General features: G+C 46.1%; 1 protein-coding gene across 3 annotated transcripts; it reads left to right on the top strand.

Annotated features, from left to right (window-relative positions):
* The first annotated feature begins 230,780 nt into the window (after positions 1–230,780).
* Positions 230,781–823,905, top strand: LOC138579585 (pancreatic secretory trypsin inhibitor-like). Of its 3 annotated transcripts, XM_069649857.1 has the most exons (7): positions 230,781–231,141; positions 268,311–268,399; positions 433,510–433,538; positions 532,645–532,754; positions 736,222–736,250; positions 750,263–750,372; positions 823,778–823,905. In XM_069649857.1, the coding sequence occupies exons 3-7, from the start codon at positions 433,510–433,512 to the stop codon at positions 823,821–823,823; spliced, it is 324 nt and encodes a 107-aa protein (XP_069505958.1). In that variant the 5' UTR covers positions 230,781–231,141; positions 268,311–268,399; the 3' UTR covers positions 823,824–823,905. The 3 variants fall into 3 exon arrangements, with proteins under 3 accessions (XP_069505958.1, XP_069505957.1, XP_069505959.1); XM_069649856.1 differs by lacking the exon at positions 268,311–268,399; XM_069649858.1 differs by lacking the exons at positions 230,781–231,141; positions 268,311–268,399 and adding an exon at positions 400,508–400,640.
* Positions 823,906–1,153,433: the final 329,528 nt, after the last annotated feature.

Consider the following 1,153,433-nt stretch of genomic DNA (forward strand, 5'->3'; position numbering starts at 1 on the left):
TTTAGCAGAAAGAAGTTTGCACGATGTGATTGCTGGATGTGGGGTAAGTCTTGCAGCTAACTGCATTTTGGCAATGATGGCCAGGCCGCCTCCTCTGGAGTTAGGCCGATCGGCTCTTAGGATATTGTAGTTGTCTGGTATGGCAATCATGTGTGCAGGACCTGCTGCATCATGGAGCCAGGTTTCAGAGACAGCAAGGAGATCTAAAATGTCCACGGTAAGTATGTCAGCGATTTCCGTGTTGGGTGCTATAAGGGACCTAGCATTAATAAGGGTTCCTGATAAGGTAGGAGTTGTGATTGTGTCTTTGACGAGTCTGGGACTGGGGTGGTTGGGTCTACTCTGTTTATGATCCGAGTCGATTTGTAATATAGGTCACCTTACAGCCGCTAAAGCTAGAGGGCTGGGGTTAGTGGCAGTTGGAGTAGATGTAGGGCCTGATAGACTAGTTCTTTTGTTTTTGAGGTCGTAGAGTCGTGGCAGACTTGTTCTAAGTCGCATGTTTCTCTCTTGCAAGTTGCAAGGAGTAGAGTTGGTGAGGGCCATTGTTGTGGTGATAGTTAGAATAGTCCAGACTAGGGACCAGGATGTGTATAGTAGGCGAGTCTGGATAGTGTGCATGTTGGGTGATAATAGCGCAGTGGCACCTAAATTTGGCAGACCCAGTCGGGACTAAAATACAATTATGCTGCCACCTGGCACTTAGATTTGGCAGTCCTAATCAGGACTAGAGTGCATATATGCTGGGGTCAGCCGCCTAGAAGTATCACGGCAGTTATGTGCAGTGATTTGACGAACCTATTCAGAAGTAAAATGCATATATACTGCAGTGAGGCACCTAGATTTGACAATCCTATTCAGGAGTAAAATGCATATATACTGCAGTGAGGCACCTAGATTTGACAATCCTATTCAGAACTAAAATAAAATATTGTAAATAAAATCATAAATCATAAATCATAATCATAAAAGATGTCCATGTAAAAATAGAAAAATAAAAATGTCCATGTGTATAAAAAATATTGACAAAAAATACAAAAAATACAAATAAAACACATCAAACACACCAAAAATGATGTGCAAGAAAACATGGAGTATAGACCACTCCAAATAAAAGTATACTTACACCTACAGAACTATGCACAAAGAAATAGAGTAATGTCCATGATCCAAGCTCCAAATAATAAGGAAAAAAGAAAGGAAACTTATATCTACAAAACTATGTACACAGGCAGCGGGCTAGTCCTCCTCGTCACCAATTTCACTCAATGTCTGGACCAGGGCATCATCGAACACTGCGTCCTCTTACCCCAGGCGGGCCTTCCGTTCTGGCCTCGAGGGCTTTCAGGGACACCAGATGGACCTCTCCATCCCCTCCCTCTCCCTGCAAGTATCCTGAAGGATGGCAGCCTGCCTCCTTGCCCGATGCAGTGCAATCTCTGCCCTGGCCATGGTGACCCTCTCCTCCAGAGCTCGCTGCCTCTCTGCCCCGATTCACTGCCCATATCGCACGAACACGTAAGACATCCTCGATCTGAGGTCCACATATGCATCCTGCCTGATGCTGGCTAATTGCCTCTTTGGGAGTACATATCCCACCTCCTCAGAGCCTGCTGCTGCCATAGCGCCTGGTGCCTGCTTCGCATGGACAACATCCGGCCTGATGGCACTACCCTGGGGTGTCTGGCCCGTGTCCTGCTCATGGGTGTCTGCTCTCCCTCCATTGCTACTGTCGTAGCCTGGATTGGCTTGGTGACCACCTCAGCTGATCCACTGTTGACTCCCAACTCATGCTGCGATGTTAGCTCCACCAGTTGGGCCGACATGGATGGGACTTGTGCACAGGAGGTCCTGGTGGTATCTGGGCCGGAGAGGCACCCGGGTGTATGACTGGCGCACAGAGGAGCGAGACAAGGAGGGGGTTGCCTTAGTGACCAGCTCATGCAGCACATTTGAGACCAGGAATGCTACTAGCCAGTTCAGACCAGACATCATTGGGATGATGTGCAAGCACACGAGTGCAAGCATGCGCATCATCACGAATGACGCCGGTACGCTTCACAATACCGACTAGTAGGGGTACCACTCTGTCCCAAATGGCAACATCCGCAGACATTAGGGTGTCGGTCTGGGTGGAAAAAACCGACACCTGTGGATGGGTCCATCCTGGGGCATGCCGGCCGGTGCATACTGCTGCAGGCGCTGACCCAGGGACATGATTTTGCCCAGGTACCTCCACAGTGACCTGCACAGCCTCATGCCACTTGGTCAGGACTGCAGCAATCACACCCACCTCACCACCCCGCCGGGCCCCATGGACTGGGCTAATACAGCTCCCTTCTCCTCCTCCCCAGCCAACCTGGATGCCTCCCGAGCATCTTCCGCAGTGGATGGCCCCTGTGTCTGCTCACCGGTTCCCCCCCGCTGCCGAGGAGTCCACGTCCACTTTCGCCCTCTTGGACCTCCCCAGAGCAGCTGTGGCCAATGGTTGAGATGCGGCACCAGCCTCCTCGCTCCCCGATGATGTTGTGTCCAGACGGTGAGACTGGGTCTTGTGTCTCCGCCCGGTGGAGGCCTCCCTGCTGCCTTGCTCCACAGCACTTTCTCCACCCTCTTCTTCCAATGCAACTGCATATAAGGAGACATAGAACACAAACATTAGGGTACTGAACCAATGTGTGTTTGGTACCAGAAATATGCGCATGAAGTACACTGCTAAAGGATACAACCATCATCACCCTCCACAACACACAGGTACATGCAATTTACAATCATATACCTGGTGCCTTCCTGGTTGCTGCTCTTTTCGCTACTTAAAGAGCCCTCCAGCCTCTTTTCATTTGCAGATGGGGAGCAGGTACAAGTGGATTTAGGTCACCTGGCCTAAGCCCCACCCACCTGGCACCTTCCAGGTTGCTGCTCTTTTTCCCCACTTAGCAAGCCCCACCCACCTGGTCCCTTCCTGGTTGCTGCTATTTTTCCCTACTTAAGGAGCCCTCGGGCCTCTTTTCCTTTGCAAATGGGGAGCAGGTGCAAGTGGATCTAGGTCACCTGGCCTAAGCCCCGCCCATCTGACACCTTCCTGGTTGGCCCTCTTTTTCCCTACTTAAGGAGCCCTCCAGCCTCTTTTCCTTTGCAGATGGGGAGCAGGTGCAAAAATGTATCTAGGTCACCTGGCGTGATGACTGTCTGCTTGATGTACCTCAAGGTCTCACACGCCCATGTCAACCTCAGCAATTTGTGAGGGCAGTTGCCTCCATGACCTGGACTAGTGTCATCATCACTGCACTTGGTGAATGACCTGAGAGAGTTGCGACTTTCTGCACTTACCCGAGCATCCACTGACTGGTTGCACTTGAACCACACCTGAACTTCTTACCACCCTCCAAATAGCACACCCCTCTAAACATCTGTGCACTTGCTCCTTCTGATTGTACCATGCAGGTACGGTGTCTGTCTGTTCCACCCTGTCCTCGGTCCCTGCATGATGGCGCATTGATGCACTTGTGAAAATATGATGAATCACTGTCCGACAGATTCACTGTTACATCCACTGTTGATAGTATAGTATAGTTTAGTATGCAATTACTGTTCCTGTCCAGAACATTGTGTCTCTCTATGAGCAGGTGTTATTTTTGTACTTGTTCCATATATCTTTGAGCACATTGGGACACTTTTATTATGTATTGGCCATTTGTCTGTCTCCTTTGACATTACATACCATAGCACTGTGTGGTGATGATTTTACATGACATATGGGTCGAATTATGTGACACACAGACGATTGGATGTCGAGTTTGGCACAGTGGTAGTGGAATAGTCCCTTTTCTATGTGTTTCTTTTGGAAACAAAAAATGAAATAAGTTTTAGTTCTAAGGGATGCAGACAATGTTGCACTTCCAAGGACAAATCCTCAGGGTGGTTTGGTGGGCACAGATGATTGGCCCTTTATCATCATTGAATGGCAGGGCTGTTTGCACGTCACAGGGGTTGAATTTTAGGTGAAAAATTTAGCCACCAGCTGGTACGGGCAGCTTCTCCACTTGCCCTTTCACCTGCCATGCGCAAGCAGTGTGCATGTGGTTGCGGTTGTGGGGGCACCAACATGTCCACAGGTACGCCATGCTGTGTTGCAACATTGTGCAGGACACATGCTGCCACAATGATCCTGCACACTATTTGTGGTGCATGTAGCAACTCACCACCAGAGTGGTCAAGGGAGCGGAAACATGACTTGAGCACTCCAAATGTGTGCTCCACTATGGCCTTAGTGGCAATGTGGGCTGTGTTGTATCTTACCGGGGTGGTGTGGCAGGTTTCCCTATTGGAGTCATAATGTAGGTGCTCAGAGGGTAGGCACTGTCCCCTGTAGAGGTGAAAATGTTTGGCATCGGTGTGTATTTGTCTGTGTGTGACATGCATGCATGTGCACAGGCATTTATACTCAACAATGAGCCATGTGTTGCCATGTCTCTCAGCTTCCAGGTCCCGGTGTAGGGGTGACATTCTGAACATGAAACTATCATGAATGGACCCTGGATAGTTAGTATATACAGAAGTAATGATGTCCTTGGCATCACATAGAACCTGCACGTTAATGGAATGCCAGTGCTTGAGATTGCGATATATGTGATCTGTCACCCAAGGTGGACGTAGAGCACATGGGTGCAATCAATGGCACCAAGCACTTTAGGGAAGTAAGCCACACCATCAAAGTCCAGGACCACGGCCTGCTTTTCTGCAGGTGTTCTGGGCATGTAGATGTGCATGCGGACTGAGGGGCATGCCGTCACTATTGCCAACCCTTGGTGTAGGTAGCGTGACTGCATGGGCTGTGAAATGCCCCCAACTATGGCAGTTGTCTGCTGAAAAGACCCAGTGGTAAATAAAAATGCAGTACACTGAGCACATTTTCCTAGGGGCTCAGTCCTTGGGAGCAGAGGGTGGGTGATGTAAGGTCATCTTCCCACTCTGTGACCAGGTCTAATATGTTATGAGGTGGAAACCTATACCTGCCATAGACCTGGTCATCAGGAATCCCAAAAAGGCTGGTCATGGGTAGAAAAATCCAGGCCCTGGCCATCCTCCTCCTCCTGCGGTGTCCCACGATCACTATTGTGAGAAATAGCACATTAATAGTAGCTGTATACGCGCGTTTGTTGGTTGCGCTGGCTTTTTATGCATCTGTTTTAGTGCATGGTGACGCTAACGCCAGATATCACGTGGCCTATGTGTTGCAGGATTTGCATGTCTTTTTCTGAGTGCCGGCGAGCTCTGTTCAATTCAATGAATAGGGGTTTTTAGAGCACGTATGGGCGATTGTTGTTCCCCATCCCATGTGTACCGCCCCCTTTTTAGATGACTGCGCAGACCCAACCACCCCTTCGCCAGGAGATCGCAGAAGGCGCTCATGGTGTCGCAGTGGCGTGTTGGACTGGCATGGATTCCTCACAAATCCCTGTGCATTGTGTTCCATGAATTGACAAACGGGCACATGCACTTGCACGTAATTTTGCATGCAAGCCCCCTATTTTCCGTGCAAATTATTCCATGAATCAGGCCCTTAATGTCGGAGAGACAGTTTAACATTTTGAAAGAGAGATCAGAGGAGAGTTCAGGAAAAGAGATGATGATTTGGGTGTCATCCATGAAGAGTCAGCACAAGATCCCAAAGGAGGAGTTAAATTCCCCAAGAGCAGAGGTGCAGAGTTTAAAGAGGAAAGGGCCCAAGCCAGAGCCTTGTGGAACACCAATAGTTAGAGAAGTTAGTTCAGAGGAGTTGTTGTTCCAGGAAATAGATACTTGGTGAGGTGACTGGTAGGATGCAATCCAGGCAAGGGCTTGATTGAGAATCCTAAGTATAGACAGAATATATTGAGATCAGAGCTTGTTTGTTTTATTATGTATAATACGCACCAGACCTGAGGGTATCAGGACGCAATAGGCATTAAGCAGGTTTTCAGCTTTGGTTACATTGCTGTGCAATTAAAAAATACATACAGAATATACAGGATATGTACAAGCAATGGGTCATATATAAAGATACAGTGTAATCATATATAAGATATACAGAATATTATGGAAGTATGGCAAAAAGATAATCAGGGTGGTGGGGTGAGGATCAGGGGGTAGGCATCGGGTTAACTGTCATTTTCCTTGATCCAGTGGATGAGGTTGGATCTGAAGTGAGGGTATGATTGGTCTTCCCTCATGGCTGGGGGGAGGGAGTTCCGTTGTTGGGCGGCTTTAACCGGAAAGCTACTTCCTCCGGTTTTGATGCATTTGAATCTAGACAGTAAGGAGATTGGTGTTTACAGTTCTAGTAGGGCGGTTGGAGGACTGTCTCTTGAATCTGGTTATGAGTTATTGTGGGGCTGTGTTATGGAGGCATGTGTGTGTAAGTGAGGCTGCTATTAGAGAGATTGTGTCTTTTGTGGTAAGCCATTTGTTAGCTCTTCTAATGTCCGAGATGTGAGATTTTCTGGGAAGGCTCAGTGCTGCTCTGAGAGCATTATTTTGTAAAATCTGGATTTTGTTGGTGATGTATTTGTTGCTCCCTAAATATAGGGTGTTACCATAATCCAGTTATGGCAAAATAAGGGCTCTTGCTAGCGCAGTGCAGATGTTGGTGGAGAGGAAGGGCTTGGCTGCTCTGATTAGCTTACAGGTATAAGCAGTGGATGAGGCCATGGAATTGACCTGTTTGTTGAAGGTAAGGGTGGCATTCAAGTCGAAGCCTAGGGGTTTGACTTCATTGGCTACTTTAATATTCTTGCCATCTATTATGAAGTTGGTGTAGTTGTGGCCATGTTTGTTGATGTTTGCAGGGGTGCCGAGGATTAAAAGTTGTGTCTTGTCATCATTCGGGCATATACCATGAGAGACCATCCATGCCTGGATGATGAGGTACACCCTATTCACCAAGGCCAAACCATTGTTGTAGTCTCCCATCAACGGAATGAGGATCTGGGCATCATCAGCATAGTTAGTGTAGGTGATACCAAGACCATTGAGAACATCAAAAAGGGGCTTCATGAATATGTTGTACAGAGTAGGGGATACACATGATCCCTGGGGCACTCCGCAGGTGATGGGTATGGGGTCAGCCGATGCTGAGGATGAGAAAACGTGCATTGACATGTTGTTTAGGAAAAATGATATCCAACTTATTGCATCTTGTGAGAAGTGTGCAGCTGAATCCAGGTGGTTACAGAGAATGTTGTGGTCTACTTAATCAAATGCCGCTACAAGTAGAGTAGAAGTAGTAGGGCTGCTTTGCCATTGTCTCTGAGTGCGTCAATTTGTGTCTTTAAATCAATGAGTGCTGTGTCAGTCCTGTGTTGGGGTCTGAAACCGGACTGACGGACTCCTAGAAGATGGTTTAGCTCTAAGTATTGTTGTATTTAAAGGAATGCTACCTTGTCTAGAAATTTGAGAAGGACTGAGACTGTAATGATGGGTCTGTAATTGGTGGGTATAGAGGGGTCCAGTGTTTGCTTTTTGAATGGAGGGGGAAACTAAGACTCTTTGAGGGTGCTGGGGATGATGCCAGAGGAGAGGGAGGTGTTGATGAGCTTAGAGATAAATGGTGAGTGGTCTCTGTCTGCATCCTTTATGATTTGAGCTGGACAGGGGTCACCTTGGCAGTTTGAGGGTAAGTATAGCTTTTTCGACCTCTAAGATAGTTACTTTGGAGAAGCTAAAGCAGGGGGAGTCGTTTGGTTAGTATTGGAGTAGGTTTGGCAGCAACAGGCGTGGAGAGTTGGAGGGTTTCTTTTTTGTTGGCAATCTTAGTTTGGAGAGATGCTACTTTGTTGGAAAAGGCATTTTGGATGCTGGTGCACCATGTTTTATCCTTCACACAAGTATCAGGAACCTGGATGGGGGTTTCCAGTTCTTTGAGGATGGTGAACAGTTCTTTTATACTGGAGTTTGCTTGGGAGATTCTTTGGTCGAAGGAGCTTTGTTTAGCAAGTACAATTTCTTTCTTATAGATGCAAGTTGTTTTCCTGAAGTTATTTTTGTTTGTTTCAGTAGGAGCTTGTCTCCATATTTGTTAACTTTTCCGTTTTTCAAGTCTGAGTGATTTCAGGTGAGGAGGGAACCATGAGTTCAGGTGTTTTTTAGGTTTGCTTTTTCGGAGTTTTAGTGGCGCTATGGAGTCTAGGGATGAGGTCATTATTTTATTGTACTCTTCAGCAAAGGTGAAGGGATCAGTAGAGTCTGGTAGCGAGTTCAGGGTTGGTAAAATGAGGGGGGCATGTTTATCCGCATTAATATTTAATTTGTTCCTGGTGGGAATGGCAGGGGCTAGAGTGAAGTTCGGTGTGGGTGAAGGGACCTCTAGGGAGAAGGTTATCAGGTGGTGATCGGACCAAGGTTGGGGAGATATGGAGGTGATGGAAGCTTGGCAGACGTAGTCAGCAACTCAATCGAGAGTCTTTCCTTTATTGTGGGTGGGTAGTGTCACTTTTTGAATGAACCCTAATTCTGCCAGGGAGTCAGCAATTTGTGCGCCATTCTGGTCTGAAGGGTCACTGACCCTTATTTGAGATCACCTAGAAGAAGGCATTGGGATGTGTTTTTTAAGTTGTCAGAGAGGATTGTAGTGAGGTCCTCTTCAAATGACCCTACGGGGTCTGTCGGTCTGTATATGAGGTGGATGGTCAGAGTTTGGGTGTCGGTGATGGGTCATTTAGCTGCGAGGGATTTGCAGGAGTCGAAGTTGTGGGGAGGGGTGAGTCTCAGGGCTAGGCTGGTTTTAGCAATTATGGCGAGGCCTCCGCCTCAGGATTTGGTTCTGTCTGCTCTGAGGCGCGTGTAGTCCTCTGGGATAGCTAGCATGAGTGCGGGACCTGCTGCTGCGTGGAGCCAGGATTCCGTTATGGTTAGGAAGTCCACTTTTTCTAGCTGAAGGGGGTCGACTATTTCTGTAGCATATGCTACTACAGAGCAGGCATTTATTAAGGCACCTCTGATATTTGGCTTATTGGTCTCAGTGGGTGTTTTAGGTGGTAACTTATAGTTACGATTATACTTGGGGTGGGCGTTGGCGATCTGAGTGAGTTGGGGGTTTTTGGGTGATGGAGGGGTAGTGGAACTATGGAGTGAGTTGGTGGGCTTGGAGTGTGGGCATGGGTTTCTGGTAGTTCTTGTTTTAGTGAGGCAAGAGGCTGTGGCGAAGGGTTCAAACAATGTGGGTAGCCTGGCCCGAAGGCTGCGCTCTCTCTGGGTGAGGCTGCATGGTCTGAGGTCAGGCTGGTGCTGGCTGAAGGGGTTAGGTGAGGGGCTGTTGTCAAAGGTCATATTCTTCAGTGCAGTCACAAGGATAGACTGGATATGCAGATTAGGTTGAAGATAGTCCTCAGTAGGACAGTGTAGATGCTTGGCAGATACATATTAGAATGGGTAGGCTGGTAGTCAGTGTCAGAGGGCAGGGCAGTTTCGGCTGGCTCAGAGCGGTTAGGTAGTGAGGCAGGCCGATACGTACATACAGTAGCAGTGGTAGGCTAGATCGAGGTTATCTGGATGGAGGAGGGAGGGAGGAGGGTACTGCTAAGTAAGATAATGCTCTAAGGATAAGGCTCTGTAGGATTGGACCTGTTAGGGAAGTTGTGCCCTGTAGGAAGGCTAAATCCTATAGAAGGCTAAATCAAAGGTAGTGTATTTGTGATTGTGACGTTTGGTGGGTACAGTACATAATTCAGGGTAACCTAGTCGGTTAAATGTGCAGTACAATATGCAGTTTCAGTGATATGATGTTCAAAAGTGTTACAATGCACTGATGGGTATAGAAAGTTACTCTGGGCCGATTGGTGAGGAGTACACATGCATTGTTTGAGGTGCAACGATATTAAGAGTACATTTTATATTGCGACGATCACTCAAGGAAAGCATTCATTGTGAAAACAGTGGAACGGGTACAGTGGGTAAAGCATACTAGACGTTGAAAAACAATGTGGATTATGGCAGAGTTATGTCAAAGCAATGTAGAAGATACACGTTCTGGGCAGAGGCAGTAGCTCACTGTTTTGAGTACAGCAGTAAAGCGCCCGAAGCAGGTTGGTACATTCAGACTGAGCATACGTGCAGTTGCAGAAAAAATAGTAGGCTTATAGAACAGAGAATGGGGCTGCAGCAATAGCAGATGGGGCGGGAGTTGATCGACAGTGACTGTGGACATTCATGAAGAATACGTTTAGAGAATAGATTGGAATGCTTAGGAGAGGATATGAAGTTGGAAATATTCATACAAGTCATTTCCGTAGAGTCACTGAGTGGAAGACCTGCTTCTAGGGGGTCTTGACGGTTCTGGATGTCTAAGAAAAGTGTAATATGGTGACCACAACCCTTTCCAGCACTTTAGAGTAGTGTGGCAGGAGAGGCACAGGTAAAAGTTAGATGGTAGTTAAACATCCTTTAAACTAGACTTCAAACTACTATTACACAAAGAGATACTCTTACATTTAGGCAAACTTGTTTGAATTGAGGAAAACATATTAATGTTAAGTTACACTAATTGTATTAGAAAAGCACACATTCACTGCCATAGTTGTTTATTGATGCTGGCACTAACTCATCAAAGCTCACTTAAGCAATTTAAAGTCTGAAAGCTGATTTTCTACGAACTGCACAAGAAAACACCCGTAGAACATGTGTTTTTGCTCATCCTGAAAGGCCTGCAGAGAATGCAGCAAGATGGGATTTCCAAGAAAAGAGATACAATTACAGGTATCCATGACCTGGGAAAAACATTGGTTGGCACAGAAAAGGTAACCAATAGTGATGAATGAGTACATTTCATTTTTGGTGATCCCCACAATACTACATGGGTGTAGCCAATGTTAGGCCAGGTTCAGCTTCAGCACTGCAATTACCCATAGCTGGTGGTCTTACAGATGTTGTCTTGGAGCAACAGGATTCCAATAATCTTTGTCACTCATATTGCCTGAGCATCTATTTCTTTCCCGCAGTGCCTTATTAAGCCGTCTTGCTTTACCCAGATGTTCACTGCACAGTGAGCACTTTGCATTTCATATGTTCATGCTCGCCAGAAGGTTAGTAATGTTAGTTGGCCCTGTTATTTCAAGCCAAGTCATTAATGCTTCATTAAGCCATTTCTCTTGTGCATACAGTGGTGCTACTCCAAAAATCCTCTGAACTACTTGCTCAGTTTTTGCTGCTCCTACATGAGTATATTATCACTCAATAACGACTCTCCCTATTGCACTCTTCAGCACGTTATCTGGATTAAACAGTGGGCCTTGGTTTATGGGTGCAGTTGACTTAGTGTGCTAATATATAACAAAATGATGGTTCCCAAGTCTTGAGAGATCAGCAACACTGTGGCTGCTTATAGTTCCTTAATGGGTTTCACTCAGCAACCCTGTGTTTAAGTAGTTAATGACTCATTTGGTTGGTATTCACAGTGATTAATGCCTCATTTGGTTGTTATTCACAGTGATTCTCCTTGTGACCATCCCTCGAGAAAATCCTTCAAATGGGCATAGTGAATGTCTGAACCACAAACAATATATTCTGCTACTTGGGACCTATCAAGGGACCAATTGTGCCTTCTTTTATCTCGTACCATGCTTGCTATTCCAGCACTCCTGTCAGTTAGATCCATGACAATTGGTAACAAACTAGCGACTCTTGCCCACTTGTCACTTGGGGCCCTAAAACCTGGGAACGGGCCCCAGCAACAGACTGTGGATGAGTTCCTCTACCCAGGAGAGAGAGCTCCACAATCCTGGGAGGAATGCCAAGCTCCTTCTGCATGTCTAACTGTGATGGGTTTGTGTCACAAATACTGAAAGTCCTGGAGACCGACTTGGATGCGTCCGATGGGCCAACAGAATATTAATACACACCTCGCTTGAGAAGCCAAGCTGTGGCTCACCTGAGTTAGAACTCCAGGAGGCCATGCACGCCCACCAGGCTTAATGTTCTGACCCATGATCAAGGTACCTACCCAGTCATGGCTTCACAACTCACTGGAGGAGTCACAGCTACATCAGGGGTAGACCTCTAACCCATACATGTTAGAGATTCAGGAAACACTTAACCACTTTGTGGCCTTCTGCTTGGGACTCGGGTGCCTACCATGTGCATTCAAAGGTGAGAAAGGACCTTGCTTTAAACCCAGTCAAAATACATTTTAATCCCAGATTGCCCAACTCTCAGCCAGGCAATAATGTATGTAGTCACACAATTAAATGGTACAACAAACTGCCCAGGGTTCGAAGCAAGATTAAGGAGATTGGATATATGTGTTCAGCAATCCTCCACTTTTCCTGAAAGAATAAGGGCGACAAAAAAGCTTAGATATTCTCTGGAAGTAGACAGTCTGTGTTCCTTTCAGGTTTTATGAAGAACCCAAGATGTCTAAATGTCCATTCTTTACAGTATGCTCTGAACCCTTCCCTTAGCCGAGCCATTTGCGGAAGCTGATTTGTGGGGAAAGTGTCTTGGATTAGGGTCAGTAGAGGTATATTGACGCACTCATGTTGATTTAAAGTGGTGTTAATCCTCTCTCTTTTGCACCAGTTGAGGCCCAAATATACCTGGTTACTTTCCACATATTGGGTGGGTAGGTATTTTTCATAAATCTCTGAGCTATACGTCCACCTTCCAGACTGTGATGATCACTGAGCTATGGTTAAAAATAAGTTCCTTCACCACTCTACTGTGTTAATCGAGATGAGAGTTGCACCAGGCCCGGCCCCACCCCCTTTTGCTCCCAGTTATCAACGGCAATACGCACTAAGAAATGTCAAGTGAACTGTCTGAAAACATAAAAAATCACATAGCCACAATTAAGAATAGAAATGCTAGTGCATCAGGTAGTTTCTAGCAGTAGGCGGTTCCAGAACACATAGGTAGGACACACATGCAACAGACACAAAGAACAAACACCAGTCATGAAGAACACTAAAATGCCAGAAGGAAAATCGAAGTGCCGCCATTACTCTGACCAAAGCTAGCAAGGCCTCAACTCTGAAAACACTGCATCCAGGCATGGATTGATTAGCCCACCATTTTCCAGGCCTCTCAAAACTCAAACAGCAGAGCAACACTACAGTTGGTGCGCTGAAGGCAGCTTTGCTTGAGGACTGAAGCTGCACCAGATAACATTTCCCAGAGCACACACAATACAATTGTAAGGCTAAATAGTTTCAGTTGGTGGAATTGAGAAGCACACACACATCCCTCCATACGAGGTGCAGGTAGGTACAGTGCCAATCGATCCCGCAATGAACAAAAATACAGCACCCCCACATAAAACAGTAGCAAAATCCCTATAAATGGTAAAAATGACTTTAGCACAGTGGCTCCTCACCACGTGACCCAAACAATGGTAATTCATTCAAGAACTGCCATATCCTGAGCATGTCCAGACACCAACACGAGATGCCCAATGCAACAAACAAGATGGTAGATGGACCTCAAGCATGGGAAAGATTTGGGAGAATTACTTTCACGAGATCCTGGTGGTTCGCCCACTTCTTCTTTCCCACCAAATAACTTGGCACAGCTAACCTTTGATAGGCAGAATTACATGCAGTACCCTTTGGGAACACTACACACAATTAAGACTACAGGTGTAAGCACAACCTCACCTTTGGTACAAGCCTGTACTTCACAGTTATATGGTAGCATTGGCTGAGCAGCCAGACTTATCTAAAGAATAATGTGAGCAGTAAAATATGTTACACAAAGGACTTGCAATCACAGTCGTTTAAACAAACACTATTCAAGGTTTCTTGGTAAATTAATATACATTTATTTACACAGTCGGTTGGAAAACATCCACTAGTAAGAAGCAGCTCAATATCATAATCTTAATACACTACAGTACGCAACCAATATGTTTCTGAACAAGTTAGGCTCCCCTGAAGTGAGAGCAAAATGGCACTTCGGGAACTTTTAAAAGGGGTAGAAAGACACAGGTTAGAATAATTAAAGCACAATTACTTTCATAGGCAGGGCAAATAGCTTCAGTTCAATACAACTGGCAATTCAATTCAATAGGCCTAGGCCAAAGTCAATGGTTCAGAGTCTTGGATAGGATAGCACAGTTCTGGTAGTAAACGCTTAGGTCTTTGCCAATGTTCGAGGAAGTATAAAAAGAGTTATATGTCGGTTTAGGAGCGAACAAGACTCCCAAGTTGGGAAAGTTTCACAAACTTTCACTGCGGCAGAAAGGATTTCCACACCGTATTTGCACAGTACCTTATTGATGAAGAAAAGCTGTAGCTGAGGCAGTTGTTCCTGGCAGATCCTGCAGATCTCGCTGTTCCTGAGCTTCATTCGTGGGGACAAGAAGGAGGACATCGGGAGGTTCCTGCACTGCCCAGGGAAGAGGCCACAAACTTGGCTAAGCGTTGATTTTAAGATGTGAATGCCTTAAAGTCCACAAACCACCATTGAAGCCTGCTAAAAGGGCATCGAACAAAGGGATCAAACCTGGTTTGGCGAGCAGAGTTAAACACAACAAGGACCTTACCTAAAATAAACAGTGAAAACGATGACCAGTGTCTGTTGTTACAGAGGGGTCATGGGCGCCATATTGAAAAATATGGCTGACCCGATTTTTAGCTACCAGTGTTCGCGGTTGGGAAAAATCATGGTAGTTTGTTCTAAAACCACTGCCACCAGCCATTTAAAGAGGAAAGGGTAACATTTGACTGTTACATGAGTGTTTAGACACAGGGGATTGTAGGCTACCTCTCCATCACTCTATAGGAAGATAGTGTGTGCTGGTTCTATGAATTTAAAAAGACTAGCTAAGTCAATTTAACTTCACTTGCTCTGGGAGACGGTAGTCAGTCCCAGAGAAGGTATTTAAACCTTGGGGAGTTTGAAAGACACCCCTGTGCCACTGCACTGAAGGTGCTGTGTTAAACACAAGAAAAAGATGATGCCTATGAAGTTCTTTAAAACCCCATATCCAAAGAACACAAAAGTAAAACATACATCAAAATACATGACAGAGTGGGAAAAAATAGGCTCACACTCTGTCCACGTAAAGATTAAAATCCTAGAAATCCAGCAATGTTGCTGGGGGGTCTCAAAATGTAAGGAAAATTAGCACATTCTTGAGAATTCTCCCTAACAACCATGCCCAATGCTAGATGAACAAATAGCTGGCCAATCAAGTTGTGTTTTTCTATCAACTATTGTAGTAGAGTGCCAACTAATAGAGACTAGAATAAATTGTATAATTTGTAGAAGGATCTTCCTACTAATTGTGGAACGACCATTAGTAAAATGTTCTGCATATATAGAAATATATGTTATATATGCTATTGTCCCATCAAGTTAGAGAGAGTTAGAGAACAGTGTTTTTATCTGATGATTATTAATTTGACCTCTGTATGATGGATTTTATGGTTACATGCTTGTTGTTTCTAACCCCATCTTTAGACTGTCCTTTGTACGCTCTCCGGGCAGCTGACTTCATTGGAATATAGCTGGGTTTCTTTCTTTGTGCACTTGAAGTTATTCTGATTATTGAGTGTTTTTTGATTATCGATATATTGGCCTATCAAATCACTACAACAGTTCCTGACAATTACTTTTGCCCCAACAGCTATCCCGTGCTTCACTTCTAGGTCAGATTTGGAAGCAATCCTAACAAAGGTGTCCTCCAGTGTTTTTAGTCATCAGCATTTCCACCAGTTGAATAGCCTTCTTTTAATGTTCATAAGATCTTGAATGGTCTCCCCGTCTCTCACACTATCTTGGCAGTTCTCTCTGACTTTCCTCCAGTTGGTCTACTGGTATTGGTGGGAATGATCAGTTTTTCTCCTTGTAAAGCCTATCAATGTTGCTATCTTCCTGGCTCTGCCATGTACACCTAGAGATTTTCTTCCATGTTGAGGCAATGCCAAATGGCTCAAATGCCGCAGTTTTCACATACATGCTCAGAAAGGCTTAAACCTATTTCTAGGGTCCTGATCTTTTACGCTGCACCACATCTTCACACCTCAACTACGTTTTCTTCTCCTGAACATCACAAGCATGTCGTCACTTCCCCCAACATGGACCTATCTCTTCTGATTGGGGACTCATTCCTACCACTTGCCTTGGGCTAACTGTGACCTCCTTTTCCTTCCTGCTTTGGCTGGCTATCACCATGATGACTTTATCCTTGTGTGTCCTTCCTACCAAATACTGATATCCATCTCCTACCAGCTTTTAATGCCTCTCTCCTAGCACCCAGTCCACTCTTCCTACCAACTCATGATGTTCCCCTTCTGCCACAACATGAAGTTTTTCTTCTACTATCTGTTGATGTTCTCATCATTCCATGTCTTGATACCATCCTCTTAACCTCTGCAGATGTATCCTCTCACACTCCAGTCCCCAGGCTATCCCTCTTCTCTGTATGTCTCTCTCAGCTCCTCCCAGAGCTTCCTTCCAGAATTGCAATCATGCTCTAATCTCCGAATGCCCACATTGTTAACTCCTGGTATGCCCATTTTTATCTAGTGGGTTCTTCCCTGGGACTAGTCTTGTCTGGGTATCAGTGCCAGCACATGCATCACCTCATTGTTGCTGCCCTTGTTATTGTGTTCTGTGGAACTACCCCCCCCCAACATATGTAGCATGTAGAATATGTCTTATCATATGACCCAAGGGATCTCTAAATCGTGGCTTTAGATTACTGGGCAGCTGCCATGTATTTCTTTTCTATGTAACTGTGCACATGTGAAATGTTTTATATGGACCACAACAGAGCTCTGCCTGTAGTGGGACACGCAGTAAACATTGTCGGGTGATTTGCATGATTTCAGGTGTGGTTAGAGCTTGATCTTGTTGAACCTGTGTTGGGGGGATATGCAGTACTGCTCTGCGGGAGGTTGCAGGTATTTTGCCAATGCAACCCCCACAGGACCATTAACAATGTTATCTGGCATGTAACTTTCCTCTGCACAGTTATGGCGGATCATCAAGCTTGACCAGGGGCCATGCCCATACCACCCAGGTGCCATCAGAAGCGATTTGTGGAGATACCTGACCCCCTTTGTCATGAGTCTAGATGTCAACAGAATAAGGCAGAGGAATAACATCTGCTCTTATAGACAAAATCAAGAAAAGGAAAATGAAAGTGAGTTATCCCTTTAATAGGACTACCTATGTTGCAAAGTGATTTAAGGCTCTTTTTCATCTACTGAATCTCTCCTAATTGATTCAGTGTCTCAGATTGGATTGCTGAACTTGAATCCACCCACTAAATTGTTCATGAGTTTAAACATGATGGTGACTGTAGCAGAATCCTTTGACTGTACCGAATCCTAAACCTGAGTATGACCAGGTTGAACTTCACTCAACCTTATTTGTAAGGGCACAGGGCTCCTGGAACATTGGGGACAGATGAAGGAACAAGTTTAAATGACTTAAGGCATCAAATACAACATGACCAATATGACCTCAGCATTTTGTCTACTGTCCTTTGTTTGTCATTCTAAAGAGACAATTGAGGTTTGCACACTGTCTTTTTGGTGGAACCTAGATAGCATGAGGGAAAGGTATGCTTTTGATTTAAGAACACTTTCAACTTGGCTACTACCACATTCCCTAATATCATGGGGAGGTTGGTAGTTAGTTTATAATTCACCAGAACAGAGGGTGGAGATTAAGATTGTTTTTTTTAAATTGGTCGACAATCACTTTTAAAACAGACAGAGACAAATTAATTCTGCATACCATGGGTAATCAGCCCTGTGATAACAGCGAAAATAACCATGCAGTGTTGGCAATATAATACATCGATTTTAGAAAGGATATTGATGTAGTATCGCAACCCTCCTCAAGCAGGAAAAAAAGGGAAATAGGTTGAGAGTTTGGTGGGACAGAAGATGAGAAATTTAGGTGAGGAGGCATTTAGCAGTCATGTCCATTCTCAGCCTTATTAATGAACCAGGTCTTTACAAAGGTTCTGCCATGTAGTAGGGGGACACTGTGAAGTATAGAAAGAAAAATACCTGAGGAGGTGCTCTAGATTAGCTTACTGGACAGTCTACAGTGGAAGACCAGTATTTTGTAGTTTGTAAAACACCTTAAAAAGGAGCTAAGAGAAGTTTGGCAGTATCCCAGCGGTAATTGAGTTTCCACAACTCGGTCCGGTGCAATTTGATCCAGAGTTGCGTAACAGAGGTAAATCACCATTCCTATTGGGTTCATTGGATCCAATGGGGGTGTCTTGGCGCTATTAGCATGGGCGCAATAAGCACCACGCTAATAGCTCCGAAAAGGGGTGCAAAGGGGAGATGTTTACTTCAAGCAAAAAGATGGAGGTAAAACTCCCACTCTCCACCCAACTCAAGATTGAGTGAAGTGGTACATGCAGTGGTAATAGTGTTACTTCTTCATTTTACTGCTCAGCCCAACTCATGATGGCCCCCTACATAATGTTTTATTTACCAAGGCTGCATAGAGCAATTTATCTTCAACATTTTAGTTTTTTTTCATCTTACTTACACCTGTTTTTTCACTTGTTTTATTGATTTGAGTGCCCAACGAAAGCAAGGAACCGCATGAATTTGCTTGATAGAACAGTGGTGTTTGTTGATCCTCCCAGGCAGCTTGGTGGATGTCTCCCATAGCTAAAGTCTGAAGCCTCCACTAAGTCCACAGCAGGGGCATGGATTTCCAGGTATTATTGTGGGGTTCCTTTCTGTTAGGCTGTGCCCAGTCTAAAATGCACTGGATGGTTAATCGTTTGGTCCATGAGCTCCCTTCTGCCAATGTCATGGCTTTCTTAGGTGAAGATAAATGCTATATGGAGGAGTTCTGGTGAATGGTGGAGCATGATGATCTTCTGAAATGCTTATCTTCTCCGGAACATCAAATTGGCAGGGGGTTCGGCCCTTTCCACACTTTGGTTGATTTGGAGCAGTTGGGCAATATAGGTTTGGAAAGCATGTCGGCTGTGGTAGTTATTTAACGCAAATATATACAACTTTCTTTGGACCGTTGTGACCAGAGGGTACATACCACAAAGCAGAGCACCGGCAGAATGGCCCCAAAGCCAACCCCACCTCCAAGTGATGTCAGTAGAGTGGGTAGTGCCTGGTGGTGCTCATTTGAGCTGCCGCAAGGTGCATGCCATTGACCTCCTTCACTGAGCATGTTTCTCTAGCAGTTTGGAACAACTGTTTTATGGTGTGTCCCTGTTAGACAAGATTATATGCAGCACCATTAGGGTGCACTACAGTAACCTTGAACTCCTGGCAATAGGAACCCAATCTTTGGTATAAGTGTGTACTACACACGTTGGTAGTGTGGCTGAGCAACCAGGCTTATCTCAAGATGGGTCAATGTGAGCTGTAGGGATGTTACACAGAGATTCACAGTGACCAGTATTCAAATACACAATTACACACAAGGTTTCTTGAATAAACAATTATACATTTATTTATCAGTCAGTTAGAATAAGCTTCTTCAGAAGGGAGCAATATAAAAGCAACACACAAATACACTTCAAAACTGTTCACTGTGTAAAGACCGGAGGCGGGTGTCTGTACTCCTGCTCTCTATATGGCAGAGGAGAGACTCAGAGGACCCCAGCCAAGATTCTCTATTTGGTAAACGTGGGCGAGCAATCAAGGCCTAGCTTCTCAGGAGGTGATGCGAGCTGGTCCTTAAGTACAGTGTAGTCCCCAAGCACCCACAAAGGAATGTCCGCACACTATATTAGTTAAAATACAGTCTTTATATAATTAAGGTTCAAGGTTATATACACAATCACAAAAACTCACTTTGTGCTTGGTTAATCTACAATGGCAAATATATACGGAGATCTACGTCGTACCACAATTACTTTGATTCCTTTAAAGTGCATTAACTAGACAGAGTTTAAATGTCTCACAAATCAATAAATCCAGTGAACCAAGAATAGACTTTGGAGAAAAACAGTTGGTTAGAACAGTTTAGGCAGAAAAGTACTTTAGCTACTAAGTCACAGTTCTGTATGAGGATCCCCAGACCTGGGCAACCTGTAAATAAAGATATATCGTACAAGCCCAGTCCATATATTGTTCACAAGCGTCAAATTTCCTTCTAAATAGTCCAACAACCATAATGTACCAGGAAAAGCAGAGGTTGACGTCGGGTCGTTGACGGATCCTTCTTGAGTGGCTCCCTTTAAAGCAGGTGCCACAGATCATCTAGATCCCACAAGGAAAAAGGGTGAACACTGTTGTTGCGGCAGCAGCTTCGGTTCTTGCGGTGCTCATTGATGATTGGTCAAAAAAGTCCTGCAAGCTGAGGCGTGCGATGCACCTCGACGACGAGTGTTCTTTGCCGCAAAGGGTTAATGAAGAATTTTGGCCCAGCAAGTGTGTCGAGTCATCAGGCATCTCTGCGGTCTTCGGGTGGCAGGAAACCCACCAGCGGAATCTCCTCGGTCGCCTATGGCCTTGACTTTCTCTGGCAGGAAGAAAGCAGTTGACGATGATGAACAAGGGAGTCCCTGGATCAAAATGTTCTTAGGCAAAGGGAGCACTGCAACTCCGGTCAGTGACGGCGGTTGTAGATGGTGGATGGCTGTCCGGTGCTTCTCTTTGTTCTCCCCGGTGGTCCCCTTGTCCGGTCAGCAGTCTTTCATAGGTCTGTCTACCAGGGAGCTTTGGCAAAGATCAGCTGGTGCACGATGGTCCCTTGTAGCTCAGGGAGAGGTCTGCTAGCCAGGTCCTTGCTTGGATCAGTTCCTTGAAGGCACAGCAGCTTTCAGATTAGCAAAGGACAGCAACAGCAGTTCTGTTCTTCCAGTGGGCTTCAAAGTTAAGCGTCAGTTACAATGTCAGTTTCTACTTCAGCTTCTGAATGATTTCTAGCAGAGAGAGGCCCCTCTATATACTGTTGATATCCCATTCACTCTTCTGGGTCACACTCAGGCAACCAATCACTGAGAAGGGCATTCAGGAAGTCAGGCAGCCAATCAGGTGCACGGTGCATTCAACCCATTCTTCTCCATTCAGACACTCACAACACAGAGGGTGTCATCACGAGTTGGGCGGTAACGCCGGCGCTAATAGCGCTGGAGCTATCTGCCCTACCGCCAAACCCACCTGCGCTATTAGCGCCGGATCACAGGTTTGGCGGATTTGTAAGTCCCCATTCCTCATTGAGCCCATTCGGGAATGCTCCATTCCCCATTGGGCTCAATGGGGAAATATCGCGCTCATACCACCGGCGGATTTCCCGTCGGCGGTATGAGCACAAATTTTCGACGGATTTCCCCTCAGCTCAGAGGTGGGGAGAAAGCTGCCAAAGCCCTGATTTGGCAGACCTTTTAATCCGGCAGTAACAGCGCTACCGCCAGATTTAAGGGTTTCCGCCAAACTCGTGATGAGGCCCAGAATGTGGATTCGGACAAGTACACAGCCATTCAGCACTACACACTGCATTCATACCAGTTTCGGGCAGGGCTGTCTCAGTCATTGTGTCAACCACCAGATACTAGACACCCACAACACAGAATGCATATTTGTCACACATTCCATTCAGCCAGGTCTCACCCCACAGGCATACCCACAACATACAGTCATTGGGAAGGCTCCAGCCAGTCTGGCCTGGACTTCCCCACAGCATCATATATGGAACTTACACCCAACTGCCAGTCAGGGGGAAGGGCTTCCCGGAACATTTGGGAAAAGTAAGGTAACAGGCAATCAGTGGCGGCTGCTTACAATGGCGGGGGGGCGCCGCCCCCCCACAGAGAGAGAAGAAGAGAAGAGTCTCTGTCTCTCCTTCTCAACTAAAAGTAAAAATGCAAATTAAATGTGTGCAGAGCGGCACATTAATAATTTATTTATTAATCTATCTGCCGCTCTGCAATGCAGGGCTGCTGGCCTGGGCCTGGCCTGCTGCTGCGGAGGCCCGGAGGGGCGCGTCCCGATTTAGTCAACATTCTGTAATGTAAAGTGCCTGGAGCTCGTAGCTCCACGCACTCTACGTAACTATTCTCCCATTCAGGAGGCTGGCGGGGCGCTGGAAGGGTGGCCCCGCACTGCTGGTATTGTGCGCAAACAGCGCAACATCAGAGTGAGTCCTGTCAGCCAGTAAACCCCTCCTACCTACACTGTATGCTGGCAGGCCATGCAGCATAGCAACAGGTAGTTCTGCATTGTCATTGGCTGTTTGCCAGCCAATGACAATCCGTGTGTGGAATGGTGTGGGTGGAGTTGGGTGGGCACACGGTGCCTCACCTTCTCTTTCTCGTTCTTTCTCGATGCGGCCTTGCTGGTGTGGTCATCGTGTGCGTGCCAGCTGAGCTGTCCCAAGTAGGCCCACCTATCCACGTGTGCTGCTGTGGCTGCTGCCTGCTGCCCTCCCTACGCCACGGATTCCAGCCAGCCTCCGGCCAGCGAAGAGAAGAGTCCAAGTCCAACAACACTGACTGGTAAGTGAAACAGAAACCGTAACCGTTGTGTAAACTGAGCACGCAAGCCCAACAGGCCAATTATAACACGAGTCGTGTTATAATTGGCCTGTTGGGCTTGCATGCTGTTGCTAAACTCTTAGTCTTCACCATACCATGCGACATGGAGCATGGTGAAGACTAAGAGGTTTGTCGTGTGTGGCCGGCGGCCGCGGGCCGCAGGCTGCAGCACTCAGCTTAATGGCGATTGGCGAGATGCTGCAGCCTGCATGTCATGGCTGGCGCTGCGGCCCAACGACCATTATTCCTATTGCGGCCTTCGACCCAGCCTTCACCAGGATTGCAATCATGGTCCAGGCCAGGCCCAGGACCATGATTGCAATCCTGGTGAAGGGCGGGTCGAAGGCCGCACTAAAAACAATGGTCGGCGGGCCGCGGCGCGAGGCGTGACATGCAGCATCTCGCCAATCGCCACTGATTTGCCAGCAAGCTGAGTGCTGCGGCCCGCGGCGCCGGCCACACACACCAAACCTCTTAGTCTTCACCATGCTCCATGTCGCATGGTGAAGACTAAGAGTTTAGCAGCAGAATCAATAAAAAAATGTGTTGCTCCGCTAACACATTTTTTTTATTAACATACTTTGTGTGTTGTCTGGTGTTAATTGTGTGAGCCTAGAGTGTGTACGTTGTGTGTTTGGTTTTAACATGGATGGGATCCTATGTGGTCTGTGTGTGTTGTGAGCGGGTGACTTGCATGCCGAATCATGTGTACGTGTTTTAGGGAAAGCGTGGATGGATCCTCAGAACACCATTGATACATTACATCGCCCTGTAAGAGGGCGGCAGTAAACCGCGGATTTCCAGGAGTGAAGGAAGGAGTTAGGTCATTCGACCCCCCCCCCCCACTGTAGTTCACGCGCTTAGGGCATGTCACTTTATTCCCCTGCGTCTACTCCCATAACCCCAGCACTATTCTGAAGCGCTCACATCTCGTTTTAGGGAGCACCAGCAAATGACCCTTGCAGCCGAATAACGTGTGCATTAGGCTGTGCACACAGAGACTATACATTCATCAGATAACCATAGATATATTACCTTGTGTAGTAGTCCAGCTGCCATTCGAAAATACATGTGAAGTGAATGATCATTCTGTTTTTTGATAAGTATCGATAATCAATGTAAACAGAGAGGCATGGGTGATAGCAAGCCTCTGATTATTTCCTGCCCTTTCCATAGGACCATAGTGTGGCCCTTTACATGACCAAAATGCAGGACTGGCCATAATGTGAGATCTTTCGAATTTTGGTGAAGATGTTATCACTTTATTGGCCCTCATTACGAGTCAGGCGGTGGACCATGGTGCTATTAGCACCATGGTCCATGCCGGACTCCGGTATGGTGGATGGCGGAATTACCGCCCCATTCCAAGGTGAGTGGGGCGGTAGTTCCCCATTCACCATTTGCCCTTCCCCATTCCCATTTTTGCCCCATAGGGCATAATGGGAATGGGGAAAGGCGCTAAGTATGGTGCCGCAAATTGCGGCACCGTACTTAGCACCAAGGTCACTTTGCGGCATGGGTTTTAACGCATGCAAAAAGCAGGCGTTAAAACCCGGGACCTCTTAATCAGGCGTTAAGGGTTAACGGCGCCGACGGCGCCGTTAAACCCTTAAGGCCTGACTTGTAATGAGGGTCATTATGTGCTAACATTGTACTTATGCGTGATGGCTACAGCTATATTGGCTAAACATATTACTTGGGATGAACGTTTGTGCATGTGAATGCATCGAAGATGAATATGATGTTCCAGTCATAAGTGAATTGCCGTTTCATGTAGTTTACTTAATTATCCCGTACATATCCGCACGTTTTGGATTTGCAAGTTTGTTTATTTGGAGTTTTGTTCTCCTGGTCCACAAAGCATTACTGGCTACCTACTCTCCTAGCATCTCATGAGAACTCTTGCTACCCCACTTTCAGCTGCCTTTCCTCTCTTAGGCAATCTCCCAGCTCGTCATTAACACAACAAACTACTTCTGTTCGAGGGTCAGATTTCTTTTAATTCTCTGTGCTCAGTTGCCACATTCCAAATACATATATTAGCATTCAGAATTTATTTCCAGTCATGCATTTCGTATGTGTTCTCCATTCTTTATATAATAATATACATTTGCATAGAGAAGGGGACATAAATGTATACAAATCGTACACATGCCTAAAAAGCAAGGGCAGTTTGAATTTCAAAACATATACAATATCATAGATCCGTAGCCTGAGTTAACAGTGGATGTGCTTTGAGAGTGTTATTCAGAGGCGGGGAAGAAAAGTTGGCAGGAGAATATTAAAGCAAGAGTACGTAAGAGATTATTATGTTGGACTTCGGTAACACTGAATATTGGCCTCTTCAAACCAACATTGGCATTTGTGTTGAATTGCGCTGTTCCAAACATTATTAACAGATCAGGCAGGAAGAGATAGTCCTAGACAGTGGATGCAAGGTAGTAAACCAACATTTTATGCCCAAGAAAATACTTGTTGATTGTATAGGAAAAGTCACTAAATTCTTGGTCGGCAGACGTGCATTACTTTTAGTGGCCAGACCAAGCTCTTTTTGCTTGCAGAGATGCAAATAGCAAACCTTATACTTCTTTAAGGCTTGAGTGCACGTCTTTTTGGGGCCAAGAGAATATGTTTCAAAGAAAATGTCTCATAATTGTTGGTATGTTATCTTACTTGGCATTTATATAGTGCGTTATGTATCATTGGTATGACTTCAAAGCGCTGGTAGGTTGAATTGCGCATTTTGTAGGCCATTTTTCCAAATATTTCGCGGGGGGAGAACACCCCTGCACCCCTGTTGGGGTGAGGGGGCTCACGTCCTGTGCGCGCTCGCTACAAAATTCACCCTGGGAAATGTACGCCCCACCAGATTTCAAACTCACCAGCCGCCACTGCAGGCAATAGAAAGCAAGAGGCCACAGGGGCCATCTTGTTTCCTATCAGGAATCCACTGATTCCAATGACAGGGCCTGGGCATCCCAAAATGGAGGATGCTCAGGGCACCTGTCAATTCAGCACAGAGCTGCTACCAGCCCATACCCCGCTTTGTGAGCCACACACAGTTGCCCAAAAACATACACTAGGAGTACAGGGTCATACTCCCACCCATAGGTGGCATAAGGGTATCCCAAGGCTCTGTTCACCAAACCAAATACAGGAAAAGCCGCACCACCAGGAGTCCGACGTGAATCCTGCGCAGAAAAGAAGACAGAACACATGATAAAAAGCATTAAAGGGCAAGTATACTGAGGCCCTGTCCCCCCGATGCATTTCAACCATCACACACTCTTATTTTCTAAATCAGTAAAGACCCTTTTGGGATGGCCCACAGTAACAACCTACACCCTCAGGTGACTTCGATAGCTAGAGTGCTGGGGACATTAATATCTTACTGTTGCATTTAGAATACTTTTATAAATTGGTTAAATTAAAAGGTCACTAGAACAAACAAGAGACCACAAATATTCTTAAGCAGGCAAATACTTTTGGATCCCCAAATCAGAGTCATGCAGTATAATAGGTTAAGCCAAAGTCAATGGCACTTCTGGTAGGTAAGTAGAAAAGTCTTTTCACAAAGTTTTAGAGGTCTTTGAAGAAAAGAAGGATGAAATGTCGGGCCACAAGCTGATTAGACTTGTGAGTAGTAGAAGATGCAAGCAACTTTACAATGAGAAGTAAGTTCTCTCAGACTGTACAGTACCTTTGTATTTAAGAAAAAGTGTAGCAGATGACTTCTGTTCCTGTGCAGCTCTGCAGATCCCACTGTTCCTGGGCCTCAGCCGTGGGAACAAGAGGGAGGACTTCTGGGGATTCCTGCTCTGCAATGGGACGGTCACCGCTTGCAACTGGCAATCTTTCAAACAAGTTGCACTTCAGTGTTTCAGCTCCTTGGAACTACCACAAATAGCAACACCTCTGTTTCTGGCTGTTGAGATGGACTTTCCTTGCTTCTGCAGTCCTGCACTCTTTTGAGGGGGCTCAGGCTCGGTCAGTCCTGCTTCCTGGGAGTCTGCAGAATCTTTCTGGAGCTCTTGGCCTACTTAAAAGCAATACACACAATCTGGTGTTCCTCACCCTGGTGTTTCGGTTTCCAGCAGCAACTCTGTGGAAATGCAACCAGCTCTGAGAGAATTTCCAGGTGGCTTACTATGGAGTTGATTGCTCCCACCAACTCAAGGGGAGAAGTCATCCTTGCAGGGGCTTCTCTGTCGATACAAATTTGGAGTTTCAGCACAGCAGCAGGGCTTCACCAGGCAAACCAACGGTCCAGGAGTTGCTGCAGACTCCCTCTTTAAGTTCATCTTCTGTTCCTTTGTTCAGTTGTCGACTCTGCCTTCCAAGCCAAAAGCCTTGCCTTTTATTCAGTTCTCTCCCATTCATTCCCGCCTAGCTGTCAGTCACCCAGCAGGGAGGCTGTCCTTACCGGAAAGTCAGACAGCCAATCACTACAGAGTGCATTTGGGTCTCCTAGGAGACTAAGCACAGGGAGGTTCGGCACCTCCCTCACATTCTGCCCACCCCAGACACCCTGTGTCATGCCCCCTATCACTTTGCCTGCAAAACGGCTTGTTTACAGGATACCATGGCGACTGCCGTGGTGGCTATTACATTGCAGCCATTTACCAGACTACAATTCCCGGCATCCTCAGCACAAGTAAAGGTCACGTGGTTATCACGTAACACACTTTTTCATATTCTTGGTATGCCGCGTAATATACCTATGAGTATGATGGAGGTGCACGACTCTGGTGCTCCTTAACTGTTGTCTTGTAGCACGTTGAGTTGCACCTAGTATCTCGCTTTGTTATTCTGGTATTTTGAACCTGGACCACATTCCTGATTACGCTCACAGATTACCCTTACCTGACTCTGAATCCTTTGCGAATTTCTTCCCTGGTTACTGAATCCCCCGCTTTCCTTCTGACATTGCTTCCGCTCATCACGACGTGGATTGTTGACCCCTTTCCGATTCCGATGACGCAGGCTGGTATACTCACATTTTTTTTCTGTATTTTGGTATACGGCCGCTGCATATTGTTTCCTCGCACCCTAGCAACTATTCCTTTTTTCTTCGAGTGACTTTGGATGCTCTGCTGCTGGTAACTTCTTATCACTACAACAAAGGATTTCAATTTGGACATTATGCTGCATGGGGGGATTTCTTTTGGAAACATTTAGTTGGATTGCTCTTTCGTGGGATCCTCTGCTGCTTTCAAGAGGATTTCCTTGGGACTCATCTGGTGTGAATTGCACAATTCCTTGGAGTAGTTGTGCCCTCATTCCGTTCGGGTTAGCTGTACGGGACATTTTTTGCTTGGAACATTGGGACTTTTTCACTGGAAACTAACACCTGTTTCCAGCACTCCAGTAGGTCTATTGCTTTATCATCATACACCGCAGGTAAGAGTGGGAGAAATAGGGCAGTAGGGCGGGTTGTTTGCTGTTGTTATATAAATGCAGTGAACCTGTGATCTTTGTTTGTTTCCTTCCTTAGCTCTGTTGCTACCCCTGACTTTTTACTCAAGCCCCTGGCCTGTCAGGTATTTTATTATCGTGCAAGCCGCGCTCTTGGGGGGAAAAGTTTACTGTCTACTGTCTACTGTTCAGCTGACATCTTATTACAAGGGTGAACAGTCTGCTAGTGGTGTTACTAAAAATCAACCTCCCTTAGATCATGACAGATTAAGGAGCCTTCAAATTGCCTTCCATTATGGACTTGGGTGCACATCCTATGGCTGCGCTTATGCAGGCTTTTGCTGCCTTGTGCACAGATATGGCTTCTGCCCACACAACGCTTAATCAATGCATGGATGTGTTACACAGCTTTGTACAGTCTCTACCCCTTGACGAAGAGTTTGGGGATACGGCGGTCACACCCCCTCCTGTTGTGCAACCTCCTGCTCCTGCACCGGTTGTTCTTCCAGGGCCTTTTCCATTAGCCCCTCCAGAAGTTTCTTAGGAGATCCTAAGACCTATCGGACCTTTATCAATCAATGCCACCTTCACTTTCTTTGCCACCCCTAGGCTTTTCCGGACGCCACTACTAAAGCAGCTTTTGTCCTGTCTCACCTAGGAGGGACAGCAGCAGCTTGGGCTAATCCCTTGTTAGAAGCTGATGATTCGGCCTTGTACGAATTTTGATACATTGACCTGGGCTATGAATTCTGTTTTTGATGTCCGGTATAAAGCCCAGGCTTCCGACTTGGAGTTCTTAGCCATTTCTTAAGGTAAACAGGAACTCCTTTAGTATTTTGTCCCTTTTAACCAATTGGCAGCCGAGACAACCTGGCCTAAACATAAAAAGGCTGCAGTCCTCTATAAAGGGTTATCCAAAGGACTAAAGGACACCTTATCAGTTGTTCCTTCCATCCCTTCGGGGTTTCCTGAGCTAATGGAACTGGTGTTAAAAGTGGATGCCTGACCACGGCAACAACGAGGGGAATGTCAAATACCTGAATTACGTTCTTCCAGGCCTGAGCCGCCCTCTTCCTCTTCTTCAGGAGATTCTGAGCCAATGCAAATTGGGGCCATGCAAGGCCCTTTAACTAAGGCAGAAAGGAAAGGTGATTGACCAACAACTTATGTTTTTATTGTGGTCAGCCTGGTCATTACATTCGGGTATGCCCCAGGAGACCTGCTAAACCAGTGGGAAATGCCAAGACTCGTCTTTGAACCGAACCGAGGGGATGAGTCTGTCTATGGATGGTTTAGAGGGATCCTTTCTGCCTTCACACATGTATTTGTTTATGCATTTCTCTGTCTCGACCAATGTGTCTTCTTCGTATCCAGTTCTGCTAGACTCTGGTGCTAGTGGTAATTATATGGACATCCAGTTGACCAAACATCATGGGCTATCTACATTTCGAAAACCATGCCTGAAGAGGTCCAGGCAGTGGATCGATCAAGTCTAGTATCAGGACATGGTACAGAACATACTGGTCCTGTTCGTATGTCCACACGGAAGGACATACCAAATGGATCACTTTCAATCTCATATTGACTCCCCAATTTGGGATCATACTAGGCTTGTGATGGTTGAGAGTACACAACCCTGTTATTGACTGGGTGCATCAAACCGCCTGGTTCTCCTCGGAACATTGTGCCACGCAGTGACTACTGACCCATCCTGTTATGACCTCTTCACCCTGTCTAGCTATGGTGTTCAGTGTATCTTCAATCAATGCTATACTACAAGCTTCTGTTTCCGAATTACCCTCGGTATTTGCAGAATATGCCAATGTCTTTGATGTTGGTCTGTCCGAAAAGCTCCCTCCTCATCAGAGTTATTTTTGTTCCATTGATCTAGTACCTGGGGCGATCATTCTACATGGTCACATCTACTCTCTTACACAAAAGGAGGAGGAGCACTTACGCAAGTATGTGGAGAAGGCATTACGTCTTGGTCATATTCGGCCTTCTGAATCACCCGCAGCCTCCCCAATCTTTTTTTTGCTGAAAAAATAGGGGGATTTACACCCTTGTGTGGATTATAGGGCACTTACCAACATCACAGTTAAGAACCAATACCCGGTGCCTCTCATATCTGAGCTTTTGGATAAATTCTCTTCCTCCTCCATATTTACCAAGCACGATCTGAGGGGTGCATATTACCTTGTGCGGGTTCGGGGGGTGATGAGTGGAAAACCGCTTTTAAGACCAAATTTGTTCTTTATGAGTATTGTGTCATGCCCTTTGGGCTTTGTAATGCCCCGGCTACTTTCCAGCATTTCGTTAATGACATATTTCGGGATATGTTGGACTGTTTTGTGGTGATATATCTGGATGATATTCTGATCTTCTCAGATACGTTATCCACCCATGTGCGACATGTTGGTTCAGTTTTGAAACGCCTTCGGGAACACTCATTGTTCGTGAAATTAGAGAAATGCGTCTTTCACGCCTCCTCAGTTAAGTTTCTGGGGTTTTGCATTCCTGCTGATGGGGTACATATGTGTTCCTCTAAGGTTTGCGCAGACTTGGATTGGCCTGTTCCAACATCTGTAAAGGCACTCCAATCATTTCTAGGCTCCTCGAACTTTTACAGGCGTTTCATTGCCTCCTTTTCTAATATTGTTGCCCCCTTACACGTCTTACTAGCCCTTCAGTCCCGTTTCATTGGGATCACCAAGCACAGGCAGCTTTTCAAGTGTTAAAGGAAGCCTTTACTTCTCCTCCTGTCCTACAGCATCCTAACCCCACTCTGCCATTCATCGTGGAAGCAGATGCTTCGGCTATCACTGTTGGAGCAATTCTATCTCAGATATGTCCTACCACACAACGTCTACATCCTTTGACTTATTTCTCTCGGTCCTTATCATCGGCTGAACGTAATTACACAATCATGGAGAGAAAGTTATTGGCCAAGAGAGCTGCCTTTAAAGAATGGAGGCTCAGCATCCGGTTGTGGTCTATACAGAAACCATAACCTGCAGGCACTGTCTCATGCAAAATGCACTAATGCCCGGCAAATACAATGGTACTTGTTTTTTACATTGTTCGATTTCAAAGTCACCTATCGGCCTGGTCCTTTGCACGGGAAAGATGATGCTCTGTCCCGTATCGGTGTTGATTTGGACATGCCCAAGATATGTCCGTCCATTTTGCCTTCTGGATCAGTAATTTGTGTCTGCTCTATTTCCTCTTCACTCCTGGACCGGCTTAGAAAGTGGGCTAGAGATCATGCTTCCTTTCTTGATAGCATAGGTGCTACACTCGTCTCTGCTCTTCCCTATGTGCAAGGTGCATTGTACTTACCTGATACTTTTTCAAGGAACATGGCCTTGGAATGGTCACATGACTCACTGTGTATCCTGGTCTAGCCAAAACCTATGATCTCTTGCACCGTTGGTGCTGGTGGCCGGGTATGAAAAATGACGTTAATAAATACGTCTCAAGATGCGCTCCCTGCGTGCAATGTAAAAAACAGTTAGGTAAACCATTGGGGCTCTTGATGAAAATGCCTTTGCCTCCACGTCCATTGTACACGGTTACCTTCGACTTTGTGGTCGAGTTGCCGGTGGTAAAAAACATGTCATCTTTTCTTGTAGTGGTGGATGTGTTCACGAAGATGGCACGTTTCATCCCGTGTCCTGGCATACCATCTGCCACCAGGTTAGCAGCATTGTTTCTTGAACAAATAGTCTGTTTTTTTGGTCTTCCCACAATAATGATATCGGACCGTGGTTCACAATTCACTTCACGTTGTTTGGCGAGCCTTGACAACTTCCCTTGGTATTGATGCCCGTCTTTCTTCAGCCTACCATCGTCATACCGATGGACAGACTGAACGCACCAATGCAACTATGGAAGAGTTTCTCTGTTGTTTGTGTTTACAACATCAGGCGAATTGGTTGTCCGTTTTAGGGGCTGCGGAATTTGCAAATAACAACTCGAAGCATTCCTCTGTGGGCTGTTCTCCTTTTTATGCTACGTATGGACTACATCCGCAAATTTTGCCACCTGTCCTTTCCTCATTGGATCAGGTCCCCGCTGCCAAGTCTATTTGGGACTCCCTGGTGTCTGTTTGCCTGTCCATTATGCAGCATCTGCTAGATGCGCAATCTCGGGCCAAGCTTCAGGCCGACAAACATAGGGGCATGACAGTACCCCCTTGCAAAGAAAGCCCACCCTGACAACCACTGAGGCGGCCAGATCAAAACAGACACCGAAGGTGAGGAGCATGCAAATTCGAGGTGGGTTCCCAAGTCTCTTACCAGTGTGGAGACCGTGTCTGGCTTTCCAAAAAACATTTGTCAATCAATGGGAAGAGGAAGCTACTGCCTTGTCATGTGGGTTCCTACCGTATTACTCAATGTCTTAATCCAGTTGCTGTCCAATTGGGCATTCCACTCCTGTGGCGGGTTCACACGATTTTACATGTTTCCTTACTACGCCCCTGTGTTCCGGGTACATGTTTTCCCGCGGCCCCTGACCCGGTCTCGGTGCAGGGTGAGGACGAGTACGGGGTTAGTGCCATCCTCGACACTCTCCTTCGCCGGGGCAGGCGTTTCTATCTAGTGGACTGGAAAGGGTACAGTCCAGAGGAGAGGACTTGGGAACCCACCTCGAATTTGTATGCTCCTCACCTTCGGCGTCTGTTTTGATCTGGCTGCCTCAGTGGTTGTCAGGGTGGGCTTTCTTTGCAAGGGGGTACTGTCATGTCCCGTATCACTTTGCCTGCAAAACGGCTTGTTTACAGGATACCATGGTGATAGCCATGGCAGCTATTACATCGCAGCCGTTTACCAGACTACAATTCTTGGCATCCTCGGCGCAATTAAAGATCACGTGACTATCACGTGACCTGCTTTTTCGTATTCTTGCCACGTAATATACCTCTAAGTACGATGGAGGTGCGCGACTCTGGTGCTCCTTAACTGTTGCCTTGTAGCACTTTGAATCGCATCTAGTATCTCGCTTTGTTATTCTGGTATTTTGAACCCGAACCACATTCCTAATTACGCTCACGGATTACCCTTACCTGACTCTGACGCCTGGCTCCTTCCCAAATTACTTCCCTGGTTACCGAACCCCTTGCTTTTCTTCTGACCTTGCTTCTGCTCAGCGCGACTTGGATTGTTGACCCCTTTCCTATTCTGATGCCACAGGCTTGTATACTCACATTTTTTCTGTTTTTCGGTATACGGCCACCGCGTATTGTTTCCTGAGAACCCTAGCAATTATTCCTTTGTTGTTCGAGTGGTTTTGGGATGCTCTGCTGCTGGTCACTTCTTATCACTACAACAAAGGATTTCAATTTGGATGCTATGCTGCACGGGGGGATTTCTTTCGGACACATTTAGTTGGATTGCTCTTTCTTGGGATGCTCTGCTGCTTTCAAGAGGATTTCCTTGGGACTCATCTGGTGTTGATTGCACAATTCCTTGGACAGTAGTTGCACCCTCGTTCCATTTGGGTTAGCTGTATGGGACATTTTCTGATTGGAACATTGGGACTTGTTCACTGGACACTAACACCTGTTTCCAGCACTCCAGTAGGTCTCTTTCTTGATCATCATACACCGCAGGTAAGAGTGGGAGAAAGAGGGTGGTTTGGCGGGGTTGCTTGCTGTTGTACATGCAGTGAACCTGTGATCTTTGTTTCCTTCCTTAGCTCAGTTGCTGCTCCTGACTTTTTACTCAAGTCCCTGGCCAGTCAGGTATTTTTTTATCCTGCAAGCCACGCTCTTGGGGAAAAGGTTTACTGTCTACAGTCTACTGTTCAGCTGACATTTTATTACAAGGGTGAACAGTCTGCTGGTGGGGGTACTAACAATCAACCTCCCTTGGACCACGACAACCTGGAGACAGAGGCAGGCTTCACTCCTGAATCCCGCCAAAGGCAAAGTGAACAGTGGGACCAAACCTGGTTTGGTGCACAGAGTAAATCTCAACAAGGACCTTTCCACAAAGAAATGGCAAAAAAGAAAACTGGGTCATTTTGTCAAATGGTAAGAGTAAATCTCAACAAGGACCTTTCCACAAAGAAATGGCAAAAAAAGAAAACTTGTCCATTTTGTCAAAAAATGCACCCTTGGGTGCTTTACTGCAGCTGCGAACGCAGCCTGCGGTAGATGCCTACAACGGTAGGTAAAATGAAACGACTGCCACCATCCATTCAGTGAGGAAAGGGTAACATAAAAATGTTACATGAGAAGCTAGACAAATGGGATACTAGTCAACCCCTCCAGCAACCTATTGTAATATAGAGTGTGCTTGGTCTAGAAAAGTTACAAATGTAAGTAACGTCATTTTCACTTTACTGCTCTTGGAAACAGTAGTTTAGCCAAGAGAAGGTATTTAAATCTTTGAGAAATCTGAAAGACTTCCCTGTGCCACCGCACAGAAGGTGCTGTGTGTGACAATTTAAAAGAAGATGCCTATGGAATTTGTCAGACTCCATAACCAAACGAAACAGAGAGTTACAAAATCACAGAAAATACATGAGAGAGTGGGAAAAAGGGTCTCACTGTCTCCAGGTTAAAAAATCAAGTCCTCAAAATCCAGCAAAATTGGTAGGGGTCTCTAGGGTGGAGGGAATTAGAGAATTTCTGAGAATTCTCACTAACAGTCCCTCTTACACCGTGATGGCAGATGGGGACCCCTATCATCCGCTCAGGTTGTACCTGAGTCCTTCTACTTATCACCCATTGTAGAGTGGGTTAGGCAATCATTACTTACATAACTATATATAACTAACCTCTCTACACAACACACACGTTTGGTATGCCATACAGGCTTTATGCTCGGTCTTTCAGTGATCAACTGCCTGGTGTGTACCATAGCAGTTCCATAGAACAACAGCAGTGGACTGTTTTATCTTGAACGTCTTTCCCTCCTAACCTTAGTGATTTCATCCTATCACCAAACGAAGAAAGTTAAATAGCCTTATGTATTGGCATTGCAGCAGGGACGTCATTTCACCAAAATTCCAAGGGTAGTGGAAGTGACATCACATGACCCTTGACCCCTGCTGACATCACAGGAGGTGATGTAATTTGTCTCCACCCCAAAGTGATATTGTGGGAAGCGATGGAACACGACCTTTCACCCGTTGAAAAAACAGGAAGGGGCATCACATAGCATTGTACACTACGAAAAATATGGTTACGGTATCACTAAAATGTGATGTACATTTCATACCTGAATGGATCGCCATATGTAGCGTTAAGATCATTGTGCATAGGCCCATATTACCAAATTACTGTGATTGCAAGCAGACCTTTTTTTTTAGATGTTGCAAGGGAGACCTCAGAGGCCGCACTTGCGACCTCTGGCGACCCCAAATGACGTCCCTGCATTGCAGGCTGATTAATAATGGTCCAGACTACTGCCCTGAACGATGATAGTGTGTTTGTATTAATTCAAACCCATCTAGCAAACACTATTCACTTTTGTAAGCATCACCCCAAGTGGCACGTGTATTCACCTCTGTGGTTTATGAGCTTGCATTCCCTACATATTCAAGTTCCAACTCACTGATGATGCCCAATGATTCTAAAACATACCTGGGATTGCTTGTTGTCTTGCACAAAAATGATGCGACCTAGCAGTTCAGCTTGTATTGCCCCTTTTCTGGTTGGACCAGGCCTGATTTGCATATTGTCTTTCCCCTTCTCTGCTGGTATGGAAGACTGAAAACAATGGTCTAGATGGTTTCCCTGAACAATGCAAGTGCTTTTTTGCTTCATTCCAAACCTTGCATATCCTTGCTCTTCAATTTTGCACTTGGTTCTCCCATCCACCACATTCCATCAGGAGAGGCTTCATGTTTGATACTGGTGACAGCATATACCGGTCTTAAAGTACATGAGATGCTCATGTAAGTACCCTCAGTTGGCATTGTGAAAATGTGACTGGATCATTACATCATGTATGGCTTCCTTGAACACTTCATGACTGAAGTAATTCTAGAGATAACTCTTGCTGATTATCATGTACCTTGGTGGGATACTAGATTTATTAGAATAAGACCAGACCATGCTCGCCAGTCTAGATACTGGTGAACCAAGTCGCATGATGAACGAGAGATTATTTCTATGCTTGCAAATTGCAATACAACAAGAGACATGCAAGCACATGAACAACAATTCTTAAGTAATATTGCTCCAGTGTACCTTCATTTGTCATATGCTGTCCCACTAGTGCCATTTGCAGCAGACAAATATGTTCTCCTCCATTAATCATTGTATCCACTATGCTGACCTGGGCATCCTCTACAGACCTAGTGCTAAGTCTTACTGCAGTATTCAAGCCGGAAGGTATTTTGTTGGAGTGTGCGAAAGAGGGAGAGAGTATAAGAGAGAGAGATAGGGTGAGAGCATAAGAGAGAGAGGGAGAGAAAGAGAGAGAGAGAGAGAGAGAGAGAGAGAGAGAGAGAGAGAGCCAGAGAGAGAGAGAGAGAGAGAGAGAGAGGGGGGGGTGCTAGAATACTTTTATTATGGTCATTGATGGAGTTTCAGACGAAGCAAATGGAGCGCCCTAGTCGAGAATGATCAAGGTCACATTAAAATGCCAATCAGGGAGCTGATCAGAGAGCTGGGGAGAAGCTGCTGAAGAGGAGAAAGGAACGAGTGTGTATGTGTGTGTGGGTGCATTTGTGTTTGTGTGTGTGGAGAAGCGATATATTCATGGGAGATACGAGCATGGAGAGAGAGTGGCTATGGGAAGATAATGTAGAGGCAAGTGAAGTGCATAGAAAAATAAAGGCATGTAAGCAGAAAACAGGTATGTTCATGGCAGAGGTCAGCAGAGCATGGGGAGATGGTTGCAGGCAGAAAGAATATAGGATAGTCTGGGCAGGAGCGAAGGTGGAGTGGTAAGAAAGATGAAGAGCGAGAAGAGAGGATACATGTATAGAGGAAATGAACGAGTGTGACTTGATGATAGTGAGTTGCAAAGGCAAGGAATGCATGAGGAGGGGTGTGCTTGAAGAAACAGATTGCGGGGTTTAAAGTGCCAGTATATGGTGGCTATGGGGGAGAAAGGTTGAATGAAAGAGGAGCACAGAAGAAAGTGGTGGCCAACAGGGCTGGACTGGGAACTAAAAGAGGCTCTGGAAATAATTACTGGGGACCAAAAGAGGCCCTGGAAATAAAGTTCAAAGTGGCTCCACATGACACATTTTCAGACAAGGCCAATGCTTTCCTATGAGAAAATTTGGAAATACCACAGAAAAGAGGCCCAGGGTGCAGAGGCCCAACGGGAAATCTCCAGATTTCCATATAGGCCAGTCCACCCCTGGTGCCCAATGTAGTGTAGAAACGAACATGAGCACATGTGAGAGGATTGAAGGGAAAAAGACTCTGAGTTCTACAAAGAGAAAAAAAAGGGGTTGGGGAGAGAGGTGCAGTGAAAGAGGGAAATAGGTGTGCAGTAGGGAGGCAGGAATAAACAGAGGAGATCGAAGACTAAGCAGAAGGACACTTCGAAAAATAAGGTAAAGAGCACAGTGGCACACACAATTCTGGCCATGACAGGCTGTAGAGAGGAGATGCAGAAGTGCTAGAGGAAAGAGGAGCAGGGGAGAGATGAGTGAGGTATAGCAACAAAGAAAATCCAGGTCATGGGTAGACAGTGTACATCAGGTGAGATTGGGGTCTGGTGTGAGATAGAACATTAGGGTAGGGTGAGTACGGGGTGAGTTGTGTGGTGTGACACGTAGGCCAAGTGAGTGTGTAGAGGGATTGGGGTGTGCAAGAAGAATGGCTAAATGGAGAAAGGGGAGTTACGCGTGTTTTAGGGGCATAGACTGGTGTATGAAAAGTGCAGGGGCATAGGAGAGCAGGAATAGGATGCATAAGAGTATGAAATGTGTAGGGGCAATTTTCAGAGATGGGAAGGTGTACAAAGGAATAATGCAGGGAAGAGAGGAGAACGGGCAAATGGGTTAAAAGAAGAGAGAAACTGGTAGAGGATAAGGACATAGAACGAGTGTCTAGCAATGGGCAAGATTGTAAGAACAGTGTAAAAACAGAGAACCGTTTTCCTGTGGAATTTTGCAATGATATAGTATATTGTATTTTTTAATTGTGCGCCAAATATATGGCAGAACATTCATCGATTGCATAAAGAGCATCCTTTGACAGAGTGGAAAACCAATTTAGCACACATTTGCAATTTCACAAACTAGTGAAAATATACTGACTGTATTCTGTTCCCTCTGGGGATCTCTTCTCCTTGCGTTAAAATCTGCCCCCCACCACTCCCATGATGCTGAGCTGCTTCCCAATTATGTGATCCTTTATGCGAGCTGCCTGGGCTCCCAAACACCTATTAGTGACAATAAAATGAGTGGCTACAGCCTCCCTTATATCAAGGGCTATTATGGGGTTGCATTGGACTGCAGACGTGTGAAAATGATGAGCTCTGCACAGCTTGTACAATCATGTGTGGTGAATCCTGCAAGAGGCTCCAAATTCTTTCAAAAAAAGTTACATTTTAGACTACTTAGAGCATCACATATGCAGAGGCATATGCAGACATTGTAAAACAACTACATTTTTAAACAGAAACCTTAATATAATACCATTTTAACTTGCTTGTCCTGCTAGTCAACAAATGTGGCAAGCACTAGCAAGCTGCATGAATCATTACATTTAGAGACAGCAACCCACTTAAGGCCTTCACTGACCTACAAAAAGAATGTGGCTTATAGTTAACTAGCAGACATGATAACAATGATCCTGTAGGTCTCTGTTCTGATTCGCTTATTGCTTGATGTGCTTTGCACTCTGAAGTAAACTGCACTGAGAATGGGTGCTTGTGGCTGGCTGGCATTACCCGGAACAGACATTGGAGGAGGAGACGAGAGTTGGTGTGCTGCTGCATATTGGGGCCTTCTGTGCTCTCATCCGACTTGTCGCCTCACCCTGGCATGGTGCAGTTTATTGCAGTGCAAATATCTTGGAAACCATGCATCCTAGGGCCTGGAACTCGGGTGTGTTCCTCAGGACCGGTCCTTGTACGACCACATTGATGTTTTACCGATTTCAAGCAACCATCTCATGTGTGAAAGTGCTGAAATCCAGGGAAAGTGGTGCAGTGTCCTAATGTCATGTAGCCAGTAATGTCTGGAGGGTCTTAACAGCTAACTATGCAAAATTTGGTGCAGATTGGTGGAACAGTGCGGAATTGTATGAGGAACCATGCTTCAGCAAGCCACAAACCCACAAACAAATGTTGACTTGTGTTGTAATCCATGGAACGGGGTGAGGTGTCCAAATGCCATGTAGCCAAAAATGTCCAGAGGGTCCTAAGAGGTAACTATGCAAAATGTGGTGCATATTGATGAAACACTGTGGAATTGTATAAGAAACACCTTTTCGCCAAGCACAAACGCACACATTTTGACTTGTCCTGAAAGCCACGGAATGGGGTGTCCAAATGTCATGTAGCCAGTAATGTCCAGAGGTTCCTAACAGGCAACTATGCAAAATGTGTTGCAGATTGTGAAATGGTGTGGGATTGTATAAGGAACAATGCTTTGCCACAAATCCCGCCACAAACACATTTTGACTTTTATATAGAGAGGTTTAAATAATTACAATTCTGGTAATTCCTTATTTCATAAATGTTGACAAATGTCTCCAATTCAATTTCGAAAATATTTTCCTTAAAAGGAGACCCAAGTAAAAATGTAATCAATGTTGTTTATGTACATAACTTAAACCCACTATATAATTACTTGGGATCAATACAGGATAGATTTAAAATGTAACTATCCAAATTCTTTGCAGGTTAACAATGGCATTCTCGCTTCTTTAAAATAGATAGCACAACCTTGCATCTTTCGTTTACTTTTGGATATGCATTCAAACTTCATTTCTTTTTTACCTGGAATTCATTGTCCACATACATGTATACAATGCAAAGTGTAATAACTGTCCAAATGGGTCATAACATGATCTGGTAATCTCTAACTCTTTTACTCTCGATGTCTCACCCCCCCCTCCAACCCAAACGCACGCATGCGGGCACACACACGCAGATACACACACACTCTCTTTTCACTCTCTCTCACACTCGCCCTATCACTCACTCTCCTTACCTCTTCCATTCCCTTTTAATTGTGTAGGATGAGAGTAGCAAGAACAGAGGCATCCGGCCCGGTTGGAACTTGCCAGTTGTTTGGAGACACTGAGGGCTCTTTGTCCTAATGGGAGAAGCTGTGTATGTGGGTAGGATCTGAGATTGGTGGTGGGGGTCTTACAGACCATCTAAGGGACCATAGGACTCGATTGATGTCTCTACAAATGTGTTTGTTATGTTCTATGTGTGTTACTTACACTAGTTTATGCATACTGAAATAAATGAGAAGGTTCATCAGCTCTCCTAATCAATCAGTGGCCATCAGACAAAATTAAACATTGCCTTGGTGCTTACGGTAGAAACAGATTATTCCAAGTGTGACCCTTTCCAAGAACAGTTTAAGAAATTAAAAGGTGTGTATTATCGCCAATGGTTTAATGTTACTAACATTGCAACCCAGATCTTTTTAAAATAATGCAATGTTAATTTCTCATGGTCACTTCACGTTTATTGTAGTCATAAGTAAGTTTCAATTTGCCCTACTGAACAATGCTCATTAATAAAACCTAGAATAACATATATATTACTTCATGGTATGCTCGTTTGAAGTTTGTTAGGGAGGATTCTCCAGAATAGCTCATTTCCCTTACCCACTGAGTCCCTCAGCAGCTTTGCTGGATTTCTGGGATTTATTCTTTTCACCTGGTAAGAGTCTGAGCCTTTTTTCCCACTCTTACATGTGTTTTGCTGTGTGTGTTTAACATGTTTGTGTTCATAGACTGTGGAGCTTCACCTACTCCATAGGCATCATCTTTTTACTGTGTGTCACACAGCACCTTTAGTGCAGTGCCACAGGGTTGTCTTTTTCAGACTTCCCACTTTAAACTCCATATTCTGGGACTCATTACTGTGCACAGAACATGTAAAGTTACCATTGACTTTATTAGTCTTTTTAAATTCACAGGCCCAGTACAAACTATCTTCCATAGAGTACTGGAAAGGGTTAATAGTTATCCCTTTTCGTCTGTCTCTCATGGGACATTATTTCGTTCCCCTTTCATTAAGATTTTACTGGTGGCAGTGGTATCTACCCTATTTTTCCTACCGCGGCCTATTTAAATAGCCTTGGTACTGTTTTAGGCTAAGTTAGTAGCCTCAAACTTAAATCCGCTGGACCCCATGTACTTTTATTTGGTTCCGGCTGGGTTTAGTCACCATTTCTTTTTGTAAAGGTCTTTCTCGTGTTTTACTCTGCACGCCAAACCAGGTTTGGTTCCTTTGTTCGCTGTCCTTTGGCCGGCTTCTGCACAGAAGCCCTCCTTAGGCGCCTGAATGTCTGAGGGGGACAGGATGTGAGGGCGGGGTTTGAGACTCCCTGCACAGGGTCTCCATGGAGACCCATGTCGCATGATGTATGATTGACTGTGGTGACTGTCCTGCCAGGACAGCCACCCTGCTGTGTGATTGACAGCCAGGCTGTGTGAATGGGGGAAAACTGCATAAAAAGCAGGTCTCTGGGATTAGGAAGGCAGAGTCGCCACTGGATCAAGAGAACCGAAGAAAAGTTGACAGAAGAGGAACTCTACCACGACTGAACCTCCTGGTGAAGCCCTGTTGCTGGTCCGAATCTCCAAACTTTGATGACAGGGAAGATCTGCAAGGAATCTACTCCACTTGAGCTGGTGGGACCAACCAGTTTGCCAAAATGCAAGCCAGGCCTCCCTCCTCTGGTTGAATTTGCTGTGCACAGCTACAGTGAATTGGATAGCCAGGAGGATCGCACCCTGCTTGGGTTTTAAGGAGCGCGCCTTTTATTCGTTGCTTTGCTCTGTTGCTGGTTTATTCCCTGTGCAGTGCAAGACCCTCCATTCTTCCTACTTAGTGTCAGTCTGACAGTCGCTTCAGGAACCGTGACCCTGCAGGATCTGCCAGTAACTTTTGCCTCAGCTACAGCCTTCTTCTTCATTTAAGGTACTGTTCAAACCCGGTTGTTCGTTCCGTCCGACCGTGGTGAACGTGTTTGAAATCTTTTGTCAATCTGAGGGCTTGTCCTTCTCTACTCTTTTAAGTAACTTTTCTTCCTACCAACTTTGTTTTCGAACTCTTGGCAAAGACTTAACCTCAAACTACTCTGAACTGTGTGATCCTCTGCAACGACTCTATCATTAACATTGGCCCAGGCCTATTGATTTGAATCCTCATTGTAGCAGGCCTTTTCTAGATTGCGTTGCCTACTTACTTGTTGGTGCTGCTTAATTTTGTATAACTCTGTCTTTCCCTCCTTTTTAAATTGCTGTTTGCCATTTTGCTCACACTTCATTTTGTGCTTAAGTTGTCCAGAATTTCATCAGGTGTTCTATAGTATATAAAGAGTGTGGATTTTCTGCTGCTTTACTTAGTGAATTGTTTTACAACTGATTTGTAAATAAATATATACTCTTTTACACAGAAACCTTGAGTCAGTGTTTGTTTGTACCATAAAATGTGTTGTCCTTTGTGTAACTATTTATACTGCTCACTTTACTCTTGAGATAAGTATGGCTGCTCAGCCATCGCTACCACTTTACTGTGTAGTACAGGCTTGTACAAGAGGTGAATTTGTACTGTCAATTGTAGTCTTAATTGTGTGTGGTGTTCCCAAAGGGTACTGCATACGATTCTGCCTAACAGAGTTCTACAGGAAAGGGGAAGTGGACCAAAAGAATCAATGAGGTTACCCATCTGCACTGAATGATCTCTATTTGCAAAATATTTCTTGTAATGCAATGCTTGCTTGCTTGAATCAGTAATTATGAAATACACACTGGGCTAGGGGTTCATTTAATTATACAGAATACATTATTAACCACAGATTCTCATATATGGCAGACAAATCTGTGACATTTGATGTGCATGCTTGAATCACTGAGTAGATAATTAGGGGTATTAACATTTTCCAAAATTGTCCCCACAAGAAGGCCAAGCTTTTCTGGGCAATACAACCAGCCACATCGGATTTTCTTGCTGTTTCCAAAGAGCTGAAGCCTGTTGCAAGTCTGGAGGAGGGGTTTGTGGCCTGGATTTTAATCACACGGTTAAAGTTTCACTAGTGGAGTTTGACTATAGATTCAGAGGTTCTGAGATACCCTAAAACATGTATAAGGATGTTAAAAAAAAAAAAAAAAACATTGCACCCTTTTCGCTCGCATTGTAGTTTTTGTTTGGCTGATAGGAGTGAAGAGTACACCCTTACACATTTGGTTAAGAGTATTTCAGAGAAGTGTGTTAGGTTTCTGTTTTTTTTTGTTGCTTTTTATGATTGTCTTCTTGAAACTCCCCGTCAAGTTCCCCCTTTTACTCTTAAAATTGGTTTAAAAAGTAAATTAGACAAACTCCACTTGTGCATCCCAGTTCCCCTTTTCTCAAACCAGAAATTACGCACAAAAATATTCCTAACACCCTTCCTTTCCTGTGTTTGTACAGAGTTTATTTTAGTGCTGTCCAATGTTACCTTCCCTATTTCTTGTGTGTTTTGATCATTTGTTCTCTTTGAGTTTTGTGTGAATACCTTTGCTTGTCTTTGTCACTTGTTTTGTGATTTTCATGTTGATACCGTATGCACATTTAACACCTTAGGCATATGTGTGCTTTGCATGTTGAGTCAGTGGGCAACATGTCCATTTATCTGGTGAGCGTGCTAGTGGGAAAGATGGAGAGCTGGCTTACTCCATGCCTTCTGTGTCAGAGGTTGAGGTAGGTAGCCAGGTGTGGGAGACAGAGTTTGAAGCAGGCTGAGATATGTTGAGACAATGAGTAATGAAACCTTTTTTAAGGAGGCTAAAACAGTGGCTGAGGAGCAGGAAATGATGTTTGAGGAGGGAGAGTTGTTGAAGAACGGGGCCGTTATAGAAATAGGAGGAGGATGAGGCTACACATGTGGATGAGTCTGTGGTAACCGCAAAGTCAACCGAGGTTCACCTGCAGAAGATGGGTGTGCACCTTGACCTTAGAGTTGGTAGAGTGGAAGTGGTTCTCTGGGCACCAAAAGAATAGGTAGCCACAAAGGTGTTAGGGAATGACGTGTAGAGAAGAGCAGGGGGATTTGGTGTGGAGACTGAAGAGCACCAGAAGGATGAGCAACACCTGCTGCATCAGCAGGAGGATGAGTCCATGCAGCATTGACAGTCCATGGAAAGGAGGCAAGCCAGGCAAAGGCTTTTCTCAAGAGGATGAATTTACGTCAGGAAACATCCCCACCCATCACATTCCCACACATCTGGTCAGGGGTCTAGTACTACGTCAGCTTGTCAGAGGGTGTGACTGTCAAGGGGAAAGTAAGCTGTGTAAAATGGAGCCTCTTCCAGAAAACAGCATTCCAGTAACCTAACAAAGAGTGCCTTGGCCACCTCTTTGATGTGCAAGCACTGAAGGCTGTGGCATAATGATGCGTTCAAGGAGCACACTTCAATGGCCACTAATCCAGCTAAAGGTGCACCCTCTTGCAGTTGTGATGTGTCCACAAGGAGGTGTCGGAGAACAATCTTGCTTGTCACCGGTTAGTCTCTAGCAAGGGACCCCAACCGCTCCTGACATTGGGCCAGCCCAGCCATCTTCCTAGCCTCCCCATGCCTGCCTCTGCAGAGCCAGACCCAGCGCACCATTGACTAGCAAGCTACTTTACCATCACTAACAGTGCAGCCTCAGGCTGGTGGTGGTAGAATTCAGGATTTGGTGCCATTTGAGAAGCATAGGTGAGACTAAGTGCCTTGGACTGCAGGCACCTAGAACGAACATTGGCCTGACCAAGGTCAGTTCGGGCGGTGTTGGATCCTGATGCAGTTGTGGATTCTATGCAGAGGCACCTGCTCATACACCACTATACATTCTTCTAGATGACTTGACATTCGGTTAGCAAACAGGGGACATGGCGCATGGGAAATGGGAAAAAAAGCATCAGTGGCTTCAGTGGTAGGCATAGCGAAATAAACCAAGGTGCAGCCTCGAGTTTGTGAGTATGGTACTAGTACTCAAAGAGTGGCCTTGCTGTTTGCTTGCGGGCAAATGAATTGAGGCAGAACCTCGAGTTTGCAAATGCAGAACTTGGACTCATAGCGTGGGCGCTGTTTGGAACACCTACATAAATTGAGGTTAAAGAAAAAAATATCAATTTACTTTTGCAATGAATTCGATCACTACTGTCAATGCCAAAGCCTACACCAACCACCGTGTGTCATGCTGCTCCGTCTGCATCAGTGTAGCTGGCTTGCACACAAATCTTTCTTGCCTGAGGAATCTGCTTTGAAGTTTAGAAGAAACGAGGTTGGCGTTTCTTGACACTGTATAATTCAGCAATAAAACACTTGTTTATTTTTGATGAAAGAAAGCTCTGTCACAAGATGTTTCTATGGTCTGATGCAATAGCCTAAGTAGCACCGAAAACCTGTTAGCTATACACACTAGCCAGGGAGAAGCTTTGCTTTCTATTGAATAAAATACAGTGACCACACTGAACACTTTCCACGCCAGAATGGCAGTGAATCATCATCCCTTCAATATAGCATGTGTCGAGAACATAGGCAAGACACAGCTTGTTGTCTGTAGTTGACAACCTGAATTCTCCTGGTGACCCAAATGCATAGAGCAAGCCAGCTTGGGGAGGAGTTTGTTCCAAAGCCACTTATTTTTTTCCACTCTCTGAAAGCTCTCCTTGCAGCCACTTGAACTACTGTCAGACGTTGTGGAGAATTAATGTACATTGTGGGATACCACATTAGGTTGTTGATCTCGCACCTTTGGCTCTCTCTTTTGTTTCATCTGGGCTCTTAAACATTGCTTCAATGCATCCTTACACTCTGCTTTTTTAAACTGTGTTTATTGTCATTTCAGAGCATTAGACAATGCAGAAAAGGAAAATAAAACAACAACATAACATGAGGCGAGAGCCTCCAGTCCCCTCACCCCCCTTCTTTCGTGCTCACAAACAGATTTGTTTTATTTGCACCCAAATCACCACCGTTTTGGGGAAGACCCCAATTTGACCCGCAACCATCACCATAACCATAATCTCAGTCCCAGTTCACAACCCCCTCAAATATCAACGACATGGCAAGGGTCTGCTGGTGTTCTGGTGATCAGCCGGGGTGGGTGGCAACAAGAAGAACGCCCTGTGAGCCCAGATCATCCGAAGAAGAGTCTTGTGTATCCTTCATGGATATATAGCACCTAAAACGCCCCCAGTAGTCCATAGGTTTGCTGCTAGATGGGAGTGTAAGTTTATATTGATATTCTCTGCGTTCACAAATCGACATGAGGTTAAGTTGAAGCGTAGGAGCTGCAACTGCCCCCAAGTACGCGCCACTAGAGCCCTGGTGGCAGTGGAGGCAATACCCAACAGCCGTTTCTCCCCCTGGGATCCGGATTCAAACAGGGCCAGCAGCCAAACCTCAGGGTAGACGGGGCATGGGATTCAAGCATGTTCGACATGGCTTCTATAATACTCGACCAAAAAGAATGGACTTGGGGCAAAGCCAGGCCACATGGTAAAAGTCTACTAGGGACTGGTGACACCTTTTACACATCAGACATTTAAGAGGAAAAAATTAACCCGAGAGGTGCATAATACATTTGATGAAGGAATTTAAAGTGGATTTTGCGGAATCTATTGTTGGATGAGATGGATTTAGTCTGGGAGAAAATCAAGGACCAAAGGTCGACTGATAGTGCTTTCCCCAAGGCGCCCTCCAATCTGATGCTCTATTGGCTTGGGGGAGGGGCCCTAAGCGCCCGAGCCAAAACATACAGTGTAGAGATCAGCTTCTTGGTGGAAGTTGGAGCTGTGGTGTATGTTAGGAATGGGGATATAGGAGGGGCTCTCGGGAAGTCCGGTTAACTGGCCCTCATTATCTCTCGCTGACGGAAATAGAAAAGCTGTGTGATGGGGGACCAGACCTCTCTGGACTTTAGCTCATCCCAGGATATGAATTGGCCAGCAGGGGCTATGTCGCCTAATATATGGATCTGTAGATTAACAAAGTGTTGCTTAAAAAGGGCTTCATGCGTGAATGGTTTACCTTGAACGTGGTATATGGCCCTGGCAGGGGAGAACCATTGTTCATGTACTGTCCATTTCACAAAATATGCCAAGCACTAAGGGTGATGTTCAGGGGATGTATCTCTTCCATACAATGTTTCTCCCAAGCAGCCCACAAGAGGCCCCTGAGATCATCCAGTGGGGTTATAGCCCTCTCAAGGCGCACGTGGGGCAGATCATCCGAGGGGGTCCACCACCAGATAGCGTATTGAGCCTGGGCCACTAAGTAGTACAAAAAGGGATCAGGTACTTCTAGCCCCCCCGATTATATGGCCGACACAGAAAGTCTAAGAAGACGCAAGGGCGACCACCCGCCCAGATATGTTTGAGAATCATGCTCCACACCCGTTTCCAGAAAGCAGCAGGAGGCCATATCGGGACATTATTAAAGATGTATAACAATTTAGGAAGGATCACCATCTTAGAAAGCGATATAAGGGAAGCCTGAGAGATAGGAAGATGCGCCCATGTGTCCACCCTGTGCTCCAAGTATTGTAAGGCGGCTAAGTAGTTTTCCTCATATAGCCTGTGTGGGGAAGTGGACACGCAGATGCCTAAGTAACGGATGCCCTGCGGGGACCACTTAAAGGCCTCTCCAACATCTCGCTGAGAAATCCCTGCGATGAGTGGAAGAACCTCGGACTTAGTCCAGTTAATACGGAGGCCGGATAGTGCGCCAAAGTTGGTGATCTCTCCCAGCACGTGGTCGAGGTTGTTTTTGGGGTGTTTGACATAGATTAACAGATTGTCAGCGTATAAAGAAACTATAGATGTGTGTGAACCAAGTATTACCCCTCTGTGGGCATGGTATTATTTCAGGACGCACGCCACTGGTTCGATGTCCAGGGCAAATATAATGGGAGTAAAGAGGCAGCCCTATCTGGTACCTCTGGACGGGTGAATAGGGTCGGATTGAACACCATTAGTATATACCAAGGTGTGTGGGCTGTGCAGAACAGGCGTATCCAGTTAAGGTACCTGGTGCCCAAGCCGGCCCGCCGTAGGACCTCAAATAGAAAAGGGCATTTGACAGAGTCAAACGCCTTTTCGGCATCAAGCGCTGCTACTGCAATCGGGACCTCAGGGTTCACATTGTGCATCAGGGTAAACAGCCTCTGACGATTATTCTGCGTGGCACATCCTGGTATGAAGCCCTCCTGGTCTGGGAGAACAAAGGTGGGCATATCGGGCAGGAGCCTATCAGCCAGGTCTTCGCCAGGATGTTGTTGTCGGTGCCCATTGACTCATGTCTGCCCACTCTTGTTGCTGTACTGCCTGTGCCCATTGACTCATGTCTGCCCACTCTTGTTGCTGCACTGCCTGTGCCCATTGACTCATGTTTGCCCACTCATGTTGCTGCACTGCCTGTGCCTGTGCCCATTGCCTCATGTTTGCCCACTCATGCTGCTGCACTGCCTGTGCCTGTTGACTCATGTTTGCCCACTCTTGTTGCTGCACTGCCTGTGCCTGTGCCCATTTACTCATGCCTGCCCACTAATGCTGCTGCACTGCCTGTGCCTGTTGACTCATGTTTGCCCACTCTTGTTGCTGCACTGCCTGTGCCTGTGCCCATTGACTCATGTTTGCCCATTCTTGTTGCTGCAATGCCTGTGCCTGTGCCCATTGCATCATGTTTGCCTACTCATGTTGTTGCTCTGTCTGTGCCCATTGCCTCATGTTTGCCCACTCATGCTGCTGCACTGCCTGTGCCTGTGCCCATTGCCTCATCTTTGCCCACTCATGCTGCTGCACTGCCTGTGCCTGTTGACTCATGTTTGCCCAGTCTTGTTGCTGCACTGCCTGTGCCTGCACCCATTAACTCATGTTTGCCGACTCTTGCTGCACTGCCTGTGCCTGTGCCCATTGCCTCATGTTTGCCCACTCATGTTCCTGCATTGCCACTGCCTGTTGATTCATATTTACCCAACCATGTTGCTGCACTGCCTGTGCCCATTGACTCTTGTTTGCCCACTCATGTTGTTGCACTGCCTATGCCTGTCAATCCATGTATGCCTACCCACCCTGATTGCACTAATCCTGCTCCCACTGAAACCAGTACGGAGCCACACTATATCTCTATGCCATCCCATGTCACTCCGGAACCCTCTCCACACACCACCACACAGCACTCTGACCTTACCCTAAGGTGCGCACTGGTTAATGGACGTCCTATTCCTGTGCATATCCTTGACATTCACGACCTTATCATCAAAGAAAACCTCAACATACCTGTAGTTACCGAAACCTGGCTGAATGATAGCTCAGGACTTGCACTCTCACTAGCCATCCCTGCTGACTACGCTATCTTCAGGAAAGACCGTACCATTCAGAGAGGTGGGGGTGTCGCCCTCATAGCCAGGGATTCCGTCAGCATCAGGGAATCACCGGGACAGCTTGGACTCAACTGTGACTACCTCCCACTCAAAATCAACCTATCCCACAACTGCACCATCAGCATGCACATTGTATATTGACCAACCGGCCCTTGCACCGATTTCCAAGACTCTCTCATCCACACCCTGTCGGATAATATCAAAAAGACCTCCCAAATCATTCTCCTGGGCGATCTTAACCTGGACTTCAATGAGCCCAAGGATCACCATGCTAAAACCCTCAACAAAGCCCTCACCACCCTAGGCTTTGCACCAACCATCTCTGAACCCACTCACATCAAAGGACGCACTTTGGATTAGATCAACCAGCACAACTGTTCCATTCTGGTCACTGCCAATACCCATATTCCTTGGTCCGACCACCACTATTTCCAGTTCAATCTCACCGCTAAGAAAAAGCACTCCACCCCCATCACCTCTTGTCCAGTAGCACTCACCAGGAGCTCACGCAAACTTACTGTGGAAAATCTGATACCATTTCTAATGGTGCCCGCGCTGCGGGCACCCTTCTCCAATAACCCAGATACTCTGGCTAGCACCTTCAAGTGCATCATCACCAAAGAAATAGACGCCATCGCCCTCTTGGCCCCTAAGAAAGCCAAGAAAATTAAACATTCCAATACCTGGTTCTCCAATGAGCTGCTTAAACAACGCTCGGAAAAAACATTCCACCCTCTCTACCTGGAAAGCCAACCCTTCAGAATCAAACAGGGAGGCTTTCAAGGCCATCTCCAAGTCATACAAAATAATGTCATTAAAGCTAAAGCCCTCTCATTTAACTCAAGGATTAATGACGCCAAATCAAACTCCAAAGAAATATTTTCTATCTTTAGAGAACTGGAAAAACCTTCACCCCTCCACCCACGCTCCTCAAGGATGAAAATTGGTGCAACAGCATTCAGTCTGCAATGCTAGACAAGCTCAACACCCTTCAGACCAAAATCATTGGCCACCAAAAAGCGCTTGAAACTCTAAATGCCAGCAGCACAGCCAAGTGCCCTCCTCACCTGAACTGAACCCCCCTCCCCCCTTCGACTTCAAAGATATTACGGAATCGGAGGTCATTACCCTGCTCAAATCAATTAAACCCTCCAATTGCAAAGGTGATGCCTGCCCCGCCCAACTCATTAAAGACTCTGCTCCCACCCTTGAACCCTTCCTCACTGTCTTCATTAACTCTTCCTTCAGGTCAGGTCTTGTTTCCAACGATCTCAAAGAAGCCTGGGTACGCCCATTACTAAAAAAGCCATCACTCGATCCTACCATCCCTGGAAACTATTGGCCCATCACCACGGTCCCATTCCTACTAAAAATTCTCGACAAAGCTGCATATCTGCAAGTACAAAAATACCTGGAGGAGAACCATCTTCTAGGCCTGCAGTAATCAGGTTTCTGCCCATGACATGGCACTGAATCATCCTTCCGTGACCTAAAGAACCAAATGAACGACCTGAGAGACATAGGCAAACCGACACTCCTCTTGCTCCTTGACTTATCAGCCGCGTTCGACCTGGTCGATCACAACACCCTCTGCCGTCATCTCGCCTCTGCGGCTAACTTCTCCCCCAAAGCCTGTGACTGGTTTACCTCCTTTCTCCAAGACAGGGCTATGAAAGTTTTCTTGGACTCAGCCTCCGCCACCCCCAGCCTCCTCAAATGCGGAGTCCCACAAGGGTCCTGCATAGCGCCAATGCTATATAACCTCTTCACCAGGCCTCTGTTTAGTATCCTGGACTCCCTGGGCATCTAATACACCAATTATGCGGATGACACACAGGTGCTAATCCCACTCACATGTGACTACAAAATTGATATGTCCAATCTCATGGCTATCTACTCAACCATCCAATCCTCCTGGATGGCGGACAACTGGCTTTGCCTTAATAGCGAAAAAACAGACCTCCTACTTATCGGCTCATCCTCTACCCTGGGTAACCTCAGTCAGGAATACTCCTCTTTCACTATTGACACACACCTATCATGGTTTCTGACAATGTCAAAACACTTGGTGTCCACCTAGACTCAAACCTCACCATGGACAGACAAGTGAATTCTATTGCCACCTCTTCAGTCTACTACTCGAAATCATCAACGGAGACAGACCTTTCCTATCACAACAGAACTGTCTCACCATCGCCAGAGCCATTATTGGCTCCAGACTCGATTATTGCAACGCCCTACTATCTGGGACTTCCTGCAAAAACCTTGCTCAAAACAATGCCCTCAGGGCAGCCACTGGGACCTCAAGGAATGACTGCATCTCTGAAATCAGGAGACAGGTCCATTGGCTCCCTGTCAAGCAGAGAATTATTTTCAAAACACTCTCCCTGGTACAGAAACGCCTCCATTATGCTGCCCCTCCATACCTTGTCCAGAGGATTGTCAAACACACCGCCACAAGACCTCTCAGAGAGGGGTACTCTAACCTTATCCTTGTTCCTAAAACCAAAAAGGCCTGTGCAGGCGGATCTAGCTTTCCCATGATAGCCGCCACACAATGGAATGCCCTTCCTCCCAATCTAAAAATGATTGAGTCTCACCTAGCCTTCCGCAAAGCAATCAAAACACAACTCTTCATCTAATACCACTCAATTGCTTTCTTATGTCTGACTAAACTGTGTGCATGTATTACTGCTTAATTATGTACCTGTAACTAAGAGACCTCCCGGTCACATGCAACCTTGCCAACTGAAAATGTTTATATACTTCTTGTAACAAGCGCCATGATGCCTCTGGGCCGCAGGTGCACTATACAAATGCAAATAAAAAAAATAAAAAATAAAAACTTACCACGACAAAGGTCTGTAGGATGAGCAATGTCTCAGGTTCTTGTTGGGTTTAAACAAAACCGTGATCAGAGCTGTCCTGGTGAACTCAGGGAGTAACCCTGCCGAGCTAGCTGCCTCAAACATGCCACGTAGATGGGGAATGAGAAGGGCAGGAAAAGCTTTGTACTGTTCGGCAGTAATGCCATCCGTCCCTGGGGCCTTACCGTTGGGAAGGGATTGAAATATTTTAAGAAACTCTTCATCCGTGGGGGATCATTTAGCAATAACCCGACAGCCGAGACCAGCCAGCCCATGGCGATTCTATCTAAATATCGAACTATGTAATCATGTCCTGCTGTAGACTGGGACGAATAGAACTTCTCGTAGTAGCTTCAGAATGTCATTTAACCTCCCGGAATCCCTGGTGGGGTCTCCCTCAGGTGTCTCAACATCTATTATAGGTTCAAGATGACGTTACTGCCTGATAGCCCATGCCAGGGCCCTACTCAGGCAATCACCCTCCCCGTATCTAGCGGGGTCAATGAAATCTCCCAGATATCTTTTCTCATCTGCCATCAGCAAACGGATCTTCCATCTCATATCCTCCAAGCTAGCCTGTAGCTCAGGGGAATTATTGTGGGCCAGAAGGTTCTCCATAGCTTTTATATCTCTTTCCTTAGACACGATCGATCTACGGATACTCTTCAGGACACCCCCCTCCTGCGAAATACACTACCCCCGAATAAATACTTTGAATGTTTCCCAGATAACCCTGGGGTCCAAGACAGAGTCTGCCTTTATTTGGAAAAAACTCTGAGATGGCTTGCCAGATGTCTTCCCGGAATGCTATGTCCTCCAGGGACCGGGCTCTAAATCTCCATCTGAGTAATTTAGGAGGGGGTGAAGGGACAGGGAACTGGACCAGGACTGTGGAATGCTCAGATAGAGTATGGGGTAAAATCAATGTTTTGGTGGAAACACGGACCAGCTCCGGGGACATATGAATATAGTCTATCCTGGAGAAGCTCCCATGTACACTCGAAAAAAAGGTGAATTCACAACTATCCGGATGGAGAAGGCGCCATATATCAACTAGGGCGTAATCTGTGGCAATGTATGTTAGGGAGAAATCTCTGTTTAGGCTGAATTTCCTAACCTAGTGAGTCCCCCAGCAGCTTTGCTGGATTTTTGGGGTTTATTTTTTTCTCCTGCCAAGAGTGAGACTCTTTTACCCTCACTCTTGGAGATGATTTGAGTGTGTTTCTTTGATTCTAGATGTGTTTAATGGGCTATGGGGTCTTTTACTCCATGGGGCTTCATGTGTTTTTGTGATGTGTGTTACACAGCACCCTCAGTGCAGTAACACAGGGGTGTCATAGTGACTCCCCTGTATAGACTCCATACCTTGGGACTGACTACTGTCTCCCAGGATCTGTAAAGTCACCATTGACTTTACTAGTCTTAAATTCTGAACAGAACCAGTACAAACCATCATATTGTGGACGTACTGGCTGGGGCAATTCGATTGCCCCGGGTCTGTTAGTCGAGGGGGCACGTCTCCGTCCCCTCTGATCGAGTTTTGGCTGGTGGCAGTGGATACTACTTTTTATATTCAACCGCAAATATTTCTCTATGGGATTTTCCCATTGTTCGAGGCTACTATCTTTATTTATTCAATTACAATAGCCTCGAACATACCGCCGGTTTATTTAATTAATATTAATTCTTCTGTTGGTATTTTCTGCCGAAACTCGGTTATAAAATGGCGTTTGTGTTCTCTTCTGTGACTCCAACCCAAGTCGATCCCTTTGTTCCACTTTTTGGCGGGCTTCTCCACAGAAGCCCTCCAAAGTGGTGCCACTCTGTCTGGGGTACTTAGGAGGCGTGGAGGGGGATTTAGGCACCCTGGACTGAGTTGCCTAGGCAACTCAAGTCGCACTCCGTCATGATTGGCCCTAGTGGTGAGCCGGCCGGCTCACCACTTAGCATGTTTGAGTGACAGCTAGGCTGAGTGAATGGGGGTTTTCTGCATAAAAGCAGGGCTTTGGGGACTGGAACTTCAGAAGTCGCCACAGGACCTAATAATCCAACGAGGGATAAGCTGAGCCGACCTGCCACGACGACACCACCGGTGGAGCCCTGCTGGACCGTCTCACCACTTTTCCCAACGACAGAGGAGATCTCCCGCCCGAGAGTCTTCTTCCTTTGACTGGTGGGGATAACCAGTTTCACCGTCTTTTCGCCTTCCCGACGTATCTCGTGGCCGCCTTGCCTGTGCCAAGCTCCCCGGCAACCGGGATACCACGTTTTACCACGACCGCGAATTAAAGGGTAATACCTTTAACTGGAAAATTCCGCGGCTGGTTTCTTCCCTGGCAGTGCAACGACCTTGATCGTTCCTCCATGTCGAGATCTTCTCTTCCCCTGGACGATGACGATACTTGCACCTGCTGCCAGGAACAACTGCCACCGCTGGAGGATCCTTCCCACTTAAGGTACCATGTCCCGCCCGGATTCCCTTGCCACCGACTGTACGGGGTAGATTTAGCCCCCGGCTTTCGAACCTGGGTAAGCCTGGGACACCCTGGCTAAACTTTTCTGAGCCTCTCTAAACTCCTTTTGAACTCTCTGCAAGACTTTCTAAGCCTAGTGTAACTGTGAGATCTTGGGCGCATTTGTGCTCTGCTCTCTCTAAGAGTGGGCCCAGCATATGGACTTTGGCTCACAAGTGACTTTTGCTCTTCTGCCTTGCTAATAGTGTTCCTAAAGCTTAGAGTGGTGTACCTTCCCAAATTCTGTCTTTTTCCCTCCCTTCTTCATAAACTTGTTGGAGTGCAATCTATAGTTAAGCACTCACCTCTGTATGAAAATAAGTGGTGTTAACTAAGACTTATCTGATAAGGAACAAGGGTTGTATATATTATAATAGTAACTGGCCCTCATTACGACCCTTGCAGAAATCGGAAAACGATGGCGGAAATGCAATACCGCCATCGAATAGCGCTCGGTGCGACTATGACCCGTCACCGCAAAGTACGAAGCCATTAGCGACACCGTAGTGAACGCCAACGCTAACTGCACCAAGCACGCGCGCGCGCGCCATGCGAAACCGCAAACACCACCATGGCGCAACGGTACGCCAATTCCGACCCTAGCGGACATGTACCTAACGCCATCAGGCATGGCGTAATGTACCATTCCGCCATGGTGAGAAGTACGGCATCGCGAATCAACCGTAAACGGCCCCACTGAGTGCCTGTACACCGCTCCCTGCCCACAAAGTACAACTCCCCGTAGGTGCAATGAAGCCACAATGCAACCATTGAAATGTACAAGTCACCCATGCATGGCAGCGAACAAAAGAAACACAAGAGGGGCCAATGGGAGCTGCAGGGCACAGATGGCACGAATACAGAAGCCATCCCAATGGACATGACCACAGTCCCCCACCAAGAAACGCACGCAAACACAGGCACCTGTGACCAGCCATATTCCGAGAATCACATCATTCCACCAGTCCACCTGGCTGACCGGCATCTGTTACACAAAACCCAATCCCCCGCCCCTGAGCATGACAACATTCAAACTGTCATATTGGCAGCCCCCCATCCCTGACCTCACGGGCTTAGTAGGCAAACGCGCCCAGTACAGTACCACGCAACTAAACTCCGAAGCTGGAACCCAATGCAGAACTCCTCACAATACATCGCCCCCCAAATAGGCATATGCCACATCACTTGCAAAGAAAAACGCTACACGGGCCAAATCAGAATAGAAATTTAATGCACATCAAAGTCACCAAGCCCATACAGCCATCAGGCCATGAACTCCTAAACACCAATCACCATTGTGGGCTGCATCCGCAAGAAATGACCAGCCACTACTTGTGTGTCGTCCTGTTCCCTCATGGTACACAGAGCCACATTCACGTACGAAAAGGCAACATGGAAGCGCACAGAACCGCAGGGCCGTCCCAATGGGGAGGCACTAGTCCAGCTGAAAGGCCGAAATGTTGCTCCGAGCCACCAGCCATCAACTCTTTTGTTTTGCTATTGTCACCCCGAGTGGGAAGGGTATGCCCAGACGTGGGTCCCTTGCCTGCTGGGCCTAGAGACCCAAGCTACTCCTCACTGATGACGCCCAACAAGGCTGAAACATGTCTGGGGATGCTTGTGGTCTCGTGCAAAAGGGATGTGACCTAGCAGTTCGGGCTGGACTACCCCTTTGGTGGTGGGACCAAGCCTGATTTGCATATGGTTTTTCCCCTTTTGTAATGGCTTGGCAGGCGAAGAACGATGGTCTGGAGGGTTGCCCAGAGCAATGCCAGAGGTCAAGATTTATTCTAAACCTTCCAGCCATCAACTCTTTTGTTTTGCTCCGAGCCACCAGTACTGCGTAAGGGCATGTGGGCCATTGGCGATCGTCCCATAAGATCGTAATGCTGCTCCACTGATTAACACGAAGCAGCAGGTGTCGGGAGTAAAACCCATCTGCAGGAGTGGCATACAGATGGCAGTGGCAAAAGGGGAGGAGATACCTGTCAACCAAAAGAAAAGAAAAAGAACAGAATGGCCATCAGAACTACATTCCAACAACTCACTTCAATGATCACACGAAATCCACAGCCATATGCATGCTAGCCCACTCCAAAGGATCATCACCACCCCAAAACCACTTGCGACTCCTAACCATCTATATCGAGGTGCAAACACCATCACAAACGAGTGTACCTGTGCATGCGTCTGTCAAAACAGAATCCATCAGATGGGAATGTTAATGTGCATGGACACAAGTGTCTGAGGGCGTGTCGAGACAGGGAGGGCTCAACAAGGCCAGATAGACGATGGTCCCACCATGGCAGCCCTGCATCACATAGCGTAGGGGAGGCGGATAGATCCCAAGAAGCCCTGTACATGGCAAACTCTGTATCAAATCACCTGCCCATGCATCCATTCATCATTCCCTCATCCCGGAATCAAAACGCCTGAATAATTACTCACATAACATTAGAAACATCCATTGAGTCTGTGCGTTATGCAGCCTGCAAAATCCACAGTGCCCCAGCCCGTAATTCCAGTGTTGTGAAGTAACATGTATGTGGGAACGGCCGGCCTCATCGCCCACGTAGCAATTGCGCATCCCAAACTATTCATATCAATCATTGCTTCCTTGCCATGGGCCCTGTCTCAAGGACATTGAACAACAGAACGTTATATTTGCAGTCAGACCTGTGGGCATCTCCTCGCCGCTAGCTGGAAACCGAAAGCGCCGCCCTTGGAATTCCACATTTGCAACATCACGCCGAAAAGGCATCTGTGGCCGTTTGAAATCACTAATTATTCCATCGAGTGCGGCTGTGTGTGAAAATGGCAACTGCCTTCACCCACAAATGGGACGCCCCGCCCGTCATTGCAACTCGGTACAGTGATGCATGAGGGCCCACCGTTACTCGAGTACTACGTTCCACTGACCCTTCACAAGTCTGTTCGCGACTGCACAGATAGTATGTGCAACAATGGGACCACAGCAGAATGAACATGTCAACCAATGTTACACGGCCATCGGGTACAAATACATGATTGCAATAGCAAGATGCCATTCCCAGATTTGCAGCGTTGTGCGCGGGACGTGCTCGGCCAAAGGGGAGAGCAGCTTGCACAGGTGGAATTAATCACCACAGGTGGAGGCCATACAGCCTGAAAACACATAAATTGCACAGCCAGTCTCCTCCCACAACCACACCGAAATGCTACCGGCAGGACTCGCGATGTTGGCCCTGGGGGACCTGATAGCACTGCAACTACTCCAACTCCAAGAAGAAGACGAACACCAACTGCTACCGGCCGCACGAAGGAGACGCAGGAGGAGGAGGAGGCCAAGGCAGGGCCAGCAAGGGCTGCCAGCACAGCCACTACCACCACGCAGGCAGCCCGCAATCCCACGCCTCCGAGCACATCCGTTCAACCTCACTGATGAGCAGATCCACACCCTCTACCGTCTGGACCGGGACACCATAGCCGCCATTGTGGACATGACACAGGCTGACCTTGTCAGCATGATAGATAGCCCAACCGCCATCCCACCCCTACTGAAGGTGGTGTCTGTACTCCACTTCCTGGCCACAGGCACCTACCAGCACACAGTCGGACAGTTGCATGGCATTTCTCAGCCACTGTTCTCACGGACACTATTGCAAGTGCTCGATGCCCTCCTGCAGCACGCAGACGACTACATCTCTCTACCACGCTCGGAGCAGGAAATTACCAACACAAAAGTGGGATTCCATGCACTTGCCGGCATACCGGGTTGCATTGGTGCCATCGACTGCACCCATGTGGAATTGGTCGTCCCACATGCCATGGAGGCCCAGTACCGCAACAGAAAACAATTTCATTCCCTGAATGTACAAATGGTGTGTGACTCCAACAGGATCATTACACATTGTTGTGCCCGATTCCCTGGATCAACCCATGATTCTATGGTCTTGAGGAACTCTACAATACCACGCTACATGGAGCGACACGCAGGGAACAGATCCTGGCTACTCGGTGAGTCTCATTACATGCATAATTATGTGGGGAATGTGATTTGGCAATGACCTGGCAGGAAGGGGGGGGGTGTGCGTACGTAGCAATGGCATTCCACATCATACGTTTCTCGTCCACATACAGGTGATGCTGGATATCCACTGAAGAGATGGCTCCTCACACCAGTCCGGAACCCACGGGACCAGCATGAGGAGGACTACAACCATGCCCACTCACGTACCCGTGTAGTCATTGAACAGGCATTCGGCCTACTGAAGACTCGTTTCCGCTGCCTCAGCAGGTCTGGCGGGGCACTCCTGTACCGCCATGAGAAGGTTGCAAAGATGGTCATGGCATGTGTCATGCTCCACAACATGTGCGTACGTAGAAATGTGCCCATGCCCCCTGACGCAGAACTGCAAGCACATGATGATGGTCATGATGAGGGTGGGGATGTGGCAGCACCTCATGGAGTCTGCGAGGCACCGGAGGCCCGTGACATTCGTCAGCATCTCATTGATGTATGCTTCTAGCACTCACGCCTGGTGGCTGATACATGGACACGGGACTCGTGGAACTGTGCGTGTCTGGGACATGCACAATATGGACTGTACGCCTATGATGGCCTAGTACACAGAAATCAATGTCCACACATCTCATTGGTTGATCGTGCACTTTTTATGGCATATGTGATGTCATGTTGAACACCCTATCGACCCGCCACCCAAGTGAGCCCAACACACCCCCTCCACCCTCCTACCTCACCCACGAACCCCAGTGTCCAAAGATGCTCATTGTCAGTGGGCTGTCGCTATTGCAAGCCCCCTCTGCGGGTATCAGGGGCACCCCTGCCTGTGGAGCGCAGGTTCCTTCCAGATCTACGTTGGGGGCTGCCCTGGACGGAACTTGCAACGGATGATGTGTCTGCCTGCTCACGTCCATGCATGTCCCTAAGGGTTTGCGAGAGCTCAGTGAGCACACGGCGCACTGCGGCAAGTTCGGCACATACGTCTTTGGACGTCGCATGCAGTTCCCCCCTCAGGCTCTCGGTGCTTCTCTCCATTTGGACTCTCAGGCTCTCGGTGCTACTCTCCATTTGTGCCCTCAGCGTCTCTGTGCCTCTCTCCATTTCTGCCCTAAGTGTCTCAGTTGATGTTTCTATGTCTGCCTTAGTGCCCCCACATTCATCGGCATGGTCCTTGAGGAGCGTGGCCATTTGCTGCTGTTGCACGATTAACTGGTCGAGGGACTGTTGCCTCTGCTGGGCCATGCCCATTTGCGGGGGTGTCACAGAGGGGCTGTTGTCCTCATGTTGCCTTGCCACAGGGCTTGTGGGGGATGGCCAGTCGTTGTCTTGTGGGTGCCCCTGCGTGGTATCCTCATGTTGTACGGGATGGGACAGACAGGGGGATTGGGACAGGTCATGGATGGATCTGACTTCGACATCCCCGTTTTCTGTGTCGGAGCATGCTGCCATCAATGGGGTGTCACCTATGGTGCTGCTGCCACCAGAGGCAGTGCCTTCTGTGGCATCCATTGGGGGGACCTGTGGTGGTGGTGTTGTGGGCATGCTGGCTGCTGGGGTGCCTGTTGATGTTCCCTCCTCTGTGCTGCCACCTGATTTGTGCTGCTGCCGTGTCTTGATGCGTGCAGCTGAGGTGGAGGGTCTCTGGCCGTTGGTCTTGGCCCTCTTTGCAGGTGTGCTGGTAGGGGTGTCCTGTAGCTCGTCGTTTGGATCGGACCCTGTGGTGGAGTAAAGGAGGGCGAGGGTTAATGATGGGTCTGTGGGAATTGGAATGGCATTGTATCACATGCTCTGGGGTGGTACCTGAGGGTGATTTGGGTCGGGTCCTTGGAGGTGCTTTGATTTGTGTGTGAAGTGAGGGTGCAGTTGTTTGGCAGCCTGCAGTTAGGGTGTGCCTGCTGCACGTGTAGTGCGTGTATTAGGGGTTTTTAATTATTTATGTATTTATTGTGGGTTTTAACGTGCGCTATCAGGCCGATGTGTGTGGCCGTTCTCCTGGACATGTGTTTCTGTTGCACTATGTGGACGCATGGTACTTCACATGGATGGACTGTGTGGATTTGGCATTGTTTTATCTGGTACACCTACCTGAATCTTCGGATGTCTGCACTCCTTTCTCCATCCCTCCGACTCCCTCTATGCTCTCCATTCCGATGGTGGAGGCACAGATTTCTTCCCAGGGGGTCAACTTGATGGGTGATTCAGGACCTCCCCCGGTGGCTGTGGCAATGTTGCGGTTGGCAGAGAGTATGCTGCGGACGCGTATCCGCAGGTCGTCCCATCGCTTGCGGCATTGCTGTGGGGTGCGGGGTGCGGTCCCCACCGCACTTACCCGCTGTGCCACCAGAGCCCATATGGTCTTCTTGTTTGCAAGTGCCGTTCTGGTCATTTGCGTGGAGAAGACGACGGCAGCATTCTCCTGGAGGGTCTCTGTTAGCACGGTGAGTTCCTCGCGGGAGAAGTGGACCTGCCGCTTGCGGTCGCACGCTTTCTTCGCTACTTTTCCCATTTGTCTTGGTTTCGCTAGGGTGGGTGACGGGTTGGGGTGTGTTTCAGGGTAGTGATTTTAGTGGTTGTGTGGTTTTAGTGGTTTTATAGGTGTACGCCGGGATGTTTCCCGTTCCGGGCCCATGTTTTTACTTCCGTTTCCGTATATTTCCGGTCACCGTACTTTCCGGTAGGCGCACACTGCGGTGACCGCTAAGAGGGGTGGCGGTATTGCACCTAGGGCGCCGTACGGCGGCGGTGTGGGCCGTTTTGGGGTCATTTCCGCCATCGCGGACTTTGCACTTCTGCCGTGGCGTGGTGCTCGTGCCCGATGGGTCGGAATGGGCCGCACTTTGCTCCTTCGTGCAATGGCGGAAACGCTATTTACGCTGTGGCGCTCCGGTCAGTCGCTTTCCGCAAGGGTCGTAATGAGGGCCACTGTGTTTAGAGTGTTTTACGATAAGAGTGCTGGAGTGTTTCAAACAGTGTGTTTTTAAATAAATAATTATATACTTTGATGCCAAAGCTCTGGTCAGTGTTTGCTTGTATTATTGTGTCCGAGTGCCTATTATGTATACTTTGCATGCTGCCTAACTCTTTTTGAGAGAAGTCTGACTGCTCAGCCACAGCTACCAGGTAAATCTGGGTGGTACAGACTGCTACCAAGTGGGTTTACTGCTAACACCTGTAGTCCTAAATCTTTTGCGGTGTTCCCAAAGTGGACTTCACAGGTTTCTGCCTTACAATGTATAACCATTTTTTGGCCGCCCGACGAAGGGACAACTTCGCTGATGTGGATCTGTCTCGTGTAATGATAGGGCCAAGTTGAAGTCCCCTGCCCACACCACCTCGTATCCCGGGAAGGTTCGCAAGTGCTCAGAACAGGACTGGAAGAATTCCAGACAGTACTAATTGGGAATGTATATATTCACAAATAGAATGGACTATCCGGCAATCTCCCCTGCCACCAGGATGAAACAAGCATCGGTTACCATTTCATGCAGTTTGAATTCCAATGAGCAGTGAATATAAATTGCGACCCCACAGGAGTTGGTAGAGTAGGATGAGCCATATCTATGAATCCCCACCCCGTCAGGGCAGGGAGCTTGTGTTCTTTGCCCAAGTGGGTTTCCTGGATACACAGGACATTCACGTGTTGGGATCTTACATAGTTAGTGATAAGGCAAGTTTTTTTTTTCCCATTTGGAGACACCCTGATGTTCCATGTGTGTAGAGTGGTGTCCCTATTGGTCCGGATCCCTGGCCCGAGGCAGTGCATCACGTCACTACCGGACCGAGGGAGCAGACTGCGGGATATTTCTTAAGTGTATGGATTATCTTAAAGCGTGGTGGGTGCATTATGAAGACTGTGAACAGAACCAATCTGAAAACATTGAAAGAAGATTCCCTCCCCCTCCTCCCCTATAAACCTGAACAACAACTTGTGCACAACTATAAACCCACCCCACACCCCTCACCCACGCCAGAAACACCAAGCTAATGGCTGAACCGAACCAACCCCCTCACACTTAAACCCGAACATCTTTTAACATGAGTACTTTGCCACTGGGCATGGGGGATGCTGGCGGCCTATGTGTGCTACCTGGTGGCCTGAGGCTCATTACCACGTGTTACTTTCACCATGTCTATACCATTCTCCATAGTGACTCCAGTTGTTACCGTGTGGGGCCCAGGTAATGACAAGAAGCCCCCGTAAGGTGACTGCATATGCACTGAGATTCACACCTGGACCACCCGGTTAGGGGGAGTGGTGTAGGGGGACTCCAGACTCTGGAATTTCTGTTGAAAACCACTTGGCCGCCTCCGGGAATGTAAATAACAAGGATTTCCCCTCATGCACCACCCTGAGCTTGGCTGGGAACAACATTGCGTAGCGAATGTTCTTTTTTTTCAGAATGTTTTTCGCTGCTTGGAAGGTTTTCCTCTGATCCTGTACTTGTTGAGCAAAGTCTGTAAACAGAATTATGGTCGCAGACCCTCATTGCAGAGTCTTTTTTTCCCTCGCCGTCCATAAGAGTATGTCACTGTCCCGATAGTTGAAGATGCGAGCAACGATGGCATGCTCCAGGCACCAGGAGAGGTCTGACTGCCATAGACCGTTGTGCCCTCTCCACCATGACCATACTCGTAACCGGTGGATTGTCCAGGACCTCCCTGAGCAGTTTTTAGACAAAAAGTTCCATGTTGTTGATTGGCGTGGATTCGGCCACCCCCGTCATTCTAATATTATTTCTTCTCAACAGGCCTTCGAGATCATCATTTTGGGCCGCCACTTTTTTAACCGTTTGCTGGAGGGATGCTACCTCTCGCTGTAGTTCAGCTATTTTCTCGTCGCCACCGCCAATATCGTGCTCCGCCTCCGTCATTCTGCCACACAGTTTGTCATTTTGAACCGCTGATATGTACACTTTGCAGGTAAGCGTGTCTATTTTAGCGCCTAGATTGTCTGTGCTGCCTTTTAAAGCAAGTAAAGTTTGGTTAAGGGTGGAGATGTCCAGATGGGAGGGGCCCGGGTCGTCACTGTGTGGTGGCAGGTCTGATCTGCAAATTGGTTTCTTCTGGTTCCCCATCCCAGGGGTCCCCCCGCAGATGATTTGCTTGATGATCCCCATACCACCCGAGGACTTACAAGCAGGGGTCTGGATTACCACCGGAGACCACCGTAGGGAGCCGCACAGGACCACCAGAAATGAAGACCCCTGGTGATCCTCCGATGATAAGGCTATGGCTGTGCTGACTGGAATGCTTGGAACGTGAGGTCAGACCAGAGATACTAACCAGCATCAATAGCAGCCTACCTGTGCCAGCCGGATTGAGTCTGCACTCCACCCACAAGGGAAGGCACAAAAGACGTGAGAAAGTACATACAGGGTGCAGTTCAGATGCAGCAGGCTGTTCGGGTATGCAACTTGGTACCGACAGGGTGTGCCCCTCCTGATGTCGAGACCAGTGGCACAGGACAGAAGACTAGGGGGGTCATTCCGAGTTGGGAGGTAATGGAAAAACGATGCCGGTAAAGGATTACTGGCATCATTTCCCTTTACGGTCCATTCTGACCCACCAGATAGTTATTTACGGCGCCGTAAATTACAAGGCCATAAATAGCGGTTCAGTGGCGCGCGCCCGACACTCCATACCGAAAATAGCACCATGGCGTAAACCGGAGCTGATCCAAAGTAAAGCGGACATGGAAAAAACGGCCTCCACAAGGCCGCAAAGTACCTTACCGCCATGGAGTAAATACCAGCATCGCCGAGAAGATGTTAAGAACCATGAGCAGTGCTTCAAAGAGGCACAGGTGCACTCAATCAGCACAGGTGGAGGCAATGGAATCTGTCACAGCACAAAAGGAGCACACCCACACACCACACCCACCACACCCCCTGCCACACCAAAATGATACCAATTGTAGCAGCATTCCAGGAGCTGGAGGCCCTACTTGCAAGGCAGCAACTACAACAACAGCAACAACAACAACCACAGCCCCCACCACAGAGGATACACAGGAGGAGAAGGAGGGTGAGACAGGCCCAGCATGCCCTACCGGTGCAGGCACCATTACCACGCCGGCAGCCCGAATCCCCCGCATCAGAGCCATCCCCTTCAACCTCACACCAGAGCAGATCCACACCCTGTACCGGCTTGACCGGGACACCATTACCACCATAGTGGACCTGATACATGACGACATAGTGAGCCGCATAGAAATCTGCACTGCCATCCCCCCTCTACTGAAGGTAGTGTCTGTGCTCCACTTCCTTGCCACAGGCACCTACCAGCATACAGTGGGGCACAGGCATGGCATTTCACAGCCCATATTTTCCCGGATACTAAACGAAGTGCTGGATGGCCCTCCTCAACCACACAAGGGATTAAATATCCCTACCACGGACTCCCCAGAAGATATATGACACCAAAGTTGCCTTCCATGCACTGGCAGGCATGCCAAATTGCATAGGTGCCCTCGACTGCACCCACGTCGAATTGGTGGTCCCGCATGCCATGGAGGTGCTGTATCGTAACGGCAAGCAATACCACTCCATCAACGTCCAGATGGTGTGTAATGCCAGTAAAGTCATCACACATTGCAATGCCCGATACCCAGGATCAACTCATGACTCCTTAGTCCTGCGGAACTCAACACTACCACGCTACATGGATCGACATGCTGGACGACGTGCCTGGCTACTTGGTGAGTAACCTGAATGGGCCATGGCAGTGCATTGGGGCTGTGAGTAGCTTGTCTGCATACTCCACCTGTGTGGGAAGGGGGGGGATGCATACTCCACCTGTGTGGGAAAGGGGGGGAGATGCATACTCCACCTGTGTGGGAAAGGGGGGAGATGCATACTCCACCTGTGTGGGAAAGGGGGGGGAGATGCATACTCCACCTGTGTGGGAAATGGGGGGTGCATACTCCACCTGTGTGGGAAAGGGGGGGAGATGCATACTCCACCTGTGTGGGAATGTTCACGCCAGTGCACGATGTGCACCTCACAGAACACTGTGCCCTAAAACAAGTGACACAGCACATGACCACTTAACCACACAGTGCTGAATCCCAGGCGACACCTAACACTACATGACTAACAGGAAACCTGGCCAAATACCACAACACATGCACCACTCATCGGCGGCCCATACACACCATAAGGGCATCCTGCACCATGCAGTGCAATAGCACCATGTCGCTGACTCCTGCATCACAACAGACAGGACAGTCATCCCTGGGAGTGCATAGAAGTGAGTCTAACAGGGATCCCACAGCGTGTCACTGGTCCGGCACCCCCATAGGATTGCTGCAAATCACCATGGTAGGGATCAGTGCAGAATGACGAGTATGCTACCAACGACAGCCAACACCCCCCTGTCACCAAATCTCGCGCATGAGATCAATGAATGCAGTCCAACACTGCTGCATGCATATACGACGCACATGCAACAAGATGTGAGTGCACACCATGACCCATCAGAAAGAAGCTACCCCCTCCATCATTCCATTGCACAGGAAACATACCCGGGCCAGTAATGGGGTGACTGTATCCTGGGACATGTGTGCATGGCCAGTAATCACCTGCTGCCATGTAAGACTAGTACAGTTCTGCACCATGAATGTACAAACACTTACCTTCATTCCACTCTCATGCAGGTGATGCTGGATACCCTTTGAAGCCGTGGCTCATGGCCCCAGTCCGCAATCCACAGAACAGGCATGAGGAGGACTACAATAGATCCCATACCCGTACACGGGTGGTGATAGAGCAGACCTTCAGCCTGTTGAAGGCACGATTTTGTTGCCTCAGCCGGTCGGGTGGGGCACTCATCTACAGCCATGAGAAGATGTCCAAGATCACCATGGCATGTGTAATGCTGCACAACATGTGCATCCGTCGGAAAGTGCCACTGCCCCCTGACGTGGAACTGCTACCACCAGATGATAATGAGTGGGAGGAGGAAGGAATGGCAGGACAGCATCACGGTGCCGATGCACAGGAGGGACGATCCGTGCGGCAATCATTGATTGGACAATATTTCTGACTCACAAGTCAGCTGAGGGTGTGAGGATGACAGGACATTGGGCACTGGGTGTGGGGATACATGTACACCATGCACTGTGAGACATTAAAGGACACATGCACAATGATCAATGTCCACTCTGTTTCTTAGGGATGATCAACCAGTGTATTGAGTAATAATGTTCAAATGTGTACAACAAAACCTCCACCCTCACCCCCCACCCCCTCCCCCCAACTCCCACACACACCTTCACCCCCTACCCCTCCCCCCCAACTCCCACACACACCCTCACCCCCCTCCAACTCCCCCCACAACAACCCCACAATAGTCCCATTGGTACAACATAGTCAACATGTGTGTGCCAGCATGGTCAACGTGCACTCCCAGAGCCAGGGGGATCCATGTCGTGGCGGCACAATGTACGCAGTGAGCGTCAGACTGGGCTGGTCTGCGTGGACGAGCTTTGGGAGGGTGGGTCCACCCGCTTGGGCTGTGGTGTGGGGTGTGCTGCCTCCAGGGCATCTGCGATCCGGCCCAGCACTTCGCAGAGCCGGTTTGTGTTCGCCGTGATCACCTCGCCCAGAGCCTGAAGGTCATTGTGCCACTCCATCCTAGAATCACGATTGTCCCATATGAACTCCTCAATGAGGCCTGTGAGGTGCTGGGAGGGCAATACATCCGTGGCCGATGTGGCCAATGTGCTTGGCATGCTTGGTATTGGGCCTGCAGGCCTTTCCAGAGTGTCTGCAGGGGAAGTGGATTCAGGACAGGCAGGTTGTAATCCTTGCCCTGTGAGCCCTGGGGTGTCACTCTCCCGTAGTCGCTGTGTGCCACCTGGCTGTATGATGGTGTGTCAGGGGTATGGGCAATGTCATTGGTATCCTCTGCGTTGGCTCCGGAAATTGATGGTGGACTGTCTGGAACATCGAGGAGGCACATGGCTGCATGCTCCCCAGCCACACTGGATTCCTCTGAGTGCAGCGTGGGGCACGTGTCCAGCGGCACTGCAGGCGTGGGTAGGGGTGCAGGTGGGGGTTGTGCACCCTCCATGGGGGTTGCAGGAGCAGGTGGTGTGGCCTCTGCCCCTGGAGGTACTGGCCTGGGTGCTTTCCTGGTCCTCGCTCTCAAGCCTGCTGCCTGTGGGGGGGGGGGGGGAAGAGAGACGGCATGAGCAATGATTTGGGTGTCAGCATTAGTACATGCCTATGGTATCACAATGGGATGGCAGTGTTTTGTGGACATTTGGGTGGTGAGTGGGACAGTGATCTGGGCTTGGATGCTAAATGCCTGCAGATGTTTGGGTCACACATGTTGGTGGCGTACTGTGATGACTCACATTCACAGTGTTTACAATCACTGCCCCGTGTGCCTCACAGATTCGGCCTCTTTGTGTGGTATGGGCCATATGGGTTACAGCCTTGCACCTGACATCAGACTGGGTCCCACTTGTTACGGCATGATTTCATTGGGGGGGGAGGTTTGCCCAACCATGACGTCACACCTTGCCCAGCCCTTGGCAGTGACTTACATTAGGAATGCATGTTCTGTCTTGAATCATGACACTCACCTCCATCAGCGGATGACGCTGCACCGCACTCCATTTCGCCAACCCCTTCTATGGTTCTGTGACCATCATGGTCGCGCACGTTTCCTCCCACGGCATCATTTTGATGGGGGAACCTGGCCCTCATCCTGTCTCCAGGGCCTGACTTCGGTTTGCCGAGAGGATGGCCCGCACCCGGAGACGGAGGTCATCCCACCGTTTCCGGCAATCCTTGGTGGTGCGGGGGTTGTTTCCTACGGCGCTCACCCTCTGTGCTACCAAGGCCCAGATCTCTTTCTTCCTGACGACGGTGGGCCTACGCATATCACTGCTGAATACAGTGTCTGCATGTTCATGCAGGGTGTCCACCAGTATCTGGAGCTCATCCTGGGTAAAGCGCTCCTTTCTTATGCGTGCATCCCCCTTTTTTAGTGCTTTAGGCATGATGCTGGTCTCGAATGCCAATTTCTCTCTTCGGTATATGCCTCCAGGTCATGTATGGAGAGGATGGCAATGGATTGTGATTTTAAAGATGGCTGCCGTGCTCCTTCCCGTTCCTGTGCGGTGACGTTTTTTCCGGTTCTGTTCTTTACCGGTGACCGTAAATAGCGGGGACCGCTATTTACGGTCACCGCTGATTACTCCTTGTCGGTAGTGTTATGTACGGTGCATTTGTTGGCGGTAAGGGCTTTGGGGGCACTTTTGCGGCATGGTGGTAATGTTCATTACCGGCATCGCGGTAAGCGCGTGCTCGCGAAGTCAGAATATGCCGATTTTTACGGTCTAGTGCCAGCACGGAAACGCTCTTAACGCCAAGCCGGTATTCCCCTATACTTACCGCCCAACTCGGAATGACCCCCTAGATGTGGATGGGAACCTTGTTGGCGTAGCCACCGCCGTTTGCACTTTATCCTGCTCCAGAGGAAGGGTGGTTGTAGCCTCTATGTTGTGGCCTTCCAGTGTGCAGGCGACCGGAGCCACCGTCGGTCCAAAGGGCAGAGCACCAGTAAAATGAGGCAGTTCCTCCCCCCCAAAGAGCCCACAGTGCGGATGGGCCGAAGGGCGGGTGAGTCGTGTAGCAGTTGCTGAGTTACTGTGCTGGAAAATGCAATGTACATGTGGGGAGTCTTATAGCGATTCCTTTCGCACTGAGATGGACACCTGACAGTGTATTCTTGTCCGAGGCATTCTGCAGAACGCAGAGGAGCTGCAGAATTATAGAGGAGCAAACTTAGGTCCTAATCCCCGGTGGGGCATGGAAAACTGCAGTGAACGTGTGACTCCCAAGCGGGGGGAACAAAGAAAGATCTGGAGGGCTGGGTCCGGCCCACACCAACACGCTCCCAAGGATGGGGTCTGCGCCCCAGGCTCTGCCCGATGTATATGCGGGGAAGAGGCGGAGCAGGGCCAGTGTGCGGGGGATTCCTGCTTCCCCATAGAGCCCCCGGTCCACCGAGACAGCACCAGGCAGGAACCTCACAGGTCGGCTGCCATTTCATGGGGCAGCGTCCTCCAAGTCCAGCAGTCCGGGTCTAAGAAGGCAACGGACCCGCAAGTATGGAACCCCCCGCCCGGGAGAACACTCACCATGACGCGCGCAGATATTCAGTGCTTGGAATCCGCTGAGGCATCCCCACACAGGTGTCTGGCCAGCTCCCTGCCCAGCGCCTCTCAACGAAGAAGCCGGGCCACCGCTGGGGTGGCTCCACCTCCATCCGGTGCCTGCACACCGAAGCAGCCGAGGATCTGTAGAAGACTAAGGATGCAGGTCAGTGCTGAAGCCTGGAGACACTGCCAGCCACGCCTGAGCTGCCCAGTGCACACCAGATGGGGAGGAGGGGCGCAACCCACGGGAGAACACCAAGCCACTGAGGCTGCCAGGAGAATGTGTCACAGCCCCCACGGGAGCCGAAGAGAAGGCTGCAGTCCGTGTAGTTCCAGATGGATAGCCCCTCAGACAGCCTCTGCAGCAGGCTCACGTGTAGCCGTTGGTGGGGGGATGGGCTGGTCCCTGAGACTGGACTTCACGTCTCAAAGAATTCTCGGGAATTATATGGAGCTTCATTCTTACAATGGCTTCAGCTTGGGCAGTAACAGTTCCGAATCACAAATCCATATCTCATGAAGCGGCAGAGACGTCTGAAGTGCTGGTTATGGAGCCGAATGTCAGAGCCTCGGCCGGAATAACTCTCAGGCAGCAGTCATTTTGTAGCCACGCAACAGCGCCCCATAAGCAATGATCCTTACACTTGGCTATCATGTCTTTGTGTAAATTACAAACCTCTGTTGTTTCTTTATCCTCTGGTGCAGGCTGTTTAAAAGTTTCCACTTTTACTTTAAATCATGTGTTAAAAAAGATGCCAGGAGTTACTCCATATTTCCCTTCATACCAAAAACATGTGGCTCCTGTCAGAAGGTGTGTCCATATTCATAGTGAGTTGCCATGATTCTGAGTCACCAGTTCATGTGTTATGGTAGATATTCGACCCATGAAGTGAGTGTCAGTTGCTGTTTTGCTGCCACCTCACCACCCCCTCCTACTCCTGCCATTAACGTTCAATCTGACACAGCCCTTACTAACCTTCATCTCTCCATCTCCAACACTCTGGAATCCTTGCCCCTGTCATGGGGATCTGCATGAAGCCTACCTATAAGTGGAACTGCTGGTGTGACTGTGACCTGGCCTATCTGAAAAGCAAGTGCAGAGCAGCTGGTGGAAGTGGTGGGTTTCAAGCACATCCTCTGACAAACTGGCCTGCTGCCTGCTCCAAAGGCAATACAGACATTCGATCTGCTCAACGAAGAGGGTCTATATCCAAGCCCACATCTCTGGTGCCACTAACAACACAGCTATTCTTTTCAAAATCTGCAAGGAACTTGCCTATCCCGCTGCAGTCTCAATTTCTCCTCTGCCTTCCTTGGCCCTCTGCACTTCTCTTGCCTCTACCATCATTACTAAAACTCAGCACATCCTGTCCTCTCTCTCCCCTACACCGCACCCTTCTCCCTAACCCTCTCTCAGGCCTCCCTTATCCACCCTGCCCCTTCTCCCCTACTCTCCTCTTTCTCTCCCATATCACCTGCTGAGGTTTCTAGACAAGTCTGCTCTATGAAAGTCTCCTCCAAACAGGTGCCCCCTGCTCCTCCAGAACTATAAAGGACAACGTTGTATCCCATGCTCCAGCCTTGGCTAATTTCTGCAATCGCTCCTTTGCCACTGGATCTTCCTGTCACTCCTCAAGCACTCCCTTGTGCACCCTCTCTTCAAAAAGCCTTCTGCTGACCCTTCCTGTCGGGCTAACTACTGCACCATATCCATTACCGCCTTCCTGGGCAAACTCTTGGAGAAACGGACCACCTCCAAGATCATTCACCACACTGAATATCTTGGTTGTCTCCACAGCCACCAGTCTGGCTTCAGAGCTGCCATAGGCATGGAAACTGCACTCCAGAACACCTGTGAAGACTTGCTCTCTAATTTTGACTCCAAATCCTCTTCCATTCTCATCCTTCTTGACCTCTTCTCTACCTTTGATATGGTCAAACATGACACCCTTATAAATTGGCTCTGTGATACCCTTGGCATCACTGACCTGGCTCTGGACTGGCTGACCTCCTTCCTCTCTGAACAACTTTCCTAAGTTCAACTGGGGACTTTTATCTCCTACATCTCACTCTCCACCTTTGTGTCCCCCAGGAATCAATTCTCTCACCTTGGATTTTCAACATCTATCCTGCTCCCCTCACCCATTTGATTTCCGCCCTCTCTCCTAACTTCCAGTATGCGGATGACATACAACTCTTCTTCAAGTTTCTTTCCTCTGCCTCCTCCTCTTCCTCTCTCATACCTGAGTGTCTCCCTGCTATTAATGCATGCTGCACTGCTAACCATCTCTGCCCTAATGCCAGTAAGACTGCAATCCTTCTTATTGGGACTCCTGCTCCCTCCTTTCCTCCTACACTTTGGCCGCCCTCCATGGACACCCTTCCCTCATCTCCTGTGATGCAAAGAAACCGAGGTGTCATCTTCAACTCCTCTCTCTCCTTCACTCCTCACATCACGGACCTTGCCAAGAAGGCTCTCTTTCAGTTTCACCTCCTCAGAGTCCTTCTTCCTTTCCTCACCTTGCCTCAGAAACTAAATGTCTCCAGAGATCTGGTCTTCTCCAGGCTGAACAATTGTAACAGTCTCTTTCTTAGCCAACCTAGATCCTCCCATTGCCCCCTTCAACTACCCCAGAATAGGACTGCAAGACTTATCCTTGGCCTTAAGCCCAGGCACCGCATCTCTCCAGCTCTAACATTTCTCCACTGGCTCCCGGTTGCTGCAAGGATTAAGTTAAAAAACCCTTTGCATCATCCACAAAGCTTTCTGGGGCCTGAGACCCTGCTACATACAACTCTATCTCCCCAAATACCTCCCTGCTAGAGACCTTGGGTATTATAGTTCCAACTCTCTGCAGACCAGACACTTCTCCAAGCAAAGAGTGGGGGTTAGATCACTCTTCTCTGCAGGAAAATCCATCTGGAATGGCCTCCCTGCTGCTCTCAAACTTGAGCCAGATATCCTTAAATTCCTGAAGATTCTAAAGAACTTAATGTTCTCTTCCTCCTTCTCACTCACCCTCCCCTGCTAATCTCTCCCCCCTCTGCCTCTTCACTGGCTGCCTGGTTCCTTCAGATTCTCACAGGGCACCGGGCCCTCCCCTGCCCATCTAGCCCTGCACTTGGTCTCCTCTAAACCCCCCTCTCAACCTATACTTGCCCTAGTGGGCTCCCTCCCCCTACACTAGCCTGGCTGGGCCTGGACCCCCTTAGCCCTTCCAGCCCATTCCTCACACTTAGCACATGGACATTCTGCCCCTGCATTCTCTTCTTCTTGGGCTCTGTCCACCTACCCCCTAAACCCCAGGCACTCGCTTAACCCTCCAGCATTCCCCCATCTTCCCTCTCACCTGCAATTCTATTACTGCACTCTCACGATCTGAATTTCACAAGGCCTAGTAGGACGATTTCATCCCTGTTCCTCCCCTTGTCTTGTTGCGCCTTGAAACACTTGTGTATAGGTGCATTAGAAAAACCCAATAAATAAATAAAAAATAAAAAAAAAACATCTTTAATTGAAAAATATACTGAATAACTGCACATCACTGAGTGTTGTAGTGTGCAGACTCACAGCTGTATTGCCCCTTCAAAATACTGCAGGCAAGAATAAACATTGTCCCACATTTGTCACTGTGTAGGTGTTAAGTAGTTACTGGCCAATTGCTAGCTTTGGCTATTGCACTAGTCTATCACTATGTTCCACTGTTCTTGCAGATACTCCACAATATGGATGATTGAAATCCAACAAATCTTTATCACATTTTTTCAGCTTGTTGTAATGGAGCTGTGGATTGAATGTAGTTTTCTTAAAATATGTTGGGCACTGTAGCTTAGGTTAATGTGGTGGTGATCTTTTATGGCACACTTGCAATACCATATAGTGGTACTGGCTAAGAACATATTCACCACAAGATGAGAACATGGGCAAATCAAGCCACATGCATGGTTTTGCCATATTCGGGTAGATAAAACATATCTGTTGCCAGCAGCCATGAGGAGTGAACCATTTTTTCACAACCACATTCTCTTTCTCCCAGAGATAATCTGCCCTGTTGGGCCTGCCGTCTTATAATTTTCATACACAATGCCTGCAGGTACTTGACATTTGGTGACTGCTGTCCTGCGATTTGGTGATGAGAGATAAGGAAGAATGTCTCCAAGTGACCAGGGATGGTAATGACTTCTGTGCCTTGAACATTAATGCACATTGTTTGGACAGTTTTTCTGAAGTCCAACTAAGGGCTCCTTCAAAACCAATCTACTGAGGCAGTACAAGACTCCATTCTTAGTGTAAGACTGTACCACCTGAGTACATGGTAGTGTAGGCAGAGCAGCCAGGCTTATCTTAGGAGGGAGAGAGGGCAGTAGATACAGTACAAATTAAATTATCATACAAATGATCCAAAGAAAAACTGAAACACTATGGGCCTGATCACGACTTCGGTGGTAACCCTTAAATCCGGCGGTAGCGCTAATACCGCCGGATTTAAGGGTCCGCCGAATCAGGGCTTCGGCGGATTTCGCCCCAGCTCTGAGCTGAGGGGAAATCCGCCGAAAATTCGTGCTATTACCGCCGGCGGTAAATCCGCCGGCGGTAAAAGCGTGAAAATTCCCCATTGAGCCCAATGGGGAATGGGGCATTCCCGAATGGGCTCAATGGGGAATGGGGAATTACTTTACCGCCGAACTCATGATCCGGCGCTATTAGCGCCGGGGAGTTCGGCGGTAGGGCTATTACCGCCGGCGGTAATACCGCCGGCGGTAATGGCCAAGTCGTGATCAGGCCCTATGTATTGTAAAAATAAAGGATTTATTTAAATACAGGTAGGCACAGATAAATCTAGGGGTTAAGTAAGTACTAACACATTATAGGAAATCACAATATAAAACACAACACTATACTTGAAAGTACACAGGGAAATCAAAACCTTGTTATACACATTTAGTATAGGTCAAGCCTATTCTTTGGGAGTAAAAGACCAATGGTTACTTTTAGATTACTTTTGGTAATACAAGGACAGTAGGCATTTCCAGTTGTACAGTGATTCTTCGAACAAATCACATAAACAGTCAACTGGACAATATACTTTTGGTGAATAGTGAAACACTTATTCTAGGTGCAGTAAAAATCTATAACTACTTTTGTCATAACACACAGTTATACCAGGTGAGTAAAACCTAATGATGTAATATATAATTACAGATGCTTTGGAAATCAGGGAACCCCAGATTGAGCTAAGCAATAGCTCTGGCAACTTGTTTTGGATGACACACAGCTAAAACAAGGTAAGTAAAACCCACTTACTTTAACTTCACAATGAAGGGGAATGTAAAACCCAATGTCACACTTTACTGAATAGTTATTCAAGGTATGCAACAACCTAATGTAGACTTATTAAGGACAGGCTAGCAGCAAGTCAGGCGAAGCAAGGCCCAGTTGGGGGACACTCATACAGTTATCCTAACAGGACTAACCTGGTGATACCAACAGTTGGAGGACACTCATACAATTACCCTGCAGGAATAATCTGGAGAAACCAACACATTACTTTTGTAAAGAGGCACAACCTAATCACAGGGGAGTAAAATACCTTCACATCTACTTTCTTTTAGACTGGCAAAACAGTGGCTAAGGGAGAAAATATGTTAACCATACTTTTAAGAATAGTGCATCACACATTCAAGATCAGTAAGAACTTTTGTAACTGTTCACTCTGAGAATTACAGTTCCCACCAACTCTTTACAAGTAAGTAAAACACTTGATTTCTTTTCTAGGCAGAAGTCCCAATCCCTTCAAAGTCTTTCCCTTAGAGCATGAGTGTTCTCAGTGGCAGAAGGGGTGTGGGGGCACTAGGACTAGTGACCAACAGGCAATGTTAGAATAAGTTCTTTAGTAGCAAAAGTCAGAGTTCCTTAGGAAAACTAGGCAAACAAGTGAGTACTTAACTTCTAGCGTTAAAAGAGGATCCAGGGGCTTCACAGAAGACAGCCAGCAGGATTCTAGCAGTGGGACTGGGAGCACTGGATGGTGGACCTCCCAATCACAGAACACACCCCAAAGCTACACAGACATCCGAACAGCTTAAGGTAAGTATATACCCAAGCCAACACAGTACCTCGGCAATGAAGAAGAGATTGCAGCAGGAGAACTTCAGGGACTGCAGCCAAATACCCGGTCAGTGGATTCCTTGTCCTGCAGACTGAACACAAGACCTCACAAGGGACTTTGCAGCAGGGATTGATGAAGAAGGCTCTAGGCAAGATTTCTCTCACAGATTAATGTGGTTCTGCGGGTTTGGCACCTTTCCAAGGAGCACAGAAGAAGACAGAAAATCGCAGTTGAATTCTCATTGTTACAAAGGTCCAGCACTCTTGTGAGGGGACTTCATGGACTCGATTCGTGTCTCTGGAGATGCACCAGGATGCCCACGAAGTTTCAGTGAGATTAGGAATTCGGAAGACTGCGCACCGCACAGTGGTTGGAGGTCCCAGGGTATTGGGGTATTGCAAGAACACAAGGTTGCAGCAACCGTGGGATGGCTCAAAATACAGGTCATCTTGAGTCTAGTGGGTCTCACCAGGCTCTGGATTCGGGTCGTCATTTTTGGAGACTCCAGGTCGATCAGAAGGAAGGGCTGCAGCAGGCTCCGGTTACACAGCAGGCTCTCCGGTCGCTGGAAATCATTCCTGCCGCTTTTCCTTTGTCATCCTCTTCGGTTTTCTGTTACAGTAGTCAACATGACTTCAGCTTCAAGGTTTCCAGTATTTATCAGGAACTACAGCACAACCTCTGCATTCTCTCCCCGCATTTTACAAGAAAGGGGCGTCTGGCTGTCCAATCAGGACAGCCAGCCCCCCACTGGGATTTGGCCCAGTTGAAGGAAGGCATAAGACAAAGGAGGGGGAAGTTTTGGACTCCTCCCCCACATCTTGTGCTTACAGACTGACTGGAGCCTGGGAGGGGTGTCCAGGGGACTCCTGCCAAAGACAAACTCAAACAAAGGAATTTCCTGCCCTGGATGTCAGGGGAAGGAACAAGAAACTACAAGAAACACTAAAATGTTAGAAAAAGAAGACAGGGACCATTCTGGTAAAATGAGCACCCTTAGGTGCCTTTACTGCAGCTGTGATTACAGCACGCGGTAAAGGTGCACCAAATTAGTAAAAGGTATCACTGACACCACCCATTAAAGGTAAGCCTGTCGCTGTAAGATAATTGTTACAGTTTTAATGTGAAAGGGGATACATTGTATCACCCCAGCACTCCACATAAGGTGGGGTGTGCTGGTTTCACAGAATAAAATGTAAAAGGGATTCAAAGATCCTTTCTACCCTTGGGAACTGTAGTTCACTCAATGTTAGCACAAGAACGTTAAATGGGGAGCCCCTAGGGCAACCCAGCAACAATAGGCACTTATTGCCAATAAGTTGTTAGACATGGTAACTTTGAAAAGACACTATGGAGAGTCTTAAAAATGACACTCATAAAAAGAGTTAAAGACAGGTGAGTGTTGAAAAAAGGTTCCCACTCACTGAGGTATTAATGAAAAATATCCCACTAGAAAAGCAAAAAGTTCTGGAGTTGAACCAGGAAAGGAATATTTACCAGCTCTGTGGAAATCTTACCTAACACACATGTCTAGTGTTAGGCGGATTTTCTTTCCAGCACAGTGGTCAATCACGATTTTCTGCTTCCACAACATCGTTGCAGAGGCACAGTGATGAAGGTTGCTTGAAGTAGTACAGAATCAAAATTTCACAGCGGTGTTCAATGTGTCCAAGTAGCTGTCTTAATCCTCAGTTATCTACAGAGGGCTATGGCAATACATCTATTGGAAATATTACAATAGGTTTGCTAATGAAATGACTAAGTGTTTCTGTTATATTTTGTGACACAAACGAAATGCCTCAATAAAGATGGGATGGTGTATTGAGGGGAAAACATCTTGTCTGCTTGCCCTGGGATCTGTCAGCAAAAATATTCTCCAACAGTGCTTGTGAAAATCAGTAAATCAGCAAGATGTTCTGGTGTAGTGGTGGACGATAGTGATGCAAATGTATGAACTGACAGCGGTTAACAGGTGGGAGTATATCAGTTCCTCATTCGATTTGGAAAGTATGCAGGTGATGCCATCTCAAGTTGGGCCAAAGGCAAGAGGGACCCAAACTGGTACCTACATTTTCTCTTTCACAGATTTTGACTATCTGGCGAGTGGCAAGATGAGCTGTTGCATTTCCATGGTGACATAACCACTCTCTTGATTCTGTGGGCGGGGTCAGATGAGATGATTTGAGTCTGCCTGGTGTATTTTTCAGTGGATGCTGTGTGGGAGATATTAACTGAGGAGCTGGTGCGCTGTTGATCTGAATGACTGCAAAGTTGTATTGCCACTACCCTGTGTTCTGGGGTTCGTATGTTCGGAAACGATGGCACACAGACGCGCATGGGGTGTTTGATGTTTCCTTCCTATGTACTGTGCTTGCACTTGGCAATTGCCTAATTGCATGGATTTGTGAAGCCCTACGGCCTTAACCTCTCACAATCTCCCTTGATATCTGTTGCACTGCCAACGTAGAGGTTTCTGAGCAATGGCATATGCAGCCTATGGCCTGAGGTGCAATGCCCACCCTCAGTTCCCCTGTGTTCAACATGTCAAAATGAAATCAGAAAAGGAGGTGAGTGTGGAAAGCAAAGCTGCTTCTGTTCTAATTTTAACTGGAATAGTGGGTCTGATGAGTGAACACACTTAAAACCCTAGAAGGGCCCCCTACCTAAGTGCATCGTAGAAAATTAGTAATGTTTTCAAATATGTTACACACTAAGATATTGTGTATTGCACTTCTGAGCTGCTGAGTGTGCTGTGTATCTGTTGTTAATGTCTAAAGGCTGAATTATCAATTAATTATATAATGCATTGTACAATGTAGTTCATCCAGTTTGTGTGTTCACCACAACTCTATTTAAGCAACACATTCACCTTTCTTTGGAGAATACATGGATCATGAATAATAACCACATTGGAAATGCATGTTGTTGAGCTGAGTTCCAGGATGGTCGAGTATATAGAGCAGTGTGTTAATAACACGTTGCAGAGATCTGTGTTCATATGCCTGATCACAGTTCCGAATCCTGGCAAGGCAGGCACAGCCTTTCTCTCTCGGAGGTTCATGACACTGAGGATATAAACTTCAAAACTTGAATGATTGTAACACCTAATTTGCTACTAGAACAGCGTACTTTCGCGAGATGAGGCTAGACATAGTGAATGAAATAGCATCAGGATGAGCCATGTCTAAAGCTTGGAACCTACTTTCGGTGTTTGTGAACATCTGCTAGCCAGCCCAGAGAATATCAAAATTTGTTAGTGAGAAGAGGTGATTAGGTAGCAAAATAAGAGACAGTGGGCCTCATTACGAGTTAGCCATGGTGCTTTTAGCGGCATGGCTACCTCCAAATTCGGGTCCGGGTCCCGCAAAAGGGGCTTACCATGCCATTCCGACCTTGGAGGTCCCGGTAATTCCCTTTCGCGGGACCCATACTTGGTACGTCCACATTCCCATTTGAGCTCCCATAGGGCTTAATGGGAATGGGGAGGATGCTAACAATGGGCCCGTTAATGATGGGCCAGTTGTGAGCATCCTGGTCTGCTAGCGGATCCCACTCTTCACGTCTGGTCTAACCAGGCGTGAATAGCGGGACCTGCTGCAGACCTCGTAATGTGGCGGGCCAGAATGAACGGTGCCGGTCCCTTACCGCATTCTGATGGCATTATTTGGCATTATCTAGCCCATTGCCTGGTCTTTATTTTCATTTAGTCCATTTGAATGGACAGAGAGGAAATACTCAACAAAATGTCAGGGGGTTGTATCACACTTATTTAGGCTCTCCTAAATTGGCATAAACAGTGTTTTTTCTGCAAATTCAAAGGTTTTTCTTCACATCTTGAACAAAAATCTACTAGTTTGCGTCAAAAAAGGACCAAAGCAGGTGAACCTATTGACATGTTTTTTCACTGGATGCATTTGGGAATCGTGTAGACGTCCCATATGAGATTGTTTAGGTTCACAACACATAATATAATGATGCCTCTATTGCTTCTAATTATGATTGAGAAAATAATATAATATAATATAATGCTACACTCAATCCCCTTTTTCATAGTATGTTCATGTTATTTTATCATTTGATTTGTGTACTTTACAAGTCAGTTCCAGAAACAGAGCATTCATTTAGTTATAGTCAAACATTCATACATAATTGAACCTTACGTTTGACAACTGGGAAACAATTCAGACATGTGCCAAATTGCAGACTGCCCAAAGAGTGTGATCATGGGCAACTCATTCAATCTCATAAAAGCTGACCTGTCAAAATTACCAGTGACTTATCTTCCAGCCTTTTATGAGTAGTTTAGTTCTCAGCGTGTGATCTTCAAAACATCCACACTAAAAGTTAAAATGGCTAAAAGGCTCTGTTTATAATAATTCTATTTATTGATATGTTACACACTGCAATTTGTTTATTAGCACACTCAGGGCAGCACCATTTAAAAAAAAAAATAACATGGACTCTTCAAATCTCAGTGTATTTTTCCAGGTGCATTCACTGTGCTGATAACTTCTGATTTGTATCCTCTCTCTTTTGCTATGGATGTGTACATTCCTCATTGCTTACAATCTTCCTACTTCATCCTTGCTTCATCAGTTGTACAATCTGATAGGATGCTAAAATGAGTTTGCTACCTATGCTTGGGTATATGTACCTTTGTCACACAGCTACTGATCTGTGCCCTGCATCAATACTACAGCTGGAATACCTTCCTTGTGGCTGTTAATGGTAAACTGTGTCTTGCAGCTATGCTAGACAACAAATACGCTCATTGTGGAGAGCAAATGTGGCCATTGTAATGCCACTTTGTTTATTATTCTCATTCCAGTGTCAATGGTTGGTGTAAGAGGACTTCGAGAGAGTACCACGTATTGTATCATCACTACCAATGCAAGATAGCAAGCTATGAGCTGTGATTGGAAAGAAAGGGGGGTGGGAGGGTAAAGGGCCCAACCAAAGATTCTCACAGTTCCTTCATTTTTTTGGTTGAGGTGGACTCGAACGTTGCCTGTGTGTGGGCACCAAAATATGTTGAGATGTCCCTGACTTAAAAGTGACAGACACGAATTCACATGGATCACAGGACAGGCAAGGCTCTATTAAATGAAATAAAATAGTTTCACCAATGTCTGTCTTCCATGCATGCAAATCCAGCATGAACACTGGAGTATACATCGTGTTGAGAGGTATTGTCATCCTCTGACTTTGAATTGTCGACACTCATGCTAAAATGGACACGTATGCACCTGCATATTAACGGATGTTTCCCACTGGAGTCCTCACCCATACCTGAAAGCACTGGGAGCCTCTGCAAAAAGATCATTCTGCTAAAATAAACACAACACCAAAGGTTGATGACTGGAAAATGTTCAATAAATCAGAACCACAGGCACAGCTCTGGGCAAACCTCCAGACCATTGTTCTACGCCTGCCAATCCATGACAGAAGGGGAAGGACCATATGCAAATCAGGCTTGGTCACACCCCACAAGAGTCAGTCAAGCCAAAACTGCTAGGTCACATCCCTTCTGCATGAGACCACAAGCATCCTCAGACATGTTTCAGCCTTGTTGGGTGTCGTCAGAGAGGAGTAGCTGGGGTCTATAGGCTCAGCAGGTTCAGGTCGCACATTTGGAAATACTTGTCCCACTTGGGGTGACTAAAGCAAAAACCAAAAGTTGATCACCGGATGGTTTTGAATACATCATAAACATGGGCACAGCTCTGGGCAACCCTCCCGACCATCGTTTCTTCAGCCTGCCAAGCCATTACAGAAGGAGAAAGACCATATGCAAATAAGTCTTGGCCCCACCCCACAAATGGCAGTCTAGCACAATCTGCTAGGTCACATCCCTTCTGCATGGGACCAAAGGACATGTATCATCCTTGTTAGGTCATCCGTGAGGAGTAGCTTCGGTCTCTAGACCATGCAGGCTCCGGACCCACGTCTGGCCATACCCGGCCCACTAGGGGTGACTATAGAAAAACCAAAAGTTGATGGTGTAAGGTTTTGAATAAATCATAGCCACGATTTTCAGCTTAAACAAACACAAAACCCAATAGTGTCTGTTATATTTTCAGCTCTGACTCAAGCAGGAGGCTTTAGCCATCCATCTGTTAAAAGGTATTTAACACTGTTAATTTCAGATTTACACATTTCATGCATATTATGCATAGTAACAAACTGCTTGCATGTGTCAAACAATGACTACAAGCACATGATTACCGCAACGACTCTTCTGGGTTGTGAATCCGAATGGACAGCCATGCGTGGGGTAGTTTGCAGGGAGCTCGAGTTGTTGCATATCATGTGTGAAATAAAAAAACAGTTCTGATTTTTAGGTTCCCTTCATATTGTATTCCGGAACATGTAGTACTGAATTACAATATATACAAGAATACAATATGGCATGCAATACAAATGACACGACTAATCGAACATGATTTGAGAGTTTTGTTTTGGCATATCATTTAAGAAACAGGAGTATTCATTAAAGAATGATGGCAGGTTAGAAAAGAGAATCATGTTTTTTCTGCTTTTCGACCTTCATCAGCCTTACGACTTTTCATATTCAGCAGTTACTTTACGTGCATTTTACTGTTCTGCACCAGAAGCGAATGCACGCAAATGATGGAATTCAGCCATTGTAAACTCTTTCTTTTACATTTCACAGTCGGTTAAAGAAATATAGTTTAGTTGAGTAAACATGTGTTATTTATGATGTTATGAATCTATTGGTACTCACTATGATACAGTGGATTTGACTCCTGTGGCAGATAGAATTATTTCTGGTGAGTGTGAATGTTCGAATCATTAACGATGGAATTAGGTGTGGCTGGTTTCAAAGTCCCCACACCTCACTCAGCAATCTAGCATTCTAAAACAACAAATTCAGGATATTCTTCTAATGGACTTGAATCACAAAACTAACTCACTTTCCTTTTATTTAGCCATTTAAATGTTTGTATCACAACACATACAACAACGAGCAACATGGACCTGTCCTTGACTACAAGTAGGTACTCTTACAGTGTACAGTTTATTTTGATCTGAGTCTTGATAGTACAGTCGTAAAACACACAGGAAATTATTATTTGGGCCAACATTACTATATTTTATTGGACTACTGAAATATAATGTTGGTTGAATTGTGATTTATAACTAATCAAAGGTATTCAATGGACTAGAATATTTCAATGTTCTCAAGGTACCTGGGAACATAGAAAAGAGAGTACCCCAATGGAATAAATATAAATCCTGTTATTGTGAGGGCCCTGAATTGGGCCCACATGTATATTGTGCAGGACCACCCTGGCGGGAATTCCTGTATCATTTTCTAATCAGGATGTGGAGCAAAACATGTGTCATGTTCTTCAATGTCATCAGCTTCCAAGGAAATCAGAGCTGGATAATTTTCAGGATCTTCTCCCACGTTTGTCTCAGTTGGTGGTGCCTCAACTTTTACTCCACCTGATTTCCAACTTCTGCCACTTGATGCACAAGCAATGGTGATGTGTGTTCAATTGCATACCTTCCCAATGAACCAGATTATTTAAGACAGAGATAATTGTTATTTGCAGAGTAAGAAATTTGGTTGCTTCTGACTGAATGGCAGGTCAAGCAGAGAGACCCTAAGTATTTCTGAGCTTCTGCAATGCAAACATCTACTGTGTGTGCAGAAAAAAAAGTCTCAACAAAAACATTTACTGCTATGAAATGTTATCATGCGCCACATACTATACGTAATACATGCGTACACTATCATTTTGATATCTTATCATGCATTCGTACATGTACAAAATGAACATGTACAAATGGCAGCGCGGACCGTAACACATGCTGTTCACACACTTCGATTGACCTCATTGAGCCTCCCCCATCACCATGAGGCTCGGGGTACATGGCGACACCAGGATCAGCAGATGGGTCTGTGAGGAGTGAGTCGCTGCTCCATACTTTTAAAAGTGTGTTTTCTGCGAAATGCCACCTGTTAGATATGCAGCTGTGGGTGGAGCTGTGATTGCAGCGTTTGGGAGTATGTTTGCACTGTTGTCTGTACACAGCATCCTCTCCAATATGGCAGTTGTGTATTCAGGCCTGCAGCATTCTGAAGTTTGTTGCCATAACTAGGCAGAAATGTTACTAATTTGTCAATTACGCTATTTAAGAGGCATTGCCCAATTTGGCAGGATTATAAGGAATTTATGGAATACATTGAGTCATTATTTGCTCTCAAATCACCTGCACATGCGTTCAAATCAATCTGTTATGCCTCCCGGGGAGCTCGCTTGACCTATTGACTAACATAACATCTTTCAAAAGGTTAGTGGTGGAAACTTGGTGGCCAGACAAACAACGTACATTCTTTGTGCACTGTAGCCAGATACCAGAGTTCAGATATGTAAGCACAGGTTGTTAATCTGCCAATGTCCTGTCCTGAGTATATTGAGTTGATTGTTCAGTTTGACCACCAAATAAATGAAAGAACTGGGAATCATGTGCTCGGTAGTTGAGGACAGTTTACAAAATAATACTAAGATAGACATACATACATGTATGTATACTTAAATCAAACACACCATCTGCACATAGAATTAATAGAAAATAGTACACAAACACCCAACCAAAAGGAAGAACAACAAAGAAGAGGGAACAGACTGGAGAAAGTGGCACTCCACGAGTAGTTCCGGAGGTGGTAGTTAAATTACTAGCAACAAACGGGATATCTTGGATGAAAACAGGGGTGATCGTGACCTAACCAGACTCTAGGGTGCAAGTGGGACGAGGAGGTATTTCAGAGTCAACATACAAGGATACCATTCTTGCTGGGCTGACAAAGTCAGACCAAGTGTCGAATGCAGATGCAAGCTGATAAAGCTCAGTTCAGACACATTGGATTGTGTGGGCCCAAACAGAAACCTGTCGTTGAGTAGGGGCAAAGGTGGTCGCTTTGTGCAGTCAAATGATGGCTCTTAAGGATGCAGGTCACTGAGGTCACAGGAACCCTTTGCAGTTGACCAGGCTAAGTTTGACTTTAGTTGCTGGAAGGGCCTGATCAGTGATGCGTCAGTGGTTTGAGTCGGCGGGCAATGGTCGTTAAAGTGGTGATCTTGGATGTGTCGAGGTGCGATTAATGAGGCAGAAGTTCAAGGACTAGCTGGGTGGCTGCGTGTCTGCAATCTGGTTTGGGTCATGGTATTGAACAGTTGCTTCAGCCCTAGAAATTGACAGGGTTTGAATATGGCACAACGCAGTGTCAAGCTGGTTCAAAGTGCAAGCAAGTTCAATGTGGTGGAGGAGTGCAACAACCAGCGCCTGTGACTTCCTTCTTATTCCAGGTGTGTTGAACATGGAGAGACCTGATTCGTGTTCTGGAGGTGGGGGCTTTGGCTGGTCTGGTCCTCTGGTTGCTGTGAGGCCCTCTCAGGGGAACTCGAGTACAGGATCCATTCAGGGTCTTTTCTTTATTATATTTTTAATTTTTATATTTGTAAAGCGCACTACAGCCCAATGGCATTGAGGCACTGTTGCAAGAAGATGTCTTACAGGTAAGAGTTCTTGGCTCAAGGTTACAGTGAGTTTACGCCTAACAGAGTGAGGCATGGATAGTTACATAGGTGGTTACAAGTTACTTATGTCACATGGTGTAAATATAGGTTACATAGCAAGGTGGTAGCTGACAATCTCAGCAAGCAACAAGGCCAATCGGGCCCTGTCTAAATAAACAACGTTTTTAGAGCTTTCCGGAAGGTTATGTGTGAGTCCAGGGATGTCATTTCACCAAAAGGCCAGGGGTAGCGGTAGTGACATCACAATGCCACCCCCCCTGAGTGACATTGCCAAAAGTGATGTCACTTGGCCACACCCCCATGTGACATCACGGGACATGATGCCATTTGAACACGCCCCCACCTGACATCACAGGAAGTGGCATCATAGAGCATTATCCCTCAGTACACTAAGAAAAATATGGTTACAATATCACTGTATTGTGACATTTCATACAAGAATGGATCATCATATTCAGCAGTGTGTCAAGGTCCATGTTGCCATGGGAAGTGTATGAACCCAAATCCCCTCTTTATGTGGATCCACCCTGTTATTTCAACAGGACTACAGAGCGAAACCACATTCTGGAGGGACAGGGGTGGATAGGCAGGTATGGGGATATGGGAAAGCCAGGATAAAAGGGGAGAGGGAGAATATTTCAACAGAAAACATGTATTCTTCTAGTCATTGGCATCCGCAGTCTTTAATGATTTTGGCACTTACCCCATTTTCTTCTGATTCAACAGTGTTGTGTTGTACTGTTTGCAGTTTTTTCATGGACTTCATTACTCCTGCACAAAATAGTCAGATGTCTCTGACTTTCATCTCCTTCAGAACCTAGAGCTAAGTTTAAAATGGGTTTGATTAGTACATTGGCAAATACTGCTACTGTAAGGCCACATATGGAATAAAGGCACAATAACCATATACTAAATGACATGCCAGTCGTGAGGTTCGTTTCCCAAACAGGTATGGTATATTCTCAACGCATCACAACGTGTGTTCCCAGACACCGTGAGAGGAGAGAGAGAGCCGCGGTAAAGCAGTCATATATATATACATAATAAATCATCATTCTACAGCATTATTCGGTCGGCCCCTATCATGACATACAAGCTAGGGTTCGGTCATTGACAGTTATGCACTTAACGTCATTCAGTCTAAACATTAGTATTTTTAGCCGAGGCGGCAGAGACAGTTTTCTGTTATGGAAAACACGGGGCATCGGCACAAGGAAGGATATCATGTTCTTAGCAGGAAGACAGTCCAACCAACGTTATATGTTTGCTGCGCTCATGAACTAAGGGTCAGACAGTTCTCAAGCAGAGAAATACCATCCTCCATGAAGGAGTACCGTTAGTGGCATATAATTCTCATTTAACTGCATTTTACAACAGCGCTTGCAAGACAGGCTGGCACCTGAGCTTCTGATTCGCCACGGCTTTTGGACAGCTTCAAGGCTTTACTGAATAAGAAAACAATGGGCATCATTACATGGATGGCGATGGACCAAGGTGCTATTAGCACTGGATATCTTCTTGGAATACCCTGCTCAGCTTCACGCATCTGCATACTGTCATCGCTCTGCAACCAAGAGCTGCCTGTGCTCTCCCCAAGGAGTGAAATGTTGGGAAAGCAAGCAACGGTGGGGGGATCATCAAACATGCTAAGACAGGAAGAACAATCCTCAGTATCAGGATATTAGCACCTTGGTCCATGCCGGTAAAATACCAGCACCGCCTTGGTGGAAAGGGGAATTACCGCCCTATTCCAAGGTTGGTGGGGCGGTAATTCCCCCTTCCCCCATTGCCCTTCCCCATTCCCATTTTTGCCCCATAGGGCATAATGGGAATGGGAAGGTGCTAATGACGGTACCGCAAATTGTGGTACCGTAATTAGCTCCCTGGTCCCTTTGTGGGTTGGTTTTTAACGCCTGCAAAAAGCAGGCGTTAAATTCCCCAACCCGCAAAGGGCCCTCGTAGTAAGGCGGTAAGGGTTTACCAGTACTGGTAAAATACTGGTACCGGTAAACCCTTACCGCCTACTGTGTAATGAGGCCCAATGTATTTCTGCAGGCTTTCACATTCCTGTCTGCGTTAGCATTCAGAGTTCAAGCTATGGTCTCGCACTGAGTGTGGGTGTGGAGCACAGAATATGTTTGCAAAGCGTTACAGAAAAGAAGGTTCTTCTCCTGTTTGAAAAGCGTTAAAAATTATTTGCGAAATAGATGTGGAGATAAGAGACTTAGGGCCTCATTACGACCCTGGTGGTACCTGTGCCCTTATTAAGGCTCGGCCGCCGCCGGTAAAGATTTTTACCGGGTCCAAGAAAAGGGCAATAACCGGGTTATGCTGACCTTGACGGACCCGGTAATTTCCCTTTTCTTGGACCCGGTAAAAATCAATCCCCATTCCCATTGAGCCCCATAGGAGACCATAGGGCTCAATGGGAATGGGGAGGATGCTTACAACGGGCCCATTAATGACGGGCCCGTTGTTAGCATCCTGGCCTGCTAGTGGGTCCCGCTTTTCATGGCTGGTCAGACCAGACGTGAAAAACGGGACCAGCTAGCAGTCCTCGTAATAGGTCATCCCGTAATGTACTGAATACTCCACCCAAGGATATGCTTTGTAGTCTCCATTAAACTTACAAGAACCAGTTACAGGGTATGAAGGAAGTTTTGGCTGTAGAGTAACTGAATTGATTTGGTGAAAGATCAGTCACCACACTGTCATCTAAATTGGGAGCTGGATATCTTCTTGGAATACCCTGCTCAGCTTCACGCATCTGCATACTGTCATCGCTCTGCAACCAAGAGCTGCCTGTGCTCTCCCCAAGGAGTGAAATGTTGGGAAAGCAAGCAACGGTGGGGGGATCATCAAACATGCTAAGACAGGAAGAACAATCCTCAGTATCAGGATCGAAAGAATATTCAGCATTATCCAGGAAAGTTGAAGTATTGCTTCGGTCAGAATCACGTGAAGATATTGGACCAATGTCAGCACATGTAGATGCACTGTCTGCACCTGAAGAAGCAGCTTCGCTGCCAGCAAGAGTTGATGTGCTGGCCGATGTTTGGACAGCATGTACAGCTGTGCTTGAACTGCCACTCGAGGTATCGTCAAAAGACAACTTCTTTCGCTTACTTGAATCAGAGCCACGAGTAGGGCCAGCTCCTCTTGATTTTGGAGAAAAAATATCAAAGATTGACCTCTGTTTTGGATCCTTGGGTTTTACTATAGGATCCTTAGGTTTTCCTGTAGGTGTAGACATGTTCGTTCTTTTATTACTGCTAAATCAGAAGCTGTTATTCAAGGAAATGATGGATTTCTGGGTGTCCTCCAAACTTGGTTTGTTCTTCACTCTTCCTTAGGGGAACACGTCTGCTGCATACCAAATAGGAGACAAATCTGAAATGTATTGCTTTGGCTTAGAACTATGGGCCTCATTACACAGATGGCGGTGGACCAAGGTGCTATTAGCACCTTGGTGGAAAGGGGAATTACAGCCCTATTCCAAGGTTGGTGGGGCGGTAATTCCCTCTTCCCCCATTGCCCTTCCCCATTCCCATTTTTGCCCCATAAGGCATAATGGGAATGGGGAAGGTGCTAATTACGGCACCGCAAATTGCGGTACCGTAATTAGCTCCCTGGTCCCTTTGTGGGTTGGTTTTTAACGCCTGCAAAAAGCAGGCGTTAAATTCCTCAACCCGCAAAGGGACCTCGTAGTACGGCGGTAAGGGTTTACCGGTACTGGTAAAATACCAGTACCGGTAAACCCTTACTGCCTACCGTGTAATGAGGCCCTATATATCTGTACTCCCTAAAAATAAGCTAAAACTCCCCAAAAATAAAAATAGAGATTACAAATACTCCCAACAAAAAATAGGAAACAAACATTGTGGACCCTGAGCCCCTGCTTTCACGCACACAGCTCCATGGATGTTTGAAGAGGTAGCGCACGTAGTACCAATGGAAGAAAGTACTATTATTACTGCCCGATTGGTAGACATGCACCTGTATCTTTTAATGTGTATGAGTAATTAGGTGCAACATAATTATTAGACATTTCTTTTTCGTTTTTTAGTTAAAGCAGTTTTACTTGCTGACAAAAGACTGCCATTGGGAAATGGATTTATATTTTTACTCCCTAAAAATCATTTTGCTCCCAAATTTACAAAATAGGGAATAAAATCTGGAGCACCGAGTACATACCTAAGCAGTGATTTCAAGTATTTATTTTCGTAGCTTACTTTTAGGCCAGTCCTATTTGTCAGGGTTTTAGTTTAGATGTGAGAGATCAACCGTTGCAACCTGTTCAACTCTGCCCCTAAAAAAAAGAAAATGCCTGGGTCCCGAAAAAACTGAAGTGAAGCATGCGTTCAGTGCCATACAGTTTGATGTTAATTTTTTGGTATTTTCGGATTCAATGGAAGAGAGACAGCAATCCTTAGTGTTGGAACAACTAGGACAAGGCTGCAATGCATAAATAGATATGGACTAATAGATCAGATCATTAACATATGCTGTCCATTTTCAATATGTTGCTTCATGTTCATTTACCTCCCACAGCGGTCACAGATAAGGCTGGATGTTAGCTGCTCAATGGTGGTACTGTTTGCTGGCATTGAGATTAGAACACAGAAAGGAAGGAACTCCCACACGAAGATGCAGGTCTGAAAATAAAAACAAAATATCAGAATGGAAGAATCTTTTGTGCAACACCAAACCATATTAATTTTTAATAGAATTTTAGAGTTTTGGGGTGCACGCATCATGCAAAGACAAACTGGGCAACAGAGGCTTTGCACATGTTAGACCTAGGCTAGGGGGTCATTACAAGGTAGGAGGTAACCATGCCGCTATTAGCAGCATGGCTACCACCTTACTGGGTACCGGGTCCAGGTTCCTTGAATGAGGAATTACTGGGCCATTCCAACCTTGGAGAGCTCGGTAATTCCTCATTCAAGGAACCCGGACCCGGTACATCCCTATTCCCATTCGAGCCCCCATAGGGCTAAATGGGAATGGGTAGCATGCTAACGGCCCATTGTTAGCATGCTGGGCTGCTCGCAGGACCCGCTAAGGCCACCTGTTAAAACCAGGCATCCTTAGTGGGTCCTGCAAGCAGAACTCGTAATGAGGTGGTAAGGGGTTGACGGCCCCGGCACCTTTACCAGTGCCGTTAACCCCTTACCGCCAAGGTCGTAATGACCTCCCTAGAGACTGACTTCAGGCCGGTCACGGAGGGCATGGGGGTTGGTGGGGGGAACAAATACAGTCACAGGGGTAGGTGGAGGGCACAAACAAGGGAACAGAGGGCACGTTCATGCAGCACACACTCGGCCCGACATCAGTCAGACACACACAGCCATTGCCTGCAACCCTGAAAAGGCTGAGACTACTCACGTGTTTTAGAAGTTAAGTTGGTCTTCTAAGCCCATCTTGGACACAACTCAGGAGCGCTGCACACGAATTCAGTCTTGCAACCAAAAAAACACATGTAAAATGAAGGACCAAGCACGCAGCATGACGGCATGATCATAGCTGTGACCACGCCCCCTTCTCTGCCCTCCTCTGATTGGAGAAATGCCAGCGGTCATATGCGACTAACAGAGGTCGCTGGCCAATTGGCAACAGTCGCTCTTGCGACTTCTAGCAACCCTTAAATGACGTCCCTCTGTGAGCCTATGCTGCTGAGTTGGGGTGGTTGCAGCAAAAACCGGGAAGCTGGAACCTCCTGCACGAGCCCTCAACGTCTATGAGATGGTAATTCGATTGGTGTAAGCAGTTCTGCTAGGTCTGTCTATGCTCGGTTCGGCTATTCTCTGTGATTGGTACCGGGGGGCAGTGTTGTCGATACATTTGTGCGTGAGGGCTAGAGTTTTGAATATGATGCATTCTTTGATGGCAAGCCCATGGACTTGTTTCCTGGTTATAGAAATGTGATCTCTTTTGGATATGCCAGTGGCAGCCCTGAAGGCATTATTTTGAATAGTTTGGAGTTAAATGATATTTTTAGAGGATGTGCCTGCTAGGAGGGCGTTGCAATAATCAAGCCGAGACCCGATTAATGCTCTTTCTATGGTGAAGCAATTCTGCTCTGACAGGAAAGCTCTAGCTGCATTGATCAGTTTTGTGGGGTAAGCCACCGCAGACATGATGGCGTCAAACTGTCTGATCATAGAGAGGTTGGAGTCTAAGTATACCTCCAGGGTTTTGACCGCCTGTGAGACAGGGTTTTGAGCATTGTCAATTGTGAAAGAGCTATACTGTTTGTCAAGTTTCTTTAGGGTTGCAGGTGATCCAATAAGAAGTAGTTTGTTTTTTTTCACCGTTCAGGCACAGGCAGTTTTCTGCTATCCAGGTTTGGATTTTTGAATAGATAAAGTTAAGGGTTTTCATGTCGGACTCATAGTCACCTGTAAGGGGGATGAGGACCTGCGTGTCATCAGCATAATTAGTATATGTGATGCCTAGCGCATCCAGAATGTTGAATAGTGAACTTGTGAACAGGTTGTAGAGGGTGGGTGAAATGCACGAGCCCTGTGAGACTCCACATTTGATAAGACTAGGGTGGGCGCAGGCTTGATCAGGAAAACCTTTCATAACTCATTCCTGTGGAAAGGATGTGATCCATGGTGTAGCCTTGTGGGAGAAATTGTCAGTGGATAAGAGATGGTGGCACAAGGTATTATGGTCCATCAAATCAAAAGCTGCGGACAGGTCAAGGAGCAGAAGGAGGGCTGGTTCGCCTGAGTCCCTGAAGTCATCCATTTGGTTTTTGAGGTAGAATAGGACGGTTTCTGTGCCATGGCCTGGATGGAAGACTGACTGCCGGAGACTAAGTAGGTTATTAGCCTCGAGGTATTTTTGGAATTGCAGGTAAGCTGCTTTGTCGAGGATCTTTAAGAGAAAAAGCACTGTGGTGATGGGTCTGTAGTTCCCTGAGATACTTGGGTCGAGCAAGTGTTTGTTCAGGAGAGGGCGTACTCAAGCTTCCTTGAGGCAAGATGGGACTTGGCCTGTCATGAAGGAGGCATTAATAAAGGCTGTGAGGATGGGGGCAAGGATGGTGTTGCATTCCTTGTTAAGGTGAGCAGGGCAGGCATCCCCTTTACAAAATGTGGGTTTAATAGATTTCAGGAGAGCGACGACTTCTTGTTCTTACATTTCCTTGAAGGAGAAGGATGGGGATCCACCAGAGGTGCTACGAGAGGGGCTACTGTAGAGGTTAGATATTTGGTGGCTAAAGGACTGTTGGTGGGTGAGGATTTTGTTTTGAAGGATGTTGAGCTTATCAAGCACCGCTGCCTGGATGCTGTTAGGCCAGTCTTCATCTTTGGTGAGAGTAGGCGGGTGGGAGCAGGGTTTTCCAGCTCCCTAAAGATGGCAAACATCTCTTTGGAGTCAGAGTTTGCGATTGCTATCCTAGTGTTGAATGATGTAGCTTTGGCTTTGATTATGGCTGCTTTTTATTCTCTGGAGATAGTCTTGAATGCTAGTTTGGAAGAGTAATTTGGCTTGGCTAACCAGGTGGAGTGAGCTGCCCTTTTCTTGGTGCACAACTCAAGGAGCTCAGGTGAGAACCAAGCATTGGTATGCTTAGTATGTTTGGCTTTTCTAAGGGTGAGTGGGGCAATGGCGTCAACTGCTTGAGTAATGATGGTGTTGAAGGTAGTAGCAAGAATTTCAGGGTCACTGGAAAAAGGGTTTTGGAGTGCGGGCATGAAGAGGAAGGGTGTGAGCTGATGGGAGCTCCCAGTGAGAGCCGGTGGGAGTGGATGTATTTGCAGAGGGGTCGTTTGGCGATCTTAAGGGCAAACCGAATGGTGTGATATTCTGACCAAGGAAAGGGGCGAGATGGCAGCGATCCTGAGAGGGCAGTTATGGTGGGCAACCCAGTCAAGGGCACGTCCTTTGAAATGGGTAGGCTCAGTGACGGCTTGTATAAATCCTAAGGTGACTAGGGATTTGTTCAGTGTGGCTGCTTGGTGGTCTTTGGGGTCGTGAAGGCCTAGGTTCAGGTCGCCCAAGGGGATGGCTTTTAAGTTTTGTGTTTAGATTGTCAGAAATTTCATGTATAAGGAAATCTTGGAAGTCAGAGATAGGCCCAGGAAGTCAGTAAACCATGTGGAGGGGAATAGTGCAGTTGGGAGAAGGGTTTACTTTGAAGAAGAGATAGTCACTGTTACAGCCAAGTTCTCCTTCAACCATTCTGATTGGTATGGTCTCTCTTGCTTTAAGGGCTACCCCACCCCCTTTCTGAAGGGTACCATCTTGCCTATAAATAGTATAGCCCTGAGGGATGGCTAGGTCAAAGGCTGGGCCGGACGCTTCATACAGCCATGTTTCACTGATTATTAAGAGATCAAGTTTGGTGTTGGAGATTAAATAATGCACATACAGGGCATGGGGCCTCATTAGGACCCTGGCGGAGAGGGTGTTACGCCAGCGTAGTGCATGGCGTACCTCTCCGCCATACTACGAGTTCCCGTAGCGCCATGGCGGCCTTTTCCGCCTGGTTTTACCAGGCGGAGAAAACCATGGCGCTACGGGACCTCGTTGTTAATTACGCCACCGTATTTTACGGTGGCGTAATTAACTCCTTCCCCACTCCCATTATACCCTATGGGGCAAAAATGGGAATGGGGAAGGGCAGAATGGGGATTGGGGATTTACCGCTCCGCCGAGGTCGGAATGGGGCGGTAAATCCGCCAACCCCCATGGCGCTATCGGCGGCTTTCCGCCATGCTTCGCGGTGCATTTAGCACCGCGAAGTCCGCCTGGGTCGTAATGAGGCCCATGGTCTTGAAGTGAACGGGTGTTGATAAGGGCACAGCTGAAAACATCCTGCTTCGTAGGCACTTTTGTAACAACAAAGGGTGGTATCATGGGGGCAGACCTAGTAACAGCACCCTGCAACACAGGCACATTAATAACAGTAAATGGTGGTGTCATGGTGGCAGATATAGTAACATTACCCTGCATTACAGGCATATTAGTCAGAGTAACAGCACCCTGCATCACAGGAACATTAATAACAGTAGTCTGTGGTGTCATGGTGTCAAACCTAGTAACAGCACCCTGTATCACATCTTTCGCACATCTCTACCAGCACTAGGAGATTTTGGTCCAGGGTGGTAGGGACTGGTCCACACAGAGGTCACTCATGATGTGCCCTGGAAGTGGATGGGTCACAGATCTTCCTTCTGTCTTAGATGATTCCTTCTTCACCTCAGGGGGAGGGCGTTGGAAAGTACAACTTTGCCAAAGGATGTCCAGTGAGATCTTCAGAGCAGATCTGTGGCCTTAAATTAGCCAAGAGGATCTGAGAGAATCAGAAGAAAGGATGGGATACCTCTTCTTTTAGAGGGAAAAGTCCCCAGGTTATTGGACCAAAGCTAACCTGCATTAGTGTTCCAATCCCTGCTATTGTATGGAGTGGACTTTGCCCTTCTGATGTCACAACAAAAGTGCTTTGCTCAAGAGCAAGTGGAGGGAACAGGAAAGAGAGAGAGGGACAGCGAGAACCAAAATGGTGGAAGTCTCCTTCCATTGGCCACAGCCCCCCTCCCTCCTCACTGGGACCAACGTCCTTTAGAGATGCAGTATCCTGGTGTTACGATACTCATTCTGAATTGGTGTGCGCCATTAATGCCCGGGCCCAGCACAGCTGCCAGCTGCACAGATGCCTTAGTCGTAGGGTATTACCTGCCCTCACAAAGAGATCAGAGAAGAGACCTAGCACACTCAGTTCCTGTCCGGCCATTTGGCGGGCTACACTTGGCTGACCAGAATACACATTACCTTCCACAACATAACTGACTCACAGGAGCTGATACATGTGCGATGTGAATTGTGATGCATGACCATAATCATAAGTAGCACCAGGCACTATGCCTAAACTCAGGTACAGCGTTATGTTAGAGATGCCGGGGATTTAATTTTTTCAATAGGTACTATTTATTAGAAATTCCTTAAGGTAGTTTTATGCTTTTCGAAAAGGATCCATATGAAAGGAGAAAAGAAGAATTCACTACATGTTTGATTATTTAATATTTTAAAAATGTTTTTTTCATATAAAGAGTACACAACACAATGGGCCTCATTACACCATAGGTGGTAAGGGATCACTGGCACCCAATCCCTTACCACCCAAATCCGAGGTTTTACCAGGCGTTATGGATGGGACCCATTAAGGGACTTCATAGCTAATAACGGTACCACAAATTGCGGTACCGTTATTAGCTCCATCCCCATTCCCATTGAGCCCTATGGGGGCTCGAATGGGAATGGGGAATGGTTCCCTGAATGGGGACTTACCGGGTCCTCCAAGGTTGGAATGATCCGGTAAGTCCCTATTTCGGGAACCCGGACCCGAAATGCGGTAAGGGGGTAGCCATGGTGCTAACAGCACCATGGCTACCTCCTATCGTGTAATGAGGCCCAATGTGTTCTTCTTCTTAAAACCAAATTCTGAAATGTATAACTGTGAGAACAACATAGAGATTTCTGAGCAGCATGACATGATGCCAATGGTGCCAACAACTATGGACCTAACGTTTAATATTACCAAAGTACATGTTCATTGCAAGGCTTTTTTTTTTCCAGTTGGAGCAAATATGTTCAACTGATTCGGGGAAAACACTCTAGAACACGTGACATATGACTAACCGTGGGAGAAAAATGGGGAGTTCAGGTTAATACCAGTGCACTTGATTGACTGGCCCTGTGCCTTGTTGATCGTGATATCGAATGTCAGCCTGACTGGAAACTGTAGGCGCTTGAAACAGAATGGCATGAGTGTCGAAAGGAGTGTAATGTGGGGAATTGATAAATCTCCTTTTCCCTTCCCGTTGAAAACTGCCGCTCCAACTACGCTGGGCGCTAGCACTATTCGTAAGAGAGTAACAAAAATGCCTGTCGTATCTCTTTATAAAGCAACAGCTAGGAATCTTCTGGAACACTACCTGTCTTCACCTTCGCCTCCCAGGTCACCTCTCAGGTCCATTCGCTTTCCTTATGCCTCACCTTCGCCTCTCATATGCCTTTGCCTCCCAAACGCCAACGTTGAAATGGTACATGTATTCCTCTTCACCTCTTAATTCGCCTCTCAGGTCCATTCACCACCCACATGCCTCGCCTTGGCCTCCCATATGCCTTCACCTTTCACCTCTCATATGCCTTAGCCTCCCATACACCAAAGCTTCACCAAGCCACAAAACCACAAACACACACATTTTGACTTTGATTTGTATAGATCTTGACACCATCTTGACACCATCATGGGTTACTTATCATCATAGTTTTGGTACGGTGGTGCATATCTTAAGTGCAGCCCCTGCACAGCAGAGACTTTTCTGTCACTGCTGCTGTCATTTGGGCATCTGCAACCTCTGAATCTGCTATGTGGCATGAGTTGTACTGGCACTGTGGATCAGGATACTAATGCAGTAGGACACAGATGCATAATATGCTTTTGGCATGGAGCTTATGAAAAGGGGAATCTGATCAGCAGATTACCCTTTCAGAGATGGAATTACCCACATCAGTTTATTATTGAATAGTAATAAAAAATGCTGGGGCTTTGCATTCTTGCCAGAAGGCAATTCCTCAAATACAATGTATGCTGCATTGAAAATCTTGTCTATCCAAAAGACCAGCTCATATGAAGTATGTGTTGATGATGGTACCAGTTTAACCTCAGGACTGGCTAGCAAACATGCTATTCTTGCAATGTTTGAATTAGCATACAGAATGAATTGAATCAGTTGTAATAGACGCTCCAAGATTTAGATTCATTTTCGTGATACCTTGGTTGGCCAGCCATATTCTTCTTTAAAAATCTTTAACCTTCTCTTTACTGTATTGTCAAGTGAATTCTTATCATATGGGATTATCGCAAAATCTATGCTTAATGCCAAGATTTCCTCGGCATATTTGTTAATGGGATGGTCAATGCTGTGCCTCAAAGTTGGTCAAAGTTGGTCATATGATTGCCACAGTGACTTAATTCCCAAGGTCCAGCACCCACTTGGTTGCTTTATGTCTCACCGGAACAAGAGACTGTACATCTAAGGAAATAACTCAGTATATGACAAATGGCATTGTTAGAAAATCAAATTCCCCAGCACACTCAGCATTATGGTTTTGTGTATCTAAAGAGGAAGGTTATTTATGCACTTTTATAAATTACCAGTAATTAAATACATTAGCATTTATCAATCTTTATTGCACACTTTTAATGAGACTAGTATGGAACACAGACTCTCCTTTAACATCTTGAGTTGTCTCAACAGAAAGTTTGGCGGTATTCTGGTGGAAAATCTGCTGGAACACTGCCAAATGGAATTACCATTACTGCCAATTGGTCCAGTGAAATTACTGCCAGATTACAAGTGTTGGTATGTCTGTGTTAGTCCCCATTTATGGAGTCCATTCCGCTGGTGGTAAATTCTGCCGACTTTGCTGGATTTTTGCAGTAAGGCAGCAGAATGAACTCCAGCATTTTTCTGGAGGTTTTAACTCCACTATACCACCAAAGTTGTAGTATGGTGGTGCGGGAAAGTGATGGATTACGGCTGTTTTTCCTGCACCACTTTAATTGTAATGAGGCCCATAATCCCCTAAAATCATTGCGGTCCAGCACAGCAAGAAAGCTAACACCAACAAGAGATGGAAGGAAAAGACTGGGCAGGAGATCCCTACTGGCCACGTGCCAATTCCTATTGGGTGCTGTGCCTCTGCTAAGACTAGGACCAAGCCACCTGATCTTCAGGAGAAAGCTCAACATGTTGAGGTTCCTCTGGGCCTTCCCATCAGTTCCAGAACTCTTATTTATGTTATCCCATGAGATCTGCCCTTTTATTTACTAGTTCAACCTGCACCAGCACTACGAAAACCTTGACCTGTTTCTGTATTGTTTAAAACTCTCTATATGGTCATCCAGGCATATAAAAGCAGTGTTTTGTAAAACATCACAAATAAAATAAATGAAATAAATAAAATACCACTATTGCTGAATCGGGTGAAACAAGAGGATACCTGCCCCAAATGGGATATAAGAGCAGCCTATTACCATGTACATGAAAAAGTAGATGAAGAATGCAAGACTGCTTTCCAAACAAACTTTGATTTTTTTGAATATATGAAAATGGAGTTTGGGCTTTAACATGCACAGACAATGTTCCCGTTTGTTATGAATGAGAAGCTGGGAAATAAACTGGATGTTAATGCAAAAATGTATTTAGGTTATGTTCACATATATTTAAAAAAAAACTGTGGTTGAGCACATATAACATGTTGGAGCAGGCTTAATCCATCTTCAATTATATAGACTCTAATATGCTAAATTGAGGTTTTCATGCACAAGGAATATGTTATTACACTACCCCCAAAGGCGATGCAATAAAAGAAAGTAGGCGGCTTGCTGTAATGGTCTTTGTCCTGCAGGTTGAAGAAGGTACACAGATTTCTTGGCTTCTAATGTTTCAGCTATAGCCCACACCAGCATTGAAGGTGTTCAGAAATAACAACAGTTATTATTGACAAAAGATGCAGAAACAGCATGTTAATGCTTAAAGAATTGGCCCACTATATCACCAATCCAAACTCATCCAAACCCTGAATCGCCAGACATGATAGAGGCCGACACATCCCATATTGCTAAGGAAGCTGCACTGTCTCAAAGGAACATGAACAACAACCAGCCCCTTCCAGTTTGAGTGAAATTGCACAAACCCGGACAAAGACTGCTGTTCACGAAAGGTGACACTATTTAGGAGAGTGGCACATGGTAACAATTTTAACTGAGCCTAGAAATCTGCAGTTACTTACCAGTAGACTATGATCTAACATTTATTTTCAGAATTTGATCTTGTAATTATGTATAGATCAGATTTTCAAAATGTAAACGTTTTGCAATGTCACAAATTGTGATGAGTCTAATGGCCGAAGAAGAAGGACCTGAGCTACCTTCTATCTTGCCACCCTCACTATTCGTGGGTGCCTTATGGGATAGAAGACAGGAAATTATGGAACTATATCCATAACCATTCCTCTACTCGACTTCAGAATCTTAATAAGGAAAACCCCCAAAAGATGAACATTTGAAGTATTGTCATTCATAGATGGACAATTGAAAATGTCTACAGATAATTTACAACATGTTTTAATTGAAGAAAAGAACATCATTTTGGTCTCTGAACACCTAGGCCATCGGAAATAAACTTGGAGGATACGACAATGCTTTAGATGGCCCACATTAAACATTTCAGACTTGTATTTATATCAACGTATGTATTATTTGAGCCAAATACCAAACAAGGCTAAAAAGGACACTGTTTACTGCTGCATCCGCTCTTAAACCCAATACAACCTTGGAATACAATGGGCCTCATTACGAGGTTGGAGGTAGCCATGGTGCTATTAGCACCATGGCTACCCCCTTACCGCATTCTGGGTCCGGCTTGTCGGAAAAGGGACTTACCGGGTCATTCCAACCTTGGAGGACCCGGTAAGTTCCCATTCTGAAAACCATTCCCCATTCCCATTCGAGCCCCCTATAGGGCTCAATGGGAATGGGGAAGGAGCTAATAAAAGGCCCGCAAATATCGGGCCTGTTATTAGCTCCATGGTCCCTTAGCAGCTCCCGCTAAGGGCGGCTGGTAAAACCATCCGACCTTAGTGGGACTCGCAAAGGGACCTCGGAATACGGAGGCAAGGGGTTACCGGCACCGGCATCCTTACCAGTGCCTGTAACCCCTTACCTCCAACCTCGTAATGAGGCCCAATATCTTTGGATTTGTCACATGCCTGACACAATGGGCCTCATTACGAGGTGGGAGGTAACCATGGCGCTATTAGCAGGTTTTAGTATGAGTGACACAGCTAACCTACACATATAGAGGGTAATTCATAGAATTCAGCGCACAAGTGGCGCACGCGGATGGCGCACAGTGTGCGCGTGCAAATTTCTGTGCCAGCCGCGTGCGCTAAAATCAATTTCCGTGCACAGGGTATTCATGGATTTTAGTTTCCAAAACCAGCCGTTGCGCAGAGTGGCGCAGCGACCCTGCAGCAGCGCCAGTTACGCCCCCAACCCCTCCCCGTGAGCCATGCACAGCGCACAAATCCCGTAGATGGCGCACAGGCCCCCAATCACAAAAAACGCCTGTAAAACTCCCTGCTCACCCCTCCGAATACACGTACCTCGCTGCATGGGGGGTGTCGCACGCGATTGGAGCGGGTACGTGTATACCAAGGGTTTGCGGGAAGTTTCACATGCGAAATGCCCAGTGCGAGTGGGGTACGTGTATTCCTGGGGTGCACGGGAAGTATCACACGTGAAATGCCCTGTGCGAGTGGGGTACATGTATTCCTGGGGTGCGCAGGAAGTTTCACACGCGATAGGCCCTGTGCGAGTGGGGTACGTGTATTCCTGGGGTGCGCAGGAAGTTTCACACGTGATAGGCCCTGTGCGAGTGGGGTACGTGTATTCCAGGGGTGCGCGGGAAGTATCACACGCGATAGGCCCTGTGCGAGTGGGGTACGTGTATTCCTGGGGTGCGCGGGAAGTTTCACACACGATTGGAGAGGGGAACGTGTATTTCGGGGGTGCGCGGGAAGTATCACACGCGATAGGCCCTGTGCGAATGGGGTACGTTTATTCCTGGGGTGCGCGGGAAGTTTCACATGCGATTGGAGAGGGGAACGTGTATTTCGGGGGTGCGCGGGAAGTTTCACACATGATAGACCCTGTGCGAGTGGGGTACGTGTATTCCTGGGGTGCGCGGGAAGTTTCACACGCGATTTTGCTGTCAGAGCGGGGTACATGATTTTCGGGGGTGCGCGGGGAGTCCTACACATGAATTGGCAGTGTGGGTCCTCCCAGATGTTCCCGCTACACCCTCCACGGCCACTGCAGGCAGCCCACACCACAGGGGACTACCCTGCACCCCTGGTCATGTACTGCAGGCAGCCCATCTACCATGAGCATGCCCCCCAGCCAAGCCACATGTCACATTGCACTACTGATCACCAACTCATTTCCCCCAGCACCCCCACCCCCCAGCAGTCAGGGGCACCTGCCAGCAGGCCCCCACTCATGTCCCTCAGCACCCCCACCTCCCAGCAGTCAGGGGCACCTGCCAGCAGGCCCCCACTCATGTCCCACTCATGTCCCCCAGCACCCCCACCCCCCAGCAGTCAGGGGCACCTGCCAGCAGGCCCCCACCCATGTCCCCCAGCACCCCCACCCCCCAGCAGTGAGGGGCACCTGCCAGCAGGCCTCCACTCATGTCCCCCAGCACCCCCACCTCCCAGAAGTCAGGGGCACCTGCCAGCAGGCCCCACTCATGTCCCCCAGCACCCACACCCCCCATCAGTGAGGGGCACCTGCCAGCAGGCCTCCACTCATGTCCCCAAGCACCCCCACCTCCCAGCAGTCAGGGGCACCTGCCAGCAGGCCCCACTCATGTCCCCCAGCCCCCCCACCCCCATCAGTGAGGGGCACCTGCCAGCAGGCCCCCACTCATGTCCCCCAGCACCCCCACCCCCCAGCAGTCAGGGGCACCTGTCACCAGGCCCCCACTCATGACCCCCAGCACTCCCACCCCCCAGCAGTCAGGGGCACCTGCCACCAGGCCCCCACTCATGTCCTCCAGCACCCCCACCCCCCATCAGTCAGGGGCACCTGCCAGCAGGCCCCCACTCATGTCCCCCAGCACCCCCACCCCCCAGCAGTCAGGGGCACCTCCCAGCAGGCCCCCACGCATGTCCCCCAGCACCCCCACCCCCCAGCAGTCAGGGGCACCTGCCAGCAGGCCCCCACTCATGTCCCCCAGCACCCCACACCCCTGCAGTCAGGGGCACCTGCCAGCAGGCCCCCACACATGTCCTCCTGCCCCCACGTCATGACGATCCTCAATCATGGGCCTAATGGCCAGCCACATCACACCCCACGCCACCCCAGTCCAAAGACCCAACCAAGTATTGCATCCACCCACATAGAAATACCCATTACATGATGCAACCCGAATGGCAAGTATGTAAATGAACACATGTCCGTCACACACACATAATGGATGCAAGTGAATGTGAAAACCCACATCATGACAGGCATGAAATCAATGAGAGAATACCACACATCGAAGTATGAAACAAAAATGTATTGAACCCAAAATGAATGTAATGAAAAGAAAACACACAATAATGTGAAGAAGAAATAAAACGCAGCATGTCCAGAAAATAATCAAAAATATGAAATCAGAATCCAAACAAATCCAAATGAAAATGTGTCCAAAGTCTCAGTCCAACAAAGCAAATCCAAGGGAAAAAAATAAGTGAAATCCATTGCTCCATGGTGAAATGAAAAAAAAAAAAAAAAAAATCCACTGTTCAACTATATACAAATCACCAATCCAGGGTCCATGAGCCCAACAAATGAAATGAAACCTACAAAAAAGACTACCTAATAAAGAACCATATATAAAAACGTGGTGCATTGTCCAATCACCCCAAAATAAACAGAAAAACAGAAAGGAAACCTAACACTATCTAACTATTTACAATGGCAGCGGGCTAGTCCGACGGCTCACTTATTGATGTCCCGGGCCAGGGCATCATCGAACTCCCGCTCAATGTCCTGGAGGCGATCCTCTTCCATGGCCCCGAGGGTTCGCAGGGACGATGACATGTTCACCTCCAACTCCCTGCGAATTGCCTCGAGGCACTCGGCCCGCCTCAGGGCCCTCCGCATGGAGTTCTCCACCCTGACCAATGTGAGCCGTGCCTCTTCCGCCCACTGCCGCTACGCATCTATGGCGTGGCCCAACCGCTGCCACACAGAAGACACTTGAAATCCGGGGTCCTCCTGCCCTATGGCCGATGCCTGCCCCTCCGATGTTGAAGGCCCCGAGCCATCATTGCTCCCACCATGTTGCTGCTGCTGTGCCTGTGCCTGCGCCCTGGCTCTTGCTACCTGCACGTCCTCCTCCGGCTGGGATGCAGTTGTCGTGGTGGCCACCCCTGCTGGACGTCCGACTCCCAACTGTGGCAGGGATGTTTCCTCCACCAGCCTGGCCGCTGGGTCAGGGGCAGCTCCACAGGGTACCCAGGTGACATATGGGTGGGAAGATGGCATGGAGGACGACTGGCGCGTAGGGGGTTCAGGTGAGGAGGGGGTCGCAAGAAGGTCCAGCACACGGAGGAATCCAGCACCGGTGACCCGTCCCAGTAGGTCAATGTGCTCAAAGAGGCATGCGAGACGACGTGCAGTCTCTCCACAAAAAGACTGCAGGTCACCTTGCATGCCCCGTTGACGCAACGCTATCCCACTCAGGACAGGCTCAACACGGTCCCGGATAGCCATGTCTGCAGGGAGAGGAAGGCCAGCTGTCGTGCGCTCATCCCCTCCCTGAAAATGGGTCTGGACATGGGCATCCCTGCTGGTGCCAGATGATGCAGTGACAGGATCAGGGACAGGATTACACACAGGCACCTCTGCGGCGGTCTGTGCTGCCTCCTGTCCCTGCCCATGCACTGCACCACTAGCACCAGTGGAATCCCCACCTCTAGACACGGTGTGTGGCCCTTGCGCGGCCTCCTCCTCCAGCAAAACCCCCCACCAACCTGGATGACTCCATGCCATCTTCCTCCGTTGGACCCTGTGGGGTCTCAGCTGCCCCTTCTGCTGCCGAGGAGTCCACCTATGACCTCTGCCTCTTGCACCTACCCTCGGAAGCTGCGGCCTGGGACGCGGCACCAGACTCCTCACTCCCTGACGAGATGACAATCTGGGAGGGGAGCCGGGCCTTGCGTCTCCGGCTGGTGGTGCGATCCCTGCCGCTGTGCTCCACAGCACCCTCTCCGCCCTCTTCATCAGTTGACACTGCAGAAAGGGAGAGATAAAACACAGACATCAGGGCACTGTACAATGGACTGGTACACACATGACAGTTGCACACGAGTGGCAGTGTTAAACTTCAGCAAAACAAAAGAGTTGATGGCTGGAAGGTTTAAAATAAATCTTGACCTCTGGCATTGCTCTGGTTAACCCTCCAGACCATCGTTCTTCACCTGCCAAGCCATTACAAAAGGGGAAAGACCATATGCAAATCAGGCATGGCCCCACCCCCAAGGGGTAGTCCAACCCGAACTGCTAGGACCCCTTTTGCAATGGCGCAGACAGGCTAAAAAAACGGTGGTTTGGAAGGTTGCCCAGAGCAACGCCAGTGGTACAGATTCATTCAAAACCTTCCACCCATTACTTTTGTGGTCACAGTTTGTCTCACTATGTAAGAGGGGATGCCCAGACGTGGGTCCCTTGCTCGATGTGCCATAGGGAACCAAGCTGCACCTCACTGAGGAGGCCCAACAAGGCCGAAACATGTCTGTGGTTGCTTGTGTTTCCATGCAGAGGGGACCTGGCCTAGCAGTTCGGGCTGGGCTGCTACCATTGGTGGCAGTACCTGACTGATTTGCATATGGCTAGGACCCCTTTTGCAATGGCACAGACGGGCTAAAAAACGGTGGTGTGGAAGGTTGCCCAGAGCAACGCCAGTGGTACAGATTCATTCAAAACCTTCCACCCATTACTTTTGTGGTCACAGTGTTAAACTTCAGACATGGCATCACACTCCACGACACACATGTCATTTCAACTAACACACATGAGCATTTCCACAGCAATATTGCACCAGGCAGCAACATCCATACGCATACAACAGCATGAACAGCCGAAGGTGAGCCTGACATCACATGAAACACAGTGCACTAGACACGCACACACGACACCAAACCTACATGCATGTCTACATCTCCTCCAACTATCGCAGTGATGCGATCGCCATCCATGTCACATCTGGCATTCAGCCTTCTACATATCAGTGTCACGTGCATCCATGTTGCATCACAGTTGCACACTTGTCAAATACACATATATGCACATGTACACAGTGTAGATACATACAGCAGGAACCACCATCCATGTGTGACACCACAACCATGCCAACGTACATACACAGAAATTCAAACATGTGTGCTACCACACCTGCATTTGCACAGCAGGCTTACCAACGCATACACCATCGATGTGTCTCACACCTAAGAGGACTCACATGTGGCAGCCTCACACCCCTGTTCATACACATCCCTACATGGCCCTATGAAAACTCATGTGCACCCTGCACACTACTGGCACACCACCACACACACAGCGTCCAATCAGTAAGTATGTACACTTACCGCTCGACTCCAGATGGGTCTGCCTCTCAGGGACCTGGACGTGGAGCACTGGGCATATGTGTTCCAGGACCCTCATCTGGTGGTCAGACAGGTGGCCCTGGCGCCCCGTGGCATCCGCTGCCTTCAAGAGGCGCCGGGCCTTATTGAGGGTCCTGGACCTGAAGTCCTCCCAGCGCTTCTTGACATGGTGTAAGTCGCAGACTGCCACCCCCTCCGCGTTGATGGCAGTCACGATGTCCATCCAGATCCTGGTCCGTCCATAATTGTCGGTGCGCTAACTTCCAATGAGGGCATCATAACGCCCCAGGACTTGCTCCACCAAGACACCAACTTTCCTGGCACTGAAGCTGGTGGCCCTCTGCCTCTCTGGCTGGGGGTTGCCAGTGGTGCCAGATGGTGTTGTGCCCGACATGGCAACCGCAGAGGCAGGAGTGAGTGGGCAACTGGGTCCTGGGGCTGGGCTGTGGAGCGATGATATCCCAGTCGGGAGTCTTCGGTTCCAGCAGGGGTGGTCACAGCAACTGCACCCCTGGCTGACGTGCAGGCAGCAAATAGCAGGGCACATGGGCAGCAGGCAGTCAGGCAGCAGCAGGTGGCAGGCGGGAGCGTGCTCGGGGCTCTGGGGGGCAGTAATTCGGCCTTCCGGGCAGGAGCGTGGTCTTCCGTGTGTTGTTGCATGGCCAGCTTGATACGGAGTGATTTAGCACGTGAAAATTTTGCACGTCAGCATGTAATTCGAGGAAAGGCCCTTCGCACGTAAGCACGTCAGCACACATACGCGGTTTCATTGGAGCAAAGACCCTTAGCGCGTAAGAGCTTCTGTGACGTGACGTGGGCGTTTCCATCGTGACGTGGGCATAGTTGTTCAGCGCGCGTGGAAAAACAGCAAGTCCACGTGTGGATGCGTGTAATCCGAGGAAAGGGTCTACGCGCGTAAGTGATGTGATGCGCGCGGGCGTTTCCATTAACACAGGTGCATGTTCATTGTACACGTCCAAAAACTGCATGTCCGAGTGTTAGCTTGTATAATTGGTGGAAAGGGCCTTAGCGCGTACACACATAAGTGACGCTGCACGTGTGGGCTGCTTTAAAAGGTACGTGTAGGACCCCATTCCCTTGTACGTGCTTTTCGTGGAGAGCGAGTGGGTGAATTCTGTACTTCTTGTCGGTTCACACGCGATTACTTCACAGCGTTTCAAGTTCGTACTCCCTGTTACCTCTGACAGCGTTCTCTATTTTTTTGGGCCTGTTTCCTCAAACAGCGTTCACTTCTTCTTTTGTCCTGTCTCCTCAGACAGCGTACAGTTCTTCTTTTGGCAGGGGTGTTGCCTACGCGCATAAGCACGTTTTTTTCACGTTATTTTTCCAGGCAGACGATGAGTCACGCACGCATTTACCAACTGTGCTTGTCCCGTGTGTTGCGTACCCCTTCAGAGGTCATTGTAGGCTGCGTGTAACACGCGTACGCTTGTTTTTGTGTTTCTGGGTGCCACAGCATAGTGAGGGTTCATTTTTCCACGCACGTGGCCTACGAGGGGTTGCATGCACGTTACTTTTTGTTTTTGGAGTGCCTGTGCGTTGCGTGACCCGTCATCTTCCCCCAGGGGTCACAGACAGCCTTGCTAGAGCACTAGGGTACGAATTCCATCTAGTACCCTACCCCTTTCACCCCCAATTGCCCAGGTCAATTGTTTACTGCAACTCCCATACACACAACAACATCAGTGCCATGGTTGGGAGGTGACCTAGCAGTAAGGGAGGCAAAGGTGGCCGACCTCCAAAAGGTGGGCGTGGTGGGTGCAGTAGGGGACATGGCCAGGATTTGCATTGTGCCCCTAGACTCCCATGTGTGGAAGTCAATCAGGGACACCCATGCCCCCCCGGTTGAGGGAAACGTGGCTGACACCATCCCAGCTCAGCCCTTGTTGGACCAGCCCATTGTGGCACCTGAGCCGGCACAGGATGACTCCCAGGCTGACTTCCAGGTCAGCAAGTCTAAGCCACGTGTGTTGGTGTAAGTTGGTGTCACCAGGCCACGTGGATCTGGGGCAGCAATGTCATCTGCTGCCCCAAGTAGGCAGGGTGGGGAGGCTGCAGGGGCAGCTGCAGCTCTTTCCACCCCAGCTGTGAGTCTTCCAGCCGGGACAGTGTCGGTCCTTGTCCATCAAACTGATGTTGCCCCTGCCAACATCACACTTCAGCCAATGCCTGCACCAAGACCTATGGTCATTGTACCTTCGCACACTCCCAGTACCGATGTCCACCTGCGCTTCTGCCCCTACTGACCAGAGCGGCGCAAGCCACTCAGGCTCAGCTCCACCTTTGAATAAGAGGAAGAAGGGTGCTCTGGCACAACAGGCTGAGATCCCAGACACGGCTACACAGTCCGGCACATCAAGGAAGCCTAGCTTTAATGACTCCGAACTTGATGCACTTGTGAGCTATGTGTCGGCACATAGCCACGAAATGTTGGTGACTGCAGGGTGCAAGACCACACCTGGTCAATGTAGGGCACACTGGCAGACCATCGCGGACCGCATAAGTGCCATTGGATTTGTGGGATGCACAGCTGATTATTGCTACAAGCGGTGGAATGACCTGAAACGCAGAGCAAAGAACAAGCTGGCCTCAAATCATGCCGCTACTCTGGTGACTGGCGGTGGGTCTCCACAAGAGGACAACAAACTCACTGAACATGAGTCTGTTGCTGGGACCTTCGTCACAGAGGAACAGATCCAAGGTGTGAGAGAACTACCTTGTGTGTGTGTGTGTAATCCATGTGTATGTTGTTTGGGTGACAGGTTCTGATTGAGTGCCAGGTGAGGGTGTATACTCCTGAGTGTTATTGGTCAGCCATTTGCTTCCTCCCATACATTTACGTGCCTTGGATTTGTGTATGACTGTATCCCTTCTGCCCACAGTTGCCAATCACGCCCACATTAGTGCACTTTACCTTGAACTGTCATCTTGCAACTACATTGTTCAGATTTGTAAGTGTTCATTCAGGCTGATTGTTTCCACTCTCCCATTTTTACTACGCATTATTCTGCCCTATTGCAACATATGTGATATGCTTCGGTCATTGTTTACAGCCCACACTGGGCCACTAATTTTACCTGGTTACGTTAATGATTACACCATTCAGGCTGATGGAGTATTGGGCTGCAGACATTTTTTATTAGGGCATGTTTGTGTGTGGAAGATGGCAGATGTTTCCTGTAATGTTAAAGTGACCAACCATTGACCAGCCCACAATGACTGTGTTATTGGACACTGGATGTGTTTCAGTGTGTGGCACATGCATATTTTGCAACACTATTCAGCATCAATCTTCGCATCATGTCGATGTGACATGGATGTGTGACAGTACTCTTTCACTGACATATTGCTGTAGTTTTGTAATTTACCGTGGCTATGCTACATGACAACTGTGTGGTGGCATGTGTCATGTATGTGTATTGTACATGCCACTCACAGCCTGATGTGTGATGCCAGTGCTACCCAACATGCTGCAAATGTGTTGCATATCCATCTTGCTCTCCCCAGTGTCTTCCTTTTGACTCCACTTCCAACTCTTTGACAGTGCATGTATGGCAGGGTTATAGTCATGTGGGACATGTGTAATTCATGTACTGGATCTCTGGCTTGTCACTGCCTATGTGTGTGCTATGGTGCTCATGCCTGTTTCCATGTGTTGTCTTTCATGTTTTTGCAGGTGATGACGCACTTGATGCTGTTGAGGTTGAGGAGATGGTGCAGACCCAGGAGGAATCTCAGGCACGACCGGGCTCCAGTGGGGGACATGGTGTGGTGGTGGGTGAAAACCCAATGTTACTGCAGACCATACTGTCCAGGGGTGCCTCTGGGTGCACCTCCCCAGACCTCTATTCAGATGCTGAGTCAGATGATGAGACTTATGTGAAGTCGCAGGTAAGTGTTTCTGGCAGGGATTCTGTTCTGTCCAACCCACCTGGACCAGGGTAGAACCCTCTATGGGGATGTCGGTGTTGGTAGGTCCACCTTTGGCGGTTACAGATGCAGCGTCACACTCCACAGCATCTGATCCTGTTCCTGGGCCAGCATCAGAGGGGGAATGCAGTCCTGCAACCTCAGGCAGTGCCAGCGCAGCAAGGTGCAGATTGCCTTGCCCAAACAGGTGTGGTGCCCGTCGACGCGGTGTCAGTGCCCCACCAGGTAATACTGAATGGGAAAACTCCACGTACAGTATGGCAACCCAACAGCCAGCATCAGTAGAAATTATGGCTCAGGCAATGGAGAGGGTGGCCAATTCCATTAATCCCCCCTGAAAGGCAGATGGAGCAACAACAGCATGCAACAGACTCCATTTGCCAATCACACAGGGAAGACATGTTGGTGTCCAACAGGGACAGACGGGCGGCACTGTATACTCTGTGAAAATCATTATAAATAGAGTGCCAGACTCTGGTTGCACTTGAGGTTTCCAGTAATTTAAGGGCAGAACAGCAGCTGGAGCAGCTCAGACATTCGCTCTCAGCTGAGCTGCATGCAACACGTGAACAGATCTGGGCATCACGCGAGGCCATGCGTGCAGAAATGCAGGCAACCTGTGATGTGCTGTATGGGGATCTACGCACTTTAATCCTCCAGCATCAGACCTTCCAGACCCGCATGCTTGCTGCCATGGAGGACCATACCAGAGCTTTGCTTGGGCTGCCTCCCATAGTGCCACCACCTCCTGATGCAGCAGCAGAGGATGAGCAGAGCGACAGCAGTTCTCCCACAATGGCATAGCCGTAAGGCCATGAGCCCCAGGAGGTATTTTTTTTTCACAACATCCACGTAGGTGGGTGTTGGTGTGCACCCTGTATTTGAACCTCCTGGATGGCCTCCCCCACCCCACTGGCTCCACACATGGCCATTTTTGATTTTTGATTTTTTTTTTACAGTGTGTTGCCTTGTGTGGCTCCCGTGGGCATCCACTGTATTCCGGCTGGGCACATGCAGGCTTGTCCTGAGTTTGGGTTAGATGCTTGGGTTCGTGAGACACACACCCCTCCTGCTTCCCGTTTCCATGGCTTGCAAAGGGTGTGACCAAGTGACAGTGAATTACACAGTGACGTTGGGCTCCCATGAGCTGTGAGGGCAGTCTGTAGTCAATACTGTGTAGACATCCCTAGTGGATATTGTTGTATTGTACACTGCATGGTGTATTGATATGTGCTTGTGCATCCATGCCTTCCTCCTAATCTGCAAGTTGCTTCCTCATGTCTTCACAAGGCCGTCTACTTTGCAGATGCAGTTCATGTTGTATGCAGTACACTGAGACATTTGCGTGGCAGCAACACTCTACAGTTGTAAGGGGTCGATGTGCTGGCATATTCAGGTTGTAAGACTACCACTACCTGAACTTAGTACTGTCATGTTTTTGCATGTTTCCATGGTGTGTTGCAGCATTGTGTTGGTGGTAAGTATTTGGTAATGTGTGCTGTTAGTTATACATTATTGGGAGCATATTGTGTGTGGGCAGTTTCCATTAGGAACAGTGTACTTTGTGACACTTGTGTCAGGTCTTGTGCATTGCTTTTTTTGCTTTCACATTGCATGACATGCCATGGTGTGTTTGGTGGTGGAGCTGGGGAGGGGTTGGGTGACATGGCGCTGTTCTCATGTTGTATTTAGCAAGGGGGTAATGAATTTAGCAGCATAGATGTATGTCTTTTGATGACACAGCATTGGTGGTGTTTGGGTAGGTAGGGATGCACACAATGTAACACTTCCAGGTGACCAATCTCAGGCTGGTATGGTTGTGACAGTTGAGTGTCCCTTATGTCATCATCATTGATTGTCAGCTGGTATGTGCCAGGGTTGTGTGCACTCCACAGGGGTGTGATTTTAGGTGAAGTAATTAGCCACCATCTGCGTACGGGCTGCCTCACCATGTGCCCTTTGCCCTCCCATGCGCAATGGGCGGGCATGTGATTGGGGATGTGGGGGCACCACCATGTCCACCGGCAGGCCCCGGCATGTTGCAACGTTGTGCAGGACACATGCTGCCACTATGATCCTGCACACTACTGGGAGAGCATATAACAGCTGCCCACCAGAGCGGTCAAGGGAGCGAAAGCGTGACTTGAGCACTCCGAATGTGCGCTCCACTATGCCCTGGGTTGCAATATGGCTGTGTTGTATCTTACCTCGGGTGGCGTGGTGGGGTTCCGAATTGGCGTCATCATGTGGGTGCTCAGAGGGTAGGCACTGTCCCCTGGGGAGGTGGTTATGGGTATCATTAGTGGGGTTGTGACATTACTCAGTATCTGACATGCATGCATGTGCAGTGGCATTTATACTCACCAAGCAGCCATGTATCGCCATGCCGCCCAGCTTCTGGGTCCCGGGTTAGGGTTGACATTCTGTAAATGAAACTGTCGTGGGTGGACCCTGGATAGTTGGCATATACTGAGATGATGATTCCCTTGGCATCACATACTACCTGCACGTTGATGGAATGCCAGTGCTTGCGGTTTCTATAGATGTGCTCAGATGCCCTGGGGGGACGTAGAGCCACATGGGTGCAATCAATGGCACCTAGCACTTTGGGGAATTGTGCCACCCCATAGAAATCCTGGATGGCAGCCTGCCTTTCTTCAGGTGTTCTGGGCAGGTATATGTGCCTGCGGACTGATGGGCGTGCAGTCATGATGGCCAACACCTGGTGTAGGCAGCGTGACTGCGTGGACTTTGACACCCCCCCACTATAGCACTTGTCCGCTGAAATGATCCAGTGCCAAGAAGTGCAGTACATTGAGGACCTTCTCCAGGGGGCAGAATGCTTGGGAGCACAGGGTGGGTGATGTGAGGTCATCCTCCCACTCACTCACCAGGTCAAGTATTATATGAGGTGGAAACCTGTATCTCCCATACACCTGGTCATCAGGCATCCCAAAAAGGCTGGTTCTGGGTGTAAAAATTCTGGGCCTGACTATCCTCCTCCTCCTCCTGCGGTATCCCACGACCACTGCTGCTAGGAATGGTATATTCATCTTGACGTCTGGGCTTGTTTGTTGTTTGCGTGTACTTTTATGCTGCGCAGGTCCACGTACGCCTGCTTCCTGCTGGATTAGCGCGTCTTTTTTGGTGCACGCATTAGCCCTGTTCAATTCCATGAATACGTGTTGTCGACACGCGTGTGGGCGTTCCGCGCATTTGCCTCCTGTACTTCCCCCGTGACGCCCACATTTTCACACGTTGTTCCCCATTCCGCGTGTTACGCCCCCTGTTCCGCCTACTTTTGTTGTGTGCACTGCGCTATGTGCGCTTTCGCTGTGTTCTTAGCGCACGCTGTTTGGAGACGTGTTCGCCAGCGTGCGCCACGCAGAATGTTAGCGCACATCCAGGGATTTACACGCGCACGGACTTCCATGAATCGCTGTGCGCTGTTTCGTTGCAATTTTCGCACTTGCACTGCGATTCGCACGCTTTCGCAAAATTCCGCCGAAAATTTCAGCGCACATTAATTCCATGAATCGGCATCTTAAGAGGCAGACGAGAGGGGTCCGTTTTTCTGTCTAGAGGAGAACAGGAAGATGGCTGTGAGCAGCTGAGGAGCAGAGCTGTGCAGTGCAGAGAGGCACGACTCTCCCAGGCAGCAGACTGAGAAGATGGGTCAAAGAGGTCACGGCCTTCTAGCTGAGTTGCCTGAGTGCGGGAGTTGCAATACTGCTCTATGCAGGCAGGACAACAAAGAACCTTGCTGATATGTGATGTGAGTATAGTTGTATAGTTGTACTAATTGAGGCACACGTGTGCACATTTTTTAAATTATTTATATATTTATAACGCACCGAAAGCTCGCGAGCATCAGGGCACAACATTGACACATGGACTGAAGATTCACAGTACATTAACAAGGGAGAGAAATTACAGTGAGCTCAGAATATGCAATAGTGTGATATGGGTCTAAGGTTATCTAAAGAGTGTGGTTTTTAGTTGCTTTCTGAATGTTTGAATATTGCTTTCAAGTCTAAGATGTCGGGATAGCTCATTCCATTGGGAAATGGCTTTGGTGGAGAATGCTCTACCTAGACCCGTAGCTTTTATTCTGAAGTGGCCTGACTCAAGTAGTCCCTGCTTTTCAGGGAATGGATTATGAGATAGTGAGGAAAGTGTTATTTTTATGTAAAAGAATTCAGCACCTTTCAAATGTCATTTGGGGAAATTGTATTTCAAACTAAACGTGTCTCTTGCCAAATATTCACAACCCATGGTCGAAGTGGCTGAAACTTACATGGGCCTCATTACGAGGCTGGCGGTAGTCGTGGTATCCATTTTTTTCTGGCACCCATGAATGGGCAATTACCGGGTCATGCCGAGTTTGGTGGACCCAGGTAATTGACCATTCGCAGGTGCCGGTAATAAGGGACTCCCCATCCCCATTCGGCCCCATAGGGCTGAATGGGAATGGGGAAGGTGGTAGCACCGGTACCATTAATAACGTTATTGGTGCTACAGTCCTGTTCTGCTCGCGGGTGCCAGTATGACAACCAGGTCAGACCTGGTGGCTGCAAAGGCACCCACGAGCACAACTCGTAGTATGGAGGTATGGTATCAACGGTGCCGGTAGCGCTACCGGCACCATTGTTGCCTTACCACCATAATTGTAATTAGGCCCATAGTGTCATTAAGATGAGTTCATGTTGAAATTTCTCTCTTGCTGTTTATTTTTTCTGAATTATATTCCCATGACTATTTGTGTCACTATTCATTGTTGCTGTTTTGCAATCGGTATGTTCATTTATAAATGCACATTCTAAAAGTTGCTGCGTGTCTTGATACATTATTCACGGTGATAAGGTTGTGTCATTTGATTAACTGTGGGTTTTATAGATAGACAGATTGTGTGAGTGCAGTGTCTCAGCTGTGCATGCTTACAGCTGATCTGATCTGTCAAAGACAGTAGTCCAGTCTCGTAGATAAGTGACTGGTCTGACAGTTAGCACTATCAGGTTCCCACATGTATAAAGTCTGCTATCTTGCATTTAGACTTGACTCTAAGTAGAATACAGAGATTAGAGGGGAGTCTTGTCACATCAGAGAGGTCATCACTATCACCAAGCTGTACTACCATTTACCAGAAAGTTACCACAATATTAAAATACCACCAAATTAGGTAATAGCTCTCTGACAAAATCCCTAACACATTTTGGTGCGTTGGCCTGTTGGGAACAAACTGTAAAGCAGTTACTGGGCGTGGCAAGTGTGTTCAGCACAGCCATTTGGTGCATTTAAAAGGGAGCTCATTCTGTGAGGTGATAGTGTGGTGCTGTGCGCAATGTCATTATGTCACAAATTGAAGCAAGTTTTTCTGAGCTGGTGAACTACCTGGAGGCAATGCTATTTGCCCATGTTGTGTGGTCATCAGAAAATGCTGTCTTATGGTGAGATCGCATATGTGGAGAGGTGCAGAATGAGTCATTACATGACATTTTTGAAGAAGGCAGTATTGTCCAAGTCTGCCTATTAGACTTTTCAGGGCCTCAGACAAAAATGCAGTGAAAGATTGGATAGTCAGGTTATGTCTGAAGATTTGGTTTCTCTTAAATCTGTATTCAAGACTGCAGGAGAATGATTGTGAAGTAATTAATAAACTACAGATCAGTTTGGAGATAGCAGGTGAACGGTAAATAGTTTAACATTGGAGTTAGAGTCATGTAACATAGAGATGCAATCTAAGAGCAGCAAGTTGGACAAACAGCAATCTCAGAAAAAAAGACAGTTTGAGGAAAGTGAACAGGAACTGGTACGATTGAAAGAAGTCTTAGACGCGATCTGACAAGACAAAGATGACACAATTTTGGAGATGCAAACGATTCAAAAAAATATTGTGGAGAGAGAATTAATTTCATGCTGTAGGGATAGAAATGGGTAAATTGCTAGATGAGAACGACAAGAAGAATAGAGAGTTTAACCAATGCCAAATGCAAACAAATAAAATGCAAGTCATGATTAATAGGATTACTGATGAGAACTTGCACCTTTGTCAAGAGGCAGACCAACTTCATAAAAGATGCAAAGATTTGGAACAACAAATATCTAGTTTTAAATCTCAGAAAATACAACAAGGCACCACATGTAATGGGATGGATATTAGCCCCAAATCTGCACAAGGGAACAATGTACCAATGGCTATACCAGGTGGCTAGGCCTGATTGTAGCCCATTTGGGGGGGTTTGATTTACCTGCCAGTGGTTACCATCAAACCTGTCCACCTGAGAAAAGGAATGAGCGACAGAATAATGCGCTCCCGAGTAATGCGCCAAGTAGCCCCATTAAAATAATGGAATCCTTCAAAAAGTTGATTAAACTATTTAAAAAGGAGGTGATTGTTGCATAGAAGATCACTTAGAATCAGTGCATGACATTTTTAAAGCTGTTCATATACCTAGGGAGCAGCATAGACAATATTTTCATGGGACACTTGACTCTGCCACTGCTAGTGTCATTCGGGGCCTTAATGAGCAAGAAAATCTGTAATGGGCAGATTTTGAAAAGGAGGTTAGACAGCATTTCTCCCCTGAACAGTCGATGCAAGACGCCAAGAAAGCAGCAAATACAATGACAGTGAAGCCAAATGTGTCACTTCACCAGTTACTCCAGGATTTAAAAAGAGCATTCTCCCATTTTGATGTATCTTTTAGCCCTAATTCAGCAGGATTTAAAACTGCATACTTTTATGGCCTGCAAAAAGACATTGGGCCTCATTACAACAGTGGCGGCAAGGCAACAACAATGCTAGTAATGCTACGGGTACCGTTGTTGCCATGGCACCACATTACGAGTTCTGCTCGCAATGGCCTCTCTGCATGCCGGGTCAGACAAGGCATGCAGAGCGCCACCAGCAAGCAGAACAGGATGGTAAGAACGGTACCGTTATGAACAGTACGGCTGCTACCATCCTCCCCATTCCCATTGAACCCTATTGGGGCTCAAATGGGAATGGGAACGTACTGGCTCCGGGTCATGCGAAAGGGAATTACAAAGCCCACTGAGGTCGGAATGGGCAGGTAAATCCCCTTTTGTGGGACCCGAAGCCGGACCCAAGGTTGGGGGTAGCCATGCCCTTAATAAGTGCATGGCTAGCTCCAAACTCGTAATGAAGCCCATTATATCACAGTTCATTTTTGAATTTGACCAGGAGAAATTGCTAGATTGGATTGTAGAACAGGGGACTAAACTGTATGAGGTAATCTATTGTCAGAGTGAGGAGGGGTCTAGAAATAAAGACGTAAAATCAAAATCTAGAGACTCTACACCAACGGTAATGGAGATAAAATCTGCAAGAATGACACTTGAATCAGCCCAAACTCAGGCAACGAACAACAAGACACATGATCAAAGGGGCATTCCCCCACAGAGGACACCACCCCAAACACATATGTTCCAATCACATGACCCGAGCAATAGAGACAATTACATCAGTCCTAGATATTTGGGTACAGACATAGAGTAGAGTACCGGCCTGATATGTCAGGCATGAATAATAATTCAAATAAAAATCAAAGGAACAATGGCCCATACTAGACACTGGGAGCACAGAGCAGATGTGACCCCAACACTATGGTGTATGGCAATCAAGACAGACCACGGTATGTGGATAGATTTATTGAAAATGGAAATCAGCATAGGGGACAGGCCCCACAAAATGAAAGACAAAACATGACTTATGTGCCACGCCATTATAATCCGTCACCACTACCAGTCGACTACACCCAAAGGATGGTCACACCACGTTCTCCACCTTTTATTGCCAAGAATTCAGAATTAACTCAAATAGAAACCAATCTCCTGAGGTATCAGAATAGGCCAAATCCGGGTGAATTTAACTCATATCGGTCTTGGCCACAAAGAGAGGAATCCAGGGACATAGACAGATTTCAATGCCTTGAGGCCCAAGTTAAAATATTGTCTGGGCAAATGGCCCTTGCAATGATAAAGATTCAGAAGTCCATGAACTAGTTTTGTGAAACGTTCCTGAATTGCTTGCTGATTCCAAAATGAAGATACCCACAAATGAGAGTGAGACAAGGGATGCACATACACATAAAAAGGAGGTTTGGTTCAATTTAGAATTGAATCAAAATATTGATGTATGTGCAGATGAAAGACAAAAAGGAGAAATTTAACCAAACCTAAAGAACAGAGAAACAGATTTAAAGGAGACATCTTATGCAACGATAAAATATCTAAAAAAAGAGGTAGGGTTAGTGATCAGAATACCCTCCCTTGAAAGTCAGAATACTGAGGAAGTCCAGGCAGGAAAAATGGTTGCTCAAAAGAAGGGTGCAAGCAGGTCACCTGCAGAGAATAATGAGCCACACGTATTTCAAGAGACCGAAAAGACAGATAACATGCAAAATGTAAATAGGTGTTTTGAGCTACAAAATGACAGACTACCACGTGATTTTTGTAACAATGTTCAGTCAAAAAACTGTAGTGTGAACACCAATGGTCCCAGATTAGAAGGGTAGATGGTGGCTACACTCCAGATGGGTTCTGGACATAGAAAAATAGACAAAGACTCCCCTAATGAAATAGGCAAAAAGGAGGGAAAGGTATAATTTCACTTGCCCGTGTGTGTGGCAAAAATTGAAAAGGGACTGAGAAAGGTGAGTCCTGAAATCAGCAGAAATTCACACTTTTGGTGTGTACTGGAAGACGTTGAGGACATGTATTATGCTCCTATCACTGTGGAAGAGAAATGCAATGTATTTGCAATGATTGACAAAGGCGCACAAGCCGTGTTTATGTCCAAAGGGTTGGTGAAAAGTGTCAATGAAGGGAGTTCCCCACATAATCATATTAAAGTAAGACAAAATGAAGGCCCGGTGCACAATTTTAATGGAGAGGAGATACCTATCAAAGGTGTCACTGAGGTTGACATAAAGGTAGGAAAACACAGGATGAGACAGGAGGTGTTGATCACATATCTCATTGAAATTCAGTTTCTGATGGGGACAGATTGTCTGCAGAGGTTGTCGCTCCTCATTGATGGGGTAAATAGGGTCTTGTGGTCCCTAGCCAAAAAGCCATTGAGGCCTAAGAAGGTGAGGGCACAAAACAACAGTATAAAAGAATGCCATACTGTGGCTAAGGCTAAGGATGCAGTGGAAGTGTATCTTCAGAACGGCTGTGTGCATAGTGTTACTGTTATTCTAATGTGTCAGGGTGAAATGCGAGGTGAAGAAGAGAAGCAGTCCCTAGGGATTTATTTGAACCCCAAGAAAAAATGGCAAACAGAAATAGATGAAAACACATTACGCTTTTTCTTAAAAGAAGAAAAATGCAAGCCACCTGTCATTCCAGAGGTGAACACAGAGAAGCACATCTCAACCCTTTCTGAAATACACATGGGAGAAGAGCAGTCATGGATTCGTATCCGTGCAAGTGGTCATTCTAAAATGATGAAAGCCACTTTAGCACTTGAGTAGTTAAGAAGTTTCATTAATAATTGACAGGGAGAAGATCCCAAAATTCAGAATAAAAAATCAACACATTTTTGGGTTGGATGATACAGACTCAGGGAATAGAGTCATAGGAAGATGTATGTTAAAAATTACCATTGGCCTGAAAACTATCTGTCACAACGCGTGGGTAGTGAGTGGGATGAAGAATAACTTTTATTATGGAAATGATATTATGCTCAGAATGTGTATGGTGCTGGATTTCCTAAATCACAAAGTGTGGTCCAGGTTAGGGGGACCTGCACCTGTGTTTGAAGACAAGAGACAAGCTTTTCATTGTGCACAGATGGTACCATAGGCGATTGAATTACAGGTGAAAAAGGATGTTACCATTTGTGAATTCATCAGGTAAGTTAAAATAACGCTAAAACACAGAAAGGGACAGCAGATGAGGGATTCTGATGCATTTGTGTGCCTAAATGAAGCCTTGAGGCAGAAAGGGCTATAATGTGAATATATGCCACTGGTAGAGATTTGGGATGGACCCATTAAGATACTGGTGTACAACAAAGCATGTCAGGATATTCATTTAGAAGAGAATTCATTGTTAGGAATGGCAATACCAAAATCTCATTATACTTCAGATTTCAACAATGCAGTGATTGGGAATATCCCTGAAAGATATCCGAACACACATGGGGTTTGCCAGAATCTTTGGTCTACCAACCTAAAGGAATATTCAAAATACAGTCGGTGTATCCTTATGAAACAAGTGAGACAGTGTGCTGTCACCAAAATAATTGCATATTATTTTATTTAAACAAAAATGCGACAGAAAAGTAGCATGCTGAAATGGAAGTCGTGATTCCAAAATATTTAAATGTGTCTAGTCTCCAAAGAGAAACAGCCACTCGGTTAGTGTAGAGAACAGAAGTTCCTCCATTGGAGGATTTCTCAGAATTTTCAAAAATAGTAGAGGACCAGATTCAGGCTTCAGGTGCATGTACGAATGAAGAGGAGAAGGAACAGTTGAGAAAAATATTTATGGAGTTTAAAAAGGTTTTTTTGCCAAAGATGATTGGGGCCTAACTGACCTGCATGTAGCCACATTGCCAGAGGGACATGGTAGGGAACCAGTATTTGTGCATCAATATAGGTTGCCACTGGCGTATTTGGAATCATTGGCTGAGATAATTAAGGTTCTAGAATCTAGAGGGATTATTAGAGCCATTCATAGCACATCAAATACTCCCATCTTGGGAATGCTGAAACCTAATGGTCAATGGTGTTTGTGCACAGATTTATGAGAATTACACAAAAGAGTACTTGTTTCAAGGTGGCCGCTCCATTTATTGACCAGGGTCTCGCACAGGTCCATGGGTCAAAGGTGTTTACCACATTATATTTTACAGCTGGGTACTGGTGTGTGCCACTGGCTGAGGACATACACAATTTGTTTGCATTTCCGTTCGACAAAGCCCAATATGTGTGGTCCCGAACACCCTTTTGGTATGTGAATAGTGGGAGTGAATTTGGAATATTTTTGAGGAAAGCGCTACCTGATGCAGCAGAGAGGGGGACAATAGTTTATGTAGATGACGTACTAATTAAAAATGAGAATCTGAAAGATTGTTTTGATAAGATTAAACATGTGTTTGGCCAGTTACAGAAGGCAGGAACCAAGGTATCTTTGCAGAAAGCACAATGATGTAAAAAGAAAATTAATTTCTTAGGCTATGAGGTGACTGAGCATGGGTTGAATCCACAAAAGAAAAAAGTGGAGGTGATACAGAAGTTGAAAGATCCTACTAACTTGAAAGTGTTGAAGAGTATATTAGGGATGGCAGGCTATAACAGAAAATGTATTGAAAACTATGCAGAGATTACACTACCTTTAACCAGATTATTAAAGCAGGGTGTACCCTGGAAGTGGGAGAAAGAACAGTGTGAAGGGGTATCTAGGTTGAAAGAATGCCTCATGAAGGCACTGTGTTTGGCATATAATATAAAGAGGCAAGAGTTCTTTGTAGAAATAGGGTTTACTGATCAATGCATGTCAGCTGTATTATCTCAGAGGCATGATTTAAATAACAAAACTATTGCTTATGCTAGCAAGGCATTATCGCAGATTGAAGCTAAATTCAGTGAATGTGAAAAAGCACCCCTAACCACTGTCTGGGCAGTACAGCATTTCCGTCCTATCATTCAAGGGGAAAGAGTAATTATTGAAACAAATCACCAACCCCTACAGTTTTTGCAAAGTAAGAGAATTAGGTCAGGTAATTTGGCACAGTCCAGAATAACTTCCTGGACTTTGGCATTACAGGGGTTCCCTGTGGAAGTGAAATATGGACAGCATAAAAAGAGCCTGGATGCCCAAGGGCTAGCGGATCTGCATGATTGCGCAGCTGAAGGTACACCTGATGAAGCAGAAATAGAATTTAATTTGAATGCATTTGAACAAATGCCATACAAAGCTTTTAATGAGAATGTATGTAGGGATTTACCAACAGTGTATGTAGATGGGTGTGCATATCATGTCGAAATAATGTTAAAAAAAAGAGCTTGTGGCAGCAATAGGAACGATCTGGTTTAAATGTAACAAAATTCCAAGAGCGAGCATGAGGATTGGAGCTAGGAGTAGCCAAGTAGCAGAACTAGCTGCCATCCATAAGGCAATTGCTACTGCAGTTGAAAATAAACTCAAAGCGATAGTTTTAGTGACTGACTCTCATTACGCGTGAAACAGTTTTTTTGAGTATTTACCTGGCTGGAAGGCAAAAGGTATGTTTGCATATAACAAAAGACCCCTTAAACATGACAAAATGATCCAAACCATAGACAAACTAGTGTTCGATACATCCTGAAGAAAAATCCATGGTCATTTAAAGACACCGGGTGCGGACAAGGAGGGGAATGACAAAGCAGATCAGTTGGCCAAAATGGAGCTGCAATGGGAGAGTTGTTTCCCATTGACACCTGCTTAACGAAGTATAGGTAGATGCAATCACATGCTCCAAATCTCCTAAAGAAGTCGAACAGCCTGTAGTGCAATGGAGTTATGATACCCCAGATAAGAACCTGATCAAAGCACAAAAGGAAGACCCAATTTTAAGTCTGTTTTATAATCATTTGGTAGATGCGGGACAAAATCCTCTGTCTGAAAATGATTGCAACGGGAAAGAAGAGCTGAGGGTTCTGTTAAAGAATAAAAAAAGAATTCAGTTACAAGATGGATTCATGATTAGAGAATCTGTAACAGGTCAAATCCAATGGATGGTATTTGTGTTATTTCGGGGACTGATGTTACATCATGCACATGTCGCAATAACTGCAGGACACAGGGGTTCACAAAAAACTTTAGACATTTGGAAAGATTATGCCTATTGGCCACATATGTCCCAAGATGTTGAACTATACACCAGAGGGTGTTTAGTGTGTGCACAAATTCAGCCTGCTTCACCTATGCATAGAGCTCCATTAATGAAAAGAGGTGTGACACGTCCATGGTCTGATCTGCAAGTCAACTATGTCGGGCCCGCAAAAGATCAGCCAGGGGAAATAAATATTTATTAACAGTGGTTGGTCTAATGTCCAAGTGGATGGAATGCATTCCCACACCGGATTGCAGTGCGCAAACTGCAGCCACATTACTGGTGAAACGTATATTTTCAAGATCTGGGCTACCCCAGAGGATAGAATCAGACTGGGGAAGTCATTTCACTAGTGCCTTGATGAGTAAAGTTTGGCAAATACTAGGTGGAAAAAGGAAGCTGCACATCTCATATTGGCCTTCTTCTTCAGGTGGTGTGAAAAGGAATAATAGGTCTATAGTACACATACTAAAGACAATTGTAGCAGAGACAGGTTCTAGGTGGGACCATCGGTTGCCCTTAGTATTAATGGCCTGCTAAATCAATAAATCTCAGACCTCATGAAATACTGACAGGGAGAAAGATGGTGTTACCACAATTTATATTGTACAGGACTCATGAGCAAACACTTGTAAATGCCTCCACGATTCACAAATATGTGAATGAATTAAGGAAGCAATTACAACATGCATTTGCATTTATTGCAGCGGAATCTGGAGAGGGCTGCTGATAGTACAAAAACCTATTATCATAGAAAGATATCTATAAGGGAGTACAAGGTGGGTGATCAGGTATAGAAGTTCCATTTTGGGAAGAATAAACATACAAACTCTAAGTTTCTTACAGCGTGGCAAGGGCCATATGAAATTATAGACAAGGTCTCCCCTGTAGTGTACAGAATAGTTAAAAAGGAGGGTGAAGTGCCAATGGAACAGTTTGTCCATGTAAATCAAATCAAGCCTTTCCACCAAAAGCACGAGGTGAGAAGGTTGGAGCAAGTTGAGATTAGTTGAATGGAAATAATTGGTGCAAAGTGAGAATGGAGCTACTAGGGGAGTCAAGGTAACCACACCTGTTTTCCAGTGAATATAAAGGGAAATGATAAGGGGTTTTGAGATGAAGAAAATAATGGACGAGGCGTGTATTCTTGAAATTATTCTAATTGCCTGATGAAGGATGTTTGTTTTGTTTTGTACAATGATTGATTTATTTTCACGTGTTCCAGCGTGGCAGGTAAACACCATGGAGTCACCACAATGATAATAATAATTCCAATTTTATTTTCAGATGTAGTAGCAGTAGAGTTATAGAAATAGTGTTGTACTAGGTACTTAATTTGTTTTGTTTCCTTTACTTTAGATGACTAATTCAATTCTTTGCCCGGCAGAGCCAGTCTCTTGGAGAATGTCATGGGATAGGAGGCCCTGGGAAAAGCCCCCGGACTGAAGAATGGGGGTGAAGACAAAGTCTTCAGGAAGAAGGGTGATGATGACATGATCTGAGGACTGGATGTTCATCGTGCTACTCATAATGAGCATGTCAGGAGTTAAGACAACAAAAGCAGAGGATGTAATAGAACCTGGACCGGCATACGGAATTGCAGTGGAGGAGGCACCAGGATTCATCCTGGGAAAAAGAAGATTGGTTTACCAGAACATGTACACAAGCCTAAACCCTGATCCTATTGTCGAGAAGTTTGTGAATGAAACCGTAATTGCATCGGATCAGGTGAGAGACTGGATAGAACTGTGAAAGGAGGATGCTCGGAAATCAATCAGAGATATTACCATGCAGTTAGAAGACACTTCTGTAAGTGCATCTGTTATGAAAAGAAGGAGGGGGGAGTGTGCAGCAGGTTTTCTTGTGGCCTCTATTGTAATGACTATTATTGGAGCTGTGGTGGGCACAACAATGTCTACAGCCAATGCGATAATTTTGGGTACATTGAATGCTAAGGCACAGCAGTTAACCCACGAATTGGACACAATACATTGACCATTAGATGAAATTAGAGAAGGACTGAATGAGCAAATCAAATATGTAAATAAGACTATTGTCATATTAAATGAACAGGCAAAGGTATTGCAACACAGCACAAATGTTGTTGTTAAACATGATAAATTGCTGAATGATCTTATAAATGTGATCAATCCAGTTGAAAGGTTACTCAGGAAAACCAGAGGGGGATTCAAAATGCAATATCCCAATTAATTCAGGGGCGTATACCTTCGTACTTTGTGTCATCCAATCTCATCCGTCAAATGATAGCATGGATCACACAAAGAGAAGTGAAAATGGTGCAGGTGAAAATGCTTTTGATATGGGGAGTGTTATGCCTCTATATATAAACGTAGAAAGGATGAAAATAGGGTGTTTGTTGTGCCTTACATTTCTCCCGAGTTAATATACCAGACCAAAGTGGTGCACAATGTAGGATTTTGGCAGAATGGTATATATGTCAAAATTAAAACCCCAGAGAGAGTAGCATTTCAATCCTGATGTGTATTTGATTCCAAATTTGAATACCTGTGTAAAATTCAAAGAGTAGAACTACATGTGCCCGGGCAAGCCATTTGTTCCTGACGCGGCAGATGCTTTATGCTGGTTGAAACCGTATCCCGGGGTGTCTGGAGGATGTGAAGTAGTCATTAGTAATCCTGGGATTGAGGAATTATCCCAGGGCAGGTTGATTAAAAATAGGTGGTTGGTGAGCACTTCTTTAACAAACTATACAGTCACTCATCTGAATCATGGGTCTTTCATTATAAAACAATTGAAACATAGGCCCTCATTAGGACCCTGGCGTTAAGGGGTTAAGGGGTTAACGGCGCCGTAAAAGGTGTCGGCACCGTTAAACCCTTAACACCTGATTACAAGGTCCCTTTGCGGCTCCCGACCTTATCGGCTGGTTTGGACCAGCCGTTAAAGTAGGGACCCGCAAAGGGACTTTCGAGGTAATTATGGTACCGCAATTTGCGGTACCGTAATTAACGCCTTCCCCAGGCCCATTGAGCCCTATGGGGCAAAAATGAGAATGGGGAAGGGCCAATGGTAAATGGGGAATTACCGCCGCGCCAACGTTGGAATGGGGCGGTATTTCCCCATTTACCATTGGCGGACTCGTTACAATACCAGCAGCAACCATGGTGCTAATAGCGCCATTGGTTACCGGCGGTGTTGTAATGAGGGCAATAGTGTGTTCTCATATCTGTCCCTAAGGATACGGTGGTATCATTAGGGGGATTAACTCTGTTTCATGCTGATGATGATTTATGGGAGGGAAGGTGGAGAATATTGAGTTCTTCCGGAGAAATTCATTCCCTACCGATCCAGATAAAAATGTATTGAATCACAAAAAGGTGCATACCGTCAGGATGAATTTGAAGAAAGATAATATCACTGTGAGTATCCTGGGTTTGATGGAAGGAAATACATTCACCTTGTGGACCTGGGTAGAGAGAGGTATGGTGATTATGGCAATTACAATTGTGTTGATGGAGGGGTGGCTAGTTTTTCTCACCATTAAGATGAGGATGTTGGTCCTAATTCTGACAACAATGGGGAAGGAAAGATGCCCTGTGGTGCATGCATTCTGAGAAGGTTGTTTTGTTTCTCCTGCAGCAATATCCCAAATGATCCCTGCTGGAGAAAAAGGAGGGAGATGTAGTACATGACATTATTTTCAGTGGAGGCAGTAACGTGAATGCAAAATACAGACAGCAAATGGGAATGCACATTAAGCATGTTAAAATTAGTCACTTCAGGGTGAAGAGATACATGATATTCCCGTTCTTTATGAATGAGAAGCTGGGAAATCAACTGGATGTTAATGCAAAAATGTATTTAGGGGATGTTCACATATATTAAAAACTGTGTTTGAGAACATATAACATGTTGTAGCAGGCTTAATCCAACTTTAAATATATGGACTCTAATATAGGGCTAAATTGAGGTTTTCATGCACAAGAAATATGGTTTTACACTACCCACAAAGGCGACGAAATAAAAGAAAGTAGGCGGCTTGCTGCAACGTTCTTTGTCTCGCAAGGTGATGAAGGTACAACGATTTCTTAGCTTCTCATTTTTTAGATATGGCCCACACTAGCATTGACAGTGTTCAGAAATAGAAATGGTTCCTATTGACAATAGATGCAGAAACAGCATGCTTAAGGAAGTGGCCCATGAAAAACAACCAGCCCAATCCAGGTTACTGATAAAATTCTCCCCATTTCAATGAAACTGCACAATCTCAGGCAAAGACTTACTTGTCATCAAGTCTGCTTTTCAGGAAAGGTACCACTATTTAGGAGCGTGACACATGGAAAATATTTTAACTGAGCCTAGAAATCTGCAGTTACTCAAATCTGCAAGCGGACTCACAGCCAGGAGACTATGATCAAAGCTTTTCTTTTCAGAATTTGATTGTGTAATTATGTATAGACCAGATTTACGTTTTGTAATGTCACGAATTGTGGTGGGTCTAATGGCCGAAGAAGAAGGACCTGAGCTACCTTCTATCTTGCCACCCTTACTATTCGTTGGTGCCTTATGGGATAGAAGACAGGACATTATGTAAATATATCCATAACCATTCCTCTACTCGACTTCAGATTCTTTAATAAAGAAAAACCCCAAAAGATGAACATTTGAAGGATTGTCATTCACAGATGGAAAATTCAAAATGTCTACATAGAATTTACAACATCTGGTAATGGAAGAAAAGAACACCATTTTGGTCTCGGAACACCTAGTCATTCAGCAATCAATTTAGTGGATACAACAATGCTTTACAAGTCCCACTTTAAACATTTCAGACTTGGATTTATATAAACATATGTGATATATGCGCCAAAAACTAAACAAGGCTATAGAGAACACTGATGACTGCTACATCCACTCCTAAACCCAATACAACCTTGGAATACAATGGGGTTCATTACGAGGTTGGAGGTAATGGAAAAACGATGCCGGTAGAGGATTACCGGCATCGCATACCGCTCCGGGCTATTCCGACCTAAGACCCCGGTATTAGTTAATAACGGTGCCTCTAATAGCGGCAAGGGCGCGGGCACGCGGCCCATCATGCCGGCAATACCGGCATGCCGCTACTGGGAGGACATCACAAGGTAGGCGGACATGCAAATACTGGCATCATGTCGGCGCTGATAGGGGATACCGGCATGCCAGCAATACCGGCATCGTGAACCAACCGTAAAATGCTATGTGCAGTGTTCCCAACTGCCACAGGTGCACACAACCAGCACAGGTAGAGGCAATGGAGTCTGGGCCAGCACAAAAGGAGCATACCCACACACCACACCCCTTCCCACCCCTTCCCACACCAAAATTATTCCAATAGTAGTAGCAATACTGGGGATGGAGGACATGCTTACATTGCTACACCAGCAACAACAACAGTGTCATGATGCCTACCCCCGGGCATCAGGACCAAGGCCCTCAGCTCCGGGAGCAGGCATCCAGACATTTGTTTAAACCTCAGCAGCCCCGGCTAGGGGCTGTCTGTGTTCAGTCCTGGCGCCTTAGGCGCCAGGCTCATCATAGAAATCAGTCCTGGCACCATAGGCGCCAGGCTCATAGACTTTACTTACCTGATGCAGACCATGCTGCAAAAGAGTGCAAGCCTACATGAGGCCTGGATGGGACTATTTTGTTACAGGGACTATTTTTTACCCGGGTGTGGCTCTAGGGAACTTCTTACCTGGAACTACTTTGGAGGCTATTTAAACCACACCCGAACAGCAGCACATGCTTCGCGTTATTCTGCATCCAGCAGCGTGACCGCTCACTGTGCCTGCAGCCAGCATTCAGTCTTCTGCCACGCCCGCTTGCATGCAGCCAGCATCCAGTCTTCTGCCACGCCCGCCTCGAATCCGGAGCTCCTAGAATAAAGAAGAAGAAAAGGACAAGGTTAGAAAACAAACTTATTTCAAATTCCTCAACTAATTCCGGAACCATTTCATCTCCGGACCTGTAAAGTAAATCAGTCCTGCACGCGTCGCTTCACCAGCTCCAGCACGGCGCCATACTCGCCAGTTCTCACAGCATCTTTGGATCCGGCACTGTCTCCATCATTTCTTCGCCGTAATCCGGCATCTAGGGGACACAAGAAAAAACAAGGTGAGCCAAGGGAATCAACAAATACAACCTCTTACCACCATAGACTTACCTGATTTACCACCGGCGGTATTATTCCATAACTCTCCACATTTTGATATGCCCCATCTGTAAAGAGGGAGAAAAACAACACGTTAACACATGCAATAGTTACCGGACAGCGTTGGGTAACACAGACTCTTACCTGAACGCCAGCAGCAGCTACGAGACCTTCTTCTCACGAACTCAGTTGCAACTTAAGGAAGGAAGGGGACAAGAGTGAACATCGGGCACATTGAACTCTTTGAACTTGATACTTACCAATCCCGCCAGGGACTTCAGAGTCAAGACTTACCAGAACTCTCCCAACGCCTTCAAACCAGTGAAGTAACTGGTATCTACGCACCCCTGCAAGACACGCAGGATGGAGAGCTCATCTTTTACGAACATAAGATGAGGTTACTAAGGGGATATCGGAGGTGATTAGTGGGGGAGAGCGAGAATAGTTGGGAGGCCATCACTAAAACCCACAGGTGGTTAATCCATGTCTCCACTTGCAGGAAAATACTTCTTCGGGTCCAGCAGACAAGACTGGGCGGGCCAGTCCAGACAGTCATCTCTGCACTACACATCATGTTGAAGGAGACCGCAGCTGTCCTGGTCCGTTCGACACCCCTGTGGGGTCCAGGTGAGCATAACAGACAGCAAAAGCAGGCACCACAGAGGAGACGCAGGAGGATAAGGAGGGTGAGACAGGCCCAGCATGCCCCACCAGTGCAGCCAGTGGTACCATGCAGGCGGCCCCAATCCCTTGCATCAGTGCCAGTCCATTTAACCTAACCCTTGAGCAGATCGACAGCCTGTACCGTCTGGACCGGGACACCATCACCAACATCGTGGACATGATACACGATGACATTTTTAGCCTCATTGAAATACGCACTGTCATCCACCCTCTACTGAAGGTAGTGTGAGTGCTCCACTTCCTTGCCACAGACACCTACCAGCACACAGTGGGGCACATGCATGGCATATCACAACCCTTATTTTCTCGCATTCTGAACCAAGTGCTGGATGCCCTCCTCAAGCACACAAAGGACTACATATCCCAGCCACTGACTGCCCAGGAGATCTCTGATACAAAAGTTGTCTTCCATGCACTGGCAGCCATGCCAAATTGTATACATGCCCTCGACTGCACCCAGGTGGAGTTGGTGGTCCTGCATGCCATGGAGGTGGTGTACCACAACTGCAAGCAATACCACTCCATCAATGTGCAGATGGTATGTTGTGCTCGATATCCCGGATCAACTCATGACTCAATGGTCCTGCTGAACTCCACGCTTCCATGCTACATGGAGCGACATGCAGGACGACGTGCCTGGATGCTTGGTAAATTGCATGACAGGCAAATGGCACTGAAATGAGGGGAGAGATTCACACACCACCATGGTGTCAATGTTGATGTGACAGCACAATGTGCACATCACTAAACTCTGTGCCCCAAAGCATCCCAAACAGAACATGACAACCAAATCCCATAGGAATGAAGTAAGGTTGACACCTATCACAACATGCCAAATAGTAAACCACCCCACATCCCACAACACGTGCACCACTCATCAGTGGACCTCACCCTCCGTAACACTATCCAGCAACATGCAGTGAATATGCACTATGTTGCTGTCTCCAGCAAATGACCACACAGGACAAGCATCCATGGGACTGCATTGAACAAAACCACCAAGGGAATCCACTGTCTGTCACATGGCCGCCACAACCACAGGATTGCAACATGTCACAATGGGAAAAATCAGCACAGAATGCCTAATATTGCAGAGCCTACTGCCAATGCTCCCAGTCAGAAAATCTCACAGAACACAACACATCACAAATTTGACACGAACACAGCTGTATGTGTCCACAATGCATGAGCAACATGAAGGCAGTGCACACCGTGTATCATCTTGAAGATGCAACCCACACAATTAGTCCATGGCACAGGACACATTGAGGGCATAAAAATGGCGTGCATACAACCAGGGACATGAGCATGTGACCAACAATAATCTGCAAGCATGTGTGACTAGTACAGCTATCCATCATAAATCAACTGACATATACCTATTTTTGCCTCCCATGCAGGTGATAGTGGCTATCCCTTGAAGCCGTGGCTCTTCACCCCTGTCTGAAACCCGCAGAACAGGCACAAAGGAGGACTGCAAACGTTCGCACACCCGTACCCATGTGGTCATTGAGCAGACCTTTGGCTTGTTGAAGGCACGGTTTTGCTGCCTTAGCCGGTTGGGTGGGGCACTCCTCTACAGGCATGTGAAGGTGGCCAAGACCATCATGGCATGTGTCATGCTGCACAAAATGTGTATCCGACGGAACGTGCCCCTGCCCCCTGACATTGAACTGCTACCATCTGGTGATGATGAAGGGGATGAAGAAGATGTGGCTGCACTTCATTGTGGTGCCGAAGCACAGGAGGGACGTCCTGTGCGTCAGTCAGTGATTGCACAATATTTCTGACACACATGGCTACAGAGGCTGACATGATAGTTGGACAGAGGGCACTGGGTGTGGGAGTACATGTACACTATGCACTGTATATGAATAAATGACACATGCGCAATGATGAATGTCCACTCAAGATATTTTGTTTCACACAACGGGTGTATTTAAATGCCAAAGATGAAAGTTCACTAACCCTCTACTACACACTCCCTCTCCCTCTCCCACCACAACTCCCCCACACATCCTCACCCCCTCCCCCTTCTCCCACAACTCCCCCACACACCCTCACCCCCTCACCCTTCCCCCACAACTCCCCCCACGCCCTCCCCCGTCCCCCTCCCCCCACAACTCCCCCACACACCTTCCCCCTCCCCCTCCCCACACAACTCCCCCACAAATGGTGTCCAAACAATTGTCTATTGCCTTCATCAGGCTGGCCAGTCTACATCCTGCCACTCCCTGCACCTGGTGGTGGCATGTCAGGGCGGTGCAGGGTGCGTGCCGACCTGCACAGTGGACTGGTCTGTGTGGAGCTTGAGGACGATGGGTTGGCTGTCTGCTCCATTTGGGGGGCTGGATGCTCAGCCTCCATTGCATCAGCAATGCGGCTGAGGACCTGCCGCTGGGCTGATACCTCCTTGCACAGTCTACTGGTGCTATCGGCGATGATCTTCCCCAGAGAGGCGGTGTTCTTACGCCACTCCTGCCTTGCTTGGGCATTGTCAGTAATAAATTGTCTCACCAGGGCAGTTAGCTCCTCCTGCCGCTGCGAAGAGTGCCCTGCCTGCTGCACCCCCACCGGTACACCAGTAGAGGTAGTGGGTGCTTGCGTGTCATGCCCAATTTCAATTGGGTCCTCTATGGGACTCGTGTTCCCTTGGATGTACTCCCCCCCAGAGCAGGGGTGGTGCCGTGGTCTGAGTCGACCGATGTGAGCTGGGGGGGTGGTGCCGGACTTGGTGTGCCAGGCAGGTCAGAGGAGTCGTCCTCCAGCGGCACCCACACCTGTTCCTGCACCCCGTCATCAGTCTGGGGTGCTGTTGCTGCCACCTCCCCGACAGAACTCTTCTCTGCAGAGAGCGCACCTTCTACTGACTCCTGTGCCAGTGTCACTGGAGTTGTGGGTACAGTGTTGAAGGGCCTTGGCGGAACCAGTGCCGTGGCATCCTGAGGTGGTTTGCTCTTCGGTGCCTGCCTTGGCTTTTGTGGGGTTTTGGAGGTGGAAGGTTGGTGGAAGGTTGGTTGCCTTCATCCCGGGCCCTCTTCCAGGGTTTGGTCGGCTTTGGGGGTGAGTCCCAGTCCTCGCTGTCAGGATCTGAGCCTGTGGGGGTCAAAGAGAGGGTGAGTGATGGTTTGAGAAGCATCATGCATACATTTGTATAATTGCGCATCTACACATGAGAGGGGAATAGGCAGTGGAGTTTGGATGATCACTTTGCTTGCTATATGGGTGGATGATGCAGGCATCCGTCGGGGTCACTCATGTTGGGGCGGATGTATGCTATGTGACATGCATGTCTGTTGTGGCCTGCATGCAGTGTACCTCATGCCATTCACATCTTAGTGTGGTTTGTGTAAGGTCTGGCATTGCTTTGCTGCAGGCATCTGCATGTGTCTGTGCTGCGGACGACAACTAGGTTGGGAATGTATGTGTATTGGGGCATGGCTTGGCTCTTTAGACAGACATATTGGTGGACTACCATCAGTCTCTGTATTACAGTGTTGTTTTAGGACACTAACCTCCTTCCGCCGATGAGGTTGCGCCACACTCCATGTCACAAATGCATTCAATGGCCTCTATGCCGATCGTGCTGAAACATATCTCCTTCCACCGGGACAGCTTTATCGGAGAACTTGTTCCTCCGCCAGTTGCCATGGCCTGGCTCCTGTTTGTGGCCAGGATATTCCTGACGTGCAGGCACAGGTCATCCCACCTCTTCTTGACATCCTTAGTTGTGCGTGGGGTGTTGCCAACCACGCTGACTCTTTGTGCAACTAGTGCCCATATCTCCTTCTTCTTGATGACTGCCTCCCTCTTGAGGCTCTGAGCAAATACAACATCAGCATTCTTGGCCAGGGTCTCGGCCAGCATGGTGAGCTCTTCTTCATTGAAGCGCTCCTTGCGCAGGCGGGAGGCGCCTTTTTTCACTGCCTTGGGCATTATATACCTGTTGAGGATTGATGTGGGTACACAACCATATAGGACAGGTCCTGGGTGCTGAGTATTGCAATTGATTGTTTTTTTAAAGATGGCCACTGTGCTCTTTTTCGTTCCTGTGCGATGACGCTACTTCCGGTTCCACTTATTTGCGGTGACCGTTATTAGCGGTCACCGCTAATAGCGGTCAATGCTAATGCCGTCTTGATTCATGCCGGTAGTGCTATCTGCGCTTTACATGATGCCGCTAATGGCCTTTTTCGGGACTTTAGCGGCATGCCAGTAATGTCGTTACCAGCATGGTGCAAAGCTTGTGCTCGCGAAGTCGTAATAGCCCTCTATTAGCGGGCTCTTACCTAAACGGACACGGTATTTGCTCTATGACGGTAAGGACAGTTACTTACCTCCAAACTCGTAATGACCCCAGTATCTTTGGATTTGTTCACATGCCTGAAACAATTTCAGAGATTCACTGGGCCTCATTCCGAGATGGGAGGTAGTCATGGCGCTATTAGCGCCATGACTGCCTCCAATAACGGTACTGAGTCCGCTCTGGTTCAATGGGGACTTACCGGTCTATTCCGACCTTTGCGGGACCGGAAAGTCCACATTGAAAATGGCAATCCCATGGGGGCTCAATGGGAATGGGGAGGGCGCAAATGACGGCCCGGCGCATGCCAAGGCTATTATTTGCACCCTAGTCCCCTAACAGGAACCGTAAGGTACGTTTGATCCGATGATTTGACTTCATGGAATAGGCTTAGTAATTATATCATACGGGAGAAATTGATTTCTCTCTAAGTTTTAGAGCACCTTATCTTTTTTGCTAGCTTCACTGTATATATCAAATGCATACAGATGGGCAAACTGAAAGTACTAACCAAGTCCTAGAACAATACGTTGAAGGTCAACGGACCCAAGAGCTAAATTCCAACTGGTTATATGTGCTATGGATTGCATACAACAGTGCTCCCTCCACACAGCTCCAAAGTCCTCAGCCTTTTACTTTCTCTTGGATGTTTATCCAAATGCATCAGAACCTACAATCCTCTTTTTAGTAAAGTGATAGCACTAGAAGAACATAACTGCAGGTTGGAAAAAAAAATAATTCACTAGACCAAGGAAAACCTAAAACAAGACAAAGCTACATTTAAAGGGTATGCAGACTGGTACAGTAGACCAGACCCCATCTTGACTACAGGTGAGTTTTGGTTTTCAGGGCCTCTGGGGTTGGGTTGTTCCATTCCTGTTTCATAGAGACATTCAATTAGGGGTGTTGCTAGGTCTGGAAAAGATCAGGGGCTTAGCTAATGTCGGGACTGATGGGATTCGGGGCTAGCTGTAGCCTTTTGGTTGTAGTCCCTGAGCTTCTATCCAGGGCTACAACCAAAAGACCCGGGGCTATTGCCTCCTCAGCCCCCACACCCCCAGCAACGATCCCTGCATTCAATGTAGAACACCAGCAAAGAAATGCTAAAGTAAAATAGACATTGACAGCTTCAATTCGGGCAACCACTGCTTTCATGATCCATTAGTTAAAACGGTGTACTCCCAAGAACACCTCGTCCAACTGCACCACCTCCTGACATCATGCAAGGGGAACAACGAACTAGAGGCACAAATCATTCTAGAATCCAATAGTTTTAGGGGAAATATATTTGACCTAACTGACTGGAATTCCAAGATCCAAAATTAATATGCAGGATTCATGAACACAAATATAGACATAGGTAGTGACATGGAGGACAATTTGTAGGAGAGAGCACTGTCATGAATACAAAAAGGAACTTCAAGTTCCCGAGGTTGCAGTGGTCCCATGGGAATTTGGCAGCCATCTTAATGCAGAATCTATATTCAAACGTTCATCACATGATAGACAGATGCACAGCTCTTCCCTGGCAGTATCTTCAAGCCACACTGCAGTCCTCATGCTACAACCCTTCCAGATCGAATGTTATTATGTAGTCAGGACTATAACATTATCTTGTAACAGCATGCCTAAATGTCTCCAGATACGAATAAACCATTGTAATACTCCCTTTTATGTACTGTGTATCGCTTAGTGGTATTATTTGTTTACTGAAGAACACATAGAAAAACAATGGGCCTCATTGCGACCCTGGCGGTGGGGGGTTAATGGGCTGTAGAGATGCAAGCCCCGTTATCCCCCTACCACCTTATTACGAGGTCTCCTCGTGGGACCCGGTAAGGACGCCTGGTTTTACAAGACATCCTTAGCAGGTCCCTCGAGCGGCCCAGCAAGCTAACAACGGGCCCATCATTAACAGGCCCATTGTTAGCATTCTCCCCATTTCCATTGAGCCCTATGGGGTTCAAATGGGAATGGGGAATGTACCGGGTCTGGGTTCCTTGAATGGGGAAATACCGGGACCTCCTAAGTCAGAATGGCCCGGTATTTCCCCATTCAGGGAACCCAGACCCGAGCTTGGGGTAGCCATGCCCTTATAAAGGGCATGGCTACCTCCAAACTCGTAATGAGTCCCAATGTGTTGCTGTGCTGTCACGAGACTAAGGGCCTCATTACACGGTAGGCGGTAAACCATGGTGCTATTAGCGCCATGGTTCATGCCGGTAATTTACCGGTACCGCCTTGGAGGAAAGGGGAATTACCGCCCTATTCCAAGGTTGGGAAGGCGGCAATTCCTCCTTCCTCCATTGCCCTTCCCCATTCCCATTTTTGCCCCATAGGGCATAATGGGAATGGGGAAGGCGCTAATTACGGTACCGCAAATTGCGGTACCGTAATTAGCACCCCGGTCCCTTTGCGGGTTCATTATTTAACGGCTGCTAAAAGCCGGCGTTAATGTACCAACCCGCAAATGGACCTCGTAGTAAGGCGATAAGGGTTTACCGGTACCGGTAAAATACCGGTACCGGTAAACCCTTACCACCTACCGTGTAATGAGGCCCTAAATATATTTAGATATGCAGTTTAAAAATGGTTCGCATTAACTCTTCGTTTTGCATTTTCTACAGGTATAACAGTAAAACATGGCACTTCAAAACTATCCTACAGACTTCTTTTACTCTAATAACTTTCAGGATTAAAATAAAGCTTTCATAAACAACAGCTAAGACATGCTCTTGAGCATGAAGCCTTTTTGAATAAATGTAAGCTGTCTATATGCACATGACTACCTGCAGGTGTGGGGTTCCATTTTGCAGCAACCATCATGAAAACAGCACTACCAAGCACACACAAATAGCATCAGCCACACCGAGAATCTCACCTGGCCGCCTGCGGCCATATCCAGTTCTGTGAAGGTATCAAATCTCTCAGTAGAGAACAAAGGGCACCCTCTAAACCTGAACACAATCTCGTGTGGGCAGTCGACCCCAGTCCCAGACATCAATGCGCACTCCTCTGACAGTATGCAGGGGTCATTGGAAAGCCTGATGAATCAAACTGATCAAAAGGGTTTTGGCAGTAGCTTTGCATTCCCGAAGACCACTATATCAAACCAAATCTAGTTGTACATGTATTTGTCAATATACCTGCTACAAAGGATACTCTGCTTTTAAAGGAAGACTTCTTATTGACTTTGAAAGGGCTTTCTGTTTTCATGCCAAAATAGCAAATGCAACATTTTAAACACCTTTGGTTTTACAAATGCCAGCAACTGATTATTTTGAGGGCCTCTCTCTGAAGTAGTCATGACTGTTCCATCCAATGTGTAGTCTGCTAATAGATTGTAATCAAAATCGTGTTCACACTTTGTAAATTAACAAAACAGTTGGAAACTCTTTCAAAGTGTCACCTCAGTGCTGTCCAGATGAATGTAGCTTCATGATACTGTTTGCATCACAAATGTGCATGATATTCTAGGGTTGCCATGTTGGCAAACTACATGGCAGTCGAATGGTTGTCTATCCAGCAAAGAGAACCCATGCACACTATACTTCTTAGCAGGTAACATTTATTATGATTATGATTATGATTATTATTATTATTATTATTATTATTATTATTATTATTATTATTATTATTATTTATTGAGTGCGGACCAAGCTTTGGGAATCAACAGAGTTCTTAACAGAGGTATACAAGAATACAAATACATAACGGAACACTTTACAGAATTATGCAACTGTCCAGATGTATAACAGAGCGTTTTTCAGAGGTAACAACAGAACAGATATACATCGGTGGGGGGAGGGAGAAACAGAGAGGCACGGACGAAAGGTAGAGCTTTAAAGGGGGGTGGAGAGAAGAGGGGCAAGGGGAGTGTAGCGGGTCAGGTGGTGCGAGGGGCAATGCAATGGCATAGGTGTTGAGGCAATGAGAGTCCTTGCAGAGGTGGGTCTTGAGTTCTTTTCTGAATTATAGGAGTGTGGGGTCGAGTATTATGGAGGAGGTGCAATAGTCTTGTGGTGTGGGCAAAGAAGGCTTGTTTTCTGGTCCTTTCCTTTTTGCAGCAGCAGAATTCAAGTCTGCAAATCACCTGGTTTCCGGTGGCGTGTGCTGTCTGCCAGAGAGTAGCTGTGTGACTTGTGGACGACTGCCTTATAAATAATACAGCAAGACTTGAAGGTGATCTGTGCGTGAAGTGGGAGCCAGTGAAGGTGAATGAGGGCTGGGGTGATGTGTTTGTATTTGTTGTATAGAACCTTGATAAGGTGTGCAGTCGTGTGTAGGACACTTCTCAAGGGCACAAGGGAGGACGACGGGAGGCCTTTGATGAGTGCATTGCCCCCATATAGGTTGGATAGGATCAGTGCTTGAACAGTGGATCTATAGCTGTCCGGAGGGAGGAAGAGCTTGACTTTTCACAGGAGGGAGAGCTGATACCAAGCTGTCTGATTTTTCTTAGCTATGTGTGTCTTGAAGGAGAGGTGTTCGTCGCTGTAGAACTTGAGGGACGTGGTGCAGGAGGTGAGCTTAGCTATGAAGCCCTCACATTTCATGGTTGATAGCCAGGTCTGCATGTCTGTATTTTTGGTGTTGTTGGTGAGGAGCAGGGTTTGTGGAGGAGTTGAGGTTCAGGTATGCACTGGACATTCAAGACTGGATCAGCGAGAGGCAGGTTTTGAGCCTATTGATGTCCTTGATGGAGTCGATCGTGAGGTATCGCTGTGAGTCGGTGTGCTGGTGTTGTGGTGATGTGGATGTTGTGTGTGGCAAGGAGGGCTGCCAGCGGCTCCATGTGTAGAATGAAGATCAGTCGGGGGAGTATGTAACCCTGTAGGACTCCACAGGTGACGGGTAGCATAGGCGATCAAGTGGAGACCATCTGAACAAACTGCTGCGGGTTGGTGAAGTAGGACTGATCACCATGCGCCGATGTAGGGTGTCTGTAAGTGCCTGGTGGTCTACTGTGTTGAAAGTGGCTGAGAGGTCGAGTAGAACCAGGAGGCGGGGTAGCCGTCATCAAGGATGATGAGGACGTTGTCGATCAAATGTATTGTTGCAGTCACCATGCTGCACCTGGGTCTGAACCCAGATTGGTGGGTTTGGAGAAGATTGTTGGTGTTGATGTGTTTCTGCAGTTGTGCGGCTGTCACTTTCTCAATGGTCTTACCTAGGAAGGCAGGGGAAGATGGGGAATGGAGTCCTAGGTTGTCGGGATCCAGAGTGGGGTTGATGGAAGGTGCCTCGAGTTAAGGAACGGTGGATGGTCTCCAGGTAGGGAAGGAGAGCTTCTGCAGGGAGGGTCTAGGGGATGGATGCTGGCAGAATGTTGTCTGTATAGGATGTGGCGATGAGGGAGGTCAGGGTTTTTACCAGGTCCTCTGTCGAAAGTGGCTTGAATGTTGTCCAGGGTGTGGACATTTTGTGAGGAGGGATGTTAGGTGGGTCTGTGGATGCAGAGCTGGTGTCTATGTGCTGGTGATTCTTGTTGATTTTGTCGATGAAGAAGTTGTTGAAGCCGGTGGATATTTCAATGGAGTGTGGTGTGGCAGGGGTGGGTAGCGGGTCGACACAGTGCTTGACCACTTTGACGAGGGCTCTGCTTCTGTTGTAGGCTTATGCTATGGTGGTTGGATAGTAGGAGCCCTTGGCTGTGTTTATGAATTGTCAGTGGGATGCTCAGAGTTCCTTGAGGAGCACCAGGTTGGCTATGGTCCTGAAGCAGGGCTAGGTTTTCTGATGACTCTTTTGCTGAAGTTCTTCCATGTACCAGGGTGCAGATGATTTTGGTTTGCAGGTGCGTTGTTTCTGAGGCACGTGTCGGTCGATGGAGGCTGAAAGGGTAGTGTTCAGTGCTTCCAGTTGAGAGTCGCTGTTCGGTTGGGGGTGTTTGGTCCATGTAAGGTGGAGGTTGGCAAGGTCTTCCATGGGTGCTTCCACCTGGAAGATCTGGAAGGACCTGAAGGTTTGCCTGATGGGTTTCTGCTGGTAGTGCTTGACTGGGGTTGTGTGCAGGATGTTGAAAAGCTTGGTGGTCAGACCAGTGAAGCGGGAGAGGAGAGCTCTAATGGTAATAACAGAGTGCTGTGCTGATTATGTCAGGGATACCACCTTTCTCGTGTGTTGGGTCTTTGGTGTGCTGTGTGAGGCTGAGGATGTCAATAAGATCGAGGAGAGTTTCCTTCATTGGTTTGATGACCTTGTTGCCTGGGAGGTTGAAGTCGCTTATGAAGATGTTGTTGGCATGAGTGAGGGACATGGTGGTGACCCGGTCGGTGAAATCTCTGACATGGGCCTACTTAGAATAGCTCAATTCCTTAAATTGAATTACTAGTATTATTTTGGATTACAATAATCAAAACAGCTCAGGCTAGCACATTGTTGCAGATGGCATTGCAAGACAGTTGTTTCTAACTGTGAGCTTTTGATATGCCAAATAAAGTTCCAGATATAGCAGGAACAACTCAAAAGGTAGCACTTGCAACTCTATTGTGAAACCTAATGCAGGTTGCCTGACTATGCCCTCCGAAGCTGAACAGATGTAAAACATGGCTTGCCCCCACACAAGTTCAACAAAATGTGTGTGTCCCTGTTAAGAAACTCAAGTCAATGGGCCTCATCACGAGGCTTGCGCTGATGGGATGAAGGGGGCCGGTACGGGACCGGCTCCTTCATTCCATCAGGGCTGATTACAGGCTTCCCATCGTGGGACCTGGATCAGATGCCTTGTAAAACCAGGCGTGCTTTCCAGGTCTCACGAGGGGTAGAAGGAGGTAACAACGGGACACTTATAATGTGCCCTTTGTTACCTCCATCCTCATTCCCATTGAGCCCTATGGGGGCTCAAATGGGAATGGGGAATGGTTCCTGCAAGGAGGAATTACTGGGTCCTCCAATGTTGGAATGACCTGCTTATTCCTCATTGCAAGAACCCGGTAAATGAGCCCGGTTTGGTGGCAGCCATGGAGCTAATAGCTCCAAGGCTACCACCAAACTCGTAATGAGGGGCAATGTATTAGATAACTTACTGTCACAGCTCCATGGTTTGAGAGAGTCTGTGATGCATATGTCTGATACAGAACACCCACTTCTTAGTATTAGAAAAAAGAAACATGTTTTAATTCTTGTTGTCAATTCAATGGTGTGTCATGAATCCAAGTACAAGAAAAGGAAATATAATTCAATGGTGTGTCATGAATCCAAGTGCAAGAAAGCAAATATGAACAATTCACTGGTAAACACAATTCAGATCTGACAAAACAGCAAAGATAGTGATACAATTCACAAATAATAATGCTGAGACCGTTCAAAATTATCTAAATCATAAATATTGGTGTTACAAACATACAAAACACTTAAAATATTTGACATTACATGAAAATAAATCGGCCTAACAAGTAAGCATTACACATTTAGTCCAAATGCATGTGCGTTCTGATATTGTTCTAACTGTACATTCTGTGTGTGCTGTCTAACACATGGCCCCACACATGGACACTTTTTGCCTTTCATGATGACTCACTCATGTTGGTTTTCTGTCACTGAATATGTTTTGAAACAACTGGCGTTAACAAGGTACGAGCATGCAGCACTGCATGCCTATAGAAACCCACTATTCAGCTAAGAAAAAATGACTTCCTAACCAGGTTAGTGATCACAATATCTCAACATGACCAGTAAATCAACAGGAATGGAGGTATGAACATTGGAAAGTAACAAAATAATGTAAATGCCTAGCTGACAAAAAATGCACAACTGCAATTAATCAATCAGACATACCTTATTCAGGACACTTGTATCTGGTTGAGTTTATGATGATTGACAGGCCGATTCATGGAATTAATGTGCGCTGAAAATTCCCGCGCAAGCGTGCAAAACCGTGCGAATCGCAGTGGAAGTGCGAAAATCGCAGCAAAACCCGCGCACATCGATTCATGGAAGTCCGTGCGCGAGTAAAATCTGGGATATGCGCTGAAAATCTGCATGGCGCATGCCGGAGCACAGGTCATCTAACGGTGTGCGCTATGGCCACAGCGAAAGAGCACATAGCGCGGCGCACATAACAAAAGTAGGCGTAACACGGGGCGTGACACGTGGAATGGGGAACAATGCGTGAACATGTGGGCGTCACGGGGGAAGTAAAGGAGGCAAGTGCGCGGAACACCCACACGCTCACCTACAACACTGGAATCGAATAGGGCAAACCAGCGCACCGGCGAAGACGCGCACAGGCCTAAACACGTACGCCACACGAAGGGAGGCGGTAGCATCCCTGCGCATGAAAAAAATGTGCGCCAAAATGTGCGCTAACAAAAAGCACTTATATACAGCTCTGATGATTGTCCCATATTGTGGCCCACTAGGACAAATGACGTTCAAAGGGGTACGCGAAAAACACAAACGCCCGCTGTGTCAAAAATAGCGTGTGCGTGAATTTAGGGGGTGCACGGGAAGTTTCAGAAGCGATTGGCCTTGGGCGAGCGGGGTGCGTGTAAATCTGGGGTTACGTGAAGTTTCACAAGCGATAGGCCCTGTGCGAGTGGAGTGCGTGTATTCCTGGGGTTCGCGTGAAGTTTCACACACGATTGGCCTGGGTATGTGTAAATCTGGGGTGCGCGGGAAATTTCACTCGCGATTGGCCTTGGGCGAGCGGGGTACGTGTATATCTGGGGTGCAGGGGAGTCTTACACGTGAATTGGCAGTGTGGGTCCTCCCAGGTGTTCCATCTACACCCTCCACAGCCCCTGCAGGCAGCCCACACCACAGGGGACTACCCTGCTCCCCTGGTCATGTCCCACAGGCAGCCCATCCACCATGGGCATGCCCCCCAGCCAAGCCACATGTCACCTTGCACTACTGATCACCAACGCTTGACCCCCTCCACCCCCACCCCCCAGCAGTGCAGTGCACCTGCCAACAGGCCCCCACTCATGTCCCACTCATGTCCCCTTGCACCCCCACCCCCCAGCAGTGCAGGGCACCTGCCAACAGGCCCCCAATCATGTCCCACTCATGTCCCCTTGCACCCCACCCCCCAGCACTGAGGGGCACCTGCCAGCAGGCCCCCACTCATGTCCCCTTGCACCCCCACCCCCCAGCACTGAGGGGCACCTGCCAGCAGGCCCCCACTCATGTCCCCGTGCACCCCCACCCCCGGCAGTGCAGGGCACTTGCCAACAGGCCCCCACTCATGTCCCACTCATGTCCCCTTGCACCCCCACCCCCCAGCACTGAGGGGCACCTGCCAGCAGGCCCCCACTCATGTCCCCTTGTACCCCCACCCCCCAGCACTGAGGGGCACCTGCCAGTAGGCCCCCACTCATGTCCACTTGCACCCCCACCCCCCAGCAATGCACCTGCCAACAGGCCCCCACTCGTGTCCCCTTGCACCCCCACCCCCCAGCAGTGCAGGGCACCTGCCAGCAGGCTCCCACTCATGTCCCCTTGCACCGCCACCCCCCAGCACTGAGGGGCACCTGCCAGCAGGCCCCACTCATGTCCCCTTGCACCCCCACCCCCCAGGAGTGCAGGGCACATGCCAGCAGGCCCCCACTCATGTCCCATTGCACCCCCAGCTCCCAGCACTGAGGGGAACCTGCCAGCAGGCCCCCACTCATGTCCCCTTGCACCCCCACCCCCCAGCAGTGCAGGGCACCTGCCAGCAGGCCCCCACTCATGTCCCACTCATGTCCCCTTGCACCCCTACCCCCCAGCACTGAGGGGCACCTTCCAGCAGGCCCCCACTCATGTCCCACTCATGTCCCATTGCACCCCCAGCCCCCAGCACTGAGGGGCACCTGCCAGCAGGCCCCCACTCATGTCCTCTTGTGCCCCCACCCCCAGCCATGCAGGGCACCTGCCAACAGGCCCCCTCTCATGTCCCACTCATGTCCCCTTGCACCCCCACCCCCCAGCACTGAGGGGCACATGCCAGCAGGCCCCCACTCATGTCCCCTTGCACCCCCACACCCCAGCACTGAGGGGCACCTGCCAGCAGGCCCCCACTCATGTCCCCTTGCACCCCCACCCCCAGCAGTGCAGGGCACCTGCCAACAGACCACCACTCATGTCCCACTCATTTCCCCTTGCACCCACACCCCCCAGCACTGAGGGGCACCTGCCAGAAGGCCCCCACTCATGTCCCCTTGCACCCCCACCTCCCAGCACTGAGGGGCACCTGCCAGCAGGCCCCGACTCATGTCCCCTTACACCCCCACCCCCCAGCAGTGCAGGGAACCTGCCAACAGGCCCCCACTCATGTCCCCTTGCACCCCCACCCCCCAGCAGTGCAGGGCACCTGCCAGCAAGCCCCAATCATGTCCCCTTGCACCCCCACCCCCCAGCACTGAGGGGCACCTGCCAGCAGGCCCCCACTCATGTCGCCTTGCACCCCCACCCCCCAGCAGTGCAGGGCACCTGCCAGCAGGCCCCCACTCATGTCCCATTGCACCCCCAGCCCCCAGCACTGAGGGGCACCTGCCAGCAGGCCCCCACTCATGTCCCACTCATGTCCACTTGCAGCCCCACCCCCCAGCACTGAGGGGCACCTGCCAGCAGGCCCCCACTCATGTCCCCTTGCACCCCCACCCCCCAGCAGTGCAGGGCACCTGCCAACAGGGCCCCACTCAGGTCCCACTCATGTCCCCTTGCACCCCGACCTCCCAGCAGTGCAGGGCACCTGCCAGCAGGCCCCCACTCATGTCCCCTTGCACCGCCACTCCCCAGCACTGAGGGGCACCTGCCAGCAGGCCCCCACTCATGTCCCCTTGCACCCCCACCCCCCAGCAGTGCAGGGCACCTGCCAACAGGCCCCCACTCATGTCCCACTCATGTCCCCTTGCACCCCCACCCCCAGCACTGAGGGGCACCTGCCAACAGGCCCCCACTCATGTCCCACTCATGTCCCCTTGCACCCCCACCCCCCAGCACTGAGGGGCACCTGCCAGCAGGCCCCGACTCATGTCCCCTTGCACCCCCACCCCCCAGCAGTGCAGGGCACCTGCCAGCAGGCCCCGACACATGTCCCCCAGCCAACACGTCACCACAATCTAGATCCATGGCCCTTATGGCCAGCCTCCACATGCCAAAGACCCACCCAAGTATTTCATCCACCCACATAGAAATGCCAATTACATGATACAACCCCAATGGCAAGTATGTAAATGAACACATGTCCGTCACACACACACAATGGGTGCAAGTGAATGTCAAAACCCATATCATGACATGCATAAAACCAATGAGATAATGCCACAAATGGAAGTATAAAAAAATATATATTAAAGATAACATGAACGTAAATCAAATTAAACACACAACAATGGGAATAACAAAAGAAATAGTCCATGTCCGATAAATAATGAAAATCCAGAAAACATAACCAAAAGAAATCCAAAAAGAAATGTTGTCCAAAGTCACAGTTCAAAAAATAAAATCCAAGGGAAAATTAAAAGTAAAAACCATTGCTCCATGGTGAACACAAAAGAAAATATTAAAAAAGATGAATCCAATGTAGAACTATGTACAATTGAAGAATCCAGGGTCCATGAGCCCAACTTAAGAAATGAAACCTACCAAAAACTACTACCTATTAAAAAACTATATACAAAAATGTGGTGCATTGTCCAAGCGGTCCAAAATAAAGAAAAATCCAAAGGAAACCTAATACTAACTAACTAACTATTTACAAGGGCAGCAGGTGTTAAGCAGAAACCTGTGCAGTTCCCTCTGGGACCACTGCAAAAGATTTAGGCCTACAGGTGTTTGGCAGTAAACCCACTTGGTAGCAGTCTGTACCACACAGATTCACTTGGTAGATGTGGCTGAGCAGTCAGACTTCCCTCAAGAATAGTTAGGCAGTATGTGGAGTATACAAAATAGGGCAATTTACACAGTAGAACAAGCAGACACGGAACACAGCTTGGGTGTAAAGATATATCGTTATTTATTTATAAGAACACATCTATGAAAAACACACTGGCACTAATACGGCAAACAACTTCAATTACAATTACTATAAGTATCTCACTCCTCTAACAATAGTTCGACAAGTCTAAATTCAACGGCACCACTTATTTGCAGACAGAGGTGAATGCTTTAACCTAGATGGCACTCTAATATTCGTTAGAAAGGGAGAGAAAAGGCAAGGTATGAAACCAACTCGGTACCAACTCTTTTACGAAGCAAATGCAAGGCAAGTAAGGCAGGGTCTACTGTGGATCACAAAGTTCAGAGGCCAGGCCCACTCGGAGAGAGGCAAGGCGATATGTCCCAAAAAGTATCACAGTGGAAATGCACTTCGAGTCTTTGTAGCAAATTGTCACAGAAAGGTTGGACCAGTTTAGAACAAAAAGTTAAGAAGGTCTGGAGGCAACCCGATGGAGAGGCAAGGATTAAGACACCTCACGCTAACCGTCACAAGGGAAGCCAGGCTGACACGGTACCTCGTATGTGGAGAGACAGCTCCTGCAGGGGCAGTTGTTCCTGGTGGTGGATGCAAGTCGGGGCTTTGCCAAGAGATGAGATGATCTCGTCGTCAAAGGAAAGTTGAAGATCGTTGCACCACCAGGGAAGAGACCAGCCGCGGAGTGCTCCGTCACAAGGCACCACCTTTTGGTCGCGGTACAGGCTAGTGGCTATCCAGTTGCCGGGGTGCTCAGCACGGGCAATTCGACCAGTACGCCCTGGAAGCAAAGAAAAAGCAAAGGGACTGGTTGTTCCCAACTGTCAGGGGAAGAAGACTCTCCAGCCGGGAGATCTCCTCTGTCGTTGGGAAGTGGTGAGATGGTTCAGCAGGGCTCCATCGGAGGTGTCGTCGTTGCAGGTCGGCTCAAATTTACCCTCATCTGATTCTTAGGTCCTGTGGCGACTTCTGAAGATCCAGTCCCAAAAGCCCTGCTTTTATGCAGGAAACCCCCATTCATTCAGCCTAGCTGTCAATCAAAACACGCTAAGTGGTGAGCGGGGTGGCTCACCACTTGGGCCAATCACACCAGAGTGCGACTTGAGTTGGCAAGGCAACTCAGTCCAGGGTGCCTAAACCCCCTCCTACAACCCCTGTGGTACCCAGACAGAATGGCACCACTTTGGAGGGCTTCTGTGTAGAAGCCCGCCAAAAGTGGAACAAAGGGCTCAAACTTTGGTTCGGAGTTACAGAGGCGAACACAGATGCCATTTTAAAAACCGAGTTCTGCCAGAAAATACCGACCGGTAGATTTATTTAAGACAAATAAACCGGCGGTATGTTAGAGACTAACAGGAACAAGTATTAGCCTCCAACAATGGGAAGAATCCCATAGAATTATATTCGGGGTCGAATATAACAAGTAGTTTCCACTGCCACCAGCCAAAACTCGACGAGGGGGGACGGGACAGTGCCCCCTCGAATAACAGACCCAGGGGTAATCGAATTACCCCTACTAGTCCGTCCACAATAGGATGATTTGTACTAGTTCTGTTAGTAAATTTAGGTCTAGTAAAGCCAAGGGTGACTTTACATGCCCTGGGAGACAGTAGTCAGTCCCAGGGTATGGAGTCTATGGTGGGGATCCTCTAGTACGCCCCAGTGTTACGGCACGGAGGGTGCAGTGTAACACACATAGTAAAACATATGAGACCCTATGGAGTAAAAGACCCCATAGCCCATAGAACATATTGACATTCGACGGAATTAACCACATTTATGTCCAAGAATGGGAGAAAAAGAGTCTCACTCTTGGCAGGATGGACAAAAACAAACTCCAGAAATCCAGCAAAGCTGCTGGGGGACTCACTAGGTTAGGAAATTCAGCTTAAACAGAGAATTCTCCCTAACACTCGCCCCACCCAGACTAAGGGACAGGAGGATTTAATCCACTCCTGGATGAATCTCGTACTTCTAGTCGATGACATACATCCTAGAGAGACCATCAGCATTTTGGTGGTGACACCCTGACCTGTGCTCAATGGTGAAATCAAACCCTTGCAGGCAGATCGACCATCTCAGTAGTTTTGGGTTTTCCCTTTTCATTTGCATCAACCATCTCAAGGGTTGGTGGTCAGTCTGAATGACAAAAGTAGAACCATACAAGTATGGCCTAAACTTCTTCAGAGCCCACATGATAGCAAAGCATTCTCTTTCGGTTGTTGCCCACCTTGTTTCAGGATGGACAAAAACAAACTCCAGAAATCTAGCAAAGCTGCTGGGGGACTCACTAGGTTAGGAAATTCAGCCTACACAGAGAATTCTCCCTAACACTCGCCCCACCCAGACTAAGGGACAGGAGGATTTAATCCACTCCTGGATGAATCTCATACTTCTAGTCGATGACATACATCCTAGAGAGACCATCAGCATTTTGGTGGTGACACCCTGACCTGTGCTCAATGGTAAAATCAAACCCTTGCAGGCAGATCGACCATCTCAGTAGTTTCGGGTTTTCCCCTATCATTTGCATTAACCATCTCAAGGGTTGGTGGTCGGTCTGAATGACAAAAGTAGAACCATACAAGTTTGGCCTAAACTTCTTCAGAGCCCACACGATAGCAAAGTATTCTCTTTCGATTGTTGCCCACCTTGTTTCAGGATCCTTCAGCTTGCGGCTGATGTAGCAAAAGGGGGGCTCCCTACCTTTCCCATCCAGTTGACTGAGTACGGCACCTATTCCTACATTAGAAGCATCTGTCTGCACAATGAAAGTTTGGTGGTAATCAGGAGCTCTGAGTACTGGAGCTTGGCAAAGAGCCTTTTTCAGGTTTTCAAAAGCCTGATTGCACTCCTCGATCCATCTAACCTTTTTAGGAAATTTGGGAGAGGAGATGACATTCAGAGGAGAAGCTATGGTCCCATAGTTCTTAATGAAATTCCTGTAATACCCAGTGAGACCTAAGAAGGCTCTCACCTGGGTCTGAGTAGTAGGTGTTGTTCAATTTTGCACAGCTTCAATCTTACTGAGCAAAGGCCTTATTTCTCCACCTCCTACCTCATGTCCAAGATAGACTACCTTGCTCTGTCCAATTTGGCATTTACTCACCTTTATGGTCAGATTGGCTCGTCCAAGAGCCTGCAAAACATCTCTTAGGTGGGTTGCATGTTCTTCCCAGGAATTGCTGAACACTGCTATGTCATCCAAGTATGCCATGCAGAAGTCCTCCATCCCATTCAGAACCTGGTTTACCATCCGTTGAAATGTAGCAGGTGCATTTTTCGATCGGAAAGGCATTACCTTAAACTGGTATAAGCCAACGGGGGTAGAAAATGCAGTTTTCTCCTTGGCATGGTCTGTCAGGGCTATTTGCCAATAGCCCGACATCAAGTCAAATGTGCTGAGGAACTTGGCTGAACCAAGTTTATCCACCAACTCATCTGTTCTTGGCAAAGGGTGGGCATCAGTCTTGGTGACTGCATTAAGAGCTCTATAATCCACGCAGAATCTAAGTTCTTAAGATCCTGTCTTTGGTACTAACACAACTGGGCTAGACCATGGACTAGTAGAGGGCTCTATTACCCCGAGATCAAGTATCTTGCTGACCTCACCTTTGATGTGGGTTTGTACGTTTTCTGACATTCGGTATCCTCTGCTTTTGACTGGCAGACAGTCACCAGTGAGTATGTCATGCTGGCCCCAAGGGGTCAAGCCTGGTGAAAGCAAGAACAGAGGGGCAAACTGATTCAACATAGATTTGCACTCTTTTTGTTGCTCAGGTGTCAGATTTGAAGAGCGATTCACTCCTTCAATTTTTTCGTCTAAAGGTAAGCCTCTGAGGAGATCAGGAAGAGCTTCACTCTTTTCTTCTTCCTCTGATGATGCTAGAAGCAACGCTCCTACATCAGGTCTTGAGACATACGCTTTGAGTCGGTTGGTGTGGAATACTGTCGGAGCCTCCTTGGGATTGCCCAAGTCCACCAGATAGTTGACCTCTCCAAGTTTACCCACAACTCTGAAGGGTCCCATCCATTTGTCTTGCAAGGCCCTCTGCCTTGTTGGGATCATAACGAGAACTAGCTGGTCTTGAGTGAACTTAAGCATTTTAGCCTTTTGATCATGCCAGTGCTTGACCAATGCTTGTTCAGCTTTCAAGTTATCACTTGCTTCTGTCATCATGTGCGACATTCTCCTCCGGAGACCTATCACGTAGCCAGTCACTCCGACTGGATTTGGGGAAGGAGCACTCTCCAACCCCTCCTTAATCAGGGCCAATGGACCTCTGACGCGATGACCATAGGGAGGCTCAAAGGGAGAATAACCTACTCCCTCCTGAGGGACTTCTCTATAAGAGAAGGCATGGCAGTAGAAGGTCCCACTTTCGTTTAAGGGGTTCTTCGAAAGCACCTATCATGCTCTTCATGGTTCGGTTGAACCTTTCTACCAACCCATTGGTTTGTGGGTGGTAAGCTGTTGAGAACTTGTAAGTAACTCCACAGGTTTTCCACATGGCTTTCATGTAGTGGGACATAAAGTTTGACCCCCTGTCAGAGATTACTTCCTTAGGAAACCCGACCCTGGTAAAAACACCAAGGAGGGCCTTAGCCACAGCCGGAGCTGTAACAGTCCTCATAGGAATTGCCTCAGGATACCTAGTAGCATGGTCTACTACAACAAGTATAAACCTGTTGCCTGAGGAGGTTGGAGGATCAAGGGGACCAACAATGTCAATCCCTACTCTCTTAAATGGGACTCCCACAACTGGGAGAGGCACTAAAGGTGCCACATTCTTGGAGACCACCTTGACAGAGGTCTGGCAGGTGTGGCAGCTCCTGCAGTGTTTTTCTACTTCGGCCCCCATCTTCGGCCAATAAAAGCAGAGAGAGAGCCTTTCCTTAGTCTTCTTGAAACTCAAGTGACCAGCCAAAGGAATCTCGTGGGCTAACTGCAAGAACTGTGGTCTGTTTTCTTGGGGTACTACAAGTTGTTTGTAGTCTCCAGGTGCAGACTCGGTCGGTTCACTGTAGAAGAGGCCATCTTCCCAGTGCAACCTGTATTTCCCAGGCTCTTGCCCTTCAGCCTGAGCTTCTGCCTGGTAGCGAAGACCTTCCAGAGTTGGACATTCTCTCTGTCTCTTACTGAAGTCTGCCCTGCTGGGTCCACCTTCTGCCAGTAAAGACTGCAGCTCAGGATGGTCAACCGAATCCAGATCTCCAATGAGTTCCTGGCCTTCCATTAGCTCTTCTTCAGAGTCTAATTCTACCACACAGGGTTGTACCACCCTCTCAGCCTCAGCTGGAGGGGGAGTTATGGGTGTAACTTTGGACAACCGCGGGGAAGTCCTTGTTGGCTGCACTGAAATGCTGGCTGCTGGTTTCGGTATAGAAGTCTTAGGTTTCCCTTTCGCTTCTGATTTCTTTGAGACAGCAGCTGACAATTCCAGTGGAGCAGGAGTGATATCTTTCTTCATCATCTCCTGGAAAGTACCTCTCATGGATCGCTCCCTTGCAGGTCTGTTTAGCTCCTGTAACCGTTTACTAGGAGGTCTGGGGGTATGAGACACAACTCCGAGAGTTTTTAAATCGTTACCCAACAGAACTCGTCCTGGTACCTCACTCTGTATGCTGACAGGTATCTTCACAGTCAGTCATGTCATTACACTGGATGAGAACTGGTAATTGGGGAAGCATCTGCACAGGCCCTCCAGCTAACTTGGTGAGGCGTTTGGGTGCCTTAGCAACATCCTCAGCTTGAAAAAAAGATTGATCCACCACAGTTATGCTGGCCCCAGTGTCCCTAATGGCAGGTGTCTCCTGACCATTCACCTGGACACTGTCCTTATAATACTCTTTAGTATTATCTGGGATAGAATTATAGACATCTAAATTCTGTTGTTCCCACAAACCCAGAGACACTAAAGAAACACTGGCTGAGACTCCAATGGGTTCATCAGCCAGTAGTAGAAACTTTCCACTTGCCATTTGGACTTCCTCCTCTGGAGCGAAGGCTAAAGAGACAAGCTGGACCCCTGAAGGTTTACCCTTGCATCTGGGATCTCCTTTCACATGGTCAGTAGAGCCACAAACAAAGCATTTACCGAATGCTTTCTGGAATGGTGGCTTGTTCTGGCCTCCTTCCGGTTTGGCACCAGAAGGTACACTATTCTGTTGCGGTTTTCCTTGTGGCTTACCCTTCTGGTTTTGTTTGGGGCCCTCTTTGGAATTTGAGTTATTAGAATTCTTTTTTGAGTCTTTTTTAGGCTGTTTTCCATCATCCTTTTTCTGAGTTGCCCCAGAATCCTTATGAGTAGCCCTGTTGGCAACCTACAAGTCAGCATCCCTAGCTAGCTCCCGGGAATCCAATTCCTTCGAATCAGCCAAGTGCTGTCTGAGCTCCGGAGAACAGGCATCATAAATAGACTCCAACATAAAAAGATTCTTCATACGCTCATAAGTGTTCACCTTGTAACCCTTAATCCATCCCTCTAAGTTTTTCAACCCTTCACTCACCCAGGTAGCCCAAGGGGTACCTTCATGCTTTTTGAGGGTTCTAAACCTCTTAAGATACTGGGAAGGGGTCTTCCCAAACCTAGCTATCAAAACTAGTTTCACACTTTCGTAATCCTTCTTATCCACCTCCCCCAACTCCATTACCACATCAGTCGCAACAGGGGGAAGCCTAGAGAACAACCAGGGAAGTAACTCATTCCCTGTGATGTCCTGGAGCCCATGATTATATTCAAACAGTTGTAACCAATCCAACACATCCAATCTAGGTTCATACATACCCACTAATTCCTTAGGCATCCGGGGTCTTTTGGGACTGGAACTTCTAGAGGAACCAGAGGAGAGAGAAGCATTTTCCACAGATAACTTTTTCATCTCTAACTCATGATTAAGTTCTATTTCTCTGAGCCTTAATTCAGCTTGTTTCTGCTCAGCCTGGGCATTCATCCGTCTGAACTCTAGCTCTTGGTTTCTTTCAGATTGGGCTAAAAAACGCTTGTATTCTAATTCGAGCTTCATTTTTTCTAGTTCAAAATGAGCAGCATTACATGTGGGACCTGGTATGGGCCCCGTAGGTACAGTAGGTAAGGCAGACAGAGGCTCAGAGTGGCTAACTTCATTAGGTTCACTTTCCTCTTCTGACTCATTATCAAGACTTTGATTCAGATCAATACCATCACTGTTTTCTACATTCACTGGAGAAGTTGGTTCCTCTGAACCAGTACCCAGACTTTGGTTTTCCAGCAGTCTCGCTATCAGTTCTACTTTCTTGCCTCTTACAGAAAGATTCTCTTGTCTACAGAGAGATCTCAACAAACTCTCAGTATTTTCACCTGACAAGGACTCTTGACTGTAAACTTCCATAGTAGATATGTTTTTGAAAGTTGCTTTTTAGTGCTAAGCTTTGTGGTTAGTTATCCTAAAGTGTTGAAAAGCACTCTAAACTGTATACTCGATACAAATCCCACCGCTGCCACCAGTGTTAAGGGGAAACCTGTGCAGTTCCCTCTGGGACCACTGCAAAAGATTTAGGCCTGCAGGTGTTTGGCAGTAAACCCACTTGGTAGCAGTCTGTACCACACAGATTCACTTGGTAGATGTGGCTGAGCAGTCAGACTTCCCTCAAGAAGAGTTAGGCAGTATGTGGAGTATACAAAATAGGGCAATTTACACAGTAGAACAAGCAGACACGGAACAGAGCTTGGGTGTAAAGATATATAGTTATTTATTTATAAGAACACATCTATGAAAAACACACTGGCACTAATATGGCAAACAACTTCAATTACAATTACTATAGGTATCTCACTCCTCTAACAATAGTTCGACAAGTCTAGTTTCAACGGCACCACTTATTTGCAGACAAAGGGACAGAGGTGAATGCTTTAACCTAGATGGCACTCTAATAGTCGTTAGAACGGGAGAGAAAAGGCAGGGTATGAAACCAACTCGGTACCAACTCTTTTACGAAGCAAATGCAAGGCAAGTAAGGCAGGGTCTACTGTGGATCACAAAGTTCAGAGGCCAGGCCCACTCGGAGAGAGGCAAGGCGATATGTCCCAATAAGTATCACAGTGGAAATGCACTTTGAGTCTTTGTAGCAAATTGTCACAGAAAGGTTGGACCAGTTTAGAAAAAAAAGTTAAGAAGGTCTGGAGGCGACCCGATGGAGAGGCAAGGATTAAGACACCTCACGCTAACCGTCACAAGGGAAGTCAGGCGGACACGGTATCTCATATGTGGAGAGAAAGCTCCGGCGGGGGCCGTTGTTCCTGGTGGTGGATGCAAGTCGGGGCTTTGCCAAGAGAAGAGATGATCTCGTCGTCGAAGGAAAGTTGAAGATCGTTGCACCACCAGGGAAGAGACCAGCCGCGGAGCGCTCTGTCACAAGGCACCACCTTTTGGTCGCGGTACAGGCTAGTGGCTATCCGGTTGCCGGGGTGCTCAGCACGGGCAATTCAACCACTACGCCCTGGAAGTGAAGAAAAAGCAAAGGGACTGGTTGTTCCCACCAGTCAGGGGAAGAAGACTTTCCAGCCGGGAGATCTCCTCTGTCGTTGGGAAGTGGTGAGACGGTTCAGCAGGGCTCCACCGGAGGTGTCGTCGTTGCAGGTCGGCTCAGCTTTACCCTCGTCGGATTCTTAGGTCCTGTGGTGACTTCTGAAGATCCAGTCCCAAAAGCCCTGCTTTTTTGCAGGAAACCCCTATTCATTCAGCCTAGCTGTCAATCAAAACACGCTAAGTGGTGAGCGGGGTGGCTCATCACTTGGGCCAATCACACCAGAGTGCGACTTGAGTTGGCAAGGCAACTCAGTCCAGGGTGCCTAAACCCCCTCCCACACCCCCTGTGGTACCCAGACAGAATGGCACCACTTTGGAGGGCTTCTGTGTAGAAGCCTGCCAAAAGTGGAACAAAGGGCTCAACCTTTGGTTTAGGAGTCACAGAGACGAACACAGACGCCATTTTAAAAACCGAGTTCTGGCAGAAAATACCATCCGATAGACTTATTTAAGATAAGTAAACCGATGGTATGTTAGAGATTAACAGGAAAAAGTATTAGCCTCCAACAATGGGAAGAATCCCATAGGGTTATATTCGGGGTCGAATATAACAAGTAGTTTCCACTGCCACCAGCCAAAACTCGACGAGGGGGGACGGGACAGTTCCCCATCGAATAACAGACCCAGGAGTAATCGAATTACCCCTACTAGCACGTCCACAATAGGATGGTTTGTACTAGTTCTGTTAGTAAATTTAGGTCTAGTAAAGCCAATGGGGACTTTACATGCCCGGGGAGACAGTAGTCAGTCCCCGGGTATGGAGTCTATGACGGAGGATGCAGTGTAACACACATAGCAAAACATATGAGACCCTATGGAGTAAAAGACCCCATAGCCCATAGAACACATTGACATTCAAAGGAATTACACACATTCATGTCCAAGAGTGGGAGAAAAAGAGTCTCACTCTTGGCAGAATGGAAAAAACAAACTCCAGAAATCCAGCAAAGCTCCTGGGGGACTCACTAGGTTAGGAAATTCAGCCTAAACAGAGAATTCTCCCTAACACCCTCCTCAATTGAACCCCCTATGCGCCAGTCGTCCTCCGTGCCATCTTCCCACCCATGTGTCACCTCCGGTGTCTCTCAAGGACCTGGACGTGGAGCGCTGGGCATACGTGTTCCAGGACCCTCATTTGGTCTTCTGACAGGATGCCCCGGAGCCCCTTAGAATCCACTGCCTTCAAGAAGCGCCGGGCCTTGTTGAGAGTCCTGGACCTGAAGTCCTCCCAGCGCTTCTTGACATGATGGAATTCATGGACTGCCACCCCCTCCGTGTTGATGGCAGTCACGATGTCCGTCCAGATCCTGGTCCGTTCCTCCTTGTTGGTGCGCGACCTTCCGAAGAGGGCATCATACTGCCCGAGGACTTGCTCCACCAGGACACCAACTTCGGTGGCAGTGAAGCTGGTGGCCCTCTTCCTCTCTGGCTGGGGATTGCCAGTGGTCTCAGATGGTGGAGTGCCCGACATGGCAACCCCAGAGGCAGGAGTGGGTGGGCAACTGGGTCCTGGGGCTGGGCTGTGGAGCGATGGAATCCCAGTTGGGAGTCTTCAGTTCCAGAAGGGATGGTCAAGCAACAGCACCCCTGGCTGACGTGCAGGCAGCAAATGGCAGGGCATGTGGGCAGCAGGCAATCAGGCAGCAGCAGATGGCAGGTGGGAGCGTGCTCGGGGCTCTGGGGGGCAGTAATTCGGCCTTCTGGGCAGGAGCGTGGTCTTCCATGTGTGACGGCGTGGCCAGCTTGATACGGAGTGATTTGGCACGTGAAAATTTTGCATGTCACCGTGTAATTCGAGGAAAGGCCCTTAGCGCGTAAGCGCCTCAGCGCACGTACGTGATTTCATTGGACCAAAGGCCCTTAGCGTGTAAGCGCGTCTGTGATGTGACACGCGCGGGTTTTTCCCTAATAGCACGTGATGACAGAGCACACATGGAAAAGCTGCACGTCCGAGTGTCAGCGCGTGTAATTGGAGGAAAGGGCGCGTACACGCATAAGTGACGTGTACGTGTGGGCCGGTTTAAAAGGTTTGTGTAGGACGCCATTTCCTTGTACGTGCTTTTCATGGAGAGTGAGTGGGTGGATTCTGTACTTCTTGTCGGTTCACACGCGATTACTTCACAGCGTTTCAAGTTCGTAATCCCTGTTACCTCTGACAGCTTTCATTTTTCTACTTTTTTTGGGCCTGTTTCCTCAAAGAGTGTTCACTTCTCCTTTTGTCCTGTGTCCTCAGACAGCGTACAAATCTTATTTTGGCGGGGGTGTTGCCAGCACGCACGTATTTTTCACGTTCTTTTTCCAGGCAGACGGTGAGTTCCGCACGTACTTAGCAACTGTGCTTGCCCCGTGTGTCGCATACACCTTCAGAGGTCATTGTAGGCTGTGTGTATTACGCGTATGCTTATTTTTGTGTTTCTGGGTGCCACAGCGTAGTGCGGGTTCATTTTTCCACGCACGTGGTCTACGAGGGGTTGCGTGCAAGTTTATTTTTGTTTTTGGGCTGCCTGTGCGTTGCGTGACCCGTCATCTTCCCCCAGGGGTCACAGACAGCCTTGTTAGAGCACTATGGTACGAATTCCATCTAGTACCTTACCCCTTTCAACCACAATTGCCCAGGACAATAGTTTACGGCTTCTCCCATACGCACAACAACATTAGTGCCATGGTTGGGAGGCGACCAAGCGGTAAGGGAGGCAAAGGTGGCCGACCTTCAAAAGGTGGACGTGGTGGGTGCGGTAGGGGACGTGGCCAGGATTTGCAGGGTGCCCGTAGACCCTCATGTGTGGAGGACCAATCAACGACACCCATGCCCCCCCCATGGATGAGGGAAACGTGGCTGAGACCATCCCAGCTCAGCCCCTGTTGGACCAGCCCATTTTGGCACCTGACCTGGCACAGGATGAATGCCTGGCTGACTTCCAGGTCAGCAAGTCTAGGCCACGTGTGGCGGTGCAAGTTGTCACCAAGGCATGTGGATCTGGGGCAGCTATGTCATCTGCTGCCCCAAGTATGCAGGGTGGTGAGGCTGCAGGGGCAGCTGCAGCTCCTTCCGCCCCAGCTCTGACTCTCCCAGCCAGGACAGTGTCGGTCCTGGTCCATCATACTGATGTTCCCCCTGCCAACATCACACTTCAGACAATGCCTGCACCAAGTCCTATGGTCAATGTGCATTCGCACACTCCAACAACCCAGTCCACCGGTAATTCTGCCCCTACTGACCAGAGCAGCGCTAGCCACTCTGGCTCCGCTCCACCTTCTAAAAATAGGAAGAAGGGTGCTCTGGAACGACAGGCTGAGACCCCAGGCACGTCTACACACTCTGGCACGTCAAGGAAGCCTTGCTTTAATGACGCGGAGCTTAATGCACTTGTGAGCTATGTGTCGCAACATAGCCACGAAATGGTGGTGACTGCAGGGTCCAAGACCACACCTGGTCAACGTAAGGCACACTAGCAGAACATCGCCAACAACATAAGTGCCCTTGGATTTGTGAGGCGCTCAGCTGATGATTGCTACAAGCGGTGGAACGACCTGAAACGCAAAGGAGAAGCGGCCTCAAGTCATGCCGCTACTTTGGTGACTGGCGGTGGGTCTCCACAAGAGGACAACAAACTCACTGAACATGAGTCTGTTGCTCGTACCTTCGTCACAGAGGAACAGATCCGAGGTGTGGGAGAACTACACGATTATGAAACATTGTCCAGTGAGTGCCCATGCGTGTGTGTGTAATGCATGTGTATGTTGTTTGGGTGACGGGTTCTGATTGAGTGGCAGGTGAGGGTGTGTGTGACTGAGTAGTATGGGTCACCCATGTGCTTCATCCAAAACATTCTGCGGCCTTGAATTTGGGTGTGACACTATCCCTTCTCCCACAGTAGTAATTTAGCGCAACATTACGGCAGTTGCACTGGAGGTGGCATCATGCAACAACATTGTTTGTATTTTTCAGTGTTCTTTCAGGCTGATTGTTTCAATTCTCCCACTTTTGCAGCACATTCCTCAGCTCTATTGTGACATATGTGACATGCTTCTGTCAGTGAAGAACCCCACATAGGACCACATGTGTCACCTTGGTAGTTGAAAGATTTGACCATTCAGGCTGAATGAGTATTGTCCTGATCACATGATGTTTTTGGGCCTGTTTGAATGTGGAACATGCTAGTTGTTTCCTGTCATGTTGAAGTGCACAACCATTGATGTGTACATGGCCCTGCAATCACTGTATTTTTGTACACTAGATGTGTTGCAGTGTGTGGCACATGGCATATCTTTTCACACTATGTGGCATTTTTCATCTCTTCATGTCCATCTCACATGGATGGGTGACAGTACTCATTCACTGACATATGGATGTACTTGTGGAATGTACCATGGCTATAGTGTGATGGCATGTGTCATTTATGTGTATAGGACATGCCACTCACAGGCCAATGTGTGATGGCAGTGCTACCCAGCATGCAGCAAATGTGTTGCTCTTCCATCTTGGTGTCATCAGTGTCTGCTATTTGCCTCCCCTTCCAACTCTGTGACAGTGCATGCATGGGAGGGTTATAGTCATGTGGGACATGTGTAAATCATGTACTGGTTCTGTAGCTTGTCAGGCCTATTTGTGTGCTGTGGTGCTAATGCCTGTTTCCATTTTTGGTCTTTCATGTTTTTGCAGGGGATGACGTACTTGATGCTGGTGAGGTTGAGGAGATGGTGCAGACCCAGGAGGAACCTGAGGCACAACCGGCCACCAGTGGGGGACGTGGTGAGGTGGTGGGTGAGAACCCACTCTTGCTGCAGACGATACTGTCAAGGGGTGTCTCTGGGTGCTCCTCCCCAGACCTCTATTCAGGTGTTGATTCGGATGATGAGACGTATGTGGTGTCGTAGGTAAGTGTTACTGGAAGGGGTTCTGTTCTGTCCAACCCACCTGCACCAGGGGTAGAACCCTCTATGGGGATGTCAGTGTTGGTTAGTCAGCCTTTGGCGGTTACGGGTGCGGGGTCACACTCCACAACATCTGATCCTGTTCTTGGGCCAGCAGATCAGCGGGGGAATGCAGTCCTGCAGCCTCAGGCAGTGCCGGCACAGCAAGGCGCAGATCGCCTTGCCCCAAACAGGTATGGTGCCCGCCGACGCGGTGGCCGTACGCGACCAGGCAATACCGCATGGGAACAATCCATTTACGGTATGGCAACCCAACAGGCAGCATCAGTTGAGATGATGGCTCAAGCAATGGAGAGAGAGGTCACTTCCATTGTCCCCCCTGAAAGGCAGATGGAGCTACTACAGCAGGCAACAGACTCCATTTGCCAATCACACAGGGAGGAAATGTTGGCGTCCAACAGGGACAGACGGGTGGCACTGGAGACTCTACGCCAATCGATTTCAATAGAGTCCCAGGGCCACAGGGAAGCCCTGAGGGTAGAACTCCATCACCTCAGGGAGACTCTTGTTGACCTTGAGACTTCCACTAACTTGAGGACAGAACAGCAGCTGGAGCGGCTCACACGTTCGCTCTCAGCTGAGATGCAGGCAACTCGGGAGGTGATCCGGGCATCACGTCAGGTGCTGCATGGGGATCTCCGCACTATAATCCTCCAGATCGAGACCTTCCACACCCGCATGCTTGCTGCCATGGAGGACCATACCAGGGCTTTGCGTGGGCTGCCTCCCATAGCACCACCACCTCCTGTGGCAGCAGCAGAGAGTGCTCAGAGCGACAGCAGCATTTCTCCCACATTGGCATAGCCGTGCAGGCCATGAGCCCATGCAGGTGTTTTTTTTTCCCAACATCCACACATTGGTGCGCACCCTGTCCTCGGACCTCCTGGGTGGCCTCCCCCCCACCCCCACATGGCCATTTTTTATTTTTTATTTTTGCTTTTTTGATTTTTGATTTTTGATTTTTGATTTTTGATTTTTGATTTTTGATTTTTGATTATTGATTATTTTTTGACAGTGTGTTGCCTTGTGTGGCTCCCGTGGGCATCCACTGTATTCCGGCTGGGCACATGCAGGCTTGGCCTGAGTTTGGGTTCGATGCTTGGGTTCGTGAGACACACACCACTCCTGCTTCCCGTTTCCATGGGCTTGCAAAGGGTGTGACCAAGTGACAGTGATGTACACAGTGATGTTGGGCTCCCATGAGCTGTGTGGGCAGTCTGTAGTCAATACTGTGTAGACATTCCTTGTGTATATTGTAGTTGTATTGTACACTGCATGTTGGAATTATGTATGCTTCTGCTTCCATGTCTCCCTCTGAATTTGCAGGTTCATTCCTCATGTCTTCACAAAGCCGTCTACTTTGGAGATGGAGTTCAAGTTGTATGCAGTACACAGACAAGTTTTGAAGCCTGCAAGACTACAGTTGGAAGGGGGCGATGTGTTGGCATATTCAGGTTGTAAGACTACAACTACTTTAAATTAGTACTGTCATGTTTTAGTTATGTTTGAGCTTGTGTAGCTGCATTGTATTGTTGGTAAGTATTTGGTCATGTGTGTTGTTAGTTCAACATTACTGGGAGCATATTGTTTGTGGCCATTTTCCATTAGGGACACTGTACTTTGTGACACTTGTGTCAGGTTTTCGGGATTGCTTTGTTTGCTCTCACATAGCATGACATGCCATGGTGTGTCGGGTGGTGGTGCTGGGGAGGGCTTGGGTGACATGGCACTGTTCTCATGTTGTATTTTGCAAGGGGGTAATGCATTTAGCAGCATATGTGTCTTTTGATGACACAGCATTGATGGTGTTTCTGTAGGTAGGTATGCACACATTGTGACACTTCCAGGTGACCAATCTCAGGCTGGTATGGTAGTGACAGTTGACTGTCCCTTGAGTCATCATCATTGATTGTCAGATGGCATGTGCCAGGGCTGTGTGCACTCCACAGGGGTGTGATTCTAAGTGAAGTAATTAGCCTCCAGCTGCGTTCGGGCTGCCTCACCCCGTGCCCTTTCCCCTCCCATGCGCAGCAGGCGTGCATGTGGTTGGGGATGTGGGGGCACCACCATGTCCACCGGCAATCCCCGGCGTGTTGCAATGTTGTGCAGGACACATGCTGCATTATGATCCTGCAAACTACTGGGGGAGCGTACAACAGCTGCCCGCCAGAACGGTCAAGAGAGCGAAAGCGTGACTTGAGCACTCCGAATGTGCGCTCCACTATGTCCCGGGTTGCAATATGGGCTGTGTTGTATCTTACCTCGGGTTGCGTGGTGGGGTTCCAAATTGGCGTCATCATGCGGGTGCTCAGAGGGTAGGCACTTTCCCATAGGGAGGTGGTGATGGGTATCATTAGTAGGGTTGTGACATTACTCAGTATCTGGCATGCATGCATGTGCTGTGGCATTTATACTCACCGAGCAGCCATGTATCGCCATGCCGCCCAGCTTCTGGGTCCCGGGTTAGGGTTGACATTCTGTAAATGAAACTGTCGTGGGTGGACCCTGGATAGTTGGCATATACTGAGGTGATGATTCCCTTGGCATCACATACTACCTGGACGTTGATGGAATGCCAGTGCTTGCGGTTTCTATAGATGTGCTCTGATGCCCTGGGGGGACGTAGAGCCACATGGGTGCAAGCAATGGCACCTAGGACTTTGGGGAATTGTGCCACCCCGTAGAAATTCTGGACGGCAGCCTGCCTTTCTGCAGGTGTTCTGGGCAGGTATATGTGCCTGCGGACTGATGGCCGTGCAGTCATGATGGCCAAGACCTGGTGTAGGCAGCGTGACTGCGTGGCCTGTGACACCCCCCCCCCACTATGGCACTTGTCCGCTGAAATGATCCAGTGGCCAAAAAGTGCAGTACATTGAGGACCTTCTCCAGGGGGCTGAGTGCTTGGGAGCAGAGGATGGGTGATGTGAGGTCATCCTCCCACTCACTGACCAGGTCGAGTATTATGTGAGGTGGAAACCTGTACCTCCCATACACCTGGTCATCAGGCATGCCAAAAAGGCTGGTTCTGGGTGTGAAAATTCTGGGCCTGACTATCCTCCTCCTCCTCCTGCGGTATCCGACGACCACTGCTGCTAGGAACGGTATGTTCATCCTGGCGTCTGAGCTTGCTTGATGTTGCTTCCTGCTGGCGTACGTGTTTCTGGATTAGCGCTTCTTTTTTGGCACGTGTGTGTGGCCGTTCCCTGCATTTGCCTCCTGACTTCCCCGCCCACCACAGTAATACACGTACCCGCTCGCCCAGGCCCAATCATGTGTAAAACTTCCCGGGAGGCCCTGAAGTACACGTACCCCACTCACCCAGGCACAATCGCGTCTAAAACTTCCCGCGAGCCCCTGAAGTATACGTACCCCGCTCGCCCAGGCACAATCGCATGTGAAACTTCCCGTGCACCCCCGCAATACACGCTATTTTTGACACAACGTGTGTCTGTGTTTGTCCCGTACCCCTTTGCACGTCATTTGTCCTGGAGGGCCACAGTATGGTACATTCATCAGAGCTGTATATACGGGCTTTTTGCTAGTGCAGGGACGCTACCGCCTGCCTTCATGTGGTGGACATGTGTTGATGTATATAGTTGACTTTTGGTTTGTGTCATGAGATCGCCATTTCACTACTGGGGGGTAGGGGTGCAAGGGGACATGAGTGGGGGCCTGCTGGCAGGTGCCCCTGAGTGCTGGGGGGTGGGGGTGCAAGGGGACATTAGTTGGACATGAGTGGGGGCCTGCTGGCAGGTGCCCTGCACTGCTGGGGGGCGGGGGTGCTGGGGGACATGAGTGGGGGCATGCTGGCAGGTGCCCTGCACTGCTGGGGGGTGGGGGTGCAGGGGACATGTGTGGGGGCCTGCTGGCAGGTGTCCTGTACTGCTGGGGGTGGGGGTGCAAGGGGACATGAGTGGGACATGAGTGGGGGCCTGCTGGCAGGTGCCCTGGGGTGCTGGGGGACATGAGTGGGGGCCTGCTGGCAGGTGCCCCTCAGTGCTGGGGGGTGGGGGTGCAAGGGGACATGAGTGGGGGCCTGCTGGCAGGTGCCCCTGAGTGCTGGGGGTGGGGGTGCAAGGGGACATCAGTTGGACATGAGTGGGGGCCTGCTGGCAGGTGCCCTGCACTGCTGGGGGGTGGGGGTGCAGGGGACATGTGTGGGGGCCTGCTGGCAGGTGCCCTGTACTGATGGGGGGTGGGGGTGCAAGGGGACATGAGTGGGGGCCTGCTGGCAGGTGCCCTGGGGTGCTGGGGGACATGAGTGGGGGCATGCTGGCAGGTGCCCTGCACTGCTGGGGGTGGGGGTGCAAGGGGACATGAGTGGGACATGAGTGGGGGCATGCTGGCAGGTGCCCTGCACTGCTGGGGGGTGGGGGTGCAGGGGACATGTGTGGGGGCCTGCTGGCAGGTGCCCTGCACTGCTGGGGGGAGGGGTGCAAGGGGACATGAGTGGGACGTGAGTGGGGGCCTGCTGGCAGGTGCCCTGCACTGCTGGGGGGTGGGGGTGCTAGGGGATATGAGTGGGGGCTTGCTGGCAGGTGCCCTGCACTGCTTGGGGGGTAGGGGTGCAAAGGGACATGAGTGGGGGCCTGCTGGCAGGTGCCCTGCACTGCTGGGGGGGTGGGGGTGCTGGGGGACATGATTGGGGGCCTGCTGGCAGGTGCCCTGAACTGCTGGGGGGTAGGGGTGAAAGGGGCCATAAGTGGGACATGAGTGGGGGCCTGCTGGCAGGTGACCAGTGTTAGGGAGAGTTCTCTGTTTAGGCTGAATTTCCTAACCTAGTGAGTCCCCCAGCAGCTTTGCTGGATTTCTGGAGTTTGTTTTTTTTCCATCCTGCCAAGAGTGAGACTCTTTTTCCCCCACTCTTGGACATGAATGTGGATAATTCCTTTGAATATCAATGTGTTCTATGGGCTATGGGGTCTTTTACTCCATAGGGACTCGTATGTTTTGCTATATGTGTTACACCGCACCCTCCATGCCGTAACACTGGGGCGTCCTAGAGGACCCCCACCATAGACTCCATACCCTGGGACTGACTACTGTCTCCCAGGGCATGTAAAGTCACCATTGGCTTTACTAGACCTAAATTTACTAACAGAACTAGTACAAACCATCCTATTGTGGACGTACTAGTAGGGGTAATTCAATTGCCCCTAGGTCTGTTATTCGAGGGGGCACTGTCACTCCCCCCTCGTCGAGTTTTGGCTGGTGGCAGTGGAAACTACTTGTTATATTCGACCCCGAATATAACTCTATGGGATTCTTCCCAGTGTTGGAGGTTAATACTTTTTCTCGTTAGTCTCTAACCTACCGCCGGTTTATTTGTCTTAAATAAATCTACCGGTTGGTATTTTCTGCCAGAACTCGGTTTTTAAAATGGCGTCTGTGTTCGTCTCTGTAACTCCGAACCAAAGGTTGAGCCCTTTGTTCCACTTTTGGCGGGCTCCTACACAGAAGCCCCCCATTCTGTCTGGGAACCACAGGGGGTGTGGGAGGGGGTTTAGGCACCCTGGACTGAGTTGCCTTGCCAACTCAAGTCGCACTCTGGTGTGATTGGCCCAAGTGGTGAGCCACCCCGCTCACCAATTAGCGTGTTTTGATTGACAGCTAGGCTGAATGAATGGGGGTTTTCTGCATAAAAGCAGGGCTTTTGGGACTGGATCTTCAGAAGTCGCCACAGGACCTAAGAATCCGGCGAGGGTAAAGCTGAGCCGACCTACAACGACGACACCTCCGGTGGCGCCCTGCTGAACCGACTCACCACTTCCCAACGACAGAGGAGATCTCCCCGCCGGAGAGTCTTCTTCCCCTGACTGGTGGGCACAACCAGTCCCCTTTGCTTTTTCTTCTCTTCCAGGGCGTAGTGGTCGAATTGCCCGTGCTGAGCACCCCGGCAACCGGATAGCCACTAACCCGTACCACGACCAAAAGGTGGTGCCTTGTGACGGAGCACTCCGCGGCTGGTCTCTTCACTGGTGGTGCAACGATCTTCAACTTTCCTTCGATGACGAGATCATCTCTTCTCTTGGCAAAGCCCCGACTTGCATCCACCACCAGGAACAACTGCCCCGCCGGAGCTGTCTCCTCACATACAAGGTACCGTGTTCGCCTGGCTTCCCTTGTGACGGTTAGCGTGAGGTGTCTTAATCCTTGCCCCTCCATTTGGTCGCCCCCAATCCTTCTTAACTTTCTATTCTGAACTGGTCCAATCTTTCTGTGACAATTTGCGACCAAGACTCGAAGTGCATTTCCACTGTGAGACTTTTTTGGACATATCGCCTTGCCTCTCTCCGAGTGGGCCTGGCCTCTGAACTTTACGATCTACAGCAGACCCTGCCTTACTTGCCTTGCATTTGTTCGTAAAAGTGTTGGTACCGAGTTGATTTCATACCCTGCCTTTTCTCTCCCTTCCCAACGAATGCTAGAGTGCCATCTAGGTTAAAGCATTCACCTCTGTCTGCAAATAAGTGGTGCCGTTGAACCTAGACTTGTCGAACTATTGTTAGAGGAGTGAGATACTTATAGTAATTGTGATCGAAGTTGTTTAAAGTATTAGTGCCAGTGTGTTTTTCATAGATGTGTTTTTATAAATAAATAACTATATATCTTTACACCGAAGTTCTGTTCCGTGTTTGCTTGTTCTACTGTGTAAATTGCCCTATTTTGTATACTACACATATGGCCTAACTTTTCTTGAGAGAAGTCTGACTGCTCAGCCACAGCTACCAAGTGAATCTGTGTGGTACAGACTGCTACCAAGTGGGTTTACTGCCAAACACCTGTAGTCCTAAATCTTTTGCAGTGGTCCCAGAGGGAACTGCACAGGTTTCCGCCTAACACTGGTGGCCGCGGTGGGATAACACTGCAGGAGCTGCCACACCTGCCAGACCTCTGGTAAGGTTGGTGCCAAGAATGTGGCACCTTTAGTGCCTCTCCCAGTTGTGGCAGTCCCATTTGAGAGAGTAAGGATTGACATTGTTGGTCCCCTTGATCCTCCAACCTCCTCAGGCAACAGGTTTATACTTGTTGTAGTAGACCATGCTACTAGGTATCCTGAGGCAATTCCTATGAGGACTGTTACAGCTCTGGCTGTGGCTAAGGCCCTCCTTGGTATTTTTACCAGGGTCGGGTTTCCTAAGGAAGTAATCTCTGACAGGGGGTCAAACTTTATGTCCCACTACATGAAAGACATGTGGAAATCCTGTGGAGTTACTTACAAGTTCTCAACAGCTTACCACCCACAAACCAATGGGTTGGTAGAACGGTTCAACTGAACCATGAAGAGCATGATAGGTACTTTAGAAGAACCCCTTAAACGAAAGTGGGACCTTCTACTGCCATGCCTTCTCTTTGCTTATAGAGAAGTCCCTCAGGAGGAAGTAGGTTATTCTCCCTTTGAGCTTCTCTATGGTCATCCCGTCAGAGGTCCATTGGCCCTGATTAAGGAGGGGCTGGAGAGTGCTCCTTCCCCCAAGCCAGTCAGAGTGACTGACTACGTGATAGGTCTCCGGAGGAGAATGTCGCACATGATGAAGGAAGCAAGTAATAACTTGAAAGCTGGACATGCATTGGTCAAGCACTGGCATGATCAAAAGGCTAACATGGTTGAGTTCCCTCAAGACCAGCTAGTTCTCGTTATGATCCCAACAAGGCAGAGGGCCTTGCAAGAAAAATAGATGGGACCCTTCAGAGTTGTGGGTAAACTCGGGAAGGTCAACTATCTGGTGGACTTGGGCAATTCCAAGGAGGCTCCGACAGTCTTCCACACCAACCGACTGTTAGGCAGAAACCTGTGCAGTTCCAACTGGGACCACTGCAAAAGATTTAGGACTACAGGTGTTTGGCAGTAAACCCACTTGGTAGCAGTCTGTTCCAAACAGATTCACTCGGTAGCTGTTGCTGAGCAGTCAGACTTCCCTCAAGAAGAGTTAGACAGTATGTGTAGTATACAAAATAGGGCAATTTACACAGTAGAACAAGCAAATACAGAACAGAGCTTCGGTGTACAGATATATAGTTATTTATTTATAAAAACACATCTATGATAAACACACTGGCACTAATATGGCAAACAACTTCAATTACAATTACTATAAGTAAATCAATCCCCCTAACAATAGTTCGACAAGTCTAGGTTCAATGGCACCACTTATTTGCAGACAGAGGTGAATGCTTTAACCTAGATGGCACTCTAGTATTCGTTAGGACGGGAGAGAAAAGGCAGGGTATGAAATCAACTCGGTACCAACACTTTTACGAACAAATGCAAGAGAAGTAAGGCAGGGTCTACTGTAGATCGCAAAGTTCAGAGGCCAGGCCCCCTCGGAGAGAGGCAAGGCGATATGTCCCAAAAAGTATAACAGTGGAAATGCACTTCGAGTCTTTGTCGCAAATTGTCACAGAAAGATTGGACCAGTTCAGAACAGAAAGTTAAGAAGGCTTGGAGGCGACCCAATGCAGAGGCGAGGATTAAGACACCTCACGCTAACCGTCACAAGGGAAGCCAGGCGGACATGGTACCTTGTATGTGGAGAGACAGCTCCGGCGGGGGCAGTTGTTCCTGGTGGTGGATGCAAGTCGGGGCTTTGCCAAGAGAAGAGATGATCTCGTCGTCGAAGGAAAGTTGAAGATCGTGGCACCACCAGGGAAGAGACCAGCCGCGGAGTGCTCCGTCACAAGGCACCACCTTTTGGTTGCGGTACGGGTTAGTGGCTATCCAGTTGCCGGGGTGCTCAGCACGGGCAATTCGACCACTACGCCCTAGAAGCGAAGAAAAAGCAAAGGGGACTGGTTGTTCCCACCAGTCAGGGGAAGAAGACTCTCCAGCCGGGAGATCTCCTCTGTCGTTGGGAAGTGGTGAGTCGGTTCAGCAAGGCTCCACCAGAGGTGTCGTCGTTGCAGGTCGGCTCAGCTTTACCCTCGTCGGATTCTTAGGTCCTGTGGCGACTTCTTTAGATCCAGTCCCAAAAGCCCTGCTTTTATGCAGAAAAGCCCCATTCATTCAGCATAGCTGTCAATCAAAACACGCTAAGTGGTGAGCGGGGTGGCTCACCACTTGGGCCAATCACACCAAAGTGCTACTTGAGTTGGCAAGGCAACTCAGTGCAGGGTACCTAAACCCCCTCACATACCCCCTGTGGTACCCAGACAGAATGGCACCACTTTGGAGGGCCTCTGTGCAGAAGCCCGCCAAAAGTGGAACAAAGGGCTCAACCTTTGGTTTAGGAGTCACAGAGACAAACACAGATGCCATTTTAAAAACCGAGTTCTGGCAGAAAATACCAACCGATAGATTTATTTAAGATAAATAAACCGGTGGTATGTTAGAGATTAACGGAAAAAAAGTATTAACCTCCAACAATGGGAAGAATCCCATAGAGTTATATTCGGGGTCGAATATAACAAGTAGTTTCCACTGCCACCAGCCAAAACTCGACGAGGGGGGACGGGACAGTGCCCCCTCGAATAACAGACCCAGGGGTAATCGAATTACCCCTACTAGTACGTCCACAATAGGATGGTTTGTACTAGTTCTGTTAGTAAATTTAGGTCTAGTAAAGCCAATGGTGACTTTACATGCCCTGGGAGACAGTAGTCAGTCCCAGGGTATGGAGTCTATGGTGGGGGTCCTCTAGGACGCCCCAGTGTTACGGCACGGAGGGTGCGGTGTAACACACATAGTAAAACATATGAGAACCTATGGAGTAAAAGACCCCATAGCCCATAGAACACATTGACATTCAAAGGAATTAACCACATTCATGTCCAAGAGTGGGAGAAAAGAGTCACACTCTTGACAGGATGGAAAAAACAAACTCCAGAAATCCAGCAAAGCTGCTGGGGGACTCACTAGGTTAGGAAATTCAGCCTAAACAGAGAATTCTCCCTAACACCGACTCAAAGCGTATGTCTCAAGACCGGATGTAGGAGCGTTGCTTCTAGCATCATCAGTGGAAGAAGAAGAGAGCGAAGCCCTTCCGGATCTCCTCAGAGGCTTACCTTTAGACGAAAAAATTGAAGGAGTAAATCTCTCCTCCAATCTGACACCTGAGCAACAAGAAGAGTGCAAATCTATGTTGAATCAGTTTACCTCTCTGTTCTCACTTTCACCAGTCCTGACCCCTTGGGGCCAGCATGACATACTCACTGGTGACTGTCTGCCAGTCAAAAACAGAGGATACCGAATGTCAGAAAACGTACAAACCCACATCAAAGGTGAGGTCAGCAAGATGCTTGATCTCGGGGTAATAGAGCCCTCTACTAGTCCATGGTCTAGCCCAGTTGTGTTAGTACCAAAGGCCGAATCTATAGAACTTAGATTCTGTGTGGATTATAGAGCTCTTAATGCAGTCACCACGACTGATGCCCACCCTTTGCCAAGGACAGATGAGTTGGTGGATAGACTTGGTTCCGCAAAGTTCCTCAACACATTTGACTTGACGTCAGGCTATTGGCAAATAGCCCTGACAGACCATGCTAAGGAGAAAACTGCATTTTCTACCCCCGTTGGCTTATACCAGTTTAAGGTAATGCCTTTCGGATTGAAAAATGCACCTGCTACATTTCAACGGATGGTAAACCAGGTTCTGAATGGGATGGAGGACTTCTGCATGGCATACTTGGATGACATAGCAGTGTTCAGCAATTCCTGGGAAGAACATGTAAACCACCTAAGAGATGTTTTGCAGGCTCTTGGACGAGCGAATCTGACCATAAAGGCGAGTAAATGCCAAATTGGACAGAGTACGGTAGTCTATCTTGGACATGAGGTAGGAGGTGGAGAAATAAGGCCTTTGCTCAGTAAGATTGAAGCTGTGCAAAATTGGACAACACCTACTACTCAGACCCAAGTGAGAGCCTTCCTAGGCCTCACTAGGTATTACAGGAATTTCTTTGAGAAATATGGAACCATAGCTTCTCCTCTGAATGTCATCTCCTCTCTCAAATTTCCTAAAAAGGTTAGATGGAACGAGGAGTGCAATCAGGCTTTTGAAAAACTGAAAAAGGCTCTTTGCCAAGCCCCAGTACTCAGAGCTCCTGATTACCACCAAACGTTCATTGTGCAGACAGATGCTTCAAATGTAGGAATAGGTGCCCTACTCAGTCAACTGGATGGGAAAGGTAGGGAGCACCCCGTTTGATTCATCAGCCGCAAGCTGAAGGATCCTGAAACAAGGTGGGCAACAATCGAAAGAGAATGCTTTGCTATCGTGTGGGCTCTGAAGAAGTTTAGGCCATACTTGTATGGTTCTACTTTTGTCATTCAGACTGACCACCAACCCTTGAGATGGTTAATGCAAATGAAAGGGGAAACCCCAAAACTACTGAGATGGTCGATCTGCCTGCAAGGGTTTGATTTCACCATTGAGCACAGGTCAGGGTGTCACCACCAAAATGCTGATGGTCTCTCTAGGATGTATGTCATCGACTAGAGGTATGAGATTCTTCCAGGAGTGGATTAAATCCTCCTGTCCCTTGGTCTGGGGGGGGCGAGTGTTAGGGGGAATTCTCTGTTTAGGCTGAATTTCCTAACCTAGTGAGTCCCCCAGCAGCTTTGCTGGATTTCTGGAGTTTGTTTTTTTCCATCCTGCCAAGAGTGAGACTCTTTTTCCACCACTCTTGGACATGAATGTGGATAATTCCTTTGAATATCAATGTGTTCTATGGGCTATGGGTCTTTTACTCCATAGGGTCTCGTATGTTTTGCTATGTGTGTTACACCGCACCCTCCATGCCGTAACACTGGGGCATCCTAGAGGACCCCCAGCATAGACTCCATACCCTGGGACTGACTACTGTCTCCCAGGGCATGTAAAGTCACCATTGGCTTTACTAGACCTACATTTACTAACAGAACTAGTACAAACCATCCTATTGTGGACGTACTAGTAGGGGTAATTCGATTTCCCCTAGGTCTTTTATTCGAGGGGGCACTGTCCCGTCCCCCCTCGTCGAGTTTTTTGGCTGGTGGCAGTGGAAACTACTTGTTATATTCGACCCCGAATATAACTCTATGGGATTCTTCCCAGTGTTGGAGGTTAATACTTTTTCTTGTTAGTCTCTAACCTACCGCCGGTTTATTTGTCTTAAATAAATCTACCGGTTGGTATTTACTGCCAGAACTCGGTTTTTAAAATGGCGTCTGTGTTCGTCTCTGTTACTCCGAACCAAAGGTTGAGCCCTTTGTTCCACTTTTGGTGGGCTCCTACACAGAAGCCCTCCAAAGTGGTGCCATTCTGTCTGGGTAGCACAGGGGGTGTGGGAGGGGGTTTAGGCACCCTGGACTGAGTTGCCTTGCCAACTCATGTCGCACTCTGGTGTGATTGGCCCAAGTGGTGAGCCACCCGCTCACCACTTAGCGTGTTTTGATTAACAGCTATGCTGAATGAATGGGGGTTTTCTGCATAAAAGCAGGGCTTTTGGGACTGGATCTTCAGAAGTCGCCACAGGACCTAAGAATTCGACGAGGGTAAAGCTGAGCTGACCTGCAACGACGACACCTCCGGTGGAGCCCTGCTGAACCGACTCACCACTTCCCAACGACAGAGGAGATCTCCCCGCCGGAGAGTCTTCTTCCCCTGACTGGTGGGCACAACCAGTCCCCTTTGCTTTTTCTTCGCTTCCAGGGCGTGGTGGTCGAATTGCCCGTGCTGAGCACCCCGGCAACCAGATAGCCACTAACCCGTACCGTGACCAAAAGGTGGTGCCTTGTGACGGAGCACTCCGTGGCTGGTCTCTACCCTGGTGGTGCAACGATCTTCAACTTTCCTTCGACGACGAGATCATCTCTTCTCTTGGCAAAGCCCCGACTTGCATCCACCACCAGAAACAACTGCCCCCGCCGGAGCTGTCTTGCCACATACAAGGTACCGTGTTCGCCTGGCTTCCCTTGTGACGGTTAGCGTGAGGTGTCTTAATCCTTGACTCTCCATTGGGTCGCCCCCAAGCCTTCTTAACTTTCTGTTCTGAACGGGTCCAATCTTTCTGTAACAATTTGCGACCAAGACTCGAAGTGCATTTCCACTGTGATACTTTTTTGGACATATCGCCTTGCCTCTCTCCGAGTGGGCCTGGCCTCTGAACATTGCGATCTACAGTAGACCCTGCCTTATTTGCCTTGCATTTGTTCGTAAAAGTGTTGGTACCGAGTTGATTTCATACCTTGCCTTTTCTCTCCCGTCCTAACGAATACTAGAGTGCCATCTAGGTTAAAGCATTCACCTCTGTCTGCAAATAAGTGGTGCCGTTGAACCTAGACTTGTCGAACTATTGTTAGAGGAGTGAGATACTTATAGTAATTGTGATCGAAGTTGTTTACCGTATTAGTGCCAGTGTCTTTTTCATAGATGTGTTTTTATAAATAAATAACTATATATCTTTACACCGAAGCTCTGTTCCGTGTTTGCTTGTTCTACTGTGTAAATTGCCCTATTTTGTATACTACACATATGGCCTAACTTTTCTTGAGAGAAGTCTGACTGCTCAGCCACAGCTACCAGGTGAATCTGTGTGGTACAGACTGCTACCAAGTGGGTTTACTGCCAAACACCTGTAGTCCTAAATCTTTTGCAGTGGTCCCAGAGGGAACTGCACAGGTTTCCGCCTAACACCCTGCACTGCTGGGGGGTGGGGGTGCAAGGGGACATGAGTGGGACATGAGTGGGGGCCTGCTTGCAGGTGCCCTGCACTGCTTGTGGTGTGGGGGTGCAAGGGGACATGAGTGGGGGCATGCTGGCAAGTTCCCTGCACTGCTGGGGGGTGGGGGGTGCTGGGAGACATGAGTGGGTACCTGCTGGCAGGTGCCTTGCACTGCTTGGGGGGTGGGGGTGCAAGGGGACATGAGTGGGGGCCTGCTGGCAGGTGCCCTGCACTGCAGGAGGGTGGGGGTGCAAGGGGACATGAGAGGGACATGAGTGGGGCCTTCTGGCAGGTGCGCTGCACTGCTTGAGGGGGGTGCAAGGGGACATGAGTGGGACATGAGTGTGGGCCTGCTGGAAGGTGCCCTGCACTGCTGGGGCTGGGGGTGCAAGGGGACATTAGTGGGGGCATGCTGGCAGGTGCACCTGAGTGCTGGGGGGTGGGGGTGCAAGGGGACTTGAGTGGGACATGAGTGGGGGCCTGCTGGCAGGTGCCCCTGACTGCTGGGGGGTGGGGGTGCTGGGGTACATGAGTGGGGGCCTGCTGGCATTTGCCCCGCACTGCTGGGGGGTGGTGGTGCAATGGGACATGAGTGGGTGCCTGTTGGCAGGTGCCCCTCAGTGCTGGGGTGTGGGGGTGCAAGGGGACATGAGTGGGGGCCTGCTGGCAGGTGCCCCTCAGTGCTGGGGGGTGGGGGTGCAAGGGGACATGAGTGGGGGCCTGCTGGCAGGTGCCCCTCAGTGCTGTGCGTGGGGGTACAAGGGGACATGAGTTGGACATGAGTGGGGGCCTGCTGGCAGGTGCCCTGCACTGCTGGGGGGTGGGTGTGCTGGGGACATGAGTGGGGGCCTGCTGGCAGGTGCCCTGCACTGCTGGGGGTGGGGGTGCAGGGGACATGTGTGGGGGCCTGCTGGCAGCTGCCCTGTACTGCTGGGGGGTGGGGGTGCAAGGAGACATGAGTGGGACATGAGTGGGGGCTTAATGGCAGGTGCCCTGCACTGCTGGGGGGTGGGGGTGCTGGGGGACATGAGTGGGACATGAGTGGGGGCCTGCTGGCAGGTGCCCTGCACTGCTTGGGGGGTGGGGGTGCAAGGGGACATGAGTGGGGGCATGCTGGCAAGTTCCCTGCACTGCTGGGGGGTGGGGGTGCTGGGGGACATGAGTGGGGGCCTGCTGGCAGGTGCCCTGCACTGCTTGGGGAGTGGGGGTGCAAGGGGACATGAGTGGGGGCCTGCTGGCAGGTGCCCTGCACTGCTGGGGGGTGGGGGTGCAAGGGGACATAAGTGGGACATGAGTGGGGGCCTGCTGGCAGGTGCGCTGCACTGCTTGGGGGGGTGCAAGGGGACATGAGTGGGACATGAGTGGGGGCCTGCTGGCAGGTGCCCTGCACTGCTGGGGCTGGGGGTGCAAGGGGAAATTAGTGGGGGCATGCTGGCAGGTGCACCTCAGTGCTGGGGGGTGGGGGTGCAAGGGGACATGAGTGGGACATGAGTGGGGGCCTGCTGGCAGGTGCCCCTGACTGCTGGGGTGTGGGAGTGCTGGGGTACATGAGTGGGGGCCTCCTGGCAGTTGCCCCGCACTGCTGGGGGGTGGTGGTGCAATGGGACATGAGTGGGACATGAGTGGTGGCCTGTTGGCAGGTGCCCCTCAGTGCTGGGGGGGTGGGGGTGCAAGGGGACATGAGTGGGGGTCTGCTGGCAGGTGCCCCTCAGTGCTGGGGGGGTGAGGGTGCAAGGGGACATGTGTGGGGGCCTGCTGGCAGGTGCGCTGCACTGCTTGGGGGTGGGGGTGCAAGGGGACATGAGTGGGACATGAGTGGGGGCCTGCTGGCAGGTGCCCTGCACTGCTGGGGCTGGGGGTGCTGGGGGACATGAGTGGGGCGCAAAACTATATATTGGATCAGTGAAACGGGTTGACTCTGGCAAAATTTAGAACATATCACATTTCATTTAAATAGTTTTATTACAGAAAAATATCTTTGATTTTATAAGTACTCATTTAAAATTCAACAATTCATCACCTCATTCATTCCCTAATACAATCCCCATTCTAACATGTCTATCTAAAAAACACACACCACATAATACACTACACTCAGTTCTTTAGCAGAGCATCCATTATTGTTGTTTAGTAGCTTATTCATCAATGACCCAGTCCATAACATCAAGTGTTGTTATGTAGCTGATATGGTGTTTGACCAGATGTCTTATTTGTAGAGAAAACGTCGACACGTGTTTCGGTCAAAGACCTTCTTCAGGACGTAGGGCAAGAGGACACTACTCCGCCCTATTGTAAACGTGTATGGGCCAGAATTCAATCTTACTCACCCCCAAGTAACAATTCCTAGGATCGTGAGAAAGGACCAAAGGGATTAATCCTCCACTGGCCTCGGTATTTATATCGAGCATATATCTGATGGCACAGAGAGCAACTCGTGCGGGGCCTGCACGATTGTACAAGCAGGACGTGCACTAGTGTGCTGAAGTCACTAGATCCTCACTGGACCTCTCAGTAACTGGGTCCAGTCGATTGACAACCAAAAGCAAGAGAACCACTAGTCCGGACGCCGTTCAATTCGCGCGTAACCGCCGACTCAATCAAAAGCCGGCGGTTACGCGCGAATTGAACGGCGTCTGGACTAGTGGTTCTCTTGCTTTTGGTTGTCAATCGACTGGACCCAGTTACTGAGTGGTCCAGTGAGGATCTAGTGACTTCAGCACACTAGTGCACGTCCTGCATGTATAATCGTGCAGGCCCCGCACGAGTTGCTCTCTGTGCCATCAGATATATGCTCGATATAAATACCGAGGCCAGTGGAGGATTAATCCCTTTGGTCCTTTCTCACGATCCTAGGAATTGTTACTTGGGGGTGAGTAAGATTGAATTCTGGCCCATACACGTTTACAATAGGGCGGAGTAGTGTCCTCTTGCCCTACGTCCTGAAGAAGGTCTTTGACCGAAACACGTGTCGACGTTTTCTCTACAAATAAGACATCTGGTCAAACACCATATCAGCTACATAACGACACTTGATGTTATGGACTGGGTCATTGTTGAATAATCTATTAAACAACAATAATGGATGCTCTGCTAAAGAACTGAGTGTAGTGTATTATGTGGTGTGTGTTTTTTAGATAGACATGTTAGAATGGGGATTGTATTAGGGAATGAATGAGGTGATGAATTGTTGAATTTTAAATGAGTACTTATAAAATCAAAGATATTTTTCTGTAATAAAACTATTTAAATGAAATGTGATATGTTCTAAATTTTGCCAGAGTCAACCCGTTTCACTGATCCAATATATAGTTTTGCGCTGCACAATACCTGAAGGATCAGGGACTATAGCGCAGGTCTACCCCTTTATTTTCTCTTTTGGACATGAGTGGGGGCCTGCTGGCAGGTGCCCTGCACTACTGGGGGTGCAAGGGGACATGAGTGGGACATGAGTGGGGGCCTGCTGGCAGGTGCCCTGCACTGCTGGGGGGTGGGGGTGCAAGGGGACATGAGTGGGATATGAGTGGGGGTCTGCTGGCAGGTGCCCTGCACTGCTTGGGGGGTGGGGGTGCAAGGGGACATGAGTGGGGGCCTGCTGGCAGGTGCCCTGCGCTGCTGGGGGGTGGGGGTGCAAGGGGACATGAGAGGGACATGAGTGGGGGCCTGCTGGCAGGTGCGCTGCACTGCTTGGTTGTGGGGGTGCAAGGGGGCATGAGTGGGACATGAGTGGGGGCCTGCTGGCAGGTGCCCTGCACTGCTTGGGGGGTGGGGGTGCAAGGGGACATGGGTGGGGGCATGCTGGCAGGTGCCCTGCATTGCTGAGGGGTGGGGATACTGGGGGACATGAGTGGGGGCCTGCTGGCAGGTGCCCTGCACTGCTTGGGGGGTGGGGGTGCAAGGGGACATGAGTGGGGGCCTGCTGGCAGGTGCCCTGAACTGCTGGATGGTGGGGGTGCAAGGGGACATGAGTGGGACATGAGTGGGGGCCTGCTGGCAGGTGCGCTGCACTGCTTGGGGGTGGGGGTGCAAGGGGACATGAGTGGGACATGAGTGGGGGCCTGCTGGCAGGTGCCCTGCACTGCTTGGGGGGTGGGGGTGCAAGGGGACATGAGTGTGGGCATGCTGGCAGGTGCCCTGCACTGCTGAGGGGTGGGGGTGCTGCGGGACATGAGTGGGGGCCTGCTGGCAGGTGTCCTGCACTGCTGGGGGGTGGGGGTGAAACGGGACATGAGTGGGACATGTGTGGGGGCCTGCTGGCAGGTGCGCTGCACTGCTTGGGGGTGGGGGTGCAAGGGGACATGAGTGGGGGCCTGCTGGCAGGTGCCCTGCACTGCTGGGCCTGGGGGTGCAAGGGGACATGAGTGGGGGCCTGCTGGCAGGTGCCCTGCACTGCTGGGGGTGCAAGGGGACATGAGTGGGACATGAGTGGGGGCCTGCTGGCAGGTGCCCTGCACTGCTGGGGGGTGGGGGTGCTGGGAGACATGAGTGGGGGCCTGCTGGCAGGTGCCCTGCACTGCTTGGGGGGTGGGGATGCAAGGGGACATGAGTGGGGGCCTGCTGGCAGGTGCCCTGCGCTGCTGGGGGGTGGGGGTGAAAGGGGACATGAGTGGGACATGAGTGGGGGCCTGCTGGCAGCTGCGACCTGGGACGATCCCTGCCGCTGTGCTCCACAGCACCCTCTCCGCCCTCTTCATCAGTCGACGCTGCAGACAGGGAAAGATAGGACACAGGCATCAGGGCACTTTACAATGGACTCATACACACATGACAGTTGCACATGAGTGTCATTGTCAAACTTCAGACATGGCATCACAATCCCCAACACACATGTCATTTCAAATCACACACATGAGCTATTCCACAGCCATATCGCAACAGCCAGCACCATCCATACACATACAACAGCATGAGCAGGCAAAGGTGAGCCGGACATCACATGAGACACAGGGAGTGCACTAGACATGCACACACGCCACCACACTTAAATGCATGTGTACACCACAACCAAGTGTCGCAGTGATGAGATCGGCATCCATGTCACATCTGGCAATCAGTCTTCTACATATCAGTCTCACATGCATCCATGCTGCATGACAGTTGCACACTTGTCAGATACACATACATGCACATGTACACAGTGCAGATACATGCAGCTGGAACCAACATCCATGTGTGACACGACAACCTTGACAACTGACATACACAGTCATTCAAACATGTGTGCTCACACATCTGCATTTGGCCTACATGCTTACCCACAAATACACCATCCATGTGTCTCACACATGAAAGAACTCGCATGTGTCAGCCTCACGGCCCTGTACATACACATCCATACATGGCCCTACAAAACCGCATGTGCAACCTGCACATTACTGGCACACCACCACACGCACAGCTTTCAATCAGTATGCATGTACACTTACCGCTTGACTCCAGACGGGTCTGCCTCTCAAGGAACTGGACGTGGAGCGCTTGACATACATGTTCCAGGACCCTCATTTGGTCTTCCGACAGGTGGCCCCGGCGCCCCTTAGCATCCACTGCCTTCAAGAGGCGCCGGGCCTTGTTGAGGGTCCTGGACCTGAAGTCCTCCCAGCGCTTCTTGACATGATGGAATTCGCGGACTGCCACCCCCTCCGCGTTGATGGCAGTCACGATGTCCGTCCAGATCCTGGTCCGTCCTTCCTTGTTGGTGCGCGACCTTCCGAAGAGGGCATCATACTGCCCCAGGACTTGCTCCATCAGGACACCAACTTCGGTGGCAGTGAAGCTGGTGGCCCTCTGCCTCTCTGGCTGGGGGTTGCCAGTGGTCTCAGATGGTGGTGTGCCCGACATGGCAACCCCAGAGGCAGGAGTGGGTGGGCAACTGGGTCTTGGGGCTGGGCTGTGGAACGATGGAATCCCAGTCGGGAGTCTTCGGTTCCAGCAGGGGTGGTCACAGCAACAGCACCCCTGGCTGACGTGCAGGCAGCAAATGGCAGGGCACGTGGGCAGCAGGCAATCAGGCAGCAGCAGATGGCAGGTGGGAGTGTGCTCGGGGCTCTGGGGGGCAGTAATTCAGCCTTCTGGGCAGGAGCGTGGTCTTCCATGTGTGAACGCGTGGCCAGCTTGATACGGAGTGATTTGGCACGTGAAAATCTTGCACGTCAGCGTGTAATTCGAGGAAAGGCCCTTAGCGCGTAAGCGCGTCAGCGCACATACGCGATTTCATTGAACCAAAGGCCCTTAGCGTGTAAGCGCGTCTGTGACGTGACACGCGCGGGTGTTTCCCTCATAGCACGTGATGACAGAGCACACATGGAAAAGCTGCAAGTCCGAGTGTCAGCGCGTGTAATTGGAGGAAAGGGCGCGTACACGCGTAAGTGACGTGTACGTGTGGGCCGGTTTAAAAGGTTCGTGTAGGACGCCATTTCCTTGTACGTGCTTTTTGTGGAGAGCGAGTGGGTGGATTCTGTACTTCTTGTGGGTTCACACGCGATTACTTCACAGCATTTCAAGTTCGTACTCCCTGTTACCTCTGACAGCTTTCATTTTTCTACTTTTTTTGGGCCTGTTTCCTCAAACAGTGTTCACTTCTCCTTTTGTCATGTCTCCTCAGACAGCGTACAAATCTTCTTTTGGCGGGGGTGTTACGTATTTTTCACGTTCTTTTTCCAGGCAGACGGTGAGTTCTGCACGTACTTAGCAACTGTGCTTGCCCCGTGTGTCGCGTACCCCTTCAGAGGTCATTGTAGGCTGTGTGTATTACGCGTACGCTTATTTTTGTGTTTCTGGGTGCCAAAGCGTAGTGCGGGTTCATTTTTCCACGCACATGGTCTACGAGGCGTTGCGTGCACGTTTATTTTTGTTTTTGGGCTGCCTGTGCGTTGCGTGATCCATCATCTTCCCCCAGGGGTTACAGACAGCCCTGTTAGAGCACTAGGGTACGAATTCCATCTAGTACCCTACCCCTTTGACCCCCAATTTCCCAGGACAATAGTGTACTGCTTCTCCCTTACGCACAACAACATCAGTGCCATGGTTGGGAGGCGACCAAGCGGTAAGGGAGGCAAAGGTGGCCGACCTTCAAAAGGTGGACGTGGTGGGCGCGGTAGGGAACATGGCCAGGATTTGCGGGGTGCCCATAGAGGACCAATCAGCGACACCCATGCCCCCCCCATGGTTGAGGGAAACGTGGCTGAGACCATCCCAGCTCGGCCCCTGTTGGACGAGCCCATTGTGGCACCTGACCTGGCACAGGATGACTGCGTGGCTGACTTCCAGGTCAGCAAGTCTAGGCCACGTGTGGCGGTGCAAGTTGTCACCAAGGCATGTGGATCTGGGGCAGCTATGTCATCTGCTGCCCCAAGTATGCAGGGTGGTGATGCTGCAGGGGCAGCTGCAGCTCCATCTGCCCCAGCTCTGACTCTCCCAGCCAGGACAGTGTTGGTCCTGGTCCATCATACTGATGTTCCCCCTGCCAACATCACACTTCAGACAATGCCTGCACCAAGTCCTATGGTCAATGTGCATTCGCGCACTCCAACAACCCAGTCCACCGGTGATTCTGCCCCTACTGACCAGAGCAGCGTTAGCCACTCTGGCTCTGCTCCACCTTCTAAAAAGAGGAAGAAGGGTGCTCTGGAATGACAGGCTTAGACCCCAGGCACGGCTACATACTCCGGCACGTCAAGGAAGCCTTGCTTAAATGACGCAGAGCTTACTGCACTTGTGAGCTATGTGTCGCAACATAGCCACGAAATGGTGGTGACTGCAGGGTCCAAGACCACACCTGATAACGTAAGGCACACTGGCAGAACATAAGTGCCCTTGGATTTGTGAGGCATTCAGCTGATGATTGCTACAAGCGGTGGAACGACCTGAAACGCAGAGCAAAGGAGAAGCTGGCCTCAAGTCATGCCGCTACTCTGGTGACTGGCGGTGGGTCTCCACAAGAGGACAACAAACTCACTGAACATGAGTCTGTTGCTGGGACCTTCATCACAGAGGAACATATCCGAGGTGTGGGAGAACTACCCGATTATGAAACATTGTCCGGTGAGTGCCCATGCGTGTGTGTGTAATACATGTGTATGTTGTTTGGGTGACATGTTCTGATTGAGTGTCAGGTGAGGGTGTGTGTGACTGAGTAGTATGGGTCACCCATGTTCTTCATCCAAAACATTCTGTGGCCTTGAATTTGGGTGTGACACTATCCCTTCTGACTACAGTAGTAATTTAGTGCAACATTACGGCAGTTGCCCTGGAGGTGGCATCATGCAACAACATTGTTTGTATTTTTCAGTGTTCTTTCAGGCTGATAGTTTCAATTCTCCCACTTTTGCAACACATTCCTCAGCCCTATTGTGACATATGTGACATGCTTCTGTCAGTGAAGAACCCCACATAGGCCCACATGTGTCACCTTGGTAGTTGAAAGATTTGACCATTCAGGCTGAATGAGTATTGTCCTGATCACATGATGTTTTTGGGCCTGTTTGAATGTGGAACATGCTAGTTGTTTCCGGTCATGTTGAAGTGCACAACCATTGATGTGTACATGGCCGTGCAATCACTGTATTTTTGTACACTAGATGTGTTGCAGTGTGTGGCACATGGCATATCTTTTCACACTATGTGGCATTTTTCATCTCTTCATGTCCATCTCACATGGATGGGTGACAGTACTCATTCACTGACATATGGATGTACTTGTGGAATGTACCATGGCTATAGTGTGATGGCATGTGTCATTTATGTGTATAGGACATGCCACTCACAGGCCAATGTGTGATGGCAGTGCTACCCAGCATGCAGCAAATGTGTTGCTCTTCCATCTTGGTGTCATCAGTGTCTGCCATTTGCCTCGCCTTCCAACTCTGTGACAGTGCATGCATGGGAGGGTTATAGTCATGTGGGACATGTGTAAATCATGTACTGGTTCTGTAGCTTGTCAGGCCTATTTGTGTGCTGTGGTGCTAATGCCTGTTTCCATTTTTGGTCTTTCATGTTTTTGCAGGGGATGACGTACTTGATGCTGGTGAGGTTGAGGAGATGGTGCAGACCCAGGAGGAACCTGAGGCACAACCGGCCACCAGTGGGGGATGTGGTGTGGTGGTGGGTGAGAACCCACTCTTGCTGCAGACGATACTGTCAAGGGGTGTCTCTGGGTGCTCCTCCCCAGACCTCTATTCAGGTGTTGATTCAGATGATCAGACGTATGTGGCGTCGTAGGTAAGTGTTACTGGAAGGGGTTCTGTTCTGTCCAACCCACCTGCACCAGGAGTAGAACCCTCTATGGGGATGTCAGTGTTGGTTAGTCAGCCTTTGGCGGTTACGGGTGCGGGGTCACACTCCACAACATCTGATCCTGTTCCTGGGCCAGCAGATCAGAGGGGGAATGCAGTCCTGCAGCCTCAGGCAGTGCCGGTACAGCAAGGCACAGATCGCCTTGCCCCAAACAGGTGTGGTGCCATCCGACGCAGTGGCCGTACGCCACCAGGCAATACCGCATGGGAACAATCCATTTACGGTATGGCAACCCAACAGGCAGCATCAGTTGAGATGAAGCAATGGAGAGGGTGGCCACTTCCATTGTCCCCCCTGAAAGGCAGCTGGAGCTACTACAGCAGGCAACAGATTCCATTTGCCAATCACACAGGGAGGAAATGTTGGCGTCCAACAGGGACAGACGGGTGGCACTGGAGACTCTACGCCAATCGATTTCAATAGAGTCCCAGGGCCACAGGGAAGCCCTGAGGGTAGAACTCCATCACCTCAGGGAGACTCTTGTTGACCTTGAGACTTCCACTAACTTGAGGACAGAACAGCAGATGGAGCGGCTCACACGTTCGCTCTCAGCTGAGATGCAGGCAACTCGGGAGGTGATCCGGGCATCACATCAGGTGCTGCATGAGGATCTCCACACTATAATCCTCCAGAACGAGACCTTCCACACCCGCATGCTTGCTGCCATGGAGGACCATACCAGGGCTTTGCGTGGGCTGCCTCCCATAGCACCACCACCTCCTGTTGCAGCAGCAGAGGGTGTTCAGAGCGACAGCAGCAGTTCTCCCACATTGGCATAGCCGTGCAGGCCATGAGCCCATGGAGGTGTTTTTCTTTTCCCAACATCCACACAGGCGTCTGTTGGTGCATACCCTGTCCTCGGACCTCCCGGGTGGCCTCCCCCCCCCGGCTCCCACATGGCCATTTTTGATTATTGATTTTTGCTTTTTTGATTTTTGATTTTTGATTATTTTTTGACAGTGTGTTGCCTTGTGTGGCTCCCGTGGGCATCCACTGTATTCCGGCTGTGCACATGCAGGCTTGGCCTGAGTTTGGGTTCGATGCTTGGGTTCGTGAGACACACACCACTCCTGCTTCCCGTTTCCATTGGCTTGCAAAGGGTGTGACCAAGTGACAGTGATGTACACAGTGATGTTGGGCTCCCATGAGCTGTGTGGGCAGTCTGTAGTCAATACTGTGTAGACATTCCTTGTGTATATTGTAGTTGTATTGTACACTGCATGTTGGAATTATGTATGCTTCTGCTTCCATGTCTCCCTCTGAATTTGCAGGTTCATTCCTCATGTCTTCACAAGGCCGTCTACTTTGGAGATGGAGTTCATGTTGTATGCAGTACACAGACAAGTTTTGAAGCCTTCAAGACTACAGTTGGAAGGGGGCGATGTGGTGGCATATTCAGGTTGTAAGACTACGACTACTTTAACTTAGTACTGTCATGTTTTAGTTATGTTTGAGCTTGTGTAGCTGCATTGTATTGTTGGTAAGTATTTGGTCATGTGTGTTGTTAGTTCAACATTACTGGGAGCATATTGTTTGTGGCCAGTTTCCATTAGGGACACTGTACTTTGTGACACTTGTGTCAGGTTTTCGGGATTGCTTTGTTTGCTCTCACAAAGCATGACATGCCATGGTGTTTTGGGTGGTGGTGCTGGGGAGGGGTTGGGTGACATGGCACTGTTCTCATGTTGTATTTTGCAAGGGGGTAATGCATTTAGCAGCATATGTGTCTTTTGATGACACAGCATTGGTGGTGTTTCTGTAGGTAGGTATGCACACATTGTGACACTTCCAGGTGACCAATCTCAGGCTGGTATGGTAGTGACAGTTGACTGTCCCTTGAGTCATCATCATTGATTGTCAGATGGTATGTGCCAGGGCAGTGTGCACTCCACAGGGGTGTGATTCTAAGTGAAGTAATTAGCCACCAGCTGCGTTCGGGCTGCCTCACCCCGTGCCCTTTCCCCTCCCATGCGCAGCGGGCGTGCATGTGGTTGGGGATGTGGGGCACCATTATGTCCACCGGCAATCCCCGGCGTGTTGCAACGTTGTGCAGGACACATGCTGCCACTATGATCCTGCACACTACTGGGGGAGCGTACAACAGCTGCCTGCCAGAACGGTCAATGGAGCGAAAGCGTGACTTTTGCACTCCGAATGTGCGCTCCACTATGTCCCAGGTTGCAATATGGGCTGTATTGTATCTTACCTCGGGTTGTGTGGTGGGGTTCCGAATTGGCGACATCATGTGGGTGCTCAGAGGGTAGGCACTGTCCCCTATGGAGGTGGTGATGGGTATCATTAGTAGGGTTGTGACATTACTCAGTATCTGGCTTGCATGCATGTGCTGTGGCATTTATACTCACCGAGCAGCCATGTATCGCCATGCCGCCCAGCTTCTATGTCCTGGTTTAGGGTTGACATTCTGTAAATGAAACTGTCATGTGTGGACCCTGGATAGTTGGCATATACTGAGGTGATGATTCCCTTGGCAACACATACTACCTGGACATTGATGGAATGCCAGTGCTTGCGGTTTCTATAGATGTGCTCTGATGCCCTGGGGGGACGTAGAGCCACATGGGTGCAATCAATGGCAGCTAGGACTTTGGGGAATTGTGCCACCCGGTAGAAATCCTGGATGGCAGCCTGCCTTTCTGCAGGTGTTCTGGGCAGGTATATGTGCCTGTGGACTGATGGCCGTGCAGTCATGATGGCCAAGACCTGGCGTAGGCAGCATGACTGTGTGGCCTGTGACACCCCCCCACTATGGCACTTGTCCGCTGAAATGATCCAGTGGCCAAAAAGTGCAGTACATTGAGGACCTTCTCCAGGGGGCTGAGTGCTTGGGAGCAAAGGGTGGGTGATGTGAGGTCATCCTCCCACTCACTGACCAGGTCGAGTATTATGTGAGGTGGAAACCTATACCTCCCATACACCTGGTCATCAGGCATGCCAAAAAGGCTGGTTCTGGGTGTGAAAATTCTGGGCCTGACTATCCTCCTCCTCCTCCTGCGGTATCCCATGACCACTGCTGCTAGGAACGGTATGTTCATCCTGGCGTCTGAGCTTGCTTGTTGTTTGCGCGCACTTTTATGCTGCACGGGTCCACGTACGCCTGCTTCCTGCTGTCGTACGTGTTTCTGGATTAGCGCGTCTTTTTTGGCGCGTGTGTGTGGCCGTTCCATGCATTTGCCTCCTGTACTTCCCCGCCCACCCCAGTAATACATGTACCCGCTCGCCCAGGCCTAATCGTGTGTAAAACTTCCCGGGAGCCCCTGAAGTACACGTACCCCGCTCACTAAGGCACAATCGCATGTAAAACTTCCCGCGAGCCCCTGAAGTACACGTACCCCGCTCGCCCAGGCACAATCGCGTGTGAAACTTCCCGTGCACCCCCGCAATACATGCTATTTTTGACACAGTGGGTGTCCGTGTTTGTCCCGTACCCCTTTGCACGTCATTTGTCCTAGAGGGCCATAGTATCGGACATTCATCACAGCTGTATATACGGGCTTTTTGTTAGCGCAGGCACGCTACCGCCTGCCTTCGGTGGCGGACATGTGTTGATGTACATAGTTGACTTTTGGTTTGTGTCATGAGATCGCCATTTCACTACTGGGGGGTGGGGGTACAAGGGTACATGAGTGGGGTCCTGCTGGCAGATGCCCTGCACTGCTGGGGGATGGGGGTGCAAGGGGTCATGAGTGGGGGCCTGCTGGCAGGTGCCCTGCACTGTTGGGGGGTGGGGGTGCAAGGGGACATGAGTGGGGGCCTGCTGGCAGGTGCCCCTGAGTGTTGGGGGTGGGGGTGCAAGGGGACATGAGTTGGACATGAGTGGGGGCCTGCTGGCAGGTGCCCTGCACTGCTGGGGGTGGGGGTGCTGGGGGACATGAATGGGGGCATGCTGGCAGGTGCCCTGCACTGTTGGGGGGTGGGGGTGCAGGGGACATGTGTGGGGGCCTGCTGGCAGGTGCCCTGTACTGCTGGGGGTGGGGGTGCAAGGGGACATGAGTGGGACATGAGTGGGGGCCTGCTGGCAGGTGCCCTGGGGGTGCTGGGGGACATGAGTGGGGGCATGCTGGCAGGTGCCCTGCACTGCTGGGAGGTGGGGGTGCAAGGGGACATGAGTGGGACATGAGTGGGGGCCTGCTGGCAGGTGTCCTGCACTGCTGGGGGGTGGGGTGCTGGGGAACATGAGTGGGTGCCTGCTGGCAGGTGCCCTGCACTGCTTGGGGGGTGGGGGTGCAAGGGGACATTAGTGAGGGCCTGCTGGCAGGTGCCCTGCATTGCTGGGAAGTGGGGGTGCAAGGGGACATGAGTGGGGGCCTGCTGGCAGGTGCCCTGCACTGCTGGGGGTGGGGGTGCTGGGGGACATGAGTGGGGGCCTGCTGGCAGGTGCCCTGCACTGCTGGGGGTGCAAGGGGACATGAGTGGGACATGAGTGGGGGCCTGCTGGCAGGTGCCCCTGACTACTGGGGGGTGGGGGTGCTGTGGGACATGAGTGGGGGCCTGCTGGCAGATGCCCTGCTCTGCTTGGGGGGGTGGTGCAATGGGACATGAGTGGGACATGAGTGGCGGCCTGCTGGCAGGTGCCCTGCACTGCTGAGGGGTGGGGGTGCAAGGCGGTAATGCGTTGGGGATCACTGGTGCAAGGTGACATGTGGCTTGGCTGGGGGGGCATGCCCATGGTGGATGAGCTGCCTGCGGGACATGACCAGGGGTGCAGGGTAGTCCCCTGTGGTGTGGGCTGCCTGCAGGGGCCGTGGAGGGTGTAGAGGGAACACCTGGGAGGACCCACACTGGCTATTCACGTGTAGGACTCCCCTGCACCCCCGAAATACATGTACCCCACTCGCACAGGGCCTATTGCGTATGAAACTTCACGCGCACCCCAGTAATACACGTACCCTGCTGAAATCGCGTGTGGAACTTCCTGCGCACCCTAGTAATACACATACCCTGCTGAAATCGAGTGTTAAACTTCCCCGCACCCCAGAAATACACGTACCCTGCTGAAATCGCGTGTGGAACTTCCCGCGCACCCCAGTAATACACGTACCCTGCTGAAATCGCGTGTTAAACTTTCCCGTACCCCAGAAATACACATACCCTGCTGAAATCGCGTGTTAAACTTCCCCGCACCCCAGAAATAGACGTACCCTGCTGAAATCGCGTGTGGAACTTCCCGCGCACCCCAGTAATACACGTTCCCCGCTCGGCGTTTGCTGTTTGGCAGCCCTGTATACTGGTCCAGGGTTAGCGCAGCCCTTTGTGCTGAATTGGGAATTTTGATGGCTTTTCCTTGCGCGAGGGCTTTCTTGGGGGCGTAACTGGCGCTGCTGCAGGGTCGCTGCGCCACTCTGCGCCACGGCTGGTTTTGGAGGCTAAAATCCATGAATACGCTGTGAGCGGATATTGATTTTAGCGCACGCAGCTGGCACAGACATTCGCACGCACACACTGTGCGCCAGCCGTGTGCGCCACTTTTGTGCGAAATTCTATGAATTACCCTGCAAGTATCAACAAAATCTCCCAGCATTGAGCATTCATTTCTCCTATTTCAGGCTGGAAATACATAAAACCAGTGTCTACTTATTCAATATTGTGTTAGCAATGTGCCTTTTAATGTCAGGAATATGGCTGCTGTGACAAAGGCCACTACCGGACCTTGCTGGTGGATGGTGTGATTGCCAGGGGGGGGCAGGAGCTACCACAAGCCATCGGCTGTTGGTCTTGGCACTTGCATCGGGAGGATCTTCTGTCTTCCTGCACCATGACATGCACAGAAGGTACAGACTCAACTCATTGTCACTCTGCATGCTCCTGTCCCTTTCAATGAATTGAGATGTTTTTTTTAAGCAGAGCCAGCAGTGCTGCATGCTCATCCCCCCTTGCATTGGTGCAGACATCTTTTAACAAATTACAAGGGGAAAGAGTAGATACTGAGCTACAGTGTATAACTCCAGAAGCATGCAGTCAATCACCTCACAACTTCATACACCTAAAGGGTAGGACCAGGATGTGGCAAGCAGAAGGAGAACTATTAATGAGAAACAATGTAGCTGGAGAGAAGGATACTCAGGAGGTGGAGGAGAAAATGTGGTGTTGGGCATAGGTGTTTTAGGAGAATGTGCTGGTAAGTGGAATGAAGTAGGAAATAAAGAGCTGATTGAATGAGGTTGCAAGAGAGTCTAAGGAGGATGCTTTGAGAGGAATCCAGGCAAAGGTGGTGAGTAAAGTTATGGTGGATGGGTTAAGATAAGTTAAGAAGGGGATTGCGATGCAAGTCAAGGAGGAGGTAGGTGAGAAGGAGAAGCAGAAAATAAGAGTTTATGGGGATGAGGCAGGATAATGAGCTGAAGAGAATTAGAAAACCATGTACCTCACTCTTATGGAGTGTGTACGTAGGGGGTTGGTTGAATGAACACATTATAGAATCCCAATGATGTACGAAAGTGAAAGAACATCTCAAGAAAAAGGAGAAGACCTTGGGAAAGAGATGCCTAGATATTAGCTTGAACAGATATGGCAAGGAAGTGAGACAGCTGGGGTTGGAAAGTCAGACACCCAATACCATGTGGAACGGAAACAGCAGGATCCCCTGAAGGATCCCTATCAATAATTAAGGGTGACCTCCTCTCTTCCAGTAGCTCCTGGTCATAGCAATACCAACTTCAGTGTATGTCCGACCAAAAACAAACTTAGCAAGCTCCAGTGCATGCTTGAGATACGGGAGAAGGAGCACTCCCCATTATCATCAAGCTGCACTAGAACTTCTCAAGGGAAGCAAAAAACTCTACAGGCTGAGACTTTTTTTAAAGTTCTAGATGTATGTGGTGGAACCACAATACACTGAGAGAGTAATCATGATGGACATTTTTCTTGGACTTCATTGTTTTTCTTAAACCAACCTGCACATACTCCCATGTATTGTATGCAGTTTTAATCCATCATAGAGGGCCATGACCTGGGCTTAAATAGAAGTGAGATGACTTGAGCTTTGGACCCCTTTGAATCTTCATGAGAGGTAGTGAACCTTTACTTAATCCTAGGGCTGAAACACATCCTGGTGAATGACCACAACATACTTATTTTCATGCTCATTCCTCGCCTAAAGGTATTGCTTTGGTTTGACCCTCTAAATATGCCAATAAAGAGATGGTAGGAACAACATTTTGTGTCTCATCAGTGTTTGATCTCACTGTACTTTGTGACACCGCCAATAGACTCATGGAGTGGTAGCTCAATGCCTGACCTCTGGCTGGAGCCCTTCCCCACTCCTGATGAACATGGAATGGCTCTCCTTCTTCACTGGTAAAACCTGCAACAATGTAGCATTCAGAATATCAACAATATCAGTAACTTCCACTCTGCAATGCCAAATGCATTATAGCCCACATTTAACAGATCTTTGCTAATTCATCAGCCCAGGTGGACAATCTGAGACTGGAAGCTATTAGAAGCTGCCTTCTGCTTTTGGGCATATCTAACTAGCAGTTACTCCTGCAAAATGACAAGACTATTAGAAAACTGCTATAAGAGAATCAGAGCTCCAGAAACTTCCCATGCACACCAATGGCAACCTGACACCTAAGAATGCTGCCACTGTTGCACTGTGGGCACAGAAGTCCATGGGGTAACAACTGAACCAAAGTTATGAGATAGGAATAGAAGATTGATGGGTTAAACCAATTTAGGATTGTGCCACAAAGATTTAAATGGGTCAAAGCAGTCACAGCATGATGTCAGGGGGTAGAATTTACAGTGACATGTATTGGAGGTGGTAGGAGCCCTGTCGTTAAAACACAGCCTGAGGGCCCAGAAAAAACTCTTCAACCAGATAGGGACTCTTCTGTGCTATTAGTTTGTAGCAGTGAGTGACTGCCACATTACAAAACAGAATGCTTCGGTGTAGACTCAAGATTAAGGCCCTTGTTACAAGTAGGGCAGTAAATCTGGTGGTGATTCCACTGGACAGAATTGTTGTTACCACCGTGCTGTCCGGCAGAATTACTGCTCTATTATGAGTCTACGGGTCCATGCACCAACCATCGGTAGTAACAGAAATTCTGTCTGGTGAAATCTGTGAGGGTTTCAGGTCAGCAACATTGCGCAACCTTCTTGTAGAAGCGCAGAGTCTGGAAGGACTACATTACCCAACGTGCCAAACACGATCAACACATGCAGCTTTGCACTGGTCAGCTGACATTGGGACATGGCGGAACGCTGCTTTTGGCTCTGCACACCACAACAGCATTAAATCAGCATAAGAGGATAAGAGCAAGGACCTGCAGCACACTTCAATAAATGAGTAGTTGCGTTTGCACAGTTTGTGTTCCTTGCGTGTATATGCCCTGTCTTAGACCCTTTCCTGCATTTCTTGTTACCCTCCTTTTTGTTACAAATTTGTTACCTATCCCACTCTGGTCTTGTGTCCCTCTTCCTTGTTCTGAGTGCAGTTGATTCCCCTCTTTATTTCCGACTGCCTTTGCATTTCCTGATCTTGGTTTCTGCTAGTGCATAGTTTTTTGTGGGGGATTTCCCCATATTTGGATTGTTTGTGCCTTCCTTTTATGACCTGGATATCTTGAATGGGATTTTCTAACTACTCATCACAGTGATGATTCACTATTGATTCTTCCCAGAAACCTTGCCTGGGACCCTTCTTATGTGGCAAGGGAAAGGCAGAAACGTCTTGATCCTTACTCTGTGTGTGGTGTTCTGTGGGAGGATCACATGGGGGGAACAGGCCAGGAAGACTGGGATTCCCTACTCCTGTTTAACTTTTTCCATAACCCCACACTTGTAATGGCTGTTTTTACAACAGAAGAAGTCACAAAGTCTAACTTTGTTGTGAGGACTAGAAGTCCCTTAATCCAACACGTACTTAGACAAGGAAGAGGACTGAAGAGTCATACTCTAGTCAGGCAATTAAGCCTGATAGCCCACACCTGAGGGAAGCTGAGAGGCTTAAAAGGCCCCCTCAGGTGCAGACAATTAGAAGGAGCTGGAACTGTGGCTGCAGTGTATGTAGTAGTAGCAGACGTAAAAGGAAGAAGAAACAGTGTTGGCAATCAAGGCAGAAGTGGGAGAACCAAAGTGACTCCACGGCTCTGATGCAGCAGATATCACCAGCTTGTCCCATGAGAGTCATGTTCCCCCAGATTCTAAGGTGCAGAATCTGCACAGTGGAAGGCGTGAAGGAAGGCTGTATTTCCCCATGTGACCCTAATTGTAGAGATTGTGCTGCAAGAAGTGTGTTAGAGACTGTGTGAGAAGCTGCTGTGAAGCCGAAAGCCTCAGGAGGAAAAGGGGGTCCTTAAATGGGTGGCCAGACCAGAGATTCCTTCAGCAAGGAAGGGTGTGGGATCAAAGTAAAGCCAGATGTTGTAGAAGTTGTGTAGCACATGCAGAAAGTAACACAGAAGCGGGTGAGTTAAACCAGGTGTTCTGATTCCTTGCATGAGCACTGCGGGCAACAACATCCAGCTAAATAATCACTTGCATATGACCAGAAGTGATGTGAAGCTGATTGTTAAATTTTAACAAAGGAACACTTGATTTGTAGCACTTGTGTGCTATTGGGTATTATCTCTTTCACTCGAGTGAAAAGCAAATGCTTGTTAAACTTAAAACCTTGTAAAACATATGAAGAAGTGGTTGCGTGTGCCTAATTACGATTCTAGAAGGAAAAGCGACCCCTGAAACTTTATTAACACTGTCAACAATTGCTAACAAAGAGAATGTTAAGTGTTTAAATAGTGTTATTTGGAGTTAGATAGAGCACGCATTGCCCAAGCCAAGAGTGAACAAGGTATTTTACAAATTGAGACTGAAACAAGCCTTTCCCAAACAGAGAGAACACTTTAAACAGTACTGTGAGACAAATAGAACTTCAGCATTGCCTAAGGTGTGCAAGCTTTACTTGCAGTAAAGAGTGTGGCAACAAAAACATCTGTAATTATTCTGGCTAACAGTTGCCAGGTGATAAAAGCAAGGTTGGGGAAGGGAAACTTGATACATATACATATTCTTTAAAGTTGATACTACCTATATTGACAAAGGCCATAGGAGAAAGAGAGAAGTGTGTCCCAAAGTCATTTCTAGGTTGTTGTTGTGGCAGACAGACAAGAAAGGCAAAGAGGCTGCTCCTCTGAAAATGAAGGTTCAAAGGAAGAGTGACTTGTCTACTTGAAGGTGTTGAAGTACATGAACGTGAATCTAGTCATAACCAAAACCTGTTTGAAGTCGCAAAATACTGAAGCTGTGGTAGTGTCACAAAGTACTGAAGCTGTGGTGGCGTATTTGGTTGTCAGTAGATTTGAGACTTAGGTAGCACAAATTAATTTGGAATACTATGAGGCAAAATAAGTAGGACCTTGTGGTAAACTCTTGTAGAAGTTGAAGTTGTTGAAGTGGAAGTATAAGGGCTGTGAAGTCATCCTGACAAAGATACCTACTGTGACTCCTAATCTTGTAAAGGAAGACATACTGAGTGTTAACCAAGAACTTTGTTTCATCAACATTTACAGAAGTTGTACTTTCTTTGAACTGTGGTAATTCTTCCTGGACAAATGGAATTTGTGGCAAAGGATTGTGGCTGGGAATGACATTGATACTATTTTGGTGAAGAAGAAAAGTGTTAATGTTGTTGGAACTGTGCTCAATAGACCTTTACTTTGACATTGAAGACAACAAGAACTAAATTGAAACTGTGTTACGTGCATGGATTCCTTGTTTCTTTTTTTTCAAAATTGGAGATGAGTTTACCTTAGATACTGGGGAAGGGAAGCTCACCCAGGTTACCAAGAGGTTACCAAGAAACTGTGTATGTTATTGTTGATGTTATTGCAATTGCCATATATTTTCTTTGTGCATTCGATGTTTAAGTGTGAAGGTCAGACATCCTGTGTTTCCTGTTAGTTAGTACAGGCAGGGAAATCCTCGTCAGCGTAAGGATAGTGAGGTGTTTAATGACTTTTATAATTTAATAAATGGCATAATTTGAAAAATCATCCAAAAGTTGTCCGCCTCACAGTGCTGACCCCTCACATTATGAACATTGTATATTTCTGGAAGTCGACTTAGAACCCTGTGGATTCTCCTTTGCTGCTGTGTTCACTCCTTAACTAGTCCTTGTGCCGGCAGATCAGGTCATTGCTACATTTTTATTTTTCAGTTCATAATTTTATTATCACTTACTCACCCGGAACAAAGAAAGGGAATGCAAATGCCTTGTCCCATCAATATGGGAAAAGAAACAATGAGGGGAAAGAGTTTGATTGATCCTGGGACCCAGTCATGTGATATGTGTCTGCACAACACCCCCGCAGCCAGTGGAACAATTATACCAATGGAAATATGTGTACTCTTTGGACCCAGTTCCATCAGGGGTAAGGGAAAAGGGAGGTATTTTGGTTACAGGTTCACAAGTGTACTTACCCACATCACAATTTCGGTACAAAATCACTATCAATGGTATCACGATTCCAAAGTAACAGGGCATATGGTTTTACCAAAACCTTGAAGCTGGTGCAGAGGTGGGCTTGGAGAGTTCTTTTTTTTTAACAGACATACGTCAGTACCTACTATCCTGTGCCACCTGTGTTCAGAGCAAAATGTTCGTCGTAAAACTAGTGGACCCTTAACATAATCTAGCCACATTGCTGTAACAATGGCACAATGCATCATAGTACTTGGTTGTAGAATTGCCTCCTGTGGAGAAACACAATGGCATATTGATAAAATGGCATATTTGACCGACCTTAGCGAAATAATTATAGATTCCTTCAGTAAGGCGGGTTGGTCATTTTGTAGTATGTCAAGGATTCCCAGAATTCCCGGGATTCAAGGATGGCAGAAATAGCACGTTTATGTTTTCTCCACCTAGGAATCTATGATTAGTAGAAATGTTTTTTTATAAAATTGATTAAAATGTTTTTTATACAAATCTAAATAAAATGAAAATAATGATTTGATCCTCATATCCTCCTACCTTCCTTCTTCAGTTGCCCTCGCATTCCTGGTCCCTCCTTTGTTGTATTATGTTTACTTCTAGCCACAGAGCGCAAGGGCACCTTTGCTCTTCTATTTTTTTTCTCATCATTTCCGAGTACTGTTGGCACCCATCATGCCCTTTCTGTCTTCCTTTCCTGCTGTTCTTATCTTCGAGCTATCGGAGCATGTTACTCGCCATCAATTGGCCCGTGATCACCGTTGGAGGGGCTGACAGCACAATAGAGTGATGCCCCATAGTACCAGCGAGTTCAGGCCGTTGCGCTGCTTCATTTGCCATTTTCGCCCTGCTGAAACCCTGACACTCGAAAAACTTCAATTCTCAATGCGCTGAGGCACAGCGCTTTCTTCCATTGCATTTTTTGTCTCACCAGCCAACCAGCCACAGCAGGGGCGTAGGAGACACATAAAATCTGGGGGGTACAGGGGACTTTGCTTTTTTATTTATTTATTGTGTTTTAGTCAAAGAACTTGACTTTTCATAACATTAAAATAAAAATATCAGTACGTATTAAATTACAAATGAAGAAGAAGAAAGAAGAAAAGAAAACAGAAGAAAATTAAAGGATGCAGCAGCAAAGAACATGTCTTTATATGTTGCATTTCTGGATTTGTCATCTGACTATGAGCTCATGGTAAGAGAGAGGAAATAACAATTACTTCCAGTGGGCCACAGCTAGGACGCCAGCTTGTTAAGAGGCAGATCACCTGTAAGTGGATTCCTGCCAATTAAAGAAGTTGCAGCCTTTTCTACCAACTGCAAATTGGTACTTTTTTGTGTGGGGCAAGGAGACATGTGTGTCTCTTGGAATGGAAGGATGGGGGTTTCAAAGAAAGAGGAAATCTTGCTTGCACCTCTGAGTAAGCCCTGTTATTGGAGTAGAGGGACCAGGTGTGTGATGTTGCTGCTTCGACTGTCCTCCGGGTGGTGGGGGGTACAGCAAACAAGGAGGATGAGCAATCACAAGCCCATCCCCTTATAAGCACTACACAGGTCCGTGGCTGATGCGTCGGACCCAGGGGATGCCTAGTAGGTGGGGTGTATGTGGACCCAAGGGGGTGGCCAGAAGGGCAGCACAATGTGGGCTGCCCCTCTAGCCCTCCTGTGAGGGCCGGGCCAGCCTCTCACGGTGAGTCTGGTCCCTCTTATTCCATCTCATGCTGGCTTTAGAGCCTAGCCTTTCTTTGCCTTTGTTGTTCTGAATGCAGAGCTGGACTCTGTTCCTTTCTCGTTTAACATTTGCTGCAAAGCCTGATCTATTTGATTCTCTAATATGTTACTAGAACTGCAGAGCATGGGTCCTCTGCCCTGTTACACTATTCAAAGAGCCCCTCTGGCCTTTCTTTGACTCTCCCTTGTCTCACTGCGTGCTTGCTTAATACATATCTCCTTTCTTGAACACTCAACATATTCTCCCTAACACAGCAATGGCAGCTGCAGTCTGTCTTAATTGCTATTTGTTCCGTGTCTTGAATTGGCCCCTTATTTCCCTTTACTGTCTGCCGGGGAAAGACATTTGGCAGTCACTGCCATAATGGTTCTACCTGGCCATAAGAGGGCAACAGCTAGCCAATATTGGAAGAACATGGGCATATTATGCCAGAGGCTGGCAACTGCCTTCCTAATGCCTACACAAGAGACACAACTCTTGCCTTTGTTTCTAACAGTAATTCAGTGGATGAAGAAACGCAAGAACACACATATTGCTTATAAATGAAGGGGATGATGTCACACTTGGTTAAGACATTTTGATCACGCCAGGAGCTAATTTCCAACTGCAATTAAGTGATTACCTTTTAGACTTCTGGCTTTAAATAATGTTAGTATCACCTGGAAAGCACAGAGGTTGCTCAACAGGGTTCCTGGAGCACGAGGGGTGCCCTACTCGTGGGCATGGATGATTGGAGGGCATTCTTGCCCTGGTTTGAAACCTGGCCCTTACAGCTATGATGGGGGAGGGGCCTATTACTTTTGGTCGTACGTACCCTTTGAGGGTGGGCAGACATTGCCTCCTGCTTTAGCCCACTAACAGCTCTGCTTTGCAACTTTATATTCACATACCTGTCAGATAGAATGTAACTCAATGCTAGTCATGTTATCAGCCTCAGAAGTCTGGAATCCTTTGCCACATTAACTAGGGTACAGGCTTGCCACCTGAGACTTACCCATGTCTGAGTCTGCATCTGTCGCCCTGTGGGGAAGACACACACAGAAAGAGCAGGGCACGGTGCCCTTATGGGTTTTTCACACTTCTTCCTCGGGGTGGGCACAATTCACTCCACAGAGAAAGTGGCACATTCTGGGCAACATTCTCCCACTTTGACGATGTCACCCAAAGAGCTTAATTGGCCATTTGAAATACCTCTGTCGATTTATTATTGCGCAATCCACACTGATGGGTTTAAGCACCTGTTTAATGTGAGATGGCAATTAAGGGCATTTGCCAACGCACTCAAGAAGCACAGGACACCCCCTTACCAGCGACATGCCATGCTCACTCATTCTGATCACGAAGTGCCACTTATCTGGGGTCATGTTAAATGTATTTATTTATTTATCACATGTGTTGCATCACGCAAAACCCACAAGCATCAAGGCGCAAAGTAAACTGCATGGAGTGGACCACTTCCATTGGCGCAAGTTTTTACTTTCCTGCCACAAAATGGAAGATTTTAACATAAAAGGCAGGTGAAATCACTTTGCTTTTCCACTCTGGAAAAGTGTAAATACCTCGCGCAATTAGTGATTGCTGGCAGAATTGACAATGGCTTCCTCTGGACTCCGACCACTTTTACCAGGTTTAATTTCCAAGGAGATCCCAGAGGAATCCCTTTCCTTATTTCCAGCACTAGAATCCATACTGGCAGCAAGGCCGCATTTGTCTGGTGGAGCAGGAAATACAGGGGGTAATGGTGTGTCCACTTGGCTCCCGAACTCGACCCAGAAAATGCACAAAAATCCGGCCAATTAGAAAAAGCAACAGTAATAGTGTTTTCCACCGCTTTTTCTGAACCAATTGATCTGGAAAATGCTGTGTTGCATCGGAAGCTTAATGCATTCACTCCACATATTATCCCACTGGAAGATTAAGTCAGGTGCTGAACACAGGTGATACATATTCCTGTGCACAATCTGCATTTGTAGCATTAACTCACTGAGCTACCTTACAAATGATATCTTTTCTGGGGCTTTACTGCCTTAACCCCTTAACTGCCATGGGTATTTCTGCCAAGGCCTTTTTTGGTGATTTCGGTATGTCGTCATTCAATCCCTTGTAACTTTTTTGTTACATAAGATATCTTGGCCAAATTCGGCCCCTTTTTTCTCCAAATGTAGGCGGTCATAACGTTTTGGACTTTGCCAGGGATTGTGGGAAATATATTCTGGGGCAATTCACGCAAGTCAGACCTCTGTGGATTCCCACTGGTGTCCTCTTTTTGGAAATGCATGAGGTTCCCTGTTTTCCTTGGTGGCTTCGACACCATAGGCCCAAATCTGTATGTTGTCTACATGAGCAAAATCTGCTCTGCCGAAAGGCTTGGGGTTGCCCAGGTAGGTGCGCCCAGGTAGGTGCACCCACATATGTGAGGTACTGTTTCCTTTGGGACACCTGTGGGAATGCAGGATGGTAGGACATGTGTTGTTGGTGGCATGTTTTGGTGGGTTTCCAGAGTGAAATGTCTGAAACTTTTGTTTTTTTCCACAAAATTTCAGAGACATTTCCCTCTGCCCACCAACCGAAACACGCAGCAACAACAGATGTCTTACCTTCCCGCGTTCCCACAGGTGTCCCGACAAAATGGTACCTCATATGTATGGGGGCACCTACCTGGGCGGAAAGGGAAAAGTCTAACCCACTGATAACCCCAATCTAGCAATCTGCCCGCAGGGAGGCCTACATGAGATGCCCCCTGTCCATTTGGGGTGGGGTGAAGAGGGCCTTCCCCTTTCCACTAATAACATCCATGGTGGTTCAGTGGCCCCCACACCCACCCAAAACAAGTTATAATTTGTTTTGCCCCTTTCCTAGGGGCAGATGGGCACGTGTGTATGGCCATCTGCCCTCGGGGGAGGGGCAAAGTGTACTGTCCCAGGCTTGGGGGCTGGATCTGCCAATATTTGCAGTGGCCTCTCCCCCACCTCAAATGGATGGGGGGCATCTCATGTCCCCCTTCATAGGGGCAGAAATCTGCCCCCAGGGAGGGCTACATAAGGTGCCCCCATCCACTCAGGTTGGGGGGAGAGGGCCACCCCCCCTTTCAAACACAAAAAATCCTAGTGGTCTAGTGGGACCCCCGGTCCCCCTACCCCCACCCAAAACAAGTTATAATATATTTTTTGTTTTGCCCCTTCCCTATTGAAAGATGGGCACATGTTTGTGGCCATCTGCCCCCGGGGGGGCAAAACATACTGCCCCAGGCTTGGCGGGTTGGCTTTGCCAATATTTGCAGTGGCCTCTCCCCCTAACCCCAAATGGATGGGGGGCATCTCATGTACCACTTCCTAGGGCCAGAAATCTGCCCCCAGGGAGGGCTACATAAGGTGCCCCCTCCTATCCACTTAGGTTGGGGGAGAGGGCCCCCTTTCAAACGCAAACAAATCCTGGTGGTCTAGTGGGCCCCACCGGGCCCCCGACCCCCACTCAAAACAAGTTATAATAATTGTTTTTTTTGTTTTTTGTTTTTCCCCTTCTCTAGGGGCAAATGGGCACATGTGTGTAGCCATCTGCCCCCAGGGGGGGTCAAAACGTACTGCCCCAATATTGGGGGGGTGGTTCTGCCAATATTTACAGTGGCCTCTCCCGCCCCACCCCAAATGGATGGGGGGCATCTCATGCACCCCTTCCTAGGGGCAGAAATCTGTCCCCAGGGAGGGCTACAAAAGGTGCCCCATCCACTTTGGGTGGGGGGGAGAGGGACAACCCCTTGCAAAAATCCCTGGTGGCTAGTGGCCCCACCCGCACCCACCCCACCCAAAACTATGTTTAAAAAAAAAAAATGTTGTTTGTTTGCCCCCTTCCCTGGGGGCAGATGATCACCGATCTGCCCCCAGGGCATTGCCCCCATGCTTTGAGGGTCGGGGGGAGAGACCCTCCCCCCACTTCAAAAACAGATCCCTGCACGACACATCAAACATGTTCTGGGGGGATAAATAACATTACGGCCCCCCACTTACAATTGTGGCTGGGACTTGTCCCCCCTGTCGCTCCCATGTCCTACGCCCATGAGCCACAGGGCGCAGGGGCACATCGGGCCCCATTAACTTTTCATTCTTTTCCCATTACGCACTGTGTATTTGACAGAAAATTATGATCTCAGAGCACGGCACACTAGTTGCCCGGGTTGTTTCTGTGGGTAGGCGGGCCCAACCATGGAACCACATGTTTCTCTATAGTGGGATGTACGTGAGGGGTGTAGTATTGGAGAGTGTTTTTGATCAGTGGGCAGATGTAGGTGCCATTGTGTTCACAGATCCGACACACGAGGCACTGATATTCTGGCCTGATTCTCCTCCAGTCGGCCCAGGGATTTGTAGGGGGGCCACCTTTACTTCATTCTCCGATGTGGAGTATATTCAAGTTCACTTCTTTGCGGCCGGGATCTTTCCTTTCACAAGCTTGGTCACCGGAGCATATTACATTTCCCCTGGGGTGGTAATCTATTTGTGAGTCTCTTCAACTTTTCACTGCACAGGGTCCTCAGGTCTTCAGAGGGCCAATTCCATTTTCAGGGCCAGTTATCACTCTGTCTGTTCACTGTCGGTGCGGTCAGGTACCACTGTGGGACAACATGGTTTTATATACACAGCACCAACATGGATCTGCTGCATTCATTTACTGCCGGTGGGGCCCATGACACTCCCTTTCCCTGATCCGACCCAAGAGTAGCTTTCACTTTTGCTCTGACATGGAGCTGTGGGTTTCACCACTGGCGGCACGGTCTTCCCACAGTTGGGGCGGACGTCAAAGCAGAGTTGTAGAGGAAGAGCCAAATGCCCTACCAGAAGCTCCACCACCATGTTACCTATTTTTTGGGAAACGGAAATTGCGACACAAGCAGTACGAGTGAGGATGCCTATACTGCAAAGAACTCTTTTGACAAGGTATCCATGAGAAAGCCTTACATGCATTCACAAAGAAACAATGGTCTTCTGGACAAAGTCCCTGAAGAAGTATGAAAATGAATGAGAAAGAGGACTGGTGACATCATGCGAAACGGAACTGACGCACAGAGAAAAGACAAAATTAAGAAGGAACATAAGCATTCTATAAGATCTGAAGAGGAGGTGTTGAAGATAAGTAACATTTCGAGATAGAAATAAAGATGCTTGCGTGACGAAACACTGAAGAAAATGCAAAGTCATTTTACACTTGTACAGATGCTGTAACGCAAGTATACAAAGTAATACTGAGGGTGGCTACGTAGTGAATAGAGTGCATCGATGCAGTGGCGTAACACAAAATGTGGGGGCCCCCGTGCCAGCCATGCTGAGGGGGATCTCCCCCCCAACTCAGCAAAAAATCATGGGTCATGCCACAACGGCCGGCCTAGATTATCACACTTGCACAATACGCACAAAAGTGCTGCTGAAGGGGTAAGCCGCACACTGTACTAAGAGAAAGATATAAATAAGTGTTTGAATGAAATATACAGCACACTCTCTGAGAGCCAGAGTGTTTGCAATTGTTTTGTAGGGTAACACCAATCCAATACATGCAAGTTACCAACACTGCACAGGAACATTAATGCTTTGCTATTAAAAATGCCATGCTACATTGAAAACATGTCACACTGGCTGCACAATGTAGACCAGTGTAGACCTGTAATAACATTACAGTAAAGCATGCCAGGTCACATTTAGACCTACCTAGTCTGGTTGCACCAAAATGCCAGTTGAAGCAATAACACTCATCAAGAAAAGAGCACACATTCAAGCCTGGTTCTCTGCGGCCTCTAACAAAATGGCTGAACTCTTTAAAATCTGCAAAGAACTGGTCAATCCTGTTGCAGTCTCTACCTCTCCTGTGCCCTCCCAGGCCCTCTGTATGGCTCTGGCCACTCACTTCTCTTCTAAAACTCAGGACATCCTGTCCTCTATCTCCTCTTCCTCGCCCTCTTTCTCTCTTGGCTCCCTTTAGCCATCTCTACCTCTCCTCCTCCTTTCTCCTCTTTCTCTTTGACACCTGACAAGGTTTCTAGACAAGTCCGATCTATGAAAGTGTCATCCAGACATGGGCTTCCCTGCTCCTCCAGAACCATCAAGGACCATATTGACGCCCTCGCTCCAGCCTTGGCCAATTTCTGTAATCACTCTTTCACCATTGGAATGTTCCCTTCTCCCCTTAAGCACTCCCTTGTGCATCCACTCTACAAGCAGCTGTTTGCCAATCCTACCTGCCCAGCAAACTATGGCCCAATCTCCATTACCCCTTTCCTGGGCAAAATCTTGGAAACGCTGGCCATCTCCCAGATTAATCTCCACACTGAATCGGTTGTCTACATTACCATCAGTCAGGCTCCAGAACTGCCAGAGGCACGGAAACTGCTCTACTGAACAACTGTGAAGATCTGCTCTCTAACCTTGACTCCAGCATTCCTCCTGTCCTATTCCTCCTTGATCTTTCCTCTACTTTGACACGGTCAACGCCATCCCGATCAATCGACTACGTGAGAACCTGAGCATCATGGATCAAGCTGTGGAGTGGCTGACCTCCTTCCTCTTGGACTGCCCCTGCCAGGTCCAACTTGGTCCCTTTCTCTCCACCACCTCTCTCTTTACCTGTGGCGTTCCTCAGGACTCTATCCTCTCACCCTGGTTTTCAACCTCTACTTGGTCCCTTTGGCCCACCTGATCTCTACCTTCTCCTCTTTCAGTGTTATGCAATGACACTCAGCTTTCCTTCAGGATCCTCTCCTCTCATTACTGACTGTCTATCCACAATTCAGGATTGCGCCTCCAATGATCTCTGCCTTAATGCCAGTAAGATGAAGATCCTTCTCATTTGGACACCTGCCCCTGCTTTCCCTCTCACTCTGGCTGCCCACCATGGGCCCTCTTCCTTCGTCTTTCTGCGAGGCAAAAAACCTCTCTCTTTCTCTCCTCACATCTCGGATGTTGCCAAGAAGTCCCACTACCAGCTGCTCCTCCTCAAAGGGACTATTCCCTTTCTTACTTTCCCCCAGAATCTCACTGTATCCAGAGCCCTGTTTCTCTCTAGGTTGGACTACTTCAGCAGCCTCTTTCTCAATCTGCCTTCCTGTACTCTCCGCCCTCTGCAACTAATCCAGAACAGGACTGCAAGACTTATACTTGGCCTCAAGCCCAGGGATCATATCTGTCTAGCCCTGAAACTCTCCACTGGCTCCTGGTGGCTGCAAGGATCAAGTTCAAGACCCTTTGCATTGTTCACAAGGCTTTCTGGGGTCGGGCCCACACTACATCCAATGCTTTCTTCCAAAATACCTTCCTTCTCAATGCCTTATTGCAGCTACCTCCAACTCTCTAAGGGTTAGACACTTCTCCAGGCAGAGAGTGGAGAGTAGATCTCTCTCCTCTGCTGATGCCTCCCTCTGGAATGGCCACCCTGCCCTTCTCAAACTTAAGCGGACCATGAAGTTTCAGAAGCAGATCAAAACTTTCCTCTTCTCCTCTGCTTTCTCTCCCTCGCTCCCCTGCTGACCTAGCTGACCTACCTGTCTGCTGTACTGACTAGTTGCTTGGCTACCTTCAGGGTCTCACTGAGTCCAGGCTCTTTCTTGATCAGTTACCCTTGCGCTGCCTCTGGGCCTACCATGCATTTAGGGGCTGTAACTGTAACCCTACAGTCCCTTGTTCGCCTTGCACTACCCAGAGCCGCGCTGCCCTGGCTGCACTTACTTACAGCATTACTGCCCTGTTTTTCCCTCCCCTCTTCCTTGCACTTCCCCCTCGCTTTCCCCTTGCATTTCTCATTCTCGCATGTACATGATCTGAATGACACAAGTCGTAGTAAGATTGTTTGTCTTGTCCTCCCTTTATCTGCCCTCCCTTGTCTTGTCATACCTAGTAAAACTTGTGTCCAGGCATTTTATAAATTACTTATATCATATCATATCATTTTATCACAGATGCCCAGAAAAATATACAATGCAGCAGTAAGAAATGGCTAGTCTGGCAGCACCCAAATGCCAATCTAGCCAGGTAATTACACTTAGCAGGACTGCTTTATCAGAAATGCGCAGTTAAAAAAAGTCATACTAAACTGAGGAATGACTAGACCGGCTGCACCAAAATGCCTCGCTAGCCACTAATACCACATATCATTCCTGCTTAGCCTGGACATGGACAACCAATATGGTTTATCGCACAATCCTGCCCCCCTCAGATCCCCACTCCCTCCTACCACCTACCCCAAACTCAAATCAGTTCTTTGGCCCAGAATTACCTTCACATCCCTCTTCTTTGTCCCAGAGCTTATGTATGATATGATATGATAGGTTATTTATAATGTTCTTAATACCCAGAGCTTTCAAAGCGTGGACCCATGGATCAAACCTGTGCTGCTCTGTGTCATCTTGCTTCCAAGGCGAGGACATTGCCCCCTGAGCTATCCTCCTGAGACTCCTACACGGCTACATGACAAGAATTAAGCAACCCCTTAGTTTACAGTACCTTTGATTAGAAGAAAGAGGTTCCAGCTGGCTTCTGTTCTGGTGCAGGTCTGCAGATCCTGGTGTTCCTGGGCCTCAGTCATGCAGACAAGAGGGGGGACAACTGGGGGCTCCTGCACTATGAATGGAAGGTTAGTGGCAGCAATGGGAAAACGTCAGATCAGTGGCACTTCGCAGTTACAGCTCTTGGCTTCTTTTGCAAATAGCACCACTGCGGTTCTCACATACCACTCTGGACTTTCCTCTCATCTGGGGTCCAGCACTCTGTTAGGTGGCTCATGCTTGGACAGTCCTGCTTCCTGGGAGTCCGGAGAATATTCCTGGAGCTTGTGTTAAACTTAAAGACACTCACTCGATTCCAGTGTTCCTCCCTCTGGCTCCTGGTTCCTGCAGCAGCAATGGAAGTTTAGCCAGCTCTGAGAGGATGTCCATATGAGATTGTCTTGGGGTCGTTTGGTCCCACCAACCCAAGGGGAGGAGTCATCCTTTGCTGGTCTTCTCTAGTCGAGGCAAATTTGGAGCATCAGCACACAAGCAGGGCTTCACCGGGCAAACCAACGGTCCAGGAGGCTCCTTGCCTCATAGGTAAGTACTGCAATAAGGAAGAGTGGGACTAGGAGTAATGAAGATTACAGGTAGCTAAGTCAGGCATTACCTCCATGTACCTCTTCCTCACCCCAGTACTTGTGTATGAGGCAGAGTGCCTCATACACAAGTACTGCCTCATACACAAGTACAGGGACGAGGAGGAATAGGGCTAGGAGTAGTGCCGATTACCATTAAGTAATCAAAGCATTAAACACAAGTAGTGGCATAACACTATGGAGTTGACTGGGTTGCAGCACTCCCCAAACCCCCCTGAAATTTTGGGCTATGTTGACTCAACCTGGCTGACCTTCAGAGCAGCTGCCAGACAGAACAGGACACAGATGTTAAACGGCACCTGTGTTTCGCTGTTAACAAGGGCCCAGCAATTACTAACTTAAATCATTTCACTGTTAGTACCTGCATTCAAATGCCACATTTTTTAGCAATTTAAATTGTGTTGTGGGTTTAGTACTTGCATGGCAGGGGAGGGATTGGAAGGGTAGAGAGTGAACAGGAGAATGCTCATCTGACAGCAGTCCATAAGTGGGTGCTTTCAGACTTAAAGGAGAGAGTTAACTGCTTGTAACATTGAAGCTGCACTAGAATAGTCTCATTAAAATGTGTAAAGTAGTTAGATGCCCCCACACAAATCAGTTTGCCCCGCCCCCACCGCCCATGAAGTTAGCGCCTCTCTCAACATTTGAAGGATTAGCCACCCGAAATGTAGGTTTTGTTGCGCCCCTGACCACAAGCACACACACCATTCACCATATACACAAATGCACACACATACATTTAAGTGTGCACTCTTTCACCATACAGGCACACCAATGCAGCCATTCATACATTTAGGTGTGCATCCTTTTTTCCATACAGGCACACCCAAGGAGCCACCCGTACATTTAAGTGTGCACCCTTTCACCATAGAGGCACACACACCCAGGCACCCACCCATACATTTAAGTGTGCACCCTTTCACCGTACACACACACACCACACCCAGCCACCCATACATTTGTGTGCACCCTTTCACCATACACTCACACAGGCAACCACCTACACATTTAAGTGTACACCCTTTCACAATACACTCACACATGCACACATCATGTCAAGGCACTCTGGTCCTAGGCGCAGGAGCGACGCAGTACCAACCACCCCCACTATGGTCGTGGAGCCTGCAAGTCGAAGCTTACGCAGGCTACCCGGACCAGAGCAGGGAAGGAGGGTTAGGGTCTCGTTGATTGGATAGGTTGGGGGATTTTAGGGAAACCGGATTGAGGTTTGGGTAGAGGTTGTGGATAGGACGGGGAATGGAAGGGTTGATTGTTGCACACTTTGGATTATACTTGGTACCAAGTAGTATTTGCACACCACCTCCACATAGTCAGACTTAGGCCCCCTCACAGCTCAATTACGTACAAGTCTAAACCATGCACCTAACTCTGTCCACAACTAATTAGCATTTCTTGGCATGCAAACTTAGCTCTGGGTTTCAGTGTCCTGTCCGTGATGAAGCCGTCAAGTCTTGTGGCAGGTCCGTAGCGTTCAGTGCTGGTCCAAGAAGCTAAAAGAAATAACACAAGTTAGGGTGTTGCCTCTGCATTCCCATAACCTTCTCATTCATTCCTCACACGCACAAACACACAACATTCTAATTGCCACCCGGGCTCAAATCGCGGGCTTTAGAGTGTGCCAAAGTTTGCCACTCTTTGGGGCTTTTCCACTTGTTCCAGATGTGGAAAGAATGCCAATGTTACTTCCCACAGGGGTCTTCCTTCAGACCGCCGCGGTAACTTTTGCCCATGTGTTTTCGCCTCCCGTGTGCCGAGTTTTCCCTGGTTCCAGGAGGCGGGAACACACGGTGCGGTTCGATTCCCCACTACGAATGCTAGCGCGGGTAGAGACGCGCCTAGGACACGCCCACTTATCTTTGCTGTAGGCGCAGGGGCTAGGAGTTTTGCGGGCTAAAGCCCCCTGCGCTTCTCCCCCGATCCCTCTGATTCCCCAAGATGGGTTAAAGACTTATCTTGCAGGAGCGAGGGGCCGAACTGCTTTTCCGGCGGGGCGGGGCCCCTCGCGACTGATTCTGGAGGAGCTGGGCTTTGCACGTCCTCTCCTTCCGAAGTCTCAAGCGCAAGCCCCGTGCCTCGGGGCTTGCGCATGCGCGTTGATGTGCCACACCCTGCTGGACTCCTGATTGGCTCGTGGCGCCCCCGAGCATGTTGGGAGTTGTAGGCAGGAGACTGCTTCTGCTGGGAGCTGTAGTTTTTGAAGGCTGCTTTTCTGCAAAAGGGGCACAGCAGCCTTTTAAATGGGTACAGCTTTCTGGATCCAACTTGTACGTGCACCACAGCCCCCACCATGCCCCTCTGCACCCTTTGTCTTGGTTTGGTCTTGGCTTTGGCCCTGACAGCACTCCCCCTCCCACGGAAGGTAGGCCCTCTGGGTTTATCTGGATAATTCTTGTGGAAAGTGCGCAACAATCTTGGAGCATGAACGTGATGTGAGGGCTCCCACGAGCGCTCTTCAGGTCCATACCCCACCCAGTCCACTAAATAATACAATTGGCCGTTCGTGCTCTTTTTGGAGTTCAAAATTGCACGTACCTCATATTCAGGTTCCCCGTGAACAATTATCGGGGGGTTTTTTTTAACGGGAGTTCCATGCGGGGCAGGTTTTAGTAGGGACGTGTGGAATGTGGGATGAATTTTCATTTGGGAGGGTAATTCCAATCGAATTGCAACTGGATTCACGATCTGTACAATCGGGAATGGGCCTAAGTAGCGGGGCTGTAATTTCCGGGGACCATCCAATCGAATATTGCGGGTGGAAAGCCACACCTTGTCACCCACACGATAGGGAGGACTGGCACGGCGGTTTTTGTCTGCATAATACTTATAAGAGTTTTTTGCTCTAACGAGATTACCTTGTACCTCCTTCCAAACTTGCTCAATTTCTATCCGTTGTCCCGTTAGTGTGGGCAATTCCACTTCTAAGGATGGGACAGCTACGGGAAGAATACGTGGATGTCGTCCATAAAGACAGTAAAAGGGAGTCTTTTTGGTGGACGTGTGTAAGGCATTATTGTAGGCTAGTTCAGCTAACCAAGTATGCTGGACCCAAGTGTTTTCCCTGCTTGTAGCAAAGCAACGCAAGTATTGCTCGAGCCCTTGATTTACACGCTCGGTTTGGCCGTCAGTCTCGGGATGATACCCGGATGACAAATGGACTTCCATCCCAACGATCCTACAAAACTCACGCCAAAATCGTGAAATGAATTGTGGGCCTCTGTCGGTGATAACATGGTGTGGAAGCCCGTGTAGGCGAATGACGTTTTGCAGGAAGAGTTCTGCAATTGCACTAGCGGTTGGGACTCCCTTGCAAGGAACAAAATGGGCCATTTTTGAAAAGGTATCTACTACAACCAATATTGACGTGTAACCCTGTATCGGCGGGAGATCCACAATGAGGTCCATGGTTACAGTATGCCATGGTACGTCTGGAGTTGGTAAAGGACGCAGAAGGCCTGCAGGTCTTTGGTGACTGGCCTTATTGCGGGCAAAGGTGTCACACTTCAATATGTGTTGCTGAACATCTTGTCGCCACTTCGGCCACCAGAAGTATCTAGCCACCAGCTCTTGTGTTTTTGACCTTCCCGGATGACCTACAAGGGATGAATCATGACACCAAGACATGGCCTTTTCCCGGAGTGCCGCAGTAGGCAAATACAGAGCATGAGCGTGGTAGGGAAGCCCTGCAAGAACTACATTCCGAGGATCCTGTTTGCACCAATGGTGTAGTTCTTGCATTGAGAATTCTTTCTGAATTCCTTCAAAGAAATCAGAGGTCGCCCCAATAATATGAGCGGGAGGAATTATTGATTGGGGCGTGGGGTTCGCCTCTCGAATTGTCGGCTCGGGATAGCGTGACAAGATGTCAGCTTTCTGGTTGCTGTTTCCGGGCCTATATGTGATGATGAAGTCGAACTCCGCGAAATACATGGCCCAACGCAGCTGACGTGGACTCAGGGTCTTGGCGGTTTTGATAAATTGTAGGTTTCGATGGTCCGTGATTACTGTTATCGTATGACGTGCACCCATCAGATAATGCCGCCATTCGCTAAATGCTGCTTTTATTGCCAGCAGTTCTCGATCTGCGATGATATAATTCACCTCAGCTGGCAGCAGCTTTCTAGAATAATAGGCCACCGGATGTAACAAACCCGTCATTGGATCCCTTTGGGAAAGAACGGCCCCCAAAGCATAACTGGAGGCGTCCGTTTCAACCACAAATGGTCTGGACAAGTCTGGGTGTTTTAGTACCGGAGCGTCAGTGAAGGCCTTTTTGAGCCGATTAAAACTCTGTTCGGCTGAGGCATCCCAAACAAACGGGCAACCCTTACGAAGAAGCTTCGTGATTGGAGTAACCAATGCTGAAAAGTTCTTAACAAAGCGTCTGTAAAAATTCGCAAATCCTAGAAAGGATTGTATATCCTTCACATTAGCAGGGGATGCCCAATCTAAAATTGCCTGCACCTTTTTGGTATCCATTTGAACGCCGGTTGGAGTTAGGAAATAACCTAAGAACTCCACAGTGGTACAGTGAAACTCGCACTTTTCTAGCTTTGCGTAAAGATGATGTTCTCGCAATCTTTGCAACACCGCACGTACATGTCGGACATGTTCCTGGAGACTACTGGAATAGATGAGGATGTCGTCAATGTACACAACAGCACATACATCTAAGTATTCCCGAAGTACCTCATCCAGGAAATGTTGAAAGGCGGCGGGGGCGTTACAGAGGCCGAATGGCATGACCTGATATTCATACAATCCGAACTTGGTTCGGAAGGCGGTCTTCCACTCGTCTCCTTCACGTACCCGTACCAAGTGGTATGCGCCTCGAAGGTCCAACTTGGTATAGATGACCGCATCTCTGACTTGGTCTAGAAGTACTGGGATTAGAGGGAGCGGATAACGGTTTTTAATGGTTATCCGGTTCACTCCGCGGTAATCAATACAAGTCCGGAGCTCCCCAGACTTCTTCGGTACGAAGAACAGAGGTGACGAAACCGGAGAATTAGAGTGCCGAATAAAACCACTCTTGAGGTTTGATGCTATGTATTCCCGGAGGTGGTCATTCTCAGCCTCGGTCAAAGCGTAGATGCGGCTGCATGGCAATACCGCTCCTGGCTCCAGGTCTATCCGGCAATCGAAGGGCCGGTGTGGAGGTAAAGACTCAGCGGCCTGTTTATTAAACACATCCGCAAAGTCGGCATACTCTTGGGGCAGATCTTCAGGACGTACCTCTGGTTGACTGTTAGCAATGCAGACGGAGCGTATGTCCGGCAAAGCCTTTTTAAAGCAATGTTCTTTGCAATATGGAGAATTCAGGTCTATCGATCCTGAGGTCCATTGAATGTGAGGGTCATGCTTCTTTAACCATGGCAAACCTAGGATAAGCCCAAATTGCGGGGCGGCAATAATGTCAAAGGCAATCTTTTCTGTATGCCCATCTCCACACCGAAGGATTATAACACAGGTACTATGGGTAACAGGACCTGAACTAAGGGGGGTACCGTCAACTGCATGTACCAGTTCTGAAGCAGGTTTACATTGCACCGGAATTCCTAAAGTACCCACAAACTGGGCATCGATGAAATTACCAGTTGCACCCGAGTCGATTAGTAGTGTAACCTGTTTCCTCTTAGTCAAGAACTCTAAGCAACCCTTCTGAGTGATATAGGGGCCATGATTCGAATAGCCTGCAACTGGGGCCCTGCTGACTAGGCTCGGCCGGGTGACCCCCACTACCGACGAGCCAAGGCGTTTCCCTGGGTTTTTGGTTTGGCGGGGCATTCGCGAACGAAATGCCCAGCCTTACCGCAATACATACAGACCCCGTCTTTTCTTCTCTGCTCTTTCTCTAGGCCATTCGGCTTCTGCTACTAGCCGGTTGAACTGCGTGACATAAGTCACCAGTTCCCTATTTCCTTGCCTTAAACTCAGCAGTTCCCGATCCTTGCAGAGGGTGGCTGCCTGTCGGTTAAAGATCTTCTCAAATTCCCCTAGAAACTCATCCCAGTCATACAGGACAGCATCGTCCTTTTGAACCAAAGGATTCGCCCAAGAGGCGGCGTCCCCTGTAAGGTACGATATCACGAAGGCTGTACGTGCTTGAGCAGACCGAAAGGCTGATGCCTTGGTGAGAAAGTGGAGACGACATTGGGTCAAAAACGTAGAGAATCTTTGCGGGTCCCCTGCATATCTCTCTGGAGGTGCAAGGGGAACTATGGCTTCCGGGGTTACATGTACCTGTACCGGGGTAGATGGTTGACCAGGTAAGGGCGATGCTTGGGCAGCTAGATTCCGCACCTGCGCGGACAAAGTTGCATATTCTTGCCTGGATGCGGCTAACTCCCCTTGCAAATCCTGCAAGGCTTTAGCAATCTCTTCCATGACTTGTTGTGAGGGTTGGCTGTGTCGCTCAGGCGCCTGGAAAATACGTGGGCTTGCGCTTCTGTCAAGGCACTCTGGTCCTAGGCGCAGGAGCGACGCAGTACCAACCACCCCCACTATGGTCGTGGAGCCTGCAAGTCGAAGCTTACGCAGGCTACCCGGACCAGAGCAGGTAAGGAGGGTTAGGGTCTCGTTGATTGGATAGGTTGGGGGATTTTAGGGAAACCGGATTGAGGTTTGGGTAGAGGTTGTGGATAGGACGGGGAATGGAAGGGTTGATTGTTGCACACTTTGGATTATACTTGGTACCAAGTAGTATTTGCACACCACCTCCACATAGTCAGACTTAGGCCCCCTCACAGCTCAATTACGTACAAGTCTAAACCATGCACCTAACTCTGTCCACAACTAATTAGCATTTCTTGGCATGCAAACTTAGCTCTGGGTTTCAGTGTCCTGTCCGTGATGAAGCCGTCAAGTCTTGTGGCAGGTCCGTAGCGTTCAGTGCTGGTCCAAGAAGCTAAAAGAAATAACACAAGTTAGGGTGTTGCCTCTGCATTCCCATAACCTTCTCATTCATTCCTCACACGCACAAACACACAACATTCTAATTGCCACCCGGGCTCAAATTGCGGGCTTTAGAGTGTGCCAAAGTTTGCCACTCTTTGGGGCTTTTCCACTTGTTCCAGATGTGGAAAGAATGCCAATGTTACTTCCCACAGGGGTCTTCCTTCAGACCGCCGCGGTAACTTTTGCCCATGTGTTTTCGCCTCCCGTGTGCCGAGTTTTCCCTGGTTCCAGGAGGCGGGAACACACGGTGCGGTTCGATTCCCCACTACGAATGCTAGCGCGGGTAGAGATGCGCCTAGGACACGCCCACTTATCTTTGCTGTAGGCGCAGGGGCTAGGAGTTTTGCGGGCTAAAGCCCCCTGCGCTTCTCCCCCGATCCCTCTGATTCCCCAAGATGGGTTAAAGACTTATCTTGCAGGAGCGAGGGGCCGAACTGCTTTTCCGGCGGGGCGGGGCCCCTCGCGACTGATTCTGGAGGAGCTGGGCTTTGCACGTCCTCTCCTTCCGAAGTCTCAAGCGCAAGCCCCGTGCCTCGGGGCTTGCGCATGCGCGTTGATGTGCCACACCCTGCTGGACTCCTGATTGGCTCGTGGCGCCCCCGAGCATGTTGGGAGTTGTAGGCAGGAGACTGCTTCTGCTGGGAGCTGTAGTTTTTGAAGGCTGCTTTTCTGCAAAAGGGGCACAGCAGCCTTTTAAATGGGTACAGCTTTCTGGATCCAACTTGTACGTGCACCACAGCCCCCACCATGCCCCTCTGCACCCTTTGTCTTGGTTTGGTCTTGGCTTTGGCCCTGACACATCAAGAGGTTGAGGGGAGTCCTATTACTTCAAAAAGTGCTACCGACGGGTTGCCGCCTGACTCTGAATGATTTACTGGCACCTGACATCCCGGTGCGCTGGCGTCCCGGAAAGTCATGTGCTGGTAAATTGTAGTTCCCCATTCCCCTAGAATTCCATAGGACTCTATGGGGATGGGGAACACTGAAGCACTGGCACCATTGTTAATGGTGCCGGTGCTTCTGTGATGGTCTGCTACCGTGGCCGCTGTGGCCGGCAGGGTCTGACCTGTTGGGCACAGCGGCTCCGGCAGGCAGACCTCTAGTTTGCTGGTCCAGAAACAACGGTACCTGTAAGCTTACCGGCACTGTTGTTTCCGGATCACCATACTTATAATGAAGCCCATTGTTTCTTTTTGAAGTCACTCTGACTTCATAAAGAAATAATTTCCGTTAAGGACCGAACCATAATGGAAATAATTTCTTTATATAGGCACAGTGACTTCAAAAATAAACTATTTATTTTTGAAGTCATAGGGATCCCCCATACCATGACATGGAGTCCTCCAGCATGGGGTCTTCCATGTCAAGGGGTGAGGGGACCCCTCGGACTTCAAAAAGAAAGTTTATTTTGAATTCCCTCTGCCTTCATAAAGACATTGCAGAGTGAATTCAGAAAGGAAAGGTAAAAAAAAAAAAATCACACTTTTTTTCCCATTTCTTTTTAACAAAGTGGTGCCCCCTCAAAGACATGTGCTAGCGCCCCCCCCCCCCGCACAGCAGGGGCTGCGGGCCCCCTGTTACACCAGTGCCAATATCTATACATAGTAATGTATAGAATCTGGATGTTCCACAATGCACTTTAGCAAGACTTGAACCCCGTGAATGGAAAAGGCTCAGGTGTGGCGCAGTTGGAAAATAGCTGATGGTGAAGGAGAATAAAAAAAGGCTGGCTGGCCCAGCACCAAGAGTCAAGGCCACCATGAGCCTGGTTGTCTGTCAAGAAGCTATATGAACGTGAGAAGGAAACAAACTTCTGCTTGAGGTGGAATGGAAAAACACTGAAGGAGTCAAGAGTTCATCATTTAATAGTATTACATGCAACAAAGAGCTTGAATAGTTGGTCTCCAGTCACATGGTCAGATCAAAATAGACTTTGGGTCGAGCTACACCGACACCAGAAGATAAGACCATGCCACACTCCCATTTATTGTCAAGCACAGTGAGATTCTACAAGGCCAAGTTCAAAGCCTAATTGAATGACAGACCGCAGGAGTGATGATAGATGTTGAGCAAATTGTGTGGGGAGGCATGACCAGGCGGACCCTCCCAGCACCTGGGGTAACCAGCTTGCGTGCTGCTTGCAAGTGGAATATTTCAGACGGGTACAACCGTGCCATCCAATTACAGCAGGCCACATATCAAGAGCCCTATAGTTTGTGTAACCAATAGAGTGACTTGCACTTGGGATGATCTTAGAGACCCAATCACAATCCCCATCAGCATGGAAGGTATACCTAGATGTTCCTGTTAAGCTTATCACATCCCCAAGTAGGTTTTCCTAGTTTGCCACGTAGTATGACACATTTTTAGTATAAGAATGATGTTTTTTTATGAAATGTGTTGAGAATGTACTGTGCGACATCTGTTGAAGTCTGTTGTAAATCCCTGTTTTAGATTATTGCTAATAAAACAGATCCACGTTTTTTGCCAACTTCCTGAGTTGGTTTGATTATTGATGTTTGAGTAAGTTCTGCATCCCCATCCATCTCTAAGTATTGCTACCTCATCTTAAAGATCCCCAGATCTCGGGGTTCAGAGTGCTGCCTGCTTTATTTGTAGAAACGGGCAGCCTCTGTTCACTAAACTCACAGCCCGGCCTGGGCCATTATTTCCCCAGGGCGGGAGGTCTCTATGTTCTTGCAGCTGCGTTCCTTCTTGCGGTCGCTTCACCTTTCTTTGTGGCTGCGGCCGCTTCATGCCTTTGTTGCGGGAGGGCTAATTGGGTGGGGAGCCATGACCAGGCCGACCCTCCCAGCACCTGGAGTAACCAGCTTGCGTACTGGTAGCAAGTGGAATATTCCAGATGGGTACAAGTGTGCCATTCAATTACAGAGGGCCACATATCAGGAGCCCTATAGTTTGTGTAACCAATAGAGTGTTGAATATTAGTATGACACACTTGGGATGGTTTTAGTTGTCCACGTGATCTTATAGACCCAATCACAACTCCATCAGTATGGAACATATACCTAGATGTTCCTGTTAAGCCTATTACATCCCCAAGTAGGTTTTCTTAGTTTGCCACGTAGTATGACACATTTATAGTATAAGAATAATGTTTTTTCATGAAATGTGTTGAGATCGTACTGTGTGACCTCCCTGGATGTTCGTTGTAATTCCCTGTTTCAGATAATTGCTAATGAAACAGAACCACAATGTACAGGAGGGGGAGTGACCTCTGACGGGCCCATAGGATCAGAGCTCACCCTCAAGTACTTTAAGACGAGATAGCTGCACCTTGAGGTGGATGGGGTGTGGGATTCTCTTACTCCAACATCAATCAATAAGGACAACTCAATGGTTTGGCAAAGGGAAGTCCGTTTAATGACATGTACAAAAAACGGGGAATCATGGAAATGAACAGTGATGCGATCGCCCGTCTCGCTTCAACTCCCAACGATCTTCATTCAAACAGCAATAGTTATAGTAAACATTTGTCATCATTGACGTGTAACACTCAAAAGTTTGTCATGCAATTCTATTAGTTGGAAAAGATAACTTAAGTATAGGTGGTATATCTGTATATAGTAACTGAGTATGAGGATTGGATAACTCTTACTGGGTGGGCGTCTACACCCTTCCCTCTACACTACTCATGCAAAACGTCATTAAATGTACAACGTCTCATTGGGTCTACTATCTATAGGACCTTAGATTATTTGGCCCACTGTGATCGGGCTGGCTATAACCCTAAGCATACATTTCCAGTTTTAATTAGCAGCATGCAGAATGGTCACACAGATGCGGTATGCCCCACTATTCACCCTGCCTCCTTTCCATCAAACAGTACTTTAGGGCTATGTGTCAATTAGTTGGCTGAGGTTGGCCTCGAAACTGTAGCTTCTTGTCAGGAAAAGCTATGGTATCTCCTGCCTTTTGGGTGACATCAGATGTTGGTACTTCTTCGCGCTTGGCTGGACACGTGTTAGTACACCGGGAATCTGCTTCTTTTTCCTTCTATTTGTGCATTTCATTCTCCTTTAGGCCCGCCACATGCATGGGCCTCCTTATCTCGACCTTCGCGGGACAGGCTGCTTGTTCTTAAGTTTCGATTCTTCCAAGTTACTGTCCGCCTCCCTGACTTGGTTTGACCACGACTTCCCAGGCACGAGCTGCTCCTTGCTGAATTTCGATTCCACCGTCTCTCTTCTTGTTTCAACTGGGATAATAACCCTGGTCTGTTTTGACCCTTAGTAACGTGGGTTAATTCTGCTTTTGTATAAAGTGGACTTGCACTTATATAATGTGCTTCGTTGAGGTAGATATGTAGTTGGTGCTTGCCACTCTATTCTTCTACTAATCATAGCAAGCTGTACTGTTTTCTTAGCTTCTTGCGTTCCAAGCCTATGAACAGGCGTTAGCTAGTTGCATACTTTCATCCAGCATTATAGTTACGTTTCTTTGTATTTCAACATTGTCTCTTCTTCTATGTCCATTCTGTTATTTTCATACATTTCGTCTTTGTGGGTCACCTTTTTGGTTGTCGTTTCTTTCATCAGTGAGTCTGTCTGGGCGCTTGTGCCATCACCATTCACCTCCAATTAAGGCTATTTGGGTCTCTTCTGGGTTAGTTTGTAAGTAGTCTTCATTTCATGTCAATTTCTGTTGCGGTTGTCTCAATGGATACCTTGCTGCCCATGGTTGTCTGGTTATTGGCACTTCAAAAGGTGTTGCTCTTCTGATGGGCACTGGGCAGAGCCGTAGTGCGGCTCTCTACTGATTTTCTTGCTCATCATACGTTACATATCTTGGTGTGTACGTTCCTGGTATTTCAAAATGGCTTTCTTCTCAGTTTTCTGGCATTGCGAGATTATTATCTTGATAACACAAAATTCTAGTAGTATCATCAGTAGCAGGGCTCCCAGGAACTTGAATATCTCTGCCATCAATTGAACCCATGAGAATAGTGATCCAAACCAGCTGTCGTCATCAACCTCGTCAGTTTCGTCAATCATCTGGTTCTGCAGGTTTGTTAGCATACCTATGGCTTCTGTTAAAGTTCCATTTTCTTCATCATGAGAAGTTATAATGTGCAACATGATTCTCCGATTTTTGCACAAACACCTCCATCCATCGTTGTGATCATGTCAAGTACATATCTGTTCTGCAGAGTCATCAGTCGAATGGCTCTTAACTCTTCCTTGATTGCATTGAATCCTTTTATGGTCGTGTTGATGGTCTGCAATAACTCCCATCTGGTTATTTGCAACCATTTAGTATTTGCTTCAACCTGGAATCTTGGCATGAGGACTGTTGTGAACACCGATGAGGTGAGGCTGAACAGCCTGTGTTCATATGGGATTGCATGAAATGCTTCTTTCGACTTGGCAGAGAAGTAATTCTCTCTCTTCATTCGGGATATCAGGTCCACAGATTTCCTTTTCCTCAGGTGAGCATCTGCTTTCTGGAAACTGTCTAGATTCAGATCACCCTTTGGAATCACCAAAGCTGGAACATGGACATTCACTATGGTGCATATACCTCCCCAATTCTTTTGCAGCTTGAAATATGCTTTAGATCCACAGGCCCAGTAATGATCCATAATTACTGCAGTTCTGTGAGTCATTCCTGGAACTTGGAAAATTTGTCCGCAGTTCTTATTCTCTCCCATCTTCCCGTGCCATTGTGCCTGAAGCAAAATTGTGGGCTTTCCAGTGGCACTATCTGCAGGGGTCCTCCACTGTCTTCGACCCATTTCAATAATCTTGTGAGTTTTGGCCTTAGAGGTTTGCACAACCTCTGTGAGTTTTCAATTGCTTCCTTGCATGCTTCAAGGACCATCCATGCTCGGCAGATCACCACTCCTTCTTCCCATCTGTCTGTTGAAAGTACTGTTCCCAAATTTGCATTTGGCCTCTGTTCTTCCAAATTTGAGCCTCTTCTGGAGTTTTTCCTTAGACGTTTAGTTTCAGGTTTATTTCCCATCTTATTCCTGCTCCTTTAAATTCAGGCTTCTCATACCTGATCATGTGATTCTTAGTATGAGCTCTATTTCTCCTCTTAATGTCCTGAACATAACCATCTTTGTCGGGGTAATCTGCTCCAGTTGCCCATATCAATGAGGCATCCCTCCCCATGAACTGGCCTCTGATGTTGCACATTGCTACATGGACAGACAATGGGCTGTTGGGACATCAATTTCTACAGCCATGAAGATCTTGGATTTCCCCATGCTGTACGGTAAAAGTGCACAAACGAAGCATTCTCCTTCTGAAGTACGTCTTCCAACTGCTTTCATGTGCTGGTACCAAATGTTGTTCCCTAGATGTGCTGTGCTGTCCAGGTAATCGTTTAGTTCATTGTTATCTTCATGTAGGCTTCTCTTGATTCTTAGTGTCTTTCTGTAGTTTGCCAAAACTACATCCCTAAAAGCGTCTGTATGGCTTTTTCTTGCTGGGAGACTCTCAGGTATCCGGTCCACGGTGCAGGCTTCTTCATCTGTGCCATTTGAGTGGACAAGAGTCTGGCTGCTCTTTCCTGGTCCTCGTGCCTCTTTTCGCTGCTGCGTGCAAGTGCCAATGCTAACGAGCCTAACACTGGTCCGGTGTGTGGCTGTATGGTAAGCCTGATGCTTGTCCCTCGTGTTGGAATATGTGTGCTGGATGGTACAGCCTCTGTTCTGTTTTTCAGTTCCTCTTGTAGTTTTCTTATTCTGGCTATGTTCAGTAGTAGTAGATCTACTAACATTTGTGTCCTTGCAGAGAGCTTCTGAGGCGGCTTCTGTTTTCCGCAGGGCGTCTGACAGGACTGCTTCCGTTGACTCTTCTCTTACTTAATTTTGTTTTTTCTCATCATCTCCTGTGAACATTTGTTTGGTAGGCAGGCTCGTCTTCTCTGTTGCTTTCGTTTGAGGTTCTGTGGTCAGTGACACTAGGCCTGGTTCGTGTGCATTCAGTGTGTGTGTGTGTGTGGGTGTCAGTGCTTTGCCTTCATGCCTCTCGTGCTCACCCTGTCTCCAGCTTTTCTTTTCATTCGTTACCTCAAGTATGTGCATACTATTATCAATCACATTCATTTAAAGTTCATTTACTTTACCATCAGATTTTCTAGGGGCTGGAATAACTATATAAGGTCTGGGTGCTTTTGTGGGTTTCATGCGTGCATCATCAGGTGGGTGCACTGAAATTGGAACGCTCCATGCACCAATAAAAAATGCAGTCTGATTGTCAATGACAGTAAAATTATGATAAACACAATGCATAGGTACATTATAATGCGATAAGTAAGGCAGTAGCATTTTCTTCCAGAGAAGCGAGAGTGCCTCTCTGCTTTTTGGAGGACCAGGTTACTGTTTTGGGCCCCCATCTCAATCATCTATCGAATGTAAGTGTTATTGTTCACTCACTCAATATTTGAACAGTTTGTGTCATAAGGTTCACAAGTGCCCCCCCTCTTGTGGAAGATAATTGTCTCTTGATGCAGGATACAGTTCCTTTGCTATTATGTGAAAAATAGATTAGAATACTACTCTCGATAAGTCACTTTTACTGTGCATGTTCAAAGTAGGTGAGTTCCCAGTCCACCCCCCGAATCTCCTTCAGTCCTGAGTACATGCTGGACACTATTCAATGCGAAGAAATGGGGAAAATATCAACAAATACAACAAAGAAAGGTCTTGATTCTGCTTCCCCGATCTGTCCCTCGGTGGAAAGTTCTCCAGAATCTCCTCAGATACTCTCTCTGAAAGTTATAAAGCACCACTTGTAACATTATGCCATGGAGGAGCATTCCCATCTGTGCAATATTAGCTGGATCTCTGATGAAGGTGAGGACGTCAACCTCGATAGGTCTCCCCACCATCTCTGGAAAGTCAGTGACTAGGTGAAAAAGGACATTATGTGCCAGTCTGCTGCCTTCAGGTGACATGGACATTTGGCCTGCCTTGCTCGGTTCAGGATTATAGGCTATTCACTTGATGGGAACAATGCTTGCACTGTCCGGCTGCGTGGAGTTGACTAAATACCTAATTTTGTTCAGCAATTGGCTCAAATGTTCAGTGTTTGCTGGATCTCGAATAAAGGTCAGAGTGTCAGTTGTTCTCCCGACAATAGATGGGCGCTCCTTGATTATGCGAAAGAAAAGTGTATTGATGAGTTCATCGCGAATCGCCTGTGGTAGAAGCATTTGTGTCCTTGTTACTGTACTCTGGTAGTACAATGAAGGCTTCCGCGCTGATAGTAAGCAGGTGCCAGATTACTTTCTTGTTGGCAGGATCTTGTAGAAAGTGTGTGACACTGGTGACCCGTCCCACCAGTGACGGATGTGATGCCAATACTAAGTGGAAATAGGTGAGCACGTCCTTTGTGATGTCTCTTCTGGGGGACACCATAGGTGCTGCCAAACAAAGTATCGATATAGCATGAATCAGGATACTGTATTTTGCTTTCAAAATGTAAAAAGTCCTTGGTTAAAGTTTGTTATAGTCTTTTCCTCAACAAGGCTTAAGTGTGATTTGGTTCAAAAGTTTGTCTCAATAACGTGCTGTGGCTTTCTTGCGCAATTCTCTTCTTCACTCTGCAACTAGGATGCACAGAGTGTCAGTTTTTATGTCCTTATCCCCTTTTTGCTTAAGGGCAATGTCCAATTTAAGCCATAATTTGCAAAAGGGTTCTTTGTCTTGCTTTACTGCTCATGCGTCCTTCTTCCTCGTCATGGATCTTGTCTACACATGCTGTGGTTCTTCCCCGTTGTCTATAGTCTCTTCGCGGTGGGGTGCAGGCAGGGGGGCTTTCTCCGATATAGGGCTTAATGTCATTGAGAAAAATCCATGCTCTCCTGCCCTGTAGCTTCACAGCTGACGGAGTGCAGTCCTCCACGATGAAAGGACCATTGAATCTTGGCTTGTCCCAACTTTTCCTTGTATGGTTCTTCACCAACAAAGTATCTCCAGGGAAGAAGAGTGGAGCACGTAGACCTTGAGCTGGGTCTGTTGCAGCGTCCCCCTCTGTGTTTTGTGCTGTGCTGCACCCATTTCGTTGTCGCTACAGCTGGTCTGAAATTACAGTAAGGTTAGATGTCATGCAGTTCAGGTACTTTTGCATTTGGGATCCCAGGACCTCTTGGGTTGGCTGGGCATCACATCTAGCTCTATCTCAAGGGATAAAGGGAGTCTTCATCCTCCTCCCTGTGACTATCTCGTGTGGCGTAAGATGATGGTCGGAGCCTGGTTGGTTCCGAAGAGCATACAATGCCAATGGAAGACAATGCAACCATACCCTCTTTAGAGTAAGCTTCAACTTGGCTATCCTTTCCTTTAACAAGCCGTTTAGCTTCTCACAATCCATTGCCTTCTAGATGATATGCCGACGAGAACCTGTGCTTTATACCAAGCAACAAGCTAATCTGTTCAAAGACTGCATTTAGAAAATGAGCCCCATTATCTGATCTCATTACTTCACACCCCCCCACCTCACTAGGAATTTGGGCGGACAGGTAGAGCATGGGAGTGTACATGGACCTGCTCCTATTCATTTAAAGAATGGACACACCACAACAATTAAGTATCTGTACCCGTTGCATACTTGAATCATGTCGACGTAATCGACATGCAGATGCTGAAAAGGTCCATTTGGCCTGGGGATTATTCCTCTCATTACTTTTAATGTGTGCCCAGGGGTGAATTGCTGGCAGATTATACCACCATAAACAATGCAACATGCTCAGCTAAATTTGGTATGAACCAGTCTTCCGCAAGCTTTGCTGCTAGATTCTCTTTTGTTAGGTGCATTGAGTAATGCAATTGTTCAGGCACTATTTTTAGTAGGGCTACAGGCATTACTGGTTTACCAGTGCTTTCTTGCCGCCACAGTCCGTCAGAGGGGTTTAAGGAATGCCCTCGACATTTCCACAGGTTCTTCTCGTCCTGTGGTTCCTCCCCTTGAAGCTCCATTAGTTGCGTCTGCCCAAGATCACTATAGGCTTCTGGTGTGGTTCGTGCTACCCTCATCCTCTCATGGGTGCACGCACCTTCCACTTCCATAACCGTCTCACTCTTGGATGCCATACGCTTGGCTTCCATGTCTGCTGCATGGTATCCGCGTGACACATAATCTGTCCCCTTCGTGTGGGTGGCACATTTTACAACAGCTATGCCCACTGGAACTGTAGTTGCTTAATCAGCTGTCCAATAAGGCTACATGCTGCACTAGGGTGCCATCTGCTTGGAGGTAGCCCCTCCTTTTCCAGCGCGCATGCACTGTTGACGTCACATAGGCAGAGTGACTGTACACCGTCATTTCCTGGTCTGCGTGATTCTCGATGGCGACTATCAATGCCAGTAATTCTGCAGCCTGTGCTGGAAAATGAGATGGTATTCATGCACTGACGAGTACTCGAAAATTCTTCATTCGCTATGTGTTTCATCACAGCAACGCCTGTATAGCTTTGCCCATTACTTTGTTCAATTCACGAACACCCGCCAATAAAGACAATCTTTCCTCCTGCCAAGGCATTTTCTTTTACTTTGAGGATTTCATCATAGAATTCTTCATAATTTGCACAGTCATGTATCGGTTCTCCTTCAGTGATCGGCTCAGCTATGAACGTGGCTGGGTTCACTGTTTTACATCGAACTATTTTGATCGATGGACTTGATATGATCACTTCATAAGCAGAAGCTCTCTGAGATGTCAATGTGCCCTTTGGTTTCTCTAAAATGGCAAATAATGAGAGTCTGACGTATATTGTCAAGGAACATCCCATTACAATGGTTGTCGCCTTCTCTATGGCAAACCCTGCGGCAGCTAAACTTTGTTCGCATGGGAATTGGCCTTTCATTACTGGGTCCAGGTTCCCACTGTAGTATGCCAGGGACTTGTACCCCAGCAAGGTTCTTTGAGGGAGCACTGCCATCATAACACTGTCATCTGTGTGCGAGAACAGGTAGAATTTCTCTGCATAATTAGGAATTCAAAGAACTGGAGCTGTACAAATCACTCTCTTCATTTCAGCAAACCCTTGTTCCATCACCTCAGACCATTCAATCTTTTCCTTTGTCACCTAGGCCTTCTTTAGGGCCTGGAGTAAAGGCCTGGTATATGTGCTGTAATCGAAAACCCATGCTCTAACATAGTTGCACAGGTCTAAAAAGCTCTGCATTTGCTTTATCGTGTGTAGCTTAGCCGTGTTCAATATTGCTTCAGCCCTTTCTAGAGTCACCTTCTTTCCTTCATGAGAGATCAGCTGGCCTATGTGCAGCACTTCATGTTGACAATATTGTAATTTTTCCTTGTCAACCTTATATCCTTTCTGAGCCAATAGAGACAGTAGCTGAACAGAATTGTGTCTGCATTGGTCTTCTGTGGCGCTGCAGATTAGAATGTCATCCACATACTGTAAGACGACACTTTCTAATGCAATATTGCTTGGGTCCATCTGTAGCACTCTATTGAAAATTGATGTTAACTCACAGTACCCCTGTGGCAACTTTGTGCTTTTCAGACGCATTTGTCTGAACGTGAATGATGTCAGATATTGTGAACCACAGTGCAACAGGATTGAGAAAAAGGCATTTTTCAAATCAATCATTGTGAAATGTTTTGTCTGGACGGGTATATTACATAGGATTGTAGATGGATTAGGGACTAGATGGAACTCAGCTTCAACAATATTGTTTAATGCTCTTAAATCCTGGATTAAATGCCAAGACCCCCCTTTTGATTTTTTGACAGGATAAACCGCTGTGTTACATGGTGACTCTGACGTCACTAAGATGCCCTGGTCCACGGCGGAAATTGTCTTCGCAATCCCTTCATCCGCCTCTCTGGATATGGGATATTGTCAGGCTCTCAGTAAAATAGCTCCTGGTTTCAGTTTAATTTTCGCTTCTCCCACCCCCTTCAGGAGGCCTACGTCATAGGGTCCTGTACTCCATACTGAGACAGGCACCTTAGCTATAACCTCATCAAAATTTTCCAGACGCTTCAGCGCCAACATCATTCTCTGAGGCACTTCTCTCCTGATCATTCTTACCCAAAATACGAGACTCACTTCCACCCTTGTCTCTTCTGAGTCTGGTTGCTCTTCAAACAGATCGTCATCGGTGATGTCAGTCACTCGATACCCTTCTTCAATGGTGATAATCGTGCATCATTGTCTGCCCTCATCATCGTAACCTTCAACCAATGCTACTTTCCCATGCACTGCTGTAGCATGTATCATCAAGGGAAATACGTGTCCCTCCTCTTCATGCATGGGTATTCTTGGTCTGAATAAAAACTCATCGGGGGTTCTCATAGTTCTTTTTGCGAGGCCTGGAAATCCTGCCATAAGCACACGCATGCCATATGCAAAAATTTCTGGCTCTAAGGGTATAGCTCTCATGGCTATGTGTCCTGAGTATGCTCTGATCATTTTGCATGCATTTGAGAAATGAATTCCCAGAGTGGAGCATACTATGCTCTCCTCCGTGAACGAAATTGTCATGTTCAGTTTTGTCATTAAGTCTAGACCCAAAATGTTTACTGGGGTCTGACGTGAATACAACAAAGGTACATTAATTTTGCACTCTCCTACAGAGACTGGGAGTGTGTCTGTAAAGGGAACTCGACTGTGAGCTCCTGTAAAACTCTGAGCATCTATGGCCATGCTGGACAAGGAAAACGTGCCTTCTCTTATGCACGAGTGTGTTGCACCCATGTCAACTAGGAAGGAATATTCTTTACCCCCTATAACAACATTCACTCTAGGTTCCCTATGAGGGTCTGGTGTCACTGATAGGATAGAGCACATCAGGGTTCCCAGTGAGCTGTCCTAGTTCATATATAAGTGTACACTTGCAGATTTTCTCCATTCCCAGTATTGCCTCCCCTTCCGGATTTTATGCCCTGAAAAGGTTGTGGTGGTGCCTGTTGGGATTGCCCTTGTGGCAAATTTCCCATGTTCGGTGGTTGTACCTCTTGTTGTGCAGCTTGCTGTATGCCTGGCGCGTGCTGCTGCACCGTGTGATTCTGTGCACCGCCCTGTTGTTAGACTGCAGGGTGATTCGCCGTGCTTGCTCCCATTCCTTGGCTATTTTGCCACACGCCTTGACTTCTGAATGTGCGCACCAAATGCCCTGTCATTCCACACAGCCAACATACTGGCGGTGGTCGGATTATTTGTCCAATTGACATATCTGGATTACCCATTTGCACATTTTGAAAACCTCCTTGATTACCTTGGAAGCCTCATTGATTGCTCTGCCATCCTCTTCCTCTAAATCCTCTTCCCCTCGGGTACAGTCCTACGTTACCCTGGTTATTCTGCTGTGGATTATCCACCTGTTGCATGTTTTGTTCAGCTGGGTTAGTTAGCATGGCTCCTGCAAGAGCATACTTTGATCATTTCTTTTGCACCAGCTTCGCTTCCTCACCCTTTCGAGTTGCCTCCTTTTTTTGATTCTTTTCTTGCAACAATCTACAGTAATGCATGATAGTTAACTGTATTTCAGCCCACGGTTTAGCCTCGACTCCTACCAATTTCTTGAGCTGTTTCTGCACTGGTTCTGGCAACCCTTGGCACAATATATGATAAAATACAGGTGTAGATCTTTTCAAGATTCATGTGTTTCGAGTACCCATGCGTCTTGGAAATCATGGATATAAAGTAACAGATCTTCTGATTCCTTCATTTTTTGAGTCATTATAGCTCTCATATCGGAAGTGTCTGGGTGAAGCACTCTTAGCGCTTTCCATATGACTGCTCTGCAATTGTTAAATGGTGCTCTGTCATGTGCGGTGTTAATTGTGGTTACACTAGGGTAGCCTGCCCGTGTCCACACATCGTCTGTCCTCTCACCAAGTATGGCGATCAGGAGACCTTTAATGTCCCCTATAGCTAGCGTGTTTCCTCCTGTCATTTTCTCTAACTCATGTATCCACTTTCCGGCTCCCGATGTCAACATTGGAAGCTTGTTCTTTATGATCTCTCGATACATGTGTGGCCATAGAATATATTGTGGTCTAGTTTTCTAGTAGCGGAAATTGGAATTTGCAGCCTTCTTTCTCTTCTCTCATAGCTCGCCTATCTATCGCAGGGGTAATATTCCCGCATCGCTGTCTGCTTGGTAATGTCCTCAATCTGTCTACATAGGCTGGTGACGGCACCCCCCTCTGACCATGGGGTGTTCGTTTATGCTGGTCAGACTGCGCGGCAGACTCTGATGTCCTCGGTGCGGACTCGATAGCATCTGACCATCGTACCCCTGTGTCCCTTGGAGCCGCCTTTCACGCCTTCGCCCTTCTTCATTTGCTTCGCTCTCCTCCTCTTCGGAGTCGGACATTGGTTGTACCCTATTCACACAACTCCTTGTGTCATCATCGTTTCTACTGATTTCTAACCTGTCCAGCGACAGTTTCCTACCCCCACTACTTCGGGTGACATCCTCAGTGGCATACAGCCGAGTGCTTTCCAAGCGCTCATCTTCCCCCTCTCCTGGGGGTATTTGTTCTAGCCCCATTTCATCATTTATTTTATCAATTGTTTCCCCGATGCTTCTGGTGTCGAAGTCATCATCAATAATCGCCCTAGACGCACCTGGTACTGAATCGTACGTGGGAAAGAATTCTTTAATGTCTTCCCAATCTACCACTGGATCAGGTTTTTTAACTTCCCTCTCCAAATATTCGAGATTGCGTACCCTTTGTCTACGCTTGCGTTCGATATCATTGATTTTTTTTGCGCTTCCTCGCCTCTTCTCTGACTCTATCTTCTTCCCTTCTCTTTTCATCTCTACATTCACCTGCCCTTCGAATGTCCTCATCCCTTTGTCTCCTTATCCTTTTTTCACATACCCTTTGTTCTTCTTCTAACTTTTGCTGTTTCTGTCTATCTTGCCCATAGGCTATTCTCGAGTTGCGATCAAGCTGCTTTTCTTGCTCTTCGCGATATAACTGTTCTTGCCTCAGCCTATCTTTCCTTCTTATCCTTTCGTCCCTTAACTCCTTCTCTTTCTCCTTTCTCTGTGCCTCATCTAACCTCTCTTTAGGTCTCACTTCATCACTTCCTTTTCCATCGAGTTTCAATAATATTTGTCCTCCCATCCATTGGTCTTTTGCGAATTCTATCTCATCAGTTCTGTCTTCGCTTCCTCTCCACTTCTTTCCCTCTCTCTCCTTATCGAGAGATGCACTTGTCTGTGCCTGATCCTTTCTTTCATCATCACGTCTCTCCTTGTCCCTCTGGGCTGCGGAGGTAAGATTCTTGTCCTGATCCTTCCCTTGATTTTCATCACTAGTGTGTGTAGGTGATTCATAAGCGGGGTTGCCGTACCCTGTGGCTGCTTTAAGCTCTCTTAATGGGTAGAGTCCCTCAGGCTTACGTCCCTCGGTTTCTGTTTCAGGCGATAGGTGGCATGGTAGGCGTCTCACCCCCCTCCGTGCATACATGTAATATCCAATCTGCAGGTGGCTGTTTCTCCTTGGACTGTTTGAACATTTTCCAGAGTTCTAGAACAGCAAGGCGTTTCTCTAACTTCTTGCCTGTAAATGTAGCATGCAAGTAAGTCGTCATATGCTGTAAGACGGCTTTAGATAAAGACCCATTTTGTGGCCATGGCATAAACATCTTGTGGGCGGTACCCTGGACCCACTCGGTGTTATACTTCTTAAGCTTGGGTGGTGTAAGTTTCAGCAGCTGTTTACATAAATGCGCTAATGGAGTAATGTCTTCCATGCTTAAATCTGTTTCTATTCCTCTTATACAATGTTTTTCAATGCTTCCATGCAACTTTAACACTTCTGACAATATGAGTGAGCACCAAAAACCGCAAGCTCCAATCCATTTGTTCAGCCAAAATGTTATATTACCAATTTACTTCAAATAAAAAAATCAATTCATATGTGATTCCATCTTAACTATCGAATTGCATAAATCTGAATCAGGTCTCACAAAAAACACACAAAAATAATTCTTCCACATGTAATGGCACACCAGAATATATAAGACAGACACTTAACAGACTAGACAGACACCAGCTGGACACAAATATCTCTGCCTCTAATTATTACCCCTACATGGAGTTTAAATAAACTCCGTTCAAGACTTCTTTAAATGTGGTGGTAGCCTAATCGTCCCCTATTATGTGGGTCTCTGAGTTCACGTTTCTTCTGACCGCTATATTAAAGTGCAGGAATAAAGCGTATCCTCTCTCTTCTCAGGTGTCGGCCCTGGTACCCGCTATCTTCTCAGGTGTCCGCCCTGGTAGTCTCTCTCTTTTCAGGTGTTCTGGTATTCTATCTCGGATGTATATCCGGTAACTTCTCGAGTCATTATCCCCATATATATATATATATATATATATATATATATATATATATATATATATATATATATATAGTCTTCTCTACTTCTGACTATTTTGATTTTCCACCTCCCCATGCTATCTTTTCCCTTACTTCTTCTAACGCCTATGAACTTTGCCAAAGCACTCAATTTTTTATTTCACTCGCCATTTGTTCTTCTCTGGACCCTCGGGATCACCGACTCCATTGCCACCTCCTTTAGACTTTCACCTGATCCGCTGCCCGTAGGAATGGGAAGGGTTATGGTTTTTTAAAAGGGGTCCCTGCAGGCCCCACTGCAGTTTTGGAGCAATTATACAACCATTGTCCATGGGAAGCTTCATAGTCTACTCAGCCGAATGGCGAAGGACTCATGATATTGCTGAAGACCTAGAGTCAATGGTCAATAGGTGTCTTATTTTAATCAATAATCAATGTTCTATGGTTTGAAACCATTCTCTGCTACCGAGTGTACAGGAGGGGGAGTGACCTCTGACGGGCCCATAGGATCAGAGCTCACCCTCGAGTACTTTAAGATGAGATAGTTTCACCTTGAGGTGGATGGGGTGCTAGATTCTCTTATTCCAACACCAATCAATAAGGACAACACACTGGTTTGGCAAAGGAAGTCTGTTTAATGACATTTACAAAAAATGGGGAAACATGGAAATCAACAGTGATGAGATTGCCCGTCTCGCTTCAACTCCCAACGATCTTCATTCAAACAGCAATAGTTATAGTAAACATTTGTCATCATTGACGTGTAACACTCAAAAGTTTGTCATGCAATTCTATTGGCTGGAAAAGTTAACTTAAGTATAGGTGCTATATCTGTATATAGTAACAGAGTGCGAGGATTGGATAACTCTTATCGGGTGTGTGACTACGCTCTTCCCTCTACACTACTCATGCAAAACGTCATTAAAAGTACAACGTGTCAATGGTTCTACTATCTATAGGACCTTAGATTATTTGGGCCACTGTGATTGGGCTGGCTATAACCCTAAGCATACATTTCAAGTTTTAATTAGCAGCATGCAGAATGGTCACCCAGGTGCGGTATGCCCCACGATTCACCCTGCCTCTCTTCCATCAATCAGTACTTTAGGGCTATGTGTCAATTAGTTGGCTGAGCTTGGCCTCGAAACTGTAGCTTCTTGTCAGGAAAAGTTATGGTATCTCCTGCCTTTTGGGTGAAATCAGATGTTGGTACCTCTTCGCTCTTGGCTGGTCACGTGTTAGTGCACTGGAATCTGCTTCTTTTTCCTTCTATTTGTGCATTTAATTCTCCTTTAGGCCCGCCACCTACATGGGCCTCCTTATCTCGACCTTCGCGGGGCAGGCTGCTCTGTTCTTAAGTTTCGATTCTCCCAAGCTACTGTCTGCCTCCCTCACTTGGTTTGACCTCGACTTCCCAGGCACGAGCTGCTCCTTGCTGAGTTTCGATTCCGCTGGGATAAGAATCCTGGTCTGTTTTGACCCTTAGTAGCCTGGGTTAATTCTGCTTTTGTATAAAGTGGACTTGCAGTTATATAATGTGCTTCATTGAGGTAGATATATAGTTGGCGCTTGCTGCTCTATTCTTCTACTAAGCATAGCAAGCCATACTGTTTTCTTAGCTTCTTGCGTTCCAACCCTATGTACAGGCGTTAGCTAGTTGCATACTTTCATCCTGCATTATAGTAACGTTTCTTTGGATTTCAACATCGTCTCTTCTTCTATGTCCATTCCGTTATTTTCATACATTTTGTCTTTGTGGGTCACCTTATTGGTTGTCGTTTCTTTCGTCAGTGAGTCTGTCCGGGCCCTTGTGTCCTCACCATTCACCTCCAATTAAGACCCTTTGGGTCTCTTCTGGGTTAGTTTGCAAGTAGTCTTCATTTCGTGTCAATTGCTGGTACGGTTGTCTCAATGGATACCTTGCTGCCCATGGTTGTCTGGTTATTGGCACTTAAAAAGGTGTTGCTCTTCTGAGGGGCACTGAGCAGAACCCCAGTGCGGCTCTCTGCTGATTTATTTGCTCATCATACGTCACATATCTTGGTGTGTACGTTCCTGGTACTTCAAAATGGGTAGCTGGAGTGCAGGCCATACCTGGGACCTCCTCTACAAAGTTTTTTGCCAACTTCCTGAGTTGGTTTGATTATTGATGTATGAATAAGTTTTGCATCCCCATCCATCTCTAAGTATTGCTACCTCGTCTTAAAGGGCCCCAGGTCCCGGGGGTTCAGAGTGCTGCCCGATTTACTTGTGGAAGTGGGCAACCTCTGTTCACTATACTCCTGCCTAGCACGGGACATTATTCCCCTCATACGTGAGGTCTCTTTGTTCTTGCAGCTGCGTTCCTTCTGCAGCTGCTCCACCTTTCCTTGTGGCTGTGGTCGCTTTATGCCTTTGTTGCGGGAGGGCAATTGGGCTTTCCGGTGGGCCTCCCTTCTCTCTGGGGGGAAATGGGCACTCCCCTCATCTTCTTTTGCCATTAGGTCTCTCAGAATAGCTAAGGAGAGAGACGCACCGCAGGCTTTAGCAGCCAGGTTTAGGTAATGGCACATTTAGCATTTTGTTTTGCTATAATGTAGTCCAAAATTTCAGAGACATGCTTTATTAAAGAGCGTTTATTCAGCAGCATACATTTAATGGAGTCTAACCTACAGATTTCTGTGATAGCCCGCAGAATATATGCCTTCGTCCTTTCCTTCAATAAGCGTTGTCGCAACGATAGATGTTGCCAAAACTGCAGGTGATATCGAAACTGAAACCATGCACTACGGAGGTAACCTCAGTGGCAGCTGTTTTTAAAGATATGCCAAACTCACCTCAGGGCTTATGTTTAGGTACAAGTCTGAGTTCTCATCCGCATATATGGTCTGTATTCACTCACCCTTCATTTCATTAGTGTGGTGTGTGACCCTCCCAATTATATTGCCCCTTTAAGGGAATATGTCCCTCCCATGTGTATTGCCCTTTTAACATGGCCATGACTGTGTCATGCCCAAGCTAATAAAAGAAGACTCTGCAGACACGTGCACCAGAATGGATGCAGACTTTCAAAGAGGAACGTCTGTGTCTTGTGACCACGGGCCTGATGGCCATGATGCCGTGGGACCCTCGTGCCAGGACGGTGGCAGATGTCTGCATGGTTAAGGGTACGACTCGCCCTGCCCCCAACAAAGGCTGGGTGTTCCCTGGCAACAATCCATGGTGTTGATGTGCCCTACCATCCTGGGGCCTGCTGGATGCCCCTAGTTCACCCCCCCCCCAATATAACATTGGCGATGAGGAGGAGAAGGATCCCCGAGTCAAATTTCAAGCACTGGCAAATCTGCTCTGACGGTGCATGGGTTGGAAATGCAGGGTCCTGTTGGCTGTGAGCTTATACATATTAAGGTATTTACAGACCCGAACATCACGATTCATTCTATACTCCTTTATAGACCCCATGCCAGAAATCTCAGATCAATTCATCAATATGTTGCTCCCTTTATTAAAACCTGCTTCCAAATGTATTATGCTCTGTAACTTTAACCTCTGGTTGTCTGATGGTTCAGATCAAATTGTATCACTACAGGCGAAGTGGAACGTTAAGAGATTGCAGTCTGTACAGGAGGCTGCATTGGGGAGTTTTTGTTTGACTGAGCTTCTTACGAGCTCTCTGAAGCAAGGAGGTTCCACCTAAGTGAATACATATATCAGTTAACTGATTGCAGTCTGGAGTCGCGCTACCCAGTCACCGACAATCGCTCTGTGTGCATTTGGACTCATTTGAGGCGGGCATGGGAAGTTATGGACCACGACTATATAAAAAGTGCCTTCTTGTGTAAACACTGTTGACATTTGGTGCCGTTAACACGCTTTCATAAAGAAGCGATTTGGTAACTGCTGATCTCTGCTTTGAGCCGGCGCTTTTGTATGTGAGCATGGGAGGACGTTGGTGACTGTGTGTGCGATTCTGTTAAGAGTCTTTCTTTGGAGCTGGGCTTTCCACATATATGCAAGTTGAGGCGCAGGTGACTGTGAGCGATCTTTGAGATAGTTATGCTTGGACATTGTTACAAGGCACTGCCTCTTTAAGACAGCGGCAGTAGCCATGCCGGATATGATGGAGGAGAGGGGAGGAGCGACGAGTGGAAAAGCGAAAGTAAAGTTCAGTTCGCAGTTTTAATTCAATTAAGAAAGACGTGATACGATTCCCCCGGTGTTCGAGTCATTTATTCCTGCAGAGCCATCCTGGCTCAACATCTGGCGACGAGACTAGTCCTCTCGTGCACCGGGTCATACTGTTTCCCGCGAGCCTGTGATCCCACCGAGCTGCGCCCCGTGGCTGCATTCTGCACCCGTCGGCTCCTATTGCAGACTCCAACAGGGACGGTGATCCCACCAGCAACTATGCGCCTATCCCAGGCCTCCTCCTCCTCCTCCTCCATATCTGCTAACGCCAACTCCGAGCTCCACGTGATAACGAATGGAGTGAGAGGGAAACCTCCAGTTTCCCCACCGCGCGGCAGCCCGCTAGCAGCTCCAGACCCTGCACGTGCTGGAGCAAGTTGCCTCAGCGCCCAGCAGGTGGGTGCACACACCGGGCAGACCACCTCAGAGGCTGCACAGAAATCCTCCCTGCCCTATTCCACTGGAACATTCTGGGGGCACGTCAAAATATGAAGAAAATAAATAATAAATATATCAAACAACAAAAGAAAAGACAAAAAGAGAAACAAGGGACATAACAGTGGCAAGACACGTATAAGGGGGTTCCTTCCTCCTCCAGAGAAACGAGGGCGCACACACACCCCCAGCGCACAGCCACCAACCACACTCCCCGTGCCCCAAACAAATGGGCGGTCCACCACCACACACAACACAGTGTGCAACACGCAGGCACCGCCCAGTACCCCTGCGATGCGCAGTTGTTCATGACCTTAAAAGAATCAGAAGGCACACCGACAGGCTACACCATCCCACGCAGTCCCCACCATGAGCGCGATTGATTCCTCCTACCTCCACCTCCTGCTGTTCAGCCTCCCGCCATGTCAGACCAACCTATTAAATCCACCTCCACAGCATGGCGCATGCTGCCCCCTTTCTCAATGACCCCGCAAGTGGACAAGGGCCCACGATGAGTGGAATGGATGGATGATTTCCACAATTACATTAAAGCCGCAGGAGAAGATAAGTCACCACATCTGCGCAATATGTTCCACAACATCACTGGCAGGGAGGTGAAGACACGCATCAAGACCATTTCCCCTGCCGGACAACCAGACTTTGCCGCTCTCATAGTTGCCCTCAACAAAAGACTTGTCATTGAACCTAACCGCGACTATGAGCGATATATGTTCAATCAATGTACCCAAAGGGGGGATGAGACGGTCGACAAGTTCATCACCCGTCTATGGATCAAAGGAGCACACTGCCAGTTCCATGTGTTCTCACTTGAAGAAGCCATCAGGCTAAGGGTAATCGAGTGCTGCCTGTCCCAACACTAAAAAAGCAACTACTGAAGTGTTAGGGAGAATTCTCTTATAAAGATAATTTCCCAAACCTAGTGAGTCCCCCAGCAGCTTTGCTGGATTTTTGGGGTTTGTTTTTTTCTCCTGCTAAGAGTGAGACTCCTTTTCTCCCACTTAAGGCATGATTTGAGATATGTCTTTGACTTATTGTGTGCTTATGGGCTATGGGGTCTTTTACTCCATAGGGTATCATCTATTTTGGTATATGTGTTACACAGCACCCTCAGTGCAGTAACACAGGGGTGTCATTGTGACCCCCAAACATAGACTCCATACCCTGGGACTGACTACTATCTCCCAGGGCATGTAAAGTCACCATTGGCTTTACTAGTCTAAAATTGTGACCAGAACCAGTACAAACCATCATATTGTGGAAGTACTGGAAGGGGTTAATTAGATTGTCTCTGGGTCTGTTTCCAAGGAGGCACTGTCCAGTCCCCCCTTGTCGAGTTTCTGGCTGGTGGCAGTGGTTACCATTCAAAATATTCCACTGGAATATTTCCTATGGGATTTTCCCATTGATTTTAAACGCACCACTTTTTGGCGCAATGTTAAAGATACTGCTGGTTTATTTATTTAATATAAAATCACCGGTTGTGTCTTTTCACCAGAACTCTTTTCTAAAATGGCGTTTGTGACCGTCTCTGTAACTCCAACCAAGGTCGGGCCCTTTGTTCCACTTTTTGGCGGGCTTCTCCACAGAAGCCCTCTGTCTGGGTTCCACAGGGTGTGTGGGTAGGGAAATTGGCACCCTGGACTGTACAATGTGAGGTACCAGGAAGGGCTCTGTTGGGAAATGACCTGAAAACTCTTGGAGTAGTGTCACATACCCCCAGACCTCCTAGTAAAAGGTTACAGGAGCTAATCAGACCCACAAGGGAGAAAACCATGAGAGGTTCTCCCAAGGAGATGATGAGAAAATAATTAACTCCTACTCCACTGGAGCTACTTTCTGCTATATCTGAGCAACCAGAAGCAAAGGGGCAACCCAAGACTTCTAGAAGGAAACAAGCAGCAAGCACTCCAGTGCTTCCAACTAGTACTTCCCCAAGGTTGTCCAAAGTTACACCTGTAACTCCACCTCCAGCTGAGGCTGAGAGGGAGGTACATCCCTGTGTGGTTGAACTAGACTCTGAATTGACAGAGCTAGTAGAAGGCCAAGGACCTATTGGAGATCTGGATCCTGTTGACCATCCTGAGATGCAGTCTTTACTGGCAGAAGGTGGACCCAACAGGGCAGACTTCAGTAAGGAACAAAGAGAATGTCCAACTCTGGAAGGTCTTCTCCACCAGGCAGCTTCTCAGGCTGATGGGCAAGAGCCTGGGAAGTATAGGTTGCACTGGGAAGATGGCCTCTTCTACAGTGAACCGACTGAGCCTGCACCTGGAGACTACAAGAGACTTGTAGTGCCTCAAGAAAGCAGACTGCAGTTCTTGCAACTAGCCCATGAGATTCCTTTGGCTGGTCACTTGAGTTTCAAGAAGACCATTGAAAGGCTATCTCTCTACTTTTATTGGCCAAAGGTGGGGCCTGAGGTAGATAAATTCTGCAAGAGCTGCCACACCTGCCAAACTTCTGGTAAGAGTGGTTCCAAGAATGTGGCACCTTTAGCGTCTTTCCCAGTAGTGGGAGTCCCATTTGAGAGGGTAGGAATCAACATTGTTGGTCCCCTTGATCCTCCAACCTCCTCGGGCAACAGGTTTATTCTTGTTGTAGTAGACCATACTACTAGGTACCCTGAGGCAATTCCTATGAGGACTGTTATGGCACAAGCTGTGGCTAAGGCCCTCCTTGGTATTTTTACCAGGGTTGGGTTTCCTAAGGAGGTAATCTCTGACAGGGGGTCAAATTCTATGTCCCACTACATGTAGGCCATGTGGAAAAACTGTGGAGTTACCTACAAGTTCTCAACCGCATACCACCCTCAGACAAATGGATTGGTTGAAAGGTTTAATAGGACCATGAAGAGCATGATAGGTGTTTTAGAAGACCCCTTAAGAGAAAGTGGGATCTTCTACTGCCATGCCTTCTCTTTGCTTATAGAGAAGTCCCTCAGGAGGGAGTAGGTTATAGTCCCTTTGAGCTTCTTTATGGCCATCCAGTCAGAGGTCCATTGGCCCTGATTAAGGAGGGGTTGGAGAGTGCTCCTTCCCCCAAGCCAGTCAGAGTGACTGACTACTTGATAGGACTCAGGAGGAGAATGTCACAGATGATGGCCCAAGCTAGTGATAACCTGAAGACTGGTCAAGCTTTGGGCAAGCATTGGCATGATTAAAAGGCTAACATGGTTGAGTTCACTCAAGACCAGCTAGTTCTTGTTACGATTCCAACAAGGCAGAGGGCCTTGCAGGACAAATGGATGGGACCCTTCAAGGTTGTGGGGAAACCTGGAGAGGTGAACTATCTGGTGGACTTGGGCAATCCCAAGGAGGCTCCCAGAGTCTTCCGCACCAGCAGACTGAAGGCTTATGTCTCTAGGCCTGTCAGTTTGCCTCTCTGTTCTCACTTTCAACAAGCTTGACCCCTTGGGGCCAACATGACATACTCACTGGTGACTGCCTGTAAAAAGCAGAGGGTACAGAATGTCAGAGGATGTAAGAACCCACATCAAAGGAGAGGTCAGCAAGATGCTTGACCTCAGGGTAATATAGCCCTCTACTAGTCCATGGTCTAGCCCAGTTGTGTTAGTACCAAAGGCAGGATCCAAAGAATTGAGTTTCTGTGTGGACTATAGAGCTCTTAATGCAGTCACCAAGAATGATGCCCATCCTTTGCCAAGGACAGATGAGTTGGTGCATAGACTTGGTTCAGCCAAGTACCTCAGCACATTTGATCTGACGTCAGGCTATTGGCAAATAGCCCTGCCAGACCATTCCAAGGAGAAAACTACATTTTCTACCCCAGTTGGCTTATACCAATTTAAGGTTATGCCTTTTGGAAAGAAGAATGCACCTCCTACATTCAAAAGGATGGTAAATCAGGTTCTGACTGGGATGGAGGATTTCTGCATGGCATACTTGGTTGACATTGCAGTGTTCAGCCAATCCTGGGAAGAACATGTTGACCACCTAGGACATGTTTTGCAGGCTCTTGAGAAGGCCGATCTGACCATAAAGGCAAGTAAATGCCAGATTGGGCAGTGTAAAGTGGTCTACCTTGGACATGAGGTAGGAGGTGGAGAAATAAGGCCTTTGCGCAGTAAGATTGAAGCTGTGCAAAATTGGACAACACCTACTACTCGGACCCAGGTGAGAGCCTTCTTAGGTCTCACTGGGTACTACAGGAATTTCATAGAGAACTATGGGACCATAGCTTCTCCACTGAATGTGATCTCCTCTCCTAAGCTTCCTAAAAAGGTCAGATGGAATGAGGAGTGCAATCAGGCCTTTCAAAACCTGAAGAAAGCCCTCTGTCAAGCTCCAGTACTAAGAGCTCCTGACTAGGGATGTCACGATATTGATTTTTTGACGGTATGATAACCTTCATTTGAAATGGCGGTATACCGCGGTTATTGCGGTATAGTGCACACGTGTGTAAGCATTGTCTTAAATATGATTTTGCCAGGAAAAGTCACATTTTCAACAAGACACAATACACAAACAAGAAAACATCACCAAGAAGTTGTCTTAGTTCTTCTTACAAACATTTATTTTAGTTATAACTCAACGACTTAAACGACTACCTCCCCCACCACTGAGGGCAATAAAGCCACATGAACATGTAAATCCCTTTAGCATCATGTTAAGCCAAAATTATATTGTGGCTTTACATCCAGAATGGTAAACTAGAAGTCCCAGAATGCAAAATAATGTCACCCTGAAAAATCTATTGAAGCCCACTACTTTCAGTGATTTTAAGACATGTAATAAAAGAAGTTGTGTAATAAACAAACAGTTATGCCGATTCTTTGCAACAAACCTCCTGCTATTTGATGGAGGTATAGGATCATATGAGGATAGGTTTTTAATGATAAACATATGACAAACCCACACGTAACTCGTTCACAAAGAACTTTTGTAGGACAGACTCATTTAGATAGTGGCATAGTGCTGCACCAAACTTACCTTCCAGCCACAATGTTAAATCATGGCAGTTGGTAAACCTGCAAGTGTCTTGGACCCTTGCACAAGTTAACACAGGGCAACAGTGCCCAATCACAGCGGGCAGATTATCTGGGAAGCAGCTGGGGGTTGGGGTGGGAATGAGTCTGCAAGCACTAGAAGCGTGTTTGCGCAACAACAAAAAATGAAATGTATACCTTTTGCCAAAGTAACAAAACGTGCCTGTCGGGATGGGGGCCTGGGGCATTGTGTTGCACCAAACTTAACTTCCAGCCACTATTTTAAATCATGGCGGTTGGTAAGCAAGCCTGCAAGGGTCTTGGACCCTTGCACAAGTTAATACAGGGCAACGGTGCCCAATCACAGAGTGGGGCTGGGGAAGGATACGGGTGGATTGCAGGGACTGGAAAGGAGCTGGGGGTTTGGGTGGCACTGGAGTCTGCAAGCGCTAGAAGCGCATTTGCAACAAGAACAAAAAACACCATTTTGCCAAGTAGAAAATGTCTGGCATATGGACAGTGCTGCACCAAACCTACCTTACGACTACTTTATTTTTTTGCATCTAGACTTTAAATGGGTACTTTGTGTTGCTCACTTTAACTATCACAGATTTCCAAGGTGCACTGCTTTGCGAGCTCTTTGGGTTGGAATTGTAAGTGGAAACGTTCCATCATGCATATGAAAGGCTCTGACTGCCACTGATTAGAAATTAGTTTGCAATTGCCCATTTTAACAGTGTGCTTAAATCTGTGCATTTGCCATTTTCAGTCCACCAAACCGTTTCTAAATGCCACAAGCAAGTGCAACCTGAACTTTAAAAAACGAATAGTCCAGAAGCTCACATTACCACAATCACCCCCCCCCAATCACCCACCCACCCGTCCCCGAACTCACAGACTTAAACGGTATGTCTTTTTAACACCACTCCCAAAGCCCCAGAGAAAGCGATTTCCTCACACACAACCCACCCGCCTCTATAACAGCACATAATCCTAGCTGACCCCCCCCACTCTCCCCCCCCACAACTCTTCCGCCAAACAAGCTAAATTTGCACAGAGTGAATTTAAACGGAGGGTATTTGCGGTTTGAAAACAAATGGCACGTTGAAGGTGCTGACTGCAGTATTTGAAGCTCCCCAGCCACGGACACACTTGTAATTATACAGGCAAGAGGGACCACGTTAAGCTTCCTACTCCAAATATTGGCAATACAGTAAAAACAATCAATGTTCCAAAGTTTAACACACAGAAGCCTGCACTGTTTTCATCCCGGCAAAGTGCATCATGAGCACACTAATTGCAAAACGAAAATACTCAGCGGCATGTGCTTGATGTATTTGCTTCAGAGAAGGGGGGAGCCTTTACACTTTCTTGTAAACAACGCGCATGTAATAAATCACACTTTCGAATCCAGCCCAGCGCTGCAGTTAAGAAAAAAAAAAAGAAAATGTACCGTTTCTTTTTGTCCTCGTGCTGTGCCGATTCCGAATCCACACACAGGGGAAGGTGCCAACGTTGGAGCCAGCCAACACCCACCTGTAGAAGCTGTGATTTTTAAAATAAAATTAGGGGTTTTATGGAGACTGAACAGAGCTTACTGTCTCCCACAGTCACACGTGCGTCGGGACTCGGGAATGTTCTCCAAGCAGCCTGGGCCCGGGAAAACTCCACCTCCTCCTGTCCCAGGCTCGCTGAGCACAGAAAGAAGCCAGCCCAGAGCCAGCCCTGCTTGCTTGCAATTGGCAATTGCATTCAGTGAAGTGCACAGCACGCGTGCAAAACAAAATCATAAATTTAAACGATTTACCGGTACAAACAAAGTAACGGTTATTTAAGTAAAATGACATTGACCACGGTGTTGATAACGGTATACCGGTATACCGTTACAACCCTACTCCTGACTACCACCAAACTTTCATTGTACAGACAGATGCTTCAAATGCAGGTGTAGGTGCAGTCCTTAGTCAACTGGATGGGAAAGGGAGGGAGCACCCCATTTGCTTCATCAGTAGAAAACTGAAGGAACCTGAGACAAGGTGGGCAACCATTGAACAAGAGTGTTTTGCTATTGTGTGGGCTCTGAAGAAGTTTAGGCCATACTTGTATGGTTCTACTTTTGTTATTCAGACTGACCACCAACCCTTGAGATGGTTGATGCAAATGAAAGGGGAAAACCCAAAACTATTGAGACGGTCAATCTGCCTCCAGGTGTTTGATTTCACCATTCAGCACAGGTCAGGGTGTCGCCACCAAAATGCTGATGATCTCTCTAGGATGTTTGGAACCGACTAGAGGTATGAGTTTCATCCAGGAATGGATTCAATCCTCCTGTCCCTTAGTCTGGGAGGCGCGAGTGTTAGGGAGAATTCTCTTATAAGGATAATTTACCAAACCTAGTGAGTCTCAGCAGCTTTGCTGGATTTTTGGGGTTTGTTTTTTTCTCCTGCTAAGAGTGAGACTCTTTTTCTCCCACTCTTAGGCATGATTTGAGGTATGTCTTTGATTTATTGTGTGCTTATGTGCTATGGGGTCTTTTACTCCATAGGGTATCATCTGTTTAAAGTGTATGTGTTACACAGCACCCTCAGTGCAGTAACACAGGGGTGTCATTGTCACCCCCAAACATAGACTACATACCCTGGGACTGACTACTATCTCCCAGGGCATGTAAAGTCACCCTTGGCTTTACTAGTCCAAAATTGTGAACAGAACCAGTACAAACCATCATATTGTGGAAGTACAGGAAGGGGTTAATAAGATTGCCCCTGGGTCTGTTTCCAAGGGGGCACTGTCCAGTCCCCCCTTGTCGAGTTTCTGGCTGCTGGCAGTGGTTACCACGCAAAATATTCCACCAGAATATTTCCTATGGGATTTTCCCATGGATTTTAAACGCACCACTTTTTGGTGCAATGTTAAAGATACTGCCGGTTTATTTATTTAATATAAAATCACTGGTTGTGTCTTTTTGCCAGAACTCTTTTCTAAAATGGCGTTTGTGACCGTCTCTGTAACTCAAACCAAGGTCGGGCCCTTTGTTCCACTTTTTGGCAGGCTTCTCCACAGAAGCCCTCCAACTGGTGCCACTCTGTCTGGGTTCCACAGGATGTGTGGGTAGGGGAATTGGCACCCTGGACTGCGTTGCCTTAGCAACCCAAGTCACACTCTGTTCTGATTGGCCCAGGGGTGAGCCGCCCGGCTCACCACTTAGCATGTATGAGTGACACCTAGGCTGTTGAATGGGGGTTTTTCTGCATAAAAGCAGGGCTTTTGGGACTGGAACTTGAGAAGTCGCCACAGGACCTAAGAAATCCGAAGAGGGGAGAAGCTGAGCCATCTGCAACAACGACACCACCTGTGTAGCCCTGCTGCAACGACCTCACCACTTTCCCGACGATAACAGAAGATCTGCTGAAAGAGTCTTCTCCCTCTGAGCTGGTGGGATCAACCAGTTCGCCATTAGCCTTCCAGGACGTCTCTTGGTCGAATCGCCAGTGGCAAGCACCCCGGCGGCCAGATAGCCAAGATTCACCACTGTGACCGCAAATAAAAGGAATGCACCTTTTAACCGAGCGAACACAGCGGCTGGTCTCTTCCCTGGGCAGTGCAACGACTCCAAGTTTCCTGCTCCACGAGATCTTCTCTTCCCCTGGTCTAAACCATGAACTGCACCCGCTGGCAGGAACAACTGCCACCGCTGGAGCTTCCTCAACTTTAAAGGTACTGTGTTCCACCTGGCCTGCCTTTCAACGGTTTGCTAAAGGTGACCCTTAAATCCTTGGCTTTCCAACTGGGTTGGCCCCCAGACCTTCTAACTTTACCTTCTGAATCAACCCAACCTCTTTTGAACATTTTTACAAAGACTTGAATGCATTTTTAAACTGTGTGATCTTGGGCACATTTCACCTTGCTCCATTTAAAGTGGGCCTGGCTTATGAACTTTGGCTCTACAGTAGACTCTGCCTTCACTAACTTGTTTTGGTCTTAGAAAAGTTTTGGGAACTGCTTTATTTTCATGACCTACATTTTTCTCTCCCTTTAACTTAATTTTTGGAGTGCCATCTAAGGAGCTCGCTTACATCTGTTTTTACAAATAGTGGTGTTTTGACTTAGACTTGTCTAATAATTATTAAGGGAGGTGTGTATACCTTTCTGATTGTGTTTGAACTTGCTTTGATTTATAGTGCTAGTGTATTTCCTTAAGTGTGTGTTAAATAAATAATTATATACTTTTGATACCAAGCTTTGGTCAGTGTTTGCTTGCTCTACTGTGTTTTTAGCCCTATTGTGTATCCTCTGTATACTGCCCTACTCTTCTTTAGAGAAGTCGGACTGCTCAGCCACAGCTACCAGGTAAATCTGGGTGGTACAGACTGCTACCAATTGGGTTTGCTGCTTACTCCTGTGGTCTTAATCTTCTTGCAGTGGTCCCCAAGGGAACTGCACAGGATTCTGCCTAACATCAAGAAGCCACTCTCCATCGATGAGGTCAGCAAAATGGCCTGCCTCTTTGATAGGGTAGATGCGCAAGCCACCCAAATGTCAGGTGGCACAGCGAACAAACTAGACAAGAGTGAACTGATTGCGGCAGAACAGCCAGCTAGCAACAGAGCCAGTGACAGGGGCACCATTGGAGGGTACCAGTCAACCCCCAGGATGCACAGGTAGTGCTACCACTGCAGGATGGCGTTCCCCCACTCTGGAACATGTCCCGCCCTCTCCCAAAGATGCAGCAACTGTGGCAGAGAAGGACACTTCCAAGCAGTCTGCAGGGAAGGCAGGCCTTTCCCCTCCCCGAGAACACTGCCTCAGGCACAGTACAGGGCATACGGCTGGACCACACAAACTCCAGCTTATCAGACGCACCCATACCAGCCAGGACCTAGGTGGTATAAAAGGGCGGTTGAAGACCACTATCCTGAAGATGACCCGCATGATCCTGAAATCTACAACCACAACACACACCTTAGAGACGAGTATGATGGACCACCGCAACCACACGCTCACCGGGATGCCACAGCCCCACACTGACACATATGAAGGAGAATACTACGGCAAATACGAGCAAGATGACTACATCAACGTCATCCACGACGACAAAGAAGCGAGAGAAACACCCAGGATTCCTGTCAACATCTGTGGCAAGCTACTCTGTTTCCTGATCAATTGGGGAGCCACCGTCAATATCATAGACGAAAATGAATTTCTCCAGATACCTGTCAGACCACTACTGACCCAGACAGTCTCCAAAATCTTCCATTGGGGAGCAGACCTTCCCGTCCAGTCCATAGGACATTTTGGACGATGGCTCATACACAAAGGGCTGTCCACTACTCCAATCTTTCATGTGATAAGAAGTCCAACAAAAGGGAGATGCCTCCTAAGTTTCTGCATGGCGTCCTGTCTAGGACTTATTGACATACATGTCCGCAAAGGGGACACGATTCAATCAACTGCTCCCCCGAGCGAGCTAAAGGAACTTGTCTGTGCAGTGGGGACCGAATACCCATTTGACAAACCCATCTCAAAGGACTTCATCCAGGCAGAATTCCCGCTTCTCTGCAAAGGGCTAGGAAAAATGAAAGCCCCCCCATTAAGCTACATATAGACACATCAGTTCGACCAGTTCCCCAAAACCGAGAAGAGTGGTGTTGGGCCTGCAAGCCGCAGTCTCTCAAGAACTCATGCAGCTACTGAACGAGAATATCATCGAACCGGCCACAGGGCCGACCCCGTGGGTCTCACCATTAGTTCTTGTACCAAAGAAGGAGGCCGGCTCAGACTCTGTGTGGACATGAGAATGGCCAACCCCTCCATCCAGAGAGAACGCCACCCAGGGCCGCACATAGATGACTTGATCATCATATGAATAAGTCAGTCCTGTTCTCGAAATTAGATCTTAACCAAGGCTACCATCAAATGGTCCTCCACCCTGAATCGAGAGGCAATGCAACCTTTGTAACCCATGATGGCCTATTCCGGTACAAACGCCTTAATTTTGGTATCTCATTGGCGGGCAAAATCTTTCAAGAGACTATCAGGCAGATCATCCAACCGATTTGTGGATCTCTCATTTACAATGACAATATCCTCGTCTTCGGCAGTCCCCGGAGAGAACACGATGCAGCATTACTCGCAACCTGGACAGCTGTCCAAGATGCCAGCCTGACCCTGAACATCGACAAATGTGTTTCAGCAAAACCAAACTCAAATTCTTTGGCAACATCTTGTCTGTGGATGGCATGACGCCGGACCCCAACAAAGGTCTCCACCATCTTCAGCCTGCAGGAGCCGACACAACAACACAAACAGGAGATGTGCGCTCTTTTCTACGGATGGCAGGGTTCTGCACCTGCTATATCCCACACTACGCTTCCCTCACCGAACCACTACACCGCCTGCTCCAAAAGGACACAGCATTCACCTGGTCAGTTAAATGTCAAGAAGTGTTTGACACCGTCAAACTGGGGCTGGCTGAAGCCCGGAGACTGGCCTACTTTGACCCAGAATTGCACACAGAGATATTGTAGTGGATGCAAGCCTGGTGGACCTAGGAGCCATACTGGCCCAAACGAGTGGGACAGACACAAAACCGAGACACAGGGGGTCATTACGAGTTTGGAGGTAGCCATGGCGCCATTAGCGCCATGGCTGCCTCCAAAATCGTGTCCATGTCCAGTCTGGTGGAGTGGGGACTTACCGAGACATTCCGCCCTAGGCGGACCCAGTAAGTCCCCATTCCAAATGCCATTCCCCATTCTCATTTGAGCCCCCATAGGGCTCAATGGGAAGGGAGAAGGTGCTAATAACGGTCCCGCTAATTGTGGGCCTGTTATTAGCTCCAACGTCCCTTAACGGGTCCCGTACAGAACATGTGGTCACACTAAACGTCCATTATGGTTCCCGCTAAGGGACCTCGGAATTGGGTGGTAAGGGATTACTGGCACCGGTCTCCTTAACGGTGCCCGGTATCCCTTACCACCCACCTCGTAATGAGGCCCACATTGTTGCCTACGCCAGCAGGTCCCTAGCCCCACCGGAGTCTGCCTGCTCCCAAGCGGAGAAGGAGAGCCTGGCTGACATCTCGGCATGTCAATACTTCAATGACTATGTGATTGGCAAAAGGTTCACACTCATCATGGACCATCAGGCCCTGCTATCATTGTTCGGGAACCCCAGTGTTAGGGAGAATTCTCTGTTTAGGCTGAATTTCCTAACCTACTGAGTCCTCCAGCAGCTTTGCTGGATTTTTGGGGTTTATTTTTTTTTCTCCTGCCAAGAGTGAGACTCTTTTACCCTCACTCTTGGGCATGATTTGAGTGTGTTTCTTTGAATCTAGATGTGTTTAATGGGCTATGGGGTCTTTTACTCCATAGGGCTTCATGTGTTTTTGTGATGTGTGTTACACCGCACCCTCAGTGCAGTGACACAGGGGTGTCATAGTGACCCCCCAGTATAGACTCCATACCCTGGGACTGACTACTGTCTCCCAGGGCATGTAAAGTCACCATTGACTTTACTAGTCTTGAATTCTGAACAGAACCAGTACAAACCATCATATTGTGGAAGTACTGGCTGAGGCAATTCAATTGCCCCAGGGTCTGTTAGTCGAGGGGGCACGTCTCCTTCCCCCTGATCGAGTTTTGGCTGGTGGCAGTGGAATATTTATATTCCACCGCGAATATTTTCCTATGGGATTTCCCATTGTTTTAGGCTACTACCTTTATTTAATTATTTACGGTAGCCTCGAACATACCGCCGGTTTATTTAATTAATATTAATTCTCTGGTTGGTATTTTTTGCCAAAACTTGATTCTAAAATGGCGTTTGTGTTCTCTTCTGTGACTCCAACCCAAGTCGAGCCCTTTGTTCCACTTTTTGGCGGGCTTCTCCACTGAAGCCCTCCAAAGTGGTGCCACTATGTATGGGGTACTTAGGAAGGTTGGAGGGGAATTTAGGCACCCTGGAATGAGTTGCCTAGGCAACTCAATTCGCACTCCGTCCTGATTGGCCCAAGTGGTGAGCCGGCCGACTCACCACTTAGCATGTTTGAGTGACAGCTAGGCTGAGTGAATGGGGGTTTGCTGCATAAAAGCAGGGCTTTAGGGACTGGAACTTCAGAAGTCACCACAGGACCTAAAAATCTGATGAGGGAGAAGCTGAGCCGACCTGCCACGACACCACTACCGGTGGAGCCCTGCTGGACCGTCTCACCACTTTTTCCCAACGACAGAGGAGATCTCCCGCCGGAGAGTCTTCTTCCTTTAACTGGTGGGGATAACCAGTTTCACCGTCTTATCGCTTTCCCGACGTATCTCGTGGCCGCCTTGCCCGTGCCAAGCACCCCGGCAACTGGGATACCAGGTTTTACCACGACCGCGAGACAAAGGTACCACCTTTAACCGGAAAACTCAGTGGCTGGTTTCTGCCCTGGTAGTGCAACGACCTTCATCTTTCCTCCAAGTCGAGATCTTCTCTTCCCCTGGACGATGACGCAACTTGCACCCACTACCAGGAACAACTGCCACCGCTGGAGGATCCTTCCCACTTAAGGTACCGTGTCCCGCCTGGCTTCCCTTGCTACCGACTGTACAGGGTAGATTTAGCCCCCAGCTTTCGAACCTGGGTTAGCCTGGGACACCTTGGCTAAACTTTTCTAAGTCTCTCTAAACGCTTTTCTGAACCCTCTGCAAGACTTTCTAAGCCTAGTGTAACTGTGTGATCTTGGGTGCATTTGTGCTCCGCTCTCTCTAAGAGTGGGCCCAGCCTTTGGACGTTGGCTCACCAGTGACTTTTCGCTCTCTTCCTTGCTAACAGTGTTCTTGAATCATAGAGTGGTGTACTTCTCCTGAACCTGATCCAGAACCCCACAAACCCAGGGACAACCTGTGGAGGCCGCCAAGAGAAACCCTCTACCACCGAGCTTGGCCTCCTGGAACAAATGGATCAACCGGGAGCAGTGATGCCAGCGTCAGACCTCAGCGCAACGTCAAGAGGCCGCTCTGCCTAGTGGAAGAGTGCTAGGTAGATGTCAGGACATTTCGTCCGGGGGTGATGTTACAAGGCACTACCTCTTTAAGACAGAGGCAGTAGCCACGCCGGACATGATGAGGAAGAGCAGAGGAGCGACGAGATAAAAAGCGAAAGTAAAGTTTAGTTTGCAGTTGTAATTCAATAAAGAAAGACGTGATACGATTCGCCAGTGTTCAAGTCCTTTATTCCTGCAGAGCCGTCCTGGCTCAACAGGCGTTATAATATGTGTTTGTGGTTCTCTCTTTTACCTTAAAGTTTAACTAGGTAAAGGGATTCAAATTTGAGTTATCTGTGTTTGTAAAACACAAATTCGAATGTCTAATTAAACCTACGTGTAACTGTAATTACAATATTAAGACATTTTCTTCCTTGTCTTGTCAATCTGGAAAAATGAGTACCCTTCATTTGAATGTTAGACGTAACTTGATGGCCGTGGGCCAACCGTCTTATGCACCGAATTATAGAAATATAAACTGTTATGCTTGACCAACGAACGGCCATTTTAAATGTAGCAAGAATCGCCATTTTGCTTGTTAACCATTGCTCATTGCTTTCTTTCTAAAAACTGCTTTGCAGCTTGCAATTCTTGCGGATTCTGCTTACTCTGCTCAACTGTTAACATTGTTGTCTGAATATGAAAGGACAAGGTCGCGGGACTGAAAAGTTTGTTGAAACTCCTCATGAGTAGCCCAGAGAGGAATGCCCACGCTCCCTCTCTGTAGCCTTGGGAGGGAGCTGCAGGGCATTTAATCACTTCACAGCTGCCAGCCAGTCTCGTACGATGGTAGAATATGTTAGAATAATACAGCTAAAGGCTTGAATTATGCTTTTCTTACGGCCCCCCCTTCGCAAAACCCTTTAGAACGTGTCGGCTCCAGGACATGAATAGTACCTCATAGATAGCAAAGCTTGGAATGTGGCTCTTCCCCCGTGTGCAGCTTGCTTCCAAGAACAGAACCACTGTGTTCTGTTCAACACCTAAAAGATGCCTCCGCACTTTCTAATTGCACATTGTTACTAGAATAGACATCGAAAATGTTATAATCATCATACTTGTAGGATATGTCCATCGTCATCCCGAGTTCAAAGGAACTTAATAAAGAGGGGTGTTGAACATGACTTTGCTGATTGTATGATATCATACAGCCGGTCAAGTGGCACAGCGAGTAGAGCGCTCGCTTGCCATCAGTGCAGAGCCTGCAAACGCAGGTTCGAATCCCGGCAGCACCAAACTCAGCGTTTCATCCTTCCGAGGTCGATAAATGAGCACCACACACCGTGGGTAATAATAAGCAGCGCTCAGATACCTGAGGGTTCGTAGCGCTATATAAATGCCAAATTATTATTATTATATGCATTTTGTATATATGTAACTGATGTACGTAATTTGTTCTCTTGCGTCCCTTGAGGTCTAGGAAACTCACGTTGCGGGGCGTGAGATCAGAATTGGCCAATTGATACTATCTTTTGCTTGCAATAAACCCTAGCATTGGGAATTTGAACCTCGTGTCTGGCGCATCTTTTCGTGTATGGTTATTGCCTTGTTTCCATAGCACGAGGGACCACTAGGGGCCCCTTTCAAGATGGCGCCGGAATAGGGACCCTCCCCCACTTGCCCCATCGTATACGTTGTAACGGAGTAAAGGCGGAAGAACACATCTGATCCCTGATCGACGTACCGGGCCAGAGGGCAAAGGAGGCGAGGGTCCCGAGATGAGGCAGAAGCCAGAGAAGCGCAGACACGACGTTGGGAGAGGTTGCGTTAGAACAGGCGACTTGTTTTATCAGGTGAGTCATTCCCCGATTCAAACAGAAACCTGATTTTTGGTAGAGTGTTGATTTTTGTAACGCTCACCTGAATCCCTCGGAGGCGCAGGTCTGGGCTGGGGGTTCTCGGAGTCTTCTAGGGTCACGCGCAGGCCTCGAATGCCACCCTGGAAAGGCCCTCTCCTCACTGAGATATTGATCTGAAGGGTGAGGTGTCTGCAATTGGGAGAGCAAGGGGTTAATAGGATATATAAGCCTCACTGGGCAAGCTGACTCCCCTTCCTGGTACTCCCCACGTAGTTCGTAGGCTAAATGTGCTCACCTTATATAGGTGAAAGCGGAGCTCTCCATCCTGCGTCTGTGCAGGGGCGCCGAAGCCAGTTACTTCACTGGTTTATTGTCCAGCCTCTTGGTTGCAGAGGATGAAGATTTGGAGCTAGGCCGTCATTAGCAGCACGAACGGCGGTTGCTTGAATGGAGAGCGATGGAAAGGCGAAGGTATTGCAGGCAAGTAAGTAGAAAATGTCAATTCGAAGTTTAAAGCACTTCTTAATGTCTCTTTTCCTTTTTCAGGTTGCAGAAGCAGCTGGGTAGAAAAATAGATGTCGAGGAATGCGCCGAGGAGTGAGAAAGATGAGAGCTGCCCAAAACACGTGCGTATGAATGGAGTTTTGTATTTCTTAATGATGTCCTTTTGTTTTGCAGATGCGAGTAGCAGCGTCGGCGGAGGCGAGAAGAATGCAGCGCAGGTAGGGAAAGTTTCACAATGGTTACTAACCAATGTCCTTGCTTCCACAGGGTGCCAAAAAATGGAAAGCTGCAGCCCGTGGCTTGAGATGCACCGATGGATTGGGTAAGTGCTGCGCTGGTTGTTATCTCGTGCAAACCTGGTGTTCTTTTCCCTTCTCAGATGCTGCAGAAGACGAAGATGGTATTTCAGAAGGTAAGATTATGGATTTCTCCTCCCTAGATGCAGAAGTTGAAGATTCTCTGGAGCTGACACGGTGAGCGTCTTGCTGCTACTGCAGAATAACGCGAAGCACGTTGCTCTGATCGGGCGTGGTTTAAATAGTCCTACTGGAGTGCTTAGGTGTCTCCTTCCACAGCAGCCTCGCCCAGGAAAGAAGTCCCAGCTTCCAGAATAGTTCCAGTATCCAGTCCCAGGGAGTGGTGCTGGCCACACCCAGAAGGTAAAGTAGTTCCAGCCATGGATGGATGAGGATGTCATCCTGCAGGGGAGTGAGCAGCATGGTCTGCAGCCGGTAGGTCCACCCAAGCACCATTCCTTACATCATGAGCCCGGCACGTCCTGTGCCGGGACTGGGTCCCCTTATGAGCCTGGCGCCACTGGCACCAGGACAAGGTCCTTAAGGCCCCTATGGGAGCCGATGAGTGCCTGAAAATGAAGTTGTGACCCAGCTTCCGAGGCAGTTGAGCTAAACCTGACTCCTTGGAGGCTGCGGTCATGACAGTACCCCCCCTCAAGGCCCCTCCCAAGCTTGTCTTTTCCGGAGGTTTTGGCTTGTTGGGAAAAGCCCGATGAAATTTTCGGACTAAACGAGGTGCATGTACATATTCTGAGGGTTCCCAAGATCTCTCCTGGGGTCCATATCCCTTCCAATCAATCAGGTAGTATAGTTTTGATTTGGAAATTTTGGAGTCCAAGATGTCTCGAATTTCAAATTCGGATTCTCCGTCAACTTGGATTGGCTCAGGAGGTTTAGTCAAACGGGTTCCGGGTTGCACAGGTTTCAGGAGAGAAACATGGAAGACAGGATGTATCTTCATTCGAGTAGGTAATTCTAGTTTGACAGCCACTGGGTTAATCACGGCCGTGATCGAGTAGGGTCCTAAATATCTTGGGTTGAAGGTGCGTGGCCCTTTTAAAGATAAATGTTTAGTGGACAGCCAGACTTGATCTCCTTTTTGATATTGAGGAGCCTCTTTTCGATGTTGGTCCGCTCCTTTTTTGTATGATTCTTTAGCTCGTTGAAGATGAGCTGTGGCTTCTTTAAATGCTTGCGTTATCGCTGAATGCAGATGGTCAACAGCAGGTGTTCCGAGAGCTTGAGGTGGGTCCAGATTTGAGGTTCGAGGATGACTTCCATACATCAGGAAAAAAGGGGTTTTTCCTGTCCCAGAATGGATTGAATTATTGTAAGCGTATTCAGCAATCCAAAGGACATCCTTCCAAGTACCCTCGGATTGATGCAACATGCAGCGCAGATATTGTTCTAGAGTTTGGTTAGTTCTCTCAGTCTGCCCATCGGTTTGAGGATGATGGCTGGTGGAAAGTCGTACATCAATCTGTGCTAAACGACAACAACTCCGCCAAAAATGGGAAATGAATTGGCTCCCTCGGTCAGAGATTAGTACTGAAGGGAAACCATGCAACCGGACAATGTTTTCAAGAAATTCTCGGGCTAGAATGGAAGCTGTAGGTAAACCCTTCAGTGGGATAAAATGAGCCATTTTTGAAAAAAGGTCCACGATCACTAGAATTGTGTTGTATCAGGAGCAAGGGGGTAAATCCGTGATAAAATCCATCGAGAGCGTGTGCCAAGGGCCTGGTGGAATGTCTATTGGACGTAATAATCCTGCTGGTTTTTCCTTCTGACTCTTGTTTTGTGCGCAGATACCACAAGAAGCCACAAACTCCTTAACATCTTTCCTCCAAGATGGCCACCAAAAATGCCTTTTAATTTTCTCTGAGGTTTTGGCAACTCCAGGATGTCCTTCCATTAGAGAATCATGGTAGCAGGTGATGACCTGTTTTTGTAAGTCAGCGCAGGGTAAGAATAGTCTTCCTTGGAAATACAATAGGTTCTGATCTATTGTAAAATCCTTTCCTTTCAATTGCCAATTCGATGAATCTTCGGGAGTTATGAGTTGATTGACCCTTGCTTTAATCTCTTCGAGGGATGATGTGTTGATTACTCCTAGTATCTTTTGTTCAGGAATTATTGGCACCGGCTCCGGATTAGCTGTAAGTTCGTCTACCCCTATCCGGGAAAGGGCGTCTGCGTTTCCGTTCCTAACCCTGGTCGAAATGTGATTACAAAATCGAATTCTGCGAAGAATAAAGCCCAGCGTAGTTGCCTCGAAGATTGAGCTTTAGCTGACTTCAGGTACTGGAGGTTACGGAGATCCGTGATTACAGTTACTGTGTGCCGGGCTCCCAAAAGATAATGCCGCCAGGCCTTAAAGGCGGACTTAATTGCCAAGAGTTCTTTGTCCGTAATTGTGTAGTTGATTTCAGGAGCCGAAAATTTGCGAGACCAAAAGGCTACAGGGTGTAACTGGTGCGTGTCGGGGTCTCTTTGTGACAGCACCGCCCCCATTGCAAGACTGGAAGCGTCTGTCTCGACGATGTAGGGAAGTTCTGGACGGGGATGCCTTAAGACTGGAGCAGAGATAAATTTGGTTTTTAATTCTTGGAAGGCTTGTTCGGCTTCTGGAGTCCACTCGAATTTTTTATTCTTTTTCAGAAGAGCCGTGATAGGTTGGACTACCCGAGAGAATTCAGGAATGAACCTTCAGTAAAAATTAGCGAAGACCAGCATGCTCTGCACACCTTTCACGGAAGTTGGGGAAGGCCATTTGGTGATAGCATCCACTTTTCTTGAGTCCATGTGAACTCCGTTGGGTGATAAGATGAACCCTAAAAATTCCACTTCCTTTGCGTGAAAGGTGCACTTCTCCAGTTTAGCAAACAAGCGGTGTTGGCGAAGTCTCTGTAAAACCGCTGTGACATGCCTACGATGATCAGATTCTGAGGCTGAGTATACCAGGATGTCGTCAATATAAACGACTACGCACACATCAATAAGTTCTATGAGGACATCATTCATGAAAAACTGGAAAGCGGCCGGTGCGTTACATAGTCCGAAGGGCATTACTTGATACTCAAATAATCCATATTTAGTGCGAAAGGCCGTCTTCCATTCGTCGCCCTCCTTAATGCGTACCAAATGGTAAGCTCCTCTGAGGTCTAACTTTGTGTATATGCAGGCGCCTTTTACCTGTTCCAATAATTCAGGAATCAAGGGCAACGGGTATCGGTTTTTGACTGTAATCTGGTTCAGGGCGCGATAATCGATACACGTTCTTAGGTCACCTTCCTTTTTCGGGACGAAGAACAAAGCTGAGGAAGCCGGGGATTTCGAGGGGCGGATGAATCCGTTAGCCAAGTACTGGTCCAAGTATTGCCTGAGATGGAGGTTTTCTGGTTCAGTGAGGGCATATATTCTACTGCACGGAGGGGTGGACCCAGGTATCAGGTCTATCTGGCAGTCGTATGACCGATGCGGAGGCAGGGTGTTGGCTTGATCTTTCTGAAAGACGTCGCTGAACTCTTGGTATTCCAGAGGTAATCGGGGGTCCTCGGAAGTGATGGCTGCTAGCTTGATTTCGGGCTGAGGATAACAGGTTGAAGCGCATTCTGGAAACCGAATCACCTTGGCTCGCCAGTTTATCTGAGGATTGTGCTTTTCCAACCAAGGCATGCCCAGAATCACCTGAAACTGCGGGGCCTTGATTACATCAAACACGATCTTCTCCCGGTGTCCACCTTGACATAACAACGTTACCTCCACGGTGGTATGAGAAACTGGTCCGGAAGCTATTTCAGTACCATCCACTGTAGTGATTACGTCCTTTACCATCTTGGGACGTAGGGGAAGATCCATCCTGGTAGCCAAGTCGTGGTCCACATAATTACCGATTGCTCCGCTATCGATGTATACTTTGATAGCATGCATGCGATCTGGTCTATTGGGACATATGAGGACCATAGGCATGACCAAATGCGAGGTCAAGGAACTGGTTCTAACGCTCGGCAAGCGGACCTCTACGCTTGTCGGGCGAGGTCGTTTCCCGATTCCAGTTTCTCAGCAGTTTTATCAGAAGCTCCTACGGTCTTCTTGACCGGTTTCACTGAGCAATCACGAAGGAAATGTCCAGAATTCCCACAGTATAGGCACAGCTGTAATTGCCTTCTTCTTTCCCGTTCTTTCTGGGTTAATGGTCCTTTTACTACTCCTATTTGCATTGGTTCCACGGAGTCATTCCCTTTAGCGGAGCTCTGAGGTCTTGAAAGTACCCGGGTTTCAAATCTGGATCAATCGGTCTTCCTGTTCTGTAGCCGGTGATCTAATTGGACCACTAGGTCGATATAATCTGAACAGTCTTGCGGCGGATTCACCACCTGAGCTAAAACGTCTTTTAGTTCCCCACGTAGACCTCTGTAGAAGAGCGTGATTCTCTTATCTTCAGGCCACCTGGTCTCAACCACCAGTCTATTAAAGGACGCTATGTAAGCCAGGAGATCCTGATTACCTTGTCTGAGTGACAGGAGTTCATTGTCCAAGGCCTGCCCCTGCGAATGTCTTGCGAACAACTTTTCCATACTGGTCTGAAAGTCTTGAAAGTTATAGAGGAGCGGGTCATCCTGTGTCACGAGAGGAATGGACCAGTCTGCAGCACTACCGCTAAGATAGGAAAGTACAAACGCTACCTTGGCTTGGTCCGTTGGGAATGCGGCGGGTCTACACAGAAAGTGCAAGCGGCATTGATTGATGAATACTGCATATCGCTTTGGATCACCGGAAAAACGTTTGGGCGGGGCCAAAGGCACATTCCCTGGCAGATTAATTTGCACCGGATTACTTGAGGTTGTAGGAGTGCCGCCCCCTCCATAGGGAGGCAGTGGCGTCTGTCCCGCTTGAGCCTGTAGCAACTGTCTGGCCAGATCATCAGTCCGTTCCTTGGCCATGATCAACTCCCTTCGTAAAGCGTTTGTTTCTTGGCGAGATGCGTGTACTTCTGCCCTTAGTTCCCCAAGCAATTGAGCCAGTTGATCTGTGTCCGAGGTTTCCATTGCGCCTGGGTGGGAATATTGCGGTAGGCTTCGCGTTCTGTAACGCTCACCTGAATCCCTCGGAGGCGCAGGTCTGGGCTGGGGGTTCTCGGAGTCTTCTAGGGTCACGCGCAGGCCTCGAATGCCACCCTGGAAAGGCCCTCTCCTCACTGAGATATTGATCTGAAGGGTGAGGTGTCTGCAATTGGGAGAGCAAGAGGTTAATAGGATATATAAGCCTGACTGGGCAAGCTGACTCCCCTTCCTGGTACTCCCCACGTAGTTCGTAGGCTAAATGTGCTCACCTTATATAGGTGAAAGCGGAGCTCTCCATCCTGCGTCTGTGCAGGGGTGCCGAAGCCAGTTACTTCACTGGTTTATTGTCCAGCCTCTTGGTTGCAGAGGATGAAAATTTGGAGCTAGGCCGTCGTTAGCAGCACGAACGGCGGTCGCTTGAATGGAGAGCGATGGAAAGGCGAAGGTATTGCGGGCAAGTAAGTAGAAAATGTCAATTCGAAGTTTAAAGCACTTCTTAATGTCTCTTTTCCTTTTTCAGGTTGCAGAAGCAGCTGGGTAGAAAAATAGATGTCGAGGAATGCGCCGAGGAGTGAGAAAGATGAGAGCTGCCCAAAACACGTGCGTATGAATGGAGTTTTGTATTTCTTAATGATGTCCTTTTGTTTTGCAGATGCGAGTAGCAGCGTCGGCGGAGGCGAGAAGAATGCAGCGCAGGTAGGGAAAGTTTCACGATGGTTACTAACCAATGTCCTTGCTTCCACAGGGTGCCAAAAAATGGAAAGCTGCAGCCCGTGGCTTGAGATGCACCGATGGATTGGGTAAGTGCTGCGCTGGTTGTTATCTCGTGCAAACCTGGTGTTCTTTTCCCTTCTCAGATGCTGCAGAAGACGAAGATGGTATTTCAGAAGGTAAGATTACGGATTTCTCCTCCCTAGATGCAGAAGTTGAAGATTCTCTGGAGCTGACACAGTGAGCGTCTTGCTGCTATTGCAGAATAACGCGAAGCACGTTGCTCTGATCGGGCGTGGTTTAAATAGTCCTACTGGAGTGCTTAGGTGTCTCCTTCCACAGCAGCCTCGCCTAGGAAAGAAGTCCCAGCTTCCAGAATAGTTCCAGTATCCAGTCCCAGGGAGTGGTGCTGGCCACACCCAGAAGGTAAAGTAGTTCCAGCCATGGATGGATGAGGATGTCATCCTGCAGGGGAGTGAGCAGCATGGTCTGCAGCCGGTAGGTCCACCCAAGCACCATTCCTTACATCATGAGCCCGGCACGTCCTGTGACGGGACTGGGTCCCCTTATGAGCCTGGCGCCACTGGCGCCAGGACAAGGTCCTTAAGGCCCCTATGGGAGCCGATGAGTGCCTGAAAATGAAGTTGTGACCCAGCTTCCGAGGCGGTTGAGCTAAACCTGACTCCTTGGAGGCTGCGGTCATGACAATTTTGCAAACTCAAACGTCCAGGTAAAAGTGGCTAACCAAAGGGGAAGGTTAAAGAAACATGCCTTGAGTACTGTCCACTTTAGCAGGGCTTTTCAGCTGCGGTAGGCAGTCCTTGGAATATGGCCAAAGTGCACCGCCTGGGGGAACGCCGGCTTATGATATGTATGCAAAATATGGTGTGGGTGCGATAATATTTTGTGAAATTTGGCATAGGCAAACTAGAAAGCAACCCGATCATCAGTGGCCAATTAATGGTAGTTTTGAGATTGGGAGGATAGATGACCTAGAGAGGGTGCTAATTAGAAAGAAAGCGCGACCTGCAGCTTTTGAGACTGTCAAAGATTGGAGGAGGGAAGCAATGCTCCGACTTAGGAGTAGAGAGAAGCATGCGCGTAGGCACAAAACGAAGCTTGAGATAGCAGAAGAGAAGGAAGAGGAGGAGTGGACTGCGAGTCTAAGACGGGAAGGGAGACATGACCAGATGAACATAGACAGAATATACCCGCAGCGGGAACTACACATAGCAGACAAATTAATGGAACATTTGTTAACTAACATGGGTCGAGGCCCAAAACCAGAATCGAAACCAAACACACCAGCAGTGACTGCGCAGGCCCAACCAGTAGCTCTCATACCCCCTCCCGCAGCCCAAGCACTTCCCCTCATACAAGCATTAACCCAAGCCCTGCCCACAGCGCGAGCACTCCCACAAGTGCAGACCGCGGACACACAATTTCCCAGCACCCAGCAAGGCCCTTCACAAATGCCACCTGTGTCACTTGTCCCATCCGCACCTCCCGCTCTAGAGACAGATTCAGCACCATCCGCCCCTCCAGAAGTCGAAATTGAGACCGGGGAGGCGAGAGGCGGGGCTGAAGGAACAGGATTTGGATGGGTAACTCGAAGCGCGATCAGCAAAGAAAGAAAGATTGGATTGCGACAAGAGGCAGAAATGTACATAGAAGGAAATGATGAGACGGCAGCATTGGCCTCATTGTATGGGTACCGAAGAAGCAACGAGAGACAGGTAGTTTTGGAATGCATGGGGACATTTTTGGTGGGAGAATGGAAAAAGTTACTTGACAAATTACCACCACAACGATTGTTAGATTTGAACCAATTAGCATGTTGTAGAATAAAAGATGCAGAAGTGAAGGAACATGTGGATAGACTTTTTGATCTTAAAAATGAGTTGGATAATGAATATGCCGAAATGTTTGCTGCACCTGGGTACAGGGGTTGAGATATTAGAAGAGAGGGGAGAGGGACGGTAGAATCATACATAGAGCGGGGACATTCAACGTCATCTGTACAGAAGGGCGAGAAATTGAAAGTATGTATACGAGAAGCGGTAAAATGGGTATCAAATCCTAGTATTCCAACAATGGTTATACATGACATATTTGACGAATATTCCATACCAATGAAAAGAAAGGCACTGCAATCGATGGCTGAACATTTGATGGAGAAGGATATAAATAATAAGGCCAGCCCACCTGAGATACTAGCGGTATACAGGAGAGCATTCGAGCGAAGTACAGGAAAAACGGTCTTATCACTGGACTTAGGAATACTATTGAACCTGAGAGAAGGGGGAGGGATCGTGAGTGGGGCATTTCCAATGAGAGAGGTCCCGCCCACGTTTGTACCAAAAGTAGAGATCCCTGCAACGGGAACAGTAGGAGCGCAGGTAACACCAGCTCATTTCACCGCCCACCATGTGCATGTTCCCATTTCCAGGCAAGAGGTGAATACTATAAAACAGACGATTCCCGATATAAGAAAGAATCTAGCAGGTTTCTACAAGGAAGTAGAGTCAACCCTGAGATCAGCAGTGCTTACCATGAGCGATATAGATTTGATTTTCCCAGCCATTTTGCCAGCAATTATATGGAAACAGATGAGGACGGTAGATGACGTGGGGGGTTTTGGCGCCACATGGGCGGAGTTACTACTGGAGGACAAAAATAGAAAAGTAGGGGAAAATCCGGGAACCCGCATGGCAGATCTACCAGAACGGATAATGCGGAGATTGAGGGAAATAATTCCAGAAAAAAGGATTCAGTGGGACAAATTAACTACATGTGTACAGGGCAAGGATGAACCAGTAACGGATTATTTCAATAGATTTGAAGGAGTATTCACAGACTTCAGTGGGCAGGATGTGAGCACAGAGTCGGGGAAAAGGCTATTTGTTGATAAATATGTGAGGGGACTAATATCACCAATTCAAGATATGGTAATGACGTCGGAAAGTTCCTGGGCAGCAAAACCGGTGAGTGAGATATTACACATAGCCCAATATTACGAGAACAGGGTAAATGTGGCGAAAGAAAGAGAGGTGAAGGATAGAGTAAATTTAAAAACGAGGGTGTTACTGCAGCAGGTCATTGGATACAATAGAGGTAGAGGAAACGCACAAGGCCGGGGAAATTTGAATGATATGCATGGGGTGTCATTGGGATTAAATCAATGTGCGTATTGTAAGGAGGAAGGACACTGGCGAGCACAATGCCCGCACCTACAGAATAGAGGTGGGTTTGGTCAGAGAAGGCTTCATAGAGGACATCAGGGGTCAAACGGCCCACACAGAAATAGCATGCAGCAGCAGCGGGGATATACCAATGGAGGTACTCAAAACCAATCCTATGGTCATAACCAAGCACAACAGAACCAGACACAGACCCAAAGTGTTTTGAACAAAAATCAGGGCAGGCAGGGCCAACAGAGAAATTATCAGAGTGGAGGACATCGAGGGGGAAATGGGAATATTTTTGATACATAACCAAACACAGATTATAGCAGTAGCGGTGACTACACATCGGACGATGTGTTATTTTCTCGATAGGGCAGCCCACGACAGGGGTCGGAACCAGTGTCTATTCCCATGAATCAGAGAGGACCCTACGTAGAAATGAGAGTCGGGAATAAGGAGCACCGTTTCCTTGTAGATACAGGGGCACAGAAGTGCTCGATAGACCACCACTTGGTTCCGGAGATACCACTGTCGGGGAAGAAGAATGTTTCTGTAGGGTTCGCAGGTACACCAGTAATTAACCCCATGTCCGAAGCTGTCCCAATTACAATAGGACCATTTACAGAACAGTGTCCATTTCTTTTGACAGAAAATTGTGGAGAGAACCTGCTAGGATTAAATTTGTTGAGAAAATTGGGGGCAGTCATACATTGTACGGCAGACGGGTGTTCCTCACGATGTGGCCTCACGATGCACCGGTGACAGAATTTATGTCAAAAGAGTTGCCAGAAGAGCTAAGTAGAGTACCAACCTCTCTGTGGACAATGCATGATAACGATGTAGGATGCTTGAAAATAGAGCCAGCAAAAATAACTTTGAAAGAAGGTGTCACACTACCACGAATTCCCCAGTATAAAATTTCTGTTGAAGGTGATAAGGGATTGAAAAGCATTGTTACTAACCTGGTGAGATTGGGTGTGGTTGAGGAAATTGCAGGCAGCACATGCAACAGCCCGATTCTTCCAGTTTACAAGAAAGGAGGCAATGAGGTACCCTATTGTTTCATAATTGATCTGCGCGCATTAAACAAAGTGGTAGACCCACAATTCCTTCTGGTCCCAGATGTCACAGCAATACTGACAATGATACCTGCCACTGCAGAATATTTTAGTGTAGTTGATTTGAAGAACACGTTCTTTAGCATTCCAGTGGATAAAAGCAGTAGATATCTGTTCGCGTTCACTCTAGGAGGTCGATCATTCACATTCACACGCATTCCACAAGTATACACAGAAAGCCCGAGCATTTACAGCAGAGCGCTAAAAGAGCAGCTAGACATGCTAGAATTACCCAAAGGTTGCGTACTCTTGCAGTACATAGATGACTTGTTATTAGCTGCTGACACGAAAGAGATCTGCAAAGAAAGTACTATATTACTATTGACACACTTAGAGGCCCATGGTCATAAGGCAAGTTTGAAGAAATTCCAGTATAATCAAAAGGAGGTGTCTTATTTGGGTTACCTACTTTCGAAAGAAGGGAGAAGATTAACACCAGAACGCATAGAAAGAATTTCTAGTATGCCTATTGCAAAAACTGAAAAAAGAGTAAGAGCTGTAATAGGCATGGCCTCTTATTGTCAGCAGTGGATCAGTAATTTTGCGTTGATTGTGAAGCCGATGATAAAGTTGACAAAAAAGGATGCAGAGATGCCTTTACAGTGGGATGAGGAATGTCAGAAAGCGTTTGAGCAATTGAAATCCGCATTGTGTGTTGCGCCAATTTTAGGCACTCCTAACTATAAAAAGATCTTCAGACTATTTGTGAGAGTGAAGGATGTGCATTGGTGGTTTTGACACAGGAACAAGGTGGAAGAAATAGGCCGTGCGGCTATTTTGCTTGCGCCTTGGACCCTGTAGCGCGCGCACTACCACAATGTTTGCGATCCATCGCAGCGGCTGCTTCGTCAGTGAAACAAACGGAAGGAACGGTATTGGGGCATACTTTAATTCTGATGGTGCCACATGCCATAGACGTTCTATTAAACAGAACACAGACACAATACCTCACCTCTGCTAGACTAACAAGATATGAGCTCATCTTGTTTGAACCCCACATCCAAATTATGAAGTGTAGCACATTGAATCCTGCAGAATTGATGCCACTGCCCATAGCAGAAATTGGTGACAACGAATCACCACCCCATGATTGTTTAATGATCACTGAAGAAGAAACAAAGGGAAGGATTGATTTGAGCGATATGCCACAAAAAGAGCCAGATGGGGAGTTATTTTGTGATGGCTCTTGTTTTAAATTACCTGATGGCACATCAACGGCCGCATATGCAATTACAACCCTAAAGAGTGTTGTACGAAGCAGGAGAATCCCCTACAATTTGGTGCAAGCCGCAGAAATAATAGCACTGACCCGAGCCTGTGAACTCTCTGAGAATTTGAACGTGAATATTTATACTGACAGCCAGTACGCCTTTTGTGTGGTTCACAACTTTGGCCGACTTTGGGCTGAGAGGGGTTTCTTGACATCACATGGAGCCAGGATTCAGCATGGCCCTTTGATTGTGCGATTGTTGTCTGCACTCACGTTTCCAAAGCGCCTACCTATAGTGAAGTGCAAGGCGCATAAGAAAGCAACATGTAGAGTGGGAGAGGGAAACACATTTGCAGACAGGATTGCGAAGAAAACAGCCACAGATTTGGGGAATAAAATTATGACAGTACAGACTGAGGAAGTACCTTGTATGATAGAGAATGGAGTTGCCACAGTCAAAGAAATGCAGGCTGAGGCCACGACCAAAGAGACTCAGGGGTGGGCTGAGGGCTCTGCTGAGTTAGATTTGGAAGGATGTTGGGTGGACAAGGAAACACAGAACTGGATGTTGCCAAATTGTTATGTAACTGCAATGGTTATAATGGAGCATAGCCTTACCCACATTTGCGCAAAAGATGATAGAGCATTTATCCACAGTATGGAAGAATGAGCACATAAAAAAGAATGCAGAAAGCCTAGTGCAGAATTGTATTACGTGCCTGCAACACAATATAGGGAAGGGAACCGTGACTCCAGCAGGTAGTTTCGGCCCACCCTCTATGCCATTTGAGGTGGTCCATTTTGATTTCATAGAAATGGAAAGGTGCCAGAACTACAAATATGTGTTAGTGGTAATTTGTGCATTCAGCAAGTGGGTGGAGGCATATCCTTTAAAAGACTGTACTGCCATGTCCAAGGCAAAAGTAATACTAAAGGAGTGTTTCTCCCGGTTTGGGTTGCCCCGTGTCCTATGGTCAGACAACGGCCCCCACTTTGTGGGCGCAGTAGTGCTGCAGATCTGTGCAGGTCTGCAAATAGAGAAGCAATTCCACAGATCCAGGCATCCCAATTCTGCCGGGCTTGTGGAGAGGCATAACGGAATCTTGAAGTCAAAAATAGCAAAAAATTTGCGCTGGGAACAAGTTGAGTTGGGTGGATGCATTACCCCTAGAGCTGTTGTGTATGCGCACGTCTGTAAGACTGGGCTCTCCCCCTATGAGATTATAATGGGGAGACCAGCAAATGTATGGTGCGCACCACAGCCCAAAAGATTATGTGAGGTCGAGCATCCTATGTTAAGCACTTATTGTGGACTTTTAATACAGAAGTTGCATTTGATTCATCAGCAGGTGCAGGAGGCGTTACCAGTGCGATATACCGGACCAGGGCACTTGCTGGAACCTGGAAGCTGGGTGTTAATTAAAAACTTTGAACGGAAGACAGCATTAGCACCCAGGTGGCGCGCCTCCTATCAAGTACTTTTGGCAACGCAGACGGCCATCCGAGTAGACGGACGGAAGGCATGGATCCACGCGACACATGCCAAAAGATTCCCAGGACTGCTGACAACTTCCGACGACCAGAGAAAGGAAACGGTTTCGGAACCGAAAGAAACTGCTGCCAGTCCAGTGCCACAGCATCAGTCTGAGCGAGAAGTGAAAGTTGAAACAAAGCGCAAACGAGAAGTGAAACTCGAAACAGAGCCTGAGGAGGCTACCAGGAAGGGGAAAGGGCGAAAAGTGCTGCAACGTTGCTCAGCGGAAACAACATCACTGCCGAACGACACAAACCCTGCATTGCAAACACGAGCAGAAACAACGCGTATAACCCTTTGGTGCCCACCAGTTCCTGCGAATGCACCAAAGCCAAAGAAAGAAACTACATCATTGCCACGGCGTTCATCGCTACCCATCATTGTGCCACAGGCTGACACTGAGCCTGATACTGGAAATGCAACGTCACTATTCACAGATCATACAATAGCAGGAGTGAATCGGTATAATTTGCGGCCTCGACAAGCAAAGTGATCCACAGATCTTTGGTGCTTTTCTTTTTGCCTTTGGTTCCACTCACGGACGGAGTAGGAAACAGGGGCGTAGAGGAGAGAAGTGTGAGAATTGTGCAAGTCGGACAATTCAAGACTCACGGCTCCTTGGTGCGCTTATAAAAGTACATGTGTCAGGAGCCAGAGCAGGACAAGCTGGACGCACATAAGTACTAAGGCTGATAGAGTATATGTGTCCTAAGCCAGAGCGGGACAAGCTGGATGCACATAGTACTCAAGACCGGTTTCAGCTTCCTCCTGCACCCCTGCTGAAAAGATAATAGATTTAGAGATTGCAAATTTAGGGAAAAAGCATGGTAAGAAGAATAAGGTACCGATTTGGACATTGGTCCTATGTTTTTTAAGTATGATAGTACCAACAATAACAGCTATTACACTATGGTTCCTGGAGTACTTACACCCATTAGAAACACTCTTGCCAAAAGCAGCTACTGAAAGCCCAGTTCATGTAATCACTGGTACTTTGCCCCCAATGGAAGAGAGACATAGAGAAGGATACGGCAACAATACATTGTTGCTCATCATGAACATGACCCATGCGGTTTTAAAGAAAAAAGATTGCTGGGTTTGCGCCCTTTACCACAGCACGGTTGCGCGATCTGAATGACACCTGGCCTAGTAGGATCGTTGTCTGTCTCCCCTTGTCCCTCCCCTCCCTGCCTCGTCGCGCCTTGAAACACCTGTGTATAGGCGTGTTACAAATACCATATCATATCATATCATATCATATCATATCATATCATATCATATCATAGGCTGGTATGTACAACCGTTGCCATTGATTTATTCAAGTGAAGTAACATTAAGTGCAATGAGTAATACGGGTAGCTAGATGAGACCAATATGAATGAATTTGAGGAAGTGATCATGAGACCTGTGGGTTGTTCCATATTCCAAAAAGCTTGCGTGTTTGTACTAGAACCCATGAGAAAGAATACACGAAAAATAACAAGACTAGATAGATTACATAGGCAGAATAGACCAACCCCGCCAGCAGAAAGAACATCAGTAATGACATTTCGGATGAGGGATGAATGGAATAAAGATGCTGTGCCCCCTGCCTATACAGTTGATCACAGCCCCAAAACTGCTCCCCTATGTCTACAGAAAAAGGGTTCCTATAAAGTAGGAACGTTTAGCAACTGCCTGAACACAGTGGTTTTAAAACATGAAATAGAACCTGTGTATGTAGGAGACCCTGTTTACTTTATATGTGGAGAAAAAGCATATCCATGGTTACCTAGAAACTGGGGAGGTACATACTACTTAGGTCCACTGTTTCCAGGAGTGTTCCTCTTGGAGACAGCAGAAGTAGCCAAACGAACAAAAGGTAGAACTCAAAGGAGTAGCGAGGATGGAATGATAGCAATGGATATAGCCAAATCATTTATAACGTTCTTGTCCCAAATAGAAAATTCTTACAATATAAGAAAACTGTCTGGAATATTACAAAAAACAATAGATTCCACAACGGATATTTTATTGAAGATGACGTTAGAAGAAAAAGGAATAAGACTAATGGCACTTCAAAACAGGATGGCTCTCGATATAATATTAGTTGATTGTGGGGGAGTTTGCAAGCTCGTAAAAACTGCATGCTGTGTGTATATAGATGACTACTCCCCTACAATATTTAAAGCAATCCGGAAATTACATGTCATAAGTTCCACACTCTATACTGAAGAAGGGAGTTGGGGGATAGGATCCTGGTTTTGGGGATTATTGCAGTCTTGGGGATGGAAGTTAATTTCGATATTAATGATGGTACTCAGGGTATTCATAACATGCTGCTGTTGCATACAATGCTTACCAATAGTGTGCACTGAAATAACTGATGGATGTACTAAGGGATGCATGCACATGGTGTCGAGAGGAAAACAAACGCATGGCCGGAATAAAAGAGACACTGAGGAAACAAAAATAGTAAAACAATTCATGGCGATAGACATTAATGATGAAGATGATTCAAATGTAGATACCCCAGACTTATTCTCATTAGAGGAGGATACAATGAATAAAGAAGACGTTTGGCACACAGCCAAAATGAGGGTTTGTCAATCGGGAAAAATGAATACCCTTCATTTGAATGTTAGACGTAACTTGATGGCCGTGGGCCAACCGTCTTATGCACCGAATTATAGAAATATATACTGTTATGCTTGACCAATGAGCGGCCATTTTAAATGTAGCAAGAATCGCCATTTTGCTTGTTAACCATTGCTCATTGCTTTCTGTCTAAAAACTGCTTTGCGGCTTGCAATTCTTGCGGATTCTGCTTACTCTGCTCAACTGTTAACATTGTTGTCTGAATATGAAAGGATAAGGTCGCGGGACTGAAGAGTTTGTTGAAACTCCTCATGAGTAGCCCAGAGAGGAATGCCCAGGCTCCCTTTCTGTAGCCTTGGGTGGGAGCTGCAGGGCATTTAATCACTTCACAGCTGCCAGCCAGTCTCATACGATGGTAGAATATGTTAGAATAATACAGCTAAAGGCTTGAATTATGCTTTTCTTACGGCCCCCCTTCGCAAAACCCTTTAGAACGTGTCGGCTTCCAGGACACGAATAGTACCTCATAGATAGAAAAGCTTGGAATGTGGCTCTTCCCCCGTGTGCATCTTTCTTCCAAGAACAGAACCACTGTGTTCTGTTCAACAACTAAAAGAAGCCTCCACACTTTCTAATTGCACATTGTTACTAGAATAAACATCGAAAATGTTATAATCATCATACTCATCAGATATGTCCATCGTCATCCCGAGTTCAAAGGAACTTAATAAAGAGGGGTGCTGAACATGACTTTGCTGATTGTATGATATGCATTTTGTATATATGTAACTGATGTACGTAATTCGCTCTCTTGCGTCCCTCGAGGTCTAGGAAACTCACGTTGCGGGGCGTGAGATCAGAATTGGCCAATTGATACTATCTTTTGCTGGCAATAAACCCTAGCATTGGGAATTTGAACCTCGTGTCTGGCGCATCTTTTCATGTATGGTTATTGCCTTGTTTCCATAGCACGAGGGACCCCTAGGGGCCCCTTTCAGTCTATACAGCTACTGTTGGTTAAAATTAGGGTAAATAAACATTATAATTTGAAGAGTGAAAGATTAATGCCTTTAGATATGGAAGTGGCTCAAAGTATAAGAACCGGGCAAATTAATTGAAAACAAGGTGAGCAGGGGAAAATCACTGCTTTCTTTCCTCGAGTGCAATCTAAAACATATAGCCAAGCAGTACACCCTGGGTGCTCTATTCCTGATGTTGAAATTATTGATCTGGTCAACATAATCAATGAAGGTCTAGATCTAAAGGTTTGGTAGCAATGGCTGAACAGAGCGGCTCAGTCTAGGAGGGAGGAGGGCTATAGTGAGGCACACAAAACTCAGAACATACACTTAGTTCAGGGAAACACACACTAGAGGCTATATACAAATAAGCATTTATTGTATATACACTAAGGCTTCTAACATTCAAGTAAGGTAAGAACTATCACACAGTAATATAATGACAGAATACTTGCAATATCAAAAGTATAAAATACTTAAGAACATTTGTAACACAAAAAGTAGCAGACACTTCTGAAACAAGTATGCAAACTTTAGACCAACTTGTGTAACTTTAGTTAACCCCTGCTTAGCCAATCTTAGGAAGCCCAACCCTATCCAAAGTGAGTCTCACAAAGTCAAAGGGGGCACTGTGGGTCCAATGACCAAGGACTGAGGAAGAAAAGGCAGGTAAGCAGTGGACAAGTCAGAGTCTAAGTCGATTTCTCAAGTTGACAGGTGAGTATCAGGTTTCTTTGGGAAAGGAGATTAGGAGATTCCCTCACTGAATTACCCAAAGTACCAGTGCCCTAAGGCAGGATAGAGCACAAAGGGTTGTCCACCCCAATGTAGCTCAAGGTACGCCTGGGAGGGGATGCAATTAACAGTTTAACTGCAACCCTCGAAAGCAAAGGAACAACACACCAGGCCCTAGGCAATTAATAGGGGATGAACAGTACCTTGTAGGTGAAGAAGCTCGTGCAGCAGGACGGTCTCCAAGTAGAGTAGACAGCAGATACCGGTTCAGTATTCTTGATATTGGCAACTGAAGAAAAGAACTGGAGATGGTGGTTGCACTCGATTATTTGGATGTCCAGAAGAAGAGGTGACTCTTTCAAGGCTCGGCTGAAGGACGGTTGTCATGTGGTGGAATCTGCACACTTTCTTGGTCCTCATCTTGGCAGAGGGGAATTTCATGAGTGGTTTGCAGTCACCAGAGGTTCAGAAGGATACATACCAAGTTTCAGACAAAACCATGCTTCAGAAGATGTTGCACCAAAATATAGCACAGGGCCCTGGGCATTGAAGAATTGCAGGCTGTGGAGGTCGCAGCTCATCCAGGGATGGCACAAATTACAATTCCAAAAAAACAGGGAAGCCCAAAATATCACTATTTAGTGATTTGCCTACCTTTTTTAGGGGAAAAAATTGAACAATATACAAACGAAGTTTGAAGATTATCAGCAGTTATACCTGAATGCAAATTAGTTCAAACCATATTAAAGTTTATTTATTAAAAGGTTAAAAAAAAAAAAACTGCAAGAACATATTATAAAGAGCACATAATGCATACAATTCATAAAAAACTATGATATTAAAAAATCACAATAGTCTAGGTGACAGAGAAATCCTTCGCAATTGAAGACTCAGTACTGAATCAGCTCAGTTAGTTATAAAACAACATTAGAGTCAGTTGTAATCTTTCTGTTGTTAATCAACATAATATTTGATCACACACAATTCTAGTTAAACCCTCACTAGAACTTTAGACTTAACATGTTTCTGTCCTCAATGTTAGTGTGGGACATTCGTCGGGAGATGTGTCACTTTGGCTATGGTTATGATAAAACCAATCTGTCTTATTTAAATGAAGTAGTATTCACTTATTTAAAGGTATAACTGTTGATAAAACATTTAAAAAAAACAGAAGGGTAAGCTTTAATTGCTCAAGCTCCTTATAACAATCTTAAGTTGTTGTGGTTAGAAACACAGGTCTATAGGTTACCTCTACCAGCATGTGGATACAGTCCTCAAAACTGGGTATCCTTATTTATGCAGGATACCTTCCACAGGTGGGGAATGTAATCCTCTGTTCCATCTGTAGAAAACCTATTAATTTAATAGGAGTACTGAGTGATGTGACACATAGAACACCATAGACAAAGTTCTCTCTCTCAAAATCCTCTCATTGTCTTACCTCTAAATTGGTAGATCTTCTTGAAACTACGGGTTAAGGTGAGTAGCAGCCACTGAAGCCTCTCAATGGATAGGCGCTACCAGTTTCTAGCAAGGTCAGGCTTTTCCCAATAGAAAAATGCTGAGTGTGTTAATCTTTATTATCAACCAGACTATCACTAAATCATGACGCTGTGCCTAGTTCTTATAATCGACTCAAGGAATCTGTCAAAGGTCTGGGCTTACCTTGAGCGGAACACAAGCATGCATGTGTGCGATTCCTTTGGTAACCGAATGTTTATAATAGCGAGCGAGGATCGCATCAGCTTTTTCACCATCCGATCCCACCCGTGGTGAAACGTAGCTGTGGCTCGGAACTGTAAATAATGCTCAGAGATTGGGTAACACGTTACATAGTTGATCTTATGAATGAATTTAGGAGCATGTGCTTTACATAGCTTCACGTTTAAAGTCATGTTCTTAATTATGGAGTTGCGTTGTTAAGAGTGGTTGCCCCAGAATTGAAGCACATTGGTTTCCCTAGATATTACACAAATATACTTGGTGTGTGTGAGTCTGGCACCCTTCAAGTATACCGGAATGTCTAACTTAGGAACACTTTAAATAATAACATATCACATGCACACTGTGCTCTACACTAGTTTTCAAAATATTTTCTTACACAGGGAATCTCCACTTAGCAATGGCTAGGATATTTTGGCTAATTAGATACGGTAAACAGTGTCACTTGCTGCAACACTATTGTGATGTTTTGTACCATCTTATTTAGGTTCCCACACAGTGTGAGCTGAGAACGTCTTGTGAAATTGACAGACCTTAGAAAAAAATAAGTGTGGGAGTGACGGAAAACGACTGGAGGTTAGTCCTATTAGATAAACCAATTTAGATGAGGATGAGATTCGAAAACTACTATACACTAAATCATATATAATTATAAATTTTAGGTACACAGATTAATGTGAACTGATACCTCAAGGTAGAACATTATGTTATATAAGCCCTGATGATGGATGGAATATCCGAAACGCGTCTGCTATTTAATGATTGAATTGGAATCACGATTGTAAATTGACTTGAATCAAGGTTTACTGAAAGTCATTTTTTTGAGTGGATACTGCATATAAACACATTTCCTTTGAATCAAAATGTTTAATGTAATTCAGATAGTGAAGTTGAAACCTATTTTATATGTTGAACTGATTGTTTTCTAAAATTGTTAAACTTGTGTCATGATCTAAATCACACACTGAAATATGGGCATGTGCCATTGAATGAAGGAGGTCAATGGACCCCGATAGAGTGCATAGGGTTACATGTTGGTGACAACAGGTTAGGTTGGTATAGCCAACAGGGCCAATCATGAGGTTCTGGGGCCACTCACAAAAAGGAGGAAAAAAAGCTGCACAGAAGATAGGCTAAACAGGTTTCTAATTCTAACCACCCAGAAGAGGTCCACAAACAGCAAGAGAAAACAGAAGAGGTCCACTAAACCTTTCAGGTTTCCCTGTGGGAAACCTGAAAGGTTTAGTGAACCCTCTGGTGACCAACCAGAGGGAGGGCAGCAGAAACCCCCAAGTACATGAAAGTGGGCGCTAGCCATGTGTACTTCTCCTTGAGGGAGAAGTACACATGGCTAGCGCCCACTTTCACCTACTTGCTGAAGAATACTTTGGTGATCAAGCCAGTGTATCTGTAGTGTCCCCGGGTCTATGTAAAAATCAGAATATGGATGTGTATAGCTCCATTCCAGGTAACACAAAAGGGTATTATATGGACAGTGTTCTTGTGACTGTCAGGAAACTCCTGCCATGAGAGACTCTGGGGCCAGCAGAACAGTAGTGGATGAACGGTTTTTCCAAGCCCGGAGGGTGTGGCTAAGGCACCCAAAGGTCCCACTAGATTTGCCGGAGGCCCTGTCCAAATGGTTCCTAATCTACCAGCTCTCATTCAGTGTAACAACATGACATTAAGAATACCTGTCCGTGTTTGGAATGAGGTGCCAGGGAGAGTCCTGTTGGGGAATTACTTAAAAACTCTAGGAGTAGTGTCCAGTACCCACAGGCCTCTCAGTAGAAGAAACAGGAACAAACCAAATTGGCTAGAGAGGCAACCTTAAGAGACCACTCTGAGCCTGTGGGACCCTCTAAAGAGAACCCCACTGTACGCCCTTATGTTAGAAAGTTAACCTCTAACAAAGGCAAACCTAAGACTAGAGTGTTAGGGAAATAGGAGCCTAACCCATGCTCCATCATTGCCACTCCAATTATACAGTCTTTGACCTACACTGCTTCTGAGGAAGAGGCAGATAGACAAATATGACCCCTATAACGGCCTGTGAGATCTGGTAATTCTCAAAACTGGTGGAAAACCAGTAAAGACAAGTCTAAGTCTAAACACCTCAAAAATGTTGGATCTTCTGCTGAAGACTGCAGTATACATCCTAGTGTTAGGAGGGAAACTGCTAAGTCAGATAAAATAAGATCTAAGAGGAAGTGGAAGCATGTCCTTGCTTAGCCACCACCCCTCCAGCCAAGATACCGGAGACCCAACCTGCTCTCTGGGGAGAGGTGGTGAGGAATCATGGAGGCCCCTCTAGGTCTACAGGATTTCTTTCCAATAACCTCTTGAAACAACGTATTGAAGGTTCAGAAGATGTCACAACTTCTGAGGGACTGTTAAACAAGATCCCCTATACATTAAACAAGTGAGATATACCTAACAGTATTTGTAGGTCATATAGCTTGCACATCAAAACACCTGTTTAAAAAAGTGCCATGGCTGTGGATTCAAAAGATTGCTGGTGTTCACAGCAAAAAATGTAACCAACTTGCAACAGGAGATACATCCTGGTGAGGATTAGAACCTATTTTCCCTTAGTCTCTGGGACGAGTGTAAGGGAGAATTTTCATTTTTAGTGCTCAATTCATCCCATTTTAGAGACCCCCAGCTCATTTGCTGGACTTAAGGACTTTTTCATTTTAACCCTGGAGTGAGTGAGCCCTGTTTCTCACTCTCTCATGTGTTTTGACCTGATTTGGATTAAGTGTTTCCTTTGTTTTTGGAGTCTGACAAACTCCATAGGCATCTACTTTTTGTATGTTGACACACAGCACCTTCAGTGCAGTGTTACAGATAAATCTTTTAGATTTCTCATAAGGTTTAAATAACTATTCTTGTGTGAACTACTGTTCCCAAGAATAATAAAGTGAAGTTGACTTTTTCTTACCTTTTCTCTTTGTAGATCCAGCACACACCATCTTATGTGGAGTGCTGGGGGGTTACTTAGTAGCCCCTTTTCCTACCTACTCATGTTACCCTCATACTTTAAATGGCTGGTGGCAGTGGTTTAATTGTCCTACCAGCGTGCTTTTCTACAGCCGGCGGAATCCTCAGCTGCCGTATAGCATCCATGGGTGACCATTTTGTCAGAATAGCCGCGGTCTTCTTTTTTTGCCATTTTCTGCTTGTGAGGTCTTTCTTGGCCATTACTCTACACACCAAGCCAGATATGAGCCCTTTGTTCATTTTGCCTTTGGAGGGCTTCAGTACTAAAACCCGCCTCTGCCTCCAGTGTGTCTTGAAGAGCAGGATGCGAGGGAGGTTCCAGTAACTCCCCTGTCCTTTGTCTTTAGGAATGCCTGAATTCACCCAGTCCTGATTGGCTGGCTGGCTGTCCTTTTAGGACAGCCACCATACTGTTTGAGTGACAGCTAGGCTCTACATGAATGGGAGAAACCTGCTTAAAAGGCAAGGGTTTTGGGACTGAAGACAGAGTCTACCATTGGGAAGAACAACCCGACTAAGAAACCATGAACAAAGCTTGCTGCAACCTCCTGGACCTTTGAATTGCCCAGTAAAGACCTGCTGATGTGCTGAAACTCCTTTTTCTGAATGACAAGAGAATCTCCAGAAGGGACAACTTCTTCCCTTAGGTTAGTGGGACCAGCTAATCCCGCGACAAACTCCACTGGACGACCTTCCCAGACTGGTTGTACTTCTGTGGTGCTGCAGGAATGGATGCCAGGGGGTGAGAAATCTGTAGTCGAGTGCAATGTCTGTAAACCAGCCAGAAGCTCCAGTAGTCTCCCCAGGTCCCTCAAGAAGCAGGATGACCAAAGATTGAGCCCACTCACCAAAGTGCAGGACTCAAGGAGTGAAGGAAGCCCAAACAGTGTCCAAGATCTGCGTTGGTGCTGTTTACTGAGCGCTGAAACTAAGCGCTGAAACTGCAAAGATCTGATCTGAAAATAGCCTGTAGCTGCCGCTGACCTCCAAATTGCTGCCACAGATGTCCTCCAGACGTCCTCCCTCTTGTCCCCACGACTGAGGCCCAGAAACCCAGGATCTGCATCACTGCAACCAGACAGAAGCCAGCTGGACAACTCTTCTTCTAACCAAGGGTACTGTTCCGACTTGGGGTACTTACCTCAGTGTCTTTAGCTTTGCTCTTCTCAGTTGAGATTTGCAGTAGCTACTTTGCTAGAGTTGATTTCAGTTCTACCCTTCACAAGTGTAACAGCTTGTGACCCTACAGTGATTTTCTTCAACAAACTCTCTAACTTTGTGCAAGACTTTGCTATCTAAGAAGTGCCTCAGCCCCATAGACTGTGCTCCAATGGACTTTGGCTGTCCTGGCTCCCTGCAGACTCATCCAGTACATGTGACTTTGGTCTCGGGAGGATAGCTCACAGGCAACATGCTCACCTTGGAAGCACGATGACACGGAGCAAAATATGTTTGATCCCCGGGTCCACGCTTAGAAACCTTTCATGATGCCTTCCCCCGGGCATCCAGATCAAGCCCATCAGCCCCGGGAGCAGGCATCCATATATTTAATAAAACCCCAGCAGCCCCGGCCACAGGCGCCAGGCTCATAGACTTTACTTACCTCATGCAGACCATGCTGCAAATGAATCCAAGCCAATGTGAGGCCTGGATGGGACTATTTTACTACAGGGACTCATTTTTACTGGGGTGTGGTTCTGGGACTTCTTACCTGGAACTACTTTGGAGGCTATTTAAACCACACCCGAACAGCAGCACATGCTTCGCGTTATTCTGCATCCAGCAGCGTACCGCTCACCGTGCCTGCAGTCAGCATCCAGTCTACAACCACGCCCGTCTCAAATCCAGAGCTCCTAGCAAAAGAAGAAAGAGGAAGGAAAGGTTAGAAAACAGATATTATTTCAATCCTTACCTGAATTCCGGATCCATCACGTCTTCGAACTTGAAAAGGACATTATTCTACACGTGTCGCATCGCCAGCTGCAGCGCCGTGCCATACTCACCAGCCCTCACAGCATTTGTCGATCCGCCGCAGCCTCCATCATTTTCTCTGCCGAATTCCACCATCTAGGGGACAAAAGAAACATAAGGTGAGGCGAGAGAGCCAACAAATACAACCTCTCCACCATAGACTTACCTGATTAACAACCGGAGGTATTATTCTGTAACAAACCGCAACTTCTTACGCCGCACCTGTAAGGAGAGAGAACCCAGCAATTTAAACACACACATCTTTTGCCGGACAGTGTTGGGTAATACAGACTCTTACCTGAACACCATCAACTGCCACAAGACAATCTTCCCTTGGACCCAGCTGGAACACAAGAAAGGAATGTACAAGAGTGAACATCGGACATAGTGAACTCTTTGAACTTTGAACCTCGGAGTCACTATTCATCCGGAACTCTTCCAACGCCTTCAAACCAGTGAAGTAACTGGTATCTACGCGCCCCTGTGTTATAATGTTGTTCTCCACTCCACTCCATTTACAATGGAGAACGTTTCCCCTTGCCCGTTCCACCCCGGAACCCAGGACACCCATTCCCCATCTGACAGCCCTCGCCTCCGGGGGCCGTAAATAAAGGCTCATCATCTCTTACCTCCGCGTCAGTATTTATTTCATTTGGCGACGAGGCTTTCCCACAGTGAGCACTGCCTTGCCCCCAGAGCTCCCCTGCCTGTGTCCCCACGTCCTTCAGCGATAGCGGCGGCCCCGGTGGCCCCCGGCAGCCCTCCCCGCAGCCGCTCCTGCCTGCCTCCCCATTTCCGCTGCCCTAAGGGAGAAGGGGCCGCCCGCCTGCCATAGAGAACAGGGAACGGCGAAACAGGGAACTGCGACAATACATAAGGTACCGATCCATTTTTTTTTCTTCTGTTTGGGCCATAAATTGCTTGAGGCCAGATGGGTTCGTGCTGCATCATACGAATCTTCAGCCAACGGCCGTGCGAGTAGGGACCTCGCTACGTGCCCCATGTGCGGCCCTTGCCGGCCCCTGTTTCCACGGTGACGACACCGCAGATCTCTTTCAGCTGTCCTCAGCGGTGTTACTACAAGGCCGCGCACCACAGGCTGCAGGGGGCAGTGGAGCTTGACAAACATTTCAGCTGTCCTCGGCGGCGTTACAATAAGGCCGCGCACCACAGCGCCCCCACAAACGGTACACAATGAAGCAGCGCTGAATTTTGGTTGTCATAAACTTAGTGGCCAAGAACAGTAAAAACAAAAAAAAATCATCCTCAACATCACAGCACCGGGATCCACGCATGAAAGTGCATAAACTGGAGGGTGCATAGACAATTGCGCTGAAAGCACACTGCACATAATACAAATAGACTGCCAAGCCGTCCACAGTGCCAGGATGTTTTTGGGCCACAAATCGTTGGGACGGCATGGGCGCATTGCGCGAGCGTGCCTCATACGAATTGGCAGCGATTCCAGGAAAGGACCTCACTGCGTACCGTGCTTGCGGCCATCTCAACAGGGCAGCCTGTTTCCACGGCGCCGCGGATACACATCAGCTGTACACAATGAGGAATATTGAATACACCGCAGCACCGTATGACAGTGCATGAACTCTGAGACACATTGGACCGTGCGTGCACTGGACAAACTGTACAAGCTATATTGTAGACTGTCAATCGTCCTCAGTACCAAAACACCTGGCTGTGAACGCTGGTTGTAGAAAGTAACCAGCCGCCAATTGGTGCGCTAACACAGACTGCATCGCCATCCCACGTTACTGGCAGTGCCAACAACCCACGGTGCTCTCCACCACTCCACAGCCATGCAGAACGTGCCACACCCCACCAAGTTTCTTCCCTGCCCTGGAACACCAACCTGCCCCTGGGAACAATGGCTAGACAACTTCCAGATATATCTCAGGGCCATTGGCGGAGTAAATTGAACGATGACCTTAGGAAGCAACCCTCCTGAACTGCATAGGGACCGTTCAGGGCGCTTCCGGAGCCAGATGGTGCAGGGGGTGACGGCAATCGGAAATTTGATACCGCTTTGGCCAAACTCACCAAGCACTTTGGCAGCAAACAAACGTGGTGCTTGAAAGATACAAGTTCTTTTCCCGAAAGCAAACCAAGGGCGAATCAATCAATGCTTACTTAGCCTCCCTCAGGGTGCTCATGTCCACGTGTGATTTCACTGGTGTTGGGGATGAGTATTTGAGAGACCAGCTTGTGCTCAATGTGGCTGATCCCCGCATACAACAAAAACTGTGGCAGACAAAGAATCCCTCGCTAGACCAAGCTACTGAAATAGTGAGGAGCATGGTATTCGGGGACCGATGCATGAAGGAGAGTCTGGTCCTAAAAGAGGGCGTTGAAGTGAAGTCCATAGAAGGCAGTTCTGAGTGGGACCACGACGGAGTTTTAGTAGCAGCTGTGAGGAGTGCACCTCAAAACACAAGGGACAACTCCAGAAGAGGGAGAGTCTCAGTGTATGACAGTCAAAACCCCACACGCTGTCAAAAATGCGGGTGGTATAAACGCCATGACGCGATAAACATCATGGGCCCCTTTGAAAACCTAGAGGCAGTGAAAATATTCATCATTGTAATCGTAGACTATACCTCCAAGTGGACGGAATGGAGGGTGACAGAAACCGGCGCAACCACAAAGAAGGTCACAGACTTCTTAACCGAAATATTCAACAGGGAAGGTGACCCCAAGGACATAGTCTCTGACAACAGATCCCAGTTCACGTCATCGAGATTCCAAGAATTCCTTAGAAGCAGATCCATCAACCACATCACCACATCACTTTACCATCCTATGTCCAACGGGCTAGTGGAAAGAATCAATAGACTGGTAAAAAGTGTGATCCAATCAGCCACAGCCAATGCTCTACCATGGAAGGAATCCCTCAAGGAGACTTTGCACGCATACAGAACAACGCCACACTCCACAACCAACTCAAACCCTTTCACCTTGATGTGGGGCAGAACCACAACCAACCAATTGAGACCAGGGTGAACATTCATGAACACTGGTGAGGCAAGAATGAACATCGAACCAAAAAGGGACATAGAACAAATCCAAGAAACCATAAAGGAGAAGCAAAAGAAATACAAAACATATCACAATTCGAGGAATGGAGCAAAAGAGACGCTTCTTCAGGAAGGAGACTGGGTCTGCGTCAGAGAACAGAAGAAAACACTCAAGAGCGAATCTGAATTTAGGTCTCCGCAAATAGTGGTACATCGCCATGGAAAATCTGTCACATTGGACGATGGAAAGAGGTGGTCCCATGATGATCTAGTAAGAACAACCCACGACACACATAGACCCAACACATGGTCAAGAGATGAACATTATCATGAGGAGACACTTCACCACAAACACATAAGAAACAGTGAACTCCGTGCCGACGACAAGGAAACATCCACCAGGAGACTGTCGAGAAGAAACCGCAGGATCATCTGAAAATTCAACAGCGACCATGTCTACCATTGACCAGCAGCTCCAAACCCATATCACATACCTTTAGCCAATCTTCCCACCCCATCTCTCCTTGTTCTTCCCACCCCCTTCCGCCCCTTGCTTTCCCTTAGGTAAGGAGATGTTATATTGTTGTTATCCACTCCACTCCATTTAGAATGGAGAACGTTTCCCCTTCCCCGTTCCACCCCGGAACCCAGAACACCCATTTCCCATCTGACAGCCCTCGCCTCCGGGGGCCGTAAATAAATGAGAGTCTGGTCCTTAAAGAGGGCATTGAAGTGAAGGCAGTTCTGAGTGGGACCACAAAAGAGTTTTAGTAGCAGCTGTGAGGAGTGCAACTCAAAACAAAAGGGACAACTCCAGAAGAGGGAGAGTCTCACTGTATGACAGTCAAAACCCCACACACTGTCAAAAATGCGGGTGGTATAAACGCCATGGTATAAACGCCATCATCTCTTACCTCCGCCTCAGTATTTATTTCACCCTGCATTCCACGCAGGATGGAGAGCTCATCATTTATAAACATAAGGTGAGCTTACTGAAAGTGAATATCGGTGGTGATTAGTGGGGAGAACAGTGGGGTGCCATTACTAAAATCCACGGGTGGCTAAATCCCTTTCTCCACTTGCAGGAGAATACTTATAAGGGTCAAGCAGACGAGATTAGATGGTCCAGTCCAGTCTGTCATCTCTGCACTACGCTTCACATTGGAGGAGGTCGCAGCTGTCCGGGTCTGATCGACGCTCCTGTGTGAGCGTAACAAAACCTCTGGGTATTAGGCACATTATAAATAACCAATTATTGTTATTATTATTATTACTTACTGTCCCTCATAGGTGATAATATGGTTTTTAACTATTATTTCTGGGAAAGGTTTTTTATGTAGACTCCATTGGAAGACTCAAGTGTTTGCTTGCTCTGAGAACCTGTTTAACCTTTTTCCTTCCCTTAACCTTTCCTTACCTTAAACCTCAGAATCTAGCAAGTGTACTAGTGATATATAAATGCCATTACTGTCCTAGTTAGTGAAGTCCTCTCAAGTTGTAGGAAGTGTGTAAGAAGCAACTCCAAAGAGTACCTACTAGCTTTGTGTTGATTCTGTAAAAGTATTTGAAAGTATATTTGATTATTACATGTATTACCCTTTTTAAAGAATGCTTATTTAAAAACTACTGTTAACTAAACAATTATTTATAACAAAAACCTTGTGAGTAAGTATTACTTGGCTACTTGTATTTGTGGATTTCATTGCTACAGCCCTACAGCTCATATTTACTTCTATTGAGATAAACCTGGCTGCTCAGTCACACTATCAACTTGCGTAGTGCAGGCCTATAACAAAAGGCGGGTTACCTAGTACCAAGAGGACACAGGTTGTGTAGTCTCCCACAGGGTTACCGCATCAATGTGTGCCTAACACTGGTGGCAGGCGGTGGGATAAACATAGAGTGGTTACATTGATTATTTGCTGTACTTGTGCCCAAGCAAACCAGCCACAAGGCTAAGCTCCATCAAAAAGTGAAGCAGTTGTAGCCTGCCAAATATGGATAACTTTAATGAAGCAGCCCTGATTGTCCTAACAGTAGATCAACTGAAGGACAAGTGCAAAACCAGGGCTGAGAGGAACAAAATGTGAATTGATTACAAGGTTGTTGAATCACCAAAGTATGGGTAGTAGACCTGTAACACTTATTCACCCAAGTAATGTGGAAGATAATGATCAGGATGCTAGTTTGGAGTCAAGCTCCAGTCTGCAAGAGGAGTCAGAGGAGGTAGAAGAGTCTCAAGAAGAGAGACCTCCTCTGCCACAGCCTGCCCCATTACCTCAGCCACTTCACATTGGGAACCCACAAGGTCCACATTTAAGCCGGAATATATTCTCTGTCTAGTGTGGAGTTTTTTCTGATAACCGAGTTTGTGGATGTCTTTCCCTGCTTGGCAGTGTCATCATTGATTGAGTGCCCTATTATTAATCTGTTTTGGGGTAAGCAAATTGCAGGTGGAACAGAGCCAGTCCATTTCTGAGGCCGGGTTATGAGTGCTAGTGGACCCACTTTCCATGTCCCGGGTAATAGTTTATAGCGTATAAAATTCCTGTCATATTTTATGGTTTGAATTGTGGAAATATACTGCATCATTTTCCCTTGCAAGAGCTAGGAGTGCTAGAGTGGTCATCTGATTGGAGAGCATAGTGCATATCCACAGTAGACAAAAGAGCAAGACCAGCCAAAGCATAGTTGATATTACCCCCCAGGTGCAAGCCCAGTCATAGCATACAAGCACAAGTGCTACTATGTCTCGGATTTGGGGGCATTAGATTTGTAGACTGGTTTACAGTGGCACATTGAGTGTGTTGGTGCATGGAGCATCTTGGCATTTATTGCCAAGCATGTTAGGAGGCAGCAGGTTCTTAGCATTGAACATTAATTTGTATTTGTATTTGTATTTATTGTGTTTATATAGCGCTTTACTCCAAAACGCTGCACATTTTAACAACTGGATACAAATAACATTAACATTATAACAGTATAACTGTAGATGCAATTGACGATTAAGAATCAGTCTGACAAAACAGTAAGCAGAGCAATTAAACTGAAGGGAAGAGGGAGACTAGTACGGTAGAACTGGGTGGGAGGGGAGGGAGATGATCATAGTGAGAAGAGAAGGAGGGAGGGGGAGCAAGAAAGGGGAAGGGTTTCAAGGCGGGGAATGGAGAACGTGAGATTTAAGGGATGTGCGGAATGAGGAGAAGGTAGGAATAGAGCAGATTGAGAGAGGTAAGGAGTTCCAGTGCAGGGGGGCTAGGTGCCAAGCCATTGCTGGCAAGTGGTGGTCGTGTGAGTGGCCAGAATAGTTCCTTACATGATATTAGGGGAAAAGCCAGGTTTTCCATGCTTTCCGGAAAGCCATCTACTCTTGGCTCTGTCTAATGTGGGAAGCATTGTATTCCACAATGTTGGCAGCAGGGTTGAGTAGGAAGACCCATAATTCCTGGCTGAGTTGGAGGCGGGCCCCACTAAGAGGAAGGCCATGCTTGACCTCATGGTGCGGGTTGGAAGGTGAGGCATAATATTTTCTTGTAAGTATTTGGGGCCAGCTGTGTGCACCACTCAGTGAGTAATGCACATGATTTTGAAGGTGGCCCTTCATCCAATTGGGAGACAGTGTAGGGTACAGAGAGCAGGTGAGATGTGATCCCTTCATCACAGTGCGAGATGGAGTCTGGCAGCTGAGTTTTGGACTCTTTGGAGTTTGTTTAGTTTGTGGGCCGGTGCACCCAGTTAGAGGGAGTTTTCATAGTCAAGTCTGGACATGACAATAGACATAATTGCAGCCAGTCTTTTGGGGTAGGAGAGGTAAGGGAAGATGCACCTGGGAAACCTAAGGTGGTAGTGACAGGATTTGGATACATTATTGATGTGATGAGATAAGGTTAGGCCAGACTCCATAGTGCACCCCAGGTTTTTGACGGTGATGGAGGGTAGAAAATGGTTCCCACTCCCTCAGAAGAATCAGTCCTTAAATCCGATAGTCCGGCAAAAATACTGGGGGACTCATAAAGTGGGGAGAATTACACTCAAAAAGGAAAATCTACCAAACACACCACTCCCACCCCAGACTAAGACACCCGAGGATTTAATGTACTGTTGGATGAATCTTTTTACCACTTGAACATACCTTCTGGAGAGTCCATCAACATTCTTATGGTGTGACCCTGACCTATGCTCAATGGTGAAGTCAAACCCTTGCGGGTTTATGGACCACCTGAGCAGTTTAGGATGTTCTCCCTTCATCTGCATCAGCCATCTCAGAGGTTGGTGGTCAGTTTGAATCTGAAAGTAGATCCATGCAAGCCTGGTCTAAACTTCTTCAATGACCACAGAATGGCAAAACATTCACGTTCAATTGCTGCCCACCTCGTTTCCCTATCTTTCAGTTTTCTGGTGATGAAACAGATCGGGTGCTCCCTGCATTTGTCATCAATCTGACTCAAGACTCCCTCAATTCCTGTATTAGATGCATCAGTCTGTACAAGGAGGGGTTGAGAGTAATCAGGAGCTGTAAATACTGGAGCTTGGTAAAGGGCATATGTCAGCCCCTGAAAGGCTTTCAGCATTCATTTGTCCATTTCACCTTCTTATGGTACTTTGGAGAAGAAATTATGTTCAGGGGTGCAGCTATATTTTTCCTAGTCTGCTAATTAATTTGCTGTAATATCCGGTGAGGACTTGAGTAGTCAGGGTCTCCCAGTCTTGTACAGCTTATACTTTACTAGCTAAGGGCTTGATTGTATCCCTCCTTCCTCGTGTCCAAGGTAGAGCATTTTACGCTGACCAACCTGGTACTTGCTGGCTTTGTTGGTCAGATTGGCCTGTTGAATATCCTGCAACACGTGAGCAATATGGGAAAGCTGTTCTTCCAAAGTGGGGCTGAACACTGCTATGTCATCCAAATATCCCATGCAGAAGTTCCCTAGCCCATTCAGGACATGATTCACCAATCTTTGAAAGGTGGCATACATTTTTCAGTTCAAAGGGCATTACCCTAAATTGGTAAAGGACCTTTGGGGAAGAACATGGGTTTTTTTTCCTTGGCACGGTTTGTCAGAGCTATTTGCCAATAGCCTGAGGTCAAGTCAAATGTACTGGGGAACTTGGCTGAACCAAGTGTATCCACCAGCTCATCTGTCCTTGACATTGATCTTGCTGACTGCATTTATTGCCCTGTTGTCTGCACAGAATAAAAGCTCCTTAGTTTCTGCTTTTGCCCCTAGTACCACCGGACTAGACCATGGACTATGGGAGTATTAAATGACTCCAGGGTCAATTAACTTGTTGACCTCTGTCTTCATGTGATTTCTCACATGGTTCTAATATCTTCTAATGCCTTTGACAGGGACACCATCACAAGTATCCATATCATTCAGGCTCCAAGGAGTCAGGCCTGGTGTAGTTGAAAATAGGGGGCACACTGAGTTAACAGAGCTGTGCACTCCCTCTGATGTTCCAGTGTCAGATTAGAAGAGAGTTGAACTCCTTCTACTGATCCATCTGAAGGGTGTCCTTGAAGAAGATCAGGTAGAGGTTCACTCTGCTCTTCTTCTTGGTCAGAGGCCACAAGCCAAAACACCTATCTCTGCTCTCGGGACATAAGCCTTTAGACAGTTGGCATGAAAGTCCCTAGGGGCCTCCTTGGGGTTGTGCAGGTCTAGCAAATAGTTCACTTATCCAAGCTTTCCTGCAACCTTGAAGGGTTCAGTCCACTTATCTTGTAAGGCTATGGGCCTTACACAGACCATCACTAGAATTTGCTGGTCTGAAGTAAACTCCACCATGTTAGCTTTCTGGCCATATCAGTGTTTGACCAGTGGCATGTCCAGCTTTCAAGTTCTCAGTGCCCTCTGACATAATCTGTGCCATCCTTCTTTTCAGGCCCAGCACATAATCAGAGATGTTCACTGGCTTTAAAGATGGAGCATCCTCCAATCCTTGTGAATTGATGTCTTCAAGTTTCTAATGCTCTCAACCTCCTTTTATTATGGTGGTGTGCATGTCTCAAATGGTCTGTTATACAGAATAAACCTTCAAAGAATGTGTGTGCGATAATAAAAATGTATTATTGAATCATGTATGAATATTATGAACCTAAAGTAGATTGAGCCAAAATGTAATACGTCTAAGCTGACGTGTACTGAGTAGACACGTGTTTCGAGAACTATTTCTCTTCTTCAGAGCTCTGAGTATATATATATTATAGCTCTACCTAAACAATAATAACATTATTTCCTCCAAGTGATGTTAGTAACATGAACAATTTCTACACAATTAATATGATATTGACCTCTGCCGGTCACTAGAGGCTGCCATTGGCCATGTGTTGGGAGATGTCATATTGAGTTTCTTTAGATAAGTGGGTAACTTCTGAATATGATTCTGATTTGTGCTTGCCAAAGGCATGAACACTAATTTTCATGTGTATGTTTCTTGTTCAAGAAGCTAATCCAGACAGCACTTCTGATCATTCACATTTTACTTGTTAGCAAAGTAGATCCACACAACACTGTTCTGTGTCTGAAAGTGTGTCTCCAAATAAAGTATTCAAATTACTGAGTCCTAGCTCAAATGCCTGAAAATGTTAAGCTGTCCGATGGAAAGTCTGGTTTCCCTTTGTTGCTATCTCGTCATGCAGCTTTTTTGTTTATTACCAAAGGGCATCAAACCTGATGTCCATAGAGTCAAAGGGACTGAAGCCTGCTCCCTCTTGAGGTACCTCTCTATAAACAAAGAGAAGGCATATCAGTAGAAGATCCCAATTCCTGTGAAGGTGATACTCAAAAGCTCCCATCATGGTCTTCAAGGTTCTGTTAAGCCTCTCAACCAAACCATTTGTTTGAGGATGGTTGGCTGTTGAGAACTTATATGATACTCATCAGTTCTTCCACATGGCTTGCATCTAGTGGGATATAAAGTTGATCTCCCTGTCAGATACCACTCCCTTGGAAAATCCTACTCAGGTAAAAACAAAAACATAGTAGGACCTTGGCAACTGCTTGTGCAGTTATAGTTCTCAAAGGGACTACATCAGGGTACCTAGTGGAATGGCCCACTACATCAAAAATAAATCTGTTGTCTGAGGAAGTTGGAGGTTTAATGTGACCAGAAATGTTGATTCCCACCCTTTCGAAAAGAGTTCCCACAACTGGGAGTGGCACTAAGGGTGCCAAGTTCCTGGTTCCACTTTGCCAGAAAATTGGCAAGTGTGGCAACTCCTGCGGTGCTTATCTACTGCTGCACCAATCTGGGGCCAGGAGAAATACAATGAGATATTTTCCTTGGTCTTCTTGGTGCTCAAGTGACCAGAAAGGAACCCCACATCGGCCAACTGCAAAAGTAAAGGTCTTACTGCCTTGGGTACCACCAGCCTTCTGTGGTCCCCTGGAGTAGACTCTGCAGGCTCCCTATATAGGAGTCCATCATCCCAGTACGCATATGCTTCCCAGGATCTTGCCCATCAAGCTGGGAATATGTTTGTCTGTGCAAGCCTTCAAGAGGGGGGGCACTCTCTTTGCCCCTTACTGAAGTCTGTCATAGAGGGTCCACCCTCTGCAAGTAAAGTCTTCAGGTCAGGGTGGTCAACAAAATCTCCTCCACTTCTGTGTCACCAGTAGGGGGGTTCTCATGGGATTCTGTCACCTGAGCCTGAGCTGGAAGTGGGGTCACCTCTGTGATCTCAGGCGTCTTTGTTCTTGGAGCCCTTTTCCGATGGGAAGTTTTTAGCTTGGTGTCTTTCTTTCCTTTTAAGGCACTGGATTTATCTGGCACCTGTCATAGGAGCTTCTCCCTCTTGGGTGAAGGCTAAGGAGACTGATGGGACTCCGAAAGGTTTATCCTTACATCTGAGGTTGCCTTTCACATGTTCACCAAACCCACCAACCACACATTTGCCAAAGGTTTTCTGCAATGGCGGTTCATAGTACCTCCCCCTGGTTTAGCTCCAGAGGGTTCACCAGCCCTATTGAATTTACCATGGTGTTTCTGTTACTTTTGAGGTGCTCTTTGGATGGGCTATTAATGGAATTCTCTTTAGCTTTCTTTTTGTGTTTTTCACCCTCCTCCTTCTTGTGAGGAGTCCCAGAATCTTTATGGGTGGACCTGTTGGCTACCCATAAATCAGCAGCTAGTGCTAGCTTCTTGGGATCTAATTCTTTTGTGTTAGCCAGGTGGTGATTCAACTCTGGGCAACAGGCATCAACAAGTCCTTCCAGCATGAAGAGACTCATCATGCCCTCAAACGTTCTTACTTTGTGGCCTTTAATCTACCCATCTAAGTTTTTCAGGAATTCATAAACCCAGGTTGTCAATAACATTTCATGGTCCTATACTCCCTAATCATTTTCAGATATTGGACAGGGGTCTTCCCATAACTGGCTATGAGGGCTTGCTTGATCAAGCTGTAGTCCCTTCGATCTACTGAATCCATCTCCATAATCACATCACAGACATTCTGTTGAGCCTAGAAAGAACCCAAGGTACTTGATCTTCCTTACTGTTAGGGAGAATTCTCATTCAATGGCTAATTTCCCTCACCTAGTGAGTCCCCCAGCAGCTTTGCTGGATTTCTGGAGTTATTTTTTCCACGTGGTAAGTGTGTGAGCTTTTCCCCCACTCTTACCCATGTTTTGCCATGTGTATTTCATCTGTTTTTATGATTTTGGACTCTGGAGTACACCACTTCAGTAGCCCCCTTCTTTTGTGTGTTACACAGCACCTTCAGTGCAGTGACACAGGGTTGTCTTTTAGACGTCCCACCAACTCCATTTCTGGGGTTGACTACTGTCCCCCAGAAAAGGGTAAAGTTGCCATTAACCTTACCTAGTCACTCTAACCACAGATCCAGTACACCCCATCTTACATGGAGTACTAGAAATGGTTACACCTTAGCCCTTTTTATCTGTACCTCCTGGAGCCTTGTTTTGCTCTTTTAACATTTAGACTTGGCTGGTGGCAGTGGTATCTACCCTAATTTTTCTACCGCATTTATACTATATAAACGTGGTACGGTCTTAGGCTATTGTATTAGCCTCGAACATAAACTCGCTTAACCAAATACTCTTTCTCTTGGCTTTGGTCGGGTTTAGTCGCCATTTCTTTTTGTTAAAGTCTTTCTTGTGTTTTACTTTGCACGGCAAACCAAGTTTGCCTCCTTTGTTCACTGTCGTTTGGCGGGCTTCTGCCATGAAGCCCTCCTCTAGGTGTCTGGGTGTCTTGGTGGGCTGAATGTGAGGGAGGGGTGTAGTCACCCCCTGCACAGAGTATCCTGGAAACCCAAGTCGCACTTTGCCATGATTGACTGAGGTGGTTGACCCGGGCAGGACAACCCGTCTGTTGCGTGATTGACAGCCAGGCTGTGTGAATGGGGGATTTTAGCATAAAAGGCAGGACTCTTGGGGTGGAAGTCAGAGTCACCACTCAAACTACAAGGAACCGAAGAGAAGCGTAGAAGAAGATGGCTGCTGCAAAAACCCTGTCCCGGTGAAGCCCTGCTGCAGTCCTGAGCTATCTACCCTTCGATGACCAGAGAAGATCCAGTCTGGAGTCTTCTTCCCTTAAGCCTGGTGGGGTCAACCAGCTCATCTTCCACAGCCAGAGGATCCTCTTTGTGGTCGAAATCACTGCACACTGCTATAGTGGTCCGGATAGCCACCTGAAGAGCTTCTCCTATTTTAAAGGAGTGCACCTTTTATTCACTGTTGCTGCTGCTGGCTTCATCCCTGTGTGGTGCAGACCCCTCCAGGCGTCCTCCTTCTCGTCTCCACAACTGAAGCTCCAGGAACTGTGGGTCTGCAGGAAACCACCAGGAACATCTGCCGTGGCACCAGCTTCTCCCTTGAATAAGGTACTGTGTTCTGCTTGGAGGAACTAGGGTGAATCCCTTTTCTCCAGTTCCAAGGCGTGTCCTTATCTTCCCTCCTTCTTATAACTTTTGCTTCCTCTGTTGACAATATCTAAGTACTCCTGGCAACGTTGAATCTTGAACTGTCCGACTGTGTGATCCTCGACAACAAGAACCCGGTTCCACTTGACACTGGCTCCGGCCTATTGACTCTTGTATTTCTGTCGAGTGTTCTCTGATTCTGTCTGCCCTGACAAAATTATTGCCTGTGATTTTTGTCCCCAACTCTCTCTGGTTAACTCAGGTGCTAAGTGTGTTTTTGGCCGGGTAACATTTCTTGCCACGGATAGGCGTATCTTTAGTAAGACCGAACTGTCATTACTGTAAAAAAGTGATCGCATATGTATTCCCGGTAAGGTCTTTTGTTTCACAACACCGGTCCATTAAAATATAGGGTACTTGCCTTGAGTTATATGTACCAAGTGAATTGGTTGAGTGTAGTGTATTTTACATGTGGTTTTGAATTTATAGAAGTGTTGTGTTTTATAACAGATGGTTTAAAAATAAATGCACTTATATGAAACTTTGAGTCAGTGTTTGCTTGAGTCACAGTAATTGTGGACCCTTTGTGTAATCTCTGCTACTGCTCATATACTCTTGCGATAAGCCTGGCTGCTCCATTACTGCTACCACTTTAACATAGTAGTACAGGCTTGTACGAAGGGGAACTTGTATTACCACTTGTGGTCTTAATTGTGTGTAGTGGTCCCTAAGGGCACTGCACAGGATTCTGCCTAACACTCACTCACATCTTGCATCTCACATGCTTATTCAAAAGCTTTCAACCAATCAATGATAACATATTTGACATCATACTGACTTACCTGTTCCTTGGGAAGTTTAGGTGTTCTGGTCCTGGAAGCATATACACTAGAGGACCCTGAAAGTGAAGGAGAGTCACCAAAATACATCTTCCTGATTTCGAGTTCATGGTTCATTTATGTTTCTCTCAATTCAAGCTTTCAAACTCCATTTGCAATTTAATTCCCAAAATTCTGACTTTTTGTTTTTCTAACACAAGGAGGTTCTCAGGAAACATGGTGTGTGGGAATGTAGGCATGGGAGGTTGGCCTGGAAGAGAACTATTAGCTGGTGCTAAGTCATCTTCCAAATCTATATCTTCCTCTGCACCCTAATATGAGCTTAAATAAAAATCAACCTTGATATGCTCACTTAAATCAATGTGAGGAATTCAACCATTAGTATGGTGGGTGTGGGCTCACCTGGGCTTCTGGAAATCTTTAATTAAATCGAATGATGGTAGACCAACCTAAGGAAAATGTGTGGGGCTAATCCACAGACATTTTCCTATGCTCAAACCATGATAAACACATAGACTTGTGTAATCTGGGTGGGCACTGTGATGCTGGAAATGCATCAGAGGGACAGGGCCTCTGAATCCTTGTCCTTTATTGCTTTATAATGTATGTTATGTCTTGGTTTCCACGCAGGAGTTCATGTGGGACTCCTGGTGGTGCGGCTCTTCCTGTATTTGGTTTAGTGAACAGACCGACCATTGGGATACGCTTATGGCACCCATGGGTGGGAGTATGACCCTGTACTCCTAGTGTATGTATTGGGCACCTGTGGGTGGCCCACAGAGCAGGGTACAGGCTGGTGGCAGCTCGGTGCTGAATTGACATGTGCCCTGCGCATCCTCCATTTTGGGATGCCCAGACCCTGTCATTGGAATCAGTGGATTCCTGATAGGAAACAAGATGCCTCTGTGGCCTCATGCTTTGTATTGCCTGTTACCTTTTCCCGAAGTCCAGGGAGGCCCTGACTCCATCCCTTCCCCCTGACTGGCTGTTGGGTGGAAGTACCATATATGGTAGTGTGGGCAAGTTCCGACCAGACTTGCTGGAGTCTTCCCAACGACCGTAGGTTGCGGGTACGCTCATGGGGTGGGACCTGAGTGTATGGAGTGTGTGACGAATACGCATTCTGTGTAATGGGTGTCTAGTATCTGTTTTTTTAACACAATGATTGAGACAGCCCTGCCCGAAACTGGTATGAATGCAGTGTTTGTGCTGAATGGCAGAGTGCTTGTCCGAATCCATATTCTGTGTTGTGAGTGTCTGGATGGAGAAGAATGTCCTGAATGCACCGTGCACCTGATTGGCGGCCTGACTGCCTGAATGCCCTTCTGAGTGATTGGTTGCCTGAGGTGACCCAGCAGAATGAATGGGAGATAAACAGTATATCTGGGGGCCTCACACTGCTAAATATTATTCGGACGCTGATGTTGATACTTGATGCTTACTCTCGAAGCCGAGCAAGAAGAAGAAGGTGAACCGCTGTTCCCTGCCATGTAATCAGAAAGCTGCTGTGCCTTCAAGAACAGATCCAAGAGTGGACCTGCTCTGGGAGACCTCTTCCCGAGCTACGAGGGACCATTGTGCACCAGCTGATCTTTGCCAAAACTCCTGGTAGACAGACCTACGAAAGGCTGCTGACCAGAGACGGGGACCACCACGGAATCACGAAGAGAAGCACCAGACAGCCGTCCACCGTCGATGACTACCATTGCCGACCTGAGCCGCAGTGCGACCATTGCTTAAGAACATTTGATCCAAGGACTCCCTTGTTCATCCTTGTTGACCGCTTTCATCAGGCCGGTGAAAGTCAAGGCCGCCAACTACTGAGGAGAATCCGCCAGTGGGTTTCCGGCCACCCGAAGACCTCAGAGACACTGACGAAGTTACTGAAACCAGCCTTGGTCACGTTCCATTCTCCAACGCCAGACGCCGACGACTCGACGCCCTTGCTGGGCCAAAGTTCTTCACTGACTCTTTGCGGCAACGAAAACACATTGTAGAGGTGCACCGCATGCCTCTTCTTCACAGGACGTTCAAAAGCTTTTGTCAGCGAGCACCGCGAAGATCGAAGCTGCTCCCTCAATGACCACCGATCACCCTTTCTTCATCTCAGAAGTTCGACGACCCGTGGCTCCTGCTTGAAAGGGAGCGCACTGAAGAAGGGCCCGTCGATTCCCTGACGAAGAACTCTACAACACAAGGTATATTTGGGTTGCAGAACTATACAAAAAGATAAGACTCTAGTAGACAATATATGGACTGGGCTTGTAGTGCATATTCATTTACAGGTTCTACATACAGAACTGTGCCTGACGGTAGAGGCTCGGTATTCTGCCAATTGTCTAACCAACTTGTCTTCCGCCTAAGTCTATGGTTGATATTGTGTTGCTGTGTTGATTCATATGCTATTTGAACTGAGTACAGTTGATGCATTTTAATGGAATCATAGTAATCGTGGTACCACCTAGAACTGTATATATTTACCATTTTAGAATTGTCGGAGCACAAAGTGTATTATCGTGATTGTGTATATAACCTTAAACCTGATTTATATAAAGACTGTGTTTTAACTAATACAGTGTGTAGACATTCCTTTTTGGATGTGTGGGGACTACACTGTACTTAAGAACCAGGCCACATCACCTCCTGAGAAGCAAGGCCTTGATTGCTCGACTATGTTACCAATAATAGTGAATCTTGGCTGGGGTCCTCTGTGCCTCTTCTCTGCCATATAGAGAGCAGGAGTACAGATACCCTCGACCAGTGCAGTTCTTTACAGGCCCAGCCTACAGGCACAGTCTACCATGTCATATTTAGATGGACTATGACAGCCAGGAGTGCACTATGTCACCTCCAGGAAGGGGGATTACCAAACATTCCCCCCTGCCATGGCCAGCCTGATTAATTAACAAAGGCTCCATGGATCCACCCTGCTATTTTAAAAGGCCCTGCACCTGGAGGCATGAGGATGGAATGGTTGACCAAATCAAATGCAGAGGATAGACCAAGCAAAATAAGGACAGCAGAGGATTTAGTGTCGCAAGATGGGAGCAGTTCTTCACAGGTTTTCAGAAAATCAGTTTAGTGCAGTTCTTTACAGGCCCAGCCTACAGGCACAGTCTACCATGTCATATTTAGATGGACTATGACAGCCAGGAGTGCACTATGTCACCTCCAGGAAGGGGGATTACCAAACATTCCCCCCTGCCATGGCCAGCCTGATTAATTAACAAAGGCTCCATGGATCCACCCTGCTATTTTAAAAGGCCCTGCACCTGGAGGCATGAGGATGGAATGGTTGACCAAATCAAATGCAGAGGATAGACCAAGCAAAATAAGGACAGCAGAGGATTTAGTGTCGCAAGATGGGAGCAGTTCTTCACAGGTTTTCAGAAAATCAGTTTTAGTGACTCTGCATGCTTGGAATCCAGATTGATGGTTGTGCAGGCAACCCTCAAGCACAAAGTAAATCCTGATGAGGAACCTTTCTCCAAAGGACACTTCTCAAAACGGACCTCAGCGCCCTATGATCTATTGCAGTGATATTTTGTGTTGCATGAGTTGCGCAACAGCAGAGAAAATGTAGTTCCTCCACTCCGCTTTATAAACAAAAAAGAAAAAGGTATTTGCACTCTTTCATTCATGCGACAACTTGAACAAAGAAAAACTCCACTCAATTGGAATATAGAAATACATTTCTGTACTGTTGAGGGTAAGTGCCCTTTGTGATGACACGTGTTTCAACGGACTACGCTGTCTTTTTCAAATCAGGGCTAATTAGTTACATAAATAATGCAATACAAATCAAAAAATTGAAGTCCAAAAAGAACAATTCAAAAGGATAAATGTGTCAGGTGTAGCAAAGACAGGGAGGGAGGGTGGGAAGTGGGAAGAATACATTGGGAAGAACAGTGTGCCTTTGAGCATCAAAGCAGAAATTGAAGCATTGTGTAATGCCATAAACAAATTGGAGGCAAAAACGGGATGGGAACGGAAAAAGGTTTGGTTGGAAAGAAAAAACAAATAAATTACCATGAGTTCATTTGTCTCTGAAAATATGAGTATGCAAATTAAATATAAGATCGTTTTTTGGGGAATAAATGAATCTTGCCCAATGTTTTTAAATTGCTTAATTTGGAACGTTGCTTTTCAGCTTAACAAAAAGATTCACAGGATCAATCCCAGCCTGCCAAACAAAATTGGGGTTATTATATTCTGAATTGGTACATCTGTTAGTTTATGGCTGTCTGGTTAGTGTTCTTAAAGGTATGATTACGTGCATATAGAGTGTAATTCACCGGTTAAATGCATCATGTTTATCTTTTAATATAACTAATTATCTCAGTTCGATTTTGCCTATTTATAAGGCACTAATGCGAAAACAAAGCACATCTTTCATGCTCCTAACAAATGAGAGAGTAAAAGATTCTGGGTATCTGATTTAATAATTGTACCATTCATTCTAACATCGAGCTGCTTAGAGAGTGCGCTTCTATATCTCCTTGCGCTACGTGTGCTTTTAGATCGGTCTTATCCCATGCCGTGCGGGCTGGGGCAGTGAGATATTCAATTGAGCGTGTCTTACCTTTGCAGTACCGAATTAACACCTCCGTACGATTCTGTCCGCGTTCACGGAAGAATCCAAAATGGCAGCTTTAAAAGGTTGTTGTTGTGGTTGTCACAGCAACCGCAATGGTCCTTTGTTAGTTACTGATATGAGTGCCATCTTTTAGTGTTGTGTAAACATACCTCCTGTAGTCCGTGATTACATGTAATCATGCTTAACAATTAATACAAATTACATAGCATGTGTTCTAGGTGTTTGTGAAGTAAAGATAAGAAAAGTCACCAGAATACAAAGCAAATACAGTTCAGTCTGAAGAACGTGTATCCCGGACCTTAATGTTCTGGATGCATAAAATAAGATTAAAATCAGAGCATTAGTTTTAAACATGTTAAATTAAATTTGTAGCTTCCTCCATTCATTTGATCAAAAATTACATTGTATTTATACAAGGTACGCAATATTTGCTAAAAAATAGCAGCGTATGGTGAGTGACAATAGGCACCTTACTTACAAGTATGAGGGCCATTAAAATATATCTTTTGGAAGCAATATTAAGTCAGATTGAGATACTAAATAGACTAAATAGAAAAACAAAAGAATGTAAGGTAATTATATATTACAGAATAAAATGAGGATGAGAAAGTTAAGGGATATACTTTCCTGTCCATATATGCAGTTATCTATTGAGTTTCAAATACTAGCATTCTGAGTTGTTTATTGGAATGCAGGGTAAGCTTGTTATATGTTAGGATTATGATAAGTAACTAGCACATAGTACATAGCTTATGCAAAATTCAAATGTCTCATAAGAAGGAGGACATCTCATTGTCTGATTTAAGACCTCTATCTACTGTCCGAAATCTACATATGAATTGCGCCTCCTCTTGTCTCAGTCTCTTCTCTTGATCACCTCCTCTTGGTCCAAGTGTTACTTTTTTGAGACCCAAAAATGTGATGTCTTGTTTATTGCTTAATTGATGTTTTCTTTTCCAGTGAGCTGCCAGTGGTAAATTCGTGTTTTGACTGCCAATGCTGGACATTTGTACACAGATTCTGATTCTCATTTCTCTGATAGTGCTCCCAATATACATCTTTTTACATTGACAAATAATTGTGTACACCACAAATTTTGTTTTGCAATTAATCAAGTCAGTGATTTTGTACTCAGTGCCAAAGGAATCTTCAAAAATGTCAGTATTACCCATTGCATATTGGCACATAGAGCATGAACTGCATTTCCAAAAACCCAGAGGTAATTGTGGTAACCATGATGTTGACTCTGCATGTTTTTCTTCCGATAAAAATTAAGGACTGAGAATATTTTTCAAAGTTCTTGCCCTTTTAAATGTTACAGAAGGGTTTTCTTCAATATAGTTTTGAATATGTGGATCCAATTTTAAGAGTTCCCAGTTCTTTTTAAGGATCTTCCTTATTACAGAGTTGTTAGCACAATAAGTTGTAATGAATCTGATCCGTTCTGGCTTGTTTTGATTTTGTCTACTGGAGATCAGTGTATTCTCTCTTTTAAGTTCCCTTGCTTGAACACGTGCTTTGGCAATATTTTTCGTGGCATATCCTCTGGCCAGAAAACGGGTTGTACGTAGCTTACACTCCCGATCAAAGGCTGCTTTTGCCGAACAGTTCCTTAGGGATGTTTCTAATTACAGGATTGTAATGACAACTTGTCATCAAGCACAGTGTGCAGGGCCAGTTGGGGGTAGACCAGCTTTTCAAGGAGTTCCCCAAGAAAGGGGGTGATAGAGATGGGGTGATATTTAGCACGACATGAGGGGTTGGTAGAAGGTTTTTTCACAAGGCGGGCACAATAAAGTGCTTGAGGGAAGAGGGTAAAGACCCAGTAGCAAGAGCGTTATTGCAGAAAAAAAAACAAGCTTAGGCACAAGGGCACTGATGCTCTCCTTAATAATTCAGGAGGAAAAGGGTAAGGCCGTCATAGAGCGACAAACCCCTGTGTGATAGTAGAGAAGGAGGAAAGAAAGGCTGAGGGAGGTTGGGAGGCCAGGGATGGCAGGGGAGAGGAAGAAAGAGAGCTTAGGATGTCCTGAGTCTTTGAAGCAAATTGGGTGACCAGTGAAGTGCAAAGGGCCTGAGAGGGAGTTGGCGAGGTGGAGACTGCAAAAGAATTGGATAGTTCCTTGCAGATTTTAAAGAGTTCAGCCATATTGTTAGATTCTCCAGGGACAGGGGCCTGGGTGTGGGGCTTCTTCTTAGAGTGAATGGAGAGACAGTATTGCCTCTGGAGAAGGCGCCAGACTAGTTTGTCAGAGGATGAGCCAGTGGTCTGTCACTTCCAGTCAGCTGCTCTGCATTTGCGCTTCAGGTAGGCTAGGTCAGAGTCGTACCAGGTATTATGCTTGTTGGCATGTTTCAGGAGGATCCTTATTACTCGGGCAAGAATGTTGAGACGGTTGGAGGTGGTGAGATGGAGTTTGCTAAGAGCAGAGTTAGAGATAGAGTCTGGAATGGGAGGAGGCGGTGGGATGAAGTAGGATGCAACGTCAGCAACTGACACTCATTTCATCAGACAGATGTCTGTGAACGTGGTTGGCAGGGCTGGAGGAGGTGAGGTCAGAGGGCTGATGGGGCCAAGGTGGGAGGAGAGGATGGAGTGGTCTGACCAGGACAAAGGGGTGGTAAGTGTGGCCCAGTGAAAAAGATTTGACTGGATAAGGGAGTCCTGAGTGTGTCCAGCAAAGTGGTTTGGACCAGAGGGGAGAATGGGTGAGAAAGAGGATCAGAGGCCACGGAAGAGAGTGGCCACCATGCACTAGGAGTTAAGGTGGATGTTGAAGTCACCCAGTAAAAAGAGTTTGGAGGAAGATGTCTGCAGATAGGAGGAGAAATCAGCCCATTCAGAGAGGAACTGGGTGATAGATCCAGGTTGCCTGTAGATAGTAGCAATGGTCAGGGAGGAGGTGTGAGCTATGACCATCTTGCAGACCAGGCTCTCGAAGGAGGAGCATGACTAAGTGGGTATGAGGGAAGAGGGGACCTATTCAGTGAGGATCAGGTCAACCCCACCGCCAGGACGGTTAGGTCAAGGCATAGAGATGTTCTTGCCGCCGTCAGAGAGTGGGAGTCAAAAGCAGTGACTGAGCTGGCATTGACATATGCATCTATCATGAGTGTGCCCTACTGTACCCACAATCAATAGAATTAATCAATCACGAATATCTCCTCAAATGCAATACTTCGCTGTGACAAATATCCTTGCTACACTGCCACAACATGAGATTCACTGGCTGCAGGCCAGCACTGAGTAAAGACACAAATGCCACCATTGTCATCAGAAGCATAGCCCAGCTCTTTTGGTCACTCATCGCCCGTGATGCATTCATGATCGTGAGGATGTGGACCCCATATGACATGTCATGAGCTGCCTTTGTCAGACATACTGCTAAAGGTCATACATGGTCTGGGAGTAGTATGTAGGTCCACCAACCATTCCCTACATTGATGCCTCCAATATAGGTGTTCTCGTTTGGCCAGCAACTCCCTGTCTATGAACATCATCCCACAATGATGGGTCATTGTTTTTGACTGTGCATGCTTGGACTGAGAAGCTGCACCTCCTCAACTACAAATCACATGCCACAAGGAGCAACAGAGCCATCATGCCGTATCTGAGTGGGCGATGTAGCTGGCACTTCTTTCCATATCAAACAGATGACACAAGTGTGAATATCTCAGGTACACAGGCAGGCCAATGTCCATGCGAGTGTCGAATAGGCATGTGTCTGTCATGCATCAACTGATGGACACATTCAGGCTTTTCATGTCAGACAGGTGCTTCTATTTTGAAGTGTATTTACATATTTTAACTACTTCCATGCACATACATGAAATGGTATGCAGACATGTGCCACACACAGGATACTCCCAGAATGCAGGCTATGTGACATGATTCTACATGATAGCAAACATACATTGCCCAATGATGTAAGACAACTACAGCCAGTTGTACACTACACATATGCGTGGGTCAAACAAGGTTGTCGACAAATAAGATGTATAATAAATGTTACTCACCAGATGTGTCCTCATAACTCTCCATGCCTCCCATGCCTTGCTCCTGCACAAGGATGATGAATTGACTCATGGCCTCTTCATGTGGAGTCAGTTGCTCCTCCTCTGGTGGCCCCCCTCCATTGCCTAGTGCAGATGTAAGGTTGACACTGAGCTTGTGCTTGGTCCTCCATGTGAGATCATTCCACCGCTTCTGGACCTATTCAGCAGTATGCATCTCCATACCTAAGGCGTTGATGAGGTCTGTGACATGCCGCCAATGCACCACTCATTGTGCAGGTGTATGGGTGCTCGCCAGATACTTGCACATCTCATGATAGTGATCGGTTAGCTAGTCAACAAGGATCTGTGGGTCATCATAAGTGAAGCTCCTCTTCCTCTGCGGATCATGGTCCTGTGCCGTCTCTTGGCGTGGAGCCTCTTCCTGCTCTGCAGGGCATCCCTTCTAGTACCGAGAGGCCCTAGGTGGTGCTGCTTAACCTGCCTGGCTGCAACCATGTCGACATCCAGGTGGCGGGTAACCTGTGGATTGAGACCCACACGCCCTCCTGGGGCTGGTGCAGATGTGTCCTTACCATGTCCCAGACACCGTTCACCCCCTTTCCCTTTTGGGGCCTTTCCACTCATGCTTCAGATGCAAAGTTGAAATGGAAGGCACACCAAGATATTGTTCTGGGTAATATGAGGAAGGGAACAGTCTACATGATGTGCAACATAGATGTGTGGTGCAGCAAGGCTTGCTTCAATTTACCTCAAAAGCAAGAATATGCATACATGAAAAGCAGAGGCACACCAAAACAAAATATTGTGTACGCGATACCCAGAAATCTTCAGAAAGCTGATAAAAGCAGTACACGATAAGCAGAGGCACCCCAAAACAGAACAAATACGGTACACATTACCTGAAGGAAACGGCTTGTGTAGCACGCCCAAATACATACATAAGATAATTGTCCTTCTCTTACCTTTCCGCACACAAACAGTGACGCACATTGCACGCCTTATATTATAATTATAATTGTTCTTTTATAACGTGCTTAATACCAGCGAGTGGTTTCTAAGCGTGGGATTGGGATTTTAAACTGTGTTGCTCTGCATTGTCTTGCTTCAAAGACAAACGTGTTGCCCCTGAGATATCCTTCCTACTGATTCATTGTGCATTACACCGTCAATAGTTGACCTTTATTTATTTATTTGCTTTACTTATTATTTATTATTTATTCTGTTCTCTCCTCTGTTCCACACTTTCCACTTCTCCATCCTTCCATGCACTTTCCCCATTTTCCCTTTCCCATGCACTTGCATGCTCTCAATGTCACTGGGCCGGATAAGATCGCTGTTTTTGTTCTCCCCTGTACCCCACCCTTTGCCTAGTCACGCTATGAAACACTTGTGTACGAGCGTGATATAAATTAGATATTATTTCATTTCATTTCAATGCAGTGAGCCGGGTAGGCGAGCAGCATAGGTGCCCTGCATCCAGCGCGTACCTTGACTCTGCTTTTTGGCTTCTAGGGATGAGAGACACACACCAGAGTTCATCCTGCATGCCAGCTGCTGATTTTTCCTCCTCCGGCCCTGATTTGCCTCACTTACTCCGTATCTGCTGCTTCAGTGTGAGGGCCTGCTTGTAACCAGCACTGTCTTGGAGTGCCAGCTGTCCTACTATACCCTGTACTTCTGTGTTGGGCCTGTGACCACCTCTTCTGTATTTGAGATGTCCACCTCTCCCTGCCAACACTACCACAGCTCCACAGCACCTAGCCAGGACTCATCAAAGCCATACCTGCCTCGGGGGTGCCATGACTGGACCATCAACAACCTCAGAAGAGTGCTGCACCACCACATCTGCGAGGCAGAGGGCTGCCAACTTCACCACCCCAAAGTTGGCAATGATGCCCACTTTGATCCAGCAACTCAGCTGGGCAACAACAAAGACAACAGATCTGGGATGACAACACGGCTGCCATCAACGCAGAGGGGGTGGCAGACCGTCCGATGAAGATGGTCTGGAAATGTTGGGACTACCTCATGGACCGTAGCCATTTGAAGGTGTTGTCAACCCTCACCAAGGAGCCGACCATGGAGGTGTAGTGTGTGGTCTGCTACCGGTTCTCCCAGGTAGAGCTGTGGGTCCTTGAGAGGTTCCATTCAAACCTTCACACCCAGTTCTGTGTGTTGAGACATCATCTGGAAGCTGCTGATGAGAACCCATGTGGAGCAATACTCTACAGTGTACGTGTGGCATGCATGTTTTCAGATGCCCCATTCTGTATGTAGATTGTTTGTTGGTGCGAGCTTGCTGCCTCATGCCAATGCTGGGCGTATGTGGTGTCAGACATTGTATACTTTCAAATGCATGGGTATTGGCTGAATGTTTTATCAGTGACTTGCTAGACTCAGGCACATGCTGTGTGAGATCATGGACCAAGTGCAGGGACAGTACGGATGCCGGCATGCGATGTTGCGGGCATGTGAGAGATGTGCATGATGGACACCTCCATGTGTGGCACACCTGCAAGTGCATCCATGCAGACATATCTGCTGATAGTCAAACATGTGCATGGATGTACGTCTCATTCCACTGCATTTGGAGCAAAGTGTACGTGTGCACATACAATATGTGCATGCAGGCCCACCCAATATGAGCAATTGATTCCAAAATATGTGTGGCGGTACATGTTGCTTGCTTGCAGGTCAGGCTGTCACAGATGCAAGTTGGTTACTGTTTGTGTGGGCAGGTGCCCTGGTCAAGTTCCCATGCCCCTGGCTGCATGCCATGCTTATGTTGGTTGGTCATTGGTATGGTTGTGTTGCATGTCTGTGGTGGTGTGTTTATGGCCACACAACAATGTACTGTGTTGACATGTGCATGTGTCATGACTGTGCAAAATACTTCACACAACATGCATGTCACAGTATAAATGAAGTTTGCATGGGTTTCTGTGGTGTGTGTGTGTGTGTCAGTTCCTGTTTGCAACATTATGCATGATTGGTGATGTTAATGTTGTTTATGCTACACATGCATTGGCAATGCTAATTGAGGTCAATGTCTTTTTGTCCCATTTTCCACAGTTGCTACAGCTCATGAAGAGGGCAGAGGCATTGCAGTGGAGCAGAAGGGCAGGGACCAAGGCCAACAGAGCCAGGCACAAACCCCAACCACCCACCATTGCCATCACCTCATCTGTTGGGTGTCTTGACCCACGTGCAAGTAATCATGCTGCAACATTTGGTGCTGTGGGCTTAGAAAATTCAAGATGGCGGAAAACCCACATGTGCGCCGAAATCCAGGAAAGCTGCGCAGTTTGTGCGCCCACCAAAATGGTTGCCTCACTTGCCACCCACCAGTGCGAGAATGAAAGGCCGGGTTGCCATGAGGGAAATGGGTTGCCAAAGGAAAAACAGTAGCGCCGGTTAGCTTCAAAGCGCTTTAAAACCACCATTGGACTACCCGCACAGTAGTCTGAAACCATTGGGAATGGCAATGCTGATTGCCAAATGCAACTTAGAATTGTGGGGAATTCATTTGTTAAATCCCAAAAATGGGTGCAGTACCAGTACTCACCACTATCCAAAAGCCGGCGTTTTAAAACCACCCTGTGTTTCTCTGAAGGCAGGCTCAAAATGCCTATTTTCAAACATTACAATATGTGCAAAATATTCACTGAACACCAGCAGACATTTGGCAGAATGGAGTTTTGTGTGCCTACAAAATCTGGGAAATGAAAAGCCCAGAACAATGCTTATAACAAAACTGGCTGAGCTATGGAGTCTGCAGTTTAAGTTGCACTGGATTTAAAGACACTAAAATCGAAAATGTTTAGATTAAATGAGTGACCTATGTTTGGTGTCACATGCCTTTGTAACTGTTGAAATGTCATAGTTTTGCACTTAGAATCAGCATTCTAGCTGCATGTGTAAAATTGCAAGTTAATTTAAAAAGCAACAAAAAACATGACAGTTAGCTGAAAGTCTGGCTTAAGGAACTTGATTTTGCTTGACAACTACCCCCATCAGGAGTGAAACTTGAGTCACAGCTGTGTTCCCAGGACTATCTGCCTTTTTGCTGGCCACACTAAGAATATACCATCTATCTGATAATTGAATTACCTGTGCTCTACAGGAGAGTGAACAATGCAACTCCCTTCACCCAAGCAGAGGGTTTATTGAGAGGATCATAAATGGCTTCCTCTTGAACAATGAGCCTTTCAGGACCCAAGCAAATCTTATATTGCAGGGGTCGTAAAAGTGGCTTACTCTTGGCAGAAACTGGGAGGGGGAGAAACTGGAGACAGAAGCTGGCTTGGCAGAACTGGATAAACCAGTATTTCTACCTTGTGCTGAGAGGAAACCACACCCCTTTGGAGCCAGAACATAACTTTAAAAAGATGGATCATTCATAGAGCGGACATGTGAAAATTTTATAAATGATACCATAATTCTTGTGATTTTGCCTGCCCACAGTTTAAGAGGTTTTTAGAACCGGTGGTATGTTCAGGGGGGTGTTAGCGGAAAAGTGGATATTACTCTAAATGTATGCATGTTAAAAATCTGAAACTTCATCAGTTAATGTCCATACTCCCTGCGCACATGTATGTAAAGTTGGGTCAATGTCAGAAATTGAAAAATCAGTTAAAAAGTCAATTATGTGCCATTTCTGAATGCAAGCTCTTAGAAACAACAGATTTGGACAGAGACATGGCTAAATTCAGCCACACCATGTATATGTAATTTCAAGCAACTGTGTAACTGTGAAATATGTCTTTTGTTATCAAATATAGAATGTGTGCAATCTGACAGAGGAGTGTCCTATCTGCAAGCCATAAAATGACATCACTCTGACACAACTTAGTTCCCCAATCAAGTGAGGAATGGAAATTTGACCAATGACAAGGGAGAGGGGCAAGTTTAGTTATGACCAACATACCCACCCACTCTCGAAACACATAAAAGCAGACAGACAGGACAGATAGGGACCTTCAATTCCATTTGCTGCAACGCGCTCTGCCGGACCATACAACATCCAGAGATCCAGACTTCAAATTCATCAACCTCCAGAAAGCCAAACTAGAGACTTCAATCTATCCAGAACTAAGAGACCAGATTAGAGAGCGAGCATTTCCAGAGACCAGACGCTGTGCCCAGAGAGAGACCAGAGCCCAGTCTAAAACCCTGACCAGATCCGTGATGAGGCCCATTTAATTCAAGAATATAGTGTGAGTACCCAGCAGAACTGTGTAGAACCAATCTCTTAGTTTAAATTCATCTAATTCAATCTATTTAACCTAAGTAGAACTGCCTGATAGCTCCAAATCTGTCACCTGTCATTCTAGCTGCAAAATCTGTCACTTGTCATTTTGAGCTTTTAAAATTTCAAATCTGAAAAACGACCTTCACAAAATCGCTCATATCTCCGCGACCGTTTGTCTTAGAGACTTGCAGTAACTTTCATTTGGAAGCTGAGATCCTAGGCTTTCGTAGGACCCCAAAACGATCGTGATAGTCCTTGCGGTTCCTCTGTAATAGCGCTCGGCGCATCCGCGAATTTTGCCGCGATTTGCAAATTTCTTCACGTGTAAAAAATCGGCTGCTGCTTGCCTTCCATTTGCCAGAAATTCGTTTAACCTGCTAACTATCCCTGCATCATTGCTAGTGTGAGCCGGGACTAATATTAACTAGATACCACTCACCCTGAACCTCTGAAAGGGAATTAAAAGCATTTTAGCATATTTCTCATCCATTGCTAGCACATATAAAAGCATTTGGGCCTGTGTTTTCAAAACTCCTATCTGTTTTCTTTAAGCTTGCTGGGGTGAATTGAATTACAGTTGATTGCATTTCTGAGAACTGTGTGCTTCCTTCCATTTCCTTGCATTGCATCAAGGGGGGGGAGGGGATTGCCAGAGAAAAGTGATTACATTGTTTTGTTGAAATCATATTGAGTATTTTCTATACTGCATTTCATTCATTCAACATTCCATCCATTTGAACTCTATAAAGCATTCTCTACCACATTATACTTCTGTACCTATTTACCAGTGTGCTACCTTATCCATTTCATCTCAACTCCTTATTGATTATAGAGAAGCGTGTTAGTGCCAGATTCTCCGTTGTTAATCTTTATCATATCAGATTAAGTGTGATATTCAATTATTAATTTATTATAAAGTGTGATATATATATCTATATTGTTTAAAGTTTCAAATAAACCTTTTAACTTGCAAAACAGAGCTACTTCTTGGCTCAGTGGGGTCAGGGGGATTCCAAGAGAGGGGTGTTATATAGGGGTAGTCATCCAGAACGCATGAACTGGACATAAAGATATATCAATAAGGGTTTCCATTCAGTATCCCAGACTAGGCGTTGACTTAGCTGTAGTGTTGAATTGAATCCTCTTACAAATTGGGGGCTCGTCCGGGACGTTGGGTTAGATTTACCACTTGTGCAGCTTAATACAGTGTGCTAACTGACGGGATACATACATCCGGTCGGATCACCACGCTGCATTACGCTGTGAAGCATTCCTCAAAACTGACACTCCAAGAAAAGTTCTGTTCTGCAAAAATAAAATACTAACTTCTGTAAGTCAGGACAGAGACCAATCTCTAGAATGACGACCTTGGTAGATATGAAAATAGCCAGAGAGCACTTCTTACATAAACTATTTGTGAGAGGTGAATGGGTTGAGCAGGGCCAGGATGCCTGGTTGCAGGCCATCACGCGACAGGTCACTGAAACAGGGTCAGACTCATGGAGAGATCAGGGTCCATTACATGTGGCCCTGAGTGAACTATATATGGCTCCTAAAGCCAAAGAGGAACACAATAAGATTGCCAGGATAGCAGCATACCTGTACCTATATATGGGAGACATGCAGGATAGATGTGCTGAAAGCCAAAATCTGGCAAATAGGCAACAGATGGTGTTAGAGAAGGTCCAATCTGACCTGGTCTCTTCTGAGCAGAGGCTGCAGAGGAGCCAGGAGTCAGAAAATGACAGCAGACTGTACATCACTAAAATGAAGGAGGATATGGATGTGCTGCAAAAGGAAAAGTCAGAACAGGATACCAGATTTCTGGCCTTGCAGAAGGAACACCAAGAAGGTTTGGACTCCCTACTGCAAAGCCAGAAAAAGCTGGAGCAACAGCTAGACTTCAATAGGGCATGTGCTGAGCAGGTAGTCACCCTGCAAAGCCACCTAGATAGAGAGAAGGCAGAGAGCAATAAACTGATTTTGAAAGACCTGGATACCCAGACAGAGTTTGACCAGGAGCGCCAGAAAGCTGGTACCTTCCAAAGGCAGAGGGACGACCTGGCGGCACAAATGCAGGCTCTTAGTCAGGAAAGAGACGCCATAGGCCAGGAAGTCTGCCATTTAAAAAGGAAAATGGAAGAAAATCACCTGTCCCTCCAGGGGCTGGGTGACCTCCAAAAAGAAAACCAGAACTTGTTAGAGCACACCAGGAGGGTGGAAGAGGCTCTGGCAAGAAAGGAGCAGGCCAATAGGGACATTGCCCAGGAGGTAACCCTCCTGCAGCAAAGACTGGCCCAGTACTCCAGGACCAATCAGGAAGCACAGAGAGAGAATGAGGCTCTCTGCCAACACAATGATAGGCTCCAACAACAGGTAGCGATGCAGGAGAGACTGATAGAGTCGAGTAAGGCCTTAACAGAGGAACTGAAAGCACAAATGCAGGCTCTTGCATTGCAACAGGGAGCAGGGGCGGATAGAGATGAGGTTCGCTGGGAAATGGAAACTCCGGAGCATAACCTCAGGAGCCCTAGAACCAGAGGCCCTCATACCTCTCAGTCCCTGGACTCTGCCACCCCCATGTCCCCTGGCGCACGTGAGCACAGGACCACAGGGATGGCAGTTTACTATCCAGCCAGAAGCATGGGGCTCATAGGCCAGTACCACCCAGGAATGGAGGGGTGGGCATCCGGGTATGGGCACCCAAGTACAGTACAGTTCAGTGGGGAACCCCAGGAGAGTAGGCCCATTAAGGGCATCCTGAAAACCTCTGCCCAATTAGGTCAGTGGAGGGGGTACCCATCAAATCCTGGCAGCAAGGAGGAATCTGAAGACTCCTCTGAACTGCGCAGGACACAGGAGACCAGGTCCCCACATTATGCCAGCCATTCCCAGGCTCGCAGAATCCGGGAAAACCTGGAAGAACAGACGGGAACCTCTGGGAGCAGTGCCTCTGAGTCCGAGGACGAATGGACAAGGGTTACCCGAACTAAAAAGGCCAATAAGGCAAAAAGGGCCTTGCTAAAGGACCCCTTAAAGCAGATTAAGGCGATCAGGAGCGTCATCACGCCTTACCATAAGAACGCTAAGTATTCTGTTTGGGAGCACTTTGAGTTGTTTGAACAAATGATGGAGACTTTCCATTTGAAGGACAGCCAAAGCTGTATTCAGTATGTAAAGTGGACCTTCTCCCCGGAATACTCCAGTTTCTTTGCAGGGCTGGAGGACCAAAATCATTTAAGATGGTCCACCTATAAGGCGGCCATCTTGAAACATTTTTCTGTTCACAGAAATCCTCAAGAGGCTCGCAAGGCAGCCTACAATTTGCAATGTGGGGAGGATCAGGCCCCACAAGAATTTGTGCAGGAGTTAAAGCGTGCTTTTGCGCAGACCACCAGAAGGGTGCGCACAGACAGTCGAGAATTCGTTAATACATTTTTTCATGCCTTGCCCAAATACATCATGACCCAGCTCGTGAGGGATTTTCACGAGAAAAGATCCTTAGACTGGGTCATTGAACAGGCTACCCGGATCTATGAGGTGCAGAAACCGGTAGATAGCAAAAGTAATGCCCAGAAAAACCCCAAAGCCAACAGCACCCCTGCTGCTGCCAAGGTGGCAGAGGTAAAGGTCACCCCCGTTTTGGATTTGGAGATGGGGGGGCCTAAAAACCTACCTGCACCTAATAATGCTAGGCCGAGAAGGTCTTCGGGCCAGTCACAGACAGGGAGCCAAGGAGGCAGCCCCACAAATGGGGTCCCTCGCTCTCCTGATTATGTAAGTCCCCGTTACAAGGGAAATCGACCCATCCTGGGTTATGTGTGGACTCCTCCAGCCCAAGGGGGGGGATCCAGCCAAGCACCTAACCCAGGGAACTTCCCTCCAAACTTCCCACAGGAGGGCAGAAATTTACCAAACCCTGGGCAGAACTTTTTCCCCAGATATCCACCCGACTTTCAGCCCCAAAACCATCCATCCTTCTTTCCCCAATTCCCTGAGCCCAGACCACTGAATCCGGGAGAGGGGAGGCCAAGGGTGGAGGGGTACCCAAATCTTCCCAACCAGGGGTATTACCAGAGGAGGGACAGCTACCCTTCCCGGGATCAGCCCAGGGGAGAAAACAGGGCCCCGTATCAGCGTGAGCGGGTTTCCCAGTTAGAGCGCCAGGTTCAAAACATGGGGCGGGATATGGGTCACATACTGAGGGCTCAGCAGAACCCTCAGATCGGCATGCCGGCGCAGAACGTACCCAACTCTGGACCTGGTGCTCCAGAACAATGACGGGGGCAGCACCCCGATAACACACCGGTTCCCAGGGAGGAGGCACAAAGGGAAGGGGGGTGTAAAGCCTTGGAGGAAGCTTCCTTCCTCACTTGTAAACAGCCCCTGGAAACCCAGGAACCGGAAACAAAATCTCCTGCCCTTGAAAGTCTGCCTCCTAAGGAGCAGAGGGGGGGTAAGAGAAACAAAAGATCCAAAAAGACTCAGTTTGAGGAGGAGGTACAGGTCTTCCAATTTGAGGGAGAGGGATCCTCAGAGGATCCTGGGAAAAGGATCTTCTCCTTCAGAGAGGGGGGAACTCCTCCCAAAGAAAAATGGGTCCCTAGGAATGCAAATCCAGACTGGGGAGATGTGGAGACTGAGCTACCGCCGCCCACCATCTCATCCCAGAACCAACAGCAAGAAAATCCCCGGGTTCAAACCCATACTGGGGACTGCCTCCAAAAAGGGGGGGGGCGGCCCAGAACTGGAACCAGGGGAACCCACAATGGCTCTGATCTCCAGTTGCCAAATTTTTCTTTCAGATTCCCAAGACTCTCCACAGAATCCTGCCCAAATCTCTTCGCTAGCAATGTCCAAAACCAGAAAGTTAGCCCACCAGTTGTCCAAAAATGTACATTACCTGTGCCCCCTTGAGGAGAAGGAGGGAAGATATTATGCCCCGGTACAAGTACAGGGGCAGGGTACAATCTCGGCACTGGTGGACACTGGATCTCAAGCTACCCTTCTGTCCAGAAGGGCCTTTGACGAACTGAATGCAGGAAGGGGAGAGAATTACCAAATTCCTCTCACCTCTCTTCCGGGACAACTACAGAACTTTGACGGGAAGGAAATTCCCGTTGAGGGGACTGCAGACTTGGACATTAAAATTGGGCGACATAAGTTGAAATACCCGGTCATAGTTGTGACCCCGGAGGGCACCCCTTGTTTACTAGGGAATGACCTCCTGAGAAGATTGTCACCGCTAATAGATTGTGTAAACAAGGTCCTCTGGACCCAGACTAGCCGACCAATAAAATTAACACAGAGTGTCAACCATGTTAGTTTAAACGGCACATGCCACATGGTTGAACAAAAATCTGACCAAGTAGAATTTCACTTCCAGAACAACCAGATTCCAGACGTGACAGTAATAGCAGTAGGACAACAGACTAGTGATGGGGGGTCCTCTCTATTTCTGAAAATCAACCTTCCTTCCAGTTTAAGGTGGTATTCCACGCTGGAAGGAAACACTCTGAAATTCTATACCAATCCACAATCTGAAACTCCCACTCCTATAGTCCAGAAAGATGTGAAATCAGCTCAGAGCCTGGCTGATATTCAGCAAATTGGAGAGCAGTTGTTCATCCCTGTTCAGTTAAATGATGGGAAGGACTCTGTTCTCGCTCGAGTGTGTGTGAACAACGGTAAGAGCTTCATCAGCGAAGCCATGTTTCGCCAACTCCCAAAAGATCCAGCCATTCCCACCTTCAAACTGATAGACAAATGGGAAATGGACCTGGAAGCACCTAATTCCAAACATCTCCTGCCAAGCAGGTGTATGCTCAAAATCTCCATTGGCAACAAGAGCATATTCCACAATTGTTGGGTCGTGCGAGACGTCCCTGCCGCCTTTTACTTAGGCAGTGACATTCTCAATCGCTTTACCATTAGTTTGGACCTAATAAACTTCAAAGCTTGGTCCTGATTAGCGGATAATCCCATGGGCTTTGATGATCCAGAAAAAGCATTTAGGTCAGCTCAATTGCTACCTTATGCAGTTGAAATTCAGGTTAAAGAGGAAGTCACCATCCCAGAAAGGACCCGACAATTCTCCCTGGAAGTGAAAGTTAAAAGGGGACAAGAGTTGAAAAACCCTGATGCTTACATACATCTAAATGCTTCTCTCCAACAGCAAGGGTTGGGGGTAAACCCAACACCATTAGTCAACATAGAACATGACACCATTCTAATAGAGGTGGATAACAGCGACTTAAAGAGTATTACTCTAGCCGCAGGCACAATTATTGGAATGGCGGTTGATGACCGACATTTTTCCATCGACTTAGTAAATGAACTGTTAGGACCAATCCCCAAGGACTGTTTTGACAGTGACAGTGATGACAATACAACACCAGACAGGATTTTTACCCGGCATGGGGGGAACTTCCTGGTGTACACTTCCTGCCCCTATGGTAAGGAAGATGTGACTTGTGACTTCAGGAGGGATGAGGTGATTTTCCAGGTCCATGAGGGCTGCCTTTCCCACCTGAAGCCTCCAGTCCAAATCAGCACTCTGACCAGGGACTTCTCCACCCAGCTGGAGGAGGCCGCTGAGATAGCCAAGCCAGAAGTCTTTCCAGGCTTCAGGCAGATGGTGGAAGAGAGAGTCAACCTAGCTGATGCCTGTGTGACTCTGGAACAAAAGCAAAAGTTGAAACAAGTTTTCTTGGATTTCCAAGATCTCTTTGCGGTAGACTCATATGACTGTGGTCGCACCGACATCCACACAACAACAATCCCCACGGACCCTGGCATGACTCCAGTGTTTGTGAAGCAATATCGTTTGCCTCTCGCATCCATGGAGTCCCTTACTGAAATAATTAAGAACCTTGAGTCCCGGGGAATAATCCGTCCCGTCCACAGCACCTTCAATAATCCGGTGCTGGGAATATTGAAGCCAAACGGCCAGTGGAGACTCTGCGCCGACCTCAGGGAGCTCAACAAACGGGTCCATACTTCCCGATGGCCTCTGCCCTACATTGACCAAGGGCTGGCCCAGATTCAGGGGTCACAGGTATTCACTGCAATAGACCTGACCAATGGATACTGGACGTGCCTGTCAGCAGGGAGGACCAATACAAACTGGCTTTTACCTTTGGGGGCCAGCAGTACACATGGACCCGGACTCCCTTCGGATACCTCAACTCCGGCAATGAATTCAACATTTTCCTACATAAGGCCATGCCCGACCTGGGTGCGAGGGGTAACCTGGATTATGTAGATGATGTCCTCATCAAAAGTTCATCTGTGGAGGAACACATAGCGGAGATCCGTTATGTTCTGACACAGTGGAGGGCCGCCGGAGCAAAACTTTCCTTTCAGAAAGCACAGTGGTGTAGAACCCGTGTTAATTTCTTAGGGCATGAGATTACTCCTCAGGGTCTCTGTCCCCAGGAAAAGAAAGTGGAAGCACTTCAGAAACTGAAAGACCCCACAACTCTGCGGGAACTAAGGAGCCTCCTTGGACTGACTAATTACAGCAGAAAGTTCATTGAGGGCTACGCAGAGATCACCAGACCCCTGATTCATCTCCTAAAGGGGGGGGTCAAGTGGGAATGGGGTCCAGAACAATCCGAGGCAGTAAGACAACTCAAGAGAAGCCTCTCACAAGCGCCTTGCCTAGCTTACCCTGTCAGAAACAAGGAGTTCTTCCTGGAGACAGGGTTCTCTAATACGTGCTTGACGGCCGTATTATACCAAAAGCATGACAAGGTCAATAAAGTAATCTCCTATGCGAGCAAAACTTTATCCTCTGTGGAGGAAAAATTCAACGATTGTGAGAAGGCACTCCTGGCAACGGTGTGGGCATTGAAGAATTACCGCCCGTTTATCCAGGGGGAACACATCATAGTGGAGACTCCACACCAGCCTCTGCAATATCTCCAAAGTGACAGAATCCGGGCCGGAAATGTGAGTAATTCCCGAATTACTTGCTGGATTCTGTCAATGCAAGGCTTTCCTGTGGAGGTCCGATATGGCCAAAACAAGAAGAGTCCCCTCGCGCAAGGTCTGGCTGACTTGCATGATTGTGCCAGAGAAAACTGTCTCGAGGACGAAAGTCTAAAAATAAAGGACAACATGAAGGCATACCTTAATTCCCCCCACAAAGTCTTTGAAGAGGACAAGTGTGAGGGAATGCCCACTGTCTATGTGGATGGATGCTCTTACCATGTTGACAACGACGGGGAGAAAGAACTGGTGGCTGGCGTAGGGAATGCATGGGTGAATGAGTCCCCAGAACCCTCCGCTGGATACAAAATTGGTCCCCGAAGTAGTCAGGTGGCAGAATTGATGGCTGTGCATCAGGCCATCCTCACTGCTGTCCAGCATCAACTCCGCGAACTGGTCATAATCACAGATTCGGATTATGTACGGAACGGGTTCGTGGAGCACCTGGTTAATTGGAAAACCAGAGGCATGTTATGTGCTAACAACAAACCCTTGAAACATGGGAAGTTGATCCAAAACATTGATGATCTGGTCACATCGAATGAGATGACCATCTATTGGAAAAAGATCAAGGGTCATTCCAAAGTAGAGGGACCAGACAAAACTGGAAATGACTTAGCTGATCAGCTGGCCAAAACCGGGGCCATCCAAGGGGATCTGATTGAGATTGAGTCCCTGTTGGGGGAAATCCAGATCACTGCCATCACTAGGTCCCAGACAAATGCTCACAACGACCTTTCAATTGCACAATGGAGTAAGGAGACCCCTGATGCTGATTTGATTACTGCTCAGAAGGGGGATCCAATTATTGGTAAATTTTACCAGCACCTTGAGGACCCTGAGAACTTTCCCCTGACGGATACCGATTACATTGGGAAAGAGGACCTAAGAGTGTTGATGAAATGTCCAAAAATGTTCCGAATCCAAGACGGTTTGTTGGTAAGGAAATCCAAAGCTGGCCATGATCAGTGGGTGGTTCCTACCTCATTCCGAAGCCTGATGTTAAGTCACGCCCATGATGCGGCCACCGCCGGTCATAGGGGGTTTCACACAACATTGGAAATCTTAAGAGAGGTTGCATACTGGCCACACATGGGGCAGGACCTCGACCAATACTTGAAGGGGTGTCTTGTGTGTGCACAATTTCAGCCATCATCCCTTACGCACCGGGCGCCTTTACAAAAGAGGGGAATGACACTGCCATGGTCAGATTTACAAATCGACTTTGTAGGCCCTGTGATTCGCTCGGCTAGGGGGAATAAGTACATGTTGACTGTGACATGCTTGTTTACCAAGTGGGTGGAATGTCTCCCAGCCCCAAATTGCAAGGCAGAAACTGCAGCTGCCTTGATGATTAACCACATCTTTTCCCGTTTTGGTCTACCTCAAAGGATTGAGTCAGACAGAGGTAGCCACTTCACCAGTGAAGTAATGACAAAGATGTGGGAGATACTGGGGGTCAAGAGAAAGCTGCATATTGCTTATAGACCAGCTTCTTCTGGGGCAGTAGAGAGATATAACCGAACCATTGTGAGCATATTAAAGAAGTTTGTGGCAGATTCTGGGCCAAGTTGGGATATCCGATTACCTCTGGTCCTAATGGCCATCAGATCTACCCCTTCATCTGCAACCAAAATGTCACCATTTGAGTTGATGACTGGGCGCAAGATGGTGCTTCCTCAGCATTTGCTCTACAGGACCCAAGAGCAGACACTGATAAATGCCTCCACAACTCATGAGTATGTAGAGAATTTAAGGAAACACCTCCAACATGCTTTTGCTTATGCTCAGCGGAATCTAGAAAGATCAGCTGATAGCATGAAGACCCATTATGACCTGAAAACTTCCAGGAAGGAATATCAGGTGGGAGACCGGGTCTATCTATACAACTTCCAAAGGAACCAGGCCAAGCAGCGCAAATTTTTGCCTACATGGAAGGGACCCTTTGAAATCCTAGACAAGATCTCCCCTGTGGCCTACAAAATCCACATCCCCAAAGGTCCTTTGGCAGCGGGGGAAGACAAGTGGGTCCACATAAACCAGTTGAAATGTTGCCATCCCAGGCACACTCTGCAACAACTGGAGGAATCCCCTGGAATCCTAGCGGGTATTGTCTCAGACTAATTCAGTTCCAATCATGAAACATACCACATCTAGTCTCTAAAATATTGTGATTTGCAGGAAACTGTCTCTTAGTTATACTGTTTTTTTTTCAAAATAAGAATGTAATGTTTCATTATGATGAAATGCATATGCTGCCCCACTATCTCAACAGTGGTGGAAAAACGTCTATGAGTAGGTATTGCCGCTCTTCCTTTGTCGTCCTAGGAGAAAGAAAACCTGAAGACGGGCCAAGGAGGGCGATCCGGAGACCGGGAACGAAGATCCAATGGGCCCAGTGGACCGCCCAATACTCCCATCAGGACTGGCGAGGAGAACCGATCGATCCGACCGGATGGAGGAAAAGATGCTGAACTGTGCCATCTACCGGAAGAAGATTATGCGGACAGACCGGTGCGTGGGTCAAAACCCTTGTGCACCCGACTCCCCATCGACTCAAATTCAAAGTGCAGTCGCGTGGGGGGGCTTGTTGGGTGTCTTGACCCACGTGCAAGTAATCATGCTGCAACATTTGGTGCTGTGGGCTTAGAAAATTCAAGATGGCGGAAAACCCATATGTGCGCCGAAATCCAGGAAAGCTGCGCAGTTTGTGCGCCCACCAAAATGGTTGCCTCACTTGCCACCCACCAGTGCGAGAATGAAAGGCCGGGTTGCCATGAGGGAAATGGGTTGCCAAAGGAAAAACAGTAGCGCCGGTTAGCTTCAAAGCGCTTTAAAACCACCTTTGGACTACCCGCACAGTAGTCTGAAACCATTGGGAATGGCAATGCTGATTGCCAAATGCAACTTAGAATTGTGGGGAATTCATTTGTTAAATCCCAAAAATGGGTGCAGTACCAGTACTCACCACTATCCAAAAGCCGGCGTTTTAAAACCACCCTGTGTTTCTCTGAAGGCAGGCTCAAAATGCCTATTTTCAAACATTACAATATGTGCAAAATATTCACTGAACACCAGCAGACATTTGGCAGAATGAAGTTTTGTGTGCCTACAAAATCTGGGAAATGAAAAGCCCAGAACAATGCTTATAACAAAACTGGCTGAGCTATGGAGTCAGCAGTTTAAGTTGCACTGGATTTAAAGACACTAAAATCGAAAATGTTTAGATTAAATGAGTGACCTATGTTTGGTGTCACATGCCTTTGTAACTGTTGAAATGTCATAGTTTTGCACTTAGAATCAGCATTCTAGCTGCATGTGTAAAATTGCAAGTTAATTTAAAAAGCAACAAAAAACATGACAGTTAGCTGAAAGTCTGGCTTAAGGAACTTGATTTTGCTTGACAACTACCCCCATCAGGAGTGAAACTTGAGTCACAGCTGTGTTCCCAGGACTATCTGCCTTTTTGCTGGCCACACTAAGAATATACCATCTATCTGATAATTGAATTACCTGTGCTCTGCAGGAGAGTGAACAATGCAACTCCCTTCACCCAGGCAGAGGGTTTATTGAGAGGATCATAAATGGCTTCCTCTTGAACAATGAGCCTTTCAGGACCCAAGCAAATCTTATATTGCAGGGGTCGTAAAAGTGGCTTACTCTTGGCAGAAACTGGGAGGGGGAGAAACTGGAGACAGAAGCTGGCTTGGCAGAACTGGATAAACCAGTATTTCTACCTTGTGCTGAGAGGAAACCACACCCCTTTGGAGCCAGAACATAACTTTAAAAAGATGGATCATTCATAGAGCGGACATGTGAAAATTTTATAAATGATACCATAATTCTTGTGATTTTTCTGCCCACAGTTTAAGAGGTTTTTAGAACCGGTGGTATGTTCAGGGGGGTGTTAGCGGAAAAGTGGATATTACTCTAAATGTATGCATGTTAAAAATCTGAAACTTCATCAGTTAATGTCCATACTCCCTGCGCACATGTATGTAAAGTTGGGTCAATGTCAGAAATTGAAAAATCAGTTAAAAAGTCAATTATGTGCCATTTCTGAATGCAAGCTCTTAGAAACAACAGATTTGGACAGAGACATGGCTAAATTCAGCCACACCATGTATATGTAATTTCAAGCAACTGTGTAACTGTGAAATATGTCTTTTGTTATCAAATATAGAATGTGTGCAATCTGACAGAGGAGTGTCCTATCTGCAAGCCATAAAATGACATCACTCTGACACAACTTAGTTCCCCAATCAAGTGAGGAATGGAAATTTGACCAATGACAAGGGAGAGGGGCAAGTTTAGTTATGACCAACATACCCACCCACTCTCAAAACACATAAAAGCAGACAGACAGGACAGATAGGGACCTTCAATTCCATTTGCTGCAACGCGCTCTGCCGGACCATACAACATCCAGAGATCCAGACTTCAAATTCATCAACCTCCAGAAAGCCAAACTAGAGACTTCAATCTATCCAGAACTAAGAGATCAGATTAGAGAGCGAGCAGTTCCAGAGACCAGACGCTGTGCCCAGAGAGAGACCAGAGCCCAGTTTAAAACCCTGACCAGATCCGTGATGAGGCCCATTTAATTCAAGAATATAGTGTGAGTACCCAGCAGAACTGTGTAGAACCAATCTCTTAGTTTAAATTCATCTAATTCAATCTATTTAACCTAAGTAGAACTGCCTGATAGCTCCAAATCTGTCACCTGTCATTCTAGCTGCAAAATCTGTCACTTGTCATTTTGAGCTTTTAAAATTTCAAATCTGAAAAACGACCTTCACAAAATCGCTCATATCTCTGCGACCGTTTGTCTTAGAGACTTGCAGTAACTTTCATTTGGAAGCTGAGATCCTAGGCTTTCCTAGGACCTCAAAACGATCGTGATAGTCCTTGCGGTTCCTCTGTAATAGCGCTCGGCGCATCTGCGAATTTTGCCGCGATTTGCAAATTTCTTCACGTGTAAAAAATCGGCTGCTGCTTGCCTTCCATTTGCCAGAAATTCGTTTAACCTGCTAACTATCCCTGCATCATTGCTAGTGTGAGCCGGGACTAATATTAACTAGATACCACTCACCCTGAACCTCTGAAAGGGAATTAAAAGCATTTTAGCATATTTCTCATCCATTGCTAGCACATATAAAAGCATTTGGGCCTGTGTTTTCAAAACTCCTATCTGTTTTCTTTAAGCTTGCTGGGGTGAATTGAATTACAGTTGATTGCATTTCTGAGAACTGTGTGCTTCCTTCCATTTCCTTGCATTGCATCAAGGGGGGGGGGAGGGGATTGCCAGAGAAAAGTGATTACATTGTTTTGTTGAAATCATATTGAGTATTTTCTATACTGCATTTCATTCATTCAACATTCCATCCATTTGAACTCTATAAAGCATTCTCTACCACATTATACTTCTGTACCTATTTACCAGTGTGCTACCTTATCCATTTCATCTCAACTCCTTATTGATTATAGAGAAGCGTGTTAGTGCCAGATTCTCCGTTGTTAATCTTTATCATATCAGATTAAGTGTGATATTCAATTATTAATTTATTATAAAGTGTGATATATATATCTATATTGTTTAAAGTTTCAAATAAACCTTTTAACTTGCAAAACAGAGCTACTTCTTGGCTCAGTGGGGTCAGGGGGATTCCAAGAGAGGGGTGTTATATAGGGGTAGTCATCCAGAACGCATGAACTGGACATAAAGATATATCAATAAGGGTTTCCATTCAGTATCCCAGACTAGGCGTTGACTTAGCTGTAGTGTTGAATTGAATCCTCTTACACATCCGAGGGAGAGTTTGCTGGGGGGAGGCAATTAACATCAGGCAGAGCTGTCGGAGGTACCTCCAAGGAGGTGGTCGTGGTGGGGGACTCCGCACTGGCACAGGGTCAAGTTGTGGGAAATAGGGGTCCTCCAGAGGGGAAGGTTCTTGGGAGTCATCCAGGCAAATGAGGTAGTTGTGGAGGCGGAGGCAAGTGAAGGCCAGCACATGGGGTCTAGTGGGGGCATCTAGGAGCCAGTGACACAAGGATTTGCAGTGCACCATGGAGGTAGCTGCTCAACCTCCTGTTCGTGGTCCATCTGCTGCAGCAGTGCAAACCTTCATGGATGCCTCCATCCAGACAGAGACCCCCCTTGGGCCTGAGGAAACCAGCCCTGAGTTTGTGCACACCTTGCTGGCTGTCCTGGAGAGGCGGACGGGCATGTTTCATGATGCTCTGACAGCTACTCGTGATGAGCTAGCACAGCATCACAATTCAATGTGCCTCTACTTGGGTCAGCTAGCACATGCACTACTCTCAGGTGGTCTCTGTGCGCTGGCACATTCATTTGCCCCTCCTCCACTGCCTCCTCTGTGCCCCAGTCATCCTCCCGGGTGACTTCCTTGCCAGCCCCTTCTACGGCAAATACCACCCGCACCACCCAGTCTGGTGGGGAGCATTTCCCTGCCTCAGGTGGATGTCACACACACTACAGAAGAGGTGGTCACTGTGCCTGCCAGGCACCAACACAGGGAAAGGCAGCAGTCAGACAGCTGGCACCTCAGGACAGTGCTGGCCCAGCACTGCCCCTAACATTTGACAGCGAGGGTACATGCACAGCCGATGCTCAGCCAGGCAGCAGCAGATGAGGAGTGCCCAGAGGCAATACCCACAGTGCCATTCGTCATCGAGGAGGCAAGTCAGGCGTGACAGTTCTGACACAGGGCAGGACAAACGGAGGAGACTCCACAATATGGTGTGTGTCCAGATGGAGTTCAGAAGCCAGCTGATGGCACAGAGACAGCGGACTAGGGAGGCGAGGATTGCTAGGACAAGGGTAGAGTTGGAGGAGAGACGTAATTTGAGGTGGGCAGCCATCCTGGAGGAGGCTTTTAGGGATGGAGAGGAGGAGGCGAGGATGATGTTAGGCAGGCCTGCAAGCCCTGCAGGCAAGAACGGAGGCCTGCCTCCTTGTCGAGGACCAGGAATGTGACTCTGTTGTGGAGTACGTAATGAGAAACAATTGAGCCCTCTGCCTGTGTAAATAGTTTTTTGTGTGGATTTTCTTTTTTTACTTTTGTTAATTTTTTATCCTTGGATATTTCCCCCTTCCACATAGTTGTTTGTTGCAGTGTACATATTGAATACACATTTAAGTTTCTTGATCAGACAGTTCTTGCTGTCTCTTTGTTCATGTGCTGAATTTGGTTGGCAATGCTTTTTTAATGCATTTGTTCTGTGACTGTCATGTGGGTTGGGGACCTCACTGTGGATGTGTGGGACACACTCATCACTTGTGTAGTCATTATTCGGTAGGTGTATCCCTACCAATGCATAGCCACTCAACTGCACACATCAGCTATCACCCAGAAGATGCTCTCATGTTATGCTGTGCATCTGCCACTCAAATTCTACATCTTCACATTAACGTTTATTAAGTCTGGCAGTACACATCATCCATCTTCTTGGCTCATACACTCTGATACAGATGCACATCACTCAAGCACATCAAACACATGCCTGTTTTACTAGTGTTACTTGCAGGGGCTTTGGAAGATATGCCGGCCTACCTGAATCCATTCATTCATTGATTTGTATATGCTACTATGCACACACACATTACATGTGACTCTATCCTATCAGTGATGTCTTGTACTTGTGTCCTCCAAGGTCATTCCCCTTCAGCACTTTGAGACCATTGCAATGGCACATGTGAACAATGATGCATCACATTGCATTACAGTGCTTTGCTATGTCGCATGTACATGGGGCGTTCACAGTGTAGCTGGTGCTACATTCTGCTGTCCTGTTTCAGTGCAAATGAGTGTGGTGTACCAGGGTGTTCTGTGATGCACTACGGATGTGGGCTCTGCAGCATTGCCCCTAGCTGTCCATGCTAGGGGAGACTATGTGGCTGGTGTGCTTCATGTTGGAGTCAAGCCAGTGGATTTGAGGCAAGTTGTTAGTCAACATGCGACTGGTAGGGGTGTTATGTGGCAGGGCTAGGCTGGGGTAGTGTCGGAGGTGGGGGGCTGGTGGGTGGTGTCAGGAGCTGAGGGGGGCTTCCTGGAGGGTGGTGTCAGAGTTGAAGGGGGCTAGTGGGTGGTGTCAGGACCTGAAGGACGTCCTGGTGGTGGTGCCGCAGATGAGGGGGGCTGGTCGAAGGTGTGAGGACCTGAGGTGCTGCCTGGGGGTGGTGTCTGAGGCGAGGGGGTCTGGTGTGTGGTGTCGGGACCTGATGGGATGCCTGGGGGTGGTTTCTGAGGTGTGGGGGCTGGTGGTTGGTGTCAGAGCTGCCTGGGGTTCCTGTCAGAGGTGAGTGGGGCTGGTGGGTGGTGTCAGGATCTGAGTGGCGCCTCAGGTGGTGTTGCAGGTGAGGGGGATGGTAGGTGCTGCCAGGACCTGAGCGGCTGCCTGGCAATGGTGTTGGAGATGAGAGTGGGTGGTATGTGGTGTCAGGGATGCCTGGGAGTAGTGTTGGAGGTGAGGGGGGCTGGTGGGTGGTATCAGGACGTGAGGGGCTGCCTGGGGGTAGTGTCAGAGGTTAGGCGGCTGCTGTGCAGGAGAGATATATACCAGAGGTTTGGGTGCATCAGGATAATGGGGGGCAGTTCACAGTTTCACAGGTATGCAGCTGTTACTTACCGAACCTCGCCCAGAATCACTGGGGTGCAGCCATTACTTAAGGGGGACCTCAGGCAGAATCGCAGGGGTGCAGCTGTTACTTACAGAGGAGCTCACACAGAATCACAGGGGTGCAGCCACTACTTACAAGGGACTTTTAACAGAATAACAGGTGTGCAACCGTTACTAACTGGGGACCTCTCACCGAACCTTAGGGGTGCAGCCGTTACTTATGTGGGACCTCAGTCAGAATCATAGCAGTGCAGTCTTTAGTTACAGGGGACTTCGCACAGTTCATCTGGGGTGCAGTCTTTACTTACAGGTAACCTCTTGCAGTGTTGCCGAGGTGCTGGATGGTGGGTCAGAGGTGGAAGTTTGCGCAAAGGTTGGTCTATGATTATGGTTTTGGTTTGCATGTGGCCGTGTTCTCGGCATTCCCTATGCAGCTCGGTTTTCTTTGCGGGTCTGGTTGCTTTGCCAATTCGATTCTATGAATACGCGGACCGTGCATTGAAAACTTTGCATGTAGGCCCGCGCAGGGTCGTTTTCGGCACAGGGACTTTGCGGGATCAATGTGCACTTTTCTATGAATCGGGCCCTTATTTAAGAGTTTTTTCCAATGGGAATTTGCCATTATAAAACACTTCTGTGAATTAGGCCCTTACTGTATACTGGCCTGAAAGAGGCTGACCACAATTCTTTCCCAGGCACTGATAAAAATTCTCCATTGCAGGAACTAGAGGAATTTGATTGCGCACACACTTTTGAACAGGTGCCGTCCCGCCCCGTATAGCATACTCAGATAACTGCTAAACTAGCCCCATTTTCAGGCAAATTGCATAAAACACTAGACACACCGCAGCAGTCATGATTGGGACAGGTACAGTGCTTTAAATGGGCTGGTCCTTGTAAACGTTCCTCAGTACCAGCACTTCTTATTTTTGGCAAGATGAGTACCTGAACCTCTCAAAGCTTAAAGGAGAGTGTTGCACATTGCACTAAATGGCGATTTGAAAGTGAAAGCATTTCATTTAACTGTACCTCATTAAAGGACGAAGATCATGTAGCCTTTGCTGTGGAAAGCAGTGCCCTCTGCCTCCACCTCGCTCCCTATCCGCAGTGTTCATAATGCCTTCTTCAGGGTCCACCTTGCAGATCCAAATGAGAGCCTGACATACATCTTCAGAGCTGCCAGCAGACCAGGCTTGGAACTCTAGTTCACTAATTAGGATGTACATGTTAGCCATGGGGTCCCTTGACAGTTTTCATGTGGAGTACGGATTGATTTGTTTGGGACACCCCAGCGCCTGTCAGTTGCATTGCCCGTTGCCATGTCAACCAGATATTCACTCTATCAAACGCTTCCCTTTTCCCTATTACTGTAGCAATGCATTTGGACTTATGGTGGTGCATGTCAATACCTAGAAGTGTGATGGAGACTAGCATAGCAGAGAATGTATACAGCAGAATACAAACTATGCTACTTGCACGTCTGTTTTTACTCTACTGACTGCCCTAGGGGTGCTTATTGAATATGGGGCTCATTACAAGTATGCTGGTGCGGTAAAAAATGCTGGAAAAAATGCTGGTAATACCGGCTCTGGTATTTTTACCGGACCGGCACAGTTGGAGTTTGCTAGTAGGGGCCTCTACTGAGAAATACTTGCCACAATCAGCGGCACCGGTTCCATGGAGTCCTATGGGACTGCTGGTAACAGTAAAACGGGTTTGCAGGTCACCCACCAGAATTACCGGTGGGGTACCGGCAAACCCCTAATGACCCTGTATATCTTCGTGACAGGAAGAATCTAGATGCACCCTTTGGTCCGCTTTGAGATTCTCCCTTTAAAACGAAGGTCATTGCATTTATTAGAAGTCACTATTTAGTTTGGAGTGAACTTTGTATTGCATTGTTTAGGAGGGATGGTACTGTGGTTTTGCATGCTTCATTTTCCACAGAACGTAAAATAGTGAGAAGTTGTAGTTATGGGTGTTTTTTTTTAATTAAATGTACTTTCCATATTTTTACTTTTCTCAACTGTATGTTTCTGACTGTTGACACACTATGCAATGATTTCAAGAGACAGTCTGAATTTGTAGACCATTTCATCAATTAAATTAATGGTGCAGACAAAAAACCTGCGTCCGGCATATTCGGAGAAGCAAAAACAGAAACCTTGCAACTTCCCAGAGTTGCTAAGTAGCGAACTTCCCACAAATCCACTGTGAGGGGCGGAAAACATTACCATGTAGGCCTAATAAAAAAACGTGCATTTTTGTAAATCACACATTTCCTTTGCTTTTCACTGTATCTCAGAGAATACAAGTGACACTTCAGTGGGCTATGGCTGTGCTGGACACAGGGCCAGATTGAAGAGCGTGGTCGAAACAGGGAAGAGTGAGAGGTGAGATGGCTATGTTTTATGGTATAGAAATAAAGCAAAAGACTCAGGATCATCATTTGGGGGCACCTGTGGTCTCTCTTACTACCCCCATGATCTATATTACTACTCTTAAAAATAAAAATAAATAAACTAACATATTAAAACATTTAATTGAAGCTCCCTGGCTGTGGCCAGTGCCTTACGGCTCTTTGTTTCTGGAGTGTCTGGCTTTTTTGTTGAAGCCTCTTAAAAATAACAGGGGGTTCCACAAGTGTAACACTTTGAGCAGTGACACTAAAAAAGAAAGAATAGGAATAACAAATAATGTGTCTTTATGTAATTCTATACAATTACTGCTAGACTCACTAAAGGGGTGAAAGGTCCTGTCGCATCTTTTCCCGTGATGTCACTTTAGGGTGGGGCCAAAAGACATAACTTCCTTTGATGTCATCAGAAGTCAAGGGTTGAGTGATGTCACTTCCACTTCCCCTAGAATATTTGTGAAATGACGTCCCTGAAAACAACCTGCACATTCTCCTGGCACGAGAAAAAATGGTTTCTTTTTTTTTTTTACAGTTGTGCAAATCAGAGACCGACATATGTCAAATTGAGCAACACGTGAGTGACATTGCATCAAAGCTATCTAAGAAACTATCTGTACTGCATAACATATGGCAGAGATCCTCATGGAGTACACATTTAAAACCCAAACAAGCTTTTTTTCAATTGGATTTTCCCAATGAAAAACGCTTTGTGAATGCGGCCCAGCATCTCCTGTCAGATGTGCATGCTGGCCAGATCTTAGCACTGATTTATTGGCAGTGTTTATCAGGGACCAGGGTGCACATGCATGTGCCAGGAAGAACGGTTATGCCGGAAGAGTTTGTTCTTATGCATACTAATGAAGTGTTTTGTGTCTATATGCCTCCTCGTGCTAATTAGCAAATGTTGACTTTGATTCCTGCAAGGCACAGTGATCGCAATGCATTGCCACGTTCCACATTTTAAAGAGAACTTCAGAGGGGGGGAAAGCGGTGTCACAGACGTCTGTCCGCCTCCCCGACGCTGTGTACTGCTTCATGCACAGCCCAAATGGTTCTCAACAGACCCCTAACACTTAGCAATTAGTTACTGTTTTCCATTGGCTGATGGTAGTCAGTGAATTCATAGCCACCAAATGCCCAGTCGCAGAACAATTTATACATTTCTTTCTGACTCACCAGAGAAAGATTTCACACTTTTCGTCACTTTTCCAATGCCTCTAACAAGAGTTTGCAATGGAGCCATGGTCAATCTCAATGGCAAGTGACCCTCACAATGTCCCTTTCGCACATTGTGAATTGGGTGGGACGTTACATTTGCAAAGCTTGCCACTATGAGCAGCGCTGGCTTTCAGTATGCAGCCCGCCGCAAGTAACATTGGAAGGGATGTTTAACAGAGTTTTTCATGTGTTTTATATGGTGTAACTAGAAGGTTAGGAACTCGATGTATTGAAGAAAACAAAAAGTTTTCTATTCCAAAGTTGTCTTCACTGAATACTTGAAAAATAATGTGAAATTTATTGAATTCTAAATATGCTATTCGGCACACCTTATTGGTCCCTAGGTTCGTCCAAATAATGAAAGGCTACGCGGCACACCCCTATTTGGTCACTAGGTTAGTAAACACTTCCATACTTTTAAATACTCCTGTGTATCTACTGCCACCCCTGGGATCCATCCCTCGCTGTTAAAAGTAAAACGCCTTACAGGGGGCTCATTTTGAGCAGCCTTTAATATCAACTTTACGTTTTCTATTCAGCGTCGTTCACTTTTCATGCTTGAACCTCGATTCCTCTGATTTTCCAGTGATTAAACATAGTTGAACCACGGACGGATTTGCTGAAAAGTGTGCCTGAAATTCAACCACATAGCGTAAAGGGGGTTACACATGGTTGGAGATATTTTTCAGTCTCAGGAAGTATTCAGATAGGCAGACGTTCATTCATGGAGGTAGTTTTGGGAGATGTAGGAAAGGCCTATAAACTAGAATGCATTTAGATTAGATGAGTAGAAAGAACAGTAGGAAGAGATATTAGGGGGCAGGAGACCCATTAGATCCTCACCAGTCTCACCTTCAAGTGAACAGGCTGGGCAGCACTGCTTGGCCTAGGCTGGACTACTCTATGGAATCCCTGTCGACGCAGTAGAATTTCGTGAAGGTGTGCATAGACCTCCATATAGCAGCCCTAAAGATGTCCAACAGGGGCACACCAGACAAAAATGCTGTTGTCACATCGATCAGTCTTGTAGAATGGGCTCTTGGAAGGCCAGGCAGCGGTCGGTTCGTCAACCGGTGACAATTAGTGATGCAGCCGGAGAGCCATTTGGAGATGGAAGCCTTGGACAAGGCCTTCCCATGGTTTACAGGACCAAAGTTCACAAAAAGCTGAGATGTCTTTCGGAAACATTTGTGCGAGCCACATAGTACTTCAGAACATGCGCCACATCCAGCGAGTGCAGAGTCCTTCCAGCCGGCGACCAAGGCGACGGAAAAAACACAGGCAACAACAAAGGTTCGTTGAGAAGGAATTCCAACGGAACCTTCGGCATGAAGGAGCGATACGCCCACAGCACCACTCTCATTTCATGGAAAGTCAATTAAAGCCGCTTGCAGGAGAGGGCCTGGATCTCACTTACTCTTCTGGCAGAGGTGATAGCCACGAGGAAAGCCGTCTTCCATGAAAGGTACTTGAAAGGGGCTTAATGCATAGGCTCGAATGGGGCCCCCATGAGCCTTGTCAGAACCACGTTGAGTTCCCATGCCGGAAACGTTCAGAACAGTCCTTTAAAAAACTCCTTGGCAAGACAGTGTGACCAAAGCGAAGACTATCCCAGAGACCTGGTCTAGCAGGAGATATCTGCCAGATGCACTCTGATGGAGCCGTGGACCAGCCCCGCCGTAGCCAAAGACAACAAATATGGAAGGATCTGAGAGGCCGTGGCCCTCAGAGGATTGCTCTTCTGCGACCAGCACCAAGTCCACTTGTGCCCGTAGCACTTAAGGGTCGAAGATGCTCTGGCCCTGGCAAAGACCTCCCTGCATTCCGCCAGTAGCTCGTACCAACCGAACTCTAAGGCTGCTGGAGCCAGGCCTTCAGGTTCAGTGATTCAGGATTGTGGTACAGGATTATGTTCCCTTCTATGACGAGCAGATCCGCGACCACTGGTAGATTGACCGAAGGTGACATTGGGCCTCATTACGACCCAGGCGGTAAGGGGTTTACGGCAGCGTAAACAGCGCCGACCCTTACCGCCTGAGTACGAGGTCCCTTAGCGCCATGGCGGACTTTAGCAGGTGTTAAAATCCATGGCGCTAAGGGACCATGGAGTTAATTACGCCACCGTAATTTACGGTGGCGTAATTAACGCCTTCCCCACTCCCATTATGCCCTATGGGGCAAAAATGGGAATGGGGAAGGGTAAATGGGGATTGGGGACTTACCGCCCCGCCAAGGTCAGAATGGGGCGGTAAGTCCGCCAACCACCATGGCGTAAACGTAGTTTACGCCATGGTGGTAAAGTCACGGCCCAGGCGGTAACTTACCGCCTGGGTCGTAATGAGGCCCATTGACAGGCTGAGAAGGTCTGGGTACCAAGTACATCAAGTCCCAAAAACTCAGGATGGTCACGTTGCAGCACATGCTCGGCCAACTGGAGGAGGGGGTCTTCCTGTGGTTGCTGGATCTAGAGGACGTGTACTTCCATGTCCCCATTCACGACAAACATTGCAAGTTCCTGCGCTTCATCGTACAAGGGAAGCACTACCAGTTGAAGTCTCTCCCCTTCGGAATGTAGTCGGTGCCCAGAGTATTTATGAAGTGTCTGGCGCCGGTGGCGGTCCATCTGCGCCTGAAGGCAATACATGTCTACCCATACCTCGACGACTGGCTCATCCAGGTCAAGTCAAGGGACATGGCAGACAATCACATTACAAGGACACCCTGGCTGCTGATGGATCTGGGGTAATAAGTGAACTATACAAAGTCCTGCTTGGTTCCATCGCAGGACACACCTGTTTCCCATCTGGCGGAACCGAGTGTCAGCAATGTCCTGGGCCACTGTGATGGCCTGGTCCGACACCACCTCACCCTCCTGAATGATCTCCATTGCTTTGACCCGTTTGTCCTTGGGGAAGAAATACAGTAGCAGGCCTATATTGTACCATAAATCCCCATCATACCTTGCCAGGATCGCTAAAGCATTAGCGACCTTGACCGTCGTAGCGGCCAAGTAGATGACCTTCTACCCACGGCATCCAACTTCTTCCCTTCACTGTCAGGGAGAGCGAAGGCTGAGGATGACAGGTTGGTTGATTTCCTCTGTGCCGCCGCTGAGACCACTGAGTCTGGTGAAGGATGTGACCACAGACACTTGGGTTCAGACTCCAGCACCCAGTATTTCTTATCCAGCCGGGCTCTTTTTGTAGGGGCTGAAGTGAGATTTTTCAGCAACACCTTGCCCTCATCCCAGACGTCATCCAGGAGGGGCACCACCGGAATGGTCTTCCTTTTTGCCTCTGGGCACTGAAAAGGGAAGCCCTCCTTTTTCATCTCCTCCGGCGTGAACTGGAAGAGTTCCGATGCACGGGCTACCATGGAGTGGAAGGAGCCCACTTTCGACCAGGGGAGAAGCTCTTGGAGGCGGAGAGAGGCTGCTGTCGTCGGTGTCTGTCGTCACTGTGTCCGTCCCCGTACTCCTTGGGGGGAAACATATGGTGGCTGGAAATGAGTCATGGGGTGCCACTTCCTCTTTTTCAGCGGTGGTGGGTACATTGTCAACGGGCCGACTGCTGGTGGTGCCATCGGCATCCCTATCTGTATCTCCAACACCAGCGGCTATAGAGTCGAAAGAATGCCTTGTGACAAGTCTCTGGGAGGTGTCAGGGGCAGGGTTGCTGGGCCCAGCACCTAAGCCGTTGTTTCCGCAAGCATCATCATCGTCGTCATCGCTGCTTCCTCCAGTGACTACCACCTCCTTGACGATTCCATTATTGTCGTCGTCCCCAAAGCCCTCCTGCACCGTGTGGATGGAAACCATGTCCTCTTCCTCGGAAGAAGAAATAGTCCATGCCTTGGACTGCCTCCACCACCCACCCTCTTTTTTGTGTCCTGAGGGATCAATCTCAGGCTCAGGGATGGCATGCTCTTTTCTGGGGTCTTTTCCACTTGTTTGGGCGAAGCCTCCTGCCTGGGAGGAAGAGCCACTCTGGCCGCCGGAGGGGCTCCCTGGGTCGGGTCAGCACCTTTCGCCTTGAAACTGCCAGCTGCCACCAGCTAGATAATAGATGACGATTTAGCCTGGACCAGCTGGGCCTTCTCCGGTTTGTCCCTCAGCTTCCGCGTCGTAGCTGATTTCCGGTTGGATGAAGAACTGGAGCAGTGGCTGGTGACGGAGGCCAGCAGAGAAGCTGGGTGCGCCCTGCCCTTTTCGGGAGCCCCACGACAGAAGCCGACTTGCGGTGCTTGGCCCTTTCTTGGGCCCCCACGGATGGAGCACCCTCATAGGACTTATAAGCCCACCCTGACTGTCTGGATCTGGGCGAGGCATGCCCCTGTGACCCCCCCCAGGGTAGAGGCCTTGGTGTTGAGCCATGCTGCCAATCTGCTGTGCCAATCCTTGATGGTGTGCTTGGTAAAGAGACGACAGATCTCGCAATCCTCCTCCTTCTGCGTCGGCTGGAGACAATAGAGTTGTTGGGAAAGATTGTCCTCCATGAACACATTCATCAAACCGCAGCCGATGCAGAGCTTGAAGAGGGAACCCCTTTCTTCTTGTCTTCCGACATGGTCCAGTGCATGATGCAGGCCTGATGGCCTTGCGGAATCTTTGGAAAAAAAACACTTGATGATTCTGCCCTTGAGGGGCGATGAAAGAAGCCGACAGAGGGATACCCGTTAGTCGGATGAAGAAACGATAGAGCACACAGGCTTGATCGACCAAAAATAGGAATTTCGTAGCAAAAAGCTTGAAAAACACTGAAAGCTCTATGAAACGAAACACAAGGACTCCCAACACTTGGATGTGCAGTAAAAATCTGAAGATAACTGCCAGGGGAGGGGGGTTTAGGGATTGTTATGCTCACCTGATCTCTGTGGAGACATTGGCGCACAGTTCCAGCACTCCCAGGAAATAGGACCCCCGATATGCTTTCTCCCGCTGCAAATAGGATGTGAGCTGCTGTGATGAATTGGAACCCTGCTGCTGCATAGATGTGAGAGGATGTAAGTTTGCTGGCCTGTGAGTGAATTGCCTCTCAAACCCTACCTCCCATAGCGTGGTGAGCATGCATCGTCCCATTAAGGCTCACCTGTAAATTATTAATGGTGAGCTCTCCGTCCTGCTACTTCTGGCAGGGGATCATGTAGAATGAGAACCGAGTTCCTTCACTGGTCCTTTGCACGTGGTGTCCTGTCCAGCTGCGACAAATCCACGCCTTTCTGGTGTGTCTTTCTGTTCTCTCTTTGTCTTGAAGTATTAATATTGTCTTTCTTAATAATGTCTATCTTTCTCCCAAATAGGTGCGATTGTGGTCCAGCAGAACAACAGAGCCCGAGGTGGCTCCAGATGAGAAGCGAAGAATTCCGCGGCGGTCCGGCAGCAGGTAAAGGAGCTTTTAAGAACTAGCGCAAATTATTTCGCAAGTGAAACCTTAAACTGCAGGTTCGTATGTCTAACCTTGCCTTTTGTCCTTTTACAGGGTCCGCCTTCATGGAAGAAGAAGATGTCGTGCAGCGGTTCCCAGAGATGAAGCTCTGTGTGCTGGAAGATGAAGAAGATTTTGTGCCCAGAGCTGAATTCCTGCGTGCCGGAGGATGAAGAATGGACGCCAGGCTCAGGGATGATGAATGCAGGTGAAAGCTGACTACAGGAGGTAAGCGTATGGACAGGAGACTGGATTCCCAAGGTAAGTGCTGCTTATCCCTGGCGGCGGTGAGCGTTACGCTGCATGCGAATGCAGATTAACGCGAAGCTTGCACCTTGGGGTTGGGCTGACTTTTATAGCTGAGCTCTTAAAGACTCGCCCGCTAGTTCAGTTCTGATTGCCACACCCTGCCACTCCTTGGAGTTGCATGTGCAGCTTAAAGTTGGAAAGTTGCATGTGCAGCTCAAGATAGAAAGCCACGCCCGGACTGATGCACACAAGTGGGAAGTTCTTGAAAGCACTCCTGCCCATAATAAAAGAGTCTTGCTTATGTTTCTCCATGAGCCTGGCACCAAAGGTGCCAGGACTGAGGCCAACCGGGCCCCCTGTGAATAAACGTCCCAAAGGGACGTGCGTAATCAATGATGCCCCTAGCTCCCTCAACCTGATGGTGCTGCTCTTGTGATCCTGGGCAGGTGGCCATGACAGGGATAGGGCAGTGTGACCCAGAGCTCAATGATTGGTTCATAGGAGAAAGCCAGTTTGTAAATGAAACTGACACTGTTTTTTCTTTTGCCAAGGATTCCTGGCCTGATGACGGAATATTCTAGAGCATGTGAATCAATGCCAGACCCCATGCTGGGGAAGTGAACAGTCTACACGATGTGAAACGTAGATATGTGGTCCAGCAAGGCTGCAATTTACCTCAAAAGCAGGAATATGCGTACATGAAATGCAGAGGCACCCCAACAAAAAAAAAAAAAAGAATTGTACGCAATACCCAGAAAGCTTCTGGAAAATACGGTACATATTACCTGAAGGAAACGGCTTGTGTAGCACCCCAAATACATGTATAAGATAATCGTCCTTCTCTTACCTTTCCGCACACAAACAGTGATGCACATTGCTCACCTTATATTATAAATATAATTGTTATTTCAAAATGTGCTTGATACCAGTGAGTGATTGCTAAGAGTGGGAATGGGTTTCAAACGTGTGTAGGGCTGCGTTGTCTTGCTTTCAAGACAAACTTGTTGCCCCTGAGCTATCCTTCCTCCCGTTGGGGTTCGTTATGCATTACACATGAATGCAGGAAGCCGCGTAGGCGAGCAGCATAGGTGTGCTGCATCCAGTACGTAGGATGTAACCTAGGCATTGAGTGTCTTTACTCTGCTTTTCCTCCTCTGGCCCTGCTCTGCCTCACTTGTTAGGGAGAATTCTCATTTATGGCTAATTTCCCTTACCTAGTGAGTCCCTCGGTAGCTTTGCTGGATTTCTGGGGTTTATTTTTTACACCTGGTAAGAGTATGAGTCTTTTTCCCACTCGTACAGTGTATTTTTGTGTGTGTTGTACTTTTTGTGCTCATGGGCTATGGATTGTCACCAACTCCCTAGGCATCATCTTTTTACTTGTGTATCACACAGCATCTTAAGTGCAGTGACACAGGGATGTCTTTTCGACTTCCCTTGTGAACTCCATTTCTGGGGATGACTACTGTCCCCCAGAAACATGTAAAGTTGCCATTAACTGTATATAGTCACTTTTTAACCACAGACCCAGTACACCCCATCTTACATGGAGTATTGGAAAGGGTTAACTCTTACTCCTTTTTGTCTGTGCCTCTTGGAGCCTTGTTTCGCTCCCTTAACATTAAGACTTGGCTGGTGGTAGTTGTATCTACCTTAACTTTTCTACCGCGCTCATCTTATATAACGTGGTAATGTTTTAGGCTATTATAGTAGCCCCAAACATAACACCAACTTGACCATATATGTTTTATTTTGGCTCTGGTCGGGTTTAGTCACCATTTCTTTTTGTTAAAGTCTTTCTTGTTGTTTGCTTTTTGCACCAAACCAGGTTTGGTTTCCTTGTTCGCCGTCCTTTGGCGGGCTTCTGCAAAGAAGCCCTCCTTTGGCGTCTGGGTGTCTAGGTGGGCTGAATGTGAGGGAGGGGTTTAGTTCCCCCCTACACAGGGTCTCCTTGGAGACCCAAGTCGCACTTTGTGTTCATTAGCTGAGGTGGTTGTCCGGGCTGGACAACCCCCCTGTTATGCGATTGATAGCTAGGCTGTGTGAATGGGGGATTTTGGCATAAAAGGCAGGACTCTTGGGCTGGAAGTCAGAGTCGCCACTGCAACTACAAGAACTGAAGAGAAGCAGAGAAGAAGATGGCTTCTGCCACTCCTGGATGCCCGGTGAAGCCCTGCTGCAATCCTGATCTATCTACCCTTCAACGACAGAGAAGATCTAGTCCAAAGTCTTCTTCCCTTGAGCCTGGTGGGATCAACCAGCTCACCTTCTACAGCGAGAGAATCCTCTTCTGGGTCAAAGTCACTGCACAGAGCTGTAGTGGTACGGATAATAGCCATCAGAAGAGCCATCTGCTGTTTTTAAGGAGCGCACCTTTTATTCATCGTTGCTTTGCTGCAGCTGGCCTCATCCCTGGGTAGTGCAGATCGCTCCAGACGTCCTCCTTCTTTTCCCCACGACTGAAGTTTCAGAAACCGTGAGTCTGCAGGAACTACCAGGAACAACTGCAGTAGCACCAGCTTCCTTCATCCGAATAAGGTACTGTGTCCATTTGGTCGTTCTCTCCGTTCGACCTTGAGGAATTGGGGTGAACCCTTTTCCTTGCCAAAGGCGTTTCCTTTCTTTCTTCCATCTTATAACGTTTGCCTCCCTTTGACAATATCCACTACTCCTGGCTACGTGAATCTTGAACTGTTCTCACTGTGTGATCCTCGACAACAGAGCCCCTGCTCCATTTCACACTGGCGCAGGCCTATTGACTTTTATCTGCCTCTTAGAACACGTCCTCTGATTCTATTGCCTTGACAAAGGTATTGCCTATGATTTTTATCCACTTTTCCCTTGTTTTTATTCTATGTGCTAAGTGTGTTTGACTACGGTTACATTTCTTTCTGTGGGTACGCTTTTCTTTCATTAGACTGAACTGTCATTACTGTCAAAAAGTGATTGCATATTAACCCCCGGTAACGTCTTTGTTTCACAACACCGGTCTGTCAAATCCTAATGCACTTACCTTGAATTGATCTGAACAAGAGAAATTGGTTGTGTGTAGTATATTTACAGTGTCGTTTTATTTCATAGAAGTGCAATGTTTTATGAACAGATGGTTTAAAAATAAATGTACTTATATTTTATAACCAGAAACCTTGAGTCAGTCTTTGCTTGAGTCACAGTAATTGTAGTCCTTTGTGTAATCCCTATTACTGCTCATTTGCTCTTGAGATAAGTCTGGGTGCTCAGCCATCGCTACCACTTTACTGCATAGTACAGGCTTGTACCAAAGGTTAAATTGTACTACCACTTGTAATCCTAATCTCATGTAGTGTTCTGTAAGGGTACTACATGGGATTCTGCCTAACATCAATTTCTCTGTATCTGCTGATCCCTGCTTGAGTGTGAAGGGCCTGCTTTTAACCAGCACTGCCTTTGAGTGCCAACTGTCCTGCTATTCCCTGTACTTATGTGTTGGACCTGTGACCACCTCTTCTGTAATTGGGACTTCCACCTATGCCTGCCAACACCACTACAGCTCCTCAGCACCTAACCAGCCCCAGCAAAGCCATACCTGCCCCAGGGGTACCATGTCTGAAACATCAACATCCTCGGAAGAGTGCAGCAACCACACGTCTGTGAGGCAGAGGGCGGCCAACTTCACCACCACCAAAGTTGTCATCCTGGTGGATCGGGTGCTGAGACCCTATTATACCCACTTCAACCCAGCAACTCACCTGGGCGTCAACGAAAAACAACAGATCTGGGACGACATCACGGCTGCCATCAATGCATAGGGGGTGGCACACCATCCGATGAAGACTATCCGGAAATGTTGGGATGACCTCAAGGACCATAGCCATTTGAAGGTGATGGCAACCCTCACCAAGAGAGGTTCTATCTGGACCTTCACACACAGATCTGTGAGTGGAGACGTCATCTGGAACTGCTGGACAGTACCCATGTGGAGAAATACTTTACAGTGCATGTGTGGCAAGCATGTTTGCAGATGCCCCATTCTGTATGTAGCTTGTTTGTTGGTGTGAGATGCAGCAGCGTGCAGCCTCATGACAATGCTGGGTGTATGTGGCGTCAGACATTGGGCCTCATCAGAAGGTTGGCGCTAAAAATCTTGCCGAACCGGCATGGCGGTAATAACATGTCCGGCTTGGCACCAACCCACAAATAGCGGACGATCAAGAGTGCGCGGGCGCGCGCATCCCTGCATGCCGCTTACGACCCCCACACAGCGGCATCGACCAATACGCACAGAATGGCTGTGCCCTCGGCAACCCCTAAATACCGTTACCGTTACTAACATAGTGCAAATAACGGGTGTGTCAATACCGGACCCGGAAGTAACATCATCGCGCTGGAACGGGAAATGCCATGGCGGCCATCTTCCAAAACACAATCCATTGCCATCCTCTGCCTATAGGACCCTCTACACCCCAACTCCCAGGCCACCACTGACAACATGTCGAAGACCACCCAGAGAGGCACGGCCCGCCTCGGCAAACCTCGTTTTACAGACGATGAGCTGAACATGTTGGCCGACACCCTTGTGGCAAATGCAGAAGTGGTGTTCTGCAACGACCTCAGGCGTCCAGCCCAGTTCAAGAAAAAGGCCAACTGGGAAGAAGTTGCCAAGAAAGTAAGTGCAGTCGGCACCACCGCACGCACAGTGCGTGATTGCAAAAAACGTTGGGACGACCTCAGGCTGAGAGTCCGGCACATATTGTCAGCTAATCGGAGCCAGGGGCTAGCAACAGGAGGAGGACCACACTCCCCACTGAATTTGGCCAGATGGGAGGAGACTTGCAGCTCCATCATAGACGTGGAGTCCATCGAAGGAGTCGGTGAAGCAGAGTTTGGCGTGCCAACATCGGCAGATGAAGGTGAGTGTCCCTACTGAAACAGTAAAAATAATCATAATCACCCTCCCCAAAATGTGGCTGCTACACCAGCCAACAAATGGGCCATCATGCACACCTACACATATCCATGTACACATTCTGGGTCTACCACCATCCCATCCCAATGCATGTTGTGGTCATACACGAATACATCCACAAGACACATATCATGGGCATGTGCCACCCAGGACGACCCTCCCAAAACACATCAATGTCCAACTGCACCCAACAATGTGTACATGTGGACACGACTACGCTATCAAACTCCACTCTTCAATATTGCATGTACACAGTCCCCTACAAAGCCACAAATGCAACTGATCAGATGGCGCCTCATGTCCAATGACTAATGCATGCACAATGCAAGCGGAGCAATCACTGATATCCTGCCACTCTCTGTCCCCCACAGGTACGGATGCTGACAGTGATGAAGCGCAAGGGAGTGCACAATGCACAACACCAGCCAAAAGGCCTAGGAGGCAATCTGATGGCACAGTTCCATCAACCTCAAGTGGACCAAGGATGGGCCATGCAGGAAGCAGGCCAAGAACCAGTGCGATAAAAGCACCACAGACAAGGACACAGGATGAGCTGACACCTGCACCCTCATCCGTGGTCACACCATCCACACTGGCTGAGGACACAGCAGGCATCGAGGATGGCACACATTCTGCTGCTGCCAGCACAATTGGGGAGATGGCTGCATCGGCAGACCACAGTGTTGATGAGGTAGCTGGGCCGGACAATGAGGGTGATGCAGGACTTGTCCACTCAGAGCCTGTAGTGCACACACCAAGCCCGCAGGCCACCCCACAGGACACACCTCAGCGGGACTCATCCGACCAGGGCAGCCATGGACAGTGGTCTCCGGCCATGCACAGCCCCATGATCCATGCTGTGCCACCACATCACCCACCAACCACAACCCACACCGCCATACGGGACCTTGAGGGACGTCTCTCCAGGATGGAGCCCCGGCAGGAGGTGATGTAAGGCTATGTGCAGCAGTACCTTGCTGAAGGGGAGACAACACGCTGTATTATCCAGGACAGCACCGCGTCCGTTATCCAGGCCATTAACTCAAGTGCACAGCAAGTGCGTGAAGGCTTCAATGCCTTGGGTCAGATGCTCACCAGGATTGCTGACAGCATGGACCAACGGCAAACCCTGCCCATTGGATCACAACCATCTGGGTCATCCGCATCATCCACGCCATCGGGCTCAAGGCAGACCAGCCCTGTGCGCGTGTCCCTGCGGAGTTCGTGGCGCACAGAGATCCAACCCCCAACTCCCAAGGGGGCTCAACAGTAGCAGGGGCACCCTGCATAATCCCTTTGGGCATACATGCAGACACATGTCGTGCCATAATTGACTTTGGGTGTTAGGGGGTGGGTGGAGGGTGGTGGTGGGTGTAGTGTGTAGTACTGGGGTGTTTGGGGGCATGGGAGTAGGTTGGGGGAGGTGGAGCGTGGTGGTGGGTGTAGTGTGTAGTACTGGGGTGTTTGGGTGCATGGGAGTAGGTTGGGGGAGGTGGAGGGTGGTGGTGGGTGCAGTGTGTAGTACTGCGGTGTTTGGGGGCATGGGAGTAGGTTGGGGGAGGTGGAGGGGTGGTGGGTGCGTGGATTGTTGAATCATGTTGTACTTAATTTCCCACGAATACACCAGTTGTGTAACAAACATCACATGAGTGGACATGCTGATTTTTTGTATGTCAATTTATTGCTTCATGGTGATTCGTGCACATGTGCCCACACAACCAGTGCCCACAGTACACAACATATGGCACCTTCTGCATTAAAGTACATCAGAATGATTGGTCTATGACCATTTTGCGCACTGCGCGACCCTCACAAGTTTCGCGTCCTAGCCTATGTCCTACTTCAACTCCTTCCTCTCCTTCTACTTCACCAGGTGGTGGCAGCTCCACGTCAGGTGGCAGGGATATGTTGCGCCGGATGCACATGTTATGTAGCATTACACATGCCGTGATGATCTTGCCCATCTTCTCAGGCCCGTATATGAGTGCCCCACCCCACCTGCTGATGCAGCGAAACCGTGCCTTCAAAAGGCCAAACGTTTGCTCAATGACCACACGTGTACGTGTATGTGCACGATTGAAGTCCTCCTCATGCCTGTTCTGCGGGTTCCTGACACGGGTGAGTAGCCACGGCTTCAGGGGATATCTGGCATCACCTACATGGGAGCAGAAGGAGGTATGTGTGAGGATGAGGCTCAGTTGACAGGTGTGCTCAGCCTGTACATCATACAAGTTCATATGCACTATCTCGTCATTGGCAGCCACATCCACATGACTGTCAGCCCTGTACAGTGCATGCCAATCCATAGAGGGAGCCTTGTGTGACATACACGACCTAGGGTCCTAGGATTTTAAAGCACCAGGCAATGTATGTCTTGGCTAGAGGCATTTTGCATGCAAATGTGAGGGCTGTGTGTAGGCAGATGACTTAAGAAACTACCATTCCCCCCAATCCATCTGCCCCCATGGCCTAGAGGGCATTCCCCTAGCATATGCATGTACCTCCCCCCAATCCATCTGCCCCCATGGCCCAGAGGGCATTCCCCTGCATATGCATGTACCTCCCCCCCAATCCATCTGCCCCCATGGCCCAGAGGGCATTCCCCTAGCATATGCATGTACCTCCCCCCCAATCCATCTGCCCCCATGGCCCAGAGGGCATTCCCCTAGCATATGCATGTACCTCCCCCCAATCCATCTGCCCCCATGACCCAGAGGGCATTCCCCTAGCATATGCATGTACCCCCCCCAATCCATCTGCCCCCATGGCCCAGAGGGCAGACTCACCCAACAGCCAGCCACTTCGTACAACGTCTCCTTCCATGTAGCGGGGTAGTGAGGAGTTCTGCAGCACCATGGCATCATGCGTGGATCCTGGGTATCTGGCACAGCAGTGTGTTATTATCTGGCTGGCATCACACACCATCTGCACATTGATGGAATGGTATAGCTTCCGATTGCGGTACACCGCCTCCACGGCATGTGGGACTGCCATCTCTACATGGGTACAGTCGAGGGCACCAATTACATTGGGCATGCCTGCCAGTGCATGGAATGCTATTTTGGTGGCATTTGCTCATGTGGTGTCCTTGGTAAGGATATGTAGGCATTTGCGTGCTTAAGTAGTGCATCCAGCACTTGGTTTAACACAACAGAGAAGCATGATTGGGACATGCCAATCATTTGGCCCACTGTGTGTTGATAAGTGCCTGTGGCCAGGAAGTGGAGCACAGATGCCACCTTCAGCAAAGGGGGGATGGCTGTGCGGATGTTGATCAGGCTGACCAAGTCATCCTGTATTAATTCCACTATGTTGGTGATGGTGTCTCTGTCCAGGCGGTACAGTGTGTGGATCTGTGCTGGGATTAAGTCAAATGGATTGGCCCTTATACGTTGGATTGTTGGCTGTCTGCGGGGAGCGACTGCCTGCACTAGTGGGATTTGCTGGGCATGTCTCACCCTCCTTCTCCTCCGGCGTCTCCTCTGTGTTTCCTGTTGTACTGCCTGCTCAAGGAGTAGCAGTGCTGGCATGTCCTCCAGGCCCAGTATGGCAAGTACAAGTGGTAGCATTTTGCCTTGGAGGGGGGTGTGGCGTGTGGGTGTGCTCCTTTTGTGCTGACTCTGACTCCATTGCCTCCACCTGTGCTGATTGAGTGCACCTGTGGCACTTGGTTACACAGCAGTTTGCTGTTTACGGGTGGTCCACGATGCCAGTATCATGGTGGCCCTTCTTACCAGGATCTCGACGCCGGTATGTACTTGTACGTGTGACTCGTGGTGTCCCCTTCTTTGCAGCATGCCGGTATTAAGGCCTCCCCATATGCGCGCGTGCCTGCATGCCGGTATGGTGGTGCACGGCCACAGCGGGTCCTTGACAATGCCGGTAGCAACGGCATCTAGGGTCATGATACACCGGCCCGGTAATGGATGCCGGTATTGCCTTACCGGTGCCGTTCTTACCGGAGCGCCAACCTTGTGATGAGGCCCATTGTATTCTGGCATTATGCATGGATATTGTCTGAATGTTTCATCAGTGACATGTTGGACTCGAGCACATGCTGTGTGAGATCATGGGCCAAGTTCAGGAACAGTACTGATTCCAGCATGCTATGTTGTGGGCATGTTAGGGACGTGCATGATGGACACCTACATGTGTGGCACACCTGCAAGTGCATCCATGCAGACATGTCTGCTGATAGTGACACGTACATGTGCATGGATGTATATCTCATCCCACTGCATTTGTAGCACAAGTGTAGATGTGCACATACAATATGTGCATGCTGGCCCACATAACATGAGCACTTGATTGCAAGATGTAAGTGGCGGTACATGTTGATTGCTTACAGTTCAGTCTGTCAGAGATGCATGTTGGTGACTGTTTTTATGTGGGCAGGTGCCCTGCTCAATTTCCCATGCTTCTGGCTGCATGTCATTCTTTTGGAGGTGAGGGGGCTGTTGGGTTGTGTCAGGGCTGTTTGGGGGTAGTGTTGGAGATGAGGGGGGCTGGTAGGAGGTGTCAAGACCTGAGGGGCTGTTTAGTAGTGCTGTCATAGGCGAGGGGGCTGGTGGGCGATGTCAGGATCTGAGGGGCTGCCTCGGGTGGTGTTGCAGGTGAGGGGGATAGTGGGTTGTGCCAGGACCTGAGGGGATGCCTGGGGGTGGTGTTAGAGTTGAGGGGGGCTAGTAGCTGGTGTCAGGATTGCCTGGGTGTAGTGTCAGAGGTGAGGGGGGCGGGTCGGTGGTGTCAGGACCTGAAGGGCTGCCTGGGGGTAGTGTCAGAGTTGAAAGGGGCTGGTGGGTGGTGTCTGGGCTTGAGGGGAATGCTGTGCAGTAGAGGTATATGGCATCAGTTTTTGTGCATTGGGAGTAGGGGGGGTGGTTCACAGTTTCACAGGGGTGCAGCCGTTACTTACGGGGTACCTTGCCCAGAATTGCAGGGGTGCATCCATTACTTACGGGGGACCTCACGCAGGATCCCAGGGGTGCAGCCATTTCTTACGAGGACCTCACGCAGAATCTCAGGGGTGCAGCCGTTGCTTACGGGAGACCTTGCGCAGAATCGCAGGGGTGCAGCCATTACTCACGGGGGACCTCGCACAGAATCTTTGGGGTGCAGCCATTACTTATATGGAACCTTGGTCAGAATAGTAGCTGATCATCCTTTAGTTACGGGACCTCACGCAGTTTAGCTGGGGTGCAGCCTTTACTTACATGGGACCTCGCGCAGTGTCGCCAGAGTGCTGGATGGGGGGGGTCAGAGGTGGATGTGGAGGTCTGTGCAAAGGTTGGTCTATGGCTATGGTTTTGGTTTGCATCTGGGTGTATTCTGGGTGTTCCCCGTGCAGCTCCGTTTTCTTTGCAGGTCAGTTTGCTTGGATTCCATGAATATGCGCACTGCACATTGAAAACGTTGCGCGTAGAGCCGTGCAGGGTCGTTTTCGGCCCAGGGACTTTGCGAGATCAATGCGCACTTTTCTATGGATCTGCCCCTTATTTACAGAGTTTTTTTTTCAATGGGGATTTGCCATTATAAAACGTTTCTGTGAATTAGGCCCTTACTGTATACTGGCGTGAAAAAGACTGGTTGCAAATCTTTCCCAGGCACTGACGGCAAATTCCCCATTGCACGAACTAGAGGAATGCGATTGTTCACACACTTTTGAACAGGCACTTTTGAACAGGCGCTGCCCTGCCCTGTATAGCATACTCAGATAACTGCGGAGCTAGTCCCCTTCTCATGCAGATTGCACAAACACTAGACACACTGCAGCAGTCATGATTGCGAGAGGTACAGTGCCATAAATGGGCCAGTCCTTATAAACATTCACAAGAACCAGCAATTCTTTTTTTTTTACAAGATGAGTACCTGAACCTCTGAAAGCTTGAAGGAGGAGAGTGCTGTATATTACACTAAATGGTGTTGTGAATGTGAAAGCGTTTCATTTAAGTGTATCTAATTAAAGGACGAAGGTCCTGCAACCTTTGCTGTGGAAAGCAGTGCCCTCCAGAGGCATATGCAGGGTAGGGCCTGAGCGGGCAAGGCTCACCCAAAAATTGCAAATGCCTGCGTTGCTCTGAGTTGGAGTGGCACCGGCGGTGCAGACGTTTTCATTTTCTTGCACCCCTCCTCTCCCCGCTCCACGTTGCTTTGTGAGGCAGGACCATGCTCACTGTTTTTTGGGTTTGTTTTTAAGTTTGTTGCACGCACACCTGGTGCGCTCGGTGCTGGTTGTTATGCAAGCACTTTTTTCCTAAAAAGGTTGGCCCGCACAAACCATTTCTTTTACAAAAGCACCGGCCCACCCCTTCCGGGGTGCACCGGCACCTTGGTTTCCTTGAGAAGAACGGATCTCCAGATTAAAAACTGCATGCACCTTTGCAGTGTGCACTCAGTCTCTTTCTCTGGCAGCAGCTCTGCTTTCTGTGTGTTGAGCTCTGTGTCCAGGCTGCTGCTGCCACTGCGCCTGTACTGACCGAAAGAAGAAGACTCTTCTTCTAAAGGTAAGCACTGCAGCGCCAGCGAGCTAGCCGTGCATTACAGTTATGTTATATGTTAATGTTATGTGTATATGTCTGAGTGTCATGAATGTTGGTGCGTGTGTTAGTATGTTATGTGTGTACTGTCTATGTCTGTAAACGTTTAGTGAGTGACTGCGGTGTTCGTGTGTGTGTATGTTGTTAGCAGAGAGTTAGGAGAGTGTGTGTGTTTGCAAGTGTTTCTGAGTGAATATATGCTCAGATTGGTCGGGGATGGAGGGGTAGTGAGTCATAAAAAAAGTCCTTATACAGTGCTATTTTTTACCACCTATGAAATGCACACAATTCATTATTTTCTCATTCACAAACCCAAACCGCACACTGATGCCCCAATCTACTGTTGTGTTATCGTTAGTGGCAGATGGCATTTTAACACAAAACAAAAAAGTAAAACTGCAGCATAATAACAGATGCAGGAAATTCATCTATTAGAGGTCTTCAAACCACATTAGATAATAAACTAGCCTTTCATAGTAAACTGACTACACACTATATACATTGTCATAGAAATATATTGAGCAAATAATTATGGCTTTAGTTTTATTCTCCCCATCCTGCATGCAAAGTCTTAATTGCATCATGGAGATTTATTTGAGCCTAACAAATCCCCCTTGGGATTTATAGCCATAGTAATTAATTCCTAAAACATGCAACATTACCAACTCTTCTCACTTCTGATCACTCCCTCCCATTCCTATTTCTAAAGGCACAAAAAAGTCCATGCTAATAGTCCGAACATTTTATTTTGGGGGGGGGGGGCTAAATCCTGCCCGGTCTTCTCAATGACCATTGCTGTAGCGGGGGCGAGGACATGTTGGCATTTGTGTGGATGGGATTGAGGGTTGGAGCTAGGTGTTGAATGTGGGTGCCATTAATATCAGATGCTGGCTGCTTTGCATAAAACAAAATGCATTTTGGGAACATAAGAATGACTGCCAATTTATCAATCAAGGCTGATATTTATTCAAATGTGCATTCCTTCTGAGCATGCAATGCACACTTTGTATAATGGTTATTTGATCTGTCCAAATATTTTCCATGACAGTAAAATGGGTGCAAAGTGCAAGACATATATGCAGCGTTGTACCATTTCATTGATTGAGTGTGGACTTTTCTGGTAAGCAATGGACAACTTTCAGATGAAGCTTGTTAAGGCATTGCATATTGTCGCTCACTGGACACATTGAGACCTCATAAACACAGCGTTCAGAAGACTTGGGGAGTCAGGGGCAGAGAGCTTCCTCAGGTTTGGGAGGACATGGGCCACGGGTCTCCAAGGAATTGCGCTCTGGCAACACAATATTTGCCGGAGTGCAGCTCTGCCTTGTTCAGGCCCAATTCCTTCCATGCTTTGTTAGGTATTCAAAGGTAATGGGATTGATTGCAATGGAGTGCCTTGTGATGTGGGGCAAACTGTTCTGGGAAGGTGTGGGAAAGGGGGTTGGAGGATGTAGTGAAGGAAGGAAAGGCAATGTGAAAAGGTGGTTGTAGGATGTGATGAAGGAAGGAAAGGCAATGTGAAAAAAGGGTTGGGGGATATAGTGAAGGAAGGAAAGGGAATGTGAAAAGGGTGTTGGATGATGTAGTGAAGGAAGGAAAGGGAATATGAAAAGGGGGTTGGAGGTCGAGTGAAGGAAGGACAGAATGTGGACAAAGGGTTGAAGGATGCAGTAAGGGAAAGAGAATGGGCCTCATTAGGACCCTGGCGCTCCCGTAATGAACGGTGTCGGTAGGGGACCGGCACCATTCATTATGGGATGCCCTATTAAGAGGCCTGCTAACGGGTCCCGCTTTTCACATCTGGTCTGACCAGATGTGAAAAGCGGGACCCACTAGCAGGCCAGGATGCTAACAACGGGCCTGTCTTTAACGGGCCCGTTGTTAGCATCCTGCCCATTCCCATTGAGCCGTATGGGGCTCAAATGGGAATGGGCATTGATTTTTACTGGGACCAAGAAAAGGGCAATTACCGGGTCTGCCAAGGTCAACATAACCCGGTTATTGCCCTTTTCTTGGACCCAGTAAAAAATCATTACCGCCGGCAGCCGTGGCCTTAACAAGGTCCTAATGAGGCCCAATGTGTTTAGTAGGTTGAAGGATGCAAAATGTTTTCAAAGGGTTAGAGGATATAGTGACGTAAGAAAATGAAGATGATTTGAGGATGCAGTGAAGAAGGAATGTGAAAAGGGGTTGGAGGATGTAGCAAAGGGAAAAGGGAATATGTAAAGGGTCTAGGGGGATGTAGCGAAGGAAGAAAGAGAATGTTAAAACGGGGTTGGAGGATTTCCAGTGGGAAGGAAAGATAATGTGTTCAGAGAGTTGTTGGATGTAGTGAAGGATGAATAGAGTCATTGCACCAATGTTTGTAAAGTTGTACTTTAAAAACATAACGTTATAATAGAGTTGGAGGTAGTGGGAAAATGGCAGGAATTGTTATAAGTTCGGGTAATGTCAAAGAACAAAAGAAATGGACATGATGAAAGGAAAGTGAACATTTGGATGGAAAGCTATTCAAGTGAAAAATGTAGAATATACCACATGTTTGTGACTGTTTTAAATCAATAAAAATATTTAGTTAAAAAGATGTATCAGTTTTCTATTACACGTTTGCATCGTTCACACAATTCATTATCCTAATACACCTATGACATAGAACTGTATGTAATGTATACTTGGGTCCAAATGTACATACCATCCATGATTTCCTTGTTGACAGAAAAATCTCAATATAACTAGCCTACCATGTATGTATCCACTAACATGGTAGTGTCCAATCCAATGCATATTTTCGTAGTACAGTAGAGGGCAGTAGATCTTTCTGGGAGTTGTTTGTGTTAAATGTAAATACTGTTCTTGTCGGGACATATTGCCGTCAAAACTTTATTAACCAAGGAAAAATTAAATCAGTCTGATGATTTACAGATATGTTCTACTTACAAATCATGTTTCTCTAATGTTTAAACTATGAATTTGGTGTTTTATGGAAGTCTGATTGGGGAAGCTTGCTATTTGTTATCTCATTAGATCTACAGATCTAATCCAATATTGGATCCATAATCTTAGCTAATATTTGCAGCTGAAATGCACGCTTTTTCCTAAAAAAAATCTTCGGGCCGTAGGGAGGGACAACCCCCCCATCCATCTGTGAGGGAGCTTCCTTGGGGTGTGCCCAAATACATTGGATTCAGGCCCCACGTGTTGAAAAATCCTGGCTACACCTCTGGTGCCCTCTGCCTCCATCTCGCTCCCTACCCGCAGTGATCAAAATGCTTTCTTCAGTGTTCACCCTGGAGATCAAAAGGAGAGCCAAACATACATCTTCAGAGCTGCCACCACACCAGATTTGGAACTCTAGTTGACTAATTGGGATTTACCTGTTAGCCATGGGGTCCCTTGACAGTTTTCATGTGGATTACGGATTAATTTGTTTGGGACACCTGAGTGGAAGGAGGAGGCATTTTGAACATCCCCCTGCCCTATTCCAACACTTCCTGGGTAGGCTCAGCCACAACTGCTTTGGGTTCAGGGCCCCGGCCCCGCAGCACTCGTGCGGGAACACCATTAGAAACTGCGACCCCCTTGCAAACATTCCTTATAGCAGTATAAAAGCAGAGGAGAACAAGACTCCATTTTTTAAATCACTGACTCCATTTTGCAATGCTAACGTAGCCATGAAGTTTCAACGCAGGCCAGGGTTGAGGACCGGCCTACTTAAGGCAGCGATTAGTGAGTACCTGCATTTCTTTTTTTCCATTTAAAGCAATGAACAGACATGGAGAAACAACCACTTGTTGGTGAATATGGTGTACGGCATTGAAAAAAGAAAGAACAGTGTTTGGCAGATTCATGTCAGTTGCATTGCCCGTTGCCATGTCAACTAGATATTCACTTTCTCAACGCTTCCTTCCCTTCTCCCTATTACTGTAGCAATGGTGCAAGCGCCACAAAAACGTGTCAATACCTAGAGGTGTGATGGAGACTAGCATGGAAGAGAATGTATACAGCAGAATACACACTATGCTACTTACACGTCCGTTTTTCTCTACTGACTGCCCTGGGGGTGCTTATTGAATATGGGGCTCATTAGAGTATTCTGGTTCAGGAAAACATGCTGGCAATTCCGGCTCTGGCATTTTTACCGGACCAGCACAGTCAGAGTTTGCTAGTAGGGGTTCTGATCCAATGGCAGCCCTGACCTTCTGGTAGTTCAGGCGCCTACTGAGAAATAATTGCCTCAATCAGTGGCACCGGTTCCATGGAGTCCTATGGGACTGCTGGTAACAGTAAAACGGGTTTGTAGGTCACCCACCAGAATTACTGGTGGGGTACCGGCAAACCCCTAATGACCCTGTATATCTTCGTGACAGGAAGAATCTAGATGCACCCTTTGGTCCGCTTTGAGATTCTCCCTTTAAAACGAAGGTCATTGCATTTATTAGAAGTCACTATTTAGTTTGGAGTGAACTTTGTATTGCATTGTTTAGGAGGGATGGTACTGTGGTTATGCATGCTTCATTTTCCACAGAATGTACAATAGTAAGAAGTTGTAGTTATGGGTGTTTTATTATTTTTTCATTAAATATTACATGCACTTTCCAAATGGGCATTTACTTCTCTCAACTGTTTGTTTCTGACTGTTGACACACAATATGCGGCATATTCAGAAAGAAAACAGAAAACCTGCAACGTCCAAGAGTTGCGAAGTAGGGAACTTCCCACAAATCCACTGTGAGGGCAGGAAAAGCATTACCACATAGGACTAATAAAAAAAACTAAAAAAAAAAACTTGCATTTTGTAAATCACACATTTCCTTTGTTGTTCACTGTGTCTCAGGGAATACAAGTGACACTTAAGTGGGCTATGGCTGTGCTGGACACAGGGCCATAGTGAAGCGTATGGTCAAACAGGGAAGAGTGAGAGTTGAGATCTCTCTTGCTACCCTTAAAAAAAACAAAAAAACGAAAACATTCACAAATTAAATTGAAGCTCCTTTGCTATGGTCAGCTCTTTGTTTCTGGAGTGACTGGATTTTTTGTTGAAGCCTCTTAAAAAACAGGGGGGTCCACACGTGTAATACTTTGAGCAGTGACACTAAAAAAGAAAGAATATGTAAAACAAATAATATGTCTTTCTGGAATTCTATACAATTACTGATAGACTCTATAAAGGGGTGAAAGGTCGTGTTTCAACGCTTCCTGTAATGTCATTAGAGGTCAAGTGTTGAGTGATGTCACTTCCACTAGCCCTGGAATTTGTGTGAAATGACGTCCCTGAAAACACCATGCACTTTCTCCTGGGATGAGAAAAAAGAGGGATTTATGTACAGGTGTGCTGATCAATTGGTGAATTGGAATACTTTTCAGTCGACAGCTACATTAGCAAAGCTCAAAATTATGGAACAGAGTCAGACATTTGTCAAATTGAGCAAAACATAAGTGACATTGCATCAAAGCTATCTAAGAAACTTCCTGTACTACATAACATAGGGCAGAGGTCCTCATGGAGTAAACATTTTAAACCCAACACGTCTGATTTCCAAAGCTTTTTTTCAATTGGATTTTCCCAATGAAAAACGCTTTGTGAATGCGGCCCAGCATCTCCTGTCAGATGTGCATGCTGGCCAGATCTTAGCACTGATTTATTGGCAGTGTTTATCAGGGACCAGGGTGCACATGCATGTGCCAGGAAGAACGGTTATGCCGGAAGAGTTTGTTCTTATGCATACTAATAAAGTGTTTTGTGTCTATATGCCTCCTCGTGCTAATTAGCAAATGTTGACCTGCAAGGCACAGTGATCGCAATGCATTGCCACGTTCCACATTTTGAAGAGAACTTCGGAGGGGGGAAAGCGGTGTCACAGACGTCTGTCCGCCTCCCTGACGCTGTGCACTGCTTCATGCACAGCGCAAATGGTTCTCAACAGACCCCTAACACTTAGCAATTAGTTACTGTTTTCCATTGGCTGATGGTAGTCAGTGAATTCTTAGCCACCAAATGACCAGTCGCAGAACAATTTATACATTTCTTTCTTTTTTCTTTCTGACTCACCAGAGAAAGATTTCACACTTTCGTCACTTTTCCAATGCCTCTAACAAGAGTTTGCAATGCAGCCATGGTCATTCTCAATGGCAAGTGACACTCACAATGTCCCAATGGATTTTAAAACTAAGGCAATGAGACTTACCAACAAGAATACCACTCGTATGCATCTTAGAGTTGGGTCAGATATCATTGCCTATTCACCTCATTATCGTTACCTTGGTATAGAATTTGAGAGTATCGGCGACTATGGATTCTGCAAACAGTCACGCAATGTAAAGGCAACCCAACTGACTGCACTGTTCCATAGATTTACAGTAAATCAGGGTGGATTTACCATCTGGGGTACGCAACAACTGTACGTGCCAGTATTATCCCCTATGATCACCTACGGTCTGGAAGCCCTCCTCAACTCTGACCTGAAATGGTTGCAGGTGATTGAGGGGAAATTCTGGCGCTCTATCCTGGGCCTACCACCGGGAATCCCAATGGCAATATTAAGATTGGAATTGGGGCTGGCCTCATTGAAAGCGATAGTGCTAAAAAAGCGAGCCCTACTCTACCTGAGAATGAGGGGTGAGACTAAGAATGGGCTACTCAATGTGGTCTACCTAGAGATTTCGAAGGATAAATCCTCGTGCCCCTTGAAGGAGCAAATGTCTAAATTCCTGATGACCATTGGGTAGCAAATGAGGGTGGGCAGTGTCACTGTAGAAATGCAAAGGGCTCTGGTCATACGCATAGAGCTCTGGGATTGGCTGGAGAATTACTTTCATCTCCAGAAGCTGAAAAGCTATCAGTTTGTCCAGTATAGACTGTATAACTACAAAAATCTGCAGAGCTATCTCAATTTATGCCCGGATAGGAGACTTAGACGTTTTATTTTACTTCTAAGGCTAGAACAACTACCTACTTTAACGATAACGGGCAAAAGAGACATGATCCCCCCAGAATTACGGCTTTGCCGGTTATGTAAAGGAGTGAAACAGCCAGACATGTATTGACTGAATGTCACAAAATGTCAAGTATCATAAACCTTGGCTTGGGTAAGCTTGTGCATAACCAAGGTTACATTCAAGAGGAGCTATTTTGGCATCACTGTATTAATTCCAACAGTATAAGGCTCCTGATGGCATTGTACAATGTTTGGCTGAAGGTGGAAATTAGCCTTAACATAACCATATAGGAGGATATAAAGAGGAGTTGATGTATAGACATCGTTGAAATCCAAGAGGTGTTGTTGGCCAATACAGGCCCCTATTTATATAGGAATTGTAACAATACTGAAATTAGATTGATATTCCATCTGAAACTCTCATAGGAAAATATGTGGTAGTATGTGGCAAGATCCGGTTCCAGAACTATTGTAAATGTGAATCTAAAACGAAGATGTTTTATATAGTTTTTAGGATATGTATATTTAGAGAACTTTATGTTTTGCCTTTCTTGGTAATTTCTTATGCAATGTTTTTGTTAATTATTGATGTTTTTTCTCGTTATAACTTTGTTCTTACTTAAGGTATATTTTATGTGTAAAGTTTCATTGTAAACTAAATCACAATAAAATTATTATTATTATTGAATCCTAAATATGCTCTTCGCCACATCTTATTGATCCCTAGGTTCGTCCAAATACTGAATGGACTACTCGGCACACCCCTAATTGCTCCCTAGGTTAGTAAACAATTCCATACTATAGCTTTATAGACCTGCAGCGAGGGCCGTACCAGGTTTTATGGGCCCTGAAGGCCGAGTTAATGGCCTGAGCGAAGTAGTGTCCTTTAACGAGGTGTGAGGGCCCATATCAACAGTACGGCCCAAGGGCGAGTTCTATAAAGCTGTTCGAACCCATGAGCAAACACACAAAAAGTGTATGTAAAAAAATCATTTTTTAAAATATTTGTTTTTTAGGGGGGAATAGTTAAGTTTATGAAAAACATGAAAAACAACATGACAAAAAGTGAAGGATAGCAGAGAAAGGATAGTTGAGGGGGGTGAGTGAGTGCACAGTAATGAGGGAGGGAGCACAGGGAAGGTAAGTGAGGGAGCACAGCCTGAGGGGAGTGTTCGGGCTCACAGAATGGGGGGGGGGAGTGTGGGACAAGTAAAGAGGTCCCTTTCTGACTTCAATGCAACCCCCAGCCGTCATACATTTAAAGAAAAACAAAAAAAACATGCTATTTGTAGGCAAATGTTGTTTTAAAGAAGGCCACTAGAGGGGGTGAAGGACTGTTAGTGCTCAACTTCCCGAGCTACAAAAAAGCACAGGCCAAATTGCGGGCTATAATGAAACTGCGAGCTATACCATTTCTTATAGTGTGCAAATTGACCAACAGGGTTCTAATTTTAAATAGTCCCGTGTGTCTGCCGCCACCCCTGAGTTCCTCCCTGAGTGTTAAAATTAAAAAGTCTTACAGGGGGCTCACTTTGAGCAGCCTATACTGCATTTTCTATTAGATGTTATTCATATTTCATGCTTGAACCTCGATACCTCTGATTTTCCAGTGATTAGACCAGGTTGAATCATGGACGGATTTGTTGAACAGTGTCTGAAATTTAACCACATAGCGTGAAGGGGGACACATGGTTGGAGCTACTTTTAAGTCTCAGGAAGTGTTCACATAGGCAGACGTTCATTGCTGGAGGTAGGTTTAGGAAATGTAGAAAAGGCTTGAAAACTAGAATGCATTTAGATTAGTTGAGTAGAAAGAACAGTAAAGAGATATTAGGGAACAGGGGGCCCATTCAGATTGTTAGACTTAGGGTTGGTTTTGCTTACAGTGCCCTGTGCGAAGCATTGCATAATTTGAAGTGGGCAAACAACAAAAGTGCCATCACCAGAAAAATGTGTGGCGGCAGGTGACACACCAGTCAGTGCGGTATGAAATATTTTGTGCCTTAAAACATGCAGTTTTTTTAGCACAACATTGCATTTATTGCAGCATTTTATGCTTGATTAAGAGCAACAATGCTGCAATTAATCCAATTGTGTGCTTCTAAACGTGCATTTTTTATGCCACAACATATTTCATGCTGCAATATCCTGGATGCTCTGTCCGGGGTGCATACGACTGTCAAAGTAAATTCCCGGTATTGCATCAACATGATGATCATCCAGCGAGACCTACTTAGGAACTTGCTCATTCAGTTGCATCCTCTATCTCCAGAGCAGACTGGGGAGATGTATGAAGACCTTATCTACTAAAGGCAAGGGATGAAAAACACAAACACAGATGTTGGACAGGAGGAAGAGTTTGACAATCCCAGTCTGTGTCTCTTCTTCCTCCATCTAGATAGAAATCTAGATAGAAATGTGAATGTTAGCATGTGCCACACTTCGATGGAATTCTTAACCTTAGCCTGCCTCACATCTAGATAGAAAAGTGAATGCTAGCATGCGCCACACTAAAATGAAACTGTGAATGATGACAAGTGCAACACTTGAATGGAATCGTGATCACTAGCCTGCCTCACATCTAGACAGAATATTGAAAATTAGCAAGCGCCTCACTACGATGGAATAGTGAATGATATAGCAAGCATCAATCTAGACATAATTTCAAGGACAGCAATGTCAATTTACCAATCCACTAACAATTTCATCCCTCTGCATACACCTCTCAAACTCTAACCAAACACAACCACAACCCTAAAATGTAGCAATCCGCCCAAACATCACTACACTGCAACAACAAAACAAACCGCATATAGACTTGCTCAACAGCACACAACGACTAACGACCGTAAAACACCCCAAGCCCAGCCAACGGACCCACCGGGCTGAGGCTGCCAACAGCACATCACTGCTCTCTTGCACTTTTCCAGCTTATTCTCACTAACTCACCCCCCTCTCCCTCTTTCAGAGCCGCCAGAGCGCCAGGGGACCACTCCGGTGGTGATAGTGCACGGTACAAATATCCATTAACATTAACATAACATCTACTGATAAGGCACACAATAACGATGATGATGAGATGGAAGAAGAACAAGACAAAGATAATAATCCATCCACAACAATAGGTCAATGAGTGTTGCTGTTGGAAAACAATGATACTGATGAGAAGAACATCAACACTGATACGGAGGGTGTAGTATTAATAGAAACCCCCACCACCACCTGTATACATCCTTTTTTGAGAAACAACCTTCCAGTTGCAGCTCAGAAAAGCAATCACATCATTGGGTGATATCTAGAACAGCACCACCACCTCAAGCACCAGCACACGCCCATAAGGCCAGCCTATGTGCTAACCCGCACTGAAAGTCAAAAGTGTAGCAGCATTTCACACAAAATAAACAGCAGCCAAATCATGCACCACTTGCACATTCTTCCACAACTGGTGTGTCGACGGAGGACAGGGACCAACTTGGTTACCACATCATGGCACCCCATATTCTGCTGCACCAGGCACAGACCAGGTAAGAAATCAAAAGATCAGTGGTGCATCCCTCCCAAACAAGCAGTTATATGCAACCAATCTGCAGAATTATGCCTGAAAATACTGTGGCTGTATTAGTGCTTGGGAGTGGGATACCCAGTTCTAGCCCCTTTTATAACCAAGAGGTGCATATCAGTGATATCCCATAGCATCAGGCCAGTGTTGTGGAAGTGTTTGAGTGTAGATACAAATATTGCACGTCACCTGGCCAACAACACCTGCTGGATGCTAGATGAACATTATATTGGTAACAGATCTCTTGCCCGACTCATTTGTAGTAAAGCCTGGCACCTTATAGGAAACAGTTGATCACTGCTGGAAAGTTCCCGAATAATTATGTTATTTCTCTGACAGAGCAGTCTCTGAATTATACAACTAGGGTAAGGCTAGAGTAGGATGAGTATAACAGTCCATTGGGAATAATTCCACTCCACCATGAACATGCGGGCCAATTGTCAGACCATTGCTGGGATAGCCATAACGGGAGACTTGCTGACCTTTCCTTTTTCTAACTTGCATATTGGGACTCGTAGTAATTTATGGTGCAGCAGGTGTATGCAATTCAGCACAAGGCAATGTTGTGCATGCAAGGGTTTCAGGACAGAAGCCATAACGAAGTTGATATCTAAGTAAAGGTGTAGTAAGTTTAGGCACAGTGGTTAGGCTTCATAGTTCGCATTTAGGCTTGGCTACTGCAGACAATGGATCAAATATCATTCTTGCCTTACAAATTGGCAAGACAAATCATGTCTCCTGCTCACTGGATATCTTTCAACCTTTGGTCTCTTGCTTTATGAGCAATGGTGAGCATGTCAAAAACATGATTGCTGTGCCATCCAGAAGATCACCCCCCATTTCAGCTGGGCTTACTATGCAAAAAGAAAGTCACTGTGCCACCTGCATGTATGCTACAATTTGTCACTAAACAACCTGAAGACCACACTGGCCACTGTTAAGATGGATTTCTAGAATATGGATTGGTGGACAGATTTTAGGAGGTCACCCTATTTATAGTGGGAAAGGAAACTCTGAGAAGAAGCCACAACCCAATCAAGGTAGCAATGGCAAGCAGTCAACGCTATTCTCAGGAGAGTGCGAGTGGGGTCAGGTGTCCACAATGATTCCAAATAGTGAAACACACCATCATTTAATTTAAACTCATAAGTACAAAAATACTACATTTATTCCAGGCCCAAAACACACACTAGAAAATCAAACAAGCACGTGCTCATATTGCACAGCAATCAATAATAAACATATGTACAGTTACCATAGGTTGAATATGCATTCCATGACTTAAATTAATAAAATAAGGTAAGTGATGCAGTAAGATGGAACCAAGTCACAAGAAATGTGCCCTTGCTTCAGAAGTCCAATCCCTATGAAGAGGGGGTATTGTGCTCAAAACTAACAATGCCTCACCATAGAATGTATCTGATGTAGGTAAAGTACTTGTGTTGGTCAAATGTTCAAACAAAGAGATTCAACAAAGTTACCCACAAGTACAGATGTGTTCTTATCTTTCAGGTAAAGCTGCTCAGGCACAACAACCATAAATCAGTGGAATGGAAGGATACAAAGATACTTGTTCTCAGTGCTATCCTATGGAGGACAGAGAGAGAGAGAAATGTTTTGTGTTTACTTACACCCTGACTCCAATTTCACCCAGAGGATTGGATGGGACAGCTGGCGGGTAGCTAGACGTTGGATTTCCCACCGTTGGTTCTGGTGAGAGGTCCAAGGAGCTGCAGGTGAAAGGATTCTTCTGGTCAGGTAGAGGAGCAGAGCGCAACCATTGGTGATGGAGAAATGGAGAAAATACCAATGCAGACCTCTTCAGGACAGGTCACAAGATGGGGTAGGTGAGTTCCAGTGACGGCTACCACACACAGGTGATGGCAGGCATCCTTCCAGTTGCAGTTGAAGACTGTTCAGAGCAGGATCCCTTAACACTGTGAGGCTGAAATTCAGTAGGAAGGCGATGTGTAACCTAAGCTGGTGATCACCAAAGTTTCAGCTGCAAACATGGAACCATGACAGTTGCTGCGACGTAACCCACTGGAGAGCTGTTCAGTCCACTGGGTGGACCAGGGAAAGTTCTGAAGGCTCAGGATGCATGGATCTTTGAGAACACATTGAGTCTGGTTGGTACTACCAGTTAGGGGGTTGAAGCACCACACAGAACCTTCGCAGATCAGGTAGTTCAACCGAGCTTCCCTGGGCCAGACAAAGGATGCTGGGCCTCTTCAGGAGTCTTCTTCGGATCTTCAGTTGGCGGTACATCTACACAGGATTCTTCGCTCTAACGATAATGTGAAGAAATGGCTGCAGGAGTTCTCTTCTTATCTAACATCCGGGCTGGGAGCTACCCCAAGCCGACCAATGGTAAGGCTCTTCACCATTCAAGCAGCCAGCAGTGCTCCAATCAGGGACCACTGTTCATTTCACTCATGTCTCACAGCCAGACTTCCAGGCACCATGAATGGGGAGTTGGACCAGACAGTCCCACCCCCTTCCTGAGCCACACACAAAGGCATCACTAGCCTGGAAAAACTGGGGCTGTCCTGGGCAAGTGCTTGATCTTATATGGAATTTCCTGACCAGGCAAGACTAAAAGATGGCCAAACAATAATATGCCAAAAAACAAGCAAACATCTCAAGGCACAGCCATTTTAGGGAGCTAGTCATGTTTATTAGTGATACATGGTAAACGTGAACGTTAAAAGTAACCAAAAATCTCATGTGTAAAAGACAAAAGTGATACAAATGTATCCCCATTACACTGCATTGTAAGATGCTGTGTGCAATGTTAAAGTAACAAAGTGTAAAAAAGTCGAAAGGGAAACATAGTTTCCCAGTGCTGATAGTCTGAAGGACTGATCAGTTTGCCCATAACAAAATTAGCAAAAGGCCAGGGGAGTGAATCGGAAGCCTTCTTCCCTTTAAAAAGGCAGAAGTTCAGAAACAAAAGCAAAACTGGGGAGGTCCATAGAACTATGGAGGGAAAGTTGCCAAAAGAGACATCTTTCCAAACACTGTTCCCCATAAGTCTAATGCACTCCTGGATGGCTTGCCTCTTCTAGTCAGTAATACATTCTGGATAGCCGATCAGCACTGTAATGTTGTGCACCTGGTCTATGCTCAATAGTGATGTTAAACATTCAAGGCTTATGGATCACCTGCACAACTTAGGATTCTTTCCCTTCTCATTAATTAGCCACTTCAAACGTGTAAATGGTCAGTCTGCACAGTGAAGTGATTTCCAGAAGAAGGATCTCAGCTTCTGAATGGTTAACACTATGGAAAAACATTCCTTTCACACAGTTGCCCACCTGAGTTCTCTGTCCTTAAGCTAGTGACTAATACAACATATAGGATTTTCCTGACTTTGTCATCAAACTTTGAAAAGACAACAGCAATCCCAATGCCAGAGGCATCTTTCAGCATAATAAAAGGTCTCTGTTAATCAGGTGCCCTGAGACCCAGGGCCTGACAAAAGGAATCCTTAAGGCCTTGGAAGGCCTTTTCACAATCCTCAGTTCAACTGACCTTCTTGGGCTTCTTAGGAATTCTGCGGGCAGTAAAACAGGCAGTGATGACTCCATAGTCTGCCATGACGTTTCTGTAATACTCAGTGTAGCCTAGAAAAGCTTCCACCTGGGTTTGAGTTGTGGGGGTTGCCCTTCTACCGCATGTGCTTTGCTGGGAAGAGGCAGAATCTTGCCTCATCAATCTAATGCCCGAGGCAGGTCACTGAACCCTGACCAATCCGGCCCTTTGTAGCCTTTATGGTCCAGTGGGTCTACTGAAGAGCCTGCAACACAATCCCATGGTGCCCCACATGTTCTTCACAAGTGGGACAGAAAACTGATATATCGTCCAGAAGTTATCTAACCCATTCCGGACATGTTTGACCAACCTGTTGGAAGTGGCAGTTGCATTCTTTAGTCGTAATGACATTATAATGAACTGGTAAATTCCATAAGGTGTTCAGAATGCTGTCTTATCCTTGGCATTTTCTGTCAGGGATATTTGTTAATACCCTGCAGTAAGGTCAAAGGTGATAAGGATCTTGACAGCACCTATCTTGACCACTAACTCATCATTTTGTGGAAGGGGATGTGTATATGTCTTGGTGATAGCACTTTGAGCTCTGTAGTCCACACAGAATCTCAATTCAGAGGAACCTTCTTTAGATATCAGAACCCCAGGTCTTTACCATGGACTACTGTATGGCTATATCACCCCTAGATCCAACATTGTGTTGACCTCAATCATAATGTAAGATCTTACTTGGTCTGAACTACAACTCCTAAACTTGGTAGGCCCACAATTTCCAGTGACAAGGTCATGCTCACACCAAGGTGTTGAGCCTGGAGGAGGATGAAACAAGGGGAGGACATTTCCTAAGCAAAGTTTTCACATCAACTTGCTGTTGTAGAGTCAGTTAAGGAGACTCAAGGTTATCCTTAATGAAGCCATAATCAGGGCTGCTCTGGAAGAGGCCAGGGAGAGATTTCTCTGCCTCCCATTCTGCAACCAGGAGCAGGACTCCTATTTCATCCATAAGGATGAACTCCTTCAATCTTTTTTTATGGAGCACTATGGGTGCCATTGTAGGTCTTCCAAGGTCCACTACTTAGCTTACCTTACTGAGTCTTTAAACTTTCTAAGGACTAGACCATGAACTCATAAGCAGGTTGTACAACAATAAGTATGATAGAAGACAGTCTGATTGCCTCCTATGGATCGCCCCAAGGGTTCCAATCATACTTTGGGGAGCTCTAAAGAATTTCTCTCCAAGACCAACAGATTATGGGTCATATGTGGATGACAAATAGTATCTCACTTTATTCTACTTTCACAGGTCCTAGCTGCACCTGGACTTGAAGCTGCTGCATGAGTCAGACACAGCTTCATTAGGGAAGCTACCCCTGGTAAAAGCATGCAGAAAAGCTATAATAACTGACTTGGCAGTGCCTCCATTATATAGAATACCTTGTAGTGTGATGAACAACCACCAGACTAATTGTATTGCCTGCGAACGTACAAGTGTTCAGAAGACCAGCAAACTTAGCCTGTATCTCATCAGATGGTGCACCAACTACTGGAAGTGCTGCAAATGGATTCTGAATTCCTGTTCCACTTTTTTAAAATGTTATTTTACATTTTTATTTTTTTTTATTTTTATTTGTATATGTTCCGTAAGCGAACTTTACAAAAACAAGTTGCTGCAAAAAAAGGAAAGAATCAGAGTCACTGCTACTCCTCATGGTGGGCCCCTCCGGCTGTTATCATTTTCATGGTGTGCTCCAAGATTTTTGTGGTTGCTAGGAGCCACGATGTGCGGTCTCCTCCCATCAGTCTTGGCCACCAGGTATCTTCGTCCCACCCTCTGTCGTCCCCGGTTAGGTGTTTGAAGTAGGATGCTCTCAGAGTTATAGTTTTTGAGCAGACCAGCAGCAGGTGTCTGATTGATTCCGTCTCCACTCCGCACAGGCGGCATTTGCTTGAGTTCACTAGTCCTCTGATGTACCGGATTTCGTTGGTCTCTAACAGATTCAGTCTTATTCTCAAGAGCGCATTTCGAGCCCCCCTGTTGGGGAATTTCTGCAGGTATTTCATTGGCTCGTTGAGTTTGTTGACAGATGGGGGGAGGTGATGAAGAAGTTTGTTCTTAAATGCTGTATCTTGAGTTTGAATCCAGTCTAGATCTTTTAGTTTCTGGTAGACTCTCGTGGGATTGGTGCTGAGATCGAAATCCGAACACTCCACCGATTCCAGTTGGGCCTTGTTGAAATCTTTCCAGTCTGTCAGCATCTTCACCTTACCAGAGTGGATTTCTTTGTTGAGGAGACAGTAGATGTGATCACTGTCGTCCTTTATACATTTCCTGTTTAGCCTGAGTGTGCTGATATTTACAGTTGTCTTTAGAGACAGGAGGCTCAGCTCGCTGCGAATTGCGGCGGTGGATGTAGATTTTGGCAAGCCCAACACCGACTTCCAAAACAGGCCTTCTAGATATTGCCAGGTTTTTGTTGGAATCAATGGCATGGCTTCAGCCCCATAGGTGATAGACGGCACAACTTTTTTCCTGTAAAATTCTAGTACTGGGATGCAGGAAAATTTTCCAAATTTGATGTCGATTGCCTTTCCTTGAGAAGCCAGCTTCTTAGTTTTGTTGAAGAGAGATGCCTGCATAGAGGTCTCGAGTCTCGAACTGTCAATTGGTACACCCAAGTATTTGTATTCCGTAACCCTTTCGATCTCGTGCTCCTCCAAACGCCATGTGAATTTGTCGATGTTTTTTTGTGCCCAGCTGCCATTATCAGAATTTTTGTTTTTTCTTTATTTATTCTTAAGTTGTTTTCCTGCATGTAAACGAGGAGGTTAGAGAGCTGCCTCTGGAGGCCGATCTGTGTCTGGTCCAGTAAGATGAGATCATCGGCGTACAGTAGATGGCTTATTTTCACCTCTGCAACTTGTGGAGGAAAAGTGCGTGTCAGATCTTCTGATGACCCAAGATCTCCGATATAGGCCAGAAACAGTGCTGGAGCCATTGGGCAGCCTTGTTTTACCCCCCGGTCAGTCGAGATTTCTCCTGATAAGTTCCCCCTTTGTGACAGTCGGACCCTTAAGGTGGTGTCCGAGTGTAGGGCTCTAATTGGCTGTAAAAGCTCCTGGGGGCAACTCCACCCTTCTAGTTTTTGCCATAATCGGTTCCGGTCCACTAGGTCAAAGGCCTGGGAGAGGTCAATGAAAGCAACGAAAATTCGAGGTTTCCCTTCCCAGACCTTACTTTTTAGGGTGCTGATGGTTAGAATGTTCGCCGCCGTTCCCAACTTCTTTTTGAATCCAGTTTGGAACTTGTCATTGCACGGTGCCAACTCTGCCCAAGCTTGAAATCGTTTCAGGAGCAGGCTCCCATAGACTTTGCCAATACAATCTAGCAATGCGATGGGACGATAGTTTTGCGGATCTGTGATGTCACCTTTCTTATAGATCAGGACAATGATGGATTTGGTCCATGACTGCGGCAGGGCTTTCTGCGCCGCACATTTTGTAAAGATCGACGCGATCATCGAAGCCCATTCAACTGGGTTTGCTTTCAAGTCTATGTTAGAGATTCCATCAGGGCCTGCTGCTCTCGAGGTCTTTAATTTTTTGATTTGGTCTCCGATTTCAGCTTGATCGTCCAGTTTTAGCCAGTCCGTGACCGACTGATTATCCCCCATTACGGCCTCTCTTGCTGGGGCAGTTGTTGCTGGTGCTTGAAAAACTGTGGCGATCCATTTTTGCTCGGCTATGGCGTTGATTGTTAAATTGGTGAATGAAGCGGCCGGAGATTTTAACAATGACCAGAACTCCTTTGCCTTGTTTCCGCAGATGGCTTTTAACATGCATTCCGCATCCTGCTGATAAAGCTGGTGGCGGTGGTTTTTTACCCAGTTTTTGTAGGCTACTGTTGCCTCCCTTAGTTGGTCTTTGTTTTGGGGCTGGTTTCCCAGCTGTCTCTTCAGCCTGCGAAAGTCACGCCTTTTGGCCACAAGAGCCGCATCGTAAGAGTGTTTAGGTTGGATGGTCGAGGAAGACTGCTGGGTAGTTTTCGACCTGTATTGTACCAGCAGAGGAACGTAATCCAGGTTTTCGATGCTCTCGGTGTTCTCCTTCCGGACATATTTGGCCTGCAGGGCTGCAACTGCTCGTGCTGTCAGGTTCAATCGATTACCGCGCTGGTTTGTTTCCACTGCCAGAACATACGGCGCGGGCTGTGAGAAGCGGGAAGCCAGTGACATCGTAAGCTGATTGTGGTCGCTGGCTGTTGTTTTGCGTACTTCATAACCTTTGACCTTCCCCAAGAGTTTTCTTGATGTATAAATGTAGTCGATGGTAGCGTTAAGGAGACCCTGTTCCCAAGTTGGCAGGCGATGTACATTCGGGAAGACCGAGTTCAGGTTTACCAGGTTTCTTGAGGACATTAGGGACGCCCAAAGGTGCCCTCTTTTTGCTGCTGGCGTCAGATTTAAGACTTTGCCCGGTTTTATGATTTCCTCACTACATTTGATGTTTAGATCCCCACAGATTATGATGGCTGGTACCTGGTGCGTTGCTTGAATATCGTCCACCAGGTTCTCCATCGTCGTTAGGTAGGCTTGTGGGTTTATAGCCGCCAGATTCCAGTACGTGTTCACAATCGCAATTTGCGAAGGTCTGGAATGGGAGTTTTCAATCCATTCAAGTAGAACTGCCAAGATCGAAAGGTTTGCTAAAAGGGTGGCCTTGTGTTTTAGGCCGATTCCCTGCCGGTAGGCCGTTAATAGGCCCGACGTCGGGCGACCCAGAAGCCCTTTGCTGGCTGGGGCCAAGATTATGTCGTATCCATCCAGCGCAGGTGTTTGGACCAACCAAGTCTCTTGTAAGCAGATGATATCGAAGGATGCTAGATTTGCGTCTCCCGTCGTTGTGAGGTGTAAATGGCCGCGGGTATTCCAGGAGCAAAAGTGGAGGGATGTTACGTGGTGGTCGACCGTCGGACGATCTAGAGGCCCTTCCAGCCGACCTGCGGGTTGCTATCTGTTCGTTTGGGACAGCACCTTGGGAAGCCAAGCCCACAACCCCTGTCGTTTGTCGCTTTGCTTTGCCTTGGAGGGATCCGCTTGTGTTGTTGTTCTCATGTTTAACCCGGTTCTCTGCACTGAATGCTGTGTCATGACCCCTTCAGGTGATTCACAGATTTTCCTGGGAGACCTAGCTGTCTGGCGATCAACGGTTTTGGTCAGTTTTAGTGACCTTGGTTTGTCCTGCCGGTGTTGCGCGGCGGGGTCTTGAGGCTTTGCATTGGGAGTATCCCCAGTTTGAACTTGTCCTGTACTTCTTTTACGTTCTCGTCCCTTCTCCTTTCCGATGGATTTTTCCTGTCTGACAGAGTATCTCTCAAGGTGTTCCGAAACCCTTTGGATTGAGTTTGAACTTTGGGGATTGATGATGTATCCTAGAGTGGCCAAGTCCTCTTTTGCTCGCACTATTTCCCTTTTCACTCTCTCGGAAACAATGTGGATATTCACTCTAGCTCTGTCATGTGTATGGTAGGGATCCACTATCTTTAGGTCGGGCGATTTTATGTCACGAAGTTTTGGGATCAGACTGAATAGTGCAAGTAGCCCTCTTCGATTAAGAATTATGTCGTCCTTATTGTCTCTGTGCTGTTTCAACTTAATTGGAGACACAATCGAAGGTTTAGTTTCCTTGCGGTAAGTCTCTGTTCTTGAAGAATAGTGGATCGACTGGTACGCCCCCTTTTGCTCTTTTAAGGTAGACGGTGAGGCATGGTGTTCCCCTTTCTTTGCGGGACGTTCTGACTGGTGCCCCCCTGGCGCGTACTGGGCCGATGATGCGCTGGCGGCCGCTTTGTTTCTGCCCGATGCATCTCTCGCTCGGGGAGAGGCGAATGACACTGCTCTACGACCTGGCGGGCTGTTGGAGTGACGTGCTCGCCGTCTGGAGCGATTGTGCCTGCGGTCCTCCAGTGTCAGGGAAGTATGCCCTTTGTCATCTTTGCCTGCGTCTTTGGTTGTTGAAATCTCCTGTAAGTTTCCCGGATTGCCCAAGATTGTCTGGTGGGGTGGCCCCAGAGTCACTAACCCCCCCTTGATCCGCCAAGCGGGTTGGGGGTCATCCATATGTTGAGAGAGTTCCATTAGATCATTCTCTTCTAGAAAGTCTTCTGTGGAGCGCGGAGAAGAGTTTGTACTTTTTTGCTTTCCTGCTGGCACAGCCACCATTTGAATGTGATTTCCGGGGGTCATAGGACTTTTGTCAACACCTATAGCTGTTTGTTTTGCTGGCGGGATTTTCTGAATTGTCGGTTTCCCTTCTTGGTTCTGTTTTTCTGCTCTTGCTGTTGAGAAGATGGGATAAGACCCATCCTTTAGCCTCGCAGATGGATTTCGGAGCTGGGCCATTTGTTGAGTCTCGTCTATTATAATGATGACCTCGTGATTGATCAAGTTTCGAGGAGCCGATCCCTCCTGCTGACAAGGAGCGATGCTGGAGGATGGTAAGCTTTGTTGTGGAGACGGATTTCATGACTCAACTACGTTCACTATTGGGGCTAATGTCAGACAGGGCGCAACTGTTGTGGTGTCACGGTCCGCGTTTAGCTTCAAGGCTTTTAATTGCCCGTCTAGGGCTGTGATGTAACCTTCCAAGAAGGTCAGTTTTGCAAGCATGGAGGCCTGGATCGAAGTGTGATCCTTTAGGTTTTCATTGATGCCTTCATACAGTTTAGTGAAGGGGTTTAGGGCGATTGTGACTGCTGACATTATGGACAGAAGGTCCCTTTTATTTTGGCCTGATGAGTCGATTGGAGAGCCCACTGAATGGGGGCGCTGTTTGGACATTGGTGTTGAGGCGGAACTTTCGTTTAAGAGGCGTCTCACTACCGGCATAGATGGTGGCTCTGCAGGACCACCGCTGGGCCGGTTCAGGGGTCGTGGTTTTGGGAGATGCACCGATGGCGCCCCTACTGGCCTTGGACAGGCCAGCTGGTTGGCTTTCACTTGGTGGCGTTGTTCTTGGAGTGGAATGTCGGGCGACTGACCCCTGAGGCCACCTGCCTTCCCTTGGGTAAGCTGTGACCCCCCCGTCGCTGGTAGTGTCGGGACGACTGTGATTTCCGGTGAATTTGGGATCAATGGTCCTTTCTTGCTGCTCCGCGGGCTTGGTGGAAATTCTGCTGTCGGAGTTCCTAGGGAAGCCGCCTTGTCCGGGACACCGTGCTCAATCGCTGGTCTGGAGAGCACTGGACCCTGTTCGGTTGCAGGCGCTGGGGCCAGACGAGGTTGGAGAGGCGTCTCTTGGGGTACTGGAGGTGGGGCCCGTGGAGGTGGGCTCGGAGCTAGGGCGCCCGTTTCCAGACTTGATGCGGGAGGGCGCACAACTTGGCCCGTCCAGTTTTTTGTTTATCCGGGGGTTGGCAAGATTTTATCGCTTCCAAGATTTCTTCATCTGTGAGGTCCTCTTGCCTAGATTTAGAATCTGGAGCAAAGGCCTGAAAGAAGTCTGTTACTAGGCTTGCCATAGAAGGTTTTATTGATTCAAGGTTCCATGTTTTTTTTACTACTTGGCTGCCTGTCTTGATTTTCGCGGCCTGAGAATTCGGGGCCGTTTTTTTTTTGTTTTTCCTTTTTGGGGGCTCTTTTCTCAAGCGTGAACTCAATTTTCTCGTGTCCGGCGACCCCCCGTCATTTGTATAGTGCACAAAGCAGCCCCTAAGCATAGCAGAGTGTTTACTTGTAGTTACACTTAGTTACAGAAGGGAGGGAAATGCATTGAAATGCATTACATTACATCACAAAAAAATAGGTGGGGCATAACAATTAATTATGCATTTGAGGCAGCTGTGGGTTCAAAGTAGCAGTCACGTGAGCCATGGTTAGGTGAAAAGTAGTGTTTTTAGAGCTTTTCTGAAAGCTAGGTGTGAGCTTATGTCAGATTGCTGACAGAAAGTGCAACCCCTATAGTGGTTTTACACTGTGACCCCCATCATGGGCTAGCAGGCTTGCATGGGTGACCAATCTGGAATTAACTTGATATCAAGATGGACTATAAGGGTTACTTCATGCACCAACTGCAGGAGGGAGGGCCACACATCCTGAGGTACCACCTACCTCTTATGGTATCCTCTAGTGGGCTTACTCACTACTAATCCACTCTCCTGTTGGATTATTTGCTTCACAGGAGGCTCACCCTCCTATTGGTAGCAGACGTTTCACCATATTCCTTTAAGAGTTGGTCTTTTCTATTGACCCTTACTAATCCCATCCTTAGAGACACACTCTTCTGCCATCAAGCTTGACAGTTCCATGGGCCTATATGAGTAGGGAGTTTATGGCAATCCCTCTTCCTCATCAGGTTGAGGGGTATGGCCAACTACCTCAACCTCAGTTGTAGGCATGGCAGGGGCAACATTTTCTTTCCCTCTTTTTTATGTTTTCTCTCTCATTTAACCTTAGGTTTCCCCATTGACTTAGGATTGCCTTTCAACTTGGCTAAAGGAGCCTGGTTTTGATACCTAGTGCTTGGAAGGACTGCAGACTGTTTATCAGGGCATATGTCTTGGGGTCTGATCTCTGACAGAACTCTTCTAGGAACTCTCCTCCTGGAACAGACAGATGCTCTAATCATTTCACTATTCACAGCTATAATAACAGCCATTTCTGAGAATTTCATGATGGACCATCAGTCAAATGAGTAGTCACCAGAGGAGCTCTGGCAAGAGCCCCTGGCTTTACCAATGTGGAATTTACCACAGTTGGACTGGGCCCAATTCTCCTAATGGTAGAGGCATTTACACCCTTTATCTCACCAGAATTATAATTCTGGGTATTGACAGGTATGGGAGCAGAAGTTCCAGCAATTCTAGAATCCCAAGTGTCTAGGGAAATTAAATCTACTTCATATTCTTCACCATTGGGCAAAGTATCTAAAGAAAGGGATGCCCCTGTGACAATCTCTTCTTCTTCATGAGAAAATGCCAGATTCGCAGAGTTGACCCCAAATGTCTTACCCTGACATCTGTGGTCACCCTTCACATGGTCACTTGTTCCACAGGCTACACAAGACCCACTGGAACTTTGTATATAAGGAGGGTTAGAGTGTCCACTTTCAGGTTTGGGATAGTTAGTCCCACTAACCTTTTCATGCCCCTGTGAATAATTTTCATTATGAAACATTTTATGAACCTTAGGGGAAGAGGTTTTATCAGTAGATTCACCGTCTTTCTACTTTTGCATTTTACCCTCCTCATGCTTACCTGAAGCGCGTTTGTCCATTTGGGACACTCTATGGGAAACCCAATGATCAGTAGCAATGGCCAGTTTGTTAGGATCTAACTCCTTTGAATCTGCAAAATGCTGCTTAAGCTCTGGGGAACAAGAAGCAAATATATGTTCCAGCATGATCACATTGATCATGCCTTCAAAAGTGGTAACTTTATGGTCTTCTACCCAGCTATGCATATTCCTCAAGGAATCTGTCATAAAAGTCACCCAATTATTATTATGTATTTGTACATTCTCTGAACCTCTTGAAGTATTGGGCAGGAGTTCTCCCAAACTTTAAAAGGAGAACCTCATCAAATTGTCTAAGTATTTTCTGTCAGCCTTAGACCTACCCATAATGGCACTGCAGCCAGAATGGGGTACTTTGATGAGCAGCCAAACATTGTTATCAGACTCACTTACTTCTTGCATTAAAGGCATGCTAAAGGCAAGCCCACCTGCGCCCATCCGTGTCCTGGGTGGGCTCTGAGCCGTTTCAATTTGTCAGGATGTGTCGTTCTTGAGTATACAGTTTCCGCAGCCCGATAAGGTTGTGGTTAAGCACTGCTTATGCTTGAAACTGCTGTCCCTAGCCCTGCCTGATATTAGATTTCCTCTTGGGCTAATTGTTTTTTCTCCACCGGCATTGAGAACTTATTTGGCCTCACCCGGAACCAGTAATAAGATAGCTCCTAAAGATAGCCGAAAGAATATCCCCAAGGATACCCATCCCGCAGCTGAAGCATTTATTACTGGCCTTCTGATTAATACCAGATCATCTGTAGTTCATTGTAACGATATCCACTCACTTTTGGAAGAGCTTTCACCAGATTTACTATGTCTTGCAGAGACTTGGTTTGCCTCTTCTTCCATGCCGGATATCGTTGAAATCATTTCCATAAATTATAACATTTTGCATTTGGATAGACACCCACAACGATTGGTGGTGGTCTGGCATTGACCCACCTAGCCAACTTACATTGTACCCCCATCCTCTTTAATTAGGCTCCAAATTTCCTTGAATAATTATTTTAAAATGTTATTGGTTTATGGTCCCATTCTCGTTCCTTGACATGTTTTGTTCACAATTTTGCACAGGTCGATGTTGATCTGACATTCACCTACTTAAAGTTGATTATTATGGGAGATGTTAATATATGGTCTAACAACCACACAGACCTTCATGAAAAGAAGCTAGTTGAAATGTTGTCTGATATGTCCTTTGACCCTCGTAATCATTTTCCTAAGCATTAACAGGTAATGTTCTGGACTTGATCTTTTCAGATAACTCTTTGACTGTGGCGTTTAAACTCTTACCAGTTACTTGGTCCGACCATTTTGTTCTTCCTTTCATCATTCCCCTCCCTTCAGTTCCTTCACCCTTCCCAAAGATTGTTGCCTCCCATCGTCGCTGGATTAGGGTTTTCCCCAATTCCTTGGCAATCCATCTTTTGATTATTATTGACAATTCTATATCAACAGAGAATTGTGAACCAGCCAATGCCCTTCTCAAAGCTATAGCTGTTTCATCCGATTCCTTTGCTCCTGCTGTAATCAGCAACACTCATACCAAACCTTCTGCCCTTTGGTTCTCTCAAGAATTGAGAGTCCTAAAACGAGAATTCTGTAATCTGGAATGTAAATGGCAGATTTACTATGATTTGCTTTCTAATCAAACATACAAACTTTCTTTATCACACTATCGTAAGGTATACATCTTTTTGAAATCTCAATTGTATGCCAATCATATTTTATCTGTGTCCTGTGCCTCACATGAGCTGTTTAAAGTGGTAAGGGAACTATCAACTTTTCCCCCACTTATAGGCCGATTCATGGAATCAATGTGCGCCGAAAATATTGGCGCAAGCGGCTAAAAACGTGCGAATCGCAGTGTAAGTGTGAAAATCGCATGGAAACCAGCGCACATCGATTCATGGAAGTCCGTGCGCGAGAAAAATATTGGATGTGCTCTGAAAAAGTGCGCAGCGCACGCCGGCACACAGGTCATCTAACGGCGTGCGCCACGACCACAGCGAAATCGCACATAGCGCGGCGCACATAACAAAAGTAGGCGGAACACGGGGTGTAACACTCGGAATGGGGAACAACGCGTCAAAATATGGGCGTCACGGGGGAAGTACAGGAGGCAAGTGCACGGAACGCCCACACGCTCGCCTACAACACGTATTAATGGAATCGAATAGGGCAAACCAGCACACGGGCAAAGATGCGCACAGGCCCAAACACGTCCGCCACAAGAAAGCAGGCAGTAGCGTCCCTGCGCCTGAAATGAATGTGCGCCAAAATGTGCGCTAACAAAAAGCACCTATATACAGCCATGATGAATGTCCCATACGGTGGCCCTCTAGGACAAATGACGTGCAAAGGGGTACGCGACAAACACGGACACCTGCTGCGTGAAAAATAGCGTGTGCGTGCATTTCGGGGTGCGTGGGAAATTCCACATGCGATCACAGAAGGGTACGTGTATTCCGGGTTGCGCGGGACATTCCACACGCGATCACAGCAGGGTACGTGTATTCCGGGGTGCGCAGGAAGTTCCACACGCGATTACAGCAGGGTACGTGTATTCCGGGGTGCGTGGGAAGTTTCACACGCGATCACAGCAGGCTACGTGTATTCCAGGGTGCGCGGGAAGTTCCACACGCAATTTCAGTAGGATATGTGTACTTCGGGGTGCGTGGGAAGTTTCACACACGATCACAGCAGGCTACGTGTATTCCGGGGTGCGCGGGAAGTTCCACACGCAAATTCAGCAGGCTATGTGTATTCCGGGGTGCGCAGGAAGTTCCACACACGATTTCAGAAGGTTATGTGTATTCCGGGGTGCGCGGGAAGTCCCACACGCGATCACAGCAGGGTACGTGTACTTCAGGGTGCACAGGAAGTTCCACATGCGATCACAGCAGGCTACGGGTACTTCGGGGTGCGCGGGAAGTTCCACATGCAAATTCAGCACGCTACGTGTATTCCGGGTGCGCGGGAAGTTCCACACGCGATTTCAGCAGGGTACGTGTATTCCGGGGTGCGCAGGAAGTTCCACACGCGATCACACCAGGGTACGTGTACTTCGGGGTGCGCGGGAAGTTCCACACGTGATTTCAGCAGGGTACGTGTATTTTGGGGGTGCCGGGGAGTACCACACGTGAATTGGCCATGTGGGTCCCCCCAGGTGTTCCCTCTACAGCCTCCACGGCCCCTGCAGGCAGCCCACACCAAAGGGGACTACCCTGCATCCCTGGTCATGTCCCGCAGGCAACCCATCCACCATGGCCATGCCCCCTCAGCCAACCCACATGTCACCTTGCACTACTGATCACCAACGCATGTCTCCCAGCACCCCCACCCCCCAGCAGTCAGGGGCACCCTCCACCAGGCCCCCACTCATGTCTCCCTGCACCCCCACCCCCCAGCAGTCAGGGGCACCCTCCACCAGGCCCCCACTCATGTCTCCCAGCACCCCCACCCCCAGCAGTCAGGGACACCTGCCAGCAGGCCCCCACTCATGTCCCCCTGCACCCCTCCCCCCCAGCATTCATGGACACCTGCCAGCAGGCTCCCACTCATGTCCCCCTGCACCCCCATCCCCCAGCAGTCAGGGACACCCTCCACCAGGCCCCCACACATGGCCCCCTGCACCCCCACCCCCCAGCAGTCAGGGACACCTGCCAACAGGCCCCCACTCATGTCCCCCTGCACTCCCACCCCCCAGCAGTCAGGGGCACCCTCCACCAGGCCCCCACTCATGTCTCCCTGCACCCCCACCCCCCAGCAGTCATGGACACCTGCCAGCAGGCCCCCACTCATGTCCCCCTGCACCCCCTCCCCCCAGCAGTCAGGGACACCTGCCAGCAGGCCCCCACTCATGTCCCCCTGCACCCCCACCCCCCAGCAGTCAGGGACACCCTCCACCAGGCCCCCACACATGTCCCCCTGCACCCCCACCCCCCAGCAGTCAGGGCCATCCTCCACCAGGCCCCACCTCATGTCCCCCTGCACCCCCACCCCTCAGCAGTCAGGGACACCTGCCAGCAGGCCCCCACTCATGTCCCCCTGCACCCCCACCCCCCAGCAGTCAGGGGCACCCTCCACCAGGCCCCACTCATGTCTCCCAGCACCCCCACCCCCCAGCAGTCAGGGACACCTGCCAGCAGGCCCCCACTCATGTCCCCCCCTTTACCTCATGACGATCCACAATCATGTTCCCCATGCCCTCTCAATACACCCCCCACTCCACCCCAGTGCAAACCCACCACCAGGTATGACATCCACCCCACAAAGAAATCACCACCACATGATGCATCCAAAATGGTCAGTCTGCACATCAACATATATCCGTGAAACCCACACAATCAGAGCATGTGAATGATAAAACACACATTGTGACATGCATGAAAACAAAGAGAGAATACCACACATTGAAGTGCCAAATGATAATGTATTAAACAGAAAAGCAAGGGAATGAAATGGAACAGAAGAAAATGGAAATAATAATAGAAATCCTGCTTGTCCAATAAATAAAAAAGATGCATGAAATCCAAATGAAAAGCAATCCAAAAGCAAGTCTCCAAAGTGTCAGTCTGAGAAAATAAATCCAAGGGTCAAACATAATAAAAAAACACTGATCCATGTTAAAAAAAAAATCAAGAATCCCAATCCAAAGTCAAACTATTTACAAAGTGAACATCCAGGGTCCATGTGCCCAATTCTTTGAATGAAACCTATGAAATAAAACCCTACCTAATGAAGAACTATAGACAAGAATTTGGGGTATTGTCCAAGCGGCCCAAAAAAAAAAAAAAACGAAAGGAAACTTAACACTAAAGAACTATTTACAAGGGCAGTGGGCTAGTCCGACGGCTCACTTCTAGATGTTCCGGGCCACGGCATAATCAAACTCCTGCTCAATGTCCCGGAGGCGGTCCTTCTCCATGGCCCCGAGGGTCCGCAGGGCCGACGACATGTTCTCCTCCAACTCCCTGCGGGTTGCCTCGAGGCACTCGGCCTGCCTCAGGGCCCTCCGCATGCAGTTCTGCTCCCTGACCATCGTGAGCCGTGCCTCTTCCGCCCGCTGCCGCTCCGCATCTATGGCGTGGCCGAACCGCTGCCACACGGAAGATACTTCCCATCCTGGGTCCTCCTGCCCTCCGGCCGATGCCTGCCCCTCCGATGTCGAAGGCCCCGAGCCACCATGGCTCCCACCTCGTTGCTGCTGCTGCTGTGCCTGTGCCCATGCCCTGGCTCCTGCTGTCTGCACATCCTCCTCTGGCTGGGGTGCAGTCGTTGATGTGGCCACCCCTGCTGGGGGGTGGGGGTGCCACCGACTGTGGCCGGGATGTGTCCTCCACCAGCCTGGCCGCATGGTCAGAGGCAGCTCCATAGGGCACCCAGGTGACAAATGGGTGGAAAGATGGCACGGAGGACGACTGGTGCATAGGGGGTTCAGTTGAGTAGGGGGTCAGAACAAGCTCCAGCAAACGGAGGAATCCGGCCTGGGTGACCCGTCCCAGTAGGCCGACGCGGTCAACGAGCCATTCAAGATGACGTGCAGTCTCCTCACGAAAAGACTGCAGGTCACCTCGCATGACCCGTTGACGCAACACCACACCAGTCAGGACAGGCTCAACCCGTACCTGGATAGCCACGTCCGCAGGCAGAGGAAGGCCATTTGTTGTAAGCTCATCCCCTGCCTGAAAACGGGTCTGGACGTAGGCATCCCTGCTGGTGCAAGATGATGCAGTCACAGGATCAGGGACAGGATTGCACACAGGCACCTCCGCGGCAGCCTGTGCTGCCTCCTGCCCCTGGTCCTGCACTGCACCACTAGCACCAGTGGAATCCCCACCTCCAGACCCCGTCTCTGTCGCTTGCACGGCTTCCTCCTCCACCAAACCCCCACCAACCTGGATGACTCCGTGCCATCTTCCCCCGTCGGGCCCTGTGGGGTCCCAGCTGCCCCTTCTGTTGCCGAGGAGTCCAACTCTGACCTCTGCCTCTTGGACCTCCCCCTGGCAGCTGCGGCCTGGGACACGGCACCGGACTCCTCACTCCCCGACGAGATGACAACCTGGGAGGGGAGCCGGGCCTTGCGTCTCCGGCTGGCGGTGCGATCCCCACCGCTGTGCTCCACAGCATCTTCTCCGCCCTCTTCATCAGTTGATGCTGCAGACAGGGAGAAATAAAACACAGGCATCCGGGCACTGTACAATGGACTCATTCACACATGACAGTTGTACATGAGTGGCATTGGCAAACCTCAGACATGGCATCACAATCCCCATCACACATGTCATTTCAGCTCGCACACATGAGCTATACCACAGCCATATCGCAACAGCCAGCACCATCCATACACATACAAAAGCATGAGCAGGCAAAGGTGAGCCAGACATCACATGCAACACAGGGAGTGCACTACACATGCACACACACCACCACACTTGCATGCATGCGTACACCTCCGCCAACTGTCGCAGTGTTGAGATCGGCATCCATGTCACATCTGCCAATCAGTCTTCCACATCCCGGTGTCACATGCATCCATGTTGCATCACTGTTGCACCCTTGCCAAATACACACAAATGCACATGTACACGGTGCAGATACATGCACCTGAAACCAACATCCATGTGTGACATCACGACCATGCCTACTTACATACACATTCATTCAAACATGTGTGCACACACATCTGCATTTAACATGCAAGCCTACACACACAAGCACCATCCATGTCTCACACATGAGAGCCCTCGCATGTATTAGCCTCACGGCCCTGTACACACCCCCCCATACTTGGCCCCATAAAACCACATGTGCAACCTGCACACTACTGGCACACCACCACACGCACAGCTTACAATCAGTATGCATGTACACTTACCGCTCGACTCCAGACGGGTCTCCCTCTCAAGGACCTGGATGTGGAGCGCTGGGGATATGCGTTCCAGGACCCTCATCTGATCTTCCGACAAGTGGCCCCGGCGCCCCTTAGCATCCGCTGCCTTCAAGAGGCGCCGGGCCTTGTTCAGGGTCCTGGACCTGAAGTCCTCCCAGCGCTTCTTGACATGATGGAATTGTCGGACTGCCAGCCGCTCCGCGTTGATGGCAGTCACGATGTCCGTCCAGATCCGAGTCCGTCCTTCCTTGTCGGCGCACAGACTTCCGAAGAGGGCATCATACTGCCCCAGGACTAGCTCCACCAGGACACCAACTTCGGTGGTAGTGAAGCTGGTGCCCCTCTGCTTCTCTGGCTGGGGGTTGCCAGTGGTGCCAGATGGTGTAGTGCCCAACATGGCAACCCCAGAGGCAGGAGTGGGTGGGCAACAGGGTCCTGGGGCTGGGCTGTGGAGCGATGGAATCCCAGTCAGGAATCTTCGGTTCCAGCAGGGGTGGTCACAGCAACAGCACCCCTGGCTGATGTGCAGGCAGCAAATGGCAGGGCACGTGGGCAGCAGGCAGTCAGGCAGCAGCAGATGGCAGGTGGGAGCATGCTCGGGGCTCTGGGGGGCAGTGATTCGGCCTTCTGGGCAGTACCGTGGTCTTCCGTGTGCTTACGTGTGGCCAGCTTCATACGGAGTGATTTGGCACGTGAAAATCCAGCACGTCTGCGTGTAATTCGAGGAAAGGCCCTTAGCGCGTAAGCGCGTCAGCACACGTACGCGAATTCATTGGCCTAAAGGCCCCCAGCGTGTAGGCGCGTCTATGACGTTACGCGCATGGGCGTTTACCATGGCGTGTTGAAAAAATAAGCATGTCCGAGTGTCGAAGCGTGTAATTGGTGGAAAGGGCCTCAGCGCGTATGTGCATCTGTGACGTGTGTGCGCGGGCGTTTCCCTGTACACGGGTGCATGTTACACGTCCAATGACTGCACGTCAGAGTGTCAGCTCATGTAATTGGAGTATATGGCCTTAGCGAGAGTATATGGCCTTAGAAGTGAGTGTGGGCATGTTTAAAAGGCACGTGTAGAATGCCATTTCCTTGTACATGCTTTTCGTGGAGAGCGAGTGGGTGAAATCTGTACTTCTTGTCGGTTCACACACGATTTACTTCATGGCGTTTCGAGTTCGTACTCCCTGTTACCTCTGACAGCTTTTTCTCTTTTTGTCTTTTTTCTGGCCCTGTTTCCGCAAACAGCGTACACTTCTTCTGTTGTCCTGTCTCCTCAGACAGTGTACAAATCTTCTTTTGGTCGGGGTGTTGCCTGCGCGCACACGCGCATCTTTTTCACGCTATCATTCCAGGCAGACGGTGAGTCGCGCACGTATTTAACATCTGTGCTTGCCCCGTGTGTAGCGTACCCCTTAAGAGGTCATTCCAGGCTGCGTGTGACACGCATAGGTTCATTCTTGTGTTTGGGTGCCACAGCATAGTGCAGGTATATTTTTCCATGCACATGGTCTAGGAGGGGTTGCGTGCACGTTATCTCCCTTTTTTGGGGTGCCTGTGCATTGCGTGACCCGTCATCTTTCCCCAGGGGTCATATACAGCCTTGCTAGGGCACTAAGGTACGAATTCCATCTAGTACCCTACCCCTTTGACCCCCAATTGCCCAGGACAATAGTTTACTACAACTCCCATACGCACAACAACATCAGTGCCATGGTTGGGAGGCGAGGAAGCGGTAAGGGTGGCAAAGGTGGCCGAGCCTCAAGAGGTGGGCATGGTGGATATGGTAGGGGACGTGGCCAGGACTTGCAGGGTGCCTCTAGCCCCCAATGTGTGAAGGACCAGTCAGGGACACCCATGCCCCCCCCCCCTGGTTGAGGGTAATGTGGCTGACACCATCCATGCTCAGCCCTTGTTGGACCAGCCCATTGTGGCACCAGACCTGGCACAGGGTGACTCCCAGGCTGACCTCCAGGTCAGCGGGTCTAGGCCACGTGTGGCGGTGACAAAGGCCACGTGGATCAGGGGCAGCTATGTCATCTGCTGCCCCAAGTAGGCAGGGTGTGGAGGCTGCAGGGGCAGCTGCGGCTCCATCCACCCCAGATCTCACTCACTCAGCCAGGACAGTGTCGGTCCCAGTCCATCCTGCTGACGTTTCCCCTGACTACATCACACTTCAGCTAATGCCTGCACCAAGTCCCATGCTCAGTGTTCATTCACACACTCCTAGTACACAGTCCACCGGGGCTCCTGCCCCTAGTGTCCAGAGCGGCGTAGGACACTCAGCATCCCCACCACCTTCCAAGCGGAAGAGGAAGAGTGCTCGTCCAGTACAGGCTGATGCCCCAGACACAGCTACACAGTCCGGCACCTCGAGGAAACCTAGCTTCAGTGAGGCCGAACATGATGCACTTGTGGAGTATGTGTCCGCACATGACCGGGAGATGTTGATTACCGCAGGGTGCAAGATGACACCTGCTCAACGTCAGGCAAACTGGCAGACGATCGCAGACATCATAAGTGCCCTTGGAATCGTGAGGCGCACAGCTAATGATTGCTACAAGCGCTGGAATGACCTGAAGCGCAGGGCAAAGAAAAAGCTGGCCTCAAGGCATGCCGCTACTCTAGTGACTGGAGGTGGGTCTCCAGCAGAGGACATTGAACTCACTCCACATGAGTATGTTGCTGGGACCTACGTCATGGAGGAACAGATCCAAGGCATGGGAGACCTGCCAGATTACGAGGCATTGTCTGGTGAGTGCACATGCATGTGTGTGTCATCCATGTGCATGGTGTGTGTGTGAGGGCTTCTGACTGAGTGCCAGGTGAGGGTGTGTGTGCCTGAGTGGTTTGGGTCACCCACGTGCTACATCCAATACATTCTGCGCACCAGGATTTGGGTATTGCAGTATCCCTTCTGGCAACAGTAGACATTTGGCCCAACATCATGCCAGTTGCCCTTGAAGTGTCATCTTGCCACAAGATTGTTGCATATTTTTCTGTGTTAATTCAGGCAGATTGTTTGCATTCCACCACTTTCAATGGGCATTTCTCAGTCCTATTGTCACATGTGTGACATGGCTATGGTACATGCCATCTGGATGATGGCATGTGTCATGTATGTGTATTGGACATGCCAATCACAGGCCAATGTGTGATGGCACTGCTAGCCAGCATGCAGCAAATGTGTTGGTCTTCCATCTTGGTGTCATCTATGTGTGCCATTTGCCTCCCCTTCATACGCAGTGATGGTGCATGCATGGGAGGGTTATAGTCATGTGGGACATGTGTCAATGAACTACTGGTTCTGTTGCTTCTCAACCCAAATTGTGTGCCATGGTGCAAATGCCTGTCCCCATTTCTTTTCTTTCTTGTCTTTGCAGGGGATGACGCACTTGATACTGCTGGGTTGTGGAGATGGTGCAGACCCAGGAGGGGTCTCAGGCCTGACCGGGCGGTGTGGTGGTGGATGAGAACCCACACTTGCTGCAGACCATTCTCTCAAGGGGTGACTCTGGGTGCACCTCCCCCAAGCTCTATTCAGGTGTCGATTCAGATGATGAGACCTATGTGTGGTTGCAGGTAAGTGTTTCTGGGAGGGATTCTGTTCTGTCCGACCCACCTGCACCAGGGGTAGGACCCTCAATGGGGATGTCAGTGTTAGTAGGTCCGCCTTTGGTGGTTACAGATGCAGGGTCACACTCCGCAACATCTAATCCTGTTCCTGGGCCAGCAGATCAGAGGGGGAATGCAGTCCTGCAGCCTCAGGCAGTGCCGGCACAGCAAGGCGCAGTTCGCCTTGCCCCAGACAGGTGTGGTGCCCGCTGACGCGGTGGCCGTATGCCACCAGGCAATACCGCATGGGAGCAATCCATATACGGTATGGCAAACCAACAGGCAGCATCAGCTGAGATGATGGCTCAGGCCATGGATAGGGTGGCCACTTCCATTGTCCCCCAAGAAAGACTGATGAAGCAACTACAGCAGGCAACAGACTCCATTTGCCAGTCACACAGGGAGGACATGTTGGCGTCCAACAGGGACAGACGGGCGGCACTAGAGACTCTGCGGGAAGCCATTTCTATAGAGTCCCAGGGCCACAGGGAAGCCCTGAGGGTGGAACTCCGTCACCTCAGGGTGACTCTTGTTGAGCTTGAGGCTTCAACTGACACGAGGACAGAACAGCAGCTGGGGCGGCTCACACGTACGCTCTCAGCTGAGATGCAGGCAACTCGGGAGGAGGTCCGGGCATCCCGTGAGTTGTTGCATGGGGACCTCCGCATGATAATCCTCCAGAACCAGACATTCCACACCTGCATGCTTACAGCCATGGAGGACCAGACAAGGGCTTTGCGTGGGCTGCCTCCCATAGTGACACCACCTCCTGATGCAGCTGCAGAGGGTGGGGAGAGCGACAGCAGCGATTCTCCCACAATAGGGTAGCCGTGCAGGCCATGAGCCCATGGAGGTGTTTTTTTTCCGCAGAATCTACACAGGTGGGTTTTGGTGTGCACCCTTCCTCAGACCTCCTGGGTGGACTCCCCCACACCCCCTTCCCATACATGGCCATTTTTGATTTTTGATTTTTGATTTTTCATTTTTGATTTTTCATTTTTGATTTTTGATTTTTTTTAAAGTATGTTGCCTTGTGTGGCTCCCGTGGGCATCTGCTGTATTGTGGCTGGGCACACGCAGGCTTGTCCTGAATTTGGGTTAGATGCTTAGGTTTGTGAGACACACACCCCTCCTGCTTCCCGCTTCCATGGGTTTGCAAAGGGTGTGCCCAAGTGACATTGACTTACACGCTGACGTTGGACTCCCATGTGCTGTGTGGGCAGTCTGTAGTCAATACTGTGTATACATTCCTAGTGCATATTGTTGTTGTATTGTACACTGCATGGTGTATTGATATGTGCCTCTGCATCCATCTCATCCTCATGATTTGCAGGTCCATTCCTCATTTCTTCACAAGGCACTCTACTTTGGAGATGGAGTCCATGTTGTAAGCAGTGCACCTCCACTTTTGTGTGGCGGAAACATTACAGTTGGAAGTGGTCGGAGTGCTGGCATTATCAGGTAGTGTGACTACCAATTTTTTCAAATTTGTACTGTCATGTTTATGGTAGGTTTGAGGTTGTGTAGCTGATTTGTATTATTGCTAAATATTTGCTCATATGTGTTGTTGGTCCTGCATTACTGTGAGCATTTCATGTGTGGCCAGTTTCCATTAGGGACACTGTACCCTGTGACACTTGTGTCATGTTGTGGGGATTACTTTGTTTGCTCTCACCTGACATGGAATGCCATGGTGTGTTGTGTGGCGGTGCCGGGGAGGGGTTGGGTGACATGGCACTGTTCTCATGCTGTATTTTGCAAGTGGGTGTTCATTTTTGCTGCATAGAAGTGTGTCTTTCAATGACACTGCATTGGTGGTGTTTATGTAGGTAGGGATGCACACATTGTAACAGTTCCAGGTGACCAATGTCAGGCTGCTATGGTTGTGACAGTTCGTCATCATTGTCAGATTGAGGCATCATTGATTGTCAGATGGTATGTGCCAGGGCTGTGTGCACTCCACAGGGGTGTGATTTCTATGTGAAGTAATTAACCACCAGCTGCGTATGGGCTGCCTCACCCCGTGCTCTTTCCCCTCCCATGCGCAGCGGGCGTGCATGTGGTTGGGGATGTGGAGGCACCACCATGTCCACAGCCATGCCCCGGCGTGTTGCAACATTGTGCAGGACACATGCTGCCACTATGATCCTGCACACTACTGGGGGAGCGTATAACAGCTGCCCGCCAGAACGGTCAAGGGAGCGAAAGCGTGACTTGAGCACTCCGAATGTGCGCTCCACTATGCCCTGGGTTGCAATATGGGCTGTGTTGTATCTTACCTCAGGAGGCGTGATGGGGTTCCGAATTGGCGTCATCATGTGGGTGCTCAGAGGATAGGCACTGTCCCCTGGGGAGGTGGTGATGGGTATCATTAATGGGGTAGTGACATTGCTCTGTATCTGACATGCATGCATGTGCAGTGGCATTTATACTCACCAAGCAGCCATGCATCACCATGCCGCCCAGCTTCCATGTCCCGGTTTAGGGTTGACATTCTGTAAATTAAGCTGTCGTGGGTGGACCCTGGATAGTTGGCATATACTGAGGTGATGATTCCCTTGACATCACATACTACCTGGACCTTGATGGAATGCCAGTGCATGCGGTTTCTATAGATGTGCTCAGATGCCCTGGGGGGACGAAGAGCCACATGAGTGCAATCAATGGCACCTGGCACTTTGGGGAATTGTGCCACCCCATAGAAATCCTGGTTGGCAGCCTGCCTTTCTGCAGGTGTTCTGGGAAGGTATATGTGCCTGCGGACTGATGGGCGTGCAGTGATGATGGCCAAGACCTGGTGTAGGCACCGTGACTGCATGGCCTGGACACCCCCCCCCCCGCTATGGCACTTGTCCGCTGAAATGATCCGGTAGCCAAGAAGTGCAGTACATTGAGGACCTTCTCCAGGGGGGTGAGTGCTTGGGAGCACAGGGTGGGTGATGTGAGGTCATCCTCCCACTCACTGACTAGGTCGAGTATTATGTGAGGTGGAAATCTGTACCTCCCATACACCTGGTCATCAGGCATCCCAAAAAGGCTGGTTCTGGGTGTAAAGATTCTGGCCCTGACTATCCTCCTCCTCCTCCTGCGGTATCCCACGGCCACTGCTGCTAGGAACGGTATATTCATCCTGGCGTCTGAGCTTGTTTGGTGTTTGCACGCACTTTTATTCTGCACGGCTCGACGTACGCCTGCTTCCTGCGAGTCGACGTACGCCTGCTTCATGCTGACGTACGTGTTTCCGGATTGGACCGTCTTTTTTGGCGCGTTGTAGGCGGACGTGTGAATCTTCCCGCCCACCCCAGGAATACACGTAACCCGCTCTCCCAGGCCAAATCGCGTGTGGAACTTCCAGCGCACCCCTGAAATACACGTACCCATCCCAATCGCGTGTGGACCTTCCCGCGCACCCCTGAAATACACATACCCAGCCCAATCGCGTGTGGAAGTTCCCGCGCACTCCTGAAATACACTTACCCTGCTGGAATCGCATGTGAAACTTCCCGTGCACCCCTGAAATACACGTACCCTGCTGGAATCGCGTGTGAAACTTCCCGCGCACCCCTGAAATACACAAACCCTGCTGGAATTGCGTGTGAGAATTCCCGCGCACCTCTGAAATACACGTACTCAGCACATTTGCGTGTGAAAATTCCCGCGCACCCCTGAAATACATGTTCCCCGCTTGGCGTTTGCTGTTTGGCAGCCCTGTAAACTGGTCCAGGGTTAGCACAGCCCTTTGCGCTGTATTGGGGATTTTGATGGATTTTCCTTGCGCAAGGGCGTTCTTGGGGTCATAACTGGCGCTGCTGCAGGGTCGCTGCACCACTCTGCGCCACGGCTGATTTTGGAGGCTAAAATCCATGAATACGCTGTGCGATTTTATCGCACGCGGCTGGCGCAGTGTATCGCACGGGAAAACTACTTTTGTGTGAAATTCCATTAATTACCCCGTTAGTGTGAATCTTCTTCGTACTCTAGCACATTGTGATTCTATTAGCTTGTTCTCTGAGAAATTCTGCAAAATACGGCAATCCATTGCCAGTGTTTACCCCATTCTTGTAGCTGATTCTTATCCTCTTCTCCTCCCTATTGGATAAATGTGTTCTGAATCATTTCAGTTTGAGATGGTTACTGATGAGGTCGTTTTGGCTGCATGTAAAAAGATTATATCTGGGTCCTCTGTGGATTCTATTACTCTCGGGGTTCTTACGGTGCACCCGGTGACAGTGATTTGCACATTTATTGCAACTCTCCAGCAATCCTTCTCTACGGGTTTACTTCTGCTTAAGCATGCACTGATTACTCCTCTTGTGAAGACACTGTATTTGGATACTAGTTTAGCCGGTAATTATAGTTCAATTTTGCTTTTTCCATTTCTTATTAAACTTATTAAAGCAATAGTTACACCACAATTTACTCATTTTTTGTAGTCCCATCAGTTCCTGCATCCATTTCATTCTAGGTTTAGATCCCTTAAGGGCACCAAATCACTCCTGAATTCGGTCCTTGAGGACTGTGCTTTGTTGCAGGACCACGAAGAGGTTGGTGTTGTGATATTTTTCAATCTCTCCGTGTCGTTTGACACAATGGTTCATTGCATTCTCCTCCAGCATTTGGAAAATGTGGCTTTCCCTGGTTTTCCACTTAAATGGTTTTAATTTTTTCTTACTGGGCGTACTCAATCCGTGTCCATTTCCCTATTTCAGTCATACCAATCAGCTCTTCCTTGTGGGGTTGCCCACAAGGAAGGGTTCACCTCTATCCCGCTCTCCTTTAATCTCTATCTGTATCCCTTGACAAACCTTATTTTTAAACATTGGGTCTGCTTTCATACCTACACTGATGACACCCAGTTGGTTTGTCGTTTGAATTCGCCTGTATTAGATCCTCGCTCAAAGTTGCGAGACTGTTTATCTGCGATTGACAACTGGATAGCTAAGAATCGGATGAAGTTAAACAGAGAGAAAACAGAGATCTTGATGATTGGTTCTGACCGAACCAACACACTCTGGACGTCTGGTCTGGTCTGTCTTGCTCAAACCCTACCCCAAACCCAGCGAATCAGTCAAGAGCCTGGGTATTAAACTGTTGTCCTCTGACTCCAGAAAGGCGCAGGTTGCTGCAGTGTGTGGCGCTGATTTTCTTAGTTTGAAAATTCTGAAGAAAGCTTTTCTTCCCTTGGAACTCCAACCTAGGTTGGTTACTGCATGTGTTCTTTAGAGTACAGAAACACTATCTATCTTGGGCAACCTGGATTTCTTTATTTGCCGTTTGCAGCTGTTGCAGAATGCTGTTGCATGTCTTGCACTGGGAGGTACAATAATGTCATTCTGCTAGTTTGCTGCGGAAGCTTCCCTAGTTCCCAGTAAAGAAGCGTATTGATTTTAAGGCACTTTGTGTTTGTATGCTGCGCAGTTCATCATACAGGAGCAGAATATCTACAAGCAAAGTTGAACAGGTATATTCACACCAGACAAATGCCTTCTGCCTCTCTCAATCTGTTCACTGTACCTAGATATCGAAGCGTCACAGCTGGAGGGTGGTCTTTCTCTGTTCTTACCCCCTCTTTGTAGAATGCTCTTCCTCCTCAACTTTGTGAGATTTTTGATTTCCTTAATTTACGTAAGGTGCTCAAAACGTATTATTTTTGGGACTATCAGCCCTCTGTGCATCCCTTGGGAGCTGGCGTTCCAGTTTACTCCCACCTCTAGCGCCTAGATGCCCTCGGACCATAGCCACACTTTATAAAAATGTTTCCATTCCATGTCAAAAGCATACTCAAAATCTGTAAGCCAAACAATCATAGCATTTTTCTCATCATACACACTGAGCAGATGCTTAGGGAATCTTGGATGGGAAAGGATTCCAGAACCTCTCCCAGAACCCCTGTAGAAACCTTGAGACCTTTGCAGTCTGGCCAACTTCAACTGGTGATCCATATGTTTCTGTTTCTCAATCCTGTCAAACACCAGCTTAGCCATGCTCAAGTCCAACTCTTTCTACCTGAGCCTATGCTTCTAATTTTAGGCTCAAACAAGGCCTCAGCTTCTGAGGTTGACAAGAAAACATAAGAAGACCCCTCTTATTCCTATTCTTCTGCATTCTCAATAGTGGCAGTAATTACGAGCCCATTGCTACTGCGGGGCCTGCCCCAGCATCTACTGCATCACTGCTTAGATGTAAAGGAAACATCCTAGACTCCTGGTGGCCTAGCAATTTCTGTATCAGATCAGCCTTGACACCAGAGGATGGCAATCCCCTATCCACATGTACAAGATTTCCCCTACTTAGCCAGTTATTCAAGATTGTTTGGGACCCATTTCATGTCCCCACTCCACCCTCTCTCCTGTGAGCATACACTTCTTAAAAATAAATCAACCTTTCTTGAAAAACAAAAACATTTACATGTATTTCCTGCAAGAAACATACTACACCATTGCTTTGCCATGGTAATGTTCAAAATTACATTTTGCTCAATTTCTCAGGGAGTTGTATGCCTGGCAGTCGGCATTTCAGGCATTTAGCCACTGCTGTACAATAGCAGATTATCCAGTAAACTGAGCTGGTTTCCGGTTCAACCTACCGCCACATGTTAACCTAACTAATCTACTGCAGCTCTGGTAAGTGGTTAAAATGGGGTGGTTAATATACAAGCTATTCTCAGAGGAGCTCAACAACCCTATGGAGGAGCAGAGTCTACACAACAGAAATACTCAAAGGTTTGGTGGCAGGGCCCAATGACAGCTTGTGCAGTAGCCTCAGAGTTGTGCCATTAGCAGCGCTCCTTCATTCTAAAAACCACTCTTTTATTTGACGAATCAACAATCCACCTTTTCATCATTTCTGCTCCTTGTTTCATCATAAGGTATCCCAAGCAGGGTTGCAGCATCACTATGATATTGAAGGTCTGGTGCCGTGTCAAACCCTGGCGAGTTGTGCCGGTAGGTAGCAGGGGAGAGGGTTTCAATTTTTGGACTGTGCAAGACGAGTTTTAGGCTTGTGGGAGACAGCAGAGTAGACGTCTGAGCGGAATGAGGAGGAATTCTGGTCCCTGCCCCAACAAATCCCCGGATGAACACCAGGCACATTGCTTGCCTTGCCTCATTGGGCAAAAGGCCCAGCAGGCCACTTAAGCATGTAGAGTAAGGTTTCAGGCATCTCTCCTCCTGATAATCAACATGTAACAGCAGCTGAAATGGGTTACTGCAATCCTCACATGTTAAGCTGTGCTTCCACTGAACCGTACATTCTTGCCTCCAATTAGCTTTAGTAGGTTATGATAATGGGCCTCATCACGGGTTGATTGGAGCAGCAAAAATGTGGTGATAATGCTATTACCGCCGCATTAACCCTCCGCTCAATCACGTGTTTCGGGGAAGGTCGGGGCACTCACCTTCAGCTTTAAGCTAGAGGTGATTGTGCTGATTTTCGGGCCAATTTTGTCACTATTACCACCGGTGATAATAGCGCTGAAAAGCCCCATAGAGTCTTATGGTCTCTTAACAAAATGGGGAATTACGGCCACACCACAACTCCGGATTTGGCGCAAATTGCATTTACTGCCGGCATACCTCCCAACTAGTGATGAGGCACAAATTCTGAATTTCCACACCACCCTTTTCTCTCATTTGTCAATTTATGGATGCTAGCTTTTTGTTCCTCATGGGCTACAATGTATCTATTTGAGATAGAGAGAGAGTGTGAGAGAGAGAGAGAGAGAGAGAGGTTGCATTGGGATTGAGAGAAATGGGAAACGACTGCAAAGAGCCAGGGGTAGGAGTGCAGAGGGGCAGGTTGTTATGCCTTGTAAGGCCTTTTGCTGCCTTCCCCTGACTAACCGACTCCCCTCGCTAGCGCTCCTACTACCTTACGCTACATACACAACCCCCCCCACAGAAAGCCACCGCAGTCCTAGCCATTAGCATATCGACACTAGCCAAGCCATGACTGAGCTCTCCTTTTAAGCCCTTTGTCATTGTCCCAAATCCGCAGCTAACCAGACACAAAGTGGTGTAGTCAATCAGATCTTGGGATTTTCCCCATGGATAATGTGATCCCAAGTTTCTCTTCCAAGCCCATAGAAAGCAGATTGTCACTCGGGAACCAGTTAAACCCGACCTGCACCCATCAACACCACAGGTTTTCATCTGTCTTTTCCACTGTCCCACTAATGAATCCCAAACTCCTTCTTATTTTGTTGTTATCGAGGCATGCACAGCAAGGTTACCAATAGTAGCAGATAGGCACTAACCAAACACACTTACATTACATTAAATAATACCCATACAAAAGCAAAAACATTTGTCTTTGTTAGTACTTGTTTTGACAAGAATTAAGTGCAAGGAACAGATGCATGAACACACATCCCCTTTTGTGCTGTAACCCTTAGAGTACAGCTGAGTCCCACAACAAATTCAGTTCAGCCATCACATAGTCACTGTGTATGAACTCTCTGCTTAGCAAGGCTTTCATAATGGCAATAAAATAGTCACTGCTGCTAGTAATAAAGTAGTCTCCAAAGTTTGAATTACTATTCACATGCAATGCAATGCTCTTATACTTTCATGTCTGCACAGACTACAGTCTTCCGAAGGGCCTTCCACCCCACAGTGCTTCAAAACCACAATGGCAGCATTCGCTATACAGATATCAAATAAATAAAAAACATGGAGTGCCATCGGGGTCACCCACGTCTCCCTACTGTAGAATGTGCTGCTTGGGGCTAATGGGCCTTTAAGTGCTGATCATTGTGGAGTGTCCCCGGCGCTTCCATTGTTGACTGAAACAGTTCTCCAGTGTTATGAAGTGACTCTTCTGTGCTCTAAAGGGCCATAGAAGCAAGAAGCGTTCCACAGCCTTAAGTGGTACAGCCATGCTACTCATGCAACCCCACAGTGGCAGCACTCTCAGACAATATATTGTCAAAATATCATAGTATTCCCTCTCATTCTGGGTGCAAAGCTTGCAACACCTTCTCAAATGCATCCACAAGTCCATAGCATCCACTGCACCCCTTGATTCATTCCCCTTCCTAGCCCGGGGCACCAGAAAAGGAGGACGCTTTTTCTGCCAGGAGCGAGGCCGATAATAGGCTACCAGTTGGAGGGTGGGGGCACACTGGGCACCAGGGGGGATACAGGGGGTGCATTCATCCCCCTAACCCTCCTGCCCCTACTCTGGCTCTGCCAATTCTGGGCACCGCTGGCCAGGGGTGTCGCTAGGTCTGGAAAAGATCTGGGACTATGCTAATTTTGGGACTGTCAGGACTGGGGGCTAGCTAGCCTTTTTGGGAGTAACCCCTGAGCTTCTGTTTGGGGCTACAACCAAAGACCCGGGGCTATAGCCCCCTCAGCCCCTCCCCCTAACATCGCCTCTGCCGCTGGCCATCCAGCATGCAAATGCTTCTGTGAATGTCTTCTTCTTGCTTCTCCCCTCAGCATGCTGAAATTGCCAAACCCAGGGCCATCCGACAGTTAGACCTCCTCACCTTAGTAGTGCAAATTGACTTCTCGACTTAAGGACAGGGCACAGCACCTTGAATGAAAAGGTTAGCCTCTGCTGCTGGGCTGTGTTTGTCGTGGGCAAAAGGAATGTAAACCTTAGTCTGCTTTCTCCTTCACGAATCACACAGAAGGCTGCACGCCCTCCCAGGCTGACTCTGAAAAACCCTTGAAGGAATGGGTATTTGGAAATATATTCGGTGAACTAAAATGCACTTCTCAAAGGTGCATGAAACTAGGGTTTTATTTTGGTGCAAATGAATGTGGGCTTGCCCAGATTTTAATGCAATCCAGCCTAGGCTTTAAAGGGCTTTGTGAAGGATTCCCCTGCTTAGGAATTGCCCACTACCCCCTTTATACTGCTGCTGGTGAAGTAGCCAGGTCTGCTTGGTAGGGACGTGTTTTGTGTTTTAACGCGTTTTAATACAACACTGCCAGCTTGCAGGCACACATTTGAAATAGAGTGAGATCCCTAATTGTTGTCCCCTTCATTGTTTATTTTGTATGCACACATTGTCTGCATTGATTGGGGGATCACCCCCATAAACACACCTGGCTTTCTGGCTTCAAGTTCTTGTGTCGTAGTTAAATTTGTCTTTGCAAGTGAAAATATTTCTTTTTGAAGCGTGTTGTCTGATTTAAATTTTATCTATGTGCATGTTTGCTTATCACCCCCCCCCCCTTCCATTTGTGGACATAATGGCAGTTCAAACATACGAGCTATAATATGGCAAGTTTTCTAATATCATATTCAAAATACCCTGTCGGTTTGTTAAAGGTCAACAAGAGCTGTGAAAAAGCAGGAAGGTGACACACAGCACTCCACGGTGCCCAAATAATACAATAATACATGTTAGCAGCACTCAGTTGAGGAAAAGGGCTACATTGGCCATTGTAGAACAGTTGCTTCTTAACCTAAGATTACCGCTGCTACTCACTATTCATGCCTTATTATGCAGATTAACTCCCAGCAGAGCCCAGTCTCAGCCCAAGAGTAATGTAACCTCTCACACTACTACTACCATCACTTTAAAGCTCCTAGCTGGTCCCAAGACTCCCAGGCAGACTGGTCCAGGGATTTGCTCCCAGTGGAGCTACAGACCAAAAGCCAACCTCATGTATGAGTGCCCATAGTTCCTCCTGGCTTTCCAGGTCTATAGAACCTATCCATTGTTTAAGCACTGAGGGGAACGTGGAAGAATGTGTGCTGCCCTTCTGCTCATTTTGGCATTGCTCCTCTACACCTAGGCAGTGCATGATGGTCTCAAGGCCTGTGCTTAACGTATCAGACAGCATCTTACCTTATAATAGACACATGGCCTCTTATTTCTCTCATTCGGCATTGTTATAGCTCCATTAAATTCATTATATTCAAGGGCAGTATGTGTTCTCTCTTCCTGCCCTGAGGCAAATTTGATGTGGCTCGCAGCGGGGAACATTCGTTTGTCAAGTTTTCTTTTTATGTCCCCCAACAGGATTCTGCACACAGCCAGTTCCTCTGTCAGTAGGCGCTGCTTTACCAAAACTTGCTCTGGCTGTCAGGAGGTGGGGTTACAATCCCCCATAACTCCTAAGCACTTCTGAGCACTCCTCAAGGCCATCACTGATCCCACGAAATGGCTTAATGTGATACCACCACCACACTAGTAATTGCCTCCATGAAAGTTCTGCCGACTACTAAAGGAAGCTGTCATCACATCTATTGATTATATTTTCTTTTCGTCAAAACACTGAAAACTATGCATTCATCCCAACAATCATTAAATGAAGCCATTGTGTACATCTCACACTATAGTTGCTAATGTCTTCAGCATTTGTAATATTGCCTCCTCTATTTTACAGTGCTTAGAAGCAAGAACACCCATACTATGAGTCACCATTGCCCAATTGTATTGTTTTGCAATTATCATACTATTTGGAAACAACGCTCTTAGTAACCTGGCCCTTTAATGTCATATAGTTCTGGCCATTCTCAAATACATCCTGACATGTGTCAATGCATTCAATGTATCTTTGAAATATCTGACAAATGTGCACGTAATTTACATGTTATTGTGTAGTATTCATTGAGCATGTGCTCTATAGACACTTCAACTTGGGGTTGATAGACTGATTTATTCAAGACCTCAAGCCCCCACTCACTTCTATCATTCTGTCCCATGGAATTAAGTTGATTTGGTCCAGCATGGGTGCATGCTCCTTACAATCAGGCACTGAATGACACATTGGAGGTCTTGACATTGGGCCTCATTACACGGATGGCAGTAAGGGAATAACGATACCAGTAAGGGGTTACCGGTATCGCTAAATTCCCATGCTAATCACGACCTGGATAACCGCTAATAGCGGCACGGCTAAGAACGGTGCCTCTAATAGCGGGCAGTCCGCGGGCGCGCAACCACTCATGTTGCAAATAGCGGCATGGCGCTAATAGCAGACCATCACAAGCCATGCGGATCAGCAAATACCGGCATGCATTAGGCTAAAAAAGGCCATACCGGCATGGAGGAAATACCAGCATCGCGGACCACCCGTTAAGAGACATGAGCATTGTTCCCACCTGCCACAGGTGGCCACAATCAGCACAGGTGGAGGCAATGGAGACTGGGGCAGCACAAAAGGAGCTCACCACACCCATTCCCACACCCCTTCCCACACCAAGATGGTTCCAATACTATGAGCATTACATGGGCTGGAGGACATGATTGCATTGCAGCACCAGCAACAACAGGCAGCACAGAGGAGACGCAGGAGGAGGAGGAGGAGGGCGAGACAGGCCCAGCAAGCCCCACCAGTGCACCTAGTCATACCCCAGAGGCAGCCACCAATCCCCAGGATCAGAGCCAGTCCATTCAACCTAACCCCTGAGCAGATACACACCCTGTACCGTCTGGACCGGGATACCATCACCACCATTGTGCACATGATACACGACGACATTGTGAGCCTCATAGACATCCGTACTGCCATCCCTCCTCTACTGAAGGTGGTAACTGTGCTCCACTTCCTAGCCACAGGCACCTACCAGCATACGGTAGGGCAGATGCATGGCATATCACAACCAGTATTTTCACGCTCGCTGAACCAGGTGCTCGATGCCCTCCTGAAGCACACAAGTGAACACATATCCCTGCCACGGACTGCCCAGGAGATCTCCAACACCAAAGTTGGCTTCTATTCACTGGCAGGCATCCCAAGTTGCATCAGGGCCATCAACTGTACCCATGTGGAATTGGTGGTCCCACATGACAATGGGGCAGTGTACCGAAACAGAAACCAATACCACTCCATCAATGTCCAAATGGTATGTGACTCAAACATGATAATCACACATTGCTGTGCCCGATATCCCGGATCAACCCATGATTCAATGGTCCTGTGCCCGATATCCCGGATCAACCCATGATTCAATGGTCCTGTGGAACTCAACGATACCACGCTACATGGAGCGACATGCTGGACAACGTGCATGGCTACTTGGTGAGTAGCTGGGCAAGCACAAGGCAGTGTGATGTGGATAGTGATTGGGGGAGGAGATGCATACTCCTACTGGGTGTGATTGAGGGGAGTGATGCATACTCCTACTGGGTGTGATTGGGGGGGAGATGCATACTCCTACTGGGTGTGATTGGTGGGGGGGATGCATACTCCTAGTGGGTGTGATTGTGGGGGGAGATATGCATACTCCTACTGGGTGTGATTGTGGGGGGAGAGATGCATACTCCTAGTGGGTTTGATTGGGGGGGACGCATACTCCTACTGGGTGTGATTGGGGGGGGATGCATACTCCTACTGGGTGTGGACTGTCGTCTGTAGAATAAATGGACATAGAGATGTACGCCAGTGTCCACCAAGTCAGCCCACAAAGGACCAGACACAAAACCACATGCAAGTTGGAAGCTGCATCACAAAGGAATCAATGGAATACGCCAAACATGACATATCTATCCACACGCACATTGCACATCATACCATACCTTATATGACACAAAGCAGCAACATGCAGCCAATGTGCAAAATGGAAATGTGCGCTGAACAACATCACAAACGATATGCGCCCTTGAGTGCATACTAAGGGATCACCTGTAGCCATTGTACTGAACCACACCCGTACACCACTACTGAAGTGCCGCTTCACAGCATGGGGACATCGATTTCAAAATGGCAGTACACTAGCAGTGTGGTACAAACGTTGCCCAGGCCCAGAAACACTAATGACCTGTCCTCACCCAGAACATGTCAATAACTGCCGGAGGCATGCATGGTGCATGTCCACTTGCAAGGACTAGCTCACCCTCTCACATTGCAGTTACACTGATCGTTTCCATGCATGCTGGGATTCGTGGATGCAAATCACAATGCAAAGTTAATTTGGGTGACATGTACAGATTCCACTTGATGTAAACAGTAACACATCCCCATTCTTGCACCCATGCAGGTGATGCTGGCTATCCCCTGAAGAGGTGGCTCCTTACCCCTGTATGGAACCCACAGAACAGGCACAAAGAGGAATACAATCGTGCACATACCCGTACCGACATTTGGCCTTTTGAAGACACGGTTCCAGTGCCTCAGCAGGTCGGGTGGGGCACTCCAGTACGGCCATGAGAAGGTGGCCAAGATCATCATGGCATGTGTCATGCTGCACAATATGTGTGTCAGACGGAATGTGCGAATGCCCCCTGACATTGAAATGCAACCACCTGATGAGGATGATGATGGGGATGAGGAGGGAGGAGACGGGGCTGCAGGTCATGCAGGAGGCGATGTCCAAGAGGGACGCGCTGTGCGTCAGCATCTGATCAATCAAATATTCTGATTCACATGGTCCTACTCTGTAGAATGGATGTTGGCATTTGTCCACTGGGTTTTGTGGTGAAGCACACACTGGGCCTTGTCCCCCAATAAAGCTCACATACACAATGATAAGGTCCAAGCATGTGTTTTGACGTGTCACCATTGTGTTTAATATATTATGACGTAAAGAAGTGCATGGGCCCAACTACTCAAACACCCTTTCACCCTTCCCCCCACAACACTCCCAATACACCCTTTCCCCCCTCCCCCCACAACACTCCCAAATCACCCTTTCCCCCCTCCCCCCACAACATTCCCATGTATGGCTGGTACAACGTTGCTGTCTTGCTGTACATGTGACAGCTACATTGGGCTGGCCCTATTTCCCATCCCCACTCCCACCATTAGGGGCTTGGGAGGGTGTGCACCGCATAGATCGCAAGGACCGGCGCCGGGGGCTCGTCTGCCTTGAGCAGGCAGAGGAGGGGGTGCATGGTTGTTCTTGTGGCTGTGGGGGGTTCTGTATGTCCATAGCGTCAGCTATGCGTGTGAGGACCTGCCTCACTAGTGCCATTTCCTCGCAGAGCCTGTTGGTGAAGGCTTCCATGCCCTGTCTGATCTCCCTTGCATTCTCCCTGCACTCCTCCCTCAAACGTGCTGCCTCATCAACATGCTGGCCAACCAGCGCTGTTATCTCCTCCTGCCGCTGTCTGGTGATGGCCAAGTCATGGCCACTGTGTGTTGTTCGTGGGATGGGTGCCGCACCTTGTTCTATGGGTCCAGCATCATGTGAGGACACCGGTGGACTCCAGCACCCTGCCACCATTTCCTGGCCAGACTGGGCATGGCTGCTGGATTGTGATGTGGTGCGTGGGCTTGGTTCTTTTGATTGCTGTGGGCTGGGGGTGTGCTCCTGCATGGCCAAGTCACAAGTGTCCTCCACATTGGACAGCGGTGCTGTGGCTGCTGCCTCGCCAATGGAACTGTTGGCGGCAGAAAGTGGCCCTTCCGTGGTTGGTTCATCTGTTGGGGGGATCACTGGAGTGGGTGCTGCAATTGTTTCTGCTGTGGGTTCACGGCTTGGTAACGTGGGTGGTTTGCTGTGTTTGGCACTCTGCGGGAGTGCACTCCTCCCTGTGCCCCTCGATGTGCTTGCGATGTTGCCTGCCTCCTTTCCCCTGGGTTGTTTCTTGGCAGGGGGAGCCTGTGTCCTGCTCATCGCTGTCAGTCTGTGAGCCTGTGGGGGACAAAGAGGGGCATTGGTGATAGGTCAACGTGATAGGTCAACGTGCTTCCTGCAGATGTTGTTCATCATGCTGTTCTATGCATTTGGACTTCATTTGTGGGCATAAAGGACGTAGGACTGTTGGGTGGGTCATTCATGCATGGGTCTGGGTGGCACATGTCTGTGGTGATGCATGCATGTGTGTGTGTTAGGATGTGACCCTCACATGGGCAGGGTTTTGTGCATTTATGTCTGTGGCCACATTCATGCGCTGATTTAGGGCTCAGATTTGGGGGGATACCTCATCTTTCACAGTGCAGTGTTTTATGTGGACACTCACCTCCATCTGATGATGTGGGCGCACCCCGCTCCATTTCGCTGACTCCCTCTATAATTTCCACACCTATGGTGCTCGCGCAGGTCTCCTCCCACTCCATCAGTTTGATAGGGGATCCTCCACTGCCTCCTGTGGCCATGGCCAGGTTACGATTGGCAGCCAGGATGCTGCGTACACGGAGGCAGAGATCGTCCCACCGCTTCCTGCAATCTTTCACGGTGCGGGTGGTGGTGCCCACCGCACTAACTTTGTGGGCCACCTCTGCCCAGATTGCCTTTTTCTTTATTAGGGTGACACGCCGCATGTCATTTGCCAACACCATCTCCGTGTTGGCGGCAAGCGTCTCAGTGAGCCTGATGAGCTCCTCATTGGTGAATCGCTCCTTCTGCTCTGCTCCTTTTTTGATTGCCTTGGGCATTGTCAGGGGGTCTTGGTTGATTTTGATTGGCACTGGTGTGGATGCAGGTCCTGGGGGCAGAGGCTGGCAATGGATTGTGTTTTTAAAGATAGCCGCCATGCTCTTTCCGTTCCAGTGCGATGATGCTACTACCGGTTCCTCTTATTTACGGTTACCGCTAATAGCGGTCACCGCTAATGCCGTGTTGCCGGAGGTTGGAAGTGCTATCTGCGCTTTCATAGGTGCCGCTAAGGGTCTTTACGGGGTCTTTACGGGCATGGGGATAGGGTCAATACAGGCATGGCGCTAAGCTTGTGCCCGCGTACTCGTAATGGTACGCAATTAACGGCCTCTGGCCTATGCGGACACGTTGTTAGCGCCATGCCAGTAAAGGCAGTATCTTACCGCCTACCGTGTAATGAGGCCCACTGTCACCGACAGCACGGATGTCTTTTCACCAAAATACCAGTGGTAGTGGAAGTGACATACGAGACCCTTGACCTCCGATATCACAGGAAGTGATGTTGTTTGACCCCACCTAAAGTGACATCACAGGAAGCGATGGAAGACAACCTTTCACCCCTTGACAAAACAGCAAGTGGCATCACATAGCATTGTTCCTAGGTACACTACGAAAAATATGGCTACAGTATCACCGTAATGTGATATGCATTTCATACAAGAATGGATCACCATATGTATTGTTAATATCAGTGTGTATAGGCCCATATTACAAAATTACTGTGAATTCAAGCAGATGTTCAAGACCAAATGATGAGGATGTTTTATTATATGGCACTTATGCTTAAGCGCTTTATATAGAACCAATATACATACAATATCACCCAACCTGTGTTTGTACTCATTTATCAACCTCAGAAGGATGAAAGGCTGAGTTGGCCTTGCCAGGATTCGAACCTGTAACCTGCATATTACACACACCTTGAAGCAGTAGGCGAGTAACCCTCTGAGCTATCTTACCCGCTTTAGCTATCTTACTGGCTAGAGTAAAATGAGCAATTACATGTCTGAATGTTCTCAAAGTCAGAAAGCAAATTACCATTAAACTGGTAACTGAGATTTAACAGCAGGCCAGTTCATCTGCAGGTCTGGTGCAAAGTTGGCCACATGTCAAGCCTGCATTGATCTACTTTTCAGGCTTCGGAGTTTGGCAAAATACATACCATTGGGAGGGTTCATAACTGTGTATTAAAGAATTTAGAGTAGCACAGTGAAAGCAGCACACTCACACGCCATCCCGGCTCTGGGCATTTGGTACCTCCTACATGCAACCAAACGTCCTGAACAGCATGCCATGGAGATGGGAAAGATATACACATTACACCAAAGCATTAATTGTGGCACAGTGTAATAAAGGGCCACTTTATGTGCTATGGTCAAACATTTCTAAACTGTACACAAGCTTTTAGGCACAAGGAGTTTGTCAAGTGACCGAGGACACCGATATGGAATGTTTTGTGATGATCTTAACAGAAACAAAGGCAGAATAAGACATGCTATAACTGCAACTTGTGAAAAGCTAAAAACGGTCCGAAATTGAAGTTTATTCTACTCTAAATGCTTGTTGGAGGGTTTGGTCTTCAATGTGAATTTGAGGTGTTTAAGAACAGACTAAATCAGTGGCTCATCCCCTGAAGTGTGCCTGAAATAAACCTTTAATGAGTCTAGCAATTAATATGTAGAATTACAGAAATAGACATTATTTGCTATTCGTATTCTTTCTTATTTAGGGTCACTGCTCAAAGTGTTACACTTGTGGAACACCCGTTTTTTTAAGAAGCCTAAACAAGAAATTCAGCCACTGCAGAAACAAAGAGCGGCGTGGCACTGGCCACAGCCCAGGAGCTTCAATTTGTAAATTTGCTAGGGGTAGCAATGGAGACAACAAGTTTAGCAAGGGAGACCCCCAAATTACGTCCCTGAACGACAGCAGTCCATTGAACGCCTGAACATTCTTCATGCTATGTATATTATACTGTCACAACTCAAGTCAGCTCTGCTTGACTTGAAATTATACATATTAGTTGCATGCAATATAATGCACTACTTATGGGGGCGTGGCCTGAGCGCATGGAGTGAGCAGGTAAAGCAGCTTCCGTCTCGATCCCGATACAATCCTGTGCGCTGACAAGGTGGTGGAACCTGACGAGTTGAGAGGCGAACCCCAGGTGCGGGAAAGGGCTGCCTACACCCCTGCAGTGTTTTTGCCCGAAATCGGAGCTTCCTTGTGGAGAAAGGAGGCTCGCAAGTGTGGGCCCACAGGTGAGCTAAATTGGCGGACGGCGTTGCAAGATAGAGGGATCGGAAAGGTGGAACAGAAGCCAGTGACGCGGTTGCTCGTGCCCAGTCCCTAGTGGTGCACTGAAGTGTCAGGGAACTGGCTGGTGGCTCACTGCTGTGGGTTGCAGGCAATCGCTAATCTGACCTAAAAATCGGTGCGGATGGCTCAGAAAAACGCTGCCCAAACCTGCTAAAGTGAGGAGGAATGCAAGAAGAGGCTGGCCTCAAACACGTGAAGGCGCTCTGTGTTGAACCTGCTGGAAGGTGCTGCAGTGGGTTTAGGCGAGCTGGGAGGAACACTTGCTGAAAGAAAGACTTCTCGGACGCCGGGGCTCAGCACGGATGACCTGGACAGGAGTAGAGAGTAGCGACAAATCAACGAGGATCCCTGATGAATTGCGGCAGAGGGAGATAAGGTGCTGCGGTGCGCTGGACAACAAGAGCCTTCCTGACTACAATCATGGACTCCTTCAGCAATGTAGCCAGATCTCATGAATCGATGCTGAGTAGCACTATGGCACAGAAAGAGGAGGGACGCCATAACCTGGCAACAAAGACAATCAGGTACTTGCGGCAATAGCAGGCATGAGGACGTGTCTTGAGACAAAAATTGATGAGGTCAAAGTTGACATGCAGTTGATGAGACAGGAGACAGGATGTATGCACTCTGGCGGAGAGAGTAACGACTGCAGAAACCACACTGAAGGAAACCTGTGAGACCACAAAGGACCTGGAAATAAGACTAAAAGAGCTGGAGCGGAGGAACACTGTGTTGGAACTCCGGTCAGAAGACGTGGAAGGGTGGGCTCAATGGAACAATATTCGGTTGCTGGGAATTCCTGAAGGGCTAGAGGGTCCAAACCCCACAAGGTATGTTGAGACCTTGTTGCTACAGGATGTTGGTGCTGGGAAACTCTCATAGGGATTTGTGGTGGAAAGGGAACATCGGTCGTTTCAGAAACAACCTCCACCATGGTTGCACCCTTTCCCAATGTCTGTAAAAATTCAGAACTTTCAAGACAGGGAAGTAATACTAAAATACTCACGGGAAGGAGGGGCAATACAAAGAGACAATTCAAAAATAGCTAACTTCCCGGATTATGCGCCAGCGGTCCATAGAGCCGGAAACTCCTTTGTGCCGATTAAAGCCAAACTACGACAACTGAACATCAAATACATGCTCATGTATCCATCAAGACTCATGGTGATCTATAAAGGCAGGGCGATCTTCATTGAAACCCCAGCTGCAGCCACTATGTGGCTGGAACATATTAACTTGGATGGTGGTGAAGAGCCTGTTATGTGAAAAGAGAACTGCCTCATGTCGATGGTGGGAGTTGGGGAACCCTGAAGTTTGAGGAAATAGTTGACATTGGTTGCTGAGTTGGGACAGGTGATGGGTAAAAATACCTCAGCTGATTATAGACTGAACGGGGGCGATGTTTAGCCACCTGCCTTGGGCTTGAAGGTCTATCCCATGCATAGGTTTGTCTTGGCCTGTTGCTAACACCCATTTTCTCGCACACAATGGCTTGGATGGGCTATAAAGATGTGAGGGCTCCCGAGCGCTGTGTGAAGGGAGCAGCTGCTGGGTGCAAATGTTTTGTTCTGTTTGTTGTTTGGGCGTTTCTATATTCTTCACATAAAAGGGTAACTGAAATGGAATGTCTAGTCGACAGTGCAGCTCGAAGGGGATGGGTAAGGAAGTTAAGGTGGGTCTGGGGGTGGTTGGGAATGCAGTTTGTGGTTGGGTGCTGGATACTGGAGGGTGGATGGGAGTAGCTATATATGGCCATGGCATCCAACATTAACGTATTAACATGGAATGTAAGGGGGATGGACACATACTTGAAGAGAAATCAAGTGAAATCCTTCCTCAAAAGAAAAAAGGTGGCCATCGCACTACTACAAGAAACCCACCTCACGAAGGGTGAAATGGCAAAAGTGAAGGAACCTTGGGGGGACAGGGATATGGGGTGGCTTACTCTAAATACGCCATAGGGGTATTTACATGGATTAACGCTGCTGTGCCATTTCGTTTGCTGGGGGTAGAGGCTGATACAGACGGGCAGTACCTAATCCTGACGGGCCACATAGAGCATGTGAAAGTATGTATAATTAACTCCTATTTCCCTAACCATGGAATCCCATCACATCTGCATATGCTATGCACTAAAATAGCACCATACCGGGAATGCTTTCTTATTTGGGGTGGTGACTTTAATTGTGTTAGGGATTTAGTTTTGGATAGGACAATCCCAAAAGTAAACAACAGTGAGCCGGCACCCTCAGCACTTAATGCAGCATTGCACAATCTGGATCTTGTTGATGTATGGAGGGAACTACAACCTGGGGACATATGCAACTCTTACTACTCTTCGCCCCATGGTCTATACACTAGGGTAGATTATCTTTTTGTGGGCAGGACTCAGCTAGCAGACATAGACTTGGCACAATACTTGGGCAGAACAATCTCAGGCAACTCACCGCTGCTGCTGGAGTGGAAATTACTGGGTCCAAGGCCCCCCATACCGTTGTGGCGCAGGCCTACTGATGCCGTGACAGACACATTTTCAGAGATGGGCTCAAGGCGAAGCTGGAGGAATATCTAGATCAAAATGTGGGCAGTGTGAAAGATTGGAGTATGGTTTGGGAGGCAATGAAAGTGGGGCTGTTCTGAGAGAGAGGCTCATGTTTGAGATAATGGCGATTCCGTCACCTCGTGAGCCTTCTCAGTCTTGTCTTGTTATAGTGTAACCTTCTGGGATGGCTAACATTAACGATGGGCCGGCTGCATTGTGTAACCAATCAAGTTACCGCCAGGAAATCCAGATTATTTTCTGTAATTAGATCGGCTATGTCAAGGGCATGATGTGCGACAAGGGATCTCACGTTGAGAAGTGCTCCTCTAAGTGGTGATGCCTCTTTTGACGTGTTGACTTGACTGGGAATAGTTAAGTTGGTGTCTGTAGACTTATGCTTTTGTCTCTTAATTTTGGTGGCATTTGTTATATCAGTCTGTTTAGACTTTTGTAGGTAATTTGTTTTCAGGTTGGTTGGCGGTATGGTCATTCTCAGTGGTTCATATAGTTTTGTGAGTCTTGCGCAAAGTTTAAGATTTCTGTCTAGGAAGGTGCGTGGGAGGGAGGTGATGATTTCACCTATGGCGCTAGTGTTTTTAGGTTGAGAGGTGGTAGAATTATTAATCACTACATTAGGCAGCGCATGTGAAATAGGGTCTGACTCCGAGGAGGAAGGCGCAGTATGGTATTCCTGGGTCATGGTGATAGAGAGTAGAGTAGCAGCTATAATGCTATAGTACAATGATGGATACAACATGTTCCAGCAAGCCAAGATATGTGCACGTAGGTGCCTGAGGCCAATGAGTACCATGCAGTAGGTACCTAGGTTTAAATAGGCTAGTGGTGGACATTGCACTGTATCAATGGGTCAGGGCCAGGGACACTATACAGTACAGTTAGGTCACAGCTAAGCAGGTGATATTGCAAGCATGTGAGGTGTGAACGGCCCGTATGCCAGGCACAGTTGATAAGTGCGCCTAGCAGACAGAGATGCCATGGCTAGATCGGACCTAGAATAGTACTGGTATACTATAGGTAAAGTACGGGGGTACATGGGATTTGTGGCAGCAATAACAATACAGTGTGGTTTAAACCATTTTAGGTCATCGCTAAGACCGAGGATAAACAGCGTAGGAACACTAGCACGTCATATACAGTAGTTACACATTACATTTTGGGCACAGGGCTAGGACAGGCAACTACCGAGATACTTGAATGATATATTCCTAGTATGAGGCATAGGGTCATAAAATACAGGAGATTTCGATTTGTCAAGTACATGCAGACATGCGCAGTGTAAACAATATATGATATAAGCAGGCATACACGTTGTGACACAGTGGTTTACACATGGAGAAGTGGTTATACATTAGTTACCGGAAATGGTGTGAGCAGCCATGGGCTGCACTGATATTGTGCAATCAGTGTCCAGGTACAATAGCTTAATGTCTCGGTACAAAATTATGGCTGCGTACTGTGCACGGACCAGAGGGCAGTACGTAAGAAAGATGAGGATAGATAAGGTAATGGCGTAGTCTAATGCTGGTTACCTTAGTTTTGTGGCTCTAGATGAGCAAGATCAAATGCGGTTGCTGACAGGGGCAGATCTCCTAGAAGCTGGCAGCGCTAGAATCTGGAATGCATGCGCAGAGTTTATGTGTGATTACCATGGCTGCCGAGGGATAATATCTTGGAGGTAACCGTTGCCAGCTGATTGGCAGTGAACCAGGGGGATTCCTGCTCTGTGAGACAGATACAGCATGGCGCAAACATGCGCAGAACAGGGGCAAAACAGGGCCTTAAAATGGCCTTGAAGTGGCCGCCGGGTATTCCCCCTGCCGGCGGAAGTTGTTGTTTAAATGCCGGCTGTTGCTTAGCAACCAGAAGAAGCTAAGCCTCATTCTGATGCTGCATCACGCCCGACATTTTGTTTTTCAGATCAATGTCGGCACGGTGCTGTGCCGGCCCAAGTGGGGGGCTGGGTTGTTGTAGTTGCGAAGTGGGCATATGGGGGGGCCATGGCAGGGCTGCTGGGCTCACCTCCAAGCCTGGTAGGAATGGGCGCATAGGAGTCTCCCGTTGCAGATGATCCTTCTGGGTCGCTGCACTGCTGCAGGTGATTTGGGAGTGTGGAGCAGCTGCTGGTGGGGGCTCCTGCCCGCGCCACCTCTGGGGAAGATCTTCAAATGTAGGTGTGTTTTCATCCTGCATTGCACTGTTTATGACAGAATAGTTTAAAATCGAGTTTAGGTGTATTTTCATTCTGCATTGCACTGTTTGTGACTGAATAGATTAAAATCGAGTTTAGGTTTATTGTCATCCTGCATTGCACTGTTTGTGACTGAATAGTTTAAAATCGAATTTAGGTGTGCTTTCATCTGCTTTGCTTGTTACTGAGCTGACGGATCACTCCCTCTGCCCTCTGCTCTGTCTGTTTTTCTGTTCCCTTACCCTTTCAGTTCCCATTGTTTATTACCCCAGTTGTGTTTTTATTGCCTTTGTGCACCTCCTGCCTACTTCCCCCCAAGTACCTCAACTCCTCTGCCTGGTACCTCAACTCCTCTGCCTGGTTAAGTGTAGCACACCCTGTGCCGCTGTATGTCGCTTTCTATCTCTCCTAGCTCCTCTAACTGCTTTTCTATCTCCTATCCTACACCTCTCTCTAGGTCTGGCAGGAAGAAACTCAAGAAGGACACACAGGGGTCCAACCCAGGCCTGCCTATCGCTGACACCTATGTCAGTGCCTCCGCCAGAGAGACTCCCACCGACATCCTCTTTGTCTTTGCTTCACCCAATCTATGGAATCTTCATATGGTTTCTCTGCTCTCTCCTTACTCTTCCTCACACATTAATGGTGGCACCCGCTGGGTGGTCCTTCTTGCCATTTTCTCCACCTCCAGGGTCATCATAAATGTCAATCGGAATGGTACCATCCTGGTTCAAGGGCCTAAATCCAACCACCTACTTTTTGATAGGCTCATACCTCGCCTTATCAAGTTTCCAACTTTCTCCGCACGGGCTCCGTTGCCATCTGCTTCCATGGCCTCCCTGGCTCACTCTCCTCCTCCTGACTGTATGGCCTCTTACACCATGGCTCCTTGCTGCCTGCAACATGCCTGGCTCCCCTGCCGGAACTCAACTCACTGACAACTTTTTCATTTCCTGGTCCTCGACATCCTCCTACCTTTATCTCTAAGGCATTCTCACCGCTTACGGGGGAACCTCTGTTGCCTGTACCCCAACCCTTAAGTCTCTAAAAAATGGCAACCTGCTCCATGTTGCCACGCTTAACTCTTGCTCTGCTTTCAAGCACTCCTCTGACTTCTGACAATTCCTTGAACTCCTTGATCATGATGTTCTTGCTCTCACTGAGACTTGGTTTAAGCACAGCTCTGTCACAATTTATGACACACTTCTCCCTGAAGGCTACAAGATCCTCTCCGAGGCCAGGCCCAACAGGCCAGGAGGAGTAGTTGCCCTCATCTTTCCTGAGTGGATCCCTGTTTCTGCTATTCCTACCCAGGCCTACTCCACTTTTGAATGCCTGGTCTGCAGACTCTCTCTCTCTCTCCCATCTCCTCTCTTACTTTGGCCACCTTCTATCGGCCGCCTGGCCTGTCTACCCTCTTCCCCTCAGAATGGGCGGACCTAGCCTTTGCTCTCCTTTCCTCCTCTTCCAAACTCTGCCTCCTGGGGGATCTTAACATACACCTTGACTCTGCTGACTCTTCAGCACCTTTCCGCAACCTATGTGACTCTCTTTCTCTCTACATTCTACCTTCTGAGCCGACGCACACCACAGTCCATACCCTGGATGCTCTCATCTCCACGGACATCCCTCCCTCTATCCCTCACACTACCTCACTCTCTTGGACTGATCTCTCTTTTTTCTCTTCACACTCGAATCTCTCTTCTCCTTTAGCACTGGCACATCCTGCACCGCCAACCCCATTCAAAGTCTTTTGACCCATGAAAAGAGTGTCAGTTACTCCCAACCTGACACAGCCCTCTCTAACTTTCACCTTTCCATCTCCAACACTCTCGACATTCTTGCCCCTGTCATGAGGGTCTGACTGAAGCCAGCCAAAAGGTGCACCTCTTGGTATGACTCCGATCTGGCTGCCCTTAAATGCAAGTGCAGAGTAGCAGAACGGAAATGCGGATCCTCGGGTGCACCCTCTGACATGCTGACCTGCTGCCTTCTTCAAAGGCAATACAGACTCCTCATCTGGTCCCAAAAGAGAGTCCATATTCAAGCATGCAACTCTGCGGCATCTAACAACATGGGAAAACTTTTTCTAAGTCGGCAGGGAACTGAACAACCATACTGCAGCTGCATGCTCCACTTCACCCACCCAGGCCCTTTGCTCGGCCCTGACTGCAAACAATACATCGAAAACACAGGACATCTTCACCTCTCTCGCCTCTGCACCCTCTCATGCACCAACATCTATTAGGCCCCCCTCTGACACCTCTAGCCCTCCCCTCTTCTCCCCTCCATCTCCCTGTCACACCTGAGGAGGTCTCTAGACAAGTCCGGTCTATGAAAGCCTCTCCCAAACAGGTGGACCCAGGCGTCTGCAAAAAACCATCAAGGACAACATTGACATTCTCGCCCCACCCTTGGCAGACCTATATAACCTCTCCTTCGCCACTGGTGTTTCCCCACTTCTCTCAAGCACTCTCTTGTGCACCCTCTGCTCAAAAAACCTTCCGCTGACCCTTCTATTCTGGCAAACTACCGCCCAATCTCTATCACTCCTTTCTTGGGAAACCTCCTGGAGAAGCTGGCTATCTCTTAGCTTACCCTCCAAACCAAATCTGCTGGTGTCTTCATGACCATCAGTCTGGCTTTAGAGCATCCAGACGCATGGAAACTGCTCTTCTGAACACCCATGATGACCTGCTCTCAATCTCCCTCTGTCCTCATTCTTCTTGACCTCTCTTCTGCCATCGATACGGTAAACCACAACATCCTGATCTCCCGTCTCCATGATACCCTGGGCATTACAGATCAGGCACTGGCATGGCTTGCCTCCTTTTTCTCTGACCGTCCTTCCCAGATGGAACTTGGGCCTTTTCTCTCCGCTATCACTCTCTCTACTTGTGGTGTCCCTCAGGGTTCTAACCTATTGCCCTCGTTCTTGAATGTTTACATGGCACCTCTGGCCTGCAGGATCTCCCCCTTCATCTCCAACTTTCAGTGTAATGCAGATGACACACAGCTCTCTTTCAGGCTACCTTTGGCCTCCTCCTCCTCCTCGCTCATTCCTGACTGTCCACAAATCAGTCTTGGTGTCCAGTGAACGATCATCTTCATTGGGACTCCTGCTCCAGCCTTCCCAGTCTCACTCTGGATGACCTCCCTTGGCCCTGCGCCCTCACCCGATAGTGAGGCACAAAATCTGGGGGTCATCTTCGAAACACACTCTCTCTTTCTCCCCTCACATCTCGGACATCTCTTAAAAGTCCCACTACCAGCTGCACCTCCTCGGAGGTATACTTCCTTTTCTCACTTCCCCCCAGAGGCTTACCCTCTCCAGAGCCCTGGTCCTCTCTAGACTGGACTACTGCAACAGTCTCTTTCTCAAGCGGCCTTCTTCTACCCCCGACATCTGCAACTCATCCAGAACAGAAACACAGATTTATCCTTGGCCTCAAGCCCAGAGACCAAATCTCACTGGTAATGAAATCCCTCCACTGGCTCCCTGTGGCTGCAAGGATCAAGTTCAAGTCCCAAAGGCCTTCTGGGGTCAGGCCCCTTACTATCTACAACTCTCTCTCCCTAAATACTCTCCTTCTAGAGCCCTCTGCTCATCCTCTTGCAACTATCTGCGGGTGAGCCGTTTTTCCAAACGGAGATTTGAGGGGTAGATCTTTACCCTCAGCAGTTGCTTCACTCTGGAACAGCCTCCAAGCCCCTCTGCGTCTTGAGCCTGATCTCCTTATGTTCCAGAAACTCCTTAAGACCTTCCGCTTCTCTTCCTCTTTCTCTCTCCATCTCCCTTGCTAACCTCCTCTCCATTCTCTCCTCCTTCTCTTCCCTATTCTGCTCCATTTATGCTGACTGGTCGCCTGGTGCACCTACAGAGCCTCTCAGTTCCCAGGCTCTCCTGCCAGTCTTTGCGCTTGCCCCTGGGGACTCTGCACTCTGCTCACCACTACTGCACTTCTTCAATTCACTAAATGAGAAGGGTAAACCTCCCTGCACTTAACACAAAGCACTGCTTGACTGTGTCCACTTGCTCCCCTCCCCCTCCCTTTCACTTCCTGTCTGTGCACTTACATTACCTAGAATGCACTTGGCCTAGTTCACCTGGCCTAGTACAGTCGTTGTTTCTATATGTTCTTCTCCTCCTCCTCCTCGCCCCTATAACCCCACTTTTTGGCAGGCGCTTGCACTATCTGAAACGTCACTGGCCTAGTATGGTCGTCTATGGATTGTATGTCTTCTTCCTTTCCTCCCCCATTTGCCTTCCTTCCTGTCTTGCACTTCACTTTTAATAATGCTATCAGGCCTAGTGTGCTAGTCATTTGTTGTTAGATCATTCTGAGGAATTCTGAAGGCCTAAGAATGAAACTGTATTCCTCTATTCCCTTCCCGCCTTGAGGTGCTTTGAAACACTTTACTTGTGTATGCGCTTTGCAAAAAACAATTACAATCAATATTCGGATGTGAGCATAAAGTGGCTGCACATAAATTACTCCATTGAGCTCCCAGGACCTTATGAAGATAATCTTCCTATCCACGAGAAAGGGTCAAAAGGAAAGTGTGTCTGTGGGCATATTCCCTAAAATAATTTTATATATAGGATGTTCATTTAAACGTAATTGTAATGTATTTTGTTACTAGTTTTGAGAAATATACTAAAGAATGTTTTTCATATTCTCAATAAAATAACTTGTTTACAGATTTGTTTTTTTCGAAAAAAAGATAAACTGTTAAGTCACGTATCTCTAAAAGGAAGATGACTGCAATAATGTTTAAAACACATATATGTTTTATTATCTGATTTTATACCACGATCTGCTGCCCTTTGCATGGTCCCTTTGGCTAATGATGAAATCGTGTGAATAAAAACCAGACCCTCTGGACTTGCTCCTAATATCCCATGCACCTCATTGTTAATCATTTACATTGCCTTTAAAAGTTTTGGGGGCCATCAGGAGTGACATTGGAAGGCACGCATTACATCCCCTTTCGACAGATGTACTTTTTAATCTGATACAACTGGCAATTCCTGAAACAGGTGACGCATGCAATTGAATGCACATTTTGAGAGAGGAAAGGCAGTCAGGGGGTCGTCTGTGGGGGCATATTGGGCCGTGACCATTGTCCAACTTGGCCATAAGCCTGTCTCTATTGGCCATATTTGAGAGATGTCTGTAGAAATGGATCCTCCCTATTTGGAATTGGCAACCACACAAATACGCACAAGTTGTGCATCCACCGAAAACCCCTCGCCATGGGAAGGATTATTAGGCGGGATGTTTAATTCCAAGTGCACTAGGGATTGAGCTGGAGAAAGACACAATGCAGAGCTATTTAGCAGAAATATTCGTCCACTCGACGTTATACGGCACTGTCTTGAGAGTCATCAGACGCCTGGCACACACACAGAATCTGATGCAACCGTCTGTTAATGAGCTACAGAGACGCTATGGCTATGTACTTAGGCGGGGCTTACGTGGTATATATGGACAATGCAGCTGGGAAGTTCATGTTTATCGATCATCAAGTACTCGTTTTCAGAAAATACAGGAAACCAGCACAGCAGCAATGAGGGTGGCAGGCGTCCTACTGTTGGTGGCAATGATGTACTGCTTCTCAGGTAAGACTGTCTTATTACACAACGGCAATCTTTCTGCATCTTTGGTGCGAGACCAGGCGAGTGTTCTTCCCAGAACTGGTTAAAGTGCGCAGGGAACTGAACATCTGTTGGAAAACCGCTTATCTGGTGCTGTGAGAAAAACGGTGCTGTTCTCAGTCCTTGACGGCTGAACACATTCCATTGGACACGTGACTTTTCAGCGTAGCTCGTTACATTTCTGCTTTATTGAAACCAAATAGGGCTTTGGCGCTGGACATTATAGAGTTTCCACATACAACTGCAGCCACTGTATACTGAGCTAATAACAAGGTGCTCGCGTACTGCAGTAGACCACCGTGCAAGGACTGACACCAATCTAACAGGTACAAGGGGAAGAGTTTCACCATGGGGAGTTCACAGCCAAACGTGCTGTGCAGTGAATCTTTAAAATGTTTATTGTGCATTTGTAAGGCACTTGTCCATCAGGTAAATTGTGTTTCAAAGCGCTCACAGGGCAACAGGGAGGGAACATGTGAATGAAAAGCAACTATGACGATGAAAGAGAGAGGTGGTCCTACTAGGCTTTGTGAGCATACAGAACTTGCAAGTGCAGAGAGAGAGAGACGAGATGGGTGTGTGGGGGGGGAGTGCTATGAGTAACACGGAGGAAAGTGCTAGAATGTAAGTTGCAAGCAGCTGTGATAGCACAGGCCCTTGAGTGCCAAGGCAAGTGCTGCGAGTAGGGGGCTGAAGGCGATTGGGGTGGAAGGCCAGGACCCAGGTGAACACATAAGGCCCCAGCCAGCAATGTCAGCGACTGTGGGGATTAGCAAAGAAGGGAGAGGGGGAAGGAAGAGGAGAAAAGGAAAGTCTCAAGGAGCATCTGGAATTTGAGGAGATCCGGCTCAAGTTGAAGAGGAAGGGGGAGGCTGTTCCACAGGAGGGAGCCAGCCGAGGAAAGAGATTTGCCACCAACTCGCTGTTTAGCAAAGGCCTTGACACGCAGCGAGTTGGTGCTGGAGGAGCGTAGAAATCTGGTGGGAGAGTATTGTGTGAGGGCCAGTTGTAGATAGCATGGCCCCTGGCCCCAGACAGCCTTATGGATGATGCAAAGGGATTAGAATTTGATCCTTCCAGCAACCGTGAGCCAGTGCAGATATTTTAGGACTGGAGAGATGCAGTCACTGGGCTTGAGGACAAGGATACATTTTGCAGCCCTATTCTGGATTAGCTGGAGGGGATGTAGAGAGGAAGAGGGTAGATTGAGGAACAGGCTATTATAGTAGTCTAGCCTACAGAGGACCAGAGCTCTAGAGACATTGAGCTTCTGGGGAAAGTGAAGAAAGGAAGGATTCCTTTGAGGAGGTGGAGTTGAAAGTGGGCGTTCTTGGCAAGGTCTAGGATGTGAGCGAGGAAAGAAAGAGAGGAGCCAAAGATGGCTCCAAGGTTTTGGACTTCAGATGAAGGAGAAGTGGGAGAGCCCATAGAGGGTGGCCAGAGTGAGGGGAAGAAAGAGGGAGCAGGAGTCCCAATGGGAAGGATCTCAATCTTGCAGGCATTGAGGGAGAGATCATAGAAGGCACACCAGGACTGGATGGCAGATAGGCAGTCAGGAATGATGGAGGATGTAAGGAGAGGATCAGAGGGAAGTTTGAAGAAGAGTGTTGTGTCATCTGCATAACACTGTAAGGGGAGAAGGTGGAAATGAGCTTTACAAGTGGAGCCAAATAGATGTTAAAGAGTCAGAGAGAAAGATTGGAGCCCTGGGGGATGCCACAGGTGGAGATAGAGGTGGAGTAGGAGAAAGAGCCCAGGATAAACTGAGAGGAACGGTCATTGAGAAAGGAGGTCAGTCAGTCCAATGCCTGCTCTGATATACCTAGGGTATTGTGTAGACGTTTTATGAGGATGGAGTGGTTGGCCGTGTCATATGCAGAGGAGAGATCAAGTAGAATGAGAGCGCTGGAGTTAGAATCAAAAGATGCAAGCATTTCTTCAGGGGTCTTCAGAAGAACAGTTGCCCTGCCTCTGGATTCTCGAAATCCAGATTTATGGTCGTGTAGGCAACACACAAGCTCAGTATGCTGGGTTAGTTGGTGGAAGACTAGCTTCTCCAAGAGTTTCCCAAGGAATGATATGATATGATGTGATATGGCATTTGTAACGCGCCTATACACAAGTGTTTCAAGGAAGGGGTTGATAGAGATGGGGCGGTAGTTAAACGGACAAGAAGGGTCTGCAGAAGGTTGTTTCAGCAGGGCGTGCACAAGAGAGTGCTTGAGGGGGAAGAGGGGAAAGACCCAGTAGCAAAAGAGTGATTGCAGACATCAGAAAGTGCAGGGGCAAGAGAGCCAGTATTACCCTTAATAGTTCTGGAAGAACAGGGGGAGACCTGTTTGGAGGACACCTTCATAGAGCGGACAACTCCTGTAACCTCATCAGGTGTGATAGGCGAGAAGCAGAGGAGAGAGGCAGAGGGGGATGGGACGCCATAGGTGGCACGGGGGTGGGCAAGGGGGAGGGGTAAAGGGAAGCAAGGGTGCTCAGAAGGTCCTAAGTGTCTGCAGTGAAGTGTGTGGCCAGTGCATTGCAGAGGGCCTTGGAGGGAAGAGGTGAGGTGGAGACTGCAGAATGGTTGGCTAGTTCCTTGCAGATTTTGACGAGTTCAGTCATGTTGTTGGATGCACCAGAGATGCGGGCCTGGATGTGGGCCCTTTTCCTGGAGTGATTGAAGAGTCAGTGTTGTCTTTGGAGAAGGCGTCAGGCCAGTTTGTGAGAGGGTGAGCCTGAGGTCTGCCACTTCCGTTCCACAGCTCTGCACTTGTGTTTCAGGGCTGCATCTTCCGAGCCATACTGGGTGTTATGTTTGGAGGCATGTTACTGGCTACAAAACTGGGGCAAGCATTTCAAGAGTATTAGTGATGGCAAGGTGGAGGTTGCTTACAGTGGAGTCAGATGTAGAGTCTGCAGTGGGGGAGGGCTGAAGGTAGATGTCAAGGCAGCAGCTGACACTTGTTTCATCAGACAAATGTTTGTGAACAAGGTTGGCAGGGCTGTGGGAGGTGCGGTCCGACAGCAGGGAGGACCAAGCTGAGAGGAGAGGAGAGAATGGTCTGACCAGGGAAGTGGGTTGATGAGCGGGGAGGAGAGCAGAGCTTCATTGTGGATGATGGCATCAAGAGTGTTTCCAGCTGAGTGTCTGGGACCAGAGGGGAGAATTTAGAGGGAAAGTGAGGTGCAGAGATCACGGAAGAGAGTGGATGTCATGAATGGTGAGTGATTTTGGATGTGGAAGTCACCAAGGAGAAGGAGTTTAGAGGTGGATATGAGGAGAGAAGCATAACATTCATCCCATTTAGAGAGGAACAGGGTGGTAGAGCCAGGTGGCCTGTAGATAGCGAGATTGGAAAGGGAGGAAGTGGGAGAGATGACCAGCTTGCAAACCAGGCTCTCAATGGAAGAGTAAGACTTGGTGGGTTATAGGGACGAAGGGACCCACTCAGGGAAGATCAAGACAATCCCACCACCAGCATGGTAAGGGCGAGACTTGGAGATGATTTTATAGCCATCAGGGAGAAGGGAGTCAAGTCAAAAGCAGTGACTGAGCTGGCATTGAACTACGTTTAAGTAAGGGCAAGGATATCAAGGTCAAGGTCTTCAAGGAGGAGGCAGATGTCGGTAGAGTGTTTGATAGCAGAGCAAGCATTAAGGGTGCTTGATGCACATTGTCACTTCCTTTGTTGGTTTTTTGAGGAGGGAAACAGGGGCGCATTACACCAGTCAGAGGAGGGGGTAGAGAGAGAGAGAGAGGAAGAAGGAGTAGCAGGTGATGGAAGCAAGTTGATGAGGGACAGAAAGCACCAGTCAGAGAGGAAGAGGTTGGGTTGAGGAACTTGAGCCATGATAATGGAATCAGGGAAGGAACATTTGTATGCACTGCTCAATTTACTGTGGAGAAATGGAGAAATGTAATTTCTAACACAGGAATGCAAATGTATATCTGCATATCCCTACTTCTACACACACAGGAGGTGACCATGGAAACACTGCACCCTGCAGAGTCAGCAGCAACACTTCCTCCATGCTGAGAAAGTGGGGTGGGGAGACGTGAATGGTCTAGGCCGCTGTCCAGGTGCAGCACAGTAACGGATTGCAGCAGTAGCCCCAAACCTCCAAGGCCTCATTCCAGGTTTTCTCTTTGGTGTTTACCGCCGGAAACAGATGGAAAATGCATCCCATCTTTACTATGATTCTGGCAGGAAGCGGAGCCTGACCTTCATCCTCAGCAGTCCAGATCACTGTTGCAGCCCAGTTGCGGGTCTAGCATCTACTGCTAGGCCTTTCTTATCAAAGTACTATACTTCATCACCTGCATCCTCAATATCATCCCATGAGCCTGGACAGCCCCGATTACATCCAAAATAACTCCCTCGTCAATGTCCTCCGTTTGGTCTCTAAATCTAAGCCTGTCTTGTTGAGTCTATTTCCCACAACTCTTTGCCTCAGTCTCTTGTACCCCAGACCCCCTCCACCTCGCATCCACCCTGCCCTGTCACCCATGTTTGCTCATTCACTCTCCTTGGTTAACATCACTGGAACTCCCCACCCCTGCAACGTAAGACCATGCATACAGTGACTAGGGCAGCAGACATCGTTAACATGACAACCACCAATAGAAGGAGACCCTTTGCCATACACAGACCGTAGCGCCCGCCCTTTGATCGTCAAACGCAAATCATCAACTGTAGCTAACTCTCAACATAGACTGTAAAATAGCTGAGCGGGTTGAGCACTCGCTACGGCAAACCGAGAGTGATCTGCAGGTCCCATGCTCGAATTTCGGCAAAGCCAACTCAGCCTTTCATCCTTCTGAGGTAAATAAATGAGTACCAATTTCGGTTGTGTGATATTGTATGCAAAATACGTGCCCTGTAAAGCGCTTTGGATTAGGGCGCTATGTAAAGAAACACATCATTATCATTGTATAGTAAACTATATATCTATGATTCCAAACCCCTGTCCGGCTAATTTCTCACATGGCTGTTACCAACACGCTACCCACCAACAATTGCCCACCATGTGACCTGAAGCTACCTTTTGTAAAGTGCTTATTAAAACAAAAAAAAAAAAGACGTTGTTCTCCCTCATATAGATACGCACATGCAAGCAGGTCACACAGTCATAGAAGGTGAGAGTGGGACTCCCTCTACCAGTAGATAGAATGTGCAATACGCAAGTCACTCAAATGATCCATACACAAGCATTGTTTGGGAGTGCAACATGAAACGCAGAGTAAAGAGTAAGCTAGCAACCAAATACCTATAGGCACAAAGAGTAAGAGGTTGTTCCCTGCAAAGCAGAGTACATGGTACACTACTAACACAAGCCATAAAGACAGGAACCTTTGCCACCTTCACCTGCCTGTCCAGGCCGGGCTCAGCTACAGCCGTTACTCCCACACCTGTGCACAGGCGGTGAAGGCCGCACTGAAGCCACAGTTCCCAGAGAAAGCTGCAGTGGCCAATGTACAAATAGTAAAGGCCCAAAACGGAGAGCGCATGGCTCAGCAGAAGGGGTTGGTCGACGCTGATTGAACGTGTACTTTTCCATCAAGTTGAAGAATGAAGCATCCGTGGCTCTATAAAGCGACAATGCGGTTGACCTAGTGGTTGTACTGTAACTTAATTGTGTTCGGCCAAGGGGACATGGACTTCAATTAGGGCTTGCCATAGATCGTTCTTGCACTGGCTTATATTATATTACCTATATTAGGGGAAATGAATATACAAATAATTTTAATAGACCCTCCAACCAGATTGGTAGCCTAATGTTATGTCACCAGAATTTTAGAAGTCGTACTTGTCAAGTTTTTTTAGAAAACTGGGTAGAAAGTGTGTGCTTTACAGTGTACATGTCAAGAGCAAAGAGCAAAGAGGTAATGGATTTTACAATAGGCGCTGTAGGACAACACCTGACATACTGCACTAGATGCCAGGTCACCAGCATTGCACAAGAGCATCTTACAACACATTGTCATGCTGCTCTGACGTAGAAAACCATGAGGCCTTGTTACAATATATTCCAGAGTTGCCAATGTAAATATATTCTTCATACTCACTGTCTGTGCCCAAAGAGTATCATGAAACCTGGTTCAAGAATACATTTATTTTATTTTATTGTATTTTATTGGTGACAATAGAGCACCAGTGTGAAAAATGCTATCGCAAAGTGGACATAGATGAGCTGATACATAGGGCTCCAGTATCAACTCTAAGATTGTATCAAGGAACATTTTACAGGATGGAAAGTTCATCAGAACAATTTGATTGCTACGTTCTTTAACAGTCTGCTAACATTGTATGGATAGGTCCCTCCCCAACCCTTCTGCTCTGACATAAACACAATGCAAGTCGTCACCTTCCTCCATCACCCGGGCACCCACCAGTCCAAATCATAGAAGCTAGGGAACTGCAGTACACAGTACCTTTAGTTGATGTTTTTTTTAAAACATTTTTTTCTGGTGGTGAGGTCTGCACCTCCCTGCTGCTCCAGAGGGGCTGGCCTGCCCTAGGTACTGCAATATACATGGTGGTGCCCCATTCCCATATTGGGCATCACCATCATCAACCCCATGCAGGGTCCCGTACCCACATGGGGGTGCTACAATGTCACTGTCCAGTGAGGTCCTCCAAGATGGCGGCATTCCGTTGCCTTGTGGGGTGCTGCTTATTCAATGCTGTGTTCCCCGCTCCTTTACTCTTCTAACAATGCATCATTTCCATGAGGCCCCACAGCCAGTGCCACCACAGCGTGCTCTCTTCCTCCGCACTTAAGTAAGTTGGTTGTCGGTACCCTCACTTTATAATTGGACCTATGTAGTGCTGACATGCGTCCTTGCCCCATTCCTTACCTCGCTCCGGCACGGACGTTGGTGCTGCGGATCTTGAGCCTGGCTGACACTGTCAGAGAATTTGTCCTCCACGCTAGCTGGCTCTCCTTGATCGGAGCAAGCTGACACCACACCAGCTCCCCTCTTCACCTGTGCTGCCATGCAGGGATGTCATTTCACCAAAATGCCAGAGGTAGCAAAAGTGACAACAGACGACATCACAGGAAGTGATGTAATTTGACCCCACCCTGAAGTGACATCACAGGAAGCGATGGAACACAACCTTTCACCCCTTAACAAAACAGGAAATGGCATCACATAGCATTGTTCCTATGTGCACTACAGAAAATATGGTTAGGATATTACTGTCTTGTGATATACATTTCACACAAGAATGGATCACCATGTGTGTTCTTAATATCAGTGTGTATAGGCCCATATTACCAGATTACTGTGAATGCAAGCAGACGTCCAAGGCCATATGATAATGATGTGTTATTGTATAGCACTTACACTTAAGCACTTTATATAGAACAAATAAACATACAATATCACTCTACCTGTGTTGGTACTCATTTATCAACTTCATAAGGATGAAAAGCTGAGTTAGCCTGGTACGGATTTGAACCTGCAACCAGCAGATCACACACACATCACATCACAGCATGGAGCGCTCAACCCACTGAGCCATGCTACCAGCCAAAGCTATCATACCGGCTAGAGTAAAATGAGCAATTACATGTATGAATGTTATCAAATTCATAAAGCAAATTACAGTCTGTAGCCAATACTACTAAACTGTTAACTGAGATTTAACAGCAGGCCAGTTCATCTGCAGGTCTCGTGCAAAGTTGGCCAGGTTTCAAGCCTGTGTGGATCTACTTTTCAACTTCAGAGGTTGGCAAAAAACATATCAATGGAGGGTTCATAACGGTGCAATAAAAAAATGAGAGTAGCACAGGGAAATCCATACACTCACACAACACCCCGAACTCTGGGCAATCGTTACCTCATACATGCAAGCAAACACCCTGAACAGCATGCCATGGAGATAGGAAAGAGACACAGCACAACAAAGCATTAATTGTAGCACAATGAAATCAAGGGTCTCTTTATGTGCTATGGTCAAACATATCTACACTGTACACAAGCTTTTAAGCAAACATATTTTGTCAAGTGACCGAGGACACCGAGATGGAATGTCTTGCGATGATTGCAACAGGGACAATGGCCGGAAATAAATGAAAAAAAATGCATGTTATAACTGCAATGTGTGAAAAGCAAAATACATTATCCGAAATGGAAGCTTATTCTACTCTAAATGTTTTTGGGAAGTGTTTGTCTGCATTGTGAATTTGAGGTGTTTAAGAACAGACTAAATCAGTGCCTCACCCCCTGAAGTGTGCCTGAAATAAACCTTGAATGAGTCTAGCAATTATTGTATAGAAATCCAGAAAGAAACATTATTTATTATTCCTATTCTTTCTTATTTAGGGTCAATGCTTGTTTATTTTTAGAGGTCTGAACAAGAAAGCCAGTCAATCCAGAAACAAAGAGCCACATGGCACTGGCCACAGCCCAGAAGCTTCAATTTAAAAAAAAATAAAATAATAATAATTATTATTTTGAATTGATTGTTTAGGGGTAGCAAAGGGGACCACAGAGGTAGCAACAGAGACCTAAGGGGTTGCAGGTGTGACCGCTGGGGACCCCCAAATGACGTCCTTGTTGCCATGATGACACATGCTGGGACTTCCTTCTCTGCTAGTCCAGCCACACTCTTCTGGTTACAGGGATGCTATTGGCATACAAGGCCCGGGATTATGGATCTTCAGGGCCTGCCTTGTATGGTGACTGGGTGGGCTGCGATGCCTGGTGCCAGACTGCAGGCTCATGCAGTTATGGGAGATGTGGCTCAGTTCTTCACCCAGACTACGCTCCACACCTGACCAAGCGCTTTCATCTTCTGGACCTTTCAAAACGGACCCCCATGGGCAAACATACATTAAGCATTATGGGTGCCCAGGCTGCACTGGGCAAGTAGCGTGAAGCTCAGGCTTTATACAGGGCCGCTGCTGACATATGCCGGCCAGTTTTGTAAATTTTCTTGAGAAAATATTCTTGAAGCACCGTCCGGGAGTTAAGTGCTATGGCATGTGAACGGCTTGGCAGAGGCTGACTTGGGATAGGGGCTGCTCACCGGTGGCAGCCTCTAGCCTCACTTCCAGGTGGGTGGCTCTGTGCAGATAGTAGGGGTCTGCCTTGTGAGTCATCTAAGAGGTACCCACATGACACTTTCGGAGGGGGGGCGCGGGGTCTGGCATAGCAAATCACTATCAAGGGAACCATGCAAAAAAGAAGGGAGCTTTAAGAAACGTTTAAGAGTTCAAGTTCATTTGTTTTTGTTTATTAAAAACATTTCCCCATTCGGACCTTTCAAATCCAACCTGGTGTCTTACATGAGGTGGTGATACATTTGTAGAGCGTACAATCTGAAGGAGTTGCGCATCTCCTGTTGTGTAGTGAATGTGTAATATTATTTCTAGTTTTCAGGTTGTGTAGCGTTAATCTTGTTACAGCTAGTCTGTGTGGAGGGGGGTGGAAGTGGTGCCTCCCTGGCCAGGGGATAGAGGAATGCATGGGCCACTAGGCAAGGGCAACAATTTGTGCCTGCTCCTTTATGCCAGTAGTATTCTAAAACCCCGTAATCGAGATTTGGGGTGGTGTTGGAGCTCGCCACCAAACTGAGGTATGAGGGGGGGGGGGGACAGGTCAGCCTCTCTGAGCTGCTAATCAGTGGGAGCACCTTCCTCAGATTCTGCAGGCATGTGATGAGGTGTTTCACCACCTCAATGGTATAGGGCAATGATGCATTCACCTGCCAAGTGTCTACCCTTGTCTCCACAATGGCCATTTCAGCTCGTGTCAATTACCTGTTCCTCCCTGATGCCCTGGTGGGTGCTTTTGGCTCCATGCACCCCAGGCTTGCCCCTGCCAGAACACGAGCTAATCTCTGAAACCTGCCCAAGACAAGCATGCACATCTTTCAAGCCTCTGTACTCTGTCTAGCTTGCACCTCTGTTCTATTGGTGTTTCTTCTCAGTTCTCCAACTCCAACATGGTATTGTCTGCCTCCTCACCTCCTTATAAATACCTCCAAAACTCAGCTTCTTTATCTCCAACCTCTTCCTGCTAATGACATTCTCCAACCTCCTACTGCCTCCAGCTCTCAACCACCTCCTCCAGATGTGTTTTAACAGCCTCATGTCTCCCCCTCTCAACCATCTCCTCGTGATGTTCTTCTTCAATCTTCCCATGTCTCCATCAGTCAACTACATCTGCGTTCATTTACTATATTACTCCGGCCTCCCCTCTTAACCTCCTCTTCCCGACGTTCTACAGTCTCCTCTTATCTCTAACACTCAACCGCTTCCTCCTGATATTCTTCTCCAACCTCCCCCTGTTGTCCACGTCTTCTACTTCCGCTCCTCGTGCCACTGCTCCAGACTCCTCTCCTCACGCAAGTTTTATAGCCTTCACTCCATCTGATTCTGCTCTCTTTCCAAGCATCTCTGAATGTGCCTCTCCTACAACTCCAAACTCCCACACGTTGGCTTTGCCGCTGCTGGATTTTTTTAGCCCAGTGCTCCCTCACTCCAGGCTACAGTTTTGGTAATGTTTTGCATGCATGCTTCAAACAGTTTTCTGTTTTGTTATTGGTGGATTCTTGAATGCGTATCCATTAGAGGGGATATAAGGATGGTCAAGTGGGTTTTCTACCTTCGCAGGCCAAAGCTTTAAAAGCCCAGTCTGCCATCTTGGAACTCTACCAGACTTGCGCATGAGCAGAAGTGCTGAGGATCTACAATTGTCAGGCCAGGGCAGTGTTGTTCCAACAGCATCTACCCAGTTAAAGACATTAGACCTTCTACCCTCATCCAGCAGCTCAGCTACTGTCTAACAATCTTCATATTTAGAATGGGGAATGTTGTCTAACACTGGGCCATACCGTAAAGGAACTGCAAACACTGTGACCACTTTCTACAAGACCCTGGATATTTCTTAAAAGGCCAAATGAGCTAGAGTAGCACGCGTGACTGACGCCTGCCATTCAAAGGGTATGTATTGGTTGTGGCCAGGGGAGGGTCCACATTCTGCCCCCTGGTATATTATCATGCAGTGGGTGGAGACACCAAAACCCTTTGGTCATGCCTCGATCTGATGTAATAACCAAGCGGGGAACTTTGTCTCAGTAACCAAGAGAAATTTAGAGGAGGACAGCGGAAGGAGAATTTACACTGAAGGAATGGAAAGTGCATTGAGGAGGGAGACATCCACACGTTTCATTCACAAGGAAATACAAGTCTACATCCCGGAACCTCAAAATGCATTGTAGGGGGAATAGTGCCAAGAGGTTACAGAGGATAAAGCTATTGTAGCGAGCGCTAACTGAGGAGAAACTTTCTTGAGTTTTGCACGTCACTAGTGTTCAGTTAATCTTAGTAGTAGAGGACCTCCAATAGTGTTTGTGACAGGGTTTATTTTTGTACTACTGACTCTACCAGAATTTTCTTTTAGATCTGACTGAGTTCCAAAGGCTTGGATTTAGCCTTGTTTTTCTAATACTATCTGTGCGTTACGAATTACTGTTAATGGGCAAAATGGCCTGGCAGACATAGGGTGTGTAACCGAATCATTAACATCGATATATATTTAACATTCCTCTGAATAGTTTCTGCTATGAATCCATGAATTGGTATGCTAGCTGCTGTTACTCCATACAGCTACCTAACATTGATGTATGAACACCAGATATGTGCACATGCAGAAACTGAGTCACAGACCCTCATGTACATTTCCTTTCAAAAGCTCCTTTGGTACAAAGGGAACAACTTCACATCATACAGATGCCTCTTGGCACTGCTTACCCTATTAATGAAACCCTAAAAGGCAAGGGGAAGTCTGCTATAGTTTTAAACTAGTCTACTACAGTCAAAGCACAGCCCTAGCTGCTTAATGTGAACTTACATTTGCATAGTATTCTTGTCTGGTCTACCTGTTAGGAATACCTTAATATCTTCAGAAGTGGCATGTAGATATCTGGCTTCCTAAAGAAGCTTGCCTCCTAAGGGTATATGTCTATGCAAAGAAACAAAGTTACGACAATTTCCACATTACGTTTAGTGGGAATGAGTTGATAAAAAACTGAAAACCGTTTTTCTATTTAGTCTACATTTCTCTGGACATTTATACCTTATGGCACAACCACAGCCTCCTATAAACTGGAAGGTGGATATATTTGCATAAAAGGAATGTAACATAAAAATTGCTGTTAAGAACGGGTTGCCCATTTGTGCCCTCCACTCATTTGCTGTGCAAATGAAAACATTATTTGCAAATGCCTTTCCCCTCTGGTAGGAACACCTGGTTCATACCCACCCAGGGAATCATTTGTATTGCCCAGTTATAATCTAACACCTCACCCCCAAGGTGATATGCTGATTTCTTGAGCAGGGCTGAGTCCTGTGCTGACAGAGAAGGGCAGGTTTCGGAGAGGAAATTGCAGACTCTTTCTTCTACAGCGGACAAGTGAAGGGGAAGTGAAGAGCAGCTAGAATGCAGTTACACTAAAAGGCAACATCATGCATCGCAGTATGTTGTACACCACTTCCTTTGTACTCCATTCGATTTCCTGCAGATGTAGGCATCTGGGGGACCAACATGTAGAAGAAACACTTTTGATAAAGTGACTGTTGTCGGCTTTAAGCAGGAGAGCTTGACACTCAGCCAGCCCCCTGCTAGGATTCCACTATACTAAATGTGTGCAGGCCCCATTATGTTCAATACTTTGGAAATGTTGATCAGTACATATGTTCCATGCATATAGTTGAGAGAAGTTTCCAGACGGTTTACATCTCTCTATTCATCAATTCCTCAAAGACTAGAAAGGTAAGTTGCTGGAAGAACCAAACGTTTGACTGCTGCCAAGAAGAAGGTGCCCTGGATGCCTGTAAGGGGAGTTGGTATGACTTTAGTAAGCTATCCCAGTGGTTTGTAGATCCCTAACTCTTAGTATCAGTCTGTACTAAATTGGGACCCTAGTAGAGTGGCTCATCTTAAGAAGAAGGTGAGAGCTGTAGGCAAGTACACAGAACTCAATAGGGAATGTACAGCAAAGAAACACACACAAATGTAAATTAAAATATATATTTATTATATTTAGACAAGTGTCACTGTTAAATACATCGCAAAAAAAACCATCACTCATAGATATACGTTTCAGTACTTTCAAATAGGCACTTCTTAGTTGCTGAATGCATACAATTGTTACAGGATTTTGACAGTTTCATCTGTAATACCACACAACGACAAAATCATATGATAATTGTATTTAGTCTACATACACATATAAGATGGTGATTTTTGGGAAGGAAAACAGTTGATTAGTATGGCCCTAGTATAGATTCAGGTTCTAGATCCTGTTTCACAGCACAGCAAGTCTTTTAAAGTCAAAAATGCAACCCTACCTAAAAGGTTGTTAGTAACGGCTTAAAGTCTTGCAAATCAGAATAAATCAAAAGTTCTTTTGGATACTTTCTAGTCTCTAGGAATGAAGATACAAGGTGGCTTAACCAACTTTGAAGACCCTGCTAAAGGACTTGCTAAAAGGACACAAGCATCAGCTTGAGGTGGAGATAAGAGGGGGTTGCCATGAACACCTTTACGTGCACTCCAACACTCTGGAGTGACTTTCTGGAATATGGAAAGCAATATAATTTTCCCCGCAGTACCTTTGGTTGAAAGAACATGTTTGTGCTGGAAGCTCTGCAGTGTTGCAGCTCTGGACCCAACCTCCGGATTCCTTGGTCTGATGACTGAAGCAGGACAATGGATGGGATCTCTCAGCATCAATCTCGAGAGAGGAACTGGAGCACAAAGTTCAACACTTCTTGGTTAACACTGCAGTTTTGCCACCATTTCTGCAGCATCAACAAAGGATGTGATTCTCTCTGTCGGTCTTCTTTGCTTCCTACAGTCCTGCACTCTGATGAAGAGGTCTGAGAAAGTTGGATGGGATCTCTGGAGTGTCCTTGAGGTCTCAACAAAGATTTGGATGGCTCCAGCCTTTTCACGATGATGCACTAACAATGGGCAGCAGTTCTCTGTGTATTGGGGTTCTGCAACTCTGGAAATTCACAGGACCTCAGGAGATGGCTAAATCAAAGTTCAGCTTGGGAGTGTTTTTTCCCCAATAGCCAAAGGGAAGGTGTTGTCCTCTTCGGAGCTCCTCTGTCACACAGACGGGGTCAGGACAGCAGTGGTCGTTTCACAGTGTTGGTAAGGGTTTGCAGGCATATCTGGTCATCTTCCTCTTACTTCAGCTTCCAGTGGTCGACTTGCTTTTCACTCTAGGAGCCTCACCTTTTATACAGTTCTAGCAAACAATCTATGCAATCTCTCTCAGCAATTTACAGAAAGAGGTGTTTGGCTGTCCAATTTGGAGAGTCAGACCCCCAGTGAGAGCTGGTTCTATTCAGGCACTCTGGCAGACAAAGGACAGGGAAGCAGAAAACTCCTCCCCCACTTTCTGCCTGCACAGACACCCTGGAGCCTAGGCGGGGACACCCAAGTGTTCCTGCCAAAGGCAAAACACACACACAGGCCTCCTTCTCCCATAATGGTAGAAGGGCTGACAAAGAACACCCACACTAGTAATGGCAAAAAAGAAGGGAGGCCTCAAGTTGGTACTTGGGTGCCCCTATTGTGCACTACCGAGGCTATGGACATAGCCTGTGGTAATACAATTACACAATAGTTAGCAGAACACATCCACTGCCACCAGCCATACATAGGAGAGTCCCCCGCTCCATTAAAAAAATAATAGGGTTGCGGCAGTTCCGTGGCTTAATATCACCACAAAAATATAGCAATATTTTTGTTTGGCAATATTTTTGCTGGGATAACCATGAGGATCTAATCCACTCCTGGACGGCTCTCTTGGTCCAGTCGGTCATACTTTATAGAGAGACCATCAGCATTCTTATGTTGGGTACCTGACCTGTGCTCAATAGTGAAGTCAAAGCTTTGTAGGCTTATGGACCACATGAGCAATTTTGAAATTTCGCCTTTCATCTGCACCAGCCACCTTCAGGGTTAGTCGTCAGTTTGAATCCATAGAGGAATGGTCTGAATTTCTTCAGGGCCCACACAATAGAAGATTCACGTTCAATTGTGGTCCTCCAGGATTCCCTGTGTTTTAATTTTCTACTGATAAAGCAGATTGAGTGTGCCAAGCCGTTGCTATCAAATTGACTCAAAACTGCTACTATCCCTGTGTTGGAAGCATCAGTCTGGACTAAGAAGGCCTGAGTATGATCTGGATCTCTCAGCACTATAGCTTTATAGAGGGCATCTTTCAGCCCATAGAAGGCCTTTTCACAGTCCTCATTCCACTTGACCTTTTTAGAGTACTTGGGAGAGGATATGGTATTCAGAGGAGAAGCTATGGTCAGATAGCTCTCAATGAAATTCCTGTAGTAAACAATAAGTCCTAAGAAGGCTCTTACTTTAATTTGAGTAGTTGGAGTGGCCAAATCTTCTACAGCCTGTACTTTTCTGGGTAAGGGCTTAACCCCCCTCCTCCTACCTCATGACCAAGGTAGATCACTTTACTCTGACCAACTTGGCATTTACTTGCTTTGATAATCACATTGACCTGTTAAAGGGCCTGCAACACATGCCCAAGGTGGTCAAAACATTCTTCCTAGGTAGAGCTGAATACTGCTATGTCATTCAAGTATGCTATGGAGAGGTTTTCTTACCCATTCAGAACATGGTTAACCATTCTCTGGAATTTGGCAGGTGCATTAATCAGGCCAAAGGGCATGACCTTAAACTGGTACAAGCCTTCTGGAGTAGAGAATGCTGTCTTCTCCTTGGACTGGTCAGTCATGACAATCTGCCAATAACCACTTGTCAGGACAAAAGTACTGAGGATTTTGCAGAGCCAAGCTTAAAATATGGCTGCCTTATTTCCTCCTTGTTTCATGCCAAATGTAAGATGGCTGACAGGGTCGGCACGCAAGGTTAGGACACTGTGATATCAATTCAAGATTGCGCCCCCAGTTCGGAACTAGGCTTGTACCAGTTATGGAGTTCCATAAAGGAGCTGAAGACCAGCCTGGCAGTGCATCTCAACATACAGGTTAGTTCCATTATGGACGCTCTGTTTACCATTCTGTTTACCCTTCTGTTATTCCTGTACCTAATCTTTCCTCTTCCTCTTCCGCCTGATGGAGTCATGCCTATGCTTTCTATGTCTCTCTTTCCTGGTTCCATGTACCTTATTCTGCTGAACCTTTTTGCCTACCAATTCATTAGTCACGTCTACAGCTTTGTTGAGACCAGAAAGTGGTCTTGTCTACTTCAGGCCTCAGCTTGGTTGTCCTTCCTGGACTTCCTCTGCTGCAGAGCCTACAGAATCCTTCCAGCTCACCTAAGGGTTTTTTTTACTCAATTAGGAATTTTCCTTTCACAGTTGACACGTGGGTTTATCCAATCTTCTGTCCCCACCAGAAGGACTGCTGATTCCACTTTGGAGACTGACCTCTTGCTTCACTGCATCCAGCAAGATCAGCTTGCCTCCAGGTACGTTACAATACCTAACAGATCAAGACTTAACCAGTCTCTAGGATCCAAGTGAACAAAGGTGGCAGTTCAGAGTCAACAGTACCTGGATTCAGTTCTTGGTGGGCTGAAGACGTCAGACTCAGTGTCAAATGTAGATTGCAAGGGGATTAAGCTGAGTTCAGGCACATTGGATTAGGTGGGCCCAAGCAGAAAGCTGAATTAAAATAGGGATGAGTGTGGGTGCTCTGTGTTTTGGGGCAGTACCAGGAACACTTTGTCATTGGCCAGGCAGAGTCTGGCTTAAGCCGCCAGGAGTGGTCCATGAGTGATGCTCCAGTGATTCGAATCTGTGGGCAACGGTTGTTGAAGTAGTGATCTTAGGTGCGTTGATGTGTGATCGATGAGACAGCAGTGCAAGAGCAAGGTGGGTCGAGCTGTGATTGCAACCCTTGGTTAGAGTCGGTGTTGACTCTCCAGTGATTCGGTTTGGGTCCCGGCATTGAGCAGTCGATTTGAGACTAGCAGGTGAAGAGGGTTAACTAGGGTATGATGCAGTGTTGAGTTGGTTCAAAGTGCAAGCAAGTTCAAAGTGGCTGAAGAGTGCAGAAACTAGTGCCGGCAACTTACCTCTTTTTGCTGGTTTAGTGAACACGGAGCAACCGGTTTGGTGTGGAAGAACAGGGAGTATTGCCTTGATCTGTCCATCTGGTTGCTTTGCGGCCCTTTTCACAGGACTCAAGGATAGGATGGTTCCGTTCAGGGTCTGCTCTCCCAATCAGGAGATTCCAGTGCAGTGTGGTAGGTCCTGGTCCACAGGAGAGGTCACTCCTGTTGTGCCTTGAAATTGGGTAGTGAACAGATCTTCCTTCTGTCTTGGATGATTCCATCTTCACCTCAGGCTGAGGGCTTTGGAAAGTGCAGCTTTCCCAAAGGAAGTCCAGCGAGTTCTTCAGAGTGAATTTGCAGCCTTAAAAGATCCTATAGGATCTGAGAGAATCTGAAGAAGGGATGGGAGACACCTTCTTTTAAAGGAAAAAGTAATTAGAGGATTGGACGAAAGCTAGACTCCTTTAGTGGTCCAATCTCTGCTCTTGAACGGAATATATTTTGCTCTTCTGATGTTACACCCACAGTGCAGTGCTCCAGAAGAAGTGGAGGGTACAGGAAAGTGAGAGAGAGAGACAGAGAGAGAGAGAGAGAGAGAGAAAGATAGAGAGAGAGAGAGAGAGAGAGAGAGAGAGAGAGAAAGATAGAGAGAGAGAGAGAGAGAGAGAGAGAGAGAGACAGAGAGAGAAAGAGAAAGAAAGAGAGAGAGAGAGAGAGAGAGAGAGAGAGAGAGAGAGAGAGAGAGAGAGAGAGAGAGAAAGCAAGAAAGACAACAAGGACCAACATGGTTGACGTCTCCTCCTATGGACTATAGCCCACCTATCATAATACCACCCCTTCCCTTCTCACTATTAAAAAAGGCCTTTATTTATTTAGTTATTGCTTGCTTGTTAGGCACTTATACAATAAGAAAATAATGGTTTAAAGCGCCCACAGGGCAGGGGGGTAGGAAGGGAAATACAATACAACACAATATTAAGAACAGAGGGGGAAGAGGAAGCGGAACAAGCCTACTATGCCCTGTGAATATTCAGAACGTGCAAGCACAGATAGGAAGAGGGGATAAGTGCTGGGGAGTCCGAGGAGGAGGACAAGAGGAACGTCTTAAGGAACTTGAGGAATTTGAGAATGTCCTGCTCAAGGCACAGGGGGAGGGGGAGGCTATTCCAAAGGAGGGAGCCCCACAGAGGAAAGTGAGCGGCCCCCTGTCCTATTTTTTGGCAAAACGCTTTTATATACAAAGAGTTGGAGCCAGTGGAGTGAAGTGGTGTAGAGGGAGAGTATTTAGTGAGATAAAGTTGGAGATAGTGTGGCACCCAGGCCCAGACAGCCTTGTGAATGACGCAGAGGGATTTGAATTTAATCTGTGCAGCAACCGGGATCCAGTGAAGATTTTGTAGAGCAGGAGAGATGCTGTCCCTGGGCTTAAGGCCAAGGATAAGTCTTGCTGCCCTAATCTGGATAAGCTGAAGGGGTCGAAGAGTGGAGGAAGGAAGATTCAGGAGAAGGCTATCACAGTAGTCAAGTCTAGAGAGAACTAGGGCTTGAGTCACATTGAGCCTCTGAGGGAAAGTGAGAAAAGGTAGAATTCCTTTGAGAAGGAAGAGCTGATAGTTGGACTTCTTGGCAATGTGCTGAGAGTGAGGGAGGAAGGAGAGATAGGAGTTGAAGATGACTCCAAGGTTTCCGGCTTCAGTTGAAGGAGCAGGGGTAGAGCCCAAGGAGGAAGGCCAAAGTGAGAGGTAGAAATAGGGAGCAGGGGTCCCAATCGAAAAGATCTCCGTTTTACAGACATTGAGGCAGAGATCATTTGAGGCGCACCAGAACTGGATGGCAGATAGGCAGTCAGGGATGATGGAGGGTGCAAGAGGGCCAGCAGGGAGTCTGAAGAGAGCTCTGTGTAATCTGTGTAACACTGGTTGTTGGATGAGAAGGAGGGGATGAGGTGTGCAAGGTAGATGTTAAAGATCCAGGGGGAGAGAATAGAACCCTGGGGGACACCACAGTTGGAGATGGAGTAGGAGAGGAGAGGGGGCCAAGGATGACTTGGGCAGAGTGGTTAGTGAGGAAAGAGGACAGCCAATCCAGTTACCATTCCAAGATACCAAGTGTATTGTGGAGCCTTTGAATGAGGATGGAATGATTAACTGTGTCAAATTTAGAGGAGTGGTCAAGAAGGATAAGGACAGCTTGAGAGTTGGAGTCCAGAGATGCAAGCAATTCTTCGCGGTTGTTCAGAACAGTAGTGTCTATGCCCCTGGATGCTCAGAATCCAGATTGATGGTCATGGAGGCAACCAACAATTTCAGTGTGAGAGTTAAATTGGGGCAAGGCCAGCTTCTCGAAAAGCTTCCCCAGGAAGGGGGTGATCGAGAGCGATAGCTGGCAGGGCAGGTAGGGTTGGAGAAAGGTTTTCAGGAGTTGGCACACAAGGGAGTGCTTAATTGGGGAGGGGATAGATCCAGTGATAAAAGAGTGATTGCAGAAATCAGCGAGAGCAGGGGCAAGAGAGCCAATGTTAATCTTCATGGTCCTGGATGGTCCTGGATGAGCAAGGGGAGACCTCCATGGAGCAAACAACTCTGTAACTTCCTCAGGTGTGACAGGAGAAAAGTCGTAAAAGGAGGAGGAAGGGTGTGGAGGGGTGTGTGTGGTATCGGTTGAGATGTAGCAGCCTGGTGTGAGGCTACTCCTTTTGAATGGGTGTGTTCCTTTGATGCTCAGGTGCAGGAGAGATGCCTGATGTGTAGTTGTCTCAGAAAGAGGGTGCTACCTGTCCTCACAAAGAACTAAAAGGGGAAGCCCGGCCCTCCAGAGTCTTGTCCTGCCTTTTGGTGGGATACAACCAGCTGACCAGAATACACACCACCTTCCACTGCAGGGCTGAATCCAGAGACGTCATTTCACCAAAATGCCAGGGGTAGCGAAAGTGACATCACATGACCCTTGAACCCCTGATGACATCACAGGAAGTGATGTCATTTAACCCCACCCCAAAGTGATATCGCGGTAAGAGATGGGACACGACCTTTCACCCATTGACAAAACAGGAAGTGGCATCACATAGCATTGTACACTACGAAAAATATGGTTACGGTATCACTATAATGTGATGTATATTTCATACCTGAATGGATTGCCATATGTATCGTTAAGATCAGTGTGTATAGGCCCATATTACCAAATTACTGTGATTGCAAGCAGACTTCCATGACCAAATGATAATGATGTGTTATTATATAGCACTTACGCTTAAGTGCTTTACATTGAAGAAATATACACCCAATATCACCCAACCTGTGTTGGTACCCATTTATCGACCTCAGAACGATGAAAGGCTGAGTTGAGGCATTTGAGAACAGACTAAATCAGTGACTCACCCCCTGAAGTGTGCCTGAAATAAACCTTTAATGAGTCTAGCAATTATTGTATAGAATTCCAGAAAGATACATTTTTTGGCATTCCTATTATTTCTTATTTAGGTTCAGTGCTGAAAGTGTTAGACTTGTGGCCCTCATGTTCTTTTTCTTCTTTTTTAAGAGGCCCGAACAAGAAAGCTAGCTACTCCAGAATTAAAGAGCCACATGGTGCTGGCCACAGCCCAGGAGCTTGCAATTTTCTTTTTTTTTAGAGGTCGCAAGGGAGACCACAGAGGTCGCAAGGGAGACTTCAGAGGTCAAACTTGCGACCTCTGGCGACCCCCAAATGACGCTGAATCACAGAAACAGTTACATGTCGACCATAAATTGGATGTGGCGGTCATGATCATAAGTATGTACTGTGCACTATGCCTAAACTCAGAATTAGCCTTATTTTAGAGATTATCATGCAACAATCATGGGCTACTTATGATCATCATATCTTGGGTATAGGGATACATATCTTAAATGCCTCTCCTTTGCAGCAAATCTTTGTCTGTCACTGCCACTGTCAACTGTGACCTCACAACCTACTCAGTGCCATGAGAGCAGGTCCTGTGAATCAGGATACTGATGCAGCAGGGCACAGATACATACTATACTTTTGCCATTGCGCTTGCAAAAGGGCAGTCTGATCAGCAGATTACTCATTCAGAGGCTACTCATACCATTTTATTGTTAAATAACAAAAGAAAACCCAGAGTTTTGCACCCTTGCCAGATGACAGTTCCTCACAGGGCCGCTTTTCATACCTCACTCAAAGATATTATAGTAACCACCTTTTGCGTTGTGTTTTCACTGTCTAATGAATTCTTTTGTGCCTTTCTTGCCTCCTCCTAGTGTCCCTTTAGTCTGCATTATATATCTACATACCTCAAAATGGTGTGCTTTCAGTGATCCTATTAGTTAACCATCATTACGTCATTAAGTAAAGTACATATTTTATGACCCCTTGCTTGGACATTTATTTAGATACTTATCATACCAATGATCTTTAGATACTTTCACTGAAGATTCACATCTGTGAACACCTCAACCCATGGTTTCAATGCATACGCAATTGAGGTATACAGCTCAGTTCCTATCTGTTTTAATTGTGTAACTGACAGTGTAAAAGGTCCGTGAAGGATTCGGTGGCAGTGGTGGGCAGAAGTTAACCGCGGCAGCCAATCCGGGTGAAGAACAGGCTGGTCAGGCAGATGCAGTCGAAGGTACTGCAATGGCAGTGGTGGCCATTGACCACGTTGGAAACAATGGCGGGGGTGGACAAAGAGGGTCGGGCGGGCATAACAAGGGATATAATTGCCCTGATCATTGCACAGCTGCCTTGCAGGGTGCACAAAAAGATTTTAGATTACGGTCGGCCGCATTCTGCGGATTGAAGACACAGCTCGTTGCTGCAGTGGCGAGAGGTACCTGCAGTGCCCCAGGTGCTGGGCAAGTTTTGGGCGCTGGAGAGGAGGCTCCTGCCTACCTCTCCCGATGTGGAATCAGCTATACTTTCTTTCATTGTTGGGGGGAGAGATGGGCTGCCTGAATCTAGAAAATGTTTACTCTTTTGCCACTGTGCCAAAAGTTGAAAGCTAAAGCTAAGTTGAAAGCTAAACGCACACGAGTGGCCGGGGTTAGACAGCCATTATGCTATCTGGTAAATCAAATAATGTGTGGTTTTTCAACGCACAAGAAGCGTCATTTGTACTTGACCCGATGCAGTCCAACACTCAGGCAGGGCAGGGCAGGTGGAAATAAGCTCCAGGCCTGAAAGGGGATTGAGGTCTGTGGCAAAACAATGGGCCTCATTACGAATGTGGTAGAACGGCAACAACGGCGCCGGTAGTGCTACCGGTGCCGTTGTTACCTCTCTGCCGCATTATGTGGTCTGCTTACCGGTGCCGGACTGCACGCGCGGTCTGACCAGGTGTGTAGACCGGCACCCACGAGCAGAACTTGTGATTGCACCAGCAATTACCGGCCCATTCATCTTGTAATGGGCCGGTAATTGCCCATTCGCGGGTGCTGGGACCGGTAGTGAGTTTGGCCGTACCCCTTACTAAGGGCACGGCTACTACCAAACTTGAGTCCCAATGTCATCTCCTACCACAAGGCCGCTGACCAGCAACTTCCAGCTTGAGCTGCACTCCGAGGAGCTGGCAAACGGTCGGTCTCAGCAGGCCATCCAGTGAAGGCATTTTCTGTGAAGTATGTGACACCTTTTGTGCCAGATATGAAGATCATCACACATGTCGGTGGTCCATTCACAGCACATGACATTCATCAGTTCAATGCAGCCCGCCTCTGTTCTCGAAAAAAATGTTGGCTCCAATCTGAAGGTTGAGCTTCCATCTCCTGGAAACTTTAAGTTAGAACAGTTAGTGCTCCTCTGGGGAGAAGAGATGGGCAACATCTTTATCTGTGTGTCATAGTGTGATATATGTCATGAATTATTAATGTCCATTGTAACCATGGAGGTCTCTGATGGCAGGTGTTGCAATGGGTTATAAATTGGTCTAGGGACATACTCAGTGATACAATGCCGTGAAACCATACTCAATGCCTGGTTCTTGCCCGTGCCAACAAGATCAGGAATTTTAATATCAATGTCCTTCTACATTTCAGTGCACTGGGAGGGGTATGCTATGTTCTTATAAAAGAGTATAGAAAACATGCAGATCCAAGCGTAGGAAAGTGTCATGCTGACTCCAGAGTGGTGCAGCTGGAAGGCAGTGCTCGAGGAGTTTAGCAGCTTGGAGTGCTTGCAATGTCAATGCATTGTTTATAAACAGAAATATCCTGTTCTGTCTGTTCTCTTGCCAATAATGCTTGACGTGACTTCCTAATCTTAAATACTTTTCATTCATAATCACCAAATTAAGAGCACACTAAGTCTTAGCCAAGAAGTTCAACCTGAACATGGCTAATGACTAATGCTTTGGTGGGAAAAACGCCCCGGAACTGCTGACTCATTTACATCATACCAAAATGGAGGTGCTGCCTTTCAGCAGGTTTCTCGTCAGTGTGCACAAAATGCAATAGATTTCTGCTAAACAGCCAGTCATCGGGCATGTCTCCTATATTGCTTTACTGTAAGTTGGTCATGGCAGAGGAATTCTTCTCACCCCTTGACTTCCATTACTATCTCATGCTCCAGTTATCTCCTGTATCATATCACATGCTACTGCAAACTAGTAGTGCAGAAGCTCTCTCTAGTTCAGCCCTTTAATTGGCCTGGATCTTTCTGGGTTACATACCCAGAGAAGGTCAACATTATCCTTTGCGATAGATCTATGTTCATCCCTCTAGGATACAGTGCTGTCATGTTGCACGGCTGAAATTGCAGTTGCTAGAAGGACACACTGTATCCTTCCAGATGCCCATCATTTTCATCTTCCTCGGCAGTAGTGGGCAGTCAGTGCAATCACATGATCCAGATGGAAAAACACATTAGAGTGACTTTGAAATTCACTCCTGTTCTGAACCCCTTTGAACCATCAATTGTCACTGTTGCATAGAATGTTGTGTTACCCAACCTTCAAGGTGTGAAAGGATAACATGTGCAGAGAGTTTAGTGATGGTATCCAAGGTAGTGAACACTTAATGCAATGCACTGACTACAGCGATACTCAAATCCAAACTAACCCTACTGTGGACCCACACATTCATAGAGGATATCAGTGATGGCCTGTCCAAAATACGAAACTGGGTGGTAGCTACCAATCATGGAAATGCTGTCACTGTATCTGTCATGATGGGAAATGCCCATCAGTAAACCTAATGGACGGGTTCTGGATGACAGCACCACCTAGAGACCACGCAGTCAGAGGCTCCACAGGGCCTCACATGGGGACACACCTACATGGAGCCTTGAAAGGACTGGTGAAGCTGAAGGCAGAAGGTGGCACCCAAGCGTCCCTTCCCTTGAAAGTATTGTGGGATTCTATGTTTACATTTTTCTATACTCCTATTGGACAAGTAGAAGCAGGAATCAGAAACTGAAGTTTGTCTCTACTTCCTGTTTCTACAAAGGGTCCCAGAGCTGGAGATATATAGAAGCAAGCCAGAGGGACATAGCAAAAAATAAATATGTCTAAAACAGAAAAGTGTTTGTGTGAGTGTGTGAAAACATGAATGTGAACATGAGACTGAACCCTTCACTGGCTAGAAGAGGTACAAGGGTGAGCAAAGGCTTCTATGTCCTATGCCCACACCTGTATAACAACTCGGTTTAATGAGTTGTTTGATTTAACCACACATTATTTGATTTACCAGATAGCATAATGGCTGTCTAACCCCGGCCACTCGTGTGCGTTTAGCTTTCAACTTAGCTTTAGCTTTCAACTTTTGGCACAGTGGCAAAAGAGTAAACATTTTCTAGATTCAGGTAGCCCATCTCTCCCCCCAACAATGAAAGAAAGTATAGCTGATTCCACATCGGGAGAGGTAGGCAGGAGCCTCCTCTCCAGCGCCATGAAACTTTCCCAGCACATGGGGCACTGCAGGTACCTCTCGCCACTGCAGCAACGAGCCGCGGCTTCAATCCGCAGAATGCGGCCAACCGTAATCTGAAATCTTTTTGTGCACCCTGCAAGGCAGCTGTGCAATAATCAGGGCAATTATATCCCTTGTTATGCCCGCCCGACCCTCTTTGTCCACACCCGCCATTGTTTCCAACGTGGTCAATGGCCGCCACTGCCATTGCAGTACCTTTGACTGCATCTGCCTGACCAGACTGTTCTTCACCCAGAATGGCTGCCGCGGTTTACTTCCGCCCACCACTGCCACCGTTAGGCGGAAGCCAGAGCATGGAAGCTCCCCGCAGAAGGGCCACGCAAAAGGGCCTGTCCTATGCCTGTCATATGCATGCCGTATATGCCGTTGGCCGGGACCCCTGCCTGAATCCTTCACAGACCTTTTAACCTGTGAGTACTGTGCCCCTAGACTCTATTTGACTGTTCACGGCTATAACGGCCTGCCTAACCCTTACCACTCAGGCACCACACAACCCTCATGTATACAAGTAACTGTATACTATCTGACACAGCAACACCTTGCTTAACCATATTTTGCCTTAGTTGCTATACGTCTCTCCGACTAGGCTAAGCCTGCAATACCACATGCTGTTATCTATTTCATATGCCACATCGTACTATGTCCCCTACTGCGATCTATGCCATTTAACTAATTGCTTACATACTGCCTGATGATCTCTATGTGCTCCTATTAAGTACTGTTTTAAACCTCTCACCGTCGGCATACTATGTTATATGTGCACACATTGCCAACCCAGACACTTGGTAGAGCTATCTCCTCACCCTCTATCACAATATCGAATACCACAGCCACGGTAGTCTGTTGCCTAGCCATCAGAAACTTGGACTATGTGACTAGGGGCCCGAGTCTGCTAGCCAAAAGATATTCAACCTGATCAGGTTATCAGTTTACCAGCACTGGTATTCAAACTGCATTTAGCTTGTTAGTCGCATCTCACCTATGTGTACCTTGTGACCTGAAATTGCATTTAGCTTGTTAGTCGCATCTCACCCATGTGTACCTTGTAACCTGAAATTGCATTTAGCTTGTTAGTCACATCTCACCTATGTGCACCTTGTGACCGGAAATTGCATTTAGCTTGTTAGTTGCATCTCACCTACGTGTACTTCGCCGCGACCAAAGTGTATTCGTCCAGACAATCTCATTTGCCCTAGGTGTACCCTATGACTTAGAACTGCATTTATTAGAGGCCACCCTCCTCAACACACCTCTTCATATGACACCCTAGAACCAGCTGACCAGCAGCATATTTGGTACATCCTGTTACAGCTTGGACAGCCCACTGCCCTTACATCAGAATTTATATTCTAATTCCAGGCAAATTCCTAACAGGTACCATCTCTATGATAGCCTGGCTACTAATTATCATATCCTCCTCTTGAAATCTAGCATTACAGGCCCTCAGCTTGCCTAATATAATTAGCACCTTGTCATTATGTGCTTTGACCTCGTCTAATTACCGCACTAACCTAAAGGTGCGAAACACCCAAAAACAAAATATGACATTTGCAACTAACCAGTATCTTGCGCACCCCATTATACAAATGCCTTGCACTACTACGGATAGAAATTAGAGACTACGTGCCCACCTATCCAAACTACATGAGATACCAGCAAGAAAATGGAACAATTAAACCTCCTTAAGAAGTTTCCAGACCATCCAAGACATGTTTCACTAATTACAAAAAACCTACACCTAACTGTACTAAACCCATGTCTAAAGTTAGTCATACTACCTCTCACCCTATGCGAGAAAGTCTCCCACCTAACCTCGAAGGAGCTCTCTTAAATGCCAGGTCTCTAATTGCCCATGCAACTGAGATATCAGACATCATCCTGTCAGCCAATCTAGACTTCTTAGACATCACAGAATCTTGGCTACATGAGGCAGCTGGCCCAGCCCTATCGTTGGCAATCCCTGACAACTATACGATCCTGAGAGCAGATAGACTCACCTCTCGAGGTGGTGGAATAGCAATCATATTTAAATCCACCTTAGACATGAGAATTGTCTCTTCACCCACTATGAAATCCTGTGAATGCCTCACGGCTAAATTTGCCACTGCCAACTCACAAACTTTAAACATCTTCCTCATCTACAGACCTCCAGATCCCATCGGATCCTTTGTGGAAGATATCTCCACAACCGTCTCCAACAATCTAAAAAACACCACCCAATCACTAGTGCTAGGTAATTTTAACTTAGGCTACAATGACACTAAGGATACCCACGCAACTACCACAGCCACGGCCCTAAAAGAGTTGAGGTTCTCCCAGAAAGCCGGCTCACCTACGCATAACAAAGGTTGTATCCTTGACTAGATAGCAGACTATAATTGCGAAACAAAGATGACTGATATTAGACCTCAGATCTGGACTGACCACCATCTTCTACTCTTCACTTTGACAACTAACTTAATCACGGCCCAGACTACACTCGCACCTTCTGTGCCCAGGAGAAACAAAAAACTCATGACAACCGAAAAATTGCTGCCCCTTATAATTCCTAAACTTAATCTGGCCGCAGATGACATGGACCCTAGCTCACTAGTAGAACAATATAGCAAAGCCATGAACTCAGCCCTTGACCAGATCGCTCCGCTCAAACTAAGAAACTGTAAACCTAAAAGACATCTTAATTCGTGGTATACTCCACATCTAAAAAACCTCAGACTAATTAAAAGAAAATGTGAAACGGCTTGGAGACTCTCCCCCACAGCTGAAAATAAACTCAACCTAACCAAGGCATCAACCCAATACAAGAAAGACATTCTATTAGCCAAACAGGACACTTACAACAACAGAATCTCTCAATCCAAATCCAGTGTCAAAGAACTGTTTAGCATTCTTAAGGAATTAGAATCGCCTATTGTACCACAGGAACAGTGTACTAAAGATAAAAAATGGTGGTCTAGCATCCAACATGCCCTAACAAATAAAGTGGCCAATCTAAAAACCATAATTGCGCTTAAGAAAGCCTCCCTAATGCCCCAAACGCCACAGAGCACAGCTCCCGACCAACATCCTAAACAAGAAGCACGTTTCAGTTTCTCCAAATATCAATTCTCGAGGTGGAAAAGGCTATACTGGGACTTTAACTGTCCAACTGCAAAGGTGGCCAATGTCTGGCACAACTCATCAAAAATGCTGCGAGAGAACTCTCCCCGTTTATAACTAAACTTATTAATTCTCCATTTACCACGGGCTCCGTCCCTAACAATCTGAAGGAATCTTGGGTATTGCCACTATTAAAAAAGCAAACCCTTTGCCCGGCCATTCCCACAAACTTCAGGCCTATCACAACCGTGCTATTTCTGCTAAAAATCTTGGACAAAGTGGCATATACTCAAATACAGAATTACCTCGAATCTAACCGTCTACTTGGATCCCGACAATCAGGATTCCGCCCCCAACATGGCACGGAGACGGCCCTAATTGATCTTAAGGCCCAAATAGATGAGTGCAGAGAACAAGGCCAAGCTGCTCTATTCCTCCTGCTTGACCTTTCGGCTGCCTTCGACTTGCTCGACCATTTAGTTCTATGCAGCCACTTAGACTCCACTGCCCATTTCTAGGAGGATGCCATAACTTGGATCAAATCCTTCCTGAGCAACCGGACCATGGGAGTCTTCTCTCCTTCGGCCTCAGCTGACCCAATCCCTATAACTTGTGGTGTACCACAGGGATCCTGTGTGTCGCCCACGCTATATAATGTATTCACTAAGCCCCTCTTCGATGAAATGGACCATCTGGGTATCACCTACACTAACTATGCAGATGATACCCAGATCTTCCTTCCGCTTTCAGGAGATTACGCCGTGGACTTGGCCTTAGTGAATAGAATCTACAGTATCGTTCAGGCATGGATGGCCACTTATGGGCTATGCCTGAACGATGACAAAACCGAGCTCATTATTTTAGGTACCCCTACTCGCATTTCCAAACTGAGCCCTGATTACGCTAACTTCACTATCGATGGCAATAACATAAAAGTAGCCAATGAAGTGAAGACCCTAGGCCTCTACTTAGATGCAACATTGGACTTTTCTAAACAAGTCAACTCCCTAGCCTCTGCCACTGCATACACATGCAAACTCATCAGAGCTAGTAAACAATTCCTTTCCACAGATAGCTGCCTAACGCTGGCCAGGGCCCTCATACTTTCCAAACTAGATTACTGTAACGCACTCTACATCGGAGCTAATAAACATATTATCCATAAAATACAGGTTCTTCAGAACAACGCCCTAAGAGCAGCTCTTAAAATCAATAGAAATGAGCACATATCCTCGCTAAGAAGAGAACACAAGTGGCTATCCACTTTTGACAAAATTCAACTCAAAATTGCCTCTCTCACTCACAAGTGCCTTAACAATAACGCACCACCATACCTCATGGATACAATTTGCAAAAAAACCTCGCCCAGACCTCCAAGAATAGCCAACCTGAACTGCCTCCAAGTTCCACAATTCAGACTCTCTACCATAGGAGCACACAGCTTCCCAGTCAAGGCTGCGCACCTATGGAACTCCTTACACCTAGCATTAGAGAACCCCATACCTTCTCTAAATTCAGACTGCATCTAACTAGCTGGCTAAAAGAGAACGATTCCTAATCACTCTGACCACAACTTTGCTATTGCCTCCCCCTTTTTGTCCCCTGTACTGCTTCGCTGTTATGTGTATACTGCTTTGTACTACCGCTGGATGCATTAGATCACTCCTAGAATGAACTACCAGATTATGCAACTCTGCTTTGTAAGGAGTCATTGTTATGATATGTACTCTCCTGTAATATGCAAAGTTCCTGTATATGTGTCATGTATAGTGCATACCTTTGCACCCTGTAACTAAGTTGAACGCATTCTTATCTCCTGCGCCCTGATGCCTCGGGGTATGGTGCGCATTATAAATAAAGAAACAAACAAACAAACAATGTCAGCGGAACCCCCTGTAGTTCTTCAAATGCATAAGCGGGAGTATCGCTGGAACATCAGTGTATTTTCCAGTTGTACCCATTATTACATTTAAACACAGTTTAATGCTAGTAGAGCCCACAAACTGAGGCTTACGTGGTTTTGTGGTGATGTAAGTATCGCGTAATTATGTGAAATAAAAAAAAAGATACAAAATAGACCTCTTTCTTTTGTGATTCTTTTCCTGTGGCTACTAAACCTGACACAAAGCGAGCCATTTTTGATGTTGGCGGGCACCAATTACGACCCCTATGATATGACTGCTTTCGCTGCACGGTGCTGGGGCCAGGGAACTCGGGTGCTTGCAGAACACATACACCTACATCTCCGCCCACACTGAATTTTCATGCAAGCAGATGTGCTGTAATCTACATGCTTTTCTGTTTCTTTTTCACACTGCAAAACAAGGCTGAATCCAAAGAGCTTCATGGAAATGTCACGTGCCGTGCACTTACATGGCAGTTAGCATTTGTAATTGTTTTAAGGAAAGGGGCTAGTTTGGGCATGTAAGTCCTTTCCCTAAAACAATCATAGGTGCATGAAGGGGACACGTGTATTCTGTTATCATGGCTGTTTGACCCACTACCTCTGATGAAGAAGGTACCCTCATGTCTTGCTTGTATGACCCACTGCCTCTGATGAAGAAAGTACCCTGATGCCTTGCATGTATGACCCACTGCCTCTGATGAAGAAAGTACCCTCATGCCTTGCGTGTATGACCCACTGCCTCTGATGAAGAAAGTACCCTCATGCCTTGCGTGTATGACCCACTGCCTCTGATGAAGAAAGTACTCTCATGCCTTGCGTGTATGACCCACTGCCTCTGCTGAAGAAGGTCCCCTCATGCCTTGCGTGTATGACCCACTGCCTCTGATGAAGAGGGTACCCTCATGTTTTGCGTGTATGACCCACTGCCTCTGATGAAGAAAGTACCCTCATGCCTTGCATGTATGACCCACTGCCTCTGATGAAGAAAGTAACCTCATGCCTTGCGTGTATGACCCACTGCCTCTGATGAAGAAAGTACCCTCATGCCTTGCGTGTATGACCCACTGCCTCTGATGAAGAAAGTACCCTCATGCCTTGCGTTTATGACCCACTGCCTCTGATGAACAAGGTGCCCTCATGTCTTGCTTGTATCCCTCATATCTTGCTTGTATGACCCACTGCCTCTGATGAAGAAGGTCCCCTCATGCCTTGCGTGTATGACCCACTGCCTCTGATGAAGAGGGTACCCTCATGTTTTGCGTGTATGACCCACTGCCTCTGATGAAGAAGGTACCCTCATGCCTTGCGTGTATGACCCACTGCCTCTGATGAAGAAGGTACCCTCATGCCTTGCATGTATGACCCACTGCCTCTGATGAAAGGTACCTTCATGTCTTTCTTGTATGACTCACTACCTCTGATGAAGAGGGTACCCTCATGCCTTGCCTGCATCCCTCATATCTTGCTTTTATAACCCACTACCTCTGATGAAGAAGGTACCCTCATGCCTTCCGTGTATGACCCACTGCCTCTGATGAAGAAGGTCCCCTCATGCCTTGCGTGTATGACCCACTGCCTCTGATGAAAAGGGTACCCTCATGTTTTGCGTGTATGACCCACTGCCTCTGATGAAGAAGGTACCCTCATGCCTTGCGTGTATGACCCACTGCCTCTGATGAAGAAGGTACCCTCATGCCTTGCATGTATGACCCACTGCCTCTGATGAAAGGTACCTTCATGTCTTTCTTGTATGGCTCACTACCTCTGATGACGAGGGTACCCTCATGCCTTGCCTGCATCCCTATCTTGCTTTTATAACCCACTACCTCTGATGAAGAAGGTTCCCTCATGCCTTGCGTGTATGACCCACTGCCTCTGATGAAGAAGGCACCCTGATGTCTTGCTTGTACCCCTCATATCTTGCTTGTATGACCCACTTCCTCTGATGAAGAGGGTACCCTCATGTTTTACGTGTATGACCCACTACCTCTGATGAAGAAGGTATCCTCATGGCTTGCGTGTACTGGTAACTGGGCATCCAAGCTTGTCAGAACCAAGTGGCCACTTGCTATGTTTGCTGTGCTTAAGAAAACATAGGGCCTCATCACGAGTTGGGCTGTAGCCCTTAAATGCAGTGGTAACGGTATTACCGCCGCATTTAAGGGCTGGCTCTATCACGAGTTGGGCGCTAAATCGGCTGTTTCACCGCCAGCTTTTTTCTGGAGGTGAAAATCCCTGTTTCCGGCTGTATCACAGCCGGCTGCATTAGCCCGCAGTATTAGCACAAAAAATTACCCATTGGATCCAATGGACCCATTCAGGAATGGGGATTTACTGTTAAGGCCCAACCCATGATCCGGTGGTAATACCACCGGACCAGTCAGCGCTAGGGCTATTACAGTCGGCGGTATTACAGCCGGAATACAGCCCAACTCGTGATGAGGCATAGTCTTATGAAGTAACATAAACACATGTGCGTTCCACTTTAAACTGGGGAGGCAAGACCCATATGAGTCCCAGGACCAGGGACCAGGGAGCAGTGAAGGAGAGCACAATGCATTAAACACATGTTTCAGATACAAGGTTTCAGGGTTGTAAAGCTTGAGGAGAACCATCTACACAGATAAAATAGAGAGGACAAGGGTGCTGCCTGAGCAGATGCAAGGTTATGGTATAAGATGCACAGGCAGTACAATGGAGTTCAGTGCTTTGAATAACGTGCACTTGTGAGCACCTTTGGAGAATGAAATGCATTTTCATGTCAGACTGAGCAATGGTCTCGCTCTCACACTGATTATCATTTATTTGTGTCCTTGTTTTTTGTGTCATTTATAGATGAGGCAAGTGCAGAAACCGGGTATGAGGTAAGACATGGTTTGCATTATCTATTTCATAACTATAGTTGTTTTGCTTACTGATGATGTAACGCAGCTTTGCTGTTCACAAGGTTAGTGAAAAACACTGGAAAAGCAAAATGCAGATGGAGAACCGTTGGGATTGAAACCTCTGATCTTTAGGTTGAATTCAGATGAAGGGAGCGAACAGTGAACTCAATGAACAACTTGACTGGCCCTGATAAGCAATTTGATGCATATAAGCACGTGCTGTGTAGAGCAAGACACTCTGAAGCTCATCCCCAATGTGCACATTTGTTTCCAAAAAGCAAACCTACACCTGTTTATTCCTGTTTTAACATCACTTTCTGACTCCAGGGCATATTCCAAATTTTTTTCAGGCAGAGCTGGCATATGGAACAGGATATCCGCAGGCTTCACCAGCTAAAACTGAATGCATTTACGACAGCATTTCCTTTTTGTGTTGGTGTACATGCATTGGATTCCTACGGCCTTCATCTGTTTTCAGGATATGCAAAAAGCAGGAATATTCCAGAACAATCCATTATAAATGCCCATCCTGCAAGCGGAAATTGGGAGAGGCATTTACACTTTCTGCACAACGAAGTACAGAACAAAGTATTATAGTGATCTGGCCTGCGGTAGTACTTTTCTTTGCACTCCACAGTGAAAACGACAAGAATTGCATGGAGGGGACCGAAGCTTATAAAAGAGCAAGCGCAGGAGTCCCCTCTATACAATGCACACATTTTTGTACATGAGGTCTTCAGTAATTAACAGTCACGAGCTTTCTTGTTGAAGTATCTTCAACAAACATTGCTCATGGCCCAGCACAGACAGTGTGAGTTGACTCTGCTGAATAGATTCACTCAGTCTGTTTGCAAGACATCACATGCTCACTTGTATGGCTTTGCAAACATGCCTTAGATCTCCAGCGGTAGTCCCATGGATCTCAAACAGAAATGGCAAGGCTCCATATTTAGATACTTACCATGCTGTCTGTTGCTCACCTATTCCCTTAGACCACTTTTAAGTTGTGTGAAGTTTGTGGCAGCTGGCAGATTCTTGCATTGTACAAGTGTAATTGATTTCTCAGATGTGTGCCGAGCGAGTGCAGTGAGCATGCCTGAACCATCTCAGGAGCATTGGGGGTGATTACATAATGGGTTGAAACTGGATTTTGGAGCACATTTTTTTTAAAGCATTATTAATTCAAAACCCTGTTCCATGGTGCCTGTTTACAAAAAATGATGCCAGCATGTCCATTGTAAAAATGAATTGTTATGGTGCCTGCACCCATGCACATGTTTGTGGGCGCTTTGCGTGCACACACACACGCGCGCACACACACACATACAAGTACACACACACACTCACATTCAAACACACACACACACACACACACACACACACAGATGCGGACACATTTATACTCACGTAGAACACATAGTCACACAAAACTTAACCATACACAGAACGTTTTAAAAAATGCATCCCTTTTTTCTGCCTGTCGTTTTCTTCCACTCTCTGGCTCCTTGTATGCCTCCCGCACGTACAGAAGTTAGTATGGGAAGGCGGGTCATTAGAAATGTCCCTCCCTGGGTCGTCAAGGCCCCATAGTAGACATGACGACCAAGGACGGGCAGAGGGAGAGGGATGCTGCAAGCTTCTATCCGAACGGTGCCCCACATGAGGGTATTGAGGGCTCTGTATCTACAGGCACTGAACAGTGCCCCAAATGAGGATATTGAGGGCTCTGTATCTGCAGGCACTGAACGGTGGCACGCATGAGGGTTTGAGGGCTCTGTATCTGCAGGTCCTGAACAGTGCCCCACATGAGGGTATTGAGGGCTCTGTATCTGCAGGCAATGAAAGGTGCCCCACATGAGGGTATTCAGGACTCTGTATCTGCAGGCACTGAAAGGTGCCCCACACGAGGGTATTGAGGGCTGTGTATCTGCAGGCACTAGGTGAATTCTGTATCATTACAGTGAATGGCATTGATGGCCTGTGCATAGTAGGAGGTGCTTCACCCCATAGCTATTATGCACCAGTCTCTACTGTGTGGACACATTGAGCCATCATTGAAGTGCCTCCGAATGTTTTTCTCTTACAGCCTTTTCAGATATTATTGGCTTTAATGCAGCCTTGACACCTCATTTTACATGGAATCTTAATTGCGTGCAGGCGACCACCAACTTTTTCCCTTACATGCTGTTGGCACCGCTGCTTACAATTTTAAACATTCACATGGAGGATGGCGGAAAGAAACTGTAAAGCAAGGTAAACTCCCTTTTACTCTTTCATTTTCCACTCTGTCCTGTGAAAAAAATAAATGCCACCAGCAAATTACGCTTTGTAGAAAGTGTTTGCTAATGGATTCCTATTGAATCTGCGTTCTCTAGAGAAGGTTCAAAACTGAGGTGGATTCCATAGAAATCCATGGGCCTCATTACGACCTTGGCGGTAGCCATGCTGCTATTGGCGGCATGGCTGCCGCCGAAATCGCATCCGGGTCCTCAGAATGAGGAATTACCCGGCCATTCCGAATTCGTAAGGCCCGGTAATTCCTCCCTCCAAGGACCTGGACCCGGTCCTTCCCCATTCCCATTTCAGCCCCCATAGGGCTGAATGCGAATGGGAGAGGGAGCAAACATCGGGCCATTACGAGTTGGCCCGTTGTTTGCTCCCTCTTCCCCTCGCGGGACCTGGTAAGCACGCCTGGTTTGACCAGGCGTTGCTTCCTGGGTCACGCGAGGGGACCTCGTAATGAGGCGGTACGGGGTAAACGGCACCGGCACCTTTTACAGCGCCGTTTACCCCGTACCGCCAGGGTCGTAATGAGGCCTCATGTGTTTTACGCCTGCATGAAAATGTCCGGATAATGTGGCATAACACCCTTACACCTCGATTCCATGTCTCCATTTCCTTTCTCGCGCTGCCATTAGCAATGCTGGTCTTTGCCGCACCAGCTTAGCAGTGTGGGTATTTACTGCACCGCTAAGGACCGCACAGACTCCAAGGTAAGTCAGGCTCAGGGATGGAGGTGATGGTGCTGCAAGGGGGTGTACAAAGAGTGGAGGATAGGGAAATGAGATGGAAGGGAGGTGAACTGTGGACAACACAATCACGGGACAGCACACACAAGTAGAGAGTGAAGGGGGACGCTCTTTGAGTGGAAACAATCACAGGCAGCAAGAACTGACGACACCAAAAGTGGACCAGGGCACGCTTGGGCGTATTACAGACGCACACCGAACGAGAAACACGGGAAAGGAAACAAAATAGACATGGGGCCCGATTCATGGAACTTTTTTTCAGTGAATCGGGGTAAACACCCCGATTCACAGATCAGTGGAAAGTGTATTTTTTGCAGTGCAAAGTGACTGCCCTGCTGCAAAACCGCTCCAAAGTCACTTTGCACTGCAAAAATGCACTCTGCCCTGCTCTGTGAATCATGGTGTTTGTTGGCAACGCAAAGTCCCATGCAATTGTCACAAGCATTCCACTGCCATGCAGGGTGATGCCTCACTGGCAATCTCTTACACTTGAGCAGTATGTCAGTGTATGCCGAGGCACCCGTTGCCGCCGAGAGCACCAGAGACCAAAATAGAGTTTTTTCCCTATTATAACAGCACATGTCCCAGCATAGCCCTAACACAGCCACTACTTGGTCTCCAGCATTGCACTTGTTTTTGTAAGTATGCAATTTCTTTTCTAGGCCTGCATCCATGTTCATGTATTCATGGTGTTCTTCAGTTGCAGCCTTGTTGTGTTTCGTTTTGCTACGCCAATGTTTAAGGGCTATGCAAGAACATGTTACATCACAAGACTGTACCATTATTGTGGGCTGTTCTGATTTGTGAGAGTAATCACATTGTTGGCACCTTGCAGGGCAAACCTTGGAATGATTTAATGAGAGCTAAGGGTGCTCACTACTCTGTTCTGCATATCCCAAAGTGGATCATTGCCATTAGCACCCAGTCATAACAAGCGTGTTGCAAAAGAAACTGCTTGTTGAGCTTCATTCACCATATTCCTGATCGGCCATGGAGGAGGGAGTGAGGCAAGGAGCCAGAGAGGACCACAGCAGGCAAGGGGGTTTAAGGTAAAAGTGCAGGTAGTGGGGAGCAGTAGGTGGAGTGTGGAGGTTAGATTGGTATGAAGAGAGGGCGAGCGAGAGACAAGGCAATAGGTCAAATGCTAGCAATCAGAAGAGGGTGTGGAGATCAACATGAAACAAAGGTTGTCACCAATGCATTCATAGCCAGCTGGTTTGCTGTTGCCTCTCACTTCTCATGCAGGTACAGGTTGCAGTGCTTTCCGCTGAGCTACAAACCGTATAAAGTAGGCAATTGCAGATGAGCGAGAGAAAACATGGGAATGGCCTACTCACCCACCTGAAGAAAGAAAATGCCAACCTCAGATAAAAGCAGCAGATTTTCTGTTTAGCACCTACCATTTCAACCTCTTTTGCTCTCTAAAAATGTTCCTCTGACTCTTGTTTCTTCTGAATTCAACCAAATGAGAAGCAACTTTTATGGGATTGCTTCACCTCGACGGAATTATCCCTTTTCTGCACCGGTTGAAAGGACCTGTCCCACCCACACCCACCTTTTCATATCTGCATCACTCTCTACATTTTGTGCATGCAACACAAATGCTTATGCCCTTTTCGGTATGTCTGTATAGCCAAATGATTCGAGATCACCTTTAGTACTTTTGCATAATTCTTTGGATGCCCTCACCTGTTCCCTCCTCCCTCCTTTCTTCATTTCTTTATTTTTGTTGTACCTCCTTTTTGTCGCTTTTAGCTGATTAGGGTGTTGGTGATATGCGCATGAGGTAGGCAGCAGAGGTTGATGGTAGAAGGCATATGGGGGTTATCTCCAAATTGAATTCAAATAAAGTAAAGGTAATTTGAAAGAATTTGAATGGGGGTCATTGTTACATAGAATGCCATAAAGTACAGAGTTCGGGATGTAAGTGACTTCAATTCAACACTACAGCTAAGTCAATGCCTAGTCTGGGATGCTGATGGAAGCCCTTATTGATGTATTTGTATGTCCAGTTAGTTACTCTGGATGACAACCCTTATATAACACCCCTCTCTCAGAATCCCCCTGACCCCACTGAGCCAAGAAGTAGGTTTGTTTTGTTAATTTAAAAGGTTTATTTGAAAATTAAACAATATATATCTATCACACTTTTATAGTAAATTAATATTTGATAGCACACTTGTGAGGATGATAGTGATCAACAATGGATAATGTTACAGTGGTACACTCTTTTTGATGGCTTAGCAGTTGATATAGAGAGGATAAAGTAGCTGAGAATGCTTTTATAGCTTCAAGGACAATGCAATGATAAATGAAAATGCAGTACAGAAAATAAACTTGATATGACTTCAACAAAAGACAATGTAATCACTTTTCTTTGACAATTCACCCCCACCCCCCTATGCAAGGTAAAGAGATGGGAGGAAAGCACACCGTTCTCAGGAATGCAATCCAATATAATTCAGTTCCCCCCTAGCAAGCTTAGAGGAAAACAGGTAGGAGTTTTAAACACAGGCAAAATCCTTTTAAATGTGGTGGCAATTAAGTGAAAAATATACTCAAATTGCTTTTAATTCCCTATAGGAGGTTCAGGGTGAGTGAGAGATACTTTAAATTAGTTCAGGCCAGCCCTATCAATGATTCAGGGATGGTTGTTAGGTTGAAAACAGATTTCAGGAATGGAAGCAAAGACAAATATTTTTACACGTGGCTGAAATTAAGCAAAATGTCAAATCACGGCAAATTTAGTCGCATGCGTCGAGTGCAATTACAGAGGCACTATAAAGGGTAGGAAGTCGTTTCTAGGTTCTCTGGAAAGCTTAGAATCTTAACTTTAAGATGACAGTTAAAACAAACGGTTCCGGAGATAAGGTCGATTTAGTAAAGGTAGTTTTTCGGATTTGAAATTTTAAAGCTCAGAATGACAGATGACAGTTTTCAGTTTTAAAAATGACAGAATGACACGATTTTAGGAGGCAGTTCTAACAGGCTAAAATAGTTTGGATTAGATTATTTTAAACTAAGAGATTGGTTTTGGCACAGTGCTAGCTGGGTACTCACACTAGATTTTGGACAGGAATGCGACTTTGTCACCGATCAGGTCAGGATTGGCTGGACTTCTGCTAGCGGTTCTTCACAGCGATCTGGTCTCTGGGTCTCCAGTTCTGTTATCGGTTCTGCTAGCGGTTCCAGATACAGCACTGCTTTCTGGATACTGCTACAGGTTCTTGCAAAAGTTCTTGGCAAAGAATTCAAACAGCTCGCCCGGCTGTTGAATAGTTTGGTGGGTTTTGAGGCCTGCTGAAGAGGATTCAACTTGTGGATTCAGGCCTCTCTGCTACAAATTCTGGAGTTAATTTCTGGTCTCTGAAGATTGATGGATTTGAAGTCTGGATCTCTGGATGTGAAGTCTGAAGTCTCCCGGCAAAGCGTCCCGCAAGAAAGTGGAAAGTGAATCTATCTACCTGGGTTTCAGTGGCTCTTTTTATGTGTTTAGAAAGTGGGTGGGTCGGCTCATTCTGCATGCCCAACCCTCTCAACTTATCATTGGCCAAGCTTTCCTCTCTCCCTTGATTGGGGGAAAGAAATGGAGTGTCAGAGTGATGCTGTAGGTTTTATGGTAACAGGAACCTCCCTTTGTCAAATTGCACACAAATCTATTTCTGACCCAAATACATATTTATCTATGTACCATTTTTCGAATATCATAGGCCCAGCTAACATATTTTCTGTAGCACCAAACCATCCGATCCCTGTCTTTGTACGATGTTGTGTCCACTTATGACAGAATTCTCCCCTTTTCATCCAGATAACAACCTCTAAACCGTTCCAGATTTTACACAAATGTGCACCAGGGATATGGGTTTCAGATGATAAAGTGTCAGATTTTTAACATGCATACATTTGGAGTAACAACCTTTTTTCTGCTACTATCCCCAGGAACATACCACAGTGTCCTAACACCTCTTGAAATGTGCACAGAAAAATCACAAAAATGATGGTGTTATTTATATACTTTTTACAAGTCCGCACTATGAATTATCCATCTTTTTAAAATCATGCTCTGGCCCCAAAGGGGTGTGGTTTTCCAAAGCACATGGTGGAATTTCTGGTTTATCTACTTCCCCCAAGCTCAGCTTGCTCTCACAGGCACTGCCCCTCCCAGTTTCTCCCAAGAGGAAGCCATTTTATGACCCCCCCAATATAACATTTGCCTGAGCCAGAGACAGTGCTTTGTTTTGTTTCCTGTAGTCCCCAGGTGCCACTCCCCTAATTCAATCAGAGAGGTGTCATCTCCTTTTGGCAGGGGCAGCAGGATGCAGCCAGGCCGGGAAACACAGCTGCTGAATTCCCTCTCCTGTCGGGGGTAGTTGTCAGGCAGAATCCACTCTCTTCAAGGCAGGCTTCAGCTAAATGTCCCTTTAGTTCCCAGTTTTCTACATTCAAATCCAACTTACAATTTTTGCACAAGCAGCTAGAATGCTGATTCTAAGTTCAAAACTATGACATTTAAACAATTGCAACCTATGCGACACTCACAAGTAGGTCACTCATTTATTCTAAACATTTCGATTTTAGTGGCTTTAAACCCAAATTCACTTAAGCTGCTGACATCCCCAGCTATTTTTTATATATACATTAAATAATGACTTCCTTCAAGTCATTTCAGAATATAGTTTTACATTGTATCCACCACTTAGCAAGTCTTTCCTTGGCCTGGTTTGGGTTCATTTGTTCAGTTTTACACAAAAGTCTGGTGGTTTTAAAACGCCGGCTTTCTGATAGTGGTGAGCACCAGTATTGCATCCATTTTTAACATTAAGAAAATGAATTCCCCACAGTTCTGGGTTGCTTTTGGCAATCAGCATTGCCATTCCCAATGGTTTCAGGCTACTGTGTGTGTAGCCCAATGGTGGTTTTAGGCAGTGCCCTCCTGTGCTCACATCATATGCAAAAATGGGTGGCAGTCTATTGTTCATGTTTTCCCTGTGCACTCTCTGGGGAGTTCTGGCCATCATGATGTTTCAATGGCAGTAATGCACAGTTTTATGGTAGGGCTTGTATGCATGGGTAAAAAAATCCCACAAGCCCACCCTCTTGCGATGGCCATTCTGATCTTTCACTGATGGAACTTGCAAGATCTGGGATGTTCGCCTCATCTTCTTCCAATTCCGTAGTTGGCACAGTTCAGCATCTTTTCCTCCCTCCAGTCAATCAATCAGTTCTCCTTGCTGGTCATGATGGGAGGATTGGGTGGTACCCCGGACCCCTCGGATCTTTGCTCCCAGTCTCCGGGTCATTCTCCTCGGTCAGTCTCCATGGTTTCATCTCTCCTAGGATGATAAAGCAAAAGCGGCAATACCTATTCATAGACATTTTTCCACCACTATTGATATAGTGGGGCGGCATATACATTTTATACATCAGGATACATTTTTCAGTCTTATTTTAAAACAAGATATAACATGAAACATTTTTTTTTCCAATCATAATATTTTAGAGACTATAAGTGGGATATTTTAGGATGGGAACTGAATTAATCTGGAACGGCCCCCTCTGGGATTCCAGAGGATTCCTCCAGTTGTTGCAGAGTGTGCCTGGGATGGCAACACTTTAGCTGATTAATATGGACCCACTTGTCTTCCCCTTCCGCAAGACTACCTTTGGGGATGTGGATCTTGTAGGCTACAGGGGAGATTTTGTCCATAATTTTAAATGGTCCCTTCCATGTAGGCAAACATTTTCGCTGTTTGGCCTGGTTCCTTTGGAAATTTTATAGATAGAACCAGTCTCCCACAGTATATTCCTTCCTGGTGGTCTTCAGGTCGTAGTGGGTTTTCATGCTATCAGCTGATCTTTCTAGATTCCGCTGAGCATAGGCAAAAGCATTCTGAAGGTGTTTCCTTAAATTTTCCACATACTCATGAGTTGTGGAGGCATTTATCAGTGTCTGCTCTTGGGTCCTGTAGAGCAAATGCTGGGGAAGCACCATCTGCGTCCGGTCATCAACTCAAATGGTGACATTTTAGTTGCAGATGAAGGGGTAGATCTGATGGCTGTTAGGACCAGAGGTAATCGGATATCCCAACTTGGCCCAGAATCTGCCACAAACTTTTTTAAGATGCTCACAATGGTTCGGTTGTATCTCTCTACTGCTCCTGAAGAAGCAGGCCGGTAAGCAATATGTAGCTTCCTTTTGACCCCCAGTATCTCCCACATCTTTGTCATTACCTCGCTGGTGAAATGGCTACCTCTGTCTGACTCAATCCTTTGAGGTAGACCAAAACGGGAAAAGATGTGGTTAATCATCAGGGCAGCTGATGTTTCTGCCTTGCAATTTGGGGCAGGGAGACATTCCACCAACTTGGTAAACAAGCATGTGACGGTCAACATGTACTTGTTTCCTCTAGATGAGCGAATTACAGGGCCTACAAAGTCGATTTGCAAATCTGTCCATGGCAGTGTCATCCCCCTCTTTTGGAGAGGCGCACGGTGTGTGAGGGATGATGGCTGAAATTGTGCAGACACCAGACACCCCTTCAAGTATTGGTCGAGGTCCTGCCCCATGTGTGGCCAGTATGCAACCTCTCTTAAGATTTCCAGTGTTGTGTGAAACCCCTATGACCGGCGGTGGCCGCATCATGGGCGTGACTTAACATCAGGCTTCGGAATGAGGTAGGGACCACCAACTGATCATTGCCAGCTTGGGATTTCCTTACCAACAAACCGTCTTGGATTCAGAACCTTTTTGGACACTTCATCAACACTCTTAGGTCCTCTTTCCCAATGTAATCGGTACCCGTCAGGGGAAAGTTCTCAGGGTCCTCAATGTGTTGGTAAAACTTACCAATTATTGGGTCCCCTTTCTGAGCTGTAATCAAATCAGCATCAGGGGTCTCCTTACTCCATTGTGCAGTTGAAAGATCATTGTGAGCATTTGTCTGGGATCTAGTGATAGCAGTGACCTGGATTTCCCTCAACAGGGACTCAATCTCTATTAGATCCCCTTGGATGGCTCCGGTTTTGGCCAGCTGATCGGCTAAGTCATTTCCAGTTTTGTCTGGTCCCTCTACTTTGGAATGACCCTTGATCTTCTTCCAGTAGATGGTCATCCCATTCGAGGTGACCAGATCATCAATGTTTTGAATTAACTTCCCATGTTTCAAAGGTTTGTTATTAGCACATAACATGCCTCTGGTTTTCCAATTAACCAGGTGCTCCACAAACCCGTTCCATACATAATCTGAATCTGTGATTATGACCAGTTCGTGGAGTTGATGTTGGACAGCAGTGAAGATGCCTTGATGCACAGCCATCAATTCTGCCACCTGACTACTTCGGGGACCAATTTTGTATCCAACGGAGGGTTCTGGGTACTCATTCACCCATGCGTTCCCTATGCCAGCCACGAGTTCTTTTTCCCCGTTGTCAACATGGTAAGAGCATCCATCCACATAGACAGTGGACATTCCCTTACACTTGTCTTCTTCAAAGACTTGGTGTGGGGAATTAAGGTATGCCTCTATGTTGTCCTTGATTTTTAGACTTTCGTCCTCGAGACAGTTTTCTCTGGCACAATCATGCAAGTCAGCCAGACCTTGCGCGAGGGGACTCTTCTTGTTTTGGCCATATCTGACCTCCACAGGAAAGCCTTGCAATGACAGAATCCAGGAAGTAATTCGGGAATTACTCACATTTCCGGCCCGGATTCTGTCACTTTGGAGATATTGCAGAGGCAGGTCTGGAGTCTCCACTATGATGTGTTCCCCCTGAATGAACGGGCGGTAATTCTTCAATGCCCACACCGTTGCCAGGAGTGCCTTTTCACAATCGTTGAATTTTTCCTCCACAGAGGATAACGTTTTGCTCGCATAGGAGATTACTTTATTGACCTTGTCATGCTTTTGGTATAATACTGCCGTCAAGCACGTATTAGAGAACCCTGTCTCCAGGAAGAACTCCTTGTTTCTGACAGGGTAAGCTAGGCAAGGCGATTGTGAGAGGCTTCTCTTGAGTGGTCTTACTGCCCCGGATTGTTCCGGACCCCATTCCCACTTGACCCCCCCTTCAAGAGATGAATCCGGGGTCTAGTGATCTCTGCGTAGCCTTCAATGAACTTTCTGCTGTAATTAGTCAGTCCAAGGAGGCTCCTTAGTTCCCGCAGAGTTGTGGGATCCTTCAGTTTCTGAAGTGCTTCCACTTTCTTTTCTTGGGGTCAGAGACCATGAGGAGTAATCTCATTACCCAAGAAATTAACACGGGTTCTTCACCACTGTGCTTTCTGAAAGGAAAGTTTTGCTCCAGCGGCCCTCAACTGCATCAGAACATAATGGATCTCCGCTATGTGTTCTTCCACAGATGAACTTTTGTTGAGGACATCATCTACATAAGCCAGGTTACCCCTCGCACCCAGGTCGGGCATGGCCTTATGTAGGAAAATGTTGAATTCATTGCCGGAGTTGAGGTGTCCGAAGGGAGTCCGGGTCCATGTGTACTGCTTGCCCCCAAAGGTAAAAGCCAGTTTGTATTGGTCCTCCCTACTGTCAGGCACGGTCCAATATCCATCGGTCAGGTCTATTGCAGTGAATACCTGTGACCCCTGGATCTGGGCCAGCCCTTGGTCAATGTAGGGCAGAGGCCATCGGGAAGTATGGACCCATTTGTTGAGCTCCCTAAGGTCAGCGCAGAGTCTCCACTGGCCGTTTGGCTTCAATATTCCCAGCACCAGATTATTGAATGTGCTGTGGACTGGACGGATTATTCCCCGGGACTCAAGGTTCTTAATTATTTCAGTAAGGGACTCCATGGATGTGAGAGGCAAGTGATATTGCTTCATAAACACTGGAGTCATGCCATGGTCCGTGGGAATTGTTGTTGTGTGGATGTCAGTGCGACCACAGTCATATGAGTCTACCACAAAGAGATCTTGGAAATCCAAGAAAACTTGTTTCAACTTTTGCTTCTGTTCCAGAGTCATGCAGACATCAGCCAGGTTGACTCTCTCTTCCACCACCTGCCTGAACCCTGGAAAGACTTCTGGTTTTGCTATCTCAGCGGCCTCCTCCAGCTGGGTGGAGAAGTCCCTGGTCAGAGTGCTCATTTGGACTGGAGGCTTCAGGTGGGAAAGGCAGCCCTCATGGACCTGGAAAATCACCTCATCCCTCCTGAAGTCACAAGTCACATCTTACTTACCATAAGGGCAAGAAGTGTACACCAGGAAGTTCCCCCCATGCCGGGTGAAAATCCTGTCTGATGTTGTATTGTCCTCACTGTCACTGTCAAAACAGTCCTTGGGGGTTGGTCCTAACAGTCATTTCCTAAATCAATGGAGAAATGTCGGTCATCAAACACCATTCCAATAATGGTGCCTGCGGCTAGAGTAATACTCTTTATGTCGCTGTTATCCACCTCTATTGGAATGGTGTCATGTTCTATGTTGACTAATTGTGTTGGGTTTACCCCTAACCCTTGCTGTTGGTGAGAAGCATTTAGATGAACATAAGCATCAGGGTTTTTCATTTTTTGTCCTCTTTTAACTTTCACTTCCAGGGAGAATTGTCGGGTCCTTTCTGGGATGGTGACTTCCTCTTTAATCTGAATTTCAACTGCATAAGGTAGCAATTGAGCTGACCTAAATGCTTTTTCTGGATCATCAAAGCCCATGGGATTATCCGCTAATCGGGACCAAGCTTTGATGTTTATTAGGTCCAAACTAATGGCGAAGCGATTGAGAATGTCACTGCCTAAGTAAAAGGCGGCAGTGACGTCTCGCACGACCCAACAATTATGGACTATGCTCTTGTTGCCAATGGAGATTTTGAGCATACACCTGCTTGGCAGGAGATGTTTGGAATTGGGTGTTTCCAGATCCATTTCCCATTTGTCTATCAGTTTGAATATGGGAATGGCTGGATCTTTTGGGAGTTGGCGGAACATGGCTTCATTGATGAAGCTCTTACTGTTGTTCACACACACTCGAGCGAGAACAGAGTCCTTCCCATCATTTAACTGAACAGGGATGAACAATTTATCTCCAATTTGCTGAATATCAGCCAGGCTCTGAGCTGATTTCACATCTTTCTGGACTATAGGATTGGGAGTTTCTGATTGTGGATTAGTAAAGAATTTCAGAGTGTTTCCTTCCAGTGTGGAATACCACCTTAAACTGGAAGGAAGGTTGATTTTCAGAAATAGAGAGGACCCCCCATCACCAGTCTGTTCTCCTACTGCTATTACTGTCACTTCTGGAATTTGGTTGTTCTGGAAGTGAAATTCTACTTGGTCAGATTTTTGTTCAACCATGTGGCAGGTGCCATTTAAACTAACATGGTTGACACTCTGTTTTAATTTCATTGGTCGGCTAGTCTGGGTCCAGAGGACCTTGTTTACGCAATCTATTAGGGGTGACAACCTCCTGAGGAGGTCATTCCCTAGTAAACCAGGGGTGCCCTCTGGAGTCAGTACTATGACCGGGTGTTTCACCTTATGTCGTCCAATTTTGATGTCCAAATCTGCAATCCCCTCGGTGGGAATTTCCTTCCCGTCAAAGTTCTGGAGTTGTCCAGGAAGAGAGGTGAGAGGAATGTGGTAATTCTCCCCCCTTCCTGCATTTAGTTCATCAAAGGCCCTTTTGGACAGAAGGGTAGCTTGGCATCCAGTGTCCACCAATGCCAAAATTGTACCCTGCCCCTGTACTTGTACCGGGGCATAGTATCTTCCCTCCTTCTCCTTACGTGGGCACAGATAATGCCCATTTTTGGACAACTGGTGGGCTAATTTTCTGGTTTTGGACATGGCGAGAGAAGAGATTTGGGCAGAATTCTGAAAAGAGCCTGGGGAATCTGAAAGAAAAAGTTGGCAACTGGAAATGGTTTCGGGTTCTGGGCCGCCCCCACCTTTTTGGAGGCAGTCATCAGGATGGGTTTGACCCATGGGATTTGGTATTGTTGGTTCTGGGATAGAATGATGGGCGGTGACAGCTCAATCCCCATATCTACCCAGTCTGTTGATTCGGTTTCAGGTTCCCCTGGTTCCGGTTCTGTGCCGCCCCTGCCTTTTGGGAGGTAAACACCAGGATGGTTTTGAACCAGGGGTTTTTGGTTTTGTTGGGTCTGGGATAGAATGATGGGCGGCGACAGCTCAATCCCCACATCTACCCAGTCTGGATTGGAATCTCTTGGGACCCATTTTTCCTTGGGAGGAGTTCCCCCATCTCTGAAGGAGAAGATCCTATTCCCAGGATCTTCTGAGGATCCCTCTCCCTCAAATTGGAAGACCTGTACCTCCTCCACAAAGTGGGTCTGTTTGGGTCCTTTGTTTCTCCTACCCCCCCTCTGCTCCTTGGGAGGCAGGCTTTCAGGGGCAGGAGATTTTGTTTCCGGTTCCTGGTTTTCCAGGGGCTGTTTACAAGTTGGGAAGGAAGCTTCCTACAAGGCTTTACACCCCTCTTCCCCTTGTGCCTCCTCCCTGGGAACCGGTGGGTTATCCGGGTGCTGCCCGCGTCATTGTTCTGGAGCACCAGGTCCAGAGTTTGGGGCATTCTGCGGTGGCATGCTCATCTGAGAGTTCTGTTGAGCCCTCAGTATGTGACCCAGATCCCGTGCCATATTTTGGACCTGGCGCTCAAGTTGGGAAACCCGCTCAGGTTGATACGGGGTTCTGTTTTCTCCCCTGGGCTGATCCCGGGAAGGGTAGCTATCCCTTCTCTGGTAATATCTCGGGTTGGGAAGATTTGGGTACCCCTCCACCCTTGGCCTCCCCTCTCCCGAATTAGGTTGTCTGGGCTCAGGGAATAGGGGAAAGAAGGATGGATGGTTTTGGGGCTGGAAACCTTGTGGATACCTGGGAAAAAAGTTCTGCCCAGTGTTTGGGGAATTTCTGCCCTCCTGTGGGAAGTTAGGAGGGAATTTCCCTGGGTCAGGTGCTTGGCTGGATCCCCCCCCTTGGGCTGGAGGAGTCCACACATAACCCAGGATTGGTCAGTTTCCCTTGTAGCAGGGACTTACATAGTCAGGGGAGCGGGGGACCCCATTTGTGGGACCACCTCCTCGACTCCCTGTCTGTGACTGGCCCGAGGGCCTTCTGGGCTGTGAATTATTTGGTACAGGCAGGTTTTTAGGCCCCCCCATCTCCAAATCTAAAACGGGGGCAACCTTTACCTCTGCCACCTTGGCAGCAGCAGGGGTGCTGTTGGTTTTGGGGTTTTTCTGCGCATTACTTTTATTTTCTATGGGCTTCTGCACCTCATAGATCCGGGTGGCTTGCTCAATGACCCAGTCTAAAGATCTTTTCTCATGAAAATCTCTCACGAGCTGGGTCATTATGTAATGGGGAAGAACATGGTAAAATGTGTTGATGAATTCTCTGCTGTCCGTGCGCACCCTTCTGGTGGTCTGCGCAAAGGCACGCTTCAATTCTTGCACAAATTCTTGTGGGGCCTGATCCGCCCCACATTGCAAATTGTAGGCTGCCTTGCGAGCCTCTTGGGGATTTCTATGTACAGAAAAATGTTTCAAGATGGCCGCCCTATATGTGGACCATCGTGAATGGTTTTGGTCCTCCAGCCCCGCAAAGAAACTGGAGTATTCAGGGGAGAATGTCCATTTGACGTACTGGATGCAGCTACTGCTGTCCTTCAAATGGAAAGTCTCCATCATTTGCTCATAGAGCTCTAAGTGTTCCCAAACAGAATACTTGGCATTCTTATGATAAGGCGCGATGACACTCCAGATTGCCTTAATCTGTTTTAAGGGGTCCTTAAGCAAGGCCCTTTTCACCTTATTGGCCTTTTTGGTTCGGGTAACCCTGGTCCATTCATCCTCTAATTCAGAAGCACTGCTCCCAGAGGTGCCCATCTGATCTTCCAGGTTTTCCCAGATTCTGAGAGCCTGGGAAGAGCTGGCAGAATGTGGGGACCTGTTCTCCTGTGTCCTGTGACGCTCAGAGGAGTCTTCAGATCCCTCCTTGCTACCAGGATTTAATGGGTACCCCCCCACTGACCTAACTTATAGGCCCAGCTAACATATTTTCTGTAGCACCAAACCATCCACTCCCTGTCTTTGTACGATGTTGTGTCCACTTATGACAGAATTCTCCCCTTTTCATCCAGATAATGACCTCTAAACCTTTCCAGATTTTACACAAATGTGCACCAGGGACATGGGTTTCAGATGATAAAGTGTCAGATTTTTAACATGCATACATTTGGAGTAACAACCTTTTTTCCACTACTATCCCCAGGAACATACCACAGGGTCCTAACACCTCTTAAAATGTGCACAGAAAAATCACAAAAATGATGGTGTTATTTATATAATTTTTACAAGTTCGCACTATGAATTATCCATCTTTTTAAAATCATGCTCTGGCCCCAAAGGGGTGTGGTTTTCCAAAGCACATGGTGGAATTTCTGGTTCATCCACTTCCCCCAAGCTCAGCTTGCTCTCACAGGCACTGCCCCTCCCAGTTTCTCCCAAGAGGAAGCCATTTTACGACCCCCCCAATATAACATTTGCCTGAGCCAGAGACAGTGCTGTGTTTAGTTTCCTGTAGTCCCCAGGTGCCACTCCCCTAATTCAATCAGAGAGGTGTCATCAGCTAGAATGCTGATTCTAAGTTCAAAACTATGACATTTAAACAATTGCAACCTATATGACACTCACAAGTAGGTCACTCATGTATTCTAAACATTTCGATTTTAGTGGCTTTAAACCCAAATTCACTTAAGCTGCTGACATCCCCAGCTATTTTTTATATATACATTAAATAATTACTTCCTTCAAGTCATTTCAGAATATAGTTTTACATTGTATCCACCTCTTAGCAAGTCTTTCCTTGGCCTGGTTTGGGTTCATTTGTTCAGTTTTACACAAAAGTCTGGTGGTTTTAAAACGCCGGCTTTCTGATAGTGGTGAGCACCAGTATTGCATCCATTTTTGACATTAAGAAAATGAATTCCCCACAGTTCTGGGTTGCTTTTGGCAATCATCATTGCCATTCCCAATGGTTGAAGGCTACTGTGTGTGTAGCCCAATGGTGGTTTTAGGCAGTGCCCTCCTGTGCTCACATCATAGGCAGAAATGGGTGGCAGCCTATTCTTCATGTTTTCCCTGTGCACTCTCTGGGGAGTTCTGGCCATCATGATGTTTTCAATGCCAGTAATGCACAGTTTTATGGTAGGGCTTGGATGCATGGGTAAAAACATCCCACAGGGAGCAAGGTGGAAGAGGAGTGGAAGGCAGGGGGGAGAGTTTATAGGGCTGGGAGTCTGAGCGGTAAATGTGCACATTTAAGGGCACGCAAGCAGAGATGGAGACTTCTGTTCTGTAGGTTCAGCCAGGTTGCATTTGCTGTAGAAAGTGGATGAAAGGGTGATGTTTGAGTTTGCTTTTGAACAGGAACTGAAGATAGTAAGGATTGTGGAGAGTATATTTGAATCAGAGGTACATAACCATTTCCCATCAGTATGTGTGAGCAAAAGAGCATAGCAAGAGAGCCCCAAAGAACTAAGTTGAGTTTGGGAGAGTTGTGACCCTGAGAAAACGTTTTAAATAATGGGTGAACATTATGCCTTTTGCACCCCACTTAAACAATGGGCTTTGAAGGGTGGCACGTGAATACAATCAAATAGATGCCAAGTCAACAGTGCAAAGGAGTATTTTAAAGAGCATTGCCCACCACATGTTCTTGATGCCCTTACCCACAATATCAGCCTCTATGCTGCCACTTTAAAAACATTCCCATGCGCACTGTCCCCTTACATGTGCAGATTGACATCACCAATGCATGCCAGTATTCACATGTGAGAACATACTTCTATTGGATTTGGTCATACTGCCAACAAAGATAATGTTCCATACACTGTAGGAACACATGTACATACTGGCTGCACAAATGGAGGCCAATATCCATATTAAAACTAATCAGTGTTGCTGTATTCCTGATGTGAGTAAACAATACCGTGTAACTGTAGGAGTCCATGTGCATTCTTCCTACACCAGTCCCCCCCTCATAGGAAGACTTATCATATTGGCTTTGCCCATAATACAAGTAGAACCGATTTGCCAACTGTAACAAACATGTGAACACTACCTGATCCAAAGAACCACCATCCCTATATAGCAACACTTATCAGGTTGGCTTGATAGAATGTCTATAATGCCAGTAAATAAATGCCATGTAACTATCAGAAGACATGTCCTTACTGGCTGCACAAAGGTGGGCAAGCATGGCCACATAAGAAAAATGATAATGTTCAGTTTATGATGTCAGTAAAATATGCCATGTCATGGTAAAAAAAAAAAGTGTATATGCTGTCCGAACCAATAAAGACATAATACTAGTACAAATGCTGGGCCCACTGTCATAAAACATGTGCATGTTGCTTAACCTAATCAAGCCCCTCTACCCCTACATACGAACAATCATAATTTTGGCTTTGCCCATACTACCAGTAAAAGTGCTAAACAAAAGCCCCAAAAATATATATCCATATAGGTTGTGGGTGAAACAATGTAGGCATAGACACTCAACGATAATTTACATTATTCTGCATGTAAAATCATATAAAACCATTAACATCCAGAAAATAATAACATCAACAAATACATTACTTTTACAATCAAATTTACTAATCCATTTACATAAACATTGCATTGAGTGTCATAAAATACATCACCATCTCATATTAATAAATACACTAACCAAAAACACTATGTTAAGTACCATCATATACACTCTTCACCTACATTTATGAAACAGATTGAGGAATAAATAAATCCATTTTATTTCATAAAAAATAAAAAAAAGATTAAGAACCAGATGCATTTATCAAATCTAAAAATCATGTTCAAATTTTCCATGCTGTGACCACAAATGTAGCTGCCATTTGTGCTGATACCATCGTTGTACAGGATTTTAAGAATCTCAGAGTTACATCCTGGTTCCTGTACATGTCTTTTCCCTTGATTTTTTAAGAGGGGTTTAAGCCTTCTCTCCCTTGGGGAGGATTACATAGGGACAAACAAATGAAAATGGACAGCAGTTTCTTGAACAATACTACAAAAAAAGCAATGTTTAAAACTGTGTGAAGTCCATTTAGCAGTAAAAACGCCAAATGACAACATATAAAAAAGAAGCTCAGAAAAAGCTGTTCTATAGATTGGATGTTGTGTCCATGCCAAGTAAAGTAATTCATAGCCACACTCTTCTTTGAAATGTAAATACTCTATAGGTTTTTCTCCCATTTTATATTTAGCTGAACATTTTCCTGTGACCAAAGATTTAAGGACTCCTTTAAATACTCTTTTACTTTACTTCTTAAAACGCAAGAATCACCCCAAAGATGGACATATCCAAGATAAGCAAAAGTAGATTTAAAATACATTACGTGCCTCCGGTTACTTCCTTTATGATAATTTGAAATGGACCATAACATGCTCCCATGTAATGGAAGTTCTTCAAAATAGTTCAAAAGTAGCCAAAACAAACGACGTTTAAAAGATATTTAAAAAATAATTAGTTGAATGGCTAGATTCATATGCAGAGGTACTGAAGGGGCAGTAAGGGGAAGTGCCAACAGACTTTCCACTCCACCACTTCCAGATTGGCCAATGTAAGGAGTCCCAAAAGTTCTGCTCCATATGTGCCCGCAGAACGAACTGTATCTTCAAGTAGGGATAGACTGCTTTGCCCCTGAATTAATGGTTGAACAAAAGGCGCCCGCCTACCCTTTGTTTCATGATACACTCTCTTTTACTCAACTGGGTTGTCCATGATCCATTTTAGGAGATGCAAACTCCTAAATAATCAAATGTGTCGACAGTACAGATCTTTTCAATATGTAATACAAAGTTAACATTGACCCTTCTGGCTTGCAGGTTTTGGCACGCAATTGGAGTTGTTTACCATAAGATTAACATCTTTGAAAAACCTCTCCTAAATTGCTAGTTTTTTAATGATACTGCCATCATAGTGACTCTGTACAGCATACAATAACATTTTTGGCACCCCAGGCACGCCAAACAGCTTCCATAGTTTTAATGGATTTACAGTATCAAAAGCTGTTTTAAAATCCACAAATATTTTATAAAGTGGTTCTTTTCTCGTATAATACGATTTTTAAATGATAGCACTCATTTGCTATCGTACAACACGAACATGCACCACACACCACCTTAGCCTCTAGCCGCTGCCCCGAAAAAAATAAAAATAAACAGGGGTTGCGGGGATGTCCCCTGCAACACCCCGCTCACCATACTGTGTGGTATAGTGAGCGGGGGCTGCAGGGGACACCCCTGCAGCTCCAAAAAAACAAAAAAGAAAAAAAAAGGAAAAGGACCCTGCGGCACCGGTTCCGATCACAGAAGTGAAAGGGAACTGGCGCTGCAGGGACTCAGCGTGAAGAAAAGGTAAGTAGGGTTTGTTTATGTTGGGGGTGTGGGTGGGGTTTTTTTGAGGGTGTGGGTGGGGGATTGTTGTGGGTATGGGTGAGGGTGTGGGTATGTAGGGGTTTTGAATAAGTGTTCGCATTGGAAATGTGCGAACCTTTGGTGATTCACACATTTCTCATGCAAACCTTTCGGTCACAGACTTTTCCGCGACCGGAAAATCACGCAGATCCGGCTACAACACATTCCATGCAAACTGGACCCAGGAAGCAGGGAGAGCTTCCTGGTTCCTGTACATGTGTAGTCGAGCCAGAGTGCTGCACTGTGCATGGTGGTGCAAGAGCACATCCTTGTCCTTTCAATTCCCCAAAATGTATCCAAACACCCTAACCTTGCATGGCTCATTGGGCATGCACACTGGGGTACTGTACTTGGGAAAGAGAAACCACATGACCCTACACACTCAAAATCCAACCCGGGTTTATGTCACTCTCATGGCAGTAGAGCCAGAGTTAAATGCAGACAAACAGGCATTTATCCTGATCATCCTGATCTTGGTCTACATGCCAAATTGATCTAAAAGAGTCTCTTCGTTGTGAGTGCTGAAAACGTATGTGTCATTACACTTTCATTTTATGATTTCTCCTCCATTTACTCTCCCCTAACTCCCTGATATCTAAAGTCTGAAATGGAGGTCCAGGCCCTATACCTAGTCACTGGTGTTATTTCTAGTGTGAACATGTGTGTTTACCATGCATGGCTACTAAACTTGGCTGGTGCCCTAAAATTATCATGCCACAAGATGTTCGTTTGTTCTCGGCCATATTGTTGTTCGTCCCTTAACTTCGGCGACGGGCAGTTGCCTACAGGGTGGGCCCACCATCTTGGGGCATGTTGCCTCAGTAAGCCCTATGGAGAAGTCTGAATGTCATTCATTGTTGGTACATGTTTCTGAGATTAGAGGCATTGTCATTTCAGCTGTTAGCAATCAGGATAGAGTTAAGAGGTAGATGCACTAATGCATTAATGAATAGACATTAGATTGTAGCTGGAAATGCCTGGCAAGTCGCTTATTTCCATCGTTTTTGGGTGGGCAGGACTAAAAGTAAATAAGAGGTCTGCACTAAGTCCTTTTTATTGCAGTATTCATTGCAAGTTTGACAGAGTAGCAGTGACTAAGGCCATTAGAGGGGATGCCCGCTCCAAGTTGGTGACTGTGATGAACACAAATATGGTTCAATAATACACATAAAACAAAGGGGCAGTTTCAATTGGGTTTATTCTGAAATAACATCAATTTTGTGAATCAACTCAAACAAGTACCGGGGTGTTTTCTCCTTTGGTTGGAAATAAGTAAACCAAAATACAGTTCCATGTCTCCCTTGAAAACTGACCAATTCTGATCAACCTACACATTGGACAGAGGCAACAACCTCTCTAGAATCCTTCCTTTATATCCAAGGAGACCTGCTCAGGCACGTAGCGTCCACCTTAATCCTATTCCAGTGGCTAAACTCACCTTCAGTTCATGGCACAGGACATGCTGCTGGGAAAACTTGCGTCTCCCACAGAGAGTTTTCATCTTTCCCACATGGCCTTTTGGGTTTTCCTGTTCCTGCCAACCAATCAAACTTTCACTGTGCCACCTTTATAAACCTGAGTTTGGTTTGTCCACTGGAATTCGTAGCAGGTATAGTCCACCATTGAATCAAAACATCGGCTAATCGGCACCGCAGTGTTGACAAGCACCGTATGACTCAGATGCATCTAACCAGATGTGAGCATCTGCCCTGGGCTACTGGCCCTCATCAAATCACCATTCAAGACATATCCAAATCCTAGCCTTGATAAAGACACGTAGTTGGTCGTAACACATGTCGGCACTTATGGTGAACAATAAAATAACACAATGGTTTCTAAACTAAACGTGTGGATTATACCAACTAAAGATTACAGTGGACACACCAAATTCATAAAAGATGTGTACAAGCACCATAGAAGTAGAAATCAAACACCTAACTGCCTAACCTAGATTTTGGGTACTAAGAGCACCGACTCTATAGTTTGTACTAACCGGCTGCATGTGCAACCAAGCCTTTAAGATCATAAAGAGTAAGGCGCAGTAACCACCAGTTCCTAGTGCTCTCACCTCTTTCTGAACCTTTATAAACATGGCTGCGGTCACGAGATCATCACCTAGTTATGGCTGTGTTTCTGCCAGGGCCCGACTGGGAACCAAAAGTGGCCCTGGAAAATGTTCTTCAAAGTGGCTCATATTTCGTTGAACGAGGGAGCACAGGGCATGAGCCCAACCCTTCCATGAGGGAATTCGGAGTAACCCCAAGAAAATGTTGAAGTCAAAATGAATGCATTTAAAGCATGCTTTAAACATATAAGGATTAAAAAGTCATATTTGAAATAAGTTCATGATCTCTCGAAGTAGAGCTTTAATGATAGAGGGGCCTGGGACATTACACATTTTGCAGATGAGAAAAACGAGTACATCCGGTATTAAAGGTGCCAGGCAACATGCATCCCTAATCCATTTCATCCTATTCTTGTGCTGAGAAGAGCATGCAGATAAAAGGCATTCTTAAACAATCATTGGCAATGCCAACAGTTTTGTCTTTTGTGTAGGCATGGGAAAGGCATTTCCCAGGCATTGACATAGTGGTATTAACTGGAATGTAGCAGCTGCAAAGTGGTGAGAGTAGCTGGGCATATAATCGCAGGGCTTTTCAATGCCTAATATTGATACACAAGCTTAAACTTTTGGCTTTGCAAATGCTTGATTGTAACATGATTTTATTTGAAGGACGGGCATACGGCTTATAAATGGAGTGGCTGAAAGCAGATGTGGTTGACATTTTTATTACACCAGTAGTGCTTTTACCGTTCCAATCAAGTCATTAACTCTCAGAAGACTGATTTGGGAAAACACTGACAGGCACTTTGAACACAAAGTTTGATGGGAAGGCTTGATAAAGTTAGCTCAAAGAGATCCCAAGAGGACGTGTTTTGGATGCAGAGGGGCAGAACACAGGTGGAAATGGCAATAGGGATTAGCATGGCCATGGGCAGTCAATGGGTTACTAAATAACCAATACAAGCTTTGTTTCCCACCTTATATATTTTTCCCTAGCTGCACTCTAATGCAAGATTTTCATCTTATAGGTGGCACTTTAGCCACAACTAACAAAAACGTTGACTTGGTATAAGATCAGTGAGTCATGCCAAAGTAGTGCCAGCAGTGTCCCGACAATGTAGCACAGCACCTGTGCGTTCAACCATAGTGGTACGCTTATCAGTGGATGCCCTTCGCCAATGACAACATGTTTGCAGGTTGCACTTTTTGTTAAGGTGAAATCCATATTGAGAGTTTGAGGCCTTCTTCAGCAGCATACATCCAAAATGTCAAAACATCAGGTGGGTGTGTAGTCACAGTACATGATGACATTGTTGTTGGGGCATTAAGTAATACATGCTGTCTTCTAAAATACGAAACACATTCTTAAACTGTCAATAAGCACAAATGTATAGTGTGGATGTTAATTATGACTTGTGCAAGGACTGCTGACTGATGGCGAGAGTGGGTGAGGATGAGCACAGGAATTCAGTGAGGAAAGTCATGGTGACATATTGGAAGTGTGTGCATGTGGATGAGAGGCCCTTCTGGATATGCAAGCGGTGGGCTGTTACAAAACACTCTATAACTGGCTCGGAGTGCATGAGCCAAACGAGTGACAAAACAGTGAATGAGTGAAAATGGGTCACTGAGCGTGTGTAAGTGGCAAGGGGCAGGGGTAGTGATATATGCATGCATGAGGAGGGCAGCAACTGTCACTGTGGGTTGGATAAGGGAACAGTTATCATTGTGTGGAGTGATTGTCCTGAGTGACGTGGTAATAGCCTCAATGAGGGCACGAGCGTGGATGAGTGAGTGGATTTAGTAAAGGTGCACCAAGCATAGCTGAATGATAGCTTTTGGCAACAGAGCATGGCTGAGGGAGCGTATTCAGTATATGTGTAGAGCTGGAGGTGAAGAAGTTAGGGGTGCGTGCCCCAAATGTGAAGGCCAAGTAGTGGCGAGAGGCAGAGCGTAGCTTTAAAAAGTAACCTTTATTATGGGCCAGCGCCAACACTAAGAAAAGTCCAAGTGCAGAACCACAACCTTATTTCCTAAGTCTCTTCACTCACCAATCCCAAGAGAAAGTAGCCTTGTAGTTTAAACCTATGCGTGTGGCCTGCAACTGTAAATCCAGATGCACAAGACCACAGTGCTTAATACAAGACAGCAGGATCTTTCCTAAAGAAGACACATCACATTGTAGAAGAATTACTAAAATGTGGCACCTGTGCAAGTGCTATTAGCACAAGGCCAAAAATTGGCCTAGTGCCTAGAAGTTCTACCATACATCACCCTAGCACTCCAGGCAAAATAATATTTTCAGAAAACAGATTCTGCCGGCGGTAATAACGCCAAAAAAACCCATATAGTCCTGTGGACTCATAACAAATGGGGAGTAACACCGCCACCGCAACTAGGGATCCGGCGCAGTGCCGGAACGAGTCGAGGTAACGCTAATATGGTCTCGGAAGGATAGCTCACAATATACATTTACAGCCACACAAAACAGCCAACAGCTGCTGTTTATAATGTGTATAATATATTAAGCACAAACATTCCTCGATAATAAGCATCTTGGTGCTACTGAGTGCTTCACCTAGGAACATATTCTTTCAAGGTATGTTTTGCACCAGGGTAACGTTTGCCCTAGTCGCAGTCATTTGCCCTCGGGCAAAAAAGCATTGAAAGAATATTTCTCCCCACCAGCCCAAGGCTAATTTTGACTGAGTGCTCAGTATATTGAGCATGTGTTTGTTTGTTACGTTTTTTAGTAAAGAGAGTTTTGCGAATGATTAATTTTACTCTGACTATTCTCCCGTTTGTTTCCTGAAGTGATAACTCTGGCTGCACCGTCACCACTGCACCTATTGGAAGGCGCCTGCCTCAAAGACTTGCTAAAAGAAGGCCTGGCTACGAAGATAAGTCCAGGATATTGTGTGGCCGCATGTTTAAGGACGAGCAAAAGGCCTGTAATAAGGTGCCATTATTGCAGTGAGGTTTTTCCCCATCACTTCCTCCTGTTTGCTAAAATGAGAGGCTGTACAAGGCGCACTCTATGGCTCATACATTTCAGCTGCAGCACCCGTGGCAAAGTCAAATTATTGCGGTCTGAGTCGAACTCGGAAAGAGCTTCTCAGTAATTACGCACGCGCCTGCAAAGTCACGGCACTGCTGTCTGATGCCTTATTCCTAAGGCAGTCACTCACACAACATTGCACAGTGCAATATGTCCATACCTAAAGTTACTGCTTACCTTTCTGTGTAAGGAAACATGCGGTGTGCAATCAGTGCCGAATCGTCTATGCAGGTGGCAGCCGCACTGACACTTCAGCATGGCCTGTGCTGCACCTGCGCAGTCTAACACACTAGGGCACATCACATGTGGTTTTAATGATGCCCAGTTCCCCCACAATACACAAGGCGAGCCATGGGCAGAATCATGCAGGCAGAGATTAGCGAACCACACCCAGGGGAGTTCAGGCTGGCATGGATGGATCATGTCATGACATGATTATGTATCCTTCCCCCAAGAAAAGAGGCCCTATGTCCCGAGGCCTACCGGGGAAAGTCCCGGTGTCCCGGTGGGCCAGTCCAGGCCTGGTTTCTGCTCTGTTTGTGGCTCATGTATATCCGTGGCTCATTAGGCATAACATACTGTTGGTTTTGACACTGGCAAGCTTTGCAGGAATGAGGTCACTCAAAATCTGTGGTGTTTTGAGTGCCACTCACAGTTATATCCACAAGTCCATCATTTGTCAACCTCTTTTTACTCAATTTCTTTGCAAGACCTTGCTTCAGGTCATGGAGTACTGCCTTCTAAATCTGGGCAGCTACTGTAATCACGATAAGGGCCACCAAGTGTAGTCCCAAAAGTCTCTATCTGGTCTTTGGCAGGTCAGTTGGTGTCTCGGAGGGAGGGACTTCTAATTCTAGATCAGTGGTTCTCAGTTCACATTTCTCCCTTCTAGCTGCCCTCATCGCACCTCTGTAAAAATCAATTTCCTTGGTCAACGTCCTCTCTCTTTATCTACTCTCTCATTAATTCTTTGCTCTTAACTCTTATCATCTCCTTGTTGTTTCACCACATGCCCATACTTCATCCACGACCAATGATCCAGCAGTGTACTTGTGCAGGCTCTTCACTGTCTCATCTCTTCCTCCCACTCATTATATCATCGCCTCGATCTTTAGTTCTTCCACTTGTGCATCTTTTGCCACGCTATCATTTTACTCTTTTAACACTGACTTCCCTGGGTGTCAATGACCTCCACCTGTTCTATTGTTACTTCCTCCCATTCCTGATGCATTTCTTGCTGCCTCCCCATCTCCACCTTAACGTTCACCGCCACACAACCCTTTATTTCTACCTACTCTCTATCTGGCTGTTGTCTCCTTCTCTGACCCCCTCCAATTCAGCTCCTTGTCCTCCCTCCTAGTGGCCTTCTTTCCTCTTCTCTTCAGCAGAAGGAAGAGGATAACCCATAATAGATTAAGAAGTTTGAACCTCGTGCTGTTCGCTGTCTCCTGTCTCAAGGCCGCATGGCATTGCTTATCATCTGTGTCTCGGGGAGACATTGGAGCAGGACACATGAAATGGAATCTGGAAGCAGGCATAGACTTTGAAAATGGCCCAAATGTGTAGAACAACGGCACTGGTGGCATGACTTCTTGTGGATACCCCCATTGAGGCAGGAAATGCAGAGCCTATACTGGATAAACAGCAAAGGTGGGGGGGTCACAGCCTCATGTGAATATTCTCACAGAGGAATGGTGGTCAGCACCTCTAGTATATGTTGTCACTGAGGCAGGCTTCATGGAGGAGCAAGAGCACATGTTCCTCATATGGAAGGAGCAGTGAATTGCTGCAAGTGCCCTGGAAGAGGAATATGAGATTTCTTTTCTGGGTGGGGTATTGAGATGGAACCAGTCAACAACTGTCAAACAGTACTCCGTTGAGGATTAGGGTCCATTAGGAGGATGCTCAAGGGGAGGACTAAACTTTGGAGATGGCATAACATGTTACGGACTGACCTGAGTGGGCATATGAGGAACTTGTACAGAAGGGGGCAAAGAGTTTGGGGTGGAGGACAACTTCCTGCTCCTGTCATTACAGAGAGGGCAAGCCAGGCACAGGCCAAGCCACATTGATTGAGGACCTCTACCTTCCCTATACATTCTAAATGGCCTGAGGTGTAGAACCCATTTCTTTTGTCATAATGGAAAACCATCAGGGGGTGGAGCCTGACGTCTTCTACACATAGGAGGACTCTGGTAAATGGGTCAAGCAGGGGCAGAACAGAAAGAGTTGAACTCTTTGGGACAACGGCCAAGAGGGACCACCTTTACAGTGGCACAGGAAAGTATACCAGGCAATGAAGATGGTTCTCTGTGAAAACGTCCCCATGAGAATGTAGTCAGGTGAAAAAGTAGTGAGAAAACGTCATTTTACAAAATGCAGTAATTCAAAACAAGCATTGCGAAGTGTCAAAATGTTTCCACTAATGAGGTGACCAATAAAGCTATTTTTAAATAATAAAATGTACAAGGATGTACACCCAAACCTCTAATAAAACCTCCACAATTTCCCTAAACTTCCAATCCTAAACCTTACCCTAACTCTAACTAAAAACCTTATTCTACCCTGAATCCTTACATCCTTACCTAACACTCAATACAAATCATTAAAAAAATAGAGAATGAACAGTGAATCTAACTCCAACCACATCACCAGTTTGCCAATAATGTCATAGCCTCTTTCACATCTTTCACACTTGCCTGTAGTAAGTAATTTAGCTCCATGGGTTTGCCCAACACTGTAATCTGTGTGTGATCTGTAGGTGGCTGATTTGAATACTGGTATGGTCGACTCAGTCTTTCCTCCTTCCAAGGTCAATAAAATTCAGGCACATATTTCGATTGGCTAATAATATTTGCATATCACACGTTGTATGTAAGGCGCTTTGGATGATATCGGTAGATAATGACAAGCAATTATAATATAATGCTTACTCTACCGTAACCACTATGTTTACTTTAACAACTATCTTATATCAACATCACCAGCCCTTTCAAAAGTCCCTGTCCCTTTCTTTAACACTTACCCAAAACCATTACTCTATTAGATCTAACCTTACCAAACCACGTCCCTATCGCTTAACCTAAAACTTGATTTACCCTAACCACTAACAAAACCCCAAAATCACTGGTCATCCCACAACCACCTTTACCCTAACCTTTACCCGATTCTAAACAAAATCTTTACACTCACCATTATCGGTACCCTAGCCCCTATTCTAACCCTAAACCAGGCAATCACAAGCCCACTAAACACTAGCAGCACTGCATTTTTTGGCTTCTTGACAGCTGCATTTTTTGACTACTTTTTGCCTTTTCACTGGAGATGTATTTTCACCATGATTTCTATACTGACTACATTTTTGTTGTAAACATGTTCACTGGATACCATCAAGTCCAGCACCACTGCAGAGTCTGCTAGTAACATAACTGCCACCAGCACTCCCCTCCAGTAACTGTGAGGTCAGGGGGAGAGGTTCCCATTCCTTCTCAGTACCAGGCAGGATATGCTGAGCAAAAAACTTACACACCCGTCCAACCTTCACAATTGCTACCAGTGCCACTGGCACCTGTGACCAGAAGCAAAAACCTGTTGATGGCATTGCACCAGCAATCAGTGGATGGTGTGATAACAGCAGCACCTGTCTTCATGAAAATTGCTCCCCTTATCTATATCATGATGCATTAAGACATATGTTGCCCTTTGTTTGAGCAGTCCGTTAGCCAGGGGATCTGGATTACCTAGCAATGACAGGAAACCTGATGAGGCACATGGAGATCCACCAACCTTCCTTTCTGTGGGGCCTTCTGCAGAGGGGGGAGGAATTAGGCCGTCACAAGGTGGCATGCATATTAATTTGCCAAAAAAAGGATTACCAACTGTGGTGCAGATACAGAAAACACTCTGGTAGCTTGTAAGATAATGTGTCTCATTGCGAGTATGGAGGTAGCCATGCCGCTTTTAGCGGCATGCAGGGTACCAGGTCCGGGTTCCAGAAATAGGGAATTACTGGGCCATTCTGACCTTGGAGGGCCCGGTAATTCCCTTTCCTGGAACCCGGACCCAGTACATCCCCATTTGAGCCCCCATAGGGCTCAATGGGAATGGGGAGGATGCTAACAACGGGACCATTAATGACGGGGCCCCTTGTTAGCAACCTGGTATGCTAGCGGGTCTCTCTAAGGACGCCTGGTTTTACCAGATGTCCTTTGCGGGACCCGCAAGCAGACCTCGTAATGAGGCGGTAGAGGGATAACGGGGGCGGCAGCTCTACCAGTGCCGTTATCCCTCTACCGCCTTCCTCGTAATGAGGCCCTATGTCTTTGCATGAAGCAAGTGCTTTCTTCTGGTGCAAAATGACACCAAATGCACTTTCTCATGTAAAAATATGTGTAAGATGTTATTTTGGTAACATCACAAGCATCAAGTATTTTGTTCTTCTTCCAAAAAGACGGTACTAGTTTATAGCTATTGGTTCCAATCGGCTGCTGCTTCCACAGCATTCTAAGAACTTTCTCTACAACTAATATTTTGTCTCACAACCAACATGTGATACAGTCTGTTCCATCCATTAAATGTACTATGTGACTATAAAAGATTTCCAACACTTTACTTGCAAAAGCAACACTCATCTTGTCACATCAGAAAAATTTGACCTTAAGTACAGACACTGAATGCACTCTCTTGATTGAAAAAATATCTAAGAGATATTAGATTTGCCAGTTCATAAACAACTGGTGTATTGACTTAAACCCACTGAATACAATCTCCAGTTGCCGCCTAAGAATTGCAAGATTGTTTCATGACAGCTAGTATTTTGTTTCAACAGAAAAAGATTAGCACATACGATTGCATCCAATGCAGTAAATCCCCTGAAACCATTTAATTGTAAAACATTTTCTGCAAGAACAATAGGTATTTTGCAATGCCTCACAAAGGTGGCACATTAAGTTAAAAGCACTGAAGCCACACACCTGCATGTCTCAAAATAGTTCTAGGTTGTTTTTCAAACTCTTACAAAAATAATTTTTACATTCATTCATTTAATGCCGGGTGGTCCCCGGAATTTAGAAGTGTTAGGCAGAATCCTGTGCAGTTCCCTTAGGGAGCACTACACAAGATTAGGACTACAGGTGAGAGCAATAAATCCCCTTTGGTATCAGTCTGTTCCACAAAGATTTATTTGGTAGCTGTGGCTGATTAGTCAGACTTATCTCAAGAGGGAGATAAGCAGTATTCAGGGTTTATACAATAGGCCTACAGTACTATGGCACAAGGAAACACTGACCAAAGCGTTGTATTAAAAAGTAGATATATTTTTATACACTTCTAGATAAACACATCTATCACATTTCTTAAAGCAAGTTAAATAAGTCAGAGGAAAAATCTACACACTCCCTAGTTAAATTGTAGACCAAGTGGCCAGTGTGAAAACTGAGCAAAATGGCACAGTGAAAACTACACACAAGGGATGCTCTATCAATTTCTCACAAGGGAGGGAAAGTGCAAGTCATATACAAATAGCTTCTCACACACCCTAGCAACACTTCCCATAAGTTTGTGAACCAGATTAGGCAAGACAGTGCATCAGTATAGACAATACTTAAATGAAAACTGAGCAAAATGGCATTTCACAAGGTTTAGAAAGGGGAAGAAAAGGCTAGTTATAAGAAGTAGGTGCATCAACACAGTTCTAGCTGAGAATCAATCTAAAGAAGGCAGTTCTAACAAATGTAGCCAGAGTCAGTAGGCCTGTGCCAGAGTCAGTGGTACAGGGCAAGGGCCCAGGAGCGAAAAGTTCTTGTAGCTGCAGTCAAGTGTTTGGTTAACGTTTTTGAAAAGGTGAATGCAGAAGTTGAAAAACAATGTCAAGAAAGAGGGGCGGCCAACCCAACCGGTAGGTAAAGGATTAAAAACACCTTTAGTGCTACCGCGAAGAAAGGGCGGCCTGGCAAAACAATGTACCTTTAAAATGAATTGGTGGCTCCTGCGGTGGCGGTTGTTCCCGGTAGTTCCTGCAGTTCGGGTGATCCAGCACAGGAAGAGGGGCTTGTGTCATGGAGGAAGGTTTGAGTCACTGCACTACTCAGGGATGAAAGCAGCCGCGGTGCTGCCCGACGAATAAAAGGTACGCTCCTATAAATCGCGGCCCGGGTGGACTGGTGCCTGGCTATCCGGTCTCCGAGTACAGGGTATGGGAGATTCGACCAAGGCAGGTCGGGAAGGCGATTGGCAAACTGGTTGGCCCCACCAGCTCAAGGGAAGAAGGCTCTTGCAGGTGAAGGTCTTCTCTCGTCGTGTGGAGAAAAGTGGTAAGACTCTGCAGCAGGGCTTCACCGGTGGTTCAGTCATTGCAGATGTCTTTGGCTTCTCTCCTCTTCGGCTTCTTAGTTCCAGTGGTGACGTCTTGCTCTCCCAATCCTCAGGACCCTGCTTTTATGCAAAAAGATCCCCATTCATACAGCCTAGCTGTCACTCACACAGTGGAGTGGTCATCTTGGCGGGAGACCCTCCAGCCTATTAGGATAGAGTGCGACATGGGTTGCTGAGGCAACCCTTTCCAGGGGTCCTCCTCCCCCCTCCCACACAATGGACCCACCCCAGACTCAGTGGTGCCGAAAGGAGGGCTTCTCGGTAGAAGCCCGCCAAACGGACGAACAAAGGATCCCCGACCTGGGTTAGGAATTTAGAGAAAGACACGAGAAAGAAGTTATATTAAAGTTCTGGAAAATAAAACCTACCGGAGTAAAGTTAATATTAAAATACACCGGCGGTATGTTAGAGGCTGTCAGTAAATGTGGTAGTCTCCAACAATGGGAAAATCCCATAGGGAAATATTTGCGGTCAAATGTTTTCGGTAGTAACCACTGCCACCAGCCAGAAACCTTTGAGAGAGGGACTGTACGGTACCCTCTCGAAAATGAACATAAGGGAAAAACTATTAACCCTTTCCAGTACCTCCATAGTAAGATGGGTTGTACTGGTTTTGTTCACAGAGATTGACTAGTAAAGTCAATGGGGACTTTACATGCCCTGGGAGACAGTAGTCAGTCCCAAGGTATGGAGTTTATGTCTGGGGGTCGCTACGACACCCCTGGGTCACTGCACAGAGGGTGCTGTGTAACACATGTGGATAAAGATGGTTTCTATGATGGTGAGATAAACCCCATAGACATTAAACACAAAAAATAGCCTAGAACACACATAGCAAATATGTCTAAGAGTAGGAAAAATACTCTCACTCTTAGTAGGAGAATAAAACAAACCCTTCAAATCCAGCAAAGCTGCTGGGGGACTCTTTAGGTAAGGGAAATTAGCCTTAGAATGAGAATTCTCCCCAAAACCCCTACAGTACATGTCTCCATTGTTGTGAATCCACTACCAAAGGCAAGCAGGCCAGGCCCGTGCATCAGTGCAACAGCCTGTGCCACACCCCTCACCATGTAATTACTGTTATGTATGGCAAAACATGTGGGGAATGTGTCCTAAGGCCATTTCCTATGTCCTCTACAGGCACACATGCTTCAACAGAGGCATCGGGGGACTAGGACGCAGCAGGGCCATCTTCACACATGCCTTCCACCCCACCACCAGCACCACCACACCACGAAGGGGACACCAAATGTCACTGAGGTGTAAAACGCACCCCACCTCACTCTGCTGGAGTCAGGGCACAGCCACGACATAAGCCCAGCCAGCCAGGAGCATACCTGTTGCCAGTGAGGACACCACCATGGCAGTCCAGGCAGCCCGGGAGGACACAGCCCTGACAACCATCACCCATGAGGAAAAAGGGGCGAGCAGCAGTGACTGCCACCATGTGGCATTGCCCCTGACAACAACCTGCAGTCACCGCCCAACACCACCCAACACACCCGAGTGTCCAGCCCTCGAAATGGAGTGCAGCCCAAGCCCACAGGTCCCAGCACGCCAATGGCATACACACACCCCGGAAGCAAGCACTGCCACAAGCTCCTATGGCTCCCCAGTTGTCAGGCCCACCGGGCAACGTCCTGCCTCTCCATTCCAGCTGATGGCCACCCTGGCCGCTATCATGGAGCAGATAAATGTGATGGAGGAATGGCATCACCAATGGATAACATTGCCACTGCACACAGCCAACACATGCAGGCCATTCGTGACACCATCCAAGCAGCCACGTGGAGGATGGCCCAAGACAATACGCAGACCAGGAGAGTTGTGGAAGCCTGCACAGCCTCACTGACAGGGTTTATACATAGGGTGCATGAGATGTGCGAGGGGGTCACTGCCCTAGCCAAGCAGATAAGGGAGAGCAATGCCCTCCAATGCCAGCAGCCGCAGTTGACAGCTTCTGTTCCATCCATCTTCACCACTGCCACAGAGGGATCTCAACAAGGCACCTCTAGGCAGAGGTTCCTGCACCAGCTGTGCTCACACTCCCCGGATGCTGGTGTTCGGGACAAGAGGGAACGGCCATCATTAATGGCATGACTCTTATTGCCTGAGTGGCCATGGTATGAACACGGTGGTGGGTGCAGGGATGTGGATAGTGTGCTAGGGTGTTGCTGGTGAGTGGGGGAGGGGGAGAGTGTACTGAGGTGTTGTTGGTGGGTGGGGTGAGGGGGTTAGTGTGCTGGGGTGTTGCTTGTGGGTGGGGGTAAGGAAGACAGTGTGCTGGGCTGTTGGTGATATGTGGGTGGAGGGGGATAGTGTGCAGGGGTGTTGCTGATGGGTGGTGTAGGGGTATGGTGTGCTGTGGTGTTGATGGTAGCTGGGGTAGGGGAGATAGTGCGCTGAGGTGTTGGTGGTGGGTAGGGGGAGGGGTGATAATGTGCTGGGGTGTTGATGGTCGGTAGTGATATGGGGATAGAGTTTGAAAAAGTTACATAAAAATCTTTTGAACACATAACATGCAAGGACATTCATGATTGTGTTCTTGTGCTCTTTATTCACACTGTGTCTATTACTGCCTGTCAAGCCACTTTCCCTTCCCTCACTTCATCCATGTGGGTGTCTACCCTGGCTCCTGCCACATGATCATCATCTCCATCTTCCTCTGGGTGTGGCCTGTGAGCGTTATGGGGTAGCGGCACATGCCTCATTAGGCAAATGTTATGGAGCATATCAAACACCAGGACTATTTTGCATACTTTGTCAGGAACATACATCAGGGCCCCTCCAGTGAGGTCTAGGCACCGGAATTGTGCCTTCACGAGTCCAAAGGTCCGCTCCATGCATATGGTGGTCCGGCTGTGGGCGTGGTTGTAGGCGGTCTCATGTGCTGTATGTGGGTCCCACACAGGGGTCATCAGCCATGCCAGCTGTGGATATCCAGAGTCACCTGCATGGGGTGGAATACGGACATCAGTCATTTGTCTCATGCATGGGTCTGCAGTCTTAATGTATCTGGCAATTGTTAGCCGTGAGCATTCTTGCGTGCATCTGGCCCATGCAATGTGTACGTGTGACGAGTGTGCATCCTTTCTATATTATGCCATGAATTACTTGTCATGTACATGCATCCTGTGACTTTGCCGCGGGTGGTCTGTGATGTGCCCTGGTTGACTGCACATGGGCAGACTGCTGTGGCACAGGTGGACATGCTATTGGGTGATGATGTGTGGATCTGTACTGTGCCACATTCAAGATGCATTGTGCTACATGTGGTCTGAAGTGACATTGTGATGGCAGAGATGTGTGTCCATCACCAAGTTTGTGTCTAGGTGTGTCAAATGTGTGCATACACATTTTGATACCCCCGTAGATGGTACAGAGGCTGCACAGGTGCTGCCAGTGCCTCCTCTTGACATGCAATGCTTCCTGCATTCACCCACTATCCAGCGTCCTCTATGCCTCTCCATGTATCCCAGTGGTGTGCTGTTGCACAGGACCATGGAGTCATGGTCAGATCCTGGATAGAGGGCACAGCAGCGGGATATGATGAGGTCAGGGCCACAGGTCACATGCATGTTCATGGAGTGGTAGAGCTTCTGGTTCCTGTATATGACATCATGGGCCTGGGGTTCCAATAACCCAACATGGATGCAGTTGATGGCTGCTATCACATTGGGTAGTAGTGCAGTGGCATAAAAGCATGCCTTCATGTCATTGACCTTGGTCTGGCTGCTGGGCAGTGTGATGGGTTGGTTGACATGGCGCAGAAGGGGATCCAGCACCTGGCCCAGGACTGCACTGAATGTTGACTGTGCCATGCCATGCATCACGGCCACAGAGTACTGGAAGGTGCCCAATCTCAGGTATTGCAGGACTGACACCAACTTCACCAGGGGGGCACATGGCTGTACAGATGTTAATCCTGCTCCCAATGTCTTCATGTATTGTGGCCAACAGCTCAGCGATGGCCTCCCTGTCCAGGCAGTACTCAGTTACCAACTAGGTGTCACTGAGGGCCCAGGGTGATGGCCTCACCCTGGGGTTGGGTGCTCGCATTGCTGGGGCTGTTCTCCTCCTCCACCTCCTCACCCCCCCATGTACACCCTGTGCCCTGGCCTGGTTGTCCTGCATCTCAAGGTCCAGGTGCAGCATGAGTCGCTGCGTGTTCGAGCTTGCAGCAAATAATGGCAGCATGGTGCTGGAAACAGTATTTGGAGCCTGTGTGTCTTATATAGCTCTCTGGTGTGCATTGTGTTCACCTGTGGCTTGATTCTGGGCCCCTGGGTTAATTTACCTCCAGCTGGAGGCTGGGGATCATTCTCAGCTGTATTGGCTCCAGTTTTCGGCACTAATACCGTCCTGCATGCACTTGTGATACGGCTGTAATTGAGCTTTGTGTTGTTGCCACTATTACACGGTACGTTTTGGGTCTGGCGGTATTTCTGCCAACTCGTGATCCACCAGTGTGGTATTGGTGGTGCTAATACTGTTACCGCCGGATTTAAGGGCTATTTTCCAACTCATGATGAGGCCCCTAGAGCTAGGGCACCATGGTTGGGTCTGGGGAAGATTTGCCCTTGTGGTCTGAAATGTCATGAAGATTGAACACATTTATTGCAGTTTGTAAAGATTTAACTCATTTAAAGAAATTGTGGCTGAGATCTAATTTTATTCATAATAACATAAGGACTTGCGCAGCGGCTACGTGACTTTTATATATAATATTGATGCACTTTTTTTATCGGATGCATCTAATTTACTTCAGTTATCTTTCAAAGAAATAATTAGAAGAAGGAATACCATAATATTGTCCATTGCCCTGTTGCTATAATATGTTTTGCACTGTTACAGTTTTATTGTATCTATATAAATTATGTTTTCCGAAAAAACTTATTTTTCCTTCCTATTTTCTCTCTTCCAAAAATGTATTTAGCAACCTTACTCTGTATGTTAATATACTGTGAGCCTGTATAGATGGCTTTTTGTGTGATGCTATACTTTATCTTGAACATTTATTGGCACTTCTCTGAAACGATAGCCTTCCTTATTTGATTTATTTGATAGGCTTGCTACTGTAACACTACTTCGCTCAAAAATGAAAAATGCAATGCAACTATATTGAAATAATAGAACCAACCTACTATATAATTTGTGTTCATTTACACATCAGCACAGTCAATCTGCCCTCCATTTTTAGAGAAGATATCGGCCCTCATTACAACCCAGGCGTTAAGGGGTTAACGGCACCATGAAAAAGGTGGCAGCGCCGTTAAACCCTTAACGCCTGATTACGAGGTCCCTTTGCGGGTGGCACTTTAACGCCTGCTTTTATGAGGCGTTAAAAAACCAACCCGCAAAGGGACATAGCAGCTAATTAGGGCACCGTAATTTACGGTGCTGTAATAAGCGCCTTCCCCAGTCCCATTGAGCCCTATGGGGCAAAAATGGGAATGGGGAAGGGCCATGGCGGCATGGGGAATTACCGCCCCGCCAACCTCGGAATGGGGCGGTAATTCCCCATTCCGCCATGGCGGAGTCGCTAAGTTACCGGCATGGACCATGGAGCTATTAGCACCATGGTTCAACGCCTGGGTCGTAATGAGGGTCATAGTATCATAATAGTATCATAATAATTGAAATCAAATAAGTCCTATCGTAAATTAGAATACTGCACACACTGATGATGACTAAGGTCCGAATCTGAATCACCTGTATTTTGACCGTATTTGGGATCCGTTGAACAACTCGAACTTTTAAGATTCAGGTCCAAGGTGGGCATGTGGATTGGCCTGACTATGTACAAGGAAGCTTCTGGAGCTCTTCATCAATTTCAGGAAATCCTTTAGAGTTTTAGGACGGTGCTGTGGGCTAAGGTCTTTCCTGTGTGAGTGCTGCTGCATTTAACTTTCATTTCTAGGAATGGGTTTTGGGGCTTTTGCATGAAATGTATATGTAGGGAGAGACAGAACGAAGGAACCTTTGAAAGGAAAGGACGCTTTTAGTGTCTACTGCTGTTTGAGATCTGGAGCCTTTTACTTTCATTTTTAGGTTATGGCTTTGCACTTGAAACAAAATGTTGTTGGATGTTCTTCATTTAATATTATAGGAGAACATTTGGTTAGGGAAATTTTAGGCACTGCTCAGCATAATATAATTAACATTTTTATTTGAACAAACAGCACTTAAAAGCAATGTGTTTTTCAATGAAAGGCAGGATAGCCTTTGAAATATTTGTTGATAGATTTCACTTTCTCTGGCAACTCAACAATATATATTTAATATATGCACTGTGTTGCTTGAAGGAACATACGCTCACACACAGACAGCTGAAGTCCTTTTTTACCCCTAAGTTTGGCTGAACAGAAACACTTTTGGTGTGCTGTAAACACTGACCATTAGCATTAGCATTAGTGGGAGAAGGATTGGCAGATGGATTGACTGTTCATTTTAGTTTTGAGAGATTTCACTTCAACAATGTACTTTACATATTGTGATGGCGGCTGCTTGATTGAGCATTAACTGAAACACAAGCAGTTGAAATGAATTTATCTGCCACAACTTTAAGAGAACAGAAAAAAAGGGGTTGCTGCAAAAACTTTTGGAGGCAGTGGTGGGCAAATAGTGGCAGGATGATTGTCTGTGTGATGCAACAAACTACTTGCTTGAGCACACTGTACACAATAAATTAGGAAAAGAATGTGCGCCGGGCCTGCTTATTTTAATGGGCCTGCTCACACACAAAACATGAATTTAAATTGTTTTTGGGGAAGATAAAAAAAGGCAGGTGCCACACAAATTGTTGGAGAAGCTGGTTGGCAATTAGCTTCAGGTTGATTGGCTTTGTGAAAGAACACACTCCCTACTTCAACATAATGTGAGCATAATGTGAGCAGTAGAGGATTTTGTGCTGGGCCAGCTTAGTTTAATAGGCACCCACACACCAAAGATTTGAATTGTATTGGGGAAGAGCAAAAATTGGTGGTGTCAGAAAAATTCTTGGAGTCAGTAGTGGGCCATTAGTGGCAGGTTGATTGGCTGTGTGAAACAACACACCACCTTCTTGAACACACAATCATTAATAGGCTGGAAGAGGAATGTGTGCTGGGCCAGCTTATTTGAGCCTGCACACTCACAAACAAAACAACACATTGAATTGTTTTTGGGGAAGTGAAAAACCTGGGGGTGCTGGAAAAGCTCTTGCAGGGGTTTCCATGGTGGTGGTGATGAGAGGCAGTGGGCATACAGGAGAGCGAAAGGCCAAATGTGGGAGGGAGAGAGACAGTCACTGTGGAAATATTGCATGGTGCACTTTGGAAACAAATTGCTTCTGCAGCTGTAGCTTTCCTGAATATTGGCTGATATAATAGTACAACATCAATCAAGAAGAACACATTGTATATCCACCACTGCTACAACAAGTACTTCAAGCATTCAGACTCCAGATATGGGGATAGCAACAAGTATTTCAAATACTATCTTTTGCTTAGCTATTTCTGCCCTTCCAGTGCAGCCAACCCAAGGCCAAAGGATCCCTAAAATCAGAGACTGGCAAAGAGGGGATGTGTCCCATGAACCCTTTTTGCAACAGTCCACTTTACATGTCAAAGTTCTACAGGGATAATTTGATGCCCGTTGAGCCAGATCCCTGTTCCCTGAATGGGGAAATACCGGGTCCTCCAAGGTTGGAATGGCCCGGTATTTCCCCATTCAGGGACCACAAACCCGGCCCCTTATCAAGGGCATGGCTGCCTCCAAACTCGTAATGAGGCCCAATGTGTACTTGTTTTCTGTCTCAGAGTGGTGGGTGTACAGTCTCTGTTTTTAAATCTCTGCGGTATCAAACGAGTGAGGACATAAACTCAATGTGTACATCTCTTGTGTCTTGCAGATGTGGGGGCACAGAATAACATTTTATATTTCTTCTGTCTTGCAGGTATAAGGCTACACACTCATTTTGTTTTTCATCTGTCTTATCAGGATAAACCATTCCTCTCTGACAAGGGTGAGGGCATAGTCTGAATTTGTGCTTCACTCCTGTCTCACAGGAGTTTCAGAACACACCCACTTTTTACATCTCTTTTGTCTTGCAGGGTTGGGGGCAGAAGTTCAATTTGACATCTCTCCTGTCTTGTGGGGATGAGGCTACACACAATCTTTACATCTATCCTGTTTGTACGGGTGAGGGCACAAACTAAACTTGTATGTCTCTCCTGTTTCACGGAGGTGAGGGACACCCACTCAAAGTGCAGGTGTCTCCTCTCTTGAAGTGTGAGGACACAGGCTGAATTTTGACATATTTTGTCTTGAAGGAGTGACGGTTCAGAATCAATGTATATGTCTCGACTGCCTCGCAGATTTGGGGATGCAGCCTATATGGGTACATCTCTAATGTCGCAGAGCGGACACTCAATTGTTATGTGAATCCTGTCTCACAGGGGTGAGGGCATGAAGTCGATTTTAACAACTAGCCTGACTAGCAGGTGTGGGACACCACCTGCAGGTGTGGGACACCACCTGAATTTTTACATCCCTCCTGTCTCACAAGGATGAAGGCTCACAATCAATTTCTATGTTTCTCGTGTTCTGCAGGTTTGGGGGTACAGCCTAAATGTTTGCATCTCTCCTGCCTCACAGTGCAAATAACACATACTCAATTATATATCCCACCTGTCTTAAAGGTTGAGAGCCCACATTTAACTTGTATATATGGGCGGAGGGTATTTCCTCAATTTATATGTCTCTCCTATCTCGCACAAAAGACGGCACAGACTCAATGTATCTACTGTCTCGTGGGGCATAGCCTATTTTTTACATATGTTCAGTTTCGTAGTGGTGAAGGCACATACTCATTTTGTATGTCCCTCCTGTCTTGAATGGGTGTGGGTACACACTAAACTTTTATCATCTCAGTTGTCTTCCTCGAGTGAGGTTGATGTCTGAATTTTTATCTCGCAGAAGTGTGGTTGCACCCTCAGTATTTATGTCTCTCCTCTGCTAGAAGTATTTATGTCTCTCCTCTGCTAAAAGCTTGGAAGCGCCAATTTGGATGTCTTTCCTGCCTTGTAATACCCCTGTTTTGTGGGGGTGATATTCTTGCTGGGGTGAGAGCACACACTCAATATCTGCTTCCCCCCTGTCTCAGAGGGGTGGGGGCAGAGAGTACATTTTTAAGTCTCTCCTATCTCACAGGGGTGAGAGCACATGCTCAATTTGTGCATTTCTCATTTCTCACAGGTGTAGGGACACACAGTGATTGTTCACATCTTTACCATATTGCAGGGTTAAAGCACACACTCATTTTATGTTTCTCTTGTCTTGCAAGGGTGAGGCCATAGTCCAAATGTGTGCATCTCCCGAGTATCCCAAAGGTGAGGACACAATCTGAATGTGTATTACTTCCCAGTCTTGTGTGGGGGGATACACCCAATTTTTATATCTCTTCTGTCTTGCAGGGGTGAGGACAAAGACTCAATGTTTACAAAGCCACTGTCACGAAGGGGTGGAGCACAACACTCTTGTCTTGCATGGATGTGGTTCACACTCACTTTTTATCTATCACATGTCACGCAGGTTCGGGGCACAGCCAACATTTTAACATCTCTCCTGACTTGCGGCAGTAAGGGCACATTCTCAATTTGGACATGTCTCTTGTCTCACATGGGAGAGGGCACACACTCACACTCATTTTTTTAATTCTCTTCTGTCTCCTGGCATAAGGACAGACACCGAATTGTTAGGTTTCTTCTGCCTCAGAGGTGAGATTGCACAGCTTGAATTATTTTGTCTCTTCTGTCTCGTAGGGGTGTGGACACAGCCCGAATTCTTACATCCTTCCTGTCTCACAATGGTGAAAGCACACACTCAACTTGTATGTCTCTTCTCTCTCTCTTAGGGGAGACAATCCTGAAGGCGTTGGGGCACACACTCAATTTGTAACCTCTCAGGTTTTGCAGGGTTGGGCAAACAGTCATATTATTACATCTCTTCTGTCTCACATGTGTGGGCACATGCTCAATTTCTCTCTTCTTTCTCACTAAGGTGGGGGCACAACCTGATATCACTCCTGTCTTGCATCTGTGAGGGCACACACTCAATTGTATGTCTCTAGTATCTCGCAAAGGAGAGGGCACAACCTGAATTGTTATGGCTCTCCTGTCTTGCAGAAGGGGGCATATATTCAATGTGGATGTCTCTACTATCTCGCAAGAATACAGTCAGAACCTACATTTCAACATCACAGTGGTGGGGGCACACACTCAAATGTAGGTGTCTTCTGTCTTGTAGGAGTGAGGGCACAGACTGCATTTGAATGCGTCTACTGTCTGAAAGGGGTGAGGTACCTAACGCAGTTTTAATGTGTCTCTCAAATTACATCAGAGGGGGCACTCATTCAATGTGTACATCTTTTCTTTCTCGCAGAGGTTGGTGCACAGTCAGAATGTTAAGGTCTTGCTTAGGATACATGGGCCCAAACAGACTAAATTGTCTTGATGAACTGCTCTAACGTCTGAACTGAGTACCTTCACACGGTGGGACCCTTTGTAAAAATTCATGAACAAATCTCTCCAATGTACTGCACTGTTTCCACAGGATGGACACTCTAGATTCCTGAATAGTTAGTATTTGTTTTGTTAGGAAAGATAACTGCCCCTATTTTACAGGCTCTGTTCCTAGACAAGTGAAGTTTCCACCACCTATTAAAATAAGGGGTTAGAGTGGCAAACGCCTAAGTGAGTGTCACATGATTCCAATGTTATCCAAACATTACTCCAAACTAAATTTAACAAAGTTTAATGTGTCATTATTTTGGAGTTTTATATATTGGTTTTTAGGATTTGTTTATCAAGTTTTTAACTTTTTGTTATTGTTTTGCTCATATTTAAGGGAGGAAAGAAGAAAAAAAATTAACATCCCTCCTTAGGAAACAAAACAAAAGCTATTTACAAAGATCTCCTCTGCCACGCCATCACAGTACATGTCTGAGCATGTTTAAATGTGCTTAGGTGGTGCTTCTCAAAATGATGCTGTGTGCAGGCCATTATCACCTCATTCACCAATTCTTCCTGGCTGAAAATGTGCCCACACACTAGGCACATTGGGCCTCATTACGACTTTTCCAGTATCCTGGTGACAAATCCACCAGGATACCAGCAAATGGTAATACTGTTACCGACACTCAGTCCGGCAGAATAAGCGCTGGATTATGAGTGCTGATAAGGGTGTTAAATCCCCATTCTGTGGAGTCCATGGTGGATCTGCTTGTAGAATTTTCGGCATGGCTGCCTCCAAAATCGTGTCCGGGTCCATGTTCCCTGAATGGGGAAATACCGGGCCATTCCAAGTATGGAGGGCCCGGTATTTCCTCCTTCAGGGAACCCGGACCCGGTCCTTCCCCATTCCCTTTCGAACCCTCATAGGGCTCGAATGGGAATGGGGAGGGAGCTAACAAGAGGCCCATTACGAACGGGCCGGTTGTTAGCTCCCTGGTCCCCTCGCGGGACCCGCTATGGACGTCTGGAAAAACCAGACGTCCAGAGCGGGTCTCGCGAGGGGACCTCGTAATAGTGCGGAGTGGGTTTAACGGCGCCTTTAAACCCATTCCGCACAAGTCATTGTGAGGCCCACTATGTTTGAAGTGATATAAAGTTTGGCCAATGTTAGCAGAAAAGATACCATCTTAATCTTAATCCAAATCATAGACCACATTTCATCATCTAAGAAGTGTTGAACAGTTTTCTTCGTAATGCAATTAAGATGACCAATTTACATTAGAAGATATTTTTTCCTCCAGAAATTTTGTAGAAATTAGAAGCTTTAACAAACAACAAAGGATACCATGAAGCGTATTCTAATAGAATCAACGACCAATATATGTCTATCATTTGAATATAACCAGTACCAATACCATGCCACTGAAATAAAAAAAATCCCATTATATACGGTCAAATGCTTTTTCAGCATCAGGCGCAACTGCCATGTAGCTATTTGTTTAACAATTCATTCTGTTTATACATTGAAGAAGATTCATAAGTAGTCTGGCATTGGCTGAAATAATACTTCCTTTAACAAATCCTACATATGAGTGAAACATTCTATTCTATTGGCTAGGATTGTTGCAAACATGTTACAATCAGAATACATTAATGATCTGTCCTATAATTCTGGGGTAGTTCATTACCTTTATTATGTTTGTTAAAAAGGATCAGAAGAACTTCAGTAAAGGTACCAGATGACCAACCAATCTTAGAGCAAAGGCTGTATAAGGAATCTAATTTTGAAGTGAGGGTAGATGAAACACGTGCAAACAAATCCATAGGAAACCCATCTGGCCCAGAGGATTTACCTTTTTTTCAGGTATTTAATGGCTTTGGAGATTTCTTTTATGTGAATAGGCTCACTAAGTCTAGTTAACTCAGTGTCAACTGATGATTCCATTTTAAATGATCAAAAAGATTATTAAAATCGATATTAGAGTATAAGTGGTCTGAGGAGTGTAATTTCCCAATTGGTAAAGACATTCAGAATATCTACATCAGAGGACACTCCTTTTACTAATTCATTCTTCATAGCAGATAATCTAGATCTCTCCCTTTTGACTTTGAGATATGAGGCTAGAGCTTTCCTTGCCTTGTTAGATGTTTGATACATTTTGGACATGAATTTTAGTACAATACCACAAGATTGCTCCATTAATATTGTTTTAATAGAGAAGCGAAGAGCAAGGATCTGTCTAAGAAGAATATCATTCTCTTTTGCATTGTATTTCTTCTGTAAGTCCAGCAGTTGACTGTAAAGAATATTCAGATCTTTTTTGACATCCTTCTTTTTCTTTTTGGTTGAAGAAGGATCATCATCTTTATTAATTTTAAAGAAAAATTGGTTAAAATCAAGATTAGAATTTTCAAAATATATGTCCTGAATTAATCCACCTATTTATGCAATTTCTAAAGCTTCACAATTCCAAATGCGTTATTACAAGAGAATGATCTGAAATGACCAGACATTTCATGGTTGAATAAATATGTGCAGGTACTAAGGATTTGGCTCCACATAGGTTATTCATATGTGATAACGAATTATGTGGGAAGGAGAGAAAGGTGAACTCCAATTCTGTATGATGCGATAAACTCCAGGAATCAACAAGACCAATTTCCGACAAACATCTTGTAAATTCAATATGTGATTTGCTATTTCTAAAGTGACAGAAGGACCTTCTATCTAGAAATGGGTCCACAATGTTATGTAAGTCCCCACACAGTACAAATATAAGAAGGTCTGACTGTAATATCTTTTGTTTCAAATCAATCCAGAAATAGGGTCAGTCTTAGTAGGTCCATATATATTAAGAATCAAAGAATCTGAGAGCCAATTGATAATTCAGCTACAATATATCTACCTTTAGTATCTGTATCTATATGTAGGATCTTATAGTTAACACCCTATCTAATAAATATTGCCACACCATTATGTTTACTGTCAGCTTGACTAGCAAATACTTCACCCACCCAAAGCCTCTTCCACGTCATGGCTTCTTGTAACGATAAATGAGTTTCTTGTAAGCAAGGAATAGTTGGCATAAATATATCTTTATTGGATTTTTAAGACCTTTGACATTCCATGTCATGCACCTTAAGTTCATAGTCTAACGCATGACAGAGAACAGATCTTAACAATGAATAGAAACTTGTAACCCTGTCTCCAATCAAGGTAATTCCTGTACAGACAATAGCTAACACACACCAAAGCAAAAACATTCTTACCTAATTTGCCAAGAATTAGTAAAAATGGGAAGAAAAACAAATAAAGAAGAGAAAAAGAACAAACATTGCAAATCATGATAACAGGGTGTTAAAATTCAGAAACTTCAGAGGTTGTGGTGCTCAAGACAACCCCACCCACAAGTTATATGAAAGTGAGATGTAACAAAGATAAAAAGTTTGAATGTGAGAGTTGCAATGTCAGGTGCCAAAAGTCATAGTTCAAGGCTGGTCACACAAACTGCAAATCAACGTTGTCCGACTGAATCGCTTCTCCACCATGTCCCGCTTTTATTATGATTAGATTTTTTAAGAGCACAGCACGCAGAAATCACCATTTCCTCGGCACTTTCCAAATATTGTAATGAAGAGCAGCCAGAATGTTGAAATGCAACTTTCTTTTCCATGTGCAGTCCTCAATTATTATTTGGTAACATCCAGTTTAGAAGATTAAACACATTGAGTAGCAAAGTAAAGTGCTCACTGTATTATTTGATCTCTCAGCAACAAATACATTGATAAAAACATCTTATGTGGAAAGATGTTATTGTAAATACCTGGAATTTTTATTTAAATGTGATATAAAATGCCTTACAGGATTTCATTTCTTTGAAAATATGACAGATTGTCGGTGTTGTGAAAAAAACACCTCCAAGAATAGGGTCGCGTCAAACATCAGACACAATCCAACGTTAATGACAGGAACTGCAGCGGCATCTGTCACATGACCCCGCTGCATGGGACGGCTATGCCACCTCATTGAATATTGCAAAGGAAGGCTGAGAGCTGCTCCGTGGCCTGTCAAAGAACCACACAGACCTGGTTGGAAGTATTATTGAAAAAGTATAATAGAGCCCCCAGGAAAATGAAATAACACGAAAGGAGGAAGAGCTCTCATTTAACCTGCCATCTCATACAGCGCCAAGCCGTGGCCTTCTTTTCTAAACCAATCAATAGTGTTGTTTGGGATGGACTTTCAATGACCCTAAAGCCCAAGTACTTTACTTAATTGATGAGCGCCAGTTTTCCTTATTCAGCTAACAATGAGCGCCAGTTTTCCTTATTCAGCTACCAATTAAACATATCCCTTTTTTCCTTTTTGTATAAAAAAAATGCATGATTTTAGACTTACCGCTATGTACCAGGTCGTTCTTCAATGTCTATTTATGAAAGGCTGTCAAATGTCTTTGTAGCCCAAAGCAAGTGATGTCAGAAGAATGGTACATCTGCATATGCGATACAATACACCTTGACCTTGTTGACCTTAGGAGAATTAAAGGCAGCATTTGCTAGCTCCTTACCCATGTCAGCTGTATATAGGTTATATATACACAGCGCAAGAATGCACTGTGTCTCAAGCCTCTGCTAGTGTCATTGAGTTCTCAGATTTTGCCCTGCATCTTCAATCTCACTTGTAAGTTATTATTTGAATGAACATGAAGATGAATCCGAAGGTTCAGCAAATGATTCGGCAATCCGCAATTTAGTGTTTTTCCCAGAGTCTATTCCTGTTGGCGGTGGTAAATGCCAATGAAAGATCTAAACTGGCCATAAAGACCATGCCTGATGCCTTTTTCCATGAAAGCTTCTGAATGTCAAAAATTAAGTAACCAATTAGGTCAGTGCCCACTCAAATAATGAATCCAGTTTGAAATCAATTTAAGATGTTATGAGTTTTTCAGATACTTAAGGATAATAGGCTAGTATATATTTCTGAATCTATGTACTGTAGAGCTATTGGTCTGGCATATTCTAGAGCCCTTTTAGTAGATTACACTATTATGAAGGTATTCCATTAGCTAGATATTAACTTAGTGTTGAAAATTTGGCAGAATAAATGGGTCAAAATGCTCTCTCAGACTCAAGAAGTGTCCTTAAAAATACAATTATATGGTCCAGTCGGACCCCGTGCCCTTGCGTTTTTACTTTGTGCAATAAACATAATGATATAATTTACATCAAAATGCAACTCCCACCGTGATCACTCCCATTCCTCTGCCAATTCAACACCCGTTAGCGAGTATGATTTGGTATAGTAATCTCTCCAGGAGGATTCCACGATGAGATTTTCCTGGATGAAATTATTGTCAATAATAATTTGCAAAACTTAATTTCTGAGTTCCTGATAATTGTACTTAACATACATTGGCCAATAGCTTGAGCCATTTTTTGCTCATAGTTCTTTTACACTATTTTATATTGCTAGTGAATATTTAGCAGGTGTTCCCTTTTTAATTCTTGCAAAAACACAGAAATATTCACTAGTCTCCCTTGTATCATCATTCTTTTCTTATTGTCCTGGATCTCTCTATCAGTCTTTTTGAAGGGGGGCCTCGAAAGGAAACACTTTCCTCCATAATCTTTCTGATAAATTGAGGAAAGTCTTCTGGGGAGGGGGTTAGGGGGGGGCTGACTCTTTGGTGTCTCATCAATGTATCGATTTATTTTGCCCCTGACTTTCAATTAGTGGCAACCATGTCTCCCTCTGATCTTTATAATCATGTTCTGTGGTCTCAGATGTTACGATCACTAACCTGAGAGGGAATAACATCACATTTATTTTTGGCACCTATTAAACATAGGTTCTGATTTATGCATATAATCAATACTTGAAAATGGATTTTTCCTATGCCAGATCCTCTCCACTAGAAGATCCCCCTCAATATTACCATTCAATCTCCACAAAGATCAATCCTTACAAAATCCAATCCATTGCAATCCGCTGGTGTCCAGTTTAAGATGATGTGGCAATTGCACAGTCCCATTTAGTGTTCTACAGGGATGGACTGATAAACAGTTTGAATTAAAATCACCTTCTGGATAACAATTTAAATCCTGAACAAACCAGCTCAGGATCTTTGTTAAGCAGCACACAAACACATTTAAGGTACAAATAGCCTTGTTATAATACACAATAGTTAATAGAAAATTGATTTTACCATCTTTCATTGAAATGTGTAAGGCTAGAATCCCCGGCGTAGCGTCATTACTGGTGCTGACGTGCAAAGTCCAAGAAGAATTGACAGCTACCAGAAGTCTACCCTGCAGTCTTACCTTTACCCCTTTATTTGTTGGTTGTGCCACAGACCAAAATCCATCTAAGATAGCTGATTGAAGTAACCATGTCTCTTGTTTCAGGAGAATATTGTGTAAGCAAAACAATGCACATGTTCCGCTATTATTGAGAAACCTGAGAGGCCCCTACAGTTCCATGATAGAATCCACAGCCCCATCTGGGTGCTACAAAACAGGCCTGCATACAGATTCTTGATTCCGTTACCTGCTAGATTGCTGGATAGCCATGACCATTTCTTGTCAGGGGCTACCTCATTAGTTGTAGTCTCTTTCAGTTTTACTGTGCATACCTGAGCTGTACCTGTGAACAAGATATTTTATGTCTGGGAAAGAAACCAGTTGTCTCCCTTCTTAACTTCTCTATTGCCTTGTTCCCAGAATCTTGCGATGTCTGTGCACTTGGATGTATCTAATCTTTTCTTCCTGCTGTAATCTAGCACAGCAAGGAGGATCCCCCAAGAAATACATGACAAGAGCATTATCAAAACCAACTCAGTCCTTCTTTATTGTATAAAATCTACTAGTTACATGTCCCTTGATGTAATTAACCTGAGTGGTGGTATCTTGTGAGCAACTTTAGGATATTGCTGCATTTCAAGATGTCTTCCATTCCTATGGAAAGATAGCTTCTATCAAGATATTTCCCAGAGGCAAATCGATGCCGCCGCTGGACACCGGGAAGTCCACTCGGTGATCCCCACTATAATTATGGCTCGACTTCATTGTGCCATATCGCCCATACCGGCTTGATGTTACGGGTTAGCAAAGATTGACAGATGGTCTCATAATATTATCTGGTTGGGATGAAGCCAGACGAAACCACTCTGCCGAGGTAAGTCCCTCCCTCAGACTGCGTACTGGAGGAGATAGAAGTTGGTGCTGGTTTGAAGGAGGTCAAAGATAGTGACAGTTTTGTTCTCCTTGTCATTTATTTGCTCAGACCAAGATCATTATTGTCATTTTGTTGGTAAATGCCTGCTGAAATGTTGGTGACTGGCTCGAATTGTTGATCTATATTTCTTCAGTAGGGACCCATAAGTAAGGCAGTGTTTCGGAACAGAAAAAAGGCCATTAGTCTAATGGGCGGGGGTACTAATGGCTATAAGACCCGAGGCGGCGGGCCAATACCGCCCACGGTAATGCCCTTGGGGCCTCGTTAAGGCCCTCGCGAGGGCCTGTAACTAGGGGCCCCGGGGGCATTACCTGGGGTGGTATTGGTCCGCTGCCTCGGATCTTATTGCCACAATGTAAGACAAAGCGTTGTGAATCAAGCAAATAAACAATTATTCATCAGCAATATGTTTGAAAAAATGAAATGCAAAACTACTGTCAATCAATATTGTCTAAACTTGTAATCACACAAAATCCCATTGAAATTCAAAAAGGAAACATAATATCATATAACTTACATATACATAGCATTATTTATCCTGGGATGCCGACCTACGCTGCCAAAATGCTTCTGATATTATAATTGGTGTCAATGTTGCTTCTGGTTTTATAATTGGTGTCAATGTTTGTTTCCTATACCGCTGTATTGCTTGCAAAATAAGATATAATGCATACCTATACCGAACTGCTCTGGACAAAAAGGGCCACCTTCCTGCCAGAATAGCATCACCAGCCTATCGGGTGAGGGTGTTTCTTTTGGTAGGCCCTGCGACCTGACCTGTGAAAGTCATCTTCTCTTTGCTGCTGTGCTGGTCCATAATAAACAATTCCGAACTGTATTAGGGCGGGTCATTATTGCAAGGCCTCTGTTTCTTGATAATCAGAATTCTCTGCCCCTTGTTCTCTCAGCCAACATCCCCCATCAAGCCTTTCACTGTATTTCCTTTGCAATAACAGTCACTTATCTAACACTATCTTTTGCTATGTATCTTTGACAATTTGAGCTTAATATATTTCATCTATGGAATCTTATTAACATATTTTCTAATAAAGGAATCTTCTGTAATGAGTCGAGATAATCCTGCACCAATTGTTTGCCACAGCAAAAGCTAAGGGTGGATTGGTTGAGCCCCGCATTATATCGGATGTATGAACGTGTCTAAATTCTTCATTGAGTATACCGTTAGGGCTGTTTTTAATAAACCTTTTAGCTTCTTAAAAAATATGTTCCCCATGATTTGTGCCCGTTCTACTGTCCCGTACCCCTAGGGCCTTCTTTCCAAGGGCCACCCCTGTAAATAATTATATATTTCTGTTCCACGGATACAGCTTCCCAAAGAAGCACCCCTCGGTCGGCTCCCTGGCTTCCCCACACCACTCCTGGCACTCACTGTTGTCTTTTCGCCCCGTCCACAACTGACCCTGTTCTGTTCCTGCTACATGTAGAGTCACGTCCATGTGCTTCTGTTTCCGTCTTGCCTCTCGGAGGCAGCAGTTGCACTCACAAAAAAGACGTTTTGGGGTTAGATGGTGCTGGACAATCAGGCACCCCACTGCAATGGGCTACCCCTGTGACTCTTGTTGTTTCCGTATTTTGCAACACAGGGTTGTACGGCACTTTACCCCGAAATGCTGACAGCAGTAAAGTGACCCTCTGCCAAACCAATAAGCCTTGCATTTAGCACTGTACCCTCGCTGCAAGATGCCAATCGGGTGTTTCCCAAACTCCTGTCCAAACGCCCAGAATGCTTGATTTTCTTGTCTTATTTTGACTGTCTCTTTCTCCATGTGTGCAATGCCTTTTATATTGCACCTGAATGTAATACCAAACTCATTGAATTTCTCACAGTGCAAGCAATTCAGAACTAATGGAACAGTTATTTGTCTTTGGTCCTATCACTGATTTGAGATTTGGCACATTTAGTTAATGAAAGCCTTGCAGGTTCGTGCGTAACGTTATAGCGTCATATTTATTTTGACAACTGTTGGCGTGTCAGGGGTAGCTAAAAACAATTCATCTATAAGTGAGCGTGTATATAGATTTAATAATGGGGCTAAAATGCACACTCAGTGTACTTCGTAGAATACTGGAATTCGCTCACTTTGCTCACCTTCATCACCCAGAAAAACCATTGCATTGTTGTTTGCAGTGGAACTGGCTAGTCACATGCAGTAAACCTAGGTGCTTTATTCATGTACACAGTATATCCCCGTTCGCCCTGTCCATGAACGCAAGGTCAATGGGAACCCCTTTGCCCAAAATTGACTTAAGGACATCAGGACCAAATGAATGGCTTGATCATTGGTACTACAGACTGCTGCAAACATATATTGGGTATCTAAAAGTATTGCTAATCAAGGGCACGCTGTTTAATCTTTGGCACAATATTTTACTTTATAATGTTGAGACTCTGTTAAGGAACAACATTGGATGATATTTGGTATTATAGCTGATTGCCAGGTCTCTGGGAGCAATGAACACGTTATCATTGCTTTAAACAAATTATTGGGAAATAATGCCCAAAAGTCTGTTTCATTTATATGAATCATGGGGAACAATATCTGCGCCCCCATTTTTTGTTAGATGCTTGTGTCTCAGTGGCTCTCGATACTTCAGAAATGTCAACCTCTCCTTCTTTGTATTCTAAGTGACTCTTCAGTATTCTTTTCAATTCAGGTGTCCGTCCAGAATCCTTACCAAATATATTTGCATATTGAGTCATTTGCTACCAGCCTTCAAATCCAGTAATAATCCTTTATCCTCACACTCTCCTTCAATTCATACCATGCTTCTTGAGCATTTTTCCCTATCACTAGTTTCAACATAATCCTATGGGTCATTCTTGCTTCTTGAATTTTCGGAATACTGCTCTTTGAAACTTTGGGGTAGCTCAGCATGTTTTCATTGGAACTCTTGTATGATTTTGTAATGGTATAACAGAGGACGGGAGGTTTCTCTTATCTGGGGCCCATCTGAACCATTCCCCCCGGAAAAAACGGAGAACGAATCCATGGGGCAGATACACCATCTTTATTCTCCTAAAGAGGGATCATACAGGAAACAAACATATCTCTGGCAATCACAGCTCCTGAACCTGCGTCACTTCGTCTTGTCTCTTAGTGATGTCAGAATCACCAACCCATTCCCAAAACCTAAGGGCCATATCCATTGGGTAGCTCTAGTGATACCACCTACAGAAAACCCCTATGTGAGTTATTTCATTGGTCTTCCCATGTCAGGTGGGTTCGCCTGAAACAACCTATTACTTTGTTGCTGGGTCGCACGATGACTATTGGACCTTGAAACATTATTCATCACCCCATGATTTGAGCGTCTGGTCTGGCTGGAGCAGGTCTCCCATGAGCTGCAACCCTGTTCTGTTCACAGCGCCCTGTGCCCCAATTGTTGCACTGATGTCACTATATAGCCTGAGAGAGTGCTCGCAGGTTGCAATGGCCGGTGGACAACACATGTATCAATCTTGTCTGCTTTGCTGGGAATGTCTCCTTTTCACACCATGAGAAAATAGCCATTGTTCAGCTTGGCTGGGTCACGTGGGTGAGGACCACAAAACGTAGCCTTTTAGTCTGCAATTTGTGAGGATTTTCTTCTGTTATTTTTCAGGTGGCTTAATGCCTCTGGAGTGAGGAATTTTCCACCCGCACTTGTCTGTGCTTAGCACTGCAGCCTCTGCATCTCTTCTTCCATATTTTGAGGCCTAGGGCTTCCTGCTGATTCACTACAGTCATTCTATGGTTTGCCTATATGTTCTGATATTTTCTTTAGAGATTAGTAATGATCGAGCCCTTACAGGATCTTTATACATCCCATAGTTCCTCATGGTTAGTTGCGATGAAACAGTTTCAAGCTTCATCCATGTATGTTTTACTTTCTTCCGTGTCTGCGTTTGGCTAGTGAAAAGGAAAAGTGTTTGACAGTATGTATATGTATCTGTCTTCTGTCTGCAGAATGGTGTAAGCATGTTTTTCATGTGGGCATGTGTGTGTGCGTAACTTTGTGTAGGAGTGAGGATCTACTTTGTGACTTACACTTTTATGTTGTGTTGTCAATAGTGACATCAGCCCAGCTGCCTATTATTATCAGTCAACTTGATCCAGTGAAGAGGGACCTGTCTCTGGAAGACATCAGATGGATATGATTTCAATGGTTGTCTTAGAGAATATTGATTCCCCTACATGGAATACACTGGTACAGCTGGTGGTCGGCCAAACAGCAAGTGGCCTCACTCGTTTATTATCCTTCGGGCTGACATGTGCATAGGGGACATGAGGGCCCTTCTGGGACCCTCTCTTCAGTCACCGCTCTGTTTGACTTGTCAACCCGTTCTCCAAACCTATTCACCTTCACCTTCAGGAGCTAAATCTGTGTTACTCCTCCCAGGTGCTGATAACATTTTGCATGGTCATCCAAACTCCATGTCACGTTGCATCAATCTCCTTCAAAATGACCCTACACCCATTTCCCCCAATATTATTTATAGCTGTTGGGGTCCTCAAACAGTACTCTGGTCAGGAACAATGGACACCCTGTTATTTTTGCGCTTAGGGCATCTCGACCTGCTATTGTCTTGTCTTCTTCGGAAATTGTTTCTCCTAGTATTTTCATTCCTACACTTTTCTCTGTTGTTTTTTAGCATTGTGGGATGAATATTCTGATCACAGAGAGTTCAGTAGCACTGGAACTAATTCTGCCAGCAACACTTTCAGTCCCTTGACCATCAATGTAGGAATCCATGAGGAGGTGTATGATAGCCAACCATCTCCTTTCCCAGCACCTTTTGATTCTTCTTCCTCCATTTTGGTGCACTTGGGATAACTTGGTAACTGCCTCAGTGAGTGTCCCCTTGGCTTTGACATTTGTTGGAAAGAATGTACAGCAAAAATATCCTATCTTGGTGCACACTGTTCCTTCCATTGATGTTAGGAGATCCAGAACATATCTGTTTTCGTGGACCTTTTACCTCACCACTCTGAGTTCTTCTTTTATGGCGTTGAAGACTTTGACAGTGGAGTTTATTGTTTGCATCTGCTCCCATCTCGTGATCTGGAGCTATTTTACGTTTGTGTAGGCCTGTACTGCAGGAACCACGGATGCAAGAACAGTTATGTTCTGCTGAACAGTCAGTGCTTGGGTGGTATGTCATCTAGAGAGTCTTCCATTGCTATTGATATGCAGTTTCCTCTTTAACTCTAGTTAACTCAACAGACCTCTTCTTTCTTCAATAGCGTCCATTTTAAGGAATTTGTCTATGTTGATGTCCTTCTGTGGAACTACTAATGCTGGCGTGTTGATGTGGACCAGTGAGCACACTCCTCCCCAGTTGGCTGGTAATTTCTCATACGCTTTGGATCCACAAACTCAATAGTGATCCATTAGCTTTGTCATTCCAACGTTCATGCCTGGAGCATTTACTGTCTGCTTGCATTCCTTTTTCTCTCCAACCTCTACTGCTCTGTTGTTCTGGAAACATAATGCTGCCCCCTTGAGTGGTATTATGGGTATGAACCCCGGCTCATTGTCTATCCATGTTACTAGCTTTTCACTTGAATTGCTTCTGATTCTTTTAGGCTTTTGTCATTCTCTTTTGCATTATATGAACTGGAACTGTAAGGAGTGTATGTGCCTTGCTCTCTACTACTCCCTCGTTCCATCCTTCGGCTGTTTATTCTTAGCCATATACAAGCATTTGTGGTCTTTCCTACCATCCTGTTTCTCCTATTTCTGCTGGTGCCTTCTTGGGACAGGGTAATTCTTTTAATGTTGTTGTGTTTGTCTCTCCTTTCTGTGGACCGCCAGAGATATATTGTATAGCCTGGTTCTTTTTCTAATACATGACCATCCTGTCTAGGGTATTTATATAGCTGTCTTCATAGGGGAAAGTTATCTTGGACATCCACCTTAAGGTTGCCATTTTTGCTTTGAATCTGTCTTGGGTGGTACACATTGACAAGTACAGAAGGCATTGTGCTCTTGCTGCTGGTATTTCAGTTGCCACAAACGTTCTGCAGATACACATGGTGTAGGGGATGAGAGAGCAGACATAGCAGCTCTCTCCAGTTGTGTGTTTACTGACTTTAGTCATGTGCTCATAGCACATGTTATTTGATACTCAAGCAGTATCAGTAAGAAAGGAATCAACCCTTCCTACATCTATATCAACACTTCACCTACCTCCCACAAACTGACATGGTAGCCACACATGCTGGAATTGGGGTTATGTTAGTAGGGGTCACAGCTTTTTTTCTACAGTGAAGACACTCACAAAAAATGAGGACAAAGTCAGCGAGCGAGAAAAGAACACAAGTCAACATTATCAGACTTTTACTAATTGCATTAATTACTTACTGTGCTTCGGAACCTTGTGTGGCTTTTGAAGAAGCTAATGGACCGCCTCCAATGCACTAGAAATGCGTTGTTATGGCGTTAGTAAATATTAGCTTAAGCTCTGCAGTCGCAATGTTATTCTACTGCAATAAGGAATATTTGTTCCCACACAACACATATTCTAGGGTGACAAAGAACTTCAATAACCAAGGGACTTCCTTGATGAAGTAATGGGTAGGTTTGGGATAAATAGGCCAGGAAAACATGAAAGAAACTATGGGAGAGGTTCTTCTTACATGGTTGGACCTCCTAACAAAGTGAACAAATTGGCCTTAAATGTCATGCAGTGAGGGTCTTGGGGAAGCATGGGACAGTAAAAAAATCCCAGTCACTACTTTCATTATGAATGCTGTCAGTGTGCAAAAAATAAAATAAAACATGAATGAACAGTGTATCCTCACTCTGGATGTGTAGGAAGTCCTTTCCCTATCTCTCTATCTCAGGAGCAAGTAAACATAGGTTGGCCTCTGCTGGTCTGTAATGTTCCTTGTTTTCTTTTTGCTCTTCTTATTTCAGGATGTTGGCCCTTTCGCTGTTGTTGCTAGGAGAGGCTGTGGGTGAAATTTCAGAGAAGCACATTGTTTCCTGCATGAAGTTGTGGTGGTTTGAGCCGTTCTTCATTAGTTTCTGTAACATCACCTTCTTCGCTCCCTTTGGGCCTCTCCTGACATGCTTGCAGTTGGCAAGAAATAAAAGAGGCACTAGCCTTCAAGGCAATGGTGTAATCGTACATTTCCTGTCCTAATACATTGGACATTGTTTCTGAATTTGTCAAAGCCCTAGTTCGAGGAGCCTTGGGGAGGTTGCATGCTTCACCCGGTTACCACCTCATGTGGGGTTAAGTGGTGGTTGGACCATGGTTTGTTGTGCAATGTGAATAATGCTAAAGGCAGACAGTGGAGCCAAGTTTTATTTAAGGTTACTTTTATCTTGGCAATGGATTCCTTGAGAAGCCGTTGAGGTGCTTGCATATTCCATTCACCCGTGGGTGGTATACACAGGAGAATTTGTGTTGAATTCCTAGCAAAGCTGCAATGTGATGTAACATCTCATTGACTAAGTGAGGGCCACTGTCAGACCGTAGGACCTAACATACGCCCCGCCTTGGGAACATTTCTCTAACCAGTAATTTTTCTGCCGAAGGACAACAGGATGGGAATAGGGACCTGCTTCGATCCATCGGGAAAACGGGCACGCAACCACGATCATAAAGCGGTAGCTCTGGCATATTTGGAGCATGTCTACATAATCAACATGAAGGTGCTGGAATGGACCCAGTAGGCGAGGTATGGCTCCCCTCTCTACCCTTAATGTATGGCTTGCTCTAAATTGCCTGTTGACAAGGCAGTTAGTCATACATTCTGCCACATGCTCTGCCAGGTTGTGGCAGAACCAATCCTCTCCCACGTGAGTAGCAAGTACATCCTTCCCCATATGAGTAGGATGGTGTAGTTACGTAAGTGCTGTGTGGAATAATGATAATGGCATTACTACCCTCCCGATGCTTTTCTGCCACCATAGGACGTCTGTAGGAGATATAGAGCAACCCCTTCTCAAACATAATTCCTTTTTCTCTTCTGCCGTAATTCCCTGCAATTCCTTTTTTTGCATCAATGGTAATGCATTTTACCCTTCCTTCAATGCAATTGTTTGTACATAATTACGCGCCTTAGATGGAGTGTCCATATCTAAAATGTGTTCAAAATATGCTGCATGTTAATCTTCTTCCACGTCAGCTGCCTCATTACCCCTGGAGATGGGATCCTCCCCCTCAAGTCGTCCTAGCATTTCAAGTTCCAGTGCCAGTATGAGAGCTACTAGCTCTACAGCTTGTGCTGAAAAAAGTGACGATAAGCGTGCGCTTACTAAGACTGTGCTTGTCCCATTTTCTTTTATTCTCACTACTTCTGTCCAGCATGTCTTTATCCTGTGGCCTGGCCTATTGTCAGTGACCCATCAATGTAAAGCACTTCCCCCTCCTCAAATGGGTTCTCCCTTACTCTCGGGATGTCGTCATAGCTTTCTCTGTTTGTGTTGCAGTCGTGTACATAATCTCCCTCCTCTATGGGCTCAGCGACGAATGTTGCCGGGTCCACCAGTGGGCATCTTACTACTTTGATCGCTGGATTTGATAGTATCACCTCATACCCTGACACCCTTTTTGTAGTCAGTGTCCTTTTGGGGCATTCTAGTATTGTGAAGAGAATGTGCTCCAAAAAAAGAGTGGTTCTACACCCCATGGTACTACTCACTGATTTCTCCACTGCAAAGGCGGTTGTAGCCAATGCCTGCTCACAAGAGTATTGTCCTCTCATCACTGGGTCTAGATTTCTGCAGTGGTAAGCAAATGGTTTGTGGCCCATGGTTGATTATTGTGTCAGTACTGCAGTCATTACTACTCTGTTGGAATGAGAGAATAAGTCAAATTTGTCCTGATAGTCTGGGATCCCTAATACTGGACTGTACATGTTGCTATATTCAGCTCCTTAAATGCCTAGTCTTTTTGTATGTCCATTGTGATGTGCCATCCCCTCTGTGTGCTTCTTTTAGTGTGCTTAACAAAGGTCTTTTATATGTACTGTAGTTGGATACCCATGTTCTGCAATAATTGCAGAGGCCTAAAAACTGCTGCATTAGTCATGGGTTTTGGGGTCTTGCAAATTGCATCTGCTCTGTCTGGTGTCACTTTTTGCCCCTCTTATGATATTATTTGCCCAGTATATAATAACTTCTTTTGATTATATTGTAATTTGGCTTTTTCTACCTTTTACCCCTTTTCTGCAAGCACAGTCAACATGTGTACTGAGTTATTTCTGCATTGCATTTCTGTTTTGCTACAGATCAAGATGTCATCTATGTATTTTGTCAAATTGTACATTACCTAAGTCCATCAGGAGGACCCTGTTAAATATAGAAGGGGACTCACAGCACCCTTGTGGAAGCTGAGTGTGTTTTCACTTTTTATTTCTAAATAGGAATAAAGCCAACTCTTGTGAGTCTAGATGGAGTGGTATAGAGAATAAGACATTTTTCAAGTCTATAACCATGAAGTTGGTATCTTCCGTAGGAATGCTACACAAAAGTGTCACTGGATATGAAACTAAAGGAAATTCAGCCTCGATTATGTGGTTCAAAGAGCGTAAATACTGTATACAACGCCATAACCCCGCTGTTGCCTTTTTCACATGGTACACTGCTATTTTGCACTGTGATTCCGATGGAATTAAAATGGCTTGTTTAACTAGGGCTGCATTTATCTCATAAATACCCTCATCTGCCTCCCTTGACAGAGGATATTGCTTTAATCTCAGTAAAATGGTTCCTGGCATAAGCTTTATCTTCACTGCTCCTATTCCTTTCAAAAGGCCCATGTCATGGGGACTTGTGGGTAAATGATAAGGGTACCTGTAATACCACAGGTCCTTCAGGTAAGTTATATGTGAAGAAACTGAAAATGGACCTTGGTAATTGGGGCTAGAGAAATCTACTAAATAAACCATAAACAATTTTAATACCAAAAAATGAATCTTGTTTTTATGTTTGAATAACAAATTAAAAAGTTTTTGCTCATAAAGCACATAAGTTCATCAACATTCAACATCTTCTCATTCAGTTCACCATCCATACACTTTCTCATTCCGTACATCCAATGATCAATGCTTACACAGAAGAAAATGGTAAATTAACATGTACATAAAACACAACCTCTTAATGTACAATTTATGTTACACCCATAACCGTGCTTTGTGTGTAGTTATGTAAGATAGCACTACATCTTATTTACAAGATCTACATATGTTTCTGTCGTAGTATATTGGCCATTTTCCAATGGGCCCAAAGTTCATCGTCCTTCTTCAGGATCAAGTCAAACACAACTTCTGGTCTACCCTACTAACATTAGGTGAACAGTGTCTTCCGGTACATATCTCCAACATCCACTTGGAGAGGGTAGTGTCAACAGAGGAACTTATCCTTCAGGCCTTGCAATCTAAATGTTCATAGAAGCTGATTTGTTAGAGTGGGGTCTCCCAATCAGAGAACACACTATCCCCTGGTCACTGAATGAGATGGTCATGTTGCGTTTGCTCATAATTTTTTTTTCCATTATGTTCACAGGTGTCTGTCGGGAATACAACAATGGTAGAGCTAAGTCATGCTCCCTTATAGAAAGTGTAAGATTGTATGTGAAGGGAACCCAATCCATCACCCCAGAAAATCCCTGAGCATTCATGGCATTGCCTGACATTGGATACCTTCCCTCCATGACACAGGATCTAGTCGCCCCAGTGCCTACAAGAAAGGAGAAAGTCTTGTAACCTATTGTCACCCCTATACATGGTTCCTCTTCCGGGTTGGGTGTAATCGATAGGATGAAACACATCAGATCCATCTGTGGGCTGTCCTATTGTGGGCACAGTGAATGAGTTACCTCCCACCATAGTCACTCCTCCCCACTTCCGAATGGGCCATATGTCCATTGAATCTGCGCATGCCCGTGTCCTGTCATGTTGCTGTGCTGTGTCTAGCGACTGCATTTTACTCTGCATCTGCGGTGCAGGTGGTGCCTGTGGATATGATTGTGAGGGTCCGTGCTTCTGGGGTGTCTGCATCATAGGTTAGTATGCCTGCATGTGTACATCTGGGGTTTGCCCCTGTTCATGTGTTTGGACTTAATAATAATCAGTCTCTTTTCTATGATTTGTGGGCTGGTACTGCATTCCCTCATTCTGTTGCAACCCTCACCTACATCTACACAATTGTGCGACGTGACCCATCTGTCCACACACTCAACACTGCAGTGGTCCTCCCATTGATCACTGGTAGCCCCTGAGGACCCCTCTTGGCCAAGCTGCATCTGATACCCATATACATACCCTCTTTCCTAGGTGGCCCCCCTCTTCATCTAAACCAGTGGTACATGTCGCCCAGCCCCATGAAACTTCATACCGTGGGTTGCGGTCTGTCCTGTGAATGTGGGGTACCTGGTTTTCTTCCATGGTCGTTAGCATCGCCCCTTCCACTGTATACTTTGAAAACTTCTTCTGCTCTCATTTTGCCTCTTTCTGCTTTTTTCTTTTTGCTTCTCAAATTATCTTCCATTAACCTACAATAGTGTACTATGGTGAGTTGGATTTTGGACCAATGGTTTAGCCTCCATCCCCACCAACTTCTTAAGCTGCAGGCTTCAGTAATTATGGTGCAGTTTCCCATGTTACTCACTGTTACCTGAAACGTCAGCCTTATCTCCTCTTAAGTCCAAGCCCTGTGGTCTTGCACTTTATGGTGAGAATAAGAATTAATTAATTACCATTGCTAAAATTTAAAGGGACACATTGGGAATCCTGAAAGAATTGAGATTACTCCAGGTATTTTAATCCTCAGAGCATTTGGAGACCATGCAGCATGTGATGACAGAATGCTGTCTGGAAATCAGATTTATTTTGAGAGTACTGCCTAAATTGCGACTCCAAATAAATGAACATTGCACTTTGCTCAGTTTGAAAAAAAGTTGAAAAGTGACTGGGAATGCAACATTTTAGAAATGTGTTATAACATTAGCAGATGCACTAGAGGTCATTATGAATTGTCAAATTTTTCATCTGTTACATTTCATCGATAAGGATGTATTAATATCTTAGTGCAATAGTAATTGCAGTGAACAATAGCCTAAACATTTTTATGGTTCTAGTGAAAACGCATTAACTTTCTTTTACCTGGAAATATGTGATATATACACATTTGCATTGGTTATTTTAATATATTTTGTCTAAGTTCTTGTTGAACTATAAACAGGTAAAGATAAATACATTTAAAGTGCTTTTGCACCTGCTCCAGCAACCCTTCACATAGTATATGATTAAAAAACCCCACAGTTTTGTCCCATAGTTCTCACGTTTCCAGTCTCCATTTCTCTTGAATAGCCTGGATATACTGCAAGGGGTCTTTGTCTTCCCCCATTTTGCAATGCATAATCATGGTAATGTCTGAGTTGTCTGTCTACTGCACCCATAGAGCGCATCACACAGCCGCTCAACTGTTGTTAAACAGCAACCATTGTGACAGTATTCTGCGCAATTACTTCTGGGTAGCCGCCCTTTTTCATACATTGTCGGCAACCACTGCAAGAATGGCCGAAAGTAAGCTTTTCATGTCACCCACCGCTAATGTTGTGCCTGCCATTAATCTTTCCACCTCATATAACAATTTCCCAGCTCCCACGGTCAATGAGAGTAACTTACATCTCAAGTTATCTTTTTCAATCTGTTGGCATGGTACGTATTGAGGTCACTCCCCTCCCTTCTCTAATAGTTGACATTGAGTCAGTGCAGTCTTCCCACTCTGTCTCCCTGTGTCTTTGGCAGTGGTAAATGCACTCACCAATTCTCCCATCCTTCATGCTGGGAGTTTCCTGAGCCTTTGCATGTATGGGGAAACAATGTCTGCGCTGCTGGATATATCACTAGAGTGCTGTGATCCATCACCCATGTCCTCCCTTAGTCCGCCCTTGCCCTTATACTCTCCCCACACTATGTCTCAGTCCGGATTCTTCCCTTCGGGATGGTGGAAAGATCACTCTACTCCCTCATCCTCACTCCCTACTAAGTCATCAATGGACCCTATACCTCTACCTTTGCTGTCAAGGTTTTCTTGGAAGCTAAGCCTCCTTAACACTGTGCCTTCCTGTTATTAATGCTTCTGCTTTCTCCCCTCACGGAGGATGCAATGTCATCTTTGTCTAGTAGCAGGCTGTCCTTATACTCCCACCTCTATTTTGCTCTTGCCCTCCCCTGCTCCACTCCTTCTTCGTCATTGGTAAAACATGCTAAATCCAACTTTACTTGTACTTCCCTTACAGTGTGCTAATCTTCTTCTCTGTGGTGTTGCTCTCTAAGGAGCCTCTCCCTTTAAAACTTCCTCTTGTCCTTCTTTATTTTCACTTGCCTTTCCCTTTATTCTTCTGCCCTCCTTCTCACAATATCATCAAGCTCTCTACGTCTCTGCGTGTCTCGCACCTCTACCTTTTGTTTCTCCCGTCATGCTCTTTCGTGCTCCTCCTTTTCCTCTTTCTTTCGCCTCTCTACTTCTTTCATTATCACTGTCCCTTCTCTTGCTTCACTCGTGTCCTTGTACCACATTACTTATTGGGTAGGAGCTCCCATTTCTCCAGATACCTTCCCGTCCAGTTTGAGCAATATTTTTCTGCCTAGCCACTCATTCGGGACTATATTCTCTGGTCCCTCCTTTCTTCCCTCCAGCTTGATGTCATTATTTTTTATGCATGCCTGGATCTCGCTGGGCTCTATCTTTTCACCTCCTACACTTTCAGCTCCCTCAACCATTTGTTAGGTCTCATCCTGCCCCTCCGTCTTGTTGTATGCTGGAGGTGCAAATCTTGGATTTGTATACCCTGCCACTGCTCTTAATTCCCTCCTGTACCTCCACTGTTGGGCCTCCTATTGGTTCAGCATCCAGTGATGCTGCACTGCATCCCCTCCATCGTCCTGGAACATTTACCACAATTCGAATATAGCCATTTGCTTGCTCAACGTCTTCCCCTTGCAACCCTTGTGTATATGCACATGCAATGGTTCCTACACACATTTGGAGAAGCTCCATCCTTTTGGCCATGACTTATGCAGTTTACCCTGTGTTCTTCATGTCCATTCAGCGTCTTATTTACAAATGTTTTTAATTAATTTATTTAGTCATTTATATAGAGCTCAAAGCCCCGAGGCATCTAGGCACTTTAGCTTAAGAATACGGTTATAGTAAGTACTTTCAGGAACAAATTACAATGGTTGCAACACCAGGCATAGAAAGCAACTGGATAGTGCAGAAAATACATTCTTGGAAAAGCTTGCCTTTTGTTGTGGGGAGCTGCATCTAAAATACATATTTGGGATATGATTAGTGCGGTGTATACATACTTGGATAGACACACCTCTAATTTCAAGGAGCTGCAGCAGGAGTACATGTGACAGTCATAATAGGAGTATATTATACAAGCTAGGAAACACATGCCTCTGGAATGCAGCAGGTCAATTATGTGGACACATTAGCAGAGCCTTCTCCATGTTGCTGGGCAGGTGCGACATAGAATGCTGCAAAGTCAATCAGGTGGACACATTAGCAGAGCCTACCCCATGTTTCAGGGAGACTACGACACAGAGGGCAGCAATGTCAATCAGGTGGTCACATTAGCGGAGCCGACCCCATGTTGCAGGGTGGCTGTGACACAGAATGCAGCAGAGTCAATCAGGTGGACACGTGAGCACACCCTACCCCATGTTGCAGGGTGGCTGTGACCAAGAATGCAGCAAAGTCAATCAGGTGGACACATTAGTGGAGCCTACCACATGTTGCAGGGCGGCTGTGACACAGAATGCAGCAGAGTCAATCCAGTGGACACGTGAGCACACCCTACCTCATGTTGCAGGGTGGCTGTGACACAGAATGCAGCAAAGTCAATCAGGTGGACACATTATTGGAGCCTACCACATGTTGCAGGGCGGCTGTGACACAGAATGCAGCAGAGTTAATCCGGTGGACACACGGAAGGCCACAGGGAAGGCAGTTGGAGTCAGAATAATGACACAACAGGCTCATATGTAGAGCAGGAAGGCAGCTAGAAAGAAAGATTAGAGACACTTGCAAAAAAGTCGCACCACAACATGTTCAGTTAGCGGACAGGGAGCAGACAGGGCCTTTGACACAGGCCTTAGATCATCAGGCTGGGTCCCTCCTCCCGGTGCGTTGGATTGGCTAATGTTGGTAAGGTTGCCAATGAGAGCGGGAGCCAGCCAGGCACCTCGGCAATGGGACTGTGGCAAAATGGGGTGGCCATGTTAGAAGGCCAGAGCTTGTACTGTGCATCCACTATGCTGTGAAAAGTCATGTGGATGCAGCATATCCAAGCACATGAAAGTACATGCCATTTCCATGATGCATATATTCAATAATTATGGAAGTCAGATGCAGTGAAATAAAATGTAAAAACACAGATCTAGGAAGGGTCTTACCACCATGGGGGCAATGGATCTAGTGCCAGGGGTGCACTTGCTGCATGCTGGCAATCTCATCAGCTGTTTAGCAGCTCCTCCTCACTCGCCGCCGAACAGAAACAAACAAGGAAGAACTCCAGGGCATCGATACAGGCCTTAGATCATCGAGCCGGCTTCAGCCTCCCAGTGTATTGGATTGGCTAATGTTGGTAAGGTTAGCCAATGGGAGTGGGAGCAAGCCAGGCTCCTCTGCAAGGGGACTCTCGTCCTTATATTACTGAAGGGACTTGCACATGTGCTGTAGAAATGTCTCATCCATGGTTTTGCCACAGTACAATTACTTTAATACTTACTTGACCCCGAGATGGGGTCAACTAAGTATTAAAGTTCACTTTTAAAGTATTAAAGTTCACATTATTTTTCCTTAATACCAAATTTTCAAATAATATTTAAAACTACAAATATTATGGACCTCTCTGGCTCTCAATTAATGCCCTGGGAGAGCTCTGTGCACTTCCCTTCTGCAACTCTCCGCCTTTGTAGGCACACCCATCAATCTTGTGCATGCGACTTCCATGCACCGCCCACAAAACACAAAAACTCCTCTACTCCTCGATCGTCATAAGAAACTCCTGCACCCCTCATACTTTGCACCTATGCACAGACATTACTGGTGACGTCACCTCTATAATACAGAAGGGAATAAGAAAAGAATCACTGATACCCGCCCACTCACAAAATTGACTAAAACATCCCCCAATGACACTGAGAACCCAACAAATACAAACATCATATATCCACGGCCGTCTTTCTGCCTCCTAGCAGAGGATACCAATACTTCGGGTGGTCAATCTGTACCTGCAGCGTCGCCCTGTAGATGAAACGCCTCTGCAAAACTTGACCAAAATAACACCTCTGCAATTCGAGCTAGCTTCACCTGCTAAGCCCTATACACAGGGAGACCATCATTCATGACTCCAGCTACAACGTCCAACCCACATGAAATACAATATTTACAAAGGTCCTGTCATCCATACACTTGAGCCAATCACCTAGGCCAATCGCCGAAACTGGTCACCTCAAGATCGAATGTTCCCTAACCACAATCAATTAACATCTACCACTGCATCTTACCACCCCAAAGCATTCAACACCAACCCACACCAAACACCTGTTCATAACTTCCCCTATTTGCCATATGGGTAAGTCTATACATACACCCTGTGATCAACAGATGTCGCACGGGCACCTGCTCTCCCCCAATTTGCAACTTCATCCTGCTGGTGTGCTGGGCGTCCCACAGAGAGTGGGCATGATTTTCTCCAAAGGGGCTCCTGATGGCCTCACAGGATGCACCTCACAGCCCTCCCGGTGTTGCGACGGGAAGAGACAGTTTTGTGCCGATCGAATGTAGCAAAGCGTCCTCTGCTGTGACTTTGTAATACAATACCAGAGGATGGGTTGTTGTTGGTGTCAATATTACCACAGGTCAGCAGAGTATCTGGGGGCAAATAAACCATGTTTATTCTCCAAAAGGCATGGATCACACAAGAAACCACTGAATCATCGTCAATCACAGCTCATGAAACATCAACACTTTTTTTGTGTCTTAGTGATTTTACTATCACCAACCCATCCCCAAGATATAAGGGGCGTATCCATTCAGTAGTTTGGGCGATAACACCTACAGAAATCCCCCATGTGAGTTATTTATTTGGTCTTCTCATATCAGGTGTGTTTGCCTGAGACTTCCTCAAAACTATCTATTACTTTGTTGCAGGGTCACACGATGACCATTGGCCCTTGCAACATTATGCACCACCCCAAGATTTGAGTGTCTGGGTTGTCTGGAGCGGGTCTCCCCAGGCCTGGGAACTTGTTCTGTTTACTGCGCACAGTGTACCTTCTCAAGGAGATGAACAAGTCTGTGTCCCCCATTGTTGCCACTTATATGGTTACCTAGCCTGAGAGAGTGCCAGACGATGGGAACGGAACCTCTTCCCATCATGAGTAGATATACATTGTTCGGCTTGGCTGGGACATGTCAGTGAAGACCATAAAACAGAGCCTTTCGGTCTGCAATTGTTGAGGAATTTATTCTGTTATTTTGCGAGTGGCTCAATGCCTCGGGAGTCAGGAATTTTCCATACACCCTTTGTCCTTGGCTGTGTACGCTGGCTCTGTGCTTCGTGCTGCAGAGTCTGCATCTCTTCTTCGATATTGTGAGGCCTCTGGCTTCCTGCGGATTCACTACGGGCATTATATGGTTTCCCATATGTTCTAATATTTTCATTGGAGATTAGTAATGATTGAGCCGTTACAGGTTCATTATACGTCCCTGTAGTTCATCATGGTTAGTAGCAATGAAGCGATTGCAAGCTTGCTCCATTTATGCTTTACTTTCTTGCATTTCTGCATTTGGCTAGTGAAAAGGAAAAGCTTTCAACAGCATGTATATGTATCTGTCCTCCATCTACAGAACGGTGTAAGCATGTTCTAAAACTCCTGAACTCAAAACCCAACTGCCGACCTGACCCTGTCACCTGCCTCCTTGACATTGAGCTCTAGATGACCCAAAGCCACCTCTTGTTAAACCCTTCCAAAACTGAAATCATGGTATGTGGCAACTCCGAACTTCTTCCACACCCACTACTCTGGCCATCTGCCATGGGCAACTCACCAACTCCCTCTAACTCAGTAAAAAAACCTTGGATGTCCCCTTGACTCTGACCTGACACTCTCGCACCAAGTCAACAATGTCTCAAAGTCCTGCCACTACCACCTTAAAACTCTTAGGCTCATCTTTTCAAATCTCTCCTTTCCCAACAGACTCTCCATGGTCCAATCAATTGTTATATCAAGACTGGACTATGCAAACCCCCTCTACCTCGGAGTCCACGCTTACCAACTGAATAAACTTCAAAGGACACAAAACGCTGCAGCCAAACTGCTACTTGCGCTCGGCCCGACAGACCACATCTCCCCAGCCCTTAAGACTCTGCACTGGCTTCCAGTAGCCCGAAGGGTGACTTTCAAAACCTTATGCAGTTCTCATCGACCATTCCATAAAACAGGACCTCAATATCTTCAAGACAAGCTAAAACCCTATCACCCTCCACATACTCTAAGATCAAGCTCAGCCGGCCTCCTAGTCATACCTAAAACAAACTCAGTCAGGTTATGCGGATCATCATTCTCAGCCTTGGCCCCCACACTGTGGAACGCACTCCCGCCCCACATCCACCTAACTGAAGATCTAATGTCTTTCCGCAAACTACTGAAAACTTGGCTCTTCCCCTAAAACCAACCCGTACGCAAACTAGCCCAAACAGAATAACAGCAGCTCAATAACACCAATCCAATCAGCTACTAAATCTTGAATAACAATAAGACAAATAACAATACAACATCAAGATCCATGCGAGAAATCAACAACTAATAACAGCTAATGTAAACTAAAAGGACAAACAGAATAGTAGGAGTAAAGCAGATCAAAGCAGTGAAGTAGATAAAAAGAATAAATCGTACGAAAACAGTAATGAGGTTTAAATTAATGAAATGGATGTAATGAGTGTAATGGACAAAATGAAATGAATAAACAGAAGAGGATGGAAAGATGAATACAAGAGACTCATGAATACAGAGACAGAGGACTCCGACTGTATGAGTGCATGGCATAGTGTGTAGTGCGGACGAGTATGTAGAGCGGATGTGTGCGTAAGTGCGGAGGAGTGTGTAGAATGCAGGAGTGCATTGAGCAGATGAATGTGCAGAGCGGATAAGTGTAGAGCGGATGAGTGTGTAGAGCGCACGAGGATGTAGAGCGGATGAGTGCGTAAGTGTGGAGGAGTGTGTAAAATGCAGGAGCAGATGAATGTACAGAGCAAATGAGTGTACAGAGCGGATGAGTGTATAGAGCAGATGAGCCTATAGAGTGGATGAGTGTATAGAGCGGATGGGTGTATAGAGCGGATGAGTGTATTGAGCGGATGAGTGAAAGACTTTGTAGAGCTGATGAGTGCATATAGCAGATGAGTGCGTGGAAAGAACGAGTGCGGGGAACGGATGAGTGCGTGAAGTGGATGAATGCGCAGAGCGAATGGGTGCGCAGAGCGGATGGGTGCGCAGCGCAGATGGGTGCGCAGAGCCTGATGGGTGCGTAGAGCATGATGGGTGCACAGAGCGGAAGAGTGCGCAGAGCAGAAGAATGCACAGAGCGGAGGAGTGTGTAAGATCAGTAGAACCGACTAGTGGGTAGAGCGGATGAGTGTATGGAGCATTTGATGGTGTGTGTGCGAACAAATGCACAAGCGAGGAGGGGGTGGAAAGAGCAGGTGAGTGTGTAAAGCGAGTGAGTGCATAGAACGAGACAGTGCGTAGAGCAGGTGAGTGCGTAGAGAGGGTGAGTGCGTAGAGCGGGTGAGTGCGTAGAGCTGGTGAGTGCGTAGAGCTTGTGAATGCATAATGCGGATGAGTGCCTAGAGCGGACAAGTGCCTAGAGTGGATGAGGTCCTAGAGCGGACGAGTGCCTAGAGCAGATGAGTAAGTAGGGCAGGTGAACGCATAGAGCGGATGAACGCATAGGGCGGATGAAGGCATAGGGCGGATCAACGCGTAGGGCGGATGAGTGCGTAGAGCGGAGGTGGTGCAGAGAGCAGATGAGTGCAGAGTGCATGCAGAGCAGATGAGTGACTAGAGCAAATGAGTGTGTAGAGCGGACAAAACGGGTGAAGTATGTGGATGGAATGTGTGACGTATGTGGATGGAATTGATGACGTATGTCGATGGAACGGGTGATGTATGTGGATGGAACGGGTGACGTATGTGGATGGAACGGGTGAAATATGTGAATGGAACGGATGAAGTATGTGAATGGTACAGTGAAGTGCGTGGATGGAGTGCATAAAACAACCTAGAATACACAGAACGGATCGGAGTACATGGAACAGATTTAAATGCATGGAATGGATTGGAGTCCGTGGAGCCGATTGGAGTGCATTGAATGGATGGGAGTGCGTAGAACGGATTTGAGTGTGTGGAGCGGATTGGAGTGCGTGGAGTGGATTGGAGTGTGTGGAGTGAACTGGAGTGCGTGGAGCGGACTGGAGTGTGTAGAGCGGACTGGAGCGCATGGAGCGGACTGGAGTGTGTGGAACTGATTCGAGTGCGTGGAACGGATTCGAGTGCGTGGAACAGATTTGTGAATGTGGAAAGGATTGGAGTACGTGGAACAGATTGGAGTGCGTAGAATGGACTGGAGTGCATGGAGCAGATTGGAGTGCGTGGAGCAGACTGGAGTGCGTGGAGCGGACTGGAGTGCGTGGAGCAGACTGGAGTGCATGGAGCGGACTAGAGTGTGCATGGAGTGGACTGGAATGCATGGAACAGATTGGAGCGCATAGAATTGCAGTTTGGAGTACATGGAACGCTTGAAAGAGCATGTAACTCATCATATCACATCACCATGCTTACTCTCTTCTTTACACCACAATTCAATTACAACACAGAGATACTATGACACCATTCGGTATAGCTGTTCTCATACCAACATCTGCCTCATACTCCCCATCACTCTAACTAAACACTGCTGGTTACACGCCCCCACCCAGCCCAGCCAGGCGTTCTCCACAGGCCTAACGCAGCCACAATTGGTCTGGATAAATCCTGCCAGAACGAACACATACTCTTGATCTCTCAACCACCACACCTACCACTAAGAAGCAGCTTTTACTCGAATCCCACACCAGCTGAACACATATCCGGTGCTCACACGCACCTTTGACTCTCTCTACTCTCTCTACCGACTTGAACTTCGGTTCCCAAGGGCATTCAACCTACCAGCGCATTCAGACCATACCAATGGTACATAAGGCACTATATAACTGCAAATGAACATAACATAAAATAACATAACATGTGTGCATGTGTGTCTGCATAACTTCGTGTAGGAGTGAGGATATACTTTCTGACTAATGCTGCTATTTTGTGTTGTCACTAGTGATGTCACAATGGCTGGTTATTACTATCATTCAACCTGATCCAGTGAGGAGGCACTCTGAAGTCTCTGTGAGGACATCAGCTGGATGGGATTTGTACGGTTGTCTAAGCGAATATATGTTCCCATAAGTGGAATACAGTGCTAAGACAGAGCTTCTGATTTTTGGGCCTCTCCAGGCAAGGGAACAACTCAACCCATGCTTTTTACATTTACAAATTGACAGTCATTGTATTGAGGTACGAGATAAAGTAAATACAATGGGTGTATTCTTGGACTCCTCTCTTGGTGCTGATGTTCAAGTAGCTATAATAGTAAAAATGTCCTGAAGGTGTCTACATGGCTAGTCCCCAGGGATCTGTCATCCAGGTGGCCAGGACACAGTCATCGCTACTGGAACCAGTTCCTGGGTGTGAACCAGGGAGGGAGGATCACCTGCATGGGGGTTCTTAGGGAATGGGACACCAACAGGTAAAACACAGTATCCACCTTCCTTCAATACCTCTTTTGGATACTACCACATAGGACATTATATATACTGCCCCCCCTTCCCAACACAAACACTTTCGCACAACAGACTAACACCAGAGACGTTTACCTGACACGTCCCAATACAAGGATCAGTCAAAGTCAGGCAATTAGCAAGAATAACACACCTGTCGGCCCTTTCCCTTCTGCACACCGTTAAAAGGTGGAGCAAAAGAGCACAGTACGAGCAAGGCAGACTGCACCACGAGACAGCTATCCAGACCTGGCAGTTCATGATGAAGAGAAAGGCAGCCAACATTGAGAGGCTGGCGAGGAGAGACACGCCCTTGCCCTTTGCAACAAAACTCTGTGAACCCTCCACAGAGGTATCGTAAGACCGAGGACAATAGCCCAAGTGTGCTCTAGCAGATGTCAATGGTACACAGAGTGTTTTGATGCTGATAAGCCAGAATGAGGGAGACTTCTTTGGTGGTACCGCCTTGACTCCATTTAAGATCAAAGCCAAGTGGTTCATCACAGCCGGTGAGTTGATGGGAGAGCCAATAATACCCGGGCTGTTGTGAATGAAAGTCGTGAAGTGGCAAAGTGAGAGCAGTTAAAAGAACTATAACATTGTAAAGAGGAGACCAGCTACAGAATGGGACTGGCACCATGTGGTCCAAGGGGTGCAGAATCCTCACCTTAAGTGAAATCAGCAGACATACTTTCATTTTGTTGAAGGAACTTTTGTGTTGTTACTTGAATACGTCTAGCCCTCGAAGGCAAGTGACTTTCATGAGAAGCAAGACTTGGCTATCGACTGTCCTGAGAGCTGCAAGTGGAACTTTTGTATCATGCTGGGGAAGCTGAAGACTGTAGTGTGCGCCAGGATCCCACATTACCCTTTGCTTAAAACACGGGGATGGGAGACCCAAGCTACCACATCCTGACATGTTATTTGTGAACACTTCTTTCTTTTCTTGAGAACTATCCTACACCCTTTGTGTATTAGTTGTAAGGTTTGGCAATAGGTTTCTTAGTATAGCCCATTTTGATTTGACACAATGCCACTAGGACTGCATATTTTAATTTCATTGTGGACAGTTGCTCCCATCTTAGATTTGGGTATAGATTAGGCATGTTTTCCAATCTGCATACAGTTAAATATATACCCTTGAACTGTGATCACTTGTGTCTATCTTTACTGTTGCCACCATATGTTCCTCTCAGTACCATCTCAGACTGTTGAGGCTGAAAAACTCCTATGTATCAATAAAGAACTGCAAAACTTTGGTGAGGGCAACCATTATGCCTAGATTATATTAAAGCAATGTGCTCATAGATGGCGCCAATAAGAACTGTGTTCGTAAACTTCAACTGCTACAAAATGTTCCTGTCCACATCATTAAGAACATACCTACGAAAGAGCTCATTACCACCTTCAGAAAAATCTCCACTGACTGCCGGTGTCATCCAGGATCCTCTCCAAAATAAATACTTTGACCTACAAGTGTTTGTTTGGATTTTTACCCGCCTATCTTAAAGAAAGCCTTACCCAACAATCATCTGGTAGATCTACTAGATCTGGTGATACATTTTCGATTGTATGCCCAAAAGCTAGAAGAGCAAGGGGGAATGGACAATCCTTTCCTGTGCAAGCAGCGCAAGGAGAGGAACTGCCTCACCTTTCATAAACATTTGAGGACAATCTTGTTTAAGTGACTTGACCTCAATCCTTGAGTCTGTCCTGTCTATATTTATTGCCATGGTGTTGGTGTGCGTCCTGATGCCTGCGGGCTCTGGCCCGTAACAATTAAATAAATAAATGAATACATAAACACATAAATAAAGGAAGAACAAGCTGTATTGCAAGTGTGGGGTACATTTACACTACAAGCAGAATTCCCCTCCATCGCCAATCTGCACTTGAGCATTTACAAACAAAATGTCTTTGCCATGCACATATGGGGCAAAATGGAAATGGGAACACACCAAGAAAGGCTGCCAGTGTGTTTCCTGATGTGCACCAAAGAAGAGAGTTAAAAAGCAGCACTGTGTGGCTGCTAGCTCCAAAATTTCCCATGAAAAAGAAAATACTTTGCATTAAAATGATGGAGCCTGATACCCTTTTTTCATCTGTTGAACAATACACAGTCCTTATCCAGTAAGACCCAGCTATGCCCATCCATATTCAGGTTGTGCTGTAGCAAAAGAAAGCATTTTTCACTGAATGACAGGCTGTGTCAGACAAAATCTGTGAAATCACAAACAACTTTATTCCCAGCCGTACAGAAAAATGCTTGACTTTTTGCAACAAAATATCCCAGATAAACTCTTAAAAAAACTATAACTCTGTGCATATGTCAGTTTCAAGGGATCTTTATTTGGACAGATGCGTGTGCATTAGAAACATGATTGGGGCTTTGGAAAGATTCCGAAAATTGATGTAAGAAGGCCGCATTTGAACGTGACATCCCAGCAGAATTAACCCACATGTAAAATGTATTTTTGAAAAAAGAAAAATGTCTTTTTTAAAAGTGTAATGTTTAATAAGTCCCTGTCTTTGCCTAGAAATGTAAGCAGGGTTTTGTTTGAAATCTAATATAATGTTTTATTCCAGCAGCCTGGATTTTGGCTCAGGAAAAATAAATACATGCATTTGCTGTACTGGGGAACCAGCAAAACAGGCTTCCTGCTTGGCTTCAAAGAACATGTGCATGCTGGCAACAGGACTTGCCTTTCCCCAAAGGGCCAGCCCCTTGAAAACTCTGAATAGACCAGAGGAAGCATATCACACGCTCTTCAAACTTTGCGTCTGGGCTCTAGCATGTTACAATAGAGTTCAAGGACACTTAGGTATGAAACTGCAAATAATACCTCCTCTCAACTTCAACTGGGGAGCTTCACAGCCAACTCCAGAGCAGCCTTGGAAATGATGCCCTTATTTGGGAGACAATGCTGGCCATCTGGCTCAGAAGACTATTTCCTTAATAACCTTTAAGACTTTTATCTCTGCATCCGGACGATGACGGAATGTAAATGCTTTACAGTTCAAATGCAATTTTGGTCTATCTGAGTCTGCCCAACAATAAATCCTGTGATTTCACCCGCCTTATAAAAGGTAGAAGCTCACAGAGTCACACTCTTCTGAAATTTCCAGCGCCTGCATATCCAGACATTTCAGATCTACCCTGCAGATTCCAGACTTCACTGCCAGGAAAGGGATAGTTGACCCAGGCCCTTCAATCCAGGCAGAACCACGCTTCAGAACTAATCCCCATAACAAAATCCCACTAAATTCAGGGAGAAAGGGGAAAGGTGGCTGGACCCGCTTTGGGATTCTCCAGTGCAGCCTGCTTGCCCTGCTATGAGCTCCATCCAACTGAGTTGCCGCTGTGCCGTGACCAGACCTTTGCCCAGCTATTTTCTGCCAGGAGAGTCCTCCGCGATGACCAGATCCTTTGAGTCCAGAAACCCGGTTGGCTTTCCCAAATCCCAAACTCAAACGCTGATTGTGAGTATCACCCCAACCCATAGCAACTCATAGCCTAACCCAACTTGATACCTTGTCTTTGTTCCTCATTCTACGTAATCCCATCCATACCTGATAATTTATTCAGGATAGTCTGAATCCTCTGTCTATTTTGTTCCTTGATTTTCTACTGTTAGCGTAATATTTCCATTCATTACTGTCTTGCATAAATCCTTAGTCATATTTTAATTAATTCCCACATAGAGCTGAATGCGGGGTGAAAAGGTTAACCTTGAAAATTAACCTTGGAGCGCACCATGTCTTTCTTTAACAATCTAGCCACTAAATCTAGTTTAAGTGAAACTTGTCCTTTTCGATTTAAACCAATTTACTCTTTTAACTGCTTTTATTTTCAAAACCAAATTTCTTTTCACATGGAGAATCTCATCTAGTTATTCAGCTAGAGTCCCTCTTTCACTTTCGTATGATCCCTGTGAGGTGCATTTATCACTCAGCCTAAAAACCACATTCTGATTCTGTCTATTTCACCCGTTATTCAAACCATTTTTGCCATTTAAACCTGTGTAATTTAGCAAATGCAAATTCTGTGCGTGTGATTCTGGCTGCAATGTGTTGTCACTTCAAAGTGGATTTTTGAACTGTGTGCCCTTTGTTGATACCTTGCCTGGTAGGTTCTAGTGTAATTACACTACTGATAATGTTAGAAATCATATTCACCTAATTTATTCAACCACACATTTAAATGATTGATTTACCAATTCCGAGTATCATTTATGCAATTGCAAAGGTTTTCAAAACCAATTTTGCCTCACATTTCGTGAGCGGAGGTCAGATTTCTGCCTAGTATCCCTGACTCATTGCTGACTCATTGCTGCTATCCACTCAAAATTCTATTAACTGGGGTTTGACGGAGCATTGCAGGGGGAAATCTTAACTCGGGTGCTATCTACCCATACAGTAAAATTACTCCTATTCATCTGTATATTGGATAGGTTCTAGTAGGAGGTCAAGCAGGCACATTTTATCAGTTTACATTATAATTATCACCCCGTTGGTGATTGCTGTGCAATATTAAAATTGTGTGATTTTCTGTGAATTTAAAATAAATATTGCATTGCCACAAACCGGCCTTGTTCATGGTCTATTGTAACCTGGGTTATTTGTAAAAGGGTGTGTGTGGGATGGGTTCGGTGCCAGCTCAATCTGAATTCTAGGAAATAAAAAAAAAGTTTTCTAATTGAGTGCTGCATACTAGGCTAAGGGCAAAGGTCCGGGTTTGGTGTGTGGAGCCTGATTGGAATCGTTATCAGTTTGGGCGCTCATGCCCGGGATTGTGTAAGTGTTGCCACCTGTGGCAGCTTAACACAGCAGGCTAACCTTCAAGGTAGTGATACTTTGTGTGACTGGAAAGCTGAGTTACGCTGTAGAAAGCACCTCCCCAAAACATACACTCTAAGTACCTGGCCGGTGTATAAAATTAAAGCAAAATCAATCCCAAACTAGACAAAAAGCAACAGAATACAAGTTACCCTTGTATACATACATTAATAAAGAAACAACACTTTCCAAAATGACCACAGTAGAGATAAATATGGCCAGAGAGCACCTTCTGCACAAATTATTTTTCAGAGGGGAATGGCAGCAGCAAGATGAGGCGGTCTAGCTAGATGAGATGATGCAACAAGTCACCGCCATGGGCATGGATACTTGGCAGGACGGTGGCCTATTGCATCAAGCTTTAAGCGAGTTGTACATGACTCAGAAAATTAAAGAAGAGCAGATTAAAATTGTCAGAATCACAGCCTACATATATTTCCATATGGGAGTGATGCAGGCAAAATATGAAGAAAACAGAACCCTTTTGCAAATCCAATCTGAACTCTTAATTCAAATCCAGACTGAGCTAAAATTGGTGGAAGAAAAATTGCAAAAGAGCCAAGATTCTGGGGTTTGGATTGCAAAATTACATTAAACAGCTAAAGGAAGACTTGGCCCTACAACAACAGAATAATTTAAACCATGAGGCCAAATTAAATGCATTACGAGTGGAGTGTCAAGAAAAGGTTGACTCTTTGGAAGAGGTTCAACTGAAATTAAAACAACAACTGAGATACAAATATGTCAGCGCAGAGCAAATAGTCACTTTACAGAATCAGATAAAGAAATTGGAAGAGGAAAGAAATAAATTAATTATGAAAGAACTCCCAAGCAGAATTTGATCAGGAACACCAGAAATTAAATGCTATCAAGCTACAATGACCTAGCTGAACAGAGGGGCGGCTTGAATCCGGAAAAAGATGCCCTATCTCAGGAAGTGAGTAGCGTAAAAATAGATCTACAGGAAAGACAGTTAGGCCTACAGAAACTAAATTAATTGAAAAATGAATATGAAAAGTTAATGGAACTCACCAGACAAGTAGAAGGTGCTCTGGAAATGCACAAAATCAGGAGGTGAATCTCCTGCAACAGAAATTGGCTCATTGTTCCCAAACCATACAGGCAGCACAAAGAGACAATGAGGCCATCTGTGAGTAGAACAAGGGACTCCATAAACAGGTGGCAGCTCAAGAGCGGGTCATAGAGGCCAGTCAAGCCCTGATAGCGGAGCAAAAAGCTCAGATCTTTGCCTATTATCAAGAGGTAGGGGTTGAGAAGGAGAAACTAGGGAGGTTGGAGAATTAGTATTCCAGGCTAAACCTAACCTTGAGGGACCCTGAACAAGTAGAGAGGGACAGATCTATCCTGGGACCCCAACACATTTAATACTTTCTGTACTGCTGACTTCATGTCTACTGGTTCACATGGGCCAGAAGCCTTTAGGCCTTCAGAATTAAATAGGTCTAGCATGATGGAGCAGACAGGTCAGCTCCCCTTAGAAATTGATGGACCGGGTCCCTGTATAGCTACAAACATATTAGGGCTGATGTCTCTGACCAGGAAGCCTCCTATGAGGAGAAAGTCAGGGAATTAGATTTGCAAAAGCACTACGTCCAAAGGAACCATTTGGTTCGATTTGCACAAAAACAGCATGAAATGAGGCCCCAAAAGAGCATTCTGAAGACCCCCACCCAATCAGGGCAGTGGAGGGATCCCCTGCCAACCCTGGAAGCAGGGAGGAGTCAGAAGACTATTCTCCTGTGCACCACAGGGGAGGAGAAACTAGTCCCCACCATTGTGCGAGCCCCTCGCAAGCTCAAAGAATCAGGTAGTGCCTAGAAGATCATGTGGGGACCTCAAACAGTAGCACCTCTGAGTCTGAGGGTAAGTGGAATCAGGTGATGCAGAAAAAGAAGGCAGATAAACAAAAGAGAGCACTGGTGAAGACCCCATTAGGCAGATCAAGGCCATTAGGAATTTCATAATACCGTACCACAAAAACGCAAAATATTCTGTTTGGGTACACTTGGAACGCTATGAACAAATGATGGCCACTTTTCTCCTTAAAGATAGCCAGAACTGCATAGATTATGCCAAATGGACATTCTCTCCGGAGTACTCCAGCTTCTTTGCTGGACTGGAAGACCAAAACCATTCAAGATGGTCCACCTACAAGGCGGCCATCTTGAAGCACTTTTCTGCCCACAGAAACCCCCAAGAGGCTCTCAAAGCAGCCTACAATTTGAAATGTGGAGAAGATCAGGCCCCACGAGAATTTCTGCAGGAGCTAAAACGTGCCTTTGCACACACTATCAGGGGGTGCACACGGATAGTAGAGAGTTTATAACTACCTACCTTCATGCGCTCCCAAAATACATCATGACCGAGCTGGTGAGGGATTTTCATGATAAAACGACCCTGGACTGGGTAATAGAACAAGCTACCCAGATCTATGATGTACAGAAACCTGCAGAAAATAGAAAAATCAGGTAAAAAAACCCCAAATCAACCAACACCTTGCTGCTGCTAAGGTGGCAGAGGTGAAGGTTGCCCCAATTTTGGACCTAGAAATGGGGGGCCTGGAAAATGCACCTACCCAAAACCTGCAAACTCAGAGGCAAATGAGGCATTCTAACCAATCACCAACAGGTGGCAGTCAGGGAGGTAATCCCACCAGTGGGACCCATAACTCTGCTGATTATATGAGTCCCAGATACAAGGGCATGCAGCCTTTCTTGTGGTATGTATAGACTCCCCCAGCCCAAGGGGGTAATCCAAACAGGTAAATACTGCCCCGGGAAACTTCCCTCCTAACTTCCCTCAGGAGGGCATCAATCCCCCATATCTTGGGTTAAGTTTCTTTCCCTGGTATCCACAAAACCCCAACCTGCAGGACAACCCTCCTTTCTTTCCCTGCTTTCAGGAGCCCAGACTACCCAATCCGGGAGAGGGGAGGCCAAGGATGGAGGGCTACCAAAATCCCCAATACCCAGGGTATTCCGGGAGAAGGGATAGTTACCCTTCCCGTGAACCCCTAGGTATGAACAAAGACCCGTACCAGCTGGAACGGGTATCCCAAACGGAGCGCCAGGTCCAGAACCTCACGTAGGATCTGAGTCACATGTTAAGGGCTCAGCAGAACCCTCAGGTGAACATGACGGCTCAGAACCCCTCAAACCAATGATCTGGTACCACAGAACAATGACAGGGAGAGAATCCTGTTAATTCACTGGTACCTGAGGAGGAAGCACAGAGAGAAGGGGAGTGGAAAGCCCTAGAGGAAGCTTCCTTCCTCACCTGCGAAAATCCCCTGGACACCTTGGAAACGGAACTAAAATCTCTTGCCCCTAAAAATCTGAAACCCAGGGTACAGAGGGTGGATAGGAGAAATAAAGACATCAAGAATGCCCATTTTGTGGAGGAAGTTAGTATCCTCCAGTTTGAAGGGGAAGAATCCTTAGGGGATTCTGGAAACAAAATCTTCTCCTTCAGAGACTGGGGAGTTCATCCCAAAGAAAAATGGGTCCCAAGAGATCTCAATCAAAACTAGGTGGGTGTGGGGACTGATTCAGAATTAACCATTCTAGAACCTCATAATGGTCATCCTGAGAGAAAAGTATTAATGGGGGGGTCCTCCCCACAAACTGGTTCTAGGGACTGCCTCCAGGTAAGTGGGGGCAGCACAGGGTGATGGGAAAAAAGGGGATTCCAAAATCCCATCTATTTCAGGATGCCCCAATTTTATTACAGATTCCCAGACTCCAGCACATAAAATTGTCCAAATCTCCGCTGAGTTCAAAATAAGGAAATTGACCACCCAACTTGCACAAAATGGCCATTACCTTTGCCCCTTTGGAGAAGGAGGCGCGATTTTATGCCCCTGTTTGGGTGCAAGGGCAATGTGCAGTTTCAGCACTGGTGGACCCTGGATCCCAACCCACTCTTCTATCATAAAGGGCCTTTGAGCAGCTGAATTCAGGAAGAGGGAGAGACAACAGATCTCTCTCACCCTTCTTCATGGGTAACTCCAGAACTTCGACAGGAATTAAAATTGGGCGTCATAAGGTGAAAAACCCAGTTATAGTCATGACTCCAGAAGAAACCCCCTGTCTATGAGGGAATGACATACTTTGCAGGCTGTCTCCCCTAATAGACTGTGTGAACAGGGTCCTCCGGACTCAGACTAACCGGGCAATAAAATTAAAACAGAGTGTCAACCATGTTAGTTTAAATGGCACATGCCACGTGGTTGAAAAAAAAGTCTGATCATATTGAGTTTCATTTCCAAAACAATCAAATAACTGATGTTACAGTAATTGCTCTATGACAAGAAACTGGTGATGGGAACTCCTCTCCATTCCTGAAAATCAACCTTCCTTCCAGTTTTAAGTGGCATTCCACACTGGAAGGAAATACTTTGACATTTTATACTGACTCACAATCTGAAAACGCCCAATTCTATATTGAAAAGTGATGAGAAACCAGCTCAAGGTTTAGCTGATATTCAGAAAATTAGAGAACAGTTGTTCCTCCCCATTCAGTTAAGCAGTCTGTTCTCGCCAGAGTGTGCGTGAACAACGGAAAGAGCTTCATCAGCGAAGCCATGTTCAGAAAGCTCCCAAGAGATCCCATATTTAAATTAATTGATAAGTGGGAAATGGGCCTGGAAACTCCCAATTCCACACATCTCCTGCTCAAAATTTCTATAGGTGACAAAAGCATAGAACATAATTTTTGGGTTGTGTGAGATGTCCCTGCTGCATTCTATTTAGTGGAAAAAAGACGGGGGCCCTTCTGTAGCACTTCTCTATTTTGCAAAAGAGTAGCAAGAAATGAATGAGTTTGAATTCAAGTGAGAAAAAAGGGATTTAATTCTTTTGAAAAATACAAATGCATTTACATCAAAAATCAGGTTTAGCACACCTCTGAAAAAAAACACAATGTTGAAGTCACAAATTGAAATTGACTTAATGCCAATTATTTAAGTGGAGTCCAAATATCTGAGTGTTTGTAATTCTCTTGGATCAAGGTTTATTTTTAACACAAATTGATTTATGCTAAGTTGCCTTCACTTAGTCTTGGTAAACAGTATTGTGAGAGTAGTACAAGGTGGTGAGATAAGTTCTCTTGTAGTCCTTTTTGATGTTGAGGAGGAATTATGTCCTTGATTGTCGTTGAAGTAACATTGAATAGCAGTTGGCTCTATATTTGATGAGAGTCCTTTTGAGGACAGTACTTAGATGCAAAGAAAATCCTCATTGCTGTTGATGAGAGAATGTATCCTTAGTTGTTGTTGAAATAACATTGGAGAGCAATTGGCTCTGTGTTTAAGGGGAGTCCTGTTGAGGACAGCACATAAATGCAAGGTTAATCCTCGACACATCTTTCCCCACCGCATGGTCGCAGTGGTTCTTCAGGAGGAATTTTTTCTTTGTTTAAGTTTCCATTGTGAACACAAATTTTGGTTTCTGAGAGGAAGAAAGAAGATTGTATTTAAAAGTGTTGTGTCTTGCACTCACTTGTTTGCACAGTGAAATATATCTACTTAGTAGCAGAGCAATACAGGTTTATACTTACAAATTGGAAGCATATGTTAAATTTGTGATGTTTGAATGGTGCAGGTACGCTTTCAATTTTCGTAGCGAATCAAATGGTATTCAATTGTGGTAATCTGCAACAAATTAGTTGTATACTGACTTTCCACATTTTTTGTACACAACTTGCATATACACTATTTTTGAAGATTCAGGATGTTAGGAAAAAAGCTCTTTAAATAGAGTCTTAAAGGTCAAAGATATAGTTGAAACATGTTAATCAGCTCGGAAACAAATGTGTAGGAGGTTTTAAAGGGTGATGTGTAGGCTCTGCATTTTGCTTTCCGATGTGCAGCTAGCAAGCTAGTTTAAAACTTCATCGTGGAAGAGTCTAATGAGAAAGAGGCACTACTTGCAAACAAGGCGAATGATAAGTAAAGATACAGAGGCTGAAATGAGGCCACAAATTAGGGAGGCTGCTTAATATAGGAGCAGGCTTACCAGTGTTATTCTGTGTCTGGTCCTTCTCGTTTGAAGAAATATGACGTCCGCCATGCTGTGCGCATCGCGGGAGCCGTATTTATAGCACAACAATGTTAACTGACGTGCACGTGATGAGGTCATTACGTCTATGCGTGATGACGTCATCATGCCAATTCTTGAGCACGATCCGCCATCTTGAAGCAGTCAAAAGATCGTATCATATAATTTGACACAATCCATGTCAATAATGAAAGAGGAGCTGGTCTTTAAGGGTGATGGGTGGTGAGATCATTTTGATAATAGATATCTGCGTGAGTGTAAACAGGTGGTCTCACCATAACTCGCCTGATTGAAAATGCTTGAGTTATGTGGTCATATTCTGCTAGATAGGTCTCCATTTGATTTGTGGACACTATGATGGGGTCAATAGACTGTTTGTGATAGATATATGAACAGTCATGATTCAGACGGTAGTCTCAGAAATGAAGTTAGCATTGAACTACAAGCTATCATGGTCAGTAACACTTGAATGATAAGATGAGAGTGCTGCAAGACATGGTCTATGTTGTTCAAATGTGGTAGTAGCTGGTTTAGCAATAAATCAAAAGAAGAAGATGGAAGGGAGTTTGAGCGTAGAAGGAAAGCAGTGGGTTTGGATGAGAAACTTGTTGGTGGCTGGTATATCTATAATGCACAATTATTGGAGGTGGTTAGAAGTAGAATTTCTTAAGTTGTAGTTGAGTAATGGCTAGTGTGTCAATGTTGCCAAGTGGTTAGAGGGAGTTAACTGTGAGTTGAACAATTGTTATCGATGCTGCATATTGGCTGTTTAGATGGTACACAGGAAGTGGCATAGCTCTTGGTCTGTATTCAGGCCGGTGTTACAAGTGTCCATCAGACAAATCTAGCGTGCTTCCTGTTGTCTCAAATGGAGTTCAATGTTGCCTCCCCTCAGAGGAGGTTTGAACTTGGCAGTTCCAAAGAATTTGAGTTCATTGATGTGCGCCGGTCGGTGGGATTCCATAAAGATATTTTCGATTGGAGATCTTGTGTCTTGATTTGTGATCGCTCTCATGTGTTCACTGATTCTGGTTTTGAGTTTTCTAATAGTGCTTCCTATGTATAGTTTATTGCATGGGCAGGTGATGGCATATGTGACAAATTTGCTGTTGCAATTAATATGTTGTTGGATGGTGTAAATAGTACATTTTGGTCTGGTAATGGTGGTTCTTGCGTTGTCTGAAAATTTACTTACCAAACATTGGCCACATTTGTAGCTCCCTTCAAGGGGTTTCTGTAACCACATGGTGTTTGTATCAGGGTTCCTTGGAGTTGAGTTGCTCAAGAAATGCAAAGGGCTCAATTCATCTTTTAAGTTTCTTGCTTTTCTGAAGGTCAAGGTGGCTTGTGCTTCCAATGTGGCGGAAAGATCTGAATCAGATCTGAGAATGTTCCAATACTTTGTGAGAATTTTCCGAATTATTGTGTTGTTTGAGCTGTAGGTTGTGATGAAGTTAATTTCCTTTCTTTGCCATCTGTTTGAGTGTTTGTTTTAGATTTAACTTGTAGCAACTATTGTCTAGTCCTTGTGAGTGATTTATGGTAGCTTCTGTTGACAAGTGCTGTTGGATATCCTCTTTCAATGAACTTGTACATAGTTTGGTAGCATGGTATGCAAAGTCATCTTCCAGCCACCACCAAATTTCTCATCCAAACCAACTGCTTTCCTTCTACTCTCAAACTCCCATCCATCTTCTTTTTTGATTTATTGCTACACCAGCTACTACCACATTTGAACAACAGAGACATGTCTTGCACCACTCTCATGTTATCATTCAAGTGTTACTGACCATGATTCATTGTAGTTCAATGCTAAATTCATTTCTGAGAATACCGTCTGAATCATGACTGTTCATAAATCTATCACAAACAGTCTGTTGACCCCATCATAGTGTCCACAAATCAAATGGAGACCTATCTAGCAGAATATCACAACATAACTTAAGCATTTTCAATCAAGCGAGTTATGTTGAGACCGCCTGTTTTCCTATTTAATCATGGCACAAAAAGGGGATCCAATTATTGGGAAATGTTATCAACACATTGAGGTCCCTAAGAACTTTTCTCTAACGGATAACAATTACATTGGGAAAGAGCACCTCAGGGTGTTGATGAATTGTCCAAAAAAGTTCTGAAACCAAGACAATTTGTTGGTAAGGAGATCCATCTGTGGTTGTGACCGGTGTGTGGTACCTACCTCATTCTGGAGCCTGATGCTAAGTGACGCCCATGACGCGGCCACAGCCGGTCATCAGGGGTTTCACACTACTCTAGAAATCTTTCAGGAGGTTGCATACTGGCACACATGGTGCAGGACCACAACCAATATTTGAAGGGGTGTCTTGTGTGCTCACAATTTCAGCCAACTTCACTCACACACCAAGCTCAACTTTATACCCAGCCATAGGAAGAATGCTTGAATTTGTGCTACAACATATCCCAGATGAACTCTTCAAAAGAAACCCTATATCTCTGTGTATATGTCAGTTTCAACAGATCTTTATTTGGACAGATGCTTGTGCATTAGAAACATGACTTAGGCTTCGGAAAGATTCAGAAAATGGATGTAAGAAGGACACATTTGAGCGTGACAACCCAGCAGAATTAGCCCACGTGTAAAATATATTTTTGAAACAAGAAAAATGTCTGTTTTAAAAGTGTAATGTTGAATATGGCCCTGTCTTTGCCTAGAAATGTAAGGGTTTTTTTTTTAATCTGATATAATATTTTATTCCAACAGCCTTGTTTTTGGCTCAGGAAAAACAAATAATAATAATAATAATAATACATGTACTTGATGTACTGGGGAGCCAGCGAAACAGGTTTTTCTGCTTGGATTCAAAGGACATTTGCATGCTGGCAACAGCACTTGCCTTCCCCCAAAGGGCCAGCCCCTTGGAAACTCTGAATGGACTAAGAGGAAGCATATCACACGCTCGTCAGACTTTGTGTCTGGGCTCTAGCCTGTTACAATACAGTTCCAGGACACTTAGGTGTGAAATTTCAAATAACACCTCCCCTCAACTTCAACTGGGTGGCTTCACAGCCAACTCCAGAGCAGCCCTGGAAATTAAGCCCTTATTTGGGAGACAATGCTGGCCATCTGGCCCAAAAAACTATTTTATTCATAAACTTTAAGACTTTTATCTCTGCAGCCAGATCACCGGGAATGTAAAAGTTTTACAGTTTAAATGCAATTTTGGTGGCTTTAAATTAAGACATGGCAGCCTTCACTAGCATGTTGGGGACTGAAATGGTGGAAAATTGTATATTCTGAGGAAAGTGTTTACGGTGCCACTTTGAAATTCAATACTAACATGATTTATGATAATATGTACACAAGTTATAGAATCTTAGGTAAAATATGTCTCACTGAAAATTACGAAAAATGATTAGAAGGATGAAACAAAGTCCTGCAAACTTGGGAGTGGGAGTATTATGCTTGGTGTGGAATATGACATTTACCTGTATGATTTGTGAAAGTGCCACAACTGTAAAAAGGTGCAATTTATGTCAGAACTTATTTTGGGGAAAATGACTTGGGGGTGACCTTGTACCTCTGTTAGGAAGAATTCTCATTTATAGCTAATTTCCCTCACCTAGTGAGTCCCCCAGCAGCTTTGCTGGACTTCTGGAGTTAATTGTTTTTCCACTTGGTAAGAGTGAGAGCTTTTCCTCCACTCTTAACTGTGTTTTGATATGTGTTTCTAACTGTTTTTGTGATTGTGGACTCTGAAGTTCACCACTTCAGTAGCCCCCTTCTTTTTGTGTGTCACACAGCACCTTCAGTGCTGTGGCACAGGGTTGTCTTTGAGACTTCCCTCGACTCCATTTCTGAGGCGACTACTGTCCCCCAGAAAAGGGTAAAGTTACCATTTACTTTACTTAGTCAATCTACCACATATCCAGTACACCCCATCTTCCATGGTGTACTGGAAAGGGTTAACTCGTATCCATTTGTATCTGTACCTCCTAGAGCATTGTTTCGCTCTTTTAACATTTAGGTCCTCATTACACGTTGTGCGGTAAAATCTGCACATTACCGGCATGGCGCCCTAAACGTGTCCGCCCTAGTAGGAGGGCCCAAATAGCGTACCATTACGAGTACGCAGACATGAGCTTTGCGCCATGCCGGTAATGCCCCTCCAGCCTTGCCGCTAATCTCCCCCAAAAGTCACTTACCGCCTTCCACGACAGTGCAGATAGCAACTCCGCCTTGACACATCAAGCAAATAGCGGCCACCGCTAATAACGGTGACCGTTAAATACCGGAACCGGAAATAGCATCATCGCACAGGAACGTGAAATAGCACGGCAGCCATCTTTAAAAACACAATCCATTGCCATCCTCTGCCCCCTGGACCTGTTTGTGTTACCTTGCTGTCTGAGATCCATTGCTACACTGTTACCATGCCCAAGGCACTAAAACAACCCACAGACCGCCAGCGAAAGGAGAAGTTCTCCACTGAGGAGTTAGTGATGCTGACTGTGACCTTAGCGGACAATGCAGAAGTGGTCTTCGCAAATGACATGCGGCGGGAGACCCTCCTAAAGAAGAAAGCAATCTGGGCTGAAGTGGCAACAAAAGTGAGTGCTCTAGGCACCAGCACACACACTGTACGCGAGTGCAGAAAACGATGGGACGACCTGAGACTCCAGGTCAGGATGATCCTGGCCGAGAACCACAAGACTGCCACCGCTGGAGGATCAGGGTCACCGATCAAGTTGAAGGATTGGGAGGAGACATGCGCAAACCTCATTGGGGTAGAATGTATTGAGGGAGTCGGGAGGATGGAGCACGGCGTGCCAGACACTTCTGATGAAGGTAAGTGCACTGTTGCAAGCATGCAATGTGAATGTATAAGTCCCCACAAATGGCAGCCCTGGATCACTGCCTGGAAGGCCCGGCATCCACACATGCATCCCACCCTGCGCATGTCAGCGGCAGACCCCAACACACACACATGCATACATCAACAGAGCCAAGTGCCACACACAACACTGCATGGATGAGGCACTGAAATGACACCTCACCTGCTTCCTCCACAATGAAGTTCAAATGGCCCCAAATTAATTCATGATGTAGCCTGCATTGAGTACATGCGACCATAACCAATGACATCCCCCTTCTTGTCCCCGACAGGGTCGCATACAGACAGCGAGGGAGCATCCCAGGCACCCCCTGTGCAAAAGAAGAAAAGGCCACAGCCCAGCGAGGATGCACCAACAACATCAAGTGGAAAAAGGCCAGGGCCCCTATTGCAGCGTCCAAAACCCTCAGCTGCTGCCAGTTCGGCAGGGGAGGCGGCAGCCATTGCTCCATTGTCCGACGTGGATGAGCCCACAGAACTCGATCTGCCTATGCACACCCCAAGCCCTGCTGTAACCCCGAGCAATCACCCCTACACACACCTGGCTCGCACGTCACCGTTCACGAGTCCATGGAGGCCTTCAGTAGCCCCCCAGAGGAGGCATCTTCACACCAGCCAGCATCAGGATGCGCAGCAGACACACCACCATAGGCCGCCACTGCCCTTGACCTGGCCAGCATCATCCAGCGCCAGCAGGCTCTCACAGACCTCGCAGGTCAACTTGTGGAGGAGGTTGCCCGTCTCAGGGCTGACCTCGGGGAGACAGCCAGGCACTCCAGGGAGGGAATGGAGTCGTGCACAGACAGGCTGTGTGGGGAGCTGATACGCGTCCGGGAGGTGCTAACACGCATCACAGATGCAATGGAGCGCCAATTTCCACCAGGACAGTCTGCCACCTCTTCGACCACCAGTCCGCGGCAGACAAGCCCAATCAGACGCTCTTCACGCACCAACAGGCGCACCTCCAGCCAGCCCCCAAATGCTGGCCCTGGCAGTGAACAATAGGGCGTGAATGTCCATTGACCTCTGTGCATGCCTGGACACAAACATTGTTGGAGACTCATGAGGGACAGTTGTGGGGGGCGGGGAGAAGGGTGTGATGGGACAGTTGTGGGGGGTGGGGGGAAGGTGTGATGGGACAGTTGTGGAGGGGTGTGGGAAAGGGTGTGATGGGACAGTTGTGGGGGGTGGGGGGAAGGGTGTGCTGGGACAGTTGTGGGGGGTGGGGTGAAGGGTGGCGGGGTGGTTGGGGACTTGCACATTTTTCTGTTTCTGTTCATTAATACACTGTTGTTTGAGCAAAACACAGGCCTTGACTCCTTCATTGTGTATGACCAATTTATTGACGCCAAGGTCCATTGTGAGCTAACAAACAGACACCAGTGCATCACCAGCCATATACAGGTGACAGTATGACTACATGTTACTCAGAATATTTGGTTGATCAAATGATGTCTCACAGCACGTCCCTCCTGGCCATCCCCTCTTGCATGACCTGCATCCCCTTCACCTCCATCCTCATCCCCGTCATCATCCTCATCAGGTGCCTCCATTTCAACGTCAGGGGCAGTGGTACATTCCGTCTCATAGACATATTGTGCAGCATGACACATGCCGTGGTGATGTTTGCCACCTTCTCATGGCCATACAGGAATGCGCCACCAGACCTGCTAATGCACCTAAACCGTGACTTCAGAAGTCCAAAAGTCTGCTCGATGACGAGGTGGGTACGGGTATGTGCATGATTGTATTCTTCTTCGTGCCTGTTCTGTGGGTTCCTTACAGGTGTGAGGAGCCACCTCTTCAGGGGATAGCCGGCATCACCTTCATGGGGGGAGGAATGGGTTCCTGTTACTTTTTGACACATGTGTGGCCTGTTCATGTCATATACTTTGGCCTATCATTGTGATTCATGTACACATTCAACTGCATCAATGAATATGGTCTGTGTGACTGCTTTGTGCAAAGGTGAGCGCAAGCATGCAAGTAGACATGCCCCATTGATGCCTCCAACAGTGACTGCCATGTCCTGGGTGAGGCCAGGTCATTGGGGTCCCTGTGGGCAGGCACATTTGTTACCACACTGGTGGTGTACTGTCCTTCTGACATTGCTGTTGCCATGCTGAGAGGCAACACTTCAGTGGTGCCATGGGTTTGTGGTGCATTGCCATAGCTAGGGGGTATCCCTTTGCATGCATCCAATGGCACAATGCATTGTTGATGTTGTGCTGTAGGAATGCTGCATGACTATGTTAATGGCATGGATGACATTTGTGTATTTCGTGGCGTGGAGTGTCGTGCAATGTGGATGAGGATTGATGTTTGATGTCACTAGATTTTGATTGTCAGCTGTGTCGTGTGGCATATACTTGCATGTCCGTTCATCCCAAGTACGTTGCTGCCCTCACAGATGCCCATTAGCGTACATCTGTATGTGCATTTGGGCGACGGACTACAGGCTACACACAGTTGGAGTATCTATCTACCCCCCCAGTGCACACCCAGTTGGAGTATCTATCTACCCCCCAATGCACACCCAGTTGGAGTATCTATCTACCCCCCTCAATGCACACCCAGTTGGAGTATCTATCTACCCCACAATGCACACCCAGTTGGAGTATCTATCTACCCCCCAATGCACACCTGGTTGGAGTATCTATCTACCCCCCCAATGCACACCCAGTTGGAGTATCTATCTACCCCCCCCCAATGCACACCCAGTTGGAGTATCTATCTACCCCCCCCAATGCACACCGAGTTGGAGTATCTATCTATCCCCCCCATCACACTGCCATGTGCTTGGCCTGGAACTCACCAAGTAGCCACAAACGTTGTCCCATTTGTCGCTCCATGTAGCGGGGGATAGTTGAGTTCCACAGGCCCATGGAATCATGGGTAGATCCTGGAAATCGGGCACAGCAATGTGTGATTATCTTGTTTGCGTCACATACCATTTGGACATTGATGGAGTGGAATTGCTTCCTGTTTCGGTAGACTACTTCGTTGTGATGTGGGACGACCAATTCCACATGTGTACAGTCGATGGTCCCAATGCAACTTGGGATGCCTACCAGTGAATAGAAGCCAACTTTGGTGTTTGCAATCTCCTGGGCAGTCCATGGTATGGATATGTGTTCGGGTGCATGCTTCAGGAGGGCATCGAGTACCTGGTTCAGTATGCGTGAGAATACTGGTTGGGAGTGCCAGGCATCTGCCCCACTGTATGCTGGTAGGTTCCTGTGGCCAGGAAGTGGAGCACTGTCACCACCTTGAGTAGAGGGGGGATGGCAGTTCGGATATCTATGAGGCTCACAATGTCATTGTGTATCATGCCCACGATGCTGGTGATGGTGTCCCGGTCCAGACGGTACAGGGTGTGTATCTGCTCAGGTGTTAGGTTAAATGGACTGGCTCTGATCCGGGAAATTGGTGGGTGCCTCTGTGGTATGATTAGGTGGCATGGTGGTGCTTGCTGTGCCTGTCTGGCCCTCCTCCTCCTCCTGCCTCTCCTCTGTGCAGCCTGTTGGTGTAGCAGCAGCACTGCAATCAGGTCCTCCAGGCCATGCAATGCTGTCAGTATTGGAACCATCTTGGTGTGGGAAGGGGTGTGGGAAGGGGTGTGGTGTGCTTCTTTTGAGCAGCCACAGTCTCCATTGCCTCCACCTGTGCTGATTTTGGCCACCTGTGGCAGGTGTTGACACTGCTTGGTTCTTTTAACGGGTGGTTCGCGATGGCGGTATTGCCGCCCTGCCGGTAAGGGGTTTTGGGGTATTTACCATGGCGCTATTGCCGTGTGCAATAGCCTTGTGATGGTCTGCTATTAGCGGCATGTTGTTATTTACGGGTTGGTGGGTCGCGTGCACGCGGACTGACCGCTATTAGTGGCACCGTAATTAGCGGTGCCGCTAATGGCGGTGAGCCGGGTCGTAATCCGCATGGGCATTTAACGTTACTGGTATTCCATTACCGGTAACGTTAAATACCTACCGCCATCCGTGTAATGAGGCCCTTAGACTTGGCTGGAGGCAGTGGTATCTACCCTAACTTTTCTACTGCGATTATATTAGATAAATGTGGTACTGTTCTTGGCTATTATATTAACCTCGAACATAAACCCGCTTGACCAAATCGTCTTTCCCTTGGCCTCGGTTGGGTTTATTCGCCATTTCTTTTTGTGTTTTACTTTGCGCGGCAAACTAGGTTTGCCTTCTTTTTTCACTGTCTTATGGAGGGCTTCTGCCCAGAAGCCCTCCTCAAGGCACCTGGGTGTCTAGGTGGGCTGAATGTGAGGGGGGGTGTAGTCACCCCCTGCACAGGATATCCTAGAAAACCCAAGTCGCACTTTGTCATGATTGGCCAGGGTAGTTGTCCGGGCTGGACAACCCCCCTGCTGGGTGATTGACAGCCAGGCTGGGTGAATGGGGTTTTTTCAAATAAAAGGCATGTCTCTTGGGCGAGAAGTCAGAGACTCACCACTGGAACTACAAGGAACGAAGAGAAGCGGAGAGAACGACGGCTGCTGCAACTACCCCGTCCTGGTGAAGCCCTGCTGCATTCCTGAGGTATCTGCCCTTCAACGACTCAGAGAAGATCCAGTCCGGAGTCTTCTTCCCTTGAGCTTGGTGGCGATAACCAGTTCAACTTCTACAGCCAGAGGATCCTCTTCCATGGTCAAAATCGCTGCACACTGCTGTAGTGGTCCGGATAGCCACCTGAAGAGCCCCTCCTGTTTTTAAGGAGCGCACCTTTTATTCCTTGTCGCTGCTGCCGGCTTCATCCCTGTGTGGTGCAGATCCCCTTCAGCCGTCTTCCTTCACAACGAAGCTCCAGGAATCGTGGATCTGCGGGAAACCAAAAGGAACAACTGCCAGGACACTAGCTGCACCACTGGAACAAGGTACTGTGTTCTGTTGATGAAACTGGGTGAATCCCTTTTTCTTCATTTCCAAGGCTTGCCCTTGTCTTTCCTCCTTCTTACAACTTTTGCTTCCGAACATTGACAATATCGATGTACTTTTGGCTACGTTGAATTGTGAACTATCTGACAGTGTGATCTTTGGCAACTGGCCCTGGTGTCTTTCAACCCTGGCTCCGGCTCTTTGACTTTTGACCTCTTGTCTCTGACTGTTTCTTGATTCTGCCTGCCTAACCAAAATATTGTCTGTGATTTTTGTCTCCAACTCCCTCTGGGTATCTCAGGTGCTAAGTGTGTTTTTGCCCCGGTAGCATTTCATGTCACGGATATGCGTTTGTTTAGTAGACCGAATTGTCAAAAACTGTCGCAATCGTATTTGTGGTAACGTGTTTTGTTCATAACACCGGTTCATTAAAACACAGGGTACTCACCTTGAGATTTACTGTACAAAGTGAATTGGTTAGTTGTAGTATATTTAACATGTGGTTTTTATTGAAGTTTAATAGAAGTGTTGTGTTTATAACTAATGGTTTAAAAATAAATGTACTTATATTTTTCTACCTGAAACCTGGAGTCATTGTTTACTTGAGTCACAGTAATTGTGGTCCCTTTGTGTAATCTCTCCTACTGCTCATATACTCTTGAGATAAGCCTGGCTGCTCCGTCACTGCTACCACTCTGACATAGTAGTACAGGCTTGTGTACCAAAGGTAAAACTTGTATTGCCACCTGTAGTCTTAATTGTGTGTAGTGGTCCCTAAGGGCACTGCACAGGATTCTGCCTAACACTGGTGTACAGTGGTGAGGATTTGGAAGTAGGGTGATGATACTTAGAGTGCTGTTGTTGCTTAGGTTCAACTAGCCACAAGGCGAACACCATTAATTCTATTTAACTAAGAAATCCTGTCAAATATGGAAAACTACACTGAAGAGAGTCTTTTACTCTATACTGCCTAGGTTCTGAGAACCATGTATAGGGATTAGAATAACTCTGGTAAAGGAAATAAATCTGAACTGGTTGCAAAGTAAATGGGAAAAGCCTGGAGAGTGGGTCAGAAGGATTTTGATGTTTCTGATTCTGAGAGTGTTAATTGTGAAGAAGTAGATGAGTCCTTGCTAGGAAACCCTGCAACTCCCTTGCCTGCTCAGAATGCACAACCTCTGTCCACAAGGACCCTCACAGGTCCTACACTTACTCCAGAGTGTATTGCACTTGAGAAAATGAGACTTGAATTAGAAGTGAAACATATTGATGCACAAACTGCCATGAAACATCAAGAGTTAAGGCTCAGAGAAATGGAGCTGAACCATGAACCAGAAATGAAGACACTGTCTCTACAAAAATGCTTCTCTCCCAGAGTCCTCTAGGTCTTCAAGCCCTAAAAGACCCTGTATGCCAAAGGAAATGATTGGTATGCATGAGACTAAACTTGATATTTTGGATTGGTTAGCAATGTTTGAGTACAATCATGGGATTCAAGGTATCTCAGGGAATCAGTTGATTTCTTGGCTTTTCTCTAGGCTCCCCCTGATGCAAGTGATGCTTTAATGGAGTTGGGGGAAGAGGATAAACAGGATTATGAGTGTGTGAAACTAGCATTAATAGTTAGGTTTGGGAAGACCCCTTCCCAGTATCTTAAGAGGTTTAGATCCCTCAAAAAGCATGATGGTACCCCTTGGGCTACCTGGGTGTTTGCATGTTTGCAAAACTTAGATGGTTGGGGTAAGGGTTACAAAGTGAACACTTATGAAGGTTTGAGGAATCTTGTAATGTTGGAGTCTATTTTTGATGTCTGCTCTCCTGAGCTTAGGCAGTATTTGGCTGATTCAAAGAAGATAGATCCTAAGGAGCTAGCTAAGGCTGCTGACTTGTGGGTTGCCAACTGGGCCACTCACAAGGATTCTGGTGCTACTCAGAAGAAGGATGAGGGGAAGCAGCCAAAGAAATACAACAAAGATAATTCCAATAATTCCAATCCAAAAGAGGGCCCCAAACATAACCAGGGTAAGCCACAAGGTAAACCGAACCAGCTAGTGTACCACCTGGTTCCACACCAGATGGAGACCAGGGCAAACCCCCATTCCAGAGAGCGTTTGGAAAATGCTTTGTTTGTGGGTTGCCTGGTCATGTGAAAGGAGATCCCATGTGTAAGGGTAAACCTTAAGGGATCAACACTGTCTCCTTAGCCTTCACCCAGGTGGATGAAGTACCTATGACCAGTGGAAACTTTCTGCTACTAGCTGATGAGCCCATGAGAGTCTCAGCTAGTGTTTCTTTAGTGTCCTGGTGTCTTTGGGAACAACAGAACTTACATGTCTATAACTCAAGCCCAGATAATACTAAAGGGTATCATAAATATAGTGTTCTTGTGAATGGTCAGGAGACTCCTGCCATCAGAGACACTGGATCCAACATAACTGTGGTTGATTAATGTTTTTTTTTCAAAGTGGAGGATGTTGCTAAGGCACCCAAACACTTAACCAAGTTAGCTGGAGGCCCTGTGCAAATGGTTCCCCAGTTACCAGCTCTCATCCAGTGTAATGACATGACTGTCAGAATACCTATAAGTGTGCAAAATAACGTACCTGGGAGGGTCCTGTTGGGTAATGACCTTAAAACTATTGGAGTTGTGTCTAGCACCCCCAGACTCCCAGCAGAAGGAAGCAGGAGCTCACATGGTCTGCAAGAGAGAGAACCTTAAGAGGCTCTCCTGGGGACATGATAGAGGAAGCTATCGCCCCAAGTCCACAGGACTTACTTACTGCCATTTCAGGACAAGAAAAGAAGAAGTGGAAACCTAAGTCTGCCAGCAAGAAACCAGCAAGCACTCCTGTGCCCAGAAGGACATCTCTGAGACTGTCCAAAGTCACACCTGTGTCTCCCATACATCCCTGTATGGTCAAACTAGATACTGAGGAATCAGATCTAGAAGAGGATCTTACCTTGGTAGGAGATCTTGACCCTGTTGACCACCCTGAGCTGCAGTCTTTATTGGCAGAAGGTGGACCCAACAGAGAAGATTTCAGTAAGGGACAAAGAGAGTGTCCTACCTTGGAAGGTCTTTGCCAACAGGCAGCTTCCCAGCTCAATGGGACTGAGCCTGGGAAGTATCGTTTGCACTGGGAAGATGGCCTCTTCTACAGTGAACCAACTGAGTCAACCCCTGGAGACTACAGAAAACTTGTAGTACCTCTAGTGAACCGACTCCAGTTTCTGCAGTTAGCCCATGAGGTACCTTTCGCTGGTCACTTAAGTTTTAAGAAGACCAAAGAAAGGCTATCTCTGTACTTCTACTGGCCTAAGAAGGGCACAAAAGTAGACAAATTCTGCAGAATCTGCCACACTTGCCAAACCTCTGGCAAGAGTGGATCCAAGAATGTGGCACCCTTAGTGCCTCTCCCAGTGGTGGGAATTCCTTTTGAAAGGGTCAGGATTGACATTGTTGGTTCTCTTGACCCTCCCACAACTTCAGGCAACAGGTTTATCCTGGTTGTAGTGGACCATGCCACACATTTTTTCCTGAAGCCATATCTATGAGGACTATTATGGTTCCGGCTGTAGCTAAGGCCCTACTTGGTAATTTTACCAGAGTAGGTTTTCCTAAGGAGGTGATATCTGACAGGGGATCACATTGTATGTCCCACTACATGCAAACCATGTGGAAAACCTGTGCAGTCACCTACAAGTTCTCAACTGCCTACCACCCCAAACCAATGGTCTGGTAGAGAGGTTTAACAGAATTATGAAGCGCATGATAGGTGCTTTAGAAGAACCCCTTAGAAGAAAGTGGGACCTTCTACTGCCATGCCTTCTCTTTGCATATAGAGAAGTCCCTCAGGAGGGAGTAGGATTCACTCCCTTCAAACTTCTCTATGGCCATCCAGTCAGAGGTCCATTGGCCCTGATTAAGGAGGGGTTGGAGAGTGCTCTTTCCCTCAAGCCAGTCAGAGTGACTGACTATGTGATAGGTCTCCGGAGGAGAATGTCACACATGATGGCAGAGGCAAGTGATAACTTGAAGGGTACTCACCTTGTGATTTACTGTACAAAGTGAATTGGTTAGTTGTAGTATATTTAACCTTGAGACTTACTGTACAAAGTGAATTGGTTAGTTGTAGTATATTTAACGTGTGGTTTTTATTGAAGTTTAATAGAAGTGTTGTGTTTATAATGAATGGTTTAAAAATAAATTTACTTATATTGTTCTACCTGAAACCTTGAGTCAGTGTTTGCTTGAGTCACAGTAATTGTGGTCCCTTTGTGTAATCTCTGCTACTGCTCATATACTCTTGAGATAAGCCTGGCTGCTCCACCACTGCTACCAATCTGACATAGCAGTACAGGCTTGTACCAAAGGTAAAACCTGTATTGCCACCTGTATCTTAATTGTGTGTAGTGGTCCCTAAGGGCACTGCACAGGATTCTGCCTAACAACCTCATAATAAAACACCCCATAAAACTCAGTCCCCTCCTTCAGTTCAATCTGCCCCTAAGGAGGAGGTGACATAACATAGGCTGACCAATCCGATTGTTAGGAGTAGGTCTAGCTTAGTTTTTCCCAACAATAAATCCTGTGATGTCACCTGCCTCATAAAATGTAGAGGCTCACAGAGACAAGGGACACACTCTTCTGAAGTTTCCAGTGCCTGCATATGCAGACATTCCAGATCCACCCTGCAGATTCCAGACTTCACTTCCAGGAAAGGGATACTTGACCAAGGCCCTCATATACAGGCAGAACCACCATTCAGAACTAAACCCCATAACAAAATCCCACTAAATTCAGGGATAAAGGGAAAAGATGTCTGAACCTGCTTTGGGATTCTCCAGTGCTGCCTGCTTGCCCTGCTACCCGCTCCATCCAGGTGAGGTGCCGCTGTGCCGTGACCAGACCTTTGTTTTCTGCCAGGAGAGTCCACTCTGGTGACCAGATCCTTTGAGTCCAGAAACCTGGTTGGCTTTCCCAAATCCTAAACTCAACAGCTGATTGTATTACCCCATCCTATAGCAACACATAGCCTACCTCAACTTGATACCTTGTCTTTGTTCCACCTTCTAAGTAATCCCATCAATACCCTGAGATAGTCTGAATCCTCTGTGTATTCTGTTCCTTGATTTTCTAATGTTAGCGAAATTCTACCATTAATTTCTGTCTTGCATATGTCCTTAGTCATATTTTGAATAATTTAATTAATTCCCACATAGAGCTGAATGCGGCATGAAAAGTTTAACCTTGCTAATTAACCTTGGAGCGTACTGTATCTTTCTATAACCATCTAGCCACTTAATCTAGTTAAAGTGAAACTTGTCCTTTCCTTTTTAAACTGATTTTCTCTTTTAACTGCTTTTATTTTCAAAATCGAATTTCTTTTCACACTCATCCAGTTATTCAGCTTTCACTTTCATATGATCCCTATGATGTGCATCTATCACCCAGCCTAAAAACCACATTCCGATTCAGTCTATTTCACCCGTTTTTCAAACCGTTTTTGCCATTTACACCCGTGTAATTTAGCAAATGCATATTCTGTGCGTGTGATTCTGGCTGCACTGTGTTGTCACTTCAAAGTGGATTTTTGTATTGTATGCCCTTGATTGATACCTTGTCTGGTAGTTGCTAGTGTAATTACATTGCTGATACAAAATCATATTTACCTCCATTTATTCAACCACGCATTTAAATATTTTTTTTTACCAATTCTGAGTCGCATTTATGCAATTGCAAAGGTTTTCGTGAGGGAAGGTCAGATTTTAATTCTGTTTGCTGCCTAGTATCCCTGACTTCTTCCTGCTCCTTTCTATCCACTCAAAATTCTATTAACTGGGGTTTGAGGGAGCATTGCAGGGGGAATCTTAACTCAGGTGCTATCTACCCGAACAGTAAAATTGCTCCTATTCATCTGTGCTTTGGATATGTTCTAGTAGGAAGTCAACCAAATGTATTTCATTGTAATTATCACCCCGTTGGTGATTGCTGCCCACAATAAATACATATTGTATTACCAACCAACGGCCTGGATCATGGTCTATTGTGACCCGGGGTATTTGCAAAAAGGGGTGTGAGACGGGTTGGGTGCCAGCTCAATCTGAATTCTAGGAAATAAAGAAACAGTATTCTAATTGAGTGTGACATCCTAGGCTAAGAACAGGGGTCTGGGTCCAGTGTGTGACACCCAATTAGAATTCTTAACACAACTAAGTTTCCTGAGAAACTAATTCACATACACTCTATGTTTCCAGTGCGTAAAGGATGGCAGAGACTCTAACACCTGCCAAAAGATGGATTTTAATAAATGCATGTACCAAAAAATAACATTTCGTATAAAAGAGTTATTTTTTTAAAGAAAAGATCAAAAGTGATTGATTATCTGACGATTATTTCTAATTTGAATATGTGCTTTTATTACTTTCACATGACTTCTGCTTTATTGTATATTCCCTTTGCTCTGGACAGAGTATTTACAGGATGTAAATGTCTGATATATGAATGGCAAATTGTACAATGGTGTTAATGTTGTGTAAGACTGTAACACAATGTAATCAATACATAATGACGTGCGTAAAAAGGAATACATTTTGCTGCCAGAGATCACATTGGATGTCAATGGATGAGTTGGTTATGTACAACTTTCTGAGCAAACGTTAGAGCTTCAGGTCAAAGACAAACGTAGTATTTGAGTTGATTTCTTAGGAAACCAACGTTCTATATTTTTTGTGTATTATAGTCTTGTATCCCTTTTAAATCACCATCTTCCTTTTCAGCCTCATTGTGAAAACTATCCGCTCATTGGATGCCCCAAGATGTATGACCCAGTCTGTGGCACAGACGGTCATCAGTATTCCAGCGAATGTGTGCTGTGCAAGAGAAATAGGTGAGTATTAATTACGAGTGAGTTAGACGTTTGGGTTTAAACATTTGATGAAGGAGGTAATATTGATGGCACAGTATTTAACTAGACAATATTCGTCTACTCCAAATGTATGATATGCTGCACAGTGCCTGCATATCTGTGTCAATTGTGTATTTTCTTAAAGAAAATCATCAGTTGAGGCCTGCAATGCAGTTGGTTATGAAGCATCCCCTCTTAGACCTGACTTCTCCATGTTTGTATTCACTCATTCACATGCTCTTTTGAAATGCTCTTAGGCCATGTCCCCTTGGGTCCCTGTCACCCATTGGCCGATCTCCTCACCTTCAGGCTTCCTCTTCCAGTTTCTCAAACTTTGTCTTCGAATTCCAGAACTACTCCCTATGCAGGAACCTGTGTTTCTCCATGGACAGTCATCTTTCCAACCCATGCTTCTACAGCATCCACAATGGAGGCCGTGTCTATATAGTTCTCCACTTAAAGCTCTGCAATCACCTCAGCCCTTCATGTCTGCTGCCTCCTTGTTCCTATTACCTTACGAAGGCCTTAAAACATTCTTATTTCAGCAAAAATAGCATCAACTGTGTTCTCCGTCTCCCTTCACTTTCGTAGATAAAACACATAGGAACTCATTACGAGTTCGGCAGTAACCATGCCGCTATTGGCCGCATGGCTGCCGCCGAAATCGCGTCGGGGTCCGGGTCCTCCAAGTTCCGAATACGGAAGGCCCGGTAATTCCTCCATCCAAGGACCCGGACACGGTCCTTCTCCATTCCCATTTCAGCCCCCATAGGGCTGAATGGGAATGGGAGAGGGAGCAAACAACGGGCCATTACGAGATGGCCTGTTGTTTGCTCCCTCTTCCCCTCACAGGACCCGGTAAGCACGCCTGGTTTTCCCAGGCGTGCTTACCGTGTCCCGTGAGGGGAACTCATAATGCGGCGGTACGGCGTGAACGGCGCCGGCACCTTTTACGGCGCCGTTCACTCCGTACCACCAGGGTCGTAATGAGGCCCATAGAGATCATAGTATTAGGGAATATCACCCTCTCTATCGTCTTGTAATAGTAATTATAATAATAACGCATCCCCCTATTTGTGATTTTTAGGCACTACCTGCGTACTTTAATAGTGTGACCCCCTCACTTTCCGGAATGGATCACTTAAATGCTAAGGGAGTAAATCATGGAACGTTTAGAGCTGAGCAAAATGACTTTGTACTGCCATTAAACACGTGGAACCGGGCCTAATTCACAGAGCTGTGCAAAGTGTATTTTTGCGGATCAAAGTGACTTTGCACCGCAAAAGTACTCTTTGCAGTGCGCAAAATTTACCTAATTCACAAAAGATGAACTAGGACTTAGTGTTTTTTGTGTGAATTAGGCCCATTTAGCTTGATGCAAAGAGACATTTTGCAGTGCAAAGTGACTTTGCTCAGCAAATATGCACTTTGCAGCGCTCTGTGAATTAGTCCAGGTGGAACGTGTTTATTGGCATTGCAAAGTCACTTTGCTGAGCTCTAAACATTCCATGAATTAGGCCCTTAGTGTGTCATGTGTCTCTAGTGCCATAGTGCCTCCACCAATCCCTACAGGGGAAACAGGAAAACTGTCTACAATTCCACCTTTTCCTTTTTCCTGCACTATACATACAACGTTAAATTCTCCAGAAAACGGCAAATAAATAAACTTTGAAATAGACATCACAGTGATTTAATTTCTCTAGCATCTTGGTTACTGTCGTTATCAATTGTTTTTTGTAATGTTGCTTATTCGACATCAAATGTATCAACTGCTCGTTAATCACATTGGCGGCAGATGATTTTTTATTGTAGGAGTGTTAAGTATTTATGGCAAATGTGAATGAGTGTCCCAAAATAGCAGGTTATTAGGGGTTATTTATTTATTTATGTATTGTTCTACAAGGTACAGTTGTACTTTTAACACAGAATAAAATAATCAAAGTTCACAAACAATTCAATACATTAACATTTACATCAGAGTTGAAAATTTGAGTCTAAATCAGTTCAGATCACATTTATACAGTACACCTGTTAACCTGATAATTGTCATTAAAAACTCTAAAAGATGAGTAGTCAAAGTCATCTCATTACAGTTTAAAATTAGCTTCCGTAGATCATCTCTAGTTATGTAAACATTTACAGGTAAAATTTGGGACTCCAAATTTTCCAATCTTAGGTACTCTATGCACAAATGCTTCAATGTTTCAATCTGCATGGTGCAATAACGGCACAGTCTTTGGTCCTGTGGGATGTTCAATCGTCAACCCAATATTGCATTTGTTAATACTAGGTTCAAACGGAATCTTCAAATTTAGGACCTATAGACCCTTGACGGGTGTTTTCTCAGATAGGGAGCCGGGGCATTAAAACATTTGCAAATTACTATGATTCAAACAAACACTGACTCAAGGTTTCTGAGTAAAAGAATATACATTTATTTACACATCAGTTGTAAAACATTTCACTAAAGTAAAGCAGTTTAAAAATCACACTCTTAATACACCACACCACCCCCAATACATTCCAGACAAGTTAAGTTCACAAATGAAGTGGGCACAAAATGGCACTCCAGAAATTTAAAAGGGTGGGAACATCAAAGTTAGGCAGAAATTGACCAGCACCAACAGGTAAGTAAGCAGGGCAATCTAGAAGGAGGAACTACAGTGATGGAATCATATAAAAAATGCTTAGGGCCAAAGTCAATAGGAAAAATGTATTTTGCTCAAGATCACACAGTTCAGGGTAGTTCGGGGTTAAGTCTTTGCCTAGAGTTCCGGAGGAAGTTGGTCGGCGGAAAAGTTAGTTTAAAGAGTGGAGAAGGACAAGCCCTCAGATTGGAGAAAGATTTAAAAAAACTTTCTCCACGGCTGAACGAAACGTACAACCGGATTCGCAAGGTACCTTTAAATGGAGAAGAAGTTGTAGCTGAGGCAGTCATTCCTGGTAGTTCCTGCAGGCTCATGGTTCCTGAAATGACTGTTGGACTGACACGAAGTAGGAAGACTGGAGGGTCCTGCACTGCCATGGAAGAAACCAGCAGCAGAGCAAAGCAACAAACAAAAGGTGCGCTCCTTAAAACCCAAGCAGGGTCCGACCTTCCTGGCTATCCGGCCCACTGTAGCTCTGTACAGCGAATTGCACCAGAGGAGGGAGTCCTGACTTGCAGATTGGGTGAACTGGTTAGTCCCACCAGCTCAGGGGAAGAAGATTCCTGGAGGATCTTCTCTGTCATTGGAGTTCAAGGATTTGAACCTGCAGCAAGGCTTCACCGGGTGGTTCAGTCATGATAGCGGTCCTCTTACGTCAGCTCCTTGTCAGTTTTTTCATTCCAGTGGAGACTATGCCTTTCCAGACCCAGAGATATGCTTTTCATGCATTTTCCCCCATTCACACAGCCTGGCTGTCAATCACACTGAGGGGTAGCTGTCCCGCCGGGACAGTCACCACAGCAAATCAGTTCAGAGTGTGACATGGGTCACCAAGGAGACCCTTTGAAGGGAGTCCTAAACCCCTCCCTCACATCCTGTCCCCCTCAGACATACAGGCACCTAAGGAGGGCGTCTGCGTAGAAGCCCACGAAAAGACGGTGAACAAAGCCAGAGTAGTCCCTCTAGTTTCAACCAATCCAAAATCCAGGACCTAGTATGGACTCCATAAATAAGCTTTGGAACCAGTTGCTGATTGTATAATCTCAAAACCGGCAACAAAGAAAATCTCCCAAATTTATCGTTCAAAATTCCCAACTTTACTATTGCCCCTCGAAATTTCGCTATAAGGTTGTCCATCATCTTCAATCCTGTTACGTTGTCATACATGGTGAGGCCCAAGAAAACAAACTTAGTTACAACTTGTGGTCTCCCTGATTTCAAATGCCATGGTAACACTTTGCAGATTTTCTTTCCGCCCTTCAACACAAGTACTTTTGATTTTGTTATTAGGGGTTATTCCGTTGAAACCATTTTAACAAACATTGGGTTAAAATGATGCACTTTACAGCACATTTAAAAAAGAAATAGGTACAAATCCATTACATTTACTGTACAATAAGTTTGTAGGGTAAAACACAACAACGCCTATCCCCTTATAGTGGAGAGAAGCATTTCCCATGTCATAACTGTCGGCAATTGCCACCTGGCAAGGGTGTAAAAGCCCTGGCGTTTTTATTTTTACTAGTTAAAAATTCTGTCAAGCTGCCAAGAACAGCAAGAAGGTACTTTTGACCCATAAGTGTCCCTCTGTTCAATCTTTGAGCCTTAGGCACTGTTTAGGTCACCTTTGATCGCTTTTGTTGTATAAGACATATCCGTTTATCAACATAGTGGTTATAGTTTTCCTTTCAACCCTGTTTCATTACCAAGAGGACTGCAGCTTTCTATCTTTTGCATATTGTTTGTTGTTTCCACAGTGTTGAGTTTTTGTGGTGTTTTACTATTTAGGTATGTTTGAAACTGGTGTGTTTAATTAAAGTGTATACATTTTTATAGAATGTTGATTGGATACTGCTATTGTAAAAACTTGCACTTTGCTGTTTGCTTGCTATTGAATCACATTCAGCATTTCATAAAACATACTAATGATTCTCCAAGGAGAGGGGGGCTACAATGGGAGGGACAGCAAAAATGATGGGTTTCGTACATGAAGGTAATGGCAGCAGGAGTGAATATGCAAAATTGTGTAGTCTTATATGTGGCAATGTCATTAGTGGTTCATTTATGTGGATTGCAGGGACTTTTTTAATTGTTCAAATGATGTTAAGAATTGTCTTACAACAACAAAAACATCTTTGTCTCATTTGGGTGTTGACAGTTGTGTTTACTTTCTGCCCAATGAAAGGTTCCTTCCTATTGATCTGATGGCAGAATTATCCCATTTGTGGACAATACCAGTTTTGCTCTCATGGATATGAAAGCAGCCATAGTGGATTGGGATTTGTAAGGAATGTAAGCGTTCTTCATACATGGCAAAGACAGCAGTGCTGAGCATTTGAGAATAGATGTTCTTACCTTCGCGGAGTAATGGCAGCAATAGTGTTTTTTAGAAAACAATAACAATAAAAAGGTTTCTGTCATGGTAGCAGGGGTATTTGTGTGAAGAATGCCTGATCTCGATTGGTCCATTTCTGACTCTTTCTTGACACTTTCCTTGAGTACATTTGTTGATGAACTCAAACATCTAAAAAGGCACCCAGCAGTCTAAAATTCAAATTTTATAAAATCACTGTTCTATCTCTGAATGCCTTTTCAAAGGGCCAGGTGCCCAAGAATGTCTTCAGTGGATGAAACAAAACAGTGGACAATGCGTCAAAGTGTGCCCACAGAAGGGGGCACAAGGACTTTGATGAGGAACCATAGTGGTAATTAATGCGAACATGACTCCATCATCTCCATTCCTCTTCTCATCCGACATACTTATGAGGCTATAGCAAATCAGTATAAACATAATACAAACAAATAAATGAGTTGCCACCGATTATATACTACACACACACACACACACACACACACACTCTCTCTCTCTCTCTCTCTCTCTCTCTCTCTCTCTCTCTCTTTGATTACTGGACTACAATAAATACTATATGAACAACGCACATTTAGGAGCAAAGGCATCCCTAGTGACATAGCTTCCCCTCAATTTAGAACAGTAGTTGAAAAGCCATGGTAGCAGCTTTCCGTAAATGTTTGCAATTGCCTTCTGGCAAGGGTGCAAAGCCCTGGCTTTCTTGCTTTCTTTGTACCAAAAATGATGAAGGCAATTCCTGCTCCAAAGGGGTAATCTACTAACCAGATCCCCTTTGTTACAACTACTTGCAAAAAGCATAGTGCACTTGTGCCCTGCAGCAACAGTAGCCTAATCTGCAGCACCCGACCTGCTCATGGGACAGAGAAGGTTCAAAGGTCACAGATGCCCACTCGACTGCTGTGGTGATAGCAAAGTCGCTGCAGCACAGGGGTGGCATTTAAGATAGGTCGCCTGTACCCGAACTATGGCGATCATGAGTTCTCTATGCTGGTGGCAGAGTAATCTCTAAGAATAAGTTATGACTGAGTATAGGCATAGCACGTAGCAATACTTATGATCGTGGCTGACGCAAATCAATTGATAGTTCACATGTGTCAGCTCCTGTGAGTCAGCTCTTCTGTAGAAAGTAAATGCGTATTAGAGTCAGACGGCCTGATACTGCCACCCGGCAGGACAGAAACACAGAGGACCCAGCCTCTTTTTGATTATCTTTGTGAGGGCCGCGAACCCCCTACCTCATACACCACAACAGGTAGTGGCACTGGGCCCATGTATTAAAGAAGCACATCCATTAAGAAGGAGTAGCATTGCACCAGAGTGCTGCATGTCTAGAGGTATTTTATTGTCAGTAAGAGGTAATGGGGAGGGAGTAGGATTGGCAGGAGTTCCCTGGACAGTGGAAGAAGCCTTCCACCATCTTGTTTTTCATTGTCTCTTTTTCCCTCTCATGTCTCTTTCGCTTCCCCTGGAGCAAAGCACTGTGGGTGCAAGAACAAGAGGGCAAAGTCCACTCCTGCCAGGAGCAGGGATTGGTCACCTAAAGCAGGCTAGCTTTAGACCAATGACTTGAAGACATATGCCCTTAAAAGAAGGAATCTTGCACCCCTTCAACAAAATGCCTTCAGTTCCTCTTTGAACCTTTAAGGCCAAAGAGACATTCTGTGGACTCTCACCTGGACTTTCCTTGGTACAGTTGAACTGTCCAAAGCACTCCTTTGGAGTGGAAGAAGAAACGGCCCAAGACAGAAGGAAGATCTGTCCCATAACCACTCCCAGGGACTATCAGGAGTGACCTGTACTGTGGAACACAACCCAACCAAACAATCTGCAACAGATATTCTGTGCCAGAAGATCAGAGCCTGAAGTGGAGTATACTGTCTTTGAGCCCTTTGCAAAGGCTTTACAGTAACCCGGAGGGTCAGACCAGCCAAATATCCCTGTTCACCCGCATCAAACTGATCTCTCTGTGTTCCCTGCATCCTGAAAGAAAGGGAAGGCTCTGAATATGGTATCTGCATTCCTCCAACCAGCTGAATTATTGTACTGAATCTCCATCAGCGTGACGCGGAATTGAGTCCTAGCAGAGCATGTCAACTGTCAAACCCGAAGTGTCTGCTCAACGCCAGAAACTGAACAGAATCTCTCAAGGGTCACTCCCCAATCCTACCCGGAGATTACCACATGGTTTGACCCAGCTAGCCCGAGAACTGACACCTCATTGCTTGCTCCTCTAGTCCCCCTTAATCACCACTTCTTGACCGCCACCCACCGACACGTCCCACTGGATCATCACCAGCAGCTAAAGCCTGACCCAGGCGAACCAGCATTGAAGCATTCTTGGGACCGCCCCAACCTGCATCACTTGAACTGCTGACTTTCAACTGCACTTAGCACTGGCATTTTCCCCTGCTCATTGCCTGCTTAATGCCAGGGCCCCTGCAATCCTAGGGGCCCAACTGAGCCTGATCAGCTTGCATCAACATTAAATCCAGGTCTGATGCGTCAGCCCAAAAAGAATTGTATTCAGGTACTGTGACACTGAACGGTCTCGCTCCAATCGCGCCGGTCCATTTAGGCCTTATTGTATATTTAGGTGACACTCATCCTGGTGTTTACCAAGATGTCCTTTTTGGCGGTACCTTACTTACCATCCCTAGAACTAAGCTCGAAGTGCTACTTTTTCCAGTCTGTCCTATATCTTCTCTATCTTTCCTCTGAGGTGGATTTTTGTACAATAATCTCTTTTTGATTTACTTGCAGGTGGTGTGTTTTATTACAGTGTTTATAATTTTATAGAACCTTGATTGGACATTCCCTTTATTTTGGAATGTTACACTGTGTTGTTTGGGTCACTACTGGTTCGCCTTCACACACCTCTTAGGAGTATAGTCTGCCCTCGGCCTGCGTTCCCAGAAAAGCTGTACGAGGTATATCTCATAACTGTGCCTATTTTACCTCTATGAATGCATTGTGTTTTGGTTTGTAGAAGTGTGAGGGCTAAGCGAGCCATGTTGTCCCTGCTCACCCTTGTTCTCCTGAGAGGCAGAATACAATTAATCACAGCATATCATCAAGAAGGACACCCTAATACATATCTATACATATCTATGAAGTACGCCTACTTATGAAGTACCCTTAAACAATAGGGGGACATTTCAGCTGAGTCCACCAAGAAGATAAATGAGTGGCCATCCAAATACACCTACTCAACATTGCAGAAGATTTTTTGCTGCTTTGCTGAATACCATAATTTGAATAAAGATCACATTGGAAAAAGTAATCTAGTCAGGTGCATTTGTACTTGCAATTTGACAACTGGAGTCGCAACTGTGAGGTAGAGGGATATGGTAACAACAAATGCATGCAACGTTGGCAAAACAATTGGTCAAATCAAAAAGAAAATTTGTTTTCCTAAGAAGAAACATGTCTGATAGAGAACAAGTCTACTTAAGGTTTCAAGCAAGGGAGTCTTGGTATACTATAGCAAAAAAAAAGAAATGAATATGACATTCAGGAACAAGATGATCATTAGAACCCCACCCAACTTTTTAACAGAGGTACAGAGGTTCCCTCTAAAGCCATAGCAAATCTCAGGGATTCAGGACCAGCTTAGGTGGAAGATGTACCAACATCAAGTCAAATTGGAAGGACACATGCTGCACCATCAGTTATAAAGTATACCAAAGCACCCACACATTTTTAATCACTAACCACTGAATTTGTTGCTCACTATTGAAAGGTCCACAGTGAACCCATCCAGCATAACCAACAATAAATAAGAGGCTTCAGACTTCCGAGGAAACACCTTTCTTAGAATATTAATTCCAAACAATTCAACGGCACAATAATAATATTGTATTTCCTATATGGCACTACACACCCATAGGTCTCAGAGCACTGACATAACAGAATACATTACTATCCCACAAAGTGGTACTAAATCTATCAACCTCGGAAGGATGAAAGGGCGAGTTGGCCCTGCCAGAATTTGAACCTGCCACAGCAGTCTGCACACAAATATCAGGAGCAAGTGCTTAGTTCACTGTGCTATCTGACCAGCAATATAACTATGAATATGTGTGGTGAGGACTCCTGAATAGTTAGCACAAACTGTATGGGATGATTATCTGTTTAAGTTCTATGCTCCCCACTTCAGAACATAGTGGTGAAATGCAGAGGTCCTGAGAGACTGAGGAACCTTGGGGTGTACTGCTGAGCTATAACAATCCATTCTGGATGGAAAACGGGAAAAAGATAAGAAAGCATGTCAGACTGACCTAGAAATTCCTAAAATACAAATGTAACAATTTACAGAATGAACAGACATGGAAGAAAACCATTAATAATGCCCCTCAAAGAGAGAGCCTCCACATGGATTGCAGACACTTTTTTTTAAAAAATGAGTAAATTCATCCTTCTTGGAGGAAATAGAGTCTAGCCATTAAATACAAAACAACCTGTAGACACAGAAAAAAAAGCAATGGGCGGTGGAAATGTAACCCACAAGTAAAAGTCTGCCACGTTGTCTATATCTGGATATGCAGTTCAGAGAAAGAGATCAGCTAACCCTCCCTGTGCACATAAGCAAATACAGATATCAAGAGTTAGCAAAAATTCAAAAATTGCTTTTGTTCCCATTCTATTGATATACTTTCAAACATGTGTGACGGAAAGGATTCTTCCCTGCAGGACTGCAAGGATTGGTAGAAGCTAAAGCGCCTATTCAGCCCTCGCAAGTCTACAAACCATGACCCAACACAATTATAAAGATAACAAAGGCAAGTTAAGAGATATACCTCCTTCAGCATTTTGTTCAATGTGGGCAGAGGGAAAGCAACTCTCTCAAAATGGGTGTGAATGTGAAATAGTAGCAACCTAAACAGCAAAGTATAACAGTCCCATAAAAAGGAATGTATAACATATACATATTTTAATTAAATATACCATATGCATTAATAATTAAAGAGATAAAACTGCAAAAAACGACCCCTGTACAATGAACACAGAATTTGCCAGATGCAGTACTCTGGGTTATGAGACAGTGACAGAAGTTGCAATTCAAACCATAATGTTCACAAAGGATATGTTCTTGTGTTGCAAAAAGGTATTCATGTAACATTTGCAGTGTCTTGGCCATTTCACAATGGCGAACCAGGTTTCTCACCACTGTTCTGCAGTTCGATTCGGTATTGAATACTGCAGTCATGGTGGTCCAGCAGCAAGCAGCTGGGGAGGCGGGGTTGATCGAAAGAATGTTGTGGTTCAAATCATAATTCAAGCGATGCAGATCGTGGATGCCACCATGTTCAGTTTGGCGGTCGGGTTACCACTGCAGGCGAGCTAGTGACGGGATGCTTGAGTGGGTTGTTTCGATGCAGGTGCTTGAAGGAGGTGGTTAGAAGAACACTAGGGTCGGTTTGATCATGGACTGGAGTTGTGATGAAGAGACGAGTGGCTCGACTAGCAGTTCGAGCGATGCAAGTCCAGTCAGGCATCTTAATTTGAGCCGATCTAATGACATGTATCAGCTGGTGCGGTGTGATAGGAAACTAGCTCAAAATGGCAGAACTTCGGTCTGAAAGTTGGTGAGTAGCAAAGACAGCATAATAGGCTCCTCTTGGTTTTAAATAGTGCTGCACAAGCTTGAATAATGTCTCACAGTGGTTCCACAGTAAATGAGAAGGAATCCTGGCTCTCTTGGCTCTTGGAGCTGTAAGCCCCACTCCAGGTTCTCAGGGACAAGATGAGCATTATCTTGGGCTGCCAAACACAAGAGAGGCTGGAGCACAGGTCCAGGGGTCCATCAGCATGTAGAGTTCCTGGGCATCATTGTGGCTGGCAGTCCCAGTGGATGGTTAGCATGCATAGCTCTCCTCTGCTTTTGAGGATCTGCCTTCACCTCACTACTGGAGCTCTTGCAAAAACATCCAACGAAATCTTCTTAAAAGTTTGAAGCTGGAGATGATTCAATCAGTGGCGGGCAAGCCCTTCTTTTAAAGGCAAAAGACAAAGATTATAGGACTTTGTCTTCTAACACCACACCAAAAGTAATTGGTGCTACAGGAAGTGGAGGGGACAGAAAGGAAAGATAGAGGTGGAGAGAAACACATTTGCAGCACCTTCCTCCAGCTGTAAGTATGTCTCTCTGTCTATACTAACCCCACCCCATACCTTTCTCACAAGAATAAAAGGCCCTTTTGGTATGCAGCTACTGGTGAAGTGAGCTCCACCCCTAGATAACGGAGTCAAGTAATTGGAATGTATTGAAATGTGATTCCAATTCAATACAGGCATGAGGTGCACACGATTCTGAACCCCTGTTATGAAATTTCAACAGTGCACATATCTCTGCAATTTCTTTATAAGACACAGGCCACCATTCCGCTGAATCTGCAAACCATAGGCATGGCAGAGCAAATCACAGCTGGCACAAGGATGAGAGAGGATGTCAAGTGTTCACTACTCACAGTTCCGTGTGAGGTATAGTAGTCCCTGCTCCAGCTAGAAAAATGTAACCTTGAATTTCACACAATGTGATATTTCTTCCAGGTCACTGGGACACTGGTTTTCTGGGCATCGTGCAGATGCCTGAGGGGTCCTGTTCCTCCTGCTAATGTGAAGGAATCAAACTGCAGTAATTTGTGAACAATGTATTTGATAACACGTGGGGGAAATAGAGATCTATGAGTGGTTCCCCTGCAATGAGAACTTTAGGACCCCACCACAGATTACACAGTCTCCTGGAGTATCTGTGTCACATACACAAATGCATGTGTTTTTTGTCACACTGGAACCTTTCCAATGCCTACTGTGGGTTTCTGTGACAATCATCAGCAAGAGCTGTATGTTTTTTAATGTTTTCAAATTTGAGTACCAGTACGATTCAAAATCGAGGATTAACACACACCAGTGTGGTGTTAAACATGCGTTGCTGCCCCCTCCCCCTCCGTCTGAGAAGATGATACAGTTAAACAAAAGACAATTAGATAGTGCAGGTGCAATGGGTGGCATTCTGGGGAATTTGCTTCCAGATTCTGGATTTTTCAGAACACACATATTAGCAGAGGATGACGGTTTCTCTCTTGAATCAGTTCTCTAGCCACATATCTACATTTAATAAGTCTCCTGATGTAACCATGCTCACAATACCCTTTTCTAAATATAAGCTTTGTTAGGGAGGAATTAGCACAGTTCTTTTTTAAGAACTGGGTGAAAATGTTTGGAAAAAAAACAATTGAAATCACTCTTTACCACATATATTGACATTAACATAATCTTATCTATCAAGACTGCAACCAGAAGCAGTCATTTTCTGTCATGTGAGCTAATTTCGTTGTATTGTACAATATACATTTTTTTAATATCAAGAAGGTTATCAATTAAAACATATACTAGAAGATCATGACAATGATTCCTTTATTGAAAAGGTGCTTTGCTGAAAACACAATAATACAGTTAAAATAGAAATACAAAGAAAACCTCCCTATCCCTTGGCCTGTGCTGGCAATAACCCCCATAATCATACCAAGATAACAATTGCAGCCGCAGAGAAAATCACTTGGAAGCAATAGTCGAAAAAAGGGGCTACTGCAAGCACTCTAATTGGACTCTTAAGAGTTCAATTATTTTCACCTGTATAGCTCATAAAAGGATACCACCTTCTACAAACGTATTCAACCAGTCCTGCTAAAGACATGTTGACTTTTAAAATTAGCATAGAATACTCTTTCTACCACCAGATTTAGTTGCTGGGATGCTCCTGCCATCTCCACAAGGAATTCAGAATGATTCCGCCTGCAATAAACATTGTAGTCATTTGGCTTATTTTGGAACACAAAGGGTACACATTAAATACTGGGTGACCCAACAGTACAATATCAAGTGAGTGTGTAAAGTCAACTCTCACACTACAGTTTTTTAAAGATTTCCCAAAATATATTTCCCCAGCTTTGGGGAGACTCACAAAAGATGAACCAGAAAACCTACTTGATCAGAGTTTCTCCAAAATAAACAAGGATAGCTTCAAATTCATCTCATTCAAATGTGTACGTAGTATCATCAGTACAGTACTTTGTTGCCCAGCTCTTTTATCGGAACACAAAGAAACAGTTCTTGCCCATATTAGCTCAGACTCAGGGCCTCATTACGACCCAGGCGGTAAGTTACCGCCTGGGTCGTACCTTTACCACCATGGCGTAAACTATGTTTACGCCATGGTGGTTGGCGGACTTACCGCCCCATTCCGAGGTTGGCGGGGCGGTAAGTCCCCAATCCCCATTTACCCTTCCCCATTCCCATTATTGCCCCATAGGGCATAATGGGAGTGGGGATGGCGTTAATTACGCCACCATAAATTACGGTGGCGTAATTAACATCAAGGTCCCTTAGCGCCATGGATTTTAACACCTGCTAAAAGCAGGTGTTAAAACCTCCATGGCGCTAAGGGACCTCGGAATCAGGCGGTAAGGGTCGGCGCTGTTTACGCCGCCGTAAACCCCTTACCGCCTGAGTCGTAATGAGGCCCTCAGTGTCAAACAAATTGTTTTCCATATCTTCCTCTCATTTCTTCATATATGGGATGTCTGGCCGCAAATGTTTTGTTTGCGGATGGACTGCCACAGCGTAACTGCTCAGGCCCCCGTTTTGAACGATCATTAAAAACGGGGGACTAAGCAATTTGTGTCCCCTGCTGACAAAGGTAAGGGATGTGAGGGACAGCCCGCAACCCCGAGGCCGAAGTTACCGAACATGGGCAGAGGGCGACCCCCCTGGATCCCCTCTCTTCATGTTCGGTATTTCTGGCTTCAAATTGATCGCAAAAATTTGAACTAATGGTACTGACTAAATTCGGTAAAATCTACCATTCGTTCAAATTATTTTGATCAATTTGGGTAATACCATTTCTTCAAGTAGGACCATCAACATTAGACGGTTGTAGCCTTGTGCAAAACATTATACAAATCACTGGTTTGTCTCCTCCATCAGTCACTTCTCTAATGGAGTAGGCTGTCTATTAGCATCCTTCCTCTTTCTACGGCTCAGGACACATTGAGATAGTCGTAGGTATCTAAATATTTCCTCATCCTCTGAACTGAAGTCTTGTTTGCATTTTACAAATGTTTTGATGTCTTCTTGATGAAAGAGCTGGGAGTGCCTCTCACTTCCCACCCCTTTCACCATATGTAATGTATGTCTTCTTTCCAGCCATCTGCTCATAGGTAAGGCTATAGAGCAAAGCAGCGTCCCACACTGCACTTATTATGAATTTTGGGCATTTTTAAAAGTATTTGACCATGCACGCTCGGCACCTTCCTAACCTAAGACTCCATCCACTTCCTGAATCTCTTCTGCCCGCCTCCCAGACCTCCCTCCAACCATGCAGTGTGTTTGTGGTGCACTATTTCCAGCCATCTGCCCATAGGTAAGACTATAGAGCATTGCAGCATCCTGTGCTTTACTTAATAGGAGTTTTGGGCATTTTTAAAAGTATTTGACCGGATGCGCTCGGCATCTTCCCACCCTACGACTCCATCCACTTCCTGAATCTCACAGCCCTGATTGGCCTTACCCCTTTTTAAGGCATCCCACCAGGGCAGCCCCGCCCTGTCATAGCCCCCTGGGTGAAGGACCCTGGGACAAAGGACAGCTTCTGAAGAAGAAGCAGCTCCAGACCATGTTGGCCTGTGTTAGCCTGTGGGGGCCTGCATCTGTCAACCAGCAGCTACATACAAGGTAAGTGTGTTTTGGGCAGGGGGTGCAGCCACTACTGCACCCCACTAAACTGACCACAAACCCATCTTTTCTTACTCTCTACTAGGATACAGTCTGATGTATTCGGCCCAAACTTAGTGTAGTAATCCTATCTCGCCTCTAGCCTGACTGTTGTTAGTTAGCCATGTCTTGCATCTAGTTTTTTTGTGTTAGTGGCCATATCTCGCATCTAGCCTGTTTGTGTTAGTCATATCTCGCGTTTAGTCTGTTTGTGTTAGCCATATCTCACATATAGCCTGTTTGTGTTAGTTAGCCATATCTCGTGTCCAGGCTGACTGTTGTTAGTTAACCATATCTCTCATCTAGCCAGATTGCCTTGGTAAAGCATACGTCAGAGGTGTCACTGCATTTACTGCTGTGCCCCCCATACTAGGCCTTTTCCCTCTATCCAGGTGTCCCAATTCTACTGCATTCACTGCATTTATTGCATGTCCTGATCTACATTTATTGTTGTGCTCCCATATTAGGCCTTTTCTCCCTCTATCTAGGTGTCTCAGGTCTGGATGTTGCTGTGTTTGCTGTTGTGCACCCATATTAGGCCATTTCTCCCTCTATCCAGGTGTCCCAAATATAGGTGTTACTGTATCTACTGCTGGACATTTACTGTTGTACTGCCGGCCTCCTACCCTCTACCTTGGTGTTTCAATCCTAGATGTTACTGCATTCCTGCTGCACCTCACTTTAGCCCTTTGTACCTCTACACAGACAGCCAGAATCTAGGTCTTACTGCTTCCACTGCTCTGCCTCATTGTAGGTCCAGATTTCCCCGATCTGATTATTACTGCACTACCAGTGCACAGAGCAAATCTAGACCCCTCCTGTTCTATCCAGGTGTCCCAAATCTTGGTACGACTAGATTCAAGATAACTGCACTGCAATCAGCCATATCTGGCATCTAGGCCAATTGCACTTGTAAGCTATACCTGGCACTGCTCTTATTGAGAGCCTCTCTCCCCTTGCCAGGCCCCAAATCTATATGCTACCACTTTCTCTACTCCACCCTATATCGGGGACTATCTCTCACCTGAAAGTTTCCCATAGCTAGGTGTCAATGCATTTAGAATTTCTTGACCACCATCCTAGGCTCTTCCCACTTACCAAGCATCCCCAAGCTAAGTACTACTGATATGCCCCATTAGCTAAGTTACAGGTGCCCCTTAACTAATCACTGTATCTCCAACTCAGACAGCTTCACTAATTGTGGGTTCAGTCAACCCAGCTCCCAAACCCAGCACAACACCCCATAACCTAGTATGTCACTGCACCATTGGTTGCAAAACTCCAGGTCTCTGCCAACTCAATAGCTAGCCAGCCGCACAGCTCGCCTCTTACAACATCAACCAAATGACCCCACATATAAATAAAAAGGTAGGGAAAAAAAATCACAGGCAGAAAGGAAATATCTGCAAATGACCAAACTACGAGGGTATATTACCCCTGTTCAACAACCACAAGCAAAAACACCCCAAGATGAACACCAAAAATCAAAACGGAAGCACAAAGGAAATATCAGAAAACAAGCAAATCTCAAGGACCTACAACAACAGCAATAAGGCAAACCCACTAATCTAAAAGATCCCAAAGAACCACAGTATACCAAGACACAGAATGGGATGATGCAAGAGAGGATGGGAAGAAAGAATACATCAATTGGAACTACACCATGGCATTCCACCAACAAACACAGACACAACAACCGAACACACACCCATTAGCATAACAGAAAACTCCAAGAGAAGAGAAAAATCTTTATAACTAACACCATACCTCACGATGGACCACCAACCAGAACAATCCACAACCACCAATGATGCTAGGTGCCCTGGCAAGATGAAAGGACCTTACTGGAAAAGAGCCAAAGCACCCATACAGAACAATAGGAACAACAGGGAAGACTACACACTCACTGCATATATCAACAAAATACTAGATCACCTACAGCAACTGCAAGAGATACAGAAGAGGAACCAGAAGAAGTCATGAACAACCCAATACAAAATTTAGCAGATCAACTCAATGACAACACTGATCCCAATGAGCACACTGTACATTCTGAGAGCAACAAGGCCACCATATGAAGAAACCCAGATCAAAACAAAAGAATGCTATACAAATAAACTGCAATCTAATCAACTCAGGATCAATGTCCAAACATGCTACATTGATCTAGAATCTACTCTACAACGGTGGAATAGACATCTTATTCATTACAGAAACCTGGCTAGATGACAACTACAAAATCACACTGCACAGTTGCATACCCGACAACTTTAAATGCACACAGGTAAACAGAATAGGAAAAAGAGAAGGAGGACTTGTAATAGCCTACAAAGAATACCTGAAAATATAAACAGACGACTCGCTAAACATGCTCATCCTCCCCCTAATTGCAAACTCAAAATCAAACTTCACATTCATACTCATCTATAGACCACCGATCTATGACGTAACCTTCATAGAAACCTTAATAGACGCCAACACAGACACAGCCATCAAACACGACCACCTGATCATCCTCAGGGACTTTTAACAGATGGTTTGAAGAAGAGAACTCAAAATATCAAAAATCACTGATCAAGCAACTTGAGACAATAAAACTATGCCAGATGGTAAAAGGAGCGACAAACACAGCAGGGCACACTCTCGACGCAATTTTCGCAATCAAAACCTTATCTCTACAGTTCCACCAATAGAAATACTATGAAGCTATCACCTCATCATACCATTCATGATCCAACTAGCAGCCAAAGCACCCAAGCTGCCCAAAAAGCTCCTCTTGATTTGGAAATGAAACTGGAATATAGATATGGAACATCAAAAGTAGTAACTTAAAACAGCAACAGGAATTCTCAAAACCTTCCACCGCACGCCTGGATGTAACCGACGTAGAAAAAAAAGAGTAGACCAGAACATGATTGCTGATACAATATACAGCATCTTCCCAGAAAAACCCTTCACCCCTTCGCAAAAGAAAGCAGTGGCAAGATGGTTCACAACCCACCTAAATACAAAGAAAAAAATAAACCAGAAACCTGGACTAGAATGGAGGAAAAACTATGACCAGGCAAAAAGAATAAACTACCAAATACAAATCAGAGCATACACAAAGGAAATTCTCAAAGCCAAGAATAAATGCTATGACAACCAAATCACAAGAGTAAGCAACACCCAAAAATAACTATTCAACATCATACATGAGATGAGAAACCCACCTGGATGCAACAACACACCAATACCTTCACAAAACTATGCAACAACCTTGAAGACCACTTCATAAATAAAATCACCCCACCGACCCTGGAATGACAACATAAGCTGCAAAGCTTCACACAAAAATCCATAGAGAGATTTATCAAGCTGGTGGAATTTAGCAATAAAGCAGGATCACCAATGGACCCTTGCCCATCAAAGATCTATGAATCAATAGTCACACAGGGCATGCCACTGGAATGCCACAGAAACCTCTTCATTCAATCACTCTCAACAGGGAGAGCACTGTGATCCTTCTGAACTGCATACATCAAACCACTCCTCAAGGACACTACAGGTGATATGGAAGACTTCTCTAACTACAGACCGATATCAAACATTCCCTATACAGCAAAAATTCTAGCAACCTATGTCTACGAACAAACAATGGAACACATAGAAACACACCAACAGTTGGACCACGCACAGGTCCACTTCAGATCCATGAGAGGGACAGAGACAGCACCTCTCTCTATCTGGGATGATCTAAAGACCAAGGCAGACTCCAGCACAGACTCTGCATTGATACTGCTTGACCTCTCTGCAGCGTTGGACACAGCAACCACAACATCCTAATCAGAAGACTAGAAGAAACAGGGAACATCGACACACCACTGACCTGGATTAAATAATTCCTACGTGAAAGAACAGAAACAGTATGGATAAAAACATTCAAATCAGTGCCACAAACCACCACCTGTAGAGTACTGCAAGGATCCTCCCTATACCCACTCCTTTTAAAACATCTACTTGACCCCACTAATCAACCTCATCAAATGGCACAGCCTCACCTGCTATACCTATGCAGGTGACAACCTAATCATCTACAAAATCGAAGATGTACGAGAGGAGAACTCAATGCTACTAGACAGTCTGAAAGAACTCTACGATTTGATGAACACAAACAGCCTCAAACTCAATTCGGGCAAGACAGAAATGAAAATTATAACCAAAAGCTAGGAGTGCAACCAATACATCCCATGGCCAACAGAACTAGGAACAGCGCCCACAACATCAAAAATAGTCCAAAAACCTGAAATCATAATGGACAATGAGCTAACACTAGAACCACAAGTAAACACAATAATCAAAAAATGTGTCTTCCATCTGCACACAATCAAAAATATTCGAACATTTCTCTCCTTCACACACAAAACACTAGCTATCATCTGCCTCATCATGTCCAGGATAGACTGCGCCAACAGCTTATACCTCAGAATGGCAGATTATCTACTGAGGAAACTGCATCATATACAGACTCCTCCATGAAGCAACCACATCACTCCTGCGCTGAAGATGCCACATTGACTGCCAGTCAAAAAATTAATCACATTCAGATTAATGTACATAGAACACAGAGCAATCCATGGACAAGGAGCAAAAAGCTTTCTAAGGAAAATCATAATTTTCCAGCAGGCCAGAACAATCAGATCCAGTAACGACATCTGCCTGGAACCAAAACAGTACACAGATAAATAACTGGGCGGGTCAGCATTCTCCTGCCTAGAGGCAGAACTTTGGAACTCCCTCCTGAGAGGAATTTGAAACATGAAGGACCATCTACAATTCAGACAATTCTTAGAAACCTGGCTGTTCAACTCAGATCTGGATTAAATGAACGCACAACACCCACACTCCTCGGAATGAAAACACACTGACAAGACAAAGGACTAAAGCATATCATGACAAGTGCAGGGAGTTGGAGAGACCTCCGAGTGATAGGTAGACGTGGGTCCCAATGGATGGCCTTAACAGGGTCTAAAGATGAAGATGGGAGTGACCTAGAATGAACCACAGACAGTGGGGATAACAATTGAAGGAGACAAAATGGGCGACCAAACAGGAAAACACAGGGACCAGGTAGATCAAGAGCACAGAGATAAAATGTCACCACCTCCCCAACCCTCCCACCGGCGCACCCCAGAAAGAGGCAGATGAATGAGGTAGTAGGTGCACACCTGTATAGCCAAAGGGCAAAAAGGGTGTAGAAATAAATTATCTGGGATAATGGATGGAATGGGGGAGGAGGCACTGTCTCTAAATATCCATGCAGATAACCCACAGCCCAACACAGAATAAAGGAGGGAGACACTCTGTCCCCCTAAAGCACCACCATATGAAACACTAGGAGGGACACGTATCACAGGCTACCATAGCGTAGGAGGTACGATGGAGCGCCACCACTACCCAAACCCACTAATAATCTCATCCCTCTGCTCACACCTCTCAAATTCCAAACATAACATAACCATACCTATACTGCACAACAAAGTGCACACACTTCACTACACCACAACACATCACACATAGCCATGCGCAACAGCACATGACAGCTGCTAACTGAAATATCACTGCCACTCTCAATGAATGGTGTAAACAGAACTGAGGGTGCCAACGGCATATCACAGCTCCATGGAGCCTTTTTCCACTAATTTCTACTAACCTACCCTTCCCCCTTGCTTTTCAGATCCCTCAGAGCACCAGGGGACCACTCCAGTAGTGATAGTGCGCAGTAAAAAATATCCTTTAACATAACATAACATAACATTTGCCCGGGAGAAGCTAGGGTGTGATACTATCTGTGTGTTAGGGAACATCATACACTTCAATCTAATAGATTTGCCAACCCAAATGTGTAGCAGTGTCTTAGTGATTGCATTCTGGCACAAAGCATCTGCTCAAAGTGATATTGGTAGCCATAACACAAAACAAATGCCAAAATCGGTAATGTTGAATTCTCTCGGCTACCTCCATTTATTGGATGGCATCCTTTTCCATTGACCAATCGCTCTCAAGTGGGCATCTGGGTAGTATTCCCCAATATTAGAACATGGTAGATCTCCCGTCCCCTTCCAGGGAACTCTCACCATCTTCCACTTCCCATTATTGCGCCAAATATGTTTATGTAGTGAAATACATATGGATTTTGGAATGCTAATGGGCAGGGAAGAAAACGTAGAAATAAGCCCTGGGAGAATGGGCATTATCATAACTATGATTCTGCCAACCCAGAAAACCACATTCAGGCTCCACCAACTCTATCCTGTTTAACATTGGGCAACAAAAAGAACGATGTGGGATGGGAGGATATCTCAGGGGACTGGAGGATAGCTCAGGGGCAATGCCTTTTTTCCTGGAACCAAGACAGCACAGAGCATCACACATCGAATCCCGGTCCTGAGCTTAGAGACTGGTCACTAGTGTTAAGTGCATAATAAATAAATTAATGAAAGTTTATTTTTAAAAGAACAAATATTTTTGAACGCAAAGACTTCCTTAATTGCTTCCAATTCAGCAATGGGCTCAGGCAAAGTAAGGTCTGTGAATATCAGCAAAGCCAGCATATAATCCATAATCATATTCACATTATATTCTATCCCACATAACCTGACACCCTGAACGCCTTGATTGGCTCTAGCAGAAACAGAGAAAGGATCCATCACAGTGGCAAACATTTATGGAGATAGAGGTCATTCTTGTCTGGTTCCCATATGGAGGTAAATCGTATCTAATAATTATAATAATAATTATTATTTTGCATTTATATCACGCTACAAGCCCTCAGGCATCTGAACACTGCTTATTATTACCCACAGTGTGTGGTGCTCATTTATCGACCTGATTTGAACATCCACTGGTAGACTTTGCACAGATGTCTCTATTCGCTGTGCTATCTGACCAGCTTGTGTCAGATAATAGATAATAGATACCCATTCGCCCTTATTCTGGTGCATGGAAATTGATAACCAGCCATCACCAAGTATTAAACTGTGAATCCATTCCCGTTTATCTAGTACTAATTAGAGAAACCCCCAATCCACCTGATCAATAGTCTTTCTGGAATTGAAGGGAAGAGTTATCATTGACTGTTTCTTAGATTTGGATAGATGCTGCGAGTGAAGAACCTAGCAAATTATTATATGAAAAATGCCTACCTGAAACATACCTTGCCTGTTTCTGATCAATAAGAGCAAGGAGTAGGCATTGCAACCGAGTTTCTAATATGCCTGTTAAACCTTTAACAGTTTTAGATAAGGTTATAAACCTATCTGAGGAACACTGTTCTCAGTCCTTATCAAGCTTTAAGAGAACTGATACTTTTGCCTTACTCATACTTTCATAACTTTTCTAGTGCTGAAAAAGAAATTAAACATCTCAGTAATGCATGCACTTAGAGACTACTTAAGCACCTTTTAGATCCTATAAATGTATGCAGAATACCCTTCATTGCCAAGGATATATCCAATGTCAATTTCTAAATTACGTTAAAAATGTCCTCATTTTTGACTGGGCTTTCCAAAGACTCTCTTCCTCTAACGAAATCATTGAAAAAGATTCCTCCTACAAATCAAATGTTCTGCAGTCTTTTTGACACTCTCGGCCATATGCAAGGGCGAATACAAGCTAATTGTTAGCCTTCCTCATTATGGACAACATAATTCAGTGAGACTTAAAGCACATAGATGAATGGTCTCTTGGTCTGCCTTTAATTTTCAGGCCAGAAATGTATGTTTTTGGTCCTCAAGTTCATAATACATCAGGCATATGTTTAGCATTGAGGGCTTTACCCTTCTGTTTAAAAGCATGTTTTATTGACCTGTAGACACTGTGAGAATTCGTCAAATGTACTTAGAAGAATCTGTTTTGTGTTAAATTGAATAGTCTCTAATATCATGTTCCAAATGCCCCCTTTGCAACTCATGCATCCTCTTCATATTTGATGCGAGGGCTATGAAATGTGCTCACATTATCAGCTTTCAGGAAACCTCCAGGATCTTGTTTGAGATGACCTCCTTGTTATTATGCTGCAGAAATTATTTAATGTCCTACTCAACCTCTAACCTAAAGCGTAGGATGGCGGAGCCCAGCTACAAACCTGTGGCCTCGGATTCCATGGGATTAGGTCTAACTCCAGAAAGCCTAACATGTGGTGTAAGATGCTGCTTGTTTTAAGGCCTCATTACAAATGCTACTGTGAATGCTAAGGATTGATATGCAAACCTCTTTTCCACGCGAGGGGTGGGTGTCAGAGCTGTGGAGAAGTTACCAGTCTATCCATGAATACATTTTATGAACATGGGTCTAATGTGAATAGTCACGCTCCTAGGTGTAAAATATGCCTTATAAATTTACTGACCGCAGATCAAACAGGTACTGATTAAAAGCATGCAGAATTCAAACCTCCTTGGCATGAGGTAGCCCAGTCCTATCTAGTGCTGGGCCTTGCACAAGTATAACATAGCATTGATCAACAGTCCACACCTTGTGAATTTATCACCATTCATAATATTGGGTGTGTATACTGAAGCTATGGTGATGTCCATGCTACCAATCCACCCACTAACAAGGACCTCTATATTTCTAGGGGCAAGTATGCCCTAGTACTCGATATAGAAGTCTATTGCTGAAAATAAAGGGTGTTCTATCATTTTTGGTGGAGTTATAGTTGTGAAATTGTAGAGGTCAGAAACTAGATTAAAGGCTTCAATGATCAGCCCTGAAAAAGGGGGATTCTATCAAACGTAAAATCTCGCCATCCATGTCTTTTAACCTTTACGAAACCTTTGCCCTTTTAGAAGGCGAGTTTAATCCTTTTGCGATAACGTAGGCTTTGCGAACCACACATGCATTACTTTCTTTCAAACTGGAGATACACATTCAAAAACACTTCATCTGACTTTAAATGATGTCAGAGTATTAGGCTCACTCCTTCACTTCGTATCATTAGATCTTGTGGACAAATAATCAAAGGCGGCATGCAATTATGACATGTTTCATCCAAATGATCTAAACTAGTAACATCGGATGTGCCTGTTTTGTAGGAAGCATATGCATAGGACGTTGGTACTCCTGGGACCATGCTTCAAGCAGTAACATGCAAACACTGAGCATATACATTTGTGTCCATGCAGACACTCCTCAAAGACATAAAGATAAACGGTTTTATTAAAATAAAGCAATAACTTTCACAGGCTCAATACATATAGTTGCTGATCAATCTCTTGTTTCTTTTGATGATGTATCAGTGGTGGCTGTTAAATGCTCTATTCCGTCCTGCACGGAATTTAGCATATTGACATTCCCAGTTCAACACCCTAACAAGATGTAGGCCTTTTCGTAAGACTTTTGCACATGTTTTGAATCTCAATTGTTTAGCAACCTTAATTTTTGCCATTACTCTATGATCTCAAAGGAGGATAGCACAGGGGCAACGTACTGGTTTTAGAAGCAAGACCACGCAGAGCAACAGATGTATGAATCCCGGATGCACGCTTTCCATGCAATCGATGCAAATTATAATTGTTCCTGAAAGCCCAAAGTGTAGGAGCTTTCTCTCTCTCTCTCTCTCCATCTCTCTCTCTCGCAAAGTATATATATATATATATATATATATATATATATGTATATATATTACATGGCCACGGTAGTGGCCATGTAGTTATGGTTAAGTTGCTGTTTCCATAGGAAGAGCACTTTTTGGGTGGTTTATAACTTTGCTCTCCCTGGACGGATCCTCACCAAACTTTGCAAAAAAAGTATTTGGGTCACTCTGAATTCTTTTGTTTGGTGAGGATTCGTCCAGGGGGGGCAAAGTTATAGGGGGGGTCCCAAAACTTTTTTTTTTCCCATAGACTGAATGGGAAACATTTTTTTTTGCTTGCGCCTACAGCCCAAACCGCTGGACGGATTTCCACCAAATTTGGACCAGGAGCAGCGGCTTGGTCCCGAAAGCGTGCGTTTGCAAATTTGGTGAAAATCCGTCCAGTAGTTTTTTTTTAAATGACCAAAAAGTAGGTAAAAAAAAATTAGTGATATCTGTGTTCGGTTCGCGGACACACTTCCCTGTTCGCTCCGCGGACAGTGGCCCTCATTACGACCCTGGCGGAAAGGGGAAAACGATGGCGGAAATGCAATACCGCCATCGAATAGCGCTCGGTGCGACTATGACCCGTCACCGCAAAGTACGAAGCCATTAGCGACACCGTAGTGAACGCCAACGCTAACTGCACTAAGCACGCGCGCGCGCGCCATGCCAAACCGCAAACACCACCATGGTGCAACGGTACGCCAATTCCGACCCTAGCGGACATGTACCTAACGCCATCAGGCATGGCGGAATGGACCATTCCGCCATGGCGAGAAGTACGGCATCGCGAATCAACCGTAAACGGCCCCACTGAGTGCCTGTACACCGCTCCCTGCCCACAAAGTATAACTCCCTGTAGGTGCAATGAAGTCACAATGCAACCATTGAAATGTACAAAGCACCCATGCATGCCAACGAACAAAAGAAACACAACAGGGGCCAATGGGAGCTGCAGGGCACAGATGGCACGAATACAGAAGCCATCCCAATGGACATGACCACAGTCCCCCCCCCCGAAACGCACGCAAACACAGGCACCTGTGACCAGCAACATTCCGAAAATCACATCATTCCACCAGTCCACCTGGCTGACCGCCATCTGTCACACAAAACCCAATCCCCCGCCCCTGAGCATGACAACATCCAAACTGTCATATAGGCAGCCCCCATCCCTGACCTCACGGGCTCAGTAGGCAAACGCGCCCAGCACAGTACCACGCAACTAAACCCCGAAGCAGGAACCCAATGCAGATCTCCTCACAATACATCGCCCCACATATAGGCACATGCCACATCACTTGCAAAGAAAAACGCTACACGGCCCAAATCAGAATAGAAATTTAATGCACAACAAAATCACAAAGCCCATACAGCCATCAGGCCATGAACTCCAAAACACATTTCACCATTGTGGGCTGCATCCGCAAGAAATGACCAGCCACTACTTGTGTGACGCCCTGTCCCATCATGGTACACAGAGCCACAATCACGTACGAAAAGGCAAAAAGGAAGCGCACACAACCGCAGGGCCGTCCCAATGGGGAGGCACTAGTCCAGCTGAAAGGCCAAAATGTTGCTCCGAGCCACCAGTACTGCGTAAGGGCATGTGGGCCACTGGCGATCGTCCCATAAGATCGTAATGCTGCTCCACCGATTAACACGAAGCAGCAGGTGTCGGGAGTAAAATCCATCTGCAGGAGTGGCATACAGATGGCAGTGGCAAAAGGGGAGGAGATACCTGTCAACCAAAAGAAAAGAACAAGAACAGAATGGCCATCAGAACTACATTCGAACAACTCACTTCAATGAGCACACGAAATCCACAGCCATATGCATGCCAGCCCACTCCAAAGGATCATCAACACCCCAAAGCCACTTGCGACTCATAACCATCTATACCTAGGTGTAAACACCATCACGAACGAGTGTACCTGTGCATGCGTCTGCCAAAACAGAATCCATCAGATGGGAATGTTAATGTGCATGGACACAAGTGTCTGAGGGCGCGTCGAGACAGGGAGGGCTCAACAAGGCCAGATAGACGATGGTCCCACTATGGCAGCCCTGCATCACATAGCGTAGGGGAGGCGGATAGATCCCAAGAAGCCCTGTACATGGCAAACTCTGCACCAAATCACCTGCCCATGCATCCATTCATCATTCCCTCATCCCGGGATCAAAACGCCTGAATAATTACTCACATGACATTAGAAACGTCCATTGAGTCTGTGCGTAATGCAGCCTGCTACATCCACAGTGCCCCAGCCCGTAAATCCAGTGTTGTGAAGTAACATGTATTTGGGAATGGCCGGCCTCATCGCCCACGTAGCTATTGCGCATCCCAAACTATTCATATCAATCATTGCTCCCTCGCCATGGGCCCTGTCTCAAGGACATAGAACAATAGAACGTTATATTTGCAGTCAGACCTGTGGGCATCTCCTCGCCGCTAGCTGGAAACCGAAAGCGCCGCCCTTCGAATTCCTCATTTGCAACATCACGTCGAAAAGGCATCTGTGGCCGTTTGAAATCACTAATTATTCCATCGAGTGCGGCTGTGTGTGAAAATGGCAACTGCCTTCACCCACAAATGGGACGCCCCGCCCGTCGTTGCAACTCGGTACAGTGATGCATGAGGGCCCACCGTTACTCGAGTACTACGTTCCACTGACCCTTCACAAGTCCGTTCGCGACTGCACAGATAGTATGGGAAACAATGGGACCACAGCAGAATGAACATATCAACCAATCTTACACGCCCATCGGGTACAAATACATGATTGCAATAGCAAGATACCATTACCCGAATTGCAGCGTAGTGCGCGGGACGTGCTCGGCCAAAGGGGAGAGCCGTTTGCACAGGTGGAATCAATCACCACAGGTGGAGGCCATACAGCCTGAAAACACATAAATTGCACAGCCAGTCTCCTCCCACAACCACAGCGAAATGCTACCGGCAGGACTCGCGATGTTGGCCCTGGGGGACCTGATAGCACTGCAAGTGCTCCGACTCCAAGAAGAAGACGAACAACAACTACAACCAGCCGCACGGAGGAGACGCAGGAGGAGGAGGAGGCCAAGGCAGGGCCAGCAAGGCCCAGCAGCACAGCCACTACCACCACGCAGGCAGCCCGCAATCCCACGCCTCCGAGCACATCCGTTCAACCTCACTGATGAGCAGATCCACACCCTCTACCGTCTGGACCGGGACACCATAGCCGCCATTGTGGACATGACACAGGCTGACCTAGTCAGCATGATAGATAGCCCAACCGCAATCCCACCCCTACTGAAGGTGGTGTCTGTACTCCACTTCCTGGCCACAGGCACCTACCAGCACACAGTCGGACAGTTGCATGGCATATCACAGCCACTGTTTTCACGGACACTATTCCAAGTGCTCGATGCCCTCCTGCAGCACGCAGACGACTACATCTCCCTACCACGCTCGGAGCAGGAAATTACGAACACAAAAGTGGGATTCCATGCACTTGCCGGCATACCGGGTTGCATTGGTGCCATCGACTGCACCCATGTTGAATTGGTCGTCCCACATGCCATGGAGGCCCAGTACCGCAACCGAAAACAATTTCATTCCCTGAATGTACAAATGGTGTGTGACTCCAACAGGATCATTACGCATTGTTGTGCCCGATTCCCTGGATCAACCCATGATTCCATGGTCTTGAGGAACTCTACCATACCACGCTACATGGAGCGACACGCAGGGAACAGATCCTGGCTACTCGGTGAGTCTCATTGCATGCATGATGATGTGGGGTATGTGATTTGGCAATGTACTGGCAGGAAGGGGGGGGGTGTGCGTACGTATCAATGGCATTCCACATCCTACGTTTATCGTCCACATACAGGTGATGCTGGATATCCACTGAAGAGATGGCTCCTCACACCAGTCCGGAACCCACGGGACCAGCATGAGGAGGACTACAACCATGCCCACTCACGTACCCGTGTAGTCATAGAACAGGCATTCGGCCTACTGAAGACTCATTTCCGCTGCCTCAGCAGGTCTGGCGGGGCACTCCTGTACCGCCATGAGAAGGTTGCAAAGATGGTCATGGCATGTGTCATGCTCCACAACATGTGCGTACGTAGAAATGTGCCCATGCCCCCTGACGCTGAACTGCAAGCACCGGATGATGGTCATGATGAGGGTGGGGATGTGGCAGCACCTCCAGGAGTCTGCGAGGCACCGGAGGGCCGTGACATCCGTCAGCATCTCATTGATGTATGCTTCTAGCACTCACGCCTGGGGGCTGATACATGGACACGGGACTCGTGGCACTGCGTGTGTCTGGGACATGCACAATATAGACTGTACGCCTATGATGGCCTAGTACACAAAGATCAATGTCCACACATCTCATTGGGTGATCGTGCACTTTTTATGGCATATGTGATATCATGTTGAACACCCTATCGACCCGCCACCCAAGTGAGCCCAACACACCCCCTCCACCCTCCTACCTCCCACCCGAACACCAGTGTCCAAAGATGCTCATTGTCAGTGGCCTGTCGCTATTGCAAGCCCCCTCTGCGGGTATCAGGGGCACCCCTGCCTGTGGAGCGCAGGTTCCTCCCTGATCTACGTTGGGGGCTGCCCTGGACGGAACTTGCAACGGATGATGTGTCTGCCTGCTCACGTCCATGCATGTCCCTAAGGGTTTGCGAGAGCTCAGTGAGCACACGGCGCACTGCGGCAAGTTCGGCACATACGTCTTTGGACGTCGCATGCAGTTCCCCCCTCAGGCTCTCGGTGCTTCTCTCCATTTGGACTCTCAGGCTCTCGGTGCTACTCTCCATTTGGACTCTCAGGCTCTCGGTGCTACTCTCAATTTGTGCCCTTAGCGTCTCTGTACATCTCTCCATTTCTGCCCTAAGTGTCTCTGTTGATGTTTCTATGTCTGCCTTGGTGCCCCCACATTCATCGGCATGGTCCTTGAGGAGTGTGGCCATTTGCTGCTGTTGGACGATTAACTTGTCGAGGGACTGTTGCCTCTGCTGGGCCATGCCCATTTGCGGGGGTGTCACAGAGGGGCTGTTGTCCTCATGTTGCCTTGCCACAGGGCTGGGGGGGGATGGCCAGTCGTCGTCTTGTGGCTGCACCTGCGTGGTATCCTCATGTTGTACGGGATGGGACAGACAGGGGGATTGGGACTGGTCATGGATGGATCTGACCTCGACATCCCCGTCTTCTGTGTCCGAGCATGCTGCCATCAATGGGGTGTCACCTATGGTGCTGCTGCCACCAGAGGCAGTGCCTTCTGTGGCATCCATTGGGGGGACCTGTGGTGGTGGTGTTGTGGCCATGCTGGCTGCTGGGGTGCCTGTTGATGTTCCCTCCTCTGTGCTACCACCTGATTTGTGCTGCTGCCGTGTCTTGATGCGTGCAGCTGAGGTGGAGGGTCTCTGGCCGTTGGTCTTGGCCCTCTTTGCAGGTGTGCTGGTAGGGGTGTCCTGTGGCTCGTCGTTTGGATCGGACCCTGTGGTGGAGTAAAGGAGGGCGAGGGTTATTGATGGGTCTGTGGGAATTGGAATGGCATTGTATCACATGCTTTGGGGTGGTACCTGAGGGTGATTTGGGTCGGGGCCTTGGAGGTGCTTTGATTTGTGTGTGGAGTGAGGGTGCAGTTGTTTGGCAGCCTGCAGTTTGGGTGTGCCTGCTGCACGTGTAGTGCGTGTATTAGGGGTTTTTAATTATTTATGTATTTATTGTGGGTTTTAACGTGCGCTATCAGGCCGATGTGTGTGGACGTTATCCTGGACATGTGTTTCTGTTGCACTATGTGGACGCATGGTGCTTCACATGGATGGACTGTGTGGCTTGTTATATCTGGCCCACCTACCCGAATCTTCGGATGTCTGCACTCCTTTCTCCATCCCTCCGACTCCCTCAATGCTCTCCATTCCGATGGTGGAGGCACAGATTTCTTCCCAGGGGGTCAACTTGATGGGTGATTCAGGACCTCCCCCGGTGGCTGTGGCAATGTTGCGGTTGGCAGAGAGTATGCTGCGGACGCGTATCCGCAGGTCGTCCCATCGCTTGCGGCATTGCTGTGGGGTGCGGGGTGCGGTCCCCACCGCACTTACCCGCTGTGCCACCAGAGCCCATATGGCCTTCTTGTTTGCAAGTGCCGTCCTGGTCATTTGCGTGGAGAAGACCACGGCAGCATTCTCCTGGAGGGTCTCTGTTAGCACGGTGAGTTCCTCACGGGAGAAGTGGACCTGCCGCTTGCGGTCGCACGCTTTCTTCGCTGCTTTTCCCATTTTTCTTGGTTTCGCTAGGGTGGTTGACGGGGTGGGGTGTGTCTCAGGGTAGTGTTTTTAGTGGTTGTGTGGTTTTAGTGTATTTATAGGTGTACGCCGGGATGTTTCCCGTTCCGGGCCCGTGTTTTAACTTCCGTTTCCGTATATTTCCGGCCACCGTACTTTCCGGTAGGCGCACACTGCGGTGACCGCTAAGAGGGGTGGCGGTATTGCACCTGGGGCCCCGTACGGCGGCGGTGTGGGCCGTTTTGGGGTCTTTTCCGCCATCGCGGACTTAGCACTTCCGCCATGCCGTGGTGCTCGTGCCCGATGGGTCGTAATGGGCCGCACTTTGCTCCTTCGTGCAATGGCGGAAACGCTATTTACGCTGTGGCGCTCCGGTCAGTCGATTTCCGCAAGGGTCGTAATGAGGGCCAGTGTCTTGATTGGCCAATCGTCTTGCGTGATGTTCGCGGACATGCAACGTGTTCGCTGATTGGACGGCGTGGAGCGTGAAGCGCGTCAGATTTTTCGGTAGCGCCCGCCATCTTGGATTCGCGGACGTCCTCGGACAGTGCGGTGAAACTTTGTTCAAAATGTGTATTTTGTAGAGTGTGTTGGTGTGTAGGAGTGTTTGGGGAGGGTGGGAGTGTATGAGATAGGATGAAAGTTGTGTTTTTTATGTGTTAGACGTTCTTTTTGTGTTCGATTTGTTTGCGGACATAACGGGTGTTCTGAAATGTTCTAAATAAACTGACTGGGGGGTGTTCTAAGGACTCAATATGTGTCCGTTTTGTTCGCAAGCAAAGTGAAACTGTTCTAAGAACACTCGCGGTGTCCGGGGAGTGTTCGTAGGGGGTGTCCTGAGGACTCTGTCCGTATTGTTCTCTGTCAAGTTGAATGTGTTCTAAGAACACCCGCGGTGTCCTGAAATGTTCACAAATAAACAAAATGGGGGTGTTCTGAAGACGTTTTTGAGAACACTCCCGGTGTCCTGAAATGTTCGTAGGGGGTGTCCTGAGGACGCTGTCCGTATTGTTCTCTGTTAAGTTGAATGTGTTCTAAGAACACCCGCGGTGTCCTGAAATGTTCGCAAATAATCAAAATGGGGGTGTTCTGAAGACGCTTCTAAGAACACTAGCGGTCCCCTGGGAGTGTTCGTAGGGGGTGTCCTGAGGACGCTGTCCGTATTGTTATCTGTCAAGTTGAATGTGTCCTAAGAACACCCGCGGTGTCTTGAAATGTTCGCAAATAAACAAAATGGGGGTGTTCTGAAGACGCTTCTAAGAACACTTGCGGTGTCCGGGGAGTGTTCGTAGGGGGTGTCCTGAGGACGCTGTCCGCAATGTTCTCTGTCAAGTTGAATGTGTCCTAAGAACACTCGCGGTGTCCTGAAATGTTTGCAAATAAACAAGATGGTGGTGTTCTGAAGACGCTTCTAAGAACACTCCCGGTGTCCTGGAATGTTCGTAGGGGGTGTCCTTAGGACGCTGTCTGTATTGTTCTCTGTCAAGTTGAATGTGTCCTAAGAACACTCGCGGTGTCCTGAAATGTTCTCAAATAAACAAGATGGTGGTGTTCTGAAGACGCTTCTAAGAACACTCGCGGTGTCCGGGGAGTGTTCGTAGGGGGTGTCCTGAGGACGCTGTCCGTATTGTTCTCTGTCAAGTTGAATGTTTTCTAAGAACTATCGCGTTGTTCTGGAATGTTCGTAGGGGGTGTCCTGAAAACGGTGTCCGTATTGTTCGCTGGCAAGTTCAAAGTGTTCTAAGAACACTCACATTGTTCGCGGACATTAAAAGTTTCCCATAGATCATAGTTGAAATGTTTGACTCTATGGATGTGATATGCTGCGGTGGTTGTTGCCAGGGCATAGAGTCTTGGGTGCATGGCCGTTTGGCCATGCACCCAAGACTCTATACCCTGGCAACAACCACCGCAGCATATCACATTCATATTTGCTTATAACTTTGGGTGAAAAACAAATGTATAAGAAAGAAAGGTATTAGATACCATGGATGTGATATGCTGCTATGGTTGTCCTTATTATTGTATACTTGCTGTTTGGTCTAGTAATGGGAGTCCATGTTTTTCTTCTTCATTTCTGTGATAAAAGAAAATAGCATGTTAGTATTAGTATTTTGTAATGACTTATTACATTGTATAAGCAATATACTTTTATTTTTTTTCGACCCTCATATTTAGTAGAGTACAAATCAGAGTACTGTGCAATTTGCTCAGTTTCTGTATTTGTTGCTAAAATCATTGGGTCTGTGGGAGAAAAATAAATCCATGTTGGATTAAAAAAAAAAACCTTTTTCTGTCATGCTACAGTATATTTGTTTGTTTGTTTTCAATGTTCACTTTTTGTTTCTGGCTAATGCTTTATACTTTGCTTTGTTGTATTTTTTTGGAGCAGTAACAGATTGTTCATTTGTTTTGATATCATAAAATTTTGGAGCAGTTAGATACCAATTGGTGTATTCTAGCTGTCTATTTTTTTAATATATTTTAGTGGTTTTGATTTATCTATTTGGATATTGTTAAATTTTGGGACAGTTAGATACCAATTGGCGTATTCTAACTGTGTATTTCTTGGCCTAATTTAGTGGTATTCATTTATCTGATTAGTTGTTGTAGAATCTTTGAGCTGTTAGATAGCTTTTGGAGTATTCTAACAGTTTATATTATTTTAACACAAATTTATAATTTTGGGACAGTTAGATACCAATTGGCGTATTCTAACTGTGTATTTTTTGGTCTAATTTAGTGGTATTCATTTATCTGATTAGTTGTTGTAGAATCTCTGAGCAGTTAGATAGCTTTTGGAGTATTCTAACAGTTTATATTTTTTTAACACAAATTTACTTAAAGGTTTAAATACAGTTTATTTATCAAATTTTGGTTTTAAGAACATCAAATAAGCATTTGTAAGATTTGCTGGTAATCTCTGCTTTAGAGTAATGGTACTATCATTACATTCAAACCATCCACATTTCTTTTTTATATATGCAGTGTAGTGCCCTGAATTGGTTGTCGCTCCTGCGTGGTAGATTATACCTATTGTTGTGAAGGTTTTCTTACCAAGTGATATTTGACCATGTGTGAATCCCGTCAGCTTACAGTTGTTTTTGGTACCATCTGCATTGTAAGGTAGAAGCATTAGTATTACGTATTTACTATGTGTTTGTATTACTAACGTGGAGCGATTATCTGAATTGCAGGTAGAGCATAATCTACCATGGTTTGCATTTTGTACAAGTTGCTGAAATGGAATGAATTCACAATTTGGTATTGATATATATATGAAGCGTTCATTGGGGATTTCTTATTGTGTCACATTGTTGCAGAGATTGCATGTATGTTTCCACATGTATGAAATCTGAAAGATTTCATTTATAGGTATGTTTTTGTTTTCCAGTACTTGTAGTAAGTACATTAGAAATTCTTGTGGATCTTCCTGTGAGTTTATAGTGAATTTCACCATTCCAGCAGAGTAGTCCAATTGTCTTATTCCAAAAACACTATATGTGTTGTCAGGATTGTTTGCTGCATTTCTGTGAAGTGCTAACATTTGCAAACACAATGGGTCTGTACTGTGTAAGTAAATGTTGTCAACAATTGGTGGTAATTGAAATAGAATATTCATTGCTACATTTGCATAGCAACTTACACCAACTATATTTGAGAATTTAAATGGTCCAGGTAGTTCTGTATCTAACTGCTTTTTTGGAGTTTTTCTTCCTTCTTTAAAGAAGTACCTGGTTTACTTTCTCTAATTGATTCTTTTTTGTTTGTGGTACTTGATGAAGTATTAGTTTCTTTTACTACTATTTGCAGTGACATCCTGTTGCATTTCTGTTTGATTTAGTTTTCTTTTACAACGTTTTAGTTTTTGTGGAACAGAATATGTGTTTAGATGGGGAGTGTATAGTGGGCGAAGTCTATTATATTCTAAAATGCAAGGAATATCAGCGTTTACTTTACTTGCATCAAAGTTGATTAGAAATAGACCGTCAAGTGTACGTAAGCGTGATAGTGCTACGTAGCTCATGCCTTCTTTAAAGACTGTGTTACCAATATCTATCATTGCTTTGTCTAGGGTAAGACCTGTGATTTATGAATCGTGACTGCGTATGCAAGAGTTAGAGAAAATTGTTCTCTGCGTACATACATATCTTTGAAGAGAAGGAATCTAGCTGTTGAGCGTCCTATCCGTTTTACTTCTGAAAGTTTGTCAAAGAGTATATTGACAAACTGAATTTTGTTGTCACGTGGGTATGTTTGAAAGCCAACAACTGTACTGTGCTCCATTAACTAGTCCTTGGTCCACGTCAAGGTTACGTTTAAGCATTACTCTGCAATTTAAGGATAATTTTAACATCTTTTCTAAGCCTGCTGTGTTTGAGATTGATTTTTCTAAATTATTTAGTCTTGTTGTGGCTTGGTCACACATGGGTAGTGTCATACCATGTACATCTAGTTTGTCTGTGGCGCTAATTTCCATTATTGGTTGCATTTCTTTACTTAACATTATTTCATTGAATTTGAGACAGCTTGCAAGAGTTGGCATTAAGGCCATACAATTGACATTTTTGTGGGCTAATTGTTCCATAACATCTGTAGCACATGCATTATCGCCATAAAGTGCATTAATGTGCCGGGTTTTCAATGTTGCTTCTGCTTCTTTCAAAAGTATACCAACTCTCAAACTTTTTAAAATGTTGGCATAAGTTAGATCTGCAGATTGGTGCATGTTTTCTGTTAATTCTCTGTATTGGAAATGTTGCCAAAGGTCGACATTTCCAATGCTGCCAACAGTTTTACGGCAGAGTTTGTGCCCTAATGTTTTAAAAATAGGTTCACCTTTTACTGGTGTTAATTGAAGCAGATCTCCAAAAACAATAATGTGTTTTCCTGCAAAGAGCTCTTCATAGTCTGTTTTGAGTACTTCTTGTAATCTGAGGTGAATCAAAGCTAACATCAGGTTGGAGACCATGCTCACTTCATCTATTAGTAGCATTTTCATTTGTTTCAATACTCTGCGCAATTCCATTGCAGCTTCTGCAGAAAGTTTGTAATAGTCTAATTTGTTCTGGTGTTCTACTGGTAATAGTAGTAATCGGTGTAATGTAACACCACCTATGTTGTAGGCAGCTAAACCTGTGGGGGCAGTGACAACAGCTGACAGTTTGTTGTTTGTCAATTGTTGAAGGAACTTACTAATGATTTTGATTAGGAATGTTTTGCCAGAACCAGCTTCACCACTGATGTACAGTAGTATAGGTTTATAATTATGGCAGGAACATTCTTTATTTTCATGTTTTACACCATGTGCAATTTGTTTTGTTACTTCTTGAAAAATGCTACTTTGCTCATTGTTTAGTTTTGATTGTAGTATATTTAAGTTTTCCTTATCTTCATACTGACACATGGTGTTTTCTACTTCTATCATAGCTAAGTCTGCCTCATGTGTTATTAGTGGTTCTCCCAGTGGTTCTTGGCTTCCTGTTACAGAAGGTTGACTACTGTCAGGAGTATTCTTATCTAGTTAGGCTTGGAGTTCTTCTTCGTGTTGCTGTTCATTGTGCAACATTGTTTTGTACTGTGTAAAGATTACATCAGTTATAGTGCTTTCATTTGCTTTGAAAGCATCCTCATATGAGTCATAGTTATCTAGTAATTGTTCTTCTTTTCTCCATGGTTTGAAGAGTTGTAGCAGGGACATGTAATATACTTCTTTATGTTGAGGAGTCTTCAATGACAATTTGATATGATTAATTAAATTTGGTTTAGTGAGTTCAACTAAGCTGCCTTCACAATCTGTCACTCTATATTTACCTTTTTTTTCATCAGGTTTCATATTATTTTTGTATGTGTAGTTTTGGGCTATTTGGTATAGACACATGTTTTCCAAAGTATTACTTCTGTTTGGGTAGTATGTGTCTAATAAATTGTTTTTTAAAATGTCTTGGCTGTTTGGATCATGTTTGGCTATTGTTTCTATATCTTCATATGATTTTAGAACTCTTTTTCTAGATTTAGCTGGACCAAGACTTAGCCATACTATATTTTCAGATTTACCATACAATGAAGTACCAGTTAAACAATCAGCTGCTTCATAAGATCCACATTCTCTATGGGTGAGCATTTTTATGCCCAAGCTGTATAATTTCTGAGATACTGTTTTATCTGATGATAGGTCATTCCAGAGGTCTTGGAGCTCTGTATTTTCTGCTTTAGTTAAGTATGCTGTGACATATCGTGCAACTGCAGTAGAATTGTCTGCAATGTACTGCACATCTATGTTTGCATTCCATAAGTGGGCAATGATTGCATTATAATCATTGATATATTTTTCTTCTTCTTTTCTTTTTATGTAATATGTATTTTTAGGTGACTTACCTTTAACACTATGTCTAACTGAAGACATGAGGTTGTTTACTTGACCTGTATTTGTAACTGGTCTAGAGAAACCAAATCGGCATTTGGTGTAGTATTTGCCTTTGTTTTTGTATTTGCGACGACAATATTTTCCACATTTGTGTCTTTGAAATTGTAAAATTTGTGCATGAAGATCACTATTTGTGGCTTCTGATGGAATTTCACAAGTGACATATTTTTCAATAAACTGTAAAACAGTGGCATCACTGTCTTGACCAAATTTAGGAGCATCTTTAATCCATAAAAGCATGTGGATATGTGGTGCTCCTCTGGCTTGGTATTCTTTTCTCCAAAAGAAGTGTTGCACTTCTCCAAGGGGAGGAACAGTTTTATTACAAATAAAATGTAGCATAGCAATGAAGCGATGGTGAAAATATCTTGAAACATTAACAGGATCCAAAGAACAAAGTTCTCCAGGTGTTTGTTTTGTTTTTATTTGATATGCGTAGGAAATCATGTAAATCTTCCCATGCATATTCTGCACAACTTAATGTAACAAACCAAGTGGGTGGGCCAAGGTTTCTGATCATACAACGTACATCTCCATGACGTCGAAACCAGTACTCTTTAGTACCACACATATTTGCTAATAGATTTGTAATATTTGATTGTAAAACCTCATCCTTTTGTTGCACTTTCTCTAATAATTGCGTAGCTGTCATATTTTGAAAGTGTGATCCTGATTTTAATATGTGTGCAACTCCGTAACATAAAGTTGCTAGTTCACTTTCAAAGAGTAGGTGGAATATGTATTCCACATTTTGTCTAAATCTGGGATCTTCAGAATACATCCGTAATGAGCGGTATTCTGAAGCTGATATTTGAATAGGTCTATCATCATACCTTCCTCCTTTGCCAGTAGGAAAGAGTAGAGGAAAAGCATGTGCTTCTATACTTTTTTCCGATATACTGATTGGCGATCCTTTTGTTTGACGCATTTGGTAAGTTTCCAGTACATCTTGTACGGTGTCATTACAGTGCAAAGGATGAATTGTATAATGGTCTAAAGTATTTGATATTGTAGCAGGATCTAGTAGCTCAAATTGCCCAGCTTCTTGTGTTTCTTGAATTATTTTAGTTGTATCTTTCAAGTTTTCTTCAATATTAATTTCTTTGTAATATTCATTATTCTCTTTAAGATATTGGAAGGCTTGTCTAACTTTATATAAATCTACCAGCTGTTGCCATATTTTTTTGTCTTTTGTAGGTACTCCATTTACTAATATAATTAAAGATTGCTGCATTGGACGTTTCACTCCTAGAGTATGCACATTTTCTTTTAGATTTAATGGTAAATAAACTACTTTTCCACGAATGCCTTTTACCAATTCAGAGGGAGGTAATTTTGCTGTTTTTGGTTGAAGGCGTATTATTGCTTGAAATGGGTGTACTGTTTGAATTATGATGCTCTCATATAAATTAAGTTGTTGTAGAGGTTTTGGTACTAGGTATAATTCCAAATTATTTGTGATAGAACGTGAAGGAGTTTGGTTGTTGTCAAGTTTTGTAGTCAATAACTGCAAAGTATTAAGGGCTCAGTTATTTCATATTTGTTTTCTGCTACAAGGTAGAGAGCTAATTCAAACCATTTAGAATCTTCATTGTCTTCTATTTTGTATGATAGGTCCACAGTTTTTGTGTTACTTTTATAAAAAATTCTACGGCAACATACACATACATGGTTTGGTACTTCAGCTGATGTACTTTTAAATTTTAGTATTTCTTTTTTGTATGTGTTTAGCAAAAGGTTGCCATGTGTAGAATTGTTGCTTAATTGGTTTAAAGCTATTTCATTCTGTAAATGGCTTTCACTTCCAAAATATTTTTTCTGGATATAGTGAATTTCTTCAAGTAGGTCTTTTGCTGTACCATGTAGAAGGATGTTATTTAACTTTGCTAGTGCTAAAGCAGGACTTTTAGCATATTACAGTTTATAGACTATATTTCTTATAGTTGAATGATGTGCTGATATCCTTTTGATATCATGGAAAGTGGTTTTACAAGTAGGTCCTGTAATGCATGCCAATGAATGTCCTTGTAGTCCTGTGTACTTGCGCACTGGACAGGTATCTATATTTTGCAGTAATTTAATTTTGATTTTGTCTTTGCTTTTTACATATTTATTGAGGAATTGGCGTAAAGATTTGAAACATTGTTTGGGAATGTTACACATTGACGTGCATGGCCATTTGTACACTAGACGTTCTGATTAAGTTGAATGGAGGGGTAATTCTAAGTTTTCAGGGCATATTTTTGTAAGGAGTACTTCTTGTTCCATTATGGTATTATTGACTTTTTCATAACCTCGACCACTGCTATTTATGGCAATTGTATTTGTTTGCTTTTGTTTGTACGCTTCTTCATTAAAATATGGTTCTGTGCTTGTAGTGTGATTCCATTCACCTCCGCAGATACTTAAGAAGTTCTTTCTGTTGACATTTCGCTTATTGAGAAGTCTTTTTTGTAATTTGGTTATTAGTTTTGTTAGTGGCTTCATTTTGTTTAACAGTAAAATAAATACATTTCTTTTGAGAAGATTTGCACTGTCCATCAATGCTTCTAAGATTAATTTCCTAAGATAGGTTTTAAGCTTTGAACCTAATTTCTCTCCTGTTTTTATAAGATTTTGAAGGACTTTGTGACGGTATATTTTGGCTAAAATACCTTTCTTGGTATGCTTACTTTGCACTATATTAAAATTTGAAGAAGTAGTTTTATCTGTACTGATAGCCGATTTTCTGTTAATTGTTTTTTTGGTTTGTTTTACATTTTGATAGAGGAAGCAAAGTTGTTGTACTTGAAACTTCTTGTGTTTCACTAAATGATTGTATTAGCTGTTTTCTTTCAACTTTTTTTTTACAAATTCTGCTAGAGATGGATGCTTATGTTGGACACCTTTATTTTCATTTGCTCTACTTTTGCGTTGCTTTCTACGGACTTGACTTTTGGTAGGCATTCTTTAGGGTCTGTTGAAAAAAATAAAGACGATATGGGTTGGGGTGTTCTGGAATGTATGTGTGCTGTGTGCATGAGTGTTTGAGTAAGATGATAAAGATGTATGTAATGGTGTGTGATTGTGCATTGGGAACTAAAACTAGTAAGGATAGGTATTCTTGAATTTATGTGTTACTAAACTGGGGTTCAGATGACAAAAAAAAAGTAAGCTAGTGGTGTGGAAAAGTACAAATAGTAAATCTAATGTATACAATTAAAACAGCTGTTTGTTTTATAATATTGTAGTGGTTCAGTTGGCTAATTTGTGTGTCCAAAAATAGAAATTTGTGGGCCATTCTGGTTGTAAATCGCTATTTAAGACATGGAAATTTTTGGACAAAATGGTACAAAATCTCTATTTTTAGAAACCGAAATAGCTCGTATTAATGTTATAGTATATTTGATTAATTATACAAATATTATGGTGATATTATACGTACTTTTTTTTTAAATTAACAGGTAACTTCTTAGTTTTTCTTTCTTCTTCGAATTCGGCTGCTTCTTTTCAGGAAACTGGTCTTCACTGCAATTGTAAAAGCTTCAAATTAGTAACTTTGTTTGTATATAGCACTGTTTTTAATTTAGATATTGATTTTATTAATTGAAATCCTCAGTGCCTTCTGTAAAACCATTATACTAATTTATTTACATAAAATACATTGCATCAGTTCAGTACATATGATATGTTCTTAATGAACAAATTGTATTGAATGACTAACTGTAGCAAAAAAAAAATATCTTTACTATGTCTTGTGAAATTTATAATATATTAGTGAATACCACTATTTCTGTAAGTAAACTGTTCTAGGTAATAGCGCCTCAATGTCATGTCTAATTTAAAGTAATTAAGTAAATACATAAATAAAAACAAAAAATATGAAATTGTATAAGTATTTTTATAAAGGTTTAAACATAGATTGTGTTTGCATGCAATTTTGTTTGACTATATGTAGTCTATATATTTCATTAAAAAAATGTTAGTTTAACATGATTTGAGTGTGTGTGTATAAAGAAAGTAAATAGTATAAAGGTTTATAAGTGATAGTTGATTTTAGGAAATTGAAAAAAGTACAGTAAATTCATTGTACAGATTTTACAAGGTAAAAGTCTGTTTGAAAATGTGTTCATCTACTATACAGAAAATATGCATACCTGAAGTTTGTGTTCATGCATATGGATATGCATGGAGCAGCAAGTAGAAATCTTGAAGACTTGTACAGTATTTCTGGTAGATGCTGCTTGCCAATGATATGACACTTGGGGGCCAATTCATAGAATTCGGCGCACAAGTGGCGCACGCGGCTGGTGCACAGTGTGCGCGTGCGGTAGTCTGCGCCAGCCGCGTGCGCCGAAACACATTCAGGCGCACAGCGTATTCATGGATTCCAACCTCCACAACCAGCCGTGGCGCAGAGTGGCGCAGCGACCCTGCAGCAGCGTCAGTTACGCCCCCAAGAACGCCCCTCGCGCAGGGAAAAGCCATCAAAATCCCCAATCCAGCGCAAAGGGCAGCAGCAAACGCAGAGCGGGGAGCGTGTATTTCAGGGGTGTGCGGGTGTTCCCACACGCGATAGGCCTGGGTACGTGTATTACAGGGGTGCGCGAGAAAATCTACACGCGATTGGGCTGGGTACGTGGATTTCAGGGGTGCGCGAGAAATTCTACACGCGATTGGCCTGGGTACGTGTATTACAGGGGTGCGTGAGAAAATCTACACGCGATTGGGCTGGGTACGTGGATTTCAGGGGTGCGCGAGAAATACTACACGCGATTGGCCTGGGTACGTGGATTTCAGGGGTGTGCGAGAAATTCTACACGCGATTGGCCTGGGTACGTGTATTACAGGGGTGCGCGAGAAAATCTACACCCGATTGGACTAGGTACGTGGATTTCAGGGGTGCGCGAGAAATTCTACACGCGATTGGCCTGGGTACGTGGATTTCAGGGGTGCGCGAGAAAATCTACACGCGATTGGGCTGGGTACGTGGATTTCAGGGGTGCGCGAGAAATTCTACACGCGATTCGCCTGGGTACGTGGATTTCAGGGGTGCGCGAGAAAATCTACACGCGATTGGCCTGGGTACGTGGATTTCAAGGGTGCGCGAGAAATTCTACACGCGATTGGCCTGGGTACGTGTATTACAGGGGTGCGCGAGAAAATCTACACGCGATTGGGCTGGGTACGTGGATTTCAGGGGTGCGCGAGAAATTCTACACGCGATTGGCCTGGGTAAGTGGATTTCAGGGGTGCGCAAGAAATTCTACACGCGATTGGCCTGGGTACGTGTATTACAGGGGTGCGCGAGAAAATCTACACGCGATTGGGCTGGGTACGTGGATTTCAGGGGTGGGCGAGAAATCCTACACGCAATTGCGGGAAGTTGAAGAGGTGAATTGCCAGTGTGGGTCCTCCCAGGTCTCCCCTATACCCCCTCCACGACCTCTGCAGGCAGCCCACACCACAGGGGACTACCCTGCACCCCTGGTCATGTCCCGCAGGCAGCCCATCCACCATGGGCATGCCCCCCAGCCAAGCCACATGTCCCCTTGCACCCACACCCCCCAGCAGGCCCCCACTCATGTCCCCCTGCACCCCCACCCCCCAGCACTGTGGGGCACCTGCCAGCAGGCCCCCAACCATGTCCCCTTGCACCCCCACCCCCCAGCACTGTGGGGCACCTGCCAGCAGGCCCCCAACCATGTCCCCTTACACCCCCACCCCCCAGCAGGCCCCCACTCATGTCCCCCTGCACCCCCACCCCCCAGCACTGTGGGGCACCTGCCAGCAGGCCCCCAACCATGTCCCCTTGCACCCCCAACTCCCAGCACTGTGGGGCACCTGCCACCAGGCCCCCAACCATGTCCCCTTATACCCCCACCCCCCAGCAGGCCCCCACTCATGTCCCCCTGCACCCCCACCCCCCAGCACTGTGGGGCACCTGCCAGTAGGCCCCCAACCATGTCCCCTTGCACCCCCACCCCCAGCACTGTGGGGCACCTGCCAGCAGGCCCCCAACCATGTCCCCTTGCACCCCCACCCCCCAGCAGGCCCCCACTCATGTCCCCCTGCACCCCCACCCCCCAGCACTGTGGGGCACCTGCCAGCAGGCCCCCAACCATGTCCCCTTGCACCCCCACCCCCCAGAACTGTGGGGCACCTGCCACCAGGCCCCCAACCATGTCCCCTTGCACCCCCACCCCCCAGCAGGCCCCCACTCATGTCCCCCTGCACCCCCACCCCCCAGCACTGTGGGGCACCTGCCAGCAGGCCCCCAACCATGTCCCCTTGCACCCCCACCCCCCAGCACTGTGGGGCACCTGCCAGCAGGCCCCCAACCATGTCCCCTTGCACCCCCACCCCCAGCAGGCCCCCACTCATGTCCCCCTGCACCACCACCCCCCAGCACTGTGGGGCACCTGCCACCAGGCCCCCCCCATGTCCAACTCATGTTCCCCACCACCCCCACCCCCCAGCACTGTGGGGCACCTGCCACCAGGCCCCACCCATGTCTCCCACCACCCCCACCCCCCAGCAGTGCAGGGGCAGCCTCCACCAGGCCCCCACTCATGTCCCCTATCACCCCCACCCCCCAGCCACCATGGGCAGCCTCCACCAGGTCATCACAATCCCCAATCATGTGCGTTATGGTCAGCCTCCACAGCCAAAAAGCCCTACCAAGTAACCCATTCACCCACATGGAAATGGAAATTACATGTTACACCCCCAATGTTCATAAAGCAAATGAACCCATGTCCGTCACACACAATGGTTGCAATTGAATGGGAAAACACCCAACATGACATGCATGAAACCAATGAGATGATACCACACAGTGAAGTATGAAAACAAAATTGTATTAAAAAAAAAAGAATGCAAAAGAAATGAAACAAACTACAATGGCAATGAAAAAAAGATAAGCTGCATGTCCGTTTAAAAAAATAAAAACACCAAATCCTAATCCAAAAAAATGTTGTCCAAAGTCAAATGAAAAATAAAATCAATCCAATGAAGAACTATGTACAAAACTTCCAAGGGTCCATGAGCCCAACTGAACAAAGGAAACCTACAAAAAACCCTAACTAAAATGCAACTATATACAAAAAGTGGAGCAGTGTCCGTCGACTCCAAATCATAAGAACAAACAAAGGAAACCTAAAACTAAAGAACTATATACAAAGGCGGCGGGCAAGTCCAGCGGCTCACTCCGTGGTGTTCCGGGCCAGGGCATCATCGAACTCCTGTTCGATGTCCCGGAGGCGGTCCTGTTCCATGGCCCCGAGGGTCAGCAGGGACGACGCCGTGTCCTCCTCCAACCCCCTGCGGATTGCCTCCAGGCACTCGGCCCGCCTCAGGGCCCTCCGCATGGAGTTCTCCGCCCTGACCATTGTGAGCCGCGCCTCTTCCGCCCGCCGCCGCTCCGCATCTATGGCGTGGCCCAACCGCTGCCACACGGAAGACACTTTCTGTCCTGGGTCCTCCTGCCTTCCGGCCGATGCCTGCCCCTCCGATGTCAAAGGCCCCGAGCCTTCATGGCTCCCACCATGTTGCTGCTGCTGCTCTGCCTCTGCCCGTGCACTGCTGCCTGCACATCCTCCGCCGGCTGGGGTGCAGTCGTAGATGTGGCCACCCCTGCTGGACGTCCGACTCCCGACTGTGGCAGGGATGCCTCCTCCACCAGCCTGGCCGCACCGTCAGAGGCAGCTCCACAGGGCACCCAGGTGACTGATGGGTGGGAAGATGGCACAGAGGACGACTGGCGCGTAGGGGGTCCAGTTGAGGAGGGGGTCGGAGCAAGCCCCATCAGACGGAGGAATCCGGCCTGGGTGACCTGTCCCAGCAGGCTGACGTGGTCAACGAGCCATTCGAGATGACGTGCAGTCTCTCCATGAAAAGACTGCAGGTCACCTCGCATGGCCTGTTGACGCAACACCACACCAGCCAGGACAGGCTCAACCCGGACCTGGATAGCCACGTCCGCAGGCAGAGGAAGGCCAGTTGACGTCAGCTCATCGCCTGCCTGAAAACGGGTCTGGACGTAGGCATCCCTGCTGGTGCAAGATGATGCAGGGACAGGATCAGGGACAGGATTGCACACAGGCACCTCCGCGGCGGCCTGTGCTGCCTCCTGTCCCTGGTCCTGCACTGCACCACTAGCACCAGTGGGATCCCCACCTCCAGACCCCGTCTCTGGTGCTTGCACGGCCTCCTCCTCCACCAAACCCCCCACCAACCTGGATGACTCCGTGCCATCTTCCCCTGTTGGGCCCTGTGGGGTCCCAGCTGCCCCTTCTGCTGCCGAGGAGTCCAACTCCAACCTCCGCCTCTTGGACCTCCCCCCGGCAGCTGCGGCCTGGGACGCGGCACCGGACTCCTCACTCCCCGACGAGATGCCAACACGGGAGGGGAGCCGGGCCTTGCGTCTCCGGCTGGCGGTCGGATCCCCGCCGCTGTGCTCCACAGCACCTTCTCCGCCCTCTTCATCAGTTGACGCTGCAGACAGGGAGAAACAAAACACAGGCATCAGGGCACTGTACAATGGACACATACACATATGACAGTTGCACATGAGTGGCATTGGCAAACCTCAGACATGTCATCACAATCCCCAACACACATGTCATTACAACTCGCACACATGAGCCATACCAGGGCCATATCGCAACTGCCACCACCATCCATACACATACAACAGCATGAGCAGCCAAAGGTGAGCCAGACATCACATGCAACACAGGAAGTGCACCACACATGTACACACACCACCACACTTGCATGCATGTGTACACCTCTGCCAAGTGTTGCACTGTTCAGACGGGCATCCATGTCACATCTGCCAATCAGGCTTCCACATACCGCTGTCACATGCATCCATGTTGCATCACTGTTGCACCCTTGTCAAATACACACACATGCACATGTACACAGTGCTGATACATGCAGCCGAAAACAACATACATGCGTGATATCACGGACATGTCTACTTACATACACATTCATCCAAACATGTGTGCCCACACAACTGCATTTGGCATGCAAGCCTATACACACAAGCACCATCCATGTCTCACACATTCCAGCCCTCGCATGTGTCAGCCCCACGGCCCTGTACACCCCCACTCATACTCGACCCCATACAAACAGATGTGCAACCTGCACACTACCGAATAATCACCACACGCACTGCTCACAATCAGGATGCATGTACACTCACCGCTCGACTCCAGACGAGTCTGCTTCTCTAGGACCTGGACGTGGAGCGCTGGGGATATGCGTTCCAGGACCCTCATCTGTTCTTCCGACAAGTGGCCCCGGCGCCCCTTGGCATCCGCTGCCTTCAAGAGGCGCCGGGCCTTGTTCAGGGTCCTGGACCTGAAGTCCTCCCAGCGCTTCCTGACATGTTGTAAGTCGCGGACTGCCACCCCCTCTGCGTTGATGGCAGTCACGATGTCAGTCCAGATCCGAGTCCGTCCTTCCTTGTCGGCGCGGGAACTTCCGAAGAGGGCATCATACTGCCCCAGGACTTGCTCCACCAGGACACCAACTTCGGTGGCACTGAAGCTGGTGCCCCTCTGCCTCTCTGGCAGGGGGTTGTCAGTGGTCACAGATGGTGTTTGCCCCGACATGACAACCCCAGAGGCAGGAGTGGGTGGGCAACTGGGTCCTGGGGCTGGGCTGTGGAGCGATGGAATCCCAGTCGGGAGTCTTCGGTTCCAGCAGGGGTGGTCACAGCAACAGCACCCCTGGCTGATGTGCAGGCAGCAAATGGCAGTGCACGTGGGCAGCAGGCAGTCAGGCAGCAGCAGATGGCAGGTGGGAGCGTGCTCGGGGCTCTGGGGGGCAGTAGTTCGGCCTTCTGGGCAGGAGCGTGGTCTTCCGTGTGCATACGCGTGGCCAGCTTGATATGGAGTGATTTGGCACGTGAAAAATCTGCACGTCAGCGTGTAATTCGAGGAAAGGCCCTTAGCGCGTAAGCGCGTCTGCACGCATACGCATTTTCATTGGACCAAAGGCCCTCAGCGCGTGAGCGCGTCTGTGACGTGACGTGCGAGGGTGTATCCCTCATTGCACGTGATGACAGAACACACGTGGATTTCAACCAATCAACCATCGCGTGTGAAAGTTCACGGCACCCCGGAACACACGTACCCAGGCTAATCGCGTGTAGAATTTCTCGCGCACCCCTGTAATGCACGTACCCAGCCCAATCGCGTGTAGATTTTCTCGCGCACACCTGTAATACACATACCCAGGCCAATCGCGTGTAGATTTTCTCGCGCACCCCTGTAATACACGTACCCAGGCCAATCACGTGTAGCATTTCTCGCGCACCCCTGTAATACACGTACCCAGCCCAATCGCGTGTACGCTCGCTCCCCTCCAATCACACGCGATGACACCCGAATACGGGAAACACGTGCACGGCAAAAGACGTGCACAGGCGTCAACGAGTCCGCCCACACGGAGGCGTCCCGCGGACAGCATAAAAGTGCGCGCAAACAACAAACGCGTATATACAGCGACGATGAATGCCCCATTTGTTGCTGCACTGATCGTGGGACACCGCAGGAGGAGGAGAATAGCCAGGGCACGCATTTTTGCACCACGGACAAGCCTTTTTGGGATGCCTGACGACCAGGTCTACGGCAGGTATAGGTTTCCACCCCATATCATCCTAGACCTGGTCAGGGAGTGGGAAGATGACCTCACATCCCCCACCCTTTGCTCCCAAGCATTGAGCCCCTTGGAGAAGCTGCTCAATGTCTTGCATTTTTTGGCCACTGGGTCGTTTCAGCGGACCACTGCCATAGTGGGGGGGGTCTCACAGGCCACGCTGTCACGCTGCCTACACCAGGTACTGGCAATCATGACAGCGCACCCCTCAGTCCGCAGGCACATATACATGCCCAGAACACCCGCAGAAAGGCAGGCCGTTGTCCTGGATTTTTACAGGGTGGCACACTTCCCCAAAGTGCTCGGTGCCATAGATTGCACCCATGTGGCCCTACGTCCACCTAGGGCCACTGAGCACATCTACCGAAACCGCAAGCACTGGCATTCCATCAATGTACAGGTGGTATGCGATGCAAAGGGAATCATCACCTCTGTCTATGCAAACTACCCTGGCTCCACCCATGACAGTTTCATATACAGAATGTCCGCCCTGAGCCGGGCCCTGGAAGCTGGGCAGCATGGCGACACATGGCTCCTAGGTCAGTACAAATGCCCTTGCACATGCATGCAAGTCACACACAGACAAATATCACAACCCTAATAATCTCAATTATTATCACCTCCCCAGGGGACAGTGCCTACCCTCTGAGCAAACACATGATGACGCCAATCCGGAACCCCACCACACCACCCCAGGTAAGATACAACACCGCCCATATTGCAACCAGGGGCATAGTGGAGCGCACATTCGGAGTGCTCAAGTCACGTTTCCGCTCCCTTGACCGCTCTGGTGGGCAACTACTCTATGCACCACCAGTAGTGTGCAGGATCATTGTGGCAGCATGTGTCCTGCACAATGTTGCAACACGGCAGGGCGTCCCGGTGGACATGGTGGTGCCCCCACATCCCCAACCACAGGCACAGGCGCTGCCCATGGGAGGGGACAGGGCACGTGGCGAGGAAGCCCGGACCCAGCTTGTGGCCACATTTTTCACCTAAACTCCCACCCCTGCTGAGTGCACACAGGCCTGGCACATACCAGGTGACAATCGATGATGACAAAGTGACAGTCAACTGTCACAACCCTACCACCCTGAGATAGTTGCCATGGAAGTGCCACATCGTCTGCATCCCTAGCTACTTAAACACAAGCTATCCTGTGCAACAAAAATGCACATATGACATGTGACATGACATGGGCCATACACAAGTATTCCAAGGCGCAATGAGGCAGGGGGGGGGAACAAGGGAACACAGAGAACGGTACTACTAGGCCAGGTGTCATTGAGATTGTGCAAGTGCAGGGGTAGGGGGAAGGCAAAAGTGCAAGGGGAAGGGTGGGGGGGAGTCCAGTACAGGGGAAGTAGGCCAAAAAAATAATACATAGGTCGCCTGGTGGCAACTGCAAAGGTAAGTGCAGACAAGTGCTGGGAAGGGAAGGCTGTAGGGATAGAGAGACAGTACTGCAGTGCAGGGGTTGCCAGGGTGGCAGTGCAAGTGGACAGTGGCTGGGCCAGGGACCGAGGTTGGTGAGAGTGTCCCAGTAGCAGCTCCTGTGCAGTTCCAGTGAAGAATTCTGCAAGGGAGAGGCAGAGAGTAAGCAGAAGCAAAGAGGAAGGTCTTGAGGTGCTTCCAGAACTGGAGATGGTTCCCCTCAAGTTCAAGTCAGGCAGGAAGTCTGTTCCAGGGGGAGGGCCCTGCTGCGGAGAGAAATCTACCCCCAGCTAGTTGCTCTGAGAAGCGGATGACCTGGACATGCAAGGTGTGCATCACACACACCTGCAAAACAGGCCATGGCCATCACTGTCATGTCAGTCAAACCCTCCCAAACATCAACATGACATGGCAAGCAATACCCATACACCGACGCAGTAACGATAAGGTACACATTGCCATGTCCTAAATGTACAGTGGCATCGGACAATGATGCCTGACCCGGAATCAGATGAAATGACAGACCAAGAAAATGTCCCACCCAAAATAAGTTGTTTCAAAATGCATTGCAACAGTCGTAGTCGTAACATCACAATGAATGCCTGTCTATATGCACATTATGCATTGCAAAATCAACACTGCAGCTCATGTGTGCAGTGTCCCACTCCTGCATCACACTGCTCAGCGCACAGCACAGTGAACAGCCATTGCGTGTGATGCACACCCTGAGCATCACATCTAAGTGACAGACTACATCAAACATCAAATTAGGCATGTACTGGAACCATAATCGGTCACAGAACATGTGCTGCCGGGACACAGTGGGCACCAGAAGGCAAACAGTGTACACGTGGATATGCAAGGGTGGGAGTACATGGAGTGCATCCGAGTGCAAGTGTGTGGTTCTGCAGGGACATACACTCCACATATGCATGTGCACTCAAGTGACCATCAGTGTTCCCTACACATCACATGTGAACATCCACCATGTGTACACCCCAGCATGTCAAACCACAACTATCCCCTCGCACCTGAAAGGAAAACACAACACATGAACAGGCATTGATCAGCAGAACACAACATGTACATAGGACAACAACATTACAATGTCAGAGTTCCCATCACACTGCAGGGCAATGCAACTATCAACAACAACCACCCCCTCCCGCGCAAATGACCATGACCCACTGAACAACTGCACCTGGGTCATGGAGCCTCCAACCCTCATTTCCACCTGGCCACAGGATCACCTTTACCCTTCGTGTCCATCTCCCACCTTGTGTGTAAAAAGATGCCTGAACCCTCAGAATCCACACTCATTTCCAAAATCACAAAATCCAAGGCATGAAAACGAACCCAAACACCCTCCAGTAGATGACTTGACGTAGCAGTACCTCACAAACGCCAAGTACTACCACAATGATGCAACAACCAAGGTAGCACAGCAGAACAATGTCACGACAGGATGTGAGACATGTGTGGTACATGACATAGGATGATGCACCATGAATGGATGTGTACTGTTACAGGTCCCCTGTACAGGCGCGGGAGTCTCATGAAACAACCACCCACACCATGTCCCGGGTGCCTGCAAGGTCAAACTCACACAGGCCCCTGAGATCATGGTGGGGAATGAGGTTCAGGGATATGCAGTCGGGACAGGTGTAGACACACTGGATGACTGGAATGAATGGCAGGTGAGGGGAGGAGGAATGACACATGAAACTAGGGAATGCACGAAAATGTACAACCTGCATGAACACATACACAATCCAAACAAACTTGGACATCATTGTCATGGCCTTCTGTAGTCCAGGCTCAGGAGTGGTACGAACCAACCACCCCCTCTAGGGTTTTGGCGCCTGCAAGTTCGGGGCTTACACAGGCATCCGCAACCCCAGTGGGGAAAGAGGGTCAGGGAACGTTGCTTGGATAGGCACGGGAAGCAGGAACACCGGGTAGAGGGCACAGGTTTCATAATTGCATAGGATCACGGGTGATTAGGGAAAAAAACATACCAAATCGGACCACACATACATCCATGCATCAGTACACTCCACAGCAAGCCTATGCAGGGCAGTTTGTAAGGAAAACAACAAGACACTTAGCTCTGGTTTTGAGTGCTGGCCTCCTGCCTGCGCACTCTCAGGGCCGGTTACAGGAGCACTGCAATGCTGCAAAGAGAGACACAGTCAACAACCTGTATGTGCCAATTACACTAAAACACAACACAAAACATGCCCCATAGCAACAAACTACTCTACAAACAGACAATCAGTGCTCGATGCTTCGTAACCATATATAACATCACCCCTGTGACGGGTCATGCACAGTCAATGCAGTAAGTCAGGCGCTGGTGGGTGCGTGGCAAATGGAACACCAATGTGTCACAATTCGCACAACATGCAATGTTCCCTGGGTAAGCAGACAGACCCATATGGCAAGCCATGACTACAGAGTAAGTTGCGTACCACCATGACCAAAACAAAGTTGGCAGTGCATTTATCATGAAGTACGTGGAATAGACATGCACTGCACCCAAGTATGTCCCTTGCTGTATGTCCCTGTGAGCTGCCCCTTTCCATGTCTCGGAAGGCTACATGGTTGATACAAGTGCCTCAATGAACCTTGTTGTACCGCAGGGTATGTGCCACTGCCCCTGCATGTGTCCCAGACAACCCTACTATCAACAGCCATCAGTCCACAAACACATCTGAGCTGCATTGTGTGCTTCAACACCAATATTCGTCTAAGCTCACCCTCAGTGCTGTGACTAAGCCCCCATGTGCAAGTCGCCTGGGGCAAGCTTTGCTGTGTCGTGGCCCCCCTGTGCTGCTCACCTTGCCTGGAGTTCCTTGGAACATGTCAGCAGTTCTAGGATGTGGGTCTGCAATCACTGTGGCTCTGCTCGTGCACACATGTGCTTGCGGGCACCAACAAACGGGTCAGGAATTCCGTCGTCCAATGGGCCATGTCTGCTGGCAAAGGTGCTCTGGTGCCTCATCCCCCTGCAGAAAGTGCATGAAACAAACGATTAATGCATCAAAGTGATCTGTGTGTGTCTCATCAGGCATCTCATTACTTGACCATGTCAGAGAGTCACATCACAAATCACACCATCAGCCCGTCTTTGACTTCCAAAGTGTGGAACACTATCTACAGCATGAATTACAACAGGCACGTGTACAGGAAAGATATGAGACATAATACACAATGCATAGCAATCAATGTCCACATTAATCATGACACACCCCATCTAGCAAAAGCTGAACAGTGGACAATTACACCTAAATCATCCCCACTAGGGGTGTCAACACAAGTCACAAAGCACCAGACATGCCACAGATATGACAGTCCAAAGCCCTTGTGTAAAATTCTGTAACACCGAACCATCCTTGCGAGCCCATGGATAAGGGAGGCAGGAGTGGCATATGTGAGTCAAGGAACCCAAGCAGCAAACACATACACAAGACAACCATGAAGGGCCCAGCTGGAACAGACAGTGGATGCCTTCAAAAACCACAAGGCACCGCACTGTCACATGAAAGCACAATAGACTACAAATTTTAAACTAACTCAACTATTAACTAATTACACTAACTATGGAAAACCTACATTACCTATTTAAACTAACTATCAAACAGAAACTTAACTAACTAAACTAAAAGAAAAATCAAAAATGGCCACATACGACCCGGGGGGGAGGGGAGGCACCCAGGAGGGGGGAGGTACAGGGTGCTGCTCAACATCCACATGCGATGATGCTGAGCCAAAAAAAAATACCTCCATGGGCTCAACGCCTGCACAGCACGACCTATGTGGGAGATAGTTGGTCGTCCGAGTCTGGCTCATCCTGGAAAGGAGGACGTGGCACAGTAGCCTGGCCACGCCTAGCCGCAGCTTGCCCCTCGTCGGCAGCAAGTCTGCCGGACAGGTGAGCCTGGTTCTGTGTGGCGATGTTACATAGGTCTGCATGCAGAACCTCACGTGATACACGTGCTTCCTCTTGCAAGGTAGCACGTGTAACACGGAGTTCCTCCTGCAAGGCCTGGCTGGACAACCGCTGCACCTCCCGGCAAGCCTGTAGCTCAGCCGAGATGGTGCGCTCAAGCTGTGCAAACCTCTCCTCTGCCTGCTGCCTCTGGGACATCATAAGGACACCCAGAGTGGATCTGAGGGAGGCATACTCCTCCCTCAGGGCATCCATGTGCGCCTCTGCGTGAGCAGCAATTGCTTGATGCAGAGACGACATTTCAGCCTGGCGTGCCCTGTCTGAGGCCGCCATGCCCAGCCTGAGCGAGCGGGCCGTGGACCGTGCCGCCTGCTGCTGGAGAAGCACCTGCCTAGCAGGGGGGAGCACAGATCGGGCCACACGCTCCATGCTGTCAGCGATGTTCTCCATTGCTGCCCCCTGCCGTTCGGAATTGGCAGTCATGTCTTGCTCCCACTCAGTATACAGCGGTTGCATGCGGCGACCGCGTTGCCGTGCTTGACCCCTGCGGGACCCAAGGACCGGGGGTCCTCGCTGTGTTGGCACCGCCTGCGGCTGCACGACTACATGCCCCCGTCGACGTGATGTCCCAGGCACATCAGTGACTGGTGTGGAGGGTGACCCTGCGTCCCGATCCACCACGGGCGGAGGAACCAAGACTGTCTGATCCCTCAGTGCAGGTGTCGCAGACAGAGGAGTGTCCACATCAGAATCACTCACCCCTGACACATGGACTTGATGCTCATCCAACTCAACATGGACGTCAGAGTCGTCATCAAGGCTGGACTCATAGGCAGCCAGAGACAGGATGGACTGCAGCACTTGGGGGTTTTCGTGGCCTACCACCCCACGACCCCCACTAGTGCCGGGTTGATGTGGTCTTACCAACCCTGTGTCTGGCATGACAACACCATCCTCTGCATCCATTGCGTCATCACCTGAAAAATAGAGAGGAAAAGGTCACTACACATGTCAGGAGCACACAACACACACACACACACCGACAGCAAAGGCATCTGGCAGACATGTGACACACAACATATGACCTGGCATGCATGCTGGGTCTACTTTGAATAGCTACTGTGATCAGACCTGTTGAAAGGTGGCAGTTTGCATTGAAGTGGGTCTATGCAATGCTGAAAATGTGTACGCCACTCACTACCTACATGTACAAGCACTCCATGGTGTGTGCCAGGAAATGTGAAGGCAGTGCAATGTCAAATTCAGACATCACGTGCATTGTGTATTCAATGTGTACCATGTCTAGCAGCCAAGCACCCCTCCACCCCAGTACCAAGGCAGGGATGCCTAGCATGGTATCAAAAGGCTGCCCATACACCTGTGTTTTGACAAGCAGTGTTGACTGGCATCAACAGCTTAATGTGATTCAAATTACAACACTGCAAATGATGCTGGGACAGTGGGCAGGACACATGATGGAAGATCCGGAGGCCGGCCACGTGTGAAGAAGACAGGACAAGAGTTGGACTGAGTCATTGGCCATTGAACAGGCTGAGGCCTGTGAGCCACACAGATTGTCAGAGCCTAAACATGTGTGCAACGCAGGACTGAGCCACAGTTGACATGGGGAGGCCGATAATTTGGCAGGCAATGTATGTAACCAAGGACTCATATTACAGTGATCATCCAGTCAAGGATACATAGGGGCATGCGTGCAATGCACATGGAGCATGAATGGGCACTCATGTCCCTGCGGGACATCTAACCCATGCACAGTACAAGTGGGATACCCTGCATCGAGTACTAAGGCTGTACCACACGGCATATGTCTGGCAGTTTCTAAGCTGGAAGTTAGCATCTACACAGGACACATGAACAAGAAACTACACATTGGCAAGAATGTAGCAGACCAGTGCAAAGGTGGAACTGGGGTGCAGAGTGGCGGAGGAGGGGCAAGGGAGCATGCCCACATGGAGTCCCGCATGCAGGCAGAGGAGACATGCATGACGGTAGCATTGCATTACTTACACATCAGAACCATGTACACGTCACATGTAGCAGCAATCATGCACAACACATCCCACAAGTGAAACACACACGTCCTCAACAACTACGCATCAACACTCACTGGACTGGGCATCAAAGTCCAGCATCTCTCCCACACCTTCGACCAATTCTGATGGTATGAACTCCGCAACGAGAGCCTCATGCGGAGTGAGTTCTTCCTCCTCTGGTGCAGGCCCACCGCCAGTCACCAGAGTCAAGTTGTAATTTGAGGCACGCTTAGCCTTAGTGCTGCGCTTGATGTCATTCCAGCGCTTTTTGCACTCCTGCGCCGTGCGCACCTCATGGCCGAATTAACTGACATGTTCTGCAACATGCTTCCAGTGGGTGTCACGTTGGGCAGCCGTAGTCTGACTATTGGCACCCACTAGCATGTCACGGCTGTGTCCCCGCACGTAGTCCACGAGGAAGTCCAGTTCCTGCTTACAGAAAGGCTTCTTGCTCGACGTGCAGGAGGTCGTGGCTGTGTGTGGGGTCCCAGCCTGTGCTGCAGGTGCAACCTTCCTCCTCTTGGACTGTGGCGCAGACCCTGGCTGGCTAATGCCGCCCTGACCAGTATGGCCAGTGGGTTCGGTGGATTGAGCCGAGGGAGTGGCAGGTGGAGGGATGACCAAAGGCCTGACTTGTGTCAGTGGCAGCTGGGTGCCCACTAATGGACCCTGCGCAGCAACATCAGCTGTGGCAGGGTCATTGACCGCAACGGTCCTGGTTGGCAGACTCACAACCGGGGTGCTGTTGGGTGCATCTGCCCCTGCACTTGCCAACACCCGGCTGTTCGGGGCAGCAGATGACATGACTGCCCCAGGAACACGTGTCTTGGTCTGAGCAGCCCAGCGTGCCCCTATGGTTTCCCCCCTGGCCTGTTGGAGTTCTACCAAGGGCTCTTCAAGTGCCAACGCAGCCTGTGCTGGCAGACCCTGAGCCTGGGTGGCGGTGTCCACAGCTGCACCTGCAGCTACCGCTGCCCTTGGGCCCGTGGCAGTCGATGGAACGGACTGCCGGGTCATGCGGGTGCCAGTGCCAGATGCAGGAGCTGCATCCCCCGGAACCACAGGGGGTGGTGGCATGGCTGCACCAACACATGGCACAACATTGTGCTCAAGTGGCGCACCCCTGCCTCTTCCCCCTCTGTGGCTGCCCTGGACACCCTGGAGTCCCCCTTCTCCCTGGTCACCACAGCCACGTCCCCGACCACACCCGCCACGAGGAGTACGCCCAGCTGAGGCGCCCCTCACCTTTGGTGGCCTCCCAACCATGGCACAGATGTAATAGTGCTGGCACAGATGGAGTGATGCCAATGGGAGGTGTACAGCACAATTGACCTGGGCAATTGGGGTGAAGGGGGTGGGAAGCAAGATGTTAACAGCCCCCCTGCACCTGCAAGGCTGTATGTGACCCCGGTGATGTGGTGACGGGTCACGCAACGCTCAGGCACCCCAAAACTGCAGTAAAACCGTGCACGCAACCCTGCAGCCTACGTGCGTGGATTTAACCTCCCGCAGTACACGGTGGCACCCAGTAACACGAATAATGCGTACGCGTGGGACACGCAGGCTACGATGACATCGAAAATGGGTGCAATACACAGGGGCACCCGCAGTGGGAAAAGGAGCGTTTGCGACTCACCGTCTGACAAGCGCGATGCAGAAAAACACGCGTAGCCAATACCCCCGCCAAAAGAAGAGATACGTCCTTGAGAGCTGTGAAGTAGATGGCGCGCGAAACAACTGGAAGCAGCAACACATGTCGGTCTCCACGGAAGGCACGTACAGCGAACTGCTGGGCCCGCTCACCTTTAACCCGTGCTGAGGGAAACGCACGCGCGCGTCACGTCACATGCGGACGTGCAGTTGTTCACGCGATTACGCGCATTACACGCGGACGTGCAGTTTTCCACACGCGATTAGCCTGGGTACGTGTGTTTCCGGGTGCGCGGGTAATTCTACACGCGATTGGCCTGGGTACGTGTGTTCCGGGGTGCCGTGAACTTTCACACGCGATTGGTTGAAATCCACGTGTGTTCTGTCATCACGTGCAATGAGGGATACACCCTCGCACGTCACGTCACAGACGCGCTCACGCGCTGAGGGCCTTTGGTCCAATGAAAATGCGTATGCGTGCAGACGCGCTTACGCGCTAAGGGCCTTTCCTCGAAACACACGCTGACGTGCAGATTTTTCACGTGCCAAATCACTCCGTATCAAGCTGGCCACGCGAATACACACGGAAGACCACGCTCCTGCCCAGAAGGCCGAATCACTGCCCCCTCAGTGCCCCGAGCAGCCTCCCACGTGCCATCTGCTGCTGCCTGCCTGCCTGCCTGCCTGCTGCCACCGTGCCCTGCCATTTGGTGCCTGCACATCAGCCATCTGCAGGGGTCCAGTTGCTGTGTCCACCCCTGCTGGAACAGTAGACTCCCGACTGGGATACCATCGCTCCACAGCCCAGCCCCAGGACCCAGTTGCCCACCCACGCCTGCCTCGGGGGTCGCCATGTCGGGGCAAGCACCATCTGAGACCAGTGGCGACCCCCAGCCAGAGAGGCAGAGGGCCACCAGCTTCAGTGAGAAGGAAGTTGGTGTCCTGGTGGAGCATGTCCTGGGGCATTATGATGCCCTCTTCGGAAGACCACGCGCCAACAAGGAAGGACGGGAGAGGATCTGGGACGATGCATGTGAGTTTGAAACCAACATTGTAGGAATCATGAGTCCCTTGGTCATGTATGCCAATGTCCATGGCCTGCCCCATGCCTGTTACTGTATGTGTTTTGCCTGCACTGACCCATGTGTTGTGGAGGGACATGATGGGAGTGATGTATGACAGTGCCACTCATCTGCTGTTGCTTCCTGTCTAGGGGACCATTGTACAGTACCCTGATGCTTGTGTTCTATGTCTCCCTCTACACAGTGGCAAGTGAAGAAGAGGGCGGAGAAGGCGCTGTGGAGCAGAGCGGCGGGGATGCCGCCACGGCTGCAGCGGAAGGGGTGGGTGAGCCCCCACAGGGGCTTGCACCGGCGGAAGACGGCGTGGAGACATCCAGGTTGGTGGTTTCCACAGAGGGGGAGGAGGCCGCTACTGAGCCACACATGGGGCCTGGTGGGGGCATCCCCGCTGGTGCAAGTGGTGCAGTCCAGGGCCAGGGGCAGGAGGCAGCACAGGTCGCCGTGGAGGTGCCTGTGCATGTCACTGTCCCTGACACTGTGACTGCACCACCATGCACCAGCAGGGATGCCCCATCCCAGGCCCGTCCGCAGGTAGGGGAGATGTCCATGTCATCTGACACTCCTCTACCTGCGGACGAGGGGACCCCTGGTCGTGTGGAGAGGGTCCTGATTGGTGTCGCGTTGCGCACGGCTGGCATTCGTGATGAGGTGCATGCTTCCCGGGAGGAGCATGCACATCATCACGAAGAGCACCGTGCGTACGTGAACCATTTGGGAGCCGCCATGGTCGGGGGTTTCCTACATGTGTGTGGCCTTCTGGCGACCCTCTCCTCCTCTGTGGGGGCTATGCGCCAGTCGTGCTCCATGCCGTCTTCCGGCCCAGATGCCACCAGGGCCCCCTGTGGACCTGCCCCGACCAACGCAGCCAGCTCGGTGGGGACCCCATCCCTGCCACAGTCGGGAGTCGAAGGTCCAGCAGGGGTGGACACACCAGCAACTGTCCCCCTGCTAATGGAGGATGTGCCGGCATCATCTGGCAGGGCACGTGCACGACGGCATCGGTGGATTCCATCAGCCTGGATGCCGTCGTGCTGGCAGAGGCAGTGGCGTCGGAGGCAGCAGCAGGCTCGACGTGGGAGGCATCATGGCTCGGGGCCATCAAGATCAGAGGGGCAGGCATCGGCCGGAGGGCAGGTGAACCCTGGGATGGCAGTGTCTTCCGTGTGGGAGCAGTTGGTCCAGCGGATAGGTGCGGAGCGGCAGCGGGCGGAAGAGGAGCGGCTCACCATGGTCAGGGCGGAGTTCTCCATGCGTCGGGCGTTGAGGCGGGCTGAGTGCCTCGAGGAAGCTCGCAGGGAGTTTGAGGTGGACACGGGGTTGTCCCTGCGAGACCTCGGGGCCAGGACAGAGTCCCGCCTCCGGGACATCGACATGGAGTTCGATGATGCCCTGGCCGGCAACATCACAGAGTGAGCCGCAGGACTTGCCCGCTGCCATTGTATATAGTTCTTTAGTTAGTTAGTGTTAGGTTTCCTTTATTTTTTAAGTTTTTTTTGGACCGCTCGGACAATGGCCACTTTTCTGTATATATTTTTTTCATTAGTTAGTAGTAGTAGGTTTTATTTATGGTGTTGGGCTCATGGACCCTGGGATCTTCTTGTACATAGTTTGATGTTTGGAAAACATTTGTTGGATTTATGTTTCCGTTCACCATGAGGCAATGGTTTTTCCTTATTTTTTCCCCCCATTATTTTGCTTTGGACTACATTACTTTTTGGATTCCTTTGTTTTTTGATTTTTTCTATTAGTTCTCGGACATGGACCATTAGTTTTGTCATCCCCATTGTTGTGTGTTTTTTTTTCTTTACTTCATTTTCATCTTTAATACATCTATTTATTACTTACATTTGTGGTATTTTCTCATTGGTTTCATGCATGTCATGATATGGGTTTTGACATTCACTTGCACCCATTGTGTATGTGTGTGTGACGGACATGTGTTCATTTACATACTTGCCATTGGGGTTGTATCATGTAATTGCATCTACTATGTGGGTGGATGCAATCCTTGGCTGGGTGTTTGTGCTGGGTATGCTGGCCATTACTGCCATGATTGCGTTTCGTCAGGACCTGGGGGCAGGGGGACATGAGTGGGGGCCTGCTGGGGGGTGGGGGTGCACGGGGACATGAGTGGGACATGGTTGGGGGCCTGCTGGCAGGTGCCCCACAGTGCTGGGGGGTGGGGGTGCAAGGGGACATGGTTGGGGGCCTGCTGGCAGGTGCCCCACAGTGCTGGGGGGTGGGGGTGCAAGGGGACATGAGTGGGGGCCTGCTGGAGGGTGGGGGTGCAGGGGGACATGAGTGGGACATGGTTGGGGGCCTGCTGGCAGGTGCCCCACAGTGCTGGGGGGTGGGGGTGCAAGGGGACATGGTTGGGGGCCTGCTGGGGGGGTGGGGGTGCAGGGGGACATGAGTGGGACATGGTTGGGGGCCTGCTGGCAGGTGCCCCACAGTGCTGGGGGGTGGGGGTGCAAGGGGACATGGTTGGGGGCCTGCTGGCAGGTGCCCCACAGTGCTGGGGGGTGGGGGTGCAAGGGGACATGAGTGGGGGCCTGCTGGGGGGTGGGGGTGCAGGGGGACATGAGTGGGACATGGTTGGGGGCCTGCTGGCAGGTGCCCCACAGTGCTGGGGGGTGGGGGTGCAAGGGGACATGGTTGGGGGCCTGCTGGCAGGTGCCCCACAGTGCTGGGGGGTGGGGGTGCAAGGGGACATGGTTGGGGGCCTGCTGGCAGGTGCCCCACAGTGCTGGGGGGTGGGGGTGAAAGGGGACATGAGTGGGGGCCTGCTGGGGGGTGGGGGTGCAGGGGGACATGAGTGGGACATGGTTGGGGGCCTGCTGGCAGGTGCCCCACAGTGCTGGGGGGTGGGGGTGCAAGGGGACATGGTTGGGGGCCTGCTGGCAGGTGCCCCACAGTGCTGGGGGGTGGGGGTGCAAGGGGACATGGTTGGGGGCCTGCTGGCAGGTGCCCCACAGTGCTGGGGGGTGGGGGTGCAAGGGGACATGGTTGGGGGCCTGCTGGCAGGTGCCCCACAGTGCTGGGGGGTGGGGGTGCAAGGGGACATGAGTGGGGGCCTGGTGGGGGGTGGGGGTGCAGGGGGACATGAGTGGGACATGGTTGGGGGCCTGCTGGCAGGTGCCCCACAGTGCTGGGGGGTGGGGGTGCAAGGGGACATGGTTGGGGGCCTGCTGGCAGGTGCCCCACAGTGCTGGGGGGTGGGGGTGCAAGGGGACATGGTTGGGGGCCTGCTGGCAGGTGCCCCACAGTGCTGGGGGGTGGGGGTGCAAGGGGACATGGTTGGGGGCCTGCTGGCAGGTGCCCCACAGTGCTGGGGGGTGGGGATGCAGGGGGACATGTGGCTTGGCTGGGGGGCATGCCCATGGTGGATGGGCTGCCTGCGGGACATGACCAGGGTTGCAGGCTAGTCCCCTGTGGTGTGGGCTGCCTGCAGAGGTCATGGAGGGGGTAGAGGGGAGACCTGGGAGGACCCACACTGGCAATTCACCTCTTCAACTTCCTGCACACCCACGTAATACACTGCCCCACTCGCACAGGCCCAATCGCGTGTAGGATTTCTCGCGCACCCCTGTAATACACGTACCCAGGCCAATTGCGTGTAGCATTTCTCGCGCACCCCTGAAATCCACGTACCCAGCCCATTCGCGTGTAGATTTTCTCGCGCACCCCTGTAATACACGTACCCAGCCCAATCGCGTGTAGCATTCCTCGCGCACCCCTGAAATCCACGTACCCAGCCCAATCGCGTGTACATTTTCTCGCGCACCCCTGTAATAGACGTACCCAGGCCAATCGCGTGTAGCATTTCTCGCGCACCCCTGAAATCCACGTACCCAGACCAATCGCGTGTAGATTTTCTCGCGCACCCCTGTAATACACGTACCCAGGCCAATCGCGTGTAGAATTTCTCGCGCACCCCTGAAATCCACGTACCCCGCTCAATCGCGTATTTGACTTCCCGCGCGCCACTTTTTTGATGCGCTGGGACTCTACCGCCTGCCTTCGTGTGGCGGCCGTGTTTCAGCTTGTGCGTGTCTTTGCCTGTGCGTGGCTTTGCCCTATTCGATTCCATGAATACGTGTGGTTCGAGTGCGTGTGGGCGTTCCGTCTGCTTCCCTGCAGTACATCCCCAGTTACGCCCTTATTTTCCCGTGTTGTTCCCCATTCCGCGCGTTACGCCCCATGTCCCGCCCACTTTCTGGTGTGTGCGCTGAGGTTGTGCGCTTTCACTGTGCGCGTCGCGCACGCCTTTCGCGATGTTGCAGTGACTTGTGCGCCATGCATGGGTTTGGCGCACATCCCGCGGTGAACACGCGCAGGGACTTCCATGAATCGCACGCGTGCGCGTGCGCCTGTTTTTTTCCGCTTGCGCATGCTTGCGCATGCTTGCGCGAAGATTTTCGGCGCACGTTTGTTCCATGAATCGGCCCCTTGTACTCAGAGAGATTCAGAGTAGATTTGCACTGCTGTTCTATGATGATGCAGTTAGATGTAGAGGTCTTGAATGTGATTGGCGCATGGTCATGTGATTTTTGAGGTACATCCAATGAGGGAATGGCAGAGAGAGTGTAGTGGAAATGGTAGAAGGGCTGTTCATGTTACGATATGTCCACGGACATGGCGGTAGTTCGCGGACATCAGGAGTTACATCCGGGGATTTTTGGGTTCAGAAGTCTTGCAAATGAGAATAAGCACTGAAAGGGATTGGTCAGGAAAGTTTGGTGGGTGTGTTGTGCCAGGAGAGATTTTCTCAGATACTCTTTTTGCTGAGAAAACAAAATATAGCTATGGCTGTGTGTTTCAGAAAACAGATTGTTTGGATTTTAGGAGATTTGTGGATACATTGGTTGAAGGTGCATGCAGAAAGCTGTGGAGTAGCTGTAGATCTGGGATTCCCACATGTGGAAGTACACTGGCATGGAGTACGTGGAATGAAGTGGTTGGACTTGCTACCTCTCTCTGTGCTACTTTGGAGACAGAGCAACATCCAGACATAATTGTAATTCATTGTGGAGGGAACAGTTTAAGACATGTGACTGGAATTTTGTTGGAATTTGCTATAAAAGAAGGACTTAGGAAGGTTATGGACATGTTTCCTAATTCTCAAGTGATATTTTCATGGATTGCGCAGAGACAAATGTGGCTTTGTTCTTCTTCATTTGGTCCACAAATGGAAAAAGCAAGGTGCAATGTTAATAAGGCTGTTTGTGCCTTTCTAAGAGATTTTGGCATGTCTTCTTTTCACAATGAAAATATTATGTTTTGTAGTACATACATTTTTCGCAGAGATGGAGTCCATCTTACTTATGCTGGCAATCAGATTTTTCTGAGAAATGTACAAAATGCATTGCGACCTTTTTTGGAATTACAACAACGATTTTGAAGTAGATGTTAAGCATTTTTTTGACTTACAAACACCACCCAAAGGCTCTTTTCAGAGCCACCACTTCTTTCCAGAGAAAATTACAATGTTTGTGATGGAGTAGCAACCCAATTTTTTTAATGTTCGCGAACTGTCCGCAGACTTCTAAAAAATACAAAGAGCCCTGCTTCATTTATTTTCACTTCTATTTTTTAACTGGGAAAGGCGGCTCTGAAAAGAGCCTTATTTTTTTTTGATTTTTGTAATTTTGTATTTTTTTTGGATTTTCAGACACGACACACTAGGAGAGGAGGGTAAAGGATGGTAAAGGGGGGGACGCCAACCACAGGGATACGAAAGGGCGAGCTGAGAGACGAAGATGTAGAGTGGGTTTTATTTGGGTAGTGAGCAGGTCTTCTCGTGCTCTGAGACGATAGTCTCAAAAGCACTCCGAAGTCGCTCCCCCCTGCAGAGTACTGTGTCACAGTACATATATACAACTGTGACCCTCGAAAGGTAAGGGTCATCTGCATTCTGTATGGCCTGTGAGGCAGCTTGAGGAAGACGCTGTCCCACAGAGGTGGTCCTTGTGGTGACAGGATCAGAAACAGAGGATGAAGTAGAGGAAATCAACCTGCTACGTTCTTCGCAAGGTACAACCCTGCGAATAGCCCCAGAGTGAAATGACCTCAAGTGTCGCTTCATAGTAGTGGTCCCAAAGCTGTACTTACCGTGCTTCCCGTGACTGAGTATCATTTTGCACTCATTGCAGGTAACTCGGTTCGCACGAGCCTTAGGAACATTACCATGAATGGTAAATAACCGCCACACCCAAGACTCATGCCTAGTGCGGGTAGTAGGGTTTTCCTCTACCTCATTCTCATCATCCTCTTCTTCCTCCTCCGCATCCTCACTCCTGTTCCCCTCTTTAGGCCCTTGGGAAGGTGGTGGTGGTGGAGGGGGTGGGGGTGGTGCTGAAGCAGGTGCAGCACCAAGTGGCAGTTCAGCAGCCAAGGATGCCATCTCGATGATGGTGTAGTCTGCAGGTGGCAGCAAAAATCACTGTGTTCTGAAGAATAGCCAGAAACACAATGGGAATAAGCTCTTGGGCGTGGTCTTTTATAGGGGTGCTTGTGTGCGGTTCGCGGACATGCGCACTGTCTGCGGACAGATCGAACACAAAAAAAGGATCGGAAAGTTTCAAAAGGTATATAGAAACTCAAGATTGCTATGTGGGACTTGTGCCATGGTGAGATTTTATTGAAAAATAATATGGATTAACTGAAAATGTACTTTTAAATTGTTCGGGGACATGAACAGTGTCCGCATTTCAGGACACACAATGAGCGTGGGCGCGGTCATATGATCCGTTTGCGAACTAGTCCGCGAAGGAAGCACCTGTCCGCAGGACACCAAGTGCACGGAGATTGGTTAGCGCATGCGCATTGATGTCCTACGGACACTGTTCGGGTTCTGAAGTAATTAAAAGTGCGTCACACATGAAACGAACATTTCAGGACACCACGTGTGTTCTTAGAACAGTTTAAACTTGGTAGCGAACAGTAAGGACAGATATAGTGTTCTTCAGGACACGTGTAATTTTGTTTATGTACGAACATTTCAGGACACCAATTGTGTTCTTAGAACAGTTTCAATTGGGTAGCGAACACCACGAACAGGTATAGTGTTCTTCAGGACACCTTCATTTTCGTTTACTTACGAACATTTCAGGATACCAATAGCGTTCTTAGAACAGTTTGAACTTGCTAGCGAACAGTACCGGACAGGTATAGTGTTCTTTAGGACACTTTAATTTTTGTTTGTTTACGAACAATTCAGGACACCGCGTGTGTTCTTAGTACAGTTTCATGTTGCTAGCGAACACTACGAACAGTTGTACTGTTGTTCAGGACACATCATTTTCGTTTATTTACGAACATTTCAGTACACCAATTGTGTTCTTAGGACAGTTCTAAGTTTATAGCGAACATTACGGACAGATATAGTGTTCTTTAGAACACTTTAATTTTTGTTTCTTTACGAAAATTTCAGGACACCACGTGTGTTCTTAGAACAGTTTCAACTTGCTAGCGAACAGTGCAAACAGGTGTGGTGTTCTTCAGGACACCTCCATTTTTGTTTATGTACGAACATTTCAGAACACTCGCACTGTCCGCTGACACTTTTATTGTTTTTTTAAAAAAAAAACGGAAACTATTCACAATACAATATAAAAATTAAACTTTATTTAACATATAGTAATAATTTATGACAGAGAAGGTGAGGCAGAAACAGAAACAAAAACAGGAGAATTTGGGGTTTCAACATGATTGGTATTAGGTGAAGAAGGGATGGAAGTCTCATCAAAACGTTTTGGATTATGGAGAGGGTTTGGGGATAATTGACTGGGATATGGTGAGGAGGGACAAGTACATGTGGGGCAATGGTACGAGGTTTTTGGTTTGAAATGATTTTCTACAAAAGTTTTTAAATTATTAAAATTAGCCAACAATACATCCATTTTTTCTTCTATATTGTGAAGACTGTTATCCATAACAGGGTTTTCTGAAGTTTTTTTCTATTTTGGTATGCTCTGTACAAAAAAATAATATATATGTTAAATGCATATAAAAAAAATAATAAATAAATGGTTTATATTATAAAGTGTTTACCATTAGTTTCACTATCTTGTGACATTTCTTCATGTGGGAAATTGTCCTCTAGCCATTCCAGAGTACTAGACATTTCTGTGAGAAAAAAAAAAAGATAATATATTTTTTAATCTAATACAGAAAGTTTAGAAATATAATGGTAAAATGAAGTACACTTACTATTTTTGGTAAGATAAATCCTATGTATTCAGTGGGTCTGGTCTTGTTCTCAGTTCTGTTGTGTCGTGAGGTAATTATGTTGGAAGCCAATTTATCTTCTTGTGAAATATTCCAATTCAGAACATATTGTATTTAAATGAATGGTTAGTGTGTTACATATGTGGGTTACATTTCTTATGTATTACTATATATAATGTGTTTGTGTGCTGCTTTTTGAATTTGTTAAATGTTCCTATATTATGATATAACAATCAAACATACCCCACCACTCCCCTCCCCCACAGTTTTTAGGTAGTGGTACTGTTCTCCGAACATGTCTGCGAACATTAAATAAGTTTGCGGACATCAAGTTCATAAGAAGAGATCTAGTCAGTTCCATATGACATGTATATAAAGTCAAAGTCATTATTGTTAAGTTGTGCTACTAAAAAACTATGAAATTCAGTGAAAAAACTTTGTTAAAGGGACGTTATGGTTAAGTTGCGCTACTAACAACCTATGAAATTTAGTGAAAAAAACTTTGTTAAAGGGACGTTATGGTTGAGTTGCGCTACTAAAAACCTATGAAATTCAGTGAAAAAACTTTGTTAAAGGGACGTTATGGTTCCAAGTAAAACCGAAAAACCCTTGAAATTCGCCAGTTATGGTAAGCTAAGCAACCATAACTCGCGCCACCACCGTGCACTGCTAAGACTAACACCCAGGACATCAAAGATGACATCACAAATGTCATTGATGACATCACTGATGACATCACATGTGTATGTACTTCTCATGAAAAATGTGTAGAAGGGATTCTTATTATGTCGCGAAAAAAGTGTCAAGAATCATTGCAAGAAATATACCCTAATAAGTGCATTGAACGATGCATTGATACAAATAGCATCCTATTATGGGGTTCTATCTAGTACACTAAGCTACTTATACAGAAACATAACATTGTGTGCAGCGTACAAGATGAAGGTATGATATTCGTAATGTTAATATGTTGAATAATGAAATGATAATTGTTTTCTTAATAGATTTTTGTGTACTGTAAAATATGTAATAAGTAGCTAATAAAACCCATGTGTTACATAATTGCATTACTATAGACAAAACACAAAGACACAAGAACACATACCAATATGGGTATATACAGGGAAAGTGAAGTTAGCAAAAAAGCACAAGTAGTAGCAGAAACAATTCATAACTTAACTGATTAGTTTCATGCAAATCAATGATTCCTCTGTTTCAAAGCTGCTATTTACCCTATGTATATGTATCACTTGATGTGATTGGACCCTAAGGAAAGTAGTGTGAGTACAATGTATACAAATATGACCATATACAGGGAAAGTACAGCCATAAAAAAACAACAGAACTATCAGAAAGTGCTCATAAGTCTAGTGATTATCTTTATGCACAAAAAGGATTGCTGTCTTTCAAGCTTGTGTTTTCCCATATGTATATGTTTCATATGATGTGACTGTACTCTAAGGGAATTACTTTAAGAACCTACTAGAAGGATACGTCTACAAATAAAATAAAATTCTTAGTTTCTGACTGTTACTGAAGAAAACCATGTGGCCTAGATATGTCAGCAAAAGAAAAAATAGTGAGCCAGACATGTGATGTCATCAGTGATGTCATCAATGACATTTGTGATGTCATCTTTGATGTCCTGGGTTTTAGTCTTAGCAGTGCACGGTGGTGGCGCGAGTTATGGTTGCTTAGCTTACCATAACTGGCGAATTTCAAGGGTTTTTCGGTTTTAAAAATAGTGTCCCATTTAACTGGTGTTAATTGAAGAAGATCTCCGAAAACTATAATGGCCTCATTCCAACCCTGGCGGCCGCGGTATGAACGGTGCCGGTAAGGTACCAGCACCGTTTATACCGGGCCAACACATTACGAGTTTGCTCGCGGTGGCGGTATGCACATCTGGTCTGGCCTGATGTGCATGCCGGCTACCACGAGCAGACCAGGATACTAACAACGGACCCATCATTAGCGGGTCTGTTGTTAGCATCCTCCCCATTCCCATTGAGCCCTATTGGGGCTCAAACGGGAATGGGGACATACCGGGTCGAGGTCCCAAAAATGGGATTTACTGGGCCCGCAAATGTTGGAATGGCCCGGTAAATCCCATATTTTGGGACCCGGAATAGAGTTTGGAGGTAGCTATGCCACTAAAAACAGCATGGCTACCTCCAAACTCGTAATGAGGCCCAATGTGTTTTCCTCTAGAGAGTTCTTCATAGTCTGTCTTCAGGACCTCTTGTAATCTGAGGTGAATCAAGGCTAACATTAGTTTGGAAACCATGCTTACCTTATCTATTTGGAAACCATGCTTACCTCATCTATTAGCAGCATTTTCATTGGTTTGAAAACTCTGCGTAGTTCCATTGCAGTTTTTGGAGAAAGTTTGTAATAATCTAATTTGTTTTGGTGTTCTCCTGGAAGGAGCAGTAATCAGTGTAAAGTGACACCGCCTATGTTGTAGCAGCTAAACCTGTGGGAGCAGTTACAACAGCTGACAGTTTGTTGTTTGTCAATTGTTGAAGGAACTTGCTGATCGTTTATTTTGATTAATAATGTCTTGCCTGAACCAGCTTGACCACTGACGTATAGCAGTATAGGTTTGTAGTCTTGACAGGTAGAATTTTTAGTTTCATGCTGCACACCATGTTCAATTTGTTTTGTTATTTCTGGGAAAATGCTACACTGCTCATTGTTTAATTGTGATATTATTTGCACCCAAAAACGGGGATTTGTGCGCCATTCTGCCCGCAAATCCCTTTTTAACAAATGGGGATTTACGGGCAGAATGGCGCACAAATCCACATTTTTCGGCGCAAATAATCCATGAATCAGCCCCATGATGTTTTCTACTTCCCATGGTGTTCTCTACTTCAGTCATGGCTAATTCTGCCTCATTTGCTTTTAGTGGCTGTCCAAGTGGTTCTTGGCTTCCTGTTACAGAAGGTTGACTGTTGCCAGGAGTGTCTACATCTAGTTGTGCCTGGAGTTCTTCTTCTTGTTGCTGTTCATTGTGCAACTTTGTTTTGTACTGTGTTAAGTTTACGACCGTTAAAGTGTTTTCATTCGCTTTGAAAGCGTCTTCATAGGAGTCATAGGTATCTAGTAAATCTTCTTTTCTCCATGGTTTAAAAAGTTGTAGTAGGGACATGTAATACAGTTCTTTATGTTGAGGAGTTTTTAATGATAAATTCATATAATTTATTAAGCTTCATTTGGTAAGTTTCAATAAGCTGCCTTCACAATGTTCCACTCTGTATCTACCTTTCTTCTCATCTGGTTTAATATTATTTTTGTATGTGAAGTTTTGTGTTATGTGGTGTAGACACATGTTTTCCAAAGTGGTACTCCTGTTTGTGTGCTGTGTGTCTAGTTCGTTGTTTTTCAAAATGTCTTGGCTGTTTGAATCATTTCTGGCTATTGTTTCTATGTCTTCATATGATTTGAAAACTCTTTTTCTAGATTTAGCAGGACCAAGGCTTAGCCATACTATATTTTCAGATTTTCCATACAAGGCAGAACCGGTTAAACAGTCTACGGCTTCATACCAGCCACATTCTCTATGGGAGAACATTTTTATGCCTAAGCTGTACAATTTCTGTGATAGTGTTTTGTCAGATGACATGTCATCCCAGAGGTCTTTGAGCTCTGTTTTTTCTGCTTTGGTTAATTAGGCTGTGACATATCTTGCAACTTCAGTGGAATTGTTTCAAGTGTACCGCACATCTATATTTGCATTCCATAGGAGGGCAATGATTGTATTGTAATCATTGATGTATTTTTATCCTTCTGTTCATTTATGCAATATGTGTTCTTAGGTGATTTACCTTTGATACTATATCTAACTGAAGACATGACATTGTTGGCTTGACCTGTTGTTGAAACTGTTCTAGTGAAACCAAAGTGGCATTTTGTGTAGTATTTCCTTTTTTTAAATATTTGCAACGACAATATTTGCCACATTTGTGTCTTTGAAATTGTACAATTTGTGCAGGAAGGTCACTATGTCCCGTTTGTAAAGGGATTTCAAAAGTGACATATTTTTGGATGAACTGCAAAACAGTGGCATCACTGTCCTGGCCAAATTTAAGAGCATACTGTCATGATCTCTGCTTCCAAAAGGTCAGGGTTTTCCAACTCCCTTGGAAGCAGATCCATAACCCAGGTTCCGAGTGCCAACCAGTCCCAATTGGGACCTTTTGGACCCAGTCCTGGCGCCAGTGGCAGCAGGCTCATAAATATGCCCAGTCCCAGCGCTGGAAGCGCCGGGCTCATAATGCTTGGGTGGACTTACCTGCAGCAGACCATGCTGCTTACTTGCCTGCCAGTTGAGCCTCTGATCCTCTTCTGTTTGGAACTACTTTTCCTGTTGGGTGGGGCAGGAGCCACTCCCTAGATTCAGAACACTGGAACTCTTATGGAAAGCAGGAACTCTTTTCTTACCTAGGCGTGGCTGTGGAAGGAGACACCTAAGCACTACAGGAGGCTATTTAAACCACACCCGATGGATGAATCTTGCTTTGCGTTATTCTGCATCCTCTGCAGCAGAACGCTCATCGTGTCTTCTGCATCTGATCCTGGGCCTAAGGAAAAAGGCTTACCATCCTGAATCCAGTCTTCAGCAACACCTATAAAGACAAGAAAGAACAGGTTAGTATTACGGTCTTCAGTGACAGCTCTTCACTTACCTGGTCCATCGGCTGTCACCAACGCCTCGCGCTGCATTCCGGCATCTGAAAGACAAAAGCTTACCAACTCTTCGCACGCTCCGGAGGCCTTCGGTGCTGCATCCCGCATCTGAAAGACAAAACAAGGTGCGTTTAAAGACATTGGGGAACTTTAATACTCACGTGCCATTACTCCTTTCCACATCTAACCCAGTGGGTATTCCGGCACCCTGCAGCCGCTCCGAACTTGTACCTGCAAAATAAAAAGACAGTTAGAGCGCATCGTGAAGCAGGCAACAAGTGCTTACTTACGTGCTTCCAGGCGCTTCCATTCATCACACGGGCTCCATCTTCAACTCACTTCAGCCCATCATCCGCCATCGCCGGAACCCTGCAAAACAAGAAACATCATTACTAAAGACTTTAAAGACATTAGAATTACTCGAAACTTACCATTCGTGCAGTAAACGACGGACAGCAGTCCTCTGAAGTGAAGAGGCCTGCTCCCCTTATCCAGTGAAGAAACTGGTTACAGCACCCTGCCCCGAGGCAGATGGAGAGCACGGCGTTCACTTACCTAAGGTGAGAGCGTTAACCTTTGGGGTTCTACAGGAGAAGAGAAAGGGAAGAAGAGAGAGACATTCAATAACCCAGTTCCTTAATCCCATATTTTCTATCTGCAGACATCTTACCCTTCAAGTCAGACATACAGTGCACAGAAGTCCAGCCCAAAGAGCCAGCCGTGTGTTACACATCACCTTTGCAGATACGGTATACGCCCAGTCAAGACCGGCGCCTCTACGGGAATCAGGTGAGCGTTACAGAACGCAAAGCCTACCACAAAATTCCCGTCCAGGCGCTATGGAAACCTCGGATACCGACCAGCTAGCCCAGTTACTTGGGGAACTAAGGGCAGAAGTGCATGCAGCCCGTCAGGAAACAAACGCTCTAAGAAGGGAACTGATTATTTCCAAGGAGCGAACAGATGATCTCGCTAGACAATTGCTAAAGTCACAAGCCGGACAGACCCCGTTACCCGCATCTGGGGGAAATCTTCCTTCTACATCCTCTATGAATCCAGTGCAGATCAACCTACCTGGGAATGTACCTCTGGCTCCGCCCGAACGATTTTCTGGTGACCCAAAGAGGTTTGCAGTATTTATCAATCAGTGCCGGTTGCATTTCTTATGCCGGCCAGCAGCCTTTCCAACTGATCAAGCTAAAGTAGCTTTCGTGCTTTCGTACCTTAGTGGCAATGCGGCAGACTGGTCGATCCCTCTAGTAAATCAAGATGATCTGGTCCTCCATGATTTTCAAGCTTTTCAGCTCAGTATGGAAAAACTGTTCGCAAGACATTCACAGGGGCAGGCCTTGGACAATGAGCTTCTTTCGTTGCGACAAGGTAATCAAGACCTTTTGGCTTATATTGCGTCTTTCAACAGACTGATAGTGGAAACTCAATGGCCTGAGGACAAAAGGATTACGCTGTTTTATAGAGGTCTACGTGGAGAGCTCAAAGATGTGTTAGCCCAAGTAGTGAATGCCCCACAAGATTGTTTGGACTATATAGACTTAGTCGTTCAAATAGATCACAGACTGCAGAACAGGAAGGCCGATCGTTCCAAGTTTGATGCTCGAGTATTTTCCAAACCGCCAACTCCTTCCAAAGGAGTAGACTCCGGTGAACCCATGCAAATAGGGGGTCTGAAAGGTCCTCTAACACAAAAGGAGCGGGAAAGGAGAAAACAGTTGCAATTATGCCTCTATTGCGGAAACTCAGGGCACTTTCTTCGAGACTGTCCGGTGAAACCTGCCAAGAAGGCAATAGGAGCTGCAATTACCAACGTTACAAACTCTGAGCAGGGAAACGACCTTGCCCGACAAGAATAGAGGTCCTCTTGCCGAGCGTGAAAACCAGTTCCGTGACCTCGCATTTCGTGATACCTATGGTCCTCATTAGCCCTGATAATCCGGATCGATTACATGCAATTGAAGCTTACGTCGACAGCGGTGCCATCGGCAATTATGTGGATCATGAAATGGTTTTGAAGATGAATCTAACATTTTGTCCCAAGGCTGTAAAGGACGTCATTACTACGGTGGATGGTACGGAGATAGCCTCCGGGCCAGTAACGCATACCACTCAAGAGGTGACACTAGTAAATCAAGATGGACACCATGAGAAGATCGTGTTCGATGTGATCAAGGCCCCTCAGTTTCAGATTATTCTAGGAATACCTTGGTTAGAGAAACACAATCCTCTGATCGATTGGCGAGCAAGAACGGTCCAGTTTCCAGAATGTGTCTCTACTTGTCACCCTCCACCTGGTGTTGCACTGGCAGCAATTTCTTCAGAGACTCCCCAGTTACCTCCCGAATACCTAGAATACCAAGATGTTTTCCGGAAGGATCAGGCTAACTCTCTACCTCCTCATAGGTCTTATGACTGCCAGATAGACCTGATACCTGGATCTACTCCTCCTTGTAGTAGAATTTATGCCCTCACCGAGCCTGAGAACCTTCACCTTCGACAATACCTGGATCAATACCTGGCAAATGGGTTTATTCTTCCTTCCAAGTCGCCTGCTTCTTCAGCTTTGTTCTTCGTTCCAAAAAAGGAAGGAGACCTTAGAACTTGTATAGATTATCGCTCCCTGAACCAGATCACCGTTAAGAATAGATATCCGTTACCTTTGATCCCTGAACTCCTGGACCAAGTCAGAAAAGCATGCATATATACAAAGCTGGATCTTAGAGGAGCTTACCACTTGATTCGAGTAAAAGAGGGCGCTGAATGGAAGACGGCCTTCCGCACCAAGTATGGGCTATTTGAATATCAGGTCATGCCCTTCGGACTTTGCAATGCCCCGGCCGCCTTTCAATATTTTATGAACGATGTCCTCATAGATGTTTGTGTTGTTGTTTACATTGACGACATCCTCGTTTATTCTTCATCGGAATCTGAACATCGGAAACACGTGAAAATGGTCCTCGAAAGATTGCGTCAACACAAACTTTTCGCTAAGTTGGAAAAATGTGTTTTCAACGTGACTGAAATTGAATTCTTGGGATTCATATTATCACCTGGCGGAGTGCGTATGGATTCAAAGAAGGTCGATGCAGTTCTCAAATGGCCATCACCATCCTCCGTAAAAGGTGTGCAAAGCATGTTAGGCTTCGCTAACTTTTACCGCAGGTTTATCCCCGAATTCTCTCGAATAGTCCAGCCCATCACTGCCTTGTTAAAGAAAAACAAACGTTTTGAATGGTCTACCGAGGCGGAACAAGCTTTCCAGGATTTGAAGACTAAATTTATCTCTGCACCAATCTTAAAACACCCTCGCCCCGAACTCCCCTACATCGTGGAAACTGATGCTTCAAGCCTTGCCATGGGGGCAGTTCTAACACAAAAGGACCCAGTAACCAATCAGTTGCATCCCGTTGCATTTTGGTCCCGCAAATTCTCGCCTCCTGAAATCAATTACACGATTACTAACAAGGAACTTCTGGCTATCAAGTCTGCCTTTAAGGCTTGGCGGCATTATCTGCTGGGGGCCCGACACACCGTTACTGTGATTACGGATCACCGAAACCTGCAATATTTGAAAACCGCAAAAGCCCAATCCTCTAGACAACTCCGTTGGGCATTATTCTTTGCCGAGTTTGACTTCATAATTACCTATCGACCTGGTACAAAGAACGGTAAAGCTGATGCCCTTTCTCGGATGGGAGTGGAAGAACACTTGATCAACCCTAAACCTGTACCAATCATTCCCGAACAAAGAATTCTGGGTGTAATCGCCACAGAATCCATAGAGGAAGTTAAGGATAAGGCCAGGCAACTTGTAACTCCAGCAGACATACAGAATTGGCATCTGCAGGGAAAGGACTTTGCAGTAAAGGACAAATTATTGTATTTCCAAGAACGATTATACCTACCCAGCACAGATTTACAGAAAAAAGTAATCTCTTGTTATCACGATTCTTTAATGGAAGGACATCCCGGTATGGCCAAGACCTCAGAAAAGATCAAGCGCTACTTCTGGTGGCCGTCTTGGAAAAAAGATATCAGAGACTTTATAATGTCCTGTGGAGTATGCGCCCAAAACAAGAGTCAAAAGGAAAGACCAGCAGGCCTCTTACGCCCTATTGACATCCCACCTCGCCCTTGGCATACGCTTTCTATGGACTTCATCACCGATCTACCTCCATGCTCCGGATACAATACGATTCTAGTAATCGTGGACTTATTCTCCAAGATGGCGCATTTCATTCCGCTCAAAGGCTTGCCAACAGCAGCAACTCTGGCCAGAGAATTTCTCGAAAACATCGTCCGACTGCACGGTTTTCCTTCGCTTCTAATTTCGGATCGAGGTAGTCAATTTATTTTCTCATTTTTGGCGAAGTTGCTGTCGGTCGGCTCAAATTGATGTGAGACTATCGACCAGTCACCACCCTCAGACCGACGGACAAACCGAGAGGAACAATCACCCAAGCCTTAAGGAAGCTGTTTCTCACCTTCAAAGGGCTAAAGAACAATACAAGAAAGGAGCAGATCAACATCGGAAGGAAGCCCCTCAATATCAAGTAGGGGATCAAGTCTGGTTATCCACCAAATATCTACCTCTAAAAGGGCCACGCACATTCAACCCAAGATACCTTGGTCCCTATTCCATCACTACCATAGTAAACCCAGTAGCGGTCAAGTTGGACTTGCCCCCGCACATGAAGATACATCCGTTCTTCCACGTCTCTCTATTAAAACCCGTGCAACCTCAAACCCGACTAACTAAATCTCCAAAACCTATCCTAGTTGATGGAGAACTCGAGTTTGAAGTCAAAAGCATTCTGGACTCCAAGATCTCCAAATCTAAACTATTTTACCTAATTGACTGGAAAGGCTACGGCCCCCAAGAGAGATCCTGGGAACCTGCTGAATATGTCCACGCTCCTCGCCTAATCAAAAGATTTCACCAAACATTTCCTGACAAGCCAAAACCCCCAGAGAAGCCCGGTTTGGGAGGGGCCTTGAGGGGGGGTACTGTCATGATCTCTGCTTCCAAAAGGTCAGGGTTTTCCCAACTCCCTTGGAAGCAGATCCATAACCCAGGTTCCGAGTGCCAACCAGTCCCAATTGGGACCTTTTGGACCCAGTCCTGGCGCCAGTGGCAGCAGGCTCATAAATATGCCCAGTCCCAGCGCTGGAAGCGCCGGGCTCATAATGCTTGGGTGGACTTACCTGCAGCAGACCATGCTGCTTACTTGCCTGCCAGTTGAGCCTCTGATCCTCTTCTGTTTGGAACTACTTTTCCTTTTGGGTGGGGCAGGAGCCACTCCCTAGATTCAGAACACTGGAACTATTCTGGAAAGCAGGAACTCTTTTCTTACCTAGGCGTGGCTGTGGAAGGAGACACCTAAGCACTACAGGAGGCTATTTAAACCACACCCGATGGATGAATCTTGCTTTGCGTTATTCTGCATCCTCTGCAGCAGAACGCTCATCGTGTCTTCTGCATGTGATCCTGGGCCTAAGGAAAAAGGCTTACCATCCTGAATCCAGTCTTCAGCAACACCTATAAAGACAAGAAAGAACAGGTTAGCATTACAGTCTTCAGTGACAGCTCTTCACTTACCTGGTCCATCGGCTGTCACCAACGCCTCGCGCTGCATTCCGGCATCTGAAAGACAAAAGCTTACCAACTCTTCGCACGCTCCGGAGGCCTTCGGTGCTGCATCCCGCATCTGAAAGACAAAACAAGGTGCGTTTAAAGACATTGGGGAACTTTAATACTCACGTGCCATTACTCCTTTCCACATCTAACCCAGTGGGTATTCCGGCACCCTGCAGCCGCTCCGAACTTGTACCTGCAAAATAAAAAGACAGTTAGAGCGCATCGTGAAGCAGGCAACAAGCGCTTACTTACGTGCTTCCAGGCGCTTCCATTCATCACACGGGCTCCATCTTCAACTCACTTCAGCCCATCATCCGCCATCGCCGGAACCCTGCAAAACAAGAAACATCATTACTAAAGACTTTAAAGACATTAGAATTACTCGAAACTTACCATTCGTGCAGTAAACGACGGACAGCAGTCCTCTGAAGTCAAGAGGCCTGCTCCCCTTATCCAGTGAAGAAACTGGTTACAGCACCCTGCCCTGAGGCAGATGGAGAGCACGGCGTTCACTTACCTAAGGTGAGAGCGTTAACCTTTGGGGTTCTACAGGAGAAGAGAAAGGGAAGAAGAGAGAGACATTCAATAACCCAGTTCCTTAATCCCATATTTTCTATCTGCAGACATCTTACCCTTCAAGTCAGACATACAGTGCACAGAGGTCCAGCCCAAAGAGCCAGCCGTGTGTTACACATCACCTTTGCAGATACGGTATACGCCCAGTCAAGACCGGCGCCTCTACGGGAATCAGGTGAGCGTTACACATATTTAATTCACAAAAGCATGTGGATGTGTGGTGCTCCTCTGGCTTGGTATTCTTTTCTTCAAAAGAAGGGTTGCACTTCTCCAAGGGGAAGAACTGTTTTAGAACACATGAAGAGTAGCATAGCAATGAAGCGATGATGGAGATATTTTGATTCATTTACAGGATCTTGAGAGCAGAGTTCTCCTGGTGTTTTTATATCTATATTTGTTTTGTTTTTGTTTGCTATGCATAGGAAATCATGTAAATCTTCCCATTCATATTCTACACAACTTAATGTGACAAATCAAGTGATTGGGCCAAGGTTTCTTATCATACAGCATACATCTGCATGACATTAGAACCAGTATTCTTATGTACCATGCATGTATGCTAAAAGATTTGTAATGCTTGACTGTAAAACTTCATCTTTTTCTTGCACTTTTTGTAGTAATTGCGTAGCTGACATATTTTGAAAATTGGCACCTGATTTTGATGGCAAATAAACTACTTTGCCACAAATGCCTTTCAGTAATTCAGAGGGAAGTAGTTTTGCTGTTTTGGGATGAAGGTGTATTATTGCTTGAAATGGGTGCGTTGTTTGAATCATGATGCTCTCATATAAATTGAGTTGTTGCAGTCGTTTTGGTAGTGGGAATAGGTTATTTGTGATAGCACGTGAAGGTATTTGGTTGTTGTCAAGTTTTGCAGTGCAGTAACTGCAAAGAATTAAGGGGTTATTAAATTTGTATGTGTTTTCTGCTATAAGATAGAGAGCTAATTGGAATCATTTGGAATCTTCATTTTCTTATATTTTGTTCATTATGTCTACAGTTGTGCTATTCTTATAAAAAGTCCTGCGGCAAAACACACACACACACACACACACACACACACAGACACATGGCTTGTTACTTCAGCAGATGTACTTTTAAACTTTTGTATAACTTTTTTGTATGTGTATAGTAGAAGGTTGACATCTGTAAAGTTGTTACTAGTCTGTTCTAAAACTATTGGATTTTGTAAGTGGCTTTCATTTCCGAAATATTTTCATTGGATGTGCTCTATTTCTTCGAGTAGTTCTTTGGCTCTAGCATGTAGAAGATTGTTATTTAAATTGACCAGTGCTGAAGCAGGACTTTTCGCATAGTACAGTTTATGAACAAGATTTATCACAATTGAATGGTGTGTTGCTATTCTTTTGATATGGTGGAGGTGCTTTTGCAAATAGGTCCAGAAATGCAGGCTAATTAATGTCCTTGTAGTCCTGTGTATTTTCGCACTGAACAGGAGTCCATAGTTTGTAATAGTTTTATTTTCAATTTGTCTCTGCCTTTCACATACTGATTGAGGAAGTGGCATAAAGATGTGAAAGATTGTTTGCCTATGTTACACATTGATGTAAACGGCCAGTTGAAGACTGGACACATTGGTTCACTGGAATAGAGAGATGATAATAAGTTTGCTTGGGATATTTTTGTGAGCAGTGTTTCTTGTTCCATGATGGTATTATTAACTTGTTCATACCCTCGTCCAATGCTATGTATGTCAATTGGGTTTGTTTGCTTTTGTTTGTATGCTTCTTCATTGAAATATGGTTCTGTACTGGTGGTGTGACCCCACTCACCTCCACATATCTTTGCAAAGCTATCTTTGCTGATATTTCGTTTGTTGAGTAGTCCTTGTAATTTAGTACTCAGTTTTGCTAGTGGTTTAATTCTCTTTATATCTAAAATAAATGTCCTTTTGAGAAGGATTGCACTGTCTATGAGAGCATCCAGGATTAATTTTCTGTGGTAGGTTTTAAGGGTTGAGTATGATTTCTCGCCTGTTTTTAGAAGGATCTGAAGGACTCTGGCAGAACATTTTTTGTAAAATATTTTTTTTGGAAGGTTTACTTGTGGCTACATCAGGATTTATAGGTGCAGTATTAGCATTAGTGGTAGCTGCAGTCTTTTTAATAACTTTCTGTTTAGTTTTACATTTTGAAAGAGGAGTCAAAGTTTCTTTACTGGAAGTTGCTTTTGTTTCGCTTAATGACTGTATTAGCTGTTTTGTTTGAGCTTTTTGTATACATTCTGCTAGAGGTGGAAGCTTATTTTGTAAACTTTTATTTTGATTTGCTCTACTTCTGTGTTGCTTTCTACAGAGTTGCTTTTTGGTAGGCATTCTTTGGGCTCTGTTGGCAAAAAAAAGAAAGTGTGGTTTGGGACGTTGTGCAATGTATGTGTGCATTGTGCATGAGTGTCTGAGTATGATGGTAGGCATGTATGTAGAGGTGTGCGATTGTGGAATGGGCTGTTACTTCAAGATGGGAAGACCATTCTCGTAGTTGTGTGTTACTATACTGGTGTTTAGATGACCATACAATGTGTGCACCTGCTGAGGTGCAATCAGTAATAATGAATCTAATGCTGCAGGGTTAATACAATTTCTTTTTTACAATACTAGAATTCTACAGTGTTTGAGTGACAGTTAGAATATTACGGCAGTATCGCACTTACTTTTTTTCTGTTTTGTACATTGGACACTGCTGGTTTTCGGGCGAGTAGTCTTCACTGCAATTGTGAAAGAAAGAGGTTAGTAAATATGTGTGTTAATAGCACTGTTGTTAATGTAGACATGTATTTGTTTGTTTTTGCAGTAATAGTGTTTTTTTTCTAATTGTGCATAGCATGTACATGCTGTTTCCTTTGTTTATGTGCATTCAGGATATTTACTTAGAATTTGTCAGTTGTACTTGTCTTAGAAATGATTACAATAGTAAGCACACAGAGCTTACTTGGGTTTTTAAAGCTGCGTTATTTGATGTTAGGAGATAGGAGAAATAACCAGCTGTTTTTCTTGCTACTTATACAGTGTAAATGGCAGGTATTCTGGTGAAAAGCATGCAATGTATGTATTTACAATGCAGAGTACATGCTACTTACCTTGGATAAGTATTAAAAATGTCATGCTGTAATTTCTCTCATCTGCTATGATCAAGTGTCACTTTAATGGTATGTGTTTTCCAAGTTTTCATTTACCCATATCACAACACAGAAAAGGAAACCATACATTGTTTGCATTTGAATATGATTCTTGCCATTTACAATCATACTGTTATTTCTCCCATCTTTTAACATGAAATGACACTTTGATAGAAAGTTCTGTGTGTTGTGTGTGATTAATATTGGAATCATTTCTAAAACAAGGTCAAATGATAGATTCTATGTAAAATGCCTAGAATGTACAAAAAGGAAATTGTATGTACATCCTATGCACTATAATGCATGAAATGCTATTATGCTTGAAATGTGGGTAAATAGGAGGCAGTGGTTACACAAATGATAGAATGAATGACAAGAGTTACAGTTTGCACATTGCAATGAGTAAATGGGTAAATGAAAATTTGGAGAACACACAGCTTTGCAAGTGACACTTGATCATAGCAGATGGGGGAAATGACAGTAATCTTTTTTGTTACCCTGTTCATATGTATTTATACAAGAGCTGTACATGTACTGTGCACAAAATATTCACACCTGTAGTTTGTTTTCATGAATGTGGATGTGCATGAATCTGTAAGCAGAAATTGTGGAGGGTTTTACAGTAGTGTTTGAAGTGGGTGCTTTCCAGTGACAGGAGACTTGTACTCAGAGTGATCAACAGTACATCTAAGGTGCTGAACTGTGATGATAGAGTTAGATGTAGAGTTCTTGTATATGATTGTGGATGGTTGTGTGACTGCTTAACAGTAGCCAATGAGGAAATGGTGCAGAGAGTGAAGTGGAAAGGGTAGAAGGGCGGCCCCAGCGTTACATACTCCACAGACACTGCGGCTGTTCGGAGACAGGGCGTGCAACATCCGGGGCTTACAGCATATCTGGCATGGAAATAGGACTAGGGGAATTAGCCAATCAGGTGCTGAGGGTGTCATTCATAAGGAGAGAGGGTAAACATTTTTTTCATTGCTGTATGCTGTGAAGATGGCTGTGGTTGCTGAGATGGACAGAGTTAGAGTTTGGATAGTGGGAGATCATTATATGACTAGTCTGCAGTGGTATGCAAACGTGTGGCATTTCAGACAATTTTGAAATTCAGGGAGTGGAGGCTACCCGGTGTGATGTGCCAGGGAGAAATTTGCAAGGTGTTTTTAAACTTTGTAGAAATATGGCTTATTTTAACACTCCTGAGATCCTGGTGGTAAATTGTGGTGGACTATATTCGGGCTATCTGAGTGCAACAGGTTTTCAGGGTGCACTGAAGCAGTTGCTAAAGGAACTGATGCACCTATTTCCATCTGCTAAGATATTTTTTTCACATATACCACCTAGGACTGCATGGATGCCTTGTCATGTTATTAATCCTCAACAAGACATAGCAAGATGTCTTGTTAATATAAAGGAATATCCTGTTTTATGTATTCTGTGGGCATGTCATCATTCTAAAATGAGAATTTGTGTTTGTGATGGAATGACTTTCACAGATTTTGGTCCTACAATATTTCTTAGTAATATGCAGACCTCAATCAGGAAGTTGTTGTGAAGTCATGTAACAGATAACATATGAAAAAAAAACTAAAATAAAGCCTCAAAAAAGCTGTGAAAAGGCTCTTTTCAGAGCCAACCTCAAGGGGGAAGTGGGGCACACTATTTACATTTTCGTTCCCCACTCTCAGATTTTTCTATTTGTCTGCAGACATGGCGGCTGTCCGCAGACACTGCTTATTACATACGGGGATTTTAAGGCTGAGAGGCATGAAATGAGACTATGAAGTTCAAGGGATTGGTCATTAAGGTTTACTGGGCGTGATGTGTAAGGAGAGACTTTGGCAGAAAGTCTGTTTCTGAGAGGAGAGCAGATAGCTATGGCTGTGTCTTTCAGAAGGCAGATTGTCTGGATGTCGGGTGACTCGTGGATAAATTGGTTGGAGGTGCATGCAGATCACTTTGGAATGGCTGCACATCTTGGATTCCCTCATGTGGATGTGCACTGGCATGGAGTGCGTAAATGAAGTGGCTGGATTTGGTACCTCTTTGTGCTACTTTGGTGACACAATGTCATCCAGACATTATTATTATTCATTGTGGAGGGAACAGTTTAGGACAAGTCTCTGGAATCTCTTTTCAATTTGCAATGAAAGAAGGACTTGGGAAAGTCATGGACATGTTTCCAAACTCCTGAGTATGTTTTTCTCGTATTGCGCAGAGACAAATGTGGCTGCGTTCTTCTTCATTTGGTCCACAAATGGAGAAAGCGAGGCACAATATCAACAAGGCTGTTTGTGCCTTTTTGAGAGATGTTGGCATGTCCTTTTTTCACAATGAAAATATTATGTTTCGTAGTACACACATTTTGCGCAGAGATGGAGTACATCTTACTTATGCTGGGATTCAGATTTTTCTGCGAAATATACAAAATGCATTGCAACCCTTTTTGGAATGATAGCAATCCTTTTTCCAGTTGGCGTTGACCACTTGAAGTCTTTGAAACACACAAAAAAAGCACAAAACGGCTCTTTTCATAGCCACAGCTTCCTTCCGGAGAAGAGTGCAATGGTTTTTATGTGGCAGCACCCCAAATATGTTAAATGTCTGTGGACTGTCCGCAGACTTCTAAAAATTCACTGGGCACTGCAGCATTTCATTGGCACTTCTATTTTTAAACTGTGAAAGGCAGCTCTGAAAAGAGACTTTTTTTGTTGCTTTGCATTTTTTTTGTTTTTTTTAACAAGACAAAAAAAGGAAAGGAAGGGAGGGTAAGGAAGGGGCACCAACCATGGGGATAAGAAAGGGCAGGTGGAGAGAGGAAGATGTAGGGTGGGCCTTAATCAGGTAGTGAGCAGTCCTTCTCATGCTCCTGGACCGCAGCCTCGAAAGCACTTCAAAGGGTCTCCCCCCTGCAGGGTACTGCGGCTCAGTACATACACAATACTGTAACCCTCGAAAGGTAAGGGTCTACTGTGTCACGTATGGCCTGCGAGTCAGCTGGATGGATGCACTGCTCCACAGGAGTGCCTCTTGTGGTGGCAGGAGCAGAAATGGATGATGTTGCAGAGGAACTCAACCTACTATGGTTATCGCAAGGGACAACCCTACAAATAGTGCCAGCGTGGAACTCAGGTGTTGCTTCATGGATGTAGTACCGTAACTGTAAAAACCTGGTTAGCCATGACTGAGCACCATCTAGCACTCTGTGCAGCACACCTTGCTTGCAGGAGACTTAGGTACCCCTTCAGGAGTGGCAAACAACCTCCACACCCAAGATTCATGAGGGCTGCTAGTAGTAGGGACTTCCACTACCTCATCCTCGTCATCCTTTTCATCCTCCTCTGCATCCTCATGCCTGTTCCCCTCTCCAGGCCATTGGGAAGGTGGTGGTGGTGGAGGGAGTGGGGGTGGTGTTGAAGCTGTGGCAGTAATAGCAGGGGCAGCTTGGGATGCCATCAGGAAGGTTATGGAAGTCAGCAACCACGAATCAGGAACAGTAGGAACCTGCAGCAATAGACAGCAATGACAGCAAATGTATGTTCTACATACATATTCACTCTGACTGCGGAAATGCGGACAGGGTGGATGTTCTTAGGACACATTATTTTGAATAATAGTGGACATGCAGACAGATTTTGTGTCCTACGGACACCTCCATTTTGATAGTGAACAGTGCGGACAGGAATAGTGTCCTTAGGACACCCCCATTTTGGTTAATTGCAGACATCCCAGACACCTGCGCTGTCCGCAGACACCCTAACAGCCTTTAAAAAAAAAAAACACAGAATAGCATGGATAATATTTTATTATTGTCCAAAAATATAGAAATTATGAAAGAGAGGAGAGAGGGGGAAGAAGAAATTGATACAAATACAGGGGATTTTTTTTTTTTTACATGTTGGATAGTAGGGGAGGAAGGATTGAAGTCGCATCACAACGTTTTTGGTGATGGTTATTTTTTGGGGATGGTTTGCTGGAACATGGAGAAGGGATACAGGTGCATGTGGGACAGTGATATTTAATTTTTTCCATGATATGGTTTTCTACAAAGTTCTTCAAAATAATAAAATTGGTCATTAATTGATCAATTGTTTGCTCTAAATGCTGCAGAAGATTTTCCAAAGTGTATCTTTTAGTATTATTCTTTTTTTCTGTATGTTTGTTCTAGCTATTCCAAAGTACTAGACATTTCTGGGTAAAAAATAAAAAAAATACATTATATTTGAGTGTATTGTACTATAGAACATTTATAAATATAGGAATGAATATAGTGTACTTACCAGTTGTTTGTTTTTAGTTTTCCTCTTACTGCTATGTACATGTGCTGTTGATATTTGTTGTGTAGTTAAGGAATAAATCATTAGTGAGGTAATTGAGTTGGAGGTATATGACATTGTTTTTTGGTATGTTCCATTATGTTTATAAACTATGCAATTGGACTGTTGCTGTGTTACATATATGCAGTTTAAACTTATTTTTTTCTTTTTGAATGTTATTTATTTATATGCTGATGTTTGACCATGTTTAGTGTCTTTATTGCAGGATACAACAATGTAAGATACCCCCTGAGTTTTGTATAGTGGTTATGTTGGCCGAGTCCATCTGTGGACAGGTGCATAGTCTGTGGACATCAGAACCACTAGCTTAGGACAGGGGATTCAATATGTTGTATGGTACATGTATATTAACTAAGGGAATCCTACTAAAAACCTATCAAATTCATGATATGTATATCTATATTCAGTGAAAAAATCTTTGTTAAGAGGATGTTATGGTTAAGTTGTGCTACTAAAAACCTATGAAATTCAGTGAAAAAAACATTGTTAAAGGGATGCTATGGTTTTAAGTAAAACCGAAAAACCTCAGAAATTCACCATTTATGGTAAGCTAAGCAACCATAACTCACGCCACCACCATGTACTGCTAAGACGAATACCCATGACATCAAAGATGACATTACAAATGTCATTCATGACATCACATGTCATATTACCTCTTCTTTTTTGTTCACTAACATATCTAGGCAAGGTGCTTTTCAACCCTGTATATATTATTGATGATATGCTAGCATCCAAACCGCACATGAATCACACAAACACACAACAAACATAACACTAGTAGATAACCAATGCAATGAGTCTTACCCTTATGGATACATATAACAAGCCAGATCACACAACCAACTCACACGCAAATCAACACACACAGATGCCTGTTTCTCCTGGTTCTGAACCTATCCTATAAGTTCAACCTCAATAACACACCCTGCCCTCTGAGCACCTGGAGACCACCCCTGTGGTGATAACGGTGTGCGGTATAAGACAACATAGCATGACATAACAATAGTGATGATAGTACACCAGAAATCTTTGAGACCCAACAGGGGGGGCATTTCATTGTGTGCTCCCTGTGCCCTTATGGAGTGGAGTATCTTACCTAAGACATGCTATAACATGAGTCACTACCTCAACAACAAAAAATCACTTGTCCAGGTAGAAGCCATAAATATTGACCCATCAACTCAACTAGAAGATACCTCAGAAATACCCCCCCCAATATAGCTTCTTTCAGATGATCGAAGAACAGAACAGTATGGCTGATGCCTGTAAGACAGAAGAACAACATCAAAAGTTAAGATAGTTTTTTTTAGAATTCCAGAAAATGTTCACTGTCAATTGCTATGATTGCAGACATATGTCTCTTCATTATACAAATATATCTACAGACACTAACATGGCACCAGTATTTGTAGGGCAATACTGGTAATTTCTAGCGCTCATGGAATCGCTCACAGATATTATTAAAAACTCGGAATTAACCCTCTGTGATTAATGTGTGTACATTTCAATGTACATCAATGTACCACAGTGCACTGAAACAAAACAAGCTGTTTAAAGAGTGTTTTATTACCACATTCTATAGAAAACACAACATTGGGACTGTGCACAAGAGATGTCAAGTTTCAAGCGTGGTTTTGGTTTTTGAAAAAAAAGTTTTTAGAAAGATGAGCTCTAAACAGCGACAGAACACCACAATGCTGTTGAATTTATATATTAATCATATTTGTATGTCTTTGAAAGACGATCGATGCAAGTGTTCTGCAAATGGATTGTGAGGCATAAGTCTTCTTTAGGGGCCATGCTGTCTTAATTTTGTTTTCTTAAAACAACATCCAGTGAGAGGGTGACAGCTAATTATTGCATTAAAGGCCAAACTCTACAATTTTTTTTTATTTAGTGTTTTGTTAACTGCACTTAAGGCTTATTGTGGCAACTTCAAAGCAATAAGTACCTATTGATGGTAGGAATGCCAAACTCTTTGAGTGAGTGATGAAGCATTGACTTGGCACTATTATTACCTTGTAATGTCTGCAATCAGTATGAAGGGTCAACCTGGGTCTCATGCATAGCCAGATGAGCATGAGTTCTTCTTGGACCATGCCATGGTTCTAAGTGATGAGGAGTAAACCTCAAATGATTTCTTAAAGACATTTTGTTTGCTTCCTTCCAGAGAGTTATGATTGATTATGGTCTGAGATTAGGATCCATCATGTTCTAGAGGTTCAAGCCCTTCATCCTTATAGTCATTATTCCCTGTTTATAACATTTGTAAATTTCTTAAACGAAGAGTCTGACATTCACTAAAAAGAGGATGAACCAAGGGGCATATTAGAGAGACATGTTTTGTAGTTATTCTTGGACAGTGCTTTTGATGTCTTATTTAACAATACTTTGTTTCTTGAAGTGAATTATTTGTATCACACGGACGAGTGCAGTTCTTTTGAGGCTAGGATGATAGCTTCCAAATTCATGTGGTTAGGAAAGAGTCTTATACCTCATTTTGGACTTTCTGAAGCCTTAGAGTCTCTTCGTTTGTGTTAAAACAATCCCAGTGTAGAAGTGTGAGAAGTCTAGTCAATTCAATCTGAGGTTTAGTCTGTAAAAGAGTGGCAGAGTTCTCGGTAGCAGCGTTGAGTTTTGAGCTCTTCACAAGAGAAGTAATTTGGCACAAGATGGATAGGTCTGGATCAAAGCAGACACCCAGTTTATTCCAATTCTGAGCTGGGTCTGGGGGCGCTTACCGCTTACAGTTTTTGAGGACAGGGAAATTGTATCTGCTGTTGTTCTGCTCAACTAAGACCATAACAATTCAAGCAAGGTTAGCTTTCTTTCACCTTACAGCAACCTTAAAAAAATTGAGATTCTACATTATTTCCTGTTTGGATTTGGAAGTGAGTGCCAACACTTCTGCCAATAGCTAATACAAATACACATAAAGACGCAGTTGAGACAACAAGGAACACTGGGATAATGCACCACTTTCCTTTCTTGGCCCTACAACATTCATGTCAAATGAAACCTGTTGATAACAGTCCAAAACAAAGGGATGTTTCCATTGTAGGCCAAGGCTTGAGAATCATATCCAATGTTCATATTAGTACAGCAGCACAATGGTCCCTGGTATCAAAAGTCAAAGAAAGATCTAGAAAAATAGAAATTTGTGCTGATCAGAGTCGACAACATTGGGTTATGGTGGACTCAGGACTCAGTCAGGTACAATTTCTAACAGGTATTCAATTATTTTGTTAACATGTTTTCAGTTGTTCAGTGACATCACATTCCAAAAGGGAAACAAGTTGAGGAGATGGGCTAGTCATTGGACATCTCTTTCAGGCCAGCTGTTTGCTTTTTAAAAAGAGATTGAGAGGGGCAATTCACAGATTTTGCACTTTGAAGTGGGATGTTAAGGTGGTTTTGTTGTGCATTAACTCGTTTAAAAATAGTTGAGAACCTAGAACCTATTATGAATACATAGGGAAGCAAGATACAAATCTGGGCATTATCATATCCAACACGACAAACATTTTACCATTGATGAATTGTGTACTTTTAGATCGCCCCAAGTTTCTCACACAATGCCACTAACATATACAATTTAGACAAACAATGTATTGAAACTTCTAGGAACATCAATCAAACAACGGTTTGGTGATGTTGATGATGTTTTACTATATACATATACAGTGAACACTCCAGCCAATTTCAATTCTTAACCCACAATCTGGAGCACATCCAGTTTAGTATACTAAACTAGAGAAACATCACAATATGTATTTCTCAAGGAGCACTTAGCCAATATCACTTTAAAGTTAGATATTAGCAAATGGTCAAATCACACGCATCTTCTTCAAGCCTGACATTTTTAAATTCTGCGGGGTTTTAGCGAACTTCTGCTGGCATACATGAAAAATGGTATGATTACAATTATTGACTATTAAAGCCGGGGGGCGCTCTACATATCTATATGAAGATGTGTATGCATCAAGAACACCTTAAAGGGAAGGAAAACATCTCTGGATCCAAAACTATTGTGCTGAATGTAATAATCTTCCGTCATCCACTCTTCCTGTTTTTTTTAAAAATCATATTTTATTCATTTTGCATTATAACATTGCATAACATATTTAAGCATGAATTTCCATGGAACCAATTATAACACATCCCTCCCTGTCCGACACCCCACCCACCCCCGGTTCGAGCTCTCGTGTGTATTTCACGTAGCAAGTTCTTGGAGAGCATAACAATGTTATTACAGTTTATCACTTTGCACACCAAAGTTTTGGGCCAAGCATTGGACAGCGCTCAGTTGATGCACTCAACGGCGCCCCATCAGATCTAGGGGGGGGGGGCCCCCAATGTGAGTATGTCTCGCTATGCAGGGCATCCGTATTTTTCAAAAAAGGGGAGCCATACTTCTTCGATGTTTGATTTTGACTCGTCAATCAGATGCGTGAGGAACTCCATGTCATAAATGGCCTGTACTTTTGTGACCCATACCTTCTCATCCGGCGTAGCGGGACTTTTCAATTTCTGTGCTAGACAGCACCTGGCTGCTACCAGCATGACCTGTAACGTGGTTCTGGGTTCCCTCATGACCATCCCCTGTGTCAATTCTGAAAAGGAGGAGCCAGGGGGATGGGGACCTTTTGACTCCACCCACCCCTTTGATCCAGGATAGTACCTCTTCCCAATACGTTTGGACCACGGGGCACACCCACCACATTTGGATGTAGCCCCCCCCTTAACTCCCTGCACTTCCAGCAATGTGGGTCTTATCCCGTCCTCATTCTAGCAATCCTCTGCGGGGGGTAGTGCCATCTATGTAATATCTTAAGGGCCTGGTGTCGGAACTGGAGGGAGGTCGTGGAGCGATTGGCCCGCCTGCACATTTCAGACCACCTTTCATCGTCAATTTCCTCCCCTATGTCTCTCCCCCATTGTGTATGCACCGGTGGCGGATCCCTTGGGGCTGAGAGCAGAAAGAGTTTGTAAAGGCGAGATATCACCCCCTTAGAGCCCCGGGTGGAAATGAGGAGTTTCTCAAAGTCGGGGAGGTCTCTCCTGAGGGTATCCCCTCATGATGGTTCGGCAAGGAGCCCCTTCAGTTGCGGGTACCGGAAAGGGGACAGGGTACCTATTCCCAAAGCTTCCTCCAAGTCCTTCAGGAGTAGAAATGAACCCCCCACCCTAAGGTGGCCAGTCCTACTTAGGCCGGCCTTGAATCACTTTTGAAACACGGCTGGCTCTGCTATTTTGTCTATGAAGGGGGGGGCCCAGATGCAGCTCAGTGGAGATGGCCATGTTGTGAGCCAACAGTTGTAGCCTCCCTCCCTCCATAGGGACCACAACACTTTTAGGACTGGGTGGTTCAGAACCCTTCTGGGGATGTTTTTTCTTGGGACCCAGAGCCATTCCTCTACTGTGACAGGTGCAAGGACCCTGTTATCCATGGCCACCCATTGCCTTTCGGTACCTGGGGTGAAGTGGTCAATCAGTACCCTCAACTGGGATGCCCTGTAGTATGTTTCCAGGTCTGGGTATCTCACCCCACCATCTTCCTTTGGCCTGGTCAATACCTCGTAGGAAATCCTATGTTTCTTACCGGACCAGAAGAAGTTCAGGAGGACTCATTTCATTTCTGTAAAAAATGTTTTGGGGATCTGTATGGGAAGCATCTGAAAGAGGAACAAGAACTTGGGAAGAATCACCATTTTTACAAGATTGAGGCGTGCCATCCAGGAGAGGCCCAATCTTGCCCATCTCTCCATGTCTTTTCTGATTTTGGACCAAAGTAGGGGGAAGTTCCCCGGGAATAGGCCGTCGGGGTCACGTGTCACTTGGACCCCTAGATATCGGAACCCATCCTCCTGTAATCTGAAGGGGAGCCCTCTCACATAAGATGCCTCTATGTCCGCCAGGTCTCCCCCTATGAATGCCACCGATTTGCCTAGGTTGGCCTTATACCCTGATAGTTCCCCATAGCGTGTGAGGCCCTGGAGGATCCTGGGGACCAACTGGGATGGCCTCGTAATATAGAGTAGTGCGTCATCTGCGAATAGGCATATTTTGCATTGTGTATCACCTATTTGTACCCCTCTGATGGCCTCATCATTGCAGACAGAGATTGCCCATTGCCCCATCACCAGCGCGTATATCAGGGGGGACAGTGGGCATCCCTGTCATGTACCCTGCTCCAGGGGGAACATTCACGACTCTGACCCGTTTGTGACCACCCTAGCCGAGGGAGAGGAATAGAGCACCGACATCCAACCCAGCCTCCTCGACCCCATCCCCAGAGCTGAGAAAACCTCCCTCATAAAAGCTCTGCTGACCCTGTCGAAGGCCTTCTCTGCGTCAAGAGCCAATAAGAGTGTGCCCTCCTCACGAACCGCCCTGGAACTGAGCACATGAAGGGTCTTCCGCATATTGTCAGAGCCCTGTCTATTTCGGACGAATCCCGCCTGGTCAGGGTGTATCAAGTGATGGAGGCAGCCCTCCAATCTGGATGCCAGGATTCTGGCAAAGATCTTGGCATCTAAGTTTAGGAGCGAGATGGGTCTATACGATCCGCACTCTGCATGGTCCTTCCCTGGTATGGGTATTACTGTGATTAGAGCCTGTAGGAACTTCAGAGGGATCGAGTCCCAGGTTCTGATTTGATTAAACAATTTGGCCAGTGGCTTCACCAAAATAGATTGGGATTGTTTGTAAAAGCCTGCCGTGTAGCCATCTCCCCCTAGTGCCTCCCTGCCTTCAACCTATTGTTGGCTCCCTCCACCTCCTCCTCCGATATCTCCCCCTCCAGGTTCTCACATTCAGACTCGGACAACTGAGACAGGGGATGATCGGCCAGGTAGGTCCGGATGTCGTCTAGTGATTTGCCCTCCTGCCTGGACTAGAGTTCGCTGTAAAAATCGGCGAAGCCCTCTGCTATTTCCTCCCGACCCTTGCGGATTCTACCCTCCTTGTCCCTGAGGTGGCCCACCTCTCTCTCCACTCTGCAGCTTTGTGCCCTTTGCACCAGAAGGGTCCCCACCCTATCCCCCCGCGCGTAGTACCTTTGTTTGGTGTATCTCACCTTCTTGATAACTATTAGGACCATATGTAGCTCTTGTCTTTAACCCTGCATCTCCACTAGGAGAGCCTCTCAAACCTCCCCGGGGAAGCCCAGCCTGGCTCGCAGGGCACCCAGTTCTGTTCGGATCTTGTTCTCAATTAGACCCCTTTCACGTTTACACCTTGAGCCTTCGGCTATGAGGAAGCCCCTAAAGGTGGCCTTTGCGGCCTCCCACACCACGGCCATAGCTGTCTCCCCATTATCATTCATCTCGAAGCAGGCTATCATTTCTTTCTTCATGAATTCCCAGAATATTGGGTCTCTAAGAAGTGTGTCATTTCACCGCCAACACGAAGATCTCGGGGACATGGGCAGTGACCAATTGGCTACAAGTAATTCATGGTCTGACCACGTTATAGCCTCTACCCTCAGTTGTTCGACCTCCCCTCGCCCCTCCTCCGAGACCAACAGGAGATCAATTCTAGTGTAGGTGTAGTGTGGAGGTGAGAAAAAGGTATATCCACCCTGGCCCGGATATGATTTGCGTCATACACATACCCAGTAGTGTTCATTCAGGAGGGTCTGCCTGCCTGGTTGTACCTGGAGATTCCCCTGGGCGCTCCCCCCCTTGCCGACCACCAGTCCAGACAGGGGTCCATTATGAGGTTGAAGTCACCACCAAGTATCGTGGCCCCCTCCGCCCATTCATCCATTACTCTGAAGATCTTGGTAAGGAATCGTACCTGGCCCGTGTTAGCTGCGTATAGGGTGGCCAAGTTGATGCGTTCCCCCTCGCAGGTACCCATAACACCCAGGAACCGACCTCCAAAGCCCTTCTTGGTTTCTATTTCTGTGAGGCGGATTGCCTTGCCCAGAAGAATGCCCAGCCCATCCTTCTTGTTACATCTGTGGGAGGCCCAATAATTACTACCAATTTCCTACCCCTTTATCTTCAATTCCTTTCCCTGTTTGTTTTGTGTTTCCTGTAGGAAGAGAACCATTAGATGTTGTTTGCGAAACAAGTTGCTTTTGAGGGATCTCTTTTTCTGAGAGTTGAGGCCCTTAACATTAAGTGTGCCTATTTTCCCTTCAATCGTTGTCGTTCTTTGTCTTGTGCTCTTTAAGCCCCTTTATGTGTTTCATATGTAGAACCCGTTGTGGAACATAAAACCATAGCTCGAACTGGGTTTCCCCTTTCCCCTTAACTCTGTCTAAAACTCCACCCGCCCTCCCTGCACTCCCCCTTCTTTTTCTCCTATCCATTTTGTAAGGCGTTCATCGCCGGTGCCCCAAGTGGGGTTAAAGTGAGCAACGAACTGCCAGAGTTGCTTCCCTCGCCCCGGGAAAATTTGCAGTGTAGAACGTTCCTTCACGCCCTGCATTAAGAAGTGTTAGCCCTTCTTTTCCATGGGCCCAGCGAGGGAATGTCCGACAAGGACCTCGACCTCTCCAAGAGCCTGGCTTTGTGTCTGTAGTAGTGGAATCTTGCCAGCACTGAACGTGGGCCCCTTACACCCCCACCCGCCCAATGAACCCTGTCAAGCAGGAGCGTCTATCCTGAGTCCGACCCCAGAACAATCCTGATGATGTCCTGAACTTTTCCCTCCAGGCCCCTCTGACTCTCCCCCTCGGTCTCCTCCAGGCCGAAGATCCTCAGGTTATTTCTCCTTTCACAATTTTCCATATCGTCGACCTTGAGCTGGAGGTCCTCCTCACGGTGCTGCAGCTCCTTAAACCTAATTTCCATCTGCGTTTCAAGGAGGTCCTTTGATGCCTGGTTGTTTTCCACCCCTTCCATCCGGTCCTCTAGCGTGGAGACCTTGGCCGTGAGGTCAGCCAGTTTGGCGCCCATATCTGTCCTCATACCTCTAAACTCCTCAAGGATCGTCTGGATGTTGCTTTGCATGGTATTCATGTCGGGGGTTTGTGTGGTGGTGGGACGGGCCTCCATTTCCAGGTGCCTTGGGGTGAACTGATACCTCGCCAGTGTCTCTTTCCAGCTCATGGGATTCCGATCATCCTGAGTTACAGCAACCTCTCGTGGTGTCCCCCTGTTGTGTTCCCAAGGCCCTGAGCCGTTTATGCCACTGTTTGGGGCAGAACTTTGGGGTTATCGTCAGTTGTTCGAGCTAAGTGTCGTTTCCTGGGCTCTCTTCTGTGACCCACCACAGTGGTCTCCCCAAGGATCCTGGGTCGACAGAGTTGCAGAGTCCTCTTTGGTAGCACCCCCGGTTGATCCGGGTGGGCCTGAGCTAGTGCCCAAAAGTTTTGTGTCAGAGGTTCCCCTCCCTGAACAGGCCCAGTTCGCTTTGCTCCCCTGTGCCCTCTTAGTGTGGTGGGGGGGCAATGTTTCCGTGGGGCCTCATGCGCTGCCCCTCAAGCAGGTTACAGGTTACAGTGGGGCACTGGTAGGCGCAGAGGATTCAGAGGGGCCCGCCGAGAAAACAGTGCCCCACATGCTCACCTGGAGTAGCTTGTGTTGGTGGCTAGGCAGGGTGGCCTCAGGACACGTGGCGGGGTATTGTGCTTGGGGCCGCCTGTGGTGGAGGGCCTGGTGTGGCTTTGCGGCATAAGGCGGGGTGTCTGCAGCCGCTCCCCCTGCAGGGCAAACTCCCCTGCGTGGGCCTTGCTCCGGTGACCAAAATGGAGGAGAGGTGAGGGGCCCAGGCTTGCTCCCGCGATGGCCCGAGTCTCCCTCAGTGTTGTCATGGGGCCTCTGGCTTTTTGTGGTGGTCCTCTGGGGGTGGTCCTGGGCGTGCCCCTGCCTTAGCCCCGTTGTTTTGGTGGTGCATCCTGCAAAAAGGGGGCCTGGATGCGCTCCCGCATCGGCCCGGGCCGGCGTGTGTCTGAGTTGCCGAGAGAGTGGGGGCAGGAGGGACATGGCCCCCGGGGCTCCACAGGTACAGGAGCAGAGGCGTGTGGCAGGCCACGCCGGGTCCTCCTTCAACCGCCTCCCCCGCTCTGGTCTTGGAACACCGCTTGACTCCGGGGGTGGGGGGTCGGAGAGAGGACCACCGGTGAAGAATCCTGTCGGATCGGCAGGCCCCAGGGGGGGAATTGGGCTTCGACAACGTGGGCCTCCTCTGGTGAGGGCGGGCGAAGGTAGAGCATCCAGCTCTTCCCCCCCAAGCACAGCCAGGCACAGCATGGTCCACGGTCTGTGACTTCCACGGAGGTGCCTGGGGGAAGGGAAAGGCCAAGCCCCACCGACTGCTGGTGGAGGAACAGGGGCACCCTTGGAGACCGCACAAACGTCCTCAAGCTCCTTGTCGGGTCCCCCTTAAGAATTCCGCTGCTAAATGGGGCTAGTGGACCCTTGGGGCGTATTTTTTAGCTTGTTTCCCGGGGCTATATGGGGAGCGTGAAGTTCAATCAGCTATCTTGCCTGTGCCCCCTGGTGGCCTTCACTCTTCCTCTTTTTATTGGATCTCCACTGAAATAACCAAATAGACTCTTGTAATCATTATTTTAAAAGTTGTTGTCCATTGACAATATAATGTTTTATTTCTTCCATCTCGTTTCAATTCTTTGTGGATCTTACTATGTCATTCACCTGCTTTAATTTTCCAGCTGCAGCTTAAATCATCTCATTACATGTCAGCACAATCTGGACCTGCTATTAGGAGTTCATGGCCAGTTCTGTGGCTCTTTTTGGGTATGATTGTAACATGCATCTGATGTCATCAACTGCATAATGATTAATGAAGAAACATCTGTCTGTTGAGATCAGAGATGGTCTTGCCACTATCTTGACACATGCACCTTGATGAAAATATGTCCCATTTAAAACTAAATGTACTCACCTGTTAAAAAAAACCTGCCAAAAATTAAGGAGGTAGATGATGAAATATACAAAACATACAATCTCAGAATAAACTCATTACAGATATACTCATTTTCAGTTGTTCCATTCTATGGAATCATTCAAACCCCTAATAAGGCTCCTTGTCTTTAATATGGGTTTCTGCTCCATAAGTAGTCTGAGAGTGATATTTTTGTTGTATTGGACATACATTGTACATGCCATTGGTGTATTTCACTACTCAAATATGTGCATTACCCATCTGACTTGGATTTAAGAAGTGACACTGACTCTTACTATTGCATTATTACACAATTACATTCATGGCTTGTGAACACGTGTGCAAAGGTGCAATCCTGCTTCTTCACAGGCCCCTTCTGCAAAGTACTTCAAACCTCTCTTCTCTTTGTGTGACCAATGAATTACCTCAAATCTATCCATCACCTCAAATCTATCCATCTGCTGTGAAGTTCCCTCAAGTTTGAGAATTTCAGGGACATTTGCAAAAAATCGAGGATTTTCGCAAGCATTGTTGAACTCAACTTTTTTCAATAATACTTAAAAGAACCAATAACTTATTTTCCGAAATGTCAGCTATGACTACTGAAGACCTATTGAATTGGAAAGCTAGCTTTAAATTGTATACTGAAATTTGAATTGCAAAAATCAGTACTTATGAAAGGTTACTGGACATAAATCTTTCACTTTTTTAAACAGATCACCCAATACCCAGGAACCTGTGTTCTATCTAAATAACTGATGATATGCTAACCATTCATTTTCTTTTTTTTACCAAAAATGCTGTTTAAAACCCAAGGTGTTTGAAATACACAAGCATCATAACTATTTCCGGTATTGCTACTCTACCCCCAATGAAATATACCCCCTTTCCAATTGAGGAAATTAAATAATTTTAATCTGAATATTAATCTGTGCGATTGGAAAAAAACATGACTGTGTATTCTCTGATTGTATAAGTAACCAGTGGATCTGCTGTAGTCCCTTCCCTTTCCATGAATAAATTCATTGTCACTGCCCCCAGCTTTGTTGTATGGAAAAATGCAAAGATTTGATGATGCCCGTGCATAAAAACCTAATGATCAGCACTGGTCTGTTCACTCATTTCCTTTATCTAAGTGGTAAAAATGTAGAGGCTGCTAAACAGTTAGTAAAGTACTTGGCCTTGTTCAAACATTATCACAGTTGGGAATGTCTGGTAAATGTGGCTTTACGCTTTTGCAATGTCTGAAAAAAAAAGTGGGCTCATAAAGATTTCACCTTATTAGAATATTCCCAAATTGAAACATATTTACCAAAAAAGTAGATCAAGACCTAGTAAGAACATTCTCAAAATGTAGTATCAGTTCTTCTTGCAATGAAAAAGGTAAATTAATCTTCAATAGCTAAACTTGGATTATCCATATTTGGCTTGTATTGATTTATTTTCCTTTCCACATGGCGGGAAATAGCATTGGTACTGACCTCATTGGCCAAATATAATCTGGTTGACATACTTTTGACCAAATTAATTACCACAAATAGGTAAATGGTGGGTTTGGTTTACGTATGTAGAAAGTATGAGGGGGCTACTGAGGCGAGTGCATGGAGGATCACCCCCCGCATTTTGCAGTACAATATTTTGTTAAACAAATGACCAAATTGAATTAGGCCAAATATGTTCAATGTTCAAGATAGATACTTTGCATTTGGTCCCATCTCTGAAGAAAATTGATTTCCAGCACCACTCCTTTTAAAACACCTCCTTTGTCATGTCCTCAAATCAGGCAAATCATGCAAACCTATTTTTGAGTTTATAAGTTTCGTTTCTAGCATTTGGCATGACCACATAGTGATTTCTTCAGGTATGTCATATCCTTGGTCATGTTATGTTCCTGTTTAGTAAGTGTTCCAATCTCATCTCAAGGTACTAACCCTTACATTGCTTATGAATTGATTTCTGTTTTTAATGTGTTCACCTTGATGGTACATAAGCCACCAATATTTAAAGTCAGAGTATTGAATATCCTCAGAGGTTAACAGACTACCCTCTTGGGGATTCTTCTTTCCCCCTTTTACCATCCAATAAATTTAATGGCATACCAGAAACCATAATTCCAAGAAATTCCTCAGCTAAATCCACCCAATCATATGCCTCCTCAATAGTGGGAATAGCTTCATAAATGAGTAATCATCACCATAGTCAGCCATTAAATATTGCTTCCCTTAATTCTTATTTGCCTTAAAGAAAATCCTATCCATAATGAAGGGCACGCTTTGCCCTGGAGGATGTGCCTATCAACATGGAAGCACACCTATATGATAGGGAAGCATATATGGTGGGGCCGGTTCTAGGGGTTTCTGGCTTCTCTGTAAGGGGATGGAAGATGGCTCTGGTGAGACCCCAGTGTTGGATTACATGCAACAAGTACATCTCTTTTCAGATCTGTCATATGATGGCATCAGGGGCATTGCGATGGCCATGGGTGCTTGTGTTTCTGCTCGACATAAGCTTTTTTTGAGGGAATGGAAATCTGTCAACTCCTCGAAGGCCACCGCTCTTCAGCTTCCCTTTGTCGTCAGTACACTTTAAAACATATTTAACACTGCACAACAAAGTATATTCAAGTGTGTTTCTAGGAGTATGGTAATAAATCAACATAGGCAACGTATGCAAACATTTTTGTGTTCCAATTTGAGAAAACACATATCCTTGACACACAACCTTGATCGTCGAAAATTACATTCTGGAGTCAATATATAGACAGTGTCTTCCCTATTTGGAAAGGCACAAAAAGTGTACTCATGCAGTTCTTTGAATATCTGAACATTTTCCACAACCATATTAAATTCACTTTGGAGGTGGTGGAGCCCAATATTCACTTCTTGGATCTATTGGTTACATAGACAGGAACAGAACTACTCACCAATACATACAGGAAACCTACTGATGTGAATAACATGCTTCACTTCAACATCTTTCACCGTAAACATCTTAAAGAGAGCTTACCTTGTAGTCAATTTCTAAGACTCAAAAGTATAGTCTCCAATACCAACACTCTACAGAAAGAATATGACCTAATGGCGGAGAGATTCAAAGAACGAGGATATCCGGGTGATTTATTAGAGAAGGTGATATCTAGATCTGAAGCACATAAGAAGGAAGGCTTACTCAAATCTACCCCCAGGGAAGAGAACACAAGGTTGATCCACACCCTTACTTAGAAGATCAGACTATGTGACTATGCCAAATGCGATAGTAACAACATAATGCATGTCTTAAGATGCCCTTGTGGAAGTATTACGCAGGACAGATGAAACGCAAAGCAAAAGAAAGATGGACAGAGCATACGTCCAACCTAAGAACCGCAAATATCAAGTCACCAGTGAACAGACAATTCGGTGACAACTGACACACCATAGCACAGATGAGATGTGTAATTTTGGAAGTGGTACACCCCTCCTGAGAGGTGGTGGCCTCCCTAGTAAACTTGCACAGGGAGAACTACCCTGGATTTACTTCTTGGATGCATCAACTCCACTTGGGATGAATGAACAGTTTTACTTAGGACCATTCCTCTGAATTGACAAACTGTACACACCACACCAGTTTACCCTGATGAGAAAGTACAAAATTCAGTTTGCTTTACTTCGTAATAGGTTCTTGAACTGATTTACATGTATTTACTCCTAGTTAACTATATTAAGATGATGTGGCAGATTGTGCACTGCACTCTAAAGATATATTTGAGTCATCACCAATCTATTTAGAAATTATGGAAAATTATTGTGTGAGCAATTGTCTCATCATAATCTACAGGTTTTTCCTCCATTTACTTGCCTAAGATACTAAGTGAGCATTTGGGCACATGAGAGTACCTCACTGGATGCAGAACCCCACTGTCATATTTTGACTTGTTACATTTTAACTCATTGCAAAAGTACAACTATACACTGGGCTGCAAGTAATTTATGCACATAATATTGCAGACGGTAATACGATCAATGAGCGACACATAACACATCTGTTTACTAATATGACGTCATTCGCATCTGTACGCAATGATATCATGACGATATCTCAGCACGTCGGTATTAAAGACAGCCATTTTGTGGTGGTCCCGGGTCTTATTTGGAGTACGCAGGAACCGTGGGCAAAACTTTTGATTAGATCTTGGTAATCCAAGTGAGTAAGTATCACTAAATTCGAGGAATTAGGCTGCTACTGACAGTAGAACAATTTAGATTTTGGTGACTTAGCTAACACCTTGATGTACTTACTTATAGATCTATGAACGACCCGGACACTCCAATTAAGGGACAACTAGTCTCTTACATTCACTTTTACAAGCTCATTCCATAACCTCGATATGAGGTGAACAAAAGTGCATAATTTATTGCATCTTTTAACATTTGAGACATTATTTAAATGGCCAGTATATTCATCACTCATGTAGTCTTAGGTTTCTTTATTTATATAGAAGAAGTTGGTTCTAGCCTATCCATTCCAATGGAAAGTTAGTTCTGCATTCACTGGCAGTCGAAGTGCCTTTCCAACTTGTAGTGAGGTGAGAATTCCATTGAGAAACCACTCCAAGGTTCCCATGTGCAAGCAATGATTTGACATATGTGATCACTTTAAATAATAATTGGCATTTAGTTCTTATGTAAAATCATCCTCATTTGTAGAGATCACTATATCAATGTAATTACTTCTTGATTTATAAGATACCTATATTGATGGAAATTTGGCCATATTTATTTGTAGAATTGACAGAAAATGTGCTCCTGATGGACAGAGACTTTTTCTCGAAACGCGTAAACGTCAGATGAATGAATGCATGTTATATATTAACAAAATGTCCTAAAAACATAAGTGATTATAAATTCATAAGTAAAATTGATGTTACCAAAATTACACTGATGTGAAAACTTCATTTTCTATTAAATTACAAGTAAATATTTGACTTTATCCTCTGGCCTATGAAAGTGTGCGAGGGACGTGAGTCGCCGACCTGGGAACTTTGTTCTTTCAGTGGAAGATAAGGTTCACCAGGTTTACCAGGCAGACAAGCATGCAGACCAGTTTAGGCACAGGCCCGTGCCACTAGTTAGATGTTCTGTTCCTCGGAGACGGGGGTCTAGACGCAGGAATGGCACTTTTCCATGCCCGAGGGGCTTCTGTCCCCATACCGGGAGTCCAATGCTGATGGAGGGTCATATGATGTACTGACACTTACTGTTGGCCAGTGTGGGGTCAGCTCCTTCAATTTCTTTTCATGTGGGAAAGGTGGTCCTCTGATTCTTGGGTCAAGCAGATTGTCCGGGAAGGTTACCGTATTGACTTTCTGTCTCCTCCTTTTCAGCAATCATGGATCTTGACTACTCTGCCCAGGGAACCTGCCAAGAGAGTGGCCGTTTCCTAAGCTGTTGCCGAGCTTCTGTTCAAAGGTACCATTATGACCGTGCCCAAGGACCAGTGGGGCCTGGGGTTCTACTCTCGGGTCTTCTTGGTCCCAATGCCTTGGGGGATGTTCTGTCTGATTTTGGACTTGAAGCAACTAAATGCATTTGTCTGGGGTGTTCGATTTCGGATGGAGACATTGCAGAAGATCATTCCCCTGGTCAAGTGGGGGATTGGCTGGTCTCCCTGGATCTCCAGGATGTCTATTATCATGGGCCCATTCACCTGTCTCATTTGCAGTTACTCTGGTTCTCTGTAGGCGTGGCCATTATCAGTTGTGTGTCCTTCCCTTTGGATTGAAGTCAGCTCCAAGGGTCTTTACAAAGGCGGTAGTGCCATTGGTGGCTCTTTGCATCTGCAGGGAATCTAGATATGCCTGACTGGATGATCAAGGTGTATCTCTGATCCACTGTTCAATCTCACCTTCTCCTTGTCAGTCTCTCCCGACGTGGGGCTTCCTGATCAACTGGGAAAAATCTCAGCTGGCCCCATCATTGGTGCTCGGTTCTGCACCAGAAGTGGGAAGGTTCTGTTCTTTCACCCTGGGCCAGGGCTCTCAGTCTCCAGTCTCTCCTTTTGAATGTCCTTCGATGTCCCTGGGTGTCAGAGAGAGAGCTCCTGGTTATACAGGGGCACATGGCTTCTTGTGTTTCTCTGGTCCCCTGGGCCCGCCTCCATCTTCACCCCCTGGTGGTACATCTCCTGCTTCACTGTTCCCATGCCTCCTAATTTCTCGAGCAGTGGGTCCTGATTCTGAACAATCTGCGGATGGCTCTGGGATGGACATTGCAGAATTCCTCCCTGCTGGGTGGGGTTGAGTTGGATCGTCTGCCTCGGGTGGTTCTATATACAGGCACCAGCGGCTCTGGGTGGGGGCCTCCTTGGGGTCGCTGTCTGCGCAGGAACAGTGGTACTTGGAGGTGCTCCATCTATCCTCAAATTAGAGGGATTTGGCAGCCATTCATCAGGCTCTCCTATGGTTTTCTCCCCTCGTTCAGTATTGGGCTGTGTTGGTTTGGACTGACAATTCCTCTGCCATGGCCTTTGTCAACAATCAGGGGGTTTCAGTGTCTAGGGCCCTGAATTCACTGGCTGGGTGCATCAGGGTGTGTGCAGAGCGGCATTTGCTGTCCCTGGATCATCTCAGCTGGGTGTCACCAATCTTTCCTGAGTTGATATTGTCTGATCTGGTGTTTGCGAAGGTTTGTCACTGGTTCGGGACTCCGGTGTTGGATCTGTTTGCACCCCCCCCCCTCAGCCAACCCCAGAGTTTTGTTCCCAGTTCCAGTGAGTGGGGGGTTGAGGGGTGAATGCCCTGAATCTCGAGTGGCCTCTGGGTCTCCTGTGTGCCTTCCTTCCTCTTGCTCTCATTCCCAGGGTGGCTCAGAAGATCAATCAGAGTTCTTCCCATCACTCATAGATCTCCAGGTACGGGAGGTCTGGACTATTCCCAGCTGGTCTTGCTCTTCAACGGGGTCAGGTGACAGGGTAGCCTGGGATCCGCTGGTCTGTTTGGCTCTTGAGAGGGCTAGGTTGTTGACTTTGGGTGTCTCGGCTCCGGTGGTAGAAACCACTATACATTCCAGGCAGGCTAGCACTTTGAAGGGCTATAATAGACATTGGGCACATTTTCTCCACTGGTGTGAGGGTGCAGGGGTTTCCCCCCAGGGTTGTGGAGTCCCAAGGGTATTACAGTTCTTGCAGGATGGTTTTGATAAAGGGTTGGCTGTGGCCACTTTGTGAGCTCAGTGGGCTGCATTGAAGACCTTCTTGGTTGGTTCTGGTGTTACCATGTTGGATCTGGGTCAGGTGGGCCGGTTCCTGAGGAGCCTGGCTTCTTCTTGGCTGCCTTTGTTTTTGGCTTCCCCCCCTTTGGATCTGCCACTGGTCTAGTGTTTTCTTCAGTCGGCTCCATTTGAGCCAATTAAATTTGTTGATGTTAAACACCTTACGTTCAAGGTGTCTTTCCTGGTTGGCATCCATTGTTTCTTTGTGTCTTGCCTGACTACTTTATGTTACGATGTGATCCCTGTTTCTTGCCTAAAGTGGCCTCTAATTGTCATTTGTTACAGGAAGTGGTCCTCCTGGCCTTTTTTCCTGACCCCTTGCCTCTGGTAGAAGTGGCCTGACACTACCTGGATTTACGTTGCACTGTCCTAGAGTATCTGTGCCAGACGGCAGGTGTTCGGCTGTCCGACAGTCTTCTGGTGACTTTTGGTGCAACTGGAGAGGGGAGGAAGGCATTGGTTGTTTCCATTAGTCACTGGATTAGGATGGTGATCTCTGTGGCATACTTGGCCACTGGTCTTTCTGTCCCTCTGACTGTGCAGGGTTGTCCTAACAGGGGTAGAGCTGCTTCCTGGGCGGATGCTCAGGGAGTTCTGTTGCATGAGAATAGCAGGGCTGCTACCTGGGCGGACCCCATCACTTGTATTACACATTACAGGGTTAATGTGGGCAATTCTAGCGATGATTCCTTTGAAGCTGGGGTGCTCTCCGTGGCCCAGCTGTGATATTCTGTTGTTCAATGGTACAATAAACATTTTGTGTTTTTGCATTGCAATCTCGGCATCCCCTTGTTTTCCAGATTTCTGTAAGCCCTTCCACTTGTTTCGGCTTGGGTATATATAATAGGTGAGTACTGGTATGAGGAAGAGGGATGTGGTGGTAATGCTCAGATTACTTACTGGTAATCTTCATTACTCCTTGTCCTACTCTTCCTCTTCACAGTACTGCTGACCCGCTACACCCTCCCGCGGTGTAGAAGGACTCAGGATCAGTCGAGACTTGCTACATACTGGTGAATTTTGGGTAAGCAGGAAGGTTTATACCTCCAAGAAAAAAACAAAGAAAAAAAATCCTGTATGAGAGGGCATAAGTGAGAACTGTGACGAGGAAGAGTGTGACTAGGAGCGATGACGATTACAAGTAAGTAATCTGAGCATTACTGCTCAGTGATATTGCCAGGTTCCCTTGAGGCACCTAGACAAATACTGGAGGAACAAAATAATGATGCAATTAACTTTAAACATGCATACAATTTAAACAAGATAATATTTATTTATGTTATTTTAATTGAATTGGTTTGGGTTAACTTTTTTGGTGAGTATAAAGAGAAGTGAAATTGACACATTTCGAGCCTACCACCCAGGAAAGGTGATATCTAACCACAGCATCAATATGCATGTGCAGAAAGTGCAGGATTCTCCTAGCCAATGTGTTTAAAATATGGTTGTGCCGTCTGGCCACCCTGCCTAGTTAACACCTAAAGTACAGACTCCCGGGGGGGGGGGGTTTCATATACAGTGGAAGTACAGCATAAGAGTATGAGGCTTAATATAAGTGCATTGCTTGTCATCATGTAGTTTGAGGCCACAAGTCCTGAACCCCTAATTCTGTGTGCTTAGATCTTCTGTGCAACATCTCAAGCCAACTATGCAGAAGCTCTAGAGTTATCCCCGTCACGTCACTCCCTTGCAGCCAACTCTCCCTGGCATGTAACACACCTCAAACATGTAGCTCCAAGCTTTCTGGTGGGCAGCCAGCACCGCTCTCACTGTCTCCTATTGTAATCAATACTTGGGAACACTTGGGAAGCAAGAGGTGTTTCTAATAATGGGAATGTTGAATGTGTGAAGAGGTGGAAGGGAGAAATCGCTCCACAGGTGTGCGTTCATGCAGGGAACTATAGGTTAATGTTGACTATGATCAGCGTAGATGGGCTGGCTTGTATCCCTTCAACCACGTATGCAGGAATCTGTGCACTGGCGCTGATAGAGAGCTGATCATTTCAATTTCTCTACAGCACTACAACAAGCAAAGTGCAATATTTGAATTTAGCAAGTTCTTCTTTTAAGATTTTCAGTACAGTAAAATGAGGCTTAGCCGGTTGTCTTGGCAGTTATAGATACATAACGGTTTATTTCTGTTTCAAAGGGAGAAGCATCTTAGCATCCGAATCCAGAAGAACGGTCCCTGCTGAGGAGCACTGCCATTGTGTCACCCAGGAAGAGCTTCGGCGCTGCCGCCAATCCTTCTCTGTCACACCTCTGATTGAAATGCTGTCTCGTTGCATAACCTTCGTGTAATAAATACACCAGCATTGTTAATTTCAGTTTTCACGTGTCTTCCGTTTGTTGTTCTAGAATCTTATTTTGGAATGGTGTTGTTAACAGTGCAGTCATGTGAATAGGGTGCAAAGGAAACGCGAAGTCAGTTTCTTTTTCAATTGCAATGTATAGAACTTCAAAAATATACACTAACAATACTGTAATTTGAGAACAATGACAATCAGACACAAAACCACATCATTTGGAATCTACATATACACCATTATACGTCAACCATGCTGGCTAGAAAACTGATGGCACAAAGCAATATCTGTGTATTGCTAATGTATTACTGATTCTTAACAAATGACCTAATATGGAAAGCAGAGATCAAAAGACTGGTGCAAGCCAACTTTGAGCTCTACCTGGAGTCATCAATATATTGCAAAATGCATGATGGCATAGTTTAAAGTGCCAGGATTTGAAAAATGGAATGGCAAATGCCTGCTGCAGAAATGTCTATGAACCACAGAAGAATATAAAATGCATTTCCATGTTCTTGTCTACGATTCAATGAGGATGACCACAGTCCAAATGTCATTGACTAAAATGGGACACATCCCCCAAAAATGAATCATTGTATCCCTGTGGGCTCAACAAGCCTTTTGGAGATCCATGACCCTTTAACATGTTTCGCAAGATTAGGAACTCCATACCCAGATTGAATGCATGTATGAGGATTCTGCCCAGATCGTCGTGCTCATTTGGGATTAGGGAACTAGTGTCATATTTCGGTGGAAAGTGAGTTTGCTAGTTTATTAAGAGATCACCAAATTATTGTTTCCTTTGTGGGTTCAGTGTAGCTGCAGAAAGATGATGCAGGGCTGATCTACTCAATGGTGGGCGGAGGCGCATATGATTTGGAGGAAGGTAAAGCAGCAATTCGTTTTCTTGATGGAGCAACAATTATGTGTTGTAAAACTTTTAGTTTAGTAGGGAAGCCACAAAGTTGTATTTCTTAGTTTGGGAAGCCATTATGTTCTGTAAATGAAAATTCAGGGTGGGAGGTCAAAGAGGCTATGCTGTCCAGCAGTGAGTACAGGAGTTTTGATCTAGGGGGCAGACGCATGAAGAACTGTTGTTCCACCACCTAAACAATGAGGCGGAGAGGCACAGTTAAACGACATATTTGGACTGGTAAGGCACACAAACCATCTGCCAACTCCTCCAACATATGCTGCTAATGGGTATTGTTGGTTGGACTGGTGGAGGCACTGATCTTGATAGTATGGCTTGGAGTAGTAAATAATGGTAACAAGAGAATGTCGAGCAACTGGAAGGCGAGGAGCTATTCAAAGAATGGGAGCATGCAGATAAGAGGGTGCTGGGGGAGGATGATGGGGGAGGGTGCTGGGGGACGAAACAGAGAAGGGGCATGCAAGTGAGGGGTTGCTAGAAGAGGAAAAGGACGATCTATATCATTTAGGTGAGAGGATCATGGAGGAGAGTGTGTTACAGCCAGTACCACAGGGGTCATAAGGAGGCACTAAGGTTAATGAGGGTTCAAGGTAGGGCCCGGCGTCCCTGTGGAGGTACCTGAAGGTCAGGAGGAATGTCTGAACCCTTTCACCATCAATCTATAGGTCAAGGGATTGTTTTACTGCGTCTATGGACGTTTTAGCAGAAGAGGCTGAAACTTTCTCGTGCACTTAGTAGTAGGTGACTGTCAGTTGGGTAATAGCTTTTCCATCCAGTAACTTGACCCCCACAACCCTCCTCCTTAACCACATATGGAATTGGAATGGTCAAGTGTATGACACTTTCCAACCTGCAGCCCTAACATAGTAGGGAGCAGGACGTTGATGCAGACTCCTCACAGGACAGTGATGAAAAGGTCACTGTTGAAAGCCAAACTATGTTGTTTGCCGGTCAAGTGGCACAGCGAGTAGAGCACTTGCTTTGACATCTGTGCAGAGCCTGCTAACGCAGCGCCAAACTCAGCCTTTCATCCTTCCGAGGTCGACAAATGAGCACCACACACTGTGGGTAGTAATAAGCAGTGCTCAGATACCCGAGGGTCCGTAGCGCTATATAAACGCCAATTTTTTAAATGTTTTTATTATTTATGTCTGTGCATCCTGCTCATGCATTCTACCCATATATAAAACGACCCTTTTTAGGTATCATCCCATGGTAGTTGTGTATTCCAGTGTCAGCTTCATAAAGAGCAAGGACAGCGACCAACTTGTGCAGCAGCCTGAGACATACATCCTAGTGCGTGGGCAACTGTACCAAGATCCACTGCCTGTTTGTGCTGACCACTAGGTGAGTGGTTCTCCATAAGCCAGTGGATAATACATGTTGGGCAGCATTCGAATGTTCCCCGAGCTGCCTTCTTTTAGCCCAAATCAAAGGGTGACGGCTAGTCACATGGTTGGCACAGTGAGCACACATCTCTGACACTTCATTGAGGTCCTTCAGAGTTTTCCCTTCATCCGTGAAGACCAACCTCATGTGCTTAGCAGGGCTCATGAGGTTTACAGACTCATCTGTATCCACAGCCCCATTTGTGTAGCAGTGAATGTCGAGGATTTGGAGCTAGTGAATGTGAGCGCAGGAGACGTTTCCAGGAGGAAGAGAAAGAGGGCAAGAGCTGGGTGAGATGGTGGTATCATTAGGAGTTATGGAGAGTTTGAAGCATGGAGTAACATGCAAGGTAGGAGGAATTGAAGAGCTGCTGGGGGTGTTGGTGTCCCGAGGAGTTGGTGAGATTTGATAGGAGCAGAAAACATCAGGACGATATGTCAATTGCTTTGAGAAGTTAACATCAGGAGGAGGTAGTGAACAGTTATAGGGTGTGTCCTGAAGAAGCCTTAACATCTGGAGAAGCTAGATAGATCAGGAGGAAACGGTAGCATCTGAAAAAGGAGGAAACTAGAGCAAGTGGAGAAAGGAAGAAGGAAAACAGGAGGAGGCACGGGGGCTTAAGACAAAATATGGAGGAGAGATCAGTGAAGACTCTGGGAGCAAGGGAAATATGAGGTTGTACCTTGAAGGGGGAAAACTGGGCTGGGGGCTTTGAGCAATAGTGGCTAATCCTTGCTCCTGCTTGAAGACCTAAAGAAATGTGAGTACTATCTGAGGCTGAATGAAGGTGATAAATCAGTGGGCGGATGGAGGAGGCAGTGAATTGGTACAGACTCATTTTCAAGTAAGCCATGGGCACAGGACCCAGACAAGCTTGTATCTAATTATTTGGTCAAGGAGTAGAAAACACTGTGAGACAAGAGGGCAGGATACTTGGTTTTGATTATTTGAGAACGGTTTTCATGCAGTACTTTGTTTTGTGCATTGTGTGCATACAAGACTGAACACATACTTTTGGGATCCAGTCACCTGTGCATCTCATTCGGCCCTCCATGACAGCAGGTTATTAGCTTGGGAGAGTACTTAGAGGAAGCACGATTGGCTTGTTGGCTTCAGCATCATTTAAAGCACCACCCCAATATCATTAATGCTGAATGCATACTGGTAGTAAGGGAGCTGCCTATGTGTTTCCTTTTGTTTGTGGAAGGGGATGTATATGTTGTTTTTATTTTCACCTTCCCTTCCTTTCTTCTTTAAAAAATAAAAGATAAGAACTTCAGGAAGACATGTTAAATTAAACACAATGCAAGTGACGATATCTGCTTGAGGGCATTTGTCCTAGTTCGTGAATAAGATAGTTAGAATTTTGTATTGTATAGGAACAAATCAGACATTGATGCTTTGTATGGTCGCTCTGATATTTTAGATAGGTGGTGCACCATTCACATGTCTAGGATGATATTTCATTACTAGGCATGTGTCTATTTGCCAAAACAACACAAGCTGACATATAACAATCCTGATTCCTGTAAGGGAAGAGGAAAGCAGATTAATTTAGAAGCCAGTGAAGAGGAGTTAACTATATTTATGTTTGTTCTTTTATAACGCTCTTAATATCGGCAACCAGTTTCTACGCGCAAGCCCAGGGTTTGAATCTATGCCGCTATCTCTTGTCTTGCTTCCAAGACAAACGTGTTGCCCCTGAGCTATCCTCTCGGCCCCTTAGCTATCATCTCTCCCTATCTGTCACCCATACACTGGGTATTGTCATCAGGGCCCTACTCCTACACGTGCCTTGATGGTGCACAACACTGCAGCGATTTAGATTTCATCTCTCACTTCTTCATCTTCATGGGCTTGGGAATATGTCAAGGTGCCTAAAGATCCTGACTGCAGAGGAGACTGAGTGGCGAGAACATTGAAAGGCTGCATGGTCCTGCCCTCTCTTTAGCCCCACACCATGATTTAACTGTTGGGAGTGTATGAAGCTTTCCACCAAACCGAGCCCCAAACCTGGTGGCCCTCCACTATTGAGGAAGGCAAATCTTGTTTTGGAGGGACCAAAGAGGGCAGTGGGAAACAACATCACGATTATAAACTGTGTTCAACCTGGTGCATTGGCTGGGCTAACTGTATGCATTTGTCCTACTCCTCCATCGCATTCCATACCAAGCCATTGGCCATTGATCTCAGTACCACTTTAAACTAAAACAAAAACATTGTCCATCAGCCTAAGTGTAATTGCCTAGCAACCGAAGTAAAAAAGAGAACCTGATAAAGTGTAAGTATTATTATAATTATAATCATTATTATTAACTAAGGAACTAGATTTGAGGAGCAATGGAGCACTTTACAAGTCATAGGGGCAAGTCCACAGTGAGGAAAACAGAGGAACAAGAGAGTGGGGAGCTAACAATGTGGAGAATGATTGTGGACAATTTGGCAGCACGGGATCAACAAGCAACCAGGGATGGAAATAGGAGCAAGTCCATCGGCCAGATACAGCTTTGGTGGAGTGTGTGTCTGTGTGTATATAGGGTGTAGCCATGACCTGAAAAGGATGGTCTTGAGTTCCTTTCCAAATTGTACAAGCGAAGAGATGAGTATCATGTTGAATGAGAGGAGATTCCAGAATATGGGAGAACAGATGGAGAAGTCTAGCAATGGCAGTGTTAAAGTCTGTGCATGCCACTAATTCTGGTGGAGTGTAGGCCTCCAGAGATGCCATGCTTATCAGCAAAGTAGCTTGGGGACTTGAGGGAGATAGCCTTGTTGATGATGAAGCAGTATTTTTTTAATTATTTTTTTACTTGATTTAATTGTTTTTAAAATGAAACAATTTTTACAAGAATGTTCCTGAGTGTGATAAAATAAAGGAAACGTCCGAATCTTGACAGCCTCTGCTGTTTTTGAGAAGGGAAGTTAAATGGAAAGGATTGCGTGGAGATGCAGTTTTCATTTCTTTGCAGCGTCAACTCCTCTAGTTGTGTTGCTTACTTTGTCCTGGTCCTGGCGATTCAAAAGGCCAAGACTTTCATAAAACCCCACTACTGCGATTGTCCATTTGGTGTTCTCACCACTCATCAAGTTATTCCATTTCCCCTCATCATCCACGAGGTCAAATTTGCCAAATAAGTGCCCTAGATGACGAGAACGAGTTTCGTATACCCCTCTACATGTTAGGATTAGGTGCTTCAAGGTTTCAATTGAATCTGGTTCGGAGCAAAATCGGCAGAGGCTGGAGTTGGCTTGTTTTCGCCTCTCTAGTATCTCATTTGTATATGCAATGTTAAGGCGGATCCGCATAAAATTATCACAGAGCTTCTTGGAAGGGCACTTCGATAGCTAAGTTCTTGTTTGGTTAATTTTCACTGGATTGTTTGGGCTTTTTTTCATTGATTTTACTAACTGGACTTCATCTATGGTTTGTATCCAGTATTTGAAAGTGATACAGGCTAATAGTGGGAGCCAGTGGATTTGCATAAGTGTCTGGGTGATGCAGACACATTTTCACAGTCCTTTGATGGGTCATGCTGCAGTATGTATGACACATCTCAGGGATGACAGTGTTTTATTGAGTCTACTTAAAAAAGGGACACACATCAGAAAACAAGCTAACACATCAAATACTCAAATACCAAAGAAAGATCACGTTAAGTGAAATGCTTTTTAGGTCCCATTCATAGACAGACAATTCCAAGTACACAATGCAAAGCAATTTTAGCCGAAAATACTCTTTCTGGATTTTTATCGCGACCTTTAAGATCCATTACACATGAAAGTATAAACAAATTTGCAAGTGTCTGACACATTTATGCAGCCTGCCATCTTGTGTGATATCAAAAACTATACAGCTTTCCAAAAACGAAAGAATGCTCCATAAAAGCTTAGCCATCAGAGATGTGAGCCTGCACACAATGCTGGGTAAGTGTGAAAAGTGCCACAAATCTACCTTTGGCCTAGTCCCGCGTGGGCGCCCATGTTGTCAATCTCAGACAAATCTCCTAGGGGGGTGTGGATCGCTATGCCCCCCTGCTTTTGTATTTCATAGCCGTTGTGCACTGTGTTACTCCTAGATTACTCCTAAATTACTCCTATGGACACACTAACATAAGACACAAAGAAAACACATGAATAGATTCAACAATAGAAACACTTTTATTCATACATAGCAATGATGCAAACACTACTATAATGCAAATCTTGAATTTGCACCTTTTATGCTTTTGGTGCAAATCTACCATGCAATGCAATAACTGTAAGCCTTACAGGCGTCTAATGCAAGCAATCTAATAGCAACTCCATTCCACACCATTCCTCTCCATTCCACACCATACTTCAAACTCTCTCTCTAAGAAAAACCCTGTCTGATTACCCCATCTATCATGTCAATCAAATCTCTGTGTGAGTGTCTGTTCTAATTCCCCATGCAGGTGTCTTATTCAGCAATACCCCCCTTTCTCTCTGTGTTGCTCTGTCTCTCCTCTCCCGCTAACTCTGCACCCAGCCAGTCAGTCAGGGCCAGGCCTCTCTCTGCCAGATCCCTGCCAGATTGATCTCATCAGCTCTGCTGCACCCAAAACCACTTCCCGAAGTACATCCAATCACTCCCAAACGCCTCTCCAAGTCATCTCTCGATCTCTCAGAGTGTCAGTGTGCCATCTCCAACTCTAACTGGCATCTCAAACTCCCTCTCTCCTCAGAGAAAACAAGCAGAGAGCAGCCACACAAATCTCAGAACTTCACCTCTCATTATACTGTTCAATGACGTATACACATCCATGGTTTCACTCATTCTCTCTAAGCTAAAATGCCTCTCTTTCTGTCTGTCAGCATTTCTAAATGTGAGCAGTGCCTAAAAGTCTGTGATGTATGTCTTGTCGCGGAAAAGTCTGCGACTGAAAAGTTAGCATGAGAAATGTGCGAGCAACAAAAAGTTTGCACATTTCCCATGCGAACACGCATTCAAAACCCCTACATACCCACACCCCCGGCACACCCACAACATACCCACAACACTCCCTCACCCACACCCTCAACACACCCCTACCCACACCCCCAACATAAAACAACCCTACTTACCTTTTTTACACGCTGTGTCCCTGCAGCGCAAGTTCCCTTTGACTTCCGTGATAGGAAATCGGAACCAGTGCGCAGGGTCCTTTTCTTTTTTTTTTCGGGAGCTGCAGGGGTGTCCCCCGCAACCTCTGCTCACTATACCAAACACTACAGTGAGCGGGGTGTTGGTGGGACACTCCATAGCCCCCAATTTTTTTGTCTTTGTTTTTTTCTTCGGGTGTGCTGCGGGGTTGTCTCCCGTGGATCTGCATGATTATTCTGTCGCAGAAAAGTCAGCGACGGAAAAGTTAGCATGAGAAATGTGCGAGCAACAAAAAGTTTGCACATTTCCCATGCAAACACGCATTCAAAACCCCTACATACCCACACCCCCGGCACACCCACAACATACCCACAACACTCCCTCACCCACACCCTCAACACACCCCCACCCACACCCCCAACATAAAACAACCCTACTTACCTTTTTTACACGCTGTGTCCCTGCAGCGCCAGTTCCCTTTGACTTCCGTGATAGGAAATCGGAACCAGTGCGCAGGGTCCTTTTCTTTTTTTTTTTCGGGAGCTGCAGGGGTGTCCCCCGCAATCCCTGCTCACTATACCACACAGTATAGTGAGCGGGGTGTTGCGCGGAACAACCACGTAGCCCCCGCTTTTTTTCTTCATTTTTTTCTTCGGGTGTGCTGCGGGGTTGTCTCCCGTGGATCTGCATGATTTTTCCGTCGCAGAAAAGTCAGCGACGGTAAAGATTGCATGAGAAATGTGCGAACCACAAAATTATCTAAACATTGAGTATGCCGATGCTCCATGACTTGAGGTGCTTGGTATCAGCATTTTATTAAATGCAGACAATGATGCACTTATTTCTAGAGCACAAAGCAGTTTGAAGACACTGTCTAACCACTTTCAGTTCTGTGACAAGAAGGGCCTTAAGATTAACATGGGTAAAAAAAAAGGTAATGCATTGCGGAAAGAAAATGAGAAAATATACTGAGCCAGCCATTGTGATTAAAGGGGTCAAGGTGGAGGAAATACATAAGTTTGATTACCTGTGGTTCCATCTGGCCAGTAATGGTAAGTGGAATATACATATGGAGAGGATGTGGCTTACTTTAGCCCACTACTGTGCTGCAATCAGAAATGTCTCCATGAAGTTTGGCAACAACACTGTAATTCTATCCCTAGAATTGAATCGGTCTGAAGCAGTGGAAGCTGCCATTTATTCGAGGGAATTGTGGGATTATGTTAATCATGCCCATTTCACTACCATCGAAAATAAGGTCTGCTTATGCTAAGGGTCAGCATGCCAAGTGTTTTTTTTTTTCCACATGGACCTTGTTGTAAAATGTATTGGCCATGTGATTAAGATCAAACCAGTGTTTTACTGGATAAAAGTGTGGAGCGATGGCAACCTGTGTGGTTATCGGGAATCAATTATAACTATTTTATTTATTTTAAAATGTTTTTATTGGCATTTCTTAAATTAACAAAGCACCATCAGTATACATAGATGCCAACACGCAGCATATAACACAAATTTAAGAACATCAAAACCAAACAATAACCAACAGTAACTGTTTCCAAATGCGTATCGTCATATTAGTTTACATCCCCTTAGAGTAGGGTAATTTCGTAACGCATTTCTGTAGCTTTTATATTAGGTACTTGTAAATGTATGGAGTTACCAAGAATAAAACTTCCAAAACTAAACAACGGCAGTCTACATATAGAAGGATTGTCTGGCTCAGATGGGTATGCCACCGGCAAGAGTTCCATTTATCGGGAAGTGAGGGGGGCAATGGTCGAGATGACATCGTCTCTCTTTCAATGCTCGGGTTCAGGTATAGTAATAATGGTGAAGTTCTTCAGGGGGGCTTATGATCTGCGCTGAAGTGTATGTCTCTCAGGAGGGCCTTCCAAGAGTCAAGGGTGCCACTCGTCATGTCTCCTCCTGGGGTGATTCCATCTTGCCAGGCTCTGGTTTCGGCCGTGGTCCATCTTTCTAATTCTCTCAACCAGCGCTCATGCCTCTGACCTCCTGGTGTCTTCCATGCCATGGCTATGGCTCTCTTCGCCAGTATACATGTGATATCCATCAGCTTTATGACGTGTTTGTATTTGCTCGGCCTAGGGTAAGTCCCTAATAGGCATTCTCCGGGTGTCCACGCATATCTGCGTACTCCGGCGTCTGTGCAGGTCTGTTGTACTCTGGACCACAACGCCATTGCCTTGGTGCAAGTCCAGAACATGTGGATGAGATCAGCCTTGTCGGTCCCACACCATGGGCATGCTGAGGAGGCCTGTTTGTTAAAGGAAGCCACCCTGTGCGGGGTCATGTACGTCCGGTATAGAACATTTAGTTGTATCTGGCCAAATCTGGAGTTCCTCGAGACCTTCTTGGGGTATAAAAGTACTCTCTCCCATTCTTTGTCTCTGAGTGCAGTTCCGAGATCTACTTCCCACTTCGCCTTTAGCGCCGAGCTTTTGGGATTAGGCTTGTCGTTGAGTCTTTTATATAGTCGAGAGACAGGTTTCCAGCCATCCGTAAGGTCGTGCATTTCTTGCAACAGTGGGTCCGGGGTGGGTTCCTCTGGCCAGCTGCTCCAGTTCTTCTTAGCGATTTGTCTGATGCGATGATACCAGAGAAACTGCCCACTCGATAGCCCTTCGTTGGTCTGTAAAGATTCAAAGTCCCTGAACTCGCCATCCTCAAACATATCTCCCCACGTGTAAATTCCAGCGTTCTCCCATCTCCTGGCTATTGTGAGATCCATTTGTGTCTTGCATATGTCAACCAGGATGGGGTTGTCTGGAGAGTAGGGGTGTTTTATTCGCCTAATGTAGCAAGTTCTGGACCAGATCTGCCTTCCAAGTTCGACAATCTTGGGGGCACCGGATTTCTGTTGTAAGGGGTTCCAAAGCGTTTCCCTGGGGAGTACTTTGGAGGAAGCTTGTCGTATCAGTCCCAGTTCAGCCGATGGTTCGTCCGAGATCCATTTAGTCACGTGGCTGAGCTGTGCCGCGAGATAATATAGCTGGAGGTCTGGGAGTTGTATTCCTCCTTCCTTATGCGGTAGGGATAGGGTAGCTGAAGACAATTTGTGCCTGGTAGTGCCCCACAGGAAGTCCCTGATGAGTGATTCCAGTTTCTTAAAGAAGGGCGGTCTGACGTAGTGGCATATGTTGGCAAAGAAATATACAAAACGGGGGAGAACTATCATCTTGATAATTGCTGCTCTTCCTACCATCGCAAGTGGGAGTCTTGACCAGAATTTCATAGATCTGCGGAGGTTGGTTATTGCTGCTTCAGTATTATAGTCGTGTGTGATCTCCGGGGTGTGGCCCACCTTGATTCCTAAGTACCGGAACTTGTCGATTTGCCATTCCACCCCTATATTCGGGAGTTCTGCCTCGTCGAGGCCTCTCAAGCTGGCCAAAGGGAAAGCTGAGGATTTCAGTCTGCTGAATTTGATCCCGGAGTATTTTGCAAAGTTGTCCAGTACTTCCAGTATGATTGGTGCGTTGGCTTGGGGGTCCTTCAAGTATAGTAGCACATCATCCGCGTACAGGGATATTATATTGTGTTCGTTGCCTACCGTGATGCCTGCATCAAAAAACTGCTTCCTAAAGTATATGGCAATCGGCTCCAGGCCCAATATATATAGCATGGGCGATAGCGGGCACCCTTGTCTGGTGCCCCTCTGTATTTTCCAGGGTTCGGACACCATTCCGCCGGTCTTTACTCTTGCTACGGGAGAGGTATAAAGCACTGTGATCCATCTGATGAAGCCTTCGCCAAACCCAAACTCTCTCAGCACCTCGACGAGCCACTCCCAGTAGATGGAATCAAAGGCCTTAATGGCGTCGAGCGATAAAATCGCTAGGTCCTCTTTGCTCTTACAGGTTTCGGCCATGACGTGCTGGAGTCGTCTCAGGTTGGCCGTAGTATTGCGTCCTGGAACAAAGCCATTCTGATCTTCGTGTATTAGGGACCCAACCACCCTAGCAAGTCTGCAGGCCAGTATGGTGGTAAGAATCTTACTGTCGTAATTTAACATTCCCAAGGGGCGATAGGAGTCACAATCGTTGGGTGGTTTGTTTGGTTTAAGCATGGGAATTATTATCGTCTCTTTCATGGTGTTAGGTAGGACCCCATTGTCGTAAGCCTCCTGATAGACCACGTGGAGAATCGGGGTGAGAGTGGTTTCATAAGTTTTGTAGAATTCGGGCGGAAGGCCGTCGCTTCCTGGGGTCTTACAGGTGGCCAGTGATCTGATTGCTGCTGTCACATCCTCAGCCGTGATTTCCAATTCTAATGCTTCTCTTTGTTCGCTGGATATCCTAGGGAGGCCTATCTCTTCAAGTGTGTCTCTAATATCCTCCCTGGATATTTGTGTGTCATGGGAGTATAACGTGGAGTAGAATTCGGCAAACGCCTCATTAATACCCAGCTGTGTCCTGTGCCGTGTCCCTTTTTCATCGAGTATCTCCATAGGGAGGTGTTTGGGGTGTTCTCGCTTGCACAACCAGGCCAGCAGTCTTCCGGGTTTGTCGGACTCCCTGTGGGATCTAGCGGTGTATGTTGCAAAATCAAACTTCTCCAGTCTTTCCCAGGAAGAGCGGCATTTCTCTCGAGCTTCCTTCAGTCTCCCTTCAACTTCTGGTGTAGTGCATGAGGCAGATTCCAGTCGGAAGATCTCCTCTTCCTGTGCTTCGAGCTCGGCCCTCAGTTGCCTACGAGTGCCCCCAGCTTTGGATATTATTTCTCCTCTGACTACAACCTTCATGGCCTCCCATAGTGTGCTCCAGGTGGATACTGAGCCTTTGTTAATGTCAATGTATTCCTCAAGTTTCTCGGCGAGGTCCTCTCTAAACACAGGGTCGGCGAGGGTCACCGTGGGCATTCTCCACATGGGGATCGGAGCTCTAGGCCTCCTGGCTTGCCATTGCATTAGCAGTGGGGAATGGTCAGAGATTGATCTTCCCAAGTACATTGTGGTTCCAACCAATGAGGCTAATTCTCTGTCGACAAACAAGTGGTCGATTCTTGTGTAGACCTTGTGTGGGGCCGAATAGTAGGAGTAGTTCCTTTCTTCTGGATGTTGCTCCCTCCAGATGTCGACCAGGTCGAGGTGTTCCAGCGCGTCTGTCAAAGCTGACGTCGCGGGGTTGCTTGGGTGGGGGGGAGGTGTAGACCTGTCTTTACAACCATCAATGACACAATTAAAGTCCCCTCCCCATATGAAGGTCTTGCTTCGATGGTGTACCATCCGTGAGCATATTGCCTTGAGGTGCGAAGGTATTCCATGTTGCGGAAAGTACGAATTGACTAAGCAAATTGGAGTCTGTTCAACAGTGCCCCACATTATTACGTACCTTCCTTCCTTGTCAGATTCGAACCCTTGTAGTTGGAAGGGTACATTCGGGTTCACCCAGGTGAATACTCCCCTCGAGTATTTGGAGTAAGGTGATCCTCTCCCGGTCCCCGCCCATTTGTCCGCTAGCTTAGACATGGCTTCTTCCGTGAGATGTGTCTCTTGCAACATTGCAATCGATATTTTCTTCCTGCGGAGGTAGGACTGTATTCGATTCCGCCTCAGGTATGAGTTCATCCCCCTCACATTCCACGTCATTACTTTAAGATGTGACGCCATCGGAGCAGTGGTTCATGCCCGGCAGGCCACCCCCCGGCAGGAGTCTGGGTCGATCCTAGTCTTGAGTTATGGTACAGCAGGCAAAGGTGGTCCGGGTCCACACCCTCCGAGTCGTAGCATACATCCTTCTTGCCGTTTTTCGGCATCAGTGACATGTAGACTGTGTAACTAACAAAACAATTAACAGAACTTAAACTGGTGCGCCCAGCGACTACATCGTCATTGTGGTGCTCAGGCGCTCTCAAGCCGTCTAGACCCATCCGGGTATCGGGCGTGAGGTAGGTTGGGCGGGTGGTCGGCCCGACCTAAGTTGTTCACGGGGGATAGGGCTGGTGTCTGGCGGCGAGGCCGAACGAGGGCCGTTTCTGTGTAGCTAACTGATAATTGGATTACCTTCCATGGTCCGGCCGCTTGTGGTTGACGTGTCCTTATATGGGGTCGAGTCTCATGCGGTCTGGGGAGCGTCCGTCCCTTCCGCGAGGTTGTTATCTTCCAGCCACATATTGGCGGCTGTTGGATTTTCCAGAAATATCGCCCGTCCCTTGAAGATGACCTTCAATCTCGAGGGGTAAAGGAGCATGTATTTCAAGTTAAGCTGTCTTAGTCTTGCTTTCACTGGTACAAACGAGTTTCTTTCCCTCTGTACTTTCTGGGTATAGTCAGGGTAGATAGCGATTTTAAAGTTACCCCGTTCTATTGGACCTTCCTCTCTGGAGTACCTCAGGATGGTCTCTCTGTCTTGAAAGTTGAGTATTTTGGCAATTATGGGGCGAGGGCGCGAACCAGGTGGGGGCCTCTTTTGGAGGGACCGATGGGCCCTTTCAACTGAGAATCCTTGGGTTAGCTTCTCTGCGCCTATCTCCTGTAGTATCAGTGACTCAGTGTAGGCCGTAGGATTCGGGCCTTCGCTTCCCTCAGGCACTCCCAGTATTCTGATGTTTCCCCTTCTGGCCCGACCCTCGGCTTCCTCAGATCTTGTCTCTAGTGCCGCCACTTTCCTCTCCAGGTCTATGACTTTGGCTTTCAGGGCTATGGTGTCTTCAGTCGTTTCATAAATGGTTGTCTCAGCGTTTTTCACTCTCTCAGTCAAGTTTCTGGCATCTTGGCGTATGAGTTGGATGTCGGATCTGAATTCATCCATTTTAGTGTCTATGTGTGTTCTCAGCGAAGCTATAGCCTCCATTACTTGGGTATGGTTGTCAGCTTTTTCTCCCTCTGATGCCTGTGCCAGCTCCGGGATGGGAGGGCAAGTGTGCGTAGGGGTTTTAGATTTAGTGGAAACATACGAGTCCATAGTAGCTGGCTTCCCCTTGTTCCTGGCAGCCATCTTCAAGTCGTGAGTTGTTCGACGTGCTGCAGAGTCAAGGCGTACAATTCGTGGAGTGATCCGGGTAAACTCAGGACTAAACGGATGTACCAGTCTTTTTACGTTAGGGCCAGGGGGCAGAATTATGGCCGTCAGCACAAAGAGGTTAGGAGTTAATTTCTTGTGCCCCGGGCCCTATTGCGTATACTTGGTCTTCGTGGGTCCGTTGTACATGTACGTCCGTTGGACAGTTACTGGGGCGAGGCCGTTCGCCTCTGCTGGTTGTGTCTCCCCAAACTTGTATGGTGGGCGCAATGGGTAATTCCCTCCGGCTCCTCACCTGATCCGTCCGCCTCCGCTTCAATGAAGTCGCTGCTTCCCTGCCGCTCCTCTCCCAGGCGAGTGTGCTTGGCGTCTCCGAGCTCGCTGCGGGTCGCTGGGCCGCGATGGGAAAGAGTTCTGGATGGGTGATTCTGGGCCTCTCGAGCCGCTCCCTCTGTTCCAGTCGGTTCACGGTCCGTGCCGTCCCCAGCGCCGCCCGGGGCGGGGACCCGCAACAGTCCGGGACGAGTCTCACCGAGGCTTAATATGGCCCGCAAGCTCCGGGAGGAGCGCCCACGGGAGCCGCAGCGGTTGGCTTCGCCTCCTTAGAGGAAGGCTGTATTCATCGGCGGTCCGCCATCTTGGATGCAGTCGAGGACGGGCAGGGGGGGACCGGATCGAGTGCGGTCCCTCGCGTCCTGGTGGTCTGTTTTCGCGGCAGAGCGGCTCTACCTTGTCGGGGACCGCTTCCTCCGTCCTCGGAGTCGCTTTTTCCTCTCCGAGTTTGTAAATCAGGTCGGCAACAGGATCTAGAAACGGCGCCTCGGCCGGAGCTCAGCAATTCAGCCTCTGCACGCCATGAGCTCCAGGCCACGCCCATCAATTATAACTATAATTATAATTAGGGACCTAATGGCCCATGAAGGCGCTACAAATCTCCCATGGTTAAGTCATGTGAAATCCATGTTGTATGGTATGGATTTGGAGCAGATTTGGTTAGAACCGTGGAATATGCCTGGCAGCTATGCAGAACGTGTCAAGAAGACATACTGGGATTTAGCCTCTTTTAAGCGGCTTGTCCAGGGTTGCAGGATGGAATTATTTGTCAAATAAAATGTTGTGGATTTGTGAAAACGATGTAATGGATATTGATCCACCATTTGCATATTCATTATATATGAAACCGAGATTCAATACCTCTAACCAATGTGTGGTATAAGAATGGAAATATTTGTTACCCATTCTTCCCTAATATTATTGAATCCACAAAGCACTTTATGTTTTTTTGCCCAGACTTCTCCCACATTCGAGGTGGGCATCTAACATTATGCCTCAAGAATTATAATGTTTGCACCTTAGATAATTCTGAAATAATGTGTAAGAACTCCTCCAGGACTGAGGTAGTTTTTGCGGTCTCTAACTATTTGATCAAGGTGTGGGGGAGGAAATTAAGACAATTAGAGTCTTTAGGGTGAAAGGGTCACAGATAATACGTTTTAATGTTGTAAATCCTGTAGAGATAAACTTTAGGATGTCATGACTGAAAACTGTGGATCAATTGTTTTTAAAATGTCGTTAAACCTGCCGAATGTTGAGCCGAGTTTTATATGTAAAGTGTGTATGTCCTGCTTTTATGGTGACAAGCCAAAATAAAGCATTATTGATGATAATGTCCCCCTCCCTCACCCATTTTCCCTGTCCCCTCACACATTCTTGTTATTCCGCCTAGTATTTCCTCCTCTGATTTTCCAAAGAAACCCCACATCATTCTTCATGTTCACCAACCCCACACTGCCCGTTTCATACCTTTCCATGAAAGCAAACCATTCGTATTCGATACTGATATCCGTATCATGTAACTGTGCTGTAAGTCCCACCGTTTCCATATTATCTCTCCCTTCCATTGCCCATTCATTTTCAGTTGTGAGACGTTTTCTCTTCCAGTAAGTAGCAAGAAATGCACTTTGCAACCAGACGTAGAAAATGGACAATGCCTGGTGTATAGGCCCATCTCCCCTCCTCCTCCTTTTGAATCCTGGAGATCATAAGCATTGGTTCTACTTCTCTATGTATGCTCTCTGCCCGATGTATCCAAACCAACACTTTTTGCAATACGTTTCCATAAACCCACCAAAGCCCACCACATATTCTAAAAGGAAACTGTTTCGCCAGAGTTTCTTCACAACGTCTAATGTGTATTAGGGAAAATCCTGGCCAGCGGCAGTGGGTCATTTTGCCACTGGTGCTGCAACTTGATTCCATGTAGCTTATAGTGGCCTGTTATTGGGGTTTTACATGTTTAAAGACATTTCTCAAGTGTGTGACCCACAGGTTGTCCGTTATCTCTGCCACGAGGTCCCTTTCCCGTCTGTTTCTCAGACCTTACATCTCCTCACCACTGTCCCTTACAAACGGGTCGGTGGTCTTTGGAGCTCTGTTTCCCATTTGAGGTCTAAAATTGCCCTTTTTAGTTGAAGGTGCATGAACACCGAAAGCCCCCCCACCTGTAAATCTTTCTCTAACTGCTGAAGGGTTTTAAATTTGCCATCTTTCCATAGGTGACCTACCGTCTCCAAACTCACCTCGAACCATTCCTGGAATCTGAGGGTTTGGCGATCGCGTCTCTATTAAGGGGTGCCGTTAGATGGCTAAGTGTAGAGGGCCAGGTCATCAGTCTCTTCATCCTTCCCCCTTTCCTCCATATCTCACAGATCCTTTCTAAGATGCTACGATTCCTAATCCCCCCTGGAAGAGATTCCCTTGATGCCCATATCCATTCACCCACGTTATCGGTGCCATTATCAGATTCTTTAGAAATATCTCATGTTTTTCCTCATCATTCCTGTAGTGTGGCACCAGGATCCTTAATCGGGTGCTGATGTAGTACTTTTTAAATATCTGTAAACACTGTCCCCCTGCTGTTTAGGTTGAAGCAAAGTATTGTATCCTATTGTAGGCCTCTTATTTTGCCATAGAAACCTTAGCAATCTTGCTTTAAGATCTTTACGACTGTGGAAGGTACTTCCACTGGCAACATCTGGAAGAAGAAGATGATTTTGGGAAATATGTTAATTTTGATGGAGTTGATATGACCCGGCCATAAGAACGTAAATGCAACCACTCTTTGAAGTACTTATATATTCTGTGGAGAAGAGGTGGCAGTTAGCCTCGTAGATCTTCCACCCGTCCCGTAAGGGTAATCCCCAGGTACTTAGGACTCTTCTGTTTTATTCTTTATTTCATGTCCTTGAGATCATCTAGACTCCCACCCACACCCTGGTCCCCTGTATGGGGATATCATGATTTCTGCCTGTTCAACTTAAATTCCACCCGATTTTCATAGTTTTTGATGTCCTACATCACTTCTTGGATAGACGGAAAATGCTTTCTGAAATAGAGGAGAATGCCATCTGCAAACAAGCTCATCTTGAACTCACATCCACCAGCACTCATTCATTGGATGCCTTCTTTGAGCTTTAGCTTCTCAGTCAGGAGTTCCAGTGACAAATCAAACAATATGGTGGAAAGGGGGCATTCCTGTCTAATCCACCTTTCAAGTTCAATTCGATTGGACTTTTTAAAGTTTACCACCACCTAAGGCCCCGTGGGATGTATACTGCCTCTCGATGGCTCATGGTACAAGAGGTCTGACCTTAAGGTGCTCTACAACCACGAATATAAATACTGAATTCAACAGATCAAAGGCCTTCTCAGCATCTAGGAAAGGGCGTATCATCCCCCACATCCCTGTGCTCCATTACATGCAGAGTGTTTCTTACTTCATCTGCTACATAGTGCCCACTCAAAAATCATACTTAGTTTGTGTTAATCAAACTAGGCAGCACCAATTTGATTGATTCTTGACACTAATATCCTAGTGAAGATGTGTGCATCCACATTATTTATGGCTATTGGCCAATAGGAGGCATATTCTTGGGGACTGTTGTCATCCTTTGGTATCACAACTATTGTATTGTAGTTTTGCAAAAGTAAGGGGGTCTTATTAAACAGGTTGTGAGATGGGGTGCTAGGGTGTTTGTAGAACGTGGCTGTGAAAACATCTTTCCTGATATCATGCCTCTTGTTGCCATCATCACTTTCTGATGTGTGCACTGACTACCACTCCCTCCCTTGCAGCATATGCCATCGACCTAGATCTGATTGCCATCTCTGAGTCCTGAGTCCACAGAGCTTCTGTCCCATGGCTTTTGCTATCCATTCCTCCAAATGAGTCAATTTTCAGGGCTGATCATACTAATACCATTGGAGGTGGGGTTGCCCTTCTTGCAATTGCCTCGCTTCTGATTAAAAGCATTCCTACTCCTTTCATTCCTGGCTATGAAATACTACACCATAATTCACGATTAACCACCAAGCCACGTACTCCATCCTTCTCCCCTACCGGCAAAACATGTCCCTCAGTCTTCCAGAGTCGGACATCCCCCTCTTTATTACCCCACTCATGAAGCCAGCTACGAAATTCATTGTACTAGTGGACAACAAGTTGGGATTCAAGGACCCTGTAGACATCAAAGCAGCCACATTTGCGCAGTCTTTACAGGATATGAACTTCACTCAATTAGTCACGTTCCCACACAAGCAAAGGACGCATTCTAGACTGGATTCCTACCACCAATACCACCAACAACATCTCTTCCATCTCTTTGGTATCCTGGTCAGATCACTTCCTAATAGAATGTGACCTCTCCCATCCCAAACAACTCCAAACCACCACACCACGGCTCACCCTATTCTGATCTGAACCACACATAAACATACACATGAAACAATTAAGCAGCCTCTCACTGCCCTCTTTAGCTCCAGCCTACCAATTAACAAAGGCCCTGAAGATTTAGCCAATCACCATCATCAGAGCCTACTCTACACTATGAATCAGCATTCCCCCTTAAAATCTAACATGCCCAAACCACACAATCCAGTCAACTGCTTGTTCTCAGATGAGCTTGTTACACTCAGGAAATGCAAGAGAGCTGTAGAGCATCTAAATAAGAAACAATACACCGCTGTTATGTGCACTAACCTCATCAATGCCACCAAGATATACAAAAAAGCAGTAATCTCCCACAAAGCTAACTCCTATGACGCCAGAATATCCGGCGTGAGTTCTAATGCCCAAAAACTATTCTCTAACTTAAAACAATTGGATAACCTTGTCACTTCAAATACCCAGACTAGGTCAGACAAAGATTGGTGTTTTACCGTCCAAGTTGTTCTTGCTAACAAAATTAACCTGCTATGCAGTACAATTATTATGAACAAAAACCCAACTAGACACTAAATTTCCACTAACGGTCACATAGGTGCCACTAGCCCACTCCAAATCATCCTCGACACCCCCTTTCTCCTTTCTTCCAAGAATCCCAAGTGACTGTCCTGGATACGATCCAGTCAGTGAAACCATGAAATTGCATTTAAACTCTATGTGACATACGTGACTCTCGCAATCATTGATTCCGTCAATTCCTCATTTAAGTATAATGTTGTCCCCATTAGCATCAAAACAGCTTGGATCACCCACTCCTGAAAAAAAAAAAATCTCTTAACCCTCCTGTGCCACCAATTACCATCCCATCACCCAATGTGCCCTTCCTGCTCACAATTCTAGACCAAATCGCCTACTCGCAAGTCCAACAGTGCCTAGAACACCTTCGACTCCTTGGAGCTAAAGGTTCTGCCCTAAACACAGTACCAAAACAGCCTGCTTGATCTCAAAATACAGCTAGATAATATTCATGACTCAGGCAACTTCCTCCTCCTCCTTGACTTGTCAGCAGCGTTCGATCTAGTGAACCATGCCATGCTCTGCCAATACCTCAGTACACATTTCAAATTCTCCACTGATGCTCTTGCCTGGGATAAATGATTCCCCAGTGTACGTACCTCAAAAATATTTATTGGTAATTTAGCAGCCACCCCTATCCCAGTTCCCACAAGTTTCCCCCAAGGCCCATGCTTATCGCCCACCCTCTACAACATCTACACAGAGCATTTATTTGACATTCTTGACTCCCTTGGCATCAATTACAGTAACTTGCTGATGACACCCAAATCCTTATCCCTCTTAAAGGCAATCACATCAAAGACATTATCGTCATCAAAAGGATATATCGTACTATCCAAAATTAGTTGGCCACCCATAATCTCTGTCTGAATGATGTCAAAACAGAGTTACTCATCGTAGAATCACCCCAACGCCTCAAGAATGTAGGTGCAACCTACTCATCTTTTCCCATTGATTTCCAGTCCTAAACATGTCAAAACTGCGGGGGTATACCTGGATACTGAACTTTCCATGACCAAGCACATCAAGGCTCTGGACTCATCCACGGCTAATACCGCTAAACCCATCTTCTTGTGTAGTCAATTTCTTTCGCCAAATAACTGCCTCAAACTTGCAACAGCCATCATTATCAGTTAACTGGATTATTGTAATGCTCTCCTCATGGGAACCTCAGCATCTAACCTAACTAAGCCCCAACACTTCCAAAACAAAGCCTTGCATGCAACTCTGGGCCTGTGCTGCTCTGACCCCATCTCTGCATCTCAGTGTGACGTTCTCTGGTTACCAACAAAGCCTGCATTGATTTCAAAACCCTAACTATTGCATCTACAAAGAACCTACCTTCAAGGAGGCTTGAGCACAGCACTTGATGTTGGTAAACCCATGATCAAGATATTGTGCTCCCTTTCCAGAAAAATATATTTTTCATCATGACACATCTACCAAAGGTGTCATGATGAAGGTTCTCTTATAAAATATAATTGATACAAACTATCATTGTTTATGCTACTATTTACAAATATGTTGTAAAAATATAAAACACACATACATCTATTTTTATAAATAATAAAAGGCATTTTGAGCTACAAAAGTGGATGTCTGCCTTGCTCTGAGACATCACTTTAAAGTACCTGTGAGGTTGCTTGTTCCCAGTACTTTTCTGATGGTAGAACCGTGCTCTACCCATTGAGCTATTGTGCTACCCTTCCAAAACCTCAGATATGCTTAATTATGCTACGAAAGGTGTGAATTAAAGGTCCAGTGCAACATATATCTATGATACAAAGTATCATTGTCTCTGCTGCTATTTTGAAGTCTGTTGTAATGAAAATAAACATACAACAAATTAAATTAGTACTAAATAAGTGGCATACATGTGCCTGAGAGGAGGATTGAACCCAGCAACTTGCTGAGGGTAGACTCATGCTCTTGCCATTGAGTTTCCGGGTTCACGCTCCAAGACCCAAGATAGTTTTTATTTTGACAAAACTACCAAAGATGTAATGAATGAAGGTCCGGCTGCAAAATATCAATTATACTCATTAGCATTGTTTCTGCTAATGGTACAGCCATTCTCTATCGATTGAGCTATTTGCTTCCCCATTCAAACTCAAAGATATGTTTAAACATGTTACTGCTAACAAAGCTGTCATGAATTAAGCTCCTTCTACAAAATATCACTAATACGAATGATCTCTGTTTCTTCAGATATTTGGAAGTATGCTGTAATAAAAATAACCATGCAAAATGTTCTTTAAATAATAAAAGGTATTTAGAACAAAAAAATGCACATGTATCTCACTCTGAGACATCACTTACGAGTACTTGAGAGGTAGCTTGAGTCCAGTACATTGCTGATAACAGACCTATGTGCTACCCATCAATCTATAGGGGTCCCCTTTCAACTAAGATATTATTCGTTATGAGATGGCTACCCAAGGTGTCAGGAATGACGACCCCTCCTGTAAAATATCTATGATATAAAATATCTTCGTTTCTGGTGCTGTTTGGAAGTATTTTTAAATGAAAATAAAAACAGAATTCTGGTCCTGTGGTGAATAGCGTGGGAGCTGGTCCTTTATTGCGGGGATGAGGGAGAGTGATGTTTTGGCAGATGTTGTTGCAGTTGTGCTGGCTTCTGGGCTACTGGTGGTGGTTGCTGCTCCTCTCTGTTTCTGTGCTGATGGTTTCACATGGGTCCTCCTCTTCCTCCTCCATCTGCTTGCTGTTTTTGACTCTGAAAATAGGTCAGTTGACTAGTGAAAAAATATCTAGACCTTTGAAGCGTGTCTTCTCCTCATCCACGAGGCAAATCAATGATCGTGGCGTCCTTAGTGTCTCATTCGGTGGTGGTGTCCTCTGCTAGTGTTGTGGTGGCAGATACTGGTCCGGTGGTGGTGTCATCATCTACTGCAGTGGTGGTGGATACTGGTCCATTGTTAGTGGTGGTATTGTCTACTGATGTGGTAGTGGTGTTGGTGTTGGCTGTGAGTATGGTGGTGGTGGAATCCCTCTTCTGCTTCTGTACTAGTGGTGCCTGCTGTGAGTCATCCTCAGATTCCTTGACTGGCAACAGAGGTTTGAGGGCCGCAAAGTAGGAGGATTAAGGAGTGGCACCCTGGTATACCTCCTCCTCCACCACTTCATGTTGCCTTTCATTGATGGTGACCTCCTCCTCATAGTCTGATTCCATGGCGATTGTGGGGCGGAATGCAGGCAGCAATGCTGCACTACCAAACAAGCTCTTGCTGAAGCCCACATCGGACAGTAGGCAGCCAAGGCTATCATCTGCCAACTTTGCTCTGCTTCCAGGAAACAGGTCCTGCTACTCTTATGGTGGTGTGCTGCTGCTGCTTTTCGATGCATACAGTGGGGAATCATGTCCTATCACCATCATGTGCTGGTGCATACTGATGCTGCTCATCCTGCTTCCTGTTGGTCCTGCTGCTGGTGGTGGGGCTGCTGCTGATGGTCCTGGCTGCTGATGCTGCTACTTCAAGAAGGGGCTGGTGCTGCTGGCACTACTGCTGCTGTTTGTGTAAGAAGGTGCTGCCAGTGGTGCTGCTTATGCTGCTCTCGGTGCTGCTGCTGGTAGTGCACCTCTTCCAAACGGAAGAGGTGTGATGGAGACGTGGATGTAAGGCAGCATTTATATATGTATGGCCACAAACAAGGTAGCCAAACACAGTACACTGTTTTTGCATTTACTGGTTTTGCGCATGCATGAAACTAATGTTTCTCAGCCGAGTTCTGAAACATAGCATGAAGCAAATGCATGAAGTATTAAAAAGGATGGCTCATGTTACTCATGATGTAGTGCGCATATGTGTCATCTCAAATTGGTGTCCCAAGTGGCCCGGCACTAAAATGGACTGAGAAGCATGTGCGCACAAAAGCAAATCATATACAGTGGGCCTCATAACGAGTCAGGCGGAATGGGTTAACGGGGTCCGCTAATGGGTGCAGACCCCTTATTCCCATTCTGCCAGATTACGAGGTCCCCTCGTTTTACCAGGCATCCTTACCGGGTCCCGCGATGGGACCAGTGAGCTAACAACAGGCCGGTCGTAATCGGCCCGTTGTTAGCTCCCTCTCCCATTTCCATTGAGCCCTATGGGGGATCGAATGGGAATGGGGAAGGTCCGGGCCCGCGTTCCCTGAGGGAGGAATTACCGGGCCCTCCGAACTCGGAATGGCCCGATAATTCCCCATTCAGGGAACCTGGTCCCGGACCCGGTTTTGGAGGCAGCCATGCCGCCAGTAGCGGCATGGCTACCGCCAAACCCGTAATGAGGCCTACAGTGTGTAATACAGGAGAACATATTCTAGGAAAATCACGTCCAAAACAAAAAGCGAAATGTTTTGCTTGTACTTCATGTTGGTGGGGTTTGCTGCAAGGAGATAAGGAAAGCTTGCGTGCAACTGTGAACATTTTGCACTTTGAGGTCTGGCAGACGAGTGCCGAACCTTTGGTCTAATCCACGGGCATGGTGAAATTGCAGAGCGAGGCAAAGCAGATCGAAATCTAACAGATTTAGTTTTTGTGGCTGGCGCAGCATAACCTAACAATTTTGCCCACCTCTAGTCTGGAACAACGCTGCTGACAAAGTCAAACACGATTTGAACTGCTGGAGTAGCACCAACAAGCCTGGTTCAATGCTGTCGAACCACTAAAAACCATAAGAAGGACCCACATTCCAGCTTTGGGCCATAGAGACTGGTTTGTCCGTTAATCCCTGTTTGCATCCAAGAAACATATTCTTTTTAACGAACATTGTGGTTTCTACTTACCTTAGACCCCTGATTCATTACTTGGAATGCTGTATCATGCTATCTTAGCTTATTCTCTGTTTTTTCCTCAGGGGAGGGTTTTGAGTAGAGTTTTTCTTTTTATTTATTTTGCAGATGGCATGCTTTATTAAAATATACCTATTTTTATCGAGCCTTGTTTGGAGATTCCCTTTATTTTGGGCTGTTATGCTTTGCTGTTTGGGTCACTGCTGAATCATACTTACACTCCTCTTAAGAGCATAGCCTTCTCTCAGCCCAAATTACTACAAAAGAAAATATATCTCTTAACTGTCTGTTTTACCTTTATGATTGTGTTGACTCTTGGTTTGCAGCAGTATGGGTTCTGAATGGTATTTTGCCCCTTCGTCCTTGCACTTCTGCAGGGTACATGTGTTCCATTTTTATAATTACATTTAAAAAAAAATAAGGTAATTAAAACAGGCAAAGACAGGTGTGAGATTCAAGCACACCTCGCATGGATGTTCCTTTTTCCAACGTGAACATTCCAAATGCTTCAATACCAAAGCCATGACTGTAAAATCAATTGAAACGTAGATGACCTTTAACAAATCATCATACGTCAGCTTGGATAAATACGTAGCCAGGGGTGGCACGCTTTCCATCTTGCACTGATCTACAGTGAAAGTGGCCAAGTGCCATTAGTTGCTCTTTGAACTTAACAGCTATGGACAAAAAAATAAAAAAAGAGATCACTCGCCAAGGCAAAGAGTGTCATATCAGGATAAATGGAACATTGTGTGTTGGGTGATATTGCAAAAGTCGATGATAAGGTCATTAAGACACAATAAGAACACAGACAAGGGACTGACTAGGGAAAACACAGGGATTCACATCTAGTCCTCCTACACAAAAGGGAAGTGACTAAAACAGGACATATTCTCTGGTTCTCACACAAATATTTGTTTTAGGTTGCACAAATATGTAGCTTTGGGAAAGGTAACAGGTGTTTGTATTATTTGTCTTTGTGGGGGGTTAAAGTAAGGAAACAGATGGAAAAAGTCACACACGGCCTGGTAGTGGAAGCACACATCTAAAGAGGAATAGGAAAATAAAAGCGAAAAGTTGGTTTTATTTTGTAATTATTATTATTTTTTTTTTTAAAGTGGGCTGACCCTAAAGGAAAGGGGTAAAGGACAGGAAAACTCTACATAGTGAGAGAAGTTAAGGAGAAAAACGAAAGATGGTGAAGGTGAAGTGGGAGAATGGAAAACCAGACTCCCGTCCTTCACCTCTCGCGCTTGGCCTAGAGGGTCGCGGCCCAGACACCCGCCACGAGAAGAGTTTGCCCATTTACCAGATGACCAAATACCCTGGTACAGAAACATACGGATGTGTCCATCTGCCTGCCCAACAGCCCGCACTGGCCATGCCGACACCTGCGGCACGGACCAACTAGACTGAAATCTACACATCGTTAGAGATGCCATGACGACCTAGATAACGGGAAGCACCGCTGAACTATTATACACGCTGAACATTTCCACACCAATCTACACGAAGAACATACTCAGTGCTCTGACGTAGGCGACAGGCTTATTCACGGACGTGCATCTTTATTATTTTTACATAGGCTTTCAGAATGCAGAAATGCAAGACGCACCATGAGCTCATTTATAACGCTTGCTCACGCTTCTCTTGAAACCCGTTACCATCATGAGAGATATAATGGAAACACGATACTGGCCATGAAACTGTATGCCACTATAACCTAAAGCATCCATGCACTAAATGGATTACTCGTGCACCAGGCCCAAGTAGGCCTCAAGCAAGAGTTCCCGTGGACATTAACAAAGCAAAAGTCAGGTTGCTGAGCCTGCAGAAAGAACCCAGTGGAGCAACTAGCCAAGGTCGTACTGTTGCAAACCCACAGTCAAGAAACAAATCTTCAAAGGCACGATGTTGCAACCTCGCACTCCACGTACCAATGTTAAAATCATATCTGCAAATTAAACCAGACATACAGTGGAAAAACAATATTAATTGTGCAGAATTATGCCTCAAACACGGTCCCTCCCCACGTGACCAAGCCGAACCTGACGAGATGCCAAAACCCAGGAGAGAAAAGGCGTCTGGGTACCTCGCTACGAGACGCAGGCCGACACACTTGAAAGGCTCAATGGACACCTGCTACAGTGGGAACGGTCAGTCTCCCACCTATGAATAAATCCTCACATTGCCTGCACGTACCCATATTGAAACACTGTTGCAACCACAGGTGCACCGTGTGCTGGGAACAACGGTGGTCCCAGGCTGGGGAGCTCACGGATGCACCAATCAGAACATGAGGTTCTTATCTCAGACGTCAGTAACGTTAGCCAATCCTCAGGGGTCTTCATGTAACAATTCTTATGTATCTAATTGTAGGGACAACCCAGATATACCACCTGACTACACCTTAACCACTAATATCATTCTCTATAGGCGTACTATACTAACCCCACCACTCGAGCAACCAATCAAGAGTGGCGATAGGTTCTTTTGGTAACTTTTTGGAATGACGCAAGTAGCGCGTCATAATGTAGTAAAAAGGGCCTGCGAGCCCCACTATTGTGTGTGTGTCAGGACGAACGCGTGCGCTCCTTGACCCATCCCTGCCGTTTGCATAATAAACGACAGAAGTTGCCTTGCTCCTTGTGTGTGCCTCATACTCTGTCTCGATCCGAGATATACACGGGAGGAGTTGGGGCCTCCCTGCCCGGAGGTCTGCGGACGGCCCGGCCGACCCCGGCAGAATCCCCCCCGACAAGTTGGAGGCACTGCTGAGATCTGTTTAAGATCGACTTTTATTTTTTATTTTTCCAGGCACTCCCGTTGCGGGGAGGCCCGGCGGCACGGCCCCCTCTGCCGTTGCCCCCTTCTGAGGACTACAGGACCATCGCGGAGCTGCGAGAGGACCGGACAGCGCAATCCGGATATTGGCCCTCGGGAGCCGGTTGAGAAGTATCCCGCCCGCGGTCGGCGAGTGTCCAGACGTGGTCCAGACGAGGGGAGGTGGCGAGCCGCTTGGAGGGGTGCACGCAGTCGAGCGGCCCTGCATCGAGGGAACTTGGTGAGCATGACACGCACAACAAGCAATGCGAAATTGTGAGGGAGGGGGCGGAAGTAAATAAGGGAGGAGGGAGGTATTGTAAAAAGGTGGGGTGAAGGTTTAATTGAGTGATGATAATGGAATGAATGGTAGTGAATTGAGTGCGAGAGAAGGCGGCTAACGTTACGCGAAAGAGGGGGGCAGGGCACGAGAACAACACGTGCAGACGCTCGCAACAAAAAGCTAACGTTACGCGAAAGAGGGGGGCGGGGCACGAAAACATCACGTGCAGCCGCTCGAAAGACACTGATTGGCCTAAATCGCGACTACGTGTGAGGGTGGGTGTGTGTGGTTTCCTACGATTTGACATTTATCATTCAATGAGTAGATGAGGTTCCCTATTGTTCGAGCAAGAAACTCGATAGGTAGATGAGGTTCCCTATTGTTCGAGCAAGAAACTCGATAGGTAGATGACGTTTCCCTGTGGGCGGTGGCTAGTTACGTAGTTGCCCAAAACGGAAGATAATTGGCTGGTTAAGCCCTCCTGTTGAGGGGCGTATCACACGCGAGGCGACGCAGCGTGCGCAGTCCGGTTATAGTATTGATGAGATTACCTTGTTCCAGGAGAGACAGGAAGACAGCTGTAGGGTTAGCGGGGTAGATTGCAAGTGTATTTTGAATTTAAAGAACATAACACGAATATACCAGTAGTTCGAAGAAATAGGTGACGTCACCAGTAGGGATTTAGTAAGATATCGTGAACACAAGAAGCTTTGGGTTTGACATTGGTGGGGAAGAGAAACATGATAAAGGAGCGGACACGGAGATAAACGATAAACGAGTGGATCAAAGAGGAGAAGGGGAAGGGGGCGTGGCTGCGCACGGAGAACGCCGGCCACGGCAAGTGTAAAGGTGGGAGGAGAACGGGGAAAAAGGACGACTGTGTAAGATCGTCGTAAGGGGTACGCAGCTGCAGGGGGCTGCGTGCGCTTCGGCCGCAGGGGGCCGTAGGGGAAGGAATATAATATAACATCATAAATATATTTGTTTTATAATTTTTTTTTTTTGTGATTATTATCATTGTATAAATTGTCAAAGGATTGTCGTAAGTCCCCACACTTGCGGGGCAAGGTAAGCAATAAAAGGTTGTATGTTGCAAACTGGTAGCAAGGGGAAGGGTAAGAAAGGGTGCGCTAGTATGTCATACGGGAGAGGGTTGGGAGGGTGGGGGAATACCCTCACTACCCCACTACAACATATATGCACCACACTGCCACCACATAGGGAGAAGTTAATTAAGTACAGCATAGAGTGGACCCAGGGGACGGACAACAAAATGTTGACACCATGGCCGCCTAATGGTAGCTTTGACCCATATGCCCAACATTCACTATTAAACCATCTGCACAATACATACAAGGGGAAGAAGTTGGCAAACCATGTGGAGGTGTTTAACTTATGGAGGATGTTCCAGGGGTCTAGACCAGGACCAAATGGAATGTTCACTATGGGGGAAACACCGGAAGAAAAGGAGATTAAGAAAGAAGGAACGGATGGGGAAAAGGAGAGTGAAGGAACAAAGAATATGGGGAATGAAAAACTGGGTGGAGGAAAGGTTGATAAATTAGCTGACATAAAACAGGAACCGAGCAATGAGATACCCTTAACACCGGGAGTGAAAACAGAGGGGGGAGGGTTGTACCCTTTAAGAGAATTAGGAGAAATAAAAGGACAGTTAAGGGCGGCTGAAGGATACTCAAACCCGGCATACAGCCCTCCACCATATGTGGCTCATGGAAAGATACCAATGGGGGACGGGAGGAGAGAAGAGCAGACTGTAGAGATAGGAAACGATGAGTGGGTAGCTGCACAGATATTGTTGAAATTACGAGGATCACTAACTGGAGAGGAAAGGGAGGCGGTAAAGAGAACAAACGAGGATAGTGAAAGAGAGAGTGAAATGAGGGGAGAGGAGCTGCTACGGCAGAAGGAAGAGATTTTGGAGGAAAGATTAGCTAAACTAAGGGATGAGCAGAATGAACTGATAAAACAACTTGAGGGGGAGGAAAGAGAGAGAGTGAGGAAAAGGAAAGAAGATAAGGACGAATTGGAAAAATTAAGGGAGCAAAGTGAGGAGAGAAAGAGGGAAGCTGTAAGGGTAAAAGCAGCAGCAGAAAGGGTATCAAGAGTAGTGATGAGGGAGAAGAAGAAGGAAGAAGAAGAAAATGAAAAGGAAATGGAAATATGGAGGAGGAGGATAATATCAGAGACAGCTAAAAAATATGAAGAGGGGAAGGTAATAGAGAGTATAGTAGAAAGAGAAAGGGTGAAATGGGAAAGGAGGAGAGAGGATGAAAGGATATTGGAAGAGATGAGCAACGAAGTAATGGAGGAATTAAAAAGGAAAAGAGAGGAAAATAGTAGGGAGATGGAGGAGAGGAGTGAAGGGGAGAGAGAGGAGAGTAAGAGGGAGAGTGAAAGATGGGGAGAAGTATATAAAAATAGAGAGGTAGCAACAACGTCAGCACTAGGGGGAACAGGTGGTAACAACGGAAAGGAAGAGGGAGACCTAATAGACTTAAAAACTGTAACAATAAAAGGAAAAAAGGCAGAGTGGGGGGCGCAATTTATGAATGATTTTTGTAGTGAGGATGGAAGGAAGAGTGAAAGGGAAAGCTTAGATAAGCTATACCTCACTAGAACAAACATAGATTCGCCATGGGTGAGTAGAAGATGGGAGGAGCTGGAGAGAAGTAAGGAGGAAGTGAAAAGAATGGGAGAAACACAAACTAACGAACACACGCCACCGACGCTCACCAACCAACACACGCCGCCCACATCACCATCACGCTCTCTAACGCCACACCCCACATGTTCAACAACTGCACGCTCTCTGCACAGAATAAAGCTCGCACCCTTCATGGACGAAGTTACACCTTATGCATGTCGGCTTAGGGACCTCCCTAGTCGCAGGCAAGACAGGCAAACAGACGTGACAATATTGAACACAGGAAAGGATGAAAAAAGGGGAAAGGAAGAAGAGGGAGGTAGGAGAAGAGGTAGTAAGGAAGGATTTGAAGTAGTAAAAGGAATGGGGGAAGAGGAGGGGTGTGAAGAGTTAACATCATGGAGCATAAAGGATGACACAAGACAGAATGTAATGCCACTGCTGGAGAGAGGAGGGGTTAGACCACAATATGTACCTTGGAAACATACGGATAAGGAAAACATAAAATGTAGGCTCCCATCATTAAGTGGAGGTGCGGGTAAATGGATATATGAAATGGAAAAACACACCGCAGGACAGAAACTAGCAGTGGGAGATGTTAAGGGCCTGTTAATATCAATATTAGGGGATAGAGCGGATGACATTTGGAAAAGAGCGGGATTCCATGGGGTAACAATAACAAACACATCGCATGATGGGGCACCATTTGCAAACTGCAGACATGCGCTATGGCAGGCACTAAGAGTGCAGTACCCAGACACATCAGACATAGGAGCCATTACTTCCCGTAAGATGGGTGAGAACGAGGATCCTGTTGATTATATCCAGGATATTCAAGAGAAGTGGCGCATGGAAACTAGAGAACAATGGGACAAAACACCAGCCATATTTTATCATATACTAGTACAAGGGCTCCCAGAAGGAGTTCAGAGACAATTAAAGAAAGTAGTGGGGATGGAAGCAAAACCATGGCCGGAAATACAACTGACTATAGTACATCACTGTAGAACATGGCAAGGAAAAATGAAACAAAAGGAAGAGGACAGGAAAACAGAAGAGGCCAAATTAGTACAGAAAAAACTTACTAAATATACCATGGAAGGGGCACTAATAACTGCGCCAACACCAATGGCCCAAAGCCCAACGCAAGTAGTGGCTGCACAAAATCCAACTCAAATAGCGCCTCCACAAGAGGTAATAGAGCAAGTGCTGCCTCTGCAATCACACGCACAGAACATGGGAGGAGGGTACCCAATGCAAGGAGCTGGGTATTATAATTATAATAGAGGGAGAGGAGGGTTTATGAGGGGAAGAGGATACGGATATAATACCAAACAACAGGCTGGGGGACTCAGAAATAACTACCAGACAGGGCAACCAGTATACCAGGACAACACAGGGAACTTCCCATGGCAAAACAGGGAACCACCCGTGTGTTGGAGCTGCGGACTATTAGGACACATGTCACGTACATGCAGGGTCAGGCCAGGAACACCAGCATGGAACGAACAAGCACAACATAGGACATCACAAGAACAGCAGGGCATACAACCACAGCAGATGTCACCACAAGGGAGTGACCAACACTATTCCCTACCACAACAACAAATAAAACAATACCTGCCACAAGTAACTGGTGCAGCGTTAATACAACCACCACCACAACCTGAACGAACGCAATTGGGTGGGGTGACGGTGTTGGGGCACAACCCTTACACAGGGAATGGCCAGTCATTGTACCCCCAATAGGACAGCCCACAGACGGCCTTGGTGTGTCCCATCCTGTCAGTAACACCTAATAGTGCGGAGGAGCCACGCATAGAGGTAACGATAGGTGACAAAAAATTATCATTCCTTGTTGACACCGGGGCGACCCGGTCTTGCATAAGGGAAGGTAAGTTTAAGATGTCAGGCGAAGCCATGAACACACAAGGGTTTTCTGGGGCTAAAGGGTTGGTTCCATTTACTGATAACGTTCCGCTATCTATTGGAGATTACGATCTGTCAGTACCACTTTTGTATTATAGTGCCTCACCAGTAAACATACTGGGGAGGGACATAATGAACAGATTAAATATGACGATCTCCTTTACAGAGGATGGCATAATTTGCTCTACTCCAGGGATTAACATGCTTGCAGCACGACAGATTTTGCAAGCATACTGTGGACAGATAGCGATCAGGGCGGAGCCGGTAGACGGCGAGCTATTCCAGTACGGAACAGACATGGCATTTGCATGGATGCCAGGGATAGGAGGGAAAATATGGAGGAGACCAGCAGCCTATCTATTCCGACCAGAAACACCAGCTAATGAACTGGAAGGGAAGGTCATTGCAGTGGACATTGAGAGCATTATTGCAACAGCTGATTATGTTGCTGTGCACGCCCAAGATAAAGAAGGGAGAGCATGGAGGGCGGTGATAGCACTAGCAGAAGGATGTAGGCTGACCCAGGTGTCAGATGAAGAGTTGTTTTCAGAAGAAAAGGAGGAAAATGAAATGGTGTTTATGATGAGTGTAGAAATGTGGCTAACAGTGGCTCACAAACAAGTGGCACAGAAAATTGCAATGGCACTTGAGGCACCCGCTGGCACACCAGTCCCATTTTTTAAAGAAGATATGTCAAAGGTGCCAAAATCATTATGGACTATTAGCCCTTATGATGTAGGATGCATTAAAAGCATAGGGGGTGTAAGGATAAAATTAAAAAAGGGTGCCATACTACCAAGAGTAAAACAATACCCATTGTCAAGAGAGGCAGATGAGGGCATATACGAAACCATAACAGCCCTTATAAACAATGGCATATTGGTCCCCTCAGAATCCCCATGCAACACAGCTGTGTACCCGGTGCGCAAGGCTAAAGGAGGGTCTTGGCGGTTCATACAGGACCTCAGACCGTTGAACAACATAGTAGAAGCAGAGTATCCAGTAACAGCAAACCCGGCCACAATTTTGTGTGGCATTCCAGCAGAAGCATCACGGTTTACAGTGATTGACCTTAAAAATGCTTTTTTCTCAATACCATTACACCCAGACTCACAAGACTTGACAAGCTTCACTTACCGAAATAGGAAGTGGAAACATACCAGATTACCACAGGGATATTGTGAATCACCTTCAATTTTCAATAGGGTAATACAGATGGATTTGGGTAACGTTGAGTTGGAAAGCACAGTGTTACAGTATGTGGATGACATAATAATTTGCAGTACAAATGAAGATAAATGTAGAGAGGACTCATTAAAAATGTTGACGATATTGGCTGAAAAGGGGTACAAGGTAGACATGGAAAAGATACAATACTGTCAGGAACAGGTACTTTACATTGGCCAACTGATATCACAATATGGAAGAAGGATTGCACCACAAAGAGCACAGGCAATATCAGGCACTCCCGTGCCACAGACTGTAAGAGAACTGCAGCAATTTCTGGGACTGTGCAACTACTGTAGAGCATGGGTATTTGATTACAGCTCTTACATAGGACCCCTGCTTGAGGGTTTGAAGGAAGCAAATAAAGGGGAGAAAAAGTTGGGATGGACTATGGAAATGAAGGAGGCATTTGATGAATTAAAAGAAGCAATATCAACTGCTCCAGTACTAGCATCCCCAGACTATGAGCGACGATTTTTTATATTTTCACATTGCGACTCAGCAGTAATGAAAGCAGTATTGGCCCAAAAGACTAGCATGGGCTATAAACCAGTAGCATTTTACAGCGGTCACTTAGATCCAATAATGTTAGGACAATTCTCTTGCGAACAAGGTCTTGCTGCAGCTGCATTTGCAGTAGAAAAAGCATCATCAATAACTATGGGGTGTCCAACTACACTATTTGTAGAACATGCACTATTTGCGATATTGAATAAACCTAAGTCCACACTGACGACACAGAGGGCAACAGGTTATGAGATTATTTTGTCCAAAGCTGAACTGGCAATTGTTAGATGTAGCACGGTTAACCCTGCAAGGTTCCTAGCAGAAGTAATTGAAGAGGGAGATTACGCCCACGACTGCACCCAAGTAACTGAGATGTACTCATGTACTAGGAAAGTTGAAGAAAACGCACTAGAGGGAGGTGAGCTTTTGTTTATTGATGGGTCATCAACTATTGATCAAGGAGACGGGATAAGGAGGACTGGGGCAGCAGTAGTACAAATGATGGAAGCGCCAGTGTGTGTGGCTATTAAGTGTGTACAATTACCACAGCATTACTCTGCTCAAGCGGCGGAACTGGTTGCACTCATATTGGCACTAAAGGAAAGTTTTAATAAAAAAGTTACTATATATTCCGACAGTGCATATGTTACATCCACTGTCCACTCAGGGCTATCAAAGTGGAGAAGAAGAGGGTTTAGGAGAGCTGACGGCACTCCAGTACAACATGCCCTCTTGTTGGCTGAACTAATTGAAGTAATAAACGATCCCCAAGAACTAGCCCTAGTAAAATGCACAGCACACACCAATGGAGAAGACTATATATCAAAAGGAAATGCAGCAGCAGACGCACATGCAAAATATGCTGCATATTTTGGTGAGATATGGAACCCCACAGACTCACAGAGAGGGAGAGGGAGGGGAATAGCGAGGGAGATGTTAATAAAAGAAGGGTACACCCATCTCCCAGCCACCCAGATTATGGAGTTACAAGCGGCTGCACCAATGGCCGAAAAAGAAGTATGGGTGAAAAGAGGATGCACAATGTCACCAACCGACGCACTATGGCGCCAGGGTGGCACTGGGAAAGTTGTAATACCATTGGCATTGTTAAATACCGCCTTGAACCAATTACATCACCCTGCCCATACAGGCAAAGAAATAATAGCAGCACGAATTAGAGAAGATTGGTTCTGTCCCGAGTTAACATCCCATGTGTCAAATTTTATCAGCAATTGCCTTACATGTCAACAGTTCACGGCCGGTCATACTTTAAAGGTGATAAGAGGTACCATACCCCGACCAGAAGGACCTTTTCGGCACCTCCACATTGACTATGTTGATATGATCAACATTTGTCAAGGCAATAGATACATGATAGTAGTAGTATGCCCATTTTCTAGGTGGATCGAAGCAGGGCCCTGTTCACACCCTGATGCGTTTAGAGCAGCCAAATTTATAGTAAGGGAGGTATTCCCCAGGTGGGGAGTGTGCGAGGTGTTAAGATCAGACAACGGACCCCATTTCGCAAATGAAATGTTCCAGCATATCACATCCCTACTGAACATTAAACACAAATTTGCATGTGCGTACCACCCACAGGCCAATGGTGTATGTGAACGCCTGAATGGCCTATTGAAGGAGGCAATTGCTAAAATACAGCAAACAACAAAGAAAAGTTGGTTGTATTGCCTTCCGTTAGCACTGTTCGAACTTAGAAACAGGCCAGGGTCCGACCACCACCTCACCCCACACGAGGTGGTTACTGGACGCCAAATGCGCCTTCCCCTAACACCAACGTCAAGGGCATTCACCGACCAAGAAAGTTCTGCGAATGTGTTAGGTGATGAAATGTATCAATATGTGTCTTCTTTGATTACTAGCGTTGTGTTTGTGTCTCAACAGCTCGAGCGCACACGGGGCGGGTCCACCAGCAACCAAGAAATAGACGAAAATACAGAATTGGGAAAGGAGAACTTGTGCCAACTTGCCAAAGGTGACCACGTACTACTTCGAAATTTTAATAGAAGGTGGAACCAGCAGAGGTTCACTGGCCCCCATTTAGTAGAGGACGTATCAACAAGAGCAGTAAAACTAAAGGATAAGCGTGCGTGGAACCACCTGCATGATGTAAAAATCTACAAACTGCAGACCCGCCCCAGCGCCAACGACAGGTCCATTGGAAAAACGCCAACAACATCCCCGGCAGCGGAAGAAAATACAACCACAGACAACGACCCAATTGTCCCCTCGGAGAGAATAACGGACGAAGAAGGGGGTGATCCCCACACTGCCCACCCCATGGTCACACGTTCAAAGAGTAAAACTGCTCCCACCATCTGAGCAAACCCCCCCCCCATTGACTACTAAATACAATTGTAATAAAAACTAAGGACTTCGCTTGCACCAATACACATGTAAACACGTGAATGTTCTCTTTTTCTCTCGCACATACAGGAGCTGCGTAATATTGTATTGTTAAGAAAAGTTATCTAACAAATTCAGTGTGCAGGCGTAGATGGTGCTGCCAGACGATAGTTACCCAGAAGAATTGTCACACCAATTTGTATACGAAATAAAAAGGCCAACATACTTAAAAAAGAAAAGGGTACGTGTATACTACACGGCCTTCCTCCTGGCCATAGAAAATTACATGCCCCACCTCCGCCCATACTTGCCGGTCTTGAGAGACCGATCACTTAGAGTAGCGTGGGAGCAACTCTTCACCTGGGCACTGAATGACTATTTGATAGGGAGAGCTTAATGAAACAAAACTAACATTTAATAACAAGCACCTTTTGAGAATTTTTAGGCGGGCAACTTTAATGTCGCAAGAATACGCTGCCAGGACTGCAGCAAGGTAAGAGCAAAAATGTCGGTGAGGTTAGCATATGTAATAAAAATAATAGGGATTTTTATGATCACCGGAGTTTTGGCTGCCTCTGTATGGCAGTACAGCTATGCTATGAGTTTTTTTGCTGCACCCAAACCTAATGTACCCCACCTCCCTGCTGCAACAGGTGTTACGTCAGGTGGTAACAGTAACAATGAACAAAAGCGAAATAAAGTTAAACGCAGCACATACTCAGACAATAAAGGTATTGATAATTATGTACAAGATTCAGCACACGTCACAAACAACATATGGTACCAGCACATGACCCGCATTGGTAAGCAGACAACTGAGGATAGCTGTTACGTTTGCTCATTAATACCATACGCCATGAGCGCTTCACGAACATTTGTTGCCACAGAAATAGATGAAAAAACAGCACAGTGCATAATATATTTGGCCCTGTTCCAAACGAAAGGAAGATTCCAAGGAACAGTAGTGCACATGACATGGAAAACACGAGACTCATACCCATATGAAAACAACTTCCTCAAGACCTATCTGAGTTATCACAAGACCAGTTTACATGCTGAAGCATTCAGATACATAACAAGTGGCCCTGAAAAAGGAGAAACAAAGAAGGTAACACTGCAGTATCTACCATGTGATTGGTACGCCACGGAAGTTCCGGGTAAACAAGGATGCTGGGAGAGGCCATTACTGACGATAACAGGAAAGGTGTTCCTGGGTACCAGCTGGGAGATAGGAGTGGTTGGCAGCAACATGGTAACAAAAGAAACTATCTCAACCATCGAGACACACAATCATCGATGTTGGACGACATGGATCAAGTACGTACCAATGCTCACGTGGGTAGAAGAAGATGAAGACCCGATAACTATATTACCATTGACTGCGCCCAAAGTATGTTACCAGCATAAAGGAGAGGTGGACGTGGGATATAACACCAATTGTGCAAGTGTGATGGAGTTACCTGAGGGGGGAGCGGGAACAGCAGTAATAATGGACCATTATTGGGCCTGCGGAGAAAAGGCATATCATACACTGCCTCCCCTGTGGAGTGGTGTGTGCACAATGGTACACGTCAATGTACCATCACTAGTGGTACCTAAGAAGCATGTCGATGTGGCGAAATTTCCGAAAATGGATGAAGGAGACAGGAGAAGAAAGAGATCTGCACCACTCCAGAAGGAGCAAGAAAACAGGACCAACAGCAATGATACTGTCCTAAACAGGAGAAAAAGACAAGGAGAGCCATTAACAGGAAATTATCTGTGGGGAAGGTCGGAAACGGAACTAACATCAATACCGCCAGAACACAGACTATTCAGCAGAGCAGCAATGTTCTTCTCCTCAATAATACATCCGGGACTGCAGGCATACGCAAACGCAAAATGGCTGCAAATAACCAGATGGGAACTAATGATGACCATAAATTCGACAGTAAATGGGTTTAACGCAATTAAAGAGGAGCTGCGAGCTGTAAGGATGGTAGCACTACAGAACAGATATGTATTGGACCTTCTCACAGCAATGGAAGGAGGAGTTTGTGCAAAGATAGGACAATCATGCTGCACGTTCATACCTGCCAACGATGCCGACAATGGTACACTAACAGAAGCAGTTTCACAATTGGCCCAGATGCACTCCAAAATGATGGACGAGAGTAACGGCGTAAACAAGGATAAAAGCTGGTTTTCACTATTATGGTCATGGATGCCATCTTGGCTGTCAGATGGACTGAAAATAATAGTGGGATGTGCTATTTTGGCTGGAGCTGCACTGATAATAATTAGATTTTGGAAAGCCCGGAAGGCGCGCTCAACTGATGAGTTGCTGGAAATGGTGGGAATGCACCCCTTGATGCCAGCAGATGACGGCCAGCACACAGGTGTGATAATACACGAAAGGGAGAAGTTGCGCACCCAAATCATCGCCAATCATCTAGACCCACCATCAGTGAAGATCGAGAACCCAAGGAACCCTAGGAGCTACATAGGAAGATGGGTGTACTGTACTCCTGGAGGAACATGCGAATACATGTATTGGTCATTTGAAGATCACGTAAACCATTATGGACATCTCGGAGGGATAACCAAGATATGGAGAGTAAGAGGAGATAACGAGAAGGATATGTTTGTGGTCGACAAGTCGACCAGAGGGGGGACTGAAGTGGGAGAATGGAAAACCAGACTCCCGTCCTTCACCTCTCGCGCTTGGCCTAGAGGGTCGCGGCCCAGACACCCGCCACGAGAAGAGTTTGCCCATTTACCAGATGACCAAATACCCTGGTACAGAAACATACGGATGTGTCCATCTGCCTGCCCAACAGCCCGCACTGGCCATGCCGACACCTGCGGCACGGACCAACTAGACTGAAATCTACACATCGTTAGAGATGCCATGACGACCTAGATAACGGGAAGCACCGCTGAACTATTATACACGCTGAACATTTCCACACCAATCTACACGAAGAACATACTCAGTGCTCTGACGTAGGCGACAGGCTTATTCACGGACGTGCATCTTTATTATTTTTACATAGGCTTTCAGAATGCAGAAATGCAAGACGCACCATGAGCTCATTTATAACGCTTGCTCACGCTTCTCTTGAAACCCGTTACCATCATGAGAGATATAATGGAAACACGATACTGGCCATGAAACTGTATGCCACTATAACCTAAAGCATCCATGCACTAAATGGATTACTCGTGCACCAGGCCCAAGTAGGCCTCAAGCAAGAGTTCCCGTGGACATTAACAAAGCAAAAGTCAGGTTGCTGAGCCTGCAGAAAGAACCCAGTGGAGCAACTAGCCAAGGTCGTACTGTTGCAAACCCACAGTCAAGAAACAAATCTTCAAAGGCACGATGTTGCAACCTCGCACTCCACGTACCAATGTTAAAATCATATCTGCAAATTAAACCAGACATACAGTGGAAAAACAATATTAATTGTGCAGAATTATGCCTCAAACACGGTCCCTCCCCACGTGACCAAGCCGAACCTGACGAGATGCCAAAACCCAGGAGAGAAAAGGCGTCTGGGTACCTCGCTACGAGACGCAGGCCGACACACTTGAAAGGCTCAATGGACACCTGCTACAGTGGGAACGGTCAGTCTCCCACCTATGAATAAATCCTCACATTGCCTGCACGTACCCATATTGAAACACTGTTGCAACCACAGGTGCACCGTGTGCTGGGAACAACGGTGGTCCCAGGCTGGGGAGCTCACGGATGCACCAATCAGAACATGAGGTTCTTATCTCAGACGTCAGTAACGTTAGCCAATCCTCAGGGGTCTTCATGTAACAATTCTTATGTATCTAATTGTAGGGACAACCCAGATATACCACCTGACTACACCTTAACCACTAATATCATTCTCTATAGGCGTACTATACTAACCCCACCACTCGAGCAACCAATCAAGAGTGGCGATAGGTTCTTTTGGTAACTTTTTGGAATGACGCAAGTAGCGCGTCATAATGTAGTAAAAAGGGCCTGCGAGCCCCACTATTGTGTGTGTGTCAGGACGAACGCGTGCGCTCCTTGACCCATCCCTGCCGTTTGCATAATAAACGACAGAAGTTGCCTTGCTCCTTGTGTGTGCCTCATACTCTGTCTCGATCCGAGATATACACGGGAGGAGTTGGGGCCTCCCTGCCCGGAGGTCTGCGGACGGCCCGGCCGACCCCGGCAGAATCCCCCCCGACAAAGGGGTGTAATAAACACACACGCAGACACAAATGAGAAAATAGAAACTAAAAGCCATGAAATATAGCACACTTTCAGGAAATACCGCCAAACACCTCCAGAATCTAGCCTAGAATCTCTAAAATGCAAGTCATGAGTATGTCCTGTCAACTCCTGCTTCCAAAGCCTGAAACAAGCCATACATTGAACGTGATTATTTATCTTATGTATGGCTCCTATGCCTTCCACATCACACCAAATCACTCCAAGTGATTTAGTCTCTCTGATTAACCTGCTGAACAGGACTGTGTCCACTTGTTCCCCTGGGACTCGTGGGCGAGTTCACGCACCAGTAATATGTGCCTGTGGGTTCTGTGAGTTATTGCAGCAATTTCCAATATGAATACATATTCAGTTCCAGCTGCCTGGCCTGCAAGACTTGGAGGTTCGCCGCACCGCATTGCTCATTAGGTTGCAGGAAGCATGGATGGACTCGGAACCAAAAGAGGCCCTGGAATTTCTTTTTCGAAGTGGCCCCAAATTACAAATTTTATGCAAGCCTAACCCTTTGAGAAAATGTGGAAATACCGCACAAAAGAGGCCCAGGGTGAAGAGTCCTACCAGGAAATCTCCAGAATTTCCTATAGGCCAGTCCACCCCTGGCAGGAAGGGTACACACTGGGAATAGACCAAAAGAGGAAACAAATAATTGTTTGAAGTGTATATGTATGATACATAAACTCCTGCAACACTAGTTGAATACATCAAGGGAATTGATATCATCTACAGAAAATAGTTTATTTTTTATAAAGGGCACCTCTCAGTCTATGCAGGGCTAGTGGTGCGCACAACTTTCATTCTTAAAGCAGATTTAGTCATTTTACCTGTCTTTCAGTATAGGAAAGTGCTGATGGTGTTGTAAAGCGTCGTCTGAGCAGTTTATAGAAAAGGGCACACTATCCCTAGGTGGCACCATTATCCGTAATGAACACAGTGTTGCCTGCAATCATACAGCAATGTGGTGTACCTTCTACTGTCAGGGGTGGACTGGCCTATAGCGAACTCTGGAGATTTTCCAATAGGGCTCTGCACCCTGGGCCTTTTTGTATGGTAACCTATTTTATTTCCAAATGTTCCCATAGGAAAAGGGTTGGGCTTGCTGAACATTTGCAATATGGGGACACTTTGAAAATTGTTTCTGTTGCCTGTTTTGGTTCACAGTACACACCTGCCAACAATCATAGAAAAAATTGAAGCTCATTTGTGACTCCATTATCTCTAGTACCAGGCACTTTCCGGTTGACAACCTGTGGCTCTCTCAACGTACTGTGTTGAGAAGCAAAGATATGTGCAACTCTTTACTGGTACACAGTACACAGATGTCTGCAGCCATATTGTTTGCTGCATAAGGACTACACTGGAGGTGATTTCTTGTAGATACTGTACTTGCAAATTACATTTCTAAATCAAATGTGGGAAGGAGCCTTTTTTTTACAAGGAATGCATGCATTTGTAACTATGGCTTTCTGTTCTGGAGGGCTCCATAAATACGGCTTCTGGGTAATATGATGAGATTTGAGAAAATAGGTCTCTTTTCAAAACACAACATTGTTCCCAAGCTCCGTCCTTTTCTCTGTGGGTGCAACTCCATCTAGGATGCAACAGATGAACATGGCAAAATATTGCCTGGGGTTCCTTTGCAGTACTGTGAGGAATTGCTATTTGGCAAGGTTGCAAAGCCCTGGCACAACATGATGCAGGTGATTCTTTTTCCAAAAGGGTAACCTTCTATCCAGATCATCCTTTGCCGCTGTTCTATGCCAAAAGGCATAGTGCACTTGTGCCTTGCTGCATCAGAAGCCTGATCTGCAGCACCCATCCTGCTCATGGTGCAGGTTCAAAGGTCACAAGATGCCCACTCGACCACTGCAGCAAAAGCAAAGTCATTGCAGCACAGAGGCGACATTTAAGATACACCCTGTTTACCCAAACTATGATGTTCATGTGTATCCTATGCTGTTGGCAGGGCAAACTCTAAGAATAAGCTATGCCTGAGTTTTGGCATAGTGCATGGTGCTACTATGATCATTGCTGACACCTCCTAATTGACATCGCACATGTGAGCTCCAATGAGTCATCTCTGCTGTGGAAGTGAATGTGTATTAGGGTCAGGCAGGCCAATACTATAACATGGAAGGGCAAAAAATAAGCAGATCCAGCCCATCTTTTATTCTCTTTGTGAGGGCTGGTAACCCCATCCCTCAGAGACAGAAGCACAGCAGGCAGCTGTCCATGGCCCAGGTATCAAAGAAGCACACACCCAATCAGGAGGAGTAGCCACATACCTGGATCCTGCATGTCTAACGTATTTGTTGTTAGTAGGAGGGAAGGGGGAGGGAGTAGGATAGGCAGGAGTGTTCTGTTCACTGGAAGAAGCCTTCCAACATCTTGTTTCTCCCTCTCTCTCTCTTCCCCTTTCCTGTCTCCCCCACTTCTTATGGAGCAAAGCACTTTGGGTGTGACCTCAAAAGGACGAAGTCCACTCCATGCAGGGATTGGTTCCCTAAAGAAGGTTAGCTTTAGACCAATCAACTGATGACTTGTATCTTTAAAAGAAGGTTTCTCTCACCTCCTCAACTCAACAGAATTCCTCAGTTCCTCAAGGATTCTATAAGGCTGACGAGACATTCTGAATATTCTCATTTGGACATCCTTTGGGGCAGTTACACTTTCCAAAGCCCTCAGCCTGAGGTGAAGAAGGAGCTGTCCAAGAAACATCTCCTAAAACTATGGGAGCAGACCCTGAATGGAAGCATCCTGTCCTTGAGTACTTTACAAAGGCCTCACAGCAACTGGAGGACCAGACTAGCCAAAGTGTCTTGTTCTATTTCACCGAACCGGTTGCTTTGTGTTCCCTGCATCCTGAACAAAAGGAAGGCACTGGTGCTGGTGTCTGCGTTCCTCCAACCAGACAAAGTATTGCACTGCTTCTAAACCCACCTGACACTGTATGGTGTTCTAGCACAGCACATCACCTGCTTGGACTGAAGCAGCTGCTCAATGTTGGAACACTAACAAATCACCAGAGGGTCACTCGCCGACCCTAACCATAGGTTACAACCACGGCTTAGTCCAGCTAGCCCTAGAACGGCCTCATCATTCATCACACATTGACGCACTCTCGATCACCACTTCAAAGAACGTGACACGCTGACTTGAACCTCTGGAGCATCACCCCCCCAACTGCCAAAACCTAACTCAGTCTGGCCAACTGTAAAAGGTTGTTGGGACTGCCCCGACCTGCATCATTGAACCACATCTGTATAGCTGCATAGAGCAAACACATTTGGCCATACTCGAAGATTGCTTGCTGCCAGGGCCTCCACAATCCTATGTGCCTGAAGTGAGATTGATCAGCTTGCATCATCATTCAAAATTGGGTCTGATGAATCAGCCCACCAAGACCTGAATTCAGAAACTGTTGACACTGAACTGTCCCCACAGTCCACGTCGACCCTAGAGGTTGGATCATGATCACTCTTGGTTTCAAGCAAATTTCGATTTATGGTAGTATCTTGCCTACCATTCCTGAAACTACACTCTGAGTGCTACTGTCTCCACTCTGTTGCATATTCTCTGTTCTTTCCTTTGGGGTGGGTTTTTGTATGGTAATCTCTTTTCGTTCTATGTGCAGTTGGCATATTTTATGAAAATGTTTATAATTATGTAGAACCATGATTGGACATTTCCTTTGTTTTGGACTGTGATACTTTATTGTTTAGGTCACTAGTGTTTCACCTTCACACCCCTCTTGAGAGTCCAGGCTTCCCTTGGCCTGAATTACCACAGAAGGCGAAGGAGGTATATCGCTCGATTGTCCCTGTGTTACCTTTATAATTGCATTGTGTTTTGATTTGTAGAAATGTAAGTGCCAAGTGGGCCATTTTACCCCTACTCATTCTTTTACTCCTCTGAAGTGGAATCTAATTCGTCACACATATATCCCTCAGGTGCCATCTGAGTTCACTGTGTCACTGGAGTTGGCCGACCTACAATGTATAGGAGTTATAGTTGCGCTCAGACCAAGTACAATGCTACATTATGATTCAGGTCAACACAATGCTGGATCTAGGGGTGATAGAGCCCTCCAGTAGTCCTTGGTTCAGTCCTGTGGTCTTGTACCAAAAGCAGGAACCTCTGATGTGGGTTTCTGTGTGGACTTCAGAGCTGTTTGTGCTGTTACCAAGACAGATGCACATTCCCTTTAACAAACTGATGAGTTAGCAGGGAAGGTAGATTCTGCCAAGTACCTTAGCATCATTGACCATACTGCACGGTATTGGCAAATATCCCTGACAGTAAATGCCAAGGAGAAGACAGCATTCTGAACACATGAGGTACTTTATCAGTTAAGGGTAATGGCCTTTGGCTGAAAGAATGCACCTGCAACTTTTCAAAGGTTAGTCAATCACGTCCTGAATCACTTTAATGATTTCTGAATTACTTATTTCGACGATATAGCAGTTTTCAGCTCTGCTTGGGAAGAACATGTATCAGGCTCTTCAGTAGGCTCCCCTGACCATAAAGCCTACCAAATGCCAGATTAGTCAGGGTTCAGTAGGCTACCTGGGGCATAAGGTTTGTGGGGGAAAGACGCTGCTTCTTTCCAGCAAATTGCAGACTGTACAAGACTGGACAACCCCCAAAACCCAAGCTGAGGTGAGAGCTTTTCTAGGCCTCACTGGGGTATTACAGAACCTTGATTGCAGAGTATGGAACTATAGCTGACGCTCTGATTGCCCTCACAACCACTAAGAAGCCAAAGAAAGTCAAATGGGCAGAGGATTGTGAGAGGGACTTCCAAGGCCTTAACCATTCAATTTGTCAGACCCCTGTTCTTAGGGCACATGATTGCAAGAGACCTTTTATATAACACTGCAGTGTTCTTGAAAAATATGATTATCATGTATATGTTTTGAATATCCATCGTCTAAATAAATATGCAGTACATTATTTTATATGTAATGTAAATAAGTGTTTTCAAAACGGTTTTGAAAACAGAGCATGTTATATCTTTTTATTTATGTATTTTAAAAATATTTCTGCATTACGTAAACTTGCATGCATGAACAGTATTAACAGTATTAAAAAAAAGTAATACTAAACTCCCCTGTCCATTATAGTACTTTTGATATGACCTGCACTGATAGTTGCTATGACTATGCACAACTGTTTGCAGACTCAATATATATCGTTAGAGAAGATAACTGTGTTAGACATATTGCACCACCAAAACGTATTATGTGCATAGAGAAATTGTTAAAACGATTTTGCTGTAATAAAAACCTTTGAAATGCAATGATACAGGATCAGGGATCTAACCTTGTCAAGAAGGGATGGGGAATGGGACTCCTCTAAATATGGGGCAGGAGGCTTACCAGGATTTTTGTCAGAGCCAATTCTACCCCAGAAATGGGCTGATGCTGTGAGGAGGGACCCGTTTCTGCCCATCCCCATGAATCTGGTTAAAATTGTTGAGTTCCACTTATAATCATCCCATACAATAAATACCATAATGATAAGAATAATACCTACCTATTACAATGCTGGCCAGTGTACTCGCTCTTTTGTTGCAGGACTTCCACATCCAGAACCCCTTGCAGTGAAGACAAGTGCCTGAAAGCCACTTGTGGGAGAGACGGAGGCAAGCATACAGTGAGCAGAACAATGCTTGCATTGGACCAGGAGTCAATTTGTTCAGTTTACACTGACAACATTTTTTGCCCATACCTTTCTGCTATTGTGGAACAATGGCAACCTGTGTTCACAAAGGAGGCGGGATTAAGGGTGCATTCTTATTTCCCATCTGTATAACCCAACCCATAGGGAAAAGCAAGGCAGATATTGGCCTGGGGAACCAGCTGAGCACGAGGGGAAATGAGGGGAGGAGAATAAAGGAACAGGGGAAGAAAGGTTCAGTGGGGGTTGTTCAGCTGTAGTCAAGGCTGGAGAAGTGAGGACAGCGGACCTGTTGTAGGAAGAACTGTGGAGCTCAGTGTGGAAGAAAATGACAGAGTCTGTGTGCAAAACGAGGTATTTGTTGGTGAGAGAAAGTGGTATTTGTGTGTGGGGTGCATACATGGTGAAAGAAGGGAGTGACTGAGGTTACGTGCAAGCATAGCAGGAGTAACTGAGTGAGAGAGGGAGGTGTAGTGCCGTGTATTTGAGAGCCTTGGGAGGAGAGGGGTGGAGGAAGTAGTGGGAGGAGAGTCTAGTAGGGAGAGGTGGGAGGAGAGTGTAGTGGAGAGCAGTAGAGTGCAGTGGGAGGGAATTGTAGTGAAGAGTACTGGGAAGGAGAGTAGTGGAGGGAGAGGGATAATGTAGTTGATAGTAGTGGGAGGAGAGTGGAGAGTAGTAGAAGGTGAGTAGCAGTATATGTAAGAACATCAGAGGGCTGAGAGAGGGAGAGAAATTGAGAGAAAGGGGAGAGTGGACTGGTGAAAAGGGAGGGGTGTAAGAGGAAGGGAAACAAAGGAAAGAAAATCAGGGTCAGTCATACACGAGCATGAGGGGTAAAGACAGAGACACATCTAGATTTATGGAAGACATCACTTCTTGAACCCTTTCTTCTTGTTAGACTCAAAGTGAACCTTAACCTAGAAGAACCTGGATGAATTAAGAGTGATACGGTAGTTCCCTTTAAGGCCTTGCCTCTAGTCAGCCAGTTCTTACACAGTAAGGATTACTGATCTCTTGTGAAAATACTGGGATTTAAGAAAGTCTGGTCTAGGGTGGAGGGAGACATAAGGGAGATGAGAGCGTAGGGACATCGCTTAGTTGGACATCATGATAACACTTAAAAACATTGAACCATCTTCGAGAGTTGGTGTCTTCCTGAGGCCAGGTGTGACAAGAGACATTGTGGTTAGGTTGCCCTAAAAACACTTGTGAAACTCAGTTAAAAAGCTTTGTTAAAGGTTAATATGGTTGCATCTTAAAATGTAAAAGTGAAAACATTCATCAGTTCTGGTAAGCTATGCAACCACAGCTCTCAGCCAATCCATCCACTATTAAAACCAAGAAACAACTTCACAGATGACATCACAAATAGCATGCAGAACAAGGATCTTGAAAGTGTTATAGGGAGAGATTGCACAAGATTCATCGTGGGTTGACTTCTTCCACTGTGCTTCGGGGAACGTTCCTATTTGTGGCAAGCTAAGGGTTCAGGCCTTTGGGCTAAAAAGGAAAATTGAGTGTAGAATTATGTGTCCAATCACAGGGCCATTGCATTTTTTATTGAACCTCCCAATATGCTGAGGCTGCCACACTGAACCGTTCCCAAGCATCTACCTAGGCTTTCACTTTGATCTAAATTACAGCCAAGAATGAAGAGACCATTCATCAATATGGCCAGATCTGATCCTGACTCTGTAGTTGTTACTCAGCGAAACAGGCTTGACCAGGAAGGGCCCATTCCTCTCCCATTCCTTAATATAATACCCAATGCAAGGTTGTTGGATTTTTGCCTGGATTTCACACATGGGGTTCCTAGTAGGGAACCCTGGGGTATTGGAGGCTGTACCCCATTATGATATTGCAAAATGTTCTGCAACTAATAAAAAAGGTCTACCCTACCTACCATGCTCAAGTTACAGCATGCCTTTTAGAAACATAAGCCCTGAGACATCAAGGAGCTCTCAAGGTTACACAAAGGATTTTCATCCCTTATGAGGCCTAAAATGAGGATTCATTATGGAGAAAGGAAGGTTAACCATCACACAATGCAAAATGTTTAGGATACTCTTCTCATAGGTGCAATTCGGGACTTTCAACATCACAGCAGGCCATTAGGAGAGTGATGTAGAAGTTTGAACCTTTAGTTTCAAGAAAATAGAACCAAAGTGTATTTTTCATTATTTATCAATGTGGGCCTGCATGAGCATCCACGAGTCTCATACAGGTAAGAAAAGGCTTTCTCTGAGAATCATTTGTCAAAAATGCACTGTGAGTGAAGTCAACATTCATGTTTGTTCCCATGGCTGTGCTGTTCCCCCATGTTAACACACATCAAACCTCACAACATATTGCTGACAAGTAATCAGCCCATGAGTCAGCGAGATATTTTTTTAATGGTAATCGGGTTCCTGTCGCCGTCTGTCTGCTTCATCTTGGTGCCTACCTAATGAGATACTTTGCCAGATCACGGAGACTGTGAGTCTACATGGTGGGGATTTGACCTGCTGGATCTTGAGCCTTTTTTGAGCACGGAAGAAAAAGGCATTTTGCAGCAGTGGATTTCCAATGTTCATGGATCTGACAAGCTGCTGTCACACAAGGCAAGGCCCCTGTGAAGCAGTTGAAGGTTAGAGGTGGAGCCAAGTGCCTCTACCCCATTTTGCCTATATATTGGAGGCCAGAAGTTGCGACATGCACAATGGCAGTATTAGTGTCTATACGACGAAGAATCCACAAAAAAATGTACCCATTGAGAAAGTCCTATATCGTGTACCCGTGGAGAAAAGACAGCCTCCTGAAGGAGGTTCTTGAAGAAGTGTAAAATGGTAAAGGCAAGAGTCTGGTAATTTCACATGAGTTAGAAATGACGCACCAAGAAGAGATGACGAAGAAGAGAGTATATAGACCTTATAGATTCTGATTTGGAAAGAAAGCATTGAGCAACACTTCTTGTGCAAGAATGAAGATTGCACGAACAAAAGCACTGAAGAAAATGCAAACCGTTTTATAACTGTACAGATGCTGAAACACAAGTAGACTAAGTAATCATAGGCTGGCTATACGTAGTGAATAGACTGCAGGCGATGCTGCCAATGTATATAAATTTGTATAGAATCTGGATGTTCCATGACGCATTTTAACCAACTTGGAACCCAAGAACGAGAAGGGCTGAAAGTGTGGCGCAGTATGAGAAAACAGCTGACGATACAGGAATATTCAAGATGGCTGGGCTGGCCCAGTGTCAAGAGTTGGGGCCGTCAAGAACCTGTTTATCTATTTGAGAAGATACAATGAACACGGGAAGCGAGACAAGCTGACATGTAATGGAAAAATACTAGAGGCGCCAGGTTTTATTCATTTAATAGCATTAATTGCATAGAAGGAGCTCAAAACACGGTCTCTTGTCACATGGTCAAGATGAGAATAGACTGGGAGAGCTGCACCGAGACCAAAATATGAGACCATGCTCACACTCCCTTCTATTCTCAGGCACAGTGATACTTGCAGGCCCGAGTTCAAAGGACCAATTCAATGGCAGACAGTAGGAGAGATGATGGATGTTGGGCTATTTGGGTGGGGAGGCATGACCAAGCCAACCCTCCATAAACTGGGGTACCAGCTTGTGTGCTGCTAGCGAGTGGAATATTCTAGAAGGGTACAAGTGTGTCAACCAATCGTTGAGGGACACGTAGTGAGGAGCCCTACAGTTTGAAAGCCAATGAAATGTGTATTTTTATGACACAGAATATGACTTGCAGTAGGGGTGGGCGTAGCTGTCCACCTGACATTAGATACCCAATCCCAGTCCACTCCCCCATAGAAAGTATTCTGAGATGTTCCTTTTAAGCCAACCACTATCCAGCTTAGGTTTTCTTATTTTTGCCACATAGTATGATGTCAGTGATAAAGAGAATTTGCAATAAAATAATGTTTTTTCCTGAGAATTGTTGAGATTGCTTGAGTGGCATCCGTTTATACCTGTTGTACTCCCTGTTACAGAGAATTGTTAATAAAACAGTGTGAGATTTGCCAACTTCCTGAGTCGGTCTGATTATTGATGTATGAGTAATATCTGCATCCCCATCCAGATCAGATACTGTTACCTCATTTTATAGGATGTTCGGGTTCAGAAGCACTACAATCTTAAGCATGGAGTAGGCCGGCAGGGGCTGTGGTAACGAGCTAATGTGTCAGATTAGACGTATACCCAGCTGATTGCCAGTGGGCGAGGAAACATTTTTGGTAAGAGATGCAGGTGGAAAAGAGACATTCTCAGGAATTCAACAATAATGGGCAAGGTAAGAACTCTACTCATTATGGCTATCTCAGCAGCCTCTGATCTAATAGAATTTCCAATATAATACTTTGGATGATCTTAAGGGAAGGAAAGGGGAAAGAAAGGGAGAGAGGAGGAAAGAAAAATCAAGATACTGAAGCTCTGGCAACTAGTTAAGGGTCTGCAGCATTGGTAAGAAACAATACAGGGGAGACCTCCTGTCAAGTTAAGGAGAGGTACGTTAGCAAGAAAAGTGGCAGGAACAGCATTGTGACCACCCTGGCAGATGTTAGCCCTTTAACCTTAGTTACAAATTATCTGTCTATCAGCAGTGAGGGTTCAAATGAACCTTTCCACAGTGCACTCACTTGTTATTGTTACTACAAGTTGATCTTAATGTAGCAGCCATAACTCACATTCTAAACTGACCCACCAAACTTGGACTGAGAAGACTGAAATAAATCTCTAAATGCACACAATTTAGGAGCATGATGCCAATGCTAGTCATAAACGCTATACCAGATCCAGAGGGTCCACCCATCTTACAACCCTCAGGAGTAGGGGCGTGGATCATGAATTACTTGAATATCCCTGCAGCTTTGACTCCTGAAATTGGCCAACCTCATTCTGATGCATGATCTTCCTGTAATGTTCTTGCTTGTACAAGCTCAAAAGTACCAGCATTATTGCCACACCATTACCGATTGGTCTCCAACAAGAGCCCTGAGCGAAGGTGGCTGAAGTAAACACCTACATGATAGAAGTCACTGAAGAGACACAGGAAGCCAATACAGATGCATTCAGAAGTAGGTCAAGAAGAGTCTTGAAAGATGCTTTTATTTGAGCTTTATAGAGAGCTACAAAAGCTACCCAGGAATCTATTAAGGCTCCAATGATCTCCATGATGGAGTTGTTTGTCCAGTCTGGCAGCAATTAAATGAGTCCAATCAGATGCTGCTGGAGCCCATTAGATATGATTGAACAGTGAAGAGAGCTCAATCAGGATACTTGAGAACAATTCTGGGCCTATGTCAGCCAGAGTGGGAAAATAGAAATGCAGGAAGAGTACCAGAAGATCATTTTACTGTCTAACAACCTGAACATTTACGGTGTACCAGAAAATACTGCGGTGATGGTAATGGACTTTAGACTTGTTGTTGCATGGTTAATTTCACAAGTATTTAAAGGCATAGAGATGCCATCTGATTGTGATGGTGACATTGAGAATGTAGAGGTATACATAATGTATATGAACTTGCTCACATGTTCTATACGGGAGAAAGCAATTGGCAAGTCCGTGGAAAGGAACAGTATCTCTGCATTTGTTTATTATTTTTACCTCTTGCCCAGTGAAAGAGCCCGATTTTGAAGCTGACATTGAGAATGTCCACCACACACCTATAAACAAGAATAGGAACAATGAGAAGATGTCAAAGAACTTTCTCACATGTCCTATATGAGAGAATGTAATTGGCAGGTCCATGGAAAGGTACAGTTTCTATGCAGTTGTTTATTATTGTTACCTCTTTCCCAGTGAAAGAGACAATGACTAAACAATGGTTGTACATGAACATTATAATTATCAATTTAAAGGCAGTGCGGCTCAAGGTTTTCTTGCAGTGTACCATGAGATAAACATTTAAGTTGGGCTTCACTGAGCACTTTGCCCAAATAAAGGTCCCGCTGCATCAGATCAGTTATGGCACAGTGCAGATTCAGGGATGTTAGGAAGAGGTGTTGGGTTTGAAGGAACAAGGAGAGCTCATGTGGCTTGCTTCTCCCCTTCTTTGTTGTCTTCTGTGGCATCTGAATTGAGACCAGGATTTACCAAGCTCTCCTTGTAGGGGGCAGAAGTACTAATCTGACAAAGAGGCGGGATATTGGTTGGTATAAACCTATATTTACTACACCAAAAGGAAAGGAAAAGCTATCTTGCCCTACTTACTGTGAGGGGTGACCCTGCCTCAACAAAAATACTAAGGACCCAGTCAGGATATCCGTAAAGTAAAATGTCCTGTGTCTAAACCTATTTCTGTCCCTTATACTTTCAACTAATTAACTAACAAACTAAGCAATGAACATTGGGTGTTCCAATTCATCCAGAAGGAGGCCCTCTCACTATGGATGTAGACTACAAGGCAGAGTACTTGTGAAAATAATATATGGTTAAATATTCACTGTGTGCATGCATAGATCAATGAAAAAACACTGTTGCTCAAACTCCTGAGAGGAACCCATTTCTTGGATCTTGATCTCACTTGGCTAGCACGGTTCATCCCTTTGTCTTTGTTTTCCATTTGCCACACAAAGCTAAATGGAAGAACCATGCTGGCCCGGTACATCAAAATCAGTTGAGGTAACTCACTGATAAAACTATTCAGACTTGTGACTCAAACATAATTGTATAAAGGCAAAACCAGGATATAGTATATAGAATACAATGGTGATAATGGGACCTTAGTGGGATGTAAATATGAATATGAGACCCCACCAGATTAGCATGTTGATGCCTAATAATATGCATAAGTGTAAAAACAAATATAGATTTGCATTGTAATTTTTCCCACCTAGTTTGTAATAGAAGTCACTCATTGGGTAACTGTAAAGATATACCACCCGTGAAACGATTTCTCACACGCTAAGATGAAATTGAAGGTCACTGAGACGTATCCACAGTATAGGTTTTGGAGATATTGGTACGCATCATTTTTAATAACTGGCACATTCTCTGGTTTTTAATAGTACATCACTCAAACAACGATACGCGTCATACATCACGTTAAAGTCTATCATGTGTTACAACTAAGAAGTGTCCTGAAGATGGGTCTAAAGGAGCACGCAAAGTAGATGTATCCCCCGGCGCGCCAATACCCTTGGATCCAGAAACATAATTGAATGTTGACACGATTACAATATAAATTGAGAGGGCTAATACACCAATATTTGGCTATTATTATACCCCTCACTTTCTTGTACTAACTTCACCTGCTATTGCTGTAATAGCATGAAATGACTTATTGTGGTAGAGATGTGTATGTGATCAAAACCTCGGTTAGTTGAAAACAATGTGTATGGTTTATGTTTTTAGTATGTTATTTGAAGAAATGTTAAGTATATTGATAAAAATATCTATTGCTTTATCAGATTGTGTACTTCTGTCTAAAGGAGTTAAGACAGTTCTCCATACCCATTTTTGTGTGTACATTCACGCCATTCTGCACACAGGCCATCTGCTTGCCGCACAAAACGCATAGTCACATGTACTCTGGAAAGACACAGCCTACAGGCGCCGTCTTCCCCTGTCATATTCAGCTGGAATGTGTACATCAACACATCTCCAGAAGGGGGGAGGTCACCTTCCCCCTGCCATGAGCAGCCTGATTTAAATATTATCAACAGCTCCATGGACCTGCATTCCTTTTGGCTTCTCCGACTGGTGGCAGTGCATACTAACGAGATAATTGAAGCAAGCATAGAGGAGAGGCTTGGTTGCCGGTTGAGACAACAGGAAGGCAGGACGAATACCCCATTGATATGCAATGTGTCAACTTGGAGCTACTTCCCACCTCTCTGTATGAAAGACAGTGAATGGCCTGTCTGAGTTCAGCAGTTACTGAAGGTGTCCCTGCAGAGCAGACCCCATTCAGAGGGGTGAAGGATGTGATTTGGGAGAGATAAGAAGTCTGCTTCCAGTACATACTTTAACAGAAGCCTGCGCTTTAATCAAGAATCACAGAGGGCAAAGTTAACCAGAGAAACGCTTTGATCTACAACAGACAAGAAGGTGGGTGGGATTTAGGTATATGTTGTCACCCCTTGTCTGCCATGTTGCAGAGGACCCTGGTCCTGACCTTGCGCATAACAGAAGATTGTTGGTGGGGACCCAAGATTAGTTCATTAAGGTAGGCTTAGCCTGCACAAATCACTGGGGACCATGTGGTTTTAAAAGAGGGCTGAACCCCTCACTTAGGAGATCATCCAATGAATTTGAAAGGAGTAAGCAGAAGGACTCATTTGGAACCGAGCTGAAGGTACAGCCTTTCTTACATCTTCCACCAGTGAAGGAAGGCCAGAAGTTCCAAGAGGGAAGCAAGATCCCTCCCCTAAACATTTCCCAGGTAATAGAGGGAGATACCAGACTCAAAGGAACCGTCCAGTTGCTCCAGAACTGGTACCCAGCCAAAACACAGAATGCTCTGCTAGGTTCTGCCAGCAAGCTTCCTAGGTGGGAAGTGCTGGAGAGTCTCTGGACAAAGGACAAGGCCATTGCCTGCAATCACTCTCCTGAGCTTTGGGTTGTCCAGCTTGAAAGGCCACAAGCCCTGTGAAGAAGCTAGGAGGAGTGACACACAAGCATCATCCAGCATCTATCTTTTAAGGACATTTTCAAGACAGTCGAGTCCTTGAACTCCATCCGGCTGCACCGCTGACTGTTGTCATGCTGCAGTCACAAGAGTCATCCAAGCCGCCTTGATCAGCATTGAAGATCGACAACCAACACAGAGACAATGATTCTTGGCCCGAAGTAGCCACGCCGGACAGCATGCAGATGTCCATCCCGCCTTTCTTGCCGAACTGCCTGCCGCCTGTTACCCACAGCTGTCTCCTGCCACTAACTCTATCTCAAGGACTGCAAAGTGGGCTGGAAATGCCTCGATGCTGTCGAGCACCAAGAACTTCATCAGCACCAGGTACATTGTGGTTGTGCCCCCCTGGTCCTTCTCCGAAGACCCCTAGAGACAATTATGACTGTTTGCCCCCTGCTTACTGGAACCGGATAACCTTGAACAGTAAGAGTGATTTCTTTACCAACTACCCTCCTGTCAGTATACAGAGTTCATCCCTTTCCTTCGTGAAACTGTCTGTCCTCTGTGTTCCTTTACAGGGTGTGTTGTATTTTGTAGTGTGCTAGAACTGTCTGTTGGAGTAATAATAAAGTAGATATGTTTTATACAACCTTGACTGGTCAGTCTCTTTTATCATTGGGTAATTATTGTATTTTTGCTGTGTTGCAACTAACCAATGATCCACGATATTGCAGAGATGCTGTTCTGTCCACGTTACCAAAATTGGACAAGGAGGTCTTATAATTAACTTGTATTCCAATCTGCTCAGATCACTTGTGGTGCAAAAGCGGTGTGAGGTTGATTGATGGTTTAGAAAATGATATTCATCCCTGGATCACTGGTGCCCCGGAGGTTGATTTGTCACAGTGTTTGAGTGGGGTTTCCCCTCCTCCAGGTCCCTCAATACCCTGGCCACTGATACAACTATTTTCCTACCTTTGGGAAGCATCAGGGTGGTCTCCAGTCTCTTTGGCTGGTGGAGCAGAGCTTCCCTGTTGAAGCTGCACTCGGCATTCTCCTGGAACTGGCTTGTCTTTCTTCCTGCTGCCGGTCAGGTCCACCTCACTTGGGCCTCTATGACTCTCTAAGTCCCGGCTCTCAGCCTTCGTGTCCCCCAAGGAACAAGCATTTTGTTCCATTGTCATCCAGGGCTGTTTCGATGAAACATTGAGTTTGTATTCCCTTTTTATGATTGGGGCTGCTTCTTCAAAGCTGTACCATATTTTTGGGATCCACAGTTTGCCTGTGCCTCCTTGTTCAATCTTCTTCATCTCAGTTTTCTTTTATGCCAAGCTTGGGTAAATCTTCATCTTCCTCATCTCAGTTTTATCAAGGACACCCTTTACTTTACTATAACATATAATGAGTGGTATGGGGGACCAGAAGGACCTGCATGGGGGATGAGTTGAGTGGGGGCACCAAACGATTAATGTGATACTGTGTTCTCCTAGAGCCATTGTCACTGGTCTGTGAAGGATTTACTTCCCTGTGAGATCTACCTGATGAGTCCCAAACCCAGGGGCAATATTGGGGAGCTGCCCAACCTCCCTGTTCTAATGGATTGGTCCTTCCCCCATTGAAGCAGTGGCAATACTTTGGGATTTGTAGAAGATTTTGTTTTATTGGGGTAAATTTGGAATTTGGCGGTATTTTCTTACCGTAAAAATATTGGCAGTAATTTAGCGGTAAATTAGTCTTGTATTTAGATTGGATTTGGCATCACATTATTCTAGTGACCATATCTTGTTAGCTTATATTGGTGGTTATTTTAGTTGTATTTTGTTTTTGCTGTATTTATTCCTGTGGTATAGTGGTGAGCATTGTTTTACTTTTTTATACTATAACACCATTATAAAACAAACCTTTACTTTCTATGAAAATACCTCCTAGTTGTCTGTAGAGAGCCCCAGACTTATGCACTGTCAGAACCCAATGATTTTATTCAGAGCACCACCTACAGTTTGTGGCTGGTATTACTGGCTTGTTTACATCCAGTAATCTATGTATGAGATCAGAAACATCCATCACACCGCACACACAAACATCTGCCTTATTCTTGTTTGCATTGGTAAATTTGCGAATGCACTACTGCACTGATATGAGCCTCCCCTTTAGTACAGCCGGTCAAGTGGCAGAGCGAGTAAAGCGCTCGCTTTGACACCCGTGCAGAGCCTGCTAACGAAGGTTCGAATCTCGGCAAGGCCAAACTCAGCCTTTTATCCTTCCGAGGTCGATAAATGAGCACCACACACCGTGGGTAATAATAAGCAGTGCTCAGATACCTGAGGGTTCGTAGCGCTATATAAATGCCAAATCATTATTATTATTATATCACCTATGTAAATAAACAGATGCATGAATGACACAAAATCCCATTGCTTTTTATAAATAAAAGAAGTATTTTATCTTATTTACAAGTCACCTAGGGCCTCATTATGACCTCGCGTCTGGGTCCGGGTCCTCAGAATGAGGAATTACCGGGCCTTCCGAACTCAGAATGGCCTGGTAATTCCTCCCTCCAAGGACCCGGACCCGGTCTTTCCCCATTCCCATTTCAGCCCTCATAGGGCTGAATGGGAATGGGAGAGGGAGCAAACAACGGGCCATTACGAGTTGGCCTGTTGTTTGCTCCATCTTCCCCTCGCGGGACCCGGTAAATACGCCTGGTTTGACCAGGTGTTACTTCCTGGGTCCTGCGAGGGGACCTCGTAATGAGGCGGTACGGGGTAAACCGCACCGGCACCTTTTACAGCGCCTTTTACCCCGTACCGCCAGGGTCGTAATGAGGCCCCAAGTCTTACCATGTTACGCTCACCTGGCTCCAAGAACTGAATTCAGAAACTGTTGACACTGAACTGCCCCCACGGTCCACGTCGACCCTAGAGGTTAGATCATGATCGCTCTTGGTTTCAAGCAAATTTCGATTTATGGTATTATCTTGCCTACCATTCCTGAAACTACACTCTGAGTGCTACTGTCTCCACTCTGTTGCATATTCTCTGTTCTTTCCTTTGGGGTGGGTTTTTGTATGGTAATCTCTTTTCGTTCTATGTGCAGTTGGCATATTTTATGAAAATGTTTATAATTATGTAGAACCATGATTGGACATTTCCTTTGTTTTGGACTGTGATACTTTGTTGTTTAGGTCACTAGTGTTTCACCTTCACACCCCTCTTGAGAGTAAAGGCTTCCCTTGGCCTGAATTACCACAGAAGGCGAAGGAGGAATATCGCTTGATTGTCCCTGTGTTACCTTTATAATTGCATTGTGTTTTGATTTGTAGAAATGTAAGTGCCAAGTGGGCCATTTTACCCCTACTCATTCTTTTACTCCTCTGAAGTGGAATCTAATTCGTCACACATATATCCCTCAGGTGCCATCTGAGTTCACTGTGTCACTGGAGTTGGCCGACCTACAATGTATAGGAGTGATAGTTGCGCTCAGACCAAGTACGATGCTACATTATGATTCAGGTCAACACAATGCTGGATCTAGGGGTGATAGAGCCCTGCAGTAGTCCTTGGTTCAGTCCTGTGGTCTTGTACCAAAAGCAGGAACCTCTGATGTGGGTTTCTGTGTGGACTTCAGAGCTGTTTGTGCTGTTACCAAGACAGATGCACATTCCCTTTAACAAACTGATGAGTTAGCAGGGAAGGTAGATTCTGCCAAGTACCTTAGCATCATTGACCATACTGCTCGGTATTGGCAAATATCCCTGACAGTAAATGCCAAGGAGAAGACAGCATTCTGAACACATGAGGTACTTTATCAGTTAAGGGTAATGGCCTTTGACTGAAAGAATGCACCTGCAACTTTTCAAAGGTTAGTCAATCACGTCCTGAATCAGTTTAATGATTTCTGAATTACTTATTTCGACGATATAGCAGTTTTCAGCTCTGCTTGGGAAGAACATGTATCAGGCTCTTCAGTAGGCTCCCCTGACCATAAAGCCTACCAAATGCCAGATTAGTCAGGGTTCAGTAGGCTACCTGGGGCATAAGGTTTGTGGGGGAAAGACGCTGCTTCTTTCCAGCAAATTGCAGACTGTACAAGACTGGACAACCCCCAAAACCCAAGCTCAGGTGAGAGCTTTTCTAGGCCTCACTGGGGTATTACAGAACCTTGATTGCAGAGTATGGAACTATAGCTGACGCTCTGATTGCCCTCACAACCACTAAGAAGCCAAAGAAAGTCAAATGGGCGGAGGATTGTGAGAGGGACTTCCAAGGCCTTAACCATTCAATTTGTCAGACCCCTGTTCTTAGGGCACATGATTGCAAGAGACCTTTTATATAACACTGCAGTGTTCTTGAAAAATATGATTATCATGTATATGTTTTGAATATCCATCGTCTAAATAAATATGCAGTACATTATTTTATATGTAATGTAAATAAGTGTTTTCAAAACGGTTTTGAAAACAGAGCATGTTATATCTTTTTATTTATGTATTTTAAAAATATTTCCGCATTACGTAAACTTGCATGCATGAACAGTATTAACAGTATTAAAAAAAAGTAATACTAAACTCCCCTGTCCATTATAGTACTTTTAATATGACCTGCACTGATAGTTGCTATGACTATGCACAACTGTTTGCAGACTCAATATATATCGTTAGAGAAGATAACTGTGTTAGACATATTGCACCACCAAAACGTATTATGTGCATAGAGAAATTGTTAAAAGGATTTTGCTGTAATAAAAACCTTTGAAATGCAATGATACAGGATCAGGGATCTAACCTTGTCAAGAAGGGATGGGGAATGGGACCCCTCTAAATATGGGGCAGGAGGCTTACCAGGACTTTTGTCAGAGCCAATTCTACCCCAGAAATGGGCTGATGCTGTGAGGAGGGACCCGTTTCTGCCCATCCCCATGAATCTGGTTAAAATTGTTGAGTTCCACTTATAATCATCCCATACAATAAATACCATAATGATAAGAATAATACCTACCTATTACAATGCTGGCCAGTGTACTCGCTCTTTTGTTGCAGGACTTCCACATCCAGAACCCCTTGCAGTGAAGACCTGAAAGCCACTTGTGAGAGAGATGGAGGCAAGCATACAGTGAGCAGAACATTGCTTGCATTGGACCAGGAGTCAATTTGTTCAGTTTACACTGACAACATTTTTTGCCCATACCTTTCTGCTATTGTGGAACAATGGCAACCTGTGTTCACAAAGGAGGCGGGATTAAGGGTGCATTCTTATTTCCCATCTGTATAACCCAACCCATAGGCAAAAGCAAGGCAGATATTGGCCTGGGGAACCAGCTGAGCATGAGGGGAAATGAGGGGAGGAGAATAAAGGAACAGGGGAAGAAAGGTTCAGTGGGGGTTGTTCAGCTGTAGTCAAGGCTGGAGAAGTGAGGACAGCGGACCTGTTGTAGGAAGAACTGTGGAGCTCAGCGTGGAAGAAAATGACAGAGTCTGTGTGCAAAACGAGGTATTTGTTGGTGAGAGAAAGTGGTATTTGTGTGTGGGTTGCATACATGGTGAAAGAAGGGAGTGACTGAGGTTACGTGCAAGCATAGCAGGAGTAAGTGAGTGAGAAAGGGGGGTGTAGTGCCGTGTATTTGAGAGCCTTGGGAGGAGAGTGGTGGAGGAAGTAGTGGGAGGAGAGTCTAGTAGGGAGAGGTGGGAGGAGAGTGTAGTGGAGAGCAGTAGAGTGCAGTGGGAGGGAATCGTAGTGAAGAGTACTGGGGAGGAGAGTAGTGGAGGGAGAGGGATAATGTAGTTGATAGTAGTGGGAGGAGAGTGGAGAGTAGTAGAAGGTGAGTAGCAGTATATGTAAGAACATCAGAGGGCTGAGAGAGGGAGAGAAATTGAGAGAAAGGGGAGAGTGGACTGGTGAAAAGGGAGGGGTGTAAGAGGAAGGGAAACAAAGGAAAGAAAATCAGGGTCAGTCATACACGAGCATGAGGGGTAAAGACAGAGACACATCTAGATTTATGGAAGACATCACTTCTTGAACCCTTTCTTCTTGTTAGACTCAAAGTGAACCTTAACCTAGAAGAACCTGGATGAATTAAGAGTGATACGGTAGTTCCCTTTAAGCCCTTGCCTCTAGTCAGCCAGTTCTTACACAGTAAGGATTACTGATCTCTTGTGAAAATACTGGGTTTTAAGAAAGTCTGGTCTAGGGTGGAGGGAGACATAAGGGAGATGAGAGCGTAGGGACATCGCTTAGTTGGACATCATGATAACACTTAAAAACATTGAACCATCTTCGAGAGTTGGTGTCTTCCTGAGGCCAGGTGTGACAAGAGACATTGTGGTTAGGTTGCCCTAAAAACACTTGTGAAACTCAGTTAAAAAGCTTTGTTAAAGGTTAATATGGTTGCATCTTAAAATGTAAAAGTGAAAACATTCACCAGTTCTGGTAAGCTATGCAACCACAGCTCTCAGCCAATCCATCCACTATTAAAACCAAGAAACAACTTCACAGATGAAATCACAAATAGCATGCAGAACAAGGATCTTGAAAGTGTTATAGGGAGAGATTGCACAAGATTCATCGTGGGTTGACTTCTTCCACTGTGCTTCGGGGAACGTTCCTATTTGTGGCAAGCTAAGGGTTCAGGCCTTTGGGCTAAAAAGGAAAATTGAGTGTAGAATTATGTGTCCAATCACAGGGCCATTGCATTTTTTATTGAACCTCCCAATCTGCTGAGGCTGCCACACTGCATGTTCCCAAGCATCTGGCTAGGCTTTCACTTTGATCTAAATTACAGCCAAGAATGAAGAGACCATTCATCAATATGGCCAGATCTGATCCTGACTCTGTAGTTGTTACTCAGCGAAACAGGCTTGACCAGGAAGGGCCCATTCCTCTCCCATTCACTAATATAATACCCAATGCAAGGTTGTTGGATTTGTGACTGGATTTCACACATGGGGTTCCTAGTAGAGAACCCTGGGGTATTGGAGGCTGTACCCCATTATGATATTGCAAAATGTTCTGCAACTAATAAAAAAGGTCTACCCTACCTACCATGCTCAGGTTACAGCATGCCTTTTAGAAACATAAGCCCTGAGACATCAAGGAGCTCTCAAGGTTACACAAAGGATGTTCATCCCTTATGAGGCCTTAGATGAGGATTAATTATGGAGAAAGGAAGGTTAACCATCACACAATGCAAAATGTTTAGGATACTCTTGTCATAGGTGCAATTCGGGACTTTCAACATCACAGCAGGCCATTAGGAGAGTGATGTAGAAGTTTGAACCTTTAATTTCAAGAAAATAGAACCAAAGTGTATTTTTCATTATTTATAAATGTGGGCCTTCATGAGCATCCACGTGTCTCATAAAGGTAAGAAAAGGCTTCATCTGTCACAAATGCACTGTGAGTGAAGTCAACATTCATGTTTGTTCCCATGGCTGTGCTGTTCCCCCATGTTAACACACATCAAACCTCACAACATATTGCTGACAAGTAATCAGCCCATGAGTCAGCGAGATATTTTTTTAATGGTAATCGGGTTCCTGTCGCCGTCTGTCTGCTTCATCTTGGTGCCTACCTAATGAGATACTTTGCCAGATCACGGAGACTGTGAGTCTACATGATGGGGATTTGACCTGCTGGATCTTGAGCCTTTTTTGAGCACGGAAGAAAAAGGCATTTTGCAGCAGTGGATTTCCAATGTTCATGGATCTGACAAGCTGCTGTCACACAAGGCAAGGCCCCTGTGAAGCAGTTGAAGTTTAGAGGTGGAGCCAAGTGCCTCTACCCCATTTTGCCTATATATTGGAGGCCAGAAGTTGCGACATGCACAATGGCAGTATTAGTGTCTATACGACGAAGAATCCACAAAAAAATGTACCCATTGAGAAAGTCCTATATCGTGCACCCGTGGAGAAAAGACAGCCTCCTGAAGGAGGTTCTCGAAGAAGTGTAAAATGGTAAAGTCAAGAGTCTGGTAATTTCACATGAGTTAGAAATGACGCACCAAGAAGAGATGGCGAAGAAGAGAGTATATAGACCTTATAGATTCTGATGACAAAAGAAAGCATTGAGCAACGCTTCTTGTGCAAGAATGAAGATTGCACGAACAAAAGCACTGAAGAAAATGCAAACCGTTTTATAACTGTACAGATGCTGAAACACAAGTAGACTAAGTAATCATAGGCTGGCTATACGTAGTGAATAGACTGCAGGCGATGCTGCCAATGTATATAAATTTGTATAGAATCTGGATGTTCCATGACGCATTTTAACCAACTTGGACCCCAAGAACGAGAAGGGCTGAAAGTGTGGCGCAGTATGAGAAAACAGCTGACAATACAAGAATATTCAAGATGGCTGGGCTGGCCCAGTGTCAAGAGTTGGGGCCGTCAAGAACCTGTTTATCTATTTGAGAAGATACAATGAACACGGGAAGCGAGACAAGCTTCTGTTGAGGTGTAATGGAAAAATACTAGAGGTGCCAGGTTTTATTCATTTAATAGCATTAAATGCATAGAAGGAGCTCAAAACACGGTCTCTTGTCACATGGTCAAGATGAGAATAGACTGGGAGAGCTGCACCGAGACCAAAATATGAGACCATGCTCACACTCCCTTCTATTCTCAGGCACAGTGATACTTGCAGGCCCGAGTTCAAAGGACCAATTCAATGGCAGACAGTAGGAGAGATGATGGATGTTGGGCTATTTGGGTGGGGAGGCATGACCAAGCCAACCCTCCAGAAACTGGGGTACCAGCTTGTGTGCTGCTAGCGAGTGGAATATTCTAGAAGGGTACAAGTGTGTCAACCAATCGTTGAGGGACACGTAGTGAGGAGCCCTACAGTTTAAAAGCCAATGAAATGTGTATTTTTATGACACAGAATATGACTTGCACTAGGGGTGAGCGTGGCTGTCCACCTGACATTAGATACCCAATCCCAGTCCAGTCCCCCATAGAAAGTATTCTGAGATGTTCCTTTTAAGCCTACCACTATCCAGCTTAGGTTTTCTTATTTTTGCCACATAGTATGATGTCAGTGATTGTAACGCTCACCTGATTCTCGCAGAGGCGCCGGTCTTGACTGGGCGACTACCGTATCTTCAAAGGTGATGTGCAGCACCCGGTGGGCTCTTTGGGCTGGACCTCTGTGCCCTGTATGCCTGACGTGCAGAGTAAGATGTCTGCAGATAGAAAATACGGGGTTAATGAACTGGGGTTATTGGGGTGTCCCTATCTCTTTCCCCTTCTCCTCTCCTGTAGACCCCCACAGGTTAACGCTCTCACCTTAGGTAAGTGAATGCCGAGCTCTCCATCTGCCTCGGGGCAGGGTGCTGTAACCAGTTTCTTCACTGGATAGGTAGCGCAGGCCTCTTGACTTCAGAGGACTGCTGTCTGTCGTTTACTGCACGAACGGTAAGTTTCGAGTAACTCAAATGTCTTTAAAGTCTTTAATAATGATGTCTCTTGTTTTGCAGGGTTCCGGCGATGGCGGATGACGGGCTGAAGTGAGTTGAAGATGGAGCCCGTGTGATGGATAGAAGCGCCTGGAAGCACGTAAGTAAGCGCTTGTTGCCAGCTTCACAAAGCGCTCTAACTGTCTTTTTATTTTGCAGGTACAAGTTCGGAGCGGCTGCAGGGTGCCGGGATACCCACTGGGTTAGATGTGGAAAGGAGTAATGGCACGTGAGTATTAAAGTTCCCCAATGTCTTTAAACGCACCTTGTTTTGGCTTTCAGATGCGGGATGCAGCGCCGACGGCCTCCGGAGCGTGCAAAGAGTTGGTAAGCTTTTGTCTTTCAGATGCCGGAATGTAGTGTGAAGACCTCCGGAGCGCACGAAGAGTAGGTAAGCCTTTGCCTTTCAGATGCCGGAATGCTAACCTGTTCTTTCTTGTCTTTATAGGTGTTGCTGAAGACTGGATTCAGGATGGTAAGCCTTTTTCCTTAGGCCCAGGACCGGATGCAGAAGACACGATGAGCGTTCTGCTGCAGAGGGTGCAGAATAACACAAAGCAAGATTCATCCACCGGGTGTGGTTTAAATAGCCTCCTGTAGTGCTTAGGTGTCTCCTTCCACAGCCACGCCTAAGTAAGAAAAGAGTTCCTGGTAAGAAAAGAGTTCCTGCCTTCCAGAAGAGTTCCAGTGTTCTGAATCTAGGGAGTGGCTCCAGCCCCACCCAACAGGAAAAGTAGTTCCAAACAGAAGAGGATCAGAGGCTCAACTGGCAGGCAAGTAAGCAGCATGGTCTGCTGCAGGTAAGTCCACCCAAGCATTATGAGCCCGGCGCTTCCAGCGCTGGGACTGGGCATATTTATGAGCCTGGTGCCACTGGCGCCAGGACTGGGTCCAAAAGGTCCCAATTGGGACTGGTTGGCACTCGGAACCTGGGTTATGGATCTGCTTCCAAGGGAGTTGGGAAAACCCTGACCTTTTGGAAGCAGAGATCATGACAGTGATAAAGAGAATTTGCAATAAAATAATGTTTTTTCCTGAAAATTGTTGAGATTGCTTGAGTGGCATCCGTTTATACCTGTTGTACTCCCTGTTACAGAGAATTGTTAATAAAACAGAGTGAGATTTGCCAACTTCCTGAGTCGGTCTGATTATTGATGTATGAGTAATATCTGCATCCCCATCCAGATCAGATACTGTTACCTCATTTTATAGGATGTTCGGGTTCAGAAGCACTACAATCTTAAGCATGGAGTAGGCCGGCAGGGGCTGTGGTAACGAGCTAATGTGTCAGATCAGACGTATACCCAGCTGATTGCCAGTGGGCGAGGAAACATTTTTGGTAAGAGTTGCAGGTGGAAAAGAGACATTCTCAGGAATTCAACAATAATGGGCAAGGTAAGAACTCTACTCATTATAGCTATCTCAGCAGGCTCTGATCTAATAGAATTTCCAATATAATACTTTGGATGATCTTAAGGGAAGGAAAGGGGAAAGAAAGGGAAAGAGGAGGAAAGGAAAATCAAGATACTGAAGCTCTGGCAACTAGTTAAGAGTCTGCAGCATTGGTAAGAAACAATACAGGGGAGACCTCCTGTCAAGTTAAGGAGAGGTAAGTTAGCAAGAAAAGTGTCAGGAACAGCATTGTGACCACCCTGGCAGATGTTAGCCCTTTAACCTTAGTAACAAATTATTCGTCTATCAGCAGTGAGGGTTCAAATGAACCTTTCCACAGGGAAGTATGCACTCACTTGTTATTGTTACTACAAGTTGATCTTAATGTAGCACCCAGAACTCAAATTCTAAATTGACCCACCAAACTTGGACTGAGAAGACTGAAATAAATCTCTAAATGCACACAATTTAGGAGCATGATGCCACCACTAGTCATAAACGCTATACCAGATCCAGAGGGTCCACCCATCTTACAACCCTCAGGAGTAGGGTCGTGGATCATGAATTACTTGAATATCCCTGCAGCTTTGACTCCTGAAATTGGCCAACCTCACTCTGATGCATGATCTTCCTGTAATGTTCTTGCTTGTACGAGCTCAAAAGTACCAGCATTATTGCCACACCATTACCGATTGGTCTACAACAAGAGCCCTGAGCGAAGGTGGCTGAAGTAAACACCTACATGATAGAAGTCACTGAAGAGACACAGGAAGCCAATGCAGATGCATTCAGAAGTAGGTCAAGAAGAGTCTTGAAAGATGCTTTTATTTGAGCTTTACAGAGAGCTACAAAAGCTACCCAGGAATCTATTAAGGCTCCAATGATCTCCATGATGGAGTTGTTTGTCCAGTCTGGCAGCAATTAAATGAGTCCAATCAAATGCTGCTGGAGCCCATTAGATATGATTGAACAGTGAAGAGAGCTCAATCAGGATACTTGAGAACAATTCTGGGCCTCTGTCAGCCAGAGTGGGAAAATAGAAATGCAGGAAGAGTACCAGAAGACCATTTTATTGTCTAACAACCTGAACATTTACGGTGTACCAGAAAATACTGCGGTGATGGTAATGGACTTTAGACTTGTTGTTGCATGGTTAATTTCACAAGTATTTAAAGGCATAGAGATGCCATCTGATTGTGATGGTGACATTGAGAATGGAGAGGTATACATAATGTACATGAACTTGCTCACATGTTCAATACGGGAGAAAGCAATTGGCAAGTCCGTGGAAAGGAACAGTATCTCTGCATTTGTTTATTATTTTTACCTCTTGCCCAGTGAAAGAGCCCGATTTTGAAGCTGACATTGAGAATGTCCACCACACACCTATAAACAAGAATAGGAACAATGAGAAGATGTCAAAGAACTTTCTCACATGTCCTATATGAGAGAATGTAATTGGCAGGTCCATGGAAAGGTACAGTTTCTATGCAGTTGTTTATTATTGTTACCTCTTTCCCAGTGAAAGAGTCAATGACTAAACAATGGTTGTACATGAACATTATAATTATCAATTTAAAGGCAGTGCGGCTCAAGGTTTTCTTGCAGTGTACCATGAGATAAACATTTAAGTTGGGCTTCACTGAGCACTTTGCCCAAATAAAGGTCCCGCTGCATCAGATCAGTTATGGCACAGTGCAGATTCAGGGATGTTAGGAAGAGGTGTTGGGTTTGAAGGAACAAGGAGAGCTCATGTGGCTTGCTTCTCCCCCTTCTTTGTTGTCTTCTGTGTCATCTGAATTGAGACCAGGATTTACCAAGCTCTCCTTGTAGGGGGCAGAAGTACTAATCTGACAAAGAGGCGGGATATTGGTTGGTATAAACCTATATTTACTACACCAAAAGGAAAGGAAAAGCTATCTTGCCCTACTTACTGTGAGGGGTGACCCTGCCTCAACAAAAATACTAAGGACCCAGTCAGGATATCCGTAAAGTAAAATGTCCTGTGTCTAAACCTATTTCTGTCCCTTATACTTTCAACTAATTAACTAACAAACTAAGCAATGAACATTGGGTGTTCCAATTCATCCAGAAGGAGGCCCTCTCACTATGGATGTAGACTACAAGGCAGAGTACTTGTGAAAATAATATATGGTTAAAAATTCACTGTGTGCATGCTTAGATCAATGAAAAAACACTGTTGCTCAAACTCCTGAGAGGAACCCATTTCTTGGATCTTGATCTCACTTGGCTAGCACAGTTCATCCCTTTGTCTTTGTTTTCCATTTGCCACACAAAGCTAAATGGAAGAACCATGCTGGCCCGGTACATCAAAATCAGTTGAGGTAACTCAGTGATAAAACTATTCAGACTTGTGACTCGAACATAATTGTATAAAGGCAAAACCAGGATATAGTATATAGAATACAATGGTGATAATGGGACCTTAGTGGGATGTAAATATGAATATGAGACCCCACCAGATTAGCATGTTGATGCCTAATAATATGCATAAGTGTAAAAACAAATATAGATTTGCATTGTAATTTTTCCCACCTAGTTTGTAATAGAAGTCACTTATTGGGTAACTGTAAAGATATACCACCCGTGAAACGATTTCTCACACGCTAAGATGAAATTGAAGGTCAGTGAGACGTATACACAGTATAGGTTTTGGAGATATTGGTACGCATCATTTTTAATAACTGGCACATTCTCTGGTTTTTAATAGTACATCACTCAAACAACGATACGCGTCATACATCACGTTAAAGTCTATCATGTGTTACAACTAAGAAGTGTCCTGAAGATGGGTCTAAAGGAGCACGCAAAGTAGATGTATCCCCCGGCGCGCCAATACCCTTGGATCCAGAAACATAATTGAATGTTGACACGATTACAATATAAATTAAGAGGGCTAATACACCAATATGTGGCTATTATTATACCCCTCACTTTCTTGTACTAACCTCACCTGCTATTGCTGTAATAGCATGAAATGACTTATTGAGGTAGAGATGTGTATGTGATCAAAACCTCGGTTAGTTAAAAACAATGTGTATGGTTTATGTTTTTAGTATGTTATTTGAAGAAATGTTAAATATATTGATAAAAATATCTATTGCTTTATCAGATTGTGTACTTCTGTCTAAAGGAGTTAAGACCGTTCTCCATACCCATTTTTGTGTGTACATTCACGCCATTCTGCACACAGGCCATCTGCTTGCCGCACAAAACGCATAGTCACATGTACTCCGGAAAGACACAGCCTACAGGCGCCGTCTTCACCTGTCATATTCAGCTGGAATGTGACAGCCCTGGGTACATCAACACATCTCCAGAAGGGGGGAGGTCACCTTCCCCCTGCCATGAGCAGCCTGATTTAAATATTATCAACAGCTCCATGGACCTGCATTCCTTTTGGCTTCTCCGGCTGGTGGCAGTGCATACTAACGAGATAATTGAAGCAAGCATAGAGGAGAGGCTTGGTTGCCGGTTGAGACAACAGGAAGGCAGGACGAATACCCCATTGATATGCAATGTGTCAACTTGGATCTAGTTCCCACCTCTCTGTATGAAAGACAGTGAATGGCCTGTCTGAGTTCAGCAATTACTGCAGGTGTCCCTGCAGAGCAGACCCCTTTCAGAGGGGTGAAGGATGTGATTTGGGAGAGATAAGAAGTCTGCTTCCAGTACATACTTTAACAGAAGCCTGCGCTTTAATCAAGAATCACAGAGGGCAAAGTTAACCAGAGAAACGCTTTGATCTACAACAGACAAGAAGGTGGGTGGGACTTAGGTATATGTTGTCACCCCTTGTCTGCCATGTTGCAGAGGACCCTGGTCCTGACCTTGTGCATAACAGAAGATTGTTGGTGGGGACCCAAGATTAGTTCATTAAGGTAGGCTTAGCCTGCACAAATCACTGGGGACCATGTGGTTTTAAAAGAGGGCTGAACCCCTCACTTAGGAGATCATCCAATGAATTTGAAAGGAGTAAGCAGAAGGACTCATTTGGAACCGAGCTGAAGGTACAGCCTTTCTTACATCTTCCACCAGTGAAGGAAGGCCAGAAGTTCCAAGATTGAAGCAAGATCCCTCCCCTAAACATTTCCCAGGTAATAGAGGGAGATACCAGACTCAAAGGAACCGTCCAGTTGCTCCAGAACTGGTACCCAGCCAAAAAACAGAATGCTCTGCTAGGTTCTGCCAGCAAGCTTCCTAGGTGGGAAGTGCTGGAGAGTCTCTGGACAAAGGACAAGGCCATTGCCTGCAATCACTCTCCTGAGCTTTGGGCTGTCCAGCTTGAAAGGCCACAAGCCCTGTGAAGAAGCTAGGAGGAGTGGCACACAAGCATCATCCAGCATCTATCTTTTAAGGACATTTTCAAGACAGTCGAGTCCTTGAACTCCATCCGGCTGCACCGCTGACTGTTGTCATGCTGCAGTCACAAGAGTCATCCAAGCCGTCTTGATCAGCATTGAAGATCGACAACCAGCACAGAGACAATGATTCTTGGCCCCAAGTAGCCACGCCGGACAGCATGCAGATGTCCATCCCGCCTTTCTTGCCGAACTGCCTGCCGCCTGTTACCCACAGCTGTCTCCTGCCACTAACTCTATCTAAAGGACTGCAAAGTGGGCTGGAAATGCCTCGATGCTGTCGAGCACCAAGAACTTCATCAGCACCAGGTACATTGTGGTTGTGCCCCCCTGGTCCTTCTCTGAAGACCCCTAGAGACAATTATGACTGTTTGCCCCCTGCTTACTGGAACCGAATAACCTTGAACAGTAAGAGTGATTTCTTTACCAACTACCCTCCTGTCAGTATACAGAGTTCATCCCTTTCCTTCGTGAAACTGTCTGTCCTCTGTGTTCCTTTACAGGGTGTGTTGTATTTTGTAGTGTGCTAGAACTGTCTGTTGGAGTAATAATAAAGTAGATATTTTTTATACAACCTTGACTGGTCAGTCTCTTTTATCATTGGGTAATTATTGTATTTTTGCTGTGTTGCAACTAACCAATGATCCACGATATTGCAGAGATGCTGTTCTGTCCACGTTACCAAAATTGGACAAGGAGGTCTTATAATTATCTTGTATTCCAATCTGCTCAGATCACTTGTGGTGCAAAAGAGGTGTGAGGTTGATTGATGGTTTAGAAAATGATATTCATCCCTGGATCACTGGTGCCCCGGAGGTTGATTTGTCACAGTGTTTGAGTGGTGTTTCCCCTCCTCCAGGTCCCTCAATACCCTGGCCACTGATACAACTATTTTCCTACCTTTGGGAAGCATCAGGGTGGTCTCCAGTCTCTTTGGCTGGTGGAGCAGAGCTTCCCTGTTGAAGCTGCACTCGGCATTCTCCTGGAACTGGCTTGTCTTTCTTCCTGCTGCCGGTCAGGTCCACCTCACTTGGGCCTCTATGACTCTCTAAGTCCCGGCTCTCAGCCTTCGTGTCCCCCAAGGAACAAGCATTTTGTTTCATTGTCATCCAGGGCTGTTTCGATGAAACATTGAGTTTGTATTCCCTTTTTATGATTGGGGCTGCTTCTTCAAAGCTGTACCACATTTTTGGGATCCACAGTTTGCCTGTGCCTCCTTGTTCAATCTTCTTCATCTCAGTTTTCTTTTATGCCAAGCTTGGGTAAATCTTCATCTTCCTCATCTCAGTTTTATCAAGGACACCCTTTACTTTACTATAACATATAATGAGTGGTATGGGGGACCAGAAGGACCTGAATGGGGGATGAGTTGAGTGGGGGCACCAAAGGATTAATGTGATACTGTGTTCTCCTAGGGCCATTGTCACTGGTCTGTGAAGGATTTACTTCCCCGCGAGATCTACCTGATGAGTCCCAAACCCAGGGGCAATATCGGGGAGCTGCCCCACCTCCCTGGCCTAATGGATTGGTCCTTTCCCCATTGAATCAGTGGCAATACTTTGGGATTTGTAGAAGATTTTGTTTTATTGGGGTAAATTTGGAATTTGGCGGTATTTTCTTACCGTAAAAATATTGGCAGTAATTTAGCGGTAAATTAGTCTTGTATTTAGATTGGGTTTGGCATCACATTATTCTAGTGACCATATCTTGTTAGCTTATATTGGTGGTTATTTTAGTGGTATTTTGTTTTTGCGGTATTTATTCCTGTGGTATAGTGGTGAGGATTGTTTTACTTTTTTATACTATAACACCATTATAAAACAAACCTTTCATTTCTATTAAAATACCTCCTAGTTGTGTGTAGAGAGCCCCAGACTTATGCACTGCCAGAACCCAATGATTTTATTCAGAGCACCACCTACAGTTTGTGGCTGGTATTACTGGCTTGTTTACATCCAGTATTCTATGTATGAGATCAGAAACATCCATCACACCGCACACACAAACATCTGCCTTATTCTTGTTTGCATTGGTAAATTTGTGAATGCACTACTGCACTGATATGAGCCTCCCCTTTAGTACAGCCGGTCAAGTGGCACAGCGAGTAGAGCACTCACTTTGACACCAACGAAGGTTCGAATCTCGGCAAGGCCAAACCCATCCTTCCGAGGTCGATAAATGAGCACCACACACCATGGGTAACAATAAGCAGTGCTCAGATACCTGAGTGTTCGTAGCGCTATATAAATGCCAAATTATTATTATTATTATATCACCTATGTAAATAAACAGATGCATGAATGACACAAAATCCCATTGCTTTTTATAAATAAAAGAAGTATTTTATCTTATTTACAAGTCACCTAGGGCCTCATTACGACCTCGGCGATAGCCATGCCGCTACTGGCGGCATGGCTTCTGCCGAAATCGCGTCTGGGTCCGGTTCCTCAGAATGAAGAATTACCGGGCCTTCCGAACTCAGAATGGCCCGGTAATTCCTCCCTCCAAGGACCCGGACCTGGTCTTTCCCCATTCCCATTTCAGCCCCCATAGGGCTGAATGGGAATGGGAGAGGGAGCAAACAATGGGCCATTACGAGTTGGTCTGTTGTTTGCTCCATCTTCCCCTCGCGGGACCCGGTAAATACGCCTGGTTTGACCAGGTGTTACTTCCTGGGTCCTGCGAGGGGACCTCGTACTGAGGCGGTACGGGGTAAACCGCACCGGCACCTTTTACTGTGCCGTTTACCCCGTACCGCCAGGGTCGTAATGAGGCCCCAAGTCTTACCATGTTACGCAAACCTGGCTCCCACAGGGGCGTCAGTCGGATCCGGACGGCTGCGGTCTCCACCAAAGTGATGCGTAGTGCAGAGATGACTGACGGACTGGCCTTCCAATCTTGTCTGCGTGACCCGTAGAGGTATTCTCCTGCAAGTGGAGAGATGGATTTAGCCACCCGTGAATTCAAGTGATGGCACCCCCCACAGTCCTCCCAACTAATCACCTCCGAAGTGCCCGCTCAGCAATCGCACCTTATATTCTTGAAAGATGAGCTCTCCATCCTGCATGGATTTCAGGGGCACGTTGATGCCAGTTACTTCACTGGTTTGAAGGCGTGGGAGAGTTCTGGAGAGTATTGACTCTAATGTTCCTGGCAAGGTCCAGTAAGTATCAAGTACATAGAGTTCAATATGTCCGATGTTTCACTCTTGTCCCCCCTTCCTTCCTTGTCTTGCAGCTGAGATTGTGAGAAGATGCCCTCGTGGCAGCTGGTGGCGCTCAGGTTAGAGTCTGTATTACCCGACGCTGCCTGGTAAATGTTGCACATGTTTAACATGTTGTTTTCTCTGTCTTTGCAGGTGCGGCACATGAAGATTTGGCGATTTATAGAATAATAATAAAATAATAATAACTTGGCATTTATATAGCGCTACGAACCCTCAGGTATCTGAGCGCTGCTTATTATTACCCACGGTGTGTGGTGCTCATTTATCGACCTTGGAAGGATGAAAGGCTGAGTTTGGCCCTACCGGGATTCGAACCTGCGATAGCAGGCTCTGCACGGGTGTCAAAGCGAGCGCTCTACTCGCTGTGCCACTTGACCGGCTAATAATGCCTCCGATGGTAAATCAGGTAAGTCTATGGTGATAAGAGTTATATTTGTTGGTTTTCTCGGCTCACCTTGTTGTTTTCTTTTGTCCCTCAGGTGCCGGAGTTCGGCGAAGAAATGATGGAGGCAGCGCCGAATCGAAAGATGCTGTGAGGACTGGTGAGTATGGCGCGGCGCTGCAGCTGGAGATGCGACGCGTGCAGAAATGATGTTTTTCCAGGTCCGGAGGTGAGATGGATCCGGAATCAGGTGAGGAATTCGAAAATAGTTGGTTTTCTAACCTTGTCCTTTTCTTTCCTCTTTGTTTTAGGAGCTCCAGATTCGAGGCGGGTGTGGCAGAAGACTGGATGCAGACTGCAGGCACAGTGAGCGTTACGCTGCTGGATGCAGAATAACGCAAAGCGTGTGCTGTTGTTCGGGCGTGGTTTAAATAGCCTCCAAAGTAGTTCCAGGTAAGAAGTTCCCTAGAAACACGCCCGAGTAAAAAAAAGTCAGTGTAATAAAATAGTCCCATCCAGGCCTCACATTGCCTTGGACTCACTAGCAGCATGGTCTGCATAATCCTGTATTAACAAACAAGTGTTGCACTGTAGGGGATATAGTGTTTTTTTTTTCTTCTTTTTTCTTTTTTGGGATGTCATGTTCTTTTGTCCAAAAACTTTATGTTTGGGATACTATGAAGGGCATCATAGAGGTCTGGGGGCAGGCTACTGTATTCTGGTTCCCCAGCAGTAACAATGAGAAAAACCGAGCTCTAGTCTCTAGACTGAGTACTCTGGAGAGGCAGCGTTCAGGGTCAGTTTAATGCATCATTCCATCAGGCCCGGTGCAGCAGGCTTTGGCACAGCTGAAATAAGGCATATTCTCGATCTGCCAATAAAAACATCTATGGCCAACTGATGTCATATAAGGATCTGATGCTAAAATATAGTAAAACTGTGGGCGTCTCATTAGCTCAGAGCATCAGCCATGCCAGGTAGATGGGAAGGCCATTGACACTAAATATAAATTGGCAGACGTGGTGCACACTACCGGAATTTCCATTCTACTATGCCCACCTTTACAATCAGAAGAAGAAAAAAACGTGCAAATAGTGACAGCACTGAATATTATTTAGACTTTCAGTTATGACCTCTGATCAGACGGCTAGTTTGGCACTACAGGGAGGATGTTCATCAGTCCATGAATCTGATGTGTCCAGTCCAACTGTCATGCTATTTTCACATATGGCAGTTGTCTGGCCTTTGAATGTTTCATCTCAAATGCTGTCAGATATGTCTACGATAGATTCTATGCATGACCACAAGTCAGTCAAATGTGCATGTGATTGTATGTTATTCACGGCACATGTGTTGTGCATGTAATGTATGGCTCTCAATTGTAGACAGCTGGTCTTGGGGTTAGTAGAATGATGAATACTAGCCCTGTGCTGCCTAAAGGACGGTGCTCCATAGAATAAGGGTCAGCCCCAGAAACAACTCGGGCTGGCTGTCCCACAGTCACAACAATGTGAACTGTACCTGACCCGCCTTCATTCTATTGCAGCTTTAATGTCACAACAATAATCATCTCTGCTATTAACTGAAAAGTTGCTTGAAATACAAAAATATGATTGGTATGAAGTGTCACAATCTTCTTATATCATGTTTGTTAGGACAACAGTCTGTCGAAGGACCATTCAAGGCACAGTGCTTTGAAGCCATAACAATGGCACATCAAGCCATATAACATAAAACAACATAATGAGAATGCTACAATGTTCTTACTGAGCAAAGTCAATGATCAAAACCTAGAAAAATGATGTACATTATTTTCTGTTGATCAATGCCCATTTTGAGATGGACAGTCTGGTACACTCATATTATATGCTTCCATAATACCCCTATTAAAATGAGGAAGGAGACAAATGGCAGCAGTGAGGTTTCCAACCTGTTTTGCATAATATAAAAGAGAATGTTGGAACGATAAGACTGACAACAGATCTTTATGTTCGGGAAAGTGTGTGATAAATGGTTGTTTGCTTGATTCACTAGGTATGTGATACACACAGGAACTGGTACTCATATGATTTTTCACAACAATCAACCTAACATTAAACCTTCAGCCTCCTCTTCTCCTTCCCTCATCACTGACTGTCTGTCTGATATCCAGGAGTGGTGTGCTGCCAATGACCTCTGCCTTAAAGCCAGTAATACAGAGATTCTCCTCATCGGCACACCAACTCCCTCCTTTCCTGTCACACTCTGGCCGGCCTCCCTTAGCCCTCCTCCTGCTCCCACTTGTGAGGCTAAACACCTCAGGGTTCATCTTCAACTCCACACTCTCCTTCTCTCCTCACATCTCTGACGTCTCTAAGAAGTCACACTACCTACTCCCCCTCCTCAGAGGTATTCTTCCTTTCCTCTCCTTCCCCCACAAGCTCACTGTCTCCAGAGCTCTGGTTCTCTCTAGGCTGGACTACAGCAACAGCCTCTTTCTAAATCTGTCTGCCTCTACTCTCCGCCCTCTGCAACTCATCCAAAACAGGACTGCAAGACTTGTCCTTGGCCTCAAGCCCAGGGATCGTATCACCGCAGGACTAAAATCTCTGCACTGACTCCCAGTGGCTGCGAGGATTAAGTTCAAAACCCTTTGCATTGTCCACAAGGCCTTTTGAGGCCTGGAGCCTCAATAACTCCAACTCTCTCTTCCTAAATATCTCTCTTCTCAAGCTATTCGCTCATCCGCCTCCAACTCCCTCAGGGTCAGTCGCTTCTCCAAGCAACGAGTTGGTGGTAGATCTCTTTCTTCAGCTGAAGCCTCCCTCTGGAACAGCCTCCCTGCCTCTGTGAAACTTGAGGAGATCCAGCTCTGTTTCCGGAAACATCTCAAAACCTTTCTCTTTGCTTCTGCTTTTTCTCCTCTCCACTTCTGACCGCCTGGTTGAAACAGCAACTGCACTAGTTACCTAGCCACCCTCTGATCTCGGGCCCAGGTCCCTCCCACACCCGTTGCACATGCCCTTACTGTCTGTCTGGCAACCCGTGCACTCGGAGACTGTTTCTGTATCCCTACAGTTTGACTACCAGCACTTGACACCAGACGTCTGCACTTCCGTGCAGTTGCCACCTGCTGGCTATTATTTTTACTTTTGTTATCATTCTATTCCCATGTATTGCACTGTCCCCTCCTCTCCCCCTCCGCACTATTCCCCTTCCCCCATACAATGCCCTTGCACAATCTGATTAACACCTGGCCTAGTAGGATCGTTGTCTGTCCTCCCTTTGTTCCCCCTCCCCTACACACTTGTGTATAGGCGCGTTATGAATGCCATATCATATTATATCATATCATATCAATGTCAGTAACATTGTAGCAGGTATAATGGATTGTGCAACATCGGGTGTGAGGATAAAATGGCTGTGCATAAGTCACACCAATGCAGTCAGATGGCCCTCTGCACATAACTTTCCTTTTCCCAAGCAAGGGTCCCCGGGTAAGGGTGGCTGTACACATGCTTATTTCAATGCAATGCAGATGTTGTTACGGGTTTTGACAGATATGTTAAACAATCTAAAAAAGGAAGATGACTGATTTTTATACTCCTTTGTATGTTATTTGGTGTCATACCTTGCTCTGATGCTGTTGGCATTGCCTCTTAGCTAATTAATGGTATAATTGTGGAATACATTCCTTTTCAGACCTGATCTTCTAACCCTGGCTCTAATATCCCTCTGCACCTCTAAGAAAACGGTGGGGTCATGGGTGCATGGGCATGGAATTTGTAAATACCAAATTGCATCCGTTATGAAAGTGGGGTGTATTCAGATGTACTTTTAGGTCAGAGACAGATGGCGATGTGTACGGCAGGTCGCACATGCAATTAGAGGAACATTATGTTAGAGTATGCAATTAAATTTAACCTAAGTGGTCTTGTATTATGCCCATCTGATACTACTGGCGGCCTCAACGTGCGACAAAAGACCACCAGGGTGTGTCTACAGGTGTTTGGGCTGTGACTATCGGGCAACCTGAACATTGGCCACATTTGGGAGATGTTTGAAGGAATTGGTGACTGACGCCCCCAGATGTTTGCACGTGTTGTGATGCCAACGAAAAGACCTCCACATGTGAAATTATGATTAGGATAACCAGGTGGGAGTTTTCATTTCTGGTCTCTGGGAAATGAGCTAGAGAAGGAAAAGCTGCAGAAAGATTGCAAAACTCCGTTCTAAACATCACTATCATGACAGCCACCCCACGGCTGGCACGGGCAGGATCTGACGCAACCCTCTATTAATGATCAACAGTGCACACATGTGGGTGAGCTGAGGTGGGGCATAGCATGACACATATAGACACTGCACGGAAGAGGTTCCAAACCACTTTACAGGAAACCAGCACGGCAGCGATGAGGGTGGCAGGCGTCCTTCTACTGCTGTTGGCAATGATGTACTGCTTCTCAGGTAACACTGTGTGATTACAAAAAGGCGAGCTTTCTGCATCTATGGTGCTAGACCAGATTAGAGTTCTTCTCAGAGCAGGTTAAAGTACGGAGGGAAGTGACCATCTGTTGGAAAACGCCTTATCTGGCGCTGTGAGACAAACGGCGGCTGTTCCTAATCCTCCAAGGCTGAACCCGTCTCATTGGGCGCATGCCGGGAGCACGTTCGTTTGATGCTTTATTGAAACCTAATAATGGGTTACCATTGGATACACAGTGCTCACATGCAACAGCTGCCAGTGTATACTGAGGTAATTGTAAGGTGATCAATTCCTTAGTCACTACTGGGGGGATCCACCAGGAGTGATTAACCGTGGTCAGGCCCAGAAGGGTGAAAGGAGGGGAGAGGCGTCCCCTGTCACACAGAACATGTAGCAACTCAAGTCAAAAAGGACTACAAAGTTGCAGGGAGGGCCCTTTACACTGAAAAATGTCCCGGAACAACGTCGTGCAGGCTGATGAGAGGGAGGAGGGCCTCCAAAGTGTCCACAACATATACCATATAGGCATAGCAGGTGGGATGGGGAGTCCTCTTCCCACTGCGTAATTTGAAAACGAATTAAGCGCCAGGCGTGTACGTGTCCATTTGGGTTATGTGTCACAACATATGATCACTAGCTCTGGTTCCAATGTTAGGCAGTGGCCCTCAACAATTATGTGGAGCTTGGAAACCTTGCTGTGGTCTAGTAATTTATAAATGTTGTTGATTAATCTGCCTAATAACTTTCGCAGGGCATACACCTCGCTTCCCCGTCCCTGTTGCCCCTGAAAGCCCCACCTACCATGATCACACTTTCTCTTTCTATTATGTTGTGCCCCTCTCAAAACATCTAACCCTGCATTTATTTCTGGTCTCCCCACTTCCCCTTCCCCTCCACTATATGCACTCCCTCTCAGGGCTCAAGTCGAGGGTACACGCGGGTGGACGGTGTCCACCCACTTTTTTCAGAGGGAGGACTCAGCTAAAATGAGAAACATTTGAATTCATGAATTAAAGCCCCCCTCAGGATCGAATCACAGTCGTCTGGTTTGCAGGCCTGCCACTTCACCAATACGCTATATAAGCTGATGAAAAATAGCAAACAACTAAATGCGCAATGTCCCATTTCGGGACTGCATTTTCCAGGGAAAACATTTGTATGGGTTTCTGGAGTTTAACACGTGCACATCTTTTAACGTTTTTAAAAACACTATTAGAAGAAAATATCCTCTCTTGGTTTTGTGTGTGTGTTGATTTCATGAAAAACAAATGCCATTCGTCCTGTGTAATGTCGGTAGTTATGCAGCGCCAATTTAATGAAATGTGCATATTTCACCTTCAGATGCTAATTTCTGGCTACGTCACATCCCATTGCGTGTTTAAGCGTCCCCCCACTTTTATTTTTAGACTTGACCCCTGCTCCCTCTCCATGTGTTATTTCTCATACTCAAAACTGATGGAAACTCCAACAAGGTCTTTTATAAGTGAATATCATTAGGGAAATTACCTTTTGTTCACAAAACGATTGAATTTTCTTAAAGGTAACTTTTTTGCAACATGTGCTGTTGATTACAAAGAGAAACTCGTCAACATCTACACATCTAGTAAGAGTGTCTAGTAATAGTGAAGAAGCTTTATCTCTACTGCAATGATTGCATGTACACCCAAATACACAGAGCAACCCAAGCAAAACAGGTAGAACTCACCTAATACGAGGGACGCAAAATGATAACCACCACAAGCATGCGAGTAACATGGGGGGACTAGACAGTTCACGAACACTATGGAAGACGGACTTGATGAATGGGTTGGTAAATTAAGGGGTAAATAGGTTAAAGGTTTATAATTTGAAAACCATATAATCTGTGTGAATAAATAAAAAAAAATAAAAAAATATGAGTTTTATCTTATACATGACTGACATTGCCACATCTGGATGGACTCCAGTGAATCAGATGTTTAATCTATGATTCCAATTTCATATATAACAGATTTTCAGGTGATTATTACACACCTAAATGTCACTATTGGAAATAAAATATAAATCAATCAAACGTAAGATAGTGTTAAAGAATAGAATTACACCGACTACTCATTAAAAATACCATTTATGTGGTTCAACACAAACCTTTTCATTTTGGCATTCACACATGACGAAAAGCTTAGGCAAACCTGGTGGTTATATTAAGATCTACGCAGCAGACACACTCACCCACTGAGGTACTGTACACATTGGTGTAATTTTAGGGGAGGGAACAGGGGTGTTTGTTCCCCAACTTTCATGGCACACCATGTTGCCCCATTCATTTGGCTGGGGCACCTTTTCGTCAGATGGCATGTCCCCCCCAACCCCAACATTTTCAGCAAAGATACTGCACTGACTGTACACACGTAGGAACGTGAAATAGGTTGGACGAGAATGGCAGCGAAGGGGAGGCTTGGCAAGTGATGGGAATTCCAAGACCACTTGAAAACCTTTTCTAATGAAAATAGCCATGCGATAGGTGAAGATAGGTCTCCTTGCTTTAGTATTAAGAACATGGATTATACCTCCTGAGAACGGAATGCATACATTTGACAGTGTGCCTCTCCAGCCAGGATCTCTGATCATCTCTCTCGGTGTTCCCTGTTCCTCGCCATGTCTTTCATCTTTATATGAAATGCTGCTTCATAGAAACTGTGCTTGAGGGAGATGGGTAGAAACCTTATCAGGTCAAGCTCAGGCTTCCTGCTTCCGTGTCACGTGAGAGAGAGGGCTGACCAGGAGAGGAACCAGTTTGTAAGCTTGGTTAGGATGACTGCCACAGCTGCAAAATAGGTCTTATGGCCCAGCCCCAGACAGTCCTGGCACACATTAAGCGCTTCAAACCTACCGTGTATACATTAAAAAAATGGTCCAACAGGCATCGAAGGTGAGCGTGGAATTCCTCTACGCTGCAGAGTGTGCAGTTACACTTCTTCCAAACACAAAGTGAGGTGGGGAGACCTGAATGGTCTAAAGTACGCAGCAGTACACAGCAGCAAGGTAACAGTGTGCAGTTACCCATCCCCCAAGTCATGTAAACCAAGGATGCCATGTGTACAATACAACCTATCCTATCATTCTGGCAAGACATTGCCCCCCCCTGCCTTCTTAGAAGGCCATATTATTATTGCAACGTCTTTTTAGGTCTATGATCAACTAATGTGCCCCTCTTGACAAAATAATATACTTTACAACACACATCTTCAATATTCTCTCAAGAGCCCTGTGCAACTCTGAACCCCACTTTTATGTGGATGGCTTTCCATACAGAATCACCCCCCCCCATTAAATTCCTCTGTTTGGTCTTTAAATCTCTCCAGTGATTAGAACCCTATCTTGTTGAGTCTTTTCCCCACTACTCATTCCTTCACTGTCTTCGATCCCCAGCCTCCTCAGCGTCACCACCTCGCATCCACCCTGCCCTGTCTCCTGCTTTTGCTCATTTCCCCTCCTGGTGGCTTCACAATGCCCCTACATGGGCCGGTGCTATTAAAAGGCTGCCACAGGGGCCATGGTGGCTCCAGGTGATGGGGGTTGGGGTCGTGCATTGTTCCCCCGGGTAGTGTTTCCCGGGGATGGGTGTGAGATGGCGCAAGATTTAGGGGAAGCGACAAGACCAGGGGATCTTTCCTGGCCACCCTATAAAAGGGGGGTGCCCTGGCGACTCACCCTCTTTCTTCGCTCTTAATTCGCTCTTTCTTCGCTGTGCCCATGGGATCGTTGCCTACTCCCCATCCCACATGCCGGTCTAGGGGGTTGGATGTATTTTGAAAATGGCATTATGGACTCGACAAAAAACATCATCCAGTTGGGGTCATTGTACTGTAACAAATGGTTGAGCTTGAAAGGAACAATCCCAATCCCACAAGGCTATAAACATTCCAATCATTGTCGTGCTAGCTCCCATACCATCTGGTTGATTTTGAGGAACTTGCTGATAACCAGTCAAGCCCGGAAATGCAAGTTATGAATGCAAAGATCACACAATTATCAGCTGTGCTCCTGGACAATAGCAATGCTTCATGTAAATGTCTAATAGTACATTTCAACAAGGCATGTTTTAATAGTGTGTTCCAAAGGGCCAGATAATAAAGGCATTAAAACAGAAAGTGTGCATTGTCTTCCTTGCCAAGAGTGCAGACTTTACAGAGCTTAGAGTCAATTGCACACCATTAGAAAAATAGCGTGTCTAGTGGCAACACCCCAAACCTATTGTTTGCATACAGTGATATAGGCTTAGTGAGGCTATCCAGGTAGTCTTCCTTACCTGGAATTAATTTACATTGTGCACATTTCCTAGCCTGAGTCATTGTTGTGAGATAGCTGTCAATGTTACATTGGGATTTTAACCAGTTGTTTTGCTTTATCCGGGCTTTTGTCTGCAGATGTATGGATTCAGGTTTAGCCCTTAAGTGTAGCAAGCCCAGTGAGCTCAATTCTTTCCTCAGACGCTTACACCACCGAATACTACTACCTCCTGGTTGCAACAGTATGCTGCGCATAACATCTTTATATTTGCACAGTTCACAGATTGTCCAAAGGCATATACAGTATAGGTTGGGTCGACTGGCCAGTATGTCAGCCATCAATGGTTGTGTTAATTCATGTGCAAGGACATAATCGGGGTTCTCTTTGGAGCCCAAAGTAATTTTAAAAAAAGACATGTTCACTGATTTGCAATTGTGCACAATTAACATATCCCCAAATATTGGCTCCATAAAATGAAGCTGCCCTTGCTTGTCCATTGTACACTTCATGCAAGGGAGACAATCCACCACCACCAAATGAGCTATCTAGTTTTAGGCGGGCATTACTTGTTCTGGCTTGTGTGGCCACTGCCTTCTCTACCTGTGTACACCATATTTCTATGGCAGCAAGTCTAATGCCCAGGACATCAAATGTATTGACCTACTCAATGGGTAGCCTCCCTATCTTCACATTCAGCTTAGAACACTTCTTGTTGTATGCCAGACCGAATACCATGGCTGTTGTCTTAGAGGTGTTGTTTGTGAGACCGCTATTGATGCAGCTTTGTAAAGTATATCTACCTGCATTTTTAAATCTCTCAGGGTTTTAGAACTAGGGATGGCTTTGTTGGCAAAGAGCAAGAAGTTTATAAAGTCACCTACAAGTCTTGGTGCATCTATGTCTATGTGGGATAGACCAAAAATCAATCTGTTGATATATATAGAAAAGTATGTGGATGTGAGGAAACCATCCTAGTGTACGCCAAGATTAATGTTTATTGGGCAACTCATTTTCCACCTTACTTTACCAGTGTTACTCGTATACAGGCTCATGATGGAGTGTGAAAGGTCTGCCCTCTGCAGGTATATCATGGTCTGCTAGGTCCCTCCAAAGTTTAATAGGTGGCACACCATCAAATGAAGCCTTGAGGCCAATGAATATAGTGTATAGATTCAGTTTCCTCAAGGCTACATATTTTTGGTGGATTAGAAATAACCTAAAAGCTTGATCTATTGTACTCATATCAGGTTGAAACCCTACTAATTACAGAAGACTCAATAATTGGCCATAATGCCAGATGTAACAAAAGTGTATATGCAAATATTCTTCCCAAATGTATTGAGCAATTATTTTGGCCTGTAGTTTGCAGAATTGTTCCCCCCCCCCCTTTCTTGTACACAGGGCATATGATGGCTTCAGTCCAAAATATGGGTATGTTGCCAGATTTGATCACGGCATTGAAAATGGCACAAAGAGCAGGCACCCATATATCAACTTCCTTCCTAAAAAGATCAACAGGTATTAGATCAGGTCCCGGGGCTTTACCTGCCCTCTGGGCTCAGATGACCTCTTTGACATCGCAAAGGGTGAGGCATAAGTCAATAAGAGGGGACTGAAGGGATCATCAGAGACCATAGGTAACATAGCATAAGGGTGAGCGAGATCAGATGCATTAAGGTCAGCAAAGTGGTTTACACATACTTGCTCTGAAATGCTACCATAGATGCTATTTGATTTCTTAGTGGTGACTCCTGCTACCTTTTTCCAAAAGTTAACACTTTCCCTGCTATTCACAGCACCCAAAACCTCATGCCACTCATTATCATGAAACCAGCCTTCTTCTGTACAGTCGTGTACATACATGTCATACACGTCAGCCAGTAAATGTGAATCCTTGACTGAGATGAGAATGTAAGCGATGTGAGATTGATGGAAACCAGCAAAAATATTAGGTTGAGCTGGTTGATCACCCTGTTTCCACCCATTGCCTGCCTGAGCTCTAAATGTGCTAAAACACGTGTCAGGCTTGTGCGCACCTAAGTGCTTTAACAGGGTAGCTCGTCACCCAATCTGGGCTATCCCAGTCCATGTCCTCCTCCTTGAACAACCGTTTGGTGTCATGCAAAGGTTCAAACTGTGAATTAAAACCACCTGCCAGTATAACCACAGTCTCATCACACAGACTCTTTGCTAATGAGTCTAATCTGTTACACACCATCTCGAAGGGGTATTCACTCAAGTATAGATAGTTTGAGTTTATCGTCGCATTTGGGCAGTAGCGCTGTTGACGGGGGCCTGCGCAATGTATAGGGATATGTTAAGACCATGACCAATTGGGAACTTGCTGCATGAACTATGTAGTCCTACCTGGTGTTGTGCGTGAGGGGCCCTCTCCCATCCAATAGTCCAACAGGTAGGCATGGACAGTGGGCTGGCCCCTCAGTTTGCCCATCGGGTAGAAAGGTGGATCCAAGGCTTGGGTCTTTCGACTGTCTGCTTGACATTTGACTTTTCAATTCACCCCAGAAGAGAGCTTGCAGTCAAACAGGATACTGGTGGGAAGGAGGGGATGCTGGAGTCATGGTCATGTGAACTTGTTGTAAAACGTAGCAATCAGTCGAGGTCCTAGTCAAGTTCTAAAATTGTATTTAATCAAATGTGGCCTGTTTACCTGCAAATATGAATGCTTTGTTGTGCTTTGTGCATGGTCTGCATAAAGCATTAGGCCTACACAAGTGAACCCTCATTGACTCAGCATTACTGGAACTCCCCACCCCGACAACTTGAGTATCCCAATAGTGACAGGGCTGTAAAATGCAACTCCTGTCAATAGAAAGAGTCCCTTTGCCATACATGAAAATGAATCCCTCCTCCCCTTTTATCTGCAGCTCAATCGGCTACCTGCAAGTATTGTAAACCGTATATCTGTGGTCTTCATGTATACATCCTTGTCCGCCTGTGCCACCTTCTGTCTCTCTTCCCGACACCACTCCCCACCAACACTTGTCCCAACTACCATATGACCTTTAAACAGTGCTTATATTCAAAACACTTGGTTCTTACTTTAATGAACATGCCAACACAAGCAAGTCATAGATAGCCAGAAGGTATGTGTGGCAACCTTCTACCCTGCAAAGAGTGCAATAAATCAATACCACATCACAAACGAATCAGGCACAGTTTGTGTGGGGCGTGTGCACCCTGAAATGCAGCGTAAACAGTAAGTTAGCATCACACACCATGTAGGCACGAAGCATAAGAGGTTTCTCCCTGCAGTGCAGAGTTCATAGTAAGCTACTAACGCAAACAAAATAGGCACAAGACGAGGGTGAGCCGCAATAGCTCTGAGTGGGAATAGTGCATCCCTGGATAACACTGAAATATAACTCAGTGAGTTGAGCTCTCGCTGCTGCGATCTGTGTGGATCTGCAGCTCACAGGTTCAACTTTTGACAAGGCACACTCAATCTCTTATCTAATTTATGTTATGTTATGTTATGTTAACAGAATGTGTAGAACACACTGTCACCCAAGGGTATCATGGCCCTAGGACGAGTAATGGTAGAGCAGAGAAAACTAATTAGAACAGGAGTGTTTTCAAAAGACATCTGAATTCCAGATGGTTAACAGTGCATCTCAGAGACAGAGGCAGTGTATTCCACAGTTTCATTGCTGTCACTGAGAAAGCACAATCTCTGATGCTAACACAACGGGAAGAAGGAACAGTGAGCAGATAAGCCGAGCAGGAGTGAAGAGCACGAGTGGGATGATAATGGAGAAATTTGTCCTGAAGATAACTAGCACTGAGACCATAAAATGCCCGATGCACCAGGCAAAGAGACTTGAATCCAATTTGCTTAGCCACCGGCAGCCAGTGAAGGGAGCAAAGAACCAGTATTATATCATTCCCATAAGGGATATGCATGGCTACCACAGCCGCCAGGTTCTGCAATAGCTGAAGCCGATGGATTCGGCCCTTAGGCTGGGCAAGATAGAGTGCATTACAATAATCAATGCGACTTAATACCAGGGCGGCGACCACCAGTGACCAAACCTTCAGGGGGAGCAGAGGAAGGTCCTTCCTCAGAATCCTCAGATGGAAGTGTCCAGCCTTTCAGACAGCTGCCACCTGGGCACTCATAGAAAGTGTGGCAAAGAAAACAACACCCAGGTTCCAGTCTGTTGCCACCGGTGCCGGGAAGACAGTGCCAGAGACCAGAAGGCCAGCATGCACAGTGAAGGAAAGGGGGGGTGCTAACCACAAGAACTTCTGTCTTATCGTCATTTAGCTTTAATCAATTCTGATTCATCCAATTTCAGACGGCCGACATGTAGAGGCTAACACAAGACAAAACCTCAGCCTGGTCGAGATCTAAACACACCAGGATCTGGGTGTCGTTAGCATAGGCATAGCATAGGAAGGCAAAGGAACAGTTGAGAATCAGAAGAGGCTGCATATAAATGTTGAACAATATTGGTCACAGCCCTGGGGGACAACACAGACAATGTGAAACAAGGCCGGGAGGAAGGGGGAAAAGAGAGCGTCTGACTACGCTCGTCCAGAAAGGAAGAGAACCAGGCAAGAACTTAACCTGCCAGTCCAATCATACCACGCAAGATATTAGAGTAGGGTGGTCGACAGCGTTGAAGGCCGCGCAGAGATGCAATAATATCCGTACTCCCATCCCACCACTGTCAACCAACCTGGTCAGACCGTCCTCAATCGAGACCAGCAAATTCTCAGTCCTCTGCCAAGGACTGAAGCCGGACAGGAAAGGGTCAAGGACACTGGCAGTCTCCAAAAAGGAGGACAGAGGGGAGAGATCAGGGCCTCCAACAATTTCATAAAGAAAGGGGGGAGTAAAATGGGGCGAAAGTTAGCTGGAAGAGCATTATTGAGGGAGGGCGTTTTCAACAAGGGGATGACATCTGCATTTTTCAATTCAGCAGGTATGTGGCCCGTCTGGCAAGACACATTAACAGATTGCATAATCCGGAAGTTAAGGGCCGGGGAAATATCCTTAATAATGGATAATGGAATAGGATTATAGGGAGTTGCAGATTTTAGCTGGGCAATGGCCTTAACTGAAGTATATAAATGAGCATTAAGCTTGGTTGGGTGATTTTGTATGCAAATATGTTCCATCGAACGTGCTTTGGCGAAAGCGATATTTAATAAAACACACCATTATAATATCAGAATGGTCAATGGAGAGCTTGAGGGGTCATTTCATGTTCTTCCATTAAAATGACTCGGCAGGAGATGGATGTGATGAGAGCTCTGACAATTAATCTAGTTCAGGTTTTCCTGCTATTCTGCTATAAGAACCGTGTGTACTGTGCGTACAGGTGATCAGGATTTTTGAAAATGCATGTTTTCATTCCTCTGGCAGAGCACTGTCAGCTTGTCCATTAAAGTTGCAAACGTTTATGATAAAGTTTATGCTTTTATTGACTGCAATACATAAAGTGAAATAAATGTAAAAAACACATTTAAAAACAAACCTTAGTCAGATTGATGGTCTGATGTTGTGTTACCAGGTTGTATATGTCAAGTACAATCACTCAAGTGGCATCTGGTGAATTGTTAGAATGATGAACCGAAACTGTTTTGCCCAAATGGCTTGATAGGACAGCAGCGAGTGAGACAGGACTAATTCAGTGGGCTTGAGGAGTCTGCTGATTGAAGCTTTCAGAACAATAATCAAGAAAGCTAATGCTTTTACAATTGGCTTACTAGAAGAACACATCAAAAAGCAATCAGTGCTTTATAAGAGCCGGGGCAACCTGGGGCAGAGCCCCAGCAATCTCCATAAAGGGCTTCCGAGCCTGAGCCATGCCGGGGCCCAACCCCGGCTAGCCTTAGCCACGCCGACACCTGAGGCAGCAAAATCTCATTACAGTCTTTAAACTCCATGCACTCATCAACTTTATTTTCAATACACTCATCCATTTATGGCCACCAAAATCCCGATCTACTATGGCCTTGGTCAGAAATATACACCTTTGGTCCCACATGTCCTAAATCACCACTGTTTCTCTTATTTCAACTTGTACTACCAGCCTTTGTCCTCTACATAACAAAATCAGACTGTAAACTAAGCTCATCGGTCACTCTTCTATACTTCTTAAACTCTGTCCTAAATATGACTTGATCTTCAGAATCTCTCCAATTATTAACCACTTGTTTCTTCACCTCCTGATACACTTCATAGTGAAAACAAGCATCCCTCAATGCATCTTCCTTAAGACTCTCTTCCACCACAAAGATATCCCTCACACCATCTCCTGCTTTACTTTCCTTCTCCCATCCTACCTCCTCCACTATATTCCTTGATAAACCATCCACCACCACATTATCTCTGCCCGACACATGTTCTACAACAAAGTCCAATCCTTGTAATCTTGTCACCCATTTGACAATCCTCCTCGACGCTCCATCCAACCACTTTTTGTTGAAAACTGGCATCAATGACTTGGAGATCTGTCCTTGAAACAATTGGCCTACCATACAAATACACCTTGAACTTGGAAATGGCCCACACTAAAGCAAGAGCCTCCTACACTATGATGGAATCGCAAGTGTCTACATCTTTCCAAATTCTTGGTGCAAATGGCACAGTGTTAAAATTGTTCCCCTCTTCCTGCATCAACACTGCACCCAAACCTACTTCACTGGCCTCTGAGTACGCAATCGTCTTCCAGCCATCTTTATAACCCTACAGTATTGGTGCTCTCATTATTTCTTGCTTTACTCCTCTGAACTCTTGAACACATTGTTCCTACCACACAAATTCCAATCCTTTCCTACTAAGTCTCTTCCTTTTGTGAGGTCTGCTAGATGTTTGATAATTTTGGCATAATACTCTATTGAGCCAACAAAGGAAGCATCTTCCATCTTGCTTATGGGCCTCTTCATCTCTGCAATTGCTTTAATAGCATTACTTTTGGACCTCACATCCTCTGCTGATAAATCGTACCCCAGATGAACAATTAGGGATTTTTTTAACTTTTCCAACATTAAAATGAGTCCCACGTTTCCCAGTTTTTTCCAGCACTTACCTCAGTCTATTATTTTATCATTCTCTATTTCATTACATCCCCAAAACAATATGTCCTGCTGATAAAACTTCACACATTTGACACCTCCCTTAATGTTGTGTATCACCTTCAGAAAGTCACTTGCTGTCAATATAAAACCAAATGGCCCCTAACACATTTTAACATACCAATATGTGTTATGAACGTTTTAATATCAACCGACTCTGGATGCAATCTAATTTGATGGTAAACTGACCTCAAGTTGAAAAATCAAAACATCTTCACACCCGATACCTCACCCGATAACCCTGCATTTCTACACAAAAACTGTTTTCATTTCCAATATCTCAGCAGTCTTCCCTCATTCTGAGGAATCACCCACCACATAAAAAAGGTGAGCCTCTGTTCAGAATAAAATGCCAAGAAGTAAAACAATGCTATTTTACACAGTCTTTCCATTTTATTGTATAGAAAATCATCACTCATTTTTGTGGATTCCTATTCACTAATGATAATTCTAAGTCTGTTCTTTTTGGATGGATTATCAAATTTATAAATCAGAAAATCAGCAATTAATTGGACAGGGTGACAAAGAACCTAACTCATTCCATGCTTTAGGTCCCCCGAATTCAGCAACCAATTTGGTTCAGGAAAAGAAGATTAATTTACTAGTGTTGACTATAATCCACAATTATTATGTACAATTACAGTCTATTAGGCCCTGAGCTCTCATGGTATAACAACAGAGCAATATCCCCAGCAATGCTTCCACCAGAAGTTTCCATTTTATTTTCTTTTTACAGTGCTAAATATACTTTGTACCATAGTGGCATTGATATTGATCTATCGTTAAGGCAATGTTCTCTAAAATACCCTTCTAAATTCTATAAAAGGGATATGGCATTTATTTGTAATTATATTGAAAATATATTTCCTCAGAGCATCTACACTCACTTTTGATATGTCTGTCTCAGGTAGGCTAAGACCATCACTTGGCACCAGATAATGTTCTCCCTTTGGGGCTCCTGTCCCGGGACATAGCTCCCAAGGTCCTCTCGGCCTCTGAGATCCTTTCTGAAATCAGTCCCACTGTATAAGGCTTTGGATTCAAACCAATCTCCCACAGCAGTGCTCTTTACAATCAATCAAGTTGGCACCCAGATTTTTGTTTGCTCTCCCCCAAATATTCTGTGTTTGCCATTTTATAGGCTGCAGACTCCACTTCTAAAGGTGTTATCCCTAACTCACCTCTCATTGGAAGGTTCATGGGATTGGAGGCCTATTCTAGTGATTTTACTCCTACAAAACCCCCTTTGACTTTCACAAGACATGAATCCTTCATGGGATGTCCAAAGGATTTGGCAAAGGGTAAGGTTCCACCAGCACAACCGCTGTCATTGGGTATATAGTGAAATAAAAAAAAATAGTTTCTATTGATCTACTTTCTAATTGGCTCAAACGTTCATGAATTACCTATTAAAGTGAAGCATATCTCTTGTTTAGGGAAATCAATATGACTGGTAACTTTACAAACGGCAGACTTATAACACGTTGTACTTTCATGGAAGCAATTATGGTCGAATTTTAATTGTTGGTATGTGTTTTTGATTCAGCTCATATTTACTGTTGATTCAAAATATTTGATTTATGAATGTGTTTGTGAATCTCAATGTAAATAATTAAAGCAGTCATAGTAATTCCCCTATGCAGCACTACATTTCTGTTTTCCTAAAGAGATATATGTGATCTACATATTCCATTAGTATCTGGAGTTCTGTTTATTTCTTTTTCACTGCTGGGACCTTCCCCCTTCATCTCTCTTCAATGTAAGATAAGTTGATAAGTCTCATCAATGTTCCATTTGCAGTTGGTGTATTCATGGGCTGCCTCATTTGTGAAAACAGACTGCATGACCGGTAAGGGTCACCAGATCTTGGCATACACCCACCTCAAAGGCACGTGATATATTGGTGGCATTAGCCTGTCAATCCAGCAGGGAGGTCTTGTTTAGGAATAGTCGAGAGGAGGACTGGAAACAATACAATTCACTGTATTGCTAAAGTTAATTGTCATAATGAAAGATGTTTGGTGTTCATGGCCAACATTTTTTGAAAAGATACTGATTTCTCAAGCCTATAAAATACTACTGAAGACAGGCTACACCCTGAGTTTGTGTGGTAAAATACAAATACCCCCTTGTATGGATTTCTAGGAAGCAGATGGAGCAGACACATTCCGTTCAACCACATGTTCCAGCAAGGTGAATCTCTTACCTGCAGGTTAAACCCAGGTAACTCGGTGTATTGGCTATAATGGACCTCCCATTGGAAAACATGAGAATATGCATAGACCATATAACACGTTGGGGCTCATTATATGGCTGGTGCTCCCGTAATGAAGGGGACCGGTACGGGACTGGCCCCCTTCTTTACGGGAGCGCCGATTATGAGCTTCCCTTTGTAGGACCCAGATCAGACGCCTGGTAAAACCAGGCATCCTTTCCTGGTCCCACGAGGGGAAGAGGGAGGTAATAACGGGCCAGATGTAATCTGCCCGTTATTACCTCCCGCCCCATTCCCATTGAACCCTGTGGGGGCTCAAATGGGAATGGGGATGGGTTCCTGCAAGGAGGACTTACCGGGTCCTCCTATGTCGGAGGAACCCGGTAAGTCCCCATTGCAGGAACCCGGTAATAGAGCCCGGTACGGAGGCAGTCATGGAGCTAATAGCCCCATGGCTACCTCCTTACTCATAATGAGGCCCATTATATTTAATTTTTCTCATGTCATTCTGTGACTTAGAAACACACAGTTACTGGTCGCCATCCAGCAACAAACGAAGTTTCATTCTAAAAGAAGATCACAAATTAAGTAGGTAGAAATTGTCTATTTACATTATGCTGGTAATCCTGCCCCCAATGTTGTTTTTGGGGTTGCAACTCATGGTCATTGTGTTATCAAATGTTGGCATGTGCATAATGTTAGTGCATGCATTAATAACACTACAACTTTGTATATATTGTATCTGTACGATGGAAACCTCATTAAACCGAGTTGTGGTAAAGGTTTGGGTACAGGGCCTAGACAACTTTGCTCTTCCCTCTACTTTTTCTGACCTGTGTAGGATTTTTTTGTTTGCCCATATTGATACTCTCCCACACACACACTATACATTTACACTTAGCTCTAAACCCCCTTCACTCCCCACATATCCTATTACTGGGAAGCCCGCTCACCCTTGTATCCTCCCCTGGTTGTTAGATGCTAAATGTCCCCCCTCTCTCTCCTTGGTTGTTAGCTCCTTGCTCTCTAGCATTGATCCTGTGTGGTCTGGTTCTTTTGCAGTGCTTATCCCCTCTGCCTTGTAAAGAGCTTGGTGCTAGGTGTACACTCAATAAATACAAAAATTATAATAATAGCAATTAGAAGAATAAGAGTATTCAAAACAATAATCATAATAATAATGCATTCACACATATCCTATATCAGTAATCTCCCATGCTTTAGTTGCTGTGCACTACCCCATATAACTTATAAAGCACTCTATTTATTCCAATATATAGGTCCATGCTTACTAATAGTAATAATAATAATAATAATAATAATAATAATAATAATAATAATAATAATAATAGTAATAATAATAATACACACACCAATGTTTTGTTTCTTTTTTACACATATCTTATATTTGCTCCATTCTCATGCTTTTATCCACTGCATTTCCAGCTCAGGGAATGAACTGAACGTAGGGAGTGCAGTTGACTGACAACTTCCCTCTATGATTGCTGCCTCTGCTTGCCCAATAGAAGGTAAGGGGAATGTCAAAGGAGACTTCCTACAATATTTCATATGGGAGGGCCTCTTTGGTGCTTAGGCTCACAAGTCCTTACTGGGCCCCAAAAAAGTATGGTTCCCACATGAAGTCATGCAGGAACTCTGGGCCTCCAGGCCCTAGGTGCCACTGTCGTCAATAGCACTTCCCATCAGGTTTTCAGATGGGGAATGGTCATCATGACAAAGCGAGTGATGACCCTTACATAATGAGTAGCCCCACCCTGTCCCTTATTATGGATGGGCTATCCGTATTCACCTTTATGATTTTGAGTGTTCAAAGTAGTTTCAATGTAGCGTCTCTTGGACATTGCCTCTACATGATTGGCTAAAATTATCCTCTGACACCTTGAGATGTGGGTCACAAAACTTCATCTTATTCTACAGTACCAACTGAAGTTTTAAAAGTGCACATCCCAGGAACCAATTAATTTCAATGGCCCTCTAACGTGCTGTTATTTCATGAAGCATTTAATTCCACTGATTGCCCAATATTGCCAAGAATTGGGCATAGATAGCCTAGGGAGTACTGCATGCTCTGGAAGCATTATAGTCAACTGCTCTGCTTTCGGTAGGATATAGTGTGTTATTCATCTCCCATCAACTTGTTAAGCAAGGTATGTGTCAGGATCACATACATCTCTTTCACTAGAGTTGATCTTTGGCATAAGATTGGTGGAGACCTTAAGGCTTTACGATGCATGCAGATGTTATCAGCACCATGGACTTCGCCCAGGTTAAGTTTCAGCAAATGCTGCAGGTGCTGCAAGAGTATTGCAGGAGGTAGAGATGCATCAGCAATGACAAAACAAAGATGTTTGACTCAGACCATAATTCCGTCTGATTAATATTGTTATTCATTAACTTAAATTTGAAACGCATATCATTACCAAAAGGTTTGATTTAATCTTTATACTGAATTGGAAAAAAAAACACTTTCAAATGATGACCAGCCTGCTAGTCTTCAACAGAGGACTCAGAGGATGATTTAAACCCTGCTAATTAATGCTTTAAGATCTAAGATAATTCTTCCCATGTTCTATGTTTGTTAACTATTATTGTTATTCTGCTGCCAGACATACACAAGTCTCTTTTGGCTGGCAAGGTCAGTTAGCAAGGATTTCTCATTAATTGAAATACATTAGCCTATTGTTAGATGAATTCTGCCCAGGTTGCCAGAAATGTTGCGAGAAAACTAAAATACAAACGCTTAGAGCATGGATCTTCAGAATAGGAGACATGCTGGTGAGCATTAAATCATTGAGCGAAAGGACACCATTTTGTTTTTCGTCAACAAAAGCCTTCCCTGCTTACAGGAATTCAGGGGGTGTGAGCTGAGGAAACCCGAGCTGCTACCTGTTTCCATATTTCTGTCTTTAGTCAGACTTTATTTTCATACATTGAGGCTGGCCACAAACCATCTGCACTTCCGTCGCTTGTTAAAAACTCTGCTCTTTCATTAGTCCCCTAGATAGATGTACTATTGTGACTATCCTTGAGCTAAGATGTCTTTGGGTGTACATGTGCGTTATAAATCTGAGTAACATAACATAACAAGTAACATACCTATCAGTCCTCCTAGCAGCTGAAATGCCAGGCTTCGCACCATTTAATGTGCCCATGCTGCTGTGAGAGACCTACAGCATCCTCTGTATCTGTATCCGAGATGAGAACACATACCTGAGTGAGATCTGTCTCAATATATAACACAGACTGTCCCAGCCCACTTAAAGGGCTGAGTAAGAGATAGAGCTCCTGGAACACTACATGTTACAGGTGCTGATAGGGTCAGGAGATTTAGTGTGTTCTGACATATATTGAATTAGTTGTTATTATACATTTCATGGGTTGAGAGAAACCCCTCTCTGTTGACAATAACTGAGAGTAAAGCAAGCTAGGACACATGCCCACATGACTGACTGTTTAGCAGAAATCATTTGCTGAAAGGCATCAGCTCCCATTTGTGTAGGATATAAAAGAGGCTGCTGCTCTGTAGGCACTTTTGCCACTGACACATTAGCTGCATTCAGGATAACCTATAGGGTGAGGAGTTACAATGCCACTAAATAGGTGATTATAAATGAAAAGTGTTTAAGATTAGGAGATACCTCCAAGAATGATGAGAAACAGAGTATTTACCTTGGAGCATTCCTGTTTATCAAACATTCTAAGGATACCGAATGCACTGCAAGCAGCTTAACTCCTTGAACGCCGACTTCCAGCTGCCCCGGTCTGTAGACAGAGTGACTCATTGCAAGGCTTGGACCGACATATTTTGTATGTTCTTTTATTGTAACCAAGTGTACCCTTCCCAGTGTACTGTAATTTACTAGGAAACATTGATGTTGACATTCCTGACCTCGGTGACAGGGGAAAGTACCAGACATTGAATACAAGTTCAATCCATAGTATCACTGAGTGTGCCCTTGAACCAGTTTACGAGAAGACGTGACACATTGCTCCACCTAACATCAGAGACATTTCAAGTTCCAATAGAAATTAATCATTCATGGAATAAAAGACACAAACCGCACAATGACACCCAGAGAAAGATATTTCCCTGAGCTTCTACTCAGAGGATAACTAACCGTTCTAGTTTAAAATGTCTAGAGACTGGAAGCTCCACCATCATATTGGAGCCAACATGTTCTACCAGAATAGAGGGGTAGGGTGATGAAGAAAATGAATACACCTTGCTGTCAATGGACAACTGCCATTTGTTATGATGTCCCAACCTGGTGTAAAAGTTGTCACAGACTACACAAAAATGGCATGTCCTCACTGGTTGGCATCATCAGACTGTTTGCTATTTCCTCAAAGTGCGGTTTGACCTGGAAGTTGCGGCTCAGCTGGCTGTGGTATGACAGGACATTGGGCCTCACTACAAGTATGGAGGTAGCCATGCCGCTTTTAGCGTCATGTCTACCCCCATACCGGGTACTCGGTCCGGGTTCCTGGAATGGGGAATTACCAGGCCATTCTGACCTTGAAGGGCCCGGTAATTACCTTTCCCGGGACCCGGAACCGGTACATCCCCATTCCCATTTGAGCCCCCATAGGGCTCAATGGGAATGGGGAGGATGCTAACAACGGGCCCGTTAATGACGGGCCCATTGTTAGCATCCTGGTCTGCTAGCGGGTCCCGCTAAGGACGCCTGGTTTTAACAGACGTCCTTAGCGGGACCTGCGAGCAGACCTCGTAATGAGGCGGTAGAGGGTTAACAGCGCCGGCAGCTCTACCAGCGCCGTTAACCCTCTACCGCCTGGGTCGTAATGAGGCCCATTGTCATGGTGCAGACCTCAATCCCCTTCAGGCACGGAGAGTCTGTCCAACTGCCCTGCATGAGTGCGGCGTGACCACAGCTAAAGGACAAAAGAAACATCTGTTATGGTGAAAAAACACTCTCATACATTTCTTTACCAGAGAACATGATTGGTAGCTAACCCCGCCCAAGCACATTGCTGCATTTAGATTTCAACTTTGAGCAGAGTGCCTGAAGACTCAACATGTTATAGATTCAAGCATGCCAGCTCCCCACAACAATGTGCCCAGAATGCATGCAGAAGCCTGGGGAAGTTATTTGTGTAGCTCTTCAGGTGCATCAGCTTTTTTGTGCCTGCACATCATTTGTTATTTTTGTGTAAAATATACCTGATGACATCTGATTTTAGTCTCCATTTTTGCGCATCATTCTATTTAATGACAGCTTATGCCCGTGACCCCAAACTGGCACTTACATGGTTTTTGTGATGGTTTAAGTAATGAGGATGGCAAGTAAAACAATATATATATATATATGTACGCATTATTTTAAAAAACACATTTTTTACTTTTGAAATGTCTATCCTGTGCCATCTATATACCTCACGGAATGAGGGCCATCTTGATGTGGGAAGATGCCAGTATATTACAATCCTTGTGATGATACTGTGCTCAGGCCGAGCTTGCAGATGCTTGTACGGCAAATCCAACTGCACCGGCCCCACCCAGAATTTTCGTGCATGTCGAGCTGCTGGAATCCACATTTTTTTTGTCTCATTTTCTACGCTGCAAAACCTGGCGGAATCCATAGGGATTCATGAAAATTCCATCTGCCATGCACTTACATGACAACTGCCATGTATCAATAGCTTATGAAAGGGATGTACTTTCGCATGTACATCTGCGACTACCTGGATGTACATGCCTTATGGGCACCCTTTTCCTAGAACAGTCATAACTGCATGGAGAGGAATTCTGTCCTCTGAGTACTTGTGAACATGGATGTTTTAACCACCACCTCCTATGAAGAAGGTATCTCATGCCTCTACTCGTAACTGATCATTGAAGCTTGCCAACACGAAGGGGCCACTTGCAGTGTGTCTTGTGCTTAACAAATCCATTGCAATATGAATTGTAGGAATAATTAGTTCACACATTACAATCGTGCAGTAAGTTCAACAGAGCAACTGATCTCAATAGGGAAGGCATGCAAGCACCAATATAAAATGGATCCTAGAATGTGTCTTGTGCTTAACACATTCATTGCAATGTGAATCGTAGGGATAATTAGCTCACACATTGCAATTGTGCAGTAAGTTCAACAGAGGAACTGATCTCAATAGGGAAGGCATGCAAGCACCAATGTAAAAGGGATCCTAGAATGCAGCTTTTATGTGATTTGGGGCTAATGTGAGGCACTGATGAGATTTATCCCGAACCAAAGAAGGGGTCATTTGTGGGTTTAGCAGTGCACAGTGTAGTGCAGTGTAGGGACTAACAATTAACCTGACTGATTATTAACCACTAACCAATAACCTTAACAAACTAAACTATCAGATAGCACAACTGCAGGCCAGGGGTGCCTGAACTTGCACTGCAATGTTGGTTTAGAAAACAAAAAGCACATATTAAAAGCTGTTCGCTGTGCGCTGAACGTGAGGCTCAGAGCATGGGGGCAGCTGAATGTGCTAGGTAAAAGAGATCTCTTTGTTTGAGCAGGAAGCTGCAGGAAACAGAGGATGAACATTGAGAGGGTGCTGTCTGGCTGGAAGAACTTGATCTAATGTGATAGTATGGTATGTCATGCTCAGGCAGTAAAATGGAATGTACTGCTTTGATTGGCATGACATTGTGGGCTATTTGGAAGAATTAAATGCATTTTGATACCAGGCTGAGCAATTGCCTCACTTCATGTTATTCTTGTTTTTATGTGTCATTTATAGATGAGGCAAGCGCACAAAGTGGGACTGAGGTAAGGCATTGTTTGTATTCACAATGTGATAATAATACATTGTTTTGCATACTGATCACGTAACCAGGTTTTGTTGTTCAGTAGGACTGTGACAAACACCATAAAACAAAAATGCAGATCCGGTCCTGTTGGGATTCCAACTGGAGATCTACAGGTTGAATGCAGAAATAGGGCTTGAGCAGTAAACTCAAAGAGCTTCTTGACCAGTTCACACACTCATTTTGATTCATATAAACACGTGCTTTGTGAAGCAAGAGACCCTGGTGCTCATCACTGGTATGCAAAACGTGGTTAAAAAAGCAGACGTAAATTCGATATGCCTGCTTTAACATTGCTCTATATGCTCCAGGATATTTTTGAAGGCACAGCTGTGGCACCGAACATGATTTCTGTTTACATCTAATCTCTATACTCCACCTGCTAAAAATGGAATGTGTGCATGCATGCTGCATGTCATGTCGATGCTGTAGTACAACGAAGTAGATTCTTATGGGATCCACCTATCATTAAACACCTTTAAAAATCTGGCATACACAATAAGAATACATTGTAAATGCCTATCACAAGTATACATTGGGAGAGACACTTACACATTTTGCAATTCGATGTACACAACAAAGAATTGCAGTGATTTCGCCGGTAGGAAATACTGTTGATTGCGCAAATGATGAAATGGCATGAAAGTGACCGAAGTCTACGAAAGCACAAACGTAGAGGAGCTCATTTTACTCCAATGCATAATTTGACGGCAGGGACTTTGTACATTTGCAGTTAGGCATAGCCAGGTCAAACCCAACAAATGTTCCTTATTTGCATGGCGGAGTGTAAATTTGCAGAGCAAAAGGCAGCATACACATGTGTGTGCTGATTTTTATTTTGCCTGCACATTTGTACTGCGCCGTGCAAATGAGTAAACGCTGCCGACCTTGCAAGCAATCTAGGCAGCGTTTACAATTACAATTAATTAACCAAGTTGTTCAATTGCGCTTCTAATGAGGGCTGAGTCCCCTCCCTACTCAGTACGGCACACACAAGTGTAGATAATTGCCATTATCACCCCAGCATAATGACAGTGGTGCTAACAGCCGTTCTTTTCGGCAAAAGAAAAGGTTTGTGTTGAAAAGGCAAATGGAGCTCCTGGAAATCCTTTACCATATCCATGGAGCAGGGAGTGAGACAAGACGTCAGATAAGTGGGTTTTTGAAGTAGAATTGGGGGTAGTGGGGAGTAAAGTATAGATTGTGGATGACAGATTGGTAGGCAGAGTTGGTGATCAAGAGTCCAGGCAACAGGGTAAATGATGACTATAAGGCGAGGGCTGGAAACTGGCATGAAACACAGGCTTTCACCAGTTAATTATGCATGCATTCATGCAGCTGAAGGTTGTACTGTTCTGCTGAGATGCAAACCACATAAAGGAGACCATTCCAGACGAGTGAGAGAAAACATAGGACATAGGAATGTCTTGTTCACCCACCTCAAGAAAACCAATGTTCAAACACATCTGAAAGCAGCACATTTTACATCTGGTATCTACCATGCTCAATGATCCAGTAATTGCAGTCGAGCTTCAATGCAAAGCCTTGGTGGTTCGATGCAGCAGTTCAAAGTCATTTGCACCATGCTCTAGTGCTCAAACCAAATGGGTGACAAGACTATTCTGGGGTGATGCAGTGTTCAGCCGGTCAAATAATGAAGGCAGTGGTGGTTCGAAGGTCAAATGAGTGCAAAAGGTAGCACCAGAGGTCCCATTAGTTCAAAGGTGTTTAATGTTGTTAGAATGAGGCTCTTATTGGTTTGAACAGCAAAACCAGGGTTGTGGTTCTCAGAAGGCTGTGGGAACCCATGCAGGGAGCACTTGGTCAAGTTGAGTCCTTGTCAATCTCTGCTCTTCCAGCCTAGTGACATATACTAGCAGAGTGGTAGGCCTTGGTCATCAGCAGGAGTCACCTCCAATATGAACTGGGAGTGTGTAAGGAGCAACGCTTGCCTCTGCGCTGGAGCACCCCTTCTGATGTCATTGAAGGTCCAACAGTGAATCAAAGAAGGATTTGTAGACCTCCATTTTATAAGGAAAGGGGCACAGTGGATTGGTATGATGAATTGGATTCTGACTCCCAGGAGTACAAGGATGAGTTAGACTAAAATGACCCACATAGCCCTCACACTTTTATAGACCAAAATAGAACACAATCATAAAGGTAAAACAGGGACAATCAAGTGATGTACCTCCTTTGTCTTTCTGTGGTAATACAGGCCAAAGGCAGGGTACACTCGTAAGAGGGGCGTGACTGTGAACCAGTAGTGACCCAAACAACACAGTTTCACTATCAAAAAATAAAGGGAATGCCCAATCAAGGTTCTATAAAAGCACACCATCTGCAAGAGGAATTAAAGAGATTATTTAGCAAAAATCCACCCCAGAGGAAAGAATAGAAGAGATGTGACAGACTGGAGAAAGTATAACTCTGAGTATAGTTTCAAGGGTGATAGGCAAGGTACTATCTTGGTGAAGACAGGGAAGATCATCACCTAACCAGTCTCTAGGCCCCAAGTGGGACAGGGCTGGGGTGCAGTTTAGTGTCACAGTACCTGAATTTGGTTTTTGGTGGGCTGACACATCAGACACGGGTTTAAACAATGATGTGAGCTGATCAGGCTCAGTAGGGTAAGTAGGATCATGGAGTACTTGTCCACAAGCAGTGGTTATGCAGGGGCAGAGCTCGGTGTGGTTGAATGGTGACGGGTCAAATGATGTATGTCGGGGGGGTGCCAAGAATGGTTCAACGTTGGACATGCCAGGCCGGTGGGCATTGGTGAAGTGGTGATCAAGTAGGCGTTGATGTGCAAAAATTAGAAGGTGGTGCTTTGCCGGTGATCAGGCGCTTCCGGCCTGGCAAGTGACATGCTTGGCGAGGACACGATGCTGTGTCCAGCTGGAGTCGATGCATTGCAATAGTTAAGCTGGTCGGAGGAACATAGATATCAGCATCAGCATCTTCCCTCTTACTCAGGATGCAGTTAACGCAGAGCGTCTGGTTCGGTATTGGTGAACAGGAAGCTGTAGCTGATCTGACCCTCTGGGTTGCTGTGAGGCAAATTGCAAAAGGTTTGAAGGCAGGATACTCCACTTCAGGGTCTGCTTCTGGCACAGAGTGGACTTTACCCTCTTAATCTTGCACTCAGAGTGTTTTGCATCAGAGGAAGTTGGGAGACAGGAATACGAAAGCAGACAGAGAGGCAAAATTGTGGAAGGCTTCTTCCACTGCCCAGAGCACTCCTGCCTATCCTATCTCTGCCCCCTTCCCTCTGATTGAACAACAAATACTCTTGAATGTGTACCTGAGGCAGCTGCCTGCTGTGTAGCTGTCTCCAGTGGAGGGCATTACTGGCTTTCAAAAGAATATCAGGAAGAGGCTCAGTCCTTGCGGTTTCTGTCCTGTTGTGTGGCGGTATCGAGTGCCTGATCCAAATTCAAAATCCCTCCCGCAGTATTTATTTGATTTATTGGTCATTGTTTAGGAGCTTATACAATTAGCAAAAACTGTTTCAAAGCGGCCACAGGGCAAAGGGTCGAGACAGGGGAAGGTAGACAATGAATTACAACAAAGATAAACAATTGAATTAATAGTGCTACAAATAATGAGAATAGCAGGGAGGGGAGACAAACCTACTTTGCTTTGTGAGTGTTCAGAATGTTCAAGTACAGAACTATTTTGCGGAGTCCCACAGGGTTCCACTCTGTCACCGATTCTGTTTAACATTTATATTTGTCCTCTCCTTCTTATTCTGTCACATGGCTTTCATTTCTACTCCTACGCGGATGACACACAGATCCTGGTTCGCTTGGATCTCTCTCGCCCTGAAACTGCATCCATGGCTTAGGAGCTATCTCGAGGATCTTGGTGCCTGGATGGCCAATAACTCTCTGAAACTTAATGACAGTAAGACCGAGGTTCTCGTGGTTGGCACGACTAACCCTCTCTCTTTTTGGTCTCCCGATTTCTGCCATCTCACTCTTGGCCTGTTTCCTCCTCCATCTCCTCTGGTGAAACATTTGGAGGTGAAGCTCTCATCTGCCCTCTCAATGGCAGAGCAGGTGAGTGCAGTTTGTAAATCTGGTCATTTCAAACTGTGCACCCTGCGGAAGGCTCTCCCCTTTATTCCCTTTCATTTTCATGTACCTGTGGTTGCGGCACTGGTTCATTGCACAGCCGATTATTACACCTCGCTGTACTATGGTCAACCTCGCTACTTGATAAATCGAATCCAGTTGCTTCAGAATGCGGCAGCCAGAGCAATCTTGCGCACCCCGGCACAAGCACATATGTCACTGCTTCTGAAACCGCTGCACTGGCTCTCGATTGAGAAACAGATTTTATTCAAATCAATGTGCTTGGTGCACCAGGCCTTCTACAAATTAGGTGTTGAGTACCTTCAGGAATTATTTGTACACTATGTACCTGCTCGCTCGCTCCATTCCTAGACTGCTCTTTTGCTATCAGTCCCTCGGCTCTGACATTCATGGACTGGTGGCCATGCCTTCTCTCTCGTGGCTGCTAGGGCATGGAATCAGTTGCCTTAGGCTCTTCGAGCCCTAACTGACCATTTGGACTTTCGGCGGCCTTTGAAGACCTTCCTCTTTTAAAAGTCTACTCTGCTTAATCACTTCCTCATCTCCACTGCTTAGCGCCAAGATGCCCTTGGGCATACGTGCGCTAAACAAATATATATGACATAAAAAGTCCAGAAGGGAGGGGGCTAAGGGATAGGGGCTGTGGTGCTCATGAAGAAGTGCTCAGGGTGTAGTTCATAAGAAGAGAGGAACGTAAGTGAATAGTACCGTGGGAGCCTAAGTAAGTGCAGTAAGAAATAGACAGTGGCTTTGATAAGAGATGTGGGGAATCAGTGCCCAGAGGAAACATAAGTGCCCTGCATGTCAGCCACACTACTGTATGATTAGCAGGGAACAGAGGAGGAGATGGAAGAGGTAAAGAGAATGGTCTTGAGGCTTTTTTGGAACTTAAGGTGGTCATGCACAAGTTGCAGAGGTAGAGGTAGGTTATTCCACAGAAGGGAGCCCGCTGAGGAAAGTGACCGACCACCAGCTCTCTGTTTAGCTAACCGCTTCACATGCAGGCAGTTGGTGCCAGAGGAACGCAGGGGTCTAGAAGGGGAGTATTTGGTCAGGAAACCTTGAAGACAGGGTAGTCCCCGGCACCAGATAGCCTTGGTGATGATACAGAGGGATTTTAATTTAATCTGTGCTACGACCAGGAGTCAGTGAAGGCTTTGTAGGGCAGGAGAGATGCACTCCCTGGGCTTGAGGCCAAGGATAAGTATTGCTGCCCTATTCTGGGATAGCTGGAGGGGTTGCATTGTGGACGAAGGAAGATTCGGTAAGAGGCTATTGCAATAGTCTAGCCTGGAGAGGACCAGAGCACCAGTAACATTGAGTCTCTGGGGGAAGGTGAGGAAGGGTAGAGTTTCTTTGAGAAGGAACAGCTGAAAGTGGGACTTCTTGACGATGTTCTGAATATGAGGGACGAAGGAAAGGAGGAGTCGAAGATGAGTTGAAGATGACTCCAATGTTCCTGGCTTCAGAGCAGGGGGATGTGGGGAGCCCATGGAAGAAGGTCTGAGTGAAGGGAAGAAGTAGGGTGCAGGCGACCCAATAGGAAGAATCTCTGTTTTGCTGGTGTTGAGGCAAATGTCATTAGCAGTGCACCAGGCGTGGATGGCAGAGAGGCAGTCATGGATTAAAGAAGGTGCCAGTAGGAAGATTGAAGACGAGTCGTGTATCATCAACGTAGCACTTGAAGTTAGGGGAGAAGGATGCCATAAGGCGTGTCAGCGGGGAGAGGTATATGTTAAAGAGCCCTGGCAAAAGATTGGAGCCGTGGGGATGCCACAGGCTAATGTGGTCTCCTGGCGAACTGGCGGCTCTGAAAAAGGGAAAAGAGGGGGTTAGAGGGGTTAGTGGGAATAATCTGGAAATGTGCAAGAGAGCAGTGATGTGCTGTTGGCGGCCTCGGCCCGGAAGTCCGTTGGCTGGGCTTGGGGTGTTTTACGGTCGGTAGTCATCATCTGCTGTTGTGCGAGTCAATGTATGGTTTGTTTTGTTTTTGCAATGAGGGGAAGTTTGTGCAGATTTTTGTGTTGTGGGCTTATGGTTGTGTTAGGTTAGAGTTTGAGAGGTGTATGCAGAGGGGTGAAATTGTTAGTGGATTGGTTAATTGGCATTGCTATCTGGAGGTGAGGCGCTAAACTTCCGTATTCTCTCCAAGTGGGGTGTGCAAGCATCTCTGTGCCTCCGTCTTGATCGTGGGCCATCCGACACTTACAGTCCACAGGTGGAGAAGGAGGAAGGGGAGGAGAAAGAGCCCAGAGCGATATTGGAGGAACGGTCAGTTAACATGGAAGTAAGCCAGTCCAGTGCTTGTTCCGAGATACGAAGGGTATCATGGAGCCTTTTTATGCGGATGCAATGGTTCACTGTGTCAAATTCAGAAGAGACAGATCAAGGAAGATGAGGACAGAAGGGGAGTTTGAGCCCAGGTATGTGAGAAGTTCTTCACCAGTGTTCAGAAGAGCGGTTTCCATGCCTCTGGATGCTCAGAATCCAGACTGGTGGTCGTCTAGACATCCTACAATTTCACTATGAGATTTGAGTTGGGGGGGGCAACTTTTGAAGTAGTTTCCCCAGGAAGGGGTTGATGGAAATGGGGCAGTGGTTGGCTGGGCCAGAGGAGTCTGCACAGGGTATTTTAAGGAGTGGGTGCACAAGGGAGTGGCTGAGAGAGGAAGGAAAATAACCAGAAGCAAAGGAGTGGTTGCAGAGATCAGCAAGAGCAGGGGTGAGACAGGAAATATTGTCCTTGATGGTTCTGGAAGAGCATGTGGCAACCTGTTTGGAAGAGACCTTCATGGAGTTCACAACTCTGGTGACTTCTTCAGGTGAGAGAGGAGAGAAGGAGGAGAAGGAGGGAGAAGGAGGGTGAGTGGTAGGAAGGGGGAGAGTGGGGAAAGTTGGGTTGGAAAAGTGCGTGGCATAGCTGTTCAGTATGTCCTGGGTTTTTTAAATGAAGTGAGAGGCAAGTGCATTGCAAAGGTCCTGGGCAGGAGTAGGGTCAAAAGATACTGCAGACGGGTTGGCCAGTTTCCTGCAGATTTTGAAGAGTTCAGCCACGTTGTTAGACACAGGTGCCTCAGTGGCAGACAGAGCACCTTTACTGCTCAGGGATACAAGGGTGCATTTGGCCAGGCCAAATGGGAATTAATTGTCTAGGATGCCCACATTTACTATATCTTTCTCTACCTTGTCCTCTATGAGTGTAGTTTTGACTACAGCCACCTTGAGTCTAACCTTGCAGGTGGAATATCTCTTCCTATGTCTTTGATCCCCACATGCAAAGCAGCTTTGCAAGCGCTGTGAATGTGGACACCCCAGAAATAGAATTGTCCTCGCTGCTCCTTTTTGGCCGGAGAGGATGATAAAGGTGACAATGTTTTTCAATCTGACATTAGGGCCCTTTCTTGAAGAGAGGGTGCAAAGCTTTGTCCTTACCCTCTTTTGATTTATGTTTCACTGCCACTTTGTCATCTGAACCATGGCTGTCTTCTGGATGCAAGTAGCCAGAAACCGATCAACAGCCCTTTTGAGCTCCTGAGGATCCGTGGGAGTCTTCTCCACTAAATGCTGGTGTAATCATTATTGCATCACATTGCTTAATCATACTCTCACATTCAATCACATTAGATATGCCTGACAATGTGTCAACTTTTTTTACCTGTTTCCCAACCACTCAGATGGTTCAGGGATTGATGCAGAAATGCCTAACAGGTTTGACAACCCTTCTTGGTGAGCTCTCAATAATTCTTGATGTACAGTACTGTTCTCGGGTCTTGCAGGACTGCCGGAGGACTGTTGCCTTCATCTTGTAATAGAAAAGCCTCTGTTGCAGAGTCAACAGAATAATAACATCAGTTCCAACCATGGGTATATGGCTCATAAGGTCTACTCCCCACACCTCCTCTTCCACGTCCTGGAGGTGGAAAGTTAACTCAAGCTTTTTGAACTAGTTGAAAATATCCTTTGCCTACTCATATGGTTGGACTAGGTCCTTGGCGAGGTCGAGCCTAGGCTTTCCTGGGGAGCCACTGCTGGAGACAATTCCTTCTCCGCTGGAAGTCCTGGCGGACTCATTTTGGATCTTAAGCTCCATCTTGTTCATCATGACAACACCTGTTTGCTTTTTCTCGTCTACAGCCTCAGCAGCCTGCTGTTACAATTCCTCTAGGGTTATTATCCTTTCCTCCAGGAGATATAGACTGTTGGAGGCGGCCACAGCAAGAGGCCCGGCAGAGCTGACTGCAGCATGGGAACCCACCTATGAGAGGGTTGTGACCTTTTCGTAAGCCACATCGCTGACCTGTGGGAGGAATGCTGAGAAGCGATATCGCTGTCACTCTCCTCAGTGGTATCTACCCCACCGGGTGAGCAATCGGGCTGGGGGATCTAGTTTGCTGCTGTCCCCAAACAGCCCTCCAAAACCCTAGCTTCCTTGAAAGCTTGGAGACTTTTCAGCAGTTTGGTTTTCTTAACCTTACTACTATGAGTGAGTTCCCTTTCTCGGCAGAGGTCGCGTATGACTCTTGCTTTCAACGCCTGCACAGTGCTCATGTCGAGTTCCATGGTAAAAATACTTTTGCAGTAAAAACTAACATTAACTGCACACACTTATTTTTGACTGTCTGGGCCTCAGGCACAGTCTGTTTGAAATCTGACTGCTGCCACCAGTGTGATTAATTGAATTCTGCCTCGTATGAATAAAAGTACAAGTATGAGTTAGACTAACACGGCCCACTCAGCGTTCATGCTTCTACAAACCAAAACACAACACAATTACAAAGGCAAAACTGGGACAATCAAGAGATATACCTCCTTCATCTTTCTGTGGTAATGCAGGCTGAGGTCAGGCTATATACTCATAAGAGGGATTGAAGGTGAACCAGTAGTGACCCAAACAACACTGTATCACAGTCCAAAAATAAAGGGGATGGCCAATCAAGGTTCTAGAAAGAGCAAAACTCTGAGTTCTAGTCTACTCCCCCTCTCTTATACAGACCAAATAGCCAAGTCTGGAAAGTGTGCAGTAAACAAGCAAACACTGTGCACAACCTCTACTCAAATATTAACAACATTAATTTAACAACAAAAAAAATAGTACATATACTCTTTGGCTTAAACACACATCAAAAAGCATTTGCTTCAACAGACATCAACAAAAAAAAAGGACCACTACTTATAGTGGTGTACACAAGTCATTCGCAAACAGTTTCTTAATAAAACTAGATTTGTGCATGGTCTGAAAGATGAGCTAATACCTACTTTGGTTCCTATGTTCAGAATGCATTAGTACAACCTTAATATCAAAAAGATGGGGTTAGTGCAAAACAGGTGCTATCTATGCAGAGAGATAGACGTATTTGAAGACATTTCATATTTTTACAAATGGGACCATACATACAGGTATAACCCGTAGCACCTGATAGGTGTATCTAGGTATTATTATTTAATCCAAGGTCATATTACTATCACAATACTAATTTCTGTCTACATTTCCCTGCAGTCGTAGTAGATTGACTGTTCTGCTTATGAGAAGGATATAATATGCAAAATTTAGAAGTCAACACAAGGTGTTTCATGTTGGATTTGCCCATGATACAAGTAAACATGCTTTTCCAGCTATAATAACACCTGTGCACGCTGCTTGAACCAATCAAATCCTTAGATAACAACACTCATCATGTTGAAATATACTATAATGATAAACTAACCCCCCCTCTAGAAAGAACATATGCATGCAGGTTGCTACTACACCAATGTGGCACCCCAATCATAGGCCTGCTCCCAGCAGGCCAGCACACTCACACATCCACAGACATTCATACAACATGAACACTAGCTCATTCACACGTGCACCCATTCAATGTTTTCAGGTAGGAGGAACAATATGTGACTACATTCAAAGTGAATAAGGGATTTTCACTAAGTCCTTTCACTGAAATACGTGTTACAATTGTGGTGGTGCAGCAGTGACTTAAACCACTAAGGGAGATGGCCATTCCAAGATGGTGACTGTCATGAAACTGGGTAGGGTACAATGAGGCACATAGAACGGAGCGATAGTTTCAATGCGTATATTTTGAAACAACATCAAATAAGGACATCAACTCAATCAAGAACCAGGTAGGCTTCTCCTTGGATTGGAGAAAAGTAAACCAAAGCACAGTTCCTGAGTTCAGGACTCACAATATCTGGCTGTCCCATAACGGTGTAGAAACCCAAATAAATGACCATATAATTTAATAAACAACTTCTGGCAGTGAAAGTGGGGACAGTATTTCTTTCCATACAGCTATGAAGAAATAAACAGAGAAAATTACATTTTATTCTTGTCCCAAAAATGTGGCCTCTAAACACTGAAACCTCAGGGATTTTTTAGGGTTTCACACAATGAGCCTTATTTAGTAGAGTCAGTATGATAGAGTCATTTGATTTGTAATAGTGAACTTCCTAACAGAGCATTGACTGCCTTTGGAGGGCATGGTTTTACAGCACCATTCAAGAACTGTACAATTCTACTCGGCCTACACATCATGTGACACAGACCACAACCTCTAATGTATCAATCAATTATACACAATAACACCTGATCAGGCACCTAGTGCATAGGTAATACCTAGTCCCATTCTCATACAGCTAAAGACAACTTCATGTAACAGCACAGGGCATGCTGCTGGGCATTCATGTGCCTCGGACAGAGGCTTACATCATACCTGCACAGTCATATGGATTTGTTGGTGTGTGTAAAACAATCAAATCTCTCACTGCGCCACCTCTCTAAAAATGCCTGCAGTATTGCATTGTCACCTAGTTATGGCTGAGGTTCTGCTCTGTCCATTGCTCATGAATCACTGTGGCTCATCAGAAAAATAAAATGTTGGTTTCTACAGCAGAAATCCACAGGAGACTACATTTTCTCAATGTCTTATGTGTGTTAAGTGCCCTTGACACTCATAATTATAATTGTTCTTTTATAACACGCTTAATACCAGCAAGGGGTTTCTAAGCACGGGATCGGAACCTTGCTTCCAAGACAAACGCATTGCCGCTGAGCTATCCTTCCTCCGCACTTCCTTCGACAAGTCCTGTATCTGTCATACAGTTCTTCTTCAGAAGGGACAATGGGTTTATCTTTGCTGGCCATCCAATGTGGTGTGCACCACACCTTTGAGTCGCATGATCTGCCTGCTTACCTGACCGCTAATCAATGCCAGCATGGCTAGGGAAGAACGCAGGGCCTTTAGAGGCATATTGGGGCTTATTTTGTGTCTTGCTTTTCTTACAACCTATTGGGGAATTCCATTAGTGGGGAAGGTGGAGGGCGGGGGTGGAACCACAGTTAAGTTCACACTCCCTTTCACGCCCCCCCCCCCGCCGACTTCTAAAACCCTTTGGTTTTACGCTAACCTGTGATTTTCATGCATGATTTTCATTTACAGAAGCAAAAAACCAGCAGATTACATAGGAAATATGTGTAAATGCTGCTTGCCAAACGTACATGGCAGATGGTATTTACTCATTTTACACTGTGGAGTGGAAAAGAGAGGTGTTGATGATGTGTCTGCCATCTCTTTACGCTTGTGGGAAATTGCGCAGAGGGTACCTGTTTGCACAGATAAGCAGTCTCCTCCTGTCAAAGTATGCATTTATTCAAAAGGAGCTCCATCGTGGGAGAGCAGTGATGCGTTCCCACTGTTTTTAGTGAGAGATAGACATGACGTCCCTGTGCATTCCATAGCATTGTGTTTTCAGGGAACAGGAAATTACTTTTCCACCTCCCTTTCACGCTCTCCCCTGTCTTCAAAAACAGCTTGGCTTTATGACAGTTTGAGATTTTCATGTTTAAGTCAACCAAATGATTTCCTTTGTGGGCTGCAAGCTTTTAACAGCAGCAAAAAGCAGGCAGATTACATAAGAAATAATTGTCAATGTGTACATAGAAGGTGGTGTTTGCATTGAAAAGGGAGGTGTTTAAGACACGTCCTAAGGGTGTTGTTGTGTTATGTTTATTCACCTTAACTGCACTTCACCTACATGTTTTTCTTTAATTTCAAGGGTTTTGTTATATCATCGTTTTATTTTTCATGCCTGCATATATTTTCCCGTTCCTACTGTATATTGTCAGCATCACTGGCCATGACCTTTTGTCATGGCCAGTGTATATTTTTGGGGTCCACTCACCATGGCCTTTGGAGGTGCCCACTGCTTATATTTCATCTCCAATGGACATGACATTCGACCATGGTCAGTGGGCAAAGGATTTGATCTAGCCCACAGTAGCTTTTGAAATCACTCCCTGCTCACTAGCCAAGGCTGTGCCCACTCTCTATTATGTTTAACACTAACAGGCTACCAAGAGCCTGGCCATGGTTTTGTCCATGGCCAGTGATTATTCACCACCAACCTCACTGTAGCTATAAAAATGTATGCATTTTTTTCTGTATGTAACTTTTTTCTATAACTGCAGTTACATTGTAATGAACTAGAGATAACCTTGGTTATACCCTTGTTTATTTGTAGTCATTATACCTGCCTTATTGGAAATAATTGTGGGAAAAAATGCTGTTTGCCCTCCCTAGCACTGTGTCTGCTCCCTCACTCTCTCATGGCCTCCCAACCTCCTCTGTGCTCTCGCACCCCTCCAAAACGTGTTTCTCTGTCGCAGTTTCATCTGTGAAATGCAAATGGCATTTTTCTGTTTTTTCTTTTGATGACAACTGAGGGTCTACCCTGGGTTATATCTTGTATTGAGGAAAAAAAAGATGGTGGCTTTTGAATTTCTGAAAAGTCTCATGCCACAATGCATCATGGGGATATAGCTATAATTTTGGGAGAAGGGGGCACCCCTGTACCCGCCAAATGTGAAATAAACTGCTGGACAGAATAACCCCAAACCAGAAAAGGATTGCGAGTCAACGCTTTGTGCTCAAATTGTTTCAGACCTGGTCCAAATCCATCCATCGTTTAGAAATGTGTTGCCGATGGCAAAAATGAATGCAGAGTCGGCTGAAAGTCCTTTTTTCTTATTAACTTTTATATTTTTTAACACATCTTGAGGGTTGAGAAGGATGTGGGAGGGTGCAGAGGGTGTACAAAATTGTTTGCAAAATTTCAGCCAAATCGGTTGTACAAGTCAAAAGTTATTAGCAATTTATTTTGATTTCCTATGGAACTCAATACTCACCTTAACTATAGGGCGGCGACCAGTGCCAAACCTATAAAATTCAGTGAACAAATGTTGTTAAAGGGAAGTTATGGTTAAGTTATACTCATTTTTTTTTATACCTACTGTTTGGCCATTTAAAAAAAAAAAAAAAAAAAACGACTGAATGGAAGAAGCCGCCACTCCTCCCGGCACTCCTCCCGTAAGTTTGGTGCAAATCCATCCAGAGGTTTGGGGCTGTAGGCATGAGCAAAATGTTTTCCTCCATTACGTCTATCAGGATTTCAAATGTTTTGGGACCCCCCCTATAACTTTGTGCCCCTTGACGCAACCACGACAAAGCTTGCATGATCATTCGGAAGTGGCCGTGTTTGTTTTTATCTGTGCAGAGTGTTTACAGTTTGCACATATGTGAATATGAGTGGCAATGTGTGCAATGTTCTGAAAGCTTTGCAAAACAGTAAAGTGCTGACAGAAAACAACATTAAAGAAATAAATAAATATGAAATAAAACAGCGCAAAGAAAAATGAATAGTGCTGCCCTGAGATCATGCTGGATCTCAATGGATGGGTTGGTATATGCACAATTCTGAGCTTAAAATTACCGCTGTGCTCAAAGACAAAAGGAGTATCTGTGATGCTTTGTTAGGAAACCAATGTTCATCATATTGTTTGTGTTTACGGTCTTGTATACCTTCTAAATCGCTGTGTGATTTTCAGCCTCTCTGTCAGCAGTATTCCCACTTTGGATGTCCCAAGATTTTCGACCCTGTCTGTGGCACAGACGGTAGGACATATGCCAGTGAATGCGAACTGTGTCGGATCAATCGGTGAGTAACAATTAGGGTTGAGTAGAGGTTCCAGCATCCGATGAAGTAGGTGATGTTGATGGCTTGGTGTTATTCTGAATGGGACAATATTGACCAACTCCATAGTGTATTTATTTTCTCCCGCCATTTCTCTGCTCGGACCAGTTAAAGCACCTGACAGCTTCCCTAACTTCCATCCCAACAATAATCACTTCATAAGAAATCAATATTTTCTAGCTGTGCTACCCTCCCCTGGTCGCTCATGATCATACTGTGTTTCCCTGCCTTGGCAACCTTAGCTGCAGCAGCTCTGTCAAAGTGTCGCTTTGCTTCTGCTGCGATGCCCTAGTAGGGCTGGGCTGGTTTCTCGGGATAGAAGTGTGTAGCAGGCCCTACTTCATTTACAGGGGACTTTGTGTGTACATACAGCGTTTCCAGACAAATCCCAAGAGAATATGAATTGCCAATGTACAGCAATAGCTATGTGTGTGATGGTTCAGTCCCAACTGCATGAATGGGAAGCAGTGGCCCGGTGCCTGTCGTTTAACTTTTAAACTAGGTTTTAATTTGGGTTTACAATTTTATTTTATGCTGCACAGTGCCTGAATATCTGTGCAAATTGTGTATTTGTTTTCAACTAGCTAAAGAAAATCAGGAGTCGAGGCCTGCACCACACAGCGATCGGTTATGGAACATCTGCCTTTAAACTTGATTCATCACTCTTATGTTGACACATTTGGAAAGCTCTCTCAAATTATGTTCAGCCATGCCCCTTTGCTCCCCTATCAACCACTGATAGACCTTACCTCCCTCAAGCTTCCTCTTACTGTTTCTCTGACTTTGCAACCACATTCCAGAAGTACTTCCCCAGGCAGGAATCTGTGCTTCTCCATTGACAACCAATGCTTCTACCGAACATACCCTCGAGGTTCCTGTCTATATTCTTCTCCCCTCCCAGTTCTGTAACCACCTCCGCACTCATATCTGCAGCCTCCATGACATCCTTACCTTCTGGAAGCTCTTGAAGCATGTTTCCTTCAACACAAATAGCATCAACTGGGCTCACAGCTCTCTTCACTTCCTTGGGATAAGCTCATAGTGACCAGCTTTTTAGTGAAGTTTGCCCTCTCTATGTGCTTCTGATAATCATTATTATAATAGAGCAAACTCTTATTTGCGTGTTTCTAGGCACTTCTGGCATACTTTAACAGATGATAGATTGTGTGGTTAAAGCTCTGATCAGGTCAACGTGTTTGTAGTATGCGGGTGTGTAGCACGGCACTATGCTACCTGGAGAAATAATCACAAGGAGGCTAGCATATGTGTGATTGTTCTTTATTCAGTTTTCGTCCAGAATGCTGTCCCTGCACGCGAAAAGCCTAGTGTGAATGCACAAAGCTAACAGCGCTCACAGGTGGGTGACTGTGCGCATGATGTGTCTCCAGTGCAATGTGCTACAAAGGCTTAACCTCTTTGTGCCTGTGACACAGCATCTAACCCGGCAGAACAAACATAGTTCCAGATCCTTTCAGTACCAAGCAGTCTCAAATGACTTCAATAAGGTGCACTGGCCTTCGAATGCACCTTACCGGTCTGGAGGGTGCGACCATAAGTTTTCCTTCCTGTTGAATGTTCGGACCACTGACAACTACCTCCTCAAGATGCTCTTTGTCACCTTTTTCTTCTCTCTAAATGTGCCTTTTGAAATTAGCTATGTTTCAGGGTTATCACTCGATCAGGTGACCATGTTATCACCATCAATCCTTTACATGCAAGACTGTGAGGGATGTCAGGTCAAATTAGGAGTCCGACTTCCTCTTGTGTCTGCAACAGACGATTACCCAGTCTTCAAACTATATTGAAGAGTAACAGCATTTCTCTGTCAATCAGCATAACTCTTCACAACTTGTTTTCATGTATTATCCCTCAGAACCACTTCTTGATCTGGGGTGAACACTGGCTCAGGAAGATGTAGAAGACACGTTTTCTTGTGGTCCCATGTTGCATATTTCTATAATCTCGCCGCATTTTGCACACGGCCTGATTTAGCAACATGAATTGCATTTGTTTTGCTGTATTACCTTCTTGAGTCTGCCCGTGAATCTCTTGACCATGCCGTTGCACCTCTGGAATTCCCCATGCTGAGAATATTTTGTTTAGTTATGGAATTATCATATTGGTGGCTGATGGAGGAAACAATCTGTAGAATGGGGAACCAAGAGAATTCATTCATGATTACTAGCCAGTGTTTTCCTTCTCTGAAAGGTCCAAGGAAGTCAACTGCAACATGCCTCTAGACAGCATCTAGCAGTTCTGACATTCATGGAGGTTCTGGATCATCCATCCTCATCATGGTCTGACACATATGACAAGATTTGAGGGTGTGTTAAACAGGTGCTTCATTGCCGGGAAACCACATTGTGTCCCTAATTTGTCATTTCGAGCTACATTCCTTCGATGGCTTTCATGCACTAAGTCAACACTCTGCTGTAGAAGTTCAGAGCATACAATCGGCCTATTGAGTCTCATGATGAGGCCTACTGTTGACACAGAAAGTTCATCCTTCAACTGGTTTAAGGTATGCAGATCCATCATTGACAACACCTCTTTCTGGCAGTGCTCATGGAAATACTGACCCACATTGCTGGGACATTTTCAGCTTTTGTACCTTCTGCAGCCTGTCAATGCGCGGAGTATACTCCTATTGCAAACTGACATTATTGGGTCAGATGGGAGAGTTTTAGTGATGAAGTTGACCTATCTGTCTGTCATAAAGACATCAAATGACAGATCAGGAAGTGGATGCTGTGACATGAGGTCAGCATGATTGCATCAACCCTTGCAGTCTCAGGCCCCATCTCTCTATATTCGGTGGCATCTTGCATCTGGGTTTTTCATACATAGTAACCAGTGCCTGCTGATCTGTAACTACTGTGAACGGTTTGCCAAGCAAGAGCATGTGGAAATGTTCACAGGCTCACAGTACAGCCAGTCGCTGTTTCTCGGTTTGGGAGTATCATCTTTCCTCATCAAGAAGGCTTTACCAGCATATGCTATAATTGCCCCTAGAGATTCTCTCCCAGGCTGATATGTAGCTAGTATTGCACCCAGCTCCACCGAGCTGGCATCCACAGTACATAGTTAGGGTTCAAAGTACACCATAAATTCAGCAGTTGCAATATCTCCCTTTATTTGATAAAAACCATCCTGGCATGATTGAGACCACTAAACAGCCGAGCCTTTCTTGGTGAGCTCTATCAGTAGCGTGCTTGTAGTAGTGAAATAGATGATATATCTGCTGCCGTAGCTTAGCTGGTTATCCCTAAAATTGGTTGAACTTCACTGACACCTTCAGGAGGCGAGACTTCAGAGATGGCTTTGACTTTTCTGGGATCGTGGCTCATTCCCTTTTGAGAGAAGATGTGCCTGAAGAATCTGAGGTGAGATTTGTGAAAGGCACATTTGTCAAGGTTGAGGGAAAGACTTGCCTCCATCAGTGCAGTACACACTTGCACCAGTGCCTGATCGTGGAACCAAATATCAAGATGCGGTTGCTGCAGTTAAAGCATTTCTGAACATGACAAATCACTCGGCGGATGCTTTATTGGAATATCTCGGCTGCTGATGATATGCCGAAACTTAAGCACTTATAACCAAATAGACATATGTTAGCACCAAATATGATGATGTATCTTGTCTGTATGTCCAGTTCAATCTGATGGTATCCCTTCTTTAAATTGAGTTTTGAAAGGACTTGCATACTTATCATGTCATCCAGTTGCATAACCAAGTGCCTCTCTCTTCTGATTGCTTTGTTCACCTGCCTCATTTCGACACGTATGCCTATGCCCACAATTGCCCCTGTTTTCCGTAGAGCTACAATGTGTGAGACACACAGGGTAGGATCAGACGCCGGCTCAATGACGTTATGCATAAGCAAACAGTTAATTTCCTTTTCAATTTGTGGTTGAAGCTGAACTGGTATTCTCCAAGGATGTTCTGCCATCGGGGTAACCGATTGATCTATGTGCAGTGTCACAGGATCTCTGTTGTGGCGTGTCACAACTCAGAACAGAAAAGGAAAACATTTTACCATTGGATGAGTGTATTGCATGGCAAACATCATGGCTGAAATGTTAAATGCTATGGCAATTGTGCATCCTAGCAAACTGCTTCCTGGTATCTCACCTGGAAGAACAATTTTCCATGATTCATCATGGGACCCTTCACACCCCATTGAAATACTTGTGGTTCTGACGGCATAAGCCGGCGTGGGTTGAGTCATATTGTTGAACCCTGAGACACACTTGATATTCAGTTTGCTCCATTATCAATAACACATTTTATCTCATGGTCAAACACCAATGGGTCGACTTCACTCTCAGCAGGAGCTTCAAGAGGATTAACGTTAAAAAATCAGGTACCATAAGATTGAATTACAAAATTGTGAACACCAATTGTTTGCATTTTGTAACTAGATGTTGTTTTGATCCCCCACCATGCATGTAATGTATGCGACCACCGAATCCCATAATACGGAAATAGGGGGGCAGGAAACACCCCAGCAACTCCCGCTCCCCCTGTTTGGTATTTTGGGATTCAGTATTTTAAACCAGGTCAAATGCACACTAATTGTGCATTTGTTTTTTTCTGATCTTTTTGTGCAAACCCCTACAAGATCAGTCATCATGTAAACATAGTCATTTTTGTCTTCACATCTGTGAGGCGGAGGCACTGAGGATCGGCCTGTAAACTGTCGAACATGACTCACTACATCTCTCATTGCATTGACGTCTCTTCTCGCCAGCGAAGCCCATACACATGTGTGTCATATCTGACCGACGTGTGGCTGCTGGCTCATGATCTCGTGGGTATCGAGTTCTAGACAGCTGCTACTTGATTTTCCCTGTCACAGTAGGTGTAACACCTGTGGGCCAATGCTGGGCACTTCACTCCTTCATCCTGTGGGAAAGGTAGCACCTTCCCTTTGATGCGAACCTTCTGAGGGGAGTCTTATTTGAGTATCATCTCCTTGGAAAATGCTCCATGATCCTACAACAGATGAGCTTTAAAATAGACTGCTTCAGAGGGGTTTTATCTCTCTCACAAGTTGGTTACTCCATTGCTTTTTCATGATCCCTATTTAACATTACATTTATCAATTGCTTGTTTATCTTACTGGCGGCTTGAGATGATTATTATTATTTTACATTTTTACATTTTTTATTAGAGGGGTGTAAATATTTAAGACAAATGAGCATGAGTGAGTACCAAGGGGAGAGCTGAGGGGTTCTCCTTGAAAATCACGCTTTTGAAAACATCGGGTTAAACTGGTGTCGAATTTACAGCACGCTTTTAAAAAATGAATCAGGTACCACAAAGTCATTGCATTTTCTTTACAATCGGTTTTGTAGAGTGGAACATGAAAACATCCTATAGCTGCCTAGTCATCAACAGCACATTTGAGTATTTCCCATAACATAACACATTTTAATGATGCCATTGCTCTCAATACATTACATAATTCCGCCAGTATAATAAAAAAAATGTCATGCTGGCTGTGCCTGATAATACCAGTATTGCCACTGTAAGAAGTTGTGTCGACTATGGCTGTGCCAATTTATACACTACCCGTGAGCAGGATTATCACGTTATTTAATTGGCCTAATCAGCCACATTGCCCACAGATCTTTGGCCCCAATCTATATCGGCCCTGTACAACCTTGTGAGAGACTGTTTATCATTTCACCACTAGGTGGCACCTTGCCATTCCACTGTGATTGAAGCACCTGCACCTTCATGCCCTGGCCCTGGCCACTGGCATGCTGCAAGTGGCAGGACAATGTTAGTTTTAATTCATTCATTATTTTTAACAATTGTGCATGTGTACGTATTTATCTGTTATGTCAAATTTAAGTTATTCCTTGCTTTTGTAATTGTCAGGCCGATTCATGGAATAAATGTGCGCCGAAAATCCCGGCGCAGAGGGGCCAATACGTGCGCTGCGCCGAAAATTAGCGAAAAGCGCAGGGAAACCAGCGCACGTCGATTCATGGAAGTCCGTGCGCAAGAAAAGCAGAGGACGTGCGCTGAAAAAGCGCGCGGCGCAGGCCGGCGCACAGGTCAACCAACGTCGTGCGCCACGGCCACTGCGCTATCACTCCGAGCGCAGCGCACAGCTCTAAAGTAGGCGGAACACAGGGCGGGACACTCGGAATGGGGAATAAAATGGGGCACAACACTCGGAATGGGGAAGAATGTGGGCGGCACGGGGAAAGTTTAGGAGGCAAGTGCGCGGAACGCCCACACGCTCGCATACAACACGTATTCATGGAATAGAATAGGGCAAAAAAGCGCACGCTCAAAGCAGCGCACAGGCACAAACAGGCACAAACACGACCGCCACAAGAAAGCAGGCGGTAGCGTCTCTGCGCCTGCAAGAAATGTGCGCTAAAAGGTGCGCCAACAAATAGCACCTATATACAGACATGATCAATGTCCAATACTGTGGCCCTCCAGGACAAATGACGTACAAAGGGGTACCCACAAACACAGACACGCGCTGAGAGAAAAAATAAACGTGTGCGTGTATACCGGGGTGCGCGGGAAGTTGCACACGCGATATGTCCGGGTACGTGGATTTCAGGGGTGCGCGGGAAGTTCCACACGCGATTAGTCAGGGTACGTGGATTGCAGGGGTGCGCGGGAAGTCCCACACGCGATATGTCCGTGTACGTGGATTTCAGGGGTGCGCGGGAAGTTCCACACGCGATTAGTCAGGGTACGTGGATTGCAGGGGTGCGCGGGAAGTCCCACACGCGATATGGCCGGGTACGTGGATTTCAGGGGTGCGCGGGAAGTTCCACACGCGATATGGCCGGCTACGTGGATTTCAGGGGTGCGCGGGAAGTTCCACACGCGATATGGCCGGCTACGTGGATTTCAGGGGTGCGCGGGAAGTTCCACACGCGATATGGCCGGCTGCGTGGATTTCAGGGGTGCGCGGGAAGTTCCACACGCGATATGGCCGGCTACGTGGATTTCAGGGGTGCGCGGGAAGTTCCACACGCGATTAGTCAGGGTACGTGGATTGCAGGGGTGCGCGGGAAGTTGCACACGCGATATGGCCGGGTACGTGGATTTCAGGGGTGCGCGGGAAGTTCCACACGCGATATGGCCAGGTACGTGGATTTCAGGTGTGCGCGGGAAGTTCCACACGCGATATGGCCGGCTACGTGGATTTCAGGGGTGCGCGGGAAGTTCCACACGCGATATGGCCGGCTACGTGGATTTCAGGGGTGCGCGGGAAGTTCCGCACGCGATATGGCAGGGTACGTGGATTTCAGGGGTGCGCGGGAAGTTCCACACGCGATTAGTCAGGGTACGTGGATTGCAGGGGTGCGCGGGAAGTTGCACACGCGATATGGCCGGGTACGTGGATTTCAGGGGTGCGCGGGAAGTTCCACACGCGATATGGCCGGGTACGTGGATTTCAGGGGTGCGTGGGAAGTTCCACACGCGAATTGGCTGTGTGCTCCCAGGCATTACCTGTACACCCTCCACGGCCCCTGCAGGCAGCACACACCACAGGGAACTACCCTGCACACCTGCTCATGTCTCCCACCACCCCCACCCCCCATCCACCAGGGACACCCTCCACCAGGCCCCCACCCATGTCTCCCACCACCCCCACCCCCAGCACTGTGGGGAACCTGCCAGCAGGCCCCCACCCATGTCCAACCCATGTCTCCCACCACCCCCACCCCCCATCCACCAGGGACACCCTCCACCAGGCCCCCACCCATGTCTCCCACCACCCCCACCCCCCACCCCCCAGGGACACCCTCCACCAGGCCCCCACCCATGTCTCCCACCACCCCCACCCCCCACCCCCCAGGGACACCCTCCACCAGGCCCCCACCCATGTCTCCCACCACCCCCACCCCCCATCCACCAGGGACACCCTCCACCAGGCCCCCACCCATGTCTCCCACCACCCCCACCCCCAGCACTGTGGGGAACCTGCCATCAGGCCCCCACCCATGTCCAACCCATGTCTCCCACCACCCCCACCCCCCATCCACCAGGGACACCCTCCACCAGGCCCCCACCCATGTCTCCCACCCCCCCCAGCCCCCACCCCCCAGGGACACCCTCCACCAGGCCCCCACCCATGTCTCCCACCACCCCCACCCCCCATCCACCAGGGACACCCTCCACCAGGCCCCCACCCATGTCTCCCACCACCCCCACCCCCCATCCACCAGGGACACCCTCCACCAGGCCCCCACCCATGTCTCCCACCACCCCCACCCCCAGCACTGTGGGGAACCTGCCAGCAGGCCCCCACCCATGTCCAACCCATGCCTCCCACCACCCCCACCCCCCATCCACCAGGGACACCCTCCACCAGGCCCCCACCCATGTCTCCCACCACCCCCACCCCCCACCCCCCAGGGACACCCTCCACCAGGCCCCCACCCATGTCTCCCACCACCCCCACCCCCATCCACCAGGGACACCCTCCACCAGGCCCCCACCCATGTCTCCCACCACCCCCAGCCCCCATCCACCAGGGACACCCTCCACCAGGCCCCCACCCATGTCTCCCACCACCCCCACCCCCCATCCACCAGGGACACCCTCCACCAGGCCCCCACCCATGTCTCCCACCACCCCCATCCCCCACCCCCCAGGGACACCCTCCACCAGGCCCCCACCCATGTCTCCCACCACCCCCACCCCCCATCCACCAGGGACACCCTCCACCAGGCCCCCACCCATGTCTCCCACCACCCCCACCCCCCATCCACCAGGGACACCCTCCACCAGGCCCCCACCCATGTCTCCCACCACCCCCACCCCCCATCCACCAGGGACACCCTCCACCAGGCCCCCACCCATGTCTCCCACCACCCCCACCCCCCATCCACCAGGGACACCCTCCACCAGGCCCCCACCCATGTCTCCCACCACCCCCACCCCCAGCACTGTGGGGAACCTGCCAGCAGGCCCCCACCCATGTCCAACCCATGTCTCCCACCACCCCCACCCCCCATCCACCAGGGACACCCTCCACCAGGCCCCCACCCATGTCTCCCACCACCCCCACCCCCCACCCCCCAGGGACACCCTCCACCAGGCCCCCACCCATGTCTCCCACCACCCCCACCCCCCATCCACCAGGGACACCCTCCACCAGGCCCCCACCCATGTCTCCCACCACCCCCAGCCCCCATCCACCAGGGACACCCTCCACCAGGCCCCCACCCATGTCTCCCACCACCCCCACCCCCCATCCACCAGGGACACCCTCCACCAGGCCCCCACCCATGTCTCCCACCACCCCCAGCCCCCATCCACCAGGGACACCCTCCACCAGGCCCCCACCCATGTCTCCCACCACCCCCACCCCCCATCCACCAGGGACACCCTCCACCAGGCCCCCACCCATGTCTCCCACCACCCCCACCCCCAGCACTGTGGGGAACCTGCCAGCAGGCCCCCACCCATGTCCAACCCATGTCTCCCACCACCCCCACCCCCCATCCACCAGGGACACCCTCCACCAGGCCCCCACCCATGTCTCCCACCACCCCCACCCCCCACCCACCAGGGACACCCTCCACCAGGCCCCCACCCATGTCTCCCACCACCCCCACCCCCCACCCCCCAGGGACACCCTCCACCAGGCCCCCACCCATGTCCCCCTGGCCCCAGGTCCTGACGATACACAATCATGGCAGTAATGGCCAGCATACCCAGCACAAACACCCAGGCAAGGATTGCATGCACCCACATAGTGAATGCAATCACATGACACAACCCCAAAGGCAAGTATGCAAAAGAACACATGTCCGTCACACACACATACACAATGGGTGCAAGTGAATGTCAAAACCCATATCATGACATGTAAGAAACCAAAGAGAAAATAACACAAGTGTAAGATAATATAAAAATGTATTAAAAACAAAAATTAAGTAAACCAATAAAACATACAACTATGTGGCAAAGTAAATAAAAGGTCCATGTCCGAGAACAAAAATGATAAACCAAAAAACAAAGGATTAAAAAATCAATAGAATTTGTCCAAAGCAAAACCATGTAGTAGGAAATCAAAGAAAAACCATTACGTCATGGTGTAAACAATAAGAAAATAAAAAAATGTATCTCCCAAAAAATAACAATATATACAGGAATGTTCCAGGGTCCATGAGCCCAACACCACAAATGAAACCTAATACTAACTAATAAAAAAAATATGTACAAAAAAGTGGCCATTGTCCGAGCGGTCCAAAATAATTAAAATAAATAAAGGAAACCTAGCACTAACTAACTAAAAAACTATATACAAAGGCAGCGGGCTAGTCCTGCGGCTCACTTGGTGATGCTGGCCAGGGCATCCTCGAACTCCATGTCAATGTCCTGGAGGCGGGACTCTGTCCTGGCCCCGAGGTCTCGCAGGGACAACCCCATGTGCTCACCAAAATCCCTGCGAGCCTCCTCGAGGCACTCAGCCCGCCTCAATGCCCGACGCATGGAGATCTCCGCCCTGGCCATGGCGAGCCGCTCTTCTTCCGCCCGCTGCCGCTCCGCACCTATCCGCTGGCCAAACTCCTCCCACACGGAACACACCGCCATGCCAGGTTTGCCCTGCCCTCCAGCCGATGCCTGCCCCTCTGATCTTGATGGCCCTGAGCCATGATGCCTCCCACGTCGAGCCCGCTGCTGCCTCCGACGCCACTGCCTCTGCCAGCACGACGGCATCCAGGCTGATGGTAACCACCGACGCCGTCGTGCACGTGCCCTGCCCGATGATGCCGGCACATCTTCCATCTGCTGGGGTCCACTTGCTGTGTTGTCCACCCCTGCTGGACCTCCGACTCCCAACTGTGGCAGGGATGGGATCCCCACCGAGCTGGCTGCATTGGTCGGGGCAGGTCCACAGGGGGCCATGGTGGCATCTGGGCCGGAAGACGGCAAGGAGAACGACCGGTGGATAGCCTGCACAGAGGAGGAGAGGGCCGTCAGATTGGCCAACACATGCAGGAACCCCCCGAACATGGCCGATCCCAATTGGGCCACGTCGGCACGGTGCACTTCGTGATGACGTGCATGCTCCTCCCGGGAAGCACGCACGGCATCACGAATCACAGCCGTGCGCATCGCGACCCCAATCAGGACCTGCTCCACGCGGCCAGGGGTTCCCACGGCTGCAGGTGGAGGGGAGTCAGTTGACATGGACATCCCCTCTACCTGCGGACGGGCCTGGGACGGGGCATCCCTGCTGGTGCATGGTGGTGCACTCACAGGGTCAGGGACAGCGACATGCACAGGCACCTCCACGGTGACCTGTGCTGCCTCCTGCCCCTGGCCCTGGACTGCACCACTTGCACCAGCAGGGATGCTCCCACCAGGCCCCATGTGTGCACCAGTGTCGGTCTCCTCCTCCTCTGTGCAAACCACCAACCTGGATGGCTCCTCACCGTCTTCCGCCGTAGCAGGCCCCTGTGGGGGCTCACCCACCCCTTCCGCTGCAGCCGTGGGGGCATCCCCGCCGCCTTGCTCCACAGCGCCGTCTCCGCCCTCTTCTTCACTAGCCGCTGCGTAGAGGGAGACAAAGGACACAAGCATCAGGCTACTGTAAAATGGTCCCCTAGACAGGAAGCAATAGCAGATGAGCACCCCTGTCAAAGTACACTTCCATCATGTCCCTCCACAACACATGGGTCAGTCCAGGCAAAACACACACAGTAACAGGCATGGTGCATGCCATGCACATTTCCATGCATGTCCAATTGACTCTTGAAACATTCAATGATATGTAACTCACATGCATCATGGCTCATGCATATCACATGCACACACTTCACCTCAGTTACATCCATCTGGCCCCAAACACTACGAACACAGGCGAAACAAGGGTAAGTTGGGTGCGTCACTGAATCTGTGCATTGTCACACACATGTGTCATGCATCCATGGCATGCACAAGTCACAGACACGCAGGTCAGGCACACAGACATGGCTACCATATATGTACCTGGCATCAGCACCCATCCTTCACCCCCATCCATGTCCAGGTACAGAGACTGGCATGCTCTCATGTCCTAAATCTGCATAGGGCTCCCCATGCCGCATTTCAACACATGCAACAACCATGTGGGTCACACATCACTGGTCGCACATGCATTACCATGATGTCCCTGCACACATACATGCATACATGGCCCATGGCACACATACAGGCAAGTATCATAGAACCAGCACACCGCAACATGCCCTGTCTCACACAGTAATGCTTGCACACTTACCGCTCAACTCCAGACGGGCCTCCCTCTCAAGGACCTGGGCGTGGAGCGCTGGGCGTACGCGTTCCAGGACCCTCTTCTGGATGGAACTCATGCGGCCCCGGCCCCCCTCCACGAGGCGCCGGGCCTTCACAAGGGTCCTGGACCTCAAGTCCTCCCAGCGCTTCTTGATCTTCTGGACGTTGCGGGTTGCCACCCCCTCCGCGTTGATGGCAACCACACAGTCGGCCCAGATCCTCTCCCGTCCTTCCTTGCTGGCGCGGGACGATCCAAAGGGGGCATCATACTGCCCCAGGACATGCTCCACCAGGACACCAACTTCGGTGGCAGTGAAGCTGGTGCCCCTCTGCCCCTCTGGCCTGGGGTTGCCACTGGTGCCAGATGTGGAAGTGCCCGACATGGCAACCCCAGAGGCAGGTGTGGGTGGGCAACTGGGTCCTGGGGCTGGGCTGTGGAGCGATGTAATCCCAGTTGGGAGTCTTCAGTTCCAGCAGGGGTGGACACAGCAACTGGACCCCTGCAGATGGCTGATGTGCAGGCACCAAATGGCAGGGCACGGTGGCAGCAGGCAGGCAGGCAGGCAGCAGCAGATAGCACGTGGGAGGCTGCTCAGGGCACTGGGGGGGCAGTAACTCGGCCTTCTGGGCAGGAGCGTGGTGTTCCGTGTGTTTTCGGGTGGCCAGCTTGATACGGAGTGATTTGGCACGTGAAATTCCTGCACGTCAGCGTGAAATCCGAGGAAAGGCCCTTAGCGCGTAAGTGCGTCAGCACGCATACGCGATTCTATTGGACCAGAGTCCCTCACCGCGTAAGCGCGTCTGACGTGATCCGCACGGGCGTTCCCCACTCAGCACGTGATGACGGAGCACACGTGGAAATACTGCACGTCAGAGTGTCATCGCGTGTAATTGGCCAAAAGTGCGCGTACACGCGATTGGCCTATGTACGTGTATTACATCGCGTGTAATTGGCCAAAAGTGCGCGTACACGCGATTGGCCTATGTACGTGTATTTCATCGCGTGTAATTGGCCGAAAGTGCGCGTACACGCCATTGGCCTATGTACGTGTATTTCAGGGGTGCGCGGGCACTTACACACGCAAGTATGTCAGCGCACCTGTATGCCTGCTGCGTGGGAATTTCCATACGCTATTGGAGTGGGAACTAGATTCCAGGGGTGCGAGGGTCACACGCTCGCCTAGAACACGCGCAAGGCATTAATTTGCGCACTTATCAATAAACAAGCCAGATGCCAGGATGAACATACCGTTCCTAGCAGCAGTGGCAGTGGGCTACCAAAGGAGGAGGAGGAGGAGAGTCAGGGCCAGAATATTCACACCCAGAACCAGCCTATTCGGGATGCCTGATGACCAGGTGTATGGGAGGTACAGGTTTCCAGCACACATCATACTGGACCTGGTCAGTGAGTGGGAGGATGACCTCACATCACCCACCCTGTGCTCCCAAGCACTCAGCCCCCTGCAGAAGGTCCTGAATGTACTGCACTTCTTGGCCACTGGATCCTTTCAGCGGACAAGTGCCATAGTGGGTGGTGTGTCACAGGCCACGCAGTCACGCTGCCTACACCAGGTCTTGAACATCATCACTGCACGGCCATCAGTCCGCAGGCACATATATCTCCCCAGGACTCATGCAGAAAGGCGGACGTGCATCCAGGAATTCTATGGTGTGGCTCAATTCCCCAAAGTGCTTGGTGCAATTGACTGCACACATGTGGCTCTACGTCCACCCAGGGCAACAGAGCACATCTATAGAAACCGCAAGCACTGGCATTCCATCAACGTGCAAGTTGTATGCAATGCCAAGGGAATAATCACATCAGTATATGCCAACTATCCCGGGTCCACCCACGACAGCTTCATCTACAGAATGTCTACCCTATGCCGGGACCTAGAGGCTGGCCAGCATGGAGATACATGGCTGCTTGGTGAGCATGAATGCCACTGCACATGCATGCATGTCAGATACTGGGTCATGACACAACACCACTAATGATACCCATCACCACCTCCGCAGGGGACAGTGCCTACCCTATCAGCCCCCACATGATGACCCCAATCCGGAACCCCACCACGCCACCCGAGGTAAGGTACAACACAGCCCACATTGCAACACGGGGCATAGTGGAGCGCACATTCGGAGTGCTGAAGTCACGCTTTCGCTCCCTTGACCGTTCTGGCGGGCAGCTGTTATATGCTCCCCGAATAGTGTGCAGGATCATAGTGGCAGCATGTGTCCTGCACAACGTTGCAACACGCCGGGGCCTGCCCGTGGAAATGGTGGTGCCCCCACATCCACAACCACATGCACGCCCGCTGCGCATGGGAGGGGAAAGGGCACGGGGGGTGGCAGCCCGTACGCAACTGGTGGCCAACTTCTTCACCTAGGAATCACAGTGCTGGCTAGTGCACACTGCTCTGGCACATACCATCTGACAATCAATGATGACACTACCTGACAATGTCACAAAATTACTTGACAATAAACTGTCAGATACACATCAGCCTGAGATTGTTAACATGGAAGTGTCACTATGTGTGCACCCCTACCTACACATACACCAGCAATGCATCACAACGAAAAGACACAACTCCATCAATCAAATATGCATTGCCACAGGCGATTCACTACATGACAACATTGCCATGTCACCCATTCCCTTCACAGTCCCGCCACTGAGGACACCATGTCATGGTATGTGAGAGCAAACAAACTGGCCATCACAACATGACACCGGTGTCACAAATAGCAGTGCCCCAAATGGAACATAGCCGCACTTGAACAGCTAACCGCGCTGGAGCCACTACTACACACCTGTGTAAGAGTAATTTCAATCAAATTACACACCAACCCACCCTGAAGCCCACCCAAACAAGACACAATGCATGTAATCAATGGTAGTCTCATTACCTGATTCTGCTGGTATGTCCTCACCATCCAGATGTACAGTGATGGCGCCACGCAAAAGTGTCAGTGAACATCTACCGACATGTAGTCTGACTCCAGAGAGTATGCCCGTGTGAAGAACTGTGTGAAATACCTGCAAAACATGAGCAACATATGTAAGTAGAGGCACATATCAAACCATCATGCATAGTTAGGTGCAACAACAATGTACACTATGAATGTCTACACAGTATTGACTATGGACTGGCCAACAGCTCATGGGAGTCCAATGTCACCGTGTAATTTGCTGTCACTTGGGCACACCCTTTGCAAGCCCATGGAAACGGAAGCAGGAGGGGTGTGGATGTCTGCTACCCAAGCATCGAAACCAAACTCAGGACAAGCCTGCATGTGCCCAGCCACAATACAGTGTATGCCCAGGTACCCACACAAGGCAACACTCTTGGAAAAGAAAAAAGAAAATTGAGAAAAAATGGCCATGAAAGGGCCGGCGGGGGGGAGGGGGCCACCTATGAGGTCCGAGGACAGGATGCACGCCACAATCCACCTGTGTGGATCATGGGAAACTAAAACACCCCATAGGCTCGTGGCCCACACGGCTACTCTGTTGTGGGAGATGAGTCGCTATCGCTCTGGCCAGACCCTGCAGCTGACTCAGGAGGTGGGGGAGCTGCCTCAGAAGATGGTGTGACAATGGGAGGCAGCCCACGCAAAGCACGAGTTTGCTCCTCCATGGCTGCAAGCAGGCGGGTCTGGTAGTTCTGGTTCTGGGTTATAATCATGCGGAGGTCCCCATGCAGTAACTTCCGGGATGACCTGACCTCCGCACGAGTTGCCTGCATCTCGGCCGAGAGCGTCTGTGTCAGACGCTCCAGCTGCTCCTCTGTCCTTCTATGGGATGAAGCCTCAAGCTCTAACAGGGTCGACCTGAGGTGATGGAATTCTTCCCTCAGGCCTTCCCTGTGTCGCTGGGACTCCATGGAAAGTGATTCCCGCAGAGTCGCCAGTGCCGCCCGCCTGTCCTTGTTGGACGCCAACATATCCTCCCTGTGTGCCTGGCAGATGGACTCTGTAGCCTGCTCCAGTCACTCCATCAGCCTTTCTGGGGGGACAATGGAAGTGGCCACCCTATCCATGGCCTGTGCAATCATCTCGGATGATGCTGCCTGTTGGTTGGCCATACCGTAGATGGATTGCTCCCAAGCGGTATTGCCAGGTGGCATACGGCCACCACGTTGACGGGCACCACACCTGCCTGGGGCAAGGCGGACTGCGCCTTGCTGTGCCGGCAAGGCCTCAGGCTGCAGGACTGCATTCCCTCTCTGATCTGCAGCCCCAGGAACAGGATCAGAGATTGTGTGGTGTGGCCCTGCATCCGTAACCACCGGAGGCTGAGCTGCCGACACTGACATCCCCATTGAGGGCAATGGCCCGGCTGCAGGTGGGTCGGACAGAGGAGATTCTCTCCCAAGAACACTCACCTGCGACTGCACATAGGTGTCATCCTCCGAGTCTACACCTGAATACTGCTCGGGGGAGGAACCCCCAGAGACACCCCTCGACAGCACGACCTGCAGCACTTGTGGGTTTTCACCCACAAACACACCACGTCCCTCACTTGTGGAAGGTCGGCCCGGGTTGCCCTCCTGGGACGGCTCAACCACCACATCCCCAGCATCAACAAGTGCTTCGTCCCCTGCAAAGACATGAAAGAGAAAAATGGAAACAGGCATTAGCACCATGGCATGCAACAAGGGCTGATGAACAACAGAGGCAGTAGTTCTACGACACATGTCCCACATGACTGGGAGACCTCCTATGCATTCACCATCACTGGGTCTGTAGGGGAGGCTCAGGGCATACAATGTACAGATTGGAGAGCAACGCCTGCTCACCATGCTGCCTAGCACTGCCATCACACATTGGCCGGTGATTGCCATGTCAAAGGCACATGCCATCACACACATGGCATGTGACATAGCCACCAAGTGAAGAGGGAGAGGAGGGCAACTTTTTTGGATTTCAACCACTCTGGTCCTGACATTGCATCATCACATCAATAAGTTAACATGTTGTACATGGATCTGCTAGTCCAAATTGGCCACGATGCACAGTGCCTTGTCTACATCAACAAAATGCAGTAAACAATGAGATTCCACCTCCCCATCACCTGTAAAGGAATCATATAGCATTCGTGAAGCACCGGTCCAGAAATGTATGAAGGTACAGCGGAGCACTGAGGGGTGGTGGGGCAGTAGGGGATGCCAGTCAACAATCTTACTGGTGCTGGTGTCATTCATGTCACGCAAGTGCAGGGGTGGGTGGCACAATGAAGTGCAAGGGGAAGTGGCGGCTGGAAGTGCTGTACAAGGTAAGTAGGACTTAACGTCAAGGGCAGATGGTGTTAGGCGCAGACAAGTGCTGGGGGGGGTGGCCTATAGGGGTACAGAGACAATCATGCAGTGCTGTGGGCTCGGAGGGGACAGGGGAGGTACACACTGCATCTGGCTCGGCAAGGTCCTTGCAGATTTCTATGTGTCCTGCAGAGTTGTCACATGCCGCAGATATGTGCCCTTGGATTGGGGATCTCATCTTGGTGAAAAGGGTGAGGCGCTATTGCCTTTGGAGCATGTGGCAGGCCAGTTTGCCAGAGGATGAGCATGATGCAGGACATTCCCTCTCTGCCACCCGGCACCTGTGGTCTGGGTTCACAAGATCCGAGTCATGCCAGGACTCTGCATTGGCATGGGGCTTCAGACAGGTGGTCATGACCGTGGCAAAGACATCCAGTGTACCTGACATAGAGTGGAGCATGGAGTGGGCCCTGTCAGGATGGGAGTGAGCCTAAGGGGGAGCTGGATGGGGGGGAGATTTTGGCAGCATGAGCCTCGACTGACACACACTTCATGGGTTGGAATACCAAGAAGGTGTGTGACAGTGGTGAGGGTGGCTTTGCCTGTGGGGTGGTGAGGGTGAGCTGGGAGGAGAGGAGAATGTGATCACTCCAGGAGAGAGGAGTGCAGAGATGGACGGAGAGGGGAAAGTCAGATGAGATCAGAGCATCAAGAGTGTGCCCTGCAGAATGAGTAGGGACAGACGGGAGTCTAGAGGGTGAGAGGGAGTTGCTGAGGTCACAGAAAGGTCACGTGGGGGGGTCAAAAGCATGCAGGTGGATGCGTACAGCACCAAGGAAGAGGATTTCTGTGTCTGGGGACATGAGTGAGGAGGAGAGGTGAGGACACTCAGAAAGGAAGTAGTACATTTGACCAGTTTTCCCAGACACAGTATGCACAGTTTGTGAATGTCAAGGTGTGGTAGAGAGAGACGTCACACAAGCCATTCCAGAGTGGAGTAGGTCTAAGTAGGAGTGACAGTGGAAGGAATACCCTCAGGGAAGCCAAGGGCACACCCCCCCTGCACAGTAGTGGCGGGCCAAGGAGAGGGTCTCCTGAACATCAGGTAGGAGTGTGTGAAGGATGCAGACAGAGCTGGCCGTCAGACATGTTTCCATGAGACCAAGGATGTCAAGGTGCATAACCTCATGTAAGTGACAGATATCGGAGGAATGCCTAATGCAGCCGCAGTGAAAGGAGTGTAATTGTGGAGGAGGTTGACAGCCTTGGAGGACTTACGGGGAGTGCTAGAGATCAGAGGTGCAGCATGTGTAGGAGTTGGAGTGGGAGGCGGAGAAGGATCATGGGAGGGTGCAGGGAGGCAGTGCAGGATTGATGAGGAGAGAGGAGGGGGGACAGCAGGAGAGGAAAGGAAGTTGATGAGATGTGGGTAGCATTTCTCAAGGAGAATGAGGTTGGCCTAAGGGCCTTGGACTGAGATGCTGCCATTACCATGCACATCAATTGTGGCCTCTGAGGATTGGAAGGAGGCCAGGAGTACACCCCAACGGGTCCCACCATTGATGGTGGAAGAGGAGCAAGGAGAGAGGACAGGGACCATGTGAAGGGTCTATGGGACAGGCAAAGGCATGTATGAGCAGATGTCAGTGAGAGTTGGCTTTGAGTAGGCTCAGATGCACTTGTCAGCAATAGGGTGGGTCGCATTGGAGGGCAGGGTGCCCTCATTTGACTGTTAGCAAGCAGGTGTCGTGAGTAGGGCACGATGGTCTGACCTGTAGAAGTCAGGGAAGATAGACCATGAAGAGCAGCATGGAGTGTGAGGGAATGGGGCTCGAAACCAGACGGTACCAAAGCACACAGGTAGGAGGTGGATGTCAAGGCAACATCCACAGTATGACAGCATGTTGGTTGGCATTTATATACAGAGGACGCATTAGCATGTGGTATCATTGCATGTCAGGCATGTGAAGATGAAACTTGATTGGCTGGGGGAAAGTATAGGAATGGTATGTAAGACATCAGATGAATAGACAGGGGAGTATGAGCAACAATGTAGTGACAAAATGACAATTCAAGGGCAACTTCCATGGTGTAGGGCCATATGTGCACTGTTGCCAGTTGGGATAGTGCTGTGGGCAGATGGTGTTGCACTGAACATACTGGATGAGGCACATGGGTGCCACTATCAACTCTGCCACACACCCCCTTGACAGGCACCCAACATGAATGCTTCACACACACACCATGCACATGGATAATACACACATGCATGTGCACTCACCGGATGATGCCTCGTAATCAGGGAGATCTCCCACACCTTGGAGTTGTCCCTCGGTGACGTAGGATCCAGCTACGGACTCGTGTGGTGTGAGTTCTATTTCCTGTGCTGGGGACCCACCTCCAGTCACCAAGGTTGCGGCATGACTTGAGGCCAGCTTATCCTTTGCCCTGCGCTTAAGGTCATTCCAGCGCTTCTGGCAATCACTAGCTGTGCGCCTCACTACTCCAAGGGCACTTATTCTGTCAGCAATGGTCTGCCAGTGTGCCTGGCGTCTGGCATGTGTGGTCTTGGACCCTGCAACGATGACCATTTCCCTATCATGATCTGACACATACTGAACAAGTGCATTCAGTTCGGCGTCTGTGAAGCTTGGCTTCCTTGATGGGCCGGACTGTGCAGCCGTGCCTGGGGCATCAGCCTGTGCCGGACGTGCACTCTTCCTCTTGCACTTGGAAGGGGGTGGGGATCCAGAGTGTCCTACGCCGCTGTGGACACTAGGGGCAGGAGCCGTGGTGGACTCAGTACTGGGTGTGTGGGATTGCACACTCAGCATGGGAGTAGGTGCAGGCATTGGGGGTAGTGGGATGGGGTCAGGCCTGATCTGAGGTGCATGAACTAGGACCGACACAGTCTTGGCAGGGTGTATGAGAGGTGGGGTGGATGGAGCCACACCCTGGCTACGGGGGCCAGCAGATGACCTATCTGGCATAGATGCGCGTGCCCTGATGACACCAATGTGCACCGGTGCACGTGCAGTGGACCTGCTGACCTGGATGTCAGCGATGGGATCACCCTCGGACAGGTCTGCTGCCACAATGGGCTGGTCCGACAAGGGCTGATCAGGGTTGGTATCAGCCACATGACCCTCAACTGGGGGGGGGGGGCATGGGTGTCCCTGACTGGTCCTCCAGACTGGGGGGGACAGGGGCACCCTGCAAGTCACAACCACGTCCCCTAGTGGATCCTCCACGGCCACCACGTGTGGCTCGGCCACCTTTGCCACCCTTACGGCTTGCACGCCTCCCAACCATGGCACTGATGTTATTGTGCGTATGGGAGTCGGTGTGCACAATTGTCCTGGGCAATTGGGTGTCAAAGGGGTTGGGTACCAGATGGTATTCGTACCCTAGTGCAGTGGCAAGGCTATATGACACCCCTGGGGAAAGATGACGGGTCACGCAACGCACAGGCACCCCAGAAAAGTTAAGGAACGTGCACAATACCCCTCCTAGACCACGTGTGTTGATGGAAAACCCTGCACTACGCTGTGGCATCCAGTAACACAATGAACGTATGCGTGTCACACGCAGCCTAGAATGACCTCTGAAGGGGTAGGCTACACACGGGGCAAGCACAGAAGTTAGATACGTGCGTGACTCACCGTCTGCCAGGTAAAAGAGCGTGAAAAATGAGCGCGTTTGGTTGGCAACACCCCCGCCAAAAGAAGATGTGTACGCTGTCTGAGGAGACAGGACAACAGTAGAAGGGGACACTGTTTGAGGGAACAGGCCCAGGTAAACCAGTACAAGAGGAAAAAGAGAAAAAGCTGTCAGAGGTAACAGGGAGTACGAACTGGAAACGCCGTGAAGTAAATCGCGTGTGAAACGACAAGAAGTACAGAATTCACCCACTCGCTCTCCACGAAAAGCACGTACAAGGAAATGGTGTTCTACACTACCTTATATACAGGCCCACACGTACAGCGTCACTTACGGCGTGTACGTGCTTGGCCCATGTTCACCAATCACACGCTTTGTCACTTCTGCGTGTGGATCCTTTTTCACCAATCACACGCTTTGACACTCCTGCGTGTAGCTCACTTTTCACCAATCACACGCTTTGTCACTCCTGCGTGTAGATCCATTTTCACCAATCACACGCTTTGTCACTCCTGCGTGTAGATCCATTTTCACCAATCACACGCTTTGACACTGCACGTGCAGGTAACTATAGACGCACATATGCTGGTGACGGGTTTTCGCGCGATTCGCTGAGTGTGGGGTTTTCACGTGCAAAATCACTCCCTATCAGGCTGTCCACGCGTTCAAACACGAAAGACCACGCTCCTGGCCAGGAGGCCAAATTACAGTCCCCCAGAGCCCTGAGCACGCTCCCACCTGCCATCTGCTGCTGCCTGACTGCCTGCTGGCCACGTGCCCCACAGTGCTGGTGGGTGGGGGTGGTGGGAGACATGGGTGGGGGCCTGGTGGAGGGTGCCCCTGGTGGATGGGGGGTGGGGGTGGTGGGAGACATGGGTGGGGGCCTGCTGGCAGGTGCCCCTGCACTGCTGGGGGGTGGGGGTGGTGGGAGACATGGGTGGGGGCCTGGTGGAGGGTGCCCCTGGTGGATGGGGGTGCAGGGGGACATGATCAGGTGTGCAGGGTAGTCCCCTGTTTTGTGGGCTGCCTGCAGGGGCCGTGGAGGGTGTACAGGGTACACCTGTGAGGGACCACCCAGCCTATTCGCGTGTGATAATTCCCACGCACCCCTGTAATACACGTACCCTGGCCAATCGCGTGTTGAACTTCCCGCTACCCCTGTAATACACGCACCCTGGCTGTTCGCGTGTGATAATTCCCGCGTACCCCTGTGATACACGTTCCCTGGCCTATCGCGTGTTCTACTTCACGCGTACCCCTGTAATACACGTTCCCTGGCCAATCGCGTGTTGAACTTCCCGCTACCCCTGTAATACATGCACCCTGGCTGTTCGCGTGTGATAATTCCCGCGTACCCCTGTAATACACGTTCCCTGGCCTATCGCGTGTTCTACTTCACGCGTACCCCTGTAATACACGTACCCTGGCCAATCGCGTGTTGAACTTCCCGCTACCCCTGTAATACACGCACCCTGGCTGTTCGCGTGTGATAATTCCCGCGTACCCCTGTAATACACGTTCCCTGGCCTATCGCGTGTTCTACTTCACGCGTACCCCTGTAATACACGTTCCCTGGCCTATCGCGTGTTCTACTTCACGCGTACCCCTGTAATACGCGTTCCCTGGCTGTTCGCGTGTGATAATTCCCGCGTACCCCTGTAATTCACGTTCCCTGCCTAGTCGCGTGTAGAACTTCCCGCGTACTCCTGATTTGAAGATTGCCCGCTTTGCTTTCCTTGTTTGCCTGCCCTGTGAAGTGGTCCAGGGTTAGCGCAGCCCTTAGCGATGATTTGGCGATTTTGATGGCTTTTCCTTGCGCGAGGGCGTTCTTGGGGGCGTTACTGGCGCTGCTGCAGGCTCGCTGCGATTCTCTGCGCCACGGCTGGTTTGGGAGCATGAAATCCATGAATACGCTGTGCGCGGAAATCAGTTTTAGCGCACGTGCCTGGCGCAGACTATCGCAGGCGCACGCTGTGCGCCAGCCGCGTGCGCTACTTGTGCGCTGGATTCTATGAATTACCCTGTGTGTTTCTTATACATTCTAGTTATACGAGTGCACGATAAAAGGAGAGTAAACAAGTGCCAGTGAATCGGTCCTGCATTACCTGAATATTACTTATTATTTTCATTTACATCCTATTGTTTCCCACGTAAATATTGCATACATGGTGTATTACACTTCGCGAAGAACCTCCACTTTAACACTTTTTTTCAAAAAGTGATGTTTGGTTCAAGCTACGCCTATCTTCTCCTCGCTCAGCTCACACCCCAGCGATTGATACCTGACAGCAAGAGGACAACTTGACAGGGTGCCTACACATTGCCTGTGGCCCAAGACTGTAACAAAACCCCTGCGGGGGCATAGCCTTTTCATATATGTGTGAACCCTCACCCCGCAGCGGGATAGCCTTTTCATATTTGTGTGCACCATCACCCCGCAGCTACCAAAACCCAAAATTCACATGCATTGTTAGAATAAGTAAAACAGGAAAAATGGCGGCCAAAATGGCGAGCACACATTTTTAAAAAAAGATTTCACAATAACACCATCCGGATTATGTGTGCAACCATTAATGTATGCAGCACCTAATATTTGTATTCTGTCTTCCTTTCTTTTTTATTTTTTTAACTTGCATTGCTTGAAGCCTTTGAGTCCAGGTACTCACACAAAATCACAGGGTTGCCCAGGTACTTATATAATTGATCAGACTAACACTCTCTATTCGTGCACTTAGCGATTACAAGCCTGATGTCACCATCCTTGTGTTTTATTACTTGAAGCATGGCTAAGGAGGAAGCACAAACTGTTTTATCTCTCCCCACCACTGCCCATGGACTCTACTGTCCACTTGCATTCTTGCCTCTCTTCTTCTGAATTATAGTACAGCAAAGCAATGCATTCACACTTGACCTAACATACTAGTAGCCCCCTTTTGTAATGTTAAGCTGCAGTTGGCAATTATTGCCAATGGTGCTAATCATCTTGCTGACAAATGTTTCACAGCTACCATCTGTGATCGCAAATGGTGTGGGGTAATAGTTAGAGTAAGGAAGTAACCAAGACGACAGTGATTAAAAGTTGATCGATTACATGCTGCAGTATTTGCATGTGCAGCTGCAATACTTTATTTCCATGCACATACAATCCACCATTACAAAGTCAATAACCACAAGGCCAGGTGAACGTGGCTGCTCCCATTGGGAAATGTAACACCATTGCAAAGCAGAATGTGCCACTTCTTGGCACAATTAAGCTTTTCTGGAGGTGGCATGATCCCATTTTCTTTCCATGGTATGACGGTAGCAGTGGAGGATTTGTAATGTCATGAATCACATTATAAGTGTGTAATATGCAAAGCTCTAAACTCCAAGGCAGGCCACATCAGCATGTAGCCACATATGAAACATTCCTGTTGGCATTTACAGCAGTACATTTCACAACTTTTGAATTTGACTGCATTCTCTTCTTAAGCACAACCACACTACTTACTGACACTTTAAGAATGCATTATGGGTTTAATGTGTTCACTAGAAAGTGAAAATCGGGATGTGTTTAGAAAATACATTTCTTGTCTTTCTATACTGCAAAAACAAGATAAGAGATTGTCTAAGCAACGTGTATTTGTTTAATCCAATTTGCTGTATTATTTTTCAAAACGCCCTGCATTGTTTTAATGAGTGAATAGCATCTTGCACTATTACGAACACATAGCAGCAGGGAGCACAAAGAATTCAAAAGCATATGCACATTCAAATATGTTTATATAAACAAAAAGAACGCACGCCTTTATCAGCATTGATACATTATTTCCTAAGGGTGAATGCTTAATTAGGAGATGTAGAAAGCATGACATATTTAATAAAACAATTGCATATTTGTATCATTTGGCAAAAGCCCATCTTGTTCAAGCACGTAGGTTAATATGTAAGCATGCAAGTTAATATGTAAGTGACAGATAACACAAATGACTTAAATTAAAATATGAATAAGGAAGATTTTCTTTTTTTATTGTGATTTGGTTTTAAAGTTAAACCTTTCACATACAATAATACAATTCACAATTAAAGTAACAACAACACAATACAATAAAAAATGAACTACTATCATTCATATATTTTAGCTATTCCTATAGCCAAGCCTATAGTTATTACCACCTAAAGAAGAAAAAATCAAAATGAATTCTCTTTACATAAATGGATATTGTCAATCCAACGCTTTAACAAAACTAAGGGAAGTATAACACTTCAGATGCAAATCTAAGAACAGTTAAACACTCTCACAACCAGTGACAAGTGCTAAACACATACTAATAAAAGGTTACCCAGAGTAAAATCACTTTAATATGGGGTCTTCTGCTATTCTTGAGAAGATTTCTTCCAAAGTAATCTGCCAGAGCAATGGAGAGCAAAAGTCGTTTTCCATTCATAAACCTCAACCATAAACATCTGATAGGACCCACATTCTAGAGTGTATGAATCTCTTCAAATGGAGGTGACATCTATCGACCAGATGCCTACCATCCAGGGTCAAATGTATTAAGGTCCCTAACACATTTTCTTTGCATTTTCGGCAAGTTTGCAACTCAATAGGATTGTGTTTGTCGTGGACCTACTACCTCAAGAGTATGCAAAATATTAAAGCTACATCTTATATACCAGTTCCTCAAAGAAGGAGATGGAAACTTTTGGACATACGCCATGGGAGACCTTAAGACAGGGAGGCAGGTTACATAGCCACGAGTTAGTGCCAGCTTGCTTACACTCATGGTTTTAAATAACAATATCTCAATTTCTTTTGCCTGCTCCTAGATTTCGTGCTGCAAGATTAGGCTCAATGTTTAACTCTTCTAAGTAAACCTTACAACTATCCAAAAATGTGTAAAGAATGGTCACCCCCTTGATTAGCAACTGCACCCAATGCAATATGACTATTCCCTTGCATTCCTATTCAGTTTAAATATACATTTAACTTACTACATTTAATCGAGGACCACCAGGATCTAAGCCCTAGTTCTAATCATATCGCCAGAATTGGAAGTGATGGGGAACTCCTAACACAGAACGCCAAATTTTAGCCTGCAAGCCATTAAGACAGATCCAGTTCTTAGACGCTACTAATTCCAAACAGTATGCAGTACTAGCGGTAACTTTAAGAAACAGCAATGTTTTAGGGGAGTTTATCCTTTATTTGCCCCAGTTGATTTGCATTTGCTATAACAAACCCCAAATAGATATGTTGGTCTACCTCCCCTAATTTCTTATTAGTGTACCATTTAAAATTATTTAGTTTCAAGTTCCTCTTAAAGGTGATATTTTGTTTCACCTTTCATACTGATTATATGAGTGACATCATTATCTGCTACAATGTGATTGGGTAAGAGGGTAACTGGGGTGGGACTTAGCCCTTAAAAGGATGCTGTTTTAGCAGCCAAGAGGTCCTAAGATTTCACTGAAGGCCACACTGCGCAGGAGCAGGGCCTGCAGGATCGAAGGATCAATGTGACCACCTTTCAGATTGCAGTAGGCCACTTGGCCTGACACGGTGGTGTTCCACCCATTGCCTATCTACTCAGAGCTCATCACCCACACTGATGTGCCACATACCCACCAGACGCCTTGAAAAAGACACATGAGTGTCGAAACACATATTTGCTAAAGTCAGTTATTAAACCCACACAGTGACTCATTTCTTCCGACAAGTTTGAGGTTTTGTTAACAGAAACAGATACTAGTATCACAAATCAGAACCACTTACCCAGCACCTGGGTGACTAGGGTTTCAACGAGTTTCCACTGGCTCACCTAACTTGACTTTCCTGGGTAAGAAAAGCAAGCAGATGTACTGGTTAAGACTGTAATTATAGTATTTAGGACTCAATTTGGCACTTTTCCCCAAATTTGGATTTTGAATGCTTGCTTCAATAGTTTGGAGCCAAACAGAATTTACAATGCTGAACTGCTTTCGAAAGAAGCAGCAAACAGCTTTCAGATGACTTCACCCCGAGACAGTAAGCTGATCATGTGGCTAAAAATTGGCATCTGCCCAAATCTTCAAATTCCAGTTTCGGAATTTTTCAATAATTTGATGAATGGAATAAAAAGCCATTTTCAACATTTATCAACATACATTGTTTTTTTCCATGGAAGGACTAGTAAGAGACAGCATAACACATTTTTGTTAGGGTAGCCTTTCAATCTTTCCTGTACTGTGTATGCACTGACTTTAGGGTAATACTGAGTCCATATATAACCTGTTTTGCCCCATAAACTGCTCTTGCTATGATAAGTGGATCCATCAAAGCATAGAGAAGGTGTGACAAATTGGATTCTGCTCCATATGAGTACAAGGATTAGTAGGGGTAAAATGTACCACTCAGACCTCAAATGTCTACAAACCAAAACACAATGAAATCATAACGGTAAACCAGGTACAGTAAAGAGATACACCTTCTTCACCTTTTGTGGTAACATGGGCCGATGGAAGGCTATATACACTCAAGAGGAGTGTGAAGATGAACCAGTAGTGACCCAAACAACACAATATCACAGTCCAAAATAAAGGAAATGTCCAATCAAGTTTCTATACAAATACTTTTATTACCCACACCATCTGCATGTAGATTGAACATAGATGATTACACAAAATCCCACCCAAAAGAAGAACAGATAAAATGCAACAGACTGTAGAAAGTAGCTCTCTGAGCAGAGTTCCAGGGATGGTAGATAAGGTACTATCATAAAAAGGATATCTTATGGAAAAGAGTAGCAATCAGGGGGGTAAACACTCTCCAGGGTCCAAGTGGACTGTGGGGTCTATTCAGAGTCAAAAGTACTTGGATTCAGTTCTTGGTGGGCTTATGCAGTCAGACCAAGGGTCAAAAGTCAAAGTAAGCTGATCAGGCTCAGGTCGAGCACATACAATAGCGCAGTCCCCGGTAGCAAGGAGGACTCAAGTAGGGGCAAATACAGGTGCTGTGTATGGTAGAACACCAGCTCTTCAACAATGCAGGTTGTGGCAGTCCCAGGAATGCTTGGCAGTTAGTCAGGCTCCTGGAAGGGTCAATGAGTGATTCTCCAGTGGATGGAGTCGATGGGCAATGGTTGTTAGAGTGGTGATCTTGAGTGCGTAGATGTGCGATGGATGAGGTGCGAGTTTAAGGGTTAGCTAGGCTGAGCCGTGGTTGTAACTGCCTGCTGTATTCGGTGTGATATCAATTGGAAGGTGGCAGTCGTGATCATAAGTAGCACCCTGCACTATGCCTTAACATTGGCATAGCTTTGATTTAGAGTTTAACCTGCCACCAGCATCAGCGGCCTATAACCACCCTGGCTTTGGGGACAGAGGTACATACCTTAAATGCTGCCTCTGTATCAGAGGGACTTGAGTGTCTCTGTGTTGCAGGGGCTTGAGTGTCTCTGTGGCTGTTGTTAGGCAGTACCCTCTGGGACCACTACACACAATTAGGACTGCAGGTGTTAGCCAAACCAAACTTTGGTATAAGTCTGTACCACACAGTTTTTGGTAGCGAGTTGAGCAGCCAGGCTTTTCTCAAGAGCGAATTGAGCAGTACAAGTAGTTACACAGAGGACTTTCAATTACAGTAGTTAAAGCAAACACTTATACTCAAGTTTTCTGGGTAAAAACACTTAGTAATTTATTACACAATCATTTAGAAAACATTTCACTAGAAGAAGGCAACTTAATATTATAACCCAATATACTTCAATAAAAAATTCTAAGATTTTGAGACAGTTTGAGCTCTCCTGAAATGGGGGTCAGATGGAGGTTCAGTTACGTAGAAAGGAGCAAAAGCCACAAGGTAAGTGAAATAGATCATAAAAACTTTTTAGACAGTGAAATAGTTTCAGTTCACCATACATCCACTAGACCCACCAGGTCACACCTGACTAACCAGACCTATGTTCCCACATTCAAAAGAAGTAAAGCTGGAGGGTCCAGCTTTCAACACCTAGCACCCAAAAACTGGAACGCACTCCCCACCGCCTTAAGGAACGAAAAATCATACCATGCCTTCCGTACACTACTCAAAACCACGCTGTTTAACTAACTCCTCCTTGCCTGTCCTAATGTATTTTCACCTTACCTGTCCTAATGTATTTTCACCACTGTATTTAAATAACCTCAAATGTATACAAATATGCATCTATGCTCTGCTTTGTATCTGTATATTCACCGTTTATGCATGTAACAAGTAAGACTGCTTTCGGAGCGACGATGCCCCTGGGCAGATGCGCGCTCTACAAATCCAAATAAATAAATGAATAAATAAAATAAAAGTAGAGTTCAATTCAAGTCAATAGGCCAGGCCAAAGTTAATGGGCTAGTGTTCTGGATAGGACAGATCAGTTCTGGTATCAAAGGGTAAAGTCTTTGTGAAAGTTCTTAGAAGTAGTTTAGGCAAAAAAGAATCATATGTTGGGTCACAAGCTGATTAGGCCTGCAAGTTGGGAAAGTTTCACAAACTTTCACTGCAAGAGTGGCGTTCTCTCATTCGGTTTGGCACAGTACCCTTTGTATGAAGAAACAAATGCTGCTGAAGTCTGGTTTCCTGGCAGGTCCTGCAGATCTCGCTGTTCCTGAACCTCAGTCGTGGGGACAAGAGGGAGAATGTTGGGGGACTCCTGCACTGCACGGGATCATTGAAGAAATCAAACAAGATGGAGTCACTTCAGTTCTAGTAGCTGTAGATTCAAGAACACACACTGGTGTCCCTCTCCCTGGTTAATCCTAACAAGCCTTGAGAATGGTATCCAGGTGTTTTATGAGTTGATTGGTCCCACCAACTCAAAGGAAGAAGCCGTCCTTGAAGGAGCTTCTCTGTCGAATAGAATTTGGCAATTCAGACCTGCACTAGGGCTTCACCGTGCAAACCAACGGTCCAGGAATTGTGGCAGCCATCCTCTTCCAGCTCGTCTTTGGTTCTTTCGTTCCAGTGGTCGACTCTGCCTTCCAGGCCTGGAGACTTGGCTTTTAAACATTGTTCTTCCTTTCATTCCAGCCTAGCTGTCACTCCCCCAGCAGTGTGGCTGTCCTTTCCAGACAGTCAGACAGCCAATCATGCCAGAGTGCATGTGGGTCTCCTAGGAGACTAAGCATATGGAGTTTCGGGCACCTCCCTCACTTCCTGCCCACCCCAGACACTCAGACCCCAGAGGCAGTCTTCAGTCCTGAAGCCTGCCAAAGGCACACAAAGGGACCAAAACCTGGTTTGGCACGCACAGACAAACACTAGAAGGACCTTTCCAAAAAGAAACAGCAAAAAAAGAAGACCGAGACCTGTTTAAACAAAGGGGCTTAAGGCGCCATCTTGAAAAACATGGCTCCCGTGATTTTTAGATACCGGCATTCACGGTCAGGAAACATCATGGTAGTTTGTTGTAAAACCACTGCCACCAGCCTTTTCAATAGGAAAGGGTAGCATTTGACTGCTACATGAGTATTTAGACACAAGGGATACTATGTAACCTGTTAAGCGGCTTCAGTTCAACACTACAGCTAAGTCAATGCCTAGTCTGGGATGCTGAGGGAAACCCTTATTGATATATTTTTAGGTCCAGTTCATGTACTCTAGATGACAACCCTTATATAACACCCCTCTCTTAGAATCCCCCTGACCCACTGAGCCAAGAAGTAGGTTTGTTTTGCAAATTTAAAAAGTTTATTTGAGAAATATAACAATATATATCTATCACACTTTTATAATAAATTAATATTGGATATCACACTTAAAATACGACAGTGATCAACAATGGATAATGTTCTACTGGTAAACTGATTTGGTTATTTAGAAGTAGTATAGAGGATGAGGTATCTGAAATGCTTTATGGTTTCAAGGAAATGCAAGGTGGAATAAATCGGACATTTACCAAAAATTACACAAATGTGCGCAAGGAGTATGGACATTAATTGATGAAGTGTCAGATTTTTAACATGCAGACATTTGGAGTAAGACCCTATTTTCCGCTATCACCTCTTAAAACGTGCACAGAAAAATCACAAGAATAATTATATTACTTATATAATTCTGACAAGTCCGTACTATGAATTATCCATCTTTTTTAAAATTATGCTCTGGCCCAGATGGGTGTGGTTTAGGTTCCAAAGCACATGGGGGAAGCTTCTGTCTGTCCCCGCCTCCAGCTCAGGTGGCTCCCAGAGGCACTTCTCCTCCCACTTCTCCCAAGAGGAAGCTATTTTACGACCCCCCCAATATAACATTTGCCTGAGCCCAGGACAGTGCTTTGTTCAACCTCCTGCAGGTGCCCCTCCCCTAATCTAATCAGAGAGGTGTCATCTCCTTTTGGTGGGGGCAGCAGGATGCAGCTAGGCCTGGGAAGAGTGGCTGAGCAGGTTTCTCCTTTCGGGGGTAGTTGTCAGGCAGAATTCAGCTAAATGTCACTTTAGTTCCCAGTTTAAATCAAACTTACCATTTTTACATATACATTAAATAATTACTTCTTTCAAGTCATTTCAGAATATAGTTTTACATTGTATCCACCTCTTAGCAAGTCTTTCCTTGGCCTGGTTTGGGTTCATCTGTTCAGTTTTACACAAAAGTCTGGTGGTTTTAAAACGCCGGCTTTCTGATAGTGGTGAGTACCGGTATTGCATCCATTTTTGAGTTGTCTTGAATTTGACAGGAGATTTTTGCTATTGTTTTGATGGGCATCCTTACATTTGAGTGGTTATGTGGAACCCCCCCACAAGAAGGTTGAATCTTTAGAGTGGTCTTGTGCCCATAATTTCAGCAAATTTTTGACATCAGTAAAACTGATTTTTTGAACAAAGGTCTCCGGTATTAGCTATCTTGCAATGTTTGGAATGGACATTTGGAGCTTGCACTCAAAGAAACAGAGGTGATTTAAAAGCGCTTTTGCTCTGACAGGTGCTGCTATTTTTTCTTTGGCAAAACCTTTCACCCCTGGCGCTTTTGGTATGCGCACAACTGCGCGGTTCTCCTGGACTCTGGGATGGAATGATGGGCGGCGACAGCTCATCCCCACATCTACCCAGTCTATTGATTCAGCATGGGTCAAAACCCTTCACAAACCCCCCCGCCCGACTACGCTTTGATTCAAGTGGAGGGGAAGTCGGGTGCCAAGGAGGTTTTGACCCCTGTGCTGGTATGTCCGCATTATCTTCTTCCAATTCTGTAGATGGCACAGTTCAGCATCTTTTCCTCCACCCAGTTGGATCGATCGGTTCTCCTCGCTGGTCCTGGTGGGAATATTGGGCGGTACCCGGTCCCCTCTGGTCTTTACTCCCGGTCCCTGGGCGTCCTCCTTGGCCAGTCCCCAGGTTTTCTTTCTCCTAGGACAACAAAGGAAAGCGGCAATATCTATTCATAGACATTTCTCCCCCACTATTGATATAGTGGGGCGACATATACATTTTATACTTTAATAGACATAGCATTCCAATTTTGAAAAACAAGATATAATTCAGAGACAGTGGCTTACAAGCGTCATAATATTTTATGGACTATATGTGGGATATTTTAGGGTTGGAACTGAATTAATCTGGAGCGGTCACTTCTGGGATTCCAGAGTATTCCTCCAGTTGTTGCAGAGTGTGCCTAGGATGGCAACACTTTAGCTGATTAATATGGACCCACTTGTCTTCCCCTTCTGCCAAACTGCCTTTGGGGATGTGGATCTTATATGCAACAGGGGAGATTTTGTCTATAATTTCAAACGGTCCCTTCCACGTAGGCAAACTTCTTTGCTGTTTGGCCTGGTTTCTTTGGAAATTGTATAGATAGACCCGGTCTCCCACATCATATACTTTCCTGGTGGTTTTCAGGTCGTAGTGGGTCTTCATGCTATCAGCTGATCTTTCTAGGTTCCGATGAGCATAGGCAAACGCATGCTGAAGGTGTTTCCTTAAATTCTCCACATACTCATGAGTTGTGGAGGCATTTATCAATGTCTCCTCTTGGGTCCTGTAGAGCAAATGCTGGGGAAGCACCATCTTGCGCCCTGTCATCAACTCAAATGGTGACATTTTGGTTGCAGATGACGGGATAAATCTGATGGCCATTAGGACCAGAGGTAATTGGATATCCCAACTTGGCCCAGAATCTGCCACAAACTTTTTTAAGATGCTCACAATGGTTCGGTTATATATCTCCGCTGCTCCAGAAGACGCTGGCCTGTAAGCAATATGTAGCTTCCTTTTGACCCCCAGTATCTCCCACATCTTTGTCATTACTTCACTGGTGAAGTGGCTACCTCTAAACAAGCATGTAACGGTCAACATGTACTTGTTTCCTCTAGACGAGCGAATTACAGGGCCTACAAAGTCGATTTGCAAATCTGACCATGGCAGTGTCATCCCCCTGTTTTGGAGAGGTGCACAGTGTGTGAGGGATGATGGCTGAAATTGTGCACACACAAGACACCCCTTCAAGTATTGGTCGAGGTCTTGCCCCATGTGTGGCCAGTATGCAACCTCTCTTAAGATTTCCTGTGTTGTGTGAAACCACCTATGACCGGCGGTGGCCGCATCATGGCCGTGACTTAACATCAGGCTTCGGAATGATGTAGGAACCACCCACTGATCATGGCCAGCTTGGGATTTCCTTACCAACAAACCGTCTTGGATTCAGAACATTTTTGGACATTTCATCAACACTCTTAGGTCCTCCCAATGTAATCGGTATCCGTCAGGGGAAAGTTCTCAGGGTCCTTAATGTGTTGGTAAAACTTTCCAATTATTGGATCCCCCTTCTGAGCTGTAATCAAATCAGCATCAGGGGTCTCCTTACTCCATTGTGCAGTTGAAAGATCATTGTGAGCATTTGTCTGGGACCTAGTGATAGCAGTGACCTGGATTTCCCCCAACAGGGACTCTATTTCGATTAGATCCCCTTGGATGGCCCCGGTTTTGGCCAGCTGATCCGCTAAGTCATTTCCAGTTTTGTCTGGTCCCTCTACTTTGGAATGACCCTTGATCTTTTTCCAGTAGATGGTCATCCCATTCGATGTGACCAGATCATCAATATTTTGGATTAACTTCCCATGTTTCAGGGGTTTGTTATCAGCACATAAAATGCCTCTGGTTTTCCAATTGACCAGGTGCTCCACGAACCAGTTCCGTACAGAATCCGAATCTGTGATAATGACCAGTTTGCGGAGTTGATGTTGGGCAGCAGTGAGGATGGCTTGATGCACAGCCATCAATTCTGCCACCTGACTACTTCGGGGACCAATTTTGTACCCAGCGGAGGATTCAGGAAACTCCTTCACCCATGCATTCCCTACGCCGGCCACCAGTTCTTTCTCCCCATTGTTGTCAACATGGTACGAGCATCCATCCACATAGACAGTGGGCATTCCCTCACACTTGTCTTCTTCAAAGATTTTGTGGGGGGAATTAAGGTATGCCTCCATGTTGTCCTGGATTTTTAGACTTCCGTCCTCGAGACAGTTTTCTCTGGCACAATCATGCAAGTCAGCCAGACCTTGTGCGAGGGGACTCTTCTTGTTTTGGCCATATCTGACCATATCTGACCTCCACAGGAAAGCCTTGCATTGACAGAATCCAGGAAGTAATTCGGGAATTTCCGGCCCGGATTCTGTCACTCTGGAGATATTGCAGAGGCTGGTGTGGAGTCTCCACTATGATGTGTCCCCCCTGGATAAACGGGCGGTAATTCTTCAATGCCCACACCGTTGCCAGGAGTGCCTTCTCACACTCGTTGAATTTTCCCTCCACAGAGGATAAAGTTTTGCTCGCATAGGAGATTACTTTATTGACCTTGTCATGCTTTTGGTATAATACTGCCGTCAAGCACGTATTAGAGAACCCTGTCTCCAGGAAGAACTCCTTGTTTCTGACAGGGTAAGCTAGGCAAGGCGCTTGTGAGAGGCTTCTTTTGAGTTGTCTTACTGCCTCAGATTGTTCTGGACCCCATTCCCACCTGACCCCCCCCTTCAGGAGATGGATCAGGGGTCTAGTGATCTCTGCGTAGCCTTCAATTAACTTTCTGCTGTAATTAGTCAGTCCAAGGAGGCTCCTTAGTTCCCGCAGAGTCGTGGGGTCTTTCAGTTTCTGAAGTGCTTCCACTTTCTTTTCCTGGGGACAGAGACCCTGAGGAGTAATCTCATGCCCCAAGAAATTAACACGGGTTCTACACCACTGTGCTTTCTGAAAGGAAAGTTTTGCTCCGGCGGCCCTCAACTGCGTCAGAACAAAATGGATCTCCGCAATGTGTTCTTCCACAGATAAACCTTTGATGAGGACATCATCTACATAAGCCAGGTTACCCCTCGCACCCAGGTCGGGCATAGCCTTATGTAGGAAAAATGTTGAATTCATTGCCGGAGTTGAGGTATCCGAAGGGGGTCCGGGTTCATGTGTACTGCTGGCCCCCAAAGGTAAAAGCCAGTTTGTATTGGTCCTCCCTACTGACAGGCACGGTCCAGTACCCATTGGGCAGGTCTATTGCAGTGAATACCTGTGACCCCTGGATCTGGGCCAGCCCTTGGTCAATGTAGGGAAGAGGCCATCGGGAAGTATGGACCCATTTGTTGAGCTCCCTAAGGTCGGTGCAGAGATCCACTGGCAGTTTGGCTTCAACATTCCCAGCACCGGATTATTGAAGGTGCTGTGTACTGGGCAGATTATTCCCTGGGACTCAAGGTTCTTAATTATTTCAGTAAGGGACTCCATGGATGCAAGAGGCAAACAATATTGCTTCACAAACACTGGAGTCATTCCAGGGTCCGTGGGAATTGTTGTGGTGTGGATGTCGGTGCGACCACAGTCATATGAGTCTTGTTTCAACTTTTGCTTCTGTTACAGAGTCACACAGGCATCAGCTAGGTTGACCCTCTCTTCCTGCCTGAAGCCTGGAAAGACTTCTGGTTTGGCTATCTCAGCGGCCTCCTCCAGCTAGGTGGAGAAGTCCCTGGTCAGAGTGCTGATTTGGACTGGAGGCTTCAGGTGGGAAAGTCAGCCCTCATGGACCTGGAAAATCACCTCATCCCTCCTGAAGTCACAAGTCACATCTTCCTTACCATAAGGGCAGGAAGTGTACACCAGGAAGTTTCCCCCATGCCGGGTAAAGATCCTGTCTGGTGTTGTGTTGTCCTCACTGTCACTGTCAAAACAGTCCTTGGGGATCGGTTCTAACAGTTCATTTCCTAAATCAATGGAGAAATGTCGGTCATCAACCGCCATTCCAATAATGGTGCCTGCGGCTAGAGTAATACTCTTTAAGTCGCTGTTATCCACCTCTATTGGAATGGTGTAATGTTCTATGTTGACCAATGGTATTGGGTTTACCCCTAACCCTTGCTGTTGGAGAGAAGCATTTAGATGAATGTAAGCATCAGGGTTTTTCAATTTTTGTCCTCTTTTAACTTTCACTTTCAGGGAGAACTGTCGGGTCCTTTCTGGGATGGTGACTTCCTCTTTAATCTGAATTTCAACTGCATAAGGTAGCAATTGAGCTGACCTAAATGCTTTTTCTGAATCTTCAAAGCCCATGGGATTATCTGCTAATCGGGACCATGCTTTGAAGTTTATTAGGTCCAAACTAATGGCGAAGAGATTGAGAATGTCACTGCCTAAGTAAAAGTGGCAGTGACGTCTCGCACGACCCAACAATTATGGACTATGCTCTTGTTGCCAATGGAGATTTTGAGCATACACCTGCTTGGCATGAGATATTTGGAATTAGGTACTTCCATGTCCATTTCCCATTTGTCTATCAGTTTGAATGTGGGAATGGCTGGATCTTTTGGGAGTTGTCGGAATATGGCTTCGCTGATGAAGCTCTTACCGTTGTTCACACACACTCGGGCGAGAACAGAGTCCTTCCCATCATTTAACTGAACAGGGATGAACAACTGCTCTCCAATTTGCTGAACATCAGCCAGGCTCTGAGCTGATTTCACATCTTTCTGGGCTATAGGAGTAGGAATGCCTGATTGTGAATTAGTATAACATTTCAGAGTGTTTCCTTCCAGTGTGGAATACCACTTTAAACTGGAAGGAAGGTTGATTTTCAGAAATAGAGAGGACCCCCCATCACCAGTCTGTTGTCCTACTGCTATTACTGTCACGTCTGGAATCTGGTTGTTCTGGAAGAGAAATTCTACTTGGTCAGATTTTTGTTCAACCATGTGGCAGGTGACATTTAAACTAACATGGTTGACACTCAGTTTTAATTTTATTGGTCGGCTAGTCTGGGTCCAGAGGACCTTGTTTACACAATCTATTAGGGGTGACAATCTTCTCAGGAGGGAGTTCCCTAGTAAACAAGTGGTACCCTCTGGAGTCACTACTATGACCGGGTGTTTCACCTTGTGTCGCCCAATTTTAATGTCCAAGTCTGCAGTCCCTTCGATGGGAATTTCCTTTCCATCAAAGTTCTGCAGTTGTCCAGGAAGAGAGGTGAGAGGAATATGGTAATTCTCCCCCCTTCCTGCATTTAGTTCATCAAAGGCCCTTTTGGACAGAAGGGTAGCTTGGGATCCAGTGTCCACCAGTGCCAAAATTGTACCCTGCCACTGTACTTGTACGGGGCCATAATATCTTCCCTCCTTCTCCTCAAGGGGCACAGATAATGCACATTTTTGGACAACTGGTGGGCTAACTTTCTGGTTTTGGACATTGCTAGCGAAGAGATTTGGGCAGAATTCTGTGAAGAGCCTGGGGAATCTGAAAGAAAAAGTTGGCAACTGGAAATGGTTTCGGGTTCTGGGCCGCTCCCCCCTTTTTGGAGGCAGTCATCAGGATGGGTTTGACCCATGGGATTTTGGTATTGTCGGTTCTGGGATGAGATGATGGGTGGCGGTAGCTCAGTCTCCACATCTCCCCAGTCTGAATTGGCATCCCTTGGGACCCATTTTTCTTTGGGAGGAGTTCCCCCATCTCTAAAGGAGAAGATCCTTTTCCCAGGATCCTCTGAGGATCCCTCTCCCTCAAATTGGAAGACCTCCACAAAGTGGGTGTGTTTGGGTCCTTTGTTTCTCCTACACCCCCTCTGCTCCTTGGGAGGCAGGCTTTCAGGGGCAGGAGATTTTGTTTCCGGTTCCTGGTTTTCCAGGGGCTGTTTACAAGTTGGGAAGGAAGCTTCCTCCGAGGCTTTACACCCCCCTTCCCCTTGTGCCTCCTCCCTGGGAACCGGTGGGTTATCGGGGTGCTGCCCCGTCATTGTTCTGGAGCACCAGGTCCAGAGTTTGGGGCATTCTGCGGTGGCATGCTCATCTGAGGGTTCTGTTGAGCCCTCAGTATGTGACCCAGATCCCCTGCCATATTTTGGACCTTGCGCTCTAACTGGGAAACTGGCTCAGGCTGATACGGGGCTTCATTTTCTCCCCTGGGCTGATCCCGAAGGGGTAGCTATCCCTTCTCTGGTAATACCCCGGATTGGAAAGATTTGGGTACCCCTCCACCCTCGGCCTCCCCTCTCCCGGATTAGGTTGTCTGGGCTCAGGGAATTCGGGAAAGAAGGATGGATGATTTTGGGGCTGGAAATTGGGTGGATACCTGGGGAAAAAGTTCTCCCCAGGATTTGGTGAATTTCTGCCCTCCTGGGGGAAGTTAGGAGGGAGGTTCCCCGGGTCAGGTGCTTGGCTGGACCCCCCCCCTTGGGCTGGAGGAGTCCACACATAACCCAGGATTGGTCGGTTTCCCTTGTAGCGGGGACTTACATAGTCAGGGGAGCGGGGGATCCCATTTATGGGACTACATCCTCGACTCCCTGTGTGTGACTGGCCTGAGGGCCTTCTGGGCTGTGAATTATTTGGTGCAGGCAGGTTTTTAGGCCCCCCCATCTCCAAATTTAAAACAGGGGCAACCTTTACCTCCGCCACCTTGGCAGCAGCAGGGGTGCTGTTGGTTTTGGGGTTTTTCTGCGCATTACTTTGATTTTCTATGGGCTTCTGCACCTCATAGATCCGGGTAGCCTGTTCAATGACCCAGTCTAGTGACCTCTTCTCGTGAAAATCTCTCACTAGCTGGGTCATGAGGTATTTGTGCAAGGCATGGAAAAAAATATTGACAAATTCTCTGCTGTCCGTGCGCACCCTTCTGGTGGTCTGCGCAAAGACACGCTTCAATTCTTGCACGAATTCTTGTGGGGCCCAATCCTCCCCACATTGCAAATTGTAGGCTGCCTTGCGAGCCTCTTGAGGATTTCTATGAACAGAAAAATGTTTCAAGATGGCCGCCCTATATGCAGACCATCTTGAATGGTTTTGGTCCTCCAGCCCTGCAAAGAAACTGGAGTATTCTGGGGAGAATGGCCATTTGACGTACTGGATGCAGCTACTGCTGTCCTTCAAATGGAAAGTTTCCATCATTTGCTCATAGAGCTCCAAGTGTTCCCAAACAGAATACTTGGCGTTCTTATGATAAGGTGTGATGACACTCCTTATTGCCTTTATTTGTTTCAATGGGTCCTTAAGCAAGGCCCTTTTTGCCTTATTTGCCTTTTTGGTTCGGGTAACCCTGGTCCATTCATCCTCTGACTCAGAAGCACTGCTCCCAGAGGTGCCCGTCTGATCTTCCAGGTTTTCCCGGATTCTGCGAGCCTGGGAATGGCTGGCAGAATGTGGGGACCTGGTCTCCTGTGTCCTGTAATGCTCAGAGGAGTCTTCAGATCCCTCCTTGCTGCCAGGATTTGATGAGTACCCCCCCCACTGACCTAACTGGGCAGAGGTTTTCAGCATGCCCTTAATGGGCCTACTCTCCTGGGGTTCTCCACTAAATTGCACTGTGCTTGGGTGCCCATACCCGGATGCCCGCCCATCCATTCCTGGGAGGTACTGGCCTATGAGCCCCATACTTCTAGCTGGATAGTAATCTGCCATCCCCGTGGCCCTGGGCTCATGTGCGCGAGGGGACATGGGGGTGGCAGAGTCCAGGGACTGGGAGAGATGAAGGCCTCTGGTACTAGGGCTCCTGAGGTTATGCTCAGGAGTTTCTCTTTCCCAGCGAACCTCATCTCTATCCGCCCCTGCTCCCTGTTGCAATGCAAGAGCCTGCGCTTTCAGTTCCTCAGTTAAGGCCTTGCTAGACTCTATCAGTCTCTCCTGCATCGCTACCTGTTGCTGGAGCCTATCATTGTGCTGGCAGAGAGCCTCATTCTCTCTCTGTGCCTCCTGATTGGTCCTGGAGTACTGGGCCAGTCTTTGCTGCAGGAGGGTTACCTCCTGAGCTGTGTCCCTATTGGCCTGCTCATTTCTTGCCAGAGCCTCCTCCACCCTCCTGTTGTGCTCTAAAAAGTTCTGGTGTTCTTTTTGGAGTTCACCCAGTCTCTGGAGGGCCAGGTGATTTTCTTCCATTTTCCTTTTTAAGTGGTAGACTTCCTGGCCTAAGGTATCCCTTTCCTGACTCAGAGCCTGCATCTGTGCCGCCAGGTCGTCCCTTTGCCTTTGGAAGGCACCAGCTTTCTGGCGCTCCTGGTCAAACTCTGCCTGGGTATCCAGGTATTTCAAAATCAGTTTATTGCTCTCTGTCTTCTCCCTAGGTGGCTTTGCAGGGTGACTACCTGCTCAGCACATGCCCTATTGAAGTCTAACTGTTGCTCCAGCTTTTTCTGGCTCTGCAGTAGGGAGTCCAAACCTTCTTGGTACTCCTTCTGCAAGGCCAGAAATCTGGTATCCTGGTCAGCCTTTTCCTGTTGCAGCACATCCATATCCTCCTTTATTTTAGTGATGTACTGTCTGCTGTCCTTTTCTGACTCCTGGCTCCTGAGCAGCCTCTGCTCAGAAGAGTCCAGATCAGATTGGGCCTTCTCTAACGCCATCTGTTGCCTATTTGCCAGAGATACGGACGATTTAATAAAGGTAGATTTTCGGATTTCAAGTAAAAAAACTCAAAATTGCCAGGTGACAGGTGACAGTTTGCAGCTTTAGAATGACAGATGACAGCTCGCAGCTTTAGAATGACAGATGACAGGATTTCTAGGAGGCAGTTCTACTTAGGTTAAAATAGTTTGGATTAGATTATTTTAACTAAGAGATTGGTTTTGCACAGTGAGTACTCACACTATATTTTTGAAATAAGCCATCAAGGTCTGGTCAGGTTGGACGGGACTTCCGGCGTGTGGTTCTGAAGTCCCGGCTATCTGGGTCAGCTCTGCACTCTGGGTCTGTCAAGCACCGGTTCTGGTCTCTCTGGATCTCTGGTCTCTCTGGATCTCTGGTCTCTGGAGGTTGATGGATTTGAAGTCTGGAGTCTCCCGGCAAAGCGTCCCGCAAGAAAGTGGAAAATGAATGTCTCTACCTGGGTTTAAATGTTCCTTTTTATGTGTTTTGAAAATGGGTGTGTGCCTGGGCCTAGCTAAGCCTGCCCCTCTCTACTTGTCATTGGCCCAATTCTCCCCTCTCCCATGATTGCGGGAAGGAAATGGATTGTCATCATGATGAGGTCTGTTTATGGGTCAGAGGATCCTCCCCTGGTCAATTTGCCCACAAATCTATATTTGATTCAAATACATATTTCCCAGATACACAATTTGTTGAAATTACATGTACACATTATATATTCCTTATGGTCCATGCTTGTCCGCCTCTGATCTTCCTGGGGGCTTGCATTAAAAAATGACAACATTTTGCGCTTTTTGGTCGGTTTACCAATATCGGACATTTACCAAAAATTACACAAATGTGCGCAAGGAGTATGAACATTAATTGATGAAGTGTCAGATTTTTTACATGCAGACATTTGGAGTAAGACCCTATTTTCCGCTAGCAACCCCCCAGAATACACCACAGGGTCCTAACACCTCTTAAAACGTGCACAGAAATATCACAAGAATAATGATATTACTTATATAATTCTGACAAGTCCGAACTATGAATTATCCATCTTTTTTAAAATTATGCTCTGGCCCAGATGGGTGTGGTTTAGGTTCCAAAGCACATGGGGGAAGCTTCTGTCTGTCCCAGCTTCCAGCTCAGGTGGCTCCCAGAGGCACTTCTCCTCCCACTTCTCCCAAGAGGAAGCTATTTTACGACCCCCCAATATAACATTTGCCTGAGCCCAGGACAGTGTTTTGTTCAACCTCCTGCAGGTGCCCCTCCCCTAATCTAATCAGAGAGGTGTCATCTCCTTTTGGTGGGGGCAGCAGGATGCAGCTAGGCCTGGGAAGAGTGGCTGAGCAGGTTTCTCCTGTCGGGGGTAGTTGTCAGGCAGAATTCAGCTAAATGTCACTTTAGTTCCCAGTTTAAATCAAACTTACAATTTTTACATATACATTAAATAATTACTTCCTTCAAATCATTTCAGAATATAGTTTTACATTGTATCCACCTCTTAGCAAGTGTTTTCTTGGCCTGGTTTGGGTTCATCTGCTCAGTTTTACACAAAAGTCTGGTGGTTTTAAAACGCCGGCTTTCTGATAGTGGTGAGTACCGGTATTGCATTCATTTTTGAGTTGTCTTGAATTTGACAGGAGATTTTTGCTATTGTTTTGATGGGCATCCTTACATTTAAGTGGTTATGTGGAACCCCCCCACAAGAAGGTTGAATCTTTAGAGTGGTCTTGTGCCCATGATTTCAGCAAATTTTTGACATCAGTAAAACTGATTTTTTGAACAAAGGTCTTCAGTATTTGCTATCTTGCAATGTTTGGAATGGACATTTGGAGCTTGCACTCAAAGAAACAGAGGTGATTTAAAAGCGCTTTTGCTCTGACATGTGCTGCTATTTTTTCTTTGGCACCACCTTTCACCCCTAGCGCTTTTGGTATGCGCACAACTGCGCGGTTCTCCTGGAATCTGGGATGGAATGATGGGCGGCGACAGCTCATCCCCACATCTACCCAGTCTATTGATTCAGCATGGGTCAAAAATCTTCACAAACCCTTCCAGCACTCCATTGTAAGATGGTGTGTGCTGTGTCTTGGAATTTGGAAAGACTACTAAAGTCAATTTCACTTTACAGTCTCTGGGAAACAGTAGTTTATCCCAGAGAAGGTATTTAAACCTGTGGTAAGTCGAAAAGACACCCCTGTGTCACTGCACTTAGGGTGTTGTATGACACACATGAAAAGATGATGCCTATGGAGTTATCTAAAACTCCATAATCAAGGAACACAAATCTAAAACACACATCAAAATACATGAAATAGTGGGAAAAAAAAGGCTCACACTCTTTCCAGGTAAGACAATCAAGTCCTCAAAAATCCAGTAAAGTTGCTGGGGGTCTCTAAGGTGAAGGGAATTAGCACATTTATGAGAATTCTCCTAACAGCTGTCAAATGGACATCTTGTGACATTGGAACCTGTTCTGTGCCACAAGTAGACCAGAGCCTGCAGATCAGGCTACTGATTTTGCGATGTAATTACCCTCATCCTTCTATTTGTTAATACAAATAATAGAAAATAGGGCTTTGCACCCTTGCCAGATGGGAATTCCTCAGAAAAGTGCATTTTCAATCATTTTCACGGGGATTTGGAATGGTTTACTTGTATTATTTTTTTAGCCATGGCTTTAGATAACTTTTGACTGTTTTTAGTTAACAAACCATGAGAGCCATCAACTTTTTGACCTTTTTTAACACCCTTTCCACCAAATGTCTTATCCAGAGGTTGGTCTGTATAACCTCAACTGCACCCTAGCTTGCCAATTGAAAGCATCACAATTGTGAGTTTGATTTTTATCTTTTGCTGTGCCACAATGGCTACATACATACTTGCGATTGGTAGTAGGTAGTTTTAACATTTTAGAAAAATAGGATGATCAGAATCTACTCCAATACTTTATTGTTAATATTAGGAACTATATATTGCTTGACTATTCTCTTTTCAATGCTCATATATTCACCCTCATCACAAGTTTGGTGGTATCTCATCAGTAAATCTGCCAATATACCACCAAATGGAATGACCATTACCACCACTTGGTCCAGCGGAATTAAAACCAGATTACAATGTGTGGTAGGTGGTGCTAGTCCCCATTACTTCGAGTCCATAGGATTCCATATGAGATTTCAGCGGGATTACTGCCAAAAGTAATACCACGTATTGTGCTGGTTTTGGGCAGTAAGGTGGCAGAATTATCTCTAGCTTCTTGATGGAGGTTTTCCCTCCAACTTGCCTCCAAACACGTGGTTGGGCAATGTGGCAATGCAGTGGTAATGCGTCTGTAATGGTATTAGTGGTGTATTGCTGCCAATGTTTACTCCACCGCCCAATTTATAATGAGGCCCATTTCTACAAAAAAATAAATATTAGAGCATTATTAATGTGTTTATATGTAGGAGTATAAAAGATACTGGGCCTCATAACAAGTGCGCCAGTCCAGAAACAATGTTGTTTCTGGACCTGGACACTACGGGTTTTCATGCTGGTGCAGCTGCGCCCAACAGGTCAGGTCATGCTGGACATAGCAACCATGGTAGACAAGCTGTCATGGAAGCACCGGCACCGTTATTAACGGTGCCGGTGCTTCCATGGTCCCCACTCCCATAGAGTCCTATTGGACTCTATGGGAATGGGGATTAACAGAATTACCAGCGTCTGATTTCCCAGATGCCAGTGTTATAATGCCATGGTGTTACCGGCAAGCCAGGCACTATAATGCAAGTGAAAACACTTGTTGTTTTAGTGATAAACCTGTGTGGGAAGATATTGATAACATATAAGGTTCATCACACTATGGTGATAAACAATGATACATACATTCACGCAAGAGGTATACCAAGGACAATATTTTGGTCCAATACTAAGTCAATCGTGTGCTCGAGCGTGGCAGTTTCTCTTGCACTAAAGCGCAGAGACCCAACCTTTTCCAAAAGCTTGCTTTGGGTACATCACTATTATCTTTCTCAAAACCCGCCCCAGGTGGGCATTCAGACTGCCTTTGGGATGGCGATTAGGCTCTGGCATGCAGGGTTTGAGGACACTCAGGACACTTAGGAATGCAAGATATTTTTTGTACATGGCAATGACAGCAGTGTTGGCTTTTTGAAGAATTAATGTTTCATTCCTTGTGAGATAATTGGAACAGTAGTGTATTTAAAAAAACATAGGAATCAATTGATTCTTACTGTATTGGAAGCAGCATTAGAGGTGTGAGAAATGTTTGATTGCCATTAGGTCATGCCCAACTCTTTCTTGTAACTGTCCTTATATTCTTGGGTTGATGGGCTCAAACCCCTAAAAAGGCACCCCACTATCTGAAAAGTAGGTTTTAAAGACACACTCATCTTCCAATGAGTACCTTATGAAAGGGACAAAACACCCAAGAACATATTCTATAGATTACCTAAGCCAGTGCACAATGGGTTGAGGTTTGCCCACAGAGGGATGCAAACACAAGCGTTATGATGAGGAAGATTAGTAGTATGCAATGCAAAGATGACTCGATAATCTCACTTAATCTTCTCAGCACCTATATTCATGAGGCAATTCCTAATAAATCAGAATTCTTAACCTCAGAGAAATAATTGATCCATGCCACCCAGTATTCACACACACACGCACGCACGCACACACACACACACACACACCATACATTCATTATATCAAAAGGATACTACCAAAGGCATACATGGCCACATACCCTTCCCACAATTTAAATGGAAGATAAGTAGGACTAGGTAGCCTCATTGCAATATCACTAGGTGACACCTTAACTGTCATCTGTGAAAGGGACATATGACATATGACTAGTGGACACCTTTCACAAACAGGGGGACATTTCAGCTCAGTCCACAAATAAGATGACGGAAAAGCCCTCTGAATACAACCACTTAACATAATTGAAGTTGTTTTTCTGCTTGTGGAATGCCTTCATGTGACAAAGGTCACATTTGCAAAAGTAATCTAGTCAAGTACATTTGATGGTTCAACTGATACAAAAAAAATGACCAGATTCGGCTTGGGCCATTTGAGAATCCATAGAGATGGCATGTGGGTGGAATCCAGGCCAATCAGTAATTGGGTCTCATTACAAGTGTGCCGGTGCGGTAAGAATGATGCCGGTAAACTTAATGCAGCCTTTGTTACCAGACCGACAGACTGTGAGTCTGCCTGTTGGAGTTGCTGTGTCTGGAAGGTCTGACCCTGCCGGGCACAGCGGCCACGGTAGGCAGACTGTAACGGAGGCACTGGCACCATTATTAACGGTGACGGTTCTTCTGTCTTCCAAATTCCCATAGAGTTTAAGACTCCATGGGAATGGGGATTAACAGAATTACCGGAACCTGACCTCCAGGCTGCCAGGGTTGTAATACCCCAGTGTTATCAGCAAGCCAGGCCCTAGTAATTATTTTCGGGTCTAGCAGCAAACCGCCGGTATAAGTGGCAGGGTTACCGCCAGACCCATAATGAGGCCCTTTTATCTGATTCCTCTTATGCTTCTCTCAAGTTGGCTCGATCTGTTAGGTCAATATTGTTTGAATTGGTTTCAAACTTTTATGAATAATAGACACACATTGATTCAAACTGTTGTAGCCTTTTTAGAACTGTGGGAAACTATTGATTTGAACAATGTCGAGTTGGCTCTATCTAGTAAGACATTGAAAGCAAAAAAATGCTTTTCATGAACAATGTTCTTAAATGAAGACACACAACAAAAAGGCAGTTTGCTGTATGAGGACTGGATTCATTGAGTGATTGCCATGTTTCCAACACCTCCAAATTCGAAATTTGGCATTACATTGGAGGATACATGTGTGGTCAAGTGTTGGAGGATTGTTGTCCACTTTAATGCTATACAGTAGATTACATTCTTCGGGTAGAATTACCACTGTGCTATTCCCTTTAAAGTCTGCATTGAGTCATAGGCATTTTGAAAATGTGGACAGTCGAAGCCATCACCATACTCGTAATCCGGATGTAATCCTGCCAGACCATTTACTGTTAATGGCACATTAATTTAGCAGTATTTCTGACAGAAATGAACACCAAAGATCCGGACCCAATTTCTGTTTTCTTTCCTCTTATATACAATAGACCATATTACTCCAAATGAACAGTTCTTTTAAGGATGTAACTATAAACTATGGTTGTGCTCGACCAGCCCCTTTACAATCAGATGCCGCTATCTATAACATCGATGTATGGACTTTGACTCTTCAGCCCCTCCATGTTGCCGTTCTCGCCATTCAGGTCTATGAACAGCAGGTGGCAGTAGTCCAAGCTGATGCAACTAACATGGTGCAGCCAGTTGATCAATGCTAATGCCAATGTTAAATCAGAGAACATGTTAGGAAACCTTAGTGGTCGCAAATAGTGTAAAAGTGACAGCAGTCAACATGTCCAAATTTCTAGAGACAAAGTTGCTCTCTTTTGTGTTCTTGTCCCAGGGCAGGTCAAGGACAGGTTGTGGCTAAGAGGGAAATAACAGTGATTTATGTACCAAGACCGAGTTAAACCTGCATGTAATTTGATAATCCCTGTAGTAACTGGTTTCCAGGACAATTGGTCTGTTGTATCTTACTATTGTGTACAATTGTTTTGTGCATCCTGATAATCAAATATGTTGACACATTAAACAGGTTCAGCTATGCCTACCACAAGGGCACATAATCGAAGTACACATCTTAAAAAAAATCTACTTCAGATAATACAAGCAAAGAAAATGCCGGTATGGGTTGCACACGAGGGTAAATGATTCCCCAAAGTCTTTGGATAGTAATTTACCATCCACATCGAGAGCACCCGCTAAAAAAGTCTTCACACATATTTGAAAAAAACTGAATACACCCCTCCAGCTGAAGATCATACGCATTTGCTAAGCAATTTAACTTTCAATAAGGCTCTTTTCAGAAGCACAAACAAAAAGAAGTGCTTTCAAGCAGAAAATAGTGGTATTGTTCTGTTGAATTCCACGCCACAGATCGAACCAAATGCTTCTGACACATTTGGTATTATAGGCAGTGGCCCTCATTACAACACTGGCGGTAACCCATGGAGCTATTAGCACCATGGTTGCTGCCGGTGTTGTAACGAGTCCGCCAATGTTCAATGGGGAATTACCACCCCATTCCAAGGTTCGCGGGCGGTAATTCCCCATTGAACATTGGCCCTTCACCATTCCCATTTTTGCCCCATAGGGCTCAATGGGACTGGGGAAGGCGTTAATTATGGTACCGCAAATTGCAGTACTGTAATTACCTCGAAGGTCCCCTCGTAATTAGGCGCTAAGGGGTTAACGGCGCTGCAGCCTTTTACGGCGCTGTTAACCCCTTAGTGCTAGGGTCGTAATGACCCCCAGTGTCTCTGTGTTGAATAATGCAAATTGTAATTGAAGCAAAATTCCTTTATTCAAGGTGATAGTAAAGTACAGTTGACAGGTTGAGCGAAAAATATGAGAACCATTGTGTTTCAGTATGGGCTGAAATTCAATTGACTTGCTTAAGTGGAATTACACTTTCTGTTATAGCGCTGCTTGAGAGAAGAGGTTACTCCTTGAACAATGAGAATGGCATTCCGTCAGAGAAATGCACCTCTCTACAAAATGAAAATGGCAACCACTTACAGAAATGCTGCTCTCTCAAAAATCATAACGGCTTTCTCAGGCATAAATGCTAATCGCTCAAAAATTGTAATAGCTCTCCCTCTCATTGTTTTACTTTTTGCTAACTACTACCAACTTTTGGAAAGGAGAATATTTTTTATTTTGAATTATACTTCTTTTTAAGTATTGAGGGACTGCACGTGAAATAAAAGAAAATGTATTAAAAAGAAAATCAGCTGCCAGCTAAATAATTAATTTAAATTCCACCTGGAAAAAAGCTGAGATGTTAGTAAGCAAAACTGCAGAATGCTTATTTCCAAATGAAAAGGAAAAAGTAATAAAAAGGCAACATTAATATGGACATTTTCTATCATGCTCAGGCATATCTAGACACATGCAAGCAATTCAATCTTTGTAAAACTGTCAAAATATTAACTGTTTCATAGAAAACAGCAAAAATATAGCCTGCGTTAAGAAGAAGAAGAACAAAAATGTAATTCTATTCCAAATGTCTACTCTTCTCTAGATATCTGGATAGGGACAAATATTCACAAAAAATAGCTTACACAATTACCCGTTTTTAGAAAATATCACATAGACAAGTCACTAATGTAAAAAATCTGAAGAAATTTCAAATAGAAAAAGTGAAATGTATTTGCAGAAAACAATTCAACAATTGAACAATGTACACATTGTGTATAGTCTCATTATAAATACCAAATGAAAAACAGTTTACAGGGGAACTGTAAGTAAAATGGTACTACATTTTAAATTACAGGAGAAATACAAGAATTAAAAGTACACCATGTCTACTATTACAATATACTAAAATTAAGTGTACTGAATTACAACACAAATCAATAACAGAGACATATTGCTTGATGAGAACAGGTTCAATGATCCAGTCCCTGATCTCTTTTCCTTTATGATAAAATAAAATAAACCAAAGATAAGCCACATTAAAAGGTTTCACTTTTAAAAAAAGATTCAACTGCAAAAATGTTATCTTTTTCAAATATTTGGGGATTTTGAGTAAGGATCACTTCGGAATGAAACAAACAACACAGAGAGGGCGGTTTCTCAGTTCGGCCGGCAACAGTATAACTCCAGGCAGGAAATGATCGCTCCATTGCATACTTTTCTTAGCTATCAGCATACCAGAATTTAGTACTACCATGGAGTTTATTTGAGCCAGATCTGTCCATCAATTGCTTATATTTGTGCAAGTGCCTTGTCTGCTGGTTCAAAATGTTAGTACCATTTCCAGCTTCATATCCACATGGTTGGACTCATTTGAGCCAATTTTGCCATGATGGTTTAGATTGGCTCACATCTTAGTTAAGCCAGTTTGGCTATCACTCGCATTTTAATATATACAGCCTCTCCTCTGAAATAGAAGGATATGGGAACAACCACTTGAAGTGCCTTGACATTTGGCATTACATTTAGTCAATAAGAATCAAGTGGTTCAGTGAACAAGCATGTCTAGGTTAAAACGAAAATACCTCACATTGTGGAAAAGTGAGTGTTGCAGTGAGTGGGTGTCATGGAAAGAGTGCGCAGCTCCCTTCAGTGAAGTCTGCAGTTAATTCCAGCTGGAATCAATGGCCCTCATTACGACCCTGGCGGAGAACCATGGTGCAATTTGCACCATGGTCCATGGCGCTAAGCTGCCAACTCCGCCATGGTGGTTGGCGGACTTACCGCCCCATTCCGACCTTGGCGGGGCGGTAAGTCCCCAATCCCCATTTACCCTTCCCCATTCCCATTTTTGCCCCATAGGGTATAATGGGAGTGGGGAAGTCGTTAATTACGCCACCGTAAATTACGGTGGCGTAATTAACAACAAGTCCCGTAGCGCCATGGATTTTTCCGCCTGCAAAAAGCAGGCGTAAAAATCACCATGGCGCTACGGGAACTCGTAGTCAGGCGAAAGGTACGCCATGCTTTACGCCGGCGTAAACCCCTTTCCGCCAGGGTCGTAATGAGGGCCAATGTTCTTAGGATGAGTGAACACCCGCCATTGACCATGCTACAGATCTCTTATCTGTCATAAGGACAAACAAAAAGAAAAGGATTTAACCACAAACCAGGCAGAAGCAAAATGAAATCAGCAAGTACAGAGAGCTCCATTATAGATATTATGGAAGTCAATAAGAGGATTCTCATTACTAAATATGGTACCTGAAATACATGTTTGAGCTGTACAAACCTCTGCACCCTCCATTTGACATTTCAACAGTGCACATATCCCTGCATTCACTTAGTAACTCACAGAACCATTAAGACAGAGCCCACCACTTCCTAGAGAGTGCATACCATAGGCATGACAGAGCAGACCACAGCTAGCACAAGGACGAGAGAGGATGTCAAAGCTTCATTATTCACAGTTGTAGGAGAAGCAACAGTTCTTAGTTCAGCCGGAAAAAGAACCCAATGAATTCCATACAATGGGATACTTCTTCCACTTTACTATGGCACTGCGAGAAGCAGCCAGTGAATAATGAGAAGTAACCCTGTGCTCACCTGCACTGCGTACTTCAGACATCTACCATCAATGGTATGAATATGTGGTGTAGGTAAGGCTGCATGTTAGTGTATACATTAAGGATGTAATCAAACTCTTTAATGCCTGTAAAGTAGATGCTCCTCGCCTTGGCCCCAAGGATCTCAGTGCTGGCATATGCTTACGACACACTGCTGCTTGCATGGACCAATCTTTGCAAAGGCTCTTAGATGCATATTTGGCTTTTATTTGGATACTCAATCTTTCCGTTAATTTTTTAAGACTGGCAACAAAGACTTTTTGCATTAAAAAAGAAAAGAGAAGATGTGTGTGGTGGCATCTTCTGAAAACCTCAGAGTCAATTTTACTAGCAGTTTGACATGCAAAAGTCAAAGTCAGGAAACCAGAAATAAAAATGGTGAGGCCATTGGAGGAATACAGCATTTTGCTAAGCCATTTTAGGGCGAGGCAGTGCATATCTGCCTAAAAACATAATGTGCCAAACCCAAAGCAGTAGCTAGATATGGTGCAGGAATTTCACGGGTCTCCAATTATTCTAAACTACTCACTGTGGAACATGGCTACTTAATGTTTAAAGGTCTTTGCCTCTCAAAATGTAATTTCTCAGTTCATCTGGAATTGAATATGCCTTTCATCGAGGATATTCTTGTTTTAGAACCACTTTTTGTGGATAAGAATATGGGAGAAAAAGAAAGCAACCCTCACAAGAATAATTTTGGAACACAAATGCACATCAACACAATTCAATCAAACACCTAACAGCCATCCGCAACTCTGTACCCCCCTTATGGATACAATTAACCAGTGTGCAAGACCGCAACCCCACCATAACTCAAATGACCCACTCACCCATCACAAACACTAGCAGACATCTGAGGCACTGAGTCCTACCCTTACGGTTACAACAAGTGGGCCCTCTAAACCAACTCCCACACACAAGGCAATGCACACAGATGCCAGTTTCTCCTGGTTCTGAACCTATCCTATCATCCTATCCTCACTAACACACCCACACTCTTCTCTTGCAGAGCCACATGAGCGCCTGGAGACTGTCCTTGGGTATTACAGGTGCACAGTATAAATCAACATAACATAACATAACATAACATTGTATTCCCTGAAGTAGGCTCATCCGTAATCCCCTGGATGTATTACATAAAGAAGAACTTCATTAATATTGGTGCAACTTCCTATTTGTATGATCCTGAAACAATCACGATTATCAACTAAGATTAAATAGGCCTTGAAAGTATGTTTGACCGTGAGGATATAGATTTAAGGAAATTACAGAACACAAAAACATTACCCATTTGCCAAAGGTCGAATGCCAGACTATTTACTTTGCTTTAAACATAAAGTTGAACGTGGGTACTGGGGAATTAGCATACTTTGTTGTGCCCTAAGGAGGACTTTGTGCATTTATTTTATTTTTTCTGTCCAGTGTTTGTATCCCCAAGAAGTACATTTTGATCCTTGTGTTACAGCCGTTACATTTGCATCAATGTGAACCCATTTATTTGTATTAGTGCCTGGCTGAGATTCAGTTTAGTGCATTCTCTATTTAATCTTTTTTAACAAAAGCTCTAAAGATCAGAAAATCTTTAATTAAATAACTGCATTATTTTAGGTCTATTTAGCATAGGTTATCTCAGAACTATAGCAGGAGGAAGATTATTGTCCCATTGCTCCTAGCATGTCTTTACGGAATATGAGTATTGTGATGTTTTAATTGTTTTCATGTTTTTAATGCATAAAACCTTTTTTAATGGTTTTTATTGTTTTTTTTACAAGTGTGACAGAGTTACATGTTAGCTTCACAGTAGCCTTCACAAATCTAAGTGCAAAGAAAACATATGGCAATAGTAAGACTGAAACTTGTTTTCTTCTCCCCACCCCCCCACCCGGATTCCTATGCATCCCCACCCTGTTCCCTCCACCGTCCCCAAGTCATCTCAAATGGCATAAAAGTAACTTTGTAATTGAAGACATTAACATTTCCACATCAGTTTTTACATGACTAGAATTGCTTGGAGCAATGTGCGCTTAGTTTTCCAGTAAGTAGTTCCAAAGACAAAGACAAGCAAGATTAGTGGTAGTTAGTTTGAGGGAGTCCCAATATGCTGAGTAACATTCTTTGAAGGGTTGCCAGATCAAGTCTATGTGTGTGCGGGATTCCAGTAGTGTGGCTGTGAGGCTTTCCATTTCAAAGATTGAGTGAGCTTTTCCATTTAATCGTTAGGCGCAGTCTTGCTGCTAGCAGCATGTTTCGGGGCATGTGTTTGAGCGTTATGTATGAATCCTCTCCATTCAATTCAACCCCAAACAATACTAACAATGGCGTGAGTGTTCTAGTAATACCATCTATTGCATGGATCCATCCTAAAACCTCCTTCCAATATGTCTGGACTTTCCCGCATGTCCACCACGGGTGCCAGTAATCACAGATATCCCAGCAATTTCTCCAGCAGCAAGGGGAGGTCCCTGGGAACATTTTAGATAGCCATATGGGGGTTCAGTGCCATCTCATCAAAAGTATGCGTTGTGCATTTTATACTGCACAGATACTGATGAGCTCCACACAGCCCTATGTATGGCTTTCCACACATCTGGCTGGTCTACAAGCACTAAGTCTGACTCCAATTTAGTTTCAGATGCAGGGCGTTCAAAGTGATCCCTGGCGATCAGTGCTTTATACAAATGGGTTACCAAGCCTCTAGTAGTTTGGGGTACGCTGAGGATTTGTTTGAATGGTGTGAGAGGGCGTTGGAGGGAGGGGCCCCAGCGTGGCTCCCTAAGGACACGTCTCAATTGGAGGTATAGCAAGGGGGAATGCTGGTGCCATGCAATGCTTCCTCTAGCTCATCTTTGGAAATATAGGAGCCCTTTCTCCACATTTGTCCAACTCTCACTAGTCCTGCTTCATACCAGGTTTGGAAGCGGAGAACGCTGCCCAGGTGGTTGGGTATGGGGAGAACAGATACAGCTGAGGGGTCATGACTACGTTGTGAAACCTTTAATGAGACAAGAGGGGCGCCACAATGACCATAACACAGTTAGGACTGGGTGTTCTCGTATCCTTTTGGGCATGACCGGAAGAGGGACCCATAACCATTCTCGGAGCGTGACTAGTGCGAAGGAAGTGTTCTCCAGGGACACACATTGTTTTTTTAGATTTTCCCACAGGTGGTATGAAAGGATCCAAAGTTGGGATGCTGTATAATATTCTGCAAACTCAGGGGTATCCCATCTTCTTTGGCAGAATAAGAGTTGTGTACGGGACTCTAGGCTCTGAATTTGGCCAGCGGAATGCTAAAAGTGTACGCTAGACCTCTGTGAGGAAGGTATCAGGGACAATCACTGGGATAGATTGGAAAAGGACTAGGAATCTGGGTAAAACAATAATTTATATGGAGGTGAACCACGCCACCCAGGAAAGAGGTAATTTGGCCCATCTGTTAAGATCATCTTTAATAGAATTCCACAGGTGAATGCCATTTGCATTAAATAGGTTTGCTAAGGGAACTGTGATCTCCACCCCCCCCCAAGTATCCAATAGTGTGCGTTTGCACCTGAAAGACTCATTTCGGTGTCAATTGGTGTCGGATTTCGGGGCCTGGTTTCAAGGGAACAGCTATTGTTTTTGTTAGGTTCGCTCGGAATCCCAATAGTGCTCCATATTTCTTCAAGTCATCAAAGAGGGCTTGGACTGAGTCTAACACTGGGGAAAGTATAATAGGATATCATCTGCAATCATTGCGAGCTTGTATTCTTTCCCCCCCTGTGTCATCCCATGAATTAGAGGATTGGATCAAACCACCTGCGTGAAGGGCTCCACCACTAGGGCATATAATAAGAGGGTGAGCGGGCAGCCTTGCCTTGTACCACGTGTCAGTGTGAGAGAAATTGAGGAAATGCCATTAACAGAGACTTTAGCTGAGGAATTGCGATACCTTGCTTCGGCCCCTCGGGTCCATTAGTCGCCGAAGCCTGATCAGTTCATCCCTGCCTGTAGAAAGCGCCATTTGACAGTTTCACAGGCACATTTTATCAGAAACAATTTTCATAAAGAAAGGCTTTTTTTAAACTTGGATAAACAATTTGGAAGGCAGTTTAAATTCAGGTAAATTGCAAGAATGGGCAGTGCTATGTTTGCACATAAGTGCAAAAAGGTCCACTCAATGCAATGTTTGCCATGTACACTAAAAAGTATAAAAATCAGTAAAAGTAGGCTCGAACCACATCATGACTTAGTTTTACAGTTCATAGTGCACATTTTATACATGTGAAGCATTTACTATGAATTTCTTTGGTACCCCTCTGCTTTAGTAATTGTAAAAATTAGGCAAATGCCATAAGGCCTGTTGGGTGCCTGCTAACCCCCTCACTCCACTCTTCCTCATCGTGGGGCGAGGGCAGGAGCCCCCCCAGCACCCCCAGCCCAGCAGAGGAACCACACGCCGAGCGGGGAACACGGACAGGGCCTGCCTGACCCTGTCCCCACACGGCGCCTGACTCGCCCATGCCGGGCGCAGCGCGGCCTGAAACCGAGGCTGAGCCTCAACTACATCAGCTGGAACCGCCGGCAGGCGGATTACGCCGGCGGCCAGCTCGAAGGCCATTCTAAGGCCTGTTGGGTGCCTGCTAACCCCCTCACTCCACTCTTCCTCATCGTGGGGCGAGGGCAGGAGCCCCCCCAGCACCCCCAGCCCAGCAGAGGAACCACACGCCGAGCGGGGAACACGGACAGGGCCTGCCTGACCCTGTCCCCACACGGCGCCTGACTCGCCCATGCCGGGCGCAGCGCGGCCTGAAACCGAGGCTGAGCCTCAACTACATCAGCTGGAACCGCCGGCAGGCGGATTACGCCGGCGGCCAGCTCGAAGGCCATTCTAAGGCCTGTTGGGTGCCTGTTTGGAGCCGTAGGAGCCAGGGGCCAGAATCTCTGCCCTTTCAACTCCAGGATCTTTCACTATCAGAAGCTCGCATCCGGAGCACGAGCCGACCCACGCCGATGCCCACCTACGGCACCCAGCCACACCACGACGTTCCGGAGAGCCATCCACCATGGTAAGGCTCCCATGCCCCTGAGCACCTTTGCCTGTAGAAAGACACCCGATTTTGCACAAGGCTTTGTGCACGGGACCACGACATCGCTTTGCCTGACCTCCTCTGCCTGACCCTATGATGCCGGGCGCAGCGCGGCGCCATATCGAGGCTGGTGCCTCGTTGCTAGGCTACTAGCAGCCTTTGAATAGGCCACATCTGCCGCCAGGCGGAAACGCCGGCGGCCTCACCTGAAGGCCCCTGTTTGCCCCCTGTTTGCACGCTGGAGCACGCTACTCTGCCCGTGCTCATACCTGCAGTATGATCTCTATGCCACCATCACAACCGAAGGCCGGTGGAGTAGGAGATCCCGCAACCTATTGCAGGAGCAGCAGGTTTCAGGAGCGTCGGTTACGAGCCCTGCCAGACGCAAGGTAGGCCATATGCCTCCCCTAGTTGTACTCCAGATTCCAGCCACTTGCCTGTTCTTTTCTCTTTCCTAGAACGCTTGGGCACCCATATGGGCCCTCTCTAGCATACGGCATCCAGCCTGTTTACCATTGCCACATGTAGAAACAGTACATGTATCTCAACTTCTACATTGTGCCCTATGGTCGCTAATAGACCACACTTGACTTGCATTGTGCCCCATGGTCGCCATATTTGACTTACATTGTACCCTATGGTCGCTAATAGACCATGGTCGCTAATAGACCACATTTGATCTGTATTGTGCCCCTTGGTCGCTAATAGACCACACCTGCTCTGCATTGTGCCCCATGGTCGCTAATAGACCACACCTGCTCTGTACTGTGCCCTATGGTCACTAATAGACCACATTTTATCTGCATTGTGCCCCATGGTCGCTAATAGACCACACTTGATCTGTACTGTGCCTTATGGTCGCTAATAGACCACATTTGATCTGCATTGTGCCCCTGGTCGCTAATAGACCACACCTGCTCTGCACTGTGCCCTATGGTCGCGAATAGACCACATCTGATCTGCATTGTGCCCCATGGTCGCTAATAGACCACACCTGCTCTGTACTGTGCCCTATGGTCACTAATAGACCACATTTTATCTGCATTGTGCCCCATGGTCGCTAATAGACCACATTTGACTTGCATTGTGCCCTATGGTCACCATATTTGACTTACATTGTACCCTATGGTCGCTAATAGACCACACTTGCCCTGTACTGTGCCCTATTGTGCCCCATGATCGCTAATAGACCACATTTGCTCTGTACTGTGCCCTATGGTCGCTAATTGTCCACATTTGATCTGCATTGTGCCCCATGGTCGGTAATAGACCACACTTGACTTGTATTGTGCCCTTGTGCCTTGACACTGTACCCAGCATGACAGCTGCATCTAGCCTGCCTGTTCTTGGCCTTCTCAAATTGCTACTGAAACTGCACCTAGCCTGATAGCTGCATCTAGCCTGCCTAGTCTTAGCCACCTCAATTGCCACCGAAACTACTCCTATCGGATTATTATCCAGTCACTTAGCATGTACTCCCTGGGTCTTGCCTACAGGTCACCCTGGCTACCATTGTATATCGCCCTCCTCATCACATTAGGAATACATCCACCTAAAATAAGCACCAAAGTTAACACTCTGAGTCCTTGCACCACGTCCTATTCCACCCATTGCACCTGCCATATCATGCTCAACACACAACAACCCAATACTGGACTTAAAATGACCCACTATCCAGATAGCACCACCCTACAAAGGCCATGCAACACTGTAGACAGAAACCTTAGACTACGTGCTCGCCTGTCCAAACTGCATGAGCTACCAGCCAAGAAGGCTGAACTATCAAAATCCCGAAACAAAATACAGTTACCCTTGAAGGGTATTGCGGAACCTACTAGGAAACAGCCTAAGCCCAACAGACCCAAAATAAATAACTCCAAACAGGCAACTAAAGGTAGTCAGAACACCACCAGCCCTAACTTAGCTGACCACAAATCATATCTCAAAGGTGCACTTATAAACGCCAGGTCGCTAGTCGCACACGCCACAGAGATCTCAGATATCATTGCTACAGACAACTTAGACTTTTTGGCCATCTCAGAATCCTGGCTACATGATGCGGCTGGCCCAGCCTTATCACTAGCAGTCCCAGACAACTATACAATCCTACGTGCGGACAGACTTACCTCCCGAGGTGGAGGTCTAGCAATCATAGCTAAAACTAGCCTGGACATGAGGATCATCACTACTACCAATATGCAATCCTGTGAATGCCTCACGGTCAAAATAACCATCGCCAACTCCCAAACCCTAAACATCATCCTCATCTACAGACCACCAGGTCCTATCGGAACCTTCTCTGAGGACATCTCGACATCCCTGTCCAATAACCTAAAAAATACATCCCAAACAATAGTGCTAGGAGACTTTAATCTAGGCTATAATGACAATAAGGACACCCAATCGTCAGCGATTGCTCTGACCTTGAAAGAGCTGGGATTCATCCAAAAAGTTGAACTACCCACCCACAACAAAGGTCGCATCCTTGATTGGATAGCAGAACATAATTGCAAAGTAAATATTACGGATTCTGTACCGCAGATCTGGACTGACCACCACCTGCTATTATTCTCAGTGACAACCCACCGGGTCACTGCCCCGTCCTCACTTGCCCCACCCTTGCCAACGAGAAATAAAAAACTAATGACAGTAGAAAATCTAATGCCCGTTATAATACCTAAATTAAACTCACTACCCGACTGCATGGACCCCAATCTGTTAGTCGAACATTATAATGCAGCCATGTCCTCAGCCCTGGATCACATAGCCCCGCTCAAACTAAGAAATAGCAAACCTAAAAAACACCTCAATTCTTGGTTCACGCCTCACCTAAAAAATCTTAGGCTGGCCAAAAGAAAACTTGAAACTATTTGGAGACTTTCCCCATCAGTCAAAAATAAACTCAACCTCTCCAAAGCCTCCTCCCAATACAAGAAAGAAATATTATTAGCCAAACAAGAAACCTACAATACTAGAATATCCAACTCAAAATCTAGTGTCAAAGAACTGTTCAGCATTCTGAAAGAATTGGAAACACCCATTGTACCCCAAGAAAACTGCACCAAGGATAAAAAATGGTGCTCTAGCATACAACTTGCTTTAACAAACAAGGTAGCAAACCTACAAACCAAAATTGCCATCAAGAAGGCATCACTAACACCACACATCCCTCAGAGCTCAGCGCCACCGCCACAGCCCAAGTTGGGAGCCCGTTTCTGCTTCTCTAAGGTATCGCCCATAGAGGTAGAAAAGGTCATCCTGGGACTCAAACCGTCTAACTGCAAAGGCGACCAATGCCCAGCACAACTCATCAAGGATGCTGCGAGAGAACTGTCGCCATTTATAACCAAACTAATCAACTCTTCCTTCACCTCAGGTTCAGTACCGATCAACCTAAAAGAGTCCTGGGTACTGCCACTACTAAAGAAGCAAACCCTTGACCCTACCATTCCGACTAATTTCAGGCCCATCACGACTGTGCCCTTTCTCCTAAAAATTTTAGATAAAGTGGCTTACTTGCAAATTCAAAGCTTCCTAGAGTCTAACCACCTACTTGGAATCCGTCAATCAGGATTCCGCCCGCAACATGGGACCGAGACAGCGTTAATAGATCTTAAGGCCCAAATAGACGATTGCAGAGACAATGGCCAAGCGGCCCTACTTCTCCTCCTGGACCTATCAGCGGCATTCGACTTAGTGGACCACACAGTCCTCTGTAGTCACCTCGACTCGGCAGCCCACTTCTCAAAAGAGGCCATAATTTGGATCAAGTCATTCCTGAGTAATCGGACCATGAGAGTCTTCGCTCCATCAGCCTCAGCAGATCCAATCCCTATAACATGCGGTGTTCCACAAGGGTCTTGTGTGTCACCCACCCTCTACAATGTCTTCACGAAGCCTCTCTTTGATGAAATGGATCATCTGGGTATCGCCTACACTAACTACGCAGACGATACCCAGATCCTCCTCCCGCTCTCAGGAGACTACGCCAAGGACCTGGCCCTAGTGAACAGGATCTATAGCATCGTTCAGGCATGGATGGCCACACACGGCCTATGCCTGAACGATGATAAAACTGAGCTTATCATCCTGGGCACCACTACCTATATATCCAAACTCAGCCCCGATTACGACAACTTCATTATTGATGGGAACAACATAAAAGTAGCTCATGAAGTAAAAACCTTAGGATTCTACCTAGACGCCACCATGAACTTTACCAAACAAGTTAACTCTCTAGCTTCTGCCACCGCATATACATGCAAACTTATCAGAGCGAGCAAACAATTCCTCTCCACAGATAGTTGCATTACACTTGCCAGAGCCTTGATACTGTCCAAATTAGACTATTGTAATGGACTTTACATTGGAGCTAATAAACAGACCATCCACAAAATTCAAGTGCTCCAGAACAATGCCTTGAGAGCAGCACTCAAGATTAATAGAAACGAGCATATATCCTCGACAAGAAGAGAATACAAATGGCTCGCCACCATAGACAAAATTCATCTCAAAATCGCTTCCCTCACCCACAAATGTATCAACAACAAAGCTCCACCTTACCTCATGGATAGATTACGCAAAAGGACTTCTTCCAGACCTACCAGAATAGCCAACGCAAACTGCCTCCAAGTCCCGCGTTTCAAACTTGCCACTATAGGAGGAAATAGCTTCCCGGTCAAGGCTGCGCAGTTATGGAACTCCCTCCCGCATGATGTCAGAGAACCTCAGCCTTTCGCAAAATTTAGACAAAACCTCACTAGGTGGCTGAGAGCCAACGACAGCTAACTAGTCCACTTGTCACATTGTACATTACTGTATATAACTATATATTACGTGAACAGGAGCATGCTCCTCGCTCCCCTGTCCTGATCTCTCCTTGCTCCCCTGTCCTTGATCTCTCCCCAACGACAGCTAACTAGTCCACTTGTCACATTGTACATTACTGTATATAACTTTATATTACGCGAACAGGAGCATGCTCCTTGCTCCCCTGTCCTTGATCTCTCCTTGTTCATATCTGCTTGCTGTAATTTTGCTGATGTCTATGCCTACACTTCCTGCCTTTTCCTGTACTTGCAATTAGCCGAGCATATCTGTAACCAAGCTCAGCGCATCTCTGCACCTTCATCTGATTTCTATGTACCTGTAACCAAGTTGAGCATATCCTTGTCTGTTTGCGCCCTGATACTCCAGGGTATGGCGCGCTATACAAATAATAAACTAAACTAAACTAAACTATAAGAATCCATTGCATGCGTGCCAGCATGGCAATATAATGATCGCTTAAATGCATGCAGGTTTGAATGGCCAAGCAGATAGTCATGGCAGACACCACAATTGCATTCAATGCCCCAGCTCCTTCGTACAAATCAATACAAATATTGAGCATAGTAGAAAGCAAGTGTAAAGTTTTTACGCATGCCTCTTTTGCATGCTGTTTGCGCTACTCCATTTTGAAAATGTGTCTTTAGGAGCAGGACATTTTTCAATGGTTACTCACACAGGTGATTTGTTCATATATGCAGAAGTACAAGGCCCATAATTCACTTTATGAATAAGTGCGTGCCAAAATCTATGAAGCAGCAAATTTACTTGTGGTCACTTCAAAGCACTAAGTACCTGTTGATAGACAGAATGTAGCCACTTTCATTCAGTGATGAGCTACTGGGCCTCATTACAACCTTGGTGCTAAGTGCACCAACTTTACCACCATGGTGTAAACTCTGTTTACACCATGGTGGATGGCGGATTTACCGCCCCATTCCAAGGTGAGTGGGGCGGTAAATCCCCATTTCCCATTTTCCCTTCCCCATTCCCATTTTTGCCCCATAGGGCATAATGGGAGTGGGGAAGGCGCTAATTACGCCGCGTAAAAGCAGGCGTTAAAATCAGAATCAGGCGTTAAGGGTTAACGGTGGCGTTAACCCTTAACGCCTGAGTTGTAATGAGGCCCGCTGTCTCAGAACAGTTAAGGGTGGCAACGAGGGTCTTCCTGGTTGTCATGCATCATCAGAATGTACGTTATTCTCTCTAACTTGCATGTTCGTGCAGTGTGATCCCCCCTGTTCCAACACCCCCTACCATAACTTCCTACTCCAAAATCATTCTGGAACACGAAAAAGGCGTGTTTTGATCAGAATATTGTGTTTCATTTAAAATAGTTAATCAAAAGCAATGGTGGTCCCTTAGCATTATTCTAGGAAAATCACCTACAATATTCTTTACCAATAAAAACAGACAATTTGCCTACACAAAATAGTCAGAACAATCTGCCTGCTATTGTTTCACTAGTTGTACTCACAATACACAAACATCAATTGGTATTCAAGCAGATTTGCAAAACTATCACATAGGAAGAGCACTTTTTGGGTCGTTTATAACTTTGTTCCACCTGGATGAATCCTCACGAAGCATTGCTAAGAAAAAGTATATGTCCCTGTCAGATTGACTTTGTAACATTTTGTGAGGTTTCGTATGGGGAGGTTTTAAAGGGGCAACCCAAAATGTGTGGGTTTTCCTTTGGATGCAATGAAAAGAAAACTTTGCTCATGCCTACAGCCCAAACCGCTGGACGGATTTTCACCAAATTTGCAGAAGGAGCAGCAGCTTGGTCCCAAAAGCATGCTTTTGTAAATTTGGTGCAAATCATTCCAGTATTTATTTTTTTGAATGGCCAAAAAGTAGGTCAAAGCACCCGCTGATTGGATGGTGAAAAGCGCAAAGTGTGTCAGATTTTTGGAAACTCCTGCCATGTTGCATTTGAGGACAACGACCGTTGTAAAAACATATTAAAAAACACAACATTGCAAACTAATAAAACAATCTCTGAAGAGGTGAGGGGGTGATGACGATGGGATGTGATATGGCCTTAGAAAGTGCAACATAACGATGGCTTTCCAACTCTGATGTCCGTAAATGGTCCGCATGTCCGGGGCAGACCTTGATGTGTGTGAACATCTGAGATGTTCCAGATTATGTATGCTTATTTGTGCATTACAAGTTTGGATGAAAAGCAGTTTTTGAATTTTAGAATGACATTCTAGACCTGACTCTAAATGGTTCTGCAAAGTGTGGTGCCGTTTTATGAAGAGGGAACACAATTAGAGGGGGGGGGGGTCCCCAAAATATTTTAAATACTTATAAATGTGGTGCCATTTGACAAATCTGCAAACACGTTTGCAAAAAGATGGTAGACCTAGATATGAGTCTGCAGAATTTGGTGGGTTTTTGTGAAGTGAGGGCAAAATTAGAGGCAGGTTCTCAACATGTTTATATGGCTTATAACTTTGTCACCATTTGACAAATGTAGTCAAACGTTTTCAGAAAGATTATAGACCCAACCTTGAATGTTTGTGTAAAGTCTGAATGGATTTTGTCAAGTGGGGCTAAGTTATAAGACTATTATATGTACGTACATTTTGACACTTTTGAAAAAATAAAACATGGTCAGATTTTTAGCAAGCATGTGTAAGGAGCAATGACACGGACCTGAAAGCATGGTCTTGCAAATGTGTCAGTGTTTTATTTTTGGAAAAGTGTCATAATGTAGGTAAACAAAAATTGTGATATACCTTTGGTGACTGAGGTATAGCCTGTGGCCATGGGCAGTGGCCTAAGGCCATGACCCAGACAATCTGGCTACAGGCCATGCCCATGAGTGACCAGCAATAGGGTTAAGGTGGGCATGGCCACTAGGAACCGGCTATGTGGTAAAGGTTTTTTGAATTGGGATAGGTTTGAATGGGAAAGAAATCTGCTTGTGGGTTGAAATGCTGGATGGGAATGCAAAATGTGTACTGTTATTTGCTTATTGGGGCATGCAGCATGGTCGAAGCGGTATGTTTGAATGGGAAAAAAAATTCTGCTTGCGGTAACAGCCTGAAGTGGTGGACTAGAAACAACAAACTTTGGCGATGAGCATTAGCAAGGACCTGAAAGCATGTTTTTGGAAATATGTGGAGTGTTTTATTTTTAAAATTGGAAGAATGAAAGTAGAAAAACTCCTGATATACATTTGGTGTCTGGGTAGTTGGCCTGGCCCTCGGCAAACGCAAATGTGAACTCTGATTTCCTTATTGGGGAATGCAGTATGGCCGAAGCCTATGCCCAATGGATTTGGAGACTGGCCATGGGCATATGTGATGGCCTCAGGGATGTCTTCAATGACATGTGTGATGTAACCTTTCATGTCCTGGGTGTTAGTCATAGCAGTGCACACTGTTGGTGTGAGTTACGGTTGCTTAGCTTTCCATAACTGGCACATTTCTGTTTTTTTTTGGTTCTACCTGTACTCTTTAACACTGTTGTTTCATTGAATTTCATAGGTTTTTATTAGTACAACTTAACCAGAAGGTCCCTTTAACAAGTTATGTTTCAGTGAACATATTTATATAATTATCTTCATAGTCTTATCAGAAATTTGCAATACATCTCTCTCACTTGGATTCACTTAAGCTTCTCTAGCCTAAAACCATTTAAAGGTGTTGGCATTAGAGAACAGCATACATTGGATTCATATATAACTTAATTGTTCTATGGATAATCTGAACTCAGATGTAGGGCACTGTTGGATTCTAGGTAGGCACATGTATGAAGAATATGGTGTAATGTTTGACTATTCAGCCCATAAGCTGGGCTTTAGGACAGACGTTTTCATTTTTGGACAACACAAAATATAGGTTTGTTTAAAGTGCCACCATGCATTAGAATGTAACTTTGTGATAGAAAATGGACCTACACTCAATGTAGACATACCATTAGAAGTCTACTGAGTCCTTTCATTTCTGTGAAATATTATCTGAAAGAAGAACATTGGGCATTTCAATGTACATTATTTTCTGGGGAATACTATGAAGAAGATAACCCCTTTCCCACTTCACTTTAAGGCTGCAGTGTTACACATGTTGTTTCCTTATATGTAAAAAAATATTTCCACTGGTCAAGAAGTTGAATATGTGAGTATGTTGTACACCATTTCACAAATCTATGCTGAAATTATCCCTGTAAAAACTTGGGAATGAGTTTCCTTGACTGCTTCTAGAGAATGTTAAGTGCCCTGCATGAAAGTAAACTCTAGGGCGCATTGGTTTAAATTAGGGCTGTACCGAACAGCATATTTAGTATTCGGCCGAATACCGAATAGTTTGTCAAGTATTCGGCCGAAGCCGAATATGAAGCCGAATAGTTGCTTTATTTAATAAATCATGTTCCAAACTTCAAAAAACACACTTATTAAAAAATCAAATAAATCAACATTTTAAAAGCATTCCATACTTTTATTTCTCTTCATTGTAATTAATGTAGCATCTTTATTTAAAGTATAAAAGCCAGAAATAAAGCAGATTTAACCAAAATGAAGGGACCAAATGTACAGAAGATTGTTGCATATTCAGTTCCAGTTAAAGTAGGAGGCTTCAGAAATGCAAAACGACTGCCTTTGTGAATCAGATGCATTGCATTCTCTATCCAGTAGCAAAGCCAATGTGGTCGAGTTTCGAAACTTCTTTGGAGTGCACATAGAAATGTATAAAATGGTTCATGTCGGCTCATGCAGGACACAAGTCAAGAGGAAATCTGAAATGTGTGAACTCCATCTCACAACTATTCACCCCACCCAAACAAATGCTGCTCACTTTTCACTTATCTTAGCCACTCTTTCTCGTCAATACACAAACACATATGCAACTTATAATTTCCTGATAAAATAAACAGATAATGTTAAACTCAGGACTTAAGTCCTTAAAAAAGAAAAGGGGGGACTATGACGTACGCAATGGGAAGTGACATGACAGGAACTGAAAGGATCTATGAACATGTCTTTCAGTTTATTTTTTCCAACTGAAAAAAAGTGCACATTGCATATAAAACACTTACCAAAAGAAAATATGTTCCTGTATTGTTACAGGATAAGTATAAAGTATTTTTGTCTAAGAATCTGTAACAAAACATGAGATGATTAGAATATATTACAATATAAGATATTTTTCAGCTGTGTGATAGCATTTTCTCAGGTCTAATTCTATTCAGTTTTGCAAACTGAAGCCTAAATTTCCCTTTCTGAGTTCATGTTGCATTGTATTTAAATTAGAATGTCAAAGTATTCGTCAAGAGCCGAATAGCAAGAAACTATTCGGCCGGAGCCGAATAGCTTTTTTTCAGCCGAAATTCGGCCGAATACTTACTCGAAGCTGAAGTTCGGTACACCCCTAGTTTAAATAAACTTCCACATAGTTTCCCTTACAGAGTACTTTCAATTGCTATCAGGGGTCCAATTCGTTCTTGGGACCTATAACGAAATGTACAGGGATTCATATAGTAATATTTGGTTTGTATTTTGAAGGCACAGGACACGTAAGAACTTCTACAGCTCCAGGTTTCCTCTGTCAATTAAACTCTGGTCTCATTCTTTCTCTGCTTTCAAAATCCCTCTTAGGCAATCTGGTCCTGTCGTGGGAACGGTTTATGCATTATGGTTTGCCCGGAAAAAGGCGATAAGGGGAATTATAATCAGCTACATCCATAGTAGAATCCCACTCAGCGCTTCTCCCGCCGGACTTGTCCCTTTGTCTGAAGATTTTTCAAAGCATTCAATCAATGTTCTGTGTGTTTTAGCTTAAATAGCTTATAAACTCCACCAATGCATTTTCATTGGATGGATACTTTCATTGGTCAGCTTCACATATTGGTACGCCATTTCATTTGATTGGTCCAATATATTTTACCAGGTGGCAATTGGATGTTTCACTACTCCCATTTGGATTTTTGGGTCACTTTTGACGCCAAACCATTTACCCCTCATAGCTTCTATTATGAAGTTATCCTACTGTAGAGGCCAACATACTCAAAATCACCAGAGCATTTTAAATCTGCAGATATCCTTCATGTTGCAATAACTTGCAATCTTAGAAAGTTATGCAACTATGTGAGTTTACACATATTTTCTATACGTACATTAATGCTCACAAATCAAATTCATATGTTCTATTTGTATTTATATTATGGGGAAAGGTCTGCTGAATTCAAATCTGTTTTTCCTTTTCAATACAAACCAAGGATTGAGAAGTAAACGTTGAACAAGTGATTTCATTTCATTGCCATGTTAAATCAAATATTGCAATATTGTGTTTTCCATTGGAGGTCCCCATCTGAGCTACATTTTAACTTAAAAGTATGTCTTAGACTCGAAGACCTGAAACAGACATGCACACATGGTAGTTTAGTGCCCTGCCTCAGGTTCAAAAGGCTATGATCCTCTTGGAAAACTAGCCTTTTGATGTAGTTTGTGATGTAAGAAACAGGTCTACTTTGGGCTTTAAACCTGTGAGAGACCATGCACACAAGGATTTCTAGCATTTATAATGTCCTATTTCATTGTATATTTAATCATCTTTTAGACATTCAATGGCTAGCAGTTTCAGTTCTATTGAACTAATGGATTTTATTGATTGATGATCAACTGGTCTTGGGAACTGCTTTTCAAAGAACACATGCCATGCCAGATATCAACTAGATTTGTCAATTTTCACACGCATGATGCATAGAACACAGGGCACTGGTATATCTGTCGTTCAAACTAACAGTTGCAAATGTGGGCTATTTCAATAAGTATAATGCTTTTTGAATTATTTTTGTGACATTAGATTGTGTGTAGATTTGTACAATGCAACCTCACAACCTCATTAGATGTGAAAAACAATGCACAACACATTTTGTTTTTTGAATATGTTAAATGGTTTGACAAATGAGTCCTGGGAGCGTTTGTGTATTGGACAGCTATCAAGAGCTATGAAGCATTAAACTCAAAGGCATTCTCAAATATGTTTGTTAAAGCTTTCTTAAATGGAGTGGTGATAACACTCTCAGCTAAGTGCCCAGTATGAACCCTGCACACTTTTGGTTTGTCCTCCCTGATTCTAACATTTGTAGATCAGCGATTTTTGAATCTGGCATCATCTCACTAGCAAATGTACCCAGGGCGATATTGGCGTTCTGGTTTTAGTGGCTATATGAAGGTTTTCGTGAACAGTACTCAGTGTAATTCATTGAATATCTGGAGACTAACCAATCCACTGTAGATCCATCATGCCAATGTGACTGTAGTGCAAAATTCGAAGTAGGAGATACTGGTGATCTCGTCAATTTAATTGTACGTTTTTGCTACAAAAGATGGACAATGATTTCAGTATCTGGAGTTGCAGGTGTGGGCTCATCACCACAGAAGGGATTTCATGGTAGAAGAAAAGAAACCACCAGCTTTTCACATTCTGAGCTGGGACTAGGAGAACTCTTTTTGAGGGCAAGTGGATTGCCTCTAGCTGCTTTCCCAATTGCCTAATAACATGATAATTTAAGCAATTTTAGCACCCCTTCATTCAGCAGTAACAACGGGGAATACTGGGATATGTGCCAAGTAACCTTTCTTAGCCACATGCCATAACTGCAAAATGCATCCTCTTAACTACAAACCAAAACCAAAGGGTGCTTCCATTGAGGTGCTAGGCTGGAGACTCCTATCCACAGTTCTACTCAGTCTAACAGCATAGATTATTCCACTGCATTATTATAATAAAACATTCTGGAAGTATTAGAGAGTTCAGATAATCCGATGTGATGGACGGTACGTTAGTGTGGGCTCAGATCTCCTGTGGCATCCAAATTCAGATTTCTGGTCATGTATGATATCAATTATTTTCCAAGGGAGTTTTGCAGTTGACGGGTAGCATTCCAAAAGAGAAAGGGTTTGAGAAGCACTAGTCATTGGAAAACTCCTTTAGGCCAGTTCTGTTTTTTTAGAGAAGAGGGATGAAAGTTGCTAAGTGGGGTCCCAGGTGCAAACATGGTGCAAAAACAGAGGGTACACGGGACCTTTAATTATTAAATAGAGAACAAAGGGAAAAATCAGGTATTCTCAAATACAACAACAATTGTACTGAAGGTGAAATGTGCAATGATGTTGCTCTAGATCTCCCCAGTTTTCTCACAAAATTCTGCTAATGCCTACAATTTAGAAAAACAATTAACTGATACATTTAAGAAAAATAAAACAATCCAACCATGTTTTGCATCATGTTAACAAGTATACACAGAAGACTCCTGCCAATAATACATTCTGAACGTAAAAACATGTAAACATATTGTTTAATATTGTAACTAGAGACACATAGAAATATATATTCTGCAAGTAGCCCTGACTCCTTATCACTTCAATCATGTATATTGTCAAAATGTATCATTACTGGCATCTTGGCTTCCTTCAAGCATGAAATTAAATCTTTCATTAATTTTGGACATTCTTGAAACTTCTTCAGGACGCATACAGGTAAGGTGGCAACAAATGTGGGTAAAACAGTTTCTCAACGTCACTACCTGTGGCAAGACTTAGAAAAGCCAATCAAGGCTTAGCACGATTATTCAAATTCCCAGTTGAGAAAAGCCACTCTATGAAGTAGCTGTGACCAAGCAGCAAGGCTGAAATAAGGAGGAAGAAGGCATTGTTGTGTAGTACCATTAACATTTACCTAGCAAGTAAAAAAAAAAAAAAAAAAAAAACACCTATAAGTTATCCAAAATAACAACACTTACCACAATACTACACTACACTAAAGCATACCGTAAATAATTCAAAGTAGGTCAAAATACTTAAGTACACATATACATCTCACAGGTAACCCACTTTGGGTAACACACTACGTTACAATCATAAGCAGTTTTTCACACAATGATTGCATTCACCGAGGTATGGAGAAAGCATGTTATACGCACATCAAGACATAGGGCCTCATTACGAGGTTGGAGGTAGCCATGGCGCTATTCGCGCCATGTCTGTCTCCAAACTCGTTCCAACTCCGCCCTGGTGAATGGAGCAATTACCAAGGTTGGCGGGACCGGTAATTCCCCATTCACCAGGGCCATTCCCCATTCCCATTTGAGCTTACCGGCACCGGTGCCCTTACCGGTGCCGGTAATCCCTTACCGCCCACCTCGTAATGAGGCCCATAGGCATTATAGTTATATAGCACTCATTACCACCTACTAAGAATTTAAGGGCCAGACTAAAGAAATGTAGCACTGGTTCAAGCACAAAGTTGCATGGTATTGGCACAGAGGAAATGTTTGCTCTATTTATACTGGGACATATTAGAAAACCATTGCGCCATGACAAGTGCAGTATGGCATGCTATTGGCACCAGGACAGACATTGCCCTAGTGTAAAAAAGATACATTTCCCCTGCATTCTTGCATCAGGGCAAAGATTTTCCCTAGTGCCAATACCATTCATAATTTGCACAAGGGCAAATGCTGCCCCCCTGGTACACAAATGCACTGAACATGTATAATTATTGCACTAGGGCAATGTTGACCGACATGCTTATAGCATGCCAAACTGTACTTGTGATAAATAGATGCATAGATGAACTCCATCTATAGCATCAAACAACAATGACCTTAATTGTGTTCAAAGGTGATGCCCTACCACTTTGCACACTCACTACACTAACGTAATTGGAACTTCTGGGTGCTTCTGCTGAAGTGGCTGCATTCCCGAATGTAGGAACAATTCTCACGAGAACATATTTTCTACATATGTTGACTAAATATTAATGTGTCTTTCCCATGGAAGGAAAATAGCCTTTTGAACCCATTCTTTGAGAAACACAATGTCCATTTGCAGTTGTTACTGCCTCCTCCATTATGTCCCCAACTCATGGAACTGGTGCACCTATTCATTAATGTATTACTTTAACTTCTTACATTTGAAATGACCACTTAGTTATTTCTTCAGGTCATCCAATATTCTTAGTATAACTTTTTCAATATTTAGTTTGTGTTCCATAGATCAAGGCTCGTCTTGAGCGATTGGCCCTCACGTTTCTAACGCTTTGATACCTGTACTTAATGTACTCACTTTTATTATCCATAAACCACCAATACTTAGAGTCATATTAGTGAATATCCTCAGTGGTGAAGCAACTACCCTTTGGTGACCCCCCCTTTAGCAGCCATTATAGATAATGGTTTACCAGAAAATATATCTCCATGTAACTGCACATATGTGTCCACCCAATCAGACTGCTCTGCAGTAGTGGAATGAGCGTCATACAGTATCAAGATAACCGCTTAAATATTTCTTGCCTTATTTTATTTGCCCTCATTACAAATTTGGCAGTGCAGGAAGAAAGTGATGCCAATTCCGTTGCTGCCACTTCTTTTGGCGCAACAAAATTGCCACAGTTTTTCCCTCACCACTGAATTAGAAATGAAGACTTTACCTCCACCAAAAATGGCAGATTTACTATGTGACAGCTCTGTCAATGGTAAATGTGCCGAAAATCCCTTGGAGTCCTATGAACTCCAAAAATGGGAATTACCGCCACTTGTCATGCTGTGGTGACTCCACAGGACCAGGTGGTGTTGATGTTAATTGATTTTAACAGTAATTCATCAGATTTACTGACAAACTACCACAAAACTCATAATTATGCCATTTATACCTTCAAAAAAAAGCCCACTCATAATTCAGGGTATTTTGTTCTCCCGGTGGTGGGGAGGTGGCTTTCCTTGGGTAAGCGCACTTTTGTGATAAATAAGCAATTTGTCACTTACTCATTTCTAACTATTCTGTGGAAATTGCCAATTTGTTAGAATTTTTCTTTAAAGAGATTCCTATAGTAGTAAGCAAAGCATTACCTCCAACATTTCTGCATTCCTCCTCATGCATTTCCGTGAAACGTGGATTCGCTTTGTTAGCATTTGTCTAACTACGGTTTAATTTTAGAACAGCTTTTCCTGGGGGGTCATTACGACCCTGGCGTTAAGGGTTTAACAGAGCCATAAAAGGAGTCAGCGCTGTTAAACCCTTAACGCCTGATTACGAGGTCTCTTTGTGGGACCCGACCTTAACGGCTGGTCTAGACCAGCCGTTAAAGTAGGGATCCGCAAAGGGACCTTGGTGCTAAGTACGGTACCGCAATTTGCAGTACCGTACTTAGCCCCTTCCCCAGTCCTATTGAGCCCTATGGGGCAAAAATGGGAATGGGGAAGGGCCATGGTTCAATGGGGAATTACCACCCCGCCAACCTTGGAATGGGGTGGTAATTCCCCATTAAACCATGGTGGACCCATTACAACACCAGCACCAACCATGGTGCTAATAGCGCCATGGTTTAGCACTGGTGTTGTAATGAGGGCCCTAGTCTCGTTATGATCATATAAACTACTTCTTTAAGAATCTTTTACATTGATAGCTCAAAATATTTTAATACAGGACTTGTTAGTAACTGATGATTCCTAGACAGCTTTGCTAAAATCCTCAAAGTCATGTAAACAGAAAAGACAAGTATTTCTCCTTTGGATGACCAGCATCACCATCCAACAGTTTCAGTTCTTCTTGAATAACATAGGCAGGACATGTACTTGGCCCTTAGGAACTTGCCTAGACAACTTGACCGCCAAAGACTGGAAGAACTCTGAACCATGCACCATAGTTTTATTGCTACGCATTGCGCAAATAAACTGTATATGGCTGTCTTCACCATTCGTTTCGCCAGACTTCAACCCTCATAAACTGGCGCACCACTTCTTTTCATCTTGTTGCTGCTGTACTGACACACACACTCACGTTCACGCACGTATGGGAACACACACACGCACACAGACACACACACACATTATTCATGACCAGAGAGATCTTGCTTGTAAAAAATATCAAACCTGCAAATCCACTGTTTCCTGTGGCCGGCCAGCACCTTTCCCCTATTAACAGTTAGCAAAAAAGAGGAGATTCTAATAATGGGTTGATCAAATACTGAGAAGAGGTGGAAGAGAGTGCTTGTTCTTGCAAGTAATCCTTGGTTACTCCATAATGTTGTGTTTGGTCAGTGCAGATGGGCAGGGTTATATTGCTTCAGCCAGGTGTGTAAGAATATGTGCCCTGATACTGATAGAAGGCTCATCATTTAAATTTCTGATCAGGGATTCAAGCAAACAAACAGCATCTAATATTTGAATTTACTAAGTTCTTGTTTACAGCTTTTCATGATAGTACAAAGTGGTATAGCTGGTATTGGAAGGTATAATAAATATATGACTGTTTATTTCTATCCCAAAGGTTGAAGAACCGCAGCATCCGCATCATGAAGCCGGGTAAATGCTGAACACTGTCCTAGTGTCATCCACAAAGGGCTTCAACACTGATTGAAATGCTATCTTGCAAAGGACTTTCATGTAATAAATAAATTGGCATTTTCATTTCAGTTGTCCACATTTCTTTGGTTGCTTTTTGGTATAAAATTAAATGTTGGCAAAGAGTTTTGTAAATGCTGGTGCCAAGTGAATGCTGGTGCCAAGTGAATGCTGTTAAAACACAAATGATGGCAGTAGAGCCAACATGATACTGGCAAATGTTATTACCGTTTCTGCCGGATTACAGGTGCCGGAGGGACAGTGTTAATCCCCATTCATGGAGTACCATAGGACACCATGAGCGGATGTGCTGGTAATGAGTTTTTTTGTTGCCATTAGGGCGCCTGCCTTAGCTGGTGGTAACCCAGGTGTCCCGCCGGATAACCTGTAGATGGCCGGTCCGGTAAAGTGCTGGTATCCATGAATATCAGCACTTTTCTTACCAGAACGGCCGAATTACAATGTAGCCGAAAGTGAACAATGTTTCCTTTGAATTTACGGTTCTGAGGACTTGAAACATTTACAACAAAAATCCTGCTTCTACTGAAAAAGGGAAATCAAGCATAAAACCACATAATGCTGAATCAACATGAATGTACACCTTTATTCATCAACAATGCTGGCTAGAAAAGTTAAGGGACACAGACATATCTATTTATTAATGATTTCTCACTGAATGTTGCACATGTTCTAATATGGATAGATCAAAACAATTGGTGCAGCCCAATTTAGAGCTCTGTCTGCAATCCTCAAAAACATGTAACGTTGAATGATGGCATAGTTTAAAGTGCCTTGATTTGAATAATGGAATGTGAAATGTATGATGCAGAGAACGTTTATAAGCCACAGAACAAATCTCCCAAAAGCAAATGAATCCTCAGCTCAACTACTGGACTTCGGTGAATGACCCCTGACCTTTAGGAAATAGTACTGAGATGCCAAGCATTTGCAGGGATTCTGCCAAGTTTGTCATGTTCACAAAGGATCCCAAAACTCTGGAGAATTCAGGCAACTTTGTTGCATCAAAGTTGAGCTTAGGCAGATTAATGGTGTTCTTTGTGGTTTGACTGTAGATCCAGAAAGTTGAGGAGGTGCTGATCCAAACAACAGAAGAAGGAGTTGAAGATATTTTGTAGGGAGATTTGGCAGCAACATATTTCTTACTAAGGAGGAAGATTGTGTTTTGTGAACGTTTTAGCTTTTTCATTTGGGAAGCCAATTATTGTTTGATTTCTTAGATAAAACTGTTGGTGTGTTTATTTTAAAGAAAATGCGGGATTACATTACAAAGATACTACACTTTTCAGCAGTGAGTATAGCAGTTCCATCTGGGTTTTAGGAGAATGTTTAATTGTTTCCCTCCCTCTGGAATCTGTAGAAGCAGAGGCACAGAAAAATTGCACCTTTGGTCTGGTGAGGCTGTGATGGATTGCCATTTGGTGAGGGTGTATAATTAATACATTAATACAATGATACAGATAATTGCATCTCAGGAAGGGAACTCTGCTAATCAGATTTTATATTTTCATAAATTCCATGCCAAAAGCATAGTGTACACCTTTGCCCAGCTGCTCCATTACCCTGATTGGCAGAGCTTGCTTTCCAGTGGCAAACCGCAGGTTCAGTGTTCACAGCTGCACTTTTGACAGCTCAGTGACAGCCAAATCTCTGCAGCTCCAAGGCTGCATTTAAGATATGCACCTCTGTTCCAAAGTCCCATAATTATGAGTCTACTGTCCTGGGGCATGTTAAACTTTCAAATAAAAGCCATACCTGAGTAAGGGGTATGGTGGATGGTATCATGTATCATCGCACTGAGCACAGCACCGCTCTTAAAGGAATATTCATATTGCCCTTTAATCATTTGTTATATTTTTGGGGGGCATATATTAAACCTTACAAATGATTAACATGTTCAAACATAGTAATGTAACATAGACAAGAAATAAGTATAATCCATTTCTACATACACCGGTTACCTTTAAAATTGGCAGTATAACGTGAACAGACAATAATACAAACATCATTACAAAACAGACTTCATAAACCCACATAATAAGAAACCATTGTCATTGTAAAAGGCAACCACAGACCATTTCTATTATCAACCACAAGAGAATCATATTTATACAATTAGAGACTCATGAACAGTGTGTAACTCTTGCAAGTACAAATTTCAGTGGTGTATCTTAAGGTAGCTAGATTTAGTTATACTTATTTTCCCCAAGGATATATGTCCAGAAAGCAGTAGGAGTGATTATTTAGAAATCTGCTTGTAAGTCTGTCAAATATTTTAGTCTAATTTCATGTAGTTTGGGGCAGTCAATAATAAGGTGCTTTTGTGTTTCCACTACCTCTTGGTTCATGCAGAATCAGCACTATTGGTTACTCCTTCGGATATTGGATCTGACCCTGTTACGGCATGAATCCCCAGCACAAACAAAATGACCTTCATTTTTGACAAGGGCATTTTTCATTACGTGAACTACATGGATTTTCCTGGGAAGTAATGATATGAAAGGACCGGTATTTGCTTACTGCATCTTTGGTGCTACAACAGGCATTGTTTGTGCTGGCTCTTATAATTAACAAGTGGATTTCTAGCATGGTTAAATTGGTCATGTTCAAACTGGACAATAGTTTCTCACAAACTTCTATCCATTTATTAAAATCCAGTACATTCCCTCCTAACATTAGGATGTTTAGATTACTAAAAAGGTAATTTTTCACGGGGATCAATAAAGTACCAGAACTTTCCACTGGATTATGGCTGCTAATAGCAGCAGGCTCAATTTATGTTTTATGATCGATGCAGGAACACAAATGGACAAAGCTTGGACCCTACTCCAAAACGTGCCTTCAAGTTAAGAACAAGTCTGATTGTCGAGAGAATATACAATCTCAGATCTGTGTACAAGGTAGCAGGCATGGAACAACCTTAGTTTTATAAGACAAGAGCGGGAGTAAAGAATGTTGACCAAAGTGCAAATAGATTGGGCCTCATTACGACCCAGGCGGTAAGTTACCGCCTGGGCCGTGACTTTACCACCATGGCGTAAACTATGTTTACGCCATGGTGGTTGGCGGACTTACCGCCCCATTCCGAGGTCGGCGGGGCGGTAAGTCCCCAATCCCCATGATTCACTTTATTGAAAGCCGATGATAAATCAATGCACGCTACATGTATCAACCTATTTTTTGTCTGGCATTCCTTCTGTAACAGGGAAAGCAGAAGGAAGTTTAACAAAGTGATGAAAACCTAATTTGTGTGTGTCCATGCAGTTATATTCCAAGACCCAGTTATTCAATTTATGAAAAATGAAGGAGACAAAGAACTTAGACTCAAAAACAAGAAGTGTTATAGGATGGTAATTTGAAGGCTCTAAACTATTGTCCTTCTTGAGAATAGGGATACCACATAAAGTCCTCCAAGATACAGGTATACTACCAGCAAGTACAATGGGCCTCATTACAAGTTCGATGGTGCATGAAAAAAGGGGCCGATATTCCCATATCATCCCTTTTTTTAGTGATAATGCAATTACTGCAGTTTATTCTGCAGTACTTTCCCGCGTGTTGCTGGAGGTGAATCGTCCACTTTTCCTCCAAAAATCGTCAGATTTACTGCATGGTCATTCTGCCTGTGGTAAATCCTCCAAACATTCTCATGAAGTCCTATGGACTCCAAAAATGGGGAACTACCACTAATTGTAATTGTGTGCTAACCCAACAGGACCATGTTGCAGTAACAGTAATCGAGTTTGGTGGTAATTCAGCAGAATTACCACCAGATTACTGCCAAACTCATAATGAGGTTCAACATCTTTGAACGGCACACCTGTGTAAAAACTGAGTAGCCCTGCATCAAGGTGATGACCACCAAAAGGACCTAGGACCTATTGAGAAGGGAAGAGGGTAGGTTTAGAGTAGACAGAGGAAACTTCTTATAGCCGGTGGAAGGTTCCACCATCTTGTTTCTCTCTGCTCTATCTTTCCTGCTGTCCCCTCCAATTCACAGTGGAGGGGGAAGGATGATGATGTCTGAAGGGAAAGTCCACTTATTCCAATGACATGGACTGGACCCTTAAAGCCTGCTTAGTCTTGTCCTATCATCTGTAGACTTTTGTCATTAAAGGAAGGGGCCTCCACTCCTTCTTTGATTCACTTGGGAGCAAACACTTATGGAAGAATGTACTGGACTTCTGTTGGGAGACTTGAATCTCAAATGCCTTCTGCTGCCGTAGGTGAAATCTGAGTGTCCAAGGCAGTGCTAAGCTCAGCCCCTTAACCATCCCCAGTAGAAATTTTTGGTAACCCGCTGCTGGCGCAAGGCCTGCATTTTTCAGAGCCAACAGATTCCATGACTTCACCATGTTGAAGGACCACTGGAAATGTGTGCCAGACTCCCTCATGTTGGGAGCCTGAGAACACAATCTTAACTTATACTTGAGTCCCTGGATTCGGATTTACAGCAACCTGAGATAAAATAAAGCCTGTATCACAGTGTTTTTGCTATCAAACCACTGCAAGCTGTGATTCGAGCCATTCAACCATGTTCAACCAACAGGACCATCTGGAGCTACCTTCGATATTGTACTGTTCTGCACACAAACCACTTTGCAATGCACCAAACCAGTTGGGCACATCAATGAATCGACTCGAACTTGAAGCTCATCATTGCATTTATCAACTTCGAGCCAACTTTCAAATTGCCAGCATCTGTGTTGCTGATCTTCATCAATAGTCCACTAGACTCTGGGGGATATGTTCAAACGAGACCTTTCGAACACTTCGCTAGGGCCATCCGTCTCGAATTGCACATTCTGTCACCTGAATCTTTACCATTGAACCGAATGTTGAATGGACCCTGGAGGCCCTCACAAGCTATACTGCTGCATATTGTTCATTGCCGCTTCGAGCCACCTTTGGAATCACCAGCATGTTTGCTGCTGATCTTCAAAACCAGGTGAACCAGCCCTGGTGGCCTCATCAAATCAAACTGCAACCCTCAGTGCCCTATCAGATCGCCCATATTTAACTGTGCATCCAGTCACCAGCATCTTTAGTATCAAACTAAAGATGATGGTCTCTGGTGGCCATCACAATCCACACTTTGTTGAAATGATACAGATTAAGGGGTTGATTCATGGAATTAATGTGCGCTGAAAATTCCCGCGCAGAGGTGCCAAAACGTGCGAATCGCAGGAAAAGTGCGAAAATCGCAGTGCAGGTGCGAAAATTGCAGGAAAACCAGCGCACAGCAATTCATGGAAGTCTGTGCGCGAGAAAAACATTGGATGTGCGCTAAAAATGTGCGCCGCGCACAGGTCATCCAACAGCGTGCGCCACGGCCACTGCGAAATCGCACATAGCGCAGCGCACATCACAAAAGTAGGCGGAACACGGGGCGTAACACTCGGAATGGGGAACAACGCGTGAAAATATGGGCGTCACGGGGGAAGTACAGGAGGCAAGTGCGCGGAACGCCCACACGCTCGCCTACAACCCGTATTCATGGAATCGAATAGGGCAAACCAGCGCACAGTCAAAGACGCGCACAGGGCCAAACAAGTACACCATAAGAAAGCAGGCGGTAGCGCCCCTGCGACTGAAAAGAATGTGCGCCAAAATGTGCGCTAACAAAAAGCACCCATATACAGCCATGATGAATGGGCCATACAGTGGCCCTCTAGGAAAAATGAGGTGCAAAGGGGCACCGACAAACACGGACCCCCGCTGTGTGAAAATAGCGTGTGCGCGTGTTCCTCGGTGCGCGGGAAGTTCCACAAGCGATTAGCCTGGGTACGTGTACTTCGGGGTGCGCGGGAAGTTCCACACACAATTAGCCTCCACCAGGCCCCCACTCATGTCTCCCACCACCCCCACCCCTCAGCAGTGCAGGGGCAGCCTCCACCAGGCCCCCACCCATGTCTTCCACCACCCCCACCCCCCAGCCGCAAGGGGCAGCCTCCACCAGGCCCCCACTCATGTCTCCCACCACCCCAACCCCCAGCAGTGCAGGGGCAGCCTCCACCAGGCCCCCACTCATGTCTCCCATCACCCCACCCCCCAGCCACCAGGGGCAGCCTCCACCAGGCCCTCACTCATGTCTCCCTGCACCCCCACCCCCCAGCCACCAGGGGCAGCCTCCACCAGGCCCCCACTCATGTCTCCCACCACCCCCACCCCCCTGCAGTGCAGGGGCAGCCTCCACCAGGCCCCCACTCATGTCCCCTATTACCCCCACCCCCCAGCAGTGCAGGGGCAGCCTCCACCAGGCCCCCACTCATGTCTCCCACCACCCCCACCCCCCAGCAGTGCAGGGGCAGCCTCCACCAGGCCCCCACCCATGTCTACCACCACCCCCAGCCCCCAGCAATGCAGGGGCAGCCTCCACCAGGCCCCCACTCATGTCTCCCATCACCCCCACCCCACAGCCACCAGGGGCAGCCTCCACCAGGCCCCCACTCATGTCTCCCTGCACCCCCAGCCCCCAGCAGTGCAGGGGCAGCCTCCACCAGGCCCCCACCCATGTCTACCACCACCCCCACCCCCCAGCAGTGCAGGGGCAGCCTCCACCAGGCCCCCACTCATGTCTCCCACCACCTCCACCCCCAACCACCAGGGGCAGCCTCCACCAGGCCCCCACTCATGTCTCCCACCACCCCCACCCCCCAGCCACCAGGGGCAGCCTCCACCAGGCCCCCACTCATGTCTCCCACCACCCCCACCCCACAGCCACCAGGGGCAGCCTCCACCAGGCCCCCACTCATGTCTCCCACCACCCCCACCCCCCAGCAGTGCAGGGGCAGCCTCCACCAGGCCCCCACTCATGTCCCCTATTACCCCCACCCCCCAGCAGCGCAGGGGCAGCCTCCACCAGGCCCCCACTAATGTCCCCATGCACCCCCACCCCCCAGCAGTGCAGGGGCAGCCTCCACCAGGCCCCCACTCATGTCTCCCATCACCCCCACCCCCCAGCCACCAGGGGCAGCCTCCACCAGGCCCCTACTCATGTCCCCTATTACCCCCACCCCCCAGCAGTGCAGGGGCAGCCTCCACCAGGCCCCCACTCATGTCTCCCACCACCCCCACCCCCCAGCAGTGCAGGGGCAGCCTCCAACAGGCCCCCACCCATGTCCCCTATTACCCCCATCCCACAGCCATGCGATTTGGGTAATGGTACGTGTACTTCGGGGTGCGCGGGAAGTTCCACATGCGATTGGCCTGGGTACGTGTACTTCGGGGTGCGCGGGAAGTTCCACACGCGATTGGCCTGGGTATGTGTACTTCGGGGTGCGCGTGAACTTCCACACGAAATTGGCCTGGGTACGTGTACTACGGGGTGCGCGTGAACTTGCACACGCGACTGGGCCTGTGAGAGTGGGGTACATGTATTCAAGGGGTGGGCGGGAATATTTACCCGTGACTGGGCCTGGGAGAGGGTGCTACGTGTATTCCTGGGGTGGGCGGGAAGATTCACACGTTCGGCTACGACGTGCCGAAAAATAAATGGTCCAATCCTGAGACACGTACGCCAGCATGAAGCAGGCATACGTCGACCCGCGCAGCATAAAAGTGCGTGCAAACAACAAACAAGCTCATAGCCAGGATGAATATACCATTCCTAGCAGCAGTGGCCGTGGGTTACCAAAGGAGGAGGAGGAGGATAGTGAGGGCCCGAATATTCACTCCCAGAACCAGCCTTTTTGGGATGCGTGATGACCAGGTGTATGGGAGGTACAGGTTTCCCCCACACATAATACTGGACCTGGTCAGTGAGTGGGAGGATGACCTCACATCACCCACACTGTGCTCCCAAGCACTCAGCCCCCTGGAGAAGGTCCTCAATGTACTGCACTTCTTGGCCACAGGATCATTTCAGCGGACAAGTGCCATAGTGGGTGGGGTGTCACAGGCCACGCAATCACGCTGCCTACACCAGGTCTTGAACATCATCACTGCACACCCATCAGTCCGTAGGCACATATACCTGCCCAGGACACCTGCAGAAAGGCAGGCTGCCACCCTCAATTTCTACGGTGTGGCACAATTCCCAAAAGTGCTAGGTGCCATTGACTGCACCCATGTGGCACTACGTCCCCCCAGGGCATCTGAGCACATCTATAGGAACCGCAAGCACTGGCATTCCATCAACGTGCAGGTAGTATGTAAGGGAATCATCACCTCAGTATATGCCAGCTATCCAGGGTCCACCCACGACAGCTTCATTTACCGAATGTCTACCCTAAGCCGGGACCTAGAAGCTGGGCGGCATGGCGATACATGGCTGCTTGGTGAGTAGGAATGCCACTGCACATGCATGCATGTCAGATGCAGAGTTATGACACTACCCCACTAATGATACCCATCACCTCCTCACCAGGGGACAGTGCCTACCCTCTGAGCACCCACATGATGTTGCCAATTCGGAACCCCATCACGCCTCCAGAGGTAAGATACAACACAGCCCATATTGCAACCCGGGGCATAGTGGAGCGCACATTCGGAGTGCTCAAGTCACGCTTTCGCTCCCTTGACCGTTCTGGCGGGCAGCTGTTATATGCGTCCCCAGTAGTGTGCAGGATCATAGTGGCAGCATGTGTACTGCACAATGTTGCAACACGCCGGGGCCTGGCTGTGGACATGGTGGTGCCCCCACATCCCCAACCACATGCATTGCCGTTGCGCATGGGAGGGGAGAGGGCACGGGGTGAGGCAGCCTGTACGCAGCTGGTGGCTAATTACTTCACATAGAAATCACACCCCAGTGGAGTGCACACAGGACTGGCACATTCCATCTGATAAGCAATGATGACTCGACCTGACAATTAAGACGAACAAAGGAACTGTCAACTGTCAGAAACATAGCAGCCTGAGATTGTTCATGTGGAAGTGTGCACCCCTACCTACACAAACACCACCAATGCAGTGTCATGAAAAGACACTTCCATGCTGCAGAAATGAATACCCACTTGCAAAATGAAAACAGTGCCATGTCACCCACCCCCTCCCCGGCACGGCCACACAACACACCATGGCATGTCATGCAATGTGAGAGGAAAGAAATTAATCCCCACAACATGCCCCAAGTGTCAGCAGCTACAGTGTCCCTAAAGGAAACATGTCCACACATGAAATGCTCACAGTAATGCAGGACCTACAACCCACATTACCAAATACTTACCAAGAATACCAATCACCTACACAACCTCCAACCTACCTTAAACATGACATTACAGACTTAAAAATTAGCTAGCCTCACCACCTGATGATGACAGCCCTCCGAACACTTCCAAGTATGCAGTGTTAGCGCCACGCAAGAGTGTAGGTGCACTTCTTACAACATGGACTCCAGTTCCAAGGTGGACCGCATTGTGAAGACATGAGCAATGGACCTGCAAATCTGGAGGATGAGATGGATGCAGAGGCACATATCAATACACCACGCAGTATACAATACAACAACAAAATGCACTATGAATGTATACACAGTATTGACTAGAGACTGCCCACACAGCTCATGGGAGTCCAATGTCACCATGTTCGTCAATGTCACTTGGGCACACCCTTTGCAAGCCCATGGAAACGGGAAGCAGGAGCGGTGTGTGTGACAAAAACCCAAGCATCTGAACCAAATCCATGACAAGCCTGCATGTGCCCAGCCACAATGCAGCGTATGCCCACACAAGGCAACACACTGTCCCAAAAAAAATAAAAAAATAAAAAATAAAAAATAAATCAAAAATGGCCATTAAAGGGCCCGGGGGGTGGGGGAGGCCACCCAGGAGGTCCGAGGACAGGGTGCACACCAAAACCCACCTGTGTGGATCTTGCGGAAAAAAAAAACCTCCATGGGCTCATGGCCTACACGGCTACCCTATTGTGGGAGTATCACTGATTTCGCTATCCTCACCCTCTGCAGCTGCATCAGGAGGTGGTGGCACTATGGGAGGCAGCCCACGCAAAGCCCTAGTCTGTTCCTCCATGGTTGCAAGCATGCGGGTGTGGTAGGTCTCGTTCTGGAGGATAAGTGTGCGGAGATCCCCATGCAACAACCCACGGGATGCCCGGACCTCCGCCCTAGTTGCCTGCATCTCAGCTTAGAGCGTACGGGTGAGACGCTACAGCTACTGTTCTGTCCTTCGGTTTGTTGAAGCCTCAAGCTCAACAAGAGTCGTCCTGAGGTGAAGGAGTTCCAGCCTCAGGGCTTCCCTGTGGCCCTGGGACTCTATGGAGATGGCTTCCTGCAGAGTCGCCAGTGCCGCCGCCTGTCCCTGTCGGACGCCAACATGTCCTCCCTGTGTGACTGGCAGATGGAGTCGGTTGCCTGCTGTAGTCGCTCCATCAGCCTTTCGGGGGGGACAATGGAAGTGGCCACCCTATCCATGGCCTGAGCCATCATCTCTGATGACGCTGCCTGTTGGGTTGCCATACCGTAAATGGCTTTCTCCCATGCGGTATTGCCAGGTGGAGTACAGCCACCACGTCGGCGGGCACCACACCTGTCTGGGGCAAGGGGAACTGCGCCTTGCTGTGCCGGCACTGCCTGAGGCTGCAGGACTGCATTCCCCCTATGATCTGCTGGCCCAGGAACAGGATCGCGGAGTGTGACCCTGCATCCGTAACCACCAAAGGCGTATCTGCCAACACTGACATCCCCATTGAGGGTTCTAACCCTGGTGCAGGTGGGTCGGACAGAACAGAATCCCTCCCAGGAACACTCACCTGCGACGGCACGTAGGTCTCATCATCCAAATCGACACCTGAATACAGCTCGGGGGAGGTGCAGCCAGAGACACCCCTTGAGAGCACGACCTGCAGCAGTTGTGGGTTCTCACCCACCACCACACCACGTCCCTCACTGGTGGTCGGTCGGCCCTCAGACCCCTCCTGGGTCTGCACCATCTCCACAACCCCAGCAGTATCGAGTGCGTCTTCCCCTGCAAAGACATACAAGGAAACAAATGGAAACAGGCATTAGCACTATGGCACACAATTAGGGCTGAGAGGCTACAGAAACAGTACTTGATTGACACATGTCCCACATGACTAAAACACTCCCATGCATGCACCATCACTGCGTGTGATGGGGAGGCAGATGGCACACATTGATGACACCAAGATGGAAGATGAACACATTTTCTGCATGCTGCCTAGCAGTGGCATCACACATTGGCCAGTGATTGGCAGGTCAAATACACATGCCATCACACAGATAGCATGTACCCTAGCCATGAAGTGAAGAGGGAGAGGAGGTCACCAATTGTTCATTCAGTCCAGTCCTCATATAATTGATTATTTTCATCGTAATGGTTCAAATGTTTAACCTGCAGCTGCCAGTCAAAAATGGTCCTATATCACAGGGACATGTCTAAACTAATCATGTCCAGGAAACTGAGCCCGTCCACTGTACCATAGCCATGTCAGACATGTGACAATAGGACTAAGAAATCCCGAGTAAAAGTGGTGGTATGCAAACAATCTGCCTGAATAAACAGAGGTAAATAAGCAACAGTGTTGTGCCAAGATGACACTCCAAGGGCAACTGGCGTGGTGTTGGGCTGGATGTCTAATGTTGGCCGAAGGGATGCTTCTATACCCAAATGCTGGTGCCAAGAATGTATAGGAAGAGGCACATGGGTGACCCAAACCACTCAGGCACACACACCCTCCCCTGGCACCCAAACAGAAGCCCTCCCACACACACCATGCACATGGATGACACACACATGCATGTGCACTCACCGGACAATGCCTCGTAATCTGCCAGTTCTCCCACACCTTGGATCTGTTCCTCCGTGATGTAGGTCCCAGAAACCTGCTCATCTGGAGTGAGTTCTATGTCATCTGCTGGAGACCCACCTCCAGTCACTAGAGTTGCGGCATGACTTGAGGCCAGCTTATTCTTTGCCCTGCGCTTCAGGTCATTCCAGCGCTTGTAGCATTCATTAGCTGTGTGCCTCACGATTCCAAGAGCACTTATGATGTCTGCAATGGTCTGCCAGTGAGCCTGACGTTGTGCAGGTGTGGTCTTGGATCCTGCAACAATCACCATTTCGCAGTCATGTGCGGACACATACTCTACAAGTGCATTCAGTTCGGCCTCATTGAAGCTGGGCTTCCTTGACGGGCCAGACTGTGTAGCCGTGTCTGGGGCATCAGCCTCTACTGGACGAGCACTCTTCCTCTTCCGCTTGGAAGGTGGTGGTGATCCTGAGTGTCCTACGCCACTCTGGACACTAAGGGCAGGAGCGTGGGATTGCACACTCAGCATGGGAGTTGGTGCAGGCATTAGCTCAAGTGTGATGGTGTCAGGGGGAATGTCAGCATGATGGACTTGGACCGACACTGTCCTGGATGGGTGTGTGAGAGGTGGGGTGGATGGAGCCGCAGCTGCCCCTGCAGCCTCCCCAGCCTGCCTACGCGGGGCAGCAGATGACCTAGCTGCCCCTGATCCATGTGGCCTGATGACACCAACGTTCACCGGTGCACATGGCCTAGACCTGCTGACCTGGAAGTCAGCCATGGAGTCACCCTGTGCCAGGTCTGGTTCCACAGTGGGCTGGTCCAACAAGGGCTGAGCATGGATGGTGTCAGCCACGGTAACCTCCACCAGGGGGGGGCATGGGTGTCCCTGACTGCTCCTCCACACATGGGGGGCTAGGGGCACCCTGCAAGTCACGGCCACGTCCCCTACTGGATCCACCACGGCCACCACTTGGGGCTCGGCCACCTTTGCCACCCTTACAGCTTGGTCATCTCCCAGTCATGGCACTGATGTTATTGTACGTATGGGAGTCGATGTGAACTATTGTCCTGGGCAATTGGGGGTCAAAGGGTTTGGGTACCAGATGGTAATCGTACGCTAGTGCTCTAGCAAGGCTGTATGTCACCCCTGGGGAAAGATGACGGGTCACGCAACGCACAGGCACCCCAAAATAGCGAAGTACGGTGCACGCAACCCCTCCTAGACCACATGCGTGGAAAAATAAACCTGCACTACGCTGTGGCACCCAGGAACACAAGAATGAATGTATGCGTGTCACGCGCAGCCTAGAATGACCTCTGAAGGGGTACGCGACACACGGGGCAAGCACAGATGTTAAATACGTGCGCGACTCACCATCTGCCAGGAACAAAAGCGTGAAAAATATGCGCGTGTGGGCGTTGGCAACACCCCCGCCAAAAGTAGAATTGTACGCTGTCTGAGGAGACAGGACAACAGTACAAGGGAACGCTGTTTGAGGAAACAGGCCCAGGAAAAAGAGGAAAAGAGAAAAAGCTGTCAGAGGTAACAGGGAGTACGAACTGGAAACACCGTGAAGTAAATCGCGTGTGAACCGACAAGAAGTACAGATTTCACCCACTCGCTCTCCACGAAAAGCACGTACAAGGAAATGGCGTTCTACACGTACCTTTTATACACACGTCACAGACGCGCATACGCGATGAGGCCATTTCCACCAATTACGCGCTTTGACACTCGGACGTGTATCTCTTCATTTTTACACGCGCCATTCTCTACGGCTATGCGTGTGACGTCACAGCTGCGCATGGTGGCCTTTGGGCCAATGAAATCGCATATGCGAGCACACGTGGTAAAACTGCACGTCCGAATGTCATCACGTGTAATTGGAGGGAAGTGAGCGTACACGCGATTGGCCTGTGTACGTGTATTTCTGGGGTGCGCAGGAAGTTCCACACGCGATTGGTGGAAATCCACGTGTGCTCTGTCATCACGTGTAATGAGGGAAACACCCGCGCGCCTCACGTCACATACGCACTCACGCGCAAAGGGCCTTTGGTCCAATGAAATCGCATATGCGTGCTGACGTGCATACGCGCTGAGGGCCTTTCCTCGATTTACACGCAGACGTGCAGGATTTTCACGTGCCAAATCACTCCGTATCAAGCTGGCTACACGTAAGCACACGGAAGACCACACTCCTGCCCACAAGGCCGAATTACTGCCCCCCAGAGCCCCGAGCACGCTCCCACCTGCCATCTGCTGCTGCCTGACTGCCTGCTGCCCACGTGTCCGTCCATTTGCTGCCTGCACATCAGCCAGGGGTGCTGTTGCTGTGACCACCCCTGCCGGAACCGAAGACTCCCGACTGTGATTCCATCGCTCCACAGCCCAGCCCCAGGACCCAGTTGCCCACCCACTCCTGCCTCTGGGGTTGTCATGTCGTGCACTGCAACATCTGGCACCACTGACAACCCCCGGCCAGAGAGGCAGAGGAGCACCAGCTTCAGTGCCAGGGAAGTTGGTGTCCTGGTGGAGCAAGTCCTGGGGCAGTATGATGCCCTCTACGGAAGTGTGCGGGCCGACAAGGAAGGACGGACTCGGATCTGGACCGACATCGTGACTGCCATCAACGCGGAGGGGTGGCAGTCCGCGACTTCCAACATGTCAAGAAGCGCTGGGAGGACTTCAGGTCCAGGACCCTGAACAAGGCCCGGCGCCTCTTGAAGGCAGCGGATGCTAAGGGGCGGCGGGGACACTTGTCGGAAGATCAGATGAGGGTCCTGGAACGCATATCCCCAGCGCTCCACGTCCAGGTCCTTGAGAGGCAGACCCGTCTGGAGTCGAGCGGTAAGTGTACATGCATCATGATTGTAAGCTGTGCGTGTGGTGATGTGCCAGTAGTGTGCGGTTGCACATCTGTTTTTATGGGGCCGAGTATGGGTGGGGGTGTACAGGACCGTGAGGCTAACACATGCGAGGGCTGTCATGTGTGAGACATGGATGGTGCTTGTGTGTGTAGGCTTGCATGCCAAATGCAGTTGCGTGGGCACACATGTTTGGATGAATGTGTATGTAAGTGGGCATGTTCGTGATGTCACGCATGTATGCTGTTTTCAGCTGCATGTATCAGCACTGTGTACATGTGCATGTGTGTGTATTTGACAAGGGTGCAACAGTGAGGCAACATGGATGCATGTGACAGCGGTATGTGGAAGCCTGATTGGCAGATGTGACATGGATGCCCATCGGAACACTGCGACAGTTGGCTGAGGTGTACACATGCATGCAAGTGTGGTGGTGGCGTGCATGTGTAGTGCACTCCCTGTGTTGCATGTGATGTCTGGCTCACCTTTGCCTGCTCATGCTGTTGTATGTGTATGGATGGTGCTGGCAGTTGCGATGTGGCTGTGGTATGGCTCATGTGTGGAAGTTGAAATGACATGTGTGTTGCCGATTGTGATGCCATGTCTGAGGTTTGGCAATGCCACTCATGTGCAACTGTCATGTGTGTATGTGTCCATTGTACAGTGCCCTGATGCCTTTGTTTTATTTCTCCCTGTCTGCAGCGTCAACTGATGAAGAGGGCGGAGAAGGTGCTGTGGAGCACAGTGGCGGGGATCGCACTGCCAGCCGGAGACGCAAGGCCCGGCTCCCCTCCCAAGTTGTGATCTCGTCGGGGAGTGAGGAGTCCGGTGCCGTGTCCCAGGCCGCAGCTGCCAGGGGGAGGTCCAAGAGGCGGAGGTCGGAGTTGGACTCCTCGGCAGCAGAAGGGGCAGATGGGACTCCACAGGGCCCAACGGGGGAAGATGGCACAGAGTCATCCAGGTTGGTTGGAGGTTTGGTGGAGGAGGAGGCCATGCAAGCAACAGAGACGGGGTCTGGAGGTGGGGATTCCACTGGTGCTAGTGGTGCAGTGCAGGACCAGGGACAGGAGGCAGCACAGGTCGCCGCGGAGGTGCCTGTGTGCAATCCTGTCTCTGATCCTGTGACTGCATCATCTTGCACCAGCAGGGATGCCTACTTCCAGACCCGTTTTCAGGCAGGGGATGAGCTCACGACAACTGCCCTTCCTCTGCCTGCGGACGTGACTATCCGGGTCCGGGTTGAGCCTGTCCTGACTGGTGTGGCGTTGCGTCAACGGGCCATGCGAGGTGACCTGCAATCTTTTCATGAGGAGACTGCACGTCATCTCGAATGGCTCGTTGACCGCATCGGCCTACTGGGACAGGTCACCCAGGCCGGATTCCTCCGTTTGATGGGGCTTGCTACAACCCCCTCCTCAACTGAACCCCCTATGCGCCAGTCGTCCTCCGTGCCATCTTCCCACCCATCAGTCACCTGGGTGCCCTGTGGAGCTGCCTCTGACGGTGCGGCCAGGATGGTAGAGGAGGCCTCCCTGCCACAGTCGAGAGTCGGACGTCCAGCCGGGGTGGCCACATCAACGACTGCACCCCAGCCAGCGGAGGATGTGCAGGCAGCAGGAGGCAGTGCACGGGCAGAGCCGCAGCAGCAGCAGCAGCAACGTGGTGGGAGCCATGATGGCTCGGGGCCTTCCACATCAGAGGGGCAGGCATCGGCCGGAGGGCAGGAGGACCCAGGACGGGAAGTGTCTTCCGTGTGGCAGCGGTTGGGCCACGCCATAGATGCGGAGCGTCAGCGGGTGGAAGAGGCACGGCTCACGATGGTCAGGGCGGAGAACTCCATGCGGAGGGCCCTGAGGCGTGCTGAGTGCCTCGAGGCGATCCGCAGGGAGTTTGGGGGGAAAATGTGGACGGCCCTGCGGACCCTCGGGGCCATGGAGGAGGAGCACCTCCGGGACATTGAGCAGGAGTTTGATGATGCCCTGGCCCGGAACATCCCAAATTGAGCCGTCGGACTAGCCCGCTGCCCTTGTAAATAGTTATATAGTTAGTGTTAGGTTTCCTTTGGTTTAGCATTTTTTTTGGACCTTTTGGACAATGGGCCACATTTTTGTATATAGTTATTTTTTTTAGGTAGTGTTATTAGATAAGTTTCATTTCTTCGGTTGGGATCATGGACCCTGGATTGTTTATCTGTACATAGTTGATTTTGGATTTTCAATTTTTATTATGATTTCCCCATGGAGCAATGGTTTTCGATTTTATTTTTCCATTGGTTTTACTTTTGTGGACTATGACTTTGGACACCTTTCGTTTGCATTATGATTTGTGGTTTAGCATTTTTTCGCGTACCTGCTGTTTTTTTTTATTTTTTATTTCTATTATTGTTTGTTTATTTTTGATTCAATTTATGTTGCTTTTAATACATATTTTTTCTTCAAAGTTCAATGTGTAGTATCATCTCATTGGTTTCTTGCATATCATGATATGGGTTTTGACATTCACTGACACCCATTGGGTGTATGTGAGGGACATGTGTTCATTTGCAAGCTTGCAATTGTGGTTTGATCATGTTTTTGCCATTTCTAAGTGGGTGGATGCAATACTCGGGTGGGTGTTTGGCATTTGGAGGCTGACCATAAGGGCCAGGGATCTAGATTGTATGGGCCTAGTGGAGGCTGCCCCTGCACTGCTGGGGGGTGGGGGTAATAGGGAACATGAGTGGGGGCCTGGTGGAGGCTGCCCTGCACTGCTGGGGGGTGGGGGTAATAGGGGACAAGGGTGGGGGCCTGGTGGAGGCTGCCCCTGCACTGCTGGAGGGTGGGGGTGGTGGTAGACATGGGTGGGGGCCTGGTGGAGGCTGCCCCTGGTGGCTGTGGGGTGGGGGTGATAGGGGACATGAGTGGGGGCCTGGTGGAGGCTGCCCCTGCACTACTGGGGGGTGGGGGTGCAGGGAGACATGAGTGGGGGCCTGGTGGAGGCTGCCCCTGGTGGCTGGGGGGTGGGGGTGTTGGGAGACATGGGTGGGGGCCTGGTGGAGGCTGCCCCTGGTGGCTGGGGGTGGGGTGGTGGGAGACATGGGTGGGGGCCTAGTGGAGGCTGCCCCTGCACTGCTGGGGGGTGGGGGTGCAGGGAGACATGAGTGGGGGCCTGGTGGAGGCTGCCCCTGCACTGCTGGGGGGTGGGGATGGTGGTAGACATGGGTGGGGGCCTGGTGGGGGCTGCCCCTGGTGGCTGGGGGGTGAGGGTGGTGGGAGACATGAGTGGGGACCTGGTGGAGGCAGCCCCTGCACTGCTGGGGGGTGGGGGTAATAGGGGACATGAGTGGGGGCCTGGTGGAGGCTGCCCCTGCACTGCTGGGGGGTGGGGGTAATAGGGGACATGAGTGGGGGCCTGGTGGAGGCTGCCCCTGGTGGCTGGGGGGTGGGGGTGATAGGGGACATGAGTGGGGGCCTGGTGGAGGCTGCCCCTGCACTGCTGGGGGTGGGGGTAGTGGGAGACATGAGTGGGGGCCTGGTGGGGGCTGCCCCTGCACTGCTGGGGGGTGGGGGTAATAGGGGACATGAGTGGGGGCCTGGTTCAGGCTGCCCCTGCACTGCTGGGGGGTGGGGGTAATAGGGGACATGAGTGGGGGCCTGGTGGAGGCTGCCCCTGGTGGCTGGGGGGTGGAGGTGGTGGGAGACATGAATGGGGGCCTGGTGGAGGCTGCCCCTGGTGGCTGGGGGTGGGGGGTATTAGGGGACATGAGTGGGGGCCTGGTGGGGGCTGCCCCTGCACTGCTGGGGGGTGGCGGTAATAGGGGACATGAGTGGGGGCCTGGTGGAGGCTGCCCCTGCACTGCTAGGGGGCGGGGGTGGTGGTAGACATGGGTGGGGGCCTGATGGAGGCTGCCCCTGCACTGCTGGGGGGCGGGGGTGGTGGTAGACATGGGTGGGGGCCTGGTGGAGGCTGCCCCTGGTGGCTGGGGGTGCAGGGGGGCATGCGTTGGTGGGCAGTAGTGCAAGGTGACATGTGGGTTGGCTGGGGGGCATGGCCATGGTGGATGGGGTGCCTGCAGGACATGTGCAGGGTAGGCCCCTGTGGTGTGGGCCACCTGCAGGGGCCGTGGAGGGTGTAGAGGGAACACCTGGGAGGACCCACACATGCAATTCACGTGTGGTGCTCCCCGCGCACCCCTGTAATACACGTACCCTGCTGGAATCGCGTGTGATACTTCCCGCGCACCCCTGAAATACACATACCCTGCTGCTTTTGCATGTGATACTTCCCGCGCACCCCTGTAATACACGTACCCTGATGGAATTGCGTGTGATACTTCCCGCGCACCCCTGAAATACACGTGCCCTGCTGATTTTGCGTGTGATACTTCCTGCGCACCCCTGAAATACACGTACCCTGCTGCTTTTGCATGTGATACTTCCCGCGCACCCCTGTAATACACGTAGCCTGATGGAATCGCGTGTGATACTTCCCGCGCACCCCTGAAATACATGTACCCTGCTGCTTTTGCGTGTGATACTTCCCGCGCACCCCTGAAATACACGTACCCTGCTGATTTTGCGTGTGATACTTCCCGCGCACCCCTGATGCACACGTACACAGGACAATCGCCTGTGGAACTTCCCGCAAACCACTGAAATACACGTTCCCCGCTTGGCGTTTGCTGTTTGCCAGCCCTGTGAACTGGTCCAGGGTTAGCGCAGCCCTTTGCGATTATTTAGGGATTTTGAAGGCTTTTCCTTGCGCGAGGGCGTTCTTGGGGGCGTAACTGGCGCTGCTGCAGGGTCGCGGCGCCACGCTGCGCCACGGCTGGTTTTCGATGCGAAAATCCATGAATACCCTGTGCGCGGAAATCGATTTTAGCGCACGCGGCTGGCACAGACATTCGCACGGGCACGCTGTGCGCCAGTCGCGTGCGCCACTTTTGTGCGAAATTCTATGAATTACCCTGTAAGTCTGTATCTCAGCTCAATCCGTGCTGCCCATCTGGAACAACGCCACCAGTGCATTCAAGCCTGGTTCGAACAAAACCAATGGTACAGAGTAGTCTGGTTTGATGCTATTGCACCCCGAAGTACTGCAGAAGGTATAGATAATTGCCCTCTTGGTCCTTCTTTGTGCCCTAGAGAATGGTTAGGTCAATGTAATCCCTTTACTGAGTAACATATCCTTTTATGAGCATTGTGGTTATTACTTTCCTTTCACACTTGATTCACTGCATCTTGACATTTTTTAAATATCATATGTTATTTCCTCAGTGGTGGGTCTTGTGTATTGCTTTTCTATTTAGTTACTTTTGCAGATTGCCGGGACTCATCAAAAGTTGGGATGTATCCCGGCAGTAAATCCTCCGGGATACTGCCCAATGCAAATTGTGTTACTGCAAATCGGTCCAGATATTTTTGCCCCGGATCCCGAGTTACAGGGGGAGTGGGGACGGTAAGAGTCCATTCCTATTTGGTCCATTTCATCCAATGGGACATTCTGGGTGCTATTACCAGGTGTTATTAGGGATGTGATAATAGTGCCGAAAATGGGCAGAAAGTGGCAAGAGGTAAATATCCAACTTTCCACCCAAATTCAGGATTGGGTGGAGCGGTAATGCAGCAGTAACGCCATTACCGCTGCATTTCTACCGCTCCGCTCAACCCCTGATGAGGCTCAGTGTGTTTAATAAAAAATATGTATCTTTTTTATAGAACATTGATTGATCATTCCATTTATTGTGGACTGTTTTTTTTTCTTTATTAAGTGCATATGGTTATATCAACCTTTTGCACTATAAATAAATATATACACAGAACAATATAAGTTAAACCAAAATGATAATTTACATCAAAACACAATAGCTAAAATTCATATGTAATCATTAATTTAAACATGACATCCTCAAATGCATAAAATATAACAATAATATAGATTATAACAAGAATAAAAATTGTCGATTAATAATCATTAGTAATATCCTCAAACCTACCATATACTTCACTGAAATGTTCGGTCTTATGTAATATCATCTTGGTTACATGGGAGTGATTTCCGACATTCCTTTAGACAGACCCATATATGATAAACAGCGGCAGTAACAACAAGAGACTCAGCAATGTACAGTGTGCTCCAGGTCTGGTCTGACTCATATAACTTAACGTTTTGCATACCCGTTTTCATAATTCACACTTAGAGCAATGCAATGCGTCAATATATGGCGGCTCCCATATTTACCAACAGCGGATGAATATGGTATATGATGAAGCAAATCAGGACAAGAGTTCACAATTTAACTAGATAATTACGAGGGTTTTCATTAAACATCCCCTTGTGAGTATAAACAGTGTATTTGCCCAATTCAAGCTAGCCATGCTAATGACATCATTCGTTCATTAATTTGCATATTGGGACCAAGTTTATTAAGAAAAATGGCACCTCAAAATCCGATGTACAAAACAGGTCAATAGCCCTACAATCGGAGTTAACCAAATTCTCCATACCCTTGTACAAAGTACTGCGTGAAAAGCGCTTGGTGTGATCCAACGTATGTTACAGAAGCGAATCACCCCTGCTCTTGCGAAAGTTGATGTTGACCCAACATCTTCCACAGAGACAGCAGTGATTGAAGGACTAGTTCTAATCTGACGGCCTCCACCAGGACACACCACGGGAGCCCAATATGTGTACTAAATGACTGCAATAAGAGACCCTCCTGCGACAACCTGACTTTAACGGTGGTATGGCTAAATCCCATAGGCAAGCACGCATAATTTCATTGAAAGTTATTCAACCTCGCATTCAAGATGCATTAAGACTGTTGATATTGACTGTCGGCCATACAGGCCTGTTCCCCTGTAAATTCACTGTCCGAGTATAACTCATTCTTTCATACGGTTTAGCAATAGCTAGATTACATCTCATTCTTAACATAGCATGATCACTCATATCAATGCAGTGAATCTGAAGTTCTGGAAATAAGTCCAAGATGACCTGATTGATCAATATAAAGTTGATACAACTGGTGTGAAGACAATATGACCAAGTAAAGTGCTTCCCATGTAACTTGGTGACTAAAGGAGACAACTCAAATTCAGCTAAAAAGTCTAACCACGCTTTACCTTGTCTTACCGCTAATGACACCGGCTCAACTATGTTGGAGCCAGGAGGCACAGGGGTGCAAATGGCATTAAAGTTGCCAGACAGAATGATTCCACCCTTGTATGACTGTGTGGACTACATGCAGAGAGTATCAAGAACCACATTCATAAAATCTAATGTAGAAGTACCACCAAGGGGACCTTATAGTGTAGCCAAGGAAGTCAGCATGTTCCCTCGTCATACTGAAAGGAGTAAGTGAGAATTTACACCTGACACCTAAACAAAGTCCCGTTAGGTAGACCCACTGTCGGAGGGGAAGAAATACAGAAGATTAAGAAGTAACCATCCAACACAAACGATGAAGTTTCCTGGAGTAAAAAAAAAAGATGCAACTTCATTAGCTCATTACAGCCTAAGGGGTTAGTTAAAAAGGAGTTGTGACCTTGTGAGGTCCACGAAATGGCATTGAAGGATGACGCTTCAGGTGCACTAAATCAGCCAATCTGACCCTGTGCCCTTCACCAATTACCCTGCACTCTCGGTTTCGGCCATTTGTTAGTCGGCTTGCTTTCTAAAGGCATATAAACATGATTTAAGTGTTCTAAGTAAACGTGTGTGCTATAACCCCCCCCCCAACCTATTCAGTGAACCATACATTTACACTGTAGGAGGGTGAAACGCCAAAACGTCAAAACCCAACTCACACAATGTTTGAGTATTATTACAAATTCAGTCAACTTCCAAAGGTGATACAAATGACACCAGTACTCGGTTTGTATTACCATGTAGCAAAGGCAACTTCCAATGTGATTAGCAGTACTAGTGCACAAATCCGGTATAAGGTGGAGAAGTACAAGAGGTCATGAACGGTTTAGGAACGGGCTAGCAGTGGTAGGTTCAATCTCCACAATTTTCATGTGTTTTGAACCAGGGGTGTTGCTAGGTCTGGAAAAGACCTGGGGCTGTGCTAATGTCGTAACTTTCGGGACCTGGGGCTAGCTAGCCTTTTGGTTGTAGCTCCTGAGATTCGATTCGGGGCTACGACCAAAAGACCAGGGGCTATCGTCTCCTAAGCCCCCCCTTAGCAACGCCTCTGTTTTGAACCAATGTATCGAGTGGAAACCGTGGCCTACACAGTGATTCAACCCGAGTAGGCCTGGCCAGGTAGACGGATTGTAAGTTGATGCTTCATTAGCCGCAATAGAGGATCATGGAGATGACTAAGTGTTTGAGTTGAGTAGAAAGTTGAATTAGTTGCATTAACGGAGACAGGCCGGGAATCTTCCCGGAGCTCCCGTGTCATGTCGTCAGTGAGCTGATTGTTGGAAATCATGTTATTACGAGGGGCATGAGTTGGGCCCTGATCATTTGAGTGATTATTAACATGTAAGGCATCAGGTGCTAGAGTGGTCTGAGACACAAGATTAGAATCAGCAGGAGTAATGTTTGTGAGCTGAATAGAAGAGGAGCCATTAGGAACAAGCATAGATGTAATAGGTGCGTGAGTAGAACACGACTGGGCTGCAGGCAAGATTGTATTAGCTGGGTGTGAAAAAAAGGGGAGCATCCATGTATCCATCTGGCCCTGCAGCAGAACCTGCCTTGTGGATCCATCGTTTAACTGGTTGGTAATGAGAAAATTACCCGCTACTGTTGCCTTTCCTTTATGCAGAGTTTGTTTCTTGGTATTTTTATTTAAAGATGTTTTTGAAAATTCAACTTGTTTATTTTGATGATTCAGACAAGCAGTTTGCTTACATGTGTTCCTCCGCCTTTCTCGTATAGAGACTGGACTATTGAGCATGAATTGTTTAATATTGCGGACCTCTAATTCTTGCTCCTCCGTAGCAGCCGTAACCTTAAGTACTTCTTCCTGCATTGCTACATATTCAAATGAAGTAATGTTCTTAATATTAAGATTACTCTTCTGAATGGGCATCAACACAGCGATTACATCATCAAAGTGCATAACAGGTCACCTGTCAATTTATAGGTTTGTGAGGGAACTTCAGCTGGAGCCCCATAGATTGCTGTGTATTTTGTGGAGCTATCAGAGCTAGAAGAAATAACAATATCCACAACTAAAGCTAAGATGGGCTTCAACTCACTCTGATCTTCAGCCAATTGTGTACAAAGATGGAATAAAGCATTGATTTTGGCAATAGTCGTATTCGCGGAGGACGAAGACCAGGTCGTTGTGTTATGTTGACCCCGTTGATAAGTGGAACCTGTTAATGAAGCAACCTCGTCACTGTCACTGTCATAAAACGAAAGCTCAGAACTGGAGACTCATTGCGCCAAATTAGGGCTTACTGACAGAGCCTTGCATATTATGTTGGTAAAACTAATGCTGTTAAGAGCAGAGTCAGGCACACATTAAGCCAGAATTGTCTGACAATTGGGGCCTGAAGCTAATGGAGTTGGACCCACCGCGGGGACATTAACATCTCTAAATGCCCACACAGTGCTGCTGATTGGGCATTCACAGATTTTGGGCAGGCCTTGCCCACTTAGGCCCTACCCTGTCTAGCCTCTGAGCGAAGCGTGGGGTAACATAAAGGACTGCTTTTCTTTAAAATATTAGTATCTTTGGCCACATTATCTCCGACAGTCAAATTTTCAGTTGGATGGCAAACTATTCTCCAAAATATCTTCAAAAATACATTCCAAAATATCAGCAGCCTAATGATCAAAATAGCCCGTATTTTTGTTGCTGATGGCGAGTAATATGGCCATTTTTGTTCCCTTTATCTGGAGACATCTTCTTTGGGACTATCAAGAAAACCATATCTTGATTGTTTGTTACTTTTCATAAATGCAGTGAACTAGGTATAAGTGGGAACGTTGGCATCTCACACCTGCACAAATGGAGCTCATAAGATGGAATTGTTTAGGGTGGCAAAGGAAACAGCATCTGCAGGCCCTCTATAAACGCTTCATCATTCACCCTGCAAGGATTGAAAAACTCAATGGACACCAAGAACTCACCAGAAGAGGCCACGGACGGGGCCAGGGAGCAGCTACATGCTCAGAAAGCTTACAGACACTCTGATAACCTGGAAAAGTGCTGCAAAGTCACACCAGATCAACTTCTCTCCCCCACTTCTCCCAGGGGCTCTTCTGCCACATGGAGAGGAAAGGACCTCACAACGTGTCGACCTGTCAAGCTGCACCTCCACCTCCTCCTCCACAGTACCACAGCACAGTTACTGAGTGTTGCCGCCTCCGACATGACTCCGATTATCTAATTGATTGTCGAAAGGCAAACAATGTATATGATCATTTTTTTTTTTTTTACAATAGTTTGAGGGCTGAGGAAGTGCTTTTGCCAATACTTGCCTTGTACTCCTGCTGGGACGTAGTCATTTTGTCACAGAGGGAAACAGACAATCTGCCACCTCCTCCAAGATATGTTTTTTTCTGGGCATTGTTGGTAGGAATGTGGGGGGTCACTGACTAGGGATTGTATGGTATGGAGTGATGGTGAAAATAATGTTAAAACTGACAAGAGCGAAGAGCGGGAGGATGAGGAGGAATGCAAGAAGGAGAATCTTGCAGATGAAAGGGTAACGGAGGAGGAAAGAAAGGACGAGCATGCAGGCAAGAGATTGGTAGAGGATCAAGAGGAAGAGGGTTTTGGAGAAGAGTGTGATGCAGCCAGCAGTGCAGGTGTTATGAGGAGGCACTATGAGGTGCAAGGCAGGTACAGAGCCAATGGAGGTTCATGGAGAGCATCGGGAGTGCCCTCAACTTCTTTATCTTCCGTGACTAGGACCTGGAATTATTTTAAAGTGTCTGTGGGTGTTTTTGCTCAATGGCTGAAAATGTCTAGTGCACTATGTTTCAGATGACTGTCAGGCAGGGGTGGACTGATAACCAACATATTCAAAATGGCCCCAGATTAAGATAAGGGATAAAATAGCGAGTAAGAAGGCTCAGCGGGTTGAGCCCTTGCTGCTGTGATTGGGTGTGATTTGTAGGTCGCAGGTTCGAATCCTGGCAAGGCCAACCTTTCATCCTTCTGAGGTCGATAAATGAGTACCAATTTCGGTTGGGTGATATTGTATGTAAATATGTGCTCTATAAAGCGCTTTGGACTAAGGCGCTATATAAATAACACATCATTATCATTATTACACATTTTCAGTAAGCCCAACCCTTTTCCTATGAGAACATTTGGAAATAAAATAAGTTACCATACAAAAGAGGTCCAGGGTGCAGAGGCCTACTGGAAAATCTCCACAGTTCCCTATAGGCCAGTCCACTCCTGCTGTCAGGGAGGTAACATCTCTGCCGCCTATTCACTCGGTATGACAGCCCTCCAGAACCAGATAATGCACTGGCATTGCCAAAAAGGATTAAGTACGGAGGCAGGTCAGAAGCATGACATCTTTGACATCTTTCAGTAGATATGGGACACCACTAGATCACTATTCGTTAAGAAATCAATCACATTCTATTACGTGTTAAATTGATAGAACACATCCACACAGACTCAATTCACTTGACCCATTAGCAAAGGTTGTGAATCTACTTAACAGTAACAATGGGAGTGTAACTGGATCGTATACCATTCACATTGGATGTTAACTAACGCAACCACATTATGAGCAATGTAATGAAGTTTTATGATCCGCTTTATACCATATGCATTGTTTCTTTTTTTTCTCTTTTTTCATGTTATTTGTATGTTGTGTGTTGGTCTAACACCTTGTGGCCTGCTACACATGGTACCATGATCTAATCGTGTTAATGCACTCATAATTTATATATTACCGTATGTTGCAATGATTCCTGTTTTTGACGCATATCATATGCTGTGGAAAATGATGTTGTTACCTTTGATCAACTAAGATGACAATACACATCCTAATGAAAGACTAATGTAGACCGAAATGCATTGGCCATGATGCATCAGCCTATAATCAGAAATTAAACATATGTCTCTCTTGAAGACCATTGTGGTCAGTCAATAACATGGATCTATTTGGAATTACCTTGAATCTAACCATTTGTCTACATGATAGAAACTGGTAATAACCACATAGTGGAATTTAGGGTGCACAGCCCACGCAGAAGGCTGACAAGCCTAGGTTTTCTCTCTCTTCTAATGATTGTTGTGCCCGACATAGAGGCACTTCACATTTGGTTTGCCCCACACTCAGATATATGAGACAAAATCGAAATATAAGAACATCAAACTACTATCAAAAGTAAAGATGACAGCTGTGCCCACTCACCTGTCTTTATTATTGCCAAAGGTATGTCACTTTCCATCCATGTCCTCACTTCAAAGGGGAGGAGGCTTTTGATGCAGGCACCTACAGGACAATGATAAAAAACTCAAAGTTGAAAGCAAAAGTATGTCCCTGATGTCAGTGAGTACCAACCATGAAGCAACATTGTTGTAGCAACATTTTCACAATAGTCTGGCTGAGTTCATATGGATGTAGGCCAGCCACACCAACCTCTATGTGACCCACCGGAAGCTTAAACCCACAACTAATCACAGTCCTTTAATACTTGGTACAGAACTTCAACCCTTGTCTCACCTCAAGGTTTAGGGTGAACAAGCCTATGTAAGCCAGCAAGCTCAGTCTAGTTTGAGTTGTTGGAACAGGATGTGGTTAGTGATTAGAGGATTTGGGGTAGAGTTGCAAGGAGTGCAGGCTGCTGGAGGCAAGAGGGAGGGAAGGAGTAGGAGGTGGAAGTGAAAATCTGGAGAATGTATTGATGTCAGGAAGAGGTGCAACAACTTGTAATGAGAAGGAAATATTGTGAGGACGAGGTGAAGAGCTGTAGGTGGTGTCAGAAGGAGATGCTGAGGGGATGAAGGAGTGGGACACCACAGGAAGAGGTGCAAAGAGTTTGGAGGGGGTCAAATCTGGAGGAGATGGTGAAATGTTACAGTGGGTGGTAGTATCAAGAGGAAAAGACGTGCATTTTGAGGAAGAAGTTGCATCTTCAGGAAGTAGACAGAAACAGGCAGAAGTGGTAACAGCAAAAGGAGGATATAACCATTGAAATAGCAGGAAGGAATTAGGATACTGGGTTACTGGGAAGGCAGGCGGATGAGGCAAGAGGAGGCACAAGACAAATCATGGAGAGCATAGCAGCGAGGAGTGTTTAAACAAGGATAATGTTTAGTGATAAAAGGATGGTGAAAAGGGAGCCATGGGAGATATGAGTGGTAGTGAAGACTCGCGGCTCCAACTGCCAGGCCTTTAGAAGCTTCAGCACTATGTGAGGTTGGCTGAGGTGAAGTAGACTGAGGTGACACAGAGGATATGTTTTGCAGATAACAAGGGGGTCCTGGGAGACTCTCTGCCAGACATGAGTCCTGGTTACAAGAGCCTTACCCAGAGTCTTCAGCTCACTATCTTTCACAGAGAAGAAATATCCCAAACATATCATTCTTTGTCCTGCCCTGGGGCAGTCCAGCACCGAAATGCTAGGCAATTCTCCTCTGAACAAGAGTACCAACAGCAACCCCAGACACGTGTTTCGGTCTAGTTGAACCTCATCAGTAGGGTGTAGCTGTGCCTCTCTAAGAATATTGAGCAAGCAGTCCACGTCTGGATTCCCCTAGTAACTTAGGGTGAGACCCAAAGTTACTTGAAATATGCAGATAACAAGGGGGGTTCCTGGGAGACTCTCTGCCACACATAAGTCCTGGTTACAAGAGCCTTACCCAGAGTATTTAGCTCACTATCTTTCACAGAAAGAAATATCCCAAACATATCAGTTTTTGTCCTGCCCTGGGGCAGTCCAGCACCGAAATGCTAGTCAATTCTCCTCTGAACAAGAGTACCAACAGCAATCCCAGACACGTGTTTCGGACTGGTTGAACCTCATCAGTAGGGTGTAGCTGTGCCTCTCTAAGAATAGTGAGCAAGAGGTCCACGTCTGGATTCCCCTAGTAACTTAGGGTGAGACCCAAAGTTGCTTGAAATATGCAGATAACAAGGGGCGGTCCTGGGAGACTCTATGCCAGACATGAGTCCTGGTTACAAGAGCCTTACCCATAGTATTTAGCTCACTATCTTTCACAGAGAAGAAATATCCCAAACATATCAGTTTTTGTCCTGCCCTGGGGCAGTCCAGCACCAAAATGCTAGTCAATTCTCCTCTGAACAAGAGTACCAACAGCAATCCCAGACACGTGTTTCGGTCTGGTTGAACCTCATCAGTAGGGTGTAGCTGTGCCTCTCTAAGAATAGTGAGCAAGGTGTCCATGTCTGGATTCCCCTAGTAACTTAGTGTGAGACCCAAAGTTACTTGAAATATGCAGATAACAAGGGGGGGGGCGTCCTGGGAGACTCTCTGCCAGACATGAGTTGTGGTTACAAGAGCCTTAACCAGAGTCTTTAGCTCACTATCTTTCAGAGAGAAGAAATATCCCAAACATATCAGTCTTTGTCCTGCCCTGGGGCAGTCCAGCACCGAAATGCTAGGCAATTCTCCTCTGAACAAGAGTACCAACAGCAACCCCAGACACGTGTTTCGTTCTGATTGAACCTCATCAGTAGGGTGTAGCTGTGCCTCTCTAAGAATAGTGAGCAAGGGGTCCTTCCAGCCATCACCTCTTTGTTTTTGCTTTGTCACCCCGAGTGGGACGGGTATGCCAAGACGTAGGTCCCGTGCCTGCTGGGCCCAGAGACCCAAAGCTACTCCTCACTGATGAGCCCCAACAAGGGCGAAACATGTTTGGGGATGCGTGTGGTCTCGTGCAGAAGGGATGTGACCTAGCAGTTTGGGCTGCACTGCCCCTTTTGGGGTGGGGCCAAGCCTGATTTGCATATGGTCTTTCCCCTTCTGTAATGTCTTGGCAGGCGAAGAACGATGGTCTGGATGGTTGCCCCGAGCAATGTCAGTGGTTAAGATTTAGTCTAAACCTTCCAGCCATCACCTCTTGGTTTTTGCTTTGTCACCCCGAGGATATGTTTTGGCCATCCAAAGATTCTTTTATTACATTGTTTTGTGTATGGAAAACACATACTGACGCACCGGACCTCCCCCTGGGAACATTTGAAAATATAAAATGTATTGTTTTGGGCAGCAGTACTAAGGCAACTGCCAATATCAAAAGATTAAAACTTCAGAAACTCATGTTCAATGAACTTTAATGCAATGTTTTGGGTGTCGAAGAATAAACATTCAATTGAAGGTAGCAGTTTTTTATTTTATTAAAAGTTGTTTATTAGTTTGATTAACAAACTTTTACAACTTACATCATCGTTTCTAAATAATAAAAACCTATGACATTTCATTTAAAAGGAAAAACATGTGTCATATATTTCACATTTTTATACACTTTCTCACAAATGTGGAATGATCATTTATGACATACTTCATTTAAAGCATCTCTTTTAAAAAAATTCACCCACACGAATTCTAAAAAATGCTGTTGAATATAGTTTTGATGGATAATCCCCACATCAGATTCATCCAGCACCATTCTCTGGCGCTCAGTGAAGTTCCAAGTAATTCAGCTCCCAAGAGAACCATGCAGTCTAATTCAAAGTGATTAGAGTATATTACAAGATGTTTCATAGACTCTCTTTGAGACTTCTCATTGCAAAAACGACATATTATCTTCTCATCAGTTGATATTCCTTTATCCCACTTTTTGTTTTCTCTAAAATGTGTAACTGATTGGGCCTCATTCCGAGAAGGGCGGTAAGGGTTAACGGTCACCGGTAACGAGACCGGTGCCAATAAACCCTTACCGCCCTACTACGAGTTCCCTTTGCGGGTCCTTTAGCATGCGTTAAGGAAGGACCCGCAAAGGGACTCCGGGGTCAATAACGGTACCGTAATTTACGGTACCGTTATTGCCGCCTTCCCCCTTCCCATTGAGCCCTATGGGGGCTCAAATGGGAATGGGCAATGGCCCTGGTGAATGGGGAATTACCGGTCCCTCCGATCTCGGAATGGACCGGTAATTACTCCATTCACCAGGCCGGAGTTTGGACGAGTTCGGAGACAGCCATGCCGCAAATAGCAGCGTGGTTACCTCCAAACTCGGAATGAGGCCCATTGCCTTTGAATCTCATGTATAGGTCTCTTAAATTACAACAGGGAAATTTCAATAAGTACATTTTCCGTGGTACTCTTGTAGGTGAAAACAAAGATGCCTCGCTACATTGAGACTTGGAAATCATTTCATTTAGCGTCTTTGCCCAATCATACTCAAAGAGATGTTTTTTACATAGGGGACTCGATGTTCCAAGACCCCTGGCCCTAGAGCCATTTCATCAAGTAATTAATGCATATAATTATAGAAACCCATTACTGATGGTGGGTTGGTTTCAGAGATCATTGTTCGAAAATCTTCATAAAGTGAGTTGGCCGGGGGATATGACATCCTTGAGAGATTCAGTAATTGACGCCAATGATACTTATCAGATAAGGCCGTAAGGCCCAATTCCTGTCACAGGACACAATTAGGAAGAGATTGTGCTAACCATAAGGTACTCTTCCAAATTTTTCCTTGAATCTGATCAAGAATGGAATTAATGTTCAACAGCACATATCCAACCCGTACTGTATAGACGCTTCCACTTTGAGCATGTAAAAATCGAATAGGGGGCTCAGCGAAAATTTACAGAATCTTGCAAATATGAATGTCCAATTTCATGAATAGGACTTGGATAGGAATTAATCACACACTGAGCCTTATTTTAGGGTCTCCTCTTTTATATTGGTAGCACCCCACTCACATATCTAGGAAGAGATCCTATTACTTGGTGCAGTTGTATATCTCAGCACAACAAAGAATGTAAAGCAAAACTTCCTATTCCTTTAATGGCAGTGGAAAGCAGACTATTGAATAGGTCATTGAACAGGGATCATCTATATGTCATATATATATTGAATGTTGTCATCATGGCTTTGCCTGCCTCACTGGAACACAAAAGAGGAACATATTACAGGTCATCACCAACGGCATCATCTTCGTTTGCCTTCAAATATATCAATGTGCCTAAAGGTACTCAAAGGAGAGGACAGTGTTCACTGCTTGCCAGGATACTGACGGGTGGGTCATATGCCACTCATTGACCTACCAACATGACTCTGTCCTTTCCTGAATCCCACTGTGTGCTGTTAGTGTGGTAAGTGTATGACACTTTCCTCCCAATCGTGCCTTGACCCTGACAGGAAATAACATCATCCTTATAAATTCGGGTCTAACAGGTGCACTGACTGAGGGTAATCTATTACCAGCTTTACTGCCTCCTCCATCACGTTCCATGCCAAATAAATTGATGTTGATCCCACTATCAGAAGGAGCAAAGCCAGTGAACATTGTCCATCTTCAGCCCAGACGGGATGCCTAGTGATGAAGGAAAGAAGAGCAGACGTGGTTAGTGTTGTTGAACAGCTGTTGCTGTGCCTATGAGCATACCCTATGCAAGAGTGTAGTATGCCTTTCTAATATTTGACCATTATGTTTTGCAATCGTGCCACCATGCGAAGGTACTCAGATCAGACATGAAAGGGGTTTCATCAAATAACTGCTCTGTCCAGTCATGCGAATGTCTCTCTGGAGAAGCAAACACACTGTGTTTGCAACACCTTCTTCAATGGAGTGCATCAAAACATGTTTGTATGTGCTCCTTTGCCTGATGGAGTAAGGCAGGTGTTAGGCAGAATCATATGCAGTACCCTTTGGGAACACCACACACAATTAAGACTACAAGTATAAATACAATTTCACCTTTGGTACAAGCCTGTACTACACAGTAAAGTGGTAGCGATGGCTGAGCAGCCAGACTTATCTCAAGAGTAAAGTGAGCAGTACAAGAAGTTACACAAAGGACAGCAATTTCTATGGTTCAAACAAACACTGATTCAAGGTTTCTGGGTAAAGGAAAATACAATTATTTACACCATCAGTTATAAAACAGTTCACTATTACAAAGCAGCAGAAAATCACAATCCTAATACACTACAATAACCCCCAATCAATTCTGGACAAGTAAAGCTCAAAATGAAGTGTGTGCAAAATGGCACTCCAGCAATTTAAAAGGGAGGAAAAGACAAGGTTATCCAAAATCAACAACACCAACAAGTGATAGGCAGAAAAGGCGTGCTACAACTAGGATTCAAGTCAATCGGCCGGGGCCAATATTAATGTTTCAGAGTCTTTGCAGAGGATCACACAGTTCAGAGTAGTTTGCGGTTAAGTCTTTTCCCAGAGTTCAAAATGAAGTTGGTGGGAGGAAAAGTTATTAAAAAGAGTAGAGAAGGACAAGCCGGATTGGAACAGTGCCTTAAATGGAGAAGAATGCTGTAGCGGAGGGGGTTGTTCCTGGCAGTTCCTGCAGTTACTGCAGGCTCACGGTTCCTGAAGTGAATGTCATGGTGACAAGATGGAGGAAGACTGGAGGGTCCTGCACTGCCCAGGGAAGAAGCCAGCAACAGAGCAAAGCGTTGAATAAAAGGTGCGCTCCTTAAAACCCAAGCAGGTTCTGTTCCTCCTGGCTATCCGGTTCACTGCAGCGATGCACAGCAAATTCGACCAGGAGTGGGAGGCCGACGTTTGGTGTTTGGTGAGCTGGCTGGTCCCATCAAGCTCAAGGAAAGAAGATTCCTTGCAGATCTTCTCTGTCGTCAGAGTTTGGGGCGATTCACACCTGCAGCAGGGCTTCACCGGGATGTCCAGTAGTTGCACCAGTCGTCTTCCTTCAGCTCCTCATTGGTTCTCTCGTTCCAGTGGCGACTCTGCTTTCCAAGTCCCAGAGACCTGCATTTAAGCAGTTTCCCCTATTCACACAGCCTGGCTGTCAATCACACAACAGGGTGGCTGTTCAGGCAGGACACCCACCCAGCCAATCAAACTAGAGTGTGACTCCAAGGAAACCCTGTGCAGGGGCCTCAATCCCCTCTCTCATATCCTGTCCAGCCAGACACTCAGGTGCCTAAGGAGGGCTTCTATGCAGAAGCCAGCCAAAGGATGGCGAACAAAGGAGCCAAACCTGGTTTGGCACGCAGAGTAAAGACAAGAAAACCTTTACACAAAGAAATGGTGAATAAACCCGATCAGAACCAAATAAAAAAAGGGGTCCAGAGGGTTAGAGATTGAGGCTAACACCATAAACTCTAATGTTACTGAGGCTATTTTCATAGCTCGCGGTAGAATAAAAATGGTAGATACCACTTCCACCAGGCAAATCTTAGAGAAAGGGGAACGAAATAATGTTCCATGAGAATCAGAAAAAAAGGGATAACAATTAACCATTCCAGTACTCTATTAGAAGATAGGTTGTACTGGGTATGTACATTTAAAAAGACTAGTAAAGTCAATGCCAACTTTACATGTTCTGGGAGACAGTAGTCAGTCCCAGAAAATGGAGTTTAAAGTTGGAAGTCTAAAAAGACAACCCTGTGTCACTGCACTAAAGGTGCTGTGTGACACACAGTAAAAAGATGATGCCTATGGAGTAGGTGAGACTCCATAGCCCATGAGCAAAAATAATGTACAACACACACAGCAAAAACACATGTAAGAGTGGGAAAAAAAGGCTAACACTCTTACCAGGTGAAAAAATAAATCCTAGAAATCCAGCAAAGCTGCTGAGGGACTCAACAGGTAAGGGACATTAGCCATTATGGAGAATTCTTTCTAACACTCGCCCCCCCCAGACTAAGGAACAGGAGGATTGAATCCACTCCTGGATGAATCTCTTCACTCTAGTCGGTTACAAACATCCTAGGGAGACCATCAGCATTTTGGTGGTGACATCCTGACCTGTGCTCAATGGTGAAATCAAACCCTTGCAGGCAGATTGACCATCTCAGTAGTTTAGGGTTTTCCCTTTTCATTTGAATTAACCATCTCAAGGATTGGTGGTCTGTCTAAATCACAAAAGAAGACCATATACGTATGGTCTAATCTTCTTCAGAGACCACACAGTAGCAACACATTCACGCTTTATGGTTGTCCACCTTGTTTCTGGTTCCTTCAGCTTCCTGCTGATGAAGCAAATGGGGTGATCCCTACCTTTCTCATCCAGTTGTCTAAGGACTGCACCTATACCTGTATTGGAGGAATCTGTATGCACAATGAAGGGTTGGTGATAATCAGGAGCTCTTAGGACTGGAGCTTGACAAAGGGCATTCTTCAGGTTTAAAAAAGGCTTGAGTGCACTCCTCATTCCATCTGACCTTTTTAGGGAATTTTGGAGAGGAGACTACATTCAAGGGAGAGGCTATGGTCCCATAGTTCTCTTTGAAATTCCTGTAGTACCCAGTGTCACCTAGGAAGGCTCTCACCTGGGTTTGAGTAGTAGGGGTGGCCCAGTTTTGTACAGCTTGTACTTTGCTAGGCAATGGCCGTATTTCACCTCCTCTTACCGTATGACTAAGATAGACCACTTTGCTCTGACCAATTTGACATTGAATAGCCTTCATGGTCAGATGGCCCTGCTCAAGAGCCTGCAATATATATACTAAGTGATCAACATGTTCTTTCCAAGTAAGGCTGAACACTGCAATATTATCCACGTATGCCATGCAGAAGCCCTCCATCCCATTCAGAACTTGATTGACCATCCTTTTGAATGTCGCAAGTGCATTCTTTAATCCAAAAGGCATAACCTTAAACTGGTAGAGGCCTGCTGGGGTCGAAAGGGCAGTTTTATCCTTGGCATGGTCTGTCAGGGCTATTTGCCAATAGCCTGACGTCAGTTCAAATGTACTGAGGTACTTGGCTGCACCAAGTTTATCCACCAGTTCATCTTTCCTTGGTAAAGGATGGGCATCAGTCTTTGTGACTGCATTTAGCGCTCTATAGCCCACACAGAATCTCAATTCCTTAGATCCTGCCTTTGGTACTAGAACAACTGGACTAGACCATGGACTTGTAGATGGCTCTATAATCCCGAGATCAAGCATCTTGTTGGCCTCCTCCTTTATGTGGGTTCTTACATGGTCTGACATTCTGTAACCTCTGCTTTTCACAGGTAAACAGTCACCAGTTAGAATGTCATGCTGGCCCCAAGGGGTCCAGCCTGGTGATAGTGAGAACAGGGAGGTAAACTGATTTAACAGAAACGTTCACTCCTCCTGTTGTTCAGATGTCAGATTAGAAGAGAGATTAACTCCTTCTATTTTCTGGTCTAAAGGTTGTCCTCTGAGTAGGTCAGGTAGAGGTTAACTCTTCTCCTCCTCTTGAGCTGAAGCTAGAAGCAAAGCTCCCACTTCTGGTCTCGAGACATATTCCTTCAATTGGTTGGTGTGAAAGACTCTGGGAGCCTGCTTAGGTCTGCCTAAATCCACCAGATAGTTCACCTCTCCAAGATTTCCCACAACCTTGAAGGGTCCTATCCATTTGTCCTGCAAGGCCCTCTGCCTTGTTGGCACCATAACTAGCACAAGCTGGTCTTGAGCGAACTCAACCATGTTGGCCTTCTGGTCATGCCAATGTTTGACCAGAGCCTGACCTGCTTTCACGTTATCAATAGCTTCTTCCATCATGTGTGACATTCTCCTCCGGAGACCTATCACATAGTCAGTCAATCTGACTGGCTTGGGGGAAGGAGCACTCTCCAACCCCTCCTTAAGCAGGGCGAAATGACCTCTGACTGGATGGCCATAAAGAAGTTCAAAGAGACTTGATCCAACTCCCTTCTGAGGGACTTCTCTATAAGCAAAGAGAAGGCATGGCAGTAGAAGGTCACACTTTCTTTTAAGGGGTTCTTCTAAAGCACCTATCATGTTCTTCATAGTACGATTAAACCTCTCTACCTGTCCATTGGTTTGTGGATGGTAGTCTGTAGATAACTTGTACGTGACACTACAGTTTTTCCACATGGCTTGCATGTAGTGGGACATACAATTGGATCCCCTGTCGGATATCACTTCCTTAGGAAACCCTACTCTGGTAAAAATACCAAGTAGAGCCTTAGCCACAGCCTGATGCGTAACAGTTCTCATAGGTATTGCCTCAGGATATCTAGTAGCATGGTCTACTACAACCAGGATAAACTTGTTTTCCGAAGATGTGGGATGGTCAAGGGGACCAACAATGTTGATTCCCTCCCTCTCAAAAGGAACTCCCACCACTGGTAGAGGCACCAATTGTGCCACATTCTTGGCTCCACTCTTGCCAGAGGTTTGGCAACTGTGACAGCTCCTGCAGAATTTGTCAATTTCTGCACCCATCTTAGGCCAGTAGACGTATAAAGAGAGCCTTGCCTTGGTCTTTTTGAAACTCAAGTGACCAGTCTAAGAACTGTAGTATGTTTTCTAGGGGCACTACAAGTCATTTCCAGTCCCCAGGGATAGACTCAGTCGGTTCACTGTAGAAGAGGCCATCTTCCCAATGCAACCTGTGCTTCCCAGGCTCTTGCCCATCGAGCTGAGAGGCTGCCTGTAGTTGAAGACCTTCAAGAGTAGGACACTCTCTTTGTCTTCGGCTAAAGTCTGCCCTGTGAGTCCACCTTCTGCCAGTAAAGACTGCAGCTCAGGATGGTCAGCAGGATCCAGATCTCCAACTACAGTAAGGTCCTCTTCCAGATCTGATTCTTCAGAAGCTGGATCAACCACACACGGTTGTACCTCACATTCAGCCTCAGCTGGTGGAGGAGTCACCGGTGTGCCTTTGGACAATCCTGCGGATGTCCTGGTTGGTAGCACAGGGGTGCTATCTGCTTTATTCTATGAGGTCTTAGGTTCCCCCCTTGCCTCTTTCTTTCTTGAAATAGCAGTTAGTAAGTCCTGTGGACTGGGGTGATTGTTTCCTCTATCAATTCCACTGGAAAGCCTCTCAAGGTCCTCTGCCTTGCAGGCCTAGTGAGCTCCTGTTTCCTTTTACTGGGAGGCTGGGGGTACTAGACACAACTCCAAGCGGTTTCAGGTCATTACCCAACAGGACTCTCCCAGGCACTTTACTCTGCACACTAACAGGTATCTTGACAGTCTTGTCATTGCACTGGATGAGAGATGGTAACTGTTACACTCACCTGGTATCCACGGGGATGCCCTTATGCCCTGGTTGCCAGATTCACCCTGGACTTTCCCAATTCTGGACGATGCCTTCAGTGGCGGTTGGGCCTGAAAACACAGGAGGACTGGACTTAGGAACAGATTTTGTTTCCTCCCACCAGCCCCCTGGACTCAACCTGATGGCCCACTCCTCACCTTTTTATGATGTCTGGCGTGCTCTCCGTCCTGCCTTCTGTGCAGGGGCGCGTAGTCTTCTGCGGGTTGAAGCGACCGAGTTAACTTCACTGGTGCTAACCCATTCAAGTGTCTTTAAGGAGGTAAGTCTGGTTATAGCAGTCTTTAAATGTCCATGCTTTCCTTTCTTACTAATAATGTCTTGTCTTGTTTGTTTCCCCTTAGGTGCATGGAGGTTCGGTGGGTGCGCTACTTGGATCAGGCTCCTGCCAAGATGATGGACGCAAGAGCGTATGATGGATGGTAGGTTAATCGCGAGGTGCGGTGCGGTAATGTCTTTTCTTGCTAACCTGTATTCTTTATTCCTTTTCAGGTTGCAATGGTCTTTCTGGACGTGTGAAGATTTCCGGAGCAGAACCAGTCAAGAAATGCCCAGCCAGGTGAGGATATTGTGATTACTGCTGTGAATGCCGTGAGTAACCTGTTTAACGTTGTCCTTCTTTCCCTCTCCCTCCAGGTGCTTCGTTCCAGTGTGGGCGGGGTGTCCTGATGATGCTGCCAACTGGAAGGAAGACCGCGAACAGCAGGAATCGACGGATGGAAAGTTGCAGGTAAGCAGAGACTGCTAATGATATTCTTTTGTCTCCTCTGCAGGTCCGCTATTCAAGGATCGCCAGGGTCTGGTCTCTGAACACGATGAGCATCACGCTGCTGGCTGCAGAATAACACGAAGCACGTTCTGTAGCTTGGCTGCGGTTTATATAGCCCTCTGTAAAGTAGTCCAGGTAAAGTAGTCCAGGCTACCACACCCTAAAACACTGCACCACACAGTATGGTTCCTAGGAACTAGACTGTATGGGTGCCTCCATGTTGGCTGCAGGCCTTCACAGGAAAAGTAGTCCCTTCAAGTCCCTTCAAGGTAAAGACAAATCTGAACATGAGCCTGGCACCAGGAGAGACTATTATGATAATGCAAGGCCCTGGGGGCCCCAAATGAACTCTGAGTCGTGATCCTACCTAGCATGTGACCATGCCAATGGGGTTCTGGGTCACGGGTCGTGACAGCACTCCCCCCCAAGGCCCCTCCTAAGGTGATTCTCCAGCCTGGTACAAGCTTGTCTGGAAAGTTTTGATGAAACGTTCTAATTAAACGTGGTGCATGAATGTTCCCACTAGGTTCCCAAGATCTGTCTTGAGGGCCGTAACCCTTCCAATCGACTAGATAGTATAGTTTGGATCTGGTATATTTGGAATTCAGGATTTCTTTCACTTTGAATTCGGGTTCTCCATCGATCATTATAGGTTCAGGTGGTGGTTTAACTTGTGTACCAGGTTGCACTGGTTTTAGCAGTGAGACGTGGAATACTGGGTGAATTTGCATGTTGTCTGGTAATGCTAGTTCAACTGCTGCTGGGCTGATGATGGCTTGAACAGGATAAGGTCCCAAATAGCGAGATCGAAAAGTCTGGGTTCCTTTTAGTGGTATGTACTTCGCGGCTAGCCAAACTCTGTCTCCTACCTGATAGTCAGGGGCCTTCTGCAGATGTTGGTCAGCAAACCTTTTTTGCTTATTTTTGGCTTGGATTAACTGTTCTGTTGCCTTTTTAAAGGCTTGAGTGATGTTTGCATGAAGAGTCTTTACAGCCAGCATTTCTAGACCGGGAGGGCTGTCTAGTTCGGAAGTACATGGATATCTGCCGTAGAGGGTGTAGAAAGGTGTCTGACCAGTACTGGAATGCAATGAATTGTTGCAAGCATATTCGGCTATCCATAAGAGGTCTCTCCTTGTTCCTTCGACTTGGTGCAGCATGCATCGTAGGTATTGTTCGAGATTCTGGTTGGTCCTCTCTGTTTGACCATCCATTTGGGGTTGATGGCTGGTGGATAGCCGGATGTCAATGTGAGCCATAGCGCAGCACTTTTTCCAGAAGTTAGTTACGAATTGGCTGCCTCGATCAGAGACCAGGACTGAAGGGAATCCTTGCAGTTTGATAATGTTTTCCAAAAACACCTTTGCTAGATGGGATGCATCTGGAAGGCCTTTGAAAGGGATAAATGTGCCATTTTAGAAAATAAGTCCACTGCTACTAAAATAGTATTGAACACTTGGCTGGGAGGTAAATCGGTAATGAAGTCGAGAGAAAGTGTGTGCCATGATGCCAGAGGTATTTCTAATGGTTGCAGGAGGCCAGCTGGTTTTTGCTTCAATGACTTGTTTTGTGCACACACCCCACATGACTGAATGTATTGGATGATGTCTCAACGCCAAGTGGGCTACCAATAATTGCATTTCACTTTGGCAAGGGTTTTGGCAATTCTGGGATGAGCCTCCATCAAAGAATCGTGATAGTCCGAAATGATCTGTTGTTGTAGTTCGGTTTTAGGCACGTACAGGCGTTCATCAAAATATGGCAATTGATTTTTAACTGTGTATTGTTTCCTCTGGTATGCCATTCCAGTAACTCGTTCGGGTTATTTCACGTTGGATCACGTTTCTAAGCTCAGTTTGTGTTAAAGCTGTGGTGAGGCCTAAAAGCTTGTCCTCGGGTATAATGGCCACTGGATCTGGGATTGCATATTCTTTTTCATCGATGCCCATGTGAGATAGTGCGTCAGCTTTCCCGTTTCTTACGCCTGGTCGATAAGTGATTACATAGTCATACTCGGTGAAGAAAAGGGCCCATCATAATTGGTGCGAGGATTGTGCATTTTGCTGTTTTTAAATATTGTACGTTCCGATGGTCTGTAATTACAGTGACTGTATGCCTGGCTCCCAAGAGATAATGTTGCCATGCCTTGAAGGCGGATTTTATAGCAAGCAGTTCCTTATCGGTGATGGCATATTTGAGTTCAGGAGGTGTGAATTTTCATGACCAGAAGGCCACGGGGTGCAATTGGCCAGTTTCAGGGTCTTTCTGAGAAAGAACCGCCCCCATAGCCATGCTGGAAGCATCTGTTTCCACGATGTATGGGCGATCCGGACGAGGGTGTCGTAAAATCGGGGCTGCAGTGAACCTTTCCTTAAGTTCTTGGAAGGCCTTTTCAGCGTCTTCTGTCCACATGAATTTTTTTATGGTTTGTTTGCAGAAGTAACATGATCGGATGCACAATCTGAGAGAAGTCTGGAATGAAGCGACGGTAGAAGTTTGCAAAGCCCAGCATGCTCTGGACTCCTTTTAACAAGGTCAGAGAGGGCCATTTAAGAATGGCATCCACCTTGTGTGCATCCATTTGAATGCCTTTCGGACTAAGAACGAAACTAAGAAATTCTACTTTGGTTACGTGGAAAAAACATTTTTCAAGTTTTGCATATAGTCGATGTAGGCGCAGTTTGGCAAAGACAGCATGGACGTGCTTGACATGGTCTTGTTTTGAGGTTGAATACACTAGGATGTCTTCTATGAAGACCAGGGCGCAAACATTGATCAACTCCCTTAGGACCTCGTTCATAAAATATCGGAACGCCGCCAGGGCATTGCAAAGCCCGAAAGGCATTACCTGGTACTCAAACAACCCATATTTAGTACGAAAGGCCGTTTTCCATTAATCTCCTTTTTTAACTCGGACCAAGTGGTACTCTCCTCTCAGGTCTAACTTAGTATAAATCTGGGCATCTTTGACTTGATCCAGCATCTCAGGAATAAGGGGCAGTGGATAACGTTTTTTCACGGTGATCTGGTTCAGGGCGCGATAGTCAATACAGGTTCTCAAGTCCCCTTCCTTTTTTGGTACGAAGAATAGGGGACTGGCTGCCAGTGATTTGGATGGGCGAATGAACCCATTTGCCAAGTACTGGTCCAGATAGGACTTTAGATGCTGGTTTACTGGTTCTGTGAGCCATTTTCTTGCACACTAATCTATCCGAGGATTATGAGCAACTAACCATGGCATCCCTAATATTAGCTGAAACTGAGGCTCCTTGATGAGATCAAAGGAAATTGATTCCCGGTGTCCATCCTGGCACAGCAGGGTTGTTCCTGCTGTACATTGGGTTACTGGGCCGGAAGCAATTTCAGTCCCATCCACTGTGGTTACCTTTTCTGTGTTTGGCTTAAAATGTAAGGGAAGCCCCATCCGTGCGGCCAGGTCTTGATCAATATAATTCCCAACTGCTCCGCTGTCTATGTAAGCTTCAACGGAATGCATCCTTGAAGGTTGTTGGTGATTGATTAGGATCACTGGTATTACAAAATGTGAGGTCAGTGGCTCATTCTTCTCACTCGACAAACTGACCTCTACTTTTGTCGAGTGAGGCAGTTTTCCGACTCCTTACTCTCATCCTTTTCTGTAGCTCCCACAATTCGCTTGGGGGTTTTATTGGACAGTCTTTTAGGAAATACCCTGATTGTTCGCAGAACAGACATAACTGCTGTTGCCTTCTCTTGTCTCGTTCAGCTTTTGTTAACGGTGGTCGTAGTCCCCCAATTTGCATTGGCTCTGTGGTATTCTCTGATGTGCACGGAGTAGCATCCTTGGTTCGTAGATACACGGCCCGTGTGTCTGATCTGGACCGGTCTGCTTTCTGATCTTGTAGTCGATGATCTAGTTGCACCACCAGATCGATAAATTCACTACAGTCTCTAGGTGGATCAACTACCTGAGCCAAGACGTCCTGTAATTCCCCACGAAGGCCTCAGTGAAACAATGTGGTTCTCTTGTCTTCAGGCCACCTGGTTACGGCCACTAACCTATTGAAGGTTGCTATGTACGTTAGTAAATCCAGATTCCCTTGCCGGAGTGATAAGAGTTTGTTGTCTTCAGCTTGTTCATGGGTATGTTGAGCAAAGAGCTTTTCCATTTCTCTTTGAAGCCCCCAAAGTCACGTAGTAACAGATCATCATAGCCCACAAGCGGCACTGACCAATCTGCTGCACTACCGCTCAGATATGACAAAATAAATGCTACTCATGCCTGATCGTTAGGGAATGCGCCCGGTCTGCAGAGGAAGTGAAGGCGACATTGATTCATAAATGCAGCATACTTCCTTGGATCACCTGAAAACCTTTCTGGCGTTGCTAACGGTATTGTTCCGGGTAAGGTGATTTGCACTGGAGCGGCAGACGACGCGGTTGCCTGCGCCGGTGGATTTGTCCCGGGTAATGGAGCTTGTCCGGCCTGTGATTGTAGTAATTGCCTACTGATTTCTTCGGTGCATCCTTGGTGACGACAAGGTCCCTTCGCAGGGTATTAGTCTCTTGCCTAGCCGAATGCACTTCGGCACGTAATTGTCCTAATAACTGAGCCAATTGGTCCATTTCTGAAGTCTCCATGGTGCATAGGTGGATAATGTTATGAGGCTTTGCGTTCTGTTACGCTCACCTGGTATCCATGGGGACGCCCTTATGCCCTGGTTGCCGGATTCACCCTGGACGTTCCCAATTCTGGACGATGCCTTCAGTGGTGGTCGGGCCTGAAAACACAGGAGGACTGGATTTAGGAACAGACTTTGTTTCCTCCCACCAGCCCCCTTGACTCGACCTGATGGCCCACTCCTCACCTTGCTATGATGTCTAGCGTGCTCTCCGTCCTGCCATCTGTGCAGGGGCGCGTAGTCTTCTGCGGGTTGAAGCGACTGAGTTAACTTCACTGGTGCTACCCCATTCAAGTGCCTTTCAGGAGGTAAGTCTGGTTATTGCAGTCTTTAAATGATATTGCTTTCCTTTCTTGCTAATAATGTCTTTTCTTGTTTGTTTCCCCTTAGGTGCACAGACGCTCGGTGGGTGCGCTACTTGGATCAGGCTCCTGCCAGGATGATGGGCGCAGGAGAGTATGATGGATGGTAGGTTAAGCGCGAGGTGCGGCGCGGTAATGTCTTTTCTTGCTAACCTGTATTCTTTATTCCTTTTCAGGTCGCGATGGTCTTTCTGGGCGTGTGAAGATTTCCGGAGTGGAACCAGTCAAGAAATGCCCAGCCAGGTGAGTATTTTGTGATTACTGCCATGAATGCCGTGAGTAACCTATTTAACGTTGTCCTTCTTTCCCTCTCCCTCCAGTTCCGTTCCGGTGTGAGCGTGGTGTCCTGATGATGCTGCCAACTGGATGGAATACCGCAAGCAGCAGGAATCAACGGATGGAAAGTTGCAGGCAAGCAGAGACTGATCATGATGTTCTTATGTCTCCTCTGCAGGTCCGCTTTTCAAGGATCGCCGGGTGCTGGTCTCTGAACACGATGAGCGTCACGCTGCTGGCTGCAGAATAACGCGAAGCATGTTCTGTAGCTTGGGTGCGGTTTATATAGCCCTCTGTAAAGTAGTCCAGGTAAAGTAGTCCAGGCTACCACACCCTAAAACACTGCAATGCACAGTCTCGTTCCTAGGAACTAGACTGCATGGGTGCCTCCATGTTGGCTGCAGGCCTTCACAGAAAAAGTATTCCCTTCAAGTCCCTTCAAGGTAAAGTTCCAATCTGAACATGAGCCTGGCGCGAAAGGCGCCAGGACTGACTCCAGGAGAGTCTATGATGATAATGCAAGGCCCTTGGGGCCCCAAATTAACCCTGCGTCCTGACCCTACCTGGCATGTGGGAAAGAGGGAATAAAGGTACACACTCTAAATTCTATGGTTTAGATAAACACTAATTTAAGGATCAAAGGTTACGGATTTTTGGGTGCGGGGGAGGAAAAGCGGTCCTGGCACAGGGCCACAAAAATGCAAAAAAGTGAGAGAAAGAGGATCCAAAATTGAACCCTCCCGTCCCCTGCACACCTTTATATTGCGTCAATGTGACGCCTAAATATTGGTTCAAAATACCTTGTACATGGTTCAAAGTAGGGATTTACAGTTTGAAAGCACGTTTGGCCCTTTATAATAATACAATCAGATGTATGAATATTTACAACAAGTGATGTTTAATCCAAACCCAAATAGTAGAAAAGATTGAATTCATTGTAGATGGCTGACGCGTTTCGAGATACCAATTCTCTTCTTCATGAGCCATAGATAATACAAACAAACTAAAATGTAAAGAATACAAAGAAAATATAATCAGAATTGTAAAGCTCTCAAGTAAAGACCCCCAGTCTGTGACTGGTGCACATTTACTCATTTGTCATAGACTGTAAGTCACCATTTGTATACAACAACATGGCCCCAAAGCAACAACCAGTTTCTGTATGGACATTTCTAATAGTGTATGGTGATTATCCAAAGCCACAAACAACCAATCTATGCATAGCCACCGTGATCTAATTAGATTGAGAAAAAATGGAGTTGTCATGATAAAGTTTAAGTAATGCCCTAATGGGCTAAACATAAGCTCACCGTTAATGGGAGGGACCTTAGTCCTATTGCGTTTGATTATATAAAAGGAAAGTGAAGGTGCAATCAATCATAGGAAACTCCAACAGGCATCAATTACACAGGAGCTCCAGGTCCTACAATAAGTAGTGTGGGGAATTGATGATATTTATAGTCGCACAGAGCAGCAGTTTATTCATTATGGACAAAGCGGGTAGTTAATAATGTGTAAAAGATGCGCACAGGGCTACATTATAGTCGGCACCAATTTTTGAGCGGTAAAAAAAGAAAGGGAGGTACTCACCCTGGCTAGGTGAGTACGTCCGCCTATCGCTGATTGCCAGAAGGGTCCAGTGACTTATGTCCGAAGGAGAACGTGAAGGCACTAGGTAGTGCTGAAAGGTACACAGTCTGTGAATATAAGAAATTGCACAGAGGAGCTGCGGGTATGTAAAGGGAAGCCTGTGAATGAAATCCGAAGCCGGCGTGATGCAGTGTATGTATGCAGGGACTTACTAGTGAAAACACGATACGCGATCGTGTATTGGAATCTTCATCCATCACGGAGCTGATCTCAGAGGCGGCACACAAACGAGCCGGGAGTTAATGGAAACTGTTGCTAAGCAGAGGACGCTCTGCTTGAAATGAAGGGACCTCCTGCATGTGTGAGATTGTGTATGTAGTTTGTGGTGTGTAGAGGTAGAAGACAGACTCATGTTGCAATGCATAGGTAGGAGAGAGTTCCTAAGTGTCTATCCTAGATGGCGGCCGGATTAGAATGTACTTGTAAGATATGAAGTACTGTGAGCTGGCATAACTCGAAGCTCTAAGGAATGTAGGGAAAAAAAGGGGAAATGGCTCAAGGAACTGTAAATGTGGGGTATGCAAATTAGAGTTGGTTCGCTTTGGATTTACAAATTGCACAGGAAAGATTATTATTAACTTTTGAACAAATGGGAGCACTGTAGATATACCATAATAAGTTCTCCTCTATAAAGTTCAATCAGCAATAAATCAAAAGTAAACAAAATCTGCATGTTAACATAGTTCTACAGTGCATTGTAAAGTGTGGAAGCATTAGATGACCATCCGGTTAGATTAAATGATACAGTGTAATTGGCAGAATGTGCTATCTATGGAGAGCGCTTGTTTATTTTCAAAATTAGAGGACTCATTATTAGTGTTTAAATAAAGCATTTCAGCGAGAACTCATCATTGAGACCCTTAGGGAGTAATGTATTCAAATAATGGATCCAGTATTTCTCTCTGCGAGAAAGTATTGACTGATAGTCGCCACCTCTGTAGGGTTTTTTGACTACTTCTAGGACCTGATATTTGACTTGAGCTAGAGTGTGGTCATTTTCCATAAAATGTCTCGAGACGGGTGATTTCATGTTTTTACACCTAATGTTAGATTTGTGCTCTGTGAGCCTATCTTTGACTGACCTTGTTGTTTGACCAACGTAAAGTTTGCCACATGGGCACTTGATCGCATAAATCACACAGATCGACATACAGGTGGCAAAATGTCATAGTTTGATCTTTTTACCCGTGTATGGGTGAGTAATACTGTCCCCCTTAGTGACATTGTTGCAGTGTGAACAACAAAGGCATGGTAAAGTTCCCATTTTTCTTGTTTGTAGAACCATTTGTTTATCCTTTGGAGGTACTTCTGCTCTATCGAGTTTGTCTCTGAGGTTCTTACCACACCTGAAGGCCATCATGGGTGCCTTAGGGAATAATTCTTTAAGCGTCTGGTCATTATGGAGAATATTCCAATGTTTCCTGATGGTTTTCCCTATCTGGAAGCTTTGTCTTGAGTCTTTGGTGATGTGTAAGAGTGGTGTTTCTTTAGTTTTTGCTTTTGGAAGCAGCAGATCTTCCTTGCTGATGAGACCACATCTTTCTTTGGCTGCATCGAGAATTGTTTCAGGATATCCTCTGGCTTCAAATTTTTCAAGAAGTTTAGTTCTCTCTGTGTCGAGACCTGCAGGATCTGAGATTATACGTTTAAGTCTCAAAATGTGACTGTATGGCAAACTTTTCAGCATGGATTTGGGGTGATGGCTTGTAAAATGTAGCAAATTATTTGAATCAGTAGGTTTGTGGTACACAGTAGTGCTAATGCGGTTGTCTTGAATTTCCATATCAACGTCCAGGAAGTGTAGGCGTTGTGTTCCTACCTCCATGGTAAATTTGATGTTATCATGGATGGTATTCATGTAGTTGAAAAATGAGTCCAGTTCATCTCTTTTCCCACACCAAATCCCAAAAATATCATCGATGTAGCGTTTCCACATCAAAATCTTGTATGACCATTCAGGGTGATCCAGTACATGTTGGTGATCCAATTTATACATAAATGTGTTGGCGTATACTGGGGCCATAGAGGACCACATCGATGTGCCAGTACTCTGTAGATAAAATTTGCCCTGAAATCTAAAGTAGCTGTTGAAGAGTATTAGGTTCAAGAATTTCAGAATTAAGTTGTTATTCCCTTCATTGGTTGTAGAGTTTGACATTAGCCTTTGTACTGCAGTTATGCCTTCTTCATGTGGGATAGACGTGTATAGACTACACATGTCCATACTAAAGATTATGCAGTCGGAACTCAATGCTCTGATCTCTTGTATACAGTTCAAAGAATCTGTTGTGTCTCTCAGGTAAGTGGGGGTGTTTTGAACCAATTGTTGGAGTGATCTGTCCACATAGACAGCTAAAGGATCAAAGATACTGTCTGTACCGGCAACTACAGGTCTTAGTGGGGGGTTGGAAGGATTCTTGTGAATTTTTCTGGAGACCGTAAAATACCGGTGTAATGGTATGTTGATTTATTAGGAATTTGCTAGTCTTGACATCAATCCAGTTGTGCTCCAACGCTTCTTCAATCATGTTCTTGATCAGCAGCTTGATTTTCTGTATGGGGTCTCCATCTAATTTAGTGTAGGTGTTGGTGTCATTGAGGAGGATAAGGCATTTAGATGTATAGTCTTTAGTGTCCATGATTATAATTGCTCCACCTTTGTCCGCCGGTTTGATCGTTATTTCTTCATCTTTGACCATGCCAGTGGGGTTCTGGGTCACGGGTCGTGACAGTAACTGGGGAAGCATTTGCACAGGGACTCCAACTAACTTGGTTAGGTGTTTGGGTGCCTTAGCAACATCCTCTACCTTGAAAAATGATTCATCAACCACAGTTATGCTGTCCCAGTGTCTCTGATGGCAGGAGTCTCCTGGCCATTCACAAGAACACTATCTTTATAATACTCTTTTACTCTTTAGTATTATCTGGGATGGAATTATAGACATCTAAATAATGTTGTTCCCACAAACAAAGGGACACTAAATAACCACCAGCTGAGACTCCCATTGGTTCATCAGCCAGTAGGTGAAAATGTCCACTTGCCATAGATGCTTATTCTTCTGGGGAGAAGGCTAAGGAGACAGTGTGGACCCCTGAAGGTTTACCCTTGCATCTGGGATCCCCTTTCACATGGTCAGTTGATCCACAAACATAACATTTCCCAAATGTTTTGATGATTGGGGGCTTGTTCTGACCTCCTTCTGGTTTGGTTCCAGAAGATACACTAGCTTGATTCGGTTTCCCTTGTGACTTAACCTTGTTATATTTGGGGCCCTCTTTTAGATTGGAGGTATTCAAATTCTCCTTGTTATCTTTCTTTTGCTGCTTTCCCTGATCCTTCTTCTGAGTTGTCCCACAATCCTTGTGAGTAGCCCTTTTGGCAACCCACAAGTCAGCAGCCTTAGCTAACTTCTTTGGATCTATCTCCTTAGAATCAGCCAATTGTTGTCTGAGCTCAGGAGAGCAGGCATCATATATTGACTCCAGCATAACAAGATTTCTCATACCTTCATAAGTGTTAACTCTGTAACCCTTAACCCAACCACCTAGGTTTTTCATTCAGATACCCAGGTAGGCCAAGGTACACCATCATGCTTTTTGAGGGTCCTAAACCTCTTAAGGTACTGGGAAGGGGTCTTCCCAAATCTAGCAATTAAAGCTAGCTTCACATACTCATAATCCATCCTATCCACCTCCCCCAACTCCATCACAACATCAGATGCAACAGTGGGTAGCCTAGAGAAGATCCAGGGAAGCAACTGATTCCCTGTAATGTCTTGAATCACATGGTTATACTCGAATATTGCCAACCAATCCAAAATATCAAGCTTAGCCTCATACATACCAACAATTTATTTATATATACAGGGTCTCTTAGGACTGGAAGACCTAGAGACTCTGGGAGAGAAGCATTCTCAATAGACAACTTTTTCATTTCTAATGATTGGTTCAACTCAATTTCTCTGAGCGTAAGTTGTTGATGCTTTTGTTCAGTTTGAGCATTAATACATTTGAATTTCAATTCAAGCCTCATCATTTCTAGATCAATGAATTCAGGACGACTGAATGTAGGACCTGATGGGGTCCCAGTGGACAAAGGTTGAGCTTGCTGAGCAAGGAGAGGAGCAATAGGGCCTATATTTTGAGACTCATCTGCCTCATCTAACTCATCCATAATAATTGACACAATATCATCCTCATCATTTTCCACATTTGCTGGAGTGTTAGGTATTTCAGACCCACTCCCCAGACTTTGGTTCTCCAAAAACTTTTCAATTAATTCTGACTGTTTGCCTTTAACAGAGAGATTCCTATCTCTACACAGATTATTCAAATGATCAACAGTGTAAGTAAGGAGGGTTTCCTGACTGTAGCTTTCCATATCAAACATGATTAAAATTGCTTTTAGTGGTGTTTAGCTTTGTGGTTAGTTGAGCCAAGGTAATAGCAGCACTCCAAGTGTAATCACTATACTTAATCCTCACCACTATGAACAGGTGTCAGGCAGAATCATATGCAGTACCCTTTGGGAACACCACACACAATTAAGACTACAAGTGTAAGTACAATTTCACCTTTGGTACAAGCCTGTACTAAACAGTAAAGTGGTAGAAATGGCTGAGCAGCCAGACTTATTTCAAGAGTAAAGTGAGAAGTACAAGAAATTGCACAAAGGACAGCAGTTACTATTGTTCAAACAAACACTGATTCAAGGTTTCTGAGTAAAAGAATATACATGATTTACACAATCAGTTATAAAACAGTTCACTATTATAAAGCAGCAGAAAATCACAATCTTAACACACTACAATAACCCCCAATCAATTCTGGACAAGTTAATCTCAAAATGAAGTGTGAGCAAAATGGCACTCCAGTAATTTAAAAGGGAGGAATTGACAAGGTTATCCAAAATCAACAACACCAACAAGTGATAGGCAGGGCAATCTAGAAAAGGCTTACTACAACTAGGATTCAAGTTAATCGGCCTGTGCCAATGTTAATGGTTCAGAGTCTTTGCAGAGGATCACATAGTTCAGAGTAATTTGCAGTTAAGTCTTTGCCAAGAGTTCAAAACAAATTTGGTCAGAGGAAAAGTTATTCAAAAGAGTAGAGAAGGACAAGCCTTCGGAGAGGTGAAAGATTTCAAACACTTTCACCCTGGTCGGACGGAGCAAACGACCGGATTTGAATAATACCTAAATGGAGAAGAATGCTGTAGAGGAGGCGGTTGTTCCTGGCATTTCCTGCAGGCTCACGGTTCCTGAAGCGACTGCCGTGGTGACAAGAAGGAGGAAGACTGGAAGGTCCTGCTCTGCCCATGGACGAAGCCAGCAACAGAGCAAAGCGTCAAATAAAAGGTGCGCTCCTTAAAACCCAAACAGGTTCTGTTCCTCCTGGCTATCCGGTTCACTGCAGCGATGCACATCAAATTCGACCAGGAGTGGGAGGCCAGCGTTTGGTGTTTGATGAGCTGGTTGGTCCCACCAACCTCAAGGGAAGACGATTCCTTGCAGATCTTCTCTGTCGTTGGAGTTCCGGCCGATTTGGACCTGCAGCAGGGCTTCTCAGGGATGTCCAGTAGTTGCAGCAATCATCTTCCTTCAGCTCCTTGTTGGTTCTCTTGTTCCAGTTGCGACTCTGCCTTCCAAGTCCCAGAGAACTGCTTTTAAGCAAATTTCCCCCATTCACACAGCCTGGCTGTCAATCACACAGCAGGGTGGCTGTCCTGGTAAGACAGCCACCTAGCCAATCAAACTAGAGTGTGACTTGGGTCTCCAAGGAGACTCTGTGCATGGGGCCTCAAACCCCTCTCTCACATCCTGTCCACCCAGACAGTCAGGCGCCTAGGGCCAAAGGACGGCAAACAAAGGAACCAAACCTGGTTTGGCACGCAGGGTAAAACACGAGAAAGACCTTTACAAAAAGAAATGGTGAATAAACCCAACCGGAACCAAATAAAAATAAAAGGGGTCCAGCTGGTTAGAGTTTGAGGCTACCACCATAGCCTCTAACGTTACCGAGGCTATTTTCATAGATCGGGGTAGGATAAAAATGGTAGATACCACTGCCACCAGCCAAATCTTAGAGAAAAGGGTACAAAATAATGTTCCATGAGAATCAGACCAAAAGGGATAACTATTAATCCTTCCAATACTCTATTGGAAGATAAATTGTACTGGGTCTGTAAATTTAAAAAGATTAGTAAAGCCAATGGCAACTTTGCATGTTCTGGGAGACAGTAGTCAGTCCCAGAAAATGGAGTTTAAAGTGGGAAGTCTAAAAAGACAACCCTGTGTCACTGGACTAAAGGTGCTGTGTGACACACAGTAAGAAGATGATGCCTATGGAGTAGGTGAGACTCCATAGCCCATGAGCAAAAAGAATGTACAACACAGAAAAAACACTTGTAAGAGTGGGGAAAAAAAAGGTTCAAACACTTACCAGGTGAACGAATAAATCCTAGAAATCCACCAAAGCTGCTGAGGGACTCAACAGGTAAGGGAACTTAGCCATTCTAGAGAATTTTCCCTAACTGCAGGAATTGTGTATGTTGCCCCTGCCTTGTGAAAGTGAAGACAAAGCGGTGTGTGTGTCTGTGTTTGCTTCCCTGGAAGGGTATAGCACGGATTGTGTGTAAACCCCCTTCCCACAGTGAGTGCAAAATGCTTTGTGCTTCGGAGGCAGTCAGGGTTTTTGGTGGTGTATCCAAGCTGGTATATGTCCCACATGACCCTTTTCTAAATCCTGAAACTTGACATTCAACATTTTTGGGAAGCCACATTCATGAATTCCACAGATGTATAATTCCAACTAGGTTAAGGATTCTGCAGAGTGCTACTTGCCACCTTTAAATGTGTCCATGCAATAATGTCGGCACAGCAATTGTTTCAAGAGAATATGGCCACCGAGCCTCATCAAAACAAGCTACAAGATTGTAATATTAACTGCAAGCCACATCCTTCAGGGCATCGGATAAGCATCTTTCTTAGAAAAGAGTCTTACAATAGATGCAAGTCTTCCCAAGCTTCCTCACAATTCATCGCGTGTTGTCTTCTTATTCTAAGCTTCAGGACTCATCTCCAGATTCAAAAGGGTAGGGATGCAGACCCTTGGCTTAAAAGGCAATATTGCAGACTAAGTAGCGACTGAGCTCCCCATCACCAGGTTGCATTCATTCATACTTGTTGAGGTCACGCAGTAAACTTTTGCTCAGATGTGAACGGATTCCAGTCAGGAGGTTAGACACCAATAAGTCATTCAGCCACATATAGGGCCTCATTATGAGGCGGGCGGAATGGGTTTATTTAAGGGCGCCGCTAAAGGTGCCGGCGCCGTTAAACCCATTCCGCCCTATTACGAGGTTCCCTTGCGGGACCCGCCCTGGAGACTGGTCAGACCAGACGTCCTTTGCGGGTCCCGCAAGGGGACCAGGGAGCTATGGGGGTTTGAATGGGGATTATCTGGGTCTGGGTTCTCTGAATGGGGAAATACCAGGCCCTCCTAGGTCGGAATGGCTCGGTATTTCCCCGTTCAGGGAAACTGGACCCGAGTTTGGAGGCAGCCATGCCCTTATTAAGGGCAAGGCTGCCACCAAGCTCGTAATGAGGCCCATAGTCTTGACTTAACAGATCTTCCTCTCCAAGGCAGGCGAGTGTATTGGCAACATTCATTTCCCAGTCATTCAAATGGAACACAAAGGAGGATCTTTAGACTTGTGCTGGAATTTACAGATGGGCTCTCAGTTGAGACACTTCTGGGGATAGAAGGGTGCACCTCTCTATAATCATACAATGGAAACAACATCCAATCAGAGTTGATCCATCCTATTACACATGGAGACTTGTGCAGAGAGCAGGGTGAATTAGGCACCCTACCCTTATAGTACTAGGGCCTACAAGTAGGCACATAAAGTATCTGTGTCCCTGACAACGCCTTGAATCAGAACTCACCAAAGAAAAATGTAAACAGTCAGGAATATAGGAAAAATCCAGGTGACCCTCAAACTGGTACCGTTTAGGACTGTTGACCTCATAAGCATCAACCTTTACCCACCACCTAAGCTCCTTACCCGCCCTGACTCTACAAACTCCCAGATTGAACAATAAACGGGCTGGCGCTACCTGCTTTGTGGTCACCACCCCTACCCTCTGGAACTTGTTCCCCACAACTATGAGAAACGAGCCCTCCCTACCAACATTCAGAAAGCTCCTAAAGATCTGTCTCGACTGCGTTTCCACCAACTCCTCAGCAGCTGCCAAAGCTTGTACCTTTTTGACATGTTGACATTCTCTTATGCTGCTTGTCTACTGTAACTTTACTAGCGCTGTGATACCTGCGAGTCTTGGGCGACTGTAAACAAATGTATACAAATAAATACAATATAAAATAAATTGTTAATAATATTATCATATGTTAGAGGAGAGATGCTCATCTTGACCATGGTCTGTCCTCTTTAGAGTATAGGCCTAAAGATTAGATCGAGAACTTTTTGGCAATGTCTGCGGCTTTAGTAGCAACTGAAGCAAAGCTTTGGTCTAGTGGGTTGGGCATATTTTTGGCACCAGTGTTAGACCCGTAGCATGAATACACAGCTCCACTGGTGCCTCAGACAGTGCTTTAGAGTTGTCACTACTAAAAAAGAACATGTATACAATTCTGCAATTCAGGTTGGCACATTTAAGAAGAAAATCCACTGACACAGATCACACAAACTTGGGGGTGCCAGAGTGAATGTCAGAATGTTCTCAAGTATGTTAAGTCATGTTCTGGGCTCCTTGGAATAGGAAAAGGAATTTGATACTGACCTTCAAAAAGGAAAAGGACCTCAATGATGTAGGAGTCCAATCTGGGAGACAAGCCAACATTAAAACCAATTGATCAAGTGCAGTGCATACAATTCAGATCTCTCGACAACGGAAAGGGACGAAATACTGAATTTTACATTTCTGTAAGGCTGTAATTAATTTGTGTGACTTCCCATTGTGAAGCTTGATTACATAAAGATTCAGTATGCAACCACCATGTCCAATCTCGAATATCGAAACGTCACATTTATTTAAAGCTGACACTGAATTGTATGACTTCTGACCAGCTTCTTCAAACTCGCTTTTGTGTTGGACCTGCCCTCGCCTCCCCTCAAACCCACACCTTGCAGCAATACATTCACAAACACATGTCTATCTCTGGGTGAGTACTGGTTGCCGAGCTGGAAGTAAACAACAATTGACCTTCAAACGTGGGCCCAGACCCAAAGGCAGTGAGCTCCTCGAGGCAGACTGGTACCATTATGCTCTCAAAGATGGTGATCCGGCCAGCGCTGTTCTTACAGATGAACCCCCTCAGTTATGGACTTTCAGCAGGTATGTCAGCTGCGTTCCACTCTTCTCTGAAATGTCCTTTATTTAAATCGTTCACGCATGGCAGATGTCTCAACCACAAACAGCATGTCCTCAAAGTATTCATGAATCTGAACATCATCTGCTTCTCCGAATTTACATTATGGCTCATAGGTGTCAACTGGTATGTTGCATGTATCCGTCCAAAATGTACATAATTTGCATTGTTCGGTACATGTTCCTGAACTGGCAAATTGAGAACATTATTGAGTTTTGGGTTACCATAAACAGGGGGGCTGCGGCTAATGATGAATAGGGGTGTAGTGGAAGGTGGGTAGGGGTGGGGGAAAGACCAGAGGGGGATGCAGTGTTGCGATGTGGTGCTATTCATAACCGGGTCATTATGTCAAACTGGTTATGCGAAAATGCAGGTCAGGATAATGGCTGTTGAGTTCCACCACCATCGGACAGCCTAGAATATAATTTACATGCACCATTACAGTGCACTGAATGTCAGGTTGCTGTTGTGCCTCTGTCGCTTACAACCCAACTATCCAGGTTACACATTTCTTCAAAGATGTTCCCATAATATACTCCCATAACATACTGTATGAGGTGTCCCCCAATAAGATTACATGAGTTAAATTGCCATCAGTCATCATCCAACCCACGTCTGTTAATGTGCTCAGAAATGACACTGTGGGCCAGGACGATTTCAACATTTTCCAATCGCTCCATGAAATGGCAGAGTCAGAGACACATCTGAAACACACCAGGCCTAATTAAAAGTGCATGGCAAAAACTACATACTGTGTGGCTGCTAAAGGGATGAATCTCTGTAAAGCAGGGGTGGCTAAACAAGGCTTAGCTGCAGCCTTTCCTAGTGATTTGGTTTGTCAGGAGAAGTCAATGGGCTTCTCTATTGTTCCAAAAAGGGCTCAGGAAATTAGGAAATCATCCAAGCCTGGGTATATTCCTGGTCTCCGGTTAAACAATCTAAATAGCCCAACCAGAAAGAAAGCGGCTTTCCCGAAGCTAATCAAAGATAATTCTTTTCATCAGTTATTAATACAGAGAAATACAACAAGGAACCTACATCGTCTATGGGGATACAACCCTGGGAACCCTAGGGCCTTTAATGAGGAGAAGAATATGGATTACTTTGACATTTCGGATAATATTAAGGCTGAGAACCTTAACATGCTCGATCTTGACCTTCTCTCCTATCAAACGTTGAAAGTAGACTCTTATAAAATCTAAATAATTGATCTATATGCTACTTTTAGCCATCCTGTTTTTGAACCGCTCAAATGTGCTGGAACTACTCTATCAAATCATCTCACTAAAACTAATCACTACTCACAATATTAAATTAGTTGAACCTCCATGGATATCATGGGAGTCAAACTGGCCAATGATCCACCTTGTGTCCCGCATTTTAACGTAGCTAATAATGATACTGGCAAATGGTTTCTTGCAGTTGGGATATGAGCTAATAAAGAGATAAAGGTGAAGCAAAGGCAGGAAAACGTACCAAAAATCTCAACTTTGGGGGAGTATGTTCCAGAACATGAAAGACATTGAGAAGGCCAAACTTATGCTGGAATGGAGGTTGTTGAGTGACTACAGCATTCCAGGAAACTACTTGTCAGATCTTGGAACTCAAGGGGCTTCAGATCCTTCACTGCGAATCCTAAAGGTTTTCCTTATCTCACTACAGCAGATATTTTCCTCTTCTAAGAGACATGTGGCCTCATTACGAGCCCGGCGGTAACCTGCTGTTTTTTCTGGCTCGGTTACCGCTGGACTCGTATTACCATTCCGCCTCCGTGATTCCCGGAATTACCGGGAAATTACAACCCCGGTGACTCGGGAATTCCGCAGGCGGAATTCGGTAAATCCCCATTCCCATTGAGTCCAGTAGGACTCAAAGGGAATGGGGACCATGGAAACACCGGCACATCTTGTGATGGTGGCAGTGTTTCCATGTCTGCCTGCAGGTGGGCGGTGTTAAACCCGCCAGGTCAGACCTGGTGGGAATGACACCTCCGCCTGCAGGAGTCGAGATAAGGCGATCCGGAAACAACGGTGGCGGCAGGTTTACCGCCACCGTTATTTCCGGACCGCCTGACTCGTAATGAGGCCCATGGTTAATGTAGGAGTTATTCTTGGATGGTTTCAGAATATTTCAAAGGAAGGCTAGGAAATCTGAGAAAGGCAAGCCCTTTGGTGAGTTGATAATAGTGGTTGCAAACTATCTAAGGGCTACAGAATTCCACTCTGCATGGCAAATAAATCAGTTTTTGGCAGCAATGGTGCAATGTTCTAGGTCTTGTGGGAATTCTCCTATTTTATTCTTAAATGTGTATAACCCTCCGGGTATTGCTAAACGGTCTCAGAATATTGAGCAACTGGAACAGCTGATTACAAATTGGAATCCTGTTTATCCACGTGGTTTATATTACATAATAGGAGATCTTAACTTCCACCGACCACAATATAAAAAAATGAAGTTATGATCTCCCAAGAATATTTTTATGTTATGAACCAGTTTGAATTGGGGGTGTTAGGATCCTCTGAGGATGAACTAAGAAATAACATTAGTTGCTCGTTACTGTGTTTCCAAGCGTACCAATTATTACAATGTGTTAATGTTAGTGAGAATGACTTATATTACACCTAGTCCAATGGAGTAAAGCATTCCTGGATTGATTTTAATTTAACGCTGAATGAGAGGTTCATGAACGCTTGTACTTTTATGCAAATTCCTAACTTTGACTCATCCCCGACCCCTACCCAACTGGTTGGAAAATTCTCAATCTGAAACAGTGGTTATAGAATTTGGTGGACAGAAGGCAATTTGCCAGGAATAGGTTTAAGTCACTTTTCTGGTTTAATGAAAGTAAATGTTATGAATTTTGAAAATAATGAATCATTTTAACAGATGTCCCAGTCTTTTATTTCTAGTCTTGCAAATTTTCTGAGGAAAAAGCTTGACTCAGCAAAAATAACACACCAGAACATTTATGATCCAAATGTAGCATTGAAAAAGTAACTATTAGCAAAGGATATTTGTTGGGTAAAAATAAAACAATATTCTGAGATTAGGAAATTAAGACTTTACTTTAGAAATGGGTATAAAATGCATAAAGGCTCTATGGCCTCCGCCCAGTGGAAAGTTATGTCTTCTGTCTTAAAATGTAAGGACACCAAAACATTCTGGTATATTTACCATAGGCATAACATGAATCAATTAACAGGGAGAGACATTAAGCCTATTTCGAGTGAGGTATGGGAGAATCATATTTTGAATCTATATTTCAGAGCTGGGGTATTAGAAGAAAATGACAATTATTGTAATACTGATGACAGAGGGTTTTTTATGTTCTCCCTGGAGGACATTGAACAAATCATAAAAGTCTTAAAACACTCCAGGGCACCAGGGCTGGATGGTCTGCTAATTCCTTTATTTAAGGCTCATCCCATATTTTAGGCACAAATCCTGCTCGTAATGTTGCAGACTATTGTGAACACGGGTCGGATACCTAGTTCTTGGAAACAGTCACAGCTGATCCCAATTTATTAGAAAGGCCCAAGGGATTCTCCAGAGAATTATAGAATTCAGATCATCATTGGTTCTAGTGCCAAGCTCTTCTGTAAACTACTTTTATAGTATATTAATATATGGATTGAGAAAGAGAAGATTTTTAGTATTCACCAATCAGGGTTCAGAAAGGGTTTTAGCACAATCACCAATTTATGAATGTTATTTTTGTTATTCGTAGCACTCTGCTGGATGAAAATAAGACTCTTTATATTTGTTTCATTGGTTTCACCAATGCATTTGACACTGTAAATTGCCAAATTTTATTGGAAAAAATCAAGGTAGGAAAGTTGAAAAATCAAATCTTGTATTTTGCTAAATGACTTTATCAGAATAATACTGTACAGAGTAGAATAAACCAGGTATGTGATGTCTTTCAGGTTAACCATGGGTTAAAACAAGACTGTACTTTAGCCCCTACATTCTTCAACATTTACTTAGTCGGCTTATTCTGAGCATTACAGAACTGCAAGAATAATCGAATAACCTGCCACGTATAGCTCAATGTATGGTGGCATGGCTTTCGTATGTGGACGATATTGTTTTATTTGCTGAAGCAGCTTTTGGGCTACACAATAACTACACAATAACTTAAAGGCATTAGAAAAGTTCTCCTTGCGGAATGGATTGATCATGCATTTGTCAAAAACTAAGATTATGACTATAAAATACAACAGACAAAATATAAAAACGTTGAATTGGTCTATACAAGGAGAAAGTTTCGAGCTATGTTTACCTTGGCTCACTGATTACTACTAACATGAATACAGAGATGTTTTCTAAATCTCTTACAGCATTAACGAAGTTCAAAATTATAAAATCTTTAATTAAAAAATGTGTGGTCATTCAACTGAAGGGCTGACACAACTGTATAATACATGTGTGGGGCCAGCCATTTTATATGGCTCAGAGATATATACCTCGAAAGAAACATCTTGGCTAAGCACTTTAGAGTGAAAGATATGGAGAACTACGTTAAGCCTGTCTCAATCTGTTTTGGCGGAAGCTATTTGTAGAGATTAAGGCATTATTTGACTAGATACAAGGAAAAATATATTGACTTGTAACCTCTATGTTAAAATGCTGATGAGTCAGGATAAAACTAAATCCTTATATACACACCTTTAGACTCAACAATGCACCTTTGAAAGCTTTGCGGCTTTCAAAGAGTGGAGATGTTAGATTGATACCTTTTTGGAGACGATAGGGTGTACGTGTGATATTCCTGACAACTTTGCATAAAGATGTCTGGGAAACCCTCTACTAATAAGAACATGGTGCATTGACTTGTTCTTGGGTGGATGGCCCCCAGGAGGATCTCAACCACACTTTAGATCACTATGCTTTCCACAGAGGAGACATTTCCATACACATATCATTCTTTGTCCCACCCATAGGTAGTCCAGCACTGAAATGGCAGGCAATTCGCCCCTGAACAAGAGTTCCAACAGCAACCCCATACATGTTTTACGGCCTAGTCGGGCCTCATAAGTGAGGTGCACCTGTGCCTCTCTATGCACAGTGAGCAAGGGGTCCATGTCTGGATTCCCCTGGTAACTTAGGGTGAGAAACCAAAGTACCCAGAATTTGCATATAGAGGTCTGGGAAACCCTCTACCAGTACAAACATGGTGCATTGACCTGTTCTTGTGTGGATGGCCCCCTGGAGGGTCTCAACCACGCTTTAGCTCACTATGCTTTCCAGAGAGGAGAAATTCCCATACACATATCAGTCTTTGTCCCACCCATAGGTAGTCCAGCACCGAAATCGTACGCAATTCTATTCTAAATAAGAGTACCAACAGCAACTCAGGCACGTGTTTCGGCCTACTCAGGCCTCATCAGTGAGGTGGAGCTGTGCATCTCTAAGGACAGTGAGAAAGGGGCCCACATCTGGATTCCCCTGGTAACTTAGGGTGAGAACCCAAACTACCCAAAATGTGCATAAAGACTGACAACTTTGCTAGTAAATTCAATGAAATAAAAAATAAAGCAGCAATTTGGGATAGAAACAAAAGATGTGTCTATTTGTCTAAGAGGTCAAGATATGCTGAATATTCCAGACAAACCTTTCCTGGGGACACTCCCTGTAATTACATAAAAAATCTGCAAAATGTATAGGTTATATGCTTTTTAATGCTGTTAAGGTTTAATCAACTTCTGACATTTATGCACTGGATTAATTTACATTATGAGGATCGCCGGGCAGATTGTGCATAAGAGAAATTGAAACCCCCTAGACATTTATTTACTAATTGTGAAAAAAACAAATACACTATATGAAAGAGCTTATGGTGCTTGGGTACTTTCCTTAGACTCTATCCATACTGATGAATTCTGGTTTTATATTTTTATGGGAGATAATCTGGTGATGAATTTTAATCTGTATTATTTGTGAAAAGAAATGTTAAAGTAATTGGGAGCTTGGCCTTGCAGTTGATTTTGCTTTTTAATGTTTAGCTTGCATGAACATTGAATTTGTATAATTGTATGAGAACTGTTATTTTGTTTTCTCTTATTCAATGTGCTTACTTGTAAAAGATTTTATTGAACCAATAAACACAATAAAAATAAAATAAAAACAAATTCATGCATTTTCAGGAACGATCCACACACTTCACCAAAATCTAACAAAACTCCCCTGAAACACAAAGGGGTTTGCCCTGTAAACTCCTGCTACTAAAGCCTAACAAAAACCCAGCAAGTGGAAATTAAAGTGATCTTGTCCTGTTGCTAGGGCTTCGACTGACCCTGAGCACACTGAATAATGCCAGATGATTATGGGGGTCTGATCACCCATGGTAACATAACTAGGACCCACTCGGAACTCGTTTGCCTCATTAGGCACCATTATTATCAGTGGGTTCTGTGATATATGATATGATATGATATTTTATTTATATCGCGCCCATACACAGGTGTTTCAGAGCACGACAAGGCAAAGGGAGGGGGAGCAGGGGAGAAAAACAAAAAACAAATGATCTTACTAGGCCCAGTGACATTGATAACGCACAAGTGCATGGGAAAGGGAAAGGGGGAAAGTGCAAAGAAAAAAGGGGAGGGGGCAAAGAAGTGCAAGGCATAGGATAAATAATACGTTAGTGGATAAATAAGTGAATAAATAAGGTGTAAGAGCAGTGATTAGTGCAGCCAGGGAAAGGTGCAGTGCAGGGCAAGTCAGATAGGGCAATATCTGATAAGTGCAGGAGATGAGTGGGGGACCTGTAAGGGTACATATAACAGGCCCCAGTGCAGGGGTGGCCGGGAGGCAGTGCCGGAGGGTGTCCATGAGGGCAGGTAACTGAGTCAAGGGGGACCCGTTGGCAGGTGAGGCGGTGCTTAGAAGAGAAGGCAGATCAACAGGGGAGGAGAGTGGCAAAGGCAGATGCGAAGAGGAAGGTCTTAAGGAGCTTCCGGAATCGTAGAAGGTTTTCCTCCAGTTTTAGGGTGGCAGGGAGGCCGTTCCAAAGGGAGTCTACGGCCGAGGAGAGAGATCTGCCCCCTGCACGTTTCTTAGAAAAGCGCTGACCCTGAGGGAGTTTGAAGTAGAGGAGTGAAAGGCTCGAGAAGGGAGGTATTTACGGAGGGATAGTTGAAGGTATTTTGGACCCAGTCCCCAGAAAGCCTTGTGGACAATGCAAAGGGTTTTAAATGTAATCCTTGCATCCACTGGGAGCCAATGGAGGGATTTCAGTGCTGGAGAGATACAACCACAAGGCTTGAGGCCAAGGACAAGTCTCGCAGTTCAGTTTTGGATTAGCTGTAGAGGGCAGAGGGTGGAGGCAGGTAGCTTTAGAAAGAGGCTGTTACAGTAGTCCAGCTTAGAGAGAATCAGAGCTTGGGAGACAATGAGTTTCTGTGGGAAGGAGAGGAAGGGAAAGGTGCCTCTGAGCAGATGTAGTAAGAAGTTAGATTTTTTTGAGACTTCAGAGATGTGTGAGGAGAAGGATAGTGTGGAATCAAAGATGACCAGAGGTTCTTTGCTTCACAGGTAGGGACAGGAGGAGGGCCGAGGGAGGCAGGCCAGATGGTAAGGGGGAAGGAAGGAGAGGGTGTGCCGATGAGGACGATCTCAGTTTTGTTAGCATTTAAACAGGGATTGTTGGCGACACACCAATTTTGAATGGCGATTAGACAGTCAGAGATGAGGGAGGGAGAGAAGGTTGCAGAGGGAAGCCTGAAAGTGAGTTGTGTGTCCTCAGCATAGCATTGGAAGTTGGAGCAGAAAATGGAAATGCAGTAGGCAAGGGTTGCCAAGCATTGGTTGAAAAGCCAGGGCGAGAGATTAGACCCTTGGGGAACACCACAGGTAGAGAGGGAGATAGAGGAGAGGAAGGACCCAAGTTGTACCTGGGAAGGTCGATCAGAGAGAAAGGAGGTAAGCCAAGCCAGAGCCTGATCAGTGAAGCCAAGGTTGTTACGGAGATGATTGAGCAGGATGGTGTGGTTGACTGTATCGAAGGCGGAGGAGAGATCAAGTAGGATAAGGACAGAGGGAATGTTAGAGTCGAGGTTGGAGAGCAAATATTCAGGGATGTTCAGGAGAGCAGTTTACGTACTTCTGGAAGCTCTGAAGCCAGATTGGTGGTCATGGAGTGAGCCGACAGAGTCAGAATGAAGGTTGAGATGGGAGATTGCAAGCTTTTCCCGGAGCTTACCTAGAAAGGGGGTGATTTAAATGGGGCGATAGTTAGCTGGACAGGAGGGACCAGCTGAGGGTTTCTTGAGTTGAGATATAGGGGCTGATTCATGGAACAAATGTGCGCCGAGAATCGTGGCGCAAGCTGGCGCAAGGGTGAAAAAGCAAGTGCACGCGCAAACGTGCGATTCATGGTAGGGCCTGCGCGTGTTTACTCCACGATGTGCACCAAATCCGAGCATGGCACACACATCACAGTAACATCCCGAACGCCGTGCACAACGTGCACAGCTAAAGCGCACAATGTCAGCGCACACACCAAAAAGGGGGCAGAACACAGGGCCGAACACAAGGAATGGGGAACAATGCGTGAAAAAGAAGCCATAACTGGGGAAGTACTGCAGGGAAATACACGGAACGCCCACATGCACGCGAACAACACGTATTCATGGAATCGAATACGGGAAACCCGGGCACGCCAAAAGACGTGCACAGGCATCAACACGTCTGCCACATGAAGGCAGACGGCAGGCGACCCGCGCGCAGTATAAAAGTGCGCACAACAACAAAAACGTATATACAGCTACGATGAATGCCCCATTCGTCACAGCACTGATCATTGGACACCGTAGGAGGAGGAGAATAGCCAGGCCCCACATTTTTATGCCCCGGACCAGCCTTTTTGGGATGCCTGACTACCAGGTCTATGGCAGGTATAGGTTTCCACCTCATATCATCCTAGACCTGGTCAGGGAGAGGGAAGATGACATTACATCACCCACCCTGTGCTCCCACGCATTGAGCCCCTTGGAGAAGGTGCTCAATGTCCTGCATTTTTTGGCCACTGGGTCATTTCAGCAGACAACTGCCATAGTCGGGGGTGTTTCACAGGCCACGAAGTCACGCTGCCTACACCAGGTGTTGGCAATCATGACTGCGTGCCTCCTCAGTCCGCAGGCACATATACATGCCCAGAACACCCGCAGAAAGGCAGGCCGTGGTCCAGGACTTTTACAGGGTGGCACACTTCCCCAAAGTGCTCAGTGCCATAGATTGCACCCATGTGGCCCTATGTCCAGCTAGGGCCACTGAGCACATCCATCGAAACCGCAAGCACTGGCATTCCATCAATGTGCAGGTTGTATGCAATGCCAAGGGAATCATCACCTCTGTCTATGCAAACTACCCTGGGTCTACCCATGACAGTTTAATATACAGAATGTCTGCCCTGAGCCGGGCCCTGGAAGCTGGGAAGCATGGCGACACATGGCTCCTAGGTGAGTACAATTGCTTGTGCACATGCATGCATGTCACACACAGACAAATATACAAACCCAACTAATCACAACCATTATCACCTCCCCAGGGGACAGTGCCTACCCTCTGTGTAACCACATGATGATGCCAATCCGGAACCCCACCACACCACCCCAGGTAAGATACAACGCTGCCCATATTGCAACCAGGAGCATAGTGGAGCGCACATTCTGAGTGCTCAAGTCACGCTTCCGCTCCCTTGACCGTTCTGGCAGGCAGCTACTAAATGCACCCCCAGTAGTGTGCAGGATCATTGTGGCAGCATGTGTCCTGCACAATGTTGCAACACAGCGGGACGTACCGGTGGACATGGTGGTGCCCCCACATGCCCAACCACATGCACTGCCCATGGGAGGGGAAAGGGCACGTGGCGAGGAAGCCCGGACCAAGCTTGTGGCCACATTTTTCACCTAATTTCCCACCCCGGCGGAGTGCACACAGGCCTGGCACATACCAGGTGACAATCGTTGATGACAAAGAGACAGTCAACTGTCACAACCCTACCACCCTGAGAATGTTGCCACGGAAGTGCTACATTGGGCCTCATTACGACCCTGGCGGTAAGGGGTTAACGCCAGCGTTAGCTGCGCCGACCCCTTACCGCCAATTACGAGGTCCCTTAGCGCCATGGCGCTTTTAACACCTGCTTTTAGCAGGTGTTAAAATCCATGGCGCTAAGGGACCATGGAGTTAATTACGCCACCGTAATTTACGGTGGCGTAATTAACGCCTTCCCCACTCCCATTATGCCCTATGGGGCAAAAATGGGAATGGGGAAGGGTAAATGGGGATTGGGGACTTACCGCCCCGCCGACCTCAGAATGGGGCGGTAAGTCCGCCAACCACCATGGCGTAAACGTAGTTTACGCCATGGTGGTAAAGTCACGGCCCAGGCGGTAACTTACCGCCTGGGTCGTAATGAGGCCCATTGTGTGCATCCCTAGCTACTTAAACATAACCAATCCTGTGTGACCAAAAGGAACACATGCAAGGTGTGTATCACACCACCCCCCTGCAAAACAGGCCATTACAATCACTGGTATGTCACCCAAACCCTCCCAACCCACATCACCCTTGTCAGCCACACCATGACATGGCATTCAAAAACAAAAGCCCAACACATGACCAATTAGATACAATGTGACATGTGATAAATGGAAAGAGGCCCGAGACAATCACACCTGACATGGAATCAGATGAAATCACTGACCAACAACCTCCCACACATACAAAGTCATACACAAATGCATGCCACCAGTGGTACCATCAACAAAACACTGAATGCCTCTTGTCATGCACATTGGCCAAGCCAAATCTGCTAATTCCTAACCTGTGTGCTATGTGTATCTCCTGCAACACACTGCTCAGCACACAGCACAGTGAGCAGCATTGTGTTGGAGATACACCTTGAGCATCATATAAAAAGGACAAGCAACAAAAATAAACTACTGACGTATGTACACGATCCCCAAATGGTCAGTGATCATGCGCTGAAGGGACACAGCATGCCAGAGAAGGCCATCTGTGGGCATGGAAGGGTGGTTGTATGTGTGGTGGAGCATTGTGTAAGTGTGTGTGTCAGTCGGGACATGCACTCAATACATGCATGTGAAATCAAGTGACACTCAGTGTCCTGTACACATCACATGTGAACATTGCCCATGCGTTCACCCCAGCATGTCAAACCACAACAATCCCCTGACACCTGAAAAGTAAACACAACACAGGAACAGCCATTGACCAGCAGAACACATCATGCACATAGCACCCCACAATTTGAATGTCAGAGAGTGCTCAAACACTGTAGCCCAAGCGTACTGTCCCATAACAAAAGGCCCTCCCTCATTGACACATCACCATGACCTTCTGAAGAACTGTGTCTGGGTCCATTACCTTCTTCCTTCTAGTCTACCTGGCTTCAGGATCCCCCTATGTATTGGTAACAAAGACGTATTGGTGTAGGAGCAGGAGAGTGATAGTAGTGTCTGAGGAGTAGTAGATGCAAGGAGGCAATGTATGAGAAGGAGGGAGGAGAAGGAACTGTCAGAGGTAGTAGAAGTTGGTGCTAGTAGTGACTAGTGGAATCGAGAAGAAGGAAGAGACATACAATCAATGGCTGGGGATTGGAAGGCGGAGTATGAGACATGATGGATAACAGAAGCGTGGGAGAACATCCTGGGATCTGGAGTAACAGAGGCACCAGTGAGATTGGATATACGAGGAGAGCTGGTGGAATCGGGTGAACAAAGGCGCCATTCCCCAAATCCTTAGAATACTAAACAGGATAGGGCAGGGAGAGTTAAAAGCCCCACAGGGAGTTAGCTAGCCATTGATTTAGGGAAAACCACCTGCAGTCGAATTCAGATAACAGACAGTAGGGGTTACCTTGCACTAAAACTAACCATGATAAGGATGCCTGGGTTAGGGTGTGGAGTCAAGACAAAGTAGAGGGATATGGACAGCCCTAAACAACACTTCCCAAAGACCCTACAGGCCCTATGACAAGGCAATAATCCCTCAGCTGAACCAAGTTAAAAAACAAATAAAGACCCTTGGAACCTATTGGAGCGTCTGGACTGCTTATTTGTGATATTCAGTCACACGGCACATTTTTTATTGAGTACATGGAACCTTTGATCTCTCTTTGATAGATAGTGCACATATCCTATTAGGGGGCAGTTTTTCCACTGCTGGCCTGCAAAATGGATCCATGTGGGTGTCATCCATGTGGGTTTATCTGCGACCATCACTCTGACATCCTCACATCCTCGTGAGGACCCTTCTGCAGCTGCTAATTTCCGGACTCCCAGCTTTGCTTGCAAATCCTGGTGGGATGGCCCCTTCGGTGGACACAACGTTTGTGCTACTTTGAAATGACTTTTACCTCGGTCTGACCCTTATGACAAGCCTGAGCTAAAACCATCCTCCTTGGACATTTAAACGCCATAAGGTCTACTTCAGTCGGATTCATTCAACGAGCACCCTGGGCACGCTTCCAGGATAAATGTGGTCTCTGTATCCTAAGCAGACCCCCTAATGTGTAGAAACATCATTTTCTGCAAAGAGTGTGCTATGATTCATGTATCTTGCACCTGAATGCACTCTCACTATATTCTACCATGTTATCACTGTTCGTTCACATAGCCAGTCAGGGAATCTAAAGGCATCACCAGTGTCTTATGACTATTGTTTGCCTGGTAGACTAAAAAGACGACAAATGCTCTTCCCTTGGCAATCGCTATTGCTTACCTTTTATATTCTACTGTTCGCCGCTGAGATTCTCAGCAGTGACTGCATGAAGGAAAGATTGTGCTTTAAAACTCTGCTTAAATCAATAGATTTGTTTCTCTGACTATTTAACTAATTCGAGTTCGTTAAACTCGGTTATGTTTGCTGCTTGCTCTGCTCACAGAGGACATGACATCTGTCTCTGAAACTCTGGTAACCTTATCACTGATGCTTTATCTCGTCACATTTCAACTAAAGCTGGATAACATAAGCAATTTCCTAATAATTGTTTTCTGGCCTAAACACTTGTGTTAAATCCCGCCATAAAATGACTCAACTATGCATACGTTTGCATATCTTTTATATGTATTTATATATTTTTCAGTGAACCAATTCCTGATGAATTCTAGGCACATTCCAAAAATTGAAAAAAATCAAAGCAGACAATTGTGAGATATTTGGACCAACATAATGTTGTTTTTTTTTTTTTTTCCTACGGGAAAAACTGTTCAAAACACAAAGGCATAATTATAGGGCCTCCGGTACCAGCCCTGTAGTTATTTGTAAGTTGCTCAACTCATAGAAAGAGCACCTTTTGGGTGGCTTATAACTTTGCCCACTGGATGAATCCTCTCCAAACTTGCAAAAAAGGTATATTGCCCCATCGGATTGATTCTCCCAGGGTGGACAAAGTTATAGGGGGAACCAAAATGTGAGGAAATCGACATAGATGGAATGCATAAAAACTTTGCCTTGCCCATGCCTACCGCCCAAACTGCAGGACGTATTTTTGCCAAATTTGTGACAGGAGCGACAGCTTGGTCCCAATAGTGTGCTTTTGTAAATTTAGTCTAAATCCATCCAGTAGTTTTTTTTTTTAAATGGCCAAAAATGTAGGCACAAAAATGAGTGATATCTGGGTTCGGCCCGTGGAAGCATTTCCTAATTTGGGGTCCGCGGACGCCTCTGGACCAATCAGAGAGCAGTATGACATCCACAGACATTGTATGTGCCTGCTGATTGGATGCTCAGAAACATGAGCTGCATCAAAACGTTTGATACAGACGCTATGTTGGATCCTCGGACAGTCACCAGCGTCTATGGAAAGCGCAGTGGGGAAAAAGTATGGGAAACACATTTTGTATTATTTGGTAGTCGAAAGAGTGTCTGGGAAGTGTGGGGGTGGAATAAAGATGATATGGAGCTGTCTGTCTAGGAGAAAAAAGGTTTGCAGATGCCACCAAGTTCACTGTCATTTTTAGTGTCCGAGGACATCATTTCGAATGCAAGGGGTTCAGGGCGAGTTTTGTTATTTGATGGTGTATTGCATGAACAAACAAACAAACTAACAAACGATCGTCATTGTATGGTTTAATTCTATTGTGGTGGTTGTGGCCAGTGACCAGATTCTTGGGGGCATGGAAGAATCTGCCCACTGTCCACAATCACCACAATAGTAATGTGTACAGTAATTATAGGTAATGTCGTTGGAGTATAAAGTATTGGTAATATACATGAATAATATAATTATAGGGTATATGGTATTTTATTGCAGTCCGTGGTTGAAGTGTACCTAAAGAAGTAGTCAAACTATGTTCCCTGCTGGTCTGCACCCACTACCCACAAGCTCATTCACCACGCCCCCAAACACATATAATACAAGCCCCCAAACATAACACCTGCTGTTTAAGGGAACGTTGAGTGTAGTGCACTGAAAGTGCTGGTTTCAACTATTTCTTACACTTTTATTTTAAAACAAAACCATTCCTGAATGGTTTTATTTAAAAATAAAAGTATAGGAACAATAAAACTTAATTTTAAAAAGTAGAGGAGCATCGCTCCCAACCACCAAGCTCGGACAGGCCTATAGGGCAATGGGCTCATGGCCAAACCAAAAATACAAAATGCTGGTGTGGGTCTGTTTTTATTTGTCAAAGTGGGGCACTTTTTTGGCCACAGTGGGCAAGTTTGTGGAGTTACTTCACTATGCGGCTAATAGTTATGACCAGTGTTGCTGAATAAATATTCTTTAAAATGCACAATTTGCATCACATTTGATCAAGAAACTCCCCTTTGGGTACTATTCAAACAGTGTAACACAAGGAATGAATAGCCGTTTGCAACGGTGGAGCACTTTTTCATTGGTACCCAAGACAATTTTATGGCCCAGTCCGAACCTGCCAACCACTCCCGTTTACCTCGACCACTAATTGCAGTACAATTGAGGACAGTGCAGCTTGATGTCTCCAGCACCTTTCACACTATCAACAAATGTATCCTCATTGAATGGTTATATGATACCATTAGCATCTGGAGCAAGCCCTGGACTGGATGATTTGTTTTCCTCATGAACCACCCTTTCCAGCTGCAACTGGGCTGTTTGTACTCCACCACCTCACTGTTTACCTGGGTAGTACCCTATGGTTTTATCTGATAACTGTGGTTCTTCCATATCCATTTTGTCCCTCTGGCTAACCTGATGCCATTGTTTTTTTTTCTGATTTCTAGTGTTATTTTAATGACAGGCATGTTTTTTTTTAAATTTCCCTGAACTCATTTGTTGTCCTCGTTTTGTATCTCTAGTTGTCTGACCGCCATAGAGGCATTGTGTACAGCTAACAATCTTTGTCTGAATGCCAGTAAGACTGAAATATTTTTTACTGTGACACCCGTGCCCTGTTTTCTGTAAGGCCTAAAATCTTGGGGTTATCTGTAAGTCATTTCTCTCCTTTACTCCTTGCATTTTGGAATTTGTAAACGAAGCACAGACTTTCAGCTTGTCCTGCTCACAGGCATTGTACTGTTGATTACCTTCACCCAGAAGCTGAACGTATGTAAATCTCTGGTACTGTGTAGGCTGGAATACTGCAACAGCCTGCTCCTTAACCTCCTCCTTCTTTGTCTTTGCCGCATTAGGCTAATCTAGAATAGGGCTGCATGACTTATGCTTGTCCTCAAGGACTCAGACCGTATCACTGCAGCCCTAAAATATGTACATGGGCTCCTGATAATTGCAAGGACTACAATATGTCCAACTTTGTTTCCATAAATACTGCCCTGCTAGAGCCCTCTGCCCCTGTAACTCAAATAGTCTGCTTGTAAAACATGTTTTGAAACAGAGAGCGGGAGGCATGTGTCTGTCTTCGGCCAGTGCTTGACTTTGGAACAGCCTTCCTGCTCCTCTTATACTTGAGCTGGACTTCCTTACGTTACGGGAACTTAAGAAAACTTTACTTTTTTTGTTCCTCTTTTACTTATCCACTTCCCTGCTAAATCATGCCACTTCCACTGAGACTGGTGGCCTGATCTATAATGGACCTCACAGGTTCCAGTGCCTATATCTAGTCGAGACCTGTACAACCCCACCCTTTCAGCACTGCCCTTGTGGGTGTACCATCTAGCGGATGTGTACCAGGCAGCTAGTGGCATTCTAGTTTGGAATGTCTTGACACTTTTCTTCTGGCCTTGTATGGGCACTTGATAATCTCTTTCCATGTATGCCCTTCCTTTACTGCACAATGCATGTATGCATTTATAGCAGCTTTGTGTACAATTTATTTGGATAAGCCTGTGAAATGCATATGCAAAATATTCATAGAACATTTTTAAGTGGCAGTTGATGAGATGAAGTTTAATATGTTGATTGGGTTATATGTAGAGTTTTTTTAACTCATTAGTGGACATATCGTGACTGTTTGAAAGCAGGTCATAAGAGAGTGCTACAAACATAAGAGTAAAAAAAGAGTAGATAAAAAGAGTAGGAGGGCTGTCCTTTGTGAAGGTGTGCATGTGCAATTTGAGTTTTTTAATAATACATGAGCTAGAAAGGGGACTGTGGAGAGTGTGGATAGTCGTGAATGGCCCTGCATTATGGACCTTATTGTATCCTAGAGAAAATGATTTGGGACAGAAAAGTGTTTCAATGCTTTTTTCTTTTTCTCTAGTATACAATTGTCCATTATTGCCATTAGAATAGTACAAAAGTAGGTAGAGTCTATGAGTTTATTTTTGTTACTTCTATTTTTTAACTGTGAAAGGTGGTTCCTAAAGGAACCTTTTTTGGTGTTTTTATATTTTAATTATTTTATTTTTTGCAGATGTGGCCAGCAAGTTAGATCGGGAGGGAAGTAAGGGCATGGGCAGCAAATACAGGTATTGGTGGGCAGGTGAACAAGGGGACAATTTTGGGTGTGCATTAAATCTAAGGTAGGCGGCAGTGTTTAACATGCTCCTTGATTACAGCCTTGAAAGCACTTCAAAACTGCTCCCCCTGCAGAGTGGAGTGTTGAAGTATATACAGAGGACTGCTGTCTTATAAAGATATGGACCAACAGCCTCTTTTGCAGCTTGCAGGGCAGCCAGTATGATTTTGTGCCCCACAAAAGTAGCCTGTGTGGTGGCAGTATTAGTTGAGGAAGACGAGGTAGAGGAAGACAGCCTACTACTTCCTTAGAAAGGAGCAGCCTTTCTAAGAGCATCCCAGTGGTTGGATTTGGTGTGGCGGCACATGGAGGTGGTCCCATAGAAGTGCTGTCCAGGTTGTCTGCAACTGTTGCACTCAATGCATTTCACTTTGGTAGCCTTAGCCTTGGTACATCCCCAACATTTTTAAAGAACTGCCACCCATTCTCTCTGGGTGCTAGAGATAGGCATTTCTTCTACCTGATCTCCTGGTCCTTGTCTATTTTCTGAAGTATTGCACTTCTTCAGCTGGTGGTGGTGGTCGTGGCTCTTCGAGAGGAGGGATTTGAATAGCTGATGTCATGTTTGAAGATAAATAGCAGTTCTGCTAATATTCTTCGAAGCATGTGCTGTGTCCTAGATTGTTAATGGAAAATGGGTAAAAATAGATGTAGGAGATGTTGAAGGGCACATTTTTAGCTTCAAACTTTTTAGATCGATTGGAAATGTAGTTTTGAACTGTTCATAAAGCATGGACCCATTCGGGAAGAGCGTACGCGTTCACATACACGTCATGACAGTGCACGTGTACGTGTATGTGTATGTATATGTGTAGTTACAAAACGTTTATTGAAGTGTTAAAAATGTTGATAGGAGGTGGGGAATGGCACAGTTTTAAATTGCAACTTTCTATATCGGACTAAAATGCTGCTATATTGAGAGTAAGTACAATATTAGGATGTTTTAGAAAATTAGGGTGCGCGGGTAAAAATCCATACAATTCAGTAAAAACATTTTGTTAAAAGGACGTTACGGTTAAGTTGCACCAATAAAAACCTATGAAATTCAGTGAACAAAATGTTGCTAAAAGGGCGTTATGGTTACAAGTAAAACAGAAAAAAAAAATAACTTGAGCCACCACTGCGCACTACTCAGACTAACACCCAGGATAACAAAGATGACATGTAATTGTCATCTGAAGAAGGTGAGATTGTTCGAGCATTTCTGGTATGCTAATCAGACTCCTTGTCATTAAAGGTCCATGCCAAAGCATAGTACACACATGTGCCCCACAGTTACAGCACTTGCTCCCCAGTGGTACAGGTCAGCTTAAAGGATTCTAGGTCTGTAGGCTGCACACAAAAGGCCACATTCCGCTGGTGAAACCTTTTGTGTATGGCCCTTACTCTCTCCCTACTTGTTGCGGGGGTCCCCCATGAATCTCTGGATACTATACACTAACGTCTGCCACCTAGACCTGCTCCCGCACCTTCCCTCACTTACCTGCTTCAAGCTCCATCCTAAGGTTGACAGGTCCCCCTCCATGTACTTCCTGGACAGCATGGACCTGGAAGCCCGCGGCAGCACAGCACAACGCCCTTTTGTGTATGACCTTTTGTGTCCAGGTGTTCCCGGCTCACATTATACAGACTGCAAGCAGTTTAAAGGTCACGTGTCTTTTCTGACAGTTGTTGTGATTCTAAGTCACTGCAGACTGAGACTGCAATTAATTTATGCACCTCTGTTCCAAAACCTCATAATTGTACCCCTATCTGTCTGGTCTGCTTTAAGGTTAACCTCTAAGAATGATCCATACCAGGTGTTGGTATGTGATAGCACACAGAACCTATAAGAATGAGCCATACCAGGTGTTGGTATGTGATAGCACACAGAATTATTAAAGACACATCAAATTGGTATTTTACAATGTGTGAACCCTGTGAGCCCATACCATCTATTCCTCTGGAAGGAAGTGTAACATCTCCTCTTAAGCACAAGAACACTCATATTGCAAGCTCATTGGGAATCATACTTTAAAGATGCAATCATATAACAAAGGTCTGCCTCACATCAGGGTGCTGCACATGAAAGGCACTTTGAAGCTGAAGGTTTGGGAAGAGGCACAGCTAATGTACTCAGAGAAGGGCAAGAGAACCAAGAGGGGTTTTGTGAACTTGCTTTTCCATGGGACTCTTTTTCCTTCCTGAGTTATCCACTTGCTTCAGAACGAGGCACTCTGTGTAAGAAGCAAGGAGGCAAGAATCATATTTTGCAGCGACAAAGCTGGACACCTTATAGCAGGCTTAATGTTGTCCATTCCCTTGTGCCCTTTTGTCTTTCTAAGGAAGGTGCCTGCCACAAATTAGTTGTACACCGTTGGCAGTCCATTCTAATGTCTTCTGCTAGAGGTGAAGACAGGTGCTTCCAATACAGAGACAAGCTCCTTCCCGTAGCAATTCCCAGGGAACGTTTCGGGTGAGTGCTATTTGGCCTAAGGACTACAACTCTGCCAGCTGAGCAAGCTGCGCTAGTACCAGTCTCCTCACCGGGAGTGAAGGACCCCTGCAGGTGTCATTCAAGCTCAATGGGCTGGAAAATAAAATAAAACATTATTCACCTTGTACTCAAGGCCCCAGAGGGGGGCACACAGCATCCCGAGAATCTCTGTTTCACGTCACATTGAAATGTCCTAAAACTGAGTGAACAGCGTTTGAACACTTTGAGCAACACATAACCTGCAGGGCTACCTTTGGTGTGCTCGATGAAATTCAAAGTATTGCCGGCATCTCTAAAACAGGTTCACTGCTGCATGCCACCAGCCACACTCATCGCCACTTCGGCTCAAACAAGAGCTTACCATTCCAGAAGCCTTCCAACCGCTGCACCTTCAAGCAATGCATAGAACCACCAGGACTTTCATATAGAACCGACCCAGACCTCAACTTGAATCCCTCAAAGCATTGTTCACTCATCTACTTCGGCCCAGGGGCATCCATTGTTTTGAACTAGTTCAACTATTCAACAGAATCTGGTGGACTAACTGAATAGCATTGCTCTGCGGGTCATCAAACTGCATGGAGCTGCGATTCTAACCCAACCAGATATAGATTGCCGCCTGCATCGATTTGACTCATTGCACTCAAACCTGAACCAACCCACAAAAATAGCATTGATAATCCTAGTAAAATGATGTGTAATTACCCAAGAACTCAAATAAGCTAGTGTTGAGAGGCCCAGACCACCTGGTCCCCTTTTGGAACCATAGTGATTGATAAACTACCAGTGTGCATTCTTTCCAAGACATATATTTCTTTTAAGTGATGTTGTAATTTCTTTCCTCCTCATCCCAGCGCTAATACGCAGAGTTATATCCTATATATGTTCTGAATTTGCTGTGTTTTTTTCATCACAGAGGTGAGTTTTTCTTAGTGTTTCTATACATAGTGGATTGCATTTTGGTTTGTTTAATTATACTACAAATATTTTAAAAAAATAGTCCATAGGCGCCCCTCTGCGAGAATGAACACGGCCCATTGTCCTGTTCTTTGGGAAGGTACCCACTCGACAGTCCGCAGCCACACTTTAGCTCACTGTACCTTTCACAGATGGGGAATATCCATTTGCATATCAGACGTTGTCCCGCCCACACGGGCAGTCCAGCACCAAAATGCTATGGCAATTCCCTTCTGAACAAGAATACCAACAGCAACGCCAAACATGTGTTTCAGCCTTGTTGGGCCTCATCAGTGAGGTGGAGCTGTGCCTCTCTGAGCACAGCGAGCAAGGGGTCCACATCTGGCTGACCCTAGGAAACTTAGGGTGACTAAACCTAAGTCCCTTAAATGGGCCATGTTCGTTCTCGCAGAGGGGGGCCTATGGACTCTTTTTTGTATATATATTTTCATACAACCTCGTTTGGGCATGCTTTCATGTTGGAATTTTTGCACTAATACTGTTTGGGTTGCTACTGTTGTCACATTCAACCCCCTCTTACGAATATATCCTGCCCTCGGCCCAAAAGGTGAAAGAGATATATCTCCTGACTGTTGATTTGTAGTATTGTGAGGCTGTGCCACTACTCATCCAAGTACTCCTGCAAATCAGTAGCCATATTGTCACAGGCTGTGAAATGTTTCTGCCAGCCATCCTTCTTTGCCTGATAATAGCTGTCCAAAGAAATCCTACAGTGGTGCCCTTGACAACCTGAAGGTTAGTAATGACATATATTAGACTTCTTCAGTGTTTGCAGCATGCATTTACTCTTTTTCTATCCTCTTCTTCTTAGTCTCTCCTTCAGCAGACTAAGGTCTGGCTATTCCTACAGGGGACAGAGTAAGCCACTCCAGGGACAAGCATAGGAGTAGTGAAAATACAATTGCTACTTATGTAACATTGGTAAGTTATGCTAATTTGCTTTTATACTGTGCACACTATTGAAACAGTATAAAAGCATATTAAGATAGCATAATATTTTTGCATAACTAGTCAACAAATAATGACATATTTTTCCAGCACACATACATGGCTTTGTAAACCACATACTTTGAACTATTTATTAATTGCTAAAGTGATTCACTGCCTGCCAGGTTGAGCAATATGCAGATGTCATTTCCTGTGAGCACCAGCAGAAACATAATGGAGGACAGAAGAGTGCATCTTGGAAATAGATGAATGCCTGTGTCCATTGTGCCATGAGAAAGCCATATCAAACTCTTGTTATTCTTTAGACATATGTACCGTTGCATTTAAGTGCTCAATGAGAAATGTACCTATGGTTTATCTGGCAAAGATAAAGATGATTCCATGTACAGTACATTGTAAGTCAATTTGATTTAAATGTGAAGTTTGGCATTATACCCTAACTGCCCCACTTCTCTTCAGATGCATGCTAAACCACAATGCTGAAAAAGAAGGCAGTGCCAAGTGATGGAAGTAGCAATGAAAAAAAGACTGTGCTATTTTTGAGATGTAGGTCCAGAAAATGAGAGAAAAGCCCAAAATAAAAGTGTATGAATGAACTGTAGAAACAAGGGCATTTAACCCTCTTAGACACTAGCGAAGATAAGAAGGCAAGCCAAGATTGGAGCTTCAACATGGAAGAAAGTGAGCAAAGGAAACAAACAGCACTCAATACGTCTTAAAAGGATTTAACACAATGCTATCCTCTATGTTTTGGATTGTAGGAGGTTTTGTCTTTTGGGGGCAAATTCTGGATTTGGTGTTATTTTATTACCGCTGTATTTTGGCAGTATTTTGGTGGTAAACTGGCCTTACCATTAGGGGTAGTTCAGTATTACCCTATTTTGGTGATGATATAGTGTTAGCTTATGTTGACCATAATTTTTAGTGGTATCTTATTTTAGTGGTATTTTAGAATTATCTCATTTTTGTGTTATAGTGGTGAGCATGTCTTTTTTTATACTACCGCCACATCATAGAAATAACTCTCCTTTATTAAAATTGTGACCCACCTTTGGCTAACTGCATGTACTACGTGGACCTAGCACACCTTTAGGGAATCCAGTGAGTTTATTCAGAATGCCTTATTGCATGTAATTCATGTTACTGACTTATTTACATTCAGTAACCTACATGCTTTGGTGCACCACTTTCTCTACTATCTTGCTTATTTGTATATATGTACTCTTATCCTAACCTTGTCCCATGAGGTAAATGAGGTAGCAAAATTCTTTACTGCAGTTATATGACTCTAGGATTAACCACTGACCTTTTCCCCTACTACAGTAATCATGGAAGACATAATATACAACCAATACAATTGTACTAGCTTTGCTTTTTGTTATAATTTTGGTCTTGGTTATACACAATCCAGAATATTACAATTACATATGTGCTTACCAACAGCGAGCAGAACCTCTTCTTCTAGAAAATAAACACAGAAAGAGAACAAGTACATGGCAACATGAAAAATCCTGATTCATTTCTTTTTCTTTTCTTTTAAACAATTGCACGTGGAAAGGAATAAAAATAAAGCATGTTGTGTTATAATTCAGCACCCTGAGCTGATTTGATCACATGTCAGCCACCCACGAACTCAATTACATAACTTACAAATGTATTTGAAGTCTGCCTCTATGTTCTGTCTGCTTCTCTTGTTGCCAGGGTTTATCTTTGCGACCTCACACCCCACGGACAATGCCTTCGGGATTCCAGTCTCCGTTGCCCATAGCCGGACACCTCTCTGCACTGCCTGCCAGCCAGCTATCTTCAAAACTGCATTCCCGGAGCCACGCCCAAGAAGACACCAACAGCACTCGAGTCTCTGGAAGAACTGCCTTCTCCCCTCAGCTCAGCTAATTAAAGACACTCTGGCTGTCTGTCAAATTCAGATAAGCCTTCTGTGACATCAGTACTGCTGTAACAGCTCTTTCCCCAGCAGAACAATGGAAAACTTCAGTTAATAAGAAACTGTTTTTCATTTATTTCCTGCCATGCACATATTTCTCCTCTCCATGGAAGAACACTAACATGGAATGAATCTCACTGTGTTTAACAAACTGCATTATACGTTAAAGAAACAGTTAATGGGTTAGTGGGACAAATACGTATAGGAAGAGTTAATTATATATTTCCAATGCAGTTCCACACAGAGAAAATCACCCCATCTGTACATATGCACATTTCTGCATTTTAAAATAACAGCACACTGCTAAAGGCTTCTGAAACTAAACCTATTTGACTTTTTTTGGCTAAATTCTTTTCCAATAATTAATGCTTGCTGGCTTGTTGCTAAAAAGAAAAATGTTTTACTAAATCCTTTTAAAAATAATGCTTTTCCAAAAATTAATGCTTGCTGGCCTGTTGCTAAAAAGTTGCCCCTAGCACCCATTTAAAACTAACTGTATTTACATACTAAACAATGAAACCCCCACATTTGCTTCCCTTTTAATCTCCACACACGTGCTGTTGTTCACACAAATATATCATTCATGAATATATCCCTACAGACCCTCCTTTTTCGGACAATTCTGGCAAATAAACCCATAATTATAGGAAACAAGTATCAAACTCTAAAATGTATGTCTCTATGTATCACTGGATATCTCTCCTTCCCCATTGTTGCCAAATGAACCACGGTTGAAATAATAACCTCTTAATAAAAGGAACATATAAGCATTTCACAACAAACAATTGCTTAACCATAAAGCAAAAATGAAGCAAATAGGGCCTATCAGTCTTCACATGCATGTGCATGTGTGATGAGACATCGTATTCACACTTCAAACTGAAGTGCACATTTCAATGCATCCACATATGTCCATATTTTATAAAACTTGTTCAATTATAGTCTCTGTATATGTATGAAATGAACATTGCTCATCAGTGTGTATGCATGACAATACAACAATAAAATAAAATAAATAAATAAAAGAAGTGGCTAACATAATTAACTAAAACAAATAAAACAACAAAATTGTGGTTTAAAATTAAAATAAACAATCTCCATTGTTCCCAGTTTTAGTCTCAATTGGTATAGCACAGCAAAATACTATGCCCTACCAACAACGCTGTGGAATTAAGTTCAACTAACCACTGTTCCAATGATGGCATTCACTATCCCCATGACCACACCCTCGAGATGGGCCCAATCACCAGACTTCCATACTCATATCCTTTTCAGTGGAATTCCTCCGTCCTGGCTCTCATGGGCTTTTCTCTATATAAATCATCTCTTTTGGCATCTCAAACTGTTTACTTTTTATCTTCACCTCCATACTTCAGGTCAGAGGCTTTCCTGGCTCCTTGGTCCTGTGGTCTCTGGTCCAGCGGTCTCCGGTCCAGCGGTCTCCGGTCCCTGTCATTATGGAATAGCCAACTGCAGCTTTTTTTCCATGTAATCAGTACACTTAGCCGGTCTCGACCTGCTCCATTCTCTCGATTTCATGCTTTGGATGACAACGCTTAATTTGGTTCACATGGACAAATTGCTCTGTCACCATTTCACCCTCTGTCTTGAATATTTTATACACTACAGGAGATAGTTTATCTACAATCTCAAATGGTCCTTGCCATGCTGCGAGAAATTTTGAATTTGTTTGCTTGTTTTTACCAAAATGGAACTTGTATAACCGATCACCTATCTTATATTCACTCACAGATGTCTTTTTATCATAATAGGACTTTGCGCTTTCAGCAGCCTTTTCCAAATGCATCTTTTAAATGCTTCCTCAATTCTTCCACATACTCATGAACTGTAGATGCACTCACAAGTGTTTGCTCATGTGTCCTGTACAATAAATGTTGTGGCAGTACCACTTTTATTCCTGTCACCACCTCATGAGTACTAATACCAGTTGCTTTAGCAGGAGTCGACCTAATGGCCATTAACACCAAAGGTAAGCGTAGATCCCAACTGGAACCTGCCTCTGCTACAAACTTTTTTAGTTTCTCCATGACAGATCTATTGCTTCTCTTTACATTCCCCAAAGAGGTGGGCCGATATGCAATATGCATTTTCCTTTTCACCCCCACTATTTGCCACATCTTGCTCATCAAAATGCTTGTGAAACGACTTCCTCTGTCTGGCTATATTCTTTGGGGTAACCCGAATCTTGAAAATATGTGATTTACCAGCAATGTAGCTTCTGTTTATGCACTACAATCTGGTGCAGGAATGCATTCCACCCATTTTGACATCAGACATACCACCGTCAATAAATATCGGTTTCTGCTACCTGATCTCTTTACAGTCCCTGCATAGTCGATTTGTAAATCTGACCATGGAAGGGTTAAACCTCTTTTCATTAAATGAGCTCTATGCATTGGTGAAGCAGGTTTAAATTGTGCACATACCAGACACCCCCTATTGCATAATTCCACATTCTCAGACATATGCGGCCAGTAAGCATATTCTTTCAGTATTTCTAAAGATTATTGTGAACCTCTGTGTCCTGCAGTTATTGCATCATGTGCATGGTGTAACATTAGCCCTCTGAATGAAAGAGGTATCATCCACTGTATCTGCCTGTTATGGATTCCCTGGTCATCTGCCCATCCTGTAGTTTAATTTGCTTTTTGTTCTTTAATAGCACTCTCAACTCTTCTTTTCCTGTACAATCATTTTCAGTTAAGGGATATTGTTCGGGGGCTATGAAATGATTATAATAAACTCCCAATACTGGGTCTTCTTTTTGTGCTGTAATCAAATCCTGATCTGGGGTATCATAACTCCATTGCACTACAGGTTGTTCAACTTCTTTTAGATATTTGGAGCGTGTAACTGCATCTACTTGTATATCACCAATTAAGTGTTCAATGGGCAACAATTCTCCCATAACACCCCCAATCTTGGCCAATTGATCTGCTCTATCATTTCCCTCCTTATCCTCACCTGGTGTTTTCAAATGTCCACAATTGTTTCTCCAGTATATTGTTTAAGGAGCTTTTTGTTATATGTGAGCATGCCTCTTACTTTCCAGACAGGCAAATATTCTACAAAGCTATTTTGTGCATAATCAGAATCAGTCACCAGGACAATTTCACTCAATTTGTTATCAACTGCGGTAATAATTGCTTTATAAATAGCAGCTAACTCTGCTATCTTGCTACTCCTGGCCCCAATTCTCATTCCTATGCTAGGAATATCCTCACATCTCAACGAGACATTTCCTATCCCTGACACCAGCTGTTTATTGCTGTCATTTTCAACGTGAAAAGCACACTCGTCGACATACACAATTGGCAAGCCCTTGCATGTATTTTCATCAAAAGCTTTGGGTGGTGATCTGCTTCAATCTCATCTGAGTGGCACTTAGCTGCAGTCATGTAGATCTGCTAACCCTCGAGCAATTGGGCTATTTTTATTCTGTTCATATCTTACTTCTACAGGGAACCTCTGCAATGCCAATGTCCAGGAAGTAATCCTGGACTGCGCTAGATTGCCTGATCTAATCTTTTTACTTTGTAAAAACTGTAATGGTTGATGATTCATTTCAATTATCACCTTTCTCCTTGAACAATAGGACGAACATGTTGCAATGCCCATACAGTGGTCAGAAGGGCCTTTTCACATTCACTGAAGTTAGTTTCAACCTGGAAAAATGCCTTACTTGCCTAGGCAATAGTTTTATGGTTCAAATCATGTTTCTGAAATATACTGCTCAGTGAATCCTATTTCTACAAATAAATCTTTATTCTTTATGGGATAGGCCAAACATGGCACCCTTATAAGACATTCCTTCAATTTAGCAACTGCCTCCGACTGCTTCTTTTCCCATTTCCAGGGTGCATTCAGCTTCAATAATTTAGTCAATGGTTGAGTGATTTCAGCATCATTTTCAATACATTTCCAGTTATATCTTGTCACCCCTAATAGGCTTTTTAAACCTTTCATGTTGTTAGGATTTTTCAATTTTTGTATCGCCTTCACCTTTTTCTTTTGTGGAATTAACCCATGTTCAGTTACTTCATGGCCTAAGAAATTCACTTTTTTCTTGCGCCATTCGGCTTTCTGTAAAGATACTTTGGCACCCGCCTTCTGCAATTGGCCAAGTACATGTCTAATTTCATCAAAATGACTTTTTAGGCTTTCATTTTTTATCAAGACATCATCCACATAAACTATGGTCCCTCTTTCTGCCTCATCTGGCATAGCTTTTCTCAGAAATATGCCAACTTCGCTCCCAATATTGACTTACCCAAATGGTGAGCTGGACAAAGCGTATTGCATTTTATCAAATGAAAATGCAAACAAATTCTAAATATCTTCTGCCAATGGCACACACCAGTACCCAGATGTAAGGTCTAACGTGGAAAACACCTTTGACCCATGAACCTGAGTAAGGCCTTGATCAATGAATGGCAGCAGCCATCTAGACACTGGCACTCTTTTATTTAATTCCCTCAGGTCTGCACACAGATGCCATTGACCATTTGGCTTTAATACACCCAAAATGGGAGTGTTGGAGGTACTATGAATGGGCCTGATAATTCCCTAGACTGTATTTCTTTTTATTTATCTCTGCCAATGACTCCAAGCATGCCAGTGGCAATCTATATTGGTGCACATATACCAGATTTCTACCGCAATCTTCTGGTAACATGTAAATCAGTTAGGCTACAATCATATGCATCGTTGGCAAAAACCTCCTTAAATTCCATAAATATTTTTCTCTATTCATTCATATCCTCTTCGCTATCACAGGCATCTGCTAACAGAATTTTCTCCTCTACCATTTTTTAAAATTCTGGGAAATCCTCTAATGGAGGAACCTCTGTGCTTTCTTCCAACTGTGCAGCTGCCCCTAGCACCCATTTCAAACTAACTGTATTTACATACTAAACAATGAAACCCTGACTTTTGCTTCCCTTTTACTCTGCAAACATGTGCTGTTGTTTGCACAAATATGTCATTCATGAATATATCCCTACAGGATGCCGAGCCAGGCAATCAATGTCCACTATGGACAAAACATCCAGGTATGACAGGTAGTCATATGCATACTGCTAGTGGGATATGCCAGTACCTTCAACCAGATATTCCACTTCTTTCACATAGGTGTTAATTAACAGGTTGACAATATTGATCCACTCTTGACACCATAGTGCATGGGCATTGGCCCAAAACTAGAGGGGACCAAATGTAAATATATTGAGCATATCTCCCCAAAAAAGAAATTCATTTTATGTTCTTACCAGTAATTTCAATGCAGGAGGATACGATGTACTGCAGAATGACATGAACTATAGTGTCAAAAGCAAGTGATATATCAAGGGGAACTATCAAACATTTATACCCCCTCACCTCCATGTAACACACACATGTGACCTAATATCTGAAATGATGGTGATTCTGTGCAACCGGATGACGAGAAGCCATGTTAAGAGTCCCTAAGTAAAGAGTGTGTAGAAAGGTGGAATGGGAAGGACCTTTTTCTGCACATGACATAGCAGCCGGTGACAACCAGGACCACGTTTTGGCACTACACTGATTCACTCATTTACCACTAAGGATAGCCTGGCCTGTATGCCTGCCAGTGTGCAAGGCACCTGAGTACTTACAAGTTTATATTTGTTTAATTTCAACACCTACGATCCTCCTTCTCCAGTCAACATACTCGTGGCATCTGCTACTAACCTTTGCTTCCCAGCAAGTTGAAAGGAGATTTGAAGTCTGACCAGAGAGAATGAGAGGAGAGCATCACACCAAGAAAAGTTACATTTTTTAATAAAAAATGTTGATATGCATCCATGTTGTAAAATTGTGTGTGTGTGTGTGTGTGTGTGTTTGACAGGAGAGGGGGTAGCACCAGCAGCTGTGCTGGCAGCATGCATGTTTTCACTTGACATTACTAACATACATTGAATACAGGTATGGAAATGTTCGTACAGTGGAATGAAGGCTTATATTTGTCACAACGGGCATGAATGTGTGACTGTACAATAGAAATCCTGGCATATATTGATCACAACAGCCAACATTAAAATGAATTCTTTCAGTAGCAATGCTGACATACATTAGAACCATCCCGAACAAAAGTGTGCTCTTGCAGGGGCAATATAGGATTCAGTCAAAATAAACATGTTCATGAAACAGCATGTTGTAAAACATTATTTGATTGCATGTGATTTGTTGTACTGAAATATAAACTAATTCACTAATTAGTTAAACAGAAACAAACACAGCGGAGAAAATATGCAATTTTGAAGGCTTTACTGAAAATTAAATAATGTAATGCAAAGTACTTTTTTATGTATGCTGCTATGCTCCGAAGAAAGAAAGAATGCTAATTCATTTAAATGTTATAATGTGTATTATAGATGGCACAATGGGCCTGATTACGAGTATGGTGGTGTTGGATAACACAGCGTTACCACTGCCTCACTGCACCACCGTACTACAACTTTGCCAGTGAGGAAGAGGAAAAAACAGCCAAACTGGAGGAATTACCACCGGAATCCAAAAATGGGGACTAAAACCATCATACCACCACTTGTAATCCACTGGTAAATCTGCCGTGCAAGTCACAGTAACAGTAATTTTGCTTGGTGGTATTCTTGCAGATTTACCATTGGAATACCAGCAAACTTGCAAAGAGGGCCTATATCTATTGATAGACCTATAATGTAGCAGAATGCCATTACAAGTAAAAACAAGCATTGGCAATGCCAATAGTTTGGGCAAGCAGTGTCAGGAAAGCTGTGTAGTCATGGAGTCTACTGCAGAGTCGAGCAGTCTGCAGTCCAGAGCAGAGCGTATGAGTCTGCTTTTCGTTTTCATTGCTGGTGGGTGGACCCATATAAACACTCCTCTGACCGCGGAGCGGACCGTGGAGCTACAGCGGAGTCTACTGCAGAGTCGAGCAGTCTGCAGTCCAGAGCAGAGCGTGTGAGTCTGCTTTTCGTTTTCATTGCTGGTGTGTGGACCCACATAAACACTCCTTTGACAGCGGAGCGGACCGCAGAGCTACAGCGTAGTCTACTGCAGAGTCGAGCAGTCTGCAGTCATGCAGAGCGTGCAGAGGGTCAGTCGTGCCGGGGGCTCGACGAACATCAATCCCGCAGAAAAGAGGCACACGGCGCTCCCACCGATGGGAGAAAACGGGGAGCTTCAGGATGCAGCGGATGTTGATGATCCGAGCATGGTGGAGCCGGCAAGATGCCTCAGAAGTAACTCAAAGCTCCTGCTGCAGCCGGAGAAAAAGTCACCTGACTTTAAGCGAGGTAAGAGCTAAGCTACCCCATCCGCTCCGACTTGTGCAACAGAGTCGCTTTTTGACTTTCTGCCTGAACTCCTCATTGAACATCCAAATAAATTAAAGGAAATGTCAAACACTGCCACTGTAATGGCATTGGAGAAAACCTTGCTATTAGGGCTGAGACTGAGGAGGGACCTGTAGTGTGTAGGGGGGGATGTAGGCCAGAGGTCCGCCTCGGTGAGAGGTTTGTCAGCCGAGACTGCCAGAGGGCAGACTGGGATGACCCTTTCTCCGGCCTGCCCCGCCAACACACCTGAGACGCATGGAAAAAGTCTGGCTACAACGACACCGCCAGACACTGCGGACACTGCGGAAAGAACTATAACAACACCGCAAAGTGTGAAGGGTGGCCTCAAGGATCAGCCTCTATGTGAGGTGAAGAGAGGGGGACCCAGTCAAAAGAGCCGCTAATCGGCGGCCGCTGGACATTAGCACAGGTGTAACGGGGGCACAGAGGAAAATGACACTGCTAACAACAGCCCAAATTCACCCTCGATCTCAAACAGAGGTGCAAAATCAACAGGAAGCAGTAAATAAACAAGCAAAGATCAAAGAGGCACCAGTGACTTCTGATAAAACACAAGTGTTCATCAACACAAAAGAAAACTCTATATGTGTAGAGGAGATCATGGAGGATGATATGGATGATGATACTCCCCTGACTATAAATCCCCTGGTGGCAAACGACCAAAACACTCTAGCCCCGAGGAGACGACCACGATGGACTCAAAAAAGGGGGTTGAGGCAAAACAAACAAAAACAATCTACAGCAAAAGACAAAAAGGGAAAGCCCTTAAACCATAAAAAAAACAGAGAAACTAAAGGGCAATGTGCAGACTAGCAGCAACTACACAGGCGCCAGTTTTGGAATGAAAAACCAAAAAAACAGTCAAAAAATAATAAACAAGAAAAAGGAAAATTATACGGAAAAGTTACCCAATCCTCTAATCTCAAATGCACTGCTCAACTTCTTTAAGAAGCAACAGAACAAACGGAAACTCAATACAGACACTGAATTATCTGATGCAGAAATGCTGGAAGTAGTAGAAGAGATTCTGCCTGCAAATAAAACAAGACAAATGGACGATTCAAAAGCTTCTACTAAAGAAAATACAGAAAATGGACCTGAGCATAATAAAGATCCAGTCATGGATCCTAAACTATGTGATTCTACCATTCCACTACGAGGAGGAGGCGTAAATCACCTCTCAACAGATCTAAAAGGCCTCCAACATTCTGATAAGATGGCTCAAGATGTGACATGCCTAGAGCCAAACGTTTCCTCTGATTTAGCGAAAAAAGTCTTGTCCAAGTCTGAGACCCTACAAAAACACAATGATGTACAACAGGAAAAACTAGATTCCATAGAGAATACTTCATTGCGAGACTCGCATGGGCATGCCATGCCACAGGAGGAACAGGCGAGGGAGTATCCTCACACTTCGGGTTTTGGAAGGAAAATGAGCGAACAGTCATGGGCAAAAATCCATCTGCAACATTCAAATGGGAGTGAAACTCGATCAATACATACCACGGAAAAAAACACGCCACTAAGAAGTCTGATGGGGAACCACGGGGAGCATCGATCTCTGGCAACCCCTGCCCGGGCATCTTCGTTTGCTGAAAGTCCGGCTCACTCTCACACGCTACCATATAACTTAGAACAAATGCCGGGGAAACATAGAAGACATAGTGAAATCATGATGGATACACATAAAAACTCACCCAACAAAAAATCTGATATGACAACGATTAGGCAGCAATTACTATCTCCCTCGCTCTGTTCGGAAAACTTTATGAAACTATAAACGAAGCTACAAAAGATAATACAACCATCTTAGGGAAATAACTATCAAAATTTCATTTAATTGAAGGATACTTAACAGCGATGGAAGCTAAAAATGAAAAACAGACTGTGATATGGGAGGCAAAATGGGAAGCCATGGAGGCAGCTCTCAAAGAGGAAAGTCAAAATAACAAGCTCAAAAAACGGTAAGACAAACTCAAGTATGGACAACAAAGGAGAAGGTCGACACAGACTGTGTGGCTGTCAAGTGTAAACGGGCCTCTCTGGGTCAAGATGTACCGGTGCAAAGCCAAAATACAAGACTTGACTAAAATATAATATCTAGTAGCGATCAAAGAGAAAAAATATGCTTGAAGTTAGCACAACAAACAGAAACAGCAAAAAATAAAATTCCGTCAACAGAGGGCAGTATCGACTTGACCAAGAGTCCTAAACGAGACGACCAGAAAACTACAAACATTCTGAAAAAGATCATACATACAGAAAAGTCCCCAAGAACGGTGGAGGAATTTCTAACGAGAAGTCCATTATTGGATATATCGGTCTACCCGGACTCAGAGCCAGATAAGGAGACATCTCAAGACAAAGCTATCGAGACCACGGCCCAAGAGGACATCACAAAGACGGATCAGATAGAGGCAGAAGTCCCCACAGAAAAAAAGACATCCAAAAAGGGGGAGAAAACAGGGTCTAAACAGCAAGGAGCCAACCAACGAGACCAGAGTCATGGGGAACACTCTAAAGAAAAACAAGAAACAAATCAGAGTGACTTAAATAGACGGACATTGGCCCCAAAAAGACAAAGAGTACGCAGTAACTCAAAGGAAAGAACAAGAAGAGCATTGGGGCAGGAATGACCTACCCTACGAGAAGCTAAATCGGAAAAAAATAGAGTGTTCAAGTAAGAACAATCATCATGCAAAAGTGACTATATCATCGTGAACAGGAAAACAGTCTTAAAACATTGAGTAAAATTGTTTCTCTGCAACACTTGAAGAAAGAGGACTTCATCTTAAGTGAACCCTATCATCGTGACCAGAAGGCAAAAACATACCTCCATATCAAAAGTGGGGCAATTGAGAGACTCACAAACGAGCCATATAAAGAATTTAATGCAGGCTTCACACTGACAGAAGTAACACAAGAAAACAAACATGATGGAAGGCCAAGGAGTCTCAAGGAGAGCAAGGGTCCAAAATGTCGTCAGATATCAAAAAGCCAAGTCTGGGAAAACTGGAAAAGGGGCAATTTAGGAGGAACAAATGTAGAGGAAATCCATAGTCACAGGAGGCATAACTATCGAGATACCAAACGAGAGTCCAGCAGGCAAAGAGAGAATTACACAAGGTGTGTACGAAAAGATGGATCACCCAGGAAGAGTGAGAAATATTGTAAACAGAGATTTCGATTAGATCATAGGAAGACCACCAGAGACCAGATACTTATCGCCTTAAAGTCCAAGTAAATAAACAGGAAAACGATCAGGAAAGAGAAGTGATTGATCGAGATGCGGAAGACTCAAGGAAATCACAGGGCCCATGGAAGTGGCTAAAGGCAGCCCTAAACTCTAATTCGGAGAAATAGCAACCATCAGGAGGTGCGCCGGAAAAATGACCTCCTCCGATTCATCTTCAACAAACCACGACACAAAATGCATTGACGACGGCCTCATGGAACACTAGTGGTCACCATCATCTAACTAACCCAGATATCCAAGACCTTGGAGAATTTGACATACTTTGTCTCCAGGAAACATGGTTAATGGTGAAACCAGCACTGGACGGCTTTGAGATAGCTTTCGCCCCGACAACAAAAGGCATGTTCGGTCGACCATCGGCAGGGCTACTGATAGCTATTCAAATGGGATGTGGAATTGAAATCATCAAAAAAATAATGGAATCATACGGTATTCTGGCAATCCTAACAACGTGGAATCAAAAACAGAGTACACAAAGGCAAATTAAACCGCCAAAGATCGCAATAATAACTGTATACTTAAATCCACAGAGAACATTGAGCACGGAATTCTGTAAAAATAATAGAAAAAGTGATAGACTGCATCTCACTGGAAGACCTGCAAACACACATAATTTTGTGTGGAGACCTAAACTCGAACTGTAACGTCAACCTAGACAACACGTGGGCGAAGAAAGAATGTTCACAAGCCGAAGAGAGAGGAGTAGTATAGATGGCTTTGATGAATTCTAGAAATCTGCATACCATACTTTTTTACCTCTGAGAGTATGCTACATTACATAGAAGACTACTCGATAGTCAAAACTACGGAGAGCGATCACAATTTGGTTGCAATTGCATGGGCATCAACATCCCTCCTAACTCAAAGCTACAAATATCAGATAGAGGTAAATAACCAACGTACGGGGCTGCGATTAACTGCAACTAACATTGCAAATATTACAAATGCTTATAAAAGTCAAACCAACAAACTGCAAACCAACTCAGCTCGACCAGATTATTTGCCCTCCCTCCTACAGGACAGAAAGAAAACGAAAGACGGAAATCACGCCACAACTATAAACATACATGCGTACGATAAAGAAGTGATGGAAAAAAGAAGAGCTTTAAGAAAAGCGAAAAGACAAGCCAAGTCAGCAAACACTTTGTTGGCGTGGAGCAATCTGCAAAGCGAGATAAAGACATACAAATCCTGGATCCTAGGGCACATGCACATTCAGTACCAGAAGGACGCGGAGCAAATACTTAGGGCACTTAGCACCAAGAAAAGCAGTGATTTTTGGGAGCTTATCAAAAGGCCAAATAAAGAAACGGACACTAAAACAATCAATGCAGTGAGTGAAGAATCATGGGCCACATTCTTAGAGGATCTCTACAAAGCACCAACATCTAGCGAGGTGCTTCCGCAAAGAAACACAGGGCCTCTATGGATCGACCTATCTGATAGACAAGATATAAGAGTCGCAATAACAAGACTCAAAAAATCAAGGGCACTGGGTCCAGATGGACTCAACAATATAGACATCAAACAAAATGCGGAGGAATGGTCAGAGTTAATCAGTACCATCTTTGAACAGTGCAGAGAAACAAAAGCCATTCCCGCATCCTGGACTGAAGCAGTGATTGTCCCGATATACAAACAAGGAGACAGAGAAGAACCCGGCAACTATCACCCGATAGCGCTCCTTGATATAATAGGGAAAATATTTGCAACCCTACTTCTAGCCCACTTTCGCACCTGGGCAAAAACATCACCTGCGCATGACCCCTTCCAAATGGGCTTCCTCAAAAATGGAAGTACCTCAGTGAACATTTGTTTGTTAAATCTGATAAAAGCGAAGGTAAAACAAGGAACACCGCCAGTGTACATGGCTTTTATAGACCTGTCACAAGCGTTCGACAGAGTAGACAGGCGAAGATTATGGACTAAATTGGAAAACTGGAATTATCCAAAAGAGCTACTCGACCCTGTGATGGCCCTACACGAAAACACCAAACTAAGAGTGTGACTTAACACTCAAGGGATGCTATCGCGTGAAATTCCATCAAAGCGCGGTGTGAAACAGAGCTGCCCCTTAGCCCCAGTCCTATTCATTGCCTATTTAGGTGATCTCAAGGAAGCCGAACTTTCTGTAAGGTCTTTTCCTCCGAAGTTGGGGAAGGTGAACATCTCAAGACTATTATATACAGATGACCTTATTCTGCTAGATCAGACACAGATTGGCCTCAGTGCCAATTAAACAACTTGGCGGCGTATATGGATGAAAACAATCTGCAAATAAACAAGAAAAAACAAAGGTTCTGATATTTGGGATGTTGTGTAGGCAGGGGAAAGGCACTTGTTAGGCACAGCCATAGTGGTATTAACTACCCATTGTTGGGTGGAGGTGCCCAGAGTCAGCAAAACACTGGATAACCGCTGATATTATCATCCCACCGTGTGGCACTCAATTTATCGACCTCAGAAGGATGAAAGGCTAAGTTGGCCCTGCCAGGATTTGAACTTGCATAAGCAGACTACAAATAGATGTCAGTGGCCAGTGCTCAGCTCGTATCTTACCAGCTGATCATGTGCATTCTGTGTTATTTTCTGCACAGAAATCCAGTTGGGACACATGGCAGTACAGCTCTTTCTCTTTCTGGTCATGATAGACCCTTGGGATACCCTTAAGGCACCTGTGGGTGGGGGTACAACCCTGTACCCCTACTGTATGTTTTTGGGCACCTGTGTGTGGCCACAGAGCAGGGTATGGGCTGGTGGCAGCTCAATGCTGAATATGACAGGTGCTCTGAGTATCCTCCATTTTGGGATACCCAGGCCCTGCCATGGGAATCAATGGATTCCTGATTGAAGGCAAGATAGCCACGGTGGCCTCTTGGTTTTTATTGCCTGTTACCTTGTTTTCTCAAAGTCCTGGGAAGCCTTGACTCTTCCCCTTCCCCTGACTGGCTGTTGGGTGGAAGAACCATATATTGTATTGTGGGGAAGTTCAGGACAGACTAGCTGGAGCCTTCCCAGTGACTGTATGTTGTGGGTACACCCTTCGGGTGGGACCTGTCTGACCAATATGCATTCTATATCATGTGTGTCTGGTTTCTGTGTTTGTGACACAATGAATGAAACAGCCCTGCCTGAAACTGACATGAAGGCAGTGTGGTGTGCCGAAAGGCTGGGTGTTTGCCCCAATCCACATTCCTTGTAATGGTTGTCTGGGTGGAAGTGAATAGCCTGAATGCCTGTGAGCCTGATTGGCTGCCTTCCTGCATGAATGCCCTTCTGTCTGATTGGCTGACTGAGCTTGGCTCAGAAGAGTGAATGAGGGACAGATGTATATGTCTGGGACCTCTTACTTCCCAATGTGTTCAGAAGCTGAAGTTGAAACTTGAAGCTGCTTCTCCTTGAAGCCTAGCAGGAAGAATAAGAATTGCTGCTGCTTTCCTTCGACAAAATCTAAAAGCTGTCGAGTCTGTCTACGAGGGAACATCTTGCAGAAGCTGATCTTCATCGGGGCACCTTGGAAGCCAGTCCTGAAAGGCTGTCGATCGGAGACAGGGTCTGCCGAGAATCTTAAAGTGAAGCGCCAGTACACCAAGGCCACCGAAGTCCATTGCCGTTGACTTAGGTTCATAGGATTTCCATATGATATATGATATGGCATTTATAACGCACCTATACACTAGTGTTTCAAGGCGCAACGAGGCAAGGGAGGGGGATCTGTGGGAAGACAAAGACAATGATCCTTCTAGCCCAGGTGTCATACAGATCGTGCAAGTGCTTGGAAAGGGAGAAGGGGAAAGTGCGAGGGGGAAGGGGCAGGGAACAGTGCCGTACATGGGATAGTACTGCTGGAAGCCAGTCGAAGCGTGTTGCCCAGAAGTACGGACAGCTTGACGCCATGATGCTCGATAACCAGAGCCGCAACGCTCCACGTTTGCCTAAGAACATTGAACAAAGGACTCCTTTGCCATCACTGTCAAATGCTTTGTCCCGCCGGAGAAAGTAGTGGTCATTGATCGAGGAAAGGCCGCTGGTGGGTTTCCCGCTACCCAAAGCCAACAATGATGCTGATGGAGTGAAGATCCAAAGTCCTGCCTGTGGTTGATTCCCATTCGATGAAGCTTTCCCGACGCCCGCTGCTGGGCCATATGTTCATCATCAAGTCTGTTTTGCAGCACCAAGCTCTTTGCATCGAAGTGGACCACAGGCCTCATCTTCACAGGACTTCCATGATCAACCAAGAAAGTTGAAGCTGCAGTCTCGATGCAAGTGTTCACTTTTCTTCAAGGAATCTCAGTGTCGTTTGGCTCCTGCTTTGAAGGGAGCCCACGCTCGAGGGATCTGTCAACGTACTACTTAAGAAACTCTTTTAACTCAGGTACATTGGGGTAGTTGAACATTTTAACCAGGAAACAAGTCTATTTAACATTAATGGACAGGGCTTGTTAATACTATTTATCACAGGTTGCCCAGGTGGGGGGATTCTCAGCCAGAACTGTCTCTTAGTAGTTCAAGAATCATTCTGCCATTGTTTATCTAACTTGCCTTCCTTCCTATGATATATGCTGTTAAACATTGCTGCATGATTTGTATGCCATTATAACTGTCAGCGGATGATGCATTTTAAAGGAATCAGTAGCAAAGAATGGTACCACATAGACATTTTTTTACATAAAGAACTGCGTTAGCAAATAAATAGTGTGTGGACATTCCTTTGTGGAGGCTTGGTGACTCCACTGTACTTAAGAACCAGCCCTATCACATCCTAAGAGCTTAAGCCTTGCTTGCTCGTCCATTCTACCATATAGAGAATCTTGGCTGGGGTGCTCTGTGCTTCTACTCTGCCATATAGAGGGCAGGAGTACAGATACAGTCTGTCACAGATCCCACTGCTGCCACCAGTCTGTACACTGGTGGCAGCAGTGGGATGCTATTGGTTTTAATAATCAATGGGTAACCGTGCCACCTACAAATTACCCACATTTTGTTAATTTGAGGTTTTAGTGATGTATACTAGGATAACTGCATGATAAGCAATGGAATCTATTGCAAATGTCAAATTGACCCGGATGAACTTAGAGGCTATCCAGAGTGCTTGTGAAACTAGAGAGTTAGACTTTGAAGAAAAGTCTAGGGCTGAGCTGATAGCTTCCCTGGTGGACAACTAGACACTGCTCTTCAGGGGGAGGCCCTAGAGATTGAAATTTAAGAAATTGGAGTTACAAATGAAACAGTTAGCCTTTATTTATTGTGCTTGACATAACAATAGAAGAGCGAGCAGTAAGTAGTAATCAGAGATTACAGTAGTGACACAAAAAATTGGTATGCGGTAACAACATTCAGGAAGAGGGGCCTCTGCACCAGGCAATATTCAAAACATATATGTGATACAGCAGTTAGTGCCATAGTTCAGGTGTAACCTTTGATAGGAGAAGAGGGCTCAATTGACCCTTCATCATCATTGATCGAGAGGAGATGTAGGAGCGAAACAGGGACCAGACATTCCTGGGTTTGGAAATTGGAGGTTGCTGGACCGCTCATGCTTCTTCAGTGTTGGAGGCTCAGGTCATGGCAGTGAGCCACTGTGAATGTGTGGGCGCTCTGGCCACAGCCATCATAGCAGAATACAGCGTGCTGCAAGAAGAATGCAGAGCCCCGCCAATTTTTTGGAATCCCGACCAAGACCAGGAAATTCATGGAAGAGACACTTTAGCGGGTATGGGGTGATTTTGGGATCCAGGATATCAGACAATGTGGAGCAGATCTCCACCCAGAACTGGGCAACGCAGGGGCAGGACCAGATCATATGGATATAAGTTGCATCTTCGGATCCACACCTGGGATACCTGGGGGAATGATCCGGTGACATGCAACGTAAACTAATTGGAATGTAGTGAAATCCATGTAAAATTTTAAATTGAATAAGTTTGAAGTGGGAATTAAATGATACATTGTGAGTGTGAGCAGCATTCCAGCATTGATCAGTCATATTGATCTCCAGGTCCTCCGCCCATGAGTGTTTAAGCTTATCAAACCGAGGAGGAGCTATGGACTGTAGTAAGGCGTACAATCTCAAAACCTTCCCTCTGGTGGCTGTAGTGTTCAGGATTTCAGCTAAAATAGGATCATCAGGGGCATAATGGGAAAACTTGGATAACTCCCCTTAAGGAATCGGCGGAGGCCTCAGAATTGGAGCCAGATGGATGACTTCCATCGTAAGGCTTCTGGTAGGTCCGACCATTCGAGGAAGCTACCTTGGTCGAAGACATCTTGAATGGTTTTGAATCCTGCATCCACCCAGTGGCGTACTACAGTCGAGGGAATATAGGGGGCTCCTGAGAGGAAATTCCAGAGAAGTAAACCACTGTGAAAGGGGCGAGAACTGGTGGACAGCATCCATATTTAGACAGAGCATGGAAAGTTGTGCCTACAGAATCCAAGGGGCTACATTTATGGTTTGGGGGAGAAAGAACAAGAGAGCAAATGTCTTGTCCGTCGACCGCACGCCGCTCAAGTCTAATTTGTGGAGGGGGATTCATGATGGTGAACCAGTGTGATGCGAATTGCGCCTGGGCGACCAGCCAATATTTTATCAAGTTGGGAGCTCCAAAGCCGCTGCCATCCATGGGAGCAGCCAATATATCAAGCTTGAGACGAACTGCACCAGAGTGCCATAAGAATGTGTGGATCGTGAGGTTTAGAGATTGGAAAAATTCTCTACCTGGTCACAGAGGAAGGTTAAGGAAGTGATAAAGAAGTTGCAGGAGCACAACCATTTTTCAAATACTGATCTTGCCAGCTAGGGAGATTTGGAGTTTGGCCCAGCCCAAACATTTCTTGGTAAGCGTAGTTAGATATTTCTGATAATTAACCTCAAACACTAAATCGGGTTGGCGGGCGACTACTGCCCCGAGATAGGTGAGTTTAGATTGTGACCAGGTGAACCTCATAAGGTCAAAGGGGGAAGGGCTGCATCAGTGAGTGGGAAAAGAGTTGTTTTAGAGCAGTTAAGCTTGAGTCCGATATCAGTCCAAAGTGGATGACGTCTTCTAGGACCGGGGCAAGGTTGTGTTCTGGTGAGCGAATGAAGAGTAAGGAGTTGTCTGCATATAAGGAGATAATGTCCGGCATCCCCAGCAATCTCAGACCCCAGTGTGAATGTATCTGCCGTATCCTGTCCGCTAAGTTTCTATAGCTATGGCAAAAATCAAGGGCGAAAAGGGGCAGCCCAGTCTCGTGCCTCTCTCTATGTGAAATGGGGGGCGATCATCTGTCCTCAGTGCGCACCCTGGCCACCGGATCTGAGTATAATATTTTGACCCAGGAAAGAAAAGGGGGCCCAAATTTGCATTTCTCAAGCACTCACCAGAGGTAGTTCCATGAGAAAGAGTCAAAAGCCTTCTGCATGTTGAGGGCTGCCGCCAGAGCCTGAGTGTTAGGTTCAATTTGATAATAATATTAAACAGATGGCACAGTATTACAATGCATTACAATGTAACTCTGTATTACAATGTAACTATAACCACTGCCTTAACTGTAACTACAATCACTACATTAACTATAGCTTGCTGTTGTAAGAAACGCGCCCGGATGCCTTCGGGCCTGGAGCGCTATACAAATAAATGAAATACAAATACAAATAAAGGTTAAGGGAGGTGGATCTCCCTGGGATAAAGCGGACTGGTCAGGATGAATAATGTGGGACATATAAGGGGTCAATCGTGGAGACAAAACTTTAGCATAAATCTTAACGTCACAGTTAATGAGGGAGAGAGGCTGATATGACCTGCATTGAGTGGGAGGTTTACACTGTTTGATTAGAACAGTTATAATGGCCTCGTGGAGCATGGGGGGAGTATACCCACCTCACATAATTCCTCCCATGGTGCCAGGAGTCAGGGGACCAGTCAGGATTTATATTGTTTATAAAATTCGATCGGGAGGCCGTCGGACCCAGGGGCTTTACCTGAGACTAGGGAATCAATGGCTTTTGATATATTTTTGGCCGTAATTGGTATGTCAAGACAGTTGCTATTTTCGTCAGAGAGAACCGATAGGGGTAAGCTGTCCAAGTATGTGTCAACCTCCATCCTAGAAACGGTGTCCACATTTGAATATGAGGATTCATAGAACAAAAGGAACTCTGCGTTAATATCCTGTGGACGAAGGGCCAAGGAGCCATCAGATTTTTCTATAACCAGGAAATGAGGAGAACCCGTTTCTTGGCAGAGGAGCCTGGCCAGCACACTGCCAGACCGCTCACACTCTCCACATCACCGAGCGAGACCGGGGTTGTCAATGAATTTCCTTTTCAATTCTGCATGAGTGCGAAATGTGTCTAATTCTATACCAATATTGGAAAGGGTATCAGGAGACTGTAACTGGGCGTATTGGGCCTCAAGGGAGGAGAGTGCTGTTTCACTCTTTGATATGTCCCTGCGGATTACTTTGAGGATCCCGGATTCTTTGGAAATGGCAGTAGGCTTTGAACGATTCCCAAAGGTTAGCTTGTGTGTGGACCTATCCGGCATTTAGTGCAAAGTAATCATCTATGGCAGATTCCAAGTCCGCATTGAAAGCTATGTCCAATAGAGACTGCGGTTTCATTCTCCACGAGCTGGTTTGATTATGGTCAGTGCCCCATCTAAGGGAAATGGTCACTGGGGAACGGTCTGAGTGTGTCCTTGGGAGGATTGACATATGTGTGATGTTCCTAATATGTATTTCTGATGTGAGCCACCTGGAATGTGAATCGTGCACCGAAGAGTAGAAGGAATGCATTTGGGAATCGGGATGTACTAGTCTCCATGCGTCCAAGATCGGCAACTGTGACAGAGCAACAAGAATTACCCTATCTGCTCTGGAAAGTTGACGGGTCTGGTGCCCGACCTGTCCCAGTCTACGTCAAGGATCGTATTGAAATCCCCTCCCCAGAGGATCGGTACAAGGGGAAATCTGGCACGTAGGTTAGCAAGGTGCGTATAGAATTCAGGGTCATCAATGTTGGCCCCGTATATGTTGAGTAGCACAACTGCTTTATTGTGTAGCCTGCCGTATAGCAAGACGTAACACCCCAAAAGGTCTATGGTGGACACAATGAATTGAAACTTAACACTCTTATGAATCAGGATCATGACCCCCCTGTTTTAAGTGGAGTAAGCAGTGTAGTATCTCCCGTGTCGCTCAAGTCGGGGGGCCAAGCCTGGAAATCAATAGATGTGTCCATTAACCAAGTATATCCACCATAGTATAATCTCATAATCCTCTTCCACTTTGCATGTCAAGCATTTTTTGTCATAACCCCCCATCCACCCATCCACCACCACCCACAGCCCTCTCCCAATCAGAGGAGTGAAAAACCAACACTCATATAACAAAACCAAAAACATCGGCATCATCACCTGGGGGCTTGTGCGCCGGTTGGGCGGAGACGCTTCCGAGCTCGGGACAGGTTAAGGAGTGATGTGGTACTTAGTGCAATTAGTAACCAAGACTGGTGATCAAATTACAACAATGAGGTTAAACTATGAATGAATAGAGATATGCATTCAATATAAAGATTAGAACGAGGATCTTTCAACACCAAAATGCAGTGGCCTCACGGACCAGGATGTATATTTCCCGGTGGTAGGGGTAGTGGAGACGTAGCTACCAGGATAAGTATGTACAGCTGGGGAAATGCTCATCTATAAATTTGGAAGCCTCTTCTGGAATAGTGAAGAATAAAACTTGATTTGAGTGTACGATCTGGAGTTTGCCCGGTACAGCATAGCATATTTGAACCCCAGTTCTCATAACCTTTTCTTGGCTGCCAAAAAAGTTTTGCGTTCCTGCTGAATGGAGACTGAGAAATCAGGATATAAGTGGACCCTGGTGGACCCCAGCATCAGTTCCCCTTTGGACCTCACTACCCTGAGTATGTATCTCGATCGTGGTAGTTCAGAACCCTTGCAATGATGGGCCGCGGAGGCACACCTGGCTTTGGCTTTGCCGTCATGGTGCGGTGAGCTCACTCTATGGCAAATTGTGGGGACAGTTTAGGAGAGTCCAGTAGTTGAAGTAAGGTGCGTTCAATTTAGTCCTCCATGGCACTTCAATTCTGTCTTCAGGGATTCCAATGATGCAGAGATTGTTACGCCTTGAGTGTGATTCGAGATCCTCATTCTTCTTGGCAATCTCCAACACCTGTCTGGACAGTGTGGCAACCTCCGTTCGGAGGACAGCTATGTCATCCTCCGTAGTACCCATACCAGCCTCGACCTCCATGACCCGGCCATCAGTTTTCTCCACATGGGCTTTGATTGATGATATGGTCCCATTTATGTCATTGAGTTTAGAGTGGAGGGTGATAAACCCTTCTCGCATGAATTCCATCATTTTCTGGGACTCCGCAGAGTCAGGAGGTGCTGATGTGGCAGGCTCTGGGTATGAAATGGCTTTGGTCGACTTAGATGGAGCTATCGCAAACATGTTGATGGAGCTTTATTTTTTGCTGGCCCCTTTGGTCATGGTTTCAGCAGGGACCACAATCAGTGATCGATCCTTACTGGGGAAGCCATGGTGGCCCCACAAAGCATGCATCCCACTCGGGTTATAGAACAGTCCTCAAGCGAGTGGTATGGGATGAGCAGACAGAGAACTCCATATCCTGCGTGGTGTACTGATCGTCAGGGTGGTCGTGGAGAGCGGACCTGGGTCTGGATTTGCAATATGTGTCGTAGTGGGCCCTGGCCAATGTTAAGAAAGATTCTCTTTACTGCACCTTTCCTTCCATCTTTATAGAACCCCCAAACTTGTTGCTTTTAGTTTTCAATCTGACCTGTACTTTTTGCAGTGCAGTGAATCCTTAAGCTTCACTGTACTGGCCTTTGCTCACATGCTATGAGGAAACTGATATGTCCTTTAGGCTATCAGTACTGGGAAACAGTGTTCCCTTAGTCTTGTGACTGTGTTGCTACTTGTGGTTACTTTTGTATCACATGTGGTAACTTTTTATCATTGCACACAGCAGCTTACACTGCAGTGCAATGGGGTACATTTTTGTTTAGCCCTAGACTAACACTCAAAGGATTTTTTGGTTACTCTAGAGGTGCTTAAAAGATGGGCTGGTGGCAGCAGTGACTTTTCCCCACTTTTTGGGGAATTTTCTTTTAGCTTAACCTGTAGGGTATTTTGTGGAGATTTGGGGCCTGACGGTATTTTATTACCGCCGAAAAATAACTTAGCAATAATCACTCTTTGTATTCAGATTTGGCCATGTGCAACAATAATACAATGGACATGCATTATTTCAGCATCCAGACCTGCATATTTGGTATACGTGGTTGGTGGTATTTTGGTGAGCATAATTCCCTTGTTTTATTTGTGGCCCCAATGTCCAGAATCCCTTATCTTTGCTTAGATTTTTCGTGTGATCACTAGAGAGACCTCAGACCTGCATTCTAGGAATACCACATTTCCAGTGATAGTGTTGGTGTGCCACCATGGGCGAACTCACTGACTTATTTACGACAGAGAGCTATATGTGGTAGTCTTGTGGTAATTTCCACTACCTTATATACGGTAGGGAGCTATGTTCAGAGAGTCTCTCTTCCCGTTGGCTCATGTACCTCCAACAAGTTATGCTACAGTCGCTCACAATTATTCATACTGATTCTGACATGCACACATCTGTCTTAAAATGACCATTGCACTGTTTAAAAATCTCCCCACATCATCGGCATTGTAATGGTAAATAGAAAATAAAACACCCGTCTGTTTTCAAATATTTTCTGTATTATAAAATCTGCATTTAGACACGATCTCATTCTTTACAGAAATAAATAAAATGGTACAGTCAAAGCATTGTCTATGACACACTGCAAAGAGCGTGGCGGAGAACAGAATTCAAATTGCAACATTGGTATTTGATCAAGACACGCACAGGAATCCTACACTGACTGCATATTACCGTACACACACACGGCTCCCACGCTTATGTAATTACCTTATCTGAGTTTTCTTCAGCTGTTCTCTTTGTGAATGTAGCTCTCTTGGATTAACTCCAGCAAAAAGGAACGCTTGCCTTCTCAAGCCGGGGTCATTGCCTGGAATTCTCAGCTTTTTCAGATAGGAATGCCTCAGCCAGTGGAAAGGTTTTTCTTTCAGTTCTCCCCAATCTCGACTGCAGCAGGACACAGGAATCTGCATTCAGTCAGGACCCCACAGCCAGGTCTTCTCCCCAGTAGTGCAGAAAGATGTCTGCCTGTCTTTTTCCCTGATACTGCCCACTAAAACTTTCCTCTCAGCCCTCTGTATGACGTGTCCCAATGAAATCCATCATCTCTCATCCTCCTACTCTTCAACAATAGCTTCGCTTATACATTTGCAATTGTTGCAAATCTGACTTCCTCCTTCATTCAGTTACTGTGCACAAAAACACGGAGAATCAGGCAGAGAAGAGAAGAGAAAAAATCTGCACACACATTTAAATGGTTTTCAGAGTATGCCTAATTCTGCAGTGGAGAACACATTTTATTAGTGGGTTATATTAAAATAAGGTTTTATTAGTCAGGTTAATTGTTAATAGGTTAGCTGTTAATTTTCAAATGTGTCTCTAGCAATATAGGCATTTCAGGTGAAAAATAGTGTGCATTTTTAAATGAACACGTGTGCTTTTAACTGTAAAAATAGATTTGCATCTTATATGTTAAAATCGTTTTTGACTGAATAGCCTGTCTTTCCTTGTTAATCTGGCAACCCATATAGCAATGCACCGCACCCTTGTGGTGGTGGTGCTGCAAAAAAAAATGTTGCTACTTGTGCAGTATTGCTGTACTCTGTACTGTAACACGCCAAATATCCTTACATATACCCTCCTTTTGTTTTTAGAACTTGGCTATAATCCAAGCCAATTCCTAAAAACAACTTGTTCTATTTTTTTTACAATATAGCAATCCAACAAAATGAATATTCATGTGCATCAATGAAAATTTGCAATCAACATTTCATCTGAGTCCATCAGTTCATAAAATGTTCCACATTTGCCTTCTCAGTGGAAGTGGCATTACTTTAAGTTTAAATTTTCCAAGTCAATTAAAAACAATGAAATAAAACAACTAACTAAAACAAATAAGTAATATAACAAGTTAACATAAATAATTAAAATAATAAATACGTGGAACTTCATATGCCGGAACTTTTGTTTTGTCTCTTTTGGTATGTCCCGACAAGCGATGTTATTCGGTTCATTCGAGTACTCTTTAATCTTGGCAATCTTGAATCCACAGTAGTCATCTCTTTTGGCATTCCGGTTATTTTGTCTTCACCTCCACCTGGAGGCAGGCATCTTTTGGTCTTCATCCAGGGGACTCCAGGACTCCATCGTCTCCCGTGGCCTCTGATCCCGGAACCTCCGACCAAATAATGTTAATTGTCTAAATCAAAATAGAAAATAAACAGATTAAGTACATAGCACAATACTAACTTCATCCTTTTGCCAAAAATAAAACATGCTTGGTAAAAATATTTCTTTTCTTTTTTTTCTGAAATCAAATACAAGTTAAAAGAAAACAAGCATATATAAAACAGCATTCAATATTTAATACACTTTTTCTCTGTACACCAACCACGAGCTTCCGTTATATGTGCATTTATTTATTTATTTATTTATTTATTTATTTATTTATTTATTTATTCATATTATATATTTTTACATATATTACAGTGTTTATGTGCCATCATAACAATCAATTTTTTTTTTAACTTCTTTGTCACTGCCTCCTGATTACACCCATTTATTTTCTCAAGGGACTCTATCCGTTTCCACATGCTCAAGCTGCCTGATCTCATGTCTGGGATGGCATGGTTTGATTTGATTTACATGGACAAACTGCTCTATTGCTGTTTCACCTTCATTTTTCAAAATTTTATACACTACAGGAGAGACTTTATCTATAATTCGAAATGGCCCCTGCCAGGCTGCTAGAAATTTAGAATTTTTCTGTTTACTTTTTCCAAAATGAAACTTGTACACCTGATCCCCTACACTGTATTCCTTTACTGATGTCTTTTTATCATAATATGACTTTGCACTGTCAGCAGCTCTTTCCAGATTTCTCTGCACAAAAGCAAATGCATGTTGCAAATGCCTCCTCAGTTCATCAATATATTCATGAACCGTGGATGCACTCACTAGAGTTTGCTCATGTGTTCTGTATAGTAGGTGTTGTGGTAACACCATTTTCCTACCTGTTAAGACCTCATGGAGGCTAACACCTGTTGCTTTGGCAGGAGTCGACCTGATTGCCATCAAAACCAATGGTAAACGCAAATCCCAGCTGGAACCTGCTTCTGCCACAAATTTCTTTAAAATATCCACAACAGACCTATTGCTTCTTTCAACTGTACCTGAAGACGCCGCCCGATATGCGATATGTAGTTTCCTTTTCACACCTAGTATTTGCCATACCTTGCTCATTAGAGTACTTGTGAAATGACTTCCTCTGTCTGACTCAATTCTTTGCGGCAACCCAAACCTTGAGAACACATGGTTCACCAGTAATGTGGCTGCTGTTTGCGCACTACAATCTGGTGCAGGAATGCACTCAATCCACTTTGACATCAAACATACCACACTCAAAATATAACGGTGTCCCCTGCTCGACCTTTTTAAAGGACCTACATAGTCTATTTGCAAATCTGACCATGGGAGAGTTAGGCCTCTTTTCATCAATGGTGCTCTATGCATTGGTGAAGCAGGTTTAAATTGGGCGCATACTAGACATCCTCTAGTATATAATTCCACATCTTGGGACATATGAGGCCAGTAAGCATAATCTTTTAGTATTTCTAATGTTTTTTGTGAACCTCTATGGCCTGCAGTTATGGCATCATGTGCATGGTGTAGCATTAGTCCTCTGAATGAAAGGGGTACTACCCACTGTATTTGTCCTGTTATGGACTCTCTAATCATGAGTCCATCCTGTAATCTGATTCGTGTTTTGTTCTTTAATAACACCCTCAACTCTTCTTTTCCCACGCAATCTTTTTCTGTTAAAGGATTTTGTTCAGGATCTATCAAATGATTATAATAGATTCCCAAAATGTGATCATTCTTTTGTGCCTCAATCAAATCTTGGTCTGGCGTGTCATGACTCCACTGCACCACCGGTTGATCTACCTCCTTTGGTGCTTTAGAATGTGTGACTGCATCAATTTGTATTTGACCCATTAAATAATCAATAGGTAGCAATTCTCCCATCACAGCCCCAATCTTAGCCAGATGGTCTGCCTTATCATTTCCCTCCTTATCCTCTCCTGGTATTTTTAAATGCCCACAAATTTTTCTCCAGTATATTGTTAAATTATTTTCTGACACCAATTTGTCTATGGCTTGTATCATTTTTCCATGTTTAAGTGGCTTTTTGTTGTATGTAACCATGCCTCTTGCTTTCCAACCAGGCAAATACTCCACAAAGCTATTCCGTGCATAGTCAGAATCAGTCACCAGGACAATTTCACTGAACTTTTTATCAACTGCAGTAGCAATTGCTTTATAGATGGCTGCCAATTCCGCCACCTGACTGCTCCTATCTCCAATCCTCATCCCTATACTAGGAAAGCCTTCACATTTCAACCAGACATTTCCTATTCCTGCCACTAATTGTTTATTATTGTCATTTTCAATGTGAAAAGCACAACCATCCACATATACAGTTGGCAAATCCTTGCATGTTTTTTCATCAAAAGCTTTGTGTGGTGATTGTTCAAATTCCTGTAAACTAGCTTCCACATCCATTTCATTTGTTATTTGTTCAGCTGCACAGTCATGTAAGTCAGCTAACCCTTGAGCAATTGGGCTCTTTTTATTTTGTCCATATCTTACTTCTACGGGAAAACCTTGTAATGCCAGCGTCCATGAAGTGATTCTGGATTGCGCTAGATTGCCTGATCTAATTCTTTTACTCTCTAAAAATTGCAAAGGTTGATGATTTGTTTCAATAATCACCTTTTCTCCCTGAACAATGGGGCGAAAATGTTGTAGCGCCCACACAGTGGTTAATAGGGCCTTTTCACATTCATTAAATTTCATTTCAACTTGGGAAAATGCCTTACTTGCATATGCAATGGTTTTGTGATTCAAATCGTGTTTTTGTGATAACACTGCTGACATACAATGTTCAGAAGACCTATTGCTATAAAGAAATCCCTGTCCTTTATGGGGTATGCTAAACATGGTGCCTTTACAAGACATTCCTTCAATCTAGCCACTGCATCAGACTGCTCTCTTTCCCATCTCCAGGGAGTATTTAGTTTAAGCAGTTTAGTCAATGGTTGAGCGATTTCTGCATAATTCTCAATGAACTTTCTGTTATAGCCTGTCATCCCTAATAAACTTTTTACTCCTTTCACATTTTTAGGATCTTTTAATCTTTGTATGGCCTCTATTTTCTTCCTTTGTGGATTTAGCCCATGTTCAGTCACTTCATGCCCTAGAAAGTTCACTTTTTTCTTGCACCATTGTGCTTTTTGTAAAGATACTTTGGCGCCTGCTTTCTGCAATTGGCCAAGCACATGTCTTATTTCACCAAAATGGCTTTTAAGGTTTTCATTTTTTATCAGGACATCATCCACATAAACTATTGTTCCTCTTTCCGCTGCATCCGGCATGGCCTTTCTCAAAAATATGCCAAATTCACTCCCACTATTGATGTACCCGAACGGAGCTCTAAGCCAGGCATATTGAGTCCTGTCAAATGTAAAGGAAAATAGGTGTTGTATCTCCTCTGCCAATGGCACACACCAATATCCAGATGTGAGATCTAACGTGGTAAATACATTTGAACCATGTATCTGAGCTAGGCCCTGATCAATGAATGGTAGTGGCCACCTAGATACTGGTACTCTTTTATTTAACTCTCTTAAGTTTGCACACAGCCGCCATTGACCATTTGGCTTTAACACACCTAAAATAGGCGTATTGGATGTGCTATGAATGGGCCTAATTATTCCCCGTGATTCCAAATTTTTAATAATCTCTGCCAATGATTCTAAACATGCCAGCGGTAGTCTATACTGGCGTACAAACACTGGATTTCTGCTACAACCTTCTGGTAGTGTGGCCACATGTAAATCAGTTAAACCACAATCATAAGCATCTTTTGCAAATACATCCTTAAACTCCATAAATATTTCCCTCAGGTCGTCTCGATCCTCATCGCTGTCACATGCATCCGCTAAGGAGATCTGCTCTTCTACCATTCTGGAAAATTCTGGAAACTCTTCTGGTAAAGGAATCTCAGCGCTTTCCTCTAACTGTGTGGCTGTGTCTTTTTGTAGAGCTGCCACTTTTAAATATTTTGGCATATCAGCTTCCACTTCAATGGGCTGATTTCCTGTTTCATTTTCATTTAAATTAAATATTATGCAATCCTCTTGATGGCAGCACACTGTCTCATTTGAATCATAAGGATACACAGAATGAATTTTAAATATTCCTTTGGGCTGAGAGTCCAGGTGTTCTGGCAACTCGCCCTTGGCATCTACATATTTTTCAGGAATATTCCCAATCACCATGTTATTTAAATCTGCCGTATAATGTGATTTTTGTATGGCCATTCCTAATGGGGAGTTTTCCTCTAAATGAATATCCTGACAACCTTTATTATTTACCATGATTTTTACAGATCCCTCACCAATGTCTACCAATGGAATGTATTCATAATCCAGGCCTTGCTGTTTTATGGATTCATTCAGGCATACAAATGCATCAGAGCCTTTCATCTGCTGCCCATTTTTGCATTTCAGTGTTATTGCAAACTGTTTTGTAAATGCAGGAATAATAGTATCTTTCCTTATTTGTAATTCGATGGCATAAGGAACCAGTTGTGCACAATGATAAGCCCTTCTTTTGTCTTCAAATTCAGGTGCCGGCCCACCTAGGCGTGACCATATTTTTTGATTAAGGAAATCTAACACCATACACATTCTGTGCATGATGTCATTGCCCATGTAAAATTCATTTTGTGCTCCATTCACTATCCATACATTATGGTAAATTGTTTTCTGCCCAATGCTAATTTTAAGCATGCATCTGCCTGTAATTCGGTTTTCAAAGTCTGGACTGTCCAACCCAGAAACATATTGGTTTTTAATCCTAAATTTCGGGATTTCTTCCCTCTCCATAATTTTTTGCAACAATTTCTCATTAATGAAACTCCTTTCATGTTCAAGCGCTAAAGTGGCTTTTATTGTTTTAAGATAATCATTTATACCAACGTGAACCCATGGTTGCTCATCTTCCATGTGTATTTCTGCCAGAGTGGTAATGTGTTTTTCTGAATCTGTTTTAGGAACAATATTCTGTTTGCATGTTTTCTCTTTTAAATAGAAACGTAATGTGTGTTCGTCTATGGCAGTCTGCCAATCTTTCCTTGGGTCCAAGTATATTTGTACAGGTAGTTTTTCATTGTCGCTCTGATCTTTGTCTTGACACATTAATATAACAGTGACACTAGGTATGCAGCTATTCTGGAGATATACCTCCACAGCATCATTTGTTTTGGCAACGGTGTGACATTCTTTTATATTGCTGTTTTGTGATTTTAGTTTCTTAGGCCTCAATGGTTTTTTGGTTAAGGACCACAGCACTCCATTCACCCCATCTATGAGAGGAGACAATCTTTTCAGGCAATCTGTCCCCATCAGAAATGGAATTTCACAAATAGATGTGATCAATACCTCTTGTTTCATTCTGTGCTTTCCTATTTTTATGTCAACCTCAGTTACACCTATGATGGGCACCTCCTCCCCATTAAAGTTATGCACTGGGCCTTGATTTGCCTTCACTGTGATCTGACTCTGTGGAGGCCTCCCTTCATTGATACTCTTTACCAGCTCCATGGACATAATTGTGGCCTGTGCGCCAGTGTCAATCATAGCGAAGGTGTGGCATTTTTCTTCTACAGTGATGGGTGCATAATATCTGTCCTCAACTTCCTCTAATACACATAAGAAATGTGAATTCTTACTGATTTCAGGGCTCACCTTTCTCAGGTCTTTTTCACTTTTGGCTAACCACATTGGTAAATGAAAAGACATTTTTCCCTCCTTTTTACCCATTTCTGTGCGAGATATTTTATTCATTTCTCCATGTTCAGAGGTTTTTTGGAGTGTGGCCACTGTTCGCCCATCCATCTGGGTAACATCAGAGACCACATTACAACCTCCCAACTGAACATGTGTAACAACATCATTCAGCAATTTGTCATTTTTTAATTCTGTGCATTTGTGATCATTTAGTGTAATACCAGCCCTTTCAGCCTCTTCAAAAATATGTGGCTCAAAGAATTTTTCAGGTGATTGACTTGTACCCTCCTTGTGAGTATTTCCTTTTTCTGTCTGTGTTTGGTCATTGTTTTGCTTGCCCAGGGAAGGAGCTATGGCATCCCCACTTACTCCCTGTTCACTGGTATTCCCCATGCATGAGTCATTTTTCTTAAATCTGTCCCTTTGTTCTTTTGGAATTCCTAATGTTTCTTTTTCATTTGTGCAAATCTTTACTGTTTTATTTAGCTCTAAGTTAAACCGTACCTCTTTTTTAGAAGTATTTGCACTTTCTATCACAGTTTCATTTACTGGTACTTTCATTTTTAATCCATTAGTCACCTCAGAGTTGTCATGCAAAATTATATCAGAGCAATCTGTCATTTTGGCACTGCGATTATCATGAGTACTTAGTCACTTTTCGGAAGCCCCCCGGTCATTGCTATGGCCATCAGCCCCCTCTTTGGAAGGTTGTTTTTGCGCTGTATAGAGCTTTCCTATTTGCTCAGCTAACATTTTCACTTGGGCCTCAAGGCACTGGAACCTTTCCATCTCTCTAGGATCCTCTTTCTGTGGCCTAGGTCGATATTGGTTGTTTTCCCCCTGATTGGATCTATTCTGATACCTCTCAGGTGATTGATACCGGTTGGGATGGTTTCTGAACTCTTGATTTATTTGTGGAGGGGAGCGGGTTGCACCCATCCTTTGATTATAGTCCCCTGGTGGGGAATCATTGTACTGGCGTGGACTGTAGTTCACGTTTTGCCTCATGTCCTGTCTCTCAGATTGTGGGTACTGGCCCCTATATTGATTTCCATTATCAGTAAATCGATCCACATATCGGGGCCTATCCTGATTACCATATATCATGGTGTTGGGATCAAACCTACTCTGTGTCCCCAATGACTGGTAGGGACCATCATTTCTTTGATCTTGATTTTGTCTCTGGTTATTGTTCATACCTGCCATATCAGGCCGATATCTTACCCGGGGTCTATCCCCTAAATATCTAGGGCTGATGTAGCTCTCTCTATTACTAGGATCATGTGTTTGGAACATTGGTACAGGAAATGGCGATCTTTGTTGATTACCCCTTTGTTCAGGTGTCACATTATTTTTACCTTGGCTTTGAGCAGACTCAAGGGACATTTTGGCTGACCTGATTTCCATTACTGTGGCTGAGGGTTCTTTAGATTTAGGCCTAGTATCTTTCATTTTATCACTTTCTCTACCCTGACAATAGAGTACCTCATATAGCTTGGTGCTTTGATGTACAATCCATTCAAGGGACTTGTCACGGTCAAATTCACGGACCAATTGGGATATGATGTCTTTCTGTAGCCCATAGAAGTATGCGGTTTTAAACTCATTGGAATTTGAGTCAAAAGATACATCAAAGCGAGAGAATGCTCTTTTTAAGTCTTGTAAAAATTGGCGAGGGGATGTATTAGGTCCAGCAGTAATAGTGTACGCGACTTTCTTTGCCTCCTGCAATGACTGAAAAGGAGAAAAATGACGCCTAATTTCTTTTTCAAACTCCAGCCATGTCATATTCTGCTGTTCATTTAATCCCCTTATGATGCTGCCGTCGGGGCATCTAAAGTTAAATGAAAATATTGTCTGTACTGTTCCTTAGGTATCTGGAGCGCTTTAAAAATGTCATGCACCGCTTCTAAGTGATCCTCAATGCAGCATTCACCTCCCTTTTTAAATGGTTTGATCAGGGCTTTAATGGATTTCATTATTTTTATGGGGCTACTTGTTGCAATGCATGGAATTGCACTATTTTGTGATTCAATCCTGTTTTCAGGTGTATGAGATTGGTGGCTGCCCCCAATGGGAGTATCAAATCCCCCAAGGGCGCTGCAACCAAGTTCAGTCACCGGCCCAGTCACTGGGGCACTAGCTCTTTGGGCAGAGCTAGAATTCACCTCCACTCCATTGAATGTGGTACCCTGCCGCCTCTCCTGTGACCTGGGAATGCACATTTGCTGTTCTAAGTCCTTACATTTTTTAAGGAGTCTGTTGGCTTCATCATGCAAATAATTATTTTCATCACTCATTTTATTAATTGCCTCCTGCATATCGCACATTTGCATTTGGCATTCATTGAACTCTTTATTTCTCTTGTCTCTTTCTTGGATCATTTTAATCATTTCTTGTTCTGCACTCTGGAGATCACCTTCTTTTTCGCAATGTTCTTTTTGTAAAATCTGCATTTCTGAAACAACCTCATCTTTATCCTGCCTAATGTGATCCACTAAGGCTTTTAAGTGTGTCAATTCTTGCTCACTATCTTCAAATTGTTTCTTGCTTTTGGATAACTGAGTATCAAAGTCTCTGCATTTTAATTGCATGTCTTTTTGGCATACATCCAATTCTGCTCTCAACATTTCCTGATTTTTACTTGCCCCATCTAATTCAGTCTTTAACCTGTTAATTAGCTGAGTATCATTCTCTTGCATTCGCAGGGACTTGTTTAAAATAAACCATATTTTGCTGCATAGCCGTATTAAACAGTCTTTCTCTGCACTTTTATCGGCTGCATTCAATAATCTTGTAAGGCAGACCTGAATTATGCTGCCTTCTGCAAAAATATTGTCTAGTTTTTCTTTCTGCACCTCACCCTGAATGCGGTTACTCCATTCTAACGTGGTATTCGAAGACCAATTCCCATGTGCAAATAACTTTGCCTCTAAATATTGCACTAGATCTGAGAATGTTGTTTCCCTTTGTGACATTCTGAAATTCGTTTTTAGTGGCACTCTGCTATTATAAAATGGGTTCCCTTTAATGTGCAAATGGCAGTGTGAGACACGCTTGCCACGCCCAGTAGGTACTCTATGATCACTTTCCCGGCCTGCAACGCACCATAAATATGTAGGGTATTTTGTGGAGATTTGGGGCCTGACGGTATTTTATTACCGCCGAAAAATAACTTAGCAATAATCACTCTTTGTATTCAGATTTGGCCATGTGCAACAATAATACAATGGACATGCATTATTTCAGCATCCAGACCTGCATATTTGGTATACGTGGTTGGTGGTATTTTGGTGAGCATAATTCCCTTGTTTTATTTGTGGCCCCAATGTCCAGAATCCCTTATCTTTGCTTAGATTTTTCGTGTGATCACTAGAGAGACCTCAGACCTGCATTCTAGGAATACCACATTTCCAGTGATAGTGTTGGTGTGCCACCATGGGCGAACTCACTGACTTATTTACGACAGAGAGCTATATGTGGTAGTCTTGTGGTAATTTCCACTACCTTATATACGGTAGGGAGCTATGTTCAGAGAGTCTCTCTTCCCGTTGGCTCATGTACCTCCAACAAGTTATGCTACAGTCGCTCACAATTATTCATACTGATTCTGACATGCACACATCTGTCTTAAAATGACCATTGCACTGTTTAAAAATCTCCCCACATCATCGGCATTGTAATGGTAAATAGAAAATAAAACACCCGTCTGTTTTCAAATATTTTCTGTATTATAAAAGCTGCATTTAGACACGATCTCATTCTTTACAGAAATAAATAAAATGGTACAGTCAAAGCATTGTCTATGACACACTGCAAAGAGCGTGGCGGAGAACAGAATTCAAATTGCAACATTGGTATTTGATCAAGACACGCACAGGAATCCTACACTGACTGCATATTACCGTACACACACACGGCTCCCACGCTTATGTAATTACCTTATCTGAGTTTTCTTCAGCTGTTCTCTTTGTGAATGTAGCTCTCTTGGATTAACTCCAGCAAAAAGGAACGCTTGCCTTCTCAAGCCGGGGTCATTGCCTGGAATTCTCAGCTTTTTCAGATAGGAATGCCTCAGCCAGTGGAAAGGTTTTTCTTTCAGTTCTCCCCAATCTCGACTGCAGCAGGACACAGGAATCTGCATTCAGTCAGGACCCCACAGCCAGGTCTTCTCCCCAGTAGTGCAGAAAGATGTCTGCCTGTCTTTTTCCCTGATACTGCCCACTAAAACTTTCCTCTCAGCCCTCTGTATGACGTGTCCCAATGAAATCCATCATCTCTCATCCTCCTACTCTTCAACAATAGCTTCGCTTATACATTTGCAATTGTTGCAAATCTGACTTCCTCCTTCCTGCAGTTACTGTGCACAAAAACACGGAGAATCAGGCAGAGAAGAGAAGAGAAAAAATCTGCACACACATTTAAATGGTTTTCAGAGTATGCCTAATTCTGCAGTGGAGAACACATTTTATTAGTGGGTTATATTAAAATAAGGTTTTATTAGTCAGGTTAATTGTTAATAGGTTAGCTGTTAATTTTCAAATGTGTCTCTAGCAATATAGGCATTTCAGGTGAAAAATAGTGTGCATTTTTAAATGAACATGTGTGCTTTTAACTGTAAAAATAGATTTGCATCTTATATGTTAAAATCGTTTTTGACTGAATAGCCTGTCTTTCCTTGTTAATCTGGCAACCCATATAGCAATGCATCGCACCCTTGTGGTGGTGGTGCTGCAAAAAAAAAATTTGCTACTTGTGCAGTATTGCTGTACTCTGTACTGTAACACGCCAAATATCCTTACAAACCCCATTTACTGTGTTTGGCTACCTACTGTGGCAACTGGTCAAACATGGCTGTGCCACCAGGTTTTTCAGCCATTCTTTTTGCATCTTGTTGTTTAGCATTCTTCCTGGCCTCAGAGGCCAGAAAGATCTGTATAAGGACTTCCAGTGCCCGGGAAAGCAGGAGCTTTTGGCGGGCTACTGGAGGGCTTTGTGTGTTTGCAGGCAGGTTGTGGGCTGGGTCAGTCTGACCCCAATACACATCCTGGTTTCTGTGTGTCTGAGTGGTATGCATGAGTGTTCCCACCAGTGTTCCTGATTGGACCTCTGTGGGGTGTGTGTGTGTGGGCTAGTACTGCCATTGGCTAGTGGGAGTTTTAGGATAAGAAGAGTGCCCCTGCATGCATTTATCAGAGATCCTGGAAGAACCTGAAGGAGCCAGGAATCCATCCAGCTGAGAAGACCCGCAAAGAAACCTGTAACCTGTCTGAAGGAGGCCTGGTAACCAACTTCTGCTGCAGTCCTGGTGGAGCCCTGTCTGTCTTGTGATCTCCAGTAGGCCTGCAAAGGTGCTACGACCCCAGGAGTGGAGGGACCATCCAAACCCCAAGCCTACTCAGTGCCCAGCACAAAAACCTCCTTTGGAAGTGCCCAGGAATCGTCCTGTAGCTGACCAGCTTCATTTTTGTGCTACCTGGTTATCTTCGTTGCTGCTCCAAGTTGCCGCCTGAAATTTGGTACACTCTCAGCTGCCACTGAAATGTTGGTGTCCTTGCACCAAGGGGACCTGAGAAAGACCGGAAAGTCCAACCGCGGTTACTGTGTCCTGCTGCATCGCTGTGCACTCTGCTGCATTGTTTGTTTCTGCATTTCTTCATCAAGAGTCCTTGCACCAGCAAAAGATCCTAACCGGAGAATCACTCGAACCTGCGACCCGTGAAAAAAGTGGAGGACTGCAGAATTTGGTGGGAAAAGCAAGCCAGGACACACTTCCTTTGTTCTGGCAAGTCTTGGGAAGATTCAGAGTGATGGTGGTAAGTTACTGAGCTTTTAACATTCCCCTACACTCCCATTATAAGTCAATGGACTTATAATATCCTTTATCCTAAACCTACTGGCTTTGCCAATACTTGCCGTGGCAAGACTTCTAACTATCGGGGGTAATTTTGGATACTTGTCTATATTGAACCCTGGCTCTAAGAATTCATCACTGGACCCCAGAGACCCTACCTACATTTACTCCTGCCTCCTGAGTGCTGTGTCTTTGTATCCTGAACAATAGGGCACACGGCCCCAGGCAAGTTAGGGTTGGACAATATTAGTTAGGGGCCATCTCTGTGGACCCTTTTTGTGTGTGATACTCACCTATTCATTCCCTTGCAGGAGTATTTTGATTTGTATTATGCACTTGAACCTGTGACTGTATATATGTATTTTAGTTTGATGATAGTGGTTGATAAGTCTACCTGCTTGTATTCATTTTTCTTGTAGTGTGTTTGGCCATAATGAAATAACTGTATTTGTATGCATCCTGTCTAAGTGTAATTTGTGACTCCCATTGTGTGACCTCATTGTGGACCCTTTACACTCTCACCCCTCTGAAGAACTTAGCCTAGACCGCCTGTCACTGCTACCTTAACCCCTTCAGTGCCAAAGACAAACTATCTCATCCTTGGAATTACTTCTGTAGTGCTAAGGATGAGATAGCTCATCCTTTTCGGCACTCTGTTTTGAGCGATCCTGTAAAGCAGGGATTGATCAAAACTGTAATCCAACCCCTTGGCTATGTGAGGGGGATGTCCCCCCTCACTGCCAGGGGGCTGGATTACCTTCAGTTTCACGTCGGCGTGCGTAAAGCCATTTCAGGCTGCTGAGGTGAAAATGCAAGGTGAGCGTCCACCTTTCTCCCCCTCGATCTCCAGCTGTATTTCAAGCCAGAGATCGAGGGAGGTGCCGTTGGAAAGGGGAGATTATCCCCTTTCCAACGACACATTGTGTGAAAGCATTGATCCGCGCCCAGCAATGCCCACTAGACGCCAGGGATGTCTTTACAGTGCTAGGGGAGGGGGGGCTGCTTACTAGGTAAATGGCCCCCTCCCCCTGAGGCCCCAAAGCATGGGGGCACATATATAAAGACCCCTGGGGGCAGACAGGTGACCATTTGCCCCCAGGGGTGGGGGCATAAAAAATAATAATAATATTAAAAAAATGGGAAGGGGGAGGAGGTTTGGGGGCCCTAGCCACCAGGGATTTTTTTGGGGAGGGTGTCATTGGAAAGGAGAGATTCTCACGTTCCCACAGGTGTCCCAACGAAAACAGTACCTCACATGTGTGGGTGCACCTACCGGGGTGCAAAAGGAAAAGGGTAACCCACTGGTAACCCCAAGCCTTTTGGCACAGCACATTTTGTTCATGTGGTCAACCTACAGATTTGGGCCTAGGGTGTCGAAGCCAGCAAGGAAAACAGGGAACCCCATGCATTTCACAAAAGAGGCCATCCATGGCAATGCACAGAGGTCTGACTTGCGCCAAGCAGCCCAGAATTTATTACCCAGAGTCCCAGACAAAGTGAACATTGTGTTTTTTACCCACCAAATATCACACTTTGTCAGGAATTGTGGCTAATAAAAACTAGGGCAATTTGCGCAAGGCAGGCCTCTGTGGATTCCCAAGGGTGTCCTGTTTTGGGAAATGCATGAGGTTCTGTGTTTTCCTTGCTCGCTTCGACACCCTAGGCCCAAATCCATAGGTTGCCCACATGAACAAAATGTGCTGTGCCGAAAAGCTTGGGGTTCACAGTGGGTTAACCTTTTCCTTTTGCACCCCCGGTGGGTACACCCACACATCGGAACACGTGTGGGGACTCAGGAAGGTAGGCCAAGTGTTGTTGGCGGTGTGTTTCGGTGGGTGGCCAGAGAGAAATGTCTGAGAATTGTCTTCATTTCCAGCCAATTCCAGAGACATTTCCCTGTGTCCACTCACCGAAACACGTCGCCATCAACAGATTTCATACCTTCTCGTGTTCCCAGAGGTGTCCCGATGAAAACGGTACCTCACATGTGTGGGTGCACCTACCGGGGTGCAAAAGGAAAGGGTAACACACTGGTAACCCCAAGCTTTTCGGCACAGCACATTTTGTTCATGTGGGCCACCTACAGATTTGGGCCTACTGTGTCGAAGCCAGCGAGGAAAACAGGGAACACCAAGCACTTCCCAAAAGAGGACACCCGTGGGAATCCACAGAGGTCTGACCTGCACAAATTGGCCCAGAATCTACTACCCAGAACCCCCGGCAAAGTCCAAATTTGTGGGTAAAAACACAATTTTCAGACATTTCACTGTGCTCACCCACCAAAACACGCCGCCAACAACAGATGTCATACCTTCCCACATTCGCACAGGTGTCCCGACAAAAATGGTACCTCACATGTGTGGGTACACCTACCGGGGCACAAAAGGAAAAAGGCTACACCACTTTTAACTCCCAAAGGGTTTGGGGGGACAACCTACAGATTTAGGCCTAGGGTGTTCAAGCCACCAAGGAAAACGGGGAACCCCATGCATTTCCGAAAAGAGGACATCAGTGGGAATCCGCAGAGGTCTGACTTACGCAAGTCGGCCACAAATGTATTACCCAGAAACCCCGGCAAACCCCGAAATGTGTCAAAAAAAAACCAATTTCCACATATTTCAATCGGCTCAACAACCTGTTAGGCAGAAACCTGTGCAGTTCCCTTAGGGACCACTGCAAAAGATTTAAGGCTACAGGTGTTGGCAGTGAACCCACTTGGTAGCAGTCTGTACCACCCAGATTTACCTGGTAGCTGTGGCTGAGCAGTCAGACTTCCCTCAAGAAGAGTTAGGCAGTATGCAAAGTATACTCAATAGGCACTCAGATACAATAATACAAACAAACACTGACCAGAACTTTGGTATCAAAGTATATAATTATGTATTTAAAAACACACAGTTGAAACACTCCAGCACTCTTATTGAAAAATATTCTAAATACGGTCACTATTGTAATATATACACTCCTTTTTCCCTATCAGATGAATCACAGTAAAACACCACTTATTTTCATACAGAGGTGAGCGCTTAACTAGATTGCACTCTAATAAGTTTGTGAGAAAGGGAGGGAAAAAGACAGAATATGAAGAGGTACACCACTCTACGATTCAGGAACACTGTTAGCAAGGCAGAGAACAAAAAGTCACTGGTGAGCCAAAGTCCAAAGGCTGGGCTCACCCAGAGCACAAATGCGCCCAAGATCACACAGTTACATAGGCTTAGAAAGTCTTGCAGAGGGTTCGAAAAGAGTTTAGAGAGGCTTAGAAAAGTTTTGCCAGGGTGTCCCAGGCTAACCCAGGTTCGAAAGCCGGGGGCTAAATCTACCCCATACAGTCGGTAGCAAGGGAAGCCAGGCGGGACACGGTACCTTAAGTGGGAAGGATCCTCCAGCGGTGGCAGTTGTTCCTGGTAGAGGTTGCAAGTTGTGTCATCGTCCAGGGGAAGCAAAGATCTCAACTTGGAGGAAAGATGAAGGTCGTTGCACTACCAGGGAAGAAAACAGCCGTGGAGTTTTCCGGTTAAAGGTGGTACCTTTGTTTCGCGGTCGTGGTAAAAGGTGGTATCCCAGTTGCCGGGGTGCTTGGCACGGGCAAGGCGGCCACGAGGTACGTCGGAAAAGCGAAAAGACGGTGAAACTGGTTATCCCCACCAGTCAAAGGAAGAAGACTCTCCCGCGGGAGATCACCTCTGTCGTTGGGAAAAGTGGTGAAGCAGTCCAGCAGGGCTCCACCAGTGGTGGTGTTGTGGCAGGTCGGCTCAGCTTCTCCCTCGTCAGATTCTTAGGTCCTGTGGCGACTTCTGAAGTTCCAGTCCCCAAAGCCCTGCTTTTATGCAGCAAATCCCCATTCACTAAGCTTAGCTGTCACTCAAACATGCTAAGTGGTGAGCCGGCTGGCTCACCACTTGGGCCAATCAGGATGGAGTGCGACTTGAGTTGCCTAGGCAACTCAGTCCAGGGTGCCTAAATTCGCCTCCACCCCTCCTAAGTACCCCAGACAGAGTGACACCACTTTGGAGGGCTTCTGTGGAGAAGCCCGCCAAAAAGTGGAACAAAGGGCTCGACTTGGGTTGGAGTCACAGAAGAGAACACAAATGCCATTTTAGAATCAAGTTTTGGCAAACAATACCAACCGGAGAATTAATATTAATTAAATAAACCGGCGGTATGTTCGAGGCTACCGTAAATAATTAAATAAAGTAGCCTAAAACAATGGTAAATCCCATAGGAAAATATCTGCGGTTGAATATAAAAAGTAGTATCCACTGCCACCAGCCAAAACTCGATCAGGGGGGATGGAGACGTGCCCCCTCGACTAACAGACCCCGGGCAATTGAATTGCCCCAGCCAGTACGTCCACAATATGATGGTTTGTAGTGGTTCTGTTCAGAATTTGAGACTAGTAAAGTCAATGGTGACTTTACATGCCCTGGGAGACAGTAGTCAGTCCCAGGGTATGGAGTCTATACTGGGGGGGTCACTAAGACACCCCTGTGTCACTGCACTGAGGGTGCTGTGTAACACACATCACAAAAACCCATGAAACCCTATGGAGTAAAAGACCCCATAGCCCATTAAACACTTCTAGATTCAAAGAAACACACTCAAATCATGTCCAAGAGTGAGGGTAAAAGAGTCTCACTCTTGGCAGGAGAATAAAATAAACCCCAAAAATCCAGCAAAGCTGCTGGGGGACTCACTAGCTTAGGAAATTCAGCCTAAACAGAGAATTCTCCCTAACACTCCCCCCCCCCCCCCAGACTAAGGGACAGGAGGATTTAATCCACTCCTGGATGAACCTCCTACCTCTAGTCGATGACATACATCCTAGAGAGTCCATCAGCATTTTGATGGTGACACCTTGACTTATGTTCTTTGGCCCAATCAAAGGTATTCCTTTGTAAGCTATATGACCTACAAACCCTTTGAAGAACATCAGTCTTTTTAAAGTTATAGGGGATCTGGTTGACCAGGCCCTCAGAAGTTGGTACAACTTCTGAACCTGTGTTAGGCTTTTTCAAGGGGTCCTTATAAAGGATTCCCTCAGATCTAGAGGGGCCTCCAAGGTTCCTCACCACCTCTCTTGTGGGAGCAGGTTGGGTCTTAGGCCTCTTGGTTGGAGTGGTTGGGGTTAGGCAATGTACCTGCTTCCCCTTCCTCTTAGATCTAACCTTACCTACTTTAGGAGTTTCCCCCCTAATACTAGGTTCTGAGTTGGGTTCTTCAGTAGAAGGTCCTACAGTCTGAAGGTTTTTGGCCTTAGACTTTTCTTTCCTGCCTGATTCTCCACCAGCATTGAGAATTACCAGTTCTCTTAGGCCTAGGTAAGGGTCCAGTAGGTCTATCCTCCTCTTCCTCAGAAGCAGGGGGGTCACAGACTCTGTAACTGGGGGAACAATGATGGAGCTTGGTTGGGGCTCCCATTTCCCTAATGTACTAGCCTGAAATGTGCCTGGGTTAGAGGTCCACTTACTAACACCAGGCTTTTAGTGGGGGTCTCAGTAGAGGTTCCCATAGACTTAGAGTGGTCCCTTAAGTTGGCCTCTCTAGCCAATTTGGTTAGGTTCTGGTTCTCCATACTGGGAGGCCTGGGGGTATGTGACTGTCAGGACCAAAGCCAAGACCAAACCAAGACAAGGGGTGCAGAGGGGCATGGTGGGGGCTGTGATGCACGTACAAGTTGGATCCAGAAAGCTGTATCCATTTAAAAGGCTGCTGTGCCCCTTTTGCAGAAAAGCAGCCTTCAAAAACTACAGCTCCCAGCAGAAGCAGTCTCCTGCCTACAACTCCCAGCATGCTCGGGGGCGCCACGGGCCAATCAGGAGTCCAGCAGGGTGTGGCACATCAACGCGCATGCGCAAGCCCCGAGGCACGGGGCTTGCGCTTGAGACTTCGGAAGGAGAGGACGTGCAAAGCCCAGCTCCTCCAGAATCAGTCGCGAGGGGCCCCGCCCCGCCGGAAAAGCAGTTCGGCCCCTCGCTCCTGCAAGATAAGTCTTTAACCCATCTTGGGGAATCAGAGGGATTGGGGGAGAAGCGCAGGGGGCTTTAGCCCGCAAACTCCTAGCCCCTGCGCCTACAGGAAAGATAAGTGGGCGTGTCCTAGGCGCGTCGCTAACCCGCGCTTGCATTCGTAGTGGGGAACTGAACCGCACCGTGTGTTCCCGCCTCCTGGAACCAGGGAAAACTCGGCGCACGGGAGGCGAAAACACATGGGCAAAAGTTACCGCGGCGGTCTGAGGGAAGACCCCTGTGGGAAGTAACACTGGCATTTTTTCCACATCAGGAACAAGTGGAAAAGCCCCGAAGAGTGGCAAACTTTGGCACACTCTAAAGCCAGTGATTTGAGCCCGGGTGGCAGCTAGAATGTTGTGTGTTTGTGCGTGTGAGGAATGAATGAGAAGGTTATGGGAATGCAGAGGCAACACCCTAACTTGTGTTATTTCTTTTAGCTTCTTGGACCAGCACTGAACACTACGGACCTGCCACAAGACTTGACGGCTTCATCACGGACAGGACACTGAAACCCAGAGCTAAGTTTGCATGCCAAGAAATGCTAATTAGTTGTGGACAGAATTAGGTGCATGGTTTAGACTTGTACGTTATTGAGCAGTGAGGGGGCCTAAGTCTGACTATGTGGAGGTGGTGTGTAAATAACTACTTGGTACCAAGTACAATCTAAAGTGTGCAACAATCAACCCTTCCATTCCCCGTCCTATCCACAACCTCTACCCAAACCTCAATCCGGTTTCCCTAAAATCCCCCAACCTATCCAATCAACGAGACCCTAACCCTCCTTCCCTGCTCTGGTCCGGGTAGCCTGCGTAAGCTTCGACTTGCAGGCTCCACGACCATAGTGGGGGTGGTTGGTACTGCGTCGCTCCTGCGCCTAGGACCAGAGTGTTCTGACAGAAGCGCAAGCCCACGTATTTTCCAGGTGCCTGAGCGGCACAGCCAACCCTCACAACAAGTCATGGAAGAGATTGCTAAAGCCTTGCAGGATTTGCAAGGGGAGTTAGCCGCATCCAGGCAAGAATATGCAACTTTGTCCGCACAGGTGCGGAATCTAGCTGCCCAAGCATCGCCCTTACCTGGTCAACCGTCTACCCCGGTACAGGTACATGTAACCCCGGAAGCCATAGTTCCCCTTGCACCTCCAGAGCGATATGCAGGGGACCCGCAAAGATTCTCTACGTTTTTGACCCAATGTCGTCTCCACTTTCTCACCAAGGCATCAGCCTTTCGGTTTGCTCAAGCACGTACAGCCTTCGTGATATCGTACCTTACAGGGGACGCCGCCTCTTGGGCGAATCCTTTGGTTCAAAAGGACGATGCTGTCCTGTATGACTGGGATGAGTTTCTAGGGGAATTTGAGAAGATCTTTAATCGACAGGCAGCCACCCTCTGCAAGGATCGGGAACTGCTGAGTTTAAGGCAAGGCAATAGGGAACTGGTGACTTATGTCACGCAGTTCAACCGGCTAGTAGCAGAAGCCGAATGGCCCAGAGAAAAGAGGATGTCCCTATTTTATCAGGGGTTAAAAGACGAGTTAAAAGATCTTATAGCTCAGGTTGATCCACAGCCAAGAGAGTGTTCGGATATGATCAACTTAGCCTTGCGTCTTGACCACCGCTTGGCGGAAAGGCGAGGCGACAAGAGAAGAGGAGAATCTCGTCCTGTACCACGGTTAGACCAGTTTAAAGGATCTCGTGGGACGGTGGACAAATCTGAGGGGGATGAGCCGATGCAAATCGGCTCCATCCGGGGCCCCCTAACAAAAGAAGAGAAAGAGCAGAGAAGAAAAGACGGGGTCTGTATGTATTGCGGAAAGGCTGGGCATTTCGTTCGTGAATGCCCCGCCAAACCAAAAACCCAGGGAAACGCCTTGGCTCGTCGGTAGTGGGGGTCACCCGGCCGAGCCTAGTCAGCAGGGCCCCAGTTGCAGGCTATTCGAATCATGGCCCCTATATCACTCAGAAGGGTTGCTTAGAGTTCTTGACTAAGAGGAGACAGGTTACACTGCTAATCGACTCGGGTGCAACTGGTAATTTCATCGATGCCCAGTTTGTGGGTACTTTAGGAATTCCGGTGCAATGTAAACCTACTTCAGAACTGGTACATGCAGTTGACGGTACCCCCCTTAGTTCAGGTCCTGTTACCCATAGTACCTATGTTATAATCCTTCGGTGTGGAGATGGGCATACAGAAAAGATTGCCTTTGACATTATTGCCGCCCCGCAATTTGGGCTTATCCTGGGTTTGCCATGGTTAAAGAAGCATGACCCTCACATTCAATGGACCTCAGGATCGATAGACCTGAATTCTCCATATTGCAAAGAACATTGCTTAAAAAAGGCTTTGCCGGACATACGCTCCATCTGCATTGCTAACAGTCAACCAGAGGTACGTCCTGAAGATCTGCCCCAAGAGTATGCCGACTTTGCGGATGTGTTTAATAAACAGGCCGCTGAGTCTTTACCTCCACACCGGCCCTTCGATTGCCGGATAGACCTGGAGCCAGGAGCGGTATTGCCATGCAGCCGCATCTACGCTTTGACCGAGGCTGAGAATGACCACCTCCGGGAATACATAGCATCAAACCTCAAGAGTGGTTTTATTCGGCACTCTAATTCTCCGGTTTCGTCACCTCTGTTCTTCGTACCGAAGAAGTCTGGGGAGCTCCGGACTTGTATTGATTACCGCGGAGTGAACCGGATAACCATTAAAAACCGTTATCCGCTCCCTTTAATCCCAGTACTTCTAGACCAAGTCAGGGATGCTGTCATCTATACCAAGTTGGACCTTCGAGGCGCATACCACTTGGTACGGGTACGTGAAGGAGACGAGTGGAAGACCGCCTTCCGAACCAAGTTCGGATTGTATGAATATCAGGTCATGCCATTCGGCCTCTGTAACGCCCCCGCCGCCTTTCAACATTTCCTGGATGAGGTACTTCGAGAATATTTAGATGTATGTGCTGTTGTGTACATTGACGACATCCTCATCTATTCCAGTAGTCTCCAAGAACATGTCCGACATGTTCGAGCGGTGTTGCAAAGATTGCGAGAACATCATCTCTACGCAAAGTTAGAAAAGTGCGAGTTTCATCGTACCACTGTGGAGTTCTTAGGTTATTTCCTAACCCCAACCGGCGTTCAAATGGATACCAAAAAGGTGCAGGCAATTTTAGATTGGGCATCCCCTGCTAATGTGAAGGATATACAATCCTTTCTAGGATTTGCAAATTTTTACAGACGCTTTGTTAAGAACTTTTCAGCATTGGTTACTCCAATCACGAAGCTTCTTCGTAAGGGTTGCCCGTTTGTTTGGGATGCCTCAGCCGAACAGGGTTTTAATCGGCTTAAAAAGGCCTTCACTGACGCTCCGGTACTAAAACACCCAGACTTGTCCAGACCATTTGTGGTTGAAACGGACGCCTCCAGTTATGCTTTGGGGGCCGTTCTGTCCCAAAGGGATCCAATGACGGGTTTGTTACATCCGGTGGCCTATTATTCTAGGAAGCTGCTGCCAGCCGAGGTGAATTATATCATCGCAGATCGAGAACTGCTGGCAATAAAGGCAGCATTTAGCGAATGGCGGCATTATCTGATGGGTGCACGTCATACGATAACAGTAATCACGGACCATCGAAACCTACAATTTATCAAAACCGCCAAGACCCTGAGTCCACGTCAGCTGCGTTGGGCCATGTACTTCGCGGAGTTCGACTTTATCATCACATATAGGCCCGGAAACAGCAACCAGAAAGCTGACATCTTGTCACGCTATCCCGAGCCGACAATTCGAGAGGCGAACCCCACGCCCCAATCAATAATTCCTTCCGCTCAAATTATTGGGGCGACCTCTGATTTCTTTGAAGGAATTCAGAAAGAATTCTCTATGCAAGAACTACACCATTGGTGCAAACAGGACCCTCGGAATGTAGTTCTTGCAGGGCTTCCCTACCACGCTCATGCTCTGTATTTGCCTACTGCGGCACTCCGGGAAAAGGCCATGTCGTGGTGTCATGATTCATCCCTTGTAGGTCATCCGGGAAGGTCAAAAACACAAGAGCTGGTGGCTAGATATTTCTGGTGGCCGAAGTGGCGACAAGATGTTCAGCAACACATATTGAAGTGTGACACCTGTGCCCGCAATAAGGCCAGTCACCAAAGACCTGCAGGCCTTCTGCGTCCCTTACCAACTCCAGACGTACCATGGCATACTGTAACCATGGACCTCATTGTGGATCTCCCGCCGATACAGGGTTACACGTCAATATTGGTTGTTGTAGATACCTTTTCAAAAATGGCCCATTTTATTCCTTGCAAGGGAGTCCCAACCGCTAGTGCAATTGCAGAACTCTTCCTGCAAAATGTCATTCGCCTACACGGGCTTCCACACCATGTTATCACCGACAGAGGCCCACAATTCATTTCACGATTTTGGCGTGAGTTTTGTAGGATCGTTGGGATGGAAGTCCATTTGTCATCCGGGTATCATCCCGAGACTGACGGCCAAACCGAGCGTGTAAATCAAGGGCTCGAGCAATACTTGCGTTGCTTTGCTACAAGCAGGGAAACCACTTGGGTCCAGCATACTTGGTTAGCTGAACTAGCCTACAATAATGCCTTACACACGTCCACCAAAAAGACTCCCTTTTACTGTCTTTATGGACGACATCCACGTATTCTTCCCGTAGCTGTCCCGTCCTTAGAAGTGGAATTGCCCACACTAGCGGGACGGCGGATAGAAATTGAGCAAGTTTGGAAGGAGGTACAAGGTAATCTCGTTAGAGCAAAAAACTCTTATAAGTATTATGCAGACAAAAAACGCCGTGCCAGTCCTCCCTATCGTGTGGGTGACAAGGTGTGGCTTTCCACCCGCAATATTCGATTGGATGGTCCCCGGAAATTACAGCCCCGCTACTTAGGCCCATTCCCAATTGTACAGATCGTGAATCCAGTTGCAATTCGATTGGAATTACCCTCCCAAATGAAAATTCATCCCACATTCCACACGTCCCTGCTAAAACCTGCCCCGCATGGAACTCTCGTTAAAAAAAACCCCCCGATAATTGTTCACGGGGAACCTGAATATGAGGTACGTGCAATTTTGAACTCCAAAAAGAGCACGAACGGCCAACTGTATTATTTAGTGGACTGGGTGGGGTATGGACCTGAAGAGCGCTCGTGGGAGCCCTCACATCACGTTCATGCTCCAAGATTGTTGCGCACTTTCCACAAGAATTATCCAGATAAACCCGGAGGGCCTACCTTCCGTGGGAGGGGGAGTGCTGTCAGGACCAAAGCCAAGACCAAACCAAGACAAGGGGTGCAGAGGGGCATGGTGGGGGCTGTGATGCACGTACAAGTTGGATCCAGAAAGCTGTATCCATTTAAAAGGCTGCTGTGCCCCTTTTGCAGAAAAGCAGCCTTCAAAAACTACAGCTCCCAGCAGAAGCAGTCTCCTGCCTACAACTCCCAGCATGCTCGGGGGCGCCACGGGCCAATCAGGAGTCCAGCAGGGTGTGGCACATCAACGCGCATGCGCAAGCCCCGAGGCACGGGGCTTGCGCTTGAGACTTCGGAAGGAGAGGACGTGCAAAGCCCAGCTCCTCCAGAATCAGTCGCGAGGGGCCCCGCCCCGCCGGAAAAGCAGTTCGGCCCCTCGCTCCTGCAAGATAAGTCTTTAACCCATCTTGGGGAATCAGAGGGATCGGGGGAGAAGCGCAGGGGGCTTTAGCCCGCAAACTCCTAGCCCCTGCGCCTACAGGAAAGATAAGTGGGCGTGTCCTAGGCGCGTCGCTAACCCGCGCTTGCATTCGTAGTGGGGAACTGAACCGCACCGTGTGTTCCCGCCTCCTGGAACCAGGGAAAACTCGGCGCACGGGAGGCGAAAACACATGGGCAAAAGTTACCGCGGCGGTCTGAGGGAAGACCCCTGTGGGAAGTAACACTGGCATTTTTTCCACATCAGGAACAAGTGGAAAAGCCCCGAAGAGTGGCAAACTTTGGCACACTCTAAAGCCAGTGATTTGAGCCCGGGTGGCAGCTAGAATGTTGTGTGTTTGTGCGTGTGTGGAATGAATGAGAAGGTTATGGGAATGCAGAGGCAACACCCTAACTTGTGTTATTTCTTTTAGCTTCTTGGACCAGCACTGAACACTACGGACCTGCCACAAGACTTGACGGCTTCATCACGGACAGGACACTGAAACCCAGAGCTAAGTTTGCATGCCAAGAAATGCTAATTAGTTGTGGACAGAATTAGGTGCATGGTTTAGACTTGTACGTTATTGAGCAATGAGGGGGCCTAAGTCTGACTATGTGGAGGTGGTGTGTAAATAACTACTTGGTACCAAGTACAATCTAAAGTGTGCAACAATCAACCCTTCCATTCCCCGTCCTATCCACAACCTCTACCCAAACCTCAATCCGGTTTCCCTAAAATCCCCCAACCTATCCAATCAACGAGACCCTAACCCTCCTTCCCTGCTCTGGTCCGGGTAGCCTGCGTAAGCTTCGACTTGCAGGCTCCACGACCATAGTGGGGGTGGTTGGTACTGCGTCGCTCCTGCGCCTAGGACCAGAGTGTTCTGACAGTGACACTACTCCTAGAGTTCTCAGGTCATTCCCCAACAGGACTTTCCCAGGCACCTCGGTCTGCACACTGACAGGGATCCTCACTGTCATGTTGTTACACTGAATGAGGGCTGGTAGAATAGGAATCATTTGGACGGGGCCTCCAGGCATCTTAGTGGGACCTTTGGGTGTTTTTGCCACATCCTCAGGTTGAAAGAAGCTTTCATCCACTACTGTTCTGCTGGGCCCAGTGTCTCTCCTGGCAGGAGTATCCTGGCCATTGACAAGAACAATGTCCACATAATACACCTTAGAGTTAACAGGTAGGGAGTTATACACAACCCTATTCTGGGGACTAACCAGACCCATAGGCTCTAAGTTTACAGTTGCTTGAAGACCCACGGGTTCTTCAGCAAAGAGTTCAAAGTGGGCTCTAGCCATCTGTACTTCATCCTCAGGAGTGAAGGCTAAGGAGACTGTGCTGATCCCTGCAGGTTTACCCTTGCATCTGGGATCCCCTTTGATATGGTCAGTAGCCTTACAGATATAGCATTGTCCAAATGCTCTCTGAAAGGGTGGCTTGTTCTGACCTCCTTCTGGTTGTTGACCAGAAGGTACACTAGCCTGATTCGGTTTACCCTGGGGCTTACCCTGGTTATTTTGTTGTTTGTGGCCCTCTTTGGTATTGGAGGTATTAGAATTCTCTGGATTCACTTTAGGTGGCTGCTTTCCCTAATCCTTTTTCTGAGTGACCCCTGAATCCTTGTGAGTGGCCCTGTTGGCAACCCACAAGTCAGCAGCCTTAGCTAGTTTTCTGGAATCCAATTCCTTTGAATCAGCCAAGTGCTGGCTGAGCTCAGGAGAGCAGGCATCATAAATTGACTGCAACATAAAAAGATTTTTCATACCTTCATAAGTGTTCACCTTGTAACCCTTAATCCATCCCTCTAGGTTTTTCAAACACTCACTCACCCAGGTAGCCTAAGGGGTACCATCATTCTTTTTGAGGGTCCTAAACCTCTTAAGATACTGGGAAGGGGTCTTCCCAGATCTAGCTATCAGAGCTAGTTTCACACATTTATACTCTTTCCTATCCTCCTCCCCCAACTCCATTACCATGTCAGTTGCAACAGGGGGAAGCCTAGAGAACAACCAGGTGAGTAAGTCATTTCCTGTGATGTTCTGGAGCCCATGATTATATTCAAACAGAGACAACCAATCCAACACATCCAACTTAGGCTCATACATACCAACCAATTATTTAGGCATCCGGGGTCTTTTAGGACTGGAACTTCTAGAGGAGCCAGAGAGAGAAGCATTTTCAACAGATAATTTCTTAATTTCTAGCTCATGCTTGAGGTCCATTTCCCTTAGCCTTAGTTCTTGATTCAGTTCCTGGTGTCTCTGTTCAGCCAGAGTATTCAGTCTCTTGAACTCTAGACCAAGTTTCATTTTCTCTAATTCAAGATATTAAGGACTAAGTGTGGGACTTGGCAAAGGCCCAGTAGGTACAACAGGTAGAGCAGACAGAGGCCTAGGGTGGACAGTCACATCAGCCTCACCCTCCTCTTCTGACTCTTCCTCAAGATTATCAATATTTTGATCAATATCAATTTCTATACTGTTATCTACATTTTCTGGCATGGTAGGTTCCTCTGAACCATCATCCAGACTTTGGTTAGCTAACAACCTTTCTATCAATTCCATTTTCTTGCCTTTAGTCAGGAGGTTCTTATGCTTACATAATACTCTTAAACAATCAGCAGTTCTTGTAGCAAGGGACTCTTGACTATAAGTTTCCATAGTTGACATGTTAGAAAGATTACTTTTTCAGTGCTAAGCTTTGTGGTTAGTTGTACTAAGGTATCCTAAGCACTCTAAAGTGTATACTCAATACAAATCCCACCGCTGTACACCAGTGTTAGGCAGAAACCTGTGCAGTTCCCTTAAGGGCCGCCCGCAAAAGATTTAAGACTACAGGTGTTGGCAGTGAACCCACTTGGTAGCAGTCTGTACCACCCAGATTTACCTGGTAGCTGTGGCTGAGCAGTCAGACTTCCCTCAAGAAGAGTTAGGCAGTATGCAAAGTATACTCAATAGGCACTCAGATACAATAATACAAACAAACACTGACCAGAACTTTGGTATAAAAGTATATAATTATTTATTTAAAAACACACAGTTGAAATTCAGCCTAAACAGAGAATTCTCCCTAACACAACCCAAACACGCTGCCAACAACACATGGTCTACCGTCCTGCATTCCCACACATGTCCCGATGAAAACGGTTCCTCACATGTGTGGGTGCACCAACCTGGGTGCGAAGGGGAAAGCCTAAAAGACCCCTAACCCCAAGTCTTTTCCGTCAGCTGAATTTCACGATTTTTTCAGATGGGCACACCTGAATCTGTAGGGTGTGAGCATGAGCAGTATTCCTGAAATGATGCTGTGCCGAAAGACTTGGGGTTACCCGTGTTTTAGGCTTTCCCCTTGGCACCCAGGTAGGTGCACCCACACATGTGAGGTACCGTTTTCATCGGGACACCTGAGGGAACACAGGATGGTAGCCCATGTTATGTTAGCGGCGTGTTTTGGTGGGTGAATCGAGTGAAATGTGCGGAAAATGGTTTTTTTTTGCCACATTTCGGACTTTGCTGGGGTTTCTGGGTAATAAATTCTGGGCCGATTTGCGCAAGTCAGACCTCTGCGGATTCCCACGGGTGTCCTCTTTTCAGAAATGCATGGGGTTCCCTGTTTTCCGTGGTGGCTTAGACACCCTAGGCCCATATCTGTATGGTGTGCCCGTCTGGAAAAATTGTGAAATTCAGCTGTCGGAACAGACTTGGGGGTAGGGGTATTTTAGGCTTTCCCCTTGGCACCCAGGTAAGTGCACCCACACATGTGAGGTACCATTTTTATCGGGACATCTGTGGGAACGCTGGATGGAAGGCCATGTGTTGTTGGCGGCCTGTTTCGGTGGGTAAACCGAGTGAAATGTGCAGAAAATGCATTTTTTTCACCACATTTTGGACTTTGCCTGGGTTTCTGGGTAATACATTCTGGCCCGATTTGGATTCCCACGGGTGTCCTCTTTTCGGAAATGCATGGGGTTCCCTGTTTTCCTTGGTGGCTTGGACACCCTAGGCCCAAATCTGTAGGTTGTCTCCCCAAACCCTTTGGGGGTTACAAGCGGTGTAGCCTTTTTCCTTTTGTGCCCCGGTAGGTGTACCCACACATGTGAGGTAAAAACCCTACTATACCAAACGGATGCTGAAGCAAAATTGGTAGCCTTGGACCAAAGAAACACAAGACAACTGTGGGCACTCCTGGAACAGAACAACAAAGCATCAGTCCGGATGACCCAAGAAGTCGAGGAACAAGATTGGACCCATTACTTCACAAACATGTACAAGAAGAGAACTGATACGAAACAAACAGACAAAACACCAACAGCCAACACATGGAACCTCAAATGGGAGACTGAAGACATTGAAAAGACAATTAAAGCCTTAAAAACATCACAAGCACTGGGGCCAGATGGCCTGTCGAACGCAGACCTAAAAGTTGCCTCGGAGGATTGGGCAATATTATTTGCACAGCTGCCCATATTGATTGGAAGTACACAGCACATACGAACCAGCTGGAAAACTGCAACCCTTATCCCTATTTTCAAACAAGGTGACTGACAAAAAAACAGAAAATTACAGACCGATAGCTCTCTTGGACCCGCTGGGAAAATGATTTGCCTCCTTCCTCCTCGAACAGTTTAGCCAATGGGCAACCGATAATGAAAGAATGCTTATACGACAAACCGGATTCGTCCGCAAGGTGGGAACCAACATACTCCTAATCCTAAACATGATCAAACAAGAAGCCAGAACAAAACAACAACAGGTATACGCGGTATTCATAGACTTAAAATTTGCATTTGACGCAGTCAACTGACAATAACTGTGGATGAAATTGACAGCGTGGAACTGCCCTGATGCAATTCTCAACCCAATCAAACATCCGTGCTCAAACACCACGATATGAGTCAGATTAACAAAAGAATCAATGGTGACCAACCTAATGCAAACCTGGAACTGCCTAAAACAAGGATGCCCACTGGCAGCAACACTATATACCCTATACAACTCGGATTTTGTCAACGAAATTCAAGACATTGAAACAAACCCTCCAAAGATAAATGGCGAAGCTGTCCAAACATTGATCTACGCAGATGATATCATAATGCTGGAGGAAACGCTGTTCGGCCTTCAAATCAGTTTGGCAAAACTAGACCAATACATGATCAACAACAAACTACAAATCAACATGACAAAAACAAAACTGATGACACTAACAAAGCTAAAAAGGAAGAGGTAAATAACACCATTGGTTACACTCAGAGACAGGCCCATCGAAATAGTGAACCACATCAAATACCTAGGCTCTATGATCAACCCATCTCACAATGAACAGGAATGGAAAGACCACCTAGAAATAAAATCTCAATCATTAGCGCGCCATGGTTTTTTCTTCCATTGTAAATACTGCAAATTCTCACTTAACCCGGCAATAGTTCTATTCAACAAAAGGTAGTTCCAATACTCACCTATGCCGTTGAAACTCTAATTAATCAACAACATATTAAGTGGCAGAAATACGAAGCAATCTTTTGGAGAAAAGCACTAGCACTACCACACAACGTCCTAATGCCAAAAATGTGTCACAAACTTGCAGTGCAATCACTCGATTCAATAATTGTGTGGAAACAAATCGACCTATACAGAAAAATCATAACAAATGAAAAAATTCCCACAATAGCAATCCTGCGGAAAAAAAAGAACGCATTACACGTGACTGCATTATCTCAATGGTCACCACAGATTGAGAAACTGATGCAGGGTGAAGAGATCTCCAACGAGATGTTGATCCATACCACGCAGTACACAAAACGCAAATTGCAACGCAATGACTGGATCAAAACACAAGCACAACTGCTCTACAAAAGATTTCTAAGAAGTGAAACAGAAGCTAGAGCTCTAAATGAACTTCCAGATGACCTAATTCAATTTCCTGAGCAGAAGATCTGTGACCTCTAACTCCTTCTCCGTCTGAACATCCTACCAACGCAAGGGTACTTAGTACAAACCAAACAAATGGACCCAAAGAATGTGCACTGCAGATTCTGTATGCAAGAAAACGCCACTGCATTGCTTTTCCATCTAATTATGTCAAGTCCCGCATTGACAAAAAAACGAAATCTATTCAGATACTTTTTTGGAATCTCAACAAAGCAGTTAGACACACAAGATAGATGGTCACAAATTTTGAACCTCTAATTTTCACAATCTTCAAATTCTGGATAGAAATAATGAAATAAATTAACATTCTAACATAACAGCAACAGCTAAGTGAGAAAATAATGAAAAGTTTGGATACCAAACATACCATTAAAAAAAATAAAAAAGAACACTGTACGTGCATTGTGCCTTTGACAGCCGCATGGGGTTAGAGGGACGTCGGGCTAGTATCAATGGTTGGAGCGACAAGGAGCCTGACCTCACATGGTAATTGTGTAGAAAGTTACCTGAATAATACTCTGGCGATCACAGATAGAAGATATTTTACCGGCTACTGCGGCGAACAGGACCAAACAGGGCCTTAAATGGTCGTCTCTTCCGCTTGCTGGTGGATGTTTTGCTTGATGAAGATCACTTTTTGCCTAGCAATGGGAGCAAAGCCTAGCCTCGCTTCCATGCTGCATCGCGCCCAACATTTTAGATTGTAGCAAAGTTGGCGCGTGCGGTTTCAAACAGTTCTACAGCTATGCAGGCATGGAATAATGCCTCAAATAAGGTACGGACTGGTGCCCAGGCAGGGCTCAGGGGGAAATCCTGACCAGTGGGGCACAGAAGGAGTCTGGATGCCTCGTCCTTGTTGCAGATATGGATTGTAGATGACGATGTGCGGCAAGGGTGTGATGCTGGAAATGCATCGGAGGCACAGGGCCTCCGTATCCTTGTCCTTTACTGCATTTTTATTGTGTGTTCTGTCATATTTTCCATGCAGGAGTTCATGTGGGACTCCTGGCAGGGCAGCTCTCTCTCTTTTGGATTGGTGAACAGACCCGTGGGCTACCCTTACAGCACCCATGGGTGGGGGTACAATCCTGTGCCCCTAGTGTATGTTTTTGGGCACCTGTGGGTCGCCTGCAGAGCAAGGTATGGGCTGGTGGCAGCTCCATGCTGAATTTGACAGTGCGCTGAGTATCCTCCATTTTGGGATGCCCGGCCCTGCCATTGGAATCAGTTGATTCCTGATGGAAAACAAGATGGCCCCTGTGGCCTCTTGCTTTCTATTACCTATTACCTTGTTTTCCCAAAGTCTTGGGAAGCCCTGGCTCTTTCAATTCCCCCTGACTGGCTGTTGGGTAGAAGTTCCATATATGGTGTTGTTGTGAAGTCCAGTCCAGACTGAATGGAACCTTCACAGTGATTGTATGTTGTGGGTACCTCCGGTGGGTGGGACCTGGGTGAATGGAGTGTGTGACCAATATACACTTCTTGTTGTGGCTGTCTGGTTTCTGGTATGAGAGACAAAGACTGAGACAGCCCTGCCCGAAACTGGCCTGAATGCAGTGTGTAGTGTTGAATGGCTGGGCACTTGTCCCAATCCACATTCCTTGTTGTGAGTGTCTGAGAGGGAAGAGGATGGCCTGAATGCACTGTGTGCCTGATTGGCTGACTGACTGCATGAATGCCCTTTTGTGTGATTGGCTGCTGATAGTGACCCAGCCGTGTGGGCGAGAGACAAGATAGTATATCTGGGGACCTCTCACCACTGCAAATTGTTCAGAAGCATTCAGAAGCTGTGTCTACACTTTAAGAGTAACTGGAACTGCTGGTCCTCGACGCCCAGCTGGAAGACGAAGACTTGCTGTTGCATTTGCTTTGACCTGATCTAAAAGCTGCCAAACTCGTCAAAGACTGATCCAAGAGAGGACCTGGTAAGGTGCCCTCTTCCCGTGCTCTGAGGGACCATCGAGCACTGCTAACCTTCGCCGAAGCTCCCTGGAAGTCAGACCCTCGAAAGGCTGCCGACCCGAGACGGGACCGCTGAGGAGAACGAAGCAAAGCACCCAGACTTCGCCGCTGTCAAAGTCTATTGCCGTCGACCAGGGTTCGCAGGTTTGTGTAACCACTGGAGGACCGTCGAAGTTGTGTTTCCCAGCCGTGGGGACCACTTGACGCTGTGCCGCCGACGACCGGAGCCGCCCGCTCCTTTGCCTAAGAACATTTGAATCCAAGGACTCCTTTGCCCACAATGTCGACTGATTTGTCCCACCGGAGAAAGTCGAGGACGACCAACGCGACGGGGAGAATCCGCCGGTGGGTTTCCCGCGACTTGAAGGCCACAAATGCTTCGACGACTCGACACCCTTGTTGGGCCACAGTTCTTCCGAAACTCTTTGCAGTCCTGAACAATCCATCGCCGAGGTGCCCCGCACACCTCATCCTCACAGGACGTCGCTGATGAGCACCGCCTGGATCGACATCGGGGTCTCGGCACCCTTGAACTTCTCATCGCCTCCATCAATGACAAGTTCACCATCTTCGACACCTCTTGACGATCCGTGGCTCCTGCTTTAAAGGGAGTCACTCAAGAAGGATCCTTCGACGCGTCTTCGAAGAACTCTACTCCACCAGTTACATTGAGGGGGTAAAACCTTAATAGGAGGAAATAAGATTAGTGAACAATATATGGACTGGGCTTGTGCTATATATCTTTATTTTACAGGTTGCCCACGTGGGGGGATCTCGACACAGAACTGTGTCTATAGGTAGAGGCCAGCATTCTACCTATTGTTTCAACCATCTTACGTTCCTTCCTATCTCTATTGCTGGTTTCCTCGTTATTGATCTGTGTGACATTTTAACCGTACAGTTGATGCACTTTAATGAGATGTGTTAACCTTGGTGGTACCACTTTAGAATTGTATATATTTATCATTGTTGATTTCTGAGTACAAAGTGTGTTATTGTGATCGTGTACATACCTTTGAATATTAATTATATAAAGACTGTGTTTTCAGTAATACAGTGTGTGGACATTCCTTTGTGGGGGTTCAGGGACTACACTGTACTTAAGAATCAGCCTGCTTCACCTCCTGAGAAGCTAGGCCTTGATTGCTCGACTATGTTACCAATAATAGAGAATCTTGGCTAGGGTCCTCTGTGCCTCTCATCTACCATATAGAGAGCGGAAGTACAGACACCCCCCTCCAGTCTTTACAAAGGGCAGTTGGTGGGGGGCTCCTGCCCTCTCCCATGCTGGATGGGCAGACTGAGATGGAATGGGGCAAACAGGGCCTTAAATTGCCTTGAATATGGCCGGCTCTTCCACCTGCCAGCAGATGTTTCACTTGATGAAGTGTCTAGCCTCGATTCCATGCCGCATCGCGCCTGACATTTTGGATTGTAGCAAAGTCAACGCGTGCGGTTAAAAACTAAAAGCTGTATCTAAGGCAGCGAATGGCTCCTTGTTGCTGGAATGGGATGCAGGATGGGGAGAGAATGCTCCTGCCCTCTCCTCCAGGCGAGGCGAATATGATTAGGAGATCGGGCACAGACAGGCCCTTTTGCGTGGGTGGCCCTTCGGCGTGAATCCCGGCTTCCGCCTACCGGTGGAGGCAGGGGGGGTATAGTGCAGCTCGGCCAATCCGCGGCCGGTGCTGCTGTTAGGCAAGATGATGTTCCGAAGTTGTGAAAGGGAAGTGCGGCCATTGATCGTGTTATACATAATGGTGGCTCAATGCAGAGTATGGTAGAGCTGCAGGTATGGGCTGCACAGCTTTGAGATTTCAGCGTTGTGTTGCTGTATTACACGGATAAATAATTGTAGATGCAGAGATGGGCAAAAATTATTTCAGGCCCCACCTTTCACCGTTGCCGTATCTAAGGCCGTGGATGACTCCTTCTTGCTGGAACAGGATGCAGGATGGGGAGAGAAGGGTCCTGTTCAGTGGGGAACACACCCCGCACAGTGAAGGACGTGTGCAAAAGATGGGATGACCTGCGCCTCAGAGTCAGAAACATCATGTCGGCCAACCGGAGCCAGGGCTTGGTCACTGGCAGTGGGCCTACCTCCCCAATCAAACAAAAATCTGAGAGGAAACCTGCGCCAGCACTGTTGGCATTGAAGCGATTGAATGTGTGGACGACATGGAACGTGGCACCACCTCATCAGCAGGTGGAGATGAGTGTCCTAGGAAAACACTGTAATGCAAAGAATGATGATAGTCCAGCAATTTGACCATGCCATGAGGCAATGGATGGCCCGTTACAGACTGGACACATCCCTGCCTAAATGTAGTCCTCAGCACTGACACATCTACATGCATGCAGCATGCCAATGCCATTCCTGAAACATATCCCGCAAACATGGAAACAGCATTAGTCACACTGCACACAGTCCACAGGAGAGATGCCTGTCACACAGCATACACCACCTCAAACATGTGTGACCCTGACGTATGCCTGCATGGTCCCCCCATATAACAAGCAACCTGATTGTCAAGACTCCAATACCTAATCCCCTCTAATGTATAGAACAGCAATAATACCAATGTATGCATGATGCTTGTAGAACCATCACTGATGTCGTCCCTCTCTCGGTCCCTCATAGGCTCAACTCCCCGGAAGATGGCCAGGAGCAGGGAAGAAGGCAACAGGCCTTCAACTTCAAAAGGGCTAGGCAAGCCACTACTGCCACTGAAGGGGAAGGCATTACAGGATGCCACGTCACTGGTGCGGCCAAGGGCCACTGCTACAGCAACAGTCCCCACAACATCTGTTTCCCCTGCACAGGATCCAGTGGCCGATGGGCCCTTTCAGCTGCCAACAGCTCTGTTGGAGAGTTGGCATCCATGGCACCCCAGACCAATGATGATGTGCAGAGCCAAGGTCAGGTGTGTGTCCCTGTGGATGATCACTCGTATGACTTGCCTGCCACACCCAGGCCCTTCACCATCACCCCAGATCACACCATTGTACTCCACTAATGACAGCACACAGGAGCAGTCTGGAAGGGAGCCAGGGCAAGTGAGCATGAGCCCCACAGAGGAGCCACACGGTTTTGGTAGTTTACCACATGCAGCATCCACCTCCATTGGTGTCCTGTGTGGGGTGCAGCAAATGGCACATGCGGTGCAGCGCCAGGAGGAGCTGACAAGTCTAGTCAGGCAGTTTGTAATGGACGGTGCCCAGGCAAGGCAGGAGGGGCGGGACAACACTGCGTCCCTGAGACAGGCCATTGAGGCCAGCACTACTCGTATCTGCGAGGAGGTGTCTGCTCTGAGGCAGGTCCTTTCCCTCTTAGTGGGTGCCTTGGAGGCAGAGTGTCCTGCCCCGAGACTGGAGCAAGCGGGCACGGCATCATCATCGAGCTCCACTCAGACCAGCCCCCTTCGCAGGTCTGCCAGCAACTTGCGGCGTTCAGAAATGCTGCCACCAGATGCGGGGAGTGGACAAAAGTAGATGGGGAAGCCTGATAATGGCAATTGACGCAGTAACCTACAGCATTTGCTTGGACACCATGTGTGGGGGAGTTGTGGGGGAGGCGGAGTGGGGAGAGGGAGTGTGGGGGAGTTGTGGGGGGAGGGGCGAGAGGGTGTGTAGGGGAGTTGTGGGGGGAGGTGGAGGGGGAGAGGGTGTGTGGGGGAGGTGTGTGTTTGAGGTGGAGGGCATGAGCATTGTCCACTATTTTACTGTTTAATACACCCATTGTGTACCAGAAAAGAATACTTGAGTGGACATTCATTATTGCATATGTGTCATTTATTGGTCTACAGTGCATAGTGTACATGTACTCCCACAACCAGTGCCCTCAGTCCCACTTTCATGGCACCCTCTACACCCATTTGTCTTCGAAATATTGGTCAATCATAGACTGGCGTACAGCACGTCCCTCCTGTGCATCTGCACCACGATGATGTGCACCCACATCTTCTTCTTTCTCTTCATCATCAGCTGGTGGTTGCAGTGCGATGTCAGGGGGCAGAGGCACGTTCCGTCGGATACACATGTTGTGCAGCATGACACGTGCCATAATGATCTTGGCCACCTTCTCATGCCTGTAGAGGAGTGCCCCACCCGACCGGCTGAGGCAACGAAAACATGCCTTCAACAGGCCAAAGGTCTGCTCGATGACCACACGGGTACGGGTATGGGAATGATTGTAGTCCTCTTCATGCCTGTTCTGCAGGTTCCGGACAGGGGTGAGGAGCCACATCTTCAAGGGATAGCCACTATCACCTGCATGGGTGCAAAATAAGGTATGTGTTAGTCACTTCATGATGGACTGCTGTAGTCATCACACATGCCTGCAGATATTTGTTGGTCACATGCACATTTCCCTGGTTGTATGCACACATTTTACCTTGCCTCAAATGTGTCCTGTGCCATGGTCTTATGGTGTGGATTGCATCTTCAAGATGTTACCTGGTGTACACTGCCTTGATGTTCCTCATGCATTGTGGACGCATACCGCTGTTTTTGTGTTAGATATGTGATGTGTGCTGTTCTGTATGATTTGCTTACTGGCAGCGTTGGCAGTAGTCGCTGCATTAATTGGCATTCAGCACTGATGATTCCCATGGTGACATGCTGCACTACTGTGGTTGTGGCCCTTGGTGATTTTGATTTGTGCACTCTCATGGATGCTTGGCCTGTGTAGTGATTTGATGCTGAAATTTACACTGTGTATAATCACAGCAGGGTTTTTACCTCCTTTATTCTGTTTCAGTGTTTTTGTTTTTCTACCGCACGCCACTCAAACACTCTTTTCAATGAACTAGTCAAAGAATAATCTTCACCTTATCAGCACATTAACTTGTCTATTACCGAACGAACCCTGCCCCTAACAGTCTCGTTACACTATTGCACACCCTACATAGTCTGCTGCCTACATGCACATGTCTACCATCAACCATCATCTGCACCTAGCCATTGGACTGCACCGAACTTTGTTAAGATTCAATTAGCCTATATTGATTGTTCATAACCACTGTTAATATTCAGTATTAATACTGGACTGCATTGACCTATGTCAAAATTGAATTAGCCTATTTTGTTATAGATTCACCCAGACATATTGCTTGCTCATATTCCACACCTAGCCTATTTCTCCCTTAACCATACCTACGTCTACTGCAAGATTGTACCCATCATTGCTATCTTGAACCTATCCTTCCAGTCGCCCAGCACCACCAAGGCCTACTGCTGGTCTGAATCTATTAATGAATATTGTACCTACTATACCTTTTGAATTTTTCCATACTGCTGCCTAGCCCCACGAAGGCTTACTGTTGGTGGGCTTCCACTGTGGATTATTGTACCCACCATTGCTGTTGAATTTGCCCCATTCTGTTGCCCAGCCCCATTAACGCCTACTGCTGCCCTGTATCTACTGATGATATCCTGATCTACCCCATTTTGTTGCATAATCCCACTTAGATTTATTATTTGATCTAAACTACTACTTTCATTGTCATTTTCTAATTGTAGCTATCTTTTTGCTATTTGGAACTAGCCCATTTAGCTGCCTAGCACTATCAAGGCATTATGTTGGACTGTGACTATTACAGCTATTCCTGTACTAGCCCATCCCGATTCCTTAACTTACTCAGATCTACTGCGTAGTCAGAACATGACTTCCTACAAAAAATCACCCAACCTACCCACAAGAAAGGTAGGACACTCGATTGGGAAGCGGACCTAAATTGCAATATCACAATAAAGGAGTCATCGCCCTTCTTATGTTCAGACCACCCCCTCCTATCCTTTGAGCTCAACATCAACAATCTAAAGATGATAAAAAGCCCAGTGGCACAACCTTGCCTCACTAGAAACAAATGCAATATCACAGCTGAAGCCATCCTACCTCTAGTAATGGTAGATTTGTGTAATGAATCTATGATCAAAGCTATAGATAGTATTGTACCACTAAAATTGCGCACTGGGAAACCAAGGGCACATCTTAACTCTTGGTTCACCTCCGAACTTAAACTACTACTCACCGAAAAAAGGAAACTTCCTCTGAGAATAAAACCAACCTAGCTAATATCACAGCCACATGCAAAAATGAGATTATCCGTACTAAAAAAAGAAACTTTTAATGATAGGATAAACTAAGGAAGCTCCAGTTCCAAAGAACTGTTTAACATCTTAACAGAGCTGGAAAATCCTAACCCACCTGCAGATTCTTGCCTTAAGTATAAACGCTGGTGCACCAACATACAAAATCCACTCACCAACAAAATCTCTGGTCTCCAGACTAAAATAGCCAACAAACGGCACCAAATAACCACAGGTAATCTACTCAGTCCGATCACGCCTGCCCCCATAAACCTAACTCAGGCTTTAAATTCACCAATGTATCAGTACCAGAGGTACAAAAAATTATAGCCTCATTGAAACCCTCTAACAGTAAAGGTGACAGTTGCCCAGCACAGATCATAAAATATGCAGCTAGAGATCTGGCCCCTTTTATCACTAAATTAATCAACTCATCATTCTCTAGTAACTCTGTACCATGCAACCTAAAGGAATCATGGGTGCTCCCATTACTCAAGAAACAAACGTTAGATTCATCGATACCCACAAACTATAGACCTATTGCAATGGTCCCCTTTCTACTAAAAATATTAGATAGGGTTGCATATTTGAAAATCCAAGACTATCTTGAGACTAACAAACTACTTTGAACACGACAATATGGCTTTAGACCCCAACATGGAACAAAAACTGCCCTTATTGACCTCAAAAGCCAGATTGACAATCTAAAAGATAAAGGTAGAGTGGTCATCCTACTCCTCCTTGACTTGTCAGAGGCCTTTGACCAGGTCGACCACAAGGTACTCTGTGACCACCTTGCATCGGCAGGTCATTTTTCGAGTTCAGCTTTCAAGTGATTTCAATCATACCTTGATAACAGGACCATGAGGGTCTTCTCACCCTCGCAGCCGCTGCCCCTATTCCCATCACCTGTGGCATGCCACAAGGCTCATGTATTTCACCTACTTTGTATAATATCTTTACAAAGCCCTTATTTGATAAACTGGACCATCTGGGTGTCACCTACACCAACTATGCAGACAACACCCAGATACTCCTTCACCTATCAGGTACCTACGACACAGATGTAGCCAGGATCAATGAAATCTATCCCATCATTCAGGCATGGATGGCCGTCCATGGTCTCTGCCTGAATGATGATAAGACCAAGATTATACCAACATCTGCATAGACGGAAACAACAAACCCATTTCCAGAGATCTTTTTTTTTATTTTATTTTATTTTATCGGTTTATTACAAACCTTTAAAAATATTTTACAAACAAACACACAATAGTACACTTCATCAGGAAAAGAACTGCCCGTTGACAATCCCTTAGCCATCCCTTAGCAATCACTTAGCAATACCCCTGCCAAGATCACAGCCAACTATGCAAGACATTGACCTCCTTGAGCTTCCACTGACAATGAGTTCAGTCGATTTTCAATTACCATCAGAAATCGGGTTAATGGTAATATCAGCTTCCTGTCACATCCTTGAAACATATAGGCCCACCAATCGTCCGCACAACGGGAGGGATAGATTGCTCCCCAAGGGCCCAGATGGATTGTCCTTTCAGAGCGGAGGTTAGTGCAAAATAGGACCAAGTGCTTTAAGGTTTCCTTGTCTTTGGAACATATTCGACACATCAAGGATTCAACTTTATTTGAACGCCAAGACATCAGCCGTTCACTGGTTTTAAATGCATTCAACCGCATCAGCATAAACACTCTTCGAGCCTGTGGGTCTGGAAATAATTCAATGTAACGTTGCAAAACATTAAAAGGCCTTGTCTCGAGCGGGATGTCCTTCATCATGGAAGCTGTGCTGCGTTGCGTACAAGTTTGTTCCCAATCTGCACGCCAGATTTTTAATTTGGCAGCGTTCGGGTCGTTATGCAGCTGGTCCATGCTAATCCCATAATTTCTTAAGATATCTTCACATCTTTTCGACCATAATGCTACCATGCTGTTTGCCGGAGATGGATCGTGAAAGATATCAAATTGTGGAATGTGTTCACGCTGGCGTGATTTCCGAAATAAACTTATTAGGGCCCAGCAAACCCTTGCGTGTAACGAGATAAGTGAAAGTTCATACCTCACACAAGCTGTTGCAATGCCCCTAGGCAGCGCCAGTACCTTTGACCAAAAGCAGTGCTCCAGCGAAGACCATGTGTCAGCGCTACAGCCCAAGGCGTTTTCTGCGCCATATAATAATACTGGGATTACCTTCTGATGATAAAAGGCAAGTACCGGTTTTAGTGAAAATTTCCCATATTTATTCCGTATGATGACTGCTTGACTGGCCAATTGTTTGCATTTACTTTTGTTTTCAATCATCCAAGGGCCGTCGTTGACTGATGAATTTAGTAACATTCCAAGATATTTTACGTTCTGAATTGTCTGAATAGCCTCCCTACCCAAATACCATCTTGGATGGTTTTTCGAGTTTCGACCTCCACTGTTAAGATTTTTTAACACCATAATTTCACACTTTCTTGTGTTTATTACCAAGTGGTTTGATGCAACATATTGTGCAACTGCATTCAATTTCCTCTGTAAACCTACGGGAGTTAGATCCATAATAACAAGATCGTCGGCGTATAGCAGCCAGCTTAAGCACGTCTTTCCAATCTTCGGCGGAAAAGATCTTACATCATTGATTGCCAGTCCAATATCGGATATATATAAACTGAATATTGCAGCTGCTAAGGGACAACCTTGCTTCACCCCTTTATAGGTCTTGATTGGGGTTGATACGTTTCCAGATTGATCCAACCGGATTTTTATGGAGGTTTCAGAGTGCAGTTCGCGTATTGCTGCCATTAAGTCGACTGGACATCCCCAACTTTGCAGTTTTGCCCACAAGCGGGCTCTGTCAATGGTATCGAAGGCGCAAGAGAAGTCGATAAAGGCCAAGTAGGTCTTAGATTTAGATTTTAATGCTTCCATTTTCAACAGATTTAGCACTAGCAAGTTTAGAGAACAGCCCACTTGTTTTACGAAACCTGATTGCCTTTTGTCTACATGGTTAGTCTCAATTGCCCATTTTACCAGTTTGTGTTGTAACATTGTGGCATAAATTTTCCCCAAACTGTCGAGTAAAGCCACAGGACGATAGTTCTTTGGGCAAGTTCTGTCTCCTTTCTTGAATATTGGGACAATCACAGCAGATTTCCAGGATTTCGGAGTTTTTTGAGATTTACAGATCCTATCAAATAGGGATACGCATATGGACGCCCATAGCTCAGGCTGTTGTTTAATGGTGAAATTAGAAAGCCCATCCGGTCCAGGGGCTCTTGATTTGTTTGCTTTATTAATGATAGACACTATCTCTTCTTTTGGAAACGTCAAATTCCATGGTATCGCGGTTGATCCCAAGATGGTAATCTCAGGGATATTGGCTTTATATAAGTCTTCGAAGTGATTAATCCAGGTTTCTTCGGAAACCATGCTGGACTGTAGTGCCAATTGAGGAGCCTGAAAGTTGTTAATGATTCTCCAAAAATCGCTCGTGTTTTTGTTTTTCAGAGTATTTAACATCTGTTCTGCGTCATTTTGTGCTTGTATATATTTGTGCATTTTCAGCCAATTTTTGTATTTTTGCTTTGCCGCCTTTGTTTCTAGTTTACGAGTGGTCCTATCAAGAGCCTTAGCTCTCCTTATGGCAGTGCGCATCATTCGTTTTTGCGTCAATATCTCAATATCAAAATGGTGGACAAGAACCATGTTGGAGTTTTTGGAACACACTTTTGCTGTTTTGAATTGTGTCAAGAGATGTTCATATTCCAGGTCTGCGCTCAGATGACAATACTGGAGCATCACCCCCTTGACTGCACTCTCTTCTAGTCTTAGGCGAACCCTGTTAGATTCGACCACGAGATTATGAGACCATTTTGGTCTTTGAATGGTGCTGTTTGATACAAATTCCATGAGCAACATGTTGTGGTCGCTCTGGTCTTTTACACAAATCCTCAATGATTGAATCCTCGGATGCAAGGCTTCGGATGCGAACATATAGTCGATTGTTGAGGATGAGTCCATCCGATGCCATGTTTGCCTAGATGGTAAATCGCCGCGCGTGTTGCCATTTAGCATCTGAAAATTCTGTAGCTTCATTTCAGTTGCCCAAGCATGTGCCAGTGAATTATGAACTAACTGTGGATCCTTACATAGATCGATGTTTAAGTCACCGCACAGAAGAATCTTTGGAGAGTCTATGTTTTCCATCAGATGATCAATTACACCGGTTATCAGATCGATGAACTCCATTTTACCGGCGCGTAGGTGGTTCCAATATACGTTCAGAATTATAATCGAGTCCTTCTTCAAATCCCGTCTTCCTGAATTCTCAATGGTGGTTTCCTGAATATATGGAGAATGATTAACAGACTTCGAGACACGCCAGCCAGAAGATCTTCTGACCATCGTTAGGAGCCCTGACATGGGGCGACCCAACCTAGCTTTTATGGCCGGATTTAATACCGACTCAAAGTCCGCTATGAGTGGTAGATCACTTAGCCAGGTTTCCTGAAGACACACGATTTGGAGATTTTCTAACCAAGGTGTGTTAAACAGGTGCAAGAACCCTCGAGTATTCCAGGAGGCTACAGAGCAGATGGTAGGGGCTTTTGAGTCCTGGCATTATTGGCTCTTCTTAATATTTAAAGCCCCAGCAAGCCAATTCCATTCTTGATTTTCAGCTGCAGATGTTATCGAGTGCAGGCGCTCATTGAAGGATCCATTGAAAGAATCCTTTCTTTTAATTGTTATTCTTATCAGAGCGTTGGAGCCGTCACTTTTAGCGGTAGCCTCGCTAGATGGCAAAAGAGGATTCCTTGGCCGGCACGGTGATTGCTTGAGACTTTGAGTACAGGTGTTTGACGAATGAAGCGACCCTTCCAATGTCCTTGTTGGCGCTTCTTTCAATGATGTTGGTGCTGCAGTGGCGAACAAAGGAGCTTCCTTTCCATTGTTGACGACCTCACTGGAGTTTTGTCGCGGTTCATCAGAGTCGTTCAGTTTATAGACGTCGAAGCCTAATGAAAACAATGCCACGTTTTCTTCTAATATTGACGTAATCAGAAGGTTCGATGTAAAGTGAAGCAACACCTTATCATTCGTGCCTTCGGCTGGAAACTCCACGACTTTAATGTCATTCGAGGAAATTGCACGTAGGCTTGGTACAAGGTGAAGTAATTGAAGAACCGTTCTACGATTCAAGATCAGATTCGCAATTGGATTCAAGCTCTCGATTGCCAGTTTGTATACACAGACTTTATTCGGCGCTGATTTTAGGTCCTTGTCGTGTGAAATTTGGGAACGTCTATCACCCACCAATTCTTTTAAACTTCTTCGATAACTTTCTAGGGGATCATTCACAACAAGATCCAGCTGAGACTTTTCGGGCTCCTTATTCTTGTCTGTTTTGATCAAGGGGCATGACAATGCCAAGGATCCCCTTGGTCTACTGCATTGCGCCTGAGCAATGCAAAGATTCCGTTTATAAGCCACGGTCATGAACACAGGGCTGCCTACTGCCAAAGATCTAAAAACTCTAGGTTTCCAGATCGATGCAAACTCCAAATTCACTAAGCACATAAATATGACTGCATCAGCTACCGCCCACACAGGCAAGCTGATTAGGGCGTGCAGACCCTTACTATCATCTAATGGTTGTCTTACACTAGCCAGAACACTTATACAATCCAAATGTCATGCCTACGCCGCTGGCGCAAGCATTGGCAACCATCATGGACTACTTGGTACTCATTGATCCTTCTAATACTCTTTGAACAACTCCTATTCATGCCTTGGTCTTTTATTTCCATTTGCTCAACTTTGGTTCTTTCTTATTTTATTCAATTAACTACATTTACCATAATGCACCTGGCTACAGTCCTCAATTCCTGGCTATTCTCATTCATCGTTATTGGGACCACAATCCCCAGAAGCCCTAGCGGCCCGTGCTGCTTCCCCCTGCTCAGGACCAGAGAGGGAGGAGGCAGATTGTCTTCAGGTCTGCTGGTCCAGGTGCTGTCAATTAGCCTACCTCAGAACAGGGCAGGGCTGCATATAAGCAGCTGCCTGCAGGAGCACAGTGTCTTGCATCTTGAGATCTCCCCGCTCCTGTTTGCCTTGACCGTCTACTTTGTATGCTGTTCCTGTTGCTGCATTATTCTGTTTTGATCCAGTGCCCTTTCCGGGCTTCCTGCCTTGCAGCCTACTACAGTCCTCTGCAGCCCTCTACAGTCAGTGGCCCTGCTCCTCTGGGCTCACTCCTTGCTGCCCTGCTCATCTGGGCTCCTTGCCTTGCAGCCTGCCTCACTCCAGCTGCCTACAGTCCTTGTCCTCTGGGCTCCCTGCTCTGCCGCCTGCCTCACTCCGGCTGCCTACAGTCCTTGTCCTCTGGGCTCCCAGCCCTGCAGCCTGCCTCACCCCGGCTGCCTACAGATCTTGTCCTCTGGGCTCCCAGCCCTGCAGCCTGCCTCACCCCGGCTGCCTACAGATCTTGTCCTCTGGGCTCCCTGCCCTGCAGCCTGCCTCACTCCGGCTGCCTACAGCCTTTGTCCTCTGGGCTCCCTACCTTGCAACTTGCAACCCTCTGCTGTCTCCAAGCCCTTGTCCTCTGGGCTCCCTACCTTGCAGCCTGCACCTCTTCGCTGCCTACAGCCCTTGTCCTCTGGGCTCCTTCCTTGCAGCCTGTCTCCCTCTGCTGCCTACAGCCTTTGTCCTCTGGGCTCCCTGCCTTGCGGCTTGCTACACTCCTCTGCCTTACAGCCTGTTTTACACTTAGCTGCCTACGGCCCTGCTCCTCTGGGCTCCTTACCTCGCACCCCTATTCTTTTGGGCTCTCTGTCTGTCGCCTACTACTAATCTCTCTCTGTCCTGTTCTTCTGGACTCCCTGCCTTGCAGCCTACTACAGTCCTCTGCAGTCCACTACAGTTTGCCTGCACCTAGTGCCACTCTTGACTGCAGACCTGCTTCCTACTTTGCAGTCCTTCTGTTTTCCTGACTGCTGCTCCCTTGTTCTCTTCCCTGAGTCCTCTGTACTCCACCTTTGGTTATCTACTTCAGTCTAACTGTCTTTCCTTCTTTTCCTTCTGCTAGATTGCTCATTGACTTCCTTTTCGCTGGATATATCTGTTCTTGTCTTCTTATGTGCCTTATGTAATCCCTTTGAACAGAGCTTGCCTGTTGGTTTCCGGCAGGCAACCTCTGCCCCTTCCCTTGTCGCGTTTTCAGTGTTACAGACACCCACTGCTGTTGTTCCCAGCCATGAGCATACAGCGTGGGCCTCTGTTACTGCAATCTGTGCAGAAGGCTGGAGTTTCCTAAGGTTCGTGGAACACTCTTTCCCATTTCAGCATACACCCCAAGAGGGAATCCAGTTTGCTTGTACCTTGTATCTTTTGCCCCTTTTGGCTCACAGCTACAGTTTCCTACTCTTCTTTCTTGTTGAACTTCCTGCTGTGTGTGCTTATCTGCTACCTTACTTCAGCACAGCCACCCAAAACCTACCTGGGTACCCTGTGCCACTCTTGACAGAGTGCCATTCTTGACAGAATGCAAGACCAAAAAGATTCTTGTTCCATAGGCAGGAAAGGCACACACAGACCAAAGATGCCTTCTTTTCGGTTCAAGAAACCTCTACAAACATCTAATGTTTTCCTAAGGAGAGCAAACAAAAACCCTAGTTTAAAAGACAGACTTGCCCTAGTAAACAAAGGTTTACACGCACAGTACTACACTCAATGGCTCTCTGACCCTTCTATGTATAACTACTATGACATTTGCAACTATGATCCACAGTTTCTATCTGTAGAAGAACTACAGCAAGATAACTAATTCTTGCAGATTTTGTTAGCCCAACCAGTGGAAAACACTCATGAGCTTTCTGGCATTACTTTTGACACTGCTTCAACCAAAGATGTTGCACTCATTGTGGCAAACTCTCAACCAGAGTACGTTATTGCCAAAGTGACATCCCCAAGATCAGCTTGGCAAGCTACACAACCTCCCCAGACTACCGATACCACTCATTTAATAGGACAAGACATTCAGTATCCTGGAGTTAGAGCAGCTGGTCCTGGGTACAAAGGACCAATACTGACCATCGGTTGTCTTAATGCTTCCCTGTAATTACTAACCACGATAACTCTAAGGTCAGTCTTCAGATTGTAACACCTGGCTTTTCTGCTACACCAGATTCCTAAGCTGTAGAACTGGCTAATGGAACATACCAGTTTCAAGAACAGCTCTTGCGCCTTAAAAGACAAACCCAAGACCTCTATGATAAATTTTGTCTGTCTGCATTATAAGAATCTAGCAAAGGGACACAATTTACCAGACCATCTGACACTATGTCCAACAGCCGACATTCTGTCTTTAGAGTTTAACAGATTAAGGCCCGTACTGGTAACACAGAAGAGGATACAGACTTATACAGAGCAGTTGGAAGACCTGAACTTGGCATATACATACCAGTTAAAGCATGACACCGCTCATTCACTTACTAGCCACAGTAACACAGGCTGTCATTCAGATAGTGAAGAATGGACTCCTCCAGTGGGCCAGATCACTCACACGGCCATTACACCAAAGATCAAGTGTAATCATCTGACTGGAGATTCCGCTGAGTCAAAGGATTGTTCCATTCTTGCCCTTGATGTCGGTCCTTTACTCCCACTTAAAGCCTCTACTGAAGTGACCAGATCTGAGATGTACTCTGCTTCTATGAACATTGGTACTCCTGACCATGAGTTAGATCCTGCAACATACCCATTACATGTCTGGAATCCAACTTTGCCTACTGTCAATACCCCAGATCCATGTATTAACTTCGGCACGCAAGACTTTGCAGGCCAGCCTTCGGAAAGCTTACCCTTTCCTGGTCCTACATCCACCATGCTGCTTGTTACAAAATCTGCAAGCCCAATCTCTGCTGCTCCCCCTGCTAGTACTCCTGAATCTGCTACTGATGCCACATCTCAAATCACTCCTACTGCAGTCGAAGCACCCCCTTCCTCTCTGCCTGCAAGGACAGTACCTGTTGCAAAGCCAGTTAAAAGTTCTCCTTTTAAGGCTACATCTCTGGTAGATCCTGTTGGTGCCAATGCTGCACCTAAACTACCAGTCACAACGCCATCAGTCTCAGTTACGTCCCTGTCCGCTGGTGCTCCTGTGACACCTATACTTCCAGCTGTTACATCATCTGAACTTCCTACTGCCATTCCTGATCTCTCTGCAACTTATGGAGTTTCTGCAACATTTGTTACTCCTGAAGTCTCTGTCGCAAATCTTCATGTTGCCATTGCTGCTTCTGACTTTTTGGATGACCGTCCTAGAGCAACCAATTCAGCTGAATCTCTGGTTCCACCTTTGAGCACCGTATTGTTGCCAGTCCTAAGGAAGACAACTTCTTTCAAAGCAATATATGCCATGGAGCCTGCAGCACATCTCCACAGTTCCTCAGTTCATGAACGCACTGTTGGGTTTTGGGTCCCTAAGAAGTTGTCTTTTCTTAATTCTACCTCAAAGGTTCAAAACATTGGTAATGTCTCCTCCCTTCAAAACTCTCACGTTGCAGCATTAAACAGTTTTTGGTGCTTCATGATGTGCCTTTTTGGTATAAGACTCTCTCGCCTTGTGACAGGTCTTGGACGTGCTCTTCTTGTTGGTCAGTCTTCAGGGGGCCTGGAGAGGGGCATGGAGAGGGGCATACTGTCATGCCTGCGCCGCTGGCACACGCATTGGCAACCATCATGGACTACTTGGTACTCATTGATCTTTCTAATACTCTTTGAACAACTCCTATTCACGCCTTGATCTTTTATTTCCATTTGCTCAACTTTGGTTCTTTCTTATTTTATTCAATTAACTACATTTACCATAATGCACCTGGCTACAGTCCTCAATTCCTGGCTATTCTCATTCATCGTTATTGGGACCACAATCCCCAGAAGCCCTAGCGGCCAGTGCTGCTTCCCCCTGCTCAGGACCAGAGAGGGAGGAGGCAGATTGTCTTCAGGTGTGCTGCTCCAGGTGCTGTCAATTAGCCTACCTCAGAACAGGGCAGGGCTGTATATAAGCAGCTGCCTGCAGGAGCACAGTGTCTTGCATCTTGAGATCTCCCCGCTCCTGTTTGCCTTGACCGTCTACTTTGTATGCTGTTCCTGTTGCTGCATTATCCTGTTTTGATCCAATGCCCTTTCCGGGCTTCCTGCCTTGCAGCCTACTACAGTCCTCTGCAGCCCTCTACAGCCAGCAGCCCTGCTCTTCTGGGCTCACTCCTTGATGCCCTGCTCATCTGGGCTCCTTCCCTTGCAGCCTGCCTCACTCCAGCTGCCTACAGTCCTTGTCCTCTGGGCTCCCTGCTCTGCCACCTGCCTCATCCGGCTGCCTACAGTCCTTGTCCTCTGGGCTCCCAGGCCTGCAGCCTGCCTCACTCCGGCTGTCTACAGACCTTGTCCTCTGGGCTCCCTGCCCTGCAGCCTGCCTCACTCCAGCTGCCTACAGTCCTTGTCCTCTGGGCTCCCTGCCTACAGCCTGCCTCACTCTGGCTGCCTACAGCCCTTGTCCTCTGGGCTCCCTACCTTGCAACTTGCAACCCTCTGCTGTCTCCAAGCCCTTGTCCTCTGGGCTCCCTACCTTGCAGCCTGTACCTCTTCACTGCCTACAGACCTGGTCCTCTGGGCTCCTTCCTTGCAGCCTGTCTCCCTCTGCTGCCTAGAGCCCTTGTCCTCTGGGCTCCCTGCCTTGTGGCTTGCTACACTCCTCTGCCTTACAGCCTGTTTTACACTTAGCTGCCTACGGCCCTGCTACTCTGGGCTCCCTACCTCGCGCCCCTATTCTTTTGGGCTCTCTGTCTGTCGCCTACTACTAATCTCTCTCTGTCCTGTTCTTCTGGACTCCCTGCCTTGCAGCCTACTACAGTCCTCCGCAGTCCACTACAGTTTGCCTGCACCTAGTGCCTCTCTTGACTGCAGACCTGCTTCCTACTTTGCAGTCCTTCTGTTTTCCTGACTGCTGCTCCCTTGTTCTCTTCCCTGAGTCCTCTCTACTCCACCTTTGGTTATCTACTTCAGTCTAACTGTCTTTCCTTCTTTTCCTTCTGCTAGATTGCTCATTGACTTCCTTTTCGCTGGATATATCTGTTCTTGTCTTCTTATGTGTCATATGTAATCCCTTTGTACAGAGCTTACCTGTTGGTTTCCGGCAGGCAACCTCTGCCCCTTCCCTTGTCGCGCTTTCAGTGTTACAGACACCCACTGCTGTTGTTCCCAGCCATGAGCATACAGCGTGGGCCTCTGTTATAGCAATCTGCGCAGAAGGCTGGAGTTTCCTAAGGGTCGTGGAACACTCTTTCCCATTTCAGCATACACCCCAAGAGGGAATCCAGTATGTTTGTACCTTGTATCTTTTGCCCCTTTTGGCTCACAGCTACAGTTTCCTACTCTTCTTTCTTGTTGAACTTCCTGCTGTGTGTGCTTATCTGCTACCTTACTTCAGCACAGCCACCCAAAACCTACCTGGGTACCCTGTGCCACTCTTGACAGAGTGCCATTCTTGACACCAAACTGCACTACTGCAACGGTCTCTACCTAAGTGCCAATAAGTCCATCCTGAACAAACAACAGATACTGAAAAGAAATGCTCTCAGAGCCGCCCTAAACATACCCAGAAGAGAGCACATATCAGCAACTAGAAAACTCTGCAAATGGCTCTCCATACAAGATAAAATCAACATGAAAACTATCTGCCTTCCCCATAAAGCACTGAACCACAGAGCCCCACCCTACTTGACTGACAAATTCACCCTGAGATCTTCCAACTGTACTACGAGATCCTCTAACACGTCCTGCCTTTTGGTACCAAGATACAACCTCAAACGAGCTGGTGGCTCCAGCTTCCCTGTCCTGGCCGCCCAACTATGGAACACACTCCCACAGGACATAAAAAATATCCAGGTATTCGAAAAATTCAGAAGTTGTGCTTTCACCTGGCTACTCAATAAGAACTAACCTTATCTTCATTCTAGCCTCTTGTACCTAACTTGCCTATGTATGTCTTCACTTGCACATGTATGACATTACTTATGATTGCACCACCGCACGGATCGATTGAATCATTGAATTTAATGCCTTGTATATTATGTCCTATGTACTATCTTGTATGATTTACATTAAGCAATCTCTGTACTTTTAAAATGATTGTAACATGTATTATGTGACCTCCGTACTTGTCAAAAGGACTGTAACATGTAACCACTCTCTTATCTACTAGCGCCCAGTTACCCACGGGTCAGGTGAGCTACATTAATAAAAAAACAAACAAACATACAACGGCGATAGTGAAAGGTGGGGTGTGAAATATTTTTTGACCATCTCTGCATCGGCAATTATTTATCCGTGTTATACAGCACCGCAACGCTGAAATTGCAAAGCTGTGCAACTCATACCTGCAGCTCTACAATACTATGCATTGAGCCGCATTACTTATAACGTGGTCAATCGCTGCACTTCCCTTCCACTACTTCGGATCATCATCTTGCCTAACAGAAGCCCCGGCCGCGGATTGGCCGAGCTGCACTATACCCGCCCCCTGCCTCCACCGGTAGGCAGAAGCCGGGCTTTACACCGAAAGGCCACGCAAAAGGGCCTGTCTGTGCCCGATCTCCTCATCATATTCACCTCGCTTGGAGGAGAGGGCAGGAGCCTTCTCACCCCATCCTGCGTCCTGTTCCAGCAAAAAGGAGTCATCCGCTGCCTTATATACGGCGACAGTAAAAGGTGGGTCCTGAAATATTTTTTGCCCATCTCATCTACAAATATTTATCCATGTTATACAGCACCGCAACACTGAAATTGCGAAGCTATGCAGGCCCATAACCGCAGCTCTACCATACTCTGAATTGAGCCACCATTACTTATAACGCGGTCAATGGCCGCACTTTGGATCATCATCTCACCTAACAGCAGCCCCGGCCGCGGATTGGCCGAGCTGCACTATACCCACCCTCTGCCTCCACTGGTAGGCGGAAGCCGGGCTTCACGCTGAAGGGCCACGCAAAAGGGCCTGTCTGTGCCTGTTGGTTGCCAGAATGTAACCTGGTTACTCTGATACTGTGATCGTCGAAGCTGTGAGCAGCTACCTGCTTCCACATTGCCTGAGCCCTCTCTTACAGTACCCACTTCACCGCCCCATCTCCAGATCCTACAAGCCACATTCTCTGCAGCATTATCGACAACTCTAGCTCCATCCGCAGCTCCGGTGCTTCTTGTCATTCCACTTACTTAACGTCTGGCTCCAAACTTGTTCCACCTGTCCACATGAACATTGGATCATACGCAGAACTTTCCACACTAACTACGGCATCTGCCTGCTCCATAACTACCTCTTACCCACGGCAGTCTATCTGACACCAAGATGTGTCATTTTAGTATGGCGCCTCTATAGTTATTACTGCATCTCTGTTTGTCTACTGCATTAGCCTCTGACCTGTATTTGCTCACGATACAGGTTTGCAATAAGAGACAGCCCACTGTTTTTGAATTGTATTTGCCCATGCCTGTTGAATAAGCCCACTGCTTCGAACTGTATCAGCCTGATTGGCAGCCTACTGTTTGATTTGCATTTGCCCTTGCCTGTTGATTTGCCTACTGCCTCAAATTTTATCATCCTAATTAGCAGCCTACTGTTTGGTTTGCATTTACCTATGCCGGTTGACTAGCCCACTGCCTCGAATTGTATCAGCCTAATCACCAGCCCAATGTTTAATTTGCAATTTGTAAGACACCGACTGGGGCATTAGAATGGCATTATGTATGCTAGTATGCTCTCAGATTATATACTTGTCCGTCCTACTGCATAAGCACATATATTGTAAATTGCCTATCTGGATTTTTATCACTGCCGTATACCTCACTGTACAAACACTGACTACAAAAATGTGTTCCTCTAGCTCATGCTATATCGGAATACCCTGTATGAGCCTGTATCTAGCTATCTATATTGCGAGCGCCATAGCCCACATGGCTTTGCATGCCCTCCCTATGCCTAGATCATCGATATTCACAGCTAGTGACTCCACAACTATGTCCTACCTCTATCCTATGAATATCACTGTCAAAATGACATAATTTTCCCCGCCACGTAAACTGCCACAATATCAAACCTACACCCAAATCTTGCCTCATTGTCCTCAGCCCGTAGTGACAACACTAGGACATGGGAAACCACCTTAAACAGTAGCCTAAGCACCACTGACCTGAGTTCCTTAACTTTAACCTCAAACATCCCATGCCTAACTCTGGCAAGAAATACTAGACTAGGCTCAAGACTAGGTAGATCATACATCCTACCTACCGCTGCTACTCCCACTAACAACCACAGGGCAAGCACTACAAAGCAACCGCCAAATAATTGCAAGTATGCCACCAAACCTGCATGTAAGCTCAAATCACCCAAAACCTCCACTACTAATACCAGCACCACCATTACTGGAGCACTGATCAATGCTAGATCCCTAGTGGCCCATGCAACTTAAATTACTGATTTGATCATCGATAGGAAACTGGACTTCCTGGCAATAACTGATACATGGTTACATGCTGCGGCAGGCCCATCCCTCCTTATTGCCGTCCAGTCAACTACACTACTCTCAGATCTGATAGAGAATCAACTAGAGGGGGAAGCATTGCCCTCATTGCTAAAGCTTTGCTAAACCTTAAAGCCATCCACCATGTCTCCACCTCACCCTGTGAACTACTGACTGCAAAACTGCCACTTTCCACATCACAACCCTTAACCATGAACCTTATCTACCAACCTCCAGGCCATTAGGGTCATTTGAAGACGACATCAACAATATCATCTCAACCAATATCAAACCCTCATCTCAAATCATCCTTCTAGGTGATTTCAACTTGGGATTTAACGATCCAGCTGACCACTCGGCCTTACGCTTAGCCGACTCCCTGTCTGAACTAGGCCTTACCCAGAGAGTTCTCCTACCCACACATGTCAAAGGACAAACCTTGGATTGGCTAGCAGACATTAAACCAACATAACAGCTATCAAACCATTATCTTGGACAGACCACAGTTTACTAACCTTTACTCTCCTAAACTGCACTCCTTCAGTGATGGCCAAGGCCATTGCTCCACCCATTACAACCAGAAATAAGAAAAATATCACTTTTGACTGTCTTAGGCCCTTTCTCGAACCCCTGCAGGCACCCTCATTACCATCTAACCCTGATGAACTAGTAGAGCTGTACAATAAAACTATCAAGTCAGCCATAGACTCCATTGCACCCCTAAAAATGTGCAAAAGCAAATCGATTGCCCACGTAAACACTTGGTTCACCCCCAAACTCAAAGACCTCAGGAACGAAAATAAGAAACATGAAGCCATATGGAAAAACAGCCCATCTACCATCAATAATGAAACCCTTTTAAAAATCACTGCCCTCTATAAAGATGAAATCCTTGCAGACAAAGGAAACTCTTACAATGAAAGGATTGATAAAGCCAGTTCAAGCACCCGCAAACTCTTTATCATACTTAGAGAACTTGAATCACCTACCCCCCAAAGTGACCTCTGTGTCAAGGACCAAACCTGGTGTACCTAAATCCGGGAGGCCCTGCCCAACAAAAAATGACACTGCTCCAAAAGAAAATCATTGACAAAAAAATCACCTTGCCACTGCAAAATAACTGAAAAAAATACCCCACTATCCCCAGCTCCACTTAACGATTTAAATTTACTACAGTATCACCCCAAGAGGTACAAAAAGTCATAGCTTCCCTCAAACCATCAAATTGCAAAGGAGACTCCTGCCCAGCCGCCACCATTAAGGAAGTAGTGAATATCCTTGCTCCCTTTGTTACATCAAACATTAATGCCTCCTTCCATACTTGCACTGTGCCAACCAACCTGAAGGACTCATGGGTGTTGCCTCTGCTTTAAAAGAAAAAAAAAACTTTTGACCCAAATATACCCACTAACTTCAAACCTATCACTACTGTCCCTTTCCTGGTGAAGATTATAGACAAAGCTGTCTATAATCAAATACAAAACTTCCTGGAGTCTAACAAACTATTAGGTCTCTGTCAATCAGGCTTCAGGCCACAACACGGTACTGGAACAACCTTGATTGACCAAAAAACGCCAATGGATGACCTTAAAGATAAAGGAAACTCAGCCCTCCTGCTTCTTCTAGATCTATCGGCTACCTTTGACTTGGTTGACCTTAAGATCCTATGCAAGCACTTCTCTACAACATCACACTTCTCACCAGAAGCCACAGCATGGATCAAATAATTTCTAAGCAACAGGTCGATGAGAGTGTTCTCGGCATCAATGGCTGCAAATCCGATTCCCTATTACGTGTGGAGTCCCACAAGGATTGTGTGTATCTCCCACCATGTACAACACTTTTACAAAACCATTGTTTGATGACCTGGATCATATGGGTGTCACCTACACAATCTACGCTGATGACACCCAGATCTTTATGCCCTTGACAGATGACTATGCCAACGACCTAACAGAATCTACCATATCATTCAGGCATGGATGGCCACACATGGTCACTGCTTGAATCACAAATCATCTCCATACTAATTATATATGGTCCTACAAATCTGGATCCCACATTTTGGATTGGTATTTAAAACCATATTTGGCAATCTGAGCTACCAAATCTCATTGTTGCATATTTAAAATAGGTTAATTGAATTCATTGTGACTGACACACTCCACAGACTTTGCATACACCTTTTGCTCTATACCAGATAATACCCATCAAGTATTGATTATATCCGCATCTCCAAGTCCCTATCCAGTATGATAATCGATTCTAAGATAGAAGGTATCATTATATTGATCAAGCCCCAGATGTAACAACATTGGATCTTAAAGATATTAATTTATCAACACCATTTTGTTACAAGATCGATATTTTGAAATTCCATATTGCTCTTTTCATCAACAATTATTTGACCGCAATAAAGATGAAGACAGTTCCTGTGTAGATGAAGACAGTTCCTGTGTAGGTAACTGGGACACCTATAAAACAGCTTTGAAGGGGCATATTATCTATTATGTCATAAAAAGAAAAAACAATAGAAAAAGGAGCTGCATACTCTTTATGGTACTCTATATGACAATCTCACCAAACTAGATAAGAAGTATCCAATCTCCTGAAGGAGAGCCCTTTTAGATGACAAGTGTTTCAGCTCCGCAAGAGCCTTTTTCAAATTAGGGCATATATCATATTCACATGTGTCCAATTAGTATTCATTGTTAGGTAAAGTCTTCATTTCTTAGAGGTCCCGAGTTAGAATCCCACTTCAAAAGTCTTAGCTTCAATCTCCGCGCGCCAGCTTCAATGTTCAGCAGGTAAATCATCCGGTACATTTGCTGAAGAATTATTAATGTTATTTCCCATAACTGTCAAGGACTGTAATTTACCAGAAGATTATAGACCAATATACCTTATTAATATGGATTGCAGATGTTTTTGAAAAATCTTAGCAAACAGAATTGAGCCATACATTCCTGGATTAATTAAATCAGATCAAGTAGGCTTTGTAAAGGGTAGGCTCATGTCTTTTTCCAATACAAGACTTTTCTGTGACCTATTACATGTCATCAACACTATACAACAGCCTACATTTTTTGTGCAGTATTAGCTTTTGAGGCTACAAAAGCTTTTGCTAGAGTTGATACAAGGTGAATGTTTGAAGCCTTGCATTGGCACAGATGTGGTTATAGTTTTATGTCATGAATTACATTAGTATATTCAGATAGTACAACTTTAGTTTTCATCAATGGGTAATGTCTTACCTATGTTCTCACAAACATGCAGTATGATACAAGGTTGTCCTCAATCACCCATTCTTTTTATTTTATCATTTGAACTGATACTAGAACTCATTAAATCTGAAGTATGGATTCCAGGTATTCAATGTGGAAAGTTGGAGATTGAATTAGCTCTGTATGCAGATGACATATAATTGTTTAATGAAAAAATTCAAGAACAATCCCAACATTATTTGACATACTGAAAGCATGTTCCTCTGTTTCAGTTTATAAATCAAATTAAGATAAGTCCGAAATGTTGCCCCTTAATGCTCTCTGTGTTAAACATGAATTGTAAATGTATGGATTTAAATGCTACCCATATTCAATTAAGTATTAAGGTATCACTATTTCACCATCAGTAAGCACAATCTTCAAACTTATTATCAATACAATGCTTACTAGACTTAAAGATTCAGTTGCTACATGATACCTCATTACAAGGAATGCGGTAAGTGTTTACCGGTACCGGTAAGGGCACCGGTACCAGTAAACCCTTACCGCCTTACTACGAGGTCCCTTTGCGGGACCCGACCTTAACGGCTGGTGTGGACCAGCTGTTAAAGTTGGGACCCGCAAAGGGACCTTGGTGCTAATTACGGTACCGCAATTTGCGGTACCGTAATTAGCTCCTTCCCCATTCCCATTCAGCCCTATGGGGCAAAAATGGGAATGGGGAAGGGCCATGGAGAAAGGGGGAATTACCACCCCGCCAACCTTGGAATGGGGTGGTAATTCCCCTTTTCTCCATGGTGGTGCCGGTATGGTACCGGCGGCAACCATGGTGCTAATAGCACCATGGTTTACCGCATTCCGTTTAATGAGGCCCATGGTCTTCATTATATCTACCATCCCAGGGACAGTTAGAATCGATTAAAATGATGCTATCACTAGTTAAATTGTCTTATCTTCAAATGTTCTCTGTTTCATTACCAGTATCTTTGCTTTGGGTAAATTAAGACAATTCTACTACATTTTCCATTGGGTAACAAAAAGAAGAAAATAGTTGCTCTAAGTTGAACAAAGATTATGATAAAGGTGGTGTGAGATTCCCAGGCTATTGATATTACAATAAGGAATTTGTTTTGACGCAAGTTCATATTTATTACCTACCTGTTAATCATATCATCACTCCTATTTGGCTATCTGTCAAAAAAGAGCTTGTGTAGCCATCCTACAGATGGATCAGTGTTATGTTAACCTATTCACCTAACAACATCCAATATCAGAGAGTTTTCATTCATGTATGAAGTCATGTAATCTGATTTGGTATCCCTATTTTTATGGTACAATAAAACAATTGTAGTCAATAGTAGATCTAGCTTCAGAAAGTCGTGGTTAAATAAAAGAGTCACATGTATTAATCATCTTTTTTCTGGTACTGATATCATTGCTTTTAGTGAGTTCAAACTGTCATTTTCTATGTAATCATCTGGCTAGATTCAGAATAATATGCTTGTATTGATAATGTTGTTCCTTTTACAGAAAACATGCTTAGTCCAGATGTATATAGACTGTGCTATATTGCAACTATCTTAAACCGCAGAGCCTCTAACTTCAATATATTAGTACTCAATAACAGAAATCAAGGAGTCAAATGGTCCTTGGAAGAACAATGGAGAAAGGTTAAATCCCTTTCAACATCTGCAAATATTTCTCAAAGTATATTTTTCTTTAAACACAAAGCTTATATCACTTCTTTTGATGCTATCTAAGTCAAATCTATCAGATTATGGAAATTGCTGGTCTGCCATGAACAGAATGGCTCCTATAAGCACATGATTTTTTTGATTGCATATACATTAATACATTTTTTATATAGATATGACAATATCTCAACCATGGTTTTAAAGTCACTATTCCTCTATCTTTTTTCTAAGGATAGGAGGTAGGATAGCTCAGGGGCAGCATGTTTGTCGTGGAAACAAGACATTGCAGCGTAACACAGATTCAAATCCAGATCCCTCGCTTTGAAACCACATGTTGGTGTTAAGTGTTTCATAAATCAGCAATAAAAAACAAAATGTTTTACTAGGAAGTCTCTACCTCAATGTAAATGACAGTAGCAACTCCTTCATTATGTATGATCTTTTTATTATATTAGATATCGGGTTAATAAAAAGAAACAGGAAACAATTTACTCAAATTGCCATCATAGGGTGATGGAACAATATTTGTAACATTCAAAGGCTAGAACAAATTTTTACTAACACACCGGCTCTACTTGCATGGCACTCAATCTGATCATGGTTCAATAATGTATTTATTTATCCAGGTATTTTTTTATTTAATTGTGTATCATCTTCTTTCCACTTTGATGTACTCTTCCCCTTCCATATTTGTGTAATTCCCTTGTGTGTATGTTGTTTGTATTTTTATTATTTATAAGATGAAATTAGTGAAATACTTATCTTTTTTATTTCCAAAACATGTATTCGACGCACGGTCATCAGGTTACAATACTTTGCAAAAGAGGTAAAATGCATAGAAAACATTACTGTTTAAACACCACAAATAACTTAAGTAAAGGTCTAAAATCTAACACTAACAACCGTTAGTATAACAACACTAGTCCTCAGTTAACAAAATCAAGTAGGTCTTAACATACCCAAAAGCAGTTGTGGCACCAGGAGAGGAAAACTTGAAGACTACCTTCTGTAATGTCCTTTCATCATTTCATCACGGGACCCTTCGCGAGCTCCCGTGATGGAAGGGTGGATAGAACATAAAGACGTATGTTTGGAATGCGTGTTTCAAACGCGTCTCATGTCAGTTGCTTTCCACGGTCGGTGGGGCCAATTCACTTTCACTTAGCTATTAATATAAATAAATAGCTTGCCTATAAATCACATCTCCCTGCGTGTAATTAAACACTTCAAGTGGCGACGAGGATCTTCTGGCCCCACCGCCCCTTTGTGTGTCCCAGGCTTTCATCCAGCCGTGATTTATGTGCGTGAGCAGGCCCTGCAGCTGTCATAAAAGCTGTGGCCGCTCCGCTCCGCTTACAATCAACTCGACTTCCAGCGACGGCTAGTCAAAGTCAATTAAGTGAGTAATTCCTTAATCCTGATTGTGTTTACTTTTAATGAATGCCGTCCGGACACGCCTCTTGGCCTGTGCTGCTAAGCTTACCGTATTCCACAGAATAGAGGTGTTTATTTTTTTTGTCAGTTACAAGTTTTCCATCTACCGTAATTCTCAGTATAAAGGCGCAATCACATGGAAAGAGAAGGTACATTGAACTGATAAGCGTTTACATTTACAGGAAGTCATATTGTTGGCTGATAATTAACCATTTCAAGCCATCCACCCATATTCTCTACACTGTGTGCAAGTACATTGAAAAAAAAAGAAACAGAGAATTAAAGTGATACATTATTGTACTGCAGCAACTCCCTGCATTCGAATTTAAAAGAGACATTAAGGAGACCGTAATTCACATATTTGGTCAACCCTTTCCAATTTGTGGCACATATATTTTGTGGTCAGCATGTCTTTCAATAGTGTACCACCGCCAATGTTTTTTCTTCCGGATGTTGGTGAACCAGCTATTCCATGGAAAAGATGGATTAAATCATTTGAACATTACGCTGGCGTTGTATGTGGTCAGAATTGCAGCGTGGAGAGGAGGAAGTCTCTTTTAATGCATTGTTTAGGCCCGGCGGGGCAGGAAAAATTTGAAGATCTACCAGATCTACTTTCTGATGAAGATAATGACTTAAATGAATATGAGCGGTCAGTGAAGAAGATGGGAAAACATTATGAAAAGAAACTGAGCACTATTTTGGAACGTTATAAATTTGGGAAAAGAACTCAAGGAGAGGGTGAGAGCATAGAACAGTACATCACTAGTTTGAGAAAGCTAGCCAAGACATGCAATTTCAATACTCAGTTGGACGAGAGGTTGAGAGATCAATTCATGCTGGAGTGTAGGAGTAGCAAAGTAGGAGAAAGATTATGGGCTGAGGACGACCCCAACTTGGACACTGTCTTACGTGTGGCCAAGGAAGTGGAGCACACTGAGAAATGTGTTAAAGAATTAGAAAGCAGGATGCAAAATACTGATATTAAACATGAGATTTCAAAAGAGAAGCATAATACACTTACTACAAGTAAAAAGAATGAACCCATTGCCCAAATTTCAGGAAATTCCAATAGGAGATACAAATCGGAAAGAAACGGGAGATTACCGTGGAATGATGATAAAAGGAAAAAACCAAGCTCCAGAATTTATAACAGTGATCTGAGAAAGAAAAGTCCACACAGGCGTGGAGACGACCCTAGAAGGAAGAACACAGGGAGATGTTTTAGATGTGATAGCATGGATCATTGGGCGGATAACCCGGAATGTCCTGTTTTGAAAATTATATGTGAGAAATGCAAAGGCAAGGGGCATTACGCACGATGTTGCAGAAGGCAAAACACTTCCACTAACTGGATAGGAAGCGATGAAAATAGGGATGAAGATGAAGAAGAATGTGTGTTTGTCGTGACAGACGAACAAAATGAACAAGAAATAGAAAGCCCCAAGGCCGTAGTTTGTGTTGATGGAACCAACATGCACATGATGATTGATTCAGGTGCAAATATACCTTGATACCCCAAATTTTCTGGGACAGGAAGAAACATGAATACCTGCATGAACCAGACATAAATCCCAGAGCATATGGCGAAGTTAAAATAGATCTCATCGGATGGTTTTGGGGAGCACTCAAATTCAAGGAGAGGAAAGCAAACGGGAAAATATACATAACAAAGAAGGGGAGAATGCCTTTGTTAAGTTGGACCCACCAATGCAAACTCAAAGTGAAGTTGGATGCTGCGTCGGATGAGTCTGTATATTCAGTTGAAAACAACGCTGGAAGACTTCAAGGAAACAAGGAAGTCGCCAAGGAAGCTGATATGGTGAAAGAAATTTTCAGGAAAGACATCGGATGTCTGCGTGGGTTTGTTCATGAGATCAAAATGAAGCCAGGACATGTTCCTGTTGCGCAGAAGTTACGCAACATCCCGCTTTCAATGAGAGAAGAAGTAAGAAAGGAGATTAAATTATTGGAAGATCAGAAAATCATTGAGAGAATAGATGCCAGTGAATGGGTTTCACCGTTAGTTGTATTAAGAAAAAAATCCGGAAAATTGAGAATATGTGTAGACATGAGAGAATTAAATAAGTGCGTGATCCCGGACAGACATCCACTCCCCAATATTCAAGAGATTGTATCCACTATTGGACCCTCGAAGTATTTTTCCACTCTGGATCTAACATCAGCATACCATCAGGTTAAACTTCATAGGGATTCTAAGAAAATGACAGCCTTTATCACGCCTGATGGGCTGTATCAATACAGAAGATTGCCATTTGGATTAGTGTCAGCTGCTTCAGTATTTCAGAGAATCATGCACAAACTATTTGAAGGTGACGAAGGGATTATGACATACTGGTACACGCCGTGAACTAGAAGGTGCATAATGAAAGATTACAACATGTCTACAAGAAGTTATATGAAGCAGGTATGACCCTGAGTAGAGATAAATGTAATATAAATCGTAGCAAAATCGAATATTTAGGACATACCATATCTGCTAGCGGCATAAAACCAAGGAAGCAACTTGCTGATGCCATAATGAACATGCCAAGACCAGAGTCAAAGGAGGGCGTGCGTACGTTCATTGGAATGGCAGAGTACTATTCTAAGTTTATAAAGGATTTTGCCATACATACTGTTCCGCTACGTGAACTTCTAAAGAAGAAGTCATTTGAATGGAACAGGGAGTGCGAAGAAGAATTTGAAAATATCAAATCAGAATTAAACAGAGCACCATCATTGAAGAATTTCAAGAGTGGGAGGAAGACTATAATAACAACAGATGCAAGCAACCTAGGGTTAGGAGCTGTTGTCACACAAGAAGTTGAAGGAAACGAAGTTCTTATCGCGTTTGCATCTAGATTGTTAAAGGATGCAGAAAGGTCGTATGCTGCAATAGAAAAGGAAATACTGGCCATCAAGTGGGCAACAGAAAAGTTCAGGAATTTCATCTGGGGAGTGGAGGTGGAGATTCGCACTGACCACAAACCATTGATACATGTCATTATGAATAAAGGTTTGGACAATGTATCTAACAGAATTAAAAGATGGGTTGTACTTCTGCAAGAGTACAACTGTACAGTACGATATGTACCAGGAGTGAAGAATCGTGCTGCTGATTGTCTGTCGCGACTTACCAACAATTCTGAAGTAGACAATGAAAGTGAAAACAATCCTGAAGTTGTCTTGAACGTTGAAGCGCTTTCCATATCCAAAACTGAGTGGGAAGAAGCGGAGAGACAAGATGATAGCATAAAACAGTTGAAACAAATTATACGAAGCAATGGAAGTTTAAAGAAAGTTATGTTTGAAGGGTCCGGTCTCATCGAATACTGGAGAGTTGCAGATGAACTCAACGTAGCGAGTGACAGAATTATGAGAGGAGATCGAATAATTCCACCTACAAGTCTAAGACAAAGGGCCTCATTACACGGACGGCGGTAAGGGTTAACGGTCACCGTTAATGGCAACGGTGGCCGTTAACCCTTACCGCCGTACTACGAGGTCCCTTTGCGGGTTAGAGGATTTAATGCCTGCTTCTTGCAGGCGTTAAAATCCAACCCGCTAAGGGACCTCGGAGCTAATTACGGCACCGCAAAATTGCGGTGGCGTAATTAGCGCCTTCCCCATTTCCATAGAGCCCTATGGGGCAGAAATGGGAATGGGGAAGGGCAATGGCGGAAAGGGGATTTACCGCCCCTCCAACCTTGGAATGGGGCGGTAAATCCCCTTTCCGCCAAGGCGGTGCCGGTATTTTACCGGCATGAGCCATGGCGCTAATAGCGCCATGGCTCACCGCCTTCCGTGTAATGAGGCCCAAAGAATCATCGATCTGGGCCACGAAGGCCATCAAGGAATTGTGAAGACTAAACAGAGAATACGCGATGATTTCTGGTGGCCAGGATGTGACCTGCAAATCGAGAGAACCATCAGAGAATGTATCCTTTGTAATCAGAGTGACAGGGCGTGTGTGAGTGCGAATTACCCTATGGTGATAACGAATATTCCAGGAAAAGTATGGGATGAAGTAGGCATGGACATACTAGGGCTTATTCATTGTGATGGTAAACAACAATTTTGCTTGGTGGTCATTGACCTTCTGACCAGATGGGTAGAAGTTTTAATCAAACCTCATATGAGTGCTAAAATAGTGATAGATTTTTTGTCAGAGATATGCACTAGAGAGGGTTTCCCAAGAAGCATATTAACTGATAATGGTGTCCAATTCAGGTCAAAAGAGATGGAAATGTTCTGTACCAGTAATTCCATTGTGCACAAAACTAGTGCAATATACCACCCACAAACCAATGGAGTGGTTGAGAGATTCAATAAGGTGCTCAAGGATGCTATTCGGTGGGCTTGGTCAAATGGGCTCTTCAACTTCCTTCTCCAAAGCAACCAAGCTCTGTGCAAGTAGCGGGCCACTGAACATGCGTTTCGGGAGTTAGTGCTTTGGACCCTAAATACTAAGGCATGCCCCCCTGTCTTGATACCTGCCTCCAGCAGTATGGGTTCAGATATAACTGCCTTAGCCACTGGTAGGACTTTCAAAATTAAAGGAAGTGTGCAATTGTCTCCTTCGTAGCCCTGCACGATTGCCTACTGGCTGGGTCGGAGCTCTTCCATTTGGAAGTAAAGGCGGTAATTGACAGGATCTGTAGACTAAGCCTCATGTATAGTGATCAAGCATAGGCAGGGCGGATCTTATCCAGATAGGCTTTGAAGTCCTCTGTGTATCTCTTATCCAGATAGTCTGGACCCAGCTTTAGCTTTGAATCTTCGAGGAGGAGCAGGTCCCTTGCTCTCTGTCTTATAAGAGGCTTAAATCAGCTCCAGGTCGCTGCATAATTCGCTCCCTAATTATGTTATTGTTTCATTCAAGTTGGCATAGATTTTGGCAACCACAATCAACCTATCTTTTGCATTACTGTGTTACTGGGTCAACTCAGAAATCCAAACGGCATGTCTCTTGCTTGTTAAATTTGTTATGTCAAGCCTAACCTTTACATGTAACTCTTTGTTTGGTCGATTGTTTTATCATCTCTTTGCAATATGAACTGTCGTTTGTAATGCCAAAAATGTAATACCATAACTAAACTAAATAATGAATAAGTGCCTCTTTAAAGAACTGGCCGTTACCAGCTGTCATAGCCTATGCTTTTCAATGACTAAAAACAAAAATGGTGAGCTTTTGTGAATATGAATATTGGTCTTGACCCACCCTGCTTCATGAAGGAGGTCACCAAGATCATGGTGTGGGCTTGGATCAAGATGTAGTTCTGTGAAATCATTGCTGGAAAGGCTGTCAGGGTGAGTTGACTGCTATAGGTGCCATATTGTTTATGTGGGTGGTTTGCTTTAAAGAGAGACGAGATTCCCTGACGGTATAATGTCTTAGGTTGCCTCTCGAAGCCTATTGGTATGTGTTTCACAGAATTCTTAAAGCTAGAGCGTGGGATGAAGTGAGAATCCCGCCAGGAACTTAGTGTATGATTGATCAATATCAAAGCAGGTGATCAGTAGTCGAAGAGGGACATTTTGTCTTCATGGTACTGCACCTAATGTCTCCTCATTACACTCCACGCCACCCTACTTCCATCATGTGTGTGGTTGGGACAGCAACAGCGTGGTGCACTGCTCAGGCAGCCTATACAGAATGGGAAGTTGTGAAAAGGATATTTTATACTTTCGAGGTGAAGGTGGCCATCGCCAGGCATGAGCATGGCTGGTATAATGTATTTGCTGTGGAGGTGAGAAGTAGAAATGAGTATAATGAAGATTATCAGTAACAGATAGGCACCAAATATAGTAAATTGACCATAAAAAAGGAATTTGTACATGAAGCTAAAGGCTTTCTAAACATCGAATCAGCAAGCGCATTGCTTTCAAAGTGCCTAATTTAAGCATCTACTAGGTCCTACCCAGGCATGTTTAGGGTAGAGCACATTTAACGTTGGTACATAAAGTCAGTGCACCTTTGTAAGCAGTGTATTCCAAGATTAATACATACATGGACTGTTTGTAGAAGAGAAATGTGTATCTCCTGTTTGTGAACTGTCATATAAACAATCCGCGTACTTAAAAAGCGCTTGAAAAATGTTAAGAAGACATGAGCACCACACACCGTGGGTAATAATAAGCAGCGCCCAGATACCTGAGGGTTCGTAGCGCTATATAAATGTCAAATTATTATTATTATTATTATTATTATGTATCCAGAGCATCACAGGAACGGATATATTGTTGAATTCAAATTATAAAATAAACTCTAGATGGCAGCATAACACCATGAATGCCTTTCCCGTGTTCATTGCTCAAAGAGGAAATATTTCTGTGGTCCACTCCTCAACATGTTCTTACAACTAGCTGTGAGGAGTATGGTCTTGATGTTGTTTAAGTTTCTTGTTCTGAAGATCACCTAGAAGGGGTTCATTAAATCATTATGCATTTAGACTTGTCAAACCGAAGTGCAAGGACAATGGTTTTTTGTGCCCAAGCTCTCATTATGAAGTGGCCTCCATGGTGAACACAGATGTAATAATAATACATGGAGGAACAAGCAAGAGCTGGGATGGACTCTGCAGAGACAGGGGGCATTCATGAACGTGGAAAGCGGTGAGCTGCGCCAGTTGGGATATTATATCATTTCGAAACGCGTGAAATCCGAGTATGTTAAGGGCTGCAGTGCATTATGCATCCGTTAGTCTGTAAAATATACTTAGTGAAGCATTAGAATCTTTGAACATGTAAAATGTGCACGTGAGGGCTAAAGGAACATCCGGTGCGTGTGAAGTGCAGTGTTATGAAACACTGGAAGATGTGCAGTTAGAGCAATACGAACAATGAGACAGATTGTAAAATGAAGCATGCACGACTTGCAGGTGAGGCGACAATCAGGCTCCCTTTCCGCCGGAGACGCTCTAAAATGCTCTTCCATTATAATGCATCCAAACATGAAATGCAAGTCGGGCAAGCATCTCAATGGTCAATGGCCAGCTACAACTTCGAGAGGTTGAGAATAATGAGCGTTCTAAGTGGAGCAGTTTACAATGTGTAAGTTGCATGTGCCAGTTGCATATGAAAGCTGAGAGTTGCAGGCCATTCTGGGGCATTGCAAAGTCTGGTCCCTGAAGTATTAGGCACTTTACAAAACTAAAAAGTGGACCGTGGAAAGATATGGAACCTGTAAAGGGTGTTAATTGGAGCATCGAAACATGCAAACGTGTGATTTTTCGGATGGTAACAATTATGAGGAAATGCAAAGCATGAGCAGCAACACTGTAGAGCTCCAATTCCTGCCTAATCTTCACATTTTAATAAAGTAATGTATACTTGCTGCTCTGACCTTCCAAGATCTTCTGCCCTTCTTACAAGGACAAGGCAGCGCCACATAGCAGGAGCCAAGTGCTGGGTCAGTGGCATTGCACGTATGCAACTCATTTTTACTGCATGATATAACTCTACTTCCCTCATCCGCACTGTCTCGAAACGGGTCGAAAATGAGGGCATTAAGGCGGGCTTAACCATGTAATGAGCTGTTGCAGCGCATGGCTGATGAAAGCTATTTGTACCCCAGGCACGTTGAGTGTGTTGCTGCAGGCCCAGGGCACTATTGCTACAAAATGGGTGTGGTGCAGGCAGGAGTTTTGTCAACATGTGTAGGTTGCTCAGCACTGGGCATTGCCGGCTTAAGCGAGGGAATCCGTGGCATGCGTCACAGGAGTCTTCCTGTGGTGTGAACTGTGAAAGGTCAGTCATAGGGGGGTCATTACGAGTAAGCCGGGAAAATGCTGGTAAAACAGCTAGTACTAACAGCTAAGGCATTTTTCCCGGATCGGCTTAATCTTAGTGTGCCTGTAGTGGCACGCCTGACCTGCTGGGAGTTCAGACCCCTACCAGCCGAGAAATCACTGAAGCAGTGGCAGAGTCAACAATGGTGGCGGTACGTCCGTAGTTCCAATCCCATGAAGTCCTATGGGACTCAATGGAGTGGTAACTTACGGCCATTGCCGGCACTCGTAAATTACCAGCGTTTTAGGGGGCAGTCGGGCTCAAGACAACGGAGCCAGCAGCGGGGAAGAAAAGTTGAGTTTAGACCCTGGGGAGGTTTTCGATGTGACAGAAACTCTGAGCCGTATCATGCATTACAGCTCTGAGTTCAGCCAGTCAGCAAATCCGACCTCAGACCCAGGGGTACTAATGTGTTGTGTGTGCACTGTGTACACGTGGCCTCAAATACTCGAAAATTGTCTGCAGGAAACTCTCCACGCTTTTTCTCAGAACCCTCAGATCATCACGATGATGACGAGATACTCATGTTTTGAGCAAAATGAGTCCCCCTCTGCAGGAGTGAAAGAATGCCACTTACAACATGCATAGCATGCCATTCTGTGTTCGACAATTCCTATTGCTTGCTTCCTGACGCTTTTCATCCCATCTGACACGGAATCTGCTTAGAGGCTTCCGGTCGGCTCTCCAATAAGCAGACTTCCAAAAATAAGTGTGGTCTTGTCTGCGGGAGACGGCCCAACACATAGACGAGAAGCATTGCTCTTAACGGTAAATTGGTCATTATCTAGGGGGCAGTCTGTACTAGACTGTAGGTAGCTAGTGGGAGGAAACTAGAACGGTTGCGTAATCATAGACATACATAAAGTGAAATGGCTCCACTGTTTAGGTCATGACGTCACTGCAAAGATAGTGCTGTTAACACTCATAGGGGACACTGGAAATGTACATCGTATTAAGGATGATGAGGCAATATGGAGGCTACCATTTCCTTAATGCTGAGGGTACATTCTTTGAGCTTTCTTATTAATCTAAAACCAGGGAGTAGACAGACATATCAGGAGAATCGGAAGGCACGTTCCCTTCCCACGCATTGCACTTCACTCAGCCTCTCTCCGTGTTTGCTTCTCGCCATTACAAGGCAATGTATCCCACAGGTTACAGTTAAAACCCTCGTTTTTTGTGTACTCAAATTCACTCACCTACTGTCAACTCATCACCAGTAACATCCAAGCCACTTTTCATACATTCGTTCATTCATTTTCAATATTTTTAAAGCACCTTTCACCATGGGTATGGTCCCAATGTCATGTAGGTTGAACACCCTCAGAGGGACCAAGACCAAAGTATGGGAAATTGGGAGGTGCTATTATGTGTGTGTGCATTATGGCCATTTCAGGTTATGTGGGGTGGCCAAGTCCCTGCTAGCCACCCATGTCTAAATGGCGTGCAGATGGGTGGAGAGAGGTACACTAGAGAAATAAACTGGAGGGGGTCTGTAAATGGAGAGTCCATTATGTGTGTAGCTACCGTTTTAATTATTTGTGGTGAAAGGTACTTGCATTCTTATGGATTAAGTGTTGTGCAAAGTGTCATTTGAGTTGTGAGTTGTGAGTCAAAGCGGACGCGTGCAGGAGTCTTTGGCACATTCCATAGACGTGTGCTGTGAGGGAAAACATGCAATGGTTATATTCAAAGTGATTCCTCGAATCAGGACATTCAGCTATATTCTAAATACCTGGGAAGATACATTAGGGTTCCATCATTAACATGCATCCAGCTATCATAAATTGGCTACATTCTAGAGGATGCACTCTGCTGACAGCTGCATTCCATGTAATAGACATGTTCTACAATCGCCGGGAATCAGTGAATTTGCTCTCTGGCCAGCTCCCCAACCTTTCAAGGGTTAAGTGGAGTCTGTTGCATGATATCGTCTAGGGGCAGTGGCTGCAATCTGGGAAATACATTCACTACCCTCATACATCTTCCACTTTGAGATGTGTATGGTATATTTGGCCCATGCATGTTGACATTTTTGTGCATCATGGCAACATATGTAAATTGCCACGCACAGCAGTCCCGACACACTAAGGAGTGCTCTGGCACATTGCAAAGCCTCCCAGCACAGTGAGACGAACTCTGGTACATTGTGCCTCATTGACATATTGCATCACGCTTAATAGGCTAGTGCATGGGGGGGAGGGTGTGTGTGTGTGTGTGTGTGTGTACAGCACAGGCTGGCTCAAGCTGGAGCAGATAATATTTAAGCAGCAGCTTGGAACATCTAATAGAAAAGTGATTGCATTCGGCAGCAGGCTCGAAGGTTTTGCCAAGTCTATTTTATAAATGCGAAGTAAACTGACAAGCAATGGCAGGCTATTCCATACAACAGCATTAGATGTATTTCTTGCACTGGCACCGAAATTGCAATGGGCCATTAGCAGACACCGAATGGAGGGCTAATCCCTGGTGCAGGAGAGAAACGGGTGTTATTGGTGCCAGCATAGGATTGATGATGACGGCCTCCTCTGGTGGGGCACATGCTGCGTCAAAAGATGGCGCAGCTTTTTTTTTTTTGCATTGGCATGTTTTCTACCGTACAAGAAAATATAATGTGCCACTATTTGGAAATATTGCTCCCGAATAACGTGGTTGAAACGTGAATTTATTTTCAAATAGTTCAAGTCCACTTCAGACCTACATTTGAAACCTGTGGCTTTTTACCCCATACATTTTGAAAATGGTGCTGTGAAACACCACCCTGAGCGCTTCAGAAGAAGGACGGGCACTGCTTGATAGCAGGGAGACACATGGGGCCGGGATCATTGGAATGTTCCAGGGCTGCTTTTCGAGTCCAGCACTTCATTATTCTCGATGGAGCCTCACACCGCTTGCTGGTTCGTGCATCTCCGCGGCTTAACACAGATCAATTGCTGCAACTCGGCCTTTCTTGCCCAATTATTCTCGGCCTTTTAAACACTTCTCCTTTCACTCACAACCGAAGCCAAATATTCGAGTTTGCAATGCCCTCTTTGAGCCACCGGGTGGCAATGTTACACACACATCTGAGAAGGTAATGATGCGGCCCTCTTCTACGAAAGTACTTGCTGTAGCCTTCAAAAGAAGTAAAGGACTTTTTGTACAGATTGTGTTAATCTTTTTCAACAGGGGAGCAAGCACCATTGAAATGTTGGGTGGTGGGCGGGGTGGGGGGAGCAACTATTGCCAAATGTACAGTTAGGATTACAGCATTAGAGTGGTTTAGCAGCAGTGGTTCGCCAGACTACTGCAAAGTCACTGTTGCAAAAAAAAAATAGCTGCAACAGTGGCGATATGTTTGTAGCCTGCAAGAAAGAAACGAGCATTGGCGATGTCAATTTACTGTAGTTCTTTCCATGTTGCATTTATAGGCAACTGGGTGCAAGGAGGACACTCTAGGGCAATGGATTAGTTAACAAACCTTCCTTTTGATTGTCTTGTTTGGGGCGGGTGGGTAAAGGGGAAAATACATTATCCTGTTTCAACCAAAGTTTATCATCGAATCGCATTTAAGGAGCACAGCCTAAGCGTGAGTGTACACAACTCAATACCACAGGCTATCCAATCTGAGGAACCTAAAGGGGATTAAATGTATTTGCATAATATATTGCAGACATGAATGTATCCCAAGCGCAAATAAATGTGCAAGTAAACAGTAAGAAACAGAATAAGTTCCCTATTTGGGAACTCCCATCCCCTGCACACTATCTATGGCTAGATAAGCCCAGTATTTTTAGAATCTCAATAAACAAATAATGTTCAATATTAATTAAATAATCACATAAATGAAATGATATTTTATTTATATCGCGCTCGTACACAAGTGTTTCATAACATAACATTCTATATAGAAGAATGTCCAGTTAAATAAGGAATTGTATCAGAGATGAGCATTAATGTAAACTTCACAGTAGGTTTTTCAATTTTTCTCAAAACAATTTATTGTTCCATACAGGTATGCCCAACGCGTTTCGAGATCAACTCTCTTCATCAGGGGCTGTAAATTCATTCAACTTTCAAAACCTATAAATGCAAAAAAAATGTATGACCACCACATTGAAACAGCCTACTTAGACCAGGCGTTACAACCCTTGGTCCAACAGACATCCACATATATTAAGGATGCAGCACAGTTCCTGAGACTACTGAAAGAAATACAGATTGACAATCCTTCGGCTATTTAATTTACACTGGACGTCAACAGTCTATACACTTTGATCCCACATCAACAAGGCATCGATTCCCTAAAATGGTTCCTCTTAAAACTTAGAGAGACTTTGATCCATAAGGCATTTGCAATAGTATTGATCAACATCATCCTTTTCAATAATTACTTTCGGTTTGATGGCAAATTCTTTCTACAAACAGCTGGAACATCAATAGGCTCACCTGTAGCACCATTTTATGCGAACATTTTTATTTTATGTTCACATACTCAACAAAGATCCCTGGAAAACCATGATTGGTTTCTGGAAAAGGTACATCGAGAACATTTTTGGTATATGGAACGGGACCATGGAAGAACTCAACCAATTTTCTGAATACCTCAATAGCTGTAATGATAGAATCACCTTTACTCTGGAAATTGGACAACCTAATATTCATTTCCTGGACATTAACATCGGTAAAACAGGAACAACCTTGTTTACGAGCATCTACAGAAAACCCACAGACTGCAATAGAACACTACATTTTGGAAGCTTCCATCCTACTCAACTCAAGGATAATTTACCCTTCAGCCAGAAGTTAAGACTTAAAAGAATTACATTAGATACCACACGTGAAGTTTTAATTAATGCTCATCTCTGATACAATTCCTTATTTAACTGGACATTCTTCTGTATAGAATGTTATGTGATTATTTCATTAATATTGAACATTATTTGTTTATTGAGATTCTAAAAATACTGGGTTTATCTAGCCATAGATAGTGCAGGGGACGGGAGAACCCAAATAGGGAACTTATTCTGTTTCTATTGTATCCACAACTCATATGCCAGGGTTATTTCTTTTCTCCCCTGCACCTTAAATTGTAATAAATTGTAACCTAAATTTAAATCTAGCCCAAGTAACCATTGATACCAAAATACCCCTCACACCAGGAGTGCCAGGTGTCTAAATTCCATTTGTCAAGTAAACAGTAAGCACATTAAAGTTCGACCGAAAATATTTAAACAAAGTACCGTAAGGGAACTGAAATTTCTACCGCACCAAGTCTATTTCATACCACCATTCGGTTTTTAAAGCATATAAACCTGGCCCTCAAAATGCATTTTTCTCAAATATTAGTGAATAGAGGAAGCGCTGTGCAGAAAAAAGCAAACACTGTCATGGCAGCCGAAAGGGTGTGTGTGTCCAGAATAAATGAAAACATACGGGTGCAATGCTGACATTAACTAAGCATACTGAGAACATAGTAAACATTGGTTGCAACACTGCACACATTGACAGAAAAAAGAGGCAGTGTACATACGATTGAAAAGTTCACAAATAACGTGCTGTACATTTCTGCACACCCATTAATCCATGATAATCTCTGCAATACCTGCAATGGCTACTTATTGTAATATGACAGGTCCCTTTCACGTTACCAAATAAGGTGATTGGTATTTTGCAGTCTGCTTACAAATAATGAAACAATGGCCAATCTGACCTGGATTTATGCGGGTAAAATTGCTTTTCCACCTACTAGAATGACGGTTTAAGCTACACTCCAATGACCAAAAGGCACTTGCAAAGTCATGCCCCTAACACACACATTAAATACCCCACCAGACTTCATAAAACCACAAAGGTCGTAGATGGAAATCTGCAGCACGTTAATATCCAGCGAACCAAATGCAGGTTCTAATGGTGCTCAAAGATTTATGGACGCTGGACCCACAGACTAAATGTCAGTGAAGACAATCATTAGAATGTAGGACACAGAAAACAATATCTTTAATTAACAGACTAAAAGGAGAGATAAAACCAGGACAGAACCTAAGCTGTAACTTGTCATTGCAATGGAGCGCAGCTTGGCATTTCATAAACTGTAATGTGTCATTAATGGTTTGCTCAGTTGAAGGGTATAGGAGGTGCTAGACCTCTACCCCCCAAGCTGGGTGCAGATGGCATGGTGGGTTGATCAGTGGGTCCAGTATTGCAAAAATCAGAATTATAGTGCTTTTTAAAGACAAAGAGTGCATGCAAGGCGGCACATATTTTTTGGGGCAGAATGACCCAGGAAGTAAAGGGTGTTTCAGGTATTAGACGCACATCACAAATGTGTAACAAAATAGTCTGAAAACTGGATAGAAAATTAGTTATGTATAAAAGTAGATTGGTTAGCCGTTTGGTAGCATGGGTGAGTATCTAGGCTGAACAGGCTGGGATAGATTCTAAGATGGATGCCAGAGCAAAATGGTGTCTTGGGTGCAGGTGTCAAAAGCCCTTACCCATGCAGCTTAATGGATATTCTTTGGCAGTAGTTCATTGTAGATAAGTATGGCTGGGATTGGTATATTTAGAAAGCTTGCCAAGAAAAGCAGACAGTGATTGATAGTAGATCAGATAAAGGCCTGGGAAAGCTACCAATTAGACAAAGCAGCTGCTTAACTTGCAACAAATAAGATTAACTCATGAAGTTTCTTAAAGTATAACCTGCCAAGAAGATCTGCAGGCCTCGAGAATTAGATAAGGGCTGCTTCTTGGCCGGCATTTAAGGATTTATAATGAGGTCCAGCTGGATCTCACACAAGTTTATCAGATTATATTTCAGTCAGACGGAGCGTGCCAATATGAGCTAATGTGGGATTGGTGAGTGGCAGTTAGCCAACCAATGAAAAACTAGAAGGGGTTTATTTTTGGCTAAAGTGTCCAATCAGACATATATTGTGAAATTGTATGAAATGTTGCATTATTCTCAGAAGTGTATAAAAGGCAAGATGATTGTAGGAGCACCATGCTGCTTCTGGTATCTTTTGAATCTTTATTAAAGATGATTTTGAACCTGTGCCCGGGTGTCCTTTCCTTTGGTCTTGCTCCAGTGCCATTGTCTGCAGATGTCTAGGTTGTTGGAGGGCAGAGGATCCTCCTTTACAGAAGCCTTCAACTTTAATGACAAGTTACCGTTTCTGAAATGTCGAGCTGTGTTCTGTTGTGCGTATAGATAAAACACTAAGCTTTACATTAACGGGGACCTCAGTGGCAGCCTGATGTAAAGCTTTCTCTCAGAATAAACGGTGCTTATCTATTACTACCACAGAGCCAGCTCAGTACTCTGCTGCTCTGGGACAGCGCAGAAGAGGTGCCCATTCTCAGACTTAATGCATCCAATCAGGCATGAAAATGTGGGGTATCGAACTGAGCTGAAGACTGGGGGATACCAGAAAGGTATGGGATATGTATGGATATTTGGCGTGTTACTGCACAGAGTACAGCACTACTGCACAGGTAGCAATTTTTGATGCAGCACCACCACATGGGTGTGGTGCATTGCTATATGTGTTGCCAGATTAACATGGACACATAAGTAAAGACAGGCTATTCAGTCAAAAACGATTTTAACACATAAGATGCAAATCTATTTTTACAGTTAAAAGCACACGTGCACACTCAAAAATGCACACTATTTTTCACCTGAAATGCCTATGGTGCAAGAAACACATTTGAAAATTAATAACTAACATTATTAATAAATAACCTGACTAATAAAACTGCATTTAACATAACCTACTAATAAAAATGTGTCTCCACTGCAGAATTAGGCCTACTCTGAAAGTGAACTTTTAAACGCACATTCATTTTTTTTCTTTTTCTCTGCTGCTCTGTCCACATAACTACAGGAAGCAAAGGGCTCCAAGGAACAGGAAATCAGTTGGTTACAAATAATTACTGTAGAAATGAGCCATTGTGTAGTGAGGGAGGAGATGGCATGATTGATTTCTGATTGGAGCAGCGTCATAGCAAGTATCATGCTAGAGGCAGTGATGAGAGTTTTGCTGGGGGAGCTTGAGGAGAGGGGAAGGACAGTCGGGATTTGGCAGAGCTGGGAGAAGGACCTGTTTCCTGGCTGAAGCATTCCTGCTGCAAAAGCTGAGAATTCCATGCAATAACCCCGGTTTGAGAACGAAAGACGCTTGTTTTCACTGGGGTTAATCTTCAAGGGAGCCAAATTCAGAAAGAGAACAGCTGAAGAAAACTCATGCTGAACAGATAAGGTAATTACAGAAGTGTGGGGGCTGAGTGTGTACGAGAATATTCAGTCAGTGTAGGAAAGGAGATTCCTGTGCTTTAATCACATGTTTAATGTTGCAAATTGAGTTCTTGTCTCCGCCACACTCTTTTCAGTGTATCACAGACAATGCTGTTACTGTGCTATTTTATTTATTTCTGTAAAGAGTGAGATCGTGTTTAAATGCAACTTTTATAATACACAAAAATATTTGAAAGCAGACGGGTGGTGTGTTTTATATTTACCAATACAGTGCTGATGATGTGGGGAGATGTTTAGACAGTGCAATTGTCATTTTCAAGGTAGCTAAACGTCAAATTTGCTGCAGCCGTGTGTACAATCTAATTCAGTATGAGCAATTATAACTAACTGTGTGTGTTGTAGTTTGTAGGAGGTCTATGAGTCGGCAAAAAGGGAGGCCCGGGACATAGTTCACTACTGTATATAAGATAGTGAAAATACCACATGATAGTTCGCTGCCGTAGATAAGACAGAGAGAAATTGCCTATGGTGGCACACTAAAAATGAAAATGTGGTGTTCCTGAAATGCAAGCCTGAGGTCTCTCTAGTGATTACACGAAAAATCTAAACAAAAATAAGGGGTTCTGGATATTGGGGCCACAAATAAAACAAGGGAATTATGCTCACCAAAATACCACCAACCACGCATACCAACCACGCATACCAAATACGCATGTCTGTGTGCTGAAATAATGCATGTCCACTGTATTATTGTTGTACATGGCCCAATCTGAATACAAGGAGTGATTGTTGCTAAGTTATTTTTCGGCTGTAAGAAAATACCGTCAGGCCCCAAATCTTCACAAAATACACAACATATTTATGGTGCGTTGCAGGCTGGAAAAGTGATCATAGAGTACCTACTGGGCGTGGCAAGCGTGTGTCACACTGCCATTTGCACATTAAAGGGAACCCATTTTATAATAGCAGTGTGCCACTAAAAATGAATTTCAGAATGTCACAAAGGGAAACCACATTCTCAGACCTAGTGCAATATTTAGAGGCAAAGTTGTTTGCACATGGGACTTGGTCGTCGAATGGCACATTAGAATGGCGTGAACGCATTCAGGGTGAGGTGCAGAAAGAAAAACTAGACAATATTTTTGCAGAAGGCAGCATAATTCAGGTCTGCCTTACAAGATTATTGAATGCAGCCGATAAAAGTGCAGAGAAAGACTGTTTAATACGGCTATGCGGCAAAATATGGTTTATTTTGAATAAGTCCCTGCGAATGCAGGAGAATGATACTCAGCTAATTAACAGGTTAAAGACTGAATTAGATGGGGCAAGTAAAAATCAGGAAATGTTAAGAGCAGAATTGGATGTATGCCAAAAAGACATGCAATTAAAATGCAGAGACTTTGATGCTCAGTTATCCAAAAGCAAGAAACAATTTGAGGGTAGTGAGCAAGAATTGGTGCACTTAAAAGCCTTAGTGGACCACATTAGACAGGATAAAGATGAGGTTGTTTCAGAAATGCAGATTTTACAAAAATAACATTGTGAAAAAGAATGTGATCTCCAGAGTGCAGAACAAGAAATGATTAAAATGATTCAAGAAAGAGACAAGAGAAATAAAGAGTTCAATGAATGCCAAATGCAAATGTGCGACATGCAGGAGGTGATTAATAAGATGAGTGATGAAAACAACTATTTTCAAAATGTAGCAAACAGACTCCTTAAAAAGTGTAAGGACTTAGAACAGCAAATGTGCATTCCCAGGTCCCAGGAGAGGCGGCAGGGTACCACATTCAATGGAGTGGAGGTGAATTCTAGCTCTGCCCAAAGAGCTAGTGCTCCAGTGACTGGGCCGGTGACTGAACTTGGTTGCAGCGCCCTTGGGGGATTTGATACTCCCATTGGGGGCAGCCACCAATCTCATACACCTAAAAACAGGATTGAATCACAAAATAGTGCAATTCCATGCATTGCAACAAGTAGCCCCATAAAAATAATGAAATCCATTAAAGCCCTGATCAAACCATTTAAAAAGGGAGGTGAATGATGCATTGAGGATCACTTAGAAGCGGTGCATGACATTTTTAAAGCACTCCAGATACCTAAGGAACAGTACAGACAATATTTTCATTTAACTTTAGATACCCCGACGGCCAGCATCATAAGGGGATTAAATGAACAGCAGAATATGACCTGGTTGGAGTTTGAAAAAGAAATTAGGCGTCATTTTTCTCCTTTTCAGTCATTGCAGGAGGCAAAGAAAGTCGCTTACACAATTACTGCTGGACCTAATACATCCCCTCGCCAATTTTTACAAGACTTAAAAAGAGCATTTTCTCGCTTTGATGTATCTTTTGACTCAAATTCCAATGAGTTTAAAACTGCATACTTCTATGGGCTACAGAAAGACATCATATCCCAATTGGTCCGTTAATTTGACGGTGACAAGTCCCTTGAATGGATTGTACATCAAAGCACAAAACTATATGAGGTACTCTATTGTCAGGGTAGAGAAAGTGATAAAATGAAAGATACTAGACCTAAATCTAAAGAACCCTCAGCCACAGTAATGGAAATCAGGTCAGCCAAAATGTCCCTTGAGTCTGCTCAAAGCCAAGGTAAAAATAATGTGACACCTGAACAAAGGGGTAATCAACAAAGATCGCCATTTCCTGTACCAATGTTCCAATCACATGATCCTAGTAATAGAGAGAACTACATCAGCCCTAGGTATTTAGGGGACAGACCCCGGGTAGGATATCGGCCTGATATGGCAGGTATGAACAATAACCGGAGACAAAATCAAGATCAAAGAAATGATGGTCCCTACCAGGCATTGGGGACACAGAGCAGATTTGATCCCAACACCATGATATATGGTAATCAGGATAGGCCCCGATATGTGGATCGATTTACTGATAATGGAAATCAACCTAGGGGCCAGTACCCACAATCTGAGAGACAGGACATGAGGCAAAACGTGAACTACAATCCACGTCAATACAATGATTCCCCACCAGGGGACTATAATCAAAGGATGGGTGCAACCCGCTCCCCTCCACAAATGAATCAAGAGTTCAGAAACCACCCCAACCAACATCAATCACCTGAGAGGTATCAGAATAGATCCAATCAGGGGGAAAACAACCAATATCGTCCTAGACCACAGAAAGAGGATCCTAGAGAGATGGAAAGGTTCCAGTGCCTTGAGGCCCAAGTGCAAATGTTAGCTGAGCAAATAGGAAAGCTCTGTACAGCGCAAAAACAACCTTCCAAAGAGGGGGCTGATGGCCATAGCAATGACCGGGTGGCTTCTGAAAAGTGACTAAGTACTCATGATAACTGCAGTGCCAAAATGACAGATTGCTCTGATATAATTTTGCATAACGACTCTGAGATGCCTAATGGATTAAATGTGAAAGTGCCAGTAAATGAACTTGTGACAGAAAGTGCAAATACTTCTAAAAAAGAGGTACGGTTTAAGCTAGAGCTAAATAAAACAGTAAAGATTTGTACAAATGAAAAAGAAACATTAGGAATTCCAAAAGAACAAAGGGACAGATTTAAGAAAAATGACTCATGCATGGGGAATACCAGTGAACAGGGAGTAAGTGGGGATACTATAGCTCCTTCCCTGGGCAAGCAAAACAATGACCAAACACAGACAGAAAAAGGAAATACTCAAAAGGAGGGTACAAGTCAATCACCTGAAGAATTCTTTGAGCCACATATTTTTGAAGAGGCTGAAAGGGCTGGCATCACACTAAATGATCACAAATGCACAGAATTAAAAAATGACAAATTGCTGAGTGATGTTGTTACACATGTTCAGTTGGAAGGTTGTAATGTGGTCTCTGATGTTACCCAGATGGATGGGCGAACAGTGGCCACACTCCAAAAAACCTCTGATCATGGAGAAATGAATAAAGTCTCTCACGCAGAAATGGGTAAAAAGGAGGGAAAAATGTCTTTCCATTTACCAATGTGTTTAGCCAAAAGTGAAAAAGACCTGAGAAAGGTGAGCCCTGAAATCAGTAAGAATTCACATTTCATATGTGTATTAGAGGAAGTTGAGGACAGATATTATGCACCCATCACTGTAGAAGAAAAATGCCACACCTTTGCTATGATTGACACTGGCGCACAGGCCACAATTATGTCCAAGGAGCTGGTAAAGAGTATCAATGAAGGGAGACCCCCACAGAGTCAGATCACAGTGAAGGAAAATCAAGGCCCAGTGCATAACTTTAATGGGGAGGAGGTGCCCATCATAGGTGTAACTGAGGTTGACATAAAAATAGGAAAGCACAGAATGAAACAAGAGGTATTGATCACATCTATTTGTGAAATTCCATTTCTGATGGGGACAGATTGCCTGAAAAGATTGTCTCCTCTAACAGATGGGGTGAATGGAGTGCTGTGGTCCTTAACCAAAAAACCATTGAGGCCTAAGAAACTAAAATCACAAAACAGCAATATAAATGAATGTCACACCGTTGCCAAAACAAATGATGCTGTGGAGGTATATCTCCAGAATAGCTGTATACCTAGTGTCACTGTTATATTAATGTGTCAAGACGAAATGGAGAGCGACAATGAAAAACTACCTGTACAAATATACCTGGACCCAAGGAAAAATTGGCAGACTGCCATAGATGAGCACACATTACGTTTTTATTTAAAAGACAAAACATGCAAACAGAATATTGCTCCTAAAACAGATTCAGAAAAACACATTACCACTCTGGCAGAAATACACATGGAAGATGAGCAACCATGGGTTCATGTTGGTATAAATGACTATTTTAAAACAATAAAAGCCACTTTAGCGCTTGGACATGAAAGGAGTTTCATTAATGAGAAATTGTTGCAAAAAATAATGGAGAGGGAAGAAATCCCGATATTTAGGATTAAAAACCAATATGTTTCTGGGTTGGACAGTCCAGACTTTGAAAACCGAATTGCAGGCAGATGCATGCTTAAAATTAGCATTGGGCAGAAAACAATTTACCATAATGTATGGATAGTGAGTGGAGCACAAAATGAATTTTACATGGGCAATGACATCATGCACAGAATGTGTATGGTGTTAGATTTCCTTAATCAAAAAATATGGTCACGCCTAGGTGGTCCGGCACCTGAATTTGAAGACAAAAGAAGGGCTTATCATTGTGCACAACTGGTTCCTTATGCAATCGAATTACAAATGAGGAAAGATACTATTATTCCTGCATTTACAAAACAGTTTGCAATAACACTGAAATGCAAAAATGGACAGCAGATGAAAGGCTCTGATGCATTTGTATGCCTGAATGAATCCATAAAACAGCAAGGCCTGGATTATGAATACATTCCATTGGTAGATATTGGTGAAGGATCTGTAAAAATGATGGTAAATAATAAAGGTTGTCAGGATATTCATTTAGAGGAAAACTCCCCATTAGGAATGGCCATACAAAAATCACATTATACGGCAGATTTAAATAACATGGTGATTGGAAATATTCCTGAAAAGTATGTAGATGCCAAGTGTGAGTTGCCAGAACACCTGGACTCTCAGCCCAAAGGAATATTTAAAATTCATTCTGTGTATCCTTATGATTCAAATGAGACAGTGTGCTGCCATCAAGAGGACTGCATAATAGTTAATTTAAATGAAAATGAAACAGAAAATCAACCCATTGAAGTGGAAGCTGATATGCCAAAATATTTAAAAGTGGCAGCTTTACAAAAAGACACAGCCACACAGTTAGAGGAAAGCGCCGAGATTCCCTTACCAGAAGAATTTCCAGAATTTTCCAAAATGGTAGAAGAGCAGATCTCCTTAGCGGATGCGTGTGAAAGCAATGAGGATAGGAACAATCTGAGGGAGATATTTATGGAGTTTAAGGATGTATTTGCAAAAGATGCTTATGATTGTGGTTTAACTGATTTACATGTGGCCACACTACCAGAAGGGTGTAGCAGAAATCCAGTGTTTGTACACCAGTATAGACTACCGCTGGCATGTTTAGAATCATTGGCAGAGACTATTAAAAATTTGGAATCGCGGGGAATCATCAGGCCCATTCATAGCACATCCAATACACCTATTTTAGGTGTGTTAAAGCCAAATGGTCAATGGCGGCTGTGTGCAGACTTGAGAGAGTTAAATAAAAGAGTACCAGTATCTAGATGGCCACTGCCATTCATTGATCAGGGCCTAGCTCAGGTACATGGTTCAAATGTATTTACCACATTAGATGTCACCTCTGGATATTGGTGCGTGCCATTGGCAGAGGAGATACAACATTTATTTTCCTTTACATTTGACAGGACTCAATATGCCTGGCTTAGAGCTCCGTTCGGGTACATCAATAGTGGGAGTGAATTTGGCATATTTTTGAGAAAGGCCATGCCGGATGCAGCGGAAAGAGGAACAATAGTTTATGTGGACGATGTCCTGATAAAAAATGAAAGCCTGAAAAGCCATTTTGATGAAATAAGACATGTACTTGGCCAATTGCAGAAAGCAGGCGCCAAAGTATCTTTGCAAAAAGCACAATGGTGCAAGAAAAAAGTGAACTTTCTAGGGCATGAAGTGACTGAACATGGCTAAATCCACAAAAGAAGAAAATAGAGGCCATACAAAGATTAAAAGATCCTAAAAATGTGAAAGGAGTAAAACGTTTATTAGGGATGACAGGCTATAACAGAAAGTTCATTGAAAATTATGCAGAAATCACTCAACCATTGACTAAACTGCTTAAACTGAATACTCCCTGGAAATGGGAAAAAGAGCAGTCTGATGCAGTGGCTAAATTAAAGGAATGTCTTGTAAAGGCACCATGTTTAGCATATCCCATAAAGGACAGGGATTTCTTTATAGAAATAGGTTTTTCTGAACATTGCATGTCAGCAGTGTTATCACAAAAACACGATTTGAATCACAAAACCATTGCCTATGCAAGTAAGGCATTTTCCCAAGTTGAAATGAAATTTAATGAATGTGAAAAGGCCCTATTAACCACTGTGTGGGCGCTACAACATTTCCGCCCCATTGTTCAGGGAGAAAAGGTGATTATTGAAACAAATCATCAACCTTTGCAATTTTTAGAGAGTAAAAGAATTAGATCAGGTAATCTAGCGCAATCCAGAATCACTTCATTGACGCTGGCATTACAAGGTTTTCCCGTAGAAGTGAGATATGAACAAAATAAAAAGAACCCAATTGCTCAAGGGTTAGCTGACTTACATGACTGTGCAGCTGAACAAATACCAAATGAAACGGAAGTGGAAACTAGTTTGCAGGAATTTGAACAATCACCACACAAAGCTTTTGATGAAAAAACATGCAAGGATTTGCCAACTGTATATGTGGATGGTTGTGCTTTTCACATTGAAAATGACAGTAATAAAAAATTAGTGGCAGGAATAGGAAATGTCTGGTTGAAATGTGAAGGCGTCCCCAGTATAGGGATGAGGATTGGAGATAGGAGCAGTCAGGTGGCGGAATTGGCAGCCATTTATAAAGCAATTGCTACTGCAGTTGATAAAAAGTTCAGTGAAATTGTCCTGGTGACTGATTCTGACTATCCACGGAATAGCTTTGTGGAGTATTTGCCTGGTTGGAAAGCAAGAGGCATGGTTACATACAACAAAAAGCCACTTAAACATGGAAAAATGATACAAGCCATAGACAAATTGGTGTCAGAGAATAATTTAACAATATACTGGAGAAAAATTTGTGGGCATTTAAAAACACCAGGAGAGGATAAGGAGGGAAATGATAAGGCAGACCACCTGGCTAAGATTGGGGCTGTGATGGGAGAATTGCTACCTATTGATTATTTAATGGGTGAAATACAAATTGATGCAGTGACACGTTCTAAAGCACCAAAGGAGGTAGATCAACCGGTGGTGCAGTGGAGTCATGACACGCCAGACCAAGATTTGATTGAGGCACAAAAGAATGATCGAATTTTGGGAATCTATTATAATCATTTGATAGATCCCGAACAAAATTCTTTAACAGAAAATGATTGTATGGGAAAAGAAGAGTTGAGGGTGCTATTAAAGAACAAAACACGAATTAGATTACAGGATGGACTCATGATTAGAGAGTCCATAACAGGACAAATAGAGTGGGTAGTACCCCTTTCATTCAGAGGGCTAATGCTACACCATGCACATGATGCCATAACTGCAGGCCATAGAGGTTCACAAAAAACATTAGAAATACTAAAAGATTATGCTTACTGGCCACATATGTCCCAAGATGTGGAATTATATACTAGAGGATGTCTAGTATGTGCCCAATTTAAACCTGCTTCACCAATGCATAGAGCACCATTGATGAAAAGAGGCCTAACTCTCCCATAGTCAGATTTGCAAATAGACTATGTAGGTCCTTTAAAAAGGTCGAGTAGGGGAAGCCGTTATATTTTGAGTGTGGTATGTTTGATGTCGAAGTGGATTGAATGCATTCCTGCACCAGATTGTAGTGCGCAAACAGCAGCCACATTGCTGGTGAACCATGTGTTCTCAAGGTTTGGGTTGCCACAAAGAATTGAGTCAGACAGAGGAAGTCATTTCACAAGTACTCTAATGAGTAAGGTATGGCAAATACTAGGTGTGAAAAGGAAACTACATATCACATATCGGGCAGCGTCTTCAGGTACAGTTGAAAGAAGCAATAGGTCTGTTGTGGATATTTTAAAGAAATTTGTGGCAGAAGCAGGTTCCAGCTGGGATTTACGTTTACCGTTGGTTTTGATGGCAATCAGATCAACTCCTGCTAAAGCAACAGGTGTTAGCCCCCATGAGGTCTTGACAGGTAGAAAAATGGTGTTACCACAACACCTACTATACAGAACACATGAGCAGACACTTGTGAGTGCATCCACAGTTCATGAATATATTGATGAACTAAGGAGGCATTTGCAACATGCATTTGCTTTTGTGCAGAGAAATCTGGAAAGAGCTGCTGACAGTGCAAAGTCTTATTATGACAAAAAGACATCAGTAAAGGAATACAGTGTAGGGGATCAGGTGTACAAGTTTCATTTTGGAAAAAGTAAACAGAAAAATTCTAAATTTCTAATTATAGATAAGGTCTCTCCTGTAGTTTTTAAAATTTTGAAAAATGAAGGTGAAACGGCAATAGAGCAGTTTGTCCATGTAAATCAAATCAAACCATGCCATTCCAGACATGAGATCAGGCAGCTTGAGCATGTAGAAACAGATAAAGTCCCTTAAACACAAAAAGAGAAAATAAATGGGTACAATCAGGAGGCAGTGACAAAGAAGTTAAAAAGTTGATTGTTATAATGGCACATAAACACTGTAATATATGTAAAAATATATAATAAATAAATAAATAAATAAATAAATAAATAAATAAATAAATAAATAAATATAATGGAAGCTCATGGTTGGTGTGCAGAGAGAAAATGTATTAAATATTGAATGCTGTTTTATATGTGCTTGTTTTCTTTTTAACTTGTGTTTAATTTCAGGAAAAAAAAAGAAAAAAACGAAATATTTTCACTAAGCATGTTTTATTTTTGGCAAAAGGGTGAAGTTAGTATTGTGCTATGTACTTAAATTGTTTATTTTCTATTTGATTTAGAAAATAAACATTATTTGGTCGGAGGTTCCGGGATCAGAGCCCACGGGAGACGATGGAGTCCTGGAGCCCACGTGGACGGATTCCGGTAAAGCCCCAAAGAGGGGTGAAGACCAAGGCTGCAAAGCGATCAGCATTGAAGATGATACCGATGATATGGTTAATGATGATGATATTTGGAGGGATCTTCAAGAATTCAGAAGCACAGGTTGTCATTGAACCTGGACCAGCATCTGGTATCGCGGTGGAAGAGGCACCAGGATTCATCATGAGTGATAGAAGGATGATTTTCCAAAATATATACATACCATTGAATCCTGAGATTTTGATTGAAAGACACTTGAACAATACCGGAATTAAGATTGAACAGACTAAAGAGTGGCTGGAAATAAGAAAAGAGGACACTAAGCAGTCAATAAGAGATATATTAATGCAATTGGAAAAAACATTTGTGAATTCAGCAGACATTAAGAAGAGGAGAGGAAAGAGAGGTGCGGTGATGCTCGCGATATCATTAGTAATGTCTATAGTTGGAGCCATAATAGGTACCACAATATTAACAGCCAATTCTATTTCAGTAGGAACACTGAGTACTAAAGCGCAACAACTGAGTATTGACCTAGAAATAATACAAAAAACATTAGATGGAATTAGAGGGGGACTGGATGAACAAGTTAGATTCATAAATGAAACTGCAATCATTCTAAATGAACAAGCGGATGTAATGCAACGGGAGACTAAAATAATACTTAAGCATGATAGAACTTTAAATGAAATATTGAACATAATGAGTCCTGTTGATAGACTATTAACGAATTATATGAGAGAAGTTCAAACTGCAGTTTCACACAATTGATTCAAGGACATATCCCCTTGTATTTTGTTTCGCAGGATATTATTCGTCAAATGATAGAAAGATTGACCAGGAGGGAAATTGATATAATACAGGTAAAAATTGCATTCGAAATGGGTAATGCAATGCCGTTATATGTGGACTTGGAAAGACTAGAGATCGGATTTTTGCTATGCATCCCATATGTAGCCCCTGAACTTATTTATCAAACGAAGTGGGTACACAACGTGGGATTTTGGCAAGAGGACAAATTTATTAAGATTAAGACTCCAGAAGTGGTGGCATTTCAGTCATGGGAACCTGAAGTTTATTTAATACCAAACCTTGAAACATGTGTAAAATTTAAAGAACAAAATTATATGTGTCCAGGTAAACCGTTTGTTCCTGATGCCACAGATGCTATTTGTGGTTTGAAATCTGACCCAAGTATATCAGAGGGATGTGAAGTGATTATTAGCAATATGGGGAGTGAAGAAATGGCACAGGCTAAGATGGTCAGAGGTAAATGGTTGGTCAGCACCTGTTTAAAGAACATGACGGTAGTACATTTAAACCATGGAACATACGTGGTTAAACAGGCGAAATATAATGTTTTTTATTTACATGTTCCAAAGGATACAATTGTGTCAATTGGGGGGTTAACATTGTTTCATGTAACAAATGATGTTTGGGAAACCAAGTGGAAAATATCGATTTTTTTCAAAGGGATACTTTTCCAATAGATCCGGATGTGGAATATTTATTGAATCACAAAGAAAGACATGTTATAAAAATGAATTTGAGAAAAAACAATATTACAATTAGTAATCTGGGGATAATAGAAGTGGAAAGATTTAATTGGGGAACCTGGGGGGAACGCTCAATAGTGGGTTTGGCTGTCCTGGTGCTAATCATGGGTGGATGGTTGATTGTGCTATCAGTAAAAATGAAAATGTTACTGATTTTACTGGCTACGTCAGGAAGAGAAAGATATCCCAATACACATGCATTTTAAAAGAAAAAAAAGAACAAGTTGTTTTTAGGAATTGGCTTGGATCGTAGCCAAGTTCTAAAAACAAAAGGAGGGTATATGTAAGGATATTTGGCGTGTTACAGCATAGAGTACAGCACTACTGCACAGGTAGCAATTTTTGATGCAGCACCACCACATGGGTGTGGTGCATTGCAATATGTGTTGCCAGATTAACATGGACATATAAGTAAAGACAGGCTATTCAGTCAAAAACGATTTTAACATATAAGATGCAAATCTATTTTTACAGTTAAAAGCACACGTGCACACTCAAAAATGCACACTATTTTTCACCTGAAATGCCTATGGTGCAAGAGACACATTTGAAAATTAATAACTAACATTATTAATAAATAACCTGACTAATAAAACTGCATTTAACATAACCCACTAAATAAAAATGTGTCTCCACTGCAGAATTAGGCCTACTCTGAAAGTGAACTTTTAAACGCACATTCATTTTTTTTCTTTTTCTCTGCTGCTCTGTCCACATAACTACAGGAAGCAAAGGGCTCCAAGGAACAGGAAATCAGTTGGTTACAAATAATTACTGTAGAAATGAGCCATTGTGTAGTGAGGGAGGAGATGGCATGATTGATTTCTGATTGGAGCAGCGTCATAGCAAGTATCATGCTAGAGGCAGTGATGAGAGTTTTGCTGGGGGAGCTAGAGGAGAGGGGAAGGACAGTCGGGATTTGGCAGAGCTGGGAGAAGGACCTGTTTCCTGGCTGAAGCATTCCTGCTGCAAAAGCTGAGAATTCCAGGCAATAACCCCGGTTTGAGAACGAAAGACGCTTGTTTTCACTGGGGTTAATCTTCAAGGGAGCCAAATTCAGAAAGAGAACAGCTGAAGAAAACTCATGCTGAACAGATAAGGTAATTACAGAAGTGTGGGGGCTGAGTGTGTACGAGAATATTCAGTCAGTGTAGGAAAGGAGATTCCTGTGCTTTAATCACATGTTTAATGTTGCAAATTGAGTTCTTGTCTCCGCCACTCTCTTTTCAGTGTATCACAGACAATGCTGTTACTGTGCTATTTTATTTATTTCTGTAAAGAGTGAGATCGTGTTTAAATGCAACTTTTATAATACACAAAAATATTTGAAAGCAGACGGGTGGTGTGTTTTATATTTACCAATACAGTGCTGATGATGTGGGGAGATGTTTAGACAGTGCAATTGTCATTTTCAAGGTAGCTAAACGTCAAATTTGCTGCAGCCGTGTGTACAATGTAATTCAGTATGAGCAATTATAACTAACTGTGTGTGTTGTAGTTTGTCGGAGGTCTATGAGTCGGCAAAAAGGGAGGCCCGGGACATAGTTCACTACCGTATATAAGATAGTGAAAATACCACATGATAGCTCGCTGCCGTAGATAAGACAGAGAGAAATTGCCCATGGTGGCACACTAAAAATGAAAATGTTGTGTTCCTGAAATGCAAGCCTGAGGTCTCTCTAGTGATTACACGAAAAATCTAAACAAAAATAAGGGGTTCTGGATATTGGGGCCACAAATAAAACAAAGGAATTATGCTCACCAAAATACCACCAACCACGCATACCAACCACGCATACCAAATACGCATGTCTGTGTGCTGAAATAATGCATGTCCACTGTATTATTGTTGTACATGGCCCAATCTGAATACAAGGAGTGATTGTTGCTAAGTTATTTTTCGGCAGTAAGAAAATACCGTCAGGCCCCAAATCTTCACAAAATACCCAACAGGTACTAAATATTGCATAACACTGTCTTCTAGTCCACGAGTACAATCCAACAGAAAGGGGAGATGAAGGGGAGCATGGAGCCTCACGGTATAGAGCCTTTGTGATGCAATGAAAGAGAATGGCTACTTAATACTGACATCACAGTCATTCAGGTAGCGCTTACATCAGACAACACTAGATACACTCACACCCACATACAAGTGCACAGAAGTTTTCAGAGATAGTTTGGAAAACATATCTATAACAGTAAGCTGTTTATTTTTTAATCTAAATTAAATACAAATATATTAGATAACTTAAGAGCAGTAGCATATATTTGTGGTAATAAAAAATCAATTTCTATTACTTTTTATTAACGTGAACATATGGCGGCTGCCATTTTGGAAGTGTAAATGGCTCGGAAATATATCACACAGTAGAAGTTCAGCCAAATAGTGCAAAAAGAGATGTGTTTGGAGTGAAAATGGGTGGGCATAGGAGGAAAATCCTACAGATTTCACTTAGCTATGCACGCTAAATGGGTGGGACACATAATCAAACTACATAACTCCATCCTCATATATCACCTGCATTGAAACACAATAAAAAACTACATTCAAATTCCCTATTTCAAGCTCTTATGTTAAAGCTCTTATTTTAAAGATAATAGTTTCAGCTTTATAGGTAGCGCTTTCAGCACCACCTAATAGCCAAAACTAAAACGGAACCTGTAGGAAGGATGGATTCAGTGGGGTACACCTTTAACTTAGAAAAGAGGACTTTCTGAGATTAGCTTTTAACTGTTGAAAGCATGCACTAAGGGGATTCATTAAGGCCCATGGACAGTCACCCGACAGTCACCCGAAAGCTTGATGGACTTGAGGCAGCCCGACAGATAAGTAGTCTATCGTCCACTCTTACTCCCTAAAAATAGAGAAATACTCCCAAAAAAAAAAACATGAGTAAACATACCCCGAACAAAAATGGGAAAGAGACATATATAACCTTGTGCCCCTGCTTTCACTAACACGACTCCATGAATCTGTTGACTTGCAGTACACGTAGTACCACAGGAAGGAACTGCTATTATTGCTGCATGATTGGAAGAAGTAAAGATGTATTGGTTGATGTGTTTGCATAACTGGGTACAAAGAAATCATTTTTGCAAAAACATGTCAGTTTCCCAGTTAAAAAATATTTGTACTCACTTATAAAATATTCTCATAGGTAATTGGACTATGAATCATGTATAGATATCATGAAGCCTAGATTCCTTCGCTCTCTGTATATCAAATGGAGATTTGCAACTTTGCCAGTGGCGTATAGAATAAATAAGTGGGGTGCCGGTGGATCAAATAGGTGTCCTTATTGATGGTTTACAATTGAAACTGAGGAACACTTCTTCTTAGCTTTTTTTGTGCAACCAAGGTTTTTCTCTAGCACAAATTACCACAACTAGTGATACTATGACCCCCCTGTAGAAGGTCCAATGATGAGGCAAATGTATTTGCTGTTGCAAAATGTTTGCACAGGTCCTGGCTGATAAGACCTGGTCTACTGAAATCTTTGGACGTAATAATGCCACCTGTTATCTAAATATATATGGGGCGACCTACATGGATTCGAATGGTGCGATTTTGAACTATAAAATATTAATGTATCTGTTAACAAATGAGCCAGGGTATCTTTTGGGTTATTTCTGGTTTCAAGCTTGTATGCGTTTGCACATTAAAAATGACATGGTCAACAGACGTATGTATTAGAGCATGTTAAATAAGACCATCTTACATTCATTCATCATCTAAGGTTGCAGTTGCTAAAGGCGTATAGGATGAATCTTTGATTAACTATAACAAGAGTTTTAAGTGTTATACTTAATTGCTGCTATAATTGTACAATCTCCTTTGTATTTCATTTTATGGACTTGAAGAAAATATGGATGAGAGTTATCTTACTTATAGGTTATCTTCAAGATTCCAATCAAAGACCAATTGTCTTATTTTCAGATTCAACAAACCCTTGGAAGGTAAGATTTAAGGCTGTGGGGAGCCTTTTGCCATGCTTTCTGTCTGCCTATTGAAAGGTGCCTACAGACACAAGTTGGTTACAGTCTGGTTAAGTAACGGCAGCCTTGAGCATGTATTCATAACATTGGGGGTCATTATGACCCTGGCGGTAGCCGTGCCATTAAATACCGGCACCGCTGCCGCCAGAGTCATTAATTTTCTGGCACCCGGGAATGGGCAATTACCAGGGCATTACAGCCCCGGCGGATTCAGTAATTTCCCATTCCCAGGTGCCAGAAAATATTACTCCCGATTCCCATCGGAGTCCCATTGGACTCAATTGGAATGGGGATGCCGGATGCACCGGCACCATTCATGAATGGTGCCGATGCATCCGTTGAGTTCTGCGCGCGGGCACCATTCTGCCCACCAGGTCCGAACTGGTGGGCTGAAAGGCACCCGCTCGCAGAACTCGTAGTTTGCTGGTCCGGAAACAACAGAACCAGCAAGCTTACCAGTACCGTTGTTTCCAGACTGGCACAATTATAATGATGCCCATTGTGCATTTTGGGGCCATTATACAGAATTATGCACAGAAATCGTGCAAAGGCCACGCGCTGGAAAGGTCACTGTGCGAGCCTGAGTGATTAAGAAAATCTGTGCACAACGCGTATTCATGGAATTGTTCATGCAAAGTAACCATATTCGCAAGTCCTGGCTGGAATGTCCCTCACACGCCCACATGCAAAACAGGAAACTGACAGATCAGCTACCTTTGTGTGGTCGCCCAAACGCGAATACACTCACTCTTCAAACAGTGCGTGGGGTCCCCCGTAAAGAGGGCTGTGACTCGGGAGCATGCGCGGGGCCCCCCGTAACTTTATCAACATGGGTATGAAAAATCTTAACTCGGCAAAAACTCTGGAAAAGTATGTGCAAACCCACGTAAAGATTTCCTGCACCCCGCGACAGGGCATACGTGAAACCCTACATTACATTGGCAACCTGATTGAGTACACGCACCCTGAAATACAACAGGCAATCCCAACTGTGCTCTGAAAATCCTACGTGCAAGTGTATTTACTCCAGACTTCAGGTGGCGGATCCTAAGGACTTGCGTGGGCATTTCCCAGCTGAGACATTGCACGATCGAATCCATGAATATGTCTCTTGCCGCACAATAGTGGAACACCCACTTCTTTGCAAGTTTATCTTAATTTCAATGTTTACATTTATAAAGTGCACAAAGTAGCTCTTAGGCAGTGTAGTGCTTTTACAAGGAAGTATGTATGTTACTTAGTTGCAGTGAAGAGATACAAAAGGTATCAGAGGTTTGTGGGGTTACAGAAGAACCTGGTACAGAAGCATGTACAAAAGGAGTTTGCATAGAGCAGTGAGAACCTATAACAGTGTAGGTGGTTCAATGGGTTACAGGCAAACCGGATTAATCCCAAGTACAATTTTGCACACAAGGGTAGCTGGAAGCAGGTGTGTGGGTTAGTTGAACAGCCTAGTTTTGAGGGCTTTGCAGAAACCAGTATGTGAGGGTTCGTGTCTGAGGGTGGGTGGCAAGGCGTTCCGTTTGACAATGGGGATGTTGAGTTGGTTGGAGTAGCGTGTTCTAGTGGGCCTGGAGGAGCCACCTCTGACTAGTTCCGCTGACAGATATGTTGGGGCCGTGTGGGTAAGGCAATTATGACTGATGGCAAGGGTCTTGAAAAGGATTCATTCTTTGACAGGGAGCCAGTGTGTGGCGTGTCTAGCAGCTGACATGTGTTCCCTTTTGGGTATGTTGAGGGTAGCACGGAGAGCCTTATTTTAAATTATTTGATGTTTCTTTGTATTTTTTGCTGAGGTGCCAGCGAAGAGGACGTTGCAGTAGTCATGTTTTCCACCTATTGTGGCTCTGGCAATGCAGAGACCATTCTGAGTAGACAGGAAAGGTTTGACTGCATTAATCATCTTAGTGGAGTACGCAGCTGAGGAGGCGATAGCATTGACATGGCATGGCATGGAGAGTGTGGCATTGAGGGAGACCCCTAATATATTGATGGAGGGTGAGACACCAATCTATGTGTTGTCAGTTGTGAAGGATGTGTATTGGCTGTTGAGTTTCTTGAGGGTTTTCTTGGGGCCGACTAAGAGGATTTTGGTTTTGTCTCCATTTAGGCACATCCCGTTGGTCTCCATCCATGCTTGGATGGTAGAGTAGACTGTGTCAAGTGCTTTTGTGTCAATTTAATAGGTGCCAGAGAGAGTGAGGAGGATCTCAGTGTCGTCGGCATAGTCAGTGTATGCTATGCTGATGGGTCCAGGATGTCAAAGAACGGTTTAGTAAAGATGTTGTAGAGTGTGGTGGAGATACATGAGTCCTGCGGAACCCCACAGTGGATGGTGGTAGGTGCTGCGGAGGCCCGGTCAGAGAACACTCTCATGACTCTTCCGTCGAGGAATGAGGGGATCCAGATTGTGAATTTTTGGGAGAACTGGGCTGAGGCTGTGAGGTGTCTGCATAGGGTTGTATGGTCCACTAAGTCAAACGCTGCAGATAGGTTGAGGAGGAGGAGAAGTGCAGGTTTGCCTGCATCCATGATCTCACATAATTGATTTTTTTAAGTCTAGTAGCGCTGATTCAGTGCCGTGACCAGGGCGGAAACCAGAATTACGCATACCATGGATGCAGTTTGATTCTAGAAAGTGTTGGACCTGTGTGTAGGCTGCTTTGTCGAGGATTTTTAACAGGAAGGACACTGTAGTAATGGGCCTCGAGTTGTTGGGGTTGAAAGGGTCAAGAGAAGTTTTTTTTTAGGAGCAGCCTAACCCAAACCTCTTTAAGACAAGGGGGGACCAAACCTGAGGCGCACGTGGCATTTATGAATGCGGTGAGGAAAGGGGCTAGGGTAGTTTCATAGTCTTTAATGATATTGGCTGGGAAGATATCACCTTTACAGTTGGAAGGTTTGATTTGTTTGAGGAGGTTGAGAACTTCTAGGTCTTTGACGTCTATAATGGAGAAGAGGGGCTTGTCCTGGGTAGAGGTGTTCATAGTGGCAGTGATGGGATGGTCTGGTGAAGTCAGGGCATTCTGGCTGGTTCTGATTTTGATCCGCAAACGGTTCAGTGTTTTGCACATGGCTGTTTGAATGCTTGAGCACCAAGATTCGTATTTGGAGATGAGCTGTGTGATGGGAGCCGGTGTTAAAAGTTACCTGAATATGGCAAAGATCTCCTTGGAGTCTGATTTTGCATTTGTAATTTTGGTGTTAAGGGAGGTGGATTTAGCTTCCATGATGGATTTTAATATTGAGTAGATGTCTTGTTGAAGTCTTTTTTGGTAGATTCTAGGGGGTTTGTGCCTCAGGGAATGCATTTCAAGTAATTCTGTGGTGAACCAAGAGTTGGCATGTCTTGCAGATTTAGCTTTTTTAATGATAGTGGGGCTATGGCCTCCATAGCTTTCTTTAGTGTGGAGTTATAGATTTCAGCCAGTACTGTGGGGTTGTTCGAAAAGAGGGTGGCTGAAGACAGGGCACTCTAGATAGGGTAGGAGTTTCTCTTTAGTTAATTTATGTGCGCTATGCGCAAGAGCCGACGGTAAGGGCGCGGTGAGCATTAAGAGTTTAGTTGGTTTGGGGATCGAGAAGAGGATAACATGGTGGTTGGTGCAAGGGCAGGGGGAGTTGGAGCTGACTGTGGTGGAGCAATTGTGGTCCGAAAACCAATCTAGGATACAACCTTTTATGTGAGTGGGGTTGGTGACCAGTTGTATGAACCCCTCTGTTTTTAAGGCTTTGTGAGGGAGTTGGCAGGAAAGTCTTTGGAGTGCTAAATCCCAGGCTGAGGGCACCAAGTAGGATGGATTTGGTGGAAGATTTTAGGTTGTCACCTAGGAGGTGGAGGAGGTTCTCATGGATGTCGGATGTAGGACCAGGGGGTGTGTGAATGACCTGAATTGAGATGGTGCAATTGGGGGACAGAGAGAGTTTAATGGAGATGGTGTTGATGTTGCCATCTGAAGATGTGCTCATTTGTATGAGCAACAAGGATTCTTTTGCGATAATGGCTACTCCCCCTCCTTTCATGAGTTGGTGGTCCTGCCAATAGATGGTGTGTCCCTGGGGGAGGGCTAAGGAGATGGCAGGTCCAGAAGCCTTGTGGAGCCACGTTTCTGAGATGGCTAGACGGTCTAATTCATGGCCGGTGAGTAGGTCCCAGATGTCCGTGGCGTGTGCTGGGAGGGAACGTGCATTGATGAGGGCACATTGGAGGGGAATGGACGGTGTGATGGTGTTGGTGGCGGAGGGCTTTGGGGAGGTGCAGTTTAGATGACATTGGAGATAACTGGGGTTGTTGTGCTGCTAGGGCTGAGAGAGTGGGCAGCTTGTGCCTTGGTATCCGCAGAGTAGCTGTTGACACAGCCCTGATTTGGCTGAATAATTTGTGATGGAGTTGCCGCTTTGGGTAGTGTGATGTTGGCATGTGAGGATTATGAGGGCTTGGAGGACATTTGCGTGCAGGGTGCTAGTGTCTTCTGTAGTGTGTGTGGCTGAAGTCATACGGAGTGGCTGACAGGTGTTTGATGAACCATGAGTTACAGTGTCCTGTACTGGGGCAGGTGCTTCAGGGGAGGGGGAAGACGAGGTGCAGGGAGCTGCGGTGGATTTAAGGGGGTAAGTTGCAGAGGCTACCGCACAATAATTGGTTGTCAGAGGGCCTAGCGAAAGAGAAAATGGGAAGGCCAGGGTGCAAAAGAGGTGAGGTTTGGCTTCTTGTTGGTAGTTTAGGAAGGGTGACCACTTTCTTTGGGTCCGTAGGCTCAGGTGTGGCTGGACAGTGCTGCCGCAAGTACGGGAGATCATAGGGCGCTGCTCAGTTGGTACTTGTGATGGAGATAAGTTTTGAGACGTAAGGCGTTGATGTGATTTTGGTAGGCTGATTTGTCTGGCAGAAGGACATGATGTGATCCTTTCTTTGGTCTTGGAGTTTAGTTGATAGCAGGGGGCATGATGCTGGTGTCTAGTGGGGGTCAAGGATAGATGATCTTGTGAAATTTGGATGTGGTGAAACTCGGTAGCTTTCATCCTGGTAATAAATGGGCCAATGTCCTGGAAGGAGCACACTCTGAGATGGTGATTTCTGTATGAGAGTTTCCGATGGGGGTGGGGGGTTGCTCTGGGCGGGAGTTCTGTGTGGTATAGCTAGTCTAAGGTTCAGGATGTCCTATCGGTTCGAGGGACCTAAGCTGGGCACTGCTCAGTGTGTTTGTGTGGGAGTGTTTGCTGTGTCAGCGTAAGGGGTGATGGCTCCTGCAAGATGGGCAAGCATGGTGTAGTGTATTCAGCTTGCTCTACTGGGTTACAGGGTGCAAGTATGGAGTATGTTAGTGTATAGGTTTCAAGGCAAGTCATAGTAACAATATACTGGCATGCCATATGCAAGTGGCCAACAAGAGCTCTTACCGTGCTTAATAGCAGGCCGTTTTGAGTTACAAGCTTAGAGTAATCAAGTTAGTCCGCATTTCTGGTGTCCAACCCCCTTGCCAGCCCTCTGTGCAGGCCGCACCCAACCACTTCTTAGAGTCTTGTGCAAGGCCCTCGATGGCTAGCACAAGCATGCCACCGTAGCTTGAAATACACATAAATCCAGAAAAAATCCTGTGCATTCGATTTCCATGAATCGACAGAGTTTTGCACGCAGATTGGGTGCAAGTAGCCTATTTTCTCAGCGTGAAATTCCATGAATCAGCCTTTATGTCCTTTTCCTTTGAGAGAAAGTCCGTTGACAGACAATGCACCAGTGCATTTATATGGTAAAGACAAATGTGGAAGACATATTTGAATTGGTACAAAAGTGATATATTTTAAATGCCACTCTGACTGCATGACAGTACCAGCAGTCTGGATTAGGGTGCCTGTAGCACGCTACAAAGTATCAGAGTTAATCCTATGCTAGCTCTGACACTACAATGGTATTCCTCGACACAAATGCCATGATGTGGGCTTCTTCCAGGGGCAGTTAACAAGGATTCTTGAATTGTAGAGCAGGAAAGATTGCCCACTGCACAGCTCTCTTCCTCTCTACTATATGAACAGCAAATGAGCTGTTGGAAGCTGCTAGAAAGCTTTGTAGGCCCATGATTGACAGACTGTTGTATCTATGATGACAAAGTTGTGCAGTGCATACTTGTCAAAACCAAGATCCAAAGATTCTCACAGAGTGTCTCGGTCACGATAAAAAGGGAGATAGATACAAGGTCTTCAAGAGCCTTTGGTACACACGGGTGGTAATGAATGCCAAAGCTCACAGCTCAAAGTTGAGTTCTGAATTTGGAGCTACCCTTTCCCCCAGGTTGCTTTTCAAGGAGAAACACAGATAAACACTGCAAATGCTGACCTGCACAGAGGAACACAACAACGCAATGTTCTTTCTCTTAATGATTTAGCCTTATCACGTGCTAGCTATAGTAATGCCTGATTCACATGAAGATGATGCTTTTTGACACTCCACAGAGGCAGACTAATAACCAAGGCATCACATTACACATTACTCAGAGTTTCATTATATATGCTTGGGACATACATGGTGTGCTGAGCTAATCTACTCTCATTCATTGCTGAGTAGAAGTCACCTGAAACCTAAGGTGAAAGCTTTTATAGGCGTCCAGAGGTACGATAGGATTTTATTGTATATCATATAGCCCTTATGTCAAGAAATGACATCTGGATCTGCTAGAAGAGTGTTTAAAAGCTAAGGTTGACCTCTCTCCCTCTCCCACATGAATAGCCTCTGATATAGGGGGAAGTCATCGTCCAGGTGGATGGGTTTCACCAAGGCTAAGAGAAGCTTGCTCAAAATAACATGGATGGTGAAGATCCAGCAGTGTCCTTTTTAAAGTATAAGTATATTAGCCCACTAATAGGAGATGGTAACCATTTAGAGACATTTTTTACCTCAAAATACACCTCAAAAATGTATATGCCCTTCCTGTCAAGGGAATGAGTTGTTAGTGTCTTTATTCTGGAATGGACCTAAGGGCAACTCATCCCATTGGCCACACTGTCTGTTCTATAATAGCACAAGCCACAAAAGAACTACCAATGATATTGTTAACAAATTTGGGGAAAATACAATTGTCAGTATAAAAGCATGAAACGGATGGCATAATAGGGAACAACCAAGAACAACCCGAAGAAAGATGGAAGAAAAGCTGTGTACCTCCAGCTGCCTGGGCTTCTTTAATGATGAACCTAGGCCATGCCTATGTAGCAAGGTAATGTAGGGTTGGGTAGTTGTGGTGCCCGAATGAGTGAAAAAGGAGTAAACGTTCGGAATGGTGAATGTAAAAGCCAATGGTGGACGTCTTTGGAAGGTTTCTGTTTTATTGTCTTTCTTCTGTTAACTCCTTGATCCATGGAATCCATATTATTGGACCCACACTCACATAAATCACACAAGACCTGAGCTGCCCTCCAAAACCTCTAGAGGCACCAGACAGAGAACTGCTATGCCTTACCCCCAGAACTTCTCACAAAAGTCTCATATCCACCCTGAAAAGCTGGTTTTGATAAAGGGATGAGCCAGGCAGGAAGAATAAACAAAGTGTGCAGCTCCGATGAACAATCACAGGAAGCTTATAATTTCTAGACAACAAAATGATGGCTCTGACTATAAATCCTCAGACATCACATAGTTCTGAGTCCTCAAAGGTCACATGCCCATCTTCAGAAAAAGAGTGAGATAGATAGTCTTCAACATCATATTTGGGAGGAGTCCTTCGATGAAGGCCAGCATTACATTTTTATGTCATGTGTGCTCGCTTGTAAATTGTTTTCACAATTATGAAAACATTTCTGTAAGAGGTTGCCCAGCAGCAGCACAAACTGTTGCAGTTTTATTTCACCCTTAAAAACTTTGTGCGCAAAAGAAATGGTGAAATTCAAGCCAAAGGGTGAACAGTGCTAATGTGCCTGTGTGTCAACGTATTGTCCAGTTCGTTTGGTTTTAAATAGAGAAGCACCACTGGTATTTGTCTAGAATAATATTTTCTTCATCTCTCTGTCCACTAGACTGCAGGGGGTATTCGGAGGAGAGTGCCTGGTTAACACCTAAACTTTACAGACATAATTATCTCTGAGCCTCATTACGACTTTGGAGGTAGCCATGGCGCTATCAGCGCCATGGCTGCCTCCAAAATCGTGCCTGGGTCAGGTCAGGTCTGGTGGAGAGGGGACTTACCGGGACATTCCGCCCTAGGCAGACCCGGTAAGTCCCCATTCCAAATGCCATTTCCCATTCCCATTTGAGTCCCCATAGGGCTCAATGGGAAGGCGCTAATAATATTAGCTGTAAGGTCCCTTAACGGGTCCTGTAAAGAACGTGTGGTCAGACCACACGTCCTTTATGGTCCCCACCAAAGGACCTTGGGATTGGGCAGTAAGGGATTACCGGCACCGGTCTCCTTACCGGTGCTCGGTATCCCTTACCGCCCAGCTCGGAATGAGGCCCAGTGTGTATGGATCAGAGTACACAATAAGAATATGGTTGCTGGAGTTGTTCAGATGTTTCTAATCACCTGGCATTGATGGTTCTAGTCCTAGAAATAGCAGGACAACCAGTAGGGGACATGTTCCCCAGTGGTGCAACTACGACCCTGGTGCCAGTGAAGAAGATCTGCAGGCATGCAAGGCACCTGTGGGGGCAATAGTAGAGGTTGCTGGATCGGAATGACAATGAATTGTTGTGAATGGGGACCAGAGGCAACAGTCGCAGCTTCTAATCTGTGCTGCTGTAAGCCAGTGTCCAAGCATATGGTTTGATAAAGGCTTTTAAGAACACTTTATTTTTCTTTAACAATTTGGGGGATTTTTTGCTATTTGAGTACCCACAGGACTTGGAAAATATCCTGTACCATTGTACGATTCCACTAATCCCAATTCTTTGGTCAAATATAGGTCTTAGCAAGAAGCTGCAGTCAGACAGAGCTTTTATCATGTTACTCTTTGAACCAGCTTATTCTTCTCCCCAGCCCTCATCCCTACAATCAACTTCTGTTGTCCAACAAAATACTTCTGCACCCTGCCCAGTTAAATAGGAATCCGGGAGCTGAACGAACACTCAACTAACAATCACGAGCGTGCATTCATTCAATATTTTGGTGGCAATCAAATCAATGTGGGTTTCCACATTAGATACTGCCTTTCCATCTCGCCAGGCTTTCACTCAGATGTGAATTTCGCCCACGAATCCAGCCACCATTTAAGTATGTATTCATATCTGTTCTTCACTCTGTAGCCCTTATTCTTCCAAGGCAGGCAGAAGCTATGACCTTATACGGCAGGACCTATGTCTTGTTTGCTCTATTGGTAACCACGTATAAGTAAATTGGACTGCTGATCATGTCTGTTATACAGTGATTCCTGGCAGGGATATCTCTGGGGTAGCCATGCTATGACCCTCTAAAATTGTATGCATATACATTCGATTGCCACCAACCACAGGAGCCCTCAGAGCTGTGTGAAGTTATTCACAGAGGGAAGATGGTGCCTTTAGGAGAACCTGTCCCTCAGAGGCGTAGAGCCTCTCAGAATGGCATCACAACGTTGGTTGCTGGATGATGTCTAATCTCATCTGGGAAACGTTGATACAACATCACCCTGTGCATGCGATGGAGGCTAGGTGGCTCACTGAAATGGTGACATGTTGTTCATATTTTCGGGCATCATTGCAGTATATGTAAATAGCCATGCACAGCAGTCCGGGCACACTAAGGGGTGCTCTGGCACATTGCAAAGCCTCCCAGCACAGTGAGAAGGATTTTGGTACATTGTGCCTCTCATCACGCTTAACAGGCTAGTGCATGGTTATGTGTGTGCAGCAGCAGCAGTAGCATGTCGCTGGCACAGGCTGGCTCAAGCCGGAGCAGATAATATCATAAGCAGCAACTTTAGTATCTAATACAAAAAGTGATTGCAATCGGCTGCAGGCCAGAATGTTTTACCAAGTCTATAATAGAAATGTGAAGTAAACTGACAAACAATGGCAGCCTCCTTCCGTACAATAGCCAGGGGAGCAGACTTATGAATTTCCCAGGCGGTGCCCAAATATAGGAAGTGAAATCACCAGCAGTTATGACTGCATTTGCACATAGTCGCCAACTTGGTGCAAGAGGGGGTGGGTGGAAACATTGGCTAGCATGTACTGCATATACTAAAGTCAAGTTAGTCGGAGATTTAAGCCTTCCAGTGGCATTCCAGTAAGCCATCACTACCCCAACTCCACCCCTCTGTAATCATCCAGGTTGTAGTAGCCGTCAAAAGGCTGAACATCACAACTAGGATGGGAGAACGAGATGTTTGCTAAACCGAAGGTACAGCTGTAAGTTGTAGTACCACCACCACCACCAAAAAGAAGTTCCCAATTCAAGGGAAAACAAATAAAGAAGTTTCAACATCCCCCGACAGGCAGCTCTGGATTTCCAGTTGGGGTACACTGCATGTAAGTGTAATGCCTTTGGGACTCCAAATATTAGCCGATTTCTTTGAAACAGTACCCTATTTCTAACTGAGTGCTTGTTTAATACTTGATTAAGCTTTGGAATCCATTTGTACCCCACAACTTTCATGTTACCTTGAGTCAAACGCTCTATGCAAGATTTAGACTTCTTAGATGAATGGAATCTGTGATGATGTCTGTGCTTGATGTCATGGCCCTGCTCCAGTACCGTGGTGAGGTCAGAGTTCTCATTTTACTTGACCTCTCCATGGCTTTCGATAAGACCAACCATGCCATCCTGTTTTGACTGTGAAGTTGTGGAATGCTCTCCCACCTCGACTTCGAGAGCTGTATGATCACCTCCATTTTCTTAAGGCCTTAAAGACATCGCCTAATGTTTAAATCTCTTGGCAAGGGGATTTTCGGCAGTCCTGCTCCTCAGCGCCCAGATGTCTTTGAGCCTTGAATTCAGTCTTTATGAAGCAAAATACAATACAATACAATATCATCTCAAACCTCTCTAATGAAGTTAGGTAAGGATATTGGTCCTATAAGCAAGATAGCTAAATGGATCGATGCACCACCTGGAGTGGACCTGAAAACTAATGTATATTTACCAACTGCATTTTTGCATTGGGTCAAATAATTGCTTTCCCTCACCCGGATGAAGACTATTGTATTAATAAACCAGGGGAAAGAACTTCAAGTTGCAAGTTACTAGCCAGGCATAAAATGCCACCTGCCCCCACACATACCCACACACCATGTCTTACTCAGCACTAGCAAATTACCATTAGATAATAGCTAGTGGGAAGTGCATATTTTGAGGCCCAAATAATATTTATACAGTGCTCGGTTACGCCGAAGAGCTCACCTAGCGCTGTCCACTAAAGTCACACTGATGGAGATTTAAAACACTGTACCCTTCTCTAAAAGGACTACTTCTAAGCGCAGTGTGGGCATCTGTAGACTCTCATAAAGCTATTAAGAGGGTTGCTCACTCGGGAAACAACAATTTCTTAAGGTGTCTCCAAAAACTGGTATGGCCTGTACTGAAGTCCCCTGTCAGGACCCTGGTGCATGTGTGAGGGTACCTCAAGGGGTTGTGTCCCACCACCCACTTCATGATGGAGGTCCTGGAGCAGTGCAGGGAGGGTCCTCTCCAGTGCCTACACAAAAGAAGAAAAAAAACTGTTGGCTTTGTCAAGGTTTGCTTCTCAGACAGTCAACCCACACATGCTTATTTCTAATGCATAAACCCAGCTACGATTGCACTATATATATGGATCATAAAAGTGCATCAATAATCAGACATCATATTCCACGCTTGATAAAACAGAATACACCCTGTTTAATAATACATTTATCACAGCTCCTAAAATAACCATTCCCAAAACCCTAACTGAGAGGAGTTTTGCAAATATAATACTATGTTTCACCATCACTTGCCCCTCTTCCATCGTATACATCCCAATAACCCTCTATTTCACACCATATCCCTCACTTGCATACCATATGCCCAGGATTTGACCTCTATGCCTAATATTTTCAGTAGAACATGCTCCACATGTGTGTTATTTACTATGCCCACATGTGCAACCCAATACTCACTTCCATTTGCACTCCCACATTCCCCCCATTTGAATCATAAGATTTTAACATGTTTCCTCATCATTTGTGTCATCACGACCACAATTTTTAGAAATTTAGGGACAGATGCAAAGCAAGAGCCTCTTGCTTGGCATCTGTGCCTCCATTTCTAAAAAATGTTTTGGGTTGGGTGTACCTCTACATCTGTGCACCAGGACACAGAAGTAGAAGTATACCCAACCCAAAACGATTTTTAGAAATTGAAGGACAGATGCAAACAAGAGCCTCTTGCTTTGCATCTGTCCCATAATTTCTAAAAATCGTTTTTACCCGGGCCAGAGAGTGACACAGTATGGATGGAACAAAGGGCCATCCATACTGCGTCTCTTCTCTATGGCCCGGCACTTCAACCTGCCGGTGGGTGCCTGGGCACCTGAGCACCCACGTACTTTAGCAGACACCGAATGGAGGGCTAATCCCTGGTGCAGGAGAGAAACGGGTGTTATTGGTGCCAGGATAGGATTGATGATGACGGCTTCCTCTGGTGGAGCGCATGCTGCACAAACGGTACAGCGTCAACAGATGGCGCAGCTTTTTTTTTTTTGCATTTGCATGTTTTCTACAGTACAAGAAAATATAATTTGCTCGTACTTGGACATATTTCTCCCGAATAATGTGGTTGAAACGTGAAGTTGTTTTTCTTCAAATATTTCAAGTGTTCCATTTCAGACCTACATTTGAAACGTGTGGCTTTTTAGCCCATTAATTTTGTAAATGGTGCTGTGCAACACCACCCTGAGAGCTTCAGAAAAAGGACGGGCACTGCCTGATAGCAGGGAGACACATGGGGCCGGGATCATTGGAATGTTCCAGGGCTGCTTTCCGAGTCCAGCACTTCATTATTCTCGATGGAGCCTCACACCGCTTGCTGGTTCGTGTATCTCCGCGGCTTATCACAGATCAATTGCAGCAACTCGGCCTTTCTTGCCCAATTATTCTCGACCTTTTACACACTTCTCCTTTCACTCACAACCGGAGCCAACTATATGGGTTTGCAATGCCCTCTTCGAGCCACTGGGTGGCAATGTTACACACACATCTGAGAAGGTCATGCTGCGGCCCCTAGTGCGAAAGTACATGCTGTATCATTCAAAAGAAGTAAAGGACTTTTTGTACAGATTTGGTAATCTGTTTCCAGCAGGGGAGCAACCGCCATTGAAATGTGGAAGGAGGGGGCTAATATTGCCAAATGTACAATTAGGATTGCAGCATTGGAGTGGTTTAGCAGCAGTGGTTAGCCAGACTACTGCAAAGTCACTGTTGCAAAGAAAATTAGCTGCATACAGTGGCAATATGTTTGTAGCCTGCCAGAATAAAAAAAAAAGGTACCCAGTAGGAAAGATGGATTCAGTGGGGTACATCTTTTACTTAGGAAAGAGGACTTTCTGAGATTAGCCTTTACCTGTGGAAAGCATGCGCTAAGGGGATTCATTAAGGCCAGGGACAGTCACCCAAGAGTCACCCGAAGGTTTGATGGACTCCAGGCAGCCCCAAATGATAAAGGGTCTATGGTCTACTTGTACTCCCTCCAAAATCGTCAAAAACTCCCAAAAAATAAAAATAGTGATTAAAATACTCCCAACAAAAAATGTGAAACAGACATATATAACCATATGCCCCTGCTGTCGCTCACAAAGCTCCATGAATATGTTTGGGACCAGCAGTGTGCTTAGTACCACACAAAGAAACTGCTATTATTACTGCATGACTGGGAGAAGTAAACATGTTTCTTTGAATGTGTTTGCATAACTAGGTGCAAAGAAATAATTATTAGAAAACATTTCCGTTTCCCAGTTAAAATATATTTGTTTGTTTTATTATTTATAGCGTGTGCCAGACCCAATGGTATCAGGGCGCGGAACAGGCATGAAAATTCTCAGCTTGGTTACAGTGCTGTACAAATATATACAAAAGGGTGGTGGAGCATGGGAGTGTTTTTTGTACTCGCTAATTAAATACTCTCATTGGAAATTGGGAATTGGACTTGCACTTTACTTCCTAAAAAAATGTTTAAAATACTCCCACTTCAAAATCTTATCTGGAGCACTGACTTCAGGAGTATGATTATGGATAATTGTCACATGCCCCAGGATCAAAACACTACCTTCCAAAAAGTTAGATTGTAGGCATTGGGACTCATTACAGGTATGGAGGTAGCCATGCCGCCACTAGCGGCATGGCTACCCCCAATGCCGGGTACCGGATTTGGGTTCCCTGAATGGGGATATACCAGGCCATTCCGACCTTGGAGAGCCCGGTATTTCCCCATTCAAGGAACCCAGACACAGTACATCCCCATTCCCATTCCCATTCGAGCCCCCATAGGGCTCAATGGGAATGGGGAGGATGCTAACAACGGGCCCGTTAGTGACGGGCCCGTTGTTAGCATCCTGGTCTGCTCGCTGGATCCGCTAAGGATGCCTGGTTTTACCAGGCATCCTTACCGAGTCCCGCGAGCAAACCTCGGAATGAGGCGGTAGGGGGTTAATAGGGTCGGCAGCTCTACCGACCCCGTTAACCCCCTACCACCAGGGTCGTAGTGAGGCCCATTGTCTCATGTATAGCAAGGAAGGGTAACACACATGTACACCTTGAAATACTGTGTTTTCTGGAGTTGCCAGGTCCATAGAGCCATCCATGAAGGACGGATGGCTCTATGGATTCATAGAGAGAAAGAGAATCTGTCCCCTATAGTAAGGGTGGCATCTGGGAATTCGCTCAGGGGCAAACATAGCCTTATCTTTGTAGAAATTAGGGATTTAGGGTATTCAGCCATGGTAAAAATACCTATCAGCTATGGGAAGGATACGTTTGGGAGAATCACCCATGGACAAACACTGTGCTGCAAGTAGTAAGATTGGACTCTGGGGATCAGCATGAAGACAGAAGACTGTTCAATAAAGTGTGAAACTGTGACTTTAAGAGCTATGCAAACACACATGTACTGTTCCACTGGAAGAATAGTTTTCTGACGATTAGCAAAGAGGTAGAAATCAAATCAAATCACCTATAGGGAGGATTACTTCCAGGGACTTCCCAGGATAATGAGCTAGTTACTTGAGGCAGAGATCGTTTTGGGGACTTCACTAGGGACAGAGAAAATGATTGTTTACAGCAAGGATACATTCTGGGGATTTAGAAAAAAATCAAGAACCTCTGAGGACCACTCAGGAGAGTGTGGCTGTACACTTAATGACTTGAGCTATGCTCCAACAACATCCTATTCAACCAACCATAACCAGGGTCAGATCAAGGGCCTCCACAAAGTACCCGTAGTTTACAAATGGGTTGTATATTGTCAAATTTGCTAATCTCGGCTTCTGAGTCTGTACATTCCCCCACTTTCTCACCACTTTCTCACCACTTTCTCACCTGATGAGCTGTTGTCTTGCTGGAGTGTCTTCTTTTTCCCCTGGGTTAGAAAGTCTTTTTTTTTATGTAGGTATGGTCTGCCTCGTGAAGATGCCATAGTGGTTGGAAATTGGCAAGCAGGCCACTGGCCACTCTCCCGAGACAGCCAGAGAGGGGAAAAAGACACAAGTGGCACAAAAAAAAACTCTTGCACATTTGCAGGCTTATTGTGTTCTTTTCAGGAGTCTGATGCCTTAGAAATCCAGAATGCAGGATAACGTGAATGAAAGGCTTCAGGGCACTGGCCTTTCACAGCAGGGAGCGGATTCTAGGTCTGGCGGGGATAGGGTAAGGATCACAAAAGAGTGATTCCTAGACAGGAGCTCATGTGACGCGAGAGCATGCCCAGTGGGACACAGAGGAAGTGAGAGTCCCAGCTGAGGCGACCTGCAAGTGAACCGGGAAAAGGAGAAACTAGCCCTGAATGACACGAAGACCCATGACGGAGAACAGGAGCAAGGGGGAGAGGCCAGAGACAGAGAGAAGGCAAGGGAAAGCAGAAAGAAGGAGAGCACGCTACAGCATGGTCGCAAGGAGAAGTCCAAACAAACAAGAAGCATGAGCAAAGGAGGCATCTGCGAAGAGGCGCAGCAGGACGACAGGAGTCAGAAAAGCTCAGCATAGCAACAATGAGGAAAACACAGTGTTTGGATCCACAGGTGAAAACCTATGCTAAGGGTTGCCACGCGCCGACCGCCGGGAGGGCAGGGATTATGAACCTCCCGCCAGTGGTCATGATGGAGAAAACTAGACAGCTGATGCAGAGCAGGAAAGAACGTGATGGGACTGCTCAATGGCGGCAGGTGTGCCAGCAATCCCAAATGCACCAACCAGTGCGGCGCATGACAGTATGCCCCCTTTCAGCCTGGGGATAACCGGGTTTCCCCAGGTGTGCCTGATGAAATTTGTGGACTAACTCTGGGGCATGGACAAAGGACCAGGGTCTTCCAAAGAAGGATAGCTTTTCAGGTTTACCAGGTATTCCAGGTGTCCCCTTCTGTACCGTGAATCGGGGATAATTGCAACCTCATATTCCACAGGGACGGAATAAGACTGGGAAACGCATCCTGGAATGGGTGAAACTGCAGTGTTGGACTCCACTGGATGCAACAGGGATGCATGTAACACCGGATGGACGCAAGCCAGGCTTTTGAGATGTCTGAGTCGATAAGCCACCGGATGAACCTTGGAGATGATCTCATAGGGGTCTAGGTACCTGGGAGACAATTTGGAAGGGTGAACCCACCGGAGAAGGTATTTTGTGGATAACCAGACTTTTGATTCCACTCTCCACTCTGGTTCCTTATCCTGGTGATGATCAGCCTGGGTCTTGTATCTTCTTTGGGACAAAAACAGGCAACAGGCTTTTCCTAGCAGTGTTGTGGATGGCTGTGATCTCTGCCAACGTGGATTTGATAGATGCTATGTTAGTGGGTGGAGGACATATCAGGAGTATGCTGCTGGGATGAATGCATTGGTGCAGAAGAATGGGCTAATTCCTAAGGCTGTATGGATGGTATTGTTGTAGGCAAACTCGACTTTTGGAAGTAGAAAAACTCAGTTGTCCTGCTGCTGGTTGATATAGCAGTGGAAATATTGCTCCAGAGTAGCATTTAGGCACTCAGTTTTCCCATTAGTTTGGGGATGAAAACCGGATGACAGAGCCCTCTCTATACCCAGTCTGGTACAGAGTGCTTTCTAAAATCTCGAGGTGTACTGACTACCTCTGTCAGAGTTGATCTTCTCGGGTAGTCAGTGGAGGAAAAATATATCTCAAATGAACACCTCAGCCATGGCCGACGCTGTTGGGACTAAAGGCAGGGGGGAGAAATGGGCCAGTTTGGAAAAAGAATCAGCTGTTTACATGACACACAATCAGTCATGTGAAATTGGAAGGTCAGTAGAAAGTGTGCGAGGCTAACTCCATAGTACCCTTCTTACCACAATGTCCCGCTGTGATGTGGTCATGACTCCAGGACAACACCTTCTGTTGTAGATCCCATGTGGGTTCATATAACCTTTGATCAACTAACTGAAGGTTATCCTTGTTCTCCACATGGTGGTTTGTTGTCCCTGGCAAGGCAGGCTTTGCTCTAACTATTGTCTCATTGATGTCGTGGAGGAAAGAGGTTACCAGACTGACTATCCTGTTCCTAAGAAAAAAATGCATCAGCCTTGTGATTGGAAGAGTGTTCCAGGGTATCATGGCGGGAGAGGGTGTCCGCCAGGGTGTTAAGTCTCCCTGGTAAGTAGGTAATAGAGAGATCGTACTGGGCAAAAACATGGGCTCATCTTGCTTGGCGTGAGTTGACGCACTCCATGCTCTGTAGCACTATTAGGTTCTTGTGATCAGTGCACAAGATGAATGGATGTGTTCCGCCTTGCAGTAAGTGTATCCATTCATCACATGCTACCTTCATGGCCAGCAGTTGTTTCTTAATTGCAGAGTCATTGTGTTGCCTTGTGGTAAGAGTCTTTGATATGTAGGCTACCAGATGTTCTATGACATTGTTTTCCTGGAGCAATAAGGCTCCCACGGCCCCAACCGAGGTGTTTGCTTACACTATGAAAGCCTTGGTCTGATTTGGTTGTTGCAGAATGGGTGCGGAACAAAACAGGTCTTTGAGATGTGCTAACGCAAGTTCCACTTCACCAGTCCACCGAAAGGGCTTGGCCGTCTTCTTCAAAAGTACCGTGATGGGCAATACCACGTTGGAAAAATTGTTGATGAATTTGCAGTAAAGGTTTTCTAGCCCTAAGAACCGTTGGATTTCTTTAACCGATGATGGGGCCGGCCAATTGAGGATGGCAGAAACTTTCTTGGGATCCATCATAACACCCTTGTTGGGCAGGATAAATCCCAATTATAGTACAGTGGAGACAGCTGAGACATTTTTCTGGTTTAACGAGTAGATGGTGTGCCTGAAGCCTTTGGAGTACTTCTCAAAGGTGAGTAGCATGTTCCTGTGGAGTGCAAGAAAAAACCAAGATGTCATCCAGGTAGACGATGGTTTTCAGGAATAAGCGGTCAGAGAACAACCGGTCCATAAACCTTTGGAAAACGGCTGGAGCATTTAAAAGCCCAAAAGGCATGACCTTGTACCCGTAATGCCCGTAGGGATTTCTGAAGGCTCTTTTCCATTTGTCTCCCTCTCTGATCCTAAGCAGATGGTATGCGCTTCTAGGATCCAGTTTGGTAGCTACTGAGGCTCCCCAAACCACCTCCAAGATGTCTGAGATGAGGGGCATAGGGTACCGGTCCCTTATGGTGACTTTATTGAGCCCTCTGTAGTCTATGCAAAGCCACAATTTAGTGGATTCCCATTTTGGAATAAAGAATAAGGATTCACCCACTGGGGTTCGGGAAGGTTGCGTGAGCCAGTTTTCAAGATGAGAATCCAGATATTCTCTCAGGACCTTTTCCCCAAAGAGAGACAAGGAGAACATGCACCCAAAAGGGATGAGAGCCCCTTGTATCAGGTCAAGAGTGCAATCTTCCAGGCGATGAGGAGGTAGGTCCTGGAAGGCCTCGTTGACGAAAACCTCTTCGCATTCCATGAGCTCCGGGGGTATGCAGTGAATGATTTTTGAGTCTGTGCTGGCTTCGGTTTGTTTATCTAGTAGACAATGTTGTCTGCAAAAGCTGAGTTGAAGCCCAAGATGTTACTAGCTCAATCAATAGTCGGGTTATGTTTTCTTAGCCAAGAAATACCCAAAATCACCTGGAAATGTGCCGCCCGCATGATGTCGAAAGACATCTTCTCTGTATGTTGAAGAACAGTGACTAGAAGTACTTTGGTGTTTTGAGGAATGGGCCCGGAGCAAAGAGGTGTGACGTTGATGCCTTCCACTTTCTGTTCTTTCTCCCGTTTGATTTGGCAAATGCCGGCCTTGTCCACCCAGAGCATGTCAATTAAGTTTCCGGCGGCACCGCAGTCGATGAGTGCTAAGGTGTCAATCTTCTGTTTGTTGACTTGGATCTGTTGGGCGACACCCATGAGACGTGAGTCCTCATTACTGGGAGATGGAGAAACCGTCAATGATACGTAGGGACTGTAGAGAAGCCCTTGGGTACTCATCACCTTTGGACCGAGGTCGACCATTTCCCTGGCATTGTGGAGGTACCTCTGGGTAGTTTTGGAGCAGATGTCCATCGGAACCACAGTACATACACACACCAGCATCTCCCATACGCTTTCTTTCTTCTGGTGTCAGAGGGGCATGGGCAGACCCGATCTGCATTTGTTCCTCTTTTGATGGGCGAACGGTGGGTTGAGAGAAAGAGCTCGGAAGAGTTGATTGTGTGGAGGGGCTCCGGCCCTTTCTTCTCTCAAATATTCATTTGCCTAAATGAAGGGGGGTGGAAGAGAGGTTCTGGCAAGCTCATCCTTGGTTCCTCTTTCAGACCACAGCAGTATATGGTGTACTGAGCTTGTTCAGGCCAACCGGTGTCTGTGGCAAGCCTTTTGAAATCTGTAACGTATGTGAGGAGGTCAGAAGAATCTTGGTGCACATCTAACAATTCCTTGCATGCAACAAAAGTGGTCTCAGGACGTTCAAAGGTTTTTTTGAGAGCCGCTAGAAAGCCTCCATAGTCATGGAGTACTGGGTTGTTGCTGGTTACCAGAGGTGTTGCCCAAGTCAGTGCATTACCAATCAAATATGATATCATGAACCCCACCAGGGAATGTTCCCAGGCATAGGTACTCACCCTGAATGCAAAGTGGACACGGCAGGCTTCTATGAATTAGTTAAGCTTCTTGGGCGATCCGTCATTTTTGCCTGAAGATAGGGTCATGGGGGTAAATCAGCTGGGTGGTGGTCTTGAGCAGATACAAGCTGAAAAAGGACAGTATTTTCAACTTTTAAATTTGCACTTGAAGAGTGAGGCCTTGCATGGCCACCACCAGCTTCTGCATTTACTCTGCAGTAGCCATTGTGGTTTTGTGGCGTTGCAAACTGTCAAACTTGCTAATCTCATCTTCCGAGTCTGTAAATTCCACCACCTCTTCACCTGATCAGCTGGTGTCTTGCTGGAGGGTCTTCTTTTTCCCCTGGTTTAGAAAGCCTTTTTTTTATGCAGGTATGGTCTTCCTCGGGAAAAAGCCACAGTGGTTGGATGATTGGCAAGCAGGCCACTGACCTCCCCCCCAAGACAGTTAGATAGGGCAAAAGGACAGAAGTGGCAAAAAAAAAATCTCCTTTGCAGGCTTAGTGTGTTCTTTGCAGGAGTCTGATGCCATAGAAATCGGAATGCGGGATAATGTGCATGAAAGGCTTCGAGGTACCGGCCTTCCACAGCAGAGAGCAGATTACAGGTCTGGGGGAACAGGGTAAGGATAGGAATAGAGTGATTCCTAGACAGGATCTCAGGTGATGCAAGAGCATACCCAGCGGGACACAGAGGGATTGAGAGTTACAGCTGAGGTGACCCGTGAGTGTGAGAACTCAGGAGTGAACAGGGAAAAGGAGAAACCCACCCTGACTTACATGAAGACCCGTGAAGGAGAACAGGAGCATGGGAGAGAGGCCAGAGACAGAAAGAAGCCAACAGAAAGCAGAAAGAGAGAGAGCACTCTACGGCGTGGTCACGGGGAGAAGTCAGAACCAACACGAAGCATGAGCAAGGGAGGGATCTGCGAAGAGGTGTGGCGGGACGACAGGAGTCAGAAAAGCTCAGCAGAGCAACAATGAGGAAAACACAGCATTTGTACCCATATGTGAAAAGCCATGCTAAGGGAGACAACACACTGACCGCCGGGATGGAGAAACTAGACCGCTGGTGCAGTGTGGGAAAGAACATGATGGGACTGCTCAATGGCAGCAAGAGCACCAGCAATCCCATGTGTGCCAATCAGTGAGGCGCATGACATATATGGCAAGCTCAAGTCTTATCTCTAGAAAAAGTGCCCCAGGATGAATGATCCACAATTTCATTGCAAATAAGAATGGCAAAATTGTAAGAATTAAGAATGAATTAATGAGATGAACGGAGGTAATACACGTACAATTGCATGCACAATGATGGTTTCTGCTGAACAAGTCTATAAGATAGGTTGTCAAATGCAGTGGTCCACATAACAGCAAAGGCCAATTCAGCCCTTCACCAGTCTGATATATATAAATTGATTACCATTGCAATGGCTAATAACAACATCACTATTACATTGCTTAGAAGCAGGAGGAACCCATCAGGAAGCAGTGCAGGTTAATATTACTTTTAATGAAGTGACAGAGAACCTCTCAAAGCTGTTCGGACCCCTGTAATTAGTCAATTGGCACAGAGCCTCCCATCTTTCATACTGGAGTACTTTCACAGGGATTGAAAGGGTCCCCCTCGAAGGCACCAAGACAGGGTGGACTGAAAAGGTGAGCCAAAGGATACAGAGCTGAGCGAGGGAGGTTCAATGTCCCTGATGATAAACAAAAACTGGGCTGATGAAATCCCCCACATTAAAAAACGGCAGAATGCAACAATATGACAAAGGTTTACTGTTTATTAAGAGCGCTGATAACAGGGATCAAGTTAAAGGACAACAGGCCATTCTCCAATACGTTATTGTCGTTCTGAAGCTCGTCTCTGTCTTTTAAGGCCCTGTAATGTCACAAAATACAAAATATATCATCAAAAACCTAAGGGAACACACAATTGGTTAGTGAGGTAAACTACATATGGAGGACATACAGGTTTATTAACCCTATTGTCTAGGCTGTATCTGGTGGCTTCTCCTGTGACCACCCTCTAAATGTTGCAACTACAGGTATGTCAGGTTAGCGCACTGTGATTGGGCCTCGCAAATAAGGCGATATAGCATTGAAGGAGGATAGGGATTGGTCAGCAAGGGTCTTCTCAGCCTTGGTGCTTTGGAAGGTACCAGCCATTGAGCAACTATTCAAGGTGATGGGAACAGCCACAGAGGTCCTGATTGTTCCTAACCAGTAACCTTCTCTGATTCTCTAGTCCTTGAGAAAGAACATTAAGCTTTCATCCTGGTATTACTTTTGTATCGTCCTGCCTTTAGTTGGATGGGAACAATGATCTCTGTCTAGCTCTGATGATTAGGCTCTGTCTTGCAGGTTTCAAGGCAAGTGTTTAGGGAACACACAACTACAATGTTTTGCTTGCATATATGAGGATGTTCGGCTTTTACTCATGCAGATGTCCTATCTCTTCTATTAACATGAAACGTTCTCTCCCTCAGTGTTCTTGGCCCAGCTGTCCACAATAGCTGCAATTACAGCCTGGACTGCCTGTCTCAGCAAAGTCAACATGTCACGTCTCTGTGTATAACTGATTCCTTACAGTGTCTCACATTCATTTCAATGCAGCAGTGGCTTCCATCTTTATTTACATGGCAGTTCATGTTAGCTGTGTTTAAGCATCAGCAAGCAGTTCATATGTATTCTTGCGCAACTTGCCATTACTGCATAGCATAGGTCTGTACGTCCTCTAGCTAAGTGGGTCATTAGCATGTTTTTATGTCTACAAGTAGTGCGTCCCAAGAGTCTGTGCAACTTTGTGCAGGAATGCATGTGTGCTTCATGTATAACGCATCTACATCGTAGTCTTAGTCGTGATGACATTAGCTTCCTTAATGGATACAGTCAGTTGACTTGCTCCATAGTCATGTTGCTACATTGATTGCAAACGTATCTCTTCGCCAATGTCAACAAGGTAGGGTCTAAATAGCTTTCCGAGTGAGTAACTTTTCTCGCATCTGCGATACATCAATGATGGGAGGAGGGGGCCTCTATCATTTTTGTGGTGTCAAGTTGAGGGTGGGATTGGTGCAACAAGGGCCATGCCTAGGTCTCCCTCTCCCTAGGTCTCCCTCTTCAGAGCCTTTAATCTGCAGTGCAAGAAGATCTCAGTGGATTATAGAAGGTATGCAAAATTGTTCATCCCAAATATTGGATAGGTACAAAATATCTGGAAAGAACAAAGGATTTAACAAAGAAACAAAACGTCCTCATTCTAGGTTTTGATGGATTCAAATATGTTCCCACAAACATGTGGTTAAGAATCTGACATGGGGATTGAGATCCTTATGAACACCACCCTTATTTGAGACTGGATACATTCATGAGAATTTCAGGGAGATGCCCATCTCAGCATCCCACCCTTTGAAAGGTGCAGATCAGGGTGGGATTGACAAGTCATGTGCTCTTGGTCCTTTTCTGGGGGCCTTGTGTTGAGGTTGTTGAGAATACCTGTACATACATTATTTGGCTTCCCTCTCACTCTCTCTCTGAGTCTCTGTTACCTCTTTATGTCTGTTTTTCTGTCTCCTTATTTGTATGTCTCTCTTACTCTCACACTGAGTATATTTCCCCCATGCTGTGTCTCTGTCTCTCTCACACTTGTTCTATCTCGTTATGCCTCTCTCCTTTTCAGTATCCCACAATCACTCTCTCAATCTCTGCCAGTCCACGCTCAAAATGTCTTGCTTATATCTGCCGCTCACTTTTTATCTCTGTATGTCTCTCACACTATCTCCATATGTGTCACTATGCTTCACTATCTCTTTCTCTGTCTCCTCTCTTTCTCTCTCAGTGTTTATGGGGGTCATTATGAGATTGACCATAGGGGTTTAATGGGGCCAGTAGAGCTGCTGGGCCAGTTAAACCCCTACCGCCGCATTAGGAGGTTTGCTCGCGGGACTCGCAAAGGGTGCCTGGTAAAACCAGGCGCCCTTAGCGGGTCCTGCTAGAAGAGCAGGGAGCTAACAACGGGCATGTTGACGTTATTAACAGGCCCATTGTTAGCTCCCTCGCCATTCCCATTGAGCCAACGGGGCCTCGAATGGGAATGGGGATGTACCGCGTCCGGGTTCCTCGAATGAGGAATTAATGGATCCTCCAAGTTTGGAATGGCCCGGTAATTCCTCATTTAAGGAACGCGGACCTGGTACCCTGCAAGGTCGTAATGACCCCCTATGTCTCACTTACTGTCTCCCCCTTTCTTTTGAACTCTATCTTTATGCGTAGGTATGTCTCTCCTATTCACTCTCTATTTCTTCTCTCTCTCTTTCCATTTCTGTATGTCCCTGTTTCTATCTTTCTGCATGTCTCTCTATGATTCTCTCCCTCTATATCTCTCGCTGGGCATGTCCCCTTCTCTCTATGTCTATTTCTCTATGTCTCTCGCTCCCTACATTTATTTCTATTGATCACTCTCTATGTCTCTCACTCTCTTTCTCCCTCTGTCTCTCTCCCTCTCTCTCTCCCTCTCTCCTCTCTCTCTTTCCATATATCCCTCAATCTTTCTTCATCTCTCTCTCTCTCTCTCTCTCTCTCTGTCATCATACGCTCTTTCGGTCTCTTTGTTTACAGTATGTTCATTTCTCTTTAGAGAAACACCACAGTTTTTCAGCATTTAACTGGACAAAGAGGCTTTGGACAGCAGCATGGTACCCCACCCCAAAATGGTCCCCGACTTCCAGAGGACAAGGAAAATCACCAGAAAAAAATGTGCCTGTGGAATCTACTCCACCAGTTCACATGTGCCACCTCCATTTCTGACATACAGTACATTCAGTGTCCCGGGCGTTCAGATCATAGACGGTTTTGGTGGCATCGTGACTGTGGTGAACACCAACTCGGTAACACATTGGATATGCTCCCACCTTTGGACCTGAAATTATTGCGGAACACCAGGAGGGTGACGTTGAAAGGGGGAGTGTACTAGAACTGATGCCATGCCCAATAGCACCCAGATTGGCTACTGCTTACTCCTACACCATGCCCATTGCAGGATTCTTATTGTGTTGGTAGTGCGATATGACAGCACGATTATAATGTGTTTTTTATTAATTTGGAGTGTATGTAATTTAATACATTGGGTAATTTGTATGTGTGGTATTTGGAACCCAATAACCAAATGTGGTGCACTAAAAACATGCATTTTTGGGTCTCAAGTGATACGGTTGCATGGGAGATAGACATCAGGGTGTGACATTTCACAAAAATGCACCCTCAGTGAAATCAAACACTTTGCCCAAATATTCTAGGATTGGAGTTTATAAAATATAATTATACCCCTGATAGAATAATTGGGGAAAGTTTTTTAGGGGCCAGGAAAAAGGAAATCAGCTTCCTGGTCAATTTTTCCAGACGACATTATCACGTGGAACACATTTTTTCACAATTATGATGTATTATACCAAAGACCCCGTATTATGTTGGAGAGAGTTCCTTTTGACTTTGGAGATGGATATTGACGATCAGATTCTTCATTGAAATTTATTTTTGGTCTTATTCATCCCTTAACAGAGTGTTTACAAGGAGAAGTTGCAATAGAATATAGCAGATCACAGGTGACACTATCAGTATCTCAAGGGAATCGATCTGGACCAATTACATTGGTATATCATTCTTAGCATATTTTTTCACCATGGAACATAACATTCTTCTGTTTACTTGTTTTACATTCTTTGTTACTGTCCCCACATCTGCAACAATAGCATTTTTTGGTGATGTACGTGATGTCACACGTTCGTGAGACATCACATTAAGGTATATAATTCACGGCCCACGGTAGTGGCCTTGTAGTTATTGTTAAGTTGCTAAACCCATAGGAAGAGCACTTTTTGGGCGGCTTATAACTTCGCTCCCCCTGGACCAATCCATACCAAGTATATGGCCCGCTCTGAATCCTTCCGCGAAGTATGGTGAAGTTTGGTCCAAAGGGGGCAAAGTTATAGGGGGGTCCCAAAATGTATTTTTCCCATAGACTGAATGTGGACAAAAACTTTGCTCACACCTACAGCCCAAACCGCTGGATGGATTTTCACCAAATTTGCGACAGGAGCAGCAGCTTGGTCCCAGAAGTGTGCTTTTGTACATTTGGTGAAAATCTGTCCAGTATTTTTTTTTTAAATGACCAAAATGTAGGTCACAAAAAATTAGTGATATCTATGTCCACTCCGCGGACAGGACACCGATAGGTTAATCGGCTTGCGTCATGTCCGCGGACATGCAACATGTTCTCTTATTGGATGGTGAAAAGCGTGAAGTGCATCAGATTTTTGGAAATGCCCTTCATCTTGGATTCGCGGACAGCGGCCGGTGTCCACGGACATCGTGGTAAAACATATTAAAAAACACAACATTGCACTTGTCAAACTTATCAAATAATCTCTGGGGAGGTGAGGTGTGATGGTGAGTGGCCCAGATATGTGATGTCATCAATGATGTCATCAATGACATTTGTGATGTCATCTTTGATGTCCTGGGTGTTAGTCTTAGCAGTGCGCGGTGGTGGCGTGAGTTATGGTTGTTTAGCTTACCATAACTGGCGAATTTCTGGGGTTTTTTGATTTTACTTGAAACCATAACGTCCCTTTAACAAAGTTTTTTCAGTGAATTTCAAAGGTTTTTATTAGTGCAACTTAACCATAATGTCCCCTTAACACAGTGTTTTCATTGAATAAATATATATATGTAAATACAAAATAGCACCCACACACACGTGGAGCAATGGTTGTTACCCACTGGGGTCACCGGTCCTAATCTGCCTGTTTGAATGGTGGGTGATGTATGATTACAATGTGTTTGGACAAGCACTCTATTAATTTGGAATGTTTGGGCAAGCTTATTAATATATGTATTTTATGTTTCTTTAAAGGTGTACAAGAGATGAGCGCTTTCGATGTTGACTGCATCATTAATAGTTGCTTACAAGGTATGACCCTCTTATGTTAGTTTTGTCACATTGCCAATAGTATTTTTTTTTTAAATTTATTTGTTTACAATGTGTATATCCCCGTTACTGTTAGGATTTGGAGTAGCCAGTCATGCCTCAATAGGGGATCCATTGGAAGCATATTTGTTAGTAAGAAGTCGTAGTAGTGGGAATTTCCCTTTTCCGATCTGCCACGCATGTGGGTGAACGCTCATGGAGGCATGCCGCCTTTCAGCCCTTTTGGAGATTCAAAGTTCTGGTCGTGCTGTTGTTTTTATGCCCTCTCCCGCAATTTAATGAAGGCATGAGTCTCGTTATGGTAATTTTAAATGTGGTCATTTTTAAGGTGCTCATCCCCTACCCCCGCTTTCGCGTTCCGTTCAACCAAAAATCACATTATGGTCTCACTCTCGCAGGATGGGGACATTGCACTCATGCCTTCTGTGCTAGGGACACACGTCTCATGGTGTGCATGCCATCACACAACAATAATTATGTTTTTGTCATTTAAAGTTGGAGGAACTATGCATATTCAAAGATTGACAATCTGTTTCATATATGTGTATCTTTCCCTTTTTCTTTTCTTTTTTGCACTGTTTGATTATATTTATTGGTTTTCCATTATGATTAATTTGTTAGGTTGATTTTATTTATTTTTATTCATTGTACATATTCTGGTTCTGTTTAATTTGTGCCCTTATGCTAAATCCGTGTTATTGTTTATTTTTGTACTCCTAATTTTTTCACTGTATACACTTTGTCATTATTGAAACAGCCCTGATGAGGACCTTCAATGGCCGAAACATGTGTTGGCTGTTTTTTATTTCTCACCGAATAAATACTTAAGAAGTATGAAATGAGTTTCAATTGATCATTTTTAGATATTACAATGATTCTATAATCAATTGTTTTCCATGGCAAGTATCACCAAGCCTTGAGTGCCGGTAGTTAGAGACAAATCCACCTTTGTTACAATTTTTTCTGGTGACCTTGGTCCAAGATCACACCAAGTCTCCGTCTCTGCAGCTCTTGCTTTATTTATATATTGATCGTTTAGCTCGAACCCTGGAAGGCTCCCCACTTCTTTTCTTTATAATACATTTGCATACTGATAAAAATGTGGTCACTGTTGAGCAGTCTGCACTATGGTGCAAGTGAGTAAACGATGTTGGTTTAGACAAGTCAAGCGTTCTTGTTCTGTGGGAACACTGCAGTCCTTGTCAGTGAGCTTGTAAGATTCGGGGCGATCACACCCTGATTTGTAAGAATAAAATACATGTTTTTGTGATGCAAAATCAGAAAATGTGGCTGCTTGTGCCCCCCGATTCCCACCATTCCCCTCCCTCCTTAGCCCCTGGAAGCAGCAAAATGTTAACTGGCTGTCTTCAACTTTCCTTTGTATACTTTCCCTGTTCCTCCACCTCATTACTGTGCAAGATGAGTGGCTGGTCCACTGGCATTCGTCAACCTTCCTCCCTTTGTGTGCTCCAGGTCTCTTGCCCTTGTTTGCCAAAAGGTGTGATTGGTCCACTGATAGCTGTCAATGTTCCCCCTTCTGAATCTGACTGTTCCTTTCCCCTCCCCTTCTTCAGTTACACTTTACGGTAGGCAACTGTTTCAACAAGCATTGCAGGCAAGTCACTGTCTTTGGTGCACCTGTGTTCTTGCTCCTGCAAGAAAGCATCTGCCAATAGTTATAGTACATACTTGTTAATTATATGTATTGGGTGTCAAGAATATAGCATAACCTAATGGTATGAGATTTCAGTGGGTCATACAGTCAATGCACACATTGTCTGTGGCCTCTGCGGTCTTTGTCAGCACCTTCTTCATGTGGTTTAACTGCCTTATACAGATAACACAGGACAGGACCTGCCACAAAAACTGTGAGATTTCATGCAAGAGTTCTCCTTTGTTGGTGATGTTGTGCACACACTTGAAATACTCCTTAAGTTGTGTGCAGGTCAGTACAAAACATTAGATGTATTTGGGTTTTCATGGGACTTCGGAACCAAATGAGCAGTTGTTCCCCATAAAGGCTGCGGCAGAGGGGTAGTTGGGGTCATTTTCCTGTATGATGAATTATTTTCAGGTATCCTCTGGATAATGCTGTCATGCACACATCAAGAGCTCCTGCATAATTAGGTGCTCCTTAAAGAAGACTATGGGCCTCGTTACGAGGCTGGTGGTAAAGTTGCTGGTGCTTCCGGCAGGTTGCCACCAGGCACGTAAGACTTTACGGGCACCTGACTTCCCGGTGCCACCGGGACATTACAAGTCCCAGCGGATTGGGAAGTCAGGCGCCAGAAAATGTTAGTCACCATTTCCATGGAGTCCTATGGGAATGGGGACTCGGAAGCACCGGCACCATTGATAACTGTGATGGTGATTCTGCGACAACTCTGCTTTCCGGGGCCAATGTACCCCGCAGGTCAGACCTCGGTAGGCAAAGTTGTACTGTGGCAGTTCTGAAAGGGTGCCGATACGGTGCAACCGGCACCCTTTTTTCTAAACAGCCACAGTTGTAATGACCCCCATGTCTATGACAGGATGCTTTGGGTGACTTTACTGAGAAGGTGTCATGAAGGCCACCCTGTGGAACAGTGGGGATGCTCGTCTTATCTGTTAAAAGATGTCCTTAAGGTCTTCCTTCTCCCAATCAAGTCTTTATGTGGGCAGCCCTTTATTTATGCCATGGATCACAGGATGTAGCATCAGAAGAAAGCGCTCTTCTAATACAGGCAAATCAACAATGTCCTTCTTACCACCCAATCATAAGGAAAAGAGTGGCAAGGGAAGCCCAATGTGTCATAATAAGGCATTGTTACAATAAAATAAATGAACACTATCCTAGTCAACATTAAAACATAAAACATAAAGAGGAAAGGGAAGCCTACAGAGTCATATTCTAGCATCTTTATGATAAAATAACATAACATTGTCTTGGCTACCGTGCAAATATAAGGAATAGAGGGGGAGGGGACGCCTATAAGGATTCAGAATGAAGCATGGTGGACAACATCAAAGTCCCTGATCTAGAATGGGCTCCAGACACTCTAGTAATAGTCGGGACAGTCCATTAAAGGACGTTGCTGTGCTCCTCTTCTAGCCCAGTGCCTGATGAGCACGGTAGATTACACCTATGCTGACCTTCATGACCTTCATCCTGTGATTTTGCAGCAGGATTGACGCTACCTGCCAGACACTCATCTTGTTGTGATGCTGAAGCAATTCAACCATTATCATGCACAGACATCTAAGGTTGATCACAAGCCACATGGAAACATACTGTACAGAAGAAACACGGGTGTGTGAGCGAGAAAATGCCAGACAGATACCGGGTCTATAAACACTTACTCAGTGATTAGTATTCTTTTCAATACATGTCCCCTGTAGCACATCAGGAGAACATTATATAAAACATACAGCGTTGAACAAGTCAGTCTCTCCACCACAAATATATGCAGAAGAAAGAACAAATCTATTACAAATATACAAAACATTTTGAAATATAAAAAAACATGTTGTCTAAACAATCGGGAGTCTATTCACTCAAAGGTGTGGTTGACATGTATGGGCACCTTTACCTCCTACAGTATGAAGTATAAGACCTCACAGGCCACCTACCTGCTTCAGTATACCGTTCCAACGAACACTTACGTTTTCTTGCTTAATTCTTCTCATATTTGGGTTTGCTTTCCCACTGGTGTGGTGGTAGATGTTAGAAAAAGTGAGGGTAATCCCGCGGTTTACTAGCCAATTCAAAAAGCTCCCTCAGCTCAGTGCTGATATCCGGGCTCATGCATGTATGCATTGCAGATGCAGAAGGAAAAATAGTTCCCGCCAGGGATATAGTTCACAAGTTTAAATGCACAGAGTAAACATGTTATGGGCATTTTCAAAACAGAATCCTTTAAATGGCGTAGAATGGTAGGAGGAGCAGTACATAGGTGTGTAAAAGCCTGCTCTCTAATTGTTTCATGGAGTACCCCCTATAGTTTCAAAACATGAGCCCTCTTGTGTGTCTTGTGTATATCCTGGACAGATGGAAATTGTCTATGTGAAAAGGGGACTATGCCGTGCAAGGGGCCAGTGGTAGTAATAGGAACTATGCAGGAGAATAACATTTCCATATTTGTGGGGCGCCCTCACCCCACATCAACACAGGCCAACATTCGAATAGGGATTTTAAGTGGGATGCATTAGTAGTCAAAGAATACAGGATGATGTACAACATTTAGCCTTCTTTCAAATAAAACAAGCCTTGGAAGACTACTGTAAGTGACCATCACATTGCACTGTAATACACACAATTCAGTGCCGAAAATGCATCTGTTTCTGTTTTTGATTATACTGTTTGTGGATTAAGCTTTCACCTCATGTTGACGTGTTTACAAAAACAACAAAATGAAACTAAATAAAATAAAACCTAATTAATAGTTGTTGCTTAAAAACAAAATCTGAGATAGTCGTCCAGGCCTATCGAGCGGGAACTGTTTACAGTGTATCATAATGTTGCCCATCAGCACAGCGATACAACTGTGCATGTATGGTATGGCATTCAGACTCTGCTCTCATGACTGTTAATTCAAAGCCTGTGTTCTTAGCACTTCACACTCCAGCACTCTGTGTGTGAAGCCTCTAGAAGCTTAGATGGACATTAACCCATCCATTCATGTCACCATACACTGACCTAGGGCAAACCCCTTGAGCATTGGCAGCACAGTTCCAATCTAGGGCCACATCGCGGATAAAGTAGAGAGATTCAGTTAGATTCAGTTAGTTTCTCTTTGGGCATATCAGCAATGGGAAATATGAAATAACTCAACCAGTGATAACTTGACTTGGAAATGGATCTCATTCATGGGGAAAAGGCTCTTATACATTGACTGATATTACAGATACCGATGCAGGTCCTCAGTATTTTAAAACAGACTGCCTGGAGCACGGAACAGATGGTTACAGTCTAAAATGCTTCCCTTGATTGTGAGTCCGATTTCCTCTCTTGCATCTCAGTTACTGGAATTTCTAGGCCTTTCTCCCATTTCACACAGCAATATCACAAGTCCAAAATTAATTTTATGAAGCAAGTCATAATTTATAGAGTAAAGGAAAAGTAATGTGTTGTCTGTAGCAATGATCACACATAAAGCCCCTCTGGTATATTTGGGACCAGCCAGTAAATGTCTGAAGTAAGAATGGGGTCAAGCATGTGATACAAGTTAGATGAGGAAAAGGGCAATTCCTGTTTGGACCGGGAGGACTCATGGCCCGAACCACTCCTCAGATAACAGGAAAGCATGCACTGACATGTGTTTTCTCTGTCCGTACCCGCAGGCCATCCCCACCATCACCAGGCAATGCCAATTACATCACTACATCAGCCCCAAACCCAACAGAACCCCCTCTCCATCCAAAACATGGAGGTTGATGCTCACCAACATCCGCTCAGCTATCACCCAATGAGCAGATATCACCAACTTCATCACTAAATATGACCTTAATGCCATCTTCATCACAGAGACTTGGCTGACACCCACCTCCACGAACATCCTAGACGTCCCTGTCTCTGATGGCTACAGCATCCAACACAGAGATTGGCTGAGCAAGACAGGCAGAGGCCTTGCAGTCATCCACAAGACCTTGTGGCCCTGCACCAGACTTGGTATCGACAACATTGGCTCCTTCAAATTCCTTTCCTGCCACATCCCACTTGCTCCAATGGACACAGTCACCTTCCATCTAATCTACAGACCACCAAAACCCAACACTGCCCACATCAGAGACTACACCAACCTGCTCACCACCATATCCCTCACGCACACCAACATCTTCCTAGGTGACCTCAAACCTCCCAGGCAACAAGGCCACCTAACTGATGAAGAAAGCTCTTCTCTGTCTTTGCGATACCCTCAGCCTCACACAGCAGACAAAAGTCCCAACACAAAGGAAAGGTAACATCCTAGACCTAATCATCACTGCACTGTCTTTCCTTCACTACAACTCTCCTCTCCGACTTGACTGGTATGACTACCTAGCTGGGACTTTCAACGTCCTGCACACCACCCCAGTCAAACATTCCCATCAGAAACCCATCAGACAAACATTCAGCTGCTTCAGGGACTTTCCGGTGGAAGCCCTTATGGAAGACCTTGCTAACCTCCACCTTACATGGACTGAACACCCACAACTGAACTGTGACTCTCTACTGGAAGCACTCAACAACACCCTCTCAGTTGCCATCAACCAAAATGCACCTCTGAACCAACGCACCTGCAAACCAAAATCATGAGCACACTGGTACAAGCAAGAACTCAACCTCAGCAAATGAGTCATCAGGAATCAAGAGATAACCTAGCGCTGCTCCAGGACGCATTCAACCTGGTGCTCCTCAAGGAAATCTGAGCAGCCCACTGACAACTAATCAACACAGCCAAGGCCTCCTACCAACAGAATACCATAGCAGAAGCCAACAACGAAAGGAGAGTCCTCTTCAAAGCCGTCAAGCACTGCATCAACCCGCTACCCATCCCTGCTATACCACACACCATTGAAAAATCTACTGCCATCGTCTTTTTCATTGAAAAAATCAGCAAGATTCGCCAGTACATAGACACCAGCTCTGCATCCACAGACAGACCTTCCAATCCTCCTCCCAAAATCTGCACACACTGGGCAACATAAAAAGACACTCTTGGCATAGCAGCTGGTAGAAACCTTGGCTGCCCTCAAAGCCATATCTTATAAAGAGGACATCCTCGCAGCATATATTCTCAAGACCCTCACCACAGGGAGCTCTCCTTCCCTACCTCTACTAAAGAAACCCACTCTGGATCCCGACAACCTAGGTAAATATTACCCCATCACCCCATCACCCATTTTCCCTTCCTAGGTAAGATTATTTTGAAAAGTGGTGGCTGGACAACAGCAGCAACACATTGACACCAATAAGCTCCTTCAAACCTACCAATCCAGATTCAGGCCCAGATGAAGCACAGAGACAGCAACCATACAGGTGGATGACAACGTCCTGCACATCCATGACAACTGCCACCTCTGCCTCCTGGTTCTTTCCGACCTCTCTGTCAATTTTGACAGAGTAGACCACCAGGCACTTATGGACACCCTCCATCTGTGCATGGGGATCAGCAACCTTGCCCTACACTGGTTCAAGTCCTACTTCGCCAACCGCCATCAGTTTTTTCAGATGGACTCCTCCAGATCACCCATAATATTCATCACCTGTGGAGTCCTGCAGGGTTCCATACTCTCCCCAGTGATCTTCAATCTATACATGGAGCCGCTTGGAGCCCTCCTAGCCACACGCAACATACACATCAACCAATATGCCAATGACTCACAGCTATAATTCAAGATCGACTCCATCAGGACATCCACAGGCTCAAAACCTGCCTCTCACTGATCCAGTATTGGATGTCCAATGCATACTTGAAGCTCAACCCCTCCAAGACTGAATGGCTACTCCTCACAAACAACACAGAACACCCGGATATACAGACCTGGCTGTCAACAATGAACTCTGAGGGCTTCACACCCGAGCTCACCTACTACACCAAGTCACTTGGGTTCCTCATCGAGAAACAGGTCTACTTCAAGACATATAGCCAAGACATGTAGCCACGAAAACTCAGACAGCTTGGTATCAGCTATCCTCCTGTGGAAAGTCAAGCCCTTCCTCTCTTTGGAAAGCTTTAGATCCAACATTTAAGCATTGGTCCGATCCCACCTGGATGGGGCCAATGCACTCCTCAGAGGCCTCCTGTTGTCCTCCCTTGTGCCCCTGAGAAGTGTCCTACACACAGCTGCATACCTCATCACGGGTCTATGCAGCTACGACAACATGATCCCGGCCCCCGTCAACTTCATTTTCTCCCACTGCACGCATATATCACCGTCAAGCTTTCTGCATCATCTATAAGGCAAACACCCTCAAGTCAGCCATCTACCTCAAGAAAAAAACTCAGCAGCTCTGTGTGATACTGGAAATGCATCAGAGGGACAGCGCCTCCGTATCCTTGTCCTTTACTGCTTTTTATCATGTTCTGCCGTGTTTTCCGCACAGGAGTTCATGTGGGACTCCTGGTGATGCAGCTCTCTCTCTTGGGTTGGTGAACAGACCTGTGGGATACCCTTATGGCACCCATGGGTAGGGGTGCAACCCTGTGCCCTTAGTGTATGTTTTTGGGCACCTGTGGGTGGCCCACAGAGCAGGGTACGGGCTGGTGGGAGCTCCATGCTGAAATGACTGGTGCCCTGGGTGTCCTCCATTTTGGGATGCCCAGGCCCTGTCATTGGAATCGGTAGATTCCTGATGGAGACAAAATGGCCCCTATGGCCTCTTGCCTTCCATCGCCTGTTACCTGACTCTGTCACTTCCCCCTGACTGGCTGTTAGGGGGAAGTTCCACATATGGTAGTGTGGGGAAGTGCTGACCTGACTAGCTGTAGCCTTCCCAACAACCGTATGTTGTGGGTACGCCTGTGGGTGGGACCTGGGTGAATGGAGTGTGTGACGAATACGCATTCTATGTTGTGGGTGTCTAGTATCTGGTGGTTGACACAATGACTGAGACAGCCCTGCCCGAAACCGGTATGAATGCAGTATGAAGTGTTGAATGGCTCGGTACTTGTCCCAATACACATAACTTGTTGTTAGTGTCTGGAGAGAAGTGAATGGCCTGAATGCACTGTGTGCCTGATTGGTTGCCTGCCTGCATGAATGCCCTTCGTAGTGATTGGATGCTTCAGTGTGACCCAGCGGAATGAATGGGAGATCAACGGTATATCTGGGGACCTCTCACTGCTAGGAATCGTGTTCAGAACTGTTCAGAGCTGAAGTCCAAACTATGAAAAGTAACCGGAGTGAAACTGATGCTTGACTTTGAAGCCCCGCTGGAAGAGAGGAATTGCTGTTGCTCCCCTTCATCATCTGAAAACTGCTGTGTCTCCAAGGACTGACCCAGAGAGGACCTGGTAAGGCGCCCTCTTCCCGAGCTTCGAGGGACCATCGTGCACCAGCTAACCTTTGCCAAAGCTCCCTGATAGACAGACCTTCGACAGGCTGCCGACCCGATACGGGGACTGCTGTGGAACTCCAAAGAGAAGCACCCGGACTGTTGACCGCCGTCGTCGACCGGAGCCGCAGTGCTCCCGTTTGCCTAAGAACTTCATTGATCCAAGGACTCTCTCGTCCGCATCGTCGCCGCTGTATCCTGCTGGAGAAGGCCTGACCGTTGACGCTCCGAGGAGCAGCAGCCGGTGGATTTCCCGCCACCCAAAAGACCACAGAGACGCCGACGAGTCGACGCCCTTGCTGGGCCACAGTTCTTTAAACTCTTTGCGGTCCAGAACTATCGACACTAAGGTGCCCCACACGCCTCTTCCTTGCAGGATGTTTACACTTCCCCGTCAACAAGCACCGCTAGCAACAACGCGGCCACTTCACCGTCGTAGCTCAACCTGTTCTCCGTCAGACGTTTAACGACCCGTGACTCCTGCCTTAAAGGGAGGGCACTCCAGAAGGGCCGTTGATTCCCCAACGAGGAACGCTACAACGCCAAGGTACTTTGGGGTTGCAGAACTATTGGAAAGTCTAGTGTGAGCAATATATGGACTGGGCTTGTATCTTTCTTCTCGAGGTTGCCCAGGTGGGGGGATCTCTACACAGAACTGTGTCTAGGTAGACGGGCCAGTATTCTGCCAATTGCTCAACCATCTTGCTTTCCTTCCTCTATCTACTGCTGGTTTCCTCTTTATTTTGATCTGTGTGTCATTTTGACCGTATGCACTTTAATGAAATTGGATAACTTTAGTGGTAAAATCTTAGAACTGTATATATTTACCATTGCTGATTTTCGGAGTACAAAGTGAGTTATTGTGATATTATATATACCTTTGAATATTAATTATATAAAGACTGTGTTGTAACCGATACAGTGTGTGGACATTCCTATGTGGTTGCTTGGGGACTATACTGTACTTAACAACCAACCCGCATCGCCTCCTGAGAAGCTAGGCTTGATTGCTCGACCACGTACCAATAATAGAGAATCTCGGCTGGGATCCTCTGTGCCTCTCCTCTACCATATAGGGAGCAGAAGTACAGACACCCCCCACCGGCGTCTTTGAACTGGTGGCAGCGGTGGGATACGTATGGTTTTAGGAATCAGTGTATAACCATGCCACTTATGAAGGATATCTGTGCTTTGTTAAATTAAGGTTTAGTTGTGTACAAGATAACTGCATTACAAGCAATGGAATATTTTGCAAATGGTAAATTGACTCGGGTGAGCTTAGAGGCTCTCAGAGTTCTTGTGAAGCCAGGGAGTTAGACTTTGTGGATAAGTCTAGGGCTGAGCTGATAGCTGCCCTGGTGGACTACCAGACTGACTGTGAAGCTCTTGAAGGGGGGGATACAAAGAATGAGGTCTCTACCCCGAGGGTTGTCGCCGAATATGATTCTGGGAATGCCACCATTCCTGCGGCCTCTGTTCCAAACCCCAGCACTTCTTTGGAGCTTCAGTTATTAAGGATGACATTGGCCTTTGAATATCGCAATTTGGAAATAGATGCTGAGCTTAAGAAAGAGGAGTTGGCACAGCAAGTGGAACACAAGAATAGGGATCTTGAACTCAAAGACAAGGACACTGAATGTCAGTGAATCCAGTTAGAGAAAGCTCGAGTGGAGACTTCAGCTAAACCAGTTGAGAGTGTCAGGTCCCCAGCAACCAAGTTAATGAAAGATTTGGTTGGTGTGTATGTGGAGGGTTCGGATATCCTCCAATGGATTGAAGCGTTTGAAATGGCTTGTGCAATTCATGATGTTGATAAGAGAGATTGGGCTAAGTGTTTGTTAAGCAGAATGCCTCAAACTGGATATGACTGTATTCTGAAACTGAGGGTGGAAGAAAGGGGTCAGTATGAGTGCATGAAGTGTGCTTTAATTGCCAAGTTTGGCAAAAAACACCTACCCAATACCATAAACGGTTCAGGGATTTTAAGAAATGAGAGAATGTGTCTTGGATTGACTGGGTGAGTGCTGCGTATATGAACATGATGGGGTGGATTGATGGTTACAAAGTGAAAATGTTTGTTGAATTGTCCCACCTCTTGTTTTTTGAGCATTTTTCGGAAGCCTGTTCACCTGAGCTGCGTCAGTATGTTGCTGACCAGAACATTTTGGACCCCTTTAAGCTGGCTAGGTTGGCTGACAAGTGGGTATCCCACTGGGTGTCCCGTAAGAACTCCAGTGGGAAGCACAAGGACAAAGAAAAGGGGGCCTCTCAGAAAGCTGAGGAGTCCCAAAAGCAATCACAGTCGAGTAAACCAAAACCCTCCTCTCCGAAGACCCAAAAACCTAGTGGGCATAAGTCTGTTGTGGGTGGGAGTAAGAGTAGTGGTCCGCCTGCTGCAAAGCAGGGTCCCCGTGGTTCCAGTACCGTACCCCACACTCCTGGCACTTGTTGGGATTGTGGGGCTCTGGATCACTGAAGGGGTGACCCCAAGTGTAAGGGTAAGGCACTTGGAGTCCAGGCTGTCAGCCTGACCTACCCCTACTCCGTACCTGAGGTGGAGGCCACTGTCCTCCCCTCCTCTACTCAGATCACCTTCAGTGCTGCCGTAGAGATTTCCTTAGTGTCCCTTGGGGCCTGGGACCAGTACGCAAAAGTACTGGCGACTATCCCACAGAACACTCGTAGGTTTTTGAGAAGTGTCCTCTTGAATGGCCAGCCTTATACTGGTTTGAGAGACACTGGGGCAAGCATGACAGTGGTGGACAGGACACTGCTCAAGCCAGAGGACTATGTAGGTGCTCATCTGAGAACCACCAGGTTAGCTGGTGGGCCTCCCAAATTATCGCCTATAGTCTTAGTCAACATTACGATTGGAGACAAGACAGCGAAGCTTCCAGTCCTGGTTCAGGACAACGTGCCTGCAAACATTTTGTTTGGAAACGATTTGGTCGAGTTAGGGATGATCGCGGATGGTCTACCCATGGCTGCTGTGGCAGTCACCTGATAGAGTGGTCACATAGGGTCCGGCTGCGAGCCTGGTACCCTCGCCGATGGGGAAACGCAAAGCGTGAAGGAAATGGAAGAGTAAGAAGGCCACCTCTGTGGAGGTAGCCCCTGCTCTTCCTGCTGTTCCGATAGCACCCATTGGGATCCATGCTCCAGACGGTCTGGGTCCAGTGGTGAATCCCGTATCAACTCCTGTGGGAGAAGAGCCAGAAAACTTTCCTGAGGGAGAGGCTCTCGACCCTCAGGATCATCCCGACCTTCACTGCTTGTTAGCTGAAGGGGGACCCTCCCGGGCGGGCTTCTGTAAGGGACAGAGAGAGTGCCACTCTCTCGAGGGTCTGAGGAAACAGGCCCTGTCCCAGGCACAGGGAGAAGTGCCTAGGACATTCCGGATATATTGGGAGGGTGAGCTCTTGTTAGTGAGCCCACTAAGCCTGAACCTGGTGCCCTCAAGAGGTTTGTGGTACCCTAGGTTTAAAGGCCCTTCCTGCTGCAGTTGGCGCATGAGGTGCCCTTGGCAGGTCATCTTGCTACCAAGAAGACTAAGCAGAGGCTCTCTGCCCATCTCTACTGGCCGCGGATGGGAGTAGAAGTGGAGTCCTACTGCAGGACCTGCCCAACTTGTCAGTTGTCTGGCAAGACTGGAGGCAGTGTCATTGCCCCGCTGCAGCCGTTGGCAGTGGTTGGCACACTATTTGAGAGGATGGGCATCGACATTGTCGGTCCCCTTGACCCTCCCACTTCAGGTGGACATCGGTTCATCCCGGTCTTGGTAGATCATGCCACCAGATACCCTGAGGCTATACCCCTCCCGACTGTAACTGCCAAGGTGGTTGACAGGGCTCTCCTGGGTATTTTCACCCATTTTGGATTCCCTAAGGAGGTTGTCTCTGATAGAGGATCCAACTTCATGTTGAGTTACATGAAAACCATGTGGAAAGAGTGTGGGGTAACCTATAAATTCTCCACCTCTTACCATCCCCAGACCAATGGTCTGGTTGAGAGATTTAATAAAACTCTCAACGGCATGCTAGGTGCTTTGGAAGAGACCCTAAGGAAGAAGTGGGATCTTCTCCTGCCATGCCTGCTGTTTGCCTACAGAGAGGTACCTCAAGAGGGTGTTGGTTTCAGCCCCTTTGAGTTACTCTTTGGACATCCTGTAAGGAGGCCCCTTGCCTTAATCAGAGAAGGTTGGGAGGCCACCCCTCCAGGTCCCACCAAGCAAGTGGGGGACTATGTGTTAGGCCTCAGACGGAGGATGATACAGATGATGGGTCAGGCAACAGCGCATTTTAAGGTCAGCCAGGAATTGAATAAGTAGTGGCATGACCTTAAAGCATCGCAAGTGGACTGGACTCCAGGACAGGAGGTCCTTGTGATGGAGCCTACCAAACCTCGGGCTTTGGCAGATAAGTGGACTGGACCATTCAGGATAATCTCCAAGATGGGTGAGGTCAATTATCTGGTTGACATGGGAGCCTCTGGGGTAGCCCCTCCGGTATTCCCTGTTAATAGGCTCAAGCCTTTCCACAGGCGAGCTGAAGTCTCATGTCTCTTGCTAGCTTCAGAGCAAGAAGAGGATGAGAGTGAACCCCTTCCTGATTTCCTGCATAGCAACCCTCAGGATGGCTCAGCGGAGCGAGTACATCTCTCTCCCGATCTGATGACTGATCAGCAGTAGGCCTGCAGGACTTTGGTCCGGCAGTACACCTCTCTGTTCTCACTGACACCAGGCCTTACACCATGGTGTAGCCACGAGATTGACACTGGTGACAGTGTGCCTGTCAAAAGCTGGTGCTACCGTATGTCAGATACTGTAAAGAACCACATCCAGGCTGAGGTCGCCAAGATGTTGGATCTGGGTGTTATTGAACTTTCAACCAGTCCCTGGTCCAGTCGAGTGGTCCTTGTCCCCAAGGCAAGATCCCCGGCCGGTACCAAGGATTGCAGGTTCTGTGTGGACTACCAAGGAGTCAATGCTGTCACCAAAACTGACGCGCACCCATTGCGCATGGCTGATGAGCTCGTGGACACCATAGGTGCTGCCAAATTTGTGAGCACCTTTAACCTTACCTCAGGCTATTGGCAAATAGCTCTGACGGACCATGCCAAGGAAAAGACGGCGTTCTCAACAACCAGAGGGACTCTACCAGTTTAGGGTCATGCCTTTTGAGTTGAAGAATGCCCCTGCCACTTTCCAGAGATTAGTCAACCATGCACTCAGTGGGCTAGAAGCCTTTTGTGTGGCTTACTTAGATGACGTTGCCATCTACAGTTCCACCTGGGCAGAGCATTTGACGTATCTGGATAAAGTGTTGCAGGCCTTAAAGAGGGATAACCTCACTATCAAGGCCACCAAGTGCCAGATAGCTCAGGGGAAAGTCACGTATCTTGGTCATGAGGTAGGAGGGGGTCGAATCCAACCTCTCCCCAGTAAGGTACATGATGTACAGGACTGGGAGACTCCCACTACTCAAGCCCAGGTGAGAGCCTTTTTGGGCCTCACTGGGTATTATTGCAATTTCATGGCTGACTATGGAATCATAGCTGCACCACTCACAGCTCTGACTTCACCCAAACAGCCTAGGAAGGTTAATTGGACTGAAGACTGCCAGAGGGCCTTTGAATTCTTGAAAGGAAGTCTGTGTAGGGCACCAGTGTTGTGTGCACCTGATTACAGCAAGCCCTTTATCGTTCAAACTAACGCCTGCAACACCTGAATTGGAGCTGTCTTGTCCCAGTTAGATGACAAAGGAAGGGAACATCCGATCATATTCATCAGTAGACAACTCAAGAGTAGGGAACTTAGGTGGGCTACTGTTGAAAAGGAATGTTTTAGTATAGTTTGGAGCCTTAGGCGTTTTAGACCCTACTTTACCGGGTCTACCTTCAAGGTCCAAACCGATCATAAGCCCTTTAAGTGGCTTATGCAGATGAAGGGTGAAAACCCAAACTGCTCAGGTGGTCCATTAGCCTGCAAGGGTTAGACTTCACCATAGAGCACAGACCCGGGAAGAGTCATGATAATACAGATGGCCTTTCCAGAAGGTATGTTGACCGTCTGTATGAGGGTGTCTATCTCGTGGGATATTAGGCACCCTAACCTCAGTCTGGGGGGGCAACTGTGATGCTGGAAATGCATCGGAGGGACAGGGCCTACGTATCCTTGTCCTTTACTGCTTTTTATCGTGTTCTGTCAAGTTTTCCACGCAGGAGTTCATGTGGGACTCCTGGCGATGCAGCTCTCTCTCTTGGGTTGGTGAACAGACCCATGGGATACCCTTATGGCACCCATGCGTAGGGGTGCAACCCTGTGCCTCTAGTGTATATTTTTGGGCACCTGTGGGTGGCCCACAGAGCAGGGTAGGGGCTGGTGGCAGCTCCGTGCTGAAATGACTGGTGCCCTGGGCATCCTCCATTTTGGGATGCCCAGGCCCTGTCATTGGAATAGGTAGATTCCTGATGGAGACAAAATGGCCCCCATGGCCTCTTGCCTTCCATCGCCTGTTACCTTGATCTTCCCGAAGTCCTGGGAAGCCCTGACTCTGTCCTTTCCAACTGACTGGCTGTTGGGTGGAAGTTCCACATATGGTAGTGTGGGGAAGTGCTGACCAGACTCGCTGGAGCCTTCCCAACAACCGTATGTTGTGGGTACGCCTTTGGGTGGGACCTGGGTGAATGGAGTGTGTGATTAATACGCATTCTATGTTGTGGGTGTCTAGTATCTGGTGGTTGACACAATGGGCCTCATCACAAGTTGGGCGGTAACCCTTAAAATCGGCGGTAACGCTATCAGCGCCCATTTTAGGGGTCCGTCGGATCACAAGTCCAAATACCGCTGGCGCCATTACAGCCGGCGCAAGTACAGCCGGCTGTACAAGCGTCGGCTGTAAAAGCGCTAGTATCCATTCGCGCTAAAACATAGCAATCACGAGTCTGGCGTAGGCGCAATTAGTGCCAGAAAAGTGGCAGAAAATCTGCCGAAAATACCCCCAGCAAGATGCTGCAGGTAAAAGAACACAGGCCACAGCAATAAGGGCCCAGGTGAAACCAATGCAAATCAGGGGCCTAAAAAGGACCCCCCCCATGCACAACACACCCTCCCCAACACCATTCCACCAGCAGGAGCAGGGAGGAGACAGCAATAAGGGCCCAGGTGAAACCAATGCAAATCAGAGGCCTACAAAGGACCCACCCATGCACAACACACACACACAGAGGCCAGCCAACCAGGCCAGGGCCCTGGGAGTGCAGGGGGTGGTGGGGATGAGGAGAAGGAGGATGAGAGCAGCACCAGCAAGACGGCCAGCCATCCCGAGGGTCATGCCAACACCCTGGGCCCTGACTGATGGCCAGTTGGTGACCGAATATCGGCTGGACAGGGCAACCATCACCCAGTTGCTGGACACAATCCAGGCTGACATCGGCAGCCGTATAGCCATCAGCACAGCAGTACCCCTGCTTGTGAAGCTTGTGTCCGTGCTACAATTCCTCGGGACTGGCAGCTACCAACACACCGTTGCCATGATGCATGGCATGGCCCAGTCCACATTCAGTGCCACGCTGCTGACAGGTGCTGAATGCACGGTTGAATCATGTGAATGAGCACATCACATTGCCAGCCACAGAGGCACAGGTGAACCAGCTGAAGAGTCAATTCCATGCCATTGCCCAAGTCCCGAATGTAATAGCAGCCATGGACTGCACACATGTAGCACTCCTACCACCCCAGGCACATGAGGCAGCCTACAGAAACCAACAAATTACCATTCCCTGAATGTGCAGATGACATGTGGCCCTGACCTCACCTTCAACCATTGCTGTGCCCGCTACCCAGGATCCACCCATGACTCCATGGTCCTGCGCAACAGTACCCTGCCATCGTACATGGAAAGGCACCGAGGGCAAAACACATGGCTGCTGGGTGAGTACAAATATATACTGTAATGTATGTTAATCCACATCTGATGGGGCTGGTCACACACAATGAAATCCCTGAATGTTAATAGGCAGCACCATCAGTGCTGCATTTCCATTGAAGCACCTTGCACGAGAAACCTTGGACATGTCCAACACAGCAGAAGACACCCATTCAGGATGTAAAAGACATGTGGCAGCACAGTGACATATGGAAGGCCTACCACCACAAAGCCTCCTGTGTCAGTAGCACTATGGCTTCCCACACAGTACAGACATCCCACTCTGCCCACCCGACAGTCATGCAAATGTAACACAAAAGTCGGCACATCCACAAAAGCACCACACATAAGTAGTCTGATAATGCCAATGTACATCCCACAAACACTGTCCCCTGATTGGCCAATGAAATGCCTGAGAACAGTACACAATAGTGACAACCAGCAAATGCAACAGCAGCCAAAGGGAATGGCAATGACACATGAGGTAGCCACTTCTCGCATGCACAACCAGATGGAAGGGTCCCCTTCCCCAGTGACAAGGGAATGAGTACTGTTACATTCTGAAACAGAGGCGTACCAAGTTGTGAGTACTTCATTGAATCAATGCTGCTGGTAGCACAGCACACTCCACAATGTTAGTGACCAAATGACAAGTATGCCAAAAGGACACTGATGACTGAGCCCTGTACACCCACTGAACTTACCTTCTCCCCAAACCTGCTTGCTCTCCCCTGCAGGTGATTCTGGATATCCCCAGTACACATGGCTCATGACCCCTGTGCGTCATCCACACACTGAAGCAGAGCGGGCATACAACATTACCCATGGTCGTACACGGATCTGCGTGGAGAGGGAATTTGGACTGCTGAAGGCACGCTTCCGGTGCGTAGACCGTACGGGAGGGGCATTGATGTATGCACCTGAACAAGTTGGAAAAATTGTACTTACATGTGCCATGCTGCACAACATCTGCTGTCGCAGGAATGTGCCACTGCCCCCTGATGCTCATGTGCAGCCACCTGAGGATGGGAGTGAAGGTGATGACGTGCCTGAAGGTGTTGCACGTGCACAAAGGGTTGGGCTGAGTGAGGGGAGGTTGGCCAGACAGGGCTTGATTGATGTTTTATTTTATACCGGTGACGGCTACATTTTGCACAAGTCACTTCAACATTAAAGAGCACTTAATCACAATCACTACTGTCCATGCTTTGTGAATTTTGAAACGTGATTTATTCTCAGTTTAACAATCCCCCCTGCCCCCAGTAACCATCCAGCACACAATCCCCCCTCCCCCCAGTGAACACCCAGCACACAATCCCCCCCCAGTGAACACCCAGCACACAATCCCTCCTCCCCTCAGTGAACACCCAGCACACAATCCCCTCTCCCCCCAGGGAACACCCAGCACACAATCACCCCTCCCCCCAGTGAACTCCCCACAACAGTGCAGGTAGGTGCATGTTTGTTTTCAGGGCACCCACACCGATGCCATGTCCAACTACGATGGTCGTGGGTGCTTTCCATGTTCAGGCCCCTCTGGTGTGTGTGACCTCAGGTGGCGCATTGAACGGCGCCTAGGAGAAGGCTCAAGGGATCCCTCCGTGGGTGTAGTGGAGGTCGATGGGACTGACCCGGTTGCTTGCATATGCTGACGGAGAAGGTTGTTCATCTCCCTTGTCTGCTCAGCAAGCCCAGAAACTGCCTCGCACAACTCCCTCACCCTTTGACCAAACCCTGTCAGGGCTGAGGTGCATTGCTCCACCACTCTGCATGTGCGCGCATTGTCTCGCGCAATGTTCTTGCATCCATGGATTCAACTTTGGCCTGTTTGGCCTCGATCACATCCAGTCATCCCATCACTGCTGCCCCTGTGACAAAGGGTACCCCTGGTGTGGCAGGTACCGGCCGGCCACTTGTGCGCTGTTGGGGGGGAGGCTGCATGGGGACATGTGCCAGCTGGGATTGGGCTGCCGGGCTCTGAGTGCCGGTCTTCAGGGCCGCCACATGATGGCGTGTCTTCGTCTGGCTGTGGTGTGCGGACATGACGTACATGCACAGGTGGGGTTTGTGCTACCTGTGTGCCTGGCCCAGAGGTCCCCTGTGGTGTGCCCATCCCTTCAGCGTCACTGCTTCCGGGTGAATGCAAACGTCCTGCCTGATGCGCACGTGGAGGTGTCAATCCCACGTTGGGCTCCGATCCACAGGTGACTCCCTCTGCATCGGGGGTATGCCTGGTGGCTTGGGTTGAGCTGGCCGCGGACTCTCTGTAGACATGTGGGTGCTGCAGCAGTCTGGTTGGGCTGCATTGTGGTGATGCGGGATGTGGCCTGCGTCGGTTCCCTTTCGTGCGGCCCCTTTGTGGGGTGGTGGTGCTGGTCGAGGCACGCTGCCTCAGGTGCCGTGATGGTGTGGCCTCCTCCCCATCATCTTCATCCTGTGAGGTTTGCCGTGTGCCTGTGGGGTACATAGGGTGTGGATTGAGTTCAGGGCAACCGATATAAGTATCAAGCAGTTCATGCCATGAAGTGGGATTGTAGACAGTATCAATTATGCATTCAACTTGCATTTTGTTCAGTCACCAGGTGGTGATTGGTGTGATATGTGAGTGTGGAGGTACAATGTTTGTGTGACAAGATCACATGCAGGGTTGGGGTGCACTGCGCTCAGGGTCCTGGGGTGTATTCTTGCACACTCACACTCTACGTAGCTGTCCCATGGCTATGGATGTCTGTCCCATGCCCCTTCTATTGATGCACTGCACGTGCAGGGTATTCTAGGCAGCACTACGGTTCAATGGATCAAGGGGTCACTTATGGTTGTCTGCAGTGCTTCACACGCATTTCTTCACATTCATTCACTCAGGGTCTGCATGTGTGGTACGTTCAGTTGCATGCATTTGGCGTGGGACTCACCTGCAGTCGGATCAATGCCAGTGCCTGCCTCCGCTCCACCAATTCCCTTGATGGTGCCAATGCCAATCAGGGCACTCATCTTCTCCTCCCAGGGTGTGAGTTCGGTGGGAGTGGTGGTGGCCTTCTTCCAGTACCCCTGCTTGCAATCCTGTGCTGCGACAGGATGCCGCAGACCCTCACACGCAAGTCGTTGAGGCGCTTGCTACAATCCTCGCCATCCCGGGGCATGCGCCCCACTGCAGTTACACTGCGCCAAATCTGTGCTCAGCGCTGGCCACTGGTCTTGCGCTGCTGCAGCTCTTCATGGTGGATCTCTGCCTCCTCCACCAGTACGGCCAGCTCCTGGTCGCTCGATTTGGGCTTCCTCACCCTGTCCAGGGCAGACTTGCCCCTAGTGCGCTCCTGTGACATGATTCTGTCTTCCCAGGGGTGGATGGCTTCCAGGGGCTGTGATATCTGACGGATTGTGATTTCCAAGATGGCCACCGCTTTGTTTCCCATTCCGGCGGTGACGCTTTTCCGCGTGGCGCACGCTATTAGCACAGTATGGCGGTAGCGCATGGTGCGCCGGATTTACGGGTTCTTGGCCCGTTTTCTCATCGAGCGCTCTTTGCGCTACCGCCATGTCCCTGTGCACGTGTACGAAAACACGTGATCTGGCAGACTATCCGCCGGGGGGCTTGGCGTTAGCGCTATTTACGCTCGACAGGAAAACCGCTGCATTACCGCCGAACTCGTGATGAGGCCCAATGCCTGAGACAGCCCTGCCCGAAACCGGTATGAATGCAGTATGAAGTGTTGAATGGCTCGATACTTGTCCCAATACACATAACTTGTTGTGAGTGTCTGGAGAGAAGTGAATGGCCCGAATGCACTGTGTGCCTGATTGGTTGCCTGCCTGCATGAATGCCCTTTGTAGTGATTGGATGCTTCAGTGTGACCCAGCGGAATGAATGGGAGATCAACGGTATATCTGGGGACCTCTCACTGCTAGGAATCGTGTTCAGAACTGTTCAGAGCTGAAGTCCAAACTATGAAAAGTAACTGGAGTGAAACTGATGCTTGACTTTGAAGCCCCGCTGGAAGAGAGGAATTGCTGTTGCTCCCCTTCATCATCTGAAAACTGCTGTGTCTCCAAGGACTGACCCAGAGAGGACCTGGTAAGGCGCCCTCTTCCCGAGCTACGAGGGACCATTGTGCACCAGCTGACCTTTGCCAAAGCTCCCTGGTAGACAGACCTTCGACAGGCTGCGACCCGATACGGGGACTGCTGCGGAACTCCAAAGAGAAGCACCCGGACTGTTGTCCGCCACTGTCGATGACCGCCGTCGCCAACCGGAGATGCCGTGCTCCTGTTTGCCTAAGAACTTCATTTGTCCAAGGACGCTCTTGTGCGCATCGTCGCCGCTGTATCCTGCTGGAGAAGGCCTGACCGTCGACAAGCTGAGAAGCATCCGCTGGTGGGTTTCCCGCCACCCAAAAGACCACAGAGACGCCGACGACTCGACGCCCTTGCTGGGCCACAGTTCTTCAAACTCTTTGCAGTTCAGAACTATCAACACCGTGGTGCCCCGCACGCCTCTTCCTTGGAGGTCGTTTATGCTTCCCCGTCAACGAGCACCGCTAGGAACGACGCGGCCACTTCACCGTCATAACTCAACCTGTTCTCCGTCGGACGTTCGATGACCTGTGACTCCTGCCTTAAAGGGAGGGCATTCCAGAAGGGCCGTCAATTCCCCTCGGAGGAATGCTACAACACCAAGGTACTTTGAGGTTGCAGAACTATTGGAAAGTCTAGGGTGAACAATATATGGACTGGGCTTGTATCTTTCTTCTACAGGTTGCCCAGGTGGGGGGATCTCCACACAGAACTGTGTCTAGGTAGACGGGTCCAGCATTCTGCCAATTGCTCAACCATCTTGCTTTCCTTCCTCTCTCTACTTCTGGTTTCCTCTTTATTTTGATCTACATGTCATTCTGACCGTATTCACTTTAATGAGATAGGATAACGTTAGTGGTACCACTTTAGAACTGTATATATTTACCATTGCTGATTTTCGGAGTACAAAGTGAGTTATTGTGATATTGTATATACCTTTGAATAGTAATTATATAAAGACTGTGTTGTAAGTTGTAACTGATACAGTGTATGGACATTCCTTTGTGGTTGTTTGGGGACTAGGCTGTACTTAAGAACCAGCCCGCATCACCTCCTGAGAATCTAGGCCTTGATTGCTCGACCACGTACCAATAATAGAGAATCTCGGCTGGGGTCCACTCCTCTACCATATAGAGAACAGAAGTACAGACACCCCCACCCAGCATCTTTATACTCTGGCAAACAGTGCACCACCAGAAGCCAAGACACTTGCAGACTTGTAATTGGCTGCTGCAAAAAAGAAAGGACCAGAAAGCAAGCCTTCTCTGCCTATGCCCCAAGACTATGGAACCTCCTCCTCGTCAGCATCACACTCGCCCCACATGCTCCTACAATTCAGAAAATAATTTAAGGCCCGCCTCTTTAAGGAGTCTCTTCTCCTCCACTACTAGGTCATCACATCACCCCTCACGCTTCTTGACTTTCTAGATGCTGCCCACATTTCCTCCCTGCCTCCCGGTACAACGGTACTCCTCCTCTGTGCCCCTCTGTTTTCTACCCCCCACCCCCGCTGTATATCTGTTCTGCTGTTACCTCTGAAAAGTCCCCTGTTAATCATGTGTAATGTTGTATACCTCTGTAAAAAGCTCTGTTATGTATCTGTTATGTATCTGTATTGTTGTATACCTCTGTAAAGTACTCCATTGCTTCTCAATGCTAGGTCCGCGCTCAATAAATACTATAATCATAACATTAATAATAATATCTACTTCACTTACATCATGCTGGATGGCATGACATAATGATGTCATGATATTAGAGCACAATCTCATGGCATAATTACGTGACATGACAACATGACATCATGATATCTTGAAAAAAATAAACAAGTAAATAAGTACTTGATGACATGGCACCATAAATTGATATGACAGCATAACATGACTTACCGCTATATCTTAAAATCATAATATTATATTTTTCATGCCAGTGTAGCCATGTGCACTTTATTTGTCCACATCTGCTCGAACAATTACATGCACATTTGTATGTATATGTTCATGTGGGTGCGGAGGTAGTGGGTGGAGAGATTTGTGTTGAGGAGTTGACGAGGTGGTATTGTGAGCTAGCGATGAGGTTTCGGGGATCCTACATTAAAAAAGGGTCTAAAACATATTGAAGAAAAGTGTGAAACCCACACTCAAGAAAAGTGCATAAACTGCACGTGATTAAACTGACATTCAAAAACAAAAGTAGAACCATTAAATGAGATCATGACATGATAACATGACATTATTCTTGATATCATGAAATATTATGACGTGGGTAATGAAATGACTATGGCTCTAAAGGAATACAAGGATGAGCAGTGGCTAAACTCTCTACTAAGCACTCACACTACTACAAACTGGCAATGATCCCAGTCATCAAGGTGAAAAAGGCACAGACGAAAAGGTATACCCCCTAAGCTTTTTGTGGTAGCATGTGACCAGCAAAAGCTATACTCTTAAGAGGGGTGTGAAAATAATAACCTAATCAACAATAGTACAAAATAACGGAATGTCCGTCCAATCAAAGTTCAATAAAATATACATATGTTTTAATTAAATATAGCATTATACAAATAAACACATATAAATCCACTAGCAAAAAACCCAAGCCTTTGCAAAGAACACAATGGAGAACATGGATATGAAGGCCCTCTGAGTACTGTAACAGGGGTGAAGATTAAGAAATTGCACAAAGGTCACTTGTAAAGGACTTTAAGAAAAACGTTCAAAAGGGTGGCTTAGCAGTCACTATGGTCCCAAATGTAGATCAGGGGTTCTGGGCCTCTCAAAAGTATCTGAACCTCTCTAAGGTGGTTTCATGGCATTAAAATGCTGTTTTTCATAAATGTACTTGAGGGCTGAACTGGGTTCTGATGTGTGTAGCATTGATCCAGGCGACAGGTCCGCTTTGAGTCTTGTTTGATGTGAAGATCTGTGTAGTTCAATGTGTTATAAGCACCAAGCAGTACAAAAAGAGGCCACCAGGTTAGGCCAGATGGTCTAGCTTGTTTGAGATGTTAGATACTGCTATATCGAGTTGGCAGTGACATGATGCTTCCTGTAATTTGAGTTAAGCGTGTGTGTTGTTTTTGTGCAAAGACCCTCGCAGTTTGAGTGATGTTTGAAAATGCACTGGTTCAAAGACTTTCAGAGTGTTGAGCTTCTGTTTGAGCCATACAGTAACCTGCAAGGCTGGTGTGAGGCGACGTTGAATGTGTTTGAAGTACAAGCAGAAGTTTGAAATTTGAAGGGAGTGCCAAAGGCAGCACTTTGGGTCCTGTGTGGTTTGATGGGTTTGGACGTGGTCTACTCGGCTCAAAGTGGCAGAAGACAGGAAACCAGCTGCTTTGGCTTCTCTGGTGTGACGAGTGACAATCCAGGGATTCTGGGACAAGGTGAGTCCTTTTTCTCTTCACTCGTAGTTCAGGGAGTTTAGGTGGCCTTGCCATGAGTGAGTAATCTGGATACCGTTGCAGCTGGCAGAGTGCAGGCCTTTGTCCAGCAGTCATTGCGAATGTCCCCTCGGGATGTTCGGGGGACAGAGCATGCATCTGATTTGGAACCACTCTATATTCACCCTGCAACTGGAGGAATTTGTGGTACAATACATTCTTCTGGTTTTCTTGAAGCTCCAAAATAATTCAAGGAAAGAGTGGGAATCCCCTTCCTTATAAATAAAACACAGCTAATTGGACAAATGCAAGCCTGCTGTCAGGGGTCAAATCCCTCTCATTGTGACAAGTGACCCTTGCTTTCTTGCATCATACCCAGAGTTTTTTGTCCTGCAGGAAATAGAGGGGACAGGAAGTGGAGAATCCCCACATAAAAGGCAATATGGTGAAATCTGCCCTCAGTTTTTCAAGTTATCTTGCTTGTTGATGCCAAGGCAGGTAGTCTGGCCATACATCCACAGAGCCTTCTCGTAGATGGGTTGAGCTAACAGCGTTGACATCAGTGTGATACCAATTTGGTGTGACTTTAATAATTGTGTGAACTGTATATGGCTTAGTCTTAGAGTTTACCCTGCCAGTGGGTTAGATGTGAAGTAATGAAATGCAACCTCTGTCTGCAGTGACTTTGTTTCGTAGAAACTGTCAAACAGGGCTCATATGACCTATGAACCTGCCGTGTGCCATAGAAAGTTCAGAGCTGCATATCAGGAGATTGATGCAGCTTGGTATATGTGTGTACAATGCTTTTGGGATGGTGCTTCATGAAAGGGGTTCTGATTTGCAGACAGCCTGTTCTGAGATTGATTACCAGCATCATGTTGTTATTTAATAAATAGTAAGAGCACCTAGGGCGTCTACACCCTCACCAGATGGCATCTGTCACAACATGATATCATGACATTGCAAGATTTCATAACGTCATGACGTAATATGGCATTAATGTAGTTTGGGGGTGGAGTGCAAATCCTAATTTAAAAATAAAAAAAAAATAATGATAACTTTTTCAAAAATTAAAGATATCTGTGCAATCATTAATTGAATCTCTGCTGTTAGACCCTACAAACAATTGAATTCCGTGTGATGGGGTCCGACCGGAAATTCTGGAGGAACAGTGATGCACTCTTGTAGTAAGCCAAGAGACATTGCATTTAATATTTACCAAAAATGTTTGTCATATGCTGCATGTTGGTGCACAGCGTGTCAATTACTTAAATATGATTAACTCTGTGTTTCTTATTTCACTTGCTTTGTTAGATATGCTGATCTGCTTAATTTCAGCAAGCCCAGCACTGTTTGCCTTTATGTACTGTGTGTTCACTTCTCTTTTTCTTTTGGGGCTCATAGTTATGTTACCAAACCCCTGAATTTGTATGACACACAGAACACTGTCTGTCTGGCTTTTTTCGCGTAGCCCCTCAATGCTCACACCAGAAAACAGAAAACCCACTAGGGAAAAATGCCCAGCACATCTCATGCAATAAAAACAAGGTTTAATCTCACAAAAATACAGGTACATGCCAGCAAAGAACTCTGCTGCAACGGAACAATCTGAGAAAAACAGCACATGCAATGGGTTTTAAAGATACACAACGTCACAAGTGACATACATCACATAGGTAACAAATCCATGAAGCTGGTTGGTCGGACTCTATACACATATAGTCTGCTCCATATGGGATGCCAGGCGATTGGGCCTAGCATATTCTGTCCATCCCCTCCCACGTGGGGATCTTCTTCTTCCATCATATTATTGAAAGGCTCTAACTGGCAATTTAGTTACACAGTTAATTATTTTATAGCTCTGCAGTTCACCTGCTACCAAGGACATGAGCGAGGTGAATACGTTTGCAGTGATGTTAACTTCTCAGAACCACATGAACCCCCGCTCCATCCCAGATACGCCGGCACCTCCACGACTTTCCACCTGCAGCTTGATATGATATGATGAGTCATTTATAATGTTCCTGTACACAAGTGTTTCTAGGTGTGACAAGACTGAGTAGGGAGGCCTTGTGTCATTCAGATCACGTGCATGGGGGAGAGGGAGAGGAGAAGTTCAAGGGGGCAGTGCTGTCAGGGCCGCATTGCTCTAAGTAAGTGCAGCCGAGGAGCCAGCTCTGGGAAGTGCAAGGAGGCAGGAGACTGTAGGGTTACAGGTACAGCCCATAAGTGTGTGGAGGCTAAAGGAAGTGCAGGTGCTTACAGGTCATGAAGGAGCCTCGTGCCCATTGAGTTCTGAGGGTAGACAAGTGGTGGATCAGCAAGGGAGAGAAATGGAGAAAGCAGAAGCGAAAAGGAAGGTATTGAGCTGTTTCCATAACCTGAAGTGGTCCTGCCCAAGTTTGAGCCATTCCAGAGGGAGGCCCCTGCAGACAAGAGAGATCTACCTCCCACTCTGCCTGGAGAAGGGTCTGACCATCAGAGAGTTGAGGTAGCAGAGCGGAGGATTGGGGAAGGAAGATGTTTAGGAATAGAGAGTTGGATGTAGTGCAGACCCCGGCCCCAGAAAGCCTTGTGGGCAATGCTGGGGGTCTTGAACTTGATCTTTGCAGCCACCGGGAGCCAGTGCAGAGATTTCAGGGCTGGAGAAATGCAATCGCTGGGCTTGAGGCAAAGGACAAATCTTGCATTCCTGTTCTGGATTAGTTGAAGAGGGCAGAGAGAAGAGGAAGGCAGGTTGAGAAAGAGGTTGTGGCTGTATTCCAGCTTTGCGAGAACCAGATCTCTGGAGACGTTGAGCTTCTGGGGGAAAGAGAGAAAAGGAAGAATACCTCTGAGGAGGTGCAGCTGGTAGTGGGAATTCTTAGAGAGGTTTGTGATGTGAGGAGAGAAGTAGAGAGCGGAGTCAAAGATGACCCCACGTTCTTTTGCCTCGCAGGAAGACGAAAGGAGAGGGCCCAAGGAGGGCGGCCAGAGTGAAAGAGGGAAAGAGGGAACATGGGTTCCAATGAGGAGGGTCTCAGTCTTGCTAGAATTGAGGCGGAGATCGTTGAAGGCACACCATTCCAGAATCGTGGATAGACCATCAGGAAGAAGCGAGAGAGGAGAGGAGGCGGAGGGGAGCCTGAAGGAGAGCTGAGTGTCATCTGCATAACACTGGAAGATAGAGGATTAGGTTGAGATGATGTGGGCCAAAGGGGCAATGTAGACATTGAAAAGCCAAGGTGAGAGGTTAGAGCCCTGGGGAACACCAAGTGTGGAGAGAGATGTGGTGGAGAGAAAGGACCCCAGTTGGACCTGAGAGGGGCAGTCCAGGAGGAAGGAGGTCAACCATGCAATGGCCTGATCCATTGATCCCTGATGCCCAGGTTCTTACAGAGATGATTGATCAGGGCGGCATGATTGGCCATGTTGAAAGCAGAGGAAAGATCAAGGAGGATAAGGACAGAAAGAAGGCTAGAATTGAGATTAGTCAGCAGGTCTTCACAGGTGTTCAGGAGAGCTATTACCATGCATCTGGCTGCTCTAAAGCCAGGCTGATGGTCGTGGAGATAACCAACAGATTCAGTGTGGAGAGTAAGATGGGAGATAGACATCTTTTCCAAGAGTTTGCCAGGAAAATAGTGATAGAGACTGGGCGGTAGTTTTCCAGACAGGAAGAATCAGTGGAAGGTTTCTTTAGGATGGGGTGCACAAGGGAGTGTTTAAGGGGGGGAGTTCAAGAGGCAAAAGAGTGATTGCAGAAATTGGCCAAGGCTGGAACGAGGGTGTCTATGTGTTCCTTGATGGTTCTGGAGGCACAGGGGAGCACCTGCTTGGATTACACTATCATAGATCAGACTTGTCTAGAAACATCATCAGGAGCTATCACAGAAAAAGAAGAGAGGGAGAGGCAACCAGAAGGGCGCCAGGAGTGGGAGAGGAAAAAGAAAGAGAGGAGGAGAGATAGGACAGGATGTCCTGAGTTTTAGTGGTGAAGTGAGAAGATAGAGCCTTGCAAAGGGCCTGGGAGGGAACAGAAGAGGTGGCGACTGCAACAGGATTGGTCAGCTCCTTGGAGATTTGGAAGAGTTTGGCCATGTTGTTAGAGGGCGCAGAGATGCAGGCTTGGATGTCAGCTATCTTCTTGGACAGGACAGAGTGTCTGTATTGTCTTTGGAGCAGGCGACAGGCCAGTTTGTCAGAAGATGTGCCCGATGCCCTCCACTTCCTCTTAGTCACCCTACACTTGCGTTTAGAGTGGCGAAGTCAGAGTCATTCTGAGAGGTGCACTTGGAGGAAGGCTTCTGGCAAATTCTCATGTCAGGGTCAAGGACATCAAGAGTGTCATTGATAGACAGATGCATGTATAGAGAGGGCTGTGTCAGAGTGTGACTCAGCGGCAGGAGTCGGAGGAGGAGAGAAAGTTGCGGCAAAGCTTTTCACCAACAAACGCTTCATGGGCTGGATAACCGAGAATGTTGGTGGTAGCGCTGGGTTAGCCTTCACCTGGGCGGACATAGAGCTTCAGATGGGAAGAGAGCAGAAAGTGATCAGTCCAAGAGAGAGGAGTGGTGAGAGGGTTAGATCGGGGGATGTCAGAAGAGATGGGAACATCCAATGTGTGCCCGGCAGAGTGTGTCGGGCCAGAGGGTAGAATAGAGATAGAGAGAGTTTATCGCAGAATTTGTGGAAGAGCCCCAAGGAGGTATTGGAAGCATCCAGATGGATGTTGAGGTCTCCAAGGAGGAGAATTTGAGAGGTAGAGGCAGGGAGAGAAGAGGAGAGGTCAGCCCATTCTGAGAGGAAGAGGGTGACCTGGCCAAGTGGCCTGTAAATGGTGGCCACAGTTAGAGAGAGGCCAGGAGAGATAGAGAGCCTGCAGACCAGGCATTCAAATGAAGAGTAGGCATGCGTAGGGATGACAGAAGCAGGAGTCCACTAAGGAAGATCAAGGCTACTCCACCTCCAGGATGGTTGGTGCTAGGTTGCCCTCAGGGAGGATACTGACAAAACTCGTAAACGAACTGCCCATGATCCATGTTTCAGTGGGAGCAAGGACATCCAGGTTGAGTTCTTCAAAGAGGTGACAGACGTCACAGGAGTGTTTGGCAGCAGAACGAGAATTAAGAGTCGCAATGTGGAGCAGGTTGCCACATTTGAAAGACGTCTGTGGAAGGGTACATGGTTGAGGTGCACCCTGCTGAGGTGGTAGAGGGGCCTGAGGGTAGGCAGGGTAGGAAGAAGAAGTGGAAGAGGAGGGTGCCATAGAGGATGCTGAAGGAGTAGCAGGAGGAGGGAGGAAGTCGGTAATATCCAGGAAGTACTTATCAAAAAGAGGGAGATTGGGCTGAGGGCCCTGGACCAAGATGGTGCCATCCAGATAGACATTAATGATGGTCTTGGAGGAGTGGAAGAGACTAATGCCTCATATTGCCACCATTAAAGGGGGAGAAGGAAAAAGGAGGGAGAACAGAGACCATATGAGTAGTCCATAGGTCTGGCAAGGGAACGACAAGGATGATGTTGGTAAAAGTCTGTCTGGAGTAAGCACTGGTGTAGGTATCAGCGATAGGGATGCCTGGTTTGGAGACTAGGATGTCCCTCTTGAACTTCTTCCTTCCGGACTTAGTGAGAGGAGATAGAGTAACAGTTAGATAAGATAGGAGTGACCGAGGGGACCAAAGAGGGTGCTGGGAGGAAAGTAGGAGGAGGAAGCGCAGCAGGCAGTTGCAGGATACAAGGAGGATCTAGGGGGTGGGGGTTACACAATAGGGAGCATTCAGGGGACAGGTAACTAACAGTGGCAGGTAGGGGCTGGGCGGTCACACAAATAGCCAACAAGCAGGTGGGAGAGACGGATAGCTAACAGTAACACATACCCCCAACAGGAGAGGGTCAAAGGACACAGATCACAGTGTGAAAACAGAAATAAAATATCGAGGCTGAGTACCCCAATAGGAAATACACTGAACACGGGTTACAAAGGAACATACAAAGTACTTTATTTTATACTGAATCCAGTTACAAAAACAGAGCAAAATCAGATATCTATCGGCCCTCAGTACAACACAACGAACTCCAGCGTGGTTCAGTGTGTTCAGTGAGAGACCTTGTACATTAGAATGCATTCGCTTTTTATACATTTGGTGGGCGCGATGTTCAGCCCCACTTCGGGTTAATATTCCTTTTAATACATCACTGATCTAGTGTTCGTGCCAAGTCTCAAACAACCGCATATAACTGGTTTGCCTTTAATACATGTATCAACAAGCCTATGCAATAACTGTTTATTCTAAGGTTTTTCCATGCAGTCCTTCTTAAACATTAAATACAATGTAGTTAAACAGATGTTTCTTTGGTCAGTATTTGAATACATTGTCTCAACATATACTCGTGGATTAGTTTCATTGCACGAGTAATCCTTCTACATATAGGTCAATGAAGGACAAGGTCTCAGTTCACGACCTCAACAAGGGGCCTGCAGGCAAATTACACATTAGCTATGTACAGAGGTCAAGACAGCCATGTTGTATTCAGGAATGACATCGTCCACCATTTTAGCTCAAAGGGTGACTTTTACACAACAAATCCTAAAATGGCAGTTTGACCTAAAATGGCAGCGTACATGGATTTAAGGCCAGGACCTTGCAACATGGATTTCTTTCGCAAGCGACTTTCGAGCAGCTTGGCGTAGGCCAATATTAATATATTTATTACAATAGAAGGCACAATATACTTTCTCTTTCCACAAACCCTCCTTTTGGCCTATTCCAAGTGCTAAAAACTACTTTGGATCTCTTTGCAAATAACTCCATGCATCATCGTCCATGCACCCTGAATCACTATTGGAAATATCTATTCCTATTAGGTCATTTGCTAAAATATCCTTCAATACATATTCTTTGGAAGTCTTATCTGGGGCATACACTTTATGTCCTATTGAACCTATCGTTATGTGCAACATCCCCTTTAGCATCGAACACATACCAGGTAGACACAGAATACAGCAACAAAGAAACAACAGGATTCCTAAAATAATTAGTAAGACCGAAAGTACCTTCCAACCCCAAGATCGCAAGAAGTCCCAGAACCAAGCGCACAGATCCCAGTTTCCCTCGGGAACATGCACTTTGGAACTAAGGACGTGCAGATTCTGTATTGCTTTGAAGATAGTTGGGGAGGAATCTGGTACGAAAACACAGCAAGCGGACCCCACTAATTTACACACTCCACCACGATCAGCTAGAATGACATCTAATGCCATTCGGGTTTGGAGTGCTACTAATCTTATCACCTTTTGTTCTAACATCATATTGTACAGTATGTCAGTGGTCCGGTTGATGGTTCTCTCCAGCACTCTCGCTAGTTTTCTGATATCTTCTGAATTCGCTATTTGGCCCCAAAATGGCACAACTGACTTAGCTATATCTCCCAAGACTTGTGCTGGGGTGTCACCATTCTCATCCCGCCATGAACGAGCCTTTGAAACTTCTTTTGTACTAGCTATAAACACCCCAGGTAACAGGATCCCTAAATAACAGGTTCCCTGCCAATCCCTGTGTAACCATGGGAATGCTACATTATCGCAGACAAAGTAGACAGGTCCGCCTACATACAAAGGTCTGTTCTCCCCAGTCAAATTTGCAACATTGGCACAACCTAGAAAATTTCCCACTGACTGAGTTCCATTCCTCTGTATGCAAAAAGAAACTGAATCGGGGCTATGGTTAACAGTGTAGGAAGGAGGCATGGCATTTTTATTGCCTATTGGAGCCATTTTAAAGGAAATCAAAGATTGGAAAGGATGAGACAGTTTATCAGAAGGCCTAATAGAAGCAACATTCAGGTTTACTCCTATTTGCAAAAAGCGAGCATCCCAGGGGAGTCAAAACACGTTTCTCAAACTATTCAAGTTGGTGCCATCAATGTTCCCTGAGATGCTATCATTCCATCGGCCAAAAAACAGTGCTCTAAGAGAAGCATAGCAGGCAGTTGTCAACGGTAAAGGATGAATATACCAACCTAGCCCCTTATCCCTGTGTTGCGGTAAATGCGAGCAGACCCAACAGTTGGATTTATTAAAAATGGCATGTGTAGCATTCATGATAAGTAGTAAAGTGTTATTGTGGTACCTTTGTCTGTGCTGGGAATCCCGAGGGGATAAAGTATGCAAATGTACAAACGGAGTAGGAACAATGGGTGCACTTTCAGTTGGTAACAAAAGTTCTAAAGAGTGAGTTTCCTCGAGGTACCACAATCCTAAGGCAGCGACTATTAAAAAAACAAATATCATTATAAGAATACAGCAATACGTTTTCGGGCCCCAGGCATTTTGTCCATTGTCCCGGTTGCTCACCCCCTTTTTTACAAGTGCCATACGAGCGGTAGCGGTGGCGGGCATTGTAGTCTTCAAACGGACACTCCAAGGTTTGTTGCTGGTGACCTCCCGGTCGAGCGACTTCTTAGTCCTTCCACTACCCCAGCCAACAGAATCCCCTTTCTCAAATTTGGGCAAAAAGCAAGCCCTCGATGACTATTTTTATTCTCTGAATGTACAGCCGAACCGTGCCGTAAGTCTATCAGATGCACAGCAAAACCGTGCCGTAAATCTATCTTCATGGCCGTAGGTTATATCGTACTTTCCCTGGTACTGATTGATCCGGAAATAATATGTTGTCACTTCCTGGTGGAAGCAAAGTGTCAGTGGCAAATGAAGGGGCTGAATTCGAAACAGCCATTTCCGGGTGCGAAATTTGTGGAGAATGCGGAGACAAAATGGCAGCTTCCCCAAGCTTCCCGGGCTCAGAGAGATTCTCTGACACACTCTGAATGCTGCTTACTGCTTTGGGATCATTGGTTGCAGTGTCAACGAGGGGTTCTGTTTCTTCTGAAGTGTGTGGCACAAGGTGAGGAAGTTTCTTGATGTGGGACGCGTAGATCCAGTTCTTTCGTCCAGTGACCCGCACCGCTGTCTGGGTGAGCAACAGGACTTGGAATGGGCCACGCCAGCGAGGCGCGAGGCAGGAGGTGCGCTCAAATGATTTGACGAGCACCCAACTCCCAGGCCGTATGCCTTGGCCCGGGCCCTCGTATCACACAGGTAAAGCTTCTCGTACCTGGTGATGAATCAAATACAGGTTTTTAGTCAATTGGCTACAATAATCTGAAAGTAGTATATTTTCAACATTCTTTAAAGTTCGACATTTTGGAAGTTTCCAAATATTGGCAGGTCTCCCCATTACCACCTCAAATGGAGAGAATCCAGTCTTAGTTTGAGGGGTTGTACGCATGGCTAGTAACACAATCGGTAAGGCGTCCTGACATTTTAGTTTGGTGCCGACACACATCTTAGCGAGCTTGTTCTTGATGATACCGTTGTGTCTTTCTACTAGTCCGGCGCTCTGAGCATTTCTGGTCAAATGGAACCGTTTGTCAATTCGTAATGCTGTACATATCTGTAGAATTACAGCAGCGACAAAATGTGGACCATTGTCTGACCAGGTAACTCTCGGCAAACCGAACCACGGGAAGTCTTCTTTTAACATGGTTTTCGCAGTGGTCATGGCTGTAGCATCTTTAACAGGGAAAGCCTCAACCCATTTACTAAAGGCACAAATGACCACAAGGACATACTTTTGTTGCATCGTTCCATTTAATTGAAATCAAAGTGAATAACTTTGAAGGGGACAGAGGGTGGCCCAAAACTTCCCCTTGGAGTCAATGTCCCCTTTTCCACATTGTGTTTTAGGCAAATCATGCAGTTCTGGACATAGCGCTGGGCAATTTTTGAAATCTTGTCATTTGCCCAAACTTTCTCTAACATTTTCGTAACCTGCTGGGCACAAACATGTGTAGGCCCGTGTGCCATGACAACCATCATCATGACATAGGCGTCAGGTAGCAGCCATTTCCCTTCGACCATATCCACCCAACACCCATCATCATCAAGTTTCCCCAAGCCTTCAGCCCACCTCTTAGACTCTTCCATTGTGGCATCAGCTTGGATATCCCGTACAGACCCAACACCCTCATCCATTGCATAGGCATCTACAGTCTCTCTTGAAACATACATCTCCGTAAAGAGATCAGTGGCAGTTTGTCTAGCTATCTGATCAGCGAAAGCATTCCCTTTTCCAATATCATTTACAACCTTTCGATGTGCTGCATATTTCATAACTGCTAACTGAGTGGCGAGTGCAAGCGCTGAGAGTAGGTGTACTATTAGGGAACCATGTTGAATTTTGGTGCCCTGCGAAGTTACAAACCCTCTCTCTGACCAAAGTCTCCCAAAGTTGTGAACCACCCCAAAGGCATACTGACTATCAGTATATATATTTACTGCAAGCCCTTCGGAAAGTTCACAAGCTCGGGTCAATGCTATAATCTCTGCGGCTTGTGCAGAATTATGCGTGATTCTCTTAGTTTCCACAACCGTGCTCAATGTAGTGATTGCATAAGCAGCTGTGGATGTACCATCCAGAAGTTTAAAGCAGCAGCCGCCACAAAACAGCTCTCCTTGCGGATTATCTAAGGGAGTATCTTTCAAATCAATTCTACCCTTTGTCTCTTGTTAGGTCGTATACAAACAATCATGTGGTACTTCATCGCCGCAAGTAGCATCTTGCGGAAAAGGTAGGAGTTCAGCCGGATTAAGGACACAACACCTCTTAATTTGAATGTGAGGAGCAAACAAGAACAATTCATATCTTGTCAACCATGCAGAAGTGAGGTGTTGCATTTGAGTTCAGTTCAGTAGAACATCTATAGAGTGAGGTACCATCAGGGTTAGATCATGGCCTAGGACCATTCCCTCACTCTGTTTTACAGACGCGGCAGCAGCAGCGACAGCGTGCAAACATCTTGGCAAAGCTCATGCTACAGGATCAAGGGCTGAAGAAAAGTAACCGCATGGCCTATTCTTCCCTCCATGTTCCTGCGTTAATACAGCCAAAGCACATCCATCACATTCATGCACAAACAACACAAAGGCCTTTTCATAGTTTGGTGTGCCCAAAACTGGTGCAGAGCATAATGCAGTCTTAAGCAAGTCAAACGACTGCTGGTGTACCGCGTTCCATGACAATGGCGAAGAAATGCCCTTCTTCGTCAAAGCCAACATCGGTTTGATCACTAGTGAAAAATTCGGGATCCACAACCTACAGTAAGAAGCCATACCTATCAAGGCCCTAACTTCCTTCTGTGTATTTGGGACAGACATGCCAGAAATGTGTTTTATTGTTTCAGGTGTCAATCTTCTTCCCTCCTTTGACAGGCGATAGCCTAAATAGGCGACCTCCTGACAACAATATTGAAATTTTTTTAGCAAAGCTTTGTGACCATGCTTAGCTAGATGAATAAGCAATAACACAGTGCCCTACTTACAGGCACTCTCAGAGTCAACAGCTAGAAGCAAATCATCAACGTACTGAAGCAAAGTACAAGTAGAGGGCAATTCATGGGTATCAAGTTGTTCTTTCAAAGCCCTACTATAAATACTAGGACTCTCTGTGTACCCTTGAGGTGCACGAGTAAATGTAAAAGAGCGTCCCCCTAAGGTGAACGCGAACAAATAGCTACTATCCTTGTTTATATGAATACTAAAGAACGCATTCTTTAAGTCCACAACACTAAAGTAAGTAGCTGTAGCTGGAATCATGGTTAGGATTGTCGTTACATCGGGCACAATTGGAAATTGTGGTGCCACAACTTTATTAATGGCACGTAAATCAATTATGAAACGGAATGGAATTACATTATCACCTTTCTTGTACACTGGTAAAATCAGACTGTTACACAAACTTCCAGAAATTTCTTCAATCACCTCGCAATGCACAAAATCGGAAACAATACATTTCAAAGCTCGCTCGCCCTCAACTGAAATCTTATACTGGGGAATGCGTGGCAGCTCAATTCCATTTTTCAAAACTATTTTGACATGCTCAATATGTAAAACACCAACATCATTGTCGTTGACAGCCCACAAGCTCCCTGGTACATCAATGAATTCTGGGGGCAAAGGTCTAGTCAAGAATTGCGAGGCAGAAAATTGCTGTTGTGAAATTGCCAAGTGCACTCCCTCAGAAGAACAATAAATCACTGCATTTAATTCTTTTAACAGATTCAACCCCAGCAAGTTCTCTCCGCAATCCGAAGTCAACAGACATGGACACTGGTCCGTAAAGGGACCCAAAGAATGATCAATGGAACACTTCTGTGCTCCATTATCTATCAAAAACTGATGTTTCCTATTTCCCACCATCATTTCAACGTAGGGACCTTTCTGATTGACGGGAATAGGTGTAGGTTCCAAACCCTGCTTCGGGCAATCCTATCGAAACAGAATATCATCAAAAGGAAGCTCTTCAGATAAATATGCAGCGGAAGGATGATCAAATATGTTCCTGGTGTCCACACTGGGAGTCTGATTGTCCTGCGAAAAAGGTTGCTGAGGGTCCTGTGTAAACTGACCTCTACCAGGGCCCCCTATGCCCGGGCGACCTCTGGATCGCCTACCCATATTACCAAATGTATTATTCGACCTTTGTTGAAGGACGGGGCATTGTGCTCACCAATGACCCTCTTGATGACAATAAGTGCACTGGTTAATGTTCACAGGACCCAAGGGCATATTCCCATGCGGGACATACTGACCTCTAACCTGAGAATTACCCCCTCTGGGGCCCCTAACAATTTGCTGCAATAGCACTTTAGTTTTTAAATCGCCTTTCCATTTTTCAACCCTATCTTTTTCATTATTGACACGATTCTCATAGTACTGAGCCATGTGCAGTACTTCTGATTGTGATTTCGCCTGCCAATCGCTCTCAGAAGACATAATTTGTGACTGGATGTCAGGCAGCAATCCACATACAAATTTGTCCACAAATAATCTTTTCCCAGACTCTGTGCCTAAGTCTTGTCCACTGAAATCCGAGAATACCTCTTCGAACCGATTAAAGAACTCGGTAGCACCTTCAGACTTTCCTTGGACACAGGCCGTAAGCTTGTCCCAAATAATTCTCTTTTCGGGAATTATGGTTTTTAATTTAGCAACGATTCTATCAGGCAGAGTTAATATCACCTGAGGTGGTCTTTCGCCAGCTGGCCTTTCCCCATCAAGTCTAGTTATATTCACCCATGTATCTCCCAACCCGGGTACATCGTCAATAGTTCTAACTTGTTTCCATAAATCTACGGGCAGGAGTACAGGAAACAACAAATCAATGTCACCTAAGGTGAACACTGAGGACTGCAAAACAGATTCTATCTCTTTGTAGAACCCTGTCAGATTTTTCCTAACATCAGGAATAGATTGCCTAATAGTATTCACGTCCTGTCTTGAGAACGGGACGTGAACGAACTGCGATACATAATGTGCGGGAATGTTCACAGCGACTATATTCCGTGCAACATCGGCCGCAACCTCAACCTTCAGGACAAATGTCGGAGGAACCTCTCTCATAGGCAACTGAGAAATAGGTGACTCCGAACGCTTACTAAGCAACAGAGCCAAGTCGAGCGCTAAAACAGTCGAAGAAGTGTCAAGTGAAAAAGCTCCCTTATAAATGCTCAATAACTCTGTGGGACAACTAATCTTCCTTTTTACACACTCATCCAGCAGGTACTCTACCATTACCTGTATCACTTTCCTCTGCATTTCTAGTGCATATTGACTATATGTGTCATATACCTCAACTGGAGTTATCGATATGTCTGAAATCCATCTAATCGCGTCTTTCTTACAAATTCGCATTTTCTCCGATATCGGTTCACGACACGGAAGGAACCGTTTCTGTACATACATATTTTCCTCTTCATCATCTTCATTCTGTAACTTTTCTAACTCCTTTCTATACCCAAATAACCTCTCGACATGCTCATTTACCTTCTCCACAGTGTCTCTAGAAAGCGCTAGAGTATTTAGATCCCTTAACCCTTGCGGAACATCTGCATTATTTAATCTTCCTAACATTATACATTCTGAATCCCTAAACCTTCAATAAAAACATTTTTCTCAGGAACATTATCCATATTACAAAGTGTGGCAAAAACGCTAGCTTGATCATCCTTCTCGATACAATGTTTAGCCAATGCAATTAACTCACGTTTCTTCTCCGGCGGCACAGTATTGCGAGTGACAACCTTTGTTCCTGTACCTCGATCGATTACAAGCGGCTCAGGACCACTTGGAAGAGAGGGAGCAGGAAAATTTGATGGAGGTACTATAACTGGTGTGATAAAAAGAGGCGGAGGAGCAGGTGGAGGGACAACAACCGGAGGAATAGGAACAACAGGTTGATCAGGAAGAGCAGGAATAACAGCAGGAAGAGGTACAGCAGCGGCAAGAGGAACATACGGAGGTGGCGCAAAGGCACCAGGCCTTCGTTCATTTAATATTTTGTCAATAAACTCATCAGAAATATGAAGATCTTTAGAAGGATAGATTTTCTGAATTCCGAGTGAGAAAGCCCTATCCATATTTTTAGTCGCCTCAGACTGTTTGTCTTGGTCATATAACAACGCTTTTTCAGCGTTCGTGTTATGACGGCGTGCATGTTTCTCTCTACTTTTAAGTTGTTGCAACGCTTCTTTTTTCCAATTCCGCAAAACATCAAATGCTGCAGGTCTAGCCTTTTTCTTTAACAACACTGACTCCAAATATTCAATACGAGGGATCTCAAAACTACCATTGATTGGCCATTGAAGTTCGGAGGCATGTCTGGTTTGTCTGTGCCAAATATCATTAAATACTATACTTCCAATGCCATGCTTACAGTACATAGTACATGCCGGCGACCCCTCCTGTGGTGCGGGACGGCAAAATTCCAAAGATTGTCTATCACTGCGGAATAATGCCCTAAACCAGGTAAACAATTTCCCAGGCATATCTCAAATTCTTGGTGTTACCTGGTCAATAATTGTGTCTGCAGATACAATTCGCCAACATTCAAATTGTCAGGGTTAAATTAAGAATCGGGTCACGACTCACCTGACCAAACCTAAGGTGGACCGATCGGACTTCTAAGAATCTTACCTAACTAATCTTACCTTGTGTATGGTGATTTCGGCAAATCTGCCCGCCTCGATAAGTGGATCCTCGTCAAAATGCCGTCTCGGACCACACGCTTATCGTCTAAGGATCGGGTCATGCAGCGCTGCTGAGGTGTCGCGTCTCGTACAGGGGGCCCCTTATGTCACACCGTCTGATCCCGGTCCAATAGCGTGCGTCAACCTTGAACAATCCGGCATCAATCTTGAGGGTCCCTATTCGGGCGCCAACTGTGAAAACAGAAATAAAATATTGAGGCTGAGTACCCCAAAAGGAAATACACTGAACACGGGTTACAAAGGAACATACAAAGTACTTTATTTTATACTGAATCTAGTTACAGAAACAGAGCAAAATCAGATAGCTATCGGCCCTCAGTACAACACAACGAACTCCAGCGTGGTTCAGTGTGTTCAGTGAGAGACCTTGTACATTAGAATGCATTCGCTTTTTATACATTTGGTGGGCGCGATGTCCAGCCCCACTTCGGGTTAATATTCCTTTTAATACATCACCAATCTAGGGTTCATGCCAAGTCTCAAACAACCGCATATAACTGGTTTGCCTTTAATACATGTATCAACAAGCCTATGCAATAACTGTGTAGTCTAAGGTTTTTCCATGCAGGCCTTCTTAAACATTACATACAATGTAGTTAAACAGATGTTTCTTCGGTCAGTATTTGAATACTTTGTCTCAACATATACTCGTGGATTAGTTTCATTGCACGAGTAATCCTTCTACACATAGGTCAATGAAGGACATGGTCCCAGTTCATGACCTCAACGAGTGGCCTGCAGGCAAATTACACATTAGCTATGTACAGAGGTCAAGGCGGCCATGTTGTATTCGGGAATGACATTGTCCACCATTTTAGCTCAAAGGGTGACTTTTACACAACGAATCCTAAAATGGCGGTTTGACCTAAAATGGTGGCGTACATGGATTTAAGGTCAGGACCTTGCAACACGGATTTCTTTCGCAAGCAACTTTCGAGCAGCTTGGCGTAGGCCAATATTAATATATTTATTACAATAGGAGGCACGATATACTTTCTCTTTCGACAACAGCAACAGTTACACAGTTACACAGTATAGAGTGGACCTAGAGAGTGGGAGCAAGCCTAAAGGACACAGAACACAGCAAACCATTACACAGTTACATAGTTAAGGGGGACCGAAAGAGTGGGAGAGATAAATCCAGAGAGCTCAATGTGTGCTTGAAGAAACCCCTCTCGAGGATATTAGAGTGGTGCTCTAGTAGACAAACAGGTGTGTAGAGAGAGAGGGATGCTGTGTTTGTTTCTTTAGGAGTGATATGACTGTGGCTGCTTTATAACAGGCTGGGAAGATATCACTTGAGACAGAGCGGTTGGAAGGGATGGAACAGTGGGTGGCAGTGAAAGGTACACGTTCCTTAAGCATCAATGTGTGCACAGGTTAGTTGGGAGAGTGACACATGGATAGAAGTTGAGTGGTGAGGTGGTGGTGGTGAAGTGGGACCGATAATATAGGTTAGGGGCGATTGGAAGAGGATAGTTTGAGGGAGGAGCGAGTTGGAGATATATAGGAGTAGACAGAGAGTCCCACATGTTGGTGGTTTATGTGAAGAAGTAGGCAAGAAAGTCATTGGCAGAGTGAAATAATTATACAGACTGGTTGTTTGGCATGGGGAAGCATACCATGGGGGGCCCTTAATAATGTGCATCTGTGTGAGTGTAGTGGGATAACAAGTCTAGCATTCTAGGAGGGTAATAGGCTGTGTGGAGAGCCGTGTTCAGGGTCAATAGAGAATCCTTTTAGGCAGTAAGAAGAGGGATGTGTCTGTCTATGCACCAGCAGCATACACAATAACACATTGCTGTCCTCAGCAGTTGTGTGACTGGGAAGATCCTTTGCTGAGGACACAAACAGGAAGGGGTGAATAAATGGGCAGGTTAGTTATCATTGAAAGGGGTGGGCAGTAAATTACACAAAAATTAGATCAATGGGGTCAGCAAGTGGAGTAAAGAAGGCTCAAGCAAGTTTATGACTTGGCCGAGGTAGGAGACCATGGAGCCAGTAGGGGATGGAAGACTGAAGGGTGGTAGAGATCCTGAGGTAAATTAGAGAGTGGTCAGTATGCGATGGGTCAATTGTGGAATTAGTGGAGACTAGGGTGGAGTATAAGGCTATGTGATTGAAATAATTACCCAGGGTGTGGGATGGAATGCAATTTAGAATACCTTGTGAGTTTTTGAAGTAAGTTGAAGCTGTTGGGCCTTAGCCACACTGACAAGGTTGAAGTTATCCATTAGGACGGCATTCATATCACCTGGCAGGGTTTTAAGTATGAGCTCAAAAGCCACAGTCAACCATGTCAACCATGCCATCCTGATCAATCGACTCTGTGAGAACCTGGGCACGACGGATCGGGCCCTGGAGTGGTTATGATATTTATGATATGATATTTTATTTATATAGCGCTCGTACACAAGTGTTTAAGAGCGCGAGTGGTTGACCTCCTTCCTCTTGTATTGCCCATGCCAGGTCCAAATTGGATCCATTCTCTCTGCCAACTCTCTCTCCACCAGTAGCATTGCCCAGGGCTCTATCCTCTCACCCTGATTTGTCAACCTCTACCTGGCCCCTTTGGCCCACCTGATCTCTACTTTCTACCTCTAACTTTCAGTGTTCTGCAGATTACACTCAGCTTCCTCTCCTCTCTCGCTCATTCCCAAATGTCTATCTGTGATTCAGGATTGGTGCACATCCAACGATTTCTGCTTGAATGCCACTAAGAAGATACTTCTCATTGGGACCCCTCCTCCCGCTTTCTCTCTTTCACTCTAGCCACCCTCCTTGGGTCCTCTTCCTTCACCTTCCCGTGAGGTTAAAAACCTTGGTGTCATCTTCAACTCCACTCTCTCTTTCTCTCCTCACATATCGGACGTCGCCAAGAAGTCCCACTACCAGCTCCAACTCCTCAAGGGTACTCTTCACTTTCTCACCTTCCCCCAGATGCTCACTGTCTCCAGAGCCCTGGTTCTTGCTAGGATGGACTCTTGCAACAGTCTCTTTCTCAATATGCCTTACTATACTCTCCTCAACTAATCCAGAACAGAACTGCAAGACTTATCCTTGGCCTCAAGCCCTGGGACTGTGTCTCTCCAGCCCTGAAATCTCTCCACTGGCTCCCGGAGGCTGCAAGGATCAAGTTCAAGACCCTTTGCATACCTTCTTTCTCGATCCCTTCCCTCAGCTACCTCCAACTCTCTAAGGGTCAGGCGCTACTCCAGGCAGAGAGTGGGGGGTGGATCTCTCTCCTCTGCAGGTGCTTCCCTCTGGAATGGCCTCCCTGCCCCACTCAAACTTGAGCCAGACTACTTGAAGTTCCGGAAGCAGCTCAAAACATTCCTCTTCTCCTCTGCTTTCTCTCTGTCCCTCCCCCGCTGACTTTCCTGTCCACCTGTCTGCTCCACCTCCTGGTTGATGGCGACCCTCAGAGTCACCTTGTGTACCAAGCTCTTTCCTGATCCGTCACCCCTGCACTGCTCCCGTGCCTACCACGCACTTAGGGGCTGTAACTGTAACCTCTTCAGTCCCTGCCTCTTTGCACTTACAAAGAGCTGTGCTGCCCTCGCCGCACTTAACTCAGAACATTGCTGCCCTGTTCCTCCTTCCTCCTCCCTGGCACCCCGGTCGCCCCCATTATCCCCTTGTACTTCTCGTTCTCGCACTTGCACAATCTAAACGACACAAGTCCTAGTGAGATTGTTTGTCTTGTCCTCCCTATTCTTGTCGTGCCTAGAAACACTTGTGTACAGGCACATTATAAATGACATATATCATATGCCCTACAACTCATATCATCATAACAGTTGAACTTCATTTTGGTGCTTTAGAAAACTTCAATATCAAGTATAATAAATAAAATAAAAAATCTTCATGCGTGTGTGTGTTCACTTTTCCGTGTCTGGTGTGACTAATTTAGTCCAACATTGATGAAAAAGCTTTCTTTACTTTGTGCATCATTAAAGCAAGCACACACTTGCCATCTTTCTTTGACAGGCAGATCTTTGGTAATGCATTGTCTGTACAAGGAGCTACAAAAACGGTAAGTGATCCAATTTGAATTGAAGGGATCCTGCGCCAAGCAGGAAGGACTTGAGATGGATACGGTGCAGCCTTCCCTTTTCTTTCTTTTCATATTGATTTTATTCTGTCCTACATTTTTGCTCATCTGCACAAATTGATATCAAACGGCAGAATGTACGTGGTCAATCCAGGCCAGCAGCGAAGATGTTCTTTCTTTCTGAGAGGGTGAGTGCAGAGGTTTTAAGGCATTGGATCTGCATGCTGGAAATAGAAGTGCAATCTCGCCAGGATGCAGATACACCTGCTCAGACTCCATGCCATCTGATGCCATTCCTCGGCTATTCAGCCATTGTATTTGGGGGTCAAGAATGCGTTTTCACTTGATGCAGAACTGGAAGCTAATGCTTGTGATCTGTGTTTATTGCATTGGTCAGGGGTGTTGCTAGGTCTGGACAAGATCAGGGGCTAAGCTAATGGCGGGACTGTCGGGACTCGGGGCTAGCTAGAATTTTGGTTGTAGTCCCTGAGCTTCTATCCGAGGCTACAACCAAAAGAGCCAGGGCTGTAGCCCCCTCAGACGCCCCTAGCAACGAATCTGGTACTGGTGATGTGTATATGGTTCCAAAGATAGGCGCAAAATGACTGCAGAACGCAAAAGAGTATACAAAAGTGGTGGTGTGGTAGAAATAGGAAGGAATGAAATAGGGCTCAATTCATTGAAGTGTTTTTAATGGCACAATCCCATAGGAAAACGTTCTGTGAATCAGGTCCAGAGTGTTGTCAGGGTTAGACACATATACTAACAGCAGTCATTGAATTTAGAGTCTGAACATGTGGGCTGGCTACATCACAAGAGTTCTGAAACTGCTATAGTATTCAAAGGGTTCTATGTCTTTTTATCTCAAATACTTTAATCACAACTTTTTTTCTTAACGACTTTTAACTAATTTTATTGGCCAAAATATTAAGGAGACCCCCCGCAGTCTTCTTGCCCCTGAACCCTATTCTATCACCCATTAACGCCCCACTCTTCAACATGAAAGAACGAGCGTTGGTTAAAAAAAAAAATGCTAAAAAGACAAGACTAGCATTTAAATTAAGCCAGTGTGCAGGTGCCCGCATCTTAGCCTAAGGAACTATGGGGCTAGCCCATTAAGGTTGAGGTTCTGTTCAATTATGCTGAATCTTATTTCCATTTCAGATCCAGCAGAAGATTAATGCAGAGTTCACAGCCTTGCACCAGAGCAGTTTGGAACTAGAAAATAAAATGGATAGCAATACTTATCACGAGTAAAACGTTTCCAGCACAGACCGTGAATAAGCACTAGGACTGGTGCTGAAGCTCCGCCCAATCATGCATGTGGCATTCACATGGGGCACTCTTAGGTATTTGTGTTCCTGCGTGCATTGGTTGCAGCCAAAAATGGTGCCCAACACTTCCCGTGGGGTTGGGGTGGGCAGGGTCATGTCAAGATTCAATGTGCTGTGGGAAGTTCAGATCTTTAAAATGAACTAATGACTTTCAATGTTTCTTAGTGCGTTTCGTTAGGAAGGAGAAACAGGAGTTTGCGGGGCAAGCCCCCAAACTATGCTTTAGTGGAATTGGGTGATCTTTCTTTTCTGTGCTCGGTTGATGTGCTTTTTGATTTCATATATAAATGCCTCCTTTTGTACGTGTTTGTGTTTGTTAGGCTCAATTTTTCTTCTTTTCTTTTTACCCTAACTTTACCTCAATAAAAATAAAAATAAAATGTAACCTGTCCTTTCCTCTGTTTTGCGCTTTTTGTCACCGCTAAATGCTTTTAAAAAGCACCAAATCAGCTGATTCGGCTTGTGGGATGTTTTAACACCACTAGTCCAGGCCCTGCAACATTACTGTGCATTGCTTGCAGCAGAAACATCAGAAATTGCCACCGGAGAGCATTATGCTCGCTAAAAATCACCCAGAAGTGCGCAGGAAAAATCAGCCGCCATCCACTTTTGCCTATGTCAATGGTAACACAGGAGACCACTGCCAAAACCCATCATTTGGCTACCCACAGAGCAAAATGATTTCGAAAGAAACACAGAGCTTTGTGAAAATCCATTTTTCTTGGTTGTCAACATTTGCAAAAATCATGGTTCACAAACCACCCAAAAGATCCAACCTCCTTGTTGGGTGCTGAACATCATTCTACTTCAAGAATCCACATAAATATAATGTCAGCAGAAGTATATGTTATCAGAACAAAATTCACTTTTGAAGATGGTTGCTGGAAAGAAATATGTCAGAAATGGATTCAATACCGTTACTCGCCTCCGTCAGACGCTGACGATCTCTAAATCTGACAGGTGAAACTTGTGTCTCAAAAGCTAAATATGCCAAAGAAGGGACTTCCATCAAATGCAATATAGGGTGCCACACATTGATTTTCATGTTGAAAAAGACTGTAAATGAAGAGATGTTTGCTTATTTTAAATTTGTAACTGTCATTTTTCACAAGGAACAATATCACAATTGACCATAAGGTAACCTGATTCAGCTAAACTCCAAGAGGTTTCCCACACTGAGCTTCAAACACATTCTACACCTTCTCCCTAAACAAAGGAATCTTTTCCCCTGTGCTCTGCTGAGTATCTGACAGGCAAGTGTGAAAGGAAATGGGAGGAGCACTCTGGCATGTTGCTCTGAGTGAAGACAAAGGACTCCCTTGAGCTGAATGAAAATGCTAATTCGGGTGTGACTGTCACCAACTGCCCAGGAAGACAAGCCCATGTGAATCTCTGGCTCAGCCAAGCCTTGGAACGGGGCCAGACTGAAAATGTGGATTTGAAATTGAAGAAACTGTATGTTTAAGAAAAAGACTTAAAGACAATTTTACTGAACTGATAAAAATATGGAATGTATAGGTTATTAAAATGAAAAGTTCACTCACAGTTTAAAACTAGTCTGGAATCTGTGCGACATTCAGAGACTGAACCACGAAAAAGTTCATATTCTAGCAATTGTGATTATGTCAGGAACATGAAAATTTCCAGGAATATGCCCAGATGGTATGTGCATGCATGTGTAAAAATTGGTACAGAACTGACACTGAGTAACTGCCCAAAAGCGCGAAAAATTGTCATTTCTGAACCAAAACTCGTAGGAAGATAAGGCTTGGACAAAAACGTACCTTAGTCAATTTGTCATGTAATTATGTATTAGTAACAAGTTCTGCATACTGGAAATATGTTTTTTGGGAAAAATAGATTTTCTGGGTAAGAACAAAGAGGAGGGATTTTTTTCTGGATCCTAAACACTGTGTCACTCTGACACATGATGACACATCATGACACATTGTTCCCTTCTCAAATCAGGACAGGGGGAATTCTCTGACCTATCAGATCCTTAGAGGGTTGGGCATTGTAGAGTAAGCCTCCCCACCCCTTTGGAAGATGGATAAATAGGGACTGTTGAGGACCCAGACACAGACATATTCACCCATCACTGATCGACTGGCGAAGCACTCTGGAGGAAGATCCAGACTCCAGAGCCAGACTCCAGAACCCTGGAGCAGAGGCCTAACCCAAAAAGCTGAACCCTTTTCACCAGGCCTTGAAAATCTAGCAACCTGATTTTAACCCCTAAACTTCCACAGGGCCTAAACCATCCAACAGCCTGACTGAGCTGTTTTGCTGCTTCTGGCCAATAACCCTTGCTAGAACCCAAGATCCAGATCAGTCCAGCAGGGCTGTAACCCAAAACCTGTCAGATCCAGTCCAAGAGGCTGTGCAGACCAGAGTGCCTTGCTGAGGGCAGTCCAGGTGTCCTGAATCCTGTCCGGTGGTGAGCGAAGTCCAGCCCAACCCTTTGACCAGATCTGTGACGAGTGACGGGCCCATTCCATTCCAAAGCCATAGTAATGAGTATTCAGCATAGAACTGTCCATAGTCATCTCTTAGCTTAAGTAATCCCATCCAAACCATTCCAACACATCCACAACTGCATTATTGAATCTCTTTTGTCTATGTTGAATTCTTCTTTCATCCACATAATCCTGTGATAATTGTAGTGATAATCATCTTGGCGCTAATATATATTTTCTGGAGAAAGGCAAACGTCTCAGGCAGATAGAAACCATTCGGGGGTGCCTCTGGATAGGTGGCTATGCTGTCCGTGTAGTTTGCGGCTCCATAGACTCCCTAGTGTTAAGAAATCTTTGTTCTAAATCTTCAACAGCACATCTTTCATTTTGAAATCTTGACCTTTTTGAGAAAAATCTACCTTCACTAAAACCTCTGTAACTTTTGAACCGTACTTGCTAGGAACGAAATTTAAACGCCATCTTGAAGCTAACATCATCAGCGTACAAACAAACTAAGAGCCGTATTCCTTATAGATTTGCTGCAATCTCGTTTTTCGTGCACTGAAAAGTTTGCCGCGATTTTGTATTTGGCTCAGTTTCACCACATGTAAAAACAGCTATTTCTTGCTTTCAACTTCTGAATTTCGTTTTCTATCTGCTAATCATCCGACAATCATTGCAGGTGTTTACCTGACCCAATCCAAAGCAACTCTCACTAGTTCTGAATCCTATTCAGCAAATTAAAATCATTTTTAGCATTTCTTCCATCACTTCATATTACATTCAAAAGCATTTGACCTGTTTAAAATCAGCCCTGTTTCTCTCTGCTTGCTGGGGGGAATCTGGATTGAAACTGCAATTGTTGATTGTTATTCCTGAAACCTGTGTGCCCTCATTCCATCTCTTCATATTGCATATTGGGTGGAGTGAGTAGTGACAGGGGTAAAGAGTGATCATATTGTCTTTTGATTGAAGTCATATCAAGTTTTATTTCTGTGTTTCATTCTTTCCTATCATTGCATTTCCTTAAATCATACAAAGTTTTATTATCTGCTACATTATTCTTCCTATACCTACTCCTAATTGATTAAAGAGATTGTTGATATTGTAATATTACCCATTGCTGATCATTGCATAAATATTCAGAAGTGTGATATTCAGATATTATGCATATTTATAAAAGCGTGATCCATATATATATTGTTCCATTCTTCAAATAAATCTTTTAATGTGTAAAACAAACCTAATTCTTGGCTCAGTGAGAACGGGGGGATTCAAACAGAGGGGCGTTATATAAGGGTACATCATCCAGAAATAAAAGAACTTTAGACATACAAATATATAAATAAGGGTTTCCAATGGGCATCCCATACTAGGCATTGATTTAGGTGGAGTGCTGGGTTGAAACCGCTTACAGCCTATTGCATTTGAATACCATTTAAGTGTGTGTGTGCAGCTAGGTTTTGTGTGTCCTCTTTCATTGTAAACCCTTAATTTGCCTTTCAGCACCACACAAAGAAAAGAAATATAGCTGTTCTTTTTTGTACCCCCTAATTTGTAAACGTGAAAACATGTCTCCATTTGTGTGTGAACCAGAGTATCATTCCTGGTTTTGTCACATTCCTTTGTGTGTGAGGGAGCCCCATGTATATCAATTCAATTGCTCCAGTCACGTGTTTTTCTTTTTCTTGTCTGCTCATATTTTCTAAAAAAAAAGGCGGCAGGAGGGATGTGGAGGGGGAAGAGGAAGTTGACTTCTCATGGGGTGAGGTTATTGAGTGTCAGGTGAGCTCTCAAAGGAGAATGGCGTTATTGTGGTTATCAGTTCCACAGTTACCAGACACTTACTTTCAGAGCAGGTGTTGACCCATATTGGGGAGTCATTGAGGGCTGCCTCATGAAGAGGAGAGGAGTCAGGCTAGTGGACGGTTTTCTCATGGGGAGGGGGTGCAGAAGGACGCAGGGCTGACAACATCAGAGGGGTTGAAACTGGCATAGGGGGAGGAGGCATGGCAGCTACAGGGAGTACATATGTTAATGTTAATGTTAAAGGACATTTGTACCGTGCACTATCACCATCGGAGTGGTCCCCTGTCGATCTGGCGGCTCTGAAAAAGGAGGGGGGGTTGAGTTAGTGGGAGGAAGCAGGAAAAGTGCAAGAGAGCAGTGATGTGCTGTTGGCGGCCTCAGCCAGGTAGGTCCGTTGCCTTGGCCTGGGGTGTTTGCGACCGGTAGTCGTTGTGTACTGTTGTGCAAGACTATGTGTTGTTTTGTTTTGTTGCAATGTAGTGAAGATTGTGCGGTTTGTTGTCCTGTAGGTTTTGGTTGTGTTTGGTTTGGAGTTTGAGAGGTGTATGCAGAAAGGGAAATTGTTAGTATTGGGGAGTCATTGAGGGCTGCCTCATGAAGAGGAGAGGAGTCAGGCTAGTGGACGGTTTTCTCATGGGGAGGGGGTGCAGAAGGACGCAGGGCTGACAACATCAGAGGGGTTGAAACTGGCATAGGGGGAGGAGGCATGGCAGCTACAGGGAGTACATATGTTAATGTTAATGTTAATGTTAAAGGACATTTGTACCGTGCACTATCACCATCGGAGTGGTCCCCTGTCGATCTGGCGGCTCTGAAAAAGGAGGGGGGGTTGAGTTAGTGGGAGGAAGCAGGAAAAGTGCAAGAGAGCAGTGATGTGCTGTTGGCGGCCTCAGCCAGGTAGGTCCGTTGGCTTGGCCTGGGGTGTTTGCGACCGGTAGTCGTTGTGTACTGTTGTGCAAGACTATGTGTTGTTTTGTTTTGTTGCAATGTAGTGAAGATTGTGCGGTTTGTTGTCCTGTAGGTTTTGGTTGTGTTTGGTTTGGAGTTTGAGAGGTGTATGCAGAAAGGGAAATTGTTAGTAGGGTAGGTTAGTTTGCGTCTCTATCCTGAATTGAGGCGCTCGGCTTGCGTAGTCTCCCCTGATGCGGCTCTGTCCTGATCTGGGTCTGACTGACATACAAGGTTCTTTACTCCTCTGGCCCCCACCACTAACAAGCTCTCTCATAGCTCCCCTTATCCTCCTTTCATACTCCTGTGGCCAGTGCACCTGCCAATGTCAACCTCTCAGGTAGTGTGGTGATTGCCAATATCTCGACAATTCCACACCACTGTGCCACATGAACTTGAAATGAGGGGGGAAGAAGGCTGGCAACATGCAGCTGAACGTTTCTGGTCGCACAGAAAGCATCTTGATGCTAGGCCTAGACAATGGCCACCCCTTTATGAGGCTGCGGCAAATGTAGCTTTCTGGACACTAAGGCAGTTAGAGGTATGACAGCAGTGTGTGGCATGCAACCTATGTAACAGACCAGTGATGTGGGACACAGCAAAGAAGGGCTGTTCTTCTGTGACCATGGCAGTACACAAGCACATGGAATTGAAACGTGGTGTCACTAGTCAGCTTAGTGGGACCCACCAGAGGAACCGCCGCTGGTCGAGCTGACAATGAGGCAATGTTAACATAGATGGACACACCTTTCTGCTCTCTGTCGTAGCTCCCTGGTACAAGCAGCTCTCATTACCCCCGCCATCTCAGCCTGTCAAAGCAACTCTTTCCTCCTTATCTACGGTCCCAGGTGCCCCATGCAACAGCAGGGCCTTGCTCCCATTGCTAACACCTCTACAGCTGTAGCTTATTGTTGATAGCGCCGGAAGGGTGTGTCACAATTTGGCAGACATCCACTGAATCATTTTCCACCTGTTCATACTGCACACATTTGCATTTTACTTCTGACACATAAGAGTGGTCCCGTTGCATGATTTAATCGCCTTTCATGGATGAAAGAAAGTATAATAGTTCCCATTCGTTTTATTTGGCACCACTTCCTTTGGAAATAGCACCATAATCAAATACTGTTATTGCGACTGTCAATCACTGTCAATCCGCCAGGTTATGAGTGGCGGCTCAGCATTGTAAATGCCCATTCAATGGAACCTGCAATCCAAGTGCTTGAGCTTTTCCCTCCACATGACATCCAAACTAGGAACATGGCAGTGCAGAAAAGTGGCAGTAACGTGGTGGAAAGCTCACTATTGCCACTGCACCATCACTTTTTATGATACTGGCAAAGGCCCAATGTGTATATGCGACCATGGAGACATTTGGAAAATGCATCAATCCATCACATAATTCAATGTCCATAACATTATCTGTTCTAAATAAGGTAGAAACCCAAAATGTACGACTTGGAACAGGATGAGGGTTGAAATCACACAGCAGACGTGTTATGCTGGTAAGACTGCACAAACACCACACTTGACTACTTCTGCCAATGTGTCATCTTGTTGTCACTGTTGTCTTGGGGTTGACAGTGTGTTTTAAAAATCCATTTTTAGATGTTTGAAATTTTGGATAAACTCAAAAATAACATGAAGGCTGCTCGTAGAAAACAAAAGGTACCACGGCCTATCATTTGCACTTTAAAATCATCTCATGTTCCACCAGTTCTGAGTCAGATAATTTTCGCCTTAGTTTGATAATGCACGGGAACATTAAAAGACAGGGTATGAAATAAAGTGCGTCACTGGAAAGAGCTGTGGAAATTGGATTATAGGAGACTGTCAGAAGCGATATACATAGTGGGAGGAACGCGGGGGCATACAAAGGGCGAGGGGTGCACATTGAGAGACGCATTGGGGACAATTTCGTTTTCTATAATGTTGCTGTTACCACGGTAATTTGCAAATGCTGCATTCCCCAGACTTGATCACCACAGTAATAAAAGGTGGCACAACAGTGATGTGTCCATGGAATGTTTTGGGGTTCACAACCGGGGGAAATGAAAGAAGGGAGAAATAACATTACCATCATCACAATTCCTTTATTCGACATTATGTATTCAGGTACATGACAAATAGCATAAACAATACAATCGTACAAAATGCAGTCGATATAAAAAAAGACTTTGCATATTCTAAAAACCATTAAAAATCAACCACCAGTTGCCAAATTAAACAGCATTAAAACACAGCAACAATAATGCACCAAACTTTCTAAAAAATCTCAGTACACAGCTTTGAAGATTGGAGAATACACAAGCATAGTTAATGGAATGGCCTTTTCCTCAGCAACTAAGCTCTATGGATATAACGAGGGGTGGCAAATACTGCCGGTACATTAGGAGACTGCATCAAGAAAAACAGCAGATCTTCAAGTGTGAGGGTCGGCATCCTGCAACACAGGCCTCATATTCATATGGCTCAGCCGAATGGCTGAGAGACAGATTTGCAAAAGCTGGCACGGTGTTCATTTGCAGAGCCACACATTGGACATAACTCAGATTCATATCCCCCCCATAAGTGTGTAAAAGCTGAAACCGGGAAAATACCCATCCTAAACCGGGCAGGCATCGATTTTTCATAGGCAAGGGAGATTATGTCTAGGTAGAGGTTAAACCCCATCACTGACTCATGTTCAAAATAATCAGAGCTCAGCTTTAGCTTAGACGCATCTAGCGTGAGCCGTTCCAATGCCCATGTCCTGAATGACACTTTTAAAACACCAAGATTTACCCAAAGCTTAGCTGCATTCAATTTGTGGAACATATTCTTGACGTGGGAAGGCCATTTCAAACTGCTCTCCCCATCCAGGGATGCACCATTTAAGATTGCAACCCTGTACTGGCCCAAACCTGGTTGTGTCTCTTGATGGACCAATGCTGAAGGGGCACTCAGGGGCATTAACAATAATTTCTTCAGAACGTGTCCTCTCCTATAACCAGTTTCCCTGCATTTGCGTATCCCGAAAGCGTCAAGGTTTGCCTTTTATAGAGATTCAGAGCTGGGGATATGTCGCTACTCCCATGTCGCTTAATAAAAAGACAGGATAGCTCCACTAAACTTTTCCAATGTTAAAACCACTTTGTTTACCTCGAACACCCATCTCAGACACTCCTGGAATCTCTCTCCCAAATAGTAGAAGCGATCAACCTGTTCTATTGGGACAACTTTCACCTCCATCCTGATTGAGTAATGCCTCGAGGATTGGGGTCTGAAAACCATTGATTTGGTCTTCCCAATGTTCAATTTCAGTTGTAAATCCTTGCACTTACAAAGTAAAATGACCAAAGATTTCTGCAGAACATGCTGAGTAGTGGCAATCAAAATAGAATAGGGCTGAAGCCATTTTCAGGCAATCCTGAGCCCCACTTAACAATGCATCTATCATTTTCTGAATATAGATGTCAAAAAAGAGTGGGGCCAGGACACAGCACTGTCTAACACCCCGCACGATGCCAAAGGTGCTTGTTAGCTACCCACCGAGCCCATAACAGACACAAGCCTTGGTTTTCCAAATAGAGCTTGGATATTATAGAAATCAAATATGGATGGGGTTTACGTGCTAGAAGTACCGGCTTCACATTTACTCTGGAAACTGAACCGAAAGCTGTTTTTAAGTAAAAAATAGCACATACACATTCATTTTCCACAAGGTGGTGTACTTTTGGATTATCAAGAATAACATAAAATATTGGTTCACTGTGCCTCTGCCCCTCCTAAAACCTTCCTTGAGGTCACTAATTATATTGTTGCTATCCACGCAAACTTGCAAGCGGTTTAGCATGACCTTTCCAAACAGTTTTCCAGTACCATCTAACATGGACATCAGCCTATAATTAGACGAACCGTCCCTTGCACCATTCTTATAAATAGGAACGATCACCACCTTGTGCTAAGAATCAGGAATCGCCCCATGTAACAAGATGGCATTGAATATTTTGCACATCATAGACGCCCATATAAGGACCTCATTCTTCAATAGATCTAATGGGATTAAATCTGGGCCTGCGGCCCCCCCACCCACTTTTCGAAGAACCAATGACATCTGCTACCTCTTTCTGCATGATGTTAGGTAATATTTGATTTGGCAGATTTGGCATTACCTGAAGAGAAGGGAGTGGAAAAGAAGGGCAATATAAACCCAGGTAATACAACCTCAAATCTTCTCCACTAATGCAGTAGCTCAAACATTGTTCACCCTTCAACTTCCTATCAGATACCTTTTACAGAATTACACAGTATCCCCAGATTGGAGGGCACTTCGAAGAGTCCCCCACATTTCCACAGCATGGTCTTTCTTTTTGCTAGCAATCAAGTTCTTATATTTGGCTCTTACAGTTTAATTCTATCCACCCCAATGGGGAAACAATAGATCTATTTCTCTCTTGGCTGCTCCACAAGCCCCATAATACCAGCTGTCATGGCTCAACATTTGCCTTTTTACTTAGCCATCCTGGGCAGGGACATGTGGATGAATATTAAGTTTTAGTTTTTCAAACTCACCAAAATTACCGGATCCTTACAGTCTAGTTTGTTGACAGTTCTTAAATTATAAACAATAGCAGAGTAAATAACAGTTTTTGTTTTGCGGGCCATAACATTGACCCACTTCACCACTTTATATGCATGGCCATTGATCTATATCTGCTGTGTATTCAGGGAGACATTAGCATTGCCCACCCGAAAGCCATTCCTTGGAATGCAACCAAATAAAGGCAAGTGATCACTTTCAGCCCGTTCTAAGATCCCAAACTTTCCCACTCTCTCCCCATCGACTGCTGAAACAAAAATATAGTCAATTAATGAGTTCCCATTGTGACCTTTGAAGGTCCGTTTAGCAGGTTGGTCATTAACAAATCTTCCATTGCATGCTCTTAACGCTGAATTAAACAGAATGCATGCAGATTCCACTGCTAGATGATGTGTTCTATCGGAATAGGATGCATTCCGACTAGAAATATCCCAAGCCAAGTACTTGCCATCCCACGCACCCTCTAAATCTTTCAATGGTTCCAACTGTAGGTTGAAATCCCCAACCACTAAGGTGTAAATGTGCATGGGGTGTTGATCAAATGTATTGGTCATCATGTACTGAAGACACTCCAGGGTAGCTAAACCCTGCAAGCTCAGTTGCCTATTGTAGGTATTAAATGAAAAAGTGATTCCCCATTACTGGCCGAGGGACATTCAGCATTGCAACTGAATAATTGTGCTCATTGATTGCAGAGCTGAAAGTACCACTAGGTAAATAATACCCCCTTGCCTTCCCCAAGCATGATAACAGAAGGGAGATACATATTTAGGTGATTTCGGCTCTGCCTAAATCAACCATTAGGGGGCAAGAATGCGGGCGTCAGACTTTGACAGGGACCTTGGTCTTCCCCCTCACCCCAAGGGTAGCTCTAAGACGGGAGGCCTTACAATCATCCCTGTAGGCTTGAGGAGGGTTGTGGGCTGGATACATTGCTGGCACCAAAACCTTTGGAACCCATAAAGCCTCCAAGGCCTCCAGACTAGCCTGAGGGGGGATGGAGGGATCACAAAAGCCACCTTCTTCTTTATTTTCCTAAGGACCCCAGCCAACTTGTTCATCCAGCCATCTAGTTTCTGTACAATCATCTCCTCAAGATAAATTAAGATGCTGTCCATTTTGGATGATAGTAAAGAACAATCTGCTGAATCAAACGTATACCAATCATCCACGCTAGTTTGGGAGCCCACCACTTTGGTTGGCATCCCCCTAGGAGTAGGGCACACCCGTATTCATAGATTGCAACAGTTTTCACCCAACCTTCCTCTTTTTTGCACGGGACACTACTTTGCAAGTAGAAGACTCCAAAGCCTCCCCACCCCTTCAGTGCTTCAAGAACAGAACCCTCAGTTAGGCAATCAAATTGATTTACTAGTTCAATCAATACAGAAGTCTTAGTATTGTGTAATATAACCGCAGAGGGCAACTCCAGGATCTCGCAACCAGCGGGGGTCAGCACTTAATGTCATACAGAAACAATCCTCTGCATCAACCATTTCCTTCAGAGTGAAAGCTGCCTTATGTCCCTAGTGCACATGAGTCTTGATAATATTAGTTCTACAGGCACCTGCTGCGGATGTATTTGAATTTGCTGGAATTGTAAAATTCCTTCCCCCTTCTTGCCGAGGTTTATACATTGTTTCAAATGGGGCCAGACAATCCTCCTTACGGATACATAATCTCCCTGCTGGCTTAAAATTGGACTTTGAAAGATCATGTTAAAAAAATGTTAATAAATCAGCCTCACTTACTTGGAGAGCACAGTTCGATGGAATGCCTTTAGCGGGATCCTTAGCCGGCTGTACTTCTCCCTTGGAAACTGTCAATGCCGGGTCAGTAGTGGGCAAGCCCACCGGTCCCTCAATATCCGAGAAAAGGTCTTTTATTTCTAAAATCAGGTTCTTTACCTCTTTGACAGGATTAAACATTCTGAAGATCTTATTTTGGCTCTCTTCTGTTATCTTATCATAAAATAAGATTAATTTATAACTGCAAATATTTGAGAGATTAGTGTTATTGTATTGTCTATGATTGCACCTAGTTTCTTAATCTCAGGGTGCGGGCTAGGTCATTGACCAAAAGAGTTTGGCCAGCAAACTGAGTCTCAGATGTTAGGTTTTTCATTTATTACTAAAATGTCCATTTTGTCAGTGTTTATCTTAAAGAATTTGCATTCATTTAGGATTTGACATTGAGGAAGCAATTTGTTTTTATTTTGTTGGAGACTGAGCAATCGCCTTTCTTTAGATCCACCAAAATCTGTGTGTCATCAGCACCGTTAAACAATGGGAATCATGTAGAACTTCCATTGTGGATATGAGTTGAACTGGAGGGGTGATAGGGCGGCTCCTTCTGGGAAACTGCATTCCAATCGGTCAGTCTGAGAGAAAACAGATTCTACATGAGGCTAGAATGTCTGAGCCTCCAAAAAGGATTTAATCCAATCTAATAGCAAACCTTGAATGCCTAATGTGTACAGTCCCCACAACAGGATTCAATGGTATTCAGTATCAAATGCCCCTGAAAGATCTAAAAGTATCTGAGCATCCATTTAATTTTTATCGGCTTTGAATCTCAAATGGCCAGGGACGGATATTGTGACAAGTTCAATACTATCCGTTGGTCTAAATCCATACTGTTCATTTTCCAACAGGTTGTCCGTTTCAGCAAAAACTCTGTACCTGTGAGACAACAGCTCTTTCTGATTTTTTGAACAAGTATAGAAGCAATATAATGGGATGATAATTGGATAGATCATAAGCATCCAAGGATTACATTTTTTTAAAAGGTGTTTATTCATGCATTTTTCTAGTTTGAAGGCACACTGCCGGTAGTCAATGAGGCGTTAAAGATTGATAGGATCCTGTTTACAAACACTGGAATGTATCGTGGCCAATTCAGAGTGTTCCAAGTGTGAGTTTGCTACTTTTAATCTCTTCACTGGTATATTTTGTCCCACAGAATTTGTCCCACAGAATAAAGCTGAGTCGCATGAAACATTAGGTCCAACTGTTCACATAGTCACATACTTTTGAGATTCACGCTATTTGATTATACCTTACCCTAAGAAAACACCAATCTCTATGACCCATAGAATACAGCTGCGTCCCACAGAAAATTCGGTCTAGCTGTTTACATAGCTTGTCTCTTTGACAATATGGCACACCACCCATCCTCAGGCCTTGCAATATGGGCTGCTGTCCAAGATTTAGCTATTATCTACCTACCTTCGATTTGGAAATAAATGCACACACACATTTCACCAGTCCTTTCTTTACTATTCAACACTGATTCTCCAAAGGGCGTTTGTGAGCTCACACGGCAGCCTCCATGTTGGTTTTAACTGGTTAAATCAGAGTAGGCATATGGGCTCACTCTATCACTTCTTGGGGGAATAGCTTAGGCTTACCGGCAATTCTACTGACCAAATAGTATGGTTAATCAACTGACCCTTTGACCATTTTTTCTTGCAGTGGTACTTAAGGTCTGTTCTTTCTCTTGCTGCTTTGTTCTGCAACTTGGAAAAAGAACGTCTTTTGACCTGCCGAGGGAGCTTTCCTGCCGATTCTCACTTTTTTGCTGATTTTAACTCCCATTAACCATAATGGCTGAGTGCAGTAGTCCAGACATATTGCAGTTTTCGTTTTTTGCTCCAGGAAGTTCTATGTCTTCCTCTTTTATTCTCCTGCTGCTGCAGCCCCTCATACACTGGGTATTCCAATCTGGAACAGTTTTCTGGACTATGTATTATCACTCCCTGTGTTTACTGCCAGGACCTTCCACTTGGCTGTGGATCACTGGACACAAACACCCCTCCTAATATGTTTTGTAAGATGTCCTGGGTTAGCCCCCATGTTTATACCCATGCTGGGAAGCTTTTCTGCTGGGCTGCCACTTATAGTGCTTCACAGAGCCAACTTCAAAGGTTCCCTCATCTTTCAAGAGTCTTTTCTATTAGAAACTTCACTCCTGGTTTGCAGGTCATCATCATAGGATGTGTGTTTGTTTCTCTCCTTGGTCTTGGGTTTTCCGTAGGCTCAGGTTTCAAGCCCCCATGCACCAGATCCTGTAAACCACACCTATGAAAGAAGCCTGTACTTGCCCAAATGTCTTTTCCGTGCTAGATGCGTTTTTGCCAAAGCTTCCACTGTCAGTATTTACTTTACACAAGTATTCCTGATTGTCACAGTCATGGGATCCTCTGATGCAGGGCTGAGATTCTTTAAAGTTGATTCTCAACCACATTTCAAATTGAGTTACATTCGGAGTCCTCCTGCTCTGCTGCATTTTCTACTGAGGCGTCTGGTTCTTCTGACACTCTCTGCATCCATTCATTGAGGTCTACTTTGGTCCTGCATGGGTGTATTTGCAGTGGAAACCACACATGTGGAGTAACACAGATTCACCTCTATATAAGAGTGTGTCCCTTTAATTCATATGTTACCTTTTACCAGTCCTGCAACACTCCCAAAGTGGCCTTGGGGGAACCTACATGTGCCTGAACATGTTTACTGTACCCACAAGGGGTTCAGTGAGCACTATACCAATAACTTGAATTTTAGGACTTGTCTCTGATTTTATATGCATTTCTAAAGTCATATTCTCCACGTCTCTCAATGTGAGTGTACCATTACAATCTAGATAATGTGTGTGACTGTGTAAACATGTTCTTTGAAGTGTATTTCTACGATAAATGTTTATAACATATATCCCAAATTATGTGAGTCCTTTTGCTGTGGTTCTAAAGTTTTTCCTATCCTATATTACTAAGTTTATTTATCATGAGTGTGTATGTATTTTTTTAGCACTCTGCTCTGTAGGGTCAGAATTAATGAGTGGTATTGATGTTGGCTTTTGGTATTTTTATACTAAGTTTACGGTGGGTTAAAATATTTAGTTATATTTTCATACTACTCCTTGCATACACATATTAGGTTCCGACCTATGTTATAGCAACTACCGTACTTAACAGGGGTTGTGTCTATAGGGCATTGTGCTTACATGTGCAAGGCCATAGGGGATTTTACCTGCTTTGTTTGGTTATGTGGGTTCCCCCTCCCCCTTCCTGTTATTTCATGTCGGGTGTCTTTCTCTGAAAGTGGGCCCAAATAAAGGCAGTGGGTAGAGGAGGGTCCTAAAAGTCATATACAGTTTTATATCATAATATGTATTTTTAATCATCTGTATTATGTGCTAAGCACCTATTTGACTTGATAAGGATCTATATGTGTAACATAATGAAAGAATGCATTTTTCAGTATATTGGTGTGGTTTATTTTCTAGAAATATGTGTGGCTAATCGAACCCTTGTTTGACCAGGTTCCCACTACCCAGGAGAGAAGCTTTGTGGCTCTGTCCATGTTACTTACCTCTAAGAGAAGTTTGGATTTCCTTTCTAGTCAGGTGTATTAGCATCTGATTAATGTTTGTTAGATATAATTTGGGGGTTATGTCTATCACCTCATTGTTTTTTTTTTATTATGGTGGTATTTGGAGTATTTTATAATCCTTGGTAATATATTGTGGTAATCTGTTGGGGTATTTTTATAGTGGTGAGACTGATTTCAGAATACTGCTTAATCATTGTTTTTACCAGGGTCACTAACAACACACAAAATACTGGACTTGATAGACTCTGGATAGATGTGTCATGCCCTTATGTGGTATTTATGTACACACTCGCATGGTCTGATTTACAGGTATAATTTCGGGAAGGGGAAACAGAAAAACATTAAGGGGGTAATTCATAGAATTCAGCACACAAGTGGCGCACACGGCTGGCGCACAGTGTGCGCGTGTGAATCCCTGCGCCATCGGCGTGCGCCAAAATACATTTCTGTGCACAGCGTATTCATGGATTCCAGCCACCAAAACCAGCCTTGGCGCACAGTGGTGCAGCGACCCGGCAGCAGCGCCAGTTACGCCCCCGAGAATGCCCCTTGCGCAGGGAAAAGCCATCAAAATCCCCAATCCAGCGCAAAGGGCTGCGCTAACCCTGTACCAGCACGGCAAGCGGGCTACGTGTATCACTGGGGTGCGCGGGAAGTACCTCATGTCATTTCAGCTGGGTACGTGTATTTCAGGGGTGAGCTGGAAGTTCCACACGCGATTCCATCAGGGTACGTGCACATCAGGGGTGCGCGGGAAGTTTCAGACGTGAATTCAGCAGGGTATGTGTATTTCAGGGGTGCGCTGGAAGTTCCACACGCGTATGTCCTGGGTACATGTATTACGGGGTGCACAGGAAGTTTCTCACGCGATATCAGCAGAGTACGTGTATTTCAGGGGTGCGCTGGAAGTTCCACACGAGAATGTCCTGGGTACGTGGATTACGGGTTGCGCGGGAAGTTTCACACGCGATATCAGCAGGGTACGTGTATTCCAGGGGTGCGCTGGAAGTTCCACACGCGAATGTCCTGGGTACGTGTATTACGGGGTGCGCGGGAGGTTACACACGCGATATCAGCAGGGTACGTGTATTCCAGGGGTGCGCTGGAAGTTCCACACGCGAATGTTTTGGGTACGTGTATTACGGGGTGCGCGGGAGGTTTCACACGCGATATCAGCAGGGTACGTGTATTTCAATGGTGCGCTAGAAGTTTCACACGTGAATTCAGCAGGGTACGTGTATATCAGGGGTGCGCTGGAAGTTCCACACGCGAATGTCCTGGGTACGTGTATTTCGGGGTGCGCGGGAAGTTTCACACATGATATCAGCAGGGTACGTGTATTTCAGGGGTGCGCTGGAAGTTCCACACGCGAATGTCCTCGGTACGTGTATTACGGGGTGCGCGGGAAGTTTCACATGCGATATCAGCAGGGTACGTGTATTTCAGGGGTGCGCTGGAAGTTCCACACGCGAATGTCCTGGGTACGTGTATTACGGGGTGCGCGGGAAGTTTCACACGCAATATCAGCAGGGTACGTGTATTTCAGGGGTGCGCTGGAAGTTCCACACGCGAATGTCCTGGGTACGTGTATTATGGGTTGCGCGGGAAGTTTCACACGCGATATCAGCAGGGTACGTGTATTCCAGGGGTGCGCTGGAAGTTCCACACGCGAATGTCCTGGGTACGTGTATTACGGGGTGCGCGGGAGGTTTCACACGCGATATCAGCAGGGTACGTGTATTCCAGGGTGCGCTGGAAGTTCCACACGTGAATTCAGCAGGGTACGTGTATATCAGGGGTGCGCGGGAAGTTCCACACGCGAATGTCCTGGGTACGTGTATTACGGGGTGCGCGGGAAGTTTCACACGCGATATCAGCAGGGTACGTGTATTTCAGGGGTGCGCTGGAAGTTCCACACGCGAATGTCCTGAGTACATGTATTACGGGGTGCGCGGGAAGTTTCACACGCGATATCAGGAGGGTATGTTTATTCCAGGGGTGCGCTGGAAGTTCCACACGCGAATGTCCTGGGTACGTGTATTGCGGGGTGCGCGGGAAGTTTCACACGCGATATCAGCAGGGTACGTGTATTCCAGGGGTGCGCTGGAAGTTCCACACGCGAATGTCCTGGGTACGTGTATTACGGGGTGCGCGGGAGGTTTCACACGCGATATCAGCAGGGTACGTGTATTCCAGGGGTGCGCTGGAAGTTCCACACGCAAATGTCCTGGGTAGGTGTATTACGGGGTGCGCGGGAGGTTTCACACGCGATATCAGCAGGGTACGTGTATTTCAGGGGTGCGCTGGAAGTTCCACACGCGATTCCATCAGGGTACGTGTATATCAGGGGTGCGAGGGAAGTTCCACACGCGAATGTCCTTGGTACATGTATTTTGTGGTGCGCGGGAGGTTTCACACGTGATACCAGCAGGGTACGTGTATTTCAGGGGTTCCGTGGAGTACTACACGTGAATTGGCCGTGTGGGTCCTCCCAGGTGTTCGCTCCACAACCTCCACGGCCCCTGCAGGCAGCCCACACCACGGGGGACTAGCCTGCACCCCCACTCATGTTTCCTTGCACCCCCACCCCCCAGCACTGTGGTGCACCCTCCACCAGGCTCCCACTCATGTCTCCCATCACCCCCACCCCCCAGCACTGTGGGGCACCCTCCACCAGGCCCCCACTCATGTCTCCCATCACCCCCACCCCCCAGCACTGTGGGGCACCCTCCACCAGGCCCCCACTCATGTCTCCCATCACCCCCACCCCCCAGCACTGTGGTGCACCCTCCACCAGGCCCCCACTCATGTCCAACTCATGTTCCCCTGCAGCCCCACCCCCCAGCACTGTGGGGCACCCTCCACCAGGCCCCCACTCATGTCCAACCCATGTTCCTCATCAACCCCACCCCCCAGCACTGTGGTGCACCCTCCACCAGGCCCCCACTCATGTCCAACTCATGTTCCCCTGCACCCCCACCCCCCAGCACTGTGGTGCACCCTCCACCAGGCCCCCACTCATGTCCAACTCATGTTCCCCTGCACCCCCACCCCCCAGCACTGTGGGGCACCCTCCACCAGGCCCCCACTCATGTCCAACTCATGTTCCCCTTCACCCCCACCCCCCAGCACTGTGGTGCACCCTCCACCAGGCCCCCACTCATGTCCAACTCATGTTCCGCTGCACCCCCACCCCCCAGCACTGTGGTGCACCCTCCACCAGGCCCCTACTCATGTCCAACTCATGTTCCCCTGCACCCCCACACCCCAGCACTGTTGTGCACCCTCCACCAGGCCCCCACTCATGTCCAACTCATGTTCCCCTGCACCCCCACCCCCCAGCACTGTGGGGCACCCTCCACCAGGCCCCCACTCATGTCCAACTCATTTTCCCCATCACCCCCACCCCCCAGCACTGTGGGGCACCCTCCACCAGGCACCCACTCATGTCCAACTCATGTTCCCCTGCACCCTCACCCCCCAGCACTGTGGTGCACCCTCCACCAGGCCCCCACTCATGTCCAACTCATGTTCCCCTGCACCCCCACCCCCCAGAACTGTGGGGCACCCTCCACCAGGCCCCCACTCATGTTCCCCTGCACTCCCACCCCCCAGCACTGTGGGGCACCCTCCACCAGGCCACCACTCATGTCCAACTCATGTTCCCCTGCACCCCCACCCCCAGCACTGTGGGGCACCTGCCAGCAAGCCCCCACTCATGTCCAACTCATGTTCCCCTGCACTCCCACCCCCCAGCATGTGGGGCACCCTCCACCAGGCCCCCACTCATGTTCCCTTGCACCCGCACCCCCCAGCACTGTGGGGCACCCTCCATCAGGCCCCAACTCATGTTCCCCAGCCAACATGTCATCACAATCTAGATCTCTGGTCCCTATGGTCAGCCTCCAAATGCAAAACACCCTCCCGAGTATTGCATCCATCCACTTAGAAATGGCAATAACATGATAGAACCGCAAATGCAAGTTTGGTAACGAACACATGTCCCTCACATACACCCAATGGGTGTCAGTGAATCTCAAAACCCATATCATGATATGCATGAAACCAATGAGATGATCCTACACATTGAAGTTTGAACAAAAAATATGTATTAAAGGAAACATAAATTGAATCAAAAATAAACAAACAGAAATGGGAATGTAAAAAAATAAAAAGAAGCATGTCCGTGAAAAAATGCAAAACCAAAAATCATAATCCAAAGGAATGGTGTCCAAAGTCACAGTCCACAAAAGAAAATCCACTTGAAAATTATAATTGAAAGCCATTGCTCCATGTGTAAATTGTAAAAAAAAAAAAGAAAATCCAACAGTCAACTATGTACAGATGAACAAGCCAGGGTCCATGATCCCAACAGAAGAAATGAAACCTATCTAATAACACTACCTAATAAAAAAAAACTATATACAAAAATGTGGCCCATTGTTCAAAAGGTCCAAAAAAATGCAAAACCAAAGGAAACCTAACACTAACTACAGAACTATGTACAAGAGCAGCGGGCTAGTCCGACGGCTCACTTTTGGATGTCCCGGGCCAGGGCATCATCGAACTCCTGCTCAATGTCCCGGAGGCGGTCCTCCTCCATGGCCCCGAGGGTCCACAGGGCCGTCGACGTGTCCACCTCCAACCCCCTGCGGATTGCCTCGAGGCACTGGGCCCACCTCAGGGCCCTCGCATGGAGTTCTCTGCCCTGACCATCGTGAGCCGTGCCTCTTCCGCCCGCTGCCGCTCTGCATCTATGGCATGGCCCAACTGCTGCCACATGGAAGACACTCTGTCCTGGGTCCTCCTGCCCTCCGGCCGATGCCTGCCCCTCCGATGTCGAAGGGCCCGAGCCTTCATGGCTCCCACCACATTGCTGCTGCTGCTGTGCCTCTCCCCGTGCACTGCCTCCTGCTGCCTGCACATCCTCCGCTGGCTGGGGTGCAGTCGTTGATGTGGCCACCCCTGCTGGACGTCCGACTCCCGACTGTGGCAGGGATGCCTCCTCCACCAGCCTGGCCGCACCCTCAGAGGCAGCTCCACAGGGCACCCAGGTGACTGATGGGTGGGAAGATGGCATGGAGGATGACTGGCGCATAGGGGGTTCAGTTGAGGAGGGGGTCGCAGCAAGCCCCATCAAACGGAGGAATCCGGCCTGGGTGACCTGGCCCAGTAGGCCGACGCGGTCAACGAGCCATTCGAGATGACGTGCAGTCTCCTCATGAAAAGACTGCAGGTCACTTCGCATGGCCCGTTGACGCAACGCCACACCAGTCAGGACAGGCTCAACCCGGACCCGGATAGCCACGTCCGCAGGCAGAGGAAGGCCAGTTGTCGTGAGCTCATCCCCTGCCTGAAAATGGGTCTGGACGTAGGCATCCCTGCTGGTGAAAGATGATGCAGGGACAGGATCAGGGACAGGATTTCACACAGGCACCTCCGCGGCGGCCTGTGCTGCCTCCTGTCCCTGGTCCTGCACTGCACCACTAGCACCATTGGAATCCCCACCTCCAAACCCCGTCTCTGTTGCTTGCACGGCCTCCTCCTCCACCAAACCCCCCACCAACCTGGATGACTCCGTGCCATCTTCCCCCGTTTGGGCCCTGTGGGGTCCCAGCTGCCCCTTCTGCTGCCGAGGAGTCCAACTCCAACCTCCGCCTCTTGGACCTCCCCCCGGCAGCTGCGGCCTGGAACGCGGCACTGGACTCCTCACTCCCCGATGAGATGACAACCTGGGAGGGGAGCCGGGCCTTGCGTCTCCGGCTGGCAGTGGGATCCCCGCCGCTGTGCTCCACAGCACCTTCTCCGCCCTCTTCATCAGTTGACGCTGCAGACAGGGAGAAATAAAACACAGGCATCAGGGCACTGTACAATGGACACATAAACACATGACAGTTGTACATGAGTGGCATTGGCAAACCTCAAAAATGCCATCACAATCCCCAACACACATGTCATTTCTACTCGCACACATGAGCCATACCACAGCCATATCGCAACTGCCATCACCATCCATACACATACAACAGCATGAGCAGGCAAAGCTGAGCCAGACATCACATGCAACACAGGAAGTGCACTACACATGTACACACACCACCACACTTGCATGCATGTGTACACCTCTGCCAAGTGTTGCAGTGTTCAGGTGGGCATCCATGTCACATCTGCCAATCAGGCTTCCACATCCCGCTGTCACATGCATCCATGTTGCATCACTGTTGCACCCTTGTCAAATACACACAAATGCACATGTACACAGTGCTGATACATGCAGCTGGAAACAACATACATGCGTGACATCACGAACATGTCTACTTACATACACATTCATCCAAACATGTGTGCCCACACAACTGCATTTGGCATGCAAGCCTACACACACAAGCACCATCCATGTCTCACACATTACAGCCCTCGCATGTGTTAGCCTCACGGCCCTGTACACCCCCACCCATACTCAACCCCATACAAACAGATGTGCAACCTGCACACTACTGAAACATCACTACACGCACAGCTCACAATAACAATGCATGTGCACTTACCGCTCGACTCCAGACAGGTCTGCCTCTCAAGGACCTGGACGTGGAGCGCTGGGCATATGCGTTCCAGGACCCTCATCTGATCTTCCGACAAGTGGCCCCGGTGCCCCTTAGCATCCGCTGTCTTCAAGAGGCACCGGGCCTTGTTCAGGGTCCTGGACCTGAAGTCCTCCCAGCGCTTCTTGACATGTTGGAAGTCACGGACTGCCACCCCCTCCGCGTTGATGGCAGTCACGATGTCCGTCCAGATCCGAGTCCGTCCTTCCTTGTCGGCGCGGGAACTTCCGAAGAGGGTATCATACTGCCCCAGGACTTGCTCCACCAGGACACCAACTTCCCTGGCACTGAAGCTGGTGCCCCTCTGCCTCTCTGGCCGGAGGTTGTCAGTGGTGCCAGTTGTTGCAGTGCCCGACATGACAACCCCAGAGGCAGGAGTGGGTGGGCAACTGGGTCCTGGGGCTGGGCTGTGGAGCGATGGAATCCCAGTAAGGAGTCTTCGGTTCCAGCAGGGGCGGTCACAGCAACAGCACCCCTGGCTGATGTGCAGGCAGCAAATGGCAGGGCACGTGGGCAGCAGGCAGTCAAGCAGCAGCAGATGGCAGGTGGGAGCGTGCTCGGGGCTCTGGGGGGCAGTCATTCGGCCTTCTGGGCAGGAGCGTGGTCTTCCGTGTGCTTACGCATGGCCAGCTTTATACAGAGTGATTTGGCACGTGAAAATTCTGCACATCTGCGTGTAATTCGAGGAAAGGCCCTTAGCGCGTAAGCGCGTCTGTATGCATATGCAATTTCATTGGACAGAAGGCCCCTCAAGCGCAAGCGCCCCTGTGACGTGACGCGCGCTGGCGTGCATGGGCATTTCAGCGCGCGTGAAAAACTACACGTCCGCGTGTAATCCGAGGAAAGGGCCCATGCACATAAGTGACGTGACGCGCGCGGGTGTTTCCCTCAGCACGGGTTAAAGGTGAGCGGGCCCAGCAGTTCGCTGTACGTGCCTTTCGTGGAGACCGACGTGTGTTGCTGCTTCCTGTTGTTTCGCGTGCCATCACTACTTCACAGCTATCAAGGACGTATCTCTTCTTTTGGCGGGGGTATTGGCTATGCGTGTTTTATTGCATCGCGCTAGTCAGACGGTGAGTCGCACACGCTCTTTTTCCCACTGCGGGTGCCCCTGTGTATCGCACCCATTTTCGATGTCATAGTAGCCTGCGTGTCCCACACGTACGCGTTATTCATGTTACTGGGTGCCACTGCGTACTGCGGGAGGTTGAATCCATGCACGTAGGCTGCAGGGTTGCGTGCACGGTTTTACTGCAGTTTTGGGGTGCCTGAGCGTTACGTGACCCATCACGACATTACCGGGTCACATACAGCCTTGCAGGTGCAGGGGGGCAGTTAACATCTTGCTTCCCACCCCCTTGACCCCAATTGCCCAGGTCAATTGTGGTGTACACCTCCCATTGGCACCACTCCATCTGTGCCGGCACTGCTACATCTGTGCCATGGTTGGGAGGCCACCAAAGGTGAGGGGCGCCTCAGCTGGGCATACTCCTCGTGGCGGGTGTGGTCGGGGACGTGGCCGTGGTGACCAGGGAGTAGGGGGACTCCAGGGCGGCAACAGAGGGGGAAGAGGCAGGGGTGCGCCACTTGAGCACAATGTTGTGCCATGTGTCGGTGCAGTCATGCCACCACCCCCTGTGGTTCCGGGGGATGCAGCTTCTGCATCTGGCACTGGCACCCGTGTGACCCGGCAGTCTGTTCCATCGACTGCCACGGGCCCAAGGGTAGTGGTAGCTGCAGGTGCAGCTGTGGACACCGCCACCCAGGCTCAGGGTCTGCCAGCGCAGGCTGCGTTGGCACTTGATGAGCCCTTGGTATATCTCCAACAGGCCAGGAGGGAAACAATAGGGGAAGGCCGGGCTGCTCAGGCCAAGAGACGTGTCCCTGGGGCAGTCATGTCATCTGCTGTCCCGAACAGCCGGGTGTTGGCAAGTGCAGGGGCAGATGCACCCAACAACACCCCGGTTGTGAGTCTGCCAACCAGGACTGTTGCGGTCAATGACCCTGCCACAGCTGATGTTGCTGCGCAGGGTCCATTAGAGGGCACCCAGCTGCCACTGACACAAGTCAGGCCTTTGGTCGTCCCTCCACCTGCCACTCCCTTGGCTCAATCCACCAAACCCACTGGCCATACTGGTCAGGGCGGCATTAGCCAGCCAGGGTCTGCGCCACAGTCCAAGAGGAGGAAGGTTGCACCTGCAGCACAGGCTGGGACCCCACACACAGCCACGACCTCCTGCACGTCGAGGAAGAAGCCTTTCTGCAAGAAGGCACTGGACTTCCTCGTGGACTACGTGCGGGGCCACAGCCATGACATGCTAGTGGGTGCCAATAGTCAGACTACGGCTGCCCAACGTGACACATGTCAGTTCATTCGGCCATGAGGTGCGCACGGCGCAAGAGTGCAAAAAGCGTTGGAATGACATCAAACGCAGCACTAAGGCTAAGCGTGCCTCTAATTACAACTTGACTCTGGTGACTGGCGGCGGGCCTGCACTAGAGGAGGAAGTGCTCACTCCGCATGAGGCACTCGTTGCAGAGTTCATACCACCTGAATTGGTCGAAGGAGTGGGAGAGATGCTGGACTTTGACGCCCAGTCCAGTGAGTGTTCATGCGTGTTTGTTGAGGACGTGTGTGTTTCACTTGTGGGATGTGTTGTGCATGATTGCCACTACATGTGACGTGTACATGGTTCTGATGTGTAAGTAATGCAATGCTTCCGTACTGCATGTCTCCTCTGCCTGCATGCGGGGACTCCATGTAGGCATGCTCCCTTGCCCCTCCTCTGCCACTCTGCACCCCAGTTCCACCTTTGCACTGATCTGCTTCAATCTTGCTAATGTGTACTTTCTTGTTCATGCGTCCTGTGTAGATGCTAACTTCCAGCGTAGAATCTGCCAGACATATGCCGTGTGGTACAGCCTTAGTACTTGATGCAGGGATCTCACTTGTACTGTGCATAGGTCAGATGTCCTGCAGGGACATGAGTGCCCATTCATGCTCCATGTGCATTGCACGCATGCCCCTATGTGTCCTTGACTGGATGATCACTGTAATACAAGTCCTTGGTTACATACATTGCCTGGCATCTCATCAGCCTTCCCATGTCAACTGTGGCTCAGTCCTGCGTTGCACACATGTTTAGGGTCTGACAATCTGTGTGGCTCACAGGCCTCAGCCTGTTCAATGGCCAATGACTCTGTCCAACTGTTGTTGTGTCTACTTCACACATGGGCGGCATCCAGAGTTTTCATCATGTGTCCTGCTTACTGTCCCAGCATCATTTGCAGTGTTGTCACTTGAATCACATTAAGCTGTTGATGCCAGTCAACACTGCCTGTCAATACACAGGTGTATGGTCAGCCTTTTGATACCATGCTAGGCATCCCTGCTTTGGTACTGGGGTGGAGGGGTGCTTGGCTTCTAGATATGGTACACATTGAATGCACAATGCACGTGATGTCTGATTTTGACATTGCACTGCCTTCACATTTCCTGGCACACACCATGGAGTCCTTGTACATGTAGGTAGTGAGTGGCGTACACATTTTTTGCACTGCATAGACCCACTTCCATGGAAACTGCCACCTTTCAACATGTCTGTTCACAGAAGCAATTCAAAGTTGACCCAGCATGCATGCCAGGTTATATGTTGGGTGTCACATGTCTGCCTGATGCGTTTGCTGTCGGTGTGTGTGTGTGTTGTGTGCTTCTGACATGTGTAGTGACCTTTTTTCTCTCTATTTTTCAGGTGATGACGCAATGGAGGCGGAGGATGGTGTTGTCATGCCAGACACAGGGTTGTTACCACTACATCAACCCGGCACTAGTGGGGGTTGTGGGGTGGTAGGCCACAAAAACCCCCAAGTGCTACAGTCCATCTTGTCTCTGGCTGCCTATGAATCCAGCCTTGATGACGACTCTGACGTCCATGTTGAGTTGGATGAGCATCAAGTCCATGTGTCAGGGGTGAGTGATTCTGATGTGGACACCCCTCTGTCCGCGACACCTGCACTGAGGGATCAGACAGTCTTGGTTCCTCCGCCCGTGGTGGATCGGGACGCAGGGTCACCCTCCACACCAGTCACTGATGTGCCTGGGACATCACGTCGACGGTGGCATGTAGTCGTGCAGCCGTGGGCGGTGCCAACACAGCGAGGACCCCCGGTCCTTGGGTCCCGCAGGGGTCAAACCCTGCAACGCGGTCGCCGCGCGCAAACGCAGTATACTGAGTGGGAGCAAGACATGACTGCCAATTCCGAACGGCAGGGGGCAGCAATGGAGAACATCGCTGAGAGCATGGAGCGTGTGGCCCGATCTGTGCTCCCCCCTGCTAGGCAGGTGCTTCTCCAGCAGCAGGCGGCACGGACCACGGCCCGCTCGCTCAGGCTGGGCATGGCGGCCTCAGACAGGGCACGCCAGGCTGAAATGTCGTCTCTGCGTCAAGCAATTGCTGCTCACGCAGAGGCGCACATGGATGCCCTGAGGGAGGAGTATGCTTCCCTCAGATCCACTCTGGGTGTCCTTATGATGTCCCAGAGGCAACGGGCAGAGGAGAGGTTTGCACAGCTTGAGCGTACCATCTCGGCTGAGCTACAGGCTTGCCGGGAAGTGCAGCGGTTGTCCAGCCAGGCCTTGCAGGAGGAACTCCGTGTTACACGTGCTACCTTGCAAGAGGAAGCATGTGTATCACGTGAGGTTCTGCATGCAGACCTACGTCACATCGCCACACAGAACCAGGCTCACCCATCCGGCAGACTTGCTGCCGACGAGGGGCAAGCTGCGGCTAGGCGTGGCCAGGCTACTGTGCCACGTCCTCCTTTCCAGGATGAGCCAGACTTGGATGACCATCTATCTCCCACATAGGTCGGGCTGTGCAGGCGTTGAGCCCATGGAGGTTTTTTTTGTTGGCTCAGCATCATCGCATGTGTATGTTGAGCAGCACGCTGTACCTCCCCCCTCCTGGGTGCCTCCCCTCACCACCGGGTCGTATGTGGCCATTTTTGATTTTTCTTTTAGTTTAGTTAATTAAGTTTCTGTTTGATAGTTAGTTTAATTAGGTAATGTAGGTTTTCCATAGTTAGTGTAATTAGTTAATATAGTTTAAAATTGCTTGTCTATTGTGCTTTCATGTGACGGTGCGGTGCTTTGTGGCTTTTGAAGGCATCCACTGTGTGTTCCAGCTCAGCCCTTCAGGCTTGTCTTGTGTATGTGTTTGCTGCTTGGGGTCCTTGACTCACATATGCCACTCCTGCCTCCCTTATCCATGGGCTCGCAAGGATGGTTCGGTGTCACAACCTTTTACACAAGGGCTTTGGACTGTCATATCTGTGGCATGTCTAGTGATGTGTGACTTGTGTTGACACCCCTAGTGGGGATGATTTTGATGTTATTGTCCACTGTTCAGCTTTTGCTAGATGGGGTGTTTTATGATTAATGTGTACATTCATTGCTATGCATTGTGTAATATGTTTCTTATCTTTACTGTACAAGTGCTTGTTGCAATTCATGCCATAGATAGTGTTCCACACTTTGGATGTGAAAGACGGACTGATGGTCTGATTTCTGATGTGGCTCTCTGACATGGTCAGGTAATGAGATGCCTGAAGAGACACACACAGATGACTTTGAAGCATTAATCATGTGTTTCATGCCCTTTCTGCAGGGGGATGAGCCTCCAGAGCACCTTTGCCAGCAGACATGGCCCATTGGACGTCGGAATTCTGGACACGTTTGTTGGTGCCCACATGCACATGTGTGCACAAGCAGAGGCACAGGGATTGCAGACCTACATCCTAGAACTACTGACGTGTTCCAAGGAACTCCAGGCAAGGTGAGCAGCACAGGGGGGCCACAACACAGCAAAGCTTGCACCAGGCGAGTTGCACATGCAAGCTCACTGAGGGTGAGCTTGGACGAATATTGGTGTTGAAGCACACAATGCAGCTCAGATGTCTTTGGTGGACTGATGGCTGTTGATTGTAAGGTTGTCTGGGACACCTGCAGGGGCAGTGGCACATACCCTCCGGTACACCAAGGTCCATTGAGGCACTTGTATCAACCATGTAGCCTTCCGAGACATGGAAAGGGGCAGCTCACAGGGACATACAGCAAGGGACATACTCGGGTGCAAAGCAATTCATTTCCATTTACATTTTGATAAATGCACTGCCAACTTTGTTTCGGTCATGGTGGGGCACAACTTGCTCTGAAGTCATGGCTTGCTATATGGGTATGTCTGCTTACCCAGGGAACATTGCATGTTGTGTGAATTGTGACACATTGGTGTTCCATTTGCCACGCATCCACCGGCGGCTGACTCACTGCATTGACTGTGTATGACCCATCACAGGGGTAATGTTATATATGGGTACGAAGCATCTACACCAGATTGTCTGTTTTGGAGTAGTTTGTTGCTATGGGGCATGTTTGGTGGTGTGTTTTTGTGTAATTGGCACGTACAGGTTGTTGACTGTGGCTCTCTTTGCAGCATTGCAGTGCTCCTGTAACCGGACCTGAGAGTGCGCAGGCAGGAGGCCAGCACTCAAAACCAGAGCTAAGTGTCTTGCTGTTTTTCTTTCAAACTGTTCTGCATAGGCTTGCTCGGGGGTGCACTGATGCATGGATGAATGTGTAATTCAATTTGGTATGTTTTTTTCCCCCTAATCACCCCGAATCCTATGCAATTTTTAACCCTGTAGCCTCTACCCGGTTTTCCTGCTTCCCGTACCTATCCAAGCAACGTTCCCATACCCTCTTTCCCCGCTGGGGTTGCGGATGCCTATGTAAGCCCCAAACTTGCAGGCGCCAAAGCCCTAGAGGGGGTGGTTGGTTTGTGTCACTCCTAAGCATGGACTACAGAAGGCCATGACAATGATGTCCAATTTTGTTTGGATTGTGTATGTGTTCATGCAGGTAGTACATTTTCGTGCATTCCCTACTTTCATGTGTCATTCCTCCTCCCCTCTCCTGCCACTCATTCCAGTTATCCAGTGTGCCAACACCTGTCCCGACTGCATATCCCTGACCCTCCTTCCCCACCAGGGTCTCAGGGGCCTGTGTCAGTTTGACATTGCAGGCACCCGGGACACGGTGGGGGTGGTTGTTTCGTGACACTCCCGCGCCTGTACACGGGACCTGTGACAGTACACATCCGTTCATGGTGCATCATTCTATGTTATGTACCACACATGGTTCACATCCTGTTGTGACATTGTTTTACTGTGCTACCTTGGTTGTTGCATCATTGTGGTAGTACTTGACCTTTGTGAGGTACTGCTACGTCGAGTCATCTACTGGAGGGTGTTCTTGTTTGTTTTTCTGGCTTCGATTTTGTGATTTTGTAAATGAGTGTGGATTCTGAGGGTGCAGGCACCTTTTTACGCACAAGGTGGGAGATGGTGACGAAGGGGAAAGGTGATCCTGTAGCCAGGTGGAATTGAGGGTTGAAGGCTCCATGACCCAGGTGCAGTTGTTCAGTGGATCATGGTCATTTGTGAGGGAGGGGGGGTTGTTGTTGATAGTTGCCTTGCCCTGCAGTGTGATGGGAACCCTGACATTGTAATGGTGGTATCCTATGTACATGTTGTGTTCTGCTGATCAATGCCTGTTCATGTGTTGTGTTTACCTTTCAGGTGCGAGGGGATAGTTGTGGTTTGACATGCTGGGGTGTACACATTGTGAATGTTCACATGTGATATGTAGAGAACACTGATGGTCACTTGATTGCACATGTATATGTTGAGTGCATGTCCTTGCTGACCCACACACTTGCACTCTGATGCACTACATGTACAACCACCCTTGCATATCCACGTGTACACTGTTTGCCTTCTGGTGCCCACTGTGTCCCTGCAGCACATGTTCTGTGACCAATTATGGATCCTGTACATGCCTAATTTGCTTTTTGATGTGGTCTGTCGCTTAGATGTGATGCTCAGGGTGTGCATCACACACAATGGCTGTTCACTGTGCTGTGCGCTGAGCAGTGTGTTGCAGGAGTAGGACACAGCACACAGAAGCTGCAGTGTTGATTTTGCAATGCACAATGTGCATGTAGAAGGCATTCATTGTTATGTTACGTCTACAACTCTTGTAATGCATTTGGAAATGACTTATTTTGGGTGGGAGGTTGTTGGTCAGTCATTTCATCTGATTCCAGGTCAGGCATCATTGTCTGATGCCACTGTACATTTTGGACATGGCAATGTGTACCTTATTGTTACTGTGTTGGTGTATGGGTATTGCTTGCCATGTCATGTTGTGGTTTGGGAGGGTTTGAGTGACATAACAGTGATGGCCATGGCCTGTTTTGCAGGTGTGTGTGATTCACACCTTGCATGTCAGGGTCATCGGCTTCTCAAAGCAACTAGCTGGGGGTAGATCTCTCTCCGTGGCAGGGCCCTCCCTCTGGAACAGCCTTCCTGCCTCACTGGAACTTGAGGAGAACCATCTCCGGTTCGGGAAGCACCTCAAGACCTTCCTCTTTGCTTCTGCTTTCTCTCTGCCTCTCCCTTGCTAAATTCTTCACTGGAACTGCACTGGATCTGCAACTGGGCCACTCTCACCGACCTCGGTCCCTGGCCCAGCCACTCTCCACCTGCACTGCCTCCCTGGCAACCCCTGCACTGCGGGACTGTCTCTCTATCCCTACAGCCCCCTCTTCCCAGCACTTGTCTGCACTTACCTTTGCAGTTGCCACCAGCTGGCCTATGTATTTGTTTTTTGGTCTACTTACCCTGTACTGCACTCCCCCCCTCCCCTTCCCCTTGCACTTTTCCCTTCCCCCTACCCCTGCACTTGCACAATCTGAATGACACCTGGCCTAGTAGTACCGTTGTCTGTCTTCCCTTGTTCCCCCCTCCCACCTCATCGCACCTTGAAATACTTGTGTATAGGCCATATCATGTCATGTCATATGTGTGCCTTTTGGTCACACAGGATAGCTTGTGTTTAAGTAGGTAGGGATGCAGACAATGTGGCACTTCCATGGCAACTATCTCAGGGTGGTAGGGTTGTGACAGTTGACTATCTCTTTGTCATCATCGATTGTCACCTGGTATGTGCCAGGCCTGTGTGCACTCCGCAGGGGTGGGAGTTTAGGTGAAAAATGTGGCCACAAGCTGGGTCCGGGCTTCCTCGCCACATGCCCTGTCCCCTCCCATGGGCAGTGCCTGTGCCTTTGGTTGGGGATGTGGGGGCACCACCATGTCCACCGGGACGCCCTGTCGTGTTGCAACATTGTGCAGGACACATGCTGCGACAATGATCCTGCACACTACTGGTGGTGCATAGAGTAGCTGCCCGCCAGAGCGGTCAAGGGAGCGGAAACGTGACTTGAGCACTCCGAATGTGCGCTCCACTATGGCCCTGGTTGCAATATGGGCGGCGTTGTATTTTACCTGGGGTGGTGTGGTGGGGTTCCGGATTGGCGTCATCATGTGGTTGCTCAGAGGGTAGGCACTGTCCCCTGGGGAGGTGTAAATGGTTGTGATTATTGGTGTTTGTTTATTTGTGTGTGTGTGACATGCATGCATGTGCACGGGCATTTGTATTCACCTAAGAGCCAGGTGTCGCCATGCTGCCCAGCTTCCAGGGCCCGGCTCAGGGTGGACATTCTGTATATGAAACTGTCATGGGTGGAGCCAGGGTAGTTTGCATAGACAGAGGTGATGATTCCCTTTGCATCGCATACCACCTGTACATTGATGGAATGCCAGTGCTTGCGGTTTCGGTAGATGTGCTCAGTGGCCCTAGGTGGACTTAGGGCCACATGGGTGCAATCTATGCCACCGAGCACTTTTGGGAAGTGTGCCACCCTGAAAAAATCCAGGACAACGGCCTGCCTTTCTGCGGGTGTTCTGGGCATGTATATGTGCCTGCGGACTGAGGGGCGCGCTGTCATGATTGCCAGTACCTGGTGTAGGCAGCGTGACTGCGTGGCCTGTGAGACCCCCCCCACTATGGCAGTGGTCCGCTGAAATGACCCAGTGGCCAAAAAATGCAGGACATTGAGCAGCTTCTCCAAGGGGCTCAATGCTTGGGAGCAAAGGGTGGGGGATGTAAGGTCATCTTCCCACTCCCTGACCAGGTCTAGGATGATGTGGGGTGGAAACCTATACCTGCTATGGACCTGGTCGTCAGGCATCCCAAAAAGGCTTGTCCGTGTTGCGAAAATGCGTGCCCTGGCTATTCTCCTCCTCCTGCGGTGTCCCACGATCAGTGCTGCGACAAATGGGGCATTCATCGTAGCTGTATATACGCGTTGTAGCTGTATATACGTGTTTGTTGTTTGCGCGCACTTTTATACTGTGCGCGGGGACGCGTCCGCCTGCCTTCGTGTGGCGGACGCGTTGACGCCTGTGTGCGTCTTTTGCCGTATTCGAATCCATGAATACGGGTTGTTGGCGTGCGTGTGGGCGTTCCGTGTAGTTCCCTGCAGTACTTCCCCAGTTACGCCTTTTTTATCACGCGTTATTCCCCATCCCGCGTGTTATGCCCACTGTTCCGCTCACTTTGGTTGTGTGTGCCGCGCTATGTGCGCTTTTGCTGTGCGCGTAGCGCACGCCGTTTGGTGGAGTGTGTGCCCGCGTGCGCCATGCAAGGATTTGGCGCACGGACAGTGGGAAACACGCGCAGCGTCTTCCTTGAATCACACACGTGCGCGTGCGCTGGGTTTCTCACGCTTGCACCACCTTGCGCCTGCTTGCGCTGGGATTTTCGGCGCACGATTGTTCCATGAATCGACCTGGCAAGGGCCATGTATAAATGTAGATGAGTTTTCACCTGAATTAACAGTGGAACAGTTTGTCTATGTTAGTTAAAATTAAGCCCTTTCACCCGAAACATGAAGTGAAAAGACTAGAGTGAGTTAAAACTAGCAGGGAGTGATAAAAATAAAATGTTGCCATAGCAAGTGGTTAGGTGTAAATAGTGTGAAGATATCAAAAGGAGATTGAAAGTGGTAAAAAGAAAATATATATATCAAGTTAGTAAACAAACATACAAATAGACAAATAAGCGAAAGGAGTGTTGTGTGTGAGGCTGTTATCTGAAAAATAGCATGTGGCAGTAGTGTGGTTACTTCATGTTATTTTCAGTAGTCATTCAGAAAATGAGCCTCATTACCAGGTTGCCGGTCTAGTAATAACGATACCGGTAAAGGAATACCAGCATCTTTTACTGGACCGGTGCATTATGACCCTTGATGCCGGTGCTACCAGCCTCTGCAGGGACCCATTGTGACCATGTAGCACTTTCCCGGAATGGGCACAGGCACACGGCAGCCATGCCAGTAACACTGGCATGCCGTAAGGAAGTGCACATTATGAGGTTCATGGAAATGCACTTACCGGCATGTAGATGCCGGTAAGAACGGGTACCATGATTCCGTTAACACCACCATCACGGGGCAGTCATTAAGAGCAATCTGCTTTGTTGAAACCTGCTACAGGTGAACACAATCAGCACAGGTGGAGGCAATGGTGTCTGATACAGCACAAAAGGAGCACACCCACACACCACACCCTTTCCAAACCCAAAATGCTACCATTAGCAGTTGCAATACTGGGGCTGGAGGAAATGCCTGCACTGCTACTACTCCAGCGGAATGAACCAGGGAATGCAGTGGAGGAGAATGAGGGTGAGACAAGGCCAGCACATACCACCAGTACAGGCAGTTGTACCCCGTAAGCAGCCACCAACCCCTCGCCTAAGGGCCAGTGCATTTTATGTAACCACTGCACAGATCCACACTGTGTACCGCCTGGAGAGGGACTCCATATGCAGAGTAGTGGACTTCATCAATGACAACCTGGTAAGCCGCATCAACATCCGGACAGGCATCCCCCCTTGTTGTAGGTTGTGTCGATGCTGCACTTCCTTGCCACAGGCACCTCCTAGCACACAGTGGGGCAGCTGCATGGCATCTCAAAACCATGTATCTCCTTTGTGCTCAACCAGGTGCCAGTTGCCCCCCTGGAACATGGAAGGGTCCACATATATTTACCACAGACTGTGTATGAGGAGTATGCCTCAGAAACAGCATACAATGCACTGGCAGGCATGCCAAACGTCAAGCATTGATTGCAAATTATTACTGGTGATATGTCAGAGACATGGAAATGGGGGTGGGTCACACTGGAGGCTGGATACTGCACATGATGAAATTGTGACCCACTCAAGAATTAATGTCCAGACAGTTGATTTGTTGGTACACCAGGTGTATTAAAGTTTTGTTAAACTAAGGTCAGAATATAACTGTTGAAACTTACACATCTATCCCCCTGATAATTGACCAAACTACCACCCTACCTCCGCACACACAATGCCCCAACACACTCTCCCCAGTAACCCATATCCAAACTCCCCACCCCTCAAGCATCACCCCCACGTCCACTGCCACCTCCACCATGACAACCACAACCCTTCCCCAATGACAACTTCCATACATGAACTGGGGACTGTGGACTATTCGCAGCCCCTTTTTGGTGCATGGGGTTGAGGCCCCTACAACTGAGTCAGTCACTGTGAGCAGGGAACAGGGCTTCTTTGTGTGGAGCTGCTTGGCATTGCGTTGGCGGATTGGGCCGGTGGTGTAATGATGTGCCGTTGCTCAGCTATTGCAGTTAAAAGCATGTTTATTGACTCCGCCATTGTGGACATGACCTCATTGCCCTCACGCACACGCCTTACCAGTTGATATATGCCTCAGTTGCCCTGCCAACCATGCACACAGTGTTACAGGTGTTGTCTTGCATCGTCTGCCATGTCAGCTCTGCCTCAGTGAGGTAGCAGCTAACCAGGGCATGCATAGCCTCTTGCCGCTCCTCCGTTCAGCTGAGGTGGCCCTCAATGTCACGAATGTAGCATATTCCAGGCAGTGGCAATGGAGGTGGGCTGCGGGGGCCTGGTGGACTGAACACAGGCTCTTCATCCTGGGGCACACAGACTGTGTGCCTGACACAGTGGCCTTGACTGTGCTGCATGCCCCTGCATCATCCATTGCACTCCCTGGGTGGCAGAGATGGCTGTGTGTGGATGAATCCAGATGTTCGGCGATGCTCCGAACATGGGATAGTGGCTCTCTGGTCATGCTCAGGATAGGGGATTGTAGGTCTTCGGACAAACTCATGACTGGTGACACTGGATCGGCATGGTGATGTGCTGACGGGTGAATTCTGCTGACATGTCGGCTTGGACACTGCTGCAGTCGGTTTGCGGGGATGCTTGTCTGCGGGTGTATTGAACTTGCTGTGCTGCTGCTGGCTGGCAGGCGTATTGTGTTGGCGGGGGGATGAGTGGTCAATCTTGAGCTACGTTCTGGTCTAGTGCCACTGGTGCATGGCTCCTGGCTGCTGGTGGTAGATTTGGTGCTCCGGCCACATGCTGCAGTGGAGGTGGGTGATGTAGCTAGCTCGCCCTCACTTCCTGATGAGGTTCCTGTGGGGGACAGTGCAGCAACCCATTATTGATGTGTGTGAACCCATGTGACATGCATCAAAACTGGTACATTCATGTTCATGTGCATTGTCATGCTCACAGTGTAGGACAAGGCATGGTGTACACATGAGTATGGGGGGAGCAGTGTGGGGGCATCTTGCAGTGTGGACATAGATGACACAGTGTCTGTTGGCTGGGATGCTGTGTGTTCTGGCATGGGTGTTGTGGCCATGCGGTCATGGCTCAGGGACATGTGCAGTTTCCATGTGATGGGGATGTGGTCAACTGGTGTGCGTTTCTGCATTGAGGTTGAATCTGCAGGAAGCAACATGGTGGGGTTGACATGTGGGCAAATGGTGACAATGATGCATGGGTCTTGCCCTGGGTGGCTTTGACCATGTGTTGGTATGGCGCTGATGGCAGGTTGTGGACATTGATGTATGTGTGTGTATGCTGATGGTTGTGTGTGCATTACAGGGGACATTTGAGGTGTGTCTGTAGGGTTTGTTGCCAGTCTTCCTGGCAGGGACATGTTTTAATGCTATGGGGCTGTCGGTGTGTGGCAGGGCAGCAGGTATCTGGTGGCACTGACTTGTCATTCAGAAAACACCTTTGACATTGGGGGGACAATTGTGTGATTTGGGTTCTAAGTCATTGGCCCTCACCGGCATCTCCAGACGATGATGCTACAACCCCCGCATCTCCGGCCCCCTCGATGTTTCCATGTTCATGACTGTGCAACATGTTTCTTCCATTGGCTGGAATTAGATTGGGGAAGCTGTACCGCCTCCTGTGGCCTGCCCCTGGCTGCGCTCGGCTGCAAGGAGGTTTCAGACAGGGAGACGCAAGTCATCTCACCTTTTGCAACAGACTTTCACAGTCCTGGGTGTTGTACCCACAGCAGACACTTTTCAGACAACTTCTGTCCATATTGCCTTCCTGTGGATCTGTGCTGGGCGGCACAATTCCCCACCAAACACTACATCCGCATGCTCCAGCAGAGTGTCTGTGAGCATGTTAAGCTCTGCCTCACTGAAGCAGGGTTTTACGGGGTCCGATGGTTCTTCGTGTCCCTGACATGGTCCTCAGTGTAGCTGGGCACTTTGCAGTTCAGTTCCACTCCTGTTGGTCGAGGATTGCAATGGATTTGGATTTTTAAGATGGCCACCAGTGGGTTTCCCGTTCCGGCGTGGTGAGGTTGTCTCCGGTGCCGGTATTGCCACCTCCAGCTATCCCAAAATAGGGCAGCAAGACTTATCCTTGTTCTCAAGGTCAGGGACTGCATCCCTCCTGCCCTACAAACTCTTCACAGGCTCCTGGTCACAGCACATATTAAATTCAAATCCCTCTTTGTCATCCACAAGGCTATCTGGATTCAGGGTCCACTATATCTTCAGTTCTCCCTGACCAAATACTCCCCTTCAAGACACCCGCGTTCCTCTGGAACCAACTCCTTGCTTGTGAAGTGGTTTGCTGAACAGAGAGCTGGTGGTAGATTGCTTTCTTTGGCAGGATCCCTTCTGTGGAATAGCCTCCTTTCCCCCTGCGTCTTGAGCAGGACCTCCTTAAGTTCTGAAAAAGCCTCAAGATCTTTCTATTTACCTCTTCCTTCTCCTCCCCTCTTCCTTGCTAATCATACAGTAGAATGACTGATGTGCAGAGCCCTTATGTATCCTCGGGGCCCTAACCCCCACATCTCTCATCCCAGTCACTGTCTATTTACTGCACCTGCTTAGGCTCACCCTCCTCACTGGAGGTTGCACTTATGTTTTTTCTCCACTTAGCACCTCACCCTGAGCACTTCTCCATGAGCACCACAGCACCTATCCCTTACCCCACTCCCCTCTGTACTTGCACATTCTGAACACTCACAAGGCATAGTAGGTTTGTCTCAACTCCCTATTATTTTTCTGATTTGTTTGTATTTGTATTTATTTATTTATATTGCGCAGCCTGCCCACGGGTATCAGGGCACATGTTTGGAAGGGTTGCAATGAGAAGTTACAGAAAGGCAGTTACGGGAAGGCAGTTACATATTACAAAGTATAAATATACATAGGGCAAAGAAATATACATATATTTACAAGGTAGTTAGTCGTCCCAATATATACAGAGGTGATAGGATTGGTACAGCATGCAGTGAGTGTTTACAAAAAGGTGTACAAGGTGTTGTACTGTCAATTCAATTATTTATCAATGTTGTAATTAATTTATTTTATTTATGTATTTATTGTATTTGTTGGTAGCACCCAAACCTGCATATATCACAGCGCTAAAGGTACATATTTAAGACTCGATGGAAAACAGTATTGTAATTACATTACATCATAGAAATTGATTCATACAAGATGGAGTGTTTATATTAGATCTTAAGAGGTGAAACACTAAAGTAGTTGGGTTATATAATAGATAGTAAGTTGAGTTCAGAGTAGGCGGGTAAGTCCAAAGTTTATGTATATTTGTTGAACAGTGCGCTTTTTTACAGAAGAGTGAATAAGCAGGTTTGAGTTGGATATGCTGAGGGAGGGCAAATGTGGTCAAGCTGGAGCCCCCCGGCCCTCATTGTAGCAAATGTAGGAATGTTGAGAGCTGATGTGGATGAGCAGAGATTGCGCATGTTATGTTTCTTGGTAATGCGGTTGGTGAGGTAAGGGGGGGCCGTATTATGTAAGATGGGGAAGGTGATGGCAAGGGGTTTAAATTTGATGCAACTTTGATAGGAAGTCAGTGTGCCTCCCAACTGATATGAGAGATATAGTCGGAGCGCTTCAAACCCCATACTGCTATGAGGGCGTTGTTTTGGAGCAGTTGTAGTTTGTTGATGTTTTGTGTGGAGATCCCTGCCAGGATAGCATTACAGTGGTCTAGTTTGCTACCTATGATGGCTCTGGCTAAGGTAAAACAGTTGGTGGAAGTGAGAAATTTCCTAGAAAGGTTTATAAGTTTGGTAACATAGGCTGCAGTGGAAGCAATGGCTTTCACATGTTTTTGCATATTTAGTTCAGCATCTAGGTAGACGCCTAGTGTTTTACATGGGCGGATTCAGGGATTGTATTACCATCTATGCAAGATGAGGAGAAAGTGGGGCTGAAGAGTTTTAGGGATATGGAGAGCCCCCAAATGAGGAGCTCTGTTTTTCCAACATTCAGGCAGAATGATGTTATTAGAGTCTAAGTCATGGTCATCAGAGATTTGGAGGAGGACCTGCATATCATCGGCAAAGTGGGTATATGGAATGTTGAGGCTGCTTTGGTGGTCAAAGAGGTATTTGGTATACATGGTAAAGACATTGGGGGAGAGGCAGGAGCCCATTGGGACACTGTAGGAGACAGGTACGTGGTCAGCAGATTCAGAACCCGCAGAGACCCTGGTGGATCTGCCAGGTAGAAAGGATTGGATCCATAAGGTGACTTCAGGAGAGAGGTGGAAGGTGGTGGTGAGGTATGTACAGAGGATTTTGTGATCTACTAGGTTGAAAGCTGCAGAGAGGTCTAGCGGTAGGAGAATAGCAAGTTTGCCATTATCCCTAATGTGATCAAGTTGGATTTTGAGGTCAAGGAGTGCAGATTTGGTGCTGTGTCTAGAGCTGAAGCCTGATTGGCGGGTGTCTAGAAGTTTGTGGCTTTCAAGATGTAATTGTAGTTGTGAATAAGCAGTGCCGTCCAGGATTTTGAGAAGGAAAATTCTCTCCGTGTCCCCACCATGTTGCCCTGTGGTCGCTTTGAAACAGTTTTGCTAATTGTATAAGCACCTAACAAGTGACCAATAAATACATAAATACATATTTGATTTTAGCAGTCTTCTCAATTTCACCTGGGTTTTGAGTTTACTCAAGTCCATCAGTAACATATTCAATTGTCACACACTTTGGGTCAACAGTAGTTAGTTCCCAGTTCTTGTTTTCTGTACCTATTAATGTTTGCAGTTGGGGTTCTGAGGTGTCCTTGTGGTGGTCTTTTGGGTATGTTGGTCTGATATAGTCTAAACGGTTAAGTCAAAAGATAGGCCTAACTGCTTTGTTTATAACCTTTTGGAGATGGTAATGGGTTTTTAGAAAGTCCTAGTAGTCAATAATTGAGTTTAGTTATGATCACAACGTGTACTGGTTTCAATTTGGTGCTCCTTTTGACCAGAGGGAGATGATTTCTTTGCAGGTAGAATTGGTGATGGCACTGTTATTTACAAAATAGTTTGGAAAAGGAAGTTGTTAATTGGAATCAAACTTGGTACCTAGGTTTGCAAACTTATTCCCTGCTTTGGGCGTATTGTCTAATGTTTCAGGTCATTTCAATAAGATAAGATCAGGTTTGGGAATACCCAAGAAAAGGGTCTTATATTTCCCTGTGTTGAGGCATAATGAATATTTGGCTAACCAACTTTAAGCTTTAGCTGATAGGCAGCCAGTGTTGTGTTTCCATTTGAGATTGTTGTCTGGTCACATGAACAGAGTTTGGGAATTCACAGCAGGCCTTGGAAATTCTTAAAAATCCAACTAGACCTGCAAGGCAGGTTCCTTAGTTTACATACCTTGCCTAAGAGAAGTTCACTTGCCCCAAGGTGACTGGTGATAACATATTTACCACTGCTTTTTGTAAATGGTTCATGTCACCATAAACACACTTCCTATTTGGTGCAATGCTTTCAAGCATGCACAGTGAAACTTGTATTGACCATTTACTACAAAGTGTGTTTGCAGTAAATGAAAAATAAGTGTCAAATATCCGCATACTCCCCATACTTGCCAGCAAGGTCGGGAATCATGCAAATGGTACTTGCCCTTCATAAAAACGACTCGCCAATGCCAGTGGGCTTATAGATTTTGCAAGCCCTCCTCGGTATTGGCATTAACATGGAAAACTTTGCAATCATTTTAGCTTGGGATCATATGTACATACTAAAGAACGAAGCTGAGAGGGCAGAGACCTGAGGGATTTGAGAGGTAATAGGAGTTGGTTCTGAGTGTACATTGCCAGGTATTTCTTTTACTATCTAGAATGGTTTTGATGCAAAACATACTTGAAGGTATTATATGTGAGTATATCAAAGGTAGTTATAATATCGAGAAGAATCAGACCTCATATCCTGCTACTTTATAGACTTTCTCTTGTATGTATATGTTACTGGTGCATGTGATCCATGAGAGTTGGAAAACTGATGTTTTGGTGTGAAAAATGTCTTTCATATAACAGAATATTTGAACGTCCAAGTTCACTAGTCTAACCAAAATCTTCCCATCAAGTGGAGATTGGAAATTGGTTGGTAATAGGCCAATTTACTATTCTTCTTCACTGATATAGGTATTATCGTAGAGGTTGTTAGTTAGTTGCGGGCGGTGCGATTCAGGAGCAAAATGCTGTAAATATGTGAGCAGAGGCAGCAAGTGTCACCCATTTATCGTTAATAAAGGATGCTGGCTTAGGGGAAGTTTTTGCCAGAGAGGCCATCATAATCCGTTTAAGTGTGGCAAAGCCATCAATTGGTGTGGAGGTGAACCTATTGAGGTTCTGGCTTTTGGTAGATTGAGGGGAAGTTTGGGTTTGCTTGGATTTTTCCGACTTAATGAATTTCTAATGCTGTATGCCCTCTTGAAAAACAAGCATCATGGTGCATTGTTACAGACACATGTTTTGCAAAACACTGCAAAAAAAAGCCAAAATAGAAATGTCTGTCTCCAATATTTGTTAAGTATATTTGCTGTAACATTGGTCTAAAGCAAGTTCAAATAAACCCAGAATAGCCAGAAATAAGCCTCTAATAGAAATTAGAGGATGTTAAGTAGCTCTGTACTTTTCTCAGATAGACACAAATTGGTCATCCTTGTAACTTTGCTTTGTCCATCACAGTAGTACAACTACTTTTAGAGAACACATACCTCTGAATTTCCTCTGAGCCTACATAACTTGTATGTTTCTAACTTTCAAAATAGTATACTATCTATCCATTGTAATTGGGGAAAAAAAACATAATTGTGCCATCCAAATAGATTAATCTGAATGTGTTTATTAGCTCATGAAAGGTATCAATCACAAAATGCCTAACCATCAAAGGCACACATGGGTGACCTTTCCCAAAAGTGATCTGTTGGATCCTGTGAATCCCCTAGTGATATTTGTGCAGGTTCGCCGATTCCTGCAGATTTTCTTTCCAGCCCAAATCTGCCTAAATCTCCTTTAAGAGCCATTAATCTTGAGGGAAGTTTAGAAGAATTTTGGGCAGGATCAGACTGATTCTTGGGGGAAAGACATACCCAAAGGAACTTAAAAGACTTCAAGGAGGGAGAGAAAAGATAGGGGAAAACAAGGGATTGCGTGAGTGGTTTAAAAATGTAGAGGCATGGGTAGATCTTTCGATCTCCTCTCAGCCCAAACATGGAAAATGGAATTCTCAGCCAACAATGCTGAGATTAGAAACCAATCAGCAATCTTTTAGGAAACAATTTAAGAACCTTTTATTTGACAATCCCTGTCCCCTCGACCTCCACCCTCGCCAGGCCACAGTTCCTTCTTAGTCATCTGTAGCTTTTATATGATGTCCTGTTCTTGGTCTGATGTGTTGTGCCCTGATATCTGAGGGCTTTGGGGCTCTATAAATACATAAATAAACAAATCACATGGAATCCTGTGCTTCTGTGAATGTTATCCAAGTAGGAAAGAACATTAAACTCTTTAGCAAGATAGCTCATTGAGTAATGCACCTAATGAAGAGATCTGTGGGCCTGGCAAGATCTATCAAGAGTATAGGTCTTTAGTTTGAAGACTTAAAATCTCAAAAAACAAACTTTGAACCTTAAAGATCGAAAATGTAACTTTGAAAATAATCCTTTTGTATATTGTGCATTGTTAGGCTTGCATGTTCGAACATGTTCGTTTCTTGGTGGACATCAATCGGTCATGTCAGGTTTAAAGGGCTTTTCCATCTTTTGCCCACCCTAAATTTCAGTCCTCATGTACTTTTATTCTTTTTTAAACCTTTTCTCACTTTTAGGTTTCAAACTTCTGTTTTTCCAATTTTCATTTACACATTTTAATCCTGATAAATTATGTTTTTAAATCTAGCACCAAAAAGGATCTGTCAGGTCCTCAGTTCGCACATATAGCAGGTTAGGGGACGCAAACCAGCGTTGGACTGTCTCATAGCTCAATACAGGCAGAAAAAATAAACATGGGCCTTATTTGATGTCACTATCATGAGTTACTGCACTGAGTAGCTGTATTTTTGATTAATGTTACAGACCAAATATGCTTTATTTCAGAACATATTTAACCAGAATTGTTCCTTTTGGTCATACTCAACCACTTTGTCTTGAAAAGTAACAAACAGGCCGTTTGCAATTCTGGGACACATTTTTATTGGTGCTTGGTAACATTTTATATCGCAGTCCGAGTCTCCTTTAAACACACCAAGCAGACAGCAGGTCAGTGCCCGGAAAGAGTGAATCAGTCCGCACAAACAGGATTTAAGTCTATAGTCCTAGGGCACCCCTCCATACCAAGTAAAGCATCCAGGCACATCATGTTCTAGATCACCCCTGGCTCTGTTAGCAGCATTGTTAGGTCACCTTGACAGTCATTTCCAGACACTCCAGACACAATCCAGAAGCCATCGCATACACATCATCAACATGGCAGAAGCTGCCAACACCTTACAGCTACTATAAACAGAACAGATATTCATGCACGTGCACACAGCCCCCCCCCCAACGCCCTCGCACACACACATACAGCTGACAGAGCATTGGTCAGTATCACACAGTGCAGCAAGTCACTGACACGCGCCTTTCCCCTTCTAAGAGGCAAAGAGGACGTTTTTACTCAATACAGAAGTCATTTCATAATTGTGGTGTGTCACTGCGCGGGTTCAGTGTAGACACTGCATCCGCCCTTACTCGGTGCAGAAAGCCCATCTTAATAACATTACAGACAAGTAATCAGATCTCCCTCTTCTCTCGTGCAATCCCTATTAACGCATAAGACATTTACGAGTGACGCACGTTTATTTAGTAGAGCATAATCTTGCCTTCTCCAGACCTTCTGCAATGCCCGAGGCAGGCTTTTACAGCTCCTGGGTGATCGCCATTAGGCGCAGCTGTGGAATAGCTCGGCCTTATGTTTTGCTTTCCTTCGTCTCTGTTTATAATATGAATACATCTCTCCCTGCCTTGCGTCCCATTATCCACTGGTGGAATCGAAAGATCCTCTTTGCAGCTTATTAATGACACATGTTCAGAAGTATTTCACGTAGTCATACACTTAGTGGGGTCAAGTGAGCGGAGCGCGCGGGAAGCAGATTCCATAAACATCGCCGGGACTATGAGAACTGGACAGGCACTGCAGGGAGCTCCCGCCAACAGGTGGCAGTGCTTTCCCAGATCAGCACAGAAGAGGGCTCTGGGGGAGGAGAGGCCTCCACTTCCAACCATGGGGCATTGCGGACGGTGACGCGGAGAAGGCAAGATGGTCTGGATGCTCCAGAACAGCCTGACTGGTCAAAGAGCAGGTGCATCACATTAAGAACGCCACAAAAGAGCGGGTTCCCCTCTTTCTTTGCGACAAGTGATCAGCTATTGGGGGCTGCCTTTGCTGCCATGTTGAGGGCAATAATAAAAACCGTTCTTATTGAAGGGGATGCGAGGAGCGAAGTAATGACAGGGAGGATGATGAGGAGGGCTGTATCAGCAGTAGTTCAGGCAGCAGGTTTGTTCCATTCCCCTCAAGAGTTCAAAGAAGAAGAAACAACTGGAAAATAAAAGGGTTGCCCCAGGAGGGTCAGATTTGGCAGAAAGGTGAAGGATGAGAGGGTTATTGGACAGAAAGGTGAGGCCTGTGGCACGAGCAAGTGAGTGAGTATGCTCAGAGCGACAGTGGCGTGGCTACAGGAAGGAAACATGGAGATGGGGGAGAAGGAACCAGTGTGCATCCCGCCACCCCCGTCCCCCCATCAAACGATGGGATTGAAAGGAGTGATGTTGAGGAGCAGCAGATGCAAGTTGTAAAGGGCTAAGGGCCACACAGCAGTGATTATGGCAGTAAATGGGTGCCTATGTGCAGTGGCGTCTCCAGGAATCAAATTTAGGAGGGGCAAAGAGGGGGCCACAGACAAAAGTAGGGGGGTGCCTATAAAAGGATAATGTGTATGTTTTTTTACAGAAAGCAATTCTGCTGTGTATATGTATATATCTTGATGTTACCAATATTGTCTCATCCTATATCGATATTGAAAATATATATCGGTATATCTCTAAAATTCGGTATATAGCCCAGCACCAGTTTAGTCCACTCCTGGTTTTGGGCCTTCATGGGCAATTTGTTCACATGTTGCCTGTGGCCATCAGCTGATAATCGACACCTGCCATTTTATGCACTTTGGAATGATGCAGTGTCCATATTGTGTCCTGATTGCATCTGCTGTATTTAGGCCTTTCACAAGTGTCCCATTAATACCCACGTTTCGCGATGCCCTTTTGGTCACCTCGCACCCGGTTGCGGGTGCTTTACTGGAAGGTCTTTGCAGATCGGAAATCTGGCTGTGGGTTCCTTTCTAAGCAGTGTCTTTTTTGTGTGGACATTTTATAGAGCAGATGTAGCAAGAGCACTGAGAATATCCAGATGGGCATGTGAACTGAAGGAGCACAGTGTGTGTGAGTGTGCACACTATAACAGCAGTCAACCAGCAACAAGCTATGATCCTTTAAAGCAGTGTCTTCTGCAGAGATGGAGCCACTCTGATGTCTCCAGGGCAGTGTGTCCCTTTCAGGCCAGAAGAAAGAAAAACAGGCTAAGCCTTGCCAGGGCCGAGCTACCCGCCAAGACCCCAATTTGAATTTCAACAATCAATGCCGGGCTGGGCCGATTGTTGAAATTCAAATTGGGGTCTTTTTTTACTGTGCCCTAACTCCCTCAGGCAGGGCAGGGGGCAGGGATTGCCTTTTCACCTAGCTGTGCATGCGTGCACACTCATGCCATAGCAATGGGAAGCAGTGGACTCCGACTGCTCACCATCACACCTGTGCAGCTGTTCTGTATGCACCTTTGTAGTGCGGTCTTCATTGCATCTGCTGTGCCCATAGCTAGCCCTGGCGGCAGCACTGAGGCTGACGGTATTGCGGACCTGTGTGTGTGCTGTGGAGGCCAACCACAGACAGCACTGCAGATAGAGTAGCCCAGGTAGTGGGGCATAGGAGTATCCATCATTGCAAGTGTGGGGGGGCACAAAAAAAGTCCTGATATTTTTCCCCCAAATGCAGTGCGCCCAATTCCATATAGTCTAATTTGTTCCCCAAAACCGCCCACTCGTGCCCCATTATACTTTTTTGGTAACATTAGTGTCAGATGGCATTTTAACACAACAACAAAAAATAAAACTCTAGAATCATTACAGATGCCAGCTCTGTCCAGGCGCTCTGTGGCAAAATACATACAGACCTCCTAATTTGCATATGGATTGCACCAACAGTGGGGCTGTGTATTCTTCAAGCGCCATGATGACTTTGGTGAGCTCAGCGCTATATACATACCAGATAGATAGATAGAAATATAACATAAGATTTCAATACCACAAGGTGCACATTTTGAGGTGGCTTCAAAGGAGAATGTTAGGGCTGAGGACTAAGTGGAAATAGTCAAGTAGTTTACAGGGAGGGTAGATGCAGAGATGGGTTGAAGGAAGGAGAGAGGGAATTAGCTAATACGTTCATAGATACTGATAACAATTCCGAATTGGAAATCAGCTTCCCTTATCTATGTTATTATATATTTCAAAAAAGTTCCCAGCACATAGCGTGGTGTTAATGTAGTTTTCACACCCCGGGTGGGGGACAGACATAGCGTTTAACAGCCTGCAACATCATGTTCGCCCCCCAGCCCGGGTGTCAAAGGAATTAGCACCACTGGATTTCCCGGAGTGTGGATAGTTTTCATTTTTTTCCCTTCCGATGGGAGATGCACTCAGCACGAGGCAAAAAATGTAAAAAAACATGGCTGCCGCCATTAAAATAGAAAAGGGACTAGGTCCCTTTTCAGATGACGGTGGCCATTGAAAACAGGTACGAAAATGGCCACTGTTATCCAAAAAGGGACCTAGTCCTTTTTCTATTTTAATGGTGGCAACCATTTTTTTTTTTTTTTCTCTGACAGGAAATGTGCTCATGCTGAGCACATCTCCCACCGGAAAGGGAAAAAAAATGAAAACTATTTGCACCCTGGGCTATCCCGGGTGCACATTTTTTTCACGCCCCGGATAGTGGGCGGACATGACGTTGCGGTCCGTTAAAAGCCATTATTTTAATGGTGGCAGCCATTTTTATTGAATTGACTTTCTTTTTTTTTGTAATCCACTGGCAGAGAATGCACAATCACCCTGGGAAAGATAGATTATGGTTGGTCAATCTGCCTTTACTGGGTGCAAATGTACTATATGGATGTTACACAGAAGTCTGAGGTGTATTTCAGGGGTTTTGCTTGGCTCTGTTACAATGAAGAATTTTGCTCGAGAGTGGGATAGGAGCAGTCCATGGCATGGGGTGAGGTTGATTCAAGGAGTCTGGTTGCAGTAGGTGATGCTGGCACCCCCCTATGAGGGGCACACATTCATAGAGTGGATTCCCAGTTCCTCAAACACCCTTTGAAGCTCATCACACACAAAGAGGTGTGGCAGGGCATCCACAGCTTGGCATTGGAGTGAGACGGGCTTGCTGGTCATAGAATAGAGGGGCATGCACTGTGGCATGGGTGTAGGACATGGGGGAATGTGGGGGAGAAATCTCCCCCACAATTTTAAGTGGGGGGATATAATAGCTTGTACCCCCCCCAGATTATGATGCTTGCAGCATGTAAAATACAACTGCAGCCTACACTGTAAACTTGCTTGCAAAAGTTAATGCTGCCCCATGCCTGCTCATAATAAATGTGCCCAGCCAAAGCCCGGGAATAAACAACTGCAGATGCCACTGCTGCGCAGCCTCAGCCTTCTTTCAGTATGAAGGAAAAGCCAAGCCAGGCAGCTATGCGTGCTCCAGTGAGTGAGTCACTGTTTGACACCGTGTGTTAACTTATCGAGAGAGACAGAGTCACTCCCAATAGCGTTGTTTGACGGTGTGGTCTCCTGTTAGTACTGTAGGTAAGGTAATGCTCCTGTTAGCTCTTTTATTAATGACTTTGTTTATAAACTAAACTAGATTGAGCTCGAATTTGTTTAATATCACTGATGCATACTTGTTATTAAGTTGCAAAGTCTAGTCATATTCCTGTTGTTTAAATGTCCGGGTCTCCCAGGCCCATGCAGTTAGCATGAATGCTGCTCATTCTGCTGTTTTTCCTTTCATCATCGATCATGCAGTCACTGAGGGCACCCCATACATGCCCTCATTATCACCCATGTAATCTCCAGTGGAAAGCATGTGTTATGTTTTTGCCTGACAGCACATGCCACGTGCTGTTACCGCGTGGCAGCCACACTCTCCTTTGTGCAGGCCAGTCCCTTCGGCATTCTGGGGGTCTTGCAATTGTGGCTGCACACCCTGGTGGTAGATTACATGGAAGGGAGTTGCGGGGCGGGCATCTCGTGTAAACAATGCACATGGCTGCTACCTTTGAGCCAAAAGCTCTTCCCGTTCTGGAGTTGCAGTGTTGTTGTCATTGTTAGCAGTTGTATGCACCTACAGTGAGTTAATGCACAAGTGGAGATTTGTGTGCGGCCGAAGATCGTGTGCACCTTGTGGTCTCGTGCATGCGAGTGGTGGATAGAATGCACTTTCTTGGCTTGAATAACAGGCAATAGTGACTTGAATAACAGTTTAGCACACACAGTTGGGCCAACTGAAACCCCCTATCTCTGGGGAAAACAATATGTGTAGGTAGCCTTATTTGTGCTTTACCATGCTACTTTTAGGGTGCTATAATATATGTATCTTCCCATCTGTTTCTTGTACTGAGTTCTTCTTCAACACAAGCATTGGCAAGCCAACACTTTGCCTTTTGTATAGGAATTGGGTAGGCATTTATTCAACGCTGCCATCATATGCCTAGTTAATCACACCATTTAATAGCTGAGGCTGTCTTTTCACCATGTAGTAGTTTCATATATTTGATTCCCAAAGTGCCAGTGCCCTTAAAAAGTAGACAGGCTTTAAATAAATGCACCGTCTCAGTAGAGCTTGCTTTTAATCTGGGGTGCTCAATAGTGACATCAGCAATGGCATTCGGTAAGTTTAGAACTACCTATCTCTGTTGTAATTAAATATAAATACCACCATATTTTGTTCCTGCTGCCAAATGTTGAAGTCTGTGTCACTTTATCCTGGGTGGCCAGCTCCTAGGAGACCAAGGTGGATTTAGCTATTGCAGGGAGCCCAGCCCTGGGTGCTATGATGTAATGGTGGGTTTCAAAGGAGATAGCCTTGGTAACCTGCCATGATGGCCAGGCAATGCAAGGCTAGGCATGTGGAAGGCTGATGACCCAATTAACCTTCAGTTGGTTTTGTGTTTTCAGTGCAGAGGGACTCAGACCAAGGGTGTTGAGGCCACTGGTCTCCATGGTGAGCTACAACAACACTGAACAGCCTGAAGAACTGTGCAAGACATCAACAAAGAGCACCTTCCACGCGTTATGCGTTTGCGGGGCCCAAGAGGGTTAAGTCCTTGCAAGTCAGTGGCTTACAGTAAAGCCCAAATTGCAAGAGTGTCTCTCTGGGGGTGTATAACCCTAGAGATTGCCCCGAGATTGGGCTTTACTCCGTACCCCATTATTGGCTCACTGCTCGGTGAACCCTTAACCTCACAGAGAGGCAGGACCATGGGTGGAAGAAGAATCATCACAGCTGTCTTCAAGAAGAGTGGGGGTTAGGTCATTTTGTAGTACAGAGGTGAATAAATCATAAAAAAGAATGCCAGAGGGTTGCTATTCTGCACACATCATTATAGCATGGGCACCATGGGAAAGCCTGAAGGAACTGTAGAGAGCAATGCGACAGTGACAAGAGAAATGTTGAAGGCCATTTTAATTGTTCTACTTGTAAATGTTTCATTCATTGTGGAAAAGCATGTAGGAATGGGATTCAGATCTTTGGTTCAGTCACCCATGTGTCAAGTTATCCTCAGCCCTATACTCTACACAAGCCGTGTTGCATATTGCCTGGCTGGCATGGGCATTTCAATGACTCAATCATGTCAGGATTTCCTGCGCCCTCACGGGGGTTGCCTATGCCAGACGAGATCTGTGTTAGAAGAGGCAACTTACTCCTTTTTGCTATGCCTTTAGGACCTTCCGGGTCTTGAGTGGCATGGCTTCTATCCCTGCTCAGTCAGTTTGACGGAAACATGCAGAATACTTTAATGAGCATTTTTAGGCGGAATGGCGGGAAGAACATAGTCAGATAGGTAAGTAGACACAGTTACTAAATAGGAAAACAATGAAAGATGACAGCAGGGTTTTGTTTTTAAAAAGGGACCAGCTATTGAAAAGCAATAGGGAAGAGGGAGTTAAACCCTCATATTTAAAAAAAAGGTGGAATGAATTTACCCAACTTCAGTGAATACCATCTTTCATTTTCAACCCGACAACTCTGTAAATTCCTTGTTCCGAATGACGAATGTTCACAGTGTGCAATGTGGGAATGTGGTGCTATATCCCAGTTGGAACCCAGAGCTCTGCTGTCTTCAAAGAAAAATGTCTCGAAGGTAGCGAATCCTTTTACCGGTTTTCTACAAGATTTCAAGGCGCATGAAGGCAGACCCCTACCTGCATTTGGACGCCTCCATTTGGCTGAATCCGCCCTGAAATGTCAAGGGAAGGTTTTTTTCTGGCCAGAGTGGTTCCTGGCAGAAATAAAGTACCTCCGTGATCTAATAGATGGAGGAAATTGGGTCCCGTATGCACAGTTATGTCGAACTCATGATATGGTTGGTTGTTCATTTTCGAAGTACAGAAAAGTGAAAGGCATTGTCAATGCTTGCCTTGGTGTGATAGTTTGTCGGAATCGAATGTTGCCTGGTCTATGTTGCAGTTGTGTGGAAGTGCTGCTCATCCTGCTGCTACGATGTATGGATTTCTGAAATCATTCAGGAAGGAAGATTTGAGGCTGCAGAGAATTTGGGAGAAGAAATTGATGATGTCTGTTGGCAGCACTTCAGTTAGAATACCCGATTGGTAAGTCTGGATTGGGGCTTAGAGCATCACAAACGAAACTGCTCTTTAGGTCCTACTGGATGCCAGTCAGGTTGTTCAAGAGACAACTCATGGACAATGAACTCTGTTGGAAGTGGTGCAAGAGTGCTAGAGGTTCCCTCAGTCATCTGATGGTTTTGTCCTAAAACGAAGAAATTCTGGTAGTACATTTGTGAGAGATTGGGTCTGATTTTGAGTTGTACGATTCCCCTCTTAGCTACCTTGCTGATTCTAGGGGACGTGTCAATGATTGATGATATCTCATTTGGGCAGGTGACTTGGATACTCTGTGCCAGTATGATCGCTAAGAGGATGATATTGAGATCATGGAAGTTGAACGGCTCCTTTAACATTGATGATTGGGTGGATGAACTTTTGACTGTTTCAACTTATGAGAATGCAATTTACAAGAATGCGGATGATATTGAGAAATTCTGGGACATTTGGTCTACGGTTGAATTTCATTTTCTGTACACAATGTGATGTCTCTGTAGCTAGAAAATGCTCTTGCTGTGTAATTATTACTGTAATTTATGTTTAATGTTTCATTGATTTTACATTGATGGTTCCATTGGCTAACCAATTGCTTTCTGGTTCTTTGTCCTTTCTTGGTTTCTGACTTTCTTTCTTTTACCCTTTTGTTTTCCTTTCTGGTCTCTTTCTTTCATTCGCAGAATTGGTTTTTATATGCGCTGTTGATTGTTTGCCTAGATAGTGTGTTAATGTGCTAACTTGCGATGTTTGTATATTATAATGTTGGAATAAAAATTTAAACCAAAAAAAAAAAAAGAATGTTACATTTCATAAGTGGTAAAGTTGTTCAAAAGGGGCCATTTCTGGCTCATCATTAAGATACTGTCCTTTTGTGTGTGGACACACTGGGCCAGATTCTCAAAGTGGTTTTGGCGCAAGTAAGGAGATGCCCAATTCACAAAAGGCATCTGAATTAATGCATCTTAGAGGCCTGATTTGCCTAAAGGACCAGATTCTCAAAAATTAGCACAAATTATAAAAAAGGGCAGTGGATGCATTATTTTTCTTTGTGCACATTGCTGAAATGAGCTGGTCACTTTATTCTCAAAGGTGACCTGCGAGTTTCAGGAGGGGCTCGACAGTGACGTAAACATTAGTGGATGACAGGCTCTCAGAAACTGCATGGTTCTTGGGAGCACATATCACAGAGAGGGGCCCTTACAGAAAAACCTACCCCTAACAAGTAGTTGCCATCTGCAGTTGCTTGCGCAAGATCACACCGTCCCATCTAATAGGATGCCTTTTTCTATAGTCTTCCAGCTCAGAAAAAAATAGTTGCATATGTGGCATGTGACCTGGCTCTATGCCATCTCTTTTGGAGAACGAGACTACCTCTTTGAGTCACGGGGAACAGAGGGGATGGAGGGTAACCATTTGAGATTTGCAGATGCATGGGTTGAGGGTATTTCACTTATTTTGTTGGAGGTTTAATAATGGGCCTGGTGTCCTGCATTACTTCACTGGTGTACAGCATTACTTTACTTGACAAAGTATAATTTTAAGGGGGTAATTCATAGAATTTAGCGCACAAGTGGCTCACGTGGCTGGCGCACAGAGTGCGCGTGCGACAGTCTGCGCCAGCCACGTGCGCCAAAACCCATTTAGCGTACAGCGTATTCATGGATACAAACATCCATAATCAGCCGTGGCACAGGGTAGCGCGGCAACGCTGCACCAGTTCCAGTTACGACCCCAACCCCGCCCCGTGCGCCAAAAACATCGCACAAATCCAGTACATGGAGCAAAGGCCAGTGGACCAGCATACAGCCCCCCAACCACGAAATCATGTGTAAAATTCCCCACGCACCCCTCGGAATATGCGTACCCTGCTCGCACGAGTGAAATTGCGTGTAAAACTCCCAGCGCACCCCGGAATACGCCTACCCCACTCGCGCCAGCAAAATCGCGTGTAAAACTCCACGGATACCCCCGGAACACATGTACCCCGCTTGCGCTAGCGAAATTGCATGTAAAACTCCCAGCGCACCCCTTGGAATACATATACCCCCCCTCGCGCCAGCGAAATCACATGTAAAACTCCCTGCGCACCCTGGAACACACGTACCTCACTCGTGCCAGCGAAATCACGTGTAAAACTCCCTGTGTACCCCTCGGAATAAATGTACCCCGCTGCGTCAGGTAAAATGCATGGAAAAAGTCCACCCTGTGTTGTGGCCTGCCTGTGGGGAATGCCCAGGGGTTATGGGCTGCCTGCGGGCCTTGCCCAGGGGTGATGGGCTGCCTGCGTGTATTCCTAGGGTATGCCTGGACTTACACACACAATTTCGCTAGTGTGAGCGGGATACGTGTATTCCAGTGGTGCGTGTGGACTTCTATATGCGTTCTCGCTGGCCTACATGTATTCCGGGGGTGCATGTGGACTTTCACACACGATTTGGCAGTTTGTGCCCTCCTGGGTGTGCCCCCCCTTCCCATGCCCCGCAGGCAGCACATCACCCCAGACCATGTCCCACAGGCAGCCCACATGGCACCATGCACTCAGGAGCACTGACTTATGTCCCCCCACACGCCCACCCACCCCCATTGACGGGCACCTGCCAGCAGGCCCTGACTCATGTCCCCCACGCCCCCACCCACACCCATTGACGGGCCCCTTCCAGCAGGCCCCGACACATGGCCCACCAAACAACATGCCCTAACAAACCAGACCCATGGCCCTAATGCCAACCCAAATCCCCCTTGCCCCCCAGTACAAGCATGCAACCATCCACAGCACCCACTCCCAAATTACCCATGCCATGACAGTCTTAAAAGAACCACCATGCCCATGCATAAATGCACAACAGAGCCACACAGTGGCAACACATGACTGTGGCAATGTTCATTGAGACATGCACAAAACCAATCATAGTACACAACACCAATCATGAAGTTAGAATGAATGTATTAAAACATCATGAAAATCAAACTTGAAAATCAATAAACAATGACAGATATAACCAAAAAAGAAAGTAATTCAATGGAAAAAAGCAATGTTATGTAAAAAAAAAAAAAGTCGTCCATCGCCAATGTCAATAAGAAATAAATAATCCAAAAAAAAGAAAACCATTGATCCATGGGAAATTTGAAAAAGAAAGTATGTACAAGTCTTCAACTATTTACAATACAAGTCCAAAGGGTCCATGATCCCAAAAACTAATATAACCTACAAAAAAGTCCTATGAATAAAAAACTATATACATGAAGTCCATTAACTCTAAAATAAAAGAAAAAACAAAGGAAACTTAACACTAAAGAACTATGTACAAAGGCGGCAGGCACGTCCAACGGCTCACTTGTTGATGTTCCGGGCCAGGGCATCATCGAACTCCATGTCAATGTCCCAGAGGCGGGCCTCTTCCCTGGCCTTGAGGTCTCCTCCAACTCCCTGCGAGTTGCCTCGAGGCACTCAGCCCGCCTCAATGCCCTGCGCATGGAGTTCTCTGCCCTGACCATAGTGAGCCGTGCCTCCTCCACCTGCCACCGCTCCGCATCTATCCGCTGGCCCAACTGCTGCCACACAAAGACACTCCCAATCCAGGGTCCACTTGCCCTCCTGCCGATTCCTGCCCCTGTGATGTTGAAGGCCCGAGCCATCATGGCTCCCACCCTGAGCCTGATGCTGCCGTGCATGTGCCCTGCTGGTCGATGCCTGCATGTCCTCCTCTTGCTGGGGACCAGTTGTTGGGGTGGCCACCCCTGCTGGACCTCCGACTCCCGACCGTGGCAGGGATGTGTCATCCACCAGCCTGGCCGCTGGGTCAGGGGCAGCTCCACAGGGTACCCGGGTGATACTTGGGCAGGAAGATGGCACAGGGGATGACTGGTGCATAGGGTGTTCAGTTGAGGAGGGGGTCGCTAGAAGATCCAGCACACAGAAGAACCCAGCTTGGGTGACCTGTCCTAGTGGGCCGGCACGGTCAATGAGGTATTTGAAATGACGTGCATTGTCCTCACGAGAACCCTGCACGTCATCCCGAATACCATGTTGACGCAACTCCACCCCACCTAGGACAGGCTCAACCCGGTCCCAGATTGCCACATACGCAGGGAGAGGAAGGCCAGTTGTTGTTTGCGCATCCCTCCCTGAAAATGGGTCTGGACGAAGGCATCCCTGCTGGTACGGGATGATGCAGTCACAGGATCAGGGACAGGATTACACAGAGGCACCTCCGCGGCAGCCTGTGCTGCCTCCTGTCCCTGCCCCTGGACTGCACCACTAGCACCAGTGGATTGCCACCCTCTAGGCCCTGTGCGTGGGCCTTCCACGGCCTTCTCCTCAACCAAACTCCCGACCAACCTGGATGACTCCATGCCATCTTCCTCCATAGGCCCCTCTGGGGGCTCAGCTGCCCCTACTGCTGCCGAGGAGTCCACCTCCAACCTCCACCTCTTGGACCTTCCCTCGGCAGCTGCGGCCATGGACGCGGCACCAGACTCCTCACTCCCGGAAGAGATGACAATGTGGGAGGAGAGCTGGGCCTTGCATCTCTGGCTGGCGGTGGGATCCCTGCCTCTGTGCTCCACAACACCGTCTCCGCCCTCTTCATCAGTCGACACTGCAGACAGGGAGAGACAGAAAACAGGCATCAGGGCTGTGGGATGTTTTAACCCACTAGTCCATGCCCTGCAACATTACTGTGCACTGTTTGCATCAGAAACCTCAGAATGGCCGCTGGAAGGCATTATGTGCGCTAAAATCACCCAGAAGGGTGCAGGAAAACCTGAAAAATAGGCCGCCAATCCACTTTTACCTATGTCCATGGTAACAAAGGAGACCTCTGCCAAAACCCATCATTTGGCTGCCCACAGAGGAAAATTAAACTATTTGAAAAAGCAGTCCTGCATTGCAAGAGAAACACAGAGCTGTTTAAAAATCAAAAAAGAGAAGTCTGGCTTTGAAAGAAAGCTGCTTTGCAGGGCAACACCTTATAATCCCAAAGCTACAGAATCGAGAAAATAATTTTCATATGCAGTTATATCTGTGGGTAGATGGGTGTCGCAGGTCTCTGGAACCAGACGGTAGTAAAGCCTAACCGTCACCACAAATAATGTAGAAAAGAAAAAAGTCCAGGACTCAGCGCCACCAGTTATGCGGTCATTTCATTGTGTTATATTGTCACACATTAAATGATGAGGTAAAGCCCATGAGTGATAACATGTTTCGGCTCGCTCTGAGCCTTTTTCAAATCAGGGCCGAATTTCGATGAACCAATCCATAAGATGGCCATTTTTCTTTTCTTGCCAGCGCGTGTGATTTCCTCTCCGCTGATCTAAGATTCAGTTTTGGGGATTTAACCCCGTTATTACTCCATTGACATACAGTATTATGGATTGATTCATTCTAATTCGGCCCTGATTTGAAAAAGGCTCAGAGCGAGCCGAAACATGTTATCACTCATGGGCTTTACCTCATCATTTAATGTGTGACAATATAACACAATTAAATGACCGCATAACTGGTGGAGCTGAGTCCTGGACTTTTTTCTTTTCTACACTGTTTAAAAATCAGTTTTTCCTTGGCTGTGGAAAGTGCAAAAATCTTGGTTCTCAAACATCACAAAAGATCCAACATCCCTTTTGGGTGTTAAAAATCACTGTATATAAAGAATTCACCTAAGCACAATGTCAGCAGAAACACATTTGATCAGAAGAAAATCCACATTTAAAGATGCTTGCTCGGAAGGATATGTCAAAAATGGGCACAGTACCGCTAGTCGCCTGTGTCAGAAGCTGGCAATTACTTAACCTGTCAATTTAAACTGATACATTGAAATCATAGTATGAAAAGGAAAGACTTGCTACCAGAAGCAATAGAGGTGGATACAATTCAAAACTATATTTTAAAAAGGCTGGAATTAAGAGATTGGTGGATATATTTGCTAAAAATGTAATATGTATTTTAGGATAAGACTATTTTAAACATTGTGTTAAAAGTTAAAGCCAGCTACACTGGGCTTCAAAGACATTCCACACCTTCTCCCAAATAAAGGAATCTTTCCCCTATGCTCTCTGCTAAGGAACTGGCAGGGAGGTGCAAAAGAAAAAGGGAGGAGCACTTTGGCCTGTTGCTCTGTTAGGAGACAAAAGACTCCCTTTGACTCAAAGGAAATGCTAATTCGGGTGTAGGCTGAAATCAGATGCCAAAGTCAGAGAGGCTTGGGAGTGCACTCTAGTCCAGCCAAGACCTTGGAGGCGGAGACAAGCAGTTTTGTTTATTCAGAAAGCACAGACAATATCTTTTTGAAAAAGATTTATAGATAATTGTGCCGAACTGGTAAAAATATGGAATTTAGAGGTTATTAAAATGAAAATGTTGCTCACAAGTAGAAACTACTCTGGAACTTGTGTAATATTCAGAGACAGAATTATCAAAATGTGGACTTTGTAGCAGTTGTGATAATGTCAAAAATATAAAACTTTACAGGAATATGCCCAGATGGTATGTGCATGTATGTGAAAAAATTGGTATAGAACTGACACTGAGTAGCCGACCAAAAGCGCGAAAAACTGTCATTTGTGAACTGAAGTTCTCCAGAAGATGGGACTTTGACGGATGTGTGCCTTATTTAATTTGGGAGGTAAATTTGTAGTATTAGTAAATGAGTGATATTATAAATATGCTTTTTGTGAAAAATAAGATATACTGTACAGAAACAAAGGGGAGGGTTTTCTCCCTGGACCAGAAACATGACACATCATGACACACTGTTGCTTCTCAAATCAGGGGAGAGGAAATCCTCTGACCTATCGGCTTCTTAGATGGTTGGGCATAGTATAATCAGCCTACCCACCCCCTTGAGAATTACATAAATAGGGTCTGTTGAGGGCACAGAGAGACACACACATCCACCCATCACTGATCTACTGGCGAAGAGCTCTGAAGGAGAATCCAGATCCAGAACTATCCAGACTCCAGAACTATCCAGACTCCAGAAGCCTGAAGCAAAAGGCCCACTCCAAAAAGCTGAACCCTTCTCAGCTGGCCTTTAGAATCTTGCAACCTGATTTTAACCCCAAACTTCCAAGGGCCCAACCAATTCAACAGCCTGGCTATGCTGTTTTGGCTGCTTCTTGCCAAGAACCCTTGCTATAACCCAGAGATTCAAACCAGTAGAGCAGAGCTGTACCCAGAACCAACCCGTCAGATCCAGTCCGGGAGGCCGTGCAGACCAGAGTGCCTTGCTGAGAGCAGAACCAAGCGCCTGAATCCTGTCCGGTGGCTAGCAGATTCCAGTCCAAAACACTTGACCAGATCCTGACGGGTATATTTCATTCCAAAGCCATAGTTGTGAGTATTTAGCATAGGACTGTACATAGCCATCTCTTAGTTTTAAGTAATCCTATCCAACCCATTCCAACATATCCAGATTGTATTGTAGAATCTCTTTTGTCTATCCTGAATTCTTATCTCATCCGCATAGTCCTGTGATAATTGTAGTGATAAATCATCTTTGCGCTAAATATATTTGCTGAAGAAGGACAAATGTCTTGGCGGACAAAAGTCAGAGCGGAGGCACCACTGTTCTGGTGGCTGACCATTGGGCATCTTGCATTTTCATAGCCCCTTAGTGTTAAGAAATCCTTGTTTGTAATCTTCAACAGCGCATCTCTCATTTGAAATCTTGACTATTATTTTTTTTATTTAAAAGATTTGTTTTTGGTTTATCACACCTTTACAAATAACTCCAATAAAACACATTTTTGATAAAACATAAGAAAAACATATCTAAAAACATAGAAGAACATAAGAAAAAACAGTCTTCGATGTTGAATATTCACTTCACAATTAATCAACTTTGTTTTTTGTTCTAAATCACAAAGCAATCTTTTTCCATTTCAGTTCTAATGTAATTTACCAGACAGACCATTGCCATTATGGCCGTATTACTTGCTCTCCACATACAATGCTTCCATATGCAGTTTCTTTCGAAAATCGTGTTGGCATTTGTAAATTCTTTCAGCAAGATTACCCGTATTTTTTCAAAGTAAGAACAATATAAAAATAAATGTTTTAAGGATTCTAAAGTTTCTTTATAGAATCTGCAAGACTGATCAACTTGCATATCTTGATCCTTATTCCAATGTCTGGTTCTGACTTTGGTGTCAATCAGATCCATTCGAAATAGCATGTATATTCTTCGAATCATTTTATCTGGACAAAGCAGTAAATATTTCAAGCGAGGACTTTGTCGATAAATAAATACTGCACATTCATCAAAAGATGGGTAAGACTGTACTTGTGTTATGCATTCTACCCAGTCCTCCGCAAACAGTTTTTGTTTCATTTTGTTTATATTCACATCCAGATCATCTGCTCTTGTATTGATCTTCTCTGGGAGTTTATCCATTCTCTCCTTAAATTTTGTCACAGATATGGGATAGTCCTGAGTTAACATTTTTGCAAATTCTGTATAGATAGAATTTTGTGGAGGGTCCAGCATTTTAAAGTAGAGTGACAGTAGACGCCAATGATAGCGTGATGCTAAGGATGTTAGTCCTAATTCATGTCTTACAATGGCATTTGGAAGGCACTGAGACAAGCCTAAGGCATTCCTCCATAGTATACCTTGTAGGCGGTTGAGAAAGGGTCCCAGATATTCTAGATGTAATTCGACCCCATATAATAAAATCGCTTCAACTTTCTTTTTATAATATTCATATAGTGGAATAAGTGAGAAAGTACAGAATTTCTGATATATCTTTTTCATTTGCACTTTGAGGGGTCGCATTTTCTCCATTAACTGTTCCTTAGCTTTTTTTAAGGAGATGTTGCTTGAAACCTTATAACCTAAATAAAGCAGTTCTGGTGCCACCTTTATCTGTGTTGCCTCTATATTCCACGTAAAGTGGCGTAATTTCTTTCGGTTGGAGAAAATCATGATGTTTGATTTTTGAGGATTGACCTTAAGATTATTGTTATTGCAGTACGAAAGGAAACTCTCCAGCTTTGCCTGTAGTCCAGATTGGGTTCTATCGAATAGCAGTATATTATCTGCATAGGCTAGCCATGATAGCTTGAGATTTCCTAATCGCACTGAAAACGATTCTTTTTCACTCCAAATCATGTCCAGATCCGCCATATACAAGTTAAAAAGAATGGCTGCCAAATTGCATCCTTGCTTCACACCAATCCAGCTACGGATGGCATCTGTAAGAGTTCCTTCCCACTTTATTCTTACCATAAAGTTTGTTTTTTAGTGAAGCATTGAAATCAGTGTTCCTAAGTGTGTTGGAAAATTAGCACTTAACATTTTTTTCCATAGTATCTCTCTGATGACACAATCAAAGGAAGCTTTAAGGTCAAGAGATGCCACAAAGATGGGACTTTTGTCAGGTGCTTTACAGGATGCAATCAGATGAGCAAGAATGCTCGCATTTAATGTTGTCCCCATTGCTTTCCGAAAGCCTTGTTGGGCTATACTTAGACAATCAGTGTTACGGATAACAATCTCTATTTCATGCAACAACAATATAGCGAATACTTCGGCAGACACATCCATTAAGGCTATGTGCCTAAAGTTGTTAGCGTTATCAATGGGTCCCTTTTTGTGTATTGGGATGATAATGGATGTAAGCCACAATGATGGAATTTGTTTGATTCGAAATATAGATTTAAAGTTTTGTAAAAAAACTTGTGCCAAAAATAGAGGATCATCTTTACTAAAGCATGGGGTAAAACATCGGACCCCGCACATCTAGACACGTTTAGCTTGTTTATGGCATACAACATATCTTTGATGTCCCACGGACAAGTGTCAGGAAGGCTTTCACCTATTGGAGCTCTTTCTAGATGAGAGAATTCAGAAGGAATTATGTATTTGTATAGGAAAAAGGAGGTCCACGTTGCTCCATCGATTGCTGAATCGAATTCTAAATATTAATCTTTGTTACTTGCTCTGAGATGTTTCCATATATCTCTGGTACTACGTTTACATAACAATCCAACCATATTTTGGTTTTGTTTCAGTAACATGTACGTTCGAATTCGTGATAAGTCATTTTTGAATTGCGTAAGTATTTTTCTTTTGCAGTTATAAAGCAAATCGAATCCTGGAGCACAAGGGACTTCCTTATTTTCCTTAATTCCATATTTTTTCTGCGTTTGAGCTCCAAAATGTCCGGAGAGCCATGGGCACTTGCATATTTATTAGGCTCTTGAGATTTTTGTGTGCTGGCTATGGATCTTGTATGAAATGCTATCATCTTTAGATTCCATTGCATAATAGATTCCATCTCCTTTGGTATATTGTTCTTATATGCCATTGGTCTCGATTAACGAGAAAAGATATTTTTCTACAAGTACTTATATTTCAGTTGATTGAGAGCCTTGTTCTATTAGTCTGGATCATTGATAGCGTGGAATCGCATGCATGTTCAGCAATACTACATCCCATTAGAGAGGTAATCATTAGGTGGTCTCCCAGTGCAGGATCTATCGTACTTGAGGGAGACATCCACCCAGACAAAATTTTAGAGCCTACTAAATAATCGATCCATGAAGAATATGGACCTCTTTTCCATGTATATGCCTCGTGACTGACATCAGGTTGAATAGTATACAAGTCATGACTTTCAAAATGTTGAACCCACTTTTCCCCTTTTTCGTAAGTAAGTCTAGTATACGCTTTCAGTTTGTGATTAAAGTTAAGTTCCAGGGCAGATAGAAACGTTGCGTTAAAGTCTCCTCCAATCAGTATTTCTGATTGGGGCGAGTTTTCGTACGCCTCCTGTAGAACTGTGTCAAATTTTTTGCAAGCTTGTGAAAATGACATGCGAGACGGATTCCAATAAAGTGTAATCAGAAAAACATTGAAGCTATGGGGCGAGTCTATTGTCACATCTACCAGAAATAACAGATCTGAATGGTAAATATGGTACACCTTAAAGGAAAATACATTGTTGATAAGGATAGCCAAGCCCCTTGCTGGTCTGCCACCACCTTTACCATCTGCTTGGTGTACAATAGAAGTAAAGCCATCAAAGTGCAGTTCAAACATGGACATGGTTTCTTGGATCAGAAATATGTGTGGCAACATATCCGCCTGAGTATGTCGCAACCATTTCCTAAGGTTGTTGAAACCACAGCAATTCCATGTAATGATTTTTAACTCTTTCAATTATGAAGGTGCATGCGTCGAGTTTATTACAGATGCAGCTTTTATCAAGGGTTCCAACCAAGATACGCCATTTAGTACTGTAGTAAGAGAGGCTAGCTGTTCCATCATTTGTTTTGAAGTGTCTATGTTTGAAATGGCTTGATTTACATTTTTGCCTACAGTTGGTATAATTGGTGGTTGAAAATCAAGAAAATCCATCGCCTCTTCCACTAAGTAGAATGCATATAATTCTAGACCCAACATCATTAGTTCAGATTTGTCTTCCCAAAGTAATTTTTCAATGATGGGAGAAAGCAAGGTCGAAAGCATATGGTCATTATTTATGTTAGATAACCGGATGCTTTCAATGTCATTGGAGACTAAATTTCTTAGTGAAGGAATTTTGTAAAGGGATTTCATTAGGAAGGAGCGGTTGATGCGTTCCTATCCGTTGATCATTGGATCACATTTCCACCCAATGGTTGTTTTCATAGCCTCCGGAATATCATTAAATACTACTAGAGTTGAATTAATGATGGTTAGAGGTTGAGAATGTACATCTTTACAAGCAACACCAGGCACTATGTAATTTGACAAAGACCTATTCTCGTGCATATGACAATTATTTGTTGAGTTACATGCATCTTGTGGGACTACTGATATTATGGGACTATTTTTAATTTCTATTTGAGTGGGTGTAGTATTTGCTTCCAGGTTGTTAACAGCACTTCTTTGAGGGGAACTGACTACATTTTGTAGAGCTTGGATATTCAAAGCTATTTCTGATTTTTGTGCTTGTTGTTCAATCGGAGTAGAGTGAATTTCAGCACATGTTTGTACCAAAGTTGAAGCTGTGAAGAATTGTCTAGGCGCGATAGTTGGTGCTGATTCAGTGTTTAAAGTGTTCATATTACTATTATTGGAAGGTGGTTTTACACTTTCTACATGGCATTCTGTTTTTTTTGTGTTACTTGTTTTTTTTTCTTTGTGTTTCATGAAAGTATGCCTTCATTTTTGTTTGTGTTACTTGTACCACCTTAAGATCATCGTGGGCAATAGGTTGATCTTTTTTCTCCACCTTGAGTTTCCCATTATCATCTTGTAGAGGTAGTTGCAGTACTATTTTGCTTTCTTCGTTTAATTGACTTACATTCAAGGCATGATCATCGGAATTTAATGTGGGAAGTTGTTTCTGTATTTTGCCTTTCTTAGCACCCACAAGGAGTTTTTTCGCTCCTTGCTGTGTTCCAATAATATCCGCCCTTTTCTTGTGCCTTCTTTTTAGTGCTCTTTCATAGTTTTTAGCTCTTCTTGATATGTGATAAATCCCTTCAGCAGATGTGATTGTATTTTCTGCTTCTTCATCAATTTTCTCCAACTATATGTCTTTCTCAATAATTTCTAGAATCGCTGAGGGGCTATCAGGAGAAGGATTCTGTATTTCACACTCAGGTATTGATGGTGTCACCATTTGAGGCATTTCAGAGTGATGCAGTTGAGGATTAGTTTGATACAGAAATTGTTCAATTTGCAACAGTCGCTCATGTTGTAATTTCGCAATGTCATTAATATCAATCGACTCCCCATTATAATCCGTGGTTGTGGCTTTAGATTGCTTTCTTGCCATATCCGCAAATGATTTAGGAGTTCCATGATGCAATAAGGTATCATTACTCGTTTGTGTCCCTATAGAATTTTGTGAAAGTGCTTTAGATGCAAAGCCTTCCTGTTTAACAATTAGGGCAGTTCTTGTAGGGCATTCTAGATGAAGTTTGTGGCAGGCTTCTTGCGCAAGGATATATCCTTCTACTTTACTTAATTTTTCAGAGTTTAACAAGATGTTATTTTTTATGTCCTTCAGTAAAGTGTGTGTGAGTTCATGTCCCTTATCTAACAGGTTGAGGATTCTGGTTATTACCGGGAAATCTTGAGTTTCTTTCTCAAATACTTCTAAGAGCTTTCTTTCTACTTGCACCGGTACCTCAAATGAATGACTGTTACTGAAAACAGGGATCGAAGTTTGTATATCACCTGATAGATACCTCTCTGGTGAAGATGTGTGTTTCTTCTCCAATGTTGAAGTTGGAGAGCTGGTAGATTGATATGGCACTTTAGCATTAAGTTCCTCTCCCTTTTGAAAGAAACTATGTGAGAGGTTACTATGTTCTTTCATATTTAGTTTATGAACGTGGACATGTTCTCGAAATTGTCCAAAAGTGACACTGGCTTTGATGGACCTAACGAAAGGCGTACCCTTTTGTCTAAGTCAGCCATAATGACAGGTGCTAGCATGGATATATCCGCAGCCGGATGGGAGACTATTATCTTGCGTGTCTGCATCATGTGTATCTTTTTTTATGGTTTCTTTTTCAGCAAATGGCTTGTGAGTAATATCTTCATTTGCTTCTTTCAAGGAGCACACTACTTTACTTTCTTGGGTCTCAGCATTAGGACGCATTTCAGGAGCATTATCCGCTAGTTGGATAGACATTGAGAGGAATGAGCGTTTTTGTTTAGGAAGAATAGGTACACTTTCAGTTTGTTTTTTTGTGTTATTTTTAATGCTCGCAGGGTTTGTGCCTAAAGACTCTTTTAAAAACAAGTCTTTAATTTTTTTCCCATTGCGCAGTGTAATTTCCATCTTTGAGTTAAGTTTCTAATGTGTTAAGTTTCTAATGTTGCCAAGTTATTATATTGCTAAATATGGTTCTCTCAAGTTCATGGGCTCACCTGCCCGCGATTACCTTAGAAGCAAGTTAGGTACACACCCAAATAAAGCGCGCCCCAACTTAGCAGCACTCAGCCCTGCTCCTCTCGCTTTTACAGCAGGCTATGCAGATAATTGTATCCAACCTTTACAGCAGGGTATATGTTTAGATCACAACATCAAGAGATCCTAAGCATACATACATACATTCATCAGAGCCGAGTACTCACTCAATGGGGAGACACCATGCCTCGCGTTCTTAATAGCAGGAGTCCTAAATGAGGGGTCCTTTGACACCAATGTGTAGTAGTAAGACTAAAACAATAATAACTGCTTTAGAAAAGTAACTCATCAGTGCCCGCACCACAAACTGCTACAGCTACAGCTATCAGTACTTATCCGTACTTCGCAGTGCGCAGCGCGGGCGCGCCGGGGTATGGATATTTAAGGTGGAGGGATGGGCGTCTCTCAGCAGTGCGAAGTACGGATACAATCTTGACTCTTTTCTGAAAAATCGACCTTTACTAAAACCTCTGTAACTTTTGAACCGTACGTTCCAGGAACGAAATTCAAATGTCAAATTGAAGCTAACATCCCCAGCTTTCAAACACACTCAAACTCCTTATAGTTTTTCTATAATTGCATTTCTCGCGCGCTGAAAGGTTTGCCGTGATTCTGCATTTGGCTCAATTTTATATAATTGCTATTTCTGCATCCAAACTCTGAATTCAGTTTCCTATCTGCCAGTCATTCAAACATCATTGCTAGTGTCTACCTGAACCTATCCAAAGCGGCTCCCACTAGTTTTGAATCCCATTTAGCAAATTAAAGTCGGTTTTAGCATGTTTCCCATTCATTTCAGATCACATTCAAAAGCATTTGACCTGTTTAAAATCATGCCTGTTCTCTAAGCTTGCTGGGGGAATTGGGGATTGAACTTGCATTTGTTGGTTGTACATTCCTGAAACCTGTGTGCCCCCATTCCATATCTCCATATTGCATATTAGGGCGGGATTGAGTAGTAACAGGGGGAAAGAGTGATTACATTGTCTTTAATTGAATTCACGCCAAGTTTTATTTCGGTGCTGCATTAATGTCCTACCATTGCATTTCATTGAACCCACAAAACGTTATTCTCTGCTACATTATTCTTCTCACCCATACTCCTATTGGTTAAAGAGATTGTTGATCATTGTATAAATATTAATAAGTGTGATATTTAGATATTGTTCATATTCATAAAAGTGTCATTTGTATATTGTTCAATGCATCAAATAAATCTTTTAACTTTGCAAAACAACCTACTTCTTGGTTCAGTGAGACCGGGGGGGATTCAAAGAGAGGGGCGTGATATAAGGGTACATCATCCAGAAATAAAAGAACTTTTGACATAAAAATATATAAATAAGGGTTCCAGATGGGCATCTCACTCTAGGCATTGACTTAGTTGGAGTGTTGGGTTGAAACCACTTACAGGGCACTGTACACTGGTCGCATACACATGTCACAGTTGCACATGAGTGGCAGTGTCAAACTTCACAGATGCCATCACACTCCCCAACACTCATTTCATTTGAACCCACACACATGCAGAATTTGACAGGAATCGTGCAGCAGGCAGCAGCATTCATACACACACAACAGCATGAACATCCGAAGATGGCATGACGTCACAAGCAACATGGGGAGTGCGAACACATGCACACGCGCCAACAGATAGACATGCATCTGTACATCT

The sequence above is a fragment of the Ambystoma mexicanum genome, chromosome 3p (assembly GCF_040938575.1).
Source record: "Ambystoma mexicanum isolate Mex_15411 chromosome 3p, UKY_AmexF1_1, whole genome shotgun sequence".
Taxonomy (NCBI): Eukaryota; Metazoa; Chordata; class Amphibia; order Caudata; family Ambystomatidae; genus Ambystoma; species Ambystoma mexicanum.

Coding starts and splice junctions, on each gene's coding strand:
- LOC138579585 (XM_069649856.1), top strand. CDS start 231,103: ATGCAGGGTCCTGTTGGCTGTGAGCTTATACATATTAAG. Junction 231,142..433,509: donor GTGAGCTTATACATATTAAG/GTATTTACAGAC, acceptor TGTCATTTATAG/ATGAGGCAAGTGCAGAAACC. Junction 433,539..532,644: donor GTGCAGAAACCGGGTATGAG/GTAAGACATGGT, acceptor CTTCCTTTTCAG/CCTCATTGTGAAAACTATCC.